The sequence below is a fragment of the Macaca thibetana genome, chromosome 13, assembly GCF_024542745.1.
Source record: "Macaca thibetana thibetana isolate TM-01 chromosome 13, ASM2454274v1, whole genome shotgun sequence".
Lineage (NCBI taxonomy): Eukaryota > Metazoa > Chordata > Mammalia > Primates > Cercopithecidae > Macaca > Macaca thibetana.
This window is the reverse complement of record NC_065590.1, coordinates 80230939-81380996: the sequence shown is the minus strand read 5'-3', so window position 1 is coordinate 81380996 and position 1150058 is coordinate 80230939. Positions and strand designations below refer to the sequence as shown.

The following is a 1150058-nucleotide window of genomic DNA, read 5'->3' as shown; positions in this document are numbered from 1 at the left end:
CCTCTTACCTCAGTGGGTGACTCTGCCAACTATCACTTTAGATAAGCTCTGCGTTTGTGTTTTCTCATTTATTTGCATTTTTACAAAGGTTATCTTTTTGAAGATAGGCAACAATTCTCATCTACCTATTAACCCCATTCGATAGGCGAAGCAACTGAGATTGAGTGACTTGCCAAACTCACAAGTCTGGGATGTAGAGACACCAAATATCAAATTGCCAGCTCAGAGCCCTTTCCATCTCCCCAGAAAGCCTCAAACTTAGGTGACTGTTTTTAAGGCCCCTGGTAACTGCATCCACGCTTTTACATGTGAAGCTACTCATCAGTGACAGAAATGGTGTCGTCTTTATTTCGATGAGCTCAGTCCCTAGCATAGTGCCTGTACCTATCAGGCGCCCAGTAAATATTTGCTGAATGATTCAGACATTTCTGTGGTCAGAGACCATTATTTGTAGTATCCATAACAGCCTTCTGAAAGATCCAGAATGTGGCATCTTCTCTTACATCATCTACGCCTTGATACTTTGCAAAGTAAGAAGCATGTGGTAACACCTGCTGATCTCACCAATCCACCTGCTTCCAGAAGCTGCTTCCAAACAATCTAGTAAATTTACTATAGTGTGAAATAGGACTGAGGATTGGATTGCCTCTTGGGAGGAAAGACAGATGAGAGCACTGCTTAAAGTTTATGGATGCATTTCAGAAGTTCATGGACTCCCTAAAACTATGAACTATATTTTTTGTGTTATATGTGAATTTTTTGAGAAGAGGATTCATAACTTTTCCTCTATTTTTCAAAAAGGATCTGTTGGCCGGGCGCGGTGGCTCAAGCCTGTAAACCCAGCACTTTGGGAGGCCGAGACGGGCGGATCACGAGGTCAGGAGATCGAGACCATCCTGGCTAATACGGTGAAACCCCGTCTCTACTAAAAATACAAAAAACTAGCCGGGCGAGGTGGCGGGCGCCTGTAGTCCCAGCTACTCGGGAGGCTGAGACAGGAGAATGGCGTAAACCCAGGAGGCGGAGCTTGCAGTGAGCTGAGATCTGGCCACTGCACTCCAGCCCGGGTGACACAGCGAGACTCCATCTCAAAAAAAAAAAAAAAGGATCTGTTGTGCCAAAAAAAAAAAAAAGAAAAAGATAGGGAGTTTGAGAGGCCATCTAGAAGTATCTAGATGCTTCCTTATATTTCCCTTCAGTCATGGATCAAACAGCCAATTTCAGCAATTGATATGGATATATTTTCTGAAATGTCTTTGATAATTCATAGCCCTATCCATTACACAGGTAGCATGTACCACCTCCCTCCAAAGCTTATCTCTGTAGTCTAAGAAGGCCTTCTCGCCAGGTGTAGTGGCTCACGCCTGTAATCCCAGCATTTTGGGAGGCCGAGGCCGTCAGATCACTTGAGGCCAGGAGTTCAAGACCAGCCTGGCCAACATGGAGAAACCTCATCTCTACTAAAAATACAAAAATTAGCTGGGCACAGTGGCATGCGCCTGTAATCCCAGCTACTCGGGAGGCTGAGGCAGGAGAATCACTTGAACCTGGGGGACAGAGGTTGCAGTGATTGTGCCATTACACTGCAGCCTGGGCAATAGAGCAAGGCTCAGTCGCAAAAAAAAAAAAAAAGAAAGAAAAGAGAAAAGAAGGTCTTCTCCATCCCTGACTGTTGAGTTGAGTACAGCTTACCACCCAGTCCTGTTGTTTGGTCCTGGAGCCCCAACTGGTTTTCAGACCCTCCTAGGCCAGATAATCCAACTGTCCTTACTTTGGATTTCAGGAGCTCTATCCCCAGGTTTTAATTTCAAAGGTAGGGATTGTAATGTTGTGGTTCCTACTTCTTAATCTCCCACAGATACAGATAGTTTATTATTATTATACAAGTATAATTCCCCAGAAAGTATTTTGTCCCCATGTCTATTGATTGAATTTGTTATGTGTATTTGCATCTCTCTCATCATCCCCACCCTCCTTCTGGATTTCCTTAGATATTCTGTTTCTATTCTCACCCCACTCAAGCCCATCCTACAGGGAATGCCAAATCTATCTTCTTAAAATACCCCTACCTCTACTTTTGCCTCTTCATTTAACTAATAACATTGCTTCATGTATCATGTAAAAATTATTGGCCACCAGTTGCATTCTCACCTTGCCTTCAATCCCTAAATTTACCCATAAATTCGCGCATTCTAACCGCCGCCTCCTCCTTACCATAGCCTAATCCCTCCTTTAATGTACTGTATACAGGACACTATCCCTTCTCATCTTTCTTGGAATGTTGTTCCATTTTTTTCATTATTTTCTAGTTCTGATACCCCTCCACCTCCTTCTACAAGCATATTCAAGACACTTCCAGCTTAAAGAAGTCTCTTTACCCTACCACCCTACCATACCAAATTATTTTTCCTGTCTTTCTTGCCCATAAATATCTTGACCGTGTGGCCAACACTCACCATCTCTACTTTCACAGCTTCCACCCACTCCTCTGCCCTACTAAGTGTAACAATGCTTTACATCTACGAATAAAGGTCTGACTCTTTTGTGGTAAAGTGAATGACCTGCTTTGACAACTTTAGCTTAGTGTACTGCAGAAAATGAAATCAAGAATTTTTAGGCTACAGATATTCAGCCCCAACCCCTTCGAATGCTTTATGTTGGAATCCACATGAGATTTTTATTTTCACAATAAAATTCACCTTTTTTCATCTTTACCAAACTGCTCATTGTAAAAATTTTACAGATATTTGTTTTGTCTGTGGAAGCAGAGACTGACCTTTGACTTCTTGTGCAAGTTATATATTGGAGTGCTCTCAGAAGAAACCTGTAATGTTGTGAGGGAAGCATCATAAAGAAGGGAAGAAGCTGGCCAGGCACAGTGTCTCATGCCTGTAATCTCAGCACTTTGGGAGGTCAAGGTGGGCAGATCACTTGAGGTCAGGAGTTCTATACCAGCCTGGCCAACACGGTGAAACACGGTCTCTACCAAAAAATACAAAAATTAGCTGGGCGTGGTGGCTCACAGCAGTAGTCCCAGATACTTAGGAGGCTGAGGTGGGAGAATCACTTGAACCTGGGAGGTAGAGGTTGCAGTGAGCCGAGATTGTGCCATCGCACTCCAGCCTGGGCAATAGAGTGAGACTCTGTCAAAAAAAAAAAAGAAAAGAAAAGAAAAAGAAAAAAGAGAAAGGAAGAAGCTAAGAAAAGCCTACCCTACCCTCAGCCTCACAACTTGGTTGAGCATGAATGGCCCCTCGTTAAGTATGTCTCCTCTGTAGAATCAAAATTTTCACTCAGATGAGATAGCATCAGGTCTAGACTTGGCAAAGTTTGGGACAGGAAGCGCTAGCAAGCCCATTTGGCCCTCACACAGAAGCTGTTTTATCTTCAACAGTTTTATTATGAATGTGATATTTTTATCTCCATCTGCTTGTCTCCTCTAGATATCTTTCCATTTTTTGTGAAACTTGGGCAAGTTGACACCCTCAAACTCCAACATATAGCATAATTTTAAATAGTTACATAGCATTCCATTGTTTGGATTATGTACAATAGATGTCAGTGATACAAGTTGCAGAGTCTTCAAAAGGCCTGCTCTGCAGTGGTATTTTGGCCACTATTTCTGTTAGTGGTAATTTCCAAGCTAGGATCACTAGATCTCCTACAGATTCTGTAAGCCATCTAGTTTTTTGTTGTTGTTGTTGTTGTTGTTTTTGTTTGTTTGTCTTTTTCAGGCAGAATTTTGCTGTTGTTGCCCAGACTAGAGTGCAGTCGTGCGATTTCAGCTCACTGCAACCTCTGCCTCCCAGGTCCAAGTGGTTCTCCTCCTCAGCCTCCTGAGTAGCTGGGATTACAGGCACTTGCCACCACACCTGGCTAGTTTTTTTGTATTTTTAGTAAAGATGGAGTTTCACCATGTTGACCAGGCAGATGTCCAACTCCTGACCTCAGGTAATCCACCTGCCTTGGCCTCCCAAAGTGCTGGGATTACAAGTGTAAGCCACTGCACATGGCCTAAACCATCTAGTATTTTTTTAAAAAGGCCAGGCACAGTGGCTCATACCTGTAATCCCAGCACTTTGGGAGGCCGAGGTGGGCAGATCATGAGGTCGGGAGATCGAGACCATCCTGGCTAACATGGTGAAACCCCGTCTCTACTAAAAATACAAAAAATTAGCCTAGCATGGTGGTGGCGGGCGCCTGTAGCCCCAGCTACTCTGGAGGCTGAGGCAGGAGAATGGCGTGAACCCGGGAGGCAGAGCTTGCGGTGAGCCGAGATCACACCACTGCTCTCTCTGGGCGACAGAGCGAGACTCTGTCTTAAAAAAAAAAAAAAAAAGTGTGTAGCACCAGGGGTTGGGGGGCTAAGGGAGGGATACCATTAGGAGAAATACCTAATGTAGATGACAGGTTGATGGGTGCAGCAAACCACCATGGCATGTGTATACCTATGTAACAAACCTGCACAATCTGCACATGTATCCCCGAACTTAAAGTATAATAAAATATTTTAATTTTTTTGAAGTGTACAGCACCTTCCCCTTCACTCTCTTTTCCTCCTGCTCCAGCCATGCTTCCCCTTCACTTTCCACCTTGATTGTAAGTTTTCTGAGGCCTCCCCAGCCATACTTTCTGTACAGCCTGTGGAACTGCAAGGCAATTAAACCAATTTTCTTTATAAATGAATTTCTTTACAGCACTGTGAGAATTCAGAATTTCTTTATAGCACTGTGAGAACAGATTAATACAAGGTACAAGATGAAAATGGACTTCATCTGCCTTACAGTCCCATTCACGAATAGCTTTGAACAACAGGAGTGAAGGGACACCCTTCCAGTGTGCAGAGGTTCAGGCAGTGTACTGGATTATCTGCTTTGTGTGGAAAGAGAAATGGCCCAAGGTCAGAATATAAACAGATTCATGGTAGGTGGAGAATAGCTCAGCCAAGTGGTCAGGGTCATGCAACAAAAAAAACTATAAGATCAGAGGTAATGAGGTTGGGATAGAGATATGTGGATGAACCTATGAACACAAAATATAAAGATCTCATGTTTAATGCTCATATTAATACTCACCAGAAAGCATAGAAGAACATTGGCTGAGTATGGTGGCTCACACCTGTAATACCAGCACTTTGAAAGGCTGAGATGGGAGGATCGCTTGATGCCAGTAGTTCAAGTCAAGCCTGGGCAACATAGCAAGACCCTATGTCTGCAGAAAATAATGTGTGTGTTTGCCTTTTTTTTTTTTTTTTTTTTTTTTTGAAATGGAGTCTTGCTCTGTCACCCAGGCTGGAGTGCAATGGTGTGATTTTGGCTCACTGCAACTTCTGCCTCCTGGGTTCAAGCGATTCTCCTGCCTCAACCTCCTGAGTAGCTAGGATTATAGGCACATGCCACCAAGCCTGGCTAATTTTTGTATTTTTTGTAGAGACGGGGTTTCACTGTGTTGGTCAGGCTGTTCTCAAACTCCTGACCTCGTGATCCGCCCACCTCAACCTCCCAAAGTGCTGGGATTACAGGTGTGAGCCACTGTACCCAGCCGAAAATAAAGTTTTAAAAATTAGCTGGGCATGGTGGCATGCGCTTGTGGTCCCCACTACTCAGGAAGCTGAGGCAGGAGGATCACCTGAGCCCAGGAGAGTGAGGCTGCAGTGAGCCATGATCACACCACTGCATTCCAGCCTGGCCGACAGAGCAAGACCCTGTCTCAAAAAAAAAAAAAAAAAGCATAGAAGAAGCATGAAGCTCTAAGCAAACAAACAGGCAGAATGACTCAGCCAGTTGACATCAGGCAGCCTCTGTCATTGACCACTCCAGTGGTACATAATTCATCTATGAACATAGTAGACGTGGTGGCAGGGATGGAGGCTATGAATGGACCCAACATCATGGGTTCCCACTCACCACTGAACTTTTACCTTCTACTGCTACTGAATGTCCAACCTGCCAGCAAGAAGGATGAAAACCAACCCTCTGATGTGACACCATCCTTCAAGTACACCAATCAGCCACTTGGAGGTAAGTTGCCTACAGTAGACCCCTTCACCTTACAAGGGGCAGCAATTCATTTTAACTGGAATATGCATATATTTCAGGTATGAGTTTGCCTTTCCTACTAATAGAGCCTCAAAGTGGTGCTCAGCCAGCACCACTTTCAAGAGCTTACAAAATATCTGATCCATTGATATGGGATCTCATATAACAGTGCATCAAAACAAAGAGCCTTTTTTTTTTTGAGACGGAGTTTTGCTCTTGTTGCCCAGGCTGGAATGCAATGGCACGATCTCGGCTCACTAGACCTCTGCATCCCAGGTTCAAGCGATTCTCCTGCCTCAGCCTCCCTAATAACTGGGATTACAGGTGCATGCCATCACGCCCAGCTACTCTTTTGTATTTTTAGTAGAGACAGGGTTTCACTATGTTGGTCAGGCTGGTCTCGAACTCGTGACCTCAGGTGATCTGCCTGCCTTGGCCTCTCAAAGTGCTGGGATTACAGGTGTGAGCCACCGCTCCTGGCCATAAAGAGCCCATTTTATTTATTCATTCATTCATTCATTCATTCATGATTAATAGACTATTTAGGCAGGAATTCATATAGTCATCATTGCCAGACTTAATATGAAAGGTTAAATGTTCCATCCAATTTTCCTTCCCGGATAAGTTTTTCTTTCCTATATGTCAGTTTTGAAAACATAGTACCAGAAGAAGAGGGGCCTAAATCCACACAGAGTTCCCAAGAGTGAGTTTTTAGATGTGGGTCTGAAATTAGAATAGACATTTGCTGATCTTGGATAGGTCCAACGAATCAAGGCAGGATCTTCGATGACCCCTCAGTGGTTGGGTTTGTTGTACTGAAGCAGGTACTCTCATTTCAGCCGAGAAAGAACCCATTTTATAACAAAGAAGAGATGGCAGTATACACATGACTTTGGGATCTTCTGGTCTCCGGGCCTTTATTTTTCAAAAAGCATGTAATTCTTCAAGTCATACAGCTATCGAAGATACTAATTGAATTTACAGTAGTCTATTGTCATCCTAACTACACAGAAACTTTTGGCCTGATTAAGCAATGCCATGGCCCACTCATGGCACACTGAGAAACCAGGGCAGAGATGTATCCTGTGAGGATAGACACCACCCTCAAAAACACATATAGCTGCTCTAAATCAATGACCAACATACGGTGCTTTGTCCCTAATAGGTAGAATACATGGGTCTGGAAACAAAGGGGTGGAAAAAGAAATGGCTCAGCTTCATGCATCCCATTCCCTCAGCTCTGGGCTCTGTGAGTTTAGAAATTCTGATTTCCAAGGGGACTGTTTCCACCAAGAGGCACAGCAAGAGTCCCACTGAACTTTACGGTTACTGCCTGAGCACTTCAGACTCCTGTGTCAAGGGACCAGACAACATAAAGAGAAGTCACCACATTGTCGGAGTAATTGATCCTGATCTTCAGGAGGAAGTAGGGGCCACACATGGTGGCTCATCCCTGTAATTCCAGAACTTTGGGAGGCCAAGGTGGGCAGATCACTTCAAGTCAGGAGTTCAAGACCTCATGGCCAACATAGTGAAACCCCATCTCTACTAAAAATACAAAAATTAGCCAGGCGTGGTGATACATGCCTGTGGTCCTAGCTACTCAGGAGGCTGAGGTGGGAGGATCACTTCAGCCAAGGAGGCAGAGGTTGCAGAGAGCTGAGATTTTACCGCTGCCCTCCCGCCTGGGCAACAGAGCAAGACCCTGTCTCAATACAGAACAAAACAAAACAAAACAAAAAACAACAAAAGAGGAAGTTCAGATTCTGTTACATAACGGAAGCTGAAAGGACCCTGTTAGCTGTCCTGAAGGGATCCCCTGAAAGGATCCACTTAGCTGTCCCTTAGTACTCTCTTACCCAATTTTGTTAGTAAATGGTACATCAGCCACAGCTTTAAAAAGGATTGTTGACTTGGCGCAGTGGCTCACACCTGTAATCCCAGCACTTTGGGAGGCTGAAGTGGGTGGATTGCTTGAGGTCAGGAGTTTGAGACCAGCCTGGCCAACCTGGTGAAACCCCATTTCTACTAAAAATACAAAAATTAGCTGGGTGTGATGGCAGGCACCTGTAATCCCAGCTAGTCGGGAGACTGAGGCATGAGAATTGCTTGAGCCCAGGAGGCAGACGTTGCAGTGAGCCAAGATTGCGCCACTGCACTCCATGATTGTTAGCAGGTGCTTAGACCCTTTGGTCATGAAAGTCTGGGCTGCATCACCAGGCAGGCCGCCTAGACCAGCAGAGGCACTAACTGAGGGGAAGAGGAATCTGCATTTGGATAGTAGAGGAGGGAGACAATGAGTAGAGTTGCAACCTTGAGATCAACTGCAGTGGTGGAGGCTGTCTTTCCCTCACTGTCCTCTCCTTATAAACTTCCCTCAGGGGAAGAGGCCCACCAGAATCCAGGAAGAGCTGCTCCCAGAACCCACACAATAAGTAGTTCCAAGTGGACTGTATGTAAAACTCGAATTCACTTCCCATCCTCCCCTTCAGGACTGAAATACTTACTCCCCCAGCTGTTGGGAATTTTCTCTGAGACTTGCCTTAGCTGAAGAGAGTCATTCTGCTTCAAATCACTTCTCAGGGCAGCTTGTATCCAATATGTTGGAGTATAAAGGCCTGGCCACCTCACCTTGTCTTAGGATGACCCTGAGGTGCTAGCCTGGCTTCAGAGCTCCCCATAGAGTCGGCTGAAACATTTGCTGAAAGCGTAGCAGAGCCCAGCTTCTCCATCTGCCCAATCCTGCTTCCTTCACTTCCTCCACAGGTGTTGATCCTGAAGGCACCCCTAATGAACTTCCCACACGCTAGCCTACTCTGCAACCATGCTGGTGGGTGTAAATAAAATTTCTGGAAGGATACACAAAATAATATTAAAAGTAAGTATCTAAGGGTAGTGGGGAGTTTGGAATTATGAAAAGAAGACTTTTTCGGCCGGGCGAGGTGGCTCAAGCCTGTAATCCCAGCACTTTGGGGGCCGAGATGGGCGGATCACGAGGTCAGAAGATCGAGACCATCCTGGCTAACACGGTGAAACCCCGTCTCTACTAAAAAATACAAAAAACTAGCCAGGCGAGGTGGCGGGCGCCTGTAGTCCCAGCTACTCGAGAGGCTGAGGCAGGAGAATGGCGTAAACCCAGCAGGCGGAGCTTGCAGTGAGCTGAGATCACGCCACTGCACTCCAGCCTGGGCGACAGAGTGAGACTCCGTCTCAAAAAAAAGAAAAGTCTTTTTTTTTTTTTTTTTTTTTTTTGAGACGGAGTCTCGCTCTGTCGCCCAGGCTGGAGTGCAGTGGCCGGATCTCAGCTCACTGCAAGCTCCGCCTCCCAGGTTCGGGCCATTCTCCTGTCTCAGCCTCCTGAGTAGCTGGGACTACAGGCGCCCGCCACCTCGCCCGGCTAGTTTTTTGTATTTTTTAGTAGAGACGGGGTTTCACCTTGTTAGCCAGGATGGTCTCGATCTCCTGACCTAGTGATCCGCCCGTCTCGGCCTCCCAAAGTGCTGGGATTACAGGCTTAAGCCACCGCGCCCGGCCAGAAAAGTCTTTTAAAGACTTTTTCTTTTCTTTTCTTTTCTTTTTTTTGAGACGGAGTCTCGCTCTGTCCCCTAGGCTGGAGTGCAGTGGCGCGATCTCAGCTCACTGAAATCTCCATCTCCTGGGTTCAAGTGATTCTTCTGCCTCAGCCTCCTGAGTAGCTGGGACTACAGGCACATGCCACCAGGCCCAGCTATTTTTTTTTGTATTTTTAGTAGAGACGGGGTTTCAGCATCTTGGCCAGGTTGGCCTTGAACTCTTGACCTCATGATCCACCTGCCTTGGCCTCCCAAAGTGCTGGGATTACGGGCGTGAGCCACCACACTCGACCGTGATGATCAATTTTGTTATATACTTTTTACCACAATTAAAAGTTTAAAAAAAAAAAAAACTTTTTAAAGGCTGGGTGCAGTGGCTCATACCTGTAATCCCAGCACTTTGGAAGGCCAAGGTGGGCGGATCACCTGAGGTCAGGAGCTTGAGACCAGCCTGACCAACATGGAGAAACCCCATTTCTACTAAAAATACAAGAAATTAGCTGAGCGTGGTGGCACATGCCTGTAATACCAGCTACTTGGGAGGCTGAGGTAGGAGAATCGCTTGAACCGGGAGGCAGAGGTTGTGGTGAGCTGAGATTATGACATTGTACTCCAGACTAGACAACAAGAGTGAAACTCCATCTCACACACACACAAAAAAAACCACCAACAACAACAAAAACCATTTTAAACCATTTTAAAGTATACAGTTCAATAGCGTGAAGTATATTCACATTGTTGTACAATAGATCTCCGGAAGTTTTTCATTTTGCAAAACTGAAACTCTGATCCATTAAAGAACAACTTTCCATCTTCCCCTATCCCCAGCCCCTGGTAACTTATATCATTCTATTTTCCACTCCACGAGCAATTTTTCGATCAATGATTAGTAATGCTTACTTAAGACCTCTACAGTCTTAGAGCCTATTTTGTGAGGGCAACATAGCTCCCATAGAAGTCCATTTTCTCACATTCACAATCAAGATGAAGCACAGTACCTATTTTGTAGTCTGGTTCCCATTTGGAGTCAAGGCTGGTATCCATTGCCAACATTCAAGAGTAGGATGCTATATTACTCACCATTGTCTTTTTAGCTCAGTGAAGAATACCTGGCACAGTGGTCCACAAACTTTTGGATGTCATGAACAAATTCATTCTTTTTTTTTTTTTCTTTTTTTTTTTTTTTTTGTCAGTAGTAGTGATGTGTGCCTGGAGGCCCAGCTACTCAGGAGGCTGAGGTGGGAGGATCTCTTGGGGCTAGGAGTTTGAGGCTGTAGTGCATTATAATCATGGTTGTGAATAGCCGCTGCACTCTAGCCTGGGCAACATAGCAAGACTCTGGCCTAAAAAAAAAATTCGCACAAACACAATTTTTTTAAATAGACAGATGACTGACATAAGATGTTCAACTCTTTATTCATATAAGTAAGCATATTTTTTGTTTGGTTTGTTTCATTTTGAGACAGGGTCTTGCTCTGTCACCCAGACTGGAATGCAGTGACAAGATCAGAGCTCACTGAAGCCTCGAACTTCTGGCCTCAAGTCATCCTCCCACCTCAGCCTCCCAAGTAGCTGGGACTACAGGTGCATGCCACCACACCCAGCTAATTTTCCATTTTTTTGTAGAGATGGGGTCTCACCGTGTTGCCCAGGCTCATCTCGAAATGCTGGCCTCCGAGATCGCGCCACTGCACTCCAGCCTGGGCAACAGTGCAAGACTCCATCTCAAAAATAAATAAATACATAAATAAATAAATAAAATAAAAAAGAAATCCTGGCCTCAAGTGATCCTCCTGCCTCAACCTCCCAAAGTCCCAAAGTGCTGGGATTATAGGTGTGAACTACAGCACCTAGCCAGTAAACACATTTTAAATAATTGACTCCTATCTATGATCTTCATAATTTTTAGGAAAGGAAAGACATTTAACAGCAACCAGCTAGAATAAAAGTTAGAAGAACATAAGCTCAGACCAAAAGACAATATGTTGTTTTTTCTCCCCTTCTCTCTCCAATTCTGTCTGATGGCATTGCAAAGACAATTTCTTTTTTAAGGAAAATTTTATACCCTCACAGATAGTAGAACCAGTACCAATTCCAGGGGGACACTGATTGTTTTAAAAATGCGATATTGGATGGGCGCGGTGGCTCATGCCAGTAATCTCAGCACTTTGGGAGGCCGAGGTGGGCAGATCGCCTGAAGTCGGGAATTTGAGACCAGCCTGGCCAACATGGCAAAACCCTGTCTCTACTAAAAATACAAAAATTAGCCAGGCATGGTAGTAGGTACCTGTAATCCCAGCTACTTGGGAAGCCGAGGCAAGAGAATCGCTTGAACCAGGGAGGCAGAGGTTGCAGTGAGCCGAGATCGCGCCACTGCACTCTAGCCTGGGCAACAGAGTGAGACTCCATCTCAAAAAACAAAAAACAAAACAAAACAAAACAAAAATGCAATATTGGATGGGTGCGATGGCTCACGCCAGTGATCTTAGCACTTTGGGAGGGTAAGGCAGACGAATTGCTTGAGCTCAGGAGTTCGAGATCAGCCTCCTATTTAATAATAAATAAATAAATAAGCAATATTAAGCGACATAGTATGAATATGCCAGAGCACAGGGCTGCTGAGGCCCTCATTAACTCTGCCCTGGCCACAGACTTTAGCTTTGACCAGTTTACCATCTCACTCCTGCCTTAAGTTATGTCATGACCAGGAGACAGACTGTAGGTGGGCCCCATCCAAAGTCCTTGTGTCTGATCCCCTATGGTTCAACAGCAGTGACCACACAGAGAAAGAGGTGCTAGAATCTGACTGCCTGGGCTGGAATTCCTTCTCGTGAGTATATTCTACTTATGAAAACTTGGGCAAGCCACTTCTTTCTTCCTTTCTTTTATTTTATTGTATTTGAGACAGGGTCTCACTCTGTTGCCCATGCTGGAGTGCAGTGGTGTGATCACAGCTTACTGCAGCCTCGACCTCCTGGGCTCAAGTAATTCTCCCACTTCAGTCTCCCAAGTAGCTGTGACCACAGGTGCATGCTACCACACCTAGCTAATTTTTTAATTTTTTGTAGAGACAGGGTCTCATCATGTTGCCCAGGGTGGTCTCCAACTCCTGGGCTCAAGTGATCCTCCCATTTTGGCCTCCCAAAGTACTGAGGTTACAGGCATGAGCCACCACACGTCGCCTTACTTAACTTCTTTAAATCTCAGTTTCCTCTGCTAAGTTTGTTGTGGCGTCTGAATGAGGTAATACATGTAAAATGCTTGGAATAGCGCCTGGTATATTGTAAGCCATTGGTAAATGTTTACTATTGTATTTTTGTTGTGGTTGTTGTTGTTTGTTTGTTTTTTGAGACAGAGTCTCATTCTGTCACCCAGACTAGAGTGCAGTAGCATGGTCTCGGCTCACTGCAACCTCTGCCTCCTGGGTTCAAGCAATTCTCATGACTCAGCCTCCCAAGTAGCTGGGATTACAGGCAAGTGCCACCGCACCCAGCTAATTTTTGTATTTTTAGTAGAGATGGAGTTTTGCCATAATGACCAGGCTGGTCTCGAACTCTTGACCTCAGATGATCTGGCTGCCTCGGCCTCCCAAAGTGCTGGGATTACAGATGTGAGCTACTGTGTCCAGCCTGCTATTGTATTTTATATATTACACATGGACAGAAAAGAAGGCAAAAGTAGACCTTCTCTTCTTCCTTCCTGCAGAATGTCTGAATACCTGGCTGTCACCATTTCTCTACTGAACTGTTATCATTCCTCTACTTTTTAATTTTGTATTAATTTTTTTCTTTTTTAGAGATGGGGTCTTGCTATGTTGCCCAGACTGGTCTGAAACTCCTGGGCCCAAGCACGCTCCTGCTTCAGCCTCTTGAATACCTGAGATTACAGGCACGTGCCACCAAACCTGGCCATTTTTCTACTAAATGCAACAAGATTTAGCTTACTTGGTGACCTGGCCAGCAGAAGCCTGGAGGAAAAGAGAAGAAAGCAATTAACTACTGAATGCCTGGCGTATACTGGACAATTTATATGAGGACATGAAAATTGAGGAACTTCTCAAGAAACATTTCCTTTAGGGACAATTTCCCAACTAGTACGATGACCTTGAAATAATCAAATCAAGTCAATTAAACAGATTAATTTAGTATCTTTCAACCTTGATCCAAATACCAAAGACCAGAAAGGAGTATAAGACTACAAAGCGGTGGCCAGATACAGTGGCTCACACCTGTAATCCCAGCACTTTGGGAGGCCAAGGCGAGTGGATCACGAGGTTAGGAGTTCAAGACCAGCCTGACCAACATGGTGAAACCCCGTCTCTACTAAGAATACAAAAATTAGCCGGGCACGGTGGCACGCACCTAATCCTACCTACTCAGGAGGCTGAGGCAGGAGAATGGCTTGAACCCGGGAAGTGCAGGTTGCAGTGAGCCAAGATCATGCCACTGCACTCCAGCCTGGGCAACAGAGTGAGACTCCATCTTAAAAAAAAAAAAGAAGCCGGGCGCGGTGACTCAAGCCTGTAATCCCAGCACTTTGGGAGGCCGAGACGGGCGGATCACGAGGTCAGGAGATCGAGACCATCCTGGCTAACACGGTGAAACCCCGTCTCTACTAAAAATTACAAAAAACTAGCTGGGCGAGGTGGCGGGTGCCTGTAGTCCCAGCTACTCGGGAGGCTGAGGCAGGAGAATGGCGTGAACCCGGGAGGCGGAGCTTGCAGTGAGCCGAGATCGCACCACTGCACTCCAGCCTGGGTGACAGAGCAAGACTCCGTCTCAAAAAAAAAAAAAAAAAAAAAAAAAAAAAAAAAAAAAAGAAAAAGAAAAAAAGACTGCAAAGCAGTAGGTGCAGGGACAGTGTCTGCTACGTTCATTATTGTATTTGCGGTGCATCTTGTGATACTTGCTTTTTTTTTTTTTTGAGATCTGTCTCTCCAGCCTGGGCAACAGAGCAGACAAAACCTCTTCTCTACCAAAAATACAAAAATTATCTAAGCATGGTGGCGCATGCCTGTAATCCCAGCTACTCGGGTGGCTGAGGCTGGAGAATCGCTTATCCCCGGGAATTGGAGGTCAAGTGAGCTGAGATCATGCCACTGTACTCCAGTCTAGGTGACAAGAGTGAGACTCCATCTCAAAAAAAAAAAAAAAAAAAAAAAAAGACAAGGTCTCCCTCTGTTGCCCAGGCTGCAGTGCAGTGGTGCAATCAGGTTCAAGCAGCCCTTCCACCTCAGCCTCCCAAGTAGCTTGGAACTACAGGTGTGTACCACCATGCTGGGCTAATTATTCTAATTTTTATAGAAATCTTGTCTCCTTATGTTGCCCAGGCCGATCTCAAACTCCTGGGCTCAAGCAGTTGGCCTGCCTCGGCCTCCCAAACAAAGCTCAGGGATCACAGGCGTGAGCCACCACGCCTGGCCTCCTGCATTCTTATTGAATACTATTGGCAGATATGAACCAGTCCGCCTCATGGGCATGAAGGGAAAATCAGAGGCTGTCTGAAACTGTACTCTAGTGCAGGTGGCCAAAGGTTCAGAGACTGCAGGAAACAGGAGGGAAGGCTGAGGAGTTGGAAGCCAGCCAGGAGCAAGCTGGGAACAGCCGGGCTGTGCTGCTCCTTAGTTACCACCGGCTTTGTCCCGCCAGATGTCCTCAGCATCTCCTTGGTTTTTGGCCTGAGGAATTTGACTATTCATCCCGAAGTTGTCTTACATGCTCTTCACATTCACACATACTCCTCAGAGGCCAAATCCATTTTTACATAAATGGGGATATAGCCTGGACCCAAATATAGACTTAGGTTTATCCCGACTTTGTTATTTACTAGCTGAGCGAACTTAAGAAATTTATTTGGATTCTCTGATCTTCAGTTTGGGAATAATTTACTTAATAAATCTTTTTTTTTTTTTTTTTTAAGTGGAGTTGTGCTCGGCAACCTCTGCCTCCCAGGGTCAGGCAATTCTCGTGCTTCAGCTTCCAAAGTAGCTGGGACTATGAGCGCATGCCACCATGCCTGGCTAATTTTTGTATTTTTAGTAGAGACGGGGGTTTCACCATGTTGGCCAGGCTGGTTTCCAACTCCTGACCTCAGGTGATCTGCCCTCCTCGGCTTCCCAGAGCGCTAGGATTACAGGCATGAGCCACCATGCTTGGCCAATAAATCTTTATTCTTGTATGCCTATTATGTGACAGACTCAGACTTGGGTGTTGAGAATACAGAATTAAATCAGGTAAGGGAGGCCCTGCTGTCATGGAGCTTGCTTTTTTTTTTTTCAGACAGGGTATTGCCCTGTTGCCCAGGCTAGTCTCAAACTCCCAGGCTCAAGTGATCCTCCCCACCTTGGCCTCCCAAAGTGCTAGGATTATAGGCATGAGCCACAGTGCCCAGCCTGTCATGAGGCTTTATTCAAGTAGAGATGAGAGAGAAATAAATAGAAAAGACAATATGGGATATTTATAAATGCTTGGAAGATAGTAAAACAAGCTGATGTGAAAGACAATGACTGGGTGGAGGCATCTTTAGATGACAAGAAAAGCCTCTCTGAGAATCTGATATTTGAGCTGAGACAGAAGTAAGGAAGACAAAAAGCAATTAGCCCTGTGAGGATCAGGATGTGGAGCATTCCAAGGAGAGGGAAGGGGAGTTTCAAAAGCCTTAAGGCATAGGAGAGAGTCTGGAATGTCAACGGAATCTGACGAAGATGTAGAATGGAGTGAGGTGGAGAGGGATCTGGGAAGATGTGGGAGAGGTAGGCAGGACTGAGGAAGTGGAGGAGGAGGTGGGAGATTTGCAGAGAGAGAGAATGTGTGAAAAAGTTGCTTTGGAGAATGGAGGAAAGAATGTATTGGGGAAGTGTAGTGGGACTGCTTGGCAGCGTTGACAGTCCTTTTGAGCTGTGTGGTCCTGAATTTAAACTAGAACTAATTGGCATAGTAGATGTTCTGAGGATTAGGTAAAATGAACAGGAGGTTTGGATTCATAGTTGATGCTCAAAAATGTTAACTATCATAAGATATAGAAAATATTAGAATGAAGGAGAAGAAACCAACCCATTTGCAACTCAGGAAAGGTAGATAACACGCTGTGTGTTCTGATCTTAGATTTAAGACTAAGATTTTCTTCTAAAGTGAGATTTTTGCTTCTGAATTTTTATATTTATTATTATTATTTATTTTTTTTACAGAATCTTGCTCTGTCACCCAGGCTGGAGTGCAGTGGTGCAATCTCGGCTCACTGCAACCTCCGACTCCCAGGTTCAAGCAATTCTCATGCCTCAGCCTCCCTAGTAGTTGGGACCACAGGCACGCACTGCCACACCCAGCTTATTTATTTATTTACTTATTTATTTTATTTTATTTTTTAAATTTTTTTTGAGACAGAGTTTTTCTCTGTTACCCAGGCTGGAGCACTGGAGTGCAATGGCACAATCTCAGCTCACTGCAACCTCCACTTACTTGAACCTCCCAGGTTCAAGCAATTTTCCTGCCTCAGCCTCCTGAGTAGCTGGGATTACAGGTGTCCGCCACCACGCCTGGGTAATTTTTGTATTTTTAGTAGAGATGGGGTTTCATCATGTTAGCCAGTCTTGTCTCGAACTCCTGACCTTGCGATCTGCCCGCCTTGGCCTCCCAAACTGATGGGATTACAGGCATGAGCCACTGCGTCTGTTGTTGTTTGTTTCTGAAGACGGAGTCTTGCTCTGTCTCCCAGGCTGGAGTCCAGTGATGTGATCTCGGCTCACTGCAACCTCTACCTCCCAGGTTCAAGTGATTCTCCTGCCTCGGCCTCCTGAGTAGCTGGGATTACAGGCGCACATCACCATGCCCGGCTAATTTTTGTATTTTTAGTAGAGACGGGGTGTCACCATGTTGATCATGCTGGTCTCGAACTCCTGACCTCGTGATCCACCTACCTTGGCCTCCCAAAGTGCTGGGATTACAGGTGTGAGCCACTGCGCCTGGCCTTAATTTTTGTATTTTTAGTAGAGGCAGGTTTTTGCCATGTTGGCCAGGCTGGTCTTGAACTTCTGGCCTCAAGCAATCCACCCACTTCAGCCTCCCAAAGTGCTGGGACTGCAGGAGTGAGCCACCTCACCTTGCCTGCTTCTGGATATTTTTAACGTGAGTGTTTTTACATACCTAATGCAAAATGCTGTGATTTTTTTTCTTGTGGTCTTAATAAACTGGAAGTGAATATCTTTTTTTTCTTTTTTTTTGAAATAGGGTCTCTCTATGTCACCCAGGCTGGAGTGCAGTGTTGTAACCTTGACTCACGACAGCCTCAAAGTCCTAAGCTCAAGAGATCCTCCCACTTCAGCCTCCTGAGTAGTTGGGACTACAGTCATGCACTACCATGCCTGCTAATTTTTTATAATTTTTTTTTTTTTTGAGATGGAATCTCGCTCTGTCTCCCAAGCTAGAGTGCAGTGGCACGATCTCAGCTCACTGCAACCTCTGCCTCCCGTTTTCAAGCAATTCTCCTGCCTCAGCATCCCGAGTATTTGGGACTACTGGCGACTGCCACCATGCCCAGCTAAATTTTGTATTTTTAGTAGAGACAGGGTTTCACCATATTGGCCAGACTGGTCTCAAACTCCTGACCTTGTGATCCACCCGCCTCAGCCTTCCAAAATGGTGGGATTACAGGCGTGAGCCACCGTGCCTGGCCTTAATTTTTTATAATTTTTGTAGAGACAAGGCATTACTTTGTTGCCCAGGCTGGTCTTGAATTCCCGAGCTCAAGGGATCCTCCCACCTCAGCCTCCCAAAGTGCTGGGATTACAGGCATGAGCCACTGCACCCAGCTTGGAAGTGAATTTCTTTGATCAGTCCTTTGTCGAACTAGTTCCTTGTATTCCAAATACAGGAACTCGTTTCATTTTAGTAGATACACAAAATATGCTTCTCTTTAGCTTTTTCAGTGCTCAGACAAAATAAAGATATCTGCTGGTAAACTTCTAAGATGTTTTGAAATGTTAATTCACAACATTTGGTACCTGGGAACAACTCTGCAGCCTAGGATATCACATCCATTGCAACTTTAACTATAATCTCCCTCACAATGCAGTAATGAAAAAATCACACCTGAGATTTCCTGTAATTTCATCTCACTGATGAGATCTTTTTAGACAAATCCCTTTTTGAGCCTCCTTAAGGTTTAATAGTTGTGATATCAGAAAAGCACTTCTTTTGGAGCAGAAAAGCAGAATGAACGAGAGTTGAACAGAACAGGACCTGGAGAAATGCTTAAGGATAGGATGTTTTATCACTGGGGATCTGGGGAAGAGGGGCTGGGAGACAGGTAGGTGCTGAGAGGCGATAATGACAACTGGTTGGCAGGAGCCTAGTGAGGAGTTCAGCAAGGGATAAGTGGGTACACCAACCAGAGGGCAACAGGCAATGGCGAGAAACCTGAGAGCAAGCAATGTGTGGAATTCTAGGCACAGAGTCTGACGGCAGTGCTTAGATGGTTCCAGAGGTTGAAATGAATAAGGAAGGTCCCCACTGGGCACGGTGGCTCACGCTTGTAATTCCCAGCACTTTGGGAGGCCAGGCGGGTAGATCACCTGAGGCCAGGAGTTCGAAACCAGCCTGATCAACACGGCGAAACCCTGTGTCTACTAAAAATACAAAAATTAGCCACACGTGGTGGTGCACACCAGTAATCCTGGCTACTCAGGAGGCTGAGGCACAAGAATTGCTTGAACCCAGGAGGCAGAGGTTACAGTGAGCCGAGATTGTGCCACTGCACTCCAGCCTGGGTGACAAAGGGAGACTCAGTTTCAAAAAAAAAGGTAGGCCCCCAATTTCAGAGTCTCTGATAGCCCCACCTCTGTGTTGTGCAAACTCTTCCCCTAGGTGGTATTGTCTCTCAGAGGCACCGTCCACTCCAAAATTCTTGCTTCCTCACAAAAACCTCCTCTCCATCTCCCCCACCTCCATCCCACATAATATTTATAAATCAGAGAAAAAGAGGTTCTGACGTAGCAAATGCTGCTGTCCCCTGTCGTATCCGCCCAGCACTCGCTGTTTCTATATATGCTGGCAGCTTCTTCCTGCAAGTGTCTGGGACTCTCTGCCTGGGAGTTTTCCCTGATCGCTGGAGCAGGCTTGACTCATGAGCAGGGCGGACCAGAAAAGCCAGGGTGTTCACGTCCCCAGGAGCAACTGCCAAACAATGATTGACTGGAGTCGGTGTATATTATTAATATATGCATTTCAGTTGCCTATTGCTGGTAACAAACCACTCTAAAATCCTGTGGCTTAAGACAGCAACGATTTGTTATTTCTCATGATTCTGTGGGTGGGCTGGGTGGTTCCCCTTTGGTCTTGTCTGGGTCACTCATGGAGCTGCTGCATTCAACTGCAGAGTGGCCAGGCTGAAAGGGCCAAGCTGGTATTGCTCGCATGTCTTACAGTTGATGCTGGCTGTTGGCCGGGGACTCTTTTTTTTTTTCTTTAGACGGAGTCTCACTGTGTTGCCCAGGCTGGAGTGCAGTGGCACAATCTTGGCTCACAGCAACCTCTAACTCCAGGGTTCAAATGATTCCCCTGCCTCAGCCTCCCAAGTAGCTGGGATTACAGGCAGATGCCATCACGCCCAGTTAATTTTTGTATTTTAGTAGAGATGGGGTTTTACCATGTTGGCCAGGCTGATCTCGAACTCCTGGACTCAAGTGATCCTCCCACCTTGGCCTCCCAAAGTGCTGGGATTACAGGCATGAGCCACCACACCCGGCCCACTTTGGTATTCCTCCCCATTGCCTTTTATCCTTTATGAGGCTAGTCCTGCTTCCTTACGTGGAGATCTGCACATTATCCTTATGTGGAGGTGGCAAAGCATCTCAAGGCCCAGGCTCTGAAGCTGTTACAATATCACTTCTGCCATTTTTACTGGTCAGAGCAAGTCACAAGATCATCACAGAGACTACTTCCATTAACTCACCTCTATGAATTTTGTTTAGATATTGTCGCTGACTCCCACCTTGAAGAGTCAGTAACATAATGGACTTAATATGGGATACAAGCAGATGAGAGTGGAACAAGGTATATTGTACCCTGCATACCTTCCCTTGGCATAGGACTCCTCACTCTCATGCCTTTTTCCTGCCAGCACCTGTAATCCTTTGCCTGGTGGCTTTCTGTGGCCATAGGTACTTTTTTTTTTTTTTGAGATGGAGTTTTACTCTTGTTGCCCAGGCTGGATTGCAGTGGCGCAATCTCAGTTCACCACAACTTCCGCCTCCTGTGATTCTCCTGCCTCAGTCTACCAAGTAGCTAGAATTACAGGCATGCGCCATCATGGCCGGCTGATCTTGCATTTTTAGTAGAGATGGCGCTTCTCCATGTTGGTCAGGCTGGTCTCCAACTCCCAACCTCAGGTGATCCGCCCGCCTCGGCCTCCTAAAGTGTTGGGATTACAGGCATGAGCCACCGCGCCCAGCCGGCCATAGGTACATATTCAGCCCACACTTGAGGCAGACTGCAATCACCATGAAGTTAATGTACTCAGAAGGAACTTTCCACCAATAACTAAAAGGAGTTGGTGTATAGTAAATACCCCAACTTATTTATTTATTTTTTGAGACAATGTCTCACTCTGTCTCCAGAGTAGAGCGCAGTGGTATAATATCAGTTCACTGCAACCTCCGCCTCCTGGGTTCAAGTGATTCTCCTGCCTCAGCCTCCTGAGTTCAAGTGATTCTCCTGCCTCGGCCTCCTGAGTAGCTGGGATTACAGGTGTGCACCACCACGCCTGTAATCTTTTTTTTTTTTTTTTTTTTTTTTTTTTTGAGACGGAGTCTTGCTTTGTCACCCAGGCTAGAGTGCAGTGGCCGGATCTCAGCTCACTGCAAGCTCCGCCTCCCAGGTTCACGCCATTCTCCTGGCTCAGCCTCCCGCGTAGCTGGGACTACAGGCGCCTGCCACCTCGCCCGGCTAGTTTTTTTTTTTTGTTTTTTGTTTTTTTTTTTTGACGCGGAGTCTTGCTCTGTGCCCCAGGCTGGAGTGCAGTGGCGCGATCTCGGCTCACTGCAAGCTCCGCTCCCCCGGGTTCACGCCATTCTCCTGCCTCAGCCTCCCGAGTAGCTGGGACTACAGGCGCCCGCCACCTCGCCCGGCTAATTTTCTTGTATTTTTAGTAGAGACGGGGTTTCACCGTGTTAGCCAGGATGGTCTCGATCTCCTGACCTCATGATCCGCCCGTCTCGGCCTCCCAAAGTGCTGGGATTACAGGCTTGAGCCACCGCGCCCGGCCGCCTGTAATCTTTAATAGACATGGGGTATCTTTAATAGACGTGGGGTTTTGCTATGTTGGCCAGGCTGGTCTCGAACTCTTGGCCTCAGGTGATCCGCCCGCCTCGGCTTCCCAAAGTGCTGGGATTACAGGCGTGAACCACTGTGCCTAGCCTATATATTTTTTACAGTTTTTAAAAATCCTGTTCTATTTCTTTAGTGATGTAGATTATTAAAAATGGCTGCTAATAATTTGAACAATAAAATAAATAACCCAAAGTATAAAATAAATATCCATGAGTCCATAGTGATATAAATGACTGAAAAATAAACAAATGGGAGAAGAGACAAATTTCCTGTGAAAAATAATTCCAGATAATCTATTAGATGATCCTTCACCCTTACGGAGGTGGAGCATAGCTCCCACTGCTTATGTGGGCTCCTCATAGTGGCTTCCTTCTAAAGAGCACAGTAAAGAAAGTATTTTTAAAAAGAATAAATTTCGGCTGGGCACGGTGGCTCACGCCTATAATCCCAGGACTTTGGGAGGCCGAGGCAGGTGAATCACGAGGTCAGGAGTTCGAGACCAGGCTGACCAACATGGTGAAACCCCGTTTCTATTAAAAATTAGCCGGGCATGGTGGCAGGCACCTGTAATCCCAGCTACTTGGAAGGCTGAGGCAGGAGAATCGCTTGAATCTGGGAGGCAGAGGTTGCAGTGAGCTGAGATTGCACCACTGCACTCCAGCCTGGGTGACAGAGTGACATTTCGTCTCAAAAAAGAAAAAAAGAAAAACTTTACAGTGGAGAAATCTAACAATCACTACCTCAGCCAGGTGCTCAACATCAGCAGTGATAAGTCATGTTGACAGTATGTATATGATGTGATGAAAATGACCACAGAGGTCTTCTTCCCAAAACTTATAATGTAATCATGCAAAAAAATCAGCTAAAGCCCAAAAGGAAGAACTTTTTTTTTTTTTTTTTCTGGAGTCTCACTCTCTCGGGCTAGAGGGCAGTTGTGGGGTCTCAGCTCACTGCACCCTCCACCTCCCAGGTTCAAGCAATTCTCCTGCCTCACCCTCCCAAGTAGTTGTGATTACAGACGCACGCCACCATACCTGGCTAATTTTTTGTATTTTTAGTAGAGATGGTGTTTCATCATGTTGGCCAGGTTGGTCTTGAACTCCTGACCTCAGATAATCCACCCACCTTGGCCTCCCAAAGTGCTGGGATTATAGGCATGAGCCACCACACCCGGCCAGAAAGATATCTGGTCAGTACCCCTCAAAACTGTGAAGGTCATCAAAAACAAAGAACGTCTGAGAAACTGTGATAGTCAAAAAGAGCCCAAGGAGACGTGCCAACTATGTGGAAAGCAATATTCTGAATGGGATCCTGGAACACAAAAAAGACATTAGGTAAAATCTAAGGAAATTTGAATAAAGTATGGCCTTTAGTTAATCATAATGTAATTCATTCGTTGTGACAGATACACCATACTAATATAAGATGTTAATATGGGGGAACTGAATGTGGTATATGGGAACTCTCTGAACTATCTGCACAATTGTTCTGTATATCTAAAACTGTTTTATACATGTATATTATATATACACATATACATATACATACATTTATTATATATATTTATATTTATATATTTATATAAAGGATATATATATATCCTTTTTTTTTTTTCAAGAGATGGATCTCACTATGTTGCTCAGGTTAGACTCAAACTCCTGGGCTTAAGTGATCCTCACACCTCAACCTCCCAAGTAGCTCAGCCGCATCACCACACCCAGCCTTAAAGTTTTTTTAAAAGAAAGAACAATGGCTCCCTGTGTTCATACTTCTTTATATCTTGCCACTCCTCTCATCAAAAGAGAATCTGTTTTTCTAGCTCCTTAAATATAAGCTGGCCTTGTGAATTGGTTTAACCAATAGAATGTGGTGGAATTGATGGTCTGAGACTCCTAAGTATAGGTCTTAAAAGGCTCTATAGCTTCCAGTTTCATTCTTGGAAGCCTGCTGCTATGTAAGAAGTCCAGCTAACCTAAGATCACCACGCTGTGAGGAAGTCCAAGCAAGCCAGAAGCAGAGGCCATGGGGAAGAGAGGCACCCCAGCATGCAGCTGAATGCAGTTGTCTGAGTGACTCCAGACAAAACAAGAACCACCTAGGCAACCTACAGAACCTTGAGAACTAATAAAGTTTTGGGGGTAGCCTGTCATCCAGCAATAGTTCACTGAAACATTTAGGGAGGAACTTTATTCTGGGAGTTGAAAAGCCTAAATTCAAGCCCCAGAGTAGCTATTAGACCTTGGTGGGTCAGTAGGGGAGGAATGAAAAAAATACTAATCACTAATGTAGAGGCTTGTCATGAGGACTGAATGAGATAAAGCAAATGAAAATGTTTTGTAAACTTCCAAATGTCACACAAATTTAAGAGACATTATGGCTGGGCGTGGTGGCTCACGCCTGTAATCCCAGCACTTTGGGAGGCCGAGAGGGTGGATCACCTGAGATCAGGAGTTTGAGACCAACCCGGCCAACATGGTGAAAATCCATCTCTATTAAAAATACAAAAATTAGCCTGGTATGGTGGTGCACACCTGTAGTCCCAGCTACTCGGGAAGCTGGAGCACAAGAATAGCTTGAACCTGGGAGGCAGAGGTTTTAGTCAGCCAAGATTGCGCCACTGCACTCCAGCCTGGGCGACAAAGCAAGACTCGGTCTCAAAAAAAAAAAAAAAAAAAAAAAAGAGAGAGACATTAGTAGCAGAAAAGCATTAATAGTAATACCAAGCGTGGTGGCTCATGCCTGTAATCCCAGCACTTTGGGAGGCCAAGGCAGGTGGATCACTTCAGGCCAGGAGTTCGAGACCAGCCTGGCCAACACGACAAAACAGCATCTCTACTAAAAAAAAAAATACAAAAATTAGCCGGGCATGGTGGCTTGCGCCTGTAATCCCAGCTACTCAGGAGGCTCAAGAGGAGAATAGCTTGAACCGGGGAGGCAGAGGTTGCAGTGAGACCAGATTGCGCCACTGCACTCCAACCTGGGAGACAGAGCAAAACTCTGTCTCAAAAACAAACAAAAAAAGTAATTGAGTCTGGGTGCAGTGGCTCACGCCTGTAATCCCAGCACTTTGAGAGGCTGAGGGAGGCAGATCGCTGGAGGTCAGGAGTTTGAGACCAGCCTGGCCAACATGGTGAAACCCCGTCTCTACTAAAAATACAAAAATTAGCTGGGTGAGGCAGGAGGATCGCTTGAACCTGGGAGGCGGAGGTTGCAGTGAGCCAAGATTGCACTACTGGGCCAGGCGCGGTGGCTCACGCCTGTAATCCCAGCACTTTGGGAGGCCGAGGCAGGTGGATCACGAGGTCAGGAGATCGAGACCATCCTGGCTAACACAGTGAAACCCCATCTCTACTGAAAATACAAAAAATTAGCCAGGCGTGCCAGCGGGCGCCTGTAGTCCCAGGTACTCAGGAGGCTGAGGCAGGAGAATGGTGTGAACCCGGGAGGCGGAGCTTGCAGTGAGCGGAGATGGCGCCACTGCACTCCAGGGAGACAGTGAGACTCCGCCTCAAAAAAAAAAGATTGCACTACTGCACTCCAGCCTGGGCAACAGTGTGAGACTCTGTCTCAAAGGAAAATAAAGGTAATTGATAAGAGAACATTATATTTCACCTCTTGTGACTTTTTTTTTTTTTTTGATATGGAGTCTCGCTCTGTCACCAGGCTGGAGTACAGTGGCGCAATCTCGGCTCACTGCAACCTCCACCTCCCAGGTTTAAGCAATTCTTCTGCCTCAGCCTCTCGAGTAGCTGGGACTACAGGTGCGTGGCACCACTACTGGCTAATTTTTTTTTTTTTTTTTGAAACAGAGTCTCACTCTGTCGCCCAGGCTGGAGTGCAGTGGCACGATCTTAGCTCACTGCAAGCTCCACCTCCCAGGTTCACGCCATTCTCCTGTCTCAGCCTCCCGAGTAGCTGGGACTGCAGGCACCCACCACCACTTCTGGCTAATTTTTTTGTATTTTTAATAGAGATGGGATTTCACCACGTTAACCAGGATGGTCTTGATCTCCTGCCTCGTGATCCACCCACCTTGGCCTCCCAAAGTGCTGGGATGATAGGTGTGAGCCACCGTACCAGGCCACTCCCAGCTAATTTTTTTGTATTTTCAATAGAGACAGGGTTTCACCATGTTGACCAAGATGGTCTCAATCTCATGATCTCATGATCCTCCTGAGGCAGCCTCCCAAAGTGCTGGGAGTACAGGCGTGAGCCACCGCACCCAGCCCCCTCTTATGACTTTTAACACCAAAGAGACACTCTCTAATGGTGATATTTCCAGTCTCTATAGTGTTAAAGGAAGTTATTTTGGTAGAGAGGGTCTATTCAAAGGCCCCTCAAATTAGCCAAGAGAGGATCATCTATTCTATCTCTAAAGAGCTATCTAATCTATTAGAACTATCTAATAGAACTATCTAACATTCAGCCTTGCTTAGGTATTACAGTTTTCCATTGAGGCTTCTTTTGGAGAGAAGCAATGATTATAGTCTATACTCACCTCCTTCCATAGTCCTCTCTTGTTTTGCCTAAATGGTACATCCTAGGCCTAAGAATCAGGAATAAGGAGTTTCCCCTCCTCTATGCTCCACTAGAATTTCCCTGAGGATCCTTCTGTCACTTAAGGACTATGTCCTAACTATACCTATGTGTGGAAGACCCCCTAGAGATGCTGCTTGCTGGCCTTCCTGAGTTCAGTCCTTGTATAGGAATGCCTTGGCTTTTTGTATGTGATCCTCCAACATTCATCCATTGGGCCAGGTGGGATCACACCTGTAATCCCAGCACTTTGAGAGGCCCGGGTGGGCATATCACTTGAGGTCAGGAGTTCAAGACCAGGCTAGCCAACATGGTGAAACCCTGTCTCTACTAAAAATACAAAAATTAGCCAGGCATGGTGGCACATGCCTGTAGTCCCAGCTACTCAGGAGGCTGAGGCAGGAGAATCGCTTGAACCCAGGAAGTGGAGGTCTCAGTGAGTCAAGATTGTGCCCCTGCACTTTAGCCTGGGCAACTGAGTGAGACTCTGTTCCCCTCAACACACACATGCAAAATTCATATGTTGGAACTTAAACTTAAACCAGTCTGTACTCATTACCCAGTTCCAAAGCTACTCCACTTTTTTAGGTATTTGTTATACCAATGCCCCACTTCTGGAACTGATTTCTGTCTTAGTTCATTTGTGCAGCTAAAACAAAATACTTTAGATTGGGTAATTTATAAAGAACAGAAATGTATTTCTTGCAGTTCTGGAGGCTGGGAACAGTCCAATGTCAAGGTGTGGCAGGTTCAGTGTCAGGTGAAATATTCTCTCTCTGCTTTCGATATGGCACCTTGTTGCTGTATCCTCATACAGTAGAAGGTGAAAGGCCAAAAGGGCCTAGGTAGTTCCCTTCAGCCCCTTCATAAGGGTGTTAATGGGATCACCTTAATCACTTCCTATAGGCCTCACCTTTTAATACTATCACGTTGACATTTAAGGAACTTTTGCACTTCTGCATTTCACCATGCAAGGAGAAAGCAACAAGGTACTATCTTAGGGGCAGAGATTGGGCTCTCACCAGACACTGAACCAGCCGGTGCCTTCATCTTAGACTTCCCAGCCTCCAGAACTGTGAGCAATACATTTTTTTTTTTTTTTTTGAGATGGAGTTTCGCTCTTGTTGCCCAAGCTGGAGTGCAATGGCGGGATCTCTACTCACTGCAACCTCCACCTCCCAGGTTCAAGTGATTCTCCTGCCTCAGCCTCCCAAGTAGCTGGGATTACAGGCATGTGTCACCATGCCTGGCTAATTCTGTATTTCAGTAGAGATGGGGTTTCTCCACGTTGGTCAGGCTGGTCTCGAACTCCTGACCTCAGGTGATCCACCGGCCTCTGCCTTCTGAAGTGCTGGGATTACAGGCGTGATCCACCGTGCCCAGCCTACATTTCTATTATTATTATCATCATCATCATCATCATCATCATTATTTGAGGCAGAGTCTCTCTTACCCAGACTGGAGTGCAGTGGTGCGGTCTCGGCTTACTGCAACCTCTGCTTCCTGGGCTCAAGCCATTCTCTGGAGTGCCTGGACTACAGACACATGGCGCCAGGCCCAGCTAATCTTCTGTATTTTTTTGTAGAGATGGGGTTTTTCCATGTTACCTGAAATTAATGGAAATAGTAATTTCTATGATTTGTAAATCACCCAGTGGATGGTATTTTATTACAGCAGCAGGAACAGTCTAAAACAGAGCAAGGTCAACCCTGAGGAGGCTGAATTTTATGCCCTCTGTGAATCTAGGGGTTGGAGCTGCAGCTCAGCCCTTATCAAGTATATCTCATCTCTCAGGCTGGCCTTCAGGATTCCTGGGAGATAAACCGGTACACATATTGAGGGCCAAGAGCCCCTCCCGTGCAAATCCATAGTGAAAGACTTCTCTTGTGTCTTTGCCTCAAACTGTGGGTAACACAGTACCGACCAGCAGGGCTCAGCCTAGGAAAAGCATCAGGTGGTTCACTCAGCTTTTCCCTCCAACTTGTGTCTGTGAGTGGTGTGGTGATCAAATCTAATGACACATCAAAGAAAGCCAGAAAAAAAAAAATGTTTATTGAATGCTTGTTATAATGGTAGCTACCGTTCTAGGCAGTGTTTCTCTTCCTCTTTCTTTCTCAACTTTTTCTTGTTAAAAGTTCCACATATAGGCCAGGCACGGTGGCTCATGCCTGTAATCCCAGAACTTTGGGAGGCCAAGGCAGATGGATCACGAGGTCAGCTGTTCGAGACCAGCCTGACCAACATGATGAAATCCCGTCTCTACTAAAAATAACAAAAATTAGGCCGGGCGCGGTGGCTCAAGCCTGTAATCCCAGCACTTTGGGAGGCCGAGATGGGCGGATCACGAGGTCAGGAGATCGAGACCATCCTGGCTAACACGGTGAAACCCCGTCTCTACTAAGAAATACAAAAAAATAGCCGGGCGAGGTGGCGGGCGCCTGTAGTCCCAGCTACTCGGGAGGCTGAGGCCGGAGAATGGCGTGAACCCGGGAGGCGGAGCTTGCAGTGAGCTGAGATCCGGCCACTGCACTCCAGCCTGGGCTACAGAGCGAGACTCCGTCTCAAATTAAAAAAAAAAAAAAAATAACAAAAATTAGCCAGATATGGTGATGCATGCCTGTAATCCCAGCTACACAGGAGGCTGAGGCAGGAGAATTGCTTGAACCCAGGAGGCGGAGGTTGTAGTGGGTCAAGATCATGCCACTGCACTCCAGCCTGGACAACAGAGCGAGACTCCGTCTCAAAAAAAAAAAAATTCCCAACTATATACAGAAGTATAGAAAGTAGTATAATGGGCCGGGCATCGTGGCTCACGTCTGTAATCCACCACTTTGGGAGGTTGAGGCAGGTGGATCACCTGAGGTCAGAAGTTTCAGACCACCCTGGCCAACTTATCACTACTAAAAATACAAAAATTAACCGGGTGTGGTGGCATGTGCCTGTAGTCCCAGCTACTCGGGAGACTGAGGCAGGAGAATCGCTTGAACCTGGGAGGTGGAGGTTGCAGTGAGCTGAGATTGCACCACCATACTCCAGCCTGGGCAACAGGGCGAGACTCCATCTCAAAAAAAAAAAAAATGATAATAATAATAATAGTAGTATAATGACTTCCCATATATCATTACCCAGTTTCGTTTTTTATTATTTATTTTTTTTTTTTTATTAAAAAGTAATGTCGAAAATACAAACTTGGGGAAGGCAGAAAGATCACACACAAGGCTGTCACTTCACACTTGGAGGGCATTACCCAGTTTCAACAATTATTCATATATTCATGACCACCCTGATTTTATTTTTATCTCTGCCGTCTCCTGCTCCCTCCATATTATATATGTATGTATGTGTGTGTGTGTGTGTGTGTGTGTGTATATATATATATATATTTTTTTTTTTTTTTTTTTAGATGGAGTCTCACTCTGTTGCCCAGGGTGGAGTAAGGTAGTTCAATCTCAGCTCACTGCAGCCTCCACCTCCTGGGCTCAGGTGATTCTCTGCCTCAGCCTCTCAAGTAGTTGGGATTACAGGCACATGCCTGGCTAATTTTGTATTTTTAGTAGAGACGGGGGTTCACCATGTTGGCCAGGCTGGTCTCACACTCCTGACCTCGGTGATCTGCCCATCTCAGCCTCCCAAAGTGCTGGGATTACAGGAGTGAGCCACCATCCCCGGCCCCCCTCCATATTATATTGAAGCAAATTCCAGATAATCATTTTACCCAGAAATAATATTTCAGTACATATCTCCAAAAGATAAGGACTCTTTTACAACATAACCACAATGTCATTAACATATCTTTTTAAACTAATAATAATTCCTTAATCTCATCAAATAGCCAGTCACTATTCAAATTTTCCTAATGCATATATAGAGATATATATACTATATATATATGTGTGTGTGTATGTGTGTATATAAATTCTTCACTTCTCTTAACCATTTTTTCAACCCATCCTTACCCTTTTTCATCTCTGTGCTTCTCAATTTGTCATCCCTTCTGCCTAGATTGTCCTTCCTTTCATGCCTAACCGACAAGACACAGCCTTCCAGATCTGTTCAAGTATCACCTCCTCCAGGAATCTTTCCCTGGCAAAACTCAGGAGTTAGTCATTCCTACAGCACTAACCTCTGCACTCTGCGCTGGTGTTTATCTGTTCTGCAGATTTGAGCTCCTTGGAGACTTGAACCATATTCTTGTGGCCTTTGAGAACCCCAAGTACCTAGCATGGTGCCTGGCCCGCACTATTTGCTTCAAGCCAGCATATTATTTCTAAGGAGGGGCTCCCAAGGCCTCTTCCATTGTTCTTGGTGTTGATTTATCCTTTTCTGAAATTCAATGTCTTTTGCAAAGATAATGTTCTCTCCACTTTTCCCATTGGAGCTGGGAGTTGACCAAATGTTTTCAATTTGAAAGCTTTTAGAAGCCACTGGAGGCAGAATTAATTGGTTTAGAGGTGGTGTTTTTGTTGTTGTTGTTTTCCTTTTTGAGATCTCAGGATTGATATAAAGCAGAAAGACTGAGAAAGAGAAAGCCACTTTGTCAATCAGCAGTCACTCTGGGATTAATGTAGTAAGAGCTGTACAGAATTTAAAAGAAAAAAACATTGTCCTCATCCTCTAATTGAACACAATCCACAAACCTTCTGGTTCTCTGAGGAGGACTTTGGAATGTGCTTGCAGTTTCCAAACTGTAATTAATAACAGTTTAAATCATAGTTTTCAAGTGTTTCTTTTACCTCAGAACCCCTTCCTCAGTTTTATCTGCCTGGAAAATCTGCTACACAGTTAAAAGCTCTGGTGGGGCCAGGTGCAGTGGCACATGTCTGTGGTCTCTGCTTTTTTTTGAGGCAGAGTCTTGCTCTGTCATCCAGGCTGGAGTACGGTGGCCCCATCTCGGCTCACTGCAACCTCCACCTCCTGGGTTCAAGTGATTCTTCTGCCTTAACCTCCCAAGTAGCTGGGATTACAGGCATGAGCCTCCACACCTGACAAATTTTTGTATATTTAGTAGAGATGGGGTTTCACCATGTTGGCCAGGCTGGTCTCGAACTCCTGACCTCAGGTAATTCATCCACCTTGGCCTCCCAAAGTGCTGGGATTACAGGTCTGAGCCACCAGGCCTGGCCTAGTCTCTGCTATTTCACAGGCTAAGGTGGGAGGATTGCTTGAGCCCAGGAGTTCAAGTTTGAGGCTATAGTGCACTCTGATTGTGCCTGTCAATACCATTGTACTCCATCCTGGGCAACATAGCCAGACCGTGGTGGAAAGGTGGTAGACAGGTCCCTGGGACTCAGTTTTATTGGACCGTCTGACATAGATCCCAGAGCAGTTGCTCAATCATTCATCAGTCTCTCAATTTTCCACCGTACAATGGTTTTTAGAGTGCCTGTTGTGTGTGGTGTTGGAGGGACTGTACTGAACAAGACAGATGACTTCCATTTTCTTGGAGTTTACATTCTAGGGCAGTCATGAGAGAGAGAAGAAATAATCACTAAACCAGTGCCATGGTTTGAATATGTCCTCCAAAAGTTCATGTGTTGAAAACTTAATTATTATTGTAACAATATTAAGAGGTAGGGCCTTTCAGAGGTGATTATCAGGCCATGAGTGCTGTCCTCTCAGGTATGAATTAACGCTGTTATTGAGGAAGTGGGTTACTTATGGGAGTGGACTCTTGATGAAAAGGAAAAGTTTGGCCCAATTTCTGCACTGTCTGTTTCACATGTTCACTTGCCCTTCTGCCTTCTGCCATGAGGTGACCCTCTTCAAATGCCAGTGCCATGCTTTTGGACTTCCCAGTCTCTAGAACTGTGAGCCACGTAAACATCTATCGTTTATAAATTACCCAGTCTGTGGTATTCTGATGTCACAGCAGAAAATGGACTAAGAGTGGCTCATGGCTGTAATCCCAGCACTTGGGGAGGCTGAGGCAGGCAGATCACAAGGTCAGGAGATTGAGACCAGCCATGGCCAATATGGTGAAACCCCATCTCTACTAAAAATACAAAAATTAGGCTGGGCACAGTGGCTCACACCTGTAATCCTAGCACTTTGGGAAGCTGAGGCAGGCGGATCATGAGGTCAGCAGATTGAGACCATCTGGCTAACACGGTGAAACCTCGTCTCTACTAAAAATACAAAAAAATTAGCTGGGCGTGGTGGCAGGCGCCTGTAGTTCCAGCTACTTGGGAGGCTGAGGCAGGAGAATGGCGTGAACTTGGGAGGTGGAGCTTACAGTGAGCTGAGACTGTGCCACTGCACTCCAGCCTGGGTGACAGAGCGAGACTCCATCTCAAGAAAAAAAAAAAATTAGCTGGGCATGGTGGTGTGTGCCTGTAATCCCAGCTACTTGGGAGGCTGAGGCAGGAGAATAGCTTGAACCCAGGAGGCAGAGGTTGCAAGGAGAGAGATCGCGCCACTGCACTCCAGCCTGGGTGACAGAGCGAGACTCCGTCTCAAAAAAAAAAAAAAAAAAAAAAAAAAAGAAATTGGACTAAGAGTGCCAGTGGTTGCCAAACTTTAATTTTCATCAACGTCATGTGGAGGGTTTGTTACATACAGATTTTTGGATCCCATGCTCACAATTTCTGATTCAATAGGTCTAGAGTAGGGCCTGAGAATATGCAGTTAGAACAAGTTCCCAGGTGATGCTAATACTGCTGGTCCTAGGCCCACACATTGAGAGCTACTAAGGTAAACAATCAAGTAAGTAAAATATCTTCAGACACTGGTAAGTGCTATGCTTTTAGAAAATCAAATAGGGTGACAGAATAGGAAGTGATCTGGTGGTGGGTAGCTACTTTAGGTTGGGTAGCCAGGGAAAGACTCTCTGAGAAGGTGAGATTTGATCTGAGCAGGACACCTAAAATCTGGGGGAAGGGCATTCTATGAAAAGGACATAGCATATGGCCAGGTGCGGTGGCTTACACCTGTAATCTCAACACTTTGGGAGGCTGAGGCAGGCAGATCACCTGAGGCCAGGAGTTTGAGACTAGCCTGGCTAACATGGCAAAACCCCATCTCTACTAAAAATACAAAAATTAGCTGGGCGTGGTGGTGCACGCCTGTAATCCCAGCTACTCAGGAGGCTGAGGCAGGAGAATCGCTTGAACCCAGGAGGTGGAGGTTGCAGTGAGCTGAGATCACACCACTGCACTCCAGCCTGAGTGACAGAGCGAGACTCTGTCTCAGAAAAAAAAATAATAATAAATAAATAAAAGGCCAGGTGCAGTGGCTCACACCTGTAATCCCAGCACTTCAGGAGGCCAAGGTGGGCGGATCACAAGGTCGGGAGTTCCAGACCAGCCTGGCCAACATAGTGAAACCCCATCTCTACTAAAAACACAAAAAATTACCCGGGCGTGGTGGCAGGTGCCTATAATCCCAGCTACTCGGGAGGCTGAGGCAGGAGAATCGCTTGAACCCAGGAGGCGGAGGTTGCAGTGAGCTGAGATCACATCACTGCACTTCAGCCTGGGCAACAGTGCAAGACTCCGTCTAAAAAAAAAAAAAAAGGAAAGGACATAGCAAGTGCAAAGGCCCTAAGCAGAAAACAAGCACAGCATATTTCAAAAACAAAATAAGACGTTCAAAGTGCCAGGACAGCTGCAGAGACTTTGTTTTGTTTTGTCTTGTTTTGTTTTTGAGACGGAATTTCGCTCTTGTTGCCCAGGCTGAAGTTCAGTGGTGCAATCTCGGCTCACTGCAACCTCCACCTCCCAGGTTCAAGCTATTCTCCTGCCTCAGCCTCCTCAGTAGCTGGGATTACAGGCGTGTGCACCACACCCAGCTAATTTTGTATTTTTAGTAGAGATGGGGTTTTACCATGTTGGTCAGGCTGTTCTTGAACTTCTGACCTCAGGTGATCCATCCGCCCTGGCCTCTCAAAGTGCTGGGATTACAGGCGTGAGCCACTGCGCCCAACCAGGTATTCTGAAGAGCAAAGGGTAACACAAGATTGTCATAGAAAAAGAAAAGGGCCAAGTACGGTGGCTGACCCCTGTAATCCCAGCAATTTGGGAGGCCAAGAGAGGAGGGTTGCTTGAAACCGGGGGTTTGAAACCAGCCTGGGCAACATAGCAAGACCCCATCTCTACAAAAAATACAAAAATTAATTGGGCATGGTGGCATGCACCTCAGTCCCAGCTACTTGGGAGGCTGAGGTAGGAGGATTGCTTGAGCCCAGGAGTTGGAGGTTATAGCTATGATCGCTCCAGTGCACTCCAGCCTGGGTGACAGAGTCAGACCCTGTCTAAAAAGAAAAAAAAAGTAGAAAGAAAACTGATCATGGAAAATCTTGTAGGCCACTGTAAAAACTGAGCTTTTAAGGTACAATGTAAGACCACTGGAGGGTTTTAAGCAGGGCACACATATGACCTTATTTTACATTTTAATTATTTATTATTAATTAATTTATTTTTGAGGCAAGGTCTTTCTCTGTTGCCCAGGCTGGAGTAGGGTGGCGTAATCACAGCTCATTGCAGCCTTTACCTCCTGGGCTCAAGTGATCCTCCCACCACAGCCTCCTGAGTATCTGGGACTAGAGGCACATGCCACCATGCCTGGCTAATTTTTTGTATTATTTGTAGAGACAGGGTCTCGCCATGTTGCGCAGGCTGGTCTTGAACTCCTGGGCTCAAGCGATCCTCCTGCCTTGGCCTCCCAAAATGCTCAGATTACAGGCATGAACCATTGTGTTCCTATTTTACTTTTTTTTTTTTTTTGAGACAGAATCTTGCTCTGTTGACCAGGCTGGAGTGCAGTGGCCCAATCTCAGCTCACTGCCACCACTACCTTCCGGGTTCAAGTAATTCTCCTGCCTCAACCTCCTGAGTAGCTGGGATTACAGGGTCCCCCCCAACCCCACCTGGCTAAGTTTTGTATTTTTTGCAGAGACGGGGTTTCGCCATGTTGGCCAGGCTGGTTTCCAACTCCTGACCTCAAGTGATCCGCCCGCCTCGGCCTTCCAAAGTGCTGGGATTACAGGCATGAGCCACCACACCTGGCTTTATTTTACATTTTAAATATGAATTCTTTGCTATAAAATATATTTTTGGCTATTGTGTGGAGAGTGTACCATGGAGGATGGTGGTGCTGAGGGTGGCAGGGTGTATGTGAAAGCAACCAGAGAAACTGAGAGACCAGTTAGGAGGCTCTTGCAGTATCCTGGGCAAGATTTGATGAGGGGAGGGGAAGTAGCAATGGACACGGTGAGAAATGGTCAGTTATGCAACAGTGAGGACTTACTAACGAGAGCAACATTTAGCATAATGTCTTACACCTTGCAGGTATTCAGCTAACAGTCATTGAATGAATGAATGAATGAATGAAGCCCCCTTCCTTTCTGAAATGCATGATTATAATCCTTCACTTTACTGATAAAGTGAAGAATATTGTAAATTATTCTCCCAACTGGATTCCACTGTCGCGTTGGTAACAGTGGTTTTGTATAGGTGTGGGTGGGTGGGTGTGCCTGTGTTACTTGAATTTTTTGGGATATAATATTCCCCTCTACCCTCTAGCTCACTTATTAAATATTTCACTCCTACCCCTTCCCTTTTTTTCAGATACAATGCAGGTTTCCAGCAGCTTGCTAAGAGTTACTTTCCCTTTGTAAAGCAAATTGAGTGGGGGTGGCTCCAGAGCTCGGCAATTCTCTTGGGAGGTGGAAGCGGTTGGTTGGTCTCCAGGGGCTCTGGTTGCTGGAGAGGTGAATTGTGAGTGCTGGGAGTGACGAGCAGCTCTTCCTAGCGCACTGAGGGCTATAAGCAAGTTATTCCTTTAAGACTATCTAAGGGAAGTGTTTTTATTGTTTCCACGGTATTTCATCCCTACTGCAACCAAAGGCAATCAACATATGGGTTTAATTTGACAAGGGGAAAGGGTCACAAACAACTGTAAATTGTCAAAACTGTGGCAGATGACAGCCCTGATCTCTGCAGTAACAAAGATGAGCCAAGCAGCCTGCTTTTGCACATCAAAGGAAGCTGTCACACTGCTCCACTGACGACGCTGGTTAGGTGTGGAAGAAAATGTTTCAAACACAAGTCGTCTCATCGAAGGCTAGCAAGACGTTTAGAATTCCCCCGGGGAAATAAACCATTGTTTTAGCACAAGTTTCAAAAATTAAATAATAATAAAAGCAGAAAATCTGTTTTTTTTCTTTGCAGAGATGACATTGAAATCCTTCCACCAGCCAAGAGGATTCCAAGGTCGGTTTTAACTTGCTTTCCTGCCGGGGCCCTGGAGGTCTGTGGAGCACAATGAGCCTCCTGCTGAGCCTCTTCTCAGTCTCTCTCAGCCACTGCCTTCCTCCCTGCATGTTTCCTCTCTGAATACTGTTTTCTTTCTTTCTTCCTTTCTTTCACAGGGTCTTGCTCTGTCGCCCAGGCTGGAGTGTGGTGGCGCAATACTGTGGGACCACAAGTGCGTGTGCCACCACGGGCTAATTTACTTTTATGTTTTTATAGAGATGGGGGTCTTACCGTGTTGCCCAGGCTGGCCTCAAACTCCTGGGCTCATGTGATCTGCCTGCCTCAGCCTCTCAAAGTACTGGGACTACAGGAGTGAGCCACCGCTCCCGGCCTCGGAATGCCATTTTCTAGGTGATGTCTCAGGATAGGTCTTTCACTTATGTCTTTCTTTCTTTATCGCTTTCCTGCAAACCCATTTATTCCTTCTCCCCCTTGTATATGTATGCATTATATATCTTAAACAGCACAATGTAAAACGAGCCAAGTTGTGCAACTGAAGTTTTTTTTCTTTTGAGATGGAGTCTTGCTCTTCTGCCCAGGCTGGAGTGCAGTGGTGTCATCTCGGCTCACTGCAACCTCCATCTTCCTGGTTCAAGCGATTCTCCCACCTCAGCCTCCCAAGTAGCTGGAACTATAGGCGCGCACCACCACACCCAGCTAATTTTTGTTGTTGTTTGAGACGGAGTCTTGCTCTGTCGCCCCGGGTGGAGTGCAGTGGCACCATCTCAGCTCACTGCAACCTCTGCCTCCTGGGTTCAAGTGATTCTCCTGCCTCAGCCTCCTGAGTAGCTGGAATTACAGGTGCACACCACCATTCCTGGCTAATTTTTGTATTTTTAGTAGAGGTGGGGGTTTCACCATGTTGGTCAGGCTGGTCTCAAACTCCTGACCTCAGGTGATCCGCCCGCCTTGGCCTCCCTAAGTGCTGGGATTACAGGCGTGAGCCATGTACCTGGCCTAATTTTTTGTATTTTTAGTAGAGATGGGGTTTCACCATGTTGGTCAGGCTGGACTCGAATTTCTGACCTCAAGTGATCTGCCTGCCTCAGCCTCCCAAAGTGCTGGGATTACAGGTGTGAACCACCATGCCCAGTCATTATCCATTATGCTTTTTTTTTTTTTTTTTAAGATGGAATTTCACTTTGTTGTCCAGGCTGGAGTGCAATGGCACGATCTCAGCTCATTGCAACCTCTGCCTCCTGGGTTCAAGCGATTCTCCTGCCTCAGCCTCCCGAGTAGCTGGGATTACAGGCACCTGCCACCAGACCCAGCTAATTTTTGTATTTTAGTAGAGATGGGGTTTCACCTTGTTGGCCAGGCTGATCTTGAACTCCTGACCTCAAGTGATCCGCCCACCTCAACCTCCCAAAGTGCTGGGATTACAGGCATGAGGCACCATGCCTGGCCTACCCATTCTTAATAGTCCCAAAAATACATGGATCAAAATATCGAAATTATCTGGGTATTATTTAATTTACTATGTTTTAATATATTTTCTAGTATTTATATGCATATATTTTTTTAATTTCAAAATTTTTGACTTAGCATATCTTACAATTATTATTATTTGAGACAGGCTCTAGCTGTTCCCAGGCTAGAGTGCTGTGGCACAATCATGACTCACTGTAGCCCGACCCCTCAGCCTCAGCCTCCCAATTAGCTGGGACCACACATGCATGCCACCACACCTGGCTAATTTTTGTATTTTTTGTGGAGACAGGGTATTGCCATGTTGCCCAGGCTAGTCTCCAACTCCTAAGCTCAAGCAATTTGCCCACCTCATCTTCTCAAAGTACTGGGATTACAGGCATGAGTCACCATGCCTGGCCTATGCCTCTCTCTCTCTCTATATATATATGTATATATATACACACACATATATATACGTGTGTGTGTGTGTGTGTGTGTGTGTGTATATATATATATATTTTTTTTTTTTTTTTTTTTTTTTTTTTTTTTTTTTTTTTTTGAGGCGGAGTCTCCCTCTGTCGCCCAGGCTGGAGTGCAGTGGCCGGATCTCAGCTCACTGCAAGCTCCGCCTCCCAGGTTTACGACATTCTCCTGCCTCAGCCTCCCGAGTAGCTGGGACTACAGGCGCCCGCCACCTCGCCCGGCTAGATTTTTGTATTTTTTAGTAGAGACGGGGTTTCACCGTGTTAGCCAGGATGGTCTTGATCTCCTGACCTTGTGATCCGCCCATCTCGGCCTCCCAAAGTGCTGGGATTACAGGCTTGAGCCACCGCGCCCGGCCTTTTTTTTTTTTTTTCTAAGAGACAGGTTCTCGGCCAGGTGCAGTGACTCTTGGTTGTAGTCCCAGCACTTTGGGAGGCTGAGGCGGGCAGATCACCTGAGGTCAGGAGTTCGAGACCAGCCTGGCCAACATGGAGAAACCCTGTCTCTACTAAAAATACAAAAATTAGCCGTGCATGGTGGTGAGCACCTGTAATCCCAGCTACTCAGGAGGCTGAGGCAGGAGAATTGCTTGAACCTGGGAAGTGGAGGTTGCAGTGAGCCGACATCATGCCACTGCACTCCAGCCTAGGCAACAGAGCGAGACTCTGTCTCAAAAAAAAAAAAAAAAAAAAAAAAAAAACAGTTTCTCGCTCTGTTGCCCAGGCTTGTGTGCAGTGGTTTGATCCTAGCTCACTGAAACCTTGAACTTTTGGTCTCAAGTGATCTTCTCACCTCAGCCTCCTGAGTAGCTGGGACCACAGGAATGTGCCGCCACACCATGTTTCATTATGTTGGTCAGGCTGGTCTCAAACTCCTGGTCTCAAGTGATCTGCCTGCCTCAGCCTCCCAAAGTGCTGAGATTACAGATGTGAGCCACTGTGCCCATCCTGCATATTTTTTACATGTTTTTTTCTCAGTTATGTGCCTAATTTTGTTTCATAATTTTTATCCTTTTGCTTAATGAGAGTCCCTCCCTGGTCCTACTTCCCCCAAGTCCCACAAACCTTGGCTCTGCTCCTGGCTGAGATGCTTGGACTTTGCAGAGAGACCAGAGCCTAATTATTTCAGGGCATGCACTGTGAATAGGAACAGGGCCAGTGCATAAAGCTGTGGCTAGAAGGCATAGGCTAAAGTACAGTGGTGCTCTCACAGCTTGCTGCAGCCTTGGCCTCATGGGCTGAGGCAATCCTCCTACCTCAGCCTCCCGAGTAGCTGGGATATCAGGTCTGTGCCACCACACCCAGCTAATTTTTTTAATTTTTAGTACAGATGGGGTTTCGCCATGTTGGCCAGGCTGGTCTTGAACTCCTGACCTCAGGTGATCCACCAGCCTCAGCCTCCCAAAGTGCTGGGTGCTGGGATTACAGGTGTGAGTCAACGCACCCGATAAATATAAATTATTATTATTGCCAGGCACCGTGGCTCATGCCTGTAACTGCAGCACTTAGGGGGGCCGGGGTGGGGGGGGGGTGGATCACCTGAGGTCAGGAGTTCGAGACCAGCCTGACCAACATGGAGAAACCCTGTCTTTACTAAAAATACAAAATTAGCTGGGCATGGTGGCTCATGCCTATAATCCCAGCTACTCGGGAGGCTGAGGCAAGAGAATCGCTTGAACCTTGGAGGCAGAGGTTGCAGTAAGCCGCACTCTAGCCTGGGCAACAAGAGCGAAATATCATCTCAAAAAAATTATTATTATTATTATTATTTTGAGATGGAGTCTTGCTCTATTGCTCAGATTGGAGTGCAGTGGCACGATCTCGGCTCACTGCAACCTCTGCTTCCCGGGTTCAAGTGATTCTCCTGTTTCAGCCTCCCAAGTAGCTGGGTGTGTACCACTACGCGTAATTTTTGTATTTTTAGTAGAGACAGTGTTTTGCCATGTTGGCCAGGCTGGTGTCTAACTCCTGACCTCAGGTGATCTGCCCGCCTTGGGCTTCCAAAGTGCTGGGATTAGAGGCGTGAGCCACCACGCCCGGCCCATAAATTCTTTAACAAATAAGAAGAGAAAGTTGTTGCCAGGCGCCGTGGCTCATGCTTGTAATCCCAATACTTTGGGAGGCTGAGGTGGGCAGAACACCTGAGGCCAGGAGTTCAAGATCAGCCTGGCCAACATGGCAAAACCTGGTCTGTACTAAAAATACAAAACTTAGCTGGGTGTGGTGGCGGGTGCCTGTAGTCCCAGCCAGTCGGGAGGCTGAGGCAGGAGAATCGCTTGAACCAGGAGGCAGAGGTTTCAGTGAGCAGAGATTATGCTACTGCACTCCAGCCTGGGCAACAGAGGGAGACTGTGTCTCAAAAAGAAAGAAAAGAAAAAGTTGTTTCTCACAAGTTAATGCCAATGAATATGTGTAGAAGAAATAATGGAATTTAAAAGCCACCATTTGGCAATCATCATAGCAGTAATTAATTCATGCAAGAAACATCAATGAATGTTAAAACTAGTGGGTGAAATTCAGAGGATGAGTGGGGATATTTACATAGTTTCATAGTATCTCCTCACAAAATGCTTATTAATTAAAAGAGACAAATAGTAACTGTATAATAGAGAATCCTGGCAGACACCATCTTAATCAAGTGCTGAAAGTTAACATCGCCAGTAATGGTTCAAGGCGATGTCATCACGCACACCTGACATACCGTGAAAAGACCGCAGCATTAGTCCCTCGCACCACCTGAATCTAATCATAGGGAACCGTAGACAAAACTGAACTGAAGGATTGTCTACAGGTTAACTAGCCTGTAATACTAAAGACTGTTAAGAGCATTAAGGTCATGACTAGATTGCAAAACTTTATATAGGAGACTAAAGAGATATGACAATTAAGTGCAACCTATGATCCTGGGTTGGATCCTTTTGCTATAAAGGTCATTCTTAGGATAGTTGGCAAAACTTGAATGAGGTCTCTAGATGAAGAGTATACGCAAGTTCTTAGTGCAATATGATTGCAACTGTTCTGTTTTATTTATTTATTTATTTATTTATTTATTTATGAGACGGAGTCTCACTCTGTCGCCCAGGCTGGAGTACAGTGGCACGATCTCGGCTCACTGCAACCTCTGCCTCCCGGGTTCAAGCAGTTCTCCTGCCTCAGTCTCCCGAGTAGCTGGGATTACAGGCATGTGCTACCACGCCCAGCTAATTTTTGTATTCTTAGTAGAGACCGGGTTTCACCATATTGGCCAGGCTGGTCTTGAACTCTTGACCTTGTGATCCGCCCGCCTCAGCCTCCCAAAGTGCTGGGATTACAGGCATGAGCCACCACACCCAGCCCTGTTCTGTGAGTTTTAAATTATTTTTAAAATAAAATAAACACTCTGCTGGGCGTGGTGGCTCACACCTGGAATCCCAGCACTTTGGGAGGCCAAGGAGGATGGAATGCCTGAGGTCGGGAGTTTGAGACAAGCCCGGCCAATATGGTAAAACCTGGTCTCCACTAAAAACACAAAAATTAGCCAGGCGTGGTGGCAGGAGCCTGTTATCTCAGCTACTCCGGAAGCTGAGGCAGGAGAATCACTTGAACTTGGGAGGTGGAAATTGCAGTGAGCTGAGATTGCACCATTGCACTCCAGCCTGGGCAATAGAGCAAGACTTCATCTCAAAAAAAATAACAATAAAGTAAAATAAAATACACACACAACAAAAACCATAAACAGTGTGTCTGACTCATCAGTCCTCATGCCTTCCAGGCCCATCTCACCTGCTAACCATTTATGTGACTTTCCAGAATCACTTTCCTTTTCTTGGCCTACTTTTTCTTATTGCAAAATAAAAGCTTTGGGTATTAACAAATAATCACTCTAGGCTGGCATGGTGGCTCATGCCTGTCATCCCAGCATTTTGGGAGGCTGAGATGGGGAGATTGCTTGGGGCCAGGAGTTTGAGACCAGCCTGGGCAACATAGCAAGACCCCATCTCTACAACAAATACAAAAATTAATTGGGCATGGTGGCATGCACTTCAGTCCCTACTTGGGAGGCTGAGGTAGGAGGATTGCTTGAGCCCAGGAGTTGGAGGTTATAGCTGTGATCGTTCCACTGCACTCCAGCCTGGGTGACAGAGGGAGACCTTGTCTCAAAAATTAATAACAATAATAATAATCATCATCACTTTGGTTTCCTAGCCCAAAGAGGGAAGCACCTCGCCCCTCCCTCCACCCTGTTGTGAAGAAGGGAAAAGTGGCTGAGCACTGGGGTGCCTTAGAGCGGCTTTGTGCCCTCTTTGTGCTCTACTACCCGGGAGCTCAATCCTTGAGTCACACAAACAGCCGGCCCCAGTGCAGGCCCACTGTGAGGATGGCTCAGAATAACAAAGGGCTGGGACTGAGATTCTCACACGTGAGTAAGTGTTCACAGAAATCACCTGGAGGGGCCAGGCGGTGGCTCACGCCTCTAATCCCAGCACTTTGGGAGGCCGAGGCAGACAGTTCACCTGGAGGTCAGGAGTTCAAAACCAGCCTGGCTAACATTGTGAAACCCTGTCTCTACTAAAAAAATACAAAAATTAGCCAGGCATGGTGGCGCATGCCTGTAATCCCAGCTACTAGGGAGGCTGAGGTAGGAGAATCCTTTGAACCCAGGAAGTGGAGGTTGCAGTGAGTCAAGATCTTGCTGCTGCACTCCAGCCTGTGCAACAAGAGCGAAACTCTATCTCGAAAAAAAAGAAAAAAGAAATCACCGGTCGGGTGTGGTGGCTCATGCCTGTAATCCCAGCACCTTGGGAGGCCGAGGTGGGCAGATCATGAAGTCAGGAGTTCGAGACCAGCCTGGCCAATATGGTGAAACCCCATCTCTACTAAAAATACAAAAATTAGCCAGGCACGTTGACGTGAGCCTGTAGTCCTAGCTACTTGGGAGGCTGAGGCAGGAGAATTGCTTGAACCCAGGAGGTGGAGGTTGGAGTGAGCCAAGATCACACTACTGCACTCCAGCCTGGGTGACAGAGCGAGACTATGTCTCAAAAGAAAGAAAGAAAGAAAAAAGAAAAAAAGAAATCACCTGGAGGTGCTTATTTAAGTTCAAGTTTGCAGTGAGCTATGATTGCACTACTGCATTCCAGCCAGGGTGACAAAGCAAGACTCTGTCACAAAAGAAAAAAAAAAAGCACTTATCATTATCCAACATGTAATATGTTTTCTTGATTAAAGTCTTTCTCCCAACCCTAGAATGTAGGCACCGTGAGGACAGGGACTTTTTTTTTTTTTTTTTTTTTCGAGACACTCTCACTCTGTCACCCAGGCTAGAATGCAGCAATCTTGGCTCACTGCAACCTCTGCCTCCTGGATTCCAGAGATTCTTCTGCCTCAACCCTCTGAAGCAGCTGGGATTACAGGTGTACACCACCATGCCCAGCTAATTTTTTTGGTATTTTTAGTAGGGATGACGTTTTGTCATGTTGGCTAAGCTGGTCTTGAACTCCTAGCCTCAAGTGATCCACCTGCCTAAGCCTCCCAAAGTGCTGGGATTACAGGCATGAGTCACCACACCCAGCCAGGGATTGTCTTTTCTGTTCATTGCTGTATTCCCAGCACTTAGAACATTACTTGGAACATATAGGTAACAAGTGCTCAATAAATACTTGTGGAATGAATGAATGAATGCGCTTGCAAGAGGTGCGTTTGAGTTCCAGGCAGGAAGAAGAAAGCAGAAGAGGAGAAAAGGATGATGTCTATATCAGGAAAGCAAAAACTTTTCCAGAAATCCCTAGCAGATTTCTACTTACATCTTCTTAGCCAAAACCATGTCACATGGCAACCCATTGCTATAAGAGAGTCTGGGAATATGAGTATTTTTACCTGGGCACACTGCCCTCCTTGAACAAAATTATCTTTTAAGGAAGGAGGAAGGGAAGAATGGATATTGGAACGGCAACCTGTAGTGTCTACCAATGGGTTTATCCTGGACCTGATCAAGCAGAATCTGAAGATGGTAATTTCTTTTTTTTGAGATGGAGTTTCACCCTCATTGCCCAGGCCGGAGTGCAGTGGCGCGATCTAGGCTCAATGCAACCTCCGCCTCCTGGATTCAAGCTATTCTCCTGCTTGTAGCTGGGATTACAGGCACCCACCACTACATCCATCTAATTTTTGTATTTTTAATAGAGACCGGGTTTTCACCATGTTGTCCAGGCTGGTCTCGAACTCCTGACCTCAGGTGATCCACCTGCCTTGGCCTCCCAAAGTGCTGGGATTACAAGTGTGAGCTACCGCGCCCAGCCAAGGATTGTAGTTTTGATCCAGGTAACTCTTGGACCACATCGTAAGAAAAATGGCCAGGGTAGACCAGGCACGGTGGCTCACGCCTGTAATCCCAGCACTTTGAGAGGCCAAGGAAGGTGGATCACCTGAGGTCAGGAGTTTAGGATCAGCCTGGCCAAGATGGTAAAACTCTGTCTCTACTAAAAAAATACAAAAATTAGCTGGGCATGGTGGTGGGCACCTATGATCCTAGCTACTCAGGAGGCTGAGGCAAGAGAATTGCTTGAACCTGGGAGGTGGAGGTTGCAGTGAGGCGAGATTGCTCCACTGCCCTCCAGCCTGGGCGACAGAGCGAGACTCTTGTCTCAAAAAAAAAAAAAAAAAAAGAAAAGAAAAAAAAAAAAAAGAAAAAAAAAAAAAGAAAAATGGCTGGGGTAATAAAATGAGCCCAGATTGAATTTTTTTTTTTCTCTCTCTTTTTTGAGATGGTGTCTTGTTATGTTGCCCAGGCTGATCTTGAATTCCCGGGCTCAAGCAATCCTCCTGCCTTTAGCCTCTTGAGTAGCTGGGATTTCAGGCATGTGCCATCATGCCCAGCTCCAGATTAAAATGTTCTAAAGTCATCCACCTGGGTGATGGACACACTGGTGAAGAACATCTGTTGTGCTGGCTGCCCAGAGCCCATTCAACTCCACTCCTACTCCCATCATCTTTTTTGAGAAATACTTTTATTTCCACCTCATCCCTCCCCCATCTGCATCGTTACAGCCTTGGGACTCTTGGAGGTTTTGTTTGTACATCATATTCCCACCCACCTGACCCAAACTGCTAAATCAGAGTCCCATTCCCATGAATTTGGCATTGGGACCGAGATGCTAAGTCTCTCCGGATGGCTGGATCATGTACCCAGAGAGCTGCTAGCAGACGTATTTCTTACATCACGAACTGGAGCAGCTGAGGACAGAGTGCGAACCCCACACAGAAGGAGGTGTGATGAAACAGAGAGGGTCTTTGTGGTGTTTGAGTCCCTGGTACTAGGTCATTCCTGAGACCTAGGTCTGTCCTTGCCCTTGCGTGCGACAGCACGCCTCTGGGTCAGGCCAGCTTCAGTGACTCTTTAGCGGTGGCCAAGAATTCTAACTCACACTCACCCCATCCATCCTAAGCCAAGGGGACAGAGGGTAGTGTTTTCTACACCCCAGCTCTAGGTTCTGAGAACAAAAAGAAGCAACTCTGTGGAGAGCAGGTGTCCAGTTTTGGAGGAAGAAGTGAAACATGGCAGTTTCCTTATCAACGAACTATCAACAAAAAAACCAAGAGGCCTGGGTCAAGGGAGAGTTTCTACCCTCTGGCTGTTTCTGTGGGGCTCAAGAAAACCACCTGCTGTACAGGTTTTCCCACTCCTAACGGAGGAGTGAGTGGTTTTGTGGTTTTTTTTGTTTGTTTGTTTTTTTGAGACAGAGTCTCACTCTGTCACCGAGGCTGGAGTGCAGTGGCACCATGTCGGCTCACCGCAACCTCTGTCTCCTGTGTTCAAGCAGTTCTCCTGCCTCAGCCTCCCGAGTAGCTGGGATTACAGGTCCCCACCACCACACCCGGGTAGTTTTAAAAATATTTTTAGTAGACATGGGGTTTCACTATTTTGGCCAGTCTGGTCTTGAACTCCTGACCTCAGATGATCCACCTGCCTCGGCCTCCCAAAGTGCTGGGATTACAGACGTGAGCCACTGCACCCGGCCTGAATGAGTGGTTTTACAATAGGACCTCTAGGCAAGGGTCTGCAGATCTGGTCTAATACCCAACCTTGCCCTTTGAGATAAATCACTCTGTCCTCTGTCCCTGGCTGTCACCACTTGGGAACCATGTATAGTGCCTGTCAGTTTTCCTGAGGCACACATGGGCTAGAGAAGTTAGTGTGGTAAAGAGGGTGAAACATGGGTTCTAGAGTCTGCAAGTCCAGCTTCATCACATACTGGGTTTTTAGCCAGTTAGTTAATTTCACTTACTTCCATCTCTTAATCAGTCACCATAACCCTCTCACTAGGAGAATGAAATGAGTGTGAGTGTGTGTCTGTGTGTGTGTGTGTGTAAAGCATCTTACACAATACCTAGCAAATGCCCCCGAAGTAGCAGAGCCACTCCAGCCCTGTAACCCTGTTAGAGATCGGGGGAGAGCCTGGCAGAGACAGGACATCCCTCCAAGAAAACCGTCAGAATAGTTGGTTTACTGCCCGATTTTTGCAGCAAACTTCAGTGCTCCCCTAGGAGTCAGGGTTCAAAGCTTTTTTTGTTCGTTTTTTTAGCAGTAACTAATTTTCATTTCCTGTAAGACCTCCACACTACAGAGAGCTAGTGGCTAGAACCCAGCAGGAGGGAAAAGAGGTCCTGAGAAGAGAGGATAAGGGAAGCTAGTCTTTCTTTTCTTTTTCTTTTCTTTTTTTAAGACAGAGTTTCGCTCTTGTTGGCCAGGCTGGAGTGCAATGGCACAATCTCAGCTCACTGCAACTTCCACCTCTCGTGTTCAAGCGGTTCTCCTGCCTCAGCCTCCCAAGTAGCTGGGACTACAGGCGCCCGCTACCACGCCCGGCTGATTTTTCTATTTTCAGTAGAGACAGAGTTTCACCATGTTGTCCAGGCTGGTCTCGAACTCCTGACCTCAGGGATCCACCTGCCAAAAGTGCTGGGATTACAGGCGTGAGCCACCGTACCTGGCCTAGTCTTTCAAGTTATTGTAATTCAGCACCCACCAGGGGCCAGGCACATCTATGTGGTTTACATGCATTCTTTCCTCCTTTAACCCCTTTGGCGGATCAATGAGGGCACAGGGAGTATGACATCGACAGCTAATCTGGACACCACTGAGACAGTTCTGAAATCTGCTAGTCGCTCAGAATTAACTGGTTGGGGACGACCAGCCTAGAACACAAACAGCTGCTGCCACAGCGCTGGCACAGACTTCTGTCTAGTGCCTGGGACCTGCTCCTCAGCCCTATTGGGCAAACAGATCTCCGTTCATTAAGCAACCAGTTCTTTTCCAAAGTGCTGATAACTACAGCGGGAATCCATATGCTCTTTTCTTCTTTTTTTTTTTCTTTTCTTTTCTTTTCTTTTTTTTTTTTTTGAGATGGAGTCTTGCTCTGTCACCCAGGCTGGAGTGCAGTGGCACAGTCTCACGTCACTTCAACCTCTGCCTCTAGGGTTCAAGCGATTCTCCTGCCTCAGCCTCCAGAGTAGCTGGGATTACAGGTGCATGCCACCACACCAGGCTAATTTTTGTATTTTTAGTAGAGATGGGGTTTCACCATGTTGGCCAGGGTGGTCTCAAACTCCTGGCCTCAGGTGATCTGCCTACCTCAGCCTCCCAAAGTGCTAGGATTACAGGTGTGAGCCACTGCATCTGGCTGATACACTCTTGAGTCCCTACTGGAAAAACAAGGAAGAGAGAGAAAGGGGAAAATGAAAAAGGAAGGGAGTAAAAGAAGGAAGAAACAAAGGGAAGAGAAGGCAGGCAGTCAACTCCATGACGATACTCATTCCTTTATTGTCAACTGTGTTGATTGGAACAGGGCTGGGGCCTGCAAGCTGCTGGCAGCACCCAGCTGCAGGTACATTTCAGCTCAACAGAGAGGCCTCCATCCTAAGCCAAGGGGACAGAGGGGAATGTTTTATATATATATTTATATATTACATATGTCCCGTATAGTCATATGTATAGAGTGACAAGAATGGGCCACTGCATTGTTAACTGTTGTCCTAAATAAAGACCATAGCAACACACATGAGAATTTGGTCCTAATCAAGGCCCTTACTTTGTCAATCAAATATTTGATACACCAAAAGGAAAAGGAGAGAAAGAGAGACAGAGAGACTGAGATCCAGCCACCCCTGGTGGCCCTGTTCCCAGCAGATCTTACGCTGAGTGTAGAGTGTCCCCTGTGGAGGTAAACACGCACACAAACACGCACACACATACACACGTACACAAAACCGCAGGCAGGAGCTCCTCCTCCGACCATACTTTGGGCCCAGCCCTCGGACTGGGGGTGCTGATTTGGGTATATTGTGCTATAAGACTGTGAGCAAGGAGTGACAAGACAATGCAAAGGCGATGTGTCCAAGTGATGAATGGGGTGATACGTGCTGCTTCGTCCACAAACGAGAAAGAGGTCAGTGGGAGAGGCTGCTCAACTCAGCCCTGGAGGTCCCCCTGCACTCAGGCCACCTGGTGGATTTCTACACACAACTCCTGTCCCAGCCACAGTCGAACCTCTGATCTGAATCCTGAGTCTCAAATAATCTCTTGGGCTCTGATGAAAATTGTGATTTCCTGGAAGGACAGGAGCAAATGGCAACTGGGTGGCTCAACCCTCTAGTCCAGTAATGAGGCAGAAATGACAGTGTCGCTGAGTTAAATCGGACCCAAGCTTGATCCTCAGAGCAGAACTTGAACGATGTAAGAAGGGTTCACTTCCTGAAGGAAAGAGAATAACCCCTGCCACCACCTCCCACAGCCCCCATTTCAGGCAGACTTGTCAGTCTCACGGCTTCACCCCAGTGACAGCACTCTTTATATTCTAGGAGCTGGAGACTCGCACTATTAGGGCACTTTGAAATCCTAACTCACTTGCTTTTGTTATTACCTCTTTACCCCTCCACCAAAATAAACACTTAAAAAGCCAGTCAATGAACATTAACCATTTTTTTTTTGTAGAAATTTACTTATCACTTGAGATACCGGGAAACATTTTGGCCATCACAAAGGAAGGTAAGGAGTATCCCCCAGGAACCAATTTGCATAACTAGTGAATAAAGGATCTATTTTCAACAAAATAATACCTTAAAAATGCAATTCAGAAACAGGGGTAATAGGCAAAGCTGGAAAAGATTGTGCCTGGGCTTCTGTTTCCTGTGACAGATGAAGGGAAAAAGCAGTAGATGTTAATATCTTCGTTTAGACAGGGGTAGAATGACGTTGACTCCTCCCTCTGTGAATGGGGTCTAGACAGCTGCAGGGAGAAATGATCAAAGCAGGCAGGAGCAGCCTCTCGAAAATGGGGAGTTGCCTTGAGGGCCTGTCGATCAAAATGACTCCTCAGAGGGGACAGAAACAAAGGGATTTGGTGGAGGGACTTCCGTTGATGACTGCTCAAGTTGTCTCAATTGCTGTTCCATTTCCTGCAGGTTCCAAGGTGATGGTCACTGGATGGTCCACAGTTCCCATCCAAGGTGGGCAGAAAGCAGAGTCTGGGCAGCTGTGAGTTCTTGCCAAAGCTGAAGAGCATGAGCTATGTTGGCGAGGTTATTAATGTCCTTGAAAAGGAGCCCAAGAGGCTGTATGAGGTTGTCTGAGGCTCAGAAAGTGGAGAGTAGGGCTGTGTCCACAGGGAGCAGAGGCCCAACACTGTCAGGATGGCTCTTGTCCTCAGGGAACACCAAGCAGTTTCCTAGTCCCAGAAAGTGCTCAGGGGCTGCTCGCCATCAGTGTGGGAGAAGATGGAGGTTATGCAGTACGGTGGGTAGAAAAGGGACTGTCTTCTCAGGCACTGGCTACCTTCCCTTCTGGAGGCAGCTGACCGGGGAACAAGCCTGAGGTCTGACTGGGGGAGCTCTCAAGTCAGAAGAAAAGGAGGCTATGCAGTGACCATGGTACGCCCAGACGGCTCAGGCGAGGGCATCTCCCCAACATGAACTGAGCTCCACGAATAAATAACATGAATTAAATAAAGGAGGCAAAGAAGAGCAGGCAGAGGCACTGTCTGCCAGATTCTCACCCCTGCACACACGCACACGCACATGCACGCACACGCACACGCACCAAGCGGCAGATGAGATGAGCCGGGGTGGCTGCCCCATCCCAGGAGTCTATTGGATGGGCAGCCTGACGTGATGGTTGTCACTCATGGTCCGCCACTGCTGCGGGGTGCAGAGAAGCAGAGGCCAGGGAGGCATGTGTGGTGGAAGGTGGAGGCCTCTGAGGACTCTGGCACCTGCAGGGGAGATGAGGCAGGCGAAAGGGGAGGTTAGGGAAATGCAGGAAACAGGAAAGTAAGTCCTCTTCTTTGCCCCATCCTGCTGCTGCAGGAACCCCTCTAACATCCCCAGTCACCCCTTGCCCTTCCTGCCCTTTGGGCACCAGCAAAACCCTCTTTAGCATCACCCAGCCCCTGCAGTTCCCCTGCCTGCTGGGTCCGGTGCTGCCTTGGACCATGGAGGTACTGACCAGGATCTGGACTTTCGGACTTTAGACGTGGAAGGTCTCTCCAGAAAGCTGTCCAGCCGCATGAGCCTCTCCATGTGTAGCGCACGTGGGTCTTGTTCTTGGTCGTGAGAGAATTCCATCTCAAAGACAGCTGGAGGGGACACGTCCAACTCCAGAAACATTATATTTTCAGCCTGTGGTGGGAATATCATGCCAGAATTGAGCAGTGCCCGGTCACTGTGCCTTCTAGGGACACAGCCAGTCTTGGGTGTAGCAGGGCTGATGAGGTGGTTAGGGGAAGCAGAGGCTGTGAGCATCCCCTCCCGTAGGCTCTTTTCTTTTTTTTTTTCTTCTGAGATGGAGTGTCGCCCAGGCTGGAGTGCAGTGGTGCAATCTCGGCTCAATGCAACCTCTGCCGCCCGGGTTCAAGCAATTCTCCTGCCTCAGCCTCCCAAGTAGCTGGGACTATAAGGTGCCCATCACCATGCCCAGCTAATTTTTGTATTTTTAGTGCAGACAGGGATTCACCATGTTGGCCAGGCTGGTCTTGAACTCCTGACCTCAGGTGATCCACCCGCCTCAGCCTCCCACAGTGCTGAGATTACAGGTGTGAGCCACCTCGCCCGGCCTTCCTCCCATAAGCTCTTTCTCCCCTCTCCACTTCTTACCCGGTACCTGGGGTGGGACCCCATTGCCATGGCAACCCGAGCATACTGGCTGATAGGCCTCTTGTAGCCCACTGCAGATGTTGGCCGCTTCTTCATCTGGCTGTTATTGCTGTAGGGAAGAGGCTATATTAGAAAGGATTTCTGTGGAACACAAACAGCAAATGACATCATGAGGATCTAAATATCATTCAGGTAGCCAGAAGGTCCTACAGACTGCAAGTTCTGGAATTTTCTTCTCCTTGTTCTAACACAGCTTGACAACTTAAGCTAGTGCAGTTGTCCCCTTCATCCGTGGTTTCGCTTTCCACAGTTTCAGTTACTGTGGTCTGAAAATAGGCAAGTACAGTATAATCAGATGTTTCGAGAGAGAGACACCACACCTGCATCACTTTTATTAGAGTATATTGTGTTTTTGTTGTTGAGATGGAGTCTTGCTCTGTCACCCAGGCTGGAGTGCAGTGGCATAATCTCAGCTCACTGCAGCCTCCACCTCCCAGGTTCAAGCAATTCTCCTGCATCAGCCTCCCGAGTAGCTGGGATTACAGGTGTGTGCCATCACACCTGGCTAATTTTATTTTATTTTTTCTTTTTTTGAGATGGAGTTTCGCTCTTATTGCCCAGGCTGGAGTGCAATGGCGTGATCTCGGCTCACCGCAACCACCGCCTCCCGGGTTCAAGTGATTCTCTGTCTCAGCCTCTCGAGTAGCTCAGATTACAGGCAGGTGCCACCATGCCTGGCTAATGTTTTGTACTTTTAGGAGAGACGGGGTTTCTCCATGTTGGTCAGGCTGATCTTGAACTCCCGACCTCAGGTGATCCACCCACCTCGGCCTCCCAAAGTGCTGGTATTACAGGTGTGAGCCACCGCGCCTGGCCTAACACCTGGCTAATTTTTGTATTTTCAGTAGAGACAGGGTTTTATTTTACCACGTTGGCCACGCTGGTCTTGAACTCCTGACCTCAAGCGATCTGCCTGCCTTGGCCTCCCAAAAATCTGGGATTTATAAGGCATGAGCCATTGCACCCGGCCTTATTAGAGGATAGTGTTATAATTGTTTTGTCTTATACATCTCATGTACCCCATAAACATATACACCTACTACGTACCCACAACAATTTAAAAAAATTAATAAAATTTAAAATAAACCTCATAGCATACATAGGGTTTGGTACTATCTGCAGTTTCAGGCATCCACTAGAGGTCTTAAAACGTATCCCCTGCCAGGTGCAGTGGCTCACGCCTGTAGTCCCAGCACTTTGAAAGGCCGAGACGGGTGGATCACCTGAGGTCAGGAGTTCGAGACCAGCCTGACCAACATCAAGACACCCTGTCTCTACTAGAAAGGTACATATTTACCAAAAGAGGTACATATTAATATTTCTTCACTCCTGTTGCTTTAAATTGTTTCTGCAGTAGAAAGGACTGATTGAAGGCTGAAATGAAATTCAGTCTCACTTTAACTTGTAGCTTTATATACTTTTTTTTTTCAGACAAAGTCTTGCTCTGTCACCCAGGCTGGAGTGCTGTGGTGCAATCTCGGTTCACTGCAACCTCTGCCTCCTGAGTTCAAGGGATTCTTGTGCCTCAGCCTCCTGAGCAGCTGAGATTACAGGCACACACCACCACGCCTAACTAATTTTTTTTTTTTTTTTGGAGACAGAGTCTCGCTCTGTCACCCAGGCTGGAGTGCCATGGTGCGATCTTGCCTCACTGCAACCTCCGCCTCCTGGGTTCAAGCTATTCTCCTGTCTCAGCCTCCCGAGTAGCTGGAATTACAGGCAGCTGCCACCGCGCCCAACTAATTTTTTTTCTATTTTTAGTAGAAACGGGGTTTCACCATGTTGACCAGGATGGTCTCGATCTCCTAACCTTGTGATCCGTCCGCCTCGGCCTCTCAAAGTGCTGGGATTACAGGCATGAGCCACCGCACCTGGCCTAATTTTTGTATTTTTAGTAGAGGTCAGGGTTTCACCATGTTGGCTGGTCTCAAACTCCTGACCTCAAGTGATCTCCCTGCCTTGGCCTCCCAAAGTACTGGGATTACAGATGTGAATCACTGCACTTGGCCATTTTGTTTTTTGAGTCACAGTCTCACTGTCACCCAGCCTTCATTTTTTTTTTTTTTTTGGAAATGGAGTCTCGCTCTGTCGCTAGGCTGGAGTGCTGTGGCACAATCTTTGCTCACTGCAGCCTCTGACCCCCTGGTTCAAGCGATTCTCCTGCCTCAGCCTCTCGAGTAACTGGTATTACAGGCACATGCCACCACATCCAGCTAGTTTTTGTATTTTTAGTAGAGATGGGGTTTCACCATGTTGGCCAGGATGGTCTTGATTTCCCGACCTCGTGATCCACCCACCTCAGCCTCCCAAAGTGCTGGGATTACAAACATAGGCCACCATGCCTGGCCGGTAATTTTTAATTTTTAGTAGAGATGGGGGGGTTTCGCTATCTTGGCCAGGCTGGTCTCAAACTCCTGACCTCAGGTAATCCTCCTGCCTTGGCCTCCCAAAGTGCTGGGCTTATAGGCATGAGCCACTCTACCTGGCCTATTTTTCTTCATAGGAGTTAGCATAATAAAAAGGTTAAAAACTCAGGCTTGAAATGAAAAGGAACAAAGTTAGAAGGCTCACATTTCTCAGTTTCAAAATTATTACAAAGCACCAGGTGCAGTGGCTCATGCCTGTAATCCCAGCCCTTTGGGAGGTCAAGGTGGGTGGATCACCTGAGGTCAGAGTTTGAGACCAGCCTGGCCAACATGGTGAAACCCTGTATCTACTAAAAATACAAAAATTAGCCGGGCGTGGTGGCGGGCGCCTGTAGTCCCAGCTACTCGGGAGGCTGAGGCAGGAGAATCGCTTGAACCTGGGAGGTGGAGGTTGCAGTGAGCTGAGATCCGGCCACTGCACTCCAGCCTGGGCGACAGAGTGAGACTCTGTCTCAAAACACACACACACACACAAAAGCAAAACAAAACAAAAAAACTTATTACAAAGCTATGGTAACCAAGATATTAGAGAACTTGCATAAGACAAACATATAGATTAATGAAACAGAACTGAAACTCCAGGGCCAGGCGCGATGGCTCACGCCTGTAATCCCAGCACTTTGGGAGCCTGAGGCGGGTGGATTGCCTGAGCTCAGGAGTTTGAGACCAGCCTGGGCAACACGGTGAAACCCCGTCTCTACTAAAATACAAAAAAACAGCCAGGTGTGGTAGCGTGTACCTGTAATTCCAGCTACTTGGGAGGCTCACACAGGAGAATTGCTTGAACCCAGGAGGCAGAGGTTGCAGTAGGCGGAGATCGCGCCATTGCACTCTAGCCTGGGTGATAGAGCAAGACTCCGCGAGACTCTGTCTCAAAAAAAAAAAAGGGCAAAGGATCTCAATAGATACTTCTCAGAAGATATACAAATGGTTGATAAGCACATGAAAAGATGTTCAACATTAATAGTCATATAGGGAAATCTAAATCAAAACCACAATGGGGACCCGGTGCGGTGGCTGACACCTGTAATCCCAGCACTTTGGGAGGCTGAGGCATGTGGATCCCTTGAGCCCAGAAATTTGAGTCCAGCCTGGACAACACAGCAAGACCCTGTCTCTAAAAAAAATACAACAACAACAAAAAAAATTAGCAGGGTATGGTAGCACACACCTGTAATCCCAGCGGTTCAAGAGGCTGAGGTGGGAGGATCACCTGAGCCTGGGGGGTCAAGGCTGCAGTGAGCCGTGATCACGTCACTGCACTTCAGCCTGGGTGACAGGGTAAGACCCTGTCTCAAAAACCCCACAATGGATACCACTTCAGATCCACTAGAATGACTATAATTTAAAGACAGACAGTAACACATGTTGGTGAGGATGTAGAGAAACTGGAACCCTCACACACTATTAGTGAGAATGTAAAAAAAAAAAGTTAAACATAGACTTACCATATAACCCAGCACTTCCACTACTAGGCATATACTCAAGAGAACTGAAAACATATTCATATAAAAACTTGTACACAGGCCGGGCGCGGTGGCTCAAGCCTGTAATCCCAGCACTTTGGGAGGCCGAGATGGGCGGATCACGAGTTCAGGAGATCGAGACCATCCTGGCTAACACGGTGAAACCCCGTCTCTACTAAAATACAAAAAAAATTAGCCGGGCGAGGTGGCGGGCGCCTGTACTCCCAGCTACTCGGGAGGCTGAGGCAGGAGAATGGCGTGAACCCGGGAGGCGGGGCTTGCAGTGAGCTGAGATCCGGCCACTGCACTCCAGCCTGGGCAACAGAGCTAGACTCCGTCTCAAAAAAAAAAAAAAAAAAAACTTGTACACAAATGATCATAGCAGCATTACTTACGGTGAAACCCTGTCACTACAGAAAAATAGCCAAAAAATGGAAATTACCAAAACGTCCGCCAAATGATATGTTGATAAACCAAATGTGGTATATTCATAGAGTGGAATATTACTCATCAATAAAAAGGAATGAAGTACTGATGAGTGTTCCAACATGGAGGAACCTTGAAAACATTCTGCTAAGTGAAAGAACTCAGTCACAACGGACTACATATTGTGTGATTCCATTTATATAAAATATCTGGAATAGGTAAAGCCATAGAAACAGAAAGTAGATTGGCAGTTGTCTAGGTCTGGGGAAAGGGGTTTGGGGGAGAATGAGGAGTAACTGCTAATTGGTTCAGGGTTTCTTTTTGGAGTGATGAAAATGTTCTGGAATTAGGCTGGGCGTGGTGGCTCACGCCTGTAAACCCAGCGCTTTGGGAGGCTGAGGCAGGCAGATCACCTGAGGTCAGGAGTTCGAGACCAGAGTGGCCAACATGATGAAACCCTTTCTCTACTAAAAATACAAAAATTAGCCAGGGGTGGTGGCGCACGCCTGTAATTCCACCTATTCAGGAGGCTGAGGCAGGAGAACTGCTTGAACCCGGGAGGCAGAGGTTGCAGTGAGCCAAGATCACACCACTGCACTCCAACCTGGGAGACAGAGTGAGACTCCATCTCGGAAAAAAAAAAGAAAATGTTCTGGAACTAGATAGTGGTGATGGTTGTACAACTCTGAATATACTAAAATCCACTACATTATTAAGCAGTAGAGCTAAAAAAAAATCCGCCGAATTGTACACTTTAAAATGGTGAACTTATGATAAGTCAACTACATCTCAATAGAGCTGTTATTTAAACAATGAACAAACAGGCCAGCCTCAGAGACTCATGCTTGTAACCCCCACACTTTGGGAGGTTGAGGTGGGAGGATCATCTGAGGCCAGGAGTCTGAGGCTGTAGTGTGCTTGATTGTGCCAATGAATAGCCACTGCACTCCAACCTGGGCAACAGAGCAAAGATCCCAGCTCTAATTAAAAAAAAAAAAGTTTTGGCTCACGCCTGTAATCCCAGCACTTTGGGAGGCTGAGACGGGCGGATCACGAGGTCAGGAGATCGAGACCATCCTGGCTAACACAGTGAAACCCCATCTCTACTAAAAAAAATACAAAAAAATTAGCTGGGCGTGGTGGCTGGCACCTGTAGTCCCAGCTGCTGGGGAGGCTGAGGCAGGAGAATGGTGTGAACCCAGGAGGCAGAGCTTGCAGTGAGCTGAGATCGCGCCATTGCACTCCAGCCTGGGAGACAGAGCGAGACTCTGTCTAAAAAAAAAAAAAAAAAAAAAAAAAAAAAAATTTATGGGCAGGCTCAGTGGCTCATGCCTATAATCCCAGCACTTTGGGAGTCCAAGGTGGGCGGATCACCTGAGGTCAGGAGTTGAGACCAGCCTAGCCAACATGGTGAAACCCCGTCTCTACAGAAAATACAAAAATTAGCCAGTCATGGTGGCCTGCGCCTGTAGTCCCAGCTACTTGGGAAGCTGAGGCATGAGAATCATTTGAACCCGGGAGGCAGAGGTTGCAGTGAGCTAAGATCACACCACTGCACTCCAGCCTGGGCAACAGAGTGAGACTCCGTCTCAAAACACACACACACACACACACACACACACACACACACATTTTTGTGTGGTTCTATGTAGATGCAGAAAGACTGCCACAATATATTAATAAAAGAGCAAATAAAAATATGAAGTTTTTGTTTGTATTTTTAAGTTTTTTTTAGAGATGGGGTCTCGCTATATTGTCCAGGCTGGTCTCAAACTCCTGGCCTCAAGTGACCCCCCAGCCTCAGTATCCCCAAGTGTTGGGATTACAGGCATAAGCCACCACACCTGGCCAGTTTTAAGGAAATGCGTGTGTGTGTGTCTGCTTAGGAAAAAGTCTAGATATTCAACAAAATGTTGACAGTTATAATCTTCAAATTGTGTGATTATGGGTGATTTTTATTTTCTTTCTGCCTTTCTGCAATATCTGAAAAATTTTTTTACAATGAATATGTATAACCTTATATCTAATTAATTAGTTCAAACATCTACAGGAAATATGTATCTGTATGACTGCCATCCAGTTTTGTCAAGAATGCTGCTGTGAACATTTCTAAAGGTATTTTCATGTTTGTATTTAACATTTTCCCTGGGGTATGGATCCAGGAATGGAAGTGTTGCATTGTCGGGTATGCAAATTCTCAGCTTTACTTGATATTGTCAATTGCTTTTCAAAGTGATTATACTTATGAAAGTTTCCATTGGTCTACATCCTAGAGAGCTCACTGAGTGCTTTTTACTGTCAGCAATTTGGTGAGTGTGATGGATTATTAAAATACTTTTACTACCCTGAACGAAAACAAACAGAAAAAAGAAAGAAAAGAAAACAAGAAAGCTACTTCCATTTTAAAAAATAAAAGAACACAGGTTTTGGAGTGAGTCAGACCTGGGTTTGAATGCTGGCTCTGCCCCTTCAAGCTCTTTTACTTGGGGAGGTGGCTTACTATCTCTGAGCCTCAGATAGATCATCCCTATCATACAGAACTTCTGAGATTAAACAAGACAAGCACTTAGCACAGTATGCCCGCCACAGGGCTTAACACATGGCAGCTGTGATTATGATTTCTTTTCAGTTCTACTTGCTAATTTCAAGTGGGGATACAAATGAAATGAGCAAGGATAAAAGTCAAAAGGCGACAGTTGGAAGAGGAGAAGAAACAGGCTGACTAACTCAAAGATAGGACATTCTGTCCTTGAACAGCAGAACAAGCTGTGCAGGGGCCCGCAGAACAATGGCTGCCTTCTGCAGCTGGCAGAATGGGAAATAACATTCTTGTGGTTTAGTTTATGACGCATATAAAAAGGTGCCGTCCCCCATTAGTGGTCCCTGCTGACCCTCTCGATAGATGAAAACAAGGAAAGATAAGGCTCCAGAAGCCCCAGCTGGGTCTGCAGCTGAGCTTACAGGATGCCGGGAGGCGTGTCTGTGGGGACAGGCAGCCTCAGTGGCAGTGGCAGCAAGGAGACAGTCCTGCTGCAGACGCTGCTGGAAATGCAGAGCCATCCCCTCTAAGAGGGGAGTGGGAAAATTAGGAAAACAGCAACTTATTTACAAGGTGCTTCTACACAGTTCATCTGAACTTAACAACCTCCCGATGTGTGGATAGAGCAAAGAAGACTGCAGCTCAGGGAGGTGCAGTGCCTCAGTGCCTTTTGTGTCCAAGGTCATGCAATTAGGGAGAGACTAGGAATCTGAATCTTCCCATATACTCCTTTTAAAATTATTATTGGCCAGGCACGGTGGCTCACAGCACGCCTGTAATCCCACACTTTGGGAGGCCGAGGCAGGTGGATTACCTGAGATCAGGAGTTCGAGACCAGCCTGGCCAACATGGTGAAACCCTGCCTCTACTAAAACTATAAAAATTAGCTGGGCGTGGTGGCAGGCGCCTGTAGTCCCAGCTATTCAGGATGCTGAGGTGAATCACTTCTACCCGGGAGGCGGAGGTTGAGTGAACCGAGATCGTGCCACTGCCCTCCAGCCTGGGTGACAGAGTGAGACTCTGTCTCAAAACAATATATATAATTATTATTTTGCGGCTGGGCACAGTGGCTCACGCCTGTAATCCCAACACTTTGGGAGGCCAAGACAGGTGGATCACCTGAAGTCAGGAGTTCAAGACCAGCCCGGCCAATTTGGTCAAATCCCCCTCTCTACCAAAAATTCAAAAATTAGCTGGGCATGGCGCACGCCTGTAACCCCAGCTACTCAGGATTCAAGCCTAGACAACAGAATGAGTCTCGGTCTAAAAAAAAAAAAAAAAAAAATCATTGCTTTGTGAAATTTTTGAATTGGGCAATACCTCATTCTATGCCATAGAGTGGGTGTTCCCCACAAGGACTCTAGTATCATCTCTCAGGAGGACACTGGGCCAGAACAGATGGGCCAGTGAGTGCCTTTGAAAGCTCAGGCGCTGGGAACAGGACAGAGGGACAGGGCTGGGTGAGCAGAGGATCAGCACAAATTGGCAGCCTGACCCAATAAAGATGCCAGGGCTATTCTGGGTGGCATGTGGGAGAGAAGGGTTGGGGGAAGGGAGTCTGTAATTGGGGCACCGACCTTCCCATCGACTCCCTCTTCTGCCCCAGGCCTACTTTCCATGATTGATCCTCTATAGAAAGCAGGTTGTGGCAGCCCAGAGCTGAGGCCTGGGTCTGCAATTATGCACCCCTCCCTTTAAGCACCCCTCCCAGCAGGGCCCCACAGCCACAGTTATCCTGCGTGCAGTAGATCCGAGGCGTTCTCCTAGGACCCTCCCTCTGTAATTGACTGCTATCATTTTTTTCCCTTTAATATTAAAAAGTCATCTCTCAGCTCCATCTCAGGGGCTGACACCATTCTCTTTCCTGGCTGTCTGATCACTTCCTTTCCCCTCTCCTTCCTTCCCGTTCTTCCTCTCTCCCTCCCTGCCTCACTCTGTCACCCAGGCTGGAGTGCTGTGGCAAGATCTTGGCACACTGCAACCTCCGCCTCTCAGATTCAAGTAGCTGGGATTATAGGTGACAGCCACCACACCCGGCTAATTTTTGTATTTTTAGTAGAGACGGGGTTTTGCCATGTTGGCCAGGCTGGTCTCGAACTCCTGGCCTGAAGTGATCCACCCGCCTTGGCCTCCCGAAGTGCGGGGATTACAGGTGTTGAGTTACTGCGGCCGGCCTCGCCCTCTTGTTCTGAAAGCAGGCATCCGACATCATCGGGTGCGTTTCCTTCTAGTTCCTTCCTGTGCATTCAACACAGACAATCAGGCTTTCCTCTTCGATCTGGCTGCTTTGTCCTGGCAGGCTGTCTGTCCTCCTTGTTCCACTGCCCCGCTTGTCTGAACTCTCAGCCTTCCCATTTCCCCTCCATGCTGTACCCAACCCGCCTGGGAAGCTGCAGCTGCTCACTGCTTCACACTGTCTTCAATTCCCACAGGTCTGAAGAAATCCAGGGACTCAACGCAGAGCTAGGAATGTTGTTACTGGGGTGAACTTTGCCTCTGTACAAAACCAGTTTAACTTTCTTTGCTGATTCTATTTAAAGCAAGAAACACTCTCTCTTTAAACCAAGAGGCAGAGCCCAGGCGAGGTGGCTCACACCTGTAATCCCAGCACCTTTGGGAGGCCGAGGCAGACAGATTACCTGAGGTCAGGAGTTCAAGACAAGTCTGGCCAACACTGAAACCCCACCTCTACTAAAATACAAAAATTAGCCGGGCATGGTGGCAAACCCCTATAAATCCCAGCTACTCAGGAGGCTGAGGCACAAGAATCGCTTGAACCTGTGAGGTGGAGGTTGCAGTGAGCTGAGATCATGCCACTGTACTCCAGCCCAGGTGACAGAGTGAAACTCTCTCTCAAAAAAATAAAAATGAAAATAAATAAATAAATAAAATAAACCCAGAGGCAGTTTAACAAAAAATCAACATCTAAAACAAAAACATCAAGTCAAACTGCCCTTGTAGGGCACTTCTAAGGGATAGAGGCAGGCCGGTTCCAGAGTCCCCATAATTAGAATATTGGCTTATCAGTATGAATACAACTCTTCATTGATCATCTCCTCTGTACCAGGCACAGGCCTGGAACCTTACATTATTTCATTTCAACCTCAACAATCCTGCACGGTACCTATTATCCCCACTTTACAGATGAAGAAATTTGGGTTCAGAGAGGTTAAAAAAATTTACTCCAGGCCGGGCGTGGTGGCTCATGCCTGTAATCCTAGCACTTTGGGAGGCTGAGGCAGGCGGATAACCTGAGGTCAGGGGTTCGAGACCAGCCTGGCCAAGATGTTGAAACCCCATCTCTACTAAAAATACAAAAATTAGCCAGGCGTGGTGGTGCATGCCTGTAATCCCAGCTACTCTGGAGGCTGAGGCAGGAGAATCACTTGAACCCAGGAGGGGGAGGATGCAGTGAGCTGAGATCATGCCACTGCACTCCAGCCTGGGTGACAGAGTGAGACTCCATCTCAAAACAACAACAACAACAACAACAACACTTATTCAAGGCCACTAGTAAGTGGCAGAGCAGGAGCTGGAATTCAGAATGTTCTTTTTTTTTTTTTTTTTTTTTTTTTTTTTTTTTGAGTCTTGCTGTGTTGCCCATGTTGCCCAGGCTGGAGTGCAGTGGTGCAATCTCAGTTCACTGCAACCCCCACCTCCCAGGTTCAAGCGATTCTTCCCCTACCTCAGCCTCCCGGGTAGCTGGGATTACAGGTGCCCACTACCACACCCGGCTAATTTTTGTATTTTTAGTAGAGATGGGGTTTCACCATGTTGGCCAGGCTGGTCTCAACTCCTGACCTCAGGTGATTCGCCCGCCTCAGCTTCCCAAAGTGCTGGGATTATAGGCATGGGCCACCACACCCGGACAAATTCAGAATGTTCTAAATCCAAAGTCTAGTCTCTCTCTACTGCACCACGATGCCTTTGAAAAGAATCTAGGGGCTGGGCACGGTGGCTCACGCTTGTAACCCGGCACTTTGGGAGGAGTTCACTTGAGCTCAGGAGTTCAAGACCAGCCTAGGCAACATAGTGAGACCCCTATCTCTACTAAAAATGAAAACAAATTCGCTGGGTATGGTGGTCCATGTCTGTACTGTGGTCTAAACTACTCGGGAAATTGAAGCAGGAGGATCACTTGAGCTCAGAAGGTCAAGGCTGTAGTGAGCCATGATTGTGCCACTGCATTCCAGCCTGGGCAACAGAGTGAGACCCTGTCTCAAAAAAAGAAAGAAAAGAAAGAAAGAAAAGAATCTAGGGTGGCTGGGGTTACAAAGGTCAAAGGGCTAAAGTTGCAATGGAATTTTGTGTACTATAAAGCACAGGGTATGGATACTGTCACATACATAACCCTTTAGAAGACAATTTTGTGGGGCTGGCACACACCTGTAATCCTAGCATTTTGGGAGGCTGAGGTGGGTAAACTGCTTGACGTCAGAAGTTTGAGACCAGCCTGGGCAACATAGTAAAATCCTGTCTCTATTTAAAAAAAAAAGAAGACAATTTTACCTAAACACAAGTAAAAATGAAGCCTAGGCCAGGTAAGGTGGCTCATGCCTATAATCGCAATACTTTGCAAGGCTGAGATGGGGGTATCACTTGAATCCAGGAGTTCAAGACCAGCCTGGGCAATGTAGTGAGACCTCATCTCTACAATAAATAAAAAATTAGTCAGACATGGTGGCACAAGCCTGAGGTCCCAGCTACCCAGGAGGCTGAGGTGGGAGGATCACTTGAGCCAAGGAGGTGAGCCAAGATTGTGCCACTGCACTCCAGCCTGGGCAACAGAGTGAGACCTTGTCTCAAAAAATTAAATTAACTGGGCGTGGTGGCATGTACCTGTGGTCCCAGCTACTCAGGGGGCTGAGGTGGGAGGATTGCTTGAGCCTGGGGGGCAGAGGTTTCAGTGAGCCATGATGATGCCATTGCACTCTAGCCTGGGTGACAGAGTGAGACCCTGTCTCAAAAAAAATAGAAAAAACTTAAATACAATTTAAAAATCTAGGTCGGGCACAGTGGCTCATGCCTGTAATGCTAGGACTTTGGGAGGCCGAGACAGGCGGATCACCTGAGGTCAGGAGTTTGAGACCAGCCTGGCCAACATGAAGAAACCCTGTCTCCGCTAAAAATACAAAAATTAGCCGGGTGTGGTGGCACATGCCTATAATCCCAGCTACTCGGGAGGCTGAGATAAGAGAATCTCTGGAACCCGGGAGGCGGAGGTTGCAGTGAGCTGAGATCACGCCATTGCACTCCAGCCTAGGCAACAGTCTATTATGAGAAACTAAAAATAAAAGGTCATACTTGTAAAATATTTATTGCTAGACCTAGCTGCAAAAAAAAAAAATTTTATTGAGACAGAGTTTCGCTCTTGTTGCCCAGGCTGGAGTGCAATGGCACGATCTTGCCTCACTGCAACCTCTGCCTCCTGGGTTCAAGCGATTCTCCTGCCTCAGCCTCCTGAGTAGCTGGAATTACAGGCGTGAGCCACCATACCTGGCTAATTTTGTATTTTTAGTAGAGACGGGATTTCTCCACGTTGGTCAGACTGGTCTCGAACTCCTAACCTCAGGCGATCTGCCTGCCTTGGCCTCCCAAAGTGCTAAGATTACAGGCCTGAGCCACCGAGCCAGTGCAAAAATATTTTTTAAAGTAACTTTAATATTATACAAGATTATGACTGTGGAAGACACCTCACCTTATCTTATTTTGTATCAACTAATGGCTACATAGAGATGGTAGAGTAAAAAGAGAAAGGGCTAGACTTCCAAAATAAGTTGATTAGGGATATTTCTCAACAGTTGCCTGACAACCCCTTGTTTGAGAGAGGCAGCGGTCAGAGGGTGGGGTGGATGCTGAGAGCTGGAGTAGGCGGAAGGAGAATGTTTTTCGAACAGAAGCTTTCTAATGGGACAGCATGACTTTAGGTAATTTCTTACAAACTATGTTTTTTCCTCTCACTTTGAGCAGCTGTCAGTGTTCTCATCCCCAGAATGCCACAGGCCGAAATAAAGCAAAATATTCCACACTTGAGTTGAGCAAATGGAACAACGCCCTGATTAGTTAAATATGCTTTGGAGAGAAATAACTTTTCTGTTTGTTTTTTAGCCCTAATTAAGCGATGTGGCAAGTGGTGGGATCCAATGCTGAAGAAAGGACCTTTTCTGTGGGGAGTGGAGAAATTCGTTTCACAGCTGCAGCCTCAGATCCCATGGTCCCTGAAATGAGGAAAGCTGCCTTGTTCAAGGACCTCCCTGCCCTCAACCTTCCGCCGTGAAATGAGGGACATGGGGCAGATGACCTCAGAGATCCAGGCCAGCACCTCCCTGCCCCCTACCGTGCCCCACCAGGCTCTCTCTGCCAAGTCAGAATCACAACTGGGATTTCAATTACCGTGGAATTCTATTTACTTTATTCTAACCATTCTGGCTTTAAAAAGAGTAATTTTAAAAACTTGTTTCATATAAAAAAATTCTAGAACTGGCCAGGCACGGTGGCTCACGCCTGTAATAGCACTTTGGGAGGCCGAGGTGGGCAGATCACCTGAGGTCGGGAGTTCGAGACCAGCCTGACCAACATGGAGAAACCCCCGTCTCTACTAAAAATACAAAATTAGCCAGGCATGGTGGCGTATGCCTGTAATTCCAGCTACTCGGGAGGCTGAGGCAGGAGAATTGCTTGAACCCGGGAGGCAGAGGTAGTGGTGAGCCAAGATCATGCCATTGCACTTTAGCATGGGCAACGAGCAAAACTCCATCTTAAAAAAAAAAAAAAAAATCCTAGAACCATTTTTACTTGGCTTTTCTATTTTTGTATTTTTTAAAGTTCTGAAATAAATATTAAATATTGCAAATTGCAGTCATCAGACATAGTGGACAGTGGCAAAAAAATGAAAAAGAAAATACTATATTCATGATTACCTGTTCTCTCTCTTTTTTTTTTTTTTTTTGATATGTAGTCTTGCTCTGTGGCCCAGGTTGGAGTGCAAAGGCATGATCTCAGCTCATTGCAACCTCTGCCTCCCAGGTTCAAGCAATTACCCTGCCTCAGCCTCCCAAGTAGCTGGGATTACAGGTGTGATCCACCATACCCAGATATCTGATATGTCTTAATAACTGTTTTGAAGTAATTTATTTCTTGGAATTCTTTATTATATTAGAGCATTCTGTAATTACTGTTCATATAATTTGTATTTAAGTGTAGTAGAGAACATTGGTAAATCATAATTGCCTTTTTTTTTTTTTTTTTTTTTTTGAGACAGGGTCTCACTCTGTTGACCAGGCTGGATGGAGTGCAGTGGTATAATCACGGCTCAGTGCAGCCTCAACCTCCTAGGTTCAAGCAATCCTCCCACCTCAGCCTCCCAAGTAGCTGGGAGTATAGGCATGTGCTAATGCCCAGCTAACTTTTTGTATCTTTTTGTAGAGATGGGGTCTCACTCTGTTGCCCAGGCTGGTTTTGAACACCTGGGCTCAAGCCATCTACCTGCCTCAGTCTCCTAAAGTGCTGGGATTACAGGCATCAGCCACTGTACCTGGCCTATAATTGCCTTTTACCCTACCCAGATGTATTTGAATATTTTCTGTACATATGTTGTACTTGGTCTTTATTCTGAACAGGTACAAACATATTCTGTATAAAACAGCATGGTTATGAATACACTTAACCATAATTTTGGAAAACCTTGTGAATCTATTTATAGCTTTAAATTTTCAATATAAGACTTTCAGGGAGGCCGGGTGCTGTGGTGCACGCCTGTAATCCCAGCACTTTGGGAGGCTGAGGTGAGTGGATCACCTGAGGTCAGAAATTCAAGACCAGCCTGGCCAATATGGCAAAACCCCGTCTCTACTAAAAACGCAAAAATTAGCCAGGAGTGGTGGTGGGCGCCTGTAATCCCAGCTACTCAGGAGGCTGAGGCAGGAGAATCACTTGAATCCAGGAGGCGGAGCCTGCAGTAAACCGAGATTGCACCACTGCACTCCAGCTTGGGCAACAAAAGCAAAACTCCATCTCAAAAGAAAAAAAAATTTAAGGGAACACTGTCCAATTGGTATTCATTTAGAAGAGTTGACAACACAAACCTACAAATGCAATGTGGAAGCAACTATATGCAGATTTAAATTAATGGGTATAATGAATGTGTATGTTAGGACTAATTCTTTGCAAAGAATCTTGGAAAAGAAAACACTATAAAAGCTGCTCTACTTTATAGTCTGGTAGTTAAAATCCTGTCCTTTCATAGCTGGAGCCTAGGTTCAATTCTTGGTCAGGGTAGTCCCTTTACAAAGGATAAAATTAAGGCCAGGTTTGGTGACTCAAACCTGTAATCCCAGCTACTCAGGAGGCTGAGGCATGAAAATTGCTTGAAGCCAGGAGGCGGAGGTTGCAGTGAGCCAAGATAGTGCCACTGCACTCTAGCCTGGGCGACAGAGTGAGAATGTCTCAAAAAATAAATAAATAAATAAAAATAAAAAGAATAAAATTTAAGGCCCGTTGCATGCAGTGGCTCCTGCCTGTAATCCCAGCACTTTGGGAAGCTGAGGTGGGAGGATTAGCGTGAAGCCAGGAGTTCAAGACCAGCCCAGGCAACACAGCGAGCTATCATGGTGCCAATGCACCACAGCCTGGGTGACAGATAAGACTCCATCTCAATAACAGCAGCAAAATAATGCAACTTAACACTATGGAGGTAAATTTAAAGCAAATAGCTTTTGGTTGTGCGTGGTGGCTCACACCTGTAATCCTAGCACTTTGGGAGGCCAAGGCAGGAAGATCACTTGAGGTCAGGAGTTCAAAACCAGCCTAGCCAACATGGTGAAACTCTGTCTCGACTAAAAATACAAACAAATCAGCTGGGCATGGTGGTGGGTGCCTGTAATCCCAGCTACTCAGGAGGCTGAGGCAGGAGAATTGCTTTAACCTGGGAGGCGGAGGTTGCAGTGAGCTGAGATCACACTACTGCACTACAGCCTGGGTGACACAGCAAGATTCCATATCATAACATAAATAAAATAAAATAAAATAAGTAAAAATAAAGCAAATAGCTTCTGAGGAAAAAACAGAGTTTTCCAGTTTTCCAGTGGCAAAGAACTGATTCTTTTTTCACAACTTTCCCTGCTCAAGGACAGTGGGAGGAATCACAGAGAGGAAAGGTGGGGGCCAGGTGAGGTGGCTTGTGCCTGTAATCCCAGAACTTTGGGAGGCCAAGGTGGGCAGATCACTGGAGATCAGGAGTTCAAGACCAGCCTGGCCAACATGGTAAAACCCTGTATTTATTAAAAACATAAAAATTAGGCTGGGCATGGTGGCTCACGCCTGTAATCCCAGCACTTTGGGAGGCCGAGGTGGGCGGATCACGAGTTCAGGAGTTTGAGACCACCCTGGCCAACATGGTGAAACCCAGTCTCTACTAAAAATACAAAAATTAGCTGGGCGTGGCGGCACAAGCCTGTAGTCCCAGCTACTCGGGAGGCTGAGGCAGGAGAATCGTTTAAACCCGGGAGGCGGAGGTTGAAGTGACCCAAGATGACGCCACTACACTCCAGCCTGACAACAGAGCTAGACTCCATCTCAAAAACAAAAACAAAAAATTGGCTGGGTGTCGTGGTGTGCACCTGTAATCCCAGCTACTTGGGAGGCTGAGGCTAGAGAATTACATGAGTCTGGGAGGTGGAGGTTGCAGTGAGCCGAGATCTCACCACTGCATTCCAGCCTGGGGACAGAGCAAGACTCCATCTCAAAAAAAAAAAAAAAAAAAAAAAAAAAAGAAGAAGAAAAAAAGAAAGAAGGCTGGGCACAGTGGCTCACGCCTGTAATCCCAGCACTTCAGGAGGCTGAGGCAGGGGGATCACCTGAGGTCAGGAGTTCGAGACCAGCCTGACCAACATGGTGAAACCCTGTCTCTACTAAAAATATAAAAACAATTAGCCAAGCATGGTAGTGGGTGCCTGTAAACCCAGCTACTGGGGAGGCTGAGGCAGGAGAATTGCTTGAACCCAGGAGGTGGAGGTTGTAATGAGCTGAGATCACGCCATTGCACTCCAGCCTGGGCAACAAGAGCAGAGGGCTTTTAGGGACATACATTAGAACCCTTTAATAAAGAGCACAAACTTGCCTTTAAAGCAGAAGATCAGGGTAAAAAAGACAATGGGCTAGAAATTGGCAACATTACACAGTAAAGAAGGATCTGTATTCTAGCAAGTTTCTTTCTTTTTAAAAAGTTATTATAGGGGCCAGGTGCAGTGGCTCATGCCTGTAATCCCAGCACTTTGGGAGGCTGAGGCGGGCGGATCACGAGGTCAGGAGATTAAGATCATCCTGGCTAACACAGTGAAACCCCGTCTCTACTAAAAATACAAAAAATTAGCCGGGCGTGGCGGCGGGCACCTGTAGTCCCAGCTATTCAGGAGGCTGAGGCAGGAGAATGGTGTGAACCTGGGAAGCGGAGCTTGCAGTGAGCCGAGATAGCACCACTGCACTCCAGCTAGGCAATACAGTGAGACTCCGTCTCAAAAAAAAAAAAAAAGTTATTATAGGTATCTACTGTAAAAATTAAAGTATGCTGTTTTAAGGTAGCTACTTTTATTTTTTAAATCTGTGAATGATTTTTTTCAGCATATACAAACCATTTTAACTCTCAAAAAGGAGAAAAGTTTATGTATAAAAAAATACGGTGGAAAGTTCATATCCAATTGTAATATCCAATTGTAAGTAAACACTGCCACTAGGTGGAATTTTCATTCTTTCTATGTTTATTTAAATTTTCCATAATGAAAACATTGCTTGCAATTGAAGTAAGGGTTACTTAAAAGGAAGAAAGTAAATTTAAAAAAATTTTTTTTTAGAGATGAGGTCTCATTCTGTCGCCCAGGCTAGAGTACAGTAGAGCATGATCCTAGCTTACAATAGCCTGGGCTCAAGCAATCTCTCTGTCTCAGCCCACAGAGTAGCTGGAATTACACACATGAACACCTGGTGGAAGAAAGCAAACTTTTAAAAACATTAAAAAAAAAATTAGCTGGCCATGGTGGCAACTGCCTGCTGCTTCAAGCTACTCAGGAGGCTGAGTGGGAGGACGGCTTGAGCCCAGGAGGTCAAGGCTGCAGTGAGCTGTGATCACCACTGCACTCTAGCCTGAGTGCAGACAGAGCGAGACTCTGTCTCAAAAATAATACAAATAAATAAATAACAAAAATAAGGAGTGGAAGTCCAGGCTGGGTGGGGAGGCTCATGCCTGTGATCCCAACGCTGGAAGACAATGGGAGGAGGATCACTTAAGCCCAGGACTTCACGACCAGCCTAGGCAAAAAGTGAGACCCTGTTTCTACAAAAGATAAAAAATTTAGCTGGTGTAATGGTGCATACCTGTGGCCCCAGTTACTCAGGAAGCTGAGGCAGGAGGATCACTTGAGCCCAGGAGCCCAAAGCTGCAGTGAGTTATATACTCCAGCCTGGGTAACAGTGTGAGATCCCAACTCAAGAAAAAAGAAAGCAAGAAAGCAAGCAAGGAAGTAAGGAGGGAAATAAAGAAAGGAAGAAAGAGAAAGAAAGAGAGAGAGGAAAGAGAGAGAGAGAGAGAAAGAGAGATGAGGTTTCACCATGTTGGCCAGGCTGGTCTCGAACTCCTGACCCCAAGTGATCCACCTGCCTCGGCCTCCCAAAGTGCTGGGATTATGGGCGTGAGCCACCAGCACACCCAGCAGAAAGAACTTTTCTTTTCTTTTTTTTTTGAGACGGAGTCTTGCTCTTGTTGCCCAGGCTGGAGTGCAATGGCATGATCTCGGCTCACTGCAACCTCTGCCTCCCGAGTTCAAGCGATTCTCCTGCCTCAACCTTCCTAGTAGCTGGGATTACAGGCACCTGCCACCACACCCAGCTAATTTTTTTTTGTATTTTTGGTAGAAATGGGGTTTCATTATGTTGGCCAGGCTGGTCTCAAATTCCTGACCTCAGGCTATCCACCTGCCTCAGCCTCCCAAAGTGCTGGGATTACAGGCTTGAGCTACCGCGCCCGGCTAGAAAGAACTTTTCTAAGCATAAGATAACCCTTCAGAGTGAAGCCTCACCAGCATCTAACTCTGGCAAATGACACTGGAGCAGTGGTTTTCTAGCCTGCCTTCAAATGCAGAATCACAAAACCTAAGACCTGGGATCCTTTAAATCAGACTCTCTGGAGCCCAACTCACAGGTATTCTAGCTGCAGCCAGGGTGGAAAACCTCTGTGATAGCTGATGTACTATTGAGAATCTCTACCTAGATTGGAAAGGTGGATTGTAGGTGTAAAGTTATACCATTGAAAAGTCCTCTATTCGTGTGCTTGCCACTTACAAACTTATGTGGTATCACCTTAAGTAATATCAGCCTTTAAGAAAGATCAAATAGGCATCTAAGCTGTAGTTGTTGAAAGAAAGAAAAGAAAGAAAGAAAGAAAGAAAAGAAAAGAAAAGAAAAGAGAGAGAGAGAAAGAAAGAAAGAAAGAAGCCAGGCGCGGTGGCTCACGCCTGTAATCCCAGCACTTTGGGAGGTGGAGGCGGGCGGATCACCTGAGGTTGGGAGTTCGAGACCAGCCTGACCAACATGGAGAAACCCTGTCTCCACTAAAAATACAAAATTGGCCGGGCATGGTGGCACATGCCTATAATCCCAGCTACTAGGGAGGCTGAGGCAGGAGAATCGCTTGAACCTGGGAGGCGGAGGTTGCGGTGAGCCGTGATCGTGCCATTGCACTCCAGCCTGGGCAAACAAGAGTGGAACTCCGCCAAAAAAAAAAAAAAAAAAGAAAGAAAAAAAGAAAAGGAAGAAAGGGAAAAAAAATAACCAAGTAGGCATCTGATGCTTCAGTGAGAAGCTGTAGACCTCTTGCTAGCTTCCCATTCCAGATTTGGAGAGACTCTTGCCCTATTTTAACATTAATGTTCCCAGGCTAGAGAGAGCAAAGAATCTCCAGGAAGGTGCATTGGTGTCTGGCCTCCTAAGCACTTCTCTCTATATATTTGCAATTAAGGGCCCATGGCTCAGGCGGGTGAGGCCTCACTCTGTTGGGATGTTCTTTATGGCCACCAGCAGAGGGAGCTGCACACCCAGCCAATGGCCGCAGCTGCACCCAAGGGCTAGGACGTGGAAAAAGGTGGAAATGCTGAATCACCCGGATGAGCCAGCCTGCTGAGATTGGATCACAGCTCTATCACATCATGATCTGATTACTTATTTCCCACTGGACTGTGAGCTCGGACCATATCTAATTTATCTTCTGTCTCCTGAGTCTTGCACAGCATCCGGCATACAGTAGCCCTTGGCAAATATTAACTGTGGTTGCTATTTCGGGCATCTGACAAATGAATATTCACCAGACCTGGCCATGTGTTAGCATTCGCTAGGATTGTCAAGAGGCTGAGATGTTCTTCCTCCCTCCCGAAATCACTCACAAGGTATTTTCTGCATCCCAGATCAATGAGACTTTTTTTTCCCAGAACACCCTTCCATCATAGAGACCCCTACAAATTAGATCATGAGAAATTCCTCCCCCATCGGCATCCTCCCCATCTTTTCCCCAATCCACAAAACATCTGTCTCCCTGCAGGCAGGGCCTCAGGCCCCTCACCAGTCCCAACCTGGAGTGGACCCACAAGTCCCTCAGCCCAGACGGCTGGGTTAGAGACTCACACGCCGGCTGGCACCAGTGGCTGGAACTTCCACTGCTCCTCCTCACAGTCCAGGAAAAGCCGGTTCATGATCTTGTTCTTCTCTTCCGGGGGGATGAAGTTCTCGATGATTAGGTACCTGAGAGCAGGAATGAAGGAGCGATGGGAAACTGGGTGAGTGAGAGACCACAAGGTGCCTGTAAGGGGTTTAAGGATTAGAAGCAACAAGCCAAGAGGCAGAGGGGGACAGGCGCGGTGGCTCACGCCTGTAATCCCAGCACTTTGGGAGGCTGAGGCCTGTGGATCACGAGGTCAGGAGATCAAGACCATCCTGGCTAACATGGTGAAACACCATCTCCGTCTCTACTAAAAATACAAAAAAAAAAATTAGCCGGGCGAGGTGGCGGGCCCCTTTAGTCCCAAGCTACTCGGGAGGCTGAGGCAGGAGAATGGAGTGAACCCAGGAGGCGGAGCTTGCAGTGAGCCGAGATGGCACCACTGCACTCCAGCCTGGGTGACAGAGCGAGACTTCGTCTCAAAAAACTAAGTTAATTAATTAATTAATTTATTTATTTAAAAAAAAAGAAGCAGAGGCAATGTGGAGGTGGGAAAATCAAGAAGTTAAGCAGAAAGGATCCCTACAGAAATACTGCAGCTTGAAAAATGACTGCTTCTAATAGGTACACAAAAATAGAAAAATGAATAAACACTATTATTTGATAGCATAATAGGGTGACAATAGTCAATAACTTAATTGTATATATATGTGTATATATGTGTGTATATATGTGTGTACATACATGTGTGTATATATATGTGTGTGTATGTGTGTGTATATATATATATATTTTTTGAGACAGTTTTGCACTTGTTGCCCAGGCTGGAGTGCAATGGTGTGATCTCAGCTCACTGGAACCTCTACCTCCGGGGTTCAAGTGATTCTCCTGCCTCAGCCTCCCGAGTAGCTGGGATTACAGGCACATGCCACCATAGCCGGCTAATTTTTGCATTTTTAGTAGAGACAGGGTTTCACCACGTTGACCAGGCTGGTCTCAAACTCCTGACCTCAGGGGATCCCCCCGCCTTGGCCTCCCAAAGTGCTGGGATTACAGGTATGAGCCACCACCCGAGCCAATTGTATATTTTAAAATAACTTAAAGAGTGTAACTGGATTGTTTGTAACTTGAAGGATAAATGTTTGAGGCGATGGATACCCCATTCTCCATGATCTGCTTAGTTCACATTGCACGCCTGTATCCAAACATCTCATGTGGCCAGGTGCAGTGGCTCGCGCTTGTAATCCCAGCCCTTTGGGAGGCCGAGGTGGGCGGATCACCTGAGGTCAGGAGTTTGAGGTCACTCCAGGGTGGATGACACAGCAATATTCCATCTTCAAAACCAAAAAATCTAATGTATCCCACAAATATTAATATATACACCTACTATATATGCATACTATATACATACACTATATACATTTTTAAAATAATTTTTTTTTTTTTTTTTTTCAGACGGAGTCTCACGCTGTTGCCCAGGCTGGAGTGCAGTGGCGCGATCTCGGCTCACTGCAAGCTCCGCCTCCTGGGTTCACGCCATTCTCCTGCCTCAGCCTCCTGAGTAGCTAGGACTACAGGCGCCCGCCACTGCGCCCGGCTAATTTTTTGTATTTTTAGTAGAGACGGGGTTTCACTGTGGTCTCGATCTCCTGACCTTGTGATCCGCCCGCCTCGGCCTCCCAAAGTGCTGGGATTACAGGCTTGAGCCACCGCGCCCGGCCTAAAATAATTTTTAAAACAGATTTAAAAATAATTTTTTTTTTTGAGATGGAGTCTCGCTATGTTGCCCAAGCTGGAGTGCAGTGGCTCCATCTCAGCTCACTGCAAGCTCTGCCTCCCAGGATTACATCATTCTCCTGCCTCAGCCTCCCAAGTAGCTGGGACTACAGGGGCCCGCCACCACGCCTGGCTAATTTTTTATATTTTTAGTAGAAGCGGGGTTTCTCCGTGTTAGCCAGGATGGTCTCGATCTCCTGACCTCGTGATCCGCCCGCCTCGGCCTCCCAAAGTGCTGGGATTACAGGCATGAGCCACCTTTTTTTTTTTTTTTTTTTTTTTTTGAGACGTTGTCTCGCTCTGTCACCCAGGCTGGAGTGCAGTGGCGTGATCTTGGCTCACTGCCACCTCCACATCCCAGGTTCAAGCAATTCTGCCTCAGCCTCCCGAGTAGCTGGGATTACAGGCGCCTGCCACCATGCCCAGCTAATTTTTATATTTTTAATAGAGACGGGGTTTCACCATGTTGGTCAGGCTGGTCTCAAACTCCTGACCTCAGGTGATCCACCCGCCTCGGCCTCCCAAAGTGCTGGGATTATAGGCGTGAGCCACTGCGCCCGGCCCTAAAAATAATTTTTAAAAAATTTAAAATCACTGCTTCTTATGCAAAGATGGTAGCCTCAGGGCCTTCAGAGTTAATTTTGGCCAGCACCTAGCGTCCGTTTTGAGGGGTTCATAAAATACAGGCAGGGAGGTAGAAGAAACTCCAGCACGTGGGCCCATCCCTCAGCCCTCAGACGCATTTTGTTCCTAAGGGACTCATGGGAGAGGAGACAGTCAGGATGCGGCCTTCGGGAAGGAGAGGCCTGAGTAATGATGGCTGGCTGTGGGACACGGGAGCAAAAGAGCTGCGGGCCCTACTTGAGCTTGAGTTCGCGGGTCTGCTCGTTCTGCGCCTCCTCCAGGTCCTGCCGCACGCGGATGTACTCATCATGCTGGTCCTGGATCTCCGCCTTCACCGCCTGCAGCTTGGCGTAGAGCTGAATGGGGACAGGTGCCACTCAGAGGCTGCTTGGTGTAGCAACGAGGCCCCAGTCACTCAGCCTGGGCCGCAGGGCTGCAGGCTCAGAGTCTACCGACTCAGCCCACGATGAGGCTGGGGGTCCTTTTCTTTACTCCCTGCTGTGCCCAACCCACCACAAATTGGGCTGGGCTATTTAAAGGGGTGCCCTGTCCTCCTACACTGAGGCCTGTGGCCATTGCCTGCTCTTTCTCGCTGCTATCAGCATCGTGGAGTGTTCAAACGGGAGGGGACCCCAGGGACCTTTTGGTCCAATACCGTCCTTTCACAGATGAGGAAGCCAGGCACAGCCTTGCTCAAGGTCACACAACCAGCAAATAGAAGAGCCGGAACTGGGACTCAGGGCCCATTTGGAGATCAAGGGCTCATTTGGAGACCCGGCTCAGGGAGCAGGAAGCCTAAAAGAGTTTGGAAGGTGACTCCTCCCACTCCAGTCTCTTCAGGGGCTCTCAAAAGTGGGGTGTGGAGGCAGCATGGCCATCCTGCTGCTCTCCAAAGCCGCTGAGGGCTGGGTCCATGGTAACTGCTTCAGTGGCAGTGCCTCTGTCGGGCCTGCCCCAGGGCAGTCACATCAGCCACCCCAAAGGGTCTCCAGGTTTCTCCCAGAATCCAAGCTGGAGCTCTGCTGCTTCCTGCCCTAGACCCTCCTCACATGTACATGTCTTTCCCTTGCTACAGGCTTTGCAGGGTCCTGGTGAGCGCCTATTCTCATCCCTTGACATGTCCTTGAGGGCCTTATGCTCCCCGCCTGAGCTTCCTGGGGTTCCAGTCTCCTCCTCAGCCTCTCTGTATTCCCCTGGCCCTGCTCCAGGCCCAGCTATCCCAACTGTGACTCACTGGTGACACTGAATGGGGAAATCACCCAGGACCATAAGGATGGTAACCCTGGATACTGCAAGTGACAGAGTTTGCAGCCTGTCACAGCCCACCCTGGCCCAGGAGAAAAGGCTCTACTCCACCCCCAGCCCCCGCCTCCTGCCTCCCCCTGCTATTCACTCCCAAGGCCCAAGCCATGTCACTCAAGGGTTCAGCAGTTCCAGCCAAATGGGGAGGAGTCCCTGAAGCAGACACCCTTGGGCAGAGACTGCTGGGCCTCCAGCACACCTTGACTGGTCCTACTGCAGTGTCTCACCTTCTTGAGTTTCTTGGTTTTGACCTCCACCTCCTGCTGCAGGGACGTGTAGGTGCCCCGGAGCTCCATGGTCTCCTCATCCCGGAGCATCATCTCCTGCTGCATCTCCCGTTCACGACGTTTCTAGGCCAAGGACGGACAGTGTGGCTCAAAGGAGCAGAGCATACCCAGGAGGGCCAAGAACGCTCAGGGGACTGGCTCACTCTCCCTGTGTCGGGACCTGGCTTCACCATGGCCCATGGCCCACATCCACCGCTCCCACCCAATCCTGCAGAGCCCCTGGGAACCCGCTTCTCAGTTCCTAGGGCCATGCCTTTGCCAGGCTCTACACCACGTGGATGGAGACTCCAGTCCTAAGAGCTGGCCTACTCCAGGGGTGTTAGTCACACAGATGGAGGCACATCACACTGCCTTCCAAGCTGCCTCACCCTCTCCCCAAGTAGTGTAACAGTTTATTGGTAAGACCAACAAATTGTGGTTCTTGATGATTTAGGGAAATAGTCATACAGTTGGCAAAGAACTCGCACCACCTTGTGGAAGGCCCAGGAATTAGCACCAGGTGGCTTGTGGAGGCTGACGTCACGGAGAGCTATCACGTCCTCTCACCCACCAGCTAGCAGTGCCCCTGCCAGAGGGAAGACTGTGGGCTAGTAGACCTGTGGGACCCAGGGTGGCATATCTGAGATTCTCAGCACTGTAATTCCAGAGATCCAGAGTCCACCATGGTTTACTGCCCTACACCTCCCAGATATGAGCTGCAGGCCACGCTCTCCAAGGGGACCTGGCACCTGGCGGCCCTACCTGCTCGGCAATCTCCTGCCTCTTCAGTTCCAACATCTTCTGCTGCTCGTTGGTGTGATCCATGATGTTCCTGCCCCCGATGAGGAGCTTGCTCTCCATGGCCTGGGGACACAGAGGGGTTGGGAGGTGGGCTTTGCAAAGGGTCCACAACATTGCCAGCTGGAGAGATTTTGCTTCCCTGCTCTGTGGTCCTTCTGGGAGTGGACACAAGATGTGTCCCAGATGGGGCCTTGTGGCTTTCAGGGAGAATGGAGTTTTCCCCTCCAGCATCTCAGGTCCAAGTGCAAGGCTCTCATTGACAGCAGGACCACTAGGGAGGCAGAGAGGGTGCCCCTCGGGGAGGTAGGGCACCTGATCTGTTTGCTTTGGTTCACCAGGGCTAGGAGGAGGATGGGGGTGGCAACCTAATCCTGGCAACCAGGACCCAGCTGGTGTTGAGGATTGGGAAAGATAAGATACAGTCACCAGGTAGCCCAGCCCTTAGCTAACTGGCTTCCATCTCAGGAAGACAGCTCTCAACACAGGCAGCAGGAAAGCGTCTAAATCTTCAGCTGATGTGGAAAGCAGAAGAAAAGCCAAAGGGAGCAGACTGCACAGCAAGAAGGAACAGCACGGGCCCAGCACAGCAGGAGCTTTGGAGAAGGCCAGGAAGACATGGTTCTACCCACTTACCTCGAGGCTTTGGGCAAATTATTCCCTTCAGGGCTGTCATCTACAATACTGGAACACTGCCTATGTTCCAGGAGGACTGGCAAACATTTGCTGAGCACTAAGTATCTGTTAGATACTGAGCTAAGCCTTTAACACCATGGTTTCCATCCTCCCCTAAGAGGGGCTATTCCCCTCCCCATTTAACAAATGAAGACATTGAGAATGACCAGCCTAAGGCCATGCAGCTATTGAGTAGCAAAGAGGAGAGATTTGAACCCCACACTCCCAGCCTCACTCTGCGAAAGCCCCTAGTCAGTGCTTTGGAATCTGAAGCTGAAATAATGTCAGATTTGTGTAAACTGTGACTACATAAAATGTATTTTCAAGAGGGTGCTGTCGGCAGCCTCTCGAAAACTATTCTGGTTTGGGGGGTGCCTGATTTGAAATTTTAGAAAATGAAAATAAAATAAGAAGAAAGTGCTCTCCCAGGGTACCCAGTTGTCCTCTGACTTCATCACGGGCCTCCTGGAAGGTTGAAATCACCTTGAACCAGTGGAAAAAGCTGGCTGCTTTTCCATTGGAATTTTTTTTTTTCCCAGTGGAAACAGCTGACCTGCCTGAGGGATCTCAAAGCAGGGGGTGCTGTCAGACTTGGGGAGCAGGAGACCACCTGTAAGAGCCACATCACTGGGAACACAGCCGGACAAGGGTTAACAGTCGCTTTCGGGAGGTCAGGGACTGGGCTGTGTGAGGCTTTGTCATCCAAAGACGCTGAGCGAAGTTGGGGCAGCCAGAGAGGCACGAGCCTCACTCCAGCCCCACATAGCCTCAGAGGCTCAAGGCGGGCTTTGAGCCCTGGAGGCTGTCCGTGCTGCCACACTGCAGCTGCCTGTGCTCCTGGTTAATGATCTCCTCACTTACCCCATCACCTCGTCACAGACCTAAACCCATCCTAGGCTCCTCCTTCGCACTCCAGGTCAGCATTTGCAGGACCGTGAGAGGGAAGAATCCTTTACACTGCACCCTCAGCGACTCACCGGCCTCGCCTCATCCCTGCCCTGCCTCTCATCCACTGCATCTGGCCAGTGAGTCAAGGCCATCAAACCAGATCCTCAGTGTGGCTCCCACCACCCGCTCTTTTTCATTCTCACTGATAGCTGCTAACTTCATTGCAGCCCCCACAACTCTCCTGGACCACTGCTGTGGTCTCCCCGCTGCTTCGGTGTCCTCTTCCACACCTCCACCACATGACACCCAGGCGGATCCACTAAAAACACAACTCTGGGCTGGGGACAGTGGCTCATGCCCGTAATTCCAGCACTTTGGGAAGCTGAGGGGCGGTGGATCACTTGAGGTCAGGAGTTCGAGACCAGCCTGACCAAAATGGTGAAACCCCAGCTCTGCTAAAAATACAAAAATTAGCCGGGTGTGGTGGTGCGCACCTGTATTCCCAGCTACTCAGCAGCTACTCAGGAGGCTAAGGTAGGAGAATCGCTTGAATTCGGGAGACAGAGGCTGCAGTGAGCCGAGATCGCACCACTATGCTCCAGCCTGGGCGACAGAGTAAGACTTCATCGCAATAAAAAAAAAAAAGCACAACTGTGAATGGTTGCTCCACGGCTTCAAACTACTGAATGGACCTCCATTCCTTGTAGGATGAAATCCAAGGTTGGCTGCAGTGACAGGCCCCAGGAGCTGGCCTGGCCTCCCAGGTTCCTCTCACCACTCATGCTCCGAGTGGGCTCTGCTCCCCAGCCTCACCAAAAGAATTCCAGCTCCCTGAGGGCCCAGCACGGTGGCTCACACCTGTAATCTCAGCACTTTGGGAGGCCAAGGTGGGCAGATCACCTGAGGTCGGGAGTTCGAGACCAGCCTGACCAACATGGAGAAACCTCAACTCTACAAAAATACAAAATTAGCTTGGCGTGGTGGTACATGCCTGTAATCCGAGCTACTCGGGAGGCTGAGGCAGGAGAATTGCTTGAACCCGGGAGGCAGAGGTTGCGGCGAGCCGAGATCATGCCATTGTACTCCAGCCTGGGCAACAAGAGCAAAACTCTGTCTCAAAAAAGAAAACAAGAATTCCAGCTCTCTCAATGTGCGATGGCATTTCACAAGCTCCTGGGTTCCTCCTCCCACTCCACATCTAACTGGAAAACTGCTACTTATTCTGCAAGACACACTTTGACCACTGGGAAATTGTCCCTGATTCCCTCGAATTTGCTCTTTCGAGCCCCCTCAGTAACCAGGCCATATTCCTCCTATTTCTCATAATAGAATCATTATTCATTTACATGCTGTCTCCCCCTGTGAGCTCTGTCAGGGCAGCAGTCATATCTTACTCATATCTCAGAGCCCCTGGACTTAGCTCAGTGCTTGGCAGATAACAAGTGCTAAAATACGTATTAGATGAACCAAACAGAATCCTTGGGGGTTGTCCCAGAGCGGGTTCCAGGTCCCTTCCTTGGGCTCTCTCTCTCTTTTTTTTTTTTTTTTTTTTGACAGTCTCGCTCTGCTCTGTCACCCAGGCTGGAGTGCAGTGGTGTGATCTCGGCTCACTGCAACCTTCACCTCCCAGGTTCGAGCTATTCTCCTGCCTCAGCCTCCCACATAGCTGAGACTACAGGTGTGTGCCACCACACCCAGCTAATTTTTGTATTTTTAGTAGAGAAGGGGTTTTGCCATGTTGGCCAGGCTGGTCTCGAACCCCTGACCTCAAGTGATCTGCCCGCCTCGGCCTCCAAAAGCGCTGGGATTACAGGCGTGAGCCACTGCACCCGGCCACCTTGGGCTCTCTTTATCCCAGTTTCTCCTCCTCCCATTCATCAATCCACACTCACTGTCACGGGGCCCGATCATCTGGGGAACCTGGCAGGAGGGGTGGGGTGGGCGTGAGAGAAAAGAGAAGCAGCACACGGAGGAGGTCCCTACTGTTGTGGACCACGGATACCTGATCCCGTGACGCTGGGTCACAGGTCTTCGGGAGCCTGCTGTCTGGCCTGGCCTCCGAATCTGGGATACACGTGTCCATTTCAACCCTAAGACCTTTCACTTCCCCAGCATTTTATGTGACTCTAGCATTCTTTATTCTTTGACACCTAATCAAAAGAAACTTGTTCTCAAATTTCGCTGCATGTTAGAATCACCTAGGGAACTTTTTTAAAATTCCAGAGCCAGGTGTGGTGGCTCATGCCTGTGGTCCCAGTTGTTTTGGAGGCTGAGGCTGGAGGATTGCTTGAGCCAGGGGTTCAAGATCAGCTTGGGCAACATAGCAATGCCCTATCTCAAAAATAAATAAGCAAATCAAATAAAAAATTCAGACCTAGTGAATCAAGATCCATATTATACTGAGATTCCCAGGTAATTTGGATGCACATGAATGTTTGAAAAGGACTGCTGTAAGGGGCATGCATACTATCAGCACTGTCATTTTTCCAGTGAAAGCCCACAGAGGTTATGTAACCCATCCAAGTTCACATCACGGCCCCCTCAGTAACCAGGCCATATTCCTACCATTTCTCATAATAGAATCATTATTCGTTTACATGCTCTCTTGCCTGTAAGCTCCCTCAGGACAGCAATCTTATCTTACTCATATCTCAGGGTCCCTGGACTTAGTACAGTGCTTGGCAGACAACTATCTGTGAGCTTTCACTGGAAAAAATGATAGTTATATGCCTCTCATTAAATTTAAATGGAGATTCAGCTGAGCAGGATGGCTTATGCCTGTAATTGCAGCACATTAGGAGGCTGAAGTGGGCGGATCCCTTGAGTCCAGGAGTTCAAGACCAGCCCAAGCAACATGGCAAAACCCGTCTCTATAAAAAATATAAAAATGGGTTGGGCACGGTGGTGTGGGCCTGCTACTCGGAAGGCTGTGGCAGGAGGATCACTTGAGCCTGGGAGGTTGAGGCTTCAGTGAGTTGAGATCACGCCATTGCACTTTAGCTTGGGCGACAGTGAGACCCTGTCTCAAAAAAAGAAAGAGAATTAAAAACAAAAAACTTAAATGGAGACCCAGCCCAGACCTGCCTGGCTCCAAAGCCCAAGCTCTTCCTATTGCAGGGGCTGCAGTGACTCCTTTAGGAAGCAGAACCTGCTAAAGGAAAGCAACATGTTTCCGGCAAGAGGAAATGGTGTCTGACTAATCTCCGAGAGTTCTTTCAGAATGGGATGGAATGGGTTATCACAGCACATGGGGAAGCCAGTGACCAGAACTCTGGAGGCTAAAGCGCTCTTGGCAAGGCTGCACATCAGAGGTTATTCAAAGTTACATGGGGAGTGAGAAGATGGAGAAAGGGGAAGTGAACTAGGGAGAGGAAACAGAAATAAACAGGTATTTCTCTGGATGGAAAGGTGCTCAAGTGTGAAACAACAGGACTAATCTCTGAAGCTGTGCAAGAAGGAATGCATGGGTGAAATACCCAACCTCACAGACACCCCCAAGTCCTCCTAGGTGGTAAAGTACAAGAGAATTTCTAGCCTATGTAAGCTGACAAAAAATGGCAGATGAGCCATTTTTTTGTTGTCAATTACAATTTTACATTTTGGGGAAAAGGAATCCTAACTCTACTAATTAAATGATATCCATGGGCAATCAGTTGTAAGCCCTAAAAAGGGGAGGAGGAGGAGGAGGAGGAGGAGGAGGAGGAGTAACACTCCATTGTTCCCAGAAGACGCTGGCTGAATATGCTGCCACAGCTAAAAAGTCAGTAGCGTCTGCCCAGGCACCATCATGAAGGCTTTTTGGAAACAAAACATTACACCCTCATATAAAACCATGATGCAGGCCGGGCGCGGTGGCTCAAGCCTGTAATCCCAGCACTTTGGGAGGCCGAGATGGGCGGATCACGAGGTCAGGAGATTGAGACCATCCTGGCTAACACGGTGAAACCCCGTCTCTACTAAAAATACAAGAAAATTAGCCGGGTGAGGTGGCGGGCGCCTGTAGTCCCAGCTACTTGGGAGGCTGAGGCAGGAGAATGGCGTGAAACCGGCGGGGTGGAGCTTGCAGTGAGCCGAGATCGCGCGCCACTGCACTCCAGCCTGGGGCACAGCAAGACTCCGTCTCAAAAAAAAAAAAAAAAACAAAAAAACAAAAAAAAAAACCATGATGCAGCTCAATAGGGAGTACTGTGTGTAGTTCTCTTACTGCATCTCCAGAGACATAAAGGAGAGAGAAGATCAAGAGAAGGGAGGCTTAGGCCAGGCACAGTGGCTCAAGCCTGTAATCCCAGCACTTTGGGAGGCCGAGGCAGGCGGATCACGAGGTCTGGAGTTAGAGACCAGCCTGGCCAACATGGTGAAACCCCATCTCTACTAAAAATACAAAAATTAGCTGGGCGTGGTGGTGCACACCTGTAGTCCCAACTACTCAGGAGGCTGAGGGAGAAGAATCCCTTGAACCCAGGAAGCGGAGGCTGGAGTGAGCCGAGATCACACCATTGCACTCCAGCCTGGGCAACAGAGCAAGACTCTGTCTAAAAAAAAAAAGGGAAAGATGGCTGAAGCCATCCCAGGGCTATTATAAGAGACTTTAAAATACAGAACTCAGCTGGGTGTGGTGGCTCATGCCCGTAATCCCAGCACTTTGGGAGGCAAAGGTGGGTAGATCACCTGAGGTCAGGAGTTCGAGACCAGCTTGACCAACATGGTGAAACCCCATCTCTACTAAAAATACAAAAATTAGCTGGGTATGGTGTCACGTGCCTGGAATCCCAGCTACTCGGGAGGCTGAGGCAGGAGAATCACTTGAACCCGAGGTGGAGGTTGCAGTGAGCTGAGATCGTGCCACTGTTATTCCTGCCTGGGTGACAGAGTGAGACTCTGTCTCAAAAAAAATAAAAAGTAAAAAAGGACTCTTTGTTCTGAAAAGACAAAGAAAAGTTAAGAAGATAAGTCTGGAAATGAAACAATCAAAACTGGGGGTGAAAAGGAAAGATCCAGGCTTTTCCAATCCATCCTGGCATGTAGAGTAAGAGCTCACGCCTTGAGGTTTGACAGCAGCAGTTTTTAGGACAAATGAAAGAGAGTTTTACTGTTTATAGAAGGTAATACATTTACGAAATTTGTTACTTCAAGAGTTAACCCTGGAGGAAAGGCTTACCAGTCTATTAAAGAATTCTGGGGACACGTTTTTAACCCTTTATTGTCTTTCTCTCCTTTCAGGAAAAAAGAATTGCACAAATATCAAAATCACCATAGAAATAAAATGAGAAATGCCACATATTCCCTACCATGGCTACTTGGTGTCTTTCATTTTCCCTGGTTTTTTTTTTGTTTGTTTTGTGTGTTTTTTTGTTTTTTTGAGAGAGTTTCACTTGTTGCCCAGGCTGGAGTACAATGGCGTGATCTCAGCTCACCCACAACCTCCATCTCCTGGGTTCAAGTGATTTTCCTGCCTCAGGCTCCCGAGTAGCTGGGATTACAGGTGCGCACCACCACACCTGGCTAATTTTGTATTTTGTAGAGACGGGGTTTCTCCATGTTGGTCAGGCTGGTCTCAAACTCCCGACCTCATGTGCTCTGCCTGCCTCAGCCTCCCAAAGTGCTGGGATTACAGGCATGAGTCACTGCACCCAGCCCTTTTTTCACCTCTATGGACATATTATAAACACAAGTTTATGTCTTGCTATTTTCAATTTACCTAATATATGTATACACACACACACACGTATATAGATACACATGTATATGTATATATACGTATATGTACATGTATATATAAGTATATAGATACACATGTATGTATACGTATATATGTGTGTATATATGTGTGTGTGTGTGTATATATATTATTTTTATATATATATATATATTTTTTTTTTTTTTGAGACAGAGTCTCACTCTGTTACCCAGGCTGGAGTGCAGTGGTGCAGTCTCAAGTCACTGAAACCTCCCGCCTCCCAGGTTCAAATGATTCTCCGGCCTCGGCCTCCTGAGTAGCTGGGACCACAGGCACCCGCCACTATGCCTGCCTAATTTTTATATTTTATTGTAGAGACAGGGTTTTGCCATGTTGCCCAGGCTGGTCTTGAACTGCTGGACTCAAGGGATCCACCTGCCTCAGTCTCTCAAAGTGCTGTGATTACAGGTGTGAGCTAATTTTTTGCTTTTTTAGGTAACTTTCTTAGAAAGAAATTTCAGAAGAGGACAAAGGGTTATAAACATTTTGTGTATCTTGAAACATATTGTTAGTTATCATTCTAATGACTTAAACTACTGCCAGCAGTAAATAATGGAACCATTTTTATTACAGCATCATAGGCATGAAGTATTATTATTATTATTATTTGAGACAGAGTCTCACTTCGTTGCCCAGGCTGGAGTACAGTGGTGCGATCTTGGCTCACTGCAACCTCGGCCTCCTGGGTTCAAGCAATTATCCTGCCTCAGCCTCCTGAGTAGCTGGGATTACAGACGTGTACTACCACACCTGGCTAACTTGTATTTTTAGTAGAGATGGGGTTTCGCCATGTTGGCCAGGCTGGTCTCGAACCCGTGACCTTGTGATCTGTCCACCTTAGCCTCCCAAAGTGCTGGGATTACAGGTGTGAGCCACCACGCCTGGGTCCGCATGAAGTATTATTATTATTTTATTTTTATTTTTATTTTTATTTATTTATTTATTTTGAGACGGAGTCTTGCTCTTTCACCCAGACTGGACTGCAGTGGCACGATCTCGGCTCACTGCAAGCTCCACCTCCCGGGTTCACGCCATTCTCCTGCCTCAGCCTCCAGAGTAGCTGGGACTATAGGCGCCCGCCACCACGCCCAGCTAATTTTTTTGTATTTTTTTAGTGGAGACAGGTTTCACCGTGTTAGCCAGGATGGTCTCAATCTCCTGACCTCCTTATCGCCCACCTCAGCCTCCCAAAGTGCTAGGATTACAGGCGTGAGCCACCGCGCCCGGCCATGAAGTATTACTATTTTTAAAATTTGTTATGGCTAGGCACAGTGGCTCATACCTGTAATCCCAACATTTTCAGAGACCGAGGCAGGTGGATTGTTTGAGGCCAGGAGTTCGAGACTAGCCTGGCCAACATGGCAAAATCTCATCTCTACTAAAAATACAGAAATTAGCTGGGCATGGTGGCGCGCACCTGTAATCCCAGCTACTCGGCAGGCTGAGGCACAAGAATCGCCGGAGGTTGCAGTGCGCCGAGATTGTACCACTGTACTTCAGCCTGGGCCACAGAGCAAGACTCTATCTTAAAAATAAAATAAATAAAATAAAATAAAAATAAACATTTGTTATAATAATAGATACAAAATTGAGCCTCTGCATTCATTTTATATTCTCCATACTTTTAAGGTGGCCTTGTGGAGGCCGGAGCTTTCCTTTCCCAACATACTCTATATTGTGTTTTTAAAATCTTTTTGGTGATTTTTCTTTTTCCATTAGAGATAGGGTCTTGCTCTGTTGCCCAGGCTGGAATGCAGTGGCATGATCAGAGTTCACTGCAGCTGCAGCTCCCGGGCTCAAGAGATCTTCCCACCTCAGCCTTCTGAGTAGCTGGAACTACAGGCATGCGCCAGCATGCCCCGCTAATTTTTTTGGTGATTTTCAAGTGAAGAGATGAACCTCAGATTCAAAACGAAATTCTTTGTTTATTCAGACCCCACCCTCCCCAGCTACCCACACCTAGGCCCGAGTCCTCCTCACTCAAAGGCTACCACCTCGCCCTGTTCCTGAAGCCACCTGGACACTATCAGGCATACTTTGAGCTGCCAGTCAGGCCTGGGGTCTGATGTATTAGCCAAGCAAGAGTGCTGAGTCCCCAAGTCCCAGCCCTCCTTCCTTCCTCTTCCCCATTGCAGGAGTCTCAAGACCAGCTCCCGGGCTGGTTTCTGCCCATCTTTTTCCGTGTTGGATCTCCTCTGTGGACCTAGAGCTCTGCTTCACAATGTCTCCTGCGGGCTGGGCCCTGGGCTCCAGGAAGAGCATCCTGGACAATGACTAACTGGCCACTGTCACTCCACCCATCTGCCCAATGCCCCTGTGTTTCTCTGCCAGCCCTGCCGGGACCCAGCACAGACGTGGTCTGAATGACAACTAAATTTGCCTTATCAGTCACTGGCCAAGTCTTGCCCACTTGCTCAAACCCACACTCTCAGCCAAGCCTGGCTGACAGACCAGTCTTGTGCTGGGAAGAGGGGGCTGGCTCTGGCATGAAATCTGTGGGTGGGCCTCAGTCCAGGTGCAGGCTCTCTGCTCCCTCCTTCTCCCCAGTCTCAACCTATGTTGTCTGCTTCACTCCCATGCTCGGAAATATGTCACGCATGAGATTCTTTTCTTGGCTTAGAAATAGATTTTTTTTCCTTTTCTTTTTTATTTCCACATTTGTCTGAGGATACCAGTGGCCATCTCCTCCTTTCTCTCAGAGATCTCGAGCCTTTTCTTTTCTTTTCTTTGAGACATAGGATCTTGCTCTGTTGCCCAGGCTGGAGTGCAGCAGTTCACTGCAGCCTGGACGTTCCAGACTCAAGAGATCCTCCCACCTAAGCCTCCCAAGTAGCCAGGACTACAGGCTCGTGAGCCATCACACCCGACGAATTTTTTTAGAGATCCTTAACCATCACTTATGAGGGCAGGGAGGGACAGGGATGCCTGAAATCCCTGAGCCCAGTTCAGGCTACAATATACCAAGCAGGGGACGTGGGAATGTGGAGTTCCTAGTCCTGAAGAGAAGTTCCCTGAAGCTCTCAGCCATTCTAGTCAATGCTTCTTTTGTAATATTTCAGAGCAAAAGACTACAGGTGGGTGGGCCTGGGGACAGGACTGTGTTTGGTTCTGCTGATTCTAAACAAGCCAGTGTAACTAAAAGGCCAGCAGAGGCTATGGGGGTGGAAAAGACAGGGCTGGGAGCTGCAGGGCACCATGGTCTCACGCTTGAGAGATGGGTATGAAGGGCAGGGTAACCACGGGGACTTTGGGAATCATCAACCCCAACCCCCATGCTTTATAGATGGGAAACTGAGGCCTAGAGGTGGAGTCCTCAAAGCCTGAGTCTCCTAATTAAGGACTCTTTGTCTAGCTACTGCTCTTTTTTTTTTTTTTTTTTTTGAGACAGAGTCTCATTTTGTCACCCAGGCTGGAGTGCAGGTGCATAATCTCAGCTCACTGCAACCTCTGCTCCCAGATTCAAGCCATTCTCCTGCCTCAGCTTCCTAAGTAACTGGAACTACAGGTGCCTGCCACCGCGCCCAGTTAGTTTTTGCATTTTTAGTAGAGATGGGGTTTCACCATGTTGGCCAGGCTGGTCTTGAACTCCTGACCTTAAGCGATCCGCCCACCTCAGCCTCCCAAAGTGCTGGGATTACAGGCTTGAGCCACCGCGCCCCACCTATCTAGCTGCTCTTATATTGACTATGTGCTTTCCAAATAACTTCCCAATTTGATTAGAGCCCTGATTCCAGGTATCAGAGGCAGGTCAGCTGCTATGACAACAGCCAGGTCACTACAGGGACAATGCTAGCTTGTAGACACAGCTGGGGGTACTCAGAGGCTCACCTTTAACTATTCCAAGAGCAAATGGAGTGCAAAACCAGAGCGGGGCCCCAGTACTCACAAAGCACTGACGTGGAAAGCTAGAATGGAGACAGCCAGGCCCAGCCAGTCACTCTTCTGGGAAGATAGCATCAAGTATGATTTTACCAGGACAGATAAGCCAAACAGGCTCTGCCCTGCCACTGCCACCTATCTGTGACATTCTGCAGGAGACAGGAGTCTCAGATGCAACTGGCCATGTGCCTCGACTGGGTTAACTCCTTTTTACCTTAATCGTCCTATTTAATGCTCACAAAAACTTATGAGATAACAGTTATGATCCCCATTTGACATAAAGGAAGACTAAGGCCCAGACAGGTAAAGTGATTTGCTCAAGGTTTGGAGCCAGTAAATGGCAGAGTGATATTTGACCACCACTGCCCTAACTCCAAGTCCAATGTCCTATTCTCTGTTCCATGGCTTTCTTCCAGGTTCCAACAGGAAAGCACCTTGGAGAGAAGCAGCATTTGGTATCTGTACCTTTGCCAACTCAGGAACCATCAGGAAAGCTCAGAGCCTCCTTGCTTTCTCTTTTGGCTGAAATAGACAGGGCTCTGCTGCTGCTGCTGCTTCTGCCTGTGTGACTCTTATGGGGGTATTTGAGATAAGTGGATTAGAGCTCTTAACTGTGTGCTGGCAGGGAGGTTGTCAGGATCCTAGAGTCCCAGAGAAAGGCTAGAAACTCTGGAAGAATGTTTGTGGGAAGGGTCCCTGCACAAATTCCATGGTGGAATGACATAAACAGTGGCTGGGTGTGGGAGTCAGGGTGCTCCAGTCCTGCTGCACACTCTGCCACTCTCTTTGCTACAAAACCTAGCTCTTCAGCCCTCTGGACTTCCACTTCCTCATGGGGAGGAAAATGGGGAGAATACCTGCTACCTTTCAGGCCTTGGGTAAGAACAGCAAGTTGGGCTGGGTGCAGTGGCTCACGCCTGTAATCCCAGCACTTTGGGAGGCTGAAGCAGGCAGATTACTTGAGCCCAGGAGTTCAAGACCAGCCTGGGCAACATAATGAGACCCCATCTCTACAAAAAATTTATTTTAAAAATTAGCCAGGTGTGGTGTTGTGCGCCTGTAGTCCCACCATCTACTTGGGAAGCTGAGGTGAAAGGATTCCTTAAGCCCAGGAGGTTGAGATTGTAGTGAGCCGAGATGGCACCACTGCACTCCTGCCTGGGTGACAGAGTGAGACCCTGTCTCAAAAAACAAAACAAAAAACAGAAATAAAACAAAACAACCAGCGAGTTTGAGAGTAGGTGTGAAAGTGCTTGGTAAGTGATAAAGCATGCCCAAATGTTAGTCGTTACTCGCTGTTTTGGTATCTGATTGGTATTTTACCCACCACTTGCCACAAAGGGCAAAAAACAAAACAACAATCTCAACAGACCCTGCTTCCATCTCTTAGAAAATATAGCCACCCCTACCTTCACAGACCTGTTTCTCCTTTTCCAGCTCCCTGATTGTACATCGTGAGGAGTCAGTAGTAAGGGAAGAAGAAATGAAAGAGACAATGGGGAGGGGATGAAGAGGACCATTTTCAGATGAATAATGCTATTTTCAATGATTTCCTGCCCTGGGGGACAAAGATCAGGAGACTGAGTCTGAGTCTTCGCCTTGGATGGCTCAAAACACAATAAAAATGACAAACAGTTCAAGTGCTAGGAATTTCCTTATTAAGAAGAAAGAACAATTTGAGATCAGGAAAATATTGGCCAAGGGATGAGGTGAGCTGGACTGCAGTCTTGTACTAGACAAGGCAGGGATGCCCAGAGTGCTTCAGCTCACCTTGAAGAAAAGCAAGAAGGAAACTAATCAGCCCTTTTGCTTTAGTGAGAAAACCACGAGCCCCTCAGATCAATGCTTATCTTCACCTTTCCACCCTATTTCCCTACTTATTTGTGGCTTTCTAGAGGGTTTCTCTTCAGCAAATCCAGACAACAGAATGTTCCAGTGTCAGAACTGGATGAAACTAAGGACGTATATAGTGTAGTGTGAGCAGTTTACAGATGAGGTGCAGGGCCCAGAGGGCTTAGGTTAGTGGTCCTTGGTCACACAGCCTCTAGGATCCCAGTCAAGGCTGGGCCATTCTTCTCTGTCCTTCACTGTCCTTCATTCAGGCTGATTTCTAACCCTGGCCTGCTTCCAAGGTGAATCAGCAAATGGTACAGAACGCAAGGAATCATCTTTTTTTTTTTTTTTTTTTTTGAGACGGAGTCTTGCTCTGTCACCCAGGCTGGAGTAGAGTGGCGTGATCTCGGCTCACCGCAACCTCTGCCTTCCGGGTTCAAGCGATTCTCCTGCCTCGGCCTCCCGAGTAGCTAGAATTACAGGCATGTGCCACCACACCCAGCTAATTTTTGCATTTTTAGTAGAGATGGGGTTTCACCATGTTGGTCAGGCTGGTCTTGAACTCCTGACCTTGTGATCCGCCTGCCTCGGCCTCCCGAAGTGCTGGGATTCCAGGCGTGAGCCCCCGCACCCAGCCAGGAATCATCTATTGGTCATTCCTTACAGCTTGTGGGAGGGAAAGTGACTTGTCCAAGGTCACAGGATTACCAATAACTGAGTGTAAGTGAGCATTATTATCAATCCTGGATTTTCCTCAATTATTCACTACCTTTAAGCAAATCTTCCAACTAGGCATTAACATATATATTTTATATTTCCCCTCGTCTTTTTTTAAACCACAGAACCCTGACAAAGGGCTTTTTCCTTTAAAAAATTCAGATTAGTTTTTGTTTAATTTTTTAAAAGTGGGTGATGGGTGCACCAAAATCTCAGAAATCACCACTAAAGAACTTATCCATGTAACTAAAAACCACCTGTTCCCCCCAAAACTATTGAAAAAATAAAAAATAAAAATAAAGTCCCAGATGATTTTTTAAAGTATTATATGCTTATTGTGAAAAATAAAATAAAAAGGTATAAAGTGAAAAATAAAAATTCCCCTCCATATTAAAATCTCTAGCAATAACCATTATTGCGAGTTCTTATGATTCCTTCCAGAAATTTAAAGAATTTAAAGACGAAGTTAACTATATCTACTGATTTATGTCCTTGGCCATGGTTACTTAAAAAGATTTGTTGGGCCTTTTTTTTTTTTTTTTGAGACAGTCTCACTCTATCGCCCAGGCAAGTGCAGTAGCGTGATCTTGGCTCACTGCAACCTCTGCCTCCTGGATTCAAGTGATTCTCCTGCCTCAGCCTCTGGAGTAGCTGCGACTAAGGTACATGCCACCATGCCCAGCTAATTTTTGTATTTTTGGTAGAGATGGGGTTTCGCCATGTTGGCCAAGATAGTCTTGAACGCCTGGCCTCAAGTGATCTGCCCACCTTGGCCTCCCAAAGTGCTGGGATTACAGGTGTGAGCCACCGCACCCGGCCAAAGATTTGTTGATTACACGAGCGAATGGTGGTGGGCTGAGGTTAGAAGGTGGGGGTTTGCGTCATACAGAAGGACAAAGATGAGTTAAATATCTCAGGAGACAAGAGTTCCCACTGGGGCTTATTAGTCAGGGATCTGGCATAATCCTTCCTGTCTGAGCTGACATTACAGTGTGGAAGTGGAGTCAGGCAGACATGGGCTCATAACTCTGGCCCCACCACTTTCTAGGTGTGCAACCCTGGAATGTTCATTCCTTAATGTGCCTCAGTTTCCTCACTGGTCAGATGAAGATTCATGCTACTGTGAGGATGAAGCAAAATGATACACATAATGAACACATCAGGCCAGGCGCGGTGGCTCATGCCTGTAATCCCAGCACTTTGGGAGGCCGAGGCAGGCTGATCACCTGAGATCAGAGAGTTTGACACCAGTCTGGTCAACACGGCAAAACCTCATCTCTACTAAAAATACAAAAATTAGCCAGGTGTGGTGGTGGGCACCTGTAATCCCAGCTACTCGGGAGGCTGAGATAGGAGAATCGGTTTAACCCAGGAGGTGGAGGTTGCAGTGAGCCGAGATCGCACCATCACACTCCAGCCTGGGAAACAAGAGTGACACTCTGTCACACATACACACACACACACACACACACACAAAACACATCAGAGTGGTTGGCATTAAGCATGCATAGAAGAAATGGTAGCTATCATTATTACCATCACTGTTGTTATTTTTCTGCTGGCCCACCTGAAGAAAGAAGAGCCTGCACGTACATTAGCTAGTGCTATAGAAATAGCTCAGCATGGCGGGGTGCGGTGGCTCACGCCTGTAATCCCAGCACTTTGGGAGGCCGAGGCGGGTGGATCACAAGGTCAGGAGATCGAGACCATCCTGGCTAACACAGTGAAACACCATCTCTACTAAAAATACAAAAAATTGGCCGGGCATGGTGGCAGGCACCTGTAGTCCCAGCTACTCAGGAGGCTGAGACAGGAGAATGGCGTGAACCCAGGAGGCGGAGCTTGCAGTGAGCTGAGATCCTGCCACTGCACTCCAGCTTGGGTGACAGAGCAAGACTCTGTCTCAAAAAAAAAAAAAAAAAATTAGCCAGGCATGGTGGCGGACACCTGTAGTCCCAGCTACTCGGGAGGCTGAGGCAGGGGAATTGCTTGAACCCGGGAGGCAGAGCTCGCAGTGAGCTGAGATCACTCCAGCCTGGTGACAGAGCAAGATCATATCTCAAAAAAGAAAGAAAGAAAGAAAAAAAAAATAGCTCATCCCAGGGCCTGGGACTCTTCTGTTGAGTATATCTGGGAGGAACATGAGACAACTACAGAGTAATTTTTTAGTATGAGGTAGAGTTAATGCCCAGGAATTTCTCAGGATATTAAAAATTCTAGATATACCAAACAGCAAGTGTGGGTGTCCTATAAGGTCTGAGCATGAGGGTGTGCCTTGTACAGCCTCTACAGCTGCAGAGCTGGATCTGTGGAAAGAGAGACCATTTTGTTTTATTTTCCTTTTTTTGAGTTGGGGTCTTGCTCTGTTGTCCAGGCTGGAGTGCAGTGGCAAGATCAAGGCTCACTGAAACCTTGAACTCCTGGGCTCAAGCCATCCTTCCAGGTCAGCCTTCTGAGTAGCGAGGACTACAGATGTGCACTACCATGCCTAGCTTTTTTCTTTTTTCTTTTTTTTTTTTTTTTTACTTTCTTGTAGAGATGGGTTCTGGCTTTGTTATCCAGTCTGGTTTCAAACTACTGGCCTCAAGTGATCCTCCCACCTCAGCTTCCCAACATACTGGAATTTCAGGCATGAGCCACTGCACCTGGGGAAACATTTTCTTATTCATTCAAACATGCCACCTGGTTCAGCAGCTCCAGAAGAGGTGCCCCAGACTGGCCAGGAGCAGTGGTCTGGCAGAGAAAAGTGCCCGTCTCTATCTGAATTCCAGACCTTTCTTCCTATTCTTCAGAGCACAATGAGAATATTATCAAAGCCACTTTATCCAATCTTGTGCTCTGCGGAGGCTGGAAATGACTCAGGGCAGTATGATCACACCCTCCTCCAGCCAACACGTAGCACGAGAAACCTGACACTGGACCAAAAGGCCCGCTGAGCCTCAATGTCACTTGAAGCCCAGAATCTCAGATGGAAATCCATTAGAGTCATATACTTCCCACTAGTCAAATCTTTATGTTACAAAATGCCCCCAGAACTCAACAATTCTGTTAACGGACCACACCCACCAGGGATGAGAAGGAACACAAGAAGACACTGCTCTCACCAACACTAAGAGGTCACAGACTATGACCTGGATCCACACCCAGCTTGGAGTATGGGTCACTTGTTATCCGAAGGCTTCTTTCAAGGGTCTGATCATACAGGACTGAGCTGATCACGCAGCCCTACAAATCTCAGAGTGTCTGGCATGGGGCTGGTGTCCTTGGGGACATGCAGATGGAACCAGATCAGCTTTGTGGTAGTCTCTGGAGACTGGAGATAGCCCTATTTGAAGACTAACATTAAGATCAGGACAGTGGGATGATGCACAGAATTTAACTCTCTCCACTACAGCACTTCCTCTCCCAATCGAGGTTTCTTCTCCCCAAAAACCCTGTCATCCACACCGTTATTTACCCGCTCTCCCTCCTCGCCTGTTTCTCTTTCCCCTCTTTATTGTCCCTCTCTATTTCTCTCTTGCTTTTCTCCTATTTTCTCTCTTTCTCTCTTCTCGTCTTCTCATTGTCTTTGACTCTTCTCTAACTGGTTATGACAGAGAGCTGAAAAAATCCTCTATTACATTATTGTTTGAATTCATACCATATTAAAATTTAAACCTTCTGGTCTTAATTTTCAGAAAGCTAAATATTTTCTATTTTGCTGTTTAAAAAATACCATTTTAAACAATTAAGGGCCTTTAAGAGAAAGGGATTTTGAAGATCATCTGGTTCAATGGCTTTTCTGATACATCAAGCCCTTAGAGCACCATTGACATTCTGTCTCTCCTTGAACACTTCCAGGGATGGGAGCCCATGACTTTATTGGGACATGATTGATGTGTAAAAAGCTGTACATATTTAGGCTGGGCACAGTGGCTCACGCCTGTAATCCCAGCACTTTGGGAGGTCGAGGCAGGTGGATCACCTGAGGTCAGGAGCTCGAGACCAGCCTGGACAACATGGTGAAACCCCATCTCTACTAAAAATACAAAAATTAGCCAGGTGTAGTGGCATGCACCTGTAATCCCAGCTACTGGAGAGGCTGAGGCAGGATAATTGCTTGAACCCAGGAGGCGGAGGTTGCAGTGAGCTAAGATCGTCCCACTATACTCCAGCATGGACGACAGAGTAAGACTCAATCTCAAAAAAAAAAAAAAAAAAAAAAAGCCTGTACATATTTAATGTATACAACTCAGTGAATTTGGAGACAGGTATACAACCATGAAACCATCACCACCATCAGGGCCACCTATTTCTTCTTGAAACAGCCCAATTTTAACTGTTAAAAAGATATTTAAATTAAGCTTAACCTGCTTCCATAATTCCTACTCCCTAGTTACCAGGAACAATCCAGGACACAAAAACAGTGCAATCAGCAGAAGGCTAGGGAGGCCCATGTTGGTCTCAAAGGAAGGGGTAGAACAGCTGGCTGCAGGGTTTTCCTATAGGAACAACTGGCTTGGGCAGGCAAGATAAAAGAGATGCATTGCAGTCAGACTCTGAAGGGCCTTGAATGCCAAGCTAAAATGTGATGTGTTTAACATATCAGGAAGGTGACCAAGTGAAAACATCTATTAGGAGGTTTGACATAGCAATAATAATTATTTACTTAACACTTATGTGCCAGAAACTGTACAAAGTGCTTTCTGTTCATTATCTTAATTCTTTTTTTTTTGAGACAGAGTCTCACTCTGTCGCCAGGCTGGAGTGCAGTGGTGCGATCTCAGCTCACTGCAACCTCTGCCTCCCGGGTTCAAGCGATTCTCCTGCCTCAGCCTCCTGAGCATCTGGGACTACAGGTGTGCACCACCAAGCCCACCAAATTTTTATATTTTTAGTAGAGACGGGGTTTCACCATGTTGTCCAGGCTGGTCTCAATCTCTTGACCTCGTGATCCACCCACATCGGCCTCCCAAAGTGCTGGGATTACAGGCATGAGCCACAGTGCCTGGCCTTTTTCTTTTTTTTCCTAGAGACAAGGTCTTGCTATGTTGCCCAGACTCTTGAATTCCTGGGCTCAAGTGATCCTCCTGCCTCAGTCTCCCAAAGTGCTGGGATTACAGGCATGGGCCACTGCGCCCAGCCCTTGTTTAATTCTTTCAACAGCACTGTAACAAAGATACTATTACTATCCCATTTTATAGCTAAGGAAACTGGTACTCAGAGGTCTCAGAACTGGTAAGTCACTAAATCCAGACCTGGCTGACTCTGATGCCCATGCCCTGAACACAGCACTTCATGTAAGGCCAGCAGAGAGACCAGAGAGGAGACCTCGACCTGGGATTCATTTACACAGAGGGAGAGAGTATCAAAAATAGGGGCAGGGCTAGGTGCAGTGGCTCACGCTTGTAATCCCAGCACTTTGGGAGGCGGGTGGATCACCTGAGGTCGGGAGTTCGAGACCAGCCTGACCAACATGGAGAAACCCCCATCTATACTAAAATATAAAATTAGCCAGGCCTGGTGGTACATGCCTGTTATCCCAGCTACTCGGGAGGCTGAGGCAGGAGAATCGGTTGAACCTGGGAGGCAGAGGTTGTGGTGAGCCAAGATCGCACCATTCCACTCCAGCCTGGTGACTCCATCTCAAAAAAAAAAAAGATGAGACCGAATCTCCATTTCCAGTCTAGGACTTGCTTCTTTTTTTTTTTTTTTTTTTTTTTGAGACGGAGTTTCACTCTTGTTGCCCAGGCTGGAGTGCAATGGCATGACCGCAACCACCGCCTCCCAGGTTCAAGCGATTCTCCTGCCTCAGCCTCCCAAGTAGCTGGGATTACAGGCATGAGCCACCATGCCCGGCCATAGGGCTTGCTTCTAAACTCCACTGGCCCATCTCCAGCTGCCCACTGGACTCTGTCACCTCAAATGTGTCACATCTACAACAGCTTCTATCAGTTTTCTTTCCTTTTTGAGACAGGGTTCCACGGTGTCACACAGGCTGGAGTGCAATGGTGCGATCAAGGCTCATTGCAGCCTCAACCTCCTGGGCTCAAGTGATCCTCCCACTTCGGCCTCCTGAGTAGTGAGGACTACAGGTGCACACCACCACGCCTAGCTAATTTTTTGTATTTTTTGTCAAGACAGAGTTTCTCCATGTTGTCCAGGCTGGTCTGGAACTCCTGGGCTCAAGGAATCCACCCACCTTGGCTTCCCAAAGTGCTGAGATTACAGGTGTGAGCCACCATGCCCAGCCTACTCCTCATTTTTCAGCATCTCCTCAGGAACCAGTTCCCAACCTGATATTCCTAATTATTTTAAGACTAAAAGAGCACCAGATTTTGTGTCAAGTCCAGCTGGGTTTACATAGTTTTACTATACCAACTATGTGGCCTTGGCTGAGTTATTTCACCTCAGTGGAGCTCCATTTTCTCATCTATAAAACGAGAACAAGCACGGCACCTTTCTTGGAGGGTGCTCGTGTGGATGAAATGAGATAATCTGTATATAGTATAGTACTTGGCACAAAGCAAGTGCTCAGTAAATGTCATTATTATTGCTGTTACTGTTGTTGCTCAGGCTTGAAACATTCTCTCTTGCATTGAAGGTTAATGCCCCTGCTGAGGGGTGGGAGAAAGTGGGACCCTCGAAAGGGACAATACAATTTCAACACAGTCCGCATTCCTCCTCAGACCGCATCCCTCGGCTTCTGGGGCTGCTTCTTCAGGTTCTCTTTTCTACATTCACCACAGAGAGAGTGGGCTCCGGCCAAGACCCCCAGTTCTTCTCCCTCCAGACCTACTTATTGGGGCTCACATCCGATGCTGTTGTTTCCACCTGTCTTCAATTTGTGCCTGCATTCTGTATCATCTGTACACCCACGCTCTTTTTTCTCTTTAAGTAGCTAAAATCAAAGTTTTAGGAATCATCTAGTCCAACTCCTCAAAAAAATCAACTTTAAGCCAGATACAGTGGCTCACACCTGTAATCCCAGCACTTTGGAAGGCCAAGGCAGGGAAACCACGAGGTCAGGAGATCGAGACCAGCCTGGCCAACATAGTGAAACCCTGTCTCTACAAAAAATACAAACATTAGCTGGGCATGGTGGCGGGCACCTAATCCCAGCTACTAGGGAGGGTGAGGCAGGAGAATTGCTTGCATCTGGGAGGCAGAGGTTGCAGTGAGCCAAGATCATGCCACTACACTCCAGCCTGAGCAACAAGAACGAAACTCCATCTCAAAAAAAGTTAATTTCAAAATTAAAGCAGTCATTTAAAAATTGTCTTACATGATTACATTTGAGTGAAGTGGGCCTTCTCCCAACCAATCTACATGTGTTCACCTGTCCTCATTGCAGTATGGACACTGAGCACAAACATCTGGGTTTTCACTGCGCAGTACCAAATATTCAAGGTTTTCACTGTGCATTGTGGGCCTGTGATGTTACCTATTCCTCCTACCTCATAGGCCTAGTATGTTATCAAGTCCCCACCAGCATTCCCCGCCCACACCCTCCCTCCCCTAGACACTACATAAGTATAAAATGCTAATGATTACTGATAAACAGGGCGCTGACCACAATCACAAAGTCTCACATATTTGCACACCCGAACATCCCCTAAGGCCCACAGTAAACATGAAAGGAGATTCCAAGGAGATAGGCATGGTGTTTGTGCACAGTGAGGGGAGAACAAAGAGAACAGGGAGCCTGGGAGGTGGCAGGCAGGGAGAGCTGGCGAGACAGACTATGAGATGAGTCAGAGAGAGTGAATGAGGGCACTGGGTCGCATCAACTACCGCTTAGCTGCCCCCAGAGGGTGGCATGAACTGGAAGAAGGGAATGAGAGCTGGTGGGGGAAGAAGTGGAGTTGATGCCATAACTCAGAAAGTGGTGACAGGAGTGAGCTGCAGATGGGGAGCCTGCCTTGTGAAACCTCCTAGACCTCTCCTGCCTGGCTCTGCTCCCAGCAGCTGCAGGGTTATGGCAAGGCAGCCGGGATGGCAGGGTAAAGAAGAAGTCAAACTAACAACAAAGATGTCTGTCCTGGAGATCACTGGACCCCAGCTTGGTGGACGGAAGCCACCCCGTGGCTGCTAATACCCTCCATGTATTTGGTGCTTTCAACTTATTTCAAATGCCCTCATGCTAATGATCTCATTTAATCCTTGACACAACCCTGGGGAATAGGCAGGGCTGGGATTGGTATATCTCTAACACGCTCCTCCCCTCTTTACCCTGTAGATTCCTCAAGAACCCTCAAATTGTTTCCACCAGCCTAGAAACATCCAACACCGGACCAGGTGGTGCCTTGGGGCTATGGGGAACTTGGGTCCTCTGTCTAGGTTCCATTCTGGGTTGCTGGCTGCTGATTGTCCTAGGCTGAGTGTGATGAGAAGTCACAGGATATGGAATCATTTCTGTCGTGGAATTTCCCAGGCACTCCTCCCCCTTTGCTTCCATCTGAACACCTGGTACATAATGACTGTTTCACCCACTCCCCAGGAAGCAAGGTGAGGGTTCTCCTCCTCATTAGGTGAATGGAAGCCCGAGGGCTGGAGAGGCAAAGGCCGTTGCCCTGAGTCACACAGTGAGCAAACATGGAGGAATCTGAGATGCTTGGAAAGAGCACAGGGCTGGGGGCATCAGAAGGCCTGGGTTCCAGTCCTGGCTCTGCTGCCTATCACCCAGGGTCACGAGCTGATAAGACACTCACTCCACCTCCCCAGGCTTAGTTTTCATAACTGTTGAATGGAAATAATAGTACCCACCCCTTGGGGTTGTTGGGAGAATTGAACGAGATTAAGATGTCAAAGTGTTATATAAAAATGAATTACTCTGATTATCAACTAGTACAGGTAACATTAGGACTCAAGCAATGGAAAGAGGCTGGGCTCTTCCATATATAAAGGGGCTAGGCTCTCCTCAACTCACCTGTGTGGCCCTGGGCAAGTCCAGGCCTCAGTTTTCCAAAGCTCCTGCCAACTCTAAGACTGTGATATTTTGTGGGCTACACCTCTGGTGCAAGAATTCTGGTGTTGGCCACCCTGATCTCTTGGCTGTTCTATCATCTGTGCCCCCGCACTGCTTTAGATCCAAGGATCTCACTGAGGGAAACTGGTCAGTTCCCAACAATGGAAACCTTCACCCCACCCCTCAGGCAGCCAAAGTGAGTTACTGCATTTTCCTCCCTTCTTAGCCTTTGTTGCCTCCCAGCTTTCAGGGATTTCTTAGCAAAATCAATGGCAGACTGACCAGGTAAGCAAACACTGGATTCCCTCCCTCCTAGGGAGGGCTCAATCTAACGGCCCTGCCTCTAATATCCTGCTTCTCTCAGGATGTCCCTAAAGGTTCCAGGCCCCTGATCCTTTCCTTAAGGAAATAGCTCAGCATAACTCTTGCTGGGCTCAAAGAAGTGAATTAAATATTAAATATGTAAGGCCAGAGCCCCTGCTGCAGTCACGCATTCCCAAAACAGACAATGGCATACAGCTCATCTGTCACTGTCTCAGTGGCTGTAGGCTGGGCCCCCCTGCTCCCCAGCCCACATTCCTGAGAAGGAATAAGAAATGACAATGTTTTGCTCTTCCCAGCAAGCTCATGGCTTCCTGTGTCCTTCCTTCAACCCCTAGTGTTGAAGGCTCCAGGGGCCTGGAAATGCCTGGAACATTGAGTTGTGGCATCCCAGCAATGAAATTTAATAGGTCTATGACTGGACAGGCAGGGGCCTCTGTAGTTAGCACCATCAGGGCCTGGAAGGTACTGGGGGGTAGGAAAGAGCTCAGGAAGGATGCTGAGGTTCTGACATCTCTCGGGCTCATGGGGAATTGGATATTAACTGTGATGAGGCCTCGGGGTGGGGGTCGGTTGGTTTGCTGCTCAGATTAATATAGGCCATAGAATTGTCAGATAGGTAGAGCCTCAGAGATCACCCAGGCCAACGCTCTATTTTACAGAAAGGTAAACTGAGGCCTGAGAAAAGAGAGAAGCAACTTACAATGAGTCACTTGATGAGCTGTAAAATAGCTAGGCCAGTCTCTTGCTATCTGGTATACAGTTTGGTGCTTTTTCCACTCTACCTTCTGCATAACCCCCAAATCGCCTTCCTAATGATAGCAAGCAATGGCCACTGCACTGTAAGCCCCAGGGGACCATTTTCCCAGGGAGCAGAATCTGTTCACGGTCCCACTTTGCCCAGCTAAGCACTGAAACAGCATGAGGTCCATGGGTTCCAGCTCAGCTCTGCCACTTCATAGGATGGAACCTTGGTCATGTCACTTCTCTGAGCTTTAATTCCTCACCTCTGAAATGGGGATTTCAGAACTGTGACCCTGGATGGCCAAAGGATCAAATGAGATCATGTATGGATCATATATGTGGAGCATTTTGTAAACTGAAGTACTAACCAAATGATATTATTAAAACGATGTGAGGTTTGAAGATGCTGCAGAGGGAGGAAGCCTCAGGGGAGGAGGCTGTGAAGGAACGAGAATCCACATTCACGAGAGGCTGCCTGGCCATCCCACAGACCTGACTGATCCTGAGGCCACCAGCAGGAAATGACCGCAGCAGGTCAGACCACCCCAAGCTCACTGGCTTGAGAGACCGCCTGTCCGCTTTGCTTCATGTGTGTGTGCACGCGCATGTGTGTGTGTGTGCCTGTGCATGTGCCTGGCAGTCCGGTATCAGAGCAATTTGCCCGGCTGCTCTGGGGGCACATTTGGCAGGAGAGCAGTGTGTGGTGCTGAGGGGGGACCTCCGCTTCAGGCCAGGTCACAGACTCTCAAAGAAGAACCTCCCTGCCAGGATCCCCTGCAGGGACTTCTCAAGTGCCCAGCTCCTCTGGGGCCCTTACCTTGTACTTGGCCGCAAGCAGCTCTGTGGCCTGCTGTTCCCGCCGCAGGTCCTCCAGCATCTTCTCCTTCTCCTCCAGCAGCTTCTGCTTCTCCTCGCTCACCAGGCTGCGGTCATCCTGGATGGCTGCCTTCTCCTCCTCCAGCCGCTCCTTCTGTTCCTGCAGGTAATTCTCCATGTTCTTCTCCAAGGCTGACTCCAGGATGGGCTGGGGCGGGCGGTTGTTGTTGATGTTGTCATCCTCCTCTTCTGCCACCCAGGCCTCAATCACCGGGCCCTCAGGGTACCCAGGCGGGGCGGACACGGCCTTCTTCCTGCGGCTGCTCTTCCTCCGGGGCCGCTTCCCCAGCATCCCCCTCTTCTCCAGCTGGGCCTTCAGGCGGGCAATCTCCTCTTGGAATTCCCGCAGCAGCGTGTCCTTCGGGTCCTCATTCACCCGGGGCTTGTTCTTGATGTTCTTGGCTCGGTTGGCAAAGCGCAGGGTGGAGAGGCTCTCATCGTAGCTGTGAGAAGCTGGCCCCAGTGTGGCTACCATGATGGTCTTGGCATTTCCCCCTAGGGAGTCCTGGAGCAGCCGGGTCAGCTTGGAGTCCCGGTAGGGAATGTGGGTGCTCCTGTTGCCCGCCAGGGCAGCAATCACGTTGCCCAGGGCAGATAATGACAGGTTGATTTTGGAGGCTTCCTTAGGCCTCTCTCCACCACCACCGCCACCACTGCCTCCACCGCCACCACTGCCACCCGAGGATGGTGTGGCTGCCCCTCCCGCTGTGTTGGGGCCTGCCTTGTTCTGCCTCTCACTGCCAGCCAGGTCCACTAGGTTGAGCTTGCCCACTCGGATGTGGTCCTGGCCATCAGAGCCACGCTCGCTGCACTCCACGGTGATGATAAAGATGGCATGGGAGCGGGAGCTGACCTCATTCATGTGGGTGCTGCCCACAGCCCTGGTCTGGTTCCCCAGGTTCATCACATGCTCAATCTCCTTGACATTCTTGGTGACGAAGGAGGAGAGGTCCTTGATGTAGACGCCCGTCTCAGGGTTTTCTTTCAGCTCTAGCCTCTTGCCCGGCTCCTTGGAGAGCAGGTCTCGAATCTCTTCCTGGTAGATCTCCAAATAGGAGGCCCGGACCAGGTACTGTTGGTTCTGGGAGCGGGAGATGTGGGTGAAGATGTGCTCAAAGGCGTTCGGGATGACCCCGCGCAGCTCGGGCTCCACCCAGGTCCCCTGCATGGTATAGGTCTTGCCAGTGCCCGTCTGGCCATAGGCAAACACCGTGCCATTGAAACCCTGGAGCACGGAGTCTATCAGGGGCCTCACGGTTTCATCATACAGGTCGGCCTGCTTGGAGCTGGCATCATACACAGCGTCAAAGGTGAAGGTCTTGGGCAGCTCCCCCGGGGCAGCGCGGGGGTTCCGCAGGGTCACCTGGCCCAGTTTCACGTCCATGGTAAGGATCTGCTCGTGACCAGCAGCCTCCTCCTTCCTGCTGAGGGGGCGGCACCGGGCCACCACCTTGAGGGCCTCGCTGGCCTTGGTCTTACTGGCCATCTTGCTGCTCTGACCTTCCTGCCCCCGAGCCCCTCCGCAGCCTGGGCGGTCCTGCTGTCCTGCTCGCTAGGTCGGGATCAGCGGGGCCGGCCCAGTCCCCAGGCGCCGCTCTTCAATCCGCATGCAGCCTCCTAGGGTGGGGACGCTGGGAGGTGGCCCCAACGCTGCTGCAGTCCGGGCCTCCACCGCTCTCCGGTCCTCTCTGCACCGGCTGGGAGGTGAATTAGGCAGAATCGCCCAGCCGCCGCGGAAGGAGCGCCTGCCGAGCAGCCGTGCCCGGAGCCCGCCCCATGCCGGAGCAGAGGGAGCGCTGCCGTAAACAGCTTCGGCAACAATGAGATAAAGGAAGAGGAAAATGGGATGGGGGTGGGCAGCGAGCTGTCTTCTCCTCCTTCCTCTAGGGATCCATAGCGTGGGCTGCCGGTCGTGGGCGGCCGGGGGTCCCAGGCCTCCCGAGGGCAGAGGCTCACCTGGAGTCCTCCCCGCAAGCTGGGGGATCATTCATTGCAGCCAGCGCGGCTGCTGCTGCCTCTGCCTCCGCCTTCCCCGCCGCCACTGGAGAATGAGAGAGAAAAACAGAAGGGGATGGGGCGGAGCAGCGGCGGCAAGAGTGATGTTGCCGCCGCGCTGCGGCCCCAGCTAAGCCTCCCGGCTGGGGTGGGGCAGGGGGCGGGGCCGCGGGGCGGGAGGCGCGAGCCCGGCGCGGCCCGGGTGCTGGGCACAGGGGCGCATCGCCGTGTCTGCACCCCCGCCGACCGCTCTGGGATGACAGGCTCCGGTGCCGACCCAAGTCCTGCGCCCACCAGTCGGTTGCAGCGCAGCCACCGCCCGTCGTCACCCCACCGAGCCCGAGCATGCCGGGAATTGTAGTCCCGCCTTTGTTAACCGGGTCCTGGCAGGTTGCTAATGCCTTTCCCGGTCCCCCAGTCCGGGAGGCGCCTCCCTCATCGGCATGCCACCCCTTGAGTGACTGCTGAGCTTGCACCACCCACGCCTGGTCCCTCCGAGCCACCATCCTCGGACACCCCCCTGCTCCTGCCTTTCTGCCTGCAAATGGGTGCGCGTCACCCCTCCCCGTCAGGGTGTCGCCAGGCCTCCTGGAACCGAACTCCTAAATGTTCCTTGACTCTGTCCTTTCCTCCCCCTGTCCCGGTCTACTTCTGGCCTTCCTCTTCTCTCTGCTGGAGCCGCCTTCCAGCTGATTCTCTGGCACCTCAGGTCCGCACAGGCACCCGGGCCCCCCTCGCTCCTCCTCCACCGCCTTCCTTGTGTGAAAGCCTCTCCATCTCCCGACTTCGCAACCTCACCTCCACTACTCCTCTAGAGAAAAATCTGTGTTCCAGACAGCCATTTCTTCAGTTATCCAGCGCCTGCTGAGTCCCAGGCCCCATTCTAGGATCTGGGTTCTTCCTGTCCTCAAGGAGTGCACATTCCCGGAACCTGTTTTGTTTCTTTAACTTGCTTTGCTATGCAGCATCTTTGTGCTTTTGCCCAGAAGCCTTATCACCCTTCGGCACTTAGTGCCCTGCCACTGGGGCAGTTCAAGCACCTCCTCCTCCACGAAGCCTTCCCTTAGCAATTTTTTTTTTTTCCTATAGTGAAAGAGGCACAGAATTTACCTAAAACAAAACCTGGATTGAAGTTCCAGTTCTGATGACCATCCAACGGAGTGGATATCACTCCCCTTGTTCCAGCCTTAGTTTCCTCATTTACTTTTTAAAAAATTCGAGGCAGGAAAGAAATAATTAACAACTACTTCATGGAGTGGTTGGGATGCTCAAATGAAATAATGACTCATGAAGTACTGTACCACGAGAAGTCCTGTCCTGGCTTGGATTGCCTGACAGCTCCTGCTTCCTTGAGTATCCTGGAGAGACCATGTCTGTGCTTAGTGTTCCTCTATGGGAGTCTTAATCTTTTGTCGTTGTTGTTCTTTTCCCTGTAGGATACACATCAAGTGTAGTTCCACAAGGCCAAGGACCAAGCCAGAGTCCTATCCATGGTCCACTCTGCAGAGGGCAGTTGAGTCTGTGAACTGAGCCCAAGCTGTCCTTACTCTCCATATAAGATCCAGATTGAGAGGTGCTGTTATCTGAAACCTGGAGACCCTTCTTTACAGAGATACCAGAAGAGTCTTTCCACAAAACATTTCCAAACATGTTATCCTCTAGAGGACCCAATTGTTTAGTGTTCCAACTCAACAAAATTTACCTCCTTAACTCTTCCCCATCCCAGGACTTGAGTGTGAGCTGGACTAGAGGCTTGAGACTTAGCTTGCCCACTTCTGAACTTCCCTGGCCTCCCTCCACCCTCTCCTTGATTAAGCTCCACTGCTTATGACTAACTTGGCTTTTGGACCAATTACCAGGTGAGGTTTTTGCTCTGTAGACTAACCCCTCTTGGCTCTCACAACGTGATTTCTGGATGGAGCCTTTAGTTCTTCAGTTATTTTCTGGTTGCATTCGGTTTTGGGTTTTGAATACCCTTTCTCTGCTTAGGCTAATGCATCTGACACTGCGGCGCTGGATAAAAGTGATCCTCACTCTGTTCTTCCCACTTGATGTCACCACCTGGCAGGGGACATACCCAGATCCTCTTGTGTGAGTGGGAGATTGAAATCCCATTGCTTATAAGATATGTGATCCTAGGCCAGACACGGTGGCTGACGTCTATAATCCCAGCACTTTGGGAGGCCAAGGCAGACAGATCATGAGGTCAAGAGATCGAGACCATCTTGGCCAACATCATGAAACCTCATCTCTACTAAAAATACAAAAATTAGCTGGGCGTGGTGGTGCATGCCTGTAGTCCCAACTACTCCGGAGGCTGAGACAGGAGAACCGCTTGAACCAAGGAGGCCGAGACTGCAGTGAGGCGAGATGGCACCACTGCACTACAGCCTGGTGACAAAGCAAGACTCTGTCTCAAAAAAAAAAAGATGGGCCGGGAGCGGTGGCTCACGCCTATAATCCCAGCACTTTGGGAGGCCGAGGTGGGTAGATCATGAGGTCAAGAGATCGAGACCATCTTGGCCAATATAATGAAACCTCATCTCTACTAAAAATACAAAAATTAACTGGGCATGGTGGTTCATGCCTGTAATCCCAGCTACTCGGGAGGCTGAGACAGGAGAATGGCGTGAACCCGGGAGGCTGAACTTGCAGTGAGGCGAGATGGCGCCACTGCTCTCCAGCCTGGCAACAAAGCAAGACTCCATCTCAAAAAAAAAAAAAAAAAAAAAAAAGATGGGCCGGGCACGGTGGCTTACGCCTGTAATTCCAGCACTTTGGGAGGCTGAGGTGGGCAGATCACGAGGTCAGGAGATAGAGACCATCCTGGCTAACACAGTAAAACCCCATCTCTACTAAAAACACAAAAAAATTAGCTGGGTATGGTGACGTGCGCCTGTAGTCCCAGCTACTCGGGGGGCTTAGGCAGGAGAACGGCATGAACCCAGGAGGCGGAGCTTGCAGTGAGCCAAGATCGAGCCACTGCACTCCAGCCTGGGCGACAGAGTGAGACTCCATCTCAAAAAAAAAAAAAAAAAAAAAAAAAAAAAGATGTGTGATTCTGGGTAAATTATTTAACTTCTCTGAACAGCTATTTTTTCAGTGGAATAAATTAGGATAAGAGTGCTTACATTGGCCAGGTGTGGTGGCTCAAGCTGTAATCCCAGCTATTCAGGAGGCTGAGGTAGGAGCATCACTTAAGCCCACAAGCTCAGGGCTGCAGTGAGCGATGATTGTACCACTGCACTCTAGCCTACGTAACAAAATGAGAACCTGTCTGTGAAAAAAAAAAGAATGCTTACCTTACACACCCGGATTAAGTGAGATAATGTATGCAAAAACTCCTACGACATAGGAGGCACTCCAGAAATAGCAGTTTTCTTTTCTTTTGTCCTTTGCATTCAAGGCTGTTCACTTCAGCGTCTCCATTTTCACCACTGTCTTCATTTTTCCTTCCTCTTACACACTCAAGTCTCCAGCCACTCTGATTAGCTTAAGTCCCCAAACACACCCCACTTTTTCGTGTCTCCTTGTCTTTGCTCATGCTGCTCCTCTGCCCAAAATGTCCTTTGTTTTTATTTCAATTAATTTATTTGAGAAGGGGTCTCACTCTGTCACTGAGGCTGCAGTGCAGTGGTGTGATTATGGCTCACTACAGCTTCAAACTCCTGAGCTCAAGCGACCCTCAGCCCCCTAAATAGCTGGGACTACAGGAGTATGCCACCACATCTGGGTAATTTAAAACAATATTTTTTTAGGCTGGGCACGGTGACTCACACCTGTAATCCCAGCATTATGGGAGGCCGAGGCAGGTGGGTCACGAAGTCAGGAGTTCAAGACCAGCCTGATCAACATAATGAAACCCTGTCTCTACTAAAAATACAAAAAATTAGCCAGGCGTGGTGGTGCGTGCCTGTAATCCCAGCTACTTGGGAGGCTGATACAGGAGAACCCCTTGAACCCGGGAGTTGGAAGTTGCAGTGAGCCGAGATCGTGCCAGCCCGGGTGACAGTGCAAGACTCCATCTCAAAACAAAACAAAACAAACAATACTTTTAAAAATTAGCCAGGTCTCACTATGTTGCCGAGGTTGGCCTCAAATCCCTGGACTCAAGTGATTCTCCCACCGTGGTCTCCCAAAGTGCTGGGATTACAGACATGAGCCACTGCACTCAGTCTTCCTAACTTTGTCTATTTCTGTCTACATAGCCTGTTTCTACTGATTCCACTGCTCAATCTCATATGGCTGACCCAGTGCGGTGGTTCACACTGTAATCCCAGAACTTCGGGGGGCCGAGGTGGAAAGAGCATTTGAGGCCAGGTGTTCTAGACCAGCCCAATCTCAATTAAAAAAAACAAACTTAAATGGCTTCTCCTCCCACTACGCAACAGAGACCTCTCTTACCAAGGACATCAGTGAGTTCCAGTGCCACCCTCTAGTGTCATTATAGCTTATGGCTTCTATTATTGTCTGTATAGTTCCTAGATTTGTATCTCCAGTCCAGACCTCTCTTCTGAGTTCTAAACCTCTATATCCGACTCTGTAATGGCTGTCCAGGTACCTGAAATTCTACTTGTTCACACTGAACTCATTATTCTCCCCTCCAAAAATATTACCTAGCTCTGTAAATAGCACTTCCTTCACTCTCAAAGTGTCCATTGGAATATGAAATTCTGCCAACTCAACTTCCTGCATATTTCTCAGATTTATCCATGTATTTTCTACTTCCATAGTGGCTATCATGACTAAGCCATCATATTCTCTGGTCTGACCTCCCACAGTAGCCTCCAATCTGGCTTCTCTGAATGGGGAGATTCAGAGTATGCTCTTACCCCTATGTATTCATTATTTATTTATTTTGAGATGGAGTCTTGCTCTGCCGCCCAGGCTGGGGTGCAGTGGGTGATCTCGGCTGCAAGCTCCGCCTCCCGGGTTCATGCCATTCTCCTGCCTCAGCCTCCTGAGTAGCTGGGACTACAGGCGCCCACCACCACGCCTGGCTAATTTTTTTTTTTTTTTTTAGTAGAGACGGGGTTTCACCATGTTAGCCAGGATGGTCTCGATCTTCTGTCCTCCTGATCCACCCACCTCAGCCTCCCAAAGTGCTGGGATTACAGGCGTGAGCCACCGCACCCAGCCACCCCTATACATTCATTCTTTAGAATGTAATATTTTTGACCGGGCGCGGTGGCTCGCGCCTACAATCCCAACAACCTGGGAGGTTGAGGTGGGCGGATCGCCTGAGGTCAGGAGTTCAAGACCAGCCTGGCTGATGTGGTGAAACCCCATCTCTACTAAAAATACAAAAATTAACCTCGTCTCTATTAAAAATACAAAAATTAGCGCACGCCTATAATCCCAGCTACTCAGGAGGCTGAGGCAGGAGAATCACTTGAACCTGGGAGGTGGAGGTTGCAATGAGCTGAGATCGCGCCATTGTACTCCAGACTGGGTGACAAAAGCGAAATTCTGTCTCAAAAAACAAATAAACAAACAAACAAAAAAGAAAGTAATCTTTTAAAAACATCTATCTGGCCAGGCACAGTGGCTCATGCCTGTAATCCCAGAACTTTGGGAGGCCAAGGCGGAAAAATGGCTTGAGGCCAAGAGTTCAAGACCAACCTGGGCAACATAGTAAGACCCTATCTCTAAAAATATATACATTGTTTAATAGCTAGATGTGGTGGTGCATGCTTGTATTCCTAGCTACTTGGGAGGCTGAGGTGGGAGGACCCCTAGAGCCCAGGAATTCAGGGGTGCAGTGAACCATGATCACACCACTGCACTCCAGCCTTGGTGACAGAGCAACGCCCTGTCTCTAAAATAAATAAATAAATAAGTGTAAAAATCAGCCAGGCGCTATGGTTCATGCCTGTAATCCCAGCACTTTGGGAGACCAAGGCAGGTGGATCACCTGAGGTCAGGAGTTCAAGACCAGCATGGCCAATATGGTGAAACCCCATCTCTACTAAAAATACAAAAAATTAGCCAGGTGTGGTGGCGCAGGCCTATAATCTCAGCTACTTGGGAGGCTGAGGCAGGAAAATCGCTTGAACCCGGGAGGCAGACGTTGCAATGAGCCGGGATCACACCACTGCACTCCAGCCTGGGAGACAAAGCAAAACTCCGTCTCAAAAGGAAAGTAAAACTAAAAACACCTATCTGATCATGTCACCCCATGCTTAAAAAGCTTCCAGGCCAGGTGCGGTGGCTCACGCCTGTAATCCCAGCACTTTGGGAAGCCAAGGCTGGCGGATCATGAGGTCAGGAGATCAAGACCATCCTGGCCAACATGGTGAAACCCCATCTCTACTAAAAACACAAAAATTAGTTAGGCGTGGTGGTGCATTCCTGTAGTCTCAACTACTCGGGAGGCTGAGGCATGAGAATCACTTGAACCCGGGAGGCAGAGGTTGCAGTAAGCCGAGATCACGCCACTGCCCTCCAGCCTGGGTGACAGAGCAAGACTCCATCAAAAAAAAAAAAAAGCTTCCAATGCTTCTCATTGATTTTTTTTTTTTTGAGACATATATATAGTTACAATGACCTTCTTCAGCTCCCTTCCAACTTCCTGTCACAGGGCCTTTACACATTGTGTCTCTGCTTCTAGAATATTTATCCTCACCATCTCTGCCTAGATACCTCCTTTTCATCCTTCAGATTTCAGCTTGAATGTCCCTCCCTAAGGTTACTTTTCTTGATTTACCAACCTAGGTTATGTCCCTCTGTAATAGGTTCTCAACCTTCCCTGTGCTTTCCTTCATAGAAATTAGTACAAATAGGCCGGGTGCAGTGGCTCACGCCTGTAATCCCAGCACTTTGGGAGGCCGAGGCGGGTGGATCACCTGAGGTCGGGAGTTCGAGACAAGCCTGACCAACCTGGAGAAACCCCATCTCTACTAAAAATACAAAATTAGCTGGGCCTAGTGGCACATGCCTATAATCCCAGCTACTAGGGAGGCTGAGGCAGGAGAATTGCTTGAACCTGGGAGGCGGAGGTTGCGGTGAGCCGAGATCATGCCATTGCACTCCAGCCTGGGCAACAAGAGTGAAACTCTGCCTCAAAAAAAAAAAAAAAAAAAAAAAGAAAGAAAGAAAGAAAGAAAGAAATTAGTACAAATGTAATTAAATCATAATTTGTCCACCTCCCCTGGTCTGTTAAGTCATAACATGTCTACTTTATTCATTTTTGTGATCACAATGACTAGTGCAGCTTCCAGCACATACTATGCACTCAATAAATATTTTTTTCAAATAAATAAAGTCCCATATGAGCATCATCTCTTCTGGGAAGATTTATTTGACTCCCCTGACTCTACCAGAATTATTTTTCCTTTTGGCCAGGTGCGATGGCTCATGCCTGTAATCCCAGCACTTTGGGAGGTTGAGGACAGTGGATCACTTAAGCACTGAAGTTCAAGACCAGCCTGAGAAACATACCGAAACTCCCATCTTTTAAAAAAATTAATTAATTTGTAAAAAAGAAAAAAAAAAAGTTCCTCTCTTCATGATGTTATAGGTCTCTGTTTAGCTAGACCCCTAGTACTCATCACAGTTTGACTTGTACTGTGGCTAACTGAATCTGTCTCTCTCACCATGAAGTGTTGAAGACAAGAGCCATGGTTTTTGTCTTTGTGTCTCCTTTTCCCATACCTAACACAGTTCTGGCTATAATTAAGGTAGTTAATATTTGCCTGAGGGCAGCGGCTCATACCTGTAACCTCAGCACTTTGGGAGGCCGGGGCCAGTGGATTGAGCTCAGAAGTTCGAGACCAGCCTGACCAACCTCATCTCTACAAAAGATGCCAAAAACCTCATCTCTACAAAAAATACAAAAGCTAGTCAGTTGTGGTGGCGCGTGCCTGTAGTCCCAGCTACTCAGGAAGCTGAGGTGGGAGGATGGCTTGAGCCCAGGAGACAGAGGTTGCAGTGAGCCAAGATCACATTACTGCACTCCAGCCTGGGCAACAGAGTGAGACCCTATCTCAAAAAAAAAAAGTGTATATATATATATATATATAGTTAATATTGTTAATATAGTTATTATATAATATTGTTATATAGTTAATATTGGCCATTAAGCAAATGAATGAATGTTTAAAGACCTTCAAGGCAAGAAAAAATAAATAAATAAACAAACAAGGCCGGGCGCGGTGGCTCAAGCCTGTAATCCCAGCACTTTGGGAGGCCGAGACGGGCGGATCACGAGGTCAGGAGATCGAGACCATCCTGGCTAACACGGTGAAACCCCGTCTCTACTAAAAAGTACAAAAAACTAGCCGGGCGAGGTGGCGAGCGCCTGTAGTCCCAGCTACTCGGGAGGCTGAGCCAGGAGAATGGCGTAAACCCGGGAGGCGGAGCTTGCAGTGAGCAGAGATCCGGCCACCGCACTCCAGCCTGGGTGTCAGAGCGAGACTCCGTCTCAAAAACAAACAAACAAACAAACAAACAAACAAATAAATAAATAAAAATTTAAAAGGCCTGGTGTGGTGGCTCAAGCCTCTAATCCCAGCACTTTGGGAGGCCGAGGTGGGCGGATAACGAGGTCAGGAATTCGAGACCAGCCTGGCCAACATGGAGAAACCCTGTCTCTACTAAAAAGTACAAAAAGTAGCCAGGCGTGGTCGTGGGCGCCTGTAACCCCAGCTACTCAGGAGGCTGAGGCAGGAGAATTGCTTGAACTCAGGAGGCGGAGGTTGCAGTGAGCCGAGATCGCGTGATTGCACTCCAGCCTGGGCAATAAGAGTGAAACTCTGTCTCAAAAAAAAAAAAAACCTTCAAGGCGAGAAAATGGAAAGGTGAGACAAAGAAATTACAGGAATAAACCCTTAGATTTGTAGAGTGATTAACAGTTAATAAAGTATTGTCACATTTGTTACTCACTTGATCTTCACATAAATCCCAGGAAAGGAGAAAATATTAATATCTTCACATTATAAGGAGGACCCTAATCTTCAGACTGATTAAGTGACAAGGAAAGGAAACGCAGACAATTGGCACAGTCTACAGACTCCAAACCTGCAACCCTCCTAGTGTTTCCCCTGTGCCACGGGGTGAGCTTCCTATGATGGTAAGGTACAGATCAGTTGCTTCCTAGTCCTGGTTTGAATGACAACTTCATTGAATACAGACCCATCACTGGCTTGGTGGGAGGAAGAAGCTCCTTTGCTGCATTTCCTTTGATAATGAAAGTTCTTGGCAGGGCGCGGTGTCTCATGCCTGTAATTCCTGCATTTTGGGAGGCCAAGGTAGGCAGATTGCTTGAAGTCAGGAGTTCAAGACCAGCCTGGCCCACATGGTGAAACCCTGTCTCTACCAAAAATACCTAAATTAGGCAGGTATGGTGGTATGTGCCTGTAGTCCCAGCTACTGGGAAGGCTGAGGCAGGAGAATTGCTTGAACCTGGGAGGCAGAGGTTGCAGTGAGCCGAGATTATGCCCCTGCACTCCAGCCTGGGCAATGGAGCAAGGCTCCATCTCAAAAAAAAAAAAAAAAGTTATTTTTCCACAGGGGATTCCCGTTCCACCACCATCTTCCAGTGTGGTCCCAGTGACAGCCACGGTAAGATTATACAAAGAAGACAGAGTTCACTGTTTGGTAACTCTGGGGTCTACAAATATTCAAATACAAGTAATTCAGGTTTGGATGTACCCTACAAAAACCAAGTTCTGGCCGGGTGTAATGGCTCACACCTGTAATCCTAGTACTTCGGGAGGCTGAGGCAAAAGGATCCCTTGAGCCCAGGAGTTTGAGACCAGCCTGGGCAACAGAGGGAGACCCTGTCTCTTAAAAACAAAAACAAAAACAAAAAAAACAGCCAGGTGCGGTGGCTCATGCCTGTAATCCCAGCACTTCAGGAGGCTGAGGTGGGTGGCGAATCACCTGAGGTCAGGAGTTCAAGACCACCCTGGCCAACATGGCGAAACCCCGTCTCTACCAACATGGCGAAACCCTGTCTCTACTAAAAATACAAAAATTAGCCGGGCATAGTGGCGCAAGCCTGTAATCCCAGCTACTCGGGAGGCTGAGGCAGGAGAATCACTTGAACCCGGGAGGTGGAGGTTGCCGTGAGCCAAGATTGAGCCACTGCACTCCAGCCTGGGCGACATCTCAAAAACAAAACCAAAAACAAACAAAAAAACAAACCAATTTTGGCCAGCAGAGGGAGACATGACTATATGACAAAATTACTGGATAACCTCCAATTTCTGGGCTATCAATCATTATGCAATTACCTAACTATATGAGTTATTACCTAACTATAGGAGTCTACCAAATGCGTCCAAGATTGATTTCTCACTGCACCTCTTTCACCTGCAGCTTCCTGTCTACAATCTCTGCTGTAATTTCTGGTGAACAGGATTTGTCAACCTAAATAAAGAAATAATAGAAAAATCTGGGGCCGGGCGCGGTGGCTCAAGCCTGTAATCCCAGCACTCTGGGAGGCCGAGACGGGTGGATCACGAGGTCAGGAGATCGAGACCATCCTGGCTAACATGGTGAAACCCCGTCTCTACTAAAAAGTACAAAAAACTAGCCGGGCGAGGTGGCGGGTGCCTGTAGTCCCAGCTACTCGGGAGGCTGACGCAGGAGAATGGTGTAAACCCGGGAGGTGGAGCTTGCAGTGAGCTGAGATCCAGCCACTGCACTCCAGCCTGGGCGACAGAGCGAGACTCCGTCTCAAAAAAAAAAAAAAAAAAGAAAAGAAAAATCTGAAAATTAAGACTCTGGATACTATAAAAAGAACAGTTCATAGTTGTTCACCTTTACTGAGAACCTAATGGGTGGGTCACAGATGTTTTATCCAAGCTTCACATTCACTTACCTGGTAAGTGGCTGCACTGCAACTTGAGCCTACTTCCTCCCACTTGAAAGCCAGTGTTTTTCCCACCACCCTGTCCTAAGCCCTGAGGCTCAGCCCTCAATCCACCCCTACCTGGTCTAACTCCACCTTCCTCTTTCAACACGCCCTGCCTCCTCAGTAAAGACCTGCGTCCTCCAGATCTAGGGGCCTCTTCCTTTCCTTACCTTCTGTGGCAATGTGTATGATGTGCAATTACCTTCTGCCTTTTTAAATGGTGCTATCCATCCATCTATGAATATACCCTGTCTCCCCACCTTGATTTCTTCTAATTTGCTATAAGTAATTTTCTTATTCCAAAAGTAATTTAAGAACATTTTAAAAAGAGTTTTGACCAAACTATATATAGAATTGTCTCAATTTTGTTTTAAAGCATCATACATGTTGTTGATTCCTCTTTCTCTTACCCTAAATGCAATTCATCAACAAATCCTATTCCGGTTCTACTTAGAAAATCTGTTGATCCTGATTCCAAAACTCTCCATGCTACCACCACTACCCTCTTAGTCCACGCCACCTACATCTCTCACCTGGACGCTGCAATAGTATTTTAACAGGAACCCCTGGTTCCACCCTTATCCTCCTACTCTCCCTCTGCGACAGAACAGCAAGAGTCTTCCTTCGGAACTACACATCAAATCATCCTACCTCCTCCTCTCCATCCTCTAATGACATCTCATCACCCTCAGAATGACATCCAGACTGGGCACACTGGCTCACACCTGTAATCAGAGAACTTTGGGAGGCTGAGGTGGGCAGATCACCTGAGGTTAGGAGTTCAAGACCAGCTTGGCCAACATGACAAAACCCCATCTCTATTAGAAATACAAAAAATTAGCCGGGCGTGGTGGTGCACGCCTATAATCCCAGCTACTTGGGAGGGTGAGGCAGGAGAATCACTTGAACCTGGGAGACGGAGGTTACAGTGAGCCGAGATCATGCCACTGCACTCCAGCCTGGGCCATAGAGAGAGACTCCATCTCAAAAAAAAAAAAAAAAAGAATGAAATCCAAAGTCCTTGTTGGGGCACATATACCGTACTCGATCAAGCTCCTGGCACTTCTCCTGTGTCATGTGCTCCTATTCCCCCCTCCCCTCACTCTGATCCAACAACACTGGCCTCCTTGTTCCTCAGTCCTGCCAAGCACCTTCCAGCTTAAGGGCCTGCGCACTCGCTCTTTCCTCTGCCTGCAAGCTGTCTCTCCCAGCGCCTCACCCGGCTTCCCTCCCTCCTGTCATTCTCTTGTATTTGCAAATGTCATCTCCTCAGAGAAGCTTTTTTGTCCATGCTTCCTAAAATACTTCTTTGTCACTCCCTATATCCTTACTCTGTTTTGTTTTTCTTCACAGCACTTACCACAATATGACATTCTAGATATTTCTTTATCTGTTTATGTTTTCTTCTTCCCATTAATGTGCAATGAGATAATTTCTCCCAGTGCCTAGAAATATGCCTGGTTCAGGCCGGGTGCAGTGGCTCACGCCTGTAATCCCAGCACTTTGGGAGGCTGAGGCAGGCAGATCATGAGGACAAGAGATCAAGACCATCCTGCCCAACATGGTGAAATCCTGTCTCTCCTAAAAATATAAAACTTAGCTGGGCGTGTTGGCGTGTGCCTGTAGTCCCAGCTATTCGGGAGGCTGAGGCAGGAGAATCGCTTGCACACGGGAAGCGGAGGTTGCAGTGAGTCGAGATGCGGCTCCATTGCACTCCAGCCTGGGTGACAGAGCGAAACTCCATCTCGGAAAAAAAAAAGAAAAAAGAAAAGAAATATGCCTGATTCATGATAAGCCCCCAGGAGATATTTGCTTAATGAATAAATGGTGAATTAAGCTGTTAATAGTTTTCACAACCATCTTTTTTTCTTTTCATTTTTTTTTTGTTTTTTGTTTGTTTGTTTGTTTGTTTTTGAGACAGGGTCTCACTCTGTCACCTAGACTAGAGTGCAGTGGTGCAACTACGCCTCACTGCAGCCTCCACCTCCTGGGCTCAGGTGGTCCCCCCACCTTAGCCTCCCAAGTAGCTGGGACTACAGTGCCACTGCACGCGGCTGATTTTTTTTACTTTTTGTAGAGATGAGGTTTCACTATGTTGCTCAGGCTGATCTCAAACTCTTGGACTCAAGCAATTTGCTGTCCTCGGCCTCTCAAAGTGTTGGGATTACAGGTATGAACCACCGTGCCCAGCCACAACCATCATTTTGAATGGTTGCTTAACTTAATGTATTTTTTTTTTTTTTTTTTGAGATGGAGTTTCGCTCTTGTTGCCCAGGCTGGAGTGCGATGGCGCGCTCTCGGCTCACCACAACCTCCGCCTCCTGGGTTCAAGCGATTCTCCTGCCTCAGCCTCTTTAGTAGCTGGGATTACAAGTATGTGCCACCACGCCTGGCTAATTTTGTATTTTTAGTAGATATGGGGCTTCTCCGTGTTGGTCAGGCTGGTCTCGAACTCCTGTCCTCAGGTGATCCACCCGCCTCAGCCTCCCTCAGTGCTGGGATTACAGGTGTAAGCCACTGGCCTTAGTAAATTATTTTGTATTGTGAAATATTGGGTTGAATCACATGAATTCTCATTTTGTAGGTTAATAATGACTGCATATTGACTTCCGTCCAGATCGCTTCATATCTGCTAAGTGAACCTTACAGGTCCTTCTAGATCCTGAAGTGGATTAGGTGCCACTGTTGCTGCTCGTGTTGAATCCAGAACTGTAACCAGACATGGGACTGGAGGACGAGCGAAAGATGCTGACCGAGTCTAGAGATACAAAGGAGGAGGAAGAAGAAGAGGAGGAATTAGTGTTTCTACATCAGGATCCCCTAACAACAGTGAGAGCGCAATGCGAGCAGTTGGAGAAATGTGTAAAGGCCCAGGAGCGGCTGGAGCTCTGTGATGAGCATGTATGCTCTCAATCACATACAGAAGAGGATTGCACGGAGGAGCTCTTTGACTTTTTGCATGCAAGGGACCATTGCGTGGCCCACAAACTCTTTAACAACTTGAAATATATATATGGACTTATTCACCCCAGCCTTCATCACCTGGGCATCAGGATATTTCCTTATGGTTTTGGATATGCCATTTGTTTCTTATTTGTGTAACTGTAAGTTCACATGAACCTCATGGATTTTGGCTTAGTCTGGTAGCTTCTATGTAGTTCGTCTTAATAAAGTTATTTCATCTTAATAAAGTTCTGTGGTCTGCGATCTGCAAAAAAAAAAAAAATGACTGCATATTGGCAATTACACATAGTTTAATCAAATAAAACACATTCAGAAAGGTGCATGGTACATAAACACATGGCTTAAAAATTATTATTATTTGAGATGGAGTTTCACTTTTGTTGCCCAGGCTGGAATGCAATGAATGGCTCGATCTCAGCTCACTGCAACCTCCACCTCCCTAGTTCAAGTGATTCTCCTGCCTCAGTCTCCCAAGTGGCTGGGATTACGGGTGTGCACCACCATGCTCAGTCAATTTTGTATTTTCAGTAGAAATGGGGTTTCACCATATTGGTCAGGCTGGTATCGAACTCCTGACCTCATGATCCTCCCACCTTGTCCTCCCAAAGTGCTGGGATTACAGGTGTGAGCCACCACACCTGGCTCAGAATTATTATAAGACGATATCCATGTGTCCACTAACCAGGCCAAAAATAAAATATTGCCACCAACCTAGAAGCCCCCTGCAGGATCTTCTGCTGTCAGGAATTCCCCCTTACTCATTAAAGGTAACCACTATCCTAACTTTTCTGGTAATTCTTACCTTTTCTTTGCTCTTTTATCACCTAAAGATTATGGTTTTGGTTTGCCTGCTTTCGAACTTTGTATAAACTCACACAGTGTGTATTCTTTTGTACCTGGCTTTTTTCTTTTTCTATTTCCTTATTTATTTATTTTATTTTTCGTAGAGATGGGATTTTACCATGTTGGCCAGGCTGCTCTCAAACTCCTGGCCTCAAGGGATCCACCCACCTCAGCCTCCTAAAGTGCTGGGATTACAGGTGTGAGCCACCGCGCCCAGCCATGTACCTGGCTTTTTTCTTTTCTTACTCTTTTCTTTTTATTTGAGAGATTTATCTGTGTTTGTTTTATCCATCCGTAGTCCATTCATTATTACTATATAATATCCTATTTTATAAATATACTACCCATGATTGGCTCCTGATGGACATTTGGGTTGTTTCCACTTTGGGGTTATTACAAACTATCCTGCCATGAGTCTTCTTGTCCATGTCCCCTGTGTAAGCTGAACACATTCTGTTCGGTATTGTCTCAGTTGGTTCTGGTTGCTGTAACAAAATACTATAGTCTGGGCAACTTATAAACAGCAAACATTTATTGCTAACAGTCTGGAGGCTGGGAAGTCCAAAATCAAGGCACCAGCAGATTTGGTGACTGGTGAGGTCCTGCTTCCTTCATAGGTGGCACTTTCTTGTTGTGTCATTATATGACAGAACAAGCAAAGAAGCTCCTACAGCCTCTTTTATGATAAGGGCGCTAATCCCATTCACGAATGCTATGACTTCATGATCTAATCACCTCCCAAAGGCCTTACTTCTCAATACTGTCACTTGGGGGTTAGGATTTCAACATATGAATTTTAGGGAGACACAAACATTCAGACCATAACAAGTACAAACCTAGGAAAAGGATAGCTGGGTCACAGAGAACGCATTATTTTCTTTCTTCTTTTTCTTTTTCTTTTTTTTTTTTTGAGACGTCGTCTCGCTCTGTCACTAGGCTAGAGTGCAGTGGCGCGATCTCGGCTCACTACAACCTCTGCCTACCAGGTTCAAGCAATTCTCCTGCCTCAGCCTCCTGAGTAGCTGAGACTACAGGTGCCTGCCACCACGCCCGGCTAATTTTTGTATTTTTAGTAGAGATAGGGTTTCACCATGTTGGTCAGGCTGGTCTCAAACCCCTGACCTCGTGATCCACCCACCTCGGCCTCCCAAAGTGCTGGGATTACAGGCGTGAGCCACCACACCCAGCCCGAACGCATTATTTTCAACTTCGGATGATAATGTCAACTGTTTTCCAAAGTGGGCATAACGATTTGCACTCCTAGCAGTGCTAGAGGTCCAGTTGCTTCACATCAGCACCAGTACTTAGAAATGTCATTCTTAGTTTTAGATATTTGGTATCTCATTGTGCTTTTAGTTTAGGTTTCCCTGATAACAAATAAAGTTGAGGCCGGGCGCGGTGGCTCAAGCCTGTAATCCCAGCACTTTGGGAGGCCGAGACGGGTGGATCATGAGGTCAGGAGATCGAGACCATCCTGGCTAACACGGTGAAACCCCGTCTATACTAAAAAATACAAAAAACTAGCCGGGCGAGGTGGCGGGCGCCTGTAGTCCCAGCTACTCGGGAGGCTGAGGCAGGAGAATGGTCTAAACCCGGGAGGCGGAGCTTGCAGTGAGCTGAGATCCGGCCACTGCATCCCAGCCTGGGCGACAGAGCAAGACTCTGTCTCAAAAAAACAAAAAACAAAAAAAAACAAATAAAGTTGAGCACTCTTTCATATGCTTTTTGGCATTTCTGTATTTTCTGTGAATTTCCTGTTCAAGTCATTGCTCATTTTTTTGACTGAGTTGCCTGCCTTTCTTTACTGCTTATTTGGGATTTGAGCCTTTTGTTGCTTATATGCATTCCAACCATCATCTCTGTGGCTTGACTTTTCATTATGTTCATAGTGCCCTTTTATAGCCAGGATTTCTTAATTTTAATGTAGAAACATTTATCAATCTTTTATTTGGCTTGGTCCTTTTTGGATCTTACTTAAAAACTCTTCCTGTACCCCAAGGTCACAAAGATATTCATGTATATTGTTTTCTTTTTTCTTTTCTTTTCCTTTCTCTTTCCTTCCTTCCTTTCTTTCTTTTCTTTCTTTTTCTTTTTTTTTTTTTTTTTTTTGAGACAAAGTCTCATTCTGTCACCCAGGCTGGAGTGCAGTGGCGCATTCTTGGCTCACTGCAACCTCCGCCTCCTGGGTTCAAGTGATTCTCCTGCCTCAGCCTCCCCAAGTAGCTGGGACTACAGGTGTGCACTACCACGCCTGGCTAATTTCTGTATTTTTACTAGAGATGAGGTTTTGCCATGTTGGCCAGGGTGGTCTCAAACTCCTGACCTCAGGTGATCCTCCTGCCTCAGCCTCCCAAAGTGCTGGGATTACAGGCATGAGCTACCATGCCCTTCCTCCCTCCCTCCCTTCCTTCTTCCCTTCCCTCCTTCCTTCCTTCTCTCTCTTTCTTTCTTTTTTTTTTTTTCTTTTTTTTTTTTGAGACAGAGTCTCGCTCTGTCGCCCAAGCTGGAGTGCAGTGGCCAGATCTCAGCTCACTGCAAGCTCCGCCTCCCGGGTTCATGCCATTCTCCTGCCTCAGCCCCCCGAGTAGCTGGGACTACAGGCGCCCGCCACCTCACCTGGCTAGTTTTTTGTATTTTTTAGTAGAGATGGGGTTTCACTGTGTTAGCCAGGATGGTCTCGATCTCCTGACCTTGTGATCCGCCTGTCTCGGCCTCCCAAAGTGCTGTGATTACAGGCTTGAGCCACCGCGCCCGGCCCTCTTTCTTTCCTTCTTTCCTTTCTGTCTCTCTCTCTTTCTGTCTTTTTCTGAGACAGGGTCTTATTCTGTCACACAGGCTGGAGTGCAGTAGTGTAATCACTGCAGTCTCACTGCAGTCTCAACCTCCTGGGCTCAAGTAATCCTCTCACCTCAGCCTTCTGAGTAGCTGGGACTACAGGTGGGCGCCACCATGCCTGGCTAATATTTGTATTTTTTGTAGAGATGGGTTTTTGCTATGTTGCTTAGGTTCGTCTCAAGTAATCCTCCCACCTTGGCCTCCCAAAATGCTGAGATTACAGGCATGAGTCTCTGCTTTGTTGTTTTGAATGGCTACTTAACTTTATACTTTATTTCATATTATAATTTATTTCATATCATTCTCTCTATTGTTGCACATTTAGGCTGTCTCTGATTTTTTTTTTAACGATTATATATGTTGTGATGCATAATTCACATCATTCTTTTCTGTCTCACTCAACGCCTCTGTGACTCAGGAAAAGGAAATGGAGGGTGAGATGGGATAGGTATTGCCAATCTAGCCCACTTACATTCTAGCTTTGCTCTTCCTTTTTTTTCCCCCCCGGGACAGGGTCTCACTCCGTCACCCAGGCTGGAGTGCAATGGTGTGATCTCGGCTCACTGCAAGCTCCGCCTCCGAGGTTCAAGCGATTCTCCTGGTTTAGCCTCCGGACTAGCTGGGATTACGGGCGCCTGCCACCATACCTAGCTAATTTTTGTATTTTTAGTAGAGATGGGGTTTCACCATGTTGACCAGGCTGGTCTCAAACTCCTAACCTCAAGTGATCTGCCCACTTTGGCCTCCCAAAGTGCTGGGATTACAGGCATGAGTCACTGCGCCCAGCCAAATTTTGCTTTCTTTTTTTTTTTTTTTTTTTTTTTTTTTTTTTTTTTTGAGACGGAGTCTCACGCTGTTGCCCAGGCTGGAGTGCAGTGGCGCGATCTCGGCTCACTGCAAGCTCCGCCTCCCGGGTTCCCGCCATTCTCCTGCCTCAGCCTCCTGAGTAGCTGGGACTACAGGCGCCCGCCACCGCGCCCGGCTAATTTTTTTGTATTTTTAGTAGAGACGGGGTTTCACTGTGGTCTCGATCTCCTGACCTTGTGATCCGCCCGCCTCGGCCTCCCAAAGTGCTGGGATTACAGGCTTGAGCCACCGCGCCCGGCCAAATTTTGCTTTCTTAAATCTCAGATTGGGACTGCCAGTGCCTGCCTGGCATTCCCTCTTGAAATCATCACCTATTTCAGAGGAGGCTGCTACAGTGGGAAGTCAGGACAACCAGGCTGGGGCCAAACTCTGGTCTCCCAGGCATTTCACCTTGATAGGAAAAGTACCTGAATCTGTCTGCCTCATTTGGTTCATGTGCAGAACAAGGCACAGAGCCCTGCGTCTCCAGGCTGCCTGTCTGGTGCCCTTTTCCCTGACTCACTATCAATCAGCAGTCAGACCAAGGTCCAGGCTCTTGCCTCGTGGAATGTTGCAAGGGCAGTTTCCCGGTGTGATTCACAAACAGCAAGAATGTTTCAGGCTGACTTGGAGACCACTTGGGGGTGGTATCCTCAGCCAGGAAGCTTCTTCAGGGCCTCTGAATCCCAAGATCTATTTCTTTCTCTCTTTTCTTTTTTCTTTTCTTTCTCTTTTCTTTTCTCTTCTCTTCTCTTCTCTCTCTTCTCTTCTCTTCTCCTTCCTTCCTTCTTTCTTTCTTTTTCTTTCTTTCTTTTTCTTTCTTTCTCTTTCTTTCTTTCTTTTCTTTCTTCTTTCTCTCTCTCTTTTCTTTCTTTCTCTCTCTCTGTCTCTTTCTTTTCTTTCTTTGCCTTGCTTTTCTCTTTGTTTGCCTTGCTTTTCCTTTTCTTTGCCTTGCTTTTCTTTCGTCTCTCTTTCTTTCTATCTCACTTTCTTTCTCTCTCACTTTCTTTCTTTCTTCTTTCTCTCTCTTTTCTTTCTTTCTCTGTCTCTTTCTTTCTTTTCTTTCTGTCTTTCTTTGCCTTGCTTTTCTCTTTGTTTGCCTTGCTTTTCTTTTTCTTCGCCTTGCTTTTCTTTCTTTTGTCTCTCTTTCTTTCTTTCTCTCTTTCTTTCTTCTTTCTCTCTGTCTCTTTTCTTTCTTTCTTTCTCTTTCTGTCTCTTTCTTTCTTTTCTTTCTTCCTCTCTTTCTTTTCTTTCTTCCTCTCTTTCTTTGCCATGCTTTTCTTTCTTTCTTTCTTCCTTCCTTTCTTCCTTTCTTCCTTTCCTCTTTCCCTCCCTCCCTTATTTTTTTTCTTCCTTTTTTGTTCTCTCTCTTTTTTTTTTTTTTGAGACAAAGTTTTGCTCTGTCGCCCAGGCTGGAGTGCAGTGGCATGATCTCAGCTCACTGCAAGCTTTGCCTCCAGGATTCACACCATTCTCCTGCCTCAGTCTCCCAAGTAGCTGGGACTACAGACACATGCCACCGTGCCTGGCTAATTTTTGTATTTTTAGTAGAGACAGAGTTTTGCCATGTTGGCCAGGCTGGTCTCAAACTCCTGACCTCAGGAGATCTACCTGCCTCGGCCTCCGAAAGTGCTAGGATTACAGGCGTGAGCCACCGCGCCCAGCCTCTTTCTTTTTCTTTCTCTCTCTTTTTCTTTTTTTTTTTTTTTTTTTGAGACAGAGTCTCGCTCTGTCGCCCAGGCTGGAGTGCAGTGGCCGGATCTCAGCTCACTGCAAGCTCCGCCTCCCGGGTTCACGCCATTCTCCTGCCTCAGCCTCCCGAGTAGCTGGGACTACAGGCGTCCGCCACATCGCCCGGCTAGTTTTTTGTATTTTTTAGTAGAGACGGGGTTTCACCGTGTTAGCCAGGATGGTCTCGATCTCCTGACCTCGTGATCCACCCGTCTCGGCCTCCCAAAGTGCTGGGATTACAGGCTTGAGCCACCGCGCCCGGCCTCTCTCTCTTTTTCTCTCTCTTTCTCTCTTTTCTTTTTCTTTTTTTCTGTCTTTTCTTTCTCCCTTCCTTTCCTCTTTCCTCCCCTCTTTCTCTCTTCTCTCTCTCTCTCTCTCTCTATCTCCCTCCCTTCCTTCCTTCCTTCCTTCCTTCCTTCCTTCCTTCCTTCCTTCCTTCCTTCTGTCCTTTCTTTTTTTTCTGAGAGGAGTTTTCCTCTCATTGCCCAGGTTGGAGTACAATGGCGCGATCTTGGCTCACGGCAACCTCCACCTCCCGTGATTCTCCTGCCTCAGCCTCCCGAGTTAGGATTACAGGCATGTGCCACAACACCTGGCTGACTTTGTATTTTTAATAGAAATAGGGTTTCTCCATGTTGGTCAGGCTGGTCTCGAACTCCCGACTTCAGGTGGTCCTCCTGCTTTGGCCTCCCAAAGTGCTGGGATTACAGGCGTCAGCCACCATGCCTGGGCCTCTCTCTTTCTTTTTCTTTCTTTCTTTTTTGACTTTGGACGATCTTGTCACCCAGGCTAGAATGCAGTGATGCAATCATAGCTCACTGCAATCTCAAGCTCCTGGGCTCAAGTGATCCTCCTGCCTCCAGCTCCCAAAGTGCTGGGATTACAGGCATGAGCCCCATGCCCAACCCCAATCTCCGCATTTCTGAGAGCTCCTAGTATCTTTCTTTGCTGTTATCTTCATGTGTGGTATTGTTTCTCCAACTGTGAGCAACTCCAGGTCAGGGAACACCCATGGATTTCCTTGCCTCGTCCTAACCCTGGATACCAGCAACGCTCAGTAGCTGTGAGATTGAGCAATCAATTTTGTGGAGTACTTAGGCATTCTGCAGCCTATATGGTTAGAATCACACTTGGAGGAAGGCTTGCAAGATGGTCCAAAATGAACACCTGTGACCTGGCTGTTTGCTGACCACTATCGCAAGGAGTGATAAAGGAGCCTGGCAAACTCACAGGAGCCTGGGTTGAGTCAATTTTTAAAACCCAAACCTGGACCAGACGTGGTGGCTCACGCCTGTAATCCCAGCACTTTGGGAGACCAAGGCAGGTGGATCACTTGAGGTCAAGAGTTCCAGACCAGCCTGGTCAACATAGCAAAACCCCATCTCTACTAAAAATACAAAAATTAGCTGGGCGTGGTGGTGCACATTTGTAATCCCAGCTACTCGGGTGACTGAGACATGAGAATAGCTTGAACCTGGGAGGTGGAGGTTATAGTGAACTAGGATTGTGCCACTGCACTCCAACCTGGACAACAGAATGAGACTCTGTTTCAAGAAACAAACCACCCAAGCCTGTCTCACTGGCAAAGGCTCAAGTGTCCTCTGAATTAGCTGCACCCAAAGACCTTGCTCACTGCTATGGAGAAGTGAATCCCCCTAAAGGAGATCCTGTCTGTGGGCTCTGAAGGTTTAGAATCTAAACAGAACAACAGCTGGTCAACGCTGGGAGCAGAGTAGCCCCAAGAGCTGGAAGCAGGTCCTGAGTTGGAGTCAGGAAACCCGAGCTCCGGCCTGGCTCAGCCACAATATGCCGCGTGATGCTGGACCTCTAACGCCGGGACTCATGATGACTTCACCCCTCTGAGCCTGTGCACTTAATATGCCCAGCAAGGGGCAGCCCTGCCCAGCCACCCACACAGCGATGGTGTCAGGAGCAAATGACACAATACGAATAGAAGTACTTTGAAAAGCTTAAGGTGCAATAATGACATGAAGGATTATTAGAAAGAGAAGCTCTGTGAGATGAAAGGGGCAGGTCTCTAACACTTGTCAAGGTAATTTACTCAGTAGTGGGAACAATGCCTTGTTTGTTCGGTATTTGATAATTTACAAAGGGTTTCTAGATTCTTTATCTCCCCTGAGCCTCACAATAACCCAGTAAGGTAGGCAGGGCTCGATTGTTCTCCTTGACCACTGAACAGGGGAGGAAAAGGAGGCTTAGAGAGGAGAGATGATTCTCCCGTGGTCACAGAGCTGGGACTAAACGCCCCTCCTTTTTTTTTTTTTTTTTTTGAGTCTCACTCTTGTCACCCAGGCTGGAGTGTAGAGGTACAATCTCGGCTCACTGCAACCTCTCCCTCCCAGGTTCAAATGATCCTCACACCTCAGCCTTCCGAGTAACTGGGATTACAGGCACGCACCACCACGTCTGAGCAATTTTTGTATTTTTAGTAGAGACTGGATTTCACCATGTTGGCTAGGCTGGTCTCCGACTCATAAGCTCAAGTGATCTGCCCGCCTCAGCCTCCCCAGATGCTGGGATTACAGGCGTGAGCCACCATGCCCAGCCCCCAACCACTTTCTGTAGTTCCCCCATGCTCCTTATGATGGGCCATTATGGTGCTACCTCTGTTTCAGCTGTTGCAACACCATGAGGCAATTTCCCACAAGACCTGTGTGAACATATCCTAGTAGGCCCTGGAACCCCAGGAAGGCCGGACAGGTAGGGAGGGAGGGGAGAGGGGCTGATCTAAGGAACAAAAGGAAATTATCAAAAGGTTTTAAGCAGAAAAATAATATGATCAGGGCTATGTTTTAAAAAAAAACTACTCTCCTCCACCTCCTTCTTCCTTTCCCACTCCTTCTCTTCTCCTTTTCCCCTATTCTTTCTCTTTTTCCTCTTATTGTTCACTTATGTTATGTAATTCTCTAGGAAAGAAAGAAAGCAAGACTCTGGGACCTTCTATTGCCAGAACCCGTGGGCGTTCAGCCAGCTGGAGCCCTGACTGGTTGGCTCCTTACACTGTAGGAGGCCAGTGTTTTGCCCAGAATCCGGGGCCCTGCTCAGAGACTCCCCTCTCCAGGGGTAGTCCTGGGAGTAGTGTGCTCTAGGATCAAAGCCAAGGAGTCAGAAAAGGAGGATGAGGTGACAGGCATGTTCCTGGGGCTGCTTGCCTCTGGAAAGGCTGGCACGAGGCCCCTGGAGGCCTCTCTCACCCTTTGGGAAGGGTCTTGCCTCAAGAACTGCCTGAAGTGGCCCAGAACCTGAGACCCTGGCAGGGTGCCCTTCTCCACTGGGTGCTTGCCATTCAGAGTTATGCGCTCCCTGGGCCACTAGCAAATAAGCACGTCCTGGGGTGCCCCTTCTGGGCTGTCTGCCCCCTTTCCTCCCCAGTTTCCTTTGGCTCCCAGCCCAACTTCCTTCCCATTTGTCTGTGTCCCACACAGATTGCATGCCTGGCAGCTGGGCCCCAAGTCAGAGACTTTGGGGAGGATGTTAACAGAAAAACTGAACATATATGCTTTCATGCATGTGCATGTGTGTGGCGCCTTGGGTGGGAGAAGTAGATGCTGCCTTTACAGAGAACCTTTAACTCATCAAACTTGTTCAATATTGTATCCCCAGTATTGGGGATACAACAAGTAGTCGGGACCTAACAAATATTTGCTGATGTAAATGAATGAATGAAACAAGATTAGAACTGAAGAGTATCTGTTGCCTGGCTATAGCAACAAGAAAATCTTTGGAGACACTGCTAACCCATTCCTGAGGCATATCAGCAGGGTGGGCCTGGTGTTGAGGGGTGTGTAGGAGGTGAGCTAGGGGGCACAGGCGGCTTTTAAGGAGTTTGGAATGAGGAAAAGGAGTCTGGAGGGGCCAGGGCAGCAGAGAGGATGGCACAGCCTGTTTCAGCCTGAAAGGAGGAACCCCAGAGAGAATGACATTGGCCAGAAAGGCCTTCTAGCATCCTCATCCGGCATTGCTCATTCTCTGAACCTGACCTTGTTGTTTCCCCTTCCCAAATGAAAATTAGTCTCTTCTTTTGCTATCCTTGAACACAGATCCTACGCCTTGCTGACCCCCGGGCCTGTGGTGACCAGGGTCCTCCTGCACCCAGTTCATGGCCTGGAGACTCTTTGGATGCCCTGTCGAGCTGACATGCCCTGCTCAGCAGCTTCCCTCCCCACAGGATTCTCAGGGCACTCCAGCTTCCGCCAGGTCTGCCCTTCCTACGAGGAAGCAGAAGAAACAGATGCAGAGAACAGAGGGAAGACCATGTGCCCTGACGTTACAGAGAGAGGAGCTTCCAGTTTGGGCTTTCCAGTTCCCCGTCTTGAGCTAGCATGAGTAGACTTCTGCTGCTTCCAACCAGATGATGCCAGACCCACAGCTTGGACTTGATTTGATTTGAACAAATTCAAAATGTAACCAACACCCACCTTAATACCCCTAGCCCACCCTCTCACTCCCAATTACCCTGTCCCTGTCACCATCACCAGTATTTGGAGTTACATTTTCCTCACATCCTTGTTCCCGTTCTCTGTGAGGCGCCTCTTACCTTCCCATCGCCCTCCCCGACAGTTCCCACTGTCCCGCTCCATACCCTCCTCAGCCCAAGCTCTCATCTCAGCACCAGCTTCCTTTCCATGTCTGACTCCAAGGTCTCTCTTCTCCATCTCATTCAGCAGGTCACCACCACTACATTGTGTATTTTCTTTCTCATTTTTAAAAATTATGAACGACAACCAACCAACCCTGCCTATGTATAACAGTAAAAAAAATAATAATAATAATAGGCCGGGCGCGGTGGCTCACGCCTGTAATCCCAGTGCTTTGGAAGGCCGAGGTGGGCAGATTGCCTGAGGTCAGGGAGTTTGAGACCAGCCTGGCTAACATAGTGAAACCCCATGTCTACTAAAATTGCAGAAATTAGTCAGGCGTGGTGGTGTGTGCCTGTAATCCCAGCTACTTGGGAGGCTGAAGCAGGATAATCACTTGAACCTGGGAGGCAGAGGTTGCAGTGAGCTGAGATCGTGCCATTGCACTCCAGCCAGGGCAACAAGAGCCCACTCTGTCTCAAAAAAATAATAAATGGCTGGGTGCGGTGGCTCGCGCCTGTAATCCCAGCACTTTGGGAGGCCGAGGTAGGTGGATCACGAGGTCAAGATATTGAGACCATCCTGGTCAACATGGTGAAACCCCATCTCTACTACAAATACAAAAATTAGCTGGGCGTGGTGGTGGGCACCTGTAGTCCCAGCTACTGAGGAGGCTAAGGCAGGAGTATCACTTGAACCCGGGAGGTGGAGGTTGCAGTGAGCCGAGATTGTGCCACTGCACTCCAGCCTGGTGACAGAGCGAGACTCCATCTCAAAAAATTAATTACTTAATTAATTAAAATAAATAATAATAATAATATGAATGGCTGGGTGCAGTGGCTCATGCCTGTAATCCCAGGACTTTGTGAGGCTGAGGTGGACCAGCCTGGGCAACACGGCAAAACCTTATCTCTACCAAAAAATATATACATATACAAAAGTTAACTGGGTGTGATTACACCTGTAGTCCCATCTACTCAGGAGACTGAGGTGGGAGGATTTCTTAAGTCAGGGATATGGAGGTTCCAGCGAGCCAGGATCACACCATTGCGCTCCAGCCTGCGTGACAGACTGAAACTCTGTCTCAAAAAAAAAAAAAAAAATTATGAATTACATCATGTATGTATTCAGAGGTACATACAAAACACATCAGCATAATTTAGAATGAATGTATGTGGGGAGCTAAAACCATCCCTCATATTAAGAAACAGAACACAATGCTGGGCACAGTGGCTCACTCCTATAATCCCAGCACTTTGGGAGGCCAAGGCAGGTGGATCACAAGGTCAGGAGTTCAGACCAGCCTGACCAACATGGTAAAGCTCTGTCTCTACTAAAAAATACGAAAAATTAGCTGGGCATGGTGGCACGTGCCTATAGTCCCAGCTCTTCAGGAGGCTGAGGCAGAAAAATCGCTTGAACCTGGGAGGCAGAGGTTACAGTGAGCCGAGATCGTGCCACTGTACTCCAGCCTGGCAACAGAGCAAAACTCAGTCTCAAAAAAAAAAAGGGCCAGGCATGGTGGCTTACGCCTGTAATCCCAGAACTTTGGGAGGCCAAAGCGGGTGGATCAGGAGGCCAGGAATTCGAGACCAGCCTGGCCAATATGGTGAAACCGTGTATCTACTAAAAATACAAAAATCAGCCCAGCGTAGTGGCGCGCGCCTGTAGTCCCAGCTACTCAGGAGGCTGAGGCAGAAGAATAGATTGAACTCGGGAGGTGGAGGTTGCAGTGAGCCGAGATCGTGCCACTGCACTCCAGGCTGGGTGACAGAGCAAGACTCCATCTCAAAGAAAAAAAAGAAAGAAAAGAAAAGAGAAACAGAACACTAGTACTCATTATCTTCTTTAAATGCCTCGTTTAAATTGTTCAAGCACGGCCAGGCGTGGTGGCTCACACCTGTAATCCTTTGGGAGGCCAAGGCAGGTGGGTCCCTTGAGCTTAGGAGTCTGAGACTTGCCTGGGCAACATGGTGAAACCCCATCTCTTAAAAAAAAAAAAAAAAAAACCACAAACTGTTCAAGCACCTTTGGTGACTCCCTGTTTCCTATTCTAGCTTCCCCAGCCTATTTTTCAGTCCATCTCCCATCACACTGGCCTTGGCGTTCTCCTCACTGCCTCTTCCACTCCACCTTCACTCTGGCCATTACACTTCATCTAAGAACACAGGATCAGAAACATAAAATCTGTGTTCCAGGTCCCTCTTTGTCATTTATTAGCTGTCTGAATTCAAATAAATTGTTTAAGCTTTCTGAATTAGTCAGTACTCTTTTGGTAGCAAGTAACAGAAACCGAATTCAAACTGACTGACGTAAAGGAGGAGATGTAATGGCTTACCTCAGACAAATTTTAGGATAACTCAAGCTTCAGGCACAGCTGGATCTAAGGACCTGAACCATGTCACCAGGAAATGGTCTCTTGGCTGTTTTCCTCTGGGTTGGTTTTATTATCATCCCCCATTGTTTCAGCAAAGGTTCTTTTTCTTTTCTTTTCTTTTTTTATTTTTTATTTTTTGAGATGGAGTCTTGCTCTGTCGCTCTGTCGCCCATGCTGGAGTGCAGTGGCGCCATCTGGGCTCACTGCAAGCTCCGCCTCCCGGGTTCATGCCATTCTCCTGACTCAGCCTCCCAAGTAGCTGGGACTACAGGCGCCCGCCACCACGCCCGGCTAATTTTTTGTATTTTTAGTAGAGATGGGGTTTCGCTGTATTAGCCAGGATGGTCTCAATCTCCTGATCCCCTGATCTGCCTGCCTCAGCCTCCCAAAGTGCTGGAATTACAGCATGAGGCATCGCACCCGGCCAGGTTCTTTTTTTGTTTGTTTTTTTGTTTTTTTTATTGAGATGGAGTTTCATTCTTGTCTCCCAGGCTGGAGTGCAATGGCACGATATCAGCTCACTGCAACCTCTACCTCCCAGGTTTAAGTAATTCTCCTGCCTCAGCCTCCCAAGTAGCTGAGACTACAGGCGCACACCACCATGCACAGCTAATTTTTGTATTGTTAGTAAAGACGGGGTTTCACCATGTTAGCCAGGCTGGGCTTGAACTCCTGACCTCAGGTGATCTGCCCGCCTCAGCCTCCCAAAGTGCTGGGATTACAGCTGTGAGCCACCGTGCCCAGCCTCAGCAAAGGTTCTGACTGTGAGTCTCATTGGCCTACTTGAGTCACATACCCATTTCTGGAGCCCTGGCCAGTGGCAGGCCAGGCCTGGTTATGCCTACCCTGGAGTTTGGAAGGAGTCAGACCCTGGTTGGTGTGAGAGTGAAGAGAGAGACTTTTCCAAGGAAAACCAGGGTTCTAATTGCAGAAGAAGGGAAAAGGGATGTTGAACAAACATCAACAGATACTCTCAGTTCTCACTTTCCTTGTGAGTGGGAATCTCTGTTCTGCCAAATGTTGAAGCCTGCTGAGAAGATAAAAAAAAGAATAGATATATGAAGTTTCATTGAAAAGATTAAAGTTCAACCAAAATGGAAGTTATTTTGAAGAAGATAATGTCTTTGACTTGCCCCCAACTGTTTACCTGTCAGATGCCCTTTGTCTATCCAAGCCTACCCTTCCTTCAGCCCCCAGCCCAGCAGGAATTGGACTTTTTCCAGCACCTAGAGCCTCTTGGGTACCTGGAGACCTTCTCAGCATTTACATGGGCAACATAGTTTAGCATTTAATTAGATATGGGCTGGGTGCTGTGGCTCATGCCTATAATTCCAGCACTTTGGGAAGGCGAGGCAGGTGGACCACTTGAGGTCAGGAGCTCGAGACCAGCCTGGCCAACATGGTAAAACCCCATCTCTACTAAAAATACAAAAATTAGCTGGGTGTGGTGGTGCATGCCTGTAATCCCAGCTACTCAAGAGGCTGAGGCAGGAGAGCAGCTTGAACCTGGGGGGTGAAGGTTGCAGTGAGCCAAGACTGCACCACTGCACACCAGCCTGGGTGGCTGCGTGAGACCCTATCTCAATAATAATAATAATAATAATAACAACAACAACTAGATATGGTCTAATGACATGTTTAGGTTTTTTTTTTTTTTTAGGAATATTACAGTTGGGCCGGGCATGGTGGCTCACACCTGTAATCCCAGTACTTTGGGAGGCCAAGGCAGGAAGAACATGTGAGCTCAGGAGTTGAGGAGCAGCCTGGACAGCACAGTGAGACCTCATCTCTATTTTTTTTTTGTTTTGTTTTTGAGACAGAGTCTCGCTCTGTCACCCAGGCTGGAGTGCAGTGGTGCGATCTCAGCTTACTGCAACCTCCACTTCCCTGGTTCAAGCAATTCTCCTGCCTCAGCCTCCCAAGTAGCTGGGATTACAGGCGCACACTACCATGCCCAGCAAAATTTTTTTGTATTTTTAGTAGAAACGGGGTTTCACCATGTTGGCCAGACTGGTCTCGAACTCCTGACCTCAGGCAATTCGCCTGCATAGGCCTCCCAAAGTGCTGGGATTACAGGCGTAATCCGCTGCGCCCAGCCCTCTTTTTTTTTTTTTTTTTTTTTTTAAGAATATTACAGTTTATTTGAAAATTCTCTCATGGATCATCGACACTTACAGATGAACTGGAAACAATGTTGAGTCTCAAGATAGCTCCTCCTCTCCTCCTGCCATGTTTAACACTCTCACTGTTCCCAGCTGGTGTCTGCTCAGGGAGTTCATGCTAATTTTAATTTTCTCTAGTTATTAGCTTCTTTGAGAGAAGAACTTGTGCCTATTGTTTTCTACTCCTTATAAGGGCCTAACCCACTGTTGAACACATTTTAAGTCTGCAATACATCTTTGTTGGTTGTTTTAAAAATGATCTTCTGAGCTGGGTGCAGTGTGCACACCTACAGTCCCAGCTACTCTGGAGGCCTAGGTGAGAGGATTGCTTGAGCCCAGGGGTTTTAGACCAGCAGGGCAACATAGCAAAACCCCATCTCTAAAACAAAGTAACCAAAAGTAATCTTCTGGCTGGGCATGGTGGCTCATATTTATAATCCCAGCACTTTGAGAGGCTGAGGTGTGTGGATCACCTAAGGTCAGGAGTTCGAGACCAGCCTGGCCAACATGGCAAAACTTCATCTCCAATAAAAATACAAAACTTAGCTAGGAACGGTGGTGCATGCCTATAATTCCAGCTACTCAGGAGGCTGAGACAAGAGAATCACTTGAACCCGGGAGGTGGAGGTTTGCAGTGAGCCAAGATGGCGCCACTGCACTCCGGCCTGGGTGACAAAGCGAGACTTAATCTCAAAAGAAAAAAACAAAAAAAAAGAAAAAAAAAGACACCACACATAGGTATAAAATGTAACGAGGACTTGGAGACAAAAGAGTGTCAACCCAAAGATCTCTTTCAGAGGGGTTCCCTTAACTCTGGCCGGCCATGAAGATGATGCCTGGGAGCCCCGGTTCTCCTGTTACTTTCTTGTGCCCTCAGAAACCACCCCTGGTGACTCAGTAACACAAACCTAGGGGGTTGAGTGGGTGGGGCACCGCTTCCCATCCCAGTTTATCTGGTTTTCCCAGGCAGAAGAGTGCACTGAAGCTGTAGGCAAAGAGGAAGCCCAAGATAGGGGAAGGCCAGGGAGTTGGTTCCTTAATTTGTTGAAATCAGAGTCGTGAAGCAAGACAAGCCAGGGCCTGCTCAGCATTTCTCCTTCCTGGCACGGGTTCACCTCAGCCCCAATTCAGTGGCAGCTCTGTTGGTTCAGAGGGGTGAGGTATCCAAGAGGAGGAAGCTTGTACAATCCTGCTAGCAGGGGAGGGCTGATGGTGGGGTGGAGTTTCCAAGCAAGCCTCTGACATCTGACAAAGGCTGAGTCAGTTATATTGCCCCATCTCTGAATCTGGCTTCTCCTGCTTCTCTACCCTACCCACCCTGCCTTCCAGACACACCAAAGTTCTTTTTATCCCTGACCATGACAGGCATGGCTGCTGTGTGCAGCTTCATAGGTTGTGCACTGCACAATTCCAGGAGTTGCCACTCCCATAGACAAAGGAATGAATAACAACTCCAAGAATCATGCACAATTGTGCCAGGCAGCCCCGAGCCAAGCCCTTTTATGACTTCCTTCCTTTCCACATATTGCTTCCTCTGCCACATAGGCACTTGTTTGCCTTTCCTCCCCCCATTTCTTTTTTCTTTTTTTTTTTTTTTTGAGACGGAGTCTCGCTCTGTCGCCCAGGCTGGAGTGCAGTGGCCGGATCTCAGCTCACTGCAAGCTCCGCCTCCTGGGTTCACGCCATTCTCCTGCCTCAGCCTCCTGAGTAGCTGGGACTACAGGTGCCCGCCACCTTGCCCGGCTAGTTTTTTTTGTATTTTTTAGTAGAGACGGGATTTCACCATGTTAGCCAGGATGGTCTCGATCTCCTGACCTCATGATCCGCCCGTCTCGGCCTCCCAAAGTGCTGGGATTACAGGCTTGCGCCACCACGCCCGGCCTCCCCCATTTCTTTATATGGTACATCTAACACTTAGTTCTCAAATTCTGCTCAAATATAATTCTGGTGAACACAAACAAACAGAATGCATATGGAAATGTGTAAAGCTATTGGGAGGAAACACCTTACATACAGGTGTCTCAAACTGGCACAATGCCAGCTCATTAAGCTTGGTAGTTTTTTTTATGCCTGTGGGGTGTTCTAAAAGGTAATGTAAGTAAAGTCCATTAGAATGACTAAAATGAAAAAGACACAATACTAAGTGTTGGTGAGGAAGTAGAGCAACTGGAACTCTCATACATTGCTAGTGGCAATGTAAATTGGAATAGCTACTTTGGGAAACTAGTGGTATCTACTAAAGTAGAAGAGATACCTAGTCATGTATGAGCTAGTAGTTCCTAGAAATACATACACATGTACTCCTAGAAATATGCATACATACATAGGCTCCAAAAAAAAATGCAAAAATGTTCATAACAGCACTATTTGTAATAGATCCAAACTAGAAACAACTCAAATACCCATCAACCTTGGAATAGATGAATAATATGGTATATTAATAAAATGGGGCTGGGTGCAGTGGCTCACGCTTGTAATCCCAGCACTTTGGAAGGCCAAGGTGGGCAGATCACCTGAGGTCAGGAGTTCAAGACCAGCCTGACCAACATGGTGAAACCCCATCTCTACTAAAAATACAAAATTAGCTGGGTGTGGTGGCACATGCCTGTAATCCCAGCTACTTGGGAGGCTGAGGCAGGAGAATTGCTTATACCCAGGAGGCGGAGGTTGCAGTGAGCCAAGATCTTGTTGCACTCCAGCCTGGGCAACAAGAGCAAAACTCCATCTCAAAAAATAAATAAAATAAAATAAAATGGGATGTTACATAGCAGTGAAAAAGAATTATTTCTTCACACAACAAACAGAAAAGATCAGACACAAAAGAATACACACTGCAAGTTCAAAAACAGGCACTATGGTGTTAAAAATTAGAAAAGTGGCTCCCCTGGGAGGATGGGTAGTGATTGGAAAGGAGCACGGCGTCTCTGACGTGCTGGTAATATTCTGTTTATTAATGTGAGAGGTGGTTGCACAGGTGTGTTCATTTTGTGAAAGTTTATTGAACTGTATACACTTAGGATTTGTGCGTTTTTGTGTATGTGTGTGATGCTTCAATAAAAACAATTACTTAACAGAAGAAGACAATGTCTACTTTTTGCCATGATGAAGGAATGGGGTCTAGATTTATCCTCTCCTTAATCGAGCAAAAAGTTGAATGAAATATTTGAAACAGTAGTTTTAGGACATTGGCCGGCCGGGCGCAGTGGCTCACGCCTGTAATCCTGGCACTTTGGGAGGCCGAGGCAGGCAGATCACCTGAGGTCGTGAGTTCGAGTCAGCCTGACCAACATGGAGAAATCCTGTCTCTACTAAAAATACAAAATTAGTCAGGCATGGTGGTGCATGCCTATAATCCCAGCTACTCGGAAAGCTGAGGCAGGAGAATTGCTTGAACCCAGGAAGCGGAGGTTGAGGTGAGCTGAGATTGCGCCATTGCACTCCACCCTGGGCAACAAGAGCAAAACTCCGTTTCAAAAAAAACCAAAACAAAACAACAAAAAAAGACATTGGTCATTGGTCAACAGGGAACTCAGGACAGTGACTCTTAAGAGAAGGGAAACCAATGAGGTGCAGATGTCCCAGCTCATTGCCTGGAGAGAGTGTCCAGGCTACAGCACAGAGAATGTGGGCTCCTGGAGACCTGCAGAGGCATCCCCCAACTTTTTTTTTTTTTTTTTTGAGACAGGGTCTCACTTTGTCACCGAGGTGGGAGTGCAGTGGTGCGAACATGGCTCGCTGCAGCCTCAACCTCCTAAGTAGCTGGGACTATAGGTACAAGCCACTGCACCTCGCTAATTTTCATATTTTTTGTAGAGACAGGATTTCATCATGTTGCCCAGCCTGGTCTCAAACTCCTGAGCTCAGGTTATCTGCCTGCCTCAGCCACCCAGAGTGCTGGGATTACAGGCGTGAGTTATTGCGCCTGGCCTCCCCTGATTCTTTGGGTTCCAATCAGTCATGTGTGTGAAGAAACTACTGTCACACTGGGGAAAGGAAGCATGGAGAGGAGGAGGAGAAGAATCTGTCAGCAGAGCTTACACAGGGCTGGGAAGAGCTGGTGTCCCCATTAGCTGGAGTAGAAGGACCTTCCAACCCACTGGGCATAGAGTGTGCACACACTGAGGCCCTGGGGCTAGACCTGCAGCGGTGAGAGAAGTAGTGGGTCTTAAGTCTAAACATGGCCTCTCAGGGGCCACGTCATACTAGAGGGAAATTTGATCTGCTAAATCCTCTGAGATTGAGCTAAAGCTTCTTAAGTCTTCCTGGTGTGCATGAGACAGAGAGGGTCTTAGAACCTCGGGTACGGCTGAGCCTGTGTGCAGGAATTCAGTAACCCCAGGTGTGGACTATCAGTTTGAAGTTATCTATTGATATGTTTGTTTTTCTGTTATGCGTCACCCCCTCATCATCGCGTGGACTCTGTAAGGATAGAGATCTTATCTGACTGTGTCACAAGGGCTCCGACCAATGCCTGGCACGTAAATAGCACTCAATCAATATTTGTTGAACTGATGTTGAATGAATAAACTCGCTCTAAACCAAACTCAAGAGGGAGAAACCAGATGCAGCATTATTCATTCATTCTGTGAAATATAATTGACAATAGGCCTGAAGAAACCCCTGTCAGCACATTCCTTGCTTTGTGGGAAGGCACACTTCAGAAGCTCAAAGTAGATCCAAGAGTCGCTTTGTAAATACAGAGTCAGGCTAAGGGGACTTGAAAGATCTTAAGAGCCTGTGTCACTGAGCTGTGGCACCCCGATGAGTCATGCTTTCCCACACAGGGACAGACATCCCTTGCCAAGCAGGATCCTGCCTTGCCCAGCGCTGGCCTCTCTTCCCTGTCACCGTGGTAGAAACACTGACGGTCTGTCCTCTCCCACTTGTCTTCTCGGTACTCCTTATCAGTCATAATGCTTTGGTCCTTTCTACTTGACCTAACATAACAGTGTCTTAGATTACACAGTGTCCTTTATTCGTTACATTTTCCATGTGAATTCGGTCACAATTTCATACATCCTGCAAAAGACAAAATATCCTAGACATAGATCAAGACTTTTCACTACCTAAGTTGCAAAGTCCCTCAGTCACTGTCCCTCGATTTCCCTCTTCAGAAAATGAAACAATGGACCTTTTCCATCTAGCCTACAGGGCTGTTAAGCAAAAACAAACAAACAAACAAACAAACTGAAGAACATGAATCTGAGTGGCTCAGAAGTGATTTAGGCCGGGCGTGGTGGCTCATGCCTGTAATCCCAGCACTTTGGGAGGCTGAGGCGGGTGAATCACGAAGTCAGGAGTTTGAGACGAGCCTGGCCAACATGGTGCAACCCCATCTCTACTAAAAATACACAAAATTAGCTGGGCATGGTGGCAGGTGCCTGTAGTCCCAGCTACTCGGGAGGCTGAGGCAGGTGAATCGCTTGAACCCAGGAGGCGGAGGTTGCAGTGAGCTGAGATTGCACTACTGCACTCCAGCCTGGGCGACAGTGCGAGCAAGACTCTGTCTCAAAAAAAAAAAAAAAAAAAAGTAGTTGTGATTTAACCTTTCTAATTAAAGTTCTATAGTAGATCTGCCACTAATGAACTACATGACATGAAATCATTTTGTCAGATGCTTAGCCCAGCATCTTATTCTTAACAAGCCTCCAGGAAATATTTATTATTGACATGGGCTCTATTGCCGTGGAATGAACTGAGCTACCTCCCACTTTCCCAAGGAGCATCCTTGAGGAAAAATAGTCAATTGCTTTTTAGGTAACTACTGTGCTTTTGTTTTGCTGAGTGCAAATGATATGAGGGGATAAAGTTGGGACCATAGCTGAATGGTTTGGAAGAAAAGAGGGAATTCAGAAGTTGTATATGGAAAGAGATGAAGGAAGGAAAGTTGGCAATATGGTAGCAAGGGAGAAAAAATTTGGAGGGAGAACAGGTTTAGCTAGTAGAGTGGAGGGATCTAATTGAGATTTGCTTTATGGTGTGTGATGTAATCCTCTTCTGTCTTCCCATGAAGCCTTCAAATGGGGCTGGGTGCAGTGGCTCACGCTTGTAATCCCAGCACTTTGGGAGGCCAAGGTGGGCAGATCATTTGAGGTCAAGAGTTCAAGACCAGCCTGGCCATCATGGTGAAACCCCGTCTCTACTAAAAATACAAAAATTAGCCGGGTATGGTGGCAGGTGCCTGTAATCCCAACTGCTCAGGAGCCTGAGGCAGGAGAATTACTTGAACCTGGGAGGTGGAGGTTGCAGTGAGCTGAGATTGCGCCATTGCACTCTAGCCTGGGCATTGCAGTGAGACTCTGTCTCAAAAAATATATATATATATATGTGTGTGTGTGTGTGTGTGTGTATATATACATATATATAGAGAAAGAGAGACAAGGTTTCCACCCAGGCTGGAGTGCAGTGGCACAGTCTTGGCACACTGTAACCTTTGCCTTCTGGTCTCAGGTAATCCTCCCACCTCAGCCTCCCAAATAGCTGGGACCACAGGCATGTACCACCACACCCAGCTGATTTTTTTGTATTATTATTTTTTTTTTGTAGAGATAAGCCTTCACCACATTGCCCAAGCTGGTCTCAAATTCCTGGCCTCATGTGATCTGAAAGGGCTGGGATTACAGGTGTGTGCCACTGCGCCTGGCCCACACATTGCAATTGATTGAAAGTCTCTTTTATCTACAAATCACCCCCTGACACTTTTTTTCCCTTGCAATTTATTTGTTAAAGAACCAAAATGATATATAATAGTGATAAATTGATGAATTATTAAAGTTAGGCTGGGTGTGGTGGTACATACCTGGAATCCCAGTACTTTGGGAGGCTGAAGTAGGAGGATCGTTTGAGCTCAGGAGTTCAAAAACAGGCTGGGCAATATGGCAAAACCCTGTCTCTACAAAAAATACACAAATTAGCAGGGCGTGGTGGTGTGCTTCTTTAGTTCCAGCTACTCGAAGGGCTGAGGTGGGAGGATCGCTTGAGCCCAGGAGGTTGAGGCTACAGTGAGCCGAGACTGCACCACTGCACTCCAGCCTGGGCAACACAGTGAGACCCTGCCTCAAAAAAAAAAATGTTAAAGAAATTATTAAAGTTAGATCTTATTAAGTCAGCTATATCAGTACAAAATGTGGAGACTTATCTGCAGTTTGTGAAAAAAGGCCTAGGATTTTTAGCTGGCCACAAACCTATTAGAGCAAACATCATGACCCAGTTGCCAAAGTCCTAATATACACTTAGGTTACATTAACCCAGTATATGTGTACAGTGAAATATGTGGTTGTCTTTTCTACTATACCACGTCAAACAATTACCGGCATATCATGCCTGATTGTGGCTCCCACACTTTAAGAGAGATTGAAAAACTGGAGTGATTAGACAAAGTCCTGATGCTGGTAAGAGAGCTATAACACCACTCCCCTGGCAGGGGAGCCTGGAGGAAAGAAGGGGAAGGGGTAGAGCTGGCTGTTTGCCTGCGGGAGACTCAAGACAGTGGGTCCTTAGCAATGAGAATACACAAAAGACAGTGATGGGAGAAGGGGCCCTGGAAAACCCACCTTCCGGAGTTTTAAGGCTAAAGAAAAAGAGGAAGAAGGGAATGAGTTAGTGAGAGAGTACACAGAAATAATCAGATCCAACTGTGTGGTAGTAGCCACTGGGACAAACACAAATTAAGAATGCATGGAATTATGAAGGGCTGGACATGGTGGCTCATGCCTGCAATCCCAGCATTTTAGGAGGCCAAAACGGGCAGATCACTTGAGGTCAGGAGCTTGAGACCAGCCTGGCCAACCCCCACCGCATCTCTAATAATAATACAAAAGTCAGCTGGGTGTGGTGGCGGGTACCTGTAATCCCAGCTACTTGGGAGACTGAGGCAGGTGAATTGCTTGAACCCATGAAGCAGAGGTTGCTGTGAGCCGAAATTGTGCCATTACGCTACAGCCTGGGATACAGGATGAGACTCCATCTCAAAAAAAAAGAGTGCATGGAATTTTGGAGTCAGGACTCTGGTGCGGTGTGGTCTGGGCTAGCAGACAATCAGAAAACAACTGGCCCATGTACGTATAAATACAATTTATTGGAGACCATTGGTTTGGACTGAGCTCCTGCGCTAGGTCCAACAGACCAAACCAAAATGAAGTCACTCATGCTGAAGTTTCATGTCACCAAGCTAAAACTAAGTTTATCTGACCTTCTAAGAAATTAGGAGTATGACAGATAATAGCCAAATTTCCAAAAAGGCCAGTTTCAGCCAGTGTGATAAGGAAGTCGCCTCTGCTTTAACATTTATAAGAAAAGTAACTTTGAAACGACTAACCCACTTTTCGTTTTCTGTTTCTGCTTTCTGTCTCTAAAACCAACCTACTCTGCTCGGCTCGTCGGAACATTCATTCTGCCTTGTAGAGTGAGATGTTGCCCAATTCTGGAATTTCAAATGAAAGCCAGTTAAAATGTTGAAACAAAATTTGTTGGAATTTTGTCGTTTGATGTGGGAATCAGTGGGAAGGTATTGGGACTCTGGCGTGAATGCCCAGAATCAAGAGTGGAGAGCTGGGCAGAACGTGGTCTCAGGCCTAAAAGCTTTGGTATCAGTGCACGTTGAATAAGAGTTGGTCCCAAGGAATAAGGCAAAGTGAAAGACACTGATTTTTTTTTTTTGAGATGGAGTCTTGCTCTGTCGCCAGGCTGGAGGGCAGTGGCGCAATCTCAGCTCACTGAAACCTCTGACTCCCGGGTTCAAGAGATTCTCCTGCCTCAGTCTCCTGAGTAGCTGGGACTACAGGCTCATGCCACCATGCCCAGTTAATTTTGTTATTTTTAATAGAGATGGGGTTTCACCATGTTGGCCAGGATGGTCTCGATCTCTTGACCTTGTGATCTGCCCGCCTCGGCCTCCCAAAGTGCTGGGATTACAGGCGTGAGCCATTGCACCCAGCCTTTTTTTAAGACAAGGTCTTACTCTGTCGCCCGGGCTGGAATGCAGTGGTATGATCTCAGCTCACTGCAACCTCTGACTCCTAGGTTTAAGTAATCCTCCCACCTCAGCCTCCTGAGTAGCTGGGACTACATGCATGCACCACTGCATCTGCCAGTTTCTTTTTTTGATTTGTAGAGAGGGGTTTTGCCATGTTACCCAGGCTGATCTCAAACTCCTGGGCTCAAACCATCCTCCGGCCTCAGCATCCCAAAGTACTGGGATTATAGGTGTGCACCACTGCACCCAGCAAGGACGCAGATTTTTATTGTGCACCCACAAAGTGCTTCACATGCACTACTTTGTCTGACCCTCATGACAACCCGCAAGGTAGGTGTTGTATTCCTACTGTACAGATGAGAAAAACCGAGACTCAGAAAGGTTAGTTACTAGCTCAAGGTCACGCGGGCCTCAGTAGCAGGGCCAGGATTCAGAGCAGGGTGGCCTGGAGGTCTGAGGTTGGAAGCAGGTGTCGCCTTAGTGACTTAGCAATGAGGTCAATGTCTGTATCCTCCAATTACGGTGCCAGGCTCGGTCCCCACCAACGCCTGTAGAATATGTCAGCACTTACTGTAGCTTCATGTTTAGATCAAGAAAAGGCTGAGATGAGACGATCCATGAGAGTCTTTCACAGAAACACAGACCAAACACAGAAGCAAAATCTTGGTCTCCATATTGCCGCAGCCTTGTTCTCTTCTGGGACTGAACCTAGTGTTAGAATCCTGCTCTGCAGAAATAGGGGGGTGTCTTTACCTTTCATTCTGGTTTTTTGCCTAAAGCAATTCCCAGAGATACCCAGAGAGGGAAGACTTTCCTCTGCAGATGGTGGAAGATGCTGGTGCCCAGGCCATCCTATGTCGTCTATATCTAGAGACAGATTTCAGATACTTGTTCATGCCTCTGAGGACATGGAGTGGGCCTTTTAGTTCTCTTCAGAGCTAGAGTTTCAGGCATATGGTTGCTGCCCTGGATGACAAGGGTAGCACATGGGTGGGAACTTCAGATGCATATAAGGGAGCAAGAAGCTGCCCACTGAGGAGGATGCCGGGATAGTGCAGGGCTGGGCTGGCCCAACCAGTTCAGCCCAGCCAGGAAAGGGCAGGTCAGATCTGGCTCAGCAGGGGAGGCTGTATAAGGGAGTGGTGCTGACTCAGGGCCTGGTGAGTCAGGTGACAACCAAGGACAGCTGTTGCCTGGGTGTTTTTAGAAAACTTTGGCTGCCAACCACTCTCTCATGTGTGCTTCTGCACCTACTCAGAAGCAGGCAGAAAAAAGGAGGGCATCTTCTGTATAAGAAGCTCTGGGTGAGAGGTATCAATATCTGGCTCCACTTGTGTTGATCCTTCCCATGAAGTACCTAGAAAACGGAGCAGAAATTAATTGAGAGGCTTCCAAACCCCTTCTGAATTCTCTGAAAATCACTTATCTTTTCTGCTTAGCTCTTTTTAGGCACCTTGCCAGGTATCCAGCATAGAGGTTAGAGAGCAAGCTCTGAAGTTAGGAGGGCCTGGGATCAAAACCTAATTTTATCATTTATAGTTGTATGACTTAGATCAGACTAAAAACAATTTTTAATTATGGAAAGCTTCAAATATATACGAATTATACACATTAGCATGATGAACTTCCATATACTCATTATCCAGCTTGAATAATCATTAACCCACTGTAACCTTATTTCATCTATACTCTACTTATTCCCCTTGATCCCAATTATTTTGATGGAAATACCAGGCATCGTCACATTCCATCTCTTTTTTTTTTTTTTTTTTTTCTTTTTTATTTGAGGTAGAGGCTTGCTCTGTTGCCCAGGCTGGAGTACAGTGGTGTGATCTCAGCTCACTGCAGCCTCTGCCTCCTGGGTTCAATGATTCTTCTGCCTCAGCCTTCGGAGTAGCTGAGATTACAGGCACCCGCCACTATGCCTGGCTAACTTTTGTATTTTTAGTAGAGATGGGGTTTCACCATGTTGGCCAGGCTGGTCTCGAACTCCTGATGTCAGGTGATCCACCTGCCTCAGCCTCCCAAAGTGCTGGGAGCCACCGCACCCCACATTCCATGTCTTTTAACATCTTTTTTTTTTTTTTTGAGATAGAGTCTTACTCTGTTGCCCAGGCTGGAGTGTGGTGGTGCAATCTCAGTTTACTGCAACTTCCGCCTCCCAGGCTCAAGCAATCCTACCATCTCAGCCTCCCTGCTAGCTGGGACTGTAGGCGCACACCACCATGCCCAGCTAATTTTTGTATTTTTTGTAGAGACGGGGTTTCACTATGTTGCCCAGTCTGGTCTTGAACCCTGGGCCTCAATCGATGTGCCAGACTTGGCCTCCCAAAGTGCTGGGATTACAGGCATGAGACCCCGTGCCCGGCCTCTTTTAACCTCTTTAAACACTTATTTCTTCATCTGAAAACGGGGGCGATCATAGTTACTACATCAATGTATTATTGTGAAGTCACACCACTAAAGGGCCAGAACAATGCAGGAACTTGGTGAACGAAAACTCATGTTGTTAGACAAAATATAAAAATACCCCAGTCGTGGGGGCTCATGCCTGTAATTCCAGAACTTTAGGAGGTTGAGGCAGGAGGGATGCTTGAGGCCAGGAGTTCAAGACCAGCCTGGAAACATAGTGAGACCCTATCTCCACTAAAAGAATAAAATTAGCTGGGTGTAGTGGCTGACACCTGTAATCTCAGCTACTTGGGAGGCTGAGGCAGGATGATTACTTGAGCCCAGGAGTTTGAGGCCACAGTTAGCTATGACTGAGCCATTATATTCCAGCCTGGGTGACAGAGTGAGACCCGCCTGAAAAAAAAAAAAATTATCTGGGTGTGATGGCACACACCTGTAATCCCAGCTACATGGGAGGCTGAGGCAGGAGAATCAACCTGAACCCGGGAGGTGGAGGTTGCAGTGAGCCGAGATGGTGCCACTGCACTCCAGCCTGGACAGAGCAAGACTGCGTCTCAAAACAAACAAACAAACAAATAAGCAAACTGACAAAAAAGGGAGTCTCTGCAACTTTCCTATCTCTTTGCTGGTGTCCCTCTTTCCTCTTGGTGACCCTCCCTTCTAGCATCTGAGGACTCTGCCCTGCCAGCACGAGGCCCAGTGCTGACATCATGACAGGGTCAGGATGACTGCCCACCTGTCTAGGTCTCAGGACAGGCTGGGAGCACAGGGAACCTGAACCTGGAGTAGAGGGGGCTAGAAAGAGGCAGTGGAGAACCAGGAAAGAGGAACTGAGGCTGCAGCAGCCTTGGAGGGGATGCTGGCAGGCAGGAGCCAAGTTTCAGCAAAGGTGCAGCACATTCAAGTGGCAAGGTCAGCAGAAGGTGGGAAAGAGGAAGTGGACGTGCACAAATGTCAGGTAGAGCTGGAGTCATCTTGTGAATTTTACCAGAAACAAGTGTGTCAGTCACGGGTTTTGGTTGCAACAGAAACTGATATTTGGCATTCAGAAGCAGAACATAAATTTACTGAAAGGCTATTGGGAAGCTCTCAGAATTACTGGGAAGGCTAGAGAAACAGGCTCAGGGATCTGGGGAAAGGCCACAAATTCAGTCTGTTAGGCCAAGCAATGAGTCCATCACTGCCCCTGCCGGACCTCAAAGAGATTCTGCAGCCTGTAGCACCATGGTGGCCAGCACTGGACTGGGGATCCCATCCAGCTCTGGGGTCCAGAGGTGCCCCAGAAACCAAGTGCTGCTCCTCTCAGTCGCCTTCACTGTGCCTGCTTCTTTGCGTAGCTGTACACCTGTAATCCCAGCTACTCAGGAAGCTGAGGCAGGAGATTGACTTGAACCCAGAAGGCAGAGGTTGCAGTGAGCCGAGATTGTGCCACTGCACTCCAGCCTGGGCGACAGGGTGAGACTCTGTCTCAAAAAAAGAAAAAACAAACAACAACAACAACAACAAAAAGAGAAAGAAATAGCACCCCTATTTGGCCTTCAAGGACACAGGGCAGGTTTCCCCTGTGGACACCAGTGACCTGAGGTAGGGCAAAAGGTAATGGAACCCTGAATGCGTAAGCTACATGGGCAAAAGTCTGGCTTCCTCTTGGGGGTATTTTTTCTTTTCTTTTTCTTTTTAATATTTGTGGGTAGATAGTAGGTGTATATATTTATTGGGTACATGAGCTGTTTTGATACAGAGATGCAATGAGAAAGAAGCACATTGTGAATGGGGCATCCATCCCCCCAAGCATTTATCCTTTGAGTTACAAACAGTAAAATTACGGCCGGGCGCGGTGGCTCAAGCGTGTAATCCTAGCACTTTGGGAGGCCGAGACGGGTGGATCACAAGGTCAGCAGATCGAGACCATCCTGGTTAACACGGTGAAACCCTGTCTCTACTAAAAAATACAAAAAACTAGCCGGGCGAGGTGGCAGGCGCCTGTAGTCCCAGCTACTCGGGAGGCTGAGCCAGGAGAATGGCGTAAACCCGGGAGGTGGAGCTTGCAGTGAGCTGAGATCTGGCCACTGCACTCCAGCCTGGGCGACAGAGCTAGACTCTGTCTCAAAAAAAAAAAAAAAAAAAAAAAAAGTAAAATTACACTCTTTTAAGTTATTATTATTATTTTTTGAGACAAGGTCTTGCTCTGTCACCTAGGCTGGAGTGCAGTGGCGCGATCTCGGCTCACTGCAACCTCTGCCTCCCACATTCAAGTGATTATCCTGCCTCAGCCTCCCGAGTAGCTGGGACTACAGGCATGCACCACCACGCCCAGCTAATTTTTTGTATTTTTAGTAGAGACGGGGTTTCACCATGTTGGCTAGGATGGTCTCGATCTCCTGACCTCGTGATCCGCCCACCTTGGCCTCCCAAAGTGCTGGGATTACAGGCGTGAGCCACTGCGCCCGGCCCCTAAGTTATTTTTCTTGGAGGTATTTTGGACAACAGAGAACGGCTGCTTTTAAATATTGTCTTGGCAGTGACTGACTCAATTAACAGGTTGTGTAAGGGTTTTTGATAACCTATACTTCTACTCTTTCTCTGGCTCCAGGAAAAAGGTGAGATAGCCTGCAAGTAACTGGATTATTCCAAAGAGCTAGAACCAGACAGGGAGGGGAAAGAGCTGACAGTTGACAGTTGAGCCCCAAGCTTCTGGAAGTGACAATTCCATAAAGTCTGGGCATCCATGGCCAAGTTCATAAGATGAAATAAGTCTGTCACATTTTAAAATTTGCATAACTATTGTTATGGTATATGGCAGTTAGGCATAAAAGCAAACAGCCATAATCTATATTCTTTGTATTAATCCAAACGAAATATTTAGGGTTTTTCTTCTCATTTTGATATTTTTCTGGAAATAATAACCATAAAGAGTATCAATATCAATGTTGTCTACCTCCATGTGCAATCTGATCTTCTCAATTTGTGTAAAAATTTAGATCTGGGATGCAGAGCACTAAGTTAATCATATTCCTCACTTTCTAGCACAGTGACCACTGACTATGTGGTCTGTGCAAGGTCCTACTCATTTTATATTTTTTCCCCTTCTTTTTTTTTTTTTTTTTTTGAGACGGAGTCTTGCTCTGTCACCCAGGCTGGAGTGCAGTGGCACGATCTCGGCTTGCGGCAAGCTCTGCCTCCTGGGTTCACACCATTCTCCTGCCTCAGCCTCTCTGAGTAGCTGGGACTACAGGTGCCTGCCACCATGTCCAGCTAATTTTTTGTATTTTTAGTAGAGACAGGATTTCACCATGGTCTCGATCTCCTGACCTCGTGATCTGCCCGCCTCAGCCTCCCAAAGTGCTGGGATTACAAGCGTGAGCCACCGCACCCAGTTCATGCCTGGCTAATTCTTGTATTTTTTTTAGTAGAGACGGGGTTTCACCGTGTTGGCCAGGCTGGTCTCGAACTGCTGACCTCGTGATCTGCCTGCCTCGGCCTCCCAAAGTGCTGGGATTACAGGCGTGAGCTACCGCACCCGGACTTGGTTTTTTTTTTTTTTTTTTTTGAAACGGGGTCTTGCTCTGTTGCCCAATATGAAGTACAGTGGCAGGATCTTGGCTCACTGCAACCTTAACTCTCCAGGCTCAAACAATCCTCCTGCCTCAGCCCCCTAAGTAGCTGGGACTACAGGCATGTGCCACCATGCTTGGTGGGACAATCATTTTCTAACAAGAGGAGGCCTAAGTCAAGATATGCAGGCAGAGCAGAATACTGATGGGCTGCCAGCCACTAGGCAATCAGTATGTAGCGTCGGTAAAGTCTAACCAAGATCTATCCTCATGAAGTCCCTGCAGGAAGACTGTGGGTGTGAACACAGGAAATAAGCAGTAGTAAATACACAAAGTCCTGGAGACTGGAGGGGAAGGTCTTACAGCAAAGTGATGACGTAGCAGTGGGCCAGCCCTTCAAGCAAAGACTCGATTCTTTCTTTCTTTTTTTTTTTTTTGAGACAGTTTCCCTCTTTTTGCCCAGGCTGGAGTGCAATGGTGCAATCTCTGCTCACCGCAACCTCTGCCTCCCGGGTTCAAGCAATTCTCCTGCCTCAGCCTCCCGAGTAGCTGGGATTACAGGCATGTGCCCCCATGCCTGGCTAATTTTGTATTTTTTAGTAGAGACAGGGTTTCTTCACGTTGGCTAGGCTAGCCTCGAACTCCCGACCTCAGGTGATCTGCCCGCCTCAGCCTGCCAAAGTGCTGGGATTACAGGCATGAGCCACCGCACCCGGCCTAGAAGACTCGATTCTTATGAAGAACACAGAGAGCAAGTTGGGTAGAGATAAAAGAGTAAGAAATCTGGTATAGAGACTGAATATGCATGGGAACAGTGGTAAAGATGATCCTGCATCAACATCTTTTGAGGCAGGAATTTTTTATAAGGTAGATGCAGGTCCTAAAAGCCTAAGTTGAAGACTAGAACCATGAACTGGTCAGCTATACTTTTTCTAGAAAAATATAGAGATACCTTAATTGATAGTATAAACATATAAATATGCCTCTTTTTTCTTGGCTTTGCAAATATTTGGACTACTACTTTCTCTTTCCCTCCCTCCCTCCCTCTCTGCTTGCCTGCCTGCTTTCTTTCTCTTTCATCTCTTGAGCTCATGATTCACCTGCTTCGACCTCCCAAAGTGCTGGGATTACAGGCGTGAGCCACTTTGCCTGGCCTATTTATTTTTTTGAGTGTCTCTGTTGCCCAGGCTGGAGTGCAGTGACAGGATCATGGCTCACTGCAACCTTGGCCTCCTGGGCTCAAGCAATCCTCCCACCTCAGCCTTCCGAGTAGCTGGGATCACAGGGACTCACCACCATGTCTGGCTAATTTTTTCTTACTTTTTTTTAGAGATGGGGCTTCACCATGTTGCCTAGACTGGTCTGGAGCTCCTAGACTCAAGCTATCTGCCTACCTTGGCCTCCCAAAGTGCTGAGATTACAGGTACGAGCCTCTGCGCCTGGCCTGGACTACATTTTTTGTTGTTGAGATGGAGTCTTGCTCGATCACTCAGCCTGGAGTGCAGTGGCGTGATCTCAATTCACTGCAACCTCGGCCTCCCAGGCTCAAGCAAGTCTCCTGCCTGAGCCTCCCAAGTAGTTGGAATTATAGATACCTGCCACCAAGCTTGGCTAATTTTTGTATTTTCAGTAGAGATGGGGTTTTACCAAGTTGGTCAGGTTGGTCTCAAACTCCTAAATTCAAGTGATCTACCCACCTGGGCCTCTCAAAGTGCTGGGATTACAGGCATGAGCCACCGCACCTGGCCTCTGGACTACATTCTTTATAGAACAATTTTTAAAAAAGCATAACCCCTAAACTAGCACTAGATTGGCATTTTCTTTCACTGTTTCCATTTTTATGAAATATTTCTTCATAACTCTAGGTTTATCCTTTAGGTCTGTGTAGATCCCCATTTTATTCTTTTTTTCTAGAGTCAGAGATCTTCCATACCTTGATCACTTCTGCTTCCTTCATTGGCAGGTATAGCTTGATGCTTAGGTCTCACTCCAGCAAAACCTTTAATTAACTTTAGAGAATCCAAATGCTAAGTACTGACTGAGCCTCTCAATCCTCCCAATTCTCACCTTGACGTAATATGATGTCCTGTGGAGGTTTTCTTCTCTTTTCCCTTGCCTGTATAGTCCAGGCTCTGCACTAACAGTGTGACCTCTGGGAAGGCCCTATCTTCTCTGAATCTTAGACTCCTCATCTGTGAGTTACGTGCAGGGGTCAAATTATGATTTAAAAGATATGGTGGGGCATGGTGGCTCACACCTATAATCTCAGCACTTTGGGAAGCCAAGGTTGTCAGATTGTTTGATTCCAGGAGTTCAAGACCAGCCTGGGCAATATGGCAAAACTCTGTCTCTACAAAAAATATAAAAATTAGCTGGGTGTAATGACACGCATCTGTAGTCTCAGGTACTGGGGAGGCTGAAGTGGGAGGATTGCTTGAGCCCAAAAGATTGAGGCTGCAGGGAGCAGTGATCATTCCAGTGCACTGCAGCCTGGGTGACAGAGTGAAACTCTGTCTCCAAAAAAAAAAAAAAGAAAGTATGATCCTGGCCGGGCACAGTGGTTCACGCCTGTAATTCCAGCACTTTGGGAGGCCGAGAAGGGCGCATCACTTGAGGTCAGGAGTTCAAGACTATCCTGATTAGGCACGGTGACTCACGCCCTAGTTTATGGATTATGTTTTTCAAAATCGCTCTATAAAGCATGTAGTCCAGGGGCCAGGCACGGTGGCTCATGCCTGTAATCCCAGCACTTTGGGAGGCTGAGGAGGGTGGATCACTTGAGGTCAGGGGTCTAAGAGCAGCCTTGCCAACACGGTGAAACCCTGTCTCTACTAAAAATACAAAAATTGGCCAGGCGTGGTGGTAGTGCCTGTAATACCAGCTACTTGGGAGACTGAGGCAGGAGTTTCACTTGAACCAGGAGGCAGAAGTTGCAGTGAACCAAGATTGTGCCACTGCACTCTAGCCTGGGTGAAAGACTGAGATTCTACCTCAAAAAAAAAAAAAAAAAAAAAAAAAGTCCAGGTGCGGTGGCTCACGCCTGTAATTCCAGCACTTTGGGAGGCCAAGGTGGGCGGATCACAAGGTCAGGATATCGAGACCATCCTGGCCAACACAGTAAACCCAGTCTCTACTAAAAATAGAAAAATTAGCTGGGTGTGATGGCTGGCGCCTGTAGTCCCAGCTACGCGGGAGGCTGAGTCAGGAGAATGGTGTGAACCCGGGAGGCGGAGCTTGCAGTGAGCCAAGATCATGCCACTGCACTCCAGCCTGGGCCACAGAGGCAGACTCCGTCTCAAAAAAAACCCCAAAAAACTATGATCGATAATTTGTTAATAAATGTAATTAATTCCTAAAGTTTCAGAATATGAGTTCATGGGGAAAAGTTTCTAAGTGATAAAAATTGTTGGTTACAGGATAAAAAATAAAGTGAAGAAATATTTGTACATATTAATGGAAGTACATGTGATATTCTGATACATGCATACACTGTATAATGATGAAATCAGGGTAATTGGGTTATCCATCACCTCAAACATTTATCATTTGTGTTGGGTTTTCCAAATTTTTCAACTGTCCATTATCCCCAAAATTTATGTAGTGGTATTACTCTCCAATTTAGGCTTCTTTTTTTTTTTTTTTTTGAGATGGAGTCTTGCTCTGTCACCAGGCTGCAATGCAGTGGTGCAATCTTGGCTCACTGCAACCTCCCACTCCCTGGTTCAAGCGATTCTCCTGCCTCAGCCTCCCAAGTAGCTGGGACTACAGGCGTATGCCACCATGCCCAGCTAATTTTTGTAGTTTTAGTAGAGATGGGGTTTCGCCGTGTTGGCCATGATGGTCTTGATTTCCTGGCCTCAAATGATCCTCCCACCTTGGTCTCCCAAAGTGCTGGGATTACAGGCGAGAACCACTAGGCCCAGCCCAAATTAGGCCTTATACAGGAAAAAATCTTGGTTGGGCCTGCTGGCTCGTGCCTGTAATCCCAGCACCTTAAAAACCCAAGATGGTAGGATCGCTTGAGGCCAGGAGGTTGAGGCTGTAGTGAGGTCTCCGCACTCCAGCCTGGGCAACAAGCAAGACCCTGTCTCAGAAACAAACAAAACCTTTAACCCTTCATTTTTTCACAGATGGAGTCCACTCTGTTGTCCAGCCTGGTCTCCATCTCCTGGGGTCAAGCAATCCTCCTTCCTCAGCCTCCTGAATAGCTGGGACTACAGGTTCAGTCACTGTGCGCAGCTTAAAAACTTTCAAGACTTCTAAAATACTTTGTAACATTGGGACTTGAGTTAATCTAACTTATTTTGAAAGGAATAATCAGGGTAACAAGATTTTCCTTCTGACTCTGAATTGATGACACACCTGTGCTGCACTGACCATCACTCACTTTGTGATTCGCATAGCTAGTCTATTTTAGAATTGTTATTATCATAAGGCATTCCCGACTGGAGTCAGAATGATTCAGAGAAGATGAGAAGGTTTAAGTGAGGCTGGGCGCAGTGGCTCATGCCTGTAATCCCAGCACTTTGGGAGGCCGAGGCAGGTGAATACCTGAGGTCAGGAGTTCAAGACCAGATTGGCCAACATGGTGAAACCCCGTCTCTATTAAAAATACCAAAATTAGCCAGGCATGGTAGCATGCGCCTATAATCCCAGCTACTCAGGAGGCTGAGGCAGGAGAATCACTTGAACCCTGAAAGCGAACGTTGAAGTGAGGTGAGATTGTGCCATTGCACTCCAGCCTGGGTGACAGGTAAGACTCTGTCTCAAAAAAAAAAAAAAATGTTTAAGTGACAAGACTAGGAGCAACTGGAGAAAACAACTGAAGAGAAAGATGTATTAGTGAAGACAAGTATCTTTGGTAAGGACGCTTTAGGGGTGGCTGGGAAGAAAGGAAAAATGTAAGACTGAAACATAAAATGGAAATGTAAAACGGAATTGCCAGAAAGTCTAAGTTTAATTACATATCAAATCCACATTTTGGTGATTTGGCGATCGTGGGGTGGTGTGCGTGAAAATGTAGTTTTTACTTCTCTATCCGTTTCCTGATTTCCACGCTTCAGCGTTTTCCACTTTATCAGGTTGAACCAGCTCACCAGGTTCAACTCCTGTGCCATCACACCTAGGTGTGCTTGAGGGATGGATGACCCTGAGAATGGAAGGTCAGCAGCATGAATATTGCAACTACAGAAGGGTAGGAAAGAAAAAGGGCTGCGTAAATAGGACTGATGGGGAGGGAGAACAGAAGGTAAAGCAAATGCAAAGAAAATGCGAGGGGCCGGGCACGGTGGCTCACGCCTGTAATCCCAGCACTGTGGGAGACCGAGGCGGGCAAATCACCTGAGGTCAGGAGTTCGACACCAGCCTGACCAACAGGTGAAACCCCGTCTCTACTAAATAGAAAAAATTAGCCAGGCGTGGTAGCATACGCCTGTAATCCCAGCTATTTGGGAGGCTGAGGCAGGAGAATCACTTGAACCCAGGAGGTGGAGGGTGCAGTGAGCCGAGATTGTGCCATTGCACTCTACCCCGGGCAACAAGAGCGAAACTCCATCTCAAAAAAAAAAAAAAAGAAAGAAAGAAAATGCGAGGAAGCAGGCTGGGTCGGACTGGGGATAGGCTTGACCACCTTTCAATTTTCAACCCAGTGGTACGACTCTGGCGGCAGGCAGAGGCCCCACCTCCTCTGCAGAGAGCTCTCGGGTTCTCCCGGATTCCTAAAGGACGGCAAAGGCCTGAAGCAGGTTCTCTGAGCACCGCACAGACCCTTCTACTTCGCGGGGAGGTTCTTCTTGCGCCCAGGTGTTCCTCAGCCTTCCTCTCCTCGCCCAGGAAGAGGTTGTGAGGATTACATCATCCCAACCCGAGCAGCGTGGCCAGTTTTTCCATCTCAAACTCTTGCTCTTGAAGTCAACCGGGACGGAGCACTCATGTTTCCCCGTCAGGCCTGGCCCTGGAAAGGGGGCACGCCGGGAGGCGTCTCGTTCTAGCAAAGAGGCTATTAAATGACCCAGGGCGCAGTTTTTTCTCGCGTTTACGAGCTCCACCTACATGGGAACACATGGCCACCCAAGCCCGTCGCTGCGCCAAGACCTCCAACTCAATACACCCGACAAACGCTGGGCAGAGAAACCGCAGCGCAGTCCAGCGGGAGACCCCAGGACTGGAAGGAGGTGCAGGGTTCGGGAAGGGTGTCTCGGGGGGAAAGCGGGGGGGGGGGGCTGCGCCTGCGCAGTCGCTAAGCAGCGGCTCCCGCGGGGCGTGCTCGTAACGCCGCGCACCCTATCAGGCGGCTACAGGGAGCGCGCCCGCGGCCTCGCCCTCTCTCGCCCCTCCCTTCTCCCCTCTGGGTCCAGCCTCAGACTGAGGCTTGGATACCCGAGCATTCCACTCTCCACTTCGGCGCGCCCCGTGCCCTCTTGTGCGCGTGCGCAGAGGCGAACCGCAGGGCTAGGGCGTGAGGGAAGGGCGGGCGTACGTCCTTGCGTGCGTCTCAGGCAGCGCGCACGGCGGCGTGAGAGGGCACGGGGAAAAGGTGGCTCTGGCCGGGGCGGCTCGGTTTCCTGGGGCTATGTAACTGAGCTCGTCGACTTGGGGGTCTTTCTTCGCTGCCCTCGCCGCGTGCTAGCGCGGAGTTTCTGCTCGCGAGAGAGACTGTCCTCACGCCCGCCGCGCCTCCTCGACGGCAGAGCAGGCTTGCTCGCCTGTGGGAGCGTCCCGGCCGAGAAGCCCTGAGGGGGGAGGGGAGGCCATTTTGTCCCGACCGACTCCCCGGAACCGGGCGGAGCGGCTGGGAGAGGCTGCGGAGCCGCGGTCGCCGCCCTCGGAGGCACTGGACGCCGCCACTGTCGGGGCTTCCCCGAAGCTGTTCGTAGGTCGCCCGCGCCCTCTCGAGCCTTCCTTTTTCCCACGCTTCCCCGGTCCTCCGGCCTGAGAACGCCCGAGTGAGGAGTTGGCCCTAGTGAGAGGGACCGATCCCTTGGGGCCGCCGGCGGCGAGAGCCCGAGCCGCTCCTCCCAATGGCGAAGAAGACGTACGACCTGCTTTTCAAGCTGCTCCTGATCGGGGATTCGGGAGTGGGGAAGACCTGCGTCCTTTTTCGTTTTTCGGATGATGCCTTCAATACTACCTTTATTTCCACCATAGGTAAGACCTGTGGGAGGACGGTGTACAGTCTCGGTAGCTGCAAACCGTTTATTTTACTCCAGACATCTTGCTTCCCGTAATATACGCCTTTGTTTCAGTGATTCCGATTCCAAACGACAGATCCAAGTTACTGTTTGAATCGGCATCGAGCTTACTGGGGCGGGGTCTTCCCATGATTTCCATCCGGTCTTTTGCTTTCGAGTCTCCCACTATGCTCAGTGCCTTCTGTTACAAAATATGCACCATTTAACCGTGTTCCAGAACCTTATTTCTTCAGGCGACTGGACTGGCTTTTTCCACATTTGCATGGAATTACTAGATGTGTGATATTTTTAAAGTATTTATTTCAGTGGTTGCGATTGAAGCAGTACTAGCTATTTGGGAAAGGCCTGAATTTATACTTTGGGGCAAAGAGAAGATTCCATATGGTCATAACTTAGAGTAAACTTGAGGGTTTCTGAGAAGGATAATTAAGGTAAATTAGAAGGGAAAAGTGAGTTGCCCTCATTGACTAATCCATTGATGTGTCAAACAATCGGAGGCTCTTCGCGCTTGGGGCGGGACTCTGGCATATTTGCCTCAGCGCTTTTCGAGACATCAACAGAAGCAGTAATCTGAGGAAGATGATCAGTTTCTGTCCTCAAACCCAACAGAGTGAAGTCAAGTTCTCTCTTCTCTTTTATTTGACTCTAGTATTTACAGGAAAGTATTTTGCCAGTCGTAGCCCTATGGACTTACAATGCACTTTCACCGTGTTTCAGAATTACTTAGTGTGGCAGTAAGAGCTGAAGAGTGACCTTTTTAATCGAATTTCCCGTTTAGGAAAGGAAAAGGGAAAGCTCTAGGAAAGTCCCTTTTGAATCTGGGTAGAAAATTTAAGTGGCGCTGACGCTAATTGTGCTTTATTAATTGTGAAACCCATCCGCTCCCCAATACATTTCTTAAAAGACACATGGCTCTCAGCATTGTGGCCGTGCAGTTGAACCCATGTTTAAATGTAATTTTATATTGAGACGATTTTAAAAAGCAACTGCAGTCGTCTTTGAACTCTGGGAATTGTCAAAATTAAGCTGATTTGAAGCAATTTATATAGCGTTACTGAAATATTTGGTTTGGGTTTTCTTTTGTGACAAATATCAGCTGCTTCGTTCTCACAAAATAAATTTTACAGAAATTAAATTGGACAAGTCATTTTTTAAATAGATTTTTATTTTGCTCACCTTTTTTGGGAGGCAAATTATCATAATCCTTATTTCCAGAGTATCATACTGTTTTCTTGGTTTGTCATAAATTTCATGAAACTTAGGGCTTGTTCTCTAACTTGTGGGTTAGAGAATACTAGCACTTAGCGCTAGCACTTCCCTAGCACTAAGTTTGCTTTTAACACTCCACTTTTAGCTGTAGCTGGCTGGGGTTAGGTGATCAGATGGGTCAGCAAATATATATTGAGCATCTAATGCTGGGCACTGTTCTTAGGCACTGAGAATAAATGAACACAACAGACCCCTTGAGGAGCATTCCAGTAAGATGCTACAGTAGTAAGCATAGGGAGGAAGAGTGCCTAGTCTAAATCGTGAGGAGTTTGAGTAGACTTACATAGAGATGATACCTAAAATGAAGTCTGGGCCGGCGCTGTGGCTCACACCTGTAATCCCAGCACTTTAAGAGGCCTTGGCGGGCGGATCACAAGGTCGGAAGTTCAACATCAGCTTGGCCAATATCGTGAAACCCCATTTTTACTAAAAATACAAAAATTAGCTGGGCGTAGTGGCAGGTGCCTGTAGTCCCAGCTACTCAGGAGGCTGAGGCAGGAGAATGGCTTGAACCTGGGAGGCGGAGGTTACAGTGAGCTGAGATTGTGCCCCTGCACTCCAGCCTGGGCAACAAAACGAGACTTAGTCTCAAAAAAATAATAATAAATAAATGAAGTCTGGAGGACTAATAGGAATTGAGTCAGAGGGGTGGGATAGGGCCTTTCTGGAAAAGGGAGCATAGAACAAATGTATAGTAAGGTTGAGGATTTAATTCATGTGGTCAACTTTATTTATTTATTTATTTATTTTGAGACTGAACCTCACTCTGTCACCCAGGCTGGAGTGCAGTGGTGTGATCTCGGCTCATTGCAACCTCCGCCTCAGGGGTTCAAGCAGTTCTGCCTCAGCTGCCTGGGTAGCTCTGATACAGGTGCTTGCCACCATGCCTGGCTAATTTCTGTATTTTTAGTAGAGACTGGGTTTCACCATGTTGGTCAGGCTGCTCTTGAACTTCGGACCTCAAGCACTCCACCGCCTCAGCCTCCCAAAGTGCTGAGATTACAGGCTGAGCCACCACGCCCGGCTATGTGGTCAACTTTAACCTATCCTTAGGAACAGTGTGGTTGGAGAGTAGGAAGCAAAACATCAACTGTCTCTACTCCAATCTTTTTTTTTTTTTTTTTTTTTTGAGACGGAGTCTTGCTCTGTTGCCCAAGCTGGAGTGCAGTGGCACGATCCTGGCTCACTGCAAGCTCCGCCTCCTGGGTTCACGCCATTCTCCTGCCCCAGCCTCCCGAGTAGCTGGGACTACAGGCGCCCGCCACTGCGCCCGGCTCATTTTTTTGTATTTTTAGTAGAGACGGGGTTTCACCGTGGTCTCGATCTCCTGACCTTGTGATCTGCCCGCCTCGGCCTCCCAAAGTGCTGGGATTACAGGCGTGAGCCACCGCGCCCGGCCTACTCCAATCTTTTGGTAAAGAGTACATGCCCCCCAACTAAAACTCAATCCTGTAAGATAATGGTATAATATTTTTGTATTCCTTTTACTTGGGAAGATGTGTGATGATTTTGGATCAAGTCTGCTGGGTTGGAATCTTGTTTCCACAGGTTACTACTAGCTGTGCAACTTTGGCAGATTACTTAACCTCTCTGGCTTCAGGCTCTTTAAAAGTGTTAATAAGGCTGGGCACGGTGGCTCACGCCTGTAATCCCAGCACTTTGGGAGGCCGAGGCAGGCAGATTGCCTGAGGTCCGAAGTTCGAGACCAGCCTGATCAACATGGAGAAACCCCGTCTCTACTAAAAATACAAAAATTAGCTGGTAGTGGTGGCGCATGCTTGTAATCCCAGCTACTCGGGAGGCTGAGGCAGGAGAATCGCTTGAACCCGGGAGGCGGAGGTTGTGGTGAGCCGAGATCGCGCCATTGCAGTCCAGCCTGGGCAACAAGAGTGAAACTCCATCTGAAAAAAAAAAAAAATGTCAGTCATAGTATCTACCACATAGGGTAGTTGTGAGAATTTTATGGGTTAGTGAGAGTAAAGCACTTCACATGGTGCCAGGGTCAGGCACTTTGTAGGAGCACAGTGCATATTATATTAGCTCTATATAGAATATGTGACTCTTCTGCTGTGGAGGTGTGGCAGAAGATGTTATTTTATGGATTGAACATCCTGCACACTGTGGTACCCAAGTATTTGTTGGTGCTCCGCTAAACAATTTCTTTTTTTTTTTTTTTTGAGATGGAGTTTCATTTTTTTTTTGCCCAGGCTGGAGTGCAATGGTGTGATCTTGGCTCAGTGCAACCTCCACCTCCCTGGCTTAAGTGATTCTTCTGCCTCAGCCTCCCAGGTAGCTGGGATTATAGGCATATGCCACCACATCTGGCTAATTTTGTATTTTTAGTAGAGACGAGGTTTCACCATGTTGGCCAGGCTGGTCTCAAACTTCTGACCTCAGGTGGTCTGCCCTCCTCAGCCTCCCAAAGTGCTGGGATTACACGTGGGAACCACCATGCCCGCCCTCTTTTTTTTTTTTTTTTTTTTTTTTTTTTGAGATGGAGTTTCGCTGTTGTTGCTCAGGCTGGCGTGCAGTGGCGCAATCTCTGCCCACTGCAACCTCTGCTTCCCAGGTTCAAGCGATTCTCCTGCCTCAGCCTCCTGAGTAGCTGGGATTACAGGATCACGCCACCACGCCTGGCCAATTACGTAGTTTTAGTAGGCAAAAATTAAGTAGTTTTGGTCAGGCGGTTCTTGAACTCCTGACCTCAGGTGATCCACCCGCCTTAACCTCCCAAAGTGCTGGGATTATAGACGTGAGCCACCGCGCCCGGCCTAGACTCTGACATTTTCATACTTTCAGATAAAAATGTTTTCATATATAAGATGTTGAATAGTGTAAGTTGAGAAAATAAATGATTCTGAGTACAGCTTGAACACATTCATATGTTAGCTCTGTCCACAGGTTTAAAATACCATTGGGCCGGGTGTTGTGTCTCACACCTGTAATCCTAGCACTTTGGGAGGCCGAGGTGGGTGGATCACGAGGTCATGAGATCGCGACCATCCTGGCTAACACGGTGAAACTCCATCTCTACTAAAAATACAAAAAATTAGCTTGGCGTGGTGGTGGGCGCCTGTAGTCCCAGCTGCTCGGGAGGCTGAGGCAGGAGAATTTTGTGAACCCTGGAGGCGGAGCTTGCAGTGAGCCGAGATAGTGCCACTGCATTTCAGCCTGGGCAACAGAGGGAGACTCTGTCTCAAAAAAAAAAAAGAAGTCTACCATTGCATTTAACCAGTGCCGTTCAAAAGAAATAATGTGAGCCACATATATTACTTTTAATAGCCACTTCTTTTTTTTTGAGATGGAGTCTTGGCCTCCCAAAATCCTGGAATTACAGGTGTGAGCCACTGTACCTGGCCAAATGGTCACATTTTAAAAAGTAAAAAAAAATTTTTTTTTGAGACGGAGTATCGTTCTGTTGCCCGGGCTGGAGTGTAGTGGCATGATCTCGGCTCACTGCAACCTCTGCTTCCCAGATTCAAGCAATTCTCCCTGCCTCAGCCTCTCAAGTAGCTGGAATTACAGGTGCCTACTACCACACCCAGCTAATTTTTTTGTATTTTTAGTAGAGACGCGGTTTCACCATGTTGGCCAGGCTGGCCAAGAACTCTTGACCTCAGATGATCTACCCATCTCGGTCGGCCTCACAAAATTCTGGGATTACAGACTCGAGCCACCGCGCCCGGCCTACAAAGTAAATTTTAATAATATATTTTAACTCATATCTAGAATGTCATTTTATTGTGTAATCAAGATTTAAAAATTGTTGAGGGTAGGCTCAGTGGCTCACACCTGTAATCCCAGCACTTTGGCAGGCTGAGGTGGGAGGATTGCTTGGGCCCAAGAGTTCAAGACCAGCCTGGGCAACATAGTGAGACCCTGTCTGTAGGAAAAAAAAAATTAAAATTGTTGAGATATTTCACATTCTTTTTCTCTGGTTTGTAAGCTATGCTTAAAACTCATCTCATTTTAGATTAGGTGTATTTCTACATGGATGTATATTATGTAATGAAAACATAAATTTTAAAGAGGCGTATTTCAAGTGATTAATAGCTACATGTGGCTAGTAGCTACCATACTGGATGGTACATGTCTAAGCAATGTTAAGTAACCACTTGGTCAATGTGCAGATGACTAGAAATACTTTGAAAGTAGACTACTTTTAGGAATGTGTTAAATTTTACCATGTGACTAGGGTTTGTTGTTGTTGTTATTTAAAAGATTAAATCTCACTCTGTCACCCAGCTTGGAGTGCAGTGGTGCAATCATAGCCCACTGTAGCCTCGAACTCCTGGGCTTAAGCAATCTTCCTTCCTCAGCCTCTCAAGTAGCTGGGACTACAGGGGAGCACCATCATGTCTGGCTGGGTTTTTAAAATCTAGAGCATTCTCTAAGTATAAATTATAATGAAATTTTTTAGTGGTCACTTGAACATCCTGAGGGCTGGGCATGGTGGCTCAAACCTGTAATCCCAGCACTTAGAGAGGCTGAGTTGGGAAGTTCACTTGAGGTAAGGAGTTTGAGACCAGTCTGGGCAACATAGACCCCCATCTCTGCAAAAACAAAAAATTAGCAGGACATGGTGGCTTGTTCCTGTAGTTCTAGCTACAGGGGAGGCTGAGGTGGGAGGATCACTTAAGTCCAGGAATTCAAGGGTGCGGTGAGCTTGGATTACGCCACTGCACTCCGGCCTGGGTGACAGAGCAAGACTCTGTGTGAAAAAACAAAAACAACATCCCGAGGTTTGTATGGAAGTAGTTATCTTGCAGGTGTTCAGAAGGACCTGACTGCCAAAATAAGGCAGGCCCTCATTATTTTAGGTGCGGTCATTTAAATTTCTTATTGGCTGTTGGTTTTTTGAAGAAATAATTTTTATAGATTTATAGGATGGTGTTCACAAAGACTACTGTATTTGAATTTTTCTATATATTTTCAATTCTCATACATCCATATTAGAAATTATGTGTTATATAAATGGTCAGATTTATTGGAGACTGCTGCAAAGAACAAATTACTGGTATGTTATACTCAACCAATTTCAAAACGCATCCAAGGGCACCAGAATATAAGTTGCACAAGGGCAGAAGTCTCTGTCTTTTTTTTTTTTCCCCCTCGTATGCTAAACACCTGGAAGAGTACCTGCACTTAATGGATGCACGATAAATAATTAATGAAGGCAGGCAGGTAGGCAGACAGGTGGTACAATCAAGATCCTCTTAATACGAATTGGCGGTAGCTTATTTAAAATTTTTCCTTTTTACCTACTTTCTGATCATTATATGAAGTAGATTGGGATCGGACTTATGAATGTTAGCTGTGACCAGGCGCAGTGGCTCACGCCTGTAATCCAGCACTTTGGGAGGCTGAGGCAGGTGGATCAGCAGAGGTCAGGAGTTCAAGACCAGCCTGGCCAACACGGTGAAACCCCATCTCTACTAAAAATACAGAAATTAGCCGGGCATGGTAGTGCGTGCCTGTTGCCCCAGCTACTTGGGAGGCTGTGAGGCAGAAGAATTGCTTGAACCCAGGAGGTGGAGATTGCAGTGAGCCGAGCACATGCCACTGCACTTGAACCTGGGCGACAAGAGTGAGACTCTGACTCAAAAAAAAAAAAAAAAGGAATATTAACTGTTTGGCTTAATAGGGCAAGACTGCTCTTAGAAATTGGAAGGTTGGGGCCGGGTGCAATGGCTCACGCCTGTAATCCCAGCACTTTGGGAGGCCAAGGCAAGCAGATCACCTAAGGTCAGAGTTCGAGACCAGCCTGGCCAGCGTGGTGAAACTCTGTCTCTAGCAAAAATACAAAATTAGCTGGGCGTGGTGGCGCATGCCTGTAATCCCAGCTACTCGGGAGGCTGAGGCAGGAGAATCGGTGGAGAATCGCTTGAACCTGGGGGGTGGAGGTTGCGGTGAGCCAAGATCGTGCCATTGTACTCCAACCTGGGCAACAAGAGCAAAACTCCGTCTCAAAAAAAAAAAAAAAATAAAGAAAAAGAAAAAAATTGAAAGGTTTGAAAAGTAGTCTTAAGAGAGTTACAACTTTTGGATGAGAAGATTTCAGTTGTTGATTTGACCATAACCATCTTGGTAGTATGAGCTCAGGAATGCATTACTTAGTGATGGGGGAATTACAAGTTCAAAGCACAGGTTTTTAGTGGGCTGTTTATATACTGGATGTGCCACTTTTCAGTGTCATTAATCCTTTCTCCACCACTAGGCTTATTCCTTTTTTCACAGGGAATATTTTTCATTGGGAATTGGAGTCTCTGGGTTCCATGTAAGAAATGAAGTTGGTAAAGCCTCTTGTCCCTAAGAGAGGTATAATATATACATTTTGTCGTCAGGATGATTCTGCTAAGTTTTGAAAGAGTAGGTTGGTTCCACTAATCTGCATTTTAGAAATGATTGATTAGGCTGGGTGCTGTGGCTCACATCTATATTTCCAGCACTTTGGGAGGCTGAGGCAGGAGGATAGCTTGAGCTCAGGGGTTCGAGACCAGCCTGGGCAACTTAGCGAGACCCCGTCTCTACAAAAAAAAAAAAAAAGCTTTTAAATAAAAAATTAGCTGGGTGTGGTGGTGCATACTTGTAGTCTAAGCTATTCAGGAGGCTGAGATGGGAGGATCACTTGAGTCCAGGAGTTTGAAGCTACAGTGAGCTATGATTGTACCATCTCACTCCAACCTGGATGACAGAGTGAGATTCTATCTTTAAAAACCCCAAAAAACTATCCAGAGTGCTTGCCTCGGCAGCATATATAGTAAAGGTGGAACGATACAGAGAAGATTAGTATGGTCCTTGCGCAAGGATGATGTGCAAATTTGTGAAGTGTTTCATAATTACTATTTTAAAAAAAAGCTGACCAGGCTCAGTGGCTCACGGCTGTAATCCCAGCACTTTGGGAGGCCGAGGCGGGCGGATCACGAGGTCAGAAGATCGAGACCATCCTGGCTAACATGGTGAAACCCCGTCTCTACTAAAAATACAAAAAAATTAGCTGGGCGTGGTGGCGGGCACCTGTAGTCCCAGCTACTCGGGAGGCTGAGGCAGGAGAATGGCGTGAACCCGGGAGGTGGAGCTTGCAGTGAACCGAGATTGCGCCACTGCACTCCAACCTGGGCGACAGTGAGACTCTTGTCTCAAAAAAAAAAAAAAAGCCTATGTAGGTATTTCTCCAAAGAAGATAAGCAGATGCTCAATAAGCACATGGAAAGATGTTCAGCATCACTAATAATTAGGGAAATGCAAATCAAAACCACAATGAGATGTTATTTTGTGACCATTTAGGATAGTTATAACAATAATAACAAAAGACAAAAGCAAGTGATAAGGTTGTAGAGAAATTGGAACCTTGGTGCACTGCTGGTGGGAATGTGAAATGGTGCAGCCACAGTGAGAAACAATAGGGTGGTTTCTCAAAAAATTAAAAAGGAAATTACCATATGATCTAGTGATCTCACTTCAAGTTATATCCAGGATAATTTAAATCAAAGATTCAAACAGGGCCAGGCAAGGTGGCTCATGCTTGTAAATCCCGGCACTTTAGGAGGCCAGATCACTTGGGCTCAGGAGTTCAAGACCAGCCTGGGCAACATGGTGAGATCCTGTCTCTACCAAGAAACCCCCCAAAATTAGCTGTACATGGTGGTGCATGCCTGTAGTACCAGCTACTTGGGAGGCTGAGGCAAGAGGATCACTTGAACCCGGCAAGCGGAGGTTGCAGTGAGCTGATAATCGTGCCACTGTGCTCCAGCCTGGGTGACAGAGCAAGACCCTGTCTCAAAACAACAACAAAAAAGACTCGAACAGCTATTTTCACACCAGCGTGCATAGCAGCATTATTCACAATAGTTGAAAGGTGGAAACAACTCACATGTTCATCAGTGGATGAATGGATAAACAAAATGTGTGGTATACACATAAAATGGAATATTATTCAGCTTTAAAAGGGAGGGAAATTCTAACATACTGCCACATGGGTGCACCTTGAAAATAGTTTACTAAGTAAAATGAGTTGGACACAAAAGGACAAATAATGTGCGAGGTACCTGTAGTAGACAAATTAGTGAAATAGTGGTTACTAGGGCCTGGGGGACAGGATAATGGGGAGTTATTGCTTAATGAGCACAGTTTTAGTTTGGGAGGATGAAAAAGTTCCAGAGAGGAATAGTGGTGATGGTTGTGTAACAGTGTTAATTTAATGCCACTGAATTGTACACTTAAAAATGTTTGAAATGCATGAAAAGACAAATACTATGTGGTTTCATTTATATGGATATGAGGCTATCTAAAGTCAAATTCATAGAAACAGAAAGAATGGTGATTACCAGGGACTGGGGAAGAAGGAAATAGGAAGGGGTTTAATGAGTATAAAACAGTGCATTACAGTTTTGCAAAATGAAAAGGCTCTGGAGATCTGTTGCACAATGGTGTGATATACTTAACACCTACTGAACTGTACACATTAAAAATGGTTAAGGTGGCAAATTTAATGTTATGTTTTATGCTGTGTTTTAAAAAACGGTTTAAATGCTAAATGTTTTAGATATGTTTTCCCCACCGCCCAACAAAACCCAAAAAACTAACACTTGACCCAGCTCTCCTAAAAGAGCATTTGAATGCAGACAGCCCCTCCTGTTCCAGGTGTTAGCTACTGTTAACTAGTGGTTGTGAATCAAGAGGATCCTTTATGGTACTTTCCCATGCTTTAGTATCACTGGTCTGTACTTTCAGATGTTGAAGGCAGATGTGTCTTTTTGTTGTCTGTATCTACATAGACCTTCTTGGAATGTTAGAATCACAGAATGTTAGTGCAGGAATGAACCCTTAAATGAATTTTCAAAGTGGGAAAACTGAGACTGGTGAGGTGAAGTAACTTCCAGAAGGCCAAAAGGCCACATGGCTAATTAGTTTTTTTTTTTTTTTTTTTTTTTTGAGACAGAGTTTCACTTTTGTTCGCAGAGGCTAGAGTGCAATCAATCTCCGATCTCCGCTCACTGCTCACTGCAAGTTCCACCTCCCGGGTTCAAATGATTCTCCTTCCTCAGCCTGCCAAGTAGCTGGGATTACAGGCATGCGCCACCATGCCCGGCTAATTTTTGTATTTTTAGTAGAGACAGGGTTTGGCCCTGTTGACCAGGCTGGTCTCAAACTCCTGACTTCAGGTGATCTGCCTGCCTCGACCTCCCAAAGTGCTGGGATTACAGGCATGAGCTATCGTGCCTGGCCAGGAGTTTTTATAAGAATCCACAGCCAATCTTATTCATAACCACATTGCTTATTCTGAGAATTTCATTGTTGTGTGTAAAAAAATCAATGATAGTCTTCCTGCTCATCAATTTCAATTTGAAAAGTAGATGGTTTTGTTTTTTTTTTTGTTTTTTTGGAGGGGCAAGAATAGGGAAGTAACAAGTCTTAGAATAAAATATCAAGAATTTTGTTCAGGTTACTTGTCCTTTGCCAACTTAGAGCATAATAGAGAAGAGCCGATGATGTTAGGGATAATTATTTTCTTTTCAAGGATTGTGGTGGATAGTGATACACAAGCACGGCAAAGGAAATACCGCCATTCTTGTTTTGTTTGCAGAAGGGAGAGACCGATAGGAGAAATATCGGCAATCTCTTTCAACTTTTAGTAGTAGAAGGTTGCCCAGGCAGAGCTGTCGCAGTAGTTGTAAACAGAGGAGTAGGAGCTTGTTGAGTGTTGATTTACAAATAAGAGACCATTATTTAGCACAAAGTATGAATTGTATGATTAGCTGAAGAGATTTGCATGGGGAAACTATTGAGATGGTTAAGTCATAAAGGAGAAGTTTAATTTTTATTTTATTTGATTTTTGTAGAGACAGGGTCTTGCTATGTTTCCTAGACTGGATCGAATTCCTGGGCTCAAGCAGTCTTCCTGCCTCTACCTCTCAAGCCACCAAGGCCAGCTTTTTAAAACTTTATTTTATATATAAAAAGAAAGTTTAAAGGAGTTACAAAGGATGTTGAGGTTAACAGGACATTATCTGAACCCAGAAGACTAAAAGTCTTGTAAAAGTCATAGAGGTGGTTCCTTCAAATGGATGAATAATTGAGGGTTTATGAAATTAGTTCATTAACTTTGGAGTGTAAGAAAAGGAATTTGAGGCCCGGTGCGGTGGCTCATGCCTGTAATCCCAGCACTTTGGGAGGTCGAGGCCGGCAGATCACCTGAGGTCGGGAGTTTGAGACCAGCCTGACCAACATGGAGAAACCCCGTTTCTACCAAAAATACAAAAATTAGCCAGGCGTGGTGGCGCATGCCTGTAATCCCAGCTATTCAGGAAGGCTGAGGCAGGAGAATTGCTTGAACCCAGGAGGCAGAGGTTGTGGTGAGCCAAGATCACATCATTGTACTCCACCCTGAGCAACAAGAGCGAAACTCCGTCTCAAAGAAAAAAAAAAGGGAGTTTGAAAAGTTGATTGGAATAAAATTTTAGTGCAGAAAACTCAGTCTTAAGGGAAATCTGAAATGAGAAAAACGTTTTTATTTGAAGGCAGTGCAATGTATTTTGGGTTGCAAGCATAAATGATTGCTTGATGTTTATTCTTCTTTCCAGAGCTGAAAAATAATATTTTTGAGGAAAACAGCATCTATTGATGGAATGCTACATTTCTTTTTTTATTTATTTATTATTTACTATTGATTAAAAAAAACTAACAGAGACGGGGTCTCGCCATGTTACCCAGGCTGGTTTCGAACTCCTGGGCTCAATCAGTACTCTTGCCTCAGCCTCCCAGAGTGCTGGGATTTATAGGTGGGAGCCACCACGCCTGGCCTAGAATGCTGTGTTTCAAATATGACCCAGAAACAGAGCTTCCAAGGTTGTAAAACATTAGAAAATGGAAAAACCATTATTCTGGAGACCCAAAAAGTACATAATATGAAAATTAGAACAAAGAACAGTGTTGATTTGTTTCTTTCATATAATTAGCAATGCTTCTGTACAGACTTTTTTGAATTGAAATTTTAATTAAGATAATTGTAATTTCTTCTGTAGTTGTAAAAGATAATACAAAGAGATCTCTTGTACACTTTGCCTAGTTTCTCCCAATGGTAACAGTTTTGGGAAACTTATAACATCACAACCAGAATGTTGACATCTGGTGTAATACACCAGCTTTATTAAAATTTCCCCAGTTTTATTTTTATTCATTTGTGTGTATATTAAATTTGGCACAATTTTGTCACTCATATAGGTTCATGTATCCACCACCATAGTCAATTTACAACAGTTCCAAGAAACAAGGACCCTTCATGTTCTTTTATAATCATAGCCTCCCGATATTTCTACACTCCAAATCTTGGTAACTATGAAACTGTCCTCCATTTCTAAAATTTTGTCATTTTCCAAATGTTATATAAATGGAATCATATAGAATGTAACCTTATGGGATTGGCTCCCTCCCACCCCCCAACTCAGTATAATTCCCTGGAGATTAATCCAAGTTGTATGTATCATTAGTTTTTTTTTTTTTTTTTTTTGAGACAGAATCTTGCTCTGTTGCCTAGGCTGGAGTGCAATGGCACGATCTCGGCTCACTGCAACCTCTGCCTCCTGGGTTCAAGTGATTCTCCTTGCTTCAGCCTCCCAAGTAGCTGGGATTACAGGCGCCCGCCACCTTGCCCAGCTAATTTTTGTATTTTTAGTAGAGATGGGGTTTCACCACATTGGCTGGGCTGGTCTTGAACTCCCGACCTCAGGTGATCTGCCTCACCTGCCTTAGCCTCACAAGGTGTTGGGATTACAGGCGTGAGCCACCGTGCTGGGCCCAGTAGTTTGTTTTTTTTTTCTTTCTTTTTTTAATTGTTGAGTAGTATACTTCATGGTATGTACCACAGTTTAATCTTCACCCATTGAGGAACATCTGGGCTGATTCCAATTTTTAGCTAATATGAATAAAGCTGCTAGGAATATTTTGTGTAGAGGTTGTGTGATCATAAATGTTCATTTCTTTGGAATAAACACCCAAAACTGCAGTTGTTGGGTCACATAGTAATTGCATGTTTAGTTTTATAAGAAACTACCAGACTGTTTCCAGAATGGCTATACCATTTTACACCCCCATCTTCAGCAGTGTATGAGTGCACTTTCTCTGCATCCTCACCAGCATTTGATAACATTATCATACTATTTTGTACTTTAGTCATTCTGATAAGTATGTAGTGATAATCTCATTGTGGTTTTTAATTTGCATTTTCCTGATTGCCAAAGGTGTTGAAAAGTCCTTTTATGTGCTTATTTGCTATCTTTGGGAAAATGTCTGTTCCTATGGTTGTCCATTTTCTAACTGGGTTGTTTTTTAACTGTTGAGTTTTTAGAGTTCTTTGTACCCTTAAAATTCTAGTCTTGACCAGGTGCAGTGGCTCATGCCTGTAATCCCAGCACTTTGGGAAGCTTAGGTGGGTGGGTCACTTGAGACTAGCTTGGGCAACATGGTGAAACCCTATCCCTACAAGAAAAGAAAAAAATTAGCTGGATGTGGTGGTGTGCACCTGTAGTCCCAGCTACCTGAGAGACTGAGATGGGAGGATCAGCTGAGGCCAGGGAGGTTGAGGCTGCAGTGAGTTGTGATCACTCCTGCCTGGGCAACAGTGAGACTATCTCAAAAAAATAAAATAAAATTCTAGTCCTTTGTTGGATATGTGGTTTACAAATATTTTCTTCCAGTCTGTAGCTTGTCTTTTCATCCTCTTCACATGGACTTTCACAGGGCAAACTTTTGGAAGTTCGATGAGGTCTGATTTATAAATCATGCTTTCGAACTTTTCTCTCTTTTGTGGGTCATGCTTTTGGTGTTTAGGAACTCTGTCCGTCATAGATCCCAAATATTTTCTTTTGTGTTTTCCTAAAAGTTTTATAGTTTTATATTTTACATGTGACCCTATTTTGAGTTACTTTTGTATGTGGTGTAGGGTTTAGGTTGAGGTTGACTTTTTTTTTTTTTTTTTTTTTTTTTTGCTTGTGGAAGGGATGTCTGGTTGCTCCCGTACCATTTATTGAATATGAAGGCCTTTCCCCCTCACCTAATTTCGTATAGTTAATCAGATGATGTAGGTGTTCTCAAGGTTTCAGAGATCCTGTATGACCCGACAGGAATGAAAATTGACTTAGTGGTTGACTCTTGCCATAATTTACACTGTGCTTTCTGAAAGTTTTTTTTTTCCTCTTTTTTTTTTTTTTTTTTTGAGATGGAGTTTAACTCTTGTTGCCCAGGCTGGAGTGCAGTGGCACGATCTCTGCTCATTGCAGCTTCCACCTTCTGGGTTCAAGCAGTTTTCCTGCCTCAGCCCCCAAGTAGCTGGGGTTACAGGCACGTGCCACCAAGCCTGGCTAATTTTTGTATTTTTAGTAGAGATGGGGTTTCACCATGTTGGCCAGGCTGGTCTCGAAATTCTCACCTCAGGTGATCCTCCTGCCTCAGCCTGGGATTACAGGCATAAGCCACCGTGCCTGGCCTAGATGAGAATTTTAACCTTTTATAATCTCATCCCACTCTGTTTTAATTCTTTGTTAAATTGGTATGCAGTGGTTACATTACTATGCCTGTATAAATATTCCATTTAGTCAAGTAGCCTACTCTATTTCCTTTCCTCTGAAGTTAAAAAGTCCTCTTTATTTGATTAATCTCCATCTTCCTATGTACTCCAGCAACCTCTCAAAATGAATTTCCGCATAGCCAAACCACCAGATAAATAATCTTTTGGTTTATATCGTTTTCCTGGATACCTCTCTGTTAGATATTTTCTCTGTCCTGCTTCAGTAATGGACTGGTTATTAATTATGCCTGGTTGCACAATTAATGCCTTGGGAATTTCCTAAGTGTCTCTCCTGTATGTGATACCCTGTTTTTTTGCAATACCTTTCTTTGTTGGTTTACTCCCTTTGAGCATATCATCCTGTTGTAGCTTTTTGCTAAAAGGGTACACGGTAAAGGAAATGTTTTGAGGCTTTCCATGTTTGACGGTGTCTTAATTCTTCCCTTTTCACTCAGTTGAGTGTTTGACAAGGCATAGAGTTCTAGGTTGAAAACAGTTTTCCCGTAGGACTTTGAAAACATTACTCCATTGTCTTCTAGTTGCTGACAGTTCTGATACCATTCTGATTCTTTATCCTTTATTAGTAGGGTAATTATTTATTTATAGTAGCCTAGCTTATCTCTGGAAGATTTCTAATTTTTTAAATTCTTAATAAAAAATTTCATAATTATGTACCTTGGTAGGTGGGTCTTTTTTTATAAATTGATTGTTCTGGGTACTTGGTGGGCCTTTTCAGGTCCTTCCAACTTTGGTTTTTTTTTTTTTTTTTGAGACGGAGTCTCGCTCTGTCGCCCAGGCTGGAGTGCAGTGGCCAGATCTCAGCTCACTGCAAGCTCTGCCTCCCGGGTTTAGGCCATTCTCCTGCCTCAGCCTCCCGAGTAGCTGGGACTACAGGCGCCCGCCACCTCGCCCGGCTAGTTTTTTTTGTATTTTTTAGTAGAGACGGGGTTTCACCAGGTTAGCCGGCATGGCCTCGATCTCCTGACCTCGTGATCTGCCCGTCTCGGCCTCCCAAAGTGCTGGGATTACAGGCTTGAGCCACCGCGCCCGGCCTCCAACTTTGTTAATTTGTTCTACTGCCTGGGAGATTTCTTTGATTTTATCTTTTTACCTTTATATTGAAGGTTTTATTTCAGCTGTCATATTTTTAATTTCTAGTAGTTTTTTCTTGTCTATTCCTTAACCTTTTTTTTTTTTTGGAGACAGGGTTTCACTCTGTCACCCAGCTTTGTGAGAGTCTTACTGCAGCCTCAACCTCCTGGGCCCAAGCAGTCCTCCCACTTCAGCCTCCTGAGTGGTTGGGACCACAGGTGCATACCACCACCACACCTGGCTAATGTATTCTCTTTTTTTTTTGTATACTTGGGTCTCATTTTGTCTACTGGGCTCAAGTGATTGTCCCACCTCAGCCTCCCAAAGTGCTGAGATTGATTACAAGTGTGAGTCCTTGTGCCTGGTCCTTAAATTTTTTTGTTTGATTTTTCTTTTTAGAGACAGAGTCTTGCTCTGTCGCCCAGGCTAGAGTGCAGTGGCGTGATCAGGGCTCTGCAGCCTCAACCTCCCGGGCTTAAGTCATCTTCCTGGGTTGAAGTGATCTTCCCACCTCGGCCTCCCAAGTAGCTAGGACTACAGGGATGTGCCACTGCATCTGGTTAATTTTTAAATTTATTGTAGAGACTGGGCCTCACTATGTTGTCCAGGCTGGTTTTAACTCCTGGGCTCAATTGATCCTCCTACCTTGGCCTCCCAAAGTGCTGGGATTTTAAGTGTGAGCCACCATGCCTGGCATAAATTTGTTTTTTAAAATTCTTGTTTTTTGAATGCACTATTTTCTGTTCTTGGAGGATAGCTTATTTGATGCTTTCTTCTATTTCTTGTTTTCTCTTCCTTTCAAGTCCTCCCTTTTTGCCCCCTCCCCCTTGTTTTATTGTATATTTTATTTTGAAAGCCTTCCTCAAATGATTGTTGATTTCAGGCTGCACATTCATAATTAAGAATGAGTCATTAAAGGCCAGGTGTGGTGGCTCACACCTGTAATTCCAACACTTTGGGAGGCCAAGGTGGGTAGATCACGAGATCAAGAGATCGAGACCATCCTGGCCAACATGCTGAAACACCGTTTTTACTAAACAACAACAACAAAAAATTAGCCTGATGTGGTGGTGAGCTCCTATGGTCCCAGCTACTCGGGAGGCTGAGGCAGGAGAATCGCTTGAACCCAGGAGGCAGAGGTTGCAGTGAACTGAGATCGCGCCACTGCACTCCAGCCTGGGCAACAAAGTGAGACTCTGTCTCAAAAAAAAAAAAGTCATTAAAAGCCCGGTGAGGTGACTCACGCTTGTAATCCCAGCACTTTGGAAGGCTGAGGAAGGCGGATCAGGAGGTCAGGACCAGCCTAATCAACATGGTGAAACCCTGTCTCTACTAAAAATACAAAAATTAGCCAGGCATGGTGACGTGCACCTGTAATCCCAGCTACTCAGGAGGCTGAGTCAGGAGAATCGCTTGAACCCAGTAGGCAGAGGTTGCAGTGAGCTGAGATCCCACCACTGCACTCCAGCCTGGGCGACAGAGTGAGACTCAGTCTCAAAAAAAAAAAAAAAGTCATTAAAAAGATGTTTGCAGCAGGACGTGGTGGCTTATGCCTGTAATCCTAGCACTTTGGGAGGCTGAGACAAGAGGATTGCTTGAGCCCAGGAGTTTGAGACCAGCCTGGGCAACATAGGGAGACCCCTGTCTCTTCAAAAAATTAAAAAAAAAAAAAAATTAGCTGATCATGGTGGTTCACGCCTGTAATCCCAGCTACTTGAGAGGCAGACGTAAGCAGATTGCTTGAGCCTGGGAGGTTGAGGCTGTAGAGACCCATGATCACGCCACTGTTCTCTAGCCTGGGTGACAGAGAGACCCAGTCTCAAAGAAAAGATGTTTTCGAGGTCTGTAAACATGGGCAGGGCTTTTCACTGGTGGGCTCTGCTACAAGATGATGGAACAATGAGCCTATTTTTTTTTTTTTTCACTGAGAGAGATTCCAAACATTAATGTCTGTTGGTCTTGTTTCTGGAGCCATTCTGTTCCTTCAGAGAAAGACTCAGATCACCTGCCTCGAGTGTGGGGAGGAGAATGTAAGCTTGACTGCCTGCTTGCTTGAATCTGAGCAGCTAAAGGAACTTGGGTGGGCAGGTGTGGGGTTAACTTTAGTTTCATTATACACATTTGTATTTAATCTCCTTATTTTTTCAAATCTCCCTATCTGTAATCTCATTCCCATACTCCATTTAACTTGGTGTTCCTGAGTGTATCTGTTGCAGATTTTCTAGAGAATGAGCCTTTAAATGCCTACTTGGTCTCGAGGGTTGACAATATTGCTATGTGAGATGGAAGCTATGTATTGGGGTGTCCTTATAGAGAGCCCTCACTTTCTGCCTTGGTGTCTGATATCTCTTATTGCTAAACCCTCCCAAATGAATTGACTTGTTCCTCTCTGGTGTCTTCAGTGGGCCTTGAAGTCATAAGCTGCTTTGTTTTCATCTACTGTGGTTACAGTTGCAATGTCTATTCATTGAAATGGCCGAAAAGTTTATATTTCTTGTTTTTTCTATGTTGGTGTGACTTTGGAGAGAAAGGGTTAGAAAGATCTTTCTCTGCTATCTCAACTGGAAGGTGAGGTGATTTTTGACTTCAAATGATTTTTGACTCCACTTTTTTAAAACTCATAACATGTAGTAGAATTGGGTTGAATGATATTTTGCTGCTGTTTTTGTAAATATCCAGTCCTCCTTCAAAATAATGAGATTTTTGTTATTTAGGATAGTGGCATGTAGTATTGAATCTAAGTAGTTCCACCGCTATCCAGATCAGTGACATTTAAAGGAGACAGCTTTAATTTAGATGTGTCTTGGCTGATTTACTTGGGAGGAAATGGAGTATTTTTGCTTTTTGAACAAAGTAGAAATGTAGTCTTAAATTTCAGTCTTATACTCTTTTTTTTTTTTTTTTTTTTTTTTTTTTTTTGAGACGGGGTCTCGCTCTGTCACCCAGGCTGGAGTGCAGTGGCCGGATCTCAGCTCACTGCAAGCTCCGCCTCCCGGGTTCACGCCATTCTCCTGCCTCAGCCTCCCGAGTAGCTGGGACTACAGGCGCCCGCCACCTCGCCCGGCTAGTTTTTTGTATTTTTTAGTAGAGACGGGGTTTCACCGGGTTAGCCAGGATGGTCTCGATCTCCTGACCTTGTGATCCACCCGTCTCGGCCTCCCAAAGTGCTGGGATTACAGGCTTGAGCCACCGCGCCCGGCCCAGTCTTATACTCTTGATGGATACTATTTCATAGGATACTAAACAGCAAGTGATTCAGCAAATTCATGATCTATTAGAGGATTTCAGTGGGTCCTATATATTATAGCACTTGGCATTGAATAATAAGTTACCATTCTTGATTTTTTGCTGGTGTGAAACCTCCTGGTAAATATTTGTGCTTACAAAGTGGGAGTATTGTTCATCTACCTCGTTATATATTTTAGTCTTACATAAATGCTTTTGCTTTCCTTAAATTAAATACTAATGGACAAGTGTATATTTCTTTTCTTTTTTTCTTTTATTTTTTGAGACAGAGTCTCACTCTGTTACCCAGGCTGGAGTGCAGTGGCACAGTCTCGGCTCACTGCAACCTCTGCCTCCCGGGTTCAAGCGATTCTCCTCCCTCAGCCTCCTGAGTAGCTGGGATTACAGGCGTGTGCCACCACGCCCGGCTAATTTTTGTGTTTTTAGCAGAGACTGCGTTTCGTCATGTTGGCCAGGCTGGTCTAGAACTCCTGACCTCGTGATCTGCCTGCCTCAGCCTCCCAAAGTGCTGGGATTACAGGCATGAGCCACCATACCCGGCTTCTTTTTCTTTTTTTTTTCCTTTTTTTTTTTTTTTTTTTTTTTTTTTTTTTGAGATAGAGTCTCTCTGTCGCCCAGGGTGGAGTGCAATGGCGTGATCCTGGCTCACTGCAACCTCTGCCTCCTGGGTTCAAGTGATTCTCCTTCCTTAGCCTCCTGAGTAACTGGAATTACAGGCACCCACCGCCACGCCAGGCTAATTTTTTTGTATTTTTAGTAGAGATGGGGTTTCACCGTGTTGACCAGGCTGGTCTCAAACTCCTGACCTCACTCAGGTGATCCACCTGTCTTGGCCTCCCAAAGTACTAGGATTACAGGTGTGAGCCACCACGCCCGGCCTAATGTTTGTATTTTTAGTAGAGACGGGGTTTCACCATGTTGACCAGGCTTGTCTCGAACTCCTGACCTCAGGTGATCTGCCTGCTTCAGCCTCCCAACGTGCTGGTATTAAGACGTGAGACACCGCACCTGGCCGGATAGATGTGTAGTTCTAAAAAATTTAGTAGTTTCTTTTTGCATATTTTAGTGTGGGGATGGATATACAGCATAGTAAATAGGCAAGAGTGCTATGGAAGGTAAATACAGTATCAGAATAGTTGTTCAAACATTAACTCTTTAAGAGATTAAGCATTTTTAAAACTTTTTCATTATTTTGAAAAATTTCTAACACAGGAAAGTTAGAACACTCATTATGGTGAATCCCCTTAGATCTTCCAGATTCACCAATTGTCAGCATTTTTCTACATTTGTTTTTGTATCTCTCATAGTTTATTTTGCTTGTGATGTAATGTCTCATTCAAAATAGATTAAATTAACCAAGTCTGATGGCACATACCTGTAGTCCCAGCTACTTGGGAGGCTGAAGTGGGAGGATTGCTTGAGACCAGGAGGTGGAGGTTGCAGTGAGCTGAGATCACACCACCGCACTGCAGCCTGGGTGACAGAGTGAGATCCTGCCTTAAAAAAAAAAAAAAAAAAAAAAAATTAAAGATCTGCATTTTGAGATGAGCATAGTCTTTCTTTATGAACTAGAAGATTAAGTTATAATCCCCCTGCATTTGCCATTTATTTAAAAAAAAAAATTGAGGCTTTTAATATGTTAGGCACCCTCTACTAAGCACTAGGGATCCAATGGTGAGTAGTATACAGTTGGCGGCTGCTCTTGTCTAGTTTCAAGTCTGGTGGAGGATTCTTAGAAGTGCACTAAAATACCACTACTTTCTCATCATCTGAAGTTAGAATATGATTCTCAGTATCTTTGTTTCTTTTCTAAAACATTTTACACTGTGGGAAATACGGGCTTTATGCCTTTTAAGTCACTATTTTTGTTTTTTGTTTTTTGAGATAGTAGCTGGGATTACAGGCATGCACCACCATACTTGGCTAATTTTTTAAAATTAATTAATTAATTAATTTATTGAAATAGATTCTCACTCTTTCTCCCAGGCTGGAGAGCAGTGGTGTGATCTTGGCTCACTGCAACCTCCACCTCCCGGGTTCATGCAATTCTCTTGCTTCAGCCTCCTGAGTAGCTGCGACTACAGGTGCGCACCACCGCGCTCAGCTAATTTTTTGTGTTTTTAGTAGAGACGGGGTTTCAACATGTTGTCCAGGCTCGTCTCAACTCCTGACCTCAGGCAGTCTGCCTGCCTCAGCCTTCCAAAGTCCTGGGATTACAGGTGTGAGCCACTCTGCCCAGCCTAATTTTTGTATTTGTAGTAGAGATGGGGTTTTGCCATATTGGCCAGGCTGGTCTCAAATTTCTCACCTCAAGTGATCTACCTGCCTTGGCCTCCCAAAGTGCTGGGATTACAGGTGTGAGCCACCATGCACCTGGCCTGTGGTTTTCTGTTTTGTTTTCTTATCTTACATAGTTACTGTTGATGTACCTCCAGAAAGATGTACAAGTTTTTTTTTGTTTTTGTTTTTTTTTTTTTGAGACAGGGTCTCACTCTGTCACCCAGGATAAGCACAGTGGCACAATCACAGCTCACTGCAGCCGCAAACTTCAGGCTCAAGCGATCCTTCCACCTCAGCCTCCCAAGTAGCTGGAATGACAGATGTACACCACTGTACTGTGCCCCGGCTAAATCTGATACCTCTTTGCTTTGAGCTTCAACTCGTATCTTAGATGATTTGTTTTGTTTACCCTGCAACAATTCATCATCTTTGCTCTCTTTTGAACTTGCCAAGCACAAGGACCTGCCTCAGGACCTGTGCCCTTGTTCCCTGGCTGTAGCCACTCTGCCTAGGTACTTACTTGCATGGTATATTCTCTAATTTCTTCCAGGTTTCTGCTCAGATACCATTTTATCAGTGAAGTCTTCCCTTTCTGTCCTATAATAAAATAGCAACAGCTCCCCTCTTCCCGTTCACATCTACCATTCGGCTTACCTGACTTCTACACAGTAGTTAATATGACTTCTGATTACGTTTTACTTGTTTTGTTAATTGACCATCTCACTCCTTTAGAATCTGAACTGCTGAGGTTAGGGATGTCTGCCCATCTCCCTAGGACAATGCCTGTACGTTCTCAAATATTTGAAAGACAAAAATTATTTAATATCTGTTTCTAGTGATCTCTAAATCATAGACCACATTTAACAGTTGTGTATCTTAAATACAGTTCCTTGTATTTAAGGAATACAGGTGCTTTAAATATAGGTGCTTTATAAAAGTTGATGTTGCGGTGTGAAGTGTTATACTAATTGCTTGTTTGCTTTACCAGTTTGGAAATCTGTACTTGATCATTAACAATGGACTCTTTATTTAGGAGCCCCAACAAACTTAAAGTTGGAGATGCAGTATTTTTTTGTTTTGCTAATGCATTCATTCATTCGAATGTTTGAATAGTCCAGTATGTGCTAGATATTGGGGATATGGCAGCAAAGTTCTTCTCTTACGAAATTTTATTCTAGTGGGAGAGACAGATGTATCAAATAAACACAATGTACTAGAATATAACTTCTAACGTTTAGTAACATAAACAAGCATACATTAGAATAACCCTTAGTTTAGGGATTTTTTTTTTTTTTTTTTTTTTTTTGAGACGGAGTCATGCTCTGTCGCCCAGGCTGGAGTGCAGTGGCCGGACCTCAGCTCACTGCAAGCTCCGCCTCCCGGGTTCACGCCATTCTCCTGCCTCAGCCTCCCAAGTAGCTGGGACTACAGGCGCCCGCCACTTCGCCCGGCTAGTTTTTTTTTTGTATTTTTTAGTAGAGACGGGGTTTCACTGTGTTAGCCAGGATGGTCTCGATCTCCTGACCTCGTGATCCGCCCGTCTCGGCCTCCCAAAGTGCTGGGATTACAGCCTTGAGCCACCGCGCCCGGCCAGGGATTTTGTTTTTTTAACCAAAATGCAAAATTTGAGAAGCACATAGTAAGTAAATGTTTCAGAAATTTGTTGGAGTAAAAATTGTGAGTACTTTGGTATAAAAATTATAATTACTCAACAAGTTAAAAATAGAATTACCATATGATCCAGCAATCCTACTTCCAGGTATACATCCCAGAGAACTGAAAGCAAGGTTTTGAGATCTTTACATACCCATGTTTATAACAGCACCATTCACAATAGCCAAGAGGTGGAAACAACTTAACTGTCCATTGATGGTTATCAGGAGCAGGGGGAGGGAAGGGATGAAGGAGAGTTGTTTAATGGGTGTGGAGTTTCATTTCTGCAAGATGAAAAAGTTCTGGAGATGCATTTCACAACATTGAAAATTACTACTGAATTTTACACTTAAAAATTGTTAAGGTGGTAAATTTTAACAATTTTGATGTGTTTTAAATTATGTGGTTTTTTTTTTTTTTTAACCACAATAAAAATAAACTAGGTTAGGATTGCATAGCATAGTTTGGGCCATACCATCATGGTCATGTTCTAAGAACACATAATAATAGCTAGAATTGGAGGTAGAGGCAGATTACTTATAATGCCAGTCTTTTTATAAATCCTCCATAATTGGCAAGAGTTTGAAGAAGCTTGTATGGATTTAGAATTTGTGAATTTATGTGAATGCTATGAATTCTCTAATATGGAGGGGAAAAGAGAAGGAAATTATTGAACAACTGCTGTGTGCCTGGCACTGTGTGAAGTGCTTTTATATATATTACTCTGTTTCATTTTGTTCTTACAGTAGTTCGTGTGTGTGTGTGTGTGTGTGTGTGTGTGTGTGTGTGTTTGAGACGGAGTCTCGCTCTGTTGCCCAGGCTGGAGTGCAGTGGCATGATCTTGGCTTACTGCAAGCTCTGCCTCCCGGGTTCACGCCATTCTCCTGCCTCAGCCTCCCGAGTAGCTGGGACTACAGGCGCCCACCACCACGCCCAGTTAATTTTTTGTATTTTTAGTAGAGACAGGGTTTCACCATGTTAGCCAGGATAGTCTCCATCTCCTGACCTCATGATCTGCCTGCCTCGGCCTCCCAAAGTGCTGGGATTATAGGTGTGAGCCAACACGCCCGACCTGTTCTCACAGTAGTTCTCTGAGGAAAATTGTATGTCCTTATTTCGCCAGTGAGAAAATTTTGGATTAGAAACATTAGGTAATTTATCAAAGAAGGTTATGTAGCTAAAAGTAAGTGGTAGAACCAGAACTGTTAACTTAGGTCTGTCAGACTCCAGAAACCATATTCTTTCTATCACAGTATGCCAGAGAAGCTGGAAATGGAGATTTTTTTTTTTTTTTTTTAAAAGGAATACTGGCCGGGCGCGGTGGCTCAAGCCTGTAATCCCAGCACTTTGGGAGGCCGAGACGGGCGGATCCCAAGGTCAGGAGATCGAGACCATCCTGGCTAACACGGTGAAACCCCGTCTCTACTAAAAAATACAAAAAACTAGCCAGGCGCGGTGGCGGGTGCCTGTAGTCCCAGCTACTCGGGAGGCTGAGGCAGGAGAATGGCATGAACCCGGGAGGCGGAGCTTGCAGTGAGCTGAGATCCGGCCATTGCACTCCAGTCTGGGCGGCAGAGCGAGACTCCGTCTCAAAAAAAAAAAAAAAAAAAAAAAAGGAATACTGAGTACTTATTAGTTACAAAACCACAACAAAAAATTTGCTGGCCAGAGTTGAATGTCTGGCAAGAGGGTTACATAGCTTCCATTTTGCTTGAAAAAACTTCATTGAAAAATAGCTTCTAGATGAGTGATTTCTTCAGTTACATACAATTTCGGGAGTGGTTATAGACAGACTAGATGTAATTTCTTTATATACAAGAACCTGATTTGCTTTTTTAAAAATATAGGTTGAAAGAGCTGATACTCATTTGAAATTTTTTTTTCCCATTTATCTCTCTCTCTTTTTTTTTTTTTTTTTTTTTTTTGAGACGGGGTCTGGCTCTGTCACCTGGGCTGGATTGTGGTGGTGCCATCTCAGCTCACTGCAACCTCTGCCTCCCAGGCTCAACCTATCCTCCCATCTCAGTGCCCTCAAGTAGCTTGGACCACAGGTGCACACCGCCAGGCCCGGCTAATTTTTTTGTGATTTTTTTTTAGAGACGGGATTTCGCCATGTTGCCCAGGCTGATGTTGAACTCCTGAGCTCAAGTGATCTGCCCACCTGTGCCTCCCAAAGTGCTGGGATTACAGGTGTGAGCCACCGTGTCCAGCCCTGTTTTCTTTTGAGAGACAGGGTCTTGCCCTGTCACCCAGACTAGAGTACAGTGGCACAGCAATAGGCCACCACAGCTGTGATCTTGTTGGCTGCCGAAGTAGCTAATATTACAGGTGCATGCCACCATACCTGGCTAATTAAAAACATTTTTTTTGGTGGAGACAGGGTCTTGTTAGGTTTCCCAGGGTGGTCTTGAACTCCTACCCTTCATTAATCTTCCTGCCTTGGGCTTCCAAAGTACTGCGATTATAGGTGTGAGCCATTGTCCCCAGTCTTATTTATCTTGCTTAATGGTAATTTTAAGCAGTCATCTCTCTTCACTTAATATCTCCCCCCACTCCCCACCTTGTTTTTGAGACAGAGTGTCACTGTCACTCAGGCTGGAGTGCAGTGCTACGATTTCGGGTCACTGCAGCCTTGACCTCCTGGGCTCAAGTGCTCCTCCTGCCTCAGCCTCTCATGTAGCTGGCTAATTTTTTGTTTTATACAGACAGGGTCTCACTTTGTTGCCCAGGCTAAACACCAGATGCCTCTAAAGGAATCTGCTGAAACAACAAAATCTTTTAACATGAACAGTTGATGGTTCTAGGAGCTTGCAGAAAAGGGGTGGAGTTGGGGTTTCTGTATGTGATATCTTTTTTGGTTCAGAATAATTTTTTTTTTTGTGGTAAGTTACTATAGTAAGGGTAATTTCCAATAATACGCAATAATGTATACATCTGTTTTTGTTGGAATTTATTTAAACTTAAATTTTAAAAAGTAGTGCGTTTAGTTTAAAAACACAGTAATAGATTGTGTAGCGTAGAAAGTATGAATACTATAATCCTTTATTGCAGCCCATCCTCTGCTCCATAGCCGTAGTGTAATTTTGGTGGCAGTGCTTTTTCCAATGGATCTATGTATTATGATGCTTTTATTTGGAAGTGACAGCCCATCCCCTCCCCCCCAAACAAACTATAAAAGTATGCCAGGCGTGGTGGCACATGCCTGTAATCCCAGCACTTTGGGAGACTGAAGTAGGCAGATCGTTTGAGGCCAGGAGTTTGAGACCAGCATGGTCAACCTGGCAAGACCCCAACTCTACTAAAAATACAAAAATAAGCTGGACATGGTGATGCATACCTGTAATCTCAGCTGCTCGGGAGGCTGAGGCATGAGAATTGCTTGAACCACGGAGGCAGAGGTTGCAGTGAGCCGAGATCACACCACTCCACTCCATCCTGGGCAACAGAGTGAGACTCTGTCTCAAAAAACATAAAAATAAATAAATAAAAAAGAAAAAGAAAAAAAAAAAACTTCAAACTGGCTTGAACAACAACAAAAAGTTTAAAGAACTTTAACCTTCTAAAGAAGTGCCACTTCTAGGGTTGGTTTGTTGAGCAACCTCATCAAGAATCTAAGTTATCTTGGCCAGGCGTGGTGGCTCATGCCTGTAATCCCAGCACTTTGGGAGGCTGCGGCAGCAGGATCAGCTGAGGTCAGGAGTTCGAGACCAGCGTGGCTGATGTGGTGCTACCCTGTCTCTATTCAAGATACGAAAATTAGCCAGGCATGGTGGCAGGTGCCTGTAATCCCAGCTACTCGGGAGACTGAGGCAGGAGAATGGCTTGAATGCGGAAGGCAGGGGTTGCAGTGAGCCGACATTGCATCATTGCTCTCCAGCCTGGGCGACAAGAGTGAAACTCCATCTCAAAAAAATAAAAGGCAAGAATCTAGTTCTCTTTAAAGTCTAATGGTCAATCTATTAGACTGTCCTCCTCAGGCTAGCTTTCTTGTATAGATAGCTTTGGCAGTTTTAGACTCCAGTCATATTGGACAGATTGTCTGAGAGAAGAGGTACCCATCTCTTCCTTATGTCCCTTTTCCCTTTCAGCTTTTTATTTTGAAAAGTTTCATACCTACTGATACTCTGGAAGAATTGTGCAATTGAGCATATAACTTTCATGTAGATTTTCTCATTACCATTTTATTACATTTGCTCACTCATATTCTTTGTGGATTTTTTTTTTTGCTAGACCATTTGAAAATTTGAAAAGTAAGCTACAGATGTTTTGACACTTCATCTCTAAATACTTTAGCATGTACCTCTTCAAAACAAGAACATTGTCTTACGTAAGCACAGTATCATTACATGCAAGAAGGTTAATATTAGTCAATAATAGGTACCTTATAATCTTTATTCAAGCTTTCTCACTTTTTTGCATTTTGGGAAGTGGTGGTACTGGCAAGATGTCTAGAGTTCAATTCAGAATCATGCATTGAATTTAATTACCTTGTCTCTTTATATTCCTTAATCTAGAACAAATCCTGTCATTACATTGACGTTTTTGGGTGAGTCTTAATAGAATGTTTCACAATTTGTTTTCTCACCATTAGATTCAAATCAAACATTTTAATACTGTATAGGGTTTTTTTTTTTTTTTTGAGAGACAAGAGTCTTACTCTGCCGCCCAGGTTGGAGTGCAGTGGTGCGACACCTCAGCTCGCTGCAACCTCTGCTTCCCAGGTTCAAATGAGTCTCCTGCTTCAGCTTCCCAAGTAGCTGGGACTACAGGCATGAGCCACTATGCCTAGCTAATTTTTGTATTTTTTAGTAGATAATGGGGTTTCGCTATGTGTTGGCCAGGTTGGTCTCGAACTCCTAACCTCAGCTGATCTGCCCGCCTTGGCGGTAATGTCTTTCTCAGTTCATCACAGTAGGAGCTGCTTACTGTCATTTTGTTCTAATTTTGGAGATACTAAATTTGAGCCTTTTGGTAGGATATAGCCTGCCATATTTCTTCATTGAAAGTACTCTTCCCCTTTTTATTAATAAATAATAAGGAGGACCAAATCCTGTGATAAAGCCAAGGATATATAAGCACTCAAGCTTTTGCTTTGGTGATTACAGACATTTATTTTTGCTTTAATGAATACAACTGTTTTTGAAAATAGTTTTTGTAGAGGTTTCGTTTTTGTATTTTGAGATGGGGTTTCACTCTGCCACCCAGGCTAGGATGCATCTCGGCTCACTGCAGGGTCCACTCCTGGGCTCAAGTAATCCTCCCACCTCAGCCTTGTGAGTAGCTGGGACTACAGGGATGTGCCACCACGCCCGGCTAATTTTTTGGGGAAATTGGGTTTTTTCGTTTTTTGTAGAGATGGGGTGCACACCATGTTGCCCAGGGTGGTCTCAAACTCCTGAGCTCAAGTGAACCACCTGCTTTGGCCTCCCAAAGTGCTGGGGTTACAGTGCTGGGAGCCACTGTGACCAGCCTGAAAATAGTTTTTAAATAGGTAAAATGAACAAATTATTCAGCAAATGAACAAATATTTCAACAAATTATGTAATCATTTTAACACCCTCTTTCTCTTTCAAGAATGTTTCAGTTTGGGCTGGGTGTGGTGGTTCATGCCTGTAATCCCAGCACTTTGGGAGGCTGAAGTGGGAGGATCTCTTGAAGCCAGGAGTCGGAGACCAGTGTAGTCAACCTAGCAAGACCCCCGTCTCCACACACGTGTGCACACACTCACTGTCTTAGCTGGGTATGGTGGTGTGTACCTGTAGTCCCAGCCACTCAGGAGGCTGAGGCAGGAGGATCACTTCAGCCCAGGAGTTCGAGGTTGCAGTGAGCTATGATCATGCCACTGCAGGCTCTGTAACCTGGGCGACAGAGCGAGACGCTGGCTCTTTAGAAGAGTGTTTCAGTTTGGATAGTACGTTACATGGTCATTGCAGCCATTAGGCATACGCAGTTTTTCATTGTGCCCATAGTGAATATTCAGTGTGTTAGTTGACTGACCGAACAGCAATGCTTGTTAAAAACATGACCCTAAGAAGAAGGGGGAAAAAAAAAACCATGATCCAGGTAGAATTGTTCTTTGTGCATATTTGTGTGCCTTTATTAGCTGTATCTTTAATGCCGTGTTCCTTGTGTTTTTCTGGATTGTTTTCTCCAAAATGGCTATGTGTATATATATATATTTTTTGAGATGGAGTCTAGCTCTATCGCCCAGGCTGGAGTGCCGTGGCCGGATCTCAGCTAACTGCAAGCTCCACCTCCCGGGTTCACACCATTCTCCTGCCTCAGCCTCCCGAGTAGCTGGGACTACAGGCGCCCGCCACCTCGCCTGGCTAGTTTTTTGTATTTTTTAGTAGAGACTGGGTTTCACCGTGTTAGCCAGGATGGTCTCGATCTCCTGACCTTGGGATCCGCCCGTCTCGGCCTCCCAAAGTGCTGGGATTACAGGCTTGAGCCACCGTGCCCGGCCATGGCTATGTATATTTAATATAATTTTTTACAGCCCTCTAACTTGTATTTTATGGTTGATAAATTAGAAATTGTCAACACTTTCATTTGGCACTTCCCTGTTTGCAAGCTTTTGTTTTCAACAATTGCAATTTGCCAAAGACTTCAAAACCTGAAGGTTTTTTTTTTTTTTTTTTTTTTGGCACTTCAGTTTATTGAATACTTTGAGTATTTCCACCTGACTAGAAAACATTTAATGATTTTAGAAAACATTCAACCAAAATCAGAAGACTCGTTTATAAAAAACTTGATACCATTGTAGGACGCTTAAGTTGATGTATGAAGTAGTTCTTCAAAGGCTCAAGCATTTCCAGAAATATCATTGATGACATGTAACAGAAATCACATGCTGTCATTTATATGCATTTAATATGTAAATTGTCATGTTGATCACAGATTGTGTAGTTCAGTTACTATGTATATTTATACATTTCCACATCTACAGCATATCTTTGAGTTGGTGAAATATTATAGTCTTTTTGCATATAGTTTAATGAGTAGTGTGTACTCCATAGTCGTTTCAAGTATACTTTTTGTCTTATCCTTTTTTTTGTTTTAGCTTAGTGGGAATATTGTTTTTACCATTACAGTCTACTTAACCAATATTTGTATTCTCATCACTAAAAAATTTTATCTTCAGTGTTACATGTTTTTAAACAGAATTCACAACATATACAGTAATATGAGATGTTTACTTTGAACAGAGCTGACTTTCAAAAGCTTTATTTTGATTCTATGAATTGGATGAAGGAAATCAAGCAGTTAATGTGATGATGGTTTTTCTATGGAAGAGATCTCATGATAGTGATAAACTTGCATCAGCTGTCTCTGGGAATTTCTGCTAGTGAAGCCAACATGAACAATTATGGGTTTTTTTTTCCCCAGTGGACAAGAAAACTTGGAATTGAAAAAAAAAAGATTAATTTAGAAGAACAGTCATTGGATCTAATTACAAGTTTTGTTTCACAGAATGTTTTGTAAAGGCATCCTTTACAGCTGCATGTATTGTCATTTTCTGACAAAATTTTACAATAACTGCTTATTGCCTTTGAATTAAATGTTGATTGTATTAGTCTGTTCTCATGCTGCTATGAAGAAATACCAGAGACTGGTTAATTTATAAAGAAAGAGATTTAATTGACTCACAGTTCCACATTGCTGGGGAGGCCTCAGGACATGTACAGTAATCGTGGAAGGCAGGGTGGCAAGAGAGGGAATGAGCGACCATCGAAGCCCGTTGTAAAACCATCAGATCTCATGAGAACTCGCTCTCATGAGAACAGCATGGAGGTAACCACCCCTGTGCTTCAATTACCTCCTACCAGGTCCTCCCCATGACTCTTGGGGATTATGGGATCTATAATTCAAGATAACATTTGGGTGGGGACACAGCAAAACCGTATCATATCATCAATGTTTTTTTTTTTTTTTTTTTTTTTTTTTTGAGACCGAGTCTCACTCTGTCACTCGGGCTGAAGTGCAGTGGCACGATCTTGGCTCACTGCAACCTCCACCTCCTGGGTTCAAGTGATTCTTCTGCCTCAGCCTCTTGAGTAGCAGGGACTACAGGTGCACGCCACCATGACAGGCTAATTTTTGTATTTTTAGTAGAGATGGGGTTTCTCCATGCTGGCCAAGCTTGTCTTGAACTCCTGACCTCAAGTAATCCACCTGCCTCAACCTCCCAAAGTGCTGGGATTATAGGTGTGAGCCACTGTGCCAGTCTAATTTTTGTATTTTTTGGGCAACCTGCTGTGTTGCTCAAGCAGGTCTCAAACTCCTGGGCTCAAGTGATCCTCCTGCCGCAGCCTTCCAAAGTGCTGGGTTTACAAGTGTGGACCACCTTATCTAGCCAAATGTTGATGCTTCTTCGGATTTGCTGCTTGAAATCATTGTTATTGCTTTAAATACATACTTGAGTGCATTGCTATCTAAAGGGCTTATTTCAAAATACATAGATTAGTTGTAGATATACACTATAACAATGAAAAGGTCATTGTAGCAAAAGGGTTTGATACTGTATCTGTATACTCTATGAAAGGACCAATCATACACATTTCCTATGTGTATATTTTTGCCATGTTTCCTACTGATCTCACTGACAGTATTTCTATGGCTTCTTTTTGGCTGAGGAGCTGGCCATGGCACAGATGATGGGTGGGGGCAGCAACCTCAAATATTCTCCTTCCAGCAACTGTCAAAACCTGAGGGAGGGAGTTAGCTGCCTGTTACCATACTTGGTAGTGACCTGGTGTCCTAAAAAGGAAAATGTCAATTGTTTCGAATTTGTAGAGTTGAGAAAAGAGGCAGACTACCACTAGTCATCTTGTTAGATTTAATCATGTGTTAAAATATGATAGCTGTTTACAATGCACATCTCACATGACTACTGTGTAAGACCTTGTCATAAGTTAGAAACACCAATTCGGTGTCTGTGAAAACATCAGTACTTACGTTAATGCAATTTTGTTAAAAATGTAGAGTCTAAGACATTAGATTTGTACACGATGTTTGGAAACACCAATCATAAATGAAGACTTATAGTCAGACTTATGATCACCATACTTGAAGCAGAGTTTGCTGGGGGTTGATATATGTTCATCAAGTAAGCAGAAACATCAAACCAGAGTAGTTTTCTAGTTAGTGAAATTAGATAAACAGGTTATTAATCTATTTCAGGGGATGGTCAGGTGGCTTAGAGACTGCTGTCCGGGGGAAATGACATTTGTACTGCTATATGAGATATGCTTAGAAGTTAGGTAGAAGAACATCATTCCAGGCAGAGGAAACGGGCATGAAAAAGTACTTAGTAAAGGAGCTTTTTGAGTTCAAAGAACTGAAAGATGATCTGTGTTGCAAATGTGACTTGTGAGGCTAGCAGAAGCAATAGATGTTGAAGAGGTGGGTGTGAGATGGTGCAGAGCCTGGTAGTCCATGCTAAGGATTCGAATACCATGGAAGGTTTGAGCAGGTATGTGACATGGTTAGATTCAATTTTTAAAAGATGGTTGGCCTAGAAAATGTGGAAAATGAGGCCGGGCGCGGTGGCTCAAGCCTGTAATCCCAGCACTTTGGGAGGCCGAGACGGGCGGATCACGAGGTCAGGAGATCGAGACCATCCTGGCTAAAACGGTGAAACCCTGTCTCTACTAAAAAAATACAAAAAAAAAAAACTAGCTGGGCGAGGTGGCGGGCGCCTGTGGTCCCAGCTACTCAGGAGGCTGAGGCAGAAGAATGGCGTGAACCCGGGAGGCGGAGCTTGCAGTGAGCTGAGATCCGGCCACTGCACTCCAGCCTGGGCGACAGAGCGAGACTTCGTCTCCAAAAAAAAAAAAAAAAGAAAATGTGGAAAATGGATTGGAGTTGGAATTTTCTAATTAAATACAACAAAGATGTATTTAAAATCTTACTGTATATTATTTAATCTTTAAGGATTATGAGTGATTATACGTGAAAATACCCATCAGTGACTGTGATAATGAGCCTTTAATTTTAATTTTTTTTTGAGGTGATCTTTTTAGTGCCAAATACATCAGACAGAATCCTGAGCCAGGAGACGGAGTTCTAATCATAGTTAATTTGGTTTGTGAGGTTGAGCAAGTCATTTAAACTCTGAGCCTCTTTCTTTATCTGTAAATTGGGCATATTTGAGAAACGTGTGCTTAACTTTAATTGTGTTAATTGCTTAACTCTTCTTAACATATGGGCTGAGTCTTGCTGAGTCATTTCTCAGACGTTGTGGGCGAGGCTTGCTTAAAACCAGCTAAGCAAACTTAGTGACGACACATTTTGCCTCTTCTGTAGAAGTCAGACGAAAGAGATATTTCAGAAATGTTTCATTTATTGTTTTCATGCAGATTATCTCTTCATGGCGGAGAAAATACAGTACACCATAGCTCAGGAACTACTGATGTGCTGCCTTCCATTTTAGTGGCAGTTTGAATTTAAGAATTTCTAATTTGCCTTAAGCCTTTCTGTAATCTCTCATATATATTTTTAATTTCAACCGATAATTTCTTAATGTCTAATATAGCCTCTTCGCCTTCTGAACAGCATTGAGATACTATGAAATTTTAATGCCCAAAAAGTTGGCTTTAGTAAGGTGATTTTCATTTCTGCAGTAGAACCATGGTTGAGGCTAATGGTCCCATCAGCGCTAATGCCTTTGGCTAGTTGCATAGTAAAACTGCATGTTTCCCACTAGTAAAAGAGATAACCCCAACTGTTTTAGGATTAGTGCTGAGTCACAGTGTTCTTTGGGATTTGCAGATTTTTGTTTTTCTATAATTTAAACTTTTTGAGCCATATCTTGAGGATAATAGAAGGGCGTTTAAAAAAAACTTCAACTGGCTGGGCGTGGTGGCTCACACTTGTAATCCCAGCAGTTTGGGAGGCCGAGGCGGGAGGATCACAAGGTCAGGAGTTTGAGACCAGCCTGGCCAATATGGTGAAACCCTGTCTCTACTAAAAATACAAAAATTACCCGGGCATGGTGTTGGGCGCCTGTAGTCCCAGCAACTTAGGAGGCTGAGGCAGGACAATCACTTGAACCCAGGAGGCGGAGGTTGCAGTGAGTCCAGATCACACCAGTGTACTCCAGTGTGGGTGACAGAGCGAGACTCTGCCCCCCTCCACCAAAAAAAAAAAAAAAAAAAAAAAAAAAAAAAAAAACACTTCAACTACTCAGATACTTTTTTTTTTATAGATGAGGTCTCACTCTGTTGCCCCGGCTAGAGTGCAGCAGCATGATCTCATCTCACTGCAACCTCCATCTCCCAGGTTTAAGTGGTTTTTCTGCCTCAGCCTCCCAAGTAGCTGGGACTACAGGCACGTGCCACCATGTCCAGCTAATTTTTGTATTTTTAGTAGAGATGAGGTTTCGCCATGGTTAGCCGTGCTGCTCTCTAGCTCCTGACCTCAAGTGATCTGCCGTCCTCGGCTTCCCAACGTGCTGGGATTACAGGCGTGAGCCACTGCGCCTGGCCTCAGATATTTTTGACAATAATCTTGGCTTGGGGGAGCTATGTGTGTGTCAGTCTTAGATGTATATTCACTCTGCGTTGTATGTTTTATTGAGCTATAATGGATGTGCAGCTACACGAATTCTTGTAGACATCCTTGGACTTGGAAGTTATGCTCTCTTGGCTTTATCACAGGATTTGGCCGCCTTGGCCTCAGTTTTTCAGAGTAGAGAATTTTCTTTTGGCTCTTCTAGGACATGTGCAAATGAGAACTTGCTACAGGCAGATAGACCTGAGAGCTCAAAAGGAAATGGGAAAAGACTAGATTCAATCAAGTAGTTGTGTGATTTGAGTGAAGTAGTATTAAATCTGGTTTTATCTGTTTTTCACCTGTTTTAAAACAGATAGGTACATTTTCACAGTTACTTAAAGTGACTGTCTTTTTGAACCTCAAGGATTTTTTTATTCTTGGAATTGAGTTTTATTTCCTAATACTTAAAATAGTTTAAGAAAAATTTTAGAGTACTTCTGTTTTCCTTCTTGTGAACCTTGTATAATACTATGAAGAGGGCAAGCTACGTAGGTAACTATTGTCATTTTACAGGTAAGGAAGCAGAGTTTAATGACCTGCCTTTGATAATATGACAAATATACCAGAGCCAAGTCTTAAACATGGCGATGGAAAGCTTTGTAATTAGAAACATTTGGAGGCCGGGCGCGGTGGCTCAAGCCTGTAATCCCAGCACTTTGGGAGGCCGAGACGGGCGGATCACGAGGTCAGGAGATCGAGACCATCCTGGCTAACACGGTGAAACCCCGTCTCTACTAAAAATACAAAAAACTAGCCGGGCGAGGTGGCGGGCGCCTGTAGTCCCAGCTACTCGGGAGACTGAGGCAGAAGAATGGCGTAAACCCGGGAGGCGGAGTTTGCAGTGAGCTGAGATCCGGCCACTGCACTCCAGCCCGGGCTACAGAGCAAGACTCCGTCTCAAAAAAAAAAAAAAAAAAAAACATTTGGATTTGTCTTTTGGCTCCACCTAAATTTTCTCATCTGTTTAAAAAATGTCTTTTAAGATTATTGCAAGGAGCAAATGAATACATAATAGAAGCATTCCATTGTATGGCATGTAAATTCTTACCAAATGTAATTTGTTCCTCGGTGGTTTTCAACATGTGGATCCCCACCGACCACCACCTAGGGAGTTTTTTTGACCAGAAGGTCAAAACTTTTCATAAGACCTTGTTTGCCTTTTTCACCTTGTCGATGCTTGTACTGATGATGCAGAAGCAATGGTATGTAAAATTGCTAACCTTAGCATGAATCAAGACAGTGGAACCAAGCTGGACTAGTAGTCATTGTATTTACCACTGTGTACTCACAAGAGAAAACTAAAATAATTTTCCTCAAGAATATCCTTGATGAAATAGAATTAAGTTTTATTAAATCTTGACCCTGGAGCATATGTCTTTTTGGTGTATGCTGAAATGGGAAGTAAACATAAAACACTTCTGCCTCATTTTGAGACAGTGATGGTGGTCTCAAGAAAAGGCACTTGTGAAATTGTTTGGATTAGCCACCATTTTTATAGAACATCATTTATCCTTGAAAGAACAACTGGCAGACTATGGTTATCCAGACTTGAGTCCTTGGCAGTTACTGTCTTGAATGAATGAAGTGACAGTATTTGTTGCCAGTGATAAAATTTATGCTTTTAAGATTTGAATTTTGGCCAGGCGCAGTGGCCCACTCCTGTAATCCCAACACTTTGGGAGGCCAAGGTGGGCGGATCGCCTGAGGTCAGGAGTTCGAGACCAGCATGGCCAACGTGGTGAAACCCTATCTCTACTAAAAATACAAAAATTAGCCAGGCATGGTGGTGGGCACCTATAATCCCAGCTACTTGGGAGACTGAGGCAGGAGAATTGCTTGAACTCAGGAGGTAGAGGTTGCAGTGAGCCGAGATGGCACCAGTACACTCCAGCCTGGGTGACAGAGTGAGACTTCAGCTCAAAAAAAAAAAAAAAAAAGATTGGAATTTAGAGCCAGTCACGGTCACTCTTGCCTGTAATTCCAGCTACTCAAGAGGCTGAAGTGGGAGAATTGTTAGAGCCCAAAGTTTGAGCCTGAAGTGAGCTGTGATTACACTACTGCATTCTAGCCTGGGTGACAGAGCAAGACTCAGTCTCTTAAAAAAATAAATAAATAAAATAAATTTGGAAAACTTGTGTCTGCCTCTGTGAGTGTGACAGCTTTTCTGTACATACTCTCTTGATGAGGTCCATGGTGATAATACGATTTTTTTCATATTGTATATTGAAATACGGCAACATTTGGAAAAATTGTGTTAATGAACTGTTAATTTCCAAATGACCAATGCATGCTGTTATAAAATTGTGCACGAGTAAAAAGACCCATTCAAAGTGCAAAGTAACTGATGGATTTTAATGTAATAGTACAAGGCTTGGTGCGATGACTCATGCCTATAATCCCAGCACTTTGGGAGGCCGAGGCAGGTGGATCACGAGGTCAAGAGATCGAGACCATCCTGGCCAACATGGTGAAGCCTGTCTCTACTAAAAATATAAAAATTAGCTGGGCATGGTGGCACCTACCTGTATTCTCAGCTACTCGGGAGGCTGAGGCAGGAGAATCACTTGAACCCGGGAGGCGGAGGTTGCAGTGAGCTGAGATCAAACCATTGCACTCCAGCCTGGCGACACAGACTCCATCTAAAAAAAAATACATATATATGTGTGTGTGTGTGTGTGTGTGTGTATATATATATAAAAATAAAAATAATAATAGAACATGAAAACATCATTGACAGGGTTTCAGATTCTACCTTGCAACTAATGTTTAAGAAATTTACTACTTTTTCCCTGTGACTCATGCGAAAAAAGAAGACAAAAAGAAATTACTTGCTGAGCTTTGTAGTGTTGAAGAATAATAGTTAGGATTATCTGAATAGGCTCTTAAAATACTTCTCCCTTTTCTAGCAACATATCTGTATGTAGATAGATTTTCTTCATATACTTCATATTCTTTGTATGCTTTATCAGCCAAAACAGCATATTACAACAAATTGAATGCAGAAGCAGGTATAATCCAAGTGTTATCTGTTAAGCTAAACATTAAAGTTGCAGTTTAGTTTTGGAAAATATAGTAATTTTTAACAAAATGTCATTTATGTTAACATGGATTGAGCTTATTATTTTAAATTGCATTAAATAATTTTTTTCTTAGTTTTAATTTCTAATATGGTAAATATGAGTTTGTAGAACCTACACAAAAGTTTGTTGAGATCCTCAGGAATTTGAGGAGTGTAAAGGAGTTCGCAGAACAAAAAATTTGAGAAGCAGTGGTGTACCTCTTGCATTGCTTCTATGTAATAGATTTGGTCGAAGTTTCAGTTATGAGATTTATCTCAAGCTTATCTCTAAGCTTGAGAGAGTAAGAGATTTGGTGTGTATTGGTAGTTAGTGTCCCATCAGAAAAACGGGAACCACTTCAGGTTTGATTTGGAAATAGAGTTATTGATTTTAAAAGTAGAGAAGAATTTAATGCAGGAATTGTTTCAAAAGTGATGGAAGGGCTCGAGGAACAAATGGGAGAAGGGGTAATTATCCAGAGATAGCAAACTGCTGCTTTCTCTGGAGTGGATCTCCCTGAACCTGTACTTGTTGCTGAGCTGCTAGAGGTATCCCTTTGCTGATTAAGCAAGAACTGTTCTCGTTGCTGCTACTGGTAAACTATTGGGCTATCGCCATCGTACTGGGCTCCCCACCATTGTGTTGCCTATGAGCTCAAGCCACAGCCATTGACTGTGTTGTAGCTGTCACCAGGATCAGATGGATTTTCCTTTTGTCCTACTTTTTAATTTTCTGCCAGTTCCTTTCATTGGCAGAACCTACCCAGAACTCAGCTTGCAAGGGAGTCTGGGAAATGTAGTTTGTAGGCTTTCAGCGCTTGGCAGTATAGATAAAAAACAGAAGAGTAATTACAGTGCTAAGAGCATCAGATAGTTACAGTCGGCTATGAACACTGCATAAATAAGAAAGGACTCCACAGTTACCTTCCAATTCCTAGTCTGGTTGCCATATTACACTGTAGAAAGGGAGGAAAAAGTACAGAAGGGAATGATTAGAGCTAAAGTTTATGAAGAAGACTGAAAATAGATGTAGATAAGTTCTGATTGAATAGAAAGAATTGGAGGGTTTCTAGGCAGTTAGTTGATCAATATGAATAAAGGGAGATTAGTGGGTAAATTGATTACAGTTTAGAGGATGTTATGTATTTTAGAACAATGAGAAATCAGGTTGAATATATAGACCGGGGCAGTTTATGTGGAGTGCTGTGGAAAACTGGCAACGGAATTTGGACTTTGTCTAGTAGAAACGTTAGCAAGATTGACATGATGAAAGGCATCTTATATTAAGAAGATCAGAATGATGAGAAAATGCAGGATGATACAGAAGAGGAGACAGTATCAGGAAGATTGCTTTGGAGGCCATTGGTAATCTGAGCATGAGATGATGGTATGGTAGTGGAGAAAAGACCCTTACAAGGAGTATTTTGAATGAAACAAATTTGAGAACTGTCTAGGTTATAAATGGTGAATGAAGGCAAATTAGAGATGACTTAAAATATTTTAAACTGCTTATCTCTAATCAAATTGTATAGTTGGGATTGGAAGCGAGTGATTGTGGAATTGAAGGCCTAGAAACGTTGAGAAGTATACTTTTAAAGAATTTTTTTTAATTTTAATTTTTTATTTTTTTTGAGATGGAGTTTCACGCTTGTTGCTCAGGCTGGAGTGCAATGGCATGATCTTGGCTCACTGCAACCTCTGCCTCCTGGGTTCAAGCGATTATCCTGCCTCAGCCTCCCGAGTAGCTGGGATTATGGGCATCCGCCACCACGCCCAGCTAATTTTTGTATTTTTAGTAGAGATGGGGTTTCACCATGTTAGCCAGGCTGGTCTCAAACTCCTGACCTCAGGTGATCCACCTGCCTCGGTCTCCCAAAGTGCTGGGATTATAGGCGTGAGCCACTGTGTCCAGCCTTTAAATGTTGAAAAAAGTGAGAAGGAGCATTCATAGTTAAGAGCATGGGATCTGGAGTCGAACTCATGTCACTACGAGCTGTTATGAGGATCAAATGAGTAGATGCTTGTAAAATGCTTGGAACATGTCTGGCATGTAGTAAGCACAATAAATGTTAATAAAACAAAAACAGTAATAAAAGCCAAGGACTTTTGGGAGGGTCAGAAACTTGGGAAAAGGTCGAAGTTCTTCTCTCATATTTCTTGGGAATAGAGAATGAGATTAATTGGTAGCTCTTGGAGAGACTGGACTGGTTCTAAATTTTGAAGTAGCTAGATGGACTATTATGAGAGTACAAGCTTCCTGGAGAGCAAAATACAAAAGATGCCAAGGTGAGATAAATTGAAGGTAAAATATTGGTAAGGAGTTAGAGAACATTGTGTTCAATTTTTCCTAGTACCTTTCTGTCTATTTTTTTCCCAGTCATACTTTCTTAGCAAATCATTGTACCCTAAGTTCTTTAGTACCACAAGTAGAGCTGTTCTTTATTTCTCCAATAGGGAGAACAGTCCTTATCTCCTCCATTAAGTCATTTATTGCCTGATACTATTTGAAGATACTTCCCACCCACCTCCTCTCTCTTCTTTGTCGGAATGAACTGATTTTGTGCTTTGACTGGCGTGGGTCTTCGACGGATAAGCACAGGTTTAACTTGTTTAAGCAGGTGTTTTGTCTCTCTGATAAAAAAAGCTCAAGAACAGTTTGCCTGAAAGGTTTTACAAAATTTTTAAAAAGGAAAACATAAACTAACATAAACCCTGAACTGAAAGCTAGAAGGGGAGAAGGAGGGAGGTAAACAAATCAGCAGGAATTTGAAGTGGTTATGTTTATTCTAGTACAGAATAATCATGAACAAGAGACAAGTTGTCATGACATTATGTGGGGAGTAAGCATTATGCACTAATAAATTTGAAACAGTTATTCAACACGTCTTGGATTCTGAGGATTTGGTGGCCTTTAAGGATAATATCTGAATTTATTTTTCAGTGATGTAGAAAAATATGAAAACTTACAAATGCCCTTAAAAAGTGGAGGGTTAGAGGGTGGAAGGCAAGCAGGGGGTTAGGAGATAAATAAGCAAGTTCTGAGAAAATTGAGAATAGAGTTACCGACCTGAGAGTCATGCTGTTTGGTATACAGTTTGGGCTGCATCAGGAAGGTATATCAATAAGGGCAGGCCAAAAAGAAGACAGACATTTGGCTCACTAGTGTCAAAGGGTTGGATTGGGAGAGGGCTGAAATTGAATAGCTAGCATAGTATCCAGAAGCAAGAGAATTTAATAGCTTAATCGAGGGCTGTTTGTGTACCCAGGCCCTGTCCTAGGCTTCCTACACTTGATCTCATTTAATCCCCATAACATATTGGAGATGGAAATTATAATACCCGCTGTAGGTGAGGAAAGCAGAGGCCTGGAGAAGCTGAAATTTCACCTGATGCCACACAACTGGAATGTGGCAGAGCCAGAGACCATGTTTTTCTGAATTCTCCTAATTACTACATTCTGTATTGCTTTTCTTAATTCTGAAAGTGAATCTACTGTTGACATTATACTTGCATTTGCTTATTGATGTGTAGTTTATAACTTGACACCATCAAAATTTTTGGGGAGTAGCTTTGTAGGAATCCAGGTAGTTGTTTGAGGCAGGATTACTCTTGATGCTCTCCTACTGATAAGGACATAAGATACTTCCATGTTCTGGAGAACACCTTCTTTTGGAAGGTGCCCCCAAGGTATTAGATAGTGGAGGTGACAGCAGAAGCAGCAAAACAGGGTTTCATCACCGAATCTACTTACTCAGTTCTTTTACACAAAAAAGTTTTCGCCTCTTTTTAGAAAAGTGGCAAAAGAGGCCGGGCACGGTGGCTCATACCTGTAGTCCCAGCACTTTGGAAGGCCGAGGTGGGTGGCTCACCTGAGGTCAGGAGTTCAAGACCAGCCTGGCCAACATGGTGAAACCCTGTCTTTACTAAAAATACAAAAATTAGCTGGGCATGGTGGCAGGCACCTGTAATCCCAGCTACTCAAGAGACTGAGGCAGAAGAATCGCTTTAACCTGGGAGGCAGAGGTTGCAATGAGCCGAGATCGTGTCATTGTACTCCAGCCTGGGGGACAAGAGGGAGAGAAAAAAAAAAAGTGTCAAAAGAGCACTATAAAGAGAGCTCAGAAATAAAAGAAATGAAGGAATTCATTAGGAACTCAAGGAATTAATTACACATGCCAAATTTAAAACTACCTCTGGATATGAATCTTAGGACTTTTGTGAAATAAATCTGCATTAACTTCTACTACACTAATTTCGAATTCAAAATAATTCAGATGTGTGATTGTGTTGTACTTTTTCAGAGCATTTGATTTTTAAAAAATCTTGTGAAATGTAAATTATTTTTTTGTTGAAAGTACATGTGTATTACAAATATAGATATCAAGGGAAATTTTAAATTGTCAAATGAGAAAATTTCTTATTCTGGTGGAGTGTGAAAGTCATCGCATCTTTTGTGCATAGAGAAACATACTAATTTCCCACTTTTGTGGTGTTGCTTCTCTTGCTTTTATATTATTGTCCATTAGCTGGTACTGTGGAATTCATCAGATTTCTGAGAAACTTAATGACCTTATGAATCTTTCTAAAATAATGCGCAACAAATAAGACTTTCTTTATTCTGACTTACATCTATGGATTCAGCAGTTCTTGGGCATTAAGAATTTATGATACATTACTGTGTAATGTCAGCTTCTTTTGTTCACTTGGATGACATTTTTTGTTAGAATGACTTTTGTTTTAATTTGTAATATAATTTTAAGGCATTATAATGTGCAGGAACTTAAGAATAGAAGTGCTACCTTGCTTTTTAAAAGTCAGTAGGTGGGAGCCTGGGCACAGTGGCTCAGGCCTCTAATCCTAGCACTTTGGGATGCTGAGGTGGGTGGATCATGAGGTCAAGAGATGGAGACTATCCTGGCTAACACAGTGAAACCCTGTCTCTACTAAAAATACACACAATTAGTTGGATGTTGTGGCACTCACCTGTAATCCTAGGTACTCGGGAGACTGAGGCAGGAGAGTCACTTGATCCCGGGAGGCGGAGTTTGCAGTGAGCCAAGATCGTGCCACTACACTCCAGCCTGGGGGACAGAGTGAGACTCAGTCTAAAAAAAAAATAAAAATAAAAAAGATAAAAGTCTGTAGATGGGATATAGAAAAATCAGTTGTGTTTCTGTACACTAGCAGTGAATCATCCAAAAATTGAAGACAATTCCATTTACAGTAGCATCAAAAAGAATACCTACGAATAGATTTGACACAAGAAGTGTAAGACTTAATGAAAACCAGAAAGCATTGTTGAAGGAAATTTTAAAAGAGCTAAGAAAATGGAAGGGCACCCAATGTCTGTAGACCAGGAGACTTGATATTGTTAAGATGGCCATGCTACCCAAATTGCTCTATAGAGTCAATGCAATTCCTATCAAAATTTTTGATTACAGAAATTGACATATGGCTCCTAAAATTCATATGGAAATACAGAGGACCCTGAATAATGAAAACAGTCTTGAAAAAGAAGTAAAAAGTTGGAAGCCTCAAATTTCCTGATTTCAGTACTTAAAGCTGTGGTAATAAGACAGTGTGGTGCTAGCCTAAGAACAGATGTACAGCTCAATGGAATAGAATTGAGAATCCAGAAATAAAACTTTAAATTTCTGGTCAGTTGATTTTTGACAGGTATTTACTGGTCAGTAGGTAGGACTAGAATGATTTTTGAGGTGGTACATGTAATTGGAGTCTAGGAAAAGAGGGGAGGAGTTGCAGAAAAAGTATTTGAAGAAATAATGGCTAGCTAGAGTTTCCACCTATGGTGAAGGCTATAAACCTGATGAACCTAGGTAGGGTAGATACAAAGAAAATCACACTGAGGCACATCCTAATCAAGTTACTAAAAGCCAGAGTAAAAAAAGAACATTATATAGAGGAGGAAAGATAGGAACTATTGACTTTTTTCTCAGAAACATTGCAAGCCAACAAATGAATGTAACTGTATCAAAAATGAACAGCATAATCACACCGAGGAAGAATAAAAGAAACTTTGGAAAATATTTTGACTTGGCCAGGTGTGATGGCTTACACCTGTAATCTCAGCAGTTTGGGAGGCCGAGGTGGGCAAATCCTGAGGTTCGGAATTTGAGACCAGTCTGGTGACATGATGAAACACTGTCTCTACTACAAATACAAAAATTAGCTGGGTATGGTGGTGCCTGCCTGTAGTCCCAGCTACTCTGGAGGTGAGGCATGAGAATTGCTTGAACCTAGGAGGTGTAGGTTGTGGCGAGCTGAGATTGTGCCATTACACTCCAGCCTGGGCAACAGAGCAAGACTCCATCTCAAAAAAATTTTTTGTGAACTACATACTATAAGGCTAAAGATAAAAAAAACCCATATACACGTATTTTATTCCAGTTAGTAAATCTGGTTCCTCATGGGGTAGGGGGTAGGAGCTAGCAAGTTTGAAACACACACACACACACACACAAACACACACAAGGATTAAACATTTAAGTAAAAATTTGTAGATAATGACAGCTGGGTTTCTCATTGTTGAAGAAAGAAGTTACAAGTAAGGAAAGGAAGAAGGCTAGAATGAACTGTGGTATGGGATTGGAATTGGAGGTATCAGTATGAACTCATGGTTCCATATAGATATGTAAATGTAAATATGTATATATGCATGGGTTAGTTTGTAAAAGTGTATTTCCTCACTGTTTGCTGGGAAGTCATAAAAGAAATGATGCTGAGGTAGCAGTAAAGACACTCAATGCCCAGATCTTAGACTATAAATACAGTTCTTTCCTCCATCCCTCTCTTTTCTCCCTCCTTTTTTTTTCTCGCTCCCTTTTCTCTCCTTTCTTTTCCTTTCTTGACAGAGTCTCACTCTGTCACTCAGGCTGGAGTGCAGTGGTGGGATCACAGTTCACTGAAGCCTCAACTTCCTGGGCTCAAGTGATCCTCCTGCCTTAGCCTCCCTAGTAGCTGGGACTACAGGCACATGCCACCACGCCTGGCTAAATTTTGCATTTTTTGTAGAGACGAGGTCTCATTAAACATTGTTGCCAGGCTCGTCTTGAACCCCTGGGCTCAAGCGATCCACCTGCCTCAGCCTCCCAAAATGCTGGGATTACAGATGTGAACCACTGCTCCCAGCTTAAATACAATTTCTTAATAAAAGGAACTAGGGCTCTCTGAAGAACTTGTTGATTTCAGAGCTGGAGTAGGAGAAATACAAAATGATCCTGGAACATCTTGTGATCCTAGAAAACAAAGAAGTGCTCAGAAAAGGATGGGACATGTTTGAAGTACACAGGAGCTGGCCTGAAGGATCTGTTAGCAGCCAGAGCTGGAATGAAATAATGGTAGTATTGAATTATAACCAATAGAATAAAATGTCTATGAGTCCATAGTAGCAAAAATAAATAAATGAATAAACAAATGAATGGGGTGGAAGAAACAACTTGCAAAAGCTGAATTTCAATTAAGAACTGTAAAAAGAATGAGAGAAACACTGAATCACTGTTAGGCAAATACTACATTAAAAATTGTTGCAGGCAAGAGCCAGTAATGGAATGTAAAATCAGTGGGCAAAAATATGATGACAAACATAATTATTTAGTCTGAAAGGATCTTCTCCAATAAATTTTTTTGTCACGATACATTCCTGACTTCTCCACCCCCAAATGCACCCCCAAATGCAAACAAACCTAAATTGAGGGAAATTCTATGGAATACCTGACCATTGTTCATCAGATGTACACAGGAGTACAGTGACACAATCATGGCTTACTGTAAACTTGAACTCTTGAGCTCAAGTGATCCTCCTGCTCATCCTGAATAGTTGGGACTACAGGTACACACCACCACACCTGGCTAGTGTTTTGTTTTGTTTCATGTTTTGTTTGTAGAGATGGGATCTTGCTATATGTTGCCCAGGCTGGTCTCTTAACTCCTGGCCTCCCAAAGCAATGGCATTACAGGCCATTACAAGAAATTTATTAATTACCAAGTGGAAGACAGTAAATTTACGATAGAGAGAAACTCTGTAGATACCACCTTAACCAAGTATTGGAAGTGTATTCAGGGTTAATAGCACTTTGTAATAAGACCTGTTGATATGGTTTGGCTGTGTCCCTACCCAAATCTCATCTTGAATTGTAACTCCCTCGATTCCCACATGTTGTGGGAAGAACCTGGTGGGAGGTAATTGAATCGTGGGGGTGGGTCTTTCCTGTGATAGTGAATAAGTCTCATGAGATCTGACAGTTTTAAAAATGGAGGTTTCCCTGCGCAAGCTCTCTCTTTGCCTGCTGCCATCCATGTAAGATGTGACTTGCTCTTCCTTGCCTCCTGCCTTGATTGTGAGGCCTTCCCAGCGATGTGAACTGTAAGTCCAAAACCTCTTTCAATAGTAAATTGCCCAGCCTCGTGTATGTCTTTCTCAGCAGCGTGAAAATGGACTAATAGACCTGTTTATAGTTTGTACTCCCTGATATCAACTGAGAAAGGTAAAGCTTGATATCTTGGTATTCTGTGACATTCCTGACTCTTCTGCCCCAAAATGCAAACACTAAATTGAGGGAAATTCTATGGAATACCTCACCATTATTTGTTAAATGTGTGAAGGTCGTGAAAGAAAGGGAAAGACTGAGGACTGTCTTAAGTTGGAGGAGACTAAGGAGACATACAGCTAAATGCAATGTGGGAACCTGAATTGGATCCTGAAACATAAAAAAAGTTAAAAAAAAAATCTGGTGAATTAGGTCTGTAGTTTAGGGTAATTGTAGTTTAGGGTAATTGTACCAATGTTATTTTCCTGTTTCTGATTGATGTACTTTGGTTATATAAGTTGTTAACATCAGGAGAAATTGGGTGAAAGGTATTTGTGAACTGTGTACTATTTTTGCAACTTATCTGGAAAGTTATTTGAAAATAAAGTTTCTTAAGTTTACTTTCAAAAAGGAATTTAAAAAAGGAAACAATGTAAGCCACAAGACAGTGGAGTAATATTCAGTTCAGAAAGGAGTAGTATTCAGTTCAGAAAGGAAAAACTATCAATTTAGAATTCAGTCCTGACAAATATCATTAATAAAGGTAAAAGTAATAAAGGTAAAATATCATTAATTAAGGTAAAATAAAGACATTTTTCAGACAGACAAAAGCTGAGAGAATTTTTTACCTGTGCTTTTAAGAAATGTTAAAGGAAGTTTTTTAGCTTGAAAAAAATTATTTCGGATGGAAATCAAAACTTAACACAAAAGGAATGAAGAGGACAGGAAATGGTAAAAATGTATGGAAATAGAAAATATTTCTTCTCAATTTTTAATTTATTTAAAAGATGATTGTTTACAGTAAAATATTTTAATGTTTTATAGGATTTATAGCACTTAGCAGTAAAATGTAGAAGTGTAACATAAAGAAATTTTAAAGAAATTTAAAAACACAATAATAGCCCAATGATGGGAGGGGGAAAAAATGGAAGAATAGTTCTGTAAGGTTCTTATATTGTGTTAAAAGTGGTATAATACCATTTGGAGGTCGACGGTACTACTTATGATGTAAGAAGGTTAAAGAACCTTAGAGAAACTGCTAAAAAATATATTGGGCACATCTAATCAGCTACTAAATCTTAAAGTTGGGGTGCTATATTAATATTAGACAAGGTAGATTTTAGAGCAAGGAGTATTCCAGAAATAAAGAGGATCTTTTTATAATGATGAAGGGGTCAGTTTGTCATATATACCTAATAACAGAATATCAAAATACTTGTGGCAAAAACTAACAGAATTGGAAGGAGAAATAATCTACAGTTGTGTAGTTGGATATTTCAACAGTCCTCTCTTAATAATTGATAGAATAAGTGACATATATTAAAGAAATGGAATCTTAATTTAAAACCTTTCTGAAAGAAACCTCAAGGCCCAAATGGCTTCACTGGTGAATTATATCAAATGTTTAAAGAAGAAATAATATGAATCTTAAACTCTTTCAATAAATGCAAGAGGGTACGCTTTCCAAGTTGTTTTATGGGATCAGCCTTGTCTTGGATGCTAAAACCAAAGATATGACCTATCTCTAATGAACATAGAGATTTTTTTCAAGAACATAATTATTATCGAAATAATTGCAAATCAAATCCAGGAATTTATGAAAAGAATAATACATCATGACTCAAATGAACTTTATTCCGGGAATGCAAGGTCGGTTTCACATTTAAAATCAAAGTAAATAGCTGCCTTAATGGAGTAAAGAAGAAAAATCATATCATCATAGTAGGCACAGAAAAAACATTTGATGAAATACACCCCATGATAACTCAGGAATCTAGGAACAGAGGAACATTTATTTAATGTGCTAAATTTTGTACAGTTAACACACTTTAATGGCATAGCTTTTAGTCTAAAGCTTCCTAAGGTCAAGTAAAGAACAACAGTATATTAGAGGTTGTAGATAATAAAATAAAGCAAGAGAAATAAGCAGAAGATGCAAAAGTGCCTTTATTTAGACTATGTTGTTATATACATGGAAAATCCTAAATAATCTACCTTCTCCACAAAAAGCAACTAGAATTAATAAGCAAATGTAACAGGTTGCAGGATACTAGGTCAAGTGTACAAAAACCAATTAGTTTTATTTTTTCTCTCTTCACTCCCCTCCCCTCCCCTCCCCTCCCCCTCAGCCTTCCCCTCTTCCCTCCCTTCTTCCCTCCCCTTGTCCCTCTCCTCCCCCAAAACCCTACCCTCCCTTCTCCTTTCCTTCCCTCTACTTTCCTTTTGTCTCAGTCTGTCACCCAGGCTGGAGTGCAGTGGCACTGTATCAGCTCACTGCAACCTCCGCCTCCCAGGTTCCAGCAATTCTTGTGCCACAGCCTCTGCAGTAGCTGGGATTATATGTGTGCACCACCACACCAGCTAATTTTTTGTATGCTAGTGGCCAGGATTACAGGTGTGCACCACCACACCTAGCTAATTTTTTGTATCTTAGTAGCCAGGATTACAGGTGTGTGCCACCACACTGGGCTAATTTTTTGTGTCTTTAGTAGAGACTGGGTTTTGCTGTGTTGGCCAGGCTGGTTTCGAACTCCTGGCCTCAAGCGATCTTCCCGCGCTGGCCACACAAAGTGCTGGGATTACAGGTGTGAGCAACTGCACCTGGCTTACTCAGTTGTAGTTCTGTATTTAGCAGCAAACAATCAGAAAACGAAATGTAAAAATATATTATTTACAGTAGCATCCAACAAATGAAAATGAAATGGGGATAAATTTTTAAAATATACACAAGGCTTAGACATGGAAAACTACAAAATATCGCTGAGAGAACTAAAGGCAGCCCAAATAAAGAGAGCTATACCATATTTATGGATTAGAAGGCTCGTATCACTCTGCTCAGAATGCTCCCTGTGTTTCTTGAACATGCCAAACATATTTCCATGTCAAATCCATTGTACTTGCTGTTTTGTCTGCCTGGAACGCTCTCCCCAAATAGTCATATGGCCTATTCCCTTACCTTATGTCTTTGCTCAAGTATCTCTCAGTGAGTCATTCCTTGACCACCTCGTTTAAGATAGCTCTTCCTCCTGTTCTTGTTTATAAGATCTATTATTACTAACATCAGAGATTTGAAATTGGGGGGAATGGGTAATCCCCTTTCGTAAGTTCCCCCAACAGAAGGGGGAAGGACTTTGCCTTATTCATTGCCAAGTGTGTAGTAAGTGTGGTTTACCCTACTGAAACTCATGTTACTATAATGTGAATTAGCTTATAGCCAATTGTTAAAAAGTAAATGATAACACAATAATGAGGAAATCATGTTGGGTCTTTATGTGCTTTTTCCTAGTATATTATGTTTTTGGTACATGGTACACCATGTTTTGGTACACGGTACACCAAGTACATTATTACAGTTGATTGCAGCAGTATGTCCCAGAGGAATACAAAAGTGCGCATATAGAATTCATCCCTCAGCCTTGCCATTGATACAGTTTGGCCAAGGGAAGTTTATAAGGTTCTATGTAATTTTTGTGCATTTTACCCCTTCTTTCATAGTTCTGCAGTTTCAGTCTTTATATCCCTTTTCATCAAGTTACGTTCATCTTTTTTAATGGTAAAATTTGATGCTCATTATGGTTGCTTCTTTGTTAAGAATTCATGTATTTTTAATAGTGCTAGTATTTTTAGTTTTCTGAACAAAGTTGCTTATGAGTAACTACCTCAAACCTAACTTTTCTTATAAGCCTGATTATTTTTAATTTGTGATTTTGCAGAACTAAAGGGTTATTTAGGAATGTGTATATTGCATTGTACTAGAAATGCTTGTATTATCCCCAGTTACAACTAGTCTCTTAGTTGTAGCTGGCAAAAGTTCAATTTAGCTTTGATTCTGTCACCCGGGATTTTTCAGTATCAAGGAACTTCTTCCATCTCAACCGTTTCAGAAATCAAAATGAGTGGAGCTACAACTTGTGACAAAAATAATAATGGATAAAATAATTGGACTTCATCAAAATGAACTCTTGTGCATCAAAGGACATATTAAGAAAGTTAAACAACAGGCCGGGCACGATGACTCACGCCTGTAATCCCAACACTTTGGGAGGCAGAGGCGGTTGGATCACTTGAGGGCAGGAGTTTGTGACCAGCCTGACCAACATGGTAAAACCCCATCTCTACTAAAAATAAAAAAAAAAATCAGCCAAGTGTGGTAATGTGCGCCTGTAATTCTGGCTACTCGGGAGGTTGAGGCAGGAGAATCGCTTGAACCTGGGAGGCAGAGGTTGCCATGGTGAGCTGAGATTGTGCCACTGCACTGTAGCCTGGGCGGCAGAGCAAGACTATGTCTCCAAAAAAAAAAAAAAAAGTTATATGAAAAGACAGCACTTTCAAGTCACCAGCTTGACCCTCTTCCCAGTGTATTTTCCTTCCCTTTGTTCCTGCTCTGAAGCTTTTTAATAAACTTTCACTCCAGCTCTAAAAAAAGAAAAGAAGTGAAAAGACAGGGTACAGAATGGAAGAAAACATTTGCAAGTCATGTATCTGATCAAGATTAAGATTCCAAAATATATAAAGAGACTGGGCACAGTGGCTCACACCTGTAATCCCAGCACTTTGGGAGACTGAGGTGAGTGGATCACCTGAGGTCGGGCGTTCGAGACCAGCCTGACCAACATGGAGAAACCCCGTCTCTACTAAAAAAAAAAAAAAAAAATCAGCCGGGCATGGTGGTGCATACCTGTAATCCCAGCTACTCGGGAGGCTGAGGCAGGAGAATTGCTTGAACCCAGGAGGCGGAGGTTTCAGTGAGCTGAGATCACAGCATTGCACTCCAGTCTGGCCAACAAGAATGAAAGTCTGTCTTGAAAAAAAGAAAAGGGCCGGGCGCGGTGGCTCAAGCCTGTAATCCCAGCACTTTGGGAGGCCGAGACGGGCGGATCACGAGGTCAGGAGATCGAGACCATCCTGGCTAACCCAGTGAAACCCCGTCTCTACTAAAAAAAAAAATACAAAAAACGAGCCAGGCGAGGTGGTGGGCGCCTGTAGTCCCAGCTACTCGGGAGGCTGAGGCAGGAGAATGGTGTAAACCTGGGAGGCGGAGCTTGCAGTGAGCTGAGATCCGGCCACTGCACTCCAGCCTGGGCGACAGAGCGAGACTCCATCTCAAAAAAAAAAAAAAAAAAAAAAGAAAATAAAAGAAAAGGGGGGCAAATGGGCCCGATGCGGTAGCTCACGCCTGTAATCCCAGCACTTTGGGAGACTGAGGGGGATGGATCACCTGAGGCCAGAAGTTTGAGACCAGCGTGTCCAACATGATGAAACCCCATCTTTACTAAAAATACAAAAAAAATTACCTGAGTCTGGTGGCGGTCACCTGTAATCCCTGCTACTTGGGAGGCTGAGGCTGTAGTGAGCCGAGATTACACCATTGTACTCCAGCCTGGGCAACAAGAGCAAAACTCCATCTCAAAAAAAATGGGCAAAGGACTTTTAGAGTTCAGAGACACACAAGTGATCAACAAACACATGGAAAGTTCTCAGCATCATTAGTCATTAAAGAAATACACATTAAAAAACCACAGTGAGGTATCATTTCATACCCACTAGGATGGCTGTTTAAAAACACAAAAGGAAAGTAACAAGTATGAGTGAGGACGTGGAGAAATTGGAGCCCTTATACATTGCTTGTGTGAATGTAAAATGGTACAACCACCATGGCAATTCCTTAAAAAGTTAAACCTAGATTTCACATATGACTTAGCAGTTCCACCTGTTGTATATGCCCCAAAGAATTGAAAACAAATACTCAAATACATGTATATGCATATTCATAACAGCTCTATTCATAAAAGCCAAAAGGTGGAAACAATTTAGATTTCCATCAGGAGATGGTTGGATAGACAAATTATGGTGGATGCGTACAATAGAATATTATTCAGTCATAAAAACAGTATATAATACATGCTGCATAATATGGACGGACCTTAAACATGCTAAGTGAAAGAAGCCAGACACAAAAGCTCACATGTTGTTTGCTTCTATTTCATGAAGTATCCAAAATAGGTAAATCCATAGAGACAGAATACAGATTGGTGGTTTCCAGGGACTGGAGGGGAGGGGAGAATGGGAAGCAACTGCTGAATGTATGTGAGATCGTTTTGAGGTGATGAAAACATTTTGCAACTAGAGGTGGTGGTTACACAACGTTATGAATTGTTCACTTTCTTTTTTCTTTTTTTTTTTGTTCACTTTAAAATGGTCAATTTACTTTAAATTTTACCTCAAAAAAAAAAAAAAAAAAAAAAAAACAGAACTTAGTGTAGGTTAAAAGCATGCATGGTATGAATCAGACATGATACTGAATCCTGGTTCTGCCACCTGTTAATCCTGCAACTTTAAATTACCTTGAACTCCCTGTTTTATAAAATAGGCATATTGGTAATATCTCAGGATTTTTATGAAGAGTGAGGCAGTATATGTGAAATGCTTAGCACTCTTAGTAATTACCTAGTAAATACGGGTGTTACTGCTGTTATTGCTGCTGCTGCTATTATTATTATGACGGATTTTCACTCTTGTTGCCCAGGCTGGAGTGCAATGGTGCAATCTCACTGCAACCTCTGCCTTCCAAGTTCAAGCGATTCTCCTGCCTCAGCCTCCCTAGTGGCTAGGATTACAGGCGCCTGCCACCATGCCTGGCCAATTTTTGTATATTTAGTAAAATCGGGGTTTTTTTTTTAACCAGTTGGCCAGGTTGGGCTGGAACTCCTGACCTCAGGTGATCTGCCCGCCTCAGTCTCCCAAAGTGCTGAGATTACAGGTGTGGGCCACCGCACCCAGCCTTGCTGCTGTTACTTTTTATTTTATTCCTCATTTGCAGAAAGGAAATAATATGAACTAGGATTATCCTGAGGTTTTAATGAGTTAATCCATGCAAAGAGATCTAACAGTGCACGCACATTGTAAAATGTTAACTACGCTTACTATTATTACACAAAAGCATCTTTAGAGGAAACTTTCACATTCAACATTTTCACATCTGCATACAGATAAAGAAATAAATACCCATATTGGAAAATGACCTTTTCAAAATGTATACTGTTAGTGACAAAGCTGAGACTAGAACCTGGTCTCGAAATCCAGTGCTTAAGCGGCATTAAAACGATATAGGTATATGATTATTTCCTCTCCTGGTAGGTGGAAAACACTTGATTTTCACTTGTTAAAAACCCCAGAAATTGATCATTTAGCTATAAATGATGGTTTGGTTATTTGGTTGGTTATTTCTGCCTGCATTAATTACTGTGTAGTGGTAAGTCATCAGAAGCCAAGCTCTGGAAAACTGATTGTTTAGAGTGGCTAGAGGTTGCAGTTACTTCTCTTGCCACTGGATGGTGCTTCTGCAACATCATTAAGGCAAATAATGTAGCTGATACTGTTTTTCTCTTGAGCAGCTAAAAATTGAAATACTCATGAGCTGGGCCCTGAGAATCTGTAAAAAGTGAGAATTTCCTTTAGTGTGTTTTTACATAAGCAAAACCAAAAAAGGAATCACTGTTTGGATCAAACCCTGTGATTTCTGTGCTAATTTAGCAAATGATAATGTTGCAGGAGAGTCTTGATTATTCTGACAGAATTTCAGAGGGTGGTAGGTTTTTCTAGCATCTCTTATTAGCTGAGCTACTGACTTTCTTCTCATCTCTCAATTTTATAAGCTTTTCCACACTGTTCATCTTTACTTTAACCTGCACACACACCCCTCCCCCAAGACAGAGTCTTGTGAGTCTTGCTCTGTCGCCCAGGCTGGAGTACAGTGCTATGATCTTGGCTCACTGCAACCTCTGCCTTCCGGGTTCAAGTGATTCTCAAGTGATTCTCCTTTCTTAGCCTCCTGAGCGGCTGGAATTACAGGCGCCTGCCACTGCACCCAGCTAATTTTTGTATTTGTAGTAGAGACCCGGTTTCACCGTGTTGGCAAGACTGGTCTCAAACTCCTGACCTCGTGATCCGCGCACTTGGGCCCCCCAAAGTGCTGGGATTACAGTCATGAGCCACCACGTCTGGTGTACGTTCAGTTTTTCTTAGGTGTTTGCATGTAGATACATATGGTGGGGGAGGGTGGAAAGTACACACTAATGAAATCATGGTATTTACTTGAAAAAAGTTTAGCGCTATGAAAGTTGTGTTTGAATGTGATTACAGGAGAAAGACTGGAGGGAATAAGACTGGAGAGGTGGCTTGGGGCCATGCTCAGAAATATATTTATTCCTAGACAGTGATGATTGAGGCCAGGCCTGATGGCTCATGCCTGTAATCCCAGCACTTTGGGAGGCCAGGGTGGGTGGATCACTTGAGGTCAGGAGTTTGAGACCAGCCTGGCCAAAATGGTGAAACCCTGTCTTTACTAGAAACAAAAATTAGCCGGGCATGGTGGTAGGTTCCTGTAATCCCAGCTACTTGGGAGTCTGAGGCAGGAGAATCGCTTGAACCCAGGAGGCAGAGGTTGGAGTGAGCGGAGATTGCGCCACTGCACTCCAGCCTGGGCGACAGAGTGAGACTCCGTCTCAAAAAAAAAAGAGTGATGGATTGAAATGAAGTGGTTAAGCAGTGGAGAGAATGCATTTGTAAACATACCTCCTCCTCTGTTAGCCTAATTTTTATTTCTGTTAATAGGTACAGATTTTTAGAAGTCATATTACTTCAGAGCTGTGACAGTGAAGCAGCAACTGCAACAACAGATTCTTGCCCCATATGCACCTGCGCCTTACCTTTCCCAAACATTTTTAGACTTTTTCTTCTGTTATTCAACTCCATATTCTCTAGTCATATGTTTCTAAACTTTACAAAAATCTAGTCTTAGAAACACTCTTCTTGTTATGGAAGATGGGAATTTAATACTCTTACACCACCAGATATTCCTGGCACCTTTTCCTTCATCATTTCAATTAGTAATAACAAGTATTTTGGTTAACTGCTAAGCCAAATAGTGTACTATAATTGCATTTTCTTTTTCGTATAACTTTTTGTTTTTATTGTAGTTTACAGTTTGTTGTTACATTTGCATAGATTTCAAGGCACTGTCTCTTCTTTATCTCATGTAGAATTGTCAGATCCTTTTGTTTTTCATATAAATTCTAATACTGTTTCCTCCTTCCCACTCCCAGGAAACATCCCCCCTGGAACTTTTCTATTCTGAACTGGTTGCTCTCTAGGCCAATTTTGTCTACCCTTTACTTCACACTGTTGAATGGATTTCATTTCTTCTTCTTTGTTGGTTTGGTAAAGCAATTTCTTAGTGCTATCTTAGAAAGGATGCATGGGAGGTAAATATTTTGAGATCTTTATGTCTGGGAATGCCTTTCATTTGGTTTCGACTGGATATAGGTTGAAAGTATTATTAAAAGATACTGTCCTTTTGTCTTCTGGATTTTAGTGTTATTGAGAAGTTGAGAGTTGATCTTTTAATGTGGCTTAGTTTGTTTCTCTGCATGCTTTTATAAACTATTTCTGGTATTCTGAAATTTCATTGTGATGTACTTTGGTGTAAGTTTTATGCTCATTGTTCATTATGCTAGGTTCTTGGTGGGTTTTTCAGTGTAGAAGTAGATTCTTTTAGTTCTGTTTTGTTGTCTAATTTTTTTTGATTATTTTCTATATGTCACTTTCTCTGTGCCTTTTCAAACTTCTGTTAGATGTCAGACGTCCTGGTTTGCTTTTCTAATTTATTATGTCTCACATTGCCTCTATTAACTTTTTTTTTTTCCTTGTTTTGATATCTGGCCGGATGCAGTGGCTCACGTTTATAATCCCAGCAGTTTGGGGGGCCAGGGAGGGCAGATCACATAAGGCCAGGAGTTCCAGACCAGCCTCTCCAACATGGTGAAACCCCCCTCTACTAAAAATACAAAAGTTAACTGGGTGTGGTGGCACATGCCTGTAGTCCCAGCTGCTCCCGGGGCTGTAGCAGAAGAATGGCTTGAACCTGAGAGGTGGAGGTTGCAGTGAGTCGAGATCATGCCACTGCACTCAAGCCTGGGCAACAGGGAGACCCTGCTCCCAAAAAAAAAAAAAAGTTTTAATATCTCATTGGAGCCTTTGGCCTGAGGCTGTAAAAAGCTGATAGGTAGCAGAGTAGAAAAGGGCGAGGCTTGTCAAGTGATGTTTCAACTTAAGGGTGAAACATTTTTCTCAGGGACTCCTTAATTTCTCCAGAAAACACCATTTATCTGTTTATTCGACAGATATTTGTTGAATTGCCTGCTAAATGTCAGGTATTGTTCTGGGTGTGGGGAATTGAACTCAACAGATAAAAATCTCTACCCTTTTGAGTCTCACATTTTGGCAATGAGAGATGGATAATAACAGAAATAAGGACATGTTAAAGTTTAAAAGTCAGGAAGAAGGTTAGAAGTGTTACCAGACAATGGGTGGGGAACATGGAGAAATACTGCAACTTAGGGTAGCTAGGGGAAAGAGCCATGATGGATGAGAAAGGTGGTCAGAGGTTAGGGGAATAGTACCTTTATGGAAAGGTAGTGAGAGGCGAACCTGGCTGTCTTGTGCATAGAGCAACAAAAGGGAAGTCAATACAGTTAGCTAGATCAGAGTGAGATGATGTAGAAAATGCTGAGGGCAGGGTAGAAAGGGGGAGGTGGGAGAATATGTAGGGCCTTATTTATGGATTTAAAGAGTTTTCTTTTAGTGTTTGTGAGAGATGGGATAGAGATAACTAATAAGCAGTTGGGTATCTTGGGTTTGGAGTTCAGGGGAGAGTTGAGATGAGAGATCATCAGTGTGTATGTGGAATTTAACACCACGAAACTAGGAAATGCGTCAAGATAGAAAATAGAAGTCCACTTCAATTTTTAGGGGTCAGAGAGATGAGGAGAAACCAGCAATGAAGATTGATGAGTGGCTAGAAAGGTAGGAAAGTCAGGAGTTTTCATGCAGAAAAGAGTGAAGAACTCCTTCATCTATAGCTAGTAAGATCAGATGAGGACCGGGCGCGGTGGCTCATTCCTGTAATCCCAGAACTTTGGGAGGCCGAGGTGAGTGGATCGCCTGAGGTCAGGAGTTCGAGACCAGCCTGGCCAACATGGTGAAACCCTGACTTTACTAAAAATACAGAAGTTAGCCGTGTATGGTGGTGTGTGCCTGTAGTCCCAGCTTCTCAGGAGACTGAGGCAGGAGAATTGCTTGAACTTGGAAGGCAGAGGTTGCAGTGAGCTGAGATGGTGCCACTCCATTCCAGCCTGGGTGAAAGAGTGAGACTCCGTCTCAGAAAAAAAGAAAAGAAAAGGAAAAAAAAAAAAGATCAGACGAGGACTTAGAAATGATCATTGGATTTGGGAACACGGCAATCATTGACCATAGTGAGAGCTGTGTGTGTGTGTGTGTGTGTGTGTGTGTGTGTTTGGAAAGGATTCAAGAGGTGGGAGGAGAGAAAACTAGAAACAGCACATATAGGTAACTTTCAAGAAGTTTGATAAAAACAAAAAGTGAAATGGAGAGGAAACTCAGTGAGGAAGGATCCTTAACCTCCAAATTTAAGAGGTTTAGTAGTAGAGTCTAGTAGTTGTGATTATTGACTAGATGAAATGTGAGGGAAACTCAGGAAGTCCAAAATGAGGCTTCTATCTTGACCAGTTAGATTAAGTAGGTACCTGAAAACAGCCCAAATTCTTAGACATTTTCCAGCGATGCCTAGTTTCCATCCCGGGGGGTTTAGAGCTTTCAGATTGTATCCTTATTTCATCTTTCTTCAGGCAAGTTTCCTGAAATAGTATCAGTTGTCACACTTGTCGTTAAGATTAATTAATAAATTGTATGCCCAGCTGAAGTTGTTGGTCATGTTCAGAGTTAGTCTAGACAGCCGGGTCATTTTAGGATGATTTTCTGAGAAATTCTTAAAGAAAAACATAATATGGGCTGTAGAAATAGGGTTAGGTTAAATGGTGGGTAAATGGCCCTTTTTTCTTTTGATTGTGTATGAGAAACATAATAGGGGCAAGCTGAAATATTTTGGCTGATTGAAAAGCAGACTGGCTCAAATTAAGAGAGGAGCAATAAGGTAAACCCAAGAGTTTGAAGGAATGGGGTATTATTGTAGATTCTGGGGATAACAGGTTTTGTTGAAGGTTGGTGTTAAACCATTTCTTGTTGAGAGGTTAGTTATGAAAAATGAGATGCAGAGTAGAGCGAAGTTATGAATGATTTTGTTTCTTCCTTTTATATGGTGAACATTTCTCTACCCCAGGACCTCTTTGCAGAAGTTTATGGGCAAGGACTTTGTTTTCTTTTTTCTTCCCTGGATCCCCAGAATATTTGGATCAAAAATAATTATTTCCCTGGAGAAATCTGTGAAGTCTGTATTTGAAATTTTAATTATTGGTATATACTATAACCCATCTGCCATGGAAAGATATCAGCAATAAGGATCAAACCAATATTCTTTAGAAACACACAACAGGTTTTAATTATCTCATATATATACATACACACACATATATATATAGATTTAAGACTGCAGCACATATTTTCTTCCGAAGTTTGAGTTACCTTTAGGTCTGTTTATGTGTTTTAGACAGATTGCTTCATTAAATGTTCACTTATCAGTTGAGGTTTGCATAGATACCTCTCTTGTGTTTGTTCCACAGGAGCAAAACTGAATCTTGAAAGACAAATGAAGTTTACCAGGAAAAGAAAACTGGGATGAGGAGAGGATTTAGGAAGTAGCATATGCTAAGCAAGAGACATGAGAAAACATGATGATCAGGGATGTCATGTAGACTGAAGACTTCCATACTAAGAGGCATTTTCACAATTTTATCCTGAAAGCATAGAGAAAACAAATCAATTTGTCATTTTCAAAAACTTACTCTGACTGTAATCTCAATAAAAGGACAGCTTTTAAAGTCAAGCTTTATGAAAAATTTACTACCTTGTTTTTGTTTTTCTCATGTTTTTCTGAATATTTATTTTGAGACAGGGTGTTACTCTCTTGCTCAGGCTGGAGTGCAGTGGCATGATCACAGCTCACTGCAGCCTCAACATCCTGGACTCAGGTGATCCTCCCACCACAGCCTCCCAAGTAGCTGGGACTACAGGTGTGCACCACCATGCCTGGCTAATTTTTTTGTAGAGATGAGGTTTTGCCATGTTGCTCAGGCTGGTCTTGAACTCCTGGACTCAAGCGATCCTCTTACGTTGGCCTGCTAAAGTGCTAGGATTATAGGCATGAGCCACCACACCCAGCCTTTTTCCTTACTTTAAAAAAAAAAAAAAAGCCCCCTTATTTTATCTATTTCATGTCATGTCATTTCATGTCATGTCATTTCATGTCATGTCATGTCATTTCTTTCATTCTATATTTTTGAGACAGTTTCATTCTTGTCACCCAGGCTGGAGTACAGTGGCAGGGTCTTGACTCACTGCAACCTCCGCCTCCCAGGTTCAAGCAATTTCCCTGTTTCAGCCTCCCGAGTAGCTGGGATTACAGGCGCCCACCACCACGCCTGGCTAATTTTTGTATTTTTAGTGGAGATGGGGTTTCACCATGTTGGCTAGGCAGGTCTCAAACTCCTGACCTCAGGTGACCCTCCTGCCTCGGCCTCTGAATGTGCTGAGATTATAGGTGTGAGCCACTGCGCCTGGCCATATTTATTTATTATGTGTTTTTTTGAGATATAGGCTTGCGCTGTTGCCCAGGCTGGAGTGCAGTGGTGCAATCTTGGCTCACTGCAGCCTCCACCTCCTGGGTTCAAGCGATTCTCATGCCTCAGCCTCCCGAGTAGCTGGGATTACAGGCACGTGCCACCATGCCTGGCTAATTTTTGTATTTTTAGTAGAGATGGAGTTTCACCACATTGGCCAGGCTAGTCTTGAACTCCTGACTTGAAGTGATACCCCCGCCTCAGCCACCCAAGGTGCTGGGATAACAGGCGTGAACCACTGTGCCCGGCCCCCCTTAGTAATTTTAATCCTGTTAAGTAATTACTGTATCTGAAAATTTGGGGGTTCAGTTTTCTTTGTTGACTTACTCAAAGTGGGTAAATTTTATGTGGCATTTAATATTTCTTAATTTTGTATTGTTAGCTAGTATTAAGTAGAGTTTTATTTGTGGGAATCCTATAGGATCTGAAGAATTTGTACCTTCAGAAAGTTTTTACATTTACTGTTAATAGCCAAGGATCATTTTTTATGTATTCGGATCGTCAAATCTGAACCGTGAAGCCTGGTATCCGAAGCTTACTTATGATCACCCTTTGCCAGTGAATAGTTGTGTTTTGTTTTTTTCCCTTGGCAGCTCTCACTAAGATTGTAGTCTTTTCTAGGTTTCAGGCAAAGAAGGTCTTGGTTCCAGTTGCTTAAAGTCTCCAGACCTAGACCTTTCATCGTGTTCTCAGTATGGCTGTGAAAAATGTAAGCTCAGGCCGGGCGCGGTGGCTCACGCCTGTAATCCCAGCACTTTAGGAGTCCGAGGCAGGTGGATCACGAGGTCAGGAGATCGGGACCATCCTGGCTAACACGGTGAAACCCGGTCTCTACTAAAAATACAAAAAATTAGCCAGGCGTGGTGTCAGATGCCTGTAGTCCCAGCTAGTCAGGAGGCTGAGGCAGGAGAATGGCGTGAACCCATGAGGAGGAGGTTGCAGTAAGCCGAGATAGCACCACTGCACTCCTGGGTGACAGAGCAAGACTCCATCTCAAAGAAAAAAAGCAAGCTCAGGTTGGATGCAGTGGCTCACGCCTGTAATCCCGGCATCTTGGGAGCCTGTGGCAGGAGGATCACTTGAGCCCAGGAGTTGGAGCACCAGCCTGGGCAACGTAGCGGGATGTCGTCTCTACAAAAAATACAAGAATTAGCTGGGCAGGGTGGCACATACCTGTAGTCCCAGCTACTCAGGAGGCTGAGATGGGAGGATCACCTGAGCCCGGGAGGTCGAGGCTGCAGTGAGCCATGACCGTGACACTGCACTCTATCCTGGGCAACAGAACGACAGCCTGTCTCCATAAAACAAAACAAAACAAAAAGCAAGCTCTTTGGTTATGTTCTCTACAGCCCTGCCACTGCCAAAGTGCAAGTAAAGCCTTTTTATCTGCTCTGGTTTTCGGTTCCGTCTTTATTTCTGGCGTACAGCAGTTTCTCTTGAAGAAATTTATTGACAGTGTGCTTGATATATGAAAAATTTCTGAATGTTTTGTAGTGAAATAAGTTTCAGTTTATTGGGAGTGCTCTATTGCTGGGATTGGATAACTCAAATTTGTCTGCAAATTTATTTAATATTCCTTTTATAAACAGATGTTAGCCCTTTCTTTCACTTTGCTTTTTGCTATCTTTTTACTCCACTTATTGCCTTCAAGTCAAATGGACTATCGCTGTCATTCATAAGATGATACAGTCACAGAGCAGCTTCAGAATTCTCGTGTAGAAAGTGTAAGGATGCATGCCAGAACTTCAGAGTATTTTTGTGGCGTCCTTGCCATGGTGGGTGGGTGGGTGGATGGATGGATGAATGAATGGATGGATGAATGGATGGATGAATGAACCTTCTAGTAATGCTTAGTTTGCAGCTTATACCTTTTTCTGGATTGACCCTGTTTTGAAGGTACCTTTTTCTTTCTCTAATAACTTCTTTTCAACTCTGTCAAGTAAGCCCTATAGGACACTGCTGTTGGAAACTTGGCTTTTTGATCTTTGAAACATACTTTAAGAATTACTGACTGAACCTACTCTTTTGGTATTTGACCCCTTGTGAAACAATGCTTGCATTTTGTTACAGTTTTATTTCCTAATGTGAACTTTTAATATAATACTATGAATTTCTTTCTAAAACACTGCTTTAGCTATATTCTACAAAATTTGATATTATGTTCTCTTTTTAATTCATTTCAGAAATTTTCTAATTTTCACTATAATTTCTTTTTTGATCCATGAATTTCCAGATATTTGGGAGTTTTCCCAGATGTGTTTCTGTTACTGATTTCTAGTTCATTTTGTTGCAGACAGAAAGCATACTTTGGGCTGGGTGCAGTGACTCACGTCCGTAATCCTAGCACCTTGGGAGGCCAAGGCCAGTGGGTCACTTTGAGCGTTTGAGACCAGCCTGGCCAACATGGCGAGACCCCGTCCTACAAAAAGATGCAAAACTTAGCTAGGCATGGTGGCTCGTGCCTGTGGTCTTAGCTACTTGGAAGGCTGAGGTAAGAGGATCACTTAAGCCGGGAAGTGGAGGTTACAGTGAGCTGAGATCATGCCACTGCACTCTAGCCTGGGTGAAAGAACGAGACCTTGTCTCAAAAAAAAAAAACAAAAACAGAAAGTGAAAACATACTTTGTATGACCTCAATACTCTGTTTGTTTGTTTGTTTTGTTTGTTTGTTTGTTTTTGAGACGGAGTCTCGCTCTGTCGCCCAGGCTGGAGTGCAATGGTGCGATCTCAGCTTACTGCATCCTCTGCCTCACAGGTTCAAGTGATTTCTCCTGCCTCAGCCTCCCGAGTAGCTGGGATTGCAAGCGTGCACTACTACACCCAGCTAATTTTTGTATTTTTAGTAGAGACGGGATTTCACCACGTTAGCCAGACTGGTCTTGAACTCCTGACCTCAGGTGATCCACCTGCCTTGGCCTCCCAAAGTGCTGGGATTACAGGCGTGAGCCACTGTGCCCGGTGACTTCAATACTGTTAAATGTGTTGAAACTTCTTTTACGACCCTTATGTTTTCTCTTGGTACATGTTCAGTTTGCACTTGAAAATGGTATGTATTCTGTTCCTGATGGATGGAGATTATGTCAAATTGGTTAATGTAGTGTGGTTTAAGTCTTCTGTATCATTATTGATTTTTCTGTCTACTTAAAAAAAATCTGTTTTTCAGGGAAGGGATGTTGAAGTCTCCAACTATAATTGTAGGTTTATGTATTTCTCTTTGCAGTTCTATTAATTTTTGCTTCATGCTAAATATTTGTATTTTTATCCCTTCCTAAAGAATAGACTGCTTTATCATTACGAAATGGTAGTTTTCCTTTGTTCTGCAAGTTAGCGAACTCAATATTTTCCCCCCACTAGGAACCTTTTTATTCTTATGCATTAGAATATTAGGCATTTTAAATTTTACTTTCTTATATCCTAATTTGTAAAAACTCACTCTTTTTTCTGTTTCTGTTTCTCTGTCTTTTTTTTTTTTGGACATGATCTCGTTCTGTTGCCCAGGCTCAAGTGCAGTGGCGCAATTAAAGGCTCACTGCAACCTCTGTCTCCTGGGTTCAAGGGATTCTCCTGCCTCAGCCTCCTGAGCAGCTGGGACTACAGTCCAGTCGTGTGCCACTATGCCCGGCTAGTTTTTTGTGTTTTTAATATTTTTGTATTTTTAGTAGAAACGGGGTTTCACCATGTGCCCAGGCTGGTCTCGAACTCCTGGGCTTACGCCGTTCGCCCGCCTCAGCCTCTCAAAAGTGTGGGGATTAAAGGTGTGAGCCACCATGCCCAGCCCAAAACTTGGCCTTTCTGTATCTATTTTTCCTCCTATCCTGGATCTTGTATTACTCGGGTTTAAAATTGAATACATTTGCTCAGTGTCACATACTTTGTGAATATCTGGAATCAAACACAGACAAGTTTAAAAGGTGTGAGCCTTTTTTACTGTGATTAATTTTAGTATAACCAGATGTAAAGCCTCAGTTACAGTTTACCTTTTTTTCTGCATTGCAGGAATAGACTTCAAGATCAAAACAGTTGAATTACAAGGAAAAAAGATCAAGCTACAGATATGGTAAGTGATGCTAATTTACTTTATGTAGCAGAATGCCAGGTTCCTTAAGGTTTCACAGTGAAATTCTTTTTTATCACAGGTTTAGATTCTGTGAGACTTTCCTTTTTAAAACAGGCAGTCAGGTGACCTTTTTGTGCAGTAAAAACCATTGCATGGACTTAAGTCCATGAGATCTAATAACCTTTTCTACTTACTGTATGAACTCAGGCAAGTTATATACTCACTCATTAGGCTTTTTATCTTCATATGTAAAGGAGGATAGTAACACCCATCTCAATGGATTGTTATAAGGATTACATGAAATAATCTATGCCAAGTTTTTGGTGAAATGCATTGTGAAAATACTTGTTTTCTTTAATATGTTTTTAACTTTTTATGGGCATTATTTTTATTAGTTTGTATTAGGTTTGCCTGAAGAAATACAAAAAAATTCTTTGAATTTGTATTTGTCTGAATCATAGAATTTAGAATTATAATGGCAGTATTTTCCAGCAAATGTTATGTGTTTTATGTGTATTATGTATATTATGTATATTAACCCATTAATTACTAACAAGGACCCTGTCAAATCTGTGTTACTCCTTTTGAGAAAACAGCTTTGTTGAGGTATAACTGAGATAGAATAAGTGCACATAAAGTGTACAACTTAGTAAGTTTTGACATACCTATAAACCTGTAAAACCATCACAACAGTCAAGATAATGAACATATTTGTCACCTCAAAAGTTTTCTCAAGCCTCCTTGTGATCTTTTGTAATCCCTTCTTCCCCACTACCCCTGGTCCCCAGGCAGCCACTGTGCTTGCTTTCTTTCACTGTATTTCTTTTTTTTTTTTTTTTTTTTTTTTTTTTTGAGATGGAGTCACGTTCTGTCACCCAGGCTGGAGTGCAGTGGTGCGATCTTGGCTCACTGCAAGCTCTGCCTCCCGGGTTCATGCCATTCTCCTACCTCAGCCTCCTGAATAGCTGGGACTATAGGCGCCCGCCACCATGCCCGGCTAATTTTTTTTTTTTTTTATTTTTAGTAGAAACAGGATTTCGCCATGTTAGCCAGGATGGTCTCAATCTCCTGTTCTTGTGATCCGCCTGCCTTGGCCTCTCAAAGTGCTGGGATTACAGGCATGAGCCCCTGCGGCCCACCTGTATTTCTAATACTGTATATAAATGGATAGTATGTTTTCTCTTTGTCTTTTTGGGGGGGCTGGGGTCAGCCTTCTTTCACTCACCATAATTATTTTGGAAATTATCAGTTAGTTACTTTTTATTGCTAAGTACTATTTCATTAAGATACACAACAACTTGTTTATTCAGCATAAAGCTGCTATGAGTCTTTGTGTAGGCATATACTTTCTTTTCTCTTGGATTATTCCTGTTTTACAGATAATGAAACAGGTGTACTTTGAAATAATTTAACCAAGGTCTTAGAGCATGTTAGTGGCAGAGCTGGAATGCATACTTGCTGGGATTACAGACATGAGCCACTGCACCTGGCCCATTTTTTGTTCTTCATCGCTTGTCAGCAACTGCATTGGGCCAAATGTGGTGGCTCAATTGTGGAGGCAGGAGGATTGCTTGAGACCAGCCTGGGCAACATAGTGAGACCCCTGTCTACCCCAAAAAATTGTGAATTCATGTTTTCTGTTTTTTGTTTTTGTTTTTCTTTTTTTTTTTTTTGCCGTGATAGGACCTATCGTATGATAGTTACGAGGATGAGTAATACATACAGAGCACTTTAGAACAGTGTCACATAATTACCATTCAGTAAATCATAGCTACTATTATTTTGGGATCTCCCATTATGAGATTAGAACCTAAGAATATTATTTTAGGGCATGAGCAGAGGAGGCAGTTAGCAAAAGACATTGCAAAGCCATTCTTTGGAGACTTAGAATGAGAGTCAGGAGAGATCAGTATCCCAGAATCCAATAGAAGATAGTTTTGAGAATTAGGTATTCCCTTTTAAAGGAAGCTAATAGTTAGAAATTGTATATGTTTAACCAAAATGTCTCTGTTACCTGATGTTGTAATTAGGAATATCTTTATGTGTAACATTCTTAAAATTTAATATAAATTTACTAGAATTTAGATATTTTTCAGTGTTTGCTAAAACTAGTAGTTCTCTTTGAGGCAAAACCCACTTGCTGACCATTGATTTTTGTTTACTTTAGCTGGGAAATAAGTCAGCAAATGAACTGTGGCTCATATTCTGTTTCATTGTAATTAAAGTTGATCTCTAAGGAAGGATGTCAACTGTTTATTCTGAATTTCAAATAGGCGCCCTCCTCATCCATGCCTGACCTTGGTCCTAAGTTCCAAGCCGTGACTAACTCTGCCATGCTGATTGGGTCTCTTAACTGTGTCCTTTTGTGTGTATACTTCAAGCCACCAATTTTCAAACTTTTTGACAGAGATACATTGTGGCTGGGTGTACATATACATGTATATGTATATGTGAGTGTATGTGTAACAAACAATATTTTCCTAAAATATATTTTACATAAGACCTTTGCCCTCCTAAATTTATCCTGTTCCTCCATCTGTTCTCCGTCTTCCACATACTTTCTCTTATTCTATTCCTTGACCTTGTGGATTTATATATTTTCCCCCTTATCATTTTAGTCTTTTTTTTTGAGATAGAATCTCCCTCTGTCATCCAGGCTGGAGTGCAGTGGCATGGTCTCAGCTCACTACAACGTCTGCCTCCCGGGTTCAAGTGATTCTTTTGCCTCAGCCTTCCAAATAGCTGAGGTTACAAGCATGCACCACCACACCTGGCTAATTTTTGTATTTTTAGCGGAGACAGGGTTTCACCATGTTGGCCAGGCTGGTCTCAAACTCCTGGCCTCTAGTGATCCGCCAGCCTCAGCCTCCTAAGATGCTGGGATTACAGGCATGAGCTACCACACCCGGCCCTATTTTAATTTTTAGGTAGCTTTTAGAAATAAAGAGTAACAGATTTGGTTACTCCCAACACTATGGGAGGCCGAGGCAAGTGACTCATTTGAGCCCAGGAGTTTGCGACCAGCCTGAGCATCATAGTGAAATCTCATCTCTACAAAAAATATAAAATTAGCTGGGCACGGTGGCACGTGCACCTGAAGTCCTAGGTATTTGGGGGGCTGAGGCAGGAGGATTGCTTGAGCCCAGGAGGTCAAGGCTGCAGTGAGCCCTGTTCACACCACTGTACTCCAGCCTGGAGATAGCAAGATCCTGTCTCAAAAAAGAAGAGAGAAAAAGAAACAGTAATAATTCACACTTGTTTTTAAAAAGAGCCTTCCTGGCCTGCGTGGTGGCTCACACCTGTAATCCCAGCACTTTGGGAGGCCGAGGCAGACAGATCACGAGGTCAAGAGATTGAGATCATCCTGGCTAACATGGTGAAACCTCGTCTCTACTAAAAATACAAAAAATTAGCCAGGCGTGGTGGCAGGCGCCTGTAGTCCCAGCTACTTGGGAGGCTGAGGCAGGAGAATGGCGTGAACCCGGAAGGTGGAGCTTGCAGTGAGCTGAGATTGCGCCACTGCACTCCAGCCTGGGTGACAGAGCGAGACTCCATCTCAAAAAAAAAAAAGCCTTCCCTGAAAGATGCTCTTTGGAACAGTAAGTCCTCTAGTGTGGCCTTCAAGATTAATCTATAAAAGACTTCTGTTGTACCTGTGAAACTCAAGAATAGTGCAGAAATGGTAATGTTTCTAATTTAAAGTTGTTTGATTTTTAGACCTTTTAAATAGAACCTCTCTGAGATAAAACTCTTCTACATGCTAACATGCCAGGACGAAAGAAGCCATGTAGCTCAAGGTTAAGAAATTTGAGATATCCAGAGTAATTTAAGAAGGCGTTAGCATGAAAAAGCCCATTACTCATAACTTATGATACACTGAAATTCAAAACATTGTCCTCAGCTTTAATGCTTTGCCTCCAGTTGTTACTAAAAAGTACAGTGATTTTTTTTTTAAATCTCTCTAGTTCAGATAAATATATTCAGATTCTTATTGCAGCATGAAAATTCCTATTCTGTAATTGAATATTAGTTTTGGAAATTTTCTTCAATCTGCTTAAGCTTCTACTTTTTGTTTTGTTTTGTTTTGTTTTGTTTTTTGAGACGGAGTCTCGCTCTGTCACCCAGGCTGGAGTACAGTGGCGCAATCTTGGCTCACTGCAAGCTCCGCCTCCCGGGTTTACGCCATTCTCCTGCCTCAGCCTCCCGAGTAGCTGGGACTACAGGCGCCTGCCACCTCGCCCGGCTAGTTTTTTGTACTTTTTAGTAGAGACGGGGTTTCACCGTGTTAGCCAGGATGGTCTCGATCTCCTGACCTTGTGATCTGCCCGTCTCAGCCTCCCAAAGTGCTAGGATTACAGGCTTGAGCCACTGCGCCCGGCCTTGTTTTGTTTTAAGACGATGTTTTGCTCTTGTTGCCCAGGCTGGAGTGCAATGGCATGATCTTGGCTCACCACGACCTCCGCCTCCTGGGTTCAAGTGATTCTCCTGCCTCAGCCTGCTAAGTAGCTGGGATTACAGGCATGCACCACCACGCCTGGCTAATTTTGTATTTTTAGTAGAGACACAGTTTCTCCATGTTGGTCAGGCTGGTCTGGAACTCCCGACCTCAGGTGATCCGCCTACCTCGGCCTTCCAAAGTGCTGGGATTACAGCCGTGAACCACCACACCCGGCCTGCTATTTTTCTTTATTTGAATGATCTTCATGTTTTGCTTTCATTCCAGGAAATCCATGGTGTACAACACCCTCTGTTCTTTAATGTTTTAATTCCTTCATCTTCCAGAATCTCTTATACCCAATTATCCTCCCTCTTTCTGTATGATCTCCCCATTTAAATTTTTTTTAACATTCTTTTGTTTGTTTGTTTGTTTTTAAGACGGAGTCTTCCTCTGTCGCCCAGGCTGGAGTGCAGTGGTGCGATCTCACTGCAAGCTCTGCCTCCGGAGTTCACGTGGGTTCTCCTGTCTCAGCCTCCTGAGTAGCTGGAACTACAGGCGCCCACCACCACGCCTGGCTGGTTTTTCTGTATTTTTAGTAGAGACGGGGTTTCGTCGTGTTAGCCGGGATGGTCTCGATCTCCTGACCTCATGATCTGCCTGCCTCAGCCTCCCAAAGTGCTGGGATTAACAGGCATGAGCCACTACGCCTGGTCAATTTTTTTTTAACGTTCTAGATTCCATTTTCATTTATGTATTTCAAACTTCTATACTTTTCGGCATGACTGTATCTACCCCACAGAATGACCTGGCTCCTTGATTTTAAATTATCCTTTTCCTGAGTCCTGTCCTGGGTCCTGCCCGGACTCTGATTGTACCAGCCCCCACCAGTTGTTAAAGCAATCAATAGTTTATTTCCAAATGAGGAACAGGGTCCTTGCCTCACTATTTCTGGGCTTACTAATGATCTGTTGCCCAGGGCTAAAAGTAGCCACAGCTGCTTGTTTATTGGTGACATTATTTTTAGGTTTGCATGCACACATATGCCTAAATCTAATCCAGCCCAGAAGCTCAAATCCAATAATCAAAAGGAGGTGTTAAATATCTGAAGGGACAATTAAACATTGTACATGTTCACAGTATCTTTTTATGTCACCACAATACTGGTTTCTAAGCCTGTTTTCAAAACTACTCTCTTATCCTGTGCTATTAAAAAATTCTTTCCTGACAGTCTACTTAGTAAGATCAAGTCTCTGAAATTACAAGACAATGGCAATAGAATTTTCCTTACTTAAAGCCAATGATTGCTGTGAAATCCTACTTTTCCTACTGACATTATAAAAAAGAAGTTATATGTTTCTAGGAATTAAAAAGGTATATTTCCTTAATGGTTAGTACCACACTAGGGGTTGGGGAAGCTGTGTACTCTGGCTGTTACTGTGACAGTTATTTTTGGTCTGGGCACTGACAAAACCAAAACAGGCCAGAGGCATATCAATCTACTCTGCAAAGCAGAGACCCCAAATTTCATAACTGTGTTTTTTGGTAACGTAATGAAGTTATTCCTTACCTTATAAATTAGGATGTCAAATTTCTCATGTTGCGTTTTATTTTAAGAATACCTGGATTTCTTCAGAGATACATAATTTGTCTATACCCAGAACACCATGAACTTAAATTATGATTCTCTTCATTCAAGAATTTTTTTCCCCCCCGAAAGTAGGCAGGCTGACACCTGCCCGGTCAGAGCTCACACCCATAGGGATAGGAACAAACAAGTACATAAATATATAATCACAAATTGAGATAAATGCTAGCAAGGTGAATAGGGTAAAGTGATGGAGAATGGGGTAAGGACGAGGGAGGAAGTGATCTAGATTGAATGATCAGGGAAGTCCTCTCTGAAGAGGTAATGTTTAAGATGAGAAGGGAAATACGAACAGTAAGCAACCAAAGTCACTTAGTCGATAAATGTTTATTGAGTATCTATTTGCCAGGTGTTGGTGGTAGGAATATAAGCATAAATCGGACAGATAGGAGCCCTGCCTGCAAAAGCTTACATTTTAGTGGGGTAAGTCTAGATCTTACTATACTTTGTACCATGTTGCCCAGGCTGGACACCCCCTCCCATTTCAAAGAGTCCTAATTAATTCACTATATTTTTCTTGTATAAAAGCACTACATAGCAGTCACAACTGGAGCCTGGGTCTTCTTCATGGACTCTGGTATGGGTCTTACAAGATGGTCAGTGAATTCCTGATAGGGAGACTCATTGAATATATTGTCTTTCTTGAGGTGTTGGGGATGAGACAGCTGTAGGTCTTGAAGTTAGTATTAAAGGTGACCTTGGCAAAGGTGCCTAGGGTAGCAATGCAGCTCCTGGCGGAGGTATAGCAGTCATTGATATGGGCCATTAGCAGCAGTTTCTTGGGCACAGGGGCGGACAGTGCCTCTAGGGACTGGGATGAGGCCACCAGCACAGAGCTGCAGTGGTTACCTTGCAAGGGACTGTGGGTCTTACTGATCTTGTTCCCCAAGTAGCTTCACAGCACATGGGAAATGGAGAGGTTGGCCAGTGTATGGTGGCCCTGCAGATGGCAGGGGCTACTTCCTTGGAACACCTAACACACAGACTGACGTGACTCTTGTCCCTGGCTGTAACAAATCCCTTGAACCTGATCCACTGGCCAGCACAGGTCTCTTTTTGCATGGGCATAATCTTCAAAACCTCATCTTTGAGGACATCCTTAGGAGAAAGTGAACAATCTCAGACTCCTTGATGGGTGGGGAGGAGAAGAGAGAGATTTCCTCCAGGAACTTGATTGTCATGTCTTTGATCAGGTGGCCCATCTTGGTGACAGGGAACTATTCCTTGTCCTTGTCCTTGCCTCCTTGAGCTCCTAGGCCTCAGCAGCAACCCTGGCCCAGTCACCACTCCTGAAGCCTCCCAGTCCAGGACCGCTAGCGCCTTCAGGCCCTCCCATAGTAGTGGCAGGATCTGCCATTTGGTATTTTCTCTGAGAAGGCTTAATCTCTTTTCTTGCTCTGCTTTTTGTTTCCTTGACACTTATAATCCTCTGACATTCCATAATGTTTTATTTATGTGTTGTCTATCTTCAATAGAATATAAACTTTGTTAAGGCGGGAATTTTTATTTCATTTACAGCTTTATCTCTTGTGCCTGGAATAATGTCTAGTGTGTAGTACTTGCTTAATAATACTGTTAGGATGAAAGAATGGAATATTACTTTCAAGGGCAGATCCATATACTTTGAGATGAAATGAGCAAGTGACAGGGCTGTGATCTTCTCTTCTCTTCTCTTCTCTTCTCTTTTTCTTTTTCTTTTTCTTTTTCTTTTCATTTTTGAGATGGAGTCTCGCTCTGTCGCCCAGGCTGGAGTGCAGTGGCGCTATCTCGCCTCACTTGCAAGCTCTGCCTCCCGAGTTCACGCCATTCTCCTACCTCAGCCTCCCGAGTAGCTGGGACTACAGGTGCCTGTCACCACACCCGGCTACTTTTTTGTAATTTTAGTAGAGAGGGTGTTTCACCGTGTTAACCAGCATGGTCTCGATCTCCTGACCTTGTGATCCCCCCACCTCGGCCTCCCAAAGTGCTGGGATTACAGGCGTGAGCCACCGTGCCCGGCCAGGCTGTGATTTTCTTAAGATTAAAAAGTCCAAGTCTTTGACTTAGCTAAAAACCATTTTATTTTACTTACATAGAAATAAGGCTACAGGCAAAGCCAGGGTTTTCCTTGAGAAGCAGCTTTGAGTGCTGTTTAAGCACAGATAAATATTAACTTGAGAGCTCTTAATACCATAGAGCATCTATCTGCAAAGGTAGTCTTGACTTAGAGCATTATTAGGACATCTTTAAAACAGAATGAAATTTTGAGTCTCATGGTGACATTATTGCAGCTTTGCATATTTTTATGGAAAATATTTCTTATTGTTAGTTATCCCTCCTTATTGTTTATAAGTGAAAACAATGACAACAACTACTAAGGTCCAAGGAAGTTAAGTACATTCAAGGTCACTAAGCTGGGAGGGGTAGAACCCAAGGATAAACTTAAGCCTGACCCCAAACCCATGTTCTGTGTATATTCTTGCATAAAGCCTAACCTATGGTTGGCAGTTAATATTTGGGTTGATAGATAAAGGAATAGATGGCAGATATGTGAACATGCTAAGTGCATTTAAGATATGAAAAGATTGAGAATCCAGTCATATGCAGGGAGTGGGAACAGATCTTGCAGAAGCTCTTAGTAGGAACAAACTTATGAATGTAAAAATGGTTTTTAGTGGTTAGGGAAAAGAGTACCTCAAAATGATAGGGGCTGGAGAAAGGTTTAAACTACTGTAAGGCTTTGTAATCTCCAGTATAAAGAGTTTGGAATTGATTCTGGTTATAATGGGTTTTTATTGGAAGTTTTCTGTTTTTACTTTTATTTTTTTGGAAAGCCTAGTCATGTTTTCAGTTTGTTTTGTAATGACTTTTTTGATGCATAATTCACATACCGTACAATATACCCATTTAAAACAATTTAATAGTTTTTAGTATATTCACAAATTTGTACACCCATCGTTAACATTTTAGAACATTTTTATCTCCCCTACAAAGAAACCTCATGCCTGTCACTCTTTATCCTCCTAACCCCCTGGCCAGGGAAACCACTAATCAACTTTGTATAAAATTTATTTGTCTGGACTTTTCAAATAGATGGGAATCATATAATATATGGTCTTTTGTGACTAGTTTCTTTCACTTAGCATGAGGTTATCAGGGTCTGTCTGTGTTGTACATGAATCAGTACTTCATTCTTTTTTACGGCTAAAGAGTACTCCATTGTATGGATATACCACATTTTATTTATCCGTTCATTAGTAATGGGCCTTTCAGTTGTTTCTACTTTTTGGCTATTATGAATAATGTTGCTGTTAATTTGCGTCTACGTTTTTGTGTGGACATACAAGTTTTCATTTCTTTTGGTTATATACCTACAATTGTTGGATCATATGGTAACTCCATGTTGAACATTTTGAGGAACTACCTATTTTCTAACATGGCTGCATCATTTTACATTGTCACCAACAGGGTATGAGGGTCCCAATTTCTCTACATCCTCACTAATGTGTATTATTGTCTTTTGGGGCATAGCCATCCTGTGGTGGTGGGGATCTAGGTTGGTATCTCATTGTGGTTTTTATTTGTATTTTGCTAATGACTAAGGATGTTGAGCATCTTAAATGTTTATTGTCCATTTGTGTATCTTCTTTGGATAAATGCCTGTTTAGATCTTTTGCTCGTTTTTAAGTTTGGTCATTTGTCCTTTTATTGTTAAGTTGTAAGTTCTTTGTATATTCTGCATACACAAGTACCATATCAGATACACAGTTTGCAAATAGTTTCTTCCATCCTGTGGGTTGTCTTTTCACCTTGTAATGTTCACTGAAATACAAGTTTTTAATTTTCATGTCCCATTTACCTGTTTTTTCTTGTTTCTGCTTTGGTGACATGTTTAAGAAACAGTTGTCAAATCCAAGATTTGAAGATGACTCCTATGTTTTCTTCTAAGAGTTTTTATCGTTCAGCTCTTACATTTAGGTCTTGATCTGATTTTAGGTAATTTTTTTTTTCTTTTTTTTTGAGATGCAGTCTCGCTCTGTCGCCCAGGCTGGAGTGCAGTGGTGCCATCTCGGCTCACTGCAAGCTCCGCCTCCCGGGTTCATGCCATTCTGCTGCCTCAGCCTCCCGAGTAGCTGGGACTACAGGTGCCCGCCACCATGCCTGGCTAATTTTTTGTATTTTTAGTAGAGACTGGGTTTCACTGTGTTAGCCACGATGGTCTCAATCTCCTGATCTCGTGATCTACCTGCCTCAGCCTCCGAAAGTGCTGGGATTATAAGCATGAGCCATCGCGCCCAGCCGTTTGGGGGTAATTTTTATATATGGTTTGGGGTAGAGGTCCAACTTCCTTCTTTTGCATGGATATATTCAGTTGTTCCAGCACCATTTGTTGGAAAGCCTGTTGTTTTCCCAATGAAGATATTAGAAGTTTTAAGCAGAATAATATGATCAAACATACGTTTAAAGAAGATCACTCTGGCTGGTGTGTGGAGAACGGCAGTTCATCCTTTCTGAATCTTAGAATGCCAACAAAAGGTACTGTGAACAAGCAGCCAGTGACTTAGAATGAAGACCAGAAACTTATCACTTATCCAAAGAGTCATGAGAATAAAGCGTTACAAGAAGAGAATGCAGTTGGCTGGAGACGCAGTGGCTCACACCTGTAATCCCAGTGCTTTGGGAGGCCGAGGCAGGAGGATCACCTGAGGTCAGGAGTTTGAAACCAACCTGGCCAACATGGTGAAACCCCATCTCTACTAAAAATATTAAAATTAGCTGGGCATGGTGTAATCCCAGCTACTTGGGAGGCTGAGGCAGGAGAATCACTTGAACCCAGGAGGCGGAGGATGCAGTATGCCGAGATCGTGCCACTGCCCTCTGTGAGACTCTGTCTCAGGAAAAAAAAAAAAGAAAAAAGAGAATGCAGTCAACTGTGTAGAATCCTGCTTAGTGATTAAGATGCAGTCATACAGTGCATAATGGTATTTTAGTCGATGACTGCATACACAGTGGTTGTCCTAACAATATTATAATATCGCATTTTTACTGTACCTCTTCTATGTTTAGCCATATTTAGATACACAAATACTTACTATGTTACAGTTGTCGACTCTATTCAGTATAGTCACATACTCTACAGGTTTGTAGCCTGGGAGCAATACCATATAGTGCAGGTATGTTGTAGGCTATATTCATTTAGGTTTGTATAAGTACACTCTATGATGTGTGCACAATGATGACATAGTCTAATGATGGAATTCTCAGAACGTATCCCTGTCATTAAGAGGTCGATGATATATAAAAAGGAAATAGCTATTGGATTTGGCATCCAGGTTATTGGAGACCTTCTGAAAAGGAGTTTTGGTACAGTAATCAGTAATAGCTATCCTATTAGAATCAGTTAAGGACTGAAAGTGGGAAAACAGCAACTAGAGAAAACTCTTTAAAGAAATTTGCTGGGAAAATTTTTATGTAAATATGGACAAGCTTATCCTAGTATTTATATGGGAAGGCTAGGATAGCTAAAACAATTTTGACAAAGTAAAATAAGTGGGAAGAATCAATCTACCTGGTTTTAAAACTATTTAGCCACAGTAATCCAAGATAGTATGGTAATGGAGGAGGCCTAGACACATAGGAGATAGCAACAGAATAAAGAACCCAGACACAGATTGAACTATGGTGTGGCTTGCAGATTTTTGACAAAGGTACAAAAGCAGTTTAATGGAGGAAGGTTATTACTTCGACATTTCCAGCAGGTGGTGCTACAGCAATAGGACATTCATGAAAATATCCTATTTGAAATTAACTCAAAATGTACTATTGGTTTAATAAAACCATAAGGTGGCCAGGCACAGTGGCTCACGCCTGTAACCCCAGCACTTTGGGAGGCTGAGGTGGGTGGATCACCTGAGATCAGGAGTTTGAGATCAACCTGGCCAACATGGTGAAACCCCATCTCTACTAAAAATACCAAAATTGTCCAGTGTGGTGGTGCACACCTATAGTCCCAGCTCTTTAGGAGGCTGAGGCAGGAGAATCTCTTGAACCCGAAAGGCAGAGGTTGCAATGAGCTGAGATCGCACCACTGCACTCCAGCCTGGTTGACAGAGCAAGACTCTGTCTCAAAAAAAGAAAAAACCCATAAGGCTTTTAGAAGAAAATATGGGAGAAAATCTTTGGAACGTAAGACTAGGTGAAGAGGCTGGGTGCGTTGGCTCATGCCTGTAACCCTAGCACTTTGGGAGGCTGAGGTGGGCAGATCATCTGAGGCCAGGAGTTCAAGACCAGCCTGGCCAACATGGCGAAACCCCGTCTCTACTAAAAATATAAAAATTAGCTGGACGTGGTGGCACATGCCTGTAATCTCAGCTATTTCAGAGGCTGAGGTAGGAGAATCTCTTGAACCTCAGAGGCAGAGGTTGCAGTGAGCTGAGATCATGCCACTACACTCCAGCCTGGGCAACAGAGTGACACCCTGTTTCAAAAAAAAACAAGACTAGGTGAAGAATTCTTAGACATAACACTAAACACATGATCTGTAAAAGAAAAAAAATCAGTAAATTAATTAGACTTTCACAAAATTAAAAGCTTCCTCTCTACAAAATACCCTGTCGAGGGACTGAAAAGACTAGCTACAGACTTGGAGAAAATATTTACAAGCCAATGTATCTGATAAAGGACTTCTATCTAAAAAGAACTTTAAAAAGTCAACAGTAAAAAGACAAAAAACTGACAATCCAGGCCAGGCGCAGTGGCTCACTCCTGTAATCCCAGCACTTTGGGAGGCCAAGGAGGGCTGATCACCTGAGGTCAGGAGTTCGACACAAGCCTGGCCAACATGGTGAAACCCCATCTCTGCTAAAAATACAACAATTGGCTGGGCGTGGTGGTGGGCGCCTGTAATCCCAGCTGAAGCAGGAGAATCACTTGAACCCAGGAGGCAGAGGTTGCAGTGAGCCAAGACTGCGCCATTGCATTCCAGCCTGGGCAGCAAGATCAAAACTCCATCTCAAAAATAAAACCCCCAAAACAAAAAACAAACAATCCAATTAGACAATGGACCCCCCCCAAAAAAAAAAAAACATAAACAGACATTTCACCGAAGAGCATGTGTTAATGGCAAATAAACACATGAAAAAATGTTCACCATCTTAGCCACAGGGAAACACAAATTAATGTGATGATGAAATAATGCTATATGCCCTCTTAGAACTACAGAAATAAAAAATAGTGACAGCATCAAATGCTGGTGAGGATACAGAGAAACTGGATCTTTTATATGTTGCTAGTGCAAATGTCAAGTGATAGAGCCACTCTGGAAAAAGTTGGCCAGTTTCTTACACACTTACCATATTACCCATAAATAACATTCCTGGGCATTTATTTCAAAGAAATGAAAAGTTATGTCCACATAGAAACCTATAAATGAATAGTTTTAGAACTTTGTTATAGCCAAAAACTGGAAACAACCCTGAATGTCCTTCCATGGGTGAATGATTAAACAAATTGTGGTACATACATTCCGTAGAATGCTACTCAGCAATGGAATGGGACAGACCAGGATTACATGCAAAAACTTGGAGAGGACCTCAAGAGCATTATGGTGAAAGAAGTGTCAAATGCGAGTTTCAAAAGGTAGCATACTACATGATTCCACTTACATAACATTCTGGAAATGAAAAAAATATAAACATAGAAAACAGATTATTGATCAGAGTTTAGGGACTATGGAGAGTAAAGAGGTGATGTAATAGTTCTTTATCTTGTTTGTTGTGGTAGTTACACAAATCTGTACATGTAATAAATTGTAGAGAACTACTGTATATACACACATACACAAATAAGTGCATGTAAAAAAAAAACCTGAAATATTAATAAGGTCTGTAGATTGTATCCAGTGTCTATTTTCTGGTTTTGCTATTATGCTGCAGTTATATAAGATGTTATCATTAGGAAAAGCTGGGTGAAAGGCACCCAGGACCTCTCTGCACAGTTTTGTAACTTCCTGTAAGGCTATAATTATTTCAAAATAAAAGTTTTAAAAATATTAACTCAAAAGAGGAACAGGGATAGTTGGAGAGATGTAAGGTTGAGATTGGGGTTTTTGCTTTATTTATTTTTTTGAGACAGTCTCGCTGTGTCACCCAAGCTGGAGTGCAGTGGCACTATCTCGCCTCACTGCAACCTGCACCCCCCGGGTTCATGCAGGTCTCTTACCTCAGCCTCCCAAGTAGGCGGGATTACAGCCACCATGCCTGGCTAATATTTGTATTTTTAGTACAGATGGAGTTTTACCTTGTTGGCCAGGCTGGTCTTGAACTCCTGACCTTAAGTGATCTATCCGCCTCAGCCTCCCAGAGTGCTGGGATTACAGGTGTGAGCCACTGCGCCTGACCTTATTTTTGCTTTTGAAAAAAAAGATACTAAAACATGTTCGTACGCTGATGAGATGATCGTAAAAGAGCAAAATGATGATACAAATGAGAGGGCATAGTTACAGGGGCAAAATATATCTTACACCTTTGGCTTTAAGCATTAAATAATGGAAAATACTACTATTTACATTTCTATCTTATTTATAAGTGAGGTTATCTTTACAACTTTTGGTTAATGATTCTAAATGTAAATGTGACTACACTATGGTATAGTTCTCTAATGTTCTAAAAATCCTAACTGCTTTTGTGTTACATTATGGAACTAAATTATTAAACAAAATGGAAAGAGTTTTTCTGGTGTTTGCTAGTGCTTATTCAACAACCTTGAGTTTTATGTGTCACTTCCTACTGTTTTGCCTTTTAGATTTTCATCCAGTATGAGTAGGTTATTAATTCCCTTCAACTAAAAAGTTTTTATATATACTTAGGAAAAACTATTTTATTCTTGTTTTGTCCTTTATGTGAAACGTAGTAATACCAAAATGCTTAATAGAAATTGTTGGCTGTTTATTTCAGGGATACAGCAGGCCAGGAGCGATTTCACACCATCACAACCTCCTACTACAGAGGCGCAATGGGTATCATGCTAGTATATGACATCACCAATGGTAAAAGTTTTGAAAACATCAGCAAATGGCTTAGAAACATAGATGAGGTAAGACCTAGAAATTGTATAAACCCTTCATGAACACACATTTGTGTGCTTGGTTAAGAAGAATAAATATTCCAATTGATCTTCAAGATACAATGTACTGTTGAAGTAATTATTACTGAAGTATTTCTATTTTCTAAAAGTTAATGTTGGCCGGGCATGGCGGCTTCATGCCTGTAATCCCAGAACTTTGGGAGGCTGAGACGGGAGGATCACCTGAAGTCAGGAGCTCAAGACCAGCCTGGCCAACATGGTAAAACCCTGTCACTACTAAAAATTACAAAAATTAGCTGAGCATGGTGGCGCGTGCCTGTCGTCCCAGCTACTCGAGAAGCCAAGGCAGAAGAACCTCTTGAACCTGGGAGGTAGACGTTACAATGAACCAAGATCGCGCCACTGCACTCCAGCCTGGGCAACAGGCTTTTTTTTTGAGACTCTGTCTCCAAAAAAAAAAAAAAAAAAAAAAAAAAAAATTAATGTTGTTATTCGCCTACGTTTTTCTTAAGTTTTTGGGCAGTCTATCTAGAGCCTCATTCAAGACAATTAGTAAATGACTCCAAAACTCTATATAGCCATCTTATAAGATGACCCCAAATAGAAGCTACCAGTGGTTTTACAATGACTTTCTGGAAATGAATTTTTTCTTAATAAATTTTTATTGAATGAATGAATGAAATATCTAGTAGTAATTTTTAAAAACTTTATTTTTCATGTTACAGAAATATAATATTGCTTCTAGGCATTTTGAAATATATGGAATGCTAATACAGTAAAAACCTAAGAAAATAGTTCCATTGCATGTGAAAATGTTGTTTTTTTTTCTGTATTTTGGTTTTTTTTTTTTTTTTTTTGAGACGGAGTCTCGCTGTGTTGCCCAGGCTGGAGTGCAATGGCCGGATCTCAGCTCACTGCAAGCTCCACCTCCCGCGTTTACGCCATTCTCCTGCCTCAGCCTCCCAAGTAGCTGGAACTACAGGCTCCTGCCACCACGCCCGGCTAGTTTTTTGTGTATTTTTAGTAGAGACGGGGTTTCACCGTGTTAGCCAGGATGGTCTCGATCTCCTGACCTTGTGATCTGCCCGTCTCGGCTTCCCAAAGTGCTGGGATTATAGGCTTGAGCCACCGCGCCCAGCCTATTTTGGGTTTTTTTGAGATAGAGTCTCACTTCATCACCCAGATTGGAATGCAGTGGCACGATCTTGGCTCTCTGCAATCTCTGCTTTCTGGGTTCAAGTGATTCTTGTGTCTCAGTGTCTTAAGTAGCTGGAATTACAGATATGCACCACCACACCCGGCTAATTTTTGTATTTGTAGTAGAGATGGGGGTCTCGCCATGTTGGCCAGGCTGGTCTTGAACTCCTGGCCTCAAGTGATCTGCCCACCTTGGCCTCCTGAAGTGCTAGGATTACAGGCGTGAACCACCGCGCCCAGCCTGATGTCACTTTTTATAAGTTAAAGTTACGTATCAAAGCATGTCTATTTCTTTGCTACAGCATAGGTGGCTTCTTGTTAAGAGTTGTTTTTCATGCCTTATTGCTACCTTCTAGGCTGTGAGTTTCATTGAGAGTAACTCTTTGAAGCAAGTTTTGGCCAGATACACAAAGAGCAAGTCTTAAACCAATATTAGACCCAAGATAATACCCCTAAGGGTAGCAATCCTAATGGCTCATAACCACTTTTTTGTTGCTACAATAAACCTTTAGGAGAAGCTTATTATTTTTTAATAATTAAAGATACACAGATCTTGGCCAGGTGTGGTGGCTTACGCCTGTAATCCCAGCACTCTGGGAGACCGAGGCAGGCGGATCACCTGAGGTCAGGAGTTTGAAACCAGTCTGGTCGACATGGTGAAACCCTGTCTCTATGAAAAACCCAAAAAAATTAGCTGGGCATGATGGTGGTCACCTGGAGTCTCAGCAACTTAGCAGGCCAAAGCAGGAGAATCACTTGAACCCAGGAGGCGGAGGAGGCTGCAGTGAGCCAAGATTCCACCACTGCACTCCATCCTGGGCAGCAGAATGCAACTCCGTCTCAAAAAAAAAGAAAAAGAAAATCTTGTTTCTCTGACATATTTAAAGGATTATATAACATGATAAAGAGGAACTTTACCCAGGAATGCCAGGGTCAGAACCTGTCAATGTAATATACCATATTAATAAAGGACAAAACTATACAATTATCTCAGTTCACACAGAAAAAACATTTGACACAATCCAGCATTCTTTTATGATTAAAACATTCGGCTGGGCGCAGTGGCTCATGCCTGTAAATCCCAGCACTTTGGGAGGCCGAGGTGAGTGGATCACCTGAGGTAAGGAGTTCGAGATCAGCCTGGCCAACATGGTGAAACCTCATCTCTACTAAAAATACGAAAATCAGCCAGGTGTGATGGCAAACGCCTGTAATCCCAGCTACTCAGAAGGCTGAGGCAGGAGAATCGCTTGAACCCGGGAGGTGGAGATTGCAGTAAGCCGAGATCGTGCCATTGCGCTTCAGCCTGGGCAACAGAGCAAGGCTCTGTCTCAAAAAAAAGTCAACAAACTAGGAATAGCAAAGAACTTCCTTAATCCTGTAAGTGACATCTATAAAAATACCACAGCTATTATACCTGTCCCTTAAGATCAAGAACATGGCAAGAATATCTGCTCTGGCCACTTCTGTTCAACATTATGCTGAGATTCCAGCCAGAGCTTAAAAAAGAAAAAAGAAAAGAGCCATCCAGAGTGAAACAACTATTTATAAATGGTAGAATATTTTATACAGAAAATCCTTAAAAACCCACAAACATATACCCAGAAAACTCTTAGAACTAATAAGTGAGTTCAGCAAGGCTACAAGAAATGAGATCAAGATACAAAAATCAGCTTTATTTCTGTACACTAGCAATAACCTAAAAATTACATTGAGAATAAAATTCCATTTGTAATAATATCAAAAGGGAAAAATTACTTAGGAGTAAATTTAACCAAAAGAGTATAAGACTTGTACACAGAAAACCACAAAATATTGTTGAAAGAAATTAAAGATCTAAACAATTAGATAGCCTGTATTTGTGAATTGGAAGACAATATTAAGATGGCATTACTACCCAAAGTGATCTACAGATTCAGTGCAATCCCTATCAAAATCCCAATTGCTTTTTTTTAAATTCCCCCTGTGGAAATTGACAAATTGACCCTAAAACTAATATAGACAGGCAAGGGACCCAGAGTAGCCAAAACAATCTTGAAAAGGAAGTACAAAGTTGTAAGACTTTCACTTTCTGGTTTTAAAACTTAACCACTAAGCCACAGTAATCAAGACATTGTGATACTGACATAAGGATAGTCATAAAGATTAATTGAATAGTATTGAGAGTCTAAAAATAAACTCTTGTATATATGGTCAGTTGACTTTTAACAAGATGCCTGGACAATTCAATGGGCAAAAGAATAGTCTTTCCAACAAATGGTGCTGGGAAAACTGGCTATCCTTGTGTGGCAGAATGAAAGTTAGACACCTACTTCATACCATACAGAAAAGTTAACTCAAAATGGATCATGAAGGTTGGGCACGGTGGCCCCACCTGTAATCCCAACACTTTTGGGAGGCCAAGGTGGGTGGGTTGCTGGAGCCTAGGAGTTTGAGACCAGCCTGGGCAACATGGTGAAACCCCATCTCTACAAAAATATACAAAAAAAAAAAAAATTAGCCGGGTATGGTGGCATGCACCTGTAGTTCCAGCTACCTGGGAGACTGAGGTGGGATCACTTGAGCCCAAGGAGGTTGAGGCTGCAGTGAACCATGATTGCACTACTACACTCCAGCCTGGGTGACAGAGTGAGACTCTGTCCCAAAAAAAAAAAAAAAAAAAATCATGAACCAACATGTAAGATCCAAAGCCATGAAGTGGCAAAAGAAAAATGGATAAATTGGGCTACATAAAATTTAAAACCTTTGTGCTTTGAAGGTTCTACCATTTAGAAAGTAAAAAGCCAACCCACAGAATGGAAGAAAGGAGGGCAGACTCTAACAAGTGTTGACAAAGATGTAGAGAAATTGTAACCCTCATATATTGCTGGTAGAACTGTAGAATGATGCAGCTGGTTCGGAAGATATTTTGGCAGTTCTCAAAATGTTAAACATACAGTTACCTTATGACCAACAATTCTGCTCCTAGGTATTTACCCAAGAGAGTTAACAATATATATCCACAAAAGGTGTACACCAAGTATTTATAGCAGCATTATTCACAATAGCCAAAAAAAAATAGAAACAACCCAAACATCCATCAACTGATGAATGGATAAATGTGTACATTCATATAATGGAGTATCACTCAGCCATTAAAAGGCATGAAGTACTGATACATGGTACAATGTGGGTGCACCTTGAAAACGTTATGAAAGAAGCCAGACATAAAAGGCCTTATATGATTCCCTTTAAATGAAATGCCCCAAATTGACAAAAACATAGAGACAGAAAGTAGATTCATGATTGCCAGGGGCTGGGCGTGATGTTTGGAGAGAAAAGAGTGATTGCTATGAGTACAGGTTTATAGGGGAATGATAAAAATATTCTAAAGTTCGTAGTGGTGATAGTAGAACTGCCTCGTAAATAACTAAAAAACACTGAATTGTATATTTTTACAGGGTGAATTTTATATGTGAATTATAAACTCAATAAAACTATTTTTTTAAAAACTGAATTGAGCTTTAACACCTTGCCTTACAATTACAGTTGACCCTTGAACAATGTGGGTTTGAACTACACAGGTAGAGTTGTTGTTATTATTTTGAGATGGAGTTTCGCTCTGTCACCCAGGCTGGAGTGCAGTGGCACGAACTTGGCTCACTGTAACCTCCGCCTCCCTGGTTTAAGTGATTATTCTGCCTCAGCCTCCTGAGTAGCTGGGACTACAGGTGCGTGCCGCCACTCCCAGCTAGTTTTTTTTTGTATTTTTTTAGTAGAGACGGGGTTTCACCGTGTTGGTCAGGGTGGTTGGTCTAAAACTCCTGACTTTGTGATCCACCTGTCTCGGCCTCCCAGAGTGCTGGGATTACAGGCGTGAGCCACTGCGCCCCGCCAGTTGTTATTATTTTTTAATTAAAAAATATTTTTGAGATATGTGTCTCACCGTGTTGCCCAGGCTGGTCTTGAAACCCTGAGCTCCAGTAATTCTCCCATCTCAGCCTTCCTAGTATGCTAGGACTACATGTGCCAGCCACCATGCCTGACTCACAGGTCCACTTAATATACATTTTTTTCAACCAAAGGCAGATTGAAAATGCGAATTTTGACACTCACATATAATATAGGGTGGTGTGGGTCCTTTCTTCGTATATATGTCTGTTTCACAGGGCTGGCTGCAGTACTTGAGTATGCGTGGATTTTTGATAAAGGAAGTAGGGTCCTGGAACCAATCAGCCATTCCCCATGGATACTGAGGAGACTGTATTTCTTTTCTTTTTCTTTTCTTTTCTTTTCTTTTTTTCTTTCTTTCTGTCTTGTCTTTTTTTTTTTTCTTTTTCTTTTTTTAAGAGAAAGGGTCTTGCTGTGTTGCCCAGGAGGCTGGTCTCAAATTCCTGGCCTCAAGCAATCTTTCCGTCTAAGCCTCCTGAGTTAGCTGGGACTTCAGGTGTGTGCCACTGTGCCACTCTTTGTATTTCTTTAGCAGAAGGAGACAAATACAAGTTTTCTGTTCCTTGGAATAGAGATAAGAAGTCACAATAGTTAGAATCCTGCTCCTGACGTTTTCTAGTAACATGACCTTGCTTATATACTCTTAAATCTGTGTTTTCTGAAGCGTGTTCTACTTTTTAGTAGTATTACTTGGCATATGATGTTCTATGGACAAATAAGTTAAATAGGTATTTTTATTATGCAATTTTTGTATGCTTTAGTGTGTTGCGAATGTCCAAGAGGGGAGTTACAATATGAAGGTTTTGAAACTTGTTGAGGTGAACTTTACATCAAGGGACAACTCTTGGGATCAGTGTTTTAGAACGAGACTAAAGATGCAGCATGAACAACATAAATGATCCCCTATTTAGTGTTAAGAGTTGGAAAGGGCCAGCTGCGGTGGCTCATGCTTGTAATCCCAGCACTTTGGGAGGCCGAGGCGGGCGGATCACGAGATCAGGAGATTGAGACTATCCTGGCTAACACAGTGAAACCCCGTCTCTACTAAAAATACAAAAAAATTAGCCAGTCGTGGTGGCGGGCGCCTGTAGTCCCAGCTACTCAGGAGGCTGAGGCAGGAGAATGGCATGAACCCAGGAAGTAGAGCTTGCAGTGAGCCAAGATGGTGCCACTGCACTCCAGCCTGGGCAACAGAGCAAGACTCCAGTCTCAAAAAAAGGAGAAAGTACAAAGTTGTTAACATGTAAATAAAATAAGTACCTAACATAGCCTGGGAGGTGAGAGGAGCGACTTTAAACTGAGACCTGAGGAGATGAGAAGTTACCCAGAGAAGGATGGGACTGATACAAAAAGTGCAGTGGATTCTAATTGAAGACAGATAATATATCTTAATTTACTTTGGGTAGCTGGGGAACATAACTACCTTGGCTATAGGGATATTTAGAGAAAGGTACTTTGGACCAGATAGCTTAGGAAGGACAAATCCTTAGGAAACCCAAGTCTCAGATTATTTCTGTAATAGATATAAAAAGATGTTCTTTTTTTTTTTTTTTTTTTTGAGACGGAGTCTCGCTCTGTCGCCCAGGCTGGAGTGCAGTGGCCGGATCTCAGCTCACTGCAAGCTCCGCCTCCCGGGTTTACGCCATTCTCCTGCCTCAGCCTCCCGAGTAGCTGGGACTACAGGCGCCCGCCACCTCGCCCGGCTAGTTTTTTTGTATTTTTAGTAGAGACGGGGTTTCACCATGTTAGCCAGGATGGTCTCGATCTCCTGACCTTGTGATCCACCCGTCTCGGCCTCCCAAAGTGCTGGGATTACAGGCTTGAGCCACCGCACCCGGCCAAGATGTTCTTTTTTTTTGAAACAGAGTCTTGTTCTGCCACCCAGGCTGGAATGCAGTGGCACAATCTCAGCTCACTGCACAAACTCCACCTCCCAGATTCAAGTGGTTCTCCTGCCTCAGCCTCCTGAGTAGCTGGGATTACAGGCACGTGCCACCACGCCTGGCTAATTTTTGTATTTTTAGTAGAGACGGGGTTTCACCGTGTTGGTCAGGCCAGTCTTGAACTCCTGACCTTATGATCCGTCCTCAGCCTCCCAAAGTGCTGGGATTACAGGCGTGAGCCACCACACCCAGCCAAAAAGATGTTCTTTTAGCTCCAATTTTTACAAAGTAATGTCCCCTCCTCCCCCTTTTTTTTGAGACCGGGTTTCACTGTTTCCCAGGCTGGAGTGCAGTGGTGTGAACACAGCCCACTGTAGCCCAGACCTCCTGGGCAAATTAGCGCTTTAAAAAAAAAAAAAGAAAAAAAAATTAACAGGTTCTCATGTTACTAGTCAAATAACAGAACAACTTTGAGGCTTTTATTTGTGAAACATATATTGGTTTCTGAATGGTTTCATTATTATTAAACTTCAACATTCTTTTAAAGTATTTGTTGTTTCTATTTAATGATAGACAGTGATCTCTAAATCTGGGATTCTCAGTCAAGGACAGTTTTAATTTTGTCAATGTGTGGAGATATTTTTGGTTATCACAACTTGGGTACAAGAAGAATGCTGACCCAAAATGTCTGTATGGCCGAAGTTGAGAAACCTTGGTCTAAATGCACCTCTCTGTGTTAGTACCTTGGGAAAATTAACCATATTTTAAGCTAGTTACAGTCTGCATGTGTAATTCATAGAGATATATGTCCTCCTGCATAAATACGTCTCTTTATGGATATGTCTGTGTGGTGCAACTACCAATCTTTCTTTGGGTGTTTTTGCCTTAAGTGGTTGTAAACACAATGTGTATCTGACTGAAAAAAGATTAATGTACATGTTGGTATAAGAAAATGTATGAGAGAAGTTCTGTGTATTCTGAGTGCTGTTTTAGTGGTCCCCTGGCTCAGCAGTGAAGTCTTTAACCTTGTAATGCTTGCTTCTTATTGTTAGTAAGATCATCCAAGTAAGGATGATCTTAGGTGTGAAGATATGTATAGGGCCGTGCACGGTGGCTTACACCTGTAATCCCAGCACTTCGGGAATCTTAGGTGGGAGGATTGCTTGAGCTTAGGAGTTTGAGACCAGCCTGAGCAACATAGCAAGACCTCATCTCTACTAAAAGTTTTTTTAAAGCCGGGTATGGCAGTGAATACCTGTGGTTCCAGCTATTTTTTAGGCTGAGGTGGGAGGATCACCTGAGCCCAGGAGATCAAGGCTGTAGTGAGCTATGATTGTAGCAGTGCATTCCAGCCTGGGTGACACAGTGAGACCTTGTCTCAGAAAAATAAAATAAATGAATTTTTAAAAGACTTCTATAATACCATTTTGACCTTTTTCTTAGTTTTTGTGTTTTGTTACTCAGAGAAGCATATCCCAGGTCTTTTCAGGTCTTAGCTTTACTTTTTTTTTTTTAAAGACAGGGTCTCACTCTGTCAGGCTAGAGCGCAGTGGTACAATCACAGCTTACTGCAGCCTCTACCTCCTGTGCTCATGCTGTCCTCCCACCCTAGCCTCCCAGGTACCTTGAACCACAAACGTGCTCTATCATGTCTGGCTAATTTTTATTTTTGTAGCGATGGGGTCTCTCTATGTTGCCCTGGCTGGCCTCAAATTCTTGGGCTCAAGCAATCTTCCTGCCTTGGCTTCCCAGAATGTTGGGATTACACACATGAGCCACTGTGCGCAGCAGGCTTACTTTCAAATATATTTTTGAGCTAGAATCATATTTATGCTCTGAAATGCCACACATGTATAAAGAATTATACCTATTTCCTCACTAGCCCCAGAATGCTGATGTGCGTTGGCGTGGAGGTGTAGTAGGTTGTAAATTGGTGGTCACATTGCTAAAGCTTTTTTTAAAAACAGGCTGAAAATACCTTAACACTTACAAATTTATATATAAGGTAATTTTCCTTTTTTTGTACTTCATTGATCATTTATTTATTGGCTTCGGCTTCCTTCCATCGGCCTGCTTACACGTAACTTACAGGTGTTCTTAGTAGAAGAGTGGCTTCTAAAGCTACGGATAATTTTTCTTCTCTTCGAGTGGAGGTTCATGTTAGTGTCTCTGGTAACTTGCAGTGTCTGGTAGTGATTAGGATATGGGTAGATTATTACAGGTCACTGTGATAATTTGTCCATTTAGTAGCTGGGAGCCTTTTAAAACCATGCTTCTGTACTTTTTTTGGGATCATGAACCCCTTTGAGAAATTAGAATCTTACCAGAATGATGTACTTACACAACTTTCAAAGTTTTATGTGTGCTCCTTGAAATTAATGATGTCCCTGAAGTCCATCCTTAGATTCTGAGATCAAAATGCCTCTTACTGACTCTTAGCACATGGCAGGATTTTAGGAGCACCTGGTATATTGCTGCTTATTACTGGATATTTGCCAGGTTGCCTTTGTTTTAGCAGTAACATAAATTAAGAGGCACTAAATTCAGGTAAGACCATGGAATCCCTAAATACAGAGTTTTTTTTTTTTTTTTTCTTGAGACAGAGTCTTGCTCTGTTGCCCAGGCTGGAGTGCAGTGACGTGATCTTGGCTCACTGCAAGCTCCGCCTTCCGGGTTCACACCATTCTCCTGCCTCAGCCTCCTGAGTAGCTGGGACTACAGGCACCCGCCACCACGCCCGGCTAATTTTTCGTATTTTTAGTAGAGACGGGGTTTCACCGGGTTAGCCAGGATAGTTTCGATATGCTGACCTCGTGATCCGCCTGCCTCGGCCTCCCAAAGTGCTGGGATTACAGGCGTGAGCCACTGCACCTGGCCAGCAAGTTTCTTTATAGTATATTATAATATTTTTTTTTTTTTCAAGGCGGAGTCTCACTGTGTTACCCAGGCTGGAGTGCAGTGGTGTGATCTCAGCTCACTGCAACCTCCACTTCCTGGGTTCAAGTGATTGTCCTGCCTCACCTTCCAAGTAGCTGAGATTACAGACGTGCACCACCACTCCTGGCTAATTTTAGTAATTTTAGTAGAGACAGAGATTTGCCATATTGGCCAGGCTGGTCTTGAACTCCTGACCTCATGTGATCCACCCACCTCAGCCTCCCAAAGTGCTGGGATTACAGGTGTGAGCCACCACACTCAGCGTAATTTTTCTTTGTTAAGCTTGTGATTCTACTAAGGGTATCTTCCCTGCAACAAAAGAGTTGTTTTCTCCCTAATCCCACCTTTGTCTACCCCCTTTTAAACTGTCATTGATCCTTGAACTGCAGTTCTACTTACACATGGATATTTTTGTTTAAAGAGATGGGGACTCACAGTGTTGCCCAGGCTGGTTTCAAACTCCAGGGGTCAAGTGATTCTTCCTCCTCAGCCTCCCAAGAAGCTGGGATTACAGGTGTGTGCCACCACACCCAGCTCTATAAACAGATTTTTAAAAACAAATATTTTAGAAAAAATTTTAGATTCTTGCAACAATTTGAAAAACTCACAGACAAGCCATATAACCTAGAAATATTGGCGGCGGGGGCGGGGGGAGATTAAGAAAAAGTTAAGTATTTTGTGAATGTATAAAGTATATGTAGATACTAGTCTATTTTATTACTACCATAAACTATACACAGATCTATTATTAAAAGTTTAAATTTATCAACACTCACACACACAAAACAGAGCCCATACATGGCACCTTTTGCAGTCAAGAGAAATGTAAACAGAGATGCAGTATTAAATCATAACTGCATAAAAATAACTAATACATACTGTACTACTGTGATAATTCTGTAGCCACCTCCTGTTGCTATTTTGGTGAGCTCATATGTTTCCAAGTGTCTGCTTAAAACACCATGTGATGCGGATCATCTCCCAGTGAACAGTTTGTGTCTCCAGTAAATCCCATATTGCAATCAAAAGTGATCTTTTGTGGTTCTTGCGTGTTTTCATCGTGTCTAGTGCAATACCGTAAACCTTGAATAACACCATCAGACCTATACAGGGTGCCACTAGTGATGCCAGAAGCACTCCTGAGAAGCAGAAAAGTCATTACATTACAAGAAAAAGTTGAATTGCTTAATACGTACTGTAAAATGAGGTCTGCAGCTGTGGTTGCCCGTTATTTCAAAATAAATTAATCCAGCATAAGGACCATTTTAAATAAAAGAAAATTTGTGAAGCCATCACTGCAGCCACAGCAGTAGGTGTGAAACCTTGCACTTTTTACAGAACACCTTTTTATCTCGTGTTGAAAATGCAGCTTTTATGTAGGTACAGGATTGCTGTAAGAAAGGCACACTTGTAGGCCCGGCGTGGTGGCTCACGCCTGTAATCCCAGCACTTTGGGAGGCTGAGGCAGGCTGATCATGAGGTCAGGAGATCAAGACCATCCTGGCTAATCCAGTGAAGCCCCATCTCTACTAAAAATACAAAAAACTAGCCGGGCGTGGTGGTGGGCGCCTGTAGTCCCAGCTACTTGGGAGGCTGAGACAGGAGAAGGGCGTGAACCTGGGAGGCAGAGCTTGCAGTGAGCTGAGATCACGCCACTGCACTCCAGCCTGGGCGACAGAGCGAGACTCTGCCTCAAAAAAAAAAAAAAAAAAAAAAAAAAAAAGGCATACTTGTAGACTATGATATTCAGGAAAAAGTGAAGTTATTTTATGACAACTTAAAAATGAAAGAGAAGCTAGAGGAGTTCATGCCAGCAAAGGATGGTTTGATAATTTTAGAAAGAGGTTTGGCCTAAAAATGGCAGGATAACATGAGAAGCAGCTTCTGCTAAGACACAGCAGACAAGTTCCTGGGCACCATTAAGAAAATCATTGAGGAAAAAGGATATCTGCCTGAACAAGTCTTTAATGCAATTAAAAGTGTCCTATTATCGGGATGGCGGGGAGGGGGGCAGGCCGCAAAGGACATGAGTGTTAGGAAAAGAAGAAAGCACAGGGAATTAAGGCAGGAAGGGATAGGCTAACTACTGTTTTGTGCAAATGCAGTTGGGTTTATGATCAGGACTGATTGCCCGTATGTATAAAGTTGCTAACCCCCAAGACTTGAAGGGAAAAGTCTTTTGAAGCTGCCAGTTTTTTGATCATTCAACAAGAAGACCTGAACACTGAGAATCCTTTTTCTGGATTGGTTCCATCAATACTTAGTCCCTGAAATCAGGAAATACCTTGCCATGATGGGACTGCCCTTTAAAGTTCTTTTGATATTGGACAGTGTCCCTGGCCACCCAGAACCCCATGAGTTTAACACCGAAAGCATCGAAATGGTCTCCTTGCCCCTAAACACAGTGTCTCTAATTCAGCATCTAGATCAGGGGTCGTGAGGACCTTTAAGGTTAATAACGCACGGTACTCTAACCTCAATAGAACAGCATGAAAATCTGGAGGGATTACACCACTGAAAATACCATCATTATAGAAAAAGCCGTGAAAGCCATCAAGCACAAAACAGTAACTTCCTGCTGGAGAAAACTGTGTGCCGATGTTGAGCATGATTTCCCAGGATTTTAGCAGAGCCAGTCAAGGAATTTGTGAAAGAGACTGTGGATAAGACAAGAGCTAATAGACACCAACCAGAGGAGTCAACAGAAGATGATTTAATGAAGATGCTGGTGCTTCCAAACCAGCACTAGACGACAAGGAAGAAGACAAAGAAGTAGTGCTAGAAAACAAATTGACTGTAGGCAGTCTGGCAGAACGGTTCTGATTATTCAAGACTGCTTTAGACTTACTGTACAACATGGACCATTATATGATACAGGCACTGAAACTGAAGCAAATGATGAAAGAAGGATTGGTTTTATATAGAAATATTTTTTAAAGAAATGAAAAAGCAAAAAAGAAATTACAGTGTTTTTCCGTAAAGTTACACTGAGTGTGCCTGCCTCCCCTTCCACCTTCTCTACCTCTTCTGCCTCTGCCTCCCCTGAGAAAGCAAGACCAACCCCCTCCTCTTTCTCCTCCTCAGCCTACTCAATTTGAAGACATTGAGGATGAAGACCTTTATGATGATCTACTTCCACTTAATGAATAGTAAATATATTTTTCTTCCTTATGATTTTCTTAATAACATTTTCTTTTCTCTAACTTTATGGTAAGAATACAGTATAGAATACATATATAAATATATGTTAATCGACTGTTACTGATAATGCTTCTGGTTAGCAGCAGGCTGTTACTAGTTAAGTGTTTGGGGAGTCAAAAGTTATACATGGCGCACCCCCTTACCCCCATTGTTCAAGGGTCAACTGTATGTTGTTTCAAATCAGCATATTTTATAACTTTTCTAGATTTTGTTTTCCTATAGCTACAGAAAATGAAGTAACCACAGCCATTTGGCAGTTTTGCTGTTGTTGTTTTTCTTTTTGTTGTTGCTTTTTTTTTTTTTTTTTTTTTGATACAGGGTCTTGCCTTGTTGCCCTGGCTGGAGTGCAGTGGCGATGATAATAGTTCACTCCAGCCTTGAGCCCTTGGGCTCAAGTGTGCCTCCTGCCTCGGCCTCTTAAAGTGGTGGGATTACAGGCATGAGCCCCCGTGCTCAGCCTGTTGTTTTTGAATAGTTTTTAAAATTGTGGTAAAACACATACAACATGAAATTTTCATTTTAACCATTATTTTGGTGTATAGTTCAGTGGTGTTAGGTACATTCTACTGTTGTGCAACCATCACCACCATCCATCTCCAGAACTTTTTCATCTTTCTGAACTGAAGCTTTTCATCCATTAAACAATAATTTCTGTCTCCCCCTTTCCCCAGCTCCTGGCAACTGTCACCATTCTATTTTCTATGAATTTGACTGTTATAGGTACCTCATATAAGTGGAATCATATAGTATTTGTTCAATTTGTAAGTAATTTACTTCATTTAACAAAGTTTTCAAGGTTCATCTACATTATAGCATGTGTCAGAACTTGTTTGTTTTTTAAGGCTGAATAATATTCCATTGTTTTTATATGCCATGTTCTGTTTATTTATTCACCCATTGTTGGATATGTGGGTTGTTTTTGCTCTTTTACTATTGTGAATAATGTTGCTCTGAACACTGGTGTACAAATATCTGAGTCCCTGCTTTAAATTCTTTTGCGTGTGTACCCATAAGTATAATTGCTGGATCATATGATAATTCTATGTTTAACCTTTTGAGGAATCACCAGACTTTTCCACCGTGATTGCACCATTTTACATACCTACCAACAGTACACAAAGGTTTCGGTTTCTCCACATCCTCACCAATATGTGTTTTCTGTTTTTTTAATGGCAGCCATACTAATGGGTATGTAGTGGTATCTCATTGTGGTTTTGATTTGCATTTTCTAATGTTAGTGATATTGAGCATCTTTTCATGTACATATTGTTTGTTTGTATATCTTCTTTGGAGAAATGTCTATTCAGATCCTTTGCTTGCATTTTTCTTTTTCTTTTCTTTTTTTCTTTTTCTTTTTTTTTCTTTTTTCCAGACAAGGTCTTGCTCTGTTCCCCAGGCTGGAGTTCAGTGGCATGATGATCATGGCTCACTGCAGCCTCAACTTCCCAGGCTCAAGTGATTCTCCTACCACAGCCTCCTAAGTAGCTGGGACTGCAGGCACACACCACCATGCCTGGCTAATTTTAAAATTTTTTGTAGAGATGAGGTCTCACAGTGTTACTCAGGCTAGTCTCGAACTCCTGGGCTCAGGCGATTTTCTGCCTCGGCCTCCCAAAGTGCTGTCATTGTTTTTTGTTGTTGTTAGGAGTTTTAGGTGTTTTTTATATATTTTAGGTATTATTCCCTTTTCAAATATTTTCTCCTGTTCGTGGTTTGTCTTTTCATTCTCTTGATAGTGTCCTTTGTTGTACAATAGTTTTTAACTTTGATGAAGTACAGTTTATCTACTTTTTCTTTCATTGCCTGTGCTTTTGATATCATATCAAAGAAACCATTGCCAAATCCACTGTCCTGAAGCTTTTCCCTGTGTTTTCTTCTAAGAGTTTTATAGTTTGAGGTCTTTGATCTATTTCAAGTTAATTTTTTTTTTATGGTTTAAAATAAGGATCCAGTTTCATTCTTTTGCATGTGGATATCTGATTTTCCTAGTGCTATTTATTGAGAAGACTGTCCTTTCCTTATTGACTGATTTTGGCATCCTTGTTGAGGATCATTTGACTAAGTATGTGAGGATTTATTTCTGGGCTCTCTGTTCCATTCCATTAGTCTGTGTATCTGTCCTTATGCTAGTTCTACACTTTTTGATTTGTAGTGAAGTTCTGAAATTTGACTCCCACAGCTAATATTACTTTGGCTGGGCTCAGTGGCTCATGCCTGTAATCCTAGCTCTTTGGGAGGCCAAGCGGAGTGGGTCACTTGAGGCCAGGAGTTTGGGATCAGCCTGGCCAACATGGCAGAAACCCCTCTCTCTACTGAAAAACTACAAAAATTAGCTGGCATGGTAGCACACACACCTGTAGTCCCAGCTACTCGCAGCTACTCAGGAGGCTAAGGCAGGAGAATCACTTGAACTTGGGAGGCAGAAGTTGCAGTAATCTGAGATCACACCACTGCACTCCAGCCTGGGCAACAGAACGAGGCTCTGTCTCAAAAAGAGAGATTATTTTGATGTTAGATTCCATGTGAATTTTTGGATAGATCTATTTCTGCAAAAATTGTCATTGGGATCTTAAGGGGACAACCACTTGTTTTTAACTGATTTTTCTGCATGGACCTCCTTGTGCCATAGCAATACAGCTATTTGAGACTTTAAAGTCTCTATACAATTTTTAATTAAGGCTTCTTTGGGGTAGTATGCATTATAAAATCTGAAATGATCCAGCCTGGATTTAGATTATGCAAGTTTCTTTGCCTCTGTCTTCTCTTTTGGTAAGAAAGAGCATACCTAGAAAGCAGACAGCCTCCTTTAGGGAGGAAATAATATTTGACATGGATATGTCTTGAGAATTGTGTTTCTTTTGCCAGGTAATCTAAGCATTTGTGTAGGCTTTTAGCATGGGGTAGTTTTAGGGTGACTGCTTTAAAACTTTAAAGCTATAGAAATGACATTCTAAATTGAGAATAAAGTCACTTTTAAAGACTGTTAAGCCATAATTCATGGTAGTATGTAAAAGTAAAATTTTATTTCATTTTAGCATGCCAATGAAGATGTGGAAAGAATGTTACTAGGAAACAAGTGTGATATGGACGACAAAAGAGTTGTACCTAAAGGAAAAGGAGAACAGGTAAAAATCTGAATTAAACTGATATTCTGCTCTTTGTAAATGTAATGCTGCTTTTGATTATTATTATTATTATTATTATTATTATTATTATTTTTTTTCTTTTGAGACGGAGTCTGGCTCTGCTGCCCAGGCTGGAGTGCAGTGGCCGGATCTCAGCTCACTGCAAGCTCCGCCTCCCGGGTTTACGCCATTCTCCTGCCTCAGCCTCCCGAGTAGCTGGGACTGCAAGCGCCCACCACCTCGCCCGGCTAGTTGTTTTTTGTATTTTTTTAGTAGAGACGGGGTTTCACCGTGTTAGCCAGGATGGTCTCGATTTCCTGACCTCGTGATCCACCCATCTCAGCCTCCCAAAGTGCTAGGATTACAGGCTTGAGCCACCGTGCCCGGCCGCTTTTGATTATTTTTATAGTAATAGTGATGGAATGCACTAAGCTAATTACATAGTTTTTAAAATACTTGTTGGAAATATTTTATTATTTGAATGAATTTGTTTTTTAGTGCATATTTAACATATATGGGGGCATCAAATGTTCCCATAGTATTTTTATCCTTATTTAAACTACAAAGAGAGAAAAATGTAAGTCAGTAATCCTCAATTTTTAAACTTAGGACTTTAAGGAGATGTATCAATTTGTATGGTTCTAAAATGTGACAGTCAGCCTGCGGTGAGCAGAAATTAGACCCTGAGAAGTCAGGTTGAGCTTCTCGTAAGTTTGCCCCCAGGGTGAAGTATCTGTTTTAGTACTGTATCTGAAATAAACTTTTGGGGTAAGGAGATTACTTTTGTTTGTTTTATGAAAGAGCTTGACTTGCTGAAATATTCTGTGTTATATATTCTAGTTGGGACCACTGCCTTCAGAATAAGATTAATATTTAAGATGTTAAAGTCAGCAATTGGCAACCCATGCTTGATAATTTTATGATGATATTTTGTTTCTGTTTTAGATTGCAAGGGAGCATGGTATTAGGTTTTTTGAGACTAGTGCAAAAGCAAATATAAACATCGAAAAGGCGTTCCTCACGTTAGCTGAAGATATCCTTCGAAAGGTAGGTTCCTATTTTTACTTCCTGCCTGGTACCTGAGTGTATCTCTGTTGAATATTTTGTCTATTCCTGAAGTACTGTATTTACATACAGAATTTGAGTTTGGGTGGTATGGTTTCTGTAGGGCAGCAGTCCCCAGCTCTTTTGGCACCAAGCACTGGTTTTGTGGAAGATAATTTTTCCATGGACCGTATTGGGTGAAACTGCCCCACCTCAGATCATGAGGTGTTAGATCTTCCTAAGGAGCGTGCAATGTAGATCCCTTGCACGTGCAGTTCACAGTGGGGTTTGCACTCTGTGAGAATCTAATGCTACCACTGATCTGACGGGAGGCGAAGCTCAGGTAGCAAGCTCCACAGTCACTGTCTAGTCCCTAGTTCCATTATTTTTTCCAGTTTTTTATCTTTTCTAGCCTTTTTATTATTGGATTCATTTCTCTTAATGAGTACTTTGCAGTCTCAGATAATTTAGGAAATTTTAAGATAAGAAATGAATCTATTAAGTAGTTATTGCCACAGAATTGCTATTCTGCCATATTAGTCACTTCTCAGGCAAATAAAGGGCATGTACATATTCTGTACATACTGAATAAAACCTATTATGTAAGAAAATAAATAATGCTGAAAATGTGATCTTGAGGAATGCATGTTTTACCTCAGGTTTGTTTCTGGGTTTAAGATTTGTGACTCTCAATATTTGCTAGTATAAGTAACATGTAGCCAAATTAGGAAATCCGATTTTCATATTTTCCCTCAAGTGACTAGGTATAATGCATGGATTTGGTTATGAATCCTGAATTATCTCTTCAATCTGTTGTAATTTTAAATGCAAATAAATACAGATAAAATCTGACATACATTGGCCAGGCGCAGTGGCTCACATCTCTAATCCCAGCATTTTGGGAGGCTGAGGCAGGCGGATCACGAGGTCAAGAGATGAGACCATCCTGGCCAACACGGCAAAACCCCATCTCTACTAAAAATACAAAAATTAGCTGGGTGTGGTGGCACATGCCTGTAATCCCAGCTTCTTTGGAGGCTGAGGCAGAAGAATCCCTTGAACCAGGGAGTCAGAGGTTGCAGTGAGCCGAGATAACGCCACTGCACGCTAGCCTGGCAACAGACCAAGACTCCATCTCAAAAAAAAAAAAAAAAAAAAAAATCTGACACACATCCTAAAAGAGAAGCAGATGTTGTATAGTAGAAAATGTAATTACATTTGGTAACCTTTCTATTTTTATATTTGAAATATTAATATTTTTTCTAAAACCGACCTATATAAAAGGTAGATGTTTGTTTTTACATTTTCTTAACCAACCAGTTTTTTTTCTTTCTCCACTTTGGAAGGACAGAGACATTAGCTGTAATAAAGGTGGTATGTCACATATAAATCTAGTGAAATTTCTGAGCAATTACAAGAGATTGAGTTGAAATACTTACATTGAAGTAAATTCTTTATATAGAGTGACTAAAACCAAGGGACCTAATTTTTAGAGTGAAATGTAGGTATCTGTTTACTACAATTGAATATTCAAACTGGAAAAAACAGTCATCAGTTATTGCTCTTTAATGGGGCTAAAAAATTGGTGCCCTTTTGAATCTGCCAGCTTCCTTTGCATATCATGTTTTGGGACTTCCTGCTTTAGGAGATGTTTTTCTATGAGAATCCAGTCAGATCAAAAATTGAATTTTATTTCAGAGAATGAGAGAGGCTGACAACAATTAAACTAAGTATAAAAGATCTCCATAGTGTGTGTATTGAGTGATAAAAAGCAAATTAGGGGCTGGGCACTGTGGCTCATGCCTGTAATCCCAGCACTTTGGGAGGCTGAGGCGGGCGGATCACGAGGTCAAGAGATTGAGACCATCCTGGCTAACCCGGTGAAGCCCCGTCTCTACTAAGAATACAAAAAATTAGCCAGGCATGGTGGCGGGCGCCTGTAGTCCCAGCTACTGGGAAGGCTGAGGCAGGAGAATGGTGTGAACCCAGGAGGCGGAGCTTGCAGTGAGCCGAGATCACGCCACTGCACTCCAGCGTGGGCGACAGAGCGAGACTCCGTCTCAAAAAAAAAAAAGGATATAAAATGTGAAGTGATCTCATTTTTCAAGATTATATGATATACCAAACAGACATATGTACATGCAGATACATTTTATTTTTAGCAAATGGAGAACTGGAAGGGTAGATACCAAACTCCAAATAGCACTCCAAGAGAGTGATGGTGGTAAGGGGGAGAGATCATAGGGCAGATTCATGTACTGACTATAGGCAGTTTAGTTTTGAAATTTCAACAGGTTTCTTTTTTGAATTATAAAAGCAATTTTAAGATTTTTTTAAAAGAACAGTCTTTCACAAGGTGAACCCATTAGAATTTCTTGAGAAAATCTATATTATTTATTGTTCTTTTGAAGAGCAAAAGAATAGAAGAATACAACTAGGAAAAAATGTGTTTCTGACTTTTTTTTTTGTTTTCTTTTTGAGACAGGGTCTCACTATGTTGCCCAGGGCTGAAGTGTAGTGGCTGTTCGTAAGTGTGATCATGCTGGCTGTAGCCTCAAACTCCTGGCCTCCAGTGATACACTAGTAGCTGGGTCCACAGGGGTCTGCCATCAAGCCTAGCTCGGTCTCTCTCTCTTTTTTTTTTTAATTGATGGGATCTTTGTTTCCCAAGCTAGATTTGAACTCCTGGGCTCAAGTCATCCTCCTGCTTCAGCTTTCTGAGTAGCTCAGGACCACGAGGACACATCACTATCCCTCACTAATTTTCAGATTTTTTGGTAGAGATAGGGGTCTCACTGTGTTGTCCAGGCAGGTCTTGAACTCGTGGCCTTAAGGGAACCTCTCGCCCTGGCTTCCCAAAGTGTTGGAATTACAGGTGTGAGCCACGTACCAAAAATTGTATTTTTAATTAAATGAAGGGAATAAAAGAAATAGAAAAATACTTCTTTTAAAATTGGTTGAAGGTACTTTGTATTTCAGACATTGGTGGGTCAGGATGAAACATTATACAGTATTCACAGTCGAGTTAAAGACCAGGATAAGACTGGCAGGAGTTACCACAAGACCACAAGACCTAGTGAAACACTCTTGGCTCTATGTCCTTTCTCTTTCTGGGCTTTTTGGTCTTCGTGGTTTCTGCTTACTTTCTATCTATACTATGTCCTTTGATCTTCTCATCAGTCTTGGCTTCTTTTTTTTTTTTTTTTTTTTTTAATAGTGCTATATAGCCATTATATATATAATTTTGTGCCCCAGTGAGGTAGAGCTTTCCTTATTATCATTATTAAAGGTTAAAGTATTAGTATACTAATAAATAAAGATCTCAGTCTAGACTTGTAGGGGTGTCCAATCTTTTGGCTTCCCTTGGCCACAGTGGAAGAAGAATTGTCTTGGACCACATATAAAATACACTAATACTAACCATAGCTCGAACGCTAAAGAAAAAAATCACACACAAAAAAATCTCATCATGTTTTAACAAAGTTTACGAATTTGTTGTGTTGGGCTGCATGCAGGCTGCAGGTTGGACAAGCTTGGTCTAGAGTTTTCCCAAGTAAGCAGGCCCAAATACTAGGTAGCAATTTTTTTCATACACATCCATACACTGATGTGGTGAAGTTATGAGTTCAAATAGCAAATGTAAAATTCCTTCACGTTAGAATTAACTTAAAATGAAAGCAATTTAAAACATCTTTTAACTTAATTATTTGGCTACATGATTCATTCTCTTGCTTCAAACATTTAAAAGGAGAAAAAAAAAGGATACAGAAATTTCCCACCTTGTTCCCTTTGATTCCCTCAATATCAGTTGCCAATTCCTCATTTTATCCTTACTCCCCAGGTAACTGATGTGATTAATTTATCAGTTATTACTCTGAGTAAATATGAATATATATTTTTGTCCCACCCCTCCCCCACAACCTTTTCTTTTTAACAGATGAGGTAACATACTCTACTGATTGTCATTTTGCTTATTTCACTTACCATAAGCAAAATAGTTTTACTTTTTAAATAATTATATACTATTCCTTTGAATGTTTATATCATAATTGAACAAGTCCCCCAGTGGACATTTAGATTATTTTCAAACTTATGTGCACATAAACTGTGTGTGTAGTGCATAATCTTATATTTAAATAATTTTCCATACGCACATACATTTGAAGGACAGATTCTGAGAACTGGTCAAAGAGCATACATGTATGTACATTTGCAATTTTGATAAATACTGCCAAAGTCTGTCCTGAGGGTTACACCCATTTACACACCCACTTGCAGTATATGAGAATATGTGTTATTCATACCCTGGCCAGCACAGTGGATTTACAAGACTCAGATCTTTCCCAGTCTAACCGGTTAAAAAATGCAGATTTAATTTGCTGGTAATTTCTGAGTAAGGCTGAGCATTTAAAAACATTTGTTTGTTTGTTTGTTTTGAGACAGAATTTTGCCCTTCTTGCCCAGGTTGGAGTGCAATGGCATGATCTCTGCTCACTGCAGCCTCTGCCTTCCAGGTTCAAGAGAGTCTCCTGTCTCAACTTCCCAAGTAGCTGGGATTACAGGCGCCTGCCACCACACAAACGAATGTTTGTGTTTTTAGTAGAGACAGGGTTTCACCATGTTGGCCAGGCTGGTCTCGAACTCATGACCTCGGGTGATCTTCCCAACTTGGCCTCCCACAGTGCTGGGATTACAGGCGTGAGCCACCTCACCTGACCTAAAAACATATGTTTAAGAATCACTTTTACATTTCCTTTTCTGTAATTTTTTTTTTGTTTATTCCTTTGCCCAATTTTTCTATTTGGTTATTGCCCTTTTCTTATTCTTAGCTAGGAGCGAGCTTAAAACTTTTAATAAACTTAATTAAAACTCAACTTCAACTTAAATATTTTGGCTGTACAAGATTTCGCTCTGCAGGAGATACCCTTTTGTTTTTTTGTTTTGTTTTGTTTTTTTGAATCTGTTTCAAGGATCTAAGTTAAATTCTAAAAAGATAGTGAGTGAGATGCTAAGAAAATCAGTGTAGGAGCCTCCCTGGTTTCCTTCACCTGACCCATACCTGGAAGTTTCCAGACAGAATTTCCAGTGCAACTGTACTTTTTTTTCTTGCTGGGTGCTGGTCTGCCCCCTTTTTCTTCTTTACATCTTTCTCAAAGATCTCTTTTAGGAGCAAAGTCACTTGTACTGGAAACCCCACAGAGGTCTTTTTAATGCATAATTTGCTGCTTTGACACACATGGAGGAGAAGAATCCCATTAGGCAGTGGGAGTAAGTAGGTGAGCTCTAAGGGCAAGTAGCAGTGTCACCTCAGGATGAGTTCACTAGGCTTCTCTTAGGCTACTTGAGGTTTTAAAATATTTTTGAAATACTTTAATATTTTCCCCCTTGGGCTATACAAGCCCTTAACTTTATATTGTTTCCATGAGAGAATAAGTTCTCAGGTACATCGTGGCTTTCAAAATGTTGTGATGAACTACTGTTTTATACAACAGCACCGATAAATCTCAAAGACTGATACTGAGTGAAAGAAGTCACACAGAGAAGAATATATTCAGCTATGGTTCCATGTATATGAAGGATAGGAATAGAAAAAAAACTAATCTTAGATGATAGAAATCAGAATATTGGGTAACTTGACGAGAGCAGTGCTGGCAGGAGAGGGGCACAAGAGAGCCTTCTTGGGAATATTATGTTCTATATCCTGATCTGGTAGTTTGACAGTATATACTAAAAATACATCAGGCTTACACTTAAGCTTTATGTACTTTTCTGTATGTAAGGTATCACTTTAAAAATATTTTTTATATATAAAGAATGGGCCTACCTTTTTAAAATACTGTATTCTTCTGATTTTTTTTTTTTTTTTTTTTTGAGATAGAGTCTCACTCTGTCGCCCAGGCTGGAGCGCAGTGGCGGAATCTTGACTCACTGCAACCTCTGCTCTCGAGTTCAAGCGATTCTCCTGCCTCAGCCTCCTGAGTAGCTGGGATTACAGACGTGCAACACCACACCCAGCTAATTTTAGTAATTTTATAGAGACAGGGTTTTGGCATGTTGGCCAGACTGGTCTCGATCTCCTGACCTCAGGTGATCCAACTGCCTCGGCCTCTCAAAGTGCTGGGATTACAGGCCTCAGCCACAGTGCCTGGCCCTTCTGATTTTCAAAGTAATATTTAATGTTGGGAAAAAACAATTATACTAAGAATAAAATTAAATCAACCATAATTTTACTACCTAAGGGTTGCTACTGTTAGTATTTTGTTGTATCTCCTTTGGAGTTTTTCTATGTTTTTAGGGGAATTGGGAGGAGTCTTACTGTCTTGCTGTGTTGCGCAGGCTGGAGTGCAGTGGAGTGATCATAGCTCACTGCAGCCTTGAACTCCTGGGCTCAAGTGATCCTCTTGCCTCAGCCTCCTGAGTAGCTGGGACTACAGGCTTGAGCCACTGTGTCCAGCTAATATTTTAAATGTTTTATACAGATGGGGGTCTCACTATCTTGCCCAAGGTGGTTTTAGCTCCTGGCCTCAAGGGATCCTCCCACCTTGGCCTCCGAAAAGTGCGGGGCTTACAGGCGTGAGGCAGTGTGCCCAGCCATCTATATCCATTTTTAACATGAATTAGATCACTACATTTTCCTTCACTCCTTTTCACTTAATCAGTTGAGACTGCCTTTTTAAAACTATCCTACAGTAATAAAATTAGTCTAAAAAGGCAGATAACTAAACAGAAAAGGGCAGTTTTATTTCTGTGACATTACATATACCTAACATTGGTTTTATACAACCTGCTTCCCAATGCCTTTTAAGTACTAAACATATTCAGAGGTCAGGGCTAGAAGATAACAAAATCTATTTAAGAGAGCAGAGAAGATTTCAGAAGCTTTATAAAGGGATGCCAGGAAATGTCTACAGTATTTCACAGCTTGGAGGAAGCATGCAAAATGATCAAAACAAGGCTTCCAGATCTTTACTTTGCATGGAGGGGAACCTATCTCATGTGATTGTAATTGTATTTTGTTGTATAAATTGACATTTATGAGAATGTTCCTGTTGAAACTTGATTTTATCCATAGCAGTGTTTTTTCATGAGTTATTTTCCTTGTGTGTTTGTTGCAGACCCCTGTAAAAGAGCCCAACAGTGAAAATGTAGATATCAGCAGTGGAGGAGGCGTGACAGGCTGGAAGAGCAAATGCTGCTGAGCATTCTCCTGTTCCATCAGTTGCCATCCACCACCCCGTTTTCTCTTCTTGCTGCAAAATAAACCACTCTGTCCATTTTTAACTCTAAACAGATATTTTTGTTTCTCATCTTAACTATCCAAGCCACCTATTTTATTTGTTCTTTCATCTGTGACTGCTTGCTGACTTTATCATAATTTTCTTCAAACAAAAAAATGTATAGAAAAATCATGTCTGTGACTTCATTTTTAAATGTACTTGCTCAGCTCAGCTGCATTTCAGTTGTATTATAGTCCAGTTCTTATCAACATTAAAACCTATAGCAATCATTTCAAATCTATTCTGCAAATTGTATAAGAATAAAGTTAGAATTAACAATTTTATTTTGTACAACAGTGGAATTTTCTGTCATGGATAATGTGCTTGAGTCCCTATAATCTATAGACATGTGATAGCAAAAGAAACAAAAGCCAGGAAAACACTCATTTTCGCCTTGAATATGTAAATGGGGTTAATTTTGTCCTGTGCCTTATGTGGAAAGGAACTTCTTTGGTTTTCCTTTTTTGTTCTGGTGGAAGCATGTGCAGGAGACATATCATCCAAACATAAACCATTAAAATGTTTGTGGTTTGCTTGGCTGTCATTTTCAAAGTAGTTAATTGAGGACAAAGGGTAATGCAGAAGTGATAGCTTTGGTTTGCTGAGTCTTGTTTTAAGTGGCCTTGATATTTAAAACTATTCCTGCCACCATTTCTTTTCCTTGGCCACTTTTTCCTTGCGTCTCCCTGCATGCTGCTTTATTTGCTTCTCCCTCCCCCACCACCTCATGGTATATTTAAGAGTGAAAGGGACAAACTAGTAGGTTTGTCAAGTTTAATATAAAGCACTGATGTAACTTGCTAGGTAAACCGAAAGATAAGTTCTAACTGCCTACTATCCAATGTCAGTTAATTGGTGTCTTCCCCCTCATTTGCTCTCTGCCCTAAAACGTGTCCCAGATGCCTTCACTGGCTGTTTTACTTCTATGTTCTGCTTTTCTTCCTCTCTTTGTTCCCTTCCTGTCTATCCATTGAGCTTATGAAATGGAAGAGTTAACTGCATGCACTAGTGTTTGGAGGGTGTTGTGGTTTGTCTTTCTAATTAGGTGTATAGCCTATTCACTTTCCTAGAATAAATCTCTTAACCTACATTTGAGTAGTCTCCATTTTGGCAACTCCTCTAGCAGCTTAGTAGCCTAGTACAGGTTGTTTTTTTAAAAAAGAAAAAGCAGGAAGGAGGAGTGAATTTTATTAACATGTTTGCCAAATGTATTGAGATTTGGCCTCTGAAGAACACTTTTTCAGTGTTAAGTTGTCTTTACCTTAAGATTGAGAAATACTTTAGAATATTATTAATTTTAAGTCCTGTCTTCACGTCCTTTTGGAAAACTTGTGTTACCATGGGTTTGGAAAAAGGACAACAAAAGGCTTTTCGTGTAAAGATAAGATCTCTAGCTGTCTCTAACCCTGTCCTTTTTTCACAGCATTTTTTCTAGTTTTGCTTCATTGCTTATCATTAGGATAGGGTAAGTTAAGTTTGCTATGCTGCTAGCATCCTAAGATGATACCTTTGTTGAAAGAATTGTGAATAGCATGATTCATTTCTAGCAGAGGCTGAGTTTAGGACAGCAGCTTCCATTGAGAAGTCTTTCTGTGTCGTGAATAGCATTTTAATGACCTCTTGGCTCACATAAGCAAACAACATAGGGACGTATCTGCTATGAAAATCCACAAATTTTTCAGATAGTGCCCTAAAAACAATTTTATATGCCTCACTGGTTGTTATTCTTAGGTTGTTTCCACACTTGACTTTATCATTGTTTACTACTAGTAAAAAGCAGCATTGCCAAATAATCCCTAATTTTCCACTAAAAATATAATGAAATGATGTTAAGCTTTTTGAAAAGTTTAGGTTAAACCTACTGTTGTTAGATTAATGTGTTTGTTGCTTCCCTTTATCTGGAATGTGGCATTAGCTTTTTTATTTTAACCCTCTTTAATTCTTATTCAATTCCATGACTTAAGGTTTGAGAGCTAAACACTGGGATTTTTGGATAACAGACTGACAGTTTTGCATAATTATAATCGGCATTGTACATAGAAAGGATATGGCTACCTTTTGTTAAATCTGCACTTTCTAAATATCAAAAAAGGGAAATGAAGTATAAATCAATTTTTGTATAATCTGTTTGAAACATGAGTTTTATTTGCTTAATATTAGGGCTTTGCCCCTTTTCTGTAAGTCTCTTGGGATCCTGTGTAGAAGCTGTTCTCATTAAACACCAAACAGTTAAGTCCATCCTCTGGTACTAGCTACAAATTCGGTTTCATATTCTACTTAACAATTTAAATAAACTGAAATATTTCTAGATGGTCTGCTTCTGTTCATATAAAAACAAAACTTGATTTCCAGCTGTGTGGTTTGGTTTTCATTTGTTTATGGCATTAGAAGATTACTTCTGAAAAAAATGTGGACTAGCAAACTAAATATTAATGAGTTGACAGAAATGGGAAATCACTGTCAACCTTTGGAAAACTGGAAAGGCAATTTCAAAAACTGTCTTTGCTGAGAAACTACTTTAAAAAGTAGAATTATCTCTGGGATCCTAAAGCGGAATCATCCTTGTGCCAAAATAGGAGATGCCACGATCCTAATCACACCTGGCTTACACTAGTTGGATGTGCCAGAGGCCCTACAGCTGAGGTCACCTGATTTCTCAGGGGGACCAAGCTGGGCTCCTCATGCTGGAGGGTAAATCCTTGTTTTAGCAGCAGCTGGCCTCTTACTAAGAAAATATTGGCCGGGTGCGGTGGCTCACGCCTGTAATCCCAGCACTTTGGGAGGCCAAGGCAGGTGGATCACGAGGTCAGGAGATCAAAACCATCCTGGCTAACACGGTGAAACCCGTCTCTACTAAAAATACAAAAAATTAGCCGGGCGTGGTGGCAGGCGCCTGTAGTCCCAGCTACTCGGGAGACTGAGGCAGGAGAATGGCATGAACCCAGGAGGAGGAGGTTGCAGTGAGCTGAGATCCGGCCACTGCACTCCAGCCTGGGCGACAGAGTGAGACTCTGTCTCAAAAATAAAGGTATTGGCCAGGCACGGTGGTTCGTGCCTGTAATCCCAGCACTTTGGGAGGCTGAGGTGGGTGGATCACCTGAGGTCAGGAGTTCAAGACCAGCCTGGCCAACACGGTGAAACCCCATCTCTACTAAAAATACTAAAAGCTGGGCGTGGTGGCAGGTGCCTGTAATCCCAGCAAGTATTTCCTGCTTTTGTTATACATAGCAACAGCCTTGTCTTTATGTGTAGGGAAAAGAAATGTTTGATCCTATATTAAGGCTTTATTAGTCAATAATAAAAATATTTGTTGACAAGATTGTTCCTGCTGAAAGTATATGTAGAGTTTTTCTCAGATGCAGTGATTTTAAGAATCACTTGAAGTGTTTTTAATGTTCTATTCATTCCCCCCAACATACTTGTTTTGTTGGACCTACAATTCTCCCTTTGCTGGGCGTGGTGGCTCACACCTATAATTCCAGTGCTTTGGAAAGCCAAGGCAGGTGGATCACCTGAGGTCAGGAGTTTGAGACCAGCCTGGCCAACATGGTGAAACCCTGTCTCTACTAAAAGTACAAAAAATTAGCCGGGCGTGGTGGCACACGCCTGTAATTCCAGCTATTTGAGAGGCTGAGGGAGGAGAATCGCTTGAACCCAGAAGGCAGAGGTTGCATTGCAGTAAGCCAACATCATGCCACGGTACTCCAGCTTGGGCAACAAAACAAGACTGTCTCAAAAAAAAAAAAACCAAGATTGGTGTAGGGAAATAGGATATGGTCTCCCCCCTTAAATGGATGGTCTAGTTTAGAAAACAAAAGTAATTCATCAAGTTAAGCATATACAAGAGCCAAATAATTGTAATCTGGATTTTAATTGCTGTACTAATATATCAAGTTCAGTTGGTGGGAATAGTTGGGATTGCTTTTTGAGGGAGGAGAGACATTAATTGGTACTTAGAAATGTCGATTCACTGGCTAGGGCAAATGTAGGAAGGTCATTGTAAGAAGAGACCACAGAGACTAGACAATGACAGGCCCTGGGGAGTCATGGTAAACTCTTGAGAGTGGTGAGAGCAGTGTGTTCGTGGAAAGCAAGTTTAGATGGATTTGAATAGGAGAAACAAGGGTTCTAGAGGTCACATGGGAAGTCGTGTTAATCGAGATGTCAATAAGACCTGGCTAAAATGGCAGAGGGAAATGCAGGGTTGAAGGCAAAGGTAGTGTGTGAAGCAGGGAGGGTATTTCTGGTGAGCGTGCTAGGTGCTTTTTTGGCACTGCTTTAGGTACTTTAGGTCTTCGATGTCCTGGTGAATTAGTACCTAAGAAGAAATGGTCTCAGATTAAGTCACTTGCTTAAGTTTGCACAATCAGTTGGTGCTGGAGTTAGATTTTGAAACCAGGCCAACACCACTGTCCTTCCTGTGTTCACCTTTTCACAGTTCTCAGGAGGGCCTGGGGTAATGAACAAGTGCCAGAGACAGCAGAAAGAGTCTGGAGTGGTTGTGTGACCATTTGACCCAACCTTGGCACCTTCTAACAAAGAGTAACACCCTCGAAGTATACTTCATTTACTACTGTTTTTGCTTTATATCACCCCTCACCATCTCGCGCAGAAGCAAGCAAAAGGAAGCAATGGGGCATCTGATTGGTCTGGGAGCTCCAGATAGCCAGCAGGTACTTGAAGGCTGCAAGCCAGCTTGAGAGCAGTGGCTGGAACTGGAAGGGATGTGCACACTACCAATAGCAAGTGAGCAAGAGGGACCCACAAGAAACTGAAGGTTATTACAGTGCTACAGTTGGCTCTAAGAAATTCCCTTGTCCCACTCTAAGAAACTAGGGCCTTTTTTTTTTTTTTTTTTTAACTTTTAAAGGAAACAATTCATTTGCTAGAAAAACCTAAAAAAAAAAAAAAAAAGATTATATACAAAATGGTTATCTGAATGTGGATTCTGTACTGCAGCAAAAGCAGCCCAGCTCTGGAACTCTATTCAGCTTCCTCAGTTATCAGGTACATCATGCCATTGATGAAGGTGAAGGCAAAGGCCACCCACGGCAGGATGTAGGAGTAGCCATAGCTGCCTTCTTTGGTCAGGCAATAGAATTCCGTGTTTTTATCGCGCCCGTGTGTATAAATGGAGGCTGCAATCATGAGGCACAGATACGACATTAGCTGGATGATGAAAGTTAGGACAAACTTCTCTCCCTGCTCAGGTGGAAGATGAAGAAGGCGATGCAGCAGAGAACGGTGGAGGATCATGGTGGCCTGGATCACCTGTAGCGTGGAGTACTCTTTTTTTTTTTTTTTGAGATGAGTTTCACTCTTGTTGCCCCAGGCTGGAGTGCAATGGCGTGATCTTGGCTCAGGCAACCTCTGCTTCTCAGGTTCAAACGATTCTCCTGCCTCAGCCTTCCGAGTAACTGGGATTACAGGCGTGTGCCCCTACGCCCAGCTAATTTTGTATTTTTAGTAGAGACGGGGTTTCTCCATATTGGTGAGGCTGGTCTCAAACTCCCGACCTCAGGTAAACCGCCCGCCTCGGGCTCCCAAAGTGCTGGGATTACAAGGCATGAGCCACCGCGCCCAGCCGCGGAGTGGGGTACTCTTTTTTTTAATTTTTTCTTTTTTTGAGACGGTGTCTCGCTCTGTCGCCAGGCTGGAGTGCTGTGGCGCGGTCTCGGCTCAATGCAACCTCCGAATCCCAGGTTCAAGCGATTCTCCTGCCTCAAGCCTCCTGAGTAGCTGGGATTACACGCACGTGCCACCACGCCCGGCTAATTTTTGTATTTTTAGTAATTTTTGTATTTTTCACCATGTTGGCCAGAATGGTCTGGATATCCTGACGTCGTGATCCGCCCGCCTCGGCCTCCCAAAGTGCTGGGATTACAGGCGTGAGCCACCGCGCCCGGCCTGTGGAGTACTCTTCAAAGCTGTCACTGATTACTGTACAGTTCGTGCTGTTGATACCTATTCTCCAGACATCGGCAAAAAACTCATCTCCCACCCACCAGGCATTGTCGATGGTGGCGATGAACAGCAAGGCCGCAGAGATGATGTGCAAGGCGACGATGAAAGCAAGAAGCACCAACATTTTCATAGGGCAGGGCGAGGCGAGGGGTCACGTTTAAAGCTCAGAGCGGGGTGTGGCGGCGCTGGCGGCTGCGCAGGCTGCCGGACCGACGCACCGGCTGGGGCGCGAGGCGAGGCCAGCGGGCTGTTTTGAAGCTCTGGGCTGGAACTGAGCGCCCTCCCTCCTCTGAAACCAGGGCTTCTTGAAATGGCAGATTCCAAGTTTGTGTCAGGAAAGGTGTAAAATGGCCCTGAAATACCTGATTACATTAGATCTCAAAATCAGAATCTAGGGATGTTATCAAGATGGCTTGGGAGTCAACTCTGGCTAAAGATGGGACAGTTTGAACCCATTGGATATGTGTAAATCCATGAGTTCATGATACCAAACACACACATGCACACACCCCTAACTGGTCACTACTGGAGAATGCCAGGGAAATGGCTCTCCCCTCCCCTACAACTCTTCTCTAGTGGTAAGTAAAAGAATCAATAATTAATCCTGCCTTCCTTATATGAACTGTACCACTGGGTAGCTGAATAGTCAACAAGATGAAGTTTCTCTGTAGAGAAGTATTCCAAAAAAAAAAGAAGAAGAAGAGGTGATAGAATCTTATCATCCCACAACCTCTGATGAATCCGTGGATCTAGGCAATGGTCAATGGCTACTAACATCACAGAAAGATCCAACGAAACAGACATTTATGTTCCTTCTGACCAAGAGCACCATGCTTATGAGGAGGCCATGCCCGATCAAAAGATCCGATCTGTAGTCTCGAGCCAACTGCCAATTTATAGGAAAAATGAGGACAGAACATGTTAAACTAAATCAATCAACAAAATCCAGACTGTAAATTTTACAAGACAATTGCTTCAGCCTCTTCAACAATTCAATTTCAATAGGTAGAGAGAGAAAAGCAGGCAAAGCTAAACTATAATGTGTTCAGGAAAGAACAGGGTAATATACTAAAGTAAATTAAGAAAATGATTATCCTAGAAGTCAGGATACAAATATTGTTATTATTATTATTATTATTATTTTGAGACACAGTCTTGCTCTGTCACCCAGGCTGGAGTGCAATGGCGTGATCTCAGCTCGCTGCCTGCAACTTCTGCCTCCCAGGTTCAAGTGATTCTCCTGCCTCAGCCTCCCAAGTAGCTGGGATTACAGGCACCCACCACCACGCCTGCCTAATTTTTATATTTTTAGCAGAGACGGGGTTTCACCATGTTGCCCAGACTGCTCTCGAACTCCTGACCTCAGGTAATCCACCCCCCACTCAGCCTCCCAAAGTGCTGGGATTACAGGCATGAGCCCCTGTGCCTGGCCAGGAAGGGATATTCTTAGCAGAGAAAGAGGATGTTATGACTGGTGGGGGAGCATACAGAGGGTTCCTAGGATGGCAAAATCTTATCTTTTCACATGGATATTGGTTGCAAGGGGGTTTGCCTTATAACAATTCATTAATCTACCCATTTGTTTTATGTAAGTTTAAAAATTTGTATTATAAGGGCTGGGCGTGGTGGCTCACGCCTGTAATCCCAGCACTTTGGGAGGCTGAGGTGGGAGGACTGCCTGAGCTCAGGAGTTCAAGACCAGCCTGGGCAACATGACGAAAATCTGTCTCTACAAAAAATAACAAAAATTAGCCAGGCATGGTGGTGTGCACCTGTAGTGTCAGCTACCTGGGAGACTGAGGTGGGAGGATCAGTTGAGCCCTGGAGGTTGAGGCTGTAGTAAGCCAAGATCACACCAGTGCACTCCACTCCACACTCCAGCCTGGTTGACAAAGTGAGACCCCCATCTAGGAAAAAAAAAAAAAAATTGTTTTATAAGTTTAACCCTAAAGGGCTGTGAATGTGTGTGTCTATGATTATATTGGGTAGCTCCTAGTCTCTAAAACCGTAGAACCAGTCTTAAAGGCTGTGCACCAAGATCCGGGTGCGCCCTCCAAAACAGCAACAAAAAATGTTGTGCATCAAGACCAGTGCTCAGGATTAGACTTAAAAGAATTGGTCTGCTGAGGCCCTGTAGTCACTGCTGATCAACACAGACATCATGGCCCAAGAATTGTCCCTGCTGCCTCTGAAAACTGGCTGCCACCAGTGCCCAAACTCCTGCAAAGGTGGATGGACACTGTATGGATTCTGCTTTGTTTCAGTGGCTTCTGGTTCAGAGTCTGGGTGATTATTGGTTGGTGAAGCCCAAAACACATGCCCCTGCCCCAAGTGCCAGGAAAGTGGGGAAAAGCGAGAATCTCTTGTTTTTAGCTTCAATAGTGGGAGGTGGCCTCTGACTCTAAGATGGGGGATTTAGGTAACTGGATGCACAAAAAGAGTGACAAATATCTACTACGCCAGCGGTGTGCAAACTTTACTGCACTTTAGGTGAGTGCTTTTAAAAATACCAGCACGCCAGGCATAGTGGCTCACGCCTGTAATCCCAGCACTTTGGGAGGCCGAGGAGGGTGGATCACCTGAGGTCGGGAGTTCGAGACCACCCTGACCAACATGGAGAAACTCCGTCTCTACTAAAAATACAAAATTAGCCAGGTGTGGTGGCACATGCCTGTAATCCCAGCTACTTGGGAGGCTGAGGCAGGATAATTGCTTGAACCCGGGAGGCAGAGGTTGCGGTGAGCCAGAGATCGTACCATTGCACTCCAGCCTGGGCAATAAGAGCAAAACTCCGTCTCAAAAAAAAAAAAAAAAAAAAAAAAAAAAATACCAGCGCTGGCTCTATGCAGTGGCTCATGCCTGGAGTCCCAGCACTTTGGGAAGCCGAGATGGCAGGACTGCTTGAGGCCAGGGGTTCAAGACCAGCCTGGGGGTATAGTGAGACCCTGTCTTTACACAATACACAAACAAACTAATGCCAAGGTTGCACCCCAGAATTCCTGGGATGATAGTGGCTTTTTATTCGCTTTTAACTTCCTATGTGATTCCCGTGTGCAGCCAAGTTCATGAGCCAGTTCCCACACCCTTGCTGCTCAAAGTATGTTCTTCAGATCACTTGCATTGGAATCCCCTGGGAGCTTCTGAGAACTGCAGCTGCTCTGCACAGTTCGCATCTACGATTACACAAGAGTCCCAGGGGGGTCTCACACAAATTACAATTTGAGAAAGGTAGCCCTGTGCTATTCTCCCAAGGCCAGCCCGAATCTCACCAGCAGGTATATTCCCCACTTCTGAGCAGAGAAGTTGCCTCTCCCTTCTAAATCCCGAGAGAAACACATTTGGCCTGCTTTTCCACTGGGCATTTATTGCTACTTCCCTGGTTGCAGTTAACTGGCTTATCTCTTTAATGGATTGTGAGCGAGGGGTGGGCAGGGCATGGGAATGTATGCCTGTAATCCCAGCTACTCAGGAGGCTGAGGCAGGAGAATCACTTGAACCCGGGAAGTGGAGGTTGCGGTGAGCCGAGATCATGCCGCTGCACTCCAGTCTAGGTGACAGAGCAAGAATCCGCCTAAAAAAAAAAAAAAAAAAAAAAAAAAAATTTAAACAACTTTAAAGTTCAAATCTATTCTTACTGCTTCCGGGTATTGGATAAATTAGTTGACTCGTGTGAATCATTTCCTTGTCCCTAAAGGAGATGGACTAGAACGAACCCTCTTAGCGCAGCCGGCAGCGCGTCAGTCTCCTAATCTGAAGATGGACTAGAAAGCCCTCCGACACTCAGTCCAGTGGAATATTCCACAGTTATGTAGTCCGCCTTGCTAGATTAGCCAGGACTCCAATACCCCAACTCTTGTGGGGTTGGCAGTGGGGCTTGCATGGAGAAACTATAAATTAAACGTAGGGTCGCTACGCCACCGTGTGACCAATCCTGGAAACTGCATTTCTTCAGTGTGCCATGAGAGGTTTCTCAAAAGCCCATCAAGATTTTAGGGTAATATAGACCCACAAAATTCAATGATCTCTCCCTACCCCCACCAGCATGGCAGACATGGAATTTTAAAAGTATAAACCAACAAAGATAAAAATTAGGGAGCAAGAGACATCAGCAAGTGAGAATTAAAATTTTTATGTATGCAAATACTAGTCTTTAAAAAACGGAAGATGGAAAACAGAGCTAACTGACATGGAGCGTAAGTTACAACCTCAGTGTTTTCAAAGGATGCCAGTAAGAAGTGGGCGTATTTTCTCTAATGGGATCCCAAGAGTTCCAGGATTTACAGGTACCAGGTACCATGGACAAGTCAGGCATATGGCAATGGGCTAAAAATGGGGCAAGGAAATAATGGATCCCAAGTGTCCCTTTCCACCCCTCACAGCCAGGAGTTGCTGTCACCCCTCCTTAAGGTTTATTATTTGCAGAAATGAAACTATAGAGGCTCCAGACTTGAGGCCACCAGGCCCAGAGAGAGGTGGAAGTGAGTCATGGTATCAAAAACAAGGAATGAAGTGGACGCTTGTCTTGAATGATGGGCTCCTAAGCTTCTTTCCTTCATTCTTCCTTCCCTTTCCCAGAATTTTAGCAGCCAAATACATGTACCCAGGCAGAAGATTAGGAAGTCCTGTCACATGGAAGTTCACCAACCAAAAGGCCCCTCATTGCAGATTCCTCCAGTTACGAGGATATATGAACACATATAAAGTTTCCAATCAACCAAAACGGTATATACGAAATCAGTCAATATAAAGAAAAGTATAGGAAAATTAATAACAATCTACCAAAATCGTATATATGAAATCAGTCAACATAAAGAAAAGTATAGGAAAATTAATAACAATCTACAGAAAAAAATAGCCGGGCATGGTTGCACATGCCTATAATCCCAGCCACTCAGGAAACTGAGGTAGGAGAATTGCTTGAACCCGGGAAGTGGAGGTTGCTGTGAGCTGAGATTGCGCCACTGCACTCCAGCCCGGGCGACAGAGCGAGACTCCGTCTCAAAAAGATAATAATAATAAAAATAAATAAATAAAAATAACAGTCCACATACCTGACACCCAGATTCAGTTAGATAATTCAGTTCTTCATGTTGACATAAAAGAGACAGTAAAACAACTAACAAACGGAAAAAGGAAACTTCAGGGGAAAAAAGGTAAGGAAAACCAAAGAAAAACCCCAAACTCACTTTAAGCGATATTTTTGAATGACGTGAAATCCATAAATCAAGAATAGAATGCTACAAAAGAGAACAAATAATGAGAAAATGATCTCTAAAATAAAAACTATCCACTGAAATAAAATGATTCAAGAGAAGAATAGGCCAGGCGTGGTGGCTCCAGCCTGTAATCCCAGCACTTTGGGAGGCCCAGGCAGGCAGATCACTTGAGGACAGAAGTTTGAGACCAGCCTGGCCAACATAGTGAAGCCCCATCTCTACTAAAAATACAAAAATTAGCTGGACATTGTGGCACGTACCTATAGTCCCAGCTACTAGGGAGGCTGCTCAGGAGGCTGAGGCAGAAGAATCACTTGAATCCAGGAGGCGGAGCTTGCAGTGAGCCAAGATCGCACCACTGCACTCCAGCCTGGGTGACAGAGCGAGACTCTGTCTCATTTAAAAAAAAAAAAAAAAAAAAAGTGGAGGAAATAAATTTCCGTTCTTTATAGATTAGTCAGTCTATGATATTCTGTCACAGCAGCACAAAACAGACTAAGACATAAAGTAATTATCAGAGAGAAAATACAGAAATACAAAAGGAACTTTCTTGTCAAATGTAAAAGCAAAATAAATGACATATTCAGATATGCAAACAGGTAAATTTTTTTCTTCCCTTGCTCTCCTTCTCAGGAATCTACTCCAGCAAAAGGAAAGAGTACACCAAGGAAAAGAAAGGCCCGAGACTCAGAAAACAGGGACTCAAGTGTGGGCCAGTCCTGAGGGGGCTATGTAGTTGGACTTGGAAGCAACATAACCAGAGTTGAGCAGGAAGACAGTCTCCAGGAAAACCAGTGGGAGAAAGAATATTGATGGGTGGGTGACATAGCTGAGGGACAGTGCAAAGTCATGAGGCTAAGAAACAAAACCTTTCTATCTGCTGGGAGCAGCTCTCTGAGAGCTGGGATAAAATCTGTCCCGTCTCACACTGGATCCCCAGCGCCTGACTATTCCTGGCACATAGTAGGTGCGCAAGAAATATTGTTAAACGAGGCCAGACATGGTGGCTCACACCTGTAATCCCAGCCTTTCGGAGGTTAAAGCAGAAGGATCTCTTGAGCCCCTGAGTTTGAGACCAGCCTAGGCAATATAGGGAGATTCCATCTCTACGAAAAATAAAAAATTAGCTGGGTGTGGTGCTATGTGCCTGTGGTCCCAGCTACTTGAGGTGCTGAGGTGGGAGGATCACTTGAGTCTGGAGGTCGAGGCTGCAGTGAGCCATGATCACACCACTGCACTCCAGCCTGAGCAAGAGTGCAGACCCTATCTCAATATATGTGTGTGTGTATATATGTGTGCGTATATATATGTGTGTGTATATATATACATATATTTAGATGAGTGAGTGGATGAATGCATGAAGGAGACTTGATCAAACTTCCCATTTGTGCTTTAAGCCAGGTGCTAAAGCAGACCAGCTAGCCTGGGCACCTGAGCGCCCCTCCCCCACTACAGATACCTTAGAAATACAACATCAATATAATTTTGAATGCATAATCAAGTCCTCAAGAAAGCAAGGATAATCCGAAGGAGAAACAGGTAACTTACAAATCATTTTTGTTTTGTGTCTATTGTTGACATATAAAAAATCATACATGTATGTACACACCTTTATGTATACAGACCCTAATAGATCTGCCTTGCCCACAGGCTCTTTTTTATTTTTTCTTTTGAGACAAAGTCTCGCTCTGATGCCTGGGCTGGAGTGCAGTGGCGCGATCTCAGCTCACTGCAACCTCTCCCTTCCGGGTTAAAGCAATTCTCCTGCCTCAGCCTCCTGAGTAGCTGGAACTACAGGTGCATGCCACCATGTCTGGCTAATTTTTGTGTTTTTTGGTAGAGATTGGGTTTCACGATGTTGGCCAGGCTCGTCTCAAACTCCTGAGCTCAGGTGATCCACCCACCTTGGCCTCCTGAAGTGCTGGGATTACAGGCACCTCTTTGTGGTCTCTGCTCAAATGTGCCCTTGTCACTGAGACCTTCCCTGACCACACTACATAGCGTAGGAACAACGCCTCTCCCAGCCCTGAATTTGCCATCCTTTTCACTTGGCTTTCGTCTTTCCTCCACAGCTCTTACCACCATCTGACATATTAAAATTTACTGTTCATTTGTTCATTGCCTGTCTCTGCTAGGATAGAAGCTCCAAGTGGGCAGGGGCTCTTTCTGTCTTATTCATGGCTCTGTCTTCAGCACCTAGAACAGCAGCCACCGCATGGACGATGCTATTTGTTCAATGAATAAACCTGATCTCTCGTGCCCCTACTTCCTACCCGGAAATCTACAGTGAAGAGAGGAGAATAAAACCAACATTTTTGCAGCATTTTCTTAGGGTCATGGAGGGATCCCTAGTGTCCCAAAGGTGCTTGTCTGAGTCCGGAAAGTGAAGGGGCTATTTGTAGTAAAAAACAAACAAAAAAAACCCACTTTAGGACATAATATAGGAAGTGGGCTGGGCTGTGGCTGGCGCCTATAACCCAGCACTTAGGGAGGCTGAAGTGGGAGGATCACTTGAGCCCAGTTCGAGACCAGCTGAGGCAACGGTGAAGCCCCATCTCTACAAAAAATTAAAAAGTTGGAAGGGTGGGGCATACGTGGGATAAAGGGAAGTGAAGCCGGGGTTTTGGGCACCTTTTCTGCCCGTGATGTCTCAGATTCATTCTTAAGGAACTGAGAACTTAATCTTCCAAAATGTCAAAAGACCATCTTATGCCCCAACTCCATGCCCAGGACACCAGGGTCTGTGGGATACAATCCATACAGTCATCTCACCTACAACTACAGGCTGGGAGGCAACCCAGGCACCGACAGCTGGGTCACGGCGTCCTTCGGTATTAAGATTCCAAAACTCCCAAAGCCACCAGATAAGCTGCTGTTGCTCTACATGAGGTGCAGCAGAAAGGTCTGGGGCCAAGTAAAGGCTTCCAACCCTGACCTAAAGTTGTGGGAGACTGGCAAGATTATTGGTGGCATGTGGGGAGATCTCACCGATTAAGAGAAACAAGAATAAACAAATACAAAGCAGAAAAGATAGAGTACAATGAATCTGTGAAGGCCTCTAATTCCACACGAACCTTGCTTACATAAATGCAAAAAGTCATGCAGAAGCTGCTTTAGGGGAAGAAGGTGGACACAGACAGTCTTGCATGGAGAGATAAGAACCTGATGTGAGCATTCGGTTTGCTGAAGATCCAGATGAATATGACAATAGCTTTTCTTTGAATTTTTTTTTTTTTTTTTTTTTTGAGACAGAGTCTCGCTCTGTCGCCTAGGCTAGAGTGCAGTGGCCAGATCTTGGTTCACTGCAACCTCCACTTCCCGAGTTAAAGTGAATAAATACTTTTTTTTTAATGAAAAAATGTTTTTTGGTTTAAAAATTAAAAAATAAAAAAACTGGCCAGGTGCGGTGACTCATGCCTGTAATCCCAGCACTTTTGGAGGCTGAGGCATGTGGATTACTTGAGGTCAGGAGTTTGAGACCAGCATGGCCAACACGGTGAAACCCCATCGCCACTAAAAATACAACAATTAGCAGAGCATGGTGTGCACACTTATAATCCCAGCTACTCAGAAGGGTGAGGCAGGAGAATCACTTGGACCCAGAAGGCAGAGGTTGCAACGAGCCGAGACTGCACCACTGCAGTCCAGCCTGGGTAACAGAGTGAGACTCTACCTCAAAATAAAAAATAAAAAAATAAAAAAAATTAAAGAATTAGCCGGGCATGGTGGTGCTTGCCTGTAGTCCCAGCTACTTGGGAGGTTGAAGTGGAAGGATCACTTGATCCCAGGAGTTTGAAGCAACAGTGACCTATGATCACACTACTGCACTCCAGCCTGGGCGACAGAGTGAGACCTTGTTTAAAATAAAATTTAAAAAAGTCCATGTACTATATTGTCACTGGATATGGAACTTTACCCTGTACCATACAAAAGTATATTATATACAACTGATTAGAGTTTACAATTTTTCAGAACTGACTAAATGTTTTATTAACATTTAATTTCCCATATTATAATATTAAATGTTCACATAAAGAAAAACCAGAAGAGATTATGGACATTTATAAAATAGGATTAGACTAAACAGGTCCCAATAAGTTTAAAAAGATTAAAATCATAAAAAGTATCTTCTCTGACCACAATAGAAAGTAGAAATCAATAACAGAAAGAAAACTGGAAAATGTGTAAGTATGTGAAAATTACATAACATATGTGGAAATAACTAATGAGTCAAAGAAGAAATTGCAGGTAAAATTAGAAAATTCCTTGAGATAAATAAAAACTAAAATGCAACATACTAAAACTTATGGGATACAGCAAAAGCAGTGCAAACAGGGAAATTTATAGTTGTAAATGCCTATATTTAAAAATGAAAAAAGATCTCAAATCAGCAATTTAATTTTACACTTCAATGAACTAGAAAAAGAACACATTAAACCCAAAGTTAACAGAGGGAGAGAAATGGTACAGATTGGAGTGGAAATAAACAAAATAGAGAATAGAGAGACAATAGAAAAAAATTAACAAAACTAAGAGTTGGTTTTTTGAAAATAACAGCAAAAGACAAACCCTTGGCTAGATTAAGAAAAAAAAGAAGACTGAAATAATAACTAAAATTAGAAATGAAAGGACACATCAAAAATGATGCCACAGAAATGAAAAGGATTAAAGAGACTATGATGAATAATTACATGTGAACAAACTGGAAAACATAGAAGAAATGGATAAATTCCTAGAAACATATAAGCAGCATAACTAAATAATGAAGAAATAGAAAATCTGAACAGAACTCTAAGTAGTAAGGACGTTGAATCAGTAATCAAAAACCTCCCAAAAAAGAAAAGCCCTGGACTGGATGGTCTCACTGGAGAATTCTACAAAACATTTAAGTAGAATTAACAACAATTCTCAAACTCCGCCAAAAAAAAAAAAAAAAAAAAGAAATGAACATTTTCAGCCTCATTTTATTAGGCCAGCATCATCCTGATACCAAAGGCAGACAAGGATCCTACGAGAAAACTACAGACCAATATCCTCAATGAATATTGATGCAAAAATCTGCAACAAAATCTTAGCAAACTGAATTCAACAGCACATGAAAAGGTCATACATCATGACCAAGTGGGATTTAGCCCTGGGATGCAGAAAAAGCACTTGACAAAATTCAACACCCTTTCATGATAAAAAAAAAAAAAAAAAAAACACCCTACAAACTAGGATTATAAAGAAATTACCAGCCGGGTGAAGTGGCTCACGCCTGTAATCCCAACAATTTGGAAGGCTGAGGCGGATGGATCACCTGAGATCAGGAGTTCAAGACCAGACTGACCAACATGGTGAAACTCCATCTCCATCTAAATACAAAAAATTAGCCAGGCATGATGGTACATGCCTGTTATCCCAGCTACTCGGGAGGCTGAGGCAGGAGAATCACTTGAACCTAGGAGGTGAAGGTTGCAGTCAGCTGAGATTGCGCCATTGCACACCAGCCTGGGCAACAGAGTGAGACTGTATATATATAAAAAAAAGACAAATATTGCATGATTCCACTTATATGAGGCATATAAAGTAATGAAACTCAAAATCAAAAGCAGAATGGTGGCCAGGGGCTAGAGGAGGAGGGAATGGGGAGTTGTTCAATGGGCACAGAGTTTCAGTCATACAAGATGGAAAAGTTCTAGATATCTGTTGTACAACAATATGCATTTAATAATAATACTGTACTGTACACTTAAAAATTAAGAGGGTAGGCTAGGCACAGTGGCTTATGCCTATATTCCCAGCACTTTGGGAGGCTGAGGCGGGAGGACTACTTGAGCCAGGAGTTAGAGATCAGCCTGGGCAACACAGTGAGACTCCGTTTCTCCAAAAAAAAATTAGCTAGCTGTGGTGGCACATACCTGTACGGGAGACTAAGGCAGGAGGATTGCTTGACCCCAGGAGGTTGAGGCTGAAGTGAGCCATGATCACACCACTGCACTCTAACCTGAGTGACAAAGCAAGACCCTGTCCCCTCTAAAATAAAATTTAAAAACAAAAATAAATTAAGAGGTTAAAATTATGTACTTTTCACAACAATTTTTATTTCACTATTTATTTATTTATTTGAGACAGAGTTTGCTCTGCTGCCCAGGCTGGAGTTCTGTGGCACGATCTCGGTTCACTGCAATCTCTGCCTCCTGAGTTCAAGTGATTCTCCTGCCTCAGCATCCCGAGTATCTGGAATTACAGGTGCCCACCACCATGCCCGGCGAATTTTTGTATTTTTAGTAGAGACAGGGTTTTGCCATGTTGCCCAGGCTGGTCTCGAAGTCCTGAGTTCAAGTGATCTGCCCGCCTTGGCCTCCCAAAGTGCTGGGATTACAAGCGTCAACCACTGCAATGGGCCCACAATTTTTAAAAATTGACAAAGAAAAAATTTTAAACATTTTAAAAGGACAAAGAACAAAACACAAGGCAAAAGTTTTAAATAGACATTTCCAAGGAAGATAGACAAAGGGCCAAAAAGCGCATGAAAAGATGTTCCATATCATTGGTCATTAAGGAAATGCAAACCAAAATTACACTTCACTCCCATTAGAATGGCTATAACAAAACCAAACCAACAAACAGGCAAACTGTAAATTAAAAACCAGAAGACAACAAGTGTTGATGGAGATACGGAGAAACTGGAACCCTCATATGCTGCTGATGGGAATGTGAAATTGTTCAACTACTGTGGAAAACGGTTTGATGGTTCCTCAGTAAGTCTAACACAGAATTACCAAACAACCCAGCAGTTTCACTCCTAGGTATTTACCCAGAAGAACTGAAAACAGGTATTTAAACAAAAACTTGTACAGGAATGTTCATATCAGCACTATTCACAATAGTCAGAAGGTAGAACAACCCAACTGTCCATCAACTGCTGAAAGGATAACACATATGGTATATCCATACTTCAGAATAGTATTCAGTCATAAAAAGTAACGTAGCATTGATACACACTACAGTATAGATGAACACGGAAAAACATTATGGTAAATAAGTGAAGCCAGACACAAAAGGCCACGTGTTATATGATTCCATCATATGAAATAGCCAGAAGAGGTACATCTATAGAGACAGGAGGCAGATTAGTGGGTGCCAGGGCTGAGGATGGAAATGGGGAGTGACTGCTTAAAGGGCACAGAATTTCCTTTTGGGTGATGAAAATGTCCTGGAACTAGTGAGGATGATTGCACAACATTGCAAATGTACTAAATGCCACTGAATTGTATCTTTTTTTTTTTTTTTTCAGAGACAGGGTCTCCCCCTTTTGCCCAGGGTGGAGTGAAGTGGCTTGATCATAACTCACTGTAACTTTGAACTCTTGGGCTCAAGTGATCCTCCTGCCTCAGCCTCCCTGGTAGCTGGGACTACAGGTATGTACCACCAAGCCTGGCTAATTTTTCTATTTCTTGTAGAGAGAGAGTCTTGCTATATTGCCCAGCCTGGTCTGAAACTCCTGGCCTCAAGCAATCCTCCTATCTCAGCCTCCTGTCTCAAAGTGTTGAGATTACAGGTGTGAGCCACTGCGCTCAGCCTGAATTGTACATTTTTAAATGATGAATGAATGTAAATTTATGTGAATGTTACCTCGATTTTAAAAAACAGTGTTACAGGCCGGGCGCGGTGGCTCAAGCCTGTAATCCCAGCACTTTGGGAGGCCGAGACAGGCAGATCACAAGGTCAGGAGATCAAGACCATCCTGGCTAACACAGTGAAACCCCATCTCTACTAAAAAATACAAAAAACTAGCCGGGCAAGGTGGCGGGCGCCTGTAGTCCCAGCTACTCGGGAGGCTGAGGCAGGAGAATGGCGTAAACCCGGGAGGCGGAGCTTGCAGTGAGCTGAGATCCCGCCACTGCACTCCAGCCCGGGCGGCAGAGCGAGACTCCGTCTCAAAAAAAAAAAAAAAAAAAAAAAATAGTGTTACATAATTTAATCAATAGTTCATTAGCAAGTTAAGCAGTTTTGTTAGTGATGGAAGATATCTGAGTTACCTGGAGTTACCCACAGTGAATCTGTACAGATCTGCAGCAACCTCAATTCTTGCCTCCTTGGAAGAAAGAATTCAACTGAGGGGCATAAGGCAGAAGAGATAGAGGCACGTTTCAGAGCAGGAGTGGAAGTTTATTAAAAGGCTGTAGAACAGTAAGGAAAGCAAGGAAAGGAAAAAAAAAAGAAGGAAAGTACAACTTGGAAGAGGGCCAAGTGGGTTGACCTGAGAAACCAAGTGTGCAGCTTGACCTCTGGACTTGGGACTTTATGTATTGGCATGCTTCCGGGATCCTGCCTTATAACTTCTCCCCGCTCCTGAGATCTTACTGGGAAGCTGCTGATCAGTTTCAGGTATTTTCTATTAGGAAACAGTCCTTCCCTGGCACCAGCTGTGACCAATTATTACTTTAGAGAAACAGTTGGCCGGGCACAGTGGCTCATGCCTGTAATCCCAGCACTTTGGGAGGCCGAGAAGGGCAGATCACCTGAGGCCAGGAGTTTGAGACCAGCCTGGCCAACACAGTGACACCTCCTCCCACTACCTCTACTAAAAATGCAAAAATTAGCCGGGCTTGGTGGTGCGGGCCTGTAGTTCCAGCTACTTGGGAGGCTGAGGCAGGTAAGTCGCTTGAACCCAGGAGGCAGAGGTTGCAGTGAGACGAGATCATGCCATTGCACTGCAGCCTGGGTGACAGAGCAAAACCCTGTGTCAAAAAAAAAAAAAAAGAGAGAAACAGTTAACAACCTCCTGACAATCACCTGATGGTCTCCCAACACTCCTGGTGTGTGTTATGTGTTGGTGGGGAGCCCTCTCCTGCCCTGCTCATACCTGACTAGCTACCTAATGTAACAATTTGACTTAATAAGATTCCACTGACTGGCTGGGCGCGGTGGCTCCCATCTGTAATCCCAACTCTTGGGGAGGCCAAAGCAGGTGGGTCACTTGAAGTCAGCAGTTCGAAACCAGTCTGGCCAACGTGGCAAACCCTGTTTCTACTAAAAATACAAAAATTAGCCGGCGTGGTGGCACGAGCCTGTAATCCCAGCTACTTGGGAGGCTAAGGCAAGAGAATCGCTTGAACGCGGGAGGTGGAGGTTGCAGTGAGCTGAGATTGTGCCACTCCACTTCAGCCTGGGGGACAGAGCGAGACTCCGTCTCAAAAAAAAAAAAAAAAAAAAAAGATTCCACTGACAACACAAATGAATTGAAATACGTAATTTGATTAAAAATTAGAGATTCCCATGTCACGTAACAGTGATTTCACAGTGAGTTTTGAGTTTACACAGGGTTTACTAGTGAGGCCAGGACCAGAACATGAAAGATAATTGAATTGACCGTGAAGGTGTTCCCATCAGCTGTTCAGTCACTCTATAGGGGACTGGGTGGGAGCTTTCCCACAACTTCTGGAAACTCCTTGGTTTGCCTAGAGCTGTAAATCCAGGGTTCTCAGTTGCTGACTTCCATTCCTGCTGCCAGGATTGGCTGCTTGGTGATGGGAGGCTAGTGCAAACACCTGCAAAGCAGGTGGTCAGGGTAAATTTGTCTTACCATAAGACTTGTCTTATTATAAAAGTAACAATCAGCCAGGCACAGAGGCTCACTATAATCCCAGTACTTTGGAAGGCCGAGGTGGGTGGATCACCTGAGGCCAGGAGTTCAACACCAACCTGGCCAACATAGCAAAACCCCGTCTCTACTAAAAATAATTTTTTAAAAAAGTGAGCCAGGTGTGGTGGTGCATGACTGTAATCCCAGCCACTCAAGAGGCTGAGGCAGGAGAATCGCTTGAACCTGGGAGGCGAAGGCTGCAGTGAGCTGAGATCCTGCCACTGCACTCCAGCATAGGTGAGAAAGCCAGTGAGACCCTGTCAAAAAAAAAAAAAAAAACAGTACCAATTATGCTATGGTTTTGGGCTGGGAACAACTCTGTTTCCCCAGGAACTAGGGGATCTTGCTCCTTTTCCTGTTCTGATTCAAATGGAATGCCAGTGTGCAACTCCTAGGATTTGCTGCCATCTTCAAGATGTCAGATCTTAAATCTGGACAAGGAAGCTACACCACGCTTTTGGAACCATGCATATAATCCAGGTCTATTTATTGCTCTGATTGGCAGAGGAGTGCTTTTGGTGTTCCCAAGGTCGCCTAGATTTTCTCCTGTGTTATTCTCTAGGAATGCTATTAATTTACATTTTACATTTAGGTCTATGATCCATTTTGAAATAATTTTTGTGAAGGATGTAAAATCTGTGTCTAGATTAGTTTTTTTGTTATATGTATGTCCAATCGTTCTGGTACAATTTGTTGAAAAATACTGTGCTTTTTCCATTGAATTGCCTCTCCTCCTTTGTCAGAGATCAGTTGACTGTATGTGTGTGGATCTATTTCCCAGCTCTCTCTTCTATTCCATTGAGGTATTTGTCTTATTGCACAGATTGGAATTTCAGGGGAATTGTTGGACAATCTGTCTCAGGTGACAAAGGCAGAGCTGTCGGATCCCCAGCTAATTATTGACTTGGCTCACAGAAAAGACGTTGGATTATTTGTATAGTTTTACTCCATCATTTGCTGTCCCTTAAGCCCAGATGACACCAAGTCCATCTGAAGTGTTCATTCAGGCAAGTGTGGTTCTGAAATGGTGTGAAAGACCACTGACACAAAACCTCTCTTCTGGGAAACAGTTTGAATAATTTTTTTTTTTTTTTTTTTTTTTTTCGAGACAGAGTCCCGCTCTGTCGCCCAGGCTGGAGTGCAGTGGCACGATCTCGGCTCACTGCAACCTCTGCTTCCCGGGTTCAAGCGATTCTCCTGGAGGTGTGCGCAGCAGCAGCAGGGGGTCCCCAGCTAACCGCCAGAAGTAGCAGTTGCTAGAGAAGCATTCTGCCCGCTTCACTATGGCGGCGCTTCCTCCAGACTCCTGGCAGCCACCCAGTGTTTACTTGGAGACCAGCATGGGAATAATTGTACTGGAGCTGTACTGGAAGCAGGCTCCAAAGACCTGTAAGAACTGCTGAGATGGCTCACTGAGGTTACTAAGCGCTGGAATTACAGGCGTGAGCCACCGCGCCCGGCCACAGAAGAGAGGGTTTTGTTTGTATTTGGTGGGGTTCTCTCGGGGGTACCGAGGCTGAGGACTGGTGGATCGAGGCAGGTGGATCACTTGAGGTCAGGAGTTCGAGAGGAGCCTGGCCAACATTGTGAAACCCTGTCTCTACTAAAAATACAAAAATTAGCCAGGCAAAAAATTAGCCGGGCATGGTGGTGCTTGTCTGTAATCCCAGCTACTCAGGAAGCTAAGGCGGGAGAATTGCTTGACCTGGAAGTCAGAGGTTGCAGTGAGCCGAGATCGTGCCACTACACTCCCTTGAGGGAGCAGCCTAGGGATTAAGGCCCGCTGGCCCCGCGAGGTCAGCCAGGCCCGCATCATCCCCCAGTTACCTGCAGAGGGCGCCGCAGACACAGAGAGGCCGACGCCGAGGCCATCTAAGCTTCTGGGAAGGGGGTCCCAAAGGGAGCCCGCCGAGGTGGAGTTCAGAGGGCTTGGAAGGAAGAGGTGAGGACAGCTGAAAAGGAAACGCAAATTAAAAGAAGGGAACGAAGGCTGAGCGCGGTGGCTCACGCCTGTAATCCTAGCACTTTGGGAGGCCGAGGCGGGCGGATCGCTTGAGGTCAAGGATTCGAGACCATGCTGGCCAACGTGGTGAAGCCCCGTCTCTACTAAAAATACAAAAAAATTAGCCAGGCGTGGTGGCGGGTGCCTGTCATCCCAGCTACTCCGGAGGCTGAGGTGGGAGGATCGCTTGAGTCCGGGAGGTGGAGGTTGCAGTGAGCCGAGATCGCGCCACTGCACTTCAGGCTGGGCGACACAGCGAGACCTAGTCTCAAAAAATGATAAGGAAAAGAGAGAAGGGATGGCGGTGGGGGGGAGGGGGACGGTTCTTGTAACGATCCGAGAGGGGACCGCAGCACCTGTTACGCCCTCGAACCTCGGCCTCCTCATCTACAGAATGGACGCAGTCCACAGCGCGTGCTGCGGAAGCGCTGGAGCGCCGGTTCACGGGACACGGAACCATTGGCTAAGGGGGCGCTGGGAACGTGGAAGGTGCTCTATGCTGGGGCACTGCAGGGTGCTATTGGGCAGTAGGGTTGGAGTCAAATCTGGGTTGAAGTCCAACCTAGGTTGAAGTCCTGGCTGCCACCTGACTTCTGCGCCTCAGTTTGCTCATCAGTAAAATGGGGTTAAGGAGGCTGCCTCGCCCAGCTCCATGGAGCCGGTGGTGATGAAGGTCCTGGAGAAGCTGAACTCGAGCTTTGGGCTGCGTAGCTGGACCGGGCGCGGTGGGCGCGGCCTCCAGGAGGCCGGCACCAGGGGGAGCGGCGGGCCCGGGAGACACCCAGCCAGGAGGAGGAGGCCGAGCCTGCGCCGACTCCGCAGATGCCGCTCGGGTCTTCGTTGTCCCTCCGGGCGCCCGCCCTGGGGTCCTCCATCACCCGCCGTCACCTGGGCGCGGGGAAGCTTGCGGGAGGGGAGGCGGGGCTTGGCGGCAGCGGCTGGAGGGGGCCCGGGGAGCGGGGGCGGGGGCGGGCGAACGGAGCGCGGGGCTGGGGACCCGGGGTCCCAGAAGGGGGCGCGGGGACCGGGTTCCGAGGAGAGAGGGCCGGGGCGGGGCCGGGCGGACAGGGCTGGGGCGGAGGTCCGGGGGTGGGTCCGGCGGCCAGTCCGGCTCCGGGCGGCCAGAGCAGGGGGCGGGGGTCCGGGAGGAGGGGGGGGGGGTCCGGGAGGAGGGGGCGGGGCCGGGGGCGGGGCCGGGGTCGGCGCCCCGCGGGGAGGCCGGCCACGTGACGCCCGCGGCCCGGCGGGGCTGCCAGGCGGCGAGCGCCGCGGCGGCCCCGGGAGGTGGCGGCGGGCGCGAGAGCCTGGGCCGCGCGGGACTGACCGTCGGGGCCCCGGGACGGCGGCCCCGGGGCGCCCATGCCATGGAGAAGCTTGCGGCCGGGCTGGCCGGCCTGCGCTGGAGCATGGGCGCCTTCCCGCTCGACCTCATCGTCAGCCGCTGCCGCCTGCCCACGCTCGCCTGCCTTGGGCCAGGTACCGGGGTCGCTGGAGATGGGGACCGGGGTCCGCGGGGAAATGGTGGGCTCTCCAGGCGGGGGCCAGCGGGATCGTGAGGAGGGTGCGGCGCCCGCGCGCTCCTGGCTCCCCGGTGTGGGCCCCGAGCGCTTCCTGGCGCGCCTCCCGGGAGACGCGGGGCCCACCCGCCAGGTCCGCCTCCTGGGCCTCCGGGACAAGCACAGGCACAGACACCGGGGACAGGGCCCGGGACAGTTTTCCCGCCCAGCTGGAGTCCGGAAAGGGGCCGAGCCCCTGCTCCCGCCCCGTCGGTGTCCCCCTTTCCCCCGCTGCCCCTGGGCCCCCCGCCTCGGCCGCGCCCCCTCAGTCCCTTTGTCCCCGGCCTCTCACCTCTGTCTTCCCTCATCCCTGGTACCCGGACTCTGTCTTCCCCCTACCGCCACCCCCAGCCCTGCTCCGCCCCTCTGGGAACCCTTCTTGCACCTCCTTTCGATTCCTCAGGAGCAATTTCGGTCCTGGGGCGGGCAGGCCACCTTCGGGAGAGGCCGGCGGGAGCCGGGTCTGCCGCCCGGTGTGACCCCCAAACCCCCGGCCCTCCCCCGAATCTTGTCCCACTTCTTAATAGGATCTGGGGCCCCCAGCCGCTCGGCTGATGGAACCACTCATGGGGGCCCGAGAGGGTACCCCCGGGGGCTGCGTGGAGCGAGGGGACCGTTTCAGGGGAGGGGGGTGCTGCTTGGTTGGGGGATGGGCGGTAGCCGGGGCTGGCAGCCAGGCCGGGGGTTTTGTGTGTGAGAAGAATAGGGGTTTGGCCCGCGTTGGCATACTCGCTTCCCTGAATGCTAATGGGGCCCGCGGCCGCAGGCTCCTCTCCTCCCCTCGGGGCCCAGCAGCCCCTCCTCCGCGGCGGCCAGGAGTGGGCACAGTGGGCGTCAGCTGTCCCGGGAGCAGGCTCATGGGGGAGCATCGGCGCCCTGGCCGTCGGGCAGGCCAGCGTCTGTTTCTCTGGCACGGGGCAGAGTGGTCAGAGTGTGGTACTGTGTCCGCCTGTGAATGGGGGATGCTGCCTTGGGGTCTTCTGGCCACTTCCCACACATCCTTTTTGGCATCTCCCCTTTCTGGGCAGCTTTTCTGAGCTCCTCGGTCTGGGTACAGCCTCCTTTGGTCTCCCCTGCTACCTCGTGCCAACCCTGGCTTGTCTCCTACTGTGCACCTCATTATAATGGCCAGCCAGTTTATTGTCTTTCCACCTGGCTGTGGGCTCCTTGAGACCCGGCATCCTTGCCCAATAAAGATTATGGATTGAATGAATGAATGAATGAATGGGTGAGTGAATGAACAACTGGTGTGATGGCCCAGCTGTCTGTTGCGTGTGATGGTGTGTGGCTACGACTGGGTCACCATCAGGGTGTGAATGTCTGGTCAGAATTATATGGCTTGAAGGGTAGGTCCCTGTGTACCTGTGCATTTGGGAGGGGCCCCTTGGCCGGAGACTGAGTTGTGTCGTTTGGGTGACAAGCATCTGTCACTGTGGGCTATTGTGGTTCAGCTGTTGGTGGTCATGAGCCATGGTTACTGGTGTGTGCCCGTGTGGCTGTGGAAGATGGGGCTGAGACCCGGGACAGCTCTCAGAGGAGGGATCAGAGTTGGAGGAGAGCTTCTTGTGCCTCTGGAGGTGAGGAGGTGCAGAAGAAGGCTCAGACAACACCCCCAACACACACATAGCGGGGGCCAGGCCCTTCCTGAGCGTCTTGAACTGCCCCCCACCCTGCCACACACACACACACACATATCCGCCCACCCCACATGTACACACTTTATGGACCCCCCAGCCATCAGTGTAAACCATTTCCCATTTGATTCGCAGAAATTTTGTAAGTTGTGCCTGAAGGAGCAAGGAAGGAGTTGCTCCCCACCCCTACCCTCCCCACCAGCTGCAGCCAGGACATGGCCCCTTTTGCCTCCTGGAAGCTGGGCCGCCCCTCCTGCTCCCCTGGAAACTGTTGCTGGGGTTGGAGCCTCCAGGCCCAGACCCCTCCCAACTCCCAACACCTCTGCCCCAGAGCAGCTTTCCCCAGGCCCCAGGGCTGGGCCTCCCACTCCTGCCTTCTAAACCTGCTCTCTCAACCCCTCCAACCCTCAGCCATCACCCCTGTAATTGGGAGGATGAGGGGCATGGGGAGGGGGTGTCAAGGAGCTGCTTCTCTGAGATGGGGTTGGTGGTTTCTGGGGACTTCCCCACTCTCCTTTGAGGTCCCCTGAACAAGGCAGTGGGTGGAAAGGAAGGGCTGCCCTTGGGAGAGGCAGTAATCAGCTGCTCTAAGCCCTGTCACTCTCTTGACCTGAGCAACCCGTGGCTCTGGGGGAGCTCTCATAGCTGGGACCTTATAAGGGACAGTCCCATCTGGGCCCTCTCCACTGCCCCAACAGGGCCCTTCTTGCAGGGCCTAGGCCCTGACTGGAAGGCTGAGGCCCAGCTCCAGCATCTCCTGCTCAATAAAGTCTCCCTTCGCCACTCCACCCCCAGCTGGAACCTGCTGCTCCCCAGACATGCTCCAGTCAGTGCCTCAAACTTGCCTAGTCTTTGGTACATCTCTGCCCACCTCCCCAGGGGCCTAAGGACTCCTGGAGGGCAGGGGCTGTCTGGGCTTATCCATGGGGAACTCCCAGCCCCAGCTCAGAGCTAGAGGCAGCAGGCATTCCAGCCACTGATGAACGAGGGGCCCTGTCAGGAGTCACAGCCCTGAGAGGCTCACAGCCAGCCCCACAGCCCCAGGCCCCAGCTGGCAGCCTGCCTGTCCCTTGAGCTTTGCTGACCTGGGCAGGGATTGTGGGGAGCTGTCCCTCAGGGGGGTGGTCTTGGTGAGGAGGTCACCCTGTCTGTTCTTTCTGCCCCTCCTAATGTCCTGTCTTCCTTCCCCTCCTCCTCTGTCCTCCTCTCCCCTCCCAGGGGAGTACGCTGAGGGCGTCAGTGAGCGAGACATCCTGCTCATCCACTCCTGCCGCCAGTGGACAACGGTGACAGCTCATACCCTGGAGGAGGGCCACTATGTCATCGGGCCCAAGATTGACATCCCCCTGCAGTACCCAGGTGTGCCCAGCCAGGAAAAGATGTCATAAAGCCTGCGGGGGGTGTAGGCAGGAGGGGTTGGGGCCAGGGGTAGGGGGAACGCTGTGACTAGCGAGGCGGTGATTACGGTCAGGGTTGGAGTCAGGGCCCGGCAGTTTTCATTCTGTTCTGTGGCGCTCTGGGTTTCTGGAGAGGTGGCTCACAGGTTTTTTGATTCACATTTTATTTTAAAGTAGATTTGAAACTAATGATTAAAAAATACCCACACTCTTAAATTACTACAAATCAGAGCTTAACCCTAATCAGAGGCCTTCAGGGTATACCTTCAGCTGCCACACTTACCCTTTTTTGTGCAGACCCTCCAAGAGAACACGTCCTGCCAGGACCTTTTCAGTACTGTGCACCAAACGCCGCAGAAACCAGCGAATGCCCAAGCTGATTACATGGCTGCGCCTCTCCGCACTGATCCTGTTTTTCCCAATTTTTGCAGTAAACCTATTGTTTCCATTGGTTGACTTTATAAGTTAATGTTAAAAATTTTAGACTTTTAAAGATTATGCTAATGGCTACCTTTATTAGTTTTATAAGTGATGTTGACATATAATAAGAGTTTGTTTGAAGAAATGATTCTGTTAACAAAAAAGGAAGTACAGCCCCTTCATTTTATAGATGATGAAATGGAGGGCTTAGGGGAGGAGGTGACTTGCCCCTTGTCACACAGCTAGGAAAGGAAGAGCATGGCCAGATCCAGGTATCTCAACTGAGGGCTGGTGTCTGCTGCACCACACCAGGAGCATGTGGTTGCTGTCCCCTGTGTGGGAGGGATGGGATTCTGGTGGCCCCATCCCAGAGATGTCCCCGTGCGAGCCCCGGATCCCACAGCTGCCATGTGTTAAGCATGTGCTGCATTCCATACGCTGGGCCGAACATTTTTGCCATTTCATCCTCATGGCAACCTGATGAGAAAGTCTTATCAACTCCATTTAACTCACCAGGAAACTGAGGCTCCAGGAGTTTCAGTGGCTTGCCCAGTGCCGTGTTTTTTGTTTTTTGTTTTTGTTTTTAGAGATGGTCTCCTTATGTTGCCCAGGATGGTCTCAAACTCCTGGTCTCAATGAAGCTTCCTGCCTCAGCCTCCCAGAGTGCTGGGATTATAGGTGTGAGTCACTGCGCCAGGCCCAGTTCTGTGTGCGTGTGTGTTTTCTGTTGCTCGGGCTGGAGGGCAGAGGCGCCATCTTGGCTCACTGCCTCTGAGGTTCAAGCGATTCCCCTGCATCAGCCTACCAAGTAGCTGGGATTACAGGTGCCTGCCACCACGCTCGGCTAAGTTTTGTATTTTTAGTAGAGACAGGGTTTCACCATGTTGGCCAAGCTCGTCTCAAACTCCTGACCTCAAGTGATCCAGCCGCCTTGGCCTCCCAAAGTGCTGGGATTACAGGTGTGAGCCACTAAACCCAGCCTAGTTCTGTGTTTTTAACTGCTGTGCCCAGCTGCTCCTGACAACCCTCTCACCAAGGCTGGGAAGCCTTTGAGTTGGGAAGGCCCCATTGCTTGCTCACAGGTAGCCCTGCCCCCTCTGACCCTGGGTCTCCCTGAGCCAGGAGGACAGGACTGAGCCCTTTACAGAGGCTTCTGTCTTTTATAACCTGTGGAGTTGGTACCTGTGTACTAACCTTTAAAAGATATGGAAACTCACTCAGATGTCTTTCTGACCTGGGGTTCTGTCTTGGGCTTGGAGCCCCCTGGGGGCCTGCTCAAGCTAGAAGTTTCCCAGCTTGGTTGGGGGAGGTCCCAGGTCTTCTTGGGATGAAAAAAGCAAAGGTTGCCTGAGCAGTGGCTGGTATATGTAATCCTAGTGCTTTAGGAGACTGAGACAGGAGGATCCTTTGAGGCCAAGAGTTCCAGGCCAGCGTGGGCAACATAGCAAGAACAGTTCTCTGCAAACAAAACCAAAACCAAGCAAACAAACAAAGAAAACTCCAACAATAAATAAATTAGCTGGCGTGGTGGTGCAGGCCTGTCGTCTGGCTAAAGGGGAGGCTGAAGCCAGGTGGGGGGATCCCTTTAGTCCAGGAGGTTGAGACTGCAGTGAGTTATGATGGTACCCCGACATTCCAGCATCTAAAATAAATAAAAATTAAAAAGAGAAAGAAAGGTTGGGAAAATCCCTCACTGAAAAAAAACGTGACTTTAGGGACTTCATTTTGGTTGTGTCATTAAAACTCTGGGAACCCGAGGCACAGTCTCCCAGGGAACCGTGGGTCCGGGGGCTCCTAGCTCTTCCTCCCATCTCTCTGGCGCCCCTGCGTGCCTGTGTACGGTGGTGGTCTTGGGGGGCGCGGCCCCAGCCCCATCTTTCCGCGGGGCTGCTGCTGTCCATCCGCACGGGGGAGGGGAGGCGGAGGGGGAGGCCCCTAGGAGGGCGAAGGCCGGCGGGTTAACGAGGAGGCGCTGAGTGCACGGCTGGGCTCCAGGCTGATTTCTCCTAATGAATTAATAATAGCGCTGGGCGGGCGGGGGCGGGCGGGGGCGGCCGGCTGCGGACCGGCGAGAGAGCCGCGGGGAAGGCCAGGGAGGGAGGAGGACGGCGCCCCGCGCGGGGTGGGGCTGGGGGCACTGCCGGTGACTCGGTCTCCAGGCTGCGGCGCTCTGCTCTGGGAGTCAGGGAGACCTGGCCAGGCCCCGTACTGTCCCCCCTCCCAGCCCCTGCCCCCGGCCCCGGCCCAGCGGGAGGGGCCAGGCGTCTTCCCTGAGCATGGGGCCACTTCCCCAGTGTTGGCCTTGTTTCCTGCTCAGCATTTGGCAGATGCGCCTCTGGCCAGCGGGATGTTTCCATTTTACAGATGGGAAATCCGAAGCCCAGAGAGATTAAATAATTTGCCCAAGGTCACACAGCTGGCTAGTGGCCGGGTGGGATTCAGCCAGATTTGTTGCACTCTAAAACCTGAGCTTTTACCCATGTTCTTTACTGAGTGTGTGCTGTGGGGAAGGCATGGAGATGGGTGGTCAGCAAGCCCCTGCCACAGCCCAGGTGCTTGGGGCTGGAAGGGAGGAGTGAGGCAGCCATGTGTTCTGACGGCAAGGACAAGGATGAGGGGCAGGTCAGGATGGGGCAAGTCCCTAGAGCCGTGGGGGACATCAGGTCCCATATAGGGGGAGGCAGGAGAGGAAGCCGCCCCTGAGCTGGCGGGGAGGAAAAGGCTTCCAGGGTACAGAGCATCACTCCCTGGAGGGCTCCCTTCCTTCCTCCCGCAGTAATGACCGGCGCTGGGCTTAAGGCTGCCGCGGAGGGGATGGTGCTGGATGCCATGGTTACATCGATCTTCCCTGCCACATCCTCCCCCAGCTCCAGCCCTGACTTGGCTCCAAGTCTCCCCACAGGGGGCAGTGGGCATTGCTCCCTGCCTGGCTACTTGTGGTTGGGGCAGGGGCAGGGGTGGGGGGTTGTGTGTGGACTTGGGGGAGGAGGCCGGGGTGAGGGGAGTGGGGCTACTCAGTGCCTGCAGTTCCTGCTTCCCAAGTCCTAGACCCCTGCTTCTTGCCTGCCCCCGTCCACATTTTTCCGCTGTTGCCTTCTAGGGCTGTGGCACTTCAGAGGCCTCTTCCCAGGTGGGTCCCAGGGTGGGGAGGGCAGGCCTGGGGGCTCCCCCACCAGCATTCTCCTGGCCATTCCCCTTGTTCTGGGCTGTCATTTCTCTCCCTGCTCAGTGATGATGCTTCAGGCCCTGCCCTCTGCTCCTCTTACCCTGCACCATGGGTGTCTTCATCTGGGTCTCTGGCTGGGTTTGGGGGTCCCCAGGAACCCCCGGCACTGCATACACAAGTGTGCATGTGTTCATGCTAGGATCACAGTGTGCGCATTTTTCTGGGATGAACATCCCCAAAGTGTCAAGCCCCCTGCTCTTCCTCTTCCCTGAGCCATCTCACTTGCCTCACAGCCGCGGCTGCCACCTGTGGGCTGGTGACCTTCAGTCTGTTTCACTGGCCAGATGTCCCCAAGTTCTGCACACACACTGGTGGCACCCACCCTGGGAGCACCACCTGAAGGCCCCTTCCTTGGCCTCTCCAGTATCTGCCTTGGTCCCACAACATGTTCCTTCTGGGTTCCCAGTTTTGGTTAACAGCTCTGCCATCTCCTTTTCTTTTTTTTTTTTTTTTTTTTGAGACAGAGTCTCGCTCTGTTGTCCAGACTGGAGTGCAGTGCTGTGATCTTGGCTCACTGCAACCTCCGCCTTCCAAGTTCAAGTGATTCTCCTGCCTCAGCCTCCCAAGTAGCTGGGACTACAGGTGTGTGCCACCACACCCAGATAGGTTTTTGTATTTTTAGTAGAGATGAGGTTTCACCATGTTGGCCAGGCTGGTCTTGAACTGCTGACCTCAAGTGATCTGCCCACCTTAGCCTCCCAAAGTGCTGGGTTACAAGCGTGAGCCACCGTGCCTGGCCTGCCATCTCCATTTCTGACCAGGCTGGTGGCCTGAGTACATCATCCTGAGTCCCTTCCTTCCCCAACTGCCCCTTATTCAGTCACCCAAGCCTGCTGGGTCTCCCTTCCCAGTGTCTCTTGGTCTGTTTCTGCTATTCCCTAGCTCTTCTCTAGAACCCCTTACTGGTTCGTTTACCTGACTGGTCTCTTGGTTATTTTAATAGAGCTGAACCTGGATCATGGTATTTTTTTGCTCGAAACACTCCAGTGGGTCTCATGTTGTACAGAATAGTCTCACCGCTTTAAGCAAGGCATTCAGAGCCTCTCAAATCCCAGTTGCTGTCTGCATCCCCTCCTGTCCTCCCTCTCCCTAAGTCCTTCCCTGCAGGCACACACCATCTGGGGCAGGTGGTCTGATTTTGTGTCTCTGTGTCTTTGTTTAAACTGTTTCTTCCACAGGGAATGCTCATTCTGTGAATTCCCTTTCATTCTTAAGGTGCAGCTCAGTGATCTCTCAGATTCCGCCAGGCAGGTTTCTCCTACCCAGCTGTCTTCTAACTCTTTTGTCACAAGTCTGTTGTAGCACTTATCACATCCTACCATCATTGGGTACTCATCGTCTCACCCACTATATCTGGATTTCTTTAAGGGCAGACTGTATTTTACACAGATTTGTACCCTGTGTGTGGCCTACCATAGTCTGACACATAGTGAGTGCTCCATCAATATCTGTGCAATGATTAAATGAATGAACTGTGACAGAAGCAACTACCAAGGGGGCTTCAGAAGCTAAAGAAGGCCCAGCACGGTGGCTCACACCTGTAATCCCAGCACTTTGGGAGACCATAGTAGGAGGATCGCTTGAGCCCAGGAGTTTGAGACCAGCCTGGGCAACATCATGAGACCTCATCTTTAATAGAAATAAAAAGTTAGCCAGGCATAGTGGCACATGCCTGTGGTCCCAGCTACTTGAGAGGCTGAGGCAGGAGGATCCCTTGAGCCCAGGAGGTCAAAGCTGCAGTGAGTTGTGATCATGCCACTGTACTCCACCCTGGGTGACAAAGCAAGACCCTGTCTCAAAAAACAAAAACACCCAGAGGCTAAAGAGTCACCTTGTCTTCTCTCGACTTGTTCCCTCACCTATTCACGGCTCTCTTCCTACTGTCTAAAGCCTGAGAAAAGGCCATCCATCGGATGCCAGGGCGGCTCAGAGCTTGTCTTTGTGCTCCTGTGGGTATGCATAGAAAAGGTGAGGTGAGGTAGCTTACACAGGGATGGCAGCTTCACAGACTGGCAATTCACTTCTGTAAAGTCTGTGTCTCCTAGGGGCATGTGCTGAGCTTGGCAAAGCACACAGCCCCAGACTGCAGGTTGGGAAGGCCTCCTCTCAGGGAGGTAGGTGGCTTTGCTGGGTTCAGGTCAGAGCCTCTGGGAGAGTAGGACTGGATATCGGAGCAGGGCAGGGTGTAGGAACAGAGCTGGGGTCAGAGTGGCTCTCCCAGAGCCTTCAAGGGCTGCTCCAGGCCCTCATTGGCCCAGTGCCACTTCCATGCGGATGAGCAGCCCAGGGCGAAGCAGAGGATGCCAGATCCAGGTAGGGCCCACAATCATCTGTCCCCACCCCCTCAGATGAGGACCCAGAGGCCCAGAGAGGGAAAGGAACTTGTCACGGCAAATCAGAGGTCAGGCTGGGACCGAGCAAGGAGCCAGCATCCTGGTACCACACCGATAGTTGATCAGAGGCCAGCTCTGTGTCCACATGTTTGGGGCTATTTGCAATTGGGTTCTCTGGGCAGGCAGCCGCTGCCTCGCTGCATACCCACAGGCTGTCTCTGGGGTGAGGGCTGGGCTGTAGATGCTAGGGATCTGTGCTCACCTTGCTGAAGTTGGAGCCAGATGACCAGCCCCCTTCAGCCCATGCCAGTGGAAACCTGCCCTTTGGCCTTCCTTAGTTCCTGAGGGACTGGCTGAGATTATGCTAGCAGGGGACCACGAAGCCTCTTGGGATGCAGGCAGGCTCACTCCAGCAACTTTTGTCACCCACTATGCAGGGAAGTTCAAGCTCCTGGAACAGGCCCGGGATGTGCGGGAGCCAGTGAGGTACTTCAGCAGCGTGGAGGAGGTGGCCAGTGTCTTCCCTGACCGCATCTTCGTGATGGAAGCCATCACCTTCAGCGTCAAGGTCAGTCACTTTGTCACCAGGTGTGGTGTCCCCACACTACTCCTTGCCTCAGGGGCAACCCTGACCCTGGTTGGAAGGTTGCCCTCAGGATCCAAGAAGGAGAGTGGCTCCTGGGGACCCCTTAGGGGCCTTTGGCACAATTGAGCCATGTCAGAAGAGTGGGGAATAGGACCCACTGGGCTGAAGGACTTCCTGCGAAAGGTAGTGAAGAAGGAAGGGGTGTCTGGAAGGGTCATGTTCTGACTTGGAGACTTTTCAGGGCAACCTGTCCCTAGCTGCCCCAGCACCCACTTGTAGAGGTGGTGGTTGTGGTAAGCAGGCAGTGTAAATAGACCCCTGCTGTGGGGTGGGAGCAGTGGCTCATGCCTCTAATCCCAACACTTTGGGAGGCTAAGGAGGGAGGATCGATTGAGGCCAGAATCGGGCAACATGGAGAGACCCTGTCTCTACAAAAAATGTTAAAAAATTAACTGGGCATGGTGGTGCACATCTATAGTCCTAGCTACTTGGGAGGCTGAGGCAGGAGGACTGTTGCCAGGAGTTTGAGGCTGCACTGAGCTGTGAATGTGCCACTGCCCTCCAACCTGGGCGACAGAGCAAGACCCTGTCTCTAAAAACAAAAACAAAAACAAAAAAAAAAAAACCAAACTAAAAACAGTCCCTGCTGTGTACAGATAGTGCTGTTCTGTTTACAAACCCTTTTCTTATCCATCAATTCATTTCTCTTCACGTAGCCTTGTTGGATGGGCAGGGCATTATGATCTCGAAAATGGTAAAGACAATGATAATAAAAGTCGCCATTTACTGTATACTTTAAAATACGTTGCTGATCCAAGTAGCGGAGAAGAAAAGAAAAATATGTTACTGCACATACAGTCTTTTTAATCCTACAGCAGTTCTTCGAAGTAAGAGTTATCAGATATGGTCGCTAAGGTGTGGAGGGGCAACTCATTTAAGGTGGCACAGCTGCTAGTCGTCTCTCCAGGATGAACGTGGATCTCTTGGCCTACAGCCCATGCTTTCCATCTGGTCCGAGCCCTGGGAGGGCGGAAGAGGAAGGCTGTTTTCCCTTTCCAGTCTCTGGGAGCTGGCCGCGTGGCTTTCCCTGGGACCTGGCTAAGGCCCTGCCCTGTCTCTGGGATCCCCAGGTGGTGTCGGGCGAGTTCAGCGAGGACAGCGAGGTGTACAACTTCACGCTGCATGCGGGCGACGAGCTTACTCTTATGGGCCAGGCGGAGATCCTGTGCGCCAAGACCACCAAGGAGCGCTCGCGCTTCACCACCCTCCTGCGAAAGCTGGGCCGGGCCGGTGCGCTTACCGGGGTGGGAGGTGGCGGCCCGGCGAGCGCGGGGGCCGCGGGAGGCAGCGGCGGCGGGGGCGCCAGGCCGGTCAAAGGCAAGATGCCCTGCCTCATCTGCATGAACCACCGCACCAACGAGAGCCTGAGCCTACCCTTCCAGTGCCAGGGCCGCTTCAGCACTCGCAGCCCGCTGGAGCTGCAGATGCAGGAGGGCGAGCACACGGTGCGCGCCATCATCGAGCGCGTGCGGCTACCGGTGAACGTGCTGGTGCCCAGCCGGCCGCCGCGCAACCCCTACGACCTGCACCCGGTGCGGGAGGGTCACTGCTATAAGCTGGTTAGCATCATCTCCAAGACGGTGGTGCTCGGGCTGGCGCTGCGCCGCGAGGGCCCGGCGCCGCTGCACTTCCTGCTGCTCACGGACACGCCGCGCTTCGCGCTGCCGCAGGGCCTGCTGGCCGGGGACCCGCGCGTCGAGCGCCTGGTGCGCGACAGCGCCTCCTACTGCCGCGAGCGCTTCGACCCCGACGAGTACTCCACGGCCGTGCGCGAGGCGCCTGCCGAGCTCGCCGAAGACTGCGCCAGCCCGCGCCGCGCGCGCCTCTGCCTGCCCGCGCCGCGCGTCCCCGGGCTCGCCCGAGCCCCCGGCCCGCTAGCGCCCGCTCCTGCCGGCGAGGGCGACCAGGAGTACGTTAGCCCCGACTGGGCAGCCGCGCCCGAGCCCGTCGCGCCGCCCGCCGAGATCCCGTACGAGGAGCTGTGGGCTCACCAGGGGCCCGAGGGCCTCGCCCGGCCGCCCCCGGGGCCCGACCTCATCTCCTTCGGGACCGCGGGACCGCCGCGTCGGGAGCCGGAGGCGCCGCCGCCCCCAGTCCCTCCCAAATCGGAGGCGGTGAGTGAGCGCGCTGGGGGACGAGTCCCGGGTCCAGCCAGGGCCCAAAGCCCTCTCTCCTGAGCCCCGGCCCAGGAGTATGTGGCAGATGAGGTGGCGGGGTGGGGAAGGGGAGAAGGAAAGGGCAGAGCCATGCCAGGCAAGAGCATTTGTAGTAAGGGGCACTGGGGCGGACGGTGGCGGGGGAGCTGTGGGACAGAGAGGCGTGTAGGTCCCCAGCCTCAGAGGATTTGAGAGAAGCCCCGAAACACTGTTACCCAGAAGGTTCCACAGAACAGGGGTCCTTTAAGTTGTTCCGTGAAAAGAAGTTTCCTTGGCGAAGTAAGCTTAGAGATGCTGTGAGTGATTGCCAGCCCTTTTTCCCTCCTCCTTGTGTTGGAGTCACAGAGCATTGGTATATTAAAAGCTCTGAGAAGTCCTGCACTAAGGAATCCTGTTTATCAGAACGTTTTCTCCCTGCCCGTAACACCCGTCAGCATCCCATGGAGTCCTCTTTGGGGTACGCGACCTGTAGGGAGGGATGCAGGTGGCAGACGCTTCCTTACCTCGGTTCCCTCGGCCTTCCTTTGTCCTCTGCTTTCTCTCCTTTTCCTTGAGGAGAGAGCACGTCTGCTTAAACTGTTTTGATCTACCTCTGTATTCTTTTTCTTAACATTCATAATGGGTTTCCAAGGAACAGGAAGGAGGCTGTGCGTGCGTTGGGACAGGGTGTGGGTGCGTGAGATAGGCTAGGAAGGGTTAGGTGGCTGGCTGACTGGATGAGCAGTTGGGGTGCAAGGCAGCCTATTGGCAAAGTGGGGCAAGTGTCAGGCCCAGACAGCCCCCTTGCCCAGCTGCTTGGGAAGGGGAAGATAAGGAGTGCCAGCTGTTTGGAGTCGAGGTGGAGTCACCGCCTGGGAAGGGAAAGATAAGGAGTGCCAGCTGTTTGGAGTCGAGGTAGAGTCACCGCCTGGGAAGGGGAAGATAAGGAGTGCCAGCTGTTTGGAGTCGAGGTGGAGTCACCGCCCTCTGCTTGTAGGTGAAGGAGGAGTGCCGCCTGCTCAACGCCCCTCCAGTGCCTCCCCGGGGTGGCAATGGCAGTGGCCGGCTCTCCGGCAGCCCCCCGGTTCCCCCTCGCTTCCCCAAGCTGCAGCCGGTACATTCCCCCAGCTCCAGCCTCTCCTACTACTCCTCTGGCCTCCAGGATGGGTGAGTCCCTGCCTTCCCTTGGTCCTCAGTTCTAAGGTAGATCGAGGCAGGGAAGGGTGAGGAGGGGGGACTATGGTGCTGAGGAAGAGAAACTGTTCAGGCCTGGGAAGTTCCGAGGGTGCAGGTCCATGTGCAGTGGCTGAGGGAGGGGCATGGGTGTCTGGGTGTCTTGGGACCTGGGGCCCAGTGGCCTGTTCTGCCCACTCCAGCTTCTTTCTCTCTTAAATGTTGAGGAACAGATGGGAACATTGCCCTGGTCCCCTCAAGGTGGGGACTTGGCTGCAGGATAGAGGGAAGAGAGCTCCTTGCTGTTTTGAAATATTTATTAGGTTTAGGCTGGGCACGGTGGCTCATGCCTGTAATCTCAGCACTTTGGGAGGCCGAGTTGGGTTGAATCACTTGAGGTCAGGAGTTCAAGACCAGCCTGGCTAACATGGTGAAACTCCATGTCTTCTAAAATACAAAAATTAGCCGGGCATCATGGCACGTGCCTATAATCCCAGCTACTCAGGAGGCTGAAGCAGGAGAATCGATTGAACCTGGGAGGCGGAGGTTGCAGTGAGCCAAGACTGCACCACCGCACTCCAGCCTGGGCGACAAAGCGAGACTCCATCTTAAAAGAAAAAAAAAAAGAAGAAATTTTTATTAAGTTCAGTTTCATTTGGTTTTTCCCCTATGTTTTCTGACCTGGGCTGGGGGATGCTGGAAGGAAGAACAGGGCCATTCCGGGGGGTCTTGGACTGGGGCTGGGGTGCAGGCCCGTGTTGCTGAGGTCACGGTGGTGCTTGGCTGCATTGCATGTGTGACCCTGTCATGTTCCCTCCCGCTCAGCCTCACCTGTCCTATGTGTGTGTGTCTGTCTGTGTCCACAGGGTGGGTTCCCGCAGTGGCAGTGGCTCCCCATCACCGGACACGTACTCTCTCTATTGCTACCCATGCACCTGGGGAGACTGCAAGGTGGGCGAATCCTCTAGCCGCCCAGCCCCCGGACCCCTACCCTCAACCACACAGCCCAGCCAGGCCTCCCGGGCCCTCACAGAGCCTCTGAGCGGTCGAGCCGCCTCCCTTCTGGGGGCTGACACCCCTGTTAAGACCTACCACAGCTGCCCTCCTCTATTCAAGCCCTCACACCCCCAGAAGCGCTTTGCTCCATTCGGAGCTCTCAACCCTTTTTCCGGGCCTGCCTACCCCTCAGGCCCTTCAGCGGCCTCCTCTTCTGGCCCCACAACCACCTTGGGTCCTGTGGCTACCTCTGGCCCTGCATATTCCCCAGGCCCGGCCTCGCCAGGCCAGGCCTATTCAGCTGCTCCCCCCGCCTCCTGCGCCCCCTCCTCCTCCTCCTCTTCTGAATGGCAGGACCCAGCCCTGGAGCCCTTCGATCCCTTTGAGCTGGGGCAGGGCAGTTCTCCAGAGCCTGAGCTGCTGCGTTCTCAGGAGCCCAGAGCCGTGGGGACACCTGGGCCTGGACCCCGCCTTTCCCCACTTGGCCCCCCCAAGGCCTTTGAGCCTGAAGGTTTGGTGCTGCGCCAGGTCCCCACCCCACTGTCACCAGCTGCTCTGCAGGGACCTGAGGCAGGAGGAGGACGACTTTTTCTAACCCAAGGGCGCCTGGAAGGGCCTCCTTCCAGTCCCCGGGATGGAGCCACAGGCTTTGGAGTCCGGGATGCCTCCTCCTGGCAGCCCCCTGCTGACCTGTCTGCACTCTCCCTGGAGGAGGTCTCTCGCAGTCTGCGTTTCATCGGGCTCTCAGAGGATGTCGTGAGCTTCTTTGCCCGAGAACGCATCGATGGTAGCATCTTCGTGCAGCTCAGTGAGGACATCCTGGCAGATGACTTCCACCTCACCAAGCTGCAGGTCAAGAAGATCATGCAGTTCATCAAAGGCTGGAGGCCCAAGATCTGAACTGCCCAGCTGGAGCTGCACAGCTGGAATGCTGGCATGGGGGCCCCAGGGACAGCACTTGGGAGGAGCAGGTGCTGCCTGCAGGGAGGATCAATGTCGAGACAGACTGCTCGGCAGCCACTGGGTGGATCCAGGGGAGATGCACGTGGAAATGTGATCCTCTGGGCTCAGACCCCTGCACGGGACAGCTTGCCTTTGAGTGTGCAGAATACATGGGAAAGGGGCTGGGGGCACCACTGTGTACCTGAGCCCAGTAAGGCATTTGCTGTGATTCCCACAATGGGGTCAAAAGCTGGCCTTCAGGGTGACCTAACACCACCTCATGCCCTGCTATAGACCTTCACAAATGACTTCCACTGCTCAAGCCTGTAGGCTCTGTTTAGAGACAAGATGGCCGGTAATTTAAGCACAAATTTCCCAAGTGCCCACTCTCCTTTGTGCTCTGTGGGCTTTTGGCCTAAAGCTGCCCCAGAGTGAGGGTATAGATGTCTGTGTCTCTGGGATGCCTTTCCTTTCCCCCTCTGCTCCACTGCGGTTGGGGGGCCTGGCCCTGCACACAGGTGAGTTGTGTACAAGCCGAAGCCATGGCACCTCAGAAGCTCCACCTGTGGGTCCTGGTTCATGGGTGACGGCTTTGGAAGAGCACAGCTCTGCTATTGACCCGACCCACTTATCTAGTTAGGAAGCCAGACACTGCCCAGATGGCTCTAGCACCCTGGCTTCCCCTCTGACTTTACTGCAACTAGTTATCCATCCGTCAGGTGGGTTCAGTCTCAGAATACTGTCTCCGTGGAAGAGCAGGTCGATTTAGGTCAGCTTCTCCTTGATTCTAGAAACAAGTGGTAGTCAACCACCCCCAATTCTGCCAATCTCTTGCTCCCATCATTTGGCTCTGACAATATGATTTTTGGTGTTTTTCCCTGTCACTGGCACAGGAGGGTACACTTGGGAGAGCGTGGTCCTGGAGCTCAGTCCTGCACTTGTTCACGTGCTTCAGAGCAGGCCTTTGTGCCCTTGAATCTCAAACATGGGGATCTGCTTGGTACCCAGAGCTCTGGTCATTGTGTCCAACCACACACCCCACCCTACCCCTGTGCCCTCCATCTCACCCAGAACCATAGGGTGCCCACTAGTGTCAGGGTCCAAGGTGCCAGCCTTCTCTTCTGCCTTACCTAGTCTACCTATTTATTTCCTCTACTTTTTATCTTAAGAGTAGCTAAGCCATGCTGGTGCCCATACTCCAAGCAGGCTGCCTCAGCTCAGAGAAGTGGTCAGAGAGTAGAGCACAAAACCTGTGATGTGGGGACATTTAGTTTTCTTGCAGATCATTTAAAGAATCCTCAAGGACTAGTGAAATAAATGCTAGACTGCTGAAGACTAGTACAAGTGGCATTCTGGGTGCCAGCTGCTTTCTTCTTTTGAAAACAAGGCCATGGGGACCCATGGGCAGTGTATATGCCTTCAGGCAGGAGAGGACTGATGGAGGAATGATGTGTGCGTGTGGCCATTCCCATGTCTGCGGAGGTGGCTGGTGGCAGCCTTCATTCCCTTCTGCAAGGCCGTTGCCAGCCCCTCCCTACCCTACAAGAACCCCTCCAGCTCCCACTAGTTTCAACATAATTCACAACTACCTGGTGTTACTGAAGGGAAAGACCCAGGCTCAAAGCTGAATGCCACCAGCCAGGGCCCAAGCTTAGCTTCCTGCATTGGCAGAATGCCAGCCTCAGGCTCTCAGACCAAATTTGGAAGCCTATTAATGGCTTTGGTGCAAGGGATCAGCTCCGTACTCTGGTCATCTGAAAACCCCAAGTCAGAGGTGACTTGGTTTTAGGGTCTGGCTTCCTAGTGACTAAGCAGAGCCAGAGCTGATCTCTCTGCCTGCCAGTCCCAGCTATAGAGCTGGGACCAGGGACATATTTGAAGTAACAGCAGAGGCAGGGGTAACTGGTAATATCTGACAGTTTAGAATGCAGAATGTGATGGGACTGGAATTACAATTCCACACACACACAGCGTGGATCTTTCTGCCAGACCCAGTCAGCCCCAGCGCTGTTTACCCAGACTGGGCACTGCTTCTGCCGGAACATGAGTGTAGGAACTTTCCACCCCAGGGGGCGGGGTGGGGAGGGGCTGAAGCTATGGGGGAGTGCAGGTGCTGTGGGGGTCAGCGCTCCTCATGCCGCTCCCATACTGCCCGATTGCCGCGCAGGCATTTCTGGGGCTGGCCAGGATCACTGAACATCAAGGGAAATGTCAGCGCCTGTGCTTAGCACCAGCGTTCCCACAGCCATCCCAAGAAGCACCTATGAATGAGGCACACCCAGAAAATGGGTAAGATCAGACAATGAGGAAACCCAGGCTGGGGAAAGTGCTTTATATCCTGGTACACCGTGGTGAGCAGAAGCCCAGGCAAGGCATCTACACAGGTGTGTGTGGTTGAGCCCACCAGGTCCCCCTGTCGCTCATCCCAGTCCCTCCCTAAGGTGCTGCCTAGAATTCTGCGCACACATTCTTACTTCCAAAGCACAGGGCTTTCTTCCAGATTGCTTTATGAAGGAGGTGTTTAAACCAGAAAGGCAAAGCCACTGACACAGTTTGGTTTTTATTGTTATGTGTTTGGCTGGGTGCAGAATTACCCTCACCACTCACCACCCCTGGCCACCCTGGCCTCTTGGGAGGAACAGGCAGAGAGGTGGCTCCAGATGGCTCCTGGCTGCCACTCTAGGCCTCAGGGCTTATACAATGAGCACAGTGGGCTCTAGCTTGCAACAGGAAGTGCAAACTAATTCACAGTCACACTTCACCAGGAGGGAGAGATGGTCTTGGCTGAAGGCACTTTGATCAGGGAGCAACCCCAGTGCCGGAGTTTGTCTTCTCGTTACTCTGATAAATCTAGACCACTCTGTTGGAGAACCCGCACTGCCAGCAGCTGGAGTTGGTGCACTGACTGAGCAAGGCGTGAGGCCTGCTCACTGGTAGAACTTCTTGTTGGGGCTGTTAGCATGGTCAGCTAGCAGCTGGCATGGGGTGAACTGTTTTCCATAGGCAGCTTCATACTTCTTGAGCCGGTCCACTATCGTCTGGGCGCCATACAGATCCACAAAGCGGAAAGGCCCTGAATAGAGAAAGAGGAGTTCGTTGAAGGAGATGCAACACGGGCTCCAGGCTAAAGTGAGCTGCTTTCCCAATCTGCGAGACCAACCTCCAAGACAAGGCGGGAAGCCAAGCCCAAAGACGGCTCCGATGTCTCCCTCCGCAGGTGTGGCCAAGATCCCCTCTTGCAGGCACATGACTGCCTCATTCACAAATCTTGTCACCAGGCGGAACTGGATGTCTTCATCTGAGGAGCTGCCAACAGAGATGTTGAGGTAGAAGAAGAGAAAAAGGGGAGGAAAGCCAGACCCACAGCTGCAGAATGGAAGTCGGGATGGGTGTATGGGGAGCTCTGTGGGCCGGTTGGTGCTGACCCTCAGAGAAGATGCTGCCTGGGTGGGCCAAACTTTCCCATGGAAAAAGTGGAGAGTAACTTGCCCTAACTGACATGAAACTGAGCACCTAGAACAGGGCCTGGTGCCAAGATAATCAGTATCTCTTTGGCATCAGCAACAGTCAGCTGCTCACAAATGCCAATAAAGATCTGGGAGGGTGAAGGGGCCAAGGAGAATCTGTCCTTCAGCAGCTCTCTGGGACCTTGCCAGAGAAGGCTGGAGCAGGGAGGGCCTTCACCAGACGTGGCCTGGTTCTCACCTCGATGCCAGACAGAGACCAAGGCAGCACGTGTGAGGGCCTTCCACTTGGAAAGCTACCATGCCAGCATCAGGAGTGGTCCTCCTGTTCAGGTATGGTGGTCACAAAGAAAATGGAAGAGAGCACCATGGCACGTGTATACCTAAGTAACAAACCTGCATATGTATCCCAGAACTTAAAGTATTTAAAAAAAAAAAAAAAAAAAGAAAGAAAATGAAAGAGGGGCTGGGAAACTTTGGGCTGTCAGAGAAAGTCTATTTCCAGGCATTAGCCACTCAAATGGACTTACACTTCAGACTTAGGAGGCAGCTTCAGACTCGCTAAAATACTATCCATGTCAGAATTCAAATCCTTCCTCTTCACACCCTCCTGATAGATGTAAAAGCCCTTCCCAGACTTGCGACCTAAAAGAGGCAAGAAAAGGGAGTGTTACTATTCCTTCTCAGAACGCTGGCCTGGCCAGGCATGGTGGCTTACACCTGTAATCCCAGCACTTTGGGAGGCCGAGGTGGGTGGACCATTTGAGGTTAGGAGTTTGAGACCAGCCTGGCCAACATGGTGAAACCCCATTTCTACTAAAAATACAAAAATTAGCCAGGTGTGGTGGTGGGCGCCTGTAATCCCAGCTACTCAGAAGGCTGAGGCAGGAGAATCGCTTGAACCTGGGAGGTGGAGGTTGCAGTGAGACGAGATCATGCCGCTGCACTCCAGCCTGGGCCACAGAGTGAGACTGTCTCAAAAAACAAAAACAAAAACAAAAAAACAACCCTGGCCTGAGAATTCTTGTCTCTGTTGGTCTATTATAAAGCTCTGGCCTCTTCTGAATTCCTGAATTTGTATGTCTAGCTAACCCTAGCAAATTAGTCGTTGTCAGAAGAGTGGGCAGAGGGAAAGATCATCTTGTGACCTGGATCTTGGGCATCTGTGTACCTGGATGAGAAAGGCCACCTGGGTGAGTTTTAACATCCCGATATGCAACACCAGGCCCTAGGACACCCAGGTTATAATGCTGATTTTGCTATTTTGCCGAGAAAGTCCCCTGTGGGCCTCAACTGTATACTGTGTATTGTGAGCTTATACTTTCTCCACGCAGCTGGCCAGACAACATGGTAAAGCCCGGATGCAGAGCTTACTTCTGCACTAGCGCAGATTTCGTCTCTGGGGGATAAAAATGCTTGTCCATCTGGCATAACTTGGACCAGGTGATGCTAGAGCCCCAGAAGGGTAGAACTCTGCCTTTTGTCCATAATCTATAGTCCTAGCCCTTAGAAGGTTCACATGACTGTTTTCTTTTTTTTAATATATAAAGGAAGGGGCCTCACCATGTTGCCCAGGCTGGCCTCAAACTCCTGGGCTCAAGCGATCCTCCCACCTCAGCCTCCTAAGCAGCTAAGACCATAAGTGGTTGCTACCGCACCTGATTCATGAAATCATTTTTGAAATCTCCAATGACAAGGGCTCTGTGTTTAGAAAACTTTCTTCCAGGAGGGCTTCTGTAACTCTTTGGTCTCAGGAACTGCTCAGAACTTTGTAACTAGTGGTGCTAGTTATGTTTCCTTGAGGCTACTCACCTAGGAAGCCCTTGGACACCATCTGTGTCAGCAGTTCTGGGTTTCCGCCTCCAAACCGCTCCCCAAAGACTTTGCCCAGATCTTCCGCCACATGTTTTGCTACATCCACGCCAACTTCATCCACCAGTGTGGCGGCACCCACAGGAAAGCCAAAACTTGTGGTCAGGGAATCCAGCTTCTTCGGGTCAACTCCTTCCTGAACAGGAAGCGAAGCAGGGACCTCTGGGGAAGGGCAGCCCAAATCCCCCCAAAGGGCTCCCTGTACTGGCTCCAAACACTGCCTTGTGTAAAACCCACTTCTGAGTGTCACCTGACCAGGCCCAGGACTGGTGCTATTCATTCAGGGAAGCACAAAGAAGTTTGGGGCCACAAGTGGAAAGTCTGAGCCTTCTCTAATCTACAGCAGTTTAAGGACATTTAGAGATTACTAAATTCTTCATTTTCTTCTTGTTTGCATTTCTGAATCTCAATAATGAGATTCCATGACAGACGGCTGAATGTGTCATGACCAACAGAAGAAACATCATCAAAAAGCAGCACTCAGAGCCCTGTGATCCCCGAGTCTGGTTAAGTGCCCAGAGAGGAGGATCCCTCTCCTCTCCTGCCAGAATGACCTCGATGGCTACTAGAGGGTTGTGTGTGCTGCAGAAACAGATGCAGCACCAGTTGAACCAAGCAGGCCCTGTTCTGGATGGTCCCTTCCTCAGAGAGGTGCAGAAACAGCATAGAAGACATGCTGTGGGGGGCCTTTAGCTTGCTGGAACAGTGAGGGGGCTGCGGGGCGGAGGGAAAGCTCTGCCCCTTTCAATGCAGTATGAGCCCAACTTCCGACTTCTGTGCAGAGAGAGGGCACCCGGGACCTTCCTAGACAAGAGCAGGAGTTGGTATATTAGAAGGCAGCTTGGTCCTTATCTTGACATTGTGAGTTTTGGAGTGACTGAAGGAGTGGAAGATGCCTCAAACACTCTGGAGAGCAATACCAACCTGGAGGATTCGGATGACTTCAGACATCATGGGCGCAAGGCACCTGGTAGTATAGAAGCCAGGTCCATCCTGCCAAGGGAGAGAACATGAGCTCACTGGCCCTGTTGCTGGAACTGAAACACTCTAACTTTCCCAGGGTCACTTCAAAGTCATTTGAAAGTCACTGTAAAACTTAAGGTGACTTAAAATCTCAATCAGAATCCTTAAAAATGAAATTGCAGGGGAAGCCATACTAGGGGTAGCCTGGCTTGAATCAAATAGTACAGCAGATAGTTTCATGGCCACCTTCAAGGTCTGGGATGGCTGGGAGAACCCTGCCACGCCCTAGATACTCCCCACTCCCACCCTGACTCAGTGGGACAGTCAATGCCACCGTCCATCCTGGAGACAACCCAGGGGAAAATCATATCAAAATCTGGTCATTTGCCCCAGAATATTTATAAACAAGCCTGGAGGTAAAAGGAGTCTTATTAGAACTTTTCAAACTCTACAGCTCTGTTACACAGCCCCTTACCTTAACCACAATGATGACCTTCCCCTGCTTGAGACCGACTGCTACAGCTGAAGCACTGGTGTCTCTGGAAGTTTTCTCAGTCGTGATAATCTCCAGCAGCTGCATCTTGTCCACGGGAGAGAAGTAGTGCATGCCGATCACCTGGCAAGGGGAACCAAAAGCCAACAGATTGGAGAATGTGGCTGAGGAATCTAGAGCATTCCTTCTGTTAGGAAAACACTAGAAAGAAAGGTGGCTGTGATATAGGAATACTGCTTGACATAGCTGAGTGGTTTGGTTCCATGGATCTTTGATAAAAGTTTAGTATGTTTAGGGAGAGCATGTTGGAATCCTCCTCTTCCATTTGCTTCTAAGGTTTTTCACTACAGACATCAGATCCTCCCACAATCAGTGCCAAAACCACAGCTCGAGGCCAAACTAGATTTATTGGGGAACAATGGATGAAGGCTCCACTTATATTAATGATACTGATAGGTTAGATAAGAGGATCCATTTTTTGGGGAGGGGGCGGGGCAGACAGAAGAATTAATGTGTTGGGCTGTCAGAGATGTATTTGCATTTTACACAGATGGGTCTCACCACCAGGATACTAGATTTAACTAACACTCCTCAACAATCAGATGCATTTAAGACTCATTAAACCAGCAGTTCTCCACGTGTAGCACCCGGGCCCAACAAGCACTGTCGTCACCTGGGAGCATTAGGCGTGCACGTTCTCAGGCGTAGCCCAGCCCTCCTGAATCAGAAACTCCATGGGTGGGGCCCAGATTTGTTTTAATAATCCCTCCTGGTGATTCTGATGCGTGCTAAAGTTTCAGAGAACCCCCTCATTGAGCTAACAGTTACACCGTCTTCACAACAGAACTGTGGTGAAAGAAGTCTAATTCATTTATTTATAGTTTTGCTTTCTCCCTCTCACTTTAGCTATAAGGTACAACAAGTAATATCTATAATTTTTGGCTGCTCATTATCTACCTGTTTTTCAATACATTTACCACTTATTCCTTACATTTAATCCATTACAACCCTGTGAACTGGTCAGCCTAATTATCTAGATGAGGAAAAAAGGTATCAAGAAGTTGGCAGTTCAGAGTCAGTCAGCATATGACGGGGTGGGATTCCATTACAGGTCTGTCTGTCTCCAATGCCATTATGTAATACACAGATCAATTAAATGTTATGTAAACTTATCAGTCCAAAAGTTGTTTCTAACCCCGACAGTGTTCTTTTAGTTACGTCTGAAATACTTAGGACCTGATTCAGACTCAGTACTCCTGAGCAAAAGAATTAGCCTTTATTGACATAGAATTTCTATATAATAAAATGCACAGATCTTAAAAGTGTTCACATCAATGAGTTTTGACAACTGTATATACATCCATATAATCACTACCCCAAGCAAAATACATTTACATCACTCAGAAAGTTGTGCCAAAGATGACCAACGCATCCTGGATGGCTGGGGATTTCCCAACTGTGGCACTGAAGGTCCTGTGTCCCTTGGTCCCAGGCAAACCAAGATGGTTGGTCACCCTATTTTGCCTTTTTGGCCTTACTTTTAAATGAATGACATAAGGCAAGCAGGTGAGAAAAGTTATCCTGGATATTTGGAGGCCAGAGCTGCGAAGTGTGATGCTTGTTCTGCTCCGATGGTGGGGAGAGGTTAGCATCAAATGAACAGCAACGGCATTGCCTGTACTGATTTTAGATGCCACACAGATGTCTTGAGTGATATGACACGATCAGACTGTCCATCTGTAGACTATCAGCTGCCACTTCTCCCTATGACCTTTATCCTGCCATCACTGAGGCTGCCTCTGTCAGGTCCCTGCATCACTTCTAATCTGCTGTGTGCCAGGAAACTAGATTACCTTGCATTAGCAAGCTAGAAGAGTAGGAATAGGCTTTTGTGTTTTCAGTACATAGAATTTATATTAACACTTTCAGCTGCTTAAAGTTCTTTTATAATTCCTGCCTACCTTCGGCTGGTTCTGGTTAGCGGAGGCTAACTGGTATCCTCCAGAGAAGTGAGTTGTTTTACTTCTCTTTGAATGATTTCACTTCCCCTTAATTACTCTGGTTGAGAGCAAAAATAAATTTCTGGGCATCATTCCAAATACTCACAGAAAGTGCTTCTATATAACCCAGGCCTTTCATGTCCTGGGGTAGAAGGTGTAAGCAAACCCACAGGCAGACACATCCCACCATTCCTGCCATTCCCTGGAGTTGGAACCAAACCTGTTCTAAACAGTCACTGACTCTGCTCTGTAGCCAAACTGATATTTTGGAGCATCCTTTCTTAAGGCCTATCCCTCAATGCCTAATTGTAGGATACAGGTAGGCTTTATAGCCTGAACCTGAAAAACAATGCCCATTTGGGATTCTTGAAAAGGATATTTTTTGTTGTACTTTACTTATTCCTGCATCTCACACTAGTCATGGTATTAGCATTTATGTGTCCAGTGTTTAGGAACCACCCGCATCCACTTCGTAATCCAGACCTGCCTCTTCTGTACTCAAGCTCTAAGCCTTTATCAGTGAATCTGAAGCAATAAAACATCTCAGGGTTTTTCTCTGTTCCGAGTTTACCTTCTCAGGTCTTTTGCTGACAGCAGCAATTTCACTGATTGGGAGAGCAGATGTGTTACTGGCAAAGATACAGTGATCTGGAATCACCTGCAGGGGAAAAGCATTTAACAATGTGTCAGGTAGGCCTGGGAGATGATTAGAGGCCATGGCAAAGCTAATGAGTGACACCTGGGCTCAGCCCACTCTCTCACCCCCAACTGCTCAAACAGTAGATGTCACTCACCCAGACATTGACGGATCACCTAGGGGCTTTTGTGTTGGGGAAGATGTTGACCTTGTTCCTTTTCCCATTCTGCCTTCCTCTAGTTGTGACCCATCATGAGGTCACCTTATCCTGACCTGGAGACTACATCTCAGCAGTTGGGTCAATAAAACAACAGAACAACACTGAAAAGACCACCTTGAATCGCAATTCATTCAACACCCAGCATGGGCGTCAACTCCTCTTTTGTTTGGATCTGCCCTGGAGTCTGGAAGCTTATGAAACACTCCCCCACTTCACCTTTATAAGAACAAGCCAAAATGTGCGTGCTTGTCTCATTTTATACAGTGTGTTACTAAAAAATGGCATACCACTATAACTATAGCTACAGGACACAAATACTAGTAACTATTAGCTTCATCAACCTGGAGAATAGTCTCTAATGCAGATTGTCTCAGCATTCTAGCCACGATCCCAACTTATTCATGTTTTTATTTATTTATTTTTATTATTTTTTTAAGACAGTCTCGCTCTGTTGCCCAGGCTGGAGTGTAGTGGTGCAGTCCAGGCTCAGTGCAACCTCCGCCTCCCAGTTATTCATGTTTTTATTCAGATGGCTGGATGAAAAACGTGAAAGGGACACCTGTCAAATGTGTGCAAACCTGGAACAGGCAGAATCCTAACAGAGATGAGAATCAAGGAGGAAGACACATTCAACACTGAAAAGCTGAGTACAAAATAAGATTATAATGCAATAAAAGTACTGCATTAAGATTAAAAAAAAAAAAAAAAAGGAAAGAACTCTGTGGGTACTTGAAGGACAAGACCTGGCTTGGCAGTATTTGTGGTAAAGATCCCATGATTTTAGTTAATCAAGAGTGGGCACGGTGGCTAAACAATTATAATTCCAATACTTCAGGAGGCCAAGGATGGAGGATTGCTTGAGGCCAGGAGTTCAAGACCAACCTCGGCATCATAGTGAGACCTTATATCTACAACAAATAACTTTTTTTTTTTTTTTTGAGACAGAGTCTCGCTTTTTCGCCCAGGCTGGAGTGCAGTGGTGTGATCTCAGCTCACTGCAAGCTTTGCTGCCCAGGTTCAAGCAATTCTCCTGCCTCAGCCTCCCAAGCAGCTGAGATTACAGGCGCCTGCCACTGCGCCTGGCTAATTTTTTTGTAGTTTTTAGTAGAGACGGGGTTTCATCATCTTAGCCAGGCTGGTCTTAAACTCCTGACCTTGTGATCCACCTGCCTCGGCCTCCCAAAATGCTGGGATTACAGGTGTGAGCCAGAGCGCCTGGCCTTACAAAAAATAACTTTAAAAAATTAGCCAAGCATGGTGGCACATACCCATAGTCCTAGTTACTCAGGAGGCTGAAGTGAGAGGCTCACTTGAGCCCAGGAGCTTAAGGTTACAGTGAGCTGTGATCATGCCACTGCACTGCAGCCTGGGTGACAGATTGAGACCCTGTCTCTAAAAAAAAAAAAAAAAAAAAAAAAGGGGGAATGAATTGACAGTACAGCATGACTGTCCGAAAGCTTACATAGTGTCAGATTACTTTCTTAGTAATATAGTGTCTAATGCTGGTGGTGAAATCCTTTCTGAAGAGCAAACTAATGTCTCCAAAGCTGGCTGGCAAACATTCTTCCCTTCCTTGGACATGTATGTCTTCTCTCCCAGCTAGAAGTAGAGTCTGTTTCCCTTCTCCTTGAATCTGGGCTGGTCTTGTGACTTGTTTTTATCAACAGAATGCAGCAGAAGTTACCCTGCCAGTTCCAGGCCTACCTAGCCCTGTGAGGCCCGGTAGCCTCTTTTTTAATTTTTTAAATTATTTATCTTCTTTTATTCCTGACAATAAACTTAGGAAGCTCAGCAGCTTCTGCTTTTGTACTCTTGGAAGCCTGCAGCCACACTACAAAGAAGTTCTGGTGAGATGACTAAGTGAGGACAGGCCATGAGAGATGTGGGGGAAGCAGTGAGGTGCCCCAGCCGAGCTTCCTGCGGAATGCAGCCCAGGAGTGACCCCAGCCTTGACATCAACGGACTTAAGCACCACTGTCTCTGCAGCGCCCTGCCCAGATTGCAGAATTGTGAAAAGATAGTTGTAAACACAGCAGTAGAACACTGAGACATGAGGAAGATACTAGAGAGGGCAACCGAAACAGGGGTGGTCTAGAGATAATGCCTGTGGAACAATGTCCAAGGAATGGGTTTTGTTACCTCTGTGGGCAATAAGAGAAGATACTGTTTGTTTGTTTATTTATTTTGAGACAGAGTCTTGCTTTGTGGTACTCTTATCTTTTGTAATGAGTTCACTGCTCATTATATCCAGCATGTTGCCAAGTCAGAATCATTTCATGTTCACCTTTTGGTAACCCACATTCTGTTTATCCAACTATAGACTAGCTTAGGCCTTGGACCTCATGCCTGAATTACTGCTATTACTCCTCGGAGCTCACTCTTCCTACTCCCCACTTCAAGTACTTGTTTTGTTCATGTCGCCCATCTCAAGAAGTGGCTATGGAGAACATTTGGGAGCTGGGCCAAGGCAGCATTTCCATAGAACAAGCATCTGGAGGAACTGTCCTCCCCTATTTCCTTTGCAGCCTTAGACCTGAAGAGGTTTGGTTATGGCTTTTGGCTAACCAAAAAATCTTAAAGCATCTGGCTATACTTTGTGAGGTTACCTGTATGTTTGGGTGACAGAGTTCCTACATGAATAAGGTGAACGAACCCTAATTTTCTTCCTTTAGGATTTAGATTTGACCTTTATAATATATGCAGTGTGCATGAGCACACATAAAAACTTAACGTTTGATAATGAAAAGTCCTTTCTTTTTTGGAGATGGAGTCTCGCTCTGTCGCCCAGGCTGGAGTGCAGTGGCACAATCTCGGCTCACTGCAACCTGCGCCTCCCGGGTTCCAGTGATTCTCCTGCTTCAGCCTCCCGAATAGCTGGGACTACAGGTGCATGCCACCATGGCCGGCTAATTTTTGTATTTTGTAGTAAAGATGGGGTTTCACCATATTGGCCAGTCTGGTCTCGAACTCCTGACCTCGTGATCCGCCCGCCTCAGCCTCCCAAACTGCTGGGATTACAGGCGTGAGCCACCATGCCCAGTCTTTGAATAGTCCTTTTTTAAAAGCAACCATGAGTTTCCTATAGCTCCTTTAAAAAAAAAATCTCTGTTTTCTGTTCACTACACTAGGATTCAAGTATAACAGCCCCTTGCTTACCGCTTCTACTTCCTTTAGCACTCTGTGCTTAAGACTAAGGTCCTCAAACACAGCTTCAATCACCATGTCGGCCTTTTCAAAACCTTGGTAATCAAGCTGCCCAGTCAAGTTGCTGAAGATGGAATCCCTTTCAAATGATGTTAGAGCTTTCTTCTTCACTTTGTCATTTAATCTAGAAAAAACACATTCCTAGTTAGATGGGAAGAAAAGGAAACTAATGTTTACTTGAGTGTCCATGGGCCAGAGCACACATGTGTTTTTCACCAACTCTGTGAGGTAGTTGTTCTATTACTCCCATTCTGAGGGAGACTTTCGAGTTGTTTAAAGAGTCTCAGAGGGACCTATGGTCAAATAGCTTGAGAAGGGAGGGTGCTAGAATTCAGACATATTAACTCCCAAGTACACATTCTTTCTACCATAGAATGCCTCCAAATGCCCAACTTACATAAACTAAATCACTCTTAAACCAGTTAAATTTGCCAAGAGGAGTAAATAACATGAATACTAGAATGGCAAAACAAAAGAGCAGTTCTGGTAATTCTCTACCTATGACAGGGGAAGCAGCCAAAGTGTGTCTGAGACCACATGGTTTTATATTTGCTTATCGCAAATATATAATTTTATGTTATTCTGTAGTTGCAATCTTCTTTTTTTTTTTTTTTTTTGGGACGGAGTCTTGCTCTGTTGCCCAGGCTGGAGTGCAGTGGCACGATCTCGGCTCACTGCAACCTCTGTCTCCTGGGTTCAAACAATTCTCTGCCTAAGCCTTCTGAGTAGCTGGGATTATAGGCGCCAACCACCGTGCCTGGCTAATTTATTTTTTTTTCAGTCAAGATAGGGTTTCACCATCTTGGCCAGGCTGGTCTTGAACTCCTGACCTCATGATCCATCTGCCTCGGCTTCCCAAAGTGGTGGGATTACAGGCGTGAGCCACCACGCCCGGCCTGTAGTTGTAATCTTCTAAAGAACAGAGACCAAGCATTATTTCCTATATTCTCCATCTACTTCCCACTCATTACCTAGTAGCACATTGCACTGATTACATAAAATAATATCTCAAGGTTTCTTTTTTCCCATAGGGAGCAGAAAAGGATTCCTGTTATTAAGTCATTTAACTGATTATTTTTTGTTGCCAAGGGAAGCAGGCTCTCTTAGATTCCATCTGACCACACTTTCAGAATGAATCACCTAGAGTTTTCCTCTAAATGAAGAATGAAGCTAAACCCCATTCACTAATTTCCTTAACCAAAAGAAAAATTAAGGCCACAAGATAAATACAAAGTATTCAAATAAGGTCTTAAGGGCCGGGCATGGTGGCTCACACCTGTAATCCCAGCACTGTGGGAGGCTGCAGCGGGTGGATCACTTGAGGCCAACTCCTGTGAGGCTTGAACTCACAGGAGTTCAAGACCAGCCTGGCCAACATGGTGAAATCTCATCTCTACAAGAAAAACAAAAATCAGGCTGGGCACGGTGGCTCAAGCCTGTAATCCCAGCACTTTGGGAGGCCGAGTCGGGTGGATCACGAGGTCAGGAGATCGAGACCATCCTGGCTAACATGGTGAAACCCTATCTCTACTACAAAATACAAAAAACTAGCCAAGCGAGGTGGTGGGTCGCCTGTAGTCCCAGCTACTCGGGAGGCTGAGGCAGGAGAATGGGGTAAACCCGAGAGGTGGAGCTTGCAGCGAGCTGAGATCCGGCCACTGCACTCCAGCCTGGGCGATAGAGCGAGACTCCGTCTCAAAAAAAAAAAAAAAAAAAATCAGCTGTGCGTGGTGGCGCATGCCTGTAGTCTCAGCTATTTGTGAGGCTGAGGCAGGAGAATTGCTTGAACCCGGGAGGCAGAGGTTGCAGTGAGCCAAGATCGCACCATTGTGCTCCAGCCTGGGCAACAAAGTGAGACTCTGTCTGAAAAGAAACAAAAACATCAAATAAGGTTTTAAAAGTATCGGCTCAAACCTTTTGTTTTTGATAATCAGGACAGCAGTCAGCAAACAAGATACTTGTCAGCATTCAAAACATTATTAGTTGCTCTAATTCTAATGCCCGATTAAACTATTCCCAAGAGAGGACAGGAACTATTATGTCCCAAGTCAGCCGTGTGGTGAGCAGCACTCACCAGAACTTAATGTTTCTACGACAAAAAGGAGAACCCAGGACACTATTCAAGAGAGATTGGGGGAGGAAATTATTTTAGAGCAACAATTTCTTACTTTGGTGACGGCATGGAATGCTGTTTGGGATGCTTGCATGCTAGTTTCAGGGCACTGCTGCTATATAGCACATGCCATTTTTTTGGTCAGAATCTTCTACTACAACTTGTTATCTTACAATAATCTGCCAACATGATGAAACCTGCCAGATCCTGGTTAGCATTATGGCAGCAATATGTGAGTTTCTCTGCAGAAAAGGGATAACAACATGCTTAAGCTATCTAATCCATTTAAGAAACAAAAAAGCTCACTCAGCTAAAACTCACATGCAGGATGGTTTAAGTGCAGCCAGCTTGTCCACTAAATGTGAGCAGAAAACTGATCAAACCAACCCCCCATTTGGCCAAGCTGCTGCTCCATCTTTCCCTGTGCAAAACAGGCAGTATGTGTGTGGTGGTGACAGAGGCAGGAGGTGAGGAGGGGGAATAATATTCCCCCTTTATTAATTCAGAGGTAAGATGGAGATAGTCTGTAAAGCCACAGACACTGTGGAGGAATCAGTTTACGGCTTCTCTCTGTAATGCCAGTCAGGAAATACAAGGCTCAAGAGTCCTGATCCTGGCCCTGCCTTGCCCCTGCAGTTACCGCCCATTTCCTTACATCCTAACCTCACTCAGTCTTCTCAGCAGAGACAGTCATGCCGTTTCAATAATCCTTAACAATAGAGCAATTACATGCAAACTGTATCAAAATCCGCAGGCCTGATACTAAAGTGTAAAATGGCATTAACAAGTATCTACTAGATAAGATTTTCCCTTCTGTATTCAAAGACTAGACTCCAAGGATGTTAATTGTCTACAATATCCGTAACAAAACGAAGTCAAAGAAGGAACTGGCATTTCTAAAAATCAAAAGAAACTTGGCTTCACTATGGAGTATCTAGAACTTACTATGTTCAGGAAAAAGGAATCTGTGATGACAAAAACAAACAAAAAACCCACCAAGCCACCACAAAAACCAACCAACCAAGAAAAAATGGACATTCTAACTCTTGCAAAGAGAGAGAGCAGGCTTACCCTTTGAACACTTGTTGCTGTCCTCGGTCTAGCCCAGTGAGGGTGGCATCTTTAAGTATAGTCTTTAGCCCCTTATCTACGGAGACTTGGGCGATGCCTGCTCCCATCAGCCCTGCACCAAGAATAGCCAGATGCCTGCAAGGAAAGGATGAAATGACTTTCGGTAAACTGATCTCAATCATTTCAGTAAAAGTGGAAGATTGCCTAAGTTATTCAATAAATCAACTAATGCAGGCACAACTATAAGGTGTTTCAAATAATTATTTATTAAAAACACAGCTTTAATAAATGATTGATTTTTAAAAGTTAAGTGCAAAAACCCACCAAGTCTAAATGATTGATTTTAAAAGTTAAGTGCAAAAACCCACCAGGTCTAAAAGAACTGGTCTACCCAAGATAGAATTATACTAATCTTCAATCATGCTTCGGAATCACTGAAAACAAAACAACCAGTTTATGTTTAAGTCAACATGAGTATTTTTTTTTTCCGAACAAAAGCCAACTTGCAGTGATATGCCCAAAAAGACCAACCTCTTTTCTTATTGAACAACTTATTTGTTAGTGATTTTGACTATCTGCCAGTCATCTTTCTTTGTTGTTTTTTTTTTTTTTTTTTTGAGACAGTTTTGCTCTGTCGCCCAGGCTGGAGTGCAGTGGCCGGATCTCAGCTCCCTGCAAGCTTCGCCTCCTGGGTTTACGCCATTCTCCTGCCTCAGCCTCCCGAGCAGCTGGGACTACAGGCGCCCGCCACCTCGCCCGGCTAGTTTTTTGTATTTTGTAGTAGAGACGGGGTTTCACCGTGTTAGCCAGGATGGTCTCGATATCCTGACCTCGTGATCCGCCCGTCTCGGCCTCCCAAAGTGCTGGGATTACAGGCTTAAGCCACCGCGCCCGGCCAGTCATCTTTCTTTCTTTTTTTGAGAGATATGGTTTTGCTCCCTCACCCAGGCTGGAGTACAGTGGTATAATCCTAGGCTCACTGCAGCCTTGAACTCCTGGGTACAAGTGATCCTTCCGCCTCAGTCTCCTGAGTAGCTCGGACTAAAGGTGTGTATCACCACTCCTGGCTAATTTTTAAGTTTTTTTGTAGAGATAGGGTCTCACTATGATGCCCAGGCTGGTCTCAAACTCCTGGCCTGGCCTCAAATGATCCTTGCACATGAGCCTCCCAAAGAGCTGGGATTACAGGTGTGAGCCATCGTGTAATCTTTCATTTCCCCCAAAATCTGTGCCTTTATCACTCCTTGTCTGGATGAGTTCAAAGTCTCCTCCACAGTCTCTTTGCTTCCAGACCTTACCCCTTCCTTAAACACCTCCACATATGCACAATGCTACCTTTTTTTGCCCCTGAATTCCTCTAGAACTTCTCAGGACCACTTGATTTACCCCACAGTATTCTGGAATGGCTTTGTGTCCATTATTTGTCTCCTCAATTAAATTCGAAGCCTTTTGAGGACCAGAGATCATTATCTGCTTATTCATTTTAGTTCCCTATAGTTCTGGAATAATTTGCCATATTTACACAGTAAATAACTAAGAAAAATTTTTAAAGAATCTCTTCATAAAAGAAGCCCAAGTTTACAGCATTGTTATTCCAATTACAGTTGTAATGAAGGATAAAGTTTCATTCCTAACCATTCTGATTATAATGTTTAAAAATCACACTAAAGTCCTGAAAAGGAAATCTAACTTCAAGTCCTAGGAGCATCTTCTAAATGCAGCTTTGTAATAGTACAAATATTTACATGGTGAGTGAGAAGTAATTGCGGGACAATGAGAAAATACAGTAGAGAAACAAAAAATAGGGACTGAAAAAAAAAGATTGATACATTTGCTACATCAAAATTAAAAATTTCTGTTTTGGCCAGGCAGAGTCGCTTATGCCTGTATTCCCAGCAATTTGGGAAGCCGAGGAAGGCAGATCATAAGGTCAGGAGTTCAAGACCAACCTCACCAAAATACAAAAATAAAAAAATTAGCCGGGTGTGGTGGTGCGCACCTGTAATCCCAGCTACTCAAGAGGCTGAGGCAGGAGAATCACTTGAACCTGGGAGGCGGAGGTTGCAGTGAGCTGAGATTGTGCCACTGCATTCCAGCCTGGGTGACAGAGCGAAACTCCATCTAAAAAAAAAAAAAAAAAAATTCCGTTTGACAAATGACCCCACAAAATTAAGACAACCATAGAATGGGAAGAATTTGTGACATATATAGCAGACAAAGGATACTACTGGAAAAATAGAACATGCATATATCAATTTAAAAAGACAACCAAATAAAATGGGCAAGGGATATAAAGCAATTCATAAAAGAACAAAACAAATTGTCAATAAAGATGCTCAATTTCAGCCAGACATGATAGCTCATGCCTGTAATCCTAACACTTTAGGAGGCCTAGGAGGGAGGATCGCTTGAGCTCAGGAGTTCGAAATCAGCCTGGGCAACACAGTGAGACCTCATCTCTATTAAGAAAATAATAATAATAAAAAGATGTTCAATTTCCCTAATAATTGGGGCGATGCAAATTAAAATGAGATACATCAGACTGGCTTTTTTTTTTTTAAGATGGAGTTTCACTCTTGCTGCCCAGGCTGGAGTGCAATGGTGTGATCTCGGCTCACTGCAACCTCCGCCTCCCAGTTCAAATGATCCTCCTGTCTCAGCCTCCTGAGTAGTTGGGATTACAGGTGCCTGCCACCACACCCAGATAATTTTTGTATTTTTAGTAGAGATGGGGTTTCACCATGTTGGCCAGGCTGGTCTCGAACTCCTGACCTCAGGTGATCCACCCACCTAGGACTCCCAAAGTGCTGGGATTACAGGCCTGAGCCACTGCACCTGGCCAAGTATCAGTTAGGATGTACAAAAAATTGTACATGCATGGTTGATGGAAGTACACTTTGTCCTACTTTGGGGGGGTTCTTTGGTTTTGTTAGAACCAAGAACTGCATACTCTATAACCTAGTAATTCTACTTGTCATTATCTACTTTACAGAGATGCACTTAAATACAAGATGACATGCTGTGATGAACAGCTGTATAATAATGTTTGTAATGAAAAATTGGTAACAGCGAGTAATTCATCAATAGGGGATTAAAATGAAGGAGTTACCTGATATGTATCAATCTACATCTCCAAGTCATATCACTGAGTAAAAAGTACAAGCTACAGAATCCATACGGAAGGATTCGTTTTATGTTGAAACATATCGTACAGGCCAAGCATGGTGGCCCATGCCTATAATCCTAGTGCTTTCGGAGGCTGAGGCAGGAGGACTGCTTGAGGCCAGGATTTTGAGACTAGCCTGGGCAACTTAGCAAGAACTCATCTCTACAAATTATTTGAAAATTAGCCGGGTGTGGTGGTGTGCGCCTCTAGTCTCAGCTACACAGGAGACAGAGGTGGGAAGACTGCTTGAGCCCAGGAGTTATGGTGAGCCGTGATTATGCCATTGCACTCCAGCCTGCGTGACAGAATGAGACACTGTCTCTAAAAAAGCAAACCTGCCCCCCTCCTCCAACCAAAAAAATCCCATAAACACAAAACAGTATCTTATAATCTTATTTATGATAGTTTTTTTGAAAGGAGAAAAAGAATGCATTATTTGCTAGGTTGTTTTTTGTTTGTTTGTTTGATGGGAGGGCATTTGCTGGAATGTAAACTTTAGCTGTAACAATAATAGTAAAATCTAAAACTGTCTTTAAAGCTTTTTTGTTATAACAGAGTCCACAGCTAAAATATCACTCATTTCTTAACTGTTATGCTCTGCTTCATTAACACCAGAATTTTCATGATGGCTTTATAGTTGTTTAATATTTGTCTACAACAATGTAGAGTTAAATTAACACACTTCACAATCTACGGAATCCTTCTGGTAAACATCTTCTGTACCCCCAAAATGACCCACTTGTGTAATTACCCAGCAGGCTAACATCTATGGTGCATGACGCTTTATAAGCCAACTGCTGGGTGACATGAACTTTTGAGGGTTGGTTACAAAGAAATGTTGTGATTTGAAGAATGCATAACATGGCACCTTGTCTGTATACTAATTTGTAGCTCAGCATTTTTCTTTTTTTCACAAGTACTGCTCTTCACTTATTAGAACTGATGGAATGCATTATTCATATGAAAGATTAATTTGTAATCTTATTCCTTATCGATTGATAAGGAATTCCAGTTCTCATCCAAGGCAAGGGGGAAGTGGCCTAGAGAGATGAAAGTAGAAGAATTACTGACAACTGGGAAAGCAGGAAGGAGGACACCCTATCTACAATGTTCATTATTCAATTTTCAGTTAAAAATATTCTGCCTTGGGTACTTATAACTTATTCTTCATTTCTAAGATGATGCTACCTTTTTCTTCAATATCTTTCCCAAGTTAGGTCAACTCCTACATTTATCCTGTTTTTCTGTCCATTAAAGTTCTGAGTTTTAAAATTTTTTATTCAAGGTAGCTTTTTTTCTCTTCTGCAAATGCTGATTCAAGAACATTTAAATCAAGTTTGGTAGTGTTCTGTTATAGTCTTCTTCTGCATTGTGGTTGTTTTTTGGGGGACAGAATTTTCAAAAACTCAAGTATTCTGATTCTCATTTTCTCTTTTTTTCTTATATTGCCTTTTTGCAGGTGCTGTCTTTCTTTTTTGTGTACTTACTACACAATACCACCTTCTCCAAGGGGTATTTTATGGTTACATGGAGATGTGTACTATCGCCATACAACAATAAATGCTTAGGCAAGAGGAGTCTGGAGTTAATAATAAATTAAGACACTAGGTTTCTTAATTTAAGAGTACCCTCTTCTAATGCAAAGTGCAGTTTCTTTAATTGACAGCATTCTTTGTGTACATGGAGGGATGTGGTGGGGAGGGGTAGAAGTCGGTGTGTCTAGGTTTTGTAATTTTGCAGGATGCTTCTCTGCCTTCTATTTATGCTGTGCACAGGGAATGGGTGGCTTTGTTTTCCTTATTAATCTGTCTGATTTTTGTAGAATGTGTAAAGAGATACAGGTTTAAGAGGCTGTAATTTTTCTCTTGCAACATGGAAGTAATTTACCCCGCTCATCAAATGCAAGGTACTATCAATGTTAGGTGGAACAAGTGCAATTGGCTCTTCAGATGGGATTGATAGCAGTCACTAAATGTCTGAGAGAAGCAGTTAAGGTTGTATTTCAGATTGTAACTGGAAATCAGCCCTCTTGGTTAGAATCTTACCTGTTTCACCCAGACTTCTTATCCATTTTATTTTGTATATTTGTAATCTCATTAAAGGTGAGAGGATGGAGAAGGTAGTATCATTAGCTGCTTCTCTGAAATCCCCCACAGCAGTTCAGCTAGAACAGCTCAACCTCAGCACTACTGACATTTCAAACTGGGTATTTCTTTATGGCAGGTACTATCTGTGTATTATAGGATGGTTAGCAGCATCCCTGGCCTCCACTCACAGATGCCAGTAGCATCCCTCCCTCCCTAGTTGTGACAACCAAAAATGTTCCCAGGCATTGTCAAATGTCCCCCTGGGGGGCAAAATTGTCCACACTGAGAACCACAGAGCTACAAGGTAAGTTTAGGGGCATCATTAAACATAGACTCTGAAGAGCTATTAGGCAGCATAATATGGAAAAAGGCTGGCTTATGGCAATACACATGAAAGAGGCAAACAGACTTTCCAATACTTAGGTTGTAAGCTAAAAGAAGGACAAGATTTTAACAGTTACAATGAGGTTTTATGTTTTTTAATGAGGAAGAAGTGTGAGCTCCCAGAGATGGCATCTCAAATCACAGGGAGAGAGATGACCACTGAACAGTGCAGAGGGAGTGTGTGGTTTGGGAAGGGAGACCTAAACCAGATTTCTAGGCGACATCAATACGTGACAAGAAAGCCTCTATAGGAATGACCAGAGGGGTTTGGAAAAAACTCAGAACAGGCAGAACTTTGAAAGCCAAAAAGTTTTTAGTAGACATAAGGGCTCAAATGTGCCCAGGAAAGAAGAGGTTGAGGGCAAGACGGAATTAAGATATAGATCTAGCTCTATAGATCTTCAAAGCCTCTGTGAGCTTTGCACACAATAAAATTCACAAGGGCTTCCTGGGTAGAGTTTAACTTACTTAACATCCTTCTGTGGAGCTCCAAATTTATTCTTCTTGCACAGGACCTGACCATGGTAGAGTCCCATCAAGGCCTTTGATTCTTTGGTCATTACAAGCTCTCCAAATTTCTGAAAAGTAAAAGGGAATGAGAAAAGGTAGAACTTCACAGTCTAGGTTATATGGATTCCTTCAGTTCAGGTTCCTCTGAAAAGCAGAAGTAATGCATGTGAAGCCTGAGTTCCTGGGGATGTGGGGGAGGTTGGGGGTTCAGTGCTGCAGAAGTCTGTCTCTCACTGATGTGTCTTTTCTTTACTTGTCTCATCTGGAGCACTTTCCGACTACTGTATTGAAGAAAGTTTTGGATATAACTAAGCTCTCAGCTTTTTTACACCAGAGGTGTGGTAACCTTTTTCATAAAACTAGAGTCTCAGGGCCAGAACGAGCCTCCACAATCATCTCAAACCAACCCTCTCATTTTACAGATTGGGAAGAGGAGGTCCAAAGAAATGGAGCGACTTTGCTCAAAACCATACGGCCTCAAAGTGGCAGAAATGGAACTTGAACCAAGATAGTATGATTCCCAACTCCAGTTCTATTGTTTTTTTTAGTTTGAGATGGAGTCTCGCACTGTCACGCAGGCTGGAGGGCAGTGGCGCAATCTCCGCTCACTACAACCTCCACCTCCCAGGTTCACACCATTCTCCTGCCTCAGCCTCCCGAGTAGCTGGGACTAAGGTGCCCGCCACCACGCCCGGCTAATTTTTTGTATTTTTAGTAGAGACGGGGTTTCACCGTGTTAGCCAGGATGGTCTTGATCTCCTGACCTTGTGATCCACCCGCCTTGGCCTCCCAAAGTGCTAGGATTACAGGCGTGAGCCACCGCGCCCAGCCTCGAACTCCAGTTCTTTTTCTACTGTAGCAGGCTGCCCACGTGGGATTTACCACTTTAAAAAGTAGCCTAATTTATGGAGAAAAAGTCTCAACGTGGTGGTTAAAGCCATAACATTTAGGATTTGACAGATCCTGTCTCTGCCACTGCCCCATTGTGAAGCTTTCTTCATCCTTAAAAATGGGAAAAACAATACCCATTTTACAGTATTGTTCTAGGGGATTAAATGAGAACACTAGTAAAATGACCAGGGTCTCAAGATTAGCTATTATTAATATCATTAGGATATACTGGTAAGATTACATGGTTACAAAGAGCATTTCAAAAGAATCCCTCTAATAAAGTTGCTTTCATGACCCAATAGAACGTAAAATGATAACACAATCAATGCTTTACTCATCTTGATACAGGACGTTTTATCTAATAAACCAGTGATTTTCAAACGTGGGCAAAAGATTTATCAATGGTCAGAAATTGAGTGAGTGGCAATAAGCATTATAGACATAAAAAGAGGAATACACAGAGGATACCGAGCACAATGCACACAGTGAAGACAGTTACTGATTCGTGAAACTTATTCCTCAATTGTTCTGTATGTATGTTTATGTGCACTTGGTTATATTTTTAAAAAAATCAGAAATGCCCAACAAAACATCTAGTACCAGAAGTGTTTTTCTGGTACCTGTCCTGAGCTCTTCAGATATTTTTTTTTTGGTCCTTTTACAGGTTGAGCATCGTTAATCTGAAAATCCAAAATCCAAAATGCTCCAAAATCCAAAACTTTTTGAGTGCCAACATGATGTCATGGGCAAGATATTACACATGTTATGAGCTGCAGTCAAAACTGTTTTATGTAAAAAGTTATTAAAAATAATGTACAATATTACCATCAGGCTATGTGGTATATAATGTGTATATGAAATTAATTTCATGTTTAGACTCTGATCCCATTCCCAAGATCTCTCCATCATATATATGCAAATATTCCACTGTCTGAAAAAGTCTGAAATCTGAAATGTTTTTAGTCCCAAACATTTTGGATAAGAGATATTCAACTTGATAAAAGAGCAACCATTCTTCAATGATCGTTTAAAACTTAAAAACAAACACAAATCACTTAAATCTGCAACATCACCAAGTTGCTAGAAAAGTACATGGGTAAAGCTGGTACATACATCTCTTCTGTCTTTGCCTTTTAGTGGGTACAAGATACTTCCTTTCATTTTCCAATTTACCAAAAAATTCAGTTTCATCATCTCTAGGCCCTAACATATAAGAAAAATATTTTTCTATCTTTGTATTCATTTTGTCTCAATAAAACCTGCCCAAGTGCAGAACAAAAAACACCCAAGTGACTTGTTTTGAAAGGATTATAACTATGTTCTTGCCCTTTGTAGTGACAACCTTATTACTGAGGATAAGTTCAAACCTCTGCAGACCAAAGGGTTTTTTCTTTTTTTTCCTTTCTTTTTTTTTTTTTTTGGAGACAGGGTCTCACTTTGTCACCGAGGCTGGAATGCAGTGGTGCGATCTTACTTAGCTCACTGCAGCCTTAACCTCCTGGACTCAAACAATTCTCCTGCCTCAGCCCTGCAAGTAGCTGGGATTACAGGCGCATGCCACCATGCCTGGCTAATTTTTGTAGTTTTTGTAAAGATGGGGTTTGGCCATGTTGCCCATGCTGATCTTGAACTCAAGCTCAAGCGATCTGCCCACCTCGGCCTCCCAGAATGTTGGGATTACAGGGGTAAACCACCATGCCCGGACCCATTAGGGTATTCTTAGCATCCACTTGCTCACTGAGATTAATCATAAGAGATGATAAGCACTGGAAGAAAAAAATTCTTACTAGGCTTTGGGTATTTTTTTCCTTTTTCAGCTTTATACAGAAGATTGGATCTTTAGTTTTCCTTTAACTAATAAAACATTGAAAGGAAATAAGTTTACCTGAGATTCAGAGAGATAACCAGCATCACTCCCTTGCTCAATTCCAGTCTTTACCACCTAAAAACATATAAAGCACTTGCTCAGTGTTGGAATAAATTGGCGAGATGTACAATAATGCTAAATAAAATTGCCAGTGTTGCTAGTCCTCAAAGAGTAAGTCAAAAGTCTAGACTAGAATGAGAAAGAGAAGAGGACTGAGGATCCGGCTGCCCTCGATTGACTTAATTCTCCATCTTTGAGGCTACTGCTAAATCTAGCATAACACGGAAGGAGAAGGAAAGACAAAGCTTGAATTACTCTTCTGGCTTCTCTCCTGATCTTCAAATGTAGGCAGATCCTGAACTTCCACTTTCAGCCCTTTTAGCTCCCTACGCTTTCTCCCTCAGATACGTGACCTAGTTTATCACATTAATCATGAACTCTACAAAATTCAGTGTAACATTTGGGATAAGTACTATCCTAAGTACAATGGCAAGTATAAAAGATGAAAAAAATGACCCTGTACTTACTCACTATCATAATTTACGGGAATGACAAATTTTTAAAAATAAGCAAACTGACATCTCTAACTCTGACTTCTCTGTCTAAACTGCTGTTGCTTGAATTTCCCATAATATCTGAACTCAATATATCTGAACCTAACTCATAACCTCTCTTTGGCAAGCCTGTTGCTGCTTTCATATTTTTACTTTACTATTATATCACAGGGCCTTATTCAAAGTTCAAGCCTGAATTACTAAGACAGTTTGCTAATCCACTGCTGTACTTTGTCTCTCCTTCGAAACCATTTTTACCCACTACCATGCAAATGGCTCTCTATAATCTTTATCAGACAAAGGTAAAATTTCTCAATTCATTATTACCAGCCTTTTAAAATCTAGCTTCAATCTGCTTTTCTTCACACTAACATCTCATTATCTCCCACAAACACTGGTCTCACTAATGTTCCTTGAAGAGCCTGTTTTCCAGCTTCCATAACTTTGCTCTAAATGCCCTCCCTCCTTGGCAATACTTTCCCTTCACCTATCCTCCACCCAGCTTTCAGGGTTCAGGTCAGATCCCATGAGGCACTTACTGATCTCTGTCTCATGGTAATTGCTGCCTCCTCTGTCCCAATTATTTGGCATTAATCTTATGCTGCCTTATATCTCTTACAAGGCTATCTGCCTTAACACATATACGTGTCTAACATCCCCAGTCCAGCCTGTGAGATGAAGGCGGGTGGGGGCATGTTTCATATTTTATGTGCTTTGGTGCCTTCTGCTCAAAATATACTTGTTGACTGACCCATTCACCAATTGTGAAGTCTTTGGTTATATGCTCTCTTAATCTTTGACTTTCCCAACTGAAAAGTTCTAAGTTTTAAAGTCTACTGTTAAGAGATTTCTTGAACCCTGTGATCATTTTAATTATCCTCATTGATCTTTTGCAGAGCTTCTCTACATCATTACATCTTTTTTATAATTACAATGAAGAAGTCCTTGAGGGATTTTAGGCACTGACAACGATGTTGACCAAGAATAGAATAGAGCCATCAATTTTGTTTCAATTACTTTTTGGTTAGCGCCTGACACTCTAATGGCGTTGTTATACTGATATGACTTAGGTTCCTTTCCTGGTTTGCTGGTTTGTTACTGATAGATTTAAATGCATCAACCAATGAGTAAGTCCAGCATTGATTTTCCCCAAATACATCACTTTATATGAGTCCTTACAGCTTGCTATGCCCTTCCCTTATTTTTGGTAAGGATTAATTCTACTTTAATAGCAGAATTAAGAAATCTAGTACTGAACATACATGGTCCAGAATGGCAATAAGGAGGAGTGATCTATAGAAAGGAAGGAAATATGAGAAAACTGGGAATATTGGGTAAGACTCACATCAATTATTTTCAGAGGTGCAGGATATAGGCCTTTAGTCTGCTTTCGCACTTTTTCTTCCACTTTTTTGTAAACCTGTTGCCTGACAAATGGAATAGTCATGGCATACGCTGTCAATTCTGTAAAATAAAATGCTTTTAGATATTTACTATAAAGAGCCTAGATTCCCTGTTAGTTTATCCTCTAAACTCTGTAGAAATGAAGTAATTCTAGCTGTCTGCAAGAACTGCTCTTTATGCTGATACACACAATATAAATTTCAACCTATGCATTACCTTAAACATGCTAATTGATGAATGTTAAAGCTGGGCCTTGGGTACATGAGTGTTTATAACACTATTATCTAGTCTTTTTGTGTTTGTGCTTAACATTTTCTAAAATGAAAAGTTTTCTATGGCTCAAGGGTCATCATAAGGAAAAAAAAAGGTTTTTAAAATTGGCTTTAACTGGCTAGCGTAAAGTTGAGGAGTTGTTACGCCTCCTAAGGCTGACTTTATGCTTTGAGTAAATAATGCATTTACTACTTCCTCATTTTGAATCTATAGCAAATAAAATTAAATTTCCAGGAAAGAAGCTTTGCCTTTGTTCTTTAACAATGATACTCACTCTCCACCAATCCCTTGTTTCTCTTTGGAGAAATCTTCTTATCAGCTAGTCCTTTGGCAAAAGTAATTGCAACCTCTTCTAGGTATTCCATTGTCCGTTCCTCTGGAGGTTTTAGTCCTGGTCCTACAAAAATGAATGCAACACTGGAATGCAAATCAGGCCTAGACCAGTCCCCGGTAGTGAAAAACCTAGGCTTGCCAAAGCCAAAGGCTCTAGCACAGCATTCCATTTCAGACTGGAGACTGGTAGGTGGCAAAGTCATAAACCATGAACTCAAAGAAGGGAAATTACAATGAATAGAGGAGCAATGATATGCTCTAGGTAGAAAACGTGGTCTTAAACTGTTTCATTTGGCTTCCACTTCTGAGTAGAATGTAGTACGTCACACACACAAAAGGAAAGTATTATGTCTACTGCAACCTGCATTCTTGATGCAAAACTGGAAAGAAAAAAGAACAAATCATGAAATCATTTGTAAAGACACTGGGGAACTATGGAAGTAACAAGGACCATATGAACTAAAATTCTAGAGAGCAAGAGCCTGTCTTAGCTGAACTAATGATTGCTGATCATTTTCTTTTCAGGGATATGTAATGCTTTTGGGCTTAGACTGAAGACTGGACTTGACCCAAGCAGAAGGAACGTGAAACCATCAGAGTTTTTGGTGGTCATGTACAACAGATTAGAAGTTAGAAGAAACCAAGTGCAAAGCCAGTTTTCCCCCAGGAACATTTGTGAAGGTCTAAGACAAGGAGGAAGGGGCTAGCTCAGAGAGGTTGAGTGAAATCTCTCATAGTATCATTATGTTTAATAGATAAAGTACTTCTATGGAGAAGGGGGCCTGAAACCAATATGCAACTGATTTTCCACACAAGGCCTCTACCAGATCTTGAACCTGCTTGGGGCAAGAGGTTACAGAGCTAGGCTCAAAAAATCTGAAGAACAGGTGCAGTGGCTCATGCCTATAATCCCAGCACTTTGGAAGACTGACATAGGAGGATTGCTTGAGATCAGGAGTTCGAAACCAGCCTGGGCAACATAGTGGGACCCCACCCTTATTTTTAAAAAATCTAAAGAACACAATTTATAGTGCTGTGAAAACAGACACCACAGACACCTACTAGGCTCTCAATCAAAAGTCTGTAAGAGTCACATTGGAGGATGTGGCTAGGGTCAAAATGGCAATCTTGTGCAGTACTGTGGCACTTAGGAAACAAAACCCAACTGAGAGAACCCACAGCAGACATACAACCGATCTCTCTCTTAAGACACTTGCCCTATTTTTTTTTTTTTTTTTTTTTTTGAGACAGAGTCTTGCTCTGTAACCCAGGCTAGAGTGCAGCAGTGTGATCTCGGCTCATTGCAACCTCTGCCTCCCAGTTTCAAGCGATTCTCCTGCCTCAGCCTCTCAAGTAGCTGGGATTACAGGTGCGTGCCACCATGCCCAGCTAAATTTTCTATTTTTAGTAGAGATGGGGTTTCACCATGTTGGCCCGGCTGGTCTTGAACTCCTGACCTCAAATGATCTGCCCGCCTTGGCCTCCCAAAGTGCTAGGATTACAGGTGTTAGCCACCGAGCCTGGCCCATTTGACCTATTTTGAACATGTGTGGGGAAGGAGGAATAATAACTAAGCCCAAAACTTTGGAGTGACAAAAGTTCAGTGTCCATAAAAGTCCTAACACAGTCATAATCCTGAGGGAGGCCAGGGCAGCTGGAATCTGTGACGTGACATGCTGGAGAGCAGCTGCTGTACAACAGAAGAGCTCCAGCGCTCTAAAGAGGGGTCCTTGAAACTCTGGTCAAGTATTGTTCTGCATGTGCATGAGGGGAAACTATCTGCAGCTGAGGAAAGAACCACCATAAAAGGCATGAAATGAAGCAAGGAAAGAATGACCCATAGCCAGGAGACAGATCAACAAATAGACACAGATCCAGAAATGAAAAGAATGATAGAATGAGCAGACACGATGTTCAAAAAGGCTAGTGTAAATTCATGCCGTATATTATAGAAGGTAGAGGAAAACAGGCGATAATGAGGAGAAACTGAAGATATAAAAGTGAGTCAACCCCAGCTACTTGGGAGACTGAGGCAAGAGGATCACTTGAGCCCAGTAAGCTCAAGGACCAGACTCGGCAAGACCCCGTCTGAAAAAAAAAGTGAATCACATGGGATTGGATTAACAGCAGGGATACACTGAAGAGGGAAACATCAGGAAACTTGAATACATGGCAGTAGAAATAACCAGAATGAAAGAAGACCTAAAACAAACAACCCAGAGCTTCATTTTTGGGCAATATCAAATGATCTAACAATGTGAAATTGGAATCTCCAAAAAGGGGAGGGAGACAGAAAAATATCTGAAGAAATAGCCAAAGAAGTCTCCAATTTTTATGAAAACTATAAGCCCATATGTCCAAGATGTTTAATGAATCCCAGACATAATAAACTTTAAAAAAAAAAAAACCCAACAAACCAAGGCACATCATAATCAAATTGCTAAAACCAGTCATAAAGGGAAAATCTGAAAGCAGACAAGAGGAAGGGAAAGGCACATCACATATAGAAGTATAAAGAAAAGAATGACAGCTGGGCACAGTGGCTCATGCCTGTAATTTCAGTGCTTTGGGAGGCTGAGGCAGGAGGATCACGTGAGCCCAGGGGTTTGAGATCAGCCTGGGCAACACGGTAAGACCTTGTCTCTACAAAAAGAAAAATTTTTTTTAATTAGCTGGGCATGGTGGTGCATGACGGTAGTCCCAGCTACTCGAGAGGCTGACGTGGAAAGACTGCTTGAGTCCAGAAGTTTGGGGCTTCAGTGAGTTATGATCATACCACTGCACTTTAACCTGGGCAACAGAGCAAGACCCTGTCTCAAAAAGAAACAAACAAACAAAAAAGTGCCAAGATAAAAGTGACAACAGACTTTTCATCAAAAATTATGCAAGCCACACAGAATGGAGACATTTACAAAGTACCAAAAGAAAAACATTAGCTGGCCAGGTGTGGTGGCTCATGTAATCCCAGCACTTTGGGAGGCCGCGGTGGGCAGATCACTTGAGGTCAGGAGTTCAAGACCAGCCTGGCCAACATGGAGAAACTCTATTAAAAATACAAAAATTAACTGGGTGTGGTAGTGGGTGCCTGTACTCCCAGCTACTCAGGAAGCTGAGATAGGAGAATCATTTGAACCCGGGAGGCAGAAGTTTCAGTGAGCCGAGATTGTGCCACTGAACTCCAGCCTGGGCAACAGGGTGAGACTCTGTCTCAAAAAAAAAAAAAAAAAAAAAAAAAAGAGAGAAAGAAACATTAGCAATCTAGGAAAAATATATTTAAAAATGAAGAGGGAAATAGACTTTGTCAGACAAATCAAAAGGTAAGAACAGACCTACACTACAGAAAACTCTAAAGGAAGTTCTTCAGGTTGGAAGAAAACCAAATCAGATGGGAATCTGGATCTACCTATACAAAGGATAAAAAGCACTAAAAATGGTAACTATGTGGGCAACTATAGAAAAGATCTTTTCTAATTTTTTATTCTCCTTAAGAGATAATTATGTAAAACAAATATACCAATATATAGAAGAATTTATAATGTATGTAGAAGTAAAATGTATAACAACAATAGCAAAAATGGGGAGTATACAAAATAAATGCATACTCTTTTAAGGTTTTGACACCACATGAAAATATTATCAGTTGAAAACAGGCCAGGTGCAGTGGCTCACACCTGTAATCTTAACACTTCGGGAGGCCAAGGCAGGCAGATCACCTGAAGTCAGGAGTTTGAGACCAGCCTGGCCAAAATAGTGAAACTCCATCTCTACTAATATACAAAAATTAGCTGGGCGTGGTGGTGTGCACTGTAATCCCAGCTACTCAGGAGGCTAAGGCAAGAGAATTGGTTGAACCTGGGAGGCAGAGATTGCAGTGAGCCAAGATCGCACCACTGCACTCTAGCCTGGGTGACAGAGTGAGACTCCGTCTCAAAAAAAAAAAAAAAAAAAGAAAGAAAATAGACTGTGATAGGTTAAAAATGTATACTGTAAAACCCCAGAGCAACCATTAAAAGGGAAAAGCAAAGTAAAAGGCCGGTAATGAACATAAAAAAAACCTTTTTTTTTTTTGAGATGGAGTCTCGCTCTGTTGCCCAGGCTGGAGTGCAGTGGTGTGATCTTAGCTCACTGCAACCTCCACCTCCCAGGTCTAGTGATTCTCTTGCCTCACCCTCCCAAGTAGGTGGGATTACAGATGCATGCCACCATGCCAAGCTAATTTTCACCATGTTAGCCAGGACGGTCTCCATCTCCTGACCTTGTCATCTGCCCACCTCGGCCTCCCAAAGTGCTGAGATTACAGGTGTGAGCCACTGTGCCTGGCCAATAAAAAATTATTAATCCAAAAGAAAGCAGGAAGAAGAAAAAAGGAACAAAGAACTGACAGGTCACCCTGGAAGGGTCAGAGGGTGCACCCTTCACCCCCACTGTGAGAAATCAATTTGTGAGGTGAGGCCCAGCATCTCTGCTCTGTGGTTGCTTTTCTTTGGAGGTCAGAAATTACGGTGGGAACTGCTACCATCAACTGGGATCCCTAAATGCAATGGGGATAAAGGAATCCCGGGGTGGCAGAGGCCAAGTAGCAGCACCATGCCAAATCAAGGTGGGCATGGTTACCGTAATAAATAGTGGGGCCAAAGCAGTAATCAGAATAGTCAGACTTGCAGAGACCTATGGCATTGGGTAGTCGATCATGGCGTCCCTAGAAAAGAAATAGATGGGCAGTCTACTAAACTCTCACTTGATCTATATAAGCAGAAGAATTCTAGGTCTGGTCAACAGAAGTATAACTTGAATCACTCGAAGAGAGTCATGGCCACTTAATCAATTCCCAGAAATGAGCTACTTTACAGATCCAGAATCTCCGTAATGAAAGGGAAGCTGTGTCCTCTTGAGGAGACTTTCCTGTTTATCTTTCTCCTACCCTTCCCCAAAGGGACCTATGGCTATTTGCCTTGCAGAAGGGGAAACAATGATTTTTTGGGGATTACCAGACAATGGCTTCTGAACTACCACTAATTCCAGGGAACCCAAACATCACTGTGGTCCAGTAGTCAGAGTAGGGGCTTATGAAGTCAAGTGATCAATGGAGTTTTAGCTCAGGTCTGTCTCAGTGGGCCTAGCAGGTCCCTGAGCCCATCCTGTGGTTATTTTCCCAGTTTCAGAATGTACAATTGGAACAGACATACTCAGCAATGAGTAATATCACTGTATTCTCTGACTTGTAGAGTAAGGGCTACTATGGTGGGAAAGGCCAAGTGAAAGCCACTAAAACTGCCACTACCTAGAAAACAGTAAACCAAAGCAACACCACAATCCTGGAGGGACTACAGAGATTAGTGTCACCATCAAGGACTGAAAGAGGTAGGGGTGGTGATTCCTACTTCATTCCCATTCAACTTGCCTACTCTGGACAGTGCAGAAAACAGATGGATCTTCTGGAATGACAGTGGATTACTATAAATTTAATCAGGTGGCAACTGCAATTGTAACTGGTGTTCCAGATGTCATTTTATTGCTTGAACAAATTAACATACATCCTTGGACCTGGTATGCAGTGACTGATCTGACAGAAGCTTTTTTTTCTTGGTTATCCGTTAGTAAAGACCACCAGAAGCAGTTTGCTTTCAGCAATATACCTTCAATGTCTTACCTTAGGGGTGGGTGTATTGTTTTCAACCATATATCATAATTTAGTCCACAAAGAGCCTGATTACCTTGTCCTTCCACAAGATATCATGCTGGTTCATTACACTGTGATATTATGCTGAATGGATCTGGTGAGCAGGAAGTATTAACTACTCTAGACATGCTGGGGGTAACACGTGTGTGTGACAGAAGGTGGGAAATAAATCCCTCCAAAATTCAGGGCCTCCCATGTTAGTGAAATTTCTGGGGATCCAGTGGTCTAGGGCATACAAAGACATCCCTTCTGTTGTAAAGGGTAAGTGTTGCACCTGGCCCCTCCTACCACAAAAAGACACGCAGAACACCTGGGCGCTGCTTCAGACTTTGGAGACAACATATTACTCATTTGGGTTGCTACTCCAGCCCATTTACTGAGTAACTAAAACAGCTGCTAGTTTAAGTGGGACCCAGAACAAGAGAAGCAGTTCTGCCATTTGGGCCATGTGATTCAAACCCAATGGTGCCTGAAGTGTCGGCAGCAGACAGAGATGCTGTCTGGAGTCTTTAATAGATCTCTATTAGGTGAATCACAACACAGACGCTTAGGATTTTAGAAAAAGCCCTACCATCCTCTGTGACTACTCTCCTTTTGGCAAACAGTGTTTGGCTTGTTAGTGGGACTTCGTAGAGACTCAAAGCTTAACCATGGGGCATCAAGTTACCAGGTGACCTGAGCTGCCGATCATGAAACAGATGTTGTCTAACCTACTAAGCCATAAAGTGGGGTGTACATGGTAGCACTCCATTATCAAATGGCAGTGGTATATGTAAGACTGGGCTTAAACAGACACTAAAGGCACAAGCTGCATGAGGAAGTAGCCAAAATACTCCACGGCCCTGTTCTTTGTCTCTCCCAGCCTGCACCTATGGCCTCATGGGGAGTTCTCTATGGCCAGTTGATTGGCAAAGAAAAACTCGGGCCTGGTTTGTAGATACTTCTGTGTGATATGCAGGTTCCACCTGGAAGTGCACAGCTGTAACACTACAGTCCCTTCTGGGACGCCCCTTAAGGACAGTGGTGAAGGGACAGCCTCCCAGTGGGCAATACTTCTGGCAGTGCACCTGGTTGTCCATTTTGTCTAGAAAGAAAAATGGCCTGAACTAAGGGTCTACTCTGATTCATAGGCTGTGGCCAACGGTTTGTCTGGATGGTCAGGAACTTGGGGGAACACAGATGAAAAACTGTTGGCAAGGTGTTATGGGCTGAATTGTTTCCCCCCTACCCCATTCATATGTTGAAGTCCTAACCTCCAGTATCTCAGAATATGACTATAATTGGGGATAGGGCCTTTAAAGAAGTGATTAAGTTAAAATGAGGCCATTAGGGTGTGCCCTAATCCAATCTGACTGGTGTCCTTATAAGAAGAAAAAATTTGGACACACAAAAGAGATGCCAGGGATATGCAGACAGAGTAAGAAAGCAGGGCCATCTGCAAGCCAAAGAGAGATGCCTCAGAAGAAACCAAACCTGCTAACACCTGATCTTAGACTTCCAGTTTCCAGAAATGCGAGAAAACATGTTAAGTTTCTGTTGTTTAAGCCACTCAGTCTGGTATTTGTTATGGCAGCCCTAGCAAACTAATATACAAGGACACCTGGGGAGTAGGTCAGTGGACAAACCTCTCTGAACAGACAAATAATGTGAAAACACTGTGTCCCATTAAATGCTCATCAAAGAGTGACCTCAGTCGAGGATTTCAATGACAAATTGGATGGGATGACTTGTTCTATGGATACCAGTCAGCATCTTTCCCCAGTCACTCTTGTCACTGCTTTATGAACAGCGGCCATGATGGCGAGTGTGGAGGTTATGCATGGGCTTAGGCAATGTGGACTTTCATTTACCAAGGCCCATCTGGCTACAGCCACTGTTGAGTGCCCAATCAGCCAGTAGCAGAAACCTACACTGAATCCCTCATATGGAGAGTCTCCAGGGTGATTAGGGAGCCACCTTGTGGCAGGTCGATTACTTTGCACTGCTTCTGTCATGGAAAGGGCAGTGCTTTGGTTCTTACTGGAACATTTACTGTGAGTATCAATTTGCCTTCCTGGCACGCAATGCTTTTGCCAAAACTACCATTTGTGGACTTACAGAGTGCCTTATCCACCATTATGGTATCCCACCAAGCACTGCTTCTTATCAAGGAACTAACTTCTTAGTAAGTGAAGTGCAGCAATGGGCCATGCTCACAAAACACTGATCTTACTGCATCATTGGGAAGCAGCTGGCTCGACAGAATGGTAGGATGGACTACTGAAGACTCCATCACAGTGCCAGCTAAGTGGCAGTATTTTGCAGAGTCAATGTCCTCCATGATGCGCAAATGTTTTAAGTCAGCTTCCAGCATAGGGTGCTATTTTTCCCACAGCCAGGATTCGTGAGTCCAGAAATCAAGGAGAGCAAACAGAAATTACCCTGTTCACTATTACCCCTAGTGATCTAATCTACCAGCAAAATTTCTGCTTCTTGTCCCTGCAACTTTGGGCTCTGCCTGTCTAGAAGGCTTGGTTCCAAAGGGAGGAATGCTTCCACCAGGAGACACAACAATGATTCTACTAAACTGGAAGTTAAAACTGCCATCTGGCCACTTTGGGCTCCTCATGCCTTGAAATCAACAGGCAGCAGAGGGCGGGTACTGTACTGGCTGGGGTGATTAATCCTGATTACCAAGGGGAAATTAGGTTGCTACTACACAACAGAGGTAAGGAAGAGTATGTCTCAAATGTGGCAGATCTCTTAGGGTGTCCCTTAGTACTAACATGACCTCTAATTAGTCAGTAGAAAATCACAACCCAATTCGCACAGGACTGCTAGTGGCCTAGAAGACATTTTAGGAATGAAGGTCACCCCACCAGGCAAAGAACTAGGACAAACTGAGGTACTTCCTGAGGGCAAAGGGAATATGAAAAGGGGAGTAAAAATATCACCCTTTCCACACCAGACCTGGTAGACAGTCAGTGCATTGCGGTGTCATCTGAGGGAGCTGCAGTCAAGGACTTGGGTCTCTGGGGCTGGCTAAGCTCTTACACAAATGTGCATTCCTAGCCTAGATGCCTTCTATTCCTAGGTCTTTTTATATGGGGACTTTGGCTGAGGCCTTCTTCAGGTGCCTCTGCTGAGACCTTGTCAAAGGAGGAAGGGGAAATCTTTTATTTATTTATTTTTGAGACAGAGTCTCACTCTGTCGCCCAGGCTGGAGTGCAGTGGCACAATCTCGGCTCACTGCAACCTCTGCCTCCCAGGTTCAAGTGATTCTCCTGCTTCAGTCTCCTGAGTAGCTGGGATTACAGGCATGTGCCACCACGCCTGGCTAATTTTCGTATTTTTAGTGGCGATGAGGTTTTGCCATGTTGGCCAGGCTGGTCTCGAACTTCTCACCTCAGGTGATCCGCCCGCCTCGACCTCCCAAAGTGCTGGTATTACAGGCATGAGCCACTGCACCCGGCAGGAAGGGGAAATCTTAAAGACACTTCTCCCAGTCTACTCCACTCTCCTCACCCAGGGTCCATAAAGCCTCAGGAACCTTTTGTTCAGGGCTTTTGCAACAGTGAGATGACACCCACTTGTATGCTAATCTACCAGATCCTCAACCAGTGTACCATTCCATGGGGAAAATGGTATAGGGAGGAGCTGGCACTTTCTTTGGTTTTAGCCTTTTGTGTAAACTATCATAGTAAGTGAATAAAGGCTCCGCTGTTACTTTCCTTTTGGGTTGTTTAATTATTTACTCTGACATTTGATAGCTCAGTTCTCTTTCCAGATCAGCTGAATACTAATCTGGAAATATGATAAATATTCATTTCTGAATACAGAAATGAATACTGTACTATTTATGAGGATTTCTTTCTTATTTTGTTATGAATGTATATAATTAACCAAATATTTGTGTTTTCTTCTCTAGCTCCTTATCATCTAATATAAGATGTATCCATAATAGTTAACTTTATATCATAGCATTTATGTTACAGAATATGAGAGAAGAGTGAATTTCACCCAAAGACTCGGCATCCTCTTCTAGGGAAAGGATTAGTGTATTTTTGGTTGTATAAAGGAGAATTGCATCATGTCAGGATTAAGTATGACTCTTGTCATTGCCTTTATTTGAAGACTAAGTATGGCTTCAGGAGATGTGTATGGGTATCAAACAGACAAGGCGTGGAGTATGATAGTCTTCAAATATGTCAACTTGGCTAGGCTACAGCCCAGTTATTCAATAAACATTAACCTAGATGTTATTGTGAAGGTATTTTATAAGTGATTAAAGTCCTATCAGCTGATAAACTATCAATATCAGGAATGAATGAGGAGACATCATTATAGAGTATAAAAACATTAAAATGACAAGTATTATGAACAACTTTTTTGCAATAAATTTGGCAAATTGTTAATAGATGAAATGAACAAATTATTTGAAAGACACAAACTACTACCATAGCTTACTCTAGAATGGAGAACCTGAATAGCCCTATATCTATTAATTGAATTCACAAGTAAAAACTTTCCCAACAAAGAAAACTAGGAGCCCAGGAATTACTGGTTAATTCTACCAAGTATTTAAGAAATAATACCAACTCTACATAAAATCTTTCAGAAAATATGGAGGCCAGGCACAGTGGCTCACACCTGTAATCTCAGCACTTCCGGAGGCTAAGGCAGGCGGATCATGAGGTCAGGAGATTGAGTCCATCCTGGCCAACATGGTGAAACACCATTTCTACTAAAAATACAAAAATTAGCCTGCGATCTCGCCACTGCACCACTCCAGCCTGGCGACAGGGCGAGACTCCGTCTCAAAAAAAAAAAAAAAAAAAAAAGAGAGGAGAGAATACTTCTCAATTCATTTTATGAAGCCAGCATTACCCTGATACCAACACCAGGCAAAAATATCATAAGAAAATTATCCCTGAGACTTTATCCCTCATGACCAAACATAAAAATCCTTTATAATATATGACAACAAAATGGAGTTTATTCGAAGAAACAAGGCTGGTTCAATATTCAAAAATCAATGTGACTGACATTATTAATAGACTAAAAAAGAAAAAAAAACCCACAATTATCTCAGTAGATGGAGAAAAGGCATGACAAAATTCAATACTCATTCTCAGCAAACCTGATAAAGAGTACATATGAAAAACCTACAACTAACACCATACTTAATACTGAATGCTTTCCTCCTAAGACTGGGAACAGGTTGACAATATTTGTTCTCATGACTTCTATCCAATATTGTACAAAGGTCTTAGACATTGTGGTAAGTCAAGAAAAAGAAATAAATGGCATCTATATTGGAAAGAAAGAAGCCAAACTATCTTTACTTAAAGACAACATAATTAACTATGTAGAAAATCCTCAGGAATCTATTAAAAAAAAAAAAAAGGCTACTAGAACTAGTAAATGAATTTGGCTAAACCACAATATACAAGGTCCATGTCCAAAAATCTTTGTATTTCTATATTCTAGTGAGAAATTAAAGTTAAAAAAGTAAAACAGCCTAAAAGTATGAAATTCCTAGGCATAAATTTAACAAAATGTGTTCAAGATCTATTCATTCAAAAGTACCAAACACTACTGAGAGAAATTTAAAGAACCTAAATAAACAGAGAACTTTACCATGTTCAAGGATGAAATGACTCAATATTTTCAAGCTGTCAATTCTCCCCAAATTTATATACTGATTCAATGCAATTCCAATAAAACTTGAAATGAATCACAGACCAAAATGTAAGAGCTAAAACTAGAAAATTTCTAGAAGAAAGTATACAGGAACATCTTAGTGATCTTGAGTTAGAAAAAAACTTTTTAGATCCCACACTAATAGCATGATCCATAAATACTTCAAATGGATCACAGACCAAAATGTAAGAGTTAAAACTAGAAAATTTCTAGAAGAAAGTATACAGGAAAATCTTAGTGATCTTGAATTAGAAAAATGTTTTTTAGATACCACACTAATAGCATGATCCATAAAAGAGAAACTTGATAAACCAGACTTCATTACAATTAAGAATTTCTGCTCTTATATAGTGAAAAGATAAGCCACAGACTATGAGGAAATATTTGCAAATCATATATTTGATAAAGGACTTGTATCCTAATATATAAAGAACTCTGAAAACTCAGTAATAGGAAAAACAACTCAGTCCAACAAAATGGGCAAAAAATTTGAACAGATGCCTCTTTATAAGATATACAGATATTCAATATATTTGGTAATTAGGGTAATATAAAAACCACAAGGAAATATGACTACATTCCAGCTGGGTATGGTGGCACACACCTATAATCTCAGCACTTTGGGAGGCTGAGGCAGGTGGATAACTTGAGGTCAGGAGTTTGAGACCAGCCCTGACAACATGGTAAAACCCAATCTCTACTAAAAACACAAAAATTAGTTGGACATGGTGGTAGGTGCCTATAGTCCCAGCTACTTGGGACGCTGAGGGAGGAGAATTGCTTGAACATCGGAGGCGGAGGTTGCAGTGAGCCAAAATTGTTCCACTGCACTCCAGCCTGGGCAACAGAGTGAGACTGTGTCTCAAAAAAAAAGAAAGAAAAAAGAACTGTTACTACATTCCTGTTAGAATGTCTAAAATTAAAAAGATTGACCATGCAAAGTGGCTGGTACCTAGAACTCTCATACACTGCTGGTGGGAATGCAAAAGAGTATAACCACTTTGGGAAAACAGTCTGACAGGAAAGCAAACACATACCTAGCACATGCTAGTGGCACATGCCTCATAATCCCAGCTTCTTGGGAGGCTGAGGCAGGAAGATTGCTTGAGCCCAGGAGTCTGGGGCCAGCCTCGGTGACATAGCAAGACTCAAAGACTCATCTCTAAAATTTTTTTTTTTTTTCTTCCCAGAGATAAGGTTTCCCTCTGTCACCCAGGCTGGAGTGCGGTGGCCTGATCATAGCTCAATGTGACCTCAAACTCCTGGGTTCAAGCAATCCTCCTGCCTCAGCCTCCCTAGTAGCCAGGACTACAGGCATGTGCCACCACACCCAACTAATTAAAACTTTATATTTTGTTGAGACAGAGTCTTGTCATGCTGCTCAGGCTAAACTTTTTTTTTCAAAAGCTAATATATATCTGTTATATGGACTAGTCAATCCACTCTTTAGTATTTACCCAACAGAAATGAAACATTTGTCCACATAAAGACTTTTTGTTTTTTGAGACAGTCTCGCTCTGTCACCCAGGCTGGAGTGCAGTGGTGCAATCTTGGCTCACTGCAACCTCCACCTCCTGGGTTCAAGCGATTCTCCTACCTTAGCCTCCCAAGTAGCTGGGACCACAAGTGCACTCCACTACACACAGCTAATTTTTGTATTTTAAGTAGAGACGGGGTTTCACCATGTTGGTCCGGCTCGTGTTGAATTCCTGACCTCAGGCGATCAGCCTGCCTCAGCCTCCCAAAGTGCTGGGATTAGAGGCTTGAGCTACCATGCCCAGTCACGCCCACATGAAGACTTAAAGATGAATGTTTACAGCAGTTTTATTCAGAATAGCCCTAAATTAGAAACAACTCAAATGCTCATCATTTGGTGAATGGATAAACAAACTATGGTACATTTCTACAATGGAGTAACACTCAGCAATAAGAAGGAACAAACTGCTGATATATGCAACAGTATGGATGCATCTCAAAAGCATTATGCTAAGTGAACGAAGAGTAAAACAAGCTACATACCAGAAATGTTTAAAAAAATTTTTTTTAAAGATGGCATCTCACTCTGTTGCTCAGGCTGGAGTACAGTGGTGCAATCATAGCTCACTACAGCCTTGAACTTCTGGGCTCAAACAATATTCCTGCCTCAGCCTCCTGACTAGCTGGGACTACAGGTGTACACTATGATACCCAGCTAATTAAAAAAAAATTCTTTATTAAGAGATGGGATCTTGCTCTGTTGTCCAGGCTGATCTTGAATTCCTGGCCTCAAGCAATTCTCCCACCTCAGCCTCCCAAAGTGCTATGATTACAGGAGTGAGCCACCATGCACGGCTATTTTTGGATTGTGGCAGTGTTTACATAGCTATATACATTTTCAAAACTCAAATTATACATTAAAAATTGGTCAATTTCACCAGACACAGTGGCTCACACCTGTCATCTCGGCACTTTGGGTGGCTGAGGCACGAGAATTGCTTGAGCCCAGGAGTTTGAGACTAGCCTGGACAACAGAGTGAGATCTTGTTTCTACAAAAAATAAAAAATTAGCTAGTGTGGCAGCATATGCCTGTGGTCTCAGCTACTCGGGGGGCAGAAGTGGGAAGATCATTTGAGCCCAAAAAGTTGAGGTTGCAATAAGCTATATTCACACCACTATACTCCAGTCTGAGCAACAGAGTGAGACCCCAACATGCACACACACACACACACACACACACACAACATTAACACATTTACTATTATGTAAATAATATCTCAATAATGCTGATTTTCAAGAAATATAAGGGTGATGAATATACAAATCAGAATAGTGGCTTCTTTGGATAAAGGGAGGCAAAGAAACTGAATGGGAGGAAGTAGCCCATCAGTAGATGTCAATTATTGTTAATATTCTCAGGTTGGTTGTTTCATTTATTATCTTACTAAAACAGACACAAGAAACTGAAGGAAGGTTAGGCATGGATAATGATACAGGTAATTTAAGAATCAAAAATAATGACTTGACTGAATTCTGTACTCCTAATGTTCTAATTATAAACCAAAATAAAAATCAGGGTGATGTTGAAAATGATTTAGTATTAGCTATTTTAGAAAACTTCCTTCCTTAGAATACTGACCCATTTCTTAAGAGTTTGAGCTTCACTCTGTGCTTCCTGTGATATTCAAGAGGTTAACCATTTTTTCTTTTGAGATGGGAGCCTGGCTCTGTTGCCCAGACTGGAGCGCAATGGCACAATCTTGGCTCGCTGCAACCTCAGCCCCACCAGGTTCAAGCGATCCTCCTGCCTCATCCTCCCAAGTAGCTGGGACTACAGGTTTGTGCCACCACAGCTGGCTAATCATTTTTAGTGGAGACAGGGTTTCACCATGTTGGCAAGGCTGGTCTCAAACTCCTGACCTCAAATGGTCTTCCTGCCTCAGCCTCCCAAAGTGCTGGGATTACAGGCGTGAGCCACCATGCCTGGCATAAGAGGTTAATACTTTAAAAAAATAAGTAACTTTATAAGGCCCAACTCTGAGATGTGCTAACACTTACCCAGGGGTTCCACTAATTGGTCAACCAATCCCATTTTCTTTGCCCTGTCTGCACGAATGTTTCTACCAGTCAGCATCATGTCCAAGGCAGCAGGCACACCCACCTAACAGGCAAGCAAGGATGAGAGTATAGGGGGAAAGAAATCAGGGTGATAATTATATAGTTTACAATTCATCAAATGAACAAATATTAAAATGAAAAAAGTCAAACCATATGTTTATGCTATTTGTCAATAGCATAGATAAGTTATATTTAATATACTGATATACATTTGGGTAACTTTGGGGATTAGATACCTCTAGCTGAAGCAAAAATATCTTTATCTCTTAATTCAATATATAGGATTCTTATAAGGTAAAGAATTTCATGTTTCCTAAAATTGTACATTTCTGTTATTCTGAGGGTTTTTTTTCCTATCATTTATAAAATATTTAAAATTCTGGCCGGGCACGGTGGCTTACACCTGTAATCCCAGCACTTTGGGAGGCCAAGGCAGGTGGATCACCTGAGGTCAGGAGTTCAAGACCAGCCTGGCCTGACATGGTGAAACCCTATCTTTACTAAAAATACAAAAAATTAGCTGGGCGTGGTGGGGCACACCTATCATTCCAGCTACTCGGGAGGCTGAGGCACAAGAATTGCTTGCATCCAGGACGCGGAGGTTGCAGTGAGCCAAGATCACGCCACTGCACTCCAGCCTGAGCAACAGAGTGACTCTGTTCCAAAAATAAAATAAAATAAAATAAAATATAAAATAAAATAAAATAAGATAAAATAAATCATATTGAAAACAGCAAAGACTCTGAGAAACCTGATCGTTTTGACAAAGTCTTTAAAAAGAATTTTAAGCTTAACAAAAATAGAACTCAGCTAGGGCTGCTTATATGATATTAGAAGAATGGCTTCTAGTAACATTCAAATACCAGCTATAGTTCAAGAAAAAAAAGGAGAAAGAAACTCAACAAATATTTTTGATACACATATATGCATATTCATTCTTTCAATAAATCCTTTTGACATTCCTATGAAGGAAAGCACATTATTATTATTAGAAAATTACCACCATAAACCTTGTTTTCTTTTGTGCTCAACTGAGATCAACTTCCCTGCAAAAAGTATGTCTGTTGAGCCTTGTTTTCACTGAGGAATCTAGAGTGCCAGAAGCTACGAGGTTCAGTGGGCCCTTGAGTTGACATTAAGACTGCTCTGTAGCATCCAGGTCTGACTGTCCTTCCCTTCTCCTTGGAATTCAAAACCTGCTGAGCTTCTTTGGTTCCACAGGACACAGCAATAAGAACATCCAAATCAGATAATGAAGGAAAAGGTCTGTCTCTTATATTTATTATGAAATATTAATATGACTCATGGTTTTGAAAAACTGTTAAGACGGTACTATATGGAAAATGAACCAATTAAACCGTAAGCTCCAGAAAAGCAAGACATGCATCTTAGTTATCTTTATCCTTCCTCAGAGACTAACAAAGGACCTTGATCAATAATTCTGTGGAATTAAGCCAGGTGTGGTGGCTCACATCTGTAATCCCAGCACTTTGGGAGGCCAAGGCGGGAGGATTACCTGAGGTCGCGAGTTCAAGACCAGCCTGGCCAACATGGTGAAACCCCGTCTCTACTAAAAAATTAGCTGGGTGCAGTGGCGCGTGCCTGTAATTCCAGCTATTCGGGAGGCTGAGGCAGAAGAATTGCTTGAACCCGCGAGGAGAAGGTTGCAGCGAGCTGAGATCGCGCCACTGCACTCTAGCCTGAGCTACAGAGCGAGACTTTGTCTCAAAAAAAAAGAAAAAAAAAGAAAAAAGAAAAAAAAATTCTCTGGGATTGAAAAAATAAGACCAGGAATAAAAGTCTGTCATTGATCCTGTACACTCATATTTTATTTGGTTTTTTAATTCTACAATGAATGCCCATATTATTCATTTTATATACGAAAACAGATCTAAAGAGGGCATATAGGTTCACAAAGGGGATGTTAGACTCACCATTTTGGGCAGCCTTTGTGTGCCTCCTGCTCCTGGTAAGGCCCCCAGCAAGACTTCAGGGACACCTAATACTGTTTTTCTGTCTTTTGTTGCTATTCTGTATTGGCATGAAATGGCAAGCTTTGAACAAATGAAAGAAAATTAGAATGTTAGAAAATGTGACTTAGTAGCAACTTGAGATCGATAAGGGTCTAAAGATTACTTATAAAGCAGGAATGTGCTCACAGAAAAAACTGAAATTCCTTAGGCTGGCATTTAATAATTTCTAGAATTTACCTTTTTAGCCTTTTTTTCACACTTTTCCTCTAATTTACTAACCTCTTTTTGGGCCGTAGAGCTCCTGAAAAATCTACTGAAAGCTAGAGAAGCTCTCAAGAGAAAAATGCACACACAATTTTATATGGAGCCCAGGTTAAAAAGCCCCGGACTCTCCAATCAAGCACATCTACTTATGGTGTCCTAGTTGGCTTTGCTTTTGCCTTTGCTCACACCATACCATGTGTGGAATTGTTTTGCCCTCCATATTCTGGTTAATCAAATTCTGCTTATAGTTTAGGGCCAGGCACAGGTTTTCTTAATTAATATAGTCATGTGTCACATAATGAGGGGGATATGTTCTGAGAAACCTGCCATTAGGCAATTTTGTTGTTGTGTGAACATCGTAGAGTGTACTTACACAAACCCAAATGGCAGAGCCTGCTACACATCTAGGCTATATGGGATAGCCTGTTGCTCCTAGTCCAGTGGTACCCAACCTTTTTGACATCAGGGACTGGTTTCTCGGAAGATAATTTTTTCCAAGAACTGGGGGTGGGGTGGGAGGGAGAGGTTTCAGGATGAAACTGTTCCACTTCAAATCATCTGGCATTAGAGGCCAATGGAGTGTGCAACCTGGATCCCTCTCATGTGCAGTTCACAACAGGGTTCCTGCTCTTATGAGAATCTAATGCTACTGCTGATATGACAGGAGGTGGAACTCAGGTAGTAATGTTCACTCGCCCACTGCTCACCTCCTGCTGTGGGGCCCAGTTCCTAACGGGCTATGTCCTGGGGATTGGGGACCCCTGTCCTAAGGGGCTACAAACCTGGACAGCATGTGACTGTACTGAATACTGTAGGCAACTGTGGCACAGTGATAAGCATTTCTATAAAGAAATGCTTATCAGAAAAGGTATAGAAAAACGCAGTGTTACAGTCTTATAGAACCACTGTTGTATATGCAATTGGTCATTGAAATGTTATGTCGTAAATGACTGCATATGTGAAAGTGTCTGGCACAGAGTTCAGCATGTGAAAAGTGCTCAATCAATGTTTTCTTTTCCCCTTCTTTTTTTTCCTACATGTTTGGGTCTAGTAAGCATCTCTTCTCTCAAGTCTTCTATTATTTACCAAATTTACTACTGACAAAGCACTTATATTATGCTTTGTGTGTCTCAACCAGACTTAAGTAGCTTAAGAGCATAGATCACACTTCTGAATCTTTGCCCTGCAAACTTGAACCAGATTTTTAGAATTCAAAAGGACATTAGAGATGCAGTTCAAATGAAAACATCACACCTTCGTTTACCTGCTCTGTGCCACTTGCTCTGTGTCATGTGGATTAAGGATTAAAACCTATCCAGAAGTTTGATAACTAAAAACAAAGCTAGCCAAGCATGGTGGCTCACACCTATAATCCCAGCACTTTGGGAGGCCGAGGCAGGTGGATCACCTGAGGTCAGGAGTTTGAGACCAGCCTGGCCAACATGGTGAAACTCCATCTCTACTAAAAATACAAAAATTAGCTGGCCATGGTGATGCACACCTGTAATCCCAGCTACTGGGGAGGCTGAGGCAGGAGAATTGTTTGAAGCCGAGAGGCAGAGGTTGCAGTGAGCTAAGATGGTGTCATTGCACTCCAGCCTGGGAGACAAGAGCAAAATTCCATCTCAAAACAAAAAACAAAGCTGATTCTCCTCCAGAAACTTTTTCCAGGCAAAGCAGTAGCCTAAGAGTTTATAGCTGATGAATGCCACCAATGAGTTGGACAGTGTCTCAATAACTCTAGAATATCTATACCTCAAGTCCTCCTCCCAGGCAGGATCCATTGATGGCAGCCACAACAGGCTTTGGGGACTTTTCAAGTTTCTCTAATATTCTCTGTGCTTCTTGTGAGAGCTGTGTTACTTCTTGAAGGGTCTTGCAAGCAGATAACATGCTGCATTATCCACAAAAGTAGAGAACAGAAAAAAAGATAAAACTATAACTTATTTGGTTCAATACTTATTCACTATACACTTATCCTATAATGCATCAATATTTGGTAATGAATCTTCAAATACTCAGAAGGTTAAGAATGATTTTGCAGGGCCGGGCACGGTAGCTCACGCCTGTAATCCCAGCACTTTGGGAGGCCGAGGTGGGCGGATTACGAGGTCAGGAGATTGAGACCATCCTGGCTAACATGGTGAAACCCTGCCTCTAATAAAAATCCAAAAAAAAAAAAAAAAAAATTAGCCGGGCGTGGTAGTGGGCGCCGGTAGTCCCAGCTACTCGGGAGGCTGAGGCAGGAGAATGGCGTGAACCCGGGAGGCGGAGGTTGCAGTGAGCTGAGATCATGCCACTGCACTCCAGCCTGGGTAATAGAGCGAGACTCCATCTCAAAAAAAAAAAAAAAAAAAGAATGATTTTGCTTCAAACAGCACAACAGCAGCAACATCATCTCTCTATAGAGTGTTAAATTTCTAGATCCATGAGACCATCCTGGCTAACACTGTGAAACCCCGTCTCTACTAAAAACACAAAAAATTAGCCAGGCGTAGTGGCGGGTGCCTGTAGTCCCAGCTACTTGGGAGGCTGAGGCAGGAGAATGCGGTAAATCCAGGAGGCGGAGCTTGCAGTGAGCCGAGATCACACCACAGCACTCCAGCCTGGGCGACAGAGCAAGACTCCGTCTCAAAAAAAAATTTCTGGATCCAGAAAACATGAATGTGTTGTATAATTTGTTTTTACTTCTGTAATAAATCACTAAATGACAAAGCTTGGTACAAGGGAAAATCATCTTTGGTAAATTACTTCACTATCAGATTAAACATTTTACTATCAGGTAGTTAAACAGCAATAAAAATGACAGCAAAAGAAAAGCTTCCAAGTTGTTTAGAGAAATCTGAAACATTTTAACAGATCCCCTTAATGATTAAAAATGACCAGGTAGGCCAGGCATGGTGGCTCATGCCTGTAATCCCGGCACTTTGGGAGGCCAAGGCAGGTGGATCACCTGAGGTCAGGAGTTCGAGACCAGCCTGGTCAACATCGTGAAACTGAGTCTCTACTAAAAATACAAAAATTAGCTGGGCTTGGTGGTGCATTCCTGTAATCCCAGCTACTCAGGAGGCTGAGGCAAGAGAATCACTGGAACCCGGAAGGTAGAGGTTGCAGTGGGCGGAGATCGCACCACTGTACTCCATCCTGGCCAGCAGAGGGAGACTCCATCTCAAAAATAGATAAGTAAATAAAAATGATCAGGTGCAATGATGTTCCACTCAATGTCCTTTACTTTGTTTGTTTCATTTGCTACTTTGTGAACACATTTAGGATATGGATTTTGTACTTTTGACCAAGGACAACTAATATATTCTGTAATTTTGTACACTGAGAGTTGCTCAGCTGGCCTTAAAGAAGCTACAAGTATTTTCCTCTGGATATAGGTAGCTACTGCCAGGTACATCAGTGTGTCTTGTTGTTTCCCCTCTTTATGTATGTGTAAACAATTGTAAATAAGTTAATGAAAGCACGCATTCCACCATTTAGCAGAGGAAAAGAAAATACTAGCTGCATCTGTAAAGTTGCCTTTGACAATTTCAAGTCCTACACCCACTTCATTTCCCCGAAGCAGCCATCTTCATGTTTGTAGCGTCTCCTTCCAGACCAATTATGACTGTGTCCATAAATAGTATCAAGAATTACTCCATATTTGGTTTTAAAACATTTATAGAAACTATATACTGTATGAAACATTCTGCAATTTTCTTTTAACTTAACCTTACTTTTTGAGTTCTAACATCATATTGTGGATCTAGTTAATTCCTTTTACCTGTTTTGTAGTATTCTACTGTGCGAATAGTCCACATTTTACTTATCCATTTTCCTGACTGATATTTGGTTTTAAATTCTTCATTATTTTACACTATACGGACCAAACATCCTTATACACTGGTTCTTATAAACAAGGAATGAGATTTCTCTAGATCACGTGATGTGTGTGTATATATATGTGTGTGTCTGTGTGTGTGTGTATATATATGTACATATATACATACACTTTAAAAAAAATTTTTTTTTAAGACAGTCTCACTTTGTCACCCAGGCTGGAGTGCAGTGGTGCGATCTTGGCTCACTGCAACCTCTGCCTCCCACATTCAAGGGATTCTTGTGCCACAGCCTCCTGAGTAGCTAAGATTACAAGAGTGTGCCACCACGCCTAATTTTTGTACTTTTAGTTGAGACAGGGTTTCACCATGTTGGCCAGGTTGGTCTTGAGCTCTTGGCCTTATGTGATCTGCCTGCCTTGGGCTCCCAAAGTGCTGGGATTACAGGCAAGAACCACCACACCCAGCCTGATACGTACATTTTCAATTTTACAGGCCTGTGTCACTGTGCCCAAAACTTCTACCTTCTTTTAAAAGGAGAAATTATTAGGCCTAAGAAACACACTATTAACCAAGATACAAGGTGACTTCAAGTTTCCTAAAACTTACTTGATATCAGCACCTGCAATAAAGCAGCCTGGCTTTGATGAGATAAGGACAGCACTTCTGATTTGATCACTAGCCCAGATTTCATTCATAACTTCTGTGAATTCTGAATGCAGCTCTTTACTTAGTGTATTTACCTGCCAAAGGGAAATATATACAAGTAAGGGTTTAAATTTGAAGCACCGGATGTACATACAACCATCAAATGCTATTTTGATTATAATAAATATACTTATCCAGTAGAAATATACTGTTAGAAGAGAATAAGAAATACTATTCTCCCAGCAAGTCAGTAGCTTTCTATTTAGGCAACTTTGGCCCACTACAAGCACCCCTTCCTTTAAAAATAGGTCTCCTCGAAGGAGGAACTCAGGGTCATCCTCAGAGTTTGAATCATTTGTAGGCTACAAACAAATAGGTCTACAAACATTTATTGGCATGGAAAAAATATGTATAATGTTAAGAAAAATATGAAATACAAATGAGATATATAGGCCAGGCATGGTGGCTCATCCCTACAATCCCTGCACTTTGGGAGGCCAAGGCGGGCAGATCACTTGAGCTCAGGAGTTAGAGACCAGCCTGGGCAACATAATGGAACCCTGCCTCTACAGAAAATACAAAAATTAGCCGGGCCTGGCAGCACACGCCTATAGTCCCAGCTACTCAGGAGGCTTAGGTGGGAGGATCACCTGAGCCTGGGGAGGCTGAAGCTGCACTGAGCTGTGACTGTGCCACTGCACTCCAGCCTAGGAAACAGAATGAGACTCTATCTTCAAAAAAACCCATATAGTATGATCTAAGCTTTGTAAATATTATTCATTGAAACTGAATTAAATGTGATTATCCCATGGAAGATAACCAAGAAAAAAATGTGGTTATCTTTGGGTTTGAATTATGAATGGTTATTATTTTCTTCTTTATAATTTTTTACAGTCAAAAAATTTTCTACCATTGACATATATTACTTTTGTGTTCAGGAAAAATGTCCAACCTAAGAAAATTCTGAAAAAATATCTTAAGCTTGAATCATTGGTTAGTGGGTGCTAAAATTTACTCTAATAAAGGGGAATGGCTCTTACTTTCCTTAATTTGTGATAGTTGTCAACTGCTTCCATCTAGGTCTTATTACATCTAAGCCTCTGGCTACAAGTTTGTTATTGTTTTTTACAGAGACAAGGTCTTGCTCTGTCGCCCAGGCTGGAGTGCAGTGGTGTAATCATAGCTCCCTGTAACCTTGAATTCCTAGGCGTAAGTGATCTTTCCGCCTCAGCCTCCAGAGTAGCTCACGCTACAGGTGAACATCACCATACCCAACTATTTTTCACTTTTTATAGAGACAAGGTCTTGCTATGTTGCCCAGGGTAGTCTCAAACTCCTGGGCTGAAGTGATCCTTCTGCCTCGGCCATCCAGTGTCGGGACTGTAGGTGTGAACCACAGAGCCCGGCCTGGCTACAAGATTTTTAAAGTAAGAATACACCAAATTTAGATGGGGGAAAAGCATGGACTCTCACAATAGAGCTCTTCTTGGCAAAAGAATGGATTACTGTTACACACTTTGTTAAAGCTGCCAAAAACAAATGAAGTTTCAATTTGAACAGAATTTGCTTTCCAATATGTGAATTGCACTGAGTCATTCAGATCCCTCAGGAAGCTTAAGAGTCAAGCATCTACATTTCACCCAGCCAACTTACTATGAATAGTGACTTACGTCAGGCAGGTAATGAAGAAAATGGATTAACAACCTCATAATTAAGACGGGTAGGCAAATTTTGAGTCTTATAAACAAAGCTTGTACTCTGGTTCTTCTCTAATAAGTCACCTCCTCATTCTACACTATAACCAGAAGGCTAGTCTTGCTAATCCTTGATGTTAATCTGGCACCTAAGGTCAACAAGAGGAATTCTTATGCAAGAACCTCTGCTTTAGAAAACTGGCTTCCTTGGCAATCTGTCAAAGTTTAACATAACTATCGAAACTGTAAATTCACGTAAGATTACTGCCAGATTGGTAGATTTGGGGAAATATGGGATACAGCTTTTCCATTCAGGACTAGATTCATAATGTGGTTAGTAGAAAAAAACTGCAAATTAAATGAGATACCTTTGAATTGGGAGAGTTAATTCGAACAACTGCCACATCCCCTTTGACTCCATAGTTAATATGGGTTCTGGCTAAAAAGAAAAGAAAAATTTATTTGTAAACATATTTATTGCAACATAAACCCAAAAAGCAACGTAAGCATATAGATTAAAAAGAAATTAAACTTACTCAGCAAAGCAGAAGATCCTGTAAAATTGCGGCATATATAACCTATAAGAAAAGATATTTCAAAATTAGTTTGCAAAACAATTTCTGTAGTACCTTTTATATATAACAAAGCTGTAATTTACAATAACAACAACAACAACAACAACCCCAAATCTGTACAATGTATTCTAGGCCATATGACTACTGTCATATATTTTTTCCATTTCAATTGTTAGGTCAGATGATTATTCAGATACTAAAAGAGGAAGATTGGCCCCCATAAAGGGATCTACATCCCCAGAACCTGTGAATATGTTAGGTTACATGGCAAAGGGGGATTAAGGTTGCTAATCAGTTGGCCTTAATAAAGAAAGTTTATCATGGATTATCCAGGTGAGCCCAGTGTAATCACAAAAGGGAAGAGGGAAGCAAAGAGAACCAAAGAGATAGCAATGTAAGAATGACTTGGCCGCATGCTGAAGCAGGTAACAAGTCAAATAATTCAGGCAGCTTCTGGAAGCTGGAAAAAGTAAGGTAACGGATTTCCCCCTAAAGCATCTGGAATGAACATAGCCCTGCCATTACCTTTGATTTTACCCAAGTGAAACCCATTTCAGACTTCTGACCTTCATAACTGTAATATACTTTTATCATTTCAGACTCTAACTCTGTGGTAATTTGTTACAGCAGTAATAGGAAACTAATACACTAAGCAATAAGTAACCTACAAAGCAATCCATAATGTCAGCTCCTAATGTATTCCAAATATATCCCAACTATGTTTTCCAGGCACATCCCCTTTCAATTTTTTGGAGAGATGGACTTTGCAGCATTATCAAAAGTAAAATCAAATAGCAACGGTAGCTACCATAAATGAAACACTTCATGTCACACTTTGCTATTTTAAGTATTTCTAATTGAAAAGGTCTACACTGGATGCCACAAGAATAATCTTACTCCTTGGATAACAAAGACCAACTACTGTCTTTCCTAATCACTTCACTAGTTTAGGCTCTCCAGCATGATGACAAGATGATGATGATGATACGACCTTTTGAGCACAAACCACTACAAGAGAAACTCCAGTGGAAGTTCTTTCAATCTGGACTCTAGATAGAAGGTAAGGAACATTGGGGAATTCTAGGCAAACACTCTAACTTTGTTTTGGACATGACTCTACCTCTATTTCACCATTAAAGGCTTGCCTCGGTCCTGCTCTCATCCAAACATCTTGCTTTAGGTGATAACCAAGCTGTTATGGAGGCAGCCCAGGGTCAACATCCCTTAATTACAACTTCCAATCTTCTTCAAAACACCCTTTTTCTTCCCTTGTCTTTCAGTCATGGTTCACCTCAAACATTTCTCCTATGCACCTCTTTAACTCCTTATTCCTTCTCCCTGCCCACATCTTCCAAATCTTGCCCAGTTATCTTAGGAAAAAGTTTTCTCTTTCTTTGGTTCTAAAAACAAAAACAAACTACCCCTTAACAGATTAGCAGCAATACACATGGAAACACTTGCATTCAGGAAAAGGCTTAAGTCTTACAGTACTATCTAAAAAAGAACTAGTGCTTTAACAATATCCAAAGGTTCCTTCATGCATCTCCTCTAATTACACTAGCTTTTCCCAGGTATTAGTCATTTAATTCTTAATTATTCATACTAAAACTTTTTTGTTTTTGGTTTTCATAAAAATATACAGCATTTGTGCTACATTAGTGACTATATGGCTTTGGAATCCACAAATATAATTTAGGAGTGTGGGGAGTGCCTGCCTGATTTAGAAGTGCTATAAAAAAAAAGTTAAAATTCTTGGCTGGGCGTGGTGGCTCATGCCTGTAATCCCAGCACTTTGGGAGACCAAGGCGGGTGGATCACCTGAGGTCAGGAGTTCAAGACTAGCCTGGCCAACACGGTGAAACCCCGTCTCTACCAAAAATACAAAAATTAGCTGGGTGTGGTGGTGCACACCTGTAATCCCAGCTACTCAGGAGGCTGAGATGGGAGGATGGCTTGAACTCGTGAGGCAGAGGTTGCAGTGAGCCTAGATCGCACCACTGCACTCCAGCTTCAGAGAGAGGGCGAGACTTCATTTCAAAAACACAAAAAGAAAAAAAAAGTTAAAATTCTTGGCCGGGCGCGGTGGCTCACGTTTATAATCCTAGCACTTTGGGAGACCAAGGTGATGGATCACCTGAGGTCAGAAGTTCGAGACCAGCCTGACCAGCATGGTGAAACCCTCTCTCTACTAAAAATACAAAAATTAGCTGGGCATGATGGCACATGCTTGTAATCCCAGCTACTCAGGAGGCTGAGGCAGGAGAACTGCTTGAACCCAGGAGGTGGAGGTTGCAGGGAGCTGAGGTTGTGCCACTGTACTCCAGCCTGGGCAAAAGAGCGAGACTCCATCTCAAAGGAAAACAAAAAAAAAAAAGAAAAATTAAAATTCTTGGCAATCTTTTGGTGGCTCTATCTTTTCATCAGTTTGTGATCACTTGCCTTTCTCTGTACCTATTCTCTCATTCTCCAAATCCTTTTCCTTCATCTGGTTCAGACTTTGGGAGACGTCAAACAAGAGTCCAAGACTTTGCCCTACCTGTAATGATAATTCAGGGCAATGAACAGTAAAATCAGACCATTTTGGTCATTTTATATCCTAGTGGATATTCTAAATAAAATTTTAAATATCATTTCTACCAAAAACACATTCTACATGACTTAGAAACAAACCTTAGAACTATACCCATTTCCAAGTTGAGGATGGCCTGCCTACTAAAGTAGAGCCCAAAAGACTACACAAGAATATATCCAACTGAACTGGGATTCCCTCAGCAGTATTGAGAAAGTGATTCTAGAAATATGCTGGGCATTAGAATCAACGGGGAGGTCCAGATATACTCAAAATTCCTAGGTCCCAGTCTAGGACCAACATAATCAGACCTTTAGGAAGTTGGGCCTCAGAATCTGTATTTTTAAAAAGGTGACGCTGAAGTATACAGCAAACAAATGGGCACATGGGAACTACTGACAGGAGAACCCAGTGAAGGTGGAGTGGAATAGGGGAGGACCATCAATAGATACCCAAGGCTTTTGCTGCCTCCGTGTTTTCTCTTTATCCCCCAGTTCCTTATAGAAAGGGAAGAGAAGGCACAAAAAATAGCAGCTTTATACTGGTTGGAAAGGCAAGGTGACAGAAAGAAGAAAAGAAAAGAAAAGAAAAGAGAAAAGAAAAGAAAGAAAACTGTGGTTAGCACCAGAAGCAGAATGGGGTGATTTCAGGTTCTGCCTGCATTTCTTCTTTAAGCAATTCAAGCCAGCCAGACCTCTTAGTGCAAAGGCAAAGGACTCGTGTTCAACCATCAGGTTTATTTACTAGCTGTGTGGCCATGACAAGTCTCTTACAAGTGAACTTCAGTGTTTTACGATAGGAGAAGCCAGCCATCTCCTCAATCTCCAGTGCCTCTACTTGACTAATAGTATGTTTCCTGCTTTGCTTTTCCATCATTTGAAATCTGTGTCATCTATATTTACCACGCTTCCTTCTTTATATTTGCATCATGACTCCAATCTTTTCCACAAAACCTCATCTTCGGATTCTGTCTACAGTGATCTTTGCTTTCCTTGCCTGCATTTTTATTTTATTATTTACTGTTTTGTCCTCTAACTGCTGCACTGTAGCAGGTGTTTTGCCAACCACATTGTAATCTCTTCCAGCATAATCTGTTATTCATTCAATAAAAAATATATATTGTGACCTCCATGTGCCATTCATTGTTCTAGGCACTTGGAGTTCAGCAAGGCACTCACGGTGAACAAAAAAGACAAAAATCCATGTCTTGGTGGAGCTTACATTCCAGGTCAGCAGGGGATATGATATCTGGGCAGAATCAGTTCCTACTCAGTGAAGATAAAAGTGAAAATAGGACTGGCATAGAAAAAGCTTTCCTGCAAAGTAGAAATTCCAGTGGGAAGGGAGGCAGGGAATAGGTAATTCTAGCAAAACAGAGTAAAGTGGATTAGAGTGGGAATGAACTGATTGGGAATGCAGGTTGGGAGGGAAAAACCGAGAAACACAAATATGTTAGAAAATAAGCACCTAAGCAAAAAAAGGAAATAGAGTGAGCATGGGTTGCAATGTTTCAAAAAAATTTCTTTTTTCTTTGAGATGAGGTCTCCCTACGTTGCCCAGGTTGGTCTTGAATTCCTGGGCTCGAGTAATCTTCCAGAGTAGCTGGGACTACAAGCATGTGCCATGTGCCCCACTGGGTTGCAGTTTTAAAGAGCAAATATTTGAGATGACAGGTTACTGGTCATTAGCCAACAGTTTAAACCATTTTAACTCCTATCTACTAATCTACCTATGCTGCCCACACACTCATACACAAAACTTCTCCAAGATCAAGACAAAAAACAAACAGAAAACCAGTACATACACAAACATACTTAGAAAAAATTCCAAGCCAGAGTCAACTAAATCAAGTCAGATTACAAGGTAGATTTGCTTTTGGAATCTAGCCTTACTTACTACCTAATTGCAGAGCTTACCCTATGGCAGCGGAGTGAACTTTAGCCTACATCTACTGTGCCAGCAAAGTACACAGAAACCTTTGCCCTACTTTTTAATCATCTCTGTAATGTAACTCAAGAATACCTACAAAACCTCGTAAGACTACAGTCAGCGGAGAGAGCTGGATTATGCTAATACAAATTTCAAATATGAAAACATTACTTTGGTTGTAACAATCACCAGCTTTTCTCAAGATTCAACGCTGGAAGAAGGGATGAGATTTAAGGAAGTGAGAATCAAATTTAAAAATACACGATCTACAGCTGGGCGGGGTGGCTCACGCTTGTAATTCCAGCACTCTGGGAGGCTGAGGTGGGTGGATCACCTGAGGTCGGGAGTTAGAGACCAGCCTGGCCAACATAGAGAAGCCCTGTCTCTACTAAACACACACACACACACACACACACACACACACACACACACACACACAAAGTCAGCTGGGCATGGTGGCAGGCACCTGTAACCCCAACTTCTCTGGAGGCTGAGACATGAGAATCACTTGAACCCAGGAGGCGGAGGTTGCAGAGAGCCGAGTTCGCACCATTGCACTCCAGGCTGGGTGACACAGTGAGACTCGGTCTCCAAAAAATAAATAAATAAAAATAAAAAAAAAAAACCACCATCTATTAAGGTATTTGCCTCTAAATTCATCTCCTGTGAAATTATTTTACTACTTACTTAATTAGGAATTTAGATCTAGGATAAGAGTGGGAATTAAGACAACATTTTGGTCAAGAAGTGATTTTCATTTGATATTCACATTCAGAATTATAGCACTTGTAGAGAAAGTATGCTTTAAAATTTCAAGAATTACAAGTCTCCTTCAAGAGAATTTTTTTTTTTTTTTGAGAGATATGGTCTTACTCTGTCTGCCAGGCGTGATCTTGGCTCACTACAACTTCCACCTCCCAGGTTCAAGCGATTCTCCCACCTCAGCTTCCTGAGTAGCTGGGATTACAGGCGCGCACCAACACGCCTGGCCAATTTTGGTATTTTTTGGTAGAGATGGGGTTTCACCATGTGGGCCAGGCTGGTCTCGATCTCCTGACCTCAAGTGATCTGCCTACCTTAGCTTCCCAATATACTGGGATTATAGGCATGAGCCACCCGCCTGGCCCCATTTCAAGAGAATTTTATCATCCACCAGCAAACGTCATAATCTCATTAAATGTTTGGCAAAGCCTTGCACAAACTTTTAGTGTGAAGGATCTATTGAGTCTAAATAGTAATATAAGGGTGCAGGTCATTTTAAATTCACTTTCTAGACTTTTTTCAAAATTTATAAACTGCTATTAACGGACCAGTAACTACAATGAGTGACACTTTCTTACTGGTGAAAACACAATGCAAAATATATATTTATGTGTCTATATATTTCTATACAGAAAAACAGGAAAATTAGGTTGGTAGCTTTTTATTACACACACAAGATGTAAAAATTACTTTTAAAAATTCTCAGACATATACAACCGTATTTCTTCCAGGCTGTAGTTAATAATATTTACTGAGTGCTTACTCCATGAAAAACTGCCTGATATCTAAAATAACTCCTTTCCATCGCACAAGGTGGTATTATTCCCCATTTTACAAATGAGAAAACACACACAGAAATTAATTGCCCAAGGTCACCAGAGGGTAAAAGGCAGAGCTAGGTCCAAACCCAGAAGTCAGACTCCAAACGACAGGCGCCCGCCACCTCGCCCAGCTAATTTTTTGTATTTTTAGTAGAGACGGGGTTTCACCGTGTTGGCCAGGATGGTCTGGATCTCCTGACCTGATGATTTGCCCGCCTCAGCCTCCCAGGGATTACAGGCGTGAGCCACCGCACCCGGCCCAAACAATGGGTTTAACTGCTCTGTCATGCTACTTCTCATGCAAAGGAAATCCATCGTCTCAATCATTCATTTTGCAGATGAGGAAAATAAAGCCTACATTTAGTTTAAGGCATTTGTCCAAAGTCACACAGCTAGTTAGTGACTAGAATCACGTGCACTGGCTACCACTTCCAAGTGACATCAGCTGCCAATCCATAAGAAATACCTTCAAACCAATACAGGGGTAAGATAAAAATTATACATGTGACTATTCAAAAGTGTTGTGAAAATAGGGGAAAAAACCACCAAACCTGTAAGGAAATATAACCGAAGGCTAACTGTAGGTAAGCATATGAGTAGTAAGACAATGGGTGATCTTTTTTTTTCATCCCTTTCCTCAATCCTTTCAGCATTTCAAAGTTCTATAATGTGCTTATGTTATAATTGGCAAATATATGCGACAGTTTTGTGGAGACTAAAAACAGCAGTTGAAAAAAGGGAGCAGAAAAATAATCCCCTTACAGTAAAGAGATTTCAGCTACGTGGCTAAAAAAAGCATACTACTTCAGAGGTTCCGGAGGAGGAGAGGTAATTCATATTACAAATTAAATTAAAAGTTAAAATTTCTAATTAAGTAAATTATTAAACACAACATGCAATAAAATGTCGTTCACATTTGACTTTACAGATTTGGGATGGAAGGAAAATGCAAGGTTTCCTACAACCACCTACTTTAGCCCTTCCACTGCCAGTTTGAAAAGGAAAAACACTAGCTAACAGAGGTTGACTGGGAATCATCAGATTAGAAATCGTTCTCAAAACCATCTAACATTTTATTCCTTAAGGTAGAGGTATTAGTGTATTTTTAAAGTGTGTCTTCCAGTAAGTTGCAGAACTTCCCGTTGAAATTCAAAATACTATACGTTCACACTGGCATTACTGAAACTGCAGGAGTCGAGCTCCCTACTTGAATGGGGTAGCAAGCACAAAAATGGTTTTGAGGGAACCGAGCAGGGAGGGGCAGTGATCTGCAAGGCTGATTAATCCCATCCAAGGTTTTAAGATAGCTCTTGTCGCGGCGCAAGGTGCTGTGGAGCCACAAAGATGCGACAGAATGGATCCCGATTCTTCTGGAACTCCGGATCAAGAAAATATGAGGGGCGTGAGCCCAGAAGTGCGACGCAGGAGACCCGCGGAAAGGTGACAGAACTAGTGGCACCAGACTCAGAAAGTTGGGAGTTAGGGAGCCTGAAATCGCAGCAGGAGTCGTGAGAGGGTAAGTTACCGTCCCTTCACAAGGTCACAGGAAACGGGGTCCCACGGCAGTATTCCCCACAGAGGGCTGGGTCTCTGGGCTGGGGCAGGCGACAGCGAAAGGGAGACGCGGCTCCGGGGCCAACCCAGTCCCCGCAGGAGTTCTGCCCGGAGGTCTGGGATGCCCTCGACCAGGCCTCACCTCGGGAGCGGAGGATCCTGAAGGCAGAGAAGCCGCTGAGGATGCCAATTGCCCGGCAGGCCACCATGTTGAGTTGAAGAGGACAGCAGTTAAGAGCGCTTCTAACGGGTGCGGCCAAGCGGAGGACTTTTCCTCCCGTAGCCTGGCGGCCAGGCGCCTGGCGCACTGCCTGACTAAAACCCAGACGCCGAGTGGCCTCCGGCCCCTTAGCCCTGCCCCTCGCTCCTGGCTAACGGGGCCGAAAGGTCCCTTTCTTCGGGGAAGGACGGGGGCCCGGAGAGGAGGGGCGGAGTGCCAGGTTTTCCAGTCAGGCGGCCGGAGGGCAGCCCGCAAGAAAGGCCGTGCCCGCCCGCGGGGTGAGGGGTCCTTTCGGGGCAGGACCCGCCCCTTGGTCCGGCAGAGCTTTGGCACTAGGGCCTGGACCTTTCTCTGAGTAGGAGTTCGAGCGGACGTCAGCCAAGGTGAGACAGCGAGCCCTCAGCTCTCTGCCCGGGCTTTCCCAAAGGCGAGATCCCACTTCCTTCCCTGCAAGTGTCGCCGGTGTCCCCGGCCCCGTCCCCTCCCTGGGAGAGTCGGAGTTGAGGGAGCGGAAGGAAAATCCTCCTCGGACAAGGTCGGCAGTGCTAGCTGCAGTTAGGACAGTGACTTGGACTAGCGTTCCAACTGAAGCTCGGGACAGTGGTGTCACCTGCGCCCTAATTTATCATCGCAAGTTAGCGAAGTCTGGGTGTGTAGGGGTGTGTGTGGATGTGTGTGGGCGTCGGCCTTAACGTAACCCTGGTCTGCCTAGGAGTGTGTGTTGTTTCGCCTGCTTCCCCTGTACCCATGTCGGCGGCTATAGAGATTGTGGACCGCACCATGGGTTTGCCCGGTTTCTGCTATAAAGGATAAGACTAGGTCAGGTGACCTTTCGGTGCTTGAGTGTGGGAGGAACGGAGACAATCCTCCATCCCGCTCGGTTATCCAGGTAATCTTGTGCTCTCGGGGGTTTTCCGATGGATGACTATCTATCTGGTCCTTCACACCTCAACTCACTTCAGCGGTGAAGAAACTGCCTGCGAATCAGAGGGAGTGGTTATACCCATGGCCACATGTGGTAGAAATAAGACTGGAGCCTAAGTCTACTAAGCCCTAGTGAAGAGTTCTTCACTGCATGGTAGCTGTTTTTGTGCTGGAAAGAGGGGCTGGAGTCCTGCAATAAAGTGATTGGTTTCAAAAGGAAGTCACATTGAGAGCCTGGTGTGCTCTGGTCACCTTCATACCTTTTTGTTTAATCCTCACATTCCCCGAATTATTATCATTTGCATTTTCTAGATGAAGTTTGGGAAGCTCAGATTATATACATTTTCTAGTCTATGACAGAGCTAGCATTCAGACATAAGTCTGAGTCTCACTGCTCACCAGACTGACAGCTCTGCAAGACAGGAAACAAGGGGCATCGAAGGTAAGACTGAAATGAGGAGTACAGAAGCAAAGTAGAGACGTTTCTGTTTAAAGCTCAAGTTACATAGTGAGTGCTCATCACTGGGAGTACTTTAAGCAGAAACTGGACGACCTGACCACTTGTGAATAAATTACAAAAAGGATTCTTGATCATCTTACAGCGTATTTACAGTTCAGAGCCTGCCTCCTGCCCATGTAATGCTTCCTTCGACACCTAACTGCGTGTAGCACTAATTATTTAGGTTGGAAGTGGTAAATTTTGTTGTTGTTGTTAAAGGTCCAGACTAAATAGTTCAGGATTTGCAGGATCACTTTGGTCTCTGTTATATATATATTTTTGTTTTGTTTTGTTTACAACTTTTTTTTTTTTTTTTTTTTTGAGACAGTTTCGCTCTTGTTGCCCAGGCTGGAGTGCAATGGTGCGATCTTGGCTCACTGCAGCCTCCTCCTGGGTTCAAGTGATTCTTCTGCCTCAGCCTCCCGAGTAGCTGGGATTACAAGCGCATACCACCACGCCAGGCTAATTTTTTGTATTTTTAGTAGTGATGGGATTTCACCATGTTAGCCAGGCTGGTCCTGAACCCCTGATCTCAGGTAATCCGCCCACCTCGGCCTCCCAAAGTGCTGGGATTACAAGCGTGAGCCACCATGCCCGGCCTTACAACTCTTTAAAAATGTGAAAAACTGTTTTTAGCTAGAGGCCCATGTGTTGTAGTTTGCCAGTCCCTGATATGGATCACTCATTTGGCTCCATTTTTTTGCTCCCTGTGCTCTCTCTACAAGACTAAGCTCCATCAGGGCAGAAATGTTATAATGTTTCTTTGATCCCTAAGCACTTTAGTCCAATGGTTTATATAGAGGGAAGCAGTACATTTGTATCACCACCCCTACTGGTAATAGTGAACACAGGTATACCCCTAAGTGTGTATCAAGCACTGTTTTAAGTGCTGCATGCACGTGTGTGTTTGTGTGTGTGTGCGCGCGCGCGTGTCCTATGTGGTTAAGTAACTGGCTTAAAGTCATGCAGCTAGGGTGAATCAGGATTTGGACATAGTCTGGCTTTAGTCAGTTCTCTTAAACATTACATTGTGTTTTAAAGTTGTGATGATGAGGTGTTAGAGCCACCCCATCTTGCTTTCTCTTTCATTACTTGCCTAGACCCTTCTTCCTTTCCCTTGCTCCTAGGTGCCTGCAGCTTCTTTCCATAGTTCCACACCCTACTGAGGCCTACCGTACCCAACCCCATCCTACCCTACGCTACTCTGGAGTTTGCATGCTTTGAATATTCTTGTCAAAATTTCTGTTTTCTGAAGCTTAGCAAATAACAGGTCAACTCTGCCGTAGGATAATTTGCTTAGTCCCTCTTACTTTTGAAATCTATTTTTTATTAATTATTGAAGGAATACATATTCCATGTAATTTTTTATTCAGAAACTACAGAAAAGTCTAAAGAAAATAAAGACATCTGTAATTCCACCACCCAGAGATAACTACTTTTAGCATTTTGATGTGTATTTTTCTGGACTTTTTTTTGTGCATTTGTATATTTGTATATATTTATATAAGATATTGATGTACAGTCGGCCCTTGGTATCTGTGAGTTCCACATTCTCCGATTCAACCAATGTCTGAGTGAAAATGTAGTTAGGCCTACAGTGGTTTCATCTGTCCTGAACATGTACAGACTTTTTTCCTCATCATTATTCCCTAAACAATACAGCGTAACACCTGTTTACATAGATTTACATTGCATTAGGTATTATAAGTAGTCGAGAGATGATTTAGAGTATGCATGAGGATGTGCATAGGTTCTTTGTAAATAAATACTATACCATTTTATGTAAAGGACTTGAGCATCCTTGAGGTTTGGTATCTGGGGGGAATTCTGGAACCAATCCCCCATGGATACTGAGGGACAACAGTGTATATAGATTTTAAATAAAACTAGAATTGTATGTAAGTAAAATGCTTATTTTAAAAAATTAAAGAGAACAGAAGAATATTAAATAAAAGCTTTTCTTTTTTTTTTTTTTTTTGAGACGGAGTCTCGCTCTGCCGCCCAGGCTGGAGTGCAGTGGCCGGATCTCAGCTCACTGCAATCTCCGCCTCCCGGGTTCACGCCATTCTCCTGCCTCAGCCTCCCGAGTAGTTGGGACTACAGGCGCCCGCCATCTCGCCCAGCTAGTTTTTTGTATTTTTTAGTAGAGACGGGGTTTCACCGTGTTAGCCAGGATGGTCTCGATCTCCTGACCTCGTGATCCGCCCGTCTCGGCCTCCCAAAGTGCTGGGATTACAGGCTTGAGCCACCGCGCCCGGCCTATAAAAGCTTTTCTTTATCCTTTCCATATCTAGACTCACAGCTTTATGGACTTTTCTCTTTCTCTCTTTCTGTTACAAAATGGGTGTTGTAGCGGGATTTACTTACCCATTTCCCTATTTTCCGGTTATTCTAATCTATTATTCTAATACACATTGTTCTGTAGCTTGCTTTTTCGTTTAATATATATTATGAACATTTTTCCACATAAATATATATACATGGACGTCATTTTGTTTCATTTTCTTCTCCAAAGTGCCAAACTGTATTCCATGGTGTGTTTACACTATAACTTACTTAACTGTTTCCTACTGATGTGCATTTAGATTAGTTCCAGTTTCCCACAAATATAAACAGTGCTGTAATGAACACCTTGAGTATTTCTCTCTTTTTTTTTTTGGAGATGGAGTTTTGCTCTGTCTCCCAGGCTGGAGTTCAGTGGCGTGAGCCACCACCCCTGGCCCCCCTTGAGTATTTCTTTAGGCTAGAGACCTATATATGCTATACACACATTTTGAATATTTCTATAGGTTAGAGACCAATAAAAGGCATTATTGGATTCAGAAATTCACATTTTAAATTCTGATCTATAACTACGAAATTGTCATACCAAAAGGCCTTAGCATTTTACATGTCTTCTAGTGTATGAAAGTGCCTATTTAGTTAGATGCATTCTTACTAGAATTATATATTAACCATATTTTAAATGTTTGCCAATCTGAAAACCACAAAATGATACCTTGCTTTAATTAAAAAAAAATAATAATAATAAGGAAAAAGAAAACACAGGCTGGATGCGGTGGCTCATGCCTGTAATCCCAGCACTTTGGGAGGCTGAGGCGGACGGATCACTTGAGGTCAGGAGTTTGAATCCAGCCTGGCCGACATGGTGAAACCCCATCTCTACTAAAAATACAAAAATTAGCCAGGCATGCTGTAGTCTCAGCTACTCAGGAGACTGAGGCAGGAGAATCGCTTGAACCCAGGATGCAGAGGTTGCAGTGAGCCAAGATCGCGCCATCGCACTCCAGCCTGGGAGACAAGAGCAAGACTTAGTCTCCAAAAAAAAAAAAAAAAAAAAAAAAAAAAAATCACAGCATTTTGTTAGTGAGTGAGGTTGAACATTATACATTTTGTTTATTTGGCATTTTCATTTCTTCTGTGAATTGCTTGTTTTCTCATTCTGGCTTTTGGTCATGTATCAGGAAGGAGTCTTTCAGTTGCAAATAACAGACAATTCAAATCAAATTGGCTTCTCAAAGGAGATTTATTGGTCTGGGCGTGGTGGCTCACGCCTGTAATCCTAGCACTTTGGGAGGCTGAGGAGAGCAGATTGCCTGAGCTCAGGAGTTCGAGACCCGCCTGACCAACACGATGAAACCCTCTCTCTATTAAAATAAAAAAAATTAGCCGAGCATGGCAGTGTGTGCCTGTAGTCCCAGCTACTTGGGAGGCTGAGGCTAGGAGAATTGCTTGAACCCAGGAGGCAGAGGTTGCAATGAGCCGAGATTGCGCCGCTGCATTCCAGCCTGGGTGACAGAGTGAGACTCCGTCTCAAAATAAATAAATAAGTAAAGGAGATTTGTTGGCTCACAGAGCTGAAAAGCACAATGGGAGGGTGGGTTTCAGATGGGATTCAGCCAGGACTCTAGTTTCTTTTTCCAAAATTCTCAGCTCTGTACTCTTCTGCTCTTCTGGTAGTAGCTCCCTCTTAGCCTAGCTTTGTTAATGTTTGCAAATTGCTATAGCCATGCCAGGCCTCAGAAGGAAAGATTTGTGTTCCAGAATTAAGGCAGAAGACTTGAGTGTTAAACTGACTAAACCATCCACGCATCAATACCAGTGGTCAAGGCAATACCGTGCGTGGTTGTTTGACGCCTTGATCCCTGAATCAATGATCTTGGCAGAGAGAATGAGATTTTTCTTATTGGTTTAAACCCTGGAGTTGGGCTGGATTCAGTCCCATATAAGCCACATACAGCAGCTACATAATTGGGTAGAATGGATATTAGAGTACAAACTGCACATTCCGTGATAGATTGTTTCTGTTTTTCTTTCTTTCTTTTCTTTTTTTTTTTTTTTTTTGTGATGGAGTCTCACTCTCGCCCAGGCTGGAGTGCAATGGTATGATCTTGGCTCACTGCAACCTCTGCCTCCCGGGTTCAAGCGATTCTCCTGCCTCAGCTCCCAAGTAGCTGGCTTACAGGCATGTGCCACCAGGCCTGTCTAATTTTGTATTTTTATTAGAGACAGGGTTTCTCCATGTTGGTCAGGCTGGTCTCGAACTCCTGACCTCAGATGATCCACCCACTTGGGCCTCCCAAAGTGCTGGGATTATAGGTGTGAGCAACTGCGCCTGACCCTGTTTTTCTTATAATTTGTACAAGTTCTTCATGGATTATGGGTATCAACCCATTTCTGTTTGACATGTTACAAATATTTTCTCTGAATCTATTTGCCTTTTAACTTGATTTTAGTATATTTTAGTATGTATTTTGAATGTTTATATGATCAGTTCCGTTAGTTACTATTTTCTGTTGTACTTCTGAGTTTTGTGCCATATGTTGAAATCCCTTCTCCATCCAAGTGATAAAAATACTCTCTGAGGGCTGGGCGTGGTGGCTCAAGCCTATAATCCCAGCACTTTGGGAGGCCAAGACGGGCGGATCACGAGGTCAGGAGATCGAGACCATCCTGGCTAACATGGTGAAACCCCGTCTCTACTAAAAAATACAAAAAACTAGCTGGGCGAGATGGCGGGCGCCTGTAGTCCCAGCTACTCGGGAGGCTGAGGCAGGAGAATGGCGTAAGCCCGGGAGGCGGAGCTTGCAGTGAGCTGAGATCCGGCCACTGCACTCCAGCCTGGGCGACAGAGCGAGACTCCGTCTCAAAAAAAAAAAAAAAAAATACTTTCTGAGGCTGGATTTGGTGACCCATGCCTATAATCCCAGCATGTTGGGAGGCCGAGGCAGGAGGATTATTTGAGGCTAGGAGTGTGAGACTAGCCTGTCTCTAAAGTTTTTTTTCTTTTCTTTTTTTTAATTAGCCAGGCATAGTGGCATGTGCCTGTAGTATTAGCTACTCAGGAGGCTGAAGCAGGAGGATCCCTTGAGCTCAGGAGTTCCAGATTGCAGTGAGCTATGATCATACCACTGCACTGCAGCTTGGGCAACAGAGCGAGACTCTGTCTCTAAAAAATACATACACGTGCGTGTATGTATATATTATATTCTCTGATGTTTTCCTCTAGCACTTTTATAGTTAATATATGTATTTTTAAAATATATACATTTAAATATTTAATCTGTCTGGCATTTATTTGTGCTTTTGCTATGAGCTACAGACCTAAAATTTTTTTCCAAATGTTTAGCCATTTTCCCAGTGAATTCATGGAGTAATTTCTTTCTCTCAGCTAACTGAAGTGTTGTATTTTTTATACACTAAATTCTTACATACATGGGTCTGCTTCTGAACTGCTACATCCTGTTCTGTTGACCAATGTCATTTATTCCTGTGCTAGAGCTGCTCTGTTTTAATTATTGGTTCTATATGGAAAGTGTTTTGTCTTTTTTTTTTTTTTTTTTTGAGACAGAGTCTCGCTGTGTCACCCAGGCTGGAGTACAGTGGCGCGATCTCAGCTCACTGCAAGCTCCGCCTCCCGGGTTCATGCCATTCTCCTGCCTCAGCCTCCTGAATAGCTGAGACTACAGGCGCCTGCCACCACGCCCAGCTAACTTTTTGTATTTTTTTTTTTTTTTTTGAGGCGGAGTCTCGCTCTGTCGCCCAGGCTGGAGTGCAGTGGCGCGATCTCGGCTCACTGCAAGCTCCGCCTCCCGGGTTCCCGCCATTCTCCTGCCTCAGCCTCCCGAGTAGCTGGGACTACAGGCGCCCGCCATCTCGCCCAGCTAGTTTTTTTTTGTATTTTTAGTGGAGACGGGGTTTCATTGTGTTAGCCAGGATGGTCTCGATCTCCTGACCTCGTGATCCGCCCGTCTCGGCCTCCCAAAGTGCTGGGATTACAGGCTTGAGCCACCGCGCCCGGCCAACTTTTTGTATTTTTAGTAGAGATGGGGTTTCACTGTGTTAGCCAGGATGGTCTCAATCTCCTGACCTTGTGATCCGCCCATCTCAGCCTCCCAAAGTGCTGGGATTATAGGCATGAACCACCACGCCTGGCGCTTGTCTGTTTTTCTTTTGAGACAGGGTCTTACTCTGTCACCCAGGCTCGAGTACAGTGGTGTGATCATGGCTCACTGCAGCCTTGAACTCCTGGCTTGGGTGCTCCTGCCACCTCAGCCTCCTGAGTAGCTGGGACTACAGGCACATGCCACCATGCCTAGCTAGTTTTTTGTATTTTTTGTAGAGACAGGGTCTCACTAGGTTGCCCAGGCTGGTCTCGAGCTCCTGGGCTCAAGCGATCCTCCCACTTCGGCCTCCCAAAGTGCTGGGATTACAGGTGTGAGCCTCTGTGCCTAGCCTAGAAAGTTTTGTTATCTATTGGAACAAGGTTCCCCCTTTTGTTTTTCAACATTTTCTTAACTATTTTCATGAATTTTATTTCAAGGTGAACTTTACATAAGGGAACTTGTGTCCTAGACCCTTGTGGTACTGTAAGTAGCTTCTGAGTGGTGCCTCTCTCATGGGCCTCTTTGTGTTTCTCTGGCCAGAGTCCTTTGAATATCCCTAGGCTGGTGATCCTAAAGCTTGGGCTTCTCCATCTCTTTCCAATCCACATGTTTGGAACGTGTGTTTTGTTTTTTTTTCCTTTTCAGAAGCTGTAGGACATCCTCCTTTTAGTCTCTAAAAACCCAAGAGAAGTTAAACCTTAAAACATTTGTATTATCTATTTCTGTGTAGCCAATTACTGCAAAATTTAGCAGTTTAAAACAATACATGTTTACCATCTCATAGTTTCTGAAGGTCAGGAATCAAGGGCACCTTAGCTGGATTACTCTGATTTAGAATTTCCCATGAGGTGGCTGTCAGAATGTTGGCAGGGCTGGTGTCAGCTGAAAGCTTGCCTGAGCTGAAGGCTCCGCTTCCAAGCTCACTCACATGGCTGTTGGCAAGAGGCGTCAGTTCCTCACCACAGGAGCCTCTTCATAAGGCTGCTCAGGACACACCACCTGGCTTCTCCCATAGTGAGTGAGCTGAGAGAGAGGCCATGGCAGATGTTGCAGTATCTCTTATAGCCTGTGTCAGAAGTGGCATACCATTACTTGTAACATACTCTTTGGTTTATACATTCTGTGATATGGAGAGGGAGGCAGCTAGACAAGGGTGTGAATACCAAGAGGTAGAGATTATTGGGGGGCAACTTGGAGGCTGACTACCAAAGTCTTTGTTGGTAAATCTTGTGGGATTTTTTTGGTTTTGATTTTTCTTTTTTTAGTTAAAACATGCTTCAAAATTAAGAAATTATAAGAAGTGTATGATGACAAGTCTTCCACCCCAGTCCCCTAGTTACCCAGTTCCCTTTCTTCCAGTCAACAATTGTTCTTAACATCTTTATTGTACTTCCAGGGGGATTTTATACTGATGCAAGGAAATGTACATAATATTTTTCCTCTTTTAACATGAGTGATAGCGTGCTGTACAGCTATTTTGCATCTTGCTTTCTTCACTTAATATAGCTTAAAAATGGTTTCATATTGGTACATAATCATTTCCTTACCTTTTACAGCTGCATTGTATTTCACAAGGGTGTTGTAGCATGGCCTACTTACCCATTTTCGTATTTTTTGGTTATTCTAATCTTTGACTATTACAGTAACAATATGGATCATGTCCTGTGTGTGAGTAATGTCCATGAAGTCTGTTCATGGAAATGGAATTGCTGGTTCAAACATTAGGTGCAGTTGTAGTTTCACAGATAATTACCAAATTGCCCTCCCCATGGATTGTGCCAGTTCTCTTGGCAGCAGTATATGAGAATATCTATTTGCACATACTCTTACCTACACAGAGTATATATCAAACCTTTGACTCTTTGCTACTTTGATAGACAATTATATCTGTGATTTTAATTTGAATTCTTATGAGTGAAATTGAACATCTTTTCATATATTTAAGAGCCATTTGTATTTCCTTTTCTGTGGTCTGTTCATAGTCTGTGCTTATTTGTCTGCTAGTGTTTTCCTTAGTGATCTGTAGGAACTCATTGTTAGAAATTTAGTCTTTTTTGGGGGGTGGGGGGAAGTAGTTAATGTATTTTACATATTTTTTAATATATAGGATTATTATGTTTTACTTTTTTATTATTTTGAAACAATACAGTATCAAACTTTGAAAAAAGTTGCAAGTGCAGTACTACGAACTTTTTTTAGTAGCAGTTGAGAGTAAGTTGTTGACATGATGCTTCACCATCCCTATTTAGTGTGTATTCCCTTCAAATACAAACATTCCACAAAGCCTTCTACGTAATCATAGTATAGCCTTCAGAATCGTGAAACTAATACTAATGGTTTTATGATCACGCCTAGCAGTCTCTCTGCTTCTTTGACCCTAAAGGACAGGAGCACAAACTCTGGAGGTAGACTCCCTGGGTTCAAATTCCAGGTCTGGGCCGGGCGCGGTGGCTCACGCCTGTAATCCCAGCACTTTGGGAGGCCAAGGCAGATGGATCACCTGAGGTCAGGAGTTCAAGACCAGCCTGGCCAACATGCCAAAACCCCGTCTCTACTAAAAATACAAAAAATTAGCTGGGCGCCGTGGCACGTGCCTGTAATCCCAGCTACTCAGGAGGCCGAGTCAGGAGAATCGATTGAACTGGGGAGGTGGAGATTGCAGTGAACCGAGATTGCGCCACTGTACTCCAGCCTGGGCAACAAGAGCAAAACTCCATCTCAAAAATAAATAAATAAATAAATAAATAAATATTCCAGCTCTGCCACTCACTAGTTGTAGGTCTTTTGGCAAGTCACTAAATCCTACTATGCCTGAATTTCCTTATCTCTTACAAAGGATGTAATAATCATGCCTACTTTATAGGTCATTGTGAAGATTAGATGGTTAATGCTTAGAATAGTGATTGGTACGATGTGAAAGCCATGTCAGTGTTCCTATCATAATAATATTATTGGATGAAGAATGGTTGATAAGATTAAGTTTTAATGTTTTCTAGCAGCTGTGGATGAGGTTATTAGAGTTCATAGACTACAATGTAAACTACAAATTGTTCAGCTAATCCAGGATATACTTTTGTTCTCTTTTTAGATTCCAGAATGACTACCATCTTGACTTGCCCTTTTAAAAAACTTCCCACTACATCAAAATGGGCCCTCAGATTTGGTAAGTTTATTATTATTATTTTATTTTTAGAGATTGGATTTGGATTTATAAGCATCTTGCACAGATACTAAATGGTATTGCTTTTTGTAAACAGTTTATTTTGTCTTCCAGCCATAAGACCTCTGAGCTGTTCCTCCCAGCTACGAGCTGCCCCAGGTACAGTCATTTGTAAAATAAACATTTCTGATTTCAATGGTAGATTCCAGATTCTATAGTCTGTGAACTCTGAATAAAAACCAAAACTAATTTGCTAATTCTCCCCTTTTTATGAGCAACATGAACATCTCTGTTGCCTTCAAATTAAAAAATTATAGGGCCAATCAATAATGATACTACCTTATTTAGGATTAGGCTTGAGTTTGTTGACAGGAGACTGTTTTCTGGGATTTGAACCTGCTGGAGTCATGGAGGTTCCATAAACCTCGCTGGTCAGTTTATTTATCCTCTTGCTGGCCGTCCTGGAGATGAATGGCTTACAAATGCTCTTGAGATCTGTTATGGAACCAAAAGTTAACTTTTTAAATTTGCAATTTGTGAAATGCTTCTCTATTGATGAATATCTTCTCCCATGTGCAAGAGGGCCCATTCCTGAAATAGAAGTGATTAGGGAACTAGTAATAACAGAAAGTTGTTTAGTTAGTATGAAATAAAAGAGTAAGGAAATGTGTTGATTTTATATGGTCATTTACACCCTCAGTAAACCCAATAAATTAGGCTTCTTTACTGCAGATTTTTGTAGAATGTGCTGTAGGTTTGTATCTTCCCAGGCTAGTGCTACAAACACCCTGTCAAATTCTTAACATTTTTCTCCTTGCCTAGATTCTGTATGGCTTTGATTTTGGTTTTATTATAGTATTTCTACTTGTATAATAACTTAATAGAAAAAATATCTTCCAGGCTGGGTGTGGGGGCTCACGCCTGTAATCCCAGCACTTTGGGAGGCTGAGGCAGGTGGATCACCTGAGGTCAGGAGTTTGAGACCAGCTTGGTCAACATGGCGAAACCGTATCTCTACTAAAAATACAAAAATTAGCTGGGCGTGGTGGCGCACGCCTGTAGTCCCAGCTACTTGGGAGGCTGAGACACAAGAATCTTTGAGCCCAGGAGGCAGAGCTTGCAGTGAGCCGAGATCACACCACTGCACTCCAGCCTGGGTGACAGAGCGAGACTCCGGCTCAAAAAAAAAAAAAAAGAAAAAAGAAAAAATCCTGGGATTTGGTTCCCAGGATTCAGAGGACCTGTATTCTCTTCCAGTTCTACCTCTTTTTGGGCAGTGTGGCCTTGAACTGGTCACTTTACTTCCCTGTGCTTAGTTTCTTCATCTAAAAAAGAAATATATAATAAGTCTAGTCTTACCAGCCTCATATAGTTATGAGATATCTCAAAGCACTTTAAAAACTATAAATTCACTATAAGTGCAAGATGGTATTTTTCTATTATTGCCTAATCCCAACTACAGAAGTTTCATGTTGTCATATAACAAATATTTTTCCTGTGGCCTTTACATTCTAACTAAAATATAGGTTTGTAGTACCTCCATAAATAATTCCTGTCTGTCTTGTTTTGCCTTTTCCCTAATTCTAATGTTGACCCAGGTCTTTGCTTTGCAAAGTCACACAAATAGACCTGATCCTTGCCAAGTGGGAGAAGGTCATTCTGAATACCAGCAGAGGAAACCATGTATTTGGTGTTTAAACTATTCCTTATATTGCTCTGTAACTGTTCCTGATGTTTCTGTCTCCCTAAATGTATTGTAAGCCCTGTGAGTCTTTAGCTTTTTGGTATCCCCAGTGTATAACACAGTGTTCCGCAAATATAACACAGTGTCCCACAAGTAATTTGCATTAACGCTGATGATGATAGTGGTACCAGAAGGCAAATGATAAAACAATGGGAAGTGGCCAGCTGCTTTGAGGGTGGAAGCAGGCATGTGCCTGGGCTCAGCAGGTTTTAGGTTGCAGTAATTTTTTTTGTTTTAACTGGCATTCTGGTTTGAAGATTGCAGTAATTTTATAACTAATTCCTCTTGAAGCGCGTGTGAATATCTCTTCTTGACAGAGCTGTTAGGATGAAGGAATTAAAATAGAGGGATACAGAATTTGTGGATGTTTTTAGTCATCTGATGGACTGGACATATAAGTGTCTGTTGGAAATTTTGACTGATTTGATGGTTATGTCTATGTATAGATGTCTGTCTCTCTGTATATATATACACACACACGTGTATAATAGTTGTATAATATATGACACACTTATTATCTTCTTTGATTTTAATTGTTTTTAAAGAGTGTAGAATGTATATCAGTCAGCCATTGAATTGTAGGTTTTGGAGTTGGGCAGAGCTCTAATATTTGCAAATAAGAAAATCGTGGCAGAGTAGGCCTACAACCCAGATATTTTAGCTCCCAATTCAGATTCTTATAATTCATTACTGCTGTGTGTCCAGAGTACTGTAGAATATATAAAATGGAGCTGTATCGTCTTGCCCTTCAGAAAATTTTGATGTGCTTAGGAGCCAGTGCGCACATGAGGCAGAACGAGAGTCCTTAGGTGACTATTGAATACATAATTGGCCATTATTAGAAAGGGGTCATATGGTAGTTGTCTGCTATGGCCTCAATCAGTCCTCTCGTAAATGTGCTAGCGGCTCTGTTTTCTCTAATGCTTTCTCTTATTTCTTTATAAGTGTTGAAAGTAATGGGTTCATGTACCTGATTGCCTTGTTGATTTTGCATCACTGGGCAGACTAAGAGCTCCCCTTCTTTTCTTTTTTTTTTTTTTTTTTTTTGAGATGGAGTCTTGCTCTGTTGCCCAGGCTGGAGTACAGTGGCCTGACCTCGGCTCACTGCAAGCTCCGCCTCCTGGGTTCTCGCCATTCTCCTGCCTCAGCCTCCTGAGTAGCTGGGACTACAGGTGCCCACCACCATGCCTAGCTAATTTTTTGTACTTTTAGTAGAGATGGGGTTTCACCATGTTAGCCAGGATAGTCTCAATCTCCTGACCGTGTGATCCACCCACCTCGGCCTCCCAAAGTGCTGGGATTACAGGCTTGAGCCACCGATCCCGGCCAAGAGCTCCCCTTCTAATGCTGCTTGCCTAAGACAGGGTCCCATAACTGTAGTATATCCATTGTCTTCTTCCCAGTTTATTGGGGGAGGGGGCTCAGGAAAAACCTCTGTCTCCTCTGTGGCACCTTTACCTAGTAATGGTGGGGCTGAGGGAGGAGGAGGAGGTGGTAAGCTAGGTGATGGTTCCTCTTCCCTTCCCTTTTTAGGCTCTTCTGCGTAGAGCAGGGCCAAAGCAGCCCTAACTAAGGCCTAAAACGTTAAAGATGTTACTGGGACCTGTTCCCCTTGTACATGATGTCATTTAAGATTTCTTCCCACTTGTGGCTGGGCGTGGTGGCTCACGCCTGTAATCCCAGCACTTTGGGAGGCCGAGGCAGGCGGATCACAAGGTCAAGAGATCGAGACCATCCTGGCTAACACCGTGAAACCCCGTCTCTACTAAAAATACAAAAAATTAGCCAGGTGTGGTGGTGGGCGCCTCTGGTCCCAGCTACTTGGGAGGCTGAAGCAGGAGAATGGTGTGAACCCCGGAGGTGGAGCTTGCAGTGAGCCGAGATTGTGCTGCTGTACTCTAGCCCAGGCTACAGAGCAACACTCTGTCTCAAAAAAAAAAAATGATTTCTTCCGACTTGTTCCCAGAACTCTAGGTCTAGTGTGCTTTCTTCTGGGAACCATGGGTTATGGAAAACAGCAGTTTGCATTAGGTCCCTTAATTGAGCCTCCAAAACCAAGGCTCTGCTAGCTTTAAGCAGCTGTTTCAATACTTTTATGTATTGTTGCTGTTGAGCTAACTCATGTCCCATTGTTACGGGTGGGCCTTTTTTTTTTTTTTGAGACGGAGTCTCGCTCTGTGGCCCAGGCTGGAGTGCAGTGGCCGGATCTCAGCTCACTGCAAGCTCCGCCTCCTGGGTTCACGCCATTCTCCTGCCTCAGCCTCCCGAGTAGCTGGGACTACAGGCGCCCGCCACCTCGCCCGGCTAGTTTTTTGTATTTTTTTTAGTAGAGACGGGGTTTCACCGTGTTAGCCAGGATGGTCTCGATCTCCTGACCTCGTGATCCGCCCGTCTCGGCCTCCCAAAGTGCTGGGATTACAGGCTTGAGCCACCGCGCCCGGCCACGGGTGGGCCTTTGTTCTTAGAGCTCCCAAGATGGGGCAGGCCGCTCCCAAGATGGCGGCAAGCCTTTTTTTCTCTGACCTGAGGTGCTTGGCCTCGCAGATTCCAAGGAATGGAACCTTGGGCCATGAGGTGAGCCCTCTATTAGAAGCCGTGGGTCATGGAAGAGAACGGTGGAACCCAGCGACTAGTGTTCAGCTTGATTAGGATGAACCTGCGCACTTAGCTGCACAGGAACAATGGCGAGCCTCTAGGCTGAACGGAAGGGCACTGGTTGCCTCACTGGATCAGAAACGCAGCAGAGGCCGGGCGTGGTGGCTCAAGCCTGTAATCCCAGCACTTTGGGAGGCCGAGATGGGCGGATCACGAGGTCAGGAGATCAAGACCATCCCTGCTAACACGGTGAAACCCCGTCTCTACTAAAAAATACAAAAAATGAGCCAGGCGAGGTGGCGGGCGCCTGTAGTCCCAGCTACTCCTGAGGCTGAGGCAGGAGAATGGCGTAAACCCGGGAGGCGGAGCTTGCAGTGAGCCGAGATCCAGTCACTGGACTCCAGCCTGAGAGACACAGCGAGACTCCGTCTCAAAAAAAAAAAAAAAAAAAAAAAAAAAAAAAAACACAGCGGACACCCTGCCTGATCCGGAGGGGTGGAAGTCAACGGCGGGTCTGTGACAGCAGCGAGCAGCAGTGGTGGATGGTGAGCAAAAGCTCAGCTCAAGCCGGACCAGAAGAGTGTGCAAGATTTAATAGAGTGAAAACAGAGCTCCCATACAAGGGGAGGGGACCCAAAGGGGGTTGCCTCTCCCTGCTCAAATGCCTGGGGTTTATATCCCAATCATTGTCCCTCCTCCTGTGCTCTCAGATGATAGATGATTTGAGTATTTCTTTACCTCTTGCTTTTAACCTAATTGGTATTTTAGTGAGCCCTCTTTACTATCTGATTGGTCAGGTGTGAGCTGAGTTACAAGCCCTGTGTTTAAAGGTGGGTGCAGTCACCTTCTCCAGCTAGGCTTAGGAGTTCTTAGTTGGCCTAGGAAATCTAGTTAGTCCTGTCTCTCACCATGATGAAACATCATGTCCCATGATGAAAGCCTAGCTTGAAAATCCCCTCAGACTTGGAAATCCTGAGCGGGCACCAATTACTTACTGCCCAGTCACTTCACCTTCATTTTTGAGGGTTCTGTCAGGATCCATTGCAGCCTCACATGGGGCACCACCTGCCAGGTCTGTCCTGCAGACCCTGGCCAACTGACAGATGAAATGAGTACTCAGACACAGGTATGCAGTGTAAGACCAGCTAGGGGTCTGCCTGGCTCTAGTGGCCAAAGTGCAGCAGCCCGAGGAACTGGAGCTGCTTGCTCTCATTCAGTATAGGCACAATGATGAAAGCCTGGAGCAAACACAATCTATGGGTAACTAACATTTATTGTTCCCCTTCCAGGAACATCTTGCATGGGTGATCAAAGATCAGCCCCTGGTCAACATAAATAAATAAGCTAGTTTAAGATACATTCCCCTACACTCCCTTGTACCTACTTCTTGCCCTCTGCCTCAGGGTTATAGAACATCTGCCTTCAGCTGTTCCTCCCCGGGGCTCTGCAGAACCTTCTGACCTTTCGGAAGGCCTGCACCTTTCCCTATAGTTTCTCCCACCACTCTGACTGATCTCCTACATATAATAATGAATATTTTAAAAATGTGGATTGTAGAGTTAGTTTAATTACTTTATAATATGCTAAATTATTTGGAATGGCCAGTATGCCCTAGAGGCTGCCCAGAGGTTTAGAGGCAGGAACCCTCAGTAACTGTAGTTATGAGGGAAGGCTTTACTAGGAGATAGAATGTGAACGAGGCCCAAGAGACAGGTTAAGAATTAGATGGGCAAAAAAGGGACCAGGCAGATGGGAGGTCCATAAGTAAAGGCAAGGAGGCTGACCTGAGCAAAGCTGTAAAGGACTGGGGGCTGGCTCATCTTGTTCTATTTTGAGAAGTAGTGGAAAATACTTCTGGATAGTTAAGGTGGAACCAAGTAAAGCAGGCTGTTTGTTAGAAGAGTTAAGAATTTGAAATTTATCTGAAAGTGTATAAAAGGAATACATGGTGAGTTTTGTTTGTTTGTGTGTTTGTTTTGAGACAGAGTCTTGCCCTGTCACCCAGGCTGGAGTGCAGTGGCAAGATCTCAGCTTACGGCAACCTCCACCTCCTGGGTTCAAGCCATTCTTCTGCCTCAGCCTCCCCAGTAGCTGGGATTATAGGCGCGTACCCCTGTGCCCATCCAATTTTTCTATTTTTAGTAGAGGCAGAGTTTCACCATGTTGGCCAGGCTGATCTTGAACTCCTGACCTCGTGATCTGCCCGCCTCGGCCTCCCAAAGTGGTGAGATTACAGGCATGAGCCACCACGCCTGGCTTGGTTAGTTTTTAAAATGTGGAATGACATGATGGCATACCATTGGACCTGTCACCTGCAAGGTCAGTCATGAATAGTCTGCAAATCTTCACATTTAGTGGCCTGTTTTCAGTCTATTGAAATTAGGATTCTTCTCCTTGAGGACCAATGCATTTGACCATCTTGTTCTCCTTGACACTCTCCTGCCTTTGATCTTTTATACCGTTCTCTCTTGATTTTCCTACTGCCTCTTAAGTTACTGTTTGTCTCGCATCTTCCCTCAGCCTTCTCATTGTAGGGACATCACAAAGCTAAGGGTCTTTTTGTTGTAGTAATGGACCCTCAGGTTAAGGATGAGAAGGTTTGTGTGTACTACAGCTGGAAAGGCGTTAGGAACCAAGCAAGCAGCTCTAGGTGCCAGCTACTTTGTCTCTCTCATGCCCCACATGGTATGTCCCTTTCCTGGTCTTTCTGCTTCTATGATTCTTCCTTCTGGCTGGCTTATTTGCTCACTTACGGTTTACAGACTGACTTATGAATGACGTCAATTTACCATCACCCTGATTCTACCTCGTGACATCTTTTCAGCTTCAACTAATTGGCATTTCTTTCCATGCTTCTTTGCCTAGAGAGAGAATCTGACTAGCACAACTGATCACTTGTAGGTAGATGACACTGGTTTGTGGTTGGCTCCTATATGGATGGATCGTTGGTGAGTCCAGTACCTACTCTGGATCTGATCAGTTTTTATATTGACTTAGAGTTGTGCCTATGGCTTCCCCTTTGGCAGGGACTGTAAGCGGGGCAACTCCCTTTAGAGGGGGCTGTGGGATGTCCAAAACAACAACACAACAAACACCCCCCCACACCCAAACAAACAAAAAAAGCATCTTTTATTGTTAAAGAGGAAAAAAGAAATTTAAAAGAAATAGAGGGGGCTGTGGGAGAACAGGCGTTGCAAAATACATCTCTGCTTTCCTTCTGTATTCTGAGTTTCAATATTTCATGACTTTCTAATCTACACTCATTTCTCTTCAGAGGTTTTGCTTTGCATCTTCTAGCTAACTGTGTAGTTAACATATCCACCTGGATGTCTCTCTGTCACCTCAAAATTAGTTTAAAAATGAGGCCGGGCACAGTGGCTTACGCCTGTAATCCCAACGCTTTAGGAAGCCAAGGTGTGCGAATCACTTGAGGTCAGGAGTTCAAGACCAGCCTGGCAAACAAGGTGAAACCCCATCTTTACTAAAAATGTAAAAACTAGCTGGGTGTGGTGGCATGCGCCTGTAATCCCAACTGCTCGGGAGGCTGAGGCAGGAGAATTGCTTGAACCTGGGAAGTGGAGGTTGCAGTTAGCCGAGATTGTGCCACAGCACTCCAGCCTTGGCGACAGAGCGAGACATCATCTCAAAAAAAAAAAAAAAAAAATAAGTCCCCTTTTTGTTCCAAAACCAGTTCTCACTTTGTTTCAGGTAGCTAAGTATTCTTAGTCTCTAAGCTTCCTTTATAATCCTGTTTTCCTGTTTCCTTTCTTTCTATATCTGATTGGTAGCCAGCATACCTTGTTTTCCTTTATAAACGTCCTCTCATGTTGATACTGCCTTTATCCTGGCCTTTTGCACCACATACTTGGGTTTGCCACAGTCTCTTCACTTACCTCCTTGTTCCATTTATCTCCTTCACCAGCAGCACATCTCCATGAATGCTGCCAGGGTCATCTTTATGCCCTATTTTATCATGACTATTAACTCTGACAAATATTTCTTTAAAGTTGGTTGTAGATGTTTACTACAAATATTTCTCTGTGACATTAACAGATGTGGTAAGGTCGTTGTCGACATTGTATTCCCAGTAATTTAGGATTTTTTTCTATCTCTGATAATGAAGAAATAATGATAGAGTAGGTAAATTCCAACATTAACAACAACAAGAAAATAATGAACTAGATTTTGATATACTAACACAGAATGTTCTTCCAGCTATATTGTTAAGCCAACAAAGTATACATAACGTACAAGTATATGAATGTAAATGCACTAAAAGAAAATATTTGAAAGTGTATACACCAAATAAACAGACTTTACCTCTCGGAAGAAAATAGTGTGGTAGGCGAAAGCATAAAGAGGGAACTTTAGTTTTTACTTTCCATAGTTTAGTATTATTTACTTTTTAAAAAAACCACAGGCACGTATTTGTATTTTATTCTTTAATTTAAGAAACCTAAAGGGTTTCCTTGGCGAAGAATGTGAAACACACACACACAAGATGGGCACGGAGTAGTCTTGAAAGACATGACAATATCACCAGACCTGAGAAGAAGCTAAAGAGCCAGAGGGAAAAAGTCAGAAGTCGACTACCTGGGAGGAGGGATAGACAAGAGACCAAACTAAAGGAAACTAAGTGTGGATCCAGCTTGTCCCCAAAGCTTGCCTTGCTTCAAAGCATCAGATGGTAAAGAATCTTCACCTGTGCCTGTGATTTGTGGGCCTGAAGAAAACTATCCATCCTTGCAAATGTCTTCTACTGAGATGCCTCACACGGAGACTGTCTCTCCTCTTCCTTCCTCCATGGATCTGCTTATTCAGGACAGCCCCGATTCTTCCACCAGTCCCAAAGGCAGACAACCTACTGCTGCAGAGAATAGTGCCACAAAAAAGGAAGACAAGGTCCCGGTCAAGAAACAGAAGGCCAGAACTGTGTTCTCTTCCGCCCAGCTGTGTGTACTCAATGATAGATTTCAGAGACAGAGATACCTCAGCCTCCAGCAGATGCAAGAACTTTCCAACATCCTGAACCTCCGCTACAAACAGGTGAAGACCTGGTTCCAGAACCAGAGAATGAAATCCAAGAGGTGGCTGAAAAACAACTGGCCAAAGAATACCAATGGTGTGACTCAGAAGGCTTCAGCGCCTACCTACCCCAGCCACTACTCTTCCTACTACCAGGGATGCCTGGTGAACCCGACTGGGAATCTTCCGATGTGGAGGAACCAGACCTGGAACAATTCATCCTGGAGCAACCAGAGCCAGAACGTCCCACCCTGGAGCAGCCACTCCTGGAACGCTCAGACCTGGTGCACCCAGTTCTGGAACAATCAGGCCTGGAACAGTCCCTTCTATGACTATGAAGAGGAATCTCTACAGCCCTGCTTGCAGTTCCAGCCAAATTCTCCTGCCAGTGACTTGGAGGCTGCCTTGGAAGCTGCTGGGGAAGGCCTTAATGTAATACAGCAGACGACTAGGTATTTTAGTACTCCACAAACCATGGATTTATTCCTAAACTACTCCACGAACGTGCAACCTGAAGATATGTAAAGATGAGTAAAATTGATATTACTCAATTTCAGTCTGGGCACTGGCTGAACCTTCCTCTCCCCTCCTCCCCTCCCTGATAGGATTTTTCTTGTTTGGAAACCACGTGTTCTGGTTTCCATTATGTCTATCCAGTCAATTTGATGGAGGGTGGAGTATGGTTGGAGCCTAATCAGAGAGGTTTCTTTTTTTCCTATTGGATCTTCCTGGAGAAAAGACATTTTAATAACTTTGGCTGCTAAGGACAACATGATAAAAGCTGTCTCTGGCTATAGATAAGTAGATCTAATACTAGTTTGGATATCTTTAGTGTTTAGAATCTAACCTCAAGAATAAGAAATACAAGTACAAATTGGTGTTATGAAGATACTCCTATTGTTTGGGATTTTGAGGCTTTGCTTATTTTTTAAAAACTATTGAGGTAAACGGTTAATTGATTTCCTCACCGTTTTTGGCTCAGTTTTACTATATCCCCTAATTTGTTGGTTATGCTAATCTTTGTAGAAAGAGGTCTTATATTTGCTGCATCATAATGACGTTAGTACTACTTTAGTCAATTTAAGTACAAATGAATCAAACAACTATTTTTCCTTTAGTTGATTTTACCCTTATTTTACCTAGTGTTTCAATGAGTAAATATACAGCTTAAACATTAAAAAAAAAAAAAAAAAAAAAAAAAAAAAAAAAAAAGAAAGAAACCTAAAGGAAGTTTGCTTTTTTGAGATTAAAAAGTATTTAGGCATGTAGGTTTTTGCAGAATAGCAAGTCACCAACCAAGGGCTCTTTATTTCCACATAGAAAGGTAAGAACATCAAGCTATGTGAAGAGTGAACAATATCAATCATTGCAACTTCTAATATTAAGGGTAGATTTGCATGTAAATTTGGTTACTTCTAATGATATAGGTTGTCAAACACTTAATAAAAATGAACTATTTTGTTAATGGCATAAATTCCCTCATCATTGGATATAAGCTTTATCTTAAATATTATGTAGAAACTTACAAATGCTAGTCAGTTTCTTAGCCTTTTTTTGAAAAAAATTTAAAGTGGTTTAGTAAATGGTAAATGCAGGTTGGCATTAATGATGTAATAATTCTTAAAGTGACTGTCTTAAAAAATGTAAAAGTAGACCGGGCATGGTGGCTCATGTCTGTAATCCCAGCAGTTTGGGAGGCTGAGGTGGGCACGTCACCTGAGGTCAGGAGTTTGAGACCAGCCTGGCCAACATGGTGAAACCCCATCTCTACAAAAATACAAAAATTAGCCAGGCATGATGGCAGGTGCCTGTAATCCCAGCTACTCGGGAGGTTGAGGCAGGAGAATTGCTTGAATCCAGGAGGCAGAGGTTGCAGTGAGCCGAGATTGCACCATTGCACTCCAGCCTGGGTGACAGAGCGAGACTCCAGCTTAAAAAAAAAAAAAAGTAAAAGTAATCAGACTTATATATTTTAATTAGCAGTTTTTTTTAAAACTTTATCTTAAAGCTGTCCAGACCAAAACAAAGAAGACGTTAGCCAAACCCAATATAAGGAATGTTGTGGTGGTGGATGGTGTTCGCACTCCATTTTTGCTGTCCGGCACTTCGTAAGTATGACATGATCATATTATTTTTTTCCTTCTTTTAAAACACTTTCAAAGGTAGTCTTTGTAAATGTAACCCTGTAGGTAATAATATTGTTAGTGGACTAATATTTGGATAGCAGTCCCATGAAATTAATAGAATAAGTCAAGACAGTGGTGAAATAATATGGCAACATTTGTTTTTTATCCTTCTCATGAATAAGCCTAGTGTAGTTTTGCTTGAAATAGCTCTATTTTGAAAGCCTAGAGGTCCAGATAGCTTGCTTCCAACAGAGCTGTCCTTTCCTTTTCTGGAGAAAAGGACATTGTCTCTGTGCCTCCTCAGAAGTTTGAGTGCTGAAGATATGGGCCATGGGCATTCCGAAGGGCCTATATAATCCACTGGTTTGGCCTCCTGGAAATTAGTAAAATTGGAGTTGATAGGGCTGGTCCAAACCCCTGGCATAGCACAACCCCAAGTGTATGGGACAAGAATGATCCTAGACCAGCTCCAGAATTCCCTAGATCAAAATTGCTCTTCTCCTTGGCCTTTTATGCTGCTTTTCTGTCCCCGAGTGAAGGTTAGTCTATCCAAAAGCTGGTAATGGCCTTTGATAACAAGGTTTAAACTGTTCATTCTATTCTGTTTAGATTGTTTTAGTGTTTATATTTTGAATAGGTAGTTGCCAGCTTTAAAAAAACGCTGCGGAATGTTAGGCATCTGTTAAAAATAATGAGACCTATCTTTATATACTAATATGGAAGACCTAAGATCTTGAAGATATGTTAAGTGTAAAAAGCAAGGTGCAGTCTGGGTGCAGTGGCTCACACCTGTAATCCCAGCACTTTGGGAAGCCAAGGCAAGAGGATTGCTTGAGCCCAGGAGTTCGAGACTAGCCTGGGTAACATAGCAAGACCTTGTCTCTACAGAAAATAAAAAATATTTGCTGGGCATGGTGGTACACACCTGTAGTCCCAGCTACTCTGGAGGCTGGAGGCTGAGGTGGGAAGATCACTTGAGCCTGGGAGGTCAAGGCTGCAGTGAGCTGTGATCATGCTGCTACCTACACTCCAGCCTGGGTGACAGTAAGACCCTATCCCCTCCTCCCGCCCCCCCAAAAAAGCAAGGTGCACAGTATTATGTATAATGTGCAGTGACTTATGAAAGATACACGTGTGTGTGTGTGTGTGTGTGTGTGTGTATATACATATACACACACACACACACACAACAAAGGTTCATTTTTAAACAGACAATTTGGGACCTGTAAATATATTTTCTAATAGAAGTAATGCTATAAGTTGGCCAGGCATGTGGCTCATGCCTGTAATCCCAGCACTTTGAGAGGCCAAGGTGGGTGGATCACTTGAGGGTAGGAGTTCGTGGCAAAACCCTGTCTCTACTGAAAATACAAAAATTAACTGGGTGTGGTGGTCTGCACCTGTAGTCCCAGCTACTCCAGACGCTAAGGCACGAGAATCTCATGAACCCAAGAGGTGGAGGCTGCAGTAAGCTGAGATTGCACCACTGTACGCCAGCCTGGGCAACAAAGCGAGACCCTGTTTCAAAAAAAAAAAAAAAAAAGAAGTAATGCTATAAGTAAATGGTAGTGACATTTCTTTATTCATCCTATTTTATCAATATAGTAATCCACTTAACAATGTTTCTATAATCTCTTTCCTGTACTGACACAACAGTGAAAGTAAGAATCAGAAGGCTTTAGAAGCAGGAAGAAGATGGTGTCCTCCTTTTACTCGGCAGCAATAAAATAGAAAAAGAAAGTTCCATCAATACATGAAAGTTCTTGGCTAGGAAGACTCTTTTTTTGTGAGGATCATGTATATATTATGTAGGTGTTCGATACTGTTTTACTAGCTGTTAAAAAATACAAACAGACCAGGTTCAGTGGCTCATGCCTGTAATCCCAGCACTTTGGGAGGCGAAGGCAGGTGGATCACCTGAGGTTAGGAGTTCGAGACCAGCCTGGCCAATATGGTAAAATCCCAGCTCTACTAGAAATACAAAAATTAGCTGGGTGTGGTGGTGCATGCCTGTAGTCCTAGCTACTTGGGAAGCTGAGGCAGGAGAATCGCTTGAACCTGGGAGGTGGAGGTTGCAGTGAGCTGAGATTGCGCCACTGCACTCCAGCCTGGGCATCAGAGCGAGACTCCGTCTCAAAAAAAACACAACAAAACAAACAAGAAAAAAACAAACCCAAACATACTCAACTGTTTCATTTACTTTTATTAAACATTTGATGATTAGTATTTGCATGAAGTTTAATTTGGGGTATTTACCAAATTAGCATTGGGTTGTTCCTTTCTTTGTTGTGTATTGTGTTTTAGTTCAATTCAGGATTCTGGTTGAGAAAGAAGGCAGTTCATGAGCAATCTAGTGGTTCAGAGAAGAGAAAGTCTTTGAGTAATGTAAGAAATGATAGTGAATAGGGAAGAGAGAATAAAAAGTATTTTAAGGCAATATTCATGTGAAGAACAAAAGTTACTAAAAAATAACATTAGAGGCCCGGTGCAGTGGCTCGCACCTATAATTCCAGTGCTTTGGGAGGCCGAGGCGGGAGAATTGTTTGAGGACAGGAGTTTGAGACCAGCTTGAGCTATGAGCAAGATAACTAGACACCTACCCCCAACCCCTCCTCACCCCCACCTGCCAGTCCTATCGCTACAAAAAAAGAAGAAAAAAGGTGTTTTAATTAGCCAGGCATGGTGGTGCATGCCCCTAGTCCCAGCTACTTGGGAGACTGGCAGGAGTGTTGCTTGAGCCCAGGAGTTTGAGGCTGCAGTGGGCTGTGATCGTATATGAGCTATGCTATTGCATTTCAACCTGGGTGACAGAGCGAGACCTTGTCTCTTAAAACAAGAAAAATTAATAATAATAACATAGAGGGAAAATTTATAAGGACAACAATTTTTACATTATTGATGTTAGGGTTGAGGTGCCAAATAAGTCTTCTGTAATAGAAGATCATTTTCTAAGTGGAAAAAGTATTTTTCTGTTTAATTTGCAGAAACGTTGCTTTCAACTTGAGTGTTATTTGGAAGGCCAGGTTCTTATGGGTAGGGGCATTTGGGAAGCACTCCTGGGAATAGAGTCTAGCAGTGGAATTCAGAAGTCTATCAATAATTCAGATAGAGGAGTGTGAGAGTATGAGAATAAAGATTGTAAATGATGAGTTGGCTGGAAATGATAAACCTAGTCTGGGGCCGGGCGCAGTGGCTCACGCCTGTAATCCCAGCACTTTGGGAGGCCGAGGTGGGCGGATCACCTGAGGTCAGGTGTTTGAGACCAGCCTGGCCAACATGGCAAGACACCATCTCTACTAAAAATACAAAAATTAGCCAGGCATGGTGGTGTGTGCCTGTAATCCCAGCTACTTGGGAGGCTGAGGTGGGAGGATCCCTTGAGCCCAGGAGGCACATTGCACCACTGCACTCCAGCCTTGGTGACGGAGCGAGACTCTCTAAAAAAAAAAAAAGGGATTGTAAATGGTAAATAATTTATGGCTTATGGCTTTATGGCTTAGGCATTTTCAAACTGGCACATGACTTTTCCCCAAATAATTCTGTTCTAAATTTGAGGAAACTGGGTTTACCTATGAAAAATCTGGAAAACTACTCATGATTTCTTCTGTGATTCTGAGTGAAAATAATAGTAAAAATATTTTGGAGTTTTTAAGTTTTACTAATTTTCAGGAACTTGAAGAATGAATCTTCTTATTTAATCCTATGATTAAATCTCTGACTTAAAAATAAAGACAATTTATTTTTGATCTTTAAACAAACAAACAAACAAATAGAGTTCATACCCAGATCTTGGTTTCTAAACAGCATTCTTCAATACAAAGAACCAGAGCTCCTTTGAAGAATGATTAGGGCTGAGCCAGAGAAAAGACAGGATGAGCAAGGAGACCTTGTAGTGCTGGAAAGCAAAGAAGTACTTATAAAAAAAAAAGTGGAGTTTGGGGGGCCATGTCAAAAAGACGCAGGTCTGACCTGCAGGAGCTACCAGTCACTAAAACTGCAATGATTTGAGCAATAAAATAAATCACAATAGTATTGGAACATAACCCAAAGAATAAAACAAATGCCTATGAGTCTAATCTGATATAAATAAATGAATAAATAAATACACTTTGGGAGGCCAAGGTGGGTAGATCACTTGAGATCAGGAGTTCGAGACCAACCTGGCCAACATGGTGAAACCCTGTCTCTACTAAAAATACAAAAATTAGCTGGGTGTGGTGGTGGGCGCCTGTAATACCAGCTACTCAGGAGGCTGAGGCAGGAGAATAATTTGAACCTGGGAGGTGGAGATTGCAGTGAGCCGAGATTGTGCCACTGCACTCCAGCCTGGGCAACAGAGTGAGACTCTGTCTCAAAAAAAAAAAAAAAAAAAAAGAGTAAATGAGAAGGAACAAGTCTTCCTTACAGAAGAATTTTGATTAATAAATATAGGAGGACTGTATAGAGTGGTTCACACATGTAATCCCAGCACTTTGGGAGGCTGAGGTAGGAGGATTGCTTGAGGCCAGGAGTTTGAGACTGGCATAGACAAAGTGAGACTCCATCTCTGCAAAAACTAGAAATGAAAAATTAGCTGGGTGTGGTAGCAGACACCTGTAGTCCTACCTACAAGGGAGGTTGAAGTGGGAGCATCGCTTGAGCCTATGAGTTTGAGGCTGACCTATGATTGTACCACTGCATTCCAGTATGAGTGACAGAGACCCTGTCTCAAAAAATAAAAATAAATAAAATAAAGAATGGGAAAAATAAATAACCATTAGAATACCACATAATACTTGCTGCAAGGTCTACAAATGATTGCTAAAATTAGGTGAAATGTTAAGAAGAAACAGAATATTTGCATAGTCTCAAAGAATCTCCCCCAAAATATTTATCAATTACTATGATGATTTTGACATATGTCAGCAAAGTCTGTGTTATTCCTGCCACTGGAAGGTGGAACTTAATTCTCCCCTTGAATGTGGGCTAGACTTAGTGACTCACTTCTAACAAATTGAGGAAAGGAAGGAAAAAATAGTAACTTTATAGTGGAGTAAATGGCAGACATCACTTGACCCAAATCATCACATTGACATCACTGGTAGTAAGTCATATTGATATCACATACCCCCTGATATGAAGCTAAGAGAAATACAGTTTGCCTCTGTGATATTCTTCCCCCAAATCCATAACCCTAGTCTTCAAAAGTGTCAGGGTCATGAAAGACAAGACTGAGAAACTGTCACAAATTGAAGGAGACTAAGGAGGTATAACAACTAAATGCAACATGGTATCTTGGATTGAATCCTGGAACAGAAAAAGGACATTAGTGGAACAACTGGTGAGATTTAGATAGTAGTTTAGTGAATAGTATTGTGCTGATGTTCATTTCTTAGTTTTAATAAGTATATCATGGTTATGTCAGATGTCAGTATTAGAAAAAGCAGGGGAAGGCTGGGCACGGTGGCTCATGTCTGTAATCCCAGCACTTTGGGAGGCCAAGGCGGGCAAATCACCTGAGGTCAGGAGTTCAAGACCAGCCTGACCGACATGGTGAAACCCTGTTTCTACTAAAAATACAAAAATCAGTTGGGCGTGGTGGTGGGCGCCTGTAATCCCAGCTATTTGGGAGGCTGAGGCAGGAGAATTGCTTGAACCCAGGAGGTGGAGGTTGCAGTGAGCCGAGATTGTGCCATTGCACTTTAGCCTGGGCAACAAGAGTGAAACTCCGTCTCAAAAAAAAAAAAAAAAAAAAAAAAGCGGAGAAAAAGGGAACTCTGCTTTTTCCAATTCTTATTTATTTATTTAGACAGGGTCTTGCTCTGCTGCCCAGACTGGAGTGCAGTGGCGTGATCCTAGCAGCCTCAAATTCATGGCCTTAAGCAGTCTTCTCACCTCAGCCTCCCAATTAGCTAGGACTACAGATCCATGCCACCACGCCTGGCCAATTTTTAATATTTTTTGTAGAGACAGAGTCTTGTTTGTTGTGTTACCCAGGCTGGTCTTGAACTCCTGGCCTCAAGCAGTCATATCACCTCAGCCTCCCAAAGTGTTGGGATTCTAGGTGTGAGCCACCATGCTCGGCCTCTTTCCATTCTCAGGTAAATCTCAAGTTACTTAAAAGCAAAGAGTTTCTTCAAAAGTCGTAATACATCACCTGTAGCCCTGTAGGCATTACAAAATAAATAAATAATATACTTTTAAAATAAAATGTTTAAAGGAAAAGAGACCCCAAAGGTGGGGCTTCACTTTAAAGAAAATTTAGTGTGTGTTATGCTGAACATTAAGGTATTGGACAACATTTTTGTTTGATTCTTAGCAAGCTTAGTAGGAGTTAAGGCTTGCTAGATTTTTAAGGATGACAAATAGCGAAGTCATACTATTTCTTCATTTGAAATGATGAACTGCCTTGGATAGTAAAGTTAAGTGTGTTTGTAGCAGCATGTGTTAGATGATCTCTGAGTATTTCAAATAGAATGAAAAGTTTTCATTGAAGCTCTAGGGTTTCGGTTTAAATTATTTGTTTTCTTTCCCCAGATATAAAGACCTGATGCCACATGATTTGGCTAGAGCAGCACTTACGTAAGTAAATGCAGTTTCATTTCCATTCTTATTTCGTTAAGGGCACTTTCTCCAGTTTTTACACACAAAATAGCAATTTGTTCTTATTTTCACCATCTGTACTACACAAATTTAAGCAGCTTATGAATATCATCAATCTTTATTTTGCAGGCTTAACAGTATCTTAGCATGACAGTATATTTTAATGCTATCCTAGCTAGCCACAGGACTCGATTGATCAGCCTAAACACAATACATATATTTGGTGATTGCCTTAGGAACTTGTATAAGGGTAGCTGAACAGATTATGTAGATATTTACCTAGAAAGAATCCTAAAAGACACCTGAAGATTCATGTGCAAACCAAGTAAAAATCTAAAATTAGATGCAGTTAAATAAGATTGGGCTGGATGAATAATTTGGTGAGAGTCATGAAATGTGTTGCTGTTTCTGGGATAAAGTAACATGTAAGGCATTATCTCATTCATTTTCCATTGACACTTTGCCTTTGTGTCTTCAACCAACCACAGCTCTTTCTTAGTTTGGAGAAACCCTTCAGTTGACCTTTCTGTCCATTCTAACTCTGTTTTTTTTTCTTCTCTTCCTGCAAGACCTCAAGCATGAGTGAAACGGCGGTTGTTTCTGTTTCCTTACTATCAGTTTCCTCTAATTGTATAATCATTATTTCCATTCTCCCTTTGTTTTACAGAAACCATACTTTAGAACCTTCTCTTAATAATGGTTTTGTGATTGCTAAATGTACTGATCTTTTCTCAGTCCACTATCTCTGTACTTTATAGCACTTGACACTGTAAGCTATACTCACCTGTCTTCTATTGACTTCTTAGTAATATGCCTTTATGATTTTTCTTCTGTATTCTGACTGACTCTTCTCTACCTTAAAAAAAAACTGGGCCATGCACGGCATTTCATGCCTGTAGTCCCAGCACTTTGGGAGGCCGAGGTGGGTGGATCACCTGAGGTCAGGAGTTTGAGACCAGCCTGACCAACATGAAGAAACTGTCTCTACTAAAAATACAAAATTAGCCAGGCATAGTGGTGCATGCCTGTCATCCCAGCTACTTGGAAGGCTGAGGCAGGAGAATCCCTTGAACCTGAGAGACAGAGGTTGCAGTGAGCCGAAATCACGCCATTGCACTGGGCAACAAGAATGAAACTCCATCTCAAAACACACACACACACACACACACACACACACACCCCCATGAAACTCCATCTCAAAACACACACACACACCCCCCCCCAAAAAAAAACAAAAAACTGGATCTCTCCCTCTTTCTCTTTTTGAAAGGCATTTTGCAAGTTTTATTCCTTAGAGCTTTGCATTTCTCTGTATGCATATTTTCCTTTTAAAAATCTCATCTACCAGCTGGACATGGTTTCTCACACCTATATTCCCAGCACTTGAGAAACCAAGGCAGGAAGGTCAAGGTAGGAGGATCTTTTGAGCCCAGGAGTTTGAGACCAGCCTAAGCAACATAGCAAGACTCCATCTCTATGAAAAAATTTTTAAAAATTAACCAAGCAAGAATTACTTTGGCTCAGGAGTTGAAAGTTGCAATGAGCTATGATCCCACTACTATACTCCAGGCAGGGCAATACAGCAAGACTTTGTCTCAAAAAAAAAAAAAAAATTTTTTTTAATTTTTGATTTATTTTTTTCTGGATGGAGTCTCACTCTGTCCAAGGCTGGAGTACAGTGGCTTGATCATAGCTCACTGCAACCTCGAAGCCTCCCAAGTAGCTGGAACTATAGGCGTGAGCCAATATATCTAACCCTCTTTTAGTTTTTTTAATTGATAAGGACTTACAGATTTTTATTTATTTATTTCATTATAGCCAAGTTTAGTCATTACTCATTTTGAAGCTCAGCTTATTCCACATTTTATCTGGCACTCCTTCAAGTTGACTCCAGTGTGCCTTTTGTTTTTTAGTATAATACTGGTTGTTGATATATAATTTGCATGTAATAAAGTGCACAGATTATAAGTGTATAGTTTGATGAGTTTTGACAAATGTGTATACCCCATGTTCCTGTTTTTGATATGGTCCCATTTGTCCTTTTTTTTTTCTTTGACACGGAGTTTCACTCTTGTTGCCCAAGTTGGAGTGCAATGGCACGATCTCTGCTCACTGCAGCCTCCACCTCCCAGGTTCAAGCAATTCTCCTGCCTCAGCCTCCTGAATAGCTGGGATTACAGGCACACGCCACCAGGCCCAGCTAATTTTTTTTTGTATTTTTAGTAGAGACGGGGTTTTGCCATGTTAGCCAGGCTGGTCTCGAAGTCCTGACCTCAAGTGATCCACCTGCCTCGGCCTCCCAAAGTGCTAGGATTACAGGCTTGAGCCACTGTGCCCGCCTGATGTCGTCCCATTTATCTTTGAGTGCTTCCTTCCTTTTGGCACAAAAAAGATGGAGATTCATTTTGTACTTTCCTTTGGACCTGGTATCAGTCATTTCCTAAAAAACCTTTTGTCCCTTTAATGGGGAATGGCATTTAGAAACCTAGTCTGGGGCTGGGTGCAGTGGCTCACGCCTGTAATCCCAGCACTTTGGGAGGCCAAGGCTGGTGGATCACTTGTAGTCAGGAATCCAAGACAAGCCTGGCTAACATGATGAAACCCTGTTTCTATTAAAAATACAAAAATTAGCCAGGCGTCATCAGGCGCTTGTAGCCCCAGCTACTCGGGACGCTGAGGCAGGAGAATCGCTTAAACCCAGGAGGTGGAGGTTGCAGTGAGCCGAGATTGTGCCAGTACACTCCAACCTGGGTGAAAGAGCGAGACTCTTGTCAAAAAAAAAAAAAAAAAAAAAGTCTGGGTTCAGGGAGTGCTCATTCCTACTGGAGTGTTATTGTGTCTAGTTTCTATTCATGGGCACAACTAGAATGTATATATTATTTCAATTTGTTGATATTGATATTTCAAACTAAAATTTAACATACCCAGAACTTTTTTTTTAATTTATTTTTTTAATAGTTTGAAGGGAGACTTTGTTTTATCTCTTTGATTGAATATTTGTCTCTCTTTTTTACTGAGAACTTTGGTTTCTACTAACATTAATTAATTTATAGGTTTCTTATCTATTTTATCCTATTCCAAATTATTTTTTATTTTTCTCTAACTTCTCATTACCAATTGAGCATCAAATGTTGACTTTAAAATCACTCTTTCATTCATTTCTTCTTTGAGAAGGTGCCAAATGCTTGTCAAATTAAAAGATACAATCTCTGTCCTTTCAAATTCAAGGCTAACCTTTTTTTTTTGTTTTTTTGGAGATGGAGTCTCACTCTGTTGCCCAGGCTGGAGTGCAGTGGCACCATCTCGGCTCACTGCAAGCTCCGCCTTCCGGGTTCACGCCATTCTCCTGCCTCAGCCTCCCGAGTAGCTGGGACTACAGGCGCACGCCACTATGCCCGGCTAATTTTTTTTGTATTTTTAGTAGAGAAGGGGTTTCACCATGTTGGCCAGGATGGTCTCAATCTCCTGACTTCGTGATCCGCCCATCTCGGCCTCCCAAAGTGCTGGGATTACAGGCGTGAGCCACCGTGCCCGGCAAGGCTAACCTTTTTTAAGGAGCACAGTGTTTTGTGTGATGATCTCTGGCACTGCCTTGATGTGTGAAATGTTTCTTTGCTTTGGATTTCTACTTCCAGGGGTTTGTTGCATCGGACCAGTGTCCCTAAGGAAGTAGTTGATTATATCATCTTTGGCACAGTTATTCAGGAAGTGAAAACAAGCAATGTGGCTAGAGAGGTGAGTAAAACAAACTTTATGTTGTTTAAAGAGTGATAGTAGAATCACTTTGAATTTCAATTAATAGAAGTTACTTTATAAAAGCCTTTAATATCTATTTAGTTACATTTGACCTAAAATGTGATTTTACAGCTTGGGTAATGTGTTATTTAATATGTAAAAGAATTCTAATATAAATCAAATGACATACACAATATGTAAAAGAATTCTAATATAAATCAAGTGACATATACTATATTAGTGTATATTCATACTTTACTGTAAATCAAATAAATTTTTTGAGCTGGTTTAGGACATTGTCGCTTGTGTTAGGAAAATAGAGATCAGCAAAGTGCGGCTGATAGTATTTTTAGTAATGTTAGATATCATGGCTTCCAGTTAATTTAAAATTTCAACATTTTGCAGAGAACTAATTTCATAACTTGGTTTTTGTTAGCTGGAAGTAGCCTTGCTTACTCATTTGTTCCCATCGACTAGATGGCACGTAAGGCAGTTTGGCTTTTTAAAAACTATTTCACAGAAGTTTACTTTTGCCCTAGTTGGCATAGCTCCATGTAGTGTCGATTGAGCAACCAAGATAATGACAGGCCTTGGAACTTCTAGGACGTGTCCTACAGCAAGTCCAAACACGTCTTCTGGGCTGTTTCAATTTGAAAGCGATTGTTTGGATGAAGTTGGCACCAAAAGACATTTCGTTGTGCTCAGCATTTTCCCTAGTTCCGGTCTGTGCTTGCCATATTGTTGAGTTCAGTATAGTTGTGAGGGTAATAACTTCTATCACTGTCGACTGAGCGACAAAGGCAAATAAGCAGGACTGAAAGTATTTGTTCTGTTCCACCTCTGTACCTGTCAGAAATGTTAAAACTGCTGAAGACCTGGCATGACTGAAGCCGACAAAGATCTACTGTGTGCTGTTGAGGGACAGGAAGGAATTAACAACAGGAAGAGATTTTATTTCCCCTCTGAAATTTTTTGTTTTTCCTTGAACCTTGACATTTCTGAATGTTTCAAATATGACAATTTTTTGAATACATCAAGCTGCTCATAATACATTTTCAACTTTTATATTCTGAAAATAACCAAGTGACTCTTATAAGAGCACTCAAGATGTAAATAGTAAAATTTTTTGCTCTTTTCTCCTCTTGCTCAGTTTTTTATGCCCCTCTTTCTTCCTTCTCCTCCTCAAAAATAAATAAATAAATAAATATAAATACATGTTTCCATTTTCTCTGTAATTCAGTTCTTTTTTTCCCTAAAACTAAAGCCATAATGTTTTTCTCTGAATTTTTTCCTGGAAATTTTACATCCATATGCAGATCTCAGCTATTGATTGACAGGAGGTAGATTCCCTCTGCCTACCCTGTTCTAATACCAGTTATGTTATACTCCAGGTAATTTTTGCAGTATCTGCATGGAAAGACTGGGTTGAGGGGATACATTATAAGAATGTCACTTTAAAGCTGTATTGCAGCCTAAAAGCTAACATAATTTCCAGCCAAAGAATTTCTTAGGCTCTATTGCCTGTATTAACAGTGTTAGTATAGTATAGTAAAAGGCTTCTGGTGTTGCTGTGAACCTGACTTTGTTGAAAGGTTCAGCATATTTCCCTGTTCTCCAACTTAGAGGCATCTTCCTCCTTTTCCCTTAGTGCCCTGAGAGCTATTCAAACTTTCAATAGAAGTGTGTGGACAAGGGTCACCAATAGCCACCTCTATTTAAAGCTCCTTTAGTCCTGAGAGTCATCTAGGGCCAAGGGCAACACATACTAGAAAGGCCCTTGTGAGAATCAAGCCATTGCAACCTAATGCCCCTTTTACACTTGCCCCACTGCAGAGCTCTTCTCTCCTGCCCCCCTGAGATACTTACGTCTCTCTTCCTTTTGGATTGGTTTATGCTGAGAGGCTGATGCGCAGGTGCCCGGCAGACGTTCTCAACAAAGCAGGTTGGGCATTTAGTATCAGGCCTACCTGGAAAGACCAGAATGAAGTCATGTTGCAGATACATCACTGTAACACATTTCTGTTTCTATAGATGATGGTAAATAGCATAAAAGTAAATAAGTATAAAGGTAAAAATCAGTTAAGAGACATTGAATCTCTAATTGAGACTTTGGAAACATTTATTTTACTAAGTTACAGGAGAGTTTGCATTCTGAGGATAATTAGTTTTGGAAAAGAGTACTAAAAATGAATTCCCTATAATGGGATCCAGTATTTCATAGTAAATAGTGTGTGGGTGTGTATGTGGAGGGAAATCTGGAAGCTTTATTTCTAAAGTAAAACTTTAATATTATAAAAATAAGTATTTTACAGTTGCACCTATGCATTAATTATTTACATAAACAAAAATGGGATCAGACATTGATTGGTTTTTGGCAGCATAATTTCCCCCAATAAATAGTATAATAAAATTATAGATGTCCTCATTTCATGTTTGACTTTCACTGTGCCATTATAATAGAGGCCGTTTTTACAAGATTAATGATGACCTCAGTTTTTCTTAAAGCCGCTCAGATGACAAATTATTCTCTCTGTATCACCTATTATGCCATAATCCTGGCCACTTGTTAACTGGTCTGACCCTTACTTGTTCACAGGCTCACTTGTAACTCAGGCAATTCTCCAGTTTCTTTCATTGAGTTGAGCTTCTGTATAGTTGGCAAGTTTTCCAGTTCATCTTTGCATTGGGTCTGCAGTGTGCTAACCGAAGTATCAGATGGTCAGTAAGAGAGAACAGCTGGCCGTGAGCAGAAAGATAGGTGTAAAGCAAATAGGGTCTTGAGTGGGAACTCTGTTTATGAATGGTCAGTTCTTTAGAAATCATTTTCATGTTTAATCACTTTTGCTTTGCTGCTAAGCTTTGTGACTGATCATGAGACCTGATAACACAGATTGTGAAGACTCCAACCCATAATATATTTCATCATCATTTCACCAACTGTCTTTAATAGGTTCCTTTAAGTATATTTGAACATTAAACAAGTTAAAATCAAATTATATATTGATATCCTTGAAGGCCCTGAGCAAAGCATCAATAAGAAATTAGGTGAGTTAGAAGAGTATTATAGCCTCGTGTCTGCACTAGAAACCAGCCAGCAGGAATTTTGCATATACCTGTCAATTAATGGCATGATTAAATATTAGTAAACCATTTCTGTGATAGGCTTAATTTTATTTTAAATATTGCTCTGGAGAATTTTAAACTGAAACCCTTTTCAGATGACCATAAAGATTAGTGTTCAAAGCATCATTTACATGATGCCCTTCCCTTAGAGTGATCATTTCATTCACTGTATTTCCTGAAGGCTGCCCTTGGAGCTGGCTTCTCTGACAAGACTCCTGCTCACACTGTCACCATGGCTTGTATCTCTGCCAACCAAGCCATGACCACAGGTATGTTTAAATGGAAGCAGACGGTACATGTTAATTTTCCTCCTTTGTCTTTTACTTGATTATAAAAATGTACTTTTTTTTTTTTTTTTAACAGAATCTCACTCTGTCACTCGGGCTGCAGTGCATTGGCACCATCGTAGCTCACTGCGGGCTCAAACTCTTGAACTCAGGAGATCCTCCTGCCTTAGGATCCCAAGTAGCTGGGTCTACAGGCACTCCACCACACCCAGCTAATTTTTCAGTTTTCTGTGGAGACAGGATCTCGCCATGTTGCCCAGGCTGGTCTTACACCTCTGGCCTCAAGTGATCCTTCTACCTCAACCTCCAAAGTGCTGGGATTACAGGCATGAGCCACCAAGCTCATCCCAAAAAGTACTCTTAGGAGAAGTGATAGATTAGCACAGATCTCTACTTGTGTTTTTTAAAAAGAAAGGTCAAGTTTAAAATTTGGGAGTTCTAACCATAGTTAACCTCTCTTTTTGCTCTCCATACCTGAGGGATGTTACCATTGGCGTGGTTCCTCTGTGAATAATGTGACTGGCTGCAGCAGGGATTATCAAATGGAGGAGTATATCTCTAGGAAGGTACTTCAGCATCTGAAGCATGAGTAAATAGTTTACAACCTGCCAGGCTTTCAACCTAGTGCTTCAGATATGATATTTTCCCACAAAGATATGGTCTTCCTTCCTTCACCACTACCATACTTGTAAATCATTGCTTTAGATGGCACAGCTCTTTCCTTCACTTTCTTCCCGCATCCTTGGCATTTTTATAAATCATTGAAAATTCCCCTAACAAATTTTAACAAAATTACGGGGTATTTTGTAGCATCAGCCCGTAGTGTGAAGAGACAGGAAATCTGAAAGATTTAGTAATCATATGCTCGTCTAGTAACATCAAGGCCCAGGTGGGCAGCCCACCTCATATGTGGCAGGGAATGATGCCTGTGACTGGGGGTGTTCACCACTCTAGGCAGCATGTGACCAACTCCTGGTTAGAGAAACAGAATAGGCTCAGTGCGGTGGCTCACGCCTGTAATCCCAACACTTTGGGAGGCCAAGGTGGGCGGATCACGAGGTCAGGAGATCGAGAACATCCTGGCTAACACAGAGAAACCCTGTCTCTACTAAAAATACAAAAAAAAAAATTAGCCAGGCATGGTGGTAGGCGCCTGTAGTCCCAGCTACTTGGGAGGCTGAGACAGGAGAATGGCGTGAACCCGGGAGGCGGAGCTTGCAATGAGCCAAGATCGCACCACTGCACTCCAGCCTGGGAGACAGAGCGAGACTCCGTCTCAAAAAAGAAAAAAAGAGAATAGTGGCCATAAGGAGAGAGGGGGCCTGCCTTACATTTTAACAGCTGGAATTTCTCTGCTTTGTAGCAGAAGTTAACATTCTCTTTATAAGATAAAAAAATATTTCTTAAAACTAAAGCTGGGAGCGCATAAATATGCAAGATGTTCTGGTTTGGAATAATGATTTGTTCAAGAGTTGGTCCAATGGATATTTCTAGAAGTTGATGTCCATATGGCAGGAATGAAAACTTGTTTTTCTCTAACGTGTTGAATGTGTTTTTAGTCATTTAAAACAATTACCTTAATTCTTCTGAAAAGTTGAAAACTTTAATTACAGATGTTGTACAAAGCTGATAACTGTTATTCAGCCTTTTAATCAAGAAGCTTAAATTGGAATGGTATGTTATTTTCTGTAAAAGATATTCATGAAGTATAACCTGTGCCCTGTAGGCGTTGGCTTGATTGCTTCTGGCCAGTGTGATGTGATCGTGGCAGGTGGTGTTGAGTTGATGTCCGATATCCCTATTCGTCACTCAAGGAAAATGAGAAAACTGATGCTTGATCTCAATAAGGCCAAATCTATGGGCCAGCGACTGTCTTTAATCTCTAAATTCCGATTGAATTTCCTAGCACCTGAGGTAAGGCTTGTGTTTGCAGGGCATCCCACTGCAGAGATTTAGAATTAGGTATGGCAATGTGGACTCTGCTATGCTGTAGTAGGTGTAGATTCTGTAGTTACAGGAAAGGGTTATTTGGTAAAGTTGAAAAAAAAACATAGTGGGTAGAAAACTTTAATTTGTGAGCCCTCTTTAGAGATCCTCTGCTGACAAAGAACTTCCCTTGTCTTGGTCTTGATTGATTAATGGTAAACAAATAGATTTTAACTTTTCCAAATAACACAGAACAATCCTAGGTGTTGGAATAACACCTGTTAACAGTGTACCTGCTTCTCGGATATCTCCTTTCCCAGCTTCCTGCGGTTGCTGAGTTCTCCACCAGTGAGACCATGGGCCACTCTGCAGACCGACTGGCTGCCGCCTTTGCTGTTTCTCGGCTGGAACAGGATGAATACGCACTGCGCTCTCACAGTCTGGCCAAGAAGGCACAGGATGAGGGACTCCTTTCTGATGTCGTACCCTTCAGAGTACCAGGTAAAATGAAATGCTTCATGACACTAATTAGGGAGTTCTGAATTGCTCCTAAAACTCAAAAAAATCCCAAGTGATTTTTCAATAAGTATGTTGGTTCTGTTTCCAAAGTATTCAGTCTTTATTCTTAAGTATGGATGCAAATTTTGATTTATGTTGTAACAATAGGTAAACATTTTTTTTAAGTTTCTATAAGAGTGTCCTTTTAAGGTCTGAGCACTAATCTCAGCACTTTGGGAGGCTGAGGCAGGAGGATCACTTGAGGCCAGGAGTTAAGACCAACCTGGTCAACAGAGTGAGACTTCATCTCTAATTAAAAAAAAAAAAAGAAAAACAAACAGAGTCTCCTTTTAGATCTTGCTGATATATTTTAGTTCTTACCTACATGCCTGTTTTTAAAATTCCTGAATCGTCTGACTTCTGTATAGAATAACCAACTGTGAATGAATGTCTTAAGAAATAGGATGTCCTATTTTTAGTAAAGCATTTAGATGATTTCCCAATTGTCTTTTAAGACTTTAGTTTAAAATGTGATAATATGATAATTATAAAACACTTTCCTTCTAGTGAATAGGTAAGGTTTATATTTCATTTGTTTTTGTAATTTTTAAAGCATATTTCTCTGGAGAAGATATATAAGGCTTATAGTTCCAAAGAGGTAAAAAAAATTCATTTTTTTAATAGGAAAAGATACAGTTACCAAAGATAATGGCATTCGTCCTTCCTCACTGGAGCAGATGGCCAAACTAAAACCTGCATTCATCAAGCCCTACGGCACAGTGACAGCTGCAAATTCTTCTTTCTTGGTAACTGTCAATGCTATTTGTATTTAGTAGTGACTTTTCTATTTCTGTACTCTCTGTAGAAAAGCCTCATATAAATTTTTTTGTGTGTGTTATGAATAGAGGGTAAAAATATAGTTATTCATTTTAATGTGAAAGTGGAGTCATAAAAAAAAAAATGGAATCATGGTTTTAAGGCCCGAGAAGTCACCTAATCCAGCCACCATTCTGCTACAAAAGCTCTTTTCTTCAGACACTTAACCAGTCAGAAAACTTCTATTGCTTATGGTGGGCCGTGGAAATGAAAAGAATAGACAATTGCAATATAGTGAGATGCTGTGATGGCTGTAAGCATAGGCTTAGGCTTAGGTCTAACCCCTGACACAGATCGAGGGATAGTCGGAGAGTCTTCTTGAAAGAGGTAACACTTGAGCAGCAAATCTTGAAGGAAAAGTGAGAGCTAACTCAGAAAGGATTTTAAAAGGCATTCCAGGCCAGGCGCAGTGGCTCACGCCTGTAATCCCAGCACTTTGGGAGGCTGAGGCAGGCAGATCACCTGAGGTCAAGAGTTCGAGACCAGCCTGGCCAACATGGAGAAACCCCATCTCTACTAAAACTACAAAATTAGCCAGGTGTGGTGGCACATGGCCTGTAATCCTAGCTACTCGGGAGGCTGAGGCAAGAGAATTGCTTGAACCTGGGAGGCGCGGAGGTTGCAGTGAGCTGAGATTGCACCATTGCACTCCAGCCTGGGCAACAAGAGTGAAACTCATCTCAAAAAAAAAAAAAAAAAAAAAAAGGCATTCTGTACAAAGGGAACAGCAAATGCAAAATCAAGGAAGTATGAGAGCAAGGGGTTCTTTGGGGGAAAAGTTAGGTTGGAGCATAAGGTATGAACTGGGAAGTCGTAGAAGACAAGGAAAAGCAGGCAGAAAGAGTAACAGGATACCTCTTCCAGCTCTGATTGTTAGAAAACTGCTTTACTAGGCCCGGGTGCGGTGGCTCATGCCTGTAATCCCAGCACTTTGGGAGGCCGAGACGGACGGATCACGAGGTCAGGAGATGCAGACCATCCCGGCTAACACTGTGAAACCCCGTCTCTACTAAAAATACAAAAAAATTAGCCGGGCGTGGTGGCGGGTGCCTGTAGTCCCAGCTACTCGGGAGGCTGAGGCAGGAGAATGGCGTGAACCCGGGAGGCAGAGCTTGCAGTGGGCTGAGATCAAGCCACTGCACTCCAGCCTGGGCAACAGAGCAAGACTCCGTCTCAAAAAAGAAAAATAAAAATAAACTGCTTTACACTGACACCAATATTATTTTCTTGCAAGCATCATGGAACAAATCTGCCACTGTTTGTTGTGTGTGTGTGTGTGTGTGTGTGTTTTTAACTTATCAACATGTAGCTTCATATCCTTCCTTGCTTTTCTGACTCCTCAGTTAAACATCTTTATTGATTCTGCTGCTGCTTGTAAGATGTGATTTCTCTTCTCTTACCACCTTGGATATAGTCTTCTGGATATAGGCCATCTGGTCAAAGTTTCTTTTACAATGTAACTCTCCTACCTGGCCATAAAGTCTTGAAAACATAGGCAGATGTTTGACATATTTGCCCATGGTAAATGACTAATTAATGCCTGCTCTTGATAGGCTGGGGGAGTGGACTCTAGAGTAGTTCCAACAGTGTGGAACACCACCCTGTTAATCCCAGGTGGTGAAGAGCTGGTTAGGTTGGTCATTTGCAAAACCAAATTGGATGATAGAGCCGTGTGGCATGGAGTACACATGTCAGATCTGCATCCTTTTGATTACTTCCAGGGTATGCTAAAGGTCCAGGTTTATTTAGTGAGAATCAGAGACAAATCATCAGAGGTGACACATCACAATACATGGATTTTGGGGACTGCATTAATGCCCCACATTCATTGCAATTTTGCACAATGGCACACTGAACCTGTTAGTAATGTAATGTCTGTAAACCATTTATTCCAAATGGTCACCTGTGCCTCCAGACGTTATAGACACCCTATTGGTGGCTACACAGTCTCTTCAGGGTTGCCGAGTTATAAAAATATGACAGAATATGGTAGAACTTATTTTGATTTTACAAATTATGAAGAATAGTTTCCTCTTCTTTGGAATTCTAGACTTTTTGGGGGAGCTTTTCTTTTTCGAAGTATGGTAAGGACGTTTTTTCAGTAGTACTTCTTTGTCCTCCAGCTTCTCGGTTGTCACTTGGGAAGAAATGTATGGGGTGTATCCAAAGAGGGAAGATTGTGGTTCTAATGTCCTCAGCTGGTTCTCCCATTGATTTGCTCGTTATAGAATATATAAGTAGAATAAAATGACCTATAAGCCATGGGCAGAAAGCAGCTGAGAAACAGCCCAGAAAATGTAAAAATAAATAAGAGCTATGTTTATTTTGGTTAATATTTTGTGCCAGAAACTAAAAACTTTGGCTTAAATAAGTATTTATTATGAGCACTTCTTTCTTTTTTTCTTTTTCTTTCTTTTTTTTTTTTTTTTGAGACAGAGTCTCGCTCTGTCACCCAGGCTGGAGTGCAATGGGGTGATCACAGCTCACTGCAACCTCCACCTCCCAGGTTCAAGTGATTCTCCTGCCTCAGCCTCCCGAGTAGCTGGGACTACAGGTGTGTGCCACCACACCTGGCTAAGTTTTTGTATTTTTAGTAGAGATGCGGTTTACCGTGTTAGCCAGGTTGGTCTTGATCACCTGCCTCATGATCTGCCCACCTCAGCCTCCCAGAATTCTGGGATTATAGGCATGAGCCACCACGCCTGGCCATGAGCATTTATTTCTAAACTTACCTCTTCTGTTGATTCATTTTGATTATTATTATACTTTTGAACAGCCTTCTCTACCCTCATCCTTCAAAAATTAGTCTGTATGTGTATGTTTGAATTATGATTTAATGATGGATACAGCGAAGTAAGTGTTATTATACAGAATCACTGTATAAGTCTAATGAGTTAATAGATTTAGGTACAGAACATATAAGCTGGCTGGAGAAAGACCTCCAGATAGGCTGAAGAATTTTAACATTGTGCTGGTTAACATTTCAGACTGATGGCGCATCTGCAATGTTGATTATGGCAGAGGAAAAGGCTTTGGCCATGGGTTATAAGCCGAAGGCATATTTGAGGTAAAGTAAATGTTCAAACGAATCATCTCTGATTTCTTTATTACCAGAGCTTACCTCTCTATTTTTTTACCTAGGGATTTTATGTATGTGTCTCAGGATCCAAAAGATCAACTGTTACTCGGGTAGGTAGCTGTTTGTATCCTTGGACTATAATCACAAATATTTGATTGCCCACGTTTTATTATATTGGTTAATAAATGGTTAACACTGGTTTATTATTTATTTATTTATTACACTGGTTTGAGAGTATATTAAGCCCTGAGTTCATAATTGGTTTATGTGGTGGTTTTTTTTTTTTTTTTTTAAATGATAGTAATCTGGCCAGGCACAGTGGCTCACACCTGTAATCCCAGCACTTTGGGAGGCCAAGGTGGGCAGATCACAAGGTCAGGAGATTGAGACCATCCTGGCTAACACGGTGAAGCCCTGTCTCTACTAAAAATACAAAAAAATTAGCCGGGTGTGGTGGTGGGCGCCTGTAGTCCCAGCTACTCGGGAGGCTGAGGCAGGAGAATGACGTGAACCCGGGGGGTGGAGCTTGCAGTGAGCCAAGGTCGCACCACTGCACTCCAGCCTGGGCGACAGAGTGGGACTCTGTCTCAAAAAAATAAATAAATAAATAAAATAATAGTAATCCTTTCCATTGGTATATCATTTTACAGTTTTGGATTATTTTCCATTTTTTTCCTTTAAGTTTTACATATATATATGGATGCACACAACTTACATTCTTTTTCATGAAGTTATCGTAGGCATTTTTTCATATGGCTACACACCCTGCTACACAATCTTCGTATTACAGCCTTTTATAAAAGCCTCTGCATGTTTAGACTCCGTTCTGCTCCCTCACAAGGCTGTAGCCTCACTGGCCTCCACTGTGATGTTCACATCAGTCAAGCCCTTTCCTTTGCCTTGCTCTTTGAACTCTGTTCTTCAGTTCTTCATGTTATTAGCTTGTCCTTATCCCTCATTGTTTATTTATTATCAATTTCTCTGACTCTGCAACATAATAAGGGTAGAGGGCATGTCTGTACAGTTTCATTATTTTATCTTTAACATTTAATTAATCAGTACAGAAAAACCAAAGAATGAGTGAAAAGACAGAGTACCTATGTTAAACTCAGTTTGGGGAATATGAAGAAGCTCTTAGTTTAAAAATTAAAGTTTTAAGATATTACTTATTTTTTCTTTTCAGGCCAACATATGCTACTCCAAAAGTTCTAGAAAAGGCAGGATTAACCATGAATGATATTGATGCTTTTGAATTTCATGAAGCTTTCTCGGTAAGTCATTTGAAAGACACATATGAAGGGACTATAGTCATAAAAAATGTCGTCCATATTTGTGGGAGAGAGCAAGGCATGGTTTATGATGTGAGTAGAGCAGGAGTGGACCTATATATTTTAAGTACTGACTCACACTGCTGGGAGGTGCCTGAGGGGAGGGAAGGAATGGCCATACAGTGTTGGAGAACATACCAAATTGTTTCTTTAGGAAATTCTCATTGAAAACTGATACAAAGATTTGTTCAACTTTACTTTTTTTTTTTTGAGACAGAGTCTTGCTCTCTTGCCCCCTCTGGAGTGCAGTGGCGTGATCTCAGCTCACTGCAACCTCCGCCTTCTGGGTTCAAGCAATTTTCTTGTCTCAGCCTCTCGAGTAGCTGGGATTGCAGGTGCCTGCTACCATGCCTGACTCATTTTTTAAATATTTTTAATAGAGATGGGGTTTCACCATATTGGTCAGACTGGTCTTGAACTCCTGACCTCAGATGATCCACCCACCTCAGCCTCTCAAAGTGCTGGGATTACAGATGTGAGCCACTGCGCCCGTCCAATTTGCTCAACTTTAAAGCATACCTACAAGTTGTTAAACTTTCACAAACCGTGCCCATAAGAAAGCATAGAGGAACATGAATAACAAGGTTCTTATTCAATTATTTTCTCTTCCAGGGTCAGATTTTGGCAAATTTTAAAGCCATGGATTCTGATTGGTTTGCAGAAAACTACATGGGTAGAAAAACCAAGGTGAGTTTCTGATTTTAAAAAATGCTTGAATTTTCAAACGCGTTAATAATTGGATCTTAGTTACCTGTTCTTAAGAATATGAAGGAAAAGCTTCTCTTTCTTTTGAAGAATTTTGTCTTTCATTAAAGATATTTATTTCTTAGTGTAAAGATAGAAATTCTTGTTTCATTAAATATATTTATTTCTTAGTTTAAAAACAGAAATTAGCAAAATTAAAATTCTGTGTTATCTTTTGTTCCTTGCATTCTGGCATTAGATGAAAAATAAATGGACTCCTGACTTTTAATATTGACCTAGACTTTCTTTTGCAGTAAAATTATTTGTAATATGTCTGACGTTCGGTATTTTCCTTTATCCCTCTTACTTCATAGTACTAAGAGCCTGGCTTGATTCTGATCTTAAGTAAACTTATCTTTACATTTGTGTCTTTGTGGGAGCCAGGTTGGATTGCCTCCTTTGGAGAAGTTTAATAACTGGGGTGGATCTCTGTCCCTGGGACACCCATTTGGAGCCACTGGCTGCAGGTTGGTCATGGCAGCTGCCAACAGATTACGGAAAGAAGGAGGCCAGTATGGCTTAGTGGCTGCCTGCGCAGCTGGAGGGCAGGTACGTTACAGTGGTGTCATAGGACCTTCCAGAGAGTCATTTTCTTGGAGTGACTAGAATGTATGATTTAGTTTGAAACCTTCTTAAAGCAATATTTTTGATGACACGGGGGTGGGGAGTGGGGAGGGATAACAGCTTTAATTCTGATAATACTTTTTGTTTTTTGGGGTTTTTTTTTGAGACAGAGTCTTGCTCTGTTGCCCAGGTTAGAATGCAGTGGTCATATCTTAGCTCACTGCAACCGCCACTTCCTGGATTCAGGTGATTCTCGTTCCTCAGCCTCCCGAGTAGTTTAGATTACAGGCGTGCACCACCGTGTGCAGTTAATTTTTGTATTTTTAGTAGAGACAAGGTTTCGCCATGTTAGCCAGGCTGGTCTCGAATTCCAGACTTCAAGTGATCCACCCACCTTGACCTCCCAAAGTGCTGTGATTATAGGCATGAGCCACCATGCCCTGCCATAATTCTGGTAATTCTTTGGAAGGAAACTGCTATTTAAACCCAAGCTATTTTTCCCGAATATAATGTTTATTTTTTACTTATAAATATATGCTGATTATGAAAATTGTGGAATATATGAAAAGTATATGGAAAAAGTTAGAGTCATCTATAATCTCCCCATCAGACATTATTGTTATTAACATCTTGATATATTTTCTTCTTTAATAATAAACTTTTATTTATCTAGTCACCGTTAAGACTTTATGAAATCTCTCCAAGAGAGAAACTGTCTTTCTAGAGAACTGAATTATACCTTAACTGGGGAGTTAATTTACTTCTGGATAACTTACTCCTGTTCAGCTGGGGAAGTATATTGTTGACAGATTTTTTTCCTTTCTACTTCGCTTGCATTACAGACCCAACTTCCTGACTGCTGTAGCATCTCACTCTAGGAATAAAATCCAAAAGGAAGATCGTAGTTTGTTTTTTGTTTGTTTGTTTTTTGAGACAGAGTCTTGCTCTGTCCCCCAGGCTGGAGTGCAGTGGCCCCATCTCGGCTCACTGCAACCTCTGCCTCCCAGGTTCAAGCAATTCTCCTGTCTCAGCCTCCTGAGTATCTGGGATTACAGGTGCTCACCACCAAGCCCAGGTAATTTTTTTGTATTTTTAGTAGAGATGGGGTTTCACCGTATTGGCCAGACTGGTCTCGAACTCCTGATCTCAGGTGATCCGCCTGCCTCAGCCTCCCAAAGTGCTGGGATTACAGGCATGAGTCACTGCGCCTGCCCTGTTTTTTTTTTTTTTTTTTTTTAATTACAATGTGAACAGATTTTCTCTTCCTCTAGATTACAGAAACTTCCTGTTCCTGATCAAAATGAATAAATATTTAAAAGCATAAACAGGCCGGGCGCAGTGGCTCACACCTGTAATCCCAACACTTTGGGAGGTTGAGGCGGGTGGATCACTTGAGGTCAGGAGTTCAAGAACAGCCTGGCCAACGTGGTGAAACCTTGCCTCTACTAAAATTACAAAAATTAGCCTAGCATGGTGGTATGCGCCTATAATTCCAGCTACTCGGGAGGCTGAGGCAGGGGAATCACTTGAACCCCGGAGGTGTAGGTTGCAATGAGCCGAGATGGCGCCACTGCACTCCAGCCTGGGTGATAGAGAGGGACTCTGTCTCAAAAATAAATAAAATAAATCTTACATTTAAAAGCCCATTTTCATGAATTTTCATCAGAGACTTTGCAGAAACCAAGGGGTCAGTTATTTATCAGTTGGAACATTTTGGACTTTATGATCAGAAATGTTTTTTAATCTGTGTAACTTCATCTACAGAAAACCATGGTCCATTAAGACTTCAGCTATCCCTCTATCTCTGCATGCCAGACTTCTACCAGGGAGATAACTTGTACACATTACTCACGAGCTTAGTGTGTAATCCACATAGGGTAATGTCTGCAGATTTGAGTATGTGTTCCATAATTCTTTATCTAGCATGTAGAGTATAAATGAGACAATACTGGATGCTTTTATGGATGAACAAAGAATGATACCTAGCACCTTCTAGAAGTTTATAGTATAGTGAAGAGAGAAGATAAGATGCATCTGAGAAACTAGATTAAACTTGACATTGTTTGATCAAGAGCCATGTGAGTAATACCAACATGATTGGAGACAGGAGAAATCTATCATGGTGAATCTAGAGCAGGGTTTCTCACCTTTGGCACTAACATTTTGGGCTAAACAATTCTTTGTTGTGGGGGGCTGTGCTGTGTGTTGTAGGGTGTTTAGCATGGCCTCTACCCACCAGATAGCAGTAACAACAAGCTCCTCCCCACCTCTGCCCCATGTACACACAATTGGCATGACCAAAAGTATCTCCAGGTGTTGCCAAATCTGATCTAGAGCAAGAAAAAACATGGAACATGAAAACTGTGTGTTTAAAATCAAGCTAGAGAGGGCTGGGCACGGTGGCTCATGCCTGTAGTCCCAGCATTTTGGGAGGCTAAGGCAGGTGGGTAGCTTGAACCCAGGAATTCGAGACCAGCCTGGGCAACATGGCAAAACATCTCTACCAAAAATACAAAAATTAGCCAGGTATGATGGCATGCACCTGTGGTCCCAACTACTCAGGAGGCTGAGGTGAGCTGATTGCTTGAGACCAGGATGTTGAGGCTGCAGTGAGCTGTATTCACACCACTGCACTTTAGCCTGGGTGACAGAGTGAGACCTTGTCTCAAAAAGCAAATAAAGAAATTAAAGTAAATAAATAATAAAATAAGCAAGTGAGAGAGGAGTATTCTACTTATTACGAATTCTTTCAGGATAACCCCCAAGTCAGTCAAACCTTCCTATCCCTGCTTTTTTGTCTACTTGTGCCTTTTCAGCATACTTTACATGCCAGACGTGGTAGCTCATGCCTGTAATCCCAGCACTTTGGGTGGCTGAGGTGGGCAGATTGCTTGAGCTCAGGAGTTCAAGACCATCCTGGACCACATGGCAAAACCCCATGTCTACTAAAAATACAAAAACTAGCTGGGCGTGTTGGTGCATGCCTGTAGTCCCAGCTACTTGGGAGGCTGAGGTGGAAGTGTCACCTGAGCCTAGGAGGTTGAGGCTGCAGTGAGCCGTGTTCAGGCCACTACACTCCAGCCTGGGTGACAGAGGGAGACCCTGTTTCAAAAAAAGAAAGCCAAACAAACAAGCAAAAAAAAAAAACAAAGTACCTAATAGTTTGTTTTGAACTCCAGTGTATACTTGATTGAGGACAAAGACCACATAGCGAATCTTTAAACCTGCACAGTGCTCAACTTGGCACTTTGTAAATAATAGTTTCTTTTATTTACTTTTTTGTTTTTTAGAGACAGGGTGTCTAAAAACTATATGCTAGGATTTAGACTCATCTAAACTAAGGACATAGCTAGTACATAGTACTGTGTATAGTGCTGGATAAAATATATTCTACTTCTGGCCGGGCGCGGTGGCTCACGCCTGTAATCCCAGCACTTTGGGAGGCCAAGGCTGGTGGATCATGAGGTCAGGAGATTGAGACCATTCTGGTTAACATGGTGAAACCCTATCTCTACTAAAAATACAAAAAAAATTAGCCAGGCGTGGTGGCGGGCGCCTGTAGTCCCAGCTACTCAGGAGGCTGAGGCAGGAGAATGGTGTGAACCCAGGAGGTGGAGCTTGCAGTGACCTGAGATCGCACCACTGTACTCCAGCCTGGGTGACAGAGTGAGGCACGAAGAAGGGACAAGCCCAGCCTTTGGAATCATCTAGACCTGGTTTCAAATCCTGGCCCTGTTACCTTAATAGCTTTATGATTTGGGTGAGTCACTTAACCTTTCAGAGCCTCAGTTTTCCCCTCTAGAAACTTACTTTTGGCCGGGCGCGGTGGCTCAAGCCTGTAATCCCAGCACTTTGGGAGGCCGAGACGGGTGGATCACAAGGTCAGGAGATCGAGACCATCCTGGCTAACACGGCGAAACCCCGTCTCTACTAAAAACACAAAAAATTAGCCGGGCGAGGTGGCGGCGCCTGTGGTCCCAGCTACTCGGGAGGCTGAGGCAGGAGAATGGCGGGAACCCGGGAGGCGGAGCTTGCAGTGAGCTGAGATCTGGCCACTGCACTCCAGCCTGGGCGACAGAGCGAGACTCCGTCTCAAAAAAAAAAAAAAAAAAAAAAACTTACTTTTATTGGTATTTGCTGTATCATATTTGTTTTGCACAGCTAAAAAAGCCCCTGGATTTCTCATTTTAACAGTATCCATTTGTAGAGCATCACTAGGAATTAGATTCTGTAGTAAACAGAGCCTGATGCATATATGTATACATGTATATATGAATGTATATAAATATATGTGTGTGTATATATATACACACATACACAACTATACTGTATGTTACGTAATGTCCACAAAAACTCTATGAGATAGACACTATGAGCCCCATTTTGTAAAAGAAATTCCAGTTTAGACTGACTACAAAGTTTCCCAGGATCACACAGTGATTGAATGGCAGAGCCAGGATCCAACTCCAAAGCCTGTACTTTTCTCATTGTTCTCTGCTGTCTCTGTACTAACTGGATTCATCACCATTCATTGCTCTAATTGGACTTTGTTTTCTTTACAGGGCCATGCTATGATAGTGGAAGCTTATCCAAAATAATAGATCCAGAAGAAGTGACCTGAAGTTTCTGTGCAACACTCACACTAGGCAATGCCATTTCAATGCATTACTAAATGACATTTATAGTTCCTAGCTCCTCTTAGGAAAACAATTCTTGTGGCCTTCTGTTAAATACTTTGCACTTAAGCTTTGCCAGTGTTCTGAGCTTTTCAATAATCAGTTTACTGCTCTTTCAGGGATTTCTAAGCCACCAGAATCTCACACACAGATGTGTGGGGGGTTGTTTTTGGTCTCTGTTGTCACTAAAGACTAAATGAGTATTTGCAGTTGGGAAAGAGGTCAGCTGAGATTTGGAAGTCATCTTTGTAATATTTGCAAATTATACTTGTTCTTATCTGTGTCCTAAAGATAAGTGTTCTCTATAAAATACAAACCAATGTGCCTAATTGTGGAAAAATAATTCAGAATCTAAACACCACTGAAAACTTATAAAAAATGTTTAGATACATAAATATGGTGGTCAACTTAATAAAGTGGAGAAATATTGGAGAACTGTTTACCTCATTTTTTATTGGTCAGGGGAGGGTGGTTCTCTTGGCTTAGGACCAGATTTTGCCTTTAATTACTCATTTATAACTTCTATTTTGCTCAATGGTGAGACTGCTGGGAACATAAAGACAATCCTGTTTATTTATCTTATTTATTTTTTGAGACAGAGTCTCCCTCTGTCCCCCAGGCTGGAGTGCAATGGTGCGATCTCGGCTCACTGCAAGCTCCGCCTCCCCAGTTCAAGCAGTTCTTCTGCTTCAGCCTCCCAAGTAGCTGGGACTACAGGCACCTGCCACCACACTTGGCTAATTTTTGTATTTTTAGTAGAGATGGTGTTTCGCCATGTTGGCTGGTCTCGAACTCCTGACTTCAGGTGATCTATCTGCCTCGGCCTCCCAAAGTGCTGGGATTACAGGTGTAAGTCACTGCTTTATAAATAAATAAAATATAAAATATAAAAACCTTCAAATTTAGAAAAAAAAAAACCCTGTGACCTTAGGTTGAAGGGAGAGAGGGATTTCTTGAAGAAGACATTGAAAATACTAATCATGAAGGATCTATAAATTTCCCTGTGTTGAAATAAGAACTTTTGTTCTTCATGTGATGATACAGAGTGGTGGATAAACAAGCTAAAAGTGGAACAAATATAGTAGATACAGCTTTAAAAGAATCCAGGATATATAAATAATTCCTACAAATCAATAAAAGTAAAGACCACTTGGCCGGGCGCGGTGGCTCACGCCTGTAATCCCAGCACTTTGGGAGGCCAAGGCGGGCAGATCATGAGGTCAGGAGTTCGAGACTAGCCTGACCAACATGGTGAAACCCCGTCTCTACTAAAAATACAAAAAATAGCCGGGCATGGTGGCGTGTGCCTGTAATCCCAGCTACTCAGGAGGCTGAGGCAGGAGAATCGCTTGAACCCGGGAGGTGGAGGTTAACAGTGAGCTGAGATTGCACCACTGCACTCCAGCTCTTGGCGAAGAGCGAGACTCCGTCTCAAAAAAAAAAAAAAAAAAAAAAGGCAAAAGATCTTAACACATAATTTTTAGAAAAGGATATGCAAATGGTAAATAACAAGATGCTCAGTAGTAATCAGGAAAAACAAATTAAGATCATAATGAGATACACCTACCAGACTGGCAAAAATTAACAAGACTGAGAATACCACTGTTGGTCTTGGATGTGGACCAATTAGAACTTTATATGCTGCTGGTGAGAATGCAAATTGGCAAAACCACTTTGAAAAACAGTCTGGCAATTGGACCGGGCGCGGTGGCTCACACCTGTAATCCCAGCACTCTGGGAGCCCAGGGCAGGCGGATCATGAGGTCAGGAGATCGAGACCATCCTGGCTAACACTGTGAAACCCTGTCTCTACTAAAGACACACACACACAAAAAATTAGCTGGGCGTGGTGGTGGACGCCTGTAGTCCCAGCTACTTGGAAGTCTGAGGCAGGAGAATGGAACCCAGTAGGCGGAGCTTGCAGTGAGCCAAGATCACGCCACTGCACTCCAGCCTGGGCGACAAAGTGAGACTCTGTCTCAAAAAAAAAAAAAAAAATCTAGCATATTCTTGTACGTCTGAATACAAGACACAAGGTCTGTGACCCAGCATTTCCGCTCTTAGGAGTACTCCCTAAGAGAACGTGCACATTAGTCCAGGAAACATGTACAAGCCTGCTCACAGCTGCATTGCTCTTAATAGCAAAATATTGTAAATAACTCATGATCATTGACAGGAAAGTTTCAAAAACAAGCAAAACTAAGTAGGATGCCTACAGACGAGGTAAAAATAGTTTCTAAAACAGCTAAGGGAAGGGAAAAGAGACACATCTTCCTTACTGAAGAATTCCAAATAATACCCGTAGATACTCTGGACTCCAGGAGGTGGAGCATACCCATCCCCTTTGAGTGTGGGCTGGACTTCGTGACTCAACTCCAGTACATACTGTATGGAAAGGGAAAAAGGGAGCCTTACAGTGGAGAAACGGCAAACCGCAGCTTAACCAGGCGATCAAGGTTAACATCATCAGTGCTGCCATGTGGATGCACATGCCTCCTAAGATGTAATCAAGGTACACTTAACCTCTGTGGTATTCTTTCCAAATATTCATAATCCAGTCGAATCATGAGAAAACAGGCAAACCCAAACTGAGGGACAGTCTATGAAATGCTTGACCAATACTCGAAACTATCAAGGTCATAAAAAGGAAATGCTGAGAATTTGTCGTAGATCAATGGAGGCTAAGGAGACATGACAACTAAATGTGATGTAATATCCTGGACTGGATTCTGAAACAGAAAAAGGACGTTCATGGAAAAACTGGTGAAATCTGAATAAAGTCTGGAGTTAATTGTTTGTTTTAAGCCTAGAAATAAATCCTCACATATATAGTCAAATGCTTTTTTTGTTTTGTTTTGGGGTGGGGTGGGGGTTGGGACACAGTCTTGCTCTGTTACCCAAGGCTGGAGTGCAGTGGAGCGATCTCGGCTCACTGCAACCTCTGCCTCCCAGGTTCTAGCAATCTACGGCCTTAGCCTCCCGAGTAGCTGGGACTACAGGCATGCATCACCATGCCTGGCTAAATTTTTTTGTATTTTTAGTAGAGACAGGGTTTCACCATGTGGCCAGGCCAACATGATCTTGAACTCCTGGCCTCAAGTGATCCACCCGCCTCTGTCTCCCAAAGTGCTGGGATTACAGGTGTGAGCCACTGCACTCGGCCATCAGATGCTTTTTGACAACAGTGCCAAAAACAGTGCCAAGACCATTCATTGGGGAAAGGACAGTCTTTTCAGCAAATGGTGTTGGGGAAACTGGACATCCACATGCAAAATAATGAAGTTGGACCCTTACCTTACACCCTATACAAAAATGAACTCAAACGGATCAAAGACCTAAAGAAAGAGAAAAGCTAAAACTTACAGTTTTATAAACACTTAAAAGAAAACATGGGGGAAAATACATGACATTAGATTTGGCAATGATTTCTTGGATATGGCACCAAGGGCATAGGCAACAAAGGAAAAATAGATTAAACTGGATTTCATAAAAATTAAAAACTGCATAAAAGGGCACAATTAACGAGTAAAAAGGTAACCTATGGAATGGCAGAAAATATTTGCAAATCATATATCTCACAATGGGTTAATATTCAGTGGTGTGGCCTTTTTTTGGGTTTTTTTTTGGATGGAGTCTCTCTGTTGCCCAGGCTGGAGTAGAGTGGTGCGATCTTGGCTCACTGCAACCTCCGTCTCCCTGGTTCAAGCAATTCTCTTGCCTCAGCCTCCCAAGTGGCTGGGACTACAGGAACATGCCACCACATCTGGTGAATTTTTGTATATTTAGTGGAGACAGGGTTTCACCATGTTGGCCAGGCTGGTCTTGAATTCCCGATCTCATGTGATCTGCCCACCTGGGCCTCCCAAAGTGCTGGGATTACAGGCGTGAGCCACAGTGCCCGGTGTAATTCTGTGTGTTTTTACCAGCAGAGCATACATTGAGTACGTGCAAACAATTGCGAAGGAAAATTAGAGCACATATATCTACAGAAGCGCACTCAGAAAGGGGACCCTGTTGCTTCTAAAGTGAAAGAGTATTATTTGGATTTGTAACCAAAAGATACTTTTGTAATTTTTAAAATGAAAACTGTAACTATCAATGAAGTGAAAGTGAAATGAAGTGGAGTTGACAGGTGTCTATGCTACAAGGCAGAGCCTGCCCTATCTTAGTCACCACCTGCCTCCTACAGGGCTGGAGTCAGTGTGAGGCTTAGAAACAGCATGACGGCCCTGCTGTATTGGTGGCTCCTCTTTTATTTTTATTTATTTTTTATTATTATTATACTTTAAGTTCTAGGGTACATGTGCATAACGTGCAGGTTTGTTACATATGTATACTTGTGCCATGTTGCTGTGCTGCACCCATCAACTCATCAGCACCCATCAACTCGTCATTTACATCAGGTATAACTCCCAATGCAATCCCTCCCCCATCCCCCCTCCCCATGATAGGCCCCGGTGTGTGATGTTCCCCTTCCCGAGTCCAAGTGATCTCATTGTTCAGTTCCCACCTATGAGTGAGAACATGCGGTGTTTGGTTTTCTGTTCTTGTGATAGTTTGCTAAGAATGATGGTTTCCAGCTGCATCCATGTCCCTACAAAGGACACAAACTCATCCTTTTTTATGGCTGCATAGTATTCCATGGTGTATATGTGCCACATTTCTTAATCCAGTCTGTCACTGATGGACATTTGGGTTGATTCCAAGTCTTTGCTATTGTGAATAGTGCCGCAATAAACATACGTGTGCATGTGTCTTTATAGCAGCATGATTTATAATCCTTTGGGTATATACCCAGTAATGGGATGGCTGGGTCATATGGTACATCTAGTTCTAGATCCTTGAGGAATCGCCATACTGTTTTCCATAATGGTTGAACTAGTTTACAATCCCACCAACAGTGTAAAAGTGTTCCTATTTCTCCACATCCTCTCCAGCACCTGTTGTTTCCTGACTTTTTAATGATCGCCATTCTAACTGGTGTGAGATGGTATCTCATTGTGGTTTTGATTTGCATTTCTCTGATGGCCAGTGATGATGAGCATTTTTTCATGTGTCTGTTGGCTGTATGAATGTCTTCTTTTGAGAAATGTCTGTTCATATCCTTTGCCCACTTTTTGATGGGGTTGTTTTTTTCTTGTAAATTTGTCTGAGTTCTTTGTAGGTTCTGGATATTAGCCCTTTGTCAGATGAGTAGATTGCAAAAATTTTCTCCCATTCTGTAGGTTGCCTGTTCACTCTGATGGTAGTTTCTTTTGCTGTGCAGAAGCTCTTTAGTTTAATGAGATCCCATTTGTCAATTTTGGCTTTTGCTGCCGTTGCTTTTGGTGTTTTAGACATGAAGTCTTTGCCCATGCCTATGTCCTGAATGGTACTACCTAGGTTTTCCTCTAGGGTTTTTATGGTATTAGGTCTAACATTTAAGTCTCTAATCCATCTTGAATTAATTTTTGTATAAGGAGTAAGGAAAGGATCCAGTTTCAGCTTTCTACTTATGGCTAGCCAATTTTCCCAGCACCATTTATTAAATAGGGAATCCTTTCCCCATTTCTTGTTTCTCTCAGGTTTGTCAAAGATCAGATGGCTGTAGATGTGTGGTATTATTTCTGAGGACTCTGTTCTGTTCCATTGGTCTATATCTCTGTTTTGGTACCAGTACCACGCGTTTTGGTTACTGTAGCCTTGTAGTATAGTTTGAAGTCAGGTAGCGTGATGCCTCCAGCTTTGTTCTTTTGACTTAGGATTGTCTTGGAGATGCGGGCTCTTTTTTGGTTCCATATGAACTTTAAAGCAGTTTTTTCCAATTCTGTGAAGAAACTCATTGGTAGCTTGATGGGGATGGCATTGAATCTATAAATAACCTTGGGCAGTATGGCCATTTTCACGATATTGATTCTTCCTATCCATGAGCATGGTATGTTCTTCCATTTGTTTGTGTCCTCTTTTATTTCACTGAGCAGTGGTTTGTAGTTCTCCTTGAAGAGGTCCTTTACATCCCTTGTAAGCTGGATTCCTAGGTATTTTATTCTCTTTGAAGCAATTGTGAATGGAAGTTCATTCATGATTTGGCTCTCTGTTTGTCTGTTACTGGTGTATAAGAATGCTTGTGATTTTTGCACATTAATTTTGTATCCTGTGGTGGCTCCTCTTTGAAAGGATAATGAATCCACTTATAGAAACATTTGGGCCAATTTATACACAATTGAAATATTCACACTAATCATTAAGTGAGAGCATGGTGTTTGTAAGAAAAGTGTTTTCAACAGCACGTGATAACATATCCATTTTTGTTTTAACAGAAAATGCCCCATCCCATTTTATAAAAAATATCCATGAATTGCATAATTAACAAAGACTGATTCATCACTTCTTTCATGTATCTAGTTTAAAAATTTCTCAGAATCCTGTATCTTCCTCTGGTGAATTCCCTAAGTTAATTCAGCCAGATAGGTATCTTGGTCTCTTCAAAAAGATTTTGTTAAATCTATCTTCTCTATATCTAGTATTAATTTTTAAATATAAATTAAATGCTATTAATTGATATAAATTTATATTAAACTTTAAATTTGTATAACCTATTCTTACAATGTGCTCATATCAATCAATACCTCTTTCTATACATGGATATGGTTGTGAAACTTACATTTTATATTTATTTTTTTTAAAGGTTAGAGAAAGAGGGACCAATTAACTTCATCTTTTCCTAAACTTGAGAAGAGACAAACCAAGTCCTGCCCTTCATCTCCAATGTTTGGAAGATCAGAGGTTCCTGTCAATTAAGTCGTCCTTTCTTCATAACTATTGCAAAAGAAATCATCAGAAATCGCTGAATAGGTCAATTAAAACCATTTTTATCAAACATATTCATTCACAACATGTATTGTTATAGTTAAAAACTGGTTGAGAAAGTTTACTTGTAATTATTACGCACTTTGATATCTGTTGATTATTTCTGGAGCAAAGGCAGCCTTATTCATTAGGTGCCTTTAGCTAATTTTTCCTGCTATTCTTGCTGGATACTTTAGAAATGAGAAGGGGTGAGCTATAAGATAAATGAGTGTGACTAAGGGAAATAGAAGCCTGACTTTATCAAGGGCTGAGCTCCGGGAGGCAGGAAGAGTTCAGAGCATTGGGCCAGGGCTCATCTGGTAGGTTCAAGCACATAGCCTCAACTCCCTTGCAGGAACATGGGTCCGTGTGTGGTTCACTCTGAAGCATCTGTCTTCCTGTGAAAGAGCTCGGGAGTGGTGAATGGATACCGCACCCAACTTCTGCAGGCTGCCCTCCCCTCTGGATACCAAGCCCACCCATGGCAATCCCTTCAAGGCATGACTCTCATGATAATAAGAAGTGTGATAATGTGAAAAGGAATTTTCAGAGAAACTGAGTCAAGGACTGGTGGTGGTGAAACTTCTTGCTTTCTTGGAAAGCAAGAGAAGGTGCTAGCTATGCCTTCTGCTCTCTGACATTTCCACCGTCCCCCACCCATCTAGCAATGGCTACCCTAGAAAAACCTGTTTCCTACCCTTTGGTGTGGGCTGAGTATAGAAAGAGGAGGCTTCTCTCCAGAACTTTGCCAGGAGTTTGGCAAAGTTGGTTTGGCCTTTGCCACACCGTCCTCAATCCACCCTGCTTACACTGCCCCTGAGAAAGTCTAGTTCTCACCTGGCAGTGTCACTTCCTCCTTTGCTGTGTTCCAAGATGTAGCCTTCATTTGTGGACTAGGAAGGGGTGGAAAGGCCCAATTGCAGGGCGATTATTATTATTGTCAACTCTCCCTTGAAGAAGTTGTATCCGTTTTACTTTCTCACATGCACTCCTGCCTGGGCTGCAGGAATCCTAGAAATTTTGCTCTCCACTATAGTAACTCCCATGAGTTCTGATCCCACACTTTTCCTTCAAATGCTAACTGGAGGCAGATTTTTAGATGGAGAAACCAGAGACAAGAGAATCAGCAGGAGTCCAGGTGATGATCAGGAACCCGGGACCCTGATCCTGACTGCTCTGACCAGGCTGCTCATTTCACCGGTGGGGAGCTGGAACCTGAAACCTGCTCATTCTAAAAAACAACCCCAGTCTTCTCTCAACTTCTGGCTGTGCCCATGTCCTCTGAGGAAGGCCGTGGAATGCCTTCTGACATGCTCTCGGAGGGAGAGCTGAGGATCTGAAGCCAGCAACTCACCAGGGAGATGGTGGAGCTGGGGGCTTGGGCACGGCAGAAGCGTTTGCGCAAAGCTTCTTGTACCTGTGGGAGAGGTAAATGCTCCACTTATGCCAGCCACAGCCCCGGCCTGTGGGCTGCAAGTGAGGCAGGGGGTTAGGTGGGCAGACTCACCTTCTTGTCCATGAGGCAACCAAACAATAGGATGAAGACACCCTGAGAAGAGGGACATGGGGATAAGCTGGTCAAGGAGGAAGGGATCTACCCGAATCAACGTGCTCCTTCTGTCCTGTGTAATTCACATGCAAAGGCTTCTCGTCTCAATTTTTGTTACCACCATTTGGTGCATAGGATCTATTTCAGATGCTTTTCTTATTGTTATCGTTATAAAAGGGATAGTAAAGGATTGGGTACTGATAATTTCCTGAGTTCTCCAACAAAATCAGCTATTATTTTACAGATAAGAAAACCAAAGCTCAGAGAGGTTATATAATTTGTCTGAAGTTATCCAGCTACTCAGTGGAGGAACTGGGATCCACTCCTAAGCCTTCCAAAATTCCTGAACCTATGTTTCTTCTGCTACGCCTTGATACCTCCTAGAGAAGAGATCGGCAGTGACTTAGACCATCTAAAAGGGCAAAAAGCACAGCCACCCCCTATCACCTACCTGGAGGGTGTTGAGAATGGTGAAGATGTAATGAGGGACCACGGAGACTTCCTCTAACAGAGTGGCCAGGCCCAGCCCCCAGGTGAGGCCAAAGATGGGTGTGAGAATGAGCAGGGCTTTGATCACCCCCAGCAGAGCTTGGCGCTTCTCCGCTGGGGGTCCCTCTGACAGCGAAGGTCTCAGCAACTTCAGCATGGCCATGGCTAGTACCAGCCCATTCACACCTACAATAGCCAGCACTGGCCCCACGAAGGTGTATAACGCCCCTCCCTTCCCATCCAACCAGCATTCCCCCTCCCTCAGGTATTGCCCTTGAGGTAGGTAGAGCCCCAGGGTGACACCCGCCAACCCCAGTGGGCACAGGTAGCCCAGAAGCACCATCAGGGGGAGAACTCGGTGCTTCGGCAGCTGGTGAAAGACAAAGAGCAGCTGGTGGGCCAACACCAGGGCCTGCGCCAGCATCCAGAAAAAGGTGGCCAGGTAGAGGAAATGACAGAGGAAGGTGGCAGCCAGGCAGAGCGGGCTTCGGGGCCCTGGAGGGAGGAAGGGGGCGCCTAGGAAGCAAGTGTCTGCGGCCAGCAAGCAGAGCACCATGTTGAGCAGGGCGGCGTGGCGGAAATAGGAGACCTTGTTCCGCACCACGACTCTCCAGACCAGCCTGTACACACCCAGGCACACAAGCAGCGCCAGTATGGAAGCTCCCAAGCCCACTTGAGTCAGCAGCGCCAGAGCGGGTTCTTCCGGAACAGTGTGTGGGGACATGAGGACGGAGAAGGCAGTGAGGTGCTGGCAGAGGCACCGAGCAGTGGGGCTGCCACTGGCCGCCTGTGCCTGGCACCCTTCTTTGGACCAACCCCCCCTGCCCTGGAAGAGGCTGTGATCCCAGAAGACACAGTGAGGGGAACCATCCGTGTTCCCAAAATCCATGATGACCTCGCCCTGGCTGAAGGCCTGGTCGCCTGCCATGATGGAAATGACAAGGACCAGGCCAGGAGTGGCATAGAGGGAATCCCCCAGCCCTTGTCCATAGTTTGAAGGCAGAAGGTGGTCCAGTTTTTGCAACACCAGGCTAGTAATACTTATTTCAGTTCCATTACGGACCAGTGGGGCCAGTGAGTGCCTGGGAATCTGAGCCTGCAGTGGGGGCCGAGTAGGGAAGGAGATGCTGTAGTCAGCAGGAAACGTGGGTCCAAACAGCTGGCTCTGCAGCAGCACATTGGGCAAGCTGAAGGTGAAGGGGTGGTCCTGTGGGCACAGGCTGCATGCCAGGGTCTCCACAGCCAGCAGGAGAGTTGAGCCTGCCCAGGGCTTCCGGGCTTGGGCCAGGGTCCACAGAGACCTGGTGTCCATATCTAGGACCTTGTCTGTGGCAATCAGGAGATTCTGCAGCACCCAACAGAAAGATGAGCCCCGTCTGCTGGTGCCCACAGGACTGAGCCGGGGGCAGTGAGAACTACAGCCCCACACCTTCCCTTCCCAGTCCAGGGTGTGACCCAAGGTTGGAGAGAAAAGGGAGAGGAAGACAGGCCTGTGAAGGGAGACTTTCTAGACGGGAAGAACGGGGAGCTGTTCGGCCAACCACCTTGGGGCGTCTTTAAGGATATGTCCCCTGACCTGCACCCAGTCCCTCTGCTGAAAAGCCTTCTTCCCCCTCCATCCCTTGGGGCCACCCAGGTTCTCAGAAGGGACTTCTCCCATTCTTTGGCACCTCCAGGTCTGCAAAGCTAGGAATGGTGACCAGCAGTGATAGAGGGCACCGTGTCCTGGAGGTGACGGCCACACGCATGTCTGTGCATTCACATATGCTATGTATTCCCAGGCATGAACGGTGTGTAATGTCATTGCCCTTTGTTAACTTTTGGCTGCAGCTCATGGGTCACCAATGGATGCCCATACTGAGAGCCGATTTAGGTGAGCCCGGCAAAGCCAAGCACACTTTAGCGTCTTCATGGAAACTTCCTGTCTGTGTCATAGCCACACGCCTGCTTGCGCACACACGCCTCGGGCCTCCTGTCTCCACACCCTTTCCTGCCTCCAGCCCCCATGTGCTCCCAGCGCCAGGCCTTCTCCATTCTGCAGCCTCAGAGGCTGGTGTCTGAGAGAAGAAATGGACCAGGAGCAAGACCCCGGACTCTGGAAAGGTCTGCTGCCTGACAGCCCATGGTGATGTCAGAGGGACAGAAGTGCCCACAGATGGGGAGTCTTCACCCCCTGACTGCCCAGCTGGCAACCACTGTGGCTCAGAGATCTCACCTTCAGGGCGCTGCGGTCAAGCTGTATTCTGGCCTTTGCCACCGCCTTGGCCAGGTATTTCATGGTGCTCAGCAGGGTCAGTAAGTCGGAGGGTGAACTTGCCTCTGCCGCCTGCCCTGGCAGCTGTGCCAGGATCTGTGGTACCTCCTCAGCAGGACTGCCCTGGCCTGCCTGCAGCAGCTGAGACAGACAAGACAGCAGGAAGCGGGACACGTAGTAGAATGATGGTTTGAGAAGAGCATCCCAGCCCCATGGAGATTGCGGGCCCCCTTGAGCCCTCCCACACCTACTTCCTGGCTCTGCTAGGGCTCCAGTTCAGAGAAGCTGAGCAGCTTGTGGGTTGGGCCTCGGGGAAAAGGGTCTGCAAGCGGGGTCCTAGAGAGGCTGGGGTGGGCTGTGGAGGGGCATGTGGGCAGCAGGGTGGAAGCTTCACCTTGGCTCTAATGAACAAGGCCAGGAGCCTCGCATCTGTGCAGCTGCTGTGGACAGGCCCCCAGACTCCGTCAGCTGCACAAAACCTCCTCACTATGCCCCTCTTGCTCTCAGGACATGGGGCCTGTGCCACGTGGCCAGCCTTGGTGACATTCCAGGTAAGCACTGAGGTATCCTCAGGGCAGGTGATGTCCCCATCTGAAGAATGACAAGCAGGGGGTACTCAGCAATCACAGCCTCACCGGAGCCTCTTCTTGGGCAGAAGCACGTGCGGGCCCCGAAGCCTGGTCCTGTTGCCCAGGGCAGGGATGCGCCATGCAAGAGAGCCCATGCTCCCAAGGCAAGCAGCTGAGACCCGCCCACTGGACCCCAAGCCCTACGTACCCTGGATGATGGTGATGGAGATGGGGACCCTGAGTGGAGCCAGGCCAGGGCTCTGCAGGTCACAAGTGTACACGGTGTCAGTCATTGGGCAGTGCTGAACAGCCAACACAAAGCACTGAGAGCCTGACTCGTTGAAGGAGGAGGCTGAGGGCAAAACAAAAGAAGGGAACTGTCATTGGGCCAGGGACAGGCCTGGAACCCAGCAGGCTCTGACATGCTGTTTCAGTCTTTCTAGCAATTCAGAAACAGAGGAAGCAGTGGGGAAGAGCCAAATGATGTGTGGGCTCCACTTGGGCAGAGGAAGAGCGCTTGGATTTTGCTGGAGGGGACTGTGGGGTCTCTAACAAGCTCTAGGACTCAGTTTCCACCATTTCCACATTTGTAAAATGGGGACTATCATCAAATGAATTCCATAGAGTTAAATGAGATTGTGTAGATAACAGCATTTTGCAAAAGTTTCCTCTACACATGCGGTTATGTTATGGCAATAGACGTGGCAAGGCTCTGATGGGGTAGAAAGCAGTGTGGGCTTTGGACCCCACTCTCTGGTTGAACTGTGGCCTCTGTTTCTCATGAGCTAAAGACTCAGTTAGTTGCCTGGAGGAGACTAGCTGCCCCCTGGTCCCTCTGACCCCTGACTGCTGGCCCCTTCTCATACCTTTGCTGCCCTCTCCAGGGCTCCAGGTCACGGTGTAGGCCAGGTTTGTGCTGGGGATGCAGCAGCTCAGCTGGAAGCCAGGGGAGGTGGCACAGGAGATGGACAGCTGGTCTGGAAGTCGAGCCACATCTGTCGCCTTCAAGGGCACCCTCACCACCTCGTGCAGGTTCCACTTGAAGCCCTGGGCCTCAAAGCAGCTCATGTACTCACCTGCAGACACGTGTCTGCTGCGCTATGTGGCTCCTCTGGGCCCTGCTGCACCACAGAATCGCTGCTACTTTCCAAGCCACAGCCTTGCTCCCGTCCTCTGCCTGCCACCCAGTGCTTAACCCCAGCAAGCAAGGTCCCAGGATGGCCCCTTTGGTGGGTGTTCCCTGTCCCCAAGAAGGATTTCTAGGAGGTAGAAGAGATCTCTTTTTTATCAGCCCATGCCCATGAATTTCATGCTCTCCCTAGAGCAGATGCCCTTCCTGCACCACCCCTGCCATTTTAGGATCTTGAAAAACATGGATCTGTTCTCAGCAGACATTGACACTATATCCTCCACATTCTCCACATTGTAGTATTTTTGTTAACAGAAGCATTTTTATGAAAAGTAACTACATTTTCCAAAACATAATTAGACAAGTGATTTTTTTTTTTACATGTTTGCAAATCTCGCCCATGTCTGGGTTCTCCCATCTGCTTTTGCATTCAATCTTATGATGGCCCTGTAACCTCTGGAAAGGGCCACTGTCTACACCTGAGGGAGTGGGAGTGAAAGGGGTAAATGACATCTTAGCATATTAGGACAATAGTTGTGACTTTGTAAACCCTGAAAAGGGTCTCAGAAGTCCCAGACCACAGTGAAAACAGCTGGCCATTTTTAGAATTTTCCACATTGCAATTTTTCACACCAAGGGACCTCTTAGCCTTTGTTTCCCCAGAATGGGTAAGTGGAAAGATGAAAAGGGTGAGAAAGAAGTGGAAAGAAAAGAAGGAAGGAGGGGGGAGGGAGGCGTGGGAAGAAGAGGTGAAGGAAAGCAGCGAAGGAAGAGGAGGAAGAAGGGAAGTAAGAGGAAGGAGAAAGGAGGCAAGGAGAGGACAGACTGGCTACCTGCCCAGTGATGGGACATGTTGGAGACACTGAGGGCAGCCTGGCCGTGGCTGGAAGTCACAGACACCTGTGTCCCTGGCTGCAGGAGGATGGGACTGGGGCTCCCTGGGTGCCTCAGGAACCAGCTCAGGTCGGTGGCCTCCTGGCTCAGCAGAAGAGTCAGGCTCAGTGTGTCACCAGGCATCTGCAGCTGGGAGTTCAGGCTGAGGGTCCCGGGGACTGCAGGGAGGCAGGTGACAGGGGACCCTGGAGGAGGGACTCATGGCCCTCAGATGCAGCTGAGCAATCGCTCCCCCCGACTCTGGAGCCCATTCCTCCACACTCCCTCCCTAGCTTTTTAAATTTTTCTTTTTGTCCCTGGATGGGCATCTGAATGTGGCTGCTGCAAGCCAGCCTGGAAGACTCTATCTGTTATTGGAAACCAAAGAGAGAACCTTTTTGGTCTATGCCTCTCCCTCCTCCAGGCATCTTGGGGCTGCTGGAACTGCTTCCTGCCTCCTAGGGTAAAAAGCAGGGTTACTCCAGCACATTCTCTCCTTGTCCTTATGTCTCTGGGGCCCCCCTCATTAGTCTCCCTACTCAGGTTCCAAGCTCAGGGCCTGTGATCTGCTGTGATGGCTGGCTTTTTCTCCCACCCAGAGGAGCAGCTGTGCTTGGACCAGCTGGCCAAACTACAGGTTCAGAGAGGAAAAACACACTGAGAGCATTCATTTCACTTAAGGTCATTGGTTTCCAAGTTCCCAACCTTCCTCACCAGGTGGCAGCAACTGGCAGTACCCGGGTTCAGGATGGCTGAAGACAAGGCAGCCACAAGGCTGGTGGTTCTGGGGGCTTTGACAAGGAGGGTAATGGAGGCAGATGCTGGTGTTCCACTGGTAGCCAGAGAGGCAAGCACAATAGAAATTCCCCTCGTGGTTGACATTACACTCTGTGACAGAGAGAAGGGAAGAGGGGGTGGGCAGGCTGTCTGAGGAAGCTAGGTGGGCAGGGTGAACACCTGCCTGATGCCTGAGAGGCTTTAGGGCTGGGTATCTGGACCAATCTCCAAGCTACAGGTGCCTCAGTCAGGCACATGCATCAGGACTGCCTCCTCAGTCAGCGCTTGAAGCAGCAGATGTCTCAGGGGCCAGGGAACAGGTGAAGGTGGAGGTCTGTGCCCACATTGTCTGTCCCTTGGGCCATCAGTCAAAGTTAGAAGATAGGGGATGGGGCAGGCAGGGAAGGGTCTGTCTGGTAGGGAGGGGAGGAAGGAGCTGGGCCAAGAGACAGAACCAGGCAGCCCTTCCTCCGGGAAATATAGAGGGACTCACAGCATCTCAGGCAAGTTGGCTGCAGGAGGCCCGGGAGCCCCTGTTCATTCGCTCTCAGCCCCCTTCCCATGCAAGTGGTACCTGTTGTGAGTCTGAGGCCAGTGAGAAGAGGCCTTGGGGAAGAGGAAGCTGAGGCAGCAGGGAGAGTCAGGGTCCTGGAGACTTCATGGGGCCAGGTCTTATCTGAAAAGTCCAGATGTACATAGACGGAGACCAGCGCTGATTCTACAGGAGCAGAGGGGACAGCTGGAGAGGACAGGCAGCGAGGCCACAAGCCGTTCCCCTCTGGAGTCTCTCATCTAGCTGGCCAGTCCCAGGAATGCAGAGCCGACCCCCTCCCACAGGCTGTCCAGATGCATATAGACAGGGCTCAGGAAGGGAACAAGTCCTCCCCTAGGCACGGTGGCTTCAGATACATAGCTTCACGTCATCCATCCAGCAACACCTATTTTATGGATGAGGCTCCAAAGACAATGAGTTCATCTCCAGGCCTCGCTGCTAGAGAACTGGTCAACGACCTGTCCGACTGTGATCAGAGCCAGTCCTCTCTCTCTGCCACCACTCCCTCGCTGCGCCTGCCCTCTCCTCTCCGGGTCCTGGGTTTCCACCTCATTCCCAGCCCCTATCTCCTCCCCCTCCCTCCTCCTCCTGTCCATTCACTCACCTCCTGCTCCATTCTGTTGGTCCAGGAGCTGCCCAGATCCAGATTCCCCTCCAGCCTGACTCTGTCCCTGGAATAGAACACAGAGGAGATACCTCAAGTCCCTTCCAAAGGCACCCCAGGGGCCAGCCCGACTAGTCTCAGCCAGCACAACTCAGTCTCAACCAGCTCTTCTTTTTGCCAGGAATCAAGGGTACACATCAGGAAGGGAAAGCAGGCTTCTCTTAGTGGGTGCCAGGGATGCAACCCCAGGAACCCTGCTATCCCACCCAAGACCAGGAACCAGGAACGCCCTGGGAAGTCAACATGCTTTGTTTAATTCCTTCCTGCATTTACCTGTCCCTGGGCCTCTAGGCTAATTGAAATGGCTGGGTCTGGAGCTCCAGCAGTGGAGCTGGACAGAGTTGGCTAGGGCCCAGGCGCTTGGGGAGTTTATTCCTTCTGTAGGATTTGACAGCAGGGTGAGAAGAAGGCAGCCTCTTTCCTTTGTCTTTGGTTCCTGTACATTATTTCCTCACCAACTCCTCCTCTGACAGGGTGACGGTGGAGGTCTGGACCCACATTGTCTGTCCCTTGGGCCATCGGCCAAAGCTAGAGGATAGGGGGATGGGGCAGGCAGGGAAGGGTCTGTCTGGTAGGGAGGTGAGGAAGGAGCTGGGCCAAGGAGACAGAACCAGGCAGCCCTTCCTCCAGGAAATATGGAGGGGCTCACAGTGTCACAGACCTGAGCCCTGTCTATATGCACCTGCGTGTGCGTGTGGGTATCTACACAAAACCAGATTTTGACACAGATACGAATATGGATAAGACATGAGTATAAGCTGGTCACAATGGCACGTGCCTTCAGTCCCAGCTACTTGGGAGGCTGAGGTGGGAGGATCACTTGAGCCCAGGAGTTCAAGTCCAGCCTGGGCAACATGGTGAGAGCATGTCTTTAAAAAGGTATAGATATAGATAGATTTAGATACAGATGCAGATATATATTTACATAAAGATAGATTTAGATTTAGCAATACAGATAGATTTAGGCTTAGTGGTATATAGATGTAGACATAGGCATAGATATAGCTGTCTGTGAGGAGAACACAGATGGAAAAGCACCCTCTAGACTCTGATGTCTTTCCTCAGATTCTCTCCCATCCTCTAAGCCACTAGTTCCCAAATCTGCAAAGTTTTTCTTTTTCTTTTTAAATGGCCAGCTTGACTGGACGAGCCTTTATCCAAAGTACAGCAGGTATCATAGGAGTTTACAGGGACTCAAATAAGGAAACAAGAGCTATCCCCCACACCCAGGAAAATAAAATTGAGTTCTCAGAGATCTCATAACAAAGCATCCACTTTCCTTATACATTACTTCCTCTCCCCTCAGCTCTTTCCCCACTACCTATCCTTTCATTCCATGCCTCGTCTCTCCCAACCAGAGGTCCCCATTGTCACCTCTGCAGACCTCCCCTGGGTCTCACCCCGGTTTCACTTACAGGTTGGGATGCTTGGGCAACTGGTGACCCCAGCAGGGGAAGAGTTGTGGCCAGGAGCAGCAGAGGGGCAGCCGAACAGACCATGGCTCAGTGAAGCAGTCCCTACAAGCCCATGATGCAAATTTCTGCAAGGAAGAGCTGGCAGGGCAGTATGCAGATGGGATGGGAGGGAAGAGGGGAGGGAACCAGGGCTGAACTTACAGAGGAAGCGCTACAGCCTGTGACTCTGAGTCAAATGGGAATCCAGGTCGCCGTGGGGGCCACCTGGAGCCCACATGCCCCCAGTGAGAATGGTGCCGAGGCTCCTCTTGGGCTCTGGACCAAAAGCTCAGAGTCTTAGGGTTTTGAAGTCACAACCAGCAATGTGTCAATAAGCCAGGTTCAGTCATGTTCCCAAGGACCTGGGAAATCTGGATTGTTCTGAACTCCTCAAAAGCTGGATCATTGATCAAAGAGTCAAGGTTAGAAATGAAAAATAAAGAAAAGATAAAAATATGAGAGCTGATTTTTACCCTAAAATAATTTCCAGATAGACTAGAATCCTCCCTCCCTCCCTTCCTTGTCTGTCCCTTGGGCCATCTGCCAAAGCTAGAAGATAGGGGGATGGGGCAGGCAGGGAAGGACTGGTCACGGACCTGTCCAACTGTGATCAGAGCAGGGGGTGAGTGGATGGACAGGAGGAGGAGGGAGGGGGAGGAGATGGGAGCTGGGAATGAGGTGGAAACCCAGGACCCGGAGAGGAGAGGGCAGGCGCAGCGAGGGAGTGGTGGCAGAGAGGACTGGCTCTGATCACAGTCGGACAGGTCCGTGACCAGTCTGTCTGTCCCTCCCTCCCTCCCTCCCTTCTTTCCTTCCTTCCCTCCCTTCTTTCTTTCTTTTTCTCTCCCTCCCTCCCTCCATCCATCCCTCTCTCTCTCTTCCTTCTTTCCTTCTCTCCCTCCTTTTTCTTTTCTTTTCTTTCTCTTTCTTTCTTTCTCTTTTTCTTTTCTTTCTTTCCTTGCTCTTTCCTTCCTTTCTCTCTCTCTTTCCTTCTTTCTCTCTCTTGCTCACTGTCACTCTCACTCTTTTTCTTTCTTTTATAAACAAGGCCTTCTTCTTTTTTTTTTTTTTTTTTTGAGATGGAGTCTCGCGCTGTCACCCAGGCTGGAGTGCTGTGGCCGGATCTCAGCTCACTGCAAGCTCCGCCTCCCGGGTTCCCGCCATTCTCCTGCCTCAGCCTCCCGAGTAGCTGGGACTACAGGCGCCCGCCACCTCGCCCGGCTAGTTTTTTGTATTTTTTAGTAGAGACGGGGTTTCACCGTGTTAGCCAGGATGGTCTCGATCTCCTGACCTCGTGATCCGCCCGTCTCGGCCTCCCAAAGTGCTGGGATTACAGGCTTGAGCCATCGCGCCCGGCCGACAAGGCCTTCTTCTGTTGCCCAGGCTAGAGTGCAGTAGTATGATCAAAGCTCATGATCATAGCTCACCATAGCCTCAAACTCTTGGGCTCAAGCTATCCTCCCACCGTAACCTCCCAAGTAGTTGAGATTACATGTGTGCACCACTGCACTGGCCTAGAGCCTTAAATGTAAAAAAGAATCTGAGAAAATACTAGAAAACATTATCAAGTTATTTCATAAAATAATTTTAAACAGAGGAAGGTTTTTTAAACAATACATAAAACTGAGAAGTCAAAAAGGAAATAAATGTGACTGTCTAAAAACTTTTAAGTTTGGCCTAAAAAGAATAATTTTCTCAACAAAGGAACTTTCTTCTAGTTTTCGTATCCATAAGATAGAAATAGGCAAAAGGTAGGAACAGACAATTCATTGAAGAAGGAATAGAAATAGTTTGATAATGGCCAGGCAGGGTGGCTCACACCTATAATCCCAGCTCTTTGGGAGGCCGAGGTGAGTGGATCACCTGAGGTCAGGAGTTCGAGACCAGCCTGCCCAACATGGTGAAACCCTGTCTCAACTAAAAATACAAAATCAGCCAGGCTTGGTGGCGCATGCCTGTAATCCCTGCTACTTAGGAGGCTGAAGCAGGAGAATTGCTTGAACCTGTGAGGAGGAGGTTGCAGTGAGCTAAAATTGCACCATTGCACTCCAACCTGGGCAACAAGAGTGAAACTCCATCTCAAAAAAATAAAAATAAAAAAGAAGCAGTTTGATAAACATATACAAACCTCTAACTTCATGCATCAGAAATACAAATCAAACAAGATACTATTTCTCACCTGCTAATTATCAAAAGAGAAAATATTAATTATATTAAGTATACTTGTACATGTGTGTAAAAACATGTACATAAGAATATTCAAGGCAGAATTGTTTGTGACAGCAAATGAGTTGATTAAACAACCAAAATGTCTATTAAAAAGGGAGAGCTTATATAAATCTTGGGATTTCCAAACAATACATTACTAAAGTTGTGTGGGAAAAGTGAAGTAGCTGTATTTTGGAGTGATCTCCAATATAGTTAGTGAAGTTTAAATATATGTTATGTGTATTATGCTCCCATGTATGTAAACAAAATGAATCTATTTAAGATGCCGGGCGCGGTGGCTCACGCCTGTAATCCCAGCTCTCAGGGAGGCAGAGGCGGGAGGATAGCTTGAGCCCAGGAGTTCGAGACCTGCCTGGGTAATATAGCGAGACCCCGTTCTCCACAAAAAGGAAAAAAAAAAAAAAAAAAAAAAAAGACAAAAAGATGCTTGTACTTTTATATCCCTAGAATATTTCTGGAAGAATACATCAGAAATCTGGCAATAGTTATTGCTTCTGGGGAAAGGGATTAAGGGTCTGGATGGGTCTGTGTGCTGTTTCATATATAGTTTTTCTAATCATAGGCATTTTTTTTTTTTTTTTTTTTTTTTTTTTTTTTTTTTTTTTTTTTTGAGACGGAGTCTCGCTCTGTCGCCCAGACTGGAGTGCAGTGGCGCGATCTCGGCTCACTGCAAGCTCCACCTCCCGGGTTCACGCCATTCTCCTGCCTCAGCCTCCGGAGTAGCTGGGACTACAGGCGCCCGCCACCACGCCCGGCTAATTTCTTTTTGTATTTTTAGTAGAGACGGGGTTTCACCGTGTTAGCCAGGATGGTCTCGATCTCCTGACCTCGTGATCCGCCCGCCTCGGCCTCCCAAAGTGCTGGGATTACAGGCTTGAGCCACCGCGCCCGGCCGGCATTTTTTTTTTAAATAAAAAAAGTTGATTTAAACACACACAGAAAGTACGAAGTACCTATGGTAGAAATATAGCCCCATTGCATTTCCACCTCCACCTCTACCTCCAATCCCCCCTTGCCAGTTTTGCTGCTAATGGAAGAGCAGACACACAGAGCAAATACATGCATGGGAGCAATCACTCTTGTAAATAGCGGATTTCAGAAAACATGAAAATGGTGGAGAATCTGGTTTGAGAACCAGAGAGAGAAGTGAGAGGGAAAACACAGGTGCTGGAGGTAGGATGCTATTAGCATGCTGGGTGCTGTCTGTTATAGCTATGGGCAGTCTCAGATGGGCCAAGAGGATGTGGGACATCAACAGCATCATGCTCCACAGGGTCTGTTGAGGACCAGGAACTACACAAGTGAGAGGTGGACTGAGACCCAGAAGAGTGGCTGCTTCAGTGCCGAGGGGAGACTGAGCCATGGCAGCCCCCAGTTAGGAGAGGCAAGGACGGCCTCCAGTGGAGGGAAAGCTGTTCATCCATCAGCATGAACACTGAAGGAACAAGTAACTCCGGGGACATGAGAAAGCTAACAGAGGCCGGGTGCGGCGGCTCACACCTGTAATCCCAGCACTTTGGGAGGCCGAGGCAGGCGGATCACCTGAGGTCAGGAGTTCAGGACCAGCCTGGCCAACATGGTGAAAACCTGTCTCTACTAAAAATACAAAAAAAATTAGCCAGGGGTGGTGGTGGGCACCTGTAATCCCAGCTACTCGGGAGACTGAGGCATGAGAATTGCTTGAACCCAGGAAGTGGAGGTTGCAGTGAGCCGAGATGGCACCACTGCACTCCAGCCTGGGCAACAGAGTGAGACACCCTCTCTCTCTCCCTCTCTCTATTATTATTATTATATATATATATATAAATAAAATATGTATATATATAAATCTTAGTCTTATGGACTGATCAGTTTCATGGGGAGTCAGGAAGCACCCACAGGCTGAATCAGGTCTTAGGCAGAGTGGAGTTCAAACCAACAGGGACTTATTGCTGCCACCTATGTACTCCCAAGTCCAAAGTGAACCACAAGGTGATTGTCCTTTGTCCCTCCAATATACATACTGATTTTTGGAAACTAATCAGTTTTTAACTGCTGGCAGCTTTTCTGAGCTCCTAGGTTGCTTCCTGGACACCTCTAAACACGGATTGTGAAGGCTGCTGGTAAGCAGTGCTCCCTTACTTCATTTTTATTTTTTAAAGACAGGGTCCTGTTATGTTGTTCAGGCTGGCCTCAAAGTCCTGGACCAAAGTGATTCTCCCACCTCAGCCTGCCCAAGTAGTTGGGATTACAGGCGTGAGCCACCACTGGACCTGGCCTCCATTTTTTTTTTTTGAGAGAGAGTCTCACTCTGTTGCCCAGGGTGGAGTACAATGGTACAATCTTGGCTCACTACAACCTCCACCTCCCAGGTTTAAGTGATTCTCCTGCCTCAGCCTCCCAAGTAGCTGGGATTACGGGCACCCATCACCACACTGGGATAATTTTATATTTTTAGTAGAGATGGAGTTTCACCATGTTGGCCAGGCGGGTCTCAAACTCCTGGCCTCAAGAGATCCACCTGCCTCGGCCTCCCAAAGTGCTAGGATTCAGGCATGAGTCACCGCGCCCGGCCTCCATTACTTCTTATAGAAAGTAATTGCTGGGGCCAGGTGTGGTGACTCATGCCTGAATCCTAGCACTTTGGGAGGCTGAGGCGGGTGGATTGCTTAAGGTCCAGGAGTTCAAGGCCAGCCTGGGCAACATGACAAAACCTCAATATGGCAAAACTTCATCTCTACGAAAAATTAGCTGGGTGTGGTGGCACATGCTTGTAGTCCCAGCTACATGGGAGGCTGAGGTGGGACGATCACCTGAGCCCAGAAGGTCAGAGCCATAATGAGCTGTGATTGTGCCACTGCGCTCCAGCCTGGGCAACAGAGCCAGACCCTGTCTCAAAAAAAAAAAAAAAAAAAAAAAAGAAAGAAAGAAAGAGAGAAAGTAACTGCTGGGGTTGCTGCATATTAGTTACCTCTATGAACTAGACATTGAATCTTGGTGTATTTTTTCTAACTTTTAGGTTCTGGGGTACAAGTGAAGGTTTGTTACATAGGTAAACTTGAGTCATGGGGGTTTGTTGTACAGATTATTTCACCACCCAGGTATTAAGCCTAGTACCCATTTAGTTATTTTCCTGATCCTCTCCCTCCACCTTCTGAAAGGCCCCAGTGTGTGTTGTTCCCCTCTATGTGTCCATGTGTTTTCATCATTTCGCTCCCACTTACAAGTGAAAATATGTGGTATTTGGTTTTCTGTTCCTGTGTTAGTTTGCTAAGGATAATGGCCTCCAGCTCCATCCATGTCCCTGCAAAAGACATGATCTCATTCTTTCTTATGGCTGCATAGTATTCCATGGTATATATGTACCACATTTTCTTTATCCAGTCTATCATCGATGGGCATTTAGGTTGATTCCATGTTTTTGCTACTATGAACAGTGCTTCAGTGAATATCCACATGCATGTGTTTTTATAAAAGAATGATTTATATACCGTTGGGTGTAGACCCAGTAATGGGATTGCTGGGTAGAATGGTATTTCTGTCTTTAGGTCTTTCAGGAATTGCCACTGTCTTCCACAATGGCTGAATTTAATTTACACTCCCGCCAACAGTGTATAAGCGTTCCTTTTTCTCCACAACCTCGCCAGCATCTGTTAATTTTTGGCTTTTTAGTAACAGCCATTCTGACTGGGATCTTGGTGTATTTGCACAAATACGATTTGGGTTCAGAGGTCATGGCACCTACTACGCGATATAGGATTTCTGCTGGGTGCTACCAAGCTGTGGCCAGTGGCGGCGGCCACATCATGGGACATGTGTAGAAAGAAGGGGAAATACACAGCTGTTCACCCAGCTGCAGCACAATTCCAGTAACGGCGAGTCAGCTAACCCTCGGCTGACGCAGAAAACTCTAATATAGAAAGAGTATGTTCAAAATTGTTTGATGCCATAAAATTACTGACCTGTGAAATATTTGACAAGAAGAGGTATTTTAACAAAAAGCTGGACGCATTATATATGTCTTTATAGGAAAAAACGTATTTCTGACATTAAAATGTTAAAAGAAATGGTATAAAGTTATTCAGAAGGAATAATGGCAGCCTTAGATCTATAATTTAAGTATCTAACTCTGGACCTTAGAATGAGATCCCGTATTTGCTCTCTGGGACTGTTCAGAAAACCCTGCTTCAGGGTTTATATTAAAACTATGTACCTCAAGAGCACAACTTGCAGAAGCTGAAGAAACTCATGGAATTTCTGATGCTTTCTTTGATTCTTACAGGATGTGGGGACTTCACAAAAGTTTCATGTTGACCTTATATAGGAATAAACCTATGGAGAGACCAGGACATTAGAGTGGAGAAGAACTGTTTCTTCTAAAGATAAAATAATTTCAAATCCTTAAGCCAGGATTTAGCCAGTCTGTGGTATTCTGTTATTGCAACACAAAACGGACTCAGAGTCCTTACAACCTAATCACCTCTTAAAGGTCTCCACCTCTCAATGCTGTGGCATTAGGGATTAAGTTTCCAACACATGAACTTTGGGGGACACATTCAAACCACAGCATGGTAGAAAAGTGGTCATGAGGTTAGGAATGGGATTAATGAGCCTTGTGATTCAAGACAACCACTTCATCTTTCAAGACCTCAGTTTTCACATCAATAAAATAGAGTTAAAATATATGGTCTTTGCAGTATTTAAAAGTGTTGTTCCATTTCTTTCCGGTTTTCATGGTTTCTAAAATAAAATCCACAGCCATATAACTCATTGATCCCCTATAAGTAATGTATCATTTTTCTTTGGCTGCTTTCAAGATTTTTTCTTTGACTTTAGTTTTTAGCAGTTATGATGTGTTTAAGGTGGGCTTTCTTTGGACTTATCCTTTATGGATTTGGTGAGCCTTTGCATCTGTAGATTTATGTCTTTCATCAGCCACTCTTTCAAATTGTTTTTCTGCACTGAATTATTTCTCCTCTTCTCTGGAGCTCTAATGACTCAACTATTAGGCTTTTTCTTTCTTTTTTTTTTGAGACGGAGTCTCATTCTGTTGCCTAGGCTGGAGTGCAGTGGTGCAATCTCTGCTCACTGCAACCTCCGCCTCCCAGGTTCAAGTGATTCTCCTGCCTCAGCCTCCCAATAGCTGGGACTACAGGCACATGCCACCACACCCGGCTCATTTTTTTGTATTTTTAGTAGAGACGGGGTTTCACCCTGTTAGCCAAGATGGTCTCGATCTCCTGACCTCATGATCTGCCTCCCAAAGTGCTGGGATTACAGGCATGAGCTACCACGTCTGGCTGCCTTTTTAGTATTTTATCCACAGATCTCAGTGGCTCTGTTCAATTTTTTTTTTTTTTATTATTATACTTTAAGTTCTAGGGTACATGTGCACAATGTGCAGATTTGTTACATATGTATACATGTGCCATGTTGGTTTGTTGCACCCATTAACTCGTCATTTACATTAGGTATATCTCCTAATGCTATCCCTCTCCCCACCCCACGACAGGCCCCAGTGCGTGATGTTCCCCTTCCTGTGTCCAAGTGTTCTCATTGTTCAATTCCCACCTACGAGTGAGAACATGCGGTGTTTGGTTTTCTGTTCTTGGGATAGTTTGCTGAGAATGATGGTTCCCAGCTGCACCCATGTTCCTACAAAGGACATGAACTCATCCTTTTTTATGGCTGCATAGTATTCCATGGTGTATATGTGCCACATTTCTTTTTTTTTTTTTTTTTTGAGACAGAGTCTCGCTTAGTCGCCCAGGCTGGAGTGCAATGGCGCGATCTCGGCTCACTGCAAGCTCCGCCTCCCGGGTTCACGCCATTCTCCTGCCTCAGCCTCCCGAGTAGCTGGGACTACAGGCGCCCGCCACCTCGCCCGGCTAATTTTTTGCATTTTTAGTAGAGACGGGGTTTCACCGTGTTAGCCAGGATGGTCTCAATCTCCTGACCTCGTGATCCGCCCGCCTTGGCCTCCCAAAGTGCTGGGATTACAGGCGTGAGCCACCGCGCCCGGCCACATTTCTTAATTCTGTTCAGTTTTTCAATCTTTTTTTTCTGTTTTTCAGATTGGATCATTTCTACTGATCTATCTTCAAGTTGACTGACTTTTTCCTCTGTCATCTCTGTTCTGCTGTTAAGCCTGGATAGACAGAATAATGACCACCCAAAGATGTCCATGTACTAATCCCTAGAACTTCTGGATATGTAAATGTATATGTCAAAAGGAATTTTGCAGATGTGATTAAATTATGAATATTGAGAAGGAGATTATCACGGATAATCTGCGTGGGCCCAATGTAATCACAAGGTCCTTGTAAAAGGGAGACAGGAATGTGAGAAACAAAAAAGCAGAGGTTGGACTGATGCAGCACTTAATTTATGTATTTATTTTTTGAGACAGGGTCTCACTCTGTTGCCCAGGCTGGAGTTCAGTGGCACAATCATGGCTCACTGCAGTCTTGACCTCATGGGCTCAAGTGAGCCTCAGCCTCCTGGGTAGCTGGGACCACAGGTGTGTGTCATCATGCTTGGCCAACTTTTATTTTTATTTTTTGTAGAGATGGGGGGTCTTGCTATGTTGCCCAGGCTGGTCTCAAACTCCTGGGCTCAAATGATCCTCCTGCTTTGGTCTCCCAAAGTTCTGGGATGAGAAGTGTGAGCCACTGTGTTCAGTGAAACTGATGCACTTCAAAGATAAAGGAAAGGGCAAGGATTGATGACAGGCTCCAGAAGTTGGAAAGAGCAAGGAAATGGATTCTTCCCTGCAGTCTCCAGAAGAAATGCAGGTCTGCTGACATCTTGATTTTACCTCTGTAAGATTCATTTCACACTTCTCATTCTCAGAACACATCACATTACATAATACATTTGTTTTGCTTTAAGTTACTACATTTGTAGCTATTTGTTATAGCAGCCATGGTAGTAATTTAATACATAGCTCATGCAATAACTTTTACATTTTTGGTTATTATATATTTCAGTTCTAAAGTTCCCATTTGGTTCTTCTTTACATTTTCTATTTCCTCCTTGAGACTTTTCTCCTTTTCTTTAGTTTTTAAAACAGTGTTCACATTTACTCATGGCACTTTTGTAATAGGTACTTTAATGTCTTTTTTAGATAATTCCAACATATTTGTCATCTCAGAATTGGTATCTGTTGATTGTTTTTTTCCATGTGAGTTGAGATTTCCAGGTTCTTCAAATGCCAGTTAATTTTGAGTTTTATCCCGGAAATTTTGAATATTATGAGACTCTGGATCTTGTTTAAAACCTGTGGGAAGTGTTAATGTTTCTTTTTTAGTAGGTAATCTACCTGGCTTGGTTCAACCACAAGTTCTCATTAACCTACTGTGGACTGTGCTTTCAACATCAATTCTCATTTCAAAACCTTTACAGTGCTATTCAGATCTTCTGCAGACGTGTGCCACCCAGTGGCCGGTCTGGAGCCTGTGTGATGGATGGTCTATCTCTTGGTGCAGTTGTGCTGGTGGTTTGTGGTTTAGGGTCAGATCCACGCAACGTACAACTGGGAAGTGATCCCAGGAGCTCATAAAACGATATGGGGTCATCTTCTTGTCCTTTCTGGTCATTCTGATACTTTCTGGTTCCCTGGGGCTCCTCTTTTTGGTTCTCTGGCCAGAAATCCAGGGCTTTATTTCCCTGCTCTACGATGCACTTCCTGTATCTGTTCACAGGTGGGGCCTTGCAGCAGAGAGAAAAAGCAATGGAGGTTTGCCTTGCCCTCTTAGCACCATACATTCTGATCAGAGGAAGTTCCTCTCCCTCAGAGTTCTAGGCTCCTGCAGATCCTCACTGCCACTGCTGCCATGCGATTGTTTAGAGACTGGGTGTGAAAGAACAAAGAAAAAAGAAAAAAAAAAAAGGTGGAATTTCCTCCACTCTCTCTGAGTGTTAGGGTCTTCCTTCCCTCTCCTTGAGCCAGACCTAGGGGGTTTCTTCTGTAGTTCTGTCTATCTGTGCAATTGCACATTTATGGGTTTGGGATTGCCTTGAGTTCAGGCCAGTGCATACCTGAAGAAAAAATGTGAAGCTCACCACCAGTTCAGTGGTATTTTGAATTCTGTACTTCTTCCCCAGTCCACCTGCTACTGTTTACTTTCTAGAGTCCTCAAGTATCAGTTCTGTGCAATCTTTCCAGGTGTATAGCTTCACTCAGTGGGAGAGACAGGGTGGAGGATGCTTACTCCATCTTTCCTAGAACTGGGCCCCTGCATCTCACAATTTTGATATGTATTTTTATTATCATTTCATTCAAAATATTTTCTGATTTCCCTTTTGATTTCTTCTTTGTTGGCTACTTAGAAGTGTTATGTCTTAATTTCTAAACAAAAGAAATTATCTGGTTATATTTTTGTCCCTGCTTTTAGCTTGATTACATTCTTGTCAGAGAAGATAATCATTACGATGATCAATCTTTAATATTTTTTGAGGTTAGTTTTATGGGCCAGCATATGGTCAGCTTTTGTAAGTGCTCTGTATGTAATAAAAAAGTATGTGTGGCCGGGTGCGGTGGCTCACACCTGTAATCACTTTAGGAGGCCAAGGCAGGTGGATCACCTGAGGGGAGGGGTTTGAGACCAGCCTGGCGGGCCAACATGGTGAAACCTTGTCTCTACTAAAAACACAAAAATTACCTGGGCATGGTGGTGTGCACCTGTAATCCCAGCTACTCGGGAGGCTGAGTCAGGAGAATGGTTTGAACTCAGAGGCAGAGGTTGCAGTGAGCCGAGATCGCATCACTTCACTCCAGCCTGGGTGAAAGAGCAAAACTCCATCTCAAAAAAAAAAACAAACAAAAAAACCAAAGTATGTGTATTCTGAGCCGAGCACGGTGGTGTGTACCCATAGTCCCAGCTACTTGGGAGGCTGAGGTGGGAGAATCACCTGAGCCCAAGAGTGTGAGCTGCGGTGAGCTATGATTGTACCACTGTACTCCTGCCTGGGTGCAGAGTGAGACCAATCTCTAAAACACAAAAAACAAAAGGCAAAAACAAAACAAAAGAAACAAACAAAAAACTTTTAGATATCTGTTATAAATAGTATGTATTTTGGTTTACTTTTATTCTTTTAATCAGTTATGACTACCTTTACCTTTATCAAATCATTTATGCTATTTATAGTCAATTATAATTACTGATAAGTTTAAACTTGTCTTACTGTTTTCTATGTAGTCCACTTTTTCTTCTCCTTTTTTCTCCCTTATTTCCCTCTTTTGAGTTAATTTCTTTTTATAATTATCTCATTTGAACTCCTCCCCCATTAGCTTTTAGTTACACATATTTTTACTACTTATTTAGAAAGTTTCTTTAGGGATGATAAAATGCATCTTTGACATCTCAACTCTAACTTCTTTTATTCCCCAAACTTCTACACTGGAATGTGTTAAAATAGAAATCTGTTCAGTAGTTGGGTAAACGAGTTTGCCTTATGAGGGGACAGACATTTTAGACACTGGGAACCACAACAACAAAGTACACAGGTATGATGCAGATTGTTGTGAGGTCAGAGAACTACATTACTGCAGTTTGGGATCATTGCTGCCAGAGGTGTGAATAAAAATGGAAGTGGAATTAGATTATAAAGGCTATCCAGACTGGAAAGCAGGATGGGAAGCCAACAAACTAGAAAGCAACTACTTGAAAAGAAATAGCACAAAACAAAAAGTGATGAATACAAAATTAGGCCAGGCATGGTGACTCACACCTGTAATTCCAGCACTTTGGGAGGCAAGGTGGGTGGGTCCCATAAGCTCAGAAGTTCAAGACCAGCCTGGGCAACATGGTGAAACCCCATCTCTACAAAAAATAGAAAAACTAGCTGGGTGTAGTGGTGTGCGCCTGTAGTCCCAGCTACTTGGGAGGCTGAGGTGGGAGGATCACCTGAGCCCAGGAGGTCAAGGCTGCAGTGAGCCGTGATCATGCCATTGCTCTCCAGCCTGGACAACAGAGTGAGAGTCTGTCTCAAAAAATATATACATACATATATATATATATTTTCAAACTTTATGTTAATATTTTTTGTTTTTGCAGAGACAGGGTCTCACTATGAAACTCCTGGCCTCAAGCAATCCTCCCACCTCAGCCTCCCAAAGTGCTGGGATTATAGGCACTAGCCTCCATGCCTAGCCCTCAAACTTCAAAGATTAAGAAAGTTTTAAATGTTGTATTATAACTGTATTGTTTGCTTATTTATTTCTCCAACAAGATAAACTGAAAGTTAATTCAAACTTGAATGCCTAAGGAACCACAGGTATCCATTAACACTCCCTCCTCTCCTAGGAAAATACTTCCTTCCAGGTTTTCCCTAAATCTTCCACCTCCTTAATATTTGTAACCAGTGAAATACTTCCTAGACTTATTGCCTCTACTCCAGAACCATTCACAGTGCTCTTTGGAAAGCATGTTTTATTGTAAGCAAGATTATTTCCAGTATCAAATTTTTCTTAGAACACTCAAGTTAATCCCTTATAAATATCCTTTGATTAGAAAGCAAGATGGGCTCCTTGAGTCCAGTTGGTATTACGATGTAAGTGGAGGCTATTTGATGGGTCACAATTGCTGAACATAAGAGAATTGATCATACAATACCTAGGCCATATAAAAATGAGATTGGGTACCAACCTCTCTCCTTAAATCTGGGATAGGATCAGTTTGGACCTTTATCTCCGAACTAAAGAATAAATCCCACCGGCCGGGCATGATGGTTCAACCCTATAATCCCAGCACTTTGGGAGGCTGAGGTGGGTGGACTGCCTGAGCTCAGGAGTTCGTGACCAGCATGGGCAACACCATGACACCCCATCTCTATTAAAATATAAAAAATTAGCCAGGCATGGTGGCATGCACCTTTAGTCTCATCTACTTGGGAGGGAGGAGAATCGTTTGAACCTGGAAGGTGAAGGTTGCAGTGAGCTGAGATTGCGCCACTGTACTCCAGCCTGGGGGACAGAGTGAGACTATGTCTCAAAAATAAAATAAAAATAAATAAATAAATAAATAAATAAATTCCAACAAATAGGAGTTTTCAGTCAAACTTTGATTTTAGATTATCAAAGCAATGCAGGCTTGTCAAAAAAACTAAAACAATTGAGACATCTGTCATTCAGAAACCAAAAATACTTATGGCTCCCTTTTTAATCAAGAAATGAACCAAAGTATATACTTTGCCTATCAGTTGTTTACTTAAAAAGTGTTATGTTTCGGCTGGGCGCGGTAGCTCACGCCTGTAATCCCAGCACTTTGGGAGGCCGAGGTGGGCAGATCACTAGGTCAGGAGATCTAGACCATCCTGGCTAACACGGTGAAACTCCGTCTTTACTAAAAATACAAAAAAATTAGCCAGGCATGGTGGCGGGCGCCTGTAGTCCCAGCTACTTGGGAGGCTGAGGCAGCAGAATGGCGAACCTGGGAGGCAGAGCTTGCAGTGAGCCGAGATTGCACTACTGCACTCCAGCCTGGGCGACACAGCGAGACTCCGTCTCAAAAAAAAAAAAAAAGTGTTACATTTCTTGTTCTTATTATTAAAGATCAAATAACCAGAACTATTCACATTGTTCACACACACACAAAAGAAATATACAAAGATTTTTTTAACCTGAATATCATTCGCTGATTGTTTTTTTTCTTGAGAACCTGTGAATTAAAAAAAAATAAATAAATAAATTTAGGCCAAACACAGTAGCTCATGCCTGTAATCCCAGCACTTTGGGAGGCCGAGGTAGATGGATCACCTGAGGTCAGGAGTTTGAGACCAGCCTGGCCAACATGGTGAAACCCTGTCTCTACTAAAAATACAAAAATTAACTGGGCGTGAGGGCACGTCCCTGTAATTCCAGCTACTCAGGAGGCTGAGGCAGGAGAATCGCTTGAACCCAGGAGGTGGAGGTTGCAGTGAGCCAAGATTGTGCTACTGCACTCCAGCCTGGGCGACAGAGTGAGACTCCATCTCAAAAAAAAAAAAATTTTTTTTTTAAATAAATGTATTAAAGAATGACTCCAGAAGTGGAAATAACCCGACACTCATCAGTAGTGGAATGGATAAATAAACTGTAGATAGGTATGCAATCTACTACCATACAGAAACATAAATGAATGAACTGGGGCTATATGCATCAATATCAAAACAATGTAGAGTGCAAAAAATGTCCTAAGAGGTTAGAAACAGTGGGATGCCATTTAAGTAAATCACATATACACACACAAGCACAAAAATAATATTTTGAATCCATATATGAACACACATAATAGCAGTTAAAAAATATAAATGTAAATGACAAACAAGTTAAAAAAAGAGGTTAACCCCAGGAGAAAAGGAACAGGATGGTGAAGAGCTGCAGCTATACGTGAAATATATAAAAAAGTAAAAAGCTGGCCGGGCGCGGTGGCTCAAGCCTGTAATCCCAGCACTTTGGGAGGCCGAGGCTGGCGGATCAGGAGGTCAGGAGATTGAGACCATCCTGGCTGACACGGTGAAACCTCGTCTCTACTAAAAAAAATACAAAGAAATTAGCCAGGCGTGGTGGCGGGCGCCTGTAGTCCCAGCTACTCGGGAGGCTGAGACAGGAGAATGGCATGAACCAGGGAGGCGGAGCTTGCAGTGAACCGAGATCGCGCCACTGCATTCCAGCCTGGGTGACAGAGCGAGACTCCATCTCAAAAAAAAAATAAAAATAAATAAAAAATAAAAATAAAAATAAATAAATAAAAAGCTCTGGCGCACATATGGTGAAAGGTTAACGTCTGTTATTTCCTGGTGGTATATGAACATCAAACATATTACTTTCTATATGTTATAGTTGAGATAAAGAATGATGATCATGATGATAAATAAAGAGGGATTAGGAACCTTTCTATTCATGGGCTATGCCTGATCTGAATTCATAAGAGAGCATTTGATTCACCCTTACGCGTTTTCTACTAACAGATAGATTTATGGATACAACATGTAATATATCTTTAAAGGCACAGATACATACATGTCTTTTTTTTCAGTTGGAAACATTTTAAATATTTTAAGACAAAAAATGAGCATGGACTTTTTTTTTTTTTTTTTTTTTTAATAAACACATATATACATGTCTAATGGCCAAAGTGCATTAAGGAAATGAGCTCCTGATCTGTCCTCCACAGTCCTCATCCTGTGGTTGAACCTTTTGCAGGCCCTCCCTCTGTCGCTCCAACCCACTAGGAAGAGATAGTGGCTGCTTTACATCACAGCCATAAGGCGTTTTGACAGCATGGAGGGCACTGCTGAAGTTGGGAGTCTTTCTGTGAGATAAAGGAGAGAGACTTCTCCCCACCAAGTTTAGGTAGATCAATGTGTTGAAGTTTAAAACAAAAATAAAAATAATTCACATAATCAGCACTTCAAATAATACTGAATTTCAGATTTCCCACCAAGAGAGCTCAAATAGAGTAGTAACAATCTAGATCTTTCCATTCCTCCTGACAGCAAGCTTAGGCCCTAGAAGTATCTGCTGCAACTGCAACTGTTGCCTTGGTTCCATTTGTGACCTTTCAGGTTCAAAGGTAACAGGAAGAACCAGGGTCATAAAGGAAGTGGGCCCAATCTGCAAGGCTGTGTTGGAAAACCTGTACATTTTTTGACCTATGAAGAGGGAGAGGTTAAAAGTGGCTCTGGCCAGGGACCAAACCCTCTCCAGGAACGTGTCTGTTAGACCCCACAGTCTCTCCAACAGGGTCTCATCTAGCTCCTGTTGTCAACTTCTTTCAGCTCCTCCTCAGGTTTCTCAGAGGCACCTTTCAGAAGAAAACTTGCGTTCTGGGATAAACTCTTGTTTTCTGTACTCACACAGAACTTCCGGTGACCAAATATGTGGGGTTTTCCCACACCAAGGAATCCTCCATTACTTGGTGGACACTGCTGGGTGTCCTAAAATTTAATTCAATACTGATGCTGTCTAGTTTGTGTGAGGTCTTACAGGTTAAGGGCTCAGTCTCACAGGACTGCCCCCCGCTGCCCAGTTCAGACACCAGTTTGCAAGTCCAGTATGTCACCTGTGTTTCTCTGATTGGCCAGTTATAAAACCCAAGACCCGCCTCAGATTCAATAACTGGTTAGAACAGCTCACGGAACTCAGAAATAACAGTTTACTTAGTAGATTACTGGTTTGTTATAAAAGGATACAACTCAGGAACAGCCAGACGGGAGGTAGCACAGGGCAAGGTACTCAGGAAGAGGTGCAGAGCTTCCATGCCTGCTCCAGGCACACCACCCTCCCAGCATCTCCACATGTTCACTAACTTGGAAGCTTTCTGAACTCCTGTACGTTAGGGAGTTGTTTGGAGGCTTCCTCATGCAGGCATGATTGATTATTAATTCAATCTCCAGCTCCTCTCCCCTCCTAGGAGGGTGGGGAGCAGGGTGGAAAGTTCCTAGCCTCTAAGCACATGGTTGGTTCCCCTGGCAACCATCCTGAGGTTATCCAGGAGCCCCCAGCTACTAGTCATCTCTTTAGCATGCAGAAAGACTTTATATTTTGAAGACTCCTAAACAGGGGGAGAACAAATATATATTTCTTATGATGTCACAGGAAGCGATTCCTCCTGGGACAGGAGCACCCCAGTGTCAGAGAAGCAGATGTGGCAACCAATGGTTATAGGGATCCCCAGCCACAGATGCCTTCTCTTAGCAGACAATCATTTATTCTAATACATACCTAGGTTTTCCAACACAAAAGTTTTTACTTCTAGCATAAAATAAAATTTAAAGGGCCGTACCTGTACAAGAATAGGATTTCATAAAATGTAATTTATTTACTATTTTTTTTCAAGACATAGTCTTGCTCTGTTGCCCAGGCTGAAGTGCAGAGCACAATCTTGGCTCACTGCAACCTCTGCCTCCCAGGTTCAAGCAATTCTGTCTCAGCCTCCCGAGTACTGGGATTACAGGCACATGCCACCATGCCTGGCTACTTTTTTTTTTTTTTTGTATTTTTAGTAGAGACGGGGTTTCACCATGTTGGCCAGGCTGGTCTCGAACTCCTGTCCTCAAGTGATCTGCTCGCCTCAGCCTCCCAAAGTGCTGAGATTACAGGCGTGAGCCCCTGAGCCCTGCCAAAATTTAAAGGGCTGTACCTGTACAAGGATAGGATTTTTAAAATCACCTTTAGTAGTTAGCCAGGCTCAGCAGCACACACCTATAGTCCCCGCTACTTGGGAGGCTAAGGCAGCAGGATCACTTGAGTCCAGGAGTTCAAGGCCAGCCTAGGCAAGACAGCAAGCTATCATCTCAAAAAAAAAAAAAGGTAAATTTTAAAAAACCACCCACAATGCTTTATCCTAATTTTCCCTGTGGTTTTTGAGCTATTTTCTTATTTGTAAGCCTTACTTCTTTGTAGCAATTTGGACTTTAGAGTACCTCTTAATGCCTTCATTCTTTATTTTAAATTCCTCTAGAAAAGCTGTTAATTCACGTCCTCCTGGTTACTTTCTCCTGATTGCTTTCAAGAGAAAACTAGCTGGTGGCTACCTCAAGGACTTGCTTCTCAAAATACCCCTTTAGCCTCTTGCATTCCTATACTCATGCCAAAACCAGGAAGAGAAATCTTTTTTTTTTGAGACAGAGTCTCGCTCTGTCGCCCAGGCTGGAGTGCAGTGGCGCGATCTCGGCTCACTGCAAGTTCCGCCTCCCGGGTTCACGCCATTCTCCTGCCTCAGCCTCCCGAGTAGCTGGGACTACAGGTGCCGACAACCGCGCCCGGCTAATTTTTTGTATTTTTAGTAGAGACGGGGTTTCACCGTGGTCTCGATCTCCTGACCTTGTGATCCGCCCGCCTCGGCCTCCCAAAGCGCTGGGATTACAGGCGTGAGCCACCGCGCCCGGCCGAGAAATCTTATATGGGTAATTTGTTGATCTTCACATTGAGTCCCTTTGATCATCTCCCCACCAATAAAACACAGGTTATCCCAACAAGCACTCTATTAACGCAATGACTTGTCCTCTCCTACTTTATATTATAAAACTACAGAACCTACAGTTACCTTATCATGTAGAACTTTATAGGTCTATATTTTAGCTTTGCATAATTTGCAATAATGTTCTGGCAGATATGCCTGTAAAAGTACTAAATTTTAAGCAACTTTATCTACAATGATAAAATGCCTACAAATTAAAAACAGCCAATTCATGATATCCTCTGTCTTTTCCCCAGTTATCAACACATTTTTAGTTCTAACAAGTATGCATATGTTATTTTGTGCTTTGCTTTTTTCCTCCCTCATGATATGCTTTTCTTTTTAATATAACATTAATAATCAATTTCTCCTTCTGAAAAATTAAGATAAAATTCACCATTTTAAAGAGTACACTTTGCCGGGCGCGGTGGCTCAAGCCTGTAATCCCAGCACTTTGGGAGGCCGAGACGGGCGGATCACTAGGTCAGGAGATCGAGACCATCCTGGCTAACACGGTGAAACCCCGTCTCTACTAAAAAAATACAAAAAACTAGCCGGGCGAGGTGGCGGGCGCCTGTAGTCCCAGCTACTCAGGAGGCTGAGACAGGAGAATGGCCCGAACCCGGGAGGTGGAGCTTGCAGTGAGCTGAGATCCGGCCACTGCACTCCAGCCTGGGCGACAGAGCGAGACTCCGTCTCAAAAAAAAAAAAAAAAAAAAAAAAAAAAAAGAGTACACTTCAATGGTGTTTAGTATATTCACAATTTTGTGCAATCTTCATCACTACCTAATTCCGGAACATTTTCACCACCCTTAAAAGAAATCTCACACTTGTTAGTCATTCCCAATCCTTCCCTGCCCCATCCGCTAATCTGCTTCCTGTCTCTCTGGATTTGCCACAGAGCAAAGCAAAGCACATTTCCTATAAATGGAATCATACACTGTATGGCCATTTGTGTCGGGCTTCTTTCACTTAGCATAATGTTTTCAAGTTCATGCTGTAGCATATATCAGTACTTCATTCCTTTTTATAGCTGAACAGTTGCATGGACACATACATTTTATTTATCCATTCATCAGTTGGGCATTTGGCTTCTTTCCATTTTTTGGCTATTATGAATAGCTACTATGGACATGCATGTACAAGTTTTTTGAGTGGAATGACTGGGTCAGGTAACTAACTATATGTTTAATTTTTTGAGGAACTATCAAGCATTTTTCCACAGGGGCTGTACCATTTTACATTTCCACCAGTATTGCATGAGGCTTCAAATTTTTCTACATCCTTGCCAACATTTTCTATGTTTTTTTTTCCATTTTTTTACATTCACTTATTTCTCTGTCTAATTATGATATATCTTACGACATTAATTTACTATAGTTTACAGTTTAAGTTCTTATATAATTGGGCATTTGATTGCCTGCTTTCCCCTCTGCAGTTACAAAATATGGCTCCTTATAAGTCTTTGCAACAAGATTTTTTTCTTGCAGATCATTTCCTGGAAGTATATTCTTTCAAAGTGGGATTACTAGGTTAATAAGTAGGAAGAGTTTTATGTTAATAGCACTTGTTGCTGTCAGTGTCATACACTTCCTTATTTCTTCACAGTGCAATTTAATTCAATGCTTACTGCAGTCTTGCTGGGTATGAGGCATTATGTTACAGACTCAGAGGTATACAGATTTGGTCTTTACCCTCAAGGCACTTAAGAGTCCAGTAAGACAGAAAAGAATAATTTCATAACATAAACATAAAGGTATGCACAGGATGCTGTGGGAACACAGTGAGGGGAGGTGGAAGTAGGTTAGCAACTGGGACAAAAATGGCTTCTTGGAAGAAACGAAACTTAAGATGAATCTTGAAGATTGAGAGGGAGTTAACCAGTCAGGAACGACGAAACAGAAGTTTTGTACATGCAACCTGAAATGTTTAGCGATTTATGAACAATCCTGCATTCTGGGGAGATCAAGAGAGTGTGTGTGTGTGTGTGTGCGCGCGTGTGCGTGTGTGCGTATGTGTGTGTGTTGGAAGGAAGGGTCGGAAAGAATGATGACAAGAGTAATTCAATTCAAAGCAATCAAGGGAGGCTGGGCACAGTGGCTCATGCCTGTAATCCAAGCACTTTGGGAGGCACTTTGGGAGACGGGTGAATCACTTGAGGTCAGGAGTTCGCGACCAGCCTGGCCAACATGGCAAAAACCTATCTCTACTAAAAATACAAAAATTAGCTGGGCGTGGTTGCACATGCCTGTAGTCCCAGCTACTCTGGAGGCTGAGGCAGGAGAATCTCTTGAGCCCGGGAGGTGGAGGTGGAGGTTGCAGTGAGCCAAGATCTTGGCACTACACTCCAACCTTGGTGACAGAGTGAGACTCCATCCAAAAAAAAAAAAAAAAAAAAATTAAAGCAATCAAGGGAGAAGGGAGGAAGTTTCAAAGAAATAACAGTGGGCAGGATCAGTGGAAGAAAACCCCAATAAGTTATGACTCAGCATCAAAGTGGAAGATCAGTGGAAGAAAACCCCAATAAGTTATGACTCAGCATCAAAGAGGAGGAACCTGGCAGTAGCCACTTCAGTGGTGTCTATGGGGTTGGAAATGGACTGGCAATGAGTGAAGAATAAGTGGGAGGTTTGGCAGTAAGAGATGGTTTACGATGACTAAGAAAAGCCAATGACAAGTTTTTGCCGTTCTTTCTCTGAATATTTGAAAGCAATCTAGGTGTAAGTCAGTGGTTTGCAAGTCTTTTGAAGCCTACTTACTATATTTTTAGTGAGAGCAGCTAATCTGAAGTGGTAGATTGTTTACAAATATAGGGGCAGTGATTGTCCTATACTTTTCTGCAGGCCCCGCACTGTGTGACTTTGCCATTCTATCCATTAAGTGGTGGGATCTATTTCTCCTTTGTGACTCTGCACTGGCCTTGTGATTTGCTTTGTCTGGCAGAAGGCAACAGAAGCAACATTTTGTGGTATCTTACCTAGGTCGACAAAGACCTTGTAGCTTCCACTTTATTTTTCTCCCAGTTTCATTGAGATATGATTGACAGATAAAAATTTTATATATTTTAGGTGTACAATGTGATGTTTTGATATGGAGAACAGTGTGAAATGATTACCACACTCAAGCTAATTAGCATATCTAGCAAGACCAGCAAAACTGCTCAGCTAAGCCCAATCCAAATTGCTGACCCACAGAATTATGAGCAAATAAAATGGTTCTTATTTTAGGCTACTGAATTTTGAGTAATTTGTTATATGGCAAAACATAACTTTTAAAACTGCTTATTTTAAAAATGTATTTTCTTGTAGTCTATGTGTACTCATAAGGCATTTCATCACGAAGGGCTAAGGATCATGAGTAAATGTGAAGAGTTGTTTCTATACCCCACTTTCTAGATTATTCATCAAAATATTAAATCAGGCCAGGTGTGGTGGCTCACACCTGTAATCTCAGCACTTTGGGAGGCTGAGGCAGGCGGATCGCTTGAGGCCAGGAGTTTGAGACCAGCGTGGCTAACATGGCAAAAACCTGTCTCTACTAAAATACAAAAATCGGCCAGGCATGGTGGCACACGCATGTAATCCCAGCTACTCGGGTGGCCGAGACATGAGAATCACTTGAACCCAGGAAGCAGAGGTTGCAGTGAGCCAAGATCACGCCACTGCCCTCCCAGCCTGGGCAACAAAGCAAGACTTGGTCTCAAAAATAAAATAAATAAATAAATAAATAAATAAATAAATCCCTATGGGATCTCAAATTCTTTATTTAGAATTTTCTTTTGATTTTAAACCTTTGTTTCCTGTCTTTAAGTCAATTCTCTGTCCAAGACAAAATATTCCACACCTTCACAGTGGATTTAAAAAACAGAGAGGAGAGGCAGACAGGAGGATGAAAAAAAGATAGAAATATGGCCAGGTATGGTGATGCACACCTGCAGTCCCAGCTACTTGGGAGGCCAAGGTGGGAGGATTGCTTGAGTCTACGAGTTTGAGGTCAACCTGGGCAACAGAGTGAGACCTTGTCTCTAAAAAAACAAAGAGAGAGAGAGTAAAATGATGAGCCAGAGCACTGGATGATGCTGGTCATTTTCAGAATGCAATAATAAATTCTCCCTGCTTGGGGACCATGTCTTACTCAACTTTGTTTTGTTTTGAGATGGAGTTTCACTCTTGTTGCCCAGGCTGGAGTGCAATGGCACGATCTCGGCTCACTGCAACCTCTGCCTCCCAGGTTTAAGTGATTCTCCTGCCTCAGCCTCCTGAGTAGCTTAAATTACAGCATGTGCCACCATGCCCGGCTAACTTTGTATTTTTAGTAGAGATGGGGTTTCTCCATGTTGGTCAGGCTGGTCTCAAACTCCCAACCTCAGATGATCTGCCCGCCTTGGCCTCCCAAAGCGCTGGAATTACAGGCATGAGCCACCGTATCCGGCAGTCTTATTCAACTTTGTATCTCCATGTCCATCATGGAATTTGTATTTGGTACATAGTGTTCAATAAGGATACATGAAAAGAAAATGAAGTTGTTGGCCAGACGGGTTGGCTCATGCCTGCAATCCCAGCACTTTGGGAGGCTGGGGCGGGCGGATCACGAAGTCAGGAGATCAAGATCATCCTGGCCAAAATGGTGAAATCCCGTCTCTACTAAAAATACAAAAATTGGTGGCGTGCACCTGTAGTCACAGGCTGAGGCAGAACAGTTGCTTGAACCCAGGAGGCAGAGGTTGCAGTGAGCCAAGATTGCGCCACTGCACTCCAGCCTGGGCAACAGAGCAAGACTCCATCTCAAAAAAAAAAAAAAAAAAAAAAAAGAAAAGAAAGAAAATGAAGTTGTTACTTTTGTAACTGGGTCACTTAACTTCAAAATGCATTTTAAGGGCCGAGCACGGTGGCTCGTGCCTGTAATCCCAGCACTTTGGGAGGCCAAGGCAGGTGGATCACTTGAGGTCAGGAGTTCAAGACCAGCTTGGTCAACATGGTGAAACCCCATCTCTATTGAAAATACAAAAAAATTAGCTGGGCGTGGTGGCGCACCTGTAATCCCAGCTACATGGGAGGCTGAGCCTTGAGAATGGCTTGAACCCAGGAGGCAGAGGTTGAAGTGAGCTGAGATCATGCCACTGCACTCTAGCCTGGGTGACAGAATAAGAATCTGACTCAAACAAACAAACCAACAAAACAAAACCAAACCCCAAAACTGCATTTTAATATGTATTTTTTTCTTTCCTCTTGGGTTTTAAGATGTAACTTCGAAGCAAACTACAGAAGCCTTTTCCCTTAGCCTTTATATAGACTCCATGGTCCCTGTGTCACATTTATCTAACTGCATGCTACTATCTAATTATATGCCTTCTTAGAACTTCCAGGGGCTAATCTTGAGACAGAGAGAACAACCCTGCAGACCCAGCTGCAAAATTCCAGAGATGACTTCAAGGCGGCTAGTTAACAACCTGGCCATTGTTGAGATGACATAAGCCTGCATTCCAGGTGGATTGGGACCCAAGAGAGCAATCAGAATAAGACCCACATTGTACTCAGCACCATTCTTTTTTTTTTTTTTTCCGGCACAATTCTTGCATGTCTTCCTTATCAAGTTTCCCCTTTTTAAACCTCTGCTTTCCCTTCAAAAATTGAAACGATTCCTTTGGATAGAAATCTGGCCACTTTCCCTTTACTAATTTTGGTTAATAAAATCATTTTCTTTCTACCAGACCTTGCTCTTGTTAGACTCTGCAAGCAGTGAGCAACCCGACCTGTGTTCAGTTGCAGTTTTACATATTGTTTCCTATTTGTATGTCTTATTTTCTAGAAGTATAGACAACAGTGTCTGATTTAAAAAAAAAAAAAAAATAGAGCCAGCTTCCATTAGAGTTGTGGTCAAGCAGGCCACATAGCCTTAGTTACACATATCAAGGAAGAAGTGAAAGTCTTAGGTAGTAGAGATCTATGTTGGCCACTGTTGCCTTAACCCCAGTATTTCCAGAATTCCTATAGGAAAAATGAATTATATGAATTATAACAACGTTCTTTACTCTCTTGTTCCACTTAGGATTTTTTTTTTCTCCTACAGACCTTCTCTTGCACCAAAACTGAATGGCCATCGATCCAATAATCTCAAAGTTTCATGAAGACGAAAATAATCCCCATTCAAAAATGAAGACCGTTGCACGGCTGTGTGTTCAAATTGAAATTAAAAAAGAACAGTGGGGCCGGGCGCGGTGGCTCAAGCCTGTAATCCCAGCACTTTGGGAGGCCGAGACGGGCGGATCACGAGGTCAGGAGATCGAGACCATCCTGGTTAAAACGATGAAAGCCCGTCTCTACTAAAAAATACAAAAAACTAGCCAGGCGAGGTGGCGGGCGCCTGTAGTCCCAGCTACTCGGGAGGCTGAGGCAGGAGAATGGCGTGAAGCCGGGAGGCGGAGCTTGCAGTGAGCTGAGATCCGGCCACTGCACTCCTGCCTGGGCGACAGAGCGAGACTCTGTCTCAAAAAAAAAAAAAAAAAAAAAAAACAAAAAACAGTGGTTACATTTGGTTGCATCTGCATATCTGACATTAGATGAGATTAACATTGCCAAACACAAATAAAGAGAAAGGCATCGCAGAGGTGATGCCACTACGGCTACTCATCTGAATGATTTGTTCTCTCTTTACCTACAGTTCTGCTTCCATTCTAGGGGAGTAATAAAGGGGAGGAGGATGTGTGTGTGGGAGAGGTATTAATTCTTCCTCCATTCATAGAATACAGATGCTGGATCACTACCAGAACTTTAAGAATGATGAAGATAAGACTTTGCCCAGTGTAAAACTTTGCCTGCAATCAGTTTTTAAAATAATGTTTCTTTTATTTAACAGACATGCTCATGAGTAATGCTTATAACAGAGAAACAATCACTCGCCTTCAAAAAAAAAAAAGAATGGCAAGTATGTAGATGGTCTAAATTACTAGACCTGTGATTTCACTCTTGCCTCATATCACACTGGGTCCCTCTGAATCTTTAAACTGTCTCTAGACTTTGAATGACTACTGACATTATTGGTTTGGTAGATTAAGACCACAAAAATGGCCATAAAACCACTGAGAAGGCTGGGCAAGGTGGCTCACGCCTGTAATCCCAAGGTGGCCAAAGCGGGTGGATCACCTGAGGTCAGGAGTTTGAGACCAGCCTGGCCAACATAGTGAAACCCCCTCTCTATCTACTAAAAATACAAATATTAGCCAGGCGTGGTGGCGGGTGCCTGTAGTCCCAGCTACTTGGGAGGCTGAGGCAGGAGAATCGCTTGAACCTGGGAGGCAGAGGTTGCGGTGAGCCAAGATCGCACCACTGCACTCCAGCCTGGGCGACAAAATGAGGCTCCGTCTTGACAAACAAACACACACACACACACACACACACACACACACACACACACACACACACCACTGAGAAGCTGGTTGAGAATAAGTCACAAAATAGCAGAGACACCATCCTCCCCCAGCAACATAGAAGTAGGAGGTATTAGCTTATGCTGAATCTCATTATATTGCACAGACTTTTTCTGTGACAAAAATATGACTGATGACCCACTCATACAGTTCCCTTTACATTCTTACCTAGGAGGATTATGATTGAAAAATGTAAAATATAGCAAAAAAACAGGCAAACAAAACCCCACTTGAGAAGATTTACTATAATAACTGGGGAGTTCCTTTTTTGTTGTTGTTTGTAGAGACAGGGTCTCCCTATGTTGCCCAGGCTGGTCTTGAATTCCTGGGCTCAGGGATGGAATCTCAGCATGCTGGAATTTGATTAAAAACTGACTTGTGGGCTGGGCGCGATGACTCACACCTGTAATCCCAGCGCTTTGGGAGGCTGAGGCAGGCGGATCACGAGGTCAGCAGATAGAGACCATCCTGGCCAACACGGTGAAACCCTGTCTCTACTAAAAATACAAACAGTTAGCCGGGCGTGGTGGCAGGCACCTCTAGTCCCAGCTACTCGGGAGGCTGCAGCAGGAGAATGGCGTGAACCCAGGAGGCAGAGCTTGCAGTCAGCCGAGAACGTGCCACTGCACTCCAGCCTGGGCGACAGAGCGAGACTCCATCTTAAAAAAAAACTGATTTGTGATTTTTTTTTTTTTTTTAAACATCTTACTATCAACTTGTAGAAGCATAGTGTAGTGGCAAATTATTCAACTAAAAGTCTGATGACCTGTGTTCCTCTTTCCTGGGTGACTTTTGGTAAGATATGTTACTATTCTATTGTTCCACTCTGTATAATTGGAACAGCCATCAGGCCCAGGGCTCAGGATTGTTAGTTGTGTGAAACTGCTTTGAGAACCAGAGTTTATGTGTATAAGGCATTCATTTTTATTTTAAAATGAGAACTAAATCAATAACTTTTTACAAACTTCTTTGGAAGACTCTGCCTATTTTTATGGCTTCAGTAACTTATATTGGAGTTATTAACTATATTAGTCCTTAATTAACCTCCAATTTTTTTTGGCTCTCTCCATTTATCTGATACACTCTTATTCAGACTAAATAAAACAGGCACTCCAGGAATTTAAAACACTTTATTTTGGTTATATTATAAAAATAAAAATATTGTTTCTAGCACGAATTGATATTTTCTATGATTATTATTCTGGAAGGCAAAATGCCTGATCTTGAGTGTACAAGATATAGAAGAAATAAACTTCAATGGATGAGGAGGCAGACAAGGGAAACAAAGCAATAATAAACTACACTCAAGAATTTGGCGTGTAGAGCGTAGATGGGAGTGACAAGGCCAATCTAAAGCAGTCCCAGGCAGCTGGGCTGCCTTAGGGAAAAATGCCTCCTAGAATAAAATTTGGGAACAAGAAAACAGAAAGGTGACTTAGTTCCAAAGGCAAATTTGTTTCCATGACATTTTTCTCTTCCCCGTGACCATGCCTGCTGGGTTTAGGATTCACAGAATTCTGTGAAAATGCAGTCATGCATCACTTAATGACAGGATATGTTCCGATAGTAAATACAAAAGCCAGTAAGATAGTTATTTATTATCAAGTATTCAGCAGTGTACATAATTATATGTGCTATACTTTTAGATGACTGGCAGTGCAGTACATTTGTTTACACTAGCATTACCACAAACGTGAGTAATGCCTTGTGTTACAACATTTTGAAAGCTACCATGTCACTAGGTGACAGGAATTTTTCGGCTCCACTATAATCTTAAGGGACCACATGTGGTCCCTCATTGACAGAAACGTGGTTATATGGAGCATGACTAATATCTTAAATTTGTATGAATTTAATTGAACAGACTTGAGCCGTATCATTGCAGGTAAGACAAGATTACCCAGATGAGTTGACTTAATCTCAGAGAAGTTATATGATAAAGTTTCATTGAATTTCAGAGATGAATAGGATCTTAGTACCTAATAGGTTCTAATGGATCAAATTAGATCTAAGGATCAAATGCCCTCTTTTTTTTTTTTTTTTTTGAGATGGAGTCTCACTCTGTCACCCAGGCTGGAGTGCAGTGGCACACTGCAAGCTCCGCCTCCCGGGTTCACACCATTCTCGTGCCTCAGCTTCCCAAGTAGCTGGGACTATAGGTGCCTGCCACCAAGCCCAGCTAATTTTCTTTTTATATTTTTAGTAGAGACGGGGTTTCACCATGTTAGCCAGGATGGTCTCAATCTCCTGACCTCGTGATCCGCCTGCCTCGGCCTCCCAAAGTGCTGGGTTTACAGGTGTGAGCCACTGCGCCCGGCCCAAATGCCCTCTTTTTGAAAAAGAGAACTGGGACTAAGTGAAGTTAGTTGTCTGGGATTACACAGCCAGTAACATGTCAAAGTATAAACCAATTTCTGGGTTATGCTTCAGCTTATAAATTATCAGATGAATTTATAATTGATTCAAACTTGTTACAACCTTATGCAGAGAAGCAGCAAATTGTAACTGCTTTCACAAAATTAAAAGTTACTCTTTTAAAAAGTGCTTTTAAAGAAAATATCAGAGGCAGAAAAAAATTTTAAGAATCAATCATGTCATTTTGAGTTTGTATCTGAACTGATTAACAATAAGTGCAGTTTATGAACTATTATGAGCTTGCAATGAAGTCACATTTTATGGCTTTCCACAATTAACTAAGTTTTACAAGTATGAAGGTTTTTTTTTATTTTGTTTTTCAGACGGAGTCTTGCTCTGTCGCCCAGGTTGGAGTGCAGTGGCACAGTCTCCATCCACTGCAACCCCACCTCCCAGGCTCAAGCAATTCTCCTGCCTCAGTAACCTGAGTAGCTGGGACTACAGGCGCGTGCCACTAGGCTTGTATTCTTAGTAGAGACGAGGTTTCACCATATTGTCCAGGCTGGTCTCAAACTCCTGGTAGCAAGTAATCCCTGCGCCGCAGCCTCCCAAAGTGTTGGGATTAAAAGCATGAGCCACCGTGCCTGGCTGAGACTCTCATTTCTAATGTTCTTCTCAAAACTGGTACTTCACACCCTATCAAAGAGATCTTTGCTCATTCATTCAATAAAATATATTGGCCGGGCGCGGTGGCTGACGCCTGTAATCCCAGCACTTTGGGAGGCCGAGGCGGGCAGATCTCGAGGTCAGTAGATCGAGACCATCCTGGCTAACACGGTGAAACCCCGTTTTTACTAAAAAAAAAAAACAAAAAATTAGCCGGGCTTGGTGGCGGGCTCCTGTAGTCCCAGCTACCCGGAGGCTGAGGCAGGAGAATGGCGTGAACCCGGGAGGCGGAGCTTGCAGTGAGCCGAGATCACACCACTGCACTCCAGCCTGGGCAACAGAGCGAGACTCCGTCTCAAAAAAAAAAAAAAAAAAAAATTGATCATGTATTATTTGCAAGCCCTGGGGCTATGGAACATGCGGAAAATTAAGATGTGTAAGATGCAAATACTGCCCTCGAGGGCAAGTGTGATAAAGGACACTCAAGTTTATTGGTTAGCCGGGCACCCACTCTACAAAAAATGCAAAAAATGTAGCCGGGTGTGCTGGTGTGCACTTGTAGTTCTAGCTACTTGGGAGACAGAGGCAGGATCACCTGAGCCGGGGGAGGTCAAGGCTGCAGTGGGCCGTGATCATGTACTGCATTCCAGCCTGGGTGAGAGTGAGTCCCTATCTCAAGGCGGGGTGGGCGTGGGGGGGAAGCTTATTATCTACCATATACCAGGTATAAGATTATCTATAACCTTTTAAGAATCTTATGCTTTAGGAGAGGAGATTAGACATGTAGTAATAATACTCTGTTTGGCATATCTCGGGTCCCCAGTAAATAGTTGTTAAACGAATGAACATAGAAGTATCTGAAAATAATCGCCCTTATTTCAGACACCCAGAGAGACTGAAACGTTCCCTGAAGTAGTGGTTTCCCATAAAACAGATCTCATTTCATGTTGGGTCGATCATTTCCGAGCTGTGTAACTAAGTGACTCTGGGCAAGTTGCCCAATCTGAAACTGGGGATAATGCCTTTCACTTCAGTGTTGTTATGGTGTTGACGATAATGCATGTGAAGTTCTCCCCATAGAAGGCGCTCAATAAAGAGCAGCAACTATTATAAAATTTTATTAGTAGATACTCACTAGCCATTGACCTAGTGTTTTTTGTTGTTGTTGTTTGTTTTTTTTACAATTAACTGGGCTCTAGTTATGTAAAACACTTCTTGCAAACGCCTTTAAGGCCTCGTCGAGACTGAGAGATTACTGTTTTTATCTGGTCGGGAGACACCAGCAATCTTAATTTGGAATGGTTTGATAGAGCGGAGTGCGATGAGGCGGTCCAAAGTTCCTAAGCAACGTAGACCTGAGGGCCTTGTCTCCAATGTCCTTTCACCTGCCTTTCAAGTCCCTCTGCTGACCGCACAAAGACTCCCGTGGCCCCGGCAGCAGCTCGGCCTTCTCTACATCTAACCACGGTTACTAAATTTATTTTTTGTTTTTGAGACGGAGTCTCGCTCTGTCGCCCAGGCTGGAGTGCAGTGGCACAATCTCGGCTCACTGCAAGCTCCGCCTCCTGGGTTCACTCCATTCTCCTGCCTCAGCCTCCCAAATATCTGGGACTACAGGCGCCCGCCACCACGCCCGACTATTTTGTATTTTTCGTAGAGACGGGGTTTCGCCGTGCTAGCCAGGACGGTCTTGATCTCCTCACCTCGTGATCCGCCCACCCCGGCCTCCTAAAGTGCTGGGATTACAGGTTTGAGCCACCGCGCCCGGCCCTTTTACTAAATTTCTACTGCAAGCAGCGCACCGTACTAGGAGCCGGGAGCGGCCCGCGGAATAGACCTCCTTCCTCTTTTACTTCACTGCAGTGGAAGAACTAAGTCCTCTTACCTGAGGCACTGCTGAACCGACTCGCAAGCAGTCACTCTACCCCCAGGACTAAAAGGGTATCCCCCAGATCTCCACTCAAGTGAGGATACCACTGAAAAGCCCACCTTACCCCACGACCAGGAGCAAAGCCCGGCGGGAAATTGACCTTTCACCCCATCTCTTGTCTTACCTCAGCTCACCAATTTTGACGCTAGCAAATGAAGCGACGAAAAGAGCTGGAAGGCGGGACTTAGTGTTGCCTGATCCACGCCGATTGGACAGCGACAGTGTCGGGGGGCGGGCCGCTCAAGCGGGCTAGCAACCTCCCCTCGGTGGGCGGGGAGAAGCGTGGGCTGCGCTTGCGCACTGAGAGGCGGCCAAAGGGGCCGAGGCGGCTACGCGTGCGCGGTGGGCGGAGCGCGGCTCTCCTACCTTCTCCGCCAGCCCAGTCCTTCCCATCCTTGCCCAGCCGGTGCGGTGCTGGTGTGCCACAGCCTCGTACCCGGGAGTCGCTGCCGAGTGGGCGCTCGGTTTTCGGGTCGTCATGGCTGGCTACGAATACGTGAGCCCGGAGCAGCTGGCTGGCTTTGATAAGTACAAGGTAATGCGGGCCGGCGGACGCCCCTCTCCCTGCTCCCGGCCTCGCCCAGGCGGCTGAGGGGCCAGCGCGGCGCGGTCCGTGTCACCTTGTGCCGCGTGGCCCCGGGCGGACTGGCGGGAGTTCCTGCGGGGGTCCTGCGGGTCCTGGGGATTGGATGGAGGTCGGGGAGTGTGGGAGCATCCTAAGCCCGCCGCCCCGACTCGGCATCCTCCGGGAGATTTCCTTTTCCTTAGGAGAGCGCTCAGTGATCATAGAGCGAGAGAATTCCCTTCCTATTTTTTTTAAACTTATTATTTTCGTAAGCCCCCGGAAGGATGCGTTCCTTCTGTTGTGTCAGTCGCCTTCATTTTAGTGAAGTTTCCACTCGCCTTTCATGCGTACAACTTCGGAGGAGGAGATGATCGTTTGGCAGATGAGGCCCGGGAGGGGAGCGCCTTGCCAGGCCATCCTGCTGGTGCCTCCTCTTCTGCTCCCGGCAGGGACTTCCTCAGCGGCAGCTTGTGGCGCTGGGGCCACCAGATGAAAGGGAGGTGCACAAGAAGGAGCTGTGGAGTGGAAAGAGCGCGGGCTTTCGAGCACATAACAAACCTGATACAGAAGTCAGAGTTCTTTATTTCGTCTTGGACACGTCATTTTAACCCCGCTCAGCCTCTCTTTTGTGTATGTAAACTGAAAGTAATAGCTTCAGCTGCGCAAAATGATTAGAAGAATTTGGGAAGCGCCTGGCAACCTGCTAGGACCGCAGTAAATAAATGCTGGTGGTTAACTTTCCTCCAAATCTGGTGCTCATCCGCTGTTCCTTTACCAATAAATGACTCTAACCATCCAGTCGGCCAAGCCTGAAATATGGGCTTTAACCCTTCATCCTTGTTGTTACCCGTTCATCTTCACATCTTTGCTTAAATATTGCTTCCTCAAAGAAACCTTCCCTAAGTGCCCCTTTCCCCCTTAAACGTGCGCTCTGTTCGTTTATGAAATTGCTGCTTTAGCGTGTCTCGCCATTAGAATATAATGCCCAAGTCATTAGAGTTTTCTTGAGGACCACCATGGCTTAAGCACAGTGCTATGTGCATACTAGGCACCCAATAAGCATTTGTGGAATGAATGAATAACTGGAAAAGTCATAATGGATTTTGTTTAACTCGAGTTAAAAAAAAAGCAAGGGTCCTTAGAAGGTCACATAGCATGTTTCTCTGCTTTCAGGCAGTGTTGTGCCATACCATTCTGAACTGAGGTAATGACTTGTCTTACAATTTTAAGTGGAAAGAGGGTCCAGAGCCTTCTTGGGAACTCGGGCCAGTGCTTTTCAACTTTCATTTTAGAAGGCTGTTAACCTAGATATCTCCTGTTTTGCCTTAAGCTCTACCCCCCCTTTTGTTGTCTGTTCTGCAGGGTAAATATTGGCATAGAAAACATTTTCTTCCTTACTAGTGTCTGACTTTCTAAATGCCAATAAAATAGCTATTTCAATGGGAGCAGTGTTTGTAATAGGAAATCTCCTTTTTCTTATAAAGAATCTTTCCTAGATTTATGTTTTCAACTAAATAGATGTCCTAATTTACCAGAAGTTTCGTGTAATTTTCTGTTCTGATCTTTCCCCCTTTTTTATTATATAAGTTCCTGTATCTGACAGCAGACTTCCTATCATCCTGGAAAACAAAGGTCGATTTAGCAAGCGTCCAATGTTCACTAAAATACTTTGTTGATATTATTTTAGTTATAATGAGGCTTCCTTGGGGGAAAAAAAGTACACATTTATAACCTAAATATTCTTCTAGTGCAATTACTCAATACTGCATTTATATTAAAATTATAAATCCAGTGGTATCCAAAGGAAAAAATCCATGTGATCGGTTTTGCTCGAACACAGATCTCACAGATCTTTTTTTCTTGTCGTTGCGTTCCCCTTGTGTTGTCTTCAGATAGTAAGTGCTTTATAAATGCTTATTTTAAAGTCTTTTTTCCCCATAAATGGGTAAAGACTGAAAACACTCAAAAGAGCTTTTGTATTCCCTCATGTGATGCTTTATAAGAGAGATGTAAAGAACTGATACTACAAAAGCAGTTGGTGGAAAAATTACTTTTGAAGTAGTTTAATTTCTTTATTTTCCCTGGAGATATATCAGAGAGCTACAGTTGGAAACCTGGCAGTTATACAGAATAACTGCTGAAAGGGGTGTACATGTGGAGTGGAAATTAGGTTTCTGAAGCAGGAAACTATAAGACAACTGACTTTTGGTATGGAAGAGCATGGGATGGATTCTGTGTTATGTATTGACACTTGTATTCGCCATTGTTACTTAACACAGTTAAACAGTTAGTTGAATATTAGTTGAATGTCTGCTTTCTCTTTTAGGACGTGAGCTTTAGAGGGCAGGCCGTATAGCTGACTTTTTTTTTTTTTTCCTTTAATAACATGACTGAGGTCTAGCACAGTACCATGAACAGAGTAAGTGCTAAACAAATATTGAAGGAATGAGAGTGTAAAAGAATATAAACCATTTTGGAAGTATGGTTAAAAAAAAAAAAAGGAGCTCTATGGATATTGAAAGGGTGCTTTTGTATTTTAAATGTAAAGATACCAGGTTTAACTACCATTACCATTGTTCTTTGTTTCTTATTAACTAAGGTAACTTCAGAGAATTATACTGAAGGATTTCAACCTTATTTTTGCCCTCTACCCATCCTTTGTTTTGGACAGGTTTTTTTTTGTTTTGTTTTTTGAGATGGAGTTTTGCTCTTGTTGCCCAGGCTGGAGTGCAATGGCGCGATCTCGGCTCACCAAAACCTCTGCCTCCTGGGTTCAAGTGATTCTCCTGTCTCAGCCTCCCGAGTAGCTGGGATTACAGGCATGCACCACCTTACCTGGCTAACTGTGTATTAGTAGAGACTGGGTTTCTCCATGTTGGTCTGGCTGGTCTCGAACTCCCAACCTCAGGTGATCTGTCCTGGCCTCCCAAAGTGCTGAGATTACAGGCATGAGCCACCACACCCGGTTTTTTTTTTTTGGATGGAGTTTTGCTTTTGTTGCCCAGGCTGGAGTGCAGTGGTGTGATCTCAGCTCACTGCAGCCTCCACCTCCCGGGTTCAAGCAGTTCTCCTGCCTCAGCCTCCCGCATAGCTGGGATTACAGGCACCTGCCACCACGCCTGGCTAATTTTTGTATTTTTAGTTGAGACAGGGTTCCACACACATTGGCCAGGCTGGTCTTGAACTCCTGACCTCAGGTGATCCACCCACCTCGGCCTCCCAAAGTGTTGGGATTACAGGCGTGAGCCACCGCGCCGGGCCCTTGGACAGGTCTTTATAGTTGAGGGATTTTTCCCCACTTATCTAAGGGTGAAACTGCAAGGTTTTTTTTTTTTTTTGTCCTGGTTTGCTCATCTAACCTTGGGAAGGCAAATTTTTAATTGATAGTGTAGCAGCTACTTTCAAATTGTATCATTTTGCCTCAGGGAGGAAGTGTTCTGTGAAATATTTTGTTTGGTTTGTTCAAGAAGGTAATTTGTCTGGGCACAGTGTCTCATGCCTGTAATCCCAGCACTTCTGGAGGCTGAGGTGGAGGATGGCTTGAAGATAGAAGTTGGGCAACATAGTGAGACCTCATCACACACACATACACACACACACACACACACACACAATTAGCCAGGCATGGTAGCACGTGCCTGTGGTCCTAGTTACTTGGGAGGCTGAGGTGAGATGATCACTTGAGTCTGGAAGCTGGGCTGCAGTGAGCTATGATTGTGCCACTATGTTGCAGCCTGAGCAACAGAGAAAGACCCTGACTCAAAAAAATAATAATAATAATAATAATAATAATAATGAGTATGTGTGTATAAATATATGTATAGTTTTGTGATGACTTGGTTTCTGCTATTATGGTAATTGGCTTTCAACAACAGCATCCTGATTATAGGAATCATGATAATTATGAATTTATTAGTATTACAATTAAGAGGTGGTAAAGAGAGACTGTGTTTGCATCTTAATGGTAATGCTAAAGAACCAGAATCTGGCCTTTAACCTTACTAGTTCCTGCAGATTTCATAAAAAAGTATTTTTATTCTTATCTTTTTTTAGAGACAGGGTCTTGCTTTGTCTCCCAGGCTAGAGTGCAGTGGTGCGATCATAGCTTACTGCAGCCTTGAATTCCTCAGGTGATTTTCCTCCCTTGGCCTCACAAAGTGCTGGGATTGTAGGCGCGAGCCACCGTGCCTGGCCATCATACGGTTTGATTTTATTTATTCACCGTGCCTGGCCATCATACGGTTTGATTTTGTTTATTCACCAAGCATTTATTGAGGGTCTACTTAGTGTCAGGCATAGCATTTGGGCTGCAAAATTAAGCTAAGCTGAAATTCTTTTCTTCAAAGAACTCAGTTTGGTGGCATGTGAACATGTAAATGAACAGTTATGAAAAGTTAGTAAGTCCAGTTAGGCAAGTGCTGGGTCCTGTGGAAGACGAGAGGAGGCAACTTCCAGGCAGTGGGAGCTAGAGTTGAGAGAGCCTTCAGGGGATGGAGGTGAAGGCAAAGCTCAGTCTAGAGAGATGAATATATATATTTATATTATATAGAGAGAAGGAGAGAGAGAGAGTGCTGCTCCATTTATGATGGGTTTCTGTTCCTGATAGACCTATTGTAGTTGAAAATACATTTAATACACGTAACCTACTGAACATCATAGCTTAGCCTAGCCTACCTTAAATGTGCTCAGAACACTTAGAGTAATTCACCTGCACTTGAGCAAAATCATCTGGCAGTGCAGTAGAGAATCGGTTGTTCACAGGTTTTTGTTTTTTTTTTTGAGACAGGGTTTCACTCTGTCACCCAGGCTGGAGTGCAGCGGCGCAATCTCGGCTCACTGCCACCTCCACCTCCTTCAAGCAATTTTCGTGCCTCAGCCTCCAGAGTAGCTAGGATTACAGGCATGCACCACCACACCCGGCTAATTTTTGTGTTTTTAGTAGAGACGGGTTTCGCCATGTCGGCCAGGTTGGTGTTGAACTCCGGACTTCAGGTGATCTGCCTGCCTCGGCCTCCCAAAGTGTTGAGATTACAGGCATGAGCCACCGCACCTGGCCTGTTCACCCTTGTGATGGCATGACTGACTAGGAGCTGTGGCTCGCTGTGCTGCCCAGAATTTCGAGAGAATGTCATACCACTTTCAACCAAATGCATGTTACCGTTGCACCATTGTAAAGTTGAAAAATGATGAGTGAAACTGTCATAAATCAGAGACTGTACTACCAGGTTAAGAGGGAGAAAGGCCTTATGGAACAAGAGAGCAATGGAGTGTAAAGTGATGAAGGCCTCAGGGTATTTTCTGGGAACCACAAGAAGTTAGGTAAGGTGTTTAGACATAATGGTGAAGTGGCAGGAGATGAGACTGGAGAGTGAGGTGGGGTGCTCTCAGAGGGGGATGATTCGATGTAAAGGACTTCTGGATTTGATAGTGTAGATCACTGTGTGGTTCAAGGACTGCTGGCATCAGAATCACTTCGGGAGGTGTTTAGCAAATTCGTGGCTGTCTTTGGGAGATACACTCTGGATAGATTGCTGTTATTTCCATGTTTAACAAATACCTCAGGCCAGGTGCAGTGGCTTAGGCCTGTAATTCCAGCACTTTGGGAGCCCGAGGCAGGTGGATTGCTTGCGCCCAGTGGTTTGAGACCAGCCTGGACAATATGGTGAAACCCAGTTTCACCAAAAATACAAAAATCAGCCGGGCGTGATGGCACGTGCCTGTTCCCAGCTACTCTGGAGGCTGAGGTGGGAGGATTGCTGAAGCCCAGGAAGTCAAGGTTGCAGTGAGCTGAGATCATGCCACTGCACTCTGGCTTAGATGACAGAGTGAGACCCTGTCTCAGAAAAGAAAAAAAAGCCAAATATCTCAAGTGGTTCTTAGGCACATTATAGTGCTATAGGTTTTGGGGAGCCACTGTTTAAAATTGAAATCTAGACAGGATCACATTTCAATTTTAGGAAGCTCACCCTGGCAGTGTGTAGAAGATGGAGAGAGCTAGAGGTGATCTGGAGGCCTTTTAGGATGATGCTTCTGCATAAAACTAGGTTAAGAAATGTCAAAGACCTGAACTAAGGGGTGGGGATAGAAAGGAAGGAGTGGGGATTCTAAAGATAGACGTCAAAACAGGTTAACCTGCACACTGAATGTAGCCAACAGTTACGTTTAATTTGGCCCACACTTGCTTTGTTTCAAAAATTGGTATCTCTAGCCGGGCCCGGTGGCTCACGTCTGTAATCTCAGTTACTTTGGGAGGCTGAGGCAGGTGGATCACGAGGTCAGGAGTTCGAGACCACCCTGGCCAACAGGGTGAAACCCCATCTCTACTAAAAATACAAAAATTAGCTGGGCGTGGTGGTGTGTGCCTGTAATCCCAGCTACTTGGGAGGCTGAGGCAGGAGAATCGCTTGAATCCTTGAGGTGGAGGTTGCAGTGAGCCAAGATAGTGCCACTGCACTCCAGCATGGGTGACAGAGCGAGACTCCGTCTTAATAATAATAATAATAATAATAATAAAAATAATAATAATAATAAATAGTGTCTTTCTCATAAAAGTCCAGATTTCTGAATTCTCTTGAAGAAAACAGAATATTGGACAATACTGGCCCTGAACTTCCTCTTGACAAGAATCAGCTGATGCTGAATAGTGCTTGCCCTGTTTTTATTTGCTCTCTAATTTGCCGTTTCTCTACCAGTGCATATGCTTTATGCAGGAATGCTTTGTTCAACTTACCTGCCAGATCCCTGTGATCCTTGATTTGAAGATACAGGGTTGGCAGAACATGGTGACTGACTAGCTGGAGGTGGTATAGAGGGCCACATAAAAGATGGGGAGGAGTCTGGGATGACTCAGGTTCTGGTAGGATGACTGGGTGGATAGAGGTGGTAGTCACTGAGGCAGGGTTTTATGAAACAGCATACTGTTTTATATATATAATTTTTTAAAAAATACAATAGTGTTTTGCACAGGTCACTTCTCTTGGATGGAACCACATGAAAGTGTGGCTTATGGACTTGGAATTAAAGAAAACTTGTAAATAAATCTCATTTGTGAATGAGTTGCCCTCTATTAGAGGATATTTCTGTAAAGATTTCAAAGATACAAACACTTTTCCTTTTAGAGCCTCAATAGAAACAGCATGAGAAATTCTTGATCTTTTGATTTTCGTTTATTATGACTACAAGCTGACTACAATACAATATGTTAATTATGGCATTGCCTGGATCCATTACAGTTGATTGAAGCATAACTTATCTTTAATTGTATCTTGGTCACCTTGACTAGATTTGGGGAACTGCCCTCTCTTTCCTGTAAGTACATTAATAAGGCTTGAAATGTATTCTAGTTGTCTTAGATAGTGATTTACACATGTCTGGCAGAAAGAATTATTTCTGCAGTTGGCAGAGACAAGAAAGATGGGTGGAAAACGTCTGCGGAGTGAGGGGGAGAGATTCAGTGGTAAGAAGATGGCTACTACATTTTTAGGTGCTATTTGGAGAAAACATCTTGAATTGGATCTTTTACTACCTTCTGAAATAACAGTTCACTGATGATGGCTTGTTTCTCTAACTGCTGTAGTGCTTAAATATTAAGAAATTCTTTGCTAAATAAGAGTTTGCCTACTGCATAAGGGAAACTTGGGGAAAGGTGTTCAATTCAAAGACACCCATGGGAACCAAGGCACAGAGACTGACAAGGCCCTGGTACATTAAAAGCACAAGGAAGTGGCGGGTATGTAAGTGACCAGGCTGAGCCTTGGGAGCTCAGTGAGGGAAAGCAATATCATCATAAATACTGAATAACAATAATAATGATAGCAAACATTTATATATTGTATACTCTGTGCCAGGCAGTGCTTTAAGTGCTTTATGTGTATTATCTCATTTAATATTCACAACTGCCATCTGAGATAGAGGTACTATTTTCCCTGTTTCACGGAGACACTGAAAATCTAACTTGCTCAGGGTCCCACAGCTAGTAAGTGGTGGAGCTGAGATTTGAACTCAGGCAATCAGTCTGGAGTCCATGTTCATCATGCTATTCTGCCTCTCAAAACTAAGAATGAAGTATAAACTCTGCCTTGTAGGTACTGGCTGTTTGTTTGTTTGTTTTTTTGTTTTGAGACTGAGTCTTGCTCTGTCACCCAGGCTGGAGTGCAGTGGTGCGATCTCGGCTCATTGCAAGCTCCGCCTCTTGGATTCATGCCATTCTCCTGCCTTAGCCTCCCGATTAGCTGGGACTACAGGCGCCCACCACTACACCTAGCTAATGTTTTGTTTTTTTTTTTTTTTTTTTTTTTTTTAGTAGAGACGGGGTTTCACTGTGTTAGCTAGGATGGTCTCGATCTCCTGACCTCGTGATCTGCCTGCCTCGGCCTCCCAAAGTGCTGGGATTACAGACCTGAGCCACCGTGCCTGGCGGTACTGGCTGTTTTTGTATAAGATATATGAACATTAGAATAAAGACCTTCAATGACATGCTTAATTGGATGTGTATCTAATGTATGCAGATGGGGAAAATGTAGTGTTTACTCTTTCCCTGGTTTAAAATTATTAGTAGGGGCAAGTGGGCCTGAATTTACTAGTCTTGCATTTAGTTGAGTATAAAGACCATTTCATTTATGATTAGCTCTAATTGAGATAAAGGGCTTTTGATTAAATAATTAGCTTTCGGACTAATATTAAGTTAAAAAGTTTCCACATACCAGCTGTGTGATACTTAGCAGGTAACTTAATCTAACCAGGTTTCCTCATCTGTGAAATGGAGTAGTACCTACCCCATAGGATAATTCTGAAAACTGAATGAGTTAAAAGTTATAAAGTGCCTGGCACATAGTGCTGTGTAAATGCAGAGTATATAAAAAATAACACTTGACATTTGTGATTCCCTGCACAAATGAACATTGGCTAGCATATAACATATCCACATTTATACACATCCCTGGAGGTTATACCAAGAGATTAAGGGTGGCATCGTAATGGACAGTTGGAAAGAGTAATGAGGAGTCTGTCTAGCTTGGGTCTCACAGATAGTCTTTGGCTTCAGATTTCTTCATCTTTTTAATCATATGTAATAGCACAAGAGACAATAAATAATTTTTCTCAAATACTGCACCCTATTTAAGAGTCTGCAGTGGCTTCCATGTGTTTGATATCCAAATTCCTCAGCAAAGATTTCAAATTCCTTCACTAAATGACCCCTCCTTTTGCCTTATCTTCTCATCTTGTTAGAGCTTACTTAAAGTCTAGCAAGCAAACCTGTTTGTCATCATGACTTGCTTGTATTTGTCTCATTGCTCTAATTCTCCAGTCTCCTATTGCCACCCTCTTCTCTCCGACTTGTTAGATGTAAACGACAGTAATCACTGAAATTAGATCTCCTTGCTCAATGAGTCATGTTCTCTGTGGGCGTAGTTCTTCAAGTCTCTCTCTCTCTTTTTTTTTTTTTTTTGAGACGGTGTCTTGCTCTGTTGCCTAGGCTGGAGTGCAGTGGCACGATCACGGCTCACTGTAGCCTCAACCTCCCCAGGCTCAGGTGATCCTCTCACTTCAGCCTCTCAAGTAGCTGGCACTACAGGCATACGGCACCACACCTGGCTCATTTTTGTATTATTTTGTAGAGATGGGGTTTCTGCATGTTGCCCAGGCTGGTCTCGAAGCTCTGGGCTCAAGCTGTCTTCCTATCTCAGCCAATAATGCTGGCATTATTGGCGTGAGCCCCCTTGCCTGGGTGAGCCAGCATTCCTGTCCTCACGTCTTGTACTGATTAAAAGTACATTAAGAAACTTTATTTCTGTCCTAGGGTTAATTTATCCCTCCTCCCACCCTACTTTTTTTGCATTTTAAGTTTAGTGATGTTTTGTTTTAATTAGAGATAAGATTTCCCTCTGTTGCCCAGGCTGAAGTACAGTGACATGTCATAGCTCATTGTAGCCTCAAACTCCTGAGTTCAAGTGATCCTCCCACTTCAGCCTCCTGAGTAACTGGGACTACAGGCATGTACTACTATGCCTGGTTAGTAGATAGTAGAGCATTACTTGGGGCAGTGGACTCAGTGTGATTACTAAGTTGTCCAGAGCTCAGTATTTAGTGCAAAGGTGTGTCAGTTCAGTTTTCTTACTGGTACATAGAAGGGATTTAAATACATGTATAAAGGACATACTTTTAGGTCCAAGAAGGTGTTTTCATAGTTTTCCTTATGTTAGAGCCAATTTCCTTCTTAAATTAAGGGGGATTCATTTCTAATCTATCAAAAATGGACACTTCTTCACAGCATATTTAGAAAGTATTTTACAAGTCATTGTATTGCTCCTAGACTAACCCATAATTGTCACTTGCCTGATAAATTATACTAGTTTCTGACTGGTCTCTAGTTTGTACTTTACTCCCTTCAAATCTATTTTCTACACCATGATCAGAATGCTCCTCTTAAGATGTAAATCAGGACGTTTGTTGTTCTTAGAATAAAATCCAACTCCCTGTGGTCCTGCCAGGTGATGTCTGCCCACCTCTCTAGTCTCTTCATATCGCCCTTCTATACGATGCTGGAGCTACATTGGCCTTCCTTCAGCATTTCCAACTCTTCTGTTAGTGGTCTTTGTATGTGTTATTGTTTCCTGCCTCAAAGGTGTTTCTTGGCATGTATTACATCCCCACCTCCACACACACACACGTGAGTCATAGAGTCTTTCTTTATTTTCTCTCTTTTTTCCTTTTTAGGTATAAATTACATATAAATACTGCAATACATTAAGATCTTAAGTGTATAATTTAATGCATTGTTACATATGTATATACCCGTGTAACCACGACCCAGCTCAAGATACAGAATTATTTCTAGTGCCTCAGAAGGTCCCCATCAGTCCCTCTCACCAGACTAGTGTTCGGACTTCTCTTGCCATAAATCAATTCTGTTTTTGAACTTCATATAAGTGGAATATATGAAAGCACATTGTCTTTAGCATCTACCTTTCACTCACTATTATGTCTCATACATTCTTTACTTGACTGCCTTCTCATCTAGGACTCAGCTTAAATGTCGCCCGTTAGAAGCTGCCTCTGACCACTCTGACTAGGCATACTTCCTGCTCCACTTGTTCTCTTCTTTTTTGGGAGCTGGTTACCATCTTTACTTGCCTCCTAAGGCTGCCATAAAAATTACCGCACACTGAGTGGCTTTAAATAACAGAATTGTAATTCTCTCCTAGTTACAGAGGCTAGAAGTGTAGAAAAGCAAGGTATTGGCAGAGCCACACACCCTCAAAAGCTCTAGGCGAGAATCCTTCCTTGCCCCTTTCAGCTTCCAGTAGCTCCTGGCCTGCCTGGGCCTGTGGCAGCGGAACGCCAATCTTGACCTCCCTCTTCATGTGGCCTTCTTCCTTGTGTTTCTGTCCTCTTGTCTGTCCTCTTCTTGCATAATACTCTGATAATTCCCTTTATAATATTTATCACAAATTGTGTACATGTGGTTATTTTTTAAGGGGTATGGGGAGCAGTGTCTTGCTTTTTGCTGATATGCTTTGGCTATGTCCCCACCCAAATCTCACCTTTAATTGTAGCTCCCATAATTCCCACGAACTGTGGGAGGGACCCGGTGGGAGAAATTGAATCACGGGGGCGGTTTCCTCCATACTGTTTTTGTGGAAGAGAATGAGTCTCATGAGATCTGATGGTTTTATAAAAGGGGAAACTCCTTTCGCTTGGCTCTTATTCTCTTTTTGCCTGTCGCCATGTAAGATGTGCCTTTTGCTTTCCACCGTGATTATGAGGCCTCCCCAGCCACATGGAACCATGAGTCCATTAAACCTCTTTTTCTTTATAAATTATCCAGTTTCAGTGGGGTGCGGTGGCTCAGGCCTGTAATCCCAGCACTTTGGGAGCCCAAGACAGGAGGATCCCTTGAGGCCAGGAGTTCAAGATTATCCTGGCCAACACGGTGAAACCCCGTCTCTAGTAAGAATACAAAAATTAGCCCGGCATGGTGGCACGCACCTGTAATCCCAGCTACTCGAGAGACTGAGGCAGGAGAATTGCTTGAACTTGGGAGGCGGAGGTTGCACTGCACTCCAGCCTGGCGACAGAGCGAGACTCCGTTTCAAAAAAAACCCAAAAAACAAAACAAAAAAAAACCTTTTATAGCCCAGACTGGTCCCAAACTCCTGGGCTCAAGTGATTCCCCCACCCCACCTCAGCCTCCCAAGGCACTGGGATTACAAGCATGAGCCACGATGCCCGGTCCGTAATAGCAGTCTTGAGGGAAATGTTTAGAAGGTCTACCTTGATTGGCATTTTTATAGACTTAAGTGAAAGCATTATTAGCATGACCAGATTTATATGCTGAGAGTTTTGGGAGGAATAGCTGTTTCCTTGGATAACTAAGCCAGGATCAGAAGAAATCTGGAGAGGGCAGAAATGAGTTGACTCTAGCAAGATGAAATGTTAAAACTTTAGATGCAGTGTCGCACCTGTGTTCCAGGAGTCAACCTCATATTAGCATAGAGAAAAATGACTTTGCAGTCCATGTGAGAAAGGCCTGAGGGGGTTCAGGTGACTGCAGTGTGATTTAGTTGTCCCGGGAATTAATAATATCTTGAGCAGCATAAGTTATCAAGGAAGAGGGGCTTATAGTCATGTTCTGCTTCCTACTCATATACCACTTGAAATGCTCCTTTTGCCCTAGACCACATGTTTGTGTTGATTTAACAATAAATTGGATTGTTTGAAGCAGGGGTTGTCAAACTGAAGCCCCCAGTCTGCCTGTTTTTGTGAATAAAGTTTTATTAAAACACTGCCAGACCCATTTGCTTACATATTTTCTGTGACTGCTTTCCTGTTTCAAGTGTTGTGTATTTGTTGCAAAGACCATATGGCCTGCAAAGCCTCAAATATTTACTATCTAGACCTTTACAGAAAAAGCTCTCCAACCCCTGGTGTACTGAACTAGACCTAGGTGATGAAGGAGACTGAAACCATGGCAAAAAGCAGTGGCAAAAGGAGTATAGGAACAGATGATGAAAAGATTTAGATGTGACAGGGAGAGCTGTCTTCAAATATTTGAAAGACTGTAGTTTAGAAGAAAAGTTAGGTCTGGTGTAGTGGTTCTTGCCTGTAATCTTAGAACTTTGGGAGGCCGAGGTGGGTGGATCACCTGAGCTCAGGAGTTCGAGACCAGCCTGACTAACATGGTGAAACCGCGACTCTACTAAAAATACAAAAATTATCCAGATGTAGTGGTGGGTGCCTGTAATCCCAGCTACCCAAGAGGCTGAGGCAGGAGTTGTTTGAACCCGGGAGGCAGAGGTTGCAGTGAGCTGAGATCACACCACTGCACTCCAGCTTGGGTGACAGAGTGAGACTCTGTCTCAAAAAAAGAAAAATTAGACTGCTTAACTTTGTAGAGCAAAATGAAAACACAGGATAGATGATATAGGGCAGGGGAGGATTTTGTTAGTGTATGGAAAAGTTGTTGTAACTTTGAATTGGGTTGCTTCTCGAAGTAATGAGTTGGTGAGTTTTTTTGTAGTTTGTTTTGTTTTTTTTGGTGATCTGAGGCCTGATGACTGTTTTACCTCTTCTCCTAGATGAGGGTCAGATATACAATGGTGTATAAGGTTAAGGCATCTCTGAGTTCTGAGGTTTTCCATGGAACGAGTCTATCAAACCCAGCCTGTGGTCCTCAAGCAGTTTTGAGGGCTCTAGCTTACCCTAGCCCGATAGATTGTAGAGCCAAGCAAGTCATGCCAGGTCTTAACTGGATTATCTACCTGGTTCAGGTTTCCTGGTGTTGGCCAAAACGTCACTCCCATGGAAAATAATACCTTTAACAAACATTAACAAACCCAAATCTAGTCTAGCACCTTTAAAAGTTTGCATTTTATTTTTTTCATGAATGTGGAAGGTTTAAGTCGTTCTTCTTCCTGTGGGTTCATAAAACAGTTTAGAGTTTCTTTGTTTATCGTGAGTGGTATGTGACCTTGAAAAATACTCAGGTGTGTAAGGCGAGAGCACAGAGTTTTGCTGCCTTCTGTAATCTATTAATCTTTCTTCCTGTTTGAACTCATCAGCTGTTAATGAATGTCAAATAATTGAAATCCAATTAGGTAAACTGACCTTCTTGTATCATACTTCTCCTGGTCTCCTGAAGTTGAAATTTCACGTTAAAGCTTCAGAATTTTAAAAGAGAAACTTTTCAAGTTAAAATAGCATTCCTTAAAGAATTCTTTTAGATAAAAGTTAAATTATGGAAAGCTGCTGAATGAAAATGAGCAAATAGTTGAATTAAGAACATTGAACAGTTACTTTGTGCACTATATTAGGTATTCATGTGATATCTGAAACAGTTTTCTTCTGATCTGAACTTATAACTTCTGTGCTTTCTGATGGATGGTGGACTTGAAAGGGGTGATTTTTCATTTTATTTGCCCTGCTGGCTGTATTTCATGGTTCTGGGTGCAGACTTTTGTGAAGTAGAGGAATGTAGGTCCCTTCTACCTTGTCATTGGCAGCCTGTAGGGGTTCATATTGGTTCCTGGTCCTCAGGTCTGAAGACTTAAATTCAGGCAGTCCTGTCAGTTCAGAACTCTTTCATTCTGCACAGGCTCTGATGGAGTGATATCTATTATGGAAAAGCTTTGTAAACTGCAGACCATCCTGGCCGGGCACGGTGGGTCACGCCTGTAATCCCAGCACTATGGGAGCTCAAGACTGGTGGATCATGAGGTCAGGAGTTCGAGACCAGCCTGACCAACATGGTGAAACCGTGTCTCTACTGAAAATACAAAAAATTAGCCAGGCATGGTGGCGGGCACCTGTAATCCCGTCTATTCGGGAGGCTGAGACAGGAGAATCGCTTGAACCCGGGAGGTGGAGGTTGCAGTGAGCCGAGATCACACCATTGCACTCTAGCCCGGGTGACAGTGTGAGACTCCATCTCAAAAAAACAAACAACAACAAAAGAAAAACTGTAGACCATCCTACAAGTGAAAGTTGTATGTTTAGTACATGTTTAATAAGAACGCTAATAAAATTGCCCCCCGCTTACCCATGGGAGATACAGTCCAAGACCCCCAGTGGATGCCCCAAACCAAGGACAGTACCAAACCCTGTACAGTAGGTTCTCTGTATCCACAGGTTCCACATCTATAGATTCAACCAACTGTGGATTGAAAATGTTAAAAAATAAATAAATAAATAACAATACAGCAAAAGATACAAATAAAAAGACAATGCAATATAACAATTATTTACATAGTATTTACATTGTATTAGATATTATAAGTAAGCTGAGATTTTTTAAAGTAGATGACCCAGCGTGGTGGCTCACACCTGTAATCCCAGCACTTTGGGAGGCCGAGGCAGGTGGATCACGAGGTCAGGAGATTGAGACCATCCTGGCTAACATGGTGAAACTCTGTCACTACTAAAAATACAAAAAATTAGCCAGGTGTGGTGGTGGGCACCTGTAGTCCCAGCTACTCAGGAGGCTGAGGCAGGTGAATGGCATGAACCTGGGAGGCAGAGCTTGCAGTGAGCCGAGATCGCGCCATTGCACTCCAGTCTGGGCAACAGAGCAAGACTCTGTCTCAAAAAATATATGGGAGGATGTGTGTAGGTTATAGACAAATACTGTGCCATTTTATATAAGGGAGTTGAGCATCCACAGAGAGTCCTGGGGCCAATTCCCTGCAGATACCGAGGGGTGACTGTATATACTGTTTTTTCCTATACATACACACCTGTGATAAAGTTTAGGCACAGTGAGTGATTAACAACAACTAAAAATAGAACAGCTATAACAATGTACTGTAATAAAAGTTATGTGAATTTGGTCTCTCTCTCTCTCGAAACGTCTGTATGTACTGTACTCACCTATTTTCCGACCCTGGTTGGCTATGGTTAAAATGAAACCTTGGGTAAGTAGGCGACTGCTGTGCTTATTAAAGTGGGCTTCTGCTGAGAGGCTGGATGCAGCTTTAGAGTTTCTACCTCTGGCCATTAGCAGCAAACCACATTGCCCATCATCATTTCTTTTTTTTTGTTTTTGAGATGGAGTCTTGCTTTGTAGCCCAGGCTGGAGTTCAGTGGCACAATCTCGGCTCCCTGCAGCCTCTGCCTCCCGGGTACAAGTGAGTCTCCTGTCTCAGCCTCCCAAGTAGCTGGGATTACAGGTGTGTGCAACCACACCTGACTAATTTGTTTTTGTGTTTTTAGTAGAGATGGAGTTTCACTGTGTCAGCTAGGCTGGTCTCGAACTCATGACCTCAGATGATCCTCAGCCTCCCAAAGTTCTGGAATTATAGGCATGAGCCACACGCCTGGCCAGCCCATTGTCATTTCTTACTACTGTCTCAGATCTTTTGTCCAATTAATTTCATTTTAGTCAGGATGGGTTGGAGAAATGGAAGAACCTCAGACATGGAGTCTTTTGAATAAACATTAGGCTTACTGGTTGACTCTTTGCTAACGGTATTTTAAACATTTTCTATTTATTTACTTCTTTGTTCCATCACACTTTTAAGTCTTGAAACACTGATGTATTTCTTGCATATTCACAAAACTTATTCAGAAAGAAATTTTTATCTTTAATTATGAGTTTTAAAAATCAGATACTCAAATGATTACTACTTATTTTGTATACATACTGAGCATACATAGAAAATATAAGCAAAGCTGGCTGGGCCCGGTGGCTTACGCCTGTAATCCCAGCACTTTGGGAGGCTGAGACAGGTGGATCACCTGAGATCAGGAGTTCAAGACCAGCCTGGCCGACATGGTGAAACCCCATCTCTACTAAAAATACAAAAATTAGCCAGGTGTGGTGGTGCGCGCCTGTAATCCCAGTTACTCAGGAGGCTGAGGCAGGAAAATTGGTTGAACTCGGGAGGCGGAGGTTGCAGTGAGCTGAGATCGCGCCACTGCACTCTAGCCTGGGTGACAGAGCCACTCCATCTCAAAAAAAAAGAAAAAAAAAAAAAAGAAAAACTTTTTCAAGTGTGTGACTAGTATAATATGTAAATTTCAGATGGATGAATTAGGTAATAATCGCCCAGGTAATACTGTGAACCCTCAAGGAGGGTTTGAACTAGGCTAATATTACCTAGTTCAAGACTTGTCTGTTACCAGTTTTGTATCCGTTCTCCCCCATACCTAGCAGTGTATGTGTGGAGTGAATAAGTTATCAACATGACCCTTAAAGTTTTACATGTTTATGTATGTCCTTTAAAATTTCCTTTACATTCTTATTAAATAGCTCAGTAACTGGGGAATAAGCTCCCTTCACTTATCTAATGCTTATGACAATCCCTTGAGGTAAGGACTATCATCTTCATTTTACAGGTGAAGAAACTAAGGCAGAGATATTAAGTAACTTGCCCAAGCTCTAACAGCTAGTAAATGTATCGTAATGGTATCAAGAGGAAACACAGATTCCTCTAAGATGAGAGGGATGAAGGAGGTTGAGAAGGTGTGTGGTTAGTGTTTGAATGCATGCAGTGTGCATTTTACTGATCCTGCAATAAGTGAGGACATGTAAGCAATATAAATTTCTCTACTGAAACACTGTAATGTAAAAGGTGATTGAGAGTGAAGGATGAGTCAGTGATTATCCTGGCGATTTGGACTCTGGATGAGTATGTGCCAATGAAACAACCGCTGTGATTAACTCTGTGATTTGAGGTTGATCTTTAGACTTACGCTGTGACCCTTTCCTTCTCCCATAAAAATAGTATCTGACTGTGCTTGATAGTCTTTGCCTCATTTATGTTGCTATTCTAGTTTTGCTACTCAGATTAGGACATCAAAAAAATAGATGTATTCTCCAGGTTATTTTTGTATTATTATTATTATTATTATTATTATTATTATTTTTGAGACTCAAGTCTTGCTTTGTCGCTCAGGCTGGAGTGCAGTGGCACAGCCTTGGCTCACTGCAACCTCTGCCTCCGCCTCCTGAGTAGCTGGGATTACAGGCGTGTGCCACCACAGCCCAACAAATTTTTGTATTTTTAGTAGAGATGGGGTTTCACCACACTGGCCAGGCTGGTCTTAAACTCTTGACCTCAGTGATCCGCCCTCTTTTGCCTTTCCAAAGTGCTAGAATTATAGGTGTGAGCCAACATGCCTGGCTTGTATTATTTTTGTACTATTGCTTTCTTTCCTTTTGAGTAGCTGGGTCATATGCATGCGCCACTGCACCTGGCTTTACTATTATTTTCATTTGAGAAATGTTATTCTGTTTACTAGTAGACAAGGATTGACTCTGAATATTTTCTTTAATTTCTTAACAGTACAGTGCTGTGGATACCAATCCACTTTCTCTGTATGTCATGCATCCATTTTGGAACACTATAGTAAAGGTAAGATAATTAATATGCATGTACTTTCTTGTTTTAGTACGTTTTAAAGATTTTAACCTATTTTATGGAGTATTATAAATGCAACTCTCAGTTTTGTAAGATATCTAGAGAAACTACCCTTCCCATTCTCCGTTTCCTTAGTCACATACCTTTTGATTTATCATACTGTTGAAGTTTATACCCTGGGATTTGTCATTTTTGTAAAATCCCATTTAAAATTTTCTAAAATAGACTTAATGTTATAGAAGTTTGCTAATTATAGAGGTAGTTAAAATATAGAGGACGGAAGAAATAATGCTAATGGAGATTATGGTTTACATGTCTATAACTTCTCCATATGATCTTTCAAACTTATGACTTCAATTTGCATGTTGTATATATTGGACAGAGATTCTTCTACTTTAATTATTTTATAATTATTTTGCAAAAATAGGTATTTCCTACTTGGCTGGCGCCCAATCTGATAACTTTTTCTGGCTTTCTGCTGGTTGTATTCAATTTTCTACTAATGGCATACTTTGATCCTGACTTCTATGCCTCAGGTAAGAATATTACTTTATTATAAAATTTAAAATGTCTGAGTAGAGAAAAATGAAATGTGGTTGCTTATTTTCTGGTTCTGTTAAAATGTTCATATTTCCAAAAAATTTTGGATATTATAATGGCAGCACCTTGCCTGTTGAATTAGATATGTTTTCTAAAAAGCAGTGAGGTTTTGGCAGATAAAGAATAATTGGGTTTGCATGAAGATGGAAAGTTAAAACTCAAAACTTTGCCTAAACACGAATACAAACAGGGCTCAGTTTACCTGTCAGCTCTAGGAATATCCCTTCTCCTTTTCTAGTCAGGAAAGAAAAATCCCCTTTCTTCTGAAGGAAATGTGATTATCTTTCCTCCTTCCCTGCATCCCCACTTGACTTGAATGACTCCTAGTTTCCTCTGAAAATGGTTCTTAGACCTTAAGTATTTATTGCTAAGTCTGGGCCCTTATTGGGGAAGAGTGGAAGGAGGCCCTTTTGGAGCCAGTGGTCAGCCTGCTCCCGCCCTCTGCTCCAACATCTCTCTCACCTGTTTTATCTTCACTCTGTTTCACACCAGGCTTCTGCCCCAGGCCAAAGAATTGGGATGATGAGGGAATAGTTGGAGACAAGTTTTGTTTTTATTGTTCAGTTGGTTGATTGCATTGAGAGGAATAGAAAGATGGAGATAGATGGGCGTTTTTTGCATTCTAAGAGAATTTATTTTCCAACAGTAATACTTAGAAATGGTGTAGTCAGGAGTGTTAGTGTTATAATTCATCTGTGTATGAGTTCAGCAGACTTTTCTGGACTGACCTGGAGAAACTGAATACCATTGACAACATTGTTTTAGTAGAAAAATTTGGAGTTTCAAACACTTAAGACGCTTTTTACTTTTTTTTTTTTGAGACAGAGTCTCGCTCTGTTGCCCAGGCAGGAGTGCAGTGATGCTATCTTGGCTCACTGAAACCTCCGCCTCCCAGGTTCAAGCAATTCTCCTGCCTCAGCCTCCCGAGTAACTGGGACTACAGGTGTACACTACCATGCCCAGCTAATTTTTATATTTTTAGTAGAGCAGGGTTTCACTGTGTTGGCCAGGCTGGTCTTGAACTCCTGACCTCAAATGATCCACCCGCCTTGGCCTTCCAAAGTGCTGGGATTACAGGTGTGAGTCACTGCGCCTCACCAAGACTTTTGATATTATAGAAATTCTGAATATTGAAAGTATACATATGTGGAACTTTACTGAAACTTTTAGTCATAGCTTCTGTACATGTAATAAAATGGTAATTGAAGTTGGAAATGCCAACTCTGAAGCATGAGAAGATCATAAAGTACACATGAATAAAGAGTAAGATTAAATTTTGTTAAGCATTGTTTGGGTATTGTGGGTTTCTAAAAATTTTTTTATTTTTTATTTTTTTTGTGTGTTTTAATCCTGAGGACACCCTAAAGAATGTATCTTTGTAACTAGAAATATTATTTTCTTTGACAACTCTAAATAAGATTGTTTACTTAGTTATTAAGGGAAGCAAACATACATAAATGTTATATATATCTCCCCAAATCATATAAGTTGAAGGACTAGATAAACCATCTATTCCCAATATATTTGGAAAATACAAGATGGGAGAGATTAAATGATACATTCAAGGTTACACTGCTGGTTGATTACAAAGCCAGGACTAGAACCCAGACTTTCTGATTCTCAGTTGTTTTGTCTTAGGGGAAAAAGTGAGCTCCAGATATTTCAGAATGATTCTGATGCCCAAATCATTCAGTTGAGGTGATCTATCTATATCCAAATCAAAAGGTCTTTTGTCTTGCTAATTAATAGTATAGGAAAGGATAAGGTGAATGCTCAATACAAGTTTGTAATACAATCATAAACAACAAGAATTAGATTAAATGCAGTTAGTTTTTAAATTCCAAAAATACATTATTTTTCATTGTGGGCACATGAAAAGTATTTGTTTTCAAGTAAAGGTGAACACTCAGTCTTGAGTTTTGATAAAAGCTCAAAATAAATGCTTTACTGTTTATGAGGGGCTGGGAATTACTTTTTTGGTTTTATCAGTTTCCTGATATTATTTACCTAATTCTGGATTCAAAATATATTGTAAAGTACTTTAACTTCTAATGAACAAATAGCAACACTTCTCACTGTCAGTATATGCTATGGTAAGAACTACTATACTTAAACTGTATTAAAATCTTAGTTGCTTTCCTTTTCAGCACCAGGTCACAAGCATGTGCCTGACTGGGTTTGGATTGTAGTGGGCATCCTCAACTTCGTAGCCTACACTCTAGGTAAGGAATTGGTAAATACTTACTATAGTCAGTGACTGGTGAATCAGCAAGGATAGCCACCTATTAAAATAACATTTTCTCCTGTGCTTAATTCATTTTAACTAGAGTTTATTAGTATCCTGTTCAAATTGATAAATATATTTTTGAGTTTCTCTACAAAAAATATTGTCATTCATTGTGAGGGTTTCGCAGAATAAGATGAGTTGGTAAACCACTACTTGTGGGCCAAATTTGATGTGTAGCCTATTTTTGTTAGTAAAGTTTTACTGGCACACATCTATGCTCATTCCTTTATATGTTGTCTATGGCTGCTTTCCTGCAATAAAGACACAGCTGAATAGTTGCAACAAAGACTTATGGCCTGCAAAGCCTAAAATATTTATCATGTGGCCTTTAAAAAGTATTTAGCAACCTCTGGAATAAGACATAATTTTTGCTTAAGTTTGGGAAGTAATACTGCCATATGTAATAATTAAAAAACAGATACTATGATAGAACACAGTGGGAGAACACATAAGGAAGTGATCAATTCTTTTTTGGTACAGAGAGTGGTCAGGGAGTGGGCAGGGAAGCCTACTGTGCTAGACTATACTGTCTGTTCTGCCAAGAATGCTTTTCATTAGGATTATCCGCATGGCTTGTCCTGCGTTCTTCTCTCCTCCTTCCCTGCTTTATTTTTCTCCATAGCATTTCAAACCATGTAACATGTTATCTATTTACTTTCCTGCTTGTTTGTTATCTCTCTTTTCTAACTAAAATGTTAAGTTTTGTGAAAGTGAATACTGCGTTGTTCACTACTTTATCCCCAGTATCGTAGACACTCAGTACATAGTGTTTAAATACATGTAAAATAGCAGACCCTGACTTCAAGTTGCTTAGATCTCTTCAGATAAAAGCGACTTGTTCTCATAAAACCAACATAACCTGCTACACGATTAAATACTGATATGGTAGATGTCATGCTGACCAGAGCTGCAAGAGTTTGGAAAAGGAAGAAATCAGTGACGTCTAGAAGAATTAGGGGAAAATTTAGTTAAAAGCTACATATTTAGGCAGAGGCTTTTGCACATTTGTTATTACAGATGAGCAGGTCTTTAAGTGCTGCTGAAGGATTTGGTTGCCAAGGACTGCTGAGAGGAATAGGGAAAAGTTGAGAGTGACCCGTGAGCTCTGACTTTTGACAACACTCCATAAGATCCTTTTGATGTACCATCTATGTGTTCGAGGCCCACAGTTTTTGGCAAAAATCCTGACCTGACATGAACTATTTGTTGCAAACCAGTCTTGAATGAACATAAAGCAGTTTATAATCTTTATTCTACCTAGTGTGACTATTCATGACATTTTGCTATAGAAATACTTAGATGTTTGATCACAGGATGCTGCTCTGTGTCCTACTGGGGAGTCTCTGATAATATATGATATATGCCCTGAATTACCTTTTTAAGAAAAAAAAATTCTAAAGCATATCTGGACCTCAGACTTGTGGAGATGGAATGGGTATAGTGAGAAAATGTATAAAACCTAATTAATGCGTAGTTTATGAATTGAGTATTGTAATAACTGCATAGGAATTACATTGAAAATGGGAAATTGTTAAGCCAGTAAATAATGAGAAAACACTTTCTGGGAATATTTTAGCTACTTCAGGGCAAAAACTTTCCCAACTCTGTATAACAGAAATCTGTAGTATTTGGATAGGGAGTTTGGGATTCATCTTTTCATAAAGTCTTCAACAATGTATTATGCCACAGACTGATCTAGGCACTGGGGAATATACTTTAGTGAGCAAGATTAACAGTAATTATAAGAGTTTTTAATTCCTTATTCTGAATTTTTACAATTAGCCTAATTCTAAAGCACTTAGTTAACAAAACTGTTTCTTTTGGGCGAAAAAGTGTATAATTCAGTGAGACAGGCTGTCTCTAACAGGTTCCTCTGTTTCTGCCTGTAAAATGAAGGTGTTCCACTGTGCTTTATCCTAAACTCTGGCTTTCTCCTCATTCCCTTGGTAATGGTGAGTCTCACTCTACAGTCTTAGTTAAGATTCCCATGTTTATATCTTGTTTATATCTAGCCCTCACCTGTGTTCTGAGTTCCTAATAAGTACCCTTGGATTGAGTTCCTTGACATTACCATGTGGATATCTCACTAACACTTCAATTTCAGTATCTGAAATTGTACTCTGCATCTTGTCTGTCAGTCTTGCTGCTGCTTCTGACTTCCTTTTTTCTATTAACACTACCACTATCTTCGTTACCCAGAATAGAAACTGGAGATTCTCTTCTTGTCCTTAGGCCTTATGCCTCATCTTTGCTGCATTTTATCATTTTTATTTCCTCAATGTCTCACCTACCATCAGCTTCTTATTCCTACTGCATTTCATCTCAGTTGAGGCCTACTAATTAGCGTCCCTCTCTGCAGCCTGTCATTCACACCGTCAGGTGCCTCTTCCTGAAGCATTGCTTTCACTCTTGTCATTTCTCTATTCAGATACCTTTAGTAACTCCCCATATTCCCTACAACTTTTAACTGGCTCAAACCTCCTTTTTAACCTTTTTATATACTTCACTCTTCACATGCTAGTCTCTAGTCAAACTAAAGTGCTTGGCATTTTCTGAACGTGCATTGTGCTTTTCCACCCTGGTGTGTTTTGCTGATAGCATTCCCTCCTTTTGAAATGACATACTTCTTTATGTCTTATCAGCTGAAATCCAACTCATTCTTTATGTCCTCTACTCAGATTTCACCTGCCTGAAAAGCCATTCTAGATTATCTTAGCCTAAAGAGAACCTTTCCCTTATCTGTACTCTTCTATGGTTTGTGATATACCGTAGCTTTATTATCGTGTTTTTGTTCCTTTCTCTTTTTTTTTTTTTTTTTTTTTTTGAGACAGAGTTTCGCTCTTGTTGCCCAGGCTGGAGTGCAATGGTGTGATCTCAGCTCACTGCAACCTCCACCTCCTGGGTTCAAGCGATTCTCCTGCCTCAGCCTCCCAAGTAGCTGGGATTACAGGTGCGCACCATCCCTGGCTAAGTTTTTGTGTTTTTAGTAGAAACAGGGTTTGGCCTTGTTGGCCAGGCTGGTCTTGGACTTCTAACCTCAGGTTATCCTCCTGCCTTGGCCTCCCAAAGTGCTGGGATCATAGGTGTGAGCCACCACACCCAGCCTGTTCCTTTCTCAATTGTAAATACTCTGAGTGCACAAACAGTTTATTCTAAGATTCTTCCAATCCTTATAGCACCAAGAATAGCGCATTAGTTTCAGTAAATTCAATTCTTATATTTGCTGAATATCCACTATGTGCATTTTCTGAAAGCACTTAAGATTATGGGGGCAGTAGATCTGTAAAGAAGTGATTATGATTTCAAACAGGATAAAGTAGATGTTGTGACTGAAGTACTCTTGGATCCTAGAGCAAGGAGGGGTGAGATAAGTTGTGAGGAATTACTTTGGCATGTTCGCTGGAAGCTTGAGAATTTGTAGCTAGTGAAACAATCCAATAGTTGCGTAGATTTGGAGGTGTTCAGAGTCGAAGTAAAATGCTGCTTTCTCAGATCTAAAATTGACACCATTCAGTGTAATATGACATTTAGATTTTTAGATTAAACTTTGAAAAATTATATATTTTATTTCTGAAGTCTTTGTTTTTTGTTTAAAATTTTTTTTTAGAGACAGGGTCTTGCTCTGTTGACCAGACTGGAATGCAGTGGCATGATCATAGCTCTCTGCAGCCTCAAACTCCTGGGCTCAAACAATCCTCCCACCTTAGCCTCCTGAGTAGCAGGAACTACAGGTCCACACCACCATGCCTGGCTAATATTAAAATTTTTTGTAAAGACAGAGTCTGGCTGTGTTGCCCAGGCTGATCTCAAACTTACGGGCTCAAGTGATCCTCCTGCCTTGGCCTGCCAAAGTGTGGGAATTATAGGTGTGAGCCACTGTGCCTGGCCCTGAACTCTTTGAAGTGTAGAATTAAATAATTAGATTTTTATAGTACCGGCTGATAGCCATACTTTTTTTTTTTTTTTTTTTTTTTTTTTTTGAGACGGAGTCTCGCTCTGTCACCCAGGCTGGAGTGCAGTGGCGCGATCTCGGCTCACTGCAAGCTCCGCCTCCCGGGTTCACGCCATTCTCCTGCCTCAGCCTCCCGAGTAGCTGGGACTACAGGCGCCCACAACCGCGCCCGGCTAATTTTTTGTATTTTTAGTAGAGACGGGGTTTCACCGTGGTCTCGATCTCCTGACCTTGTGATCCGCCCGCCTCGGCCTCCCAAAGTGCTGGGATTACAGGCGTGAGCCACCGCGCCCGGCCTGATAGCCATACTTAACATTTCTGTGATACGCTGATTTGTTTTGTTTTGTTTTTTTCCAGTTGATTAAAGAAGACTTTCTCCATCCTGGTGCATATGTTGAACTTTTCCTGTGGTTTGTTTTTGTTGCAGATGGTGTGGACGGAAAGCAAGCTCGCAGAACCAATTCTAGCACTCCCTTAGGGGAGCTTTTTGATCATGGCCTGGATAGTTGGTCATGTGTTTACTTTGTTGTAACTGTTTATTCCATCTTTGGAAGAGGATCGACTGGTGTCAGTGTTTTTGTTCTTTATCTCCTGCTATGGGTAGTTTTGTTTTCTTTCATCCTGTCCCACTGGGAAAAGTATAACACAGGGATTCTTTTCCTGCCATGGGGATATGACATTAGCCAGGTGGTAAGTATGTGTTCTACCTTAAATTTTCAACATTGCCATGATACTTTTGGAAAGCTTTTGTCATTGCTTCTTTATTGCTCTTAGGCTTTTTTGATTAGAATTGATATGTACTTTAAAATTTTTTATTTTTATTTATGGAAAATTTCAAAAAAGTAGAATAGTATAGTGAATAGTAAAGTAGAGAGAATAGTTAAGAAAAAGTAGAGAGAATAGACCCTGATATACCTATTGGTTAGCTTCAGCAATTAGCACATGTGGTTATCTGGTTTCGTGTATAACCTCCCTGAGCCCTTTCTCAATTATTTTATTTGTTTTTTTTTTGTTTTGTGTTGTTTTTGTTCTTGAGATGGAGTCTCACTCTGTCACCCAGGCTGGAGTGTAGTGGCGTAATCTCAGCCCATTGCAGCCTCTGCCTCCCGAGTTCACGCGATTCTCCTGCCTCAGCCTCCCGAGTCACTGAGATTTCAGGTGCCCACTACCATGCCTGGCTAATTTTTATATTTTTGGTAGACACAGGGTTTCACTATGTTGGCCAGGCTGGTCTCAAACTCCTGACCTCAAATGATCCGCCTGCCTTGACCTCCCAAAGTGTTAGGATTATAGGCATGAGCCACCATGCTCAGCCCTTCCCAATTATTTTAAAGGAAATTTCTAATATTATATGATAAATACTTCACTATCTCTAAGAGCTTCCTTTAAAAAAAATCACAATGCCAGTATTACACCAAGAATTTAACTATTTCTTAATGTTATTAAATGTTCATTTGAACTCTTGATTTTGTAAAGAAAGATATGCACATAGAATTGAATGGTTGGCTTTTTGTGTTCATTGCCACCTTTTCAGTGTGTAGAGAGATTTCTTTTTTCTTACTTTAATGGCCTTGCTATTAACTCTCCCTGCCTTTGAATCCCAGCTTTTTGTGTTGCCATTTTGCCCATTTGCACCTACGTCTCCAGTAAAGAAATCAGAAGTTGGAGTGTTTGTTGAAGGAAGTGGTTGGGTGGGTAAATTTGGATCATCTTACAACTTAACCAATTTATGAGTTGCTGTTAAAGTGCTCCAAATGATGGCCAGTTGCTTGCATTGTCTAGAAGTTGGTTATTTTATAGCATTGTTGGCTAAAAGATTGGTTTTCTTTGGTTTTTTTTTTTTGTGACGGAATTTCGCTATAGTTGCCTAGGCTGGAATGGCGGGATCTCAGCTCACTGCAACCTCTGCAGTGTTCAGGGGTTCTCCCGCCTCAGCCTCCCGAGTAGCTGGGATTACAGGCATGCACCACCACACCTGACTAATTTTGTATTTTTAGTAGAGATGGGGTTTCTCCATGTTGGTCAGGCTGGTCTAGAACTCCCGACCTCAGGTGATCAACCCGCCTCGGCCTCCCAGAGTGCTGGGATTACAGACATGAGCCCCCATGCCCGGCCAAAAGATTGTATTTTTAAAGGTAAGAAGACTTGCCACAAAAGGTAAGAATTGCCACATACCAAATATAAGCATACTTCTTGCTTTTACTAAAACTGTTTGACTTGACTTAATGCTGCATAAAGCATGGTGACTCCTGATCTTTCTAGCGTTAATGCTTCTGTATGCTTTTGTCTGCATTTTCCTTCCAGACTATTTCTTTTGTCTACATAGTGACTGCGGTTGTGGGAGTTGAGGCCTGGTATGAACCTTTCCTGTTTAATTTCTTATATAGAGACCTATTCACTTCAATGATTATTGGTAAGAAGCTCCATGTTGAAGCCTGTTTTAACCATCACTTTGTTATCAAAAGAGCCAGTATTTGACTATAACAAGCAACAACACCCTTTGCCTCACAAAACCTCCAGGAGGCAGAACAACCTTACAACCTTGTAGGATTTCAGCCTAACCATTAAGAAAAATAAGATTTCTTTGTTTTTGGTTTTTTTTTTTTGTTCAGCATCAGCTATTTCTAATCAGAGGGAAATACCAAAACAGATCACACAAGCCTGATAAAGTGACTATTCAGATTAACCTAGGCTGTATTGGAGGGTCCACATTTGGTATAGGTTTTATATTTATCTTAAAGTTGAAAATTACTAGTTTGTATGAAATACAGGACAGATGAAATGTAGAGATTATTTTATAATGTATCCACTCAAAAAATTAAGCTTCTATTCCTCTCAGATATCCTCCTTCTTAACCCACTGATTGCTAAAGATTTTTTATGGTGGTAATCTTTCTGTTTTGATTTTAGCTAAAGGGGATATCTATAGGATGATTGACTGAGTGGAGGAGGGTATTAGTGGTATGGAAAGAGGTAAAGAGAAATCTAGATTGTTATTTTGGGGCCCCAGGAGTGGCACTGAGAACCTTTGTAGAAGTAAAAAGGTATATGTGTGGGCTATGTCCTGTGTTCTGTTCTCTTATCTAAAAAATAGGCCAGGCACAGTGGCTCATGCCTATAATCCCAGCACTTTGGGGGGCCGAAGTGGGAGAATCTCTTGAGCCCAGGGGTTTGAGACCAGCTTGGGCAACATAGTGAAATCCTGTCTGTAGAAAAAACTGAAGTTAATCAGGTGTGGTGATGTGCACCTGTAATGCTAGCTACTTGAGAGGCTGAGGTCAGAGGATCACTGGAGCCCAGGAGTTGGAGGTTACAGTGAGCTATGATTGCATGTGCCACTGCACTGTAGCCTGGGTGACAGAGTGAGACCCTGTCTCAAAAAAAAAAAAAAAAAAAAGAATAAATTAAAAAAATAACCCTTTCCCATTTGGTGAACCTTGGTAATGGAATGGGAATTAGGTAAGGCTTAGAAACTGTTTAGAAGACAGCATATTAGGCCGGTCACGGTGGCTCAAGCCTGTAATCCCAGCACTTTGGGAGGCCGAGACGGGCGGATCACGAGGTCAGCAGATAGAGACCATCCTGGCTAACACAGTGAAACCCCGTCTCTACTAAAAATACAAAAAACTAGCCAGGCGAGGTGGCGGGCGCCTGTAGTCCCAGCTACTCGAGAGGCTGAGGCAGGAGAATGGCATAAACCTGGGAGGTGGAGCTTGCAGTGAGCTGAGATCCGGCCACTGCACTCCAGCCCGGGCGACAGAGCAAGACTCCCTCTTAAAAAAAAAAAAAAAAAAAAAAAAAAAAAAAAGAAGACAGCATATTAGGCACTGGCTTTCAGAAAAGGAATGGTTTGGGCTTTTTTTCTGTAGCTCTGGACTACATATTTTAGGAGCTATCTTGAAATCTATCAAATGTTCATTTTTGATGCCTGTATAAACTGTTATTTCTTTACCTCAAAAAGGCTATTTTTCTTCTCCAATTATGTAGTGACCCTTTTGATTGTCCTATGGGCAAGTTTCCTGCATGTTGCATTTAAATGTTAAATTTAGATAAGACAGAATCCTCTGGTATATGAGATACATTTTTTAATGTTAAGTGTGTACTCTAATAGGCACATAATTTTCTTTATAATGTTTCTACTTTTATATAATAAACCCCTATGTACTGTTATCCAGTCTCAACTATTTTCAGTACCAGTGCCAATCTTGTTTGAAATGTGCCAGTATTCTCTAGCCCCCTGCTTAGCCCCCTGGGTTGTGTTATAATATACAGTTTATTTTACTTACTGACACATTTGCCTTTATATTTGACCTACCATGTGGTTGGTGTTCTTTCCCAGAAGTTTGAAGGACTTCCTTTAGGTTTTTTTATAGTGTAGGTCTGGTAGCAGTTTATTCTCTCTTTTTACGTATGTGAAAATGTATTGATTTTGCCTGAATTTTTTCTTTTGGCATTTTGAATACATCATTTTAATGTCTTTTGACATCCATTGTTTCTAAGTCAGCTCATATATCATTGTCACTCTGTAATGTATTAGTTTTCTCTTGTTGCTTTAAAGGTTCTGTTTTTATCTTTGGCTTTCAGAAGTTTGACTATAGTGTACTTAGGTGTGGTTTTCTTTGTGTTTGTCTTTCTTGGTATTTGTTGAGCTGTTGACTCTGTTGGACCTGTGAATTAGTATTTTTGACTGAATGTGGGAAGTTTTCAGTCACAGTTTTACTTCTTGAGATATTTTTTCTTCCCCTCTCTCTTCTCTTCTGGGACCCCACTTACATGTGTGTTACACAGGTTTGCTTGATACTGTCCTAAAAGTAATTTTCTGCAGCTTTATTAAGTTTTCTTTAATCTCTTTATTCTTTGTAGTGGATAACTTCTATTCATCTATCTTTAAGTTCATTGCTTTTTTTTTTCGTCTGCCATCTCCAATTTGTGGTTGAGCCCATCTAGGAAATCTTTCATTTAAGTTATTGTACTTTTCCCTGGGTGCAGTGGCTCACACCTGTAATCCCAGCACTTTGGGAGGCTGAGGTGGGAGGATTGCTTGAGGCTAGGAAGTCAAGACCAGCCTGGGTAACATAGTGGGATCCCATCTCTACAAAAAATAGAAAAATTTAGCTGAATATGGTGGCACATGCCTGTAGTCCCAATTACTTGGGAGGCTGAGGCAGGAGGATCACTTGAGCCCAGGAAGTCGAGGCTGCGGTGAGCTGTAATTGTGCCACTGCACACCAGCCTGGGCAACAGAGTAAGACCCTGTCTCAAAAAAAAAAAAAGTTACTGTACTTTTCAGCTCTAGAGTTTCCATTTGGTTTTTAAACTTTCCATTTGTCTGTTAAGATTCTTCTGTTCATTATTATCTATCATATTTTCCTTTAGTTCTTTGAACATATTTAACATTGCTGCTTTAAAGTCTGTCTACTGAGTCCAACATCTGGGCCCACTTAAGAGTCATTTTCTGTTAACTGCCTTTTTTTTTTCTATTTCTTTGCATATCTAGCAATTTTGTTGTTGTTGTTGAAAACCGGATATTATAGATTACATTTGTGGAGACTATAATCTGTTCCGCTCTGAGGATTTTTGTTTTTTTGTTCTGATAGGCATTTAACTTGTTTGGACTCAGATGAAAAAATTTGTCCCATCACATTGTATATTAGCTCTTGTCTCCGTTTGGTTATTTTTAGCTTTTAGCTGCTGCTTTTTTAGCCGGGTCTCTTGGGGGTCTCCTTTGTGTCTGTGTAGTTTAGTGGTCAGCCAAAGATTTGGGCAAAGTCAATACTGAGATTTTGGTGCTCACCTCTCTGTGATTTTCTTGCTTCTGGAGTTTCCCCATCCTGAATCTTCAGCTGCTCTTCCAGCAATTGTGTTCTACCCCCAACCCTCAAGCCAGTAAGAGTTTTGCCTTCTTCAGCCCAGTCTGAGTGTGGGTTGGAAACACACTTAGTGAGAGACAACAGAATCACATCTCACCAAGAACACCTCTGTCTTTCAAGGACAGCATGTCCTCTACTTTCTGCCTTCTCTTTCACTATGTTCTGTGGGGTCTTCTATTTGCTTGCTTAGTTTAGCATCCATACTCAGGAGTTTGGGCAGAGTATATTCTCAGATTTAGAATCTCAACCCTTCTGCATCTCTCTCTTCTACAATACCCCCCACCCTGCTTTGGAGTTCCTCTGCTGCTCTGAATTATGGTATCTGCTTCCACAAGCTGGTGAGGAAGACTGTGGCTTTCCTCATCTGGGTTGGGACGGGGTAGGCAAGCCACAAACTCGGAGTTGTTCCCCAGTGTTTCAACCGTAAATGTTTCTCGAATTTCTCTCTGCCCTTGAGTATTTTCTAGTACCTTCAAGTAGTTGTTTTAAATATCTTTGTCTGGGTTTTAATCATTATTTATGAGAAGAATTGTCCTCCCTTTTTATGCCATCATTAACAGACACCTTCCTTCCTTTAGATTATTTTAAAGCAAATCCCAGATATCATTTCTTTTCATCCATAAATACTTCATTGTGTATCTCTAAATGATAAGGATTTCTGTAAAAGAACCACAATTGATGTGTTTCTATAGCTGCCAAGTACCTATATAGTTGCCTTTGGTTGGTATGCCTTTTAAATTTCTCTTAATCTGGCTGGACGCAGTGGCTCACACCTGTAATCCCAGCACTTTGGGAGGCCAAGGCAGGCTAATCTTCTGAGGTCAGGAGTTTGAGACCAGCCTGGCCAACGTGGTGAAACCCCATCTCTACTAAAAATACAAAATTAGCCAGGTGTGGTGGCGTATGCCTGTAATCCCAGCTCTCAGGAGGCTGAGGCAGGAGAATCGCTTGAACCTGGGAGGTGGAGGTTGCAGTGAGTCAAGATCGCGCCATTGCCAGCCTGGGTGACAAGAGCGAAACTGTCTCTAAATAAATAAATACGTTTTTTTAAAATGTCTTTTAATCTATGTTGCTTTTCCCTATTTTTCCTTTGAAGTTTATGTGTTGAAGAAAGTGGGTCATTTGGCCAACAGAATTCTTAGATTCTACATTTTCTTGGTTGCGGTCTCATGGCATTGTTTAACATGTTCCTCTACTCCTCACTTTTCCTGTAAATGATAGTTAGATCTGTGAGCTTCGTTTGTTACAGGTTTAATTTTGGGGGTCGGGGGCGTGCTGGGGAACAATACTTATTAAGTATTGCATTCTTTTGCATCACATTAGGAGGTCTTTCTATTGCATCACATTAGGAGGCAAGTAACGGGTTTAGATTTTGTATGTTCCATCTGCTACAAAGTTTACATCATCACTTTACCATACTTATATATATGTATATATTTTAACCTGCTACCTTAAACTATTAAGGGTTAAACTTCACCTAATAATATTAACAGACATTGATTATCATGGCTTAGGAATTCATTCATTCAATGGATAGGTAAGGAAATCAAGTTTTTAGTTTTATGATAAAATACCTCATAAATACATACTGATAATTTGAAAGCAAATTTTATAGTACAGAATTTTTCTTAACCTCATTGATCTTACATTTTTATCTCCTTTAAACCTATGACAAAATCCTTGGTTTTCAGTGACACAGAATACTCACTTGCTTTATTCCATGAAATACTCACAACAGTCTCATAAAACAGTACCTAAATCAGCAAACAGACGAAAACTGAAAATTAAGATTTTGTTTATTTTGCAGTTTTATTTGTCCTTATGACTTGTCCCACTAGGTGTGTCCAGTCAGTTTACTATATTTTAAAATCACCACTCTGTGGTTATGCCACCAGCTGTGGATTTATACATCTAGGTTTTTTTTGTTTTACTTTAAAAATTACTTTTTCTTTTAAAATTCATTTTTCCTTTATAATTATGTAAAATATTTGTGATAACAAAGTCAAATTTACAGAACGAGGTATATTCAAAGAAGTCTAGCTTCTATTGCTACCCAATCCTTTCTTTCCTCATTGTTTCTTTCTTATTATAAGTAAATATTTGTGTTTCATTTTATCACTCACTTTCATAGATACATGGTAGCATTCCATTCTATATGTACCATACTATATACTGTGCCTTTTTTTCCCACCCCCCTGCTTAATTGTATATCCTAGCGATCACTCCATAGTGGTCTATAAGAATCCTCCTCAGTCCTCTTACAGCTGCCTGGCACTTCATTGTGTGGATGTACCATAGTGTGTCCAACCATCCCCCTATCAATAGACATTTGGGTTAGTTCCAGTTTTTGCTGTTGTACAAATTGCTGCAGTGAATAGTCTTGTATATCAGTCTTTTCATATTTTTGCCCGGGTGTTGAGGAAGAGGTCCCTAGAAGCAGAATTGCTATAGAGGACAAGTGTGTGCTGTTTTGCTAAATGTTCCCATATTCCCCTCCATATGGGTTGTGTGATTTTCTTTCCCACCAGCAGTGTATGACAGTGCTTGTTAATTTATAGTTTTACCAACATAGTATAGTGTCAAACGTTTGAATTTTTGCCAGTCTGATAGGTAAGAAATGATGTCTGTACAGTTTTAATTTGCCTTTCTCTTACTATGAATGAGCTTTTCTAGGTTTAAGAGCCGTTTGTATGTCTTTTTCTGTATATTTTACATCTCTCAAGCAGGTTTTTTTTTCTATAGGGTTATTGGCCATTTCCTTTATTTTTAGAAACTCTTCATGTATTAGGTATATTAATCCTTTAATATAAATTATAGTTTTCCCCATTATTGTTTCTCTTTTTAATTTTTCTTAAAGTACTTTTTGTTTTGGTGGTTTTAATTGAAGTATCTACTTAATAAATAAACTAGAAATGTGAGGAACGAAAATATTTTTTATGCCATGCTATCCTTGGATTGTATCTCATTCAACTTGGTCCTTTTTTTTTTTTTTTTTTTTTACAAATTCTACTCTGATTTTTCTCTAGCTGTTAAGTTTCCTATGTTATGAAGTCTGGGCCTTCACTTGTGGCAAGATGAAAAGCAGGTCTGCATATGTATGGTCTCTATCACTGTTCTCTACTTGAAACATAGAGCTTCATAGACAAGTATTTAACAATTAAGTACTCGTTACAGAAAGTACATTAAGTGCTAAAGAGAAGAAACAAAAGATGCAGCCTTTCTCTTTGGCAGCCTATATAGAGCCCCAGCTTTCTACGTGCTCACTATACTTGAGATAGTTATTTCAATATTTTTAAAACTAAAATTACTCTTGGTGGCAAATCTTTTGCTAGTTTGTCTCAGCCTATTTCCAACACCTCAGAGCTACGAGTACTTCTGCGTTAATTCATTTAGCCTTGGCTCCCCTCCAGTGCTTCCCAGACATGGAGTAAGCTGCTAAAAATTTCTGAGAACACTGAGGACCTCAGGTGGTCTTCTCTTTCCTTTCCCTTTAAGTTCGTCTAATTTGGGGAACTTTGTTCCCCTCTAAGTTCGTCTAATTTGGGGAACTTTATTCTACTTGGGCTTGGAAGTAGCAGAGTACTTCTTTTTTAGAGATAAGATTTCTGTTGGGTTCTAGTCTTTGTTTTAAGCCAAATGTCTTAGGAATTGTTTAGAAGGAATGTTTTCTACCTTTAATCTTTAAGGCCATAGCTGCATTGACCCTCAAACCAAGTAGAGTCACCAGGTAACTGGAATAGACAAACGGGCTAATATGTTGCATGACAATGGAACATCCAAATGAAGTGCCCAGCAGCTTGCCAGATATATTGATTCGGAGTTTGAGAGAGAAAATAATTAGGAACCTATATCACTATAGATCATAGGATCAAAGAATTTTAAAGATGTAAGGGACACTAGAAAATAGTTCAACCCTTCCCCATTGTACAACTGGAATCTAAAGTTCAGATTGTTAGAGTTTGCCCAAGAGTCCGTAACTAGATTTTGCAATCATCTTTTGTAAGTTTGTAGTTGAGCTTTAAAAGAAGATTCTCAGAGAGAGAGAGAGAGAGAGTATAAGTACAGTGGGGCACCCAGAAGTAATATGCAGGAAGTAGAATTGCCAACAAAGGATACAGAATGAAATGGTGAGATGGCTAGTGGAAACATAGGGAGAATGGCATCATAAAGACAAAGGGAGGAAAGAATTTCAGTTTAGTGGATAGTCAACCAAGGCATTTCACTTAGGAGTCAGGAATGAAAAAACGACACTGAATTTGAACATTAGGAAAGCTTGGTAAATTTCAAGAGTATGATTTCTGCAAAGTTGGAACACAGTGAATAAAAAAGTTCTAAGAAATTGAGGACAACTGAAAAGTTTAGCAAATGATAAGACAAAGCAGAAGAAGATAGTAGATAGTGAGGACAGTAGAATCAATGGGAGGATTTCTTGGGAAGGCCATCTTTGTTTTAAAGTTTGTGGGAAGAGAACCAGTGTGCGGATGGAAGTAGCTAGGGGGAGAAATTGAAAATGCTAGGAAGACTGGGTGCGGTGGCTCATGCTTGTAGTCTCAGCTGCTCAGAAGCCTGACGTAGGAGGATTGCTTGACCCAGGAGTTCGTGACCAGCCTGGAATATACCCAGACCCTGTTTGCCAAAAAAAAAAAAAAGAAAAAAAGCTAGGAAGGTAAAAAATAAATGTGAAGCAACAGGATTCCCCCTTTGAGTAGCTCATGCTTACTGTGCAGTTTCGGTACCCCATACCGTTCCAGGTATCTTAACATGTCATAACTCATTCACTTCTCGAAGCTCTGTGGGGTTGCTACAACTGTTATCTCTATTTTATAAATAAGGAAACTGAGGCAGTAAAACACCAACTTGCCTGAAGTCCCATAATCAGTTCATTGTACAGTTGAAATTGAGGCCCAGCTGGCTCTTTGAGTCTGCCCTCTGAATCACCAAATTGTACTGCCAGTCTTCCTGTTGTAAATGTTGTTTATAAATGTATTTAATTTTATTACAGAAGTAAACTTGAACCTGAAATGTTTGGGGTCTAAAAATATTTGTTTTGCATGATTCAGTGATAATGTAATAATCGCTCTTGAATAAGCATAATAATTGAATACTTATTCCCTTTAGGTTGTGCGTTGTGTGTGACTCTTCCAATGAGTTTACTAAACTTTTTCAGGTAAGTATTTTATTTTTTAAATGGGCAAGAAATATGAAGTTTTAGCAGTTGTTAGCTGAACTTAGGGATCTATTTTCCTTTTAGAATCAGGACATTTTGAAAAGGTCACAAAACCTATATTTTAAGTCTAGAATGGGGTAGGATAGTTTGGGGTGTCTGTGGTGGCTAATGTAGTCATTTCAAACACAGCACAAAACTACTAGTTCTTTTGTTATGGTTTTGGACTAATCAAATAGTCTTCTAATGAGGCCAGGCACAGTGGCTCACACCTGTAATCCCAACACTTTGGGAGGCCGAGGCTGGCAGATCATGAGGTCAGGTTTGAGACCAGCCTGACCAACATGGTGAAACCCTTCTCTACTAAAAATATAAAAATTAGCCGTGTGTGGTGGCACGTGCCTGTAATGCCAGCTACTCAGGAGGCTGAGGCAGGAGAATTGCTTGAACCTGGGAGGCGGAGGTTCAAGCAGGTGGCAGCCTGCTTGAGCAGGCTCCAGCCAGGTGGCAGAGCAAGACTCTGTCTCAAAAAAAAAAAAAAAAAAAAAAAAAAAAAATTTAGCAAGATCATAAAAATTCTGAATGTGTGTAGTTTAGGACCAAACTGGACCTGTGCTGACTTTTCTTAAATAGTCCTTCTGTAGAACTTCCCGTCTGGGTTGTGGGGAGAAGGGAGTTGCTCAGGTGGAGTTTCATTTCTCTGATCTGTGTGCTTCTCCACTTTTGCTGAGCCACACTGAATTTGCCTATTGTGTACTGAATATATTTTGCTCTTTCTTTCCTTAGTAATTTTGCTCCCACTGTTTCCTTTGCTCCTTTTTCTTCTGGTTGAAACATTTTCTTATACTTCCCACTTCATCCTTTAGCTCCGAAATCTGCGTAGCAGAATCTTATTTACGTTAAACCAAGCTCTATTAAACTTCTTCATTTATTGGAGCTGGCAGTCATTTATAGAAGCCATATAGTTTAAAGCTCTGAAGGATGTAGAGATTATTTCTCTACATTTTCTTCTCATTTTATAACAGCCAGCCTCTGATTGGGCAACATATTGCCCGAGGTCGTGTCATCAGTGGCGGAAGCAGGACTGGAATTTGGAGCTCTCTTCAGCTGAGCAGACATGTATTGTATAACCTCTGTGTGCTTAGAGACACTGAGATGTGGTATGCCAGTCACACCTCAGAGTCTTTCTTGTGAGCTCTGTCTCACTCTAAGTTCTCTATCACTTTGTGTCAAAGCTGCACTTTGAGGTACTCTTCTAATATTTTATGTTCATCTTATTTCCCCCATTAGAATATCTCATAGAACAAAGTCCAAATTTTATTCATCTTTATATTCTTAGCACAGCAGTTGATAGTTTGGTTTAAAGAGAAAGAAATGGGATTAGAGGTCAGAAGATTTCCGTTCTAACCCTGGCCCTGCCACTTGGTAGCAAGTTTTGTAAATTTAAATTCTCTTATCCTCACTTAGCCTGTCTGTAAAATGGGATTAATGATGTTGGTTCTGTCTATGCCACAAGATTATTGTGAGTATAAAATAAGTGTATAAATAAGAAAACTATAAACTACAGTACAAGTACTGTATAATTTATATGTAATAATGTTCTTTATATTACTTAATTTTTTAATATTACTTGATTTTTTTTTTCCAGAAGCTATAAAAATAACACCTTGAAACACAATTCAGTCTATGAAGCTGTGGTTCCCTTATTTTCTCCATGCTTGCTGTTCATTTTGTCTACAGCGTGGATCCTTTGGTCACCTTCAGATATTTTAGAGCTGCATCCTAGAGTATTCTACTTTATGGTTGGAACAGCCTTTGCCAACAGCACAGTAAGTTTTTTTCTTTTAAAAATCATAATATATATTAGGAATGTATGACAGAATTTGATAATTTGAGAAATTTTTAATATTAGAATAAACATATTTTAATTTAAAGATTTTTATTTTAGAAATTTGAAAGAATAGTAACCCCAAAAACTGAAATGCTGAAAATTACTTTGTTTTGCCCTTTGAAACCAATAGGATTGGAGACTACAGTAGTATTTTGGAACTGTGGCACACTTGAATTTTTTATTTTGGTTGCCTGCTGAAGAATTCATGGAAAAAATTTATAGATTCCCTTTAGACTCTAAATATATTACCAGTATGACTGAAATGGCTGTAGACTTAAATGATTATTCTAGGAAGCTTGGAAGAGATTTTTGAGAAAGAGAAAACACACACTTTAAAAATCAGCTGATTTTAAGATTAGGAACATGGAATTTAAAACTTTGTAATAACATATTTTTATAAATTCCTTTCCATGCTGGACTGTGCAAGACAGCAGACAGGAAGCAGAGATCAGGAGTTGAGAAAAGACCCTGATAGTCCTGAAAGCCAGAAGGTCTGTGTTCTAGCTCAGGCCAGTTCCTTAGAAGTTTTTATTTTGTAACTTAGCTACTCATCTTATGTTTCCATGTTTGTAACGTGTGTAATATCCCAAGTCCTGCTGACTTTATAGGGTTTAAACATCTAAAAACACTAATGCATTGTATAAAAAGTATCTCTGAAAGAATTGTATTTAAGTAAGCTCTTCAAAAATAAAGGAGCCAAAGAGGTTTTGAGATATTAATTATGGCAACGGGACTGAACTGGAGGTAGCGCTTCTTCATTGCTATAAAGAAACTTAATTGTGTGGGGGTGTGAGAGGCAATTTGGAATTTTTTTTTTTTTTTTTTTTTTTTTTACATATCATAGAGTCTTAAAATTGAGAGAAATTTCTTTTATTCAAACTGTTGCCCAGTGAAAGAATGCCTTCTATAGCATCCTTATTCAGTTAGTTATCTTCCAGCCTTTTCTGACACACACTGTGAGGGTGCATAGGTTTTTGGGCAGGGCCAGGGGTCCAGTCGGGCCCCTAAGCATTGAGAACTTCTGAACTTAGATAATGTAAGTGTGTTGGTTCAGGTACTTGAATGCTTTTCAAATGTTGGAATGACTAGTTTTGGAAGTGCTTTGCTAATGAAATTTTTCTTTTTTTCTCTCTTATTTTTTTAAACTAACGTCCAGTGTCAGCTGATTGTTTGCCAAATGAGTAGTACCCGGTGTCCAACTTTGAATTGGTTGCTGGTTCCTCTCTTCTTGGTTGTCTTAGTGGTAAACCTAGGAGTAGCCTCTTACGTTGAGAGCATTCTCCTGTATACATTAACAACGGCTTTTACTCTGGCCCACATCCATTATGGAGTACGAGTGGTGAGTAATCTACAGCAAAATTGGTTCAATTTGGGTCTTATAAATGGAACCAATAAATGCCTCCAAGTAGAAAGGAGGCAATGGAAAATTTTAAAAAGAAAGTAGCTTATTATAGTAGCTGTAAGGGTTTTGGGATATTTTCTAAATTTTGGATAATATCCAGATGTTTAATTTCAGATATTGTTTCTGTAATGAGTATATTACTGTAATTACAAATGATTTTAAGGCTGGATAATTATTGTGAGGAATTAGTTCCTATTGTAAGTGGGTATGTATAAGCCATTTTCTTGGTGAGTAGAATTGTAAACTGTTTGAGCCTTTAGTTATATGGGATCAGATAATCACATTTGTTGATTATCGATTTCTTCACTTGCTTCTTTAGCTTTAGGGGCATTTTTATTGTTCATTAACAACATTTGGAAAGAAACTATAATTGGTTGTGTAGTGCGTTTTCCCTCCCGCTGCCCAGTTTGCAGCAATTGTGGTGAGGGAGATTAGAATTTCAGACTGAAGGAAGACTTTTGCGTTATTTGAGGTTTTACTTCATGTGTGTTATTCTTGAGCCCTCATCAGCAAAATTAATAAATAAGGGGGAATATAGAAGAAAAGAGATTTTAAGAAATGTTTTGTAAGCTTGATATTTTCTTCTAAAACTAATTTTAGGAGAATGGACGAATACAGATAAAATGAAATCAAACAGAACCATTTGGTTTTTCTTTCACTTAACATTCTTTTCTAATTATTTTACATATTTTAACATAGGCTGTGCAGTATTCCACCAAGGAGATTACTTAATAATGACCCTGCACAGCACAGTTAGTCATTTAGGTTGTTTCCAGATTTTCACCATTATAAATATTGCCCTAGGCTGGGTGTGGTGGCTCATGCCTGTAATCCTAGCACTTTGGGAGGCTGAGGCGGGTGGATCGCTTGAGCTCAGGAGTTCGAGACCACCCTGGATAACATTGCAAAACCCTGTCTCTACAAAAAATACAAAAAAACTAGCTGGGTGTGGTGGCACAGGCCTGTAGTCCCAGCTACTTGGAGGGCTGAGGTGGGAGGATCACTGGAGCCCAGGAGGTCGGGGCTGCAGTGAGCTGAGATGGTGCCACTGTGCTCCAGCTTGGGTGACAAAGTGAGACCCTGTCTCAATAAAAAAATAAAAAAATAAATAAATAAATAAAATAAAAAAAGAAAGAAAGAAAAATGTTGGCGTAAACAATCTGGAATATTTTTGTTTCATTTACTTTATTTTCCGAGGATAATTTCATAGGAATGGGGTTGTGACAGGGTATTCACACTTTTATGACTCTTCAGACACTTCTATTTGGTGTGCTTGTTTTGAAAGGAACCCTGCTGTAAATCCATTTGAGAAACAAAATATCTTCTGTATTTTCATACACAGTTTTTAAGTGGGAGAGGCAGCTATCACGCTTGATAACAACTTTATACCTTGCATATGTTGCTAAACTTGGGCTTTCTTCCCTTAGTGTTTCTCTACAAAGTTGCCCTCATTTGTTAGAACAAACTAGATACAACTGTTAAGGAGAAAAAAGCTGCGATGAATTGTGATATAAGACATAATTATTTTTGTTTTTATTTTTACAAATGTAACCTTATATGCCTTATAGCAACATTCTTGGGCCTTTTTCCTGATATTTCATCAGTATATGCATGGCATAGAATATCCATTTGCCAGTGTCTTTTTAAATTTTCATTTACTATAGCCTTATAGAAGCATATCTTTAGAAAGCTACAAACATACCAAACCAAACCAAAATACACTTTTCTTTAAATTACAAAGGTACTACATTTTCATTGTTAAAAACCTGGAAAATAAATAAGAGGCTAACTGGAAAACAACTTAGGGTCATCTTTTTTGTCTGTCTTTGTGTTCTTTTACCATGTCTACAACTTCTGGCCAGAAGTTAAAACTTGCTAGGCCACACAAAACATTCACTTTAACTACTGAAATGTAAATAATAGGTATCAAGTAAATGACATGCACTTGCTGGCCTTTAAGCTCTTGCCTTCCCAGTAGAGATACCCTAACTAATAAAGCCTCTCCAAATTCATAGATCTAGTTTTCTACTATTTCATTGGGATTAGGAGTGATTACTTAGAAATGTTTAGCAAGCTGAATATTTAGTCTAACTATAAATGTTATTACTTGATCTAGATACTACAGGTCAACTAATCCTATAGTTTTTCAGATTTGGATGTGAATTTGAGTGCTCTGGAGGGTTCTGAAGTCTGGATTTTAGTTCCAAGTCCAAACTTTCCCAGGGTAGTTCTAGTACTCCCATTTAGCTGTCTAGCTCTATAGCTGTCCTACTCCAGAAAAACCTTTTCAGTATTTCTCATGATTTTTGCCATGTCAATAAATTGTTATCTCTAGGGTAAATTCTGTGTGCTTTTAAAAACACAATAAGGTACGTATTTGTCACTGTCTCATGTTCTGATTTTTCACAGGTAAAGCAGCTGAGCAGCCATTTTCAGATTTACCCCTTCTCATTGAGGAAACCAAACTCAGATTGACTAGGAATGGAAGAAAAGAATATTGGCCTGTAATAATCTTTCTTTGGGCAGAAAGAAGTACTGTAAATAAATGCTTGTAAATATTTCCTCCATCACCATTGAACTAGACTGATCTGCTTGACAGACGTGGGATCTCAGTATGATACTTGGATAGCAGGAATGATACATGTAATCTGAACTTGTGAAATTTTGGACCTACTAACTCTCAGCCTATTTTATTTTTTATAAAACTATGTGACATTTTGGTTGAGCAGAATGTACATTAGACCAGCGAAATGTTCCTAGTGGTTCTGACTTCATGAGTTTACAATGTTGTGATTCATGCAGGGTTAAAGATGCTTGGTTTTTTTTGTTTTTTGTTTTTTTTTTAATACCAAAATTGGTTTCAGAACACTGATAACACTCAGAAAACCACAGTGTGTTTTCATATTTGGTACTTTGTAATAGTGGGAGTAGCAATAGTCCAAATCTAGTATAGGGAAAGGATAAAAATAAGTCACCTTCAGCAAGAGATGCCAGTGATTACCAAACAATAGACAGTTGCCAAATACTGGTTTCCCTTTCCCCTGAAAATGGCTTTTGTCCTCAAATGGTAAGAGAACTAACACATTTATTAGCTAATATATATTTAGATTCTCTAGTATTCTAGCTCTCTTTATTATGGAACAGATCTTGATAAATGGTTTAATTTTCTCCTAAAGAGAAATAATCAGTTGAAAATTTGAGAATGGGTTGTAATTATAGCTCACCCATTGGGATGGTTCATTGTTTAGATGTGGCATTTTCCCCCCTTCAGCTGCAGGTTCCTGAGATTTGGTGCCTGTGAGCTCTAATTGTAGGAATGCATGTGACAGTCCCAGTCTTATGATAATGACTTGTGAGGAATGCAGATAAAAGTACCTTGTAAGATAAATATAAATTGGAGTTAGGAATTTCATGAACCTCTCTATGACCAAAATTAATTTTTTGATTCACTTTGTCTGTCTGTCTGTCCTTCCCTTCTCTCTTTTTTCAGGGTGGGGTGCTGTGTTTTTTATTTCATACGAGATAAAACAGAGAGAAATTCTGACTTCCCCAGCTTGTCCATTTCCCCACTTGAAAACTTTTGATATATATGCCTTACTGAGTACATGCCCCCTTTAGTGTTACTATGACTTGGAGTAATTTCTGAGGTTTACTGACAAACATAAAAATCCCTTTAATTTTAGTGTAGTTGTTGTGTAGACCATATTTTTTCATGATGTGGATATTCTGTTTCTTTTTTACTTTGTCTTCATTTAATTTGGTGGTGGTGAAATTTACTTGCTGATTTTCTTTTTTCACTGAATGAAGTTTGTGCTTGAATGAAGAGTGTATCTTAAACCTCCTTTTTTTGGACAGGCTGCACTTGGATAACATAGGCACCACTGTGTTGATATGTAATTAAATTCGTAACTATTTATGAATGTGACCATTGTTAAATTTAATTATAGTGTATTTCTTTGTTGAATTTTAGTCTGCTGCTTTGTAAAAAATAACTGCAATTGATGTTTCATTTTTAAAATTTATAAATTCCAATCATTGTCATTCAAGTTATTAGAAATGAGTCACGGCACTAGCTCATGGTTCTATACACATTTTTAAAAATTGTAAAGGTTGAGGTATATTTGGTGACTTTCTCTGAGACACAGATGAACGTTGGAAATAGATGAGAAATGGATGCAGAAAAATGCAGATAATGATCCCATGTTTGTTAATTGCCATCATGGAAGTCAGAGAATTAACCAATTAAGTGACGGTAACTATTTTTTGTATACCTTGTTCTTTGTGATCTGTAAAATTGAACTGAATAAAGTGTTAATTGGGGGTAGGGAAAAAGCTTTGTTTTAAGATTTCTAAGCTAATTATTTTACCATTTTGTTGACCTTATACACAAGCATGAGATTAATCTGTATTATATAAGAAAAGAACTGATAAATGTTTATAAAATGACAGATTTGGACCACAGGATTTCTTGACCTTGTACAGTATAGTAAAAATACCCTTTACTTCTGGCATTAAGGTCACGTTCTATAGTTTGGGGGCCCTTTTACTTCAAAAGTGTGTTTCTGCCCTCTTTTGGTTGTATCAAATTTATTTGAAAATTGTTTTGTGCCATACTGTATGACTTGTTTCCCTATGGTGGTAAAGAATGATGCTATAGTCAGTTTTATTGACATTGTTCGATGAAAGAAAAGTGGCTGTCAACAAGGGGAAAGTGAAATTGAGCAATTCACTGTTTCAGGATACTTGTGAATCTTTAGTGTACTGCAGACTCTTTTTCTTGTTTTAGTCTGCCATTCTTGAAAGTGCATCTTGAGAGCCCCCATTTGTTGTCTAGAGATATAGCAGCTGAAGCAGGACTTCATTACAGATAGCGGTGTGCATTTATGTCATGCCAATTACTACAACATTTCCAAAGTATGAAAGGTCTCTCAAGCTTATGCATGATATTGTGAGTGACTTCATGTCCCATTCTTTCTCCCCAGCATACAGTGTGAGCTGCCTTTTGGGGAGCAATGCCATAATAAGGAGCATCCATGCATGTTTTCTGTACTTTCAGAATAGAGTGCCTTAGCTAGGCCAGAGGGTCGTATTGTGTTTCTGCTGACCAAAGTTGCATATGCCGGTAAGAAGTGTCTTTTTAGGTTATAGTATTTAAAAAAGTCCTTTCAGGCTTATCAGATAATAATTCTCCTATATTTGAGGGGGGCATGGGATAAAAAGATTTAATAATACCTGGATGGAGAATGCTAATGCTGCCTTTTGTGATCCTTTAATATTATCCATGCTTTTCGTGCAGTACACAGTTTGACATTGCTACAGTTTACAGTGTCATTCTTCCACAAATAGGTAATTGATAGAGTTTATGGGTTTTAGTCTTAAGGGTAATAGAGTGAATAACTTCCAAATAAAAAGCTAAATATTCCTCCTTGTCATTTTAATGTCATTATTGAAATACTTTTAATTCTAATTTTGAAAACAAAGCTAAATGCTGATTGTGGTTAGGATGTTACAGTACTAATACCATCATGTTATTTATTCTAATATAGAGGCACTGAGAGGAGGGGAGTGTATGTCTAGAGTTACCCCAATTCTGAATAGGTACCAAAAGATTATTGATTATGACCTGGAGCCTGAGCTTTGGGAGAATATACAAAGGAAAAAGCAGGTGTAGTTTCCACTTTAAAGGGAAGAAGGGACTTGAACATCCTGTGAATTTGAAATATCCTATGAATTTGAAAGTTTCCTAAGTGTGGTTTTCAAAGAACTGGTTTATTTTTGTAGTCAGTCAAAATGCATTTGGAATGTACCTCGCTTCCATAACAGACTTTGACTCTATGACCTATGAAGAATAAAAAGATAATCTGAAGGTGTTTGAGTCAGAGGCACTTTTCCCTTTTATATTTTATATAGAAGCCTATTTGTAATTCTTCCTCTTTGTTCTTCACCTGGGTTTCCTCTTAACTACCCACCACCTAGGAGAGAGGCTGCCCACTCAGGTCTTGCCTTCTTGCCCCTAGATGTTGCCACATTCAGACCTCCTTGATTGCCTTAGATCTCTTGACTAGTCAAGGACTGGGAACGTGCCAGAGGGAGCAAAGTAAGCTTGATGGGCTGGAACTTTTGACTTTGGGTCCCCAAAGAGCCAAAAACAGATACAGAAATCTTTGGTTGTGTTGATGCCTGTGTTCAGAGTGGCCTTATCTTGACCTCAGCTCTGGATTTAAGTACCCTATAGAAAATTTGTGAAGTCAGACCAGAATTTTCTGTGTCCCATGAGGTGTCTTTGTAAGGCAGCATACCCTTTCTTGAACACCCTGTGGGTGAATAACTTGAGTAAGTTAGCTGCCAGCACTAGAACCTTCCAGGAAGAATTTTAACTAGTATGCTACATTTGAAGCACTTTGACATGTACATTTAAAGTGACAGTTTTAAAAGTAAAATGGTGTTAAATCTCTGAAACTTGAATGTATGATGCTCTGGGCATTTTAGGAAGCTTAAGTAAATTTCTGATTTTCCTTTATTGATTATGTAACCCATGTGATTTGCATATTTTAGTTTTTATGTTTGACAGTGCTACAAATGACTGACATTGGCAGGCAGTTATTGTAGGGTGTGTGGTTAATCATGGTTGTCTAACTTTTCCAGAGAAAGTGGTGATATGCTTCTTCCTTGCATGGAGCTGTGGGAATTGGATTTGTTGGCTGTTCATTTCCAGTGTTTCTACAGTGCAGAATAAATGTAACTTTTTAAGCCTGCATGCTAGTAATATGCTTTGCTCTTTAGTAAACAAATATGCAAGAGATAATAATCTATTTTTTTTAAAGCAGGGATCTGCTCCCTATCTAGACAGATATTTTAATGCATTAATATTTAGAGTAGCAAAAGAAGTTTTGCCATTTGTAGCTCTCTCACAGGTAGCTTAAGCGAGGGGGTTGTATTGCATATGCTTAGAGAGGCCAGGTTCCCAGAATTGGAAGGTGCCACATACACTGATTTTAGAATATTTTAACAAAGGCTTGTCTCTAGGAAAATCCATTTGGACCGCAGCAGGATTGTTCTGGTCTTCCACGGATCATTCATATGGTCTTTCTCTCCAGAGAATCATTCTTAGAAAGCCAGGCTAAATCAGAGTAGTGCTGTTTTTAAAGCATGTATATTGGATGATGACTATAGAGTACCTTAATACTGTGTTGAAATTGGAAGCAGACTGCTCTCTTCAGCAGCACATACTACAATTGAAGTTAGAGACAGTACTGAAGATGCAGGGAGTAGCTAAATGCTGTGGATATTTCATGTCTCTTTGGCTAATACCGTCTCTTGAGCAGTTTCTATGAGTAGCAATTAAAATTAGAATTTATTTTAAGGTTTTTATTAAAATATATACAATTTGCCATGAATTCTAGATTCTGATATTCTTGACAAGCACTTTTTGAATATCTCAAAAGTAAGTTCTTGACCTGGAACATATTTAGTTAGTACTTGATGTCACTAACCAAGTTGTAGAAGGAGCCTGTTATAATTCTGCAAGATCTGTGAATAGCATTATAAATCTGGGGCAGGTGTGGTGGCTCACACCTGTAATCCCAGCACTTTGGGAAGCTAAGGCAGGTGGATTGCTTGAGCTGAGGAGTTCGAGACCAACCTGGGCAACATGGCGAAACCCTGTTACCACTAAAAATACAAAAAAATTAGCTGGGCATGGTGGCATGTGCCTGTAATCCCAGTTACTGGGGAGGCTGAGGCAGGAGAATCGCTTGAACCTGGGAGATGGAGATTGCAGTGAGCGGAGATCGAGCCACTCTACTCCAGCCAGAGTGACAGAGCAAGACTCCAACTCAAAAAATAATAATAAAAATAAATAAATCTGTTTAAATTACTGTTGTCTTTCAGCATTAGACTTTGAGTTTAATAACTACAAGTTGAGACTGCTCACAATATTAACTTTTTTTTTTTTTTTGAGACGGAGTCTCGCTCTGTCACCCAGGCTGGAGTGCAGTGGCCGGATCTCAGCTCACTGCAAGCTCCGCCTCCCGGGTTCACGCCATTCTCCAGCCTCAGCCTCCCGAGTAGCTGGGACTACAGGCGCCCGCCGCCTCGCCCGGCTAGTTTTTTGTATTTCTTAATAGAGACGGGGTTTCACCGTGTTAGCCAGGATGGTCTCGATCTCCTGACCTCGTGATCCGCCCGTCTCGGCCTCCCAAAGTGCTGGGATTACAGGCTTGAGCCATCGCGCCCGGCCAATATTAACTTTTTTTGTAGGTTATTTTGTTGTTTAGATAACTTGCCTCCCTAGAGGAGCATTCAGGAGATAAAGACCTATCCACATGTAATGATATAATCATTTCAAAAATGTGCCAAGAAAGCAAAATTCATTATTGAACTCTAAATTTCTGGGATTTTTTTTTTTTTTTTTAAATAGCATTTTCTCTGGGTAAAGGGAAAGGCAATGAATAACTGCCAACATGTAAACTCCCTGCTGCTCACCTTCCCCCCGTCCCCCTCCATCTAACGTAATACGGTACATTTGTAGCTAGTTGTAGAAAAAGAAATTGGTGTCTTTCTCAGTAAGGTTCCATGCCCTGTCACTAAGAATAGGTGGCAGGAATCATGGCCAAATCAAATATATGAGTTGTTTAGCTTGGTCCTGTTGCAGTTGGCTTTCTGTAGTGTTCTGAAACAAGAGGACGATTCCATTCCTTCTCAGGAACCTAGAAACAACACCGCTTGAGCAACTGGAGTATGTTTGCTGCAAGCAGAATCTTTTGGGGAGAGGGAGAGTAGTTTAATTCAAGTAGTTTAATTGAACATATTAGTCATTTGTCTGGGACTTGCTGTGTTCATAGTAGCAATGTATGTACCATTTATTTTATCTGGTTAGGTGTGATGTGTGTATATGCCTATTTAATATGTACGCATATATTCTCTACATAGGTATGTATGATATATTCATATATACATGCAGTCCACTTGATTATCAGCAAAATGGTCAGCTTTTATTAGATTGTTTCTTAATGTGGACTTAATCTGCATGTGGCCCTTACTCTGAAGCCTCTTTCTGATCTGGAGCCGCAGTCTGTCTGCCAGTTCATCTCAGTCCTCGAGAAAGGCCCTTTAAATATGTCACTTCCCCATTTTCCTTTAACCATGGGTTTTGGGAGCCAGAAAGAGCTTTGAGAAAGATGACTGCTTCCACCAGGGTGGAGGCTTCCAGGTCTGCATGATGGGGCCCATTCCTGGCCAGAGGGTGGCTCTGGGAGCAGTTGTGCCACAGGCTTGCTGGGGCAGAACTCTAACACTTGCAGAAACAGAGCTTCATGGCTGGCTTAAATTACTTAGCTGGAATATTTTGAAGTGTCAGATAATGTGATGTATAAATAGAGTATGCCGATGCATTTCATTGTTTTTGCATTATCTGTATTAGTGTTTCCCATTGCTAGCCCAAATAATCAAGACCAGACTGTTTCTTGTCACTGGATTCTGGAAGCCTTGCCCTTTCCACTGGATTTATGTTTATTTCTGCTGCTGTGAAACCCCAAAGTAATGCAGTAGGTTTTCATTGAAAATTGTTTAATTCTATTACTATTATTGATAATTATTTATTGTAATAAAAGTAAAAGTAAATAATTTTTAAATCCTTGTAATTGTTTTCAGATTGTCTTCTTTGTTTTCCTTGGTAGGTGCAAAAGGGGAGGGAGCTATGGGAGAAAACTAATATTCAGCCACCTGTCTCAGAGAATCATTGGTTATTTTAAAGCAAAACACTGAAAACGTTTTGTTCTGTTTTTAGAAAGATCAGCCACTTGCTCCTGGGCATTTTGTGATCCTGTGACTTGCTTCAAAAGGCAGAATGTGAGGCAGATGGCAGTAGCAGCTTGTCATAGTACACTGCTCCTGACTCGCCCAGAACTGGGTGGTGGCAGTCTCTATAGTCTGATCATGATGGGGTCACACCTCAATTAGTTTGTAAGGTGGTTTCTTCCTCAGAAGCATTTTCCCATAGAAAGAGTGTTAACGTATTAATTTTCCAGACAAATCCCATAAAAACCTGTTAGACCACACTTAGTACAACTAAATTACAGTACAGAAACTATAATTCCCATTACATGACATTGCTTCTGAGGAGAATATTTCCCATTTTTACATCGATCTCTCAGCTCTGGCAGTAGGCACTTAAAAAAATTTCAGGCCAGGTGCAGTGGCTCACGCCTGTAATCCCAGCGCTCTGGGAGGCCGAGACAGGTAGATCATGAGGTCAGGAGATCAAGACCATCCTGGCTAACAGTGAAACCCCGTCTCTACTAAAAATAACAAAAAATTAGCCGGGCATGGTGGCCCGCACCTGTAGTCCCAGCTACTCGGGAGGCTGAGGCAGGAGAATCGCTTGAACCTGGGAGACAGAGGTTGTAGTGAGCTGAGATTGCGCCACTGCACTTCAGCCTGGGCAACAAAGCAAGACTGTCTCAAAAAAAAAAAAAAATTTCAGTAACAGGCTTGAAGACAGGAAGAAAATGCCCCATGTTTTAACCCAGGCTGTTCTCTCTTAATCCCTTTCCCTCCCGTGCTCTTGATTGTGGTAGCAGTTATTCCCTCCCTTTTATCTGTAAACCTCAAACACCTCCCAAGTTCCTGATGACGCGTACCAGGTAGATACTATGTAAGCACTCTTGGGGCTACCAAAACTTAAAAAAAACCCTATGCCCCCAAAGGGTCTTGCTCCTCTTCCCACTCTCATCTTTTTTCCTCTGTTCACAAATTTCCTGAAAGAAAACTTTACAACTGTTCCTTCAATTTTTCTTCTTTTCATTCTGAGTTTTCTTAAAACCTCCCAAAGTTTTCATAAAATGGCTGTTTCTTAGTCACGTTCAACTCTGCAAACTTTAAAGAGCTTTTTACTTTTTTCTAAGCCTTAGTTTCCTCATCTATAAAATGGGATTCATATTACCACAATTACACTATGTGAAGGATTGAATGAGAATAATGCATGTAGGGTGTTTAGCATAGTCAGTGGACTAAGGTGGGTGCTTGGTTTCTACTAATATCTAGTTCTCTTTTTTCTTTGAACTTTAAACCATGTGACACAGCTCATGACTTCCATGCCTCCTCCCCTCTCTTTCCTGCTTCATACCTTTTGAGGCAGTATATGAAGATGATGGTAAGGCAGTTCCCCAAATTAAAAATGAGTAAGATTGCCTTCTCAGAATCTAATTAGTAAAATTCACACAAATGGAAAGATAGAAATAACCTAAGAAGTGGTCTAAATGTTTGATGAATTTGCCAGCATCCCCACATTCCAATTAAGGTGAGTTAGTGTAAACTTATTGGATGTAGAATTAAGTGTGACTAGACTTAGTAAGATATAAAATCAAATCAGTTCATCCTTCTTTTTCTGAAAAAAGACTATAAAAGCTGAAGGTGAATGCCCAGGTACCTTCCTTAGCAAGGGAAGCCCATATAGCCAGATTTCTCAAAAACCTTCCCAGGGATGAGGGACTCAACTGTTCTTGTGGCAAATTATCCCCATTGTGAGCCTCTGAACCATGGCAGTCAGTCCTACAGATCAAGGGACTTCTCAGTCAGAGTTTGATCCCCTTCGTAGATCAGCCCACAGAGATGTGCTGGTCACAGGGCACGAAAACGCACACTGCCTGTGTGATGGTTGTACTTGCTAAAATAAATTCTATGTTTTTCTTTTGTGAGCTTGTTAGTATGAGCCAGCCAGTCTTTTGTATGAGTTTTCTTTTTTTTTTTGAGATGGAATCTTGCTCTGTCACCCAGGCTAGAGCGCAATCTCTGCTCACTGCAACCTCCGCCTCCCGGGTTCAAGCGATTCTCCAGCCTCAGCCTCCTGAGTAGCTAGAATTACAGGCACGCACCACCACACCCAGCTAATTTTTGTATTTTTAGTAGAGACGGAGTTTCACCATGTTGGTCAGGCTGGTCTCGATCTCCTGACCTCGTGATCTGCCTGCCTCGGCCTCCCAAAGTGCTGGGATTACAGACGTGAGCCACTGTGCCCGGCCTGTATGAGCTTATTAGTATGAACCAGCATTGCCTACCAGTTGAGGAGCACAGTCTAGATGCTGGTCAGTCATCAAGGTGAATGGACATCACCTGGCTCCCTTCCTGAAGTCCCTCTCATCTGTAACAGCCCTACCTGCCTGCCTCACTCTCTTGGGGGTCTCCTGTTATTTCTCTTACAAAAACATGAATAAATAAGCTTTATGTTTTATTGAGTCAAAAGTGATTTATCTTTATTGTAAACATTTTTTTTTAATCTTCAGAGAATCTGAAAATCACCCATAAGGCCACCCCTGAGGGATATCGACTACTTTGTGGTGTTCCCCCTGTTTTTCTTGTGTACATACTGTCTACGTTTCAAATCAAACTCGGCTCAGGCTCTATATTGTGCTGCCTCTTTCCTTTCTCATATAATGTATCTTGGATGTCTTTCTAGGTCACCTTTATTCTCGTGTTAGAGAATCCCATGATTCCTTTATCGATTCCCCTATTGATGGATTTTGTCATATCTAGTTTTTTAATATTACAAGTAATTGGAATGAACATACAGATACATCTGTATATGTTTCAAAAAAATATTTGTTGAGCACATACTACATATCAAATATTGTGCTAGGTGCTATGTATACAATGCTGAATAAAACTGATGTAGTTGTGACCCCAATGAGCTATAACTAGATCCATGATCTCCTTGCGATGATTCTTTTAACTAGAATTGCCTAGTGAACGGATATGCTAATTTATTTTTGTGCATATACAAATAAATATGTTTTTATCTAGTTTTTTCAGTTTTTAACAATTTTCTAAATTTAACTCACTTATGAACTATTTACAAAGGAATTGAAAATTGAGCATTCATTTTCCCATTCATATTTAATCATAATTCATTCATACTTTCTGACTTTCTTGTTTAGTGGTTTTTCTTTGTTTCTTTGTTTGTTTCATTCCTTTGACCTCTAAAACCGTAGTTGTATGCCCCATGAAAATATTTCTTCCTCTGTCTGTACTTTGTTCAGTTTAAAAAATGTTTAGTATTTTAAAAAATTTGGCAGGCCGGGCGTAGTGGTTCATGTCTGTAATCCTGACACTTTGGGAGGCCGAGGCGGGCAGATCGCCTGAGGTCAGGAGTCTGAGATCACCCTGGCCAACATGGTAAAACCTTGTCTCTACTAAAAATACAATAAACATTAGCCGAGCGTGGTGGCACATCCCTGTAGTCCCAGCTACTCGGGAAGCTGAGGAAGGAGGATTGCTTGAACCCAGGAGGCAGAGGTTGCGGTGAGCCAAGACTATGCCACTGCACTCCAGCCTGGGCAATTGAGCAAGACACTGTCTCAAAAAAAAAAAAAAAAAAAAAGGGCAAATAATGGTCATATATGTTTATGGGGTACATAGTAATGTTTCAATGCATGTAATGTATAGTGATCAGGTCTGGTAATTAGCATATCTATCATCTCAAACATTTGTCATTTCTTTGTGTTGGGATTGCTCGATATCCTCATTGCTATTTGAAACTATATATTATTGACTACAGTCACCCTCCAGTGGTACAGAACACTAGAACCTGTCATTCTGTATCCTTTAACAAATCTCTCTCTATTCCTCCCTTTCCCCTTAATATTTCAATTTAAACAGTTAATAGATTTTGGCAAACTGTCCTCCTAGGAGGTCCCTTTCCAGCGGTGAGTGAAAGTGTTTCCCACACCAACGGAAAAGGTTTATTACATAATTGAGGCTCCCTGTGGGAGCAAAGAGGGCCACCTAGCTGGTCAGAAAATGGCTAGAGAGAGCCAGGAAAGGAGACAAGCTTGGGGCTTTTATTGCGGTTAAGGGTTGAGGCTGGGAGGAGGGTATCCAGTGCACACAGTTGAAATCTGCCAGCACCAAAAAGAGCACCTAGGCTTTTTTTTTTTTTTTTTTTTTGAGACAGAGTCTTGCTCTGTCGCCCAGGCTGGAGTGCAGTGGCACAATCTTGGCTCACTGCAAGCTCCGCCTCCCGGGTTCACGCCATTCTCCTGCCTCAGCCTCCCCTGTAGCTGGGACTACAGGCGCCCGCCACCACACCTGGCTAATTTTTTGTATTTTTAGTAGAGACGGGGGTTTCACCGTGTTAGCCAGGATGGTCTCGATCTCCTGACCTCGTGATTCTCCCATCTCGGCCTCCCAAAGTGCTGGGATTACAGGCGTGAGCCACCGCGCCCGGCCACACCTAGGCTTTTTTAACAGCTTGCCCAGATGTGGAGAAGAGGGAGTGCTGCTTAAAAGCTGTCAGCAGCCAAATAGCAGCAAAAAATGGAGTCAGATTTCTTATTTAAAAAGATGTTGGAAGTGGTATTGGGACAGTGTAGGGCCAAAGTATCTCACTGATCTCTTTTCATGGGTTTGTATGGTACCTTTGCTCTCACTTATCTCTTGTGCAACAGCTGATTCCCACTGACTTTCTCATGGTATCCTACTCCCAGGCATAGACATGCGTATGCACACATACTTGTTTCTGTCCTTATGGATAGTGGAAACAAGAACCAGAACCAGGGTGAGTTTTTGGTCAGAGCTGTACCATGGCTCCTAGGAGAGTTTAATGCTTTAGGTTTCAACCAAAGGAGACAGAGATCTGGCAGAAGACCCTGAAGCCTAGAAGCAACTACCCCCACTCCTCCTACCACCACCACCTAGGCAGGTGTGAGGCAAGGATCCAGGCAGCTGCTGTTAGACTCTATAGTTGTTGGATGGTTTTGGCATTCCTAAACCTTACTACTGCTTGCAAACTTGGAAGAACTGATTTTAAAAACCCACTCCATTTGCCTCTGGGCAGTTCTTACTCACAAAGGGTGGATCTTCTTGGCCCCACAATTGTCTGTGGGTTGCACCATTTAACAGCTGAGAAAATGGCCCTCAAGAAGTTGTGACTTGCCCAAGGTGGCAGGGCAGGGCTAGGACTAGTACCCACCCTTTCTCACTGCTCATCCAGTGCCCTTAATTCCCCAAGGGCTAATGGGACAGAACCCTGTTAAATGGTATCCAGTATTTGGTTGGTTGGTTGGTTGGGTTTGTTTGAGACAGAGTCTTGCTCTTGCCCAGGATGGAGTGCAGTGGCTCGATCTCGGCTCACTGCAACATCCACCTCCCAGATTCAAGTGATTCTCCTGCCTCAGCCTCCCGAGTAGCTGGGATTACAGGTGCCCACCACCAAACCCAGCTAAGTTTTGTATTTTTACAAACATTTGTATTTGTATTTGGTGACTATGAGTTGGAGGAATATTTGATGAATTAATGGAAGATGAATTAATCATCAAGGTCAGTAAGTGATGAACCACAGCTTGGTCCAGCTCTTTAGTCCTCTAGTCTCCTGGTGAGACTCCACAGCTCCGCTAATACGACCGGGCCTTCGTGGGGCTGACAACAGCCCTGACAAGCCACCGGCTGGAGAGGCGTCAGCCCGAGGCTGGGATGCTCCGCCCGAATGGCGGCTGGCGGCGGGCTGGGCCCAGGGAGCTGCGCGCGCAACCACTCGGGCGGTGGCTCCGGTGACCGCTCTCCCTGGCAACGGTTTGTTGCTAGCAACCAGCCTGCGGTCTGGAGGTGGTGCGGAGGGAGCCGCCTAGGTGCCGGGGACTCCTGCCATGAATCCGCCGGGGTCCCTAGCGGGCCTGGACCCGAACCTGGACGAGCACTTGTCCACCCAGATTCTCGCGCCCTCGGTCCACTCCGACAACCCTCAGGAGCGCATCCAGGCCCGGCGCCTCCGCATCGCGGCGCGCCTAGAAGCCCGGAGGCGGTGAGCGCTGGGCGGGCGGGGCGGGATCGCGCAGCAGGGGCCGGAGCAGGGCTGGTTTCCTGATGAAATAGAAACATTTATTCCGGAAGGTTCATGCAGAGTATGGGAAAGTAAAACGCTGGGCCGGTGCCGCGACGCGCGCCTGTCATCCCAGCATTCAGGGAGGCCGAGGCGGGAGGATCACTTGAGCCCAGGAGTTCGAGATGATCAGTCTGGGCAGCATAGAGAGACCGCATCTCTATAAAACACCAAAATATTAATCGGGCCTGGTGGCCCGCTACTGTGGTCTGCACATGGCATCTTTTCCACTACGTACACCCCCAAACCGTAGGGTCTGCTGGATCATGTGGCCCAAGTAGCCTGGCTGCTTACACTGTGGCCTGGGTCCTTTCCTGTTCCAGGCACCACTCAAAGCTGGCAGCTTTTTGTGTCAGCCTGAATAGTATTCCTAATGCGGGATGTACTAGGACCCAAAGTGGTCTAAGAGGCATTGAGTTTCCTTCTCTGTAGAGGATGCAAAACGCAGTAGATTTGTTTTTTACTTGATAGGCTATCCCAGTGTGCCACTGACCACTGGACCCCTACAAACTTGAATGACATGCAGTCCCTGGGCCTTCATAGGGTTGATTGCCAACGTCTGGAGCACACATGTCTTACCAAGCCCTGCAGTGTGTTTCCATCACTCGCTCATCCTGGCTGATTGCTGCAGGGCCATCAGTGGAATGCAGGGGCTGGCAAACCCTTTCAGTAAAGGGCCAGATAGTAAATATTTTAGGCTTTTGGGATCATATGGCGTCTTTCCTAGCTGCTCAACTGCCATTGTAGTGCAAAAGCAGCCACAGGCAAGACATAAACAAATGGGCATGACTGTGTTCCAATAAAGCTTTATTTATGGACACTGAAATTTGAATTTCATATACTGTTCATGTATCACAAAATAGCCTTCTTTTGATTAAAAATAATAATAAACTTTATTTTTTAGAGCAGTTTTTAGGATCACAGCAAAATTGGTCAAAAGGTACAGCATTCCCATATACTCCCTGCCACCACACGTGCACAGCCACTGTCAACATCCTGCACTGGAAGGCACATTTGTAACAATATATGAACCTTGGCGCATCGTTATCACTTGAACTCCATCGTTTACCTTAGGGTTTCTTTTTGGTGTTGTATAGCCTATGGGTTTGAATAAATTTATAGTGACATGAGCCCACCAATATGGTATTACACCAAATATTTTCACTGCCCTAAAAATCCCCTGTGCTCTACTTATTCATCCTAGTCTTTTTTAACCATTCATTTATATATTTTTTAACCATTTAAAATTGTAAAAAATTGTAGCTTGTGCCTGTAATCCCAGCACTTTGGGAGGCCAAGGCAGGAGGATCACCTAAGGTCAGGAGTTCAAGGCCAGCCTGGCCAACATGGTGAAACCCCGTCTGTACTAAAAATACAAAAATTAGTTGGGTGTGGTGGCAGGCACCTGTAATCTCAGTTACTTGGGAGCCTGAGGCAGGAGAATTGCTCGAACCTGGGAGGTGGAGGTTGCAGTGAACTGAGATAGTGCCACTGCACTCCAGCCTGGGTGACAAGTGCAAAACTCCGTCTCAAAAAAAAAAAAAAAAAAAAAATGGGCCGGGCGCAGTGGCTCATACCTGTAATCCCAACACTTCGGGAGGCTGAGGCGGGCGGGATCATGAGGTCAGGAGTTTGAGACCAGCCTGACCAACATGGTGAAACCCTGTCGCTATTAAAAATACAAAAATTAGCCAGGGATGGTGGCGTACACCTGTAATCCCAGCTACTCAGGAGACTGAGGCAGGAGAATCGCTTGAACCCAAGAGGCAGAGGTTGCAGTGAGCTGAGATCGTGCCATTGTACTCCAGCCTGGGCGACAGAGCGAGACTCTATCTCAAAAAAAAAAAAAAAAAATTGTCAGAATCATTATTTGCCTAGAAGCCATAAAAAAGCACGTGGTGGACTGGATCTGGCCCACAGGCCATAGTTTGCCAGTGCTGAAGTAATGGATCATTGTGATGTTCTCTGGGATATCCAGATGTCCCTGATGTATTCAGAATATATTATGACAGAGATCAGGAGAATTACCATGGTCCTGTGAGTGTGACAGACTTGTGAGTGTATATCATTGTCTGTTCCATGTAAATGTGAACTTCCTGATTCTTTTTCCTGATGTAGAAAAGCATGCATTTGACCCAATCAGTAGCCACACATACTGTGCCTGAGGCTGTACAAATTTGCTCTAGCGAAGCTTACCGCACTTGCGTAGATGCTGTGTTCAGGAGTGCTACCTGTGCAGCTTCCGGTAGTTGACAGTCGTTTTCTAGGATCCAGTTTCTGCAGGTGCCAGATCCATGAATTAAAAGGAGATTCAATAGGGATCACCACTCCTGCATCATTGAGATACTTCAGGGTGACACTAATGCCCACCAACCGCCCTGGGCGGCAATATTGTTTTCTGTGTACTCAGGTGCAGTTTCAGAGATGTACTTTTGGCCTTCCCCACTATGACAGGTCTATTTGTAGGCCAAGGAGTGGAGTTTTTCAAACTTCTAAGTATGTCAGTCCCAATTCTACTTTTGGCCATTAGAGACATGATGACTGGCTGAGTCCAGAGACCTGGTAGACCCTCTGTAAGTAGGACTTTGCCTCCCGTATGTCCTCACTCTAAGTGGGTGAGAGCATGCTTCGGGTCTCTGCGTGTCAATGCTAACTCAGATCCTGTTCTAATCCTAAACATTTCTGGGTATCCTCTTTCCTTATCGTACAGCCCACCTGAGTAGATGACCCTAGGCCCCTTTGGGGAAGGATTAGGGGAATCATTATATTTGCTGTTGTGTTCCAGATCCTTCCTTGTGGGGACCCTGCTGCCTCTTCAGTCAATAGATTCTGGGTCTGAACACTGGCTTAGGTTCAGGAATTGGGCAAGGGACCATGAATCTTTACCAGCGTGCACCCTTAGCCTATCTATCCTTTGCTGCTTTCTTTGGTGAGCACATACGAGTTGTATTCTTGTTGGCTGCACCAAATGATGTTATATTTTGTAAGCCATCTTCAAAACTCTCTGTGGGCCAAGTCCTTGTCTGCTACTCTGACCTTGGCAGTTGTGCTGGGGATTCTATGATAAACAAGGCAAACATAATCTCTCTTCTCAGGAAGCTTATATTCTAATGAGGGAGATGGGAAAAAATAAAGCGCAGCTAAACAAGTAAACAAATAACAATTATACATTTTGAAAAGAGTCCTACTGGAAACAAGCAATGAGCAAATATGAAGAATAATAGATGTAGCATCTGAAGGTAAGTGGTAGTGAGGGTGAGAAAGAGCTATGTAAAGAGTTGGACTGGGTATTCAATTATATTAAGGAATCTATTGGCTATGATAATGGTGTGGTGGTCTTGTTTTTTAAAAAGGCTATGTTTTTTTTTTTTTTTTTTTGAGGCAGAGTCTCACTCTGTCTACTCAGGCAGGAGTGCAGTGGCACAATCTTGGCTCACTGCAGTCTCCACCTCCCAGGTTCAAGCGATTCTCCTGGCTCAGCCTCCCGAGTAGCTGGGATTACAGGCACTTGCCACCATACCTGGCTAATTTTTGTATTTTTTAGTAGATATGGGGTTCCACCATGTTGGCCAGGCTGGTCTTGAATTCCTGACCTCAGGTGATCCACCTGCCTTGGCCTCCCAAAGTGCTGGGATTACAGGTGTGAGCCACTGTGCCCAGCCTCTATTCTGTATTAGTGGTTGGGGCCATGCATTGTGCGTAAGTGAGCTGGGAGCATTCTGTACCATTTCAATGTGCTGTCAAAACAAGTGCATGAAGCTGAGTCTGTGTGAGCCTGGAAGTTCCCTGAATTAACTTATCTGTTAATTAAAGGAAAAGAGATTAAAATATGCTATATTGAAGCTTACATATATATTATTAATAACCAACAGTAATTGCAGCAATGGATCAGAACTTAGATTGACAAGAGCTTTTTCAGAAAGGAGTATTTTATTACTGACATTGTTTTGAATTGCTGGCACATGTGATAATAAAAAGCAGTTGTATTGTTTTTATGTTATCTATAGGCAGTACACCCCTCGGTTGCCTGTGATACCCACTGCTGTTGCTGCCTGGGCCTTCTTTTGTCATGAGGTGTAATGTTAAGGTGAAAGTTAACAGAATCAAATGTCATATAAAGAATACAGCCAGGCATGGTGGCTCACGCCTATAATCCCAGCAGTTTGGGAGGCTGAGGTGGGTGGATCACTTGAGACCAGGAGTTCAAGACCAACCTGGCCAATATAGTGAAACCCCTGTCTCTACTAAAAAGACAAAAAAATTAGCTGTGCTTGGTGGCACACTCCTGTAATCCCAGCTACTCAGGAGACCGAGGCACGAGAATTGCTTGAACACCGGGAGGTGGAGGTTGCACTGAGCTGAGATCGTGCCACTGTACTCCAGCCTGGATGACAGAGCGAGACTCCTTCTCAGAAAAAAAAAAAAAAAAAAAAAAAAAATAGGAATAATGTGCTAATGCTCCTGACACTCCCAATCTCTGGTGTCTTAGTTTAGGTTTGACATTTCTGGGAGATGTAACTTCCTTTTTTTTTTTTTTCTTTTTTTTTTTTGAGATAGGGTCTCACTCTGTCACCAGGTTGGAATGCAGTGGTGTGACCTTGGCTCACTGCAACTTCCACCTCCTAGACTCAAGTGATTTCCCCCACTCCAGCCTCCCGAGTAGCTGGGGCCACAGGTGCGCACCACCATGCCCCACTAATTTTTTGTATTTTTGGTAGAAATGGGGTTTCACCATGTTGCCCAGGCTGGTCTCGAACTCCAGAGCTCAAATAATCCTGCCACCTTGGCCTCGAAAAGTGCTGGGATTATAGGTGTGAGCCACCGCACCCAGCCGGGAGATGTCACTTCTGGGTAGTGGATACCAGATGGAACACATACATCTACCTTAGATCTGTATCTAAACTCTGTTAAAATGACATGTAAGGGGATTCAGTAAAAAAGATGCAAATTCACAAAGTCAAGAACAGGAGGACTCAACAGCAATGAAATTGTGGAAGCTGGGAAGCACGAGATAGATGGTAAATGGGTTAGCAGATTCAAGAAGATGGAAAAATAAGCTGATAGTGAAGAAAGCTGAGAACCCTCTTTTTTTTTTTTTTTTTTTTGAGACGGAGTCTCGCTGTGTCGCCCAGGCTGGGGTGCAGTGGCCGGATCTCAGCTCACTGCAAGCTCTGCCTCCCGGGTTTTTACGCCATTCTCCTGCCTCAGCCTCCCGAGTAGCCGGGACTACAGGCGCCCGCCACCTCGCCCGGCTAGTTTTTTGTATTTTTTAGAAGAGACGGGGTTTCACCGTGTTAGCCAGGATGGTCTCGAACTCCTGACCTCGTGATCCGCCCGTCTCGGCCTCCCAAAGTGCTGGGATTACAGGCTTGAGCCACCGCGCCCGGCCGAGAACCCTCTTGATTTACTCTGCACTAAATCCCCAAAGACTAGGAGATTGGTGGCATATCATATTCATCCGTGAGGCTTTAAAAAGTCATATGGTCCTTTCGGTGGAGTGACAGGACCTCTGTGGCTAAGAGATCTCAAAGTTCTTAGCCCTTAACTGTGACAGAACAGAGACTGGACATGTCCACGTGCTGCTACCCCTGTCCCTTTACTAATTATCATGAGGTCTTATGAAAGGCTGACCTGAAAAGGACAAGAGGCCAGAAGACTCCTTGACTTACTTGGTTTGACCACCCAGCACCCTCCTCCCAATGTTTATGGTTCCAACCTGACAACCACCCTGGACCACAAAGACCTCTTGCTGGATGACTGCCAACTTCAGGCCAGTTTGGACTGGTTCCCTGAGACTGCACAGATTCTGGACTTGTACCCTAAGCATCACCTTTTTGCATTTGTGACCCAATTGTAGTACATTTAAATGTTAAATCTCCACCCCAAAGTGAACATGAGTAGCGTATTGTCATATGTTCCATGCACATGTAAGCCTAATGCACATGCGTAATGAGTTTTCTCCGTAAATATTCACAACTTTCTCCTATATCCTATAGCATATGCATTTCCTACCTCCCCACCTAGCATAAATACCTGCTTTATTTTCTCACCTTCAAAGCCTGCTTCTCAGTCTCAGTTGAAGGCTTGTTTCCTGCCTATAAGTTATGTCCTTTAGAAATAAAGTTTTCTTTTAATTTTGTGGATTCTGACTCTTTTTCAGTTGATATCTAGAAGTGGAGGTGAAGAAGGGAACCAAAATAAGGACAACCGATTGGAAAATTAATAGGTAGATGCCTAGAACTTTTCTCTCTCTTTGCACAGAAGATTGGAAGTTCGGAGAAAGTCAAGCAGAGGGTCTAGGGCTTGGGGGATGCTAGGCAGAGGCGAGGCAAAGATACTTCATGGAAAATAAGGGGATTCAGGGGACATATGCACGCTGGATGCCAGGACCTTCCAGCTGTCCTCTCACCAGTTCTTGGAACAGGCTGGCACTTTGGCCTTCAGATTCCAGGCAGGAGGTTGGAGAAGTTTCTCTGTGGAATCTGACCAGCCCCAAAAGGAGGATTTAAAGACACTAAGGTCGGGCCGGGCACAGTGGCTCACACCTGTAATCCAGCACTTTGGGAGGCCAAGAGGGGTGGATAACCTGTGGTCTGGAGTTTGAGACCAGCCTGGCCAACATGGTAAAACCCCGTCTCTACTAAAAATATGAAAATTAGTGGCGTGGTGGTGCATGCCTGTAATCCCAGCTACTTGGGAGGCTGAGGCATGAGAATTGCTTGAACCTGGGAGGCAGAGGCTGCAGTGAGCCGAGATCATGCCAGTGCACTCCAGCCTGGGCAACAGAGGGGGAGACTCTATCTCTAAAATAAAAAAATAAAATAAAATAAAATAAAGACAGTAATATCGGGTTTGCTCACAAAGCCACCCGATTAAATCAGCCCACACTGACATGCACAGTTGTTATGGCACACCCTTGTACTCACAGCTCCCATCAGCTTTTTTAAAAAATTATTTTTAGTATTTATTTATTTAGTTTTTAAGCAACAGAGTCTTACTCCATTGCCCAGGCTGGAGTGCAGTGGTTTGATCATAGCTTACTATAACCTTGAATCCTGGGCTCAAGCAATCCTCCTGCCTCAGCCTCCTGAGTGTCTGGCACTATAGGTGCAGGCCACTGTGCCTGGCTAATTTTTTTTTTTTTTTTTAGAGATGGGGTCTTGCTGTGTTGTCCAGGCTAGTCTTAAACTCCTGGGTCAAGTGGTCCTCCTGCCTTGGCCTCCCAAAGTGCTGGGATTGTAGGCATGAGCCACTGTGCCCAGCCCCATCAGCTTGTTTTTAATGTTTAAATTTTTGTCACACTATTAACATTTATTTTTTCTGCTTTATCCTGACACCATATTACAAGCTTCCAAATGGCTAGAGACTTAAATTGAAATGATACTAATTTGTCCTTATTTTCTCTAAATTCTTGGATTCTGTATAATCAGGTGGGTTTATGTACACATAATGAAAACACACCATCCTTTATGTAGTTTTTTTTTTTTTTTCTTTTAAGGCAGCTCTTTCTTTAACAACTAGATAGCTACTGTGAAGATGGTGACATGTAAAATTGGTACCATTAGTATCCTTTTCCCAAGTTGTCATAGAAGTTACCATTATACTTGTAGCTTTAGGTCTCTGGTACATCTCAGGCAAGATAGGCAAGAATTTGGAGAACATTTTGAAAATAACAGCAGTAGACACATTCAGCAACAACTAGAATAATGGAACTCAAAGTTTTAAAATTACATGATGTAAGTGAAAACAGCTTTGAAAGTCACCTCATAAGAGTTGTTTTATCAGTAGCTTGATTTTTTCCACGTAAAACAGTGTTTATTTATTTTTAACCAATGTTTTAATTTTTTCATAGGCTTTTTAGTTCTTGTCATGAGTCAGTAACCAAGGATTTCTATGCATCTGAGGAAAGTCTTTAACATGAACGATAGATATGAAAATTAACAAAGAGAAAAAAGCACCTAAGAGGAAATTAAGACTATGTGGGTAGAAAAAACCAATAATACCACAAAAAGATCATTCAGATCCTCAGAGATAGTTTTGAAGTCTTTGGGGGAAAAAAAGGGGAAAAAAAAGATCCTCAAAGAAAAAAGAGATGATACGGAAACCATGAAATGAGAATAGACTGATACTAAAAGGAGTGTTCAGAGAAAAAAAAATAGAGCTCTTAGAAATAAAAAAAATTATAGAAATAGAAAACATTAGAAGGGTTGGAAAATAAAGATAATGAAATCCCCTAGAAAATAGAGCACAAAGAAAAAAGGTAGAAACTTATAGAGAAAATATTATTATTATTATTGATATGGAGTTTCACTTTTGTTGCCCAGACTGGAGTGCAATGGCATGATCTTGGCTCACTGCAACCTCGGCCTCCTGGGTTCAAGCAATTCTCCTGCCTCAGCCTCCCAAGTAGCTGGGATTACAGGCGTGCACCACCACACCTGGCTAATTTTTGTATTTTTAGTAGAGACAGGGTTTCACCATGTTGGCCAGGCTGGTCTTGAACTCCTTACCTCAGGTGATCCGCCCACCTCGGCCTCCCAGAGTGCTGGGATTACAGGCATGAGCCACTGCCCCCAGCCACAGAAAAATATATATTTTTTTAAATTAGAAGATATTATCACTTTTCTAGATCCAGAAAGAATGGAGCAGAGAGGGTATTATCATGGAAACAATTCAAGAACATGTCTCAGACCTGAAGATCATGAGGTTCCTGATTGAAATGTCTCGAGCAGTAGATGAAAATAGACCCACCCTAAGGCACGCCATTGAGAAAGTTCAGAACACTGAGAACAAAGAGAAGGGGCCTACGAGCTTCCAGAGTGGGGAAAAAAAAAAAAAGATCATATATAAAAACAAAAATATGATCTCATACAAAGGTGTAAAGACAGAATGACTTTAGGTTTCTCAAATGGAACACTGGAAGGAAACAGTGAAGGAAAGTTATTTCCAACCTAGAACTCTAAACCCAGGTAGACAACCAAGTTCCAATGTTTTTAAATCCTGAAAAAGGACTTTGGTCAGGAAGTGGAGTATTCAAGATGGCAGCTCCCATTTAGACCACAAACATGGGGCGGTGGCGAGGAAACAGCTTCCCAAAAGAGGACTCAGCCCCCAGGAGGGAGGGAGCTCAAATCTGAAGAGACAAAAGTCTGAGACAGTTTCTTTGGAGAATATACTAGTTCACTGCTGAACAAGAGAAATACAATATCAGCCACATATGTCATTTCAAGTTTTCTAGTAGTAGCATTGAAAGTGGTAAAAACAGAACAGGTGAAATTAATAATTTATTTAATCCAATATATGAAAGTATCATTTTAATATGCAATCAGTATAAATCATACTGATGAGCTATATTGCAAATATTTTTTGTTTAAAGTCTTCAAAATCCATCTAGAGTGTATTTTACACTCATAGCATATTTCAATTTGCACCAGCCACATTTCAGGTGCTTTATAGCCATGTGTGGTTATTGGCTACATATTGGACAGTACAGTGCTAAGCAGTAAAAAATGATGCATAAAAGGCAGTGATGAGATTTAAGTTAAAACTAGTTAATAAGAATTTATAGCATATCTACAGTCTGGCCAACATGGTGAAACCCCGTCTTTACTAGAAATACAAAAGTTTTCTTAATCCAGTCTGTCACTGATGGACATTTGGGTTGATTCCAGGTCTATGTGGCACATATACACCATGGAATACTATGCAGCCATAAAAAAGGATGAGTTTGTGTCCTTTGTAGGGACATGGATGCAGCTGGAAGCCATCATTCTCAGCAAACTATCGCAAGAACAGAAAACCAAACACCGCATGTTCTCACTCATAGGTGGGAACTGAACAATGAGATCACTTGGACTTGGGAAGGGGAACATCACACATCGGGGCCTATTATGGGGAGGGGAGAGGGGGGAGGGATTGCATTGGGAGTTATACTTGATGTAAATGATGAGTTGATGGGTGCTGACGAGTTGATGGGTGCAGCACACCAACATGGCACAAATATACATATGTAACAAACCTGCAAGTTACGCACATGTACCCTAGAACTTAAAGTATAATAAAAAAATTTAAAAAAAGAAAAAAAAAAAGAAAAAAGAAATACAAAAGTTAGCCGGGCGTGGGGGCGCATGTTTGTAGTCCCAGCTACTCAGGAGACTGAGTCAGAAGAATTGCTTGAACCTGGGCCGCAGAGGGCGGCGGAGGTTGCAGTGAGCCGAGATGGCGCCACTGCACTGCAGCCTGGGGACAGAGCAGGGCTGTTGGGGGAAAAAAAAAAAAAAAAAAAAAAATATATATATATATATATATGTGTGTGTGTGTGTGTGTGTGTATGTATGTGTATATATATATAATAAATATCTGGACTGCATAGTTTTTGTTTGTTTGTTTCTGAAGCACTGATCTTTGATCCAGAAAGCACTTGGAAGAGATTATTTAAATAGAGTTGGTCATTAATTGGTGGTCAAAGTAGAAAGTCAAGGGAATTTTTTGAGTGGTGATGGGAACATGATAAGCCTGGCAATAGCTGAAGACCTGAGTAAAATGGAACAATTAGTTTACTTAGTAAGAAAACAAAGAACATGTTCGATAAGAATAGGGAAGTCAATGAAATGACAAGAAAAAACCAAGGGGTTTTGGTTAGTTTGGGAGTGGAGGACGGTAACTCAATTCTGTATCTCCAAAATAGTGTCACACTAGGTAGGATTGTCCCGGACTTTGAACAAAGGGAGTAGAAACGGAAGTCAGAGTTAGAAAAAGTCGAGAAAGAATGAGATAAAGAGATCTGCTAGGCTGAGGCAGGAGAATTACTGGAACCCGGGAGGCGGAGGTTTCGGTGAGCCGAGATCGTGCCATTGCACTCCAGCCTGGGCAACAAGAGCGAAAATCCGTCTCAAAAAACGAAGCAAAACAAAGCGAATAAACAAACCTGCTGTGTCATGTTAAGGTTTCATTTGTCCTAAGGCAGTACTGAGAGCCCTTATGGCCACTGTGTGCCAGAGGAGAGAGCAGGGTCTTGATGATGTGGTGTGGGGGTTGGTGAGGTCACTCCCCCATGCCTCCTCTGAAAAAGTCCATAATCTGGAACCTTCTCTCGCCACCGCCCCTTTAGTCTCATTTTCTGATTCCCACACACACACATAAGCACACACACATGCACTATTTAGAAAATTCATGCAGTACAAAAATGTAGAAAATAGAACTTCTTGGTAATTTAATTCCTGTTCCTTAAGTAATTACTGTTATCCGTTTGTCACATATACTTCCAGAAAATGTCCAGTGCACATATAAGCCTTTTTTTTTTTTTTTTTTTCTTTTGAGACAGAGTCTCACTCTGTTCCCCAGGCTGGACTGCAGTGGCGAGATCTCGGCTCGGCGCAGCTCACTGCAAGCTCCGCCTCCCGGGTCACGTCATTCTCCTGCGTCAGCCTCCCGAGTAGCTGGGACTACAGGCGCCCACCACCACGCCCGGCTAATTGTTTTGTATTTTTAGTAGAGATGGGGTTTCACCGTGTTAGCCAGGATGGTCTCACTCTCCTGACCTTGTGATCCGCCCGCCTCGGCCTCCCAAAGTGCTGGAATTACAGGTGTGAGCCACTGCGCCCGGCCAAGCCTATTTTAAAAAGAAAATTTGTGTTATAGTCTACATATTGTTCTAAAACTGGCTGCGTTTACTTAACTGCTGTGGACATCTTTCCCTCCTGCTAGGTATTACATCATTCTTTTTGTAGGCTACAAAGTATTTTTGAAATATTGTTTCCTGTTAACTAGTTAGCTATTAATATGTATGTAGAATGTTTCCATGGTCTTACGAGTATTGTCAGGGTTACAGTCATCTTTCTTGTGCATATTTATTTATGTACTTGTAAAGTCTTCCTGTAAAAAATTCCTAAAGATAGGGTTGTTGGGTCAGAGGGGAGGCACATTTAAGCTTTTGACAAATCTTGCCAAATTGCCTTTTAAACAAGTTGTTACACTTTACATTCCCACCCATGGCATGTGGAAAGCTGGGCTGCCACCTGATATTGTCAACCCTTCAAATCTTTTTTAGTCTGATAATAGGGTAATGACACCTCACAGGGTTTTGGTTTCTCTGATTGTATGTGAAGCTGACCGTATTTTCAAATGCCTGTTTGCCATTTGTATCTCTTTGGGAAATTGCCTGTTCATATCCTCTGCCAGTTTTTCTCTTTGGTATTTTGTCTTCTGTGTATTGATTTGAAGGAGCCCTTCCTATTTTATGGATAGTAAAATTTTGTCAAATATCTTTTATCAGTTTATCCCTTGACTTTCAAGGATAAAATTTCTAAATTTTAGAAAGTAAAATATTTTAATTTTTTTTTTCTGACTTTGGTCTTATTCGAAGATGGGTTTTCTATGCTAAGATTATATAGATATTCTCCTGTATTTACTTCTAGTGTTTTTAAGATTGTAGTTTTTTTTAATATTTAATTTTTTTTAAATGATAGAGATGGGATCTCTCTATGTTGCCCAAGCAGGTCTCAAACTCTTGATTTAAAGCAGTCCTCCTGCCTTGGCCTCCCAAAGTGCTGGGATTACAGTTATAAGCCACTGTGCCTGGCCAATATTTAAATTTTATTCCATATGGAATATATATTTATATACAAAGTACAATGGAACCATTATTATTATTATTATTATTGTTTACATAAATAGAGTTGGGGGTCTTGCTATGTTGGCCATGCTGATCTTGAACTCCTGGCCTTAAGCAATCCTCCTATCTTGGTCTCCCAAAGTGTTGGGATTACAGGCATGAGCCACTGTGCCAGGCCAAAACCTTTAAATATAGAATTTAAGTACTAGAAATAACTTAATTTTCTCTGCTTTTTTCCATCACAGGGAAGCACTTGGAGAATATTTAGATGGGAAGAAGGAGAGTGAGGAGGATCAAAGCAAGAGCTACAAACAGAAAGAAGAAAGCCGACTGGTATGAACTGGTTGACAGATGGGCTCTGGAAGACCAGTGAGCTGGGTGTTACATCATGGTTTTCACATTTAGACTGGAAGAAATCATGTGGTCCATGTTGCTGTCTCTAGGCAGAACTGAATAGAATCTTTCCCATTTGAGAGCTCTCTAGGAGTGAGCTTTCAGATGACAGTTTCTTATATTTACGTTGTCTCTTCTCAGCTCATGCACTTTTAATGGTATTCACTCTTCATAGGATAAAGTCCAGGTGTTTTAGCCTGGGCACTCAAGGCCTTTGATAGTCTGTTCCCATCTTTACTTTTCAAACACGTCTCCCGTTTGTTACCTAATTATGCCTTCCGCTTTGGTGAGGTGGATCCACTCACTCTCCTCCAGTGGGGTTTTGTTCATTTCTGCTCTGTGCCTTTGATCATCTGGAATGCCAGGCCCCCTCTATTCACTTCTTCTTCTCTGCTCTCATCTGGCCACTTTCCCATTTTCAACAACCCTCTCAAGACCCAAATCCTCCTTGGATTCTTCCTCAGCCCAGCCTGAGCTCCCTTTCTCCACACATTGAATACTTCCTGTCTGTGCTACTCTTTTCATTTTAGATAGTTTTCTGCTGCATATGACTTTTCAGATGTGTGTGCCTGCAGTGCCCCAGTGAAACTGTATGTACTGTGAGAATGAGAGCCTCTTTTTGTAGCCATGGAGTAGTGCGTAGCTTGTGTAGACACAAACAAGAAAATCATTGATTACCCTCCATGGCGATGAAACAGCTCCTGGGATGCTGAGGGATAAACAGCAGCTCAAAACAGCAGACCAGAACTGGCAAAATGCTACATTTAATCAATGCTAAGTGAAAGGCAAAAATGGTGACACTGTGTGAACTCAGATATGGAGAGGAACTCACCAAGCTGGCCTGGTCAGGGAAAGTTCAATGGAGAAAATGGGATTTGAGTTGTCTTAGAAATCCAGGTGGAAATTTTAATAGCAGAGGAGAGATCATTTCTGGTGAGAAAAAATATTCAGGTTGCTGAATATGATGATAGAGCATAGAGGTATACAGAGATCAATGAATATCTCGTACTGTGTTAGGGATAAAATATTTTACTGTGGAAAAGATATTGAACTGATGTGGGTTTTTGTTCCTGATCTTTTATCTACTGCAGAGTAGGTGATTCATGTCACTGTTTTGTACTTCGTTCTCTTCTTCATTTAAAAGTCAGTGAGCTCAACCTGGCGCGGTGGCTCACGCCTATAATCCCGGGACTTTGGAAGGCCAAGGCGGGCGGATCACCTGAGGTCAGGAGTTCAAGACCAGCCTGGCCAACATGGTGAAACCTTGTCTCTACTAAAAATACAGAAGTTGGCTGAGCGTGGTGGCACACACCTGGAGTCCCGGCTACTCAGAAGGCTGAGGCTGAGGTGGGAGGATTCCTTGAACCCGTGAGGTGGAGGTTGCAGTGATCCGAGATCAGGTCACTGCACTCTAGCCTGGGCGACAGAGGGAGACTCTCTCTCTTTCAAAAAAAAAAAAAAAAAAAAAAAGTCAGTGACCTCTGAGCATTTCTGTGTAGGACAAAAGGATATTAGATTTTTTAAAATACTGATATATAGTTCACCCTGAGCACTCCTTAATTAAGTATAAATCCAAAGAGATAATACTGTTTTCATTAGCAGGTTTTGAAGATTCCTTTCACTTAGGACTTAAGTAGTGAAGAATCTTGGCATCAAGGAGAAATGTACACAAAAGATGCCCCCTTCCTCAAGATCTCAAGATTAAAGTATTGATTATTAGTTCTGACCTAAGGTCTGGGCAGGCTGGGCCCCACCCTTGACCCTGCAGTTTATCTTTTTTTTTTTTTTTTTTTTGAGACGAAGTCTTGCTCTGTCACCAGGCTGAAGTGCAGTGGCACGATCTCGGCTCACTGCAACCTCTGCCTCCCGGTTCAAGCTATTCTCCTGCCTCAGCCTCCTGAGTAGCTGGGACTACAGGCATGCGCCACCACGCCCATCTAATTTTTGTATTTTTAGTAGAGACGGGGGTTTCACCATGTTGGCCAGGATGGTCTTGATCTCTTGACCAAGTGATCTGCCTGCCTCAGCCTCCCAAAGTGCTGGGATTACAGATGTGAGCCACTGCGCCCGGCCTTATCATGTTTTTAGTGGTCATTATTTTTGTGTCCTGTTTAATCTTTGTCTACTTCATATGAAGACAGTCTTCTATGGTTTCTTCTAGAAAGTTTTATCATTCTATCATTTACATTTTGGCCTATGGCGTATCTGGAATTGATTTCTGTCTATCATGTAAGGGTAGGGTCCCAGGTTCATTGTTTTCTATGTAGATTTTTAGTTGCCCCAGCACCATTTACTGAAAAGATTGTCCTTTCCCCACTGCATTGCTGTGCACCTTTGTTGCAAATCAGGTGACCATGTATGTGTGAGTTTGTTTCCACATTCTCTGTTCTCTTTTTTGGTATCTATATGTCTGTCTGTATTAGTTCATTCTCACATTGCTATAAAGAAATACTTGAGACTGGATAATTTATAAGGAGGTTTAATTGGCTCATGGTTCTGCAGGCTGTACAAGAAGCACAGTGACTTCCGCTTCTGGGTGGGCCTCAGGAAGCTTCCAATCATGGCAGAAGGCAAAGGGGAAGCAGGCATCTCACATGGCAGGAGCAGGAGTGAGAGAGAGAACGCAGGGAGGTGTCACACACTTTACAATGGCCAGATCTCACGAGAACTCACTCACTATCATGAGAAGAACACCAAGAGGATAGTGCCGAACTATGAGGAATCCACCCCCATGATCCACTCGTTTCCCACCAGGCTCCACCTCCAACTCTGGGGATTAAAATTCGACATGAGATTTGGGCAGGGACACATATCCAAACTATACCACTGGCTTTGTGCCAATTCCACACAGTTTTAATTACTGTAGCTTTTATGACAGTTCTTGATATCTGGTAGGGTGAGTTCTCTGTGTTCTTCCAGATTGTCTTAGCTATTCTTTTTTTTTTTCTTGTGAGACAGTCTCGTTCTGTCATCCAGGCTGGAGTGCAGTGGCACAATCTTGGCTCACTGCAACCGCCACCTCCCAGGTTCAAGTCATTCTGATGCCTCAGCCTTCTGAGTAGCTGGGATTACATGCATGTGCCACCATATCCAGCTAATGTTTGTATTCTTACTGGAAACGGGGTTTCACCATGTTGGCCAGGCTGGTCTCGAACTCTTGGTCTCAGGTAATCCTCCTGCCTCAGCTTCCCAAAGTGCTGGGATTAGAGGCATGAGCCACTGCGCCCAGCCTTGTCTTGGCTATTCTTGACCCTTTGTATTTCCATATACATTTTAGAATCAGCTCGTCACCGGGCGCGGTGGTTCATGCCTGTAATCCCAGCACTTTGGGAGGCTGAGGTGGGCAGATCACCAGGTCAGGAGATCGAGACCATCCTGGCTAACATGGTGAAACCCTGTATCTACTAAAAATACAAAAAATTAGCCTGGCATGGTGGCAGGCACTGTAGTCCCAGCTACTCGGGAGGCTGAGGCAGGAGAATTGCGTGAACCCAGGAGGTAGAGGTTGCAGTGAGCCAAGATTGCACCACTGCAGTCCAGCCTGGGTGACAGAGCGAGACTCCGTCTCAAAAAAAAAAAAAATTCTGCCAAAAAACCTGCTGGAATTTCAACTGACTGAGTAGAATTTATAATCCATGGGAGGTATTCTTTAATTTGGCTCAGCGATGTTTTGCACTTTTTGTTCGGGTTATAGTGGTTCATGGTGGTGGATAAATGTACAGTTGATTTTAATATATTGACCTGGTATCCGGTGACCTTGCCAAATTCATTTGTTAATTCTAATAGTTACCTGTGGCTTCTTTTGGATTTTTTTTTACATATATAATCATATCATCTGAAAATAATAAGTTTTATTTCTTTGTCTGATTTTTATATCTTTCATTTTTTTTTCTTCCCTTATTGCATTAGTTGGATGCTCCAGCTCATTAAATAGAAGTGGTGACGATGGGAGTCCAGGTTCTGCTCTGGATTTCCTGTGGATGCACCCCCTCAAGTAGACTTGCCCCATGTCCCTTCAAACCCCCATTGTCCCCTCTAGATCACTGAGTCCCATGGGAGCCAAAATTCCCCATCCAAATGACTTTGAGCCCACCTTCAACCTGTATGTGCCTCTTGCCAGAGTCTGTCCTGCTCAGGGCAGATGAGGCCACTGTTACACAACCCCTGGGCCTGATGGATGGTCACAGGGTGTAGATGGAGCTTGAATGTGCAGTTGGGGAATCCACATGCCTGCAGGACAGAGCTGGGGGTGGGCTGGGAGCTGTGGCCAGAGGCAGGCTCTTCCTTAGCCACCCAATTATGAGTAGAACTCCGAAATGTGTCTGAATTCAAACTAGGACTTTTAAATTGTTATAAAGGTATTGAGATAGGAGGATATATGTATTTTGAGATGGAGTCTCGCTCTGTCGCCCAGGCTGGAGTACAGTGGTACGATCTCGGCTCACTGCAACCTCCGCCTCCTGGATTCACTCCATTCTCCTGCCTCAGCCTCCCGAGTAGCTGGGACTACAGGCGTGCACCACCATGCCTGGCTAATTTTTGTGTTTTTAGTAGAGACGGGGTTTTACTATGTTGTTCAGGCTGGTCTTGAACTCCTGGCCTCAAGTGATCTGCCGTGTCGGCCTCCCAAAGTGCTGGGATTACAGGTGTGAGCCACCATGCCCGGCCAAATGTTTTACTTAACAATTTTTACATGATACTATAATTTAAAAATATTTAGACATATGGTATGTGGACCTCCATTTAAACTCTTTCCCTGGATCTCATAAAGGTGAGGGGCATGTCTGTTGGTCTGTTGGTCTCTTAGTGACTGTGACATTTGGATTTTTAATTTTACTTTGAGTCTTAAATACTTGATTCAGAAATTTCTGGAACTCCAGTGATTGGTTAGCACATGGTACTTATGTAGAAGTGTCTGATGTTCACATTGAGTAGAAACTAGAAAATTACCCCAAACTGCAGGAAAGTCATTACTTCCTTATGCATGTAAAACCATTTGGTATAAGTGATAAAACTGCAGGCAATAACAAAAAATCTAGAGTGCCCTGGATATCTGGGTTAAAGCTCTGTTCTGTATTCAATGAAACTACATTTCAAATTTTTCATATAGTGAGATCAAGTGAAGTCTCTGGTAATTTCTGTGACTCCTTGGTATAGAAATTTTATAGGCTCCTAGTTTAAAAATTATTTGAGAGTTGGAAAGTTTATAAGTTCCAAAAATACTTGGAAAAACTTAGGCATAACCTAAGGATACTAGAACTTTTTGTTGAGAGGATTTATCATCTTGAATAACATCACGACAAGGCTAGGAGTGAAGATACTGGAGATGGAATTTACGAAGAGGGATTTAGAAGGATGGCACCAATTACAAAATCCCTGAGCCCATTAAGGAGAGAGCAGTGCAGCCAGCTACAATCTTTTCCTGCATTAGAATCCGTGTAATGATAGACTCCACATATCATTAGCTGCAGCAAGGCAGAAGCTCTTTTCTCTGTCTCAACAGTTCCGAGTATAAGCAGTCCAGGGCTGACATGGATGGGGTCTGCTTGATGATGGGACCTCAGCTCCCTCTGCCATTGCTTGAGTTGCCTTCATCTGCTCCTCACCTTTTACTTGAGCCCCACATGCCAGCCTGGGAGAAGGGACAGAAGTGGGGCAGCAGAGGGTACACCTTTTCCCTTAAAGGCACAGTTCAGAAGTGGCACATATCACTTCTCATGTGTCATTGATCAGATAGTATTCTAGGTGCAAGGGAGGCCGGGAAAGTTACCTATTTTGGGAAGCCATGTGCCTAGCAAAAATTTGAGTGTTCTGTTACTAAAAGGAGAGGGAGAAATGGACATGGGAGGACAACCATTGTTATCTGCCTCACTGTCATTATCTGCCTCACCTCCCCAACTGAGGTGTTTCAAAAGGCTCCTGGCAGTGTCAGTCACTTGGAGATCTGCTGGGGAAAGGGCTGAGATGAATGTATAATACCTGCTGGTGTAAAAGTTGGCTGGTGCCTACTCTACAGTGAATACATAAAGTACATTGAGAACTGCAGAGTGCTTTTTAAAAATTTTTTATTTTGCCCAGGAATGGACAAAAACTTACCACAGTAGGATGCTAATGATACCCTTCTAGCCAAACACAGTGACTTTTCCCCAGGCCTCATCCTATTATGACTGGATACCGGACTTTTCTTTCTCTTTCTCTTTTTCTTTTTCCTTTTCTCTTTTTTTTTTTTTTCTGAGATAGGGTCTCACTTTGTCACTCAGGCTGGAGTGTAGCGGCATGACCTCGGCTCACTGTAACCTCTGCCTCCCAGGTTCAAATGATTCTCCTGCCTCAGCCTCCTGAGTAGCTGGGATTACAGGCACCCGCCACCACGCCCGGCTAATTTTTGAATTTTTAGTAGAGATGGGGTTTCACCATGTTGGCCAAGCTGGTCTCGAACTCCTGACCTCAAATGATCCACCCACCTTGGCCTCCCAAAGTGCTGGGATTACAGACATGAGCCACTGTGCCTGGTCAAGAACTGCAGAGTGCTTTTAAATTGTGAGCTGTAAAACCACATCACAAATGTCCTGCTAGAAAAGGGTTGCTATACAGGGGCTACTCTTAAAAGTCTTAATGTAGTTGCTGCTTCCTGCTTGAATGGATGGAAGAGCTACGGACAGTTGTGCAAAAATGTTTCTGACTTTACACATTATTTACAAAGTGTTCTAGCTTTGTCAGTTCTTTCTCTCTCTCTTTTCAGAAATTGGCTAAACTTCTGCTCTGTGGCACTGAGTTGGTGACAAATATCCAGGTGGCTATAGATATCAGAGAGATTCACAGGAGAGCCGAAGAAGAGGAGATAAAGCGTCAGAGGTAAGGACCACACCACTCTGTACCTGGTGGACGTGAAGGTAATCTCCTCCATGGGCCCGCAGTTCTCCCGAGTCGTTGGAGGGTGACCTTGTCCACCTTAGGCAATTCCCTTCCTGCCCTTATAAGTTCTCCCTCCCTCCCTCCTCTTCTCTCTCTCTCTCTCTTTTTTTTTTTTTTTTTTCATTTTTGAGACGGAGGTTCGCTCTTGTTACCCAGGCTGGAGTGCAGTGGGCGTGATCTCAGCTCACCGCAACCTCCACCTTCTGGGTTCAAGCGATTCTCCTGCCTCAGCCTCCTGAGTAGCTGGGATTACAGACATGCACCACCATGCCAGGCTAATTTTGTATTTTTAGTAGAGACAGGTTTCACCATGTTGGCCAGGCTGGTCTCGAACTACTGACCTCAGGTGATCCACCTGCCTTGGCCTCCCACAGTGTTGGAATTACAGGCATGAGCGACCACACCCAGCTATCTCTTCTCTCTTTTCTTTCCTCCCTTCCTCAAGCACTACACTGCTGATACGTGCCAAGCTGTGTGTATACAAAAGGAGTGAAACACGGCCTCTGTTTGTGGTATTCACAGTCTAGTCAAGAGACACATGGAAACACCCACAATTTGTGGTAAAATAGATAATGTGTAAAGGGTTGTAGTAACACACACAAGGAGGCCTTTAATTCTATCTGCAGAGATTAGAGAAAACTTCCCAGGCAAGGTGACACTGAGTTGGAGTGTGAGGGATGAATAGGAGTTTGAGGAGTTGAAGAGTAGGCATTTTAGGCAGAGGGAACCTTTGAGTAGAGGTGTGAGATCCCATGATATGCTTGGAAATGGCATGATAGTGAAGGATGTGTGCGGGTGGTAGAAGAAAAGAGGCTAAGAAGGTCAACTGGGCAGTCCTGAGTTTCAACTGGTGAGAACGACCAGACCCAGGAGCACCTCAGTGTTATGTGTAAAGGTGGCAGCATTATTAAAGAATATGAAGGGCTCCATGTCTAGAAGGATGGAGGGTCACAGGGATAATAGGAACCTGTGTCAGGTCCTCAGCTCCAGTCCTCAGGAGGCAGACTGCCCTGCATGCCCATATGCCAGGTCTCAGGCTGTCCAGCAGGGAGGCATAGCGGCTTAGAAGAATTAAACTTTGGTTTGCACACAGAAGTAGACTGATTGCAGGTCCTCATTTAAACTTTGGATTGTTCTTCAATTAATTTATTAAACAATTAGAAGAGCAACCACTTGGCCAGGCATGGGGTGGCCCACGCATGTAATCGCAGCACTTTGAGAGGCCGAGGCGGGCAGATCGCTTGAGGTCAGGAGTTCGAGACCAGCTTGGCCAACATGGTGAACCTCCATCTCTACTAAAAATACAAAAAATCAGCTGAGTTTGGTGGCGCGTGCACACCTGTAGTCCCAGTACTCAGGAGGCTGAGGCAGGAGCCTCACTTGAACCCAGGAGGCGGACGTTGTAGTGAGCCAAGAGTGTGCCACTGGACTCCAGCCTAGGCAATGGGAGTGAAACCCTGTCTTTAAAAAGAAAGAAAGCAACCACTTGACCATTTTGGCTCATCATATACATACAGGGGACGATTTTAACAATATTTTTAGTTGTTCAGCATAAGTAGTTCCCTCGTTAGCAACGTTAGCAGCTCTACCAGTAAAGGTGGTTGACTTTTATTCTCGAAACTTCCCACTGCCTGTATGGGCTGTACCAGGAATAGAGTTGGCAGATTCCCAGCAGGGTTGGCTTGTGAAAGGCGGGGAAGGTCATGCAAGGAGTTAGGCCGCATCCTCTAGCCACAGAGGAACACTGAAGGTCTCAGGTGGCAGGTTACAAGGTCAGTGTGCTGTGGAAAGGTGACCTGACAGCTCTTTCTCATTTCTTGAAATAAAAAAGTCAATTAAATTTAAAAAGTGTCCTAGCTTGGAAGGTGGGGTGGGTGTGGGATGGGACAGGGAGAGAGGATTGCAGGATGTTTAAGCTGTGACTTTGGTTCCTCAGGTAGTTTGTTTGGAGATGCTGTCATAGGATTAGTCTGTTACAAGGAGCAGAGAGTCTCTGGGAGATATCCTAGCCACTGTTTCCAGAGGGGCCCCAGCTCAGCTGTCCTGCCTTCCTGCCACCTCGCCCCAGCCTTGGTGTGCTCTGTCACAGAGATTTTTTGGAATTTATGGAAAGGCTCTCCCTATTTTCCATTCCTCGTGGTGGAGTTTCCGTGTTTGTACATTCCACTAGTCATTTATTGGTAACTTGGGAGAGGAGTAGCCAGACAATTGAGGTCATGTTGCTAATAAAAAATTGATAATTTAAGTACCATGTGTTAAGTGACTCCCACACTGAGCACCTGTGCTGTGTGCATCATTGTATTTCATCCTGACAACAGCCAGTCACGTGAAGGTAGATACTTTTCATCCACTCCATTTTACAGAAGAGAAAAAGTGAGGCTTGAAGAGGTTATGCAGCTTGTCTAAAAGGTTGACAGTCAGTTAGGACCCAAGTCAGGACTTGAACATAAGCTCGTGACTCCAGAGACCCAGTTGTGTTTAACTGTTGTGTGTTATCATCTTACTCAGAAGCCGGTGACCAATTGATCTTGGGGGGTGTGTGTGTGTGTGTATGTGTGTATGTGTAGCCTTAATGTTGATCTGTTTTTGCTATGTGTCATTTTCTTTACTTAGCTTAAGTTACTTGTAGTCAAGCATTAAACAAAAAGATTTCTCAGCATTGAGTTTGATTTCGGGTGGGTGTGTTTGGGCAGTGCCCAGTACCTGAGTTTTATATTCTAGAGATTCTAGAGAACACACCTGCTCTATTGGAAGGCAGCATCTGGAGCTGGGCTGGCATGGCTGGCATGTTTGTATTTGCAGGATTGAGAAGCTGGAGAATGAAGTTAAGACCAGCCAGGACAAATTTGACGAAATCACCTCAAAGTGGGAAGAGGGCAAGCAGAAGAGAATTCCCCAAGAGCTGTGGGAAATGCTCAATACCCAACAGCTGCACTGTGCTGGCCTCTTAGAAGATAAGAACAAGCTCATCAGCGAGTTACAGCAGGCAAGAGGCGTGGGCCCTCCGGCCCAGCCACTGGGGATCTGCCTGGGATTTAGCTGGGTTATTAGTTTGCTTTTCCTGAATGGAAAAATATAGAAACCTTTTACTTCATTATTTAGAATCCTGTACAACTCATGTTATAAACTTTTTCTTTTCTTTTTTTTTTTTTTTTTTTTTTTTACGATGGTAAGAAACACATAACATTAAATTTGCCATCATAACCATTTTAAAGTGTATAGTTCATGGGCTGGGTGCAGTGGTTCATGCCTATAATCCCAGCACTTTGTGAGGCCGAGGCAGGCAGATCACTTGAGATCAGGAGTTTGAGACCAGCCTGGCCAACATGGTGAAACCCCATCTCTACTAAAAGTATAAAAATTAGCCGGGCATGGTGGCACACACCTGTAATCTCAGCTACTCGGGAGGCTGAGGCAGAAGGGTCACCTGAACATGGGAGACAAAGGTTGCAGTGAGCCGAGATCACGCCACTGCACTTCAGCCTGGTCGACAAAGCGAGTGAGACTCCGTCTCAAAACAAAAAACAAAAAACTATAGTTCAGTCATGTTAAGTATACAGTATTCAGATGCAGCAGATCTCTAAGAACTTTTCATCTTGCAACATGCCCCTTAGATACCAATTCCCTCTTCCCCTTCCCCTTAGCCCTTGGTAATCACCTTTCTACTTTCCGTTTCTGTGATTTTTGACCACTCTATTAGATACTTCCTGTGAGTGAAATCATACAGCATTTGTCCTTTTGTGACTAGCATATTTGGCTTAGTGTGATGGACTTCATTGTAGCACGTGACAGGACTGCCTACTTTTTTAAGGCTGCATAGTATTTCATTGCATATGTATACCACATCTTGTTTTATACATTCTCCTGTGAATGGACATTTGGGTTGGATTTCACCTTTTGGCTATCGTGAGTAATACTGCTGTGAACATGGGTATACACGTATCTCTTTGAGATCCTTCTTTGAATTATTTGGATGTACACTTAAAAGTAGGATAGTACTTTTGGTAATATGGTAATTATGGTAATATGGTAACATGGTCATATGGTAATTCTATTTTTAATTTTCTTAGGAACCTCCATACTGTTTTTTATAATGACTGCACCATTTTACATTCCCACTAACAGTACACAAGGGTTCTAACTTCTCTGTATTCTCACCAACACTTACATCCTGTTTTTTTGTGATAGTTTCCGTGTTGATAGTGTGAGGTGATATCTCCTTGTGGTTTGGATTTACATTTCCCTAATGATTAGAGATGTTGCGCATCTTTTTCCTGTGTTTCTTGGCCATTCGTATATCATCTTTGGAGAAATGTCTATTTAAATCCTTTGCTTATTTTTAATTTGGGTTGTTTTTGAGTTAGAGAAGTTCCTTATGTATTTCGGACATTAACCCCTTATCAGATATATGATTTTCAATTATGATTTCCTATTCCATATATTGCCTTCTTATTCTTGATTTTTTTTTTTTGATGTGCAAACATTTCTGAGTTTGGTGCAGCCCCATTTGTCTATTTTTGATTTTGTTGCCTGGGCTTTTGGTGTTATATCCAAGAAATTATTGCCAAATCCAATGTGTAGAAGCTTGTCTCCTACATTTTCTTCCAGGAGTTTAATAGTTTTAGGTCTTTAATCAATGTTGAGTTATTTTTGTATATGGTATAAGGTAAGGGCCCAACTTCATTCTTTTGCCTGTGAATATCCAGTTTTCTCAATATCATTTGTTGAAGAGACTATCCTCTCACCACTGTATAGTCTTGTCAAAAGTCATTTGACCATAGATGCGGGGGTTTGTATATCATTCATTTACCATTTTGACCCTTGTCAAAAGCCATTTGGTCATATATGTAGGGGTTTATTTCTGGACTCTCTAGTTCCCTTGGTCTATATATCTATTTTTATGTCAGTACCACACTCTTTTAATTACTGTTGCTCTTTGTAGTTTTTTTTGAGACAGAGTGCTGTCGCTCATGCTGGAGTGCAGTGGTGTGATCTCGGCTCACTGCAACCTCTGTCTCTAGGGTTCAAGCAATTCTTCTGCCTCAGCCTCCCGAGTAGCTGAGACTACAGGCGTGTGCCACCATGCCTGGCTAATTTTTGCATTTTTAGTAGAGACGGAGTTTCACAATGTTGGTCAGGCTAGTCTCGAACTCCTGACCTAGGTGACCCACCTACCTCAGCCTCCCAAAGTGCTGGGATTACAGATATGAGCCACTGCACCCAGTCTGTAGTATATTTTGAAATCAGGGAATGTGGGGCCTCCAACTTTGTTCTTTTTCAAGATTATTTTGGCTATTTGGAGTCCCTTGAGATTCTGAATTTTACGAATTTTAGGATGGTTTTCCTATTTCCACAAAAAATAATGTTGGGATTTTGATAAGGATTGCATTGAATCTGTAGATTATTTTGTATAGTGTGGACATTTTAACAGTATTGAGTCATCCAATTCATAAGCACAGGATATCTTCCATTTGTTTATGTCTTCTTTGATTTCTTTTAGTAATGTTTTACAGTTTTCAGTGTACAAGGCCTACTTGGTTAAGTTTATTCATAAGTATTTCATTCTTTTTGGTGCTATGGTAAATAGATTATTTTCTTAATTTCCATTTTGGATTGGTCATTATTTGCATATAAGAATGCAACTGATTAAAAATTTTTTAAACTTTTAATTTTTTTGAGACAGAGTCTCGCTCTGTTGCCCAGGCTGGAGTGCAGTAGACTGATCTTGGCTCACTACAACCTCCACCTCCTGGGCTCACATGATCCTCCTGCCTCAGCCTCCCAAGTAGCTGGGATTTGTGCTTTTAGTAGAGATGGGGTATCACCATGTTGCCAAGGTTGGTCTCAAACTCCTGACCTCAAATTACCCACCCACCTCCACCTTCCAAAGTGTTGGGATTACAGGTGTGAGCCACCACATCTGACCTTTTTTTTAAATTTAAAATTAAAAAACTTTATGGGTAGGTGTATATATTTATGGGGTACATAAGATATTTTGATACAGCCATACAATGTGTGATAATCACATTGGGGTAAATGGGGTATCCAGCACTTCAAGCATGTATCATTTCTTTGTGTTACAAACATTCCAGTTATACTCTTTTAGTTATTTTAAAAGGAACAATAAATCTAGCTGTTCTTAGTCACCCTGTTGTGCTGTCAAATAGTAGATCTTATTCATTCTAACTATATTTTTGTGCCTATTAACCATCCCTATTCCTCCCCGACCCCCCACACTACACTTCTCAGTCTCTGGTAACTGTCATTCTACTTTCTATCTCCACGAGTTCAATTGTTTTAATTTTTAGCTCCCACAAACAAGTGAGAACATGCAAAGTTTGAATTTTTGTGCATGGCTTATTTCATTTAACACAATGCCTTTCAATTCCATCCACGTTTTTGTAAATGACAGGATCTCATTCTCTTTTATGGCTGAATAGTACTCCATCGTGTCTGTGTACCACATTTGCTTTATCTATTCATCTGCTGATGGACACTTAGGTTGATTCCAATTCTTGGCTATTGTGAATAGTGTGAATTTTTATTTTATGTCCTGCAACTTTGCTGAATTTGTTTAAGTTCTAACAGGTTTTCGTGTGTGTGAAATCTTTAGTTTTTCTGCATATAAGATCATGTCATCTGTGAACAGAGATAATTTTAACTTCCAACTTTGATGTCTTTTCAAGTGATAAACTTTTAATTAGAAGTAAAAGCTTTGTCATAATTGTAGAATTATTAGCTATCTAATAGAAATATAGTCATGTGTCACTTAGTGATGGGGATATATTCTGAGAAATGCATTGTTAGGTGATTTCATTGTTGTGAGAACATCATAACGTGCTTACACAAACCTAGATGGTATAACCTACTACACACCTAGGGTATATGATATAACTTATTGCTCCCAGGCTACAAACCTGTCTAGAATGTTACCGTACTGAATACTGTAAGCAACTGTAATGCAGTGCTAAGTATTTGTGCATCTAAACAGAAAAGGCACAGTAGAAATACCATATTATAATCCTATGGGACCACTGTCATATATGTGGTCCATCATTGACTGAAATGTTGTTACGTGGCGCATGACTGTAGTATTTTTACAGCAAATGCTGTTCCAGAGTTTAGTCCTTAGTTGAAGAATGCAACTTAGTCTGCAGTAGATACTTTCCTGTGTTGGAACCTGGACATTAATTGCTCAGCTGGGACAATCTAGGTTTTCTGGGAGCTTGCAGGGAGATTTGCAGCAGGTGATAACATTGAGGGGTTTGGTCCTGGGTGCTTGTTAAGAGCTTTGTGTTGGGCACAGCCCATTCCACTCCATCTACTGTGCTTTATCTCAGGCCTTCTGAGACTCTTCTGAAGCCACTTTCTCTTTGTACAGTTTATTATTATTATTATCATTATTATTATTATTATTGAGACAGGGTCTTACTCCATCTCCCAGGCTGGAGTGCAGTGGTGCAATCATGGCTCACTGTAGCCTCCACCTTCTGGGCTCAAGAGATCCTCCCACCTCAGCCTCCCGAGTAGCTGGGACCACAGGCGTGCATCACCACATCTGGCTAATTTTGTATTTTTTTATAGAGACAGAGTTTTGCTATACTACCCAGGCTGGTCTCCCGAGCCGAAACACCTGCCTCAGCCTCCCAAAGTGCTGAGATTATGGGTGTGAGCCACTGTGCCCAGCCCTCTTTGTACAGTTTCATGTCCTAGCGTTGACAGATTCTGGTGAGAGGGGTCTAGAGATAGTGCTTGGCACCTCCTGCTCCTGACAGTTTGTGGCCAGCCTCTTCCATGCTTTTTTCTAGGAGTTAAAAACAAAGGATGACCAGTATGTGAAGGATTTGAAGAAACAGTCAGATGACATCTGCCTGCTTCTGGAGCGGATGGAAGAACAGGTGAAGAACGTGATGAAAACCTTTCGTGAGGAGCTCTATAACATCGAGGTAACGGTGTGAAAGGACCTGGTTTCTGCTCTTGGGGGGCCCCTGGGAGGAGGTCTAGGTCTGTCCTCATGATCTAAGGAGGGCCCTAGATGACTTCTCTGTCTTCCTCTGATTTCTGTTTCTGCTCTCAGGTTTTATTAATTTATTTACTCATTCATTCATTTGACAAATACATATCAAGTGTCTACTATATGCTGGGCACTGTTCCAGGGGGCTAGGGATGCAGCTGTGAACAAAACAAAGTCCCTGGTAGAGCCTGTATTCTAGTAGGAGGCAGCTAGACAATAAACAAGTTACTAAATATATTATTTCACAGGTGGTCATAAGTGTTTTGAAAGAAAATAAGATGAGCAAGGGGTTGGGGAATAAAAAAGGGGGATTAACACTCCATAAGCATAAACCCTATATGAGGCATTTCTTTGTTTCTTTATGGCAATTGGGGCAGACAGTGGCAAAGGGGAGTGCTGCATAGGATTCAGGAATCAGTATTTTGAATTTGAATGAAATGTTCAAGATTGAGATTGAGATTTAGCCCTTTCCAAGATGGAAGAGAGCCAAGAGGTTGGAGGCCTCTCTCTCTCTGGGTTGTTGGAGACTTATTTCTGCCTTCCCAAACCTACCCCTTGTGAGCTTCATGCTGCCTTTGCTTCATGGGAACCCCAACCATGGCAACGCGTCAACAGTAGTCAGTTGAATTACACACCAGGGCCTGCCGTGTGACTGACAACAGGGGCACTGGCCTTCCTCCAGTTCCCTCCCAAGCCACGGGACTGTTGAAACATCTCCTGTCTGCATTCGGATATTGTCTTCATAACAGCTAATTTCCATGCAGCTCCTTCCATAGCCATTTGGTCTCATGAAACTTGGCAAGTCTGCATTTGAAATTTACTTTTACTATGTGGTTGTTGGTACAGCATTCATACAGTTACCTAAAAGTTCTTTGACACTGGTAGGACCTGCCCAATCAAAACAGATGCAAGAGTCTTTTTCCTTCTTGGTCATAGAAAGCATTTGAGGTGGAACGCCAAGAGCTACTGGCCAGTAATAAGAAGAAATGGGAGCGGGCCCTTCAGGCTCATAATGCCAAAGAGGTAAAGGGTGGAGGCTGTCAAGGGTGATCTGTGGGATCTGGGTGGTTTCTATTGTGACTGAATTCGCTAGCCTTTCTGTATTTTTTTTTTTTTTTTTTTTTTTTGAGATAGAGTCTTGCTCTGTCACCCAGGCTGGAGTGCAGTGACCTGATCTCAGCTCACTGCAAGCTCCGCCTCCCGGGTTTATGCCATTCTCCTGCCCCAGCCTCCCGAGTAGCTGGGACTACAGGTGCCCACCACCTTGCCCAGCTAGTTTTTTGTATTTTTTAGTAGAGACGGGGTTTCACCGTGTTAGACAGGATGGTCTCGATCTCCTGACCTCGTGATCCACTCGTCTCGGCCTCCCAAAGTGCTGCGATTACAGGCTTGAGCCACTGTGCCTGGCCTTTTTTTTTTTTTTCTTTGAGATGGAGTGTCGCTTCTGTCGCCAGGCTGGAATGCTGTGGCGCGATCTTGGCTCACCGCAACCTCTGATTCCCTGGTTCAGGTGATTCTCCTGCCTTAGCCTCCCAAGTAGCTGGGATTACAGGCGTATGCCACCATGCTAATTTTTGTATTTTTAGTAGAGATGAGTTTTACCATGTTGACCAGGATGGTCTCAATCTCCTGACCTCGTGATCCACTCGCCTTGGCCTCCCAAAGTGTTGGGATTATAGGCGTGAGCCTCCACGCCTGGCCACCTTTTTGTGTCTTGAGTAGAATTGCTGTGGCTAAATACTACTGCGTTCATTACTGCACCTCCTAGCTAATCAGTGTGGCCTTGCAGATGGGGATTGTCTCTTTGGTGGTGGTGAGTACCACCTGGGCAGCTTGCTGTGTTTTCCATGGTCCTATCACTTTCCCCTTTGTTTACTGGGTATCTCACCCAACTGTGAGTATTCATGGCCCAAGGTGTTTTAAGACACATTTTTAAGGGGTGTTTATTATCACTTTATTTCAGAGTTGTAAAGAACAAAGAAGTGACTCGACCAAGATCCAATAGACTTTTCAGAAATATAAACATCTGATTTCAGGGTCTGTGCATAATTTCTTGTCTTTTTTTCAAATATTTAGACTTCAAGGAGATGAGCTTAATTTCATAATGGAGCATTCCTCTTAGAGTTTCTGGAGTAATGACTCCATTAGGCAATATGAGCCAAGTCCTAAAAGCCTTGGGTATTCAGGACTTCGGAAAGCCACCAGACTCCCCGTGGAGCCATGAAACTTCCAAAGTTTCCCCTGTGTCATGCTGGTCAGGCCATCCAAAGGATTGAGGTGGGGCAAGGATGGTCCCTGACTTTTCTCTTGTCTTCCTGTGCCTTTAGCTGGAATATCTTACCAACCGCATGAAAAAAGTGGAGGACTATGAGAAGCAGCTGAACAGGCAGAGGATCTGGGATTGTGAAGAACACAACACGATCAAGATCAAGCTGGAGCAGGATGTGCAGGTGCAGCAGCTGGTCCTCACTAGGGTGCCTGGGTGGCGGAGCACATGGCCAACACCTGTGAATGTTTCCTGTTTAGCAACTACCTGTGATATTCTAGAGGTAGTCCCTTCAGCACGTATTTATTAATCATCTGCCTTCTTTTAAATATTCATATCTGAAGGAGCTCATGTACAGGATATATGCAGAGAGATGCTTTCTTTAAGAAACCAGTGGAGGTGAGCTGAGCATGGTGGCTTACACTTGTAATCGCAGCACTTTGGGAGGCTGAGGAGGGAGGATCACTTGAGACCTGGAGTTCGAGACGAGCCTGGGCAACATAGTGAAACTGTGTCTCGGCAAAAAATAAAAAGAAATTAGCTGAGCCTGGTAGCACACACCTGTAGTCCCAGCTACTCAGGAGGCTGAGGTTGGAGGGTCACTTGAGCCCAGGAGTTTAAGGCTGTAGTGAGCTGTGATCACACCACTGCACTCCAACCTGGGCAACAGAGCAAGACTTTGTCAGAAAGAAAGAAAGAGAAAGGGAGAGAGAAAGTAAGAGAGAAAAAGAAGGGAAAAGAAAGAAAGGAAAAGAAAGAAAGGAAAAAGAAAGAAAGAAAAAGAAAGAAAGAGGAGAGGGAGGGAAGGAAGGAAGGAGAAAAGAAAAGAAAAAAGAAAAGAAAAAAGAAAAGAAAGGAAGAGAAAGAAAGAAAAACTGCCAAGATACTACAGAGGTCTGGAAGCCATTTTCTTCTAGCAAAGGAAAAATGTCCCTAGGGCAAGTTGGTTATGTCCAAGAGCCAAAGCTAGGACAGCTACTGCTAATAATGGCAGCCATCAAGTGAGTCTCTCCCATATTCCAGATACTTAAATGAACTCTAATCTTCATCACCAACAGCATTTTATACATCAGAAATCTGAAGCTTAGAGACAAAGCTGTATATCTAGTACACAATAAACCCTGGATTCAAATCCAGTTCTGTCTGGCTCAAAAGAAAAGCCTATATTCTTCCCTTATTTTGAACAGTCCCTTGACTGATGGTTGGAAATTTCAGTGAGGCAAATTCTGACTATCAGAAAGAAGCTTCTAAGAGTTAGAACTGTCCAATATTCAGAAGGGCATTCCACAAAACAAAGATGGCTTTATCTCAAAATAAGCAATGGCCGAATGACTGTGTCTGTCTTTGGTGTTGAAGAAGGATTCCTGCAGTAGTAGGAGGTTATTTCTGGTTTCTAAAGTTTTTTCCAAGCCCCTAGGCTGTTTCAATACCAGTTAAAAAAATGTATCTCTAATTACATGTACATGTAATGTAATTGCATCTTAATATTCAAGTATGGTCTATTCATTTCAGTCTCTATGTAGAAAAAGGTGTTAGATGAAAGCTTTTCCACATAGCTTTTGTTAGAGTTTCAGTTCTTTTCCTATCACTTGATATCATGAAGTTAAATCAAAAACCCCATTAGGTTACAAATATATTTACTAGTCTTGAGAATTTTCCCAGGTCCTTCTCATATTAATGTCACAGATATGAGAGTTACTTACAGAATACTACAAGTCTGTAATACAATGGCACTCTTTCTGTGGGCTGTACATTGATATAATTTTACTGAAAATGGCTATTGTTAAACTTTCTGAATTTATCTTGGTTCTGTGATAATTTATGTGACAAAACTACGTACTGCTAGCCTCTGAGATATCTGGAGTTTCATGTTCTTAATCCAATGTCCAAATACTTCAATGAAGCAAAAAATTCTAGGACATGGGGAGATCCTGAGGTGGGTGTAGGAGGTAGAGTAAGATCAGAGAAGTAGGGGGCAGGGAGGCAGGGAGACCGGGAGACCTGGCTCTGCTGGCTGTCCCTGTCCAGGTTGACTGACGGTGGCATGTGCGCAGATGGAGACATTTCAGGAAGAAAGGGGCACGGTGCCTTTGCATCATAGTTCTTTCCTGTGTCAGATGGAAACCGAGGCTACCTACACCACTTTCCACACTGTAACTGGGGGGAAAAATCATCAAATCAGGGACTACCCATATGGCAACATGTGGAATGTTTTGGTAGGTTGAACTTTATCATAGTGACTCTTAAGTGTACTTTCACTAGACATTCAAGCCAAATGGCACTGATTTTTTTAAGAAGATGTAACATGCAGTTCAATGTTAAATTTGCTCTTCCCAACTAATGCATAGCACTCTATCAATTCTAAAATATGGAACTAAAATTCTTGCAAACCACAAAAATGGGAAGGATACAGTACACATAGACTTGGATGATGGGTGAAGTACAAGAAGTCAAAAGAAGTCTTACTGTTCATGTGCTTACTGCCAGTAAAGGTCATGTTATTAATAGGAGAGCAAAGAGAAGCCTGTAAACATTGTGTGCTTAGGTGGAAACTCCCTACCCCTGCCCACCACCCTAAAAGAAAACTGCTAGAAACATTTAATTCTTGATGCAGGAAACAAATGTTTTTATCTGTAGGCCTTATACACTCATTTAGGATTGTAAGATGTTCAGCTCAAATTTAGAGGCTGCTACCTTTAATACTAGAATATTAATCCCCCCAAATTAAATATGTTATTTATTTACACTATATTAATTTACATTGTGCAAAGCACAGAGATTAGCAAAGTACAGCCCCTGCCCTCAAGGAACTTATAATCTATTAAGGAAGAAAGCAAGCTACGGCCCAGCACGGTGGCTCATGCCTGTAATCCCAGCACTTTGGGAGGCTGAGGTGGGTGGATCATGAGATCAGGAGATCAGGATCATCCTGGCTAACATGGTGAAACCCTCTCTCTACTAAAAATACAAAAAATTAGCTGGACGTGATGGCACATGCCTGTAGTCTGAGCTACTCGGGCGCTGAGGCAGGAGAATGGCATGAACCCGGGAGGCGGAGCTCACAGTGAGCCAAGATTGCACCACTGCACTCCAGCCTGGGCAACAGAGCGAGACTCCATCTCAAAACAGAACAAAACAAAGCAACAAAACAACAACAACAACAAAAAACAGAAAACAAGCTACACAAATAGTGTCAAAGAGAAGGAGATGGGGCAGAAAGGGGGAGCAAGAGTGTGGCCTGAGATGACATTGCCAGTCTTCGGGTTCCAACATGGGATCCTGCAGGCCCAGCTTAGGGTCAAGATTGGGGTAAATAGGCCCAGTGGAGTCTCTGGAGTCAGCAGAGAAGGCCAGAGGGAAAGGCTGTTTTAAATTTCCATCCTGCTGGCACATTGGTGGCAGCCTCTTTTCCTGAGCCCGTGGGCAAGAGATGACCCCCAAAAGCAGCTGTGGAGAAGCTTGTGCTGCTCCAGGACAAAGCGGGGAAGGTGCTATCAAAACTTATGCTACCTTTACCATACAAAGACTTTTGTGGCAGGTTAGATTGTAATCTTTAAGATGACTCATAAAACACAAACATCATGTTTTGCCATTAGTCTTGGGAACATGAACTGCAACTTTGCAAAATATCTTTGGATAATTGAATAATAAGCACAGACCTTTAGCAAAATCAATTACAGGTATTTTTAACTTTTATTTTAGGTTCAGGGTACATGTGCAGGTTTGTTATATGGGTAAACTGCATGTCACAGGGGTTTGCTGTACAAATTATTTCATTACCCGGTAATAAGCATAGTACTCGCTAGGTAGTTTTTTGATCCTCTCCCTGCTCCCAACCTCCACCCTCTAGTAGGCCCCAGTGTCTACTGTTCCCCTCTTTGTGTCCATGTGTTCTCGTTTGTCCCACTTATAGTGAGAACATGTGGTATTTGGTTTTCTGTTCCTATGTTAGTTTGCTTAGGATAATGGCCTCCAGTTCCAGTTATCTTGCTGCAAAGGACATATTCTTGTTCTTTTTTTTTTTTAAACCTTTATGTCAAACCATATGATCTTGTTCTTTTTTTATGGCTGCATAATATTCCATGGTATATATGTACCACATTTTAAAAACCCAGTCTACCGCTGATGGGCATCTAGGTTGATTCCATGTCTTTGCTATTATGAACAGGCTGCAATGAACGTATGCATGCATGTGTCTTTTTGGTAGAATCATTTATACTCCTTTAGGTATATATCCAATAATGGGATTGCTGGGTCAAATGGTAGCTTTGTTTTAGGTTCTTTGAGGAATTGCCACACTGCTTTCTACAATACCTGAACTAATTTACATTCCCTCCAGCTGTGTATAAGCGTTACTTTTTCTCTGCAACCTCACCAGCATCTCCTGGGTTTTTTTTTTTTTTTTTTTTTTTTTACTTTTTAATAATAGCCATTCTGACTGGTGTGAGATGGTATATCATTGTGGTTTTGATTTGCATTTCTCTAATGATTAGCGATGTTGAGCATTTTGTCATATGCTTGTTGGCTGCATGTATGCCTTCTTTTGAAAAGTGTTGTTCATGTTCTTTGCCCACCCACTCCCCCCACTTTTTTCCCTTTTTCTTTTTTTTTTTTTTTTTGGAGACGGGGTCTTCCTCTGTTGCTCAGACTGGAGTGCAGTGGCATGATCTCAGCTCACTGCAGCCTCGACTTCCCAGCAGGCTCAAGCAAACCTCCCTCCTCAGTCTCCCGAATAGCTGGGACTACAGGCACATGCCACCTTGCCTGGCTAATTAAAATTTTGTGTGTGTGTGGAGATGAGTTCTCACTTTGTTGCCCAGGCTGGTCTCGAATTCCTGGCCTCAAGCAATCCTCCCTCCTTGGTCTCCCAAAGTGCTGGGATTACAGGCATGAGCCACCATGCCCAGCCATCCGTATACATATTATTATGTAATAACCTTCCTTTAAGAATGAAATTCACATGAGCGTGCATGTGATAGAGCTTTTGCATTTATAGTTCACATGCTCTTGTTGTATTGTAAATATAAAAACAATCCTCTGGCCAAATAAGTCTGGGAAATGCTGTCTTAGAGAGAGGGGACTGTTGCAACGCCACGAGAAGAAGGAGGGCTCCCTGGAAATCATCGGAGCAGACATTCAGGCACTCTAGGTCTCAGGGCCTCCACATGGGTCCGTTCCTGGGAAGACAGAACAGCCATTCCTCATCATCCCAAGTGGAGAGCAGTTCCGAAGACCCTCCTTCTCTGTGAGTGCTCATCTGTTCTCAGATGGTTACATCCCATGTGGAGCTTTTCTATTGGACTTTTGTGCTGAGCTGCCTCATAGACCAATGGCCTCCCTTATGTTCAGTTTACCTGTGTCTGGTTTGTGTTCTGATTCCTGACTCACTCACGATGACCATGGCTGGTAACATTTGAAGTGGCAGAGCTGGTTTCATTTGAGGAGTAGAGGCATAAATCATTGCACCTTTGCAAGAAGAGCTGCTGAGAATCCCTTTCCCAGGAGACACTCAGGGCCATCCCTAGAAGGGGACAGGGCCCAAAGCAACTCAGCCTGGGACCACCTGGATAACTGCCATTGAAATGAGGCTGTGCTGTTGGCATCATCCATAGGTCCTTGGGGATACTGTGCAAGTCAGACATTTCAAAATTAAATTTTAAATAGGCTCAGAAAGGGTCCTTTGTAGTTGTAGTTGAAGCTTCTGGCAGCTCCCTGCCCTGCCCCAAGTTCCCTACCCAAGGGCCAGGCCTGCACTTGGAGCCGCAGGGTCTGCCTGGCACGATGCTCAGTGCTGACAGAATGGGGTGAGGTGAGCACTTGCACCCATGGCCAGTGGAGCATAAACCATAGATTGCTCTTTGGAAAGCAACTTATTGAGAACTTTTGACTTAGTCATTTCACTTCTACGAATCTACCATAAGGAAACAAATTACCCCAAGAATTGTATATATAATTTGTCCCAGCATTATTTTATAGTAAAGAAAATTATTAAAAAGTATATATAACTATATATACACACACACACACACACAACTGTAGAGAAATGGTAAATTATTATGACATGGTAAACATATTAAATATTTCATATATGATAAAACAGCATAGTATATAAAAGTATTCTAGCCTGTAATCCCAGCGCTTTGGGAAGTCGAGGCAGGCGGATCACCTGAGGTCGGGAGTTTGAGACAAGCCTGGCCAACATGGTGAAACCCCATCTCTACTAAAAATACAAAAATTAGCCGGGCGTGGTGGTGGCACATGCCTGTAATTCCAGCTACTTGGGAGGCTGAGGCAGGAGAATCATTTGAACGCGGAAAGTGGAGGTTGCAGTGAGCCGAGATCATGCCACTGTACTCCAGCCTGGGTGAGCGAGACTCTACCTCAAAAAAAAAAAAAAAGGATTCTGTACTATTAAAATGATGTTAATAAAACTTTGCTAACCTGAAAAATTGTTGTTGTGATATTAAGGGAGGAAATTAGGATATAAAATTGTAGACATAGTTTGATTCCAACTATGTAAAGGACACTGGGGGGAAACATGCCAGCATTAACAGAAGTTGCCTTTGGGGGTGGAATTTTGGGTAGCCTTGCAACTTCTTTCTCCTATGTCTTCTTTTTCATTTGCTGTACTTTCCAAATTTTCTACAATGAGCAAATATTGCTTTTGCACTCAGGAAGAGTTTTTACAAAGAAAAATGTATAACTAGAAAGGGTAAATAAAAAATAAGTAAGTAGAGAAATTGAGAGGTAGGATTAGTTATGATCTCAGGGACTCATATGGTTCTTCATTCACCATCTGTTAAAAGATATTACAGGCTTCTGTTCTGAAGGAGACATTCAAATACTCATCTCATAATGGAGATTTAAAAATCCCTGCGGTGGTGATGTAGAATATTCTTGTCTAATTCCCCCATGACAATGTGTGTGGGAATCACCGGATTCCACAGCAACCATGGAAATGATGTGCTTCCTGACCCAATGGAGCGTCACCTCCTAGCCAGGAGCCCTCCTGGAGTATGACCCAGAGTGGGCTGTGATAGCTGCTTGGAATCACTTCCTCTGTTGACTCCTGGGCCAGAGTCTGTAGCCTAACAGAGGGAGACGGGACAGAGGCTGGAGAGAGCACGCATGTGGCAGTTTTATCGAGTTTCTGATTCCACTTGATTGCCTTCCCCATTCCTGCATTTCACTCGGGAGAGGCAGGAGCATGCCAGCCTCCAGCCTTGCCTCTCTCTGATCTTTTTTTCACAACCTGTCAGGGTGATCTTTCTACAGTGACTGGACCAACCATTTTCCTTCCCTGCTTAACATTTTTAGTGGTCCTCCCTTGACTTCAGGATAATGCCTTAAATTCCTAGCTTGGGAAGGCTCTGCTGCTCTGTCAGCCTCATTTCTGACCATTCCTTGCCTCGTGCCTCACATCCTAAACTTCTTGTGGTTTTCCCAAAGCCTCATATATGCTATTTCCTCTCTCTAGAGTGCTCTCCCTTCCGGTGTCACCTGTGTAACTCCAGCACATTCTCTAGGTCTCAGCTAGACACACCATCTTCCAGGGATGATTTCCCTGGTCCCTCAAGACCAAGGACAGTGCTCTTGTCATTGGTCCCATAATGGTCTGGGCTTCCCTCTATCTTGCCTCTTATCCCTAGCGTTTGTTTATCTGCCTCTGTTCTAGACGGGTCAGGACTATGCCTTTCTCACTGGTGTTTTCGCAACGGCACCTCGAAAAGTATCTCACACAGATTAGGCACACAATAAGTATTTGCTGAATGAATGAATACAGCTAATGGAAATCCAAAAAGTAAGGATGACTGTGTCTGTCCTTTTAAATGAACCTGGGTTGCTAAACACTAACACTTCCACCCTGGAAGGTCAAAGTGGGGGAAATTTCAAGTTTTTGTGGCCGTATTTATTTCTATGGTGTTTTTAGCGGGGCTACTCATATCTCTGAAGGGTCTGGAGAAAGTTACCGGAGTTAGTTGGACTTGAAAGCTCTGTGATCTTTCTTAGGCGTTAGGTATACAGATTTTAGTTTACAGTTCATTGACTTGTATTTTATCTGGTTGACCTTTAACTTGACTCTCATGATAGATTTTCTAAGAATGCAGGCTGAGGCACTTGTCCCTAAGGTTCCTCTGACATGACTTGAACAATTTATCAGAAGCCTACAAGCTAGGGCCAACTAGTGTGTGAAAATATATATATATTTGTATTTCAGAACATACCTTTATTTGTGTACAATTTTAGGTATAATTCACAGGGCAGATAAGCTTATAAATGTAGGAAAGTTTATTTTTGTATACTTCCAGTATAAACTTCTACCAATACTTTTACCTCTTTATTCTTTATGAATGTAGGTACAAAGATAAATACATCTGAATATGGAGATGCATAGTTAGGTAAATAAACATACATAAGCAGGACTATGTAAGTATATCTATGTAAATATTTACCTATACAAAGCATGTTCCCCAAAAGACATTTTAAATACGCTAGTGTATATAATACTAAGGATGCAGGTGTAGAGTTAGTGTGTGTGTGTGTGTATATATACACATATACATAGATATATATATAGTTTTTTTTAAATTTTAGATTCTTGAGCAGCAGCTTCAGCAGAGGAAAGCAATTTATCAACTAAACCAAGAGAAATTAGAGTACAACTTGCAGGTGCTGAAGAAGAGAGATGAAGAAAGCACAGTGATTAAATCCCAGCAGAAGAGGAAGATCAATCGGTAAGCTAGCATGCAGAGTGTCTTTCTTCTGGGCTCTCTGTGCTGAGAATAGGGATGGATATGTACTTTTTTCTATTGAAGGGGTAGAAACCATTAAAAATATAACCAACACTTATTAAAATAGTTTTTTGGAGAAGTTAATACATTCAAGTGGTTCCCCTTCTCTCCCCAAGAAAAGAGAACATAGCAAAAGATTTTCCATCCCCATTCATCTTGTTCCTCTTTCCCACCTCTATAACCAGTTTGTCTCTTCCAGAATTTCATTAGGCATATACAAGCCCACACAAATATTCTCATCCCCCATCTGCTTTTACGCAAATGATGGCAGTCTGTACACACTGCCGTGTATCTTGAAGACCTTTCCATCCCAGTTCATAGAGAGCTTTTACCGTTTGTTAAGCTGCTACAACCCACTGTATAGATACACTATGATTTATTTGACCAGTGTCTAATGATGGACATGTAGATTGCTTCCAGCCTTTTTCCCTTGCAAATAATACCAACCTAAGTACTCATGACATGTGCCAGTTTGCTTTTGTGGAGATACCATGGCTCATTGAAAGGTATCTATTGCTTGAAATTTCTCACACATCTTCCCTTCTTCCTTGTCTCCTTAGTCCCATCCTTCCTGCCTTTCTTCCTTTAGGAATTGCATTCTAAGTTTCAGACCACTGTGTTAGGCTCTGAGGACCAGAGTGGAATAAGATTTCTTGCTTGTAGAAGGAGACAAGATTGAGGATTTCCCTCCAAACCCCAAATAGCCTATTATTATTTATGAATTCTTCCACTTGTGGGTTGGTAATACATACATTTTGGACACATGTTGAATGTATAGACGAACATCAGTTGACATTTTGGTAGTTACTTATCACAGAAAATGGTACTGAATAAATGGGATGGCATCTTAAGCCTGATTATCTGAGAAACAAGAATAGTCAGGGGACAATATTTATGAAAAAATTCCCACTATATAAGCCCCATACTAGATAGGGGAACATCCAAGAAAGACACACATCAATACAGTGAGGAGGCACCTGGGAAAACTTCCCAAAGAAGTGAAATACTGGAGGGGGTGGGGACATGAACTGGCAAAAGGCAGTTAAGAGGAGACTCCAGGTGGACAGTGCTGGCAGCTGGGAATGGCTGGTCTGAAGGCAAGGAGGTAGGATTCAGAAAGTCCTACAGTGGGTGTAGAGAACGGGTAAGGTGGGAGGCGGGAGGAGGCGCTTGAGGCAGAGCTTGGGTTTGATGCCTGTGGCTGAGAGATGAGTGGAATCTTCCCTCTTATTTCAAACTCAGACATCTTTCCCTCAGCCTGAAAAACCCTTCAACGGACCCTGCCATTTCTAAGCACCATCTTTTCATTTCTTGCTTTCATTGCCATTTTCCTTTCCTCCTCATCACCACCCAACATTTCATAATTTGACATATCTGTTTGTGCTGCTATAACAGACTACCTGAGACTGGATAATTTACAAAGACGAGTTTATTTCTCACAGTTCTGGAGCCTGGGAAGGCCAAGATCAAGGCTGGCAGGTTCAGTTTCTAGTGAGGGCTGTATCTTTCAGAGGGGAGGGACGCTGTGTCCTCACTCAGCAGAAGAATGGGAGAGCAAGCTGGCCTAAGGCTTTGGGAGGCCTGTTTTATAAGGGCCTTAATCCCATAATCCCATTCATGACGGGGGAGCCCTCATGGCCTCATTACCTCTTAAAGGCCCCACCTCTTAATATTATCACATTGACAACACTGAATTTTGGAGGAGTTACATTCAAGCCATAGCAACCTATGACCCCAGGATTGTACAAAAACTTCCCAAAGTAGGATACCAATGATGCCCTTCTAGCCAAACGTAGTGACTTCTCCTCAGGCCTCATCCTATTATGATTGGATACTGGGTTTTCTTCTTCGGTTTAAGTGACCCTAAAATATTTGCCCTTCTTTCTTAATTTATTTGTTTCCTTTGGTGGTTCTGCTTTTCCTTGCTTGATATGTCTTGAGTATCTAGATAAGGTAATCTAGAAGACCCAGGCCTTACCATTGCTTTTAATTTTTATTTCATCTGCCACACACCTCAATCTCATGGTTTTGAATATCCCCTTTTTGTTGATGACTACCAACTTCATATCCCCAATCCTGAGCTCACCTTTCATTTACTTGGAACTGCCAAGGTAACAGTTCAACTTGGAGAGGCCCTGTCATTTCCAGGGCACAGTTTCTGAAACCAGACTTGCCTTTGCTCCCTGTTTCCAGTTCTCCAGCTTTACTCCTCTGCATCTCTAGCTTCCAGGCACTAAGGACTCTGGACTTTTTGTTGAACCTCCTCTTGCAACCATTCTTCCCTGTTGACTTCCTCTCCTGCTATCTTGCCCGGACCTTCAGTATGCATCTGGAGTTTGTTTTGGTAGCTTTTGTAATTAGATGACACGTAGGAACTCCTTTACCGCATGACATTGGGAAAAAAACCACTTTGGAATGACTACTTGTTTTTACTTCTGTGCTTGGAAAGCCTCCTTGAATGCTTTAGTTAAGAAAATGGGTTAGCTGTTTCTTTCTATCAGAGACTAAGGTAACTACTTTTTTTTGCATTTTCTTGACGATGAAAATATGAATGATGAATGTTTGCATTTGAAAGGCATTTTGATCATTTCAGAATAATGCTTAGGAGATGGAAAATTTTATTTTTAGAATTTCTAAACTTAAAATATGTTGGCCTTCAACTTCTCTGTTACTGTGTGAATGAGACACTGATAAGAGACACCTCTGTAGCAGTTTGAAGTCTGAAGTATGGACCTGGGTCTAAAAATTGTGCCTGCCATGCATATTTTATGGGCCAAGTTTCCATGCACAGAGCTCCTGTTAGCAGTGAGATGGTGAGCTGTGCCATGCCTGGATTCACAGTGCTATTGGACAGGTTTTAACTGCCTCTTGCTGTTCTGGAAATTTTGGACCATCCCCTCCCCTGCAAGCCTTGGTAAGATAGATGCCTCACCTCTGGGCTCCCCTGACATCCTGCATAAAACTCTCCTATAGCACTTGCCATGCTGTACTGTAATTAACGTTTGTCTTTGTTTTTGTCTAGACTGATAGTACGTGTCAAAGATAGTATTGAAACATATCTTTGTATTCATCTTTGTCTTTCAACATATCCTTGCGCGAAAGTGGCATTTCATGCTTGTTTAATGATAAGTGAATGAGTGAATGAATGAATGAATGAGTTACTGGACCTGTTAACGGTATCAGCACTTTGAGGCTGGAAGATTTATGTATCATAGGCTTTTGTGATATGCATTTTTTTCTTTAAATTTTCCTTGCTTCATAATTGAATTAAACATCTAAGTCATGACAGTGAAATAGTTGAGATAGATTATTTATTTATTTATTATTATTTTTTATTTTTTTGAGACGGAGTCTTGCTCTGTCGCCCAGGCTGGAGTGCAGTGGCGCGATCTCAGCTCATTGCAAGCTCCGTCTTCCGGGTTCACGCTGTTCTCCTGCCTCAGCCTCCCGAGTAACTGGGACTACAGGTGCCTGCCACCACACTATACCTGGCTAATTTTGTTTTTTATTATTTTTAGTAGAGATGGGTTTTCACTGTGTTAGCCAGGACGGTCTCGATCTCTTGACCTCGTGATTTGCCCGCCTTGGCCTCCCAAAGTGCTGGGATTATAGGCTTGAACCACCGCACCTGGCCGAGATAGATTATTTAAATATGTGAGGCTGGCCCTAGGTATGGGTATGGGCATTCTGACAAATGATGTGTTGTGAAGAAGGTTCTGTTCAGTCTTGAGTAGGAGGCTGCCTCTTGGTGGGTATGGGCTCTGGATTGCTTTCAGTGCATTTCGTTTTGGACTGTCGCATGACCTCCTGTTGCCTTCCTTTTGTTGATCAAAATGGGATCTGTGTTTTGGAATATAAGGGAGGGTTTTCTGCTCTTCCACAAATCTGCTCCTGAGTTTGTTGTAGAGCTGAATCAGGTGGATGAGAGCAACATACGTCCGACCTTCTATGCAGCTGCAGACTAACTTTTTTCTTTTCCTTCAACCAGCCTGCATGATATACTTAACAATCTGAGATCAAAATATGCCAAGCAAATAAAGCAGTTTCAGGAGGAGAACCAGTCTCTAACCTTGGACTACAAACGTCTTGTGTTGCAATTCAAGGAGCTACAGAAAGCCATGCGGTATCTTAAGGACTTGGTCCTAAGGCACTTGTCCTAGCATAGAGGTGGCGGGGATGGAGTTTGTACAGGCTGTGATTTCGTTGGACTTGATATGGCCAGCTATTTTGGAGTTGGACCAGGCATTAGTTAACCCTTTGTGGTGTGTTCCCCTGGTCCTTCACTTGCGTATCACCTGCCTTTTCTTGAGATGTGTTGGGATGGCTTCCAGTTTACTGTAAGTGGGAATCAGCTGCCCAGGGATGGGGCCACGCCCAGGAATTAGCACAGCTCCTTTTCATGTTCTTTCCCTGCTGCCAATTGAGGGGACCCTGGCCAGGCCCTGGGGTCAGCTGGCCATGCTCTGTGACTCTCCTTCACAGGCATTTTGCTCTTATTGATGATGAGAAGTTTCGGGAGATTTGGCTGATGAATGAAGAGGAGGCAAAGGATCTAATAGCCAGAGCCTTTGATGTGGACAGGATCATCCACACCCATCATCTGGGGCTTCCCTGGACAGCACCTGATTTCTGGTTCCTGAAGAATGTTGGGCCTATTTCTCAGCAGCCCCAGAAGTCCGCCACGCAGATAGTAGAAGAAATGCTCATGCACACAGGTGACTAGAACGTTGTCGTAGAACCTTAGAGCTGGAGGAGCCCCCTGAGAACATTGGGTTAAGCCAGTCATGTTAGAGATAGTCTAGGGAGGAGGGGGAAGAAATCCCATAGCTAGGAGGTGGTAGAGTATGATTATGGATATAGCTTGTAAGTCTCCTCTAATTTATAGCTTTGCTCTCTCCCCTGTATTATAAACTGGAAGTTAGGTCTAGAAACTTGATCAGGTGCAGGTCCAATTTACTTTTGCTAAGTACATTACTGTGTAGTACCTCCATCGGGATAAACTAATGTTAAATTGTCTCTCTTTTTGTGATGTTAGCAACCGTTGCTAATCATTGTCTAAGATCCATGAACTGTATTAGGAATTGCAAAATGGTGATATGTTAAATTCTATTCTTGTGTCTTTATTTAACAGTTAGAATACTTATTAAAAGAAAACTTTTCCTTCATCAGCAATTTGCTACCCTGAGATAGTCTGTATATGAAAAGCAGGATAGATGCTTATTTTTTCTCGCTGACCAACTTTCAAAATAATGGGTTGGTCCTCTAGCATCTTCCAAAGGTACCAATGAGTTTTTAAAAAATATTATGAATGCATGAATTTAAACAAATTTGATGTATTTTAGTTTACAAAAGTAATTATCCTTACTGAGGCTCAAATTCTTCCATCTTTGGCTAGTGGAAATCTTCACATTGGCTTCTAGGTCCTTTTGACTCAGCCCTAGTAGTTATTTATTTATTTATTTGTTTATGTATTTATTTATTTTTGAGACAGAGTCTTGCTCTGTTGCCAGGCTGGAGGTCAGTGGCGCGGTCTCGGCTCACTGAGACCTCTGCCTCCCGGGTTCAAGCAATTCCCCTGCCTCAGCCTCCCGAGTAGCTGGGACTACAGGTGTGCACTGCCACACCTGGCTAATTTTGTGTATTTTCAGTAGAGATGGGGTTTCACCATATTGACCAGGATGGTCTCCATCTCCTGACCTCCTGATCCCCCCACCTCAGCCTCCCAAAATGCTGGGATTATAAGTGTGAGCCACTGCGCTTGGCCAGCCCTAGTAGTTTTTTGTTTAATAGCGTCCTGGCTTTCCAGGATGACCAGGTGTTCAAGGCACATATTATACTTTACCTGCCTCAAGTCTGGAATCAGTCATTTCTCCAAGGATCCCCTGGTCCTTTTTAATAGGGATTTTTTTTTTTTTTTTTTAGATGGTCTCACTCTGTCACCCAGGCTGGAGTGCATTGGTGGGATCTTGGCTCACCGCAACCTCTGCCTCTCAGGCTTCAGCAATCCTCCCACTTCTGCCTCCCGAGTAGCTGGGACCAAAGACTCATGCCACCATGGCCAGCTAATTTTTGTAATTTTTGTAGAGACAGGGATTTGCCATGTTGCCCAGGCTGGTCTCAAACTCCTAGGCTCAAGCAATTCCTTCCCAGAGTGCTGGGATTACAGGCATGAGCCACCATGCCTGCCCAGGGAATGGTATTTAGAAACCACACTGTGGCTGCTGGGTGCTCATTGTTTTGGATTGGCCGTTGTTTCTAGGCCTTTTCAGTGGACAGAGCCGAGAGTATAGGATTTCTCACCCCTGTAATCCCAGCACTTTGGGAGGCCAAGGCAGGCGGATCATCTGAGGTCAGGAATTCGAGACCAGCCTGGCCAACATGGCAAAGCCCCATCTGTACTAAAAATACAAAAAATTAGCCAGTCATGGCATGCGCCTGTAATCCCGGCTACTCGGGAGGCTGAGGCAGGAGAATTGCTTGAACCCAGGAGGTGGAGTTTGTAGTGAGCCAAGATTGCACCACTGCACTCCAGGTTGAACAACAGAGTGAGCTTCTATCTCAAAAATAATAATAATAATAATAATTAAAAAAATAAAAATAGGCTGGGCACAATGGCTCACATCTGTAATCCCAGCACTTTGGGAGGCCAAGATGGGAGGATCATGAGGTCAGGAGTTCGAGACCAGCCTGACCAACATGGTGAAACCCTGTCTCTACTAAAAACATAAAAATTAGCTGGTGTCACGGCAGGCATCTGTAATCCCAGCTACTCGGGAGGCTGAGGCAGGAGAATCGCTTGAACCTGGGAGGCGGAGGTTGCAGTGAGCTGAGATTGCGCCACTGCATTCTAGCCTGGGTGACAGAGCAAGTCTCCGTCTCAAAAAAAAAAAAAATTATCTGTGAATGTGCACAGCCACCCACCCCTGCTTTGAGTTGGCTGCTTCTATCTAATCTGTCGCAGGTTTAGAAACCATAGAACCACTTGCTAGATCATCTCTGAAATAAGAATAAACGGTCTCACACTCTCCCTCCCACTCCCTGGTTCATGGCTGGATTTTGAGTATGATGTTTCCAGGCAGATGCATTTTGGAAAAGTAGGGCATCACAGGCTGGCTGGGAATGGCCGAGTTCTTCAGGTAGTCTCTGATTCCGATCCCCTAGCCCTCCTTCCCCCTACGTAATAGGCTTTTTTCATCATAAAGAGACTGTGAGAATGCCTCACAGAGGCTTTTTGAGAGGTACATTTTTTCAGAGAAAGCCATCTGACTGTTTCTCAGAGTCAGCTAGGTCCAGAAATCTTCTTCTTTTTCTTTCTCTCTCTCCTCCCCCTGACCTGTCTGCAGAAGAGGAGGAGGCAGAAGAGGCCGCCTCGGAACCAGAGTCCTACCTGGACCTGCCGAAGCAAATTTCTGAAAAAACTACCAAGAAGATCCTGATGCTCCTGTGTGACGAGTCGGTGAGGCCAGGCCGGGGCTGCAGCAGAGGGACTCGCGGGGCTGTGCAGCTTCTGAGGCCTCTGCCGGGCCAGTGCTAGCCTGGAGTCAGGAGCGGGCCAGTCCTTCCCTGGCCAAGCCCAGGGTTGGGGCCTGACGAGCAGAGTTGGGGTGGCCCCTGGACTTCAGGGCCAGTTCACAGAGGGCTTGCCTCTGAGCTGGCCCAGCTGGAAAATGGGTCTAACCCTGGTTGGTCAGCATGGCACAGTTCAGGCCAGCTGGAGGGCTCCTGCCAGCTTAAAATGATGCTGCTTCTGAGACAGAAGTGGCACCAGCTCACCTCCATGAGCCAACTTGCTAAGTGACGTGGCCATACTGACATGGCCCTTCTCAGGCGCTCGTGTTGGGGGTTACTCTGGGTATGTTAGGATTTGGATGTTTGCATTGTGTGTTAGCAAATATGGTTAGACTTAGAATAAAAGCTGTATTGAGCTGGTTCAGCTGGAAGTCGGGTTTTGATCAAACATGGGCAGTGTTGGTTTGGATCTTATGGTTCTGAAGTGGGTGTTCTTTTGGGATAGTGGGGGCAGTTGCCTTTGGCTGGCTCCTGCCACTGAGGGCAGCTGCTGCTGAAGGGGTCAGGTGGCAGGTTCTGCCCTCTCAACCTGCAGCTGGATGCAGAGACCCATGGAGCCCTCCCCCAGGCATCCCAGCTCAGAGCAGGCACCGTGTCTGCTCAGCCGCCCTCTCCCCTCCACCGCATGTGTGCCGTGTTTTGGTTTGGGGTGCCCACTGCCCTCCGTGCCTCCCTGGCCTGCTGCTGTGTTCTGTAGATATTTGGGGACAAGACTATGAGTGAAGCAGGAGCCTGTGACTGGGTCAGCTTTGGACTGTGGTGGGGGCCTCAGGAGTTTGCCCAGTGGCTTGTGGGTGAAGTGGGTTGGTGCCCTTCTGGGTGGGAAAAGCTAAGTCTGTGGTGAGGATGGGCTTTGTCCCTGGCCTTGCTTGTCCCTGGCCTTGCTCCCTGGGGAGGGGGGTGCTGATGGGCACCCTGAGAAGGCTTTGCTGGGGCCCACTGCTGGCTCCCATCCCTGTGTGTCTGCTCCATGGCATGGTCCCTGGAGTGTTACACAGGGGGCAGCTGCAGACCCTGGGGCTCGCTCCTGAATCGTTTCCCCGACAGGAGATGCCTTCTTCCTTCTCCCCAGGGGTTCCTCATAGAGAGCAAGCTGCTGAGCCTTCTCCTGCCCCTGGAGCAGAATGAATGCTATCTGTTGAGGCTGGACGCCATCTTCTCCGTGAGTCCCACGGGGCTGGGAGGACACGGGCAGGGCTGAAGCCAGCTGTGTTCTCAGATGGCCCTGCCATTGCCTCAACCCTGGCAGTGGATGAGGGTCTCCCGGGGCTTCCCCTGCTCCCTGTCACATCCTTCCCTTAACCTGCTCTCCACACAACACATTGGCCTCAGACTCGCTGCTGTGTCTCCCACCCCTGCCCCTTCCTCTACTAGCATCTTCCTCTCAGGTTGTAGGTTCTCCCCGACACCTCCAAACTCAGATCTGGTCTCCCCGACACCCCCAAACTCAGATCTGGTCTCCCCGACACCCCCAAACCCAGATCTGGTCTCCCCGACACCCCCAAACTCAGATCTGGTCTCCCCGACACCCCCAAACTCAGATCTGGTCTCCCCGACACCCCCAAACTCAGATCTGGTCTCCCCGACACCCCCAAACTCAGATCTGGTGCAGCCCCACTTGGTACCCTCACAGCCAGGGATCCATATGGAGCAGTTCCTGGCTCTATGAGCATTGTTTCTGTGTGTTCTGATGTGTGTGTCCCCAAGTTCACAGTCGCTTCCCAGCGTTGGATGAATGCCCTCCATAAGCCAAGCCTCCTGCTCTTAGGAGCTGAGCATCCATCAGCTGCCCAAGCCCGTGGCCTCTTTGATGGGGTGTTTGAGCAACCATCCTGTTTTTTGCCCCAGGCCCTTGGAATTGAAAGTGAAGATGACTTGTATAAACTGGTGAACTTCTTCCTTAAATATCGAGCTCACCGTTTATCTTCCAGTCTCCAGGTAAGGCAAGGTGCAAAGAGAAGAAAGCATTTTATTTATTTATTCATTTATTTATTTAATTATACTTTAAGTTCTGGGATACATGTGCAGAACATGCAGGTTTGTTACATAGGTATACACATGCCCTAGTGGTTTGCTGCACCCATCAACCCACCACCTACATTAGGTATTTCTCCTAATGTTATCCCTCCCCTAGCCCCCAACCCACTGACAGGCCCCGGTGTGTGATGTTCCCCTCCCTGTGTCCATGTGTTCTCATTGTTCAACTCCCACGTATGAATGAGAACATGCGGTGTTTGGTTTTCTCATCTTGTGGTCGTTTGCTGAGAATGATGGTTTCCAGCTTCACCCATGTCCCTGCATTTTCAATTCTCCCAAAGCCCCCAGAGCATGGTACTGCCTTTGAGTAGTACTTCTGGAGACACAGCAGTGCTTTTATGTCAGGTATAGCTAACTTAGCATTTTCCTTATTGTTTATCAATTTGTCTCTTTGTAAAGGGAAGGATGGCTTGGGGGTGAGATGCTGTTCTTACACTGAGGCCCAAGGAATCTTTTCCTGCACCCTCCCTCACAACCAGGTCTCAGCCACTGTAAGAGCAGAGCCCACCTGGTTCTGAATATTTTGATCCTTAACACTTTCCTGCAAGGCAGGGCCCATTTGTCCTACATATATTGATTGTAATTGATTTCAGAAGGTGAATCAAATATTAACTATTTTAAAGAAATTGCCATATTAAAAGTTGTATAACGTTTTAATTTAAAAATGAAAAATGTGGGCCAGGCGTGGTGGCTCAAGCCTGTAATCGCAGCACTTTGGGAGGCTGAGGCGGGCAGATCACGAGGTCAGGAGATCGAGACCATCCTGGCTAACACGGTGAAACCCTGTCTCTACTAAAAGTACAAAAAAATTAGCACGGCATGGTGGTGGGCGCCTGTAGTCCCAGCTACTCAGGACACTGAGGCAGGAGAATGGCATGAACCCGGGAGGCGGAGATTGCAGTGAGCTGAGATCGTGCCACTGCACTCTGGCATGGGCAACAGGGCGAGACTCCATCTCAAAAAAAAAAAAAAAAAAAAAAAAAAAATGTGAATGAAAAATGTTTTTAGTACTGCTAGCCCAAAGCTGAGTATCCTAACATGCCTCTAAAAAGAGTTGGCTGGGCTAGGCGCAGTGGCTCATGCCTATAGTTCCAGCTACTTGGGAGGCTCAATTTAGCCCAGGAGGTTGAGGCTGCAGTGAGCCATGATGAAGTTCAGGCTGCAGTGAGCTATGATTGCACCACTGCACTTCAGCCTGGGTGACAGTGTGAGACACTGTCTCTAAGAAAAAAAAAGAGAAAAAAAAAGAGTTGGCAGAATGGACAAAACCACAAAGCCAAAGCCATAAAGGGAATAAAAGCTATATTTGATGCCAGAATTTAAAAACAATTCTGTAGGGCAAAAATCATCATAAGCAAAGTTAAGAGATGAATGACAAGTTGCAGAGAAATATTTTCAACTTGTATCATAGTTAAGGCCTCATTTCCTTAATATATAAAGAGCTCTCAGAAATCAATAAGAAAAAGACCAAGAACTCAAGGAACAGATAACAAATATGAATGAACAACTCCTAGAAGAGGCAATACAGGTAACTCTTAAACATATGAAAAGATAATCAGCCTTCCGTGTAATAAGAGAAATGCACATTAAAATGCCTGAATTCCATTTTGCCAACCTGTTATGTTGGCAAAAAAAAAAAAAAAAAAAAGCTTGATAACACAGCAAGTATAACATAGTGATGACTGAGGTGTAGAAAACATGTACACTCATAAGTTACTGGTAGGAGTATAAATTGTAACCTCCATTGAGGACAGTTTGGCAGTATCAATTACAAAACTATATACACTTTGCTCTGAAATTCTTCTTCTTCTCTTTTTTCTTTTTTTTGGCGACACAGTCTTGCTCTGTTGCCCAAGCTGGAGTGCAGTAGCATGATCTTGGCTCACTACAACCTCCATCTCCCAGGTTCAAGCCATTCTCCTGCCTCAGCCTCCCCAGTAGCTGGGATTGATTACAGGCACCTGCCACCATGCCCGGCTAATTTTTGTATTTTTAGTGGAGATGTGGTTTCACCATGTTGGCCAGGCTGGTCTCGAACTCCTGACCTCAAATGATCTGCCCATCTTGGCCTCTGAAATTCTTCTTCTAGGATTTTATTCTCTAGATATATCTCAGTACAGTTGAAATGGTGTATTTATTGTAGCTGATTCACTGTAGCATTGTTTGAAATGGCAGAAGATTCAAAACAACCTAAATGTCCATCGTTGAGGAATCTATTTAATAATATGTGGTACATCTACATGATGGGGTACTATAAAACTGTGGGAAAAACCAAAGTTCTTTTTGTATTCACATGAAAAGATATCTAAGGTTTACTGGTATGTGAAAAAGCAAACTACAGAACTCCATGTGTAGTATAGTATCATTGATGTCAAAACGAAAAGGAGAAGTATATATGGAAAGGTATGCACATGTATTTATATATAGACATTACATAGAGATACTATTTCCTTGGAAGGAACCATAGGCAACTTGATAGCATTCATTTGCCTGTGGGAGGTCAATTGCATGAACTGCAAGATAGGAGAAGGAGGACGACCTTTTAAATTTAACAATTAAAACAAAAATTTAATTTGCATTATGATTCAAAAGGAAATTTATAACATGTAAGTTTTATGAATGTCAGTAAGATGAGCACCTAGGAGACCGGATTTAGAAACAGAACCTTTCCATTGTCTCATAGCCTCCTAGTGCCTCTCCCCATCCCATCCCCCTTCTCCCCACGCTTTCTCCTGTTTCTATCCCTGTGTAAATGTCTCCCTGGGAAAGCTTTCTGTCACTTTCCGTCAACTTTTCTGGTTTTTCTTCTCCCTGCCTCTCTCTCCATGCTCATGCTCGTGTGTCCCCAGCCCACAGTTGTCCTTGCATCTTTCTCCAGATCAAGTCCTGCAGTCAGGCGAGCATGGAGAAGGCGAGCATGGAGGAGACAAGCATGGGGTCAGAATTGGAGCTGGCAGAGCAGACGGAGATGGAGGGAGCAAAGGAAGAAAGCCTGGTGGAAGGGGAGAAGGAGGAAGAGGAGGAGACCCCACCCTCCCCCTGGGACATCCACCCCAATGATGTCCTCAAGATTCTGGAGGCCTTTGTCATGGGTCTGAAGAAGCCTAGGTGGGCTGCGGGGCTGGAAGGCTTGCCTGAGACCAGAGCCAGGGGAGCTGGGTGGGCTGGGGAGCCAGGCAGAGTCAGTGAGTGGAGAAGAGTGCGCTGGGCAAGATACGAGGACTAAGGACAGGGCTATCTGAAGGCAGGCTAGGGCAACCAATCACTGGACAGAGTCAGGAAAGCAATAGGGCGTAGTAGTGATTTGTGCTTTTTTCACTCATCATTCATTCAGCAGACATGCATTGAAGGCTGCCATGTGTAAGCACTGTGGGGACACTGCCTTGTGATCAGAGCAATGGTCAAAGCACATTCAAGGTGCACCGTTGTTCAGAGGAGGAAATGGCCATTTCCATTTGGCACGTCAGAGAGGGTTTTGGGAGGAAATGGCACCGGAACTGGGTGTTCCCAGGCAGATAAAATGGAGGTAAGGGCATTTCAGGAAATGGCAGCATGGGGAAGGTCAGGTCTGTTCAAGAATCATCACAGGAGGTGTGGCTGGTGGGTCAAGGGCCTGGGAGGTGGCACTGGTGGGTGGGGAGCCAGCCAGGTGTTGGAGAGCCTTGCCCAATGTGCCCAAGATCTTTGTCTTTACCCGTTGGTGGTGGGAGCCAGAAAAGGATTTGAAGCAGCTGAAGAGCCATGATTAGCCTTGTATTTTAGAGAGATCATTGTGGCGGCAGGGAAGGGGCGAAGCCAGATACAGGGAGAGCATCAGGAGGCTTGTCCAGGTGGGAGGTGGGGATCCTCCAGATAAAGGCTGTCATGGCGGGATGGAGAGGCCATGACTGAATTCCAGTACTGTTTTGGATGCGCTGGTGCAAGAGACGGGCACAGCGATGAGCTGTAAAGCAGTGAGGTAAACTGACTGGGAGAGAGAGGGGTGGATGAAGCACTGATCATGCCCTCACGAAGGTACCGGTGGTACCGAGGCAGGAACGCTGACAATAAGCATGTGTCCTTTCTGAGAACCTGCCACCATCTAATAAACTGTGTCCTGTCTGAGAACCTGCCACCATCTAATAAACTGTGTCCTTTCTGAGAACCTGCCACCATCTAATAAACTTGGACTGCTGAGTGGGAAGGTGACAGGTGGGAAAGCAGTAGGCCTGTGACTGGCACTGCTTGGGGGCCTGGGTAGTACCCAATGGACATGACAGTCACAGTGTTGTTGGCCTTCAGGGACTCGCGGGCCCCGCCAAGAGTGCAGAAGAATATGCGCAACAACTCCAAGGACTCAGAGTACTGGCAGGCCCTGACCACGGTAATCCCTTCCTCCAAGCAGAACCTCTGGGATGCCCTCTACACAGCCTTGGAGAAGTACCAGTAAGTGTGCATGTCATGGAGCAGGAGGGTGCTGGTGGGCAGGTGAGGAATGGTTGCTGGGAGCAGCCGTGTTTGCTGCCCCACTGTCCCACCGAACCTGGGAGGGAAGAGCTGCCCTTGGCAATTCCTGTGTCGGTGGATCATGTGGGGCGGTTGGCTCTTGGGCCCTGGCCTGCCTGTTCTGTTCCTGCTAACCTGGCTCACCTGGCGGCTGGGTGAAGCGTGTAGCTTCTGGAGTCTCCCTCCACCTGCAGCCAAAGCAGAAACACCAAGACCCTGGCCCCTACTTGGCAGAGGATGGAGGATTCAGTGAGCCTCTAACTGATTTTTTTGTCCAAAGCATTGTCTTGACCCAGAGGGCCAAGCTACTGCTGGAAAACAGTTCTCTGGAGCAGCGGAACACAGAGCTGCAGGCACTGCTGCAGCAGTATCTGAACTCCAAGGTGGGCAGCGGGCCTTCCAACGAGGGGTGGCAGGAGATGGGTGGGGCGGGGGGACTGGAGCTGGGATTAGGGAATGAGGAGTCCCCTCCCACCCAGAGGCAAGGGAGCTTTGCGACGTGATGTGAAAAATCAACAGTGACACCTTGAGACAATTACTGGCTAAAGGAGTAGATCTTGCCTGAAGTCTCCTCCAGGACAGCTCAGGTGTGACAGTGTCTGATACCGTGGTTTCTGGTGCCAGTGGCCTGCTGGGACCACTCTGTGTGAAGCAGTGCCACAGCCAGGAGCAGCTCCCCAGCTACAGAGCCTCCAGCTGTGCTTTCTTCCATCCTCACACCCGCTGTGTGAGGTGGACAGGGCGGAAACGATGCTCCTCATTTCACAGAAAGGACAATCACAACTTGGAGAGTTTGCAACTCATCCAGAGCCTGGGCTCTTTCCACCCGCCAGCCCGGGTTCCCTGCCTGGGATGTGACTGGAGGGTCGTCCTCGCATGAGGGAGGAGGCTCTGCTGGGGCAGATATTCCCTGGCCCCCATCTGTGCCCACCCCCACAATAGTTGTGGGCAACTTCCCCATGGCCTGGCAAGAGGAGGAAGGAAAAATTCCATTGCTAACATTTCCTGCTCTGTGGTGGAGGTGCCTGCGGCTGGGGCTGTAGGCCAGGAAGGTCATGACACAGCTGTTAGTTGCACACGTGTGAGGTGACTGAGGCCAGCTCCAAGTCCAGCCACAGGGGCTGTGTGGCCCCAGCACAGTCCCAGGTCCCAGGCAACAGCTGAAAGGGGGATGTTGTAGTGAGCCTTGGCCTCATAATGACCCTTGGCCTGTGACAGGACCCAGACATTCTGGACAGTATGGTTCCTGCTTCCACAGATGCTACTGTGTACAAGAGGCTTGGGGAGGAAGAGGTGGCGCAGGCTAGACTGGGGATGGCATGGGTGCATGGAGAGAGGAAAGGGGAAGATTGCAGAGAATGGATGGGTGGGAGATGAAGAACGCTACCAGAGGTCACAGCTGGAGCAGAAGCTGAGCAAGAAGGCTCAGGCGTGTCTCCTGCAGGAAGGCAGCCTGTGGGTGCTCAGCGTCTCTCAGCTTTGGAGAGGAGATGCATGCAGGGCTTCGGAGGCCCATGGGAGAGCCAGCGTGGCTCGCAGGGGTGGCAAAGGAAGGAGGGCCCTGGGGAAAATTTAATGATCTTCACCCTTCCTTTTCCAGATCAACTCGGAACTGCAAGTTCCTCCCACTCAGGTGTTGCGGGTACCCACAAAATAGAGCTGGAACTCCAAAGGCTGATGTGTTAGGGCTGGCCTGATGCTGGTGTCTATGCGGGAGCCAGCTCATATCACCCACTGGGACGCACCTGGGCCGGCTCTCTGGATTTTCCAGGGCTGTCTTTATAGCCTGTCGAAATAAGGAGCCAGAGGAGTTACCTGTGTCCTGCATTATGATTAAAGCCTTTTAAAAGTTGTGGCTGAATCCTATTGAAATAAGGAGCCAGAGGAGTTACCTGTGTCCTGCACTATGATTAAGCCTTTTAAAAGTTGTGACTGAATCTCTTTAAAGAGGGCAGGTCTAGCAAGACCAGGCCCTTGCCCCTACCTCTGTGTCATGAGGGGACTTTGCCCCAGGCTGAGATTGTGGAGTGAGTCAGAGGCCGAGGCCAGTGGCGTGGGGCTCCTTTCTTGCTTTCAGGGGAAGCTGGTTTCCATGGGTGGCGGCTGGAGCTTTTGGGCCCTTGTGGAGTCTTCAGTCTTCAGACTGGCCCCAGACCTGAAGGATTCTTTTGGTGCTTTGGGGGCCCCTGGGCCCAGGCTGGTGTAACCTTTGGGGTATAGTGTAAGACTCCTCCTGTGGGCAGCCTGGGTGGGCAGCCATGTGCCCGAGATCTGCTTTGAACCCTGGGCCACCAGAGGCCACTCGAAGGGGAAAGGCCACGGGAGCCCTGCTGGTGCGGAATCCACCAGCCTAGAGAACTGCTGCCTCTGTCCCGCACCTGCGGCTCCTCCTCTCGACTTGACCAGTGCAGACCTGTCAGCTCAGTGCTTGACTTCTTTTATTTAGAGAAAAATCACCACTCAAGAAAAACAGCCAACAGAAAGCCAGACACAGGCAGGGGCAGCACTTGATGGGCCAGCTCCCAGCTGCAGCTGAAAGGGCTGGAAGGGCAAGGGGGGCAGGGGTGGGAGGGCAGGGTGTGCCCAGGATGGGGAGTCCCCTCTGCTGCTCCTCACAGCTCCTCAGCTGGGCTTGGGGGCACTGGCTGGGGCAGAGGGAGCTCTGGAAGCTATGGAAATGCACAGGCAGGACAGGCGACGCCCTGGGAAGCGAGAGGAGCCAAGTGGAGCCCAGCAGTGACAGCACAGCCACCCTGGGACTTGTGGACAGGGTCTGGCCCCTGTTGCGGATCAAAGACCAGTGCTATCTGAAGGGGACACGGCGGGGATACCTTTTGCTCGTTCATTCTTTTCAAAGCCCTGGGTACTGACCCCTGGTCCTTGGTTAATTTCACTAAAGCTTCAATCCTGTACTTGGAAGACCTGGGGAAGGTTTCAGGAGGCTTCCTCTGGAGCCTGGGCCTGAAGAAGGGTGGTACCTCAGCCAGATGGGGCAAGATAGACCCATTCCAGGTTCCCACCCCATCCAAGGCTCCCCAGCCCACAGGCAGGGGTCAGAGGGGCAGGACTGGGCAAGCCGCAGCCTGGGGCAGTGAGGACAGGCGGCCCCACAAACAGGAGGCAGGCTCTGGGCCCAAGGCATGAAGAGTGGACACTGGGCTCCTCAGGCTGCCCAGGGGAGATGGGAAAGAGTCCAAGCCACTGCAAGGAAATGTGGCAGGGCCAGGGAGTGGCTAGCGGGAGCTGGCGGCCTTCATGCCCCAAGGAGCTTTTTGACCATGTAGCCAGGGAGGCTGTAGAGGAAGAGGCCCAACATGAGCAGCCCCAGCAGCGCCAGCACAATCTTGATGATGAGCCACTTGTACCGGGTGCAGATGAGGTACTTGATGGACTTGAGAGGGTTGAGGAACCAGACGAAGGCTGTGTCGGGCCGGCTGGGAAGTGGAAGAGAGGAGCCGGTCAGCCAGTGGGCAGGAGCTGCCTCCCAGTGCACCCCATCCTCTGTCCTTCTGGACCCCCAAAAGCCCTGTCATGGCCCCAGCCCCAAAAGCAGTGAATGCTGGAGGCAGGGTTTGAACCCATTTCTAAGTACCCGACTTGCTGCTTACAAAACTCTATCCTCTCTGCAGGACCTTTGGAGCTGGAATCTGCTCCCAAGGCCTTGATGGGAACTACTTGCAGCATGGGGCAGCCTTGGCCCTGCAGGCAGTTCTCATCGTTAGCAAGCTCCTGCGGTTAGCTCGTTCTATGTGCTGCCCCATGTCCTCGTGAGACCGGTGTTTCGCAACCTCTTCCTTTCTGATGGACGTAAATGGCTGCTCCCACCGGGCCCTGCTGAGGGTCTGAGCGGCCCCTGTGGGGCACGAGCCGCCCTCACCGACCTTCCCACTGTCAGGGTGCAGACCCACTCCACCTTCCGCAGAGCCTGCCAGCCGAGAAGCACCTAGCCAGCCTCACTATCTGTCGTTTGTGTTATAAAAGCAATAGGTTTGGTAAAATGTCAAGATACAGAGTGAAAGTACTGAATATGCCTTTTCAAACTACTGCCTCCCAGAGGACATGGCGTGCAGCCCCAGAGCTGAGCTCAGTATTGGTGGGGACACAGAGCTGGGGCTTGGGTGCAGAGCGCCTGGTTTTGAATGGTTTTCACAGGTCAGTTAGGCACCTCTATCAACCTCGGTTTCTTCATGTATAAAATGGGGTTACAAGCAGTACCTACCTCCTGGGGTTGGTGCAATGGCACAGTGAGCCAGTGCCTGGGGAACTCTAAGCACCTGCAGTGGGTGTTCAGGCCATGGTGGCTATGAAATGTTTGAGCTGAATGGAACTATGATTCCGAAGGGCAGAAAACAGCCCTGGACTGGGAGGTCACACACTGGTGAGAGCCATTTCCAGACCTGTTGGCTAACCCTGGCCACACCCTTCCCTTTTCTCTGTCCATAGCTCAGCTTCTTTCTGCCAATGAAATTGGACTAGAGTCTGGGAGAAACGTGGCTGGGAGCAGAGGTGGTGTGCAAAGAACACAGGATTGGCAATTTGGAAACCTTGGCTTGAGTCCCGGCTCTACCCTAATTTGCTGGGTGACCTTGAGCAAGCTACTTCACCTCTCTGGCTTAATATGGGAAAGTGTAAAATAGTCGTTTCTAGTTCTGAGAGTCTATTCTGTCATGAAAACTGAAAGTTGCTGTGCATGTTTGGGCTTAAGTGTGTGCCTGTGTGTGCTTGAGTGCATGTGTATGCACTTGTGTGTGGCACGTGTGTGCATATATGCTTGTGTGTGTGTGCATATGTATGCACATTTGTGTTTGTGGATGTGTGCGTGTATGTGTGTGTGTGTGCGCGCGCCTGCCTAGCCCTTGGTCCAGAGGAAGAAGTGAGAAGTATCAGACCCAGGAGGCCGCTGGGCTCAGGCCCCGAGGATCTTCTTGACCAGGTAGCCAGGCACAGAGTAGAGGAACAGGGCGAGGAGGAGGAGCAGCAGCAGGAGCAGCAGCAGTTTGAGGAGCAGCCAGCGATACGTGTGCCATAAGAAGTAGCGAGCCGACTTGAGAGGGTTCAGGAACCAGATGAAGCTTGTGTCGGGCCGGCTGGAGCATGAAGGGTAGAGAGTGCAGAGGAGGGACAGGGAGGAGAAGGGGTTGGGTGTAGCGAGGGGCCCTGACCAAGAGGGAAGCTGCCCTGGGCTGTGTGTGCAGTTCTAGGCATCCCTCTGGCCATCAAGGCTGGCCGAGGCCCCAGAGGCCACCACTGGAGCTGGCTCTTCTGCAAAAGCTAGGAAGGGAAGAGCGTAGTTTATCTCTGCTAAATGGGGCCTTTCCCAGGAAAGGTCCTGCTCTCCAGTACTCCTAGCCCATCCTCTGGTTCAAAGGGACGTTGCGGGATTCAGGGCCAGCAGAGAGCAGGGAGGAGGCTCCCCTGTAATGAGGCTGTGGCCCAGGAAGAGATGGGGTGTCTGAGGAGTGTCTCCTTCCTGTTCCAGTGCCTCCAAGAACCAGAGTGGGGAGGGGCTGGGCAGGCAGGGCACTCACTTGGGTTTCTCTAGGGGGTCAGGTTCATTGCGGGCCAGGCCCACTGGGTTCTTCTCTGCCTCCTCTGCTGTCAGTAAATGCAACTCAGCTTCCACCTTACCCTGCAGAGGACAGACAGGTTCCAGTGTCCAAGTCACGTGCTGGGCCCTTGGCACCCCAGCTGGGCCCAGCCCTGCCTACTGCCCGAGCAGGAGGGGGTGCGCACCGTGAGCTCAAACTCATCGTTCTCATTGCGGGCCAGGAGGGGCCACCAGCCTTTGACGCGCTTTTGCTTGAAGATGGACACCAGGGGCACGTCCACCTCACCGGTGGCCATCTCCATGGTGCACTGCTTGGCTGTCTTTGCGCCCCGCGGGAACCGGTTCAGGTCCAGCTCAATGGCCCCTGTGGCGACCTCAGTGTCAGCTCTGAGTGAACAGGGCTGGGGTGGGGTGGGGTGGGAGTGGGGGTCTGGGCTCCTCGTTCCCTTGGTTGCTGAGTGCAGACCTCCAGGAGCCCAAATCTCATCCTCCTGCCTCACTCCCAGCAACTGGCCTCAATGCAGGTGTCCTCGTGGGCTTGCTGGGCAGCCCCAGCCCCCACGCTTTACTCAGGTCCTTCTTTCACCCCAGAGGGTCTCTCCTGGGGTCTCCCCTGCCACTCCCTGCCACACATCCATTCTATCAAAGTCCTGCTAATCCCACAAGCTTGCAGATGCAGATTAGAGTTTTAGGGGGAATCCCTGATTTACAGAGAAGCAACCTGAGGCCCAGGGAGGTTTCCCGACTCCCTTAGGGAGCCTCTCCCCTCCCCCATCAGCACTGACTGCCCCCTCCTTGGTGTGTCCAAAGCTTGTGGTCAGCCTGGTTATGATACTAAGGACATCTGCCTGGGGACGGTTAGGTGGGTCCTTGGGGGCGGAACCCCGTCAGACATCCCTGGCTCTGACAGGCCGGAAGCAATAACGCCTTGTCCCCCCAGGGCGGGGCTCTCCCTGTCCTTGTCCCCCCAGGGCGGGGCTCTCCCTGTCCTTGCCTCCCCAGCCCCTGCCCCTCCTCAGTTCTGGATTCTGAGCCCCCATCCCTGCCCTGCTATGCACCCAGGAAGTCGTCGGCAGAGAAGTGGTCCGCATCCCAGATCTGCAGGGTGAGCCGCGCGGGGATCTTGTACTCGGTCTCATCCCAGGAGAACATGGACTCCTTCTTGGAGATGACGATCCTCTCCTCCGCTGCCAGGTAGTCGAAGGGGAACAGGTAGCGCCAGTTGAAGTTGCCCTCGCCAGTGAGGGAGTGGTAGTGGACGTCTGTGTCCTGCTTGTCCTCCTGCTGGCCCTTCAGCCACCTGTGGGCGCCACATCTCCAGACCTGCAGCCAGGCCAGTGGGACCTCTCCCACCCACAGCCACCTTCCCTCTGCCTCCTTTCCTGCCCCCCGGGAAGCAGGGCCTGCCCGGCTCAGTCCCTCTCATGCAGGGACTGCTCACTCACCCCCTCACGAAGATGTCACTGGACTTCTCCCCTGTGAAGAAGTCGTCGTCCTCCAAGACCACCTCATCCGTGTTCCAGATGATGACCCGCAGCTCGTACCTGGGCCCAGGGAGAGAGAGCTGGTTAGCAGACCCGGGTGGGGGTTATGCCAGGGTGCCAGGGCTGGGATGGGGCAGGTAGAGAGGAGCCCTGGAGACTTGGGGTCAGCACGGGGCCTGGGCCAGGCTGGGGCTAGAGTGGTTCGGGGTGGGGGAAGCAGAGGCATGAGTGAGAGGGCCCACCAGGCACATGGCTGTGGGCGGTGGGGGTGGCGTGGGGCAGGGGGCGGGAAGCCAGCCTCTGTCTCAGATGCTAGTTCCAAGAGAAGTCTGCATTTAAGCCCAGTAGCCAGCAATGGAAGCCCATGGAAGCTGTATGTCCTTGTCCCCAAAGAGGATTTTCCCCTCAAGGTTTAATTGTCATTATGAATGATGTAGTTCATTTCAATTATTAACAGTGAGGCTGAGTCATTCACTAAAAATTGATCCGAGCCTGGCTCTCCTGGGATTGCAGACAGGGCCGCGAGCCCAGAGTGGCCCAGCGGGTTGGGTGCTCCCTAATGACAGGCCCTGAACAGCCGACTCATGGCCTCAGGTTTCCAGGACATTCCTGGCAGAATTGGCTGCATGATTTGCCGGGGCCAGCGCCAAATGGAAATGCAGGGCCACTTGTCACAAAGAATTTCAAGATGGCAACACAGGAGAATGGAAACAAGAGTGGGACCCTGTGTGGCTTCCTCCATCCCTGAAGCCGGCCCTGAATCCAGTCACTGTCTGGCAGCTGGACTCGAATCTGCCGCTTTACGGATGGGAAACCTGCGTTCTTTTCACGCCACCACCTCCTGCCTCTTCCAGGCACTCACTCCTGCATACGTTACTGGCAGGCACTTCAAGAAAACTCGGCGGAACATCACACTAGCCTGGATGTGAGGACGACCCAGGGGTTCTGTGTGTTGTGAAGGAGTGCGTCAGTGTGGGCATGTGTGTGAGTGCCCACGGGAGTGCTATGCTGTGCGTGTGTGTGTGTGCACGAGATGCATGTGTATGGGTGCGTCGACCACGCAGATGCAGTGCACCGGAGTGTGCTGTGTAGGGCTCATCTCCCTCACTGACGCGGGGTGGAAGGCATTGTCCTGCCTTAGCGCATGGGGACTCTCCAGGGCAGGCCCTAAACTCTATTGATTGGTTGATCAGTTTCTCCCCTATAAGGCCCAGTGGCCACACCCAGGCCCCAGAGATGCCAACTGGCCAAGGCCATCTGGGCCTGAGCCTCCCACAGGTAGAGTTGGGCCGTGGTGGGAAGTGATGGGGTGGGCCGGGAGGGAGTAGCATTGGGCCCTGAGCCGCTCACTTCTTGGGCTTCCGAGGGGAGATGTCCAGAGGCGTCCCAGGGGCTGGCATGTCCATGGGGAACATGTCCACCCACAGCTCCAGGCGGCCCTGAGGAAGAGGGTTGTGGCAGATCTCCTAGGGTCTTCTCCCTCTGCCCAGGAAGATCAGCTCTCCTCTCCCTCCTAACCTTTGTTCTGTCAAGGACCCAGTTCATCAGTTTCCATCTTTGGATGCCAGGAATTCCTATGATGTCACCAATAGCCAATCACAGCTTCTGAGGGAGACAACCTAGGTCTCTGCCTGAGCTGATGTAATTCTCACTCAAAGCAAAGACACTTGCCATTCAAGTTACCCTGAGGGGCCTTGGTGGGGAGGTGCCTGCCAGGCTTTCTGGAATGCAGCGGACAGCATGAGGCCTGGCTTCTACCTTTACTGACTCAGCTTGGGAATCCCTGGTCTCCAATACCCAAGACCCCCAGTCTTGGCCATGCAAGTGTCACCTGCTCGATGCCCGGCTTGTCGGGGTTGAGCAGCGGCCTGGTCTCCACGTGCTCTGGCACCAGGCGGCAGCCTGCGCGGGGGATGTCCTCCCAGTGCCTCAGGGCTGACAGCGCCACGTGCTCGTCCGTGGGCTTCCTCTGACCTGTGGGTACAGGCAGCTCAGCTGCACATATGGCTCAGCACAACCAGGAGACCTTTGCTGGGACTAGGGATTTAGGAGCACAAAGAAGCCCCTATGCCATCACCTGTTTACCCCACCTCCTTTTCACTGTTGGGGAAACTGAGGCATAGAAGGAGAAGTGGCTTGCCCAGGGTCTCAGCTGCCCCACAGGGCCAAGAGAGGTCTGTGCCCTTGGTCCTCTGCTTGGGGAAGTTGACTGGAGAGCCCTGCTGGGCTGTGAGAGAGGGGTCAGGGAGGGGAGAATCCACTTCCTGTCCCAGCACCTGACAGTGATCAGATACCAGCACGGACACCTCCCGATTCTCTGCTTCTCTGGGACGTGCCTCATGGACAGAGGAGTAAGGAGAGTTTAAGGATTAGAGCCGGATGGACCTGGGCCGTTGCCCTTGCTCTGCCTCTAAAGAGCCACATGACCTTGGGCAAGTCACTGGAACTAGGATCTTGGTTTGTTCATCTGCAGAATGGGATGCAGATAGCCTCTCTACCTCCCTGGGATTTGGACAGAGAGAAAGCAGGTGGGGCTGCCCTGGAGGAGGAGTGGAAGCACAGAGGCGGGGCATAGGAGCGGGGCTCTGGGGTGATGAGCAGAGGGTCACTAAGCCCAGGCTTAGGCTGAGGACACCCCAGGCTAGGCTGTGGGGTTCCCCAGGGAAGTGTGGACCCCTCCTGGCCTCTGAAACCTGCTGGAGAGGGGGCAGGTGGCTGCGTCCCCCTCCAGTGCCCCATTACCGTTCTCGTCTTCAATCTCAGAGGGCCCGGTGAAGACGCGGTTGGCCACCTTCACTCTTCCGGGGGGCCCAAAGTGGGGGCCGTCCACTTTGCTGTCTTTGCAGAGGCGGGTCAGGATATGGCTGGGCTTCATGGGGTCCCGCCAGATATTGTAGCCGTGTCTGCGGGAGGGGACACACAGGCTTGGAGGGGCTGGGTAGGACTAAGCCATCCTGGATGACAGCTGGTTGTGGCCAGTTCTCTAAAGCTGGCTGTTGCCCTCATCAGCAAGTGAGTCTGATTCCTCCTGCCCTGGGCCCCAGGCTCACCTGAGACACTAGGGCTGCTGGAGGCTGAACCCTCCTGCCTTGGCCCTTCGACCACATATCAGTGTCCCCAGCCTAGCCCCACTGCATCCCCTCACTGTGCCCACTCCTCTGGAACCTCAGAGACTCCCTTGAGGAAACTGAAAACCAGAGAGGTGAAGGGACTTGGCCAGGGTCACACAGCCTGTAAGTGGCAGAGCTGGCCCAGATCCCCAGGGGACTCTTCCTGTCCTCTTCTGGCCCCCACCTTCCCTAGCCCACTTGTCTCTCCTCATCCTGCCTCCCCTGTCCTGCAATCCACTGGCCCTCTCCTTGTTTTGGGATCTGCAGTCCTGTCCCCTGAAGGCTGTGCCCAGGGACTATAGGGGCAGAGGCCTGGCCTGGGACAGAAACCACAATATTTCTACCTTCTCAAATCACCACTATCTGAATCTCATTTTAGAGTGGAGGCGAAGCAGGCACACTGCCCCCACCCTCTGCCCCACGCCCCACACACGTGGAGTAGGTCTGGGCGATGCCGCAGGTGGCGCGGTGCTTGCTGTAGAAGCGGTTTTCCAGGTCGATCTTGGTTTCCCCAATGAGGTCATCAGTGCCCACCAGGTCCCAGTCATACACAGCCACTGTCAGCATGGATTCCATGGGGAAGGAGGCCTCGATGTCAAAGGACCTGGTGGGGGTGGAGTTAGAAGGGTTTAAGGATCGGCTAGGGTGAGAGGTGGTCTGGGTTGGAGAAGTTGGGGTGTGGCAGGGGAGGGCACCAAGAAGCCTTACTTCCCAAACACAGGGTTGAGCTGCTTGGAGATGTAGTTCTCCTTGTCGCGGATGTCGGTCTTGCCTAGCCGGATGGCGATGTAGGGGTCAGCTTTGCCGTTGATGTCGGCAGGGTGCAGGTCCGTAGCCTGGGATGGGGAGGAGGGCTGCCTGAGCAGGCTCCCATGCCCTGCTCATATTCAGTGCTCCTGCCAGGCTGCCTGAGGGTCCTATGACAGTGAAGGGCAGGGGCAGGAACACTGGACCTGTCAGGAGGCTTGCTCTGTGACCCTAGGCAAGTGGCTACCCCTCTCTGGGCCTTGATTTCCTCCTCTAGAAAAGATAAAGGCTAGACCAAATGATTTCCCTGGTGCCTCCCAGTCTGGGGCTGTCAGTATGCAGCTTCTTCTTCTTCTTTTTTTTTTTTTCTTTGAGACAGAGTCTCACTCTGTCTCCCAGGTTGGAATGCAATGATGTGATCTTGGCTCACTGTAAGCTCCACCTCCTGGATTCAAGCAATTTTCCTGCCTCAGTCTCCTGAGTAGCTGGGATTACAAGTGTGTGCCACTGCACCTGGCTAATTTTTGTATTTTTGGTAGAGACAGGGTTTCACCATGTTGGCGAGGCTGGTCTTGAACTCCTGACCTCAGGTGATCCTCCTGCCTTGGCCTCCCAAAGTGCTGGGATTACAGGCGTGAGCCAGTGCACCCAGCCAGTATGCAGCTTCTTTGGTCCCTCTCAGATGGGAGGATGAAAGACTTGCAAGGAGGGGAAGCGATGGGAGTCTCACCCGGACCACATAGACTCGGACCAGCACATTGATGGGGTCATTGCTGGGGATGCCCTGGAACATGCCGTAGGTGGGGTCGTAGCCAGCTTCCCGGGACACGTCCTCTGGGAGTGGCACTTTGTACACGCAGAGGGAGCCCTGGGCAAGACAAATGTGGGTCAGGCTGTAGGTTTGCCTGGCAGGGGTGGCATTCGAAGTAGCTAATGGCACCGGGAGGGCTGGACCCTGATGTGGCAGGGCCTTCACCCTTTAGCTGGTGAGTCATGGGAAAGTCCAGGGCTTCTGGAGGGAGTGACCAGGGCAGTGGTGGGAGGTGAGTGGGAGAACCTGTGGTGGGGCAAGGGCTGAGGGGTACTCAGGGGCTGGGCCCGTGCTCCTGGCCTGACCTTGAAGCGTCCCACAATGCGCTCCTCCTCAGTGGAGCCATCCTCGTCATCCCCAGTCTTGCCCCGAAGCAGGTTGAAAGTGTGCAGCCAGTCCTCAAAGTTATCGAACTCGCACTCCAGCTCTTTAGGGTACACCTGAGCCAGACCAGGCCGTTGGGGGGTGGCTGCTTGGTTTCTGGCTTTCATCCTGCCCCACCTGCAGGATCACCGCCACCACCCCACCAACGCCCCCGCGTTCCCTAGAAGGACCTGCTCCCAGGCTCTCACCTTAAGCTCATCAATCTTAGGTTTCTTCTTCTCAGGGGCCTCAGACCCCTGGCCAGAGCCAGAGCTCTGGGTTTTCTTCCTCTTCTCCTCTTTGGCAGCCCTTGCCTTCTCCTTGCCCTTCATTGACCCCTTCAGGCCTGGCCAGAAGCAGAAAAGGAGGTGGAGCAGAAATGAGCAGAGCAGGAAGGCTTGGATTGGAGACCCAGCTCTGTCGCTAATTTGCTTTACTAACTTAACTCTCGGATGTCCATGTGCTGTCAAATGCAGATAATACTTCCTAGCATGCCCGCCTCATGGAGGTGCTGGGGGCCCCAGTGAGTTTATGCCTGGGAAGGTGTCTGAAGACTGTCATCATGCCCTTTGGAAGAGAGGGGCAGGAAGGAGCATGGGTTTGGGGGTGGAGGCCTGTTGCCACTCAGTTCCTTCCCCACTCACTTTCCTTACTAGCTTCCCTCTTCTTGTCCATAATAATAACACTCTGTATTAGCATTTCCCAAACTGCATGCGGTGGAGCACCAGGTGCAGATGCTGCTGGCATGCTTTAGAAGAAAGGGTACTGTGACCCAATAAGCTGGGGAAATATTTTACACTGTGTCTTTCTTTTAGAGATGTATAATAACATTTGCACAGTAAAGGCTCTGAAAAGTCCTGCACCAGAATAAGCTGTTTCAATCAGCTTTTCCTAAACTAATTTGACCAAAACTAATTTGTTCCTTTTAGAACACCCATAATTTTCTTCATGGAAAAGAGTCTGGAAAATGCTGGATGGAATGAGCTCTGAGGTCCCTTCCAGCTCTGATGTTCTGTGGCTGTAAATGTCTGTCTATCACCGTGGGTGCTGAACTGGTCAGAGTAAAAGCCTCCCTAGACAAGGGCCTTAGCTTGCTCAGAGCCCACAGACTACTGATGCTGCTTCCCTGGCTACTAAGGCTGGGAGGACTGGCGGGAGGGGAAAGAGAAGCAGGTGGTGAGGTGGGCAGGAGAGCCAGCTACCCGGGGCGGGGAGGAGGAGGCAGAGTTCCAGGTTCCAGGGCTCACCCTCAGTGTTGTCCACCTCCTCCTTCTCCTCCAAGTCAATTCCAGAGGGCTCCTGTTGTCGAAGTTGCTGCCAAAAGATGAGATGCAAAGGAGAGAAGGTGGGTTTCCTGGGGAGGAGTCTGTTGACCCCAAACTGTGGACCCAGACCAGTCTTAATGCACTAGAAGTAGAAAATCTTCCCCACTGCATTTCAAATCCACCATGTGCTCTGCTTAAGTTGATTTAAAGAAGTTTATAAGGTGTACAATGTGACTAGTGGTACTTAGGGGTTTATGCATCTGTGGCACATACACACCATGGAATACTATGCAGCCATAAAAAAGCATGAGTTCATGTCCTCTGCAGGGACATGGATGAAGCTGGAAACCATCATTCTGAGCAAACTGTCACAAGGACAGAAAACCAAACACTGCATGTTCTCATTCATGGGAGGGAATTGAACAATGAGAACACTTGGACACAGGGAGGGGAACATCACACACTGGGGCCTGTCAGGGGGTGGGAGGCTAGAGGAGGGATAACATTAGGAGAAATACCCACTGTAAATGACCAGTTAATGGGTGCAGCAAACCAACATGGCACATGCGTACCTATGTAACAAACTTGCACGTTGTGCACATGTACCCTATAACTTAAAGTATAATAATAAAAAAAAAAACAATACCTTGCAATAAATATTTATATTTTCTACTTAAAAAATACAGTGCATTTTAATGTTGCTTTTAGTGGTATTAATAAATTGTTTTAATGTAGAAAAGTATAACAGTAAGAACATGTACTATATTTTCTTTCACTCAGCACACCCCACCCTACTGGAAACGAGAATAAATCTTACTGAAAACTAGAAACCGGGTTTCAACTAAGTCGCCACCGCCACCTGGTGGCAGTCTGTGAAAATTGCAGGAGTAGAGACAAGACAACAGGCAGCCTTTTGCAGCTCCAGCCTGGCCAATTTGATGGTGGGAGAAGAGACTACCAGTTGTCCTCAATGATCTGTTCTGCTTTTTTAGAAGTTTTGCTGGGCACACAGTCACTTTGCTAAAGATTACATTTCTCAGCCTCCTTTGCAGATAAGTGTAGCTATGGGACTAGATTCTGGTCAATGTGAGTGGAAGTGATATGCGCAACTTCTGGATTGGGCCCTGAAAGAGAAAAGCATATGCCTCCTCTCCTCTTTAACCTTTCCTGTGCACTTGAATTAGAACATGATGTTGAGTCACCTCCAACTCTACAGATGTCAGAAACAAGAGGTCAGGATCTTAGTCCTTGACACCACTGAGCCACCATACCAGCCTAACCCCCACTCTCTGAGATGCTATGTGAGAAAGAAACTGTTGTCTTGTTTACGTCACTCTAACTTGCTACAGCAGCTTAATGTGTGCTCTAATAAATATCACACCCAGCTTAGGCTGCAGAAAGGGCCTGGGAGAGAATGTGGCTGGATCAGCTCCAGCCCCACTAAGGAAACACAACTGCAGGCATGTGCCCTTCCTGGTCAGGTGGCCAGTCGGAGCACTGAGCTAGGCAGGCAGCAGGCAGAGGACACAAACAAGAGAGCAGAGAAATGCACTTTCTGGGACTTGCAATCTGGCCAACAGATGGAACCCACATATGTGTAACAGGGGAAGAATCATTCACGTGCCGATGACCAAGATGTGTAAAATAAAACAGTATGAAGAAGAGTCGTAAGGACTACTGATAAGCATTTGTTCCCTTATGGCCTCTGAGAACATGTTTCTCCTTTTTCACAAAGGTCACTTCTTCTTGGACGCCTTCCCTGATTCCCCCAAGCCATGATTTGCCTTTGTTATCACATAGTCCTCTAAGTCTCTGTTTACATGTCTATTTTGCCCAGTAAACCGGGGGCCCATCAGGGCAGGTATGGCATCTTTTGGCTCCCATAGCACCTAGTATGGAGCCTGGCTCATCGCAAATGCCAAGAGGCATTTGTGGAATGAGTCAATGAGGACAAAAGGAAACTAAGCCAGGGAAGGCAGATGGGACCATCATCTTGGAAGGTGAGTTCTGAGCTAGGATTTCAAGGATGTGAGACAAGGCCATCCCAAGCTCACATGAATGGAGGTGGGACCCAGCTCCGGGGGCTGTGGGAAAGAAGCTGGACAGGAGGGTCTGAGTGTGGAGGGGGTCGCCTCCCCTCACCCTGCCCGAGGTCTCACCTCCTTCATGGTGTCAATGGAGGCAAAGTACTTGGACCACCAGTCCAGCATGCTCTCATCTGGCTCCTCCTCCTCCGGCTCCTCTGCAGTGCCCTTCTTCTTCTTCTTCTTCTCCTTCTCCTCCTCAGCCTGTAGGTTGGCCAGGTCCAGAGTCCTACATGGGCCCCTCCTGCCTGGACAATCCCGAGGGCCTCCACCCATTCCGTCATCTGCTAGCAGGAAACCTTGGGCTCCATAAGGCTCTGTGGGGCCACCTATGTCCAAGGGGCAGGGTCTTGTTTAATGGAGGAGGTGCCATGGGCCACAGAGGGTCATGACCTGCCCATGTGATCCACTGGCCCAGGCAGGACTGGCACTGAGTCCTGCACTCACCCAGCTCTTTTTCACTGCATCTTGGGGGAGATGTGCTGGCCCAATCATGCGGGGGCGGGGGCTGGCTCTGTCCCTGATGCTGGACCCTTTGACCTGACACCATTGCCAATACAGGACCCTCTCACCCCAGAGCCCCTGCATGGCCCCCACACTCACCACATCCACTTTGACAACAGCTTCAGAAGTCTGCAGAGGAACCAAGGAGACAGGGGCAGAATTAGTCACTGGGGCCTGGAGTGGCAGGCAGTGGCCCAATACAGGGCGTGTGGAGGAGCCGAGATGGAAATTACTGTGTGCTGGCAGCCCCTGTGCCCTCAAGGTCAACTTTGCTTTAATAATAGCATTCTGACTGGTGAGTCTGCAAAGGGTCTGAGTGAGGATGTTTCTTTGGGTGGCCAAAGGAACAAGGGGGTGTGTTCTAGGCTGGCCCATGTTCTGCCCTTCCCTGTAGGGTCTGCAGCGTGTAGGCCACTTCCACACCCAACCCCCAGGTGGTAGGTCTCTCTCTGGCAGATGAAGGGTCTTAGTCTGAAAGCCAGGAGGAATAAGGAGCTTCCACCTGGAAATCCTCCTCCGACCCAGGCCAGGGAAGTGTCATTTGTGAATGGCTGGAATGGAAAACCCAAGGACCCTTTGGAAAGGACACTGATGATCTCATAAGGAATCGTTACCTATGGTGTCATTTGTTGGAGTAAAAATTACGGCAGGTGATTATAATAAACTGTGATGGCTCACTCTGTCTCTCATATACACATACCACATGCCAGTGCACATGCACACACACACACGCATGCACCCACATACACGCACGTGTACATGCACATATGCACACCGCAAGCACACATGCACACATATATGCACACACATCACACTCATGCATTCACACATGCACATTTACACACCACACACACATGCACACATGCACATATGCACACCACACACACGAATGCACACATATATGTACATACACCACAGGCACACATACACATGCACATTTACATACCACACACATGCATGCACACATGCACATATGCACACCACACACACATGCACACATATATGCAAATATACCACACTCACGCATGCCACATGCACATTTACACCCATGCATCCACATATCCACATACACCATATGCACATATGCACACATGCACATATGCATACCACGTGCATGCATGCACACATATATGCACATAACCACATGCACGCATGCACACGCACATTTACATACCACATGCATGCACATATGTACACACACTACATGCATGCACAGGCATGTGCATGCGCACACCACACACATGCACACATACATGCACATGTGTACACCACAATGCACACATACATGCACATATGCACACCACACACATACATGCACATGTGCACACCACATGCATGCGCACACTCGCATATGCACATACACCACACACATGCATGTACATATGCACATATACACACCACACACTCACGCATGTGCATATGCACATACACCACACACATGCACACACACAGGCACATATGCACACCACATGCACACATGCACACATGCACATATGCACACCACACACACATGCACGCACATATGCACATACATCACATGCACACATGCACACACGCACACATGCATACCACACACACGCATGCACGTGCATATGCACATACATGCACACAGGCACATATGGACACCACAAACATGCACGCACTCATGCACATTTACACACTACACACACACATGCACGCAGGCACGTGCATTCCAGGATAGTGTTAGGTGGAGCTGGTTGGACACACAATCAAGGTCAGCCCCCAACAGTCACATGCCAAAGGAGGTTCTTAGTGTCCTTCTCTCTCAGGACAGATAGTCTGGTTCACAGGACATGTCACATGAAGTTGCACGTTCCCAGCCAGCGGGGGACTGACCCCACCCGCCTTACCGCATCCAGCTTCACCATGGTCTCCAGTTTCTTGATGGGTACCTCTGGCTCCATGTTCACCACGACCTCCCCTGTGGAGTGAGAGGAGGGGCCCCCATTGCACAGCACACGGCAACGCCGGAGAAGCCTGACTGGACAGATGGACAGATGGACAGACAGGCAGAGGAAGGAGCAAGAGGAACAGTGAGATTGGCGGGGCAGGAAGGTGCAGAGAACTAAAGCTGATTCTGGAACTTTCTGAGGGAAAGGGGGACAGGGCAGTCAAGCGAGGAAAGATGGGCATGGGGAGGGAGGAAGAGAGCCCAAGAGAAGGGGGAGCTGTGGAGGCCGGCGGGAGGTAGGCGGCAGAGAGGCCTGGGTCTTCTCCATCAGCCAGCACAAGGGACTTTGTGCCCTCAGGCCCTCCCAGGCTGTCTCCAGCTCTGCCCTCTCTGGCCGTAGAGCTGGGGTCGCCCTGGGCAGCCTTCCTTGGCCACCAGGGTGGACCTTCTTCTGTGCCATCCCTCAGACCCAAGGAGCAAACTCTGGCCACAGCTTGGACTGGACTGAGACCTGGAGCCCTTCCCTGGGTGGCGTGGAGCCAGGCTTGGTGGCAGGGTGGGTGTGGCCATACCCGTGGTGTTCCAGCTGGGGGCCGAGCGGTCTGGGGGCCGGTAGATGAAGCGTCGCAGGGAGCTGACGGCATGGGAGCCCACCAGTGTGTAGCGACCGAAGGCCCGGCAGTCCACCACGCGGATGTTCAAGGGCGGGTGCAGCAGCTCGTTCTCTGGGAGGTCCTGGGGTGTTGGTGACAGGAGCCTGAGCCTCCGAGAAGGGGCAGAGGAAGCCGGCTGGCTGAGTGGAGCCACACTGGCCACAGGACGTCCTCCGCCGGGGCCTGCACTCACCACTTCAAACCACTTGACGAGGGTGTTGAAGTTGGGGTTCTTCTTATAATTGTGGATCAGGGATGACTGCACCCCCTTCCCTGCACACTCGATGTCCACCCGTGGCCGGTCCACCTGGGCCAGGTTCACCCGCTTTAGGTCCCGTAGGCCCCAGAACAGCACCTGGGAGAGGTTGAGGGGCGTGCAGAGAAGAGAGCCCCTTAGTCAAGGGAGCCGCTGTAGGGGCGCTGGACCATCTGAGAAGGAACTGGGCAGTAGCATGGGCAGAAGTTCACCCCAGATTTCAAAGGGCCGGAGCAGGGCCAGGAGAGCAGAGGAGGGGCATCCTCCAGAGATGAGAGTGGGGCTGCCCAGAGAAGGGGTACAGAGTCAGGGGTGCAGACAGGAGGGCTGGGCACGGTCCTGGGACATGGGAGTGCGACTTGGTGCAGACGGGGGCAGGCCCTGGGCTGGGGCAGGAGCCTGAGTCTGCTGCTGGCTCCTGGTGATGGTGATGGGAGGGGGATGAGAAACCACTTCCCCTCCTGGGCCCTCAGTTTCCTCATCTGAAAGAGAAAGGCCACACAGGGCCCTCGCACCTCCACTCGGTACTTGCTGAGCACGGGCCGGATGCCCACAGGCACAGGCATGATGGGACCTCGGTCCACGTCCACCGGACCGTTGATCGGGGGCAGGTCAGCCTTCCCTGCTGGCCCAATCTGGGGAATGGGGGTCATAGGTCACACACTGGGGAGCCCAGGGACAGGGTCTCTCTCCCCATGCATTGTTTGCCATGAGATCTGGGGAGACAGGGAAAACCCCCCAAGGACCACTCCCCCAGCTTCGGTCAGGATGGGAAGGAGAGAGGCCCCCAGGCCCCAGGCCCCAGCTCCAGGCCCCAACCCCCAGGCCCTAACCCCCAAGTCCCAGGCTCCAGCCCTCAGCCCCAGCCCCCAGTCCCAGGCCCCAGCCCCAGGCCCCAGCCTCCAGGTCCCAGACTCCAGGCCCCAGCCTCCAACCCCCAGGCCCCACCCCCAGGTCCTACCCCCAAGGCCCACCCCTAAACCCCAGCTCCAGGCCCCAACCCCCAGGCCCTAACCCCCAGGCCCCAGGTCCGAGCCCTCAGCCCCAGCCCCCAGCCCCAGGCCCCAGCCCCAAGCCCCAGCCCCAAGCCCCAGCCTCCAGGTCCCAGACTCCAACCCCCAGGTCCCACCCCCAAGCCCCAACCCCAGGCCCCAGCCCCCAGCCCTAGGCCCCTCCTCCCAGCCTCCAGCTGCCAGGCCTCAGCCTCTCTTCCCTGTGTCCCACCTGCAGCAGCTCAAAGGCCGCCAGCAGGTCTCCAGCTGTGGCATTGCCACGGTAGATCTGGTAGTACTCGAGCTGGGGCGGGAAGCGGGGTGGGCAGTACGCCTCATCTGCCATCTTCACCAGGGGCTTGGCGAAAGTCCGGCCCATGAAGTCAGCTTTGCCCTGACACAGCAAACAACCCAGATGCCTCTTGGTGCTTGCTGTCCACACCTGTGATCTCGTTTAGTCCTTACCACAGCCACATGAGTTGTTGTAAGGGACAGGTGTGATCACCGCATTTTACAGATGGGGAAACCAAGTCTCAGGGCCCACCAAACACTTGTTCAAGGCCAAGCAGTCAGTGAATAGCAGATGTCCGGCTCAGGACTAGACATGAGGTCCTCCTACGTCTAGTCCAGGGCTATCTGGCACCTCCGCAGCTGAGGTGGTGCGTGAGAAGGTGGCTCACTAACTCTCGGGAGTCACCCCAATCCCTTACTTCCTACTCCAGAATCTCCACGGAGGACGGCAAGGCTGTTACTGGTTGTGGTAAGTGTGGGCGGGGTTCGGGAAGCCCCGGGGTGAGGAGGCTAGTGACAGCAGGACTTGCCAGCACATCTCCAGGGCTCGGACCATTGGTGACAGGAGGTGAGGATGTCCTGGCCTGGGAAGGGGTCAGGCTGCCGCAAGCTGGCAGGAGGCACCTGGAGGGACTGGGTGTCAGCCCCCACTCCCAGCTTCCCAGTCAGCACCTGGCCAAGGAACTCTGCGGGTGGGTGGCGGAGGTAGCCGGCACAGCCTCCGTGCAGGTGGAGTGCAGGGAACAAGGGCCAGGTGTGGTGCTGCTGAGGTCCCTGGCACCAGAGCCCACCCATACCATGGAATCCTGGTCGTAGATTTCAATGACAATGATGGGCGGATCGTCCCTCAGCTCATGAGCTTCGCCATAGAGCTCCAGATTGTCGAACACCAGCATCTGGTCCCAGGTGGGACACAGGGTCTCATTCAACACCTGCAGCATGGGGTGGGGAGACAGGTGACAAGTGACAGAGGGTGGGCAGATGCAAGAACAGGAGCTGCCCCTACTCACTCAACTTCCACAGAACCTGGGGGCAGGAGTGACAGATTTCTTGATTCTTCCAGAAATCTTAAAATCAAGGCCAGTGTAAGGTTTGCCCCAAACCCCCTGCCAACGTCCTCCTTGTTGTCCCTGTCTTGTGAATATAACCACAATTAAAGCCCGTAGCCTTTCCGGTGTGACCCGGGTCTACGGTTATCTGCAGGGCTTCCCCTGAGAAACTAGGGCACTGGCTGACCTGTGGCTCCAGGCCCCACAGGCTCACAGGCCCCACAGGCTCCAGGCCCTATGCCCCACAGGCTCACAGCTCCAGGCCCCACAGGCTCCAGGCCCCACAGGCTCCAGGCCCCAGGCCCCAGGCCCCACAGGCTCACAGGCCCCACAGGCTCTAGGCCCCACAGGGCTCCAGGCCCCAGGCCCCACAGGCTCACAGGCCCCATAGGCTCTAGGCCCCACAGGGCTCCAGGCCCCAGGCCCCACAGGCTCTAGGCCCCACAGGGCTCCAGGCCCCAGGCCTCACAGGCTCACAGCTCCAGGCACCACAGGCTCATAGGCCCCACAGGCTCCAGGCCCCACAGGCTCACAGCTCCAGGCCCCACAGGCTCACAGGCCCCACAGGCTCTAGGCCCCACAGGCTCCAGGCCTCAGGCCCCACAGGGCTCCAGGCCCCAGGCCCCACAGGCTCACAGCTCCAGGCCCCACAGGCTCCAGGCCCCAGGCCCCACAGGCTCACAGGCCCCATAGGCTCTAGGCCCCACAGGGCTCCAGGCCCCAGGCCCCACAGGCTCACAGGCCCCACAGGCTCTAGGCCCCACAGGGCTCCAGGCCCCATAGGCTCACAGCTCCAGGCCCCACAGGCTCACAGGCCCCACAGGCTCTAGGCCCCACAGGCTCCAGGCCTCAGGCCCCACAGGGCTCCAGGCCCCAGGCCCCACAGGCTCACAGCTCCAGGCCCCACAGGCTCCAGGCCCCAGGCCCCAGGCCCCAGAGGCTCACAGGCCCCACAGGCTCCAGGCCCCAGGCCCCACAGGGCTCCAGGCCCCAGGCCCCACAGGCTCATAGGCCCCACAGTCTCCAGGCCCCACAGGGCTCCAGGCTCCAGGCCCCACAGGCTCATAGGCCCCACAGGCCCCAGGCCCCAGGCCCCACAGGGCTCCAGGCCCCAGGCCCCACAGGCTCATAGGCCCCACAGGCCCCAGGCCCCACAGGCTCATAGGCCCCACAGGCTCCACGCCCTACAGGCTCACAGCTCCAGGCCCCACAGGCTCCAGGCCCCACAGGCTCACAGCTCCAGGCCCCACAGGCTCACAGGCCCCACAGGCTTCAGGCCCCAGGCCCCACAGGCTCACAGGCCCCACAGGCTCACAGGCTCCACAGGTCCCAGGCCCCACAGGCTCACAGGCTTCCCGGTACTCTCAAAGCCAGAGCCACTCCCTCCCCCGAGGCCCTCACCTCTGTGCACTGACTCTGATTGATGAAGAAGACGCGGGCGAAGGGGTCTGAGAGTCCGCTGCTGTCGGCAGCAAAGAGGCTGCGGGCCTGGTACATGTGGGCTCGGAGCTGGAACGTCTGCTTCTCTGTGGGGAAGGGCAGCCTGAGGTTCTGGGATGGGCAGCCCCTCTGGCCCCTCCCAGGTGAGGCTTCGAGTGAGGGGTCCTCACTCACTGGTGTAGACCAGGCTGACGGGCGGGAAGGCGTGCAGGCCCAGGCCCTGGGCCGCCTTGACCTCCTGGAAGCCACAGGGCAGGCCGCACAGGAAGTCCTTGCGCTGTTTGCTGAGGCCCAGCCACAGGTACAGCTCCACCTTGGCCTGCACTGTCCAGCCTGCTGAGCCGAAGCCTCGCTTCCCTGGCAACTGGGGGTGGGCATGGGGTCACCAGGAGCCTGACAGCTGCCAGGGCCCACGGGGTGGGGAAGGGGCAGGGGCTGGCGGAGGCCCTGGTCAGAGCTGCCCTGCCCCTTCACAGCATCCTGCTGGGCTGGGGTCCAGTGGAGACAGGGAGATGGGCAGGGGGCCGTCCTACCCCTTCCGCACCCCTTCCCCCACCTCCTTCCCATTCTCAGCTCTTCTCTGAGCACCTGCTGCTTGAAGGCCTCACTCTGTCACTCAGGCCCTCCAGCCCCAGGTGGAGCTGCTGCTCCTCTGAAAGGATCCAGGCCCCCATCCATCCTGCCCCCTCCAGCACCTTGAGGAAGAGCGTCTTGACCTTGGCGCAGTCCTTGCCGGTCTCCTCCTCCACGATGGAGAAGAGCAGGTCCTTGGAGGGCACACGGGCATAGGCGATACGCTTGTTGTTGCTCATCATCCAGATGAAGATGTCCGGAATGCTGTGCTGGGGCTGGTGGGGTGGGGAGTGGCCAGGGGCAACGGGTAAGAGGGTCCAGCCTCCTGACTGAGTCCCCTGAGCCTGAAGGACCTCAGAGAGCCAACCCTGGATAAGGCAAAGCCCCCTCGCCTTGGGCCGCACCTCGTCTGCCAGGAAGCGCAGCTTCTGCAGGAAGTTCTGGCACAGCCTCAGCTTGTCCCGCACCGTGTGCCGCTTCACCTGGGCCCGCAGGGTCCTGGCCTGCTGCCCCATGCTTTCCTGTGTGGGAAGGTGTGTCAACGGAGCCCAGCTACTGGGGGACAGCTCGGGCCATGACAGAGGCAGCTGTGACACCTTCTCACAGCCAGGCCCTCCCTCCAGTCCCTGCGGTCCAGCCGCGTCCTCACCAGCTCCCTCATGCAGGACTTGAGGCGCTCCCGGTCAAGCCTGGTGCGGGATGAGTGGCCCTGATCCTTGTCAGCGAGGGAGAGGAAGCGGCTGGGGATAGGGGGAGCTGGGATTTAGCGAGCCTGACAAGCAGGGGCTCTGTAGATTCTTCCTCATCTACCCAGCCCTGGCAGGGTCCCCTTTGTCCAGTTCTGCTTTGTCCTGCCCCAACCTGCCGCCCCCCGCTTCTCACCAACAGCCACAGCTCAGCTCCTCCAGGACGCCCCGCAGGCGACGCTCAGGGTAGAACTTCTCCGTTTTGATCATCTCCTGTACGTCGTTCAGGCCTTCTTCCTGTGAACCAGGAGTGCCAGTGATGCTGGGCCACAGCCCCGCCTCCCCAGCCTCCCCAGCCTTCCTAAATGTCTCCTCCCCATTGATCAGGGGAGTGAGAGACCACATGATCTGGGAGCTCTTGCTAGGGCTGTCCTGAGTATCAGTCATTATGAGGAAGTCATCAATTTCCCAGGTTCTGTTCTCAGAACCTGGAGATGTTGGTGTTCGTGGGTTCTTCAGTTCCTGAAGGAAGAAGCCACCTGTGGACTGTGAGTCTGTGGTTCTGGTGGGCTCACAGGGCCTGGGCAGAACTCAGGCCTAGGCAGGGGGCTCATGGCTGGCCAGAGACAGAGGGAAACCCAGGATCCTGACGTCACTCCAAAATGCTGGGGCCTGTGGCAGGGCATGGGAACAGATGCCTGGGGGAAGAGGGAGTGGCTCTGGCTCTGAGAGCACTGGGAGGGCTGGGAGACCCAGGTCCCACAGGAGACACAGGTCAGCTAGTACCCCACTCCTTAGCGGGAAGCCTTGCAGACAACTGCAGGCCCAGGTCACACTGCAAAGGCTGTGGGCTTTAATTGTGGTTATAGTCACAAGACAGGGGTGACAAGGAGGACACTGGCAGGGGGCTGGGAGCAAACCTCATATTATCCGTGACTTTTTTGGAGGTTTTAATTCATTTTTATAAAATATGAGCTGGCTGAGCTTCAGGGAACTTCAACAGGGAACAGCAACATCTCAGGGAAGGGTGGGATTATCTGCTGGTCCCTGCTCCCCCAGGTTGGGGAGAAGGAGGTCTCAGGCCAACAGCTGCGCTCCTCGCCCAGTCAGTGCCCATGGGTCAGGCAGGGAGAGGGGTGGGCGGAGGAGGAGGGGGCAGCTCCTGAGCTTCAGACACTGCTCGCTTCTCCCTTCTCCCCATTTCCCTTCCCTAGCCTTGCTTTTTTATTTTATTTTATTTTATTTTATTTTATTTTATTTATTTTTTTGAGATGAAGTTTTGCTCAGTCACCCAGGCTGGAGTGCAGTGGCACGATCTTGGCTCACTGCAACCTCCGCCTCATGGGTTCAAGCAATTCTCCTGCTTCAGCCTCCCGAATAGCTGGGATTATAGGCGCTCGCCACCAAGCCCTGCTAATTTTTGCATTTTTAGTAGAGATGGGGTTTCACTATGTTGGCCAGGCTGGTCTCGAATGCCTGACCTCAGGTGATCCACCCACCTTGGCCTCCCAAAGTGTTGGGATTACAGGCGTGAGCCACCACAACTGTCTCCCTAGCCTTGCTTTTAAGATTTCTGGAAAAATCAGGGAACCCAACACTCCTGCCCCGGGGTTCGCTGGAGGCTGCAGTGACTAGAGGTGGCTCCTGCTCTTGTCTGTGCCCTGGGACCTGGGGCTGAGGATGGGAACAGAGGTCCTGCTGGGGCCATTCCTGCAGCCTGGGCAGACCAGCTTTGTGTGTTGCAGGCAATGCCCTCTGACAGCACCCTCTCCCCCAGGACCCCACCCCTGCTGGCCCCTGGCCTGGCCCTGACCAGCTTGTCAGCGATGTGGTCCATGATGCTGGCATTGTAGAGGCGGCGGCGCTGGTCCGGCCACCAGCTCTTGATGTAGATGCAGGGCTTTCGCTCCAGGTAGGGCAGATGGAAGTAGTTCCTGGGGTGGGCAGAGGTGGGAGGTGAGGTCTTGGGGGCCCAGGGAGGTGGGAGGGCCAGGCCACAGGGGGATGGGAGGTTGGACCCACCTGTCGGTGACCAGGGGCCGCATTGGTGGGGTGGAGGAGACTGAGGCCAGGTCCCCGCCATTGCTGGCCTCGTCATCACTCGAGTTCTGAATCAGGTCTACTTCTTCCTCATCCCCGGGCTCCTTGCGGGGCTGAGGCCGCTGGGGCCGGGACAGGCCATCAACTTCGTTCCCATAGTTGCCTGGAGGCAGAACGGGCCCAGAAGGCCTAGAGTGTGTTCCCCCCCAGGCCCCTCCCACAGTCCAATCCGGTGCTGCCTTGGATTTGGGAAAAGGAAGAGGGAGAGTCAGGGAATGGGGCTCGGATGTGACACAGCATTAGCCCGAGAGAGGTGCCCGTGTTCCCACTCTGCTGAGAGTCAGGGAGTCCTGATGATACCTGAGTGCAAGGAGGCCCAGCCCTGGCCCAGGCCGTGGCCTGAGTTCCCACTCTCTCCTCTGCAGCCCAGGGAAGGGCCTCTCCTCGCCCTCTGCCCCAGGTCCCAAACACAGCCTCACCCTGTAGGTGGAGCTGAGGGTCGGCCCCTTTATGGAGCATGGTCTACCACATGCACACATAAAGGTGTTTCTTGGGTGCTTGAGGCCTCTCAGGGGAAAGGGGTCAACATCCCCTACAGGAATGAGGACAGGGCTGAGGTGCAGAGCCTCACACTTACCACCTGCAGCCTAGGCCTGAAGCCCCCCGTGGGCCCAGCACTCACCTAGGCCTGAAGTGCCCCGTGGGCCCAGCACTCACCTACGCCTGAAGCCCTCCGTGGGCCCAGCACTCACCTAGGCCTGAAGCCCCCCGTGGGCCCAGCACTCACCTAGGCCTGAAGCCCTCCGTGGGCCCAGCACTCACCTAGGCCTGAAGCCCTCCGTGGGCCCAGCACTCACCTAGGCCTGAAGCCCCCCGTGAGCCCAGCACTCACCTAGGCCTGAAGCCCCCCGTGGGCCCAGCACTCACCTATGGTGACCTCAAAGGTGATGGGCTTGTCTCCATTTCTCCGGTCAATCATTGAGGCCTCCAGGAAGGCTCCAAAGAGAAAGAATTCTTCCATTTTCCCTGCACAGCTCTGTGGGGAGGCAGTTCAAACCATTCTTGAGCTTGAGTAGGGGTGGAAGGTCGGGGGCCAGGCCTCCTTCCATCTCACAGACAGGCCCTGGGGGTGGATGGTGGGGGCATCCCACCCAGCTTTGGGGCCAGGCAGCCCACACCCCGATGGCCCTCCAGCCTGGATATCCATGGAAGCAGGGCTGGCTCCAGACACCACAGGGACAGCCATGGCTGGGAAGAGGGGTGGAGGGGTGGCACCATCGTGAGACCTGGTGGCCATCGTGAGATAGAGCACAGGCAGGCAGTGAATGAGGGCAGAGTCCTATTGGGGGGCTGAGTGGGAGCCTCTGCTTCCTGGCGAGGAGCCTCATCCTTTGGTCTGACTCCTCCGGTAGACAGGGCAGCAGCAGGCCAAAGTCTGGGACCCAGGTGTTTTGGGGGGAAGGAGGCTGAACTGGAGGCCCTGGGGGACAGCACAGTGCCTGGGGTCTCACCTCCGAGATGGGCGTGGCCTGCTCCACCTGCACCTCTGTGGAGCTGGTGAGCTCAGGGTTGGAGGTATCCAGGATCTCCACCGCCAGGCCCAGCAGGAGCCGGGCCCGGAAGGACACACCCTCCCCCAGGCCCTCGTTCAGGTCCTGGTGCTCGTCCAGCAGCGTGTAGTTACGTGTGGAGCCGTACATGTTCACCCAGGCTGGACCCAGTGTGGGCAGGAAGCCTGTGGCAATGGGGAGAAAAACGAGGGAGCCGTATCACATCCAGGGTTCCCTGGGGAAGAGGGGCCTCTTTTGGGGGTCCCTGGCCTCCAGCTCCTGCGTGCTGAGCTGAGAACTTCATGTGTGTTATTCAGATGTGGGGCAGCCTTCTTATACTGTGCTGGGGTGGAGTACTCTCTTGGGTCTATTTCTTCCCTGCGGGGGCCTGAGCTGGAAGTGGCGGGGAAGCAGAGTGTAGCTTTCTGCTTCCTGCAACTTGGAGTAGGAATTGCCAACAGTCTATTTGTAGGACAGAGCTAGTCCTTCCAAGTCCCCAGCATGACCTTCGGTTCTGTGCCATTTTTGCAGCTCTGTCCCACCATGGTCACCCTGCTGGTGCAGACCCCTCCCTTCCTGTCCATCTGTGCCTGTGAAATGCTGCTTCCTCACGAAGCCTTCACAATTCCTAGGCACAAGTCCCTTCTCTTATGGCTAAGATCTGTCAGGACTCTGACAGGGGTCGCAAGATCCGGCTTTTTTGGTTCATTTGCTTTTTATTCTGCCTTTTTTAAAAAACACACTTATAGTATTTTAAAAATTTAGATATACTTCACATGATATAAAATTCGCCATTTTAAAGTGTACATTTCAGTGGTTTTTAGTATATTTACTATGTTAAAAACCATCATCTAATTCCAGAACAGTTCCACCCCCTCAAAAGAAACTCTGCACCTATTTAGCAGTTGGTCCCAATCCCCTCCCATTAGCACCTGGAAACCGGCAATCTACTTTCTGTCTCTGGATTTGCCGGATGTTTCACATACATGGATCAGACAACATGTGGCCTTTTGTGTCTTCTGCCTTATGTTTTGACCATCTGGTAGCACATCTATCTCCTTAATACACAGTGAGCACTTTGATCCAGGAATAGATTCTTATCTCACTCTATGTCCTTGGAACCCACCACAGGGCAGGGATCCTAGGAGGTGGTCAGTCCCTTTGAGTCTGCAGATAGGCACTACTATTAAGTATTACATATATACACACTGTAATTATATACAAATGCAGTATATACACTGCAATGATATGCCTATTCATACTATAATTATTGTATCATATAATCATTACTATTTTCACTTTAAAAATGGGAAAACAGGTCACACAACTACTAACTGTCAAATCCAATCAGCTGGGCTCAGGCCAGCTCTGAGCCAACCTGAGCCACAAATCCACACCCTCCCCTTGAGGCAGGGGCTGCTGGCAAGGCCCTGGAAGCACATGTGAGGCTGAGGTCCGGAGTTGATGGTGGTGGTGTGAAGAGAGGGGGTCTCACTTACTCCTTCCCTTCAGGCCACTCCCTGCCCCCCAGCACACCCAGTCTCCTGCTGCTGACCTTTGTCTCCATCATTAGAAATCTTGCGCAGGTCAATGAAGTGGGTGCCGATGGCCACGTCATTGACCTTGTCCGAGTCTCGGATCTGCACCTTCATGCGTTTGCAGAGTGGGGGAAAGAGGTCTGTAAAGACCACCTGCTCATTCCACAGGGGCTCATAGCTGCTCTTCTGGACGGAAGTCTTGCCCTGGTGGAAGGGGGAGCGTGGGTGAGGGCGTGGCATGTGTGTGTAAGTGGATGCATGTGTGCGTGTGTGAGTGGGTGTGTGTGTCTGTGTGAGTGGGTGCATGTGTGCGTGTATTACTGGGCGCATGTGTGCATGGGTGAGTGGGTGCATGTGTGCATGGGTGAGTGGGTGCATGTGTGCGTGTGTGAGTGGGTGTGCGTGCGTGTGTGAGTGGGTGCATGTGTGCGTGCATGCCTGTGTGTGGACTTGTCTTCACCCTTCCCACAACCCCAACCTCTCCTCCCTCTCATGCCCCCTGCGTAGCTCTCAGTCTAAGGACTCCAGGAGGCAGGGAGGATCCTCTAAGCCCATCCCTGGCCGACATGATTTCCAGCCTTTTCTTACCCGCCCAGCTGCCCCAGGCCCCATGCCCATCAGCCTGCACTTGTGATGCCTGTCACCCAGCCCCCGCCTCCTGTACCTCATACCCCAGTACCTTCTGGCCAGCAAAGAAGACTTGCACGTAGGGGTCCACGAGGTCCTTGTTTTCACCGATGAAAGCCTTCTTTACATTGGCCATGAGGCTTGTGTTCATACGGGGCAGCCCCTCTGCTCGGTAAATTTTCACATAGAACCGGGCCCACTGGCGTTCGGGAGGCACCCCCTCGGGGAGCAGCAAGTTCCTGCCAGCACATACAGCCAGGGCCATTGTGGCCAGGTCCAGGTCCCCAGCCCCCGTCCTGGCATCTACACACCCCTGGGTCCTGGCACAGTCTAAGGGATGGCTGGGGGAGCTAGGCTGGGATGAGACACTTGCGTTCATGGAACTTGCCCCTTGTGGAATTCTGGGCAAATCTCCCGTCTCACTGAGCTGCCATTTCATCACTGTTGAGGTGGCTGTAGTAATACCCACCTCCCAAGTATATGGTCGGCTCAAGCACGCTAACACATGAGTGCTTTGTAGATTGTGCATTGGGATATGGTCTTAGTATTATCATCAGTGTTTTATAGTACTGTGCCGTATCTTTTGTTTCGTAAACAAAAACTTCATAGTAGCCTCCAGCTCACAAAAACAGGATTCATTGATCCCAGCACTTTCATCCACTGACTCCAGACAAGGTCACAGAATATTTCTCAACAGCTGCTATCAGCTGCCTGGAATTGGCACACCAGAAGAAACCGGGGCTCTCCCAGCACTATCCTGCTGCTGTACTCAGGACCCAGCAGCTGCTGGCTCTGGTCTGCCAGCATTGACTCTTCCCACCCCATTTCTCACTGGCAGAAAGGATGTCAAAGGACTGTTATTCTCAGTCATCCTCCATCACCTGCTGCCCCTGCCCTGCCTCGGAAGAGTGGGGCTGTTTGGGAGAGTGGGCGAGAGCAGGGTGAGGGAGATGGGTGGCAGGTACTCTGAGCAAACCCTCATCGAGAACTCCCTGGGGGAAGGAAGGGCTGGCTCAGACTCCAGGGGCTGGGGTAGCTGGGCCTCACCCCTCAATGTCATCTTCGTCGGTCTCATTGGCCTTGTGGGGCGTCTTGATGTTGTCCCCTTTGCCCACCACGGCGACGTCACACTTCACGTAGCCCTTCAGCCCCGAGGAGATGTCGTCGGGGTCCGACAGGATGGCCCACTTGTGATGGAACTGGTGCTCTGCAGTGGTGAGGGGGGGAGCACTGCACCAGATCCCCCAACCCAGGGCGTCTCCCAGTGCTCAGGGGAGGCCAAGGGGTGGCAGAGCCAAATGTTCTCTTGGCCCCTAGAGTCCCGAGACCTGGGACCACAGCTCTGCCTGTCCCTAGTCCAGGGGGTGATAGAGTCTGAGGTCCTCTGGAGCTGGGGCAGTGGGTGGATGGCCCAGCCATGGACATACGTCCCATGAGTGGTGTGACTTGGAAGTGCGACAGCCTCCTCCTAATTGGGTTCTTTCTGCCTATGGCCTCTTCTATGGCCCCACCCCAGTCAGCTAGCCTTCACATAGCTGTGAAGGACACAGCTGCCCACAGGGCCTTCCCAGGTGGAGAGGCTCATGCTCCTGCTCCCCATCTTCAGCTCCTTCTGGGGCTTCCCAGTGCCTTGGGGTAAAGACAAAAGGCACGGCCTGTGGGCTCCTGATTTAGTGCTCCCTGACTCACTCTGCTGAGCCCACCCCGCCTTGTGTTCCTCCTTGCTGAACATGTATTGCGGATTTGCCCTTTTATACCTCCATGCCTTTACATCTGCTGCTCTTTGAGCTTGGAACGCCCTCATTCCTGCTCTCTCCACCTCCATCTCTCTCTCTCCCTGTTCAATTTGTACACTTCTACTCATGTTGCTCAAGTTTCTCCTCCATGCAGCCCTCCCTGACTTTCTCAGAAGAGTTGATCCTGGGCTCTTTGGTGTTTGTTCTCTGTGCTCTCTGTGCACATTTCCCATCTCACTGTGCACTGTGCTCATCTGGGCATTGTTTGTCTCTGATTTTAGACTGAGAGTCTCCTAAAGACAGGGACTGGCAGTCTCATCCCAGTGTCCTATGGCCTACGACTGTGTGGAGGGAAGGACAGATGTCAGGGAAGGAGGCACTTTAGGAAGGATTTGCTCCTTCAGGTTTACTTTAAGCCCAGTGGGCAAGCACAGGGAAGCGCATCACTGTGCCTTAGGAATCTGCTTCCCAGGATGTTCTGTGGGCACCGAACTCTCTGGGACTCAGCACCTCCCTCCTTCACTCCCTCCTTCACTCCCTCCTCTTCCACCTTCTACTGTAGCCCAGGCCTGCGTCCTGCAAGCCTGTGGCCCTGGTGGGCTCCCGGAGATGTTAGGGGCTGTGTGCAGAGGTTGGCCTTTCTGAGAATAGCCAGGCCACCAGTGTCTCAGAAAAGATAATGCCACAGTAGAGTCTGAAGAGAGGGACAAGCAAGGCAAGAAGGCAGGAAGGCACATGGGTGAGGAGTCACTGGAGAGCCTCAGCCAGGCCGGCAGGCCTCCGGTAGGGGCCATGTCCCAGGTATCCCAGGAACTTCAGGTCTTGCCAGAGCAGATGTGTGTCGGATGAGGAGATAGACCGATCGCTCAATAAATGGGTGCAGAAATGGGCAGAGGGATGGGTGGTGAGCTGCCTGGCTGGCTGAGAGATAGATGGACAGATGGTGGATGGATTATTGGATAGAAGGAGCCATTAATATCTGGACAGGTGGGTGGGTAGATATATGGATGGGTGTGTAGATGGATGGATATATGGGTGGGTGCATCTGTGGATGGGTGGGTAGGTGGATGGATCTGTGGATGGCTGGGGGGGTAGATATATGAATGGGTAGGTGGGTGGATGGATGGATATATGGGTGAGTGGGTGGATCTGTGGATGGGTGGGTGGGTGGATGGATTCGTGGATGGGTGGGTGGGTAGACCAATGGATATATGAGTGGGTGGGTGGATGGATGGATACATGGATGGGTGGGTGGATCTGTGGACAGGTGGGTGGATGGATTTGTAGATGGGTGGGTGAGTGGATGGATGGATACGGGGTAGATGTATAGAGGTGTGCATGGTTAGATGAATTGGGGACATTTAGAAAGGAAAGAGAATAAGATTCAGGAGGAATGTAAAATTTGCCTTCAAATTTAAAGGCTATTTTTCTTTTTGTCCTGAAAGAGAGACCTGTGAAAGTGGGTGAAGGTTACAGGGCAACAGATTTTGAGATGACCCAAAGAAAGTGAAGATATCTAAAATAAGAGGTAGTGAGTGCCCCATTTCTGGGAGGACTAAGTAAGGTTAGATGACCAATCAGAGATGGTGCTGTGGGGGTCCCTACATCAGGTTAACACTTGACTGATGACTTCTGAGGCCCTTCTAGTCTCAATACTGTGTGATCTCAGGCTAGAGATACAAGGACCACATGAGACCCTGAGCTATATGCTTACCAGCCTGAAACATCATTTCACCTCCCTTCAGCCTGGGGCTGACACCTGCCAGTCAAGGCTAGCCCAGTTGGGGAGTTGCTGCATCCCAGACCTCCTCTTTGATCTATGAGGATGAGTGTATAGCCCCGACTTCCTCTATGATCTATGAGGATGAGTGTATGGCCCCAACTTCCTCTATGATCTATGAGGATAAGTGTACGGCTATGGCCCCAACTTCCTCTTTGATCTATGAGGATGAGTGTATGGCCCAGACTTCCTCTGTGATCTATAAGGATGAGTGTATGGCCCATCCTCACTCCCAACAGAGAGTAGCAAAGAGTAAACAGTTTCCTGCTGTTGCATCTGGTGGTACAAATGACAAATGTGGTCCTGCCAGGGTGAGAAGAGTGTCTCTCGGGAAACCCCTTCCAGTTCCAAGAGATATTGACACCACCCAAAGCTTCCCAGCAGCACCCAGGAGTGTCTCTGAGAGCATGCTGTCCAACAGTGCCCTGGCTGGAACCAAGGACTCATCAAGAAGCCCCAGCCAAACTGGAGACATCAGAGTCAAGACACTGGGTCTCAACTCTAGGACCCGTGTGACTTCAGGCTCTTCTGTCCCTGAGAGGGCACCAGGCTTAGGGCTGGATTCAGCAGGAGCAGCGAATCTCAAGCTGGGTTACCTGAGTGGAGACCTGGGCTTTGGTCTCACCCAGACCTGGGCCCACATCCTGTTTCTGCTCCTTATTCACAGTGTGGCCCTGGACCAGCTCTTTAAGCCTGCTGAGCCTCAGTTTCCTTATGGTGAAATGGGAATGAAGCATACATGGGGTTGTGAGGGTGAGTCCTGCTGGGACAGTGATCTTAGCCCAATGTCTGGTACTTACTGATGCCCTAGTGGTTTCCTCACCAGGACTTTACTACCCAGAAGCCCAGAGGTCCATATTAGACTAACCTCTGCCTTTTTCTCTACCCCCTGACTCTTGGCTCTTGGCCTCAGGCCCGCCAATGGTACCAGGACCACTGCTCAGCCCTGGGAGGAGCTCATCCTCAGGGATGCCAGTCATTCCACGCAAGTGGTCCACAGCTATGCATGCTTCCAGGGAAGCAACATGGCAGGAGGCCGACTCTTCCCTGCTCCCCACAGCACTGACGGTCAGCAGGGCTGCCCTCTGCTGAGGGCCATGGCATGTGTGGGGTGGTGGCAAAGGTACTGGTCTGGGAGCTGGAGACAGGGGTGCTACTCCTAGATGGTGGGCAAACCCCTTCAACACCCTGGGCTTCAGTTTATCCTCACAGAGAGGCTGGACTAGATGTTTTTCAGGTCTTGGGCAGCTTGAGTGTTCTATGATCTTGTGATTTTTATATGTATAATCTTGGTATTGGACTTAGATTCCCTGGTCTGAGTCACAGTTGTAATGTGTGCCAGCGGACATCTCTTAGGTTGACCACAAGTGATCACCAATTTGTTCAACTTACTAGTTTAGTGGTATCTCCAAGCCCCTTCATTTCTCTTAGCCTCATTTATCTCATTTACAAAATGGGAAGAAATGCTGCTGCCTACATTACTGTTTTGTGAGGGTCAAATGTGACAATTGGGTGAAATTATGTTGTCATTGTCAAAGGGACTAATGGGGTCATTACAGCACTCTGAGCAGTGCATTCACTTCAGGGACACGGGATGGCCCCTAACCTGCCCACGGGGTGAGCTGTCATCTGGCAGACTGAGGCACTTCCTCTGCCTGGCCCACCTCACAAGCCCTCTGGGCCACCCATTGGGGTTCCCTTGCCAACCCCATTGGTGTTGGCCTACAGGACACCATGGAGCCCACATGGCTGCCCAAGAGCCTGGGGCTCTTGTAAGAAGTGTTTTCAGAGACCAGAGTCCCTCAGAGGCCACCACACTACATCTGGATTGAGAGCATCACCGCGTTCAGATTGGATAGTGAGTTCAGCGAGGCTCTGGGGACACGCAGCCTGACTTCACCCCTGACCAGCTGTGCAGCTGGGGCAAGCCCTGGCTCTGAGCCTCAACTGTAATAGGGGATGGCAGGGTCCTGTGAGGGGTGGAAGGGAGTTCCTTTCTGCTCAGCGGATGCCAGCCCAGGAGGCACAGCCCCTCTGCAGGCTGTGACGGGTTTCTCTCACTGCATTCTCTACCACTACCCGTCAGCCTGCCTATGGCCAGTGATGCGCCAGCCTGCCATGCGCTCCTGAGCGTGCGATGGAGCTCCTTCCAGGCTCTGGGTGGAGTTACCGACCTAATTATGAATGAGAACCCACCAGACTGGGTGCGCAGTTGCTCACTGCATTTGTGTACAGACTGTGCGCGCCACTTCTCTGCAGGCCAGATGGCTGTGTGTACTAACAGTCGTCAGACTGTGGTCCTTGCCAGGCTTTTCCCAGGAACTGCCACAGCGGGAAGGGCCCTGTGCACTATGCTCCCCGAGCCGTGTACACCTCGACTGACTGGCCATGCGCAGGTACTCACCTGGCTGCGAGTACACGGTTCCCACGTCCATTTTGAAGGAGCCCACCAGGGTACCACTGCGTAGCAGGTTCTTGGAGTGAATCACCTTTCAGGCAGAACCACAGCCCACCCGTCAGGCTGGGCGAGGGTAAGGCCTTCCACGGGGCAGTGGTGGGACCTGAGCTTTATGATGAAGCGGGAGGGCATTTGGCAGAGTGGGGTGGCTTGCTGAGGCTCAGCATCAGCTCCTCCTGCCCACGCCAGTTTCTCGCTGGCCACCGTGTACGGGCGAATACGCTATTCAGAGGCACTGGATGAAAGGGGGTGGGTGGGGGCCAGAATCCAGCCTGTGCCCCACTTGCTCAGCCATGTGTCTAGGCACGGCACTGCCTCTTTATGACAGGTCTAGACAGAGGGAGCTCCTCTCAAGTGTGCACAAAGGTGCAGTTTGAGGGAGTGGTCCTGCCTGCCAGGGGCTGCTCCCCACTCACCGAAATCTTGATGATCTTGTCGAACATGACATCAGGAGAGACATGGAAGTCGAAGACGAAGTACTGGAGAGGGGAAGGATCCGGGCCTGCTGTCACTGTGGGCAGCAGCAACAGCCTAGGCAGTGCTGGGCCCCTCCCTCCTCGCAGTGCCTGTCTGCACCCCAGCCATTTGCCCTGAGCCCCAAAGTTCAGAGGAGCAGCAGAGGCAACTCGTCTGATCCTGATTGACCCTGGTGGTGGGTGGTAGGAAGCAGAGCCCCATCCCCTAGGTGGAGCTGGTGCTGGCTAGTGTGGGGTGGGGAAGGAACTGGGAACAGTAGGTGGAAGAGCCTATGCCCTTGTACTGTGCTCAGAAGAGGCACAGGGCCAGGGAGCGAGGAGACCTGGGTTCTAGTCCCCGCTCTGCACCTTCCTAGCTGTGTGGCCTTGAGCAACACGTTCTCTGAACCTCAGTTTCTTGAGCTGTGAAATGGGAATAATGACACCCACCTCAGAGTCTTGTTATGAGGCTCTGATGAGACAATGTAACATAATTTACCAAATCTAAAGTGGCTACTGGCTGTAAGATATACTACGGTTTAACAGGCCACATGGACATTGCCATGAAGCCACAAGGCTGCCTAGGAGACACATCCCAAATTCAGAGAGGTGAAGCTGTAAAATAACGCAAGCCTCAGAGCAGATGAACCATGGTGTGCCAAAGCACTTAGTTGGCAGTCCCTGTGAAATGCCATGGGCGTGCACTGTCCTTTGGTGTTGTGGGCTGCCATGCGCATTTGCAGTCCCCATCTCTTCCCCTGGCCTGGGTGTGCAGGCGCTGAGGATGAGGGTGTGGGGCAGTAAGTAGAGGGGCTGCTGCTTTGGTGAACTGTGGTGGGGGAGAAAGGAGAAGAAAGGAGAAATGTTTCCAACGTGCTTAGGGTAAATGTTCGAAGAGAACGTGCTCCTGGCTGTGGGGGGCTGGCCCTTGAGCGCTGAGGGTAAAGCTTCAGAGCCAGCCCCACCTGGCTGTTACTGCTGGGCCAATCACTTTCTTGCCTGAGCCTCAGTTTACCTATTATACTATGAATGTGGAGATATGATCCAGGGCTGTCGTGCTGAACTGCTCCAGGGGTGCCATTCACATGCGGTCTTCAAGGTGTGGTTGTGAAGTTGCAATGAGACAACCTGGTGAAATCTTTAACCCAGGTGTGCACCCACGGTAAGCACACGGTAAACAGGCTGTGCGCGACACTAACAGGCCCAGCGTGTGCTGGCCGGGGTTCTGAAGCTCTGGGGAGGCGGGTGGGGATATGGATTTGGAAATCATCAGCACAAGATGGTAACTGACACCTTGGGGATGGAGGAGGTACCTGGGGAGAGCATGGGAGGGGAAGTAGGCCCAGGTCAGGGCTCCAAGAGGCTATGGCCTTTCAGCCAAGAAGTCAGGCCAGGGAGATGGAACTGGAGAGACAGGGGAAGCAGGAGAGTGGGGTGAGGGGCCCCCAAGAGGAGCAGCAGGCAGTGGGATGAAAGAAACTGGGTGATCAAGGGAGAGGAGGAAGACATGGACATTATACTCAGAAACAGCAAGGTCCTTGGTGACCTTGAGGAGAGCAGTGTCAATGACATCTAGAGGCAGAAACCCTGCAGAGACTGAGGAGTGACTGCGGGGAGGAAGTGAGAACAAGCCAAGTGGTCTGACTGTGGAGGGGAGGAGGGAAAAAGGAGGTCACTGGAGAGGTGTGTGGGAATGAGGAAAGGCCCAGAGAGAGGTGACAGACTCCTAGTTCTTGTCCTTGAGCACACATGGGTCTTCATGGTTGTACTTAGCATATGCTGGAGTAGAACACCTTACGGGCAAAGGAGAAGGGGCTGGAATAAAAACAAAGACAGAGTTGGGCTGTGCAATGTCAGGTTCTTTGAGCTGTAGAAAGAGAAGGATCCAAGGCAAAGGGGAGAGGTGGATTTTTGGCAGGAGGGAAGATGGCGGCACTCCCAAGATGCCCAGGGCGGGGCCTGATGCACACACAGGACACACAGAAAAGGAGCCTTAGTCTGGTTTGTGAATGGCCAGCTTGTTCTGGAAGGGCAAAGGTTGTGAGCTTCCCTGCACACAGGTAGGCTCAGGGCCAGGCAGGGCGATCAGGCCAGGTGCCCACAGCTGTGCCAGCCCCAGGGGAGTGAGCTAGCTGAGCTAGGGCCAGAATCCCGAACTCTCTGAGCTGTCTGCAATCAAATTCCTGGTATTTCCTGAGCATATTTTCCTTTGGTAATAGCTTAGATACCTGCTAAGTCATGTTGATTGCTCCCACCTCCCTCTGTTGTTTTAATGGAGCCAAAGGAAGGTTCCTGCCAGCTCAGATAATTAGTCAGAAATAATACATTCCCACGACGAGGAGGATGCCCTTCATTGAAAAGGAATGTGGCATAGAAAGATAAGAAAAGGGAAAGAAAGCTTTGGGGCTGGAAAGGCTGATTTGGGGCTGGAAGGAATCATAGCAAGATAGTTTAGAATGGTGGTCTCAACTGGGGGCGATTTTGGGGGACATTTGGCATGTCTGGAAACAGTCTTGGTTGCTGTAACTAAGGGGAGTTGTTATTGGCATCTACTGGGTAGAGGCCAGGGATGCTGCTCGCATCCTACACAGCACAGGACAATCCCACCACAATTATCCAGTCCAAGATATCCACAGTGCTGAGTTTGAGAAACCCTGGTTTAGAGGAAACAGAAACAAAATCAGAGCTATTTAGGTTTGTGAAAAAGAACAAAAATGTGATCAGAGACACATTTAAAATCATCTGAAGATGAGCAGAATGAATAGTCTTAGAGGATATAAATAGGGAATTTAGAAAGATTCTAGGCTGAAACGAGGAAGGGACCTGTGCAGGGTGGAAACTGTGCCTCCTTCATCTCAGCAGCCTCCATCTTGCCCCACGTGCCACCGTCTGGCGTGCGGCAGATGCTCCGTGGATGTTTGTGTCTTCCTTTGGGTGAGTGTTACTGAACCCCTCCGAGTACATGCCTGGCTCTGAACAAATACAGCGAGGCAGGAGATGGGGAGCCTCCAGTCCACCAGGAGGACAGAGACACAGAGGACCAACCTCAATTCTGGGACATTAACACTGCAGAGAAAGGGGAGTGCTGACCTCTGACCCAGACACAGGAGGCAAGGCTGCTCAGTAGTAAGAACATTGGAGCTGGGCCCTGCCAGGTGAGTGGGAGTTTTCTGGAGGAGCCACAGAGTGGGGAGAGCAGCTCTGTGCCCTTGGGAAAGAGGAAGTAATTTGAATGAAACCCAAGGTGCGTGGGCCTGGTGGAGGGAGATCCCTTAAGTCAACAAAAGTGGCTTCACTGCTATCGAATAACCACAGGGGCCACGGGGACCTGTCTCCATGCCTGTCATGGGGACACAGATGCTTTTCTAGGCAGAGGCTTGTCCAGTCAGGATGTGTCCTAACGTAAGGCCAGAGATGTCAATCCTGAATGTCCTTGGGGCTGGAGGGGTCCTGAGCAGGTTGTCCAGCTCTGGAGGCCTGTGGGAAAGCAGCTGGGAGAGCAGAGTTGATTTGTGGTCACAAAGGAGGGTTCGGCCAGGCCTGGGCTGAAGGGCAGAGGTGGGCCTGGGTTTTCTTCCTGCAGGTGCACAGTCCAAGGACTCTCAGAGCGGCCTGAGAAATGCCCTCCCCCAAGCTACAGGGGACACCTCAGTCCTCACCCACCTCAGGGTATGGAACTCAGCTGCCTTACTTGGGCCGGCCTGGCACCCCTCACTGCCTAGAGCCACCAGGAGAAACAGACTGGGGAACCCTCCAGGAAAGGGATGGCAGAGCCCAGGCTAGTGGCTTCTGGGTTAGTCTGATGTGTGCTCAGGCATCTGGGAAAGGCCTGGGCATCCTGGTGAGAAAACATTTTAAATGGCCCATTTTCAAGACATGATAAGTCTAAGTACTGGCATCCAACCTGCGAATGTAACAAACCACATGGCTTATGCACCTAGGCCACAATAAGTGAACAGAATGTAGAGGAGAGGTCAGCCCATAAAAGGGAAAAAGGTTTTGTTATTGGGAAATTGAAACTTAAATGGGGAAGCGGAGTCGGGTATAACCTTATAAGGGGGAAAATGAAGCTTAGGCGATGTCAGGGAAGATTGTAACCCCATAGTACTTGACCAATGGGGAACTGGGGGAGGGACATGCATGCTAGGAGATAAATTACATGTCGTGACTGCCCCGGGTATGCCTGCCTACCAGACACTCCGTCTTTCAAGACCGTTATTAGAAGTCTCACTTCCGCTGTTCTTCATGCCTCTAAGTCCATTATTTGGGTCTGGATGAGTGAGTGTATTTCTCATATCCCTCCCCAGAGCTGATTATGATGGGGTCCTGTTTGGAGCCTGGGAACCAAGGTGCCACATTTGTGATGGTGGCCAAAGCCCTGGGCTGGAAGCTGGGTGGGCAGCCTGGCCCCTGCTCCATCAGCAACACTCTCTGAGATTGTGGGCAAGGCCCTTCCATATGGATCCTCAGTATCCTCCTCTGTAAGATGGGGAGATTGGAGTAGAGGGTCTCTGAGCTCCCTCACCCTTGATGTGGCCTCAAATGGCTGGAAAGAATAGGAGTGGGTACCAAATGTTTTCTCTCTGACACCCCAAAGTCAAGGCCAGTGCTCTGGAGGGAAACCCACAGAAGTTCAGGCAACCATGAAGGAGCCGAGCCAAGAGGGCAGAACCCCACCAGCATGCCAACGGCAATGCTGGCACTGTGAGGTTGGACAAGGTCTGCCTTCAGAAGTCTCACTGTCCCCTTGTGTAAAAGGAAATTGATAGTGACAACTTCGGAGGGTCCAGTTCAGAAGCAATTAGGAGCATGCCTGGCTGGTAGAAAGTGCTTACTAATGGTGCCAATGTCGCCATGGGTTGAAATGAGGCAGCCCTGTCCTTGGGCTCTGGCCTGGAAAACAGTGGGGACCAGGCCTTCTGGGGAGTGGGGTGGGGGCAGTTCTTTCACAGGCACTGCTGGGGTCTGCACAGGGGCACCCAGGTGGTGCACACTTCAAAGACCAGTGTCAGTCTGCGCTCTAGACTGGGGGGTTCAGAGGATTCAGAGGATGTGGCTCTGTTTGTCAGTGTCCTGGGGGTTGTAACAGGGTGGGTCACCCCTGCTGGTAGCCGTGTGTGCTCCTTGACTCCCAGCCACTCCTGTTTCTCCTGGGGAGGACTGGGACCCACCCTCCTGCCACATTTACAGAGGCTCCTTTCCCCACAGGGCCACTGACCTCGTTGTAATAGGGGCAGTTAGTGGACTCCTTCATGGACGTGTACTTCTTGTCGTCACCCACCTCCACGCACACCACGGGGTCCATGTTCAAGCCCACCAGCTGCCGGGCCTCGATCACCGTGATGCTGACCTATAGGCAGGAGAAGGGGAAGCCAGAAGGAAAGCTGCCTGAGCCTAGGAGCCCAGTTCCGCAAAGGTCCAGGGGCTGGGGCAGCAGAGTCAGAGTGAGGGCTCGGGAGCCAGCGCTGGCCTCCAGACTCCACTCTGACCACTGCCTCTCATCTGCTGGGTGATCCTGGGCTCCTTCTCCTTCCAAGCCTCAGTGTCTTCATTTGTAGAGGAGTATGAGTTGGCTAACCTCTAAGTCAGTGTTCACTAGACTTAACTTGCTGGGCCGGAGGGAGGGAGAGGCATTAAAAACCCTGATGCTCAGGCCACCTCCAGACCAATCCAATCCAATCCTGGGGCATGCAGCTCAGGCATCTGTATTTTTATTTATTTTTAGTTTTACTTTTTTGACAGAGTCTCACTCCGTTGCCCAGGCTGGAGTGGAGTGGCATGATCTTGGCTCACCACAACCTCTGCCTCCTGGGTTCAAGTGATTCTTCTGCCTCAGCCTCCTGAGTAGCTGGGATTACAGGCGTGCACCACCACACTGGGCTAATTTTTGTATTTTTTATACAGATGGGGTTTTGCCATGTTGGCCAGGCTGTTCTCAAACTCCTGGCCTCAAGTGATCTGTCTGCCTCGGCCTCCCAAAGTGCTGGATTATAGGCATGAGCCATCGTGCCCGGCCTGGCATCTGTATTTTTAAAGCTCCTAGGTGATACCAAGTGCCCTGCATTCTTCCCTAGCGTTGATGTCTCTGCTTCAGAAAGAGCTGCCAAACCCGTGTCATAGGTTTCATGCACTCAGGAATAAAGCTTTTAAAGTCTTCATTAACTTGCATTTAATTTCCTGCTCCAGGAATTCTCATGTAAGCCTGCAAGCCTCTGATATGTCTTTGCGTTTCTGGAATTTGGCCCGCCCTTTCCACATTCCTGCCCCTTCTCCTTTTGCTGAATTTCTTTGTTTGAATGGCCAGTGTGGCTTTGGTGCCTGCCTGAGCCGCCTTTTTCAGCCTACTGATTATATGTTGTATATGCACTCTGCTACGTCCTTTACATGGCATCCAGCTCTCTGCAATCTTACTTATATCCTGGGAAGCCCTTTTTCAGTTGTTCATTCATGCAACAAATGTTTCCTGGAAACCTGCTGGAGCCAGGCACAGGTGGGATTGCAACAAATTCTTCCTTGTGGAGCTTACCACAATGATTAATGGCTTTTTTTTTTTTTTTTTTTTTTTCACAGTGAGTCTCTCTCTGTCACTCAGGCTGGAGTGCAGTGGCGTGATCTTGGCTCACTGCAGCTTCCACCTCCCTGGTTCAAGCGATTCTTTTGGCCCAGCCTCCCGAGCAGCTGGGATTACAAGCACGTGCCACCCTGCCTGGCTAATTTTTGTATTTTTTTTAGTAGAGATGGGGTTTTACCATGTTGGCCAGGCTGGTCTTGAACTCCTGACCTCAGGTGATCTGCCTGCCTTGGCCTCACAAAGTGCTGGGATTACAGGCACGAGCCACTGCACCCAGTCGATTATTGGCTTTTTAAGATAAAAAGATATGAGGAGAGAGAGAGACAGAGAGAGAGCCAGAGTACCGGAAATTTTTGACTTCACTACTGCTTTTCCCGAACGCTCATTTTAAGCCACCAGGTCTCATTTGGATTTGGAGGTGTCAGTTCCTGTCAGGGTGGCCGTGGTAGGATAGATAGAGGCATGTACTGGGGGTTGCTGAACTTGGCATTGAACCCCAGACCTGAGATGTTGCCAGGTGTGAGAGCAAATGACCACATAGCCTTGTGTTATTCAGCTACTAGCAGAGATACCAACTACCCGTAAGGTTGTGTGCAGGTTAAATGAGATCATGTGTGTCAAAATGCATCCTCAACGGCAGAAAGCTCTATAAAATGTGAGTGACTCCAGTAGAATCTCCCTTCAGCTAAGCAGGTGATCTCTCAAGTAGGTGAGGCTGTGCATGATACTTAGAATGGTTGATTCACTTGCCTCTCTCAAACGTGTGTTTTAACAGAAAAGTCTTTCCCCAGCTAGAATAAGTGTGGACCTCAGTACATTCTTCTTCTTTTTATTTTTTTGGAGACAGTCTCACTCCATTGCCCAGGCTGGAGTGCAGTGGCACGATCTAGGCTCACTGAACCTCCACCTCCCGGGTTCAAGCTATTCTCCAGGCTCAGCCTCCCGCGTAACTGGGATTATAGGTGCCTGCCACCGCACGGTGTATTTTTGTAGTTTTAGTAGAGATGGGGTTTCACCGTGTTGGCCAGGATGGTCTCAATCTATCCTCATGATCCACCTGCCTCGGCCTCCCAAAGTGCTGGGATTACAGGCGTGAGCCACCGCGCCCAGCACATTTTTCTAATGAGACTCTGAAGGCTGCTCTTCATGCCTGTCATCTTGGAGATTTCATGTTTTAGTTGTGCTTTGATGCAACTTCTAAACACAACTTTACTCGAGAGAATTATCTTCCCTTTTCATGAAAAAGAATAACCACTAAAATGATCATCCAGTATCCATCAAAGTCTGAAACATATCCTGAGGGCAACGAAAAATCTACACATCGGAAGTAATCAGGTTAAGGAAATAGAAATTCCGATATTAATGAGAACATTGCCAGGAAATGGGATATTTACAAATGAAGTGACACTTGAACTAGGAAGCAAACATTTCTGTTTCGAACGTGAAGTGCCAAAGGGACAGAAGTAAAAGCTTAGAATCTGGAGCTTCACAGAAGTTCAATATTCACCACTCCTTCAGGGAGATAAAAAGGAAATAGGACTAGTTAACTTAGCTCTGAGAAGTTTACTGTGAAGAGAGCAGACAGACACTAGAAGTCCTCCTTTGCACACTAGTTTATAGAGTTTTAACTTCCACGATCACTTTTTTGCCAAAGGTTTTAAAAAACCCCATGAATTTTTCCGCAACTCATACCCCCACCAACAATAAAAAAGGCTTTCTATAGCTCAAGACTGGGAAGCGGACAGACGTAGTTTTGGCATCTGCCAAAGATAAGCCAGTGGCAAGTCTCCTTCCCACTGCCAAGAGAATGGTTAAGTTTTATGTTTTCCATCTCGAGGCATGGCCATAGGACAGGCTACTTGTCCCTGTCCCCCATTTCAGGACTCACACATATCTCCCTTCCTCCATGGAGCAGAATCAGTGAAGGTGACAACCTGGACAGAAGCTCCGGCAGTAGAGGCGGAGGGTGGAGGGGGAGGTGGGCAGAAACTTGAAGGAGCAATGGAGGGAAGAGAAGCTCCAGAGGGTGCTCATTGCTGGTTGAGGGGCAGCCCCGAGAGGAAGCTGAGGGCGCTAAGAAAGACCACCATGTGCATGGTGTTGGGGGAAGGGGAATGCCATTCCTATTGCCTCCCACCCCGCCTGGGGCCCTAGGAAGGGGAAATGATGCTTTTGAAATAAAAAATAAAAAACAGCTGGTCATTCTCCAGGGTTCTGGGGGAGGGGCTTGGCCATCCTTCTCTCCAGTTATCAGCAGAGGACTCTATTTTCCCAGGGTGGAAGATGAAGAGGCAAATGGTGCCACAGCTGGGACCAACTGACCAGCTGACTATTCCACCATCTCCTTTCAAGATAAGGGACATACTCCCCAGTGGCTTGATGAAAGTGATCACAAGGAATAATGCTGAGTGGTAAATCTATACCCCTGTCCTGGGGAAACCCAAGAGTAACGATGCTTTGTGGCCTGCTTCCTAGGGACCTGATCCAGCTTCAAGAACATCCGCCGGGAGCTAGAGATGAGAGTTGGTGTGCCCTTTAGTACTGCCCTTCTGCAACATCCGTTACCCACTCCCCACTTTTCCAGGTGGCAGAGATGTGACATGATCAGATTTGCATTTTCAGAAGATTGCTCCAGTGCTGGCATAGAGGTTGGAGGGGAGGAGGCAATATGGGGGCAGAGAGACCAGGTAGAAAGTGGGTATAAGCACGCAATTGAGGCTGGGGACCTCAGGTCAGCAGCAGGGGCATGAAATGGAGGTGAAAACTGGAGAGATGTTGGGTGACAATGTCTTAAGTCTTGATGCCAGGAAGAGAGGGTAATGAAGAGACTCAAGACCCCTTGACCCACCAAGAACATGTCTGCCAAGTGCCAAGCATTGCTCACTCTGGTGGGGAAACTGCACATTCACAGGGGATGACTGTGGTTTCTTGCCTTGGAGATGACAATAATCAGGAAAGAGTTTACATGTGACATGCATTCTAAATGGAAGAAACAGGGAGCATGGGAATGCCATGGTCCTTTTATCTCCAGGCTTCTTTCAGTGCCATAACCTTTAGAATGGTCCTGAACCCTCACAACCCTTCCTGGAGCTGAGTTCAGCTAAGTCTCCCCTCCTCTCACCAATGAGATGTCCTTCCTGAGGTCTTTATAACTCATCAAACCCAAAGTCTCCAAGAGACTGAAGTTGCATCTGGTTTTATTGCTTTTTATTATTTATTTATAATTTTCTTTTGAGACAGGCAGGGTCTCCCTCTGTCACCTAGGCTGGAGTACAGTGGTGCAGTCTTGACTCACTGCAACCTCCACCTCCCGGGTTCAAGCGATTCTCCTGCCTCAGCCTCCCAAGTAGCTGAGATTACAGGTATGCGCCATCATGACTGGCTAATTTTTGTATTTTTAGTAGAGACGGGGTTTCACCATGTTGGCCAGGCTGGTCTTGAACTCCTGGCCTCATGCAATCCACCCGTCTCGGCCTCTAAAAGTGCTGGGATTACAGGCATGAACCACTGCACCCGGCCTGGTTTTACTGCATTATACATTGTATGTATTGGAAGTGAAAATAATTTCACATTTGCATCCTCATAGCTCTCTCTCAAATGTTTGCAAGGTGAGCTGTGAATGAACTTGTCAGGAAACACTGTGCTACCAGGTTAAATACAACTGTTTTGTTCAGTTCAGTTTAAAAAGTCTTTGGAGGGGACAATGTTTGGTTCAGTTAATAAAAATCTCTGGTGGGAAGCAGTTTGAAAAGATTTGGAAAACAAGCACTAAGTAGCAAGATGAAGATGAACCAGGTACCCGAAGGGAGCAGCTGTCTAGAAGGCTTGATATAGAGAAGTCAATTGTTCTGATGGCTGTGGCCAGATACCCCTGGCCTTGAACCCTGGCTCTAGCCTTGGCTAAATGTGGCAAGGACCTGGGACAAGCTCCTGACCTTCCTGGGGCCTCACTTTCTTACCTATAAAATGCAGTAACACGTATATTTGGGTGGTTGAAGAATTACATTAACTTCAATGGAAACACATTTATGGCTCCTAGCACAGTGCCTGGCATAGCATAAACCTTCGAAAATAAGTTTCATGAACAATAATGACTGTATTTTTGATGTGCTCTTACCTCTCAGGTCAGTGGCATCATCTCTGAGTTGGGGTCTTTGTTCTTTGGAAATTTCCTGTTCTTGGCACACAGAGAAACAAAACCCTGAACGTAATCCCTTGGAAAAGCCTTTGGAAGTCTCAGGACACTTTGTGTTTTGGGTTTTGGCAGAGGTGAGGGGGCCAGAATTCTCAAACCTCTAAGGAACCCAATGGCTTAAAGTTGTTTAAAACCATAGGGGCAGGTTCACTTGACATTGCCTGTGGCTGTTTTTCAGGCACCTGGGAAGACAGGTGCTGAGTAGGTGGAAACTAACTAAAACAAAGATGAAGGGAGATGAGGTATATTCTGGAGAAAACGGCCAGATGTATCTTTTACATAGAAAAGTGCCGTCTTATCCTTTCCTTCATCACCTGAGTGAGGGGAGGTGGGGTTCTCTGTAAAGAAGGGTTGGTGTGCATGGGGTCTGGGAACTAGGTATCAAAGATAAAGCTCTACCCCGGTAGACGGGGCTCACTCAGATTCTGGGGCCTGGTGCTGATACCCAGACAGAACATATCTAGGACAGAAGTGCAGTGGCAGCCAGCTGAGATCTCTTGCAAGCCCTGTCCCCTCTGAGCAGCCAGCATTCTCACTCAGTGCTAGCAATGCCCAGCAGTCTTCTGATTTATAGCTGAGTCTTGTTAGCCTCCAAGGGAGTGTCTGGAGCAATGGAGGGTCCCTGGGCCTTTCCTGAGAGATGGTGTCCCAGCAGCCACCAGACATGCTCATCACCTGTCCTGCCTGCACTGTTGGCCACATTCACATTCTCACAGCTAGCTGTCAACCTCTCTTTGTCTCTTTGTCTCAGTCTTTTGTCTCCAGTCTTAGAAGCACACAAATAAAAAAGTTGTGTTAATCTCATAAAATACAGAGAAGCAAAAAGAAGAACAAAAAATCACTCACATTCTCACCATCCAGAGATAACCAGAATCGACATTACTTCTAGCAATCAAATAATACAAAACAACAATTTAAAAATCATTCCAGGAAAACTTTCTTCCAAGGCCCTTATTTTAACACTTTGAATACTTTTTCTTTGTAATTCTCCTTGGTCTCTTTATGGTTTTTCTAGGTGCTTCTCACTTTATGAAGTCTAATGCTGAACATGAAATACTGGAAGGGCTTTGATTAGCATAGGCAGAGTTCTCAAGCTTTTCTTTGGGTTTGTATCTCTCTACTGATGGTATTTCTAGGAATGCCTCCCAGGAACAAGCTTACTTTGGAAACATATTCAGCTTGTGGTTCTCTATGACCCCTGGATCCATGCCTCAATATATTGGATAATGCACATCCAGCTAGAATCCCCCACTAAAGCAGAGTCTGAAAGACATGAGGCCTCCAGGTGCCCACCTACCTGGTAATCCATGGGCCGCCCAGCACTTGGCTCCATCTTAATGTCTGGCTTAGATCTGAGGAACAGAATGTATCATCAGGCCTGGTGTATGGGGACTGCTTGTGGGGGAGGAGGGCATGGGCAGTGGTTAGACCTGGGAGTGGGCAGAGGGACGGAATCGTGGTCTTTAAACACTCAAGCACTGCCAAGAATAGTGGGGATTAGTTGCCTTCAGAGGCCTTGACACAGAGAACTAATCAAAGGCAGAAGTAACAGGGAGACAGACATGGGGTCAATAGCTTCAAATATGGGGTGGGCAGGTCTGTGGCTTCCTTGGGCTGGGAGGTATTCAAAGACCTGAGAAAAGGCCTGTTGTGCTCTGCTTTTGCAGGGAGAGAGGTGAGAGAAACACCCAAGAAAAAGCAGAAAAGGTTAAGATTAGGTTAGGAAGAAGCTGTCCACGGGCCCTGATTCTTCCCTACCCAAATTTCAATCATAGCAAGGTCCTGCCTGACAGGGTGGGGGCAGTTGGGGTTGTGGGGCTCCCATCCACTCACCGCTTGTTGGAGACATTAGTGGTGAGAGCTGTGACTGAGGCTAGAGACACCGAGTCGGGATCCAGTCCATCCCCTAGCCGAATGGCCAGATGGTCAAGGTCTTCCATCTCCAGCACTGCTGGTTCATCTGGGGAAGATGAAAGACTGGTTAGGTGGGCTGACTGATGGTGAGATAGTGACTGTTTCTCCTTTTACTCTGGCATCCAGAAAGCTGAGAGTTAAAAATTCGAGGTTTACTTAGTTGCTACTGCTTAGAATGTTATGGCCTGAATAACTGCAATGTTTTTCTACCTAATCCCGATCTTGGATTTGAACGGATATTATGTCTGGTCTTGCCTTTTTATTTTAATTGAATGCTCTTTTATTGCATTGTACTTACTTAGGCACTGAATATCCCTTGTGGATGAAGGTAGGGAATAAAGAATCCATACTTTTGCACCTCTCAATAAATAGCTACCATTTATTGGGTGGATACTCTGTTCCAGGCACAACACCATGACTTTACATGAGTATCTCTAGTCCTTAGAGCTGTGCCCTGCCAAGATGGGCATTATTCTCATGTCACAGGTACGGAAACGAAGGCTTAGGAAGTAACTTATCCATATCAAATAGCTGATGGCATTCAGAACCGAATGCACTGGTATTCATCTAATGAGATGCAGACATGTAGATTCTGAAAAGCCACCCGAGGATACTGGGTTTGGTCCTCAGCCAGCAGCTGTACTCTCTCCATTTAAGAAGGTGAAGGGCACGGCTGGTATTGGCATGGGGGCAAGAGGGTGGGGGAGAGAGCCTGAGGGCCATTGGGCCACAGAGGGGATGCTGGGGGAGGGCAGCCGGGAGCCCCGATGGTGGGCCCGTGATGGAGAAGATGGCCCCCTCCCAGCTCCCGTGTCCTCTCCATTTCTCCCCTTGTCTTTCTCCAGGCCTCCCTGCCTGTCTTCCCCTCTCCAGCCGCTGCTCTGAGAGGGCCCAGTGCCACCTGCTGCTCCAGCCTCCCAAGCTCGGCCCTGCCGCGCCCTCCAGCGCCCCCAGGACCTCCCCTAAGGCCAGGCTGCAGCCTGATTAGAGGGCGCTGGCGAGGCCTGCCGCCAACCCTGCACTAGTGGGACGCCAGTTTCCCCCCAGAAATAGGGAGTTGGCCAAACAGCGTTTCTTGATGGATATTCTCTGCTCTAATTAAAACTCCGGGCTTCTGTGTGAAGAAGAAAGAACCGGGAGCAACGAGGGCGTGAGGAGCTTTGTAACCAGGCCCAGCCGACAGAGGGCGCGGCCCGTTTCCCTCCCTCGGCCCCAGGGCGTCCCCTTCCTAGAGGGCCTCGCCTCACTGGGCGGGGCCTGGCCCTGGGCCAGCCAATGAGAGTCCAGGCCCCTCCCAGATGGCTCTGGATGACCAATCCCAGGCGGACCTTTTGGCAGCTGGGCAGGGGCTGGCAAGCGGCGGGAGGGCGCCGCGAGGCGCGGGGCTGACGCGGGGACGCGGCGCCTGTCCTACCTGGTCTTTGGGTCTCCTCCTTGTGGGACCGGTTTTTGCCGAGCTTCATGGCGGAGAACACGCTCCTCCCAGCTCTGTGAGGGGGCCGCCAGAATGAGGTGCAGGGAGAGGGACGCGTGGAGGAAAACACACAAACACAGAAGAGCCAAACATGAGAGAACAAATCAGAGAAAGGAGATGGACCCGGCCCCTCACCTACTGGTCCCGAAATAGGTCGGGATCTGTCTTCCCAAATTGGGAGCCATGAGGGGGAATGAGGGCAGAGAGAGACCCCTCCACTTCCCCCTTTGCCATCCTTTCACACACAGAGGAGAGGGATGGGGTCCCCAGCAAGCAGGGAACGTGGCCTTGAGCCAGGAAGAGCCGTTTTAACTGGAGCTCCTCTGGGTCTTGGTCTTTTCAGTCTGATTCCAGCCCCTCAGTATAGTCTCAGAGCTCCGAGCCCTGCCAATGTCCCCATGCTCATCTTCCCTGGCTCAGCTGGTTGGAGAGAAAGCCCGAGGACCGGAGACAGAGCATCTGAACAGTGGGGCAGGGACCAGAGAGGACTCAGGGACAGAGGCCGATGAGGAGATGGGAGATGTGGTTGAAACGAGCTGTTCAGTTCTCAGATGGCCTCGGTGCTCAAAGCCTGACTTGCCTTTCTCCAACCTCTCCGTGTTCTGGGATGTTCCTTGGTCCCCATGAAAAAGGGGGAGATAGGCCCTTTCCCATCTATCTTCAGTCTTGGCTTTTGCCCCTTCTACCTGTCCCCTCTCACTGCCGAATTCCCCTTTCCCCCAACCCCAGGAACTTATGGCAGGCTCCATAGTTCCTACCTCTTCCTCTGGCTTGCTGTGGCTTTGTGCCCCCAGGCGAAGGGCCTTGCAGTCGGGGGGGCTGAGGAAAAGGGGCAGGGGTCCTCACTGCCCTTCAGTGATGTCCCTGCAGCAGAGCCTGTGGTTCCTGGCGCCAGGAAGCACCAGGAGCAGGATCAGCAGGGGGTAAAGTGCAGTGTTCCGTTACCCCATCCATATTGCATGAGTGGATACCTGACTCCCTCCACTTCCCATTCTCCCTCCTCCTGGGTGTGGCCCCATCATCCTGTAGGCCAGGTGGGGCCAGGTGCAGGCTCCAACCTGGAGCTCACTTACGGCAGAGTCCACCCTTTTTGGGTCACACATCTCCCCGTGGAGGCTTGACTATGGCTTCTAAGACCCCAGATCCTTGTTCTTTATGCTGGGCAATGGGAGATTGGGGAAAACCTTTCTGTCCTCAGGCAGATGACCTAGAAACCTCAAGCCCCTCTCCTCAGGATGGTGGAGCCAATCTTATTCCCCAAACCTGGCCCTATCCCAACCCCAGGCCCTTTCTTTACTGTTCATATTCAAGACAAAGCACGTTCATATCCCAGTGAGGGAGCAATTGAGAATCACCCTTTTCACGTGGCAGCAGCTCACAATCTAGAGAACATTAGCATGTTCTTGAATTCCTAAAAAGGAATGGAAGAAGGCTGATGTGTCTGCACTCTTCAGTAGCATACCGTCTGCAATACGACAGTGGGAAGAAAGGGAAAGAAAGAGGCTCTAAAATCAAAGCTGATGCCTTTGGAATTATTTTTAAAAGCTTCCTCCCTTCTGATGGGGGGAGGTGAGTTATACACACACACACACACACACACACAATGGCCAAAAACAGACTACAGGGGGCCAAAGGCCTTTCCAGATGTCTGCAATGTCTGCAGATGTCTGCTCATCTCATCTTCCTGCAATCCTCTGAGGGCCACATGCTTCTCCTCATTCAACCAATAAAAAGACTGAGGCTCAGAGAGGTGAAAATAATCACAAGGTCACATGGTGAGTGGCAGAACTGGGATTGAAACAGAAAGCTCCTGTGTTCTAGGCCAGCAATATTTTCACTGCATCTTGGGTCCTTTGCCTCGATGCCGTAGGACTGAACTTTTCCATGGGCATGAATCCCATCCCATCCTGACCATTTGGGATTTTAGTTAAAAGGCCCCAGGGCTGGCACCCGTAGATACAGGTATGGTCTGTGTGCCAGCATAGTTTACAGATCAGGATGCTGTCATCTGTGGCATCTCATGGATCATACCCATGTTTACAAAGAAGGGGCTCATTCAAAAAGAACCTGAACACCCACACATTTGGGAAGGGGCGGCTGTGCATGTTAAATTGCTGGTGACATAACATTGAACAGAACAATGAACCCACCAGAAATAATTGTGTTATGGTGGGGAAAGGACCACCCTGGCTGGCTTGCCCTGAAGCATCCTGTGGGATTTCTCCCCACCTGGTGGCCCCAAGGGCAGGAGTGCTGGCTGTCCTGACCCCTGCCATAGCCCCAGCCTCAGAAGTGTGGTTTCTGTGGGCCTCCTCGCGGGTCACTTCCTGTCTCAGGGCTTTCTGCCCAGGCTTGCTGCTCAACTGTGTCTCTCCTGAATTACCCAGGAGTCTCCTGCAGGGCTCAGCCTTTGACTTTGTACCATTACTTCTTGGCCATTCCTGGGCTGTATTATTCTTGGAGTCCCCGGCCCTTCCCCATGTGTGACCTACATAGTTACCCTTTGCCATTTTAGCCTGCTCCAGCCACAGACTTCCCTCTCCCCTTCCCCTTCTCTGCTTCCCCAGAGGGGAAGTGCTTTGGGATGGCAGGTCAGAAGCAGGCCCTGCCTGGAGAAGCCGGCTGCCCAGCCTGCTGGGATGGGATCTGGCCCTGCTGCCTGAGGCCCAGGGGGAGTGCAAGGTAGCAGGAAATGGCTTTCAGAGGCTGGTCCCATGGACTCACCCAGGTGGAAAAGGACCTGAGGCATCCCTGGGGCACTTATGGCCCTTGAATTTGAAGGTCACTTTATTCCTTAACACAAACAGATTTGAAAGAAATGATCGAGGCTTTAAATCATTTTAAAGCCGGTGCGGTGCGGTGGCTCATGCCTATAATCCCTGCACTTTGGGAGGCCGAGGCAGGTGGATCACTTGAGGTCAGGAGTTCGAGACTAGCCTGGTCAACTTGGTGAAACCCCGTCTCTACTAAAATTAGCTGAACGTGGTGGTGCATGCCTGTAATCCCAGTTACTTGGGAGGCTGAGGCAGAAGAATCGCTTGAACCCAGGAGGCGGAGGTTGCAGTGAGCCGAGATCACACCACTGCACTCCAGCCTGGGCAACAAAGTGAGACTCTGTCTCAAACAAACACACAAACCAAAACTATACTTGTCCAACTATTTCTACTACACCTTGAAGCAATTCAAAGGAGAAATCTCTCCCTTCCAACCCTGCAAAATTTTAGCCCTCTGAAGTGGTAGTACTGGTAGCACTCCTGTGTGCCTGGGAATATCTCAAAAGGATATTGTCTTTGTCCCTTTGTTAAAAATGCAGAAATGTGTAGTGAAGGATGTAATTTCCAGAATTCTTACTACAGGCTCTGTACCTCTGATTGTCCTAGACTCGCTCTTCAGTGAATCTGAATTGTGATCAGTACAGCATGATGTCATCCCTGCCACCACCCTTTGTAATTTTCTGATCAGTAACACATCAGAAGTTCACTATGGAAAAGGTCTTTTCTGCCTGATTGTAGCACCAGTTCTTGGAAAGCAGTATGCCTGCTTCTCTTGGCAAACTGTAAAGGAGAGTTTTGAAATAAATGCCAACTTAATCAGGGAATTTTGAAGATTATCTATTTGTCTGAGAGACTTAGATTTCAAAAAATCTAATTTGCTGATGAGGTGTCTGTTGTCCTGGCCTTTTATGGCTTTCAAAATAAAATTCTGCATTTGGTCTAGTTGAGTTCTACAATTACCAAAAATAGGATATGGTGAGAAACAGACAAAGAAAACGAGCCAATAATCAACTCAGCGAAAACTCACTTTACAACCAAATGGCTCCTTATTCTTGGGCACATTAAAGCTTAAGAAGCGAGAGCCAAGGGGAGGCCAGTATCCCAGGACCCTCTGAGGATTTAGAATTCATTTGAGTTTCCTGTGGCTGCATTCACCGTGGTCAGAATGAAGTGCACCTACAATCTAGACTGGTATCTCTCTCTAGAGGAAAAATGCTAAAATTAGTTCACTTATTGTAAACTGTAAATATGATGATTTCTCCACTCATTTTATGGCCCAGATTTAGAAGTATATTGCTTGGCTATGTGGTGCACACAGGGTTCTAGGAAGAGCTTAGTATTTATAATGACTTGGGAACATTCACCAAACTAAATTTAGTGACCCGAGTGTTTCATTAATTCAAGTCTCTGGGTTATTCTGAAAGTTAATAGAGACCTGACCCTAAATAAGCTGCAGGTTGAGTCCATTCACTGCCCAGGGCTTCTGCCCCATGACTGGCTTCAACTGGAACTTCTAGGCTCATTAGCTCAGGCCTCAGGTAATCAATCAGGATAAAGACTCCTATCTATGAGAAATAGGGTCTGTGGTCCGTCTTTGCATTGCTCAAATAGCCCAGTTTTCAAAACCTGAGAGCATGTCATCCAAGCACTCCTAAATGGGTTTATTTAAAAAATTTTCCATACCCCAAGACACAGAGAATTTCATAATTTCAGTCTTCACAGGTGTCTTTGAAAGTGGGTTGAATTTCAGTTCGTTTTTGAAGAACTTCCCATAGGTGGGCAGGATAGGCTGATCCTTTACACAAGAACCACCCTGTCTCCAAACTGGCCCCTTTGCACACATGACTCACTTTACAACCAAATGGCTCCTTATTCTTGGGCGCATTAAAGCTTGAGAAGCGAGAGCCAAGGGGAGGCCAGTATCCCAGGACCCTCTGAGGATTTAGAATTCGTTTGAGTTTCCTATGGCTGCATTCACCGTGGTCAGAATGAAGTACCAGAAGGCTTGGGGTGCCCACACACTCTTGTCCTGACCCCGGGATTGTCAGGGAAGCTGTCTCTTCAGTTCTTACTGGTGGCCCAGCCCTTTGCAAGGCTCAAGCAAGCAGCATCATAGAAGATGATGGGTGATTTCCCATCTCCCCAAACCAGTCTATCCCAGAATGTCACACAATATGAGTTACTTTGTGGGTTGAATCTTGTTTCTCTACTTCAACTTAAATCTATTTCCATTTATCTCTTCTCAGTGGAGATAGATACCAACCAGCTTTGCCACACATTAACATTTCAGAGATTGAAATCTGTTCCCACAGTTTTCTCTCCTCCAGGCTAAAGAGTTTAAATTCGTTCAATCTCTTCTTAGAAATCTCATTTTCCTATTATTTCAATAGTCCTATTGCTCTACACATAATAATAATAATAATACTATATGCCAGTTTACTTTATCTCATGTGTTAATTAGAGATGGTAAGAAATTAGGATGGAGAAGGGCTAGGGAACCAGCATTTTTGTGGAACTACTATGTGCTGGCACTGTGGGGCACCTCTTACTCCAACTGTAGCCAGTCAAAGGGATCAGGTCAGTCTGTGTCCCTAGGGTCTGGCCTGGGACAGACTGGGGAGCTGGGCATCAAGAAGGGCCTTACAGCATCTCTGTTCTCAGGCAGGGAACCTGGGGATGGACAGGCTGCTCGTATCTCATTCATATGCCCTTTACATCTAAGCATCTATGGAGAAACCCAAAGCCTTGAGGACTCCCTAAGAGGACTCCCCAGTTCAGCATTCCCCATCATCTCCACCTGCCCTGGATTCAGTTCCCTGGCTCTGAGCCTTAACACATGCTCTGCCCAGGCTTCTTCCCTTACTGGGAACCTGGCAGACTCCTCGATCCTTCAGGTCTCTGGGCCGGAGCTCTTCCTACACGGTGCCATTTCCTCCATCACTGCAGAGTTAACACTGCATCATCATTGCTTTTGCTTGTGCATAACAAATGTGAGTTAGAACTCATACTTTTTTGGAAGCAATGAATGAGGCTGTGAGTTCCCCAGGATCTTAATGCCAACAGATACTCCAAGCCCACACCAGTGTTGATCAGTTCAGACCCCTCAACACACAATCCTGATATTTCCATGATATCTTCAGATGAACTAATTCTTAATGTACTGAGGCCACAGTTTTGAGCAAATATCTTAAGATCTCTGGGGCTCAGGTTCCTCATCTGGAAGATAAAAACAACCACACTCCTGGCTTTCCAGCTCTCATTGGTGTGTTTGGAGAATTAGATTAAATTTAGAGTACAGTCAAGTGCTCTAAACTTCCTAGGTCTATGGTGAGCTCCAGGTCAGAAGTCAGTTTCTCTGTGTTCTGGTTCCAGCTCTGCCCCTGTTCTGAGACTCAGATTTGTTATCTGTAAGAGCAGGTGTTGACCAGAGGCCTCCTCCAGTGTGGTCTGCCTTGGCTCCCCCTGCCCTTGTGAGATCCCGTGTTGCTAGAGTCATCCAGATGTCAGTGTGCTTCTAGGGGTGCCTACGAGACCCACTCACAAGCCCTAGCCTTTGAATCTTTCCAGACCCTTGTGACTGGCCCTTCCCACCTGCAGGACCCTTCGCCTATCCTCTCCAGACAGCACCCTGACCTCATTTTTCCAGGAAGCCTTTTGGGGAGATGAAGATAGAGAGGGCCACCCAAATGGTGGCCTCTCCTTAGCTTTCTGGAGGTCTCCAGCTCTACCCAAGACCTGCTGCTGCAAAGCATACCCAGAGCTCCTCCTCCTTATGCCTCCAGCTGCCTGGCTCTGCCTCGCCCCTGTTGGCAGAGAGGTCCCTGAGGTCCTTGTACCCCTCTCGCCTTTGCCTGTAGCTGTCCCCTCCCTCCCAGGGAAGCCCAAAGGCCATAGGATGGGGGCTGAACAGTGGAGGAGGAACAAGACTCGGACAGGAGGACGGTCACCCCTGAGAGCCCAGAGTGGAGACCAGAAGGCCTGGACACCTCCCGCCCCCACCCTAACCCCTCCTCATCCCTCACCCCCATGGCCAGGTGAAAAGGCCTCCCTGGGCCTGCATACCCCGTTCCAGCTCCACCATGAGAGCCCACTCCTGAGCCCTCTCAGCCAAGCCCGTCCCGCCCTCTGCAGCCTGTGGGGAGGAGGTCTCTGCTCCCGCAGAGACACTGCCCCATCTGCCCTGGCCTGGGACACCTACTTGTGCTCGCCATCTCTGCCTCCCTTGGTCTTCTCTCTGCCTTTGCTGAGTAGGGGAAAGAAATGAGGAGACAAGGGGATGTGTGTGAGGGGCTGTGGACCAGAGACACTGGCCTCAGCCCCGGCCCCATGGACCTGCATGCTCCCCAGGGGCCTCCTTGTCCCACAGACCTCTCACCCTACAGCTTCTCATGGTAGCAAGCCTAGGTCTGCAGGGTAGGGGTCCCATGGCCCTGGGTTCTGTCCTGCGGGGAGAGGGGAGGGGCCCACAATGCTGGACCTGGGTGGCCACTATTCCAACCCCAAGCTCTGATACCTCAGGGCCTCAGCTCATCTCCCCCACCAGCCTCTGATGATTTCACAATGTGGGTCACAGGTTCCTCAGGGAACACAGCGTTAGATGAGCCTGGCTACCCTCTGGGCCTGGGCCACCCTGCTCCTCTGCCCACTGGCTCCCCTGCTCCCCTCTAATGGGGTGGGACCTCCCAGGCTCTGGGGGCCTCTAGGGGAACAGTGGGCTAAGCCTGCTCTGTGAGGGTGAGGCAGGGCTGGGGGTCCTGCTACGGAGTGCACCCTGGTGGATGGGGGGCCTTCTAGGGGTGTAGGTGGGGCAGTAAGAGAGCTACCACTCCAGGGTTCAGAGCAGGGGAAAACGGTGCTCCTATCTCACTTTAGGGAGGCTTCCAGAAAACTTTTCTGGAATGTTCTCTCAATGCTTTCCCAGTGCTGTGGCAATGAGGATGAAGACAAGAAAATGAATAACAATTAGCAAATTATTCTTCTCCTCACACCCTGTTCTGGCACAGGCCTTACCCAGGTAGACTTGACTCCATACCCCGATGGCTCAAGACCTGAAGGCCTAGACACAGCACAGCTGCAGTCTGGTACTGGCCAGCTAACCTTTATGTTAGGCAAGCAAGTCAGTCTATAATTCAAAGGCGTTAACATCAGCCAGGCCTCTGGCTGCCCAGATCAGCTGAGATTACTAAGCGGAGAAGAGCTCACAGCAGAGGAGGAGGACTGTGTCTCAAGCAAGAGCATCCCAGCTGCCCGGCTGCCCGGCTGCCCCGGCTCCTTTGAGTGGCTTTGGGAGCTTCTGCAACTCTGGTGCTCAGCCTGGAGAAGGGAGGCAGCAGAGGATTTTCTAGCTCTCTAGAGGTCGTGGGAACTGATTAAAAAACACTCTTTGGGTGAGGCTGCGTGTACTGACCCCACATGAACACGCTTCTGCATGCCTACCCCGTGCGCCTCTGTCTCAGAGCCCCACCATGCACACGTGCCCCACTGCCCTCTGGCCCCAGCATAGGAGGAAGGTATCTAACTTCTGCAGGTCTCCACTGGAGTGGAAGAATGATCAATAACGAGAATGAGAAAGTGTCTGCTGCCCCAAACTCCTCCCAGATGAGAGCCAGCAGAGAGGAGACCAGCAGAAGAGGGTCTGGGTAGCAGAAGGAGGTGGGGGTCATGGAGGGCAGGAGAGCCAGGCCAGGTGGAGAAAATGAGAAGAGGACAGAGTCGCAGAATACAGGGACTCAGGAGGAAAGGCTCAGGTCTCAACCGTTTAGCTGCAAGACTAAAGCTGGGATTTCTTTCTTTGTCCTCTCTAAGATGTGACTCCTAAAGACAGCAGCAGCAGCAGAGCCCAGCATCCGGAGTCCTCTCTGGTGTCATGCAGTGCATGTGAGTGTGTGCAAACATATGGGCACTTTTGTACACACGTGTGTGCATGTGAGTGTGGTCAGGGCCGAAGTCACTTTCTCTCCAGAGACGAGGGCAGGCATATGCTGCCATGCAAAGGTCTGGAACACTGATTTTGTGCTGCTGAGAGTGGAGTGCCCCTGAGGTTAGAGATTCATTCCATCTCTGCAACTCAGGGAGCCTGGGGAGGTGAGGGGAACACTGAGTGAGTGAGCTCCCTACCCCTGCCCCTGGGCCAGTAGGGCTCCTGTGTGGGTAGCTTCTGCAGAGCCCTTGGTATAGGTTGGGGAGCTAGAGCTGAGAACGTGCTTGGACAGTGCCTAAGCCAGAGGGTCAGGTGCTGCTCAGGGTAGAAGTTGACATCAGGGTAACACGGAGTCAGTGAAGAGGAAGGAAGTGAACACTGGCTTAGCACCTGCCGCCTGCCAGGCACAGGGGTGGGTGGCTCGCAGGTGCACGTCACTCAATCCTGACACTCTTGTGAGGCAACCGTAAGCCCCGTCTTACAAATGGGGAGGGGGATTCCCAATAGCAGAGCTGTGAGTGGAGCCTGTGCTCTGTCACACAGCACAGCTTCCTGGCACATTCCTGGGGGCATTGTGCAAACAGCTGGCAGAAATCAGGGGCCCCTGGCTTGGTGGCAGGAACTAGAGAAGTGGGCAGAGTGGCTCAGAGGGCATGTGGCTGACCAGGGCCTAGGGGAGGTGGAACTGTCGGGGCAGAGGGTCAGTGGGTGGTGGGGTTGGTGGTCACTCACGCAAAGCTCCCATACTGATTCCCTGAGGACGAATGGGGTAACTTCATGGCAGGTTCTTAGGGTCTTAGGAGTGAGTGTCACAGCAGCTGAGGCCTGAGGTCCGCAGTACCCCTGCTTAGAACCATCTGACCCCCAGAATGAAGACAGGATGAACGTGGTTGAAGTCCCAGGGAAGCAGGCCAGGCAGGGCAGGCCTCGGGGGTGGGCACAGGCCCTGAAAGGAAAGGTATGGGGTGCCCAGAGGATCTCCCGGCATCAGCCTCCCCTCCATCCATGGAAGTTCCAGCCCGGGCTGCCCGGGGCCTGCCTGGGCTGAGGCTGTTTCCTGCCCACTCACTCTACCTCCCCGCAGCCCCCAGCAAGACTTCATTTCACCCCATCAGCCAGGGAGCAGCCGATCCCCACGCCAGACCCTGGGGGTCAAGATGGCCGGTGAGACACTGCTGCTTGCCAGCAACGGGATTTTCCTCTTGCTCATTGTGACTGAAGCAGGAACAAGAGGCTACTGTGAATATTGAATACTCTGATCTATAAGAGGATTGGCCTTTCCAGGAGAGGACGGAGGGCAGGGAGCAGATGCTGGGGAAGCCTGCCTGGGCTCCTGGTGAGGTCTGAGGTGAGGCACAGACACCTCTTCCCTTGTGCTGTCTTCTTTAGGGAGTAGTTGTTTTCCTGATAAAAGGTTGGCCAAGTCCCTTCTGGAGAGCTCTCTGGCTTCCTCCCAGAACCCACACTATGTGACAAGGATGAGATGCAACATCTAGGGCTGTGGGGTCAGCTTCCAGGTCTCCCTCCTCACCTCAGCACTCCTTGACCCAGAACTCACTGGCCCCATATGGGTAGCCAGGATTAAGCTACAGGAAAACCCCAAGTCATTGAACCTGCTCCACCTTCTCCTCACGAGCAAATGGCCTATCTCTAGAATTTTTCTCAACCCCTCTTTTCCACAACCAGGCCCGCTGGCTGCATGGCTAGGCCTGGCAGGAGAAGTACACTGTAGCAGTAATGTCTGTCCCCAAGGTGCTCTCAGACCTGGGCTGGCAGCTCCAGTGGCAGCAGGGAAACTGTGCACCTGCACACGGCCCCTGCAATGCAGGGTGGGGGTGCCTGGCTTCGGCTGTCACCCTCTCCCAATTCCCAGTCCTGGGGGTGAAGCCCTTCCTTTTGCTCCTGCTTCTTGCCGCTACCCTGGGAGGGGCCACACGAAGATGGGGAGAGGTGGGGAAGCTACCTGTGAGGAAGGGTCGGGGGAGCCCTCTTATCTCCAGATTCCTGGCGCCCAGGGCTCTCTGGCCGTCTAAGCTCTCCAAAGCCCCCATCAGCACCCTGGCCCACCCTTGTAGGACCGAGCGACAAACTGGCACTGTGTTGCTATGCCACCCCAGGGAGGTTGCCCTCGTGGCTGCTAAGGGCTCCCATTGTTTCCCATGGATGTGACCCACAGGTCTGGAGCATCCCTGGGTCCCTCAGGATGTCAGAGTTGGAGGGGAGCCAGATTTAACCTGCTGAACCCATTCGTGTTACTGACCCACAGGGGCTAGTGACATGCCCAGTGTCACTCAGCCAGTGAGCCGAACAGTCAAGATGGGACTTAATGGGCCTTAGCTCTCCTGATTTGGGGCCAGCATTCCTTTCCCAGCGACTGATGGCCCTCATGTGTCTTCCGATCTTGTTCTCTGGAAGCCCTTTCTTAGAGCCCAGCCACAGTTTGTGGACCAGCCCTGCCAACCTCTTTCCTGAATGGAGACAGACAAGGAGGACCCGGTGGTGCCCACTGGGTCAGCATCCCTTCACTCCCCATCCAGGCACTGCTCCTCTTCTCACAATTTCCAACCCGATTCCTGACTCTTTGCATTGTTGTGCTATAAGAAACCTGTTTGCCTGTCACCAGCCCGGACACAGGCAGTGCTCAGCACCTCCATTGCCACCCGTTCCTCCGTGATCCCTCCCGCTCTCCCAGCAGCAGGGCAGGGGGGTTTCATTGCTATGTCCCATTTTGCAGGTGAGGAGAGAGGGTCAGAGACTGGCCAAGGGTCACATGACTAGTAAGAGGCAGACTCAGGCCTGGCTCTTCTGCTAAAAAGCCAGGAGTCTAAGGGAACAGGCTCCAAGCTAGCCCGGGGCTGCCCCATGCCCGCGGCTGGCCTGGAGTAGACAGTCCTGCCATATTTGTTGCAGGCCTGGTCACTTTGACCTTGTTACTATTACTCACCTGGCTCCCAGGGTTTCTGAAGCTTGTGTGTGTCTGTGTGTGTATGTGTATGCACACATATGTGCACTCAGGCATGTGTGTGTGAGGGGGTGCTTAAGGGAGTGTGAACTCATTCAAGTGCAAAGGAGAAAACATATTTGTGCCTTAAAAGTCCGTCAGTTCAATTACACTAATTTAGAACCTATGTTTTCTTCAGCAGAGGGACTGAGTAAACTTTACTTGGAAAGGAAAGCGTGGAAGGAGCTTACAGGGATATGTTTCCAGTGGCATGGAGGCTCCCTTCTCAAAACACACCCTGGTCCTTTAGATGCACCCTTGACTTACTGGTATTTAACATGTCATTTCTAGTGACTTAGGAACCCATGTCATTCTAGTGACTTAGGAACCCTTGGTCTCTAATAGTAATACAATTGCGTTTTCTGTTTTGTAAAAATAGTGCACATGGAATGAACTGGCCTGGACCCAGCTTCCTGTGGTCTGTGGGTGGCAGGACGTCCTGAAGGACCCAGGGACGCTCCGAACCTGTTGGTCAGATCCATGGGAAACAATGTCCTGGGAGCCCTTAGCAGCCACGAAGGCAACCTCCTGGGGTGGTGTAGCAACACAGAGCCAGGCAGGGCATGATCCTGGACTCTGGTCTTCCCAGGAGCCCTCCCTTCTCAAGAGGAAGAAAGGCCAGGGTCCAGCCAGGATCTTTGGCTTCACTCTGGCAGGAAGAGTCGCCCTCTCTTGGGCCTCCTCACTGGGCCAGGGTGGAGGTCAGGCTCCTGGCACCTGGTGGACACTGCTGGGTCTTGAACCAGAGAGGCCAGGGCCCCTCCTATCCTCATCTCCCCTTCTCTGAGAAAGGCAGGAGATCTAGCCCCATCCCTGTGTTAGAGCTCCACCTCCCTCAGGGCCTCTGGGGAGGCCTTGGCCTTGCAGTTTGATCTGAGTTCCCTGCTCCCTGCCCAGTGAACTCGGGGGTGGACGACTGGGTGGGGGACTATAGAAACATCTTCCCACCTCTTGGATGTCTCTCCAGAAGCTCAGCCCTGTACCCTGAGCCCAGCTAGGCCTAGAGAGGCCTGTCAAGGGGACTAGGCCCCAGGCCTCTTCCCCCTGTCTTGGGAGCAGTGGGCAGCCAGAGGGGCCCTTCCTGTTACCTCCGGAAGCTCTTCTCTCCGGGGGGCCGGGAGCTGGGCCGGGAGCCTGGGAGCAGTCCATCCGTCTCTTGGCTGTCCTTCTCTTCCTCTTGAAGAGACTCATCTCCCAGGAAGTCCCCATCATCCCAGGAGCCCACCGTGCCATCGGTGGCCTGATACCGGACCTCCACGCACAGGCTGGTCTGAAGGGAGGGAGGTGGTGGTGAGCAGCTGGGATGGAGACAGGTATCTCCACCCTGTATATATGGCTGCTTGGTGGTGTTTACACAGCGCTTCCACACCCTTGCCTCACTGGAGGAGGTTAGGATGGTATGATCCCCTCTACCCTATTTTGCTGATGAGAAAACAGAGGCTCTGAAAGGCTGACTTGCGCAGACCCAGTCAGCTTATTGGGATCTGACTCCAGGTCCCGCTGCTGGTGGCTCCACTCCTCCCTGGTGCTCCAGGTGGAGGGGCCTGGCCTGCCTGGGTCAACTGAGCCTGGACTTATCCCCTGAGTCCACTGTCTACATAACCGAGAGTGTCGTTTAGCATCCCCATGATCAGGTCACCTCCTCTCCTCAGAACAAGGGCTGCCTGCAGGCATGAAGCGCGACCTGCCAGAAATCGGCTTGTTGGAAATGTGACAGAATGAGCTGAAAGTGGCCTCCAGGAGAGGAGCCCAGGCCCCAGGCTCACACCCACCCTTTCTACCCTGGAGAGGGAAGGAATCTTGGGAGCTGCCCTAGGGTTTTCCTCTGGGAAAAGTAGAGCACTCAACCCAGGCTCAGGCTTAGCAATGGAGAATCGACTGGGCTTCCTGCTCTGTGTTCTGGGGCCATTACTTTCTCGCAGCTCTAGTTTCCCCCCAGTGCCCAGGGATCACCCTTCCTCACTGGTCTGGAGGTAACTTATGCCTGTGCCCCAGACAGGCGGCCCTCACTCAGTGCTTGGACACTCCAGCACCCAGGCTTAGATTTCCCAAGGAAGGGAAAGGTGCACATATTTTCTGAACCCTCACTGTGCTAGACATCATGCTAAGATACTTTAATTTTAATGTCCACTCATTTGATCTTTTCAACATTGCAACCTACCTTACCTCGCATATCAGGACGTTAAGTTACTTGCTTTAAGTCACACAGCTACGAAGATCTGAGCTCAGGCTGACTGACTCTAAGCCCCATGTCCTTTCCGTGGAACAAATGTGACCCTCTTGGTGGAACCAAGGATGTTGTTGTGGGAAAATGGTGGTCTCTGGCATTGGAAGTCCTGGGTGTCCATGCTGGCCCTGCTGTCGACTAGCGTTCTGACCGTGGCCAAATCCATTCCCCATCCAGGACTTCATTGTTCCCATTCATAACAATGGGTAGCAGAGATGGGTGGCAAGTGGGCCAGGAGATCTGTGAGTACTTTCCTCCGCTGACATCTTAAGTCTGATTCTGAAAATCCAGGGTGTGGGCTGTGCTGTCTGTCCATCCCTGCTCACTCCCTAATTCTCTCATCTCACTTCCCACACTACACTCTTCATCCAGGCTTCTGTGCTCTCCTCCCAGCCCACCTTCCCATGGGTGTCCATACGCAGTTTGTTCTGCACTCCTTCTCCCCTTGCTGCGGTGGCTGAGACCCCGGTAACTTTAAGAAGCCCTCTCTGCCCACCCCTGCTCATGGGAGAAGAGGGTTCCTTCTTTTCTAGCACCCTGTGGCTGCAGTCCTGGCTTCTGAGGCTGTTTCTCCTGGCCAGTACATAGGGTCATATATTACACAGGACCCCATTGGGGGACAATGGCACAGCCCCATTTTATACATGGGTAAACTGAGGTCAGGAAATAATAGCTAACAATGTTATAGATTTATTGTGCATATCTGTTCTAAGTACTTTCTGTGTATTCTCCTTTAATCTTCAGAATAGTCCTGTGAGGTGGATACCATAATTGTGCTCACTTTGAGGTGATATGTAGCTTGCCCAAATCACAGTTAGTGAGCGACCTAAGATTCATACCCAGGGTCCCTGTTCCTCACCATCATGCCAACTGCCCACGAGCGGCCATGGCTGAGTTCAAGAGGACTGAAGAATCTGAGCAGAGCCTGGGGCCAGGCTGTCTTGGTAGGGTTGCCTCCTTCTTTGTTAGAACATGTATCAGGTGCCTCTGGACTGTGCGTCACTAGTGCATGCATGCTCATGCAAAAGTGCTGGGATGTGACAAACAATAGGAAATGAGGTCCCTGCCCTCCTAAGGAGGACTGGAGCCAGATACACAGAGTGAAGGTCATGCCCTCGAGTGCCAGCGGGGCTCAGTCTGGTCTTTGGATGACGAGAGGAGCCTCTTTAATGACTCCTGAGCTGGGTCCAAATGGAAGGGTACATTCTCACCGTAGGAAGGACAGGGGTGCTTCCTGTGGGGCAGCAGACCCTGCCATGCCACAGGGCCTCCAGCCATGACCACAGATTGAGCCGTTCCAGCAGAGTCTGACTTGAGTCTCCTCCTCCCACCACACCTCGCCATGCACGAGGGGCATTCCCCAGACCACCCCATGTGTGGGGCAGGGAGAACAGACCCCCAGATGGCCCCATATGGGAACGTCCAGGAACTTCCTGGGGCACACCCACCTTGATGATAGCATTGTTGTCATCAATCAGCGTGTCAGTCACCTCCACATGGCTCTCCTCTACCACCTTCTGCAGCACCATATGGAAGGTCCCGATGAGCCTAGGGACGGCAGAGGGCACATGGTGGTTACATGCAACAGACCAGGGTGAGGAGCAAGACTGATATCCCAAGAGCTGTGACTGCTTAGGGAGGACTGAGGTGGGCTTGCTGCAGCTCTGGGCTGGGCTGGAGGTGGCCTAGGAGCCAGGGCTGGTTGCAGCCAGGGCAGCATGTCTCACTGTGGATGGTTGTTTGTCAGAGGCCCATTTCTTTGGCAGAGCTCCAAGGGGCAGTGAGCACCCTTAGGGGATGTCTACAGAATGTGGGGAAGAGTGCATGGAACCCAGGTTTAGCTGAGCCCTTGCAGAGAAGTTTCCAGATGCTCAGTGTGGAGGCTGGGGAAGGACCTGAGGTTCCTGGATGGACAAGTAGCTCCTCCGGCTTCTACTTCCCTAATGATGACCGAGGTTTCCAGCCCACACCAACAGCACTCACTCATCCATTCCACATCCGCAGTCTGTAGGTTCCTGGATGGCAGGAACCTGTGTGATGGCAGAGCCCATGGATCTGCACAGCAGGGGAGAGGCGGTACAATGCTTTGGTTAACAGCACAGTCCTGGCGTCAAAGAGACAGGGGTCTGAATCCAGCTCTGACATTGACTAACGAGCTACCTGCTTCCTGGACAACTTCCTTAAACTCTCTCAGTCTCAATTTTCTCATAAGATGAGCTGATAAGCCCTACTTCACAGAGTTGTTGTTGGAAGACTGAGTGAGATCATCTGCGAGTGTTCTTATCAGAGCCCCCAGCACAGCCAGCACTCCGAAGCAGTCTGGTTGGTCGTTATTCATGTGCTGCCTCTAAACTGCGAGCCTCTCCAGGGCAAGGGTAGTGCTTTCTATTCCAGCCTCCGTTTGACATTTCTAGCACACTAGAGATCTCAATATCTGCTGGCTGAAATAATGAACAACAGTGGGTGCCCAATAAATGCTGATGGAGTTGACTTCAACCCCATTGCACTCCACAGTCAGAAGGCATTTGCTGCTCTTGGAGAGAACGGGGAACTCAGAGAGACGTCCTCACATCGTGCTTCCACATGGGGTGGTTGAGAACACACACACCGTATCTAGCTGAAGGCACAAAGGCGAGGGAAGCATCCAGGGTGTGTGAGAGCTAGAAGGGACCTTGGGCATCATCTGATGCTGCTTGAGATTTATAGAGGAAGACGGTGAGGCTACGGAAGGGGAAAGGACACAGCTAATTAAAGCCAGATCTGGGTGAGGTGAGGAATCAGATGAATTCTGACTTAGGCGTGCTTGATGTCTATACCACCTTGAGGTCTATGGAGGGTGAACACTGATTTTTAAAAAATCCTCCCATCTCTGTGAGGGGAGGAAGCGGTAGGGGCAGCCCTGAGGGATGGATATGAAATGCTCCCCTCTGGAGCTCAGAGCCCCATCCACCAGCGCGCCCCACCTCCCCAAAGGTGAAACTGACCATACCCCTCCTTCACTCTAAAGCCAAACTGGGCTTCTGGGCTCTTAGAGCAGCCCCATGGAAGCCTTCCATAGCTGCATGCACCTCTCCCCAGCTCAGGCAGTGCCCCAGAGACAGAAGTGCTGGGCTGGCGGCCAGGAGCCCTGGAGCCACTGCCCCTGAGTCTCAATTTGGTCTTTATAAAATGAAGAGGGAAGAGGACTTTTAGCTTCCGTACCATGTAGACATTCTAACAGTAGACCATGGGCACAAAAGAATACGCTCATCTTTTCTCAGCCTCACCTCTTTTTGTTCTAAATCAGTGGTTCTCAAACTTCAGCATGAACAGAATCACCTGGAGGGCTTGTGAAAACACACATGGCTGGGATATCCTCCTCTGTGGATGTGCTGGAAAATGTGTCACTGGTGGGAGAGGAGAGGTGCTGATCTGTAGCTTTTGCTGGTTTCCGAGGTATAAATACTCCCGCCATGGCCAACTTTAAGCTCCAAATGCAAAGTCACCAAACTGGGTCCACTGGACTTCAGTTCACACCACTGGCCCTGCCCCCAGGGCTCTGATTCAGTGGGTGGGAGGGGGGCTGAGAATGTGAATTTCTGACAAGTTTCCAGGTGATGCTGAAGCTGCTGGCTGGGGAGACACTTTGAGAATCCCTGCTCTACTGTTACCCTTTGTGGATGGCTATTCAGATGCCTTGATTCCCCTAGGACCTATCAAGCACCTGTTGAGCGTGGGGCAATCAGGCACATCTTTCTCCAGAATTAGATACCTAAGAACAGCAGAGGCAGCTCCCCAGGATCCATGGAGGTGCTGCAATGTGACAAGACACCCCCAGGGGGCAGGGTGGAGCTATTCCCCCTGCAAGTGCTCAGAGAGGCGTCTTGTGCCTTCTAGGCTTAACCCGCCGGAGTCTCAGACCTTAGACTTGGGAAGAACCTGAGAGATTTTGCCCAGCATCCCTTCCAGGAGGAATCCCTGAAACAGCCTCCCTGATACATGCTTTCAAGCCTCTGATAGATACTCCCGTGGTGGTGACAGTGATGGGGCTGTCACTGGTAGTCCATTCAGCCACTGCTTTAATCACATAGTGTGCTGAGCGAGACTGGCCTCCAGGCAAATCCCCCACTCTTCACTCCCTGGTCCGAGCCCTGTCCACATGCGACTAATTCCATCCCTAAAGGGAAGCAGTGTAGACAGTGAAGAGCCTGGGCTCTGGAGTCAGACAGATGTGGGCTCACTCAGCAGGACCCACCCCCTGGCAGCGGTGTGGTTTGGGCTCCTTGTCCTAGCCCTCCGACTTCCACCGGACAGTGGTGAGGAGACTGATGATGTGAAATTCCTCTAACACCACCGGCACTCGAATGCCAGCCCCTCCTGCCTCCCTAATAATGCGCAGGGCTGGCCATCTGGAGGGCCCACCCAGGGGGGTCTCCTTTGCAGGATGGGCTTCAGGGGCAGAACCAGGCTGTCCCCCACCCTTCAAGCTCTGCTCAGTCTTGCACAGCAAGAGCTTGTCTATGTCCCGGAGAGTGGGACTGGGACGCTAGGAGCTTGCAAGATTAAAGGAATCAATTTGCCACACTCCCAGAAGTGGCTTGGGGGGTTTTAACTCCTAACAGTTCATCCCCAACCTCTCTCAAATAAAAGTAAAAATTATATTATTTGACATGGACAATTGATATTATCTCAGCCTTATGTAAAGTATAAAGAAAAGCAGTTTTATTAACCTTGGCTCTTTCTACAGGTCTGTAACATACCATTTAAGCAAAAACACAGTGCTTGCCATGAAAATAGTTTCAAAACAAAGGCCCTGGCACTGCTTCTAGGATGCCATCCCTCAGCCCGTCCTCTGAAGATATTCTCTGGGAAGAAGCTGGGACAGGAAGAGGTAGGGAAGCCCCTGGCTCTAGCCCTTGTGGTGACCCCAGAGGCGACCCTGCTTGCCGCAGCTGGCCTTTGTGCATCCTGGCTGCACACATAGTAGGGTCTTGATCCTCTGCATGGGTCAGCATGGAGGAGCTGCCTGGGAGAGTGGGGCCCAGGACAACTGAGGAAGGGTGGGTTCATATGCCCCTTAGACAGCCAAGTCACTTCCCTGGGAATGGAGTTGTGAGTCCATGTGTTCTGTGGGAAGGAGCACTGGCCCGGGCGTCAGAAGGCCTGGGGTGAAGACCTGACTGTCCTGAATCTGCTGCGTGACCCTGGACAAGAGGCCTCTCTGGGCCTCAGTTTCCCTGGGGCTGTTAGGCAAAGGAGCTGGGGCTAACTCCATGTCCTCTGACTACTTGCCTTACATGGCCATCCGGGTCACCATGGCAAAGAGGGTGCCCCTCACAGGAGACTGGCTCCACGAGGGGCTGGGCAGCTGGGCAGAGCTAGGATCCCCACATAATTAGCTGGCAGGAAGAGGCCTCCAGCCCAGGTGGGCCCACAGACTGACCACAATAGAGCGGCAACTGGGCACCAGAATCCTGTCAATAATTCATCACTTTCCCCTGGGAGCCCGTGTCAGGTGTCCTGGGCCCTTCAAGGCCTCTCCTGCTCTCCTGGCTCCTGAATTATTCAGGGCCCCTGGCATTCTCAGCAGGCAGGAGGCTGGAGGCCAGGCCATGGCCCCTCAGAGGTCCCAGACAGGCAGAGCTGGATGCACAAAATCTTCTGAACCCAACATTTCTTTCCTATGGGGAAGCCCAAGATTCCTGGACACAGGTCTTTGTTCCAGATGGGGCCGAGCAGACCTGGAGGTCTCCTGGTTTCTTCATACCATGTCTGCCTCCTGGCAGCCTCTAGAACCACTGGGTGAGGGGCCAGTTTCCAAGCTGCTCTCGGCTTCTAGGACAAATCCCTCTGTCTGAGATGGCAGTGATGGGATCAGGCTCATTTCTCGTGCTGGGCCCCACTCTCCCAGGCAGCTCCTCCATGCCTCCTTTAACTCAGTTTCCGCAAGTCCATCAGTCATGTGATGCTGAGTGTCACCCTTGAGTGCCCTCAGTCCTTCAGAAAAGAAGGGCCACTCTGATTCCCTCTCAAAGGCTCTCCCACTCCCTGGGGTATACAGAGGGTATACCCCTAACACCACGGGGGCATTTACTCATTCTTTTATTTCACAAAATAATCAGCGACCTGCTATGTGCCAGGCACTGTCCCTAGCAGTGGCCATGGCTTTGCTCATTGCTAAGCCCAGTGCAGACCCAAAGACCCCCTCCACTCAGCCGCCCCATGAGAAGGAGCCTGGGGTCTGAGCTGGGCCATGTGGGGGTTGAGGGCAGTGGCCTTATTGCTCCCCTGGCCTGGCCAAGGCAAATGCCAGGATGGGGAGACTTGAATGTCATATCATTCCAAACACCTTTCTCCCACTCTGACCCCCACAAGCTGACCTGTGTCAGCCTGGGCCTGTGCTCTCCACGAGGGGACCTCTTCTTTCCCATCACCGCTCCGCAGCCAACAGTGCCCTAGGCATTCTCTAGGCTTCCACAGAAATGGCAGAACCTCTCTCACCGGGTCTGGGCCTCCCCTTGTGGGGTTTCCTGCCTTCTCTTGGATGGGGGCAGGGAGGGAAGAAGAAGAGGAGAGCTAGGATAGGAACTATCTCCCTTTCTGTCTTCCTTCTTATTGGCACTTAAGAACACCTAATACAGGCTGGGTTTGGTGGCTGGCACCTGTAATACCAGCACTTTGGGAGGCCGAGGCAAGTGGATCACCTGAAACCAAGTTTGAGACCAGCCTGGCCAACATGGCAAAAACCCTGTCTCTACTAAAAATACAAAAATTAGCCAGGCATGGTGGCGTGCACCTGTAGTCCCAGCTACTCGGGAGGCTGAGACAGGAGAATCGCTTGAACCAGGGAGGCAGAGATTGCAATGAGCCGAGATCACGCCACTGCACTCCAGCTTGGGGGATAGAGTGAGACTCCATCTCCGAACAAAACAAAAACGAAAATACCTAATAGAAGCTGGAACTTTCAACATATTCACTGCATGGTAGTCAATTTCCCAATCTCCCAAATACATCTGATTTGTTCGTAGCAGTCTTTTGATGGGCTCAAGGGTTTCCAGCATTTCAGTGGTTAGGCTGGCAGCTTTCATTGTAAATTATTTAACAATGTCTTCCATGCCCTCGGTTTCCACCATCACTGCTCAGATATTTTGGTTTCTGGGAGTTGGATTAGGAAGAGGAGGTAACAGACATACATTCTAGCCCTGGCTCTACCATTGTCTACCCCTGTGATCTCAGGAGCCCCTCTGAGACTCGGTTTCCCCTTCTGCACAGCGAGGGTTGTACTGGCCAAGCTGTAAGGCTCCTGGATGCTTTGGCACCTACAGTTGGGTTCCTGCAGGGGCTCTCAGGTGCCCTCCCTGGTGCTTGACTTCCGATTCTGTTTCCTCTTTCACACCCACTTGGCCTGTGTGTGAGCCTTCCACCTGTTCCTGTTTCTCCTGTCCTCATAGGTCACAAACCCTCATAGTATCTCACCCCAGGGAAGAAGGCTGTGCTTCACCTTGGGGCCCCCTAGTGGGGAGTGTCTCACCAACCTTGCTTGTGGGTGCCAAAGGCAGCTGCCTGAATGGTGTGATGCCATGAGAGGCAAAGGGAAGGCCTTTGTGCCCTAAACATCCTCCCTGTGGCCCTGCTAGCAGGCCTGAAATGCCCTTGCTCCATACTCAGCTGAGATTTTGAAAGCTCCTAATAAAAGCCACAGAATCAGAGACTCCTTGGAGCCCATGTGGTCGGGTCTTTCCTGACTCAGAAATCCCCTCTACAACGTGGCCCACTCTTTGCTCACCCTCTCCCAGTGGCAAGGAGCTCACTGCCTCCTAAGCCAGCACTCTCCAGCTAATGTGAGAGTGCCACATTGGCTGGAGAGTGCTGGCTATCTTTCAGTGGTCTGCTGTCTTCCAGCAGCCTGTCCCTCATCCTGCCTCTAGGTACACACCTTTCTTTCCTCTTCCTGTGGCAAAAAACTTTCTGGGAGGGTAGTGGCAGGGACTGTGCCTAAATCCCTCATCTCAGTATCTCCAGTGACTAGCATAGTGTCTGACTGGCAGAAAGCATTTGTTCACTATATGTTTGATGAGTGACTGCAAGGTTGGATGAAAAGATGGGTGGATAGATGGATGAATGGATGGAAGAATGAAAGGATGGATGAATGGATGGAAGGAAGGATGATGGATGGCAGGATGGATGAAAGAATGAAAGAATGGATAGACAGATGGATTGGTGACTGGAAAGATGGAAGGATGGGCCAGGAGTGGTGGCTCATGCCTGTAATCCCAGCATTTGGGAGGCTGAGGTGGGTGGATCACTTGAGGTCAGGAGTTCGACACCAACCTGGCCAACGTGGTGAAACCCCATTTCCACTAAAATACAAAAATTAGCTGGGCATGGTGGCGGGCACCTATAATCCCAGCTACTCAGGAGGCTGAGGCAGGATAATAGCTTGAACCAGGGAGGCAGAGGTTGCAGTGAGCTGAGATCAGGCCACTGCACTCCACTGTGGGCCACAGAGCAAGACTCCGTCTCAAAAAAAGAAAAAAAGATGGAAGGATGAATGAATGGATGGATGAGTGGATGGAAGGATGAATGAAAGGATGAAAGGATGAGTGGTGGATGAATGGATGGAAAGATGGAATGATGGATTGATGAAAGAATGGATGGGAGGAAGGATGGGTGAATGGATGGATGGATGGATGGATGAATGGATGGATAGGATGGATGAAAGGATGGATGGATGAATTGATATATGGATAAACGGGTGCATAAATGAATTGATAAATGGATGGAGAGATGGATTGATGAATGGATGAATGAAAGGATGGAAGGATGGATGAAAGAAAGGATGGATGGATGAATCAACTGATGGATAGACAAATGGATAGACAGATGGATGAATAACAGGAAGGATAGATGGATGGATGGATGAATGAATCAATGGATTGATGAATGGATGAATATGACCTCTATGATTTTCCCTTTCATGCTCTCATCTATTTGTCATAAGTTAACACTTAAAGTCCCTTTCCTCCTGGCAACTATAGGGTGGTGCCCGCAGGAATTCTCTGCCACCAGTATCAGAGCAGTGGACTCCTTGTCTCTCCTGCTTAGATCAAAAGTGCTTTAATTCTATTAGTATGATTTAGAATGAAGCCTACTCTTCTTTTCTTTGTACTCTCCTCCCACTGTTGAGTTATTCTGAGTCCTCAGTGAGCTAACACCTCCACATCTTTTGGACATGTTATAGTTAAGCCATGACCTCCAGCTTGTATAAGAGCGACCGACTTTTTTAAAAGAGATGGGATCTCACTATGTTGCCCAGGCTAGCCTCAAATTCCTGGGTTCAAATGATCCTCCTACCTTATCTGCCCAAGTACCTAGGACTACAGGTGTGTGCCACACCTGGCTGTCATTTTTGAATCCAAGATAGTACTTAGCCACTGTTCCAGCCTGTTCAAATCCTTCTGAATTCTTCTTGTGACCCAGAAAGAAGGACAGCAACTACTTTTATTGAACACCTCATAGTGATAATGATCGTACGGCAGGTGTACTTCACTTGCAGAGTGCAAGCTCCATGAGGGTAGGCAACCCGCCCTCTGCAGCACCTAGTTCAGTACCTGATACACAATCGGCGCTTAGTAAACATTTGTTGAATGAGTGAGTGAACATCTATCTCATTTAATTCTCACAGCTGCCCTTTGAGGTAAATACTTGTCTTTTTCACACATGAGCACATTGAAATCAGAGAGGTTATGTAACTTTTCCAGGGTCACACAGTAGATGACTGACCTGAGTGTCTGAGATCAGGCTTGCCTGACTCCTAAACCACCACCCCAAACTGTCAAGCCTGTCCTCAGGGCTACAGAGTGTTTCTTGGAGGAGATCTTCAGCCCCTCCACCTTTCACCTCTCCAGTGGGTAACTGTACCCCAGCATAGCATTGAGGGAGACTTAAATAAAGGGACAGGAAGCTTTGATGGGGTTGGAGACAGAAGGGGTGATAGGAGGGTGGAATGTTCTTGGCTGACAGCAGCTGGGAGGACTGGGGGATTCTGACGACAAGATGAGGGAGCAAAATGGGGATCAAAGACCAGCCCAAGACTTCTTTGGTCTTTGAAGATCAATCCAGGGCAGGTTGGGAGTGTAGGTCCCTCTTTTCAGCCCCAAACATACGGTAGCCCAAGGAGAAGGGCAGCCTCCCAGCCCCTCCAGGCCTAGCCCACACTTACTTGTTGCTGAAGACTTTGCTGTAGTTGAAAACCTGAATCTCCAGCATCTCATTTCTGTCAATGCTGCTGGCCACTGGCCACCGAAACGTCTGGGGAGAGAGGAACAACTGTGGCTTTGGTGGCAATAACAGGTAGGAGCCTTGGGGCGTGGGAGGGGAATCTCTGTTGGGGGTCTCCAACAGCCAGAATGGCCCCTCACTTGGGCCCAGTGCTCCCCAGGGACAAAGCATTGACACCTGGAATCTCATTTAGTTCCAACGACCACCTTGCAGAGCCGGCATTGGTGCCCACTCCTCTTTCAAAGATGGTGCTCAGAGATGTTGGAGGACCTGCCCAAGGTCATGTGGTAGGTGAAGAGTCTGGACCTACCAGGACTTTTGACTCCCTACACAGTGCTGCTTCCATGGCCTCCTAGTTCCTGAGGGGGCTTGGGAGAAGGCGGTGCAACCAGGGTGGTGGTCGGGCCCCAGGGAGACAGCAAGGATCGTAGGTGTGAGCCTGGTTTTTGGCGGGTGCTGAATGGAGCTGTGAGCTTCCAGCTCTCTCCCATCAGGATCACCCTGACTGGTGCGAGCTCTGCCCCAGACTCCTATGTTGAGTTCAGACCACTCCTCTGCCAATGGTAACATCAGGGACAGGTTTGAGCTGATTAGTGTTCCTGGGGTCAGGCCCACAGCCTGTCCCCAGCTCACTGTTTCTGGATTCACCCTTACCACTTCTGTGTTGCTTCCTCCCTAACTTAATGTTAGTGATGAGTAGGAATTTGATTGGGATTTTTCCTGGTGCCCTAGAAATGGCAACAAGGGCTCAAAAGAGAGGCTAAAGTGGCCTAGTGCCCCATTCTGTAAAAAGCTGCCAATGGGCAGAGCCAGACATCTTCCCAGGGCTTCCTCAAAGGCCCTGTTACCTCCAACCATCACCCAGCCCACCTTCCTGGGATGGGACAGAAGACTGGGCAAGGGAAAAGTGGGAAGAATTCTGTCCTGGGTGTAGTGTTTTTGTGGTGCTTCTTGGGGAAACAGCTCATGGCGATTAGGTACCGGCAAGAAGGGCAGCATGGCATGCAAATCCCCAGTGGCATCTGTAGGGCGTGGACTGGCAGGAGGCCCATGGAGCACTGCAGGGCAAGGAGCCCAGCCTGTTGGCTGTGGCAAGTCTTCGAGTTGCGCTCCATTGGCCAAGTGGGGTCGAGTGATCTAATGACACTTTTTCCATGGGCTGCCCACCAGGGGAGGATGTGGAGGGCCTCAGCAGGGGTCCCTGTCCCACTCCACGTCCTGAGCCACAAGCATGAGGGAAGGGGGATGGCCAGGGGTGAATAGGATGCCAGACTGGAGTAGGAAGCCCTTCTGGACAGGACCAGACAGCGCTGAGGTCTGCTCAAGACGCTGTGGAGAGACCGTGTCAGGGAGGATTTTGACAGATCGGGTGGAAGACAAGTGACTTTTTATTTTTTAGCTCCATTTTTATACCCTACCAAATTCAGACTGCTCAATAGGCCAATAATAAATAATAATAGTAATAATAGCTGCCATTTCTGGGGAACTTTTTCTTATGCAAGGGTCTGAATGCTCTATGTGCATTCATTCATTTAGTCTTTCCGATGGCCCGAGAGGCAGGTAGTGGCTTCTGTGCTCTATAAACAAGGAACTTGGCCCCAGAGCAGCTGCGTGATTCAGACACTCCGTTGGTGGCTGAGCAGGCCCTGGGAAGGAGGCTTCTGAGAGCCCACCCTGCATGTTTGCCATTTCCAAAGCTGAGATTCCTTCTCCCAGCCTGGGGACTCAGAGGGCTTGGGCACACTGGGCCAGCCCGCAGGTCACTGCCCAGTGTGGGCAGAGCCTGTTTCAGGAAAACAGCCTTTGTGACATCTCCCTTCAGGACTGGCTAAGTCCCAGGGAGGACCCGGCCTTGGCATAAGAGGGAGGAAGAAGCAGAGGAGGGGGAGGGGGTCTGCAGGGTGGAGTGGGGAGGGTTCTGAGCAGGGCCTAGGGAGGGCTTTAAAGGCGAGGTGGGCACAGGGCAGAAGGGTGGGCTGAGGGTCCCAGGAAGTGGAGGCAGCCCAGCCCACAGGCCTCATTCAGCGGCTGCGGCTCCAGCTTCTGGATGCCTCTGGCAGCTCAGCAGTGTGTGGTTTTCTTAATGAAGCTGCTTTTATGGGGCTGCAGGGAAATAAAGCAGCCCAGGAAGGCCCAGCTCATCAGTCACAGTGCTGTGTGGGAGTGGGGGGCCGCAGGAGCCGCCGAGATTCGGTTTACTGGTGATGAAGCGGGGAGGAGTGATTCAACCCCCTGAGGGTCTGTGGGTGGGATTTTGGCATTGGAAGGAGAGAAAGATCAGGAATAAAGGACATGACCTTGGAGATGGCCCTGTGAAATGGATGGCGGGTGTTGAATGGTGGCCGGAGGCTGAGGCTAAGGGACCTGGGGAGGGAGACTGCCTGGCTGGGGGGCAAGGACCAGTTTGTTGAGTGAGAGTTGGGTGTCAGGGAGGGTCCAGGAGAGAGGGGGCTTCCAGAAGGGCCCCTGACTGCAGATGAGAATAATCAGGGAAGCGTGTGTAGGTGTGTGGCTCAGGTGCCCTTTCAGGAACTCATCAGCCAGGTCTGGGCAGTCCCTGAAGACGTCAGAGGGGAAAGTTCTTCCTGGAGGCTTTCTGGGCGAGGGAGAAGACAGGGTCCTCACTGAATCACAGCAGCTTCTTCAGTCTCTGACTTGCTCCGTGCTTTACAGATACCTCTCTTTCCTCCCCTGTCTCCCTCCCACATTTTCCACCCACAAGAGGCTTTCCCCTCATTTCTCTTTTCCTTCCCTCCCGCGTCGTTCCTGTGCTTTCTTCTCCTCACCACATCCATTTTCTCTTTCATCAGTTTCTCTCTCTGTCTCTATCTCTTCCTTTGTCTCTGTCTCCCTCTGTCTCTCTTAGGGGTTCTTCATCTGGAAGAACTGGAATTGGAATCCATTCCAGAAGCTTTTAAAAATCCCAAGGCCCAGGCCTAGAGACGGGTCAAGCCGGCACCTCTAGGTGTGGTCCTGGCATCAGTGTGGGGCCTCGGAGGGTGATGGGCCTCCCGGTTAGAGGGAAGTGACTCAGGGTCTGGGACTGGGGGTTTCTCCCATTTGGCCTCCCTACAAGCAGAGGCATGGGCTGTAAGAAGGAGACTTTTTGGGTTGAATTTTCCTCTCTTATCATCTCTCCTTTGTTAAAACTTTTCAATGGCTCCTCCACAGCTCCCTGAAAGAGGTGGGGATTCCCTTTCCCAGCACCCAGAGACCCCCTTGCTGTGCCCAGACAGCATTGCCAGCCCCATCTCCCATTGCTGACACCTTATTTTGCTCAGGCAGCGTCTGTGAGTTCTGGGTACCTTATAGAGCTCCAAAGGACATGCCCACCCTTTGCTTCTTTTTGTTCTTCTGACAACATTGAGGCTTGTATCTCATGTAGACTGGGAGTCTCCGTGGTGTTGTAGGAACTCTAAGTTTGAGTCAGGAGACTTGAGTTCTAGCCCTGGCTCTGCCACTCACTAGCTGTGCCTCAGCTTCCCCATCTGTGAAATGGGGGGTGACAATATCTACCTTAGAGGGCTATTGAGAGAAGATCTCACAGGTGACAGCAGTCATAAGCGACACAGCACTGCAGAACGCTTTTGGTTTAGATTTTCCCAGTGGGAACTCTGTGCAGGTCTGCAGCTGTCCCGTCTCCCTGTCATGCCACCTCCCTCCCCCTTGCCCCCATCACTTTCCTTTTCTGCCTCGGCCTGTGGATTTCACATGTCTCTTTCACTGCTTCTTCTCTTCCTAATTCCAGTTTTCATTGTCTCCTCATTTTTGTGGTTATGTCCTTTCCTCCATTTGGGGTGACATGCTGAGAACACAGCAAGACGAGATGAGGACTTTGAGGGTTTGGGAGCCACACTCCTCTCCTGACTCTGCCATTGAATTTATGAGCTACTAGATTGAAGGAAAGGGGGCTGGGTGCAGTGGCTCATACCTGCAATCCCAGCATTTTGGGAGGCCGAGGTGGGCAGATCATTTGAGGTCAGGAGTTTGAGACTAGCCTGGCCAACGTGGTAAAACCCTGCCTCTACTAAAATACAAAAATTAGCCGGGTGGGTGGTGCATATCTGTAATATCAGCTACTTGGGAGGCTGAGGCAGGAGAATCGCTTGAACCCAGAAGGCAGAGGTTGCAGTGAGCCAAGATGGCGCCACTGCACTCCAGCCTGGGTGACAGAGCAAGACTCCGCCTCAAAAAAAAAAAAAAAAAAAAAAAAAAAATTGAAGGAAAAGGGCTTCTGAAGGAAGAATTTCATCTGGGTAGCACTTAGTACTTCCAGAGCACCTTTTACCCATAACCAAACTCACAGCAACATGGCAAAGATGTGCTCCTTTTACAAGTGGGAAAGCAGAGAGGCGAGAGTTGCCCAGGGGCACAAGGCTGCTTGGTGGCAGAGGCAAGATTCAAATTCAAGTCTCAGAATGCTTAGTCTGGAGTTCTGCCTTAGGGCTTAATCCACTACACTGAACCCTCTCCTGAAGCCTGGTACTGCTGGGCAGTTAAGCCAAACATAGTCACTCAAGATGTCACGAGCCAGCAAGCCCCATGCTGGGGGCGAACATTTGCCGAGTACTTGCTGTGTGCCAGGCTCTGTGCATGACGCTGTGCAGAGCACAGGGATGCAGGTTGTTTCTCAGTCCTGGGGATAGTACTGGATAGTTCTGGAGACAGACACTGACCCGGAATAGCAGCCTGGGATAAGACTGTTGACAGAAGCAAGACGGTAGGTAGTACAGATAGGGAGGGAAAGAGGGCCTCTGTTGCGGGGGCGGTCTCAGGAGCCCTGGGAGTGCTGAATCCTGACCCAGTTTTCTGGTCTAGGCTTAGCCCTGACCTGGCTGGTGCTGGCCAGGGCACAAGGTTCTGCATCCTATCAGCCCCAGTGATCTAGGACTCTGCAGAAAAGGTTTCCCTGATGCACTTTGGAGAATGACCTGGATTATGTCCAGCTTGGCCCCTGACTGGGCCTGGAACCATCCTAAATCAGCAAGGTAGCATCCTTAAAGGGACAGGGTTGTAGGTTTGGGGGAAAATATTGAGATGCACTACAAAGCTTTAGAGCAGGGGTCCCCAAACCCCGGGCCATGGACCGGTACCAGTCCATGGCCTGTTAGGAACGGAGCCGCACAGCAAGAGGTGAGCGGCGAGTGAGCGAGTATTCTCGCCTGAGTTCCACCTAATGTCAGATCAGGGACAGCATTTGATTCTGATAGGAATGTGAACCCCCCTGTGAACTGCACATGCCAGGGATCTAGGCTGTGCACTCCCTAAGAGAACCTAATGCCTGATGTTCTGAAGAGGAACAGTTTCATCCCCAAATCACCCCCGGCCACCACCATCCCAGTCTGTGGAAAAATTGTCTTCCATGAAACCGGTCCCTGGTGCCAGAAAGTTGGGGACTGCTGCTTTAGAGTATGGTGGGAAAGAGACAGATTTGCGAGCTTAAAGACCTGGGCTCAGTCTCCCTAGTGTGGCTTTTTCACTTTCCCAGGACACAAAGGCTGAGTCTCTCTCTGTCTCTCTCTCTGTTTCTGTCTTTGTCTCTGTCTCTCTCCCCAGCTTCTTCAGAGTTGTAAGTTAAATGTAGGATCTCAGATCTCAGCTGGTCTTCTTGGGCAATTCTCTTCCCCATTCTAAGACCTGTTTCTTCAAGTGCAAGACAAGAGGGTTAAACTAGATGATCTCTAACCTTAGAGATCAAGGTGATCTAAAGTCCCCTTAGGTGATCTCGTCTGTGCCTTGACTGCTTCCTTTCTATCCAGGCCACAGCAAAGGGCTTGATGTACCACTAGCCCTGCTGAGCCCACTTGGTCTGGGCACAGGCCTGTGGTGACAGGTGCCAGTCCTAGTGAATATCACTGTCTTGTTCATTCTTTCACTCGGCAACATTTTCTGAGCTCCATGCTGGGTGCCAGGCCAATGATGAACAAGACAGGTGCGTTTCTGGCCTCCAGGAGGTAACAGCCCATGACTTCCAGGGACAAGCAGAAAGGGGCAGATAATGCCAAACTCCCCTGCCCTGTCATCCCCCAGGCTGGTGACCTCTTCCTCCTCTGGGCTCAGAAGGCCCAGGGTCCCTCCTTGTTGGTAGTGGGTCCATCTGCCCACCAGACTGAGCCCCTTGAGGGCAGGGCTGAATCTTGTCTACTTTGCAAATGACCACAGGTCCTGGAATCAGATAGACTTGGGTTTAAATCCTGGTGTGGCTCCTTATCACCTAGGATGTGACCAGCCCAGCAAGTTCTAGAGAGTCTAATGCTTGTGTCAAGCTCTCAACCCATCTTGCCACACACTAAGTGCTCAGTAAACAGCAGCAGTTCTTATCATTGCTCCAAGTACTATTGTTACTCTGGCCTCTCCCCTGGGGCCTGGTCCACACAGGGCCTGTGTTAGAGCCAAAGCAAACTGGCTAAAGGTGGCTACTCCTGCTTCCCCAGGGCACAAAGGCTGGGTCTTTCTCTGTCTCTCCATAGCTTTTCCGGTGTTGTAGGTTAAATGTAGGAGCTCAGGTTCCAGCCTCTGGGAAAGGAGACACCATGTCCAGGCTCTGTTTCCACCCATTGTTGTAGAGAGCATTGTCTTTCTTCCATGGCCTCCTCCTCCCCACTCAGGTTCCTAAGCCCAGCTGCTGCAGCCCCTCTCATCCATGCCTGAGCAGAGGAGGGGCCCCTCCCTTGCTTGGAATCCCTTACCTAGTAGAGCTGTGAGAGACATTTGCTTTCTTGTCTGTCATTTCATTTTTTTTAGCCTTGTGACAGTCCCGTGGGGGCAGGTAGAGCAGGGAGCATATCCCTCTGTTACAGAAGGGGAATGCAAGGCCCAAAGAGGTTCCTCAGCAAGGACTGTGGTGCAGGTCTCATGACTCCCAGGCCACTGAGTCTCGCTAAGCTGGCTCCTGCAGGCCCTGGGCAGAGTCAGGCGGAGAGAAGAGGCTTTCTGGAAAGTCAAGAGGCTTTTGGGGGATTTGAAAGGGCCTCTTTCCCAGGATATTCTGGAACCACTGGCAGGCAGGTTCTTTCAGGGAGATGCCAGGGAAGTTTACGACTTACCCACTGGGTCTAGAGAGAGAGGTTAAAGCCAGGGTACGGTTCCAGGCTATCTTTGGGATTGGGCTGACCCAGGCCTCCGGGCCCTTCCTGAACAGGGGATGGGAGGGTGGCCTTCCTGCTTCGTGGGATGTGCACTGCTGACCAGTGGTGGCCAGGGCTGCAGCCACTTCGCACAGGGAGAAATGGCGGCAGGGGGCGTGGAGAGACTTCCACACGGGCCTTGCAGAGGTGGTGGGAGTCAGGCCCTATCACTGTATCCAGAGAGGGCTTAGGTCTCATCTACGCAAGAATTCAGAGCCCTGGCTTGGCCGCTTCCAGCTCTGTCACCTGGGGAAGGGTAGTTACCATCGGAGCCTGATTTCATCTGTGGATTATTTCAGAGATTGAGTGGAAGGGGCATGGCTCAGGAAGCAGCTCAGGGCTGCTTCTGGGGCTGCCACCATCTTCCCACGGGGCTCCCTGGTGGGAAGTGCGGGATGGCCTGAGTGTTGCAAGTCATTTTACATCCTTGCTCCCCACCTCACTAAATGCCAGCAGGTTCCTCATTGTGACAGCCAGAAACTCGCCTGTCTCCCCAGTGGGCGTGCAGCACTTTCCCCAGGTCGGAGCCACTTCTCCCCATCGCGTGCCCTGCTCTCTGACCCTAGTCACATGCTTCTTCCCATAAATGCCTGGCTTCTGCCCTGCCCCAGTCTCTCCACACGGACTCTGGCTACCCCATCCCTAAGCTCCCATACAAATCATCACGGGGTGTTGAGCCCAGGTTCCTCCCTCTGGAGTATCTCAAGCCCAGGCTGGCATTCATTAGATGCTCAGAATGTGGCCTCTTGTTCAGGGCCAGCAGAGACAGACTCTCCCCCTGAGGCGGGTTGGGTAGAGTTGGGAAGAGGAAGGACACGGTGATTAACTTTGAATGTCATGCATACCTGTGGCTCAGGTGTCCGGGGCGCTGGGCATGGAAAGGGGTGGCAGTGCCCTTGGAAGGGGCATCAGGTTGCCCCCTGGCTGGATGCCTGGGCTGACATGTCCCCTGGGAGTCTTGGGAGGAGGGAGTCAGATGCTGTGCCTGGTGGATTAGTGGGCAGAAGCCCAGGGAGGTAGGACTATGGGAAACTGGGCCAGGCTGCTGGAATCTTCACCCAGCCAGCCCAGTGCCCTGACTGAGGAAATGGGGAGGGGAGGGAGCAGACCGGGTGTATAATGCGGCAAGCCTGAAGCCTCTATGACTGCTGTCTCAGTGGGCAGCCATGGTTCCACTCTCACCATAACCCTTCATTTTGTTAATCATTTTACAGAGACCTTCACACCCATCACCAATCCCATTTGACAAAGATGGTGGCGGGTTTAGAAACCGAGGTCATTGTACAACCAGGAGGGGGAGAAGGTAAGGACAGAAACTTCCCTAGCTCTAGTGATTCACTTTAAATGAGCAATTCACCTGTCTTGCGTAGCAGTAGGGATGTACCAGGGAGGTAGTGGCAACTGCGCCCCACAGTGGTTGGGGAGGGCGTGGTGCTGGGCCGCGACGGTTGATGGCTGTGTCTGAGCCTGAGTGAGGAACGAGGCTTTGCTCCCCGTGTCTCCAGCTCTGGGTCGATGGACACAGCCACATCATGTGGCCCGGTTTCAGAGGGAGGGAGACAGCTGGTGCCAAGTGTCAGCCTGGTGGCTGCTCAGCCGAACGCCAGCAGCCAACCTCAAGAGGTACAGTCTGCCATAAGGCCCTTCCCAGCCCCCACAGAGCCAAGCAGGAGAGCCAAGCCCAGGCGAGGGGGGTACACTATTTGAGGGTCACCATGGAGCTTCCAGTTTGGCCAAGATGGTGATGAATGACTGCTGGTCCTCACCCCAAAGTCAACCCTGGAGAAACTACAGCAGCCAGAGGGGAATATAGATTCTGGAAGCAGCAAACAAATAGATGAAAGAATGTGAGGAGGCCGAGGAGGCCGCGGGCTGCTTGAACTGGTATGTGTGTGTAAGGATGGGGCTCCCAGACAGGCCAGGTGCCGAGGGGACGGGCAGGGAGAGGGAAGCATTGTTAAGTCCTCTCACCGCTCCCAGACACTCCCGTGGGATGGCGTCGCCTACTCCTTTGCTGATAAAATTGTGACAACAGCCCAGCTGGAGTGAGGATTGAGAAAAATCATTGTCAATAGACCAGCAGCTCACGTCTTTTCTCATGGCACCCCCAGAGTTGTTGCTGAAAATCCAGACTGTCTTCTCTTCCCCATGTTTCCCCTCAAGGTCTGGAGATGGCGCCCTGACTCAGGTGGGGTGCTTGACAATGTTTCCCTGGTGACCGGGGCTCCCACCTCAGTGCCTGGGGCTGCCCTGCTCTTCAACCCTTGAGGACTGACACAGATTGGCCTTTGCGATGTCCCCAACACTCGCCTGCCTTGTTGGGCCCTCAGCTGGTGGCTCACATTCAGGTCTACAGCACCTGTGGGCTCTTTCTCCACAGGGAATAATAGGCCCAGACCTGGCAGGGCTGTCGAGGTGGGCAAGGCTGCTGTTCCCCTCCTCACCACCTCCTTCAGGAAGCAGCTGAGAGGTGAGGTGCTCAAAGCAGGCTGGCGCCTGGGATTTGGGGCCAGTGTGTGCCCACAAGAGGCAGTGAAGGGTGCTTGCTCCCCTCTGGGCTCAGGGCTGAGGGAGGGGGTGGTCTTGGGCCTCCTACCTCGTCAAAGTCAGCCACATCCTCACAGTTCTCCAGGACCCGGGAGTAGAAGGATTGCCCTGCAGGGAAAGAGGAAATAAATTCTAGGGTCAGACCTGTCCATACCACCAGCGTGGGCTCAGACCTCCTCATCCTGGGAGTCGTCCTGACAGCATTTGACTTGTCATGCAACATGGGACCTCCTGGCTTGCACAGTTCTCCCAGGGTGAGGCCAGTCCCCATGCGGCCTCTTCTCTGACCCTCTCAGCAGTCCCGTGAGGGAAGCCGGTCAAAGGCCATGAGTTCCATGTTAGGAACGGGAATCCTAAGGCACAGAGGGCCCAGGCTGGTCAGAGTGGCCGTGGAAGAGGACCCCAGGAGCTATTCTCCACCACGCTCTTCCCCCGTGGATCTCTCAGCCTCCTCTGCAGCCTCCCCAGCTCTGGTGGTAACTCCGGGCCCTGCTGCCCTGAGTAGAAACCTGGTACAGAGGGTGTAGCCCCTGCCTGCTGATGGGGGTCTGTGAAGCCCAGCTTCCTTCTGCAGCCACCCCAGGGGCTCCTGCCCAAACCAGGTCCCCAAAACCAAGTCAGATCCCAGAGTTATTCCCTGTGGGACAAGGGCTTTCCCCTTCCACCACTGTCATGGTTTTCCATCTTCCTGTCAGCCTTAGCAGAGAAGACGGTCTCTGGCAGTTTCCTCCTGGGCTCTATTCCTGCCCCCACTTTCCCCACTGGCACAGGAAGTAGAGCGTGTATGAGATGGACACCCATCATCCCAGGCTCCCCCATCCGTATGCCACCCAGTAGGGCATGATGGGAGGACAGAGGGAAAGCTGCCCTCTTTGCTAGTCCAGTTGGAACTGGCCCAAGATGTGGGGAGAAATAAGTCAGGAGAGAATCGAGGGCAGGTTGAAGGGGCTCCAATGTGTGGGAAACACCAGCTAATTCAGTTCACTTTGAGAAGTAGCCGCTGGAGTCTCTGATGTTCCAGGCCATGTCCTGGGGCCTCGGAATAGAGGATGGACCAATGACAAAGGCACAAGCTCCCACCCACAGGGAGCTGATGGTCTAGAAGGGAGGCCAGGAGCCAAGCAACAGGGCACCAGTACAAGGGAAATACCTTTTTTTTTTTTTTTTTTTTTTGAGATGGAGTCTCGCCCTATCCCCAGGCTGGAGTGTAGTGGCAAGATCTCGGCTGACTGCAACCTCTGCCTCCTGGGTTCAAGTGATTCTCCTGCCTCAGCCTCCTGAGTAGCTGGGATTATAGGCGCCTGCCACCATGCCCAGCTAATTTTTGTATTTTCAGTAGAGACAGGGTTTCACCATGTTGGCCAGGCTCATCTGGAACTCTTGACCTCAAATGACCCGCCCGCCTTGGTCTCCCAAAGTGCTGGGATTACAGGCATGGGTCATCGCACCAGGCCTCCAGTGCAACACCATTCAGTACATACTCCAAGGCACAATTTTGCACAAGAAACAGTAATGGTACAGAGAAGGGAGGATACATACTGTTTTAGGGGTGGGATGGAACCACAAGAGAAGGGACTGTAATTTCTGTGAGGAGAAACCTAGAGATAGGATGAGTTAAAGAAAAATTTGTTGCTTAGAAATAATTTATTATCCTCTGTCAATTCCATAGTAAGGGAAAACAGGCAGCATGTATATTAGAACTCTGTTAATAAAAAAAAAAATACCAACACCCAAATTATATGTATATACTTCTTCTATGAAGAGACAAACATCTCAAACCATTGAAAGTGGTTACCCCCTCCGGGCGCAGTGGCTCACACCTGTAATTCCAGCACTTTGGGAGGCCGAGGCGGGCAGATCACCTGAGGTCGGGAGTTCGAGACCAGCCTGACCAACATGGAGGAACCCCATCTCACTAAAAATACAAAAATAACTGGGCATGGTGATGGGCATCTGTAATCCCAGTTACTTGGGAGGCTGAGGCAGGACAATCGCTCGAACCCAGGAGGCGGAGGTTGCTGTGAGCCGAGATCACGCCATTACACTCTAGCCTAGGCGACAAGAGCAAAACTCCGTCTCAAAAATAAATAAATAAATAAAATAAAAAAGAAAGAAAGTGGTTATCCCTGGGGAGGGAGAGTGAGAAGGTACGGAAAGCAGCATGCTTTGATGCGAGCCACCACACCTGGCTGAAAGACAAATAAATAAATAAATAAATACATGTGAATTTGAATTTTTTGCCAGTAACCATGCTTGCTTTTAGTAATTGAAAGACAAATGCCTTTTTTTGTTTGTTTGTCTTGAGATGGAGTCTCGCTCTGTCACCCAGGCTGGAGTGCGGTGGTGCAATCTCGGCTCAGTGCAACCTCTGCCTCCTGGGTTCAAGTGATTCTCGTGTCTCAGCCTCCCGAGTAGCTGGGATTACAGGCATGCGCCACCGTGCCTAGCTAGTTTTTTTACTTTTAGTAGAGATGGGGTTTTGCCATGTTGGTCAGGCCGGTCTCGAACTCCTGGCCGCAAGTGATCGCCCACCTCGGCCTCCCAAAGTGCTCGGATTATAGGTGTGAGTCACCGCACCCAGCTGAAAGACAAATACCTTTAAATATCCACCAGTATAAACCATTTCATTGAAGGACTCTCTCCAGGTTGAAGCCATTCCTATTTGGGGGTTAGTTTGGGTTGTCACTGTTGGAGACCATGGCATGGGGGGAGCGGACTGTGCTCCTCTCCCTACAGAAAACCTGGGAGACCAGGCTAGAGTGGCGCCAGGACAAGGAGGTACTGGAGGGGTCAGAGGTCCTCTGAACCTTCCCTGTGATGGGTCTAGGGGCTGGGCAAGGAACGGGGCTCAGCAAAACAGGCTTGTTCCCTCCAGGAATTGACCTCTCTCCTCTGGCGTTGGTGGCCTTATCTGTTTAGTAAGAGCTCTCCAGGGTCCCAGCAGCTTTTATGACTCAGGAGCTAGTCCTAGTTCAATGCAGAGATCCCCTCTGACAAGGAGGGCTGGGAATGGAGGGGTCGTTGATGTCAGATCCACTGAAATGGGGAGTGTGGATCCACTCCGAAAGGGTGTGTGTTCGTGTGTGTGTGTTTTGGGGTGGGGGTAAGTGGGGAAGGGCTGGCTGCATCTGAGATAAGGAGCAAAAAGCCATGCCGCAAAGCAGAGGCTATCTATAAAGAAAAGAGATGTGAAGTAAACAAGATGGGAAAGAAATAATCTTTAGCACTAGCCAGGGACATAAAAAAAAAAACAATCAACAAGAAATATCTCAACAGCAAGCCCCCGGGCAACCAAGGGAGGAGAGGGAAAGTGCCTGAGGTTTGAGTTTTTAATTTTCCCCACAGGCAACACACAATATAAATTGAGAATCAGGTGAGCATGTTTGTGTATAAGGCCTTCACCTAAAGACCTGCTGCTCTGAATAATCAAAGACCTTTTCATCCTAGAAGATTTTAATGAGCCTCAGATATAGCTGTCCTCCAGGGTCTCTTGGAGTGAAAAACCGAGCAACCCAGCAGAGGATTGGGAGAGGTTGGGGAGGGGCCCTGCTCCAAGATGGTGTCAGATTCACATCTACAGGAAGCACCAAGGCTCAAACCCTCCCCTGCTTGTGCATTTGTCCATAGCTTTGTTAGAGAGGAAGTAAAATATGTGAAATTAGCCACTGCAGAATTTATACATCAGGGCTCTGTGTCGAAATGTGCTAAAACCTCATTGATTTAGGCCCTGGGGATTTAGAGATGGTGAATATTTTCAAACAGGATGAGCTAAATTTACCTCTAGCTATTCTTTTTTAAAAAAGGTTTGCTGAAACACATCAATCATATAGAAACAGTGGAAAGGCCAAATTATTAAGAAAACAAAATGTCCTTCAGTATTTTGGATGAGCCATTTCAGGAGGGTATGTACAAACAGTGGCTGGCAGTATTCAAGTGGTTCTGTTCTGTTCCCTGGAGCAGAGCCAGGGGACCTCCATCATCTGTTCCAAGTGATCAGGGGAATGACTAACTCCATCTCTTGTTTCAAGTTCATTTCCACTTAACATCTACTCCATTCAACGTCAGTCTTGTTGACATTCCAGCTTCATTTTAAATGGCTTTCAGACAAAACCATTAAAAATCCCAATATCCAATCACCTTTCTTGCCACAGAGAAGATGGAGAATAAAGCTTGAAAGAAAATAGCCTCTTCTTTACATGGAAAGGCTGTTGTGGATTGAGTGAGAAGGAGGTTAGATGGGGAAAATAGGACAGCATCCTCCTTCCTTCTGAGGCAGCTGCTTCTGGGATAGCTGAGCTGTTTGGTTTGAAATAAACTCCTCCCTGAGTCAATAGATGGAGTATGAATAGCAGAGTCTGCTCAAAGTGTAACAAGCGCCATGGTATCAGATATACCCATTTCTCCATTCACCACTTAAAAATATCCACGCGGCAGCTCTTCTCCTAAATGGAGACGAGCTCAGTGCTTGTTTCAGAAGCAGGATGGCATGCTGGCCTTTCATGGGACTTGATTTAAGGGGACAAAATGTTCCATCTGCACAAAATAGCTCCCTCTTCCAGACAGCTTACCCTGCTAGGGCCACGCCTCTGAGAAAAGTCAGGTATGCAGGCACATGGCTGCCAGCCCATGTATGTTCATTCATTTCCACAGGCAACCAGGGCTTTCTTGCTCCTGGCTTGTGTGCCATTTGGCCTTCACAGAGGGGAGTTGTACAAAGACCATTCGAATCTGAACGATGCCTTTAAGAGCATATTACAATCCAGAGGGAGATATGTCAGACATGGAAAATTCTGCTGATGATATAAGGCAGAATTTTGTCATTGGCATGCAAAAAGTGTAAATAAAGTGAAAACCCAGAAAAAGGAGCAATGACTCTCAACATAACGGATTAAGGAGGCATTGTAGAGGCACAGGCATTGACACTGGAAGACGAGAAGAAATCTGGATATTCAGACAGACTGGGGAGCAAGGAGGAGGCGGGAAATCCAGGCACAGAGAACAGTGTAAGGAAATGTTTGAAAGCATGGAGCAGAGAATGGAGCCCCCAAGGAGCTGGACACAGGACGGGGAGTCCTGATGGCGAAGGGAAAAGCAAAAATGGTCTGCCCTCAGGGAGCAGCCTGTGGAAGCAAGACTGGAGAGGGGCTGGGGTCCCAAAAGGGCAGAGGGTGAGGTGGTGGGCCATCTGAAGGGGAAGGAGAAGGTCCTGAGACTGTTTTCAACGACATCATGATTTTGCCAGGGCCCAGCCCACTGGCCTGTCTCCCAGCAGTGCCTGCCATTGCTGTTGTCCCTGTGTGAACTGAGAAACAGAGTAAAACTCTGCTGGTGACTCAAACCTGGAGCTGCTATTTCCTCGCGTTATTTAAAATCATCAAAGCCTTGTTGTATGTGCTGCCTGGGCTGGGCTGTACAGAGCTCAGCAAACAGTCCCATTCTCTCCCGTGACGCTCCCATGTCCTGGCGTCTCCTCTCCCGCTCTTCCTCTACAGCGGCTCTCTGAGTGGTGGTCCTGCTGTATTTTTTCTCTCCCCACTTCAGATCAATCTGTTCCTTTTGAAGGCCAGATACTCCCATGGAGCACCAGGAAGCAGGGCCCACGCACCCCTGCGTGCAGGAAAAAGAGCCAGGCCCACTCAGGTGTGCAGCCTGGCACAACGGCCCATGGGCTGGGGGCCTGGGAGCTGGCCTTCCAACCCCTTGGGGTCTCAGAGTCATCAGTTGTAAGCTGGGGGTCATTATCCTGGACCAGCCTATGTCTTGGGACCATCGCGAGGATGACAAGAAACTGTTGTGGGAAAGTCTAAGTAAAGCATCAAGTCCCTTACAAGCATGAGGGAGCATAGGATAGAGGTTAAGGCTCTTGGACCAGAGTCCCTGAGTTCAAATCCCAGCTACCTCTTCCTAGTTAGCATACCCTGGATGAAGCTAATTAACTTCTCTTTGCCCTGGTTTCCTCACCCCTAAAATGAAGGAAATAATAATGCTTACAATAGCATCTGGTGAAGTTTGTCCCTCAATAAGAAATAGCTATTCTCAGTCTACTAAATAGTCTGGTTTCTACTTTTATTTATTTATTTATTTATTTATTTATTTATTTATTTATTTATTTTTGAGACAGAGACTTGCTCCGTCACCCAGGCTGGAGTGCAATGTCGTGATCTCCGCTCACTGCAACCTCCACCTCCTCGGTTCAAGCCATTCTCCTGCCTCAGCCTCCCAAGTAGCTGGAATTACAGGCGTGCGCCACCACGCCTGGCTAACTTTTTTTGTATTTTTAGTAGAGACAGGGTTTCACCCTGTGGCCACTTGGATCTCGAATTCCTGACTTTAAGTGATCCTCCCTCCTTGGCCTCCCAAAGTGCTGGGATTATAGGCGTGAGCCTCTGCGCCCAGCTCGCTTCTCCTTTAGACCTTTAAGTTACGTGCTAAATATAAAAATGACTTCTTCTATTACGAATCACATTTGCAGCTTATTTTTAGTAGCATGTAATCAGAAATAACTTTTTTTCCTCATCTTATATAATATTTTTCAAGTTTTAGGTATTTTAGGTGTGATTATCTCTTCTTTTTTTAAAACTAGGTGAAACTTACATTCATAGATCTTAAGTGTAAAATTCAATGAGTTTTAATAAATGCATTTCCCTGTATAACTGCCACACAATCAAGACATAGAACATTTCCATTTGCTCCACATATTCTCTCATGTCCCTTTCCAGTCGATTTCTAGTGCCCTAGTAACCAGTGCTCTGATTTCTAGCACCAAAGATCAGTTTGCCCGTTTTAAACTTCATATAAATGGTATCCTACAGAATGTACTTTTTGTGTGTCTGGCTTCTTTTGGTACATGCAATGTTTTTGTGATTCATCCATGTTGTCATATATATAAGTAATGTATTGATTTTTATTGTAGAGTAATAGCCTGTTGTATGCATATACCACAACTTGCTGGTCCATTTCTCTGTTGATGACAAACTTTGGGGTTGCTTCCAGGGTTGGGCTATATGAGTAAAGTTGCTGTAAACATTCATGTGAGTCCTTTAGTGGAAACATAATTTTATTTCTTTTGAGGAAATTCCTAAGAACAGAATGGTTATGTCACAGGATAGGTACCCTTAGCTTTATAAGAAATTGCTGGCCGGGCGCAGTGGCTCAGCCTGTAATCCCAGCACTTTGGGAGGCTGAGGCGGGCGGATCACGAGGTCAGGAGATGGAGACCATCACGGCTAACACGGTGAAACCCCCCCTCTACTAAAAATACAAAAAATTTTAGCCAGCCACGGTGGCGCGCACCTGTAGTCATAGCTACTCAGGAGGCTGAGGCAGGAGAATCGCTCAAATGTGGAAGGCGGAGGTTGCAGTGAGCCGAAATGGCGCCACTGCACTCCAGCCTGGGCGACACAGCAAGACTCCCGTCTCAAAAAAAAAAAAAGAAAAGAAAAGAAAAGAAAAAATTGCCAAATAGTTTTCCAAAGGGACTGCTGTATCATTTCACACTCTTATCAGCAATGTAAAAAATTTCCAGTTGTTCCACATCCTCATCAACATTTGAATACTGTCAGACTTTTACATTTTAGCTATTTTAGAGCATGTGAAATAGTATCTCTTCGTAATTTTAATCTTCATTTCTCTAATGAATTAGGATGTTGATCACATTTTTACATATTTGTTGGCCATATGGTTATCTTATTCTATGGAGTGTCTGTTCAAGTCTTTTGCCTATATAAAAAATTTCATCATTTGTCTTATTATTATTGACTTGTAGGGGTTCTTTATATGTTCTGGCTACAAGTCCTTTGTCAGATAAATGTGAATATTTTCTTCCTGTGTGTGACTTGCCTTCTCATGCCTTCTTAAATGTGATTTTTTAATGAATAGGAGTTTTCAATTTTTTTTTACTCTGTGACTAGCCAAACAGTTTCCAATTTTTAAGAAATGCAAGTTTTTAGTGAAATTTATTTCTTATGTTTAATGTTTTTAAATTTTTCTTTAAGAAACCTTTGTCTAACCCAAAAATATAACAAAGATGTTCTATATTTTCTTCTAGAAGCTTATAGTTTTTAAATGTTTAATTCTATAATCCATCTTAAATTAATTTTTGTGGGTGGAATGAGGTAGGAGTTTGAAGTTCATTTTTTCTCCATATAGATATCTAGTTCTAGATATCCAACACTTTGATTGAAAATCAATTGATTTTATATGTATAGGGTTTATTTCTGGACACTGTATTCTGCTCCATTGGTCTATACGTCTATTCTTAGACCAATGTCACACTTTCTTGATTCCTGTAACTTTATAGTTAGACTTATAATTAAATATAGTTGACCCTTGAACAACATAGGGATTAGAGGTACCAGCCCCTCATATAGTTGAAAAGCTGTGTATAACTTTTGACTCCCCCAAACTTAGCTACTAACAGCCTACTGTTAACCAGAAGCCTTAATGATAACATAAACAGCCAATTAACACATATTTTTTATGTGTATTATGTACTGTATTTTTACAATAAAGTAAGATAGAGAAAATAAAATGTTATAAAAAAGATAAGGAAGAGAAAATATGGCTGGGCGCAGTGGCTCATGCCTGTAATCCCAGCACTTTAGGAGGCCGAGGCGGGTGGATCACTTGAAGTCAGGAGTTTGAGACCAGCCTGACCAACATGGTGAAACCTTGTCTCTACTAAGAATACAAAAATTAGCTGAGTGAGGTGGTGCTTGCTTGTAATCCCAGCTACTTGGGAGGCTGAGGAAGGAGAATTGCTTGAACACAGGAGGCAGAGGTTGCAGTGAGCTGAGATCACGCCGTTGTACTCCAGCCTGGGCAACCAGAGTAAAACCCTGTCTCAAAAACAAACAAAAAAAAAAAAAAAAAAAAAAAAAGAGAGAGAGAGAGAAAATATATTTACTATTCTTTAGGTGGAAATGGGTCATCATAAAGGTCTTCATCCTCGTGATCTTCATGTTGTGTAGGCTGAGGAAGAGGAGGGGTTGGTCTTGCTGTCTCAGGGGTGGTGGAGGCAAGAAGAAAATCCACATATAAGTGGTCCCTCGCAGTTCAAATCCATGTTGTTCAGGGGTCAGCTGTGGTGTGAACACTGCAACTCTCTTCTCCATTTTCAAGGTTGCTTTAGCTATTCTGTATCATTTGTATGTCCATATAAATTTTAAAATGTTTTCAATTTCTACAAAATAGTCTGTTGTGATTTTTATCAGGATTGTGTTCAGCTTATAGGTCATTTTGTGGAGAATTGTCGTCTTAACAATTCTGAATCTTCAGTCCATAAACATAATCTATTTTCTACACTTTTTTTTTTTTTAATTTCTCTCAGCATTTTGTTCTGTTTTGTTTTTAGGGTGGAAGTCTTTCCCATCTTTGGTAAAATTTATTTTCTTGTGTATTAATCATATATCCTAAAAACTTGCTAAATTCACTCATTAATTATAGTAGCTTTTTAATAGATTCCTTAGGATTTTCTACATAACCAATTAGGTTTTCTGTGAATAAAGAAAGTTTTACTTCTTCCTTTCCAAAAAAAAGCAATAGGAGTTGTTTTTTTCCTTGCCACCTTGTGCTGGCTAGAATTCTAGTACAGTGTTGAATAGAAGTGGTGAGAGTAGAAAACTTTGCCTGACTCATGATCTTAATGTTCAATATTTCTGAATTAAGTATAATGTTAGCTGGATGTTTTTTATCAGATTGAGGAAGCTCTTTTTATTGGTAGTTTGCTGATAGTTATTATCATGAATGGGTGTTTAAGTTTGTCAAATGCATTTTCTGCATCTATTGATATAATCATGAATTTTTTCCTTTACTGTGTTAATATGGTAAAATATTTTGATTTTCTAATTTTAAATGAACCTTGCATTCCTGGGATAATACTCACTTGTCATGATGTGTTATCCTTTTCATATATTGCTATTCAGTTGGCTAATATTGTGTTAAGGATTTTTACATCTGTATTCATGAGAGATATTGGGCTGTAATTTTCTTATTGTGTAAGGTCTTTGTCAGGTGTTGATAATATAAAATGAATTGAGATGTGCTCTTCCTTCTCTATTTTCTGAAAGAGTTTGTGTAAGATTGTTATTACGTTTCCCCTTAAATGTTTTCTACAGGTCAGGTGTGGTGGCTCATGCCTGTAATCCCAGCACTTTGGGAGGCCAACGTGGGCAGATCACTTGAGGTCAGGAGTTCGAGATTAGCCTGGCCAACATGGTGAAACTCTGCCTTTACTAAAAATACAAAAATTAGCCGGACATGGTGGCACGTGCCTGTAGTCCCAGCTACTCTACTCGGGAGGCTGAGGCAGGAGAATCGCTTGAACTGGGAAGACACAGGTTGCAGTGAGCTGAGGTTGCACCACTGCGCTCCAGCCTGGGCGACAGTGTGAGACTCCGTCTTAAAAAAAGAAAAAAAAAATATTTTCTACAACACGGCAGTGAAATAATCTAGATCTGAAGTTTTCTTTGTGGCAGGAAGGTTATCGTCATCATCATCATTGTTATTAGAAATGCAATTTCTTTAATAGGTATGGAGGCTCTTCAGATTTTCCATTTCTTTTTATGTCAGTTTTGGTAAGTTGTTTTTCAAAGGATTTATTCATTTCATCTGAGTTGTAGAATTTATGGAGATAAGTTATTTGTAATATTCCCTTATTTTTCTTTTAATGTGATGATATTCCCTCTTTTATTCCCAAAATTGGAACTTTGTGTTTTCTTGCTTTTTTACTTTTGATAAGCCTTCCTAGGGTTTATCTATTTTGTTAATTTTTTTCAAAGAACCAACTTTTGGCTTTGTTAAATTTCTCTGTTGTCTATTTTCTATTTCCTTCCTTTTATACTCCCTTTGAGTTTAATTTGGCGGGGATGTTTGATTTTTATTTATTGAAATATAATCACATTCCATAACAGTCATCCTTCTAAAGCGTACAGTTCAGTAGTTTTTAGTATATTCCCAAGGTTATGCACCCATTCCCACTACCTAATTCCAGAATATTTTCATCACCCTGGAAGGAGACTCCACATCTGTGAGCAGTCACTCCCCATTCTCCCTCCCCGCAGCCCTTGACAACCACGAATCTCCTCTGTCTGTATGGATTTGTCTGTTCTGAGCATTTCATATACATTCTTGCATCACATAACACTGTTTCAGTCAAATGACCACTTGCATATACAACAGTGGTCCCATAAGATTATAATATTGTATTTACTGTACCTTTTCTATGTTTAGTTAGATACACAAATACTTACCATTGTACTATAATTGCCTACAGCATTGAATACAGTTACATTCTGTACACATTGGTGGCCTGGGAGCAGTAGGTCATACCATATAGCCTAGGTGTGTAGTTGGCTAGACCATCTAGGTTTGTGTAAGTACACTCTATGATGTTCACACAATGACAGAATCACTTAACGATGCATTTCGCAGAACATACTCTTATCATTAAGCGATGCCTGACTGTAAATGAGATTATACAGTGTGATCTTTTGTGTCTGGCTTCTTTCATTTAACATAATGTTTTCAAGGTTTGGGTTTAATTTGCTTTTCTTTTGGTACCTTTTTAAAGCAGAAACCTAGATTACAATTTCACACTTCTTTTCTGCTAGAAGTACTTAAAATGATAAATGTTAATATGTTGTATTTTCATTATAATTCAGTTTAAAATGTTTGATAATTTCTCTTTTCTTTCCTTCTTTGACCATAGGTTAAGAAGGGTATTAATTTCCAAATATTTGGAACTTTCAAAGATATCTTCTTATTATTGATTTTTAGTTGAATTTCACTATGGTCAGAGAACACACTCTGTAAGATTTCAGTCTTTTGAAATGTATTGAGACTTGTCTAATTGCCCAGCATATGGTCTGTCTTGGTGAGTGTTCTAGGTGCATTTAAGAAGAATGTATATTTTTCAGTTTTGGGTGTGTAATGTTCTAGAAATGCCAGTTACATCAAGGTGGTTGACGGTGGTGTGATTTTCCTGTCTAGTTGTTTGTGATTATCTCTTGTAATAACACTTTTTTTCCCCATGAGAAACACATCTTCAATTTTATAATGACAGTTGATGGCAGGGTAACAGAAAGAAATTCAATTCAAAGAGTTGTCCAAGAAAGCAGCTATTCCTCACATTTCTTACATAGTGTACTCTCTGAAAATCACCAATGACTCACAGAGCCAGACTTTGGTACTGCAGAGTCCCTGGGCCTCACACTGGAGGTTACCCCTTCCATTTTCCCCATTTCCCTGCTAAATGGAGGCCCCATGGAACTCTAACCTTTTATTTTACACAATTGTACTCAAATATCATTTCTACCTCCACTCATGTATTTGCCCTTGACCCACCCTGCTAGCATCCAGGTTTACACTATGGAAACTTAGGCTTGGGTCAGGGATTCATCTGAGAGGCAGGGGGTGAGCAGGGATGATAAATCCCATCTCTCTGGCTCAGCTCAAACCCTTCTTCCAGGTCCTCACTCAGATTCTGACTTTGCCCTGCAACTGACTGAGAGCACTGGTTCCTATTTTTCAGACCCTGGCACTGAGGCAGGAAGGGCCTGTGGTATTTGTCTTTGAGCCTTGGACAGTGCCACCCACACAGTAAGCAACTGCTGGGTCCGAGATTCCCCTGTTACTGTGACAGGAGAGCTTGTGGTCCCAGTGATCCACAAGTGTGTAGAGTACCCTTTCTGCGTCAGGCACTGGGAATACAATGAGTTATAATGGGAGGGTGACTCTTTTACTCCGATAGGGTAAAAATATTGTTGAAACTGCAGTCCTTCCTGACTTTTTCTTAAACTTTGGCTGAAGAAAAAAAAAAAAAAAGCCAGTGGGTGAAAACTGATCTCCACCTCAGCAGATTAGCCCTTCTGCTATGAAATAAAAGAAAATAAGGCCGGGCGCGGTGGCTCAAGCCTGTAATCCCAGCACTTTGGGAGGCCGAGATGGGCGGATCACGAGGTCAGGAGATCAAGACCATCCTGGCTAACACGGTGAAACCCCGTCTCTACTAAAAATACAAAAAATTAGCCGGGCGAGGTGGCGGGCGTCTGTAGTCCCAGCTACTCGGAGGCTGAGGCGGGAGAATGGCGTGAACCCGGGAGGCGGAGCTTGAAGTGAGCCGAGATCGCGCCACTGCACTCCAGCCTGGGAGACACAGCGAGACTCCGTCTCAAAAAAAAAAAAAACAAAAAAACAAAAAAACAAAAAAAACAAACAAAACAAAGAAAATAAAATAGAAACGAGGACTGTTGAGGCAGCATCTAGCAGGTGGATGAGTTCAGACAGGTCTAGGGTAAAAATGATCACATGATGGTCCATGTCTCAGGAGCCTTTTCTAGGGCTGTCACCAAGAGAAATGGATCACTGCCTGGCGCTGCCTGGATGGCAGGCTGCGTGGGGGCCCCTGTTGCTAACTGATCACTGCGCCTGCACCCACAGGCGGTGCTCCTTGCTCCCACTTCTATGTCAGGTCTGTTCTGTGCCAGGCCCCATGCTGCCGCTGGGAAAGCAGCCAAGGGGCCTGCCCTCGAGGCGCCCACCTGGATGGCAATGGCTCCAGGTGTTTTCACTCTGATGTCTCCATGTTTGCCAGAATTCAGAGTGTCAGCAACTGGCAGGAGTCTAGAGGAGAATCAACTAAGGCCCAGTACCCCAAATCCCTGGGTCCACGGTGGTCCCCAGGGCCACAATTTACTCCTGTCCTGAGGTACCCTTGTCCTGCCCTCTCACTCACTCCCCTGATCCCAGCGCTGCTCCTTCCTCTCTCATGCCCACCTGCTGAGGCTCTCTGCCCTCCGCCTGCCCTGGGCTTCCTCCCAAGCATCCCTGCCCACAGTCCTCACATCTAGAGTATTCTCTCCAAAACAGTATCTTAGCATCCCATTCTCCTGCTAAGAGTGTCTCTAGTGTGACACCAAAGACCCTCTGTGTTTGGCTGAGTCCCCCATGCCCTGCCTTCCAGCCTCCTCTCCACACTCCCCTGATGCATCTCTACACCAGCAAGTCTGCACTAGTGTTAACTAGTGTTAGCCCCTCTGCCTGGGATGGAGCCTTTCATGGCTTTTTTTTTTTTTTTTTTTTTGAGACGGAGTCTTGCTCTGTCGCCCAGGCTGGAGTGCAGTGGCGTGATCTTGGCTCACTGCAAGCTCCGCCTCCTGGGTTCAACCAATTCTCCTGCCTCGGCCTCCTGAGTAGCTGGGATTACAGGCGTGCACCCACCATGCTTGGATAACTTTTGTATTTTTAGTAGGGGGGGGTTTCACCATGTTGGCCAGGCTGGTCTTGAACTCCTGGCCTCAAGTGATCCCCTAGCCTTGGCCTCCCAAAGGGCTAGGATTACAGGCGTGGGCCACCGCATCCAGCCCTTTCATGGCCTTTGTTCCTGCCAACGAGCTGCGATCCTTCAAGGGCTTCTTAAATACTGCCCATTCCCACTGTTCAGTAAAAACTCCTGACTCACTTCTGGGCATTAGGGGCCACCTGGGAGCCTGCTCCTATTTCCCTTCCCATCTGCCCTTCCTCCTTCCTCGGTCTTCCCCTAACTGACTCTGGCTCACCCACTGGGGTGGCTTCCTGGCTTCCTGGGCTAAGTGGATTTCCTTGCCACGAACTGCCTGGGCACCTGTGCCTCCCTTCCCATAATGCTCCTCATGATGGGTGCAGCCATCATCTTCCCCCTTTGAGGACAGGAGCCACGTCTGTCTCATTCCCCACTGTCCCCCAGTGCCTGGCACATGGCTGCCCTTCAACAGAATGAGTGAATAAATGATTAAATGCCTGATTTACAAAACATGTTAAAATGAAGATTTTAATAAATTGGAAAAAACTTATGACATTGATGAGACAATTAGGAATTTGATCACTGCCTGATTAGTTGATAGTACTAAGGAATTGTTATTAATTTCTTTAAAATGACAAAGTATGTGATATTTATTTGAGTTCTTATCTTTTATAGCTATGTACTGAATATTTACAGATGGAATGGTATGGGGTTTGGGATTTTCTTCAAAATAATTTGGGGTGGGGAAGTAGGATCATGGGATGCAAATGAAGCAAGATTGGCCGTGAATTGATGATAGCTGAAATTGGATGGGACAACATAGGGCCATGATACTGTTCTCCCCACTCTTGTTTATATTTAAGGTTTTTTTTTAAACATATATATAAAAGTTAAAAAAAAAAAAAAAGAAGAAGATAAGGCCGGGTGCAGTGACTTACACCTATAATCCCAGCACTTCGGGAGGGCTGAGGCAGGCAGATCACTTGAGCAGGAGTTCAAGACCAGCCTGGGCAATACGGTGAAACCCCATCCCTACTAAAAATACAAAAATTAGCTGAGCATGGTGGTGTGTGCCTGTAGTCCCAGCTACTCAGGAGGCTGAGGTGGGAGCATCGCCTGAACCCAGGAGGTTGAGGTTACAGTGAACCATGATTGTGTCACTGCAGTCCAGCCTGGGCGACAGAAAAAAAAATAAAATAAAATGAGACCCAGGGATGGGAGTGGGTGGGAGAGATGTGGCTTTCACATGGTCGGTAAAGGTGGCTAAGATAACCAAGACTTCCCAATTCAGAGAAATGATTTGCAAGTCTGTTCTCAGCACATTCCCAGCAGCATTTTCCTGAGGGCTTTTGCAGCAGAAGACAGTTTTACAATCATTTTCATTACATGAAAGCACACTCTTCCTATCAAAGCAGGAGAAGCCTGGGGAATTTTCTGTGTGCTCTGTCTGCTGTTCGCTGGTGTGCAATGGCTTGCTCTGGGGGAGGGAGGAGGGGCAAAGCGCAGGGCTATGTCCACAGCCAGCCACAGGCTGCCAAGATCGTTGTAAGGGTCCCCTCTATTGCCGCCTTCAGCAGGGACAATGCCTACCCCACATTCTCCAAGAGAGGGGGTGCTAGGCTGGACTACAGCCCACAGACAGGCCTAGGCATTGCAGGAGCATCTCAGGGGTGGGTGCACTGGGTATTCTGCCTCCTTCATCAGGGGCGGCAGATAAGTTTCCAAATAGTAGCTGTATTTTTCATCAAGAGGGAGCGCTCCCTCATTTTACTGGGGAAAATAAATCTAACGTGGAGTCGGAGGTGGCGCCTGCAGCCAACAGTAGGGGGAAATCTTGTCCCCAGTGCCTCAGCTGCAACCCTTCCCTGTACAATCACTCAGCAGGCCCACTGCTCCTTTCCTAGCTGGTCTCCCTCTACCACTTCCTATAGCCTCTGCTCCAGCTACATGGTGTGATTTCCCCGACATGGAACTTGGCTGCAATTCCCCTCCCCTAGCCTCTGGTCTGGTCAGTCCCTCACCCAGAATGACTTCACCTTCCTCCATCACCAATTCCTCACTTCCTGCATCTCCATGGGGGCAAACAGGGGCAGTTTTTCAAGACCCAGCTTAGGCACTTCCTCCTGCTCCTCTTCCTGCTCCTATTCCCTGGTCTCTGTAGCTCTAAGTAAGCTGTCATCCTCTAAACATTATTGTGATTTACCCCCACCCCTGGCCCTCCTGTATGCTGCACTCATTTCACCTCTGTGTGTGTTTCTTCTCCTCTGTCAGACAGTGAGATCCTGCCCCACGTGTGGTCGCAGTAAGGTTCGGAAAGAGGCATGAGCCACCATGCCTGGCCCTTTCACGGCTTTTGATCCTGTCAATGAGCTACCACCCTTCAGTGGCTTCTTAAATACTGACCATTTCCCCTGCTCAATAAAAACTCCTGCCTCCCTTCTGGGCTCCAGGGGCCAACTCAGAGTCTGCTCCCACCTCCCTTCCCATCTGCCTTTTCTCCTTCCTCCGTCTTCCCCTAACTCACTCTGGCTTACACATGCAATCCCTCTCGCTTCCCACCTGTGGGCTGGAGCTGAGCTTGCTAATATTTGTGAGGCCTGACCAGGCGCAGTGGCTCACGCCTGTAATCCCAGCACTTTGGGAGGCCAAGGCGGGTAGATCATGAGGTCAGGAGTTACAGACCTGGCTGGGAAATATGGTGAAACACCGTCTCTACTAAAAATACAAAAATTAGTCGGGCATGGTGGCGGGCACCCGTAGTCCCAGCTACTCCAGAGGCTGAGGCAGAAGAATCGCTTGAACCCAGGAGGCGGAGGTTGCAGTGAGCTGAGATCACATCACTGCACTCCAGCCTGGTGACAGAGCGAGACTCCGTCTAAAAAAAAAAAAAATTTTTTTGTTAGGCCCCTTTGGAGCCCTGGAAGATTCTCTGGGCTAGGAAAGTTGATAGAAGGAGTAAGAGCCAGGGTTTTTGGTTCTTGGCCCTTGAGGCCTCTTCCAGTCCCTTGATCCTCCTTGGATAGAAAGTTCTGGGGTGGGAGCTCACAGTTGGGGAAATGGAGCCAAAGAGTGGCAGTGCCACAGTGGAAGAACTCAAACCCATGACACAGTGAATTCCGCAAAGACAGAAACCGTGTCTGATGTCTGTCTTGAAGATGCTCAAAAGTTAGGGCAGCATGCAGAGGTGTGGCCAGTTTCTGAAATGCAATGTACTGTGGCAGAGCAGTAGGAAGAATGTGTGCAGTGTACTGCTAGAGGAGGAGAAGGCTTCATGGAGGAGGTGGCATATGAGCTGGGCCTTGAAGGATGAGCAGAATTAATGGGCTTTCTCAAGGTGGAGGGTGGTCATTCCAGGCAGAAGAAACATGATCCATGTCTCAAGGCTTGGAGGTGTAAAAGGATGTGGTATCTTTTGGGAATGGCTGGAAGTTGAATGTAGTGGGAACATAGCAGGGTGGGAATCAGGGGTAGGGTGGGAAGAGAAGTAGGAATGAAAAGGTGGAGGTGGATGCCCTGCAAACCTTCGTGCCAATTCCCAGCCACGGGGGATTATGTGGAAGCCAGGTCCAGCCTTCAGACGTTCTTGTCTCACACAGAAAATCCCCAAACCTCATGTCTTGGCGAGAAGGCTCAGGGGATGGAAAGAGAAGGGAGACATCAGGGCTGGCCCTGGACAGTCTGTCACTTGGTTCCCTGACAGTTGGTTCCCTGACAGTCCAGGTCCCTCAGCCTTGGGGCTCAGCACTGGACAGAAGGTTGGGCTAGAAGAACTTCAGGACCCCTCACACCCTGCGTTCTGTGGCTCTGTCATTGACGTAGGGAACCATCTCAGGTGTTGATAAAGGAAATACCTGAAGCTAATACTTCCTCTCTTTGAGTAGCAACCTGTGGTCAAGATGGCTCCTTCTCACACAGCCCACTCCTGATTACTGCTGGGAACTGTAGGCCTCTGAGCTAAATGAGGATCACTGTCTCCATTTTGTTAATGGGAAACCCAGCTGAACCCTGTGGCCTGCAGGCACAATGGAGATTCACTCAGGACTCCCTATCTCCTGTCTGACCCAATGGGATTGTAACTCCTGGAAGGCCAGCCTGGCCCCTTCACCTCAGGGTCCCAGGCCTGTGCACAAATATCAGCATGTTCAGGAAATGCACTAACAGGGCAGGACCAGCTTAGGAGCAGCCAGGGGCAGTAAGAGCTAAGAGCTAGATATAGAACTGGCTGGGAGCACTGAGGAACCTGAGCGTGGGGCCGACTGACCTGAGGGCAGTGGGAAAAGAGGTGGCCACAGGCAAAGCTGGTGCACGCCCAGCCAGATGAGAACAGGAGTGTCGGGGGTCTGCCTGCCTGGGTTCCTGCGCAGCATCTCAGCAGAGGCTCCTATAGAGCAGAGGCCAGGCCCAATCTGCCTGCTCCTGGCACAGACTGGAACCCATCAGATGTGTTCTCCTCTTCCCTTTATATCTCACGTGGGGCCCTCTGCTCACTCCTGGCCGACAGGGGGAGAAGGCTGGACTGGAGAGAAGATACGTCAGGGGCCAATAGCTGCTGCCAAGGAGAACGGGAATGGCTGCCTCACACACACATCGGCTGTATGAATACTCTTCCCTCAAACTCTTCCATACCTATGGTTTCTCTGAAGCAGTCTAGTGAGGTGCGTGTTATTATCATGTCCATTTCACAGATAAGGAAACTGAGGGTCAGAGGGGTGAAGTAAGTGGCAGAACCCAGGTAGAATCTAGGGCTTCTGACTCCATATCCAGAACTTTTTCCATGATAGCCCAGCAGGGCTCTTTCCTTAGTGTCCTGGATGGCACAGCACAGAAGGTCAAGCCGTATTTCAACCTGCTCTGGCCTACCTGGGGCCTCTGCCAATGGGCACAACTCACCAAGGGCTCCCTTACCCACCCCAGCATTGAGCTTCACTCAAAAGCCTTGGGGAGCCTGGGGCCAGTGTCTGCCTCTGCATGTTTACCAGTTTCTTGTTTCCCCCTGCAGAGGACCTGCTCGGCCCCCAGTGGTTGCGTGTGCTGGGAGATGCTGCGGAACGTCGTAGAGTGGGTCCATTCCCTCTGAATTGTGGTCGGTGTTGGTCTTTTGGGATGCCTACAGCTGTCAACTGCTGGACGCTGCAGGTGAGTGGCTGAGGCATCTCTGGTTGTAAAAAAGGAACTTTCTGGAAACTGCTTGTCATCTGCCTATTCCTGCTGCCCAGCCCCCTTCCCCAGGAGCTCTGCCCATGGCCACCTCCTGCTGATGTGGAGCTTGGAAACTATTTCTCCACTCAGTCCAGAGAGCAAGGGTTGCAAATAGACTAATTCCTGTTTGGTCAGTGAGGCTAAAGGCCCAGCCCTTCGCTGCTCCAAGGAGAAGATGGGTGTCAGATAGACAAGGTGCTGCCTCCCAGGTGGCCCAGGAGGAGATAAAGAGCTTGCAGGATTGAGTACTCAGGATGGGATCCTGAGAGCTGGGGCCACCGTGCCTCAGCCCCTCTGTGAATGCCACGCACAGTGTTCTACCCCTGAGTCTTGGTTTCTCTGCCTGCAAATGGGCCTGTCCGGTGCAGACTGGACTGTCTCAGCATAGCTGCAGCAGGACGGCAACCTGTAGCTTAACTACCCCACACTATGCTGCCCATGGAGCTCAGGGCCACATTTCACATGTGAAAGGACACATTTGCTTTTTCTAAAGCCAGCATGAGCCAGCAGGTGGCACACGGAGGGAGGTCCAGGGTGCTGCAGAGAAAGCAGTCAGTGGGTTGGGGTGGGAGGCAAAAGGCAGCCCAGCCCACACCTCCCTCTCCCTTCTGCCTGACCTCCTCCTGCTGGCAGGGCCACTGCCATCACCTCCACCCCTGCCTGTCCCTATGAACACAAGCTGCAGTGTGGGCATCCCAGGGCCTCTGAGTAGGTGATGTGGGTGCCCCAGGGCTCTTGCTGGAATGTTCTGCCAATGGCCTCTCCAGTCCCTTCCAGCAGAGGTGCAGACATGTGTCCAGCTTGGGCCCCAAGGTTCACTTCGCTCTTTAGTATGGTGGGGTCCTCTCTGCCCCCTCTTCACTACTCTCAGACCCCTCTCTTGGGAGAAGGGGCCGTGTCTAGTGAGAAGCACCGCCAACCCCCAGGGCTGGGGAGCGACCACATGAAGAGGCAGAGGTGGGTTGGTGAAGGACACAGTCAGCCTGGCCCTGCCTTTCCCCACTTAAAATGCTCAGGGGCTCCGCTGTCCACGGGGTCAGGTCCAGCCTCGCATCCTTGCCCTGCCTGGCTCTCTGGCCTCCGCTCCTGCATACTCTCTGGGCTGTAGACACATGGAACCTCTTTCGGTTCCAGAGTTTCAGCTCCTCTCAGCTCTGGGCACACCGTTTCCCCTGTCTACTTAGTCCTCACCTCCTCTCCTAGCTCCCTCCTGCTGGTCCCTCGGGTATCAACTGAGTGTTGCTTCCTCTGGGAAGCCTTCCCTGACCACCAGTCACCAGCCTGGGTGAGGGTGCTGCTTCTGTAGCATGCATGCTGCACTCACCCCCACCCTCTGTCTCACATACCTGTGCTGCTTGTCCCACGCCTGCCCAACAGATGCAGGCTCCTTGGGGCTGGGGCTGGGTTGGGCTCAGCTCTGTGTTTCTACCCCTATCCTTGGGACACAGTAGATCATGATAAATGGTCACTGAAAACATGAGTGAAAAGGATGAGAAAAGACCAGACAGAAGAGAGGTGAGGGTTTCCTAGGGTCCCCACCCATGAATAGATGTAAGAGAAGCCAACAGTGTCCCCCATCACTCTGGGGCCCAGGGAGCTACTGGCTGCCTGGTTTCTCCCGGCCACCCTGGGTGTCCCAGGCTCCAGACCTGGCCCCTACCCTGTGCTCAAGGAAATCAACCTGCAGGAGAGGGAGAGAGAGGAAGAGGGGATCCTGGGTCTCCCTGAGCTCAGGGATGTGGTCCTCACTTCTGCCTCCCCAGGCAGAGGGCTCTGCACCCTGCCTGGGCACTGGCATGTTGAAGCGCAAGGAGACACAGGCATGGAAGCACAGGCAACCGAGATTTTCCAGAAATCACAATGGCCAGTCAGTCCCAGGCAGATGACTACCTGTGAAAAGGCTCATTGTCCCAGGCCCTGCTAGAACTTTTCCCACTCATCCTCCCAGCCCTGTCCCATCCCCGGCCACCTCCAGAGCATGCGCCGGGCCAACTCTCAGAGCTGGCGTCCCTCTAAGACAGGGGCTTCCCTACCTCGGAAAGTCACTTTGGCGATCCGGTCTCCCCTGCCCCGCAGCTCCGAGACCGTCTTGAGGTGGATGAGCAGGGCCATGCTGGTGTGAGCTGCCTGGCACTGCCAGGCAGGAGCAGCAGGAAGGAGCTAGCTGGTGGAGCGCGGCTCACACGCCTCTCTCTTCTCTGCTGCTGCCTCCTCCTCCTCCTCCCGACCCCCCTCCGATGCTGCCCACAGAGACCAAGGCAACCAAGCCGAGCTAAGCTGCTCCTGCAGCGACTCACAGAGCCTCCCAGCCCCCGCCCCTCCAAGTTGTCAGCCCAGCGTGTGTGTATCAGTGTGTGTGTGCGTGTGTGTGTGTGTGTGTGCACCCAGTGTGCAGCCTGGGAGTGCGGCAGAGTTGGAATTCATTATTCAGCAGCCGCCAGCTCCCAGATAAAGCTCTGTCCAGCCTCAGGTGTCTTCTCCCAGCTCCTGGAAGGGAGGCTCTGCCCACCCCTCTGCAGGGCTCTGCTGCTTCCCTACTAAGCAAGCCCTGCCACCAGCAGTGGGCACAGAGGAATGGGCATGCGCATGGGTGGGGTGGGTGTGGGGCAGGGGGCACTCCCACCCACAGGGGCACACTACAAGAAGAAGGAAATGTGTTTGTCCACCTATGCCCGCCTCTTCCCTGCTGGAGACTGTGCCCCCAAGAGGCTGGGCCCTGAGCCCTGCCCTGGGATCACTGTTTCTGAATCTCAGGAAGCAGAGAGGCTGGGGCTGCTGCCTGAGGGGAAGCTCAGGACCAGGCCACGCATGATGGAGATGCCTGGTTGTGGAGACAGCAGAGGCTTATGTGCTACGAGGGGCCATGTTTAAGGATCCAGGGCACTAACCTAGCCCCACCCCAAGGCTGGGGGTCAGGCAGGCTAGCGAAGGTAAGCCAGGCTGATGTTTGCTTTCCAGCCAGAGGAGCAGAATTGAATGGCCTTCTGCTCTTATAAGCTGCTAGGGGCAGGAGAAGGGGTATCTACAGTGAAATTTCTAAGGACCAAAGGAGAACTGCCCCCTCCTGTCTTCCAGCAGCATGCACCAAGGAAAGGGACCCTGGGGGCCAGAATCCCTGATGCTGGAGGCTGTGCTGGGTCATCTGCACCCTTGCTCTTGCCATTCGTTCTTGGTGGAATGCCCTCCACCCCATCCTGGACTCAGCTCGAGCGCCTCCTTCTGGAGGTGCCTCTGTACCTGCACCCCGGCTGGGTCGGGGTCCTCCTCTGTGCTGCTCCTGCCTCCTCTCATCTTACTGAGTCCTGGGGCTGCTTCCCTTGCCTCTTCCCCTACTGACCTCAGGAGGACCCTGGAGCACAGCATCCCTCTACCCCAGAGCCCCACATGGTATCCTGTGCACCGTAGAATGCCCAATAACTGTTGAAAGGAGAAAAGAGTAAGCTCAGGGATCTACCTGAAACAGAGTCTAAAGGTTTAAAAGAGAAATACTAATTTTTCACAGCATGGTAACAAGAGGTTACTTCCTTTGAATTCTACATTCCAAATAACCTACAGTATGTCCCAAGAGCCTTCTTTCCTCCTTCTAGATATTTCCTTGCTACTGTGCCCTATTTTTTTTTCTACTTACGTTTTTTTTTCCTTTGCCCTTTTTCCTAACCAATTCTTGCTTACCTTTCTCACATTTATCTAATCATAGCGAATTTTAAAATGTCTTAGAGTATTATGTTTATTGAATACAAGTGAATGCTAAATTTTCAAAACCTGGATAAGTTTAATGTCTTAAAAAAAACCCACCTAAACTCACTAGCATTTTCCATCCATGAGGTCATCAGGTGATCTGTGTTTTTAAGGCTTGGTGGCTACAAGGTAAAACAACAACAACAGAAAATATCTCCTTCCTTGGTTCTCTGGAGGTCCTCCCCTGAAGGGAGTGAATTTCATGAGGCCTCTTACAGACCCTGTGCATCTTTAAGTAAAAGCCCATGAACCTGCCCTAGCCAAGGCATTGATCTCTGCTGAATCTCACTTTCCACATCCATAAAATGGTGGCAATTTCACTCACCAGCTCTCAATGGAGTCAGCTGACCCTTCTGAAACCTAAGACAGATCCCCCCTTTTTTTTTTTTTTTTTTTTGAGACAGAGTCTCACTCTGTCACCCAGGCTGGAGTGCAGTGGAGTGATCTAGGCTCACTGCAACCTCTGCCTCCCGGGTTCAAGCAATTCTTCTGTCTCAGCCTCCCGAATAGGTGGGACTACAGGCATGTGCTACCACACCCAGCTAATGTTTGTATATTTAGTAGAGACGGGGTTTCACCATGTTGGCCAGGCTGGTCTCGAACTGCTGACCTGCCTTGGCCTTCCAAAGTGCTGGGATTATGGGTGTGAGTCACCGTGCCTGACCAGATCCCACTTTTTAGTGTCTATTCTTCTGTTACCCATTTTGGTAACTGAGTATATAATTTATGTAACGAACGTTTACTGAATTCTTTCCAGAGCCAGGTGCTGAGATTCAGGGATGAATATGATATGGATGGCACAAGATCCCAATCAGACGAGACAGATGGACTAGAACACAGGCAGGTGGAAGGCAGGGTGGTGGATTTACCAGCAGGACTGGTTGGGCAGCCGTGAATGGGGGAGGGAGTAGGTGGTCAACCTCACCAGGGCTGGGGGTTTGACTCACGTTTTCCTTATTGTAGAACATGTTCCCCAATGAGAATAGAGAAAAATACAGACATGACTACATTCTGAAGGATAGATGGAGTTTCCTTCCACCCAGTTTGTTTGCAGCCATTCCTTTGCCTACAGCTTTCCCTTTCCCACCAGGCCTCAGTGTTTCTGCTTCTTGAGCCTCTGGGAACCATGTGGCTCCCCTCCATTTCACTGGCATTTGCCAGGGGGAGTCTTTGGAGAATCCTGGTGGCAGCATCCTGTGAACCTAGTAGCGCCTGTGGTCTTCATCCACTGCCATTTACAGAACCGAAGTGTGAAGGGAACACTGCTCTCCATCTGGCATCTAAAGGGAAGAAGCAAGATCCGGAGATGAAGGGGGAACTGCCAGGCTTCTTCATGACACCAGGACTGCTGCAGAGGGAGCTGGGGTGGCAGGGTTGCCACCCGAGTCACCAAGAGCCTGGCACCATGGAAGCTGTCCCCATACCCTCACGCCTTATGAAAAACCCAAAGGCCCTGGCCCTGCCCTAGGCACCAAGGCTGGTGTGAGGGTCCCTAGAGAAACCCGGGTGAAGCAGTCCCAGGGAGGGAGGGAGGCAGGATTACACAAGGGGGTGGGCCTTCAGGAGGCCTGCTCTCTGGGGCAAGCGCCACCCCTGCAGATGCCATCCCCAAAATGAACGGCAGCATTGGGGACAGATGTAAATCACACACCCAGACGTTCTATGATTTTCTTTTTGCCCCTTACCAACAAAACTCCTTTTATGGAGTAGTTTGAGGGTATGATGAGGTGAGAAGGTAGCCACTAGCTAGAGATTAAGGAGAAACATGAAAAATGCCCCTCTTCGCAACCCGCGCGCACAGACGCACGCACGCACGCGTGTACACACACACACATACACACACATAATTATGCACAGCGTCCTAGGCAACCACGCCCAGCACGGCCCACTGCAAAGCCCCTTCCTGGAACCCCCATAGAGCTGGGGTGCAGGGGAAGCCTTGAAGAGACATAGCTCCTGGGGACCCTTCGGCTACTCAGGTTTCTGGGCCTGAGCCACGGTGGGGCAGCTGCTTTGCGCGTGGCCTCCAAAGTCAGGACCTGGCCTGTCCTTTGTGGTAGGGTCGCGTTCCAAGCCGGGTCACCGCAAGACGGATCCCGCGAGGCCTCTACAGCGATTTTCTGCCTCTGTCCCGCATCCGAGCCTCTGCACATCCCGCACGCAGCAAGGCAGAGAGCCCAATGCGTAGGGGAGAGTGACAGGGGTCACCCAGCAGAGCTCGCGGGAATGGGAGGCGCCTTCTGTGCGCGCCCTGTGGGGCTGCTCCGGGAGAGGGCCGCCAGAAGGGCGCAGTGTCCCGGAACGCGAGGACAGCGAGGCCAGCTGGCGTTGCCAGGAGGGCCGCCGTGGCCGTGGCCGTTGCCGGGTGACCCGCCGCTGTTTACCGTGGGGCGGAGCGGAGCGCCAGGCTCGCTGCACTCGCGCACCCACCATGGCCTCCCGCAGCGCGGGCACCCTACTGACCGAGTTCAATGCCGCCTACGTGCCCCCTGGCCTCATGCCCGGGTAAGGCCGCGGGTGCGCCTCCTCCCCTCCCCCTTCCGCTAGCGCCCTCGTCGGTGGTCGAAACTCAGCCCTCTGCCCCCGATTCTGGGGTTGAAGGAACCCCGAGGAGCCGATTTTCCACCCGACGGGGCGGGGGGCATTCCCGGGGATTTGTGGTTTCAGAGTAGGAAGTGGGCGGGCACGGGCGGGGGTGTCCCCAGATTCCCCTTCGCAGGAAGGCGCTCCCTGGCAAGTGGGGCACAGCCAGCAGGGGGTAAGGGACCTCCCGTGGACCCAGCCAGGGAAGAGGGAGGAGATGGAGTCACGTGAGGTTTAGTGCTTGGAGACGCCCCAGGCGGGCAGCCTGCAGGCTTAGAAAGAATGCAAGAAAAAGCAGGCCCCTCTGCCCCGGGCACAGGGCCAGCTCCCAGCGTTCGGGCAAGGTCAGTACTTGTTGGTTGAAGGAGGGAAGGATATCGGGTGGGTGCGGGTTCGAAGAGCCTGGCGAGGCCGCAAGAGCTGTAGTTAATGGGTCATGCATGCAGTACCCGCCCGACTTTGCGGTCGGTCCTTTCACCGATCTCCCTTTATCCTCCCAGAAGTTTTTCTTGGAAAGCTTCCTGGCCACTTGCCCTGAGTGCTGGCTTGCTGTTTAGCGCTTTCAAATGCTAGGTTACACCTACCTTTCTTTTCTCTGGATATTTTCAGACTCCAAACATCTAACATGCAAGTCTGGCTGTTCCCTCCTGTTCTTTGGCTCTTTCTCCCACAGTGTCTGATGTTTCTACTCCGGACCGCCTCTCCCAGGGTGTAAGGCTGTCTTTATCCCTCCTACCAGTCAGCATGGGTGCTGAGAACAGGCACTGGATTCTGAGAGGCAACCTGTACAATATCAGCAAATCTATATAGAATGAATGAATGATCCTAAGATCCCTTGTCTGAAACAAAGAGTGAACGAATGAACGAAATGAATGTCTTGAGGGTTCTACAGGCAGGGTCTCCAAACAGGTGAAAAAGCCCACATGCTCTCCCCTGCAAACGGAACAGATGGCAAAATGAAGAAAAGTGTATTTGGTATGAAGTTGGGATTGTTTTGAAGCAGAATAAGCTGGACACTGAGGTGCTGTGACATTCAAATCATTTCTGGACACTGCATGAGAAAGTAGCAACCAGGGGCTGGTGCTGTAGTTTTAACCCAGCCCATTTGTGGATGTGACCTTTTTCTGGGCCCTGGAGAGAGCTTGCTGCCTGCAGGATGTGTAGAGGCTCAGATGTCCACCCGGGTTCCCATCAGACAAAGCTGATATACCAGATCATGGTAGTTTCCTGAAACCAAGCCAGGTGACTTAGGATTTGCCTGTTTTCCTTTATTTAAGGCATTCATGTGGATCAGTGCTTGGGACACACCAGGTGTTACGTTAGGAGGCTGGGAAGACAAAGACAAACAAGTGGGGGGCTGCCCTAGTGTGGTGTAAACACATAAGGTTTAGTTCAAATCCATTTTTGCCACCTTGGATGGTGGTGTTGACACCACATTCTGGGTGTTTATCATAAGATTTGATTTTATACATTGACTTTTTTTCTTAAGCCTCCCACAGTCTCCAGTTGGAAACTTTTCAGTTATCTGACTCCTGGACATTTCCCATCTGAGGGGCAAGGCCCGGTGCTCCTACAAACCCTGCCCCGCAGTTCCCCCACTCTGTTTGGAAGGGGTGGGAGCTGCAGGTTTCAGAAGCAGTCCCCAGGGTGCTTTCCTATTCCTGCCACTTCTCGGCAGTTCCCTTGAGTGCCCTGTCCTGTGATTGATTTAGAAATGGCGATAAGAGGATCATGCATGAGGTTTCAAGCCTGGACTGGGCTAGTTTGAGCAGCTGAGCCCGTATCTGCTGCTTTCTCATCTGGATCTTTCTGGAAGGGATGTGTTCCCCTTAAAGATTCCCATCAGTGAGGAATGAATTGAGTCGTTTTGTGTTTCCAAATGCTACCTCATTGGCAATTCTGTCAAGTTAATGAAAGAACCCAAGATTCCTGACCACACTTGGAAAATTACTATTTTTGTGTGTCTGTTCAAACACTAATTACAGGATTTTAAAGCGCAGCCAGTCTCTTCTTACACTCAGATCACCCCCCTCTTACCTGCTTTATTTGTAAAGGCAGAGAATATTCATGCTGGTGTGGACCTCAGAGATCATGTAGCCCTGTCCCCTCCTGTTCCAGATGTGGTCACTGAGGTCTGGGGGGACTTGCCTGAGCCCCATGCTGGTGATGGAAGTGCTGGGCTGGAGCCAGGTCCCTAACGCCTGTAATAACACCGTGATCTCCTAAGTCTGAGCTCCAACTACGTGCCAGGCACTGTGCTGGGCCCTTTACAACATTTTCTTCTTCTTCTCCTTCTCCTTCTCCTTCTTCTTTTACTTCTTCTTCTTTTTTTTTTTTTTAATGGAGTCTTGCTCTGTTGCCCAGGCTTGAGTGCAGTGGCGCAATCTTGGCTCACGGCAACCTCTGCCTCCTGGGTTCAAGCAATTCTCCCTGCCTCAGCCTCCCGAGTAGCTGGGATTACAGGCACACACCACTATGCCCAGCTAATTTTTGTATTTCAGTACAGATGGAGTTTTGCCATATTGGCCAGGCTGGTCTCAAACTCCTGACCTCAGATGATCCACCCGCCTTGGCCTCCCAAAGGACTGGGATTATAGGCATGAGCCACCATACCTGGCCTTTCTTCCTTCCTTCCATCCTTCCTTCCTTCCTTCCTTCCTTCCTTCCTTCCTTCCTTCCTTCCTTCCTTCCTTCCTCCCTCCCTCCCTCCCTCCCTCCCTCCCTTCCTTCCTTCCTTCTTTCTTTCTCTCTTTCTTTTTTTGAGACAGAGTCTCGCTCTGTCGCCCAGGCTGGAGTGCAGAGGCACAATCTCAGCTCACTTCTTCTTCTTTTTAAAAATCATCACAATAACTCAGATAAGGAATGAGCAGCTTGCCCAAGTCATTCAGCAAGTTGCTGAGCCTCGTCTTTGTGACTTCAACACCCCAACTCACCCCAATATCTCCCCAACCCTCATGTGGCATTTCACCTGCCTCCCTCATTTAGCAGGGAGGGAATGGGGTCGACAGTAAGAGATGGACTCTGGACCCAGCCTACCTGGTACAAATCCTGGCTCCATCACTTCCTTACCCTGGGCAGGTTATTTACCTCTCTGCCTCACCTACCTTGTCTGTTCAATGGGGATGATCATGGTGTGCAGCTTGAAGAGGTTTCAGTTAGTTAACATGCCTAAAGCCTGGCACTTGGTCATTGTTAGCTGTTATCATTCGTTAGATCTCTACTGTGTTCAAGACCTGGTTCCAGGAACCCCGGGAAACACGAGACAATAACAAAGCTGGTCTTCAGCCTCGCCGGCCAGGGCGCTCCATTTGGTCCCTTGCCGTTCCTGGGGACACAGCTCCTAGGCACTTTGCCACAGGCAGTGCCTGCCTGCGCCTGGCCTGGGTGCTATTCCCGCAGTGGGCAGGAGCTCTCGGGTCAGAGTCCCTGAGATTTGAAGCGGTTTGAAGGGATGAGATTGGCCTCAGTGAGGATCCAAGCTTCCTGCTTGCAGGATCTGGGTGGCATCCACTCCTCATTCTCTGTTTCCGGCCACGCCTCACCCGGCTCTCAGTGCAGACACCTGGCCTGCACCATGCATTCATTCATGCCCAGACTGCCCCTGTGCCCCATGCCCACAGCTCCTGCCCAGTGGCTGTCACCAAGAGTGAGGGAAGGAGGATTTGCCTCCCAGCCCCTCTCTCTGTCTGCCTGGGGTGGCAGTTGTGCCCGCACCTGTCACTGAGCTGGACCTTGGAGACCTCAGGGGCCTGTGATCTTAAAATCAGTGTGTTCCACTCAATTGTCAGGAGAGTGGTCTCACAAAGGTGGTTGTGTCCCCATCCCTAGAATCCCTGTACAGCAAACACACACAGTGGTGTGCTGGCAAATGTTTAACAACCAGTTCTCTGGAGCAAAACTGCTTTGATTTGTAACATTCATCCATATCTGTGGTATAAATACTCTCACCAAAGCTGATTTCAAACTATCAACATAGTGTCCTTAATTGCAGAGTTGGGGAGGGATGAATGCACAGCTGTGCAGCATTATATAATATTTCCACCCCACAGATACGGTGGACATGACAACCTCAAACACAGGTGATAGTAACGTGGTAAAATAATTAGGAAGTGAGGAGTTTTGACTATTTATCTCATTTGGTTTTAGTGTGTTTTTCTTCCCTCTGAGACAGAGCCTTACTCTGTCACCCAGGCTTGAGTGCAGTGGCACGATCACAGCTCACTATAGCCTTAACCTTCTGGGCTCAAGTGATCCTCCCACCTCAGCCTCCTGAGTAGCTGGGACCACAGGTGTGCACCACCATGCCTGGCTAATTTTTGTATTTTTTGTAGAGACAGGGCTGCCCAGGCTGGTCTCGAACTCTTGGGCTCAAGCCACTTGCCTGCCTCAGCCTCCCAAAGTGCTGGGATTATAGGAGCCACCATGCCTGGCCTAATAGAACATATTTAATTGTAATTTAATATAATTTGATATTTAATACTGGCTTGTTTATTAACAGACTTAACAAATTCCTGAAAATTTAGAAGTTGATTCCCTTGAAGCCAGTAGGCACTGCCTGCAGCCCACTACTGCATGCCCCTGTGATACGGTTTGGCTGTGTCCCCACCCAAATCTCATCTTGAATTGTAGTTTCCATAATCACTACATCACAGGAGGGACCAGATGGAGATAATTGAATCATGGGAGGAGTTCCCCCATCCTGTTCTCATGAGAGTTATTTTCTCACAAGATTGGATGGTTTTATAAGGGCTCCCCATTTGTTGGGCACCCATTTCTCTCTCCTGCCGCCATGTGAACAAGGACATGTTTGCTTCCCTTTCTGCCATGACTGTAAGTTTCCTGAGGCTTCCCCAGCCCTGCGGAACTATTATTAGTCCATCAAACCTCTTTTCTTTATAAATTACCCAGTTTTAGGCAGTTCTTTATAGCAGTGTGGGAACAGAGTAATACACCCTGCCAGCTTCCTGGGGCCTGGGGCCTTACCCTTCAGGGAGAGAGGTCAGGCCAGGCTTGGGAAGGGAGGGTTCCCAAAACATTTGCATTTCCAAAACCCCTTCCACTTCAACCCAGGCCCTGGCACCAGAGGTGCAGCCCTCCAAACAGGCCAGTGCATCTTGGGGTATGAAACAAAGGCCATCTGTCCAGGGAGAGGTAGGGGACCCCTTTTGCCCATTCGTTAGTATTAGAATCTCCTGGGGAGCTTTAACTATGACCTGTGCTCAGGCCCCATCTAGAGATTCTGATGTCATTGGTTGGGCTGGGCTAGGGCTGCAGGAGTTTTTAATCCTCCCAGGCAATTCTAAGATGTAACCAGGGACAAGAACACTCGTCTGAGAATTTCTATGGCCCCTTGCAATGCAGACCACTGTTGACAAACTGGCAGGTGTGGTCCTGTTTTCAAGCATTTGAAAGAAGGGGCCTCCTTGTGTGGAGCCTGTGCCATTCTCCTTGGCACACCCCCGCCCCCAGGCTGAGAGGTCTGACTGAAGGCACAGCAGGTGCTATTTTCATTGTTCAGTTCTCATCTCCAGCTGAGAGAACAGATCATTGTCCCAGATTCCAGCCCAAAACACAGAAGCAGAAAGTAAATTCTACAGCCCCTCAATTCTTCTCCCTCTGGGCCCTGTCCCCACAGGGAGCTTCCCTCTCTATCCCCCCAGGAGGCAGCCTGGTCTCAGAGGGCCTCACACACTTAGGGGGCCTCTGGCCACTCACCTGCCTTTCTTTGCTGCAGTATCTTCTCTTCTGGAGGATTCATAAACCACGTCATTCCCCACCCCCTTCCCAGGACCTCTGCCCCAAGGCCAGCCCCTGTCTCTTTCCTGGAATTCAACTCTGAGCTGTTCAAGGACATTTCATAGGTAACTGGTGCCTCTCAACCTTGAGGAACTGGGGAACCCCCTAAGAACAGGTGATCAGGGACTCCTGGAGACTTGGGCTTTGCAACAGGGATCCCCCTTCTCTCCAGAAGAAAGACCAACCATTTAAAATGTGCCACCGTTTGTCAATTCCATTCAACAGATATTTACAGAGCATCCACTGGGTGCAGGGAATGCCAAGCATGCCAGTATGAGTACAACAGAACCCTCCCTCCCCAGAGAGCCTATAATTCATACAGAAAGAATATTCCAGTGGCTCAGATTATTGTGATATGAAAAAATGTGAACTGAAGCCAAGTGTGGTGGCTCACGCCTATAATCCCAGAACTTTGGGTGGCCAAGGCAGGGTGGATTACCTGAGGTCAGGAGTTCAAGACTAGCCTGGCCAACATGGCGAAATCCCATCTCTACTAAAAATACAAAAATTAGCTGGGCATGGTGGTGGGCACCTGTAATCCAGGCTACTTGGGAGGCTGAGGCAGGAGAATTGCTTGAACCCGGGAGATGGAGGTTGCAGTGAGGATCGTGCCACTGCATCCAGCCTGGGTGACAGAGTGAGACTCAGTCTCAAAAAAAAAGAAAGAAAAACATTATGAACTGAGACATAGGAGACGTGCAAAGGGCAAAGACAGCTCCACGGAGCGGACAGGCAGGGTCTATGGACTGGGTCATGGAGGCTCCATGGGAAAGAGGGCATTCAAGATGGACTTCGAAGGATGGGTAAGATCACAATGTGGGAAACGAGGAGAGCAGAGCCTTCTGGATGAAGGATGTGGCTTGAGAAAAAAGATGGTGTGGAGGTGCCAGAAGGGTGTTCTTTCAAAGCAGCAAATGGCCTCTTTGGCTGGAGTGGGAAAGCTGGGATCTGACAGAGGATGATGCGACTGGAAAGACCTCTCACAGAGGCCCTGGCATGCAGGGACTGACCCCTGGCCCTGCTTGTGCTTGGTGTCACAGGCAATGGGGAGTCCTTGAAGGATTTTGCTCCTGGGGAAGGATCTGATCAGAACCGTCCTCAGTAGGAGGTGTTGTGGAGGACAGGATGCATTGTGGAATGGGCACATGCCAAATAGTTGCTGGTTAATCAGTTAATAAGGCTGATCGTGGGATCCCCGATGGCTCGTGGTAATTAGTTTTAATGTTGACTGTGGGGCCAAGCAGTTCTATTAAGAGGCAGGGAAGGGACTGCTCCTTTTCACACAGTAACCCACAGTGGGACTTAGAATCCACATGTGACCATTGCGCAGGGGCCCGGCTTGGCACAGTCTCCTGGCTTATGTGGTGTACAGATGGATGGAGGGACAGGGTGGTGGATGGGGGCAGAGGAAGGGGTTGAAGGGGAGGTGTGGTGGCACCAATACAGCAGATGCTGCCATTGGGACCACTCGATGCCCTGTTATAACACTTGCCATTCCTCTCTGTTCCTCCTTACCTTGGCCTGCCACAGATCAACACAAACAGGATGGCAGAAGGCTCCACTGTGGAGCTCAGGGCATGCTCAAAAGAACACAAATGCAGGTGCATACAAGGGACACAGACCTAGCTTGCCAAGATGTGCCCACTGAGTGCTAAAGAATGTGAACCTGCACATGTATGCAAGTGTGTGTGCACACACACACACCTGTCTGAGCAGCAAGCCCTGAACAGAATCCAGGCAGAACTCAGGAGGATTGCGGAGGAGAGGGCTTCTATTCTATTGGGATGCAAATATCTTGGCATTCAGAGAAGGTGGAGAAGCAGGGAGCAGAGGAGGAGTATGGCAGAGAGCTTGGGGGCGAAGAGAAGAATCACGAGAACACATCATTTTTCTATGGCTCCTTTCTTCAGAGGAGCCCAACACCCCTGTGGGCGGGATGCTTCATGCCAACGTGTGCTCTGCTGATCAGAGCCACACTCCTCTTAAATCAGGACTCCAGGGCATGGTGCCCCCAGAGTTTCTGGAATTCTGCCTCCTCCAGTGAACATTTGTTGAGCACTTGTCATGTGCCAGGTGCCAAGGATAAAGGAGAGCATGGATTAGCAGAAGAGACAAGTTCATTCGGGTCTGAGTGTGAACTTAAGGATGACAGTCCTCCCAGCGAGGCAAGTGCTAGGTACAGGGTATGCAGTCAGGAGAGGCAGCAGGGGGCATGGATCCTTTGCAGTGGGTGGCAGATCCCCAGGTGGGCAAGAGGGAAAATGCATCCCCGGTAGAGGAACTCCGTGCAAAGGCCCAGAGGCCTGAAGAGTACGTGGGGCCCCGGAGACTGGAAGTAAGGCTGCTGGGGCCCAGGGCACCTACAGGGAAGTGATGGAGGAGAGGAAGAATGGATCTGGTGTTGTGTGGACAGCAGGCTGGAGGGGGTGATGCTTGGTCTAGGAGACCAGGGAGGAGACTGGAGATGTCCAGGCAAGCAATGAGGGAGGCTCGTAGCAGTGGGACGGACGAGGGCCGCAGGCCAGTGGCTAAGGAGAGGCCTAAGCAGGACTTAGAAAGAGGTCAGATGTGGAGGGTGATGGAGAAGAGAGGACACAGGGCCATCGAGTTTCTGGCTTAGGTGGAGGTTGGAGGGGGCAGGGGTATACTGGAGGAAGAGCAGTTTCAGTGGCGCTGGGTCTGTGGCGTGGTGGCCCGGCCTTGTGTGGGCAGCCAGACACGTGGATCGATTGCCAGAATGGTAGAGGCTGGAGACCCAGATCTAGCTGTCATTGACACACGGGACACACTGGAAGTCTAACATAGACGAGATCTCCCAGAAGGAATGGGTCCCTGAAAAGAGAAGAGGACCGTGGAGCAACACCATCGCCTGGGAAAGGAGCCAGACTCAGGGGCTCCCCCTGCCCCAGGGCTCTCCTCAAAGCCTCACCCCAGTGGAAACTCCTCCAGTACCCACCCTGGGAATGGCCTTCCCTCCTTGTGGTTGATAGCACTAGAGCCTTGACCGCGGTCCCACTTGGGTTGGAGCTGGTTGTACCCAGGCCAGCTCAGCACGGCCCCTGACACATGCACCCCATGAGTCAATAAACACCAAGTAAGGACTGGGGTTGGGGAAGGACTGGGCTCGGGGAAGGCAGGCTGGGCACTATGGGTCTTTGTGTTCCCAGCACTTACTGTGTTGCCAGCACACAGCAGGTTCCTGATAAATTAATGTTTCATGCCATTTGACTCTGTTTTTAAAAAATGATGTGTGTACAAAGAAGAAAGCAACAAATCACCCCAAATCCAAACACCCTGAATTATCCAGGGTTAACATTTGGTGAATTTTATTCAGAGTTTCTCTTTACGTGTATATTCAGATGAGATCAGGCACGCTCAGTGTGGTATGGCCGTAGACCTTATGTGTATATTCAGATAAAGGACTAGATGGAGGAGTGAATGGATGGATGGATGGATGGATATAAAAACAGACAAAAGCAACTTTATAAAAATATAATCGGCCGGGCGCGGTGGCTCAAGCCTGTAATCCCAGCACTTTGGGAGGCCGAGACGGGCGGATCACGAGGTCAGGAGATCGAGACCATCCTGGCTAACACAGTGAAACCCCGTCTCTACTAAAAACTACAAAAAACTAGCCGGGCGAGGTGGCGGGCGCCTGTAGTCCCAGCTACTCGGGAGGCTGAGGCAGGAGAATGGCGGGAACCCGGGAGGTGGAGCTTGCAGTGAGCTGAGATCCGGCCACTGCACTCCAGCCCGGGCGACAGAGCGAGACTCCGTCTCAAAAAAAAAAAAAAAAAAAAAAAAAAAAAAAAAAAAATATATATATATATATATATATAATCGTACCATATTTGCTATTTTAAAATGAAATGCATGAAATCGAATCTTAATAGAACTTAACTGAAGAGAAAGAAACTGCAGCAAAATGGAAGAATAGGTGGATTTGAGATAAGTGTTAATTCATCACAAGAGATATTAGTACAAAAAGATCCCTCTATAGGAGACAGAGAGAGGATAAAAACCATCAAAGGGCTACAGCCATTATGTTGTACTTTTTTCTAACGACGTGTTTCAATTTTAGATGCCATGGGTTGACTCCGATTTAAAGAGATTCTTAGTAAGTGCACCCCCATCTCCCCTCCACCCACCCCCTAATTTTGGTTGCTTAAATTAGTTTTACTTTGACAGGTTTTATAACATTTACATTCCGTTCTGTAACCAGCATTCACCTAGTTGCTATTCCTGGTTCTGCACTTAAATAGATTTGAAGCTCACCACCACTCACTCTAACAGAGGTTCTACATTACCGAGTTGGTTTTTTTCTTTTTCTTTTGAATCATCTCTTGGTTGGCAGGATTTTGTCACTGAACATGACTTTCAAGAAGAGCTTGTGAGTGCTTTGGTCGCTGAGCCCTTTCGTGCTAGGAAAGGGTGACTTTGTACCCCCGTGACCGCCTGGCTGGTGTGGTATTCTTGGGTTGCGTTCTTTTCCCTGCGGAATGCTGTGGGTATCCTCCTTTGCCTTTCATTCTATCGCTTCATCTTTTTGCTGGGGTTGGCAGCACCTGGTGACCAGCATCTCTTCCATTCCCTAAGTTCCGAACCACTTGAGAAAGAAGATGAAAGAGGAACGTGGCTGTTAGAGAATGGGGTGAACACAGCCTTAGAATGAAACAGGCGGGACTGCGCTGAGCCCAGCCTCCTCCCCACGGGCAGTGCCTGTCCATCTAAAACCTAAGGCTCAGAGGGGCGGAGCAGGCTTCCTTGCTTCTGAGGAGGAGGAGGAGGGAGGGGAGGGGCGGGTCACAGGCTGCCCAGTGTTTCCCAGTGACTCACCACCCAGGTGTTCCTCCACCTCCAGTGCCCAAGAGCATGTGGGGCTGGGAGATGGTTCCGGTGTGGGAGGAACCTCCCCTCCACGTGGGAGGAGCCCTCAGGATACAGGAGACTGCATCTCCCCATCGCCTGTCTTTGACGTCTTAATTTATCGAATCTATATCTTGATTCAGCTTCATCTACAGCACAAAGTACTCTCAGGAACTTGCTTGCATGTCTCAGGTTAGGTTTTTTCCCAAAGAAGTTTCTTCATCGGTGCCAATGTTGCAGCGGGACAGTGTGAGCCAAGGACATTGGATTTGGCAACAGCAGGATCTAACATGACCTTAATTTAGATGTAGAGGTTCACGTTTCAGTGGTGGGTCTGAAGGCAGACTGAGGGAGGTCAAGGAAAGGGTGTGAGTTGAGAAATCAGGCAGAAGGTGCAGCGTATTCCTTAGCGAGCTCCAGAAGGAGGGAATCTGCAATCCCGCCTTCCTCTTCACCATCTTTAACGTCTCCTCTCTTGGTTGCTTCCCCTCTGCCTATAAACGGGCACCAGCCCTCACTGCAGAAATCTACAACCTAGGAACCACGGCTCAAGCCCGCTTACAGGCAGAGGGGAAGAGGCCAAGAGGGAGGGGGACATTAAAGATGATGGAAGAAGGGCAGAGGCTGAGAGAGATAGGGAGAGACAGATGGGACAGTGAGGCCTTGGGTGAAGCCAGAGCAGGAGCTCCAGACCCAGGAGTGGTACCCAGGCTGGGAGGAGGACTGTGTCTCCTGGAGTGGCCAAGGTGACCACCCAGCCTCACTGGAGAGACAACAAGGCACCCACCAATTCCTCCGTCTTCCCAGTTCCGGAGGAGACCTGGCCTCCTTGGGGAACTCAGGGGGCCGAGGAGGAAGGGCACTGAGGTGGGTGGAGAAGAGTCAAGACCGCCAGGGTCACGGTGTCAAGGGCAGTGCCTCTGTGGCATCCAGGGATGTGAGTAGTGAGGCTGGAGGGGGGCCTGTGCAGCTGGGGTGGAGCCTCTCCCCTCTGCAGCCTCATCGCGGCTCTGGCCCAGCCAATGCTGGATGCTGTGAGACCCCAGGAAGGCACAGCTGTTGAGGGCAGTGGGACCAGGAGCCAGGGAAGGACTCACTTTGTGTGACCTTCCCTACAGTGAGCAGGCCTGTCAGCAGTCACTCGGCTTCACTTGCTTGCCTTTTTCCTGAAGACAAAAAGAAGGAAACCGTGCGTTGCTATCTAATTCCAGGCAGCACCCATTCTGTTGGTGAGACCGAGGCCCAAGGCACAGGGAAAGACCCCAGAAGAGGCGAGAGTGGGGGGACGGAGTTATATCTAGACGGCTGCAGTGATTCTGCAGGACTGGGGTGTAGGGGAGCTGATGAGGTTGGAGAGCTGGGCCAGGGTCAGATCACAGATGGCCTCGAATGCCATGCCAAGGATCTGACTCTGAACTGAAGTTCAGTTTGGTGCAGAAGGGATTGCAGGGGCAGGGGTCTGGTGCAGTTAGAACAGTGAGGTTGTTACGACCACAGTCCAGGTACAAGGGCACACAGCTGGGCTCAGTAGGCTTGGATGGAGCTACCGGACTTGGTGACTGACTAGATGTGGGTGAGGTGGATGTGTCAGTTTCTGACTTAGATGGCTAGGGGTTACTTTTCACAGAGATGGGACCAGACTGTCAGGGAAGGTGGGGGTGGGAGATCAAGCCTGGGAGACATCCAAGGGAGATGTCTGGTGTGCAATTGTACATAGCAGCCTAAGGCTTGGAGAGAACTCCCAGGTTGGAGCTGTGGACTGGGGTCATCTGCACACAGGAGGTGGCTATGGCCATGGCATGGCTGCCATCACCCAAGACAGACCCCGGAGGTCCACCAGTGCTTAAGAGGCGGGCAGAGGAGAAGGCTCATGAAGGTGTGGTCAGAGATATCGGTGAAAGGAACAGAAAGAAGCAAAGGTGTCATCCAAACCAAGAGCAGTGTTTCAGGAAGGGAGAGGTGGGCCATGCCCTGTGTTACTGGAAGGCCCAGCAAGACAGAGCGTGTCCACCGACCTGCAGCAGCAAGGGCACAGGCGGCCTTGGGAAGAGCGATTTCAAGGGCCTCATGGAGCAGAAGTCAGACCCCGGAGAGTGAGGCGTGCAGGGGGGCACAGGGCCGTGCTGCTCGACAAGCTTCCGCATTGGCCGCGAGTGTGGCGCCCGTACTCTCTGGGGGTTGCTGACTCTCCCTTGTTTTGTCAAAATAAGTCTTTAGCTCTTGGAGCGAGTCTCATTTGACCAAGGATCTCTAGAGTGCCTGTGTCACCAAGGCCTCCGCTCGCCCATCTCCTGTCCCTCTCATGGAACCTCCTCGGTCGCAGAGGGTGGAAGACTCCTTGTAGGCTCTCAGAGCTCCAGCACCTTGGTCAGGTCTCCAGGCTGCCTGAGGAGCGCGTTGGGAGGCTGCTGTGCCGGGAGCAAGGCTGCAGCATGCTGAGCCTAGGCCTTGCTACACCACATCTCCCACCCATCGCCTTTCACTCACTGGGCCCCCACTCACTTCTCATACTCCCCCTACCCTTTCATGAGATAACCGCAGAATGGGGGAGCCAGAGGAGGCCATTGCATCTTCAGGCCATCGCCTAAGTAAATGCGGGCCCCTGGAGGGGCAGTGATTTGCCTACAGCATTGACCAGGGTGTATCTGGTGTTCTGGCCCCTGCGTAAGCTCCTGGTCTGGAGAGAGGAGCATCTAGGAAAGACCTCTGTGGGGAGGGAGAGGCCCAGAGTCCCTTGGACTTGGCCTTCCCCAAAGACCTGAGCAGGTCAGTGCACCTTGGGAAGCCTCTCAGGGCCAAAGATGGCTACCAGGCTCTCCTGACTCTACCCTTCTTCTTCTTCTTCTTTTTTTTTTCTTCTTAATTATTATTATGTTTTTATATAGAGACAGTCTCACTGTGTTGCCCAGGCTGGTCTCAGAACTCCTGGGCTCAAGTGTTCTTCCTGCCTCAGCTTCCCAACATGCTGGGATTACAGGCATGAGCCACCGCACCCTCCACTTTTAAGGGCCTCTCTTGGAACAGACCTGGGGTCCTTCATTGATCTGTGGCTCCACTACCTCCTCCGCAATCGGCAGGTACCAAGGCCACGTCCCCACTGTGGCCTTCTCCTTCGGCGCTCCCTACGGCACCACCACCCTCAAGTACTTCCAGGACCACCGCAACACAGCCATGGAGAAGAGCCACACTCCTTTCAGCCAAGGCGGCCACTTCCCCACCATCTTCTCCACCAACCCCAACCTCCTGCTGATGGAGCGCGCGAGCACCCGGGACCGCTGGCTGCACAAGCCCAGCTACACTCGCTTCAACCTGGACAGCCACCGATCCACGGAGCTCACGAACTTCTACGAGGTAAGCTGTGCGGGGCTGCCCTGTGGCCTCCCCTCCTGCCCACCTGCCCCCACCACGGGAAGAAAGTGATGGCCAGAGACTGGGGGAGACCTCGTACCTGCCACAGTGTCTTGATTTCCTTTCTCAGAGCCCCTGAGCCAGCAGGGAGCATGGAGGGTTTGGCTAAAGGGAGTGGGGAGGCTTAGGACTTTGCCCCCCTGATCTCTCCCCACATCCTGGGGCTTCTGGATCTCCAATTCCTGCTCACCCCCACTGCCAGTGCAGCTAGGGGTCTCTAGGGATGCTCCCTGCCCTTACCTCCCCCTGGAGTCTCTTGGATCTGTGGAATGCCATATATTTTCGAGGTGAGTAAAAGGTCTAAGATCCACCCACCAGATGAATAACACGAACAAAAGCCCCACTAGAGCCCGCTGCCCCAGGTCCAGCCCCACGGTGTTTTATCCACTCGCATCCGAGAGCCTGTTCAACCCCTCCCTACCCTGCAGCCCCCCTGGGGGCATGCTCTGAGTCACCCTCAGCCCCAGGCTGGAAGAGACTGCCCTGCAGGGAGTAAGCCCGAGGATGGGGACCTACCCATACCCCTGTTGTTCTTGTCCTGCTGTTTGGGCTGGTAAAGCCTCCCTGGATGTGGTTCAGACACATTCCCAGAGACCACAGGTGCATGGGCCTGAGCTGGCCCTTATGCCCTTGGCAGGGATACAGGTTCATTCTCTCCTGTGTTCCCAAAACCTTACTCTCTCCATCACCTTCTCTCGCAAGCCTCCCTGTCTAGCCTGATTGCAAGGACAAGGTATGTCCTGGCCCCAGGGCAGAGAACTTGTATGAGTAAGGCAACTTCCTCGGGAGAGGAGGAGGTCAATGCCACCAGCCTCTGATGCATATGCAACCATCTCGGGGGGTCTGCCAAAGCCTTTCCCTCCATCTTGGCGCTCAACAGAACATGCCCCATACAGGGGGGAAGGAGAGAAGGGAGCAAACACAGGCCAGGCAGACATGGTGCCTGTGTGCACAGCAGGTGTGCGTATGCCTGCAGGGCTGAGTTTTTGTACTTGGTCCGAGCTGGTCCCTTGTTTCATTTACACTCTGTAGCAAAGCTGGTCTGGTCGGTGTCATTATTCCCATTAGGCAGATGAGAAGTTGAGGCTCAGTGAGGACAACCAGCTGGTTGGCAATTGAGTTGGGACCCCAGCAACTCCGGGACTCCTCCAGGGGCATTAGGAGAGGTGGCCCCCAACCCTGCCCAGGTGCAGCAAAGCATGGACTGCAGGTGCCTGGGGTCAGTCCTGCAGACTAACAACCTGTCATCTCTTCCTTGATTGAACCATAGACAGTCCAGCAGCATCGGAAGTACTATCAAGACAAGACGGGCACGGTGCCTCGAGTCCCCTACTTTGTGCTGCCCGTGAGGGAGCCAGAACACTACCCCCTCCCCACTGTCCTGTGAGTTGTGAGTCCCTGCCCTCCCTTCATCCACGCAGTCAACAAACGCACCCATGGGGCACCTGCTCTCGGCCAGGCATGCACAGCGCACAGACTGAGAAATGAGTTGAGGATCTTGCCCTAAAATGTGCAGTGCAGAGAGTGATGGTTGCGGAGCAAGGGGGTCAGGGCATTGGCAGCCTCAGGGGGGATGCTGGTAGCCTGAATGGGTGAATCACGAAGAGTGCTTTCCTGGCCAGATGCACTGGGAATTTGGGAGAAACTCCGTAAGCTCAGTGGGCCTGAATCTGCGGACTGATGCCCTGCCTGCAAAGGCAGCCTGGCAGCTACACTAGTCCTAACGCGGGCGCCCATGCAGAGAGCAGTAAGGAGCTGCTGCCCTCTGGTGGATACAGAGGGCACTACACCGAGCAGGAATCTTCCCCCAGCCCCGTCCACATTTGGAAAATGTTCTCCTGAGGACTTTCTGTCCATCTAACAAAATAGGAAAGTTCCTTGCCTCCTGCCCCTCACTGCTTTTATCTAGGAGAGCTCCTTTCTCCAGGGAAGGCCCACTCTGCCCTGAAAGATGACCTGAGTACTGTGGTTTCTGTGCTCTCTCCTTCCTGAAGCGCAGGCAGGGGTATCACTAACTCACACGAGGTGTCCTGGGGTGGGATAGGGTGGTGGGTGGTACCTGGCCTGCAAGGTCAGTGGATAGAGCTTGGGATTTAGCTCCATACCGACCACCCCCTGCTTGCCTCAGAGTCCTGAGATTCACCATCATCCTTACTGATAAAGCAGCATCTGTTTTCATAAGTTTAATGGTTTTTATAGAAACAGGCTTCACTGCATCCAGAAGTTCCTTTCTGCAAGATAGGATCATTTTACAAAAAAAGGGAGGGAACCCGAGGTTCATTTATCACCTGGGGGACTTGTGCTGCATGGCCTGGATGGTTGGAGGCAGAGCTTGGAAAGGAAGCAGCGTCTCCCATCACCACCTCTAGGACTCGGGGGCTCTCTCCAATCTTGGGATGGCTCTGAGCCAGTCCGTCCCTGGAGTAGAGTGGGACTCTCCTATGGACAGGTATCCTCTTGAGACAGCTCTGGCCAGGATCCGCCCCCACCCCCATCACCATGGGGAGAGCGGGACACCTCAACTGTGTTCCTTCTTCAAGTTGCCTGGCCACTTGCACTGCTGCTGACAGTCTCACACTGAATGCAAACGGCCAACCAGGTGGTTGGGAGAAGAGGGTCAGTGATGGGCCTGGGGCAAGCCCCTCCCTCCTGGAATCCCCTCCGTCAGCACCATCATCATTTCTTAGAACATTTGCTGTGTGATTACTCCTTGTCCAGAGCTTTACATGCGTTACTGCATTTATTCCTCAAGTCAACGCTAAGAGGGGCATACCACCACTGAGCCGTTCTTAAATATGCACACTTCTAGCAGGAGTTGGGACCAGAGTCCATCCCAGGTCTGTCTGACATCTGTGCCCTCACTCTTCACCACTGTGCCACTATGTAAATACAGGTTATTCCCACCCCAAGTCCAGGGGGACCTATCAGGTGTTAAGCTGACGAGTAGCCAGCAGGCCAGCTGAAAGTTGGCACATGGGGCTGTGGGTGGGCATGCATCACCCTCTTTCCCTGGCACACTGCATAACATCAGTCCCATCCTCACCCCTAGGCCTCCTCTGTGCCCGAAGAAGAAGTGGCACCTTTTGAGAGTAGCCCCCGAGAGCCTGAAGACCTACCAGACCTTTCCGTCAGGGAAGAGGGTCTCCCCGCAAGAGCGGAAGAGGAGAGACTGCTACTTTGAGTTCAGAGCATGAGACCAGGTTCCTGATGCCTGGGATCCTGGGTGGAGGCCAGCCCGGCTTCCCTGGAATAAAACCTTTAGCCGTGACCATCCTACCCACCTCTCCTCTGGATCCCAGGGACACTCGGCCACAGCAGGAAATGCCCCCTGAAAGTCACACAGCATTGTGTCCTACGGGCCTGCGGAAAGCTCTGTCCCAGGGACTGAAGCCGAGGAAACGTGGTGTCCGGCTACCTGACAGGTCCAGCTACCTTCTCCCCAAGATGGAGCAAGTTGAACTGAGGAATGTAGGGTTCCCTAGCCTTAGTGGCAGGCCACTCAGGTACAGAGACCTCCCACCTGATTCTACTGGTGTAAGCAAGGAAGTCCAGTTACCCCGGTCTAAGAATGAAGGGGAAGTGGCCCCAGAATAATCGTACTGGGTATGATTGGAAAGGAATTTTCATCGGAGCCCTGACTTGGCATCGTTTGGTTCACACGATCACTTGTGAGGGAAGAAGTGTTATTATCCCCACTTTACTGATAAAGACACTGAGGCGCAGAGAGGGTGAGGGTGAGAAAGTTGCCCCAGCTTACACAGTTGGGAAGTAACACAGCCAGAATTTGAACTCAGGTCTTTCTGACTCCCAAGTCCTGGTTTTTCCATGACACAGCCTGCTTGTGGTCCATGTGGAGACTGAGGGGCAGGGAAGACATAAACCTTGGGATCCTGAAGGAGCCTGTGGAGGGTGGGGCCTGGGAGGAGAAGCTGTGCGCAGCAGGCACCCTCTGCATTCTGCCGAGGCTGGCTTGGACGGGTGGATGCGGCATCTACCCCTGAAGCTGTTTCTAGAAGAGGATGGGAGGGAATGACCTAGGACCAGGCCACTCTTCCAGGAATTCCTATGTTTCGGGGCCCCAGGCCAGAAGTGGATGCTGGGCACGGATGCTGAGGCCACATGCCTGGGGTGGTCTTTGAGGTCTGGAGGATCCGCTCCCACCAGGCTGCTGCTTCCTACCTCCCAGGAGGCTCCTGCCTGCTGGGGCAGGGGCAGGACGGGGGTGAGAGCCCCTCAGGGACAGGATCAGGGATGGAGACCTCAGACCAAGGTGGGGACCTTCTCCAACATTCCAGCACCTCTTGGATTTGATCAAGGGCACTCCATTAAACGACAAGGCCCTTATTGTCCTTGAACAGGTGAGTGAGGACCTAATGGCAAGGGGAACACAGCCAGGTTCAAGTACACCTGGGGCTGGAGCAGCCCCTCCTCTGTAGCCAGCGATTAGATTAGACACCTCCCCCAGGATAATGTAAATAAGAAAAACCCAGTGGGGGGCTTCTGTGTCTCCAAGTCCCTGAGGAGCTGGACCCCAAAGGCTCTCTGTGGTGGCCAAATTCATTCCAGGGCTTGGCTGAATAGCAAAGCAAATAAACTGATTGCTGGTCCCACAATCAGGGCCAAGATGCCTTCTCCCTCAGAAGGGGAGTGGGGAGCCGGGCGCCGGCTGGAGTGGCTGCTATGTGCACGTCTCCGTGCAGCTCTGCAGTGCGAGGTGCTGGGGGTCGGGGGTTTTGATGAAGGGAGGGAAGGACCTCTATCTTGCTAGGGACCTTCATCCCATTTGGCTTGGTCCCCTGCTATGACACGGGTTGAGATTTGAACTATTCCCTCAAAAAGATTGCCACCCCAGCCTGCTTGATGACGCTGGCACACGGAAGCCCTGGAATGGGCAGCTCTTAATAAAAAGTACCGTGTATGATCCTGCATTTAAAAAGTGATGATCTGGTGGGCTCAGGAACAGGTTTTTCTTTTCTTTTATCTAATAAACAATATTCTAGAGGGGAGGGTGGGCCCAGGACAAAGTCATACTTCAGACCAGCTCCCTCCACTGCTGGAGGGGGTTCGATGCCAGTGGTCTCCCTCGAGGCTGCCACGTCAGGTATTTGCAGCTACATCAGCATCCCCAGAAGTGAATCCGAAAGGAGCTGAAAGAAAGAGTCCCGTGAGCCACGTGAGCCCGCAGGTCCAAGGGGCCCTCTGACTCCTGGGTTCACAGTAGTCCTGGAGGCTCCCTGGCCTGCATCTCATGTCCCTTTCTCTGGGCGACAGCCACTTTGCAGCTGTCCCAAAGCGACCCCAAACCTTCTCTAAGCTTCTTTCAGCATCACCACAAGGCAAAGGCAGGGCACCAGAAGGAACCTTGTGGTGCTCGCATCAGTGGAAAGAAATGGAAGAGATTCAAAGCGAAACTCCAAGCAGTCAGGGTGCCAGCTTCATTACGTGCTGGGCTGTGACAGAACAAGAGGAGTTACCTTTGGCCGGGGTGGTCCCAAGTGTGCATCCTTTTAGAGAGGGGCCACCCAGGCCACAGGCCCTAGCAGGCCTGTTGGAATGAGGAGCCCCCTCCTCATCCAGGCAGTCAGAAGAGGGGAGGACCCCTGACCATGGCCACTCGGATCCTGTCTCTGGGGATTTGGAGTCAGAGCTGAGAGGTGTTACTTAGGAGTCACTGAAGGTCACTCAAGACCGAGGAGGTATAAACTTGACCACTGCAGGGAGGCCATGCATGGTCTTGTGTCTGACAAAGCAGAGACAGCTGGTGCACAGCACCGAGTGAGCGTGGAAGGCTGATGGGAGGCAGAGACATTGGCACAGAGGGACCTGGCAGCCCCGGGCTCCTGCCCTGGTGCTGGCTGAGTCTAGCTCTTAGTTCTGTTTCCCTTCATCTGTAAAAGCACCTTGAGTGGGCACACGTGAAATCAGCGTGCCTCTGAGACCAGGGGCAGAGTCGGACCCAGGAGCAGGAGACGCCAGCTCCACCCGGCTCGTCCTCCATGGCGCGCACTGCCTCCAGGGGGCATGCATCTCCCAAAAGCGGCAGCACCCCAAAAAGACTTCAACATGGCCAGGGAGATCTGGAGATGGCCAATCTTCTCAAGGACGTTTGGGCCTCAGAAGACCCTTTGGGCCCCTCTTGCTCTAAGAAATAGAATTGGATGCTTCTCTCATTGTTTCTTTTCTTCTATGAGCTCCACCACCAGCATCTTCTGATCCCCCCTGAAACCGCCAACTCCCAGTTGGCTGCTGGAGGCAGTGGGGTCATCAGGAGTCCAGTGGGCCTCAGGAGAAGCACAGAGGTGTGTCGGCTGGCACGGGGAATGCTCTGAGGTTGGAACTGTGATGTCATTCTCAAAGCCTGGGATCCAATCCTCTCCTCTGCCTTTTAATACCCCAGGGTTACTTAATTTCTCAGATGCTCCAGTTTTGCTGATTCTGAAAGAATCTGCAAAGTATTCTGGAAACTCAGCCTCCTTGGGAAGACTGAGATGTCCCATGGGGTGAGGAGAGATCGGGGGGTCCTTCATGCCCCCCCCACCCACTCTTCTGGGCAGTCCCGCCCCCTCCAGAATGCCTTACTTCATGAAATCCGGAGACTTGGCCATCGCATGTTCAAACTCTGAGAAGGACAGCATGTTGTCATTGTCCAGATCTGACTCACTCAGGACCTGGCCAGGGAGCACAGAAGGTGGCTGAGTGGAACCCGGTGTCAGGCAGTGAGGTGGGGCACGGGGTGGAGGGGAACGCCACATACCAGGGGCTCTGCCACATGCTCAACACTTGTCTCCCAGGTCCCCTGACCCCAGTGACCCCACAGAGATTAGGTTACGTGCACCAAAGCTTTGGACCCTACTGGCTGCCACTCACTCCTGGGGCCTCCAGCACCAGCCCAGCAGTGAGAGAACAAGAGTGTCCCCCACCTGCCCCGCCAACCAGTACACACAGGGGCTCTGCACTACAGGGGGCCCAGGCAGGCAGGGAGGTGGTGGTGACTCCCTCAACAGTGCTCATGGTTTTATCTTCCTTCTAGTCCCCATCGAGACTGGAAATGCTGGACACTTGTCATGTTCTGAAAGCCGAGATCCATGCCCTGACTTGAGTTCGCGGGGCCGTCTTCGTGTTTGTCACTCCGGGACACCTGGGCACTGTGTTGTGCTGAGACAGTGTGGGGAGGGGATGTTGAGATGGGTCCCTCTGAGGCTAAGCTGCTGTTGGCCCACCACTGGCAGTCCCTCTCATGTAGGGAGGTCCCTCGAGTGGGTGGGTTGGGCTCAGTGTTCTGGGGACCCTGGACAGGTCTTGGAGGAAGGACAGAAAGTCGAGGGGCAGTTGCCTCCCTCTGTGTGCCCATTCCTCAGGGCACCCTGAGCTGCCTGTCCCCTTGGCAGCCCCCAGGGAATGTGGGCACCAAAGGCCAATGTGTCATCGGACTCAGACTGGCCCTGGATCTCCTCCCAAGAGGGTGGCCTGACATCCGGGGGCTTTGGGTGACAACGCGGCCCCTATCCCCAGCCCCAGCCACCAGCTCCCAGCCCCCAGCACACACGTGGTTCGTGAGGTCCATCAGCAGGTCCTCAGACATGTCATCACTGTTCAGCAGCCGCAGGATGATCCTCTGCAGGTCCTCCTCATCAATGAAGCCATTCTCATTAAAATCTGCAAAGAAGAGGCCAGACCTGCATTAGAGGGAGATGGGCGCTGAATAGGAAGAGGACTTGAGGAGTCCTGGGGGACACAGCACCAGCCAGGACCCCACAGATGCCCACTAGCCTCTGAGAGGCCCCCCAGAGCCCAGCTCTCCCAGGCGAGTCACACATGGGTGCTCAATAACCTGTCAGAAATACCAGTGGTAGTAAGTATTGATCGTGTGTGTGCTACATGCTCAGACCTCTCCTGGGAGCTTGAAGTCATTGAATCTTCACAATCAACCTTTTATTAGTCTTTTACCAAAAAGAAACTGAGGCACAGAGGGTTATATGGTTGCCAGGCAGAGTGGAGCGGAGGGCGGCCTGGATCTGAAGTTGGAAGGCCTGGGTGCCAGTCTCTGCTGCTGTCCAGATGCAGTAGCTGTGTGATCTGGGCATGTGCCCTCACCTCTGCAGTGAAGTGGGGACAGTGGTCCTTGTAGCCTCTCCACAGAGGAGCTAGCCATACTGACCCTGGCTGTGCCTTAAAATGTTAAGGGGACAAGAGGCAATATTCCCTCCAACCCCGTGCAGCCTCCTTCCTGAAATGGAGTCCAGAAATGGGCAAGAACAGGCACCATTTCTTCATCCCAGGCAAGCTACAGCTGTCAGAAAAAGGGTAACGGGACAGGGAGCCTGCAGACCATGGCGGGCTCCATACATTTCAAATCCCCTCTAAAATAGCCCAGGAAGCTGCCGTGGCCCTGGTGTGCCCAGAGGGTTCTGGCCGCGGGGAGCCCTGGGGACTCTGGGGTGGGTGACAGTGGGGGTGGCACCAGGACTTCCCGTACTTCTGGGGGCCGCACTGACTCCCGTGTGTGCCAGCTGCTGCTTCCTCAACTGCAGCCACAGCCCAGGGCCCCTGCCTTCCAGGACGGCGCTCGGAAGTGCCCACCGCCCGTCCCACCAGTCGGGGAGTGCTGCCCTGAGCTTGGCCAGGCCTTGGGTCCTCCTTTTAGGGCCATAAAATATGGTCATTACATAAACCTCCTGAGCACTGAACAGCCAGGGTCCACCTGACCCTTTTTCCCACAGAGCCACCTTGAGGGGTGTCCTTTATCCCTCAGGGCTGCCTAAATCGGTCTTCTCAACAGGCCTTGGAAGAGCATGACCTGGAGGGACGGCGGGTGGAGGAGGTGCCGGGCCACCAGTGGGCAGAGACCGAGGCACCCTGGGGAGCCAGGGACAGCGGCAGAGATGGAGTCACCCTGGGATGCCAGGCAGGGACAGCGGCAGAGGAGCCACTCTGGGGTGCTTGGCCAGAGTGACTGGCACGGTGTGATGGGAGCAGAGGCTGCGGGGAGGCCTGAGCGGAGAAGTATCAGGGGTTAAGTCTGGAAGGTGGGCGAGTTGTGAAGGCCTTGAATGGCAAGTGAGGCGATGTCCGGCATTCTCAGCACCGCTCTCCCAGAGCTCCCAGCACGATCACCCAAACCCCTCACTGGGTGGTAAACACAGCTGCCTGAGTGAATTATAATAATCACCACCACAACAAGCACAGATGTTTTTGCTGTGGCCAGGCAGTGGTCTAAGCGCTTTGCAGTTCACTGCATATAATCCTTCAGAGATGATGAAACTGAGGCATGCAGAGATTAAATAACCCTACTTACCTCCTTAATCTTATTTCAGCTCATTGCAACCTTTAAATCTCACCTATAGGCTAATGAATGCCAAATGTATGTCTCCACCCTGGGTTTCTCCCCGAACTCCAGGCTCACATATGCACCTGCTTTCCTGCTCTTACCCAATAGTCCCTCATATTCTACATGTCCAAGCCCAGGCTCCTCATGCTTCCCTCCCCAGCCCTTACCCCTAGACCTGCTGCACTCACAGCTGTCCCCTCCCTGGGAATTGGGACTCTTCGGGACTCTTCCAGCCACTCAGGCCAACCTGGAATCACCCTTACCTCTCTCCCTTGCACCCCACAGGTGATGGGTTGGCAAATCCTCCCAGCTTCCCCCATTTCTCATGCACTACCCCACCCTAGCCCGGCCACCATTGCCTCTCTCCAGCTCGCCCTGGCAGTCTCTTGCTGAGCTTCCCTCTTCTCTCTCTGCCCCCTGAAGTCTACTCCCAGCACAACAGCCCAGGTGATTTGTTGATTGTCATTCCTTCCTCATTGCCCTCTTCTTGCAGCCCCGTCTTACCCAGAGCAGAATCCAGGTCCTGATCCCCAAGTCAGCCCGCCGTCACTCTGCCTCCTTGCTCAATCAAGCTGACACACTCTTGCCTCAGGGCCTTTGTACGGAGGCTCCCCCTCCTCGGGACACTCTCACCTAGAGATCCTCTAGGTCTTTATTCAAGTGTCAGCTCCTTCCAGGCACTACCCAGTGCCTGTGTAAACATGCACTTCCTGTGTCTTCCCGGCTTTGTCCTTCTCCCAGCACAGAGTACTCCCCAACACATTATGTGTTATTAGCTCATTTATCTCCCTCTACTCTAATATCAATTCCACAAGGGCAGACATCTTTGTCCTTTTGCTCACTGCTGTATCCCTAGTTCCCAGAACAATGCCTGGGACACAGTAGATGCTCAATGGCTGTTGTTGAATAAATAATGAATGAATTACCCAGGGTAACCATTGGTAAGTGATGGAGACAGGATTAAACCCAGGCAGTCTCACTTGATGGAAAGTCTATGTTCTTAACCACCCTTAACTGCCTTTATTGCAATAAAGCGCCAATCTTTCATGGGCAGAGGATCACCCAAAACAATCACTACATTTGCCAGCCTCCCTTGCTGCTAGATGTGCCCGTGTGACTATGTTCTGGCCAATGAAGTATAAGCAGAAGAGGCACAGACAACTTCTGGGACCGTCTATAAAGAGAAGGTGTGGTCCTCTGGGATAATTAGGTGACCTTGGGAATGAAGGATAAAGCGACAAGATAGGAGGACCTGGGATCCCTGACACTGAGAGCTTTAGAACCACTGTGGGTAACTGGCCAGGCATGGTGGCTCACGCCTGTAATCCCAGCACTTCGGGAGGCCGAGGCGGGTGGATCACGAGGTCAGGAGATCGAGACCATCCTGGCTAACATGGTGAAACCCTATCTCTTCTAAAAATACAAAAAATTAGCCGGGCGTGGTGGCGGGGGTCTGTAGTACCAGCTACTGGGGAGGCTGAGGCAGGAGAATAGCGTGAACTCGGGAGGCGGAGCTTGCAGTGAGCAAGATCACACCACAGCACTCCAGCCTGGGTGACAGAGCGAGACTCCATCTCAAAAAAAAAAAAACAAAAACAAAAACAAAAAGAACCACTATGGGTAACTATCTCTTGACTTCTACATATTAGATAAATAAATATATAGCTTTCAGCAATCTTGAAAGCTATCTTGCTTAAACCCTGCTACCTGTGGTATCCTGTCATTGGCCACCAAATTTAATTCTAATTCATTACTGAGTCTCAGTTTCCTCATCTGTAAAATGGGAGTAATAACAGTACCTCTGCAGAGTTGCTGTGGAGATTAAATAAGAAAATACATAGACATCACACAGAATATAGAAGATATTCCGTATAGAAGGTTAGATACAAATAAGAATAAGCATATTAGTTATATCTAATAAGCATCTTCTATACTAAGATATCTTAGTATATATAGTTATTGTCAATACTTGGTAACTATACAACGCTGTAACTTAGTATAGTCATATCTTTTATACTAAGAGACTCAATTCTACATCACTTGATGATTGCTAAACACTAAAAGTACAAACCGAAGAGGCTTTATAAACCCACCTTGAAGGAAAGGAACTAGAGAGCTATATTGGTTTATACCAGTTTCTATACTCATTTCTACTAGAGAAACTAAGGCCCAAGTTTGCTGATGTCACAGGGTCCTTTGGTGGCAGAGCCAAGACTTGTCTCTGTTCCCCATGGCAGGATATGGGTATGGAAGATGTAAGTTCCCCTCACTCCTCCAGCAGTGCCCATTCCCTGGCTAAATGCTTGTCAGTGCCAGGACTGGAGCCTCTCTCCCTGCACAGGCTCTGCTATCACCTCCATGGGAAATGGCTCAGAGCAGGTGAAGGGGGTGGAGGGACCAGCCCCAGGGCCTGGAGATGGTGGACAGCCACAGTGACACACTGCACTGCTGCTGGGAACTCTGCAGCCTCTCTCAGAGACCCTGCGGTGTCCCCAGGCATCCTGCTGGCCCAGCTGTTCTATGCAGAGACTGCAGCAAATGACATGGCTTTGGCCCCAAGCCATCTGGAAACAATAATTTGCTAGAGTAAATGTAGTCCTGGACAGTTCCCCTCCTTTGGGGGTGGCAAGGGCAGAGAAGCTGGGGAGGAGTTGGGGGCTGAGAGCTCTGGGAGGCTGACCAGCCCAGGCGGCCTCTGCAGTCTCAGACCACTTGGGAGGGGCTGGAGCCTTCTTCTTGCTGTCTCCCAGCAATGCTAGGAGGGGCCCAGAGAGCTGGTGGAGTTGGGACTCAGCCTTCAGGCCCCCCGAAGACTCTGACCATCATCACTCGAAGTCTCTGTCATTCCTACTCCTTGCAGTTTCCCAGGACTTTTACAGAAATCAACCTGTCTGGTGGAGGGAGGGAGGGCTCCTTTCACCGTGACTTTCATGAGAACTGAGGTTTCTTCCTTTGCCTCTCCCCAGCCACCTGCACCTGCAATGGCGTCAGGCCCTGGGAAGGTAGGAGGAGATCTGCCACAGGTGCTCCGGTACCTGCCTGGGGATAATTCCTAACTGGTGGAGGCTGTGCTGACGGGAGCAGGAAGACATTGCTGGGATGGTGGCCTCTCACCAGTGGAAACTCTCCAGAGGTACGGAGAGAGGAGATTGATCAGTTGGAGACCAGAGTGTCTCTCAGAGCAGGACCTGGAGCCCAGTAGGTAAGCTCCAGGGAGGTGTGGCTGTCCCTGCTGGCTGCTGCCGCTGCCTCTGCCTCTGCCTCCTCTTCTTCCTCTTCTTCTTCTTCTCCTTCTCCTTCTTCTTCCCCTTCCTCTTCCTCCCTTTCCCCTTCCTCTTCCCCTTCCTCCTCCTCTTCTCCACCTCCTCCTTCTTCCCCCTCCTCTTCCTCCTCTTCTTCCTCTTCTTCTCCTCCTTCCTACTCTTCATCTTCTTCCTCTTCTTCCCCATCCCCTTCCTCTTCCCCTTCCTTTCCCCCTTCCTCCTCCCCTTCTCCTCCTCCTCCTTCTTCTTCTACTTCTTCTTCTCCTTCTTCTCCTTCCTCTTCTTCTTCTCCTCCTCCTTCTCCTCCTCCTTCTTCCTCTTCATCTTCTTCCTCTTCCTCCCCTTCCCCTTCCTCTTCCCCTTCCCCTTCCTTTTCCCTTTCTTCCTCCCCTTCTCCTCCTCCTTCTCCTCTTCTTCTTCTTCCTCTTCCTCCCCTTCCCCTTCCTCCTTCCCCTTTCCCCTTCCTTTTCCTTTCTTCCTTTCTCCTCCTCCTTCTTCTTCTTCCTCCCCTTCCTCTTCCCCTTCCTCCTCCTCCTTCTCCTTCTTCTTCTCTTTCTTTTTCTCCTTCCTCTTCTTCTTCCTCTTCCTCTTCCTGCCCTTCCCCTTCCTCCGCCGCCTCCTCCTCCTCCTCCTTCTTCTTCTTCTTCTTCTTTTTCTTCTTCTTCTTCTTCTTCTTCTTCTTCTTCTTCTTCTTCTTCTTCTTCTTCTTCTTCTTCTTCTTCTTCTTCTTCCCCTCCTCCTCCTCCTCCTCCTCCTCCTCCTCCTCCTCCTCTCCTCCTTGACAGAATCTCACTCTTGTTCCCCAGGCTGGAGTGCAGTGGCACAATCTTGGCTCACTGCAACCTCCACCTTACAAGTTCAACTGATTCTCTTGCCTCAGCCTCCCGAGTAGCTGGGACTACAGGTGCCTGCCACCATGCCTAACTAATTTTTGTATTTTTAGTAGAGATGGGGGTTTCACCGTGTTGGCCAGGCTGGTCTCGAACTCCTGACCTCAGGTGATCCACCCACCTCAGCCTCTCAAAGTGCTGGGATTACAGATGTGAGCCACTGTACCCAGCCCCTGCTGGATTCTTGGCCAAAAGCCATTCTCCTGTCTTTCTTACTAACATAACTGCAGTTTCTTTTCAGGATGACACCATGTCCAGCTTAAAATGTGTAGCTGGATGTTTTAAGTCTCCTTTGCAGCTATGGGTAACCAGGTGACATAGTTCTGGCCAATGAAATATAAACCAAAAATGCTGGCGGGGGCTTCCAAGAAAGCTTATGAAAGGAGAGTGGACTTATCTGCACTTTGGATGTACTTTTGTCTTGATTCCTTTTCCTATCACCTTTTCTTCCTGAAATGAAGATAAGATGTCTTTGGCCACAGAACCCATGTTGTGACTATGAGGATAACGGTCCCTGACTGTTGGCAGAATAGGAAGCTCGAAGGAGCCTGGACCCTCAGTAACCTCCTGAAGCCATTGCCCCAACTCTGGATGCCTGACTCTAGACTTTGTTTTTGCTTTTTTGTAATACCATGGCCACTGCTCCACATCACTGAATGCAACCCTAACTCCTGCAGCAGTTTAGAGCAACAGCTCTCACAGTCTGCTGCTCATTCAAGCCATCCAGGGAGCTTCCAAAAAGCCCAAGCCCGGGACATACTCAATACCATTCCATCAAGTCCCTGGAGCTGGGGCCCAAGCATCTGTATTTAAAAAAAAAACAAAAAACAAACAAACAAAAAAACTCACAGGTGATTCAATGTACAGCCAAGTGTGAAAAGCAGTGGGTTAGAGCAATGCTTTTTAGACGTTAAAGCGCAGAGGAATCTGCTGGGGATCTTGCTAAAATGCAGAATCAGATCCAGTGGGTGGAATGGGGCCTGGGGCTCTGCATTTCTGATAAGCTTCCTGGCAGTGCTGATACTGCTGGTCCGTGGACCACACCGCGGGTAGCAAGGGGCCGGAGCATTGAGTTCCATCTTTGGACTTTTGCTGAGAATCATCACCATGACAGTTACCATGCCTGCCTTCTCCTTTCCCTTTCTGTCTCCTTTCCCCTCTTTTTTGATCCTCTTCATCCTTCACTGTGGACCACTCCCTCCTCGACTTATTACGCAGGCTCAGGATCCACGTGTCCCATCTCTAATCTTGCTGACAGCTCTGTAAAGAAACCTTCTGAGCCCTGAGAGAATTCAGGTTCGTCTGAGTCTATTTGATGAAGCTTGGGCGTTTATGAGCCCCTGGGCGTCTATTTGCACAGCTGATTTGCATGAAGGCTTTGAGCTTTTTGTGTTTGTGCTTAGGCTGGAGGAAGGAACCTATATGCTCCAAAGGGCCTGGAGAGAGTCGGGGGAGGAAGATACAAAGACATTGTGGGGGATATTGCGTTGTCTAGTCCTTGACCTGCCCTGAGGCTCTCAGTCTGACCTCTTGGGACAGTGAGTGTTTGCCCCACGTCACAGCTGAACACGATTTAGCTTGTGCCTTGAAGCCCAAGGAGAACCTGCTGCTCACCTCTCTCCTGAAGGGTTTGAGTGTTTTTGTTTGTTTAGCTCAGGAAACCACAGACAGTCAGCGGAGGAAGACGTCTTTTGTGGCCTCTGCCCAGCCTACGCTCTACCATCTCTGAGAAGTGTCCCCACCCCAGTGGCAGGCCTCTGGAGCCATGCTTGTTTCACAACTCTGCTTCTTTTTGGCTGCAGGTGATTGGGCAAGGCTGGTCACCTATCCCAGGGGAAGCTAGATCATTGGCTGGGTGAGAAAACAGAGGGGAGAAACAGAGATGCTTGTGGCTACTCAGAGTGAAGCCTGCAGCCCATGTGGGGGCCGGGGAGTCATCTTTGGCCTGTGGGCACAGAGGCATAGCAGATCTGCAGAAGGAGAAGGAAAGCCCACAGAGAGAGGCAGAGACGAGAGACGAGGCAGCCGTGGAGAGGAGACCACAGCTGTCTGGCTTCTTGACTCTCATCCAGCTGTGCCCCAGGGCCCCAGGAGTCCTGCCTCACTTCCACCATGGGCTCCATAATGCTCTTGGCAGATGAACTCTAGTGACCTCTCTCCCAAGAGCCCCACGTCTTGGTGCTCAGGCTTTTGTATAATCCCCAACTCCCTTGAGTATGGGTGGGAACTGTGACTTGCTTGTAACCAATGGAACTTGGCAAAATTGATGGGCTGTCACTTCCACCAACACGCTGTCTTTTGTGACTCCATCTTGCCAGTGGGGTGACTCAAGAGTCTCTCCTGCTGGCTGTCTTTAAAGAAGCAAGTGGCCAGGTTGAGAGGCCCAGGTGTCCAGGAGCTGAGGGCAACCCCCGACTGAGAGCCGGCAAGAAGTTAAGGCCCTGAGTCCTGCAGACATAAGGAAGTAAATTCTGCCAACAACGTGAGCAAGCTCAGGAGCAGACTCTGCCAGTCAAGCGCCCTCCAGGTGAGAAGGCACCCCAGCCGGAAGCTTGATGGCAGCTTGTGAAACCCTAAGAGGAGGACCCAACTAAGTCATGCCTGGACTCCTAGCCCACAGAAACTGTGAGGTTACTAATGTATGTCATCTAAAGCCTCTAAGCTTGTGGTAATTTCTTACACAATGAAAAACTCATCTAGTGCTGGTTCTTATCAGTGGCTTTTACGTAGGTAAGTTTCTGTGGTTTGCAACCTAAAGACTCTTGGCTAAGACGGGAACACCAAGCCTAGGCTGGCATCCTCCAGAGGAGCGACCCCAGCCAGAGGAGCACTGATGGGGGCTTGAGCCAACACAGCTGCCACCTGTGGGAGGCCTGGCCGAGAGGAGCAGCGGCTAGAGGGCTCCAGCTCCCTGGATGCATTGGGATCCCCCTAGAGACTCCCAGAAATACTTGGGGGAAGGAAGGAGGAAAGCTGGTATAGACAGGTGGGGCCTATGAAGCCAACTTAATTTGGGTATGTGATTTAATTTCTACATATCCTGCTTGGAGTTCACCGTAAATCTGTGTCTTACATCAAATGTAGGACATTTGGGGCCATTAGGTCTTCAGATATCTGTTCTGCCACATTCACTCTCTCCTCTCCTTCTCAGACTCCACCTAGATACATGTTAGAGCTTTCTATTGTCCTTCATGTCTCTGAGGCTCTGTTCTCCTTTCCCTGAGTAGTTTTTCTCTCTGTTCTTCAGATTAGGTTATTTCTATTGATCTATCTTCAAGTTTCCTGACTCCTCTGTTATCTCAATTCTCCCGTTAAGCTCATCCAGTGAATTTTTGTTTCAGATGTCTTTTCAGTTCTATATTTTCCAGTTGATTCTTTCTTATAATTTCTGCTTCTCTGCTGAGATTTCCTATCTTTTCATTTGTTATGAGCAGTTTTTACATCCTTGGGCATGAATACTGTGATGATTAATGGTATGTGTCAACTTGACTGAGCTAAGGGTGCCCAGATAGCTGGCAACACATTCTTTCTGGGTATCTCTGTGAGGGTGTTTCTGGAAGAGATTAGCATTTGAATCAATAGACTGAGTAAAGATCCACCCTCACCAACTGGACATTGTTCCATCCATGGAGGACCCAACAGAACAAAAAGGTGGAGGAAGGATGAATTCGTACAATCTGAGCTGAGACATCCATCTTCTCCCATACACAGACATTGATGCTCCTGATTCTTGGACCTTCAGAATGAATTACGCCACCACCTTTCTTAGCTTTCCAGCTTGCAGACAGTGGATCATGGGACTTCTCAGCCTCCGTAATCACATGAGCCAGTTCCTAGAATAAATCTCTCTCTCTTTCTACATATATATGTGGAGATAGGTGTGTGTGTGTATATGTAAGTGTATATCTATACACACGTAAACACACACAAATATATACACACACACATACACTCATATACATATACACGCATAAATAGCCTATTGGTTCTGTTTCTCTGCAGAATCCTGACTAATACAGTTATAATAGCTGTTTTAAAATCTTTATTAGCTAATTCCAACATCTGGGTCATGTCAGTCAGTCTCCATTGTTGAGAATTCATCAATTAAAAAGTATTTTTGTACATCGTGTACAATTTTGAATAGCTTCTTGGACATTATAAATGTTTTGTTGTAGAGACTCTATTTCTCCAAAGAGTGCTGAATTTTTGGTTTTAGCAGGCAATTGATTTGGACTCAAAGTGCAAACCCTGTCACTCGTGGATCTGGTTAAAAGGTAGTGGAAGCTCAAATCTCAATTTAGTTCTTTTATCCTTAGCTGAGCTGCTTTGACTTTGCCCTCGTGTTTGTGGTGTAGAGGTCAGAAAGAGATACGGGCATAGTTTACACGCAAAATTTGGACTCCCTTTCTCTTTCATAGGCTCTCCCTCACTTTGCAGGGGCTGTGTGTGCCCCAAACTCTTGGCTCTTCAAGTCAGAAAGAGTCCAGTGTTTCCATCAGCCTGCATGAGTCCAGTGTTTCCACTCACTGAAGCCTACTTTCAGGACAGAAAAGTTAAAAATAAAAAAGGTGGGTGAAGGAAAACCCATCTTCTACCGTTTCCTTCTTCCAGGCATCAGCTCTCTCTAGAACACATCTCGCTTTCAATAGCTTTCCAATATCATCAGCTAGTTGATTTTTGTATTTAGTTTAGAGTTTTATAGTTGCTATCTGCAGGAGTGACCATATGATAGGAGTTTACTCAGCCATTCTCAGGAGGGAACTCTGTGATTTCACGTGTGCTTACTGAATGCTGAACCTGAGGACGTACGGGATACAAAAATATTAAGTCCTTTTTACAGATGAAAAAACTGAGGCCTCGTAAGTCCATCTGGCTTAAAGCTCTTCTACTGTCTTCTAACCACATCCCACTTGAGTGAGGCAGAAATGAGATGGAGTCCACCATGTGGAGACTGGGGAGGAACTGGCAGGAAAGGAAGGAACGTGAGATGCAAATGAACAAGTCTAAATGTGCAAGTCCTTTGGGGCCAAAGAGTTATCAGGATGCACTAAAGACTTGCACCTGGTTTGTTTGAAAGCATCTTAAGACTTCTTTCTTTCCTTTTGATTCCTTTTGAGAATTCCCTTGCATCCCAGCTGTGCTAAGCGGACATTTGCCTGGTGAAAAGCAGAACTTCAGCAGAGTCTTTTGACTACCCGAGACAGTCAGAGACCAAAAAATGTCAAAGGACCTCAGAGATTATCTCTCTCTATCCCTTCATTTTACAGATGAGAAAACTGAGCCCCAGAAAGGTGAAATGATTTGTCCAAGATTGTTCAAATTTCCTTAATTTCCTATCCAATGCTCCTTCTGCCAAATAAGCATAAATCCTTTACATGCATATGTGTTCTCTCTCTCTCTCTCTCGCCTGCCCACACACCACACACTAACACCAAATATCAAGGCCAATGACTCCATTGCTCTCTGATGACATGGAGGGGAGTCTATCCATTGACGCTGTCATTCTCAATCTTTTTTTTTTTCACTCCATGGTACATGCAAAATATGACACATACCCACAGATACCCCAGCAAACCCCAGTTAACACCATCCATCAATGAACTGATGATGGAGTCCAGATATGGTATGTTGTGTATGGCCCTTCCACCCGTCACCCCTCAGTCCCCCACAGCACCTACCATAGATGCGAAAGGCGTACTCAATCTTCAGGCTTGGGCAGGCCTGCTCGCTGAACACAGATGCCATGCCCAGCACATCTTCAAAGGAGAACACACCTTTGTGGGAGAACACCCTGCAGATACGGTCTCTGAAAGGGTTGACCTGTGGGTGAGGAGGGAGGAAAAGGGAGGAGGTCTATCAGGTTCGGGGCTGTGTCTCCCTGGGCCTCTCTCATCTGTCACAAACACTGTGTCCTGGGTTTGAGATGAAAACAACAGACACAATCTAAATCTCAGAGTAGATGGTGGCTCACTGAGCCAGGACCCTGAGCATGATGGGATGCCGGGGATGACTCTTGCAGATGGATATGTGACTTCACAAGATTCCTGCAAGGACACCACAATTGAAGATAATAGTTATAATGAAAACGCAAATGAACAAGAGAATGTCAGAGCTGAAACCCTTCCTACTCTAAATACAAGTCCTTTTCTATGGGGTAGAAATCATGAGTATCCAGGCAGACATAACAAGAAGCCCTGCATCAGTTTTCTTTTCCTGTGTTCAGGCAGGTGCAAGGCAAGCCAACAGGCTCACTGCCCAAGCGCACAGCCAGCCAGGGAATGAGATACCAAGCTTCCTTTCCCAGGGGACCTCCCCTTGTCTTTGCTGGTAGTGATGGGAGGGAGGTGGTTGCCAGGACACCAATACACTCCTTAGATCCATGTCACATGACTCTGCACACACACACACACACACACACACACACACACACACACACACAGCATGTCTTATAGAGACTGAAAACAGGGCAGTTGATGTGGTAGCTGCTGGTAGCACGAATAGTACCTATGACACAACATGTGAGCACGTTGGAAGATGCAGAGAAAATATTGCTGAAGATACAGAGATATAAGTATTCGAACAAATTTCACACTGTGAAAGCTTTGCTAAATAGTTAAATAAAGGTATAGATTTTCTAATATGGTTTTCCTAGATTCTGTATGTGAAAAACCACATTTCTGCAAGCCACTAAAGGAAACAGAGACATGGACTGAATAGTAAATGAATGTCTTTAATGAAAACACCATTGCTGGGGAAAGGTGAAGGTACTCACGGAGGGGGTGGCTGCTCCATGATGGAAAAGAGTTCTGGGGTGAGGGTGCAGGATGGCGACACATGCTAAATGATTTCCCTGCAGGATTTCCTGCAGGCTACTGCAGTCAGGAAGGTAAGCCCAGAAATACCTAAAGTACAGCAGAAGGCATTGAAATGGTTCTTTAAAAAAAAAAAAAAAAAAAAAAAAAAAAAAAAAAGAGTTAAAATATAGTAAAACTGGGCCAGGCGTGGTGGCTCATGCCTGTAATCCCAGCACTTTGGGAGGCCGAGGCGGGTGGATCACCTGAGGTCATGAGTTCGAGACCAGCCTGGCCAACGTGGTGAAACCCTGTCTCTACTAACAATGCAAAAAAAAAATTAGCTGCGCGTGGTGGCGTATGCCTATAATCCCAGCTACTCAGGAGGCTGAGGCAGGAGAATCGCTTGAACCCGGAAGGCAGGGGCTGCAGTGAGCCCAGATTGCGTCATTCCACTCCAGCCTGGGCAAAAAGAGCGAAACTCCCATCTTATAAAAAAAAAAAAAAAAAAAAAAAAGTAAAACTTATACAATGATTTGTAATCAGAAGGAAAGTGAGTATGAAAATCTTATGAAAATCTTCTGAACCACATGGAGGTTTGCTGCTTAGCTCTTGGAAGAGTTCTTAAAAGCACTATCAAACTTAAAGATGAGTTATATGTTTTCCTGGCACAAAAAGACAAGTGTTCCAAATTTGCTGACCTTTCCATGGTGACAAGTAACTGTTGGCAGTATGCTACCTAGCAAATATCCACCAGAAAATGAACTCAATTTCATTTGACTTTTCAAGGTAAAGGTGACTCATTTTAGTGTTATTGCTTTTCTAAAGAAACTCATGCTTTGAAGAGAATATTTTTAAAATGGGATTTTTGTGGTTAAAAACATGTGTATCACCTATAGAAATGCTTACATTACATACCTGAAAATATAGAAACAGACTCTTCTGACCTGTTTGGAAATTGTCCAAATAAAGAATGTCAGTGGATTTTGAATCCATTTGTTAAAAATATAAAAATGTAATACTTTCCACTTAGTGTAAGAGCCACTGACTGATGACATAAGGGAAGACAGACAGTTACTAGCTTAATTTCAATCAAAAGCTTTTAATTGGTGAATGGGGTTGAAAATCAATGCCGTGATTTAAGACATACAGCCCATGATACATTTCCTCTCTTTGGATCAGTTACGACAGCTATTTAAAAAAAAAAAAAAAAAAAAACCTGAACAGAACCAGACCTCTGAATGGCTCTAGCTCAATCTTAAAGCAAGATTTCAAAGAATAATTAAGCATATCCAACCACATTGCTTTCTCTTACAATATTATTAGTTATATGCAAACAATAGCATAGTGCAAGGAAGAAATCTTACTATACCTATTAAAGGGAGAATTGTTTGTTAAATATTTTATGTAGTTTTTAGCTTGTCCTTAATTTTTTTATTTTGATATTGCATCAGCTTAGTATAGTAGTAAATGTATACAGTTTATAAATGAATATATACGTATGATGACTACATGTTTCTCATTTTTTAACATAATTGCTGGGGATTTGTGATCTAGGCTAACCTGCTTATCTCACAGATGTGGAAATGAGGCCTGGGGAAGGGGAAGGACTCAGCAGCAAGTGGGAGAGCCGGCCTGAGACCCAGGACTCCTGAACCTGTCCTGCCTTATTTCCACTAAGGTGCCTGGTGCCAAAAAAAATCAAAGGCCAAGCAGCGGCCATTAAAATATAGAAAACCTTGGAAATGGATCCCTCTAAAATTCTTACTTTAATATAAAGCATTTTTTGGCTGGGCGTGGTGGCTCACACCCGTAATACCAACACTTTGGAAGGCCAAGACCAACAGATCACCTGAGGCCAGGAGTTCGAGACCAGCCTGGCCAACATGACAAAACCTCATCTCTACTAAAAATACAAAAATTAGTAGGGTGTGATGGCACGTGCCTGCAGTCCCAGCTACTTGGGAGGCTGAGGCAGGAACATTGCTTGAACCCGGGAGGCAGAGGTTGCAGTGAGCTGAGATCATGCCACTGCACTCCAGCCTGGGTGACAGAGGGAGACTCCATCTGAAACAAACAAACAAACAAAAAAAAGTGCAAAAACAGAATCTGGATTGAAGTTAAAGAAATGGTTCACAGCCTAGGAGAACTCAGTGGCCGGCTAAAAATGACTCTATGACTCTGTCACTATGAAAGTGAGAGGCACAGGAGGGGGCCACGGGACCAAAGGCTGCAGAAGGGAGAAGGTCAAAGAAGATGGAGCTGACACGGAGCCACTGGGCTTGGGAAACAGGGAGGAATCCGAGTATGGAGGAGGGGACACTGTCCCTGGGAGGATGGCAGGGCAGATGTCAGGCCACAGGGCTAGGGCCGAGCTCACCAGAGCTGCGTTTGGGTCCTGGGGACCCAGAAGTGGCTAGTATAGTTCGCTTTGAGGCCTGGCAGGCACCTGCCAGGAGAGTGTCCCAGGGCTGTCTCTGTTCCAACAAGGTGCAGCTCCCTTCTCCGCCAGGGTCCTTGTCTCAAGGGACAGCCCAGGTTATGAGCACCCCTGCGACAGAGCAGCTCCAGTCAAAGGGGCACCGATAGTGCTGCAGGAGAGTTGCTAAGGGCAATGGTGGTGCAGCCGCATGTCCCTCCCTGCTCTCCATCCTGAGCTAAAGGCCAGCTCAGCCAGTGTCCTCGGATCTGGTTCAGTCCAGCCCCAGGCAGACAGAAGAGCCAAGAAGCAGAAGCTGGAAGAGCAAGCCTCATTAGAGATCACAGGTCCAGTTTACTGGATTCCAGATTTTTGATGCTATAACTTTAACAATTTGAAATCTGAACCAATAAATTTGGGGACCTATCCAGAGAGTTATCATCTGTATGAAATTTCACACTTATTCAGAAGTCTTCAATCCTCCAGAGGAGGAAGGAAGTGACAGTTGACAAAGCAATACTTCCATTTCAAGAATAACATGTACCCTGGTTTGAGGGCGTTTTGAACAAAGGGAATACAAACATGTCAGTATAGCAATTTATACAGGTAACTCGTGTGTGATCTCCATCTATGCGTGATTAAACTAAAGTAGATGAAAATAAACCCCAAATGCTGGGAGGTTTTTTGGAAATAGAAACTACAGTTTATCAACAATAAAAAGATTGCAGTCCCTGCCAAAAAAACTAAATTTTTTCTTTTTTTAAAGATCTTCTTAAAGTTATTGAACAAGAGATTTGATTTGAAGATGAAAGTCAGAGGAAAAATATTTGGACCTAGCTTAAAAATATCTCCTCACCATTTCTCCAACTAGCGCCTAGTCAAAAAAAGCTTTTTACAGTTGCTGGAAAAAATTCACACAAAAATACACTAGTGACTCAATGATGATGTCATTGATGCACTTGGACTTTCAAAAGCTCATTAAAAAAATCAAACAGTATTAATTTATGTAAAATTTCTCATCTTTAAATTTCTTTATTACTAGTGTTTCTGTTTTCTTTTTTTATTTAGACTTCATTTAGCGTTTTTATTTTCTAATCATACTTTATTTTGTGCATTGTATCTGCTCCCCACTCTTATTAAAATAATATGATTGGCTGGGTGCAGAGACTCACACCTGTAATCCCAGCACTTTGGAAGGCAGAGGTGGGCGGATCACCACGTCAGGAGATCAAGACCATCATGGCCAACATGGTGAAATCCTGTCTCTACTAAAAATACAAAAATTAGCTGGGCATGGTGGCGTGCACCTGTAGTCCCAGCTACTCAGGAGGCTGAAGCAGGAGAATCACTTGAACCCAGGAGTCAGAGGTTGCAGTGAACTAAGATCGCGCCACTGCACTCCGGCCTGGCGACAGAGTGAGGCTCTGTCTCAAAAAAAAAAAGAAAAAGATATGATTAATGTTTATTGACTGGGCGCAGTGGCTGCTGGGCATGGTGGATCACTCCTGTAATCCCAGCACTTTGAGAAGCCAAGGCAGGCAGATCACCTGAGGTCAGGCATTCAAGATCAGCCTGACCAATGTGGCGAAACCCGTCTCTACTACAAAATACAAAAATTAGCCGGGCGTGGTGGCAGGCGCCTGTAAACCCAGTTACTCAGAGGCTGAGGCAGCAGAATTGTTTGAACCCGGGAGGCAGAGGTTGCAATGAGCCGAGATCATGCCACTGCGCTCCAGCCTGGGTGACAGAGCAAGACTCTGACTCAAAAATAAATAAATAAACAAGCAAATAAATAAACAAATAAAATTACATGATTAATGTTTATATTTTAAACATTTTACACAGATGTAAAGCACTTGTCAAAGCGGTAGATGAAGGTGTCTGTTAGAGTGGTACAGAAGATGTCAGCTCTTCCTCAGTCTTGAGTGGAAGCCTCAGTTTACCTGAAGCACCCTCTCACTGAGAAAGCACTGCCCAAAAAGTCCCTCATGGCTGTGTAAGGTTAGGTGAGCAGAGCCCAAGTCCTGGGAGAAGGGTATAACAAAACATTTTGTATTTTAGTGCCTTTTAAAACTCCCCTCAGATATACTTATAAGTTAGAAGGCTCAATATTATTAATGTTGATTCTTTCCAAATTGATCCATAAAGTTAATGCAATTCTAGTTAAAGTTTTCCAGCCGGTCCATTTTGCAGGCCTTGACAAGCCAATTCTAAAGTTTACATGGAAATGCAAGGGTGAAGAACAGCAAAGTTAATCCTAAAGAACAATAAAGCTGAAGGACTTATACCACTAGATATCAAGATCTAGGCTGGGAGTGGTGACTCACACCTATAATCCCAGCCCTTTGGGAGGCTAAAGGGGGGAGGATCCCTTCAGTTCAGAGTTTAAGACCAGACTGGGAAACCAAAAAAAAATTAAAAATTGGCCAGGTATGGTCGTGCATGCCTGTAGTTCCACGTACTCGGGAGGCTGAGGTACAAAGATCAATGAGCCTAGGAGATTGAGGCTGCATCGAGCCATAATTGTGCCACTGCACTCCAGCCTGAGTGATAGAGTGAGACCCTATCAAAAAAAAAAAAAAATCTATGCTAAAGCTTTAGTAATTAATGTGGTATGGTATTTGTGCAAGGATAGACAAATAGATCAATGGCCATAATAGAGACTCCAGAAACAGACCCACACATATATGGCTACCTGATTTATGACAAAGACAACACGGCAATGCAGTGGGGGAAGGGGCAGTCTTTTCCATAAGTGGTGTTGGGTTTAGTGGACATTCATATGGGGAAAAAATGAATCTTTATAATCCTATCTTACACCATACACAAAAATCAATTCCAGATTGATCATAGGTCTAATATGTAGGACTAAAATAAAACATTAGGTAAATATCACAGGAGGATATCTTCATGATCTTAGGGGCAAAGACTGTTTAACAATATACAAAAGCACAAACCATAAGAGAAAACTCATAAATTGGAGTATATTAAAAATTTTCAAATTACATTGCTCAAAATACATAATTAAGACAATGAAAAGGCAAGCCATAATAATCACTAGGTACTTCCACAGGTGAATGGATAAACAAACCGTGGTACGTTCATGCAATGGAATACGACTCAGCAATAAAAACGAAGAACCATTGATTCATGCAACAACATGGATGATTCTTCAATGTATTTTGCTAAATAAAAGAAGTCAGACCCAAAGGGCTACATATTGTATGAGTCCATCCCAGAAAATGTAAAACCATAGGGTCGGAAAACAGATCGTAGTTGTCAGTGGTTGTGGGAGGGGGAATGAGTTGACTACAACGGAAATTTTGGGGGTCATGGAACTGTTCTCTAGGGTGCTATGGTACAGATAGAAGCCATGCCTTTATGCATTTCTGGAAACCCATAGAACCGTACACCACAGAGTGAACTTTGCTAGATGCAAATCAAAGACAATATGGGATGGTAGAGAACCCAGGATGGAATGCAGGTCATGGCAAATAAAACCAACTGTATTATGAATGCATGACAAAACCTCCCTGAAAGGAGGGGAAGAAGAGGAAGTGACCAAGTAACTTTGGAAAGTGGTGTTTGACCAGGTACGTAGGCTAAAGACCAAAATAATATAAATAAACACTGTATTCTAGGGAGTCAATTTGATTCTTACAGGGTTATGGATTAGCAATTCTTACTACAAGTATACTATGATTGAACAAATACATAAATAAATAAAAAATAAGTTATAAGTAAGATAAAATAACTTATAAAGAAGCAAGAGGGAAGGTTAGATATGGTACTGGATTAGTCAGAGACATCAATATGAACTAATGGGCATTTTATTATACGTACAGATGGATAGATACAAAATAAATATTGATGTGTAGTATACATGGGTTAGTATACATACCTATATTTTCTAGCTCTGTCTACCAAATAACTTTACAGTGGAGAAACTTGGAAATACTACCTTCACCAAATGATCAAGGTTAATATCACCAGTAATAGGTAATGTTGATGTCAGGTATCCCCTGGTATGATGCAATGAGAAGGGCGGTTCAGGCCAGGTGCAGTGGCTCACGCCTGTAATCCCGAGCTTGAGTGGCTGCAGCCGGAGGCTCCCTTGAGGCCAGGCATTCGAGATCAGCCTAGGCAACATAGTGAGACCCCATCTCTAAAAAGATTAAAATAAGCTGGTGTGTTATATGTCCGTAGTCCTAACTACTTGGAAGACTAAAGCAGGAGGATCACTTGAGCCCAGAAGTCCAAGGCTGCAGTGAGCTATGATCGCTCCACTGCAGCATGGGCAAGAGAGCAAGACCCTGCCTCTAAAAAGTGGAGTGGGGTGGGGGGTTCACTTCTGTGGAATTTGCACAAATCCATTACTTCTGTCTAATCATGAGAAAACATCTGACAGACCTAAGTTTAAAGATGTTCTGCAAAAACACCTGGTCTGTGCTCTCCAAAAAATCATGGAAAAGCGAGACTGAGAAACTATCACAGATCAGAGGAGCGAAAGACACACGATGACTCAATGCAAGGTGGGACCCTGGAGGGGATCCTGACACAGATCAAAAAACATGAGTGGAAAACTAGTGAAAGCCAAGCAAAGTTTGTATTGCATTAATACAACACAAGCATTAAGTTTTATTTCTTAGTTTTGAAAAATATAATAGGTATAAAAATATCTATATAAAAATATAATAGGTATACAGGTCCTGTCCACCTTTCACCCAGCTTTTCCTGATGTGAATACAGGGTGAAAGGTACACAGTACTTGTCTTACTAAACCTTAAAAGCTGGACTTGAAAGGATCAAAGATTTCAGTAACAAAACAGCATCCAAGAACAAAACTCAGTAACATTTAAATGAATACAACAAAATTAAACACCTAACCATACAAAATTTACAGTGTTTAGCATCCAATAAAAAATTATCAGTCATGCAAAAAAAGAAGGAAAATAAGACCCACAGCCAGCAGAAAAATCAGCTAATGAAAACAGACCCATGCTTATGCCTGTAACCCCAGCACTTTCAGAGGCCGAGGCAGGCAGATCACTTGAGCCCAGGAGTTCGAGACCAGCCTGGGCAACATGGCAAAAACCCCAACTGTATTTAAAAAAAAAAAATACAAAAATGAGCCAGGTGCGGTGGTGTGCCCCTGTAGTCACAGCTACTCAGGAGACTGAGGTGGGAGGATCACTTGAGCCCAGGAGGCAGAGATTACAATGAGCCAAGATTTCACCACTGCACTCCAGCCTGGGCAACAGAGCAAGATCATACCTGAAAAAAGAAATATGAAGAAAACTACATCAATGCACAGCCTAATCAAACTGCTAAAAAGCAGTAATAAGAAGAAAAATCAGAGCTGGGCATGGTGGTTCATGCCTGGAATCCCAAAACTCTGGGAGGCAGAGGCAGGAGGATCACTTGAGCCCAGCAGTTCGAGACCAGTCTGGGCAGCACAGCAAGGCCCTGTATCTACTAAAAATAAAAAAATTACCTGGGCATCGTGGTGCACGTCTGCAATCCCAGCCACCTGGGAGGCTGAGGCAAGAAGATTGCTTGAGCTCAGGAAAATAAAGCTGTAGTGAGCTATGATCATGCCACTGCACTCCAGCCTGGGTGACAGAGCAAGACCCTGTTTCAAAAAAATAAATAAATAGAAGAAAAATCTTTCTCCAGAGGCAGGAAACACATACATAGAGGGGAACAAAGATAAAAATGACAGTAGGTCTCTTGTCAGAAACTAAGCAAGCCAGAAGACAATGGAGCGATATCTTTAACTCTCTGAGAGAAAGAAAAAAGGCTCTTATTCTACTCTTCTATACCCAGCAAAAATACCTTTCCAATCTGAAGGCAAAATACTCTTTTTTTCCCCAAACAAAAGCTGTGCGAATGCATCAGCAGTAGACCAGAGCTACAAAAAACATAAAAGGAAGGCCTTCTGACGGAAGGAAAATTCCAGAAGGAAACCTGTATCTGCACAAAGGAATGAAGAACATTAGAAATCATAAGTAGGTGAGTAAACATAAAGGGTTTTTTTCCCCTCATTTTAAATCCTTTTCAAAACGACAAATTCACAATTATAGTTGGAGATTTCAACATCCAATGATTGATAGAACAAGCAGGACTTCTAAAAATCATTAAGGATATGAAAGACTTAAAAAGACTACCAATCAACTGGACCCAATTGATATTTTACAGAACACGCCACCTCACACAGCAGAATACACATTTTTTCCAAGTGTATTTGGAATATTTATCACGGCAGACCATATTCAGGGTTATAAAACCAACCTCAATGAATTTAAGAGGATTTAAAGCATACAGAAAATGTTATCTGAACATAACAAAATTAAATTAGAAATCAATAATAAAAAGATTCCTGAAATCCTCAAAGTCAAAGAAATCATGAATAATTAGAAATTATTTTGAACTAAGTGAAAATGAAAACACAACATACGAAAATTTGTGGTATTCAGTGAAAGCAGTGTATACATGGAAATTAATAGCATCAGATGCTTGTATTTTTTTTTTTTAAAAAAAGAAAGGTTTTTAACGTTTGTTCAAATGAAAAAAAAAAAATGTCCTTCACCCCTTGTTGGCAGTGGGTCACTGGGGGAAAGTGTCTATCATCTGGTGGATGGTGGAACCCATTCCACCCTGTGCTCCTGGGCTTCCTGCAAGTGGCTGCCTGGAAGAAATGGAAGAGCTTATCACCACCCGCAGTGGCTTGGATGCCACAGGTAGATGAACTTGTTGGACTCACCTGCGAACAGGGGAATGGACGCCCTTTCAGGGAAGGCTCTTCTTCCTTTATCCCATTGCCTAGGAAGAATTCCTAGTTCTGGGTCTGAACCAGGATTCGCCCTTCAGCACTAGAGTAGCTCTACCAGAAGGTGGCAGTGTTGGGTCAGCGTCATTCAGTCAGTTCAACAAGAGTGAGCACCTACTGTGTGCAGGCTGTGACGCCCTTGCAGGCAAGTGGCAGGGTCGATATTATCACTTTATTTTACAAATGCAGGGTTGATATTATCACTTCATTTTACAAAGAGAGGAAACAAGCCCAAAGAAGGAAAGCAACTAGCCAAACGAAGGTCAGGACTCAAATTCTGAATTCAAATGCTCAACTACAGTGCTACTTTTGACTCCATCGAGCATTTAATTAACTGTTTCCTGAGAAAATGTCTCAAAATCACACTCCCACCTACCATGCAGGCGGGGTTTGAGGCATCGCCATGAGTCCGTGACCCTGCCAGCCCACAGTTACTCAGAGAACAGGCCAAGGGCAGGGGAGAGGCGTGGGGGAGGGCGAATGATGTGGCTTCTTCCACTGGTGATGAAGACACAAAGCTCATCATCTGAACTTCAAGTCCTTGCCGCAAATGCATCAGGGAGAGGTACTGAGCAACAGACACTGCGCTGGGTCCTGGGGTGCCCCAAAATTATGCAGACGCTGCCACTGCACTCCAAGAAGCTCAGCCGAGGCACTTACCGATGTCTCTTCAGAACCAGACAGCGTGGGGAAGTGTCTCAATCAAGTACACACAAAGTGCTATGAGAAGAGTTAGGACAGGACAGTGAGGCTGGGAGGCAGGACGGACAAAGGGCTCGGAAGGAGAAACCAGGAAGAAGACAGAGAGGGGAGCAAAGCCGAGGCCAGATCAGGAGGGGAGGGAGATGTGGTGGGATTCAGGGAGAAGCTGTGCAGGGGAACGGGAAGAGAGGCAGGGCTGGAGAACTCCCCTGTCCTCCTGTGCCCCTCAAGCTGTCTCTTTCCCTTCCGGGGAATAAAAATGTGAAGGAGGAGAGGGCAGCAGTGGGGTTTAACTTGTACCCTGAGACCCCTCAAAGACTCTTAACTGGTTGGTATGATCCTCACCAGGTAGAAAGAACCCTGAAATTTTCATTTCATGGGGTGTTGTGGTCCAGGGAGCATGGAGGGCGAGAAATTTATTTAGGTGAATGCACTCCCTCTATTGTCCGGGGCCCTGGAGGCATTTGTCCTGCTAATTGCTTATAAGAAAGGGACAGTCTCTATGTTTGAGATGCTCAACCTTCCTGAAGTCTAAAAACAGAGAGGCTTGAATGGGAGCTGTCTCCTGGTGACAGATGGGCTGGCAGGGACAGGCTAAGGATGTGTCCTGCCGGCAGCTGGAGGCGGATCGCTAATGGAACAAATAGGGAAGAAAGGCAGTAAAAATGTTAAATATTATTAAACAGTCACGGGATCATGTGGCCTGAACCTGGCTCAGACCCACCAAACCAGTCCTCCCCAGATTCCAGGCCAACAGGTACCTGCCACTCCCTGGAGGAACCTTCCCAAAGAGCCACCTGCCCTGACTACCTCTCGTAGGTGGAGCTCAAAGGACCGCAGGCCTGAGGTTTTGGGGGTCACCTAGAAGCCTGGCCTTGTGGGAGATTTGGGGTAGGCAGTGGAGTGAGCAGAGGCTCTGGAGTCAGATTGACTCGAAAAAGTTAGTAGAATGACTTCTTATTTGACATGGGGGGGGGGGGGGGGGGGGGGGGGGGGGGTGGGTGGGGGGGGTGTGGTGGGGGGGGTGTGTGGGGGGGTGGGGGGGGTGGGGTGGGGGGGTTGGGGGGGGGGGGTGGGGGTGGGGTGGGGTGTGGGGGGGGGGGGGGTGGGGGGGGGGGGGGGGGGGGGGGGGGGGGTTGTTGGGGGTGGGTGGGTGGGGGGTGGGGGGGGGGGGGTGGGTGGGGGGGGGGGGGGGGGGGGGGGACTACAAGATTTTCCCATCTTGCAGCTTTTGACTGTGTTTATACAGTCTCAATATTTTAATAGTGCAACTTGCCTGAGCAAAAAAGAGAAAAAAGAACAAAAAAGAGAACCAAAAATCAATTGTCCCCTCACTTGTTCATCAACATCTATTACAGGAGCAACAAAACCTTACCTGTATTATAGTTAAATATCTATCCACATTTGTACATTACCATTTTTAATAGCTTGTGACCAACTCTACAATATCTTATAACACACTAAACAATATTCAAATTCCTAGGTAACAGCACAACAAAAACAAGCTATGTGACCTTGGGAAGGTCACAGAGCCTCTCTATTTCCCCATCTGTAAAATGGGTAAAGTCATAGCCTTGTTCACAGGGTTTTGTGGGGCTCGGATGAGATTATATTTGCAAAACACCTGGCACTGCCTGGACCCCGATAAACATTTGCTACCATGAGTAACCCCCACCCCACTTCACCTGTCCTCCATCAGCACCACCAGCTCTCCTGGCCCTGGTAGAGTTGTTCATTTTGAGCTCCAAGCAAAGCTGTTACCTGGGCCAGCGTGTGTCCAGGGGTTCACCCTGCCTGCTGGAGGGCAGCAGAAATGTGTATTCTGGCTCTTCAGATGCTGACCTTGGCCAGAGGCTTGGCTGGCCAGCCAGGCTGATGTGAATGTCACCTCCATGTGAACTCTCCAGGGGACTCAAAGGAGAGCAGCTCTGGCAAGGAGCGATGGCTCACGCCTGTAATCCCAGCTTGCAAGGCCGAGATGGGCGCATCACCTGAAGTCAGGAGTTCGAGGCCAGCCTGTCCAACATGGAGAAACCCCACCTTTACTAAAAATACAAAAATTAGCCAAGCGTGGTGGCGCACGCCTGTAATCCCAGGAGGCTGAGGCAGGAGAATCCTTTGAACCCAGGAGACGGGAAGGTTGCAGTGAGCTGAGATCGCACCACCGCACTCCAGCATGGGTAACAGAGTGAGATTCTGTCTGGAAAAAAAAAAAAAAAAAAAAAAAGCAGCTCCAGTGAGAAGAGGGTGAGAAGGGGGCTAACATGCTGCATACCTACCTACGTTTCACTTCATTCTGCAGTTGAGGCTAGAGAATCCCAGAGGTGCTAACACATTGGCTGTGTGTCTGAGTCCCACAGGGAGTTTTAAACAAAATTCAGAATCCTTAACCCCAGCATAGACTTTCACCTCTAGGCCTAAGGCCCAAGAGTCTACATCTGAATAAGCTGCCTGGGTTTCTCTGTGGACAATCCTTTGACTACATCCACTAAATGACCTGGTCTAACTCCTAGGGCAACTAAATGGCAGAGACACGACACCAGATGCTGTCGGGCTGACTCCCAGGCTGCCCCATCCTTGCCTGGACAGAGCCTGCCACCCAACAGGGGTGGCGATGCGATGGGGGCTGTGGGGAGAAGTGGTGTGGAGCACAGCACCCCTGTCTTGTGGGTGGCCGGGCCCTGCAGAGGCAGCATGGCACATCACCCCTGCCCTGGGGCCCACCCTCTTCTCACCTCTCCCTCTCTTGCTCTCTCTCGCTGCTCACAGTTGCTTCCACCCGAGATGAGCTGTCTCTCCTGCAATCCTGTCCGTTACCTGGATTCCCTCTTGCAATTTTTCCAGATTTATTTAGGAAATGTTTCTATTGACCACTGCAGCCCTTTTGACAAAAAACCACTTCTCCGAGAGCCCCAAATAAAGCACTGTTGTTAAACGGATGACTCTAGTTCCATTCTACCGCTTTGCTGGTTTTATCGAATTACGACGGTAATGAGAAAAGGATTACTATTGACACTAAAACAACTGGTGTGGGGGAAGGTGAGTTCTGTGAGTGGTGACGCCCCTCTGCTCTGAAGAGGCTGGGTGGAGGCAGGAGCTGGTGCCCAGTAGAGAGAGAATGGGGCCCCTACAGGCACTCCAGGATACAGGCTGAGGAGGGCAGGGGGAGGAGGGAGGGGAGAGGCAGCAGATGAAAATGCTACAAGCCAGGGCCCTTCCAGAGACCACCTCCCTCCTCTCCCCACCTCCTTCTCCCCAGCCTTCAGTGGTGCTGACCGAAATTCACACAGTGCTTGACATGAGTGGAATTTTTGCAGATGTCAGTGAAGAGGCCGAGTTTTGTTTGGGTGAATGTGAAGCGAAGCAGACGTGCAGGAGACAGAGGCAGAGGGAAGAGAAGGAAGATGTAGGAGCCCCTCTTCCTTGTGAACCTCGCCCCGACCCCAGACAAAAGAACAGAAAGATGGGGGAGGACCGCGTAGGCTCATGGGCCAGAGAGGAGGAGGGAAGGGATTTCACAGCCATTTCAACTCCTTTTTTCAGGACAGGAAGGTCCCAGGCGCATTAAGGCTCCAGGTCTAGGGAGCAAGTTTGTTTTCTCAATGTTAATGCTGTTGCACTATGAGTAGCCTCAACACTTGTGGCTCAGGCTGGGAACTTAAAGACAGTTTATACGTTTTCCCATGGAAAATACAAACAAAGTTCCGAACAACCAATATAAAAACCTTTAAAACACAATCTGTACCTGCACTTTATAGGCAGTTAGTACAAAGCAAGAGACTGTAACTAACAGGATGAAGTCACCCGCTCAAGGGCAGACCAGGCAGCGGAAGCTTAGAAAACTGCCTAGAACATTAGCTCCTCTGCTTTTCATGGGAGCAGGCTGGGTTCTGCCTGGAGTGGCAGGGCCCCGCTGTGCCTCCACGACCCTCCTGGTTCCGGCCTACTGTTTACAAGCAGCCTTCCTGTTTGTAAGCTGCCAGAGGTTCTCAGATGGTGTCTGGGCTGCTTTGCAGCTGTTTGGGGACACCCAGCCCAGGGCACGCTGGGAACCATGTTCCCTGTGAACTCTGCAGGCTGTAGATCTTTGCATCAAGACAACAGTTTCTCTTTTATCAAACACATCTAAGCAACAATTGATCTATTTTGTCCCTCACTTTGAATCAACTGATATAAACAGAAATGGACTCGCACTGCAGCCTCCTCTCACCAATAGCCGCCTCTCCCCCTGCCCACCCACTGCCTCACACTCGGTGACTTTAAACAACTGAGTCTAAACCTAAGCAACTCAAAGGCTTTTTAATGTTTCAGTCCTTGACATTTTGGATTATTGGATTTTTGAAACCCCCAGCTTTCTGTTCTTCTCTCTCCTGTATCCTGGGGACTTTGCCCCAGTAGCATCAGGCTGCCCTTGCCTGCTAAGGGCTCTGCCAGCCAGCCATGATTTACCTTGGCATTTATTAAGTACTCAGACCTCTGGGCACCACACCTTATCTATACCTTCCCTCGGGTCCAAGAAGGGCAGAAAGGAAGGCAGGAAACTGGTGCTTGTTAAATATTTACTGTGTATCAGGTGCTGTGTCAGCCAAATTCACATCCATTTGTTCATTAATCCCTTACAAGAAACCAAGCAGTAAATATCAGTAAGTCCATGGTATAGATTAAGAAAACTGAGGAGTGATGAGGTTAAATTACTAAACCAAATAAGAGGAAAGGTAGGAATTTGATCCCGGGTCTGTCTGACCCTCAAACCTGAGCTCCTTCCCTGGAATGTTTTCCAGGAAAACTCTGCATTGCAATGGAAAAAAATACATGTAGGGGTGTCATACTCCTGGGCCAGCAAACAAGCCCAGGCTGAGAGTCCAGGAACAAGTTTGCTCCTGCAAGAGCAAGGGAAGAAGTGGAAAATGCCCCGTGAATCCCTGCATTTGCTGGGGTGGCCAGATGAGCTGATGACCTGTCACAGGAGTGATGAGAACTTCTGCATCTCTCCCTCCAGGATGGCACCCTCTGGGCAGCAGTGCAGGAGGAGGAGACTTGGAGCTAGGATCCCCTGCACACTCAGCAGGAGATGCCACCTAGCCTTCAGGTTGCAGGGCCAGCCGTGCTGTGGCGCCTGTCAGTGCAGTCCATCTGGGAAGTTCTCACATAATACCCTCCACGGGAGGATGGACAGAACGGATTGTATGATAACACAGGGCACAGCTGCCTATTGAGAAACCACATGCAAAGAGACCTTTATAGTGATGTCAACTTAGAGGGAGGTCTCTAGTGATGTGTCACAAGGCTCTGTCTTTTATCGTTGATTTGGGTTAAGGATATTCCAAAGCCCGAGTTTCTTATTTTGTGCAGTTTCCCCTATGAGGCATAAGATTTTTCCATGTTGCTACATACTCGGTATAATTATCATTTTAATGATTGCATAGTTTAAATTCTTGGAGCAGACAGTTCTATCCATCTAAAGCCTCCAAGGAGAACCTGGATATCTAAACTAAAAAAAAAATTCAAAAAATGAAAAAATAATAGATGAGGGTTTTTATTACAAAATTATTTATAGTAACAAATAAATAAATAAACCCCTGGAAAGAATGTTAATGTCCAGCCACGAGGAGATGGTTTAGTAAATCAGAACTCAATGCAATTATGCGCCATCAAAATGATAATTACGCAGACTATGTAGCAACAAGAAAAAGCATTTATGCCTAATGGACAAGAGCACAGAATAAAATTGTATCTATGTATGTCTACAATATTATAAAATAAAGCTTGCCTAGGGGAGCAGACAGCAAAAGAAAATAGAAAATGAAAATTTATGTTAGGGTCATTGGGTGCTAAGGAATTGCTTTCTTAAAATTTTATTTTATTGGTGTCATACTATGTTAACAATAAACAAAAAGCAAATTAAAAAAGAAAGTGCACTCCAGAGACAATTTGCTAAGCAAGCAAAGCAACTTTCCTTCCTAGGGGGTTGGAGGCAGGAGCTTTTGCTTCTCTCTGCTGCTTCACTCTCTGCAGGGCAAGGGCTGAACCCAGGCAGAGCTGAACTCCTGGCCCCCAGACCCAGTGAGGGGCTGATGTGCACTCTTCTTCTGTAAGGCCTGGCAGGAAACAGAAATCTTATGAAGCTCAGAGCTCAATAAGAACGGAAGTTCAATGGAAGATGGCCCCAGCTCATCACACCCTCTTTGAGTCTTAGAGCGTCTATGTCTGTACCTTTCCATGTACTTTCCAAAACACAGAGCCAAAGATGGATAACTAGGATGTAGTGGACATTTTCATGGATAATTCTACAGGGTTCTAAGGTCCTTGTTGGCCCCGGTGCTGCTTCTACTTTCTCGGCGTGCAAGCCTGAAAAAGCACAGTGGTTCCCCGGCCTCCCTCCCCTCCCAGGGTCCCTGGTGGCTCAGAGGCCTCTCTAAGAAGGAAGGGACTCAAGAAGTGGGACCACTGCCAACTGCCTGGCCCTGCTGGGAGCCTTCCCTCTTCTCGGTGATTCTTCCTCTTCCAGGAGGCCATTTGCCCAGAGAGAGCAGGAGCAGCTGGTCAAGTGAGGTGCTGCGTATGCAGAGAAGGAAGTTGTCCTCAATCCATAGCAGCCCTGCCAGCTGCTCCCCGTGACGACTTTCCTGAAGGTGGGGTGGCTTAAGCCCTGGGGCAGTTCACAGAGTATGGGACAAGGGGGAGGTTCTGCATCAACAGGGGCCGGGGTAGTAGGTGCTCCAACCTTCTCCAGAGAGAACTTATCTCCCATCTCTGGGTTTTCTGCCACATGAAAAGTGACGTCTTGATCACTGGCCTTTGCCTCCATTCCCCTAGATGCTGGGTGGGTCTGCTGGGAGCACTTCCCTCTGGCATTTGGCCTTGGGCAGAAGGAGAGAGAAGGAGGATCCTTTCCCTAAGGCCTGGGGGACTTTCAGCAGACGCAAGGGAATTCATCATCTCTCCTCCTCATCTCAGCTTCAGCTTTCTAGGAGAGTGGGTTGTTCCCACCACAGCCTGATCCCCCAGCTCATGCCTGGAGGCCTCCAGCGGCAGGGAACTTGCTTTCTCTTGACTGAGCCTCCTCTCTCTGTTAGGAAATTTCCTCCCTAGGGCCAACAGAAAGGGCCCCAGGGTCACTTCTCTCATCCACCTTAGCAGTACCCTTGGGGCCGAATCTAATTCCTCCTCCACCCACCAGCAAGGATGTGAGGAATGTGTGTCTTCCCAAGTCTTTCTGCAGGTGGAGCACCCCAGTTTCTTAGCCACCTCCCCTCTAAGCCCCTGATGTGAGGCTGAAGCTTATACATAAAGACTTCCCAGGTGGTCCTGCCACTCAGAGGGCACAGCCATGCCCTCCTCCACGGGCAGCTTCTAGGAATGCTGCCTGAAATCCCCCTCACTTTCCCGGAGTATTTTAGCATTTCATCTCCTTTCTCTCATCCAGTCTTCACAAAAACCCTCTGAAGTAGGCAGGGCTGCTGTTGCTGGATCCATTTTTCAGATGGGGAAAGCTAAGGTTATACACAACCTGCAGTTCAACCCCAGGACTTTTGATGACAAGCTAAAGAGCCTAGGAGACTTTAGGGGTTGCATCCCGGAGTTGTGTCCAGTGCCTGGCACCCAGAAGGGGCCTGTGGTCTTGTGAGGGGCTAGGGCCAGAGCTAAGAGGAGAGGGAATGTCCCCAACAGGTCTCCCTGCGGTTGGGCCTGTGCGGGGCCTGCCCTGCCCCTCTGCACCTGGGTGAGTGGGTGCCCGCATCCCAGCTGTCCCAGCTGTGAGGAGCAGAGGCCGCCAACAGTGGCAGGCAGGTGACTGAACGCCTCCTCTGACGCTGGCCATTCGGACTGCCAGAAAGCCATCCAAAGCTGCAGGGCGTCTCCTCCCTGTGGAGGCAGCAGCAGGCCCAGGGCCTGCAGAGGGTCAAAAACCCTGGGAACAGAGCCCCGGCCAGCTTGGCCAGCACCTCGTTAGGAGGCCCAAAGAGGGGAGGGGGCACTTCAGGAACGATATTGTTTATTTTTCTATTTTTAAACAAGTCTGAGGTCTCTGGGGCACAAATGAAGTTATCAGAAAAGACATGAGTGGAATAAAGCCTCGAGTCAGCAGGCAGAGAGGGGCCCTTGGGACCAGGACTCTTGAAAAGCTGAAATGGAGTTTGTTTATCTTGAACTCTGGGAGTGCCGGACTGTGGCCAAGAGACTGGATGAGCATGTCCCCAGGCCCGCCGTCCCCTTCCCCAGGCCCTCATCTGCCTGTCCCTTGGTGCCACTAGGGAATTCGGGCACGAGCAATACTTTTTAAATGATCCCATCAGCGTGTCATTTGCACTAGAAGGAGGAGGCTCCTCCTCTGGAGAGAAGCCTGGACTCACTTCTCACCTCAGACACATGAACAGTTTTCCCAGGAGGCAGAGCCTGGCAGAGTCGCTATACCACAGGGCGTCCAGTTCCGGCTGGTCACTGGCTGGTCCTGCCACCTCGGGCAGCCCCTCCATCTGCCAAGCCTCCATTTACTCATCTGCTGAGTAGGGCTGATCATTCCCGTCTCGACTCGCACGCACCCCTCACAGGGAGAAGCTGTGTGTGCAGAGTGTCCTTAGGGAAGGGCCGAGCCACAGAATCCTTACACGACCCTGCAAAGGGGGCTTGCCATGCCCAAGTTTAAGAAAAGGAAGCTGAGGCTCCGGGAAGTGAAGCTACTTGCCCGGAAGCCTCTACTCCTTCCATCTGCTAAACTGCCTCTCCAGTGCTGCACGGCAAGGATAATGCGCCCTGCTCTTGGGAGCTTTGAGAGAAGTCACGAATCATTGACAGAACCAATTAGAGGCCTGGGTGGGTTTGGCTGGATGAGAAAATCTTCCTAGGAAGTGAGAAGTGTGATGAGAAGCAAGGAGAGTTGGCCCTGTGGTCGCCAGTGCTGGTTTGAGTTCCGGCCCTGGCCGCATACCAGACTAGCTGGGTGACTGAGGGAGGTCACTCAGGTACCCAGTGCCTAATTTTCTCCTCCGTGAACTGGGGACAGTAACACTCTGAATGCTGCTTCCCAGTAAACTGTGGCACGTAAGGAGTCAGGGGAATGGTCAAGCTCTGGACAAATGAAAGTGGAGTGCCTCTCCGTCCCCTGCCCCCAGACAGCATGAAAGAGGGGTCGAGCAAACTTCAGCCAGGTGAGCAGTGGGAGGTCTTACCCATCCATTGTCCCCCTGCAAGAGGTACCACATAGGCTGCAGGGCACAGAATCTCCCCTCCCTCCCAGGATGCCCTGGGAGAGGGGCCGCCATCCCTGCAGGCTTCCTTCACCCCTGGCGTGAGATTAGAGCCTCGGGTCTCCCATGCCCGGCCCTTGGTCCAGGTAGAAAGTTGAGGCCCAGGAAGAGGAAGGAACTGGTCCCAGGCCACACAGCCAGCAGATGGGAAAGCTAAAACTAGAGCCCTGAGCTCTTCCCCACCTTCCCAGGCTTTCCTCGCTACCTTCCTCACCAGTGGGAGGTGCTATCACACCCATTTGGAAGATGAAGACACTGAGGCCCTGAGAAGGGTGGTGAGAAGGGCCCTGAGAAGCCCAAGACCGCCAGGTGGCAGCGGCAAGGCTGAGGCAGGGGGCCAGAGCCCGTCCCTCCGCTGCTGCCTGCTCGACCCAGAACAGAGACTGCCTCCTACATCACTGAGCTTTTTCTGAAACAAACCACTTCTTAATTCTTTGGCTGAATGTCTAAATAAGGATTTTTGCCAATTCTGAGCCCTGCTAACTGATGAAGTTGTCAGAAAAAGATCTAATGATGCTTGAAAATGCAGGGTGTGAGCCAGCTGCCAAGTTGCCCTCCCAGCTCCGACTGGCATCAGGCGTCGGGACCCTCCCACCAGCGCTGGGGGGCGGTTGGGGGTGAGTGCTGGAAAGCAAGGCTGCCGATTTCCATCAGCCATGTGACTGTGGTGGCTGGGTTGCTTAACCCCTGTGGGCCTCTGCTGCCCAGCTGTAAATGAGGCAAACAACTCCCTCCTCAAACAGTTACCTTGAGGAGTAAGTGAGATGATGCATGTGTGACATCCCACACTGGGCACAGCCCAGATCTCAAGACTGCCTGGGGGCCAGGTGGGGCAGCCAGCTGGCCTTGAGTTCAGCTGAATGCAGCATGGTGGCTGTGCCTTCAGCCCTGGGTGAGCGAAGAGCGGAGGTCGCCAGCTCTGAGGGTGCTCGCAGAGCCAGTGTGCATCTCCGCAATGGGATGAAAGGCTCAGTGACCTCACGCCCTGCGAGGTGGAGCCTCGGGGTGGGAGCCTGGGAGGCCGGGCTGGGCCCTTTGTTCTCTCTGTCCTTTCTCAGTGGAAGATTAGTCCCGCTGGGGCGTCTGGGTCCTAAGGGTGGGGCCTGGCTTGGGGACTTGGGAATCAGACAATTCCCAGGCCTGCCACAGGAGCCCGAGAAGCTGGGTACTGGGAGTTGAAGGGGCCCTGCTGTCAGGAGCTGGACCTAAGCCCAGGCTACCCCAACACCCAAGACGCACACTCCGCAGGGCGTCCCAGATGTATATGAGAAAAGCTATTCCGTCTCAGCCATCAACCACCCCAGCCACCAGCTCTTTCCCATCTTCCTTCCTCCTCCTTCCTCCGCCTGCCACACACATGTACATACATTAGACATGTAGACACATATGTATCCACACAGGCACACACACGTGTCACCCGCATGGTGACCTTGACTTTTATCTTTCCCAGAAGATGAAGAGATGTGCAGAAGAGCAAACAGAAGTCTTGGGGGAAGGGCGGGTCCTCTTCATAGCATGGACAAAGGCTCAAACGATTGCCTCTAAAGGATTGGAAGGTGTGGGGAGCAGGGACAGCTCAGGCAAGCACTGCCTGTGAGGGGTCAGTAGTCAGAGCGCACATAGTCACTCCCAGCATCCCCCACTGCTCTACCCATTTTACAGGTGAGGAATCCGAGACCAGAGAAGTGGTTCGTCAAGAACTTACCCACAGCAAGGGCATGGAATATGTGTGCGTGTGTGGTGTGTGGGTGGGTGGTGGGTGGGCATGATTGTGTCCTGGGCATGTAGGAGGTGGAATTCAGCCCAGGAACAGTTGGGTAAACTGGGAGGGAAAGACCATTCAGCCAGCCCTCTGTGTAACAGGAGCCTCTCATTCAGGGAGGGTTGGCTAAATCAAGGGCGAGATGAGGAGAGAGAAGTTGGCAAGAGCAAAAATGCAAACGCCCTTCTTTCCTGTAGCCACTTCTGGAGCTGGATGAAGGCGGGTTGGCAGGACAGACTCTGGGCAATTGTGTAGCCTTGGGTAGGGCTTTTAGCTTCTCAAGCCTCAGTTTCCTCATCTGTAGAATGGGGAGATACCACTTCATCTTACAGAGCTGCTGTGACGATCAAACTAGGCAAACTGTGAAAGTGCTTGCAACCATGAAGCGGTGACTAGGGCAGAGAACATTTGGGGCTGGAGAGTGGAATCGCCGTACACGTCCAATCTGCTGCTTTTCATTAACAAGCCAGGGAGACTATCTGAGGGTGAGGGAGGGGCTCAGAGCAGTGGCCTAAATACAAGAGGAGGATTATCACCGGGTCCAGCTGTCCCTGCCTGGGTTGAGGATGATCAAAGACTCCCCCGTGGCTGCCTTCCTCCTGCTCAATCCTCTGCCCTCTGACTGAGTGTGGCGTGCCCGGAGGGCTGCCCTGAGCCCATGAGAGCCAGGAGGTCAGGCAGCTCCTCATCAGCAGACCAAACCTCAGACACAGAGTTTTCTCTGGACACGGTAGAAAATCAGAACATGGAGTATGGAACGGCCTAGACTGGGGAGGGAAGCCTGGGTTGGAACCTTGGCTCACCCTCTCACTGGCCCTGTTACTGTGTGTAGGTTGCACCCCGTCCGTGGGCCTCAGTTTCTCCATCTATGAAGACTGGCTCACCCTTGGAAAGTGTGGCGAGGTGGTGGCCATGACACAGCTCTGACAAAACTGATCAAAAAATGCACCAGGAAGATCCCTGGAGTCCAGGCCCTGCCTCCCTCCACTCAGACCTCATCTCAGGTGGACAGGCATATTCTAACGCCCTCCACATGTGCCATATCCAGAGGAAAAGAGGCTCAAAAACCCAAAAGCCTTTGAGACTCCTCCAACCCAGGTCTCTGCAAGAGGAAGCAGGACTATCTTCTCTTTCCTTTTAGACAGAATCTCACTCTGTAACCCAGGCTGGAGTGCAATGGTGCCATCATGGCTCACTGCAGCCTCAACCTCCTGGCCTCCAGCATCCTCCCACCTCAGCCTTCTGAGTAGCTGAGGCTACAGGCGCACACCACCATGCCTGGCTAACTTTTTTATTTTTTGTAGAGAAAGGCTCTCACTATGCAACATAGTGAGATCAAGACCAGGCTGGTCTTGAACTCCTGGGCTCAAGTCATCCTCCCACCTTGACCTCCCAAAGTACTGGGATTGCAAGCATGAGCCACCGAACCCAGCCAAGACTGTCATTTTTAATGGCAAAGTTTTCACTGGGCCAGAGAGCCAAGCCTGCCTTGGGCCTGGGGGTCCAGTCGGGCCGGGTGCTGGGGAAGAGTCTATGTGTGGGTACTCCGAGGGCCTGGTCGTGGCCTGGCCGCAGGGCAGCACTAGCGAGGTCCTTCCTGGGTCCTCGAGGAGGGGGGAGTTGTGCCAAGACTTGCATGGCCGCCCAGGAAGCCACTCAGCTCCTAAGAAGTGGGAAGCAGATGCTGACGGGCATGACCAAGGCATCTCCCACTGGCCTCTCTAGGAGGGACTGTGCCTACCGGTAGCCTGGGTAAGACCATCTGGGCCCCAGCTTTGGGCACTTGGGTCAAGAATCTGAGCTCTGTGAAGCCCCCGGCTGGTGAGTCTCCTGTTCTTTACCCAGAATTCCCTGAGAAGAGGCCCTGTCAGCCCCCATGACCGAACTCATAGTAACTTCTTATGGGGTGACAGATGAGAACCAGGCGTGGGAGCCTCTATTCACCAGGCATTCTCCACAAAAACATCTCTTACCCACGGTCTTTTCCCTCTGGGGATGAAATCAAAGGGAAGAGGAGTGACATTTCCCAGGAGTCTCCTCACAGGGCCGGGGGGTGAGGGAGGCTCCAGAGATGCCTGGCTGCCGGGCGTCCCAGCGTGGGGACCGGAAGGAGGGCAGCACAGGACCAGGCTCCGAGGACACCAGCCTCCTGGAACGCTTGGGAGTTTGGGAGTGGAGAGCGGAAGAGGAAAGTTGTGGGGGCAGCTGCTATGTGTGTGGAAGATTCTACGAGGGCAACGATGAGGAGGGGATTTCTGTAATGTTTTACTGCACATTGGGAAGGCAGGTGTGATTTCTGGGTAAAATGACAGAGTGAATGATCCTTGCATCAAACCTCACTCTGTCCTGACACCTGCTAAAATGAAAGTAAAGGGGTTTCTTAGAGGCATGACCCACAAAACATAGAGACTGACAACAGCAGGTTCACAGTGACACACACGGGAAACAGACAAGCAAGTGGGAAGTGACCCAGCAGACGCAAGGAAGGAGAACCCTAAGCCCACAGTGGAGAAGGCAACACCACCCTGATCTACATCCCGGAATCCCCTACAGGCTCTGCGCCTGGGAGCTCCTGGTAGCGCTGGAAATAGAGGCTGGCTGAAAGGAAGGTCCATTGCAAGTGTTTAAAAGCAGTTGGAGTTCTAGACACCCCCCGCCCCGCCCCGCCCCCCCGCTGCTCAGCACTACGGGGCGGGGCGACGGCCCATCCCCAGCCCCTGCCAAAGACGGGAGGTTGTTCTCTGGGGAGAGTATAGCAGAGGCTTTCTCCACGGGGGGCATCAGACATGGTTGAGAACTGGGGAGTGAATAAACATACAGGTGCTGAACTCTGAGACCTCACCAGCCCTCTTTCCTAACACGGCTCTATGATGCTAGCAGGCAGAATTTACTTCCCGCTTTTCTAGGGAATCCTCAAAATGACCCCTCCGATCACCCTTCAGTGAAGCTCCCAGTCGGTAAATCCCACCTAGGGACTTCAGCTTTAAAACAGCTTTTCAGCAACCACCCTTCACTCATCATCACGGACCCTTGATGACCAGATATCTGAGGAAGGCCTCTGACGCGCAAGCCGAGGACCCAGACAAGCAAGTGGGAAAAGCACCTTGAAGGAAAAAGAAGAGGACGCTACAAAGAAGAGAAAGATCAGAGAACAAAAAGGAGCTCTTGGAACTAAATGCATGATGGCAGAAGTGAAAAACCCAATTAGAGTTGAAGACAAAGTGGAGGAAATCTCCCAGAAAGAAGAGCAAAAAGGCAAAGATGAAAAGCAGGAGAGAAAAGAGAGAGAATAAATGATTAATCTAGGATATACAGCATCAGGGTATTAGAGTTCCAGAAAGAAAGGACAAAGAGAACAGAAGGGAGAAAGTTATCAATGAAATAATTAAAGGAAAGGACTAGAGCTGAGAGACATGAGTTTCCAGACTGAGTGGGTCCTCCGCGCGCCTCACATACAAGGGGAAGGACTCGTGCCAACAATTATTGTTGGGAATATCAGAGTACTCAAATAAAAGAGAAGAGTCTACAAGTTTCCAGGAAAAAAAGAAAAACACACACACACACACACACACAGATCATGAAAAAAGATTAGGAAGCACAAAGGCTTTGGACCTCTCAATGACAACAGTGAAAGCTAAAATACAATTAAGTGATGCTTTCCAAATTCTAAAGAAAAATGATATCCAACCTATAATTCCATCTAAACTCTCAGTCAAAGGACAGATTCAGTGGCATGCACCTGTTATCCCAGCACTTTGGGAGGCTGAGGCGGAAGAATCACTTGAGCCTAGGAGTTTAAGACCAGCCTAGGCAACATAGTGGACTCTACAAAAAAATAAATAAATAGGTAAATTCTCAGTCAAGTGTGAGAGGAGAAAAAGACATTTTCAGATATGAAAGTTGTAAAAACATTTGCCTCCATGTACCCTTTATTAGAATGCTACCAGAGGATGTGCTCCACCAAAAGTAGGGGAGTAAATTGAGAGACATGAAAACAGAAAATGCAAGACCCAAGAGAGTGGTGAGAAGAATCTGAGATGGTTATGAAAGGCGATCCCAAGGTGGTAACATATACCAGGCTCAGAGAGCAACCCAGTCCTGGTTAGAGATGTTAGAAGGCTCCAAGAGAAATTTTGCTAGGAAAATGAAATGTACAGGAAACTTCTCACTTCTAAATGCCTTTGGAGAAGACTTAGAAGATTGGCAGAGGTTTGGTGTCAATTCAATGAAAAGTACATAGACAACTAAGCAAAAATAATGATGAAATCCAGGAAAAATAAACAAAACTACACAGAAAGGGAAAGTAACTACAGCTTATTTCATGACTCAGCTCTGAACAGTGTATGCAGTCATAATAATACAAAACATTGAGGCAGGACGCAGTGGCTCATGCCTGTAATCGCAGCACTTTGGGAGGCCGAGGCAGGTGGATTACCTGAGGTCAGGAGTTCGAGACCAGCCTGGCCAACATGGTGAAACCCTGTCTCTGCTAAAAATGCAAAAATTAGCTGGGCATGGTGGTGGGCGCCTGTAATCCCACCTACTCGGGAGGCTGAGGTAGGAGAATTGCTTGAACCCAGTAGACAAAGGTTGCAGTGAGCCGAGATGGCGTTGCTGTGCTCCAGCCTGGGCGAAAGAGCAAGACTCCGTGTCAAAAAAATAAATAATAATAATAATAATGATACAAAACATTGAATATTGATCTCCCCCAAACTGTCATATAACTATTTTGGGAGGGGAGGGGAACAAGGAGTGAGGAATAGGATGGATGTCAGGAAGGGGAAGAGCTTTAGCTCTTCTTAGGGGAAGTCAAAGGCTGACCTATCAAGAAGGGGTAATACGAGGTGCTCTTTAAAGATACGGAGGCAAATAAAGAAAGAATCAGCCAAGAGCTGAAAATGGTTGCCTTAGAGAAGGGGAAATGTGGCAACCCTCATAGGGCAACTTAACTCCTGGCACACATAAATAATTTTGATTTAAAAACTTGAAGAAAAAAAAAAAAGGCCAGGCGCGGTGGCTCACACCCATAATCCCAGCACTTTGGGAGGCCGAGGTGGGCAGATCACTTGAGGTCAGGAGTTCAAGACCAGCCTGGCCAACATGGAGAAACCCCATCTCTACAAAAAATACAAAAATTAGCCAGGCTTGATGACGTGTGCCTGTAATCCCGGCTACTCAGGAGGCTGAGGCAGGAGAATTGCTTGAACCTGGGAGGCAGAGGTTGCAATGAGCCAAGATGGTATTTCTGCACTCCAACCTGGGCAACAGAGCGAGACTCCATCTCAAATAAATAAATAAATAAATAAATAGACAAATAATAAAAACTAAAAAAAAATTTTTTTTAATTAGAATAAAAATTAAGGCTAGGTATGGTGACTCATGCCTCTAATCCCAGCACTTTGGGAGGCTGAGACAGGAGGATTGCTTAAACCCAGCATTCAAGACCAGCCAGACAAGACCCCATTTCTATGAAAAACACAAATATTAGCTGGGTGTGGTGGTACATCCCTGTGGTTCCAGCTACTTGGGAGGCTGAGGTGGGAGGATCACTTTAGCCCAGGAGATTGAGGCTGCAGGGAGCCGTGTTCACACCACTGCATGCCAGCCTGGGCAACAGAGTGAGACCCTGTCTCAAAATAAATAAATAAATAAATAGTAAAATAAAATAAATATTAAAATTTTAAAAATACACTACCATCCCCACCCCCACCTACTTTTAGGATTTCTTGAAAGGCTGAGTAAATTTCAGGACTTTTTATTGTTTTCAGCCTTGGGAGTGAGTTCTTTGCAAGCTATTCTAAGCAGATAGGCACTAGCCTCTAAACAGGGCTCAGAAAGGCTCGGAAAACTTTAGAAGATAGATAGAAACTGAGATGGAGCTGAAACCTTAGGGGCCATCCTGGCCATACCTCCCTACAACTCAGGCAGGTTTCCAAACCTCTCTGCGCTGTGACAGATGGGATAAAGTGTAGTAGGGGCGGGTCTATGCGAAGACCATCTGCCTGCAGGAATCCCGGAGCGGGAGGAGGGAAGAGGCCAGGGGGGTGAGGTAGCTCTGCCAGTGTGCAGACCTCCACCCTACCTGCTCCAAGGCCCTGCGATCTTCCTTCAGACCGTGTTTCCAGCCATCCCCAGTGGATGCAAATATAGCTCTGGGCTTGGAAACCCAAGTCACACCATGCCATACTCATCTGTGTTTACAGAAAGCAAGATAATTATTTAGAAGAACAGAAACATTGAGCGAATACACTTTTAAATACACCAAATACATCAGACAAAAAGAAAACAGACACTGCTGAGTGGAAAGGGGGCATGGTGTCCTGTCCCCATGCAGGGTATTCCGGTCAGCAGGCTTTTCCTGCTCCCCAGGACGTTCTCTCGCCTTGTTCTCCGCTGATGGGCAGACCCTTCCCAATATTCCCAAGCCTGCTTTTTCCATGAGTGAACCCAAGTTAAGAAAACAGAGCTTTCTTCCCAGACCACTCAAGCCCCTGAGCCAAGTTATATCAGTACCCAGAGCTCCCTGGGGCCCAGTTCTCAAAGCCTGTTCCAGAGACGTGTTCTGGGCAGTGTGAGTCACGCAGCTCCCGTCCTTGCGGCCACAGAGGACGCAGGCACACCCGGGCCCCCACCTCCTAGCAAGTCTCTCCTTGCTCATTTTGGGAAGCAAGACTACTGCTTTGTCCAGAATCGGAAAGGCACAGAAGGAATCTTTAGTCCTCGCTCTAGGTCTCCAAAAGCTGGTCTGAGCACTAGGGACGAGTCAGTGACAAAGTTCTTGACAACCAGTGACAAACGGAGAACAACACGGACAAAAAGGGGTGTGTCTGAAAACACTCGAGGCTTCTTACATTTTTGTTTTAAAATTAATATTTCTTTAAAATAAAATGATGGTCACTGACATTGGATGACATTTTTTTTAACGTCCTTACTTGGCAAAACTGAAAGTTGGCATCTCTGGTCCCTCCTCAAAAAATATATGAATTTTTTTAAATAAAAAGTCTGGGACCAGGCTGGGAGGGCTAGTGGGAGGGTAGGGGGTGAGGCAGGCAGGGATGGTTAATGGGTACAAAAAAAAAATAGAAAGAATGAGTAAGACCTACTATTGGATAGCACAACAAGGTATTATGGTCTATATAGATATATATTTTTAATACAGATATTATAGTCAATAATAACTGTATATTTGGAAATAACTTAGAGGGTAATTGGATTATTTGTAACTCAAAGGATAAATGCTTGAGGGGATGGATGTCCCATTCTCCACGATATGCTTATTTCACATTGCATCACAACATCTCATGTACCCCATAAATATATACACCTATGTACCCCAAAATTTTTTGTAAGTCTGGGACATACTGTGGTAGATGGCACATCACAAAAGAGAGTAAGAGCAAGTCCTAGGGCCAGAACCACAGACTCAGAGTGAGGAGGGCACCAGAGCAGTGGTCCAATCTCTCTTTGAGACTTAAGGATGCTAGAACATCCCTCAGTGACAGAGAGCGCCTTCCCTCTGTGCATAGCGCTGGCAGTTAGGGAGTGTTTCCTTGTATTGTGGAGAAACCTGCACGTGCTTTACCTGTACCTATGCCTGGGACCACCTAGAGTGAGACCTTTCCTTTTCCAAGGACAGCCTTTCACCTGCGGAAAACAGCCTCCACTCCCCACTGCTTCCCACTCCGACTTGCACAGACAGTTTTGTTTGCTGTGCAGAAGCTCTTTAGTTTAATTAGATCCCACTTGTCAATTTTTGCTTTTGTTGCAATTGCTTTTGGCAATTTCATCATGAAATCTCCGCCCATGCCTGTACCCTGAACGGCATTGCCTAAATTTTCTTCTAGAGTTTTTATGGTTTGGAGTTTTACATTTAAATCTTTAATCCACCTTGAGTTAATTTTTGTATAAGGTATAAGGAAGGGATCTGGTTTCAATTTTCTGCATATGGCTAGCCAGTTCTCCCAGCATCATTTATTGAATAGGGAATTCTTTCCTCATTGCTTGTTTTTGTCGTGTGTCAAAGATCAGATGGTTGTATGTGTGTGGCCTTATTTCTGGGTTCTTTATTCAGTTCCATTGCTCTACATGTCTGTTTTTGTACCAGTACCATGCTGTTTTGGTTACTGTAGCCTTGTAGTATAGTTAGCTGAAGTCTATTTGCCCCTTTGCTTCTCCTAACCCCAATCATTCCTCTTGTGACGTGACTTGCCCAAGATCATGTGGCTAGCAAGTGAATCCAAACCTAGTTCTTTCAGGCCTGGCCCAGTGCCCTATCCCTAGTTCTCTAGGTGGGGCAGTGGCTCAGGATTTTCCCTTCATAAGATGGTTCTGGCTGTTGGAGACCAGTTGGAAAGGTAAGAAAGAAACCCAAGTAGAAAAAAAAAAAAAAGCAACATACAAAAAAAATCAATGGGATCCCAATCAACATGTATATATCTGCACAGATAAAAGTCTGGAAGGAAATAAGCCGTAATGATCATGGCAGTCATCCCTTGAGCTAGACTAATATACCATTTTTATCTTATTTTTGTTTTTCTGTGTTCTCTAGTTTTTCTACAATGAGCTGGCTCTTATTTGTATAATAGAATAAAATCATGACCATTTAAGATTAAATCAGAAAAGTAAAATTAAAGTCATGTGGCCAAGACCCTGCTTCCCAGCTGTTCTCCAGTGAGCAAGCTCGGGGGGAAAGGGGAGTCTGAGAGTCTAGAAAAGGTGGAGCATCCCAGCCCCGGCCTGTGCACCTAGATTATCTGCTGGGAAGAGCAGGCCTTGCCCCACCTGCCCCACCCCAGGTCTTCTCAAGCCTTGCTGCACCCCACCCCTAACCCCAACAGGCTCCTCACCCATGACATGGAAGAGAGGAACAGGGGAAGCATAAAAGAGGGTGCAGAAGACAATGGCTCACCTCCACTGTGTCCCTTACCCAGCACAAGGTATTCATATTGGTTTATAGATGGGGGGATGTAACATGCACGGAGTGTGATAGTGCCAGGCCCAGACTCAGTCCCCCTGATCTTAGTCCTTTGGGGCTCCAAACAGAGACTCCAGGCCCTGCTGAGACAAGGCTATTACTGGAGAAGAATGTGTTGGGGCCATGGGTCACCAACACCCTCTATGCCACCCCTCCAGTTCGGCTCCCCTTGGGCCCTCTGTGGCACCTGGAAGACCCAGGCACATGGTCACTGCTCAGCCAAGCCCTGATTAGAATAGGGGGCCCTGCCTGGGTCAGAGTTCAGACTGACTCCCCTAAAGCAAGGACTAGTCCAGACTCTTCCATCATGTAGCCCCTGGAAAGTTGTTTCCCTCCTGGGACCTCAGTTTCCTCACGAATAAAATCAGGGCGAGGAGCATTTGACAGTGAGTAGACTGGGTGGTCTCCAAGTTTCTTTCCAGTCTTAACATTCAGAGAGTCTGGGACTGACCAGTGACCCTGCTTCCACCCAGGGGAGGACAGAAGCTTCTCATCCACCCTGCCTCTCTGGCTGGCCCTAGCCCCGGGGCCCTCAGCGGATGGCCTGGGTTTGAGAGAAGTCCCAGGCGCATGTGTACATGTGGTGGAGTCCATGCACTTGTACACGTGGGGTGTGACTGTGTGCAGGTGAGGCCAGGAAGTGGGGGTGCCAGGAAGACTGCCTCCCCATTTTGTTTTTGTCACAGCCACAGTCTCCGATTTACTCACCTTTCTGAGGATTCTATTTCTTTCCCCTCCAGAATCCCAGCTTCTCCCAGCTCTGCCCACCCACCTACCCACCCCTCACCTTTTCTCATTATTTTGTCTTCTCCACTCCTGCCTCTATTTCAAGACCCATCTTTGTGCATTTTCCTCTGTCTCTGTCTGCCCTACAGATAGGCCTGTCACTTAGGAGGGGCGGTGCAGCTGTGGCTTGAATGACATGTCTGTGCCCCCTCCATGTTCCTCCCTCAGGAGCCAGCCTCCTCCTCCCTGGTGTCCCCGGGCCTCTTCCAAGTGGTGGCCACAGCTCTCAGAGCCCAGTTCGCCCCAGACAGAAACGAAGATGGGCTCTCATTGAACAATGACAAACTGAAATCATTATTCTGCCAAGAACCAAATGAAAAATAGGAAAGCCTGACGTAGCCATGATTTGTTAACATGACATTGCCTCTCAATGCGATGCACAAATTTTAATTAAAATCTCAGGAGTGATTTTGGAGTCTTTTATTGTGTGCCTCTGGGCTCTTCCAGGCTGCCCTGGGGGAAGGGCAGGGCCTCTTCATCACAGGGATAAAGGCTCAGATAATTGTCCCTAAAGGATTGGGAGGTTGGGGGAGCAGGGGCAGCTCAGGCTGGCACTGCCTGTGAAGTCAGGAGTCTTAGAGTGCACATGGTCATTCCCAGCCTCCCCCTACTGCTCTACCCATTTTACAGGTGAGGAAACCAAGACCAGAGAAGGTTTGCCAAGGATCCACCCATAGCAAGGGTGTGTGTTTGGGCGGGGTGGGAGCGTGTTCTGGGTACTTGGAAGGTGAGATTCAGCCGGGGAAAAGTTGTGGAAGCTGAGGGGAATGAGCATTCAACCAGCCCTCTGTGTAACAGGAACCTCCAGTCCGGGAGCACTGGCTAAATTGAGGGTGAGATGAGGAGAGAGAGGATTGCAAGAGCAGAAATGCAAACGCTCTTCTTTCCTGCAGCCACTCCTGGAGCTGGAAGAAGGCAGTTTGGGAGGACAGTCTCTGGGCCCCAAGCCCTGCTCCTTCTGGTTTCTCAGAGAAGAACCTCAGAAAATTATCAGTTCCTCCAGAAAAGCCCAAGTCCACTAAGGCAGCCTGAGGAGAAGAGAAGGGCTGAGGGACTGGGCCGATGGCTGGGGTTTCTCCCTGGCTTCCTCAAGGACTGACGGTCCTGCAGGGGATCCTGGCCTAGGACCACTTGCCCTAGTTTGGGGCACAACAGACAGCAGAGGAAACTGGCTGGTGTGGGGTCGCTGGGGTGAGGATTAAGTAAGGAATGAGCAGACAGCGTGGGGTGGACTGCAAGCTGAAGCCCACCCAAAGACCCACAGGCTGGCCTCGGAGGCTGATCAGCTGGGTCAGTGAGCACCTCCAGCTGGGGCTACCACCTCCCACGGTGAGGCCTGGAGCAGGTCTCATGCCCCCTCTGCCCCTGGCCCCACCTGAGAAGTAGTGACAGTTATCACACGGTCCTGCTCTAGGACCGAGGCGAGGATGGAGGGAGGCCGGATGCATGCAGGAAGTGTCTGGGAGCCATGTCATTGTGCTCCCCTGCCTGGAGGATCAGGAGTCCCTTGGAGTGAGGTGACCATCCCACAGCATGGAGTGCCCACCCCGCCCCACCCATTCCAGCACCCATGAGCCCATCAGCCAGTCCCACTGATGCTGCCCTCGCCCCACCCACCATCCTGGACTCACCCGCAGAGCCGGCAGGGAGCTGACCTGGTCCATGGTGAGCGTCGCCTCCTTGTAGTACTTCCCAGGAGGGCAGAGCTTCAGGAAGGTGTCGTGGATGCTGAGAAGAGAGGCATGAGGGCCGTGTGGCCGGGAGAAGGAGACCAGCAAGCCTGTCTTCTGCTGCAAGGGGTGGGGCTGTCTCTTTGAGGAAGGAGACTCGGGGTCAACTGCAGAAAAGGCGGTAATCAATAATAATAAAGCGCAGTAATAAATATGTCTTCTAGAAACATCCCTGGACCCTCCAGTGTGCCAGGCACACCATGCAGGATGCAAAGATGAGCCAGGTGAGAGGAAAGTTAGGAGAATATGCCCTGTAGCCAGCAGCACACTCTACGAGGGTTTGTCGTAGGATGTCGGAACTGAAGGGGCTTACGTCCAGTCCCTCGGTTACAGATGGGGAAGCCAGCAGGACCTTGGGGAAGCCAGGGTCCACACCTCTGGCCATCTGCCAATTTCCATCCTCAACCCGAGAAAAGAGGTCACTTTGTGGGCCTGAGTGAGCCAGGATTAGAACCCAGCTGCCTGCAGCCAGCTAACCACCAGCCTTGCCAGGCCACTTGACAGCAAGCTTGGTCCTAGGAGATCGTGGACTGAGTGGTCTTCCTAATCATCCCTGTTGGCAATGTCTCTGTCTATAGGATCCCATGCCAGTCAAGAGGATTTTGGTTATGAGATACAGGCAGATGGTGAAATGGCCATGTGATCCCTGAGAGTAAGAGGGTGGGAGGGAGCTCTGCCTCAGGCTGAGAGAGGATAAGCCCTCATTCCCTGTCCCTCTTGCCCTGAACCTGGGTCCTTGTCCACCAGCAGGCTCTTAGGCCTACAGGTCCAGCAACCAAGGCAGCCAGTGGAGGTGAGACAGTGGTGCCCTGGGGCCCAGGAGGCCTGGATCCCAGAACCTGAACTGCTGTGGCAGGGCTGTGTGACCTCAGGCAGCTCACTTGACATTTCTGAACTTTAGTTTCATCATCTGGATAAGGGACGAGAATGATACCTCTCTTGGAGGTCTGTGGCGGTGGGGCGGGGGTTCAGTGTGAAGGAGGCTGAAGGGTTTGTGTGTTTGTGTGTAAATGGTAGATGGTGGGTGGTGGGGTCACCACAGGCTGGTTAAAAACACTGTCTCTAGAGCCAGACAGATTTACGTTGAAATCCTGACTTTGCCACTTAATAGTTCTGAGGCGTCGAGCAAGGTTCTGAATCCACCTGAGCCTCAGTCTCCTCCTCTTTGCAGTGGGGGTAATAAATCTTCCCCCCCACACTGCCGAGGATTAAATGAGGGGAGATGTATGAACCGTCAGCGCAGTGTCTGGTAGGTGAGGGTATTTGTGTTACCCGGGGCCTCGGAGGGGATACCCAGCGTGCCCCCTCTCTGTGTTTCTCTCCTATACTCCAGGTGCCCCTGTGCCCATGGGCTGTGAACAACCCACACCTAGACTGTTACAGTGGGAGCCCACCACCCTGACCCAGACCTGCTGTCCCCTTTCTTCGTGATCCCCTCCATGCTCCAAAATTACCCCTCCCTCGTTTAATCCTTTCCTGTTCCTCTCCTGTCTGCCATCAAACCTCTACTCTCCTCGGAGTGCTAAGAGGCCAGCAATCCCATGAAAGGAATCTGTACGCAGGACTGAGTGACTAACAGTCCCCTATTGACATTCCAGGGCATGTGGTTTGTTGACTCAAATGAGGCTCTGATTGGTGGAATTTAGGGACATGTAACTAAGTGAAGACCGGGTGCAGCGGCTCACACCAGTAATCCCAGCCCTTCAGGAGGCCGAGGTGGGAGAACCGCTTGAGCCCAAGAGTTTGAGACCACCCTGGGCAATATAGGGAGACCCCATCTATACAAAAAAAAATTGAAAATTAGCCAGGCATACTGGCGCACACCTATTCAGGAGGCTGAAGTGGGAGGATCACTGGATCCCAGGAGGTTTGAGGCTACAGCCGGTTGTGATCCCACTACTGCACTCCAGTCTGGGGTACAGAGCAAGATTCTGTCTCAAAAAACAACAAAAACTAGGTGAAGAATTTGGAGAGTGATTTTATGAGTGGAGACTCAGAAGTAGAGCAGGAGGCAGGAGGCTCTCGCAGGGCTCTGACGATGATGGTAGGTGGAGGCCTCCCACCCTGCCAGCCACACACTGTTTCACGTCTCACTGACTAGAAAAATATCCTTCAGATCCCAGCCCCAGGAGAGTGGAAAGAAACTATGCTGAGATTCTGTGTGCCCACTGCACTCTGTGCCCTGGGAGGCTGATCTCTACTGACAGCGTTCCTACCTCCCTTGCCCTTCGGCTTAAGGGAAGCTCCAGGAGGACCGGAGGTATGAGGGAGGGGTGGGGAATTTATCCTCCTCTCCCCCCAGCCCCACATGACTCTGCAGCATCTGTGTTCCCGCCGTCTTGGGCTAGCAGCCAGCTTCCGCAGCTCCAGCTCTCAGCTGGCACCTCAGGCCTGAGGGAGTCAGGGCTGGTCCCTGGGTGGTTCCCTGGGCCTCCTTCTGAACAGTTCCTTCACTGCAAAGCTCCTTCACAGACCCCGCTGAGTGTGCCACCTGTTTCCTGCCGGGATGCTCACAGATCTATCTGGATCCTATTTCTCTACCTCTAGCTATGAGACCCGAGGCAAACCGCCAGATCTCTCCAAGCACGCAGGCCCAGGTTCATATCTTGACTCTGTCCAATGGGGAGCCAACCTCCTTCCAGTGGCATTGTGCAGACCTGGGCTAGGGCGTGATGGATGGGAGCTGGAGTGGCGTGTGGTGTTCATGGAGAGCACCATGACTGCTGCCTTGACCACGTAAGGGGCCTGAGCTGTCACTAGGGTCTAGGGACTGCACACGTTTGGGAGGGAGCAGAAAGCAGGGTGTGGAATGGGTTGGGGGAGAGATTCTCCAGGAAGGTACTGGGGTGGGTGCTGGGCACCACAGGTCAACCAGGAGGAAGAAAAGCCCTCACTGCTGAACTGTCCAGTGGCCTACAAGGGGCGAGGGTCAGGCCAGGTGCAGTGGCTCATGCCTGTAATCCCAGCATTTTGGGAGGCTGAGGCAGGAGGATCACTTGAGGTCAGGAGTTCAAGAGCAGCCTGGCCAACATGGTGAAACCCCATCTACCAAAAATATAAAAAATTAGCTGGCCATGGTGGCATGCACCTGTAATCCTAGCTACTCTGGAGACTGAGGCAAGAGAATCACTTGAATTCGGGAGGTGGAGGTTCCAGTGAGCTGAGATTGCATCTCTGCACTGCATCCTGGGCGACAATGTAAGACTCCATCTCAAAAAAAAAAAAAAAAAAAAAAAAAAAGGGTCAAGGGCAGTGGGAGTGGCAGGCCCCAGTCAAAAGGAGCATTTTGTCACTGTCATTGTTAGAATTGCCGGCTTGAGGTCATAGAGAGCAGACCAACTTTCAATAAGACCAATTTTCAACAAAAAATAATGTTTTGTTATTTTTTTAAATCCCTAAGGCAATGCGCAAGTGCACTCGGGCTCCTGCCCCCACCATGGGCACCACTGGGAGTGCCCGCTCTGGGCAGCCAGCTCTCACGGACATTCTTCATGTTTCATGCCAATCTTGCAAGGAAGGGCCTATTGTTTCTTTTACAGATGAGGAAGCTCAAAGTCAAGTAGGTAAAATCATCTGCCTAACGTCACACAGTGGTACATGTTAAAGCCAGAGATACAAACACCAAAGCTCTTTCCCCAGGAGGCACCAGGGGCTGCTGAGGGACAGAGAAGAAACTCCCCGGCCCTCGCCACCCTCCTGTCATGACAAAGCCTCTGTGCTGGGTGCACTCACACACATCATCTCACCGAATTTTCCCAACAACTCCCTGCGGGAGAAGTGGAGTGGCCATCATTCCTGTAGATGGGTAAACTGAGGCTCAGAGAGTTTAAGGGTTGTCCCTAAGGTTATACAGCTGGGAAGAGATAGAGTGGAGGACTGAACCCTAAACCAAGTTCTTCGGGCTGTGCTGCCCACGCTTCTTCCAGGTGAGAGACTCGAGTCGCCCCCCTGGAGAGTCCTCTGGGGGAGGGTGCTGGTGGGGCGCCTGCCTGGAGTTGGTGCCTTCCCAGGCTGCAGAGTGGGCGGGCTGCCCACAGATGAATTGTGGCTGCATCTCGGCTGCCACAAAATGTTCTCCTCCTCCAAATATGGATCAGCTGGCTCTAAATGGAACCCTGAATTAATCACTAATGGACTCAAAAGTCAAAGCCATTTGAAAAACTCACACATTGAGCCTGCCAGCAATCCAGCAGCCCGGGCCATGGCTCCCTTCCACATAGCCCAGAGAGGCAGGAGGGGCTGTCTGCAGGCTCAGGGGCCGGCCCTAAGACGGGGTGGAGGTCACTCCGCTGCTGACTGTCCGTGGGACCTTGGACTCGCCAAGTCCCCTCTCGGGCCTCAGTTTCCCGTCTGTGAAATGAGAGTCACAGCATCCCCCGGCTCCCTCCAATTTAGGCACGCTATGACTCTAGGTTTTCGTGCCTCTCTCTGGCATCCCGTTTACCCCCTTGCCTCTGAGACCCTCTAGCTTAGTAGTTCTCAACGGGGTCCCACGTAAGAATCAGGTAGGGAGTTTGTAAAAGGATCTGCCCTCCCCACTCCTTGAGGTTCTTATTCAAGGCCAGGATACAGCCCTAGGCACCTACAGGTTCTACAAGCTTCTCAGTATTTCTACTATCCCAGCAAGATCAAGAACATGACAAGCCCGAATTTCCACTCCTCAAGCCCCAGCCTGGACTTGGCTTTCTGGCTTCACCCCCACCCCATGGGGTTAATAGTCCTTTGCTCTATGGTACTGCCTGCAGATAGTAGATATTTTACAAATGGTCCTTCTTTAGCCTGAAAATGTGGCTTTTAGTTCCCTGATCTACTACTTGCAATCTGTGTGGGCTTGAGGAAATTACTTCATTTCTTTGAGCTGATTTCCTCATTTGCAAAAAGTACGGATAATAATACCATGATAACAGCAGCAGCCACATAATCGGTGCTTACCCATGTGCCAGGTATTGCTCTCACAATGACAGATTTGATCTTCTAGTTGTCCTAATAACAACCTTGTGAGATTAGGTTCTGTTTCCCTCAACTATTTTATAAGGATGGAAACTGACGCTCAGTGAGGGTAAGAAACTTTCCCGTGTTTGCACAGCTACTAAGTGGAAGAGCTGAGCCTCAAACCCAGGTCTTTGGCTTCCAGGAAATAAACCTGTAACCACTCCACCTGCTGGCCTTGAGGTGCCTGTTAATGGCCAGGACAGGGCCATGGAGTCTACAAAGTGTTGGAGCCTCCAGCGGTGCTAGGAAGAAAGAGAGGCCCTGTGGCTGGGTCAGCCTGGCCAGAGGTTGGGAGCAAAGCTTCAGGCTCCTAAACCAGACCCCGCCCCACCGAAGAGAGTGTCAGGAACCATCCCAGGCGATGCAGAGTAGTTCAAAGAGCTCAGGCTGAGCCAGGCTGACCTGCGCCTGAGACATAGAGGTCTGGGCTGGAGTCAGGCTGTGCCTTGCCCAGGAAGCCACATGGGCCCTCTTTGGGTCTGCAGGGTCTGCAGTCACTGCCAGAAGGGCCTGGGCCCAGAATAGGCATCTCAGGAAAAGGCTTCTTCTGGGACAACCAATTTAACCAGAATCAGAGAGCGCTGCCCCGATGCTAAGGTGGAAAGGGACCTTGCTTTTGCTGAGATCAAAAACATGTGAAAGGAAAGTCTCATAGGCTGGAAACTTAGGGTGAACAGACCTCTTCTTGGAGGGCCAAACCAAAGCAGCCCTGGATCGGGAAGGGGCTGGCTCCAAGACAAGTCTAGCACATGAGGTCTCCCCCAACCAACCCCCAGGAGGTGCCATCTGCAGATCTGGTGACTAGGCCTTTGTGTCCTTATGCAAGTCACAGATAAGAAGGTGGGAAAGTGTTGGACAAAGCCAGCCTCCCTGCAAAGGTTACTTCTACTTATTGGTCTCTTGAATACTTTTTTAACTGGCTAAGTCCATCCAACTGTACTGCCATGGACCACATTTCTCTATGATATTCATAGGAAAATCACAAGATACTGTCAGAGGCCACAGTGGAAAATCATTCAGAAGTGACCAGGGCTTCATCTGGCTCAACTTGGCCTTGGCAGCCCAGGATGGCCACTTTCTCCCTGAGTATCACTTGCCTTCTGCTCCCTGAGCCAGAGCAGCTGGGCATCCATATCACAGCTGTCCCCTCACTTTACAGACAGCACACCCACACCAACCCTAACGTATTCCACTCCCCAGGGCCCCGCCAAGAAGATAAGCTATTATCCGTCTGTGTGTCTGCTTCCAGGGATATTCTCCTCTGTGTGTGCATGTATGAACAGCCCTTTATTTCACAAGAGCAGTAGCAGCCTATATGTGCTGGTCTTGTTTGCCAAAGTAATACAGTTAAATAGATTAAAAATGCAAATAGTACTGTGAGGCTTACAATCAAAGTTACTAATGCTCCGTATCCCACACCACCTCTCTAACCCTACTCTCCAGAGGCAGCAGTTTCCAAGTGTTTTGCTGTTTCACTTGGTTTTTGCTTAACATTTATATGGTACTTCTAAATGCTGTGCTAATACTGCCTTTTGCTGTTGTTTTCACTATAGATATTATCTTGTGGCCTCTTACTAGAAAAAAAGAGGATTTCTCTATATATACTTCTTTTCGTTTCCCCAACCTCCCAATATAAAATAACTTTCCTGAATGAATATTCAGTATTTATAATAATGTTATATATTATATAGGCATTATTCAAACATTGTTTAAGCTGAGTTCCCTAGTGCAACATGATTACATCTTCTTTCTTGCAAGGCTTTTTGTTTTTCCCAGAGTTAATAATCACTTTTGTTTTTTTGCTTTAGTTTTTGTGTGCCTATCTTTATTTCATCCCCAAACTTTCTGCAGAACTAAGTACCTCTCAATATGGTATCTAGATAGATTCATTTTATCTTCTTAGAGACACCACTCCTAGAACCCCTGACTCCTTAATTCTAATCTGAACTGATTGCCTTACGAGCCGATTGTCCTGCTGTCATCCTTCAGCTTCCCTTCACTACTTCCTTGTAATTTGTTTTGCCTCTAGGTTGAAAGCCTTTGTCTCCCTGATCCTGGGTCTTCTTTTTTCTTGGTTTACTCACTAGTTTTAATGAAGCACATCTCCCAAAAGTTTCCTAAGAAAAGGTCCATAAGAAATGATTTTTAAAATTTGCATGTCAAAAAGTATTATTATCCTGCCCTCACTCTTGATTAATGGCTTAGCTAGAACTTATTTCTAGATTGAAATTTTTTCGTTAGAATTTTGAATGTGTTTAGCCACTGTCTTCCAACGTAAGTCCAACGCTATTCTGATTCCTGAATCTCTGTAGTCTGTTTTGCTCTCTATGGAAGCACTCAGGATCTTATCATCATCTCAGGCAGTCTGAAATGTCGTGATGACATGACTTAGTGTATGTAGGCTGTGTTTTATTTTTTCCTCAAATACCTGGTGTCCCTTAGCTTTCGATTTATACTTATAGGGAGACTCTAAGATGCTGACCAGAAGCTCACCCTGCTCTTCATCATGCTGGTGGCCCTGAGTCAGGGGCCTGTCTGGCTCCAGCTCTCCCCAGATTGTTAGCTCCTGTCTTGTGCTGGGGCAGGGCAGGGGTGCCAAGTGGATTGCAGAGGGAGAGAGAAGGAATCATATAAGACTTTCAGTCCACCTTTCTGTTTTCACCTGATCCTGCATCCTGGAATTCGGAGGTTCCTGAGACTTTCTGGGTTCTCAATTCCATCATCCAACCCCTGCAGGCAAATTCTTTCAGCTTTCTGTTCAGCTAAGTCTGTGTCGTGGGTCTATCTGCTTTGCACTTTTAAAATTTTTGTTGACCTCTCTCATTTGCTGTCATTGCTTGTGTTCTCTTTGTCCTTATGGGTTTCTTTTTTCTTCCGTTTTTTTTTGTTTTGTTTTGTTTTGTTTTGTTTTTAATTCCTTTACTCTCTTTTTAGTAGAGGAAACAGAGGTCAAAGAAAATGCTCTATTCTCCATGTAACTGGAAGCCCCCTGAACTTTGCTTTCTTAACTTAATAATATACCTTGGAGATGGCTCTATATCAAATGGAAAGCTCTTCCCCTCCTCTCCAAGGGCAGTCTTCCCCAGATGGATGAATCAGCAATTACTTCACCTGTGTCCTCTTCATGCAGGTGGAATGGCTGGGTCAAGGTGTACTTCTCATTTTTAACTGGGACATTTCAGCATCTCCTGCCTTCACTGGTCTTCTTCCATTCTTCAAAGCTCTTGACAGCTATTCCACATTCTCAGCTGCTCCCCAGGTTGTGGTCTCCTGAGTATGGAGACTCCCCTTGGTTTAAAGCAGCAGAGAGCTCTCACTGGTATCACCTTCCCATTTGAGCATTTCTGCGCTGCTGCCCCTGGCCTAACCAGTGCTTCTCACTCTGTCTTATTTGAAGGTGTCCAAGTAACAGGAGTTGGACACTTTGCCGTCCACTCTGACTTCCTTATGCAATGGTATCCCCAACCTTACCACCCCCAGCGCTGACCCACACTGGCCTTCGAGAGTGGGAGCCTCCTGAGCAGGAGCTACCCCGGGGGCAGGCACAGGCCCCTCATGCTCAGGAGTGGTGCTGTCAAGAGAAGGGGCAGGCCAGAAAGAGCTTTGAGAACTGCTTGTTAGAGAAGTTTGCACTGAACCATGAACCGTGAACTGTGAACTGGAGCCTTCCCTGGCAGCACTCACCAGGACCCCCCTCCCCAGCAAAACACAGAGCCAAACTGTGCTCTTCTCAGGGGAAAGGCACCTTCCATGGGGATGGAAACAGACTGGAAACAGGATCTGGGAGGAGGTCATCTCAGGGCCTGGGTGGGAGTTTCAGAAGGGAGGCGTCCCTGAGCATGGCTCAGGGAAATCTTTCTCTGAAGGCCAATGCAGAACAAATGAAAATGGAGGATTGATGTTCAAGAAAGAGCCTGAACTCCTCCCGTCTTCCTCTCGCTCCTCTCATCTGCCACCACATGCTCCCTCCTGGCATATAGGAGGAGCCCCAGGGGTGGATCCATGAATGCCATTTGAAGCCCCTGGGGTGGAAAGTGGGACAGGTATGGCCATTGCTGAGAGTATAAACTGGTGCAACTCCTTTGAAGGACAACATTGTCATACCTATCGAAGTTCTAAAATGTAGGTGGGGTGCAGTGGCTCACCCCTGTAATCCCAGCACTTTGGGAGGCTGAGGTGGGAGGATCACTGGAGGTCAGGAGTTCGAGACCAGCCTGGCCAACATGGAGAAACCTCATCTCTACAGAAATAACAAAAAGTGGCCGAGCGTGGTGGCAGGCAACTGTAGTCCCAGCTACTCGGGAAGCTGAGGCAAGATAATTACTTAAACCAGGGAGGTGCAGACAGAGCAAGACTCTATCTCAAAAAAAAAAAAAAAAAAAAAACCCACAAGCTTAAAAAAAAAAAAAAGATACAGAACAGTATGAATGGAATAAATGCAACAGTGTGAATGGGGTAAAAGGAGGATAAATGTGTCGGCCTATGTATGGAAAATTCTTCCGGAAGGCTAGATGGTAAGAAAAGCCAACAGTGAGCAGAGGCGGCCTTGAGGGAAAAGGATGGGGAGGAGAGAATGTAGATGTTTACTTTTCACTTGGAACTTTTACACTATCTGAATTTTCTTTTCTTTTCTTTTTTTTTAAATTATACTTTAAGTTCTGGGATACATGTGCAGAACATGCAGGTTTGTTACATAGGTATACACATTCCATGGTGGTTTGCTGCACCCATCAACCTGTCATCTACATTAGGTATTTCTTCTAATGCTATCCCTCCCCTAGATCCCCACCCCCCGACATGCCCCAGTGTGTGATCTTCCCCTTCCTGTGTCCATGTATTCTCATTGTTCAACTCCCACTTATGAGTGAGGACCATTATTTGAATTTTCTAGCCATGCTCGCAGATTTTTTTTTTTTGGATTTCATTTTATTTTTATTCATGTGTTACTTTTCAGAAAATTTCAATAGAGGTTATATGGGTAGTAGGATATGGGTCATTTGGAGTTACGTCATTTTTTTTATATTTAAAAAAGTGAGTGAATATTATTTTCAAAAGGGAAATTATGTCACTGTGTGACAGCCTTTGGTTTCTGTAGCTCCCCGAGCCCTGGCCATCCCCCATCCTCGTTTGTGCCTGGAGAGTCTTGCGCTTGTGACAAAGTCGTTAGCTGCCACCCCCAGACCCTGAGTGGGAAATGTGGCTTCCATGTGGTGACGGGGGAGGGTTAGTCCGAGCGGAGATGATGAGAGGGAATCTTCCCCCACCTTCCCCCGACAGTGTCTTGGTGAGCTCCTTTATTCATCTAACAGATTTTGTTGGGCACCTGACTTGGCCCAAACACACACACACACACACACACACACACACACACACACACACACCCCTCTCACACTGTTCACTCTCCCCACAGCCCCATGAGAAGGGTATTTGGCCACCTCCACGTTGAATGAAGGTTCTTCCCAACTGGACAGGGGTCTGCATGACAACAGGGAGCAGGGCTGCTCACCATCCCACCTTCAGGGCCTCCAGGGGCAGGCACATCACAGGCACTGGAGAGAGGGCAGGGAGGGAGGAAGAGGGGGAGGGAGGGAAAGCAGGAAGGGGAGGGAAGGGAAGGAAGGCTGGGCTTCAGTCATGCATCCAAGTTTACCCAGCCAGGGAACAACCAAAATGGACTTCAGACCTAACTTCCCCCCGTCCTTTCCTTGTTTTCCTCCTTATTCCAAAGAGATTCTGTCCAGCTCCATGATCCTCTGAAGAAACCTCACTTTGGATCCCAGTAAAGGGTTAGCAGCCTAAAGCCTGATGTCTCATTCAGCTCCAGTGGGGCTCTGTGGATCATGGCCCTCCCATCCCTGCCGGCCCTGTCCCAGCCCCATCTCCAGGACTGTGTGGCTCTGAGCAAGGACCACACTCAGGGACCAGAGTGAGGCTGTATTAGGGCAAGAATCCAGTTCAGAGGGAGGAGCTGGGAGAAGGAAAGAGGGGAGGGGCCTCTACTCACCACAGAATTTCATTTCTGGTCAGGAAGGTCAGGGCCTGCAATAAATCACAGAGAAGTGATGTGTCCACTCCATTCATCCCTGCTGTGGCCCCTGGAGAGTGGCGCAATGCAGAGGCTGGGGATGAAACGCCCATTCTTTTTCTGCACGCTAGGGGAGCCCCAGGCTGAGGCGGATGCCTGAGGTGGCAGCTGGAGAGGAAATGGTGCTCTTTCTTATCCCCAGTCTCTTACAGGCCTGGGAAGGAGGGCATTGGCACAGATGTGAGAGGAGATCAGAGACAAGAGTGAAACTCTGGGCTCTGGAGCAGGAGACAGATGGAGGAAGGCGACCTCAGAGAACTCATCTGGGCCACATGGATGCAGATTTAGCAAAGACAGGGACCACCGCTACCCCGCCTGGTAAACTCTAGAGCAAGCTTGTCCAACCCTCAGCCTGCAGGCCACATGCAGCCCAGGACAGCTTTGAATGGGGGCCCAACACATATTTGTAAACTTTCTTAAAACATTATCAGAATTTTTCGTGATTTTTTTTTTTAGCTCATCAGCAAGCATTAGTGTTAGTGTATTTTATGTGTGGCTCAAGACAATTCTTCTTCTTCCAATGTGGTCCAGGGAAGCCAAAAGGTTGGACACCCCTGCTAGAGCTTCAGGAAGGAATTTCCCATTCATTCCACTTGCTTTAGGAAGCTCCCAACTCTGCCCAGAATCCCCAGCCCGATCTACCCACCTGGTACTCTTCCAGGTCCTCCCAGTGCATCTGGTACCTTAAGCATTGTCCCATCCAACCACACCTTTCTCTTTGCCAGCAGTAGAACCTCAGCCCCAAGGACTCGCCAGCTGGGGCACCTCGTTGATCCGGTTGCCGTGGTGACCTACATTCCACCTTCTGCCCATTCCACCTGAGTCACTGAGTTGGCAAAGAAACAAATTCTTTTCATTCCCATTCCACCTGAGTTGCTGAGTTAGCAAATAAGCAAATTCTTTTCAATCCCAAAGCTAAGAGACATCAGTCCCCATACAACAAGCAGAAAGGCAGCCCAAAGACAGGGCTGAGAGTCACACTGTCAGCTCAGGAGTCACACTGCCTGGGCTCCAAACCCAGATCTGCCCCACTGTGACCTGAGACAAGCTCTTCAATATCTGTGTATCTTAGTTTCCTCATCTGTAAGCTGGGATGATAGTCATGGGATTGTTGTGAAGATTGACTAATACAGGGCATAATGCCTGGCACATAGTAAGTGCTCAATAAATGCTAGCTATTTGAACCACAGCCTAGCTGGGCATGGTGGCTCACGCCTCTAATCCCAATGCTTTGGGAGGCCAATGCTGGTGGATCACTTGAGGCCAATATGCGGAAACCCCGTCTCTACCAAAAAATATAAAAATTAGCTGGCGTGGTGACATGCACCTGTAGTCTCAGCCACTCCAGAGGCTACGGTGGGAGAATCGCTTGAACCTGGGAGGTAGAGGTTGCAGAGAGCTGAGATCACACCACTGCACTCCAGCCTGGGACCCTATCTCAAAAAAAAAAGAAAAAAAAAAAAAAAAAAAAAATCCTACAACCTGCCAGGTGCAGAGGTGCACACCAGCAAACCTGTAGTCCCAGCTACTCAGGAGGCTGAGGCAGGAGGATTGTTTGAGCCCAGGAGTTCATGGCTGCAGTAAGCGATGATCATACCACTGCACTTCAGCCTGGGTGACAGAGCAAGACCTTGTCTCTAATAAATCAAAATAAAAAACAATCAAGGAACCACAACCCCAGGACTGTGCCAGGCATGGGGATGCAGAAATAAATCAGCATAGATCCAGCCTCAGGAAGTGGCCCAAAAAGTATAGAAAAGGGCATTCCACCCCATCAGTCAGGTCTCTGCAGGAACAAAGGGCACCATCAAATCAGGATCATGTGAAAAGGGTCTAACAAAAGGACTCTCCACAAAGGTGTGTTCAGGGTGTTGTAGGGAAATCACACGGATAACACAGACTCCCAAGCCCAACAAAGAGCTGCTACCCGCCCCAGCACCACCCACCTGGGAGCAACACCCCAGCCCCACTCTCTCCTCTTTCTCTGCTCTCCCACAGGGCAGAGAGCAAGGCGGAGCAGGATGGGCAGACAGAGACAATGTCCAACACAGCCATCAACATCACAGGCCAGGAGAGCCTTCCCGAAGCCATCTCTCCCTCCCCTGCCTCCAGGAGGGTCTGCACACCCACCTTTGTCATGAAGGGCTGGTCTCCTTGTTCTAGGACACGTCTTCCCTATGCTCTCCTGAATAAACATCCCAGTGGTTCTCTGATGAAGCTTATTTATATCTCTGAAGTGCAACTGCCTGCTTTTTCTTTGACTGTCCTCCATGGGGATAGAGCCTGGCAGAAGGAAACCCAGGACCCCCATTCCTTGATCTGCTCACCAGACACAAGTAGAATATCCACGGTGTGCCAGGGACTTGGCTTGACCCTGGGGGAGAGAGGACTGAACATGACTTCAACCCTCAAGGAACATATGCTCTTCATGCTCTTTTAAGGGAGCAAGAAAAAATGTATGCTCACCATGGGCGCACGTGCACACACACACACAAAAGCAGATGGAGGCAGATGTCACAGACGGAGAAGAGTACAGAGTTACGAGTGTTTAGAAGAGGAAAGTCTTGCTGGGCACCAAGCTTTCATGTAGGTGGTGGCATTTAAGTCGTTGTTATCATGCAGTGGTTAAGAACATGGGCTCTGAAATCTGAAAGACCTGGCGGCATCACTTCTTACTGCATCACCTCAAGCAAGTCATAAAATACTATAAGCCTCAGTTTCCTCATTTGTAAAAGGGGAATGATAAATCCCTACTTCATAAGTATTGCAGACATAAAATAAAATTATGGGTGTATGTGAAGCTCTTATTATAGCAAGATACCTGCTATGTATTGAGTTCTCAATAAAGGGTAAATTACCAGCCTGGTTAACATGGCGAAATCCTGTGTCTACTAAGAATACAAAATTGAGCCAGGTGCGGTGGCGTGTGTCTGCAGTCCCAGCTACTCGGGAGGTTGAGTATGAAAATCGCTTGAACCCAGGAGGCAGAGGTTGCAGTGAGCCAAGATCGTGCCTCTATACTCCAGCCTGGGTGACAGAGCAAGACCCTGTCTCAAAACAAACCAAAACAAGGGTAAATTATGTTACTATTTTAAAAGTTGGGCCTGGTCCAGGCACAGTGGCTCACGTCTGTAATCCCAGCACTTTTGGAGGCCGAGGCAGGCGGATCACCTGAGGTCAAGAGTTTGAGACCAGATTGATCAATATGATGAAGCCCCGTCTCTACTAAAAATACAAAAATTCGCTGGGCATGATGGCATGCACCGGTAATCCCAGCTACTCGGGAGGCCAAGACAGGAGAATCGCTTGAACCCAGGAGGCGGAGGTTGCAGTGAGCCAAGATCACGCCATTGCACTCCAGTCTGGGCAACAAGAGTGAAATTCCATCTCAAAAAAAAAAAAAAAAAAGAGTTGGGCCTGGAAGGAAGGGTAGGACTTTTGCAGGCTAAGTCAGTGGTTAAACTCCATCTTCTGCTAACCGCTTTGAGCTTCTACCACCGTTGACTAAGCAGCTTCTATTTGCCAGGTGTGTCCATGTAAACTGTCTGCCTTCAGGCTCAAGCAGCTCAGTGAGAGTAGTAGGGTATCCTTGCTTCTTTGCTCTAGGGAAGGTGGAGGCCGGTGAGGTGAAGTGATACTCTTGAGTCAGTCAGCTGGTAAGTGGGCATGCTGCAGGCCTGCGGATTCCCAAAGCACCGGGCAGGATACTCGGGGAAGCCAGGTGATCTGCACTTCCTTCTCCAGCCTCAGTGCTCCTCATCACATCAAGGCGCAAGTGGCAGCTTGGCACTGGCTGCTTGTGACTTTCACACCTGGCTGACACTTGGTAAAAAGAAAACAAAAACAAAAGAGAGAGCTGCCCTGGAGCCCAGAGCTTTAAGCTAGTGACTCAACCACTATGCATTGAGTGAGGCAGTGGAGACAGAGGTGAATGAGACAGATGATGTCCTGCCCTCATGGATCCAGACGTGCATATGTGCACCCACATCCTTTAGACAGCCATACGTACTATGGAAGAAGGAAAGCAGGGAACAGGGGAGAGACGGTGTGACAATGGAGGGGCTGGTGGTCATGGAAGCACCAGAGCAGAGACCTGAGTGACAGGGAGGAGTAAACCAGGCTAGGAAGTCAGGGCCAGTTGCACAGGCCCATATGGCCACGGGTCCAGCAAGAATTTAATAACACTGGTTTCATTATATTTGTTTGTATAACGGTATCTTCCATATTGAAAATGAGGCACTTTTATCATTTATTACTGTGATCTAAAATTTCCTTTATAAACATATCTGTTTAATTAAAATAAATAGGAACCTAAGCAAAAATATTAAGTAAATAATTATATAGGTGGTAAAGAAATATGCCAGAAATCACAAATCTCTCTGTGTGTGTCTCTTTCTCTCTCTCTCAATCTCTCTCTCTCTCACACACACACACACAACCAAGGTTTGCAAACTCTGCTACCCTTCTCTCTCCTTGATCTTTCATCCCCCTAACTCCCCAACCCCTGCCTACCCTGCACCCCCGCAAGCTCTGTCATTTCATCACAGAGAGGGTTTTCACTGGTTCTTACAATAACAATACTAACAATAAGGATATCACTTTACATTTGCATATTCCTTTATAATTTCAAAATGCTTTTCTATGTACCATCTCATTTGCCCCGGAAATAAAAGCTAGTGTTCTTTAAAAAAGAGAGAGAAATCCTCCCTCCATATGATTCTGCCTTTGATACACTAACCAACCTGCCTCTCTACCCATCCCCAGCCCACGACATCCCTCAAACTCCTCTTCAGCAGAGATTTTGAAAGGGGTGTAATTGAGGAGGGAGGAGGCTCTGGGGAAGGACAGTTCTACATCCTTCCCCTCCAGGGTCCACCCCTGCAGGAACCCTCTGTGTGGAACAGAATGTTTTCTTTGCAAGATTTCTGTCACCTTGCAACTTACAGTTTACAGACGGTAAAACTACAACCCCTGCTCTGACCCTGATTTAGGTGACTCTTAGAATTCAAGAAGAGTTGAAAAGAAACTTGCATTCAAAATATATAAAGAAATCTTACAATTCAACAATAAAAGGCCAAATAAGCCAACTTAAAAATGGGCAAAAGATTTGAATAGACATGTAAGAAGATACATGAATGGCTGATGAGCATATAAAAAGAAGCTCAACATCAGTAGCCATCAGGGAGACGCAGATCAAAAGCACAGTGAGATACCTCTTCATACCCACCAGCGTGGTCAAAATCAAAAGAACAAGTAATAAGCACCAGGTATGGTGGCTCACGTCTGTAATCCTAGTACTTTGGGAGGCTGAGGTGGGCAGATCACTTGAACCCGGGAGTTCAAGACCAGCCTGGGCAACATAGTGAAACCCCGTCTCTACCAAAAAATGCAAAGATTACCCTGGCATGGTGGCATGCATCTGTAGCTGCAGCTGTTCAGGAGGCTGAGGTGGTAGGATTGCTTGAGCCCAGGAGGGAAAGGTTGCAGTGAGCTGAGATTGTGCCACTGCACTCCAGCCTGGGCAACAGAGCAAGACCTTGTCTCAAAACAACAACAATGGAAAAAAAAAACCCAACTAATAAGTGTTGATGAAGATATAGAGGAATTGAAACCCTCATACATTGCTGCCAAGAATGTTAAATGGTGTGACCGCATTGGGAAAGAATTTGGTAGCTCCTTGCAGTTTTAAGCAGTTGCTGTAGGACCCAGCAACTCCACGCCCAGGTATATCCGCAAGAGACATGGAAACAAGGTCTACACAAAAACTTCACATGAGTGTTCATAGCAGCATTATTTATAATAGCCCCAGAGTGGAAAGAGCCCAAATGTCCATCGACTGATTAAATGAAATGCGGTATATCCATACAGCAGGATGTTATTCGGCAATAAAAAGTAATGATACACGCTACAATACGAATGAGTATTAAAAACATTATGTGAAGTGAAAGAAGTCAGTCACAAAGAACTATGTATGGTGGGATTCTATTTATAGGAAATGTCCAAAATAGACAAATCCATAGAGACAGAAAGTAGATTGGTAGTTGCTGGGAGCTGGGGGGTGGGGAGACTCGGGGGTGACTGCTTATGGGCAGAGTTTCTTTTTGGGGAGGTCAAAATACTCTGATCTTAGATGATGGTGATGGTTGTACAGCTGTGAATATACTAAAATCCATTGTGTCGTATGCTTTAAAAAAGTGAATTGTATGATATGCCAATTATATTTTAATAAAACTATTTTTAAAATGTCAAGGGGTTAAGTCCTAACTCAGTGCCTCACCACTGAGTATAATTAAAGGAATGTGTACATGGGAGGATATATTTGAAACTGTTTCAGATCTATTTCCTCAGCCTGAGTCTTGCAACCCAGGGGGCTCCTCCACTGCAGTAGTTCTGTGCTGGGCACAAAGGTAAATCCTGCTGAGGCAAGTCGCTCCCTGGCTCCCAACATCAGTTAGACTTTTGTTTGCGTTTCCAGCAAACGAGCAGGCTGGAAAGCTATGCTCTGTCTGGAGGCAAGATTTTCCAAATTCCTTTTGTGTGGCAAGAAGCAGGCCTCAGGGAGCAGATCCTGATTTCTGTGGGGACCTTCCGAGTAGATAGGAAGATAGAGGATGGCAGGGCTGTCCTGCTGGTCTTAGGGACAGAGGAGCTGAGGAAGGCAGTGAGGAAGTGAGATTGCCCTGCACTAGCTATCCAGAGATGGCGTGGGTGGGGCAGGGCTGGTTAGGAACATCCCTGGGTTCCCTGGGCAGAGGCCTTGGGAGACTGCACATCTCTAGAAACCCGCCTCATGCTCTTAGCCATTTCCAGCCGGGTGCAGGGTGCAGGGCAGCAGTGCCCAAGGCAGAGCACCTGGCTTCCTTGGCCTGATGGTACCATACAGGGACCCAGAAGCTCCCACATGCCTCAGGGAGGGGGTGCAGAGGGTCTGAGATTGCAGTGTCCTGGCAAAGTCCTGGCCAGGATGAAGAGCCCACCAGGTACATCTCCCAGGGTCAAACGGGATGCCGCGGACTCCCACAGCAGCGTGGAGAAGGTGATAGACAATATCTTGAAATTGAAATATTCATTTCTTTCCCCCATCTTCTCATGAGAGACTTCTTTTTTTCTTTAGTCTCCCATTCACGTTGCCTGGGGGGAAAGCAGAATTGTTCAGTGTGAGGGAAAAAGCTAGAAGCAGCCTACGCTCCTTTTTTACTAACAAATCAGACATTTAAGAATCAGGGGGGAAGCTGAGGGAAGCCTAGAGTCTAAAGTTAATAAAAGGACAGATGAGGAAGACAGGGAGGAAGCACCATGTCACCAAGGAGCCTGAGCGAGGGTCTTCCGACGGTACCAGGAGCATCACCATTGCCAGCCCTGGGAGCACTACTCACTGCCCAGGGGAGGAGGGGGAGGAGCCACATGGACCAGCACTGCCTCATTGTGGGGCAGGGCACCCATCACGGCATCCAGTCTTCAGGGAGTGCCCAGTAGAGTGACAGCTGCTTGTGTCCCAAGGCTTTGCTGAGCCCCACCTGAATTGCCCTGGTGGAGAGGTATCCTCCATTTCCAATGACATGAGACATCAAAAAGCTCCCCAGAAAAGCGGGTGAGGGGCCTTGACATTTAGAGAGTGGAGAGTTGATGGGGCTGTGGGAGGAAATCCCAGCACTGGTTCTTGGGCAGGGCTGGACAGCAATCATCCTGCCCTTTGGCAATTTGTATTAGATGCCCTGGTGCTCCAGGTGACACCTGATTTCGGGTGCTGCTACACAGACAGGTTCCTGTGAACCTAGTTCTTCTCTCACTGATCCAGTGTTGCCTCAAGGCCTCGGAAGGCCTCATTTTCTGCCTCAGAACCTTCTCTATCAAGTAGACCCCTCAGGCTATGGTTACACACAGCCCTGAAGTTCAGAGCAACACTGACCTTCAACCAGCGGGGCTGGGAGCTGGTGGAGAATCTCCCTCACCTGTATTTCTGGGTGACAGCTCTGGAGGGGTTCTGTGGCTTCTCAGCAGGCCCTGGTGGAGTCAAGGCCCTTAGACACCTGGAGGTGACCTAGACACACGTGGATGCCCACCTGGGCTTCTCCTCTTTCCCACCTCTCTCTCCCCAGCCCCTCACTCCTGCTCTGGGGTTAGCTCTCAAAAGCCCTGGTTTCAGGCTGGGTGCAGTGACTCATGCCTGTAATCCCAGCACTTTGGGAGGCCCAGGCAGGCAGATCACCTGAGGTCAGGAGTTCTAGACCAGCCTGACCAACATGGTGAAACCTCGTCTTTTCTAAAAATACAAAAATTAGTCAGTCGTGGTGGCACGTGCCTGTAATCCCAGCTACTTGGGAAGCTGAGGCAGGAGAATCACTTAAACCTGGGAGGCGGAGGTTGCAGTGAGCTGAGATAGTGCCATTGCACTCCAACGTGGGTGACAAGAGCGAAACTCCATCTCAAAAAAAAATTGTTTTAAAGCCCTGGTTTCAGGTTCTGCTTTGGTGTGACACAAAATCACACAAAGGCTAAGTCACCCCTGGTACTGTTAGGAGCCTCTGGTGACACTGCCCTACTACTTATGCTGAAGTGGCGAGCAGCTATTTGAGAGGGGGACTCCAAAAACTTGCTTCCTGATTTGGGTAGTTCTGAATTTCTAAAATGTAATAGACGAAACTTAGAGGTCACCTAGTTGGACCCCTTCGTTTAACAGATGAGGAGACTGAGGCTGGAGAGCCTTACCAACCAGCACGTGGAGCTGATGGCAGAGCTGGCTCAGGAGTGTGCTCCCTGGCTCCTTCCTCCCCAGGGGCCTCTGAGAGCTGCTCCTTGGAGGTCACAGAGCCGGTTTAAATCGATCCCATCTGTGGAAATGCCTTGTAAACTGTGAAGCATCGTAAAAATGCTATTTGTCATGATGTGTGCCAGACCTGGGACTGGAACCCAGATCTGCCGGCTCCCTGGACAGCAGAGGACTGCATTAGATACAATTGCTTATTTTCATAGTCTCACCCTCAGACACTTGCTAACTAAAAGCCCCCTCCCAGCTGCCCTGATTGCCAAGCGCTCCCTGCACAGCCTTCTGCTGGGTGCCCGGGGCTTGGGGTATGGCCATCTGCTGTCCTCATCCATCTTTTATTCATTTATTCAGAAAAGTATTTACAAGTCTTTTAAGGTATCCTGGGTAACTTGCTAGTGCTGGGGATACAGTGGTGACCAAGACAGGCACAGTTCCTGGCCTCAGGGAGATTAGAGTCTAGTAGGGGAGAAAAGGAGGCAATGACCCTTCAACGAGGAAGACTGTGCTGGGCGCTATAAGCAGAGTGGAGGATGCAGTGATGGCGAATTATCAGGGGCACCTAACCAATTATGGACGTCCGAGAAGCTCCCCTGAGGAGGGGCCATTTAGCTGGGACCTGCAGAATGAGCAGCAGAGAGGCAGACATGGGGGGAGGGTGTTTCCTGGCAGGAGAAGGACATGTGTGAAGGCCTGGGCAAAGGAGCTCCTGGTGCTGGCAGGACAGAGAAGGCCCCATGGATGCAGTGTGTTCAAGGTCAAGAGGCAGGAGAGGGGGGTTGGGCAGCCCAGGCAGGACCAGTGGCTCCTTGAAAGTTTATCTTCAAAACTTTCTGTTAAAAGCAGCGGGAAGTTGTTGGAGGATGTTCTGCGGAGAAATGACATCATCCAATTTTTGTGTTCAAGGGATCATTCTGCCCACAGGGTGGCTGGTGAGCATGTTGGAAGGAGGCCAGCATGGTTCCAGGGAACTGTGAGGGCACTGCTGAGTAACCTATAGGAGGGCACAGTCTTGGGAACAAGGTTGTGGCTTCAAGAAGGGGAAGATGACTTCATATGACGTTTAAGGTGGAATTGGCAACACGGGGAGATTGGATGTGGGAGGGGAGGGAGCAGGAATTGTCACAATGACCCTGGGGTTTCTGACATAAGCAGCAGGATGAAGGGAGGAGATGCAGATTTGGGTAGAAGAACAAGATTTTGGACGTGTTGAGTTTGAGATATCTGTGTGGCAGCTGCATGGAGATGACAAGGGGGCACTTAGATATGTGGGGCTAGGGGCTCAGAACAGAGCTCTGGGGCTGCAGACAGGCATTCGGGAATGTCCAGGAATGTTTAAAGCCGTGACTAAGATCAGCCAGAGATCTCAGCAGTGGCAGAGACATGGTTCCTGCCTTCACTGAGCTTACATTCTAATGGATGGACAGAAGACTTCACTTTCTGGCATGTCAGAGTAGCTCCTTAGAGGCCAGTCCTCCCACCAGGAATGAGCTGGATAAAGTCCAAAAGCTGTCTGTTGAGGGCAGCCAGGCTGGAGAGGGCAGGGTCCCTGGGGGAAGGGAAGCCTGTGGGTAGCGTCAGCGCCACTCCTCCCCTTGAGGCATCTGCTGATTCATGAGCGGCTTGGGGGCCAAGAGGCTAAAGCCAAGCAGAAAGTGTGGATAAGAAGCTGAGAACTTGAGTAGGAGAATTTGGCAATTTCCAAGGGCTGGGAGATAAATTTGGAGTTCAAACTACAAGGCAAGCAGGACCTGGGGGCCAAGATGTCTGGAGAAGAAAAGCACGTGGAGGTTAGCTTCTAAGGCCCCTTTCTCTGGAAGGCATTCACGGATCCGTAAGCAGCACCCAGCCAAGGAGTGAAGCGTGGCTAAGAGACCGGGAAGCTGAGCAGAGTTTTTGGCAGTCTCGTGGGGCTTGGAAGACAAACTTGGAATTGAAGGCCCACCAAAGAGGAAGAGCCCTAAAGAACAAGCCAGACTTCCAGCAAGAACCTCAGATGGGTTACACACCAGGAGGCAGGGTGAGCTGGAAATAGAGTGGCCTTCAAAAAGCCTGACAGCTTCAAACCAGCTCAACCGCAGCCTGGATTACGAATGACCTTCCCTTCTCTAACTGCCTTCCGGAAAATGAAGTAAATCCTCCATGATGAAGGACAGCATCAGTCGGAGCCAAAAAGTATCTCCGTCATAAAAACAGCCCCGCAGGTGACCCAGATACTGGAGCTCCCTGACGTAGACTTCAAAATAAGTGTGATTAACATAGTTAAGAAAACAGATGACAAAATGGAGAATTTCACCAGAGAATTAGAATCTATGCAAAAGTATCAAAAGGAAATTACGGTGAAATGGGTAGAATTTGGAAATTGATATTCTTAAAGAAGGGCTAACATTTTTCCATACAGCTGGGAGGAAAGACATGCCGGGGGAAGTAGGTATACCAGGAAGCCCCACGGTGGCAGCCTGAAACAGGATGGATTGTGTGTGGAGGGGGATGGGGCGGGGGGGAGAGGAGGGGGGTGGGAGGGGCAGGGGCAGCAGTGTTCCGTGGGAGAAAATTCAAGAAAGGACAGTCGGAACCACATTATGCTGGAACTTGAATGCTGGATGATGAAATTAGAATTCTATTCTGCCGACTGAGAGAACAGTAGTTATGTTTGTCTGCATCTCTGCTTTTAGTTTGTCTCCGGGTCAATTTAGAAAAAGTAAAAAGTGATACAGTTTACGTTTTTTAAAAAAATTCCTCTTTTTTTTCCAACATTAGGAGATACAATAGCTGTATCTGTACTTAAAGCATTTGATCTGCTTCTCCATCCCTCAAAAATTTCATCTTTTTGGCTATTTTTTTCCCAAAAACTATGTGATGAGCCTATATTACAGTTCTGGACAGTAAGATTCAACTTTTAAACAAATTTTGTTATTGAGCAAGACCTTTTCAGCTGGTTTATTTTGTCCTTCCTTTACTGACCTTGTAAACTACTTAATTGCGAAATGTGGTTTGTCTCAGAGTGCCTCTTAACATTGTATTCTTTAAAACAGGAGATTTTTCCATTGCATGGGAGACCAACAGCAACATCTTCCACACACCAAGCAGGGCTCCTCTTTCCACTTACTTAGAGACATATGGTTTTCATCAGTCACTTCTCTCTTCTTGGCAGCCACCATGGCAAGGATTTAAATTTTATTTAGCAAATGGCCCACCCCTCTCACACCAAGCCCCTATTTGCTCTTCTCCCTCTTCCTCTGTCTCACAGGATCCCTCTTCTATCCCCATTCCCAGAGAGCACCAATCTGCCTGCCAGGCAAACCAAATCAACTGAGTTGCCTCCATCAGCCACCCCTGGCCAGCAGAGCTGGAAGCAGGAAATCAGCGCAAAGGCCTCTGGGAGTTGGAGCGGACCGAGCTGAGTCTGAAGCACCACTGGAGGAGAGGGTTCCTGAATCTCAACTGGTTGACCTGTGGGAGCTGGTCTGCGCTGCTGCAGGGACGGGGCTGCAGGCGAGGCTGGTTTCGTTTGATGACATTTGGGGTGTTCTTCCCCAGTGCTGATGCAGGGGATGGTGGCCAAGCTCCAACCCCTTGCACAGGCACCCCAACCTCTGCACCCATCAGTTCCTACCTTTCCTGGAGTCACTGGAAGACACAAGCCTCCCACCTTAGTCACCTTCTAGGTTAGCAGTGAAGTTTGGGACCCTAGCCCGTCTGACCACCCTTCCTCCTGAAGCCAGCTGAGTCGCATTCCATGTAGATAGCCAGAGGCACCCAAGTCCTGGTGAAAACGCTGGAAACTAGGGGGTAAGAGACCCCAGTTGTCCAGTATCCTCACCCACCATATTGATTGCAAAAATGATCATTTCTACCTCCATCCCCACTGTTTACCCTTGTCTGGCACCCTGCTCTTCCACTCAGACCAATGCACCTGCCGCTGCGTGTCCCTGATTCTCCCCTGGCCTCCCTTTAGTCCATTCTGCATGAAGGCAGCACAATCTTTAAAAACAGATCAGATCATGTCAGGGCCCCACAAAAACCTCCTCGATGGCATTCCACTGCACTTACTGCAAAATACCGATGCCTTGCTATGGCCTGTCTCTCCAGCCTCATCCTGAGTGGCTGTCTGCCTCACCCACTGTGCCCCAGCCACACTGACCTCCCTCCATTCCTCAGGGCGTCACCATCCAGGACACCCCAGGCCAGGAGCTGGTGCAGCCTTCATCCCTCCAGCTGGGGCAGCACAGCCTCTGCCCTCGCAGGCTGCCCAGCTCCAGGCACCATAGTGAACTCCTACCAGAGGTAAGATCAGCCCCTGCCCAGGACTCCGTTGTAGATCTCTGGGCCTTATCGAATCCAGCCCCTCCTTTTTCCAATGACAGACAGAGGCCCAAGTAGGGGAAGGAGGTTGTCCAGCACTTGGAGTGAGCTGAGAGCAGAACTGGCCTGTGTCTCGCCTCTCAGAGCAGGGCTCCTTTTTCTTCCCCAGGCTGCCTGCTCAGAAACCATGGGGCAGCCCAAGGAGCAGGCTGTAGTTTGTGCAACCCTTGAGAGACTGAGTTCCAGTCTGACTGCTTCCACCCTGCACCCAGGACACAGTACAGCTCTGGATGAGGCAGGTGAACGTGTCTGGAGTGCTTCTCATGAGCCAGGTGCTCCGCTAGGTGCTGGGGACTTGCCAGGGCTAGGGACCCTGGGTCTGAATCATACACTGGGAGACCCTCAGCCACACAGAGGCAGGGTGGCATGGGAGACTGACCCCAGACAAGCAGCAGGGCCCTAAGATCTCGCTGGAGGAGGGAAAAGAGGGACTTCTTATGGCTCAAGGTACCCCGTGGCTGATACTCCAGCTTGGGAGGCAGTGAGAACGGGGACATAAGGGCCTGGGCTATTTTGAGAAGTCTCATGTACTGGGGAGGTAGGGTGTGGCTAGGGAGGTGCTGACAAGTGCAGGATGGGGCCAGGTGGGGTAAGATTTATCCAACAAGGCAGGTGGGGCCGATGGAAGCATCTCTGGGCTATAGTTAAACTTGAGCAACAGAAAAGAAAAAGCTGCTATTTAAACAAGCAGCAAAATTATTCTAGCTTCTTCTGCCTTCTAAGGGGGTGGTATAATTCATATCAAAAGGATGATGCATTTTTACATGCCTGTAGAGGCTGCTAGGGAAAGGAGTTATGACGGATAATTTGGTAGTGTTAAAGGAAAAAGTAATTTCAAAGCTGGTCCTTAGTGGGTTTCTGAGCAGACAGAGATGGGCCCAGATGCAGTCTGGGGTGGGGGATGGGGGCTGACTACTCCACAGGAGAGAGGAAAAGGATGTTATGGGAGTCTGGCTGTGTGTGTGTGTGTGTGTGTGTGTGTGTGTGTGTGTGTGTGTGACAGAGAGAGACAGAGAGAGAGAGAGAGGGAATGAGTCTGGTGGAGGCTGGGCCTCAAGGAGGCAAAATGGCTCATGGGAGCGGGGAGGTGGGTAGAGGACATGGCCAGAGGAGTATCAACCTTAAGTTGTTTTCTGTGCTAAAATGCAACATAGCTCTCCCAATTACACACAGGAAAAACATGTTTCATATGCCTTACACTAGAGCTACTTGGAGGAAATCAAGGAAAATAATCTATGTCTTACATTTGTCTTGATACAAGGCAGAAATGATAGCAGCTGAGGGAGGGAGTGAGGGAGGGAGGGAGGGAGGGAAGGAAGGAAGGAGGGAAGGGAGGGAGGAGGGAGGGAGGGAGGAAGGAGGGAGGGAGGGAGGGAAGGAAGGAAGGAAGGAAGGAGGGAGGGAGGGAGGGAGGGAGGGGGAGGGAGGGAAAAGGAAAGGAAGGAAGGAAGGAAGGAAGGAAGGAAGGAAGGAAGGAAGGAAGGAAGGAAGGGGAGGGAGGGAGGGAGGGAGGGAGGGAGGGAGGGAGGAAGGAAGGGAGGGGAAGGAAGGAAGGAAGGAAGGAAGGAAGGAAGGAAGGAAGGAAGGAAGGAAGGGAGGAGTGGGGAGGAAGGGAGTGGGGAGGAAGGGAGTGGGGAGGGAGGGAGGGAAGGGAGGGAGGGAGGACTGGATTTTAGTAGAAACAGGATATCAGAGTAAAAGGGGTTTGGGAACAAGTCCCCAGAATTTTTGCAGGAAACCTTGGGTTTTCCTCTATTGTGGGTTGAGGGCTTGATCTATTTTCTCTTGGATGAAAAGCAAGGTGGCCCCATAAGGTCACAGGACTTATAAACACCCAAATGGCAGACACCTGGGTCTTAGTTTTGTGTGTAACTTACTAAGTGATCAGCAAGAAGAAGAGCAGAACTTGGGGAGGTTCAGGGCAGTCGCTAAGGGGCAGGAGGAGATTCATCATCTAGGAGTCTAAATCCAGGTCTGTTCTGTCAAAGGCAGGTCCTCAGGCCACCTTCACGAAGGGGATTATAGAAACCCTTGTAGGATTGGGCAGGAAACAGGCATGCTCTGCCCTGCTTCACACACACGTGTGCATCCACCCCCCACACCCCCTCCACCCTGGTCCCCCACAAACCACCTCAGCTTAGATAAGGATAGGTCTGACTCTGTGTCTCCCCTGCCCCCTTCCTTTTGCTGCTTCTTAAAGCAAGAAAAGTGGCTTTGAAGCCACTTTTAAATTATGGATCAGCTCATTAGCAGCCAGTTAAGATGACTGAGTGGTTTCCTCAGTATTTCAGGGCAACTCTGGGATCCTTTTGGCTGTAAATGAGGACACATTCCTTTCCCTACCACTTAGAAACAGGTTGCTCAAGGTGCTGACCTCAGAAATCCCCATGTTCAAGACAAGTTGCTTTGTTGTTTTTCTTCTTCTTTTTAAAAACAGAGACGGAGTCTCACTATATTGCCCAGGCTGGTCTTAAACTCCTGGCCTCAAGTGATCCTCCTGCCTCAGCCTCCAAAAGTGCTGAAATTACAGGTGTGAGCCACCATGCCTGGCTGCTTTGTTCTTTTTAAAAGTATAGCTACTTCTTGGGAGGGGGACAAGGGAAAAAAGAATACAAATTGGGTACAATGTATACTGCTGAGGTGATGAGTGCACTAAAATCTCAGAAATCACCACTAAAGAATTTGTCCTTGTAACCACAAACCAATCGTACCCCAAGAACTATTGAAATAAAAATTAAAATTAAAAAAATGTAGCTACTTCAAATCATGCATGGCCCTGACCAGGGTGCCCTCAAAAGGCCTCACCAACATCCAACCCACAGGTATCAACTTTATATCTCGATTTCTTCAGAGAAGAGTCCATCATATACCTTACTGCAATACAATCCTTAGAAAGCAGGTTTCCTCAGGGAACTGGTGTGGGCATCTCCATCCAGAGGAGGATGACCAGGGAGGAGGGGGATCTAGAAACCATCTCAGAAGTAAAATGAATTTGGGATTTTTTTTTTTTTTTTTTTTTTTTTTTTAGACAGAGTCTAGATCTGTTGCCAGGCTGGAATGCAGTGGCACGATCTTGGCTCACTGCAACTTCTGCCTCCTGGGTTCAAGCGATTCTCCTGCCTCAGCCTCCTGAATAGCTGGGATTATAGGCGCACACCACTATGCCCGGCTAATTTTTGTATTTTTAGTAGAGATGGGGTTTCACCATGTTGACCAAGATGGTCTTGATCTCTTGACCTCGTGATCCGCCCGCCTCGGCCTCCCAAAGTGCTGGAATTACAGGTGTGAGCCACTGCGCTCAGCCGAATTTGGGATATTGAGTTGAGGGAAGAGCCAATTGGGAAGAACATGCAATTATTAGTGAGGACTCTCGCTCCTAAGTGAGAAAAATCCAACCAAGTAAGTTAAGCAAGAAAAAAATCTATTGGCTTATGTAAAAGGGCAAGTCAGTAAGCTTCAGGAATGGCTGGATCCAGTAGCTCAACAATGTCCTCAGGGTTCTCTAAGTTTCTCTCTCCTTCACCTGACTGTTTCTACTTGGCATTATCTATGGCTGGATCTTGTGCCTCAGACTAAATCGCTGGGGCTCTGTCTCATGCCATCTATCAAATATTTTCTCTCCAAGTGGCAGGAAGCCTTCTTGGTCACCCGTAGAACTGGATTCTTATCCTATCAGCTTAGAGACCCTACCAAAATGAATCGGTTTCCCCTAGAAACTCTGTTGGGAAAGTGCTAGGCCCAGACGAATCACAGCCCTGTACCTGAAACAGTACCCACTGCCCGATCCGGTATTCCTGTTGGCCTGGCCGGGTCATGAGCACACTCCCTGGTTTTGAGAAGACTGCAGTCAGCTCTGCCCAAATCACATGAAAAAGGTTCGCCACAGGAAAGAGGGGTTCCGTTACTGCTGCAGGGGTGGAAGAGGTGCTGGGCAGATAAAAACAGCAGATGTCCACTGCAGCTGTCTATACATTCATGAGAAATCCCGGGGCGTTTCTCTGTCATGCAAGTTTGATCACATCACCATCTAGCTTAATATCCTTCAGGGCCCTACAAGGTAAGGTCAGCTTCCTTCAAATGGCATGCAAAGCCCTCCAGGCTCTGGCCCTGGCGCCCTGCTCAGCTTCACCTCCAACCACTCTCTGCCCACACCCCCGCCCCGGTCCCTGGCACATCCCACCCAGAGCCAGTCAGGCCTCACTCCGTCCTCCCATGTGCCAGGCTTTCTCCTAATTCTACAGCACACCCAAAGGCAAATTAACAAAATTTCCTGAAATCTTAGGGGGAAAAGGGAAGTACACACCAGAGTGCAACCTATAACTGTTCTTAGAAGTGGTTCTGCTGAGAGCACCTAGTCCAGAGCTAACTTCAAAGCCATGGCCAGGTGCAGTGGCTCATGCCTGTAATCCCAGCACTTTGGGAGGCCGAGACGGGCAGATGACTTAAGGTCAGGAGTTCAAGACCAGCCTGAGCAACATGGCAAAATCCCGTCTCTACTAAAAATACAAGAATTAGCTAGGCATGGTGGCACATGCCTGTAATCCCAGCTACTTGGGAGGCTGAGGCAAGAAAATCTCTTGAACCTGGGAGGTGGAGGTTACAGTGAGCCGAGATCGTGCCATTGCACTCCAGCCTAGGCGACAGAGTGAGACTCCATCTCAGAAAAAAAACACAAACCCACAAAGTCCTTCACAGCCCCCCTCCCCACCTCACCCATCAGCTGCCTGGAGCTGGAAGGACAAATTTCCTCCCATCACCAGGCCTATCCCAACTATCCCCTTCCTTGGAGTCCAGGTCTAAGCAACTCTCTCCACCTCCTCAGCCCCAGGAAGTGTTTTTTTCCTCTCACTCACATCTAAGATCTGCCTCCCAAGCCCTCTTTCCTGCCCCAGAATTAGCCGCTTTCTTGCATTACTGATAATAGGGATATAAAAAAAATAATAATAAAATACTAGCTAGGATATTTCCCCAAAGCTGAGATGGGCAGGTTAAAATAGCAAGTCAGTGGGACATCGACTCCCAGGTCCAGGATGGACCATGCAGAGCCCCGTCGGGCTCATTTGCACTTTTTCTCCAGCCTGAGCTGAAGAAGTGAGCCCTTCTCTCCCACATTCTTCTCCACTGCAACTAACTCCTTATCTTGTGCAAACAACTGATCCCAGAGTAACACACAACGTTGCGAGGACACATCAATTTCAGGCATGAGATAGTCTCATTCCAAATTAGGAGATGGTGGTGCTCTAAATAAAATAATCCTCAGAGACATAATTCAGCAAATTCATTAAATGTATATTACTAAAGGGTATTAACATCTCAGACTCAGTAATCACCTTTAGAGGCCCATCAGTGCTTTCCTATACTCCCCAAGAATGATAGGTAGACCCTGGCTGTTTTATATTAGCATAGCTCAAAGGGTCAACTCTAGTAGTGCATTCCAAAACAAAGAACATCTTCCACAAAGCAAACTGTAGTCTCCACCCAAAAAGGCAGACACAGTTTATATTCCTAAAATGTCATTTTTTACTCATTTAAAAAAAAGAAAAACCTCAATTTACTGTAAAGTAACTTTTTAAATCCAGAACAAAGGACAACAAGGAGAGAGAGAAGGTGAAGGTTGACTTCAAGATTTTGTTGTAGGAAACCTATTAAGACATCTAATCAAAACTAAAATTTAATCCGACATGGGAGTTTCCTAAACCTGTTCCAAACAGTGAAATGTTATATAATTGTAATGTTTTATTACATTTTATATAAAACTTCAGTTTAAAACATAGCTAAGCTCTAAAGCAAGAAAAAGAAGATTTCCAGGTACCAGAAATGAAGCAGAAACCTGTAACCACAGAGGGTCAGAAAGGGCAAACCACCAAAAGAGTAGGAGAATAGTGAGATAACCCCATAAAAAGTCCTTAATAAGTCAAGGCACTTACAGGATTCCTGTGAAAAAACAACACCTATTGAAGTTGAGCTCACACACAAAAATTACAAAACAGATGGGAAAGTTCAATGCCAAGATAGACATTCTACCGACTCAGCAAATAGGATAACTAACATCAATGGAACTAGAGACAAAAAAGTGATCTGAAAAGGGCCTTAAGTTTGATTAAGAGATGAAAGAGATAAAGGAGGTTCCCATATAACAAGTATAGAAAATTATAAAATAAGAACAAGAAAATTTGCAATCTCTAGCTATAATTGTGCAGTTGTCTCTTTTTCTTGCATTTCTGTCTCATTTTGCTTCATGTATTTTGAGTCAGCTTTCTTATTAGGTGCATGTACATTTAGGATTACTATATCTTGTTGATAAATGGATCCTTTTGTTACTATGAAATAAACTTCTTTATCCTTGGAAATATTTTTTAGTCTGAAATCTGCTTTGTAGCCACTCCAGCTTTCTTTTGATTAATATTTGCAGGACATACCTTTATGTAATTTTTCTCTTTTGACCTATTTATGACTATATTTAAAGTGGATTTCTTATAGGCAGTTTATAGTTGGATCATGATTTAAAAAAAATACAACCTGACAATCTATGCCTTTTAATTGGGGTGTTTAGATCATTTACATTTAAAGTGATTGTTGATATGGTTGAGTTTGAATCTACCATTTTGCTATTTGTATTCTAGTTATCCCATTTCTTCTTTGTTCTTTATTTCCTCTTTTTGAGTTACTTAATATGTTTCATGATTCCACTGATCTTAGGTTTACTTTATTTCTCAGATATCACATAATATCTATTTATCATAGATCTACCTTATTGTTTTTAACCTTAGTCTAGTATTCCACAGTATGGATGTACCATAGCTTATTTACCTATCAATAGAAACTTAAATATTTTTTCAAATTTTTATTGTTAGGAGAAATACTGTAATTAACACATTTATTCATGCCTCTTTGTTTTTTGTTTGTTTGTTTGTTTTGTTTTTTGAGACAAGTTCTCACTCTGTCACCCAGGCTGGGGTGCAGTGGTGTGATCTCAGCTCACTGCAACCTTTGCCTCTTAGGCTCAAGCGATCCCCCCACCTCAGCCACCCAAGTAGCTGGGATTACAAGTGCATGCCACAATGCCCAGCTAATTTTTGTATTTTCTATAGAGACAGGATTTCACCATGTTGACCAGACTGGTCTCAAACTCCTGGCCTCAAGCAATCCTCCTGCTTTGGTCTCTTAAAGTGCTGGGATCACAGGCATGAGTCACCATGCCCAGCCATGCCTCTTTGAGCCTCTGGAAGTATTTCTGTAGGATCAAATCTCAAAAGTGAAATTTCTGGGTCAAAAGATACGCATATATTCATTTTGATGGGTGCTGTTAAGTTCACTTCCAAAAAAGATGTATCTGTTCTTCTCAGTAACAGCATTTTCCTACATCCTTGCCAACCTTAGACAGAATCTTTTCTTTCTTTCTCTTTCTTTCTTTTTTCTTTCTTTCTTTCTTTTCTTTCTTTTTCTTTTTCTCTCTCTCTCTTTCTCTCTCTCTCTCCTTCTCTTTCCTTATTCTATTGGAGGAGGGGCTGTCATTACTGTTTAATTTGTGTGCTTCTGGTGATATTAAACATATTTCCATATATCTATTCACCATTTGTACTTTTTCTGTGAATTGCCTGTCATTGTGGGCTGAATTATGTCTCCTCAAAATTTGTATGCTGATACTGTGATGATTGTATAGTTCAGCAGATTGAATCATGAAGAAATGTACCATGTGTCTGATGTATCTGGGGTGGTTACAGTTTGCTGTTAGTAGTTAAGCAGTGTACCACCAATCTACCATTAAAATATTCTTTTTTGTTTTTGTTTTTGTTTTTTTGAGACGGAGTCTTACTCTGTCGCCCAGGTTGGAGTGCAGTGGCGCGATCTCGGCTCACTGCAAGCTCCGCCTCCCGGGTTCACGCCATTCTCCTGCCTCAGCCTCCCGAGGAGCTGGGACTACAGGTGCCTGCCACCACGCCTGGCTTCTTTTTTGTATTTTTTAGTAGAGAAGGGGTTTCACTGTGTTAGCCAGGATGGTCTTGATCTCCTGACCTTGTGATCCGCCTGCCTTGGCCTCCCAAAGTGCTGGAATTACAGGCATGAGCCATCGCACCTGGCCTAAAATATTCTTTACTGACAATTTTGTATGAAAATTATAGAAAAAAAAAAGTGTATGTTGAAGTCCTTATCCCCAGCTTCTCATAATATAACTGTATTTGAAGATAGGACCTTTATTTTTATTTTATTTTTTTATTTCTATTTTTATTATTGAGACAGAGTTTCACTCTTGTTGCCCAGGTTGGAGTGCAATGGTGCAATCTTGACTCACTGCAACCTCTGCCTCCCCAGTTTAAGCGATTCTTGTGCCTCAGCCTCCAGAGTAGCTGGGATTGCAGACATGCTACCACCCCCAGCTAATTTGTGTATTTTTAGTAGAGACTGGATTTCACCATGTTGGCCAGGCTAGTCTTGAACTCCTGACCTCAGGTGATCCACCCACCTCAGCCTCCTAAAGTGCTGGGACTGCAGGTGTGAGCCACCATGCCCGGCCAAGATAGGGCCTTTAAATAGGGAATTAATGTAAAATGAGTCATATGGGTAGGCCCTAATGCAATATGACTGGTGTTCTTATAAGAAGAGGTTAGGACACAGACTTGAGCACACACTGAGGAAAGACACAGCAAGAAGGCAGCCATTTGCACACGAAAGAGAGAGGGCTCAGAAAAAACCAAACCTGCCAACATCTTGATCTTGCACTTGCAGTCTCCAGAGCTGTGAGAAAATAAATTCCTGTTGTTTAAGCCACCTAATCTGTGGGATTTTAGGTTATGGAAGCAAACTAATACACCTGTCCATATACATTGCCCATTTTTCTTCTGGACTACCTTATTACTTTATAAGAGCTTTTTATATGTTAACAATAACAACGTGCCAGGCATGGTGGCTCACGCCTTTAATCCCAGCACTTTGGGAAGCCGAGGCGGGCGGATCATGAGGTCAGGGGATCAAGATCATCCTGGCTAATACGGTGAAACCCTATCTCTACTAAAAATACAAAAAAAAAAAAAAAATTAACCAGGCGTGGTGGCACACACCTGTAATCCCAGCTACTCAGGAGGCTGAGGCAGGGGAATCACTTGAACATGGGAGGCAGAGGTTGCCGTGAGCCAAGATCGCACCACTGTGCCATTGCACTCCAGCCTGGGCGACAGGGGAGATTCTTCCATCTCAAAAAAAAAATAAAACATAAAAAATAAATAACAACCTATGTCTAGGGTGATTATATAAGTTATCATTCAAAGCGACACACTTCGAGAGTGACAAATCCTAAGCCAGATGGAACACCAGGACAACAAGTATAAACTAGAAGAGTCCTGAGAAAACTAGAATGTGTGGTTACCCTATTGTCTGTTATATTTGCGGCTGAACTTTTCTCCAAGTATATTAATTACTTTAAAACATTTTAATAGACATATTTTTAGAATAGTATGAAGTTTACAGAAACATTGAGTAAAAAATACAGAGTTCTCGTACATCCCCTGCACACTCCCCAACCCCATGCATGCACACACTCCTATTATCATCACCTTGCGTTAGTGTGGTATTTGTTACCATTAATTAACAAATATTGATACATTTTTATTAACTAAAGTCAGTAGTTTACATTAAGGTTCATTCTCTGTATTGTACAATTTTATGGGTAATGACAAAGACATAATGCCCTATATCCACCATAACAGTATTATACAGAATAGTTTGTCACCTTAAAAATGTTTTGTACTCCCCCTATTCATTCTTCTCACTCTCCCCTGTATCTCTAGAAACTACTGATCTTTTTACTGTCTCTATAGTTTGCCCTTTCCAAAGTGTCATATCATTGGAATCAAACACCACGTACCCTTTTCAGACTGGCTTTTTGCACTTAGCAATCTACATTTAAAGTTCTTCTATGTCTTTCCATGGCTTGACAGCTCCTATCTTTTTAACGATGAATCATATTCCATTGCACTGATGTGCCACAGTTTGTTTATCCGTTTATCTATTGAAGAATAATATCTTGGTTGTTTCCAACTACTGGTAATTACAAACAAAGCTGCCACAAACATTCATGTGCAGGTTTTTGCATGGACAAAGGTTTTAACTCATTTTGGTAAACACCTAGGAGCACAGTTGCAGGATTGTATGGTAAGCCTATGTTTACCTTTGTAAGAAATTGCTCAACTATCTTTCAAAGTGGCCCTTTGAAATACAAAATATTAGTTGGGCGTGGTGGTGCATGCCTGTAGTCCCAGGTACTCAGGAGGCTGAGGCATGAGAATTGCTTGAACCTGGGAGGCAGAGGTTGCAGTGAGCCGAAATCAGGCCACTACACTCTAGCCTGGGTGACAGAGAGAGACTGTCAAAAAAAAAAAAAAAAAAAAAAGTGGCCATACCATTTACATTCTCACTGACAAGAAATGAGAGTTCCTGTTGCTCCATGTCCTAACTAGCATTTGGTGTTGTCAGTGTTTTGGGTTTTAGCCATCTTAGGTGTATAACAGTAGCTCATTGTTGTTTTAATTCGCAAGTCCCTAGTGGCATATGATGTTGGACATATTTTCGTATGCTTATTTGCCACCTGTGTGTCTTCTTTATTTAGGTGCTTATTCAATTTAGGTGCTTATTCTGACCTTTTAAAATTGGGTTTTGGCCGAGTGTGGTGGCTCACGCCTGTAATCCCAACACTTTGGGAGACCAAGGCGGGCAGATCACGAGGTCAGGAGATTGAGACCATCCTGGCTAACACAGTGAAACCCCGTCTCCACTACAAATACAAAAAGTTAGCCAGGTGTGGTGGCAGGCGCCTGTAGTCCCAGCTACTTGGGAGGCTGAGGCAGGAGAATGGCATGAACCCAGGAGGTGGACTTTGCTGTGAGCCGAGATTGCACCACTGCACTCTAGCCTGGGCAACAGAGTGAGATGCTGTCTCAAAAAAATAATAATAATAAAAATAATGGGTTTTAAGTATTTTTTGTATTTTGGATTAAAGTATTTTATCAGATATGTGTTTTGTAAACATTTTCTCCCACTCTGTGGCTTGTCTTTCATTCTCTTAACAGTGTCGTTCACAGAGCAGAAATTTTTAATTTTAATGAAGTACAGCTTAGCAATTTTTTCTTTCATGAATCATGTTTTTTTGTGTTATATCTAAAACATCCTCACCAAACCCAAGGTCACCTAGATTTTCTCCCATGTTATCTTCTAAAAACTTTGTGGTTTTGAAATTTGGTTAGGTCTATGATCCATTTTAAAGTAATTTTTGTGAAGGGTATAAGGTCCATGTCTAGAGTCATTGATTTTGCATGTGTGCCTAATTGTTCCAACACTATTTGTTGTAAAGACTACCTTTTCTCCATTAAATTACCTTTGCTCCTTTGTCAAAGCCTAATTGGCTATATTTGTGTTAGTCTATTTCTAGGCTCTCTATTCTGTTCCATTGATCTATGTGTCTATTCTTTCACCAGTACCATACTATCTTGATTACCGTAGCTTTACAGTATCTTAAAGTTAGGTAGTGTCAGTCCTCTGACTTTGTCCTCCTTCAGTATTGTGTTGGCTATTCTGGGTCTTTGCCTCTCTATATAAATTTTTAAATCAATTTGTTGAAATCCACAAAATAACTTGCTGAGATTTTTATTGGGACTGTGTTGGATTTATAGGTTAAGTTGGGAGAAACTGATATCTTAATAATATTGAGTCTCCTGTTGATGAACATGGACAATTTCTCCATTTATTTACCTGAGTTTTCTTTCCTCAGAGTTTTGTAGTTTTCTTTATACAGATCCTGTATATATTTTGTTAGATTTATGCCCAAGTCAGCCTGTCTTACTTCCCTCTCCTCCCTCCTTTCCTCCCTCTCTTCCTTCCTTCCTTCCTTCATTCCTTCTCTTTCTTTTTTTCTGTCTTTCCTTCTTTTTGGCTCTAATGTAAATGGCATTGTGTTTTTAATGTTAAATTCCAGTTGTTAATCGCTGGTATACAGGAAAGCAATTGGCTTTTATATATTAACCTTGTATGCTGCCCCTTGCAATTATTTATTAGTTCTGGGAGTTTTTTGTTGATTCTTTGAAATTTTCTACATACATAATCACGTTAACTGCAAACAAAACTATTTTCTTTCTTTCCATTCTGTATACCTTTTATTTCCTTTTCTTGTCCTATTGCATTAGCTATGTCTTTCAGGACAATGTTGAATAGGACTGGAGAAAAGCAACATTCTTGTCTTGTTCCCAATCTTAGGGGGAAAGCATTTAGTTTCTCGCCATTAAGTATGTTAGTACCAATTACTTTCTTAAAATGTGGAAAGCAATAAAAACTAATTTAAAATGTCTGTATATTTTCTAGATTTTGTGACTTTTTTTTTTTTTTTTTTTTTTTTTTTTTTTTTTTTTGAGACGGAGTCTCGCTCTGTCACCCAGGCTAGAGTGCAGTGGTGCAATCTCGGCTCACTGCAAGCTCTGCCTCCCGGGTTCATGCCATTCTCCTACCTCAGCCCGAGTAGCTGGGACTACAGGCACCCGCCACCACGCCTGGCTAATTTTTTGTATTTTTAGTAGAGATGGGGTTTCACTGTGTTAGCCAGGGTGGTCTCAATCTCCTGACCTAGTTATCTGCCCACCTCAGCCTCCCAAAGTGCTGGGATTACAGGCGTGAGCCACTGCGCCTGGCCTTTTGTGCCTTGCTTAAAAAGGCCTTTCCTACTCCAGGGTTATAGAAGTACATCCCTATATGTTTTTTATTTTCTTTTAATAATTGTATGGGTTTGTTTTTTATCTATGCCTCTTTAATCCATCTGAAAATTATTTTGTACGTGGTGTGAGGTAGGGTTCTGTGGCAGATAGATACTACATGGTTTTCTCAAAATTCATATCAGTGCACTTCTGGTGTTTCCTCCTGTATTGCAGAGATTCCCCTCATGCTAGGATTCCAAGTGTAATGAAGAGTCCCCCAGCTGGATGTCTTCGGGATTCATCATAGCTCCAAGCCAATGACTGAGCACAGAGAGGAAACTAGGGCATAGCCAATTCTTCCCACCAAGAGACTTCTTTATGGTCAATCTTTGTGGTAGCCAAGACTTTCCTCAGAGCTGCACCATAGTCTGAGGCTTTTTCTGGCCAACCCTTCTTCCTTCTCTCTTTCCTTTCATAGGTGTCATAACTGTGTCACAATCAGAAGACTTTCCCTACTACTCCTGCTCCATCCCCCCTTTACCTTGCATGGGCATTATCACAACACATCTCTTACGCTTTTAAACTCTATCTTGATGTCTGCTTCCTAGGGGACCTAAGCAGATACAACTCTCATGAAGCTTCAAGTTATTTGGAGAGAAAGGTAGCACCACCTCCATTTTACTAGCACAGATCCTGGTTAGAGGCAGTATGGTCTCAGAACAGCATCCATGGCAAAAACTTCCTACTATCTGGCAGCTTCCAGATTGTAGCAGACATCATCTCCATCAGTGGCTCAGTTCTGCACTGTGGCTTTGGAAGTTGTTCTGGTAAGCTCAATCTGAAGTCTTTTTCTTCAATACCTCCTACATTCCTGGCTGCTATATGTACCTTCCATAAATTCCTTTCTGATTAAAATATTTAGAATAAATTCTCTTTGCAGGAAGCAAAGTCATCACCAATATACTATCTAAGTTAATTTTTTCCCAAGTGGGAAATCTATTGTCCCCAAACTATTGCTCCCAAACCATTTTTGAATAGCCAGTCTTTTTGTACTGGTTTTAAAATGCCCCTTTAAAGGCCGGGCGCGGTGGCTCAAGCCTGTAATCCCAGCACTTTGGGAGGCCGAGGCGGGTGGATCACAAGGTCAGGAGATCGAGACCACAGTGAAACCCCGTCTCTACTAAAAATACAAAAAATTAGCCGGGCGCGGTGGCGGGCGCCTGTAGTCCTAGCTACTCAGGAGGCTGAGGCAGGAGAATGGCGTGAACCCAGGAGGCGGAGCTTGCAGTGAGCCGAGATCGCGCCACTGCACTCCAGCCTGGGCAACAGCGTGAGACTCCGTCTCAAAAATAAAATAAAATAAAATAAAATGCCCCTTTAGCATACACTACATTGCCATGTCTCTGTTTCTTTACTGTCCCATTGATTGAATTACACCTGCATTCATCACTTTATAGTAAATATTTGTATGTGGAAGGGCTGTTTCTTCCTCATTGTTCTTGCTGTGTCAAAATTTGTTTGGCTATTCTTGTGCATTTTTTTCTTCTAAGATGACTTTTAGAATTAGCTTGTAAAGTTACATTTTTAGAACTCTTGTTAAGTTTTTATTGGGATTTTACTGAATTTATAGATTAATTTTGGGAGAATTTATGTCTCTACAATATTGGATCTTCACCAAGGCCCATTTGTATTGGGGGCTGGCTAAATGGCTTAGGAATAGGCCTGAAGCTTGAAGGCACACAGACTGGTGAGCAGGTAGTTCCAACGCAATCAGATTATTGCCTCAGTACCCAACACAGAGGTTCCAGAGAGAGCCCCTAGGATGTCCTGGAAGAGTCCAGAAAGTCTTCACAGACACAGAGGCAGCATTCGAGCTGAGACTTGAAGGATGACTAAGATTTTTCTAGGGAGAACAGTGGGAAGTGTGTATCCCAGGAAGAGACAGCATGAGCAAAGGTACTCTGGCATGGGAAGACCTGGAGTGTTTGAGAAACCACAAGTTGTTCTGGATCACTCAGGCATGCAGTGGCAAGGGGGTGGGGGAAGGTGGTGCCAAAACAGTATTGATTTGGCCAGAAGGGTAGTCATTTGATGGCCAACGTGTGTGCCAGGCACTATCTTAAGCACTAACTTTTTGAACATGTACAGCATGCCAGTTACAAAGCTACTGTCATGATTCCCATGTTACAGTGAGACAATATAGTTAAAGAGGAGTCAGCTGGCCATGGTGACTCATGCTTATAATCCCAGCACTTTGGGAGGCCAAGGCAGGAGGATTACTTGAGCCCAGGTGCTTGAGACCAGCCTGGGGAACATAGTGAGATCCCTCTACAGCATTTTTTTTAATTAGCTGGGTGTGGTAGTGCACACCTGTAGTCCCAGTTACTTGGGAGGCTAATGTGGGAGGATCACTAGAGCCCAGGAGGTCGAGGCTGTGGTGAGCCATGATTGTGCCACTGTACTCCAGCCTGGGGGACAGAGCAAGACACTGTCTAAAAGAGAGAGAGAGAGAGAGAAGTTAAGCGACTGTCTCAAAGTCATGTGGCTAGAAAGTAGTGGAAGTAACACTCAAGCCCAGGGATGTGGGCCTCAGGGGCCATCCATCTTCTTATCTCTACACTGTTTGAAGAGCCTCATAGGCTGAACCACAGAGTACCGGCCCATCAATCCCAGTGATCTGTTGCCCACAGATCCACCAGGATGAGCCTGTAGAGTCTGACGATACCCTACAAATAAGATTTGCTAAGCCAGGAAAGGAGAGACATGGCAGTTCCTCCTACAAGAGGCTCATTTAAGCTGCAGCCTCAGGAGAGATGATGTCTGGGGAGACATGTGATACTTGAACCAAGGCAGCTGCCAGGGAATAGAGAGGAAAGGCTGGAAGAGAGGCCATCAGGACTTGAACCTCAGACTCAGACTCCAAATCAAATCTGCTTTTCATACCACACTGTCACTCATTCATTCATTCAGCACTTACTAAGCCCTTACTGGGTACCAGGCTGGGTGCTGGCTGCCAGGATACATCCTGCTTCTGCCCTAAGGCTAGACCCAGAGCTTAAAAAGGTGACTGATCAGAGCTATCCCAACCACACCACATGACAAGAAGGACCAGGATGTGGCCGACTTCCCCGGCTTCCCACAACACCCCACCACAGCCTTCCCTGTCCATGTGGGGCTCACACTCTCTGTCTCCTCATAGTGCAGAATGCCTCTCTCCCTTTTTCTCTCTCTCCCTTCTTCCCTTCCTCCCTCTGCCATCCCTCCCTCCCTCCTTTCCTTTTATTCATTCAACAAACATTCACAGATTGCTGGCCTTCTGCCAGACTCCAACTAGGTGCTAGAGAAGCAAAGACGCAAGATGAAGCCTTATCTGAAATGATTACAGGAAAGAGAAAGAGAAAAGAAACATGAGAAATAGCCATCGGGAATCTGTCTGGGAACCATAGGGGCGCAAAGGGTCTCAAAGGGTACTGTGGTGGTCAATTCAGAGTTGGGGGGGCAGGGGAGCATTTTTTTGCAAAAGAAGCAGCTTCAGCATCACTGAAGAGGTGTTAAAAAGCCTGGAATGTTCTGGAAACTGCAAGTATGGGGTTGCGTTTTAAAGGCTAAGCTTTGGTCTGGAAGCACACAGGCAGAGTTTGGCATTCTGGCTATGCCACGTACAACCCGTGTAGCCCATGTGAGTTATTTAACTTCTTTGAAATGATTTCTTCATTTGTAAAATGGGGATAATAATTTTCATTTCACAGGGTCATTGTGAGAATTAATTGAGAAAATTTATCCCACAAAATATCTTTTGGACACCTACTATATGCCAGACACAGTTGCAGCCTGGGAGTGCACAGTTAAACAAAATAGATCCAGTCCTTGCCCCCATGGGGCTCATATTCTAGTGAAGGGAGACAGAAAATGAGCAAATGAAAGCATAGCATCATGTCAAGTAGTGGTAAGTGATTGCAAAACAGTAAAGCGGGTGTCTCAGGTTGGGCACCCCAGGAGCAGCCCCTGAGATGAGGATTTGCTAAGGAAGTGCTCACAGGGGCCGCTGGTAAGGGACTGGGGAGGCAGGGCAGGGGGAGCGAGGAGGCCCAGCAGGCATTCGGCCTCAAGTCAAATTGAGCCCCACAGAGGAGGCTTCAGCCTGATCTCACAGGAAACACTGGCATGGTCCCAGCCTTCCACACCCCCACACCCTTAGTCACTGGTTAGAGGGCACCCAGGGATGTAAATTTCCAGGCTGTTCTTGTGCCTGCAGGGAAAGCAGGTTCCAGTAGCCCAAGGATGGGTCTCTAGAGAAGGTGGGAGAAGGGAAGTAAGGAGGAAGGAAGAAAGGAGAGAAGGAGGGAGGGAAGGAAGGAAGGAGGGAAGGAAGGAAGGAAGGAAGGAAGGAAGGAAGGAAGGAAGGAAAGAAGGGAGGGAGGGAGGGAGGAAGGGAGGGAAGGGAAGGGAAGGGAAGGGAAGGGAAGGGAAGGGAAGGGAAGGGAAGGGAAGGGAAGGAAGGGAAGGAGCTAGAAGCTTCTTCCTAGAAGCTCAGTGGCCCTTGCTCTTCTCTCTGCTGAGGGTAACGGGGCTGCCTGTACTCACGGGGAGAGGTTGAACTTTTAAATCAGAAGGCGCAGGTTTGAAGCCTGGCTCCCTCGCTTCCTGACTGTGACAGCCTTGGATGTACCACTTAGCCACTCCTAACCTGAGGGAGGGAGGGAGGGAAGGAGGGAGTGGGAGGAAGGAAGGAAGGAAGGAAGGAAGGAAGGAAGGAAGGAAGGAAGGAGAAAGGAAGGAAGGAAGGAAAAGGAAGGGAAGGAAAGAAGGAAGGAGAGATGAAGGGAAGTCAGGGGAGGGAGGAAGGGAGGAAGGGAGGGAGGGAAAGAGGGAGATGAGCAGGGCCATGGGGATTGTGGAACTGGATTCAGTCCTGGCCCATGAATCCCGGTGCTCTGTTGCCCCTGTTCCTCTGTTGCAGGAAGATCTGGCTCTTCAGGGTTTGCTGTTTGACAAAATGTCAGTGACTTACATTTACAAATGCTTTAGCATGCCCAAGACAGTTTCATATAACTTGACGAACTGGAAGAGCAGGTAGCATTATTTTTATATCCTCTCTCCTCAGGGTGGACAAGTGGTGGTTGCCCCAGTAACCATCCTATCCCCTCCCACTGGGCAGCAGCCATGCCCTGCGGATAGGACAGTCCCACCCCAGTGCACGGGTCTAAAGGCAGTTTGATCCAGTGAGAGATATGCAGATGAGGAATCCAGAGATCTGGGATCCAAAGTCCAGCTTGACCATAACTGACTGAGTGACCTTGGGCTTGTCCATTCCCTTCTCCGGGCAGCAGTTTCCTTGTCGGTCACATGAGGGGCTTGTGTTACTGACAGGGGATCTGTAACATTCTTCCTGGCACTGGGATCCTCTTATTTCTGAGATTGTAAATTGCCTGGCCAGCTGAGGGTCGTGGACAGAGTCTAAGGTGAAGAGTACAAAGATCCGGGTTCAGACTTGGGCCCCACTTAGCACCTCTGTGTCATTGTCCTCATCTACAGGATGAAGAAAAGTCATTCTTGCCCAAATTACTTTCCTGAGTGAATAAAGGAATAAAAGATGATAAAGCTGCAGAAAATGTAAAATGTTTACTCTTGTTAATCATTTGTGAGCATCTGCTCAATCCGGGCATTGTGGCGAGAACCTTATGTACTTTATCTAAGTTCATTACTGAGACCTCGAGGTAAGAACTATCCCCAGGGTTGTGAGGGGAAATGCTTAGCAGCCAGCCCGCCGGGCAGGAAGGTCCTGATTTGTAGTGTTTGCCCATTTCAGTGGTGTCAATGCTTCCACTTTGGCCCTTTCCAAGCTAAGCGAGCTCATGTTACTGAATGCAGAGCTGGGAAGAAATGCATACAATTGGCTTTCTGGAGTGGAAATGAACCAGCTCCAGTGCATCACTGACTCTATCCACTTTATTGATAAGAAAGCGGATTCAGAAACATCTCCAAATTCACAGTCAACACCAGCAGAGTCAGGATTGAAACCCAAGCCTGACTGCCTAGAAGCTCAGTGGTCCCTGCTCTTCTCTCTGCTGAGGGTAACGAGGTGTACTGTGCTCACGGAGAGAGGCTGAACTTTTAAATCAGAAGGCACAGGTTTGAAGCCGTGTTCCCTTGCTTCCTGGCTGTGAGAGCCTTGCGTGCACCACTTAGCCACTCTTAACCTAAGGCCTCAGTTTTCTCATCTGTTAAAAGGGAGAGAGTGAGTGCCCAGCACACACAGTTTCTCTGTGACTCCAGTGAATGTGGCCGTGCTTTGTAACAGATCATTTTGTAAGCAACAGCACCTGGCACCTCACCAGTGGTCTGCTGCGAGGACGCTGCTTCCAGCAGGACTTGGGGCCCCCAGCCCACCTCCCTGTGCCCAAGGATCTGTAGCCGAAGGCCGGTAGAAGCATCTCAGAGCTCCTGCTTCAGCCCCACCATGGAGCTCCCCTCCCTCGGTTCCCAACTCCTAACATTCCAGCACAAGTCCCTCCCTTCTGCCTCTCCCCAGGAGTTAAGCCCAGCAGAAACCAGAACCCTTCTCAGAGCTGCTAGAATCTTGTGCCCCATAAATCAGGATGCTGAGCTGTGAGACCAAAGGAAAGCTCTGGAAAAGGAAGTCAATCACCTGATGATTGTTTTTAAATAGCATCACGTGAACTCAGACTTACCCATGGGATGAAACTGCCTTCCACCACCGCCACCGCCAGTAAGGATATTTGGGGCTCAAACCTCCTTCTCTTGATGCTTAAGCAGCATGGGGTGCAAAGGGCCCTGCAGCAGGGCCCAGGGCTCCTGGAAACCATGGCCTGCTCTGTGACATGGCCCAGAGGGAGCTCAGATACCCTCTTGAAACCTGCACTCACCCGGCCTGGCTGACTTTGATAGAGGGAGACAGAAGGTCTTTGGGGAACTTTTGTAAGAGGGAGACATTGTGTTCTCTTTAAAAGCCAAGATTATCCCCAGGTCACTTGAGTTTACACACACACACATGCACGCATGCCCTTACACATACACATGTGTGCCCATGTGCACACACATTCACCTACATGTGCGCGCACTCCCATCTATTCATCTTGGAGTGCCCTGGATTCTGGAGATGCAGAGGTGCACGTTGTGGTGTTGACTGTGGTCCTCAGAAGAGGCAAGAAAGAGATTTTGGGGTGACCCAAATCCCAGCAGAGCCCCTAGCAATGCAGAAGGGGGAAGAGTATGGACTGGGAACTGCAAGAGACCAAGAATCAGGAGAAGGGATTCCTGAGTGAAAGAAGGATTCTGGAGCCACCTCAGGAGGGGCAGCTTACCTGCACTGGCTTCTGGGCAGAACCTGGGCAGCAGGCGCTTTGCAAAGGGTGGGTTTGACCTGGAACAGAGAGAAACAGACGTAGGATCTGAGAAAGGGATCTTTCTTTCTGAGCGACTGGTAGAACTCTGAGAAAGGACTGATCTGGCCTTAGATTGAACGATGGAAGGAAGCGCAAGCTACGATGAGGCCTGGAAACCCCTCCAACGTTCTGGGACAAGCAACCAGCCAGAATGGATCATATGAGCCAGGGCTCTTCACCCTGGCTTGTGTGTGATGTCATCCAGAGCTTTCCTTTAAGTATACGCCGGGGGGGGGTGGTCTGTACAGAGATGGGTTGGGGATGTCAGGGTCGAGGGATGGGGGTCAGGGGGCAGAGTTTGGAAGCTGGGGTGGCCCTGGAAGGTTGGTCATGTCCTCTTGGTATTAAATGGGGTGGTAACAGGCATTGGGAGTGGTTCTCGCTGTGGGAACCTGAGCTAAGAAGAGGTGGGGTGGGGACGGGTAGTCTAGTAGGCCAGGTAGCATCAACTAAGGGACCTTCCAGGTGAGATTGCCCTGGTGAATTGACCATAATCCCAGATAGGGCCAATCAAACTCCAAAGAGAGGGGAACCTGCAGACCCTCCTTGGCCAACATGTTCAACCCTTATGAGGGCTTGGAATGCCCATGCCCCACCCCCCAGGCTGCCTTAGCCTGGCACAAGACCCCCTAGATGGCTGGAGCTGTGAGTACGGGGTCTGTGCAAAGCCTTAGGGCCACTCCATACGGCCGTGGTGGGCCCAGTAACCTGCTCAGACCACATTAGAGCATGCTGTCTGGTCCCTGGGGCATTTCTAGATTCAAGGCCTTCCCCTTACAGTGTTGAACAAATCCTATACCCCGGACCTCAGGGTTATCTTTTTCTCCTCCCAGATACATCACCCCCGCACCGGCGAGCCTTGGTGGGTGCTGAGAACGCTCTCAAAGGCATGTGTCCCAGTTACAGACAGCCGCTGGGCCACCTTCCTCGGAGGCTGAGCTTAAGTCTCTGACGGCAGCTTCTGAGAGTTGCCCCCCTGGTTCTGCCCAGGAAAGGAGCCTTGGCCTCTCCAGAGGCAGATGTGGGATCCCTTAGAGACTGTGGATCTGCACCAGCAGAAGGGTGGGGCTGGTGAAGGCTCCTTAGATGTCCTTGTCCACCCCATGTGTTGCATAGATGAGGAGCCTGAGGTCCACGGAGAGGACACGGTTACTCCTGGGTCCCAGAGGCGGGTTCAGGGCAGACCTGGGGCTCCTACTGCCCATCTTTTCTATCAAAGTTCACGCTGCTGTCCCGAAGACCCTGCTCCAGATACGGAGTTGCAGAAGCTTTCCTGAGCCTAGGTGAGGACCTGGCCCACCCTACTTTCCCAGGATGAGCGTTGGTGAGGGCCAGGGTGAGCTCTGGCCGAGGCAGGAAAGCGCTGTCTAAACACGCTCTGGGGCCTGTGCGTCTGGCTGGCTGTCCCCCGGGCCAGGTGGGCCTCTGACACACAGCAGGAATTTTCCACTGGCGCATCCTCTGGCTGGTTGGGATCCAAAGCATTTTCCAGCCTTTTTGTTTCACTCCAGTTGTCTCCCCTGCCCCATGAAGATGCGCCCTGGGGCCCAGAGCGTGGGGGCCGTGAATTTTCAGAGAAGCTTCAGGGAGCCCCGCTTCTATGACCCAGAAGCCATCAGTCAGTACCTAAAATACAGAATGAAGGAAAGGAAAATCACTTTTAATAAATCTACATAGATAGTGAAATTAAAGTTCAGAGAGAAGGTGACATGTCCAAGGTAGATCCAACACAGGTTTGTCTAAGCCTGGCACCATCCTGTTTCCACTGTACCAGTTTCCCAAGGTTAACAGCCAAGGTCACAGGAAGACACTGCATGGGGGAGTTTCAAAGATGAAGCTGTGGCCAGGCACGGTAGCCCATACCTTTAATCCCAGCACTTTGGGAGGCCAAGGTGGGCAGATCACCTGAGGTCAGGAGTTCAAGACCAGCCTGGCCAACGTGATGAAACCCTGTCTCTATTAAAAATACAAAAATTAGTCTGGTGTGGTGGTGCACGCCAGTAATCCCAGCTACTTGGGAGGCTAAGGCAGGGCAATCACTTGAGCCTGGGAGGCAGACATGGCAGTGAGGTGAGATCACACCACTGCACTCCAACCTGGGCAACAGAGCAAGACTCCATCTCAAAAAAAAAAAAAAAAAAAAAAAAAAGCTGCAGGAGGGAGCTGGGCCATCCATGTGGGGACACTGCCAACTCACAGAAGTCCCTGGAAAGGACAGCTGAGTGTGCCAGCGACACATGCATCCCCATGCTGTGTCACTCCAGCCTGGAAGCAGCAACGCCAGCAGCTCCTCCCCAAAGGCCAGGCCAGGCGGCCGGGGCCCACGCTTTAGGAGCCTGTGACTCCTCATCCTGCATCACAGTGGTAGGACTTTTTCCTGGGTTGGGGTTGACACGTTTAACCCTGCATCCAGAGCATTCCTTGGGTAGCAATAAGGGCCTTGACCTGGAACCTGTGGGGAGGACAGCCTGAGAAGCTGGGCCTGCAGATGGAGACCAGCTGGGCTGGAGCCTGAGTCTTGTGGGGCCTTTGTCAAGCCATGCAGGCGGGCCACAGGAGGCCACAGTGGGCAGCCACAGGCTGCTGCTTGCTCCCAAGGCAGTGTTCCTGGTGGTTGGGGTGGTACCTGTGCCTGCAGGGCAGGTTCACAGCGAAGGAGAGAAGACCGACTTAGCACACTGAATGGCATTCTCTGGGCTCCTCCCTTGGACCCTGGGAATGTTTCCTAGAATCATCACCAACTGCCCAGAGCCTGGGCCTCCACAAAACTGACCTCAGGGAGACCCCAGCCCATTCAGAGAGGTGGGCAAGTCGGGAAGGTGATGACAGGAAGATCTGGGGTGCCATTTGGCCTGTGCAGCCTCCCACTCCCATGAAACTCCTTGCTATGGTTTGAATGTTTCCCTCCTCTGAAACTTATGTTGAAACTGAATCCCCAATGTGGCAGTATTGAGAAGTGGGGCCTTTAAGAGGTAGGTCATGAGGGCTCTGCCCTCATGAATGGATTAATCCATTCATGGATTAATAGATTAATGGGTTAGTGGATTAATGGGCTATCATGGGAGTGGGACTGGTGGCTTTATAAGAAGAAGAGAGATCTGAGCCCGTACGCTCAGCCCCTCACCCTGTGATGCCTCGTACCACCCAGGGATTCTGTACAGAGTCACCACCAGCAAGAAGACCCTCAGCAGCCCCTTAGCCTTGGACTTCTTAGCCTCCATAGCTTAAGAAATAAATTCCTTTTCTTAGCCCGGCACAGTGGCTCATACCTGTGATCCCAGCACTTTGGGAGGCCGAGGCGGCAAATCACCTGGGGTCGGGAGTTCAAGACCAGCCTGACCAAAATGGAGAAACCCAGTCTCTACTAAAACTACAAAAATTAGCCAGGCGTGATGGTGGGCACCTGTAATCCCAGCTACTCGGGAGGCTGAGGCAGGGAGAATGGCTTCAACCCGGGAAACAGAGGTTGCAGTGAGCCAAGATTGCACTACCGCACTCCAGGTTGGGTGAGAGAGCAAGACTCCATCTCGAAAAAATAAAAAATAAAATCATAAATTCCTTTTCTTTGTAAATTGTTCAGTTTCAGGTATTCTCTTTAAAGCAACGAAAAATGGATTAAGACACTCCTACGGCTGGCTCCCCATTGACCAGCCCAGCATTTCCTGTGTTAGAGAAAAAAGTTTTTCCATGGTCAAATAAATTTGGGAAATCAGGCCAAACCAGTCCTCATTCCCAAATGTATTACAAATTTCCTTCAGATCTTCTAGACAGTGGTTCTCAAGTAGAGGTGAATTTGTCCCCCAGGGGACACTTGTCAATGTATTTAGACATTTTTAGTTGTCACAACTGGGAAGGTACTACTGGAATCTAATGGGTGAAGGCCTGGATGTTGCTAAACATCCTATAATGCACAGGATATCCCATAATAAAGAAGTATCCAGGCCCAAATGTCAATAGTGCTGAAACTGAGAAACTTTGTCCTAGAGTGTTGCATAGAACTCCAGGGAGGTGTTCAGGGGCCACAGTATAGAGAACATTTGTCATTCTTTCAGGCCTCCCAGCATCTGCTCTCCCTTCCCATGTTTGAGGATTTGCCTCATGTTTTGAGCAAGAAGCTGCACCCAGAACGGAAGCTCTATGAAGCCGATCCACATCGTCCCAGCCTCTCTTGCAGCTAGGTGGAAGGCACGTGACCTCCCTCCACCAGTCACATGTATTTTCCCCAGGCTTTGAATCCAAAACTCATGATGCAGAAAAGTGAGACTATGCAGAGCCTATTGTGTAGTGGTGAGGGAGGTGGCAGCAGCTGTGGTGGGGGGGATATAGGTGGTCCTAGAGGCAGCACCCAGGGTAGATGGAGCTAGTGGCACAAGCTAAGGTGTCTATGTAGCAGTAGGGTCTTCCTGGGGTCCATTACACAATGTGACTTTGGGTGTTGTTCCTGGCTACTTTGCCTCTGACCTTGATTTTTCTGACCCTACAAGAGATTCTGTGAGCTACCCAAGATCTTTAGAATAAATCCTTTTTAAGCTTAAATTAGGAAAGTCGGCTTCCATTTCTTGCAATTAAGAACTAACTGGGTGGTACTGAGTTCTCCAAGTGTATTTGGGCACAGGATTCTTTTTTCTTTATTTTTTATTGTTAAACCAGAATATTTATTGCATGACTAATTGTTGAAATTCTTAAGATGAACTGGATGCTGCAACAGCTGCCCTCTTGGGTTGAGGTGTTGTTTCTTCACAGAACCCATGCCTGAATCTGCGGTATACAATTTTTAGGTGCCTCATTCGACCAGTCCTGGTGGTATTTCGTCTTTTAGCCTTGGCACTCCAGTTATACTTTCTCTTGCGCTTGGTGGGTTAGCCGCATTTGCCACAGGTCAACTTCTGAAGGTGGTAGGCCTTAGAGCCACAGTGGCAGCACAGCATGTGTGTCTCATTGCAACGCTTTCCAAACAATGATGTTCCCTTCATCATCTTGCTTCTGTGGCTGAGACCAGAGAGTGGGCACAGGATTCATCGTTTTGCAGAACATCTCGAGGAACCCTTGTGCTATGAGTATACTTTAAGGTATATTGGCCAAAATGAGAGTCAAATAGGGATTCCCATAACCTCTGCTCCTGCCAGACCAGACCACTGCAATAGCTCCACCTCCGGCAGAGGTCCAGGACCAGTGAGGACATCAGCATCTCTCTCCTGGTTGTAGCTGAGTCAGGGATACCCCACAACTACCCTTCTCTTCCATGCCATCAAGGGTTGAGAATAACTGCAGCTGGCTGCAGCCTCAAAAATCAAAACACAATCAAGGTGTAGAAATGATTGGGCTTATCAGAAGAAGATGGAAGAAACTGGAAATGTGCACAAGAACTCTGATGCCTGATAGGGGTGATGATACTGGCAAATCAGAGATGGGTTTAAAGAGAAACTTTAGGTTTTAAGAATTTAAGAAGTCAGGAGGGAAAAGAGAGACTTTTGGGGAAGGTCAGATATCTACCTAGAAAAGAGTGAAGCTATTTTAGGGGATTTTATATCTGGACTTCATGGAAGATGCTGAGCCCAGTTTCAGATATGTTTAAACAGAGCAATTTTAAATGACATTCATTTATTTACTCAACAAATATGTACCAAGAACTAGACATTAAACAAGTGCTGGGGCAGCAGTGTTGAAGAAAGCAAGCATAGCGATCTGCCCGTACCCTCCTAGAGCCTGAGATTTAGTCGGGGAGGCAGATACCCAGTTCTTAAGATGCAACTGATCTTTCCATTATAATGGTGTTTTATCACTGGGGAAGAGAGTGAGAGCTGGGGAAATATATGTGGTGTAACCCTCTCTGGGGTCATGGGGGACTTCCTGGGGATGGGACCATCAGAGGAGCAGAAGTAAGTAGATGGGAAGAGGGGCAAGTCTGGCGGAAGAAGGGTCCACGATGGGGCTAAGATGGAAGGATTATGGAGGGTTTGGGTACTGAAAGAAGGCTCCAGAAGCCCAGGGTTAGGGCAGGGCAGGACAGAGGACCTGAAGCTGGGCTGGAGAGGTAGGCAGGAGCCAGATCCACAAGAGTCTTGTAGGCAATTTCAAGGATCCAGGTCTTCATCCTGAAAGCAATAGAAATAATTGGGGGGTTTGGATGAGAGCCATGTTACTTAAGGCTGAAGGAATCTGAAACTATAAAATCCAATGTGGCTTCTTCACCTCACCTCAGGTGGGGATTGTGGTCCAGGTGAACTAAAAAGAGGGAGGCAGAAGGAAAAGTATGGACTTTGGGAGGCACCTACAGTGTGCTCAAGCAGGACGCTGGGCGCTTTACATGTGGCGTTGCCTTTATAGCAGAGCTGAAATAACCAGAAAAGAAGCCCTGGCCCACTTAAAGCTGGAGTATGTGCTTCCTCCCACTCCCCCAAAGAGTTGGGTGTCCCAGGCCTGAAGGCTGTCAGGGAGCTTCTGGGAGAAACAGGCAGCATCCTTGAGAAGCTGGAGGAGCAGGAGGGGTGGAGAAGAAGGAAGTAAGCAAGAGGAACTGGCCCACACAGCCAGAGCACATCCAGAGAGTGAGCTGAGAAGGAATCTTAGAAATCGGCAGGTCCAACTACCCTTTTTACAGATGAGGAAACTGAGGTCCAGGGTTCAGTGGCAGAACTGGAAATAAAGCCAGCTCTTTAGCTTCTTTTCCGCTGTTCTTCCTACTGCTCCAGGTGTGTGCACAGGTCCCTGTGTGCATGCACATGTGCACGCCATGTGTGTGTGTGTGTGTGCGTGCACACACATACGTGGCTGAGATGAGGTCATCTGTCTCTCCTTCCATCCGTAATCCAGGATGGCCATGATGTCGACATGCATTAAGATGTTTATAGAAATAAAAAAAAATGCTTAGGAAAGAAGTTAATCTCTATATGGGGGCAGGGGGATCCAGTTTCAGAAGGTTAATGTCTTGATTTTTTTTAAATCCCTTTTCTGTTTTATTCAAAGAGGATTTGGTGTTCTCAGCCCCAGCTGGGAGCTTAAGAAAACAAATCTGCGTTTTTCAGCCTCGGCCTGTCCCTGAAGCTCTAGGCCTCTTTTATTGGACCTGAGGACAGGGATGCCTGGAACCTGGTCTCTACTCAGGTCAGCTCCGTGCCTCAGTTTTCCTCCGTACAGAGGCCTGGGGCTTCCCTTTCTATCCCTCTTCCCAAGAGCTGTTTGTCCAACCCAAGAGCAAAAGGGCTCAGACACAGAAGATGAGAAGCAGAATTCACAGCTGAAGTTGGGGGACTTGGCCTGGCAGCTGAGAGAGGACAATAAGCTCTGAGGGAGACTCTGAGGTATAAGCAGAGAGAGGGGGAAGATACACAGACAGCAGTGTGTTGTGGAGAACCTGCCAGGAATCCCACCTTCCCCATCTACTGTCTGGATGAAACTTGGAGTGACCTTTCCTCCTTGGAAAAATGGGGGTGGCTGTGGGGCCACATTTGCACTGGCTATGCTCTTACAACTGCTGAGTTTCAGGGCAAACATGATAATGTATTTCTAAGGTCAGCATTGGTAGGTGGACAGAGGCCTTGGTGTGGCCATCTGTGGTCCCCAAGCCACTGGAGACCAACCGCCTCCTGGGGTCCCCACCCATCAGACTCAGTAGCTTCTTGGCCCAAAAATCCCAAGAGAGAATTCCCCTTTGCAGAAGGCTGAACTGCCCAGGGTAGCACAAGGAGAGCTGGTACCCTCACCCAGGGCTAATTGGGTTCCCAGAAATTTTGACTACAACAAAAAAACAGGTCCCAGTTCCTCCAGATTCCCAAGGTCAACACCAGTATCGGCTGCCCTGGCCTTTGCCTGGAATGCCATCATCCCTTTGCTAGGCCTCAATTTTTCTTATTAGGAAACTCAGCAATGGATTTTGAGCTCAATCGAGTGTTGATGCCATCATCATGTTAGCCCTCGGCCCTTCCCCGCTCTGGGCCTCTGTTCTGTCACCTGTTAAATGGGAATTTAGCCCGGATGACCTCCTGCACCACATGCAAGTTCCCTTTGGTGCTCATTTCAAGATTCTAGACTTCTGAGTCCTGCCTAGGCTCTTGCGGGCCTCTCATCAACTCAGTCCTTCCACAGCCCACCCCCCAACCCCAGGCTAGATGCTAGCGAGGCCCCTCGTTAATCTAGTTGACAGGCCTGGAACCTGCTTCTGTTTGTCAATTCCTTCCTCCCAGCATGCTGGTCCAGAGTCCAGCAGCGGGGGCCATGGGTGTCAGGATTCTCCCTCGGCAGTCCCTTTCACCCAGGCAGATCACCTAAGCCTCAGGCTAGCTTCCTTCTTGGGCTCTGGCATGGGTTGGTTTCCAACCCTTATCAAGGAAAGAAGGAACAGGGGGCCGCGGCACGCCAGTCGTACTGTAAGGACTGCAGCTTCCCTTACCTCCCTTAATCTTGCCATCCTCCTGAGGCAGTTGGGGCCAGGAACCCCACTTTAAGAAAAAGGGGTTGGGACAGACCCCACCCAGAGATGCTGACTCCAGAGCTTGGGCTCCTTCCTCGGCCTTGTGCTGCCTCCTTAGGTCTCCTCTGGGAAAGCAGGGCAGAGTTCTTTGGCCAGGAGTCCTGCCTTAACTCAATTCATCAAATATTTATTAATAGACCAGGTTTGCTTGGCATGGTGTTAGGGGACAGAAAGGGACCACGCAACCTATGGGGTGATTCCCTTCCAGCCCCTGGGCTGGGTCTCGATCCCTCCCCCAGGGCAGTGTCAGGCCATCATCAGACACCCATGGGCCTCTGACAGCCGCTTTCCCAATTGTTCTTTTGGATCCAGCAAATTACAGCTCATTCCTTTGGCCCACATTGTTCCTTAACGACATCACTTTTTCCATCTCCCGAAGGCACCGGCACCGTGCCCTTCTGCCTGAGCACTGCCTCCCAGCCGATCTCCATCTCCCTGACATGCTGTAGTTTCCATGGATCACTGGAGGGCATCATCTCTGGATCATCTGAGATCTGTGAAGTTCAGGGCCTGAGTACCCCCAGGCCTCCCCATGGTGACCCAACACCGTGACCAACCTTGTCTATGTGGTTGGATGGTCCCTGTCCCTTCAAATCACTGGGTGCCCTGGAGACATGGATCTTCTCCAGGCACCAGGCTCAAAGCCTCAAAGGCATCCTTTAACTTGTGCACAGATATGGGGACCCTTATGAGTCCCCGCTTGGGCTGGATGTCAGGTTGGGCCATGGACAGCTCTTCCTCTCCCTCATCTCCACCTTGCATGGGTCACCAGCACATTCACTGGCAGTCTTCCCTTCCAGTCCCTTTGCAAGCTCAAGTCACTTGGCATCATCCACATCTCTACATACTTCCTATTCCAAGTCAAGCATCGGTTCCTCCTGGGTGAACCCAGGTGCTGGGTCCTGGCCCTCCCAACGGCCTTCCTCTCTGAGCTACTCATTCATGCATGTGACTGGTATTTTCCTAAGCTCTCACTGTGTGCCAGGCTCAGTGTTGCCAGCACCTTCTGTTTTACTCCTTGTCATTGATAGCTCTGGCCCCCACCCTTTTCTGGTGAGGGAGTATGGCACAGATGGCAAAGCATACACTTTGGAGTCAGAGTGATCTGGGTTTCAGTCCTGGATCTGTCATCTGTTTGTTTGTTTGTTTATTTGTTTATTTATATATTTATTTGAGACTGAGTCTTGCTCTGTCTCCCAGGCTGGAGTGCCATGGCGCTATCTCAGCTCACTGCAACCTCCACCTCCCAGGTTCAAGCGATTCTGGTGCCTCAGCCTCCCAAGTAGCTGAGATTACAGGTGCCTGCCACCATACCCGGCTAATTTTTGTGTTTTCTTTAGTAGAGACAGGGTTTCACCATGTTGGCTAGGCTGGTCTCAAACTCCTGACCTCAAGTCATCTGCCTGCCTCGACCTCCCAAAGTGCTGGGATTAAAGGCATGAGCCACTGAGGCTGGCCATGTTGTCTATTTAATTATGAAAACTTAGACAAGTTGCTTTGCTGGAAGCTTCAGTTTCCTCATCTGTCAACTGGGAATGCTACCATTGCTAGGGCAGTTGGGAACGCTAAGTGCATTCACACATGTACCTGTTGTGATGTGTATTTCTGGCATAAAGGCAAGAAAGAGGCTGGTATATTTGGAGGAACTGCAAAGAATACAGAATGGCAGGTCCAAGGAGCCCTAGGGGAGCAATAAGGCATGTGGCCGGAGAGGCCAGGTGGGCGAATGGTGCATGGCATGGAGGACCAACCGAGCAACCCAGGCCAGACAGAGCCAACAAAGCCAGGAGCTCATCATGTCATACCCCTGCCCAAGCACCTTCATGTCCCCCAACTCCCTGCAAGTGGCAGTGTAGGTTTCTTTGGCCAACCCTTGAGGCTTTCCAGCAAGCATCCAGTCGAGCCTTCTCTCCCATCACACTCTGAAAAAGATGGGGATTAAAGTGGCTTCTTCTTTACAGCCTCTTTCTTGGTGAATGGTCAGTGTCGGGTGTGGAAGAGCAGGAAAGCCTGGGCCTGCCTCTGTGCTCCAGCCCCCACATCCTGCCTCCTTCCTTTTCTTCTCCTTTGGGCCTGATGCAAGAGAATCAGCTCTCTCCAACTCCAGTCTCTGAATCAAGGTTGCTTCTTGCCCCCTGCCCCACCCCCACTAAATAACACCCAAAGGCTGTGTATGACTCAGCAAGGCCAATGGTTGCCAATCATCACCAGGGCTCTTCTTTGAGGACAGACCGAGGCTTTGGTCTAATTACATGGGCACCAGGCATCTGAGATCGCCAAGGCCAGGAAAAGTTGAAAGTCAGGTATTTCCCACAGTCTGCTCCAGCAAGGCCAGCCAGCTCTCAAAGCTACAGTCATGACCATCAAAACAGAGAGAAGGGCAAGGTTGGAGAGGGAGTCCTGAAGTCCAGCTATTAATAACATTCTCACCTTTTAATAAAGTATTATCTTAGTTTCACATTCACACCTCACTGGCAATCTCCCCACCCCTGTGTGAGGTGGGCTATGCAGACATTGCTCTCTCCATTTTCTCACTTATAGAGGGGAAACTGAGACTCAGACTCAGAGAAGGGCCGTGGCCTGCCCAAGGTCACCGCAGAGGCCTCTTGCCTTCTGGTCCGTTCCACTGGGCTGCCCATCTCGTAAGTTTGGTTCACATCAGTTGTTTGGTACTGATCCAGAGTTCTAGAACTTCTGTTTAAAATCCCCCTTCAGCATGGGGAGGGAAATCATTCAGAAAATCTTCCAGGGAGCTCTTCCTCTGGAAAAGGAGAATGCCTTGTGAAGCAGTGTGGATAGAGCAGATGTCATCGTGGCCCACCCCTCGTCTCTTTCCATCTTGCTCATCACCCTTCATTTCCAGGGACCCCCTTTCCCGTTTGTTAACACTCTGACATGACCCACGCAACTTCCTCAACGAATCTGGGACTCCGAAGCCACTAAATCATGGTCCAAAATATCATAGCCGTTTTTGGGGGAACACACATTTCATAAAATTTCTAGAGAAGAAGAAGAAGACTACTAGGATATCTGTATTTTTATTTTAAAAATGTGTTATTTTAGTTGTTTTTTTAAACACAATCTGAATAATTAGATCCTATAGTGTGTGTGTTGTATGTTTGGGGATTTCAAACAGGTTTTTATCTAGCTGGTCAGCTCACTTTAACCTGAAACCAGAATTCAAGCCAGCTGGGCTGGATAGACCAGAGTTTCAAGATTAGAATGGATCTTCTCTAGTCCATCCTATTTGTTTGACAGATAGGGAAACTGAGGCTCGGAATAGAGAAGTGCTCTCCTCAGTGAGCACTTCTGGCCCCTTCTGGGCTACACAGAGCAAAGCCAATCCCCCCTCAGGTGATAGCTGTCACGTCCCCTGCATCTTTTCTTCTGGCTGAACATCCCAAGGCCTCTCCTTTGTGCCACGTACATCATGCTGGTGAGGCCCCTTGTTAATCTGGTTGACAGGCCTGGAACCTGCTTCTGTTTGTCAATTCCTTCTTCCCAGCATGCTGAGAAAGAAGGAAATTCAGCTCCTTTGTGGCAGAGCCAAGCCTCAACCCAAGTCTTTGAGTCCCCCTTGGGTACTGTTTCTACAGTGCACTGTGCTCTGAGATCTGGGAAGCCTGCGGAAGGGGCCAGGGAACTGCTTTCTGAGCAGCCCCTGGCCTCAGACCAGCCTGCCCAGGCTGCTCTGATGCTCCTACTTACACATGTGTCTGGCTCAAACGGCTATCCCTTTGGACCGCTGCAAGGGGCTGATTAGATGTAATTGCTTTGCCTAGAGCGAGCTATCTGCTTAATAGAATCAGTTCCCAGTAATTAGCCTGCCAGAGGCCCATTTCCCTTGCTGGAGTCCAGGGCCTCCAGGCCCTCACTCCAACCTGTGCATGATGGACCTTCCTCTGCAGGTAACAAGGTATACAGTGTATATGGGTGGGCTTCTGGCTTGGGTTGGAGAGCTGGGAGAAAGCACTGCTGTAGAGGCTATGCAAGAACTCCAGATGCATCCTTCCTGAGGCCTGGAGCCAGGGAATACAGCATTTCTAGGTGGGAGGGGTAAAGAGTCTGGCATAGACAGACTGCTCCATAAATGTTAAACTGAGCCCAACGGATCCACAAAGGGCATCTAGTCCAGCCCCAAACTCAAAATATTCAATAGTCAAGTCAAAAGGCAATCCTTGCAGACCTGCCATGTGCCAGGCACTCTGCTAGTTCCTAGGATCCTTCTAAAATAGCCTCAAGCCACCCAGACTGTGCTTGCATACCTCTGGTGACCAAGTGCTCATCACCATCCTGGAAAGTTCACTCCTTCTTCGGGGGCATGGAGAATGTTCCATCTTATGTTGAACTGAAAGCTCTTTCCCTGTCGCATCATCCCCACAGATCACTGACCCCTTCTGGGCTACACAGAGCAAAGCCAATCCCCCCTCAGGTGATAGCTGTCATGTCCCCTGCATCTTTTCTTCTGGCTGAACATCCCAAGGCCTCTCCTTTGTGCCATGTACATCATGCTGGTGAGGCCCCTTGTTAATCTGGTTGACAGGCCTGGAACCTGCTTCTGTTTTTCAATTCCTTCTTCCCAGCATGCTGGTCCAGACCCCAGCAGCAGGGGCCACAGGTGTCAAGATTCCTCCCTTGGCAGAAACAACTACAGCCCTAGCAGAACGTGACACTACCCAAGGAGCACCATGGTGGCTGTCCAAGCTCGTCCACTGAGGGAAGGACACCTGCAGCCTGCTCACCATTAGCAGTCGCGTCTACTGCCCTCTCCCCTGCCCTGAGACACACACACACACACACACACACACACACACACACCCCCGTGCATGCTCACGGGCACCACTCAATACGCACGGGCTGATTAATCATTGCAACTGTTCTTGTAATTATTGCATTCGGTGCTGAGAACAGGCTGCCTCTGCTTGCTTCTCAGAAGCCATAAACCTGCACAGAAGATTTCAAGATTTGTGAGGCTGTTGACACGATCTCCGGGCTCACTTTCTTCCTTAGCAACAATGTGTTTGTCAGGAAATACAGGCTGTGGCCGCTCCAGAACCTCTGCAGAGGACAGGCTTAAGGGACTTAATTCTTGTAGTGGGAAGAGGGTGAGTTTAGGGAACTTATCTTGTGGTATTCGGTTAGGAAGTAGCATAGACGTGAGGCCTGGAGGTGTTCACTCCCCTTGCCAGACCTCAGTTTCCTCATGGGCACTGGGCATTCTACGCTTTTCTCCAGCTTTAATTACTCTGTGATCCTTGGCCAAATACAGAGAAGACTGGGCGTGGAGGGGAAAATGCAAAGGGCCAGGAGACAGAAGGGAGAAGAAGAGACAAGGACTGAAGCTGAAATTCGCAGACTCACAGCCACACACCACACACAGCCACACACAGCCACACACACACACACACACACACACACACACACGGCAGGCTGGAGAACAAAGACTGGTTTCCTCCCAGGACTGGCTCTATATCACCTGCTGGCGCTCCTGAAACCTCAGTGACGGCTGGGTCTGTCCCAGCCCCTGCCCCAAGTGTGGGGAGGGGAAGGCATTGAAAAGGAAAAGAAAAGGGGGAAGACAGGGAGATGAGTAGAAAATGGGGAGGGAGGCACACAAATGGTAAAGTCAGAAAAATGAATCATCCCAGTGCCGGTGAGGACAGAGCGGGCAATCTTGTGCACTGCTGGGGAGAATGAAAACCAAGACAGCCATGCCAAGGACAGCCCGGCAGTATTTCGTGACATGTCTGCACCTGCCCAGTGTCAACCTGTCTCTGCCATATGTTTGCTGTGGCACTGGGGGCCAGTTCAGTGGGCATAAGCACTGTGGCCACTGAACAACTCCCTGCAGATCCGTAAGCACGCACACACAAGGATGCTCATCACAGGCTCAGGGAAACAGAGGCCACTTAGGAGCCCGCTCTAGGGGCAGGGGTTCATCACACATGGGGGATGCGGACAGTGGAATAAGGGCTACGACTTCATGCTGTGGATGGCTGCTGTGAGCAGGAGCAAGCCTGACCCCACAGCAACTCCACAGAGTCCTGCTGTTCCTCATTCTCACTAGTAGGAGAGCCAAGCCCAGTCCCAGCCTGGGGCTGAGCTCACAGATCTTTGAATTTGACTCCTCATTCCCAGGTGAGAACCCTTTCTCCCCATCCCATGGCATGACTGGGCAGGGCTAAGAACAGGGCCAGGTGTCCAGCCTCCCAGCCCCGTGTGCTCTCCGCCACAGCCCACAGAGCCTCTCTTTGTTAACAGTTGCCTTTTGTGTTTGATTTGGGCTTGAGATGTTAAACAAATAGTGTATCTTGACAAACGGAAGCCGGCTGCACTGGGACCAGTTATGCTCTGTAAAGCCAGGCTAATCCCCTGACTTCTCTCCCTACAGAGATACACCAAGAAACACCCCAATCATACCCAAAGCACCCTAAATCTGATCCACCTGCAGTCAGAGGCCATGATCCCTGGTGCAGCGCTCCGTGTCAGCAATGTCTTCCCTGGCTTTCTGCAGCAGCTTCTGGGCTTCTCTCCCCCTTCTCAGGCCTGTCCCTGGCTTGATATCAAGATGGTTCCGGACCCTGCCTCCTACATCAACCATGGGCCCCAGGCCCTACCAACCCACCTGAGCCCACCAGGCCAACTGGAAAAAATAGAGGGGTGTTTACAAACACCTTCTCTGTGTCAGCTGTTGTGCTAGGAGCTGTGGGTTACAGATATGAGTAAGGCCCTACCCCTGCCCTACAGGAGCTTATGGTCTGCTCTAAACAGAACGAACTTGAATTTCACGTGAGGATCTGGTCTAGAAACTAATGGAGTCAGGATCTGAACTTCAGCTTGTCTGACTCAGGGTCCTACCTCATTGATCCTGCCCCCATCCTCCAGACAAACTGCCAATACAGGGGATGGGAAAGCAATGGACAGGGAGGTCTTTGGGCCTCTCATCCTTCAGGCCACATTATTGGTCATTGTACAATGACCACTGCTGGTCAAATGGCCAGGGCTCTTGTTAACATCTCAGAATGTCAGAGGAGGAAGGGACCTTTGGATACAGCCAACGCTTTTGTCTTGTAGAAAAGGAAACTGAGACACATAGAGGCCACATGAGCTTCTTGAGTCCTCCCAACTAGTTGGTGGTAGTTGATGGCAACACTGGGACCAAACTCCAGCCTCTGGACTCTTAGTTCAACGCTGTCTCCCACATGCTTCCTTGGGCCTTGGGACACTCACATCTGTCTTTATCCTCCTCTCCTAAGCTAGACAAGGCTTGTTCCAGCTTTAGAACTACCTCTCTTCAGAGAGCCACAGAAGCAGATTGCCAGGGTTTTTCTGCCTGCAGACTCAGCCATCTGTGCCCCTCTCCCTCTGATACTGATGGTCTCTAACTCAGGTATAGAGTTCCTTAAAGCCTTCATTTGAGTGAGTCACTCAAGGAAACATGTGGAGCAGCTCTAAGGTGCAAAGCACTGCGGGGAGAGTAGCATGAGTGAGAAGGGTTTCCTCTACCCTGGAGAAGATAATGAGCCAGCGGGGAAGACGGATATGAAAGAATAGCTAATCTTCTAGGCAGGAGGAATACCTGCTGAGTTGATGCTTAGACAGGGTGCTGCAGAAGCACAAAAGGAGCCAGTGGTTCTGATCAGAGGAAACTGGGAAATGCTTCTTGGAGGGTGTGGTCTTTAAGCTGGGTCTTGGAGCCTGAATAGGAGTTCAACAGACAGAAGATGGGAAAGGCAAGGAGGCACTAGTATCCCAGGCTATGGGAGCCACATGAGCCATGTGAAGCATGGAAGTACTTGGATGTGTTTAGAACTTACAGAGGAATGGACTGGAAGATAAAGCTGGTGAATAATTGTGTATGATGTTAGTATATAATAAAATACAGTTACTAATGACACATTCTGTTCAATTTATCCTACCTAACTCTGTGTCCCTTTCCTCACAAACTAGAATCTTAAAAGTAGTGCTATTTCCTCTTTTTGTCTGATTATTGGGAGAACTAGAGAAACAGAGTCCAGGAAGGTCATGGGATGCTGTAAATGAAGGCAGGGTAGACATTTCCTGGTCCAGACCCCTCCATTGACGGATGTACAACAAGTGCCAAGGAGAAGGAGCAACTGGTCCCCAATGCCAGAGCAAAGAGATGGCAGAGACAGGTTGACACTGGGCAGGCACAGGGAGGTCTGAGGAGCCCAGGATGGGAGGAAATGGGATAAGCTGATATGTCTTTGGCATAATCTGACCCAGGTTGCCTACAAGTCCCAGGGGCTACTCAGAAACCTAGACTGGTACCAACATGGCTCCTACCCCAAAACCTTCGCCCCAAGAGAAGGAGAGAGGAGGGGCAGGAAGAAGGAAACCCAGGCTGCCCTCTGGGTTTCAGGGCCTCCCCACTGACGGGTGCCCTGGTCCCTTATATAATAGGTGCAACAAGAAAGTGCCAGCCTTGGGACATGAGTCCTGGTCCCACCCCCCACTCACCGTGTGACTTTGGACAGCACTCTTCCTACTCTCTGGGCCTCAGTTTCCTCATCTGTAACACGAGAAGGTTGGGCTAGATGATCTCTAAAGGTCCTTTCAATATTGAAGTGCTGTGAGAAAAAGCTTCATCATGATTAATAATACATGCCCTGCCCCTAAAGTCAGCTTTTTCCCTTTTCCAAAGCTCTTTCGCTCATAATATCACCTTTCATTGGTACAGCTGTCTGGCCTGGCAGTCACAAGCAAGCAGAACCTGGACACAGCCTTTTCACCTTGAAAACCTGGTCTAGCAACCCTCTTACTCATCTAGACAGGCTTTGGAGGAACTGGCTTCTGGGGTGATTGTTGCCAGGAGCCAATACATCAGAAATGCATAGAACCTAACTTGTACCTTCACCTCTGAGAAGCTGGGAACGGCAGTACTTTTCTTCCAGGGAGCCAGAAGATGCAAAGGGAAAAAGACTGCAATAGGCTGAGTTCCTGGTCAGAGGGCAAGACCAGAAAGTCTGTGCCTGCAAAGAAACAAAGATCTTCCTTTGAAGGGGGAGGGGGAACACAGTTCTGTAAATGTAGGACCCTCCCATCAGGCTCTGAAGTCATTAGAGAGCCTCATATCATCTGATTTGCACACATGTGTTCTTCTTTGATCTCTCAAAACAAATGATTCAAGATGTGGGTAGAGCTAATATTATTATCTATTCCACTTTAAAAATTGAAAAAAAAAAAAGAGACTCAAGGAGTCATAGCAAAGAGCATGGGCTTAAGAGGCAGACAGACTGAAGCCTCTTCCCCGCTGAGTGAACTTTACTGATTCTCTACGTTGACTTTAGCCTCAGTTTCCCCATCTATAAAATAGGCATGACCACACCTACCTTTCAGGATTGTGGTAAGGGCTAGAAATGATGAATGCCTGACACACAACAGATGCTTAATAAATACTTGTTGAAGGAATGAAGGTGTTGGTGGCACTTCTGGGGTGTCATTGGAGGAGTGTAGTGTCCGGCAGTGACAGGTCAGCCCAGCCTGTGGGTAGATAGTGCTCCGGCTTCTGGCTGACTGCCTCCTGAGTCTGCTCTCAGTCGGGGGCCTTGGTGTCTCTACCCCGTCTCTCTGCGTGGCCCATGCCAGGGTCCTGTGAAGGACTTTTTAACCCTCCTTGGCACTGAGATTTGCATTCCAGTCATTCTGCTCACTCAGCCCATCCAAGTCTGGAGTTGTTTGGAGCTGGGCAAGGCCTATGGGATCATCTGCTACGACACCTCTTTGAAGTGATAAGGAAACAAGGCTCTGAGAGGGTCAGTAATGCCTGAGTTTCCACTGCCCTTCCCACCTCACCACCATAGCCACCATGTTGACAAATGAAGAAACTGAGACATAGGGACTCCCTCTCCTGCCCCAGTTCCCCCAGTCTGCCAGTGAGCCTCCTGCTCTGGGCCCCACCTGCTCAATTCCAGCTAGATCCTGGTTCTGCTGGGATGCCCTAAGGTGGTGGCAGGTGCTATATCCAGCAGCTCAGCCTAAGCCCAGCCTCGTGCACGAGTGCAGGACAGGAACCATGGGAGCCGGAACAGCCTGGAAGCCCCTAGGAGCAAAGCAGGAGGCCTAGACTCCCAGCCTGTGCCTTGTCAGCCAGTTCCAAGAAATGGGCTGAACTGGGAAGGCACACATTGCCTGAGAACAGGGCTTTCCCTTGGGTGTCAGCTCATGTGTGCCCAGGTCCACAGCTGGGCCCTGCCTTCTTCCAAGACAGCCAGAGTCTGGCCCAAGGGAGGAAGGAGTGTGGCCTGGGAGGAAGGAACGCTTGGCTGAGTCCCAGTGCTGTCACGAAATTACTGCGTGGCCATGCGTGTCACTCTCTGGGCCTCCGTTTCCTCATCCATAGGATAAGGGCAGGACAGCGAGGCCCCAAGTGCCTCCTGGCTGCAATATGCTGTGATGAGGGTGGAGGGTGGGGTGGGGTGGGGAGGGGCTCGCTCTGCCTTCCTTGCCTTCCTGTCTGTTTCTGTGTCATTAGTTTATCTCCAGCAATCCAGGCCTCTCTGTCTCAGTCTGTTGCTCTCTGTTTCCATCTTTTGCTCTGTATTTTTCTGCCCGCCTCTCTTCTTTTTCTGTCTGAGTACACCTCTGATTTTATCTCCTCCTCTGTCACACAGCCCCCTTCCCTCAGTCCTACACTGCCTTTCTCCCATTCTCAGTAGTTATTAGCGTTTCGCTGTCTAGTTTTCTGTCTCCCGGGCTCGCTCGCTCTCTCTCTTTCTCTCTCTCTGTCCTGCCCGGGCTCTCCCGCGGCCGCCCCTCCCGTCCCCTCCGCCAGCCCCCCTCCTCCCTCCTCGGCGCGTCTCCCCAGTCCTTATTTGGCTGGGCGGGAGGGCTGGCGGGAGGAGGCGGCCTGCGGGCGGGGGGCGGGGGGCGGGCGCGGGGCCTGGCGGAGGAGGGCGGTGGGTGGTGCTGAAGGGACAGCTCCGCGGCGGCGGCAGCGGCGGCGGCCCCGGGCGCGGAGCGGGTGCCCGGCGCGGAGAGCGGCGAGCGCAGCCATGCCCCAGGCCGCCTCCTGGGCAGCAGCAGCGGCGGCCGGGGCCGGGGCGCGGGTCGGGGGCGCCGGGGGGCCGGCGGCGGCCCGGGCGGGAAGATGAAGCGGCAGAACGTGCGCACGCTGGCGCTCATCGTGTGCACCTTCACCTACCTGCTGGTGGGCGCCGCGGTCTTCGACGCGCTGGAGTCGGAGCCCGAGCTGATCGAGCGGCAGCGGCTGGAGCTGCGGCAGCAGGAGCTGCGGGCGCGCTACAACCTCAGCCAGGGAGGCTACGAGGAGCTGGAGCGAGTCGTGCTGCGCCTCAAGCCGCACAAGGCCGGCGTGCAGTGGCGCTTCGCCGGTTCCTTCTACTTCGCCATCACCGTCATCACCACCATCGGTAACGGCTCGCCGGGCGGGGGGCGGGAATCCAGGGCTGGGCGCTGGGCTCCCGGAGTCGTCCGGGGCCGATTGGGGCTGGGGGCAGGGGCTCCCCCGAGAGGGGCTGGGCGCCGAAACCCGCGCTCGCAGAAACCCGAGTTCAGCCTGGCGTGTGTGCTCCGCGGGGACGGGACTCGGGAAGGCGTCGATTCCTGGCTCCGGACCTGACTCTCCAGCCGGGCCAGCCCTAACTTGGCCCTGCCAGGTTGCAGAGGCCCCCAGGGACTCCGAAGTGTGTGAGAGGGGCAGGGACGACCGGCGGAGGCTCGGGCAGGAGGGGTGTGGCCGGGCCAGGCCCTGGAACAGGGCGCTGAGTGTGAGCGGCGGGAGCGCGCCACTGCTCCCTGTCCCTACGGATCGGCTTCCACAGCCTAGCAGGTCTACACCTGCTGGGCTCCGGGGAGGCATGAGGATGCCGGAATGCGGCACTTCGGGGCACTCGGGGCCACCCTATGACGGCGGCTGTGAGTGTACGTGTGTCTGCGTGTTTCAGCTCCAGGAGTTTGGTCGCCACCAGTCAGTGCCTGTGATTTTCTTAGAGCGGCAGAACTGGTGTGGGAAGCCAGATCTGGCCTTGTCAGCCTTCTCTGCTGTCCCAGCAGAACAGTCACCTCACAGGAATGGCCCCAGTTCTCCTTTCCAAGCCAGGGCAGATCACCATGTAGGAGGCCACACGTACACCCAGACTGTCCGACAACACAGGCATAGGCACACAGGCACACAGGTACACACAGGCACTCACAGGGTACACACAGGGCAGTCACACACAGGCACACACACAGGCACACACACACACAGAATGCACAAACGTCCAGGAAAGGAATCTCTAGCCAGGCCGTTGGTGGTGCTATTCAAAACTGTCCAGATGGGAGTAACACCTTACCTGTCCCCAACACCCTATGATTCCAGCCCAGCTCCAACACTGCCATGCTATATGACCTTGGGCAAGTCCTTTCCCCTGCCTGGGTCTCAGGCTCACCTCCAGACAAGGAGGGGTGGCCGAAATGATCTCAAGAGCTCCTCCCCAGCCCTGACATGCTTGGATTCTGAGATGAAACTCACCTTCCCCCAAAGCCCATTGAGATGCCTCCAGAAACAGTTTCCTCCGTCTTTACCGTTCCCTCTCCTCTCCCTAGTCCCCTTCCCTGCTTTGGTCAGGCTCCCAGGGGTTCACTGCCATTTAGCGCAGCCCATGAAGATAGTATTGTTTTCCTGAGAGTCAACAGGAGCTGAGGGAGTAACAGACAGGACTGGATGCTGTTCCTGCTGTCTGTCCACTGCAGGACGCTGTTCCAAGAATCTACTGCTCCCTGGGGACCATGGGGAGCTATGCTGTGTCGTTTCTGGATTCTTCTCTTGGAAGAGGGAGGAAAGGGCCCTGGGAGTGGATGTAGCCCAGCTGGGGCACCTCTGGGTCCTACTGATCCTGTGAGTTTAGGGTGGACGATCAGATTTAGGTCTGACCAAAGAGGAGCCCGCCTCCTGAAAAAGACCAGCCCAGGTTTGGTCTGCAGTCTCCTCCACTCTCACACCCCACTACTACTTGCCAGGATTTCAGTATCCGTTTAGCTGTCTGGAGAATCAGAAGAATCAGACCGAGCATCCTCGGACCCTCTCTCTCCCTCTTTTCCACACATCAAGCCTTCGCCTGTGTCCCCTTTCCTTCTCAGGCCCATGGTCCCCAGCTTCATAGTAACCTCCCAACTGACCTCCCTGCCTACCCCACAACAAGCCATGCTTCCCTGGACAATGCTGCCAGAAAGAAAAACTCAGCTGTCACCAAACCTATTCCCTTCTTGGAATCACTCAGTGGCTCTCCACTGTCCATGGAATCTGGTCTATGCTCCTTATCTCAAATTTTGAGGATCTCCATACCTGGCTCCAACCTCTATGTCTGACTTCACATTTCACTTCTTACTTACGTGATCCCTCTCAACAGTTGCCAACCTGTCTTCTGAGAATACCTTAAGTGTGCCTGTCTGGCATGCCTTTTTCTCTACCCTTTTTCTTTTCTTTTCTTTTTTCTTTTTTTGAGAGAGTCTCACTCTGTCTCACTCAGGCTGGAATGCAGTGGTATAACCATAGTTCAGCACAACCTCAAACCCCTGGGCTCAAGTAGTCCTCACCTTGGCCTCCCAACGTGCTGGGATTACAGGTGTGAGCCACTGCGCCTGGCTCTACCTTCCATTTATCTTGTCCATGCTAACCTTCCAGGTCCAGCTCAAATCCCAGCTCCCCCTCAAAGCCTCCTAGGCCACTGTTCTGGACAACTGCAGGTCTCACTGGCAGGATGATCTGGGTGACATACTGTTGGCTGTTTTGAATGGTTATTCACATTATAGGAGAAGTGTTCTGTCTCTTTGACCACACTATACTTAATCTCCATGTGGGCAGGACCCTGCAGTTCCTGTCTCTGTTCTCCAAGTACCAGCATAGTACCCAGACGCTGTGAGCACACACAGAATGCTATTGATGGGTTTAAGGTGTGCAGAAATGAAAGGGCAGCATCCTTCCCTCCACCCCTGCCATTTCCCAAAGTGCTTGCAATCCTCACCAAGAGAGACGCTAAAAGCCATGAGGGGAGAGGCAAACAGAGTGCGGTTCCGGTGATTATTTATTTATAAAGTGCTGGGCAAGAGGAAAGACAACATCAGACCACCACCCTGGTTCTGTGGGGGCCCCAGCCTGGCACTGCTGCCTCCCTCCACCACCTGACCATCCTGGCTTTGTGTTGCCTTCCACTGCAGCTATGCCACCTTGCTGGAAGCTGTCCACAGGGTCTCTACTCTAAGGAAAACCTATCTGGGCTGTGATCAGATGGTTGGAAGGGGCCCTAAGTTAGGCTGATTCTGGCCCCAAACCCAAGGGCAGCAGCCTGTGTTCACCAAATCCCTTTGAAAACATGAATGAATCTCATTCTGATACCAGGTGTCCCATTGGGATGGAATAATGACAGCACCTCCCATCATTTGGTACCTTAGTGATCACAATGCACTTGCATCTCATGTCATGATTCTCAGTCTTCACAACTTGGCGAAGTTGCCGGGCAGGTATTGTTAGCTCTGCTGTTTGGATGAAGGTGTGAAGGCTCAGGGAAGGGAAGCAGCTCCCCCTGAGTCACCCAGCTGGTGAGCATCAGAGTCAGAGTGGGAAGCTGGGTCTTCTGACTCCAAGCCCAGTGCTCTTTCCCTGCTGGTCTTTTGGCTGCTTCCTTTGCCTCCATATGCTCTGAAGCTCAGACCCAGCCAGACCTGACACAGCCAAGCCGTGCTCAGTGATGCCAGTTCACAGGGTGCTCATGCGCAACCCTGATTGGTTGGAGGTCGGCAGGGTCTGACTTAGTCATTCACCTGGTTAGTCACTGTCTCCACTGGCTGGAAGGATTCCTCCAGCTCCCTATATCTGGCCTCCCAGCCAGGAAACCCTTCCTTAGCTGGTGCCCTAAGTTCACCCAACACTAATAGAAAGTCATTTCTTAGGAAGTCTTAATCTCTTTAGCTGTTGAGTCATTAAACCCCTCCAGGGCCCAAGCCTCATCTATTCATAGCCCAGAGGCTGTCAGAGCAGGAAGGGGCTTCGGAGATCAGCTGGTACCACCCCCTGCTCTTACAGATAAGGAGCCAGACAGGTGACAGAAATCACACAGTCAGAGGGTAGCAAAAACCTGACCCCCAGTCCCCTACTCCTTCTACTTGTTCAAGATACTTATTCATTAATTTTATTAACAACAGCAACAGCAACAACAATAACAATGGCAACAACTATTTATTATTTACTCTGTGGCAGGCTCTATGCTAGACGCTTCATTTGTACCTCCTTATTTAATTCTCTCACCAACCCCTCTAGATGGGCACTATTACCCCCATTTTTCAACTGAGGAACCTGAGGCTCTGAGGGTAGATGACTTCCCCATGGTCTGAGGCCTTGGAAGCACGGTGCTTGCCCAGATTCTATTGGACCTCTCTGACTCTTCTGCCCTGGATTTTTCACAAATTCTTTCTTCATTTCAAGAGCCCATTCCACACTGGGTTCGGTGGCTCACACCTGTAATCCCAGCATTTTGGGAGGCAGAGGCGGAGGCAGACAGATCACTTGAGGCCAGGAGGTCGAGACCAGCCTGGACAACATGGCAAAACCCAGTCTCTCTACTAAAAATACAAAAATTAGCTAGGCATGGTGGTCCATGCCTGTAGTCTCAGCTACTCAGGAGGCAGAGGCATGAGAATCACTTGAACCCAGGAGGTGGACACTGCAGTGAGCTGAGATCGCACCATTGCACTCCAGCCGAGGGCACCTAGAAGCCAAGGCTTGCCTTTTCCCCAACAAAGCCCTCCCCAGAAGCAGGGGGCCTCCTGCTCCAGCACACTCCATTCAGGCCTACTGCTTCCCACACCCTGGCCCCTGACCAAAACAGAGGACTTGTCACAGCTGTGCCCAGCACCCGCCATGGGCACCTGCCACGGGCTCACAGGTGCCCATTCTCCCACTGCAGGTCCTCGGAATCTTTTTGGCTCTAAGGCAACAACAAAGAGACCAGGTGATTGATACACTGATGGAGCTGGGGCAGAAAACCTGTTCCGCTCTTTCCCCAGCTTCCAGCCTGTGCTCAGTTGAGCACCACCTCCCATCGCCCACTACATGGCCTGAGAACCCTTAGACTGTGAATTCAAGCAGGTGATTCATGAGGAAACCTATACTTTTTACATCTTTTCAAGAAGGAAAGTACAGATGTGACCTGCCACCCCCAAAATCCCAGAAGTCCTAAAATATGAGAAGGGGACATTAGCAATCTTCCAAACACCCAGAGAGGTGAGCGGCTTGTCCACCCTCACACAGAGAGTTTAGAGTATGACACTGATTAGAAGCCAGGCCTTCCGGTGCCCACACTGGCGTTCTCTGCATCCTCCAGCCTGTCCCCCACACCCCACCATCTCTCTTAGCACTCAGGCCTTTGGCAGCTCATCATTCCACTGTTTGAGGTCTCTTTTGACTTTCCAAGGTGAAGGAAGGCCAGCCCAGCCTAGGAAAGTCCCGGCACCCACCTCAGTTGGCATTTCCTTCCTGCCCACAGGCTAGCCTGTGGGCATGCTTCGACCCCACAATTTCTGCAGGGCAGTGCAGGAACATAGGCACTGACTTGGAAGCCGGAGTGCCTGGGTTCATCTCAATCCACCCTACCCCCACTCCCCTACCGCCACTAGCTGTACGTCCTTGGACACATACAGCTTATCTAATCTCTCTGAGCTTGTTTTGTCATTTACAATATGGGGATAATAATATCTGCCTGCCAGGATTAAATGGGATTATGAAAAGAAAGTGCCTGGTACAGAGAAGGTCCTTAATAATCTGCCATTATTATTGTTATTAATACTATTGTTTGTGTATTATTACTTGCCTTACCAAGGAACTGCTCTGTCTCCCAAGGGTTACCATGACCACGGCTACCTCTGCTGCTTCCTAACAAGTGGGAACAGTGGGGTTGGGGGCCAGGAGACTGCCACACCCCTTCCCCTTATCTTCCCAATCCCACTCACCACCCCCCATCTCCCCACTCCGCAGCCATGCCTGGTGTCTCCCTAACTGTTCAGGCTCCTGCTCCTCCTCAGAGCAGAAAGCTAGCCAGGGGCTGAGTGTGGTGGCTCACACCTGTAATCCCAGCACTTTGGGAGGCTGAGGTGGGCAGACCTTGCAGAAAGCTATCCAGGGGCTGGGTGTGGTGGCTCACACCTGTAATCCCAGCACTTTGGGAAGCTGAGATGGGCAGATCGCCTGAGGTCAAGAGTTTGAGACCAGCCTGGCCAACATGGTGAAACTCTGCCTCTACTAAAAATACAAAAATTAGCTGGGCATGGTAGCGCACACCTGTGATCACGGCTATGCAGGAGGCTGAGGCAGGAAAATCATTTGAACCTGGGAGGCAGAAGTTGCAGCGAGCCAAGATTGTGCCACTGCACCGCAGCCTGGGCAACACAGCAAGACTCTGAGAAGGAAAGGAAAGGAAAGGAAAGGAAAGGAAAGGAAAGGAAAGAAGGAAGGAAGGAAAGGAGCAAGGAAAGAAAGAAGGAAAGAAAGAAGAAAAGCAAGCAAGCTAGCCAGGGAGAGAGGTACATGGTGGTAGGAGAAACTATGGAGTATGTTTGGCCAGAGATCTTTCTGACTCTGCCATGCCTCCTGTCTGCAGGCCCCATTTCCATACATCACCATTAGGGGCTGGAGGCACAGAGAGAGTGGGGGTGAGAACAGGACAAAAATAGAAGACACACGCCTGGCCACAGTGGGGACAGGACAAACACAATAAGTATTTTCAAAGCAAACATAAACAAGCACAGATGAATGTAGTGCAAATCACCACTATAAACAGCTTTCAGCTGGCTGCACAAACGGTGAATCTGTGAGTTGATTTTGTAATTAAAAAAAAATGTAGAAATGATTTCCCTGCAGTCAGCCAGCAGCAAGTGGAGACCAGGCTCTAACTGAGACCACTGTGGGTCTAGGCCAAGCTCAGTGGAGACCCAGGACAGGCACTCCCTCTTTCACTCCCTCTCCACCTTGGACACAGGGAATGGATAACTGTCTGTAACAGGCCCGGCGCTGTCCACAACATTTCCTGTCACCAGAATCCCCACACTGCTCCAGGACCGCAGGCGGCATCATCCTGCACAGTCAAGGAAAAGGATGCTCAGAGAGGTTCAGAAATCTGCGCAGGACCCTACAAATATAAAATGACAGCACCAGGACTTGCACTCAGGTCTGTAGCGAGTATTTCTTCATGGAGTCATGCAACCCCCATTCCCCATGGAGCCTCTGCAATTCCTTCTATGTGAACGCAGCTAGCAGTGGTGGATGGGTACCAGGGTCCATGCAGGGTGCTTAGTTGCGGGCTCAGTTTCAGGGTCTCTTGCCCTCAGAACTATGGATAGAGCATTTAGCCCAAAGACAGAACAGAATTTTAGCTCCAATCTTCTCAGTTCACAGTGTGGAGACTAAAATCCAGGCTGCAGAAGGGGCTTGCTAAAGGTCACGCTTACAGTTATCAACAGAGCTGGGCATAGAGCCCTGTTTCCTGACCCCTCCGCCAGCCTCTGGTCCTCAGAGAGCCACATGACAAATGTCTTTCATGGCAGCACAAAGAGCAGTCAATCGCCCAGCTGGTGCCACTGCCTCCCTGTCTGTCCACATTCTCTCATTGTCCAGAAACTGCCCATGCTACAGCAGCTCCCAGGTGGCTCCCAGAGACCTTCCCCTCAGCTAGAGCCATCATCCCCAAGCTACTGCCATAAGTCACACCTTCACTTTCCCATTTGCTAGAGCCAACCTCAACTGTGGCCTGGAGCCACAGGTCCAGTTGTCCTGGGCTGGTGGCCTCTCTGACTGAGCCTGACATCCCATCCTCACCCTTCACAAAAGCAAGTTCCTTACTACCCCCGCTTCCTCCAGTGACACAGCAAAGATCCTGTAGTGAAGGGGCCACGTGGCTGCCAGGAATGTGGGGCAGGAGGCTGCCCTTGGTGCTAGAGAGGTCTTAGACAAATTGTTTGCTGCTGCTGCTTCTGCTTCTCCATCATCATCATCATCATCATATCATCATCATCATCATCATCATCATCATCATCACCTCTCTCTCTCTGTCTCTCTCTCTGTCTTTGCTGGCTCTGTGATCATGGAAGGAGCAGATACTTCCCTGGTGTACCTGAGTCATCCCATCTGTATAGAGGAGGCAGTCCCCAAGGAACTGAGGAGGCCAGCTCAGCAATGCAGAGTTCTCTAAGTCAATACTTCTCAAACTGTAATCCACAGGGAATAACCTGGTTGATCTCATGTAAATGCAGATTCTGAATCAGCAGGTCTAGGGCAGAGCCTGAGATTCTACATTTCTAAAAAGCCCCCAGGGGACACTGATACTGTGGATTGGATCCATGGTCCACATTTTGAATAGCAAGGATCTAAAGAACCTGGAGACCTGACATCTGGGAATAGCCATGAAGTGTGTGGACCATGGTTTTAAGAAAAGGAACTTATGGAGCTGGAAAAGCCCTTGGGAATCTGGTGGTAAAATGTCAGAGCTGAGGTCCCAGGAGCTGTGGCCCCTTCCCTGAGGCTGGAGCAAGGCTGTGTCTTGCCCCATAGGAGCCAGCTACAGGGCCTGGGTGGAGTCACGTGCTGTGGCTGGTACCATGAGGTAGAAGAAAGGGAAGTGGAGAGAGTGGATGGAAAGGGAGGGGAGAAGTGGAGAAGGGCTTGCCTCGTGAGGAAGCTGGGGAGCAGGGGACCACTGGTCCTCATTTGTTGCCATTTCCTCCCCTGTTTGCCAGGAAGCCATCTTAGATCAATGGAGAACAGGTACCCCAGAGATTAAACATTAGGGCGGGAAACTGGCCCCTCCCTCATGGCATCAGCCTGTCTTAGTTTGGGCTGCAATCATAAATCACTGTAGACTGGGGGCTTGAACAACACACATTTTTAAAAAACTTTTATTTTGCTGGGCGTGGTTGCTCACGGCTGTGATCCCAACACTTTGGAGGCCAAGGAGGGCAGATCACTTGAGGTCAAAAGTCTGACACCAGCCTGGCCAACATGGTGAAACCCTATCTCTACCAAAAATACAAAAATTAGTGAGGCGTGGTGGCGCATGCCTGTAGTCCTAGCTATTCAGGGGGCTGAGACAGGAGAATCACTTGAACCCGGGAGGTGGAGGTTGCAGTGAGCCAAGAAAGTGCCACTGCACTCCAGCCTGGGCGACAGAGAGAGACCCTGTCTCAATCAATCAATCGATCAACAAAAATGTTTATTTTAAGTTCACGGATACACATGCAGATTTGTTATATAGGTAAACCTGTGACATGGGGGTTTGTTGTACAGATTACTTCATCACCGAGGTAATAAGCCTAGTACCCATTAGTTTTTTTTTCCAAACCTCTCCCTCCTCCTACCCTCCACCGTCTAGGAGGCCCCAGGGTGTGGGGATCCAGTGTCTGTGAGAGTTGGCTTCCTGGTTTACAGATAGCCATCTTCTTACTGTGTCCTCACATCCTCACATGACAGACAGAGAAAGAGAGTGAGAGAGAGTGCTACCAGACACTCACCCTGCTGCAGGCTACAGTGTGGAATGCAGATAGTAGCACAAGACCTGTTTTCTTTGGGCCATGTGTGTATCAAACTGTAAGAGGGACATCAACAACCTGGGGGACTGTCAGAGGAGGGGAGCAGCAGGTCAAATGAGGGACACTTGGTAGGGGGGCATGGACAGCGTGAATATCAGCTTTAAATATCTGCTGGGCTATTGCGAGGTGAAAGGACCAATCTTGTTCGGAGTATGTCCAAGGGGTTGAACCAGCAGCAGTGGGTAAAGTGCACAGAAAGTCTTGATTTAGTTCACTGTAAAGCAGAACTTGTTAAAATTGAAGCTGACCCAAGACAAATTTAACTGCCTCAAGAGATAGTGAGCTTCCCATTATAGGAAGTATGCAAGCAGACACTGGATGGACGTACTGCAAAAGCCATTTGTATCAGCCAGGGTTCCACCAGGGAAGCAGAACTGGTAGGAGATACATATTAAGAGATGTATTGCAAGGAATTGGCGTACAGGCTGGTAGGGGCTGGCTTGGCAAATTTGAGATCCATAGGGCAGGCCATCAAGAAGGAAAGGTTAGGCTGGGCGTGGTGGCTCATGTCTGTAGTCCCAGCACTTTGGGAGTCAAAGGCGGGTGGATCACTTGAGGTTGGGAGCTCGAGACCAGCCTGGCCAACATGGTGAAACCCTGTCTCTACTAAAAATACAAAAATTAGCCAGACGTAGAGGTGGGTGCCCGTAATCCCAGCTACTCAGGAGGCTGAGGCAGGAGAATTGCTTGAACCTGGGAGGCGGAGATTGTAGTGAGCCAAGATTGTACCACTACACTCCAGCCTGGGTGACAGAGTGAGACTCTTGCCTCAAAAAAAAAAGAAGGGCAGGCTGGAGCTCTCTTCAGTGTGTGGTAAAACTGCTGTCCACAGGCAGAATTTCTTCTTCGAGGGAGCTTCAGCTCTGCTCTTAAGGCTTTCAACTGATTGTATTAGGCCACCCAGATTATCTAGGATAATCTCCCAAACTTAAAGACAATCGATTATGGACTTTAATCACATCTGCAGAATGTCTTCACAGCAATCCTAGATTGGTGTTGGATTGAACAACTAGGGGCTTTAGCCTAACCAAGATGACACATCAAAAAGACCATCACACCACCCATATATCCCACGAAGGGTCACAATAAATGGCTCTTAAGATTCTTCCCAACCCTGAGATGCTTTGATTTCTTGATCTTCAAAGGGGCAGCATGGAGAGTTAGAGCACCCAGAGTGGGACTCAGGAGCATCCTTGGGGCCCTCAGGCCCTCTAGGTCCCCTTCCAAATCGAATTGGCTTTAGCCTTCCTCAGTTCAGTTAACCAAAGATCATTTGAGATGTCCCGAGATCTCCTGCGTGCCAGTCACTATGTGAGGCATCAAGAGAACAAAAAACTCCCAGCACTTTGGGAGGCCGAGACGGGTGGATCACGAGGCCAGGAGATTGAGACCATCCTGGCTAACATGGTGAAACCCCGTCTCTACTAAAAAATATGACAAACTAGCCGGGCAAGGTGGCGGGTGCCTGTAGTCCCAGCTACTCGGGAGGCTGAGGCAGGAGAATGGCGTAAACCCGGGAGATGGAGCTTGCAGCGAGCCGAGATCGCGCCACTGCACTCCAGGCTGGGTGACAGAGCAAGACTCCGTCTCAAAAAAAAAAAAAAAAAGAGAACAAAAAACTAAGACCTAGAGCCTTCCCCAAGGAGATTTGGGTCTAGTGGAATCCTGAATAGCACAAGTTGCATGGTGCACATGCTAAATCCAAGTCGAGTGACCCAAAGAGGGGTCTGAGAAGATGTCCAGGGATAGGCTTGGACGATGAGTGAGGGCTTCAGGAGGTGAAGATCAGCAGCCAGAGCTTTCTGCGGTGAGCATGACACAAGCCAGGGCATGAGCGTGCCCAAGGAAAGGCACTCGTGAGCAGACCCTGCAGGGCTCTGGACTCTGGTGGGTGGACTTGAGTGGACAAGCACTGGAAGGCAGAGTATGGGCCCAATCTGTGCGCCCCTGCCTGAGTCCTGACCAGTAAATGCCCCCATAACCCCAGTTAAAGCAGTGGATGCCCTGTGATTCCAGTTGAACCCAAGGGTAATGGTGACCTGAATCCTGATAGCCTCACTTCCCGCCCACCCTGCTCACCCAGCAGCCCACAGTCAGCCCCCAGGGAGTTTTTGGCTACCCTACCCCATTTCCTTTTCTGGGCCAAAGGTCCACTCTGAAGCTCACACCAAGCACAGTTTTATTGATGGCTTGCAGGAGCACAGGGACAGCGCTGAGCTGAAGAGGATGCTGTCATCCAACACTGAGTGCATAGCTTCTGCATGGACAACCCCAGGCCCTGCTCTCAGACCCCTTTTCTCTCCCACACACCCCCCCACAAGTCCTAATTTCTGGATCCCAAGTGTACCCTCCTTGATTTCTGCTCCGGGCTCCGAGGCTTGGCATGGACTCAGTGTCCCTCATCAGGAATGCACAGGGCCTCTCCTAACCGCAACTCCGATTCAGAAATAACCATCTTGGAAACATCCTGAGAGTCACATTCCAGCCCGCTAGCCATAGGACCATCCGGGGCTTTCTCCAGGGAACTGAACTGTCAGGCCCCAGTGGGGCAGCCTGGGGAGATCTACACAGGCACTCAGACAGGGGCAGGCCCGCTCCTCCAGGACGAGGTCTAGGCCCCCTGCCTGTGCACAGGAGATTCCCTGGGGCTTTGGGGGCAGACATGGTACAGACAGTTTCAGGCAGAGCGAGCCTCCGATCAGTGCAACAGATGGATCTGCCCTGGGCTGTTCCACACAGATCTTACACCCAACATGGAGCAGCCACTCCTCAGGCAGCCTGCCTCTGTTACCAGCATCATGAACTAAGGCCGGCATTCATCAGGAGGTTACTCTGGACTGAGCCCTTTACAGGCATTACCTCGTCCAATCCTCATGGCTGCCCTAGGAGGGAGGCATTGTTTTCTTTCTTTCTTTCTTTCTTTCTTTTTTTTTTTTTTTTGGAGGCAGGGTCTCACTGTGTCTCCCAGGCTGGAGGAGTGCAGCCACCATCATGGCTCACTGCAGCCTCGACCTCCCTGGCTCAAATGATCCTCCCACCTCAGCCTCCCAAATAGCTAGAATCACAGGCATGTGCCACCACACCCAACTAATTTTTAAAATTTAAGTAGAGACAGGGTCTTTCTATGTTGTCCAGGCTTGTCTCAAACTCCTGGGCTCAAGTGATCCTCCCATCTCGGCCTCCCAAAGTTCTGGGATTACAGGTGTGAGCCACTGCGTGTGGCCTGGAGGCAGTATTATAATCCCCATTTTACAGATGAGAACACTGAGCCTCAGGGGGGTTGGGGGATGTATCCAAAGTCATGCAGCTGGCAAATGGCAGAACAGGGATATGTTAAACACTCAGTCATCGAGTGTCTCTTCTGAGCCTCATATCAACCCCAAGGTGTAGGCATCATTATTCCCACTTTGCCAACAAAGAAACTGGACTTGAGAGATAAGGTCACTTCCTGCAATCGAGGGCCAGTGAATGTGGGAGCCAGAGTCCAGTCCAGACTTCCCAACCTTAACACTAAGCTTCTTCCCCGCCCACCCCAACCACGGGTGCCCTTGCCCCCTTGACAGTGGCAGAAAATAGGTCATTCCCATAGTAAGGATGTTAGAGATGTCACAGAGGATTGTGTTGACCTATGAGGGGCAAAAAGGCAGTGTCGGGGGCAGGGGCAGTTGTCACAGAATGGCTTTGGTTCCCAGCCTTTGTCCATACCATCCCCCAGATGGGAATCTGAGACTAGAATGGGGACAGAGTGACAGTTCTTAACAGTGGCCACTGAGTGGAGAGGGGGCCTTGCTGAGGGTGACTTGTGCAACTCACCTGCTCCCTGGTATGGAGGTGGGGGGGTGGGGGACAGGTCAGACGGCCCTTATGTGCTGAGTAGGGAGGTTGTCCCTGTGGCAGCAGTTGCTGGTGCCAGAGTCATGAGTATGAGGACCCTGCCCACGGGAGTTAATTCATTAGGGCTGAGGTGAGCCCAGGAGGCTTCAAGTCCAAAGGACCCCCCAGGCGATTGGAATCTGCAGCCTGGATGGGGATGATGGAGAAGAGAGCTTGTTGGGATCTGCATTCCATACTTGGGAGGCTGGGCCACTCACCAGCTGCTAGAATTTTCTTTCTGGCTGTCCTTGGTGTCTCAGACACATGAAAAGGTGGCTGAGGAAGATCTTTGCTCATTCTCAAGCCAAAGCTCCCAAGGTGAGCCAGGTGACCAAGACATCAGGAGTCAGTGGGTGGCCCCAGGAGAAGGTTGTTTCCCCCTGCCCCTAGAGGAGGGGCCAAAGAGGGACTCAGTAGGGTTCCTGGGGTCCTGGGGACAGGCTGTGTCTTTCACTTCATGGCTTTAGTTCTCACTGCCTGCTCTCAAACAACCCCAGGGAAGGGGGTCAGACCAGGGGAGGCCCCCTCCACTGGGAACAAATCTGGGGTTGGGGCCAGGCTGAGCCAGGGTGCACCCCTCTTCAGCGTGAGTCTGAGTCATGGGTTTTCCACCGTGAGGGTCAGGCAATGTAAGACCCTCCAGGGCTTCCCAGGGCTCTGGAGCAGGGGCCCCTCTTGTCCTTGGTCCACCTTCAGGAGGGGCCAGAGAGAGAAAACCTGGAACCAAACTCAGTGGCAGCCCTCCTCGCATGCCGTGCCCAGCTCAGTGCCCTGGAGTCCCAAGCACTCATCTGCCCAGGTTCCAAAGAGGCCCTGCTGTCTCCTGCCTGCTTCCAGGGTATGGGCCAGCGAACTAGTAGAGGCAGGCATCGTGTCCTCTCTTGGAGCTGTGACTGGGCCAAGGAAAGAGGGGATCCAGCCCCCTCCACTCCTCCTCTGCTCCCACTTGGCTATGAAACCTGGGACGAGTCATACCTGCCCCTGGCCTTGTCTGTGAGGGACTGGGCTGGTGGCATCTAAAGCCCTCCAGTTGGGGCCATCTCTGTTGCACCTGCCCTGGCCTCCCCTCCGTTCCTCCTGAGCAGCACGCTACCCAGGATTACGCTCTTGTCCCTGCTTCACCCCATGCTGTCTGAGCCCTGGAGGGACTTCCTCTGTGTCCAGTCCCAAGAATAGAGCTCTGTCGAGGACCTCCAAGTCACCCCTTTCTGGAAAGAGAGCATTTTTGAGTGTGGCTGAGGTCTTGCTTATCAACACAGCGAGTCCACTGCCCCAGCCCCTGGGGCTGCTGGAATGCAGGAGCCTCCCACCCGGACAGGGTCAGCTGCTCATGGCTCCCACAGTAGTCCCTGGAATGGAGTGCGGGAGGGAGCACTGGTGCTGAGGGCAGGCTGATCCCAGCCACTGCCTTCTGACAGGGAGTGGCCAGGAGCGAGGCTGCAGACACAGCTTTGTTGCACCCCAGCCGGCCCAGGATGAATGAACTGGCGGCCAGTCCTGCCATCCAGGCCCTGGGCTTGCTCCAAGGCTGCCAGGACCGGGAGCTGTGTTCTGCTCATGCACCAACCTTCAACGTCTCACCTTGACTAGCAACCCGCTGGATCTTCCCAGGATCAAGGCTTAGCCCTGGGGCTCCCCACTGTGGTTTGATCACTCAGAATGTTTTGGGGCGTGGTATGATTCCCTGCTGCAGAGCCTACACAGACATGTATTCAACCTTTGGCCAGGATGGGGTGAGTTCACGGTGCTGCTGTTGGTCCGCACCTGCAGAGTAGAGGCTCAGGCAGACAGCAGATAGCATTCTAGCAATTCCTAGAGTCCTGCAGAGGCTTCAGATTCTTTGAGAACCACTGATGCAGCCCAACCCTTCTCTCTTCCAGATGAGGGGATGAGACCCAAGGCAGGGTGCAGGGGAGATGGGCAGTGGCGTGCCCCCACTACACAGCAGTCCAGTGACAAAGCAGTCCTCAAACTCGGGCCCGCGACTCTCCACTCCCCTCAGGCACCCACATAGTCACTTCTCCACTCATTCGGCCTTTCTGAACATCTTCCCTGTGTCAGGCCCCATTCTAGGCCCCAGGGACTCAGCAGGGAAAAAGAGCAGCCCCTGTTCTCATGGGGCCATTTTAAAGGAAGTAGAGAGTCAACAAACTAAATTATGTTGTAAAAAATAAACAACATCATCTCAATGGTAATAAGTGCCAGCAAGACGAGAAAGCCAGGAGATGAGAGAGAGAGGGAGAGTTGCCTTCCAGGAGGGGCCTGTAGAAGGCAGAGGTGGGGGAACGGACTTCTGGGCAGGGGAAGAGCAGATGCAAAGGCTCAAGCAGGCCAGTGCTGGGTGGGTTGAGGAACAGGAGCAATGTGGCTGTGGCATGCTGAGTCAAGTGGGGAGAAGAGGCAGAAATCTGTAAGGGCTGGACCTTGCAGGGCCATGGAGACCGTGGTCAAGAATTTGGATTTTTGGCTGGGCGCAGTGGCTCACACCTGTAATCCCAGCACTTTGAGAGGCTGAGGCAGGAGGATCACCTGAGGTCAGGAGTTCGAGACCAGCCTGGCCAACATGGTGAAACCCTGTCTCTACTAAAAGAAATACAAAAAAATTAGCCAGGCTTGGGGGCATGTGCCTGTAATCCCAGCCACTCAGGAGGCTGAGCCACGAGAATCTCTTGAACCTGGGAGGTGGAGGTTGCAGTGAGCCGAGATCGCGCCATTGCACTTCAGCCTGGGCAACAAGAGCAATAATTCCATCTCAAAAATAAAAAATAAAAATAAAAGAATTTGGACTTTTAAGAATGATAGAAGTCACTGGAAGGTTCTAAGTGGATTGTGATGTGACATGACTTAAATTTTTACAAGAGGACTCTAGTTGCTCTGCAAAGATCGGACGGTGGCAGTGCAAAGCAAAAGCAGGGAGATTGCCAGGCCACAAGTCACCAGACCACCCGTAGGTCAACCCTTCCAAAGAGAGGATGGTGGTGGACTGGAGCAGGGTGGTGGCAGTGGAAGCAGAGCTCGTGGGTGGATTGAGTTATGTTTGAGAGGCAGAGGAGACAGGACTTGCTGATGGTAGGATCCGTATGTTGGAGCGAGGGCTGCAGGAGTCCGGGGAAGAGAACAATCGAGAATGGTCCTCAGTTTTTGACCTGAGCAATGAGGTGGAGGATGTGCATTTACTAGATGGAAAAGAACACCCAGAGAGTAGCAGGTTTGGTAGAGACTCAAGACTTCTGTTTTAGATACCCAGCTTAATTTCGAGATGCTCATTTCAAATCCATGAAGGCAGTTAGACAGATAAGTCTGCAGCTCGAGGGAGAAGTCAAAGCTGAGATATCAACTCAGGAGTTATCAGACAGAAATAATATTGAAAGTCATGCGCCAGATGAGATCAGCTGGGAAGGGGGTAGAGCTGGCAAGAAGAGCAGAGTGCCCAGCCCTTCCTCCAGTGCTGGGAGGTCAAGCAGGGAAAGGAGGCTGCCAGGAGACAGGAAGGAGACCTGGGCACTGTGGCAGCCCCGAGGCCAGGGGAAGTGTTTCCAGAGAGGGAACGGTCACCCAAGCTGGCCACTGCTGGGAGATCAAATAGGATGGAAACCACCAGTAGATCTGCAGCATGGCGGTCACTGGAGACACTGGCTGTGAAAGCAGTGCAACGTTCAACAGCTTGCTCCAGGAGCGGGGCAACGGGAGGGTGGTGGGAGTTGGCCTGAGACGGAACAGAGAGGCCAGATTGCAGGAGAGGCAGGGAAAGAGCAACTATACTGCCGCTCGCCCTATTTTCAGGCCTTTCTGTAAATGCTTCACACCCTCCCCCTGCAGAGACCCACGAGGGAGTTAGCCTTATATCCCTCAAGCAAATGAGGCCTGAGGCCCAGCAGGGCGATGGGCCCAGGGCTACTGCCAGGAAGCCGAGTCTGGGCCTGTCTGACTCCAAAGCCCCCACTCTTCCTCAGCAGCCCCTCGCCCCAGCCCCACGAACTCCGCCTGCCTTACCCTGCCACCGCCTTCCACATTCCCTCCCACCTCATCCATCCTTGTCCTTTGATCATTTCTGTCAGCTTCCAACAGTCTTGGCCTCTGCCTCCCTCCTCTGGGAAAGCTCTGCTTTTTCTCTTTGATCCTGCACGTCTGTCCTCTGCTTCGTCCTCAGCTGGGCCCCATGTCCCTCCCACCCTGTCCTTGCAAGATGTTCCCGCACCCTCTGCCAAGGGTGGAGGGCTGAAGAGTAACCAAGAGCTTTGTGGGGAACCCAGGCCTGCGAGACAGGAGTGTGGCCCCTGTCCCCCGACTGCTCTTTGAGAAAGAGTTTGGGGCTCTTTGGGCCTGGCTGGACTCAGCACAGAGGCCTAGAGATGAGATGCAAGCGCACAGTCCATCGATGCCTCCGGAGGCAGCCAGAAGCGAGCCAGCAGGGCCGTGCCTCCTAACCCTGATGGATCAAGAAGGGCCTCGGTGCTTCTCGAGAAGGGGGCAGACGAAGAGCAGTGGGCCCGAGTCCTAAATAGGGAGAGGTAGCCGGCAACACCCACCGGTGCCTGCGACCACTACCACACAAGCTTCAGAGAAGAGGGGATGGGCTTGGGAACTCAAAGTCCCTTTTGGAGCCAGGTGACTCCAGAGGGAAGTCATGTGCAAGGCTCAGAGACAGTGTAGGGGGAAAGAGGGAAGCACTGGCAGGAGCTGGGGGCCTGCCCAGCCTGGCTCCCCTTCCCAACTCTGGTCTCTGGGATAAAGGAGGCTGTCTGGGATGCCTTTAGCAGCCTCCAGCTCTGACCCTTGGGATTCTGACGCCTTGGGATTCTGAGGCCCTGCTGCTCCCAGCTTCTCTGGGAGGGCCTGGCACCCAATTCTCAACTGGAAGAGATGAATAGAGCAGACCTAACACCCAGACACCACGGAGGTCCAGCCGCTCTCCCGAAAGCCTGACAGGGGGCTGCAGTAGTAATTAGCTCCCCACATATCCCCAGGGTTATTTTTGTCTCATTCTCCCCTGGTTTATTTTTAAAGTAACACTGGCACGTGGCTGGCCGGCTGCCCTTCCCAGGTGCCTGTGCCAATTTGGGCCAGGAATGTAGCAGGGCAAGATGCGCCCCCTCCCTCACGGTCCCACCCTGAGTGCCGGAGCTAACTGGCCCCTCACTGGCTCCAGGGGGTTCTTGCTGCACTGAAGCTCAGAGTCCAGCCTGTGGTGAACAGGTGGGCTGGCAGCAGAAGACCGTTGGGGAAGACCCCTGGGAAATTCCCATGTCTCCGTCATGACGCTGATACACGTGTTGCATGACCTTGACCAAGTTGCCTCACCTGTCCCAGCATCGCCTCCTCATTTCTCAGTGGGATGAGTGAAAGTGACATTGCCTTACTCACCGTGAAAACACTCTGAAGTGTGCAGTAAACTGAACTGGTGCACAGACATCAAGGAACAGCGTGATTAACCCCGGTACAAACATGCTGCCCCGCACTCTCCCACTAAGTCCCCTCCAAGGCACATCTTTCTCCCTAGAGGAGTGACTTCCAGTCTGGAAGGCTCCTCTCCCACTTCTCCCTTTCCCACCAGCCCTGAGACCTGCCCTCCACATTTTCTGTTTGTTTGAACCCTAATCCAGGCTGCCTGGGGTGAAGGGAGATAGTACAGGGAAGACAGCATGAGAGAGAACCTAGCTCTGCATTTACTTGCTGTGTGATCTTGAGCAACTACTTGACCTCTCTGTGGCTCAATTCCTGCATCTTCAAATGGGGATAATAATAACACATATTGATAGGGTCTTTTGAAGATTATGCAACGTACATATATGAACTCGCTTAGAGCAGTGCCTGGCACGTAGTAAGCGCTCTATAAATGTTAGCTAGTATTGTTTTGAATTGGAGAGGAGGATCAGTGACAGAGGCATTTAATCATTCGAATAAAGTCAAGTGCAGGGAAAGCCAGCTTGCCCAGATTCCATATCGGGGCTGGGGGGAGGGAGCAGGGTAGCACTGTAAGCGGCAGCTGGAGGGAGCTGGGTCCTGGGGAGATTGCCTGGGTCCTGGGGAGGCTGCCCAGCTTGGAACTCTTGGCACCATAAAAAGCAAGCTCAGGACACCAGTGCATAAACAGGCAGCCTCTACAGATCACAGAAGCCAGGAAGTCACTCTCCTCTTATACCCTGGCCTGGCTGATCTCTTGCCGATGTTGCACTGTGAACAGTGGGTGCAAACAGAGAAGCTGGAGGGCTTCAGGGTGGTCGAGGCCACTGGAAAGGCTGGAAAATCAGAGGTCAGAAGAGAGCAGCAAGCCCAGGGCGAATCAGGTCTCAGAAACAGGCTGGGGCAGGCAGTTGCCTCCCTGTCTCCATGTAAAGGGCAGTGTCCCCAAGGATGGGGTCAGCTGTTTGCTGTCTCCACAGAGGACAGACTGAGTCATGTGGCCGAAGCCTCATTTGCTTCATTCTGCAGAAAGAGCATTTCCTATAGGGTGCAGGGTTGAGTGAGTATGTTTCTATGGAGAGTGGTGGGATCTTAGCCTCCTAGAAAAGTCTGTGTCCCCTTGGCTGGAGAGAAGGGGAGGCTGAATTCAGTGGCTTCTTTAGATCCCTAAGGACCTGGAGCCTGTGAGAACAATGGGAGGAGTGGGAGGCCCTGAGGCCAGGTCCTGTGAGGGCTCCCTCTCCCTTTGTGCAGACGTCCCCCTTTCCTGGGTCTGTCCACCCTGTAACCTATCGGGATGGTGGGCAGAGGTGTGCCCAGAGGCCACAGTGGGAGAGAGGCTGGGTATTGGAGTGTGTGTGTGGCGGGGTGGGGGGTAGTGCGCACACACATGTGAATGTTGGGGGTGGGGACCCCATGTCTGCAGGCTGGCTCCGAGGGAGAGAAGGTCCCAGCAGCTGCCTCCAGGCTGAAGTCCCTGTTGCCTGGAGTCCCTCTCTCCCTGGGCACTATGCCAGCCTACACCATCTGAGCTCCTGAGCCCTAGGGAGGGTGCTGAGCCTAAGAAAAGCCTCCTTTCACATCTCCTGGCATCTGCTTCCAAATTCTCTGCCAGCCCAGAGCTGTCTGGGCCATGACCAGAAACGAGAGTGAGGAGCAGAAAATGGAGATGGGGCCACACACGCCCCAAACTCCCCCCACCACACCCAACCCATTCATCAAGACTAGCTTCGTGGATCTGCTAGTTTTCCACTGTGGGCACTGGGCAAGCAGGCCAGTAAGACAGGGGCCATCTCCACGCAAAACCTAATACCCTGGCAGACAGTGGTAAGGGCAGCAGATGCCGTTCTCCAAGGAGACAGCGGAAGGAGGCAGCCCTGGGCCTTTCACTGGAGACCAGAAGAGATGCGGGAGGGAAGTCAGGGCAGCAGCGACTCCAGTGACTCTGCAGCAGCAGAAGTGCTCAGAGGGGAAGCATGGGACAGATGGGACCAGAAATGGTGAGGGAATCCGGAGAGGGCAGGCAAGTAGGGCGGGATCAGGTGGTGGATGGAGAGTCCACTTGCTGGCCAGGAAACCCCCAGACTCTATTGTGTGGACTCAGGGAACTAAGGAAGGTTTCTGAGTGGTGAATGGCAACACAGAGCTGGTCTTAGAAACACATATGTGGGCCGGACACGGTGGTTCATGCCTGTAATCCCAGCACTTTGGGAAGCCAAGGCGAGCGGATCCCTTGAGGTCAGGAGTTCAAGACCAGCCTGGCCAACATGGTGAAACCCATCTCTACTAAAAAATAAAAAATACAAAAAATTAGCTGGGTGTGTAATCCCAACTGCTTGGGAGGCTGAGGCAGGAGAATTGCTTGAACCCAGAAGGCAGAGGTTGCCGTGAGCTGGAGGTTGCAGTGAGCCAAGATCGTACCACCAGCCTGGGCAAGAATCCGTCTCAAAAAAAAAAAAAAAAAAAAAAAAAAAAGGGCAGGGTGCTGTGACTCACACTTGTAATCCCAGCACTTTGGGAGGCCAAGGTGGGTGGATCACTTGAGGTCAGGAGTTCGCGACCAGCCTGGCCCACATGGTGAAACCCTGTCTCTACTAAAAATACAAAAATTAGCCGGGCGTGGTAGTGGGCGCCTGTAATCCCAGCTGCTCTGGAGGCTGAGGCAGGAGAATCGCTTGAATCCAAGAGGCAGAGGTTGCAGTGAGCCGAGATCGTGCCATTGCACTCCAGCCTGGGCAACAGTGCAAAAACTGTCTCAAAGAAAGAAAAAGAAAAAGAAAAAGAAAGAAACGTGCATTTGTTAATAACAGCTCCTACTTTGTGAGACCCTCCACATGCCAAGCTTGTACTGGACATGTTATTTTACATGCTGTCTTCTAACCCCAAGCTCACCCAGCCGCCTAGCAAGAGATGGGCTCAGAGAGGCAATGTAGGTGGAGGGGAAGCCGCAGGCCTGGAATCAAGAGGCTGAGGTCCCAGGTCCAGCTCAGGAGCGGCAACTGCGGGTGACACGCCCAATCTTCCCAGGCTTTGGTGTCCCCAACAGTTGAATGGACACCACCCTTCCCAGTGAGCCACAGGGATTCAACAGAAATGGCCCTGCACTGCTCGCTATGCTGGGCACCCCTGGGACGAAGTGCCTGGGGACTGGGGCCCTCTGTCTGGAGTGGCTGGGGCATAGGGAGGGCACAGTGCCCCTTTGGACCACAGCAAGTATAGGGGACTTCTGAAAGGAAACAGTGCCACACAGCCAATGTCAAAGGCCAGCAGCCAGAAGCCCAGGCCTCTCCCTCCCGTCCGTCAGCTGCATTGTTCCTGTCTCTGCCTTGCTCTGCCACTCTCGGACTTCTCTTCCCCTGTAACTGACCTGCATGTGGCTTTGGCTCACCCTGGTCCCTGCTACGACTCACCTCTTTCTAACCCTGCAGCTCAGCCCCTCACAGCTGACCCAGCCCCTCAGCCCCGCATCACAATTCCTGGAAGAGAGAATGTGAATTGCTAAGCCCAGCCAAGTCGTCTCAGCCCAGGTGTCCAATCCTGGTCCAATCTGCTCAGGTGCCAGGGTGACACGGTACAAAGGGGCTGCCTAGGTACACCCTTGACTAGGGTTGTTGTAGGACAGACAATTCCAAAGAGGTAGAAGCGGGCAGGCCCTGCAACTATGCCCGCCACAGACAGCCTGGAGCCCTGACCCCTGCACTCTAGCATCCCCCCCTCACCTCCTGCTCTGTCTGGCTCAGGGCCACACTGACGCATCCCTAGGACAGAAAGGTCTGGCTACCCAACCTCAGGGTGCATCTGCCTGGCAGAAAGCAGGGTGGGGCTGGCTCAGGAGAGAGGGGCTTTGGCTAGGAAGCCCTCTTCCATCCTCACATAGTTTGAGCACCTGCTGTATGCAGGGCACCAAGACTGCAAGGCCAGGTTCTGCCTTGAGCAGAGTACAGCGGTCTTGGGATGTTGGCCTGTAGGACATACTTGCTATGTGCTTTGACAAAGGGAGTGGTCCTGGGGACATCTAAGGGAGTCAGACAAGGTTGAATCTTACCTTTGCCAATTTTTGTCTGTGTGACCTTGGGCCAGCAGTGCCTAACCTTCCTGAACCTTAGTTTCCCCATCAAAAAGGAGCAAATCATAGCCACCTTCAGGTCATGGGGAACATTAGGGATAGCAAATGTGAGGGGCATCCAGGTTCCCTGCCACCATTGCCACTGTTCGCAGAGGCTCCCATAGCACAGGCTCCACTCCGGCGCATGAATGCCTCACTTTCTCGCCCTTACTTTCTACACTCCATCCTCTGCATTCCCACCTGCAGCCCAGACTCAGCTACACACAGGGGAGGCCAGCAGGAGAGCACCCCCCCAGGGGTCCAGGCCTGAGCCCTGACCACCTCCCAAAAGGCTTGTCCGGTGCCCAGCACCCCTCCGTGTGAGCCAGCCCTCATCCCCCGTGCTGTGTAGGCAGACTCGACTAAAAGGAGCTTTGCTCATAGAGGCACCGCTGTGCATAAGGAGATGGGTAAATAGGCCAGCCAGTGCCTGCCAAGAGAGGCCCACCGAGTGGCAGAGATGGATGTCACGTGGGGAGAGCAGAGGAGGCTCCTGGGGCCACAGCAGGAAGGAGGCTTCCTGGGGGAAGGCAAGGTGCAGGGGGAGGAACAGCAGCTAGCACTGCATCAACGTAGGAGAGGTGCTGAGTGTTGAGAAAGGAAGGGAGGTCTCTGCACTGCACTAACTCTATGAATCTGACACTGTTCTAAAATTTAAAAGTTGGTTTTAAAAAATAGTAAGTGGCAAACAAACCAGAAAAGAAAGAAAGAAGGAGGAAAAGAGAGTGTAGCCTCAGACATTGACCATGTTCCAATCTGTAGTGACAAGCAGTGCCAAGCAGCTCTGCACACCAGCCAGGTGTTCACACCAACCCTGAACAATGTTTCCAGGTGTCCAGGGTCATCTTCCGAGGCTGCGAGAAGTGGAAAATGCCATGCTTCCAGCCACAGGAACACTGGCAAGATGCCTGGGCCTTCTGGCTCCCTTTCCAGGTTCCTGGGTCCCGCCTTCACTGAAGGGGCCCCTCCTTCACTGAAGGGGCCCCTCTGGCATAGACGTAGTATATCCTGGGGCAAATCGTTGCTCAGAGCCATTTCTCACCTGTCTGCTGGCAATTGTTTTAGAACAGTTTCAGATTTCTAGAGTTAGTGCAAAGACCTCCCTGCCTTTCTTAACAAGTCTCTGTTCCCAGAGGGCAAGATCCAGCTGGCCTGTCTCTGCATCCTCTCCCACACTTAGCCTAGTGCCTGGCACAGAGTAGTAGGTGCTTAAGAAATGTTTGCTCAATTAATTAATTAAGACAAGCTAAGAGGGAATAAAGTCATTTTCGCCTTGCTGATTTTCCAGATGATATTCTTGAGACGAGCCAAGTGCTGCAGCCTCCCTGGGGACCCTGCTTCCCGCTCAGCCTCCCCAGGTGCCACAGCTGCCTCTGCCAGAGGCGGGGTGTCTTCTTCCAGGGCTGGCCATGAGCCCCCAAACAACTTGTGGCCAGCCTCAGCCTGCAGCCTCCTGCCATTTGGCTCAGGCCAGTGGATGGGTGCTCTGTGGAGACCCAGTGCACTCTCAGGCCCAACTGCTGTGGGGAGGGGTTGGGCAGGAAGGAACAGGAAGCAGAGATGGAGAGAGCACCCGCCTGCCTGCCGTCCCCAGGCCATCACTTTCCAGAACAACCTTAAGAGAAGGGATGTAGGCAGGATGCAGTGGCTCCGGTCTGTAATCCCAGCACTTTAGGAGTCGAGGCGGGTGGATCACTTGAGGCTGAGGCAGGTGGATCACAGGAGTTGGAGACAAGCCTGGCCAACATGGCGAAACCCTGCCTCTACTAAAAATACAAAAACCAGCCAGGAGTGGTGGCACACACCTGTAATTCCAGCTACTCAGGAGGATAAGGCAGGAGAACCGCCTGAACCCAGGAGGCAGAGGTTGCAGTGAGCCGAGATCATGCCACTGCACTCCAGCCTGGGTGACAGAGTGAGACTCCCTCTCAAAAAAAAAAAAAAAAAAAAGGAGGGATGCATCAAGGTCCCCTAAGATGGGCCATGGACCCTGATCCCTGGGCCCTAGCCCAGAGGCCCTGAAGGCCACATACCTGTGTGGCCTTGTCCAAATTACCAGCCACTCACTCAGCCCAGTCTCCTTAGCTGAAAAGCCAGGGCACTTACCTTCCAGAATTCAGCATCCATTCAACTAACATTAGTTAGACTGGACAAGGTGACAGGCCTGAACTTGTCCCCTGGCTCAGACATTCACTAACTGTGTGGGCTTGAATGAGTCATGGAAACTTTCTGTGTCTCAGTTTTCTTATCTGCAAAGTGGACATAACACTCATCTAAAATTTTTGTGGAAACTAAATAATGAGCAGAAAGCACTTAGTACAGTGTACAGTGTCTGGAATACAAGTGCTTAATAAATGTGAGTTTTATTATTACTACTGCTGCTGTTGTTGTTACCACCACCATTAGCTGCTGTGTGCCAGGCACTGAGCCACTAAGAAGTACAAGGCAGTACCCCTGCCCTCCACAGCCTCTGCGTCCAGACTTACAGGACAAAATGAGACCCAAAATAAAAAGCAGCAGCAGCTAAATAAATGAAAGAAAGCAATGGTTCAAGACCCCAGGATCCTGGTCTCCAGCATGAAATGAGTGGCAGGGAGCAGGGGAGAAGCTGGGTACCAACATGATTCCCAAATGCTCTGGCTTATCTCGGCATGGGAGACTCAGGCAGGGACACATAGCCATCTCCTCCCTGACTCCACGTGCCCCTGAGAGCCGGGAGGGTGTATGGGGCCGGGTCAGGGATTTTCCACCTAGCTCTGTCTGCCCCTCCGCTTCAGCTGGGGAATGTTACAATCAGAGCTGGGCTGGCCAGGCCGGCCCCAGGTCCCTCACCCTCTCCACAGCATCTGATCGGTGCCCACCAGGACTGTCAGTCTGACACACACCCAAATGCCCAGTGTCATTGCTTTGGGCAGCTGACATTCCCAGTGGCCTTTGTTTGACTGAAACTACTGCAGTCTCCACTGTTTGTGGGGGAGAGAACGTGGCCCTCTGAAAGCCCACAGTCCTAGAATGCTGAAGGGCCTCATGAACGTCTTCTAATTTCTTCAAGTCCCAGAGGAAGCGCTCAAGGCCTAGAGAGGGGCAGCGTCTTGCCTAGGATCACGCAGCGGCACAACTGAACCACACACCCCAGGTCTTCTGACTTCCATCTTGGTGTGAAGAGTCCCGGGGCAGCCAAGTGCAGCAGAAAAAAACTGCCTTTGAATTTCAAGTTTGATTCTAGCACTTACGGCCTGAGATAAAACACTGTCTCTCTGAGCCTCACGTTCCACATCTGTAAAATAGGAATAATAGCACCTCCTCTAAAGGATAGCAATGCAAGCGCAAATAGTAGAATGTATAGAGATTGCTTTGTAAATGATAAGGTCCTGCACAAATGAAATACAAGGGATTATTATTCTAGAACTCGGAGCACAGCACATATTAAGAACTCAAAAACACTTGCTGGTAGGAGTAGAGGAATGTTTGAAGGATGATGAGTAATGAACAAAGGGCCCCTGGAGCACTGATTTGTTTAGGTGAGTGAAATCAGGGAAAGATTCAGAGAGGGGGTGACTTTTGAAATGGGCTTTGATGGAGGAGTAGAAGCCCAACAGGCAGAACAAAGAGCACGAGCAGTGTCCAGAAATGTGGAAAGGGACCCTCCCAAGAGGTGCTGACACCATGTCCACAGCCAGGTTTAGGCACCAGACCCTGCTCAAAATGTGCCCCTCTCCTCGGGGCCTCTGCATGGTACATGGAATAGGAGGAACTAGAAATTTATTCAATGCTAAAATACAACTTTTCAGGGAAGAAGAGACATTAGGGATCTTCTAATCTAACTTCTCTTTTGAAGGTAGGAAAATTAAGATAAGAAAACTGACTCAGATATAAGTCTCAGGGAGCTGACGTGGCTTAATACAGCCTGCAGTAGGCTTAGCAAACTAGGGCCTATGGACTGAATCTGGCCCACCACCTGTTGCTGTCAATAAAGTTTTATTGGAACGCTACATTTGCCATGCCCATCGTCACATAGTATCCATGGCTGCTTTCTTGGTTCTATGGCAGAGTGGAGTAGTTGCAAGAGACCATAGACTCATAAAGCCTAAAGTATTTACTATCTGGCCCTTTACAGGAAACAGTTTGCTGACCCCTGTCATACAGCAAGGTGATAGCAGAACTAGGATGGTAGCCAGGCCTCCTGACTCCTAGTGCTTTGTAATTCCTGGGCACCATCACCCTCTGGGCCCCGCCCTGCCCCCATAACACTGCCCACAGGGTGAGATTTCAGGTAGCCAGACTCTGGGCCCACACCTAGGTTGGCCTCTGTGCTCCTCAGACCCAACAGGGCTTCCAGTTGGGAGCAGCTCATTCCCTTTTGGGGATTGTGGCAAGGAGATGCCAACACACCCCTGTTTCTCCTCAATGGGCTCAACAGGAAAGGCCGGGCGTGTAAACGTGTAAGACTCGGGCCAGCCAGATGCCAGCGTCATGGACAGGGCCTTGAAAACAGCATGTGGGGGGAGAACTGGCACCTCAGCCATCTGCGAAGAGGGCCAAGTCCACTTTAAATTGTGCTGTGGAATTCCTTTCTCAATGCCAGGCTGTTCCTGGTGGATTCATTTAATTAAAACCCCACCAGATCAAATCTGTTAGAAGCTCTGAGCTCACAGATGCCCTGTCCAGCTGGTCATGAGGATGCAGACAGGCCACAGGCCCGGGCCATGGCACCTGGCTTGGTGGCTGGCTTAGAACAGGCCCCACCAGCCCCAGGTCAGGGCCCTGCCCAGGACCCCAGGATAACTGGCTGGTGGTGTGGCATTGCCCCCTTTAGGCCTCACTCTCTGCTTATCCTCTCTGTCTCCATTCTGTTCAAACCTCAGGCTCATCTCTGATGCCTCCCTCTCCCTCAGTCATTCATTCAAGAGAAATTGATGAAGCGGCAGCTCTGTGCCAAGCCCCCTGCCAGGTGTGGGGGATCGAGTAGCAAACAAAAGAGACGAGAACCCCTGTCCTCGTGGGGCTTACAGTTTCACCCATGAATGCAGGGCATCCCACACACTGAGCATCCACTCTCTTCCCCTCGCCCCTTCCTCTCCTCTCTTTTCTCTGCCCCTTGCCCCTACCTCCTCCGCTCATCCCGAACTCTTGGATCCTCCGCTTCCCTCTAGCTCAGGCCTGAGCACTTGACAACTAGACCATGCAGAGGCCCCCAGTGGATCCTCCTGCTGCCGTCTCCCACAGCCATGCCCCTGCCCAGGGATGCCAGGCATTCAGCTTAATATCTCTCTGAGCACAGCCCTCCCCTGCTCAGGAGCCATCCATGGCTCCTCATTGCCTTAAAATGAAGACTTCATTCCTGAACCTACCCTTGAAAGCTTCTCAAATTTTGGCCCCTTCCCACCTTGACAGTCTTCACTTTTCAACCGTACTTCCTGCTCCAAGAACGCCAGAAGAACTTGTGCTGTTTTTAGGTTTATAATATTCATCGTTTTCTACTTACAAAAGTAATGGTTTTTTTGTAGTGTAGAATTTATAAGAGGAAAATTAAAATTAATCATGAGCCCATTATTCAGAGATAAGCTATGTGAGCTTTAGAATACTTCCTTACAGCTGTATATGTGTGTGTACACATACAAAATGTATATGTGTATATACATTTTTTTTTTGAAACAGGGTCTCCCTCTGTCACCCAGGCTGGAGTGTAGTGGTGTCATAATGGCTCATGACAGCCTCAACCTCCCAGGCTCAAGTGATCCTCCCACCTCAGACTCTCGAGTAGCTGGGACCACAAGCACACACCACCATGCCTAGCTAATTTTTTGTTTTTTCTAGAGATGGGTCTCACTGTGTTGCCCAGGTTGGTCTCGGATTCCTGGATTCAAGTGATCCTCCCACCACAGCCTCCCCAAGTGCTGGGTTTACAGGCATGAACGAGTGTGCCCAGCCACATTTTTCATATTTTCATATTAGTGTGGGATCCCACAATACAGAAAGCATTGTCTCCTACCCTTTTAATTTAACATGATGTGGTAGTTTTCTACGTGATCAAGAGACTTCTCAAGAACTGCACTGTAATGTTCGCACAATATTCTATCACATAAATATACCTTAATATGTTTAACCAAACCCTATTGGTGGATATTTGGACTGTTTACAATTTTTCACAATGAAAATGCTGCTATAAACACGCTTGTTCATAAATCTTTGTTCTGATCTCTGGTTATTTTCCGAGCAGAGATTCCTAGAAGTGGCAACACAGGGCCACCGGGTAGACACATTTCTAAGCTTCTTGATGCGTATCATGCAGCTGCCTTTCTGAGAGAGTCCGCTGGCCCCCACCCCATTCCCATGTGTGAGCACACCCACCAGTCCCATGCAGGTCTATTTTCTCTGACCTTAGCACATCACGTGTCATCCTAACATTGTATCCTTGCCTCAGTAGCTCCCCTCATCGGAACCCTGCCTTTCCTATCCGCCCTTCAGAGCTCAGAGCAAATGTCACCTCCTCCATGAAGCCCTCCCTGACACCCCAACCAAAGTCTCTATCTCCAGCCCTCCTTCAGCCTGTCTTAAATCCCTCCTAAAACATTTCCCACCTTTGCCATGCATTTTAATAATTTGTGTAATAATAACCTCTGCTTTATACAGGGCACTGAAGTTTTCAAAGTGCTTCCGCTGAGAGGTTTCATTTGATTCAATCCCAAATGGAAAGTGTTTTGAGGTCAGGGACCTCATCAATAGATCGTCTAGGTCTATTTCTGCTGGCTACATCACCAATTCAAGTCCAGCACAACCTCAGGCTAGCCCTTGTGTAACAGAAGTGTTTAGCCGGCCTTTGTTTTCCTTGGCCTATCAGAACAGACTTCAGGATGCTCCCTGCTGCAGCATGGGGCAGTAAAAGACGACATGAGGGCCCTGGATTCCAGTCCTAGCTGTGTCACTGAGTTTCTGTGACCTTGAACAAGTCTCTGCTCCTCTCTCAGCCTCAGTTTACCCATCTATAAAACGAGTTGGGGGAAGGGCGCTGTGGCTCATGCCTGTAATCCCAACACTTTGGGAGGCCGAGGCGGGTGGATCATTTGAGATCAGGAGTTCAAGACCAGCCTGGTCAATATGGTGCAAACTTGTCTCTACCAAAGATACAAAAATTAGCTGGGCATGGTGGTACACGCCTGTAGTCCCAGCTACTCGGGAGGCTGAGACAGAAGAATCACTTGAACCCAGGAGGTGGAGGTTGCAGTGAGCTGAGATCGTGCCACTGTGTTCCAGCCTGGGCAACAGAGCGAGATTCTGTCTCAAAAACAAAACAAAACACAACAAAAAAGAGTGGGTTGAACTACGTTGTCACAGCAGTACTGATAGCTCCTAAGGTCCCTATCCCCAGGCACCCAGAGCAGCCCTGGGGTGCCTCTGAGGGCCTCTGCACAAAGCCGGCCTCTGGGATGGGCCAGAAGGAGCTGGCCAGGGAGGCAGGCCTGGCTCTAAGCCAGGCTGTGTCTGCAAACACTGACCTTGGCTGCCGCAGGGATTTTCCATGACACCAGCACCCTCCCTCTGAGCTCCCTGCATCACACATGGGCCTGAGGAGGGTGGGGGATGGGGGCTTTGGGGGTTTGTCCTACATCGAAGGCCCCCAAATCAGTACTAGGGCCACCTGTGGATGGGAGACCGCTCAAGGCAAGAGAGGAGAGAGCAGTGGGCCCAAGAGTGGGGAGTCCAGGAGGAAGCATGGGGCAGGGAGAGAAGCTGCTGGGGGTAGTAGGGGGGAAGAGCTGGGACAGGAGATGGGACGATGGGAAGAGAGGCCTCGGGAAGGGGCAGAGCAGAGGAAGCAGATAGCAGATAGGTGCTGTGCTTCAGAACTGTCCTTCCCAGGAGCTCTGGCCTGAAGAGGGACAAACTCCAGACCCCGTTCTGTACACTGGTCCCACCCCTACCCCAGCTCCATGAGACCCGGTGGTTCCCAGGCCCAGCTAGGGGCTTGCCCAGACCCAGTGCAGGGGGATCCCTTCTGAACCTTGAAGCTGACCTCATTCTGAAGGGGCCAGAGGCCACGGTGAAGGCAGGAGCTATGGGTCACCTGAGGCCCCCCTGCCAAGGGCCACCTCTCGTCCCCGTCCTGGGTGTCTAAGGGGTGGTTTCTCGTCACCATCTCAGACCTCAGAGTCCTCCAGAACCGGAGCCTCTGGGTTCTGCAGCCCTCCCACCCCCAGACCTGTGCTGGACACTGAGGGGACAAGCCAGTCCCGCAGGGCTCCTCTGTAGACATGAGTGCCCAAATACAGAGTGGGGGCCTGAGAGGGGCAGAGGGAGGAGAGGCCCCTCCAGTGCCCAGAGAAGGTTCCCAGCAGGTTCTCGGGAAAGGCAGTGTCTGAGCTGCATCTCAAGGAGGAGGGAGAGCACCTGTGCCCTCCTCCTGTCTACACCAAGCTGCAGCCCCTCCCTCCTCTCCTCCCCCAGGACCTGGGCACAGAAGCTGGGCTCCTTCCACCTCATCTCCTTTAATATGCCAGTTAGGCTCCCTCAGAGCCTGCAGTCCCACTTCCTGGCTCCATGCTGCTGCCATCCCCACTCTTGAGGGGTGGCTCCCTGTCTGTGCCTCAGGCCCCTGAGCTGGTTCCTCCTGGGCCCTCCCCTAGGTGCTCTCTGAGCCCAGCTGCCCTCTGCCATCCAGCAGGGGAGCCCAGCCTTCCTCTGAGGGCCCTCCCTGTGTCTTGCAGCCCCCAGAGCTGCCTCTGTCTCCCCTAAGCCCGCACTCCTCTCTGGCTGCCGCAACAGGCCCAAGCCACACTGAGGTCACCCATGCACCCATGCACTTCGGCATCAGCCCAGAGTTCACGGCCTTTGGGCGCCTCAGGCCACAGGTCCCTCATCCATCTTCCCTCAGGACAAACATTAGCCCAGCCATTGCCTATTTACATTAGATAACTAGGTCAGCCTGGAGACAGGCACAGCCGGCATTGCCAAGGGCTGTGCTTTTTAATCTACAGAAGGGCTGGGCCACCCAGAGAAGAAGATCAAAGAATCATAACGTCAGAGACCTGGGGGAAGGACCTTAGAGGTTCTTGATGCTGCACGGGAGCGTTTCCCAAACTGTGCTCCCAGGAACTCTTGCTCGGTACTGTGCACTATGAGAAAAGTGCTCCACGGTCAAGGAAGTGGGAAGACAGGCACCTTTTCCCAGCCTTGATCGACCCTGCACATGAACACATACATAGCCCTGAGAAAGCCTAGGCTCAAATCAAATGATGGTGAATCCTGTTAAATTCAGCATTTCCCCAATTTAATTGAACCAAGCAACTCTTTTCTCATCCAACAGTTGTTAACATTCCATGGAACTGGTATTTCAGAAAAATGACTTGAGTAAACACTGATCATAGAATGTTGGCACGGAAAAGAACTTTAAAGATCATTAAATCTTGGTGCTCCCCAAAATATTCATATTAATAATTCATATTTATTGATCTTAATATCCTAAGCATGTTAAGTCTATGAACTCAATCAAGTCCCCACACCAAGTCTATGAAGTGGGTACTTCATTATTCCCATTTTACAGATGGAAAACTGAGGCACAGTGGATGAAGCAGTATAGCTAAGGATAAAGTTGTTTGGTTTCAGAGCCTGTGATCTTCTCTACTCCACTAAACCTCAGAGATCTTCTCTCTGTGTTCAGTATTTCAAACATACAACAATAACTGAACTCCATCTCAAGAGTCAATTATCTCAGGCTAATCAGACGTTCTGACTGACAGATGTGTTCTTAATTAATTTTGATGGGGAAAGAAATTAAGTATTGCTCTAACAATGATTTATTCAATGCCTGCTCTGCAGAGTATCCACACTGCACTGATCACCACATCGAACTCCATAAATAAAATCTTCCAAAATTTTGACTCTATGAATGGGTGAGTGAACAGAGAAAATAATAAAAGGCAGTGGGAAAAGGTAGGAACCTCATCTCTTGCCCTGTCTTCCATGTCACAGATGAGGAAACCTGAGGCCCGGAAGGAACTTGCCAAGACACAAAGCTGTCTTTGATCAGGGTCAGGTCAGACCCCAGATCGCCTGCCTCCCAGCCCCATGCTCTTTCCTCTGCCCAAGGCTGTGGCCAGCTAGGCCAAGGGTAGGAGGTCAGGCAAGCAGGCTAGCAGGCATAGGAGACCAGTGAGGAACAAGCAGCCAAGCCCAGTCCAGCCAAGGCCATGAACAAGGGCTCAGAGTGGCTAGTTGTGCTTTGAATAGAAGGAAATAAGCTACAGGGAGAGAAAGACCAGTAAAAGGGAGGACCAGACCCAATCCCACTCCCACACCACCATCCCCACCCTACATCTCCCTGGAAGACAGCTTCAGACAGTTTCTGACCTCCTTGGTGATTCTGGAAGGAAAAGAGAAACTGAGATGGCCCAGGGTTTGCCTCCGATCTCTCGGTTTTCCTGCTGCCCTAAAATATTTAGACTAATAATAAATTTTTATATCCAGTCACCTGGCTTCCTTAAGTGGATTCTGTGCCTCCAGCCAGGTTCCCAGGCCATCTCTTAGCTGAGTTGCTCCCAAGTAGGAGCTGCTGGGCCATGATCAAATGAATAGGCACAACTCTGGTCATACCTGAGCTGGAAGGCAGTGGACAGAGCATTGGTTTTAGAACCAAGTATCCTGGGGTTATAGTCCTGATTCTGGCATTCACAAGCTGTGTGACCTTGAACAGACTGCTTTCCTCTCTGGGCCTCCACTTCCTCATCTGTACGACATAAAGACTGAACCAAATGATGGCTAAGGGTATTTCTGGCTCTGAGAACCTTAAAACCTATGTTGGATTCAGGGAAAGGAGGCTGGGAGAGGAGGCAGTATGGACGGTCTTGGTCGTTTTCTGAGAGACAGTGGCTAGAGTCTCCTGGTCAGAACATGTGCTCTGGCTGATCAGCCCAGCAGGTACTGCGAGAGAGGGTCCTCAGAGAGCGAGCCCCAGAGAGAAGCCTCTGTGTGCATGGGTGCCACAGAAGGACAGAGGCAGCCCCTCACCCAGAGACTCAAAGGGCTGGACAGAGAAGAGAAGATAGAGAACACCTTTTGCCCCCTGCCTCATAAAGCCAAGCCCGATGTGGGCAAGGACCAGGCAGTCAGCGGGCCTACTGGCAGGCAGACGGGTCTTGCCAAACTCCCACTTACTTCCCAGAAGCTCCAGGGCCCCTTGGGAGTGGCTCCACCCAGCTGGCACCCCTCCAAGTTGGGCGCCCACGTCAGCAGGTCCTCACACTCCCTTGCCCTTTCACCCAGTGACAATAGGACAGGCGATGGGGAGGGGGGCACCCTGAGCCGGGTACTTGGAGAAGCGTCTGTCTGCGTGAACATGGCCCTCTTGTTACCACCCCTGCTGCATCCGGCTCAGAGCAATGCCTGAGGCTGATGCCCAAGTGAAATGCTCTCCTCCCAAGGCCTCCCGGCCTGGTCGCCCTTCCTGGGTGATGCATTGGCTCCCATGTACCGGAATGAATGCTGAGTCAGAAAGGCCCAGTGGCCTTGGCCAACACCCAAGGCCTCTCTGGACTTCATGACCCCAACTGTAATATGGAGATAGTCATAATAGTGACCTTGTAAGAAGTTTTTGAGGATTAAGTTAAAAATACATCTGAAGGGTAAGAACTTATTATTCTTAAGCCTCAGCCTGCAGTAGGAAGTGAGATTGAGCCCTGGGGGCATCTGACCCCAAAGAGGAGGCACATCTAGGCCAGGGCTGCCTGGCCAGGGCAGCGGCTGTGGTGGGGCATGAGGTGCTGCCTGGGATAAGAGCCTCTGATTAAGCCTGGATGTGTCATTTGCTTTGAAAGTCACTAAGTTCAACAGGACAAAGGGCAGAGGAAGGTCACTTGCGGCTGAAGCTGGGTCCTGAGGAGCTGGGTCCTTGCAGGCTGGGGTAGGAGAGGCAGAGGAGGGCCACGAGGCAGTGTGGGAAGCAGTGTGGAGAGGAGGGGCCAGCTTGGCTGGGTGTGGGATGAGGACGGGTCTCTGGGGTGGCTGCAGGGTATAGCAAAAGAAGGGCAAGGAAGGAATGTATAGCTCCCTGAAGCTGGGGGTTTTGTGAGCATAGTCACAGTGGGCAGTGAGGCTGCCAGGCAGGCGGGCACTGGCTTTTACTAAGAGACGGTGGGCCCAGGGAAGTCACAGCCTATGACAAACACAGGACAAGGGAGCAGTGGTGGCAGAGAGGGAGTGAGGGTCCCTGATGGTGGTACGTGTCTGCCTGACCCCACAGAGATGGCCCTGCCCCCAGGCCCATGCTCTCAGGTCACCCTTCGCCTGTGAGATCCCACAACTGCCGCTTCCATCTTGCAAGCCACAGGTTCCAAAGAGCTCTAACGCCTAGTCTGTCCTGTGCTCCTGCAGATGACTCTGGCGGGCAGCGAGGGTGGGGGGTGATAGCTCTAGCTCAATCCTCCAGAGTGCAGGAAAGGCAAGTGAGCCCAGAGAGGGGTAGGGATTTGCCCAAGGCCACACAGCTATCACATGGCCAAGCTGGGGCTATGTTCACGCTCCCTACTCCCTGTTGAGCCCCATCCATGGTGCCATGCCCTCCCCTCTCCACAAAGTAGTGCCGGCCTGGGGGACAGGGAAGGACAGGATGAGAAGCAGCTCTGGCTCGGGGCCTGCCCAGTTGTCGAGGTGAGTTGTGGTCTGGCTGCCATGGCCGAGCTGGCGGGCACAATCTGTTCTCACCCTGCTGGAGCACAGACGTCCCACACACAGTGGCTCTACAGCTCAGCTGTCTGGGTCCCTGGCAAACAGTGACATAGTTACTGGCCCGACACTGTGGAGGGGGGCAGGGGAGCTGGTTCTAAGGGCAGCCCCAAGCAGCTGTCCCCAGAGTTCCCTGAGCTTTAAGATCCAAAAGGCCCTGGGTTGACAGAGGTGCCAGTCTTACTGGAACTGAGCGGCCCTCGAGCCTGGCTGGTCTCTTGGAAGCATGAGAGTAATCTGGTACTTCACTCATTGTTAATCACAGGGAGCCACTATTGAGTACTTGATAATGCACCAGGCTCTGAGCTAAATGCATTACACACAATATCTTACATATTCCTCCCCAAAGTCCTGTGAGGCAAGTGTATTATTAACCCCATTTTATAGATGTGGAAACTAAGGCTCAGAGAAATCACACAGAGAGAGAGAGAGAGAGAGAGAGAGAGAGAGAGTGCAAGTCCAGGACAGAGTCACACAGTATCCTGCCCTACAATTTAGTTATCAAACATATTCTGGGCCTCCATAGGTATGGCTGGCAACGTGGAGGTGGAAGCTAGAGAGGAATGTGACAAGGTCCATCAGTGCTACCCCTTACCCCCAAAGCTAGTGTTTAGCTCTATGTCATTGGGGATCCTGGAGGACGGGGGGGGGTGGTAATATTGGCCCTGGAATTACAAGCTGAACATTTTCAGTGCCACTCAAATAAGGCAGAGATCACTTTTAGCTGTGAGGAATCCAGGAAGACTGCATGGAAGAATATTTGGTTAAGATTTGATAAGACTTAGAAGGGAAGAAAATGCCAGCATCATGTTATTATCATAATTCTATTAATAAAAGTAGTAAATATCTCAACAACGGAAGAAGCAGGCCAGCACCAGTAAATACACTTTACAAATGAAGAAACATGCTCAGAGAGGGGGAGTAATTTGCCCAGGGTCACACAGCCACTAGGGCCCTGTCACTAGGGATGAGTTCCCATCCAGGTTCATTTTCCCTCCAGGTAGCCAGAAGAATTCTCGACTTAGGCCTTTGAATGGCTGGTGCAGAGGGAACCTTTGCCTCTGCCCTGATCCTGGCTCAGGGTGTGCCGGGGTGGGGGCGGGGTACAGAGAGGTTATCTGGCTGATGATAGTAACACACCTGAAAGGACCCCCAGGGCTCCTGCTTTGCCAAGGGTCACACCACTTCCCCATAAGGACAGACCCTACATCAGGCCAAGCACAGAGGATGACCCCAGGGCCTCCAACTGGAGGCTGATGAGGACCCCGGAACACTCATTCATCCAGCTGTTGCGGGGAGGGGCAGGCAGCCTCCTTTCTCCTCCAGCACAGTGGGCCAGCTGCCCCAGGGAGACTGAAGGGCCCTTGTTGCCAACCAACCCCACATAAGCTTTGGCAGGCAGCAAGGAATTCACCAAGAAGCCAGCCCTGCCTCAGTCTCCCTTCCTGTACACTGGATCACAGGATGTCAGAACCCATTCAGGGCAACCACTTCACCTTGTAGTCAAGGAAACTGAGGCATGGGGAGGACAAGGAGCACGCCCGCAGCCCAGGACACTGAGCTAGAATCCAGCTCTCCCAGATGACCTGTGCCCTCACACTCTCCCTGTGCCTCTGGAGGAGTTCTCAGCAGCACTCAGGCCACCCCTTCTCTAGGCATACAAAACAGTCCAGTCATTGAGGTCAAACGGACTCGAGTTCAAACACGGTTGCTCTGCTCTCAAGCCGTGTGACCTTGGAAGTCAGCCCTCCCTATTTCTTCCTTCCTACATACTTTCCTGCAGGTGTCACAGAGTACAATAGAAAGCATGAGCAAGGGCCTAGCACAGTGCGTGGAGACAAGGAGCCTCTGTCACTGTAGGCCCAGACCCCCAAGGTGGGGAAAGTGGAGGGGCGAGGGGTAGGGAGAAGAGGGTTTCTGGAAGGGCAGCCCCATAGCGTGTGCTTTCTCTCCTCTCTCCCGCTTTCCCCCAGGCTACGGGCACGCAGCGCCCAGCACGGATGGCGGCAAAGTGTTCTGCATGTTCTACGCGCTGCTGGGCATCCCGCTCACGCTCGTCATGTTCCAGAGCCTGGGCGAGCGCATCAACACCTTGGTGAGGTACCTGCTGCACCGCGCCAAGAAGGGGCTGGGCATGCGGCGCGCCGACGTGTCCATGGCCAACATGGTGCTCATCGGCTTCTTCTCATGCATCAGCACGCTGTGCATCGGCGCTGCCGCCTTCTCCCACTACGAGCACTGGACCTTCTTCCAGGCCTACTACTACTGCTTCATCACGCTCACCACCATCGGCTTTGGCGACTACGTGGCGCTGCAGAAGGACCAGGCCCTGCAGACGCAGCCGCAGTACGTGGCCTTCAGCTTCGTCTACATCCTTACAGGCCTCACGGTCATCGGCGCCTTCCTCAACCTCGTGGTGCTGCGCTTCATGACCATGAACGCCGAGGACGAGAAGCGCGACGCCGAGCACCGCGCGCTGCTCACACGCAACGGGCAGGCGGGCTGCGGCGGAGGCGGTGGCAGCGCGCACACCACGGACACCGCCTCGTCCACCGCGGCAGCGGGCGGCGGCGGCTTCCGCAACGTCTACGCGGAGGTGCTGCACTTCCAGTCCATGTGCTCGTGCCTGTGGTACAAGAGCCGCGAGAAGCTGCAGTACTCCATCCCCATGATCATCCCGCGGGACCTCTCCACGTCCGACACGTGCGTGGAGCAGAGCCACTCGTCGCCGGGAGCGGGCGGCCGCTACAGCGACACGCCCTCGCGACGCTGCCTGTGCAGCGGGGCGCCACGCTCCGCCATCAGCTCGGTGTCCACGGGCCTGCACAGCCTGTCCACCTTCCGCGGCCTCATGAAGCGCAGGAGCTCCGTGTGACTGCCCCGAGGGGCCTGGAGCACCTGGGGGCGCGGGCGGGGGACCCCTGCTGGGAGGCTAGGAGACTGCCCCTGCCGCCTTCTGCCCAGTGGGACACCCCACAACATCCCTCACCACTCTCCCCCAGCACCCCCATCTCCGACTGTGCCTGCTTGCACCAGCCGGCAGGAGGCCGGGCTCTGAGGTCCCCTGGGGCCCCCATCGGAGCCCTGCAAATTCCGAGAAATGTGAAACTTGGTGGGGTCAGGGAGGGAAGGCAGAAACTGGGAGCCTCCCTTCCCTTTGAAAATCTAAGAAGCTCCCAGTCCTCAGAGACCCTGCTGGTACCCAGACCCCCACCTCCGGAGGGGACTTCATGTTCCGTGTACGTTTGCATCTCTATTTATACCTCTGTCCTGCTAGGTCTCCCACCTTCCCTTGGTTCCAAAAGCCAGGGTGTCTTTGTCCAAGTCACCCCCACTCAGTCCTACTCCCCTTCCCCATCCCCATCCCCAGCTGTGTCTCCCAACCTCCCTTCGTGTTGTTTTGCATGGCTTTGCAGTTATGGAGAAAGTGGAAACCCAGCAGTCCCTACAGCTGGTCCCCAGAAAGCAGGACAGAAAGAAGGAGGGACAGGCAGGCAGCAGGAGGGGCCAGCCAGGAGGCAGGAGGCAGTGGCCTGCCAGTCTGCAGAATGGTCACACTGGAGGTTCAAACTAACTGGCCTCTAGCCACATTCTCATAGCAGGTAGGACTTCAGCCTTCCAGACACTGCCTTTAGAATCTGGAACAGAAAACTTCAGACTCACCATCCCCAGCTACTGCTGACAATTCCCAACTCTTAAATTTGTTGAGTGATTTTTAGCCTGTGAAAACTCTATGCTGGCCACTGATTCCTTTGAGTCTCACAACAGCCTACTTAGGTCACCAGGGCAGGAGTTCTCACCCCCATTTTACAGATGAGAACACTGAGGCCTGGACAGGTGAAGTGACCAGAGAGCAAAAGGCAAAGCGGTGGGGGATGGGTGCAGTGGCTCACACCTGTATTCCCAACACTTTTGGAGGCTGAGGTGGGAGGATTGCTTGAGCCCAGGAATTCGAGACCAGCCTAGGCAACACAGTGAGACCCCATCTCTACAAAAAATAAAAAATTAACCAGGTGTGGTGGCACGTGCCTGGGAGTCCCAGCTACTTGGGAGGCTGAGGTGGGAGGATTGCTTGAACCTGGGAAGTCGAGGCTGTAGTGAGCCCTGATTACACCACTGTACTCCAGCCTGGGTGACAGGGCAAGACTCTGTCTCAAAAAAAAAAAAAAAAAAGGCAAAGGGAGACAAGAGCCCAGCCTACTTGTTCCTAGCTGAAGTGTTATTTTCTTCCAGCTTGGCCTGCTCTTGAAAGCAAAGCTCCTGCAGTGTACATCCTGGCATTGTGTGGCTACCTGGGTTTTAAACCAGAATCAGAAGTCCCGGGTCAGAGGGCACTGCTGAGGCTCAGCCTCTTCTCTTCTTGGTCAGGAGGCAGCAGCTCTGAATGGGCTCCTGAGGCAGCATAGGGGCCTTTGTCACCAGGGTGCATACTTACAAACAGTGCAGTTCTTGGGACCGAGGTAAGCAGGGCTTACCTGCCATGGCAGAAAGGCCAGGATCTGGGGCTCTAGGAGTTTGGGAATTGGGCAGAGTGCCCAAGAAAGCTGGCAGGCGTATCCTATGGGACATCATCCCTGGCACCATTGTCATTGTTGGTGCCTGTGTCCCAAGTAACTAGTGAGAAGCTGAGGCTGCAGCAAGAAACACCGTTCCCAGGTGGCAAGGTATGGACCAGAGATGCCCTCGGCCCACCACACCTGCAACCCAGAAGCCCAGATGGAATGCAGCTGACGAAGGTGATGCTCGAGGCTCACGTTTGGGGCCCCACAGCTGGAGCCGGTATAGTGACTGGGACAACATCAAGGGGTGGATGAGGGACCTGTCCTCCCGCAACACTGCCTTCCCATGCTGTTCCCCTGCCAGCTCCTTAACACTGCTGACCAATACGGCATTCAGGGAAGTTGGAGGACAGCACCCACAGGGTGGCCAGCCTCAGGCCCCCACCTGCATCCTCTAGTCTCTGGGGACCCCTAGGGGGAAGAAGTCTACCCTGCTTGTGAGTCCCGTCTCAGTGTGGAGAAAATGGCTGCCCACGTGCCAGGAAAGCAGGGCCCAGGACCTGGAGGTGCCCACTGTGTTTATGTTGGGGATGGGGGGGCAGTGCTGGCTGCCTCTGTCCTGTGTGTGACCCTGCCCTCGAAGGGTCCTGTCCTGTCAGTCCCGAGGGAGCCACAACCAAAGCTGCGGAGAGAAGGTGGGGAAGGGTGCAGAATGGCCGTGGGGCACAGCATGGCAGACTGTTCAGTCTCTGCTGGGTCTTTCCTAGGGACCTGGAAGGCCAGTGTTGCTTCCCCCTCACTCCCTTTCACTGCAGGCAGCCTCTCTGCTTCCCCAATGCCTTATGCCTGGGCACACTGCCACAGAATATGCAATATGTGTGGGTGACCATGTCCTCACGCCCACACCCCCACCCCGGGCAGCCCCTGGACTCCAAAGGCCGTGGCTGCCACAGCCTCCCCTCAGCTCTTCCTGCCTATCTGTCTTCACACTGAGAATGGCGCCCAATAAATGCTATCCACGGAGACCAGGCTCAGGCTCCAGCTGCCTCTGTCATCGTATGCCCTTGCTGCTACCAGGGAGGAGCCATCTCCCACCCCCTCCCCTGCCGGGGTCTTCAAACATACCTAGCTGCCGGGCTCAGTGCCTCACACCTGTAATCACAGCAGTAGGCAGGCAGATCACCTGAGGTCAGGAGTTCAAGACCAGCCTGGGCAACATGGTAAAATCCCGTCTCTACGAAAAATACAAAAATTAGCTGAGCATGGTGGCACGTGTCTGTAGTCCCCGCTACTCGGCTACTCAGGAGGCTGATGCACAAGAATCGCTTGAACCCGGGAGGCGGAGGTTGCATTGAGCTGAGATCACACCACTGCACTCCAGCCTGAGTGACACAGTGAGACCCTGTCTAAAAATAATAATAATAATAATAATAATAAAATAAAATAACATACCTAGCTGACTCGCCGTGGTCTTGCTGGCCTGTGGGCGACACTGGCTTCCCTTCTGGGATTTCCCGGAAGATCCAGATTTTCTTAATGTCCTCCTGGAACAGACTAAGTAAGAAACACGTTAGAAATCACCTGGTCCTATTGTCCCCCCTGTACACGAATAACTGAGGCCCACAGAGAGCAAATCACCTGCCTGAGTCACAGAGCAGTGAGTGGCAGACCTAAGCTAGGAACTAGAACTGGGGATTCCTACTCCAGTGCTGTCCATCCTCACACAGCCTGCAGAGTCCGCCTGGACACACCCCAGCTGACAGTGGTACCTCCCAGTCAGCCAGGAGTATGGATTCCTTCTCCTGCAGTAGGGGCCCCTGGCTGAGTGACCTGATTGACTAAAACATATGTCTTTGAAGGAGAGTGCATCACAAGCACCTTTCTTTGGGGTACATTTTTCTCTGGGTCTAGAAGGACACCTCAGGCTTGGGACTGGGCCTCAGAGCCCAGGACAGACCCTGAGAGCAGATCCACCTTACCCATCTGGTGCCAGCTCCCCAGGTCAGCTACAGCAACCCCCAAACTTCATATAGTACAATCCACAGTAATAGCACACAGCTCCATACCTATCTAGCTCCATGCCTATCTATCTGCCTACCTTTCACAAAAGGTAGCCCCCTCTCAATTCCAAAGCTGGATTCTTAGCAACCCTGCTACAGCCAGTGACTCTAATACGTTCTGTTCCATTACATGTTATAAAATGCTGGTCACAATCCACTAAATTGATGTCTCTACCTGCTATTGGTTTAATACCAGCAGGTTGAAATATACTGGAGAAATAAAGGGAGTGGGAGAATGGACACTTTCTCCCAGTTCCCCCGCCCCCTGCCTTACCCGCGTAGGTCAACTGAAAGATACAGAGAGGGAACCTTTGATGGAGGGTTCAGAGTTAAAAGGAAGAAATGATGGCACCTGCACTCCCTGCCTCTGGAGGCAGGACACAGCCAGCCCTCCTGTGATGGCACTCCTGGCAGCTCCTTGTTGGCCTGCAGCCCTCAGGGGGCCTAGATGCCATTGGCTCACCCACTCCTAAGGCCACCACATCAAAATCTGAGGCTTACTGCCCTGGCTCACCTGCCTCTGTCTTTCTTAAAACAGCTAAATGCAACAATAGCAGAAATTAGCTTGCTTTTGAGGTTGGCAATGACCAGTTAAAGGTGACTCTTATTTTCTTAAGCAGTGCTTACAGGACATAAACGTGATGACACTTGCCCTCCTTTCTTCATCGCCTGGGATAGACTTTACAAACAGACCTGGGAGGAGTCTCCTAAGGGGCTGCATTTATCCCCATCTCCCTAGGGGTGATCAGCATTATGGCAGCTGGGCAGAGCAGTGGTGAACAGCACCCATGTCCCTGCTCACATCTTCTAAGATCTCAGAATTGCCTGAGGTTCTAGCGTGGGCTCCTTCTCTCCAGATGATGCCATCCCCACCCCCCTCATTTCCACACAGCATCTGAGGCATCCTGCACTAAAAGATATATGTACAGCAAAACAAAAATAGAAAACCAGCACAGCAGAGTGGAGGTGGGGTATAAATATACCCAGATCCCCGCCGATTTGGTTACTCGGGGTGAGCATCAGATGGAAATAGAAGTTTCCGGGGGCCAAGACAGAAAGAGGGATGTAACGACAATTCTTTTCAAAACGTGTCTCGTGGAAAAAAGGGTTCATTGGTCAAATGAATTTGGGAAAATGCTGTCAATATCACCCACTCATGGAGCTTCACAAGGCATCTTAGCTTAATAAAGGTTATGAAAAGTCTTGCAGCAAAGATGCTGTTTACCCCTGCTTAACCCAGCACTGCCCAAACTCATTCCAAATACCAGACCTCTGTTTGCATGACATCTCTCCAAGCCCTGTATGTCACAGCACTCGCTTTGGGAAATGCTGATCTATCGAAATCTCACTGATGAAGAGAGAAGGCTGATCCTTCCTCCTCACCCCACACTAAATTATAAAAGAAGTTTAGCTTGCAAGTCCTTCTATAAGTGAAGACCACAACAATATAAAATACATATGTTATTCTCAATTACATGCCAGATTCAACCAAGGCTCAAAGCAGCCCACTTGCTCAATATCAGGCAGTGAATTGCCGGCAAAGCAGGGATTTGAACACAGGCCAATGGCTGCAAGGCATATGCTCTTACCCACCTGCTGTGTACTGTCCCATGATGATCCACGTCTTCAACAAAGGTTTGGCAGAAGTTCAGACCTATTTATGATGTGGTCATTTCTTATTCAGAACCTCGGTGAGAGAGGAGGCTGTAATCTAATGATGTCATCCTTCAAAGATGACAGATTCCACTGGAGCTAAGAAATCCTATTCCAGCCGGGCACGGTGGCTCATACCTACAATCCCAGCACTTTGGGAGGTAGAGGTGGGCAGATGACCTGAGGTCAGGGGTTTGAGACCATCCTGGCCAACATGGAGAAACCCTGTCTCTACCAAAAATATAAAAATTAACTGGGTGTGGTGGCGTGCACCTGTAATCCCAGTTACTCAGGAGGCTGAGGCAGGAGAATCACTTGAACCTGGGAGGTGAAGGTTGCAGGAAGCCAAAATCGTGCCACTGCACTCCAGCGTGGGTGATACAGTGAGACTCCGTCTCAAAAAAATAAAAAATAAATAAAAAATAAAAAGGAAATCCTATTTCACCTCAGGCCCTCACATTCCCACATTTAGGACCATTTAGCTCTTTCTGCAGGCTCAGCATTTCTCCCTACCCGCAAGCCCAGTAGCCTTCCCATAATTTATCGCAGGAAGCTAGAGGCAGGAGAGGGCTGTCCAGGGCCAGGGAAGGATGTGTTTAGGACAGACATGTTGGCAGAAGAAAGAGGCACTGCCGACAGTGACCAAGCCAAGCTCCCTCCCTTGCAGTTCACATCACCATCTCCACTGAGCAGCACAAAGCTGTGGCCCCCTCTCAGTCCCAAAGCTGGATTCAGGTAAGAAGGTTGAATGACTCTGTTTCTCAGGTAACCTCTGAAAAGTTCAATCTGTCATGGACTCTGTACCTTCCTCTTGCCCAGTGAGGCAGGAGCCTTGATGCTGGAACAACAGCATCTTTATTATTATTATTATTATTATTATTATTATTATTATTGAGATGGAGTCTTGCTATGTTGCCCAGGCTGGAGTGCAGTGGTGTGATCTTGGCTCACTGAAAACTCCACCTCCCGGGTTCAAGCAATTCTCCTGCCTCAGCCTCCCAAGTAGGTGGGATTACAGGCGCCCACCACCACACCCGGCTAATATTTGTATTTTTAGTAGAGACAGGGTTTCACCATGTTGGCCAGGCTGATCTTGAACTCCTGACCTCAAGTAATCTGCCTGCCTCAGCCTCTTAAAGTGCTGGGATTACAGGCATGAGCCACTGCGCCTGGCAGCCATTATCTTTTCTCAAGTGTTGCAAAGATACACACACACATACACACACACACTCAGTTAATTGTTCCAGCTCCTCTGTTTCAGAGGAAGGGATTTTGGTTCAGAGTGGAAGTGACATATTCAAGGTCATGAAGCGAGATAATGGTGTAGCCAGAATTAGTATCCACATAGCCTAACTTTCCAACACACACACACACACACACACACACGCACACACACACACACACACACACCCCAGTAAGGGCCCAGCCTTCTCTGACTCTGATTTCAGATGAAAACTGCTAATCTCTGAGGTTGAGTCACTCTGATGCTGGAAATTTACCACATCCACATCTGGACAAACAGAGAGACTCACACTCCTGCCCCTCAGTCTCCCAGCTGCAGGGGAGGGCCTTGTGGGTGGTGCCAGCCCCTTGGGGCAAGGATTGTGATGGAATTGACCTCCATGACCCTCTCTGGCCAGTGAACAGCACCCCCTCAAGAATCCATTTTAACAGCATTTTGCATTTACAGAGCTCTCACATCACTTTCTCATTTGGTCATCAGAACAACACTGTGGAGCTGGGTGCGGTGACTCATGCCTGTAATCCCAGCACTTTGGGAGGCTGAGGTAGGCAGATCACCTGAGGTCAGGAGTTCAAGACCAGCCTGGTCAAGATGGTGAAACCCCATCTCTACTAAAAATACAAAAATTAACTGGGCGTGGTGGCAGGCACCTGTAATCCCAGCTACTCAGAAGGCTGAGGCAGGAGAATTGCTTGAACCCAGGAGGCGGAGGTTGCAGTGAGCCGAGATAGCGCCATTGCACTCCAGCCTGGGTGACAACCGCAAAACTCTGTCTCAAAAACAAAAACAAAAAAAGAACAACACTGTGATTTAAGTCAGGATTAACACCCCTGTTTTACAGATTACAAAACTACAGTTTAGAAAGACCCGATGTCCTGCAAGCAGGGACTGTTGCACATTCACCCTGTAAGTGAAGCACTGGGCAGAGCCATAGGCATTGCATTTCCGCGGTGACGGATGTGCTGGGCCAGGGCTGCTGCCTAGTCACAATAGCTCTGGGCCAGCAGTGTCCCGCTGTTCACCGGCCTCCCAGCTTGCTGGGCAGGTTCCCATGGGTTGAGGAGCCCCAGGTGGACATGGTTCACAGAACCCATTATCCAAAGGAGACAGGAGTTAGGAACACTTCACCCACTTCACCACGTCTCCTGAGCAAACCCTGCCCAGAGCCTAGACTCGGGACCAAGGGCAGCAAAATGTTCAGCCAATGACCTCTGCCCTTTGGCTGGAGGAGACCAAGGTTCCTGGGGAAAAGGTCATGCCTTTGACCAGGCTGACTCTCCAAATCAACACTCTCCCACAGCTGTTGTTTCCTGAAACAGGAAACACATAACCAGGTCACCACTGACTATGGAATACATGCTGGACAATGGGAGTGAGATGGCCCCCAGGGACCCTCGCCACCTCTCCCCATACTCTTTGCCCTTGTTCAAATAGGCACTGGGAGCAGAGCAGTGAGCTCGTTTCAAAGTAGACATCCAACCTGGGAAGAAAATGCCATCTCCCCTTCCTGCAGTTTCTATGAGTGATCCCTGGGAGCCTGCAGCTCCAACTCTGCCAGGTTTCCTCTCCGAGGCTAACAACCCACAACTAGAGGGATCCTCCTTCTCTTCTTTTAGTTATCCAGGCTGGGGAGAACTGAGAGCATCTCTTCGTCGTTGGCTGTGCATTCTGGTGGCAAATTCCAAGACAAGAGAAAAAATCAGTGCCTGTTACCTTCTTTTTTTTTTTTTTTTTTTTTTTTTTTTTTTTTTTTTTTTTTTTTTTTTGAGACGGAGTCTCACTCTGTGGCCCAGGCTGGAGTGCAGTGGTGCGATCTCAGCTCACTGCAACCTCCGCCTCCCGGGTTCAAGCAATTCTCTTGCCTCAGCCCACTGAATAGGTGAGATCACAAGCACCTGCCACTACACCTGGCTAATTTTTGTATTTTTAGTAGAGACGGGGTTTTGCCATGTTGGCCAGGCTGGTCTTGAACTCCTGACTTCAGGTGATTCGCCAGCCTCCGCCTCCCAAAGTGCTGGGATTGCAGGCGTAAGACATCATGCCCGGCCTGTTACCTTTTGAGCCAGGCCTTTCCTGTACTGAAGCTGAGCAGTTTCCCTTTTTAGTATCAGCGCCAGACTGTACTTTAGTGCCACTGCGTAGCTCCGGCTTTTGATGATGCTTCAGGTGTTGAAGTCTGGTTCCACATTAAATCTCTTCCTGCTCTCTCCTGGCCCCACATCACCCACTAATTTGGTAATACAGCCTTCTGTGCCGTTACTCAAGCCTTTGATGAAAATATCAGAGGACAGAATCAGATAAGGGACCCTTAATTCAGGGTACATTTATTCTAGCGTGTTCTTGGTGAACTGTTGCTGGCTCTGGCTACTCATCACTCCTTTTATCTGTTCTTGAAAATTATCTGTTTAATCAAAGCCAGCCGGTGGCTGGGCTCCAGTCACATCAGTACAGCTCCCTAGTCCCTAGATGTCAGTGACCTGGGCTGGAGATTTGAACTTGGTAAAGATAGAAGGTGCTTCCTGGCCAGGCACGGTGGCTCAGGCCTCTAATCCTGAGCACTTTGGGAGGCCAAGGCAGGCAGATCACGAGGTCAGCAGTTCGAGGCCAGCCTGACCAACATGGTAAAACCCCGTCTCTACTAAAAATACAAAAATTAGCAGGGAGTGCTGGTGCACGCCTGTAATCCCAGCTACTCAGGAGGCTGAGACAGGAGAATCGCTTGAACCCGGGAGGCGGAGGTTGCAATGAGCCAAGATTGCGCCACTGCACTTCAGCCTGAGCAACAGAGCGAGACCCTATCTCAAAATAAAAATTTAAAAAAAAAAAAGGTGCTTCTGTGCCTGACTAAGCTTTGCCCCTTTCTCCCCCAGCCACCACCACTTTATCTGGGCTTCTTCATTTAGCCAAGCTTTGCCCAGCCCAAACCCCACCCCTAGTTCCTGACCTGGGCATGGCCCTTCCCAGCCCCTTCCCAGCTCAGACTTGAGCCCCTTCCTCTCTCAGGTGACTGTTCTGTCCTTGAAGAGTGGGAGCAGGAGGGCTGTCTCTTAGCACTCAGGACAGCCTCCAAGAGCTGAGATCTGCCACAGGAAACTTGATGGCCGGGGCCCTTAGATCAGTTGGGGCTGAGGTGTGTGGAGCAAACAATGATATGAAGCACGTGCCAGGAGCTGGGCTAGGAGTGCTACTCAATTCTCCCAACACCCCTGCAGAGGGAGGCACCTCATCCCTGCCCCTGAGCAAATGGGGATCCCAGATGCTGCTTCAGCAGCTTCTGGAAGGCAGAGTAAGCCAGAGCCCATCCCTTCCTGATCCTCCCTTCCCAGAGGGAGCAGCAGGTTGGTGGGGTGACATCAGGCTATGGGGAAGCCACTTCGTTGTTCCTGAGACAGAAGTGATTTGGAGTTAATCTCCAAATCTGGCACCACAGACACAATAGGAACCCACTGCCACCACCCCCTCCAGCCTCATCACGGTGAACAGATGGGCAGACCCCTCTCCAGGGTCTAAGTAGGGCACTGCTGAGGTTGCTGGGAGGCAGGGAGAGAGGCCAGTCGGCCGTGGCGGGGGAGAGGGGGCAGTAGAGAGAGTAGGGGTGGGGACAAACCCAGCTCCACCCCACCCTTCCCTAGCCCCCCAGGGTGGATGGGATTCAAGCATCAGCACTCTGCTGCCACAGTGGGCTGGCTCTAGTAGATCCACAACACGCATTTCAGGGGACCCATGCACCCAGTCCGGCGACCATACAGACAATGCTTCAGGTCCTTTCTAGCTCCAAATTCTGTAGCCTAAGCTCACCAGAGCTGAGAGCTACAAACTTATCACTTGAATTCCAGAATGAGGCTTGGGCAGTGCAGAGCCCAGCACGCCCAGGTCCTGAGCAGGCCCAGCCTCTGCTATTGGCCCTCACTGTCACGGGAGCACATCACTAACAGAGAAAAACGAAGGAAGACCACTGTTAAAGCCAAGGGGCCCCTAGGAACTGTGAGTCCAATGCTTCATATTTCAGAAGAGAACAGTAAGACAAAGAGGGGATGGAGGACAGGCGTGGTGGTTCACGCCTGTAATCCTAGCACTCTGGGAGGCCAAGGCAGGCAGATCACCTGAGGTCAGAAGTTCGAGACCAGCCTGGCCAACATGGTGAAACCCCGTCTCTACTAAAAATACAAAAAAATTAGCCGGGCATGGTGGCAGGCACCTGTAATCCCAGCCACTAGGGAGGCTGAGACAGAATAATCACTCGAACCCAAGAGGCAGAGGTTGCAGTGAGCCAAAAACGCGCCATTGCACTCCAGCCTGGGTGACAAGAGTGAAACTCCGTCTCAAAAAAAAAGAGGGAGGGAATGGGCCTCTGGGTTCCCTGGCTAGCACTCTCCCCCATCTGCACCAGCTTCAAAACTCTATCTGTAACAGGCCAAAACTGGAAACATGTTGTATGCCTTGCCAAGCATATACCCAGCTAATGTATCCATTTCCCTGTGTGTCCATCCACAGGGAAATTGATACATTAGCTGGGTATATGCTTGGCAAGGCATACAACACAGCCATGAAAAGGAAGGAGCTATTGAAACACACAAAAAGTGGAAGGAGTCAGACAAACAGGGGCACATATGGGAGGATTCCATTACTCTAAAGTTCTGGAAAACAGAGGCTAATCTAGAGGGGCAGAAAGCAGATGAACAGTTGCCCTGGCCCAGGGAAGGAGGCAGGGATTAAAAAGGGGAGCAGGCCAGGTGCAGTGGCTCACACCTGTAATCTCAGCACCTTGGGAGGCCAAGGCGGGTGGATTCCTTGAGCCCAGGAGTTCAAGACCAGCTGGGCAACATAGTGAGACCTGATCTCTACTAAATAATAAAAAAAAATTAGCCAGGTGTGGTGGCACGCGCCTACGGTCCCAGCTACTCAGGAGGCTGAGGTAGGAGGATCTCCCGAGCCCGGGAAGTCTAGGCTGCAGTGAGCCGTGATTGTGCCACTGCACTCCAGCCTGAGTGATAGAGTGAGACACTGTCTCAAAAAAAAAAAAAAAAAAAAAAAAAAAAGCGGGGGGGCGCGGGGGGCAAGAGGGGAGCAAGGGAAGGTTTGGGGCAAAGGATGCATTTGCTCTCTGTGATGGATTCACAGGTATATACATCTGTCAACTTACCAAATTCTGCATTTTAAATACATGTAGTTTATTGTACATCAGTTTCATCTCAAAGAAGCTGTTTAGGAAAAAACAAACCACAGAGGCTTTGCACACGGCCCAGCAGATGAACTAAGCACTCCCACCCACACCCGTTTTGTTCTGACAGCCACAGTAGGGGATGTAAGTCCCCCATGCCTCTTTATAAGAGGGTCAGCGGGGAGACCACCAATGCTTCTGGTCAACTTCTGCCCACCCCAGACCAGGCCAGCTGTCACCACAGGTGTCACTAGTGTCACTTGAAGCTGGACACATATCGGTACATGGATGTAACAAGCAACCATGAGGTCCCCATGGGGTGTTGCTGGCACAAGCCAGACATCAAGCAAAGGTCACTGGGGCAGGAGCTAATCTAAAACCTTGTGCCTCTGCCTAGGGAAACAGGGTCTCTCAGGTCCTACCAGGCTGAGGGTAAATGGAAAATCCCCAGAGCCCATGACACAGCATTTCTTTGGCTGTTTCTTCGCCTATTAAAATTACTCTCCCATCTTTTTCCAGGAGTCCCAAAGGGTCTCATATCTAAACCACTATGGGGTAACCTCCGCCTAGGCTGGCATGCACACCAAGGTGAGGGACAAGGCACTATGTGGCCCAATCATTCTGCTACCTGCCGCTTGGGGCTGGAGCTGCTCAAGGAGATAGGCTCCTCCTCACCTACAGCAGTCAAGACAGGTGGGCCATCCTGCTGCTCAGGCTGCAGAGTCTGCCCCAATGAGCACAGTCCTCAAACCCCACCCACCTACTGTGACACTCCATTCTGCAACTTCAGAGCATGTTGTCTGGTGCTCCAAACTCTCATGGTGGGTTTAGTGAAAATGCTATGGATTTTTACTTACAGACCCCTCTCTGTGACTTAGCCCTCTCTCCTGAATGCATGAGGACTGGGCTGTGTGCCAGGAACCATACAAACCTCAGTGCTATGCTCTACTATGCTCTTATTTCCCTTGTGGGCTGCCTGCTTCCCTTCAGATGAGGCTGGCCAAGAAGCACCACAGATCCTAATGCAAAATTGCCCCTAAAGCCCTTCGGCCCGGCCAGTCAGGTCTGCATTCCTGGATGAGTCCAATTCTGACCCCATGGGGACCCCTACACCCTCCTCCAGTACTAGGAACTGGGCCCCAGGGAGGGACCTGGATAAGACCCGCTCCAGCCTGCCACCATGAGTGTGAGCCCAGGGCTGATGGAGATTTACAGAGAGAAATGAAGATCAGGGTAAAGATATGTGGGCTGAGTGCCAAGTGAGACAGAGAGGGCTCCAAGGCTGGGGAGGTGACACAGGGCGGGGCTGGCCCTGACTGAGCCTGGAAGGAATGGTGGGATCTAGCACATGGCAACAGCATTTCAGGTGCAGGAAATTGAGCAAAGGCCCCACAGGGGAATGTTCCCAGAGGGCTGGAGAACAATGAGAAGAGCCCAGGGGTCTCCTTAGGAAGGGGAGGGAGTGAGGCTCCATGAGTCCTGGGCTGTGTCCCTCTCTTTTGTGGTTTTATCTCTGGAGCTTCATGCCATGCCTACACTTACCAGGCATCAAAGATGGTTGTGAGCGTGGGGAGGAGGGAAGGAGTAAGGAAAGGCAGGGGAGAATGGAAGAGACATTGGAGGCATCCACCAGACAGGATGTTCAGCCCTTAGCTCTGTTACTCATAGGCAACAGGGAGCCAGCAAAAGTTTCAGAGTGGAGGAAAAATGCATGGAATGTAAAGTTTCTAGAAGATTCACCTGGCATCACTCACTCCTGACAGATATTCACAGCCCAACGCCTGCTCTCTGTAAGATCGCTCTCTCTACACCAGCCTAGGCAGGGGAACGGCAGGAGGGCACATAGCAGGCCCTTCTCTGTGGGCTGGAAGGGACCAGGATGCCCCAGCTGCTGCTTCCAGAGCTGAGAACAAGCTACTCCCCTGCCTGGCAGGGAGGCCAAGGAGAGCCTGTGGCACAGCCAAGGGAGAAGATTGTCAAAACACCATAATGGAATCTTACGGGCTCTCCTTGGTCTCACATTTGCACAGCAGCCTCCAGCTCAAGAATCAGATGTCCTGATAGTCATGCCAGTGGCCTCGGTGGCCCCAGAAGCCCTGCCTTCAGGGCAGGGAGCACGAGCCGTGACGGGCAGGAGTGTGCTGAGGCTGGGGATGGGCCCGTAGCACCTGTCCACCTGGCTCCCTCACCACTTAACAGCTCAGGAGCCATGGAAGGCCCAAGACCCTCCCCTAGGATGCCACCTCCTGTGGGGTCAGCTCTTAGCTGGGAGTGGTGGGGGGCACACTGAAGGCTCCAGGATGCTGAGGGCAGATTGCTAAAATGCTTAGGGAGAGGGAGCTTCAGCTCCCCAGCTAGCCTCAAAAAGGGCCCTCAAAGCATGAGGAATGGATCTTCAGTGGAAATGTACAGAGTCTCACAGTGGGACCAAGTATGTCTGCCTTTACAGAAAGGCCCTACAGGGACCACCTCTTCCTCCGCTCCGTTTGCTAATGAGGAGGCTCGATACAGAAAGCTCAGATAAGCTCAGAGTCACACCAGAAAAGTAGCAGAGCCAGATTAAAGCCAAAAAGCCACTCTGATTTGGCCAGTCATGGAGAGGACTTCTCCCCTTCCTTCTGGTTGGTTCATGGTGAAAAATCTGACCATTGCATTCAGACAAAGCCTCATGTCTATGAGGATGCCCTGAGAGCAGTCAGGAAGTCAGCCGAGGTCCCCAGGGGACACCTGCAGCAGGGCCATGAAGGATGACATGGCGCCCCTTCCCTGCCTCGGTCAGCACAGAGCAGAACAAATCCTCATGCAAGATTTGGCCAGAGCTGGAAGGAATCCCAAAGGCATCTCAGCCTGCCTCATTTCACCCCTAGGGAAACTGAGGCCTGATAAGGACCCAGGAGGCAGTCACGACCATCTGTACTTTCAGTTGCTATAAGAGACTAAGAATCAGGGAGCGATCGGGACAGGTGAGCCAAGGAGGTCCGCAGCAGGGGAAGGCGTATGTGTGGGTACTGTTACAAAGGGCATAGGCCTAGTTTACTCCCTCCCCTATTCTCAGAGCACAAGAGACACTCTGAGGCCTGTTCCCTGAGGGGCCTGTGGACCAAGTTCAGATGATCTAATGTAAGGAAGAAAACCACTACCTCTGCTGAGTTTGTATCAGATACCAGGCAGGAATCACCACGCTCAACCTACAGGTGAGGCCCACGTGGCTGAGTGTCCTGCCTGAGGTCACCTAGGTGGTAAGGAGCAGAGCTTGGACTGCAGATGCAATGTTCTCCCACTCCACCTTCTTCCCCTCACACCTAGCCGCTGCCCTGCTATTTGCTTTGGGGTAGTGTTGCCCTACCTGCCTGCTCAGCCTGCACCCCTGAGGTTGGGCCCTGTGGCCCCTGAGCCAGCTCCCTCCCATCCATGCTCTGGGGTCTCTCCATGTCCGTGTCATCCTCCAGCCCCTGCTGGAGGGCTGAGGCAGCTGGAACAGCTTCTTCCCACCAGAACTGTCAGGACCAAGTCACCAGACCTACCCTCTCGAGAATCACTGTATAATGGCCACTGGGAATCTGCATGTTAACAGGAAGGTTCTGGAAGCACTGTTTTGGAGAAATAAAGATTGGGATCTGCTGCTCTCAGATTGGGATCTGTTTTTGAGGAAGGAAAACCAATTTCCACTCTATTCCACCAGGGCCAAAGCCAGCTGATATGCCCCCTTGGTGGAATTAACAAGGAGCCTCTTCCAGGAGGTACAATCTCACGTGGTGAGCAAAGAGCCCCTTTCCATGGTGTGGGGGTGGAAAAAAGATTTCCCTTCCTGTAAGCACATAGTTCCAAGATTCCTTCAGCCGAGAAAGAGAGGAAGAAGTGCAGAGGCCTGAGGCAGACGCTCCTCCCACTTGGTCACTTTCACTCTGGAGAAGAGTGTCCCACTGCAGCATTTATCCTGCCGGCACCCCTCCCCACTAACGCCAATCTCTGCTCCGGAGAAAAGGTCACTGCGCCCGGAGTCGCTAAAAATTACACATTAACAGCCCTAGTGGTTTCCAGCAGTTTCAAATGCTGGCTTCAGCCAGAAATGTCTTAAAAAGGCCACCCGCTCTTTTTAATCCATAGCATTTATATTTTATAACATTTAAACAGAACCATTTTAAGGCAAAGATACATAGGACTTTCCTCACATGTCCACATAAAAAGGAAAAACTGGGAGATATCTATCAGGTTGGTGCAAAAGTAATTGCGGTGTTTGCCATACATTAGACAACTAGGGAATTCCTTCTGAGCCCAGCAATGATCAGCCCCCACAGAGTACCACTGTCTCACACGGGGATCTCCCTCCTGCAAGAAGCCCTCATGTCTACCCTCCGGACTAGGAGCCTGGACATCAAGCCCCAAGAAAACGTGTCCTCTGTAGAGGCAGCTTCCCCGTTATGTATAGACCTAACAGTTACATTTACTGAGCGTTCTAATGTTTCAAGAACAAACACTATTAAAAGAATGACAATCAGTATCACAGTTGACAGAATTACCCCATGTTACAAATGGGAACAAGCTCAGAGAGGTCAACAGACCTGCCCGCCCCTGATTCCACAGCCCATGCCCTTCATGGTTCTCTGCCCCAGCCAAGACCTCCCCAGTTCACAGGGAGGCTGAAACCTCCTGACAGCCTGCAGTCTCGCCAGTCTCTTACACTAGACCACCCTGCCCTCCTGGTTGAGGACACTTGATTGTGTCCTCCACCATCTGACTCCTGGAGAAACTCAGCCCTCAGCACCTGTTTTTGTTTTTCTGCAGCTCCCTGAATCACACCCTTTTTGATGTTTTCTCTCTCTCTCTCTTTTTTTTTTTTTTTTTTTTTTTTTAAATAGAGATAGGGGTGCCGGGTGGGGTGGCTCACACCTGTAATCCCGGAACTTTGGGAGGCTGAGGCAGGTGGATCACTTGAGGTCAGGAGTTCGAGACCAGCCTGGCCAACATGGTGAAACCCCGTCTCTACTAAAAATTTAAAAAAAAAAAAAAAAAAGTTAGCCAGGTGTGGTGGCATACGCCTGTAATCCCAGGTACTCGGGAGGCTTAGACAGGAGAATCCTTTGAACCCCAAGAGCAGAGGTTGCAGTGAGCCGAGATCGCGCCACTGCACTCCAACCTGGGCAACAGAGCGACACTTTGTCTCTAAATAAATAGAGATAAGGGTCTTGCTATATCGCCCAGGCTGGTCTCGAACTCCTGGACTCAAGCAATCCTCCTACCTTGGCCTCCCAAAGTGCTGGGATTACAGAAGTGACCTTTTTGATACTTTCAATATTAAAATTCCCTCCAGTGACACCCATCATTTGTGAAAGCTGGATGGGTCCAAGCTCATCTCCCTTTAGAAGCAGGGTCAGCGCGCCATCTGGTGGCTGTCTAGTAAGCCTTGTATTGGCCCAGCGGCAGAAGCAGAGCGTGAGATCTGGAAGGCCCCTAGGAGTCAGGTGGTCCAGCAGAGGTTCAGAGATGGGAAGTAACTCGCCTAAAGGCACATGGCAAATTAGAATCCATCTCCAGGACCGTAACCCAGCTTTTGGTCAACAAGACTGTGCTTTTCGAATTTCCCTGGTGTTTTGGAGAAGCTGCATATCTGGAGCCATATCCGATAGTTGTGAAGTGAAGGTAGAGAGAGTCCTATTCTCAGGGTGCACCATCTTCCTGGTGCGGCATCCTTTATTCTGTTTACCATTTTGAACAGGTCAATTTACACATGGTATAAAATTCAAAAGGCACAAAAAGAATATGCAGTGAAAAGTGAGTCTCTCTTACCCTGGCCCTCCACCACACAATTATCACTTTCCGCATCTCCACCCAGCGCTTTTCTCTATATTTACAAGTATAATATATACATATATTTTAGCTTTTTGCATACACAGTAGCATATCATACACAGGGCTTTTTCTTTTTTTCTTTTCTTTTCTTTTTTTTTTTTATAGACAGGATCTCACTCTGTCACCCAGGCTGGAGGGCAGTGTAGTGGTGTGATCTTGGCTTACTGCAACCTCGACCTCCCAGGCTCAAGCAATCCTCCCACTTCAGCCTCCCAAGTAGCTGGGACTAAAGGTGCATGCCAGTACACCTGGCTAAATTTTGTGTATTTTTTGTAGAGACAGGATCTTGCCATATTGCCCAGGCTGGTCTCGAACTCCTGAATTCAAGCAATCTGCCCACCTTGACTTCCCAAAGTGCTAGAATTACTGGCGTGAGCCACTGTGCCCGACCATACATGGGGCTCTTAACAACACATCTTGGAGATCATTGCCCATCGCACATGAAGAGCATCATCATTCCTTTGTGAGGCAATATTGTATTCCCTGCATGGCAGTACATGGAGGCGTCATTATGTATTTAACTACTCTCCTTTAGATGGAAATTTGGGTGGTTCCCAATTCATTGCTATGAAAAACACATAGGGAAAACACATTAGAATAAATTCCTGTAAGTGGAATTGCTACAATTACCAGTTTTCATTTTGGTCTCATAGACCAGAAAACCCAACATAATAAGAGTTTAATTATGTAAGGCCTCATTATCTCACAGCAAACAATCCTAGAAGAAGACAGTTCCTGGGCACATGGTAGCTCCGGGCTGGGACAAAGGGTATGAATGTGTTAATTGTATAGATATTACCAAATTGCCCTTCTCAGAGGCTGAACTGTCTTGATTTCCACCATCAGTGTACAGTTTCCTTACAGTCAGACCAAAAGCACGTTATCATACTTGGTTTGAAATTTCCCAGCTGAACAGGTGAAAATGATACTCATTGTACTTTTGTATCACTTTTGCAGGTTCAAACTCCCGGACTCAAGCAACCTCCCACCTCAGCCTCCCAAGCAGGTGGGACTACAGATAGGTGCCACCACACCCAGCTAATTTTGTTGATTTTTTTTGTAGAGATACCCTTCTCACTTTGTTGCCTAAACCGGTCTCCTGGGCTCAAGTAACACTCCCATCTAAGCCTCCCAAAGTACTAGGATTACAGGCATGAGCCACCAAGCTCAGTCTTATATTTCTCTCTCTCTCTCTTTTTTTTTTTTTCCACGGGGTCTCACTTAGTCACCCCAACTGGAGTGCAGTGGCGCAATCTTAGCTCACTGCAGTCTCTGCCTCCCAGGTTCAAGTGATTCTCCTGCCTCAGCCTCCCTAGTAGCTGGCACTACAGGTGCGTGCCACCACACCCGGCTACTGTATTTCTCTTTTATGAGCACTATTGAGCATTTTTCATGGGCCTAAGAGGTACTTCTTTTCCCAGGGATTATCTGGTTATATTCATTGTCTATTTTGCTTTTGTGTTTTTGACCTTGTTTGTATTGATTTTTTGTTAACAGCTTTATGAAGATACAGTCCACATACCATAAAATTCACCCATATGAAATGTACAATTCAGTGGTTTTAGTGTGTTTACAGGGCTGTGCAACTGTCATCACAATCTAATTTCCCTGTCAAAAGAAACCCAGTACCCATTAGCAATCACCCCCACCATGCATACACCATACACCTCCATGCCTCCCCCACCAAACACCCCCACACCTAAGCAACCACTAATCTACTCTCTGTCTCCATAGTTTTGCCTATTCTGGACATTTCATATATAAATGGAATTATACAATATGTGGTCATTTGTGGCTGGCTTCTTTCACTTCACATAATGGTTTCAAGGTTCATCTGGCTGGGCAAGGCAGCTCATGCCTATAATCCTAGCACTTTGGGAGGTTGAGGCAGGCAGGGCCTGAGCTCAGGAGTTACCAGCATGGGCAACACGGTGAAACCCCATCTCTACTAAAATGCAAAAAATTAGCCAGGCGTGGTGGCATGCGCCTGTAGTCCCAGCTACTCAGGAGGCTGAGGGAGGAGAAATGCCTAAACCCGGGAGGTGGAGGTGGCGGTGAGCCGAGATCACGCCACTGCACTCCAGCCTGGGCAACAGACCAAGACACCGTCTCCAGATAAATAAATAAATAAATAAATGTTCACCTATGTTGTACCATGTATCAGTACTTCATTTCTTTTTATTGTTGCATGATGCTCCATTGTATGGATATGCCATACACACCTCTTTATATGTCAAGGAAATTCGACCTGTGCCTGTGGTGTGAACTGCAAATATTTTTCACAGATTGTCATATATCTTTTATTTTATTTATGCTTTTCTCCCCATGCAAGGTTTTTTATGACATGCAGAAGAACCACTCCAGAACTATTATAATGTCTTCAAAATCGCTCTTCCACGTTCCTTTCTAGAGCTTTTACAATTTAATTTTTTTCTTCCAGTTACATCTTTTATCCAGCTGGAATTATTTTGGTGTAAGGTAAAAGGTGGGAATCTAAACTTTTTTTTTTTTTTTTTGAGACAAAGTCTTGCTCTGTCACCCAAGCTGGAGTACAGTGGCATGAACTCAGCTCACTGCAACTTCCACCTCCCAGGTTCCAGCATTTCTCCTGCCTCAGTCTCCTGAGTAGCTGGGACTACAGGCGCACGACACCATGCCCAGCTAATTTTTGTATTTTAGTAGAGATGGGGTTTCACTATGTTGTCCAGGCTGGTCTCGAACTCCTGACCTCAGGCCGTCTGGCCTCCTCGGCCTCCCAAAGTGCTAGGATTACAGGCATGAGCCACCGCACCAGCCTCTAAACTTATTTTTCACAGATATCTACCCAGTTGTTCCAATAATATTTAAATAATCCCTACTGATTTGAAATGCCACATTTGTATTGTACTTACTAAATTTCTGCATGTGTTAGGGTGCATTTCTGGACTTCCTGTTCTTTCACAGTTACTTATCTGTCCTTGGACCAGTACCACAACATAAAGATCTATAATGCTTAACTTTATATAATGGAAAATTTCAAATATGCAAAAAATTGGAGGAAATAGTACAAAGAGCCTCCATGTACATATAACTCAGCTTTAACAATCACTGGTTGCGCACGGTGATTCATGCCTGTAATCCCAGCACTTTGGGAGGCCGAGGCAGGCAGATCATCTGAGGTGGGGAGTTTGAGATCAACCTGGTCAACATGGTGAAACCCTGTCTCTACTAAAAATACAAAATTAGCTGAGTGTGGTGGCACGCGCCTGTAATCCCAGCTACTTGGGAGGCTGAGTCAGAAGAATTGCTTGAGCCCAGGAGGTAGAGGTTGCAGTGAGCCAAGATCATGCCACTGCACTCCAGTCTGGGCATCAGATCAAGACTCCATCTAAAAAAAAACAAAAAACAAAAAACAACAACAAAAAAAAAAACAGAAAAACAACAACAACAACAAAAAAAAACAATAATCAACTTTCTGCCATTTATGTCTTCTAAGGGGTTTTTCCCCCCTCTCTATTTTCTTCTTTTTTCATTCTTACTTTTTTTTTTTTTTTTTTGAGACATGCTCTCACTTTGTTGCCCAGGCTGGAGTGCCAGGGTCTCACTCTGTCACCTAGGATCATGCTTAACTGAGGCCTCAACCTCCCCAGACTCTGGTGATTCTCCCACCTCAGCCTCCCAAGCACCTGGGACTGTGGATCCGTGCCACCATGCCTGGCTAATCTTTGTTTTGCTTTTGTAAAGATGGGGTTTTGCCATGTTGCCCAGGCTGGTCTGGAACTCCTGGACTCAAGTGATCTTCCCACTGAAGCCTCCTGAAGTGCTAGGATTTCAGACGTGACCTCTGTGCCTGGCCTAGAGGATTTTAAAGCAAATAATTTCACCTATAATCAGTTCACTCTCTAACAGCTAAGGACTTTTTTTAAAAAATGTAATCACGATACCTCTTATCACAACTGTGGTAGGAAGAATGATGGCCTCCCAAAGATGCCCCTGCCTCAATTCCCAAAGCCCAGGAATAAGTTGCCTAATGTGACGAAAGGAACTTTTCAGATATAGATCTTAAGATGGGCAGAGTATTCTGGATAACCCAGGTAGTGCCAGTGTAATCACAAAGGTTCTGTGGAGGCAAGACGGTCAGAGTCAGAGATGTGAATAGAGAGCAAAGGTCAGAGTGATGTGGGGCCAGCAGACAAGGAATGCAGGCAACCTCTTGAAGCTGGAAAAGGCAGGGAGAAGGATGCTCCCCTAGGGCCTCCAGAAGAAGCACAGTTCAGCCAATACATTGATGTTAGTCCAGTGACTGAATTTCAGACTTCTACCCACCAGAACTGTCTGATAATAAGTTTCTGTTGTTGGAAGCCACTCACTCTGTTTGTGGTAATTATAGCAGCAACAGGAAGCTAATACAACCAATAAAACTAGTGAGAACTCGTTCTATAGATCATTTTTACTTTCTCCCAAAAGTTCCAAAAGTATCTTCTTTTTTTTTTTTTTTTTTTTTTTTTTTTTTTTGAGTTGGGGGTCTCACTCTACTGCCTAGGCTGGAGTGCAGTGGCACAATCGTAGCTCATAGCTCACTGCAGCCTCAACCTCTCCGGGCTCAGGTGATCCTCCCACCTCAGCCTGGGATTACAGGCACGTGAAACCACGCCCGGTTAATTTTTTATTTTTTGTAGAGATGAGGTTTCACCATGTTGCCCAGGCTGGTTTGGAACTCCTGGACTCAAGTGATCCTCCTGCCTCGGCCTCCCAAAGGGCTAGGATGACAGACGTGAGCCATTGCGCCCAGCCAAAAATATATTTTTACAGTTCTTTTGTTCATAGGTTGTATTACTTTAAATGTAATTAAGCATTTGTAGGGCCAGTGAATTTTTTTTATTACTATCAAGTTTAAACTAGTTCATATAAATCAAAGCCAAATAAATAAATACATGGAGTTGACCAGCTCACAGTCATTTGCTATTGACCTGAGCAAGTCACCTTCTTTCTGGGCCTGGGTTTTCTATTCTGAAAAGCAAGGAGTTGGATAAGAAGTTATCTCAGGGGCAACCCACGCCTGGGCTTTATGAGATCTGGGAATACCCTGAAAATGTATGCAAAAGAGGAAAGTGTTCTCAATCTGTCTGTGCTCAGAATTTTTAGATGCCCAGCCCCAGACTACTGGAGTTGATGATCTGTGTCAGAAGGGTGTTAAATACAGGGCTGGGTGCAGTGGTTCACTCCTGTGATCCCAGCATTTTGTGAGGCCGAAGGACGAGGATCATTTGAGCTCAGGAGTTCAAGAGCAGCCTGGCCAACATCGCAAGACCCTGTCTCTACTTTTTAAAAAATAACGCATTTTTTAAAAATTAAAAAAAAAAGAGAAGGGTGTTAAATATAGGAACCTAGACTTCCCTAGGGTGAAGGCCATGTCCAAGGGGGCTGGTATCAATTTAGAGATGTAACTGAGTCAGAGGGAGAAAATATCATAAGCTTAGTCAACAGCATATTAGAAAGGAAAACGTGCCTGAGATGCATAAAATCAATTAGCCGCTGTCATAGTCACTATCTCTGAGCAAGGGCACTGAGCCAGATGCCAGACCAGCAGGGTGCCAGACTGAGAAATGAAATGCAGGATGCATATCTAATTTGAATTTTAGATAAATAATGAATCATTTTTCACTCTAAGCGTAACTGTAATAGCTTCATTGCCCAACACTACTGTCAGATCAATACACCCAGACACGGGGTTGCAGCAGAGAAAAAGGTTTAATACAGGGCCACTGAATGAGAAGACAGGGAGGAAACCTCAAATCTACTGCCCCAAGGAGTCAGGGGCTAGGGGTTTTTTGTTGTTTGTTGTTTGTTTTTTTGAGACAGGGTCTTTCTCTGTTACCCAGGCTGGAGCTCAGTGGCGCAAAAATGGCTCACTGGAGCTCGACCTCCTGGGTTCAAACAATCCTCTGCCTCAGCCTCCCATACAGCTAGTATCACAGGCATGTACCCATGCCTGGCTAAATTTTTTTACTTTTTATAGAGACAGGATCTCACTTTGTTGCCTAGACTGGTCTCCTGGGCTCAAGCAATCCCTCACCTTGGCCTCCCAAAGTGCTGGGATTTCAGGTGTAAGCCACCTCGCCTGGCCTGGAGCTAGGGTTTTTAAGGGTTTTGGAGAGGGCTGAAGTGTGGAGATCACTGATTAGGCAAAGAGTGCATGAAGTCATGGGACAAGGAGATGAAGACACTATTCTTATGTTGCTTTCATTCCTCTGTGGGGGTCTTCAAACTGGTTGGCATCAGCTGTTTCACTGGAATTCAGGGACCTGAAAAACATCTTAAGCAATTCTTAAACAAAACCCTTATGATTGTTTTGTGTTTTTTTTTTGTTTTGTTTTGTTTTGTTTTGTTTTTGGAGACAGGGTCTCACTCTGTTGCCCAGGCTGGAGTGCAGTGGCACAATCATGGCTCACTGCAGCCTCAACCTCCCCAGGCTCAGGTGATGCTCCCATCTTAGCCTCCGGAGTAGCTAGGACTACAGTCACAAATCCACCACACCTGGCTATTTTTTGTATTTTTTGTAGAGACAGGGTTTTGTCATGTTGGCCAGGCTGGTCACTGAGTTCAAGCAATCCACCTGCCTCAGCCTCCCAAAATGCTGGGATCACATGCCCAGCCCAACCTTATGATTCCAATGTCAGAGATTCAATCTATAGGAACAATGGGTATGAAGGTGGTCAGTATCTAGTGCTATGTGACTGTACATTACAAGGAAGTGGGTGAAAGTGCAGCCTGATTAATGCTTAATTATAACTATATTTCTGTCCAGGATTCTTGTTAACCTGTGAGGACAGCTTCATAGAGTATGTCCTAAACACTAGGGACATACTCATACTACAAAGTGGCTCATTGCTTATCTGAAATCAAATTTAACTGGGAGTTTCTGTTTTATCTGAATCTGACTTGAACCCACTCTTAGAGGACCAAGCTTCCAGAATCCAATGATCTCCTCAAGATTAGTGATCAGGGCTGGGCGTGGTGGCTCACACCTGTAATCTCAACACTTTGGGAGGCCGAGGCGGGTGGATCAGCTGAGGTCAGGAGTTCAAGACCAGCCTGGCCAACATGGTGAAACTGCATCTCTACTAAAAATAGAAAAATTAGCCAGGTGTGGTGACAGGCGCCTGTAGTCCCAGCTACTCGGGAGGCTGAGACAGAATTGCTTGAACCCAGGAGGCGGAGGTTGCAGTGAACCGAGATCATGTCACTGTACTCCAGCCTGGGTAACAGAGTGAGACCTTGTCTAAAAAAAAAAAAAAAAAAAAAGATTAATGATCAGCACTGATGGGGGTGAGAGGTGAGAGCAGGGAGGTGGGTAGAGACCAAAGGAGATAATAAGAAAGAAAAGAGAGGCCCGGTGTGGTGGCTCATGCCTGTAATACTACCACTTTGAGAGGCCAAGGCAGGTGAATCACTTGAGGTCAGGAGTTTGAGACCAGCATGGCCAACTACAAATCCAAAAGTTAGCCAGGCTTGGTGGTTACATCTGTAATTCCAGCTACCTGGGAGGCTGAGGCAGGAGAATCGCTTGAACCCAGGAGCTGGAGGTTGCAGTGAGTCGAGATCATGCCACTGTACTCCGGCCTGGGTGACAGAGAAAGACTCCATCTTCAAAAAAAAAAATTAAAAAAGAAAGAAGAAAGAGAAGGTTTGAGAATGGCTGTAGGAAGGCCTGCAGCTAGAAGGAGCAGGTGGGTTATAATCTGATCATCTCTGGTCACCATAGAAACCAGCTGTGAGTTCAACCAGAATGAGCTGATGAGCTCCAATATCTACGCCTCTCTGCCAGTGTAAACAGTCCACACTCCCTTCCCCCAAGACCTACTGTTATCAGACCTGCTTCCAGCCAAGGATCTACCCCAGTCCTCTTCTTCTCAAGCCTTTTGTTCCTCTTTCTAGCCACAGTTTCAGGTGGCTGCCCATCAATACTGACCCCGCTGGGAGAGACAGGCAGCAAGATACCCAGTCCTTGCCCAGGAAGAAGTCACATTCTAGCCAGGGAGTAGACTACACAGGAGGGGAACAGCCCAAAGCTTGCTTAAAGAAAAAACAAAAGCAGGTGTGACCTGGCTTGTCTTCCCGCATCTTTCTGTCCTTTCCAGGGTAAAGCAACTCTCTCTTAATCCAGAATGTGATTACATTGATTGGGAAAACATTCAGTCTTTCAGACAAGCCACAGGCTGGCAGTAAGCACTGAATACAAATGCAGGGTTTGCAGTGACTGGAAATTAGAGCCTGTTTGCAGGTAGCATGCAAATGTGTTCAAAATGTCCCCAACTTTGGGAGAAAAGGCGGGAAGTCTGGATCAAACTCCTATGCAAACCGTGAGGAGTGCTTTTGAAGGCACAGCGGGCTAAGGGCTTTCTCCATACCCCCTATTGGGTGGGCTCTGGTCTTACAGCAGATGTAGTAATTCTCCCCAGGGGGGCTTGCACGCACTTCCACATCTGTCCTCTCTCTACACAAGCTATGAATGTCATTTCCATTTTATAGATAGGAAAGTGGGGCTCTGAGTGATTCAGCGACCCAAACATGGTCACCTTGCTTAAAGTGGCAAACCCAGCCAGAGCCCTCCTCTCGCTTTTCCCTAGTTAGGCACAACTTGCGTAGGTGTCCTTGCATGTCTGAAGATTCTGCATTCTCAGGGATACATGAAGAAACTCCTATGTCCTCCCACCACCCCATCCACACTTGAGGATTCTGTGGCAGGGGGGCCCTTAACAGTAAAATTCCTTCCTTTGCTAAAAATGTGCTGAATTCGCTCCTTTTCATGATCTGTAACGTTACATAAGCTGTTGTCTTTTATCAGCTTTAACAAATCAGATATGAGCCATTAGGAGACAATTGTTCTTCTGATGGCCGAGGTCACCATACAACCAAGGCTAACTGATGTTTCACTTTCTAAAGACTCAGAAAAGGAAGGAAAACCCTGTCCCACCTCGCCCTAGCCCTTGTCTTCACTGACTGCAGGCCACAGCCACCAATTGGCTTCTCTGGGCTGTGTCCTCAAGGGTACTGTCATGTGCGTCCGTCCGTGTGAAGAGACCGCCAAACAGGCTTTGTGTGAGCAATAAAGCTTTTTAATCACCTGGGTACAGGCGGGCTGAGTCTGAAAAGAGTCAGCGAAGGGACATAAGAGTGGGGCCATTTTATAGGATGTGGGTAGGTAAAGGAAAATTACAGTCAAAGGGAGGTTGTTCTCTGGCAGGCAGGTGTTGGGGGTCCCAAGGTGCTCAGGCGGGGAGCTTTTGAACCAGGACAAGACAGGAAAAGGAATTTCACAAGGTAATGTCATCACTTAAGGCAAGGACCGGCCATTTTCACTTCTTTTGTGGTGGAATATCATCAGTTAAGGCAGGGGCAGGGCATTTTCACTTCTTTTGTGATTCTTCAGTTACTTCAGGTCATCTGGGCAAGTCACAGGGGATGCGATGGCTTGGCTTGAGCTCAGAGGCCTGACAGGTACCAGGAATGCAGAAGGGTGGAGATACAGGCCAAGTGTTAACATTTATGCTGGTTTGCAGATATAATATTTTACCCAGGAAATCAGGGCTTACAAAAATATGAGGCAAATTTTTATCCAACGTACAGGTTAAGTTCTATCCCTAAATTCCATCAAATAATAATCTGATGTGTAAAAATTAGTAATTCAAACTTTACACTGTTGGAACTTTTGTCAGGCCTCTGAGCCCAAGCTAAGCCATCAGATCCCCTGTGACCTGCACGTAAACATCCAGATGGCCTGAAGCAATTGAAGGTCCGCCAAAGAAGTGAAAATAGCCTTAACTGATGACATTCCATCAGTATGATTTGTTTCTGCCCCACCCTAACTGATCAATGTACTTTGTGATCTCCCCCAACCTTAAGAAGGTTCTTTGTAATCTCCCCAATCCTTGAGAAGGTTCTTTGTAATTCTCCCCACCTTTGAGAATGTACTTTGTGAGATTTACCTCCTGCCCACAAAACATTGCTCCTAACTCCACCGCCTATCCCAAAACCTGTAAGAACTAATGATAATCCACCACCCTTTGCTGACTCTCTTTTCGGACTCAGCCTGCCTCCATGACGCTCACACAAAGCCTGTTTGGTGGTCTCTTCACACGGTCGCGTGAGACAACTTTAACATATATTGAGCCTTAAGGGAATATGATTATGAGGCCTGGGTCACATGACAGGCAGTTGTAACCTAGGCAGCTGTAACCTGTTTCTCTGATTAGTTTTTTCCTTACCTACATTGTTTTGTAAAATGTAAATGACTAAAGGGTGCCAAGGAAGACCCCCTTGCTTCACTGTTGATCTTCATTACAGATTAACTTTTTCTCTTTTTGAGACCAAGTCTTGCTCTGTAGCAGGACAAGCCGCAGACAAAACTCCTCAGACACCAAGTTAAAGAAGGAAGGGGTTTATTCGGCCAGGGGCATTGGCAAGACTCCTGTCTCAAGAGCCGAGCTTCCCGAGTGAGCAATTCCTGTCCCTTTTAAGGGCTCACACCTCTAAGGGGGTGCACATGAGAGGGTCATGATCAATTGAGCAAGCAGGGGGTACATGACTGGGGGCTGCATGCACCGGTAATTAGATCGGAACAAAACAGGATAGGGACTTTCAGTGCTTTTCTACACAAGGTCTGTAATCTATAGACAACATAACCAATTGGGTCAGGGGTCGATCTTTAACTACCAGACCTAGGGTGTGGCGCCAGGCTATCTGCTTGTGGATTTCATTTCTGCCTTTTAGTTTTTACTTTTTCTTTCGTTGGAGGCAGAAATTGGGCATAAAACAATATGAGGGGTGGTCTCCTTCCTTGGCTCTATTGCACAGGCTGGAGGGCAGTGGTGCGATCTCAGCTCACTGCAACCTCTGCCCCGGGGTCCAAGTGATTCTCACGTCTCAGCCTCCCAAGTAGCTGGGATTACAGGCACCCGCCATCATGCCTGGCTAATTTTTGCATTTTTTAGTAGAGACAAAGTTTCACCATGTTGGCCAGACTGGTCTCAAACTGCTGACCTCAAGTGAGCCACCTGCCTTGGCCTCCCAACAGCTGGGATTACAGGCGTGAGCCACCACACCCAGCTATTACAGATTAACTTTCTATACAAAGACTTCATGACTACCACGTTGTCTAAGACGGGATGTTAAATACACTCTTTTAAATTGGAAAGGAAATAAAAAGTTGTAAAGAAAACAAGCTCTATGGAAAAGAAAAACTAATTGTTATAACTCACAAACTAGCCTGTTGTAGAGAATGTTATAATCCAACTAAATGTCTTTGTTTCCTGCCTATATAAGCTAAACCTTAACTTTTTTGGCTTTTCCCCAAGCTTACTAGGATATGAAAGACCTTAACTTTGAACTTTAGAGCACTGGCCCCATTTCTCTGGTGTCTGTTTTTCAGGTGGCTACTCCCAGCTTTTCACTTGCATAAACTCTTCAAAATTGAATTCTGAACCTTTTTATTATTTCAGGTCAATAGATAGATTTTGCAAAGCCTCTGCATGTACATATTCATCCTGATTCTGTTCCCGGAAAGGGATCCCAATCCAGACCCCAAGAGAGGGTTCTTGGATCTTGAGCAAGACACAAGAATTCGAGGTGAAGCCACAGAGTAAAGTGAAAGCAAGTTTATTAAGAAAGTAAAAGAATGGCTACTCCATAGGCAGAGCAGTGACATGGGCTGCTTGACTGAGTATACTTACAGTTATTTCTTGATTATATGCTAAACAAGGGGTGGATTATTCATAAACTTTCTAGGAAAGGGGCGGGGATTTTCTGGAACTGAGGGTTCCTCCCCCTTTTTGACCATAGGTCACTTTTGTCGCCATCTTGGTTTTGGTGGGTTTTGGCCAGCTTCTTTACTGCATCCTGTTTTATCAGCAAGGTCTTTGTGACCTGTATCTCATGCCAACCTCCTGACTCATCCTGTAACTAAGAATGCTTAACCTCCTGGGAATGCAGCCTAGTAGGTCTCAGTCTTATTTTATCCAGCCCTGATTCAAGATAGAGTTGCTCTCTATCAAATGCTTCTGACAATTCCTCTGTATTTTTTTCAGAATTCCTGTCTCTTCAGGCCCTGATACCTTAGCCCGGGGCTCACTGCTACCTGGAAGCACTAATGCAATCTAGTTTTCTCCCCTAAAGCCCATTCTAGCCAGGTGGCAGAGACCGAGAGCCTCACTGTAGGTCACACCCTGGCATGAGGGCTGATCAGCCACTCCATGGTGTCCACGTGGTTGTCTCTGCCTGGGGTGACCCTGCTTCCCGCACCTGGAGCAATCCGGCTCCTCCTTCAAGTCCCTACTCAGGTCTCTGAATTCCAGTTCCACAGGGCTACTGTGAAAACCAAGGCCATGGAGGTCAAGCTCCAGGCACAGGCCTGACACAGACGAGGTACCTGGTCTACGACAGCTCTGATTTATCACTGTTGTCCCCTCTTCTTGCCCACTCCCTTAGGTAATCCATCCCTCCCTCAACCCCCTCTGCCTCTTACACATTCTCACATTGCTGCATGGTTAATGCCGTGCTGACCCTCTCCTCCAATGAATCTCAAATTCCCTGAGGGCAGTGACCTTGTCTTGCTTCCTTAGGACCCCATATCTGGCTCTAGGCCTTACACTTAGTGGACTTCATGTATATTTGCCAATAGACTCTTGTCTCTTGGGATCCACAGACAGTAGTTTGATGAATGGTCAGGACATTGTGATACATTAAAATTCATTGTATGATGTGGCTATAGACACAGACAGAGACTGTGCTGCTGGTGACATCATGTTGGTCTGGTAATTAATAATGATCATTAGTAACGTTTACTTCAGGACAGTGCCCTTGGCCTGGACACGTGGGGAAAATGGTCCAGAGCCTCACCGACTGAGTCACTATGCCCTAAAGGAACGGCCTCTGATAGGGATGAGTGTCTGCTGCTGTGGGCTACCCCAGTATGCCCTTTGGGACAGAAGCTGTGTTTTATTCATCCTACATCTCAATAAACATTTTTTGATAAATCAATGAACTCCTCTGAAATCACACAAAACTAGAGGTGTTGTTGGAGACAAGAGATTCAGAAGAGACCAGGTGTAGTGGCTCACACCTGTAATCCCTGTACTTTGGGAGGCCGAGGTGGGCGGATCACCTGAGGTCAGGAGTTTGAGACCAGCCTGGCCAACACAGTAAAACTCTGTTTCTACTAAAAGTACAAAAATTAGCCGGGCATGGTGGTGCACGCCTGTACTCCCAGCTACTTGGGAGGGTGAGGCAGGAGAAGCCTGGGCAACAGAGCAAGACTCCATCTCAAAAAAAAAAAAGGTTAGAAGAAACCTCTTCTGGGTCTTCCAACTCCCCACTGACTGAAAGGAGAAGAGGCTCCAATTGAAGAAAGTTCTAGAACATTCTGTGGGTCCCAGACTTGCTCCACACTCACACCTCTGCACCACAGTACATGCCATGTCCATCCGCAAGAAAACCATTCTGCTGTCTGTCTGGGGACCTCCTGTGTTTTTTCCAGGATCCCACTTACACACCTTCGCCAGCAGGTCTTCCTGCAATAAGGGGGGTCGAAGCCCCTAAGGAGAGGAGTCTTGCTCTGAGTGCAGCCCCTTGCTCACTGCAAGCTTCTTCACGCCATTCTCCTGTCCCTCTAGCTGGCCATTTTTGTACACCAGTTAGCAAGGCTGATCTCAGCCCGTCTCGGCAAAGTAGGCTTGAGCCACCGAGTTGAGCAGTCCACAGGCCATTTTCACAAGTTCAAGGCTGTCTCAGGGCAAGTAGGAGGAGTTGGCAGACAGGCTCTACCTCTTGTTGATCTATTTTTTTAATTAAAAAAATTTTTGTGTGTGTGAGATAGGGTCTTGCTCTGTTGCTCAGGCTGAAGTACAGCGGTGTGACGATGGCTCACTGCAGCCTCAAAGTCCTGTGCTCAAGCAATCCTCCTGCCTCAGCTTCTCCAGTAGCTGGGCTCACAGGCCCGCATCATCACCCCTGGCTAATTTTTTAATTTTTTTTGTAGAGATGGGGGTCTGGCTATGTTGCCCAAGCTGCTCTCAAACTCCTGAGATCAGGAGGCCTTGGCCTCCCAAAGTGCCGGGATAACAGATGAGCCACCACACAGGCCACCTCCTGTTCATCTAAAATGAAGTTGCCAGCCAGCTGGGCGTGGTGGCTCACGCCTGTAATCCCAACATTTTGGGAGGCCAAGGCGGGTGGATCACTTGAGGTCAGGAGTTCAAGACCAGCCTGGCCAACATGGTGAAACCCTATCTCTACTAAAAATACAAAAAAATGTAGCTGGGCGTGATAGTGCTTACCTGTAATCCCAGCTGCTCGGGAGGCTGAGGCAGGAGAATTGCTTGAACCCGGGAGGCAGAAGTTGCAGTGAGCCGAGATTGTGCCACTGCACTCCAGCCTGGATGACAGAGCACGACTTCATCTTAAAAAAAAAAAAGAAAAAGAAAGAAAAAAAGAAAGTGCGGAGGCACAAAATATAAGTTAAAGAGTTTACTTAGCCAAAATAAGGACAGCTGCCCAAAAGACTCAGAACCAAGTGATCTTGGATATGAGTTCCCTTCCCTCTTTGTTACAAACAGGTTTTTAAAGGCAGAAAAAGGAGGACAAGGAGTGGGCTGATACAAAATTGTTTGTCAGGAATTCTCATTGGTTTACAGAAATCACATTGATTAGCGATTGGCTGTATAGTGCTAAGCTATAGGATGTGAGATACAGTGTTCAGTGCAGCATTGTTAGGTTAATTTATAGCTGTGGCAATAGCAAGCAGTTTCAAGAGATAAATACATAACTCAAAGTGGGAGTAGGACTTGTTTGCTGTCTCATTTTAATGTCTCTCTGGGCCTGATAACTTATAGGACTCGCATTCCTCAGGTAAAAGTTATTTTCTCACCACTGAAACAAGATCTGCAGCATAGGGGAAGTGTGCTGGCTGGGTCTGAAGTCATTTTCCAAAATATCCGAGGCGTTTAAATCAGAGCAACTCCATCTTGAACAGGGGCTGGGTAAAATGAGGCTGAGACCTACTGGGCTGCATTCCCAGGAGGTTAGGCATTCTAAGACACAGGACGAGATAGGAAGTGGGCACAAGATACAGGTCACAAAGACCTTGCTGATAAAACAGGATGCAGTAAAGAAGCGGCTAAAACCCACCAAAACCAAGACAGTGACAAAAGTGACCTCTGATTTTTCTCACTGCTCATTATATGCTATTTATAATGCATTAGCATGCTAAAAGACAATCCCACCAGTGCCCGACAGTTTACAGATGCCATGGCAGCATCTGGAAGTTAACCTACATGGTCTAAAAAGGGGAGGAACCCTTAGTTCTGGCAATTGCCCACCCGTTTCCCAGAAAACTCATGAATAATCCACCCCTTGTTTGGCATATAATCCAGAAATATCCATAAAAATAGCCGATTGGCTGCCCTCAGGGCTGCTCTGGCAATGGAGTAACCATTCTTTATCCTTTACTTTCTTAATAAACTTGCCTTCACTTTATGGATTCCCCACAATGTGCCAGGTCCAAGAACCCTCTCTTGGGGTCTGGATCAGAACCCCTTTCTGGTAATAAAAGGGTCTTGTCTCTGGCATGACAGGGCATGGGTGCAGACTACAGTGCTGGGAAAGGTATATTAGGAGCAGTTTTTTTCTTTTCTTTTTTCTTTTTTCTTTTTTTTTTTTTTTTTGAGACGGTGTCTCGCTCTGTCGCCCAGGCTGGAGTGCAGTGGCCGGATCTCAGCTCACTGCAAGCTCTGCCTCCCGGGTTTACGCCATTCTCCTGCCTCAGCCTCCCGAGTAGCTGGGACTACAGGCGCCCGCCACCTCGCCCGGCTAGTTTTTTTTGTATTTTTTAGTAGAGACGGGGTTTCACTGTGTTAGCCAGGATGGTCTCGATCTCCTGACCTCATGATCCACCTGTCTCGGCCTCCCAAAGTGCTGGGATTACAGGCTTGAGCCACCGCGCCCGGCCTTCTTTTCTTTTTTCTTTTCTTTTTTCTTTTTTCTCTTTTCTTTTTTTTTTAGACAGAGTTTTCGCTCTTGTTGCCCAGGCTGGAGTGCAATGGCTCGATCTTGGCTCACTGCAACCTCCGCCTCCCAGGTCCAAGCGATTCTCCTGCCTCAGCCTCCGGAGTAGCTGAGATTACAAGCACGCACCGCCATGCCCAGCTAATTTTTTGTATTTTAGTAGAGACAGGGTTTCACTATATTGGTCAGGCTAGTCTTGAACTCCTGACCTCAGGTGATCCACCTGCCTCAGCCTCCCAAAGTGCTGGGATTACAGGCGCGAACCACCGCGCCCAGACTTTTTTTTTTTTTTAAGACGAGGTGTCACCTTGTCACCCAGGCTGGAGCGCAGTGGCACGATCTCAGTTCATTTCAACCTCCACCTCCAGGGACTCAAGCGATCCTCCTACTTAGCCTCCTGAGTAGCTAGGATTATGGGTACTTGTCATGACACTCAGCTAATTTTTGCATTTTTAGTAGAGGCTGAGTTTTGCCATGTTGCCCAGGCTTGTCTGGAAATCTTGAGCTCAAGAATCCTCCTGCTTCAGCCTCCCAAAGTGCTAGGATTACAGGTGTGAACCACCACACCCGGCCAAGAGTAGGATTTTAAAAGCCAGAACCCCTTGAGGACTAAGCTCTGATTTTTTTTACCTTGCCCAAATTCCTATCTAAGAGGTCTGGAGAGTCATGCCCTACAAGCTATAAATTCTCATCAGACGGGTTTTATTTGACCCTATATATCGTGACTTACTTTCCAATCTGACTCTAGCATAATATTATGTGACAAAGAAGAAAGTCAAAAGATTTTACCAGAAAACATGTTTCTTTGCCATATCTTGAAATGGCGCTGCAAATCAGTCTCTTGTGGGGGAAAATTTGCATCTGTAAAGAATGTCTATTACCAGCCGGGAGCGGTGACTCACGCCTGTAATCCCAGCACTTTGGGGGGCTGAGGTGGGTGGATCACGAGATCAGGAGTTTAAGACCAGCCTGGCCAACATGGTGAGACCCCCGTCTCTACTAGAAATACAAAAATTAGCCAGGCCTGGTGGCAGGCGCCTAAATCCCAGCTACTTGGGAGGCTGAGGCAGAGAACTGATTGAACCCGGGAGGTGGAGGCTGCAGTGAGCCGAGATCGTACCACTGCACTCCAGCCTGGGAGACAGAGCAAGACTCTGTCTCAAAAAAAAAAAAAAAAAAAAAAAAAAAAAAAAAGAATCTCTATTAACATAGATATTTTTTCCCTTTCCTTCCCCACCCTCTATCCTCCTCCCGGCTTTGAGTTGTCCCGCCTTTCTGGACCAAACCAATATATTTCTTAAATGTATTTGATTGATGTCTAGTGCCTCTCTAAAACGCTGCGCCCCGACCACTTGGGCACATGTTCTCACGACCTCCTGAGGGCTGTGTCACGGGCCATGGTCACTCATATTTGGCTGAGAAGAAATCCCTTCAAATATTTTAGGGTTTGACTCTTTGTCAGCACCCTCTTCAAACAAACCTAGGGATGGTCTCTCTGCCTGGATGCCTCTGTGCTGCGACCAGAAGGTCCACAAAGGAGCAGTGAAGCAGGGCTTGGTGCAGGGGCCATGCGGAAGGCACGGATTTTTGGAGACTGGAGAACCCAAGCGCAAATCCCTATCCCACTGCTCACCAACAGGTTCTTAAGCAAATCACTCTGCTTCTCTGAATTTACTGTCCTCCGCTATAAAATGGTCTTCTCGGCAACTGGAGCTAGATGGCTTCGCCACTTTGCTGAGAGATATGAACTGTGCCCAAGGTGGGCGGTGTCAGAGAGGAGCCCCGACGTGGAAACGTCCAGCGTGGGAATCTCTTCTTTACAGGGTCCCCAAGGAACTCCCGGCAGGCCCACTTCAGGGCTCCTTTCTGACACTGCCCAGCTCAACCTCTCAAAACGATTCACAAAATGCTGTAATATCCACGATCCACCCTCACTGCACTGTCCCATCCGCCCCTTTTACAAATAGGAAGACCCAAAGACAAAAATAAGAAACCAAGGCCAGGCGCGGTGGATCACGCCTGTAATCCCAATACTTTGGGAGGCCGAGGCGGGCGAATCACCTGAGGTCGGGAGTTCGAGACCAGCCTGGCCAACATGGGGAAGCCCTGTCTTGTCTCTACTAAAAGTACAAAAAAATTAGCTGGGCGTGGTGGCGGGCGCCTGTAATCCGAGCTACTCGGGAGGCTGAGGCAGTAGAATCGCTTGAACCCAGGAGGCGGAGGTTGCCGTGAGTCGAGATCATGCCACCGCACTCCAGCCTGGGCGACAGGGTGAGACTCCTTCTCAAAAACAAAACAAAACAAAAAACTGGGGGAGGGCGACGAAGAGAAGAAAAAAAAATTAGGAAGACCTGGGCGGTGATTTGCCAGGGCCAAGGCGTGGCCACCAAAGCGCTCCAGGCCGACTCCGCAGAGCGCGGGCACCATGGCTCAGGCGCGCTCCCCGGGGGCGGGGCGAGCGGGAGGGGTCACGTGACGCCCGGCCCGGAAGCGCTCGCGCAGGAGACCCCGGGTGACGGGCCCGGGTGCCGCTAACTGGACCGAGCCCCAGCGTCCGCGACATGGCCTGGACCAAGTACCAGCTGTTCCTGGCCGGGCTCATGCTCGTTACCGGCTCCATCAACACGCTCTCGGCAAAGTGAGTCTGGGCCCTGACGGGCACGCAGGCCCTGGCGACCCCCGCGCTCGTTCTACGCCTTCCCCCTTCTCGGCCCTGCCCTCCCGGCTTCTCCTGCTTTCCCACTTGCTCCAGTCAGTTCGCGCGCTTTATGACCACCCAAGGGATGCGAGGCCCAGGGAAATGCGGAGCGGGGCTGCACCCCGTGCGGGAGGATCCGCGCCCCGGCTTTGACTTGCTGTACAGCCTCCGCGCCTGTTTCCACATCTTTTAACAGGAGGGTTGGCCGATTCCTTTCCGCGGCCCTTCCAGTGCCGGCGTCCAAGCCTGAGCACCTCCCTCCATGAGCTGGGAGAGACCCCAGGACTTGTACACACGAGCTGCAGTAGTGGCTGTGCAGGCCGAGTGACCCAGTGAGCGTGGAGGCCTCAAGCGGCAGACAGGGAGGTACCCCACGGCCCCGCAAGGATGAGGGGTTAGAGCTGCGCCTTGAAGCTTAGGTGGGATTTCGGAATGTGGCTGAGACTTTAAGCCAAGGAAAGTCTACGGAAAGGCCAGATCAAAGTCGGCTGTAACCAGCATCAAACGCCCAGGCTAGATTTTCTCCCATAATCAGAAAAGTGCTTTTGAGCTGGGGAATGACATGTTGAAAGTGATATGATTCACTCGATGACATGAAGAGTCGTTTGGTGCAGGAAAAACCACTCCAAGGCTGCTGCATAGCAGATGAGGGGAACTAGGAGGTGGCAGTGAGAAGAGAAAGGAAGGGACAACTGGTGGGAGAGACCAGGTGCCGAATGGCCACAGGCCTGAACCACATGAGCAAGAAACAAAGATCACTCCAGAGTTTCTGCCTGGGAGAAGAGAAGTGCCATTAACTCAGACAGAGAGGGCAAGTGGCAGTTCAGCTCTGATGTTTTGGGGGTAAGACAGGGGGATAGTTCCCAGGAGGTTAGGGACTAAGGACCCAGGGCAGTCATGAGACTGAGGGACAGGGCCTAGCCTCCCCTCTGTTGTGGGTAGGATGGCAGTTCTTTGTCTCTCTCTGTCTCCATCTCAGGGCAGGGCCTTCCTGCCCCTCCTTTTCTTGTTGCCCAGGCTGGAGTGCAATGGCACCATCTCGGCTCACTGCAACCTCCGCCTTCTGGGTTCAAGCGATTCTCCTGCCTTAGCCTCCTGAGTAGCTGAGATTACAGGCATGCACCACCACGTCTGGCTAATTTTGTAGTTTTAGTAGAGACTGGGTTTCTCCATGTTGGTCAGGCTGGTCTTGAACTCCCGACCCCAGGTGATTTGCCGCCTCGGCCTCCCAAAATGCTGGGATTACAGGTGTGAGCCACCGTGCCCGGCCCCTCCTTTTCACCATAAGAGCTGCAATGCCCAGTGGCCTTTGAAATGATACCAAGGTACATGGAGAACAGTGGACAGTGGCCCTCTCCAAGTTAGACCTCATGTCCACCTGAGCCCTGTCAGGCTCCAGAGCGAGGTGGGATTGGTGTGGTGTGGAAAAGCTCTCATCAGGAGCTTTTCCACTCTGAAAGTGGTGTTCCAGGTCCCCTGGGTTTTCTATCTGGCTTCACACTTTGAGAAACTGTCAGCCTTTTAAAGGGAAATGGCCATTTCTTATTTCTGAGGCATTTATACCTAGCAAACTCCATCAGTGGTATGAAAAGTGCCTCATCAGGCATGTATAAGGTACCTACGGTGTGTGAGGGAAGGGGACAGAAGTGACCAAGAGGTGATCCCTACCTTCGAGATGCTTGGAATCTGAGGTGGAGGAGACACACATGTACCCACACAGCAGTCACAGTGTTCTCCCTTCCCCAAACGATGGGCACAGTCACTGGAGCCCTGGGTGGGCCCCACCTGTTCCTCTGGTTCACCTCTGGCCAGCTGTGCCTTGTGGAGAACTGCTGACTTCCAGGCCCTGCATCCTCCTGGGGATCACTCCTCATGCTGAGTCCTTAGCTGTTCAGAGGCCCCAGCCTGAGGGTTCCCATCTCAGGATCCGAATGCAGCAAAGCAAGTCTTCTGTTCTGTCATGCTAGCCAAGGCCTCTGTGAAGTGCTTAGAGAGTGGCTGTAAGTCCACTAGGGCTGTTGCCCCTAAGGAGAATCCAGATTGCCAGTTACTGCTGGGGTAAACTGTGCTGACTCACCTCCTTCCTTAGAAAACTCCAAACCAGTCAGGTAGGAAACTTACAGATCCTCAGTCCCAGAAGGCATCACCCTTAGAGGCTGCCTGAGAGTTAGGAAAAAGGCTCCCAGGTGACAGACCCAACTTTTGGTCCTGTCCCCTGCCTGACAGCTGGTGTGGGCCCTCTCAGGATCCTCCCACCCCAAGACAGGCCCCCAAATTGGACCCTAAACAGTGTTCTAAGGTCAAACCACGAGAAGGATACTCTTAGGGAGAAAGAGCATGTGGGAGCAGCTGCGTACACCCCGATGTGAAGTATGGATTTGAAATCACATTTCTGGCCAGGCACAGTGGCTTATGCCTGTCACCCGGCACTTTGGGAGGCAGAAGCGGGTGGATCACTTGAGGTCAGGAGTTTGAGATCAGCCTGACCAATATGGTGAAACCCCGTCTCTACTAAAAATACAAAAATTAGCTGGACATGGTAGTGTGACCTGTAGTCCCAGCTACTTGGGAGGCTGAGAAAGGAGAATTGCTTGAACCTGGGAGGCGGAGGTTGCAAGGAGCCAAGATTGCACCACTGCACTCCAGCCTGGGTGACAGAGTGAGACTCAGTCTCAAAAAAAAAAAAAAAAAAAAAAAGAAATCACATTGTTGACCCATGGTTTCCAGCAGGCACAGATAGGCAAGCATGTACTGACAACTAGCAGAAGCATCTCATGCACAAAGAGCACCTCGCATGCCCCAGGCCCTGCTCTGCCCTTTCATGTGTGAACTCAGGGAATTCTCATAACCGCCCTATCAGACAGAGCTAGGGGCTGATATTCCTGTATAAGGAAACTGAGGTAGGAAATGATTACATTCCTTGCCCAAGTTCAACTTAGCTACTAAGTGGCAGAGTTTATAGTTGAGCCAGCATGGTCTGGCTCTAGCATCCATGCTCTTAACCACCACTGGAGGGTGTGGCTAGGGACTTCTCCGGTCATTTTGGGGGCATTTAGAGTTGTTAAAAGCAGATAAATCATCCAGTCTAATCCCCACAATTTACAAAGGAGGCCCTAGGAGAAGTTTCTTTCTGTGATTCAACTGTTTGGTGTCTGAATGAAGGCTGGAACCCAGGCCTCAGGACTTTAAGTCCTGTTCTTTTATGACTGTGATACCCCAAAGTCCCTCCTTCCTGAGGGTTTCCTCCCACAGCTCCCCAGGACAGGACAGACAAGCCTGTGCTTGTGGAAGTTGTAAACCTGTAAGTGGCATCTACCCTTCCAGCCTTTGATGTGTCCTCTCTCCAGGACTGGGTGTCAAGCCTCTCAGCCGGCCTGGAGACCCTGCTGTCACCAGCCTACTTGTCCTCCCGCTGGAGCCCAGGCCACTCAAGGTTCAGACTGACAGCCTATGGTTGTCTCTGGCAGTTTCTTGGCCTGTGACAAGAGCATGATGTTTCCCTTCCCAGGTTCTTGGGAGGATGAAAGGCAGTGGATGAGGAAGCACATCTGAGCACGTGCTGCCTGCTGTGCTGGGGCCACAGGTCAACTTTCCTCTCTGCACGCTCAGCAGGCTTTGGGAGACTGCCACCAGCCATGCTGGCCCTGTGGCCCCATCCCTGGGTCCTGGCAGGGGGCCCCTCCCTGTGAAGTGGCTTCTTCTTTCCCTGGCTGTTTTCTCAAAACCTCCTCACTAGCACCTTCTGTCAATCAACTTCTTTAGGCCAAGCCACTTCTGTCTGCCTGAGCCGGTGCCCATCCTCAGGTACTCATTTCAGAGCCCCAGTCTACTGAATCCAACTGAGGTTCTACATATGAAGAACCGAGGTCAACTGAGCACTGTGGCTCCAGCCTGTAATCCCAGCACTTTGGGAGGCCGAGGTGGGATGATCATTTGAGCCCAGGAGTTCAAGATCAGCCTGGACAACATAGGGAGACCTCGTTCTCTACAAATAATAGTAATTAATTAATTAATTAATAGAGCCAGGGTCTAGTAGATGCCCACTAAGTAAAGCTCAGCTCCCCTCCTAAGTTCTGCAGGCTGTAGGGCCCTCCCAGCCAGGCAGGGATATGAGCCTGACTTCCCTTCATGCCCAGGCCAGGGACCCTGCCAAGGAAGTGGCAGGAAGCCTGGAAACCACTAGGCCTCTACTAGAGAAGAGGCGTTAGCTCTTCTTCTGTGTCCTTTCTGTGCCAGCTCCAATGTTTGCCCTTGGCAGCTGCCCCCACCACCCTTTGGTTCCATGAACTGGCATGGGATAATTGCTTCAAAGGGGTTGTTGGGCCAGCTTGAGGAAGTCTTAACTCAGGAGGACAATGTAGTAGGGTGGGAAGTGCATAAAGCTTGGGAGCTGGGAAATAGATGAGCCACTGGGCCTGAGCCTCAGTTTCCTCATCTGTAAAATGGACTTGGTGATCCCTGCTCTACCTTCTTCCCGGACACTGAAGATCTACTGAGGAAGGTTTCCTTTTTTTCCTTTTTTCTTTTTTTCTTTTTTTGAGACAGTCTTGCTCTGTCGCCCAGGCTGGAATGCGGTGTGATCTCAGCTCACTGCAGGCTCCGCCTCCCGGGTGCACGCATTCTCATGCCTCAGCCTCCCAAGTAACTGGGACTACAGGCGCCCACCACTATGCCTGGATAATTTTTTTGTATTTTTTTAGTAGAGACAGGGTTTCACTGTGTTAGCCAGGATGGTCTCGATCTCATGACCTCGCCCATCTCGGCCTCCCAAAGTGCTGGGATTACAGGCGTGAGCCACTGCACCAGCCTTTTCTTTTTTTTTAAAGACGCAGTCTCTCTGTTGCCCAGGCTGGAGTGTAGTGGTGCCATCTCAGCTTACTGCAGCCTTGAGCCATCCTCCCACCTCAGCCTCCCAAGTCAACGGGACCACAGACACCTGCCACCATGCCCACCTAATTTTTGTATTTTTTGTAGAGACAGCATCTTGCCATGTTTCCCAGGCTGGTCTCAAACTCCTGGCTCAAGCAATCCATCTGCCTCAGCCTCCCACAGTGTTGGGATTACAGGCATGCACCACCACACCCAGCATGAGGAAAGTTTCTAGTCCATAGAGATGAGAGGGCTCATCATTGTCACCTCAGGAGCCAGGGCCACCTGCTGTGGCACCCCATAGAGTAGAGAAGCCTTGGCCCTTCTGTAGGTCCCAGGCAGGAGAAAGAAGGGGACTCACTGGGCTTGACAAGCTGGGGACACAAGAGGAAGTGGCAGAGATTCTGTGGGAATGACCACAGCTAATCTGCCCAAGCCAGCCCCGTCGCCACTTCCTCAGTCTGTGTTCTCCACCCCCGCTCACGTGGACGTGCACACCTCCCAGAATGCTGAGCTTTGAGTTTGGGCCTGGCCAAACTAGGGAGTGACTCACCACCCAGCACGGAGAGCCCACTCCCCAGCCTGCCTGCCGAAAGGAGGGCCTCAGCTTGTTCCCGCGAGGGCCCTTCGGGCCTCCTGCCCCGGAGGTCATCTCCCCTAGAATGCAGTGTCTGCGGGGAAGACAGGCCTATCTGCTGGGCTGCCCCTCTCCTCCCACCAGCTAGGGGAGCAGGAACTCAGAGGAGAGCTTCAGAGCATCAGGGAGGGGGCGCATAACTGCCTGCTGAACTTCCAGGGTACTGGCCCTGTCTCAACCCCTGAGGAGCTGTGGGCCCCTGGAGCCCTCTCTGGCGCCTGGGTTCCTGTCTGTCAAATAAGGAGTTCTGTTCAGCTGATGGCTGAGTTTCTTCTGTTTCAGCATTGTGGCTCTGTGAACTGCAGGGACAATGGCCTGAGGCCCCTCCAGCCACCTCTACCTCAGCCAGCAGGACAGGTTCCAGATGTTTTTCCAGTAGCTTTCAGGCTGAAGCACAGCTGGGGCCACACTGACCCCAGCAAGGGGGAGATGGCTTCTGTTCAATGAAGGGAAAGGAGAAGGGGCAGAAAATGAGTTTTGCTGAATACCTGCCATGTGCCAGGTCATGTATATACCCTTATATCATGTATTGCTTCTGACAGTTTGTCAGTGTTGGTAAGATTATCCCTGTAACTTGTCTAGCCTGTGGGACTTAAAACTCTGGGTTTTTTCTGTATTCTGCCTTTTCTGAGCATAAATTCAAGCAAGGTTTGACCCTGGATCTGCCTTAAGCCTCAGAGTCCCCATCTAAAATGAGGATCCTTGTTGTAAGGCTTAATGGAGTGTCCTATGAATTGTGCATTTAAGGAAACATGAGCTGGGCGCAGTGGCTCACACCTGTAATCCCAGCACTTTGGGAGGCTGAGGCAGGTAGATCTCTTGAGGCCAGGAGTTCGAGACCATCCTGGGCAACATAACAAGGCCCCGCCTTTACAGAAAATACAAAAATTAGCCGAGCATGGTGGCCCATGCCTGTAGTGCCAGCTACTCAGGAGGCTGAGGTGGGAGGATCACTTGAGCCTTGGGAGGCTGAGGCTGTAGTGAGCCGTGATCCTGTCTGAAAAAAACAAAACAAAAAGACAAATGTTGTTGGCCAGACGCAGTGGCTCATACCTGTAATCCCATCAGTTTGGGAGATCGATGTGGGTGGATCACTTGAGGTCAGGAGTTCGAGACCAACCTGGCCAACATGGTGAAACTCCATCTCTACAAAACAATATAAAAATTAGCTGGGCATGGTAGTGGGTACCCAGAATCCCAGCTACTTGGGAGGCTAAGGCAGGAGGATCACTTGAACCTGGAAAGCAGAGGTTGCAGTGAGCCAAGATCACGTTGCTACACTCCAGCCTGGGTGACAGAGGGAGGCTCTGTTTCAAAAAAAAAAAAAACAGAACAAAAACAAAAGACAACAAAAAACAAACATTGTGGGGCCGGGCGCGGTGGCTCAAGCCTGTAATCCCAGCACTTTGGGAGGCCGAGACGGGCGGATCATGAGGTCAGGAGATCGAGACCATCCTGGCTAACACAGTGAAACCCCGTCTCTACTAAAAAATACAAAAACTTAGCCGGGCGAGGTGGCAGGCGCCTGTAGTCCCAGCTACTCGGGAGGCTGAGGCAGGAGAATGGCGTGAACCCGGGAGGCGGAGCTTGCAGTGAGCTGAGATCCGGCCACTGCACTCCAGCCTGGGTGACAGAGCGAGACTCCGTCTCAAAAAAAAAAAAAAAAAAAAAAAAACAAACATTGTGAAGGACTGACAGCAAAGTGCTGTCCACCTTAGGGGTCACTGCTGTCATCCCCAGGCACACTGGGGCTGGATTTTTGTTCTAGCCTGTGAGGCTGGGGTCTTTCTGATTCTGCACCTTGAGTCGAAGCCTGTCTCCAATCCAGGATGAGAAGCCTGGTTTTCTGCCCCAAGGTACCTGCAGGCCTGAGCATCTCAGGCTGGGCAAGGCATCCCATGCTGCTGATACCCAATCCCTTGGGCTGTCAGCCTGCCCCAGGCCCTCAGATACAAAGAGATTCCATTTCCCCAGCCGGGAGCGCTGCCAGCCAGGCCTGTCTAGGCAGAGCTATCTGTGGAGAAAGCGAAGACAACCCTTGTGGGAGGTAGGGAGCTCAGCACCAGCCCTACAGTCAGCTCCCCAAGAAGCGCCCCAACTTTGGGGAAGGATAGGCCCCAAGGGGTTTCCCCTGTGGACCAGCTCGTTCTACCAGCAGGGGGCCCTCAGACTCAGGTGGGAAGTAGGACTTGTGAAAACGTGGCCTCTGCACTGCAGTACCTGGCCTGTTTGCTGGGAGGGGTCTGGAAGTCTCATTCGTTCTACAAAAAATGTTGAGCTTCCGTAGAGTAACGTGCCAGGAGCAGAGGATTGAGAGATGTGGAAGCAGCCGGGTGCTGAGCTCTCTCAGATGACAGTAAATGAGGAACCAGAATGTGCTGGGTGTGTGAGTTGTCATTACTATAAGTGACTCAGGCAGTAGCCCAGCATGAGTTCTGGGTGGTGACCCCACAGCCAGATCAGGGAGGACTTCTTGAGCCTACCAGTCTGTGGTCTGGGTGTGGAACCAGGATGAGGAAGCAGCTTCCATACCTGCCCCCTTCAGACAAAAATAATAATAAAATAAATAATAATAATAATAATCCTTGCCTGAAGCTTCTGGTCAACCTTCATGGACCTGGCAATAGCTCCCTTGTCCCTCTTAGAGGAGCCTTGGCTCCTGGCCTGGGGATTCCCATCTCTCTGACTTCACTTGCTCTGGGCAGTTGGCTCTGTGCCCTTGGTAAGGCTTGACCTCTTCTCTCTTCCTTGCTTTGCCTCTGTTTCACTCAGTTGCCTCATGCAAGCCTTCTCAGGCGGCTCTTTCTGCAAAAGCAAGACTGGGTTCGAGAGCAGCCCTGATGGGTCTGTGGCCTTTACCCATGTTCCATGTGCTGTTCTGGCCAGGGATGCAAGAGCCAACAGCAAATCAGGCAGAAATTAGGCACCATGGGTACAGTGGCTCATGCCTGTAAATGATTTGTGCAGACCAGCCTGGGCAACATAGTGAGACCCTCTCTCTAAAAAAAAAAGAGAAAGAAATGAGACTCCAGCCCATGAGGTCAGGTGTTTTCCTGACCTGGGTGGAGGCTTCCCCTGCTCCCAAACTCCCTGTTTTCTTTGCCCCACTGGTACTGGGGCTGGTTACAGCCTGGTCCCCAAGCCTTGCCAGGCTCCCGGTTTCTCTCTGCCTTCTAACCAGTTCTGTCCGAACTTCTCCCTTCAACTCTCCTTTGCCCCCGCCATTCCTAAGAACCACAAGCAGTCTTAACTACCCCTCTTTCTCCACATCTCCAGGAGCTGGTGGGGTCTCTCACTGTGGAATAGGTTTGCCATAGCCCTGTTTTCTTCCTCAAACTCAGAGGCATATAGAGAAGCCAAAGCTGCACAGGGACTTTGTCAAACTTAGACCCTAACTGCGGCACAACCAGTGGCACATGCTCTGGGGCACTGCGGGGGAGGTACAGGAACCAGAGGACTCCCCTGCCCTTTGGGAGCTGAGGCTCGCTACAGAGATGAGCCAATGGCAGTGCAGAGCTGTGCACTGCAATCTGACTACCCTGGAAAGACATTTCAAGGAAAGACATTTAATAAAAAGAAGCCCCGAGTCTTGCACTTTAGAGACATCCACTGCCTATGCAGGGTATGCTGCAGTAGGAGCAGGTCAGTGGCCCACAGGAAACGGCTCTGGGTCTGTGTTGACTTGAGTCAGCACGTGATGTGACTGATGCATTTGGAACTGTGTCAACGAACCCAGGGTGTCAACACGAGGGAGGGGAACGCCTTGCTAGCCTCAGTCTGGGCCAGATCACATGCTCTTGGCTCTGGGCCTGGGTATGCCAGAGTATTTCCAGAAGTCAGTGACCAGGGGTGAAAGGTTAGGAGAGGCTGGAGCTGTTTAGCCAGGAGATGAGAAGATTCAGAAGAAGGTCAATAAGTCCCCAGATACCTAAAGGGCTTTCAAATGAAAGATTAGACAAGACTCCACAGACCTAACCAAGCCCAGCAAAGATGAAATTCAAGACAGACTTTTCACGCACAGATGGCAGACAGTTCAGAGTGATTGGTGGTTAAGTTGCCCAAAGCACTATGCCACAAAGGATTCTGGGCTTGTGTCTAGGCTCATTGGGGAAGTATGTCATAATCAGTCATCACCATCTGCCGGGTGCTGGCTGGGAGGTCACACCAGGAGTGTGATGTCTTTGCCACCTGCTTAAAAGTCAGCATTAGAAAGATCTTCCAAACCATTCAGGCTCTTTGAAGGTGAGCAGGTGGTCTGTATTAGGTGGTCATTTCCCAGGGCCCACATACTCGTGTAGACCAGAGGTTCTTGATATTTTTCATGCCATGGGACTCTTTGACAGTCTGGCACAGCCTATGGACCTCTTCTTACAGTAATGTTTTAAAACGTGTAAATAAAAAGACCAAGGATTGGACCAAGCGCGATGGCTCATGCCTGTGATCCCAGCACTTTGGGAGGCCAAGGAGAGCAGATCACGAGGTCAGAAGATCGAGACCATCCTGGCTAACACGGCAAAACAGTCTCTACTAAAAATTAAAAAATTTAAAAAATTAGCCAGGCGTGGTGGCGGGCGCCCTGTAGTCCCAGCTGCTTGGGAGGATGAGGCAGGAGAATGGCGTGAACCCGGGAGGTGGAGCTTGCAGTGAGCCAAGATCTTGCCACTGCACTCCAGCCTGGGCGATGGTGAGACTCCGTGAAAAAAAAAAAAAAAAAAAAAAAAAAAAAGACCAAGGATTACAAAAGAAGTCAATTAAATTGAAATACAGTTATCAAACACTTAAAAAAAGCAAATTTGTGATATAGTAATATATATAGATATGCTTCTTTTTCTTTTTTTTGAGACAAGATCTTGCTCCATCGTCCAGGCTGGAGTGCAGTAGTGCAATCTCGGCTCACTGCAGCCTCTGCCCCCCAGGTTCAAGTGAGTCTCATGCCTCAGCCTCCTGAGTAGCTGGGATTACAGGCTTGCACCACCATGCCCGGCTAATTTTTGTATTTTTAGTAGAGATGGGGTTTCACCATGTTGGCCAGGCTGGTCTTGAATGCCTGACCTCAAGTGATCCACCCACCTCAGCCTCCCAAAGTGCTGGGATTACAGGTGTGAGCCACTGCGCCCAGCTATATAGAAATGTTTTCTAGTACATTAAATTATAAGTGGGTCTGACTACTGTAATTTTCATGAGTGATGAGTGTAAATGATACCTCACGATACATACAATGACTATAATATGATCACGAGAGTATCTGTGATTTCTATGCATTACAGAGGCACAGACACAGTAACTTGAGGAAATGCCAAGTTACAACTACTTGAGGTGAAGACCGGCCCCTTTGAGAGGGAGCGCCACTCTGGGGCCGAGTCACCCAGGTCTGGGCCTCTTGACATTGAGAGGTGTGAGCCTCTTCGCTAGCACCAGGGCACAATGCTGCCAAGGTCTGACCTTCCCTCTCTCTCCTACAGATGGGCGGACAATTTCGTGGCTGAGGGCTGCAGAGGGAGCAAGGAGCACAGCTTCCAGCATCCCTTCCTCCAGGTATCTGGCCGTGTCCCTCCTACCTCCTATCTCCCGGGCCTCAGACCAGGCGCCCCCGCCATGAGGCCAGGGTGTTTCCTGACCTATGAGTGAAGACTTCTTCTGCTCCCTGAAGAGCCATCCACTTCTCTCTCTCCCTCCCCAGAGCAGAATCCAAGGTCTAGAAGAGGGCAAAGAGCACCATCCTCTGCGAAAGTCCTGGCAAGTGGTCATGTCCTCACCACACCCAAGTCAGGACACGTGGAAAACATCAACCCTAGTGACAAGTCGGCTCTGTATCCACTGGGAGCCCAGACACCATTTGGGACAGGGCAGACACCATAAATGGAAGACACTATTTGTTGAACTGAGAATCAGGAGACTCAAATGTCAGCCCCAGCTCTACCTCTTTGTGGCCTTACATAAGTCTTTGAGCCTCTCTTGGGTCTAGGTTTCTCCACCTGCGATTTGACTAGGGGTTGGCCTAGATGGATGGTTTTCAGAAAGGGCTCTGCACAGCCTTAGGGTTCATCAGGATGTATGAGGGCTTTGGGGCAGACCTAGGAGGCTATCTCTGGCCTCCATGGCAGCTCTGCATTTGTCTATGGTACATATTGGGGTTCTGGGTAAGCTCCTGTTTGACAGAAGTTTGCATTAAAAAAAGAATAGTTAAAGATGATCCCCAAGGTCCCTTCCAGCTCTGAAGTCCTCGGGTTTCCATCCCTGCAGGCAGTGGGCATGTTCCTGGGAGAATTCTCCTGCCTGGCTGCCTTCTACCTCCTCCGGTGCAGAGCCACAGGGCAATCAGACTCCAGCGTAGACTCCCAGCAGCCCTTCAACCCTCTTCTTTTCCTGCCCCCAGCGCTCTGTGACATGACAGGGACCAGCCTCATGTATGTGGGTGAGTAACCAGGCCAGGCTGAGAAGGGCTCAGGGGAGGCTGTGGCTGAAGGGGCTACTGGGGGAACAGCCCCATCCCACCCGCCTCCACTTCATCCCACCATTCCCCCAGACTTCACACGCTCAGGCATGCAGGCAGGACTGAGTGAGCACTTACTACGAGCTTGGCATGTCTCCATCCCCGAAGACCCCTTAGTAACAGATGACCTTTGCCTTGGGAAGCTAACTGTCCATTCATTTCTCCTTTCCTAGCTCTGAATATGACCAGTGCCTCTAGCTTCCAGATGCTGCGGGGTGCAGTGATCATATTCACTGGCCTGTTCTCGGTGGCCTTCTTGGGCCGGAGGCTGGTGCTGAGCCAGTGGCTGGGCATCCTAGCCACCATCGCGGGGCTGGTGGTCGTGGGCCTGGCTGACCTCCTGAGCAAGCAAGACAGTCAGCACAAGCTCAGCGAAGTGATCACAGGTGCGGCCAGAGGCAGGGACACGGGGCTGCCCTATCTTGCCCTGTCCTCCTTGGGAGCCCAGCATAGACTCATACAAGCTCTGCTATGTGTCATATGCCAAGCCCTGGGTGAGGCGGGTAGCTCTGGAGGTGATGGATAGAATGTAGGGAAGACTGCAAAGGGATGTGGCTCCACCAAGGATGAGTGGCAGGCCGGGGAGGGCGAGGGGCTGGCTTGTCCTTTGATATAGATGCAGATACAAACTACCGGATTTGGGAGTGGAAAGGAACGGGTGCTTACCAAGTGCCCAGCCTGGTGCTGAGCACTGTGTGTTCATCATCACAGTGACTCCCACAGGCCCTGAAGGGATGCATCACAGCCGATTTTACAATGAAGTGACTGTCCTGGGTCACTTAGGGTCGGGATCAGCCAAGAAATGTCTATCTCAAAGCCTGTTCCTTCTTGAAAGACCTGTGTCTTACCCTGTGGGGCAGCTCTTAGACACAGGCAGGCCTCTGGGGCCTCAGCCTGGCACTGCTGGCCCGCCCCTCAGGGACCGGGGAATCAGGGACAGGCAGTAGTGACTGTGCCTGTGAACTACAGGGGGCCCTGCAGAGGTCAGGGGCTGGCATGTTGTGTCCCTGTGGCCATGCTGTCCTGGCCCCCAGCCCCAGTGCAGCCCTGTTCTCATCTGGGTCCCTTCTTCCCCACAGGGGACCTGTTGATCATCATGGCGCAGATCATCGTCGCCATCCAGATGGTACTAGAGGAGAAGTTCGTCTACAAACACAATGTGCACCCACTGCGGGCAGTTGGCACTGAGGGTGTGTGTGGGCACAGGGGCCTGGAAGGAGTAGGGTGGAAGGGAGCATGGGGAGCTGAGCTAGGGTTCACTTGGGAGGGGGTGAACTTCCTGCCCCCCATTGCCTTCCAGATGTGTTTTGACAAATCTTCTGACACCTGCTGTGCCAGGAGCCAGAGGAGACCAAGGACAGAGATGAATGAGATGCAAGCCCTTCAGAGGAGGTGACCAGCAGGAAGAAAGGGCAGTCAGTGAATTCAAGCTTGGACTTGTGCTCAACTGATGTCTCATTGGCCATGCCTATCTGAGTCTCTCAGGACAGGGAGGGTGGCATTCGAGCTGCAAATTTCAACAGGCAGTAGTAGGAGCAACTCCAGAGCAAAGGCACGGGGGGCTGGACATGACTTTGAAAACCAGTGAGGAATAATTTGAGTGTAGCTGGGTGCGGTGGCTCATGCCTGTAATCCCAGCACTTTGGGAGGCCAAAGCAGGTGGATCACCTGAGCTCAGGAGTTTGAAACCAGCCTGCCCAACATGGCAAAACCCTGTCTCTACAAAAAATACAAAAATTAGCTCGGTGTGGTGGCGCATGTCTGTAGTCCCAGCTACTCAGGAGACTGAGACAGGAGAAATCACTTAAACCGGGGGAGCGGAAGTGGCAGCAAGCCGAGATCGCACCACTGCACCCAGCCTGGGCAACACAGTGAGACTCCCTCTCAAAAAATAATAATAATTTGAGTGCAGTATAGGTTTGATGTTGGGGAAATAATCAGGAATTAAGTAGGTCAGGGTCATGGCATTAGAGAACTTTACCATCAAGCAAGTAGATTTAGACTTTAAATGACAGGCAGGGAGGAATCAGTGAAAGTTTTTGAGCAGGGAAGTAACTATCAAAATTATGAGATTAGCAAGATAGAGCTGTGCTTTCAAAGAATGGCCTGGGGGCTGGGGCCGTTGGGGAGCAGCTCTTGTCTGGCCCCCAGTGAGCTGAGGGGCTTAGGCAGAATGTGAATCAGCTATGTCAACAAGCATGCAGTCTATTTCCACTCATTTCTGTTTTCTAGCAAGAACTTAATGAGTGAAGCAGTGCATGGACTTACCTTCTGGCGCAAACTCCTTGTCACAGACCAGTAACACACTGAACTAGAAAGCTGTGTTTTTCCAAACTTGTGAAAATAATATAGTCAGTTGCAGCTAGCAGTTCTTTTTTTAAATGAATAGAATTTTTAAATATCAGAGCATTGTATACTGTAAGGGTGGTTATATTTTTATGAGTGTGTGTGTGTGTGTGTGTGTGTGTGTGTGTGTGTGTATATCCATGAACCTGTGCACATGTGTACTGGGTCACCATATAAAATGTATTTCTTGCTCGTGATCCAGTCAAAAAATCCCTGAGTGAAAGTGGAGAAGGGACAGCTAGAACCCATCTAATAGGCCACAAGCTCCCAATGAGAGGCTGTGGGATGTGAAAGGAGGGAGCCGGCATGAGGACCACTGGGAGGGAATGATCTGAGATCAGAGGAGGCCAAGCTGGTGGGCTGTGCTGGGGGGGTCTGGGGGCAGGTGGAGAGTGTAACTGTCTCCTCTACTCCCCAGGCCTCTTTGGTTTTGTGATCCTCTCCCTGCTGCTGGTGCCCATGTACTACATCCCCGCCGGCTCCTTCAGTGGAAACCCTCGTGGGACGCTGGAGGATGCATTGGACGCCTTCTGCCAGGTGGGCCGGCAGCCACTCATTGCTGTGGCACTGCTGGGTAACATCAGTAGCATTGCCTTCTTCAACTTCGCAGGCATCAGCGTCACCAAGGAACTGAGCGCCACCACCCGCATGGTGCTGGACAGCTTGCGCACCGTTGTCATCTGGGCACTGAGCCTGGCACTGGGCTGGGAGGCCTTTCATGCACTGCAGATCCTTGGCTTCCTCATACTCCTTATAGGCACTGCCCTCTACAACGGGCTGCACCGCCCGCTGCTGGGCCGCCTGTCCCGGGGCCGGCCCCTGGCAGAGGAGAGCGAGCAGGAGAGACTGCTGGGTGGCACCCGGACTCCCATCAATGATGCCAGCTGAGATTCCCTGGAGGCTTCTACTGCCACCCAGGTGCTCCTTCACCCTGAGACTGAGGCCACACAGGCTGGTGGGCCCCGAGTGCCTGTCCCCAAGGCCTCACCCTGTCACCTCCCTACAGAACCCCCAGGGCAGCTGCTGCCACAGAAGATAACACCCAAGTCCTCTTTTTCTCACTACCACCTGCAGGGTGGTGTTACCCAGCCCCCACGAGCCTGAGTGCAGTGACAGACCCCAGCTCTCTGGACCCCTCCTACAGCACTAGAGCTAAATCATGAAGTTGAATTGTAGGAATTGTAGATATACCCTAGTGTATCTGAATCATAAACTAGATTATCATAGTTACCTAGTTTATGAGTCATAAGCTAGATTTGATTCTCCAAAGAAGAAAAGTCGGTGAGCAAATTTAAACCAGAACTAAGCATTATATTTTCTTTTCTTTTTTTTTTTTTGAGACAGAGTCTCACTCTGTCGCCAAGGCTGGAGTGCAGTGGCATGATCTTGGCTCACTACAACTTCTGCCTCCCAGGTTCAAGTGATTCTCCTGCCGCAGACTCCCAAGTAGCTGGGATTACAGGTGCACACCACCACACCTGGGTAATTTTTGTATTTTTGTGGAGACGGGGTTTCACCGTGTTGGCCAGGTTGGTCTGGAACTCCTGACCTCAGGTGATCCACCTGCCTCAGCCTCCCAAAGTGCTGTGATTACAAGTGTGAGGCACCGCGCCTGGCCAGAACTAAGCATTATGTTTTCTAAAATTTCTAAGATCCTCCCTAAACCTGTCTGGAGACCTGGGTTTTAGCCCAGACTCTGCCTCAAACTCACTGTAGCTCCCAGCACATTACCCAGTTGCTCTGGGCCTTGGTGTTACGCTCTGGGAAGCAGATGTTGATGCTGTGGACTTAGTGCCTTCTGGCCCCAGCATTCCATGAGCCTGTGATTTTCACCAACCTGAGAAGTCAGTAACAGCCCATCCACTGGAAATACCCCTCTGCCCACAGCACCGCCCTCCTGTGCTGGTTATTTTTCTTCTTCTTTTTCTTCATTTTGAGACGGAGTCTTGCTGTGTCGCCCGGTTGGAATGCAGTGGCGTGATCTCAGCTCACTGCAACCTCCCCCTCCCAGGTTCAAGCAATTCCCCTACCTCAGCCTCCTGAGTAGCTGGGACTACAGGCACATGCCACCAGGCCCAGCTAATGTTTTGCATTTTTTAGGAGAGACGGGGTTTTGCCATGTTGGCCAGGATGGTCTCGATCTCCTGACCTCATGATCCACCTGCTTCAGCCTCCCATAGTGCTGGGATTACAGGCAGGAGCCACCATGCCCAGCGTTTTTTGTTTTTTTTTTTAAGAGACAGGGTCCTGCTTTGTCACCCAGGCACAGCTTACTGCAGCCTTGAATTCCTGGGCTCAATCAGTCCTCCTGCCTCAGCCTCCCGAGTAGCTAAGACTAACAGGTGTGTACCACCATGCCTGGTTTATTGTTTTATTTTTTTGCAGAGATGAGTCTCACTGTGTTGCCCAGACTGATCTCAAACTCCTGGCCTCAAGCGATCCCCCCATCTCAGCCTCCCAAAGTGCTGGGGTTACAGGCCTGAGCCACCACACCTGGGCAACAGTGAGACCTGTCCTTGTTTTCCTGCCCTCACTCTCACCTCCGAGGCCGCCTCTGCCTGGGAGAGATTACAGGCGAATTCCAGGCAGCCCTTGTTAATTGTTTTTATGGATTCTTTACCTGCTAGTTTAAAGACAAGGAAACTGAGGCCCAAAGTTCTACGTTGTTTGGCAAATGGAGTCTCCTACCCTCAGGTCCAGCAGCCACATGATTCTGCAGCAGACTGGGACCTAGAGCACATCTGGATTTCAGCCCCACCCCTGGCAACCTGCCTGCCTAGAGAACCCTCAAGATGACAGAATCCCCAGGATTCCACCATTTAGAGTAATTCTGGTATCCTGGGCATTGCGTTAAGTTGCTTAACTTTCATTCTGTCTTACAACAGCCTTCAGAGGTGGGAACAGGTGAAGAAACCATGCCCCAGAGAAGGTTAAGTGACTTCCTCTTCATGGAGCCAGTATTCCAACCTAGGTTTGCCTGATACCAGACCTGTGGCCCCACCTCCCATGCGGGTCTCTGTGGGGTCTTTGGGTTGGATCTCCTAGAGCTGGGCTGGAAGCCTCATGTACTGTTGTCCTCTAGGTAACCACCCTGAAGAGAAGGGGTGGCATCAGGAACCACAGGGAACTGAGCAGCCTTTGTTCCAGTGCTGCTCCTTGGAACAGTTGATTGCAGACTCAAACCATTTTCCTGGGCAGCTCAGTCATAAAACACCAAATGCTTCCTTAAAATAGCCTCTGACGGACGGGAGCTGTTGACAAGTGAAGCCCTCAGGTTGTGTGGGATTCCAGCAGGTTATTACAGCTTGTCGGGGAAGGGAGGGTCCATTCCACCAGCTTTGAATCCCAGGGTCCCCTGAGCTTCCCTGGGCCACAGTGTATGTCCCTGGAAGAAGGAAATGGACAGTGAGGATGATGGAGAGACTACAGCTGCCTTGTCTAAAACCTGGGATCTTAAGAGCATTATTTTGGTTTTATTTTTTTTTTTTTTAAAAAGGAAAATTGGCAATTGTATTAATCCATTCTCGCATTGCTATAAAGAAATACCTGAGACTGGGTAATTTAATTTATAAAGAAAAGAGGTTTGATTGGCTCACAGTTCTGCGGGCTATCCAGGAAGCATAGCAGCATCTGCTTCTGGGGAGGCCTTAGGAAACTTACAGTTATAGGGGAAGGCAAAGGGGAAGCAGACACATCTTACGTGGCCGGAGTAGGAGCAAGGGGGCGCGGGAGGAGGTGCCACACACTTTAAACAACCAGATCTCATAAGAACACTTTCAAGAGGACAGTACCAAGAGGATGCTGTTAAACCATTCATGAGAAATTCACCCCCATGATCCAGTCACCTCCCACTAGGCCCCACCTCCAAGATTGGGGATTACATTTCAATATGAGATTTGGGTGGGGACACACATCCAAACCATATCAGCAGTATTGGACTTTTTTCATGAAAGAGAAGGGGCACAAGAGGGTGTCTGGAGCTAGCCTCTAGAGTGTTGGTATGGAAAATCTCTCCAGTGTTGCCTAGTCTTCCATTCATTGTTCAAATGAAGAAACCCAAAAAGCAGAACTTCCTAAGGGTCACACAGCCAGTTACAGGCAAAAGCCAGATGTCCTGGTTCTCAGTCCTTGCCTGTCCCGTTCTGCCACAGATACTGCAGCCAGAGGCCAGGCATGGTAGCTTATGCCTGTAATCCCAGCACTTTGGGAGGCCGAGGTGGGTGGGTCACCTGAGGTCAGAAATTCGAGACCACCCTGGCCAGCATGGTGAAACCCCGTCTCTACTAAACGTACAAAAACTAGCCAGGTATGGTGGCACAAGCCTGTAATCTCAGCTACTCGGGAGGCTGAGGCAGGAGAATTGCTTGAACCCGGGAGGCGGAGTTTGCAGTGAACCAAGATCGTGCCACTGCACTCCAGCCTGGGCAACAGAGTGAGACTCAGTCTCAAAAAAAAAAAAAAAAAAGTGTAAAGATATAAAGAAAAAATGTTTTTGTATACTTGCACAGTGTGTGTTTTAAGCTAAATGTTATTACAAAAGAGTCAAATTTTAAAGTTAAAAAGCTTATAAAGTTAAAATGTTACATTAAGCTAAGGGTAATTTATTATTGAAGAAGGAAAATTTTTCTTTTTAGAGACAGAGTCTTGCTCTGTTGCTCTCACTGGAGTGCAGTGGTATGATCCTATCTCACTGTAGCCTTAAACTCCTGGGCTCAAGCGATCCTCCTGCCTCAGCCTCCCAAGTAGCTGGCACTACAGGCATGCACCACCATGCCCAGCTAATTTTTTTTTTTTCCTGTGGAGATGGGGTCTCACCACGTTGCCCACACTGATCTCTAACTACCAGGCTCAAACAATGCTCCTGCCTTGGCCTTCCAAAGTGTTAGGATTACAGGGGTGAGCCAGTGCACCCAGCCCATTTTTTATACTGTTTTTTACTGTACCTTTTCTAGGTTAGATATGTTTAGATACACAAATACCATTGCATTACAGTTGCCTACAGTATTCAGTACAGGAACATGCTGCACAGGTTTGTAGCCTAGGAGCAATAGGCTATACCATATAGCCAAGGTGTGAGTACACTATACCATCTAGGTTTATGTAAGTATACTTTATGACTGCACAATGACAAAGTCGTCTAACAACACATTTCTCAGAGCATATCCCCATTGTTAAGCATGGGAACTATATAATGCCTTTATTATAGATACATGACTGTATAATAAGGGCTATATGATAAGCCAGAGTTACCAGGGCACTTGGGAAACTTATTTTTTTTATTTTTTAGAGACAGAGTCTCTCTGTTGCCCAGGCTGGGATGCAATGACATGATCTTGGCTCCCTGCAACCTCCTCCTCCTGGGTTCAAGCGATTCTCCTGCTACAGCCTCCTGAGTAGTTGGGTCTACAGGCACACACCACCATGCCCGGCTAATTTTTGTATTTTTAGTAGAGATAGGATCTCACCATGTTGGCCAGACTGGTCTCTGACCTCAACTCCTGACCACAAGTGATCCACCTACCTCAGCCTTCCAAAGTGCTGGGATAACAGACCTGAGCCACTGCACCCAGCCTACAAAATGTTTTTTAAAAAATTAGCCAAGCGTGATGGTGCATTCCTATTAGTCCCAGCTACTCAGGAGGCTGAAGTGGGAGGACTGCATGAGTCCAGCAGTTCAAGGCTGCAGTTAGCTCTGACTGCACCACTATACTCCAGCCTAGGCAATAATGCAAGACCCTGTTGGGGGGGTGGGGGGAAACGTGTGTGTGTGTGTGTGTATATATGTATATACACACATGCACAAAACATAGAATTTACCATTTTAACCAGTTTTAAGTGTACAGTTAGTGGCATTAAGCACATTCATAGTGTTGTGCAACCATCACCACCATCCATATCCAGAATTTTTCATCTTCTCAAACTAAAACTCTCCACCTATTAAATACTAACTCCCCATTCCTCCCCCACTCACTGGCAACCACCATTTTACTTTCTGTCTCTGAGTTCAATTATTGCAGGTACCTCATACAATATTTGTCCCTTTTTTTTTTTTTTTTTTTTTTTTTTTTTTTGAGACAGTCTTGCTCTGTTGCCCAGGCTGGAATGCAGTGGCACAATCTCAGCTCACTGCAACCTCCTGCTCCCAGGTTCAAGCAATTCTCCTGCCTCAGCCTCCCGAGTAGCTGGGACTACAGATGCGTGCCACCACCCCCTGCTAATTTTTTGTATTTTTAGTAGAGGTGGGTTTTCACCATGTTAGCCAGGATGGTCTCAATCTCCTGATCTCATGATCCACTGGCCTCAGCCTCCCAAAGTGCTGGGATTATACAGGCATGAGCCACCACTCCCAGCCTTGTCCTTTTTTTTTTTTTGAGACAGGTCTCACTCTGTGGCCCAGGCTGGAGTGCAGTGGCACAATCATGGCTCAGTTCAGCCTCAATTTCCTGGACTTGGAGTGATCCTCCCACCTCAGCCTCCTGAATAGCTGGGGCAACAGGTGTGCACCTCCATGCCCAGGCTAATTTTTTTTTTTTTTTTTGTATCTTTGTTAGAGGTGGGGTTTCTTCTTTCTTCTTTTTCTCTTTTGTTTTGTGGTTTTTTTTTTTTTTTTTTTTTTTTGGAGACAGAGTCTCGCTCTTGTCACCTAGGCTGGAGTGCAGTAGCACAATCTCAGCTCGTTGCAACCTCCGCCTTTCGGGTTCAAGCAGTTCTGCCTCAGCCTCCCGAGTAGCTGGGATTACAGGTGTGCGCCACAACACCTGGCTAGTTTTTGTATTTTTAATAGAGACGGGGTATCGCCATGTTGGCCAGGCTGGTCTTGAACTCCTGACCTCGGGTGATCCGCCGGCCTCGGCCTCCCAAAGTGCTGGGATTACAGGCGTGAGCCACCACACTCAGCAAGATGGGGTTTCGCCATGTTGGCCAGGTTGGATTCAAACTCAAGGGATCCGAACAGCTCGGCCTCCCAAAGTGCTGGGATTACAGGTGTGAGCCACCGCACCCCGGCCCAGCATTTGTCCCTTGGTGGACTGCCTTATTTCACTTAGCATAACGTCCTCAAGGTTCATCTATGTTGCAGCAGGTGTCAGAATTCCCATTGTGGTATACGCCCCATTTTGTTTATCCATACATCTGTTGATGGGCATTCAGGCTGTTTCTGCCTTCGGGCTGTTGTGAAGAATGCCGCTATCAACACGGGTGTGAGAATATCTGTTCAAGTCCCTGGCTATATTTAAATTCTTTTGGATATTTAGCCAGAAGTGGAATTACTGGATCATCTGTTAATTCTATTTTTGATTTTTTGAGGAACCACCAATACTATTTTTCACAGCAGCCGCAGCATTTTACACTCCCACCAGCAATGCACAAGGGTTCCATGAAATCACTAATTTTATAACTAACTTTTTTCCTGATTACATGTTCACTGTACTACATTTAGAAAATGCAAGAAATAAAATTTAGAAAATTAAAATTCCCCTTACTCTACATACTGGGACAGGACTTGAATTTTTATTATCCCCAACAAAGGGAAGAGAGCGTTTTTCTGGGACGATTGCGTTGCTATAGTGCCGAGGCCTGCTCTGCCGGAACCCAAGCTCCGCCGATCCCGCCGTCCCCGCGACCCCAAGGATCAGCAGTTGAACTGGCTTCTGAGTGTATTTGTGGATAATTCCTGGAAGGGTCGCAGACACGACATGGGGTTGTCACATTCTCTGTGGGTCTGTTTCCTCGTCTTTAAAAGCCGTCTCTGCGTTGCTAGGGCAAAGCATAAAATGTTTAAGGAAAGTGACTTGTCTAGAAAAGCACGTGCTACAAACACACCATCTACGTTCCGAACTGAGCTTCAGTGTTTTGACTGGAGGGCACCTGAGGACGTCAGTACGGTCCCGCAAACACCAGCACCCAGATTGGCAAGCAGGGGGCAGGAGAATTTCCCGCCCCCTCTTACTTCTTTAGGTGTCTATTGGTTGATTTTACCATCAGTCGCCCCTGTCCTCCTATCATCGCCGCTATTTGTTCATACTCTCATTGGCCCTACCTGCAGTCGCTCTACGTAAGGGGCGTTCCAGAGTCAGCCACTGGAAGTCGCTGGATTCGGGTTTTAAAAAACGCCGGCGGTGAAGTGGGCGGAGCGAGCGATTTGAACGCGAGCGGCGCGGACTGCGGCCAAGCACCGGCTCCTGTGAGGCTCGCGGCCCAGCGTTCTCTGGGCTCCCCAGAAGCCAGCCTTTCGCCCCCGGACCCGGCCGCCCGAGCAGGAGCCGTGGGGCCGGGCGCCGGCACCCTCCGCGGCGTGCCATGGGCCCGCGCCGCCGGAGCCGCAAGCCCGAGGCCCCGAGGAGGCGCAGCCCGAGCCCGACCCCCGGCCCCTCCCGGCGGGGCCCCTCCTTAGGTAACTGGCCGCGGCCCATCTCGTAGAGGAGAAAACCGAGGCTCGCAGGCGGAGCCCGGATCTCCCGAATCCCGATCCCGTGGCCTTCCCTGCTGGGGGACAACGCGGTTCCGCCGTCTGGCATCCGCTCCGGGCACGGGCGGTGGCAGCCCTGCGAGGGACTGGAGCAAGCGGTTCCGAAAGCGGGAAGGGACCGGCGCAGCCACTTGGCTCCTAACGCCGTCTTCTTGTTAGGACTAGCGGTTACCCAGCGCCCACCGCCAACCAGGCATTGCGTCCCACTGTTCGTGCGTTATCTCAGCTTCATATCGTGCCCATTTTACAGCTAATGAGAAAGCCAAGGCACAAGCCAGGGAGCTTGAGCAGAGTCACACAACTTGTTCTGGCGGACACGGGATTTCCAATCCTCTGTGTTTGTGCATTTTTAGATTGCACAAGTATTGACTGCTTTCGGTGACGATTTCAAACAGGAGTCCTCTTAGGAGGTGTCTTTCAGGTTTTTTTTCCCCTTCCGGGACAGGCTGTTAGGCCTCGAACCGAGGCCTTCTGCGCTGCTCACGCTGTTACGTTCCAGAGCTTGTGTCCGGGGAAAGAGGGGCCAAAGTCTGTGTCTTCATTGTCTGTGTGGTAGGCTGGTGGATGGGAGACCCAAGGGCAGGAGGAGGCAGATGCCTGTGTGGTACACGGTGGCAACAGCTGCTTTACTTATCTCTTAACTCTTGCTGCATAGCTAGGAAGAAGATGGGAAGTGTATTGTAGAGTTTGTCTGTTTCATTGTTTTTTGTAGAGACTCGGTCTCACTATGTTACCCAGGCTCGTCTCAAACTCTTGGTGATCCTCAAGTGATCCTCCTGCCTGGGCCTCCCAAAGTGCTGGGATTACAGGCATGAGCCACTGTGCCTATAGGCTTTTTGGTTTTTTGTGGTTTTTTTGAGACCTATCGCCCAGGCTGGAGTGCAGTGATGCCATCAGGGCTCACTGCAGCCTCAACTTCCCAGGCTCAGGTGATTCTCCCACCTCAGCTTCCCGAGTAGCTGAAACTACAGGCATATGCCACCATGCCGGCTAATTTTTTGTATTTTTAGTAGAGATGGGGTTTTGCCATGTTGCCTAGGCTGGAGTAGGTTGTTTCTAGATGTTGCTGTTGCGGATGGGATTTTTTTTCTTTCCCAAAACACAAGCATTTAACCTTTGCATCCAGCCAACTTGCTGACTTCTCGTTCATCCTAGTCTCTTTTAGTTGCTTCAATTGAAATTTTTAAGTAGACTATTATGTCATCTGCACATAACTTTAGAATCTTTCATTTTTGTCTCTAAACATTTTATTTCTTATTGTATGGTATTAGTAAGGCCCTGAGACTCACTAAGAGTGGTGTTTTGGCCATCTTTGTCTTATTTGTAATTTTAACAGGAATATGAAGTATGATGTTTGCTGTTGCTTTCCAAGGTAGAAGCATCCTTCTACTCCTGATCAAATGGAAAGTTTATCTCAAATGGGCAGTCAACACTTCTTGGCAGTCCTACCACCTTTGTCTGGTATTCTTTCTTCAGTTTTAGAGACGGAGTCTCACTCTGTCGTCCAGGCTGTAGTGCAGTGGTGCTATCTTGGCTCATTGCGGCCTTGACCTCCTGGGCTCATGCAATCCTCTTGCTTCAGCCTCCCGAATAGCTAGGATGACACGTGCACCACCATGCTTGACTATTTTTAAAGCTTTTTTGTAGAGACAAATTGTTTTGTCTCTACAAAGAAAAGCCATCGTGCCTGCCCTTTGTCTGGAATTCTTGCTTTTCCATTCTCCCCATGACTATTTCATACCTTTTTCTCCTTCCTCGACTTCCTACAGCTCCATTCCCCCTACTCTTAGCCAATGATGGCCTTGACTAGGTGTCCCCCTTCCTATCAAAGCTCTTCCTCCTTCTACATGGGGTCTTGGTCATATCCTTCTTTCACCTACAAAGGAGCTTTCTACCTGTGCTTAGGTAAATCCAGACACTTAACACTGGCATTGGCACATGTGCTCTAGTATTTATGATCTTTTTTTTTTTTTTTTTTTTTTTTTTTTTTTTTTTTTGAGGCAGAGTTTCCCTCTTGTTGCCCAGTCTAGAGAGCAACGGTGATCTCGGCTTACCGCAACCTCCACATCTTGGGTTCAAGTGATTCTCCTGCCTCAGCCTTCCGAGTAGCTAGAATTACAGGCATGCGCCACCACATCTGGCTAATTTTGTATTTTTAGTAGAGATGGGGTTTCACCATGTTGGTCAGGCTGGTCTCCAACTGCCAACCTCAAGTGATCCTCCTGCCTTGGCCTCCCAGAGTGCTGGGATTACAGGTGTGAGCCACCGCTCCCAACCATATTTATGATCTTAAGAGAAAGGGCAGGGGTGTTTCCTTGACCCCACATTCTCACTTCCCTATACCTCCCATTTCTCTCTATTTCCCTTCATAGCTCTCCTTTTAAAATAGCCAGACTTATTAGGTCCACATACATTGCGTCTGATTCCTCACTTCCTAGTGACCCTACAACCCACTCCAATCTGACTCCCCACAACCAGAATCCCACTTCTAATTTGCTTGAACTACTCCTGTCAGGGTCACCAGCACCTTTTGTAGTGCCAAATCCAGTAGGCGGGTCTGTGTTCTTACTGTGTCTCAGAAGCATTTGACGCAGTGGGCCTCTTTCTCCTTGAAGCATTCTGTTCCCTTGGCTTCCATGCCACTGTGCACTCTGGCAGTTCTGCTTAGTGTTCTTTACTGCTTGTGCTGCCTCCCTCTGCTCCTTGATGTTGGACTTCCTTGACATTCTTTTCCTTTCTACTCCCTCCCTAGATGGTCTCATCTCCTCAGTGGCTCTAAATCCCACCGAGATTTACATTGACAGCTCTCAAATTTATGTATACCTGGATCTCTCCTCTAACCCCAGATACCTATATCTAACTGCCTTTCTATCTGAAGGCTCATGGTTATGTTAAACTTAACACACCCAGAACTGAACTTCTGGTTACTCCCCTCCAGCCCCTTCATCCTCAGTTTGCCCATTTCAGTAAATGGCACAACTACCCACCCAGTTGTTCAAACCACAAGCCTGGGAGACCACCATCTCCAATACAAATGCAAGTCCAGATAATTCTACTTCCAAACTGCTCCTTAATCACTCCATTTTCACCATCTCTGCTCCCACTACCCTAGTCCAAGCCACCAGCGTCTCTCAAGAGCAACTGTGAGAGCCCCCTAATCAGCTGCTAATCCACTTCCACTCTGTCCCTTTCCACTTCTTTCCTTACACAGCAGCTGGAGTGACCTTCAACATCTCTATTCTGCTTAAAACTCTTCCCTGGCTTCTTCTTACGTTAGGATTAAATTCCATTTCTTCATGTTGGCATTTCAAGACCCAACTACTAAATTTTTGATCCCAGTTCTTTTCCATGATCTCTCTAATTGGTTACTTTTCAGAACCACTTGTCCTTGGTTCATGGATTTCATATCTCTGTTACCTCTCTGAGATTGTTATCCATTTTTCTCTCGAGGTTTCTATCTCTTTTCTCTATTAACTCAATTTCGTCTGGTATTGGTTATTTTGTTTGTTGAGTTTGGTTCCTTTCTTTCATGGTATTGGCCTTCTTAAATTGTTGGGTGATCTTTAGTTGTGTTCATCTTCACATTTTCTGTGAATGCTATGTCTTGTTTATTTTTTTATTTTATTTATTTATTTTTGTTTGTGACGGAGTCTTGCTCTTGTTGCCCAGGCTGGAGTACAACGATGCAAGCTCAGCCCACTGCAGCCTCCACCTCCTGGGTTCAAGCGATTCTCCTGCCTCAGCCTTCCAAGTAGCTGGGATTACAGGTGCCCGCCACCCCGCCCAGCTAATTTTTGTATTTTTAGTAGAGATGGGTTTCTCCATGTTAGTCAGGCTGGTCTCGAACTCCTGACCTCAGGTGATTCACCCACCTTGGCCTTCCAAAGTGCTGGATTACAGGCATAAGCCACCGCACCCAGCCCTATGTCTGTTTAGTAAAGACTGCCTCCAGTGACTGGATTGCCAACTGGTGGTGGGGAGGGAGGGAGGTGTCAGTAGCTTGTCTCCTGGGTATGGGTCCTCCCTCTTTTAAATGTCACCAGTCTCCTGGACACTGCCCTGTTTTATTGGCTTATGTTCCCTAGCCTCACCCAGGGATGATCTTCTCTGCCGGCTGCCTGGCACAGGCCGTCTCTGGATTGTCTCACCTTCCCCACTTGCTCTTGCAGCTCTTCTAACACTTTGTGATTAGTTTATTGTATTAAATGCCTTCTGTTGAACTTGGTGTAGAGTCTCTTTCCTTGGCTGGATCTTGAATAACATTTCTGAAACAATTTTATCCTTCAAAATGTTATTTTTGTATTTTGTTTGTTTGTTCAACTTATCGGAGGTTCACTCATCTTGGTCCTTGGTTGTAATTATGGAGCAACTGTGCTGTTTTTTCTTTAACTTTCATTTTCACTAACTTATTATCTAATATTTCTTTTGTTCTATCTTGTTGTGGTTTACTTTAATAACTCTCTAATACTTAATTTGAATGCTTAGCTCAGATATCTTTTAATGTTCTTGTTTTCTAATAGGTACACTTTAAGGCTATGCATTTTCCTCTAGTACTATTTTGGCTGTATCTCATAGATTTTGGGGTATGGGCTTTTTATTGTTATTCATTTCTAAATAGTCTAATTTCAATTAAGTTTCCTCTTCAACACAGGGTTAGTTAGAAGAAACTGGTTTTTATATTCATGGGTTTTTAATTTCTGATTAGAGAATTTGACTTTTTTTATTTCTATTTTTGGGAATATTTTTAAGGTTATTTTCTTTTTTGTTATTGTTGGAACCAGGATTTGAGCCAAAGACTCTGACTTCACAGCCCAGGTGCCTGACACTGGCACTGAGTTAGGCCATTCCTTACACAGCTTGGCCACTAATGAGGGCTGACCAACTGTCTTCACCTCACTGGGCCTCAGGATAATCAAGACAAGAGAATTGTACTAGTCCCTCAGATTCTTTCCAGCTGTAAAAAACAAATAAGAAATCGAAAAACAAAATAATTGAGCTTACAATCTAGGTGAGAAAGATCTAAGACTTGTACAAAGTCCTGCAAAGCCCAGAGGAGGACGGTCACCCATCTGTTTGGAAGGGATCAGGATTCAGGAAAGGCTTCATGGAAGATTTAGCATTTAAAATCAAATGCAGAGGATCATTCACTCATTCATTTAACAAAATATTTATTTAGCACCTATTTGCCGTTTTCTAGTTGCTGAAGATAGCAGCAAAATAACTATATATCAGGTTGATGCAAAAGTAATTGTGGTTTTTGCCATAACTGCAATGACTTTTGCACCAACCTAATAAAAAGACAAAAATCCCTGCTCTGTGGAGTGTAGGCACGTAGATATAGTTTAGTGATTTGACAGCTTACCTGACTCAGCCAAGCTGTGAGGCATCACCTATTTTCCACTGAACTTACCTTTCTTTTGCTCAGGCCCTTCCTCCCGTCAACATGGTCGGCGGAGACAAGCTTGGCTAAAGGAGATCCGAAAGCTTCAGAAGAGCACACACCTCTTGATAAGGAAGTACCCCTTCAGCCGCCTGGTGAGCTCTGGGAGCTTCCCACCAACCCCTATACCACCCTCCTTTTAAAAATTTTCCCAGATATTAGGGACCCTACTGTCTCTTACCTAAATGACCAAGGGATCTCTTTTGTAACCTGGTAGGGGAATCTTTTCTGAAAACATGAGCCCTCCAAGAGCACCTTGTACTTCTTTATGGAATTGATTTCTAACCCCTACTACCTTTTTAAAACTGTAGTTTTTGACTATATAAATAGGAACTCTCTCATTTGTCCACCCTTGGATCCCTTTTGCTATCCTGGGAGATTGCTTCCCATCACCCAGTTACTGGTGATTTCCCCATCACCAGTAAGAGATCCGCCAGTTCCTAAGCTCCCAGGAGTCAACACCTGCTCCTAATTGGGTCCTAAGATTAAGGGCCAGGAAAACATAATGGAAAGGGGGATTCACTGGAACTCATGGAGAGCATCATTGTCCCTTGAATCTCTCTTCTGTTACTCCCTACTCCTACTCCTCCCCATCCCCACTCCTTCACAGGCAAGAGAAATATGTGTTAAATTCACTCGTGGTGTGGACTTCAATTGGCAAGCCCAGGCCCTATTGGCCCTACAAGAGGTAAGAAGGCACCAAGGCACAATTGGGTGAGGGCTGAGTGGGAGAAAGAGGCAGCCTAGAATTCTCCAAGGCTGACTGGAGTGTCACATGCTGAATCTGACCTCCTGGAAAAGAACAACAAGGTAACCCCTGAGGGTTTGGAGGCTGGATTCTGTGTGGTGACAGCAGAATTCCCTGGCAAAGTTCGGTCTCATTCTGTGAACAGTTTTCTACAGTCCTTTGTGCCCTCAGAGATTAAGTTTAGCGGGTCTGCAAGAAAAAGCAGCCTATGCCCCTTCATCTGTGTCCATCTTTTTTTCTCTTTCTGTCTCCAGGCAGCAGAAGCATTTCTAGTTCATCTCTTTGAAGATGCCTATCTCCTCGCCTTACATGCCGGCCGAGTTACTCTCTTCCCAAAGGATGTGCAACTGGCCCGGAGGATCCGGGGCATTGAGGCGGGACTCGGCTGAGCTCCTGCGCCCAGTGTTTCTGTCAGTCTTTCCTGCTCAGCCAGGGGGTAAGCGCACCTGCTTTCTCATGACTGGGGCTGGAATTTCTCAAGGAATTTCCTTTCTCCATCCTTAGTCCCTTGCCACCTCACCTTCCCTTTGTTCTCTAGTAAAGGTTTGATCTAGTTTTGACTGTCTGGGACTATGTGGCTTGTGCCCTTTTGTACAATGTTAGATAAAAGATATCCTTCTATTAAATAATGACCAGATGACCCCAATTTCTTTTGGTTGTTATTGTTGTTGTTTTATTTTTATGAAACAGGGTCTCACTCTGTCACCAGTGGTGCCGTCGTGGCTCGCTGCAACTCCTGCCTTGGCCTCCCAAAGTGTTGAGATTATAAGAATCAGATGACCTCATTTTGATTAAGAGAAAACTTTCTCTTTTTTGATTAAGTTTTCTTACTTTTGAAAATGGCTTGTTAGTAAGTGTGCTTCCTTAATTTCAGGGATGATACCAGGGACTCTCTGGAGCCATGATTAGATCCAGTGGACTCTGCGATGCTGTCTGGACTTTGCTGTCTCTGAACAGTATGTGCATGTTGCTTTAAACTTTTTTTTTTTTTTTTTTTTTGAGAAGAAGACTGCATGACTTTCCTCTGTAACAGAGGTAATATATGAGACAATCAACACCATTCCAAAGGCCTGAAAATAATTTTCAGATAAAGAGACTCCAAGGTTGACTTTAGTTTGTGAGTTACTCATGTGACTATTTGAGGATTTTGAAAACATCAGATTTGCTGTGGTATGGGAAAAAGGATATGTACTTATTATTTTAGATCTTTCTGTAGTATTTACATTTTTTACTATGTGTACATTTGTACTTCTATTTGACACGTAAGGGAAAAAATAAGAGGAGAACACTTTGAGCAGTTGCCTGGAAGGCTGGGTATTTCCAGCATATAGACCTCTGCCCTTCAGAGTAGTCTACCGTTAGTGGCAGCATCAAGTAACTGAGTGGACTGTGCTTGTCAACACATGTGTAGCTTTTCAGAAACTTAATTGGGGATGAATAGAAAATCTGTAAGCTTTGATGTTCTGGTTCCTTCTAGTAAATTCCTGTCAAAATCAATTCAGAAATTCTAACTTGTAGAATTTAACATTTTACTCTTGTAAATCATAGAAGATGTATCTTATCAGTTCAGGATTTTAAAGTACCGTTTCGATGCTTTTACAGGTATTTTCGTAGTGTCTTTGTAGAGAGATAATAAAAATCAAAATAATTATTTAATGAAAATGGACTTACTGTTATAGCATAGAGATTATACTATACTTTTTGTACGTTAACAATAAGTTCTTTGTTTGCAAACAACCACAATTTAAACAAGATAATTAAGGGAGGTGGTTTTGCTTCTGATGGAGTAGAGTATGACCAGATGAAAACCTTGCCCTTCTGTTGTAACTGAAAGCAATTTAAAAGATTTCCAGAGACATGGGAAGTGTCGCCCAAAGATATGAGATCTGTATGTGGTGAAAATGATTAGTGAGGGCAGACTACTAACAATTATGTGTCAGTCAACTGAGGTCAGAGACAGATTAAAGAGATGCACAAAGTTCTATTGTTTAATACTTTTTTTTTTCCCTGAGACGGAGTCTCTTTCTGTCGCCCAGGCTGGAGTGCAATAGCATGATCTCAGCTCACTGTAACCTCCGCCTCTTGGGTTCAAATGATTCTCCTGTCTCAGCCTCCCTAGTAGCTGGTATTACAGGCATCCACCATCATGCCTGGCTAATTTTTTATTTTTGTAGAGACAGAGTTTCACCATGTTGGCTAGGCTGGTCTTGAACTCCTGACCTCAAGTGATCCACCCGCCTCAGCCTCCCAAAGTGCTGGGATTACAGGCGTGAGCCACCACACCCAGCCTGTTTAATAAATTTTAAGCCTTTGGAAAAACCTCTTCCTGTTTGACATCAGCTTATTTTTATGCAGGCATTCGAATAAAGCTTATCTAGTCACAAATATATTTAATGTTCTTGTCAATGTCGTTAGTTAAAAGAGTATAATCTTCCTCTAGTTTTCGTTAAATTGACACTTCTCAGCTCTCTTGAAATTGTACTAACCAGTATATTGCTGCAATACATGTACATCACGTTCAAATGCCAGGCAGGAACCGGGCTCTCAGCACCACATGGTATTTATATGATAACATGAGAATAAGTGGTTTACGTCATGATATTGTTACATAATATTGTTACAATTTACTATAAATTTTGAGCACTTATGATGTTGTTGGGTTTTTTGTTTTCTGTTTTTCCCAGATGGAGTCTTGCTCTGTCACCCAGGCTAGAGTGCGGTGGCATGATCTTGGCTCATTCAACCTCCACCTCCTGGGTTCAAGCAATTCTCCTGCCTCAGCCTCCCGAGTAGCTGGGATTATAGGCCCACGCCACCACACCCAGCTAATTTTTGTATTTTTAGTAGAGATTGGGTTTCACCATGTTGGCCAGGCTGGTCTCGAACTCCTGACCTCGTAATACACCCACCTCAGCCTCCCAAAGTGCTGGGATTACAGGCGTGAGCCACCATGCCTGGCCGGGTTTTTGTTTTATGTATTTTTTAATTTCTTTTTTTAATTTTTAATTTAATTTTATTTTTTGTAGGGGCAAGGCTTTGCCACGTTGCCTAAGCCGGTTTTGAACTCCTGAGCTCAAGCAATCTGCCTGACTCGGTCTCCCAGAGTGCTGGGATTACAGGTGTGAGCCACCACTCCTGGCCATATTTATTTTTGAGAGAAAGGGGGGTCTCGCTCTGTCACCCAGGCTGGAATGCAGTGAAGCAATCATAGCTCGTTGCAGCCTCAAACTCCTGGGCTCAAGCAATCCTCCCACCTCGGCCTCCCAAGTATTTTGAACTATAGATGCTTGCTGCCATGCCCTTGTTTTATTTTTTTATTTTGTTTTTCCCTACTTTCAGGGTGATTTCATCAACATTCTTTTCTAGCCTTTCAATTGAATTTTTTATTTCTGATTTCACGTTTTTAATATCCAATTAACTCCTTATTTTGGGAATGTAACTTTTTTGTAGTATTCCAATCAGTCAGCATTCACTTAAAAAAAAAAAAAAGACAGAAATAACTCCAGATATTTCAAGCAAAAAGGGATTTGGTGGAAGGGGTTGGCTATAGTAATGTCAGGAAGGCTGGATGAGCCAAAGAGGAGAGGATGCTGCCCATAGATCAGGAAGCTCCCAGTGCCCACCCCCACTGCTGCTCTGCTGGAAGCACAGCCCTGCCATCATTGCATTGAACTGCACCACTGCCACTGAACAAAGTCAGGATCCCCTACTGTGACCATTGTATCATGCCCGGCTGACTCTGCAATATCATTTTGATGTGTCTTCAGTATGGATTTCTTTTTTTTTTTTTTTTTTTTTTTGAGTCAGAGACTCACTCTGTCACCCAGGGTGGAGTGCAGTGGCGTGATCTCCAACTTTCTCAGTTTTCTTTGATAGGAGAGTGGTCCAAATGACCTTTTCTGCCATTACTGGAAGTTGAAGTTTGATGTGTCTCTTGATTTTCTCATACTCATCATTACTTTAGTATGTACTTATTGCCATTAAAATAAAACAAAAATAACTTAAATTTATTCAACATCAAACATAACACATGCTGTCATATATAACAATCAAGACTCTCAATTGCAAGTTTGGGAACCCCAACTCAAACTGACTTAAGAGGAGAAGGTTCATGTAAATGAAAAGCCCAGAGACATTTCTGGTTTCACTACAGTCAAATCGAAGAGCTGTAACAAAGTCATGAGATTTGGTCTCTCCATCCTTTTCTGCTTCTGTTGGTATCACTTTCAGGCAGGCCTTCAGAACCTGTGAATTTGGCATGTCATGTGGCAAAGGGGAATTAAGAGTGCTAATCAGCTGACACTAAAATAGGGAGATTTTAGAAGAAAAAAAGGACAAAGCAAAAAATGGGGAGAGTACCTTGAAATTTTGGGAGGGCCCAATGTAATCACAGGTGCCATTAAAAATGGAAGAGGGAGAGAGAGACGTGTTAGAGATAGGAGTGGGGGAATGGTCAGGCACATGCAACATTGCTGGCATTGAAGATGGAGGGAGAGATCACAGACTGACGAGTCTAGGTGGCCTCTAGCAGCGAAGAGGCAAGGAAGCGGATTTTCTTCTAGAACCTCCAGAAAGGAAAACAGGCCTGCCCATACCTTGATTTTTAGCCCAGCAAAACTTGTGTCAGACTGCTAAACTACAGAACTGTAAGAATAAATTTGTGTTTTAACTAAACCACTAAGTTGTTGCTAATTTGTTACAGCAGCAATAGGAAACTAATACAAGTGGTTTCCCAAGGAAATCTGAGGCTTCTTAACAGGTAAGAGAGAATGTAGACAGGGCAGACAAAAATAACAGATGTCTACTATACCACATATGGTATTATGGTAGACATTGGTTTTCATCCACAGTTCCAGGCTTATAACTCCCATAGCCCCTGTTAGTTCTTTTGTTGTAATATTGGGTGTGTGTTAGGCCTCGGGAAACAGAATCTCTCCTTCTCCTGCCCTCCTTTCACCTGCCCCAAGGCAGGACTCTGATCTTTTTCAGGCTTTCAGATTGTGGGTCTTAAGATCCTCCCCAGAGAGGTTCTCCCTATATCCTGGGGGAAGGAATGCTGAGGTCTTGAAGCTTCCATAAAAACCCATGAGGACGGTTCAGGGAGCTTCCTGATACCTGGACGCGGGGAGGTTCCTGGAGGGTGGCGCCCCCCACCCCCTCACCCACGGAGGGCTTGGAAGCTCTGTGTCCATTCCCCCATACCTCACCCCACATGTCTCTTCATCTAATTCCTTTTTTGTTGTTTTTTTCATGCATTTTTTTAATTTTTAATTTTTCATTTATTTTTTTGAGATGGAATCTCACTCTGTCGCCCAGGCTGGAGTGCAGTGGCACAATCTTGGCTCACTGCAACCTCCGCCTCCCAAGTAGCTGGGATTACAGGCAAGGGCCACCACACCTGGCTGCTAATAAACTGGTAAATGTGTTTCCATGAGTTCTGTGAGCCACTCCACCAAATTAATTAAACTCAAAGAGGGGGTCACGGGAACCCCAACTTGAAGCCAGTCAGTTCCAGAGGCCTGGACTTGTGACCGGTGTTTGGGGGGTGGGCAGTCTTGGGGACTGAACCCTCCACCTGTGGGATCTGACACCATCTCTGGGTAGACAGTGTCAGAAATGAATTAAAGGACACCCGGCTGGTGTCCACTGCTTGGTGTGTGGGGAAACCACCCCCAACATTTGGTCACAGAAATCTTCTGCATTGATGATTGTTGTGCTGTGAGAATGAGGAAAAGCATGGTTAGAGTTCTCCCTACACACCATGTGAAGCACTGTGTCACAATTACACATTTTTAAAAGCCAAATGGCACCTACATTTTTTGTTTGTTTGTTTTTGCCATTACTTTCAGTGGCAACAACCACAATTACTTTTGCACCAACCTAATAATATACTTTGAGCAGCATTAGAATTTTATTTTATTTTATATAGTTTGGATTTATTTTAGTGCTGTTTACAGGGACTGAAAAGCTCCATTCTTTTTAAACGATTTTCTAATTAAAGTATAACATACATACCAAAAATCCAAATGTATACAGATTACAATTTTATAGCTCAATTAGTTTTCACAAACTAAAACTAATGCATCCCAGAAGCCTGCCCCATTCTAGTCAATACTTACTTTGCCGAGGATAATTGTTATCCCAACGTTTTTTGTTTTTTTTTTTTTAGATGGAGTTTTGCTCTTGTCGCCCAGGCTGGGGGGTGCATGGCCCAGGCTGGGGTGCAGTGGCATGATCTCAGCTCACTGCAACCTCTGCCTCCCGGGTTCAAGTGATTCTTCTGCTTCAGCCTCCTGAGTAGCTGGGATTGCAGGCACCCACCACCATGTCTGGCTAATTTTCGTATTTTTACTAGAGACAGGATTTCACCATGTTGGCCAGGCTGGTCTCAAACTCCTGACCTCAGGCAATCTACCTGCCTGGCCTCCCAGAGTGCTGGGATTGCAGGTGTGAGCCACTGCACCCGGCCTGTCCTGACTTTTAATACCATAGATTTGTTTTGATTGTTGTAGTAAGTGGAATTATAGAGCATATATTCTTTTGTGTTTTTCAGTCAACATGTTTGTGAAATTTATATTTTCTCATGTGTTTATAGGTGTTAATTATTACTGCTGCATAGGGTTTCGTTGTGTGAATATGCCTAAATTTTTTTTTTTTTTTTGTAGTGAAAGCAAGTTTATTAAGAAAGTGAAGGAATAAAGAATAGCTACTATGTAGGCAGAGCAGCCTATGCCTAAATTTGTATATTTCCATTCCATTGAACATTTGGATAGTTTCAAGCTTGGGGATTACAAATATTGGCTATTGACTTTTGCCTCAAAAACAAACAAAAAAAAGAGACTTGGAGATGCATTATTTTGGGGGGTTGTTTGTTTGAGACAGGGTCTTGTGTGATCACACTTCACCGCAGCCTCAACCTCCCCAGGCTCAGGTGATTCTCCCGCCTCAGCTTCCCTAGTAGCTGGGACTACAGGAGCATGCCACCACAACTGGCTAATTTTTTTTTTTTTTTTTTTTTTTGAGACAGAGTCTCATTCTGTCACCAGGCTGGAGTACAGTGGTGCGATCTCGGCTCACTGCAACCTCCACCTTCTAGGTTCAAGCAATTCTCGTGCCTCAGCCTCTCGAGTAGCTGGGATTACAGGCACACACCACCACATCCAGCTAATTTTTGCATTTTTAGTAGAGACGGGGTTTCACCATGTTGACCAGGATGGTCTTGATCTCCTGACCTCATGATCTGCCTGCCTCGGCCTCCCAAAGTGCTAGGATTACAGGCGTGAACCACTGCGCCTGGCCATTTTTGTATTTATTTTAGTGGAGATGGGGTTTCTCCATGTTGCCCAGACTGGTCTCAAACTCCTGGGCTCAAGCAATCCACTCTCCTCAGCCTCCCACAGTGCTGGGATTTCAGGTATGAGCCATTGCACCCAGCCTGAGAGGCAGTTCTTTGTAAAGTCTTTATAAATGTTCTGAATGTGTGAAGGAAATTAATTTACAATGCACATATATATATGTGTGTGTGTGTGTGTGTGTATATATATATATTTAAAAATTCCGACTGAGCACCTCTAATCCTAGCACTTTGGAAGGCTGAGGCAGGAGGATTGCTTGAGGTCAGGATTTTGAGATAAGACCAGCCTGGGCAACAGTGAGCCCCTGTCTCTATTTTTCTTTTTTTTTTCTTTTTTTGAGACAGAGTCTTGCTGTATCACCCAGGCTGGAGGGAAGTGGCATGATCTCAGCTCACTACAACCTCCAACTCCCAAGTTCAAGCGATTCTCCTGCCTCAGCCTCCCGGACCCTGTCTGTTTTTTTGTTTTTTGTTTTAAATAAATAAATAAAAATGTTGTGTAACTTTGTAAATATGGGTTTTGTGCACTTTTCTGAGAGGAGCCATGATTTCCTTGAGATCTTCAAGTCTACCCTCCATAGATGGTTATGAACCCCCTTTCTAAAATTCTATGAGTTATTCTGCCTCTAACCTCACATAAATATTCTCAGTAAGTATATTGCATATTTTTGCATAGATTTTTAAGAAATATGTAACAAGTCATTTGACACATATTTGTTGAATATTTGCCTTAATTGCCTCAATTTTCCATCCCACAGGACATCCCTCCACTTGAGTGACAGAGTAATAATAATGCCTTACATTGATACAGCTTTTCAATGTATAATGCTCTTCCAGCACTGATCTGATGCTCTCAACTGCAGACAACACGTCACTTATATAAGACAGATTTAGAGCTCCCAAGACATTGAGTGGATTAAAAAACCAAATTCATCTTGAAGGAGCAGCCGAAGCATTTGAATTGAGAATTTCTCCCCTCCCTTCCTGGCACTGGGCCAATATTACTACACCACGTTACAGCAGAGGGGTACAAGTAGATTCCTAATTGTTTCTACCATCAGTTTAACCTCCCTGCTTTTGTGCAATGTCTTATTACAAACCTCCAAATCCATGGCCCCTGCATGCTGTTTAGAGAACCCTATTTGTCTGCTCTGTATTTACCAGCAGCCTGCGTGACTCACTTCTATTTGGCCTGGCCCGCCAAATCCAGGCAGCCCCAAATCATCCTTGTTTCTCCCCAAAAATACTCATCCTCTCCCAAGCCCCAGCCAGCATCCTTCAAACACCAGTGGGACTCAGCACATCTTCAGCTGCTTCACTTTGCTGATCACTTTTTTAAAAGTCAGTTATAAAAAGTGGCATAGGCTGTGGGGAGAGCCTGCTTGAGTTGTGCACATCCACGAGAACTCTACAGGGCTGTGGTCCTGGGGGGCAAGGCTGTTTCCCTCCATGCTCATGGCAGTGGAGTTTTCTGGAGAGAGGAGTGGGGGAGGACAGCTGAGTCTCGTCCAGCAGTGGGCTGTCTAAGAGGCAGTGATAGGCTCCAAGTGGGGAAAGGAAAGGGCTGTGGCAATTTCCAGGATGACACTAGGTCTAGGCACTGGGTCTGAAAGTGCTTCATGGACCTTTTTTTTTTTTTTTTTTTTTTTGAGACGGAGTCTTCCCCTGTCGCCCAGGCTGGAGTTCAGTGGCGTAATCTCAGCTCACTGCAACCTCCACCTCCCAGGTTCAAATGATTCTCCTGCCTCAGCCTCCCAAGTAGCTGGGACTATAGTCGCCCACCAACACACCCAGCTAATTTTTGTATTTTTAGTAGAGACAGGGTTTCACCATGTTGGCCAGGCTGGTCTTGAACCCCTGACCTCAAGTGATATGACAGCCTCAGCCTCCCAAAGTGCTGGGATTACTGGTGTGAGTCACCGGGCCCAGCCTGTGGACCATTATTTTGTGTGTTAAAGTTACAATGGCCCAAGTAAGGTTTTGGTTTTTGTAGAGTCTTATGATAGTTTTTGTTATCAGGCATTTATGCATAAGAACCCTCTCTTCATGGTCTTCTGACTTTGTTTGTTTATTTGTTTCTGTTTTTGTTTTGAGATGGAGTCTTGCTCTGTTGCAGACTGGAATACAGTGGCACGATCTCGGCTCACTGCAACCTCTGCCTCCCAGGTTCAAGTGATTCTCCTGCCTCAGCCTCCCTAGTAGCTGGACTACAGGTGCCCGCCACCATGCCCAGCTAATTTTTGTATTTTTAGTGGAGACAGGGTTTCACCATGTTGGCCAGTCTGGTCTCGAACTCCTGACCTCAGATGATCCACCTGCCTTGGCCTCCCAAAGTGCTGGGATTACAGGCGCAAGCCACCGCACCCTTCCTGTGATCCCTCAGCATTCCCTGTTGCCATACTTGATGTTCAGCTTCAACTTACCATAGAATTTTCATAGAATTTCAGGGTCAAAACATGCCCTTTTTTTTTTTTTTGAGACAGTTTCGCTCTTGTTGCCCAGACTGGAGTGCAATGGCGCAATCTCAGCTCACTGCAACCTCTGCCTCCCGGATTCAAGTGATTCTCCTGCCTCAGCCTCCCGAGTAGTTGGGATTACAGGCATGCACTACCACGCCAGGCTAGTTTTGTATTTTTAGTGGAGATGGGATTTCTCCATGTTGGTCAGGCTGGTCTCAAACTCCTGACCTCAGGTGATCCGCCTGCCTCAGCTTCCCAAAGTGCTGGGATTACAGGCGTGAGCCACCGTGCCTGGCCTCAAAACATATCCTAAAAGTCATTTTATGGCCGGGTGCGGTGGCTCACACCTGTAATCCTAGCACTTTGGGAGGCCAAGGCGGGCGGATTACCTGAGGTCAGGAGTTTGAGACCATCCTGGCCAACATGGTGAAACCCTGTCTCTACTAAAAAAAAAAAAATACAAATTTAATCGGGCATGGTGGCACATGCCTGTAATCCCAGCTACTCAGGAGGCTGAGGCAGGAGAACTGCTTGAGCCCAGGAGGCGGAGGTTGCAGTGAGCCAAGATCATGCCACTGCACTCCAGCCTGGCCGACAGAACAAGACTCTGTCTCCAAAAAAAAAAAAAAAATCATTTTACTTGAATGTCTTCTGTAACAGTCAACCTTTATTTGAATACCTTCAGCGATTAAAAAAAACTCACCAGTCACTCAAGTAATTACGTTTCAGGAAGTTTTAAGTGTTTATTTTATTTATATAGGGAGATATATACATATGTATTATACATAGGGAGATGTATATATATTAGGTATGTATATTTAAGATACACACACACACACACATACATATCTCAACTTTGCTTTCCTTTGTCTTAACCTCATTAATTATGCCTTTGGTACCCCAGAGAATAATTTATCTTATTTATTTATTTTTGAGACAGGATCTCACTCTGTTTCCCAGGATGGAGTGCAGTGGCTCAATCTCCGCTCACTGCAACCTTGACCTCCCAGCTTAAACAATCCTCCCGCCTTAGCCCCTGAGTAGCTGGGACCATAGGTGCATGCCACTGCACCCAGTTAATTTTTCTATTTTTTGTAGAGACAGGTTTTCACCATGTTGCCCAGGCTGGTCTTGAACCACTGGGCTCAAACAATCTACCTGCCTTGGCCTCCTAAAGTGCAGGGATTACAGGCGTGACCTACTGCACCCAGCCACCACATAATTTATCTTCCATGTAACTGAAGAGAGTCATCGGGTCCCCACTGTCTTCCCTGCGTCAACCTGAAAAAACAGAGAGAGGCTGTCTCTAAAATAAAATATTTATTCAGCAATAGAGCATTGCAATGGGAATACACGTGCCACAGTAAACTGCATATTCAGGAAGGGAAGAAAGACAAAGGTTTTTAAAGGAAAAATAAGGAGGATTACATATTGTTTTGAGATAATTATCCTTGGCTACAAGGATCAATAACAAGGATGGCAGCAGTCTGAGGCTGAACAGGCAGTTGCTGAGCAGATGTCCTTGAAGAATTTTTGTGTGTGTTAAGGTTACAATGGCCCAAGTAAGATTTTGGTTTTTGTAGCATCTTTTATGATAGTTTTTGTTATCAGGCATTTATGCATAAGAACCCTCTCTTCATGGCCTTCTGGCTTTGTTTGTTTATTCGTTTTTGTTTTGTTTTGTTTTTTTGAGACGGAGTCTTGCTGTGTTGCAGACTGGAATGCAGTGGCACACTCTCGGCTCACTGCAACCTCTGCCTCCCAGGTTGAAGTGATTCTCCTGCCTCAGCCTCCCTAGTAGCTGGGACTACAGGCATGTGCCACCATGCCCAGCTAATTTTTGTATTTTTGGTAGAGATGGGTTTTCACCATGTTGGCCAGTCTGGTCTCGAACTCCTGACCTCAGGTAATTCACCCACCTCGGCCTCCCAAAGTGCTGGGATTACAGCAGTGAGCCACCATGCCTAGGCTGTTTGTTTGTTTTTAACACAGTGACTCCATTTTGATTCTGGCAACTTTCACACCTTCCACTGGTGAATCATTCCTACTTCCATATTTGAGTTGGGGTCCCACTCTGTTGCCAGGCTGGAATGCAGTGGTGCAGTCATGGCTCACTGCAGCCTGGAACTCCTAGGCTCAAGGAATTTGATCATCCAGCCTCAACCTCCTGAATAGCTAATACTACAGGCACATGCCACCATGCCCAGCTAATTTCTTTATTCGGGTTTTGCTACGTTGCCCAGACTGGTCTCAAACTCCTGGCCTCAGGCAATCCTCCAGCCTCAGACTCCTGAGTCATTGGGATTACAGGCCCCACTTTCTTCAGTTGTTCTCGTTATTATGTGGTTCAGGGCCTCTCACCCCATGACACAGTTTGACTCATCACTGCCCTTCGTAAAGTAGGTAGTGTGGGAAAAATACATGGAAAGCAATGTTGAATTTTGTATAGTCAAAGTCTTATTCCTTTTTTTTGTTTGTTTTTTAAGACAGAGTCTCACTCTGTTGCCCAGGCTGGAGTGCAGTGGCGTGATCTCTGCTCACTGCAAGCTCCACCTCCTGGGTTCACACTGTTCTTCTGCCTCAGCTTCCTGAGTAGCTGGGACTACAGGCGCCCACCACCACACCCGGCTAATTTATTTTTTTGTATTTTTAGTAGAGACGGGGTTTCACCGTGTTAGCCAGGATGGTCTTGATCCCCTGACCTCATGATCCACCCGCCTCAACCTCCCAAAGTGCTGGGATTACAGGCGTGAGCAACCGCACCCAGACCAAAGTCTTAATCCTAAGTCTGGGTATTCATATTTATATTAGTCCATTCTCACACTGCTAATAAAGACATACCGGAGACTGGGTGATTTATAAAGGAAAGAGATGTAACTGACTCACAGCTCATCATGGCTAGGGAGGCCTCAGGAAACTTACAATCATGGCAGAAGGAGAAGCAAACACGTCCTTCACGTGGCAGCAGCAAGGATAAGTACTGAGCAAAAGGAGGAAAAGCCCCTTATAAAATCATCAGATCTCGTGACAACTCACCCATTATCATGAGAACAGCAGCATGGGGGTAATGGTCCCCATGATTCAATTACCTCCCACTGGGTCCCTCCCATGACACGTGGTGGGGATTATGGGAATTACAAGATGAGATTTGGGTGGAGACACAGCCAAACCATATCAATCTTCAAAATAAGGAATACTGCCTCACTTTGCAGAGTCAATTTGGGAATTAAGGTAATATACATCCAAGTGCTTGTAAACTAAAAAGAGACGCATGCATACTTTTGCCGGAAGCCAGAGAAGGTGGGGCTTCCACTTGAAGTGGTATTGGCACCTAATGGTGATCCTCTCACACCCAATTTTGGTTTCTGCTACTAAAGTAGGAAGTTTTACTTTCAGAATTGGATGATAGCCAGCCACTCACAATGTTTGGTAGTTTATGATTCCCTGGCATATGTTGTTTGGGAAAAGAGATCTGGACGTTCCACCTGAATGACCTGAACCGCCCCAGAGGCAGTGCTGCTCCTCCAGCTGGTGAGAGCTCTGGGTGGCTGCAACCCACAGTCCCTATCCACCTGTCTGTCCCCAAGGACAGGCACATCTGGCACCAGTGGGTGGTCAAAAGCATCACCCCTAGGATGGGTGCCTAGAGTGGTTTCCTAGGGTTCACTGTAAGAAGGATCCAGGCTGAAAGCTCCCAAAGAGAAGGCAGAAGAGGACCAGAGGCTATGGGACAGGCAGTGGAGATCAACCACAGAGGCTCGGAGGGCCACACCCAGGTCCCCACAGCCTCTCCTTTCCTCCTGGCACAAAGATTGCCCTCTCTGTCTCTCCATTCAAGACTTGCCCCACCTCCCAAATCACCTTCCTGGAGCCTTGAACTAAATAGCATCTTCACTTTCCTCTGGCAAGCACCGCATGCTTGGTGCACACCAAGCTTGGCACTGGGAAGGAGCAGGACAGATCAATTGCCTCAAAACACATGGTCCTTGATGGGACAGGATACAAGGCAGCCAGCAAAAGGGATTGTTATAATCATGGCAACAACACCAATACCTGTGTGTCTATGGATGAAGAACTTTGCAAAATGCAAACCATCATGGGGTAGGAAGTGTGATCACAAGGGAACTTCTTTCTTCTTTATAATTTATTGAACATTTATATTCATTTTTACCTGTTACATAAACATTATGACTTATTTAATATTTTCTTTTTTTAATTTAAAATAGAGACAGGGTGTCCCGATTTTGCTCAGGCTGGCCTTGAACTCTTGAACTCAAGCGATCCTTCTGCCTTGGCCTCCCAAAGTGCTGGAATTGCAGGTGTGAGTCACTGCACCCAGCCTATTTTCTTTAAAAAAAGAAAAAAAAAATTTTTTTAATGCTGAAGAAGCAGTTAAGAAGCAAGTAAAAAAAAAATTTAAAAATAAAAAATAAGAAAAATAAACTTATAAAAAAAATTTTTTAAGAGACAGGATTTCACTCTGTTGCCCAGGCTAGAGGGCAATGGCACGATCTTTGCAGGTGTGCACCACAGCGCCTGTCTAATCACCAAAAAAAAAAAAAAATGTGGGCCAGGCACAGTGACTTATGTCTGTAATCCCAGCACTTCGGGAGGCTGAGATGGGAGGATTGCTTGAGTTTGGAAGTCCTAGACCAGCCTGTGCAACAGGGTGAGACCCTGTCTCTACAAAAACTTAGCTGGGTGTGGTAGTGCATTCCTGTAGTCCCAGCTACTTGGGGGGCTGAGGTGGGACGATTGCTTGAACCCAGGAGGTTGAGCCTACAGTGGGCTGAGATCGTGCCACTGTACTCCATCTTGGGTGACCAAGTAAGACCCTGTCTCAAAGAAAACAAAACAAAATTTTGGAGACAGGGTCCACTATGTCGCCCAGGCTGGCATTTAATATTTTCATAATAAAACCTGAAAAGATCACAAGTATGTGACTATGTTCATCCATAAAAATATAAGTGCATTATTAATGCTAAATGAAGAGGAAAAAAAAAAAAATAAGGGCAGAACAGGAAGCTGTGCAGCCAACCTGACAGCCAGGAGAGCATACTTTTTGACAAACATCAAAGAGCCATGGAAGCAGCAGGAATTTTCCAAGATTTTTATACTTCTTTCTACATAAAGTGGAATAGATACATCATAGTGATTCAAAGTTGAAAATCAAGGATCTGGCGAATCCTTCTGCGATAACATCCCCTTGCCTTCTGTGCTTGCCTTCTAGGAGGCAAGTGCATGGGAATTGCTGAGCCAGTCCAAAACAATCCTCCCCTTCTGTTTCCATGGCAATGAGGCCAGCCAGGGGCAGCAGCAGATGCCAGGAAAGAATAGAGAATATTCTGGGTCAAAGTCTTTGTTGAAGCTAAGGTGGTGTATTTGGAGACCCCATTTCTCCATCCCACAGAAGGTAAGGGGGAAAGCACCCCTCTTCCCATTTCTGGCTGCACAGGGAATGCCCCAGGGGTGGGACTCTTCAGGGTACCAGACACTGTCTAGGAAAGCAGGGAGCCTGGTTCTAAGTCTGATGTCAGTCTCACTGCCAAACCTACCTACACTTTTATTTCCAGGGTTAAACTCAAAGGGCAGAGCTTACTTAGATGGCACTATTGTTCCAAGGAGGCCTGAAATGTCTATGGACAAGAATATTCTACAGGAAGGGATCCATGGTTCCCACCTGTATCTTTCTGTTATGGATTGGAAAATGTTCATTCGATATGTATGGAAGGAGGTGACAGATTCTCATAGGCCCTTGAGCGTTTCCTTTTTCACTTTTTTAAATTATTTATTTGTTTGTCTTTTTGAAACAGAATCTCACTCTGTCACCCAGGCTGCAGTACAGTGGCACCATCTTGGCTCACTACAACCTCTGCCTCCAGGGTTCAAGCAATTCACCTGCCTCAGCCTCCCAAGTAGATGGGATTACAGGTGCGCGCCACCACGCCTCGCTAATTTTTTTTTTTCTTTTTTAGTAGTGATGGGGCTTCACCATGTTGGCCAGGCTGGTCTCAAACTCCTGGCCTCAAGTGATCTTCCTGCCTCAGCTTCCCAAAGTGCTGGGATTACAGGGATGAGCTACCACGCCCGGCTTGTTTTTTAAATTAATTATTTTTTATAAGAGACAAAATCTCACTATGTTGCCCAGGCTGGTCTCCAGCTCCTGGGCTCAAGTGGTCCTCCTGCCTTGGCCTCCCAAAGTGCTGGGATTAGAGGCGTGAACTATCATGCCAGCCTACTTAAACCTTTTTAAGACTCAAAATTTACACTTTTTAAGCCCCTCTTTATTTTTAGTTGGGATCTCACTCTGTCTCCCAGGCTGGAGTGCAGTGGCACAATCATGGCTCACTGCAGCCTCAAGTAATCCTCCCATGTCAAGGGATCCTCCCACCTCAGCCTCCTCAGTAGCTGGGACTACAGGCACATACCACCATGCCTGGGTAATTTTAAATATTTTTTTATTAATAGAGATGGGGTTTTGCCATATTGCCCAAGCTGGTCTCAAAATCCTGATCTCAAGCAACCCTCTTACCTCTGCCTCCCACAGCACTGCAATTATGGGCATGAGCCATCATGCCCAGCCTTGTTCCCCTATTCTTCAGGGCAACACATCTCAAGGATGTGACTCCTGTGTGGCTCTGACCTGTGTGCAGTTGGTGCAGTGGGGTGGTAGTGAGGGCAAAGGCAGTGAGCGAGGTAAAGAGGAGGAGAGGCCCAACACCACTGGGGGAATCCAGAATGTGTCGCCCCGGGATATGTCTCTTTGATATAACGACTTTTGAGCTAAAGGCAATTAAGAAGCAGCAAAAGGGCCGGGCACGGTGGCTCACACCTGTAATCCCAGTACTTTGTGAGGCTGAGGCAGGTGGATCACTTGAGGTCAGGAGTTCAAGACCAACCTGACCAACATGGTGAAACCCCATCTCTACTAAAAATACGAAAATTTGCTGGGTGTGGTGGCACATGCCTGTAATCCCAGCTATTCAGGAGGTTGAGACAGGAGAATCACTTGAACCTAGGAGGCGGAGGTTGCAGTGAGCCAAGATCATACCATTGCACTCCAGCCTGGGCGACAGAGCGAGACTTTGTCTCAAAAAAATTATATTTAATTTAATTTAAAAAAGAAGCAGCAAATGGAGAAAGAGTTCTTTCTGTCCTCCCCACTTTTCCACCTGAAGACAGGATATACATGTATATATATGTGAGCCTTCTAGGTTTCTTTTCTGTTTATTTTGAGGCAGAGTCTCACTCTGTCATCCAGGCTGGAGTGCAGTGGTGCAATCTCAGCTCACTGCAGCCTTCACCTCCTGGGCTCAGGTGATCCTCCCACCTCAGCCTCCTGAGAAGCTGGGACCACAGGTGCGTGCCACCATGCCCACCTTCTGTGTTTCAGCACTCACCTATTGCTCATGACACTCCTGTAAAGTTAGTAGGATCCCCAACTTTCATAGAAGGTAATAACAGTGGAAAGAACACAGACCTAGCATGGGACAGCCCCAGGTGTGAACCCCAGTTCTGACACAGTAGCTCAGTGACCCGGGCAAGGCGCTCGTTCCCTCTAAGCCTCAGTTACCTGGTCTGGAAGATGGAGATGAGAGACCTCCTCACTGGGGCATTGTGAGCGTTGACCTTACCAATGTGGGGAATGTGCCAGCACCCAGTAAGTGGTAGCAACAAGAATTATTCCTGTTCCTCAGAGAGGCGGAGTAGCCACAAGGCAGAACTGGGACTTGAGCATGGCCAGCAGACCCAAGTCACAGGAAAAACTGCCAAGAATGGGCACCCTGGTACCAAGCGAGGAACACGACGGCGTAAGCAGGGGGCCGGCCCCCAAATCACCTTCACAGGGAGCCCGGGCCTATTTCAGGGTCCTCTGTGGGGATAGAAGCAGAAACAATACTCAGGCCAGTGTAGGAGCCAGGACTTCATGAGGCTCAGCAGTTTTAGGCAATTCCAAAAGGTTGTCACCAGCTATTGAATAAAATTGGTCATCCTCGGTTCCAAAGCAGAAGGGCTAATGTGCCATGACATATTGAATGGATTCAGTGTCTTTCTGCAAAGGAGATCAAAGCACTTCAAAATCATTTCCTGCAGACTCTCCTGAGAAGCAGCCAGGGAGGAAAACCTGTTTCACATAGGAGATACGCTTGGTGTCAGTCACCATCTCTGAGATTGTAGAATTCTTTCTGTTTCCAAAAGGCTCTGGCATGCCGCCTCAGCGGCACCCTGGGAGGTAGACTGGTGGGACTGACCCATTTTACAGATAGGTAAATGGGAGCTCAGGGAGCTTGAGAGCCTTTCCCAAGTGAGGACTTGCCCCTCACAGATGGCCACAGCACACTGGCATCTCCATGGCCCACTGTGAAACCCACACAGACCCCAACTGGGTCAGGTCCTGGAAGGCCAGGATGAGGTTGACCTTTGAATCAACAGCTCACAACAGTGCCACAAATGCCCTCCTCTCTGAACTCCAGGAGCCAGTGCTTGTGTACAATGGAAGCGGCCTCGTGGGCTTCTGAAGCCTGAGTGACAGGCAGATCCCCCAGCCACTCTAAGTCTTACGCTGGGAGGCATCCTCCCTGCCTTGCTGAGTCTGCTATTTTCTCCTTCCTGTGGCACCCCCATACTCCTCCTGTGCCCTCAATCCCTCCCTTTCCACTCACCCAGGGCTCTTGTTCAGTCCCTCACACCTCTGTCTCCCTTCTGCATTGGACTTCTTGCAGACAAGGCAACGGAGGCTCATAGTAAGCATCTGGGTTCAAGTTCCCAACGGCCCAAGTCTAAAGCCAGGGCTTCTCCTCCTGGCCTCTGCCTTCACTATGTGCCTGGCACATAGTAGACCTCAGCCTCCCCTTCCTCCAACGCCCGCCTCCTGCCTCCACCCATGCATGTCCCAAGCTTCTTCCTTTATCGCTCTCGCCTCACTCCTCCACTCTCCCCTGGCTTCAGCGAAGACTCTTCAGATAATCCCCAAGCCCACCCCTCTGGCTCCAATCACCATCCCAGATTTGAGGTTTATGTTTCTAAATCTACGGGGTCCCAGCTCCTTGGCTGCTCAACTTCCTGGGCTCTTCCAATACAGTGTTTCTCTTTTATCTTTATTTTTTGAGTCAAAGTCTCACTCTGTAGCCTAGGCTGGAGTGCAGTGGTGCAATCTTGGCTCACTGCAACCTCTGCCTCCCAGGTTCAAGTGATCCTCTGTCCCCTCCCCTATGTGACTGATGTTTGAAGTAACACAAGCTCTTTAGGGCTAAGGCTTTGACTCCTCTTACCTGCCCCTCAAAATATTATAGCAGTTTAAAAAGTACAGTCATTTACTCTTGAGTATGAATGAGCCACTAATCTAGATAAAGGAAAAAGCTGAGGAACCTACCAGACCAAAAGGAAAAGGAAAGACAATAGAAGACTAAGGCCAGCAGCGGTGGCTATACTCCCAGCTACTTGGGAGGCTGAGGTGGGAGGATCGCTTGAGCCCAGGAGTTCAAGGCTGCAGTGAGCTATGATGGCAATGCTGCACTCCAACCTGGGTGACAGAGTGAGACCCTGTCTCTAAAAAAAAAGAGAGAGAGAGAGAGACACCCTCTGCTGTAAATTGACTCATTGTGATGAGACAGTCTATTGTCCCACCCCCACAGTTGGGCTTGGACTGGGGAAAGGCGCAGGGCACCCTCGCTTTGGTATCCACATGAGCTGTGCTGCATGCTCCTCACTCCTGCTCTCGCTCTCATCCACCCACACCTAGAAGTCTATCTGGCGCCAAGCATGAGCACTTGCCCAGACTCATATTCTGCCGAATCTATTGATTATGCCTAAGTTCTTTCTGCTCTCCCCAGGGGCACAACTAGACCATGCCCAGCCATATTCATCTCTTTTATGGGGCAGTGAATGGAGAATGCCCTGGTTAACTGACCTGGGAAAGAACCGAGAAATTGGAGCAGACGTTTCAAAACAATATCCCTTGGCTGGGTGTGGTGGCTCACACCTGTAATCCCAGAACTTTGGGAGGCTGAGGCGAGTGGATCATGAGGTCAGGAGTTCGAGACCAGCCTGGCCAACATAGTGAAACACTGTCTCTACTAAAAATACAAAAATTAGCCGGGCGTGGTGATTCGTGCCTGTTGTCCCAGCTACTCAGGGAGGCTGAGGCAGGAGAATCGCTTGAACCCAGGAGTTGGAGGTTGCAGTGAGCCGAGATTGCGCCATTGCACTCCAGACTGGTGACAGAGTGAGACTCCGTCTCAAAAAATATATAATAATAATAACAATAATATCCCTTGACTCTCTATACCTATTGCTAATTTTTTTTCAGAAAGGTAAAATCATGACTCATACAGAATGAACACATCTTAAAGATTTTATTTAACTCATTAATTACTGAGAGAACCAGTAAAATATAAAAACTGTTTCCAAGGAGAATCCAACAAACACACACATATGTAGATGACCAGGAATGCAGAAATGAATTACTAAGAGATGGCCTCTTTCATTGAATGAAATGAATTGCATCTTTAATGGAAAATGTATTTATATGTTTATAAGCTGGAATAATTTGCAATCACAGACAATGAAAGGTACAGACCATATAGAATCAGATAACCCAGTAAAGTCTAAGCCTTCCTTTCCACAGAAAAGGTAAGTATTCAATTCCTAGGTCTGAGAATCACAACACAGAATGGGTTATTTGTTTAGTATTTTTTGTAGAGACAGGGTCTCACTATGTTGCCCAGGCTGGTCTCAAACCCCTGGGCTCAAGACATCCTCCTACTTCAGCCTCCTAAAGTGCTGGGATTATAGGCATGAGCCACCTTACCTGGACTGGGTGTTTCAAACAACAGAAATTTGTCTCAAAATTTTGGAGGCTAGAAGTGCAAAATCAAGGTGTTGGTAGGGCCTGGCTCGCTCTAGGCTCCAGGGAAGCCTCCTTCCTTGCCTCTTCTGGCTCCTGCTGGTTTCTGGCAATCCTTGGCTTTCAATGGCTTGTAGATGCATCACTGCAGTCTCTGCCTTCATAGTCACATGGCATTCTCCCCATGTCCGGATTTCCCACTTATTAGGACATCAGTCATATTGGATAAAGGCTCATTCTAATGACCTCATCTTAACTTGATTAAATCTGCAAAGACCCTATTTCCAAATAAGGTCACATTCACAGTACTGAGGTTAGGACTTCAACATATGTCACTTTGGGGAGTGACACAATTTAACCCATAAGAGTATTGAAGAGGCCAGGCACAGTGGCTCATGCCTGTAATCCCAGCACTTTGGGAGACCAAGGCAGGCAGATCAAGACCAAGGCAGGAGATTGAGACCATCCTGGCCAACATGGTGAAACCCCGTCTCTACTAAAAATACGAAAAAATTAGCTGCGTGTGGTGGTGTGTACCTGTAATCCCAGCTACTTGGGAGGTTAAGGGACAAGAATCGCTTGAACCCAGGAGGCAGAGGTTGCAGTGAGCTGAGATCACGCCACTGCACTCCAGCCTGGCAACAGAGCGAGACTCTGTCAAAAAAAAAATAAATAAATAAAAAGAATGTTAAATAAAAACTGAAGACAAATTAAATTGAATAGCATTTAACTGAGCAAAGAATGATTCACTAATCATGAGCCTCCCCAAACAAGAATAGGTTCAGAGAGACTCCAGGGCTGCCATATTTATGGATGAAAAATGGAAAGTGATGTACGGAAAATGAAAGTGAGGCACAGAAACTGCCTATTGGTTACAGCTCAACGTTTGCCTTGTTTGAGCATGGTTTGAATAGTTGGCCACCTGTGATTGGCTGAAACTCTGCGATTGGCACACAAGTAGGTTACAGTCTCTACACATCCAGTTTGGCTAGAGTTTACTATCTATGGAGAACTTAAAATATGTAAGGAGGGAGCTTTAGGGTAAACTAAACATAGCAACAGATACCCAGTAATCTTTTGGCCCAGTAAAAAATTTTCTACAATTTTCCTGACTTCCCTTGCCCTCTTTTTGATCATAACAATCTCCAAGATTTTTCTTGATGGCAATACACAAAACACCAGTCTCACTAGATATGTGCTAATTATTTACATGGGTGCAACAAGAGTGTTAATTAATCATATAAGCCTCTTTCAGTCTGTTTTGCAAATCCAGAGCCATATAGTATTAGCATCTAAGGCCAGAAAATTAACTTCTGTCTTTAAGTTTTCATTGTGAATCAAAGAGTGAATTCATTAATTAATTTGTTGATTTATTAGGTCTTACTGTGTCTGCCAGGTTGGAGTGAAGTGGCGTGATCATGGCTCACTGCAGTCTCAACTTCCCAGGCTCAAGCAACGCTCCCACCTCAGCCTCCCAAGTAGCTGGGACTACAGGCACTCACCGCCACATCTGGCTAATTTTTGTATATTTTGTTGAGACAGGGTCTCACTATGTTGCCTAGGCTGTTCTCAAACTCCTAGGTTCAAACAATCCTTCTGCCTTGGCCACCCAAAGTGCTGGAATTATAGGCATGAGCCACCACACCTGGCTGAACTTTTTAAAAGCTTATATTCCTTCTTTCCCTGAAATTAAAAAGCCAACCTCCCCAAAATGTTCTACTACATTTCATCAATAGTACATATAACTTTGAATGAATCCCTTTTTACTTAAGGTTCCAAAGCTTGTTAAGCCTCCTGGTCAGACCTTAGGTGACCTTCCATACCACCACTAAGGCTGCGATCCTAAATAAGGCATAAGGTAGGTAGTGGCTAGTTTTCCTGGGAGAGTTTTGTGAGCATTGCCTTTTTAAGTAAAGTTGCAAAGTTTTCTAAGGGGTCTCAGCTCAGTCGTTGCTCAAGAGTCTACTCTTTGAAATAGCAATAGGAGCCCGGCGTGGTGTCTCATGCCTGTAATCCGAGCACTTTGGGAGGCCAAAGTGGTTGGATCACATGAGGTCAGGAGTTTGAGACCAACCTGGTCAACATGGTGAAACCCTGTCTCTACTAAAAAACACAAAAATTAGACAGGTTTGGTGGTGAGTGCCTGTAGTCCCACCTACTTGGGAGGCTGAGGCAGGAGAATGGTGTGAACTTGGGAGGCAGAGCTTGCAGTGAGCCGAGATCACACCACTGAATTCCAGCTTGGGTGACAGAGCGAGACAACATCTCAAAAAAAATAAAAATAAAAATAAGTGAAATAGCAGTAGGTTAAAACACCTGGTACAGTTCATTTCCACAGACTTTGTGTCTATCCTTTCTTAAGAGACATGGACTCTGGCCTATAGTGTATAGCTGACCCTTCAGATAATCATCAAAACAAAAGAAAACCTATTTGTAAATGGCAGATTCTTAATGGCTATGGCAAACTTATTACTTTACCAATAAAGTCAGAATGGAGGAGAGTAGAATTCTCTATTGAAATATAGTATATAATTGTTTCACAAGAGTTTTTGTCAGTGTTTCTTCCCTGAGGATAAAGGCATTTATTTTTCTGTTTATTTATTTATTTATTTTAGCTACAGGGCCTCCTTCTGTCACCAGGCTAGAGTGCAGTGGCATGATCATGGATCACTGTAGCCTCGAGCTCCTGGGCTCAAGCCATCCTCAACCTCAGTCTCCTGAGTAGCTGGGACGACAGGTGCAAGCCACTGTACCCAGCTGATAAAAGCATATTATAGATAATGAGGACATTGAAACATTTCCAGAAACTTCCCCATAAAGAATACCAGTTTCTGAAATATTTATACATTTCCCGGCAACTCAGAATAGTAACACATCAAACTTAATTATTTTTAGCACCTCTCTTTTTATAGGCAGAAAACCAGACAAATTTTCTGACTTTCCAGGGTGCCCTCTGGGAAATCTCAAAGATAGTTTTAGGTATAAAAGGTATCTTTAGGCTAGGCATGGTGGCTCATGCCTGCAATCCTAGCACTTTGGGAGGCTGAGTGGGGAGGATCACTTGAGCCTGGGAGATTGAGGCTATAGTGAGCTGCGGTTGTACTAACTGCACTCCAACCTGGACAACAGAGCAAGACCATGTCAAAACAAAGAAACAAAAAGGTGGGGCCAGGTGCGGTGGCTCATGCCTGTAATCCCAGCACTTTGGGAGGCCGAGGCAGATGGATCACCTGAGGTCAGGAGTTCAAGACCAGCCTGGCCAACATGGCAAAACCTCATCTCTACTAAAAATGCAAAAAATTAGCTGGGTGGTGGCAGATGCCTGTAATCGCAGTTACTTGGGAGGCTGAGGCAGGAGAATTGCTTGAACCTGGGAGGCAGAGGTTGCAGTGAGCCAAGATGACACCATTGTACTTCAGCCTGGGTGACAGAGTGAGACTCTGTCTCAAAAAAAAAAAAAAAAAAAAAAAAAATGGTGGGCACAGTGCCTCATCTCATGCCTGTAATTCCAGCACTTTGGGAGGCTGAGGCAGGCAGATTGCTCGAGCCCAGGAGTTTGAGACCAACCTGGACAACATAGCAAGGCCCCACCTCTACAAAATAAATGCAAGAATTAGCCAGGCGCAGTGATGCGTGCCTGTAATCCCAGCTACTTAAGAGGCTGAGACGAGAGGATCACTTGAGCCCAGGAGGTCGAGGCTGCAGTGAGCCAAGATCACACCACCACTGCACTCCAGCCTGGGGGACAGAGAGAGACCCTCTCAAAAAAAAAAAAAAAAAAAAGATATCCTGAAAAATCCTTTTTTTTTTTAAATTTTGTGTCTAATATCTGAAGGCAAAATATCGAGAGTTGTCAGAGGAGATTTGGGTGCATGATTAAGATAGAATCATGAGTGACTGGGAAATGATACTTGGTTATCTCTTTAATCAAAATGACAACAAAATATTTAAAAATAAATACGGAAGGCAACATAACTGTAAAAAAATTGTAAAGAATCTTAGTGCTTTTATGAGAAAACTTTGGTTTTTTTTTTCTTATGTTTACATAATCAAGGACATAAGAAAGTCAAAATAGAGTGCGGGAAATTATACTGACAGAATCCCTTATATGCAGGCAGATTTCACGGAGATAAAGAATTACCTTTTTTAGGCCAGGCATGGTGGCTCATGCCTGTAATCCTAGCACTTTGGAAGGTCAAGGCGGGCAGATTGTCTGAGCTCAGCAGTTCTAGACTAGCCTGGGCAACATGGTGAAACCCCATCTCCACCGAAAATACAAAAAAATTAGCTGGGCTGTTGGTGCGCGCCTGTAATCCCAGCTACTCAGGAGGCTGAGGCAGTGGAATCACTTGAACCAGGGAGGCGGAGGTTGCAGTGAGCTGCGATCACACCACTGCACTCCAGCCTGGGTGAGAGAGTGAGACTCTGTCTCCAAAAGAAAAATAAAGTAATTACCTTTTTTAAAATTGTATGTGAAGGCATTAATTAATACATTAAGCAAGCAAAACTGAGAAAACAATGAATTTTGTCAAATTTTAAACATATTTCATATGCTAACATATCTTATATATTCATATAAGCTCTTTTCAGACTCAGCTGTTGTATATTAAGGCAAATAAAAATCACTTTCTGAATTTTGTCCTTCGTTATGGTCTTTTATATTCTGAAACAAACTGACACTTTAAGACACAAGTTCTGTGAGTGTGGTCTGGGGACCCCCAAGAAGTCTGCAAGACCCTTTCAGGGGGTTTTTCAGTTTTGAAGCCAAAACTATTTTCATAATCACACTAAGACATGATTTCTCCCTTCTCATTTTCTCATGAGCGTAGAGTGAAGCTACATGACATGTGAAATGGCAAGAGACTGAGGACAGAAGCAGCTATGGGAACCCAGCTGTCTTCTATTCAGCTAGACATTAAAGAGATTTACAAATAGACAATAATGCTGCTCTTCTCATTTTTTGGAGAATATAGTTATTTTTCATAAAAATATGTTAACATGCAACGATTCCATCATTGCTTACTTCAAATAGATTTTAAAATTTTTTTATTTTAATTTTCTGTGTGGGGATGATGCTGGTGATTATGATTATTATAGAGACGGGATCTCACTATGTTGCCCAGGCTGGTATTGAACTCCTTGGCTCAAGTGATCCTCCTGCCTCAGCCCCCCAAAGTGCTGGGGTTACAGGCATGAGCCATGGTGCCCAGCCTCTGTGGGGATTATTAATAGATGTAACTCATATAAGCAAAATCTCTTTGGTATCCTCTATAAATTTTCTCTGTATGTAAAGGGTCCCGAGACCAAAAAGTTTGGGAATTGCTGCTTTAGGAAAAACTACTCTTTTTCCTTTTTAAAAAATTTTTATTTATTTATTTATTTATTTGAGATGGAGTCTCGCTCTGTAACCCAGGCTGGAGTGCAGTGGAGTGATCTCGACTGACTGCAACCTCCACCTCCAGGGTTCAAGCCATTCTCCTGACTCAGCCTCCTGAGTTGCTGAGATTACAGGCACGCACCACCACGCCCAGCTAATTTTTGTATTTTTAGTAAAGACCACATTGGTCAGGCTCATCTCGAACTCCTGACCTCATGATCCACCTTCCTCGGCCTCTCGAAGTGCTGGGATTACAGGCGTGACCCACCAGGCCAGGCCTCTTTTTCCTTTAAAAACAAAAGCACATTCACAGTTGTATTTCTCTTTTGCTACTGCTCCTAGAATAGTCTCAACCATGTATAATAATTATAACTTTTAACCAAAGTAATGAACTTCTATTTCGCAAGGAAAATTAAGGACTGGATAATTAAGAAATGTCTGTTACACACAAGTATTTTTGCAGACAAACAAAATTCTGAAGACATATAACACAACTTTCTATAGCCAGACACATCCCTTTTACACCTTCTTAGTGTAGCAAAAATGAACACCTTCATTATAGCACCCCAAAGATATAGCCTCTCTCTAACATGCGAAATATATTAAACCTCCTGGGGGACAGAGAGAGACCCTATCTGAAAAAAAAAGGATATCCTGAAAAATCTTTCTTTTTTTAATTTATTTTTATTTTGTCTCTAATTGTGTGTGCCACCATGCCCAGCTAATTTTTTTTTTTTTTTTTTTTTTTTTTTTTTGTATTTTTAGTAGAGACAAGAGTTTCACCATGTTGGCCAGGCTGGTCTCGAACTCCTGACCTCAGGTGATTCGCCCACCTCAGTCTCCCAAAGTGCTGGGATTACAGACATGAGCCACTGCGCCCAGCCCAAAAAGGCATTTTAAGCAAAAATTCTGAACTTAAAAACTGAAAATATGAGCCCAGGAGGTCGAGGCTGCAATGAGCCAATACTGCACCTTTGTACTCCCACCTGGGCGACAGAGTGAGACCTTGTCATTAAGGGAAAAAAAAAAAAAAACTGAAAATAGAAAAAGAGGGCTTTTACAATGTTGATGAACTCATCTTAGAGTGCATGATTTATAAATACATAACTATCCATACATACTTTTGCAGTGATAACCACTGGAAAAATGAGAAGGTAAAAAAGCCAATCTAGACAGATTGCCTCTTTATGTTAGTAATACCAGGAGTCTTAAGAGAGCCGCTGTGGCCTGTGTCTCATTCATCCCAGCTTCCTTTCTAATCCTGTAGCTGATGATGAAAATGTGGTAAATCTTCTGGCTTACCTTTGATGCTTTTTCATTAATTCACTTCTGGTAGTAAATTGTGGCAAGTCTTCCACTTCCATCCCATCAGCCATTCCCATCACCTTGTCTAAAAGGTCTTTATTGTAACTGCAGCCCATGAAAAGGTGGTTGGCCCAGACCATGAAGAAGGGACAGCAGCTGGTCCAGGCGGCCACCGCCGTTGGGTGGGTTACGGTAGTTGGGCAGGTGGCACAGGATGAATTCCATGCGGGCCTTCCATTGCTTCTCACTCTCTGAATAGGAGCGGAACTGCTCCACGAAGTCGGACACCTGCTGCACCCCGAGACCAGCTCCTCCACCACAGTGGCCACCTCGCCAACAACCATGGTGCCCATCGCCCTAATTTTTGTATTGTTAGTAGAGACGGGGTTTCACCATGTTGCCCAGGCTGGTTTCGAACTCCTGACCTCAGGTGATCCACCTGCCTAGGCCTCCCAAACTGCTAGGATTACAGGCGTGAACCACTGCGCCTAGCTGAAAGCCATTTTTAATATTCATTTTTTGTGAAAAAAAATTGTGCTAAAAATGTTGGAGAGATATATCCCAAAATATTTACTGTGATTCTTTCTGAATAGTGAAATTGTGGATGCTTTTTTTTTTAATTATTTTTTCCACAGCAAATGTGTGCTACTCCTATAATAAAAAGAAATCAATAAAATGTAATTTTAAAAAGACAACATTTAAAGGCCGCTAACCTGAATTTTATTTACCGTGAGCAAATTTTGATGTACTAGCAAGCTGGGTTCTCCCAGGCATCTATCTGCCTGAAATAATACCTGGGGTTGTTCTTAAACCCAGGACTTTATGAGAATAACAAAGACTCTGAGGAGAATGATTAAACTCATGTCATGAAATGAAAATGAAACGTTTCCAGCAGCCAGGCCCCGGATCTTCAGAAATGCTCAGCAAATATTACTTTCCTTTCTTCTCTTCTTTCCTTCTGTTCAGCCTTTGACTAGGTCAAATGGCCTTTGAAGGTCAATGTCCCATGTCATATGTCCTTGTGGCTTCTCTTGACCACTGTCCCTCATGGATAGTCTACAAGCTGTTCTGGGTCTAGAGTCTGACCTACATGCCCACTTGATCCTCTGCAAGTGATCATCACCAAGTTGGATGTTCGTTTTATTCCCCAGGCCCCCATCCTCCAAGCTAAAGGGATGAGGGGCACACCTAAGGTCCTTGTAGGATTCTGGCCCCAGGGGCAATTCCTTCCTTGTGCAGAATCTGCCCTCTGGGCAGGGATTAGGACTTATGTGGACTTAAGCACATTGTGGACACTGTAAACCACTGGGAACACTTGCTGGGGAATCCCAGCATCAACTCCATCAACTCTCACATCTCACTGGCAAGCTGGTGAGAACCCTTCTCTTGTCATGGTGAAAACAGGTCCCATGGCTGGGCGTGGTGGCTCACGCCTGTAATCCCAGGACTTTGGAAGCCCGAGGCAGGAGAATTACCTGAGGTCGGGAGTTCAAGAGCAGCTTGGCCAACATGGTGAAATCCCATCTCTACTAAAAATACAAAAATCAGCCGGGCATGGTAATGCACGCCTAAAATCCCAGCTAGTACTCGGGAGGCTGAGGCAGGAGAATCGCCTGAACCCGGGAGGTGGAGGTTGCAGTGAGCCGAGATCGCACCATTGCATTCCAGTCTGGGCGACAGAGCAAGACTCGATCTCAAAAAAAAAAAAGAAGAAGAAGAAGAAAGAAAACAGGTCCCTGTTCTGTTCAGGTCTTCGGGGCAACGTTTAGGAACTCTGAAGCCAGAGTGTGTGGGTTCAAATCCTGTCTCCAGTGTTCACTCATCCCAGGCACATGGCTCATCCTCTCTGCCTGTGTCCTCCTGGTCCATGTTAAGTTATATAGGAAGTGCGAAGAACGGAGCCCAGTACACAGAAATCTGCACACCGTGTTGGCTGTTCATGTTATTTGGACCCGAGCACTGTCTCCACAGGAGCAGCAGGGGCAGTACTGAAGAGAGCACTGATCTTTTCCTCTGAAAACACTCCTTACAATCAGCAACCCCATCCCGAATGGTGCTAGACAAAGCCCCAGCATTTCTTTTCAGGTGGAGCTAGAGTTGGCACCAACCTCAGCCTGGTGGGCAGCTTCTCAGCAAGGAGAGACCTGTCCTTCTGCCCCAGGATGCCAGAGGGTGACCTAATAACCGACTCCCTCCCCTTTGGCTGGAAGGTTGGACATAGCTGGGTAAAACTGACCTTGGACTTAATGTTCTTCAGAGTAGAGACTGAGATGTGTATCAGACCAGAAGACAGCCAGGACCCACTCCCAGAGTAGCTTCTAGATGGTCCAAGGAGGGGTTGTCCCCAAACACCTCAAATGTGTTCCAGTGGAAAACGAAGCCTGCAGTACTGTTTGTCCCGCGTTTGTACAGTCAGTGAAGTGGAGAGCAGAGAGTGAAATGAAGGACAGGCACATCTGTTGAAGATGTGGGGTCCGGGGCCTGGCTGCTAGCATGAGTATTTGGGTGGTCGTGGGGTATGGGTGTGGCTCCGGGAGGACAGTTTTGTTGTTGTTGTTTGTTTGTTTGTTTGTTTGAGATGCAGTTTCACACTGTTGCCCAGGCTGGAGTGCAGTGGCACAATCTCAGCTCACTGCAAACTCTACCTCCCAGGTTCAAGCAATTTCCAGCTAATTTTTGTATTTTTAGTAGAGACGGGGTTTCACCATGTTGGCCAGACTAATCTCAAACTCCTGACCTCAAGTGATCCACCCGCCTCAGCCTCCCAAAGTGCTGGGATTACAGGCATGAGCCACCACACAGGAGGAGAGTTTGAAAGCCCAGCTGCCTGCTGACACTTGGAGGTTACTGTCCCAACTGCAGCCCTTACACTGTGTCGACTCAGGGCGCCTCTCAGCCTAATATATTGTGACGCTTCCTCACACAGTCTATTTGACTTGAAACTCATATTTAGGAACTGCACTAAGGAAAATATTCTGCCACCAGAACTGTTCAAAACTTATTTGTTCTAAATGGTGCTTAAATTTTCCCAAATTTAAAAACAATACTAAACAATTTACCTGATATCAACATAACCAGGTAAAGGTGAGAAAAAAAAATTCTAAACAATCAATAACAGCCAAACTTTGCTCAATCATGCTTTAAAAAAGTTAATTATCTGTCTATTTTCACCATAGAAAAAGTTTGCAGAACAGAAAATTATTGCAGCCCTTTTGCAACCGGGAGGCAACAGGCTTGAGAATAAAGGGAACGAACTAAAGATGGTAGAGCCAAATACCAGAAACACATCTATGGCATCCTGGAGCAGCTCAAGAGACATCAGTAACCGCCTAGCTCCAGGCTTCTTGCTGTATAAGAAAAATAGGCCAGGCAAGGTGACTCACAGCTGTAATCCCAGTACTTTGGGAGGCTGAGAGGGGCAGGTCACCTGAGGTCAGGAGTTGGAGACCAGCCTGGACAACATGGTGAAACCTCATCTCTACTAAAAATACAAGAATTAGCCGGGCATGGTGGCAGGTGCCTGTTATGCTAGCTACTTGGGAGGTTAAGGCATGAGAATCCCTTGAACCAGGGAGGCAGAGCCTGCAGTGAGCTGAGATTGTGCCACTGCACTCCAGCCTGGGCAACAGAGTGAGACTCTGTCCAAAAAAAAAAAAAAAAAGAAAAAGAAGGAAGGAAAGAAGGAAAGAAAGAAAGGAAGAAAGGAAGAAAGGAGGGAGGGAGGGAAACCCATGTAGTTAAGCCACACATACACACACACGAATGCATGCACATCCTGATGTTATATGATGAGGCAATAAACAGAATACCATCAAAACTGGTGTGAAAATGTATTATAAATGCGTGACAAGCAGTTAATAAAAATACACTATGAGAACCTTGTGGGGCTCCTGGAAGTAAAATCCATGAAAGTGTGGGCCCCCGACCAACACTGGGCCCCAAGCAGTTTTTAATTCTCAAGTTAGTCTCAGCTCAGCCTCCAGCTGTTAGTCCATTCCTGACTCAGTGCTCCCGTGGCTTCTCCTTCAGGTAGGCAGCTCTCAGCTGTGATTCTGTCGTCACCGCATCTCCATATTTCAAGGTGGTGGTTTGCCCTATGACCTCAATCCTCTGATGATCTTTATTTTTATTTTTTTAATTTTTTTGAGATGGAGTTTCGCTTTTGTTGCCCAGGCTGGAGTGCAACGGCACAATCTCTGCTTACTGCGACCTCCACCTCCCAGGCACAAGTGACCCTCCTGCCTCAGCCTCCCAAGTATCTGGGACTACAGGTACATGCCACTATGCCTGGCTAACTTTTGTATTTTTAGTGGAGGTAGGGTTTCACCATGTTGGTCAGGCTGGTCTCAAACTTCTGACCTCAAGTGATCCACCTGCCTCGGCCCCCCAAAGAGCTGGGATTACAGGCGTGAGTCACTGCGTCCAGCCCTGATGATCTTTTAAAAAGCTAATTTTCCTGTGTTCAACTTTTCTCCTGTGAGAATGGGAGTGCTGGTTTCCTAGCTCTTAACATGTCAGAGCTGAAACTGAAGGCCTGTATTCCTTTTCAATGAGAAAAAGAGTAAAAAATTAAATACAACAGGAGCATTCTTACTATGGAAACCACTGCAGAGAAGGCTTTATTTATTTATTTATTTATTTATTTATTTATTTATTTATGATACAGAGCTTTGCTCTGTCACCCAGGCTGGAGTGCAATGGCGTGATCTCTGCTCACTGGAAACTTCACCTTCTGGGTTCAAGCGATTCTCCTGCCTCAGCCTCCCAAGTAGCTAGAACTAAAGACACACACCACCACACCCAGCTAATTTTTGTGTTTTTAGTAGAGAAGGGGTTTTTTTTGCCATGTTGTCCAGGCTTATCTCCAACTCCTGACCTCAAGTGATCTGCCTCCCTCAGCCTCCCAAAGTGCTGGGATTACAGGCATGAGCCACTGTGCCCACTCTGGAAGGAAGGCAACCTTTAAACCGGGTCTCGGTGACTGGCTGGAGAAGAGTAGGGAAGGGAATTCCAGCCAGGAAGTTCAGCGTGAGACAGGCGCAGAGGTGCCAGGCCTCTGGTCCATATTCAGCGTACCACAGGCCACCTATTTGCCTGGAAGCAGGATTAGTGGAGTGTCTGGGGTGCAGGGAGATAAACACTGGAAAATGTGGGTGCTGAGGACACTCCCTTCTTCTCTGGTAGACTCCCTCTGAAGGCGGCCACAGTAGGTGGAGATGCCTTTTCTCAGCATCATCATGGATCTCATAGTGGACATTTACTGAGCACTTGCTGGCTGGTAGGCATTGTGCTAAATGCCACATCTGCTTTTTAATTTAATTTAATTTTATTTTCTTAAACTGTTAAAGATGTTCTATTTATTTTTTCAGTTTCTGTAAAAAGAAGACTGCTCCATAGTTGTTACTCACACCTTCCTGTCTGGTCTTTGCTTGAGTTGTCACCTTAGCCAGTCCGTTCTGGCATGTCACCCACGCCCCCAAAACTTACTCTGAGCTTGTTAAGTGAGCTTTAGGAGACATTGTGAGCTAGAGTTGCTGCAGTGGTGGGCCTGGAAATGCCGCTAGCTGATGGTATGGCCCCTCCAGAGGGACATGCTGGACACAGTCCTCCATATTCTGCATAGGAGAGCATCCTCCCGACCTCCCAACATACGAATGAAAATTTTGGTTTGGGGCTGGACCTCTTTTCTTTTCTTTTTTGTTTTTACATGGAGTTTCGCTCTGTCACCTAGGCTGGAGTGCAGTGGCATGATCTTGGCTCACTGCAATCTCTGCCTCCCGGGTTCAAGTGATTCTCCAGCCTCAGCCTCCTGAGTAGCTGGGACTACAGGCACGTGCTACCACGCCCGGCTAATTTTTGTATTTTCAGTAGAGACGGGGTTTCACCATGTTCTCAAACTCCTAACTTCAGGTGATCCACCCGCCTCGGCCTCCCAAAGTGCTGGGATTACAGGCGTGAGCCTGTAACAGAGCAAGACTCCATCTCAAAAAAACGAAACAAAACAAAACACCACGTTTTTAAATAACATGTGAGTCGAAGTCTCAAGAGAAATTTTAAAATATTTTGAACTAAATGAAAATAAAACACCAAAATTTATGGGATGTGGTAAAAGCAGTGCTTACAGGGAAATTTATAGTATTAAAGTTATATACCAGGAAGGAAGAAAGATCTAACATCAATAATCTAAGCTTTCAGCTTAAGAAAATAGAGAAAGAAGAGCAGTGTGAGCCTAAAGAAAGCAGAAGGAAAGAAATAATAAAAATTAGAGAAGATATCAATGAAATTGAAAATAGGAAATCAATAGAGAAAATCAATAAAACCAAAAGCTGATTCTTCAAAAAGAGCAATACAATTGAGAGCCAGGCAAATAAAAAAAACAAAAGAGAGAGAGAGTGAAGAAACATAAATCACTAATATCAGAGACAAAAGAGGGGGCAATCACTTCTAATCCTAAGAACATTAAAAGGATAATAAAGGAATTTTATGAAAAATTCTGTGCTCATAAATCTGACAGCTTAAATGAAATGGACCAGTTACTTGAAAGACACAAACTACTAAAACTCACACAAAAAGAAATAGAGGCAAGGCCTGGTGGCTCATGCCTAAAATTCCAGCACTTGGGGAGGCTGAGGTGGGAGGATCACTTAAGCCCAAGAGTTTGAGACCAGCCTGGGCAACATAGTGGGACATCATCTCTATTTTTAAAATTTTAAACACATATTTTCAAAAATTTTTAAAAAGGAATAGATAGTCTGGCTGGATGCAGTGGCTCATGCCTGTAATCCCAACAATTTGAAAGGCCAAGGTGGGAGGATAGCTTAAACCCTGGAGTTTGAGACCAGCCTGGGCAACAGAGTGAGACCCCGTCTCTGTAAAAAATACAAAAACTAGCTGGGCATGATGGTGCATGCCTGTAATCCCAGCTACTTGAGAAGCTGAGGTGGGAGAACTGCTTGAGCCTAGGTGGTGGAGGCTGCAATGAGCAGTGATCATGCCACTGCACTCCAGCCTGGGGAACAGACTGAGACCCCCCATCTCAAAAAAGTAAAGTGAATAAAATAAAATAAATGATAATCTGAACAGGCCTAAATCTATTAAATAAATTGAATCAATAGCTAATAATCTTTCAAAAATGAAAACACCAGGTCCAGATGGCTTTACTGGTGAATTCTACCAAACATTCAAGGAAGAAATAATAACATTTTCCTACAATCTTTTCCAGAAAATAGAAAGAGAGGGAATACTTCCTAATTCATTCTGTGAGGCCATCATTACCCTAATTCCAAAACCAGATAAAGGTTATAAGAAAGACTATAGACCAATATCTCTCATGAAGATAGATGCAAAAATCCTCAACAAAATGGTAAGTTGAACCCAACAGTGTATAAAAAGAATTATACACTACAACAATGTGGGATTTATTCTAGGTATGCAAGTCCGGTTCAAAAATTAATTATTTAATGTAATCATCACATCAACATGCTACATTATATGATCTTATCAGTAGAAGCAGAAAAAGCATTTGACAAAACCTAACACCATTCATGATCAAAAACTCTCAGCAAGCTAGAAATAGAAGGGACCTTCCCAAATTTGATAAATAACATCTATAAAAATCTACAGCTAGGCCAGACCCATTGGCTCACGCCTCTAATCCCAGCACTTTGGGAGGCCAAGATGGGTGGATCACCTGAGGTCAGGAGTTCGAGACCAGCCTGACCAGCATGGTGAAACCCTGTCTCAACTAAAAATACAAAAAATTAGCTGGGTGTGGTGGTGGGTGCCTGTAATCCCAGCTACTCAGGAAGCTGAAGCATGAGAATTGCTTGAACCCAGGAGACGGAGGTTGCAGTGAGCCGAGATTGCGTCATTGCACTCCAGCCTGGGCAACAAGAAGGAAGCTCCCATCTCAAAAGAAAAAAACAAAAAGATAAAGAAAAAGAAAATAAATCTCCAGCTAACATCATAAATGATAGTGAGATATCAGATGCTTTCCCTCTAAGATCAAGGATGTTCTTCACCATTCCCATTCAACGTCATACTGGATGTACTAGCTAATGCAACAAGGCAAGAAAAGGAAATAAAAGATACAGATTGGAAAAGGAGAAATAAAAAATGTTTGTTTGCAAATGACATGAGTGTCTGTGTAGAAAATCCCAAAGAATCAACAAAAAGACTCCAGGAATAACTGACTATAATAAGGCTTCAAGATACAAGGTTAATGTACAAAAGTCAGTTGCTTTCCTATATACCAGCAATGAACAATTGGAATTTGAAACTTAAAACACAGTATCATTTACATTAGCACCAAAAGAGAAAAAATGAAAAGAAAAAAGAGAAATACTTAGGTATAAATCTAACAAAATATGTACAGGATCTATATGAGAAAAGCTATAAAACTCCAATGAAAGATATAAAAGATTATCCAAATAAATGGATATTCTATGTTTATGGACAAGAAGACTCAATACAGTTTTTTTTGAGACGGAGTCTCACTCTTCACCCAGGTTGTAGTGCAGTGGTGCAATCTCGGCTCACTGCAACCTCCACCTCCCCAGTTCAAGCGATTCTCCTGCCTCAGCCTCCCGAGTAGCTGGGATTACAGGCACCTGCCACCACGCCTGGCTAATTTTTGTATTTTCAGTAGAGACAGAGTTTCACCATACTGGCCAGGCTGGTCTCGAATTCCTGACCTCAGGTGATCCTCCTGCCTCAGCCTCCCAAAGTGCTGGGATTACAGGCATGAGCCACCGCACCTGGCCTCAATACTGTTAAGATGTCAATTCTTCCCAGTTTGATCTATAGATTCAACACAATCCCTATTAATTTACCAGCAAGTTATTCTGTGGATATCAGCAAACTGATTCTAAAATTTATGTGGAAAGGCAAAAGACCCAGAATAGTCAACAAAATACTGAAGACTATCTAAAGGTAGACACCACCCAACTTCAAGACTTACTGTAAAGCTACTTTAATCAAGACAGTATGCTATTGGTGAAAGAATAGACAAATCGATCAATGGAACAGAATAGAAAGCCCAGAAAAAGACAACAGATCTTTAACAAGGCAACTGATCTTTAAAAAGGAGCGAAGGCAATTAAGTAGAGAATGGATAGGTTTTCAACAAAGCTATTGGACATACATAATGCAAAAACAATGAATTGAGACATTGACCTTACACCTTTCACAAAAATCAACTCAAAATGGATCATAGACATAAATATAAATGCAAAACTATAAAACTAGAAGGTTACATAGAAGAAAATCTAGGTGACTTTGGGCTTGACAATGAGTTTTTAGATACAACACTAAATGCATGAACCATGAAAGGAACATTGATAAGATGGACATTATTAAAATTAAAATCTTCTCCTTGGTCTATGACACTTAAGAGAATGAAAAGACAAGCCACAAACTAGAAAAAAAATTTTCAAAATGTATCTGATAAAGGACTTATATCTAAATCTAAAAAACTCCTAAAACTCAACAAAGAAAGCAAACAACCCTAATTTAAAAATGGGCAAAAAACCTGAACAGACACCTCAACAAACAAGACATATGGATGATGAATAATTATATGAAAAGATGCTCAACATCATATATCATTAGAGAATTACAGATTGAGATAATAAGATATCACTGCACACCTATTGGAATGAGTATAATACGAAGAACTTACAATACCAAATGCTGATGAAGATGTGGAGTAACAGGAACTCTCATTCACTGCTAGTGGGAGTGCAAAACGCTACAGCCATTTTGGAAGAAAATTAGGAAGACAAAACTGAACAGAATCTTACTGTACATCCAACAGTTGCACTCCTAGGTATTTACTCAACTGAGTGGGTAAGAAAACTTACGTCTCACAAAAGCTTGAACATGAATGTTTTTAAGAGCTTTATTCAGAATCTCCCAAAACTGGAAGCAACCAAGATGTCCTTCAGTAGATGGATGGATACACAAACTGTGTTATATCCATACAATGAAATATTATTCAGTTATGAAGCCATAAAAAGACATGAAGAAACCTTAAAAGCACACTGCTAAGTGAAAGAAGCCAGTCTGAAAAGGCTATATACTATATGACTTCAACTATATGCCATTTTGGAAAAAGCAAAACTATAGAGACAATAAAAAGACCAGCAGCTGCCAAGGATTGTGGGGGTAGGGCAGGGGATGCAAAGGGAAGGGATGAATAGGTGAAGCTTGGGGGACAGTGAAACTATTTTATATTGATACATTAATGGTGGATATATGACATTAGGGATTTGTCAAAACCCAAGGAACTATACAACACAAAGAGTAAACCTTACTGTAAACTATAAACTTTAGTTAATAGCAATGTATCAACATTTATTTGTAATAGCCAGGCAGGGTGGCTCATGCCTGTAATTCCAGCACTTCGTGAGGCTAAGATGGAAGGATCACTTGAGGCCAAGAGTACAAGACCAGCCTGGGCAACATAGTGAGGCCTCCATCTCTATCAAAAACAATTTTTTTTAGAATTAAGTGACTGTGGTGGTGCACACCTATAGTCCCAGTTACTCTGTAGGCTAAGATGGGAGGACTGCTTCAGCCCAGGTGGTCGAGGCTGCAGTGATCTGTAATGACATCAATGCACTCCAGCCTGGGTGACAGAGCAAGACCCTGTCTCAAAAAAAGGTTGTGGTACCATACTAATGCACAATGTTAAGAATAGAGGAAATTCAGTGTGTATGTGTGTGGGGAGGGGTATGGGAGCCTTCTGTAATTTGTGCTTAACTTTTCTATAAATCTAAAACTGTTCCAAAAAATAAAGTCTATTAATTCTTAAAAAGTAATACAGGTAGATTGTTTTACTTGGAAGTCAGAAAAATTGACCAAGGTGAGTGGATCACTTGAGGTCAGGAGTTCGAGACCAGCCTGGCCAACATGGTGAAACTCCGTCTCTACTAAAAATACAAAAATTAGCCAGGCGTTGGTGGTGGGCGCCTGTAATCCCAGCTACTTGAGAGGCTGAGGCAGGAGAATCACTTGAACCTGGGAGGCGGAGGTTGCAGTGAGCCTGGATCATGACACTGCACTCTAGCCTGGGCAACAGAATAAGACTCCATCTCAAATACATATATACATACATACATACATACATACATACATACATACATACATAATAAAGAAGCAGGGTGTCGAGGGGAGTGCTACGTAGAGGTGTCGCGGGTGATTGGCACCCAACATCCAGAGGCAAGGTGGGGTAGGGTGCAAAGGTGACTGACAGCAGAGGCTACTGGAGCAGATGGGAAGCTGGCCAATGGAGCTAATAAGCAAATTGATTGAGCAAATAAGTAAACATATGGACAGTAACACAAGCCAGGCTTTGCACTTTGGAGAAGGTGCTTACAAACGTGGACTAGACAGTACCCAGACACATGGCTGAAACTGCAGGTACTGCCACGCACACATGCACAGAAATAGAGAAATAGTCATACTTGCATGTGTGTATAACAGTGTATGTAGGCTGGGCTCGGCGGCTCATGCCTGTAATCCCAGCACTTTGGGAGGCCGAGGTGGGTGGATCACTTGAGGTTAGGAGTTTAAGACCAGCCTGGCCAACAAGGCGAAACTCCATCTCTACTAAAAATACAGAAATTAGCCAGTTGTGGGGCACACGCCTATAATCCCAGCTACTCGGGAGGCTGAGAATCACTTGAACCTGGGAGGCGGAGGTTGCAGTAAGTCGAGGTCATGCAATTTTACTCCAACCTGGGTGAGTGAGACTCTGTCACAAAAAATAAAATAAAATAAAATAAAATAAAAGTGTGAGTATACATACACACGTAGAGTTGGTTCTTGTTATTCTTGAAAGTTAGGCTCTATAACGTCACTGTGAACCCTGAATTATTGAATGTTGAACCATCGCTTCTAGGGGAAACATAAGGCTAGGTTTCTGTGAGCCTCGGGTCACAACGTTTTGGACAACTGATCAATATGTGACCTTGTCTTTTTTTTTTTTTAAAGACAGTGTCTTGCTGTGTCACCCCAGGCTAGAATGCAGCAGTACAATCATGGGTCACTGCAGCCTTGACCTCCTGGGCTCAGGCCATTTTCCTACCTCAGCCTCCGGAGTAGCTGGGACCACAGGCATGCACCACCACACCTGTCTGATTTTTAAAATATACAGACGAGGTCTTGCCATGTTGACTTACTAGGTTCTCAATGAGTGTTTATTTGACAGTGCTGAATAAAGAAGAATCTTCTCCATATCAAATCTATACCTGCTGGAGAAAAAAAAAATCGCAGAATGATTAAGAAAAAAATATGCATTATGAGAAACTTATTTTAAAGAGTTTACATGAGATAAAGATGATAGGAATGAGCTGAAGACCTTAACAAAACAAGACCAAGGACAAAGAAGTACTAAATTTACCTGAGGGCTGCATGGCTGGTACCTCCTGGTCATCACATTGCTCAGAGGGCTAAATCTTTGGCCAGGCTAGTCCAGGAACTAGGCTGAGAGACCCGCACAGAGCATGTGGGCTATTCTCCCAGCGTGGGTCTACAGAGCCTAATGTGAGTACATTTCCTCAACAGAGCAAGCCACAGATGGCACTTTATAGTGTGAATACCACCTGTCCATGCTGACTGTTAGGCAAGGGGTCCTATTCTTCTGCAGGAATCTACCTAAAGAGTTAAATAAGATCACAAGATTTATTAGGTGAATAAAGAACTCCAGACACAAGATTAGTCCTCACCCTTAGGGCTGTTTCTTGTGAAAGTTGTCAGAATCAAAATGGCGTCACTAATTAAAAAAAAAATTTAAAAATTTAAAAAATAAATAAATTTAAAAACCCTGACAAATAGAGCTGGGTTTGAAGACAGGCCATGAAGAGAGGGCTCTCATACTTGTATGCCTGATAAAAACTATCACAAAGACTGCAAAACCACAATCTTGCACAAAGGACATCTGCTCAGAAATGGCCTGTCTAACCTCATACTGTTATTGATCTTTGTAGCCAAGGAAAATTATTTCAAACTAATCATGTAATCTTCATTTTTCCCTTTAAAAACCTTCGTCTTCCATTACCTCCTAGAATATGCACATAGTTTACTATGGCACGTGTATTTCCATTGCAATGCTCTACTTCCAAATAAATATCTTTATTTTACAGAAGTTCTCTTTGTTGTTTGGCATACTCTTCATGTTATGGTAAATCCTACTTTAATTTTCCTCGTTTACTGTAAGAACTATACCTATTATAAGTTTCAGCACTAGAGGTTTGGACAGCTCTATGCTTTTCTTTGTTCTGCCTCATCAGGGCTTTTGAGAAGACAAAAGTCAGAAACTCTGGAACTTCCATCTCTGTAAGGAGTAAGGCAAATCACTGGCTCTCTGAACCACAACTACAAAGTTGCATATGTAATTTTACAACCAGACTCTACTGCCAGACCCTCCTGGTCATTTTCAAAGACTTTGGATCAGTATAATGTCTTCCCTCTACCTAGGTCATTGAATCGCAGAGTTCTACTTTTATTGGCCATTTTCTTCCCTCCATACTCAAGAGGAAGGATTCTCAAACAAGCAATGAAACTCCTTCTCCATCTTACACCAGCTTGCAATTGAAAACTGTATTTCCAGATGAAGTTATGCCAGTATTTGTCTGGAAGGGTTTTCAATATACTTCTTATTTCTTTTCTTTCTTTCTCTTTCTTTCTTTCCTTCCTTCCTTCCTTCCTTCCTTCCTTCCTTCCTTCCTTCTGAGACGGAGTCTCACTCTGTTGCCCAGGCTGGAGTGCAATGGCATGATGTCTGCTCCTTGAAACCCCTGCCTCCTGGGATCAAGCAATTCTCCTGCCTCAGCCTCCCGAGTAGCTGGGATTACAGGGACCCACCACCAAGCCTGGCTACTTTTTTCTATTTTTAGTAGAGATGGGGTTTCACCATGTTGGCCAGGCTGGTTTTGAACTCCTGACCTCAAATGATCTGCCCACCTCGGCCTCCCAAAGTGCTGGGATTATAGGCATGAGCCACTGAACCCAGCCTAAACTTCTTAATTCTTTAACTCATCTTTTCTATAACTGGAATCCAGAGAAATGGCAGATTTTACACATCACAACTATTATGTTTCCATTAATCCAGGTGATGTGTAATTTCAAGGCTAAGGGCTACTAAGAACTACCATACACACAAAAAAAGAACAAAACCTGATGACTCTTTAAACCTCAGATCAAATAATAATAACAAAAGTAATTCACATCGATATAATGCTTTATATGCAATTCAACAAAAAGCTAAGCAATATCTCTTTCTTTCTCTCTTTCTTTCCCTCCCTCCTTCCCTCTCTCCCTCTCTCTCCTTTCTCTCTTTCCTTCCTTTCCTTCCTTTCCTTCCTTCCTTCCTTTCTTCCTTTCTTTTCTTTCTTTCTTTCTTTCTCTCTCTTTCTCTTTCTTTCTTTCTTTCTTTCTTTCTTTCTTTCTTTCTTTCTTTCTTTCTTTCTTTCTTTCTTTCTTTCTTTCTTTCTTTCTTTTTCTTTTACAGGGTCTCACTCTGTGACCCAGCCTGGAATGCAGTGGCATAAATCATGGGTTCACTGCAGCCTCAACCCTCTGGGCTCAGGAGATCCTCCCACCTCAGCCCCCCAAGTAGCTTGGACTACAGGCGCACACCACTATGCCCAGCTAATTTTAAAACTTTTTGTCGAGATGGAGGATAACTATGCTGCCAAGGCTGGACAATTTCTGAAATGTTATCTCATTTGATCAGGTGCCCTAAGGCATTGTCTGATCCTCAGGCACTTTGCTTCGACTCAGATGAGTTCAATTCCCAGCACAAACATTTGCTGACACATCTCAAAGAACAACTAAATTGTAGCCAGTCTGAGCACAGGCTCTCCTCCCTAAGAGAAAAAAGCTGAGGTGAGTTGAGGGGATGATGTATTTATTCACCTTCTGGCTCTGGCACACCAGGTGCATGCGGTAAAACACCCACTGTTGAGCGGAGAATCCCTGGCTGCGGGTAGCCTGGCCCTCTTCAGGGAGTGGGGCGCTGAATTACAGGCACACAGTCCTGGCGTACTGTGTCCATGCCAGAAAGGGATGGGAGAGGGAGACAGGTGGGCTCTAGTTTTGGATTCTGGACACACAGAACAAAACATCCAAAGCTCATTTGAGGGACCTCAGTCCAACCACAACTCCTGGTACCCTGGTACCTGGTAATAACATCAGGTACCCAGATCTTGTTAGGAATCTGGCTAAACATCTGGCCAGATGTTCCTTGTTAGGAATCTGGTCCAACATTTGGTGGGTCAAAATTCCCAGGAGAGGAATGGCAAAGATCTCAAGAACGATTTCCACTTGGTGTATGATAAAGCCAAGAAGAGTTGTTTTATTTCTACCAGGACTATGATCTGTCTACTGTAATTTCACGCTTCATGGACATTTGTTTCACTGAACAGATAATAACAAGTGTAATTGCTAACAGTTTTAATTGCCATACATGTGACTTATTTAATCCTCATTACACTTCCAAAGGTAGGTGCTCTGTTCTACACTTCAATTGCACGGTGTTTACATTGTCAAATTTTAAGCCTATTCATTATAAACCATTGACCAAACACTGAGCATGTGCCTCATACACAGGCACCTGATGTACATTTCCTCATGCACTCCCTACAGCCACCCTGTGGGTAGGAACTGAACTACCCTACTTGCACAGAGGAAGAAACCGAGATGTAGAGAGGCTGCATAACCCAACCAGGTTCCACAGGTTCCACAGCCGAGAGAGTGATTCAGGGGGTTGTCAAAATGTGGCCCACCATCTCCACACTCTGGGACTTTATTCAGCCTTTTTTGATCCTCAGAATAACAGAACTGGTGACTACTGCACTACAGTGGGGAAGAGAACGTCCCCTGATGGAGGTGACTTCTCTCAGGTCACACAAGCACTTGCCCCACTTGGCCACACGGGCCAAGCCCTCTGAGACACTGGAGGTTTGAACAGCAGGACGCCTGGTCCCCTGGGTGCCTTACAGGGTTTTTTTACCTGAAAGTGGGGAAGCAAATGAATTTAATTCTACAAATCACCAAATTCGACCCCATCACACAGTGGATGCCTCCCTGAAAATTATAATTCTAAATAACTTCCCATCCATACAATCCAACAAGAAAAAAAAATACCACCAACTTAAAAAACAACAGCAACAACAACAAAAACTCAAAGTAACCATAATAGATTTGAGAAAAAGGAAAGTGTAAGTGGAATAATGTTCAGTAACAGGTACTGAACTAATGGAGTGGTCTAATGGAATAGACATGGAACCTGGAGTCAAACTGGGACTTTGATCTTAGCTCTGCCCCTTTGAGCTGTTTGACGTTGGGGAAGTTACTTCAAGGTCCTGTTCCCTCTTCCATAAAGTGAATGTCATGATATCTTTCTTACAGGTGTGCTGTGGGATTAAATGAATAATACCCTTAAAGTATACAGGAAATCCTCAATAAACATTAGCTTTTTTTTTTTTTTTTTTTGAGACAGTCTTGCTCTGTAGCCTAGGCTGGAGTGCAGTGGTGCAATCTCGGCTCACCACAACTTCTATCTCCCAGCTGGAGTGCAGTGGTACAATCTCGGCTCACCACCATCTCCACTTCCCACGTTCAAGCGATTCCTCTACTTCAGCCTCCTGAGTAGCTGGGATTACAGGTGCCCATCACCATGCCTGGCTAATTCTTGTACTTTTAGTAGAGAAGGGGTTTCACCATGTTGGCCAGGCTGGTCTCAAACTCCTGGCCTCAAGTGATCAACTCGCCTCAACCTCCCAAAATGCTGGAATTACAGGTGTGAGCCACAGCACCCAACCTAGCTTTAATTCTTATTTAGATAAGTTCTGATTAATGCAACTAAAAAACAAAAATTAGGGCCAAGCGCAGTGGCTCAAACCTGTAATTCCAGGCTGATGCAGGAGGATTACTTAAAGACAGGAGTTTGAGACTAGCCTGGGCAAAGTAGTGAGACCCCATCTCCCCAGAAAGATTTTTAAAATAAGCTGGGCTGCAATGAGCTACGATTGTGCCACGCACTCCAGCCTGGGTGACAGAGTGAAAAACAAAACAAAAAACAAAAACAAAAGAAAGCTCAACGGAGGAACTGGCTTCATAAAAAGAATATCAGTGAAAGGTAATAAGGGAAAAGTACTGCTTTTTTTTTTTTTTTTTTTTTTTTTTTTCCCCTGGTGGAATCTTACTCTGTCACCCAGGCTGGAATTTAGTGGCACGATCTTGGCTCCACCTCCGGGGTTCAAACAATTCTCCTGCTTCAGCCTCACGAGTAGCTGGGACTACAGGCGCACACCGTCACACCGGCTAATTTTTGTATTTTTAGTAGAGACAGGGTTTCACCACATTGGCCAGGCTAGTCTCAAACTCCTGACCTCAGGTAATCCACCCACCTTGGCCTCCCGAGTGCTGGGATTACAGGCATGAGCCACCACGCCTGGCCCTACTGTCTTACTCATTTGGATTCACTTAATAAATAAAAATTCAATTTGGGGGCATGGGTGAGAGGATTCTTTCCTATGTTCTCAGCTCTTTTACCAGTAGGGGCTCAGTAAAGCCCTGTGTTGTGGAACATGACAGGTAGGGAACCAAAAGGTGATTAAAGAGCTAACTCTTAGAGTAATTATTTTGTTCCCTGAAGGTGATTGTTTATATTTGACTTGTGTTTCTTGTCCTCATTATTATTCTTTCTAATACTCAAATTTTATTTGTTAAGGGAGAAAAAGGCTTAAAACAAAGCCTCATTATCTTCATCTGGATAATGTTGGCATTGTGAGACTATGCAATTTCTAGCTTTGTTTGGCTTAAAGAACCTCTACATGTGCGTGAAATAAATGCCAATTTAACATTGTAGATTTCTGCTACAAGGCTGGGGCAGCTGGAATCATCCAGCAATTCCTCCTTTATGCTGGTTTGTGGCCATTCTCGTTCCAAGAGAAGGCAAACTTGCATTTCAAAATTAAACTTTGAAATTTAAAAATAAAAGCAGAAAAAAAAAGAAAGAAAGAAAGAAAAAACAACTTCCCTAGGCCAGAAGGAATGATTTAAATTTTTGGAGAGTTCCTCGGAGTTTCAACGGTAGTGATAAACCATTGGAATTTATTTTGATGTTTCAGCTCAAGCACAGCACCCCCTCAGCCTCCCCAGGCCTCCTCCTCCGTCCCCTGTCTGACGGTAGTCACTGCTCTGGGGCCTGGAACCTTCCCAGTCTCATTCCCCTGTTTGTGTATCTGAGTATCTCTATGTCTTTAGATCTTCTTCATGTTTTCTCTGTTGTCCTGCCTCCCTCTCCCAAAATCTGTCTGTCTTGTTGCCCCTCTGGCCCTGAGCTTTTTAAATTTGGCTCCTGCTTTGTGGCACTGTCTTGAATATACAGGTTTGACTGCTGGTTGACAATTATTTGTTTATTTATTATTTATTTGTTTATTTATTTTGAAATAGAGTCTTGCTCTGTCACCCAGGCTGGAGTGCAATGGCAAGCTCTCAGTTCACTGCAGCCTCTGCCTCCTGGGCACAAGCGATTCTACGGCCTCAGCCTCCGGAGTAGCTGGGATTACAGGCCTGTGCCACCACCCCCGACCAAATTTTTTTCTTCTTTTTTTCTTTTTTTATTGAGACGGAGTTTTGCTCTGTTGCCCAGGCTGGAGTGCAGTTGCCCGATCTCGGCTCACTGCAACCTCTGCCACCTGGGTTTGAGTGATTCTCATGCCTCAGCCTCCTGAGTAGCTGGGACTACAGGCGTGTGCCACCACGCCCAGCTAATATTTTGTATCTTTAGTAGAGATAGGGTTTCGCCATGTTGGTCAGGCTGGTCTCGAACTCCTGACCTCAGGTTATCCACCTGCCTTGATCCCCCAAAGGGCTGGGATTATAGGCCTGAGCCACCGCACTTGGTCTATTTTTTCTTTCTTTCTTTTTTTTTTTTTTTTTTTTTTTGAGACGGAGTTTCACTCTTGTTGCCTAGGCTGGAGTGCAATGGCATGACCTCGGCTCACTGCAACCTCCGTCTCCCGGCTTCAAGCGATTCTCCTGCCTCAGCCTCCTGAGTAGCTGGGATTACAGGCATGTGCCACCACGGCTGGCTAATTTTGTATTTTTAGTAGAGACGAGGTTTCTCCATGTTGGTCAGGTTGGTCTCGAACTCAGGTGATCCGCCCGCCTCAGCCTCCCAAAGTGCTGGGACTACAGGCATGTGCCACCACGCCCAGGCTATTTTTTCTTTTTGAGACAGAGTCTCCCTTTGTCACCCAGGCTGGAGTGCACTAGAGCAATCTGGGCTCACTGCAACCTCCGCCTCTTGGGTTTAAGTGATGCTTTCACCCCAGCTTCCTGAATAGCTGGGACTACAAGCGCTTGCCACCATACTCAGCTAATTTTTAAAATGTTTTTGCAGAGACAAGGACTCATTATATTGCCCAGGCTGATCTCAAACTCCTGGGCTTTGTGATGGTCCCATCTTGACCTCCCAAAGTGCTGGGATTATAGGTATGAACCACCGCACCTGGCCTCACTTTTTTTTTTTTTTTTTTTTAATGGCTAACTAGACTTCACAATTTGTTCCCCACACTAGGGTTGTCACTGAGAAGTATAAGGAGCAAAAAAAAGTGAAAAGAGAAGGATGAGGAGGAAACTTAATATTATACAAAGCTCCTGGGAATACTGGAGAGCCCCTTTCCCAGGGGGCACTTCAAGGAGGGACAGGTTGCAGCTGTAGAGGAAGGAATGTCTGGGTCCCATGGCTTGGCAACGGGCTCTTCTTGAGAGTCACTCACCGTCACAGGCTCTCTCTGCACTGGAGATCCGGCCTTCTGGAGGCTGGCAGGAGGACGTGCTGGAGCAGGAAGGGCTCCGCTTTGCACCAGGCAGATGTCCTTTGGAATCCTGGCTCTGTTGCTTACAGCAGTGTGACTTCCCAGGCAAATCATTTAACCTCTCTAAGTCCAGATAGCCTCATTTGTAAGATGAGCAATGCTACCTGCTGTGTGGAGTAGCAAGGATTAAATGATGTGTTGTAAAACACCAAATAGACCCGGGCTCATAATAGGAGTTCAGAAAGTGTGATTTTTTCTCCCTCCTCCTTTCATGGTAGTCTTTAACTTGCCTTTATTCTGAAGTTTGTTAAGACTGTTGGGAACTCAGAACACATTTACTCATAAAAACCAGTAGCCCTGGGCTTTGTGAGGTCTGACCCCCAACCCCTGCCTAACTCACTATCCCCATTCTCTTCCCATCACCCTCATTCAGGGACTTGACTTTCAAGACATGGTGGGTTCTTCTGCTGTCTTCCAAATATCCCCTTGGGTTCCCCACCCACAAGCTTTTGCTCCTTCACCCTGGAATCTCAGACCTCTGCTTAGAACTGTCCATCAAATCAATATCCAGGTGAAATCCAAATTCTAGCTCCTCCATTTCCCAATGTTATGCAGAACTGATTTCTTTCCCATCCAAATTCTTATTCTACTTTATCTGACCAAGTAGTAATATGAGCTTTATAATAAAAATCGCAATATATTGCCTTTTGTGGCTGTTATTGCGGGGAGTGTCACATATTCTTATATCCCTCACACTGTTCAATAACCACTTTCTGTGGGATAAATAATAATAGCTGCATTTGTTGCATGCACACTATATGCCAGGCAATATGCTATGGCCTTCATATACATTTGTTCATGTAATTTCCACGACAAGGTTAAAAAATGTATATGGGCCGGGCGCGGGGGCTCAAGCCTGTAATCCCAGCACTTTGGGAGGCCGAGGTGGGTGGATCACGAGGTCAGGAGATCGAGACCATCCTGGCTAACACGGTGAAACCCCGTCTCTACTAAAAATACAAAAAACTAGCCGGGCGTGGTGGCGGGCGCCTGTAGTCCCAACTACTCGGAGGCTGAGGCGGGAGAATGGCGTGAACCCGGGAGGTGGAGCCTGCAGTGAGCCGAGATCGGGCCACTGCACTCCGCCTGGGCCACACAGCGAGACTCCGTCTCAAAAAAAAAAAAAAATGTATATGACCCCAGTATTCTGGGGGGAGCTAAGGGTCAGCTGGAGTAAGTCACTTTCTCAAGGTCAAGTAGATAGAAACTGAAGGAGCAAAGATTCCAACCCAGCAATGTGGGACTCCCAGCTCTGTGCTCTTTCTACTTCCCAGGAAATGGAGCCTAAGTTAACAACGACAAACTGAAGTCAAGTACTGAGGACATATGCAACCCCTGGTTTGGGTGCAACCTTTATCAATGTCCTATACTGACAGATGACGTAGAGGCAGCCGTTTCTCTGACTGGGGAAGGTAGCCCAAGAAAGCTAAGAAGCTAGAGTCCAAATTTAAGGTCTACGAAACACCGCAGAAAACATTTATAGTCACTAGGGGGCTCCCTCTCCCTTAAGCAAAAAGCGCAGCACCGCCTGCGCGCGGTAGCCTCTGGACTCCGCCGCCGGGAGGCCACTGGGAGTTGCACGCCACCTCCCTGACGCCCGGTCCATTTTGCCTACATCCCTGTTCGGGCAAATCCCTGGAGAATTCACAGGGCAGTGCCCCAAGCTGGAGCAGTTTTCACAGCCACATCCCGGGCTGCGCTGGATTGGGGATGCTTTGAGGTTCCCCTGGGGGCTCCCTGCTCTCTGCTCACCAAGCAGAGGGGAGTTGGGAAGGGGAGAAGTGCAGACTCAGTAGTGGGTAATCCAGAAATGCATCCCTCGAAGGCCAGCCTGGCCTGGTCCAGGCCCTAAGCTCTCCGGGGAAGGACAGCAGGGAACCCCGCCTTGGCGGGCTCTGCGGGTCCTGCGCCCGGGTAGATTTTGCTGAGATGGGGAGAGGGGACCCCCTCCACGCCCCCGGAGTAGTGAACACCATTTTGTTTGAAAGTATCCTGCAAAGAGAACCCCTTCACGAGGCCATGGCTGCCAGGGGACTCCTCATCCCCACCGGATACTGGGGGAGCCCGGAGAGGGAGGGATTCTGCAGCTGCAGCTTGGGGGTCCTCGATGCTGCATTTTAACACGCATCGCAACGCCTTTGGAGTGACATTAAGTGCAAAGAGGCCAATGACTAATCCACACTATTATTATAACTGCAGAAAATAACACAGATCAATGGCAAAGGCTTGAACCGGGATTAGCTAGGAAGGTGGGACAAACCGGGGATGATCCTTCATCTTCTTTTTTAGATTTGTTGATTTTGGTAAATCATGTATGTATTTAAACATGAAGAAACAGGTGAAGCGAATGTAAATTGGGTTATGAATAATTTCCAAAGGCTTCGCTGTCCCTTGACAGAAGCCAGAAATAAGACAGGCACCAGGCCTGAGCGCTCTGGACAGGGAAGCCCCCGCGTGGCCCTGGGCAAAATCTTCTAGGTGGAGAGAATGCACTCCGGGTTCGAGACCTCACAGGGTGCAGATGCGAACTGCGGTGGCCCCAAGTGGCCATCACTTTGATCATGAGAACAGTTTTCCTATAACGCCCACCCCGCCCTTTGCATCCTGCAATCCCGCGGGCGTCAGAGCGGGTCTTGGCGCGAACCAGGCGGCCTCGGCGGGGTCCCACCGCGGAAGGCAGCCCGGCCGCAGCCCGGGAGAGGCGGTCGCGGCATTGTTTCAGCCCCTGGGGTGGGATCCAGCTGGGGGAGGGGAGGCGGGGTGTCCTCCGGAGCCGCCCCCCGGCCCTCCCCGGGGACCCGTGCCTGGCGCGTCCAGGCTTTGTGATGTCCTGAGTCTCCATGGAAACCCGAGGGAACACGGAGCCGGGTGCTAGGGGGGTCGGTGAGTTCTCCGGCCGCGCCCTCCGTCCGCTAACGGACCCCGGCCCTGCAGCAGGGCCTGCCGGGAGTTGTAGTCTCTAGGCGGCGGCCGCGCGCGGCGCCGAGGATGCGGGGCGCCGCCTGTCCCCGCCTCCCCTTAACCTGCTAGCGGAGGTGGGGAGCGGCGGGAGGAGCCGGCCGCGCGGTGATTGGCGGACGCCGCTCCCAGCCCCCACACGCGCCCCTCCCCCGCTCCCCACTCTGGACTCCCGCGCTGGGCGCGCTGAGGCGGCCCCCGAGCGAGCGCGCGTGCAGCCGCCGCCGCCCCGAGCACCCGCAGCTCCGGCGCCGCGGCGAGACGGAGACGGACCGAGCCACGGGCCCCCGCGGCCGCAGCATCCCGGAGGAGTGGGTGATGGCAGGGGGGTCGGTGGGTTTATCCGCCTCGGGCTAGGACATCCTCCTCTCCCCCTTCTGTTTCTGCGTGAGGTGCACAAAAGGGCGGGGAGCCGGGTGCGCCTGGGGCCCGGCCGCAGGGGACGCGGCGGGAGGTGTGGTTTGGGGTTGGGAGGTGGCCATCAGGGTTAAGCCAGGGCGCTCTTGGGGTCCTCTTTGTACGCCCACGAAGCGCCGTGCCGGGCCCTGCTCAGTAAGCGTTTAATGTGTGCTCGCGGGGTTGCAAAGCCCTGGGGTGAGGAGGCGCCTCGGCTGAGGGGTTTCGCGCCTAGCACGCAGTGGGCCGCTCCCCTCGCCAGGCGCTGTGCAGTGGACCGCTGGAGGGCTGGGCGGGGGTGCCTCTGGCCGGGGGCCAGTCCTGCCGGTCCCAGGATCTGCGCTGTCCCCGGTCCCACACACCACCCAGATACACACCCTCCGTCCTTCTCGCCTCCGAGTTGGGATCTGCCCAGCCTGGACCCGACCCGGCGGTCTGTTCCACCCGCCTGGCTAACGGAGCGGACGCCTGCAGAGGACTCGCCTGCCGCCTCCGAGCCTCCTGCCTGAGCCACAAAGGCCTCCTGCGGCTGCCCAGCCCAGAGCGGGCGCCGAGCTGGGTCCCTCGGCTGGAGCCCAGCGCGGGAGCCCGCCTTGCAGCATCGATCTCAGCGGGCACCGACGTCGACGCCCCGGGCCTGGGGACGGGGCTGGAGTCTGAGCTGGAGAGAAGCCGGGAGAGGGCGAGGGGAGGCCTGGGTTGAGAAAAGATGGGGATGGGGAAGGCTGGGGAGCTGGCTTGGAACAGGTAGTGGGTCTCGGGGAGCAGGGAGTGGGAACTAGGGTTTGAGGAGGAAAGAGAAGGGGCGGGGGCGGGGGCTGGTCCGAAGAGCGAAGGAAGGAGCTCGGTGCAGGTGGCACCCGGCGAGGCTGGATCTGCTGAAGAATGGGGAGGGGAGGAGGGATGCAGGCGGGTGGAGACAGCCTGGGTTTGAGGAGGGAGGACGAGAGCTAGGAGACCCGCGCTGTGCGAGGGAGGGGGGCCTCCTGGGAAGGGGAGCCTCCCGAGGAGGGAGGGGCAAGCAGCTGAGAGGCGGTCTCAGGCCAAACGATCCTCAGCTGCAGGCGCGGGGCCCGGCGGCCCAGGTGGCCGGCTGGGCGTGGCCCTCGGACCGGGGCTAGGGACCCAGGATGGCAGATCCGGGACGGGGCTGGGCTGGCTTGGTGAGGAGCTTTGTCTCCAGGCTTGAAACCAGCCGGTAGCGACTCGCTTAGGGTTCTGTGATCTTCCGCGGCGCCCCCCGGCACGCCCTTTTCTCGAGAAGCTGAAAGGCTTTGCCCAGCGGCAGGTGCTGCCAGGGAGGCGGCATGGGGGACGTCTCCCTTCGGGGAAACCCAGAGAACAATAGCCGACCCTGGTGTCCACCCGACGACGAACCAGGTCCCCCCAGGACGCAAGGGTGCAGTTTTCGCGTGCCGGGAATACTGCCTGCGGAACCTCCGGGCACGTGCTGTCTTTGGGGCTGTGTGGGGGCCCGGCCCCGCCGGGAATCCCGGGTGGGAGGCGCTCCCCCGGCCTGGGGGCCTGCAGACAGCCACCCCCTCACTCCGGCTTGGGTGCCTTCCGGTGCAGCGCTGCCGCCGGCACCGCGCTGTCCACCCGCTGCCGAGACGCGGCGTGGTTAGCTGCGCGGAGCTGCCGGGCGGCGACGCAGGTGCCAGAGACTGGAGGTCGCCTCGGTGCAGCGCGGGTTCCCCCGAGCAGCGGCTTTGTCTGCCGAGGAGGCCCGAGTCTGCCGCTATGCTTTCTCAGGGGGAGCCGTAAGGGCTGGTGCGGATTGTGGTCAAATTGCTGAGAAGCGGGTGGAAATGATCCGCCAAGGGTGAAGCTCTTGGTTTGGGAGCCGCTGCTTGGGGACCAGTGCTTTTCTTTGCCAGTGACCACACCCAAGCCAGTGCGCCTCTTGCAGACTTCGCCCATATTGTCTGCTGACCTAAGACTGGGGTGGCTCTGTGATAGGCGGTGGTTGCTTGCCCATGGGAAAGCAGATGAACCGAATGGAAGCCTAAAACAGGCTTTCAGCAGGGCTTTCCATGCACTCAGCCTCTTGCCCTCAGTCTAAATACCTTGCAAGTCACCGCTGCAGCGCCTTGACATGTGAAGTGATAGCCAAAGCCAGAACTCTGTGTTGCACTGTTGCTTTGCTAGTTGGTTAGATGACAAGTTAAAGGTGAATCTTTAGTATAAAATTATCATTTTAAATTGCCATTCATTAAAAAAAAAAAAGGCAGGAATGTTTTTGTTCCCAGACTGGGCAATACTTGGCATTGTAGAACTCATTGATGCCACTTACATTTGCCACTAAGTTAACTGAGAGCTCTCTTAACCCAGCCTTGAAATCTCAGGATTTTCTTTCTTAACAAGGTTGGTACGTAAGGTGAAGGACTGTGCTATGACTGTTGGCTCTTGCCCAGGACAGATGATAGCTGCCAACGTGAAGGCCTCTTGTCTGAGTGTCCTTTCTGGCCATAGGGAGTCAGCAGTAGGCTATGTCTTGCTGGTTTTGAAGGATGGTGTTTTGAGGAGGTGCCTCACAGAATTTACAAAACTGGTCTGGAAGGACTATCTGAAACATTGCTCATTGGTTGTTTTTAACTATATTTTAACCTAATTATATATATGTATATATTAATATGTATATACACACATACACACACATATATATGCATACTATATTTTAACTAATTATATATATGTATTTACGCATACACACAAACATGCATTCAGAGTACATAAAAACTAGGAATCTCAATATTAGAAACTCAGAAATCTGACAATGAAGGTTTTTTTCTTGTAAAAGAGCTCCAATGGGAAACATGTTTTCATAATATTACCCAAGGGAACAATTTCAGAAAGGAGTGTTTTGTTGGCTTCTTTTTTGTAATAATTTTATGGATTTTTAAAAGGATGCAATCCTCTTAAAGCACTCTGTGAACATCTATCCCAGTCTGTTCCTCATGGCAGGGAATCCATAGAAGAGGAATGCCAGTATGACCAGCCAGTTTTTACAGGGATGATGGAGAGAAAGCAGCCTCCCTCTCCCACCTTCTGCTGCTGCTCCAGTAAAACACCTGGAAGACAGAACCCAGAAAGGGGAGAGGCAGGTGGGCCCAGAGAAGGACTTTATGTCCCCAGAATTCTGGGGTGCCATTCTTGAGCTTGGGGACCTCGGCTAGGTACACAAAGATGTTCTTGGGACGTGAAGACCTGGCTGTTGTCAGCATAACCTCTCTAGGTGCAAACATTAGCAGGGTCGTTGCATTATTCTCAATGCTGCTGTCTCTGGAAAGAATTCCACAGTAAGGCAAGTTTACACAGTTGACAAAATCAGGTCTCAGGACTTGGCGTAAACTTCATATGTGGCACTTCCACGTCTCTTCTCCTGCCATAGCTATCTGAGAATTTCCCCTTAATAGCTTCTCTGGTCCAGGCTTCTGTATGATCTTGCATTAGCTCCAAGGGACTATAAGCCAAAGGACGGCATGACTATAGGCAGGTCTCTGGGGCAAAAGTAAATTGTGGCCAGGCACGGTGGATCATGCCTGTAATCCCAACAGTTTGGGAGGCTGAGATGGGAGGATCACTTGAGGTCAGGAGTTCGAGACTAACCTGGCCAACATGGTGAAACTCCATCTCTACTGAAAATACAAAAAAATTAGCCTGACACGGTGGCACACACCTGTAGTCCCAGCTACTTGGGAGGCTGAGGCTGGAGAATCGCTTGAACCCGGGAGGCAGAGGTCGCAGTGAGCTGAGATTGTACCACTGCACTCCAGCCTGGGCAACAGAGTGGTACTCTATCTCAAAAAAAAAAAAAAAAATGTAAATTTTGTGTTCAGATCATTTTCTTAGGGCATAGAAATATATTGAGAGCTGGAGAAGTTGGACAAAAGTATCTGAGACCCAGTCTATCTTCCTGATGTGAAAATTTACCAGTTTCTGATAGAATCTGGTCCTGTGTATCTTTTTTTGTTTTCTGAGGTATAAAAACGTATTCCAGAAAAGTCTTCTAAGACTTAATTCACAGGAATCCTGTAAAACAGGATATCTTTGTCAACATGAAGTCCTGTAGGGAAAACTTGGTATAATATGGGAGCAAATAAGAATAAATGTGTTTTATCATTTTTCAAGTAAGCAGGTGTTTGATTTCATTGCACTGCTAGTGGATAAATGAGAAATAATTTCAAAATCGCTTTGCCTTACTTTTTTTTTATATGAAGATGAAAGATTGAAATACCATAGCATGAATCTTTTGTGAGCTTTGGTATTTATGTATAAAAGTGGGCACAAAGGAAATTCAGGGAGGAACATGGTGTATGATTTGTTCTACTTCAGTCTTTGAAACTTGTTTCATTTAAAATAAGCTGATTTACTCATTGATTGAACCCGAGCTTGCCAAGCACTCCCATCAATCACAGCCCTGTTCTGTACTTGTTCCCTCGCCTCCCTCCTCCCTCGTCACAATCCAGGCTCAGTGGTAGTGTGTACCGGAGGGAGAGCCAGAAAACCTGGGTTCGGGTTTCACCTTGGTCACTTTCTGTTTATCTGTGCAATGAGGATGGTTGTATTAGGTTGGTGCAGAAGTAATTGCTGTTTTTGCCATTACTTTTAAAGACAAAAACTGCAGTGACTTCTGTGCCAACCTAACAGTATCTATGTAAGGGGTTGTTCTGAGGTTTACATGAGTTAATGGTTAGCACTGAGAGCAGCGTCTGGCATCTCGTAAGTGCTCAGTAAAAGTTATCATCACCATCAGCAGCAGCATCATATTCTGCCCCTAAAATGTGTGTCCACAAAAACAACACTTTGATTCCCCATTTAATCATTCATCCCAAGGGGCCATGGCAAGTTGCCGTAGGGATTAACAGTGGGAACAGAGCGAATGATTAGGACTCCTTTCTAAAACTCCCACCCTTGCAAATAGTAGGAATAGTTCTCTGTGGAGTCTGTTTCCTGGCAGCCTCTTTAAGCTCAGCTGTTTTTAGCAGCTGAGAACTTGGAGAATTAAGAGTGTTCCAGAAGTGCTGTGACCTCAGCTTTGCTGCATCATTCCTTTGAGTGGGGTTAGGCTGGCATGGCTGGTGAGGGGCTGTTGTCCCGAGGCTATTTAGTTCTTGGTATGGGGAAGAGTCATTGTGTTCAGTTGATGGCAAATTGTTGGGAATACAGATAACTCAGGTTTTCCAGCTAAGATATATGGAATTTTGTGCAACTTGGAACCACAGAATTGTTTCACAAACACTTTCAAAGCACTGTGTGCCAGGAGTGGTTCTGATTCCTATGCATTAGGTTGCTGTTATTATCCCCATTTTGCAAATGAGGCAACAAAAGTAAAAAGGACACTCAGATGGGGACATGGCAGAGCCAGGCCTTGAACCCAAGGGGTTTGCATACCGTCTGTATCAGTTCTCCAGTATAACTGGAGTTCTCCAGAAAAACAGAAAATCAGTTGTCCAGAAAAACAAAACCAATAGGATTGGTTTATGCAGTTGGAGAGGCTGGCAAGTCCCATATCTGTGGGGAAGGCTGGCAGACTGGAAACTAGGCAGGAGCTCGTGGTACACTCTTTACTTAGAATTTCTTCTTTCTCAGGGAAAACTCAGTTTTTCTCTTAAGACCTTTTAACTAATCATATGAGGCCCACCCACATTATCAAGGAAAATCTCCTTTCCTTAAAGTCAACCACCCAGCTTGGGCAACGTAGGGAAACCCCATCTTTACAAAAGTTAAAAAAAATTAGCACAGCTACCTGAGAGGATGACGTCAGAGGATTGCTTGGGCCTTGGAGGTCGAGGCTGCAGTGAGCTGTGATTACACCACTGCACTTCAGCCTGGGCAACAGAGCAAGACAATCTCAAAAATTAAAAAATTTAAAAAAAAATAAAGTCAACTGATTATAGATGTTAACCACATCCACAAAATACCTTCACAGCAACACTTAGATGAATCTTTTATTGGATAATGGTACTATAGTGTAGCAAAGTTGACACAAAGAACTAACTAGGCCAGGCACGGTGGCTCACACCTGTAATCCCAGCATTTTGGGAGGTCGAGGCAGGAAGATCACTTGAGGTCAGGAGTTCGAGACCAGCCTGGTCAATATGGTGAAACCCTGTTTCTACTAAAAATACAAAAATTAGCCAGGCATGGTGGCACAACCTGTAGCCCCAGCTACTCAGGAGACTGAAGCACAAGAATCACTTGAACTGGGGAGGTGGAGGTTGCAGTGAGCCAAGATCACACCATTGCACTCTAGCCTGGGTGACAGAGTAAGACTGTCTCAAAAAAACAACGACAGCAACAACAAAAAGAAAGAAACCCTAACCATAAAAGGATCCATGCCTTTAAACACTACCTCAAGCTGAGAACCTTATGAGTTGGGTGTGGGATTCACAGTAAACTAAATAACTTAGCAAGAGGCTATCCCATTACAAAATGGTGCACCTCACCTTGTTTAAAATAGAATTTGGACCTCTTTTCTCACCCATGTGGCTTCTAGCCCAAAATATTGCTCAGAGTAACCATTCAACAGATAATATTGAAAGAATGACTGACTGAATGGTTTTAGATAATATTTTAGAGGATTTTCCAGCTACTGAGACCTCTGGCTCCCCATTTAAATTTTTTTTTCTTTTTCTTTTCTTTTTTTTTTTTGAGATGGAGTCTGTCGCCCATGCTGGAGTTCAGTGGTGTGATCTCAGCTCACTGCAACCTCTGCCTCCTGGGTTCAAGCGATTCTCCTGCCTCAGCTTCCCGAGTAGCTGGGACTACAGGTGTGCACCACTACGCCCGCCTAATTTTTGTATTTTTAGTAGAGACAAGGTTTCAACATGTTGGCCAGGCTGGTCTGGAACTCCTGGTCTCAGGTGATCCGCCTGCCTCGGCCTCCCAAAGTGCTGGGATTACAGGTGTGACCCACCGTGCCTGGCCTCCCTTTTAAATTAAAAATCATCTGGCCCATGCCCGGCGCAGTGGCTCACGCCTGAAATCCCAGCACTTTGGGAGGCTGAGGCTGGTGGGTCACAAAGTCAGGAGTTTGAGACCAGCCTGGCCAATATGGTGAAACCCCGTCTCTACTAAAAATACAAAAATTTAGCTGGACATGGTGGCACGCGCCTGTAGTCCCAGCTACTCAGGAGGCTGAGGTAGAAGAATCACTTGAACCCAGGAGGCAGAGGTTGCAGTGAACTGAGATCACACCACTGTACTCCAGCCTGGGTGACAGAGCCAGACTCTGTCTCAAAAAAAAAAAAAAAAAAAAAAATCATCTGGCCCAAGTAAGATTGAGTTTTTGTGAATGACCAGATTCTTTTAGGAAGAAAGGAGAACTTCTGCATTCTCAGTTGTGCATGTGTCACTCCCCACTACCTAACATCTGTCCACTTTCATTGGTTCGGCAAAGGGTTTGGGGTCTGCTGCTGCCTGGACTCCCTGTGAACGTGTGTCTCCCACCCATTAGTTGTGCACGGTACTCAATCACACCATCTTTGTGTCACTCCAGTGTCTATTTCTAAGCTGCCCCTTTGTTGATTTCAAATCCGCCATGGGCTGGCTCGAAATTCTCAGGCCTTGGGTCTTTATTCTCCCTTCTTTTGTCTGGTCCTGTCCTTCCCTTTGTCCTTCTGCAGAGCAAGATCCACTATTGATACAGAAGTCGCCTCCTTTCTAATTTTTTACTTCAGATTTCTGACCTTGTAGATTGCTATGTTTGTTCTGTTATAAAATTCAAAAACAACCCCCAATTTTTTCATTTAATGTCTTTTTGCTCCTGTTTCCAGCATATGTGAAACACTTTCAACGTTACTGAAGTTATTTAAATTGTTTTAAGTTTGCCGATTGTCAAGTGGCAATACAGAAATATGAAACAGTCACTTTTGGGGGGTACAGTGGCTGAGGGTGGTGAAGTAAAACAGATAAACTGAGAAGTGTACAAACCATAAGTGTATAGTTTGATGAGACATACCCATGTAATCTGCACCAAATTAAGAAACAGAAAATTGGAGTCTCTGAGCTTACTATGGCTCAGAAGCCTGCCTGATTCAAAATCTTATTATTTAAAAAAAGGAAAAAAAGAAACAGAAAATTATTAGTACTCAAGGGGAGTCTCTAGTTACTTAGTATTCTGCCTCCATATCCTGACTCCTTACACATAGATCAATCAGCTTTGCCTATTTTTGAACTTTTTAGAAATGGAATCATGTAGCCGAAATTCTCTCACCAGTGGCTTCTTGTGCCCAAGGTTATATTTGCGAGATTTCTCTTACTGTTGTATCTAATTTGCTCATTTTCATTGCTATATAGCGTCCCATTGTATGTATGTACCAAATGTGTCAGTTATGCTGCTAATGGTTGGATAGTTTCCGGTTTGGGGGTCTCATGGACAGTGCTGCTGTGAACATTCTAGTAGGTGTCTTGGTAAACGCGTGTGTTTCTGTTGGGTATATATATGCCTAGGAGTGAAATTAGCAGGTCAAGGGTACACACATGTTCTGTTTTAGTAAACTGTGCCAAATGCTAAGATTAATGGTGAAATTAAAAAAAAAAAATCCTCTGAGGTATGCAATGCAGCTGATTAAACCAAAATCCTAAAGACTGGCACAATATTATGGCTTGATCAGAGGTTGGCTTCCAACTCTTATTCTTTAGCAAAAAGTAGAACTTTAAGCTGTATCTCTGACTCCATAGTAATCTACCAGTTAAAAAATTATATATATAATATATACATATATTATATGTAATAAATATTATATATGTATATATAATATATATATTATACTAGTTTTTAAGAATTGTCCACAAACAACCAGTTGATTGGCTGAAATGAACACTTTTAAACTAAACAGAGTACATCTACCTTAGTCTTGCTGCTGCAGTTTTTCTTACGGAAAAGATGAAAATCAGATTATAAATGCAACATTGGTCCAAAGATCATTCCAGAGGTGTCCTGACAGCCTTGGGCAAGATTAACAAGTGATTTTTATTGGTAACTAATTTATATTTCTTGTATTGGGTCAAATAGCAATTTCAAATTGTGTGATTTCTGTGGCTTAAAAAAAGTCTCAGCTGGGCATAGTGGCTCACACCTGTAATCCCAATACTTTGCGGGCCCAAGGTGGACAGATCACCTGAGGTCAGGAGTTCGAGACCAGCCTGGCCAACATATAGCAAAACCCCATCTCTACTAAAAAATACAAAAATTAGCTAGGCATGGTGGTGCACACCTGTAGTCCCAGCTACTTGGGAAGGCTGAGGCAGGAGAATCACTTGAACCTGGGAGGTGGAGGTTGCAGTGAGCTGAGATTGCTCCATCGCCCTTCAGCCTGGGCGACAGAGCAAGACTCTGTCAAAAAAAAAAAAAAAAAAATCCTGCCAAAGGGTCAGCTTGGAATCACAGAGTTCAGATTTCTTATTTGGCCAGACAGGACATTGATTTCTAATGATGGCTATGTTTCTTATTTCTTATAATAATTTCAGATTTCTTATAATGACCAGACAGGACACTGCCTTTTTAAAATTTAGGAATAGAATTATGACATATATCTTATTTTCTGTAGGTTTCTGGAAAAACTTAAAATAGATGCGATTTTTACATTTGGATTATAATGGAAAGAACCTCTGCAACTAATGAAAAAAAAAAAGATGAGGCACAAAGATACGAGCACTAAACCTTCGGCCTGTGGCATCTCATGTTCATGGCCAGTATCATCGTGTGGCTCAGGAGTGATGGCAGTGATGGTCATGACCAGTGTGGATAAAGGACAGGCATAAATGTGGATAAAGTTGAGGCATAATTATAAGATGGTGGTAATGAAACATGAGCAGCCAGAGGAGCCTGCCAAGGCAGTCATGAACTCCTAACTTGGCTGGTTTTTCCTTGTGCAATCCATTCACAGCCCAAATTGCTCCTGAGAAAGATTTTGTTAGCATGTGGTCTACCATGTTTGGTATTTGTCTTTATACAAACAAGTGAATGAGATCAGACTTAACATATCTTTTTTTTTTTTGAGACGGAGTCTCGCTCTGTCGCCCAGGCTGGAGTGCAGTGGAGCGATCTGGGTTCACTGCAAGCTTCGCCTCCTGGGTTCACCCCATTGTCCTGCCTCAGCCTCCCGAGTAGCTGGGACTACAGGCACCCGCTACCATGCCTGGCTAGTTTTTTGTAGTTTTAGTAAAGATGGGGTTTCACCGTGTTAGCCAGGATGGTCTGGATCTCCTGACCTCGTGATCTGCCCACCTGGGCCTCCCAAAGTTCTGGGATTACAGACGTGAGCCACCGCGATCAGCCCAGACTTAACATATCTTTAAACCTTCGACTTACTGCTTAAACTCTGAGTCCCTTAAGCACTTAGATATTTCATGTTTCGTATCTTTTATAATATAGGATGTAATTTTTTTTTTTTTTTGAGACAAGGTCTCACTCCGTCACCCAGGCTAGAGTGCAGTGGCACGATCGGGGCAGCCTCCATTTCCCAGGCTCCAGCAATCCTCTCACCTCACCCTCCCAAGTAGCTGGGGCCACAGGTACAGGTGGATCCCACCACACCCAGCTATTTTTTTTTTTTTTTTTCATAGAGATAGGTTCTCCCTATGTTGCCCAGGCTGGTCTTGAACTGCTGGGCTCAAGCAATCCCCCCCGCCTTGGCCTCCTAAAGTGCTAGGATTACAGACATCCGCCACCACAGCTGGCCTAATTTTGTACTTTAAAATATGTGAATCTAATGCTCCAATATTTAATCAATTATAAACTACCCATAGACAATTTTGCTGGCTTAGCTAGTGTAATTGTGGCTGATTCCATTCAAGCCCTTGTCCATATGTTTACATAAATTTTTACAGAGTTGTTACCATGGCATGGAAACTATTTCATATTCTGTTCCTTCATCAAAACTTTTCCATGTCTCTACCTAATTTACAAATGGAAGCTTTTAAATGACAGTCTTCGGTTCCATTGGAATTACTAGATTCCATTTTTAAAATTCATTTTGTTTTTATATGTTATTAGATTCTATTTATGCATTTACTTATTGATGAACATTAAGGTTATGTCCCAGTTTTTAATTATTTTAGATAGTACAACCACAAAAATCCTTATTCATATGTTTGTGAACATCACATACATCATTTTCATACCTAGCTGATAATATGTTTTTGAGAATAGAGATTGTGTTTTTTTTAAAAAAATGTTTTTGGCATAGGGGGTACAATTCTATCTATAGTACCTGATAGTTTTCACATTAAAATAAGTGTATAAATACATGTTAATTTCTTTATTTCAGGACCAACTTCACAAAGTTTCCTGATCAGCAAATACTTTCTAATCAGCCTTAGTGGGCAAGTTGGTCATTGAAGAATTTTTGTGAAAATAGGAATACAATTATGTGAGATACTCAATCATTAACAGGAATAATTTGGAGGATGAAAGATTCCAAGTGAAGCTGATTTTTATCAATTAATTCTATAAAATTGTGCTGTCTCAGTAGCAGATAGCACCTGAAGTTGGCCGTTATGACAGAAATTAAATGGTCTTGGTGTTGCGGAGAGATGATTGGGTTATGAGGCGCGCCCGTTGCTAAGTTCTCAATATCTGGGAACAGAGTGCAAATAGCCAGAAATGGAAATGAATTGAATGTTAGTGCTGCCTGGCAAGGGAGAGAGAGGTTTACTGTCTGATAACTGTGCACTTAATTTGCCTTGAGCTGTTGTTTGAGATGGGCTTGAACCTCCTCTCAGACCTGCACCTATTTCCTGAGTGCCTGCAACGGGCAGTGTGATTTCCAGGAAGGAGCTAGCGCATGGGAGAGATATGGGGTTGGAATCCTGACTGCTAGGCACAAGAGATCTTGGCCAAAGTCGTTTTTGTCTCCCCAAGCTTCAGTTTCCTTGCAAACTAAAGGGATGCTAATATCGTCCTCACAGGCTTCTAGAGGACTAAAGTGATAACGTGCACTGAGTCTGGTGGGCATGTGGTAAGCGCTAAGTGGAGCTAATGGTATTGTCCAGATGCTAAATTAGGTGCTTTGTGATATATAAATGTATATAAAAACAATCAAAGGGATATGATTGTCAAATGGAAACAGGCTGGACAATATGACAGTTGGAGAATGTAAACTTCTCCCTCACATAAGGAGAAGTTTAGCACAACACCTCTCCCTTCCTGTGTCTGTCAAATGAGAAGATGCAGACTGGATGCTGTCCTGACTGCCTTGATGTCCTGTGACAGACACCCTGTGTTGCTGCTGAGCTGTCACAGTTCTTCATTGGTGAAAACTGGCAGATTTGCTGTTTGACACTATCTATCAAAATTAAAATTGCACATTCCTTTTAACCCAGCAGTACCACTGCTAGCAATTTTTCCTAAAGATATACAAGCACATGGCCGGGCGCGGTGGCTCACGCCTGTAATCCCAGCTCTTTGGGAGGCCGAGGCAGGTGGATCACCAGGTCAGGAGATCAAGACCATCCTGGCTAACATGGTGAAACCCCGTCTCTACTAAAAATACAAAAAGAAATTAGCCAGGTGTGTTGGCGGGCGCCTGTAGTCCCAGCTACTCGGGAGGCTGAGGTAGGAGAATGGCATGAACCTGGGAGGCAGAGCTTGCAGTGAGCTGAGATCGCGCCACTGCACTCCAGCCTGGGTGACTGAGCAAGACTCCGTCTCAAAAAAAAAAAAAAAAAAAAAAAAACAAGCACATATGCTTGATGAAAAATAGGAAGGGCTGTTATTGCAGCATTATTTGTACTAGCAAAAAATTAGACAAAAGACCTATCATTGGAGAATGAATGAAATGCACTATGACATGTCCTTACAAAGGAATACCATACAGCCATCACAAAGAATAAGGCAGGTATTTCTGTTCTGATGTAGAACAGTCTCCAATATATATCACTGAAAGGGAGGAAAACAGTGCAGAACAATATTTAATGTGTGCCACCCTTTCTGTAATACATTATGTAATGTGAAAAATACATGTATGCTTAAATATGCATAGACAGTCCATGGAAGGAAACGCAACAAAACCTATGATGTTGCTTATCTCTGGAGGGGTCAGGGAGGAGCTGGGAAAACTCACAATTTACATGGCTTTAAGTGTTTATCATGTGTGTGTTTTACCTGTCTAAACAATAATAATAATTTGGCACCCTTGGCTGGCTCTGGCTCACCCCGTCAGAGACTCGAGAAGACTTGAGGAGGGTGAAGTTCTTGGGCCCATGTGGATGGCTTATGTTCCCAAACAGACCCCCAGATGCAGGCCTCCGAAATAAGACACAAGCATACAGAGTTGGGCTTTCAGGCTTACTGAACAGACAGACTGTGTTTTTTCGACTGCCCATTCAAACAAGAAAGGCTCTGGGATCAGGAAGTAGGAAAGACCCATTATTGCTGACTATCAAATAGCATTTCCAATATTTCCCCTTTGAGTCTTTTTTATTAAGAGGAAAACTTGGTTGGAACTGTAGGACACAGAAGATGAGAAGCACTAACTGGGCACTGTGAACCTTCCCACAGTAATGTGTTGTCTGCTCATCCCCACATCCCTTCCTCCAGGCAGCAAGTGCTTGATGAACACCTGCACTGGGCCAGGTGTCATCACAGGATATTGGGGCTAAAAGAAATTTAGAGAACATTTTAGTCATTTCACAGAGGAGGAACCCACAGGGCACTTTAGCTTCCAGTGAGCGGCATCGGTGCAGAGAGAATGTCTGGTGATTTTTGCCCTCTTTGGTCTCAGATGATGGATTAGGAAGCCTCTGGATGCTCCTATAGAGTTGGCTTCCTCATGTAGAGCATTCATTTCATTTTGCCTTGTGTTTCAATTACTTGTGGACATGTTTTCTCTCTAAGGATGTGAAGACAGATTCATGCCATCCCCCAGCCATGATCTCTGACTCCTGGTGTTCACACTCATGTAATCCTCTACCTTTGAATGTGAGCAGGACCTGTGACCTGCTTCTAACTAATAGGATACAATGGGGTGATGGGAATGTCCTCTCCCTTATTATGTTATATAATACCTTATCTTGCTAGCAAACTCCTTTTGGAGACTCTTTTTGCTTGATGAAGTAAGTGGCTATTCTGGGAAAGCCCACTTGGCAAGAAATAGGTGGCTTCTAGGAGCTGAAGGTGGCCTCTAGCGGACAGCCTGCTACCATGTGGAAATGAATTCTGCTGACAATGTAAGTGAGTGTGGAAGCAAGTTCTTCCCCAGACAGGTCTCCAGATGAAAACACAGCTCATCCAGCATCTTGATTGCAGCCTTGTGAGGCTCTAAGCAGAGGACCCAGGGCTCCTGACCCACACCGTCCTTCCTCCTGTGAGGAAATAAGCTTGTGTTGTTTTAAGCCACCAAATTTGTGATAATTTGTTACACAGCATAGAAAACTAATACAGGGCACTCTTGTGGCACTTGGCACAAGGCCCCTCAGCAAGTTGGTTTTCAATGAATGTGTTGAGCTGAATTTATTTATCTTTCTTTTCGTGTACAATAATTGCCTGAAGTGCTCTTACTTGGGTGGTCATGTAATTTATATTTCAAAGCAGAGCACTTTGGAGAGTGATAATTATTTGCTATTAATAATCTACTTAGGTCTATAGGGATAAACTGGGTCTATGCCAGGCATACTAGGAGGTACGGTCCTCCAAGCTATGATAATCTCATCATCTATCGTCCATGTTTTCTGGCTCATTTTGCCCTATGAAGACATTGCATATTTGTTGATTATTTTTCTTCTGGGTCTGCACTCTTCCTTCCCCCTCCCTATCCCTACCTACTCCCTGGCTTCTGCCTGGATGTTGGCAGAGAGCCGCTGTGTGCCTGACTGTGACAAGGCTGGTGGAAGTCACTGGGATGCCAGGCACATCCAGCCTCTGTGTGGAGGTCCAGCAGAGTGGGGCAGCTGTATTGACCAAGCTGGTGGGAAGAGAGGCTGGGATGGAGCTATGCAGAGGAATTTACTAGAAGCAGTTGCAGGAGTGATCAACACCCCATTACATGGCCATTTTCAAAGTGTACAGCCTATTCCAGAAGCTGTTTCTGCCTGCCCCTGGTGTTTTTGTTGGGTTTTGTTCAGGTGGAGGGGAGGGGACTTGTTGAGGTGCCCTCCCCTTGGAATCCCCTTTTTGGAATAGACCCTGTAGCATCTGACACATGCACCCTGAGGGCCTCCAACACAGCGGGAGGAGAGGCTCCCCTTCCCCCACCACCCACCTCCATAATTGTCTTCCTCAGAATCCATATGGGGAGCCCAGCCACTTCCCACACGTCACCAGAATGTCCCTTCACTTTTTCACCGAGCCAACCACTTGCATTGCCCCTGTCTCACCTCTTCTCCAATGTTCAACTGTGTGGAACCATACTAGCCCTGGCACTCTTGGCCACAGCTCTGACACAGGCCCCAGGATGTTGGCATCCTTCCCCTTTATACTGGCTCAGTTTCAGCTGCTGACCAGGAGTGCGGGACAGTCTTGACCTGCCCCCAAGGCCTGTACCTATTTTCTTGACTTGTGGACCAGGCTGGAGTTTCCATTCCTTTCCTATCACTGCTTCTCAAATCTTGCCTGGAATGGTAAAGGAAAAGGAGTTCATACCCCTGGGAGCTTGTGGGCTGGGCCTGTAACACCCTGATACAAGTTGGAAATATCTTTGAAGCCTGTCTGAACAGCTTTATTGAGATACAACTTTCATACCTTAGAGCACCCATACTAAGTGTGCAATGCAATGGTTTCTAGTGTGTTCACAGAGTTGTGTAGTCATCATCATAGTCTAAATTTAGAACATTTTTGCCACCCCAAAAGAAACCCCATATCCATTAGCAGTCACTCTCTGTTTCTTCCACTACCATCTCTTCCCCAACCCTCTAATCCCTGGCAACCACTAATCTATTTGTTGTCTTTATGGATTTGATGATTCTAAACATTTAATATAAATATGATTATACAATATGTGGTCTTTTGTGACTGCTGAAGTCACATTTTTTAATCTTAAGAAAATTGATGCACTGTCTGCACTCTAGTTCACAGTATTGCCTTTTTGTTTTAATAGATACAAGGAATTTCAGAAATTACACAGTTAGACCGGGTGCGGTGGCTCACGCCTGTAATCACAGCACTTTGAGAGGCCAAGGTGGGTGGATCATTAGAGTCCAGGAGTTTGAGACCAGCCTGGGCAACATGACAAAACCCCATCTCTACCAAAAAAAATACAAAAATTAGCCAGGTTCAGTGGTGCATACTTGTAGTCCCAGTTACTTGGGAGGCTAAGGTGGGGAGGATCACTTGAGGCCTGGAGGCGGAAGTTTCAGTGGGCCCGGGTCGCTCTACTGCACTCCAGCCTGGACAATGAATCTAGACCCTGTCTCACAAAAGAAATTACACACAGTTTAAATGTTTAGCCCTACAAGAGTGCTCCAGGAAGAAGTGCCTTACTCATGCCACACCCCTTGGGCCCCAGTCTGAAAGGGGCTGGCCTCCACAATGCTGACAGCATCCAGATGGCTTTCCATCCAGAGCAGGTGCAGATCCCAAAGTAGGATTATTTAAGTAGACGATGGGAAAGGTGGGGAAGATGATTAACATTCTCTAAGCATCTGCCACTAGCCAGGCATCATCTAAGTACCACAGAAAGGAAAAGCTGGATGGAAGTGCCGGTCTTGAAGAAGGTCTCTCTCACTCTCTGGGTGCAGATTGTGCAACTGTCAGTAAAGTGACAGAGAATGACTAATATGAACCATCCTGGCCATTGGGATGCAGCAAAGGTCTTCACTGATGAATGTTGAGCTAGATTAGGGAAAAGGACGCCAGGCAGAGGGATGAGTGTGAAGCTGCAGGAAGGGCCAAGCACTTGGAGAGGGACCTACTTGGCTGGCTGGCCTGTGGGAGCAGGGAGGCTTGGGCAGCAGGGCAGAAGGCGGACAGATGCCCAAGGTGGCTGGGGTCAACTGAGCACATCTGTGCTCCCCTGTTTCCACCTTCTCCTGACTCTTCGCCTTTTGGGGTCTATGTGCTGAGGGTAGTCCAAGGCTGCTGGTCTGAAGAAGGGGGCCCAAGAGGGTCGGAAGTAAGGAGACTTTGTCTTCATCTACATCTGTTCACAGACCCCCTCATTGCCCTGAGCCTCCAGACCACCCTCAGCAATTTTTCTTTCCTAATTAAAATCAGTGACAATACAATGATGAGTTTTGAAAATATATTTAGTTTAGTGTCTGTGTATATTTAAATAAGAAAACTGTGTGTATAAATGCAATGTGTTTTTTTCCTCCTTCTGATTTTGTATTAAAATAACATCTATTGTTCCTTCTTCTTTGGAAACCTTTGTTCACATCCTTCATGCTCCAAATAGCCAACAAATAAATAGCACAGAAAACATGGTCTTTCCTCCTAACTGTAGAGTCCTCTGTTCTTTGTTAAGATGTGGAGATAGGTTTTTGTGCTTTTTTTTTTGGTTTTTTTTTTTTTTTTGAGATGAAGTCTTGCTCTGTTGCCCAGGCTGGAGTGCAGTGGCGTGATCTCAGCTTACTGCAACCTCCGCCTCCCAGGTTCAAGTAATTCTCCTGCCTCAGCCTCCCAAGTGGCTGGGACTACAGGCATGCACCACCACCCCCAGCTAATTTTTTTGTGTAGAGATGGGGTTTCACCATATCGGCCAGGATGGTCTCGATCTCTTGACCTCGTGATCCTCCCGCCTCGGCCTCCCAAGGTGCTAGTATTACAGGCATGAGCCACCGCACCCAGCCTGTGTTCATTTTTAAATGCATGGTGAGCTTGAAGTCATCAGAGCATATTTTATTGTATAAAAGTTTTATCATAATAGGTGTGGCCCATTAGAAAGACCTTATGGGTAAAGAGAGAGTCAAAAGGCTGGAAAACATAGCTCATGGCTTTTTTGTGTGTACTTTAAACTCCTCAGTTGTAAGCAACGAATTGGACATTTACAGAGACCTGTGCCAAGTATCAACACAGATGTCAACACAGAGATATCTGTAACACACAGCCCTTGCCCCCGCCAGCAATTACAGACTAAAATGCTGACAGATAGAGACCTGCAGTTTTTGAAGGCAAGGTTTCTGTAACACTCATTTTGAACCCCAACATCAGGGACAGTGAGAGGACACGGGGGATGTTTATCTGCATGGTGAGTGAAGGGACATATGAGTTGGCCAGATGAAGGATAAATGCCCTGTGAACAGCATAGCCCCTAAATGAGAATTCAGAGTAAAGGCAGGAAAGAAAATGTCTACGAGTTAAGCCTGGGTTTAGAGCTTGCCTTTCCACACTTACTGATAGTCTGTGTGATATCAAGCAGATTACCTAAAGCTTCTGAACTCCACTAGCCTCATTCACTGCAGTGTTGCTGTGAGGATAAGAAATGAAATATATAAAACATATAGTTCTGTGCATGGCACACAATAGGGGCTCAGTAAATTTGACTGGGTGAGTATAGTTTTCCCCTGATTTTATTTTATTTTATTTTTTTTTTGAGACGGAGTCTCGCTCTGTCGCCCAGGCTAGAGTGCAGTGGCGCAATCTCAGCTCACTGCAAGCTCCGCCTCCCGGGTTCACGCCATTCTCCTGCCTCAGCCTCCCGAGTAGCTGGGACTACAGGCGCCCGCCCCTGCGCCCGGCTAATTTTTTCTATTTTTAGTAGAGACGGGGTTTCACCATGGTCTCGATCTCCTGACCTTGTGATCCGCCCACCTTGGCCTCCCAAAGTGCTGGGATTACAGGCATGAGCCACCACGCCCGGCCCCTGATTTTATTAACAATACATATTCACTGTGAAAAATGTAAATGATATCGTAAGGAAGAAAACAAAGCACCTGAAATCCCACAACCCTGAAATAGCCACTGTTAGTAGTTTGGTGACCACCTTTCATGCATCTCATTATGCAGACACACACACATGCACACACACACACACAATGTTCATTGTAATTGTTATTTTTTCTTTCTTTGTTAAAAAGAGGCTTAAGGCCAGGCACGGTGGCTCAAGTCTGTAATCCTAGCACTTTGGGAGGCCGAGGCAGGCAGATCATGAAGTCAGGAGATCGAGACCATCCTGGCTAACACGGTGAAACCCCGTCTCTACTAAAAATACAAAAAAAAAATTAGCTGGGCGTGGTGGCAGGCGCCTGTAGTCCCAGCTACTCAGGAGCCTGAGGCAGGAGAATGGCGTGAACCCGGGAGGTGGAGCTTGCAGTGAGCCAAGATTGCGCCACTGCACTCCAGCCTGGGCGACAGAGCAAGACTCCGTCTCAAAAAAAAAAAAAAAAAAAAAAAAAAAAAATTAGGCTTAGAAGAATTGTAATGTTCCCAATACAAAAAAAAGATAAAAGATAAAGTTTGAGGTGATGGATATCCCAATTACCCTGATTTGATCATTACACATTATACACATACATCAAAATATCGCATGAATCCCCCAAATATGTACAACTATGATATATCCATAAAAGTAATAATAAATTTAAAAATTCTTTTTTTTTTTTTTTTGAGACAGAGTCTCGCTCTGTTGCCCAGGCTGGAAAGCAGTGGCATGATCTCGGCTCACTGCAACCTCCGTCTCCCGGGTTCAAGCAATTCTCCTGCCTCAGCCTCCTCAGCAGCTGAGATTATAGGTGTGCACCACCACACCCAGCTAATTTTTTTGTATTTTTAGTAGAGACGGGGTTTCACCATGTTGGCCAGGCTGGTCTCGAACTCCTGACCTTAAATGATTCGCCTGCCTCAGCCTCCCAAAATGCTGGGATTACAGAGGTTACCAACATAAACTGAGTGTTTCCACCCACAGTTTACCCCATACACATCAATGTATATGAATATATGTACATAAGTAAATATCTTTTGTCCTTGTTCATTTTAGCTAAATGGGACCCGATTTAACGTTATGTCTGCGTGTGGGTGTCATGGATACATGTATTGGATTTACATTTTGGTAAAATACATCATCTCTGCAATTTGCCTTATCACTACATCTTGGAAGAGACTGTAGGCCCACTGATGTAGATCTTTTTAAAATTGCATAATATCCCATGGCACAGATAATGCTACAGTTTAGTCTGCCATTCTCTATTGATGGACATTCGGTTTGTTTCCAATTGTTTGTTTTTGCCCTGCCAACAGTGCTGCAGTGGACAGTTTGGTGCCTGTCTCCTTATATTCTGTTGCTTTTATTTCTATGGAGAGAGTCCTAGGGGTGAGGTGCTGGGTCAGAGGTCCTTTTAAAATGTTAATAGAGGCCTTTTCAGACTTTTTCAGAAGGGTGCAATAATTTCACATTTCCATCAGCCATGTATGGATTCTCCTCACCACCACTCCCAATTTGCACCCCTCCTCCCACAAGACCTGCCAATGTCAGGTATCACACTCGAATTTTTGCCATCTAATGGATGTAAAGTGATATCTCATTGTTACTTTCTGTTTTTGCATTTCCTTGACTACTGCAGAGGCTGAACATCATCTCATATGTTGTTGGTCATTTAAATTTGTTCTTCTGTTTATCACTTACTGATGTCCTATGCCCATCTTTCTCTTGGTTGTTTGTCTTTTTCCAACCAATATGTTAAGAGCTCCTTTCTGTCATATGCACTGCACATGTTTTCTCAGACTCTTTGTCATTTATCTATTGATTTATTTCTATAGTATCTTTCATTTTACCAAATTTTAAATTTTTTATCAAGTCAGAATTGTGTCTTTGTGTGTGTGTGTGGCCTCTGAGTTTGCAGACTCAGTTAAAAGCGCTCCCCTACTCCTGAGTGGTACGCATAGTTTCCCAGCTTGTCTTTTAGTCTTTTTATTGTTTTATGTTTTACATTTAAATAAATTCCAGATGGATTACAGATTTTGATGTACGCTGTAAGGTAGGGAGCCAATTTAATTTTCTTCCAGATGAATAACCAGTTGTGCCCACATCATTCATTGCATAAGTCATTTTCCCTACTGAATTGAAATATCACTTCTGTTGGATTTAATTGAAATCTGCTACTAAGCACTCTATTCTGCTCTCCTTATCTGTTGATACCATACAGTTTTAACTACAGTGATTTCATAGAGCACATTGTAATATCTACTAAGGGAGCCCTTCGTCTTCCCCACACTATTCCTTTTTATAATTTTCTCAACTCCTCTCAATTCCATTATTACCTATTTCAAAATAAACACATTGGGAGTTCACATATATATTAATTTGGGGAAAATTGACATTTTACAATATGTCTTCCCATCTAAGCATATATTTGTTTCATTTTGTTTGGATCCTATTTTTTATACTTTGAGAAGTTCTTTAGGATTCTACGCCTTTGTTTGTTTGTTTTTTGAGACAGGGTCTTGCTGTCTTGCCCAGGCCAAAGTGTAATAGCGCAGTCACAGCTCACTGCAGCCTCAACCTCCTGGGCTCAAGTGAACCTCCTGAGTAGCTGGGACTACGGGTGCATACCACCATGCCTGGCTAATTTTTGTACTTTTGAAGAGACAGGGTTTCACCATGTTGCCCAGGCTGATTTTGAGCTCCTGGGCTCAAGCAATCCACCCACCTTGGCCTCCCAAAGTGTTGGAATTACAGGGGTGAGCCACTATGCATGGCCAGCCTTTCTTAGTTTTCTGTCTTTCTTTTTTGTTTGTAAAGCTGTATTGAGGTGTAATTTACATACTATAACATTCACCCACTTTAAGTGTACAATTTGCCGATGATTAGATTTTTACAGAGTTGCGTAACCATCATACAGTCTAATTTTAGAAAATGTCCATCACCCCACACAGACACTTTGAGGCCATTTGCAGACACTTCCCATTCCCACCCCCAGCCCTAGGCAGCCGCTGCTCAAAATAGACCAAAATAGAGAAAATACTCTATATATAGATTTGCCCTTTCTGCGTCATTCTTAGTGTTTTATTCTTTACAATGTTTTTTACCGTTGTGAATAGAACATTTTTTTCCTGCTATTTCTTGCTAGCTGTTTGCTATCAAAAATATTGATTTCATTATATTTATCTTATAATCCATTATTTTACCACTTTTCTTAGGTTTTCTTAGACAACTATAACGTAATGTATCTCTTTTTTTCCATGTTTATTCTGAGGATTAATTTTCTATCTTATTGCATTTTCCAGCAACTTGTAAACATTGTTTAATAATAGTGGTCAGGGGAGGTATCCATGTTTTATTCCTAATTATAATGACTGACTTTAGTGCTTTACTCATTAGAATGATATTTGCTGTTGGTTTTTGGTAACATATCTTTATTACACTTGAGTCTGTTTTGTTCTGTTCCACGGTTCTTAGAATTTTTATTGGGAATGGCATTTCATCAGATGTCTTCCAATTTTTATATATTTTGATTGGTTTTTCTCAGTTGATTTGTGGATGTAAAGAATTATGCTGCTAACTTCCATGATGAATTGTCCTTGGCTTATGGAATAAACCGTATTATCCTTTTGGTACACTGCAAATTGTTTACAACTGTAGTTTGTATCTTTTGTATCTATGTTCATGAGATTTGTCCAAGGGCTTATAATTTTAGTACTGTCATTATTAGCCTTTGATATTCAGGTTATATTGGTTTTATAAAGTGAGTTGGCCAGGCGCATGGCTGTAATCCCTGCACTTTGGGAAGCTGACGGATTGCTTGGAGCCCAGGAGGTTGAGGCTGCAGTGAGCTATGATCGTGCCACTGCACTCCAGCCTGGGCGACAGAGTAAGTAAGACTCTGTCTCAAAAAAAAAAAAATTAAAATGAGTTTAGAAGCTTGTCATCAAACTGTCATTTTTTGACAACTCTTGATGGACTGGTAGAGGCAGGGAAAGTCAAAACAACAAGGTTGAGAGGGAGTTATCTTTCCATTCTGTTTGTCTTTTAGGCCTGCTGTGTAGTAGTTAATAGTTAATACATTTCCTTAATTATTGGCTAGAGCTGCTCTGCACATTGCCTTAACCACTAGCCACATATGCTTATTTAAATTAAAATGAAATAAAATTTAAAATTCAGTCCCTCAGTCATACGAACCACCTTTCAAGTGCCCACTAGCCACATGTAGCTAGTGGCTGCCACACTAAACAGCAAATCAGGGGTCAGCAGACCATGTTCAGTGGAGTTTTTGTACGGCCTGGTGTGCTAAGAATGGTTGTTACCATGTTAAGAGATTACTTAAAAAAGAATATGTGACAGAGCCTGTGACTGTGGCCCCCAGAGCTTAACCTATTCACTCTCTGGCCTTCTACAGAAAAAATCTGGTGGTCCCTAATTGAGAATATTGTCTCCTAACTTGAGTTGCTGGCCTGCCCCTTCCCATCATTTTTATAATGGAACACCATCTATATGACTATTTACTTAATATTTTTCTTTAAATAGATTCACTTAAATTTTTGAAAGAAGCATTATATCAACATCATAAATAGAAATATTTACTTTTTTTACTTAAATTTTTGAAAGAAACATTACATTATTTTTTTTTTAATTTGAGATGGAGTCTTGCTCTGTCACCCAGGTTGGAGTGCAGTGGTGCCATCTTGGCTCACTGCAGCCTCTGGATCTCAGGTTCAAGCGATTCTCTGCTTCAGCCTCCCGAGTAACTGGGACTACAGTTGTAGACCACCACACCCAGCTAATTTTTGTATTTTTAGTAGAGACGGGTTTCACCATGTTGGACAGGTTGGTCTTGAACTCCTGGCCTCAAGTGATCCGCCCACCTTAGCCTTCCAAAGTGCTGGGATTACAGGTGTGAGCCACCTCACCCAGCCAGAAACATTACTTAATTTTTTGAAAGAAACATTATTTCTTATATTTTTACTTGAAGTTTTGAAATTTACTTAAATTTATTTTACTTAAATTTTTGAAAGAAACATTATATCAACATCATAAATAGAAACATTTGCCATAAATAACTAGAAAAATAAATACAATGAAAGCCAACAGTGTTATTAAATTCCAATTACAAACTAGACCTTGCTCTTCCCTTTGCTAAAAAGAGAGATTAGTGAGTATGAAGTATTAGAAGATACACACCCACCAGCTGAGAAATTTTCCTTGATGTAATCAGACATGTAGAAAGAGAATTGGAAAGGGAACTGCCTCCTCACTCATAATTCAGTGTCATTTAAGTCCAGGCACGTGTACCTCCTGAAATCACTTGTACACGTGTTCTTAATTTTGGAGCACTGGGCTGAGGAGAGAGGAGAGCAGGGAGCATGAGTCTGGCTCAGATGATGTCTGGGGTTGGGGTGGCCTAACTAGGGCAGCAGTAGTTTGACGCCTTCCTTACCACTGCCAGCTAAAGAATACACAAGACATCATTTGTAGTCTCTTTGTTGCGAAGGTTAGAGCACCAGATGTAAATTGGACTCTGTCATTCCACAGAACACTCCGCAGAAGTGTCATCACTAAGTAAAAAAGTTAATGGACCAGGAGCAGTGGCTCATGCCTGTAATCCCAGCACTTTGGGAGGCCGAGGTGAGGGCAGAAGTTCAAGACCAGCTTGGCCAACATGGTGAAACCCCATCTCTACTAAAAATGCAAAATTTAGCTGGGTGTGGTGGCGCCTGCCTGTAATCCCAGCTACTCGGGAGGCTGAGGCACGAGAATTGCTTGAACCCAGGAGGCAGAGGTTGCAGTGAGCCGAGATCGTGCCACTGCACTCCAGCCTGATGACAGAGCGTGACTCTGTCTCAAAAAAAAAAATTAATAATATTTTCTCAGCTTTTATTGATGTTTGCTCTATATTAAAAATGGCGTGAGCCAAGATCGCGCCACTGCACTCCAGCCTGGGCAACAGAGCAAGACTCTGTCTCAAAAAAAAAAAAAAAAAAAAAAAAAATGGCCATCGGAAAAATATTTCCGCACCTTCTGCAAAACTGCAGTCAAATACATATTTATTTTCCTTAAATAGTGATTCCATAAATTCCTTCTAGAATTTTTATTTACATTTAGAACAGACTTACTTTCTCTAAAATATTTAGACTGAAACTTCTTTTTAATGTTTCCCAGTGGGTAATCAGAGAGCCTTCCTTTAATCCAACAATAAGGGTTTCCCTTTCCCAAACCATTTCCCCTTTTGTTTGAACTGCTAGGAAGCTTAGTGCTAAACGTAATTCCTACTAAATTATATGTTTTTTTACTTCTTTTCAACAATCCACCTTTAAATGCATTTTTGTTGTTTTCAAATCAACATTGTTGAGGTATAATTTATATACAATAAACACCACAATTTTTTGGTGTGTATTTCAGAGTTTTGACATTTTTATGTGCCTGTGTAATCACTACCACAATCACGATATGAAATATTTCTATTATCTCAAAAAGTGCCTCTTTGTAGTCAATCCCCCTTCCTCTCCACCACCACCTCCCCTCGTGCTCCTCCTCACCCCACTGGCAATCAGTGATCTACTGTTCCTATGGATCAGTGCCTCTCAGGGACATATAGCAATGTCTGGAGACATTTTTGGTTGTCACAGCTGGGCAGGTACTACTAGTATCTAGTAGGGGGAGGCCAGGAATGCTGTTAAACATCTACAGTGCACGGGATAGCTCCCAGGACAAAATATTAACTGGCCAAAAACTTCAATAGTGCCAAGATTGAAGAACCCTGCTATAGAAACAGATGGGGTATGCAAATGATGCTCTGCGGGCCAAATCCAGGCTTGTCACCTGTTTTTGTATGGCCCATAAGCTACACATGGTTTTCACATGTTTAAATGGTTGAACAAAAGAAAAATAATATCTCATGACAAATATTCTGTTCTATCTATAAACGGATTAGACAATGTCCACCCACACTGGTGAGGGGTGGATCTTCTTTACTCAGTCTACTGACTCAAATGCTAATCTCTTCCAGAAACACCCTCACAGACACGCTCAGAAAAAATGTGTCTTACTAGCTATCTGGGCATCCCTTAGCCCAGTCAAATTGACACATAAAATTAACCATTATACCATTCTACTGGGCATAGAGTGGTATTTCATTGTGGTTTTAATTTGTATTTCCCTGATAACCAATTATGTTGAGCATTTTTTTCATGTGCTTATTTACTACTTATATCTTTTTTGTAGATACAAATAGTGTCTCTTCAAATCTTTTGCTCATTTTTTTTTATTGCATTGTCTTATTGAGTTGTAAGAATTCTCTTTATATTCTGGATATAAGTCCTTCATCAGATCTATGTTTTGCAAATGTTTTATCCCAGTCTATGGCTTGCTTTTTCATTTTCTTAACAGGATCTTATGAAGAACACAAGTTTTAAGTTTTGATAAAAGTTTCATTTATCAATTTTATCTGTTAGGGTTCTGCTTTTTTATGTCCTAACCCAAGATCCTAAAGACTTTCTCCTATATTTTTTCCTAGGAGTTCATAGGTTAGCATCTATGATTAGGTCTAGGATCCATTTTAAGTCCACTTTTTTTTCCCACATGGATATCCATTTGTTCTAGCATCATTTGTTGAACGACTACTCTTTCCCCCATTGAATTACCTTGGTACCTTTGTCAAAAATCAAGTGATCATACACATGTAGGTCTATTTCTAGAATCTCTATTCTGTATCATCCACATATTTGTCTATTCTTACACCAATACCACACTGTCTTGATAACTGTCACTTTACAGTATGTCTTGAAATAAGGTTTTAAAAAAGCAGGAGGTGTCTCACTTTATGTGGCATTTTCCAGGTGTCCCAGGAGGCCCAACCTTTGCAGGGAGACCTGCGTTCTGGGAGGTGGTGAGAGGTGTGGCTGCTGATCTCTGGGCTTGCTTCCACCTTTGTTCTTTACCAAAATTGGTTTGCCTATTCTAGGTCCTACGTATTTTAGATAAATTTAGTATGAACTTATCAATATCTACAAAAAGGCCTATTAGGATTTTGATTGAGGGTGTGTTGAATCTATAGATTAGATTGGAAAGAATGGACATCTTAACAGTATCTATTCTTGCAATCTAGAAACATGGTATATTACATTTATTTAGTTCTCCAGTTTCTTTCAACAATGTTGTATAGTTTTCATTGTACAAGTTTCACACGTATTTTGTTAAATTCATCCTGTTTTCTAATCCCATTATAAATGAGATACATATGTTTTAATATTATAAGCTGCTTCATTCCTCCAGTTCTCAGAAAAGTAATGGATCACTTGATTAACTGCAACAGAATAAGGCAGATTGGGAAGGAGCTAGGACTGGAGTGGGTTGAGGGTGATGAAGGGACAGCTCATCACAGACACTGGAGAACCTGCATTCCAGTGGGCAAAATACCTGTGACGGCAGAGACAGCCGCCACTGGGTAACCCAAGTGGGCATGTGGGGTGAAAACAGGTAGGAGAGCACAGCGGCGGGAGTGCAGGCAGAGATAGTGCAGAGAGGCAAGCAGCTGGTGTCAGGAGAGTGTGCCAACAGGTGGGGGACCACAGGTGGGCAGGCCTTGACTCCCTGAGGAAGGTGATGGGCAACCACAAAGAAGGATGTGTCCGCCTACTGGGAAGGAGATATGAGGCCCTTTGCACACAGGCTTGGGCTCAGGGAGTCAGTATCTGGCATGGAGTCCTGGCCCTGCCCTCAGCAACAGAGGAGTTTGAGCACAGAGTCAGGGCTTGCCCAGTGTCAGGCATCCCAACCCGGAGGCTCAGCATGTTGAACTCTAAACCTGCCTTCCGGGTTTGGTTCTTGACTTTGGCTGGTAGTGTCTGGGGGTGGGAAGGAGGCTACCAGGGACTAGGAACCAAGGAGATCTGGACAGCCTTTCAGGGAATAGATGGGGGAGAAATCGTAAGTCCTTATAAAAATAATTTGGGTGTCTGCCATCAGTTCCAATTCTACCTCTCCTAGCAGGAGCAGGTAAACATGAAAAAGAGGAAATGCTGGCATTCCGGATGAATTAGACGGGCAGGCAACCCGAATTCTATTACTCCCATTTACTTGCTTTCAAGAGATGCAGACGTATTCATCTCTTTTATCAGTAGGTACGCAGCAGGTGCTCCACAGCCCAGCATCGATCTCAGAGGAAAGGCCCATTTCCTCTTTTTCTTTAGGTGAATGAATTTATCTGCACTTTTTCAGACTCAACCATCAGGAAAAGCCTTTTGAACCCCAAATAATCATTTGCTTCATATTTCCATTCATTCATCAAAGGAGGTAGCAGCCAAGTAGGCCAGGTTACAGAGGGTGTTCTGCTCCCATTTTGTAGCCATTTGAGAAGAGGCTGCGTTGTCCAGGGCCCTGGTGAACAGAATGGAGGAAGGGGGTGATTGACTACCCCTCCTGGGGGTGGCCCCATCACTTGCACTCTTCAGTGAAGGTGATGCCCTCACTGGGTGGGTCCCAGTGCACGGTGGAGTGGGGGTGCCTCTCACTGAGATGGGGGCCCCTAGAGGAGGAACCAGGTGGAGACAGAGCATCATAAGCTTGGTTTTAGATGGGATGGGTTTGAAGGGCCAGCAAGATATCAAAGTAGAGAGATCCAATTGGCTGTTAGATGTCCAGATGAACGGCTTTGGGGTTTGTTTTTGTTTTTGTTTTTTGAGATGGAGTTTTGCTCGTCGCCCAGGCTGGAGTGCAATGGTGTGATCTCGGCTCACTGCAACCTCCGCCTCCCGGGTTCAAGAGATTCTCCTGCCTCTGCCTCCCAAGTAGCTGGGAGTACAGGTGCCTGCCACCACGCCTGGCTAACTTTTGTATTTTTAGTGGAGACAGGGTTTCACCACGTTGGCCAGGCTGGTCTCGAACTCCTGACCTCAGGTGATCCGCCCACCTCGGCCTCCCAAAGTGCTGGTATTACAGGTGTGAGCCACCGCGCCCAGCCAAGATGTCCAGATTAATGGTTGTTAAAGAAATATACAAGAGATGTTAGCTTGCTAGTGGGTTTGCCTGACCTGGCACAAACATCCTCAGACTGTAGTCCGGTGTAACTACCCCATTCACCAGGGCTGTTACTGATTCCACAGCCTTTTTTTTTTTTTTGAGACGAAGTCTCGCTCGTGTCCCCCAGGCTGGAGTACAATGGTGCGATCTTGGCTCACTGCAACCTCCGCCTCCCAGGTTCAAGCCAGTAGCTGGGATTACAGGCGACTGCCACCACGCCTGGCTAATTTTTGTATTTTTAGTAGAAACAGGGTTTCACCATGTTGGCCAGGCTGGTCTCAAACTCTTGACCTCAGGTGATCCGCCTGCCTCGGCCTCCCAAAATGCTGGGATTACAGGCATGAGTCACCGTGCCTGGCCCACAGCCACTTTATTATAACAATATTTTTTAAATTATATAGTACCAACAGATTGACTCCCACTGTAATTCTCTTTCTGTGGGGAAACCACAGTTAATAGTTTCATGTATATATGAAATCTCACGTATATAAATACACATGTAGATAAACATACCTTGGGTTCTGGTTTTGTCCTGTAAACTACTTTCTTCACTTATAACCTCCCATGTCAATACTTAGAGATCTACAGAATCCTTTTCAATGGCTGCACAGCCCTCTATTGTGTGAATATACCATTATTTATTTAAACAGTCCTCCTATTGTCAGACTTTAAGCTGGGTCTCAAAATATTTGTTATTATAAACAACAGTGTTACCAAATACCCTCGTAATGCATCTTTGTACAACTGTTCAACTATTTCCTTAGGAGGAATTCTTAGACATGAAATGCACATTTTAAGTTTTCATGCAGATGTTTAGATTTCCTTCTGGTGAGAACATACTAATTTGAACTCTGTTAACAACATATAAGAATGCATGCTTTTTACATTTGCTTTGGACATTGTTCTGTGTGCTATTATGAATGGTGAAAAATGTAATCTCATTGTTTTCATTTGCATTTATTTAATTATTAATAAAAGTGAACATCTTTTCATTTGCCTATTAGCTATTTATGTTCCCCCTCCCCTTGTGGGTTGCCTATTCTTATCCTTTACCTATTTTTTTATTGCAGTATTTTTTTGCCTTTTAGGATTTAGAAGCGCTATTACATACGAATATTAATCCTTGGTTAGATGATACACACCTATCATACCAGTTTTTATTTTTCTTTATTAAAAGTAATTTGTGGTATCTTTTGCTGTATCATAATTTTTCACTATTATATAGTCTAAATTAATTTGCTTGTTTATGGTTTCCGGCTTTGGATTATGCTAACAAAAAGCCTAACTCAATTCAAAGTTTATAAACATATCCTTCTATGTTTTTTTCTAGCACTTTAGACTTTTCTCTCCTTTTCTAATGTAAAATGCAAATCTACTAATGCTACTTCTTTGCTTGCCATGCCAGCCAGCCTTGCCACTGCACTCAGCCTCTTGTCTATACTCTTGGCACGCCGTGTCCCACCAGGCCTTGAAAGATTCAGCCCCTATCCACTTTCCACTCTCATGCATCCAATACACCAGCCATCCTGAGTGCACCAAGCTAGCTTGCACCACACAGCTTCTCTCTGGAACATCCTTGCCTGACTTCTCCCCCAACCCCTGGTGAATTCCTAAGCAGCCATCCAGACTCACCTCCAAGGCACTTGTGAGAAGCAGTCCTCCAGCCCAGTTGGTGTGAAGTGCTTCCCCACCCTTCCTGGTACCGACAGCCCTTCCAGCTCCTTGTCTCCTGTTGAAATGTTGGCTGATGCCTTTCTTTCCACTACCAACTTGTGAGCTCCATGAGAGTTGGTTGAGTATCTGGTGCCCAGTACAGTAACCCTGCCTCCATGATCTGATTTGCATTTTAGCAAGCTTAGTCTGCTTAGTGTGGAGATAAGTGTGGAGGCTAGGGACCACCAGAAGTATCCATGTAATGGTGAGGTCATAGTCAGTAAATGATAAGGGCCTGACTTCGGCAGTGGGTTTGGAGAAAGAGGACAGAGGAGAAACTGATTTAGTAGGTAGAACCAACAGTGTTTTGTTTGAGATGTTTCCTGGACATTCAATACATGAGAAAATAAAAACGTTAGCCCAGTGCTTGGTGACCCGTGCTTGTAATCCCAGGACTTTGGGAGCCTGAGGTGGGCAGATAACTTGAGGCCAGGAGTTTGAGACCAGCCTGGCCAACATGGCAAAACCCTATCTCTATTAAAAAAAAAAAAAAGCCCATTAGCATGGTCCAGACCTTTTGATTCTTTGGAATTACGCCTGTTTCTCTTCTCTTCTTTTCCATGAACTGTGTGACTTGGCCTAGTTATCACCTCCACATCATCATCTATCAAGTGAAGTTAGCATATGGACCTACAAGGCCAACTGTGCAGTGATTTCCAGGATGTGCCATGTGTGACGAGCTCTCCCAGCCCCTGACACATGCAGTCAGTGAGTGCTGGTTCTCCACTCTCCTCCACCTCGTTACCTTGGGTGGTGGGGTCAGTTGCCATATACCAACTGATCTAAAGGATTTCTAGAGAGAGATGATGAAATCAGCTCTTATTATTGTGTTTCCACAAACCCCAGACGTGCCCTGGACAGCTAGTCCCTGACTGAACCCCTGTCCACACCTGCTTTCTGCTCTGCTCGCCTATGCCACCACTCTTTGTTGTTGTTGTTGTTGTTGTTGTTGTTGAAACAGAGTCTCACTCTGTTACCCAGGCTAGAGTGCAGTGGCATGATCATGGCCCACTGCAGCCTCGACATCCTAGGCTCAAGCAATTCTCCTGCCTCAGCCTCCCGAGCAGCTGGGTCCACAGGCACACGCCACTACACCCAGTTAACTTTTGATTTTTTTTGTAGAGACAGAGTCTCACTATGCTGCCCAGGCTGGTCTCAAACTTCTGGTTTCAAGCAATACTCCTGCCTTGGCCTCCCCAAGTGCTGGGATTACAGGCAGAGCCACCACTGCCCCAGGCCCATGCTGCCACTGTTAGTATCATTCCCAGTCTGTTTTCCTTTCCCTTCAAGGAACCTCCCAGGGAACTTCCCAGCATTCAGCCCTCTCTCAGCTCTGCTCCTTCCGTTTCTGTTCCGTGGGCACCACCCAGTTAACCCACTGCACCCCCATGCCTGGCTTACCACAGTCACTGCCCTCCCTGCCTCCAGTCAACCCAGGCCAGGGTAAGGAAGCAGAAAGGCCAGTCCCCAACTCACAGTTGCATCCTGTAACCACACTTGGATCCTGCTCCCGTTGTGCCAGGGCACCCTGGGAGCTGTGTGTCTCATTCAGAGCCTCAACCTCTTGGTCTGCACCCCTGATTTATGCCCTGTCTCTCCGAGCTGCATCCTCATCCCACCCTACCTCTCAGCCCTGACGTAGCCAGTCTGTCTGCCATTCTCAGCCCACACTTGCCTACCTCTGCCTCCCCTCTTTTCTCCATCCCAAAGAACACCTTCTTTGCTCCTCTGCCCCAGCGCTTAACCAAACACCCACAACCAGTGCAGAGTTCTCTTTTGAGAAGACTTCCTTCCCGTCACTCGCAGCTCAGAGTCCGTTCCTGTGGCTGACACTGTAAGTGCAAGCTCCGTGGTTCTTACAACTTCCCCAACCCAAGCCTTCTTTCAGCCAACATTGAATGAGTCCCCTCTACGTGCCAAACCTTCAGAGGACAAAAGGCATAGGCTTGGCTTTCAAAAAGCTTCAGTCTATTGGGCTTGAATTCCCACCCACAGTTTTCTCAGCCATAACGTGGGGATAATAATGTTTCACTTCCTCACAGGGCTGCTGTAAGATTGCTAGGAAATTGTGTGTGAGCTCTTGAGATGATGTGGTGCTGATGGTGTTGACACCCACTTGACAGCTGGGAAAACGGGCCTGGGAGGACGTGCCCATAGTTGCATGGCATAGCCGAGGTCACTGCCCTCACCTGTGCTCACTCTGCGGACCACCCCATTTCCTCCTCACCCCATTTCCTCCTCACCTCCCCTCTGTGTCCGTCGCATCCTCACTCACTCCCATTCATTTCCCTCTAAAACAGGGCCCTGAAATCCAGACGCGGTCAGCCTAGTGGTATCATTGCCCCGGAAGAAGGGGAGTTGGTCATTTTCACCCCCAGACGTTCTGTAAGCCTCCTGAGAGTGCCCACTGGCCTGCCACCCCTGGTGGCACGGTGCTTCCTGCCTGCGCCCGGGCGTCTCAGGATCAAGATCACAGTGGCTCACCACCTCACTCCTCATCTCCTCAAAGCTGGATTCCATTAGTCACAAATTTCCATGGGCACTGATGAGATCCGCTTCTCAGGCTTAGGAATTCTGGACTGGTGTAAAAATGTCTGTCTCAGTGATGGAGGTGTCAGGTCCATAAGAAAGGCAGCTGGCAGGAGCAGGCACAGGAGAAAGGCTGCCTTTGATTGGGCAGAAGATTATTGACTTAAAGTCAGAGGCAGGTAAAAGCAACTTCATTTGGGAGAGAGAGCCTGGGAACACATTTTAAGTACAAATATCTGGTGCCTCTTTGAAGAGGTTTTACGACTTGAAAAAAAAGGGAATGCCTTGTACCCTTTTGAAATCTTGTTTAATTTCAGGAGTTGAAATAAAGGAAATTGGTTTGTCCCAGACAAGGGCAGGACTTCCTGAAAATAAAGGGAAAGTTTTTCACCTTATTTCAATTTTTTTTTCAAATAATATAAAAGCACTTGCATGATTTTAAAGTGCAATATTTACTTATTTATTTATTCATTGAGACAAGGTCTCACTCTGTCACCCAGGCTGGAGTTCAGTGGCATGATCACAGCTCACTGCAGCCCCGACCTCCCTGGCTCAAGCAATCCTCCCGCCTTGGCCTTCTGAGTAGCTGGGACTACAGGCGCATGCCACCATGCCCAGCTAATTTTGTGTGTGTGTGTGTGTGTTTCTGTGTGTGTGTGTGTAGACGGGGTGTCACTATGTTGCCCAGGCTGTTCTCAAACTCCTGGGCAATTGCTCAAGCAATACTCCTACCTCAGCCTCCCAAAGTGCTGAGATTACAGGCATAAGCCACCATGCCCAGCACAATATTTATTTTTAATTATAAGAGCAATGTGGGCAGAGATCACTTGAGGTCTGGAGTTCAAGACTAGACCGGGCAACACGGTAAAACCTCCATCTCTACTAAAAATACAAAAATTATTTTGTAAATTAGCCGGGCGTGGTGGGGCGCACCTGTAATTCCAGCTACTTGGGAGGCTGAGGTGGGAGAATCACTTGAACCCAGGAGGCGGAGGTTGCAGTGAGCCAAGATCGGGCCACTGCACTCCAGCCTAGGTAACAGAGCAAGACTATCTAAAAAAAAAAAAAAAAAAAAAAAAAAAAGCAATGTAACATATAGAAAGTCTGGAAAATTAATTAGGGGGGTGGAAATCCCCTGTTACCCCACAACAGAAACTATTGTTTATTCTCTTCTGATCTGCTTTGAGTCCACATTTTGGTCGTAAGGGTATTTGACATGTATTTGTATTTTTTTAAAGTTTTAAGTGTTTGATGAGATATATACAGAAACATGCAGAAAATATATGTGCAGTTTAAAGAATAATTCATAGCAAATACCTGCATAGTTCCCACCCATGTAAGAAGCTCCCCCTACCATGGGCCCCTTCCTCCCTGCCAGATAGATAACCACTGCCACAGCAATAACCACTATCTTGAGTTTTCTGATGATCACTTCCTTGTTTTTTTTGGTCATGGTCTTAACACTAGATGCCTACATACTATAATCCCATTTGCCTGTTTTGGATGGTTATGAGAATGGAATCATACCATATTTGCTCTTTTTGTTTGGTTTGTTGGTTTGTTTTGTTTTGTTTGTTTTTGAGGCAGAGTCTCACACTGTCATTCAGGCTGGAGTGCAGTGGCACGATCTTGGCTCACTGCAACCTCCAACCCCCGGGTACAAGCAATTCTCCCATCTCAGCCTTCTGAATAGCTGGGATTACAGGCATGCGCCACCATGCCCAGCTAATTTGTGTATTTTTAGTAGAGATGGGGTTTCACCATGTTGGCCAGGCTGGTCTTCAATTCCTGACCTCAAGTGATCCACCCACTTCAACCTCCCAAAGTGCTGGGATTACAGGCGTGAGCCACCGCGCCCGACCTCATATTTACTCTTATGTCTGCTCCTTTCCCTCAACTGTTGTTTGCAAGATGCTGTATATGGCTGTAGTCAGTTCATACTAATCTTCAGCTTAAAAGAGAATAAAGTAGTTTTATATTCTCATTCAATTTCTACCCTGAATCTAGGTTTCATCAGGTAGCCTGGGTTTGTGGTCCTTTCATGGTTAAGAAAATGCATTCTTTCCTCCAGCTTTCCCCAGCCCACACCTGAGGTCTCCAGCTGAGAAGAGCCCCCTGCCCCGTTCCCTGGCAGTAGGTGCGAGCCCTCTTCCAGCTTTTGGCCCTTGTTCTAGGAAGCAGCCACTCCAGGAGCTGCTGGGGGCCCTTGAGCTGCAGCTGCCATCCTTTCAGCGGAGCTGATGGAATTATTTCTGGGGCCTGGAGACAGCTGGCGAGAGCATGGGAAGCACAGCAGGGCTGAGTTATCTGCCAGGAGTCGGTGCCGGGCGGGCGAGGTGCTGGTGGTGGTGCCTTCTCTGATCACAGACACTTGGCCTTCCCCAGCTAAAGCCCCAATCGGGAGTCAGGAGTCCTTGTCTCCCATGTGTACACCTGTCTGCCCTTCTTCCAGGACCTGCGGGAGCTGGGCTTTTGGAAGTGGGATTTACTCACACTTACTTTTAAGGGTCCTCAGCCTGTCCAGGCCTCAAATGATGAAGACTCCTGGCCTCAGGGAGTCAGCCAACACTTACAAGGAGCCAGGCTTCAGCCCGAACACCCAAGACTGGTGCTGTGCACACTTGGGCTGGGAGGTGCACGTGAACACACATCAACACACAGCTAAGCTTGTCCTATCCCAAACATACACACACACACACACACACACACACACACACCCAGCTCTGGCTTCTGACAACTGCCCCATTCCTCTTCTGTGCCTTTGAACTAATCTCACTGAACAAGTGGTCAGCAGCTCCCATTTCTTACCACCCTCTCACAGCTAATCCTTTGCAATGTGGCTTTTGCCCTCTGCACACTGATGGTCCTTGTTCATTAAGTCCAGCCACGTGGGGCCGGGCCAACTCAGATGAACCCATGGGATTAAAACCTCTTACTTGATCTCAGCCTGTTAAGGAATCATCCTTGTGGATTTATATACACCTTCCCAGAATCTATTTGTTTCATTCAACTCCTCCTTGCTTGGGGCCCAAGAGATAGGTGGCTCTTGATCTGTACTTGTGGCAGTTCCTTTTAAAACTGTCTCAGGAGTCCAGGTGTGGTGGCTCATACCTGTAATCCCAGCACTTTGGGAGGCCGAGGCAGGCAGATCACCTGAAGTCAGAAGTTAGAGACCAGCCTGACTCACATGGTGAAACCCCGTCTCTACTAAAAATACAAAATTAGCTGGGCGTGGTGGCGGGCACCTGTAATCCCAGCTACTCGGGAGGCTGAGGCAAGGGAATCACTGGAACCTGGGAGGTGGAGGTTGCAGTGAGCCGAGATCGTGCCATTGCATTCCATGGGTGACAGAGCAAGACTCAGTCTCAAAAAACAAAAAACAAAAAAAACAAAAACAAAAAAAAACCTGCCTCAGGAGCAAGCCCTTGTTCACCGTATTCACACCCATGACACTGGCCAGTGGGGATGGTAGTTCCCGTCCCTTACCCACTTCTGCACTCTGAAGAGGCTGTTCTGGTGCTGGGCTCTTACCTATAGTCTTGCCTACCCCTGACCTACTTGTTCCGATTCTACCTTCTACCTTCTCTCCAGTGCAGTGACAAAGTTGGTAGAAGTTTTCCAGATGTGGATGCTTCATGATCTGGTGCAGATGGTCCCCAGGTACAAATGCCCCAGTCCAGCCCTCCCCCAAAATGGCACCTCCATCCATAGGCTTGATCCTGTCCCGCCCCTGGGTAATGGAAACAAGGCCTGGTGGGACATTCAGAGACCTCCTGACTAGCCAATTTGGTATGGAAATATGTTTGTGGCTGTGGACAAGGACCCAGGGTGTCTCGTGGTGGATGTAACATTAGACAGAGACTCTCTCTCTAGCCTCTGACTGCGCTGCCTGACCAGTCCTCCTTTCCTGTGCCAGTCCCAGGCATCCAGGTTCTCCACTAGTCTTTGGAGATGCCTGAGGCCCAGATGGAAGAAGGGGACCTACCCTTTTGCTCTCCTCAGTTCCTTGCCCCAGGGTTGGGTTCTACTTTCAGAATTCCTCAAAACATTTTGTGCCGGGCGCGGTGGCTCACGCCTGTAATCCCAGCACTTTGGGAGGCCAAGGCCGGTGGAGCACGAGGTCAGGAGATCGAGACCATCCTGGCTAACACGGTGAAACTCCGTCTCTACTAAAAATACAAAAAAAATTAGCTGGGCGTGGTGGCGGGCGCCTGTAGTCCCAGCTACTCGGGAGGCTAAGGCAGGAGAATGGCGTGAACCTGGGAGGCAGAGCTTGCAGTGAGCCGAGATTGCGCCACTGCACTCCAGCCTGATGGACAGAGCCAGACTCCGTCTCAAAAAAAAAAAACAAAAAACATTTTGCACAAAACTCCCAGGTGACCCAAATCTGGACCACCTCTCAGAGCAGTCTTCCTGGATGTCGACCCTGGCCTGGGCTGGATAGGAATCAGGAAGATTTCTGGAGGGGGTGACTGGGGACAGGGGAGTTGGTTTTGGACAGGTTGAGTGTGTGCTGCCTGTGGAACCCAGTAGAATGGTCCAGTGGGCATTTGGATGGTATTAAAATGCTCCCACTCCCTCATTAGCTAGGCTTTCAAGTTCCTGCTTGCTTCAGAAAACTGGGGGTTGTGAAGAGCTCAGTCACTGAGTAGGTGAAGTTTGATTGGATGTCAGGAGAGGCAGTCATGGAGTGGAAACAGCTGTGACCTTTTCTTTTTTGCTTGTCACCTAATTGCTATTAGTCATTAGTTCATATAAATGGGCTAGAAAAGTGGATACCTTCGAGAAGTAGGACATGAATAAGGTATGGAGACTTAAACAGTAATGACATGCTGAGTTCACAGGTCTCTGTGTCATTATGACCTACCTTACATGTAGGTCATAAATATTTTATTTCTATCTAAATAAATTATAAAAAATGCACTTAATGCTATTAAGCTGCAGCTACTTACCTGAAAAGGAACAAAATATTGGCTCTGAAATAACTACTAATTATACAATTTTGCAAACTAATAAATATTATTTTAAATCTACTCAATAGTTGATAAATCAATTATGAATTAATCATAAAATTATACTGTGCTTTAATATTAGTTAAGTTTTTACTGTTTACTACTTAGAAAGCCATTTACTTTTTTAAAGTTAAATTTATTAACTTAAACCCTCAGCATTTCCCACTCATCTCAAACTCCCCTTTGACTTTTGTTTTCTGCTGAACCTTTGATTTGTCATGTTTCAACTCAAAGAGAATCCCTTCCCTGAGTGACCCCAGGGTGCCTTATGTGCCAGCGTCCCCCACAACCCCATTTTAAGAATGGCTCTCCCATTGAGAAGGCTGCAAAATGCCAGCCTACTGTTTCTCTCTCCTTTGTGCTGATCAGAAGAAAAATAGCTGTAGGTTTCCATTTTCCTTTCCATACAACTGTCCTGTGTTGCCTTTTGATCCTTTAGCAAATGTTACCTGCTTAGAGCAAGGGAAAACCATGTCAGCCCGCCTGTGTCCTCTGTGACCTGAGCTGACCTCACCTGCCCCTTGAGGTGCTACCCAGGTTGCCATTAGGCTTGGTATAGATGCCACAGATCCTTCATGTCACATGACAGTGTTTTTGATATAACAGTCTTGTGCGTTTTTGATATCACAGTGACCAGTTAATCTGTAAAATCATACGTTTTTCTGTGGATTCTATCAAAAGAGGAAATGTGAGTCTTAAACCAATGCTTTCTAAAAAGAGGAAATGCATGTCTTAAACACCTTCCAAGTTCCCTTTAAGGTCTTTATGCAGGAAGGGTCCCCCTTGCACCATCCTGGCCCCAAGTGCCTGTGCCAGAGGCCCCCAGCATCCTCCAGCTGAGTTGTTGGCAGGGGCAGCCATGTGGGCCAGACTGTGCAGGCTCTCCTTGTCTCACACCTCCCTGCAGGCCCAGGGGAGCTGGGGAAGGCGATGACAGAAGCAGGCAATTCCAAAACACAGTGTTGGGCTTGGCATTTCTTTGGCAGGACTAAAACTGTGTACCTTCTAGGAGTGTAGGGTGTGTGCATTTCACGATCAAGAAGCAGCAGCTGCCCTAACTTTGTCCACTCAGCAAGATGCTTCCTGTGCAGTTCTGCATTGGAACTACTCCACAGAAGCAAAAATGGGGGGCATGGAAGAAAGGATTTTCTGTTTTCCCACAAGACAGTGCTTGGATAGCAATAATTGTTACTATTTTAAACATGAAGAGGCTTTCTCATGAAATACTGCACTCCCTAGTTACGGTATTGTCCCCTCCCCACCACCCCACTTCCACCCCAAGTTCCCTATTCCCAGCTTGCACATTACCTTAATGCAAACCCATAAACGGTTCAGAAACATAATGCCACAGAATCAGAAAACTGGAGGAGACAAGCTGTGTATAACTGGATAAATCTAGGATTCTGGATATCCAAAGATAGCCACCATTTTGCTGTGGAAGGCATCATTACTTCCCTGAATAAATTGTAAAAATCATAAGATCCCTATGCTTGCAGTGTGACACCTTCCCGTTAGCCCTGGGCTGGTTCCCTTCAGTTCAAGGTCACTGTTGACAAAGTCCAGGGACTGGAGTGAAAATTGGAGGTAAACTTAATAGTCTATGCATCTCTAGAATTCCATACTTATGATTTATTCGTTTTTCTTTTATTGAGATGGAATCTCGCTCTGTCATTCAGGCTGTAGTGCAGTGGCGCAATCTGGGCCCACTGCAATCTCTGCCTCCCAGGTTCAAGTGATTCTCCTACCTCAGCCTCCCGAGTAGCTGGGACTACAGGTGTGCAGCACCATGCCCGGCTAATTTTTATATTTTTAGTAGAGACAGGGGTTTCGCTATGTTGTCCAGGCTAGTCTCGAACTTCTGACCTCAGGTGATCCACCCACCTCGACCTCCCAAAGTGCTGGGATTACAGGTGTGAGCCACCATGCTCAGCCATGATTTATTCTTTCTAATGGCATTTAACTGTCTGGAATTTTTCCCATTCTGCCTGGGATGACAGACATGTGTTTTTGAATTCTGTTGTTTGCATAGATAAAATAACTGGATGATCAAAGTTTTTGGCAAAACATATGGGCATATGGGACACAGCCAAAAGTCTTTAAAGGAGGTGACATTTATTTTAAGGCCCAGTTGTTACTTATGTTGCTCATTTCTGTCTAGTGTGATGTCTGAGTTTGGGCTGCTTTAACAAAACTACCATTGACTGGGTAGTTTAAACAACAGAAATTTATTCCTCACAGTTCTGAAGGCTGGGAAGTCCAAGATCAAGTTGAATCTGAGGGTTCCTGTTGAGGGCTCTCTTCCTGGCTTACAGACGGATGCCTTCTTGCTATGCTCTCGCATGTCAGAGAGAGTTATGTCTCTGCTGTCTCTTCTTCTAAGGACACTAATCCCATTCATGAGGGCTCACAAAGGCCTCCCAAATGCCCCACCTCCAAATAACTATCACACCAGGGATTAGGCTTCAACATATGAATGGGACACAAACATTCTATTCATTGTTATGTAGTGAACCAGAGGGCCAGATATTGACTCTGTCTACACAATTATTGTGTTTTGGAATAAACTGGGTGACTTGAAGCATCATCAATTGGTAAAACTAATACTGACCTTCTGGAGAGCTTATACTTCTTTCTGACCACAGCCTCTGACAAGAATATTGCCTGGATTTGCTGCCTCAATTGGAGCAGAGGGAAGAGAGTCCCTTTATGGTGCTTAAGAGCCTGCATAGTGTAGAGGAGGAAAAAAAAAAAAACCTACATCACAACAATTGCCCTCAAATCTCTTCCCTTCTGGGGGGACTTTCCTGAGAGGTCCAGAGTATCCACCCCACTCACCCACCCTCTGACTGACTCCATCACTATGTTCATACACATGGGCACACACAGACAGCTTGTGCTGCAGAGACAGACCAGCAACGTCCTCCCTTTGTTGAGTTCAGCAAAGACTAGCAGGGAAAGCTGTAAGAATAGGTGCTAATGAGGTTACTGGGGAAGGTGAGCAGCATGATGAATGCCCACAGTCCACAGTGAGGCAGGATTGGAAGGGGTTAGCATCTTGGGGACTTAGGCTACTTGGAAAGGTAGGAATGTGTGGGGAGGATACTGATGCAATAGGCTTCCTACCATCACCATGCGGCTTGTCTTACCCATTCCAGCTCTGGTCTCTGTAACATGGGGAAAGATACCCAGTTTACACCAGTATCTGTCAAGTTCACTTTTAGGTCTTTAGGCAAGAAGTGCCCCCTTTACACTTCAGTCACTTATTAAAGCAATTATTTGCATCTCTTTTGCTCCGTAGACTGAGTTTTTTAAGAGCAGGGCCTGTGGTTTTTTTCAGAGTTGTCTCCAGTTGAAAGGAGTGAAGTTACAGAACACTTTAGTGCATATAAATGTTCTAAACTTTTAAGATTTTAAAAATTTAAAAAGATATTCTCCAAAAGCACCCTGGGTAGGGAACGTGTTAGGCAACTGTGCTACGATATTATCCAAACAAGCCAGTGTGGGCCTAGAGGTCCCAAGACCTTGGGAACCCCGAGGCTGAAGCCGCTCTGACAGCAACCCATGTGGAAAGCTGGAATTTGGCACAATTGGACCTGGAGGCTGGGCCATCACTCACACTGTGGTGTCTCCACTGTGCTGCTTCTGATCTGGGGTCCAGCTCACCCCTGCTTCTGTATGGCTCAAGGCTAGATGCTTGTATTAGTCTGCTCAGGCTGTCATAACAAAATACCACAGACTGGGTGGCTTAAACTACAGAAATTTATTTTCTCACAGTTCTGGAGGCTGGAAGTCCAAGATCAGGGTGCAGCCGGGTCGGGTTGTGGTGAGATCTCTCCTCCCTGGTCAATAGCTGGTCAATAGCTGCCTTCTCACTGTGTCCTCACACGGCCTTTCCTCTGTTCCTGTGCCTAAAGAGAGAAAGCAAACTTTCTGGCGTCTCCTAACGAAGACACTAATCCTAGCAGATCAGGGCCCTGCCCTATGACCTCGTTTAACCCTTAAAACTTTCTAAGAGGCCCCATATACAAATGCAGCCACACTAGGGTTAAGACTTCAGCATATGAATTAGAGGGGACACATACATCTAGTCCATAATAACTCTAGAGACAAACTATCTGGCTTTCAATCTCTCCTCTGTTACAAACTAGTTGTGGGACCTTGGGGACTTTAACTTTTCTAAGCCTCAGGTTCTTCTTGGTAAAAATGGGGGCAATGATGGTACCTATCTCTGGGCATTGTAAGGATCAAATCAGATGATGTACACAATGGGCCTAGCGAAGGGCCCAGTATATAGTAGGTATCTAGTAATTATTAGTTAGCATTATTAATAGGGTCCTCTAAGTTCTGAGAATGAGTTTCCTAGATGGTAGTCCTAGGAGTGCAGTCTATCCTGGATTTCCAGGACCAGCCCAGGCCTGCATGAGTGAGATTCCTGGGCCAGAGAGGTTCCAGGGCTCCCCAGTATTCTGCAAGGGAGCCAAACCTCTTCAGAGCCTCGTTAGCCTCCACAGACTTCCAACTGGGAAGTGGAAAAAAATAGGCCGAGAGGTGGTGGCAGCCCAAGGGTTCTAGAGAAGGGGAGTAGTCAGCCCCATCTACTCCTCCCTCACCCATCTCCTTTCAAAAACGATGGCAGAGGGAGGAACTGAGCCAGCTGAGTCTGCATGAAGGGTCACAGTGGATTCCTTCTGGCTTCTTTTTAGTTAATAAATAAATAACTTTTTTTTTTTTTAAGACGGAGTCTCGCTCTGTTGCCCAGGCTGGAGTGCAGTGGCATGAACTTGGCTCACTGCAACCTTTGCCTCCTGGGTTCAAGTGATTCTCCTGCCTCAGTTTCCTGAGTAGCTGGAATCTCAGGCATGCACCACCACGACCAGCTAATTTTTATAATTTTAGTAGAGACGGAGTTTTATCATGTTGGCCAAGCTGGTCTCGAACTCCCGACCTCAAGTGATCCGCCAGCCTCAGCCTCCCAAAGTGCTGGGATTACAGGCATAAGCCACCAAGCCTGGCCTAAAAAAAAAGCCTTTTGAACATATATTTTCAGATTATATGTTCCTCCTCCAATTTATTATATAAAATTTGAAAAATACAGAAACCTATGAAGGACATAAAACTCACCTGGAAACCTTCTACCCAGAGTTAATTCCCTTAAGTCAGATAGACCTAAATCTGAAGCCCATCCCTCCCCCTGGAGTTGTGTGACCTTTAATGAGCTACTTGTTATTTTCAAAACCTCTGTTTATTCCTCTTAAAGTGAGGCTAATACTTCCTGCCTTGTTCCCACTTTGTGGGGGTTGCTGTGTGTATGCAGGTAAAGTGCCAGGCACAGGGTGTTTATTTACTGAGAGCTCTTATTTCTATTGAAGACGATGTCCTTGGCTTTTGATTCTAGTATCAAAGCTCAGACAAGAATTCTCAGTAAGCTATTATCACCTGCTCTTTCAGATTCTCCAACCTCCAGGCATGTGCTATGAACATGTAAGCAAACCCATCTTGTCATTTACAACATTGACATAATGATTATGCAGCAATTTTTCCAGCATAAGTATTCCTAGTTTTTCTCTTACCTTAAAGCTGCTTTAAAAGGCGAGGATTAAGCCAGACATGCTGGCATGCATCTGTAGTCTCAGCTACTCAAGAGGCTGAAGCTGGAGGATCGCTTGAGCCCAGGAGTTCAAGTTCAGCCTGGGCAATGAAGTAGAAAACTAAAAAACAAACAAACGAGCAAACAAACAATTTAAGGTGAGGATTATATCTTCTTTTTTTTTTTTTTTTTTTTTTTTTTGAGACGGAGTCTCGCTCTGTCACCCAGGCTGGAGTGCAGTGGTGCAATCTCGGCTCACTGCAAGCTCTGCCTTCTGGGTTCACACCATTCTGCCTCAGCCTCCTGAGTAGCTGGGACTACAGGTGTAGCATGGAGGATTGGATTTGTTTCTTCCTCCAGCAAACTCTAGTGTCACCATCACTTCTCTCTTCTTTTCTTTTTTCTTTTTTTTTTTTTTTTTTTTTTTTTTTTTGGAGACGGTCTTGCTGTGTCACCCAGGCTGGAATGCAGTGATGTGATCTCAGCTCACTGCAGCCTGAACCTCCTGGGCTCAAGCCGTCCTCCCACCCACCCCCCCAGTAGCTGGGACTACAGGCACGTGCCACCACGCCTGGCTAATTTTTGTATTTTTTGTAGAAACGGGATTTCACCTTGTTGCCCAGGCTTGTCTCGAACTCCTGGACTCAAGCGATCCTCCTATCTTGACCTCCCAAAGTGCTGGGATTACAGGCGTGAACCACCACACCTGGCCCATTTCCCTCTTTTGAAGCAAACTGAGAACCTGGATCTCTCCTTTCCTAGTCACACTTGGACTTGGCTTTGTAATAAGTGAGAGAGGGAGAGACTGCATCTCAGACTTCTGGGCTTCCTTTGGCCAGAGGGGCTCTATCCACCACCCAAGAACCAAACCCATTTTCTTATTATTGCATATGAAATTAAAACTCCAGATTTTAGATTTTAGGACAAAAGATCCCTTGAAATGTGTTTAGCTTCACCCCAGCTCCAGACAATAGGCCTGTGGCTGTGGCTGTCCCCTCTTCCCTAGTCTCCTCAGTTGGCTCCCCACTCTCTCTGCCCTGGCGCCTTCCACTCTAGGAGAGCAGGACCTCTTCTCCCCAGAGGTCAGAATGATACCCTGCAGGGAGCAGATGTTCCTGGAGTACAGTTATCACTCCCAGCCACCTGCCTTGTTTCCCAGCACTCCCTCAGGCAGCAGCCCCCAAGGGCCATGCTTTCCTTACAGCAGGAGAACCTGGTGGTTAAGGCTCCATATGAGCTTTCTTGTTCATTGTTGAGATTCCATGCACTCGAGCCTGGCCAACTTGGCAAAAAATAAACCAACTCTGTCCAGAAGAACAGGCTATGATCTCCAACTATCTGACATGTCCCTTACAAGAGGTACTCCTTTAATAGATCCCCCAAGGCCTTTTCATCCTGGGACACAGCCTTCCCAGAACTTCCCTGGTGGCAGACAAAGTTAAATGATGAGGATGAGAGAAAATATGTTGATTCCTTTGTTCTATTCACCACAGTTAGCTAGCTGTGTTAGGAAAATTGAGCCTTATCCTGGACATAGAGTTGCCAAATATCCCTGAAAACAAACATGGAATTGGTCTACTACTCATTGCTTTAAACCATTTTGATTGTGTTAGAGTGCAACAAGTAGATGGGGCTATTTATTCATTTATTCACCAGTTTTGAGTATTCTGTACTGGATGCTGAGGATGAGGAGCGGGCAGAGACAAAGATGACTGATAGGACTGCCTTTGAGGACCCTACTCCATAGGTGGAGACAGAATCTAGTGCCATGAAGGCAATGGATCTAGTGAAGGCACAAAGAGAGTCAGAGAAAACTTTTTCAGAAGAGGGGACAATTGGGCCCTGAAGAATGAGAAATTTACTGCATATAAAAGTGGGCTTTATTTTACCTCAAGGACACACTGCAATGGCGTAATCTCCTTCCTGCTGGTCAGAGTTTGTCCTATATTTTCTAAACCTAAATGTAAATATTTTCTGTTCAGATACCTAAGGGTCAAGAAAGTTGCATATCCTTATTATTATAAATCCTTATTAGAATTTATATTATAAATATAAATATAACAATTTTATATACTTATATAATTATAATTTATATTATAAATATAAATCCTTATTATTGTAGATAATTCCTTATTTATTTTGGATATTAACCAAAGTGTGCCCCCTGGATGGAATTTTAAGCAACTCACTATGACCACAGCTATCTGAGCTGCCCTCAGCACTGGCCCCATTTCCTGTGTGCACCCCATTTCACTTCTCAGGTCCCTGCAGTGGCTCCCCCACATCTCCACACTCTCCTCAAATCCACTCACTCTGTACCACTCCCACGAGCTATCAGCCCTCAGCTTTGCAGAGCAGAGAGAATGCAAACTCACTTATATGCCTGTCTCTTCTGCATCTGCACATCACCTCCTCCTACAGGCCTTTGACTTTAACCTCTCTGTATCTCTTTCCTCTTTGGTGAGGTGGGCATAATAATGCCTTCCCCGCAGGATTGTTGGAGGGATCTAATCAAGCAAGCCATGTAAATTGACAAATGAGGGCCTCTTTTGTTGAGGCCTTCTGTTAATGATGGTCACCATTATTTTATGCTACCTCCTTCGGGAGCTCACATCATAAATAGTTCCTTGATCTCTTAGATCTTTAATCTCTCCCTTGGCTCCTTCTTCACTCCCTGAAAAATATTGGTCCTAAAATTGATACTTTCTCTCAGCCATGCTCCTTGAGCTGTTTCTAGGCTTGCTTTACTCACAGAGATCTTGACGGCTGTATATGCAGTCTCCACAAACTTGCCTTCAATCAGTGTTCGTCAAAGACTCACTGATTTCCAAAGCAGAGGTCAAGATCTTCTGTGGTCCTTGCCCCCACTTCACTGCATGGCTACATTTAATGCTAAGGGAAGGGAGCTCTACAGAGGAGGGAGTAGTCAGTGATGTCAAATGTGGCTACTTGATGCATGATCCATTTTGAGTTAATTTTTATATAAGATTTTAGGTTTAAATTGAGGCTGGGTTTTTGGCCTGTGGATATCCAACACCATTTGTTGAAAAGACTGTCCTCCCTTCACTGAATTGCTTTTGCACCTTTGTCAAAAATCAGTTGACCACAGTTGTCAAGATCACACAGTCTTGATTACTAGAGCTATGTAATATGTCTTGGAATCAAGTAGACTGATTCCTCTGACTTTATTCTTCTTTGTAGAAGTTGCTTTCGCTGTCCCAGTTCCTTTGCCAATCCACATACATTTTGACAATAATATACAAAAGACTTGTGCTGAGATTTTAACAGGAATTGCGTTAAACATGTATGTCAATTTGGGGAGAATTGACACTATGTTGAGTCTTCCAATCCATGAACATGGTATGTCTCTCCACTTACTTCGATTGTCTTTGATTTCTTTCATTGGCATTTTGTAGTTTTCAGCATACAAGTCCTATGTGTGTTTTTTCTGTTTTTATATTGACAGATAAATTGTATGTATTTGTTGTATGCAACATGATGTTTTGAAGCACATACGCATTGTGGAATGACTAAATCTAGTTAATTAACAGATGAATTACCTCATATGACAGGTTAGAACACAATAGCCACACTCAAAGTATTTTTCAAGAATACAATGCTATTATTAACTATAGTCAGCATGTTGTACAATTTATTTAACTGAAATTTTGAACTTATTTAACTGAAATTTTGTATCCTTTGACCAACATTTCCCCAACATTTGGCCAACATTTCCCCAACTTCCTTTACAACAACCACTCCAGCCATTGGTAACCACCATTCTGTTCTCTATTTCTTTTTTTTTTTTTTTTTTTTTTTTGAGATGGAGTCTCGCTCTGTCGCTCAGGCTGAATGGCAGTGACGTGATCTCAGCTCACTGCAACCTCCACTTCCTGGGTTCAAGCAATTCTCTGCCTCAGCTTCCCAAGTAGCTGGGATTACAGGCACCCACCGCCATGCCCGGCTGGGTTTTGTATTTTTAGTAGAGACGGGGTTTCACTATGTTGGCCAGGCTGGTCTTGAACTCCTGACCTCGTGATCCACCCTCCTTGGCCTTCCAAAGTGCTGGGATTACAGGTGTGAGCCACCACGCCCAGCCTCTGTTATCTATTTCTATGGATCAACTTTTTTAGGTTCCACATAGGAGTGAGAGCATGTGGTATTTGTCTTTCTGTGCTTGGCTTACTTAACCTCATATTCTCCAGATTTATCCAAGTTGTTACACATGACAGGACTTCCCCCTTTTTTTATGGCTGAGCAGTATTCTATTGTGTATATATACATCTTTTTCATCCATTCATCCATTGATGGACACTAGAGTTGATTCCATATATTGGCTATTGTGAATAATGCTTCCGCAAACAAGAAAATGCAGATATCCCTTCAACATACTGATTTCATTTCCCTTGGATATATACCCAGTAGTGGGATTGCTGGATCATATGGTAGTTCTATTTTTAAGTTTTTAAGGAATCTCTATACTGTTTTCCATAATGACTGTTCTAATTTACATTCCCACCAACAGTGTACAAGAGTTCCCTTTTCTCCACATCCTTGCCAATACTTGTTATCTTTCATCTTTTTGATAATAGTCATTCTAACAGGTGTGTAGTGATAATCTCGTTGTGGTTTTAACTTGTACTTTTCTGATGACTAGTGATGTTGAGCACTTTTTGATAAATCTGTTGGCCATTTGTATGTCTTCTGAGAAATGTCTATTCAGGTTCTTTGCCCATTTTTAAATTGAGTCGTTTTCTTGCTGTTGGGTTCTTTCAATTCCTTATTTATTTTGGATATTAACCTTGTCAGATGTATAGTTTGCAAATATTTTCTCCCATTCTGTAGGTTTTCTCTTCACTCTGTTGTTTCCTTTGCTGTGTAGAAACTTTTTAGTTTGATGCAATACCACTTGTCTATCTTTGCTTTTGTCGTCTATGCCTATACATGTTTTCTTGGATTTATGCCTATTTCACTTTTTCTGAGTATTCATGTGTTCATTGCTAGTGTACAGAAAAAAGTAGCCTTTTGTATATTGATTTTTTAACTTGTGGCCTTGCTTATTTGTTCTAGGAGATTTTTTTTGGTAGATTCCTTGAAATTCTTTATCATCTGCAACTGGGGACAGTTTTGTTTTTTCCTTTTCAATCTATATGCCATTTATTTCATTTTTCTTTCCTTATAGTGCTGGCCAGAATAACCTGTGTTGCCTAGCAATGGCAAAAGTAGACATCTTTGCCTCTGAATTGTAGCCTTTCACCATTAAGTCTGATGCTAGCTGTAGGGTTTTTTTGTAGGCGTTCTTTATCAAGTTGAGGAAGCTACCCTCTCTCCCTACTTTTCTGAGAGTTTTTATCATGAATGGGCGTTGAATTTTGTCAAATGCTTTTTCTGCATCGGTTGATACAATTTTGTGATTTTTCTTCCTTAGCTTATTAAGATGGTGGATTACATTGATTGTTTTTCAAATATTGAACCAACCTTGCATTTTTTGAATAAACCCCATTTGTGTGGTGTCTAATTCTTTTTATGTGTTGCTGAATTCTGTTTGCAAATATTTTGTCAAGAATTTTTTATATCTATATTCACGAGACATATTGTTCTGTAGTTTTCTTTTTGTAGTGTCTTTGGTTTTCGGTATAAGGCTAATACTGGCTTCATAAAATGAATTGGGAAGGGTTTCCTTCTCTTCTGTTTTCTGGATGAGATCGGTATTAATTCTTCTTTAAATGTTTGAAAAAGTTCTCCAGCTTTTGAAAACTGTTGATGCTGGAGACCCAATCTGGCCCAAATAAATCTGAATCTCTGGGGGTGGGGCTTGGACATACGTAGTTGTCCAAAGCTACTCAGGTGAGCTTAATGTGCAACTAGCTGTGGAGCTCAGTGTTGGTTGTGGACTTATTGAAGCCAAAATAGGAGCATGAAGGAAGCAGAATCCATCTGAGGAATGTCATGAATTAAATGGATGTGAAATTTGGAGAGTTCAGCTCTGAGACACGACCCTGGAGGCTCTGGTGTTTTCAGGATACAGTGCAGTGTAAGGGAGACATTAGTTGTATAAGATATGTGCGGCCGGGCGCGGTGGCTCACGCCTGTAATCCCAGCACTTTGGGAGGCCAAGGCAGGCAGATTGCGAGGTCAGGAGATCGAGACCATCCTGGCTAACACAGTGAAACCCCATCTCTACTAAAAATACAAAACAAAATTAGCCGAGCGTGCTGGTGAGCACCTGTAGTCCCAGCTACTCGGGAGGCTGAGGCAGGAGAATGGCGTGAACCTGGGAGGTGGAGCTTGCAGTGAGCTGAGATCGCGCCACGGCACTCCAGCCTGGGCAACAGAGCAAGACTCCATCTCAAAAAAAAAAAAAAGACATGTGGGTTCGACTTGGCTACTTGATAACCATAAATTCCTTAGCAATTTCAGCTTTCTCATCTGTAAAATGCCTTGGGTTGTTTTGGGGATAGTAGAGATATGAGAAATGAGATATGAGACATAGAAAATGAGATAATAGATGTGAAAATGCTTTGGAACTCACATAGCATTTTGAGAAAGTAAAACATGATGTTTCTGTAGGCCTCAGCTTCTCCCTTACTGCCACCATGTCCTGATTCCTAATAAGTCCCTCTGGGAAGCCAGTGGGAGGCTTGTGACTCCCACTGGCTGTAGGGGAAACTTCCTCCTCTTCTTTGTTCACTTACCCTGACCATGGAGTTTGGGCTCTGATAGGAGGGATGGGACCCTGGAAACAGTGAGAAGGGACTTTGACCTTGACCATGCTCACCTTCTTGTAGGAACATGCTTGCCAACTCAGCCAGCGTGAGGATCCTCATCAAGGGAGGCAAGGTGGTGAACGATGACTGCACCCACGAGGCTGACGTCTACATCGAGAATGGCATCATCCAGCAGGTGGGCCGCGAGCTCATGATCCCTGGCGGGGCCAAGGTGATTGATGCCACAGGGAAACTGGTGATCCCTGGTGGCATCGACACCAGCACCCACTTCCACCAGACCTTCATGAATGCCACGTGCGTGGACGACTTCTACCATGGGACCAAGGTAATGCTCCTGTTTGTCAAAGGTGGCTTCCTCTTTGGCTTTTTTATTCTGCTTCTGGGGCTGCTCCAGACTAGACCCAGGTGAGCCAGGTGCTCCCAGTGTATTGCTGGCAGGAGAAGGGTGTGTCAGGGCCACTATGGCAACTACAATAGGGATTTCCAGCTTAATGTCACAGGTTTCCATGATTACAGAAAAGGAGGCATTTAGGCCTGTTTTGCTAATCATATCATTTACCCAAGTACCCAGGCTGAGAACCAATTTTATTTTTATATTTTTATGTCATGTAATACAAGCCTAGAGGAAGAAGAGAATAAGCTGGTGTTTGTTATTGTGTAGGGGAGTGGGTTGGTCTGATGGACTTCTTTATGTTTATAAACTGAATTAAATTCCCAAAGACTGAAAGACAAATTTGCTTCTTCTAGATGATGATACAGCTTCTATTACCTCTCCTGGCTTGCTTGTTATTTTTTAAAATAACTGGAAAATTGCTGGTGGTGGGTTCTCTTTTCACAGTGAGTTACCATGGACAATATTTAACCGTTACTGAGCTGGACCTGAGCTACTGTAAGTTCCTGGATGCCAAAAACAAAAATTCAGAAGAAAAATTAGGAGGAAACTACATTCTGCAAAAAGAGTCATGAATGGGCTTTTTTTTTTTTTACCCTTCCCGTATGTTCCAGACACCTCTGTCACTGCTGTCATCCCTCTTCCTTGTGATTTTCTATCTCATGCTGGCCTCTCCCCGGATATCAGACTATGGGCTCCTTGAGGGCAAGGCCTGGCCATTTTCCTCTGCTTTCCCAGAAGCTGGACTGACCTGGAACTAGAGTAGCTGTCCTGTAAGTGTGCAGGCAGAGGCCAGGCCTGGGGACACAGCTTGATGGAGCAGCTCCACCTCAAGTAGATGGCCTTTAAGGTCTCCTTGAAGACAGGCCCCCTTCCCAATCCAGGGGCTGCAGACCAGACCCTGGGAAGGCTGAGCTATGAGGAGTCACGGTAGTCATTGCCCGGCTGTGCCCACACAAGGATGCTCCCTGGCCTAACCCTCTGGCATCAGGGTTACACCTGCTCGCTCTAGCCCAGTCCAGGGAAGAGAGGTAGTAGGCCGACCCTCCTTGCTTTCTTCTCTGAGAATTCCCCCAGGCCCTGAAAGTGGTATTTCGATTATGAAATGGGGAGCCCCATCCTCATAAACTCAGGATCCTCTTGCAGGGTGCCTGGTGACAGTCGGGACCTTTCTGAAGTGACTGAGCATATCCAGCTCACCACCCTCATGCACCAAGCCAGGCCAGGCCTGCGGTTATTGTTGTCATTTTCACTGAAGTATAGCATATATACAGAGAAGTGCAGAAATTGTAAGTACACCGAATTGCCACCGTTGAATGCACTTGTAACCAGCTCCCAAGTCAAGACACTAAACTTTACCAGCACCCAGAAGCTCCTCCAGTCACAGGTCCCCACTAGGGATAACCACTATCCTGACTTCTAATAGACTTTTTAAAATAACAGCTTAATTGAGATGTAATTCACATATCATACAATTCATGTATTTAAAGTGTGTGAGTCAGTGGTTTTGGTATATTTATCACAGCTTGGTTTTGTCTATGTAGATGAAATGAAGCAGTATGTACCTTCATATTGGCTTCTTTTGCTCAAAAATTAATAAATTCATTCACTTTCATTGCTTAATACTATTCCACTGTGTAATACAGCACATAGCAATTATCTCTCTGTCAGTGGTCATTTAGGTCATTGCTTGTTTGAAGCTAAACATTGTCACTATGAACATGTTCTTGTACATATCTTCGGCAAACATGTCTGTACACATTTTGTTGGGCACATACTCCTAGGAATGGAATTGCAGGGCCCGTAGGGTGCACTTACGTTCAGCTTTAATAAGTAATGCCAAATAGTTTTCCAGACTGGTTGTAACAATTTATGCTCCCAGCAGTAGTGTAAGAGAGGCATTTAACATTGACATCACCAGTCCATGCTGGGGCCCATTCTGTAGTATGCTCAGGCCTTGCACTAAAACTGCACCTTCCTAGTTACTGTCCCTGTTTTGAGGAGTCCTTTAGGCCAGCATCAGATGCCACGCTGTCACTATGCTGTCTACCAGCCTCGCGGAGGGCAGACTGGCCTCCTTTGTCTCATTTTCCACATTGTCATCTGCTAGGGCCTCATTAGCCAAGAGTGACTGGTTTTCCCCTGAGAGCCATCAGCTCTTTACAGCTGATGAAGAGTTCTGCACATGTCTTTATGCAAGGTGGTGGGTAACTCTTGATCTTTTCTGCTTCTCATTCACGCAAGTAGCTGCCTCCAAAAAACATCTAAAGGCCCCTGGTGATGAAAGGCCCCAGATCTCCCATTTCTGCAGGTTTAGGCTGCCTCAGGAGCCCCAGTCCATGTCAGGCCCTAGTTGTAGGGAATTTAAGAGACCGCAGACCCCAAGCCACCCCGGCAGCTGGTGTCACTTAAACTGACACTTCGTTATATCTGTGCGCCAAGCAAGATCGTAATTGTCCTTGTGTCCCAGCCCTCACATTAAGCCTCTGTGTGGTGGCCTCGTTCTGCCTGGACTCCATTAGTACATCCTGCCCAGAGTCCTGAAATTCCTGCCGCAACCCCTCCACTCCACACCAGGATTTCCCCTTTACGTTGTGGCTCCTGCAGCCTAATGGTGTGGCTTCCCAGTTTCTCCTGTTCCTGAAAATCTCCCGGGGAGAGGAAATGCTCTCCTACTGAAACGCTGATGGGGACGGGTGGATTTAATTATTCACACCGCCTGTGGCACCCGTGCAGAGGCTGTGCACCCTGATGGACCGCCGCTGACCTACTTAGCATGCTCTAAGAAAGGTTGATTCACTTTAAGCATCTGGGTTTATAATAGAACAGTAATCCCAAGGAAAATCTCACCCGAACGATTAGCCAAGAAAGAAGGAGAGATCAAGTTGCATCTTTTTGTTCTTGTCAGACAGATCGTGGGGCCCTGAACCCTGCAAACAACACCCCACCCCCGCCCCGCCCCACCCCAGCTAGCGTCTGCTTGTTGATTTGGCAGCAGCAGCAGCCGGGACTAGGAAAACAAAACAGTTGAAAGCCTGGCCTTTCCGAGAACATCTGGGCCTCCATTGTACTTGGTCTCCAGGGATTTCTCTCCAGTACTTCTTTAGCCCACGCCTCGCTGGCCCCAGCCTCTGAAAGAGGCTGTGGCAGGCTCTGCCTGGCTCCCCTACTCACAGCCTGGTCACTTGACCCTCCTCCCTGCCCCAGGCAGCACCTCCCCAACACCCTACCACCTGCAGGCCCCGCCCTCCCCAGGCCCAGAACTAGGGTTTCCGGATGGTGCCAGGACTACCTGCTGGCTAACAATACAGACCTCATTCCAAAAAGGAGGTTATCTCTGTGAGGTGGCAGGGGGAGAGGGAGTGAAGAGGGAGAGCCAGTGACACCAACTGCGCTCAGAAGGGCCAGAATTTTAGTCTGGTTGCGGGTTCTCGTATTATTATTCTGCTTAAGTAGATGTTGCATTTAGTCTCTTTCATACGTATCTAGTATTACAGAGTAAAGAATGTTCTTACAGGCTCTTGAGCTCCACCCACCAATGGCTCTCCAGGATCAGGTGAAAATATCAGAATCAGATTTTTAAAACTACAGTCATTCACAAGCAAACCAGGTATGTGGCAAAATAAAAATAAATATAGGTACCAGCCCCTCACTAAGATATTGATAGAGAGGACAGACACGTGCAACTGAACAAGCTTCCTATGTACCTTTTCTGCCTTCCTCTCCCCACAAAAATATTTTAAGAACTGCTGTGTAGGCCAGTGATTTTCACCCTTTTGAAGCAAATTACATCAGAACGGTCAGAGCAGCTCCATCTTAAACAGGGGCTGGGTAAAATGAGGCTAAGACCTATTGGGCTGCATTCCCAGATGGTTCAGGCATTCTAAGTCACAAGATACAGGTCATAAAGACCTTGCTGATAAAATAGCTTGCAGTAAGGAAGCCGCCACGTCCCACCCAAACCAAGAGGGCCACAAGAAGTGACCTCTTGTCGTCCTCACTGCTACACTTCCACCAGTGCCATGACAGTTAACAAATGCCATGGCAACATCAGGAGGTTACCCTAGATGGTCTAAAAAAGGGAGGCACGAATAATCCACCCCTTGTTTAGCATATCATCAAGAAATGACCGTAAAAATGGGCAACCAGCAGCCCTGGAGCTTCTCTGTCTATGGAGTAGCCATTCTTTTATTCCTCTACTTTCTTTTTTTTTTTTTTTTTTTTTTTTTTTTTGAGACAGTCTCACACTGTCACCCAGGCTGGAGAGCAATGGCAAGATCTCGGCTCACTGCAACCTCCGTCTCCTGGGTTCACACGATTCTCATGCCTCAGCCTTCCGAGTAGCTGAGATTACAGGTGCACACCATCACACCTGGCTAATTTTTTGTATTTTTAGTAGAGAAGGGGTTTCATTCTGTTGACCAGACTGGTCTCAAACTCCTGACCTGTGATCCACCCGCTTTGGCCTCCCAAATATTCCTCTACTTTCTTGATAAACTTGCTTTTGCTTTGTACTGTAAACTGGCCCTGAATTCTTTCTTGCACGAAATCCAAAAACCCTCTCTTGGGGTCTGGATAAGGACCCCTTTCCTGGAACAGAACCACTTGGGAATTTTTGAAAGATCCAGTGTCCAGTCCCCAGCCCAGCCCAATTAACTCCAGTTCTGCGTTCTCCCTGTCATCCCTGGTAATTCTGAAGAACTTTGGTGGGGGGGTTGAGTGGCACAGGCTGTACTCCTGTTGCCCCTCCGACCCTCACCTTGTGAGCCAGGGCTGACATCCAAATCCCCTGGGTCTGCCTTGGGGAAGCTTGGGCCTGTCTTGTTTTGACCTTGCTGGTCCTTCTTATTTGCTTCTCTCTTTCTATTCACATTGCAATGCCTCCTAGTTGGGCTCCCAAACCCCAGCCCGGGGCCCAGAGCTTCTGTGCTTGTTAAGTTCCCTAACCCGGTGTCCTGCCCTCCTGTCTGTACCTATGGCAATCATCAGTGAGAGAGAAGTTGGCAGTGACAGAGATGCCATCAAACAGAAGTCCACTTGGGGCTGGCCCTCTTCCGTGAGGGTCCAGAGACTTGCTCTTGTCTGTGCCAGAGGCTCTCTGGTCCCAGAGACAGCTTCCCACCGACACAAAATTAGCATCGGGGAATCTTACCGTCAACCTGTGGGGGAAGCCAAATCCTAATCAAGAGTGCTTGTGCAGCATGGGATTGGCCTAGGGGACAGCCGGTAGCGCAGGCTAGGGTGGCCTGCCACCCCTCACCCCCATGGAAGATCCTGCCCCTTCCTGCCCTCCCACTGCAGAGGACTGGACCCCATCTGGTAGGGCCCTGAGGTATGCCCCGCTAGGACATAAATGAATTCCCTTTGGTGCCCAGCCCTGCCAGCTTCCTTACCAAGGATCCCATTTGTCTGCTTGGCAGGTTGCTTTTGCTACTTTTGTCTTCAAAATGTGCTCTCGTGGAATGAAGCCTATAAATGTGGCTCACTTCCTTTCTTTTTTTCTTCAACTCCAGTATTCTGTTTCTGTTAAATTCTGGCCAAAATTTCTTTCCCATCTTTAAGCTCTGCAATGATACTTCCTGCTCATGGGGATCCAGACTCCTATGGTCTTGCTTATTAATTTATGTTCTCAAGTTCACTTATCTCTCCATCCCTGCAAGAAGTTGGATGGCACCTTAGAAATCATCTAGTCCCACCCACCCATTGATAGGAGACCCAGAGAGGATGCATGAACCTGCCAGGCGCTGTGGCTCATGCCTGTAATCCCAGCACTTTGGGAGGCCAAGTGGGGAAGATCGCTTGAGCCCAGGAGTTTGAGAGCAGCCTGGGCAACATGGCAAAACACCATCTCAACAAAAAATAGAAAATCAGCCAGGCATGGTGGTGTGCGCTTGTAGTCCCAGCTGCTCAGTAGGCTGAGTGGGGAGGATCACCTGAGCCCAGGAAAGTTGAGGCTGCAGTGAGCTGTGATTGTACCACTGCACTCCAGCCTGGGTGACAGAGTGAGACCCTGTCTCAAAACAAAAACAAAAACAGAAGTTTGAGGATGCATGAGTAACCCACATCCCAGGGCCAGTTGGACCAGAAGTCAGGTTTCTTAGCCTTTTCACCACCCCATTTGGGGCCTCCTGAGACCTCAGGACTGAACCCCTTTCAGCCTGTGGCTGCATGCAAAATGTCTCTTGCTACTCTGTGGCCCCAAATTTCCCTGGACCAGATGAGGGTATCTGAGAAGGGACACTCATCAGGCAGGCAGTTGAATGAGCTCTCTGCCTGCCCAAGACAGTAGCTTTATGAAATGCCATTCCTCCCTGCAGGAATAACTGACATCAGTGCCTTAGAGCTGAATAGTTTTTACTATGTATAAAAGGTGGTTGTAAGGATTAGATGAGATGATGCATAACAAATGCTTCACGAAGCGCCTGATGCAGAATATACACATGAAATAAATGTTAGCCCCCAGACTGGGACTACCTGCTTCCACCCCAGGCTCTTTTCTTTCAGTTCCTTGAGAAAAGATCCACCCACTTTGGCTTCATGATGAAATTGCTCCACTGGGCACCAAGTGCCCATGCTACCTGTGTCCCTGGGCTTGGCTAGCAGGCACCCTGGCAGGCCTTCTCTGGGAATCGGCCCTCACCTCCCAGCTCATTTTCCATGCCCATTCTTCCTGCTGCCCCACCGCCCCTCCGGCCTAACTGTGGGGGTTGAGATTAGCATAGCTGGGCTCCTCTCTCCACTTTCTTCTGTGACTCACCCACAGGCTGTAAAGAGCCCTGTGAAGGCTTCATGAAGTGATTTCCCCTCCCCTGCCACCTGGAGGACATCCCTCTACCCCCTCCATCGGTACCTAGTCTGCTTGTAGAGGGTATATTAGTTTTCTGCTGTGTAACTAATTGCCTCAAATTCAGCAACCTAAAACACCGATTTATTAACTCACAGTTCTGAAAGTAGAAATCTGGGCACGGCATGACTAAATCTTCAGCTCAGAGCCTCTCAAGCTGCCATCCAGGTGTCAGTGAGCTGCATTCTCATCTGGACTCCAGGGTTCCCTGCCAAGCTCGTGTAGTTGTGGCAGAATTCCATTTCTTGGAGTTCAAGGACTGAGGTCCCTGTTTCCTTGCTGGCTTTCAGCCTGCAAGCGGATCTCAGCGCCTGGAGGCTGCCAGCACCCCTTGCCAACTGTCCCTTCCATCTTCAAAGCCAGCAACATACTCACCTCAGGTCCCTCTCCTGTTTCAAATCTCTGGCTAGAATTTCTTTCACCAGGCGACCAGGTGGGAATCCGTACCTTTTTTTGTTTGTTTGTTTGTTTTGAGACAGAGTCTCGCTCTGTCACCAGGCTGGACTGCAGTGGCGCAATCTCAGCTCACTGCAACCTCCACCTTGCAGGTTCAAGCAATTCTCCTGCATCAGCCTCCCAAGTAGCTGGAACTACAGGCGCCCGCCTCCATGCCCAGCTAATTTTTGTATTTTTAGTAGAGACGAGGTTTCACTGTGTTGGCCAGAATGGTATCTATCTCTTGACCTTGTGATCCGCCCACCTCGGCCTCCCAAAGGGCTGGGATTACAGGCGTGAGCCACCGTGCCCAGCCAAACCATACCTTTTATGAGCTCACCTGATTAGTCCAGACCCACTGAGGATAATCTCCTTTTTTTCAAGGTCAGCCGTGCCATGGAATATAACCTAATCATGAGTATGTTTTCCCATCTTATTCACAAGATCCTTGCCACACTCAGTGAGAGGCAGTCACACAGGGATGTAGGTCACTGGAAGTCATCTTAGAATTCTGCCTACCCCAGGGAGTCACATGCAAAAACATGGCTATCCTATAGACATTTTGCCCTAGTACATCTCCACTCCAACTATCTTGCTTAAACTACTTAAATCATTATTTATTTATTTATTATTTATTTATTTTAGAGATAGAGTCTGGCCCTGTCGCCCACGCTGGAGTGTAGTGGCATGATCATATCTCACTGCAGAGTCAACAACCTGGGCTCAAGTCATCCTCCCACCTCAGCCTCTTGAGTAGCTGGGACTGCAGGCACATGCCACCATGCCCAGCTAAGTTTTTTATTTTTATTTTTTGTAGAGACCGGATCTGGCTACCTTGCCCAGGCTGGTCTTGAATTCTTGGCTTCAAGTGATCCTCCTGCCTCGGCCTCCCAAAGTGTTAGGATTACAGGCGTCAGCCATCATGCTCGGCCTACTTAAACCTTTTTAAGACTCCACATTTACATATTTATTTATTTATTTATTTTATTTTACTTATTTTTTTGAGATGGAGTCTTGCTCTGTCACCCAGGCTGGAGTGTAGTGGTGCGATCTCAGCTCACTACAACCACCACCTCCTGGGTTCAAGCAACTCCCCTGTCTCAGCCTCCCAAGTAACTAGGAATACAGGCGCCCGCCACCATGCCTGGTTAATTTTTGTATTTTTAGTAGAGATGGGGTTTCTCCATGTTGGTCCGGCTCATCTCGAACTCCTGATCTCAGGCGATCCGCCCGCCTCAGCCTCTCAAAGGGCTGGGATTACAGGTGTGAGCCACTGTGCCCAGCCCACATTTACATTTTTTAAATCAAAAATCACCTTAGCCCCCCTTCACCTCACAGCTCTCTCTATGCCTGATGCGGTGTCCCTGCAATGGCTCCCTGTTGTCTAAGACATCAAGTTTGGATGTATGGATCTTCCCCCTGGGCAACCCCCGATCTGACCTTGCCCTCCCATCGATCCCTCATGGCCAGCTGCTCCCCACACGCACCCATCCATCAGGAAGACGCCCTCCATGGACATCCTATGCTGCCTGTTGCCGGCTCTCTCCACCCCTGCACAGAGCCTCTCCTTCAAGGCAAACACCCTCTCATCTCACTCCTTCTTCAGCTAACCCAGCTCCAGGATGTCACTTTCTTCTCCCCAGCTGAAATAACTTGTCATCCTGGGGCTTTCAAATTGTTTCCCATATTAAGTTTGTTTCTCAACAAGATTGAAGACCCTTTGAGGAGCAGAGACCACAGTTTAACTTGTGACTCGCCAAAGAACCCAGATAGCTCTAATGGTGTAGTCGACATCCAAGAAATGGATGTCATCATGGAGTGGGAGTTATCAGCACAGACTGGGGCTATGAATGCCGGAGTTTGGATTTCAGTTACACATTCACTTGCTATGTAATGTGGGCAAGTTAATCTGTCTTTCCCTTCATTTTCATATATGGAAAATGGAGATTATAATGGTTCTTTATAAGTGCTAGTTGAGCTATTATTTGTAAAGAACTTAAAAAGAATACTTGGTGCTTATTAAGCATTATGTGAGTGTTTGTTAAATAAATAGATAGATCATGTTGATCAAAGTCAGACCCCTTAAAACTCCATTTGTACTATAGTTTCCTCATAAGCATACATATTAAACAGTTAAGCATCAAATAGGAAGTAAAAGAACTGAATTTCGTTCCTACCGTTAGAATTTCTGTGTGTGTTTTAGAGTTTGAACGGAGTCCGATAGTAATAGTGACAAATTCTAGATAATTTTCTCTCTTCTCTCTTTCTCTTAAAGGCAGAAATAGCCAGTAATAAACTCTGCAGGCATCAGGAGCTATTTAAAGATGTCCTGCTTCAAACCAGCTACTTTCAAAACCTTGCTGGCAACTTTCATTCTACGTGTACATTAATTGGCAGGCCAAAATGTAGGCCAAGTTGATCCTTCTTAGAACTGATGTGAATGAGGAGATCTATCATTTCTTATAAATTTGTATCTCTAGCATTGAAAAAAACCTCCTATGGTGACCAAGCAGCTCCTCAACTTCTAGAATAGTGTTTGCAAAGAATTTATCAATGCAGATTATTACATTTTTAAAACCTTTGATTCAGAATAAAATAAATACACCCTCTGTGATTGAGGCCAAGTGTCCTGGAAATCTTTCATGCTTAGTACAAGAAGCTTTGCTTTATGCTCTCATCCACTGGAATTTATAAAAGGAAAAAAGGAAGAAGAAAAATATATACTGTACGTGCACTTCAGTGATACATATTACACATGAATGACATTTTTCTCCCTTCTTCCTCTTTTACTTTTCTTAAATTAAGCTCGTATCTTTTTTAATATTTCAAGAAATATTTGAATATGGCCTTTTCTTAATTGGAAATATCTGTTCTCCCAGACCTCACAGAGGTTACCTTTGAAGTTGCCATATTCCTATGTTGAAAATAAGGGACATATCAGCCGGGCGCGGTGGCTCACGCCTGTAATCCCAGCACTTTGGGAGGCCGAGGCGGGCAGATTACGAGGTCGGGAGATCGAGACCATCCTGGCTAACATGGTGAAACCCCATCTCTACTAAAAATACAAAAAATTAGCCAGGCGTGCTGGTGGGCACCTGTAGTCCCAGCTATTCGGGAGGCTGAGGCAGGAGAATGGCGTGAACCTGGGAGGCAGAGCTTGCAGTAAGCTGAGATCGCGCCACTGCACTCCAGCCTGGGTGACAGAGTAAGACTCCGTCTCAAAAAAAAAAAAAAAAGAAAGAAAGAAAGAAAATACGGGACATATCTTGGTTCATTTACAGGTAGAAATGTACGTGGGTGTTGGATCCTCTCCCCTGGGTAGTTTCAGCCTCCTTGTTCCCTTGTGTTATCACTGCAGCCAGCCACATTTTTCTCTCCTTCTGATGCTTTTTTGTTTCTTGTTGACTAAAACTGAAGCCCTGTAAGGATCTTTAATTAGTGACTAAATAAATATACAACTGTGGGCCAACTATTGTAAGAACGTTCTCACTGACAATTGTTTCTCACTCATGCTGCACACACATCACACACACTATCTCACACTCACACTTGCTCTCACACACACAGTTTTAGAGCTGGAAGTACCATTAGAGATTAATAAATACTACCCCAACTCATAAATAATTTTCTGTTTAGACTTAAACGATCCACAGTATTCTCAATTAATATTTTAAAATAAAATTAAACAAGGCGGGGCTCAGTGGCTTGGTGGCTCACGCCTGTAATCCCAAAGCTTTGGGAGGCCAAGGCAAGAGGATCACTTGAGGCCAGGAGTTTAAGATCAGCCTGGGCAACATAGTAAAACCCCATCTCTATAAAAAATACAAAAATTAGCCAAGCATGATGGTGTGTACCTGTAGTCCTAGCTACTAGGGGGGCTGAGGCAGGAGGAGTTTGAGCTCACTTGAGCTCAGGAGTTTGAGGCTGCAGTGAGCTATGATCATGCCACTGCACTCCAGTGACAGAGCAAAACTCTGTCTAAAAACAGAAAAAAAAAATTGGTAAATGTTAGTGAACTCTACTCTTGGAAAGAGTATGTATAGAAAGGAGGAGAACATGATTAGGTAACCTGGGAAGCCACCTTTTAAAAACAAAAAAAAAGGTATAATTAATGTTTGATAAGCTGCACATTTTAAAGTACACAGTTTGATACATTTTGACATATACATACATCATGAAGCCATCACAGTATAATAAATATATTCATCATTCCTGAAAGTTTCTTTGTGTTCCGGTAATTTTCTCCCAACTGTCACCCCAGGTTACCATTGTTTTATGTCACTATAGTTTGCATTTTCTACCATTTCTATATAAATGGAATAATGCAATATGCATTCCTTTTTTTGTCTGGCTTCTTTCCCTCAGTAGTATTAAGTTTTTCACTGTTACAGATAAAGCTACTGTGAACATTCATATACACATATTTGTCTGGACATAGGCTTTTATTTCTCTTGGGTAATTACCCAGAAGTGGAATTTGTTTGTCGTATGGTAGGTCTACGTTTAGCAAGAAATTGCCACCTGGTTTTCAAAGTGGTTGTAACAATTTCCCATCAGTAGTCACTCCATATCATTCCCACCACTTGTTGTGGTCAGTCTTTTTAATTTTAGCCATTCTAATAGGTGTGTAGTGGTATCTCAGTGTGGTTACAATGTGCATTTCCTTCGTGACCAGTGTTGAATGTCTTTACATGTGCCTATATACTTTCTATATGTTTTTGGTGAAGTGTCTGCTCATACCTTTTCCCCGTCTTTTAGTAAGTTGTTGACTTTTAAATATCTGAATATAAGAGTTGTTTTCTTTTTTCTTTCTTCTTCTTTTTTTTTGAGATGGGGTTTTTTGTTTGTTTGTTTTTTGTTTTTTGTTTTTTAGTAGAGACGGGGTTTCACCATGTTGGCCAAACTGGTCTTGAACTATTGACCTCAGGTGATCTGCTGGCTTCAGCCTCCCAAAGTGCTGGGATTACAGGCATGAGCCACCACACCCGGCCCAAGAGTTGTTTATAGTCTAATTACAGGTCATTTATTAGATATATGTTTTGCAAATTTTTCTCCCAGTCTGTTACTTACTTTTTCCTTTTCTTAAGTGTTTTTTGAAGAGCAGTAGTTTTTAATTCTGAAGTCCAATTTATTGATTTTTTCTTTCTACTTTATGCTTTTCGTGCTGTAATCAATAAATTTTTGCAGAATCCAAGGTCTCTAAGATTTTCTCCTATGTTTTCTTTTAGAAGTTTGTAATTTTAGCTTTTACAGTTCAGTCTATGATCTATTTTAAGTTTTTATATATGGTATGTGGTAAGCATCTACTTTTTTTTTTTTTTTTTTGCAAATGTCTGTCTAATTGTTTCAGAGCCATTTATTGAAAAGATTATCCCTTGTCAAAAATCAATTGACCATACATGTGCCAGCCTATTTTTGGACTCTTCTTTTGATCTGTTTGTCTATTTTTACACCAATACCACAGTCTCTTAATTATTGTAACTTTACAGTAAGTCTTGAAATCAGGCAGTGTAGGTGTTCCAACTCTGTACTTTTTCAAAGTTGTATGGCTATTTTATGTCCTTGGAAGCAAATAGTTTAGGGCAGGCTGCAAATCAAAAACATAAAGAAATGAATACATTAACCAAGCACTTGATAAACATTCTCAGTCCTTAACATGGCCTCTTTCTGTTGGCTAAAAGTTAGGAATTTTCTTTAAAATTTTCTCAAGTTATTTGGAGGGAAAAATCTATGACATGATTATAAATATTGATATAAATGTATTGTCTTCATATCACCCATGTCTAATTTAAAGTAAATTACAATGACATCATGGGGAAGAACTCATGCTTCCTCTTGCCTCAGATTTAGAGTTGGTGGAGAAGAGGGGTAGGCTGGGGGCTCCTGAGAGGACTAGATTGGGATTCAACTTTTCCTGGACTGAATCTAACCACTAAGCCACCGCCCCACCCCCCTTTCCCTCAGTCAGTTTTCTGTTCTTTACAGTATCCTTTGTTACCTTCAGGCCTGGGCTGGAACTTCTCTTTTCTGGTTTATTGCCTTGATTCTCACACTGCCAGGCAAAACACATTCTAGGACCTAGGTTTGGGAGAGCACTTTGGCTCCCAATCTAGAAGCCCTAGACTTAGTGGCCATCAAAGAGTATATTTTTCCCACCAGGTGGAAAATACAGTCCTCAAAATGGGGTGTGTTCAGCCCCCGAGGGGATCTGGGACCTCAGACCCTGAGCTGGTGCATGGCAGCACATGGCTGTCACAGGATCTGAGGTTAGGCATCCATCACCCAACCCCTCTGCAATAGGGATGCACCTGAGCTGTCAGGCCTGGACCTCAGGCCCACCCATCAGAGCACTTCCACACCCATTCATCACTTATTTTGATCTTTGAATCCCCCTCAGGCAGATCTTATCCTTCCTTTGCAGACGGAAAGCAGGGTCCCAGAGAGGTGAAATAACTTGCCGAGCTAATAAGGGCAGGGCAGGCCTGTCTGCCACCCATTGACTCGCAGCCCCCATTCCTGGAAACCACGTTTCCAGGGCGGCCTCTCGGCAGCTCTATGGCACTGTCCCCTCCATAGCTTTGGGACTAAAATGAGGGTCTTGCTACGTTGAGGCAGCTGAGGGATGGAGAAAGCAGAGTTACATGTGTCTTATTGCTCTCTGGCATCTGGGGTAGCCTGGATGTTTAATAAACATCATCATGGCCTGCTGGCCTGTAAACGTCCCTTTTTGGGGTTAGAAGGGGCTTTGCTAAGGATGTGGGTGACAAAGGGCCTCTCACTGTGGCTCTGTTTCAGAGCGGCTCTCCGGAAACTGGCAGCCACATTCCCTGTACCACACAGCTCCTCTGAGGAGCCTCTCCAGTCTCCATGGAAACCGCATGTCGGGAGCCAGCCGGCTCCGTACTGTGGCTTTGTATTAAACACAATGAATTTAAATTGGATGCTCGGCACTGAAGATAATCATTCTGGATTAGAGAGAAGCCTGGAGCTCCTCATTTCATCATTTTAAATGTTGGCACAATTCTCACTTTTCGCCCTGTAATTCAAGCCCAAGCCACACCTACCCCTCTGTTTCTAAGCTGCAGTTAGGTCCGATTTCATTTGGGTTTTTCTCCATTCTTTGAGGAATCTTGGAGCTGGGGAGCCCCTGCGTCAGGCCAGGGCTACTCTAGCCTTGTGTAAAGGAAACCAGGGGGCTCTAGAGTCTGGCTGTGTGATTTTCTCAGGCCCCGGTTTTTTTATTTGTGAAATGAGAAGAGTAATCCCTACCCTACGGAGGCATTTTTAAAAAGTATTTATTGTGGTAAACTACATGCAACATAAAATTTACCATTTGACTGTTTTTAAGGGTACAGTTCTGTGGCATGAAGTACATTTGCATTGCTGTGCAACCATCATCACTGTCCACCTCCGAAACGTTTTCATCTTCCCCACTGGCTCTCTATCGATGAGGCTGAACGAATGAGAAGTTCCCATTAAACATTGATTCCCCATTCCTCCCTCCCCTAGTCCCTGGCAACACCATCTTATTTTCTCTCTCTGATTTTGACTACTCCAGGTCCCTCACATAAATGGAATCATACTGTATTTGTTGTTTTGTGACTGGCTTGTTTCACTTAGCATAAGGTCCTCAAGACTCATCCATGTTGCGGCGGGTGTACGAATGTCCTTCCTTTTTAAGGCTGAATAATACTCCATTGTACATAGATACCACATTTTGCTTCTCCATTCATCTGTCTATGGATACCTAGGTTGCTACCACCTTTTGGCCGCTGTGAATGCTATGAACATGGGTGTACAAATACCTGTTTGAGTTCCTGCTTTCCATTACAGAGTCATTTTGAGAATCAAATAAGATAATAAATATTAAGAACATTGCACATAGTAGGCTGTCAGTAAATGCTAATTTCTTTCCTGAAAGTATGTTAAACCCAGGAGCTAATGCCACAGTGGCCTGATGACTTCAGTGAGAGTGATATCACTTTTGCTAGCAAGCTGCTTCTATATCCCTGGGACTCGCTGATCTGCCATGTCTGGGAATTCGCCCAATTCATTCAGGGCTTAAAGGAAATGTCTTCAGCATGGAAATGTGCCTCACGTCTCACCATAAAAACCATGCATGTTTCTACATTTCTCCCACCAGTGGGTGTTCATGTATTTCTAGTTCCAAAATGTAAAAAAAAAGTGTTAGAGCTGATATATATACTAACTTATCAGTGTTCTATTTTAAGTACACCCTCTGGGAGACCCTGAAGCTGGGGTGGGATCGCCCAGGCTGGGAGGTTCTGTGCCGAGTTACTATTTTAGCAGCAGCCTCAGACCAGTTTTCAGTATTACAGAAGAGTGTGGGATTTGGAGTAAAAATACCTGGATCGCAACCTTGGCTGGTCTCTCAAAACCTGAGAAGATGACCATGTGTGTTTCACATGGCTGTGAAGATGAGATGGGAGAGTACCTCATTGTGCTGATGCAGGAGGCAGAAAGGGGCCAGGTCTTTGGGCTGGTCTGCACCCTTGCAGTAGATTCTCTCTGGGTCTAGTTTCATCCGAGAGCCTTCTGTGAGGGAGCACCCCCTTGCTGCTTGGAAGCCCTCCAGGGGTGAGAATCGCAGACCTCAGAATCGTCTTTCCCTGGGGGGTCCTCTGGTCTTCCCAGGCGTTGCTGAGGCAGCCCTGGAGCCAGCTCCCCTTTGTACTTAGGAATTTGTGACAGAAGGGAAGGAGGGGCAGGGGCTTTTGCACAGTCTCCTGACCCATGCATGACCCGGCTGCTCCCTAGCTTACCAATCAGGCCTGTTCTTTATTGATGGGGCTGAAGGGAGGAGGGGAAGCAGGGATTTCACACAGAATCACAGACCTTTCTCTCACTTCTCAGCAGTGGTTGCTGGCAGCGTGGGATGTGCCTAGGATCTGTCCACCTGTTGAGCAGGAGCCAGGGCAGGCTGAAATCAGGGCTTCCTGAATAGATGTGTTCTTTGTCTCTGGGACAAGAAAGGTCCCTAGGCTACTCACGTATGGGGAGCAGGAATTCAGGACTCCCAGGGAGGGCCTGCATCTTAACCACTAAGGGGAGCTCACCTCTTCTTGAAGCCAGTGAGCCCTAGGGAGTTTCTGTGCCTTGGTAAGAGGCTTTGCTTGGCTTCCATAACCCCATACCCCCTGGGCTTCCTCCTTCTTTGCAATTCCTTCCCAGTCTCCTTCCTGGTCTTGTCTTCATCTTGATGCTCTCCTATGCTGTGGCCTCTCAGGGTCCTATTCCAGAGTGTCTCTTCCTCTTACCCATCCTCTCCCCCTACATAATCTGTTACTGACGACTCCCATTTAGACCTGCAGCCCAGCCACCAGCCACCTCTGTGCACCTCCCTACTAGACATTGTGCATTGGATGCCCCAAAAGCCCAACTTAACACGCTCCTTGTCCTCCATACAACCCCACTCCCCTTCCAAGGATACCTCCTGCAGGTAACCCATCCACCCAAGCCAGGCCTACTTGCTAAAGACCAGGGACTCCTAAGGGATACAGCCAGAACCCAAATCCAGGTCTGTCAGGCTCCAGAGTTCAGGCTTCTCCCACCATTGCCCCTGCCTCCATGCACCATCGGAGAATTGAACTGCATTTCTAACCAACTGAATAATGCAAATGTCACTCTGAGCCCCAAACCAAACTCAACATGCCCTGGGACCCCTTCCCATTTTGTGACTGTGCTGGACTTCTGCCTGGACCCCTTTGTTGACCATCCCTAACCCCTGGGCTCCCAGCCCCTCAGCTCTTCCAGAGTGCTTTATCTGCCCCAGCTCCTGGTTCAGAGTGGGTCCATTACAATGGCATGGAAACTTCAGCCAAGCCCTGTCACTGCCTGTCTGGTTGACTCTGCAGTGCATTTTCCAAATGGTTTTCCTAAGCCTCACCTTGGCTCAGACCAACACTCATGATTTCCCCCAAAACCTTCCATCTGGGATTTTGGCTTTATTTCCTGTTCTACTAAGAAGTCTGGGACAAAGGGCCTGCACTTCCTCCGCTCTCCTCCCAGTCTCCTCTGATCACCTCCATCTTTAGCCACCCCTCTCCTGAATGAATGGGAGGAAGGTCCCTCTAGCCTAATAGATGAGAATATCAGCCCTCAGTTTCCTCATCTGAACAATGAGGATAATATTGGCCCCATTTGGGGGAGAATTAAACTGGCACAGGAAGTACTTCATGATGTTAATTATTAGCAATTTTTATCAACACTTGAATGTCTCTTAATCATCTCTGTCTCCATGTGTCTAAAAATTCCCTTCCCCCTAAATTTGATTTTCCCTCTCCTGATGCCATTTTTTCAGCCACCCAAGCATAAAACCTCCCCCGTTATTTATTTTCACCTCCTCGTCTGTCATCAAAGCTTACTGCTTCTTCCAAGAAACATGAATCACATATGTCTCTTCCAACCCAGCCTCCAGTCAGGTCCATCATCCCAACACTGCCCTCGAGCTTGCACGCTACGGCCAGAGTGATGTTGCGAAGTCTGATGTTCATACTCTTCCTCTGCCCAGAGCCTGCTTGTGGCTGCACGTGGCTTACAGCAGAGATCAAGTGCATCCCAGCTCCCCCGACAGCCTCCCGTCCTGGGCCAGACATGTCCAGGGATGGCAGTGTGGCCCGACTCCTCTCTGTAAATGTGCTCCTAAACCCCACACTCCCTAAACTCCCTCGCTACCACCACCTCCACTTGTCACACAAGGTGACAAACTTTGCCGATGCAATGGAATCAGTTTAATCAAAGTCCCCAGTTTGGTCTTAATCAGACCTGCCTCAGCCGGAACCTCAGCCTGTTCTCTGTCTTCCTGCTGTGCCTCTGACTTTGCTATGCCGTTTGCTACCCCGGAGCATCCTGGCCTGGTCCTGGTCAAATCATGCCTACCCACTGCTCACAGCCTTTCTATCATAACATGACCTTTCCTTCCACTGGGCTGCTTTTGCACTTGCTGCTCTCCATCATCATCGAGGAATACTATCTCTTGCTGCCTTGTAGTCTCATAGTATTTTGAAGTCATTCCTAGTCATTCCTATTAACACTGAACTTTTCTCCTTTCCTGTTTGCCAGTTGGACTCTAAGCTCCTTAAGATGCTTACATTTCTTCTTCTGGAGCGTCTGATACACATAATAGAGGGCACACAGTGTACGTATTAGTGCTACCTACAAATTATGCTTCTTGTTCCTCAGGAATATTTACTGGGCTCCTGCTATGTGCAGGCACTGGGTTAGGTGCCTTATATGCCGTATGTCATTTAATTCTCATAGTAACTCCATGAGAGAAGTATTACTATCTCTGTTTTACAAAGGGAGAAATGGAGCTCAAGGAGATTAAGTAACTTGCTGAAGATCTTACAACTAATAAGTGATGGAGCTGGAATTTAAACCTAGATCTGCCTGCCTGAATGTCTGATTCTTGTCAGGATACTATAGTATTAATGTGCTTTAAGTGGCAGGCAGATTCAGTATGAGAATTTTTGTTTTTCAAAATATATTGTGGATCGAATGTTGCCTGTTTCCTCTGTAGAAAATTGAAAGAACGAAGTGTGAGTTTTAGATACGATAACATTTAGAGTGACAGCAAAGTAAGGTCAGGAAGTGGGACCATGCCCTGAATGATGTGGTAAAGGCTGTAGACCCAGAAGGTAGGAGTGGAAAGTAAAAGGAAGTTTAGGAGTGCAATCAATTACAAAGGTGCAATTTAGGGAAAACCTGTCAGCTTCAGGATGAGCTCAACAGGCTGCAAATTATCAGTCAAGATAAGGCCTGAGGGCTGTATGTAGCCAAAGGGACAGAGAGTGGGGCCTCAGAGAACAAATTATGCATCTCTCGGATGCCCTGGATGAGGCTGTTTTCTTAAGGAGTATCTGACAGAAGGTGCTGGGGTTGGGTGTGGGGTTGGGGGTGGCACAAAGAGGATGGAGTGGGGTCAGCATGCAAGCTGCCTGGAAGGGGATCATCAGAGAAATGGTCAAGTGGTCAAGTGTCCTCAGCAACCCCCAACCCATGTGAATTAGCTGAGTTGACAATGAAGCCCAGTGTAAGGCCATTAAGAGCCTGATTCCCCTACATCAGGCCAGCATAGGTGATAAGCTGATGGCTGGACTGGCCACATAATTTGCAGGGCCCAGTGCAAAAGGAAAATATGAGACTCCTTGTTTAAAAATTGTTAAGAATTTCCAGATGGTGACAGCAGAACATTAAAACAAGCACAGAATGGCCGGGCTCAGTGGCTCACGCCTGTAATCCCAGCACTTTGAGAGGCTGAGGCAGGCAGATCACCTGAGATCAGGAGTTCGAGACCAGCCTGGCCAACATGGTGAAATCCCGTCTTTACTACAAACACAAAAAATTAGCCAGGAATGGTGGCACACACCTGTAGTTCCAGCTATTGGGGAGGCTGGGGCACGAGAATCGCTTGAACCCGAGAGGCAGAGGTTTCAGTAGCCAAGATCACGCCACTGCACTCCAGCAGCCTGGGAGACAGAGCGAGAGTCTGTCTCAAAAAAAAAAAAAAAAAAAAAAAAGCAAGCGCAGAGCCCTTCTAAATGTAGGGCCTTGTGCAGCTGCACGGGCGACAAGCCCATGGAGCTGGGCCTGGATGGTGGGCTTGTGATTCAGAATGGGAAAGGTGTTTCCTGCATGCCAGGCATGGTTCCAGGTACCATACATGCATCATCTCGCTTGATGAAATGCTTGGACCCATTATGGGGGTTGCTCACATCCCATGGTGATGTTCAAAGCTTGCTTTCCAGATGGCCAATAAGTAGCCAAGAGAATGCTGAAGGCGAAGGAAGTTACCATGAGCAATAGAGAAACTATTGAGCTGGTTATTTTTTTGTTTCTCTTGTACTTCGGGAGGATGTGAATAAAAGATGGAAGATAATTTTAATGTGAAAAGAAAAGGAAGTGGTTCAGCAATTCCAAGAGAGGCAGATCCATCTGAACAAATGATAGCTTTTCCAGCAGCATTAAGAGCTGCAGACATGTTTGCGTTGCGCTTACCAGTTTACAGAGCACATCCACTCGTCATTTGATTCTCAGTGCAGTGTCGTTCCCTCTATAAAGATTGAGTTGGCCTTAATCTATATACATCCCAGTAGTAGCAGATCCTGCTTTTCTGATTCCAGTCGCCTCCTCAAACATACACCCTTTTTCCTTGCATATTTTCATATGAAGATATGCTCTAGGAAGTCTCTTCCCATTCCTTAATGAAAAACTCCATGAATTGACTGTAGCCCAAGTGCCTTCTCAATAGCAGAGCACAAAGCTTGTAACTTGACCAACTGGTTCTTGGCCTTGAAGCAAGAGGACCAAATCTTGTGGGCAGGGTTGCTGGGAAGCAATTGCTGCAGGAAATTCAGCAAAACACATTGGAGCGGCAGGGCAGTCCTGTAGAAGATGGTGAGAGAGTGGCTCTTCAAACGTCTTTCTCCTGATAAAGCTGGAAGTGACCAACACATTGTTCTCTCCAACGCTGTGATGTCAACAAATGAATCTTATCTGAAGGGCCACAAGTATCTGAAATGTCTTTCCAACTTGCTGAGCAGTTCCCTAGTCAATATGGATACCCCCCATGTGCCCCGCGGTGGTCTGATGAACTTCTGAAGTATAAAGATGGCGTTTATAAAAGGTTTAGGCTGAGTTCTAGTACAGGTTCCTGCGCCTTGTCAAGTGTATGCCTGGAAACTGTGTCATAAAATGGATTACCATTAAATATATTGGGTTTTCTTAGGGAACAGATGAGCATCAAATAAATCCAACTTTACCCAGCAGTATGTTATAAATGTCAAAAACAAAATAATAGTGACCCTTTGAAATAGTAAAGTGATGTTTTGTGTTCTTCCAAATATATATAATGGTGCCGTGTCTGTTGGTTAAACAAATGATCCTAATGTCTCTGTTAATTTAATAGTGAGAGATGTCAGGATAAAAACAAATTTCCACCTACATAATGGGAAATGCTTGGCTGGACAGATATTTTTTAAACGTTTATATTTTTAAAAATAAGGGCTTGAGTTGATAAATGGGCACTTTTGGTCAGCCACCAGGCTCAAGGAGGCTGTTGTGCAATCAGCTGTTCCATGATCAGGTCTGGAGTAGTTGGAGATGAGGATGTTCTACAAAGCTGCAATTCTGCTTCCTGGCAGTGTCCACCTGTAATGTGGTCTCTGCTCACGTGCGTGCAAGAATGCTCAAGCACTGTGTGAAGTTGTAAATGTCCATGAACTTGGAAATGCATTCATACATGGAGGCATGTTTATATAATAAATCAATTAAAAGGAATGAAATAAATCTACGTAAATAAATCTTAAAGATAATATTGAGTACATGAAAGCAAGTTGCAAAAGAATATAGACATTACGATAGATACTATTTGTATAATTTTTTATTGTATACATTTTGTATAAATTTGTAAGTGTTATGTGTTTATGTAGTAAAAGCATAAAAACATAGATGGGAGGAATGTATGCCATCTTCAGGGAAGAGAGGGATGGGAATAGGATGGAGGGCTTTAGCTGTATCAGAAATATTTCATTTCATTTTCTTTAAAAAGAGCATCTGAGGTAAACATGGCAAAAATGTTAACATCTGTTATTTATTTTTTTTTTTTTTGAAACGGAGTCTCACGCTGTCGCCCAGGCTAGAGTGCAGTGGCGCGATCTCGGCTCACTGCAAGCTCCGCCTCCCGGGTTCACGCCATTCTCCTGCCTCAGCCTCCTGAGTAGCTGGGACTACAGGCGCCCGCCACCGCGCCCGGCTAATTTTTTGTATTTTTAGTAGAGACGGGGTTTCACTGTGGTCTCGATCTCCTGACCTTGTGATCCGCCCACCTCGGCCTCCCGAAGTGCTGGGATTACAGGCGTGAGCCACCGCGCCCGGCCAACATCTGTTAATTTTGAGTAGTGGATATATGGGTATATGTTTTATTATTTTCTATATTTTTACTCTGAAATATTTCATAACTTTAAAATATTTTAAACACATTAAGAATGGCTAACTAAAATTTTAAATATTGCAGTTTTAACTTCCTCCAAATTTATTTTTAAGTGTACATTATAAAACTTATATTCTGTTAAATTTTGGAAAAGTTGAAAAAAATAAATTCCTCAGAATCTCATCACTCAAAAATAACCATTGTTGGCCAGGCGTGGTGGCTCATATCCATAACCGCAGCATTTGGGGAGACCAAGGCAGGCAGATCACTTGAGGTCAAGAGCTCAAGACCAGTCTGGCTAACATGGTGAAACACCATCTCTACTAAAAATACAAAATTAGCCGGGCATTATGGCAGGTGCCTGTAATAGCTACTCAGGAGGCTGAGGCAAGAGAATCGCTTGAACTTGGGAGGCAGAAGTTGCAGGAACTGAGATTGCACCACTGCACTCCAGCCTGGGCCACAGAGCAAGACTCTGTCTCAAACAAACAAACAAACCATTGTTAATATTTTGGTCTATTTCCTTGCATTTTTATTCCTCGTGTGGGGAGTATGTGTGTTTGAACATGGTTCCAAGCATTTTGAATCAAGCCTTTTTCACTCATTATAGTATAAAACTTTTTCCATGTTATGACAGGCTTCGTGAACATCATTTTTATTGACTTCCATTAAAGATCTTCTGAAACGTACTTAACCAACACCATTTTTTGCATAAAAACAGTCATGAGCATTCAACAATCACATGTTCTTAAACATCATCCTTTTGAAAGCCTCGGGAACAGGACTGAGCTGGGCACTGCTGCCGATTTCTACAAGGCTGTTTTGTGGGGGATGACACTAAACAGTTCTGTCACATCTGTGATATCACTTTCCTGTGAAAACAGAGCTTGTCAGCATTCATCCTTGGGTCGGAATGGTACATATTCAAAAAGCCAACTCTATGTATGTCTTGCCTAAGAGGAAACAAGTGCTTGAACATCAGTGTGTGGTGTGGGCTTGCGAGCCTGCAGCTGGGGGAGAGTTTGCTGATCCAATGAAACTCTTGTTTCGAGGCCTGGGGTAGCAGCGGTAAAAATTATTCCAAACACTTATATGCATGCCTCTCCCAGCTTGTAGATGCTCTCACATCCATTGCCACCTGACCCTCTGGGACCCCTGAGAAGTAAGGTGCATGTCAGGGGGCACATGGCTGCTCCTAGATTACAACCAATATGTGAGAAAGTCAAGACTACCTCCTATGCTTCCAACTCCTTCCTGAACTCTTTTCAGTTCCTGTCCTTAGACACAGGCGAAAGGAGCCTCTTCCCAGGGCTCTGGACTTCAGGGTCCTGCTTGGGCCCTCCAACAACTTGTACCCCTACCCCATAGGTCTGGGAATTGTGTCTACCCAGACCCCACTCACCCATTCCTAAACTACACTCTGGGTCCCTGGAATTCCCTGAGAAACAGCCCTGAGCATTCCAGAGCCTACGAAAACCCGAATGTCTCCTCCTGGGGGACAGACCACCAATGTGTGCATACTGGGCCCAAGGACAGCATTTTGCAGGAGTTGGACAGAGCTTAGGTCTGCAGGCTGCAGGATCAATTCAGGATAGGGGAGTGTGGGCTGGGGGCAGGCACAGAGGCTGAGGCCAACAATCCCTGAAGTATAGTTCAGAATTTTAGGGACCTTGAGGATTCTAAGGTCCTGGGCCTTTTGGCCTTTATGAAGATATATTTGACAGAGTAGGAGAATAGAGTATATTCTATGTAGTGTTTTTTTAGCTTGATCTAGCTTTCGAGTGTTTAGAGAATCAGCACATGATCCTCCTTTTCTCCTCTTGCCCTGGGACCTTCATTATGAGGACTGGTCCTGGCTCTTTCATCTCACTGTGCCGTTTCCAGGTTCCTCTTCTCCTATCCAAGCCTGCAGAGGTACTGGGGGGCTGCAAAGGAATGCAATCTAGAGCCACAGAAAAATGAAACAAGTTAGTGTGTAAAACCCCAATATACACCCCCATGTGCATGTGTAAAAGCAAGAGATGCATTTCAGGACAAAATAGAGTACAACCACCTGCTGTGAGGATGAATCAGCCTGGCACGATCCAGCAAAATCGGAAATAGAAGCCTGCTAGTAAAGCTACAATCTGCACTGCTCTCCTCTTTCTCCCGGTTCCTCTGCCGCCCCCATCACAGCTCTTGCAGGTACCACAGAACTACCACCCTCTGTTGGTTGCTTTAAGCTATGCAAGAAGTCAAACCACCGAGTTCCCCAGGACAACTGGGAACTTTCTCACTGGCCCAGCCTGCGTCATGGAACATCAAGGTTGTAAGAGTTTTAATTTTAATTGCTGTTGGGCTGCTGAGCTAATTTTTTTCAGTCCCTTATCCCCCAGCAATATTTTTGATTTGTGATCAAGGATTTAACTGAATAGAGAAGCATGAAACCACTAAGACAATTTCATGGAGCTCTTTTTCTCCCCTACAGAAAACAGAGATAAACACCTAAATTCCGACTGGGTGCAGGGGCTCATGCCTGCAGTCCCAGCACTTTGCGGGGCCAAGGTGGGAGGATCACTTGAGGCAAGGAGTTCCAAGACCAGCCTGGGCAACGTAGGGAAACCCTGTTTCTACAAAGAATAGATATACACATTTTTTTTTTTTAATAAGCCGGACAAGGTGGCACACAACTGCGATGCTGGCTACTCAGGAGGCCAAGGCGGGAGGATCGCTTGAGCCCAGGAGTTTGAGGCTGCAGTGTGCTATGACTGCACCACTATACTCCAGCCTGGGCAACAGAATGAGACCCAGTCTCAAACAAAAACAAAAACCGAAGTTCTGAGTAACTAAACACACATGTTAGGACATTTTACCACATCTGTTCCATAGTGATGTTTTACTTAACCTTCACAACTGCCCAACAAGGAAGCCACCCTTTGTGTAGGTAAAGACTGTGCATCCAGAGAAGTTAAGTAACCTGACTGGGGTTATTCCAACCACAAGGGAACAGAGCAGGGACTTGAACTTGGAGCTGTGAAGCACTATAAGGACTCAAACCATTTTGAGTCACTTTGAGTCACTTTGTGTTACTTTGTGTTAGAGCCCTCACAAAGACTGTCATGTTATGGGGCTCTCTCTCAATTATTTTATTTATTTATTTATTTATTTATTTATTTGAGACAGAGTTTCACCCTTGTCGCCCAGGCTGGAGTGCAATGAGGCAATCTTGGCTCACTGCAACCTCTGCCTCCCAAGTTCAAGCAATTCTCCTGCCTCAGCCTCCCAAGTAGCTGTGATCACAGGCACCCACCATCACACCTGGCTAATTTTTGTATTTTTGTAGAGATGGAGTTTCATCACATTGGCCAGGCTCATCTTGAACTCTTGACCTCAGGTGATTCATCTGCCTCAGCCTCCCAAAGTGCCAGGATTACAGGTGTGAACCACCGCGCCCACTCTCACGTATTTTAATTTTATTTTAAGTTTTGTTTGGGAACAACACATTAGCCTGAAATAGCTTTTGATCAATGCTAGTTTTGGAAGTTCACAGAAGTCCCCTGATAAAATTCACTTTTAAAAAGTTGAGAGGGTGGAATCTCTAATACAGATTTAGTCATTTTTCCTGGGGGTTCACTCTAGGATTGTGAGTGAGGCTTTCTAACAATTTCTTTTTAAAGTGGTATCTTGTGGAGTTGTGAATAGGATCAGTTTTCACTGATAAATCACACATGCATCTAAAAACTGCCAGTCTCAACCAAGATAGATGAAAATGAAGCCCCTGTGCTTAGAAAAACTGAAGACAAAGACCCTGAGGTTGAAGATGCATGCAAAATATTTGAACAGACTTGCTTCATGAAATTTGAGAGAATAAAACAAAACAGTATATCCAAATTAGCACTTTATATATCATGGTTCAAGTATACGTGTGTAACTAAGTAAATGATGTAAACAGGCATTTGATTATGGCATCAATATTACGTTATTATATGATATGGCACTATATTATGTTATATATTACATACAGACATTTGATCATGACATCTATAGAGTCAATTGGCTAAAAATCGTTTAGGGAGAGAATCTCTCATTGGGAAGATAGGCCTTAGGCCTGGTGACCCACGGCGTGGGTTTTTCCAGCGTGCCAAGCTGAAACCCTGGCTGAGGAAGAAGCAGGTCTGGGGACCCATGGTCATGATGAAGGTCACACTGGCTCCTGCGCCTCCACACAGCTCTTTATAGTTTCCCAAACCTCGCTGCCCTTGGTCCTCACAGCCTCTTGTGAGGCAGGGCCTGTCTTTGAATGGACCGTGAGGACCATGTCTCACCACATCGTGGACTTGGGGGCAGGCAGGGCTGTGACGAGACTGCCTTTTCCCGTCTTCCTAGGCAGCGCTCGTCGGAGGCACCACTATGATCATTGGCCACGTCCTGCCCGACAAGGAGACCTCCCTCGTGGACGCTTATGAGAAATGCCGGGGTCTGGCCGACCCCAAGGTCTGCTGTGACTACGCCCTCCACGTGGGGATCACCTGGTGGGCACCCAAGGTAACAGTGCTGGTGGGATCCCAGAAGAAGGCACGAGTGGTCTTGTAGGCAGCGGGGCGGGTTGGGATGCAGTGCCTCCTGTTTATGTGGGGCACCCCTCCCACTACCATCCTAGCTCCCCACAATGCCGAAAGAAAACACACTTGGGATTCCATAAGGCGAGCAGGTGGGCCTGTCCTGCTTAACTTAATGAGCTGTTTTCCGGCAGGCACAGAGAGGCCAAGGCCAGAGCCCAGGCCTTGGGGACGCAGTTTCCTTGCTCTAACCATGAGGCTCCTATTGTCTCGTGTGAACGTGGGGTGCCACCGACAGGTCATGGGTGGTGCTGCTGAGCAGTGGCCTGAGCAGGGCTCAGGTGCAGAGGGTCATATGCCATATCCCGTGTGTACTGACAGTCCACTGCACTGCGCTGAGGTCTCCGAACTGAGGCTCCCGTCCTGCCTCAGCACTGCCTGGAATGAATGGACAGTGGTACGCTTTTTTCCTACTGGGGGCCCAGCTCCTGTTCCGAGAAGCATCGAGGCTGTCCTGGTCTGTGACTGAGGCTGGCACCCCCTGAACCTTTTTCACTTCAGCCTCTGTGCCTCCTTTGTGTCTGTGCCCCTGGCCTCTGGCTTTCCTGTCCTCCCCCTGCCCAGGTCCCAGTGTCAGAGTCCAGTGTCCTCTCCCCGGATTCCCACTTTCTTGCTCTTCCTGATCTACAGGCATTTGGATTTGGCCTTGTTTCCGGGGTTTTTCTGCTTATTTGTCCAGGGTAGCAGTCTGGATAGTCATTCTTTCATCAATTATTTATTAAGCCCCATGTACCAGTACTTTGGTGGGTGCCGCAGAATCATAAAAATAATAAGTATTAGTTTTACCAACTTAGGAACTGCCTCTTCATTTTCCGTTAAAACCCCACTTGTAACTGCTGCTAATCAGAGTGTATATTCAGGGCAGCTTGAATCTGTGCTCCCAGGTAGCCATCCTCAAGCTTTCAGCTCGAATAAACTCTGTTCTTAATCATAAAAAAAAAAAAAAAAAAGAAGAAGAAGAAGTTTTACAAAGTTCTTCAGGTGTAGGCCCTGGTATAAAGGGCCTAACACTCTTCTGAGATGATAATCTAAAGCCTCAGTATATTCCTGCCCTCGAGTCTTAGCCTTGAGTTGGGGGCTCACCCGGTTTCTTCATTATTTCTGACCTGGCACTTATAGAAGACCTCCTCTTGGTTCTGGGCCAGAGGTGCAGATCACGCTGGATGTCAGCCATTCCTTATCTCAAACAGGGGTCTCCTTTTTGGACACCCTCCTGGGTGAAGGGCCTCTACCTCCAAGCCACTCTCTACTTCCCCTGGAGCTGGCCTGGAATAGAGGGTCTGTTCAGGTTCCCCGCAGCACAGAAGCCAGGCCAACCCTCCCGAATTTCCAAGAGCTTATGGTGACTTTCATGCAGCAGGAATTTAAAATTCTGTTTTATAATAATCAAATAAATGTTTATAATTATAGATGTTAAAAATAGAAAAGAAAGGAAGCACATAATCCAATAACCCCCAACACAATCCCTGTTGTTAAACTTCTTTCTTTCCCGTCTTTTTTCATCCATGCTTTCACAGAGTAGCTATTTTGCATAGGTGTGAGCATTTTCTATTTTGCTGCAAAGTTCATGACCAGCAATATAATGGCCACCTAATATTCTACCAAATGGATGAACCTGAACTTATTTTCCTGTTATCAGGCCAAGGTTGCTTCCATGTTTTTCCTAGTACAAATCACGTTGTTAGGAATATCCTAACTCTCATCACTTTGTTCACGTTTGGCTTGGTTCCTAAATTCAGTTTTCCCAGGGCCTCTGGATTTTTAGCATTAGTGTGCCTTCTTTGTAACACCAGGGAACAGCCCACAGAAATTAAAATTATTATTCCTATGTTTACCATTAAGGCTGGTTTGGAGACAGACATAGGGGACAGACCTAAGTGATAGGAGAAACGTGCCCATAAGGTAGTAACAATGTGGCTCCTAAATTGTGTCATGTTGACAATTTTCACAGTACTTCTGCATCCATCTGCTCAGGTGACCTCACAGCAGCCTGTGGGTGGGAGGAAAGTGAGATAGAGAGGTGTGCGCGGGGGTCAACAGACAGACTGAGCTGAGGCAGGCCCTGCATCTCCCCCATGCTGGGCCGGTGCCTGCCAGTCGGCCTCTTGGGTGTCTGCCCTCACGCAGCATTGCCTTTGCACTTGTTCTTCAGGTGAAAGCAGAAATGGAGACACTGGTGAGGGAGAAGGGTGTCAACTCATTCCAGATGTTCATGACCTACAAGGACCTGTACATGCTTCGAGACAGCGAGCTGTACCAAGTGTTGCACGCTTGCAAGGACATTGGGGCAATCGCCCGTGTCCATGCTGAAAACGGGGAGCTTGTGGCCGAGGCAAGTCTGCAGCCAAGAATGTTGGATGGAGGGACACCAGTGGAGACAGTTCTCAGGGGGTTCCTAACCACCCATCACTGATCCCACAGGTTCAGACAAAATCAGTTGTTAAAGTGTGAGGTGTGGACACCCCAGCTGTCAGATCTTGGTCAGAAAATCCCAAACTTTGCTACTGTCTGTAAAAAACAAATCTCTTTTTATGGTTCAAAAAGGCTTCTAAGTCTTAGGTGATGATGTCTTAATTCTAATGATATGAGATTTACATTCCATTATAGCAGAGAATTTGGAGCACCTCTCAGACATATTTTTAATGAGATTTGATATACAGAATAAATAAGAATCCGCTTTCCATTTGACCTCTTCAGAGGATCTGAGACATTAAAGAGATCAATTCATGGCACCAGGAAGGATAAGCCTCTGGTGCATTCTCCTAGGTCTTGGGGTAAGGGCTAGCCTAGGAGTTGCTGGAAGCTAGAGATTTGTCTCGATTTCCAGAGAGGGAATTCTGAGTTTGAAATCAGTAAAGAGTGCTTGTCTTTGGTGTCCCAGGCCTGTTGCTAGTTATAATAGTTAACTGTATTTTTAAGAGAACAAGATATGTTCAGTCATTATGAAGTGAGAATCAGGAGAGCCCCACTGCATGGGGGGCCTGTGCATGCTCTGCCTTCTTTAGAAGACGAACATTGCAGAAGTGAGAAAAGAAGCAAGCCTATTGAAACAGGCTGTGTCTAGCATATTTCACTGTCCTTTGGGTTCAGTATTTTCTTACACAGTATCTCTGTGATTCTTTCCATTTTCTTTCTCTTGCTGTTATCCAGGGTGCTAAGGAGGCACTAGATTTGGGGATCACAGGTCCAGAAGGAATCGAAATCAGCCGTCCAGAGGAGGTGAGAAACACTTCCTGTGGCCTTTGTCAGCGTCTCTCATGTAGATTGACAGAATCTTCTAGGATGGAGGAGACATCAAACATACAAATTAGCCTGGCACAAGGGCTCACATCTGTAATCCCAACATTTGGGAGGCTGAGGTGGGTGGATGGCTTGAGCCCAGGAATTCAAGATCAGCCTGGGCAACATGATGAAACCCCATCTCTACTAAAAATACAAAAAAATTAGCTGGGTATAGTGGTTCGTGCCTGTAGCCCCAGCTAACTACTTGGGAGACTGAGGCAGGAGGATCACCTGAGCTCGGGAGGTTGAGGCTGCAGTGAGCCGTGATGATGCCACTGCAGTCCAGCCCAGGTGACAGAGTCTATATATATATATATATATATATACACACACACACCCCCCCACACAAACACACACACACATATACATACATATATATACACACACATACACACACATACATACATGTATATATATATATGTGTGTTGCATCATTTTCTCCCTAAGTGAAATTCCCATTTGATTCTGATTTCAAGGATCTGGGGGAGACAATGTCAGCACACCTGGGGTTGCTGTGCCCAAAACTGAATCAAGAGACAAAAGACAGACTGAAAAGGCCTTCAGGTGTTAGAAGAAATTTCAAACTATAAACTCTGCCTTTGGGGGATGACATTCCTTTGAGCATCTGAGGAATACTTTGGACCAGGGGTCACCAAGCCCCAGGTCATGAACCGGTACAGGACCGCAGAGCAGGAGGTGAGCAGTGGGCAAGCTGAGACCCCCTGAGCTCCACCTCCTGTCTGATCAGTGGTGGCCTTAGATTCTCAGAAGTGTGAAGCCTATTGTGAACTGCACTTGCGAGGGATCTAGGTTGCGTCCTCCTTATGAGAATCTAACTAATGCCTGACGATCTGAGGTGGAACAGTTTCTTTCTTTTGTTTTTTGAGACGGAGTCTCACTCTTGTTGCCCAGGCTGGAGTGCAATGGTGCAGTCTCGGCTCACTGCAACCTCTGCCTCCCAGGTTCAAGCGATTCTCGTGCCTCAGCCTCCTAAGTAGCTGGAATTACAGGCATGCATCACCACGCCCAGCTAATTTTGTATATTTAGTAGAGATGGGGTTTCACCATGTTGGTCAGGCTGGTTTTGAACTCCTGACCTCGAGTGATCCACCTGCCTCCGCCTCCCAAAGTGCTGGGATTACAGACATGAGCCACCGTGCCCAGCCCTGAGGTGGAACAGTTTCATCCTGAAACCATCCCTCTCCACTCCCCACCACCACTGCCCCACCCGTGTCCCAGTCCATGGAAATATTTTCTTCCACGAAACTGGTCCCTGGTGCCAAAATGGTTGGGGACTGCCACTTTGGACCCTTTCTACCAGAAACAGGAGACACAGACAAGTCTATGCTCCTCCCCCTCATTACCTGCTGGAATGGTCATTTAAAGCTCTGTTTTCCGCCTGCCCTCTGGCTTTATTCCTGTGCAGTTTTGCATGGCATTGATACAAATCCCCTACAGTCCCCCTGCTAGAGAATTCTGCTCTGGAGGGACCACATTAGACGAATAACGCCTTCCTGCCCTATTACCCTGTTCACTCCTTCTCTACTGTTTTAGAAGAGGGGGAGAAACTTCTCATTTCTTCAAAGCCTAAAATGCAGATGGGTGGTTGGATATGCATGAGGGATTGAGGGGGAGGCCTCCAGGGACAAGGAGCAGGACACAGGATGTGGTGGCACTGCCACTCCTGGAAACCAAGTTGGCCCACAGTGGGTCCGCTGAGGAGTCCGCCTCACTCCCCTGACCTGTGCCTGTCTTTCAGAGCCCTTGAATATAGGTCCTGTTTGGCACTTCTGAATTGGTAGAGAAACACACCAGATTCGACTGAAACACAGAGGGTGTGCCTGTGAGAACAGGAGTGAGCAAGGGGTGGACACACACACTAGACTTTGTTACTTAATACAAGGGAAAGAGCAAGCCTTTGGCTGTGGTCGTAATACCAATAATTATCACCGCCACTATCTATTGGTTAAAGGTGAGGGGGGGGGCCTGGATCTATGCCAGGGGAGATGTTGCTCCCCAAGGGAAATTTGGCAATATCTAGAGATATTTTTGCTTGTCCCAACCTGGGGGACAAGGTGGATGCTACTGGCATCTAGTGAGTAGAAGCCAGGGATACTGCTAAACATCCTACGATGCACAGACACCCCCACCATAAAGAATTACACAACTCGGCTGACTGCAGTGGCTCACACCTGTAATCCCAACACTGGGAGGCTGTGGCCGGAGGATTGCTTGAGCCCAGGAGTTTATGAACAGCCTGGGCAATAGAGGGAGACTCCCCATCTCTATAAAAAATTTTTTTTTTAATTAGCTAAGCGGGCGTGGTGGCTCATGCCTGTAATCCCAGCACTTTGGGAGGCCGAGGCAGGCGGATCATGAGGTCAGGAGATCGAGACCATACTGGCTAACATGGTGAAACCCCATCTCTACTAAAAATACAAAAAATAGCCAGGCATGGTGGCTGGCACCTGTAGTCCCAGCTACTCGGGAGACTGGGGCAGGAGAATGGTGTGAACCTGGGAGCTTGCAGTAAGCCGAGATCACACCACTGCACTCCAGCCTGGGCGACAGAGTGAGACTGTCTCAAAATATAATAATAATAATAATAATAATAATAATAATAATAACAATTAGCCAAGCATGGTAGTGCATGCCTGTAGTCCCAGTTACTCAGCAGTCTGAGGTGGGAGGATCGCTTGAGCCCTAGAGGTGAAGGCTGCAGTGGGCCATGATCATGCCACTGTACTCCAGCCTGGGAGATAGAGTGAGACCCTATCTCAAAAAAAAAAAAAAAATATATATATATATATATATGAATTATACAACTCAAATGCCAATAGTACCATGCACAGAAACCCGAATCTAGGCTAATTTCCAGAGTCAAATCAGCCACTATTTCTCCTTTGCTGCAGTTCTGAGGTGGCTATGGAGAGATGTTGTTTCCTTGTCTTTTAATTAAGCCCCAAGTAGCATCCAGCAAGGACGTGCCTGGTATTCTAAGACCTAGAATTCTCCCTCACTGTGAGCCAGGGTGGTTGGAGGTTGGTGCCTCTGCCCAGGCTTTGCCCCAAGCCAACCCCTGTGGGTGCAATTGCTCCATATGGGTATGCTTGGAGGAGATGGTGAAGTTTGGTTTCCTCCTGTCCTTTGTTTCTAACAGCTGGAAGCTGAAGCCACTCACCGTGTTATCACCATTGCAAACAGGGTAAGTCCCCCGATCTCTACTCTGGGATTAGAAACCAACCTCGGCCAGGCATGGTGGCTCATGCCTGCAATCCCAGCATTTTGGGAGGCCAAGGCAGGTGGATCACCTGAAGTTAAGAGTTTGAGACCAGCCTGGCCAACATGGTGAAACCCCATCTCTACTAAAAATACAAAAATCAGCTGGGCGTGGTGGCGGGCACCTGTAATCCCAGCTACTCAGGAGGCTGAGGCAGGAGAATTGCTTGAACCCAGGAGGCGGAGGTTGCAGTGAGCTAAGATTGCACCAACTGCACTCCAGCCTGGGTGACAGAGCAAGACTCTGTCTCAAAAAAAAAAAAAGAAAAGAAAAGAAAACAACCTCTACAGTGCAGCCCCATTCTGCTCTGGGTGCCAGCACCATGTCTGGCCCACAGGACCCCAAAACTGTTTGCTGACTGAGCGCTGTCATGCCCACCGTCCTGGCATTCACCCTTCTCACCAGCAGCTTTCCATTCCACCCCGCCGAGCCTGCTGAAGCTCAGTTCATTGCTCACATGTAAACTCAGTCCAGCTCCTACACTCTACATCTTCCTAATGTGATAAGCAAACAGAATCAGAATAACTTCTGGGGAAACAGAATTTCCCAATTGCACGTTAGAGCTCTGGCCGCTGGACAAGGACGTTGTTTTATTGTCATGACAATAGTTATTTTATCAATTACTTCCTGATGGAACTTACCCCAGAATAAGGAAAGACCTGAACAACAAAAAGGCAGTTTCTTGCCTTTCAGCTGAAGCATATGCTCAGAGGAGTTAAGCCAGGGACCGTGGTTGCACAGCTTAGTAGAAAAAAAGCTAAACTAATATTACAGTCCAGGTGTCCGTTTGCAAGATCAGCCTTCTCTTGCCTAGACTCTGAACCCTAACCCCCTTGTATTTTGTTCATCTCCAGGGTGCATTCTGTCTACTGATAAGCAGCCTTCAGACAGCAGGCATCGTAATTTTAGATACAGAATACATGACTAACTCTAGGCCATCACGTTTATAAACAGGAAATTAAATTGGAAAAAGAGTCCCCCTCTTTTAAATCACAGTCATGGTTGTCAGATGGGAGAAAATGAGAGGTTCAGACTTGATGGTCTTGAACTTCACAGGCTGGGCTTCCCGGTGGGCTCTGGTGCTGGAGGCTATTCTCTGCCTCCCCCTATCATGCAGTTCCTGCAACCTCACCTTGACTGCCAGCCCTGCATTCCCCGCTTAAGGACAGTCACCTTGAGGGTGGGGTTGAGTGGCGCAGGGGGAGGCACGGGGGCCAGGGCTGACTTTACTAGGGTTGTTCTGATGCTCGTGAAGTTTATAGATCAACCCTCCCTACTTCCCACTGTTTCTTGTGTTTAGACTCACTGTCCAATCTACCTGGTCAACGTGTCCAGTATCTCGGCTGGTGACGTTATCGCAGCTGCTAAGATGCAAGGTGAGTCCGTAGGCTTGGCTGGACAGAGCAGGTCATGTGGAGGGACTGGAGACGGACGGGGCCCATTAGCCGTGCTCACTCCTGGCCCCGGCTCCTGCGCCCAGGACCTCAGCCAGCCCTTCCCTTTCATCTGCCACTGTCTTCCTCGGAGCCGCCCTGTGCTAGCCTGGCTTTAGTCTGCTAGAACGTGGCTTTTTCTTCTGCAAATTTGTATGCGTAACAGCTTTACGGGAGTGTCTGTCACTTCTGGATTTGGTAAAATTTTCCAAGTTTTAAACCCACTCATTAATTAGGGTCTTTTTGGACTCATAGATTTCACTAGCAGTTGCCTTGGCAACAAACAAAATCCTGGACCAGTTTCAGTGGGCATTTCAGGGACTGTTTGGGAAGTCCCTAAAGAAAGAACAGTGTGTGGGCCCAGCTTCCCTTTCTAGCCTCTGGAACCCTGTGTATGAGTCCAAGGGGCACTTGTATGGCTTCTGTTGTGGATCGCCTGGCATTACCTAAAGGCTTGCAGATGCTTGGAGTCCAGCCCCGCCCCAGGTGCCGGTGAGGGCCTGGCAGCAGGAGAAACAAAGTCACAGTCACAGGCCTGGGGATATAGATCAGAAGCAAGGGCCTCCCGGCCTTCAACTATAATAGATTAGAAGCAAGGGCCTCCCGGCCTTCAACTGTATTGCCCTCTAGATCCTGCTGCAAGCCTCTCCCCTCACTGAAGCCCCTTGGAGGTCTCACCTAGACTGTCGCCCCAGCCTGGTGACTGCTCCCACCCGCTTTCTCCCTATCCTCCAGCCCTGCTACAGCCCTCCCTGTCCTACCCCAACCATTCTCTTGAAGCTGCTCACGGCACCTGCCTGTCCAGAAAACAGTCTAGACTGCTCCTTAGCATGGCATTCACAGCCCTGCTTGCCTGTTCACCCACTGTCAAGCTCCATCTGCCAACAGCACCCGGCACAGACCTGTGCTCTGGCCAAACCAGACTCCTCAAAGTGCCGCTTGGTGCTACCAGGCCTCGGTGCCCATGTCCCTCTGTTCTCCTTGCCTAAGTCAGCAGGAGAATAGGGAAGCTCTCTGGGCTTGAACCCAGCTGTCCCCTCAAAAACCCTGTGACCTTGGGCAGGTTCCTTCCTGTCTCTGACCTCAGCTCCTTCACCTGTAAAATGAGAGGCACACACCAGCGATCGCTCAGGTTTGGTGGCTTCCTGGTTATGGTTCTGACCTTTCTTCTTCCAGGGAAGGTTGTGCTGGCTGAGACCACCACTGCACATGCCACGCTGACAGGCTTACACTACTACCACCAGGACTGGTCCCACGCGGCTGCCTACGTCACGGTGCCTCCCCTGAGACTGGACACCAACACCTCCACCTACCTCATGAGCCTGCTGGCCAAGTAAGGCGTTTCAGCAGCACATTGCAGGGATGTGTACATCTTTAGGAAGACGTCATAGAGGGCCCAGGAAACAAATCTGAGCTAGGTTTGATTTCATTGTGCCCACAGGATGATTGTGCTTTTCTTACCTTCTCTGAGCCCATCAGATAATTGCCATCCTATTGAGACTTTATGACCGCTTGATGTGGAGTGAGAGCTTCTGAAGTGTAAGAGTGAAGAGCACATATAGAACTGTGAACAGTGGTTATTCGGAATTTCAAAGGACATTGATCTCTTACTCTAAAGCCCAGTGGGGAGCTGCAGAATGTGGCCTGTGACTTACCCTAGAATGTAGGGGTCCTTTCTGTTTCTTTTCTTCACCTCTCCTCTTCTCGTTGGCTCCCGTGTGCCCCTTGTCTGTACATCCCTCCTTCTGTGGGTTTCTCCTCCTTTCCTTCCCCTTTCCCTTTTTCTTCTGCACTTTCTCCCCCTTCCCCCTCCCCCACACCGTTCCTCCAGATCTCCTTTCTCCAGCTCTTCTCTTTCTGACACTGCTTTTTCCCATGCAGTCCCAACCTAAAGGAAATGGTTTGATGAACAGTCTGAATTCAGCAGGACCCGATCATGAAAGGGTTTTTGTCTTATCCAATAACTGCTTGCAGCTTCTTTCTCTCTCCTATTAACATTTTGGGGGCCGGGCACAGTGGTTCACGCCTGTAATCCCAGCACTTTGGGAGGCCGAGATGGGTGGATCACTTGAGGTCAGGAGTTCAAGACCAGCCTGGCCAAGATGGTGAAACCTTGTCTCTACTGAAAATGCAAAAAATTAGCCGGGCATGGTGGTGGGCATCTGTAATCCCAGCTACTTGGGAGGCTAAGGCAGGAGAATCACTTGAACCCAGGAGGCGGAGGTTGCAGTGAGCTGAGATCATGCCACTGCACTCCAGCCTGTCCAGGGACAGAGCAAGACTCCAACTCAAAAAAAAAAAAAAACTCGGGGAGAAGACGTTGCTTTCTCTTCACTTTTGGATATTAAAGTTCCATCCAGTTTAAGACTCCATCTCCTCCCTTCCTGATCCCCAGCTCAGCTTGGGTTGGGGTAGGAGGATTAGGACAAAAGGTGAGGGGATTCTTCTCCATACCCAGGCATGCATCTCTCCCAGCTCACAGCACTAGCAATGCCTCTATGAACAAGGACCCGCAACTTATGCCTGGCCACCTTCTATAGTATCTGAGGCCTAGAGGAAGCCCACCCAGCCTTTCTGCTCCCTGTGGCTCAGAGGCGGGTCCACAGCCCACAGCCCAGGCAGGTGCCCACTGCTCTCAGCTCTGTTCTCCACAAGTGAACCTCTTGAAGTATGCCCTCCTTGTCTTCAGGGTGAACTGGTGGGGAGAGGGTATGGAAACCCCACTCAACCCAGGAAAGAGGAGGGGAGGGAATGCCAGGACTCTCCATCCTGCCAACCCCTCAGTCTCCCTCCGAGGGTCCTGCTTTCCAGACCTGGGGCAGGGTAGGGCTATGCCTCTTCTAGGATGGTGCAGGGGCAGTGGAGGGAAGCGACCAGCCCCACTGAAGGTGGCTTTCTTAGGTAATAAGGTGCTTGTCTCATCCATGTCCTTAGCTTTCAGTCCTGGTTGCCAACCACTGGAAAACTCCCACTCCCATCCCATTATGTTCACAACCTATAGAGAGTTGGGGTGTGCGGGGCTTTGCCAGTGTGAGTGGAGTGCTGTCGATAGGGGTGTGGGCGAAGGTGGCCTCTGTGGAGGACAGTACGCACCATGGCATGGGGATGGTCATTGTATTCTGTCCCATAGCCTTGGTGGGTGCCAGGTGGTGGCAGCTCTTACAATATTTACATATTTACATTATGTAAATAAACAGGGAGGGTAAAGATGAAGAGAGAAATGCTAGATCAGCTCTTACTCTTAAAAAATGCTTATTTTGGCTGGGCGTGGTGGCTCACACCTGTAATCCCAGCACTTTGGGAGGCAGAAAGAGGCAGATTACCTGAGGTCAGGAGTTTGAGACCAGCCTGGCCAATATGGTAAGACCCCGTCTCTACTAAAAATACAAAAATTAGCTGGGCATGGTGGCTCATGTCTGTAATCCCAGCTACTCCAGAGGCTAAGGCAGGAGAATTGCTGGAACCCAGGAGGCGGAGGTTGCAGTGAGCCGAGATCGCGCCACTGCACTCCAGCCTGGGCAACAAGAGCAAGACTTCATTAAAAAAAAAAAAAAGAAAAAAAGCTTGTTTTGAGACGAATCAACCTCCTTTTCATCAGCAGCAATACAATAAAAGAAACAATTACCAAGACTCCAGTATAATAATGTGGGCTTGGTTCCAAGGTCAAGAATCTTTTGAAACACCCCTGCTTGCTACAAGCAAATTTACTGAAAGAACAAAAAAGATAATAAGTGCCTCAACCCACCCAAATTACAGCACCCAAACCCACACAAATTCAAATAGACTGGGGGGAATAAGTATCATTGAATAATTTAAGTTTTTACATCTAGCTTACTTTGTCAAATGTATTTTAATTATTTAAATTGATTCTATTTATTTAAGTAGAAATGTAGTTTTTGTGTTATGAGAATAGTCTGAATCCCTTTTTAATCAGTGCATATTGTAAATGGGTGCTACTTTATAGGATTTGGAGCATAATTTTAATATTTTAATTATTTATAGAAATTGATGATGACTATAATTTTGCTTTTGTAATACATTATTGGTTATAATTTATATGATGCAAAATACTTGACAGAAAATCCAGACACCAATTATTATTCCCATAAGAAAATATGAGCTATTTCATAATTATCTACTTTAGGATGTGATTTGTGATTTGTTAGGCTGTAAAGGAATAAAAAAAGTTCAATCTATAGATATAACGATTTGTCCTTTATTTAAAACCTGGCTTTTTTTTTTTTTTTTTTTTTTAGAAAGGGTCTGGCTCTGTCACTCAGGCTGGAAAGGAGAGGTACAACCTCCTGAGTAGCTGGGACTACACATGTGCAGCACCACGCCTGACTAGTTTTTCGTTTGTTTGTTTGTTTGTTTGTTTGTTTGTTTGTTTTATGAGCCAGGGTCTCACTCTTTCTCCCAGGCTGGAGTGCAGCCTCCCAAAGTGCTGGGATTACAGGCATGAGCCACCCTGCACCACCGTGCCCAGCCTAATTTTTGTATTTTTTGTATTTTTTCATCATGTTACCCAGGCTGGCCTCAAACTCCTTACCTCAACTGATCCACCCACCTCGGCCTCCCAAAATGCTAGGATTACAGGCGTGAGCCACTGTGCCTGGCCTAAAATCTGGCTTCTTAGAAATTTTTTCATTTGATCATATAAAATTTTAAAGTATTTGGCAAAGCCAGTCATGTTTTAAACTTTAAATGGTTTGGATGGGGGCTTCCTATCTTCCAGATTCAGGGCAGCACTGAGAGAGCTCAGAGGGCCTCCTAGAATGTAACTACCGTCATTCACGGCTGCCTAGTGGGCACCTTTGTGTAGGTGCCCACTTTTTTCAGAAAGCTGGGTGCTCAGGAAGACTTGCTGGTTAAAGAGCAGGAGTTGAGCCTGTTGCTCTCAGGGTCCCTCACCTGCCCTTCATGACTGCAATGGGCATCTTCTGCCCTGAGCCCTGCTCAGGGATCCAGAGGGCCCCTCAGGAGAAAGGAAACCCTAAAGATTCCATTCATCTGTGGGGGCTTCTGCAGGTCCAGAGAGTGTGGGGAGCCTTGGGGCTCTGCGGGAGAATCTCTTGCAAAGAGTCTCTGCAAGGGCCAGAGCAGCCTCTTTGGCCCAGGGAAGAGCGAGCCATCTTCACCGCGGGTTTGGCCAAAGACATTAGTCATTGGGTGGGAACTGAGACTGATGAGCCCTGCCAAGTCCCCTGTGGAGACAGCCCTCTGTAGCTAACTGGCCATTGTCTGAGAGCCTTAAGAATATGCTTCCTCACCAGGTCAGATAATGCTTTCTGCCCCTGGAGTCTCCTGGAGTGGGCATCTTAGATGGCCCACGGGCACTCACAAGGCTCTGGGGCCTCCTACAGAGTACAATGGAACCACTGCCCCTGACCTTCAGGGCACCCGCAGTGTGGTCCCAGCAGTCATCTCCTTCCCCCACCTGACCCCCCTGCTCCAGCCAGGCCTTTCCCTGCCCCCCCAAAGCCATATCCTCCTGAGGTTGCCCTGGCATGGTTTGCGTGGACATTCTCTCTCCTCCGCCCCTCACTGTCTCTGAGCCCTTGGCCTGCAGAGATCTCTGAATCCGGGCAGAGATCTCTGAATCCGGGCCAGTTGCCTGCCTCCCTCACTGGGCAGAGGATCTGCTGCCATGAGCCCTCTCTCCCTGTTCTTCCCTACATCTTCTCTGGCCCAGTAGCCCCTCGAAGGCCTGCCTGTGCCTTAGCCACCCACAGCCTTGGATAGAGGATGGCTTTGTTTTTTCTTCTTTTCAGACAGAGTCTCCCTCTGTCCCCCAGGCTGGAGTGCAGTGGGGCGATCTTGGCTCACTGCAGCCTCTACCTCCCGGGTTCAAGCAATTCTCTGACCTCAGCCTCCGGAGTAGCTGGGATTACAGGCGCCCACCACTACACTCGGCTAATTTTTTTGTATTTTTAGTAGATACAGGGTTTCACCATGTAGCCCAGGCTGATCTCGAACTCGTGGCCTCCAGTGATCCACCTGCCTCAGCCTCCCAAAGTGCTGGGATTACAGGCATGAGCACCTGGCCCAAGGACAGCCTTAATATATGTGTGAGGACCGTAGTCATGAACAGCATTGAGGAAGAACTGAGTGACTTGCATACCACTCTCGGTCTATTAAGTCAGGCTTCTAGCTCGTCCCTCCTTCCCCTTCTGGTCCATTAGAATCCCCACACCCAAGGAAGGCTATGAGTCCAAGTTATTCAACAAAGCTTAACACTGACCTTGCGAATGCTTGTCAGCAGGTGGGGTTGGAGAGCTGATGAGAGGGAATCGGCATACAATTCCATGAGAGTAGAACCACCTCCACCATCTCACTTCAGCTAGACTCTAAGTTCGGCTTTTCTCTGCTTTCTTCACTCTTAAACATTGCCATCCCAAGGATCTCACTGAAGTCACCTGTGACACAGACAGACTGTGCCACACTCATTCTGTGGATGGGTAAACTGAGGTTCACATAGATGAAGTAACTCATGAGAGGCCACATGGCCTAAGCAGCAGAGCTGAACTTGGAGTCAGCTTTGCCTGGTTCCCACACTGAGGATTTTCCCTATATCTATCCCCACCCTCTAGGTTCCTCCCCTCCCCTCCCCTTACTGGTCACCTCTTTTTCTCTACCCAGTGACACTCTGAACATCGTGGCATCAGATCACCGGCCTTTCACCACAAAACAGAAAGCTATGGGCAAGGAAGACTTCACCAAGATCCCACATGGAGTGAGTGGCGTGCAGGACCGCATGAGCGTCATCTGGGAGAGAGGAGTGGTACGATTGCTAGAGCCCCGCCCCGATCAGATCCCTGCCCTAATCCCCGCTTCATCCCCGCTCTAATCCCAGTAAGAGTTTTCGCTCCTCAGATCCTGTCAAAGAATGTTCTTAGAAGGGCTGGTTCAATCCCAGCTCTTTGTTTCACTCAAGAACAAAACACAAAAGGTCTTTCCCCCGATTAGAAAGGTAGTAAGATCTATTATGGAAATTTGGAAAATACAGAAAAGTATAAGAAAAAAAAAATCCCTTTAATTCCATGCCTAAAAATTAAACTACTATTAACATTGTAGTGTATTTCTTTCTAGTTCTGTGCATGTACTGTACTTTTTTTTTTTTTTTTTCCCTTTTTTGCTACGTTGCCCAGGCAGGTCTTGAACTCCTGGGCTCAAGCTATCCTTCCACCTCTGCCTCCCTAAGTGCTGCGATTATAGGTGTGAGCCACCACACCCAGCTACACATTATTTTAATAACTGGCTTCATATTTTTTTTTCTTTTACCAACTGCTATACTAACCAGGATTTTTTTCTTCATATAACACTATACCCTGAGTGTCTCCCTATATCAGTAACAATTCTTTAAAAGCATCTTTCTTCATGGCTGAATGATATTTTCTCCAATGAAAGTACCATACTTTATTTAATCCTTCCCTGATGTTTGGGACTTTTCACTGTTTCTAATTTTTGCACTTACAAATAATGCTGTGGAGAACCTCTTTGTTCATGAGTGTGTGTGTCAGCATTTCTGATTATTATTTCTTTTTTTTTTTTGAGACGGAGTCTCGCTCTGTCGCCCAGGCTGGAGTGCAATGGCGCTATCTCATTTCACTGCAGCCTCCGCCTCCTGGGTTCAAGTGGTTCTCCTGCCTCAGCCTCCCGAGTAGCTGGGACTACAGGCCTGTGCCACTACACCCAGCTAATTTTTGTATTTTTTGTAGAGACGGGGTTTCACCATGTTGGTTAGTCAGGATGATCTCGATCTCTTGACCTCACGATCCGCCCGCCTCAGCCTCCCAAAGTGCTGGGATTACAGGCATGAGCCACCGCGCCAGGCCTCTGATTATTATTTCTGATTATTTCCTTAAGACAGCATCCTAGAAGTGGATTTTTAGGCCAAGGGATATGAACAGTTTTAAGGCTCTTGATTTGATATATTTTGTCTAATTGATTTCAAAAAAGATAAGAACTGGGACTTCATTTGAATACCACCTGTTCTGCACATGAAGAGTAAGTATTTTTGGTCTTGATCTATCTCAGATTAGATTCAAAATAGTATGAGCCCCAAAGAGATCTGAAGTTCTCAAGACTAAGCTCATGGAAGGCCAAGGAGATGGCTCAGGAAATCCCCTTGAAGAGAGTCCATAGTACTCTCATGGGTGGGACAATAAGATGTTTTATACGCTCTTGAGTATATAACCCTTTGAAAATATCACCCTTAGTAGATGAAGGGAGATTCCTGACTCATCCGTGTGGGCACATGAGCAGAGTTGGTTTTACAAACAGGAGGCAGATTTGCCCCGGGCAGGCAGCCTGAATGGAAGCACAGCCACTCACCATAGTTGCTGGATGAAGGGAGAAAGGAATAAGTGAGCACCTGGGACCCAGCCAAGCAGGCTGGCTCATCTGAGATGGTGCTCACGGCTTTGTCCCCTTGTGACCACTGTTCTAACCACCTAAGCCCAAAGTCCATGGGCCAGCATCAAAGGTAACCAAGGGTTTGAAGCCCACCCCCAGAGCCTGGTTGACTTGACACTTTCTGCAACATTTCAGGTTGGAGGAAAGATGGATGAGAACCGTTTTGTGGCCGTTACCAGTTCCAACGCGGCTAAGCTTCTGAACCTGTATCCCCGCAAGGGCCGCATCATCCCCGGAGCCGATGCTGATGTGGTGGTGTGGGACCCAGAAGCCACAAAGTAAAGTTTGTTGCTCATCTCCAGGGCTAGAGGGGCTCGGGGTGTTGAAGAGGACTTGCATTACCAATCTCCAAAAGCATATAACTTTGCACTATTTCTAGCACAAAATATGGCCCTGGCTTATAGTTGGCCGTCTTCTCCCTCCATCTTCACACAGTCTTTCTTCTGTGTCACACATGTCTGGTGTGTCTGTCTCCTCTTCTTATAAGGACACTGGTCAGATTGGATTAGGGCCCACCTATATGACCTCACTTTACCTTAATTATTACATTAAAGGCCCCAAATAGGGCCATGTTCTGAGGTTCTGGGTGTTAGGATTTCAGCGGAAAAATTTTGAAGGAAGCCAATTCAGCCCATAACAACCAGCCTTTGGGGTTCACCCCTCCCATGGAGCTGTGACATTTTGACATGTCCTCAGCGCTTTCTCTCCCGCCATTGCCTCCCCACCAGGACCATCTCAGCCAGCACGCAGGTCCAGGGAGGAGACTTCAACCTGTACGAGAACATGCGCTGCCACGGCGTGCCACTGGTCACCATCAGCCGGGGGCGCGTCGTGTATGAGAACGGCGTCTTCATGTGCGCCGAGGGCACCGGCAAGTTCTGTCCCCTGAGGTCCTTCCCAGACACTGTCTACAAGAAGCTGGTCCAGAGAGAGAAGGTGAGGTGGGAGGGGGAAGATGCAGGGGTGTTGGCGCCCCCTGCCGGGGAACATCCTCCATGACTGTTTTAAATCTCAAAGAGATGTTCACTCCAGTTTTCGACCCAATTCCATTGCCCTCTCTCCAGCGTTGAGAGGGGAGTGTGTGGCAGGGCCAGGGAACGCTAGAGTCAGAGTCAGAAGATGCTGATTTGTGTTCCCCGTCTTTGATTACCAAGTGGCATTTTAAGTGGTCAGGCAGCAGGGGTCCTCAGTTGCTCAGGGCACAAATGGGAAATGTGAGTGTGTGCGACCGCTGATCTCCTCCGGATAAGCAGGCTTGGGTTGGAGGAGGTGCTGGGGGCTGGAGATACTGCTTTGGCTTGGCCGCCTCCCACTCTTGATGAAGCAAGTGGGGGTAGAGCTGGCATTTGCAAAGCATTGTCTGAAGCACAGGAGGCACAGGCACCTGAACACGGGAGGCCCACACTGCTGGCACACAGACCACACGAGAGGGCTCAGAGCTTTCAGAGAAACTAAGGACCCTTCCCTCCCAGAGGCCAGTGAGCGAAGAAATCCACTGCCAGGTCTGCCGTGGGGGCGCAGGCTTGGGCTGCCTGAGTGAAGAAAGCGTGACTTTCGTGATCACAGGGCTAAATCCGAAAGCAAACTCGGGGTCTCTCACTCATCACACTCAGCTAATGTTTATTTTTTTGTAGAGACGGACAGGGTTTAACCGTGTTGCTCAGGTTGCTTTCAAATTCCTGGGCTCAAGTGATCTGCCCGCCTCAGCCTCCTAAAGTGCTGGGGTTACAGGCGTGAGCCACTGCGCCCAGCCCAATAGCACTTTTTAATACGATGTAGGACCATAAATGACCTCTGTAGTAATAACTGCTCCTACTCCTATGTTGCCTCTCATGTGCCAAAGCAGTTGGAACAGCTTTACACATACTAATTCATCTGCTCTCCGGCAACTCTCTGATGTAGATACTAGTATTGTGGGCACAGAAAAGTAAGTGGCACAAAGCCACACAGTTTACAAGTGACAGAGTTGGGACTGGAACTTGGCAGTCTGGTTGTAGAATATAGACTCCTAACTCTACTGCCTTTGTGAGTACTGAATGAGCTAGTGTTGCTACTGGGGGCCTCTGGTCTCCGGATGGGGCTGTGTTTAGCTTCTGTTCTCTCCGAGTTGTCAGACCGGTAAAGGGTGTAGTTTCGTGGAAGCCTAAGGTGGTGGGTAATGTTGTGCTGTGTGGGAGGGAACTCTCTAAAGTTGATTTCCGGTTGGGCGCGGTGGTTCACGCCTGTAATCCCAGCACTTTGGGAGACTGAGGCGGGTGGATCACGAGGTCAGGAGTTCAAGACCAGCTGGCCAAGATGGTGAAACCCCGTTTCTCCTAAAAATATAAAAATTAGTCACGCGCGGTGGCAGGCGCCTATAATCCCAGCTACTTGGGAGGCTGAGGCAGGGGAATCGCTTTAGAAGGGCAGAGGTTTCAGTGAGCCAAGATCGCGCCACCACACTCTAGCCTGGGTGACAGAGTGAGACTCGGTCTCAAAAAAAAAAAAAAAGAAAAGAAAAGAAATTTGGTTAAAGTTGACTTCCTCAGATTCTACCTGCTACCTTGGTAAGGCTTCCACCAGTGTTGGGGGAAGCCAGTATCTCTCCTGTGCACATGCACGCACACACACATGTGCATTCACACACACGCACACACACATGTGCATTCACACACACGCGACACACACACACACACATGTGCATTCACACACACGCACACACACATGTGCATTCACACACACGCACACACACACACATGTGCATTCACACACACGCACACACACACATGTGCATTCACACACACGCACACACACACACACATGTGCATTCACACACACGCACACACACATGTGCATTCCACACACACGCACACACATGTGCATTCACACACACGCACACACACACACATGTGCATTCACACACACACGCACACACACATGTGCATTCACACACACGCACACACACACACACATGTGCATTCACACACACGCACACACACATGTGCATTCACACACGCACACACACACACGTGCATTCACACACACGCACACACACATGTGCATTCGCACACACGCACACACGCACACACACATGTGCATTCGCACACACACGCACACACATGTGCACACACGCACACACGCACACACACACACGTGCATTCGCACACACGCACACACGCACACACACATGTGCATTCGCACACACGCACACACGCACACACACATGTGCATTCGCACACACGCACACACGCACACACACATGTGCATTCGCACACACGCACACACACACACACATGTGCATTCACACACACGCACACACGCACACACACACATGTGCATTCGCACACACGCACCACACACACATGTGCACACAGCACACACACACACATGTGCATTCACACACGCACACACACACACACTGCACACACATGTGCATTCACACACACGCACACACACATGTGCATTCACACACACGCACACACACACACACATGTGCATTCACACACACGCACACACACACACACATGTGCATTCACACACACACACACACACACATGTGCATTCACACACACGCACACACACACACACATGTGCATTCACACACACGCACACACACATGTGCATTCACACACACGCACACACACATGTGCATTCACACACACGCACACACACACACGTGCATTCACACACACGCACACACACATGTGCATTCACACACACGCACACACACATGTGCATTCACACACACGCACACACACACACACATGTGCATTCACACACACACACACATGTGCATTCACACACACGCACACACACACACATGTGCATTCACACACACGCACACACACATGTGCATTCACACACACGCACACACACACATGTGCATTCACACACACGCACACACGCACACACACATGTGCATTCACACACACGCACACACGCACACACACATGTGCATTCACACACACGCACACACGCACACACACGTGCATTCACACACACGCACACACGCACACACACACACACGCACACACGCACACACACATGTGCATTCACACACACGCACACACGCACACACACATGTGCATTCACACACACACACACACGCACACACACACACACACACACACACATTCACACACACGCACACACGCACACACACATGTGCATTCACACACACGCACACACGCACACACACATGTGCATTCACACACACGCACACACACACACACACATTGTGCATTCACACACACGCACACACACATGTGCATTCACACACACGCACACACACATGTGCATTCACACACACGCACACACACACACACGTGCATTCACACACACGCACACACACATGTGCATTCACACACACGCACACACACACACACACATGTGCATTCACACACACGCACACACACATGCACTCGCACACACGCACACACGCACACACACGTGCACTCGCACACACGCACACACGCACACACACGTGCACTCGCACACACGCACACACGCACACACACGTGCACTCACACACACGCACACACGCACACACACGTGCACTCACACACACGCACACACGCACACACACGTGCACTCGTGCACACACGCACACACACGTGCACTCACACACGCACACACACACGCACACTCACGCACACACACACGCACTCGCACACGCACACGCACACACGCACACACACGTGCACACACACACACACGCACACACACGTGCACACGCACACACACACATGTGCACTCACACACACGCACACACGCACACACACATGTGCACTCACACGCACACACGCACACACACATGTGCACTCACACACACGCACACACGCACACATGTGCACTCACACACGCACACACGCACACATGTGCACTCACACACACGCACGCACGCACACACATGTGCACTCACACGCACGCACGCACGCACACATGTGCACTCACACGCACGCACGCACGCACGCACACATGTGCACTCACACGCACGCACGCACGCACACACGCACACATATGCACATGCTCTTTAGGACGCACGAGGAAACTCCAACCCCTGGACTCAAGGTTTAAGAAGCCTTGGTCGCTTGCAGTGATTTGGGTCTTGGGCAGAGTGGCAGTGTCTAATGTCCCACTGGCCCCCAGGGAGGCCACGGTTGTGTCAGTTCTGATGGTGTTGTCCTGTGCTTCTGCTCTTCTTCCATCCTTCCCTAGACTTTAAAGGTTAGAGGAGTGGACCGCACTCCCTACCTAGGGGATGTCGCTGTTGTCGTGCACCCTGGGAAAAAAGACATGGGAACCCCACTCGCAGACACTCCTACCCGGCCTGTCACCCGGCATGGGGGCATGCGGGACCTTCATGAATCCAGCTTCAGCCTCTCTGGTAAGAGTCAGGGGGCCATGGGAGGAGGGCGGGGGGCCGGGAGGAGTGGCCCACCCAGGCAGTGGGACTTACGCCTGCTTTTCTTTTGTGTCCTGTCCTCCGTCCCGTTGCCTGTTTCCAGGGATAAGTGCTGGTTTGGATATTAGACTCACACAGACATTAGTGAGGACAGGAGGGCTGTCCTGGTCCCTGGGCACAGCCGCTCTGATAGGCCATGGCCCACCTGGGGCTCTCCTGAGGGTTTCTAAGTTCAGATATTTTTGTCCCTTGAAACATCTTGAGGGCTGTGCACACAATGGGTGCTCCAAAGATGCCCTGAGCTCAGAAGAGTCAGCCCTGTCTGTGGTTCACGGGACTGCACCCACTGGCCCCTGGCCTGCCCCAGTCCACTCCTCAGCAGCCTCTCTGCTCTTTCTGCTACCCATTTTCCTCCTCTGACCTTCCCATACCTGTTCCCGCCTTTACCCCACCTTCACCTTCTTTTTTTTTTTTACCAGGAATTGTGTTGTATACATTTTTTTTAACTTTAAGTAAAATATTTTCTCTCGACGTTTGATGCCCAATTTTTTCTCTTATCTTTCTGTCCCTTGGGTCCTGGCCCCAGTCCTTCTGCGGAATCTCTAGGTTCTTAGGGGGTCCCATCCGAGTTCTTAAAGCCACTATCTGCAGTTCCTCCCCACCCCCTCCAACACCATGGGAGCCACAGGCTCATAAATGATGACCCTCAATGGAGAACAAGCAGAGGCTGTAAGATGCCCCAAGCCTCCAGGCGGCTTAGATGGGAACTGTCACCACCACTTGCAGGGGGCTAGGACCCTGGATCTCCCTGAGCACCGGTGAGCTGCCTTCAGCATAAGCCCAGAGAGAGACCAAGCATCCACTCTGTGAGGGCTGTGCTAGGATGGGCACAGCGAGAGGTGCAAGACCCTGGTCCTTCCACCCACAGCCTGGAGTTTACTGGGGGAGACAAGCCCCATACACAAAACATCCTGCTGTGAGAGCAGAGAGCTAAACCAGAGGGATGCCAACGGGGCAGCGCCTACCTGCCGTGGCTCCTGTGTGCCCTGCTTAGGGCACTGGTCTCAGGACCAGTCTCATTGCTGAGATGATAGCTCCACTACCCTGAGGGCCCCTGCTACTCCCACCAGTGATGGGCCATGAGTGGAGTCAGAAAGGGAGCCTGGCGTGGAAGACTCACTTATGCACACTTAGGTCTTGCCAGTCCGGGAGGCGTGGACTCCCACCGCTGCCGGGGCAGGGTCCTTTCTCCTGCAGCCAGACCCGAGAGGCACCAAGACCCCAGAGCTGCAGGGCCCCTGCTGACCAGCAGCCTCCTCTTCTTCTGCCCGAGAGCCAAGACTGGCCAGAACGCCCGCTCAGACAGCAAACATCAGGCAGCCTGTCCCTCCTCTCCACCCCAAATCTTGTCTGTTCTAAGCAGGCCAGGCTGAAGAATGTCCCACTGGGCTCTCCGGGGCACTAGACCCTCCTTTTCCATCCCTTTGTGTTTTGTTTGTTTTTGTTTTTGTTTTTTCAATCCTTCTCCTTCTGTATAGACCCTCCTTTATAACTAAGTCATGGGATTTCAAGATGCGGGGCTTTTTGGCTGTGGTTCTTTCATTTTCCAAAACAATGGCATACCCTCATTTTTCTCTCTTGCTTACTCACTGAGGCATATGTACAAAGGCCCATGTGCCAACAGGCTGGCCGATGGCCTGCATGCACAAGAGACTGTAGGCCCAGACGTGAGGCAGTGAGGTTGGCACAGTGGTAGGCTCTGAATCAGGAAAACCTGGGTCCAAGTCCAGGCTCTGCCGTTACACACTGCAACACGAGGCAAGTCACTTAACTTCCCTGAGCCTCGGTCTTCTCGTCTGTAAAATGGGATGGAGTGACTGTGAGGATTCACTCAGGCCCTGCACACAGTGAGCCTCCAGGAGAGGGTGACTGTGGTTTGTTAGCAGGCACAAGAGCCCAGCTCACCCTTTGTGCTTCCTTCCCTGCAGGCTCTCAGATCGATGACCATGTTCCAAAGCGAGCTTCAGCTCGGATCCTCGCTCCTCCCGGAGGCAGGTCGAGTGGCATTTGGTAAAGGCACTGCCCAGCTCCCCGAGTGAGGACACACCGCCGCCACCAGTCCGCAACTCTCCGGCCACAGCTTCAGGGGCAGGAGAGGCTGGGCTGGGCAGCACACCACCCGAAGGGGGCCCCAGGACCTGCGGAGCCCTCCCTATGTCTGCAAAGTGATTCACTGTGCTTCGAGCCAACTCTAACAGGCACTTTGAGATGTGTTCCTCCTGCTGTAGTCCTTTCTGCCTTGGCCTCCGTGGGCTTTTCTGGGGCCCAGGAAGCCCACACTGTGCACAGAGCCCAGTGCATAGAGCCCTGGCCAGCCCTTCCTCTCACTCCTGCCTCCGCTGGCTTTGGGAAAGCCCAGACTTTAGTGCCCTGCCCCCTGGCTGACTGCCCAGTTGTCCAGAGCACTTTAGCAGATGTGGTTTCAAAGTAAAGGCCTCCTCCCCCACCCCTTAGGCCCTGTGGTGACATTTCCCAAGCCAGACAGGTGTCAGCTTCCCAGCCATGCCCAGGACGTCCCATCTCCCCCAACCCACCTCTGGCCCTGTGTAGGGGCAGGGATGGGGGTGGCTGGACACCCGGTGCCCCTCGCCAGCTTCTCTTGTGCCCCGCCCACACCCTCGGGGGGTCACAGGTCCAGGAGGGTAGCTGGGCGGGGCTCGAGGCTGGTGCCCGGCGCGTGTAAATGGTTTGGTTTTGCACGTTTGGTTTGCGCAGTAGTTTGGTTTGACTTGTTTGTGCATCCTGTGAAAAATAACGGTGCTTGTGTCACTAGCATAGAATAGCAACAGGAATAGATGTGGTCCTTAGGAGACGCTGCACTCGACACCAACCAGACAGCACAGGGCAGGGGCGGTGGAGGGGCTGGGGTCACAGGCCTCTCTTCTCCCCGCCTGGGGCCTTCCGGGCTGCCGGAGGCCCAGGCCCTTTCCCCCTCCCCTCCCCTCCTTGTCTAGTTTCCCACATTCCAAGAGGGGGCCTGGGATGCTAGCCCCGGAGATGCCAGCCCTTCAGGAAGCAGGTGTCCTTTCCCCTCTCTGCCCCATTCACTCCCGGCACTCCCCCTGCCTTCCCCCCATCTCCACCCACCACACACACACATACACACACACACACACATGGCTTCCTGTAACTTCTTCCTGCTGGACAGAGACTCAGTGCTCCTCCTGTGTGACTGGCAAGAGGCCTCATGCCTGCTGAGAGAGGAGGAGTGGGAGAGGGGCTCGCCAGACACCAGGGAGGGAGACCCCAGGCACACAGGACCTGGCTGTCGAACCCACATTGCTGCTCAGGTGCCGTGATCTCCCGTGGCTGGCACCAGGCCCTCGCCGGCTCATGGCCTCATCTTCTCCCCTGTCTGTCCAGGTGGGCCCTCCCTGCTTCTGAGGCCCTCCAGAAGTTCCCATGGAAACACTAGAGGCCGGGTGTCTCCTTCCACCTCCAGTGGTCTGGGAAGTGACCCGGCCGCCTGCCCTTATTAAGCCTTGTCTGCCCCGTGGGAAGTGACTTAATGTTGCACATGTGATTTCAGCCCCTGAGGCTTGTGCGAGGCTTCTGGACCCTCAGTTAAAGGTCAGTCTCTGGCCGGGCGTGGTGGCTCACGCCTGTAATCCCAGCACTTTGGGAGGCCAAGGCGGGTGGATCATGAGGTCAGGAAATCGAGACCATCCTGGCTAACACGGTGAAACCCCGTCTCTACTAAAAATACAAAAACTAGCCGGGCGAGGTGGCGGGCGCCTGTAGTCCCAGCTATTCGGGAGGCTGAGGCAGGAGAATGGCGTGAACCCGGGAGGCAGAACTTGCAGTGAGCTGAGATCGCGCCACTGCACTCCAGCCCGGGCGACAGAGCCAGACTCCGTCTCAAAAAAAAAAAAAAAAAAGTCAGCCCCTGCACATCTCTGTAGTGCTGTTCGTGTATTCAAACCACTTCCATATATGACCTCTCACTTGGTCCTCATGACAATGGAGCACTTACTATTCTTCCCATTTTACAGATGAGGAAACAGGCCCGAAAAGTTCAGGCCCTCTGACCCCAGAAGTGTCTGTGACCACCCTTCCAACCTTGGCTATCTATCCCAGCTGTGGAGAGGAGGTCTGGGGTGACATCTATTGTAGATCCCACCTGAGAGTTTAACCAACAAGAAGACTTACTTTCCTGGTAGGCAGCCTGCTTTGTTTTGCACAGGTAGATAGATTTTTTTTTCTCATCTTTCTTATAAACAATCTCATGCACAGTCTGTGTTTGAGCTAGGACTAGTCACCCTTTGGGGGCTAACTGTGCAGTGTGAGCTGCATCCACACCCTCACTTCTCCCTTCACTCCCCCTTTCCTTACTCAGGGGCTGAGAGGACAGAGGTGGTCAGTCAGGGAGCAGAGGTGGCGAAGGGGCTCGTGGCAAGTGGCAGCCATTGGAACAGGGGTGAAGACTCAGGCCTGGGAAAGCCACCAGGGATAGGGGAAACCATGACACTGCCTCCTGGTGCAGTGCACACCATCTCTATCCCTGTCAGCCCTCACTGTCATGGGCCTTGGGCAGATGCCAAAGAGCCCAGCAGCAGTGGTGGTGGCCAGCTGGGCAAAGCATCCTTGCTTGGGCTAGGAAAGCTTTACCTTCTCTGAGTGCCTCCGCCCAAGAGATGCGTGACCCGTGGCACCGGGGAACCACATCTTGGAGTGGTCCACTGTAGGCCATCCACTTCATCCACCCCCAGTCCTTACATAGGCCCTACCCTTTGCCCGGGAGCTTCTAGATGGAAATCAGAAAGAGATTCAAGGAGCCGAATGAGCGGTCAGCCCCCACCATGCACTCCTTGCCCCGTGCAGAGCTCCAGCCAGCTTCGTCACCAGCCCCACTGGCTCCTGGTTGGAATGAAAGGGTCTCTGGTTGCACTGAATGCAGCTCTCAAACTGGTCTTGTACTTGCTGAATAAATACTGTTGTTCTTGCCTTAGCTGCTCTCTAGGTTTGTGGGGTTAAGTTGCCAGAAAATTGTGCTACTGTGTGTGCGTGTGCGTGCGTGTGTGTAGTGCTAGGAGTCCACAGTAGGTCTCTGTCGAGCCGATGTCGTGCTGAGGGCTTTTCCGATACTGACCCAGAAGCCACAGAACCACAAGGAAACCCAAACCCCCTCCAGCTGCTGAGGCGCAGGCACAGCGTGGGGTCGGGATGGAGCCTCCAGCACCCCAGCACCCAGGTGACTTCCCCACGCCCCTGTAAATGTCATGGTGCTAAGACTGTGTCAACCCCAAGACGACACACGGTCCTGTGCTTTGGCCACCGTTTGAGGCAAAAACTAAACAGCCCGACACGTTGTGTTCTGGTGCAGGTTTGTATTAAACTGTAGCTACTTCTCACTTGGACTCTGTTGTGTTTCTTCAAAGAGGAGGGAGTTCGGCAGAGATCTCTTCTATGGTGACTGGGCAAGGCTTCTGTTGCTAAGAAAAGGCAGCTTTGATCTGTCTCTCCTATTGGGTGGGCTGTGCAGAGACTGGATTTTTTTTTTTAATTCTGAGAGACAGGAGCCCCAGTGGTGCCAGATTTCCAGGGACAAGGTTGCCAAATTATCTGAAATAATTAGGAGGAAGAATTAGGCGCAAAAGGGAAAAAACTAGACTTGCTCCATCTACCTGTAGTCACCTATTTTGGCTACCATTTTGGAAGCCCATAGCCACCTCTCCACTCGGCAGAACCCTTGGCTGATAGAACGATGGCTTCATTAAAAAATCACAAGGCCAATGTGCCTTTGAAGGACCTTCCAGCTGCTCTCTGGCTGTCCAGAACCCCGCCTTTGGGGTTGGCCCTCTGTACTCTCAACCCCATCCATTGCGTTGAGACCCTCTGCCTTCTCTCTAGAGCTCCATCAGATGTTGGGAGGATTATCTGATTAAACTCTTTCTCACTAAAGGGTAAAATTGTGGCTTCTAAGGCCGGGCGTGGTGGCTCACGCCTGTAATCCCAGCACTCTGGGAGGCCAAGGCAGGTGGATCACCTGAGGTCAGGAGTTCGAGACCAGCCTGACCAACGTGGAGAAACCCCATTTCTACTAAAAAAAAATACAGAATTAGCCGGGCGTGGTAGCGCACGCCTGTAATCCCAACTACTCGGGAGGCTGAGGCAGGAGAATCACTTGAACCCGAGAGGCAGAGGTTGCTGTGAGCTGAGATCACACCATTGCACTCCAGCCTGGGCAACAAGAGCAAAATTCTGTCTTTTAAAAAAAAAAAAAAAAAATGTGGCTTCTAGTACTATGGGGTCACTGTACTTATTTCTTAACCTTAAAATTTGAAGGTTGAGATGGATTTGTCAGCTTGAGATGGATGCCGAGTCCCTGCAATGTATTGCAAAGTGTCTGTTATCCTGTTTTCCCACAACAGGAGAGCACACCAGAATTGGATTAACTACCAAAAATGCATTGGGTTTGGATGAAAAAATAACATGACCACACATTTGGCACATGGCATCTATCAGGCAGTCTACAGGGAAAAAATAAAAGATACCCAGGAAGACATGGGGTGCCTTTTTATGTATGTAGTTGTAGAAAAATAAAAGACCACAGACTCAGACTTTAAAATAAGCCTTGATTATTTATGAGAATCTGGATTTGGAGAAATCACACCAGTCAGCAGCTAGGCAGCCACCCATTCTATTTTCTAACTCAGAATTACAGACTGACCTCTATACACCGGTATAGACTAACAGTAAGAATTGCTTTGTAGTCAGCCAGGCGCGGTGGCTCACGCCTGTAATCCTAGCACTTTGGGAGGCCGAGGGGCAGGATTGCCTGAGGTCAGGAGTTCAAGACCAGCCTGGGCAACATAGTGAAACCCCATCTCTACTAAAATACACAAAATTAGCCAAGTGTGGCGGTGAGATCGCTCCACTGCACTCCAGCCTGGGCGACAGAGTGAGACTTTGTCTCTAAAAAAAAAAAAAAAAAAAAAAAACTTGCTTTGTAGTCAGTGGAGGACACAGGGTCTCATGACACCCAGGTGTGAAGAAGAAACCTCATGATATGTAGGGGCTGGTAGACCTTAGAGTCCTAAGTTAGTAACGGACTATTTGACAGTGTTGTAACAACATACATTTGAAAGGGCTCTTAGTGCTTTCCCAGTAGAACAGTAAAGGATCTGGCATTTTACTGACACTGGGTACTGTCTTATGATGGAAACTGAGTTATGTACTTTCCCTTGTGGATTTACAACCATACATTTAGACCTAGAGAGACCAGATGTCCTGGTTTGCTCAGGGCAATCCTGGTTTAAGTCCCTTGCCCCAGAATAATTATTAACAGTGTCCACTTTCACTGTCAAACATGTCCTGGTTTGTATAATAAACTACATGGTCACTTTCTATATACCTATACATTCATTGGGCTATTACTGTGCCTGTCCAGGAGTTAAAAATTTTTCCATTGCTGAAAGACAAGACATGGCGTCATAGGAGATGCGGAAGATGGGTCCTTCCACAGTGGGTGGTGACTTAGGGGTTTGCATGACAAGCCCTGTGTCTTCACACAGCTCTTGGAGGCTTGATGAGTCTCAGTAGCTGGTGATGCCATAGGGTGGGGAAGGTCTGGGAATGCTTTTCTAAGCTTTTTCAGTTTGCCTCGTAGACCTCATTGTTCCATTAAAAGCTATAAGCCTACCATATTCTATCACTTGCTTTTAAGGTGCCTTTGATTCCATTTATGAACTTAAACACCTTAACAACATTTTCAACAACATTTAAAATTCTATTTCCCTTTTAAATACCTTTCCTGAGTACCAAATAATTATTACCAATCTAATAAATTAAACTTATAAATATACTAAGTTTAACACTTTATTAGTTGTTTTGATGCTAAGAATAAACAATATTTCAACTTAAAATTATGTTTTAAGTTACACATTTTTTTTTTTTCGAGACAGAGTCTTACTCTGTCTGTCACCCGGCGTGGAGTGCAAGGGCGCCATCTTGGCTCACTGCAACCTCTGCCTCCTGGGTTCAAGCAATTCTCCTGACTCAACCTCCCAAGTAGCTGGGATTACAGGTACCCACCACCACGACTGGGTAGTTTTTGTATTTAGTCGAGATGAGGTTTCACCATGTTGGCCAGGCTGGTCTCGAACTCCTGACCTCGTGATCTGCCCTCCTCAGCCTCCCAAAGTGCTGGGATTACAGGTGTGCACCACTACGCCTGGCCAAGTTACACATTTTGAGTTAATTATGAGATGCTCACTCTAATAGACCAAAAATTTCTCATAGAAATAAATAAAATACCAACTATGCCCAGATTTCCTCTTAATACAAAAATTTTAACACTATGGACTTAGTTTTTTAAAAACCTTTATTTTCTTAATTCTATACCTCCTGCCAGTTGTAAGCTCTCACTGGGCTTTAGCTTTGAGTCTTTTCTTTTTTATTTTATTTATTTATTTTTTGAGACAGAGTCTTGCTCTGTCACCCAGGCTGGAGTGCAGTGGTGCGACTACAGCTCACTGTGGCCTTGACCTACGGGGTCAGGTGAGCCTACCACCTCAGCCTCCAGAGTACCTGGGATCACAGGTGTGCACCACTGCACCTGGCTAATTTTTGTATTTTTTTGTAGAGACTGGGTTTCCCTTTGTTGCCCAGGCGATCCACCAGCCTCCCAAAGTGCTGGGATTACAGGCATGACCCACTGCACCTGGCCTCAAGTCTTTTCTTGATGACAAGTCAACTCCTAGAGGGTGCAACGAAGGTCTGCTTACAGCTCCACTCCAATCTCAAATTTCCAGTGCACCTGATTTTCACTTTACCACTACCTGGTCATCTACAATAACTGAATGCACAGTTATTAGTGTAATGTGTGTGTATATCAGTTCTAGCCAAGGGAGTTCTGCCTCCTTTAAAAATATTTGAATAAATTAGATCCTTTGTATTTTAAGGTTTCCTTACATTTAAAGCAACACATTCTATCCTTGTATAGCTTTTTTTAAATTGACTATTTTTTAGAAAAGTCGGATTTACAGTAGCACAGATAGTGCAGAGTTTCCACCTACTCCACACCCGGCCTCCCCTATTACTAACATCCTACATTAGCATGGCCCGTTTGTTACAATCTGAGCCAATATTGATACATTATCATTAATTAAAGTCCATGCCTATTCAGATTTCCTAAGTTTTTATGTAATGTCCCTTTTCTGATCCAGAATCTCCTCCAGGACACCACATTACATTTACTCGTCATGTCTCCTGAGCCCCGGTGGACTGTGACAGTCTCTCAGACTTCCCTTTTTTTGATGACCTTGACAAGTTTTGAGAAGTATTGTTCAGAGATTTTATAGAATAGTCTCTACTGGAAATTATCTGCTGTTTTTCTAAATGGTTAGATTGGTGTTAGGAGTTTTGAGAAGGAAGACCATAAAAGTCAGTTGCCATTTTCCTCACGTCACATCAAGGGTATATACTATCAGAATGACCTATTACTAATGATGTTGACTTTGATCACCTGGCTAAAGTCTGATCTACCTTTTAAAATTTATATGGTTCCCTTTTATGACCTAAAAGCTTCTCTTTTTACAGTATGTGACTTCTTTAAGCAACTAAGTATGGTTTGTATTGCTACACTAAGTTTTTCAGGTGTTTGCTAGATGATTCTCCCAGTTAGGAATTTTTTGAAATTCAGTATCAGTTACAAGACTTTTGGGCCGGGCGCGGTGGCTCAAGCCTGTAATCCCAGCACTTTGGGAGGCCGAGGCTGGTGGATCACGAGGTCAAGAGATCGAGACTATCCTGGCTAACATGGTGAAACCCCGTCTCTACTAAAAATACAAAAAACTAGCTGGGCGTGGTGGCGGGCGCCTGTAGTCTCAGCTACTTGGGAGGCTGAGGCGGAAGAATGGCGTGAACCTGGGAAGCGGAGCTTGCAGTGAGCCGAGATCACGCCACTGCACTCCAGCCTGGGAGACACAGCGAGACTCCGTCTCAAAAAAAAAAAAAAAGACTTTTGGCCAGACATGGTGGCTCACACCTGTAATCCCAGCACTTTGGGAGGCCAAGGTGGGCAGATCACTTGAGGTCAGGAGTTCAAGACCAGCCTGGCCAACATGGTGAAACCCTGTCTCTACTAAAAATACAAAAAAATTACCTGGGCATGGTGGTGCAAACTTATAATCCCAGCTACCTGGGAGGCTGAGGTGGGAGGATCACTTGAACCCAGGAGGCAGAGGCTGCAATGAGCTGAGATTACACCACTGCACTCCAGCTTGGGTAGCAGAGCGAGACTCTGTCTAAAAAAAAAAAAAAAAAACTATTTGTGGGGGGCACAAAGATAGCAGTAACAAGACATATTCACATAAATACGAGCTCTTGAGGTTTTATCTGAAATCCTCTTGACGCATGGGTCAAAATTTAGGCTTTAATTTAGGGCTTTACACATACACACGCATTTACATGCAAACACACAGAGAGGTTAATTTTAACTACATAACCAACTTTGCGAAGCCTTTGAATAACAAGTATCCATTACCTTAAAGCTATTTAAGTTCAAACTTCCAAAATCCAATCTGAAATCCTAGAAAAAAAAAAAAAAAACAGAGACTAAGCAGGTAAAATTAATAAGGAACTGTTAAGAAAGTATAATTTATTATTTTAATGGTACCCAGAAAGCTGTTGAAACTTCTCTATTGATTTATATAATTTCAGATTATGTGAGTTTTATTGAACGAATTGATAAAGCACACATTTTTCCAACTGTGATGCATTTCAGTAGCAATAGCCTATACTGCTACCAAAACCCGCATTTTACATCACATTTACAAAAACCTTTAGCTATTAGCTTTAGGGCAGAAACTCAAAAAATTTTTTTCCTTTTGGAGTATTTCTAGCCATGAAACTCAAGTTCTCATTGAAATCATGTATGCAATATCCAAAATTCCTGATTTCACATTCTGCATTAATTTATCATCTCAAGGGGGAAAAAAAGATCACTTCACACAGAAAACAGTTGCTTACAATTATGCATATTTAAATTTCATCATCTGCTCAGTGCCTCTTGCTTTATTGGAATTTTTTCTTTTGGATACAAGGTCTGCCACTGTTACCCAGGCTGGAGTACAGTGGCACAATCACCACTCACTACAGCCCCGACCTTCTGGGCTCAGTCAATCCTCCCGCCTCAGTTTCCAGAGTAGCTGGGACCACAGGCATGCGCCATCACGCCCAGCTAATTTTTCAATTTTATAGTAGAGACAGGGTCTCCCTATGTTGCCCAAGCTGGTCTAGAACTCCTGTGCTCGAGTGATCCTCCCGCCTTGGCCTCCCAAAGTGTTGGGATTACAGGCATGAGCCACTGTGCCTCATTTTATTGGAATTCTTGATTTTAAAATATCCTCTGGGTCGGGTGCAGTGGCTTATGCCTGTAATCTCAGCACTTTGGGAGGCTGAGGTGGACAGATCATGAGGTCAGGAGTTCAAGACCAGCCTGGCCAACATAGTGAAATCCCATTTCTACTAAAAATACAAAAATTAGCCGGGTGTGGTGGCACACGCCTGTAGTCCCAGCTACTCAGGAGGCTGAGGCAGGAGAATCGATGGAACCCGGGAGGCGGAGGTTGCAGTGAGCTGATACCATGCCATTGCACTCCAGCCTAGTGACAGAGTAATACTCCATCTCAAAAAAAAAAAAAAAAGAAGAAAAGAAAAAAAAAATTCCTCTGAAGTTTTGCAGTCTAAGTTTACCCTGAAGGGAGTTATTGTCTTTTGATCAGTCCCCAGTAATGCCAAGTTTCAAGACACCGCAGGAGTTAATTTCAGTAAAATAGACTTCCCTTGGAGATAGTCTTTGATCCCTTTACTGCTGAGGAATCAGAGCCTCTGGAGAACAACTTCTCTTGGGGAGGACCATGGGTATTTTGAGCCCTAAAAGGAAGAAAATTTCAGTGGCAGTGCTTTAACGGCCCCTTCCCATCTTGCACTCATCTGACAGAAGGGTTCCCAGCATGCACGGAAGAGGAAATCTGGAGGCTCCTTCACGGGTATTTTAGGACTAGCCACCACATGTGGGAGTTGCTGAGACTTTTTCAAACTACAGTTTTCCAGCATCCAGGCTGGCTGGCTTGCTTGCTTGCTTGCTTGCTTGCTTTTTTTTGAGACGGAGTCTTGCTCTGTCACTCAGACTGGAATGCAGTGGTACGATCTCGGCTCACTGCAACCTCCACCTCCCAGGTTCAAGCAATTCTCCTGCCTCAGCCTCCTGAGTAGCTGGGACTACAGGCATGTGCCACCTTGCCCGGCTAATTTTTTGTATTTTTAGTAGAGATGGGGTTTCCCCATGTTAGCCAGGATGGTCTCGATCACCTGACCTTGTGATCCACCCGCCTTGGCCTCCTAAAGTACCGGGATTACAGGTGTGAGCCACCGCACCTGGTCTACAGCAGCCAGGCTTTCTATGTTCCCCAGTGTGGTGGCCTGTGGAGGTATCTTTTGTTTTGTTTTGTTTTGTTTTGTTTTGTTTTGTTTGGAGACAGTCTCCCTCTGTCGCCCAGGCTGGAGTGCAGTGGCGCGATCTCGGCTCACTAGAAGTTCCACCTCCCGGGTTCACGCCATTTCCCTGCCTCAGCCTCCCAAGTAGCTGGGACTACAGGCACCCACCACCACGCCCAGCTAATTTTTTGTATTTTTAGTAGAGACAGGGTTTCACTGTGTTAGCCAGGATGCTCTTGATCTCCTGACCTCATGATCCGCCTGCCTCGGCCTCTAAAAGTGCTGGGATTACAGGCGTGAGCCAATGTGCCCGGCCTGGTGGAGGTATCTTTTCTAAGTTGTGAGGATTCAAGCTTGTTCTTTGAGAAGCACTTTATAGTTTTTACTTTATGTCTGTAAATATGGTTTTGTAACTCCTCCCACATATCTGCATGGGAAGCAGTGAAAGATTTTGCCTTTCTTTTGTAACTCTCACTTGTTCACAGAGACCTCGCTTTCATCTGGCATCATGGTCACAGGAACTCAAGATACAATTTGGACATATCTTCTTTAAATAAATTCAGTAGATTGGGCATCATAATGGTTTACTATGATCTGAGCAGGGGTAGGCCTCCCTTCCAAACCCTTGGGCTGAAGTAACCCACAAGTCAAGCCAGCCCAGTGGTTCTCAATTAGGGGCAATTTCTTCCCCCAGGAGACATTTGGCAATATTTGGACACAATTTTTGGTTGTTACAACTTGCAGGTGGCATGGTGCTATAGGAATCTAGAGGTCAGGAATGCTGTCAAACATCCCCCAATACACAGGACAGCCACCACATCAAAGAATTATCCAACCTAAAATGTCCATGGCAGCAAGCTTGAGAAACCCTGATCCAGCCTAAGGGTGAAACAGGACATTCAATCACTTTAGAAAATTGGATAGGAAAAATGTAAGAGGGGGAAAGAGGTAGCTCAGCCTATGATGCCTATTTTATGTAGTAAAGCGCTCTGAACTAAAACGTGCCAAGGATGGAGCTGAACCACAGCATCCCAGGCAGCAGAGAGGGGGTGAGGAAGCTGGAGGGTAGGATTCCAACAGGTCTTACCTTGTGTTTCCCCCAGGGCCTCATCCTCCACCACCACTCTCAGGGGCTGTGTTGTGTCAGATCCTGCCACGACCACATTACAATGTGGCAGGAAACAAAAGACCACGGATGCAGAATTTAATATTAGCTTTCGTCATGTACTGAGACCACATGCAGAGCAAGGTTAAGCACTCACCAAATGGCATTTTGACTGTTACATCTTAATTCCTTAACTTTCAAAAGCACAGACCTTCTTTTACGCCTGGGTGTAAACTAAGACCCTCTCCAAGAATTGCCTTGTGGCCATGAGAGGAGAAGGCACTTTTCAAAGGGAAAGGGAAAGAAAACCTCATGATAACTGGTGGGGAAGGGAGGGTAAACATTATGGTTATCAGCAACATCCAAAAAGGCTATTTGAAGGGGTGACAAGCTATGTATCAGGAAGGAGTCATGTTGCTTGTTCAATAAGACATTAGGGATGTATCTTTTTTCTTAATTTCAATGTTTTACTTCAAGTGTAATGGGTATAGAAAAAAGTGCACACGATCTAAGTACACAGCTTGATAAATGTGTATAAACTGGGACTGGGCGCAATGGTTCACACCTGTAATCCCAGCACTTTGAGAGGCTGAGGCAGGTGGATCACAAGGTCAGGAGATCGAGACCATCCTGGCTAACACGGTGAAACCCCGTCTCTACTAAAAATACAAAAAAATTAGCCTGACGTTGTGGCAGGCGCCTCTAGTCCCAGCTACTTGGGAGGCTGAGGCAAGAGAATGGTGTGAACCTGGGAGGCAGAGCTTGCAGTGAGCCGAGATCGCGCCACTGCACTCTAGCCTGTGTGATAGAGTGAGACTCTGTCTCAAAAAAAAAAAAAAAAAAAATTGTATAAACTGAACACCTAGATGGAGATAGAACATTACCAGCACCTGAGAAGCCTGCTATGTGTCCCTTCCTCTCACAATCCCCCACTAGGATAATTATTCTTCTGACTTCTAATACCATATACTAGTATTGCCTGGTTTTGAACTCCATGTAAATAGAATCGTACAATACATATTCTTTGTTCTGGCTTCCTTTTTTTTTTTTTTGAGACAGAATCTCACTCTATTGCCCAGACTGGAGTGCAATGGCACAATCTTGACTCACTGCAACCTCTGTCTCCTGGGTTCAAGCGATTCTCCTGCCTCAGCCTCCCGAGTAGATGGGATTATAGGCATGTGCCACTACGCCCAGCTAATTTTTTGTATTTTTAGTAGAGACAGAGTTTCACCATGTTGGCTGGGCTGGTCTCGAACTCCTGACCTCAAGTAATCCACCTGCCTTGGCCTCCCAAAGTGCTGTGATTACAGGCGTGAGCCACCGTGCCTGGTATGTTCTGGCTTTTTTTTTTGTTCCAATTAAGTTTGTACAATTTAAAGGACATACCTTCTTCTTGTCTAAATTTTCTTATGTGCAGCATTGTTTAAGATGGAGTAGCTGACTTTGTCATCAATGTGCACCTACACATAAAATATGAGGTCAAGGTGTGTACACATGTGATGTACAAGCGCACAGTAATTTTTCCACTGATGTAGAGTGAGGCTTGTGCAATTCAATCACCTTAATCGTGATCTCTAGGAAGGCCTTCCAGTCAAAATAGCCAGGTGGGTTCAAATAAAAATTCTCTATGTCCCAACTCCAAACACAAAGCAGATAGAGAGCATACAACGTTTAAAAGACAAAGTCCATTAAAAATAATAAAAACTCCTCTGTGGACTATAAACAAAATGAAACACACAGCCCAAAGGAGAGTGGATGCCACAAGGACCACAGGTTTTCTGCTCTTTGAGCAAAAGAGTGACCTGGGGAGGAGGGCTATACATTTTGGGCAGTGAGGCTCAACGCACTTTGTACACGGAAGAGAACCAAAAAGTAAGGGAGTGCTCAAAAAATGACTGATCCATTTGATCCAACAGTCCCACTTCTGGGTAAATATCCAGAAAAGTTGAAAGCAGAAGCTCAAAAAAATAATTGCACACTCATGTTTATAGCAGCATTAGTCATAATAGCTAAAACCTGGAAACAACCCAAGTGTCCATTGACAGATGAATGGACAGCAAAATGTGATATATATACAACAGAATTATCTAGATAGCTAGATAGATAGAGATAATGGAATAGTATTGAAAAGAAAAAGGAAGAAAAAGAAATCCTATCACGTGCCACAACATGAATGAACCTTGAGGACATTATGCCGAATGAAATAAGACAGCCACAAAAAGATACAGTATTTGTTTATTCCACTTATAGGACAAGGTATCTAACCTCAGATTCACAGAAATAGAAGGTAGAATGGTGGTTACGAGGGACTGCAGGGAGGGGGAAGCAGGAAGTTGTTGTTTAGTGGTTTGAGAGTTTCAGTTCTGCAGGATGAAAAAAACGCTTTGGAGATCTTCACAACAATGTAAATACACTTAGCACTATTGTACGCTTAAAAATGATTAAGACGGTAAGTTTTATGATATGTGTTTTGTTTGTTTGTTTGTTTGTTTGAGACAGGGTCCCACGCTGTCACCCAGGCTGGAGTGCAGTGGTGCAATCATAGCCCACTGCAGCCTCGGTCTCTCGGGCTCAGGCGATCCTTCCTCCACCTCTCAAGGAGCTGGGACAACAGGCACACTCACCATGCCTGGCGAATTTTTTTTTTTTTTTTTTTTTTTTTTTTTTTTTTTTTTTTGAGACAGAGTCTTGCTCTGTCGCCCAAGCTGGAGTGCAGTGGCGGGATCTCGGCTCACTGCAAGCTCCGCCTCCCGGGTTCATGCCATTCTCCTGCCTCAGCCTCCCGAGTAGCTGGGACTACAGGTGCCACCACACCCGGCTAATTGTTTTGCATTTTTAGTGGAGACAGTGTTTCCCTGTGTTAGCCAGGATGGTCTCTATCTCCTGACCTCGTGATCGGCCCGCCTCAGCATCCCAAAGTGCTGGGATTACCGGCGTGAGCCACCGCGCCTGGCATTTTTTTTTTTTTTTTTTGGAAAGATGGACTCTCACTATGTTGCGCAAGCTGATCTCAAACTCCTGGCCTGAAGTGATGCTCCTGCCTCAGCCTCCCAAAGTGCTGTGATGACAGGCATAAGCCACCACACCCAGCAATACATGTGTTTTTTTGTTGTTTTTGCTTTTTGAGACGGAGTCTGGCTCTCTCACCCAGACTGGAGTGCAGTGGCATGATCTCGGCTCACTGCAACCTCTGCCTCCTGGGTTCAAGTAGTTCTCCTGCCTCAGCCTCCCTGGTAGGTGGGATTAGAGGCACGCACCACCACACCTGGCTAATTTTTGTATTTCAGTAGAGATGGGGTTTCACCAAGTTAACCAGGCTGGTCTCGAACTCAATCCACTCAACTCAAGGAATCCACTTGCCTCGGCCTCCCAAAATGCTGGGATTACAGGCATGAGCCACCACCCCCCACCGATACACGTCTTTTATCACAATAAAAGAATTATATTATAAAAATTGACCATTTACTAACCCACAAAGCAGGTTTCAAAAAATTCCAAAGTATTAGTGTTTCAGGCTTTGTTCTCTGCTCGCATTCCAATGAAATTAGACATAAATAAACTACAACATCAAGAAACTATTAAGGAAAAATGCAGGTAAATTGTGAGTGTTTATACAAAATAGAAATATTTTCGTACAAAATATAAAATGTGTGGTATCTAGCTAACGTCATTTAGAGTTAAACTTAGAGCTTTATTCTCTTTTCAAACAAAACAAATGTAAAATCAATGAGTAGATTAATGGTTATATGTGGCAAATTAACACACCTATTTCTCTATATTCCCTCTCAAATCCTCACCAAAGTGACATTTAAAAAGAAGGGTTAAGCCATATGGGAAAAGATAATGGGAAATGAGATTATGGCTTATGAGGGATATCAACAAAACTTGGAAGGTGTAAAATAAATGGATGAGCAGGTGCAGTGTGGAGAAAGCTGAAATGTCTGCCTGCCATGAAGGCAACCAATGAGACTCCATTTAGCACCCCAGAGCCCAATAAAGAATCCCCAGTAGCAGCTCCTGGGATCTCCAAAGGCCAGAGAGTGACATCAGGATGATTGGCTAAAATTCTCTAAGAGGAGCAGTTAGACCCATAGATCCTCCAGCTCCTGCAAGCAACTGTCCCACTCTCTTTCAGGTTGCCAAGGGGAGAGGATGAACTTAGGTGGATTTAGAGAAGGACAGAACACTGAACAGTGACATCAGCATATTCCCAGCCTCCTTCCCATGCCGTCTACCATAACCAATACAGAGAACTGTATTCCCCCACGCAAGAAATCTGAGGATCCCTCTCTAGGCAAGCTGACTGGCTTGAGGAAAAAATACTTACATTGTGATATTTGAGGGGTGAGGTAGTAATTTGGCCAGTTCCCATGCAATCTCTCTATGGTGAGACACCTCAACCCATATGCCCCATGCATGAGCTCCAATCTTTCAGTTAGCGGGTTTGCATCTTACTCTTAAAGATGAGGAAAACCTCCAAAAAGATAGACAGTCCGGCCACCCAGGCGCAATGACTCACGCCTGTAATCCCAGCACTTTGGGAAGCTGAGGTGGGTGGATTTTGTGAGTCCAGGAGTTTGAGACCAGCCTGGGCAACATGGAAAAACACTGTCTCCAAAAATAAATAAATAAATAAAATATTTAAAATTACCCAAGTGTGGTGACCCGCACCTACAGTCCAAGCTACTCGGAAGGCTGGGGCGGGAGATCACCAAAGCCTGGGAGACGGAGGTTGCAGTGAGCCAAGATCATATCACTGCACTCTAGGCAACAAGAGTGAGACCCTATCTCAAGAAAAAAATATATATATATACCAAAACAAACATAAGAACAAAATATCTCAGAGAAAACTGACATGACTCAAGGAGTAAATGAAAATTCCAAAGATAAAGAGAATAGATTCATTAAAAGATAAAAGGAAAACAGTAAAGACAAGAAAATTAGATGATTAGTCTAACAGGAATTCTAGAAATAAGAACACAGAAAAAACAAAGCAAGGGAGTTTATCAAAGAAATAATACAAGAAAATTTCCCAAACTAAAAAACATGCATTTCCAGAGTGAAGAGACATCATCATGAAATTTCTAAACAACAGAGATAATGCTTCAAGAGCCAGCAAGAGATAAAAATACTAGCTGCATACAAGAATTAGAAATTGAATGTCACTCAATTTGTCAACAGAAATACTAGAGGATGAAAGATCATGGAGCAGGTTTTCTAAATTCTGAGAAAAATAATTTCTAACCTAGAATTCTGTACCCAGCCAAACTTTCAACCAACTGTTAAGGTATTATAGAAGAAAGTCATTTTCAGACATGCAAGATGCAAAAGATTGGCCTTCCATGGAACCCATTAGAGAGTCCCTTTGAGGGTGTGCTCCACCAAAATGAATAATAAAAAGACATGCGCCGGGCAAGGTGGCTCATGCCTGTAATCCCAGCACTTTGGGAGACTGAGGCAGGCGGGTCACTTGAGGTCAGGAGTTCAAGACCAGCCTGGCCAACATGGTAAAACCCTGTCTCTACTAAAAATACAAAAATTAGCTGGAAGTGGTAGCATGCGCCTGTAGTCCCAACTACTTGGGAGACTGAGGCATGAGGATCGCTTGAGCTTGGGAGACAGAGGCTGCAGTGAGCTGAGATTGTGCCACTCACTCCAGCCTGGGTGACAGAGTGAGATCCTGTCTCAAAAAAAAAAAAAAAAAAAAAAAGACATGGGATGAAGGAAATAGGACATTCAGCATAAGCAAGAAAATAACGAAAGTTCCAGAATGGTGGTAGAGGAAGTTGTTCTCTAAGCTGCTGCACAGCTGGTCCAGAAAGGAACAGTCCTGAGAAAATCCTGCGCAACAGGCTAGAACAGCCACCTGCCCTCAGTATTTGCCTGTTTGTAACAAAAAGCTGTAAATGCTCAGCTGAAAGAGGTTCTCGGGAATGGCAGAACAACCAAAAGTTTGCCCTGGCTCTTGATAAACGACAACTGAAGAAGAAAAGAGGATTTGCAAGAAGAATGAAATCATGGCTTCTCTGAGTTTGCAGCTTTCTTGCACACATCTAATTAAACCTCTGCAGAAATTTCTACCACATCCCTAACCAATCATCTAACTCAGGATGCAGGATGTTTAGCCCAGTGACAGTGTGCCTTCAGCAGGCATACTATCACACTCCCCAAAATCTCTATTTATTCAGTATCATTTCCTGAACTGAAACTAAATTGTCTGTCTTCAGCTTGTGCCCCTTTGTGCTAACTCTTCCCTATGAAGGCACACAGAACAATCTTATTCATAAACAGCTCTTCCAATTTCACACATTATTGCAGCCTTTACTTCTGCCCACTACACTCATGCTTTCTGGGTTGTTCTCAGAGTTCAGCATGCGTCAGAATCACCGGGAGGACTTGTGTAAGCCCAGCTTGCTAAGCCCCACACCAGAGTTTCTGACTCAGTAGATTTGATGTGGGGCCTAAGAACTTGCTTTTTTTTTTTTTTTTTTTTTTTTTTTTTTTTTTTTTTTTTTTTTTTTGAGATGGAGTCTCATTCTGTCCCCCAGGCTGGGGTGCAGTGGTGCAGTGACGCGATCTGGGCTCACTGCAACCTCTGCCTCCTGGCTTCAAGTAATTCTTCTACCTCAGCCTCCTGAGTACCTGGGATTACAGGCACCTGCCACCATGCCCGGCTAATTTTTGTGTTTTTAGTAGAGACGAGGTTTCACTGTGTTGGCCAGGCTGGTCTTGAATTTATGGCCTCAAGTGATCCACCTGCCTCGGCCTCCCAAAGTGCTGGGATTACAGGTGTGAGTCACCGCTCCCGGCCACCATCCTTATCTTAAAATGTGGCACTAACTCTCCAGAATGGAGTTTTCTGACTGAAGGTGCCCAGAGACAGTGCCCACCCATGCAGAGGAAAGGACCAACGGGGCTTTGCAGAAGCAAAGACAATGCCCCCCTAACCCTTGATAACCTGAGCAGCTGATGAACTCAGCATGTATGCAGGAGTCCCCTTGGGACTTCTGGAGAACAGCTGGGGCACCTTCCCTCTACAGCGCATTACATCCAGGACACTCAAGAATCCCAGCCAACCTGTTAGGTGACTGACGCAGGCCGTCGCTGAGCGGCAAGCAGAACTGCTGCCCTTGCCTGGATTCTCCAAGAGCCTGTGATCCTCCCGGGCCCTCAGACAGCCTCTTCCACCCCTAGGGCAAGGCGTTTCCGGGGCTGTGAGGTGAGGTTCCTGAGAGTTCTCTCTTCCACACTCACTGGTGCGTCCCTTAAATTTCTTTCATCGTTTTGTTTTTCTGGATTACCTGCCATGGCCTTTCTGTTCATCTCTCCACAGTCAGACCTGGGATCTGAACCCTGAGCTGACAGAGATTCTGAGAATCTGGCCTTCTGATGCTCCGAAAGGATTGGGGATGTGGCAGGCCATGCCTGCTTGGGAGGTCAGTTCACCAGGAGCGACTGCCCTCGGTGCCTGTGCCCCCAGACTGAGGAAGAAGGAGATGCTAAGGGTAGCCTTTCGCATCATACAAAGAGCCTGGGAAGATGAGATGGAGGTGAGGAGGAGAGGCATTCAATCCAGAGGGAACAGGGAAGTAACTTTTTTAAACGCCTACTGTATGCTAAGTACTTTGCTATGTATGTATGGGTTACTGATTTAAGGTTGGAGTGGGGCTGAAATTCCCTGTATCTATTGGCCCATAGGATTAAAGACTGTTCTGTCTTGGAAGATAATGATGATTGATGAGCCTCTCTGAGGATAGAGGGTGAAGATTTTTAAAACCACCCTCAAGCATGAGCCCTAATATCCTCATCTGACCCAGGTCATGGTGCTTCTCCTAAGGCCATGAATTTCAGTCTGGGGAAGAGCTGGGAACAGCTGGAGAGGCAGAGGATTCTAGAATCGTGAAGCCCTAGCCAGTAACCTGTGGAGAGTGACTTCACCCCCAGGCGGCCAGAGCAGCAGCTGCTGCAAACCGAAAATGCCAGGAAGATCCATCTTCCCCTGCCCCTGGCCACCTCCAGGCTGGCTTCCTCTTCTGCGTGGTCTCTGTCTGGTTTGGCATTTCTCGCTCCCCAAGTCCTGGATCTTGGGGGATGGCCCGTGGCCACTGTACTGCCTGTAAAGGCCTCCAGATGGCGCTTTCAGCTCATCAGTGGTCGCTGCTTTAGTTTACGATGTGAACAGATAAAGCTGAAGGAAAGGCAGGTGTGTCCAGGTTACCAGGCCTCAGTCCCTGCCCCCAGAGCAGCTCAGGTGCCGTCCGCCTTGAGTGCGGGTGAGTGACCATAGCAGCCTTCTCCCATCTGGAGCTCCCTGGAGGAAGTTGTCCCTTTCAAAACCAATCTCAGAATTTAGGATAAGGTTACCAGATACAGCAAATAAAAATACAGAATGCAGGGCCAGGTGCGGTGGCTCACGCCTGTAATGCCAGCACTTTGGGAGGCCAAGGCCGGTGGATCACGAGGTCAGGAGATCGAGACCATCCTGGCTAACACGGTGAAAACGCGTCTCTACTAAAAATACAAAAAATTAGCAGGGTGTGGTGGCGGGCGCCTGTAGTCCCAGCTACTTGGGAGGCTGAGGCAGGAGAATGGCGTGAACCCTGGAAGCGGAGCTTGCAGTGAGCTGAGATGGTGCTGCGGCACTCCAACCTGGGCGACAGAGCGAGACTCCGTCTCAAAAAAACAAAACAAAACAAAGCAGAATGCCCAGTTAAATGTAAATTTAAGATAAAAAATAATTTTTTAGTTTAAGTATGTCCAAATGTCTGTGTCATACCTATGCTAAAAAATTATTTTTTAATAATTTATTTACTATTTTAAAATTATTTTTTAATAATTTATTTATTGTTTATTTGAAATTCAAATTTAACTAAGGTGTCTTGTCTTTATGTGGCAATTCTAGTTTAGGTTTGTTTACAGGAATTCCCCACCTTCTGTCTGATCCATGCTTATAGAACATCTACCAGGCATGTGTGAGATATGACAACAGGAAGCAAGAGTAGCTCCTGCATTTAGAGGTGAGTTTGAAAAAAGACATGTTGACCAACAAGAAAATGTAGGAAGCATGGGATAGTGGAAGAAGTCTGGATTTTGGTGTTGGCTTTAAGTTCAAGCTCCACTTCTGATGTTCACTAGCTGTGTTAACTTAGGTAAGTTATTAACCTCTGTGGGCCTCTGTTGTTTATGTGTGGAAATAGGAATAATACCAACCTCTGGATGGGCGTGGTGGCTCATGCCTGTAATCCCAGCACTTTGGGAGGCCGAGGCGGGTCGATCACCTGAGGTCAGGTATTTGAGACCAGCCTGGCCAACATGGTGAAACCCCTTCTCTACAAAAAATACAAAAATTAACCAGGTGTGGTGGTGGGCGCCTGTAATGCCAGCTACTTGGGAGGCTGAGGCAGGAGAATTGCTTGAACCTGGGAGGCGGAGGTTGCAGTGAGCCAAGACTGCGCCACTGCACTCCAGCCTGGGCGACAGAGCAAGACTCCATCTCAAAAAAAAATGGAAGGAATAATACCAACCTCAGAAGGTGACCAAGGAGGTTGTAAGAAATTGTATGTATCTCATGCCTGGCTGCCATAGGATCTGAATATATGCTAGTTTTATAAAATAATATAACTACCAGGCCAGGCACGGTGGCTCATGCCTATAATCCTGCACTTTGAGAGGCGGAGGCAGGCAGATCACCTGAGGCCAGGAGTTCGAGATCAGCCTGACTAACATGGTGAAACCCTGTCTCTACTATTTTTGAAAAAATTTTAAAAAGCCAGGCATGGTGGCAGGCACCTGTAATTCCAGCTACTCAAGAGGCTGAGGCAGGAGAATCTCTTGAACCTGGGAGGAGGAGGTTGCAGTGAGCCAAGATGGCGCCACTGCACTCCAGCCTGGGCTACAGAGTGAGATTCTGTCTCAATAATAATAATAATAATAATAATAATATAACTACCATGAGAAAGAGACAACTAAAAGTGTCATGGTAACAATTAACTTTACCTCCTTTGGGAGGCTGTCTACAAAGAATGTAACACTTCACTTTTATTTTATTTATATTATTATTATTATTTGAGATGAGATCTCACTGTGTTGACCAGACTGGCCTTAAACTCCTTACCTCAAGCGATCCTCCAATTTCAGCCTCCCAAAGTACTGGGATTACAGGTGTGAGCTGCCACACCTGGCCCACACTTCCCTTTTAAATAGAAATAATAGCTAATACCATGTAGTGAATGCCCACAACATTGCCCTAAGTATCTAATAAACATGATCTCATTTAATCTTTATATTAACTCTCCAAGGTATTTACTATTACTGTCCCCAATTTGCAAATGGAGAAACTGAGTTAAGAAGCTTATCACAGAGCTAGTAAGTGGTAGATTTAGTATGTTCACTTGAGTCCATCTAACTCCCCAACCAATGCTCCTAACCTCTATCTTACACTACCTTTGCATGGATTGGCCCTTGAAGTTTGACTTGGTGACCACTATGAAGAGAAGCACAGATTGTGGCTACCGAGCATCTGGAACAGCAGATGGAGATGCAGAAGCTGGGAGGGGTGAAAGAACAGTACTGGGGCCCTGAGTTGCTGGGCATTCTGGAAACAGCAGCTCATTAATGTTCACAGGTGTGTCTTAAGACCTTTGCAAGTTCTCAATTTCCACACTAGTTTCTACATAGAAGGTATAACTGGGGCGGATGGGGAGATTGAGTAGCCTCTTGACCCTAATGAAAGTTTTGTTAGTATTGATAGTCACCATTTATTTGATATTTATAGTACACCAGGCAGTGCCAGGCATTTTTCACACATTATCTTGTTTAATCATCACAACCACAGACCAAGAGAAAAACCAAGGCCAAGGTCACAGAGCTAGGCGGTGTTGGACCCAGTGCTTGTGTAACTCCAGCAGGGTGGAGGGTTGATGCACTCTCTAAATAAGGGCTCATTCACTTCAAGGCATGTAATTAAAATTCATTCATCAGCAAAATTGTGTATGACTTATATAGGTCCCTTGTAAACATTCAAAACCATGTCAAAGGTTTCCTGTATTGTGGGAATCAGTCTTATTTCAGTGCCCTGTTCCATGTTTAGCTAGTTTCAAATGAATAATGAACACAGTTAGTAACAATTACCAACATTGCAGCCCCTTCCTGCCGCCACCTCACAGCCGGAGCAGGGCAGGCTTGCTTGCTCCAGTCTGAACTCTAGCCCCGCAACTCACAGAGTTAATCCACCCTCTTAGACTCCTCCGGTTTGCCCACTCACCTTGGGGAAAGTGCAGAAAGATCAGATTTGTTTCAACTTGCTTGGGTGTTTTTACTCCAAGGTGTTAAAATGCAAAGTACAAGGTGACAGGAATACAAACGTAGATAAGATATGGTCTTTGAGTGTGAGGCCTTCCTATGCGGAAACATGGAGACAAGCATAATAACTGAAGGCAAAGGGGAACCATAACAAAGAATGGACCAGGTACCAAGGAGAAACAGCAAGTAGGGGCCAGTTGCAGTGGCTCACGCCTGTAATCCCGGCACTTTGGGAGGCCGAGGTGGAAGGATCACGAGGTCAGCAGTTTAAGACCATCCTGACCAATATGGTGAAACCCCGTCTCTACTAAAAATATAAAAAGTAGCCAGGTGTGGTGGTGCATGCCTATATTCCCAGCTACTCGGGAGGCTGAAGCAGGAGAATCGCTAGAACCTGGGAGGTGGAGTTTGCAGTGAGCCAAGATTGTGCCACTGCACTCCAGCCTGGGTGACAGAGCAAGACTCTGTCTCAAAAAGAAGAAAAAAAGAAAGAGCGAGTCTGGTCTCTGGGGGAGGCCCATGACCATGCCAGCGAGTTGGTGACACAAAAGCTGGTCTTGGAGAATGAGTCCAAGTTTGCCTGATGAAGGGAAAGGAAGGGTAACCCTGCGAGGCAGGCTCAGCTACAAAACAAAACCACTTGCTTGGCCAACTGCAAGAACTACAAAAGGTGGAGTAGGGGATAAGGTACAAAAGGAGCGGAAGGTGAAGGGGAAATGGTTGGTAGAGGCCAGACTATAATAGAGCTTGTCCACCATATGAAGATGTCTGAAGTTTTATATCCTTTAAGCCAATGTTTCTCAAACCTTTCCACTTAAAGCACCCCAAAGGCAGTGGATAGCGCAGGCATGGGAATAGAGGGCAGCAAATGTTGAGCTCAAACTCTCTTTAAAGGTCTTGTCTTTGAAATCATGTGACTCTTATATTCTACTCCATCTTATGTCTGTTTGTTTTAATGTTTACCTTAATACATAATAAATAAAAATAAATTTAAAATTAAAATAAGATAAATGTTGTTTTCTGAATCTCTAGATAAAATTTAAAGATTACATTTAAAGATATATTTATTGTAAATAAAATTCAAGAGGTCAGGCCTGGTGGCTGACACCTGTTATCCAGTGTTTTTGGAGACCCAGGCAGGAGGGTCGCTTGAGCCTAGGAATTCAACGGTGCAGTGAGCCATGATCATACACTGCACTCCAGCCTGGGCAACACAGCAAGACCCTACTTCAAAAAAAAAAATGAGGGCCAGGCGCAGTGGCTCGCGCCTGCAATCCCAGCAATTTGGGAGGCCAAGGTGGGCGGATAAATTGAGGTCAGGAGTTCAAGACCTGGCCAACATGGTGAAACCCCATCTCTACCAAAAAATACAAAAATTAGCTGGGTGTGGTGGCGCACGCCTGTAGTCACAACAGTTACTTGAGAGTCTGAGGTGGGAAAACTGCTTGAACTCAGGAGACGGAGGCTGCAGTGAGCCAAGATTGCACCATTGCACTCCATCCAGCCTGGGCGACAGAGTGAAACCCTGTCTCAAAAAAAAAAAAAAAAAAAAAAAACCAAAAAAAAACCATGAGGAAGATAATCTATTCTATAGTTCTTCCTGCCCTGTTTCCTTACGTGAATCCCCCATCCTGGAAGTTGCTTCAGCAGGTCTGATGACAGTCATAGGGATTTAAGCAGGATAGTTATGTGATAAGATTTATCTTCTAGAAAGACCCTTCTGGGCCGGGCGCGGTGGCTCAAGCCTGTAATCCCAGCACTTTGGGAGGCCGAGACGGGCGGATCATGAGGTCAGGAGATCGAGACCATCCTGGCTAACACGGTGAAACCCCGTCTCTACTAAAAAATACAAAAAACTAGCCGGGCGAGGTGGTGGGCGCCTGTAGTCCCAGCTACTCGGGAGGCTGAGGCAGGAGAATGGAGTGAACCTGGGAGGCGGAGCTTGCAGTGAGCTGAGATCCGGCCACTGCACTCCAGCCTGGGTGACAGCGAGACTCCGTCTCAAAAAAAAAAAGAAAAAAAGAAAGAAAGACCCTTCTGACAATTGTATAAAGGATGGATTGGAGGTGAGAGAGGCTGAAGGCAGAGAGAGCAGGTGGGAAGCTCTGCAGTAACCCGGGCAAAAGATGGTAAAGGTGAAGCAGATAAAGAAGGGAAGAGTTTTGAGAGGCATTTAAGAAGCGGAAGCCAGACAAGGTGGCTCATGCCTGTAATCCTAGCACTTTGGGAGGCCAAGATGGGGGGATCACTTGAGCTTGGGAGTTCTAGACCAGCTGGGAAACATGGTGAAACCCTGTCTCTACTAAAAACACAAAAATTAGCTGGCTTGTGCCACATGCCTGTGGTCCCAGCTATGTAGGAGGCTGAGGTGGGAGGATCACTGGAGCTCAGGAAGTCTAGGCTACAGTGAGCTGTGATCACACCACTGCACTCCAGCCTGGGTGACAGAGCAAGACCCTGTCTCGAAGACAACAACGACAACAACAAGAAGTGGAATTAGGGTCAGGCACTGGGCTTACACCTGTAATCCCAACACTTTGGGAGGCCAAGGCTGGAGGATTGCTTGAGCCCAGGAGTTTGAGACCAGGCTGGGCAGCATAGCAAGACCTGGTCTCTACAAAAAAAAAAAGAAGAATTTTTTTTTTTTTTTTTTTTTGTTGAGACAGAGTCTCACTCTGTCGTCCAGGCTGGAGTGCAGTGGCCGGATCTCAGCTCACTGCAAGCTCCGCCTCCCGGGTTTACACCATTCTCCTGCCTCAGCCTCCCAAGTAGCTGGGACTACAGGCGCCCGCCACCTCGCCTGGCTAGTTTTTTGTATGTTTTTAGTAGAGACAGAGTTTCACTGTGTTAGCCAGGATGGTCTCGATCTCCTGACCTCGTGATCCGCCCGTCTCGGCCTCCCAAAGTGCTGGGATTACAGGCTTGAGCCACCACGCCCGGCCAAAAAAAAGAATTTAAAAGAAAATTAGCCAGGTGTGGTGGCACACCCCTGTGGTCCCAGCTACTTGGGAAGCTGAGGTGGGAGGATTCTTTGAGCCCAGGATGTCGAGGCTGTAGGTGAGCCATGATCATGCCACTGTACTCCAGCTTGGGCAACAGAGCAAGACCCTGTCTTAAACAAACAAGCAAGCTAAAGAAGTGGAATTAATAGTATTAGAAAACTGTCCCGGGGCTGGGCATGGTGGCTCAAGCCATTAATCCAAGCACTTTGGGAGGCCAAGGCAGGTGGATCACCTGAAGTCAGGAGTTTGAGACCAGCCTGGCCAACATGGCGAAATCCTGTCTCTACTAAAAATATAAAAATTAGCCAGGCATGGTGGTGCATGCCTGTAGTTCCAGCTACTCAGGAGGCTGAGGCATGAGAATTGCTTGAACCTGGGAGGTGGAGGTTGCAGTGAGCTGAGATGATGCCACTGCACTCCAGCCTGGGCGACAGAGCGAGACTCCGGCCCAAAATAACAATAATAATAATAATAATTTGCAAATCATATATTATCTGATAATGGATTTATATCCAGAATATATGGAGAAATCCTAAAACTCAACAACAGAAAACAAACTGTCCGATTCAAAAATGGACGAAGGACTTGACAAGACATTTTTGCAAAGAAATTATACAAATGATCGATAAGCACTAAGACAACATAAAGAGTCGTCCAGTCAGCACCCTGCTGTTTAAGTTTCAGCCACCGTCTGACTCACACCTTGAGCTAGAACCATCCAACCACGGGCTTCCTGAATTCCCATCCCACAGAAACAGAGATAACGAAATGGTTGTTGCTTTAAACCACTGAATTGGAGTGATTCATTTTGTAGCAATAGTTAATGACACATGGTAAAATGTTAATATGTAGAGAATCTGGGTGAAGGGTATAAAGGAACTCTTTGTAGAATGGGCCTCTACCTTGTGTGTGACAAAGGGGTGGGGTTACAAGGATCATAGCCTCTTCTCAGGATTACTCAAGGCAGTCTCCCACCCAAGTCTACACCGTAACAATGAAGCTGAGCTGCAACTTCAGAATGGGAAAGCAAGATAAACTGAGCATGCAATTTCCCTGTTGCCTTGGTGACACCCAGATACCCTGCAGATGCGGTTAGAAACAGCTTCAGTTGTCCAACTCTCTGGCTAGAAAAAAGTGTAGCCTGAGTTTTTACACTCCTAACCCCTTGATTTGTTTGGGGAATTATTGTCTACAAAGAGCTCTCTCCTTTCTGAGAATTACTTTAGGTGGAAGAAGAGACTATGTGCTGTGTCCCTTCTCTTTTCTCACTCTATTTGTAACTTTTTTCCTTCTTTTTTCCCCAAGAAAATGGGCTCAGTTGGGGTGCTTTGGCACCAATAGTCCTGCGGTGGAATTTGTGGGAGCTAGACAGGGAGATTTGGAAGATAATGCTAGGTTGTGAGTTCTTGCTTTTGAGTTGTTTGAAGAGAATGCAGCATCTCTGGCATGTCAACAAGCCCAGCAGAATCCAGTAACATTCACCAAGAGGGCTTGATTAGAGTTGGTTACGGGATGATCAGGATGGTTAGGTGTGAAGAGCTTACGCTGATTATGGAGGGTACGGGAGTCACGGGGTTGGTACCCAGTGAGGAAATTTACCTTAGTAGAAACATTTGGGATAGTGTAGAATAGAGAAGTGCTAGAGGCAAGGATTCAGGAAATAGAGAATGCCAGAGTCTCAATTAACAGGATGGAAAGCTAAGGAGATGAGAGACTTTTAATAGTAGCATAGTACTAAAAGACAAACTATGTGTAAAGGTATTAGAAAAATGGGGATTGAGACTCTGAGGCAGTTAGGCCAGAGAAAAGAAGAAGGAAAACATTCGTCTTCATTTGATTCAATTACATAAACATTTCTCAGAATCTACTATGTGTCACATGCTGTGGTGGATGCTGAGGGAGGTGATGAAAAAGACAGAATTCCTGCCCACCAGGGTCACATAGTCTGATTGGAGACACAGACACGTAAACAAATGACTAGTGTAAGGTGTGTGTAAGAAAGGAGGAATGTACAGGGTGGGTACAAAGGTGACCTCAAGGCATCCACGGGAGTCAGGGCTGAGGGAGGAAGAGCCAGAAGACATCAGCACAAAGAGAACCAAGATGTTGAAGTCACAGGGGAAAAGAACATACTGGAGCCCTAGGCAGAGCAGTGCAGGACAAGGACAGCAAGCGTGGAGAGAAACGGCGGGATCCAGAAGAACCTAGGAGATCCATAACAGCACGATTGGGGGAGGGAATTCGGGAACACAAATGGACATGTCAGAGGGAGCTAGTTATGAGGAAGTAGACTGCAAACCAGATAGTGAGCAAGATGAAGAAATAAGAGGTTTTTATCCTTGCAATGGGAGAGAAACAATAAGGCTGACAAAAACTCAAGTGATCTGTAGATAGACGATTTCGTTAGCTCGATTTAAGGGTAAAGGTGTACACTCTCTGGTAGGAGATGAAAGGGGATGTTTAAAACAGGTAGAAAAAATTGGGCTGGGCACGGTGTCTCATGCCTGTAATCCCACCACTTTGGGAGGCCGAGGCAGGTGGATCATCTGAGGTCTGGAGTTCGAGACCAGCCTGGCCGACATGGTGAAACCCCATCTCTACTACTACTAAAAAAAAAAAAAAAAAAAAAAAATAGCCTGGTGTGGTGCCGCGCGCCTGTAATCCCAGCTACTCGGGAGACTGAGGCAGGAGAATGGCTTGAACCCAGGAGGCGGAGGTTGCAGCGAGTCAAGATCGCGCCATTGCACTCCAGCCTGGGGGACAAGAGTGAAACTCCGTCCCAAAGAAAAAGAAAACAAAATGAATTTGGGGATTAGAGAAAAAGACTGTGATTGGAACCCGCACACCAAGAGAGGAGATAAAACCCAGCCTTAGCTCTTCCATGTCGCTGAAAGAGAAGAAAACGTCTCTTTTTCCTTTTCCGTAGCCATAAAAGATGAAAATCCGTCTTCCAGCTACTGGAATCAGGTGTACACGGTTGTTCCTCCCGTGATGAGACAGGGCGGAGGGATTGTTACCCTGTTGCCAAGGAAAAAGGAAGGGGCTGTTCCCAGTTGCTATGGTGACGAGGTAGGCGCGTTCCCTCGGTACCGCCGCACACGTCTGAGGCGGTCTCGTCTCCTCGTTGCTACGGCAACGCAATGGGCCTGTTCCCATCGCCCCCCGCCTCCCGCCGCAGTCGCTAAGGCAAGGTGGAGGTAGGGGCTGTCCTCCTCCCGCCGCTCAGTTGCCTTGGAGACGGCGGGTGCCCTGGCCCCGCCCCGCTCGGACTGACAGCGGCGGCCGCATCGCGCCTGCGCAGTGCCCTCGTCCCCCGCAGTCTCTGTGCGTTGAAGCCGGAGACCGCGGCGGCCTCAGCGAGGACCCTTCGCCCCGGAGCCGCCGGCCGGGACCGCAGCCTCTGCCGCAGCGCCCCCACCACCTGTCCCCTCCCCCGCCGCCTCCGCCGGAGCCGCCTCGCGCACTGTGAGTCCGGGCAGAGGCGACGGACGCCGTGGGGCTGAGTCAGCGGGAGGCCCGGGCCCGGGCTGGGGGAGGGGAACAGGGCTCCCCCCGCCCCCGCCTCCCCACCCGTACCCCCGCACCCCGACCGCACCTTCCCCGCGCCGGTCAACCCCCTCCATCCCTGTCGCCAGGTTCCCTCCGGCCTCGGCGGCCCGGCCTCCCCAGCCACTCCCCCTCCCCTTCTCTCCGCTCCCCTTCCCTCAGTCTCTCCGGATCCACCTTGGAGGTCCTTCCCCACTAGACGTGGCCACCGCACCTCTGCCCTGGACTGATATTTCCCGCAAACTACCTCCCGTCCTCCCTTGTCCCTTCTCCCTCCTCCTCACTCCTCCTAGGCCTGACATCTCCCGGCCTCTCTGGTTTTCCCCAGTGATGTGCCAGAAAGAGTGACAGGAGAGCGAGGGGAGACTTGGGGGAGGGGAAACCTCGCGCCGGGCCCAGCCTGGGGGCCTCGGGTTTCTTCCCCACACGCTCCTGCGTGGCTGGTTTGGAGAAGCAGGTCTGGAGAGTTCTCACGGGCTGCTCAGAGATTGCAGGGCTTTTCGAATAGATCTGGCTGGGAAGGGTTCAGCTCCATCGTGATCATCTAGCGTTTAGTGAACGCGGCTAGTGCCTGGTGGCCTTCTAGTGGGCTGAGCTACTGCCCAGCCGGTGGTGTGGCGCGGGGAGTAGAAGTAGTGGAGGGAAGGGAAAAAAGGTTGCTTTTGGGAGCTCAAAGTTGCTGCGCTTCCGGTGTGTTGTTGTGAATAAGCATCTTGCGGTACTCTTTAAAATGCATTTTTTTTTTTTTTTTAATCGCACTACAACCCTGGTATAATGTGAGGTTTGGAAACAGGCCTGATAGCATCCATAGGAAGTGCTTACTGTGTATATATGAAGGGGCTGTGGCAGGACTTGATCTTGGATTCCTGTAAATTAACTAATTGGATAGTAGTGGTAGTTTTAACATAACGAGTGCCGAGTTGAGAGGAAGGAGAAAAATCGAAGCTTCTCCGTGGTGTAGGTGTGAGGCCTGTACACTGTGCCTCCTCCAGCTGTGTGTCTGTGTGGGGGCTGTCACCAGATGGGGGTTCTAGCATATTTGGACAATTCCCTGGGTTATGTTTGCTACCCCTCCACCTGCCCATCTTGCAGTCCCTGTTCTTGGAATAGAGGAGGATCCCAAACAGTTCTCTTTTTCCAGGAGAACTGAGCTGAAGTCACAGTTAGTGCCCAGAGCCAGAAACTCTTAATAAACATGTCTCAACTTGAGGGCCCCTAACTACTATGTGTGTACCTCATTGACAACTTCTTTTTTATTTGGCTTCCAAATTTCAGTATGCTGTTAGAAAACATGTGTAAATATAAGCCAGACCTACCGCACAAGAGGCTTTGGGATTTTTACTCCAGATGGTAAAAGGAACTCATGGTCCATTTCTAAAAATCATGGTGAAGGAGCCACTCATTTGGAGTTTCTGGGGTTGCAAACAGTGAGAAATAACTATTTCACTCCTTTCCTTTGCTCAATCATGGTCTATTGGCAGCCTCCTCAGAGCCACTCCCTGCCCCCATGCCCATCAGATTAGTTTACAGTAGCCAAGACGGCTGTCGCCCTAGTTTTAAACATAGAGATGAAGTTCAGAAAAACTATAGCCGCCATCCAGCAGGGCAGTTTCTTCTGTTTTGAATGCCAGACTGGGGTTTGGTGGGATGCACCTGCCTGTGGTGCAATGGGAACCGTGGGGCCTGAGAGTGGCATTCCTTCTGTGTGGTCCTGTGTCACATAGCTCACCAAAATACCCGAGCAGGGCAGGAGCAGACAGCTGTGCTGGAGAGCTGCTCCTCCTGGGCTGAGTGTATTTTGGGAATCAGCAATATTACTGGGGTAGAGGGTTGTGAATTAAGGAGGAAGAAAATGTGTCAAGGCTAGATAGATCAGGAGGGTGTAAGTAAAATGTTGCTTTCCAGTTTGCTGTGGAATAGTACATTTTCAGAGGATCAGAGTGGTTTTTATATGGATTAATTTGCCTTTGAAATCCATACCAGTGTTTTATGAGATAATGATGGAATGCCTTTTAAACTGCTACTATGAGGAAACAGGACTAATACTTGTCTTATACGTTGCCTATCCAGCTGTTGCTGAATGTAATTGTTAAGATCAAGGAGAGGGACATGATTTGAACCAAGTTAGACCTAAATCTATGTAATGGATGTTAAGGTTTTGTAGGACTGTATTCTTGATTCTAAGACACACTAACAATTTACCAACAGCTTTTAGGTAACATAATCTATTGCTACCAGATCAAGATATATATGTTGATTCCAAGGTGCATCCTCATTTTAGAAACACTAAAACCCTCGGGAAGTGGCAAGACTTGAGGGAGGGATTTGTGAATTTTGGAACTGAGAAAGAATGCTATTGCCTGTGTGATGATGCCATTTCCAACCTACTGTCCTGAGAGTGCAGGCATTGTGAAGATGAGTTTCTTCCAGTCCGTCCTCCACACGAGCACACATTGTGGGACTGTATTTGTAAGATGACTGGCTGGAATCAGGCATAGTAGGAGGCTATTGAATGGAGGAAAGTTCCCATATGGGAATGCAACCCAAGGTCTTAATGTAGTACTCTCCAGAAACTGAGCCAACTATCTGGCAGCAAACATCTTATGAGCTATACCCGATTTTAGCCGAGTAACATTTGTCAGAAGCCGAACAGAAAATATAGTTTTTTTAAAAAAACAGAATGCATCTACCCTAATTTGCTTACAGATCCATTTGTAAGGTCCCAAGGCACATGTCTCCCTCCCTTAGGATGTTAGCACTGGAGGTGACCCCAGATGGTATAGTTTAATACCCTCATTTCTAAAGTTGACACAAGACACCAAGAGTTAAATGACTTGCCTAAGGTCACCCAACCCATGTAGAACATATGTAAAAACACTTTGTAAACTGTGTACACTAGGCAGATGAATGTTGGTGGTTATTAGTGGCTGAGTCAGGATTAGATCTCCAGATTTCCAGACTAGAGTTATTCTTCAACACCACATTGCCTCATCCCTCATAATGTTCCAAAGGGTTTTAATAAAAATAAGTTAGTAGTCTGTAATTAGCCCTGTAGACAAGGGCTTGTTTTGTCATCTGAGATGTTGCACAGCCAGGCAAAATTTTGTGTCAAACTGTCTACTAAATATTTATTCTTGTCACCTTAAAAATATATATATATTTTTTATCACACATTCTGACTTCAGGAAGGTCTTTCTTTCTTTAATTTGCATCGACTAACAGAAAAGCAAATGTGAAGCTGGGTATTCGAAGTCTTTTCTACTTCTTATCTGTGAGACTGCTGCATTCCAGAAAGCAAGGTGGAGAGGCAGACTGGGCTGAGAGGAGGAGCGTGCACACTGGGCAGCTGCGGGGTTATCTTCCAGCTCTCAGAATGGAACCTTTTGTAGTTTCTGGGAGCCATAAGGGCTTCTAAACCCTCTCCTTGGGAAGCACTGAGGCAGCCTGGCCTCTGGAAGCAGGCAGACTTGAGTTCAGATCCCCATCCAGCCACCTCCTGGCTGTGTGGCCTTGGTGAGCTATGTTACCTCTGAATGCCAGTTTCCTCATTTATAACCCTGGAGTAATAACCATCTGTTTTAGAGGGTTATTGTGAAGATTAAATGAAAGAGAGTATGTAGAGTGCTTACTTCTTAAGAAATAGCAGTGATTATTTTATATTGACTAAAGCATAAAATAGCAAATAATGGTTTCAAAATTGTATCGTGATTTAGGTCCATCTTGGACCCTCAGTTTCGTGGCCCCCATCTCTCAGCAGCCCTCTTGGTATTTGTCAGGAACAGAGAGGAGGTTTGTCCCGGAAAGACCCGGCACTTGCATTATTATTTCAACTGCCAAAACAGGAGTATATGAAACGTATCTTTGCTCCATGTATTCAGCCGACCTGAAAGACTAGCAGGACAGGAGCATTTGACTTTAGGAGGCACAGATGTGCTGTGCTTGGGTGTGTGATGAGGGTGGCTAATCCTCCAGCGGGGAGGCCAGTCTGGAGTGGTCTTCATTTGAAATAGAAAAGCTGCTGAGCTCTTGCTTGTGAGGGACACACATGTGGTCTTTATTGACTTTCTCAACTGGTAGAGGCATAGATTTCATCGGTGACTTTGCTAAAATCAGCTTCTGCATCCTTGAGATCCAGAGGGCGAAGGAAAGGAGCTATTCATCTTAGGAGGGAAACCTCACCAGTGACCGAGGTAAAGGGAGGTCATTTTGGATGGAGAGAATTACAAACTGGCTCAAGGCAGAGACTACTGATTAATTAAAGAACCAGGGCAAGCTGTTCAGGTGAGAGAGCAAAAGTGAATTTAAATTCCTAGATAAATTTCAGTAGGGAAGGAAATACCCACGTATAGACATCTAAAGATTGAAAAGAGAAACGCAATAATGTTTACCTCTGGGAGGTGGGATTTGGGCGTGGGGAAGGGAAAAGGAGACTCAAAGGGGAACTTTTACTTGATATGCTTTCGTATTTGACTTGTTGTAAGAAGCATGTATGATTTAGTCATTTAATGAAGACCAAATAGAATGGGTAGTGATTGTTGTTCAGTAAATACATTTTGATACAAAAGAAGCAGCTGCCTTTACTTGGAGCCTCTCATGCCTGAGGCAAATAGGGTTTGACAGCTTCAAGCAGGCCCAGGCAGTTTGCACCAAACCAAGTTCTTTAGTGAAGTCAGGACCCTCCAAAGTGGCTGCTTCCCAGTCAGCCCAGGGTACTTAACTGACCACCCACCTCATCACCTCTTCCTAGTCTTTTCACTTCCGTGTTGAGAAAGTCCCCTCCATCTCTTGACCAGCTAAAATAATCATCATTATTCTAATAAGCTAATTTAATTTTCAACTATTGATGAAAATGGCATCTGATTATACGACCTTCATGAAAAATTCCTGCCTCTTAGTTAATGTCAAGAGGGCTTGAAGTTTAAAGGGACCCAAGCTGAAATGCTGGCACACTGTGTAGCTAAGTTCTAGATCAGACCTAGCTGGTACAGCACATCTTTTACATAATGATTTTTTAACTGCTTCTGGTAGGAATTACTGGTAAACTATGATAAAAATCCTTAAGGATTGTTGAGCTTTTAATTTTATCGTAAGTTGGCCAGCTGTATTTTCTAGCCAGATGTCATGTTTATTATAGAAAGATGACACACCTATCATTTGGACATGTGCTTTGGGTTGCTTACCCAGGAGTTAGGATGGGTTATGCTGAGTAATTCACATTTCATCACCCAGTCTTCCCTTTGGCCAAGAGTACAATTTTGTGTGACAGTTAGCCAAGTTTGGTGAAGCATGCTGTGGCCAAGGATGGTTTTTCTTGTGCATAGAGTTGACTGGCCAATACTAGCATAAGCCTAGATCTTGCACTCACTAGCACCATGCCCTACCAGCTTTGATAAACTGACCAGACGTTAGTCAACTTTTTAGCATAACATCAGTGTTTTAAGCCCTGGACGCTTTATTTTCCTCAAGTAAATAAGGACTTGTCCTATCTAAAATGCTTTAACTCCGTGCAAAATGATTTTTTTCCCTGAAACTATTTCCTATATATAGGAGATACATACCACTTGTGTGATACGTTTAAAATAACTGAGCAAGAAGCATGGTTTCAAATCTGCCTTGTAGTTTGACTATATATAAAAAGGCTTAAAAGGATGTATATCCTTAGACCAGAAAGTGCCATTCTAGCAATATTTAGAAAATCAGAGGTGTGTACAGAAATACTTGTAAAAGATTTATTAATGCAACATTACTAGTAATATCAAACATTGAAAACCACCAAAAGTGTCAGCAACTGAGGATTGGTCAGGCTCACCCAGATAAAATACTGCACAGGCATTAAACACATTTGGAGAGGAATATTAATACCAGAACTTTTAATATCAATGAAAGCAGTAGGATGAAAAATAGTGTGTCAAGGAAAAGATCATATTTATAAAGAAAAACATGAAAAGATACTAGAAGAGCATATGCCAAGTCATAAGTGATTGAGTAATGGTATTAAAAATGAATGGCTTTCCTTAGTGCTTATTGATGTTTTTTTCCTAAGCTTTTCTGCATTAAGCAACTATAGCTTAATTATGACATTTTAAAACCAGTGACTTCTAGATTCCATGTAGTAGAGCAATCTTTAGAGTCTTCTTTGCCTCTTACTTTTACTGTTTAAATTTATCAGAAGGTTTTAGTAAAACCTCGTATACCACAGGGCTCTGTTTTGGGTGGCCTTCTTTTCCCTGGTGTCTTTTCAGATTCTCTGTATTCCCAGTTCTCTAGTGTTCCAGGGGCCTTTTTTGAGGCTTTTGCTCATTTTTGGTGTGGATGTGTACCTGTCTGAATTGCCTGTTTTAAAAGACTCTGCCCAGGCCCACGACAGTCACCTTCCTCCCTTTGCCCTTTGTCACCTTCCGTTCAGCCATGAGCTCAGAGGCCCCTTTCCTTCCAGGGATGGAGAGGGTTGGGTGCCCACCCAGAAGCCCTATATAGGCATGGGCTAGGCCACTCCCTCTGTGCCATACAAGGTCCGTGGAGCTGCTGACTGTGTTGGGAGGGCCTGGCTGGGCAGCTGTCCTCTGCCCTCATCTTTCCCATCCACACACACACTGTACATTGCCTAGATGGCCCAGCCCAGTGGACTGATACCTGCCTTCTACTGGTGGTGGAGTCTGCCCAGCTCTGAGCACTGAGAAAGGGGCACTTCTGGCTTCCTCCTGAGGATCCGGGACTTCGAGTTGAAGAACATATGGCCTGTCACATAGCTCGGCCTGTGCTGTGATAAATGTTTGCTAAGCGGGATCTGCCTCTTCCTCCAAATGATCTGGCTACCCAAACACTTGTCCCAGATGGGGTGGAGGCCTTCCCTGCTGCCTGGAATTATTAGTGAGCAAGTCTTTGGGTATGGCTGGCTGGAGAGACTCCACCACTCAGAGAGAGTGATTGTGGGAGAAACAGTCATCTTATCTTGAGGGCATTGTGGTCCTGGTCACCTTGTAATTTAAATGGTGTTTTCTGACTGGTAAGAAATGAAATCTTAGCTGCTTCTGAGTCAGCAAGATCATAGTTGGGTCTAAGGTGTGTGTTGCCATGTGGTCTAAGCAGGTCTTAGACCACTGGATGAAATTAGATACCTTTCCCATGTGAGGAGTGTTTCACGCAGGCTTATCTCCAGTGGCATAATGCATGCCGTGTAGCCAGGCCTTTCGGCAGCACCAGACTCTTGGCAGCCAGCCACCCTCCACCCCCACCCGCTTCCCTGAAGGTTGTTGACACTTACCTGGGACTCTGATTTGGTCCTTGACTTGTTCTGATTTTAGATGGGTAGAGCTCATAGCTGAAAGCTCTCAGTTTAAGCATCCTATTAACATTCTTAAGTGACAGGATCACTGCTAAGTACAGAGATGTGTTATGCTGGCCCCAAAATAGCAAGGTACAGTGTCTTGAGACAACTTGATAAGACTTCTGTTACCCCAAAAGTATAGTTTCCAGGTTTACTGATTATTCATATACATTTGCATATCATCTTCACAAGACATGTAAGCATGCTCTCAGCACATATTCTTCATCAAGCCCTTTCTCTGTTTATATTGTTAGTCACTATAGGATATAAAAGAAATGAGACTCAACCCTTGACCATGAGGAGGCTGTAATCTGTGTGGAAGACAAGATGGATATATGGAATGATTAGTTCGTATGACAATATTGCATGTCAGAAACACATCTTCGGTGCCTTATTCTATAAGACACAGTCTCAGCCCTTAAGGAATTCAGCTGATATTCTAGCAAAAGAGTTGGACAGAAAATTATATTTCACTGTAACATGAGGGGATGGAACCTTATCAGCTATGGGAAAGGGTGCTTTGGTAAGCCAGAAGGAAGAGTCACCCTGAGCCTGTGAGAGCCAGAAAGTCTTCAGAAATGAAGACACACTGGAGCTGGGTGTGCAGGATGGTGTGGAGACTCATCAGAGGACAGCTGAGGAAGAGAGGCAAAAGAAAAGAACAGTGCATTGGGTGTCACTGGTACTGCAGAGTCTAAATTCCAAAAGGATGCTGAGAGGAAAATAATCAGAAAAGACTTCAGTCTAGGTGCAGTGGCTCACGCCTGTCATACCAACACTTTGGGAAGCCAAGGGGGGAAGATCACTTGAGGCCAGGAGTTCAAGACCAGCCTGAGCAACATAGCGAGACCCCATCTACAAAAATTGTTTTTAAATTAGCCGGGCATGGTGGCATATACCTATAGTCCCAGCTACTAGGGAAGCCGAGGCAGGAGGATGGCTTGAGCCCAGGAGTTTGAAGCTGCAGTGAACTATGATCATGCCATTGCACGCCAGCCTGGGTGGCAGAGTAAGGGTCAATCTCTATTAAAAAAAGACAAGACTTCACAAAGGAAGCAGAACCTGACCTTGCCCCAAGGATGAGCAGGCTGTGAGTTGACAGAACACCAGAGAGGGCTTATCATGAGACAAGGTACAGCATCAGCAAAGGAATGGCCGTGGGAAGGAGTGTGGTGGGGCCTGTCGGCAGGACAGCCTTACCAGACTGAGGATGTGTGCTGGTTTTGAGTTTGGAGAATATTGGTGACATTAACCAGAAATTAGGAAGTTTGAAGAGACAGTTTGGAAAGGAGTTGCTTTTTGGACACAGAGAGCTAGAAACAATGTGACCATGGGTTGCAGGACATCCAAGTGGAGTGATCTCATAGAACCAGAAGCTGAGGGTCAGGTTGTGGATGGAGCTGTAGAGTGGGAGTCAGCAGCTCAGAGGAGGGCTGGCTTCCCTCAAAGGAATTTCTCCAGAGGTCTTGCATGCAGAGTACAAAGACCAGAGCCCCAAGTAATAAGCTTTGAGAACTGTCCATAGTTAGGAAAAAAGGAATGAGATGGCAGGAAATTAGGATGATTCAGCAGCAAGGGAAGAGAAAATGTCTGGAAGAGAGTTTCAGTGCTGCTGATTTAACTAGATTTAAGAATTTAACTAGAAGGCAGTCATGATGATTGCTTAGGGTATCCGTTCAGTAAAACACTGGAGTGGTTTAAGGGGAAAATTGACAGAGAAAAATAGAAGCAATGGCTGGTCACCAGAGAATGGCAGCAGGGAGGGAGAGGAAAGTAGTAACCAGAAGAAGCAATCGAATCAAATTTTTTATTTTTGTAAAATAATTCTATTCTCTATCAGCAAACATATAAAATTGTAATATGTGGTTCTTAAAATATATTTTGTATATTAAAATGTGCTTCATCTGTAGACTTCCCTATATTGACATAATCCATATATTTGTAACTTCAAATATTTCACTCCTTTGGTGGTATCCCATCATATTGATACCAGTATGCTTAACCTCAATCTGTTGTTGGGCAATTGGAGTATTTCCAACATTTTGCAAGTGTAAATATCTGTTTTGAACATGACTGTACAAGTGACATTTTTTTCTTTTGTGGATTATTTCTTCATGGTATATTCCATAAAGTGGAATTACAGAGGTGCAAAGGCTACAATTTTTTTTAAATAAGCTTTTTATACAACGTTCTCCATGGTGATCTAACCAACTTTCAATTAGAGTAAAATGTTGGTATTGATGAAGAATCATTTTTTATAAGAAGGAGGTCTGAGCATGTTTAATGGCAGAAGGGAAAAGGAGTTATCCAAAGAAAATAGTACATGGGCAAGAGAGAAATAAAGCAAAAAGGAATGATCTTTAGGATCCCAGGGAAAGGTTACTTTGAAGAGGAGAGGGCATGGCTCTTTCCACCCCTGACTTTTAGGGTGAAGTCCAGGATAGATTACTAGGGTCCCTCCTAAGAAAAGACCTTTCTTTCTTTAGTAAAATAGAGCCAAGGCCACTTGCTGAGGTGGGGGAGGGAGAGGGTTGGTGGGGAATTGAGTTCTTGAAGGTCTGAATTGCCCACAGTGAGAAATGAGTCTGGGCATATGAGAGATGAATAAAGGTCTTGTTGTGAATGCTGCATTAGACCTATGAATTCATAATGGGCTGAGTCTTTAAAGCCCTCTGGCCAGAGAAGCAGCAGTGGGGTGGGGGGGGAGGGGCGGGCACCAGGACTGGGTGTTGCTTGGCATGTTCAGGGCAAGGTTTCTGAGGAGGCAAAACTTAAGATGCAGTGAAGTAGCTGGCCCTAAGGCCAGAGGTGGAGGAAGGACCACAGGTCGAAGACAGTCGCTGGTTGTCAGCTAGAATGAGGAGGCAGAGGAATTACAGGGGCCAGTGGGAACAGAAAACAGGTTTAGAATATGAGGGATGAGCAGTAAGGAGACTACTTACAGAGGAAGATTTTCATAGTAAAATTTGGCAGAGGCTTATTTTACTTTTGTTCATCTTTGTATAATGTTTACGTTTCTAACACAGGCATGTGTAACCACTAACATTTCTTTTTATTTTATTTTATTTTTTTTTTTTGACACGGAGTCTCGCTCTGTCGCCCAGGCTGGAGTGCAGTGGCCAGATCTCAGCTCACTGCAAGCTCTGCCTCCCGGGTTTATGCCATTCTCCTGCCTCAGCCTCCCGAGTAGCTGGGACTACAGATGCCCACCACCTCGCCCGGCTAGTTTTTTGTATTTTTTAGTAGAAACAGGGTTTCACCGTGTTAGCCAGGATGGTCTCGATCTCCTGACCTCGTGATCCGCCTGTCTCGGCCTCCCAAAGTGCTGGGATTACAGGCTTGAGCCACCGCGCCTGGCATAACATTTCTTAAAGGAATATTAAAAGGAATATGACTCCTTAAAATCTCAGGAGTCAAGCTGTGCCTTCCAGGTGTGGCTGGATTGCTGAGATGGATGAAGAAGAAATGAAGATGGAGCTGGATCATGGAGCCTACCTTGAAAAGGTGCTGGGCCTCTGAGGAGCCTCCATGTGTCAGCCAGTGGCTCCTGTGGTCTCAGCTTGTCACAACAGCGTGGCACCCAGCCAGCAGCCCTCCTCCACCTACACTCCAGTAGTGTTCCAAATCCAAGGAGAGCCATCTTCCCAGGCTTTACAGTCATCTCTTAGATGTACTGTTGCGTGAGTCTGAGGGTTTCCAACTCTCTGAGCAGATCCCTACTGAGCCATGCCTCTCTGGCCTCTGTGAGTGAAGGTTCTTCCTCCAGACAGGTAGAGTCCCTTGCTAGGAATGCAGTTTTGTGAGTGGAGCTTGGGTTCTATGCATTTTGTGAGGGTCCCAGCCCTCACTCATCTCCTCTATAGGTGCTTTGTGCTGTGTACAAACTGTATGACTGTATGTAACAGCCCTGTTTCTCTCTATTATAAAACTTGGCCTAAGGTCCTTTTCTCCTCTGACCCCTCTCTTTCTCATGTCCTCCTAGATCATCCACTTTGACCCTGACCCTGTCTGACACCCCAGGTTGTGACCTTTATTCCACCTGCTGGATTCACATTACTTTCATGCTGCACAACTGAAGCCATTTACACAGCTCACCATGCAAAGCAGCCACAGGGGCTGATAACAGGGGACTTAACAAGGTGGGAATATGTGGAAAGTCAGGTGCAGCAGTCAACCTGTGGAAATGGAAAGGCTAGGGCTGCTTTCTTTCCAGGGCCTTACACTGACATTACCTTGCCTGGACACTTTGTAGTCACATTTTGTGAAAGCCAGGACCTAAGCAGAAGTATGGCTCTCTGCCAGTCCCTACCAGGAAGGAACAAACAGCTTGCAGTACAGGCCTCAAGCCAGGTGGGGTAGGAGCAAAAGTGCATTGTGTTGCCTGTGGAATTAAATGGACTCTCTGTAAACACAGCCTCCTGCCACTGTTCTTTTCTCTTTTCCCCTAGTAAGCCTACCTGAGAATAATTAGTCCTTGGCCTATAATTAGGTAGAATGATTATTTTACTACTGTTTATCCATTTCACTAGATAACTAGCTTCATGAGGCAGGGACCGTATAAGACCTAGCAGTAGCTAGGGCTCAACAAATAATTGCTAAATGAATGGACTTCTAAGGCATATTTGTTGTTGTCGGTCCTTAATTCTATGAAATGGTTCCTAGGAGTGAGTAGATAGTGACCGCAGTAACTAATGAAAAAGCCCCCACAGTTGTCCCTAATGGACAAGAGTGCCAGGAAAAGCAATGTTTTGACTTCTCAAAGTGAAAACTCAAAGACTGTCAAGATTGGGAGTAGCATTGAAAACTAAGAAGGGCCAAACCAGCTCCTGTCAGAGGGAAATGGAAAGACATGAGAGGAAAATCTCAGTACCACTACCACTATCCTATTCAATAAAGCCTCACTTGGGCAGAATTAAGCTTCCAGTAAGACAGAGACAGAGAGAGACATTCAGAGACAGAACCCACCACGTAATCTGTGCTTACGAAAAGAAGAAGTCAAATGTGTAGTGGAGCCTTTCCCAAGGGTGCATTTCCCACTCTCCTAGGTGTGGATAACGAGATCCTGACCCAGGAGCCCACTGGGTTCCAAACTTAGGCTCCAGAACTCCTTTTCTCCAGGCAGCACCCCCAACCCTGCCTACCAACTCTCCCCAAGTACTGCTCTGCTTCCCCTGCAGCTTCTCAGACATGCAAGCCTCTGATTGAACTTCTTCTGGCCTGGAAGGCTTGATTTTTCAGGACCCAGCAAGGCACTGCTCTGGCCCAGGGCTGTCCCAGGATGTGTTAGGAGGTCATAACACAAGAGGACTCATGCCTCTGAGGCCCTCTTGAAGGGTTTTGGGAACTCAGTGATAATGCAGGCCCTGTCAAGAGTACTTAAGAAGATCCCATTTGTACCTTTATCTTTAAAATTCATCGTTGGAACTCAGATGGTTCTGCCAGTATCTAGCTGTTCTATGGAAATTATATTGCTTGCCACCTAGAGCAGATGACCTCTTTGGGAAGGACTAGGAAATAACCAGTTGTTTTAAAGCTCCCAGAGCTGTTAGCTAAAATATCTTATATATTCCTTTCAGCTTGGTTTTCTGGAATTGACAGCCTTTCCTAATTCCAGAGAGGCTGCCTGTCAGCTTCTTTAAGAAGCTTTCCAAGATACCCATTGAAGGCAGGAGGCAAGCAAAGAGAGACAACTGAGAAGCCTTTGACTCCAGGTGTCCCTGGGTAGCAGCTGCCCCTCACCCCCGTCCCTTCCCCTTGTTGGGGATTTGGGGTTTGGAAGGAACTTCCTCAGATGACTGCCACATCTGAAGAACACTCGAGAATTTTTGCATCACTTGTCTCACCTAATAATGTTTGTATCCATGCATTAACTTTCCCATGAATTTAAATATATTTATATATTATTCTCAGAATCGTCACAACCTTGCCCTTATTTTCAGAGAAACTTCTAAGAGTATTATGTGTTTAATGCCTTTAATGTATAGTCATAATCAAAAACCTCTTGCTGGATGACAAATATAATTCAAAATTGCTTTTAGAATTAAGTATTTATGAATTAAAACATTGCAGAAATGCACAATGCAAAAAGTAGAAGTCCTCCATAACTGTCCCCCAAAGAGAATCACTGCCACTATTTTGTTGAATATTCCAACTTTTTTCTACACACATACTAACATATTTATTTTTAAGAAACATGGAATCTAACTATTTTTCATTTATAGAAAAATTGGAAACGATAGTAAAGAATAAGTGAGAAAATTAGAACTACTTTTAATTCTACCATTCAGACCGTAGTGGCACCAGGGGGTGGTTTGGGTGAGCTTTAGCACTGCCCTCTTCCTGAAAGCTGTCCCAAGGAAACATAGGCTCCAAATACAAATGTGTCCTTCTTCTGCATATGCAGCTTCAAGACTTTCTTCTAGTTCCCTGTTCCCACCAGATTACCAACCCTAAGCCCATCCATACAGAGAGCTCATTGCCACCATTGCTTTTTAGTGTGATGAACATATCACTCCATTTTCTTCCAGTTGCACATATATCTTTTAACTAAGAATCATATTCATTTATAGTTTTTCCAGTAGTCATATCAAGTTCCAGTGTAAATTACATGTAGAACGCACTTCCCATTGCCCCAGGTAACACTGGTTTTGATTTTGTCCCCAGTAGCACTATTTCCAAGACATGTCAGGGAACTGTTTTGAACTCACCCCTGGGAGATGCTTTCACTGTGTCAGTGGAGAAGCTGAAACATAGGGTCAATGACTTGTTTAAGATCAAAATGAAACTCTGCCTTAGCTAGACTTACCCACAGGTGTCTAATTGCCCAAGATCATTGGCTGAACTGCCTGACTTTACTGCAGCATTTGAGAAGGAGTAGAAGGGACATGCCTAGGTCCTGAATTCTTCCTTTTTCTTTAGCCTCAATATCAGTTGCTTAGTACCATTTAGACAGATGGTGCTTCGGCCCTGAGAGAGATTGTTAAGACGTGTGCTGTTGAAACTCTTCTTCCCTTTTGGGGAAGGATGTTGGCCTTTCCTCAAGTCAGGCAGAATCCCACCTGGGCCATCATCCCTGCTCCTGAGATCATTCACAATATTCTCGTTCCAAATTCTGCTCTGTACATCTCATTTCTCCATGTGTAAACACTTAGCCAGAGAGCATTCTGGCAGCCTAGATCTGAGTGGATGAGGCTATTCCTATAGCAGTAATATGGCAGAAGCAGGCCCTGGAGACCCTCCCCACTTGCTCAGGTGTGGCCCAGACCAACGCTGTACCATACTGTCATGGTCACAGGGCAAGCACCATAACTCAGAGCAACCCCTGGAGAATGAGAGAGCAGCCTAGGAAGTCCCAATGAGAGAAGACCTGATGAGCCAGGTATTCGTTTCTTACTGCTGCCTAACAAATTACTAAGAAAGTTCTAGTCCCCCAGAACTGGTAAATATTCCCTTATAGGACAAAAGAATAGGTATTACCTTATATGGCAAGAAGTGTTAATTAAGTTAAGGATCTTGAGAGAGAGGTTTATCCTGGATTATCTGGGTTGGCCCTAAATGCAATCATATGTATCTTTATAAGCAGGAGGACAGAGGGGTTTTGAGAGAGAAGAGACAGTGTGGCCACAGCCTAAAGCCACCAGAAGCTAGAAGAGAGGCAGGGAGCAGATTCCCCCAAGAGCCTTCAGAGGGAGGGCAGCCCTGCTGACAATGTGGTGCTAGACTTCTGGCCTCCAGACCAGTGAGAGAATGAACTTCTGTTGTTTTCAGCCACCCAGTTTGTGGTCATTTGTCACGGTAGGCACAGGAAACTAATCCAGTGTGCCAAAATCAAGGTGTTGACAAGGCTGTGTTTCTTCTGGAGCCTCCAGGAGAAAATTCATGTTCTTGCCTCCTCCATCCTCTAGAGGCTGCCCACATTCACTGGCTCCTGGCACCACATCACTCTGCTTCCATCATCACTGTTCTCTGACTGACCCTTCTGCTTCCCCTTATAAGGATCTGGTGATTACATTGGGCCTGCTCAGATAATCCAGGATAATCTTCCCATCACAAAAACTTTAATCACATCTGCAAAATCCCTTTTGCCATTTAAGATAACATATTTATGCGTTCCAGGGATTAGGACACGGACATCTTTGAGAACCTACCATAGTCTGTAAATCTAAATGGTATGGGTAGGAATGGTGGATCTGTTCACTGCATCCCAGAATGTTCAAGTTAGATGCTACTTCCTGAATCTTGAGAAAAGCAGTATCAAAGGAAACACTTCTTTATACAGAAGTGGTGTCCATGGAATGTATTACCTGCACAGGTTCTCTCAGGCAGAAAACATGAAAAGCTACGTCAGCAGCAACAGAAAGATGGGGGTATGAATGTGAGCTAGGCAAGATGAGGTTCTCCCTGTAAGTTTTTGAGGTGAGGGCGTGGGGGGGGGGGTCTTCTACAGCACTCACCTTTGGTGCTTCTCAGGCAGACTAAGCTGGATGGGCCTTTGGTTTGTGCCAGTAAGGGCATTCCGTGCAGCCATCAATCATAGCACTGGTGCCTGTGGAGACACCGGCCACTGGAGAAGATCCAGAGGATGAATCAGGCAGTAGACGTGGTGTGGGGATTAGAGGTAATGGGGCATGCCTGTTTGAATGGAGAGTGATAGGGCTGTGAGAGATGCTATGGAAGATGGAAGTGGCGCTTGTGGAGTATTGGTTGGAGGGAGAGTGGGAAGCTGAAGAGCCACTGTGTGAAAGAGTTTCCATCTAGAGGTAAGAACCCAGGAGGGAGCGCCCCAGCAATAGCTGCCCTTAAGGTTAGATAGAATCACTTGAAGTGGTTTGGCTGCACATCAAGACCATCAAAAGCCGAGTTCCCATTCTGCTCCTGCCTGTCTCTCTAGCTCTGGAAAAGATGATCTCTTCCTCAGAAGTAAATACAGTTTGTTTCCTCCTTTTGTATCAGTGAAATGTGGGAATAAAAAAATAAAAAATTTCTGCCTTGAAGAGGATGAAAAAGCATTAATTATTAATGTTTATTTTCATATTTACAGATGAAAGACATGCTGACTTCAAACAGGTAGAGTTGGGACTGAGGAAGAGAATTAATTCTCAGCATTAAAATTATCCACTAGAAAATATTTATGCCTGTTTTGAAAAAGTTTTGCTGAGCATGGTGGCTCACGCTTATAATTCCAGCACTTTGGGAGGCTGAGGCGGGTGGATTGCCTGAGGTCAGGAGTTTAAGACCAGCCTAGCCAACACAGTGAAACCCTGTTTCTACTAAAAATACAAAAAAACATAGCTGGGCATGGTAGTGGGCCCCTGTAATCCCAGCTATTTGGGAGGCTGAGACAGGAGAATCACTTGAACCTAGGAGGCGGAGGTTGCAGTGAGCCGAGATCATGCCATTGCACTCCAGCCTGGGCAACAAGAGCAAAACTCCATCTCAAAAAAAAAAAAAAAAAAAAAAAAAGAAGAAAGAAAGAAAAAATTTCTAATGGTTGAATATAAAGTTGGAGAATTTCAAAAAGAGATCTGACAATCAATAAAGGGATCAGAGAAGAATCTATTAGGACAGAAATGTTTGTGTTCCTAACCACCCAGACTCATTTCTAGGGCAAGGCATTAGACAAAGGTGTCAGCAAGCAGCTACCTCCTACATGCTTGTGAAACACTATGAGAAATTATGGTGCATGCCTTGGAAACTTGCCAGATAATTAATGGCTTAATTCTGCTTCAGCTCTTCTTTTCATAACAGAAAGGTCTGAGACTTCAATTAATGAATTTCACTTTAAAAAGAAGTTTGTTGAATACTTGCTCTAGTTTAGAGCATGAAGTTCAAGGTAGGGGGACACAAAGAGAACCCATTCTCCTGGGGCCACCTCTCTAGACAACACTAGCTCCTAAGCGGCGGGCCTGCTGGAGGCCAGGTTCTAACTGCCAGAGCCATTGCTACATAGTGCGCCCCTTTGCCCACCGTGAGCAGCCACAGCAAAGTGATACCGGTGTCTTCATGGGACCGGCATCCTGACCTGGTAGAAGGGGAGGCTCCTCCCTGACAGTTTTTAAATACAAGGACATTCCAGCATCTCATTATTCTGTGATGGTGTGAGGTAATATCTGTCCTAGTCTCTAGCTCCTTTTTTTTTCAATTTGCGTATCAGAGCATCAAGAAGAACACTGCATACATTTAGTTGCTTTTAGAAATGTTGGCAGAAGAAACCAATTAGCTAAATGGCCATTAATAGCTGTAACCCATCATTGAAACTTTTTCAGCAAATTTCTTTATATTTGTTCCCCAAGTTGCTTCATCTCATCACAACATTCTGGAATCCAACCAGAAAGGAGACTTAAGTTTCTGGAGATGAGGGAAAACTGCAATGTAAAAATCATGCTTTGCCGTGACTCAGCTTAATAGTCAGGCCACTGACTGATTAACAGTGACAAGAGCAGTGCTGGTAAATGGGGAAATTGTGTGTGTGTTCTCAAGTGTGGTCCTGCTGCTGACTCACCAGGAAAGCTGGTGAAAAATGCAGACTCTGAAGCCCCAGCCGACAACTGTCCTCTCTGAGGGTAGGCCAAGGAATCCGTATTAGTAATAGGCCAGTCACCTATATGTAACCTAAATTTTGGGAACCTCTTCCCTAGAGGGGTTTCCTCCTTGAGGTATGTGGAGTTGATCTTGGCTCGAAAACCTTTACCCAAAGCCAACAGTGACCCTGACACCCCTTGACAGAAAAACTCCTGTTTCTCTCTTTGTATCCCCTTGGACCTAGAGAAGAGTTGTGCTCCAGCTCAGCACCTCTGTATATGGTGAAGTCCCAGTTTATTATTCATTCTTGCTGCCTGACAGGTAGACAGCATCACCACCTCAGCTTTTTCACAATGGCCATGTAATTCCAGCACCAATGTATCCCACCTTGATAAAGAAGCCAAGCCTTGGGATGCCACCATTTCGCCTTTCACTGTGTGATGGCATTCTGAAGTTTTTCTTGGCACTCAAAGAAGAAAAGGCTGTGTAGAATTTCTGATGGCTGTTTTACAGGACATCAAGAAACACCCACTAGGCTCCAAAGCCCCAGGCAGTCCCTGTTTAGTTGTGGTCAGGGAAAGAAATGACTCGTCTCTGCATGTGCTGGGCACTGTGCAGGATGCTTTCCAAACACCACCTCAATTAATAAGAAAAGTGATCCGAAGTCCGTGCAATGCAAGGGAAAGGGCAATAACAGTAGGAACTGAATGAAAGGCAGACTTGAATTCTGTTCTCAGGTGCGGTGTGACTCCTCAGGGTAGGAAAGTCAGTTCCCTAGTGCCTCTATGTATCCTTCTATAAAATGAGGTTATTGCTGTTCCCATCGCCCAATCATGAAGTCAGAGTTGGGAATACTTTGAACTTCCCAGATGAAAGGTGATATAAAACTACAAAGTGAAGAGTTGGTGTAGAGGAGGGTGCTACAAAACTAAAAATGAGATGGCTAAGTGACCGCAAAATGTAAGGATGTCAGGATGCTCCACTCTGCTGCCAGGAGAGTCTCCAGACCTTCATTTGCCTTGCTTGTCTTATGAAGGATGGTGTGAATACTCACTATCACGTACGGAGGGGCAGCCTAATGTGGTGGTTAAGAGAAAAGACTTTGGGGTCACTGACCTGTTGAATCAGAATATTGAGTTAGGAGATGGGGAAGCTGCAGTTTTAAGAAATTTCCATCTGGTTGTGGTAGCTCAGGCCTTTAATCCTAGCACTTTGGAAGGCCGAGGTGGGAGGATTGCTTGAGGCCAGGAGCTCAAGACAAGCCTAGACAACATAATGAGACCCTGTCTCTACAAAAAAATCTTAAAATTATCTGGGTACAGTGGTGCGTGCCTGAAGTCCCAGCTACTTGGGGACCTGAGGCGGGAGGAACACTAGAGCCCAGGAGTGTGAGGCTACAGTGAGCCTAAACCATAACCCTTCAGCCTGGGCGACAAAGCAAGACTGTCTTGCTTGAAAACAAACAAAAAATTCCCAAAGTGATTTTGATGGACACCAAAGTTTGAAGAACAGTGTGGCTCCCCTAGACTCCTGATGGTTCCCAAGGAAGCTGTATTTCCACACCCTACCTATGCACCTTATGCTGTCCCTGCTCACTGAGCCGCTTTCCACTCAGTCCTTCCTATGTATGCATCAGAAGCATCATCTCTTGGGTTTGCTTCCACTAAGTGAACTCCCACTCTTCCTTCAAAACCAGGTTACACATCACTTCTCGCCCAAAACTTTTCCTGAACCTTTGCAGAGGAATGAATCCTTCCCAGATACCAAAGAATACCATGCAACCATCAAAGAGAATGGGGCATGGAAAACTAACCATATTTTTAGAGGGAAAAAAAAGTCACAGAATATTTCTATTTTGATTCTGTTTTTCTTTAGATGACTGTACAAATAGGTATATATAGTTTGAATACGTATGTAGAAAGGTCTGAGGAATACACATACCTGGTAACAGGAAACTTTTAAATTTTATACACATCTGTGTTTTTTTAAATTTACATATTAGTTTTGTAATTTTTTGAATTTAATAACAATTAGAGTAATTACCAAGAGAGTAATTGCTTAAATAATTACAAGGAAGAATCAACTGCTGTTATAGCCCTTGTATATCATGTTATGGTTGCGTGTGTCTCCCTCCACCGTTCAGCTGTGAGCTCCTGAATGGCAAGGCCTTCAGGCTATTCTTCTGCCTGTCACCAGTGTCCAGCACTTCCCTGACACTCAGTGGGTGCGCACTGCATACTTACTGAACATAAGAGATCCACGGCCAGGCGCGGTGGCTCACGCTTGCAATCCCAGCACTTTGGGAGGCCGAGGCGGGCGGATCACAAGGTCAGGGGATCAGGACCATCCTGGCTAACAAGGTGAAACCCCGTCGCTACTAAAAATACAAAAAAATTAGCCAGGCCTGGTGGCGGGAGCCTGTAGTCCCAGCTACTCGGGAGGCTGAGGCAGGAGAATGGCATGAACCCCGGAGGCAGAGCTTGCAGTGAGCTGAGATCCGGCCACTGCACTCCAGCCTGGGCGACAGAGCAAGACTCCGTCTCAAAAAAAAAAAAAAAAGAGATCCAAACCGATTGTAGGGAAGCTTAATTGATCAGCTCCAGGGGTGGTCGGGTCTGCCACTGAGGTACAGCCTATGGTCAGTTGGCATGTCTAGTCCTAGTAGAAAGACAATAGCAGGAAGGAAGTGATTGTGGTGGCTGGACCAATACTGCCTACAGCCTCCACCACAAAAGAAACAGTTTGGTGGTGGTGATAGGGAGAAGAGGACTTTGTTGGTGACAGTTGGCTACAAATGGTCTGTGGGTCACTGCCACTTGCTTTCTTAAATCCGTACTCCAGTTCTGTGAGCTGTGTCCGCTTGCCCCAAAGTAACCCCTACTCTTTTTCTAAACAATCGAATTCCACATTCACTTTATAGAGCCCCACATAAATAAAAGAAATTGCCCTATTTTCTCCTTTCTATTTACATCCCTTTAGAATCCTGCAATCATGAGATTGCCTAAATGGGCTCTCTGGAAGGCCCTGGCAACTTCTAGGCACCCATCCTGTCTTGCATTTTTATATCAGATTCTCAAACTCCAAATCAGGCCAGATGTAAATGGGTGACAACTGTCTGTGTTCTCTCTATTCCACTAAAAGCATCGGGCATTCCTCCTCTCCTTCTCTTATTGAAATAACTTGAGTAAATCATGTTAGACTTTGCACCTTGACCTCCTTAGGCCACACATGTAGAAATTGATTCCCTGCCCTTCACCACAACCACCACACACACATGTACTTTGTGCCAAATTCCTAAGAGAGATTGGATGTGTATAATTTTTTAATCTCATGATTTTGGAAAATCAGAAACTGTTACTACTCTATAACCAAGGAGAAGAATAAGTGAAGTGTATTCACATTTATTATATTTATATCTAAATGCTGTAGCAATACTTTTTGACAAAAATGTAATTTTAGTCACATTTTGGGAGAAGCGTAGTATTCATTCTTACTGACTAATGTTATCAGATAATTTTTTTTTTTTTTGAGATGGAGTTTCACTCTTGTTGCCCAGGCTGGAATGCAATGGCATGATGTCATCTCATCACAACCTCCACCTCCCTGTTTCAAGCAATCCTCCTGCCTCAGCCTCCCAAGTAGCTGGGTTGACAGGCATGCACCACCACGCCTGGCTAATTTTGTAATTTTAGAAGAGGTGGGGTTTCTCCACATTAGCCAGGCTGGTCTTGAACTCCTGACCTCAGGTGATCCGCCCGCCTCAGCCTCCCAAAGTGCTGGGATTACAGACGTGAGCCACTGTGCCGGGCCCGGACAATTTTTTTTTTTTTAATCCTGACCTATTCTAAGAGTTTGGTTGGGAGGCCGAGACGGGCGGATCACAAGGTCAGGAGATCGAGACCTTGTGAAAGGTCAACACAGTGAAACCCCGTCTCTACTAAAAAAAAAATACAAAAAACTAGCTGGGCAAGGTGGCGGACGCCTGTAGTTTCAGCTACTTGGGAGGCTGAGGCAGGAGAATGGCGTAAACCCGGGAGGCGGAGTTTGAAGTGAGCTGAGATCGTGCCACTGCACTCCAGCCTGGGCGACAGAGTGAGACTCCATCTCAAAAAAAAAAAAAAAAAAAAAAAAAAAAAAAAAAAAAACGGTTTGGAATGGATGTTTGAGGGGAGGAGAAGACATTCAGCAAACATGAAGCACCTATTTTGGCCATGATTTGGAATTTAAAAATGACAAATGTAAGATACCACCTCATCCCTGCCCTTGAATTCATGTTATAGTTTTAATATACCCTGCTGTAATCATGAAATGTGGTATATGTTCCATAAAACTAGAATCAAATAGGACCAATTGCATCTTACTCATTGATATCCTTGTGAAGACTGTGTAGGCCAGAAGTGAGAAGATTATTTGAAATCCTTCTGTTTCCTACATGGAGTGTTGATTCTGTATAATATGTTGCTTCTCTCCTGAGAAATCCAGCATTCTGTTTTATTTCCTATTGCACATGTTGTACTTCCATGCCCTTTTTATATTCTGCTACTTTCCCTAGTTTCAGTTTAGTCATAGGGATTGTATAGCTCCCACTTTTCCTTTCTCTGGAAATACCATGCATGTTTTAACTGGAAGACCCTGATGAGGTAAAATATTAGGACATTATTAGCCAGGCACGGTGGCTCACACCTGTAATCCCAGCACTTTGGAAGCCGAGGTGGGCAGATCATGTGAGGTCAGGAGTTTGAGACTAGCCTGGCCAACATGATGAAATCCTATCTCTACTAAAAATACAAAAAAATTAGCCGGGAGTGGTGGTGCATGCCTGTAATCTCGGCTGCTCAAGAGGCTGAGGCAGGCTGAGGCAGGAGAGTTGCTTGAACCCAGGAGGCGGAGGTTGCAGTGAGCCGAGATCGCGCCACTGCATTCCAGCCTGGGCAACAAGAGTGGAACTCATCTCAAAAGAAAAAAAATTTAGGACATCATTAAAATAAAACCAGAAACTGGTTCTTTAAAACTCCTTTCTTAGCCATCTGATCTATCATCAGTCACTTCAAGTTGTTTGGTGTCAAAATTACAGAGTCCCACACTATATTACAGCAGTTTCTCTACTTAGAGCTAAGTCCTTCTCCAGGTCACAGAAAGAAGTTGTTCCAGGGATAGAAAAATTTCCTCCTGAGAGAAAGTTCTGGGGAGGTTAGGAAGATATGTAGCTCCTGCTTGATGTCCCTAACATTTCAGGTGGTGACTAAACTCTTGGTATGGATGTGACTCCCTCCCCATGAGATTGCCAGGTTGAAGACCAGCTAAGGAGTCATCTGCCCCTTTCTCAGCCTTACCAACTTGATTTTTGCTGGATTTAGGAAATAGGACAGTTCTGGTTCTTTATCCTATTACTGTAGGCCCTGCTTGGCCATGACCATTGATTGGGTCCAAAAGTTCATGCCTGGCAGGAAAGCAAGAACTCATGATGGATGTCTTGAGAACCATGCTTCCTTGAGTAGGAGATGGGGCTCTCCCCCAAGACGGAGACTAATTGAGAAGACTGACATTAAGGAATGCTTCCAGAATACCCCAGAATTTGGCTTGAGCCCTAATCTTTGTGTGGGGGAGCTGTCCAACATTTCAGCATACTTTTGCGTTTGCCTAATTTGAAAAAAATGTGATAATAATCTGGCTATCTTGACTGTTTTACTGTGGGCCATGTTCTAAGGAAACTGACACAATTCAGGATCTAGCCTCTCAGGTCCTTTGATCTGATAACTTAATTATCAGCTTTTCTTGAGGTCACCAAGCCCTGAGAAAACTGACTTACATTTATTTGCTTAGGCACATTTGTACCAGAAAGTCAATTTAATAAATATACTTCTTCCCTGTATCATGGTGCCTTGAAAATCAGAAAGTTAATCAGAGCTTGGTTTATAAGCATGAAATCAGAGCAAATACAGTTGGAAGTTAAGAAATGATGTGTTATCCACACCATGGTTCGAGCTTGATTAATTCTCCTCTCTCTACCAGAGGAGACATCATTCATCCTAGTGACTAGAATACCAATTCCAGCTAAACAGAGTGCTACTCAGTTGGACAGTGTTACTGCACTAACATAGTTTTCCTTTCTAACCATCTTTTTCTCTAGATTCCATAATAAGCCATCCCCTTTTTATAATTAACATTACAATCAGCTTCTACATCATGACATGTTACAGTTTGCCAAGTTTGTAGCTTATTTTACATTGGTAAATTTTAAGTCAGTCCTGCTCTGTGACATCTAGGAAGACATTGTAGTTTTATTTACAATAGCTCCAAATCACTCTATTTCTCCTGATAGGTAATCCTATCTATAACATGTAGATACTTATTAACTCATTAGTAGGGATTGGCAGACATTTTCCTTTCTTCTTCTTTTTTTTTTTTTTTTTTTTTTTTTTAAGAGAAAAAAAGTGAGGTCTTACTCTGTCTATCACCCAGGCTAGAGTGCTGTGGCAGGATCATGGCTCACTGCAGCCTTGAACTCTTGGGCTCAAGTGATCTTCCCACCTCAGCCTCCCGAGTACCTGGGACTCCAGGCACAAGGCACCATGTCCAGCTAATTTTGTTGTTGTTGTTGTTCAAGACGGAATCTCACTATGTTGCCCAAGCTGGCAGACATTTTTTGTAAGGGCCAGATAGTAAATATTTTATGCTTTGCTGGCCATATTGTCTCAAGTCAAAACTACTCTACTCTGCTGTTGTAATATGAAAGCAGCTATAGACACTAGGTAAATGAATGGGTGTGGCTGTGTTCCAATAAAACCCCTTGACCAAAAGGGAGGCTTTAGCTCCTAATTTGCCAGCTGCTGCTTATTAGTCATAATCGCAGAGGGGACTCTGTTCTTTCCTGGTTTTGCTGCAGTCCTATTTTATCCTAGATATTAATAGGATGTTTAAGTCTTCAAAAGTAGTTTCCACTCTCCCCTAAAAGAACTCAGAATCCTCAGAGAAATGCCTTGCTTCAACACTGAGGCAGGGAAACTGCAAGTTGATCCTAGAACAAATTATTCTTCTAGAAAGTAAGGAACTTCTCAAAGAATGATGGGATGTGTCAACAAGACACAAGAGCCAGTTGCAAGGGGCTCCAACTGTGGCCGCCAATACTGGGACACTATGAACATCAAAATAAATAATAACAATGTATTATAATCTTTTGAATAAAATAATCATCTATGAGTTTATACTGGCCTAAATAAATAAATAAAGGAAAAAATAAATGGAGGAGGAAGGGATAGCTCTTCCTTTATGATGGAGTTAAACGTTAAGAACAGTTCTCAAGTAGGTTAGAGGGCAAATCAGAATGGGGACTTTTTCAAATACCTGAGAGTCTTTCTAAGAGGAGTGTGTGTGTGTGTGTGTGTGTGTTGGAAAAACTCCCCACAAGATACTGATGGGCCTTTTCTGTTTGGGGACCACTGATATTCCAGCCATAGAAGACAGTGGAAAGATAGCAGAGGGAAGTAAGTCTTCAGCCTGCTTGGCCCATTCATGCCTGCCTATCGCCTCTATTCCTTATTATCCTCACCAATATATTTGACCATCTTGGAACCTGGTGGGTCCAAAAGGAGGAGCTCCTGCCTCTGGGGTTTGTTCTTGGGTACCCATAGAAACAGATGAGACATTAGAAGATAGGAATTTTTTTTTTTTTTTTTTTTTTTTGAGACGGAGTCTCGCTCTGTCGCCCAGGCTGGAGTGCAGTGGCGCGATCTCGGCTCACTGCAAGCTCCGCCTCCTGGGTTCACGCCATTCTCCTGCCTCAGCCTCCCAAGTAGCTGGGACTACAGGCACCCACCACCACGCCTGGCTAATTTTTTGTATTTTTAGTAGAGACGGGGTTTCACCATGTTAGCCAGGGTGGTCTCAATCTCCTGACCTCGTGATCTACCCACCTCGGCCTCCCAAAGTGCTGGGATTACAGGTGTGAGCCACCACGCCCGGCCAGAAGATAGGAATTTTATTTTATTTTATTTTATTTTGTTTTATTTTAGTTTATTTATTTTTGAAACAAGGTCTTACTCTGTTGCCTGGGCTGGAGTACAGTGGTGAGATCATAGTTCACTGCAGCCTGGATCACCCGGGCTCCAGCTTGATCCTCCCCACTCAGCCTCCCGATTAACTGGGAATACAGGTGTGCACCACCTTGCCCCGCTAATCTTTTTTATTTTTAGTAGAGTTGGAGACCTCACTATGTTGCCCACACTGGTCTTGAATTTCTGGGCTCAAGCGATCTTCCTGCCTCACCTCCCAAAGTGCTGGGATTATAGGCATGAGCCACCACACCCAGCCAACAGGTGTTTTCTTAAATAGCAGAGACTAACCCTACAAGGTTTCCTTTTTAAACCCTTCACCAGGGCCAGGCACAGTGGCTCATGCCTGTAATCCCAGCATTTTGGGAGGCCGAGGCAGGCAGATCTCGAGGTCAGGAGATCGAGACCACGGTGAAACCCCGTCTCTACTAAAAATAAAAAAATTAGCTGGATGTGGTGGCAGGCACCTGTAGTCCCAGCTACTTGGGAGGCTGAGGCAGGAGAATGGTGTGAACCCAGGAGGCAGAGCTTGCAGTGAGCCGAGATCACGCCACTGCATTCCAGACTAGGCAACAGAGCGAGACTCTGTCTCAAAATAAATAGATAAATAAATTAAAACAAACCCTTCACCTGAGGAACAGAAAAATACCTGGAGGGAAAGCATCTAGTGAAGAAATGGTTCTCACTTTCTAGGGGATCTTCAAGAGAGAAAAGACAAGCCCATTAGCAGAGAAATTAAAGTCAAGTTGTGAAGTAAGCATTTAAAATATTTTTATTCTATTTTGAACAAGTGTAGATACCTGGAGACCAAAGTTGTAAAATACGTGATATGTGATCCCTGACTTCAAGGCACTTATCTGTTTGGGAAGATATTTGAAAAAAAATTAGATGGCAATAGTATAAAGCGGCAGCCCCCAACCTTTTTGGCACCAAGGTTTTGTGGAAGACAGTTTTTCCATGAATGGGGTAGAAGGTGGGCGTTGGTTTCAGAATGAAACTTCCACCTCAGATCATCAGGCATTACTTAGATCAAGCTTGTCCAGTCTGCAGCCCGTGGGCCGCAACACATTTGTAAACTTTCTTAAAACATGGAGTTTTTTTGTGATTTTTTTTTTTTTTTTTTTTTTTTTTTTTTTAGCTCATGAGCTGTCATTTATGTTAGTGTATTTTATGTGTGGCCCAAGACAATTCTTCTTCTTCCCATGTGACCCAGGGAAGCCAAAAGATTGGACAGCCCTGAATTAGATCCTTATACTGAACATGCAGCCTAGATCCCTCACATGCACAGTTCACAATAGGGTTTGCGCTTCTGTGAGGATCTGGTGCCGCTGCTAATCTGACAGGAGGTGGAGCTCAGGCAGGAATGCTCGCTGTTGCTATGCAGCCTGGTTCCTAACAGGTCATGGACCCGAACTAGTCCATAGCCTGGGGGTTGGAAATCCCTGGTAGAAAGGATAGTTTGGTAACTTAAATGTTGTGTAGCAGGGTACATATATGCTTAATCAGCAAGTGAATTATGTAAACTCAAAATTCACTAAATGTAGAGGAGTAAGGAATTGCTGAAGGCTAGAGAGGTCAACGCAGACAAAATAATAGAATTGTTGCATCTATTAGAAAGGACCTTAAGAAGTCACCTAAACATAAAATCTCAGCTAGTCCAGCCTTCATTCTGGTTCTTGACCCCGCTAGGGCACGCCCACAGGGTGTCATCAGCTTGAAGACCTGCCATAGTGGGACCTCACCCCTTCCTGGGGTAGACATGCTGCCTTTAACCAGCACTACTGAGAATGTTTGTCTTCAGTGGGTCAACATCTGTTTTTTCTGTATCTTCAACACTTTGGTGACAGTTTTACAAACGCTGTGGTCACAGAAAGTAAGTGTAATCCCTACTCTTCCTCTGGGCCCTTAAGTCATTAAAGGTAGTTCTCATGTCATGCTGAGTTTTTCTTCTGTCTCTAAGCTAACCCCTTAGTTTCTCCACCAGGTCCTCGGCTGACCTAGATTGGAGCATATCCACTCCACTCACTGTCATGGTCTTTCTCCTTTAAACAGGCCTGCTTGTGAATGTTACTCTAAAAGTTTGCTGCACAGAACTGAAGTCAGTATTACAGGTGTCATCTGACAAGCCCAGAGGGGAGCAATATTATACTTTCCTCATTCTGGAAGAAGGACTTTATAACCCAATATCTAGTTTCAAATCAGTTCTGTTCTCACTAGCTGTGTTACCCTGGGCATGTTACCTAAGCTCTCTGAGCCTCAGTTCAATTCTGCTAATATCTGAGAACATTCCATGTGCTGGACACCATGCCAGACAATAGGGCTGAAAAAACGTAATCCCAGCCCTCAGGAAGCTCCTAGTGATGTGGAAGAAATAGACATGTACTTCTGTGTTAGAAGTATGTCCAAACAGTATTGCAGAAGTACCCAGAAGGCTAGGCTAACCCAGCCCAGGGGAACAGGCTGGGAGTCAGGGAAAACTTTCCAGGGGAGTTGACACTTGAGAGAGTACATGCCAGTGTAAAATCCCTATGTTTTTTGCACACAGTTTTGCAAACCTTATGTCTTCTGCCAAATATCTTCCATTTGTTTTTTAAGATACAAATGCAGAACCTCATATGTGTTTATTTGGAGTGGTTTAGCTTCTTCCCATAGCCTGTCACAGCACTTTGGAATCCTGATTCTGTCAGCTAGTGCTCACAGAAATGGTGGGACATGAGCTTGGCCTTGAAAGGAGGAGAGCATTCCAGTACAAGCCAAGGCAAGTAGGGATTCAGTATTAGGGAGACTGGCAGGAGGGAGAACGACAGTCTGACCCAAGTGAGGGGCTTGGGGTTGGAGACATCAGAGAAAGGGTTTGGGGAAGAAGGAAGTGGAATTGATCCTACAGACGTTTGGTCTTGATCCTACAGAATAGAGATATAGAGCGCCTATAGATATATTATGCTTAGGGGGAGGGGGTAATTAAAGCAGTGTTTTTGGGAAGTTTGTCTTGCAGTGAGGAGCAAGGAAAGTTGAAAGAAAAGGGACCAAAGGCAGGAATATTATCCAGTCACAAAATGGCAACAACCTGGACAAGGATGATGTCAGTGAGAAGGGAAGGGACAGGATGGATGAGAAAAATCAATGACTTGACAAGTTGGCCCAAAGCAAGAGAGGCAGGATTAGGGTCCAACTACATGCACATTTTTTTTTTTTTTAGACGGAGTTTCGCTCTTGTCACCCAGGCTGGAGTGCAATGGCGTGATCTCAGCTCACTGCAACCTCCGCCTGCTGGGTTCAAGCGATTCTCCTGCCTCAGCTTCCTGAGTAGCTGGGATTACAAGCATGCACCACCACACACGGCTAATCTTGTATTTTTAGTAGAGACAGGGTTTCTCCATGTTGGTCAGGCTTGTCTCAAACCCCCGACCTCAGATGATCCACTTGCCTTGGCCTCCCAAAGTTCTGGGATTACAGGCGTGAGCCACCGCGCCCAGCCCAACTACATGCCCTTTTTTTTTTTTTTTTTTTTTGAGACGGAGTCTCGCTCTGTCGCCCAGGCTGGAGTGCAGTGGCCGGATCTCAGCTCACTGCAAGCTCTGCCTCCCGGGTTCACACCATTCTCCTGCCTCAGCCTCCCAAGTAGCTGGGACTACAGGCGCCTACCACCTCGCATGGCTAGTTTTTTGTATTTTTTTAGTAGAGACGGGGTTTCACCGTGTTAGCCATGATGGTCTCGATCTCCTGACCTCGTGATCCTCCCGTCTCGGCCTCCCAAAGTGCTGGGATTACAGGCTTGAGCCACCGTGCCCGGCCTACATGCACTTTTAATGTGACTGACATCTCATGGATTTTTTTTTTTTTTTTGGCAGATTTTTTTAACCATTTTAGTGGATAATGCAAATTTGAAATACAAATTAGCTCTAATATTTTACCATAAAACATTTCATTGTTTCCACATTATCATTACTAAGGTTTCCATTTCAATTCTGAATATAGTTCTCAATATTTTACAACTGCAGTAAGGAAGACAAAATACTGCTTTCAAACTACTTATCTTTCTACCAATTCTCAGTTGTTGGTTCTTAAAAAATGACTTCACAAAAATTTTTAAGATGCTAATAACAAATTTTCACTTAAATATATGGATGGCTGATTTTACAAATAAATATATGGGTTTGTTTCACTATTAGCTTTCCCTAGATAACAAAATAATAAAAGACATTTTAGTAATATCAAATAAGTACTAACCAGGTGAGTACTGTGATACAGTGTCATGAAAAGATTCTTAGGGGTTGAAAGACATGGTTTCTGCTCAGAGGACTCACCGCGGAGCAAAGGAGAGAGACCCATGGACAGATAAGTACAGGGCGGGCTCCTGTGAGAAATGACAGAGGTATGAGCCTGTGGAGGCCCAGAATGTTCTCCATTATGACCCGATGAGGAGGGAGGAGGGAAGTGGAAAGAGGAACAGGGGTAGAAGAGAAAGGAGAAAAGTGAAAGACTTAAAAACAAGGAGGGAAAAGAATGAAGAAGAAAGAGTTACAAGAAAAATAACTTGCTATTTTTTACAACTAATAATGTATGAAGTACTTTCAGATTGGTTAGTTCATTTGAGTCTGCCAAGAAGGCAAGAGATGAGAGACAGGAGGAGGAGAAGGGAAGCAAGGCCCATGAGCAGGGGAGAAGGAGCTGTGCCACGAAGAGCTCAGAGCCCCTCTGGCCTCCTGGGCTGGTGCGGCTGCCAGTGTCCGCTGGTGGAGGTGGACCTCAGTTGCCCTAGTTAGAAGCCAGTGGGACCTTTTAAAACCAGGGTTCCAGCTGAACCTCCTGGAAGAAAGCAACAGAAGCCTTAAAGTAGTTATTTTGGCAACTATTGTCAAGGACTCGTTGCTGCCTGACCACAAGATTTATCTAATTATTTATCTACCTTGTTTTATTTTTTAAATATTTTGGATTTTTTTCTCATCACAAAAGACATATTCACTCTAGAAAATTTAGAAAATTCAGATAAACCCAAATGTGAAAATAAAAATCCCATATAACCGTACCATCAGACAGAACCACAATTATAATTTTAGAATATACTTCACATTCTTCTTCAATGACTCTTGGTATATTTTTGTTCTGTAATACAGTCATACATTGATTAATGATGGGATACATTCTGAGAAATGTGTCTTGTGATTTTGTCATTGTGCAAACATCTTAGAGTGTACTCACCCAAACCTAGATGGTATTGCCTACTACATACCTAGACTGTATGGCATAGCCTATTGCTCCTAGGCTGCAAAGTTGTACAGCATGTGACTGCACTGGATACTGTAGGCAATTAGAACATAATGGTTAGCATTTGGGTATCTAAACATATGGTCTGGGCATGGTGGCTCATGCCTATAATCCTAGCACTTTAGGAGACTGAGGCGGCAGGACCACTTGAGTCCAGGAGTTAGAGACAGCAGTGAGCCATGATTGCACCACTAAGCTCCCATGTGGGTGAGACAGAGTGAGATCCCATCATTCATAGATAGATAGATAATTGATATATAGCCATATGATTGATAGATAGGTATGTAGATCTAAACATAGAAAGGGTATGGTGAACTACGATTGCACCACTGCACTCCAGCCTAGGAAACAAATCAAGACCCCTTCATTCATCCATTCATTCATTCACTCATAAATAAATAAATGCATTTTTTAAATAAATCCATACATATATACATACATACATAAAACTAAACAGAAAGGGTGCAGTAAAAATATAGTATAATCTTGTGGGACCACTGTCGTACGCGCAGTCTGTTGTTGACATAAACACTGTGATGCAGCCATGACTGTGTTTTCCCCCCACTTGACATACTGTATACATCTTTCCATGTCTTTATCAGTTGGGATTGTGTTTTGAAACAAGTAACAACAAGCCCTGTTAACAGTGGCTTGAACAAATAATGGAGTATTTTGCCCATGAGGCAGGAGTCTGAAAGTAGGAGGTCTAGGCTGGTGGAACAGCTCCAGGACGTTGCCAAGGACACTCCCGCTCTCTTAGGCGGCTGTGTTGCTTTATGGTCTCAAAGTGGCTCTTAACTCTCAGGGAGGCTGAGAAAGCAGGCATTTTGTTTTATTGGCCTCTCTATTGGAGATGGGCAAGGAAGAAGGGTGTTGGGCTGGGAGTTGAGTCACCCAGCCAGCAGTGCCAGCATCATTACATATTCTAGAACATCCCTCTTTTCAGAGTGGCATTGTTTGGATGTGTCACAATTTATTTAACAATTCATTGTTGGACATTTTGGTGGTTTCCAGTTTTTCATTATTATAAACATGCTAATATCTAAAGTTTTACACATATCTATAATTAGTGATTCAGTATAAAATTCCTAGGAGTAGAATTAAGGTCAAAGAGTATATAAAATCTAAAGGCTTTTAATCTTTTTTTTTTTTTTTTTTTTTTTTTTTTTACCAAATTAACCTCCAAAATGGCTGTACTAAATTATATTCTCACCAATCATGTTTAAAAGAGCCCATTTCCCTGTACCCTCAAAACCAGGTTTTTTGTTCTGTCATTAAGCTGTTACACTGTGCCCATTAGTGTGGGTTTAACTTTGTATTAGCCCTGACCAGACTCTGAACTGCCCATCTCGGAACCCGGAGCAGTTGCACCCTTCTGTGTTGCGCCTGGGGGTGCAGGTCTGCAGGCTGTCCTGTATGCCCAGGCAGGCTGGCGGGGCCCTTGTCCTGATGGGCACTGCAGAGGACCCATGATGTTTCTTGTGAGCATGCACCTTGCTCATCTATTCTTGTTTTGAAAGTCCTTTCTGCCACTGTGAATTCATCATTTGTCCCACCTGAGTCCTAATTCAAGACCATCCTGGCTTATCTTAGATTGAGATGCACCTGGGAACTGGCCTCTTTTGGTACAGTTCACCCCACATCCTCACACCTCACACGTTGCTCTTACTGGCCTACCTCAGGTATAATGGCCTTACAGGTCTACGTCATCGTCTGTAACAGAGAAGGCCGAGAAGACGGTGTCAGTAGATTCTGGGGACATTTTAATCTATTAAGCTGCTTTTGAGACGTACTGCAGTTTCCTGGGGAGGTGGTCAAAAGAGTGAGTGATCCCTATGCATCAGCACTCTTTGAAGTAATTACTAACTGGTGAGCAGTTAGCCACTGTGTACGGTGCTTCTCATCCAATGAGGAGTCAGCCATGGGTGAGACAGAAGGACTCCCTGAACTGCAATCCTCTGGCCAGATTCTCTGTATGCACACAGTGGTGTTTCAATATTCATGAGCGTAGGCAGATAGTCACGAGTGAACAAATGCAGAACACAGGCCAAAGCCCCAGACCACATCACCACCCCTCTGAAATCAGAAAAAAAATCAGAATTCTGATTCCAGGAGGGAAATGATAAGGATTCTATTTCAATGCTCCCTTCAGGACCTTACCCTGATCTCTTGAAAGGTAACATCCTCAAGAGAGAAGCGCCGTCTTAGGGAAATCAGCTGTCTACGAGCTTTCCTCATAGGCATGGCATTACGCTTCTCTGTCAGTTACCACCACCACTTGGAAAGGAAAACTAAAACTTATGAAGCACCTGTTGTCGATCCAGCTAATGTCAGGAAGGTGATACCTGACCAGTCACTACTGTCAAATTTCCAGCTCACGGCTTCTACCCAGATCCCTCACCTTCCCCATGAGACAGTGCTGCTCAATATGGCATCCACAAAATCAATCCCTCACACAGCTTACTTATATGACAATATCACAGTCCCCATCCCCTTTTCCTTACCTAATTTCATTGTTACCAGCCCCGTGTCAAAGATTGTTTAAAACTCCCCGGCTATCAAAATTGCATTAACAGCCTCTGACCTATAACCGTTACTCACTGAATTGACGTGTGTGAGGTTCTGTGTGGGTGCTCCACTTGAGTTAGCTTGAACCTTCACAACAGTCTGGCAGCGTAGGTATTTTAGAATTATTAGTAACGTTGAGCATGTTTCATGTGTTTGTTGGCCATTTACACTTCCCCTTTCATGAGTTGTCTGTCCAGAGGCTCTGTGCCCACAAGCCATACACGTAGTGATGCCCAAAAAGTGCTTCTATTTTACAGTAAGAAACTCAGGCAAAGAGAGGCCACCTTTGCCCAGAGGATCTCTCGTGCCTGGGAGGTCGTGAGAGGCAGAGCTGGCGTTGGGTGCTGTAGAGTCCTTTTCACCACCTTTTTCATGCACCATGCTGCCCATCCACATAGCTCAATGTGCCAGTTTATTTCTTAGGAATGGGCTACCTATTTGGGTAGTGCAATTAAAGTTTACTTTCTGAATTCTCTATTTCCCCTACTTTTAGCAGAAAACTTGGGAAAGCCTAAGTCATTCTCCATTTCTTAGCCCCTTCCTCTTCCCCCTCATTTCCTAGGCAAAAATATGATGAGAGAGTAGCTTGGATAATGTCTAGCTTTGTTTTGGTTCTCTGGTAATGTGAATTTTTCCCATTGTTACCAAACTCCCACTTTTCCCACATTGAAATACATTTCATGATAGCTGGAGTATGGCAACAGTACTCCTGAGTATAGGCATGTGCCACCATGCCCAGCTAATTTCTATTTTTGTAAAGACAGGGTCTCACTATGTTGCCTAGGCCAAAACCCTCTGAAAAAGATATTTTCTAGTATCTCATGTTTCGAGTAAATTACTAGAATATCAAGGATCTAGGGAAAAAAAAAAGTAAATGCCATGAATATGTCTGGGATCAGTATGGATTTATCTCAGGATACTAGATCTTTAGTAGAAGGTACGAATGGTGAGAATTCCTCAGCAGGATTTCCAGATATTTGTTAGACATGAAAACACAGATGACTTGTGGGCTCTCAAACTCAACAGCCCAAAACAGTTCACAGGAAAGTAAATATATATGGGGCATAAATATAGAAATATGTTCTCCCTCACTAGTAATCAAAGAAACATTATTTTAAAGAATTAAAAAATTTTCATTCAATCAACACACTTTTTAAAATAATAACAATGTTAGTGTTGAAATGAGCACTCGCAAACTTCTGGGGAAAAAATGAAAGGTACAGCCTTTTTGGAAGTTGTTAGTCCTTAAAAAATATATCATGCCCTTTGACCCAGTAATTCTCTGCCCACGAAAGTAGTGATGGATTTAGACAAAAATTGAATGTTCAAATATATTCCAGGACTATCAAAAATCAAAATGCCCAGCAACTAGAGCTAATGTAATAATAGCATGGAATATTATGTCCCATGGAACATGATGCTTCCTAATATCCTTAATTATTCTTTGAAGTGTCCACAGCATAATCTTAAGTTAGCTCATGGTCTTCACTGCACTCTCAAACTTGCTCTTCCTGCAGTTTTCTCCATCCTTCCAGTGGCTTGGGCAAGAAACTTTGGGGTCATCTTTGACCTCTCTCTCTCATATCCCACAGTGCTCTGCAGCAAATCCTCAGTCCCACATTTTGCAGGATTCTTCCTACTTTCCAGGCCTTTTGCAAAGCATGAACTGCAAAGGCTTGAGGAGGAAAGAAAGCAACCCTGAACTCCCGTGAGTGGTTAGGGTTTTGGTTCCTAAATTAAGGCCCAGTTTTCCTTTCTCTTGAATTAAATTATCTAACACTGTCTTCCTCCTAGGGCAGAATCAATGGGCCAAATGGCCTCATTGAGAACATGACATCTAAAGGGAGGATGGCAGGATTCAAAGTAGTATTACAATGAATAGAAATAGGTGAGGGAGAAAGTAATGGGATTTCATTGGTGGTAACCCTACTTGCTGAGAAATGTGTATTTTTAGTGAGCAACAAATATTATACAGCATGGAGGACTATCAAATTTAAAAGAGACCTTAAAACCAAGTGTGTGGAAGCCCCCATTAGCTTAGCTGCTGTGGCTGTTAGACGAGTAGGCTTTGCCACTGGGTAAAGAGAGACTTAGTAGACTATCGATGTCTGATGATTCCCATTATTGGGGAGGAAATGTAATTTCTTCTCAACCTTCATAAGTTCATAGTTGGGACAGACTCCTGTAACAAAAGACAGATCAGCAAAAGAAAAACAAGCAAAGCTTTTTTTTATTTTGTTTTTCCCTTCAGAGACAAGGTCTCACTCTGTCACCCAGGCTGGAGTGCCATGGCGTGATGACAACTCACTGAAGCCTTGAACTCCTGGGCTCAAGCAGTCCTCCCTCCTCAGCCTCCCAAGTAGCTGGGACTACAGGCATGTGCCACCACGTCCCACTACTTTTTTTTTTTTTTTTTTTTTTTTTTTTGTTTGTTTGCAGAGACGGGGTAGTGCTATGTTGCCCAGGCTGGTCTTGAACTCCTGACCTCAAGCAGTCCTCCTGCCCCAGACTCCCAAACCACTGAGATTACAGGCGTGAGCCACCATGCCTGGCCAAGCAAGTTTATTAATGTGTGGAGGGCACAGAATGCAGGAGAAACCCCAATGAAAGGCAACTTCAAGGCAGTGGCACCAAACTCCGGCTTATATGCCGTCTTCAAAAAAGAACAATACATTTGTAGAGAAATGACAGGACAAAAGAAAGTAATTTTAGTCTTCCAAAAGGGGGAAACTACGGGAAGTTAGATACATGGGAAGAAACCAATGGTGTAAGGTTTGTTTGTAGATTCCTCTGGTGCTGTGTCTGGGCTGATAAGAACTATCTCCAGTAAAGAAGAATTTATATCCTGTTTTTAGGCAGAAAAGGAGAATAGAGCTCATCCTCTAGTTGCTGCTCTTTAATTACTTTTAGCTCAAAAATAATTTTTATGTCAATCAGGCATATTTTGGGGTGACATATTCTGGTTTCCCTTCACCATGAAATTGAGTCATAACATCAAAGGTTCGTCTATATCTCGCATGTACAAATAGGTAGAAAGGTTTATAATAATTAGGTGAGCTCATAGTGGCAGGTTGTTGAAGGGCTAATTTAACTCACAAAAGACCTCTTCATGTTTAGAATCCCAAGGAAGAAGTTTGGACTTGGTTAAGTTATCCTGTGATGATTTTAGAAAAGTTGTAAACCTGCTATCCACATTAGCCAGGATTCTTCTTAATTGTCTCTTAGGAGTCATTGGGAAAGTTTTGAATGGCCTGTGGTCTGTCAGGAGTAAAGGATTTACTGCCCTGGGATAAATTATGTTCTGCATAACAAACTTTACTTTGACAATATTGTAGTTTCCTTTGAAAACCTTATGTCCTTTCTGAAAGAAAACAGTAGATAGCTGGAACAGTCTTGGAGCTTATCTTTAGAACACAACAAAAGGTCATCCACATGTCAAACAAGAGTAGAATAACAGAGATATTTAAGGTCCTTGAGGTTGTCGTTCGAGACTTGTGAAAAGTACTGAGGGGGCCTCTGTTAATCTTTGGGGCATCACAGTCCAAGTATACTGTTAATGTTCCCAGGAGAAGGCAAACAAATATTGCCTATTTTGATCTAAAGGAATACTAAAAAAGTGAAATACAGCTGTAAAATATGCGGCTTCGAGAAGCACTGGAGATAAAGGAGTATTTGATTCTGCTCAGAGAATGACTATTCTATTTATGGCCTCCGGGTCCTGACCAAATCTCTATCCCCACCTATTGGGTTTTTTTACTAGGAGGGTAGGGATGTTACGAGGACTTGTTTAAAATATGATGAGTCCTTTCTCTATCATGCTGTTTGACTATCTCAGTCCTTCTTTAGCTCTGGTTTAGAGGGTATTGTGCAAGTTTGGGTAGAAATTTAGATGGATCATTTTGAATCTTGGTGGATTCAGCACCAATAATCCTATAAACAATTGGATGTTTGAAACTTTGTCCTCTTTCTGTTCTAAAGTGCCTCTCAAACAATTTTGTTCATCAAAGGTTCCTTGACTGGTGACTATAATTCTAAATTATCCTTGGTGAAATTATGGCATCTAGAAAAATAAGGCCACAAATCTGAGTGATAGCATAAACGCATTTAAGAAGCAAGAATCTTCTGGGCCGGGCACAGTGGCATGTGCCCGTAATGCTGGCTACTTGGAAAGCTGAGGAGGAGGATCATTTGAGCCCAGGAGTTCAAGACCAGCCTGGGCAACATAGTGAGACTTCATCTCAAAAATAAATAATTAAAAATTAAAGTTATGAAATTTATTTTAAAAAGAAGAAAAAATCTGAATTTGGATTTTTTGGATGGAAAAAGAAGCAGGAATCTTTTGAGGCAGGAGTACAGGCTTAGGTTTAAACTGAGACAAAGCCATAATTCTGGGAACAGTCAATCCAGAGAGTTGCTTGTGTAACTCAGGTTTAACTCCTCCCACCCTAAGCAAATGCCTGGGCCTTCCAACTACAAACCCCAAGCACATTAACAGTTCTTAGAGGCCAGAAAGGTTTGGAGAGGAGAACTCTCCCAGAGCCAGACCTCCGTGGACAAAGCAAGAGAAGACTGAGGAAAGTTCTCATAGGGTGTGTTTGTAGTCACCCAAAACTGGAAACAACCCTGATGTCCTCAGTGGGTGAATGAGTAAATTATGGTACATCCATATGTACGCCATTGTTTAGAATACTACTCAGCAATAAAGAGGAACCATTAATCCATGCAACAACTTGGATGGAAGTCAAAGGCGCTATGCTGAGAAGAAAAAAAGCCAGTCTCAAAAGGTTACTGTATGATTTCATGTATATAACATTGACAAAATGACAAAATTATAGAGTGATGGGGAACAGATCTTTGGTGGCCAGGGGATAGGGTTGGGAGGAGGGCACAGCTGTAAATGGGTAGCATGAGGGAGTTTCTTTGAGATTATAGAACAAGTCTGTATTCTGGTAGGGTGGTGATTACATGAATCAATCCATGTGATAAAACTTCATGGAGTATATGACAAAAAAAAGAGTGCGTGTAAAAACTGATGAAATCCAAATAAGGTCTATAGTTTATTTACAAATGTGCCAATGTGGATTTCCTGGTTTTAGTAATTGTTACATAAGATGTTACTGGGGGAAACTGGATGAGGAGACATGAAATACATGGGAATTATTTGTTCTGTTTTGCAACTGTGAGTCTAAAATCATTTCAAAATAAAAAAGTTTACCAAAAATTGGAGGGACTCTCTTGGGAATCTCTTCAGTTTTTACTAGAAAATATAATATAGAATAAAGCCTCTGCAGAATTATAAATTGAATGCAGTTTCTAAGCACTGTAATTTCATTTGTTGTAATTTTGATTTGGAAATTATTTTAAATATAGTATTAGCAATATTTTGTATTGTTGACAAAAATACTGTATACCTGAAAAGAAAATCCTTTGGAGAGTTTCCCTTCCAGATAAAATAACTCCTTAACCATGGCGTATGGAGCTACTGGTGATGTGGCTTTCGTCTGCCTTTTTTTTTATTTTATTTTTATTTTATTTTATTTTTTATTTTTATTTTTATTTTTTTTTGAGACGGAGTCTCGCTCTGCCACCCAGGCTGGAGTGCAGTGGCCGGATCTCAGCTCACTGCAAGCTCCGCCTCCCAGGTTCACGCCATTCTCCTGCCTCAGCCTCCCGAGTAGCTGGGACTACAGGCGCCCGCCACCTCGCCCGGCTAGTTTTTTGTATTTTTTAGTAGAGACGGGGTTTCACCGTGTCAGCCAGGATGGTCTCGATCTCCTGACCTCATGATCCGCCCGTCTCGGCCTCCCAAAGTGCTGGGATTACAGGCTTGAGCCACCGCGCCCGGCCTCTCGTCTGCCTTTTTAACCAAATCTCCTTCTGCTCCAACATGACTCTGGGATGAGCTACTTGCAGTCCTTTCCCTCCTCCCCATGCATTCCCCTTTCCTCTTAACTGTTATCTTCCTGATGAGTTTCTCCTTCAAGACCCAGTTCAAACCATGCTTCCTTTACAAAGCTTTCCCTGATGCAGGAAGCAGAGTTGTTCCAACAGCTCCTGTATCTGGAGTTGGAGCGTAATGTGTTGCCCTTTGGTTATTTCGTTCAGTTGTCTAGCTCTCACCTAAGTTCATGAATTTCTCGAGGGCCCAGAGTGGGTTCATTTGTTCCTACAGGTCCTGTGCTGGCACAGGGGCTGGCACACAGCATTGGGTGCTGAAGCACACACTCCACAAATGGTGATGAGTGAGTGAATCTGAGGCTCTGCAGTGTCCTTAGAAAGCAATTTTGTCTATTCTTCCTGCCTTAATACAGTAATTTCCCACAAAACCAAACATTAAAAAGGGCTCTGATTAACCACAATTAAACAAAGTTAATCAATATGTACAATATTATTTTCCAAACATTCAACTTAGTTAAGACTTTATTATATAAACATACTTCCCATCTTGCTTTTCATTTGTGATACAGCGTTGTGAGTAGCTGGAGAAAGATCATGAGTCACACTCATGGGTCTTCTTGGACAGATAAGATCTAGAACTTGAGGGTAGGATGTGGAGTCTGAAGGGGGATGGGTGGGATATTGAGATAAGGAGCACAAGCCTACCTTTAATCTATATTTCTTTTCTTTTTTTTTTTTTTCTTTCTGAGATGGAGTTTCGCTCTTTGTTGGCCAGGCTGGAGTACAGTGGCGCGATATCGGCTCACTGCAACCTCCACCTCCGGGGTTCAAGCCATTCTCCTATCTCAGCCTCGCAAGTAGCTGGGATTACAGGTACATGTCACCATGCCCAGCTAATTTTTGTTTTTTTAGTGGAGATGGGGTTTCACCATGTTGGCCAGGCTGGTCTCGAACTCCTGACCTCAGGTGATCCACCTTGGCCTCCCAAAAGTGCTGGGATTACAGGCATGAGCCACAGCACCTGACCTAATCTATATTTCATTTCAAATTTTAACTGAAAGAACCAAGATGCTCTCCACCCTGCAGGCAGTCACTCACTATCTACCCGAAGTGCTGCAGCAGACACACATGGCTGTGATGACAAATGCCTGATGTCCCTCTCCAGCTTCCTCCTGGGCAGGTGATCAAGGACTCCACAATCATCTGCAGGTCTAGCTGCTGTCCCCACACGCCAACAAAATGACTCAGAGTTTCATCATTTCTTATTGCACAATCTAATGACCATATCGCCACCTCTGGTCTGGTAGCTTCATTAAACAGAGCAGATGACCTCCTCTTTGAAAGTGGCCCTCCCTTGGCTCCTGAGACATCGCCTTCTCTCCACCTCCTCTATTTTCTTTTTTTTTTTTTTTTTTTTTTTTTTTTTTTTTTTTTTTTTTTGAGACGGAGTCTCACGCTGTTGCCCAGGCTGGAGTGCAGTGGCGCGATCTCGGCTCACTGCAAGCTCCGCCTCCCGGGTTCCCGCCATTCTCCTGCCTCAGCCTCCTGAGTAGCTGGGACTACAGGCGCCCGCCACCGCGCCCCGCTAATTTTTTGTATTTTTAGTAGAGACGGGGTTTCACTGTCGTCTCGATCTCCTGACCTTGTGATCCACCCGCCTCGGCCTCCCAAAGTGCTGAGATTACAGGCTTGAGCCACCGCGCCCGGCCACCTCCTCTATTTTCATTGCGTCCCTAACATTCCTCCAGGACTGAGTCATTGGTCTTATGCCCTTTTTTAAAAATAAAAGTAATAATAAATATGTTTCCCATGTCCAGAATTTCCCATTTTCTCTTCGCTGCTTTCTGGCATCCTGTCATCTTTAAAGGCCCAATTAGGTGCCACCTTCCTCCAGAAACCCTCTAACTGCTGATCCCCCTCTCATCTTTTTCATGTGCCTGGAATACTTAAAAGCCAAAGGTGCTTTCACTATTTAGCACGTCATATATTCTGCTTTGTGGCATCCCTTGTTATTTTAGAAATTACTCTTACGTCTTCAACCAAAGAAAGGCTCCTTAATAAAGACAAGACTCATGCCTTGAAATGATCCCGTGTCCTCATGATGCCTCACTGGGTGTTGAGCACATTTTGTCAGTGGTCAGTAAGCACTTGTTGGTCAAGATGAAGGCAATGCTAGGCTGGGCCGGGTGGCTCATGCCTGTAATCCTAGCACTTTGGGAGGCTGAGGCAGGTGGATCACTTGAGGTCAGGAGTTCAAGACCAGCCTGGCCAACATAGTGAAACCTCATCTCTACTAAAAATACAAAAATTAGCTGGGTGTGGTGGCACACACCTGTAATCCCAGCTATTCAGGAGGCTGAGGCAGGAGAATTGCTTGAACCAGGGAGATGTAGGTTGCAGTGAGCTGAGATCATGCCATTGTACTCTAGCCTGGGCAACAGAGCGTGACTCCATCTCAAAAAAAAAAACAGAGAGAGACAGAGGTTAAGGCAATGCTACAACGTCTTGAAAAAATAAGTATAAAGAAGAAAACTGGGCTAGGTGTGGTGGCTCATGCCTGTAATCTCAACACTTTGGAAGGCGGAGGCGGGCGGATCACAAAGTCAAGAGTTTGAGACCAGCCTGGCCAATATGGTGAAACCCTATCTCTACTAAGAACACAAAAATTAGTAATCCCTGTAATCCCAGCTACTCGGGAGGCTGAGGCAGGAGAATTGCTTAAACCTGGGAGGTGGAGGTTGCAGTGAGCCAAGATCGTGCCACTGCACTCCAGCCTGGGTGACAGAGCAAGACTCCATCTCGGGGTGGGGGAGAAAAAAAGAAGAAGAAGAAGAAAACCGGCCGGGCGCGGTGGCTCACGCCTGTAATCCCAGCACTTTGGGAGGCCGAGGCGGGCGGATCACAAGGTCAGGAGATTGAGACCAACCTGGCTAACTCGGTGAAACCCCATCTCTAGTAAAAATACAAAAAATTAGCCGGGCGTGGTGGCGGGAGCCTGTAGTCCCAGCTACTTGGGAGGCTGAGGCAGGAGAATGGCATGAACCCGGGAGGCAGAGCTTGCAGTGAGCCGAGATCGCGCCACTGCACTCCAGCCTGGGCGACAGAGCGAGCGAGACTCCGTCTCAGAAAAAAAAAGAAGAAGAAAACCTCGGAAATTCCCTTTCCCTCCTCCTAATTCTCAAGGGGTGAAATCTGGGCAAGTCATCCTGCTCTAGAGCTGCGAAAAATCAAATCGTCCTTCCAGCCCCAGTGTGGCGGTGTGGAAAGAGCATGGGATTTGGGTTCAGTTGGCCGGGTTCAGCTCTGATCTTGCCAGTGGTTGATCTTGAACTTGGAAAAGTCACTGGAATCCTCAGCCTTCATTTCCTCATAAGCAAAATTGAGGTAATAAAGGCTTTCTGGAGCTGGATGCTGTAATCCACAAGAGTGGCATTTCTGGTGGGAATTTCAGGCACCATGGTAGGGCAGGAGAGAAGCTATCTGCAGGTCTGCTGGAAGCTCTCCAGTGCATGTCCCCACTGGGGTAGGGGCTGACTGTCTCCACATAGGGTTAGTCCTACAGGACAGGCAGGTAGGGTAGAGTCTGAGGCCATGAGGAATGGCAGTCTACTGGAGAGGGCACACAGAGTTCAACAAACACTGAAACTTAGTTTGTCCTGGACATCTTCAGGTCGACTTTCTGGTGGAAAGGTTAAAGTATAAATGACTGTGCCCTGTCAAAAGGGCACAGAAGTAAAACTGGGAGGATTTTGGGAGGGGACTGGATGTTGGGTGGAAGGTACGAGAGCAGAGAAGAGGGGCCTGAGCCTGGGGTCGGGAAAGTAGGCTAAACAATTCACAGGATGCAGACATTTCAGAGAAGAGTGAGGATATATCACTTGGCCCTGGACAACAACTATAAGACAGTCCAAAAAGACATCGTTCCAAAGGAACATAAAGTGACATGGCTTGTATGTGTCCCCAGAGACATGGATGTGCTTTTGGAGCTTGAAGGATAATTAAGAAAACATCAGACCCACCAGGGCTGCTGCAAACATGACAGTTCCCTTCCCAACACGTCATGGCAGCTGCTGCAGCTCCTTTCCCTCTCTATCCTGAGGCTAGCCACAGATGGGCCAACAGCCCACCCCCAGAGCAGACCAAGCAGAGAGGTGCTCCCAGGAGTTACCAGGTTCCACCCTCGGAACCATCCTAAAATCCTATTCTGGGAAGTCCAGCAGCACCATGTTATATGCATTAGAGGAAGATTGTTTAAATCCCTTGCCAAGGTTCCCAAGGCTTCGTGCTGCATCTGTTTGCGTGTGGCCAGGGAGTGCAGCTAGCATTCTCCTCTCCTTCCTTCTCCATGTAGCCGACAGTACCGCCTTAGGGTCAACAAACGAGAAACAAAACCAGAAAACCACACTTTCTGAGTCCACCTGTCATCTGAACCCCCCAAACCCTAGTTTAACCTCTCCCATTCAGTTATTCATTCATTCAATAAATATATAGGTACTGAGCAGCTATTGTGCACTGAGCCCTGAGCCAGTATTAATTGAGGAAACGAATTGGCAACATCGCTCCAAAAGCACAGCTCTGTTTTTCTGCCTGGGGCAGCAGAGAGTGGATACCCAAGGCTGTCCCTGCTCTTTCCCTGCTCAGGACCCTGACCAGAGGGTCTGTGGCAATTGGGTCAGGGTGCAGGAAAGAAGACAGTGAGTCAGATATGTCCATGTCAGTGATCTTGCCTATCAGTAAAGTTGCTCAGCCCCCAAGGCAGGGCGATGGTGAACCTTTGGCTCCCGCCAGCAGTACCCATTATCCTCTCAACAGCCCCATGCTCAATCATACCGTCATTCTGCTGCTTCATGAAAACTGAGGCTTGGATACCTTCGCCTACTTGCTTGTGTCTCACAGGCAGCAAATGGCAAAGCCTGCAGCCAAGTCACACTGTCTACCTTCTGCTGAGAGCCTTGGATTGCTGGGTGACTCCATGGACATTTGTTGACCTAAAAAGTAGGTGTTTGAGGAACTGAAAGATCTCCAGCAAAGAACCTTTAGAAAGAAAAGATTGCCTTTCTATCTGCCCACCTAGATGAACTCTACTAAAATTGATTGATTTTAGCGATGAGAAATTGTTTACTACACTGCAGTGTTTCCATTAACCCTCGAAGTTATGGTCAGATAAAGTAACCTAGCCAGAACCTCCCCCAAGGACTCCTTCCCTGGCTAGCAGCTACAGGGATGTGGCACCATTATCCCAACCAGCCTGGGGAGAACCTTGGTAAGAGTTTAGATCTCGCCGGGTGCGGTGGCTCATGCCTGTAATCCCAGCACTTTGGGAGGCCGAGACGGGCGGATCACAAGGTCAGGAGATCGAGACCATCCTGGCTAACACGGTGAAACCCCATCTGTACTAAAAATACAAAAAATTAGCTGGGCGTGGTGGCAGGCGCCTGTAGTCCCAGCTTCTCGGGAGGCTGAGGCAGGAGAATGGCGTGAACCCAGGAGGCGGAGCTTGCAGTGAGCCGAGATCGTGCCACTGCACTCTAGCCTGGGCGACAGAGCGAGACTCGTCTCAAAAAAAAAAAAAAAAAAAAAGTTCAGATCATTATTCAGCAGGACATATCCAGGACCTAGGTGGCTGGAACTTCAGTAGGTATCAGGGTCTTAGAGTTGTGACCTAAAAATGTTGTGAGAACAAAATCCTGGAGGAGTTTCTGTCCCTACCTGAACCCACAGCCGTCCAGATCCCTGTCCTGGATCTGTGGGAAGGGGTGCATGCTGGGCTCCTGGCCAACCCTGCAACTACTCCACTTGCCCCATCTCTGCATTGACTAATCCAGCTTTGAGAGGCTGAGCCTCTCGATGAGTTAGGTCTTTGCTCAGCCATAAGAAGAAGGTGATTGGCCGGGTCTGCCAGGGCTTTGTGACCCGCTGGCTGGCTCCCCAGCCCCTCAGAACCCCTCAGCCCCACCTGCACATACTGCCTCCATGCAAGCCCAGAATAACCTGGATGTGTGACTTACGGGGGTAGGGGTAGCAATTTTGCAGATTTTCCAAACAGGTGACTTCAGCCCCTTGGGCCTGGGCAGGAAGGGGTAGCCCAGTGACAATGGGCATAGCCCCACTTCAGGAACCGGAAACGTGTTGGCTGGCTCTGCGGAGTTCTCTCTCCTCTGATCCCACAGCGTCTGTTCCAGTTGTCTTGGCCGGTAGGATGGCGTCTACAAAGCAGGCTATGTGGGAGTTCGGGAGGGATTGTGGTCAGAGCCCAGCTTTGGGAAGACCATGTGGCTGTCTCAAGGCAAAGCGGCAGAGAAAAGTTCCGTAGTCTGTCTCCCTTCTGGACTGGCCATTCTGTGGTCTCAGAGACCAGAAGCTGGCTGCGTGTCAGGCACCTACTCCTCAAACAAATGCCCTTAGATTCTTACTGTCTATCCCCGTGATGCTGACAGCACTTGCCAAATACATACTGAATGTCAGGCTCCGTGCTCAGCACTGTGTACACATGGCTCACTTAATCCTCATAACTCTTCTGTGAGGTGAGAGCTGTCACTGTCCCCATTTTATAGATGAGGAAACTGAGACCTAAAGTCAAGTCAGACAGCTAGGAAATGGTACAGTTAGGATTTGAACCCACGTGACGTGCCTGGAGATCCAGTGTTCTTAAGCACTACCTTTTTGGAGCTCGCTGGAGGCATGCTGGCCACCTCCTTCAGGACTGATAGACCTGGTGTGTCTTTCATAGCCACACTGGGCAGAGGGTGGAGGCCTGGAAACTGCAGGGAGTTCTTTCAGGGACCAGCCAGAACAGGGCTAACCTTGAGGTAAAAGGAGATCTAGAGAATTAGAGAAGACTGAGGGCCCCTAAATTACCCTTAAGACATATTTGTGGAAGATAGACTTAAAAACAAAAAGCCAAAATTAGATTTAGGCTGGTGATAAGGTCATTAAATAATAGAATGTGAAATTTCAGTTGTGCAGCCTTATTGGCCATCTTTATGATTTAAGAATATAAGTGCCTAGATCTAAGTGCAGTCCTAATTGCCTGGGAAGGAAGCAGATGGTCTCTAGAAACCCTTCTGACCATGGGTTAGTGGGATTTGGTTTTGATGACCATTTTTAAGGCCTCAGTCTGCAGAATGACCAGCAGCTTCCCCTTCCACAGTGAGAGCTGTAATTGCCTTTCCTAGTTGCCGGTGAATGCACCATGAACCTTATAGTCCTAGTATAGGAAATGACTCAGCAAAATCACCAGATTAAACCTCCTCAACTTTTCTTGCCCTTGACTACATTCCTGATAGCAGAGCAGGCATTCCCCAAGGCCACGTTGTCGGTCTGATCCTCGAATGTGGATCTGCCTGGATGGTGACATGCCACAATCCAATCAGGGTCTGTTTCTCCTAACAGTCACGTGTGCCAAAGATCATGGTAGAAACATGTGGATGGGGTTGGAAGACACTGCTACTACATCTCTTGGGACAGAGCCTGCCCACTCCGAGTGGCTACCTACCATTCACTCTGGGGAGGTGAAGGAGCTCTTGGGAACAAGTGCGTTATTATTAAGAGTTTCATCAGGTTATGTCTTTGCTGTAATTGGAGGCAGCTGGTCCACTTAGACCCTGATGCTTGGGCAAATACTTTATACACCTCTGCCCCCAGCAGCTGGTCTGGTGTGAGTCCAGGCCCAAGTCAACCCCCAGTGCAATCAGAAGTTGGACCTGTTTGGTGAGTTCAAACTGTGGTTTTGGGGGATACGGAGGCTGGCTCAGTTCAGTCTAGGATCTTAGAACAGCCCCAATGCTCCAGGCCCCTCAGCCAGCCCAGCTCTTAGAGGCTCCCAATTTGGGCTCTAAATTGAGCTCTGGAAAGGGGGGTTGGGCCGGGCGCGGTGGCTCAAGCCTGTAATCCCAGCACTTTGGGAGGCTGAGACGGGCGGATCATGAGGGTCAGGAGATCGAGACCATCCTGGCTAACACGGTGAAACCCCGTCTCTACTAAAAAATAAAAAATCTAGCCGGGCGAGGTGGCGGGCGCCTGTAGTCCCAGCTGCTCGGGAGGCTGAGGCAGGAGAATGGCGTAAACCCGGGAGGCGGAGCTTGCAGTGAGCTGAGATCCGGCCACTGCAGTCCAGCCTGGGCAACAGAGCAAGACTCCGTCTCAAAAAAAAAAAAGGAAAGGGGGGTTGGAGGATGAGGGATACATTTAAAGGAGTTTTTGCTCAGGACTTGGGTGCCACCTGCTGGCCATGTTTAGTTCTATTTACAGAGCCAAAGCTAGGAGAGGAAAATTAAAAGGGCATCCCGCCCTCCCCAGTGTGATGAGGGTATAAGGAAACAAGGAGGCTGTTTCTTCATGCTGCCCTAGCAAATGCAGCAGATAATTCCTGCAGAGACCTCTGGGTGCCCTGGATGAGTCCTCCTGAGCCAAATGGACCCCCACTAGGGCAGAGTGTAGCCCCAGTTGAGAGGACCTGAGTGAATCCTGAGTGGGGACTGAGGCTCTGTTCCTGCTACTAGCTACCTGCTTCCCCAGAAGCCCCATAGTGGGTAACAGAATGATTCATTGCTGGGCCCTGAAAGGAGCCATTTTTTCCAGCTTCCTTCGCACAGGCACTGCTGCACTCATGGGACCCTAGAGTCAGACCAAAGGTGTGGAAAATACCCTCCCGTCATCAGGCATTGACAAAACTGGGTCAATGCTGAGAAGACCTGGTCATTTTTCAAGTAGCTATGTGGCTCTTAGTGACTCTTAGAAGCCCTAAAAGCAAGGCCTTTAGTTGCGTTCTAAACTCTAGGGAAACTGGAGATTTTCGCTGTGTACCAAGGACTGGCTAGCATTTTCCCCCCAGATAAGTGGCGGAACATCCCAACGTTCCAGCCTTTGCCATTGCAACAAAAGCCAGTAAATCCCGGCTAAGTATGCATATCAAATGAAGGCTGTGGTTCTCATATGTGGCTGTGCACCAGAATCACCTGGGGTATTCTTTAAAATTATGTATATATATGTGTGTGTGTGTGTAAAATATGTGCATATAACATGTAATGTATATATAATATATTTTATACACACACACTTGGGCTACACTCTAGCCTCTTGAAGTCTCTGCAGGAGAAGCCGGTGGACTCTCCTAGTAAAGAACCTCTGCAATGCATGGAGGAGGCCTGAACCATTAGCAGGTCCAATCCTGTGGAACCAGGAAAGCTGCCCTCAGGCTGGAAGACCCTTGAGGCTCAAACAATTTCAGTCAAAAACTGGAGGATATGTTTGGACTAAGACCATTGCCTTTCCTTTTCTTCAGTAGTCAGTCCTTGAAATTCATATACTTTAAACAAAACAGAATCCCTAAAGTGACTCGGGAACTCCCAGGACCAACCTAAGACTACTTCTTGCGCCCAGAATCACCCCAAACCAGACCAGCCTCTCTGAGGCCTGTCAGCCACAGCTGGCCCAGAATCACTCTGCCCCAGGGGCCTCATAAGGAATGAGTCTCTGAGCCTGTGGAACGCTCTTGCAGAGTCATTCTGGACAGTTCCCGGAATAGCTGGTGCCCTCTGCACCAGCTCCTGGCCGTCCTCTTCATCCTCCCTGGGGACCTGGCAGAGTCTGACCACTCTGGCCCTGGGGCCATTCACATCCCTCTCTCTACCTCTGCGTGCCCTCCCCTTCCCGCTTCCTGTGGCACTTGCTGTTTCCAGCACACTTTTGGGCATTTGGTTATACTGTTCTCATGGGTGCATTACTCTCCGCAATAAGATTATGAACTCCTTGAGGACAGGGGCAAATCTTTTCAATTTATTGCAGTTCACAACATAATAATACTCATCAAAATTAGATGCCCTTTCCTTGACCCTACCCACTCTGCCCCTTCGGCAAGCTTAGCGTCCATCCATCCATCCACTCCTCCTCCTGTTACTTTAGGTGTGTCCTGGGAACTGGGAAACACTCCCCTAACTCCGGTCTGCAATTCCACTCCACCAATATGGTTAGGCAGTTATTATCCACCAAGAACTGGCGTGGAACCCGAAAGTGAATGGAACACAACCTGGCCATTGAAGAGCTTACAGTCAGGTGGAAGGGGCAGGCACACAATAATTTTTTTTTCTTTTTTTTTTTTTTTTTTTTGAGACAGAGTCTGGCTCTGTCACCCAGGCTGGAGTGCAGTGGCATGATCTTGGCTCACAGCAACCTCCACCTCCGGGTTCAAGCAATTCTCCTGCCTCAGCCTCCCTAGTAGCTAGGATTACACGCCTGGCTAATTTTTGTATTTTTAGTAGAGACGGGGTTTTGCCATGTTGGCCAGGCTTGTCTCGAACTCCTGGCTTAGGTGATCGGCCCCCCTCAGCCTCCCAAAGTGCTGGCATTACAGGCATGAGCCACCACACCAGGTCTCACACACATGATTTCAAGAGACCGTGTGGGATGCCATGAAGAGCCATGCCCAGGGTGCTGTAGGATCACAGGCATATGCCTCCCACAGAGGGGTCAGAGAAAGTCTCCTGGAGCTAAAGTAGAGTCCTGAGGCTGAAGCCGGTGGAGGGGGGATGGCGGGGGGATGGCAGGGGGACCCAGGCCAGAAGGTGATGAGACACGATTTAGAAAGAGGAGAGGACACAAGGCATCACTCAGTTGTTCAGCGTTACTGAACGTCTTGCCTGTGACAGGCCTGGATACCCCACTCTTGGCTTCAAGGCACTTCCGACACGGGGCACAGGCATTTAAAAGTCCAGTGGTAAGCGCAAGGGCCAAGATGCAGGGCAGTGGGCGCAGAGCCGTTGTGGAGGAGGAGACTCAAATGCAGTCAACATTACCCTCGGAAAGCTCTGAAATTGCCAGGTCCTGAGTCTTTAGGAGCTCCCATGACAATAATTCATTTCTGTTTCTCTTGGCTTTTTGGCCCCACCTGGCCTCCCTTTGCTGGGCAATGAAGGACAAGGTTTATTTTTCAAAGGAGGAAGAACTAGGAATAAAGAGGAGGGTTTTCTCTCATGATTTTTCTTCAAAGCATTCATTTAAGTTAAATGTGCTCCGTCCTGTGTGCTTGGGGTCAGGGGTGGGAACGTGAGGGGCACACAGCTCTGCAGATGCCTTGCTGAGCCTCCCTCTGTAAAGCAGTACTGCTCAAAACAGGACCGTGCCTGCAGATCCTCCGGGCATCTTGGTCAAAGGCAGTTTCTCATTTAGTAGGTCTGGGGGAGGGCAAGAGAATTGGAATTTTTAACTGGCTGATCCCCATATAGTCCCAGTGCTGCAGGTCTGGGGCCACAGTTGAGAACCATGGAGCAGAGAATGAACTTTCGGGTGGGGACAGCATTCCAGAGAGAGGGTGAGTAGGAAGCTGCCTATGGCTCCTAACTGGGGGAGCAAAGTGGGAGATGAGGCTGAAGAGGTGGGGTCCCCTTATGAGTTTGATAAGTGGTCGGGAGGAGTCACATGATAACAGCAGATGCCTGCAACAGATAGGGAAATATTCTTCCTGTAAGAATATAGGGTGTGTAAGATGTATTCTTATTTCACAGAGACACTTTACATATTAAACCTGGAGAAATATTCTTCGCTCACTCCAGAAACACATGTCCTCACAATTCTCGGAAAACACAGTCCTTTTGACCTATCTTGTTTCTCCATTTCTGATAAAGAACTGATTACAAGAATTATGTCCTCCTTTTCTTAACAGCGCAAGTCAGTTAGCAGCAGCAACTGAGCCCTGGCCTCTGTGGGGTGGGAAGGAGGCTCACTGCTGGCTCCACGCCAACTGCTGGTTTCAGTGCGGGAGCATAGGGTCAGAGTGGCCAAAAGAAGCCAGAAATCCCAAGTTGTTAAACATCTCAACTTTAAAATATTGGGCACTAATTCAAAACTGTTTCCAGCACTATGAGTGCTAAACAGTTTAAGTCTGCAAGGCAAATTCAGCCAAGGAGTGTCTCTTTTACGACTGCTGGCTGAAAGGACTTCGAGTGGGGGAGGGGGGTGACCAGGCCCGCTTTTAGCTAGATTCTGACGACAGCAGTGTCAAGGATGGATTAGGAGGAGGGGGAGACTGAAGGCTAGAAGGCCTTTCAGGAGGCTCCTGCCAGCCTGGGCTAGAGAGAAAATACAGTCAGCCCTCCACATCTGTGGGTTCCACATCTGTGGATTCAGTCAAATACCAATCAAAAATATTCAGGAAATAAAAAGGATTGTTGCATCGCCTACAGACTTTTTTTTCGTGTCATGATTTCCTAAACAATACAGTATAACAACTATTTACATCGAAGTGACATGGTAGTAGGTATTATAAGTAATCTAGAGAGGATTTAAATCATACAGGAGGGTTGTGTAGGTTAACTGTAAATACTACATCATTTTATATAAGGGACTTGACTGTGCATTGACTTTGGTACATGGGGATGTTCTGGAACAAATTCCCTCATGAATACCAAGGGACAACGGTATGCATAAATCCTGAAGGTAAGCAGAACGGGGTGGATTGGGGAGGGGGGGTTCCAGGACTTGAGGAATGAGAATTAATAGGTGCATGAGGGAGAGTAGGCTGTCTGAGATGACCCCGCAGCTTTCTAAGGTGGTGATTGATGGCTGGTGGTGACATTCACTGGGATAATGAATACAGGAGGCAGAAGCATATTCTAAGGGAAGGTTGTGGACAAGCAGAATTTAGATGCGTCTGCGTCAGCCACAGGAATATGGAATCTGAAGTCAGAACAGAGGCAAAGGTTAGCTGGCTTTCTAAAACACAAATCTGGTCAGGTTACTGTCTGCTGAAACCCTCTAATGGTTTCCTGTCATCCAAACAGAAAGTCCAGATTCCTCCTCCTGGTAAACAAGGCCCTGGCAACCTGTCCCTGCCAACCTCATTGTGCCACACCCCAACAGAAAAATCTGCTCCCTGGGCCTGCTCCACAACTCAGAGTGCCCAGAATAAGCTCTGCCTTTGTTCTTGCTAGACCCTGTTCCAGAACATCCCCCCATACCAAAGTCAAATACCTTCCACCCATCCCTTTTTACGTCTGGAAAATTCCTATTCTTTTCAGGCTCCAACATCTCTTTTCTGAAGCCTTTACTGACCCTGCCCAGCAGATACGCTTACGCCCTTCTTTGTGCTGTCCCTGAACATTTATGTGCCTGTTTCACTGCCCCATCGCTCCCTACTGAGGGGATCTGCCTGTCTGTAAATGCCTCAAGGCAGAGGCCATATCTTAATTAACTTGGAATTACTGGCTCCTGGCGCACATCTAGCATATAGTAGATGCTCACGAAATGTCTAAGGAATAAAGACCCTCCCTCTGGGGGTAAACTGTGAGGGCAATCTGGAGGGAATGTTTCTTACTTCCCAGGATCATACAGCCCGTGTCTCGTGACAGCTAAGGAGCTGCATGAGGCCCCAGTGCTGACCTCACCATTTTTCTTGCTTTCCAGCTGGGGTATGGCCGTCAATGTGTACTCCACATCTGTGACCAGTGAAAATCTGAGTCGCCATGATATGCTTGCGTGGGTCAACGACTCCCTGCACCTCAACTATACCAAGATAGAACAGCTCTGTTCAGGTAGGAGGCTGGGAATATGGGAAGTGGCCCTGCCGGAAGGAAAGGAAAGAAAGGTCAGAAGGCAGAGCAGCCACGGCAGGGAATATACAGTCATGCATGGCTGAATGACTGATGTGCCCAGAGAAATGCATCCTTAGGCGATGCTGTTATTGTGTGAACATCACAGAGTGTATTTACACAAACCTGGATGGCGTAACCTACTACATTCCTCGGCTATATGGTATAGCCTACTACTCCTAGGCTAAAAACAAGCACAGCATGTTTCTGTACTAAATACGGCAGACAGTTTTAACACATGGTAAGTATTTGCACATCTAAACACACCTAAACATAAAAAAGGTACAATAAAAAGATGGTATTATAATCCTATGGGATCACCATCATATATGTGGTTCATCGCTGACCAAACCATCATTATGCAGCCCATGGCTGTAGCTTGTGACTAGACTAAGGAGGAGAGCTGGAGGCCCTGAACCAGTCAGACTATCTGGAGCTGAAGTCAAGAAATGGAAGCAGGGAAAGAGAAGAGCAGGAGAGGCACCGTGAAGGACTGCAGGGAAAGGAGGAGCGGGGAGCTGAGAGCCAGGATGGCGGCAGAGCCACAAGTCTGACCTCATCTCTCTGGGTCCAGCTCTCAGCTCTTCTGGTGGTGCAACCTTTGGCAATTCACTCTGCTGCCTTAGGCCTCAGTTTTCCCATCCATAAGATGGAGACAATATCACCAAGTAACTAGAGTTGCTATTGGGATTACCCTACCTACATGCAGTGTGTGATGTGGTACTGGTACATAATGTGCATCAATAAATAGTCATCGCTCTTCTTCGTGGAAAGCTGGGGGGATTCTGGCCATGTCTATCCTGAAAGTAGGACTGGCCCCAGCCTCAGAACAAGGAGAGAGAAGAGGAGATGGGGTTTGGGGAAGTGAGAGAGCAGCCCACAGAAGGAGAGCAGCAAGAACCCTCAGCCAGCTGTCCTTCTCCACAGGGGCAGCCTACTGCCAGTTCATGGACATGCTCTTCCCTGGCTGTGTGCACTTGAGGAAAGTGAAGTTCCAGGCCAAACTAGAGCATGAATACATCCACAACTTCAAGGTGCTGCAAGCAGCTTTCAAGAAGATGGGTGTTGACAAAGTAGGTGCCTGCGCTCCGGGGAGGGGCCCAAGGAGCAGTGTGACCCTGGGGAAGAAGAGGACCCATCAGCCCGGGCAACTGGGGCTCCTGGGGTCATTCCAGTGCTCGCGCCTCCCTCCACCTCCCAACTCTCCAGAGGGAATTTTCCCCCTTTTCAAGGCACAATGGAAGAGCCCACAACACTTGCCATCCCATCATGACAACAGTCCTTTCCCTTCCTCCTCTCTGGACCCTGCCCTCCCTAACACTGAGCTCTGTGTACCGCTCCTGTGAAGTTCCACCTCTCTCTGTCTCTGTAGGGCCCAAGAAAGTGTCTTTGCTCACTCTCCTGCCTCGGTGGCTGCAGACCCCCAGCCCACACGCAGGCAGTAGAGCCGAGGGACGCCTCCCCACACAGTTCTTCCACACGGTGCCTGTAGAGAAGGGATGCCTCTGGATCTGAGACCAGGGCCTGCCAGCCTACCTGTCTGCTGTGGTGCCGTGGGAGGGGGGCAAGTGGAGAAAGTGGAGGACGCTGCAGCCCAGGGGCTGGCTTTCCTGAGAGCAGTGGCCCTCAGCAGAGAAAGGCGGCCCTACAGCAGCAGGTGGCTAAAGTACTCTGCTTATGTGGTCTATTTCAGATCATTCCTGTAGAGAAATTAGTGAAAGGAAAATTCCAAGATAATTTTGAGTTTATTCAGTGGTTTAAGAAATTCTTTGACGCAAACTATGATGGAAAGGATTACAACCCTCTGCTGGCGCGGCAGGGCCAGGACGTAGCGCCACCTCCTAACCCAGGTGATCAGATCTTCAACAAATCCAAGAAACTCATTGGCACAGCAGGTAACGTGCCCGAGCCGGGGGAGGGAGCATGGGGGGCCGGGCCGGCAGGCCTCTACAGCCAGGAATGCCCCCTGGGCCACGGCCCGGCCCTGCCAGCCTGGAGGAGACTTGTTATCACGGAGTTCAGATGACGCCGCCTGCTGGCCGCTTAGACCGGGGGAGTGAAAGTAGTGGGTGAGAGAGCTCCACAAATTGCTCCAAGAGGAGAGCCACCAGCACCAGCCATGGTGGCAGCTGGGGTAGGAGGCCCAAGACACTTTGTTTCGTAGCACGAGCTAACTTGTTTGCCTCAAGATGGTGGGGCAGCAAGGTGACTTGGTTTCTCCGTCCAGGTGCATCCAGGCCAAGAGCCTGGTGCCAGCACCACAGCCCCTTCTTGCCCCCTGCCCACTCGATGGCCAGAGCAGGAGTTACCAAGCTGGATCACACCTTTCCCTACTCCAAAGGCCCAACAGTCCTAAGTCCTCGAAAGATGAGTCTCTAGAAACGAGGCTTTGTCTGAGTCCTGGAGGGGAAGGGAGAGAAGCAATAGGGCCTTTGGGAAGCAGCAGCGTTGGGAGGGGAAGGGAGAGAAGCAGCCCCAGCCCGCGTCGGACCCCGTCATAGCAGAGCCACCTCCTCTGTCTGCACTGCCGTTCTGCCTGGGCCTGCCCCACTCGCCCGCCTGCTTGCTTCGCACTAGAAACAGCCCGCTCTGTCTAGGGAGGTGCAGTCACTAGTGAGCAGTTCGCCACGGCATGCTGGCTGCGCTGGGGAGGAGCTGGGGTCCCTGATTTGGCCACTGCTGTACAGATACCTGGTCCAGCCCAGCAGAGGGCAACAGAGCCCATCCTGACATAGGGCCCCAGGAGGGACAGCCACCCAGAGACGATGGCTTTGGGCTGGGGCTTCTGTTAGGAAAGGCCCTGTGCCAGCTGCCTTTCCTCTAGCTATCAGTATGAGAGGGACCCGAACCGTTCCAACTCCGCTTCCCCAAATTTGCCGTCCTAATTTCTCTCCTCTATCCCTCAGGCCAACTCTCTCCCGGCCCCAACACCTCATACCTTCTTTAGTTCCTTATAGTTTCTGCTGTCCCAGGCTTGCCAAACGGCTGCCCAGCTGCTGGAGTGTCCATGTGGCCAAGGCTCGGGGCCTAGCTGTAGATGGCCGTCCTGGGGTGGGGGCAGGGGGGTAAGAGTGCCTGCCTGTCGCATGGGCCTGCCCCCGCAGTCCTCACACCAGGCTGTCTCCTGCCGCGTGTGCTGTGGGCTCACGTGGACTCACCTGGCTCTTTTCCTCTGGGCAGTTCCACAGAGGACGTCCCCCACAGGCCCAAAAAACATGCAGACCTCTGGCCGGCTGAGCAACGTGGCCCCCCCCTGCATTCTCCGGAAGAATCCTCCATCAGCCCGAAATGGTGGCCATGAGACTGATGCCCAAATTCTTGAACTCAACCAACAGGTGAGTGGGATGGGTAAGGGTAGCTGAGATAGCCCTGTCACCAAAGCCAGGCCCTTGGGGTGTCTGCAGGGACAAGAAAGGGCAGGCAGGGGAGCCTGAGGTGGGGACCTCTGACTTGACACCACTTTGTCACAAGCAGCTGGTGGACTTGAAGCTGACAGTGGATGGGCTGGAGAAGGAACGTGACTTCTACTTCAGCAAACTTCGTGACATCGAGCTCATCTGCCAGGAGCATGAAAGTGAAAACAGCCCTGTTATCTCAGGCATCATTGGCATCCTCTATGCAACGGAGGTGAGCACTCCCAGGCCCATTGGGCACTCCCCAGTCTGGCCTGGCCCTAAGACCAAAAGTGTGATAGGGCCAGAAGGGACCGTGGAGAAAATTTACTGATGAGAGAGAGGTAAAGTTACTAGCCCAGGGTCACCTATTAGCAGGGCTCCCAGGCTCTTGACCCCTTGCTCTTCAGCTGCCTACAGAACCTGAGAAGCCCTGACTGGCCTGCCTGGCCCACCACTTTCCTCTCTTTCCCCCCCTCCAGGAAGGATTCGCACCCCCTGAGGACGATGAGATTGAAGAGCATCAACAAGAAGACCAGGACGAATACTGAGGGCGGCCGCAGCCCTGGCTGACTGCACGGCTTCCCCATGCCTCCCTCCCTGCTCCACTCCCACATTATAGTCCTTTCCTAACACGGTCGGCCGGGTGCTTTGTGTCAGTGCCGCAGCACTGGGGAGCCAGACGAGCGGGGCTTGGGGGCATGGGGCCGGAAAGCAGGCAGAAGCCCGTCCTGGGTGGCGCTGGCCCAGTTGGCGGGACCCCTGTCCACACCCACCCTATTTATTTCTGTTGTCTCTCTGTTGTGTCACCCAACATTTCCCAGGGTGCTGCTGCCACCCGCCCCAGCCAGCCACCTGCTCCCGACAGCCAGCAGCTGTGTATTTGACAAAGTCATTGGTATATTTTTACTTACTGGATTCTCCTTGCACTTTACCTGTTCTTTTCCAGAGCTGACAGCACGGGCTCGGGGCAGTGTGCCTGGCTTGGCTTCCCTTCCCCATGGCTGGGGGCTGGGGCTGGACTCACCCATTCTAATTTATTTTGTCTTTTGGCTTCTCAGTAACTGAGGGGAAGGCTGATGTCAGGAGAGGGAGAGGGGGCTGAGGAGGTAGTGCCGTAGGCCCAGGGGGTCAGGGAGAGGGAGGGGGGCATGTGAGGGATGGAAATGACCTCCTGGCACCAGGCTCACCCACCCAAGGCCCCCTGCCCCAGCACCGAAGCCCAGTGCTGCCCTGAGGCCCCCAGCCACTCCCTCCAGCAGCCTGGTTCACCACACAGACTCTGCCTGGACCCCATTGTCTGTCTGCTTCCCACCCGCCCTGCCCACCCCCTGCCCCTCAGGCACCAGCCTGCATATGTGTTCACTTTTATTTAAATAAACTTGTGCGGTAAAAGTCCACAGCTGCAGCACAGCCTCACTGTCACCCTCCCACAGGCCTGGAAACCACCACCAGCTCTGGGCTCGGAGCCCAGCTCCAGCCTAGCCCCAGTGCCCAACACTGGTGGTAGGGCTCTGAGGGCAGGCAGGGGCCCCAACCCCCTATCCCTGAGGAGGAACTAGGTCTGGGCCCGTGGCCATGACAAGGGGCAGCTGGTGAAGCGGCTGTGGGACACCATGACACCGTAGTGGCCTGGCCAAGAGGTTCTTCGTTTCAGTCTCCTTTGGGTCAGGGGGACTGCATGTCATTCCCCACCTGTTGTCAAAGCTCACACACCTCACCATAGTGATTCAGCTGAAGACAGGGGCTCACGTGACAGAGAGAGCTGGGATGGCTACAAAGAACAAGCAGTTCTGAGTGCTGAAGCCCAGGATGGCAATGTCCAAGGGGTTCCTTCTGTAGAGCAGGCTCCAGTGGGAACAGGGAGCCAGGGGCCCTTCCACATTATCTGCACAGCCCCAGTCCTGGCATGTGCCTGACAAAAGGCCACACTAACCAATGTCCCAGAAGCCCAGCAGAGACCAGGAGTGCGGAAATGAATGTGAGAGCCTTGGGGTCATCTAGACCAGCCCCCGGTTTACTGAGGAGGGATGAGAGGCCCACATGCGTGACTCACTCGCCATGGCAGAAACCTGGGCTAGAACTCACACTTCTTCACTTGAGGTTCAGGGCTCATCCCCAAAGACCACTGAGGTTCTTCCAGCTGCAGGACAGTGCTGGTTTCCTCGCCACCCTGAGTATGGCCAACATGCAGCTGGGGCCGTGTCTCTTCTGTGGCCCCACCCCATGGCCCCTTTCGAGACCACCACCATTTCTATCATGACATCAGGTTCAAGCCTTAAATAAGCAATTCATGTCTGTTTATTTCTCAATCACCACTGCCCCTTTTGACTCCCACCCCCACATACATAGACACTTCTGCCTTATTCTATCTCTGTTCTTCTCCTCCAGCAAGTTCCTTGCCTGCTTTTACTTATCGTGATGATTTTAATTCCCTTGCCTAATTTTTAAAGGCTTTTCCCCATGATTAAAGGTAGATACCATGAAAGGATAGGCCATTGTTCTGCATTGCTTTTCAGGCCGAGACCTCACCCTGAAGGTAAAGTGGGCGTGGGAGGCACTGTGTCCATATCACAATCCCCAGAAGTTGTGAATATGTGGGTTACATGGCAAAAGGGAATTAAGGCTGCCTGTGGGCCAGGCATGGTGGCTTACGCCTGTAATCCCAGCACTTTTGGAGGCCAAAGTGGGATTATCACTTGAGCCCAGGAGTTCAAGACTTCCCTGAGCAACATAGGGAAACACCATCTCTACAAAAAATAAAATTTCGGCCGGGCGCGGTGGCTCAAGCCTGTAATCCCAGCACTTTGGGAGGCCGAGACGGGCGGATCACGAGGTCAGGAGATCGAGACCATCCTGGCTAACACGGTGAAACCCCGTCTCTACTAAAAAATACAAAAAACTAGCCGGGCGCGGTGGCGGGCGCCTGTAGTCCCAACTACTCGGGAGGCTGAGGCAGGAGAATGGCGTGAACCCGGGAGGCGGAGCTTGCAGTGAGCTGAGATCCGGCCACTGCACTCCAGCCTGGGTGGCAGAGCGAGACTCCGTCTCAAAAAAAATAAATAAATAAATAAAAAATAAAATTTGAAGGTTGTTGTGGCATGTGCCTGTAGTCCCGACTACGCAGGAGGCTGAAGCAGGAGGATCACTTGAGCCCAGTTGTTGTTAAGGCTGCAGTGAGCCATGATTGCTCCACTGTACTCCAGCCTGGGCAACAGAGTGAAACCCTGTCTCAAAAAAAAAAAAGAAAGAAAGTAAGTTGCAGATGGAATTCAGGAAGCTAATCTGCTGACCTTAAAACAGGGAGAGTGTCCTGGTTTATCCAGGTGGGTCCAATGACATCACAAACATTTGTAAGGGTGGAAGCAGGAGGCAGAAAGGGTCAGAGTGGGCAGGGTGTGGTGGCTCTGTCTGTAATCCCAGCATTTTGAGAGGCCAAGGCAGGAGGATCACTTGAGCGCAGGAGTTGGAGACCAGCCTGGACAACAGCGAGACCGCATCTTTACAAAAAATAGAAAAATTAGCCGAGCATGGTACTATATGCCTGTAGTACCAGCTACTTGGGAGGCTGAGATGGATCACTTGAGCCCTGGAGGTCGAGGCTGCAGTGAGCCATAATCATGCCACTGCACTTCAGCCTGGGCAACAGAGCAAGATCCTATCTCAAAAAAAAAAAAAAAAAAAAAAAAAAGAGGTCAAAGTGATACAATGTGAGAGTGACTCACCTGCTGTTGTTGGCTTTGAAGACAGAAGGGAGCCATGAACTCAGGAATGCAGGTGGCCTCTAGAAGCTGGGCAAGACAAAGAAATGGATGCTCCCCAAAAGCCTCCAGAAAGGAACCCAGTCCTGCTGACA

The 1150058-nt window shown here is 46.6% G+C and overlaps 18 protein-coding genes, 2 long non-coding RNA genes, 2 other non-coding genes and 3 pseudogenes across 54 annotated transcripts; 15 read left to right on the top strand and 10 right to left on the bottom strand.

Annotated features, from left to right (window-relative positions):
- Positions 1–48390: 48390 nt before the first annotated feature.
- KIF3C (kinesin family member 3C) lies at positions 48391–103221 on the bottom strand. The gene is made up of 8 exons (XM_050753625.1): positions 101677–103221; positions 77083–77184; positions 76282–76404; positions 74990–75108; positions 72319–72435; positions 51737–51845; positions 51090–51262; positions 48391–50856 (listed from the first exon to the last, which is right to left on the bottom strand). The coding sequence occupies exons 1-8, from the start codon at positions 103219–103221 to the stop codon at positions 50763–50765; spliced, it is 2382 nt and encodes a 793-aa protein (XP_050609582.1). The 3' UTR covers positions 48391–50762.
- Positions 103222–117200: 13979 nt separating this feature from the next.
- LOC126934429 (cytochrome b-c1 complex subunit 6, mitochondrial-like) lies at positions 117201–117690 on the top strand. Its single transcript, XM_050755233.1, has one exon. It carries the CDS (start codon positions 117310–117312, stop codon positions 117688–117690), a length of 381 nt encoding a protein of 126 aa, XP_050611190.1. The 5' UTR covers positions 117201–117309.
- A 36553-nt stretch (positions 117691–154243) lies between these two features.
- RAB10 (RAB10, member RAS oncogene family) lies at positions 154244–261094 on the top strand. Its single transcript, XM_050753686.1, has 6 exons — positions 154244–155030; positions 218986–219046; positions 234063–234201; positions 250376–250465; positions 251411–251512; positions 258625–261094. The coding sequence occupies exons 1-6, from the start codon at positions 154904–154906 to the stop codon at positions 258706–258708; spliced, it is 603 nt and encodes a 200-aa protein (XP_050609643.1). The 5' UTR covers positions 154244–154903; the 3' UTR covers positions 258709–261094.
- On the top strand, positions 163080–163186 carry LOC126934489 (U6 spliceosomal RNA). Its single transcript, XR_007718962.1, has one exon. It is a non-coding gene; the product is annotated as a U6 spliceosomal RNA (small nuclear RNA).
- Positions 261095–262568: 1474 nt separating the features above from the next.
- Positions 262569–264956, bottom strand: LOC126933684 (epithelial membrane protein 2-like; annotated as a pseudogene). Its single transcript, XR_007718698.1, has 3 exons — positions 264705–264956; position 264387; positions 262569–264072 (listed from the first exon to the last, which is right to left on the bottom strand). The product of XR_007718698.1 is annotated as an epithelial membrane protein 2-like (transcript).
- Positions 264957–279724: 14768 nt separating this feature from the next.
- Positions 279725–282440, bottom strand: LOC126933687 (uncharacterized). Its single transcript, XR_007718701.1, has 3 exons — positions 282162–282440; positions 281425–281549; positions 279725–279854 (listed from the first exon to the last, which is right to left on the bottom strand). It is a non-coding gene; the product is annotated as an uncharacterized LOC126933687 (long non-coding RNA).
- Positions 282441–282794: 354 nt separating this feature from the next.
- GAREM2 (GRB2 associated regulator of MAPK1 subtype 2) lies at positions 282795–299407 on the top strand. 2 transcript variants are annotated; one of them, XM_050753636.1, is made up of 6 exons: positions 282795–283075; positions 286008–286148; positions 292603–292733; positions 293882–294925; positions 295944–296113; positions 296986–299407. In XM_050753636.1, the coding sequence occupies exons 1-6, from the start codon at positions 282964–282966 to the stop codon at positions 298013–298015; spliced, it is 2628 nt and encodes an 875-aa protein (XP_050609593.1). In that variant the 5' UTR covers positions 282795–282963; the 3' UTR covers positions 298016–299407. The 2 variants fall into 2 exon arrangements, with proteins under 2 accessions (XP_050609593.1, XP_050609592.1); XM_050753635.1 differs by lacking the exons at positions 282795–283075; positions 286008–286148 and adding an exon at positions 290370–292145 and having other exon boundaries at positions 296986–297070; positions 297470–299407.
- A 762-nt stretch (positions 299408–300169) lies between these two features.
- Positions 300170–565792, top strand: DRC1 (dynein regulatory complex subunit 1). Of its 3 annotated transcripts, XM_050753628.1 has the most exons (18): positions 300170–300179; positions 510587–510777; positions 523714–523801; positions 530604–530716; positions 533579–533762; positions 538585–538722; positions 539727–539813; positions 541118–541240; positions 549652–549791; positions 553837–553971; positions 554331–554563; positions 557192–557304; positions 558490–558579; positions 559266–559355; positions 562333–562562; positions 563736–563879; positions 564220–564322; positions 565540–565792. In XM_050753628.1, exons 2-18 carry the CDS (start codon positions 510623–510625, stop codon positions 565594–565596), a joined length of 2223 nt encoding a protein of 740 aa, XP_050609585.1. In that variant the 5' UTR covers positions 300170–300179; positions 510587–510622; the 3' UTR covers positions 565597–565792. The 3 variants fall into 3 exon arrangements, with proteins under 3 accessions (XP_050609585.1, XP_050609584.1, XP_050609586.1); XM_050753627.1 differs by lacking the exon at positions 300170–300179 and having other exon boundaries at positions 510545–510777; XM_050753629.1 differs by lacking the exons at positions 300170–300179; positions 539727–539813 and having other exon boundaries at positions 510555–510777.
- Positions 300601–357517, bottom strand: HADHA (hydroxyacyl-CoA dehydrogenase trifunctional multienzyme complex subunit alpha). Its single transcript, XM_050753626.1, has 20 exons — positions 357276–357517; positions 349460–349501; positions 349292–349362; positions 347191–347324; positions 344513–344651; positions 342455–342574; positions 340461–340563; positions 325505–325627; positions 324899–325017; positions 323018–323074; positions 320200–320309; positions 314095–314229; positions 310863–311034; positions 307421–307507; positions 304832–304972; positions 304318–304386; positions 303334–303529; positions 302052–302166; positions 301218–301363; positions 300601–301130 (listed from the first exon to the last, which is right to left on the bottom strand). Exons 1-20 carry the CDS (start codon positions 357340–357342, stop codon positions 300985–300987), a joined length of 2292 nt encoding a protein of 763 aa, XP_050609583.1. The 5' UTR covers positions 357343–357517; the 3' UTR covers positions 300601–300984.
- Positions 357629–407662, top strand: HADHB (hydroxyacyl-CoA dehydrogenase trifunctional multienzyme complex subunit beta). Of its 4 annotated transcripts, none has more exons than XM_050753659.1 (16): positions 357629–357736; positions 368251–368325; positions 368437–368481; positions 379695–379794; positions 386329–386373; positions 390030–390129; positions 393434–393521; positions 395266–395453; positions 395786–395966; positions 396648–396769; positions 399827–399906; positions 399981–400028; positions 401102–401189; positions 401859–401933; positions 402375–402539; positions 407117–407662. In XM_050753659.1, the coding sequence occupies exons 2-16, from the start codon at positions 368259–368261 to the stop codon at positions 407150–407152; spliced, it is 1428 nt and encodes a 475-aa protein (XP_050609616.1). In that variant the 5' UTR covers positions 357629–357736; positions 368251–368258; the 3' UTR covers positions 407153–407662. The 4 variants fall into 4 exon arrangements, with proteins under 4 accessions (XP_050609616.1, XP_050609619.1, XP_050609617.1 ...); XM_050753662.1 differs by having other exon boundaries at positions 368420–368481; XM_050753660.1 differs by having other exon boundaries at positions 357725–357888.
- On the top strand, positions 372523–379685 carry LOC126933666 (homeobox protein NANOG-like). Its single transcript, XM_050753680.1, has one exon. The coding sequence runs from the start codon at positions 377411–377413 to the stop codon at positions 378209–378211; it is 801 nt and encodes a 266-aa protein (XP_050609637.1). The 5' UTR covers positions 372523–377410; the 3' UTR covers positions 378212–379685.
- On the bottom strand, positions 413499–455378 carry ADGRF3 (adhesion G protein-coupled receptor F3). Of its 20 annotated transcripts, none has more exons than XM_050753597.1 (19): positions 454854–455011; positions 435241–435357; positions 430791–430909; positions 429802–429881; positions 424532–424766; positions 424331–424455; positions 422856–422922; positions 422273–422416; positions 421636–421809; positions 420882–421127; positions 419786–419995; positions 419128–419271; positions 418745–418941; positions 418312–418491; positions 416059–417441; positions 415566–415607; positions 415413–415475; positions 414896–414951; positions 413499–414456 (listed from the first exon to the last, which is right to left on the bottom strand). In XM_050753597.1, exons 6-19 carry the CDS (start codon positions 424412–424414, stop codon positions 414435–414437), a joined length of 3012 nt encoding a protein of 1003 aa, XP_050609554.1. In that variant the 5' UTR covers positions 424415–424455; positions 424532–424766; positions 429802–429881; positions 430791–430909; positions 435241–435357; positions 454854–455011; the 3' UTR covers positions 413499–414434. The 20 variants fall into 20 exon arrangements, 18 of the variants coding, with proteins under 18 accessions (XP_050609554.1, XP_050609558.1, XP_050609556.1 ...); XM_050753601.1 differs by having other exon boundaries at positions 413499–414028; positions 420882–421100; XM_050753599.1 differs by having other exon boundaries at positions 420882–421100; positions 454854–455010.
- SELENOI (selenoprotein I) lies at positions 455236–500850 on the top strand. Its single transcript, XM_050753664.1, has 10 exons — positions 455236–455433; positions 473745–473813; positions 474247–474355; positions 476567–476641; positions 481086–481348; positions 482963–483071; positions 491646–491694; positions 493340–493520; positions 494739–494921; positions 497394–500850. Exons 1-10 carry the CDS (start codon positions 455377–455379, stop codon positions 497490–497492), a joined length of 1194 nt encoding a protein of 397 aa, XP_050609621.1. The 5' UTR covers positions 455236–455376; the 3' UTR covers positions 497493–500850.
- A 568-nt stretch (positions 565793–566360) lies between the features above and the next one.
- OTOF (otoferlin) lies at positions 566361–669584 on the bottom strand. The gene is made up of 47 exons (XM_050753866.1): positions 669412–669584; positions 647951–648009; positions 638169–638257; positions 629416–629515; positions 626829–627010; positions 621018–621062; positions 613986–614059; positions 612491–612617; positions 611955–612009; positions 605110–605241; positions 599853–599915; positions 599383–599467; positions 594510–594669; positions 593515–593701; positions 592853–593039; positions 591259–591482; positions 590675–590783; positions 589730–589910; positions 589521–589641; positions 587904–588004; positions 587671–587761; positions 587426–587542; positions 587144–587296; positions 586623–586812; positions 586410–586534; positions 584757–584891; positions 583901–584062; positions 583192–583311; positions 582614–582775; positions 582340–582502; positions 581727–581797; positions 579955–579984; positions 579427–579555; positions 577250–577316; positions 576212–576348; positions 575945–576079; positions 575559–575696; positions 574790–574917; positions 574515–574685; positions 573714–573874; positions 572803–572945; positions 572322–572410; positions 570933–571031; positions 570546–570787; positions 569673–569851; positions 569468–569568; positions 566361–567373 (listed from the first exon to the last, which is right to left on the bottom strand). Exons 1-47 carry the CDS (start codon positions 669488–669490, stop codon positions 567193–567195), a joined length of 5979 nt encoding a protein of 1992 aa, XP_050609823.1. The 5' UTR covers positions 669491–669584; the 3' UTR covers positions 566361–567192.
- A 3907-nt stretch (positions 669585–673491) lies between these two features.
- Positions 673492–691750, top strand: FAM166C (family with sequence similarity 166 member C). Of its 2 annotated transcripts, none has more exons than XM_050753850.1 (4): positions 673492–673621; positions 687439–687712; positions 689040–689152; positions 690819–691740. In XM_050753850.1, exons 1-4 carry the CDS (start codon positions 673548–673550, stop codon positions 690961–690963), a joined length of 606 nt encoding a protein of 201 aa, XP_050609807.1. In that variant the 5' UTR covers positions 673492–673547; the 3' UTR covers positions 690964–691740. The 2 variants fall into 2 exon arrangements, with proteins under 2 accessions (XP_050609807.1, XP_050609808.1); XM_050753851.1 differs by lacking the exon at positions 673492–673621 and adding an exon at positions 673870–674043 and having other exon boundaries at positions 690819–691750.
- Positions 691751–692719: 969 nt separating this feature from the next.
- Positions 692720–752332, bottom strand: CIB4 (calcium and integrin binding family member 4). 2 transcript variants are annotated; one of them, XM_050753845.1, is made up of 8 exons: positions 752215–752332; positions 751488–751522; positions 750919–751032; positions 740393–740489; positions 706929–707070; positions 695316–695425; positions 694349–694437; positions 692720–692916 (listed from the first exon to the last, which is right to left on the bottom strand). In XM_050753845.1, the coding sequence occupies exons 1-8, from the start codon at positions 752266–752268 to the stop codon at positions 692886–692888; spliced, it is 672 nt and encodes a 223-aa protein (XP_050609802.1). In that variant the 5' UTR covers positions 752269–752332; the 3' UTR covers positions 692720–692885. The 2 variants fall into 2 exon arrangements, with proteins under 2 accessions (XP_050609802.1, XP_050609803.1); XM_050753846.1 differs by lacking the exon at positions 750919–751032.
- MAPRE3 (microtubule associated protein RP/EB family member 3) lies at positions 726615–1147599 on the top strand. 4 transcript variants are annotated; one of them, XM_050753844.1, is made up of 8 exons: positions 726615–726618; positions 1089357–1089513; positions 1142626–1142753; positions 1143738–1143883; positions 1144504–1144705; positions 1145991–1146145; positions 1146285–1146437; positions 1146685–1147599. In XM_050753844.1, the coding sequence occupies exons 3-8, from the start codon at positions 1142633–1142635 to the stop codon at positions 1146751–1146753; spliced, it is 846 nt and encodes a 281-aa protein (XP_050609801.1). In that variant the 5' UTR covers positions 726615–726618; positions 1089357–1089513; positions 1142626–1142632; the 3' UTR covers positions 1146754–1147599. The 4 variants fall into 4 exon arrangements, with proteins under 4 accessions (XP_050609801.1, XP_050609800.1, XP_050609798.1 ...); XM_050753843.1 differs by lacking the exon at positions 726615–726618 and having other exon boundaries at positions 1089339–1089513; XM_050753841.1 differs by lacking the exon at positions 726615–726618 and having other exon boundaries at positions 1089364–1089513; positions 1144504–1144660.
- On the top strand, positions 772341–772408 carry LOC126934554 (small nucleolar RNA SNORD77). Its single transcript, XR_007719017.1, has one exon. It is a non-coding gene; the product is annotated as a small nucleolar RNA SNORD77 (small nucleolar RNA).
- Positions 789394–789986, bottom strand: LOC126933759 (60S ribosomal protein L37-like; annotated as a pseudogene).
- KCNK3 (potassium two pore domain channel subfamily K member 3) lies at positions 804203–847780 on the top strand. Its single transcript, XM_050753830.1, has 2 exons — positions 804203–804640; positions 841914–847780. Exons 1-2 carry the CDS (start codon positions 804358–804360, stop codon positions 842813–842815), a joined length of 1185 nt encoding a protein of 394 aa, XP_050609787.1. The 5' UTR covers positions 804203–804357; the 3' UTR covers positions 842816–847780.
- SLC35F6 (solute carrier family 35 member F6) lies at positions 878895–897078 on the top strand. The gene is made up of 6 exons (XM_050753832.1): positions 878895–879081; positions 890110–890182; positions 890891–891062; positions 891314–891526; positions 892220–892330; positions 893905–897078. Exons 1-6 carry the CDS (start codon positions 879005–879007, stop codon positions 894372–894374), a joined length of 1116 nt encoding a protein of 371 aa, XP_050609789.1. The 5' UTR covers positions 878895–879004; the 3' UTR covers positions 894375–897078.
- On the top strand, positions 900064–909803 carry CENPA (centromere protein A). The gene is made up of 5 exons (XM_050753862.1): positions 900064–901878; positions 907379–907488; positions 908004–908081; positions 908396–908577; positions 909016–909803. Exons 1-4 carry the CDS (start codon positions 901785–901787, stop codon positions 908528–908530), a joined length of 417 nt encoding a protein of 138 aa, XP_050609819.1. The 5' UTR covers positions 900064–901784; the 3' UTR covers positions 908531–908577; positions 909016–909803.
- LOC126934427 (CDKN2AIP N-terminal-like protein) lies at positions 935476–935826 on the bottom strand (annotated as a pseudogene).
- DPYSL5 (dihydropyrimidinase like 5) lies at positions 958490–1063144 on the top strand. Of its 2 annotated transcripts, none has more exons than XM_050753800.1 (13): positions 958490–958643; positions 1009187–1009451; positions 1036111–1036269; positions 1038496–1038675; positions 1039494–1039562; positions 1042786–1042830; positions 1044206–1044281; positions 1045515–1045671; positions 1050978–1051119; positions 1052889–1053031; positions 1053482–1053689; positions 1057950–1058118; positions 1060125–1063144. In XM_050753800.1, the coding sequence occupies exons 2-13, from the start codon at positions 1009191–1009193 to the stop codon at positions 1060208–1060210; spliced, it is 1695 nt and encodes a 564-aa protein (XP_050609757.1). In that variant the 5' UTR covers positions 958490–958643; positions 1009187–1009190; the 3' UTR covers positions 1060211–1063144. The 2 variants fall into 2 exon arrangements, with proteins under 2 accessions (XP_050609757.1, XP_050609758.1); XM_050753801.1 differs by having other exon boundaries at positions 958526–958643; positions 1009187–1009301.
- LOC126933762 (uncharacterized) lies at positions 1133513–1135085 on the bottom strand. Its single transcript, XR_007718723.1, has 3 exons — positions 1134937–1135085; positions 1134097–1134215; positions 1133513–1133591 (listed from the first exon to the last, which is right to left on the bottom strand). It is a non-coding gene; the product is annotated as an uncharacterized LOC126933762 (long non-coding RNA).
- Positions 1147600–1150058: the final 2459 nt, after the last annotated feature.

What these genes read in the sequence shown, in the direction of transcription:
- KIF3C (XM_050753625.1), bottom strand. Translation starts at nt 103,221, where the DNA reads ATGGCCAGTAAGACCAAGGCCAGCGAGGCCCTCAAGGTGGTGGCCCGG. An exon ending in TGCTTGCGGCCAAGTACAAG is followed by an intron (nt 77,185 to 101,676) that starts GTAAGGGCCCCA and finishes CTGTGTCCCCAG; the next exon opens with GCCATGGAGAGCAAGCTCCT. An exon ending in CCACTGGTGCCAGCCGGCGT is followed by an intron (nt 51,846 to 72,318) that starts GTGAGTCTCTAA and finishes TCTTCCCTACAG; the next exon opens with CAATAACAGCCAGATGAAGA.
- LOC126934429 (XM_050755233.1), top strand. Translation starts at nt 117,310, where the DNA reads ATGGGACTGGAGGACGAGCGAAAGATGCTGACCGAGTCTAGAGATACA.
- RAB10 (XM_050753686.1), top strand. Translation starts at nt 154,904, where the DNA reads ATGGCGAAGAAGACGTACGACCTGCTTTTCAAGCTGCTCCTGATCGGG. An exon ending in AAGATCAAGCTACAGATATG is followed by an intron (nt 219,047 to 234,062) that starts GTAAGTGATGCT and finishes TGTTTATTTCAG; the next exon opens with GGATACAGCAGGCCAGGAGC. An exon ending in CTGAAGATATCCTTCGAAAG is followed by an intron (nt 251,513 to 258,624) that starts GTAGGTTCCTAT and finishes TGTTTGTTGCAG; the next exon opens with ACCCCTGTAAAAGAGCCCAA.
- GAREM2 (XM_050753636.1), top strand. Translation starts at nt 282,964, where the DNA reads ATGGAGAAGCTTGCGGCCGGGCTGGCCGGCCTGCGCTGGAGCATGGGC. An exon ending in GCTCGCCTGCCTTGGGCCAG is followed by an intron (nt 283,076 to 286,007) that starts GTACCGGGGTCG and finishes CTCCCCTCCCAG; the next exon opens with GGGAGTACGCTGAGGGCGTC. An exon ending in TCCTCTGGCCTCCAGGATGG is followed by an intron (nt 296,114 to 296,985) that starts GTGAGTCCCTGC and finishes CTGTGTCCACAG; the next exon opens with GGTGGGTTCCCGCAGTGGCA.
- HADHA (XM_050753626.1), bottom strand. Translation starts at nt 357,342, where the DNA reads ATGGTGGCCTGCCGGGCAATTGGCATCCTCAGCGGCTTCTCTGCCTTC. An exon ending in CCAATTAGTGGAACCCCTGG is followed by an intron (nt 325,628 to 340,460) that starts GTAAGTGTTAGC and finishes TCATTTTTGTAG; the next exon opens with GACCAGGACTAAAACCTCCA. An exon ending in GTTATCTCTCTGAATCTCAG is followed by an intron (nt 320,310 to 323,017) that starts GTAAACTTATTT and finishes TTTACTTTTCAG; the next exon opens with AAATTTGGAGAGCTTGTAAT.
- HADHB (XM_050753659.1), top strand. Translation starts at nt 368,259, where the DNA reads ATGACTACCATCTTGACTTGCCCTTTTAAAAAACTTCCCACTACATCA. An exon ending in CCAGCTACGAGCTGCCCCAG is followed by an intron (nt 368,482 to 379,694) that starts GTACAGTCATTT and finishes TTTATCTTAAAG; the next exon opens with CTGTCCAGACCAAAACAAAG. An exon ending in CGTACCCTTCAGAGTACCAG is followed by an intron (nt 395,967 to 396,647) that starts GTAAAATGAAAT and finishes TTTTTTTAATAG; the next exon opens with GAAAAGATACAGTTACCAAA.
- LOC126933666 (XM_050753680.1), top strand. Translation starts at nt 377,411, where the DNA reads ATGTCTTCTACTGAGATGCCTCACACGGAGACTGTCTCTCCTCTTCCT.
- ADGRF3 (XM_050753593.1), bottom strand. Translation starts at nt 424,414, where the DNA reads ATGGTCTGTTCGGCTGCCCCTCTGCTGCTCCTGGCCACAACTCTTCCC. An exon ending in CTGCCAGTTGCTGCCACCTG is followed by an intron (nt 421,128 to 421,635) that starts GTGAGGAAGGTT and finishes TCCCTCCTCCAG; the next exon opens with GGTCCCCTGTCACCTGCCTC. An exon ending in CCATTCTCAACACCCTCCAG is followed by an intron (nt 415,608 to 416,058) that starts GTAGGTGATAGG and finishes CCCTCTTCTCAG; the next exon opens with GGTGTCTTCATCCTATTGTT.
- DRC1 (XM_050753628.1), top strand. Translation starts at nt 510,623, where the DNA reads ATGAATCCGCCGGGGTCCCTAGCGGGCCTGGACCCGAACCTGGACGAG. An exon ending in AGCTGGAGCAGGATGTGCAG is followed by an intron (nt 541,241 to 549,651) that starts GTGCAGCAGCTG and finishes TTTAAATTTTAG; the next exon opens with ATTCTTGAGCAGCAGCTTCA. An exon ending in ACAGCCTTGGAGAAGTACCA is followed by an intron (nt 563,880 to 564,219) that starts GTAAGTGTGCAT and finishes TTTTGTCCAAAG; the next exon opens with CATTGTCTTGACCCAGAGGG.
- OTOF (XM_050753866.1), bottom strand. Translation starts at nt 669,490, where the DNA reads ATGGCCCTGCTCATCCACCTCAAGACGGTCTCGGAGCTGCGGGGCAGG. An exon ending in TGCGCTTCCTGGCAGACGAG is followed by an intron (nt 587,297 to 587,425) that starts GTGCGGCCCAAG and finishes CCACCCCACCAG; the next exon opens with CCCCAGCACAGCATTCCGGA. An exon ending in TCAAGACGCTCTTCCTCAAG is followed by an intron (nt 586,813 to 587,143) that starts GTGCTGGAGGGG and finishes GCCCACCCCCAG; the next exon opens with TTGCCAGGGAAGCGAGGCTT.
- FAM166C (XM_050753850.1), top strand. Translation starts at nt 673,548, where the DNA reads ATGGCCTCCCGCAGCGCGGGCACCCTACTGACCGAGTTCAATGCCGCC. An exon ending in CCCCCTGGCCTCATGCCCGG is followed by an intron (nt 673,622 to 687,438) that starts GTAAGGCCGCGG and finishes CGCAATCGGCAG; the next exon opens with GTACCAAGGCCACGTCCCCA. An exon ending in TACCCCCTCCCCACTGTCCT is followed by an intron (nt 689,153 to 690,818) that starts GTGAGTTGTGAG and finishes CCTCACCCCTAG; the next exon opens with GCCTCCTCTGTGCCCGAAGA.
- CIB4 (XM_050753845.1), bottom strand. Translation starts at nt 752,268, where the DNA reads ATGGGACAATGCTTAAGGTACCAGATGCACTGGGAGGACCTGGAAGAG. An exon ending in ACCAGAAATGAAATTCTGTG is followed by an intron (nt 751,033 to 751,487) that starts GTGAGTAGAGGC and finishes CCCTCTCTCCAG; the next exon opens with TGCCTGTGATGTGCCTGCCC. An exon ending in GCTCCCTGCCGGCTCTGCGG is followed by an intron (nt 707,071 to 740,392) that starts GTGAGTCCAGGA and finishes CCTCACCCACAG; the next exon opens with GTCAACCCTTTCAGAGACCG.
- KCNK3 (XM_050753830.1), top strand. Translation starts at nt 804,358, where the DNA reads ATGAAGCGGCAGAACGTGCGCACGCTGGCGCTCATCGTGTGCACCTTC. An exon ending in CACCGTCATCACCACCATCG is followed by an intron (nt 804,641 to 841,913) that starts GTAACGGCTCGC and finishes GCTTTCCCCCAG; the next exon opens with GCTACGGGCACGCAGCGCCC.
- SLC35F6 (XM_050753832.1), top strand. Translation starts at nt 879,005, where the DNA reads ATGGCCTGGACCAAGTACCAGCTGTTCCTGGCCGGGCTCATGCTCGTT. An exon ending in GCTCAGCGAAGTGATCACAG is followed by an intron (nt 891,527 to 892,219) that starts GTGCGGCCAGAG and finishes TCTTCCCCACAG; the next exon opens with GGGACCTGTTGATCATCATG. An exon ending in GCGGGCAGTTGGCACTGAGG is followed by an intron (nt 892,331 to 893,904) that starts GTGTGTGTGGGC and finishes TCTACTCCCCAG; the next exon opens with GCCTCTTTGGTTTTGTGATC.
- CENPA (XM_050753862.1), top strand. Translation starts at nt 901,785, where the DNA reads ATGGGCCCGCGCCGCCGGAGCCGCAAGCCCGAGGCCCCGAGGAGGCGC. An exon ending in CCGGCGGGGCCCCTCCTTAG is followed by an intron (nt 901,879 to 907,378) that starts GTAACTGGCCGC and finishes TCTTTTGCTCAG; the next exon opens with GCCCTTCCTCCCGTCAACAT. An exon ending in CCCTATTGGCCCTACAAGAG is followed by an intron (nt 908,082 to 908,395) that starts GTAAGAAGGCAC and finishes TTCTGTCTCCAG; the next exon opens with GCAGCAGAAGCATTTCTAGT.
- DPYSL5 (XM_050753800.1), top strand. Translation starts at nt 1,009,191, where the DNA reads ATGCTTGCCAACTCAGCCAGCGTGAGGATCCTCATCAAGGGAGGCAAG. An exon ending in ACGGGGAGCTTGTGGCCGAG is followed by an intron (nt 1,038,676 to 1,039,493) that starts GCAAGTCTGCAG and finishes GCTGTTATCCAG; the next exon opens with GGTGCTAAGGAGGCACTAGA. An exon ending in CTCATGAGCCTGCTGGCCAA is followed by an intron (nt 1,045,672 to 1,050,977) that starts GTAAGGCGTTTC and finishes TTCTCTACCCAG; the next exon opens with TGACACTCTGAACATCGTGG.
- MAPRE3 (XM_050753844.1), top strand. Translation starts at nt 1,142,633, where the DNA reads ATGGCCGTCAATGTGTACTCCACATCTGTGACCAGTGAAAATCTGAGT. An exon ending in TTCTTGAACTCAACCAACAG is followed by an intron (nt 1,146,146 to 1,146,284) that starts GTGAGTGGGATG and finishes TGTCACAAGCAG; the next exon opens with CTGGTGGACTTGAAGCTGAC. An exon ending in GCATCCTCTATGCAACGGAG is followed by an intron (nt 1,146,438 to 1,146,684) that starts GTGAGCACTCCC and finishes CCCCCCCTCCAG; the next exon opens with GAAGGATTCGCACCCCCTGA.